Genomic DNA, 1,060,279 nt, shown 5'->3' with positions numbered 1-1,060,279 from the left:
TTCTTTACTGCTGTCTTTCAGCACAGTCTCCAGTCCTCCTGCCCCAACCCTCCAGGCTAGAGGGGAAAAAAAAAAATCAGCCACTAAGATAAAAGAATAGTTACAATAATTGGTTACCATCCTCCAGGAGTCCCAGCATTACAGCAACATTTTTGTGGATCCTTGTGGGCAGCAGGGAAATGCTGAGCCAAGGATCTTGGGTTTCATTCCCAGCAATACACCCTGTCAGGCACAGAGACTTTCTCCCTAATTTCTTTCATCTATTCCTGAACTCCACTCTCCCCTCTGACTCGATTCTTGGGCTCTTCATTTCATTTACAGTCACAGATCCTGTCAAAATCCCTTCCTCTGTTTTGTTCCCTTTATCTTTCCTAACTCAAATATCCTTGTCAAGATTTGGCAATTGAAACTTTCAGAATAATCCCCTTGCCTAACTGACTTGACACTGTTCACAGCCCATTGTGATTCCAACAGGCTGTCCTTTGCTCCTTGTCTAGGCACCAGAAGAGGCAACTTTCTTCCCAGTGTGGTTTGTAGCAGGAAAGAGCTACAACTTCAGGAAAACAACACTCTTTCCACCCCACCCTCCTGAAGATTTAGTAGCACCCTAAATATTCTGGTGGCGGTTTTTTTGCAGGAATCCAAGTACAAAAAAAAAAAAAAAAAAAAAAAAAAAAAAACACACAAAAAAAACCCTAAAAATTAAGAGTTGTGTCTTGCCCAAACCTGAACAAGCAGAAGTCACACCCCTGATAGAAGCTATCTGCCTCTCCCTGCCACTTTCATGTCCTTGCAGATCTCATTGCAGACATGATCTGTAAAGTTGATGTGGACTTCTAGCTTCTGTGTCTCCCAGTTAGCAGTGTCTCTTTTCAGCCTGTTTTTTTTTCTGAGAAATTGTGACTATTCTGATGTGATTATACTGTGTGTCTGGGCATTTGTCAACCTCTGTCCCACCAGCCCAAGTGGCTTTGGCTAGTTAAGAGGTGTGAAGGACCCTGAACTGTTATGGTCTGGCACATTTGTAGGATATGGATGCCCTGACAGCAGAGGGAAGCCCAAATCACTGCCTCCGTGAAAGGGAAGAAAGAAAGTCAGACAACACCAGAGAAACCACACATAGGACAATCCCAAAGAACCTGTTCCTGTAACTTCAGCTGCCACAAGAAGTACTTGTTCTGCAAGAGCTCTTTTAAGAAATGATTGGACAGTTTTTGCATAAGTCTCCTCACAGATACTGCCCTAAGACAGTCATGATGGCAAACTGCAAATCCATTAAAATCTGGTAAAGCTGCATTGGGGTGCAAAGTTGAGCAATTGATTGTTAAAGATGCCGCCAACCCATTTCCACTAATATCTTTAAATGTGCAATGGAGACTATACTAATCTAGTCACAGCAATTTACAAGTCAAAACCAGCCCAGGTTAACAAGACTGCCTGAGAATAACACAGCCAGGAATTTGCCAGGGAAAGAAATAACCTAAAGGAATGATTTTCAGTAAGTGTTAACTACTGAACACTGCAGTGCCAATTAACCTGGCACAGCATGTCCTACAGCTCTTGTTTTAGCTTGCTTTTTTGTTATTCACTGGAAGAAGGCACACTCCTTCCCTACCAGCTAGAACTGGAGCTCTCTGCCACCTTCACATCGCTCTGCTGGGAACAAGGCAAGATAAATAGCAAATGTATGTCACTGCATAGCAACATGATTAGAGACAGTATGTGCCAAGTCTGTTATTGGCCTAGAAAGTTCATGGTTCCTCCCAGGAGTGGAGACTTCAGCCAAATTTTACAGTGATACTTGGAAATAGGAGGGAGGAATCTATTCCCTCAGGTGTCTTCCCCCAACAATGGAGTCCTGCAAGTCCTGCAGGCCTAACAGATTTTAACATGTGCTCTTCTTGGCAAGGAACAAAGGTGGTACAGAAATGAAAAGAGTGCTTGGGGCTGGGTTTTTCTCTTGTTGACAATATTGGTGATTTGCTTTGAGAGTGTAGGGTCTGCTCTTGTGTTCATGTAAAACTCTTTGCTATATTGTCCACAAAAGAACCTCTGAGCTGTAACAAGCCAGCTGGTGTTCTGAACTACTGCCTACACTGCTGACTAATCTCTCTCATTGTTTTCTGTCCTCACCTTGTCTTTTTTCCCCTCAATTAAATCCCTTGAACTTAATTCCTGATTCAAAGTTTTGGTCTCTGTCTGCTTTTGAGTACAGTGATCCAGGACAAACATAACAAGAGCAAACTGATAGAGAGATTTTGTTGGAACCATGAATTTAGGAAATGATGAGAAACACAGAGGAAGCTGAAGGAAGAGAATTTAGCACAAAGATGTTTGAAATGAGTCCTACTGAAAAAGGCTAAAGAAATAATTGCCTAATGATGCTGTAGACCTCTGTTTCAGAACAAGCAGCAGGTGTAGCATGTAATGAAAGCGAGGACTTGTACTGTTTTATTTTCTGCAATCAGAAAGCAGAGGAGGAAATGAGGTCAGGAAAAATAGAGTAAGAGAACATTTAGCATAAACAGCTGGGCAAATTTACATAGAACACAGCAGTATTTATATGTTCTTCCTTTGCCTTCCTTACACTATCCTTGAATAGGTCTGTTCTGCTGAGTATTTTGTCCTTCCTAAAAGACCAATGCTTTGGGTGCTCAAAGTTAGATGCTAAAGTGAAAGTTGTTCACCAACAGCCTTTGAGGACCAAAATTTTCAGAATCATGTAATTGTCACACAGATGGTGTCATGAACTGATGAGTATGATCCTGAAGGTAAAGCTGCCCTTGTCTCACAGGTGGTTTGTGTGCCTCAGTCACCAGAAAAATGGCTGAGAAAGTATCCACTAGTGAAATGATTCTTTAGCTTGCATTCCTGGTGCTTCAGGGCCAGGGTTCAACACATGTCTAGATCCAAATGAACGCCTGGAATTATGTGGATGGTGTGTCCACTGCTCCAAGCTGAAAAGCACACCTGCATCAGGCCCTGCTAGAGAAACTGTAACTTGGGTTTCCACAGGGCATTTTTTGTTTTTATGATCTCATTTCTTGTTACAAGCAATTAACATCCTACAGGGCATTTTATTTTTCAAACATCTCCACTACTGCCCTATGAAGTCTAACCCCAGTGTAATGACTGGGAATAAAAACCAAACTCTTTGTGTCTGCCCATGGGATGATGTTGCTGTTGAGGAGATCCAAAAGTGCTTTTCCTACAGAAGTCTCTCAGTTGGGAAAACCGCTTTGCTTTTGCATGAAGATAACAAAACAAAAAGTTAATGCCCTCAACTGCTGTGTGGTAGAGGTTGGATGTTGCAGATTCTTCTTACAGTGCCAAGCTTGTGTGCTCATCATCTGTGTTCAAACTGCAGTTCCACGTGCAACTTTTCCTAAGGTTTTATTTGTACATTTATATACTTCAGTCTGTCAGTCAAATGTTTTCTGGTTTGGATATTGGCAGATAAATTCTTCTACTTTCTCTAGAGACTGTGCAGCAAATAAAACTACTGTTTGGTTTCAGAAAGGGTTGAATGAGTAAAAACAGTGAACAAAGAAATTCAAATTTCAAAAGGGGTTGGCAGAAATTTTAAATCTCAGTGTCCATGTTTGTATCCATAGAGGTAACATCAGGAGAAAATGCAAAGAAACACTATTTCTTCCTAGACTGACTTTATTTTAACAAGCCCATGTTATCAATAATGGAGACTACTGTGCTTTTTGCAGAGGATAAAGCAGAAACCAGTCTCAAAATGTGCTATTTTGAGAACAGTGAGCATGCTGAAGTGAGGGATAGCATCCGGAAAGAAACCTAAGGAATCTCAATCCAAACCTGTGATCAGTTTGGTAAACTTCAGCTGTCTCAAATGTAAGCCTGACACGTATATCATAAATAAATAAAAGGGTGGCTTGGGCTTGCTTTATTTTTTTAAGCACTTCAAGAGATAGCTACAAAGCCTCTGCAAAAATGGAAAAGTACAAGGTGTACATGGATAAAAAGCAGTGTGCACTGTGCTGCTACCTCCCTAAACACTGTGCAGGGCACACACCACAGTGGAAAATCCTTCATCCACAACTGCTAAGAGAGGACTGAAAAATATTGTTTGTCATGAAAGGGTTAAACTGTAAGATAGCTGCTTCAAGGAAAGGATAATCTATAATTTAAGTCCAGAGGGTGAAGCAGCTCTTTCATAATGTAAGTAAAAGCTGTTATGCTGTTGGAAAAGCGTGTATACTGCCTGCAGAAGGAATGATTATTTTGGTTTTCCATTATACTAGATTGCACAGAGGGGCTGACAAAGCAGCACTCTCTGCTGAGGAGGCTGGGAGGGGAAGGGGCACGAAGATACTGTGCTAGAGAAAGGGGGACTTGCTCTGCCAGTACTGCTGCTGGTTCCTTTGGCTGTCTTCTACCCATATTAGCTGGGCCTATTTATCTCCAGAGTGAATTTCATTCAAAGAGCAGTAATCTCCCAAGAAGATGAAATGCAATTGGCTTTTAAAAAAATAAGAAAAAAGGATCACACCATGCTTTGTTTCAGAGTTTGAGATTTGAATGCCAGGCAGGCTCTACCATTCCTGTCATTCCTATCAAGGCCGTGTATGTTGTAATGCTGAAGTGGAAGGACTGCATGGAAAGCAGCCTTTTTAAGAAGCTGAGGTTTTGTAAGTACAGAAGCTGAGATGGGAGTGTAACAAAGGCTCTGTGTTGTGCTGTTGCACATCAGAGCCAATAAAACCCTAAGGGGCACATCTCCAGTACCATGTCTAGCAGATTATGCATGCAACTCCAGTTGCCAGTAACGAGTTGTGTGGCTAATCTGTCATGCACAGCACTGCACAGTTCCCCTTCCCCCAAGGGGCTGAACTCATGGCATTTTATTTCTCCCCTAGGGTGCTGAGCACCGTTAGAGTCTCTTCAGTTAGTGGGACAGGAAAACACTGTGTTCCACCTGGCTGCCCAGTCAGAAAACAGAAAGGAAAATCATCTTTAACAACAAGTCCAGCCAGCACAGACAGGGCTGTTAGACCCCAGCATGGTTAACATTCAGGGACAGGTACCTATCAGTGACATGCCATGAATTAATGAGAGGCATTAGAAATGGCCCTAATGGAGCACAGAAAAGCCTGACCCTTGTTTTATTTTCTCACCGATTTAATGATCCAAGTGTTTTCAATTTACAACTCAAATGCTTATTTACAAAAAAAATTGCCAGCATGACAGAGTCCTCTTGAAATATGAAAACTCAAGTCATGCTCCAGCTCTGACAACATCACACACACACATTCTGTCACGCATCAGCTTTTGCTGTAATTGGAGCAGAGTCCAGGCTGCTGGGCTGTAGCTGCACTACGTCTGTGAGGCTAATGTGATTACCTGCTTGTTCAAAAAAAAGTGAAAGAAGAATCTTTACCCCAATACCCACCTAGCAAAAGAGGAGAAAAAAAAGGTTTTAAAAATGGCTGAATTTTATCAGAAGCATGAGTCTTTGAAGGTGACTTATTAAATCAGCAGTTAATATTCATACTAATATATGTGTTAAAATTGTTGTAATAGCAGTGATATTCCCATGCAATGATAGGAATTTAGTAATGGGGGCTTTAAGAAAAAAAAAAAAAAGTAAATACTAGGAGTTTTAGCACTAAAATCTCCAGAGTTATTTTCCTACCAATTAACAGTGTCTCAGCCTCATGTTCATGGCCCTGGTCAGGTACAGGTTGTTCTGCACCTGGGGCTGGGCAGGCATCCATCCTGCTGTGCTCCTCACTGCGTACCCAGGCTCGCTTCCATTCAGCCCCAGCAGCTGGAGCCCAGCTCGCCAACACAAGGCTGGGAAGTGCCATTGGCTTCAATTTCCCAGCTGCTGCCTAAGACAGGAGCAGATTTTCCCAAGCCTGAAGCATAATAAGGGGTTTTGGTTAATCTTCTGCCAGCTTTGCAATACTTGGAGATTGGACTCCCGCTAGACTGGGTGTTGTACATGTTTTAAAAGAACTATCCATGCCCCTGGCAACACACATTTTTCCTACATGCATGGACAGATGCAGCGAGCAAACAAGGAGAGCAGGAGGTGGCTGTGAGCACAAACCCATCAGATAATAGAGGAGGAGGGGGACAGAGGTACAAAGGCCGGCCGGGGTTCACAGGTGGGATGGGTTGTGTGGAGCAGAGGAGAATCAAACTGTGTTGAATAGAGGGAAGGGGAAGAGTGGAGCAGATGCCGTGACAGAACGGGGTAGACACCAAAGGGCCACAAACCCCAAAGCACCAGTTTCAGGTTTGTTGAAAACAGAAACTCCTTCCTTACAAGAGCAGATGAGAAGAGTATCAGTAAAAAGATGTCAATCAGTAAGAATGTCAGGTTGGGGGGAGGATGTTTGGAGAATGATGTATTTTGTCTCTCCCTCACAATGACATGTTTTGAAAGCTGTTTTAAAACAAATTCTGAGTGTTCAACAGTGGACGGGACCCTTGATTTTTTTTTTTTTTTTGGACAGGGTGATAGGAGAAGGAGATGGAATGGGTGATGTGTATTGATAATGGTTCACAGGGAAGAGGCATCCAATACCCCAAACACACTGGCCACATCAGGAATATTTTTATCAATGGGTTATTCGAATATTTACATTTTGAAGAAAGAATCTTCTTTGTTTGCTCTGCACACCAGGAACTTCTTGGCCAGTCTAAACAGCAAAGGTTTCTAATGTAAATAATTGTTCTTCTGCCTTGTGTCATGCATGAGGATTAGAGGTGGGAAGTCCCTCAAAGAAGGGAAGAGGGTGCCTTGAAGATAGGCCTCAAAAGTGCCAATGGAAGTGGGTACATAAGGTTTTCCCCTCTGTCACCCTCCTTGTCTCATGTATACCTGTGCACCTCCTGGGGAGGGATGCTGGGATTGTAGTGTTTGATGTCAGGTCATTTATTTTGGTAAACTGTGTATAGTAGCTGAGGAGTGAGGAGAAGGCTGGTTCAGACCATCTGTCCTTGTCACTATGCCAGCAGATACCTGGTTCCCACCTGGCAGTAGCTGATACCTTGTGCACTGATGGGCTGCTCCTGCCTTTTTTCTCTTTTCTTTTCTTTTCTTTTCTTTTCTTTTCTTTTCTTTTCTTTTCTTTTCTTTTCTTTTCTTTTCTTTTCTTTTCCTTTAAGCTGCTTGTGGAAACCTGCTATGTTCTGAAAACAGCCACTTTTTTTTTTGCCAGCCTTCTGGCCCAAATACCCAAGGCTTTGTGACTGTGGTGTCTGTCTCATGATTATTGTTTCAGGGCCAGTAACATTGTAAAAGTTCTGTTTCAGAAATTGTGACTAGAGCACGTCAAAGGAAATCACGTTGAGATGGACTGTTCTGACTGTAAATGAGAAGCTTATTTTGCTAGGAGCTGGTCCTCTTTGCACTCCTGGGCTGGCAGGTCGTGAGCCATCAGCAGCACTCTGGAATCTTACTGGAAAATCTGCACGGGCTGCTCTTCAAGAGACTTCAGAGGAAGGAGAGATCTTAGTAACTTCAGTCAATTTGGTGAATAGCTAATGCATGGTCATAAAACAAGCTGAGGGCTGGAAGATCATATTGAAGTTCCCATTTCTGATGTAACTTTAAAATAATCATATGCAAATTAATAATGCATTACTGAAAAGAAAAAAAAAAACAACACCTGCAATTTCTGGGGCCAAGCTCTTCTTGACGCGGAACTGAGGAAGATGATACCCATTTACCTGTGCATGTATATACAAAGAGCTGAAATAGCTCTAAAAAGCCCTCATAATAGCGGGTCTGTGCGACCTTCCTCCAGCTGTGATGCCTGTGTGTCCCTGCGGGACAGGGCGGTGGGGACCGTCCCACGCGGTGGCCGACCCTGAGCTCCCAGCTGCAGCGTGGTGGGAGCGGGCTCGGCCCTTCACTCGCGGGTTTCCGCCGTGGCCTTGGCCGCTCGGGGAGGGCATTTCGGACCCTTTCTGCGGCGATGGAAGGCCCGGAGCTCCCCTGCCCCGGGCCGCCCCTTCCCCCGGGCTCTCCTCGGGGCCGGGCCGCGGCGTCTCGGCAGGGAGCGGGGCCTCTGCCCGGGCCCGGGGGAGCTCCGGGAGGCACCGGGGCGCCCGGGGGCAGCCGCCCGCCCTCTCCAGCACTGGGGGGCGGTGGCTCCCGTCCCCTCCCGCCCCGTCCCGCCAGAGCCCCCCGCTGCCACCCGGGGGCGGAGCCGCGGGCCCGGCGCGGCCCCTCCCGCCGCCGCCGCCGCCGCCGCAGTGGCCGCGCAGCCCCGGGGCAGCGGGCAGGGAGCGGAGCCGGGCTGGGCTGGGCTGCTGTGAGCGGGGAGACGCCGCCGCCGCTGCCGCGGCAGGGGCGGAGCCGGCACAGGGGCATCCTCCCTTGGCTGTCTCCCGGCCGCCCGCCCGGCATCGCCGCGGCGGGCAGCGCGGCGGAGGGTGCTGCCAGCGCCGGCAGGGAGCGGCGGAGCCCCGCCGGGGTGCGCGAAGATGCTGTCCTACAGCGTGCTGGACGCCAACGTGGTGGACGTGGAGAAGCGGAGGAACCCCTCGAAGCACTACGTGAGTGCCGGCGGGGCGCGGGGGTGCGCACGTGTGCGGGGGGACGGGCCGGGACGGAGCGGTGCCCGGAGCGGTGCCCGCAGCCCTTCCCGGAGCGGTGCCCGGAGCGGTGCCCGCAGCCCTGCCCGGACGGTGCCCGGAGCGGTGCCCGCAGCCGTGCCCGGAGCCGTCCCTCCCTCACTGTGGGCGAGACGCCGGCCCCAGGTGAGGCGCCCGCGGGGCTGCCCGCGGCCTCTGGCTCTGGAGGTGCAGCTATTACTCCTCACCCTCTTTCACCCCGTTTGGTTCTTGGCTCGTTTCAAGGTTACCATTCTGAAGTTTCCTTCTCTTCCTCCTCACCAGTCCCAGGGCAGCGTGGGGCAGGTCTCCCGGATCCCCAGGCTGTCCCCGTCCTGGCCAGGGTGCTCGGTCGGGAGCGGAGCAAGGTTCGGCTGCGGCGGGGTCGGGCGGCCGGCGGTGCTGAGCGCATCTTCGCTCGTTCTCACCCCTAAGTTACATTCAGACCTTTTTTGAGGGGGCAGTCTGTCTGCATGCTTACCAAGGCAGACTCAGCGTTTGAATCTCTTTTATCTCTCTTTCACCTCCTTCCTTTCACACCTTACTGCCAATAGCGCAGCATTAGAGGAGAGTTTTTAACAATTTTCCCAGACTCCTGTGTTAAGCCTGTCATGTGGAGGTGTCTTTGCCTGAAGGAGTTTGCAGCATACAGTCAGTCCTTTTCTCTCTCCACACTAGTAGAGAAGTATCTTTGCTTCTCTCTCTCTCTCACTGTTTCTGGGTTTTAGTTGCACCAAATCCTTTAACTGTTTCTCAAGATACAACATGTATTTTAAAACACAGGAGGTTGGATTTTGTCTATAGAGATGGTAAATCTTCCAGCTTTGGTAAGGAAAAGCCTGAGGGAGTATTGCATCTGGTGTGAAATTGCTCTGAGTATACTGTGTTTCCTGGCATTGTGTGTCTGCCAGATTTCTCCAGAGCTGATCAGCAGCTGAATGGATTGTTGAAAAGATAAGGCCAAAGATTCGACATAAACCTTTATATTAGTGTTGCATATCACTGAGGTTTTTCCTCTGAGGCTTAAACCATAATCCCGTTTAAGGCTAGAGGGCACTATGTTGCTGGGAGATGCAGTCCTGTAAAGCTGAAGCTCTCATCTGCCATGGAATCGAGCATCTTGCGACCAATTAATAAACTGGAAGTTTTAGGTCTTGTATCCTCTCAGGTTGCAGCTGGACCTGAGCGCTCAGTCTGTTATGCACTCACTGCTTCCAGGTGGGAAAGGCTTCTTTGGTTTTTGCAGACTCTGCTGTGGACTGTGGCTGACACAGCTGCAGGGTGTTACCTCACATGAAAGGTGGTGGCAGTTCAGCATCAGAAAAGTAAATCTGCCAAGCACCGAAATACACAAAAGAACTGGTAACAATATCTTCCAGTCTCTTGGATTGCTGAGAGAAATTGACACTGTTCATTTCTTGTTTGCTGGAAAATGACCAGAAAACAAGGATTTAAACCCTGTGTTTACAGGATTTGAAAGAAAATATTTCCTGTGTTTACCTGTAAAACACATCTTTTTCCTTGATGAGCGTTGTCATTGCATGTTAATAAACAGTGACCTGGACTATTCCAAGAAGGTCTCTTCAATGCTTCTAGTGGCAAATTTGTTTCTTTGCCATCACCCTTCTCACTGTACACCTTAACTGATGGGCTCTTCTGTACAATAGTTCCACACCTCTGTGTGCCCAGTTCTTGGCCCAAACCCCACAAACTAAATGGTTTGTTTGGGTGATGAATGGCATGTCTGCTTTTTGTCCCACTTGGTTTCCATCTGTGGCTGTACAGTGTTCAGCACAATGGGGTCACTCTGTCATCTGTCACTGAGTGTGGACCCATGCTTTCAAAGACTTTAATTCCCTGGGTCTGACACATTGGTTGCTGTTACTTTGGTTCTGTGCTCTTTTTTAAACATGAAACAAGTATTTTCTTCTAAGGTTAATATAAGCATCACTTAGGATTTAGCTCTCTCCATTGCCTGTGGATAGTTTGGAAAGTGCAAAGCTTTATGTTCTTTGCTCTCTGTGGCTTTGAAATATCAAAAAGCTTTTCTATCTCCAGCATCTATAAATGTCTTCATGCCAAACCCTCAGGCCATGCAAACGTGCCTTGGCATCAGATTAATGATGTGTTTCTCTGGTGGATGGTGAGCTAAGTATTGCAGGTGTTTTAACATGACTCTCTCCTTTTAATTGTGATATTTCAGGACCATAGTGGAACCTGGAGAGATGAAGGCACACCTTAGGCATTGTGAGCACGTGGAGAGGGCTCAATGTGAGTAGCACATAAGCCCCTGCACTGCTTGGCTTAGCTGCCAGGAGTCATTGCCTGGAGCAGGTGTCTTTCATGACATGAGCACAGCTTTTGTGGCTTTAACTAAAGAAAGTTAAACAAAGAAGACAGCTTTACATCTCCTCTGCTGTGATCCCATGTGTGTGAAACCTCTGGAGAGTTTAATACCTCACTGGAAGTGGAAGAGGGCTCTGCCTGTGGGAATAGATTAAAATCTAGGCTCCAGTGCTACTTGATAGGAACCCAGCCAGCTCTCTGCCCTCTTCTGGGAAATCCTTACTGGGAAAGGAGTCTGCAGTGCTTCCCTCTGCATCCTTCTCAGCAACTGGGTAGCACAACACCACTGGCTGGCTGGGGCCCCTGGCTGGCAGCATGTGAAAAGATAAACAGAAGGTTGGATCAATAACCACATGCCTCTTGTATGGTATATCCCCAACACAAGCTACTGCTGCTCTTAGAGCTTTTGACTTTCCAAATTAATTTCTTATTCCTCCATACTGATGATCTTTTAAAAATTGATTTGCACTTGCTAATACTTTAAAAAATGTTAACTCTCCTTGCTTTCTCCCTTCCCTCTTCTTTTAACAAGAACAATATCAGGAAGGTCAAGTCTGGGTTTGTTGGAAAGACCCCTGATGCAACAGGGGTCACACACTGGCTGAGCAGTGCTGCAGTGAAGCTGGGTGGGTTAGGACAGTGCAGTTAGTGGTTGAAGGTGCCAGTTAATCATTATGAAGAGAAAAGCTGGTAGCAAAATCCAAATTCCTTTTCCGGCCCCTGCTAAGCATTAAATAGTAGAAACCCACTTTTCTCAGTTGATCTGTTTATGGGGTAGCTTCTCTGGCTTTTGGTCTGAAATTGGGGTTGTCTGAACTAAGCATGAAATTATCCCAAACCAGAAGTGCATTCTGTGTTTCAGAGGATCCACTGTTGTTGCTTACCTCCTTCAGCCATCCATCGTGGAGGTTGAAGAGGACACCTCCCCTCCCATCCCTCTGCTCCCAGCTTATCTTCAGGCAGATGGCTTACCCTTTACCCAAATGTCTATCTCCTTTAGCAGCCTTGCAGGGAGCCTCTGCCTACCAGATGTGCTTGATCTAGCTGCCAGGGAGATGAGATTGGGTTTGCGCCTTCACCTGTTCACTGCTTTGCAGGCCCAGGTGATGGCAAACATTCCTTAGAAGCCAGATGAAGAGGATCCACACTCCCTCTCTTACCACTTGCTTTTCTGCTGAGGACTGAGCACTTACTGACGTGCATTATCTCACCAGACATTTATATGCTTGAGGTAATTTCTGCAGTCTCTTAAGTGTGCCTGTGTTATCCCAAGGGCAGGAATGGATACATCAGTAGAGATTTTCTCTTTCAGCACTGCTCTACTCCTCTTGCAATTTGGCTTAGTGTGTTTTTCAACTTTATCTAGCACAGGAGTAAAGTAAAACGCTCTTGGCTTACAAGTGGCTGTTCTGCCTCCTTCCAGTTAGACTGAGGTGCACTGCTGATTTCATCAGTCATCTGAGATGCCTGTGTACTGTCCCAGTTCCTCCCCAGGGTAATTGTTTCCTAATGCCACCTCTGAATGCCTTGAGATCTCTTGTAGGAATGTCCCTGCTGCATGGATATGGTTGCTGACCTCCTCGGGGTACTGGTGTTGCTGACTTTTAAGGGACTGAGTTCTGCTGTGTAGGGTTTCAGCACTGCTCCCAGGAGAACATGAGTGTGCTTATCACAAATGACCTGTTGTAAAATGTCAGCATGCTTTGAAGAAAAATCTTGTACTGCTACGGTCAAGCTCTACTCCTTGTCTCTTGGCTGCTCCTGCTTTTACTGCTCAGACTCGAGCAACTCCGACACAATCAGCCATCTTCATGGCTTTATTCTCTTTGCTGCAAGCTGCTGTTTGTACAGCGGCCAGCACTGATGGCGAGAGTCTGGGCATGGTTTAGTGGCAAGGATCTTTGTTCCTGTGTTAGTATACCCTGGAGAAGGAATTGCTACCCTGGAAGACAGAGCTGAATTCCCCCTGCTTGGCTCATCAAATGAGTTGTCCCACGCAACTTGAGGCTGCTTCAACGCAGTCGGGGAGCCCAGCAGATCAAGGAGCACCCCCAGTTCTTTCTTCCAGCAGAGCTTTGGGCTGGTTACATTCAGCCAAGAGACAGTGGTATCTAAATTCAACAGTTTGCAGAGCAAATGGCTGTCTCCAGCCTTTGGAATAGATTATCTATCAATAGAGAGGCAAGGTAGTTGTCCTGATGTGTGGTGGTCAGGGCAGGATGAAATAATTCAGAGGCCTTATGTCCCAGGCTGCCTGCACTGGCTCCCCTGTGGTTGAGTGTGCTGGGAGGGCAGCTAAATAGAAGTTCAGGGAAAAGCTTTTAGCAAGACCATGAGCTGAGGACAACAGCTTCACAGCCTCCAAGTTCCATTTTAAAATTATGAAGATGCTACTGTTGACTGTCACTGGGGCTTGGTTGCCAGGGAGATGATGTCCTAAGAGACAGCACAAATGCTGTTGGCTGCTGGCAGCTGCAAGTGACCTCTGGCTTCACGAGAGCCCTGCCTGGGGTCAGTGGGTGCCGGAGCCCACTGGTGCAATTCAGCTTGATGGGTTGTAGTCAAAATTACACCAGTCTCACTGCTTTGAGCTAAAAGTGAGAGGAACTGAGACATCAAATCATGGAGAGAGAGGCGTACAGACATCCTAAGGAAGCAATTGTTGGAATAGGAAAGGGAACCCAGACTTCCTGCATCCCAGAGCAACTTGTCTGTTCATCTCACCCACACCCCTAGCCCTTAGAGAGCCAGCTCCAAGGCATTGCCTCCTCCTGTCCCTGCAAGGTAGGATATGTGCTGGTATCTTCACTGGAAACACGAGGCAAGAAGTTAAGTGGTTGACCCAAAGCCACCCGTGAAGTGTGTGTAGCATTTCATGTTATTTTCTTTGGCTTTCAAAGCAGTCTTGCAATTACCTGATAAAAAAATACACAGTCTGAAAAAATACTACTCTCGTATTCAATCATTGTCTTCCTCAAAACCCATTTCCCATTTTATATGGATTAAACAGGAAGAGGGATTCAATGTGACCCTACCTGAGGCAGGAGGTGACGTATGAGCTCTCTAATTTAGTCTTTTGGGAGGAAGCAGCTGGACCTTCTAATGTGAAGTGGTTTTCTTTTTTTTGATCTTCCTTTTTCATGCTGTATCCTCTTAGTCTGTGCCTGCTCACGCAAAGGGAACTGGTCCCCAGAAACCACGGGGAAGAGCAGGATCATGAGGGGGGCTGGCAGCCCCATGTGTTGTGGGACATTGTGAGGCTGAATGCTTTCATGTAGCCAGAGCAGACACCTCGCCTGGAGCGTGCTGTGTAAATATTTCATGGAGAAGGCATGGAGCAGCACAGTAGCATACTGTTTGAAATTGGTGGTGTCTGCTGTTTAATCAGGTAGTGTCAAAGCCAAATACAGTCAAGCTGATGGAAAAAGCCTTCCTAGTAACTTTCCTGGGCTTTGGTTCACACCTCTAGAGAGGCTTTATTGAAACTTTTACTGAGAAGTTTGTAATTACTGAGTTTTTTAATATAGTGCATTTTCCTTTGTCTTTACTTTAAAAGCAAAAATTCAGTCTCCAGGATCTGTTATTCTCTTCTGGGCAGGGACATCATCACATTTGGGGTGTGAGGGGTAAAGCAAAAGGAAACACGGTGATTTTCTTCACCTCAAAGAATTTTAAAGTGGAATATCTTTCAGATTAGTTAGAGCCTTTCCACTTTAGAGCTCTCACTCTTTGCTCCACCTTCGAGATAAATATGCAGTAATAATAATAATAATAATAATAATAATAATAATAATAATAATTTACTCCTTCAAGCTCACATTCACTAAATGTCAGTTATATGATATTCTCATTGTATGTATTTATAAATGTGCGGCAAGGGTTGGAATGCATAAGAGAATTACAAAGCAAGGATGCTTTTGCACTAAAACGTGTGCAGAGAGACCTGAGAGATGGTGTCTGCCCTGGGCTAATGGGGACAGGCGATGACAGCCAGGGACAGGCAGGTGGGAGCAGTGAGACAACCTCAGCCTGAGGTGAGCAGGTGATTGTCTGGGCATAGTGGTAACCCAAGCTACTGTCTGGTCAGCATTTAGGCCTTGTCCCAAAAATGGACACAAGAAAGGATAATAACCTTCAGATTACCCAGGGGTGAAGGTAGAGCAAATACATATTCTATTCATTGCAGTAGTACCCATAAGTGCTTGAGTGCAGTGATGATCTTAATTGGTGCTCTCATGCTTTTTGATTTTGACAAAATTCCTTCTTATTCCTTCTTATTCCTTCTTATTCCTTCTTATTTTTGGAAGAGGAGCTCAATGTGTCGATAGCCAACCAAGTCCTTGGACTGGGAGCATTCTCCTTTTGTGGGCGGAATACACATCCCCAACTTTGTCTCCATCAGAGTATGACAGGTTGCACTGGTTTGCTGGGTGCATTCCTAATTGGTCATAGCAGACACTGACTGCTCTGGGTGTACCATGGCTTCACAACAAAGCTCTAATTCTGTTTTGTTATAATGCAACTTCTTCAGTTTCTTTGAGTTGACTCACTGGATAGAATAAAATATTCCTAGACTCTCAGTGTCCATGAATGCATGTGTGGTCCCACACATAGCGTGTTTGAAACCTGACTGGCAGTAGTAATGTTTTGATATGTCGCTGGCACTGTTTCTCTGACCCATGGGGTGTGTTTTGTTTTTCCTGTAAACCACGCTGGCTAAACGCAGGGATGCTCTGGGCTCTGATGCTCTCAGAGTCAGTAGCATGGGTTTATGGGCTTGATGCAAACTTGTTTACAAGGAAAACACCCCTATCTCTGTTCATGGGGAGAAACATGCCAAATCTCTACTAACCATAGCTGTGTTTAAACACAGGAGCTCCACACTGCCATTCTGTCTCCTTTACGGCTGTCTTCCAAGCTGCCCTAGAAATACTGGAAGCCTGGGTCTCCACTGTCCAGGACATGCCTATAAATGCAAACTTTAACACATGAAGTTCATAAATCACCCAGAGAGGTTTGAACAAACATCCAGTGTGATACACACAGGACACTGTGCAGTGTGGTGGAAGAGCCTTTACCAGTGTGGCCTTTAGGCTCTCTGGATCTCAGTGTGCTCTGCTGCAAAGCCAACAAGATTTATTCACCTTTTATAAAGTGTAGAGATGCAGGTGTGACCTCAGGGCGGACTGCTGGCATCAGTTTTGAAACCTCCAAATTTGGGTCTTCTTCCTCTACGGGCAGGGCTGCCCTGGGAGCAGAGGCTGTGGGATGGCCAAGGTCAGGCTGTTATCCAGAAATGGGAGCGAGGCCGAGCTTCCCTGGAGGTGCTCAGGATGTGAATGGGATGACCTAAGAGCTGCATTCCCCTCTGAGGAAACTCTGAGCCTGTTCCCCATGGGCTTTCCTCCCTGTCTTGGCGTCCAGGGTCTGTGGAAGTATTTGAGGTGAAGCATGGAGTATGGTCTTTCTGGCAGTAGCCCTTGGCAGTGGGCTGCTGGCTGCGCTGGCTGCTCTCTCTGGTGTCTCCACATTACCTGTCAGGAAAGCTCCCTGGCAGAGGTGAAGTCTTCTTTCCAGGCATTCTTGTACCCTCAGGGTTTGATGCAACAGAGAACATCTCAATTACTGCTTTCCTAGCTCTGTGAAGATGAGATTTCTAATTGCTCCCTCAGCATCTTGTGAGATTTACCTACTCTTTGACTAAGGTTATTTATTATTTATACATTAACTCATGCGTGTATTTTTTTGTGCCTAGAATGTTATTCCTGATTTTCCCTTCTCCAGCAGGTGCAAGCCTGCCAGTAAACCCCTCTGACCCCAAGCAAAATGCTTTGAAAATCAGTTTTAAGTGTTTTTTCAATTCCCATGCCCTGCTTTGCTGCTTTGAGCTCAGTATATTCCCTTTGCCTGAAAATTTGATGCTTTGCCACCTGCCTCATCTTGAGCAGCCTGAGCTGAGGGATGGTTTTTCCTGTGCTGGATGGTAGAAGAGGCTCCTGGTCTTCTGCAGAATCAGGGCAGCTGGCACAGCCCCTGCTAATGCCTAAGTGAGAGGTCTGCAGTTTCCCAGAGCTATCATTCCAGCAACTTTCACTGGCATTAAAATCACTTAGAATTTAAAAACAAACAAACAAGGACATGTGAAGTATTTTTCTGGAAGAAAGCCATGGAGAGCAGAATAAGTGCATGTCCCTCCTCCCATCTCCCAGACATGTCACAGGAAGACAGTTCAGCATTTTCCTCAGTGGGATTAAAACAGGCTCTGGAGGTGGCTTCTGGGATGGGACAGAGGAAAGCCAGCAACAGGAAGGAAGCTCTGTGTGTGTTTTATAAATATGTCTGTATCAGGTGAAACTGTCTAGAAACCCTGAAGCAGCACTGATGGTAATATGGCTTTTGATTAACCAAAAGGCTGCTTATTTTCATTAATAACAAGATATTGTTAGAGAAGAGTAAAAAGTGACTGGTTCTAGAGGAACATCCATGCTGGTTTTCCATGCACCAGAAGGTAGCAATCCTGTACCTTATGCATTTTACAAGCCTTGGATGTCCTTAACAAGTTCTTTTGCCCCCCCCCCCCCCCCCCCCCCCCCCCCAATTCAGCTAACTTTTCTCTAACCTTTCAGCAAAAAGTGTTTTATAAAGACAACCCAGGATGTTTTACTCAAGAGAAATCTAGCAGTAGCCACCTCTGGAATACTCTCACTTGAAGCATATGGAGGAGTGTTTTGGCTGTTATTATTCAAGAAGAAATTTTCAGTTTAAACTTTTGCTGCTGTCTTTGTGATTGTAGCAGCCTGTGTCAAAACTCTGGACTGTTTTGAAGAAGCAGCTTTCCACCTGTTTCTGAGCTGGGCAGCTGTAGCTTGCATTTCATCATTTAATACAGACATCCCCAGTATAAATAGTTCCATTTAAACTAAAAATATTGTCAGTGAATTTTCCATGGGTAACAACCCTTGGAGACTGCAGGCGTGGTCTGTGCAGCAGGGTCTGTCTGTCTGTCCTTAAACCTCCCTCTGGCTGTAGGACCAGTGCAAAGGCAGTTTGCCGGTGGCACTGGAGGGTGACAGTGCACAGGTGTGTGAGGCACTGCTGTCTCGGTGGGATCTCCTGTTTTGAAATAACTGGGGCTGTGGCACGAGGAGCAGGGTCTGAGGGACTCACAGCTGGGGATGGGAGCAAGGCACTGCCGCTCAGCCCCTTGGCCTCCCTGGTGGTGGTGTTGGTGAAACTGCTTGGCTGTGATGGTGCTGGGTTTTCTACCACCCCCTGAGCTGTAAGACTGTTCATCCGCATGCCCTGGTGTTGGCCAGAATGACCACCGGGGTTGTTGTTCTACAGAAATCTTCTCTTGGTGCGTTGAGTGAGTGTGCAAGCGTTTGGTAGGAATTGGGGTTTGATGTGAGATCTTTGTGTGTACACACATGTGCTTTGCTTCATTTTGACTTCTGTATTGCTCTGCACTGGAGCAACAGGAGGGCATGGTCAAAGAAATGAGGTGGAAAGGAGAGGTTTGCAATTGGTTCCATTAGAGCTGATGTCACAGTCCTAGCCAGACCTTAAGAATATTCTTTTATTCTTCCAATTTTTTCCCTTCCCTCTGGCAAGCTCTAACACTGCCCACAGCACGGGGTTATTTCCCATTATCTTAATTCTGGAGTTTTAGGTGCTCTGCCAAATGCAGTAGTGCTGGACTGAAGAGCATCTTATGAGCAATCACCAGATCCTTCCTCTGGGATTTGAGGGTCTGTGGAAGACTGAGAGCATAGCCCTGATGTTTTTACCACTCCTGAGGAAAGGTTACCCTGTGTGCCAAGGGCTTTGTGGAGCTCTGCCCATCATGTTATCCCTGCAGTGATCTGAGCCATCAGGGCCCTGATTCATCTGATAAGAGTGAGATTGTTCTCTACCAGGCACTGGCATTTATGGGGTTCCAGGTATCCTTTGTTGGGCTCTTGTGTGGAGCTAAAACTGCTTGGCTGTTGTCTTACAGTGTGTGAGAGGCGTTGGCTGGGTTATGATAAAGACTTTGATTCAGATAAGGGTGAGGCTGCAACTGGCCATGTGATTTGGTTCACAGGTGACTTGCAACGACCCTAAGGAGTCAAATGAAGAAATAATGTCCACTGTTTTTATTTGTGTAAAGAGAGATACTTTATTCAGTACTAGCAAAGCCCTGACAGTCAAATGTGTGTTTTATCTGCTGGCAGCCCGTCCTGCCTGGCCCTTCATCAACCTTCTGCATCTGGGCAACGTGAGCTGTAGCAATCTCAGTCAAACTTCTATTGCCAAAAGGCCAAGATGTTCCCTACTGTGCGTTGTGGCAGAAAGGGTTAAACAGAAGGGCAGTAAATGCTGAGATGACATGGGAACGCTCTTCAGCTGACGTCCTTGTGACCCTCTTGGTGACATCAAACTCCTGGACCATTTCCAGTGGAGTTTGGCCTTGCCCCAGTGACAATAGATGTTAATCTGTTGGCTTGTCAAAAAACGTGTTAGTGGTTTTTTACAGATCCATTTCCAACCCTCAGATTTCCCTGCTAGTAAACACAGCATTATGTCATTGTTTTACCCGGAGCCAAGCACCAAAGCCAACTTTGCAATGCTCTCATCAGCAAGTGTCCATTCACTTTGGGGCTTTATCTGAGTTCCCAGGCTTTTTTCCCACTGTTGCCCATGTTCTGGTCTCTGTGTCCATCAAACACCTCTGATGGTTTATGGGAAATGTGTGGGGATCTGCAGTTGTGGGTAGCACTTTCCAGTGCATTTGTATCAGATGAGGCTCCTGTACCTGCTGGTTAGCCAAGACAAACTCTTGGATTCTACATGTGAAACAAGGTGAAGGGTTTTGCAGCCCAGCCTTGCTTCTAGTTGATAAAATAATAGCCAAGTCATAGTCACAGGTGAGGCCCTGCCCATGCTAGAGCCTGTTTGTTTCAAAACACAATAGCTGAGTTCCTACTAAAAAGAGTGGTTGTCAAGTTGCTAACATTATAAATTAACTTCCATATCTTTCAGAAACAACACCACAGATCAAATGAAGCCATTTATGATATTCTTGTAACTCTTGTTCCTTGGTTTGCTTCTAGATTTATTTCCAGCTGTTTCTGTGAAGGATATGGAAGAAAATATTTGTAAAGTTACCTTTAGAGGTCAGGATCTAATCTGATTAAAACAGACAAGCCTCCCATCCATATTTCTGCTTGGTCTTTCTGGGGCTGGGATCACTCCAATTTTTCTCATACCAAACCTGTCTGAAATAATATCCCACATCAGCTGAAGTATTATAGAAGCAGAGGAAAGAGGAGAGAGAGTTGCTCATCTGAATGCAGAGCATGAATTTTTCTGATACAGGCACAGGTAAATGATGAACAGGTTCAGACTCTTGACAATAGTGAGGAATTACAGCATTCTCGGGTATGAGGTGGAATACAATTAAATTTTATTTATGTGATTGGGTTTTTAACACTTTGTTGACAAGTGATACTAAGACTGAAAGGACAAGTGGTTCAAACAAGGAACAAATTGACAAATTTTTGGACTAAAGACTGCTATTAAACATAGCAGTCAAGTCATGTGTTTGGGTCAGAAAGTCTGTTCCCTGCTAGCTGCTTAAGACTAAGCACACTGAGTTCTCTGTGCTGCTGTTAAGCAGTTACCATCTAAGTTTATTAAAAACATAATGCTGAGCTTAGGTACAGCTTCATTCTGGCCCAGCCAGTATTTTGTGCTGCCTTCCCAGATGTCCCTTAGGTGTATGGCAGTAGCTCATGCTGTTGAGCCTTGCTCTATGTTGTTCACAGCAGTGAGAGCTGTTGAGTCTTGACCAGATGAAGTCACGAAGCACAGCCCATGCTGTGAGGAAGTGACCCTCTCATCATCACTTCCAGCTCCCTCTTCTGCTCCATGCACTTCTTTCTGCATCCCACCACATGTTTATGGGCTTGGGTTGCACATCTGGGCTTGGCAGATCACTTTCTGTTTCCCAGCCTTGGGTCAAGTGGCAGTTTATTTTGTTAGAGATACCGTGTCTGGTATTACAATTAATATAGATTCAGGGTTTGTACTTACCTAATGCCTTTCATCCAAGGGTCCCCCAACACTCTTTACATCAGCATCTCTTTGCAAGGTGGGCAGATCAGACAGGGAGAGCCTTGTGTTTGCAGCAGTGTGTCTCCTGCAGAAATGCCTTCTCAGAGCTGTCGTAAGACAGGTGGATAATATGGGCTGATGGAAAAAAGTGTGTCTTTTATGGCTGAAACTACTGAGCGGGTCACGGAACTGTAGAGCACAGACCTGGGACAGATCTAGGCCATTAATGCTGTACAAGGATATTGCATTCCCACATCAGAACCTTCAGGGTTGGGTTAGCTTGAGTGGAAGCTTCAAATTTCTTCTGATGGTTAATAACTTCCAGTGCAGACCTTTTATTATTCACAAGCATCCTGTTCTCACACCAGTTCTGTCCTTTTGCATAAACAGGTCTCTTCACTCTGTTTGATTCGACCTTCTGTCTCTCTACTCTCCACTACTTTCCACAGAATATTCATGTTCCTTCTTAGCCTTCACTCTGCCAAGCTGCTCTGGCCTCCACCCTCAAAGGTAGAGAGCAAACAGCTTTTCCTGCCTCTCACTTCTTGCAGTCACTGCAGACTGAATACAGGTGAGCTGTTCAGCCCAGGCAGTGGCAACAGTTCAGTGGGGGCAACGGAGGGTGTGGTGGGTTATTTGCACTGCTGGGCACTGCCTTGCTCTTGCTGGCAGGGGCCAGATGCAGATGCCAAGAGTAAGTTTGGCCTTGACGGGTGGTTTTTCAGATGTAGCCAGGTGTGATTTGGAGTTGATGCGCTCCTCGCTCTGCCCCGTCCCTGAGCTGTGTGCTGTGTCAACATGAGGGAGGATGCCTGCAACTTTGGTTCTGTCACAGTTTCATTTTCCTCCCTTCAGGGAGTTTCAGACCTAGTCCTAAATCCTTGCAAGTGACACTGCACTTAGAAAAGCAGAGGACAGAAAATGTGGCTGATTATGTTCACACGTTAGCTTTAATGAAGGTAATTTTAAGCAAGTGGTGTCTATTTAATGTTCTGATAGCACTGATAAACTGGTTTTCAGCAGGTCTTGGGAATAGAGTGGGAGAGAAGGGCATGGTCTTAGGGGGCAGCAGGTTGCCTGATGACACTCTTGGCAGGGTTGCTGGAGCACTTGGGTGAATCCCCCTGTCACTTGGACAAGCTCTGCATGTGCTGCTTGGGTGAGAGGTGGCCTGTGGTTTCTGTCTGAGCTTCAACAACAGTAAATAATTCCAGATTGACACTGTGGAAGCGTGCTGTTTTTGTGGAAGGAGGACAAGAGGGGAGCCAAACATAACACGAGTTTCTCAGTGCTTGGGGAGGGGAGCCAGGGTCACATTTGGAGCTTGTAGTGTTGGCAGACACAGAAGTGATGTGCCACATCTTATGTGTATCAGCAGAGACAGCTGGGGTGATTATCAGCAAGCTCCTTTGTAGGCTGGTTTGTGATGCTGATGAACCAAAAATGATGCTGGGATGTTTCAGACAAACACACTCTCTTTTCATCTTCCATATCTGCTATTTGTTAATATTTTTGGCATTTGTCTCTGGGGTAAGGACAAGGCCATAGCAAACCCTGGGATTTCTGTCCTTGTGAGTCTTAGTTGTGAGGTTACAGACCTACTGCCATTAAATTTAGTGTCACTTGAAGCTGTCCTGTTCACAAAGTTGGGTGCTGACTCTGTTCCAAAGGGCTGAGCTCCTTGTCCAAAGCTGTCCTTGACCCTGGCTGTTTGGCCAGCTATCCTGCTGGCTGGTGTCTCTCCATCCCCCTGTGCTGGGGAACGTTCCCAGGACCTGACATGACGATTGCTCACTGTCCTCTCTGGCACGCTCAGTGCCTGTTTTTTTAACAAATCAGCCCTATGAGATGTGTCAGTGAACTAAGGAGGCTTTAGGATGGCTGCAGCCTATTTCATCAAAGCAGCCTGAGACTCACTTGCCCTTTAGATGTTGAACTCTGTCGTAGAGGCTGTTTTCTTTGGGAGACCCCAGAGGGGAACACGGTCCCTTATGTTTTAAGGCAGTTTTCACACTGAGCTTTGTGGTCTGTTTCAGAAATGCTGGTAGAAGTAACATAGGCTTTCTTGGACATAAATTCACAGTTCAGTGGAGGAAAAATGTGCAGAGACCACTTGTTAAAATGATAGCTGGTATCTTTGTGCTTTTCCACAAACATCAGTGAAACTTCAGAGGCACTTAGGAGCCCGTGCTTACTGTGACAGTGTCACCAATAGGTAGCAGCGTGGGGGATCATGAGGGAAGCTCTTGCAGCTCTTTAATGTAATTTGCTGAAGGCAAAACCAGAAGGCTATAAGCCATCTTTCTGCATTGAGGGGAGCATTTGAGCTGGGATAATGATGATTGTTTGTTGTTAAGTTTCTGTCAAAAGGGTTTATGTGTAGAGAGACTGAAAATGGGTGGTGGGGAGGAACCATGGCTGGTGAGAGTGCAGTGATGCTTTGTGCTTCCAGCTAACTGCTTCTCCAAGGCTTGTGAAACACTCATACACCCCTGGTGAAACCCATGCAGTCCTGCATGGAAATGGTGTGGATCTAGTGGTGTTTTTTATTCCTGCAAAGTGGGAGATCTGGCACAACTTGCCTATTGTCACTGAGCAGATCTTAGGAAAGAGCGGCCCCAAGAGAATGGATTTGGGATTTGTTTGGGGGTTTGTAGGCCTGCCTGAAACTTTTCTCAGGAGATGGTGAGTACCTGTGTGTCAGAAACTGCACTATTTCTGGAAGTTTTTGAGCTGCCCATGCCAGCATCCCTTCAGCTGGTCCTGGCAAGTATCAGGTGTGGCTCTGGTTTTCCACTGCTGCTCTGGCTGCTTGAATATGTTCTGGGACAAGAAAAAGGATTGTCCTTAGTAGTGTCTTTGGTGATTGCTGAACACATCAAGGAGCTCTTTGTGTTAGCTGCTGGCCTGAGGAACTGGGGTCAGCACTCTGCACTGACCAGGGAGGCAAAAAAGCATCTCCTGGGCAGTTGCATGGTTGGGACCCTTGAGTGTGGAATGAGCCATTTTGTGTCAGGTGCAGCTGCAATCACCTAACAGCAGATGCCTGGCTCCCTCTCAGCTTCCCCAGAGATGTGGTGAAGGCACAGGAACAAATTGTAAAGCAGGAAGGTGGGACACTGTTAATGATAACATGCTTGAGATACTGGGCCCATTTCCTGAGGTTGTATTGCCTCATGGGCAGATGGGGATTAGCAGGAGCTGGGCTGGAGGGATTGCCAGCAGCTGTCACTCACCTTAGATAAAGGGAGGCTAACACTTAGCAGTGCTACTCCGGCTATGAAATGCTTACTAGACTTTTTGTTGCCCTAATGCATAAAGATTATACAAGGGGCATTAAAATTAAGAACATTTATTGCAAAACTCTGTCCTCTGAAGTTTTTTCTCTGATGTGAGTTTTCAAAAATTGGTTAGTTCTCTTTCTCTGCCGCATCTGAATTCCTCCTTGTGTCCATGGAGGTTTGCTGGGCAGAGGAGTTGAGGTGCCTCATGCTTGAGCAGTGAACTATAATAATGATTTTGACTCCACATGCTCAAAACTGATCTTGCAAAGAGATGCTGTTGCCAAAATTGCAGGGGCAGGATTTGGTCTCCCTTTGATCTCCGTTTAAATCTCATGGGCCATTTACTTCAACTTAATAAGTAACAGTGCATGAGTAGTGGGGTGCTCACCCTGCCTCAAACTCGGTCTCCTCAAATACATGGCAGAGCAAACTTGCTTTCTTTGTAGATAAACTGAGTCAAATGGTCTTGCAGTGCAGGTCAAGGTTTAGGCAAAGATGCCATGAATTCACTAATGCCTGTAATAAGGTAAACCATAGCACTTTGGCAATGTGTGTGATCAATGTTGCATGGTTTAGTGAGTCAGCTGAAGTGGCTTCAGGGATTGGGAGGTTTTGGTTGTGTCTCTTCAGTGTGGTTTGATGTTTGCTCAATATGAAATTATTCATCTGGTGAATTAAGGGTGAATCAAAGGCCTCTTTTGCAACTCCCACTGCTTCACTGTTTTTTGTGGTGGGGAGATCTTTTCATTTCTCTCCTGGTTTAATAGATCTTTGTGAAGTAACATGCTAATGATGATTCTGGCCATGGAGTGCTATGGATTTGCCAGCAGGAAAGTCTGTTATCACAACATGAGATGCCTCCCTCTCTCAAATTACGTCTTCTAATTTGATTTATTTTGAGTGCCTTCATATTTCTACAATCTGTGGTTTTATTATCCTGTGTTAGTTGCTGTTGTCTTAGACTGTAAGAGTTTTCCTTCATGCTGTCAGGAGGAGAAACAGGATATAAAAACTATTATCATTACTATTGCTGAAAATAGGCCAAATTGCAAACATACTGAGTGTCTTTCAATCTTGTTTAGAGGTATAGTAATATTTCTTAGGATGCTCCAAAACTCCTCTGGTGACCTATATTTTCAACCCACTAGAAATGTGATTTCTTAATAAATATGAATGTTTAAATCAGGATTCAGCTGCATGCTTAGCATTCCCTAGGTAGCACAAACCCCTGGTGCTAGAAATTACTTGGTCTGTCCTGTGCTGGGGGAGAGTTGTACGTGTAGGGGCAAGAAACTGAAGTTGCTGCAGCAGCTGTTCCTGACATTTGTGCAGAATGCACTGGCTCAGTTTTTCGTGGGCTCTCAGCTGGCCTTGCAGCCATGGGGGCTTCTTGGGCACATCCCAGCTCCTGGGAGGCTCATCTGTCAGGGGACAGCTCCGAGACAGGGAGTAGCCCCTTACTGGCTCTGTGAATGTAGGGGGCTGCCCCAGCAACAAAAATCAATCTATTTTTATTTTTGGAAACTGACTGGGTAGAGTTCTGCTCTGTGCAGGGCTAAATTAGAGAATGAAGCTGTAGCTGAGGGGTGTGTGTATCTCTTTGCTCCTGTCTGCCCACCATTCCTCTAAGGGCAGGATGAGTGTGGTCACCCCCAGGCAGGGCCTTCCCCTGCCTCTCACTGGCTTGGCTGGCATTGATGCTGATCCCTGCCTTTCTCCACTCTTGGGACCTCACTGGAAAAAGGCCAAGTAGAGCATGGGAGGCCTCTGTCACCTGGTCAGGAATCTGGGCTGGCTTTTGGCCTGCCCTCACACTGAGTCTGCCTCTGCAGCACTCTAACGTGGAATATAAGGCTCTTTTGAATTGAAAGTGAGCAGCTTTTGGAAGCTGCTCTGCAGTGGGGCAAATACAAGGAGAGGGGTGTTTGGGATGGTGTTTGTGTCCCTGTTCTTTCCCATGTGCTGGTGGTATGAGTGGTTTCAGGTTGTTACCGTGTGTCTGGGCACATGGTGTACATCCTCTTTTCTAGTACCCCATGCAGCTCCCACCAGAGGAACACATGGGTCTGGGTCCCAGAGCCAGTCAGGCTCCTGCTGTGCAGGGTGACAGAGATCCCCGATCCTCTTCCCTGCAACCTCTTTGTCTTGGTGCTTCCCTGAGACTGTGGTTAGCCAATTCAGGGAGCCAAAAGAGTCCCAAATTATTTCCTTTTTTGGGAGAGTAGCTCTGATGTCGGTTGGAAGGCAGGAGCTGTGGTCAGGGATGTTATCCTGTGCTGGGGTAAAGTGTCATCTCTTCCAGCTACTCCCAACCACAGGTCACATCCACCTCCCAGACCAGTGGGGATTAACTAGAGCCCATTTCCTGTAGGGTTTTCCTCTTCTGTACTTTCAAGGGGTGGCACACCTGGTCCTTCTGGCAGATGTGTGGCGGTGCTAACCACAGGAGGGAAGGGGCAGCACCAGGCCATGGTGAGCAGTGACCAGCTGCCTCCCACATCTGCCCAGCTGCAGCTCAAAGCAGATCTGACCCCCTCAACTGGGCAGTGGTTGTGCTCTGACTCACCAGTCTGTGACACACACGATGTTCAAAGTGCTTTTGCACATAGGAAGTAGTTTAACCATAGCTTTGCTCACTGTTTCAGCAAATTTGACCAGAGTCTGCATTGTTAAGTGTAAATGTCACACACACAAACATAAAAACATCTGGTTTCAAGTGAAAAGAGTGAGGAAATGGGTGTTGTGCTTAAAGTCAAGTCTGCATCCTGAAGTCACTCCTCCACAGCCAGGTTTTGTTTAGATAGATTCAGTGTAACCTGTAATATCAAGACTTAGATTGCACATACAGAATTAGAGCAAGGGCTGAGTTTTTGCCATAACCCTGACCTTTCTGCCCAGGTCATAAGCATTTTGGAGACCTTTTTCCTGTCTCTGAACATCTTTATAGTGAGTTCTCCTGCATGCTTCACTACCTCTTAGTCTGGTGTGCAGCCTGTTGGGGATATCCCTGCTGATTTCAGATTCCAATTTACAGTTAGGATAAATTGAATCTCAGCCCATTTATTAAGGAAAGACCTTCTAACTGCAGGCAGCTGCAGAAAGCTGCTGTCCCAGCCCTCATGGCCAGCTGCCTCTCAAGGAATTCAGTGCCATGTACGTGTAGCTGGGTCATCCTCCAGCTTTTCCTGTTACTGTAGCACTGTGTGAAGGAACATGCAAATATATTTGCTATAGATCGCTGCAACTCTCACAGAACTCCATCCTGTTCTTGGCAGCTTTCAAAACTCTGTGCTTCCTCCAGATTTTTGGCCCTCTCTGGTGTCTGTGGGAAGTGGGAGAGAGTTTTTGATTATGTATTCTCTGCAACAGTGGATATGCTGTCACACTGTGTGAAGGATTAATGTCATTTTCATATGGCCTAGAAATTTTAACTTTGAAAACTAAAATGAGAAACAAGTAAACTTCCTTTTCATGCCTTTAGGACAAGAAAGTTTTAGGTGCTTGCATCTTTCTTATTAGAAACCATTTGATATCACTTTAAAGGATGCTGGACACGTACACCGATTATGTATTTATCATTTGATAGAAGCCCTTGCACTGCCCTGCAGGCCTTTTAAACTCAGCATTAGTTTGAAAACACAGTATATGAAGTCCTATCAGTGCAGCCTATCAGGATAACTAAATATTATGCATGGAGCAAAATATTTCCCTTTCATTATGAAAATAAGTGTTCTCTGCAGTGTTATGCTTCAAGCATGTTGTTCAAAAGATGTGATCAAGACATCAAAGAGAGGAAAATGATTAAGATAGCAGGAACTGAACCAGCTGCCTTTCCTTTGGTAATTAACAGACCATCTCATGCATTGCCCTGCTGAAATTGCAAACTTTCTTTTTTCCCCCTGAGAGCTGTGTTCTGAAGTAGGAGTCATTTTACTGCTTTTAAAATGAACTGTTTAATTTTATGCTCAGAATAAGAATTAGCAAGAGGTAAGAGTCAGTTTCAGCACTGTTATAACCTGGCTCTTTAGTCATCAGAACAATTGCAAGGGTCAGTACTGTTTTCTCCTCTGTTTTAGATGGGAGGATGGGACAAGATCTCACCTGCAGTCCCCACACGCTCCCTGCTTAGGAGAGCTGAGCTGCCAGAGGTGCTGACCCATCCTGTGGTGGTTCTCAGTGCCTGCCTGGGAGCCCCTTCTTTATAGCTTGCCTTCTGCACTGTACCCGCTACAAACACCATAGATGTGGTCCAAGAGGCAAGAAAAGAAAGTAAGTGCAAGTCCTGCAAGGACAGTAACTCAGTGCATCCCTCAGGTTTGGAGGTCTCTGCCTTGGCACATTTTTGGGGTGACCTCAAGCAGCTTTTTGGACTCTCACATTTCACTTTGTGAACGCTAAGTGTTAAAAATCATAGCAAACATGACAAAGAACAATCTGCTTTCAATTTTTTTTACTCTTTTTTTGTTCTCCCTCCTCTTTTTCTTATAAAGAAAGCAGGTCTGTGCCATTACAGGACCTTGTTCAGGAGTGCTGGAGCTGCCTGTAGCCCTTGGTTTGTGTAGCTGGGACAGCACAGAGCTTTGTGTAGCTACCCAACACAGTAAGGGTGATAACTTAACTTCTCATCCTGGATGTTTGGGTTTGCACTGCAGTATCTACCCTGCCCCTTCAAAGCCATCTGGGATCTGCCTGTCTGTCTCTGAGTGTCAGGGCTGTCTGTCCCCATGCCATGTCACTAAGGTATTACAGTCCTCCTTTCTCCAAGATACACAAACTGCTCCACAGAACCAGAACTCTGTGTTCAAAGCCTGCAGTTGGGCCAGCAGGCCAAAACATGTTGGCTTTTCCAGAATTTGGTCTGCTATGGGCACATGAAACTGGTTCAAAACCAATGTCTTTGGTTTGTTAATGTCCCCTGTTAAGAGAGGAGCAGCACCATCTCCTTCAGGCAGCAAGGAGAACAACGTGAGGATGGGGTTTCATGGAAGGGCTCATCTGCTTTGAAATTTCAGCCCCTTGAAGTGAGGGATATTTGAATTGCAGTTTCAGAGAGAGGAGTTTCTCAAGGGAAAAAGCTGTGGTGAAACATCCCTCACAGCAACTCAAGTATCAGGAAACACGGCTTCTGTCCTCACCCTCGCTGCACACTGCTGCTGGCAAATCAATCATCATCTGAGGATTTTCTCCCCCCTTTTTTCCCCTGTCTTATTAAGGTAATTCTGAAACTTTGATTTTAATGAAGGCCATGGTGGCCACTGGTGTTTTTTAGCTTGATGGAAGCTATTGTTTTTTCCTTGTCTTTTCCCTACTTCAGTTTTGGGGGATATAGGGGCATTTTTCCATCTCTGTCAAAGTTTTCAGCTTAGCAAATGCCAGGTGCCTCTATAGGATGGTACAAGTGATCTGTGCAGTCACAAGGAGAGACAGTGCTTGCAAGTTTAGTTCTGTTCCCTGCCCAGCTGTCCTTGACTGGGGATGTGACAGCAGTGACACCGGGGTTCTGGAGCCTTGTGATTTATTAGATATGAAGTATATTTAAAGTATATTCTGGGGTAAGGCTACACCTCCTTTCTGGAGTGTGGTCAGGCCTGTGTTCTTCCTGCTGATACCAGTTTCAGATAAGGAAGAAGGTCAAAAAATCTTGGTGGTTTTTGTTTTTAATTGCTTCATCAGACAAGTTGTAGCTGTAAACAAGGAAATTATTGCATATGCTGTTTGTGGCAGGTTGTTGATTTATTCCTGGAAAAAAAGCTCCTCTTGGCATTTTCTTCCCCAGAATTGCTCTCTGCTTTTGTGCAAAGGCGTGATACAGCCCCATCACCTCTCACAGAGACACACTGCATCAGAAGAGGCGTGTTATTGTGGGATGTTCTTTGAGTCTGGCCCCAGCCAAGCCTTGCAGGTCAGACAGTGTCAGGAAGGAGGGAAGACAATGCCATTAACTCTTTAAAAATCTGATGAAGGGGGCTGATAGATCAAAAGAAAAATTTGAGTGGGAGCTGAGACTGCTTGGGGGAGGTAGAAATTCTTCTTTAATCAAAATTACAGCTTGCCCGGGGCAGTCTGGAAGTGATGTTTGGTGCCATCTCGCTGTGTTTTTGGGGCTGAGTGGCAGCCCCAAATCCACGCAGCCTTGATGATGGAGAGAGGTGTGTGGGAGTAGAGCATGCTCAGCACTTTGTAGGATGAGAGCTTTTTGTCAGCTTGTGTGAAATAAAGTCAGAGCTTAGGAACAGAAGTGATGGGTGGTAAACAGCTTGAACAAGGGAGATGAGACTTCTCTCTTTCTGTTTGCAGTCATTTCCTACCTCAGTGCTTTCCTCCAGCTGTAATTTTGTCATTGTGTACAAATGGGTCACAATGACATGTACATACCAAAAACCTCCACTGTGCATATGTAGTCCCCCAATTGTCCTTAATTCCTATTGTAAGAGAACTTCTGTCTGCAATGGAAGCAACTGGCTAGAATTGTGTATTTTTAACTGTTGTTTCAGTGAAATAACACAAACTTGAGAATTGTCATTGCAGTTAGTGCTCAATTAAAAAAGGATGTTTTTCCTGCTGAAAGGTGGAAAAAGACTTTTATTTGAATTTTTGTCCTCTGGAATAAAATACTGCATGTTGTGCAGAAATTAAAAGCACTGTTGAAAAATGCTGAAGGCCATAAATGAGTAATTTTATTTAGTTAAAAAGCTTTTTTTTTGAAAGGAAATCACTCCCAGTTTTGCCCTAGAAAAGCAGGAATTATCTCTATGTGTAACATAAAAGGGAGCCTAACCAGTGGACAAAATAATCAAGCCATCCAGTGTTTAAAGCACACAACCCAAGCTTTAAGCTTCTCTCTGATCTATTACATTAAAATTCACTCTTGGAGATGATTTGATAGGGAAGCCTCCTGTCTTGGATAAAAGAGAAATTGAGCTGGCAGTTAAGGTCTGTGTTGGATGCCCTGGCCACATGGCCATGCACAAGGAGGCTGCAGTGGGGGGATGTGGCACCATGTCCTGCTGGCAGCAGAGGACATGCCACCTCCCCAGTGCCACATCCCTCTCCTGGCTCATTCCTTATCAGGACAAAGATGAGGGAGGCACAATACTGATACCCACAGGGTGACAAAGTGTCTCTGATGGGTTTGAATTCCAGGCATTTCAGCTCCGAGCTGCTGCAAGCCCTTTGTTCTGTGAGCTGCAGCAGTGCCAGCGCATAGCATCCATGTGTATAACCATCCTGGAGCTCTGGAGTGACCATGCTGGCTTTTGGGAAACCAGCCACAGTCTAAGCAGGGCTCCCAAGTGGCTCCTTCAGTCTCAGCTGCTGGCAGTCATGGACACAGTTTCCATGGGCTGGGATCTCCTGCTCTGCAATGAATTCCCTTTCTCAACGTACACTTTGTGATGTAGCATGAAAAGGACCCTTTAGTCTTTCAGAATCTCTGATGCACCTTCTTCCGTTAAATCCCTTTGCACAAGCTGGCTGATTCCTTATTCTGAATAAATTAAAAATATCTAGTCCTTCTTGTAAGAGCTTGAGGTCTACTCAGAATGAAGCTCTGCCCTTCTCCTGATGCTTGCAGGCTGCACCTGTGAGCATGTCATACCATTAGTGCCTAATGCAGGGATATTTGGAAATATTCCACTGACAGGGGCAAGTGTCTGCATTAGAGGACTGAAATAGTGATGAGGGAAGGGGCTGGACAGTGTGCTCTGCTGGGTGATGTACGTGACTCGAGACAGCTGCAGGCTCTGCTGGTGCTTGTTGGTGGGGATGGTTTAGAGATTTTGCACAAAGCACTCCCCACCTGAACAGGCTAGAGGGGAGGAATTTGGCACACAGGTTTCAGGCACAACTGCTGTCCGTGTAAAAAAGCAGACATGTTTTAAGTGATCAGAGGATCCTGTTCAGACCTGGTATCATGCTATTCACTTCAGCTGGTTACTAATCCTGGCACTGAGTTTGACCCTTAAGCTTTTTGTTTTTATCATGTGCTTTGATACAGTCATAAAAATACTGACTGGCTGGCAGAGCTCCAGGGCTTGGCTTTATATTCGAGCAACTGCGAAACGAATGTGCTTATCGTGGTTTTATGCTTCAGGATATTGTCCTTTCCCCCTGCCTGCCCCTCAAGATCATTTTAAACCTCACATTCCTTGTTCTGGGGACAACTATGTTGCCCTCTGCATGTTGTGCAGGGCAGGTTCATCCCAGGATTGCCTTTGCTCTTGGCCTCAGACCTGGGTCTATGAAAATACAAGACTTCAGTGGAAATACTGCCCCAGGCACCATGGGAGAGGAGATGGAGCTGGAGGTGGGCTGGGGTCTTGGAGGCCCTCCTTCCCCATGTTGCTGAAGCCTGTGCTTTCTCCCCACCAGCCATGCCTGGTGTTTGAACTTTCTGAAGCATTTGGTTCTGGGATATCCCATCCCTGCTGGGCTGGGAGCTGTGTGTGTCTGTGCCTGCACACGGAGTGAGACGAGAAGTGTTCCAAGAGAAAATCCCTGTCCGTGACTGAGCTGCTGTGCCCCCTGCCAACGAGTCAGCAGGCTTTTTATATCCCACAGGACTTCAGTGTGCCCCAGAGAGACTCCAGGGAGTTTATTCTGCTGCTGGGAGGTGCAGCTTTGGTTGCGTGGTGTGCACTGTACTGCTGTATTTCAGCAATGTGCCCCTCATATTCATTGTGAATTTAAATATAAATTGGCCTTGATTCTTGCTTCACAAAGGTGTTCCCTTCATTTCTGTGAATAACTGCCTTACAACTCATGAATTTTAATCTCTGCTCTACAGTGCCCCTAGAATGGATTTTATCTGGGTTTAACTAGACCTTCCCTTACCATGCTGCTTCCCTATGGGCTGCGGAGCAGTTCAGCCTCCCAGGTACTGCATCCAGATTGTATCTTCAGCTGCTGATAAAGAAATGGAAGGAATATACTTTTTGTTTGCTTTGTATAGGGACAGTACAGCTACTACTCTTCCCCATTCCTGCCAAATGGCAATTTCATTATTGCAGAGGGATGTTGCACCCTGTAAGAGCAAACTTACCTATGCTGACATGGATAGACAGGACAACTCCTGGAAGGCAAGTACCCAAGAGAGCATCTTTCCCAGGCCAAGGTAGGACATAAAGTTGAGTCAGATGTTATCGACCTTGGAATACATCATTCCCCAGAGCAGGCAGCCCCCCAGCATGCTCCCAGTAGACTTCTGCTTATTCTGCTGTCCAGGATGGGGAGCTGAGATGGAGACCTCAGTCCTGCTCCATCCCAGGCAGTGCATAAACAGCTGCTGGGCAGGGATTGAATCCTCTTGGATTCTGCCTGTGCTCTCTGTTTTGTTCCAAGTGCTGCTAATAATTAGTCAAATAAAATGATTACTAAGAAAAGGAATTTGGTTTATTGGAAGAATGTTCCAGGCGGGTTTTATAGCTCTGGAATAGTAACTTGCCAATCAAATAAGTATCACAGAGTGAAGAGAAACACAGTAGCCAGCTTGGCAGTCAGGCCAGCACTGCCTGTAGCACAAGGCTTGAAATAAACTTGGTATGAAAATGCATTATTTTATAGCCACGTTGCTCTTTTTTTGCTGGAAAAAAACTTTGCCTCCAAAACATTTATTTTTTCTGTCTTGTGTCTGGCACTGTCAAGTTTACGTGTCCCAGCTGTGTGTGCAGGTACTGGTATTCTCAAGCTTGTGAATTACCCTCTGCATTTCACCTCCTTGTTTCATGGGTCTTTAAAACAAAAGCACAAGATTTTCTCAAAAGGCATTTCTTCCCTTGTTGGAAAAGCCTCTCCTACTGCCCTCACCTCCAGATGCCACCCCCTCAGCTTTGAGCCAGTGACAAGGTTGAGTTGGTTCTTGGATTGGAGCTTCCAAACAAGGCTCCCCCTCGGTCATGTAGCTTCAATTCTGTTTTCCTCTGGAAACACTGTGGTTCTTTTTAAGGCCATGTTCTAATGTTTGGGAAACAACTCTTCAGTGTTTCACAGTTCAGACTGGGCTTCTCACAAGCTCCATCCTCACATCAATCCCACTGGCATCAGTGGCCCTTGGCCCTGTGCTCACTTGAGGGTAGGAGCTAAAGTTGTTTTGCTGTTTGGCTTGGTCTGAGTCCTACCTGGTTTTGTCATGAGGAGTTTGGTCAGGTTGCTGGAGCTGTGATAGATATCCAAGCCCATTTCCACAGTTCCTTCTGGTGAAAAGATGGTTTCTTGGCATCTGAAAAAATTCACAAGAACATGAAGCTGGAAGAGAATTTCAGCTCATGTCAACCTAAAAACAGGAGAGGCTGCACAAATATTTTCCACTGTTACCAGGTTTGTTGCCTGCTAGGACAGAACTTTTGTTGGGAGCACAAGAGCTGCAGCCCTCACACTGTGCAACTGAAATCAGTGTTTGCTTCACCAGAGCAGTCCTGAAATTGCTTTTCTAAAGGGGTTACAAAGGTACATGCAAGAGCCTGGATGTGGAGGAAGCTTTGCTTGAGTTAGTTTTAGGAACAGATCTACAGACTATTACTATAGATAGTTTGTCCAGTCTGAGACACTTGTTTCTGGAGGGTTTGTCTATGGGAGATAAGAGAGATGCTTTACCTTCTTAAAGGGGGTTATAGGTTCATTGCAATCTGTCAGTGTCAGCTGCTGACTTTTATGCAGCAGGGACAGGAATGGTATTTCCATCCCCTTCCCAGCTACAGGCTGGTTATAGCAGCTGTGTTCCTCCATGGGAGAAGGGAATGGGAGTCCAACCAGCTCGATGGAAAAATGTTAGGAGCCATGCATTAACTGACTGCATCCCTTCCACTCCCTCCCTGGGTAGGGGAAAAGAAACCTCTGGAAAATGTGGCTGTTGGTTTTTCTGGGATGAGGGAAAACCCAAGGCTTGCATGCCAGATGTCCTTTCAAGGGAAAAAAAGAATAAAATGACATGGCTGGGATATTATTTGGGTTGTTTTTTAATGTCACACCTCGATGGAGTCTGAGGTTGTTAACTAGGGGATTGACTCTCAATATTGTGGCCAGATGCAGGGGTTGGCTGAGCTCCCTCACTTCAGAGCTCACTTTTAAATCATGCTTCGATAATTTACCCTGCCAAGGAGATTTGTAGTTCAGTGGTGCTTTGGAGTTGGTTTTTGAGCTAAGGAGGGCTGCCATGTCAGTGAGAAGATAGCCGGGTCTCCAGTCAGCCTCTCAGGTGTTTCCGAGTGGCCACATCTGCAGATGGGAATTAGTACCCCTTTCCCATAGATGGGATTTCTCTAACTCCTGAAAAAAACTTCAGCCTGTTTTGCCTGTCCTGCTTCTTAAATCCATGGGCCTGCAATGGGTCTAATCAGGTAGAAGTGTGACATCTTTCTGTTTTCAGTGATTTCTTGCTGTAATAGTGGTTTGCTGACTTGGGGAGCTGGTGACACGCTTGCTGACTGTGGCTTTTCATGGTTTCAAGCTAAGAGGCAGTCTAGTTGACACCAAGGCCATGTGGCAGCCTCTCCACAGAGTTCTGGCCGCTGAGTGACTGACTGCAGTCATGGCTTGGCTTTCTTACCACTGTGGAGGGGCTGCTTCAGATCCCTCCACAGGCTGCACTACTGTCAGGATGGCATCCACAGCTAGAGAGGTTTAACAAGAGTTGGAAGCTTGTGTAGGCTGCTGCAGCTGTGGCAAGAAGTGAGCCAATATGGAGAGGATTCAGTCATCTCCAGCTGAAAGTTGGCAGGTTGTGAGTGATGTGTGAAAATAGGGTGTGGGAACAATTCATGTGTGCTGGAGTTGTGGAGATGTTGGGCTGGAGGGTTCCTGCTCATCTCTGCAAGGCTGGAAAAGCACTGTTGATCAGGGTTGTAGACCAACTGCATGGACTGCTTTTGGGAAAGCCCAGAATTATAGTAGAAGGATGATATTCAGCAAATTAGGATTTTCACAGAGCCCCCAAATCAGCAGTTGTAGAAGTCCAGGCACTGTAATTTGTCACTTCTTGGGACAAAGGGACAGAGAGGAAGGCCTTGATGGTCACAGGCTGCAGATCAGTGGTGAGAGTTAAGTGCAGGCTTAAATCCCATTGAAATCTCTGGAATTAAGGCCCTTTCTTGAAGTTTACTGTGTCCTTCAGTGCCCTGGCAGGCTGAGTCTCCAAGGGATTGCTGTTGTGATCTCCACAGGCTGTTCAGTCTCTACACTTTCTAGGAAGATTTCCTATCCTGAGGAGATGACATTTATCCATGGGACCAAAGCAAATCACTCATCTCAGTGTTCAGAAAAGGGTTTCTTTGCGACCATGGAGAACAGGAAAAATCTCACCATTAAGTGAGGTGTGCCTCCTTATTTACAAGCCTTGAGGAACATTTTGGCTGTCTTTGTGTTCTGGTGGAGAAGCCTCACAGGCAGCTGGGGGAGCAGAAATCATCTCCTCTGGAGCACAGATGGGGGACACAGCCATGCAGCCCAAGTTGTACTCTTGTCTGTCCCATCCAGGGCAGTCCTGGGCTGTCTGAGACACTCCTGGAGAATGCTGATGGGGCTGTGGTTTTGCCCTGTGGTCAGCCACGTCTCAGGGTTGGTGGTTATCCTCCACTGAACTACCGGTCTGTTCTCCAACTGGCCTCCTTTGCCTACCCTCAAGAGCAATTTGCATGGTTAAAGGGAGGAGAGACTGTGGGAGCCTAGTGGTGTCTCCCTGGCACCCAAGCCTGTGCCTTTCTCATCTGGTAGTGCCCCTGCCATCATTTTGTCTGAGTTTGTCCCTTCTATCAAGTGAAGGCAGCCACAGTGGCTGTATCAGACAGGATTTGGGATGCCTTATGGAACAATTACTCCATGTTTGCTGCTTCCAGTGAAATTTGGTTGACTTGTGAGCAGATTTTTACCCTAGCTTTTCTTTTTTTTCACCCTTTTTTTTTTTTTAAGCTTGGAATCTATTCTCCTGGCCCTGGAGTGATGGATCACCCTGCTGTTCCACCTGGGGGATGTCCAGGATCTCCATTCCTTCCTCTTGAGGCAGACCAGGGCAAATCCTGGAGCTAGTGGCCCAGTGGAATTGCTGGGGGCAGGCCCTCACATTTGACAATCTATATCTGCTGGTGTGTGGGCAAGGATTTATTTTCACCTGTGAGCGTGCAGGTGGAGAGCCAGCTCCCATCAGCAGCCTGCAGACAGAGCTGGGCCATGGAGAATGAGGCCCTGACCCCGAGAGCTTTCCCTGCACCTCGTGGCAGCCCGTCTGTTCGTGCCACAGAGGGCTGTGTGGAAGATGGAAAGGGAGGCATTCTGCTAGAGCATGGGATGCTTTCCCTTTCAGCAGAGCCCACCCATAGCACCCATCTGTGAATCCGGTGATTTTACATCCATCTTTGTGTTGTTCCAAGGCAACAAGTGTTTCATATTTAAAGAGTATTAATTTAATATTACTGAAGCCTTAAGAAAAGGCGCAGTGGGCCAAGTCCTGGTAGTTTTGCTTGCATTTCACAGGGCTGAGGAGGGTGAGATTTGATCCTCTTTGGATGTACCTCTAGTGGAGGGGCGGTTGTGGGGGGAGAGGGAAGAGACAGGGGAATTACAACATTGGAAATAAAAAATCCTACCACTGCCAGAAGCCGTTTTGCAATAAGACACTTCAGGGTGTGAGTTAAGATGCTGTAATTCACACCTCCTGCATTTTGTGGCATTCAGCCCACTGCTTCATGCCCTGCACACGAGGGTGAGGGATTTCAGCTCATCCTGCCCCCTGGCCAGCCAGCCCTGGAGCAGAAATGGCTGCAGGGCTCGTCTCTCCCTCCACTTTGCCTATCTGCCTCATGGTAAATTATAGTGCTGCCTCCAGCTCCTTCCTGTTTAGCGCTTCATAAATTAGAATTTAGAATCACTCTGGGGACCCAAGTTAAAAACTTTGAATCTTTTGAATGAGGATTGGAGTCAAATCCTCATTTTTCTAAAAGGGTCAGGCATGTGGAAGTGTTACATCACCATCAGTGATGCTGGGCCAGAGCTCATGTGCCCAGCAAAGATTAGAGTCTCTTCCTGTGAGTGAGTGACTCAGCCAAGCTGCTTTGTAGATCACTGTGGACTGATAGTGCTACATCATAGAGGAGACACAGGCTGGTGTCAGTTTGGTCATCTCTGCACCGTCTGGACCTTTCCTTACTGTGCATCCACCTTAACTTCAGCCTTGTAGGCATTAGTCTGCCTGGATTTGTCTCTTCCTGCAGGCAGAGAAAGAGGCACCTCTGGAGATGGATGTGTACCCTTGCTACCTACCTAGACAAGGATCTGAGATGAGTAGCTTTGGCCAGTTTGAGATCCCAGTGTAGGGTTGCATAAGGCTAGGACTTTTTCTCCAAATTCTGCCTAGCAAATTCCTGCTGTCTCCAGGTGCTGATGTGTTGAGTGCAGCTGTATTCGTTCTTGAAAGCCTGCTGTTACAGTCAGTGATCTTTCTGGGCTTTGGGTGGACATTTCAGCAGATTTAATAGAGTTTCTGTCTGTGCAACATACATAATTCCCTTTAAGTGGCTAAGAGTGGGAGAACATTCAAGCTTGGAGAATGAAAGGAAGAGGTTTGTTTATTGTTCTCAAGCACTGTAAGCCCTGAATTTGGCAGAAATGTAAACTTAGAAGTCATTTTGCTGATTCATGTTTTATTAGTGATTTTGATAGAACATATAATATGGGCATGGCCCTAAAAGACTTATTTCTAATGGGGCACATGCTGACTTGCAGCCACATACCTTCCTTCCAAAATTTAGTAATTCCCAGGGTTGTGCCTAAGCTGTGAAACAAGAAGGAATTAGTGTAGCCACTGCCACCCTGGCATCTCTGACAGAAGCTGCATCTCCAAACAGCAGTGCATGTCTCCAGACAAGATGTGGAGTTTTTTTATGGGGAGAAGTGTCCAAGTGACAAAGCCCAGCTTAGAGTGACTGAAAATCCTTGGGAGTGTTCTTTACTCCTGCACTGAAAGAGTCCAGGCTCACAGCAGGAGCTCAGGTGGTGGCTTGTGCCAGGACATGAGCCAGATATGGCTGGATTTGATCAGATCATTTGGCAATATGGTCACAACTGCTGATAATCACCTCCTACCCTAATTTAGCATTATTTTAGGGGCCCATCTCCTTTGCACCCCTGCAGAGAAGCAGGTTGGCTTGGTGGGCAGTGCAGGTCAGTAGGACAGCTTTCTCCTGGCTGCAGTACAGCCTGGAGACTCATCTCCCAGTTCCTCAGCTGGGGGTGAGGTAAGGCAGTGAGACTGTCCTGTCCAGCAGCCATCCACAGCCCACAGTTAAAGAGCTTTTCCTATTATTGGATCCTTACGTTTGTTGGGTTTAAAGGGAGTGACATTTTGAGCAGAAATACCCAAAGCCCAGTATTGCTCTGGGCTGGACAAAGATGCTCTGCTTTGCATCTCTGTGCATCCCGGCAGGGCGGGACAGTGCTCGCTCCTCCTGCGGTGCTGGCCAAAGGCCCTGGGAGCTGCTGGGCACGGCTCCGTGTCCCTGTGCCTGCGTGTGGGCCAGGTTGCAGAGCTGGAGAAGGATGGGTTTGCACTGCCTTTGACAGCCCTGCATAGTGGGGACGGGAGAGGGTGTTCCTGCAAGTGGGGAGGCAGGAAGCCAAGCGTGGGAAAAGGAGGGAAAAGGAGGATGATTGTGAGAAGAGTAGGAGGGAAGGAAAGGGCAGAGACAATAGTTCAGCTTAGCAAAGAGGCAGTGATGGAGGGTGTGAGGATTTGGCACAGTATCTTCCTGTAAACCCTGAAGGTCCACAGGAAGAAGGTAATTTTGTGTTTAATTGAGTGCCGTGCCCTGCCGAGAGGGAATCCATTCCACACAGGACTCTTGCATCAGTTTTCCTGGTTTGGCCAGAAGGCCAGGGGGTGAGGGCTGGAATAAGGAGGTTGCTCCATGTTTGCCTCTTAGGCATTTTGCAGTGCAATTCAGACATTGTTTGCAAGACTGGGACACAAAATCATTTTCTTCTTTCACTCTTCTCCCCACAAGAAACACAGATTTCTCTAAAGCCTGAAGTCAGAGGTCACTACAGTGAAAGACATTTTTCCAGTGACTTCAGCATTGCGTCTTTGAGGGGCTGTGGAAATTTGTTCCCTTTTTTCCAGGAATTGGTTTTACATTGTCAGGATTGTTCTGTAGAGAACAAGTACATTAATTCTTTTATATTTTATATATATATAGATAGATAGATACAGTCATGCAGTATAATTAAAGATCGATGTGCATTGAACATTTGCAGAATGGTATTTATGTTTTGAGGATAGCTCCTTTTTTCAGTTGCTCTTTTATCATTTTGCATTTAAAATGCAAATACAGTTTCCCTGCCCATGGCAGTGGGGTTGCAACTAGATCATCTTCAAGGTCCTTTCCAATCCCCACCATTCTATGATCTGTCAGCATGTTATGCTGGCAGTTCTGGAATGCTTTCCTGGTTGATGTTGATTTCACCTCAAGTTTTATCCTTCAGTCATGCATGAAGAACGTAGTGGCACTAACAGGATAGAAATTAGAAGAGTTTGTTTCAGAGCTGGTTTTTTTTTCACACTTAGAGTACTGTGCCTCTCAGGTCGGCTTTGTGAATCTGAGGGTCTCTTGGTTTACATGAACTTTTTATTTCTCTCCACTCAAAATGAGAAAAAAAAAATCCCACTATTCTATGGCAAAATCCCAGGAGATTTCCATTATTTGGACTAAGAATGTCCCAGAGCTTTGTCATTGTTCTGGAAGGGCCTGGAGGAATTTTGCTCGTTTTCCCAGGCCCTTGCTTTGCTTTTCCAACCACTGCATCTGGGGGTCATACGTAAGGTTACAAATCAAAGCCGGAAGATTTGCATGCTAATATAAACTACATGCAAGTGTTGCTGCAGAGCAGGAATCCTGGCTGTTGGGAGCCAGAAGGGAGGCTGGGCTGCAGCAACAACGCCTCTGAGAGACCACGAGGCAGCCTGGGCAGGGAGCACTCGCCATTTGGGCAAGAGAGAGTCTGTAGCTGCAGCAGAACTGCTCTGGGGCCGTGTGTGAAATGGGCTGGGCAGCACCATGGTGTGCTGTGTCTGCGTGTGGCCACAAGCTGTGCGTGATCCAGCACTGTACATGAGCTCCACAGCTGGGAAAATGCATCAGTCCAGGCCTGCTGGTACGGTGTAGAAGGGCCCTTGTTCTCAGAGCAGAAAGGTGCTCCAAGAGAACTCCCACAGGCACGAATAACTCGGTGCAGAGGTGGTTGAGACATGTAGAAAACAACAATTTCCAGGTAGTATTTTGTTTCTGTGTCTTGTCAATCTTGATGCACTTAACAGTAGCAAGCAGGTTTTTGTTAGCTCTTATTTGACCAGGCTATTCCTGTATCCCTGGCCCCAGGGCACTCGGTGACAAAGATCCCTTTGCCTGAAACATGAGCAGAGCTCTACTTGTCCTATTTTGAACATCTCTCAAGTCAATTCCTCTTGTGCCAAAATTAATTCAGCTGCTTCTCTCATAAGCCTCTTTGATTTGGCAGCATCCTTCTGATACTTTACCAATCTTGCTTTCATGTGAGGTTTGATCCAGCACCATGAAGGGAATGAAACTCTTCCTGTTGGCTTCTCTGAGTCTAATGATGCTGTTATGGCAGCCAAAATCAGATGCAGGCTGTACCCATTTGGACCAGGATTGGATTTAATATACAAACATTGCCCTCATCTGAATGATCATCATTGCTGATGACAGCAGAGTGGTCTCTTACAGCTGAACATTGCAAGATGTGTTGTAAACTAAGGAGTGATTTTAAAAATGCTCATGTCTGCCTCAATACTTTCCTGTTAAAACTCATTTCAGTTGAAGGAGGATGAAGCCAGTTTTCAGTCAGTTTTTAAGATTTGTTCCTTTGTAGAGAAGAAGGACAGAGGAATTAAATAATTTCATACTGGAAAATAAGTTTTTTGAGTGCTGCTTCTCCTTGGTGTTGTCCTTTTCCTTGCAAATGACATGATGATGTAGGACCTGAGAAGGGATTGGCTTAGAAGGACCTCCACCTCACTTCCCCATCGGACTTCCACATTAAGAAGCTGTACTCTTTGGAGGTGATAGGTTTTATTTCAGAACAACTTCAGTTGCAAATCAATCTCTAAAACCAGTTTAGTGAAATTGATGTAATTCCTGTATTCAAAATTGGTCAGTGAAACTTGGAGGATTTAATATTCAAGAGTCTATTTTGTCTGTTGATTGTTTCTTTTTCCAATTCTCTTTTCTTGAACGGAGATTTTCTTCTCCCACCAGGACACACTCATATTTTAGGGTTGTCATGAAACACCAACCATCTGCTGAGGAGAAGGACACAAGCATTGAGTTAAAATAGTTTAAAAGTCAGATGGCACCCAGGTTTAAGAGGCAGTAAGCTGAAAAATCTTTACCTCCAAGTGCAGCTGTACTGTTTTTGTTTGCTTTCCTTGCACAACCTCTTTCAGACCTGGGTAGGTATTTGAGAATGCCACAAGGGAGGCAGGTTTCACAGAGAGCCTGTATGTTCTTGTTTCCATTTTACATTTGTCACTCTAAGATTCTAATGCTCTGTAGGCTTAGATGTTCTGTTTTCTAATAACCTGACAGCTCTTAAATGGCAGAAACTGAATCTTGTGGTTATTCTGTTTCACAAATAGTTCCATCACACGTGGAAAGTAAATGTAGATGGATTGAGACAGACTGGAAACAGAAATATGAGTCCTCATTGTGCTCTGCACAGATGCTCCCTCTCCCTCAGGCACACGTGTAAATGTAATGGGTGGATGCTGTCCACTTCCTTTGTCTCCTCCCCTTGCAGGGAAGCTGCTCATCTGCTTCCAGAAGATGGGAAGAGGTAGTGGAGAAGTGGCCAGTCATTATTAGTTCTATTTCTTTTTCTGTAAGCTGTAGTTGTTGGATATGCTGGAGTTAAGATAGCCTTGACAGGTCTTTGACATGACCCAGGATATCAGTTAAGAACAAACAAAGCCCTGCTAATGCAGCACAGATACTGCATGTCTGCAAGAATCAGACACATCATACTCTGCTCACACACCCCCAAGAATGAACTTAAATGAAGTAATCAAACAAGCCTGGCAAGAGGCTCAGAGGTGGTCTGTAACCAAGCTGCAGGGCTCCCAGCTGCTCCAGTTCTGCGGCCCTCTGGTCAAGTTACTGCCACAAATCATGGGTGCAGATTCCACTTTTTACCTTTTTATGCCTCTCATGGTCATTTGCATTGCCTTGCAGAGAAATAGAGCAGGGAGGTTTTCTGCTTTTGGCTTATTGCTCTGATTGTGTGGGACAACTTAGCATCTTCTTAGCAGGAAGATGCTGGAAAGGCCTGAAGACTGTTTAGAAACTCAAGCTGGCAAATGCCAAAAAGCTGAGGGGTGAAGTGGAGACTAAGTCAGAATCTGAACTGTGGGCTTTAAAACCTCATCAGTGCATGAGAAGAATATGGGAGGCTAAGTACTGTGTTACTCTGCCTGTGTAACACGACGAGCTGGATTCGTCATTCAGACACAGCTCTGTTCTGTGTCTGGTCTGTCCCCCTGGAGCTAGGAAACCAGCAAACTCATCCAGCCAGGTGCCTCCATACTCCAATGAGTTCCTCTTCCTGTGTTCCAGGGATGTCTGCTGGCTGGCTTGAGGCAGTTGTTTGCTATTCTCATTTGTTCTTAAGTACTGGGATTTGGCAAAGAGAAACAGATTGCACCCTGATTACTGCTCCACCAAGAGGAAGATCTGTGCTCATATAGGTTGCAGTAGTGGTGTGGTTTTCTAAACTAGAATGGACCCAGTTTGAGTCTTGAGACTATGACTAGATTAGGAGCTGGAAAGGAGTTTGTTTTTTGTGTACTCACAACAGATTTGGTGTGATATGGCTGAAAAGAGAGGCAGCATTAATCCTTTTACACTGTAGCTTAGAGGTGAAACAAGATCCACAAAAGAAATGTGGAGAAAGGAAAACTCTCCTATCCCCCCCTCCCTATTTTTTTTTTCTTTCCCTTCACTTGTATGTTTATTTTGACTGTAAATTAGTTTGCAAATTATGATGGAAACTGGAATTGCTATGTCCTGCTTTAGTTGCCTGTGTGGTGGCTGCTTACAGATGAGAACTGGCAAATGCTAGAGCTGTTCAGTTTGCTCTTTCCCAGCATACTGTAACTTTGCTTTGCTTCCAAGACTAAGGTACGTGCAACATTTGTCCATGAGACCCCTGGGTCATTTTGTCTTTTTCTCAGTTACGTTTTCCCCATTGGTAATGGAAACACGAGCTGAGTAGAGGGGTGTCCATGAAGCCACATCTGGTGCATGAGAAAGCCAGATGCCCCACACCTGCGTGCAGCCCGCGTCACCCCCTCCTTGGGACTGCTCTGAGGCATCCTGCCCTGGCAGCAGCCACCCTGCAAGGACCTTTCCTGTCTGGGGCTCCCTGGGTCTCATATTTCTTCCAAGTCTCATCTCTGTTTCTCAGCTCAGTCTTCAAAATCCTGGAGTGAGAACAGCTCCGCAGTGGGTTTGAAAATAGCTCTTCCTTGGCCCTGCCCCAGCTGAGCTGAGGTGCCTCGGAGACCGTCGTGCTGAAAGGTGACCTCATTGCATGGCATCAGTGATGGACTTACCACTGGCTTGGGGCTGAGGGTCTGACTTCACCTCTGTGGGAATTTCCCAGGTCTCACAGTGCTTTTTAGTGCCTTTTGGATGTTAGTGAGCTGGGCAAGAAGCCCGTGCTGTGCTCACTGAATCCAGAGTCAGATGTGATCCAGGCCAAGTGAAGGCACAGGTGATGTGTGCATGAGAAGGGCTTACATTCTCTGTGTTTATTCCTGGAGCATTCCACTCTTCCTGATGCCACACTGGCCCTCGTATAGGGCAGAAACTGAGGACACTAAGGCCCCTTATCCTGGGGAAACCCCAGCTGCTGGTGCCGGTGTTTTACGGGGTAGAAAAAGATACCTAAAATCAACCAAACCGCATCAGGAAGCTGAACGGCTTTGCTGGTTTGGTCTTGTGGGTACCAAAATTGCTGTCCCTAGGCTGATATCACTTCAAATCTGGATCTGGGCCAGCACCAATTTGTGCTCATCAGCACATCTTTGACGTGAAAAGGTTATGCAAACAGTGAGTTGGTGCAGTGGCTGTACTCTGGTAATTTAGGGCACAGATGAATGTTGACTTTGCTGCAGTTTAAGTTGTTTTAATGCAAACTCCGCCAGGTAAATAAAGCAGCTGAAATTGCTGCAAGCCTTGCAGGAGCTGAGTTGACTTTGCATGGAAGTGGAGCAGAGAGCATTCACATGCTGAGCTGTGCTGGTGGAAAGCTTCCAGCTCACAGGCAGAGATAGCATCTGAATGCAGGGGAGAAGGGGTATCTTTTCCAATTCAAACCTGGTTCATAGGAGGACAAACATCCAACACTTAAACAGGAGTTTTGAAGAAGCTGACATTTTCCAGGATAAAAGGGGATATTGTGATGGTATCTGCACACAAACTGCACCATAGTGTTGTCTTTTGCATTCACAGAACTCTCTTAATAACTGGTGTTTACTGTAATTACTTATTAGAGGCTAACAACACCCTCTCTAATGTGTGCAGGGATATTTCTGGTTTCTGCTTTTCAATCTTCCCTTTGCCAATAGCTCTTGTATTTGTGTATGTTCTAATCTTGGTCTCATCAGATGACCAGTTTCAGACATTTGTCTTCCACTCCAGCTCTTGTTGGCTGTAGACAACAAGACATTACCCTCTAAAAAACAGCTGAAAAATAGGTCACATGAGAATAACCTGAATTTGGTACCTCTGGGGTTTGTGCTGGCTAGAACTGGATATTTTCCAGTGAAAACAAGACAGTCAACGATAAGGTCATGCCCAGTGACGTTAGAGTGGATGTGTTTTGTAGTAGGAAGTCATCTCTCCTCATTGCTTGTGTAGGCAGTAAAGGGAGAGCAATGACTTCAGTTTACAATAAATTTTCTGCTCTGTGGCGGGTAAAGAAGAAGTTTCCCAGAGCTAGAATTAAACAACAATAATTAGCAGCTGGTAAAATCCCCCTGGCACCTGTAGGCACACAGTTTGTGGTGATTGGGAGTGGGGCTGGGCCAAGCCCCATCCCCAGTGGGTGCAGCTGTGAGAAGCAGGTGAACAGTATCAAAGATAATGAGCCATGGAGTGCCCAGGAGCACTGACCAACCCCCAAAGGGAGCAGAGGGCACACAGGTGCAATGCATGAACATGAGGGGTATAAAAGGTTGGGCTAAAGAACGAGAAGGGCAGGTGCTTGAAGCCTTCTGAAATGGTATGATGTTACTCTGTGTGGGTTGAAGCCTTCTGAAATGGTATGGTGATACTCTGTCTATGGTGGCTGTCTCAACTGTGGTGTATGCTGGAACAGCACCCTTCACCTTCTTTCATAAGCCATCAATATTAAGGGCTCCTTATCAAGCTTAGTTCCTGATTAATATTCTAGATCTTTAAAGTCGACTTCCTGTTTCTCTGAAGAAGGATTTATTTTAAAATACAATAATACATCAAAAAAAGACTGGACTTGGGAAATTAAAATGTGAACATTCTTAGTGGCTGGAGCACCCAGTGATTGTGCAGTGAGTTGTTTGTTGTTTTTACTTCAATTTTCATTCATTGTCAAGGATCTTTTGTTAAAGATTTTTAAGGTGAAGCATTTGAATAGCATTTGCGTTTCGACTTCTTTATGGTTATAAAGATGGCAGATACATAAAGCAGGTCTCTTTGCCTTTAGTAATTAATTACTGCAGTAATTTGGAATCTCAATTACAGTTTAGTTGTGTGTAGGAAAACACTGTACTTACATGAAAGAGCTTGCTCCAAGACCTGTAAGGTACTTTGATTTTATCTTCTTTTAGCAAGACAGAATGTGCCAAGGAGCTGGGACTCTCTTGTGGGCAGGACCAACTGCATGTTGGAGTGGTGGCTTGTGTGGCTCAGTTTTGGGGAGTTGCTGGATGCCACAGAAATCTTTCCCCTGCCTCTGCACGTGGCTGTGAGAGCAATGCTGGCTCTGCTGGCTGTTGAGCGTGGGATGACTCTCCCTATTTACCCGATATTTCCTGCTGCCTCCTTGTCCCCTTGCATTTGCATGACCCTGGGCTCCCCCAGGACTGCTTTTCTCCCTCTCTCTTGGGACTTTGTTGATCACTTTCACAGCAATCCATTTTAAGATCTGAAGAAAAAAAAAAATGGTGAGGTAAGCTGATGTAATATTTGCTGCTCATGAGAAGGTTCTGCATCTGACCAAGGCAGCAGAAGCAAATAACTTCCAAACTCAGACCTCTAAGGGAGAGAAATGTGATATCTAAGGCTTCTGAAACCTCTGGACCTTGCATTTATAATCTGGGATTTTACAAATATTTTTCAACCAAACCCCATTATTTTAAATGGTGGCTTTTGGGAAGCAGTTAGATTTGGGCAAACAAGCAAAAAGAAAAAAAAAAGCTGTTTTAGGTTTTGCACCTGTCTCCCACCAAGCAGATTTTGAGCCCATTGGTTTCTCACTTCACATAGCACCAGGTTATGATTAAAGACTTTTCTTGCTTCTGCTGTAATCTTTCAGTAAAATAGAAGTCAGTGGATCTGCATGCTGCCCCATCCATCACTTACTGAGCTTGAGGAGACCTTAGGCTCAAAAAGATTTAATTGCTGTTCCAAATGTGCAGCAAAATCCTGGCTTTACTGAAGTCAGTGGCAGCTTTATTCCCACAGAGCCTGAATTTCAGATCTGGGAATGTATTATCTGCACCATGCAGTGGGGTGCTGCTCCTACACCTGTTTCCTGCACCAAATAAATCCAACCTCTTGCCCAGAATATCCCTGTGCACCCAACTCTGCCCCTCCTTGTGTCATGGAGGCGTTGTGCCACTTACTGCACCATCAAACTGGAATCCTAAAGTAGGATTGACTTTGCCTGGACTAGGTTTTGAACAAGGAGACTTGCAGGCTGTTAAAAATTTCAGGAACTCACAGATTTTGTGGGTTCTGAAGAACAGCACAGGGAAGCCTGAAGTGCCATGAAATTCAAAGTGCCTGGATGTCTGTGGCATATGCGTTTTGTTTCTAGTTTCTGAAGAAAAGATGCATAATGAAAGAAAAATTATAATCTTTATTTACATGTGCAATATGTTTCTCCTCCTGTCTCATCCCCTTTGTGAGAATTCAGGGCCAGAATTACAGTATCTGAAGTTGCTTTTGGAGCCTATTCAGCTCCCATCTGTCAAGATCTGTTTTTAATCCAATGGGTTTTCCATCTGAAAGTAGCTGTTGGATAGAGGATGAGTAGAAATATTTGTGTGTGAATTAGCTCAGAGTGAAGCTACAAACTTTTTTTTTTCCCACAACAAACACATGGAAAAATATTCTTCAGTGCAGTGTGGCTGGCCTGAAAATTGGCAACAGCAGCTTCCTTCCCAGGCTCTGACTCCTCTGCCTTGACTGCGTGGGTAAGATCTGTAAAGGGGACTTGAAATTTTCATTTTACACAGGCTTATCTCCCCTCCGTGCAGCAGGGCAGTGCTATGCCCCCCTTGTGTATATGGGCATTGCAGGAAGGAAGTTGGGTGGTTTGGTTTTCCAGGAAAATGATGAGGTGCAGCAGAGTAACCTGGGTTTGCCGAGAGTCAGGCTCTTACCCCTGGGCAGTCTTCCCTTTGTCAGCCTTGATGGTCTCTGCCCTGGTGGGAAGAGCAGATATGTTTGATACAATCATGAGAAAGGCCCCGGATCTCCTTAACAGCCTGTGCACAGCATCTCCAGTTATTGAATGCCATGAAACTGGGCTGCAGGAGATGGGAGGCAGAACACCTTGGGGACTGAATGTGGTCGTAACAAGCAGAGGGGAAAGTATGGCTGCAGGATCTCTGTGGTTTCTGGGAGGACACCCTGGGAAAGAAGAAGAAAAAACCATCCATTGGTGGTCCTTGGAAAAGTGTTATCAAGCCCAATGTTCAACACCCCTGCTGCAGGGATTTTTAGGTGATAATTTTTATTGGTAAAAGTACTGAAGCAATTGAATCCATAGCTTGGAAGATGGTCTGGTGTCATGGGGAAGGTGGAGAAGAGGGTGATGCTTATGCATCCCTCGTTGCTGAAGACAGAGAGCTTCACTTCTGCATCCATGGCAAAAGGGACCTCTGCTGCAGTGCTGTGGCTGAGGGAGGAGGAATGCTTTCCTGTTTCCTCTGCCAGATCATTATCTCAGTCCATATGTGAAACCTGGGAATTGCTTTAAAGGCCCAGGAGCTCTCCTAGCTGTGATTTTCATTATATTGATGTCTGTGGTCACCCTTGATAGCTCCATCCTGTGTTTGTTGAAGTCTTCTTATGGATCTGTCATCAAGGCAGCAGGACCAGCATTGGCCTGAGAGCAAGTGTATGAGAGAGCAGAACCTGGCCCATTTTCAACTTTTTTGGAGCTACTAGGGTCAAAAGGCAACATTTTTATGTCTTGTGTGTGTATTTATATGTATATGTACAAGTTTGTGTGTGTCTTTGTGAATCATTTTTATCACAGCTTCTGGCAAAACGGTGTTTCTGTAAGTGGATTGTTTTGGGGATGGACTAGGGTTGGGCAAGGGAAATCCTGGGCTTATTCCAGGTTTCTGTTGCTTTTTCCATCAATGCAAGGAAGCAGTGTCACTCTCACTGTCCAGCTTTACATCCCCTGATGTGACTCAGCAAGAGCTGTGTGCCCTGGCAGGGTTTGGTTTCTGTCACACATGTAGGGGTGTGAGTAAGCAATGGTGTTGCATGGCTGTAATTCCACAGCACCTGGGGAGCTGCATTTCCATTGGATTTCCTGTTGACCCAGAGCCGCTCCTGGCTTGGGAAGGGTGGCAGCCACAACTCCATACATGAAGACAACCTGGAGTGTGGGGTTGGAGAGCAGCACCCCACGAGGAGCTGTTGTTTCAGGAGTGGAATAGCTCACCCAGGCATGCCTGTAGCTGGCCCTGGGACCTTCCAAAGAGGACAGAAGGCAGGGTGTGCTACCAGGGACCAGAAAATGTGACATCCTTCAATTAGGGCTTTTATCCCAGGCAGAGCAAAGTCAGTGGGAGCTGCTGATGGGGATGTGTGGGAGAGCACTGAGTACTCCCCCAAGACTTCTGTTGAAGGCTGCAACAGGCTTTAATTTAGGCTAGTCCTGCTCCCAGGGCTATATTCCTCACTGTGAGTGGGAGCAGCCAGTGAGATCCGAAATTAACCTATGTTGGCTGTTCTGCTTTTGCATGTATCCTGTGCTTCCTGGCCCAGGCTGATTTGTGTGTTCTTTTCCCTGAACAGGTCTATATCATCAACGTAACATGGTCTGACCTGACTTCCCAGATCATCTACCGGAGATACAGCAAGTTCTTTGACCTGCAGGTAAGTCTGTCCTGTCTAACATAAAATATTATTTCTACTCATGCTTCTAGTCATGTTTCCAGCTGGGTTAATAGTGCCTTTAAATAAGGCTTTGTGCTTGTTTGGTCTGTTACATGTCATGATCTTGAAACTTTTCAGACTCTGGCCTTGTAGGGTATAAGATAAGTGGGTGGTATGCTCACAGTGAGTAACTTGCACTGTAAAGACTTATAAAGCTGACATTTTCATGAATGGTTTCTGTTAAAGAGGGGATCTAATTTTAAATACTTCAGATGCACTTAAAACAGAGAGAGCACTACGTTTTGGGCCCCCAGAAACTACTTACCCAAGCAACTGAAAACAACAGAGCTTTTGCACACTCCCACAGCAGTTCAGTAACAGAGAATGCAGTGGAAACTTTCCAGTCTCTCTTCCTAACCATCTACCTAGCCAGCCAGTGTCCTGGCTCCTGCTGTTTTGTACAGCTCCTTTTCTCTATTCTGTGCCTGTATGTTTAGGTATCATCAAAAGCTTTCTTGCTGGATAGCTGCTGACCAAAGTTTGAAACCAGGAATCAGCCGCTTCATTTCTGGTGGCGCTCCCAGGCACCTGCATGGGTAGGGGGAGCTTTGGGGCTGGTGTTCTGTTTGGCAATAATCCAGATCCGCTGATATTTTTGTATCATTGTAGCTTTGTAGGCAGCAATACTAATTGCCTGGGGTAAAAATAAAAGCTGTGGTTTGAGACACTCTTGAACTTTGGGGGAAAGGTTGATTTTTGTACTGGAGCTTGTGTTTGGAGCTGGGCTGAGGTTTCAATAGCAAGTCCTCACGGTCAGTATTGAGAATGTAGCTGACTGTGCTGTGTCCTGAAAAGTAACACTGAGCCTTTTCGTATGGTAAATTAGGAAAAAAAGGGTTCTTGTTTATGGTATCTTAAAGAGCTCTAGTTTCATCTCTGCTCCTCTTTGTTTCATTTCTGGTACTTGGAAACCTGAAGTCTCCTGGCTGTTTTGTAAGCTATATCAGTTATTATGGCCTCCTGGCCTTTTGGGTGAAATGTGACCATTTCTACAGCCAGTCCTAATTTCTTTTTGCTGTGTGGCAGGAAGACAAGAGAGGGATGTTCTTAAGCATCCTCTTGTGCCCATCTCCATTTCTAACTGGGCTGAAGTGCCAGGCCTGACAGTCCCACTGCTGTAAGAGAATGTCAGCATCTTCTCTGTGTCTGCTGTACCTGCTAAAGATGCACAGCTCTGTGGTTGCAAACATTTCTTGTTAGCTTGTGAATTGTGGCCAAAACTGTTTCTTTCTTTTTCTCTCTTCTTTCTCTTTTCACCCCAGTTCTGTTTTCATGTATATGTTGTTCTGGGTCTCCCGGCCTTTCCTGGTAGGTTTGAAAAGTTCCCATCAAGTGTGGAGTTATCAATGGGGTTAGTGTGTTGGACAGGAAATGATGTCTCAATCAGGGAGTGAGTCCTGAAAGGTCCCATTGATAAGTGCAAGGGGGCCTAGCCAGTGGAAAACTCCTGCTTGCACGACGCTTCTCCCCCCACGAGAAAATACAACAAGAAAGTAACAAAATTCCCTTCTTTAACCCTTTTCTCTCCCAGGGATCTCTGTCAGGGCCAACACTGCATGAGCAGTGTCAGCCCCCTACCACAGCCTCTTTAGCTCTTGCAGTGTAAGGTGCAGAGTTACAGAAATTGAGGTTACTTGAGATTTCCACAGTCCTGCCATGTCTCTACTATGTCACTGTGTCCATCTGTGCCTCAGTTTCCCAGCTGTGAGACTGCGACAAGGCCCTGTGTGCTCAGGCTGCCATAACTTGGTTTTAGAGTCCCAGAGGTGATAGGTGGTTTTTTATTCATTCCCTCCTATTAGTCTTTCTGGATTTTTGGTTATGCCTGAGCATCTCTTAGGTGAGGCAAAGGAAACTGCTTTGGATCTTGAATAGAAATTTGTGTTTCCAGCTCTAATGAAGCCTGCAAAGAGAGTTGGAAAAGTAAATGAACGCTATGGGGGACTTTGGGTAACCCTTGCATTTTGGGAAATCTATGGCTTGATGTGCAGAGATTCTTGCTCAAAGAGAAATTAGCTCCAGATCTTGGGATGACTTGTGCTTTCCAGATTTTTGCTGTGAGCTTGAACTTCTAACCTAGCACTGGTTGAACCTGGGGTTTGCAATCTGATGCCATGCATGGTAAGGTGGTCTTAGCATAATCAATCTTCTTTGATAATATCCCTGCTTGTCCCCATGTGGCACTTCTAGAAGAGAACCAAGCAAATTCTCTGGGAGTAATGCTCAGCCAACTCACGGGCACCACTCATGTCCAAAACAGCTGGAGTCCACAGGTCTCTGCCAACTCCACTCACCCTGCTGTGTCAATGACAGAGCTGCACTTCAGGGCTTCTGAAACCAGCACGTGTCTCCTTTGCTCTTGACTGGAAGTGGAGGAACAAGGGCTGACTTGTAATGACTTAATCAAGGCTGCAGTGGCTGGCATTGACAGTGACACTGGATACGACCCATGGGGAAACCCAGGGGGCTGCCCAGGAGCAGGGAGGGAGGAATAGAGATAATTAATTTCACTACTCCATTTTCATGTTTCTTTAAAAAAGAGCCCACCCTTCCCCAAACGGCTGTCTCTGTGGGAAGTGCCTCAGTGGTTTTGAGAGCTGTAGCATTAGTAGGAACTGCATTTTTAAAAATACTTCTTTGCAAATTCTGTTAGGCACTGCAGGAGGTAAGAGGCTGCTCTGTCCCAAGGATTCAAATCCAAGGAGAGTTTGGCTGTGCTATTTCAGCACTGCATATGCTTGAGTTGGGAGTCAGGCTGTTTTTCAGTTTAGTAATAGGGCAGTAAGGCTGGTCATACCATAGGATTTGTTTGCCTCACAAAGGTGTAAGAAGTACAGCAAACAGAACCCAAAGCAGCAAGCCAAGTGTCAGCCCTGTGCTGCTTCAGTAAGGGCTGGATATCTGTAAACACAGATTTTAAATTAAATTAGGGTATTGCTGCATCATTTAATTGTGCAACCAATCACATCTGTTCCTGAGCATGGGTCAAATGATGGCAGCAGAATACATGTGAGTGCCAGTGTTTCAGTAAATAGGATTGACAAGATTGAATTAACTCTTCATAGATGAAAGCGTTACTGTAAATTGCTTGTCAAATCCAATTATCTGTTGTCTTTCACCCTGGGGAGACATTTGCACCTGAGCACCATGTGGGGTCAAAGCTACCTCCTAATGTAATATTTTGAATGTAGTTTCCTTGCTGTTGTCTGCAGTGCAGAATGGAGGAGCATGAAGAGGGTGATGTGAACATCACCTGTCAGTGGTGCTGACCCTTGTGACAGGCTGGTGGCTCACTGGGGCATGTTCCCTGGATGCTGTTTGAGATCTTCCATCATCATTGAAGGGTTTGCTTGTGGTGGTTGCAGAATCCTGTCCTGAGGTGATAGTTCAGTAATGCTGCTGTTGTCCCCAAAGGAGATGAGAAAGGACATTCCTTTATTGGAGTAGCAGAGATAATTCCTGGCATTTCCACTGTGCAGTAAAAGACATCTGCAGATGTAAGGCCCATGTTTTTCTTTCTGGAAACTGTGTAGGCTGTTAGCAGAATGGGGATTTGCAGCTGAATGTGTGCATAAATAATTGCCCAAAGCATCAGGTGGAGAAGTGTGGAGATCCAGATAGCTCTCACCCTCTCAGTGGCCATGCTGGACTGGAAAACAACCACCAAGTTTGCAGCTGGCAAGCATGAAGGATGTGTCTGTCCCTTCTCCCCATATCACCCTTGCAGTTGCCCAGTACCACCTGGGGTTATAATGACCCCAGCTGGTGCTGTCCCCACTGCTAGGAAACCCCCTGCCCAGCAAAGTGAGCAGGGAACAGGGGACCAAGGATCTGTGCCTGGTCTCTCAGTTTCAATCACCAGTGATCATCTGCTGCATTTTATCCAGTGACTCCAGGTGCTCTCCTCTGATTCCATGCCTGTGCTACTCAGTGCCTGCAGAGCATGAACAGGACCAGCACCTCAGCAGAGGGACCAGACCCTCTGTTCTGTGAGGATGGCTGGGTCTCTGTGTGCAGAGCTGGGGGAGGATCCTTTCTCACAGCAGGTGTAATGCAGCTTTCTCCAAGGCGCAACACAGCAGCTGGATTTAGCAGCACGCCACCATCCCACGTAGTGTGTTTGGCTGTGCAGGAGCTGAGCAGCATCGCCGCAGCCGTGGCAGGAATGTTCGGCGGGCACATCTCAGCCTCCCCTCACAATGGCACACACAGGGAGTTTGGCTGCAAGGAGATGTCTGAAATGTCACAATATTGAAAAGGCAAATAAACAAGGCTCTGTTCAAGCACTGGCTCTGTGTATCAGCAAAATATTATCTGCCCAACATGGTTTGCTGATCTAAGCAGGTTTTCTTCAAAGTGGCGCAGAAAGAGGAACTCACTAGCAGCCAATTAGAACATTAAAAAAGTAAAGACTACTAAGAATTTTATTAGGAAGAGGAAAGACCTGTAAGTTGTTTTCATCCAGATGATAAAACATCAACAGCTTCATTTGTTATTTCTTGGGTCATCCTGGTTGTTTATAGTGCTCTAATGGAGTAACGGAGCACTGGAAATGACATTAAACAAAAATGGTAATATAAAAACTAGTAATTGCAGTCTGTATCTCTGCTTTTCTTACTCAGCCTGGAGTTCATGTAAACGCTGCTGCTATCGATCGTTCTCCTGTTACACTATTCTGTAACAAAATCCCTTTCTCCATTACCCCAAGCTGTATCAAATAGGGTAATGCCCACTCTCATTCCCAGTTTGGTTGTAACTATGCCACGCGCCTGAGAACCCTGGAATTCACTGGATCACTATGATTTGAAACAGGACCTGGTGGCTTTGGCATGCAGGCTTTCTGGGGCAGAGCAAAGAGGGAATTCTGTGATTCTGATGGAATTGTGTATATTCACTCCAGTAGTTAGTCTGGGTTAATTGCCCATGTGGAGGCCTACAGTCCTAATTCTGGTGGTCCAGTGCGGTCTAACTCAGTAATGATTGTTTTTGTAGGGCCTCTGATATTTCATGTTGTTCGTGCTTTTAGCTCTGCAGGAGCGGTAAATGGACAAGTTCAAGCATGCACTAAGTTTAGCAGTGGTGAAGAGTGTAGGTAAGGATGCAATGGGGCAAGTGTTCCCCTGTGTTTGCAAATGCTGACTCCTAACCCTCAACCCATCAGGCCTCTTCAGCAGGGTGAGCAGTCTCCCACTGGTCTTCCCACCCATCCAGAGCAGCAGGGTCACTCTGCAATGGGTGACCCTCTCTTTTCTAGGTGCCACCCTGTGCAGAGCTCCTGGCTGGCGCTGTGGGAAGGGCAGGGCAGGGAAGGAGAGCTGCTGCTGTGGCTCCATGCGAGACGCAGCTTGCCCCTCTGACAGCGTGGGAGGGTTGTGCTGAAAGGATTCCCAGCCTCTGACAAGCTCAGGGAGTGTTTCTGTTGGGCTGTGTCTGTGCATCTCAGGGTGCCCAAGGAAACAGGCAGGAAAGCTGGGGGAGAAGGTGGGGTTGAATGGGCCAGGGGTGGAACAGCGTGGCAGACATTGCTGCATCAGGCTGTGGTACGAGTACACAGTGAAATTGGTGTTTGTCCTGCTGGGCTCTGCATGTGCCTCCCTCTGCTCTGGGCTGTGCTGGCCTTGGCCAGTGTGGTCTGGGTTGCAAGGATCACATTTCCCCTGTTCCCATTCCCTTGGTGTTCAGCATCCTGACCCTGCTGTAGATGTTGAGAGCTGCTGTGAAATCTTCTCCAGACCAGGGGCCTGGCTCCATATCTGACCCATCAGGTTCAGACCCATTGCTTGGCTTCAGGGACATCCTCGATAATCTTGGAAATGTGGGGATGGAGTTACTGCAACAGCTGTAGGGTTTCATTTATAAACAGCTTCCTTAAGAGCATTATTGAAACTGAAACAAGACTGGGAAAATTCAGAGGAAATCTGAACATGGGTCTGTCAACACATCTGTTCCCAAAGGTCAGTGCTGGCTCCCTGGGGAGAAATGGCACATCCTTTCTTCTGATTAAACACAGGCCAGTTGTTTGCTGCTGTTATCCCAGACAGTGCATGGAGAAACTTGCAGTGCAAGGTTTGCAAGGGATGCAGAAAACCAGATTTCCAGGAGGAGCCCTGCCCCATCTGTGAGGGCTGACTGTGCCTTCTGTGTTTGGCAGCTGTGCTGGAGCTCCTGGTGCAGCCACGCTTGCAAGACTTGGCTTCGGTAGGAGAGACCCCTCAATGTCTGCTCTGAGAAAAATAGCCTGACAGCAAGCTTGTAACAGGCCTTCCCAGGGGAGCTGAGATGCCCCTGGGAAAAAAATAATAGCTGACATGGTTATTGAGCTGAGAATGGTTGTCTCCACTGATTTAAAAGCTATCTAAATACCACTTGTCCTTCTAACCCTCAATCCTTTAGGATACCAACTAGCTTGGGGCAGTATCTTTGTGTTCAATGAATAAATAGAATTGTTTATAATTCTAATTTCCATCATTATTTAAATGCTTGCTTGGCAAAACAATCTGTTCAGCTTCCAGTATTTGTTTTTAAGAGACTTTACACGTCAGACGAAGATGAGGGCCATGATGAGGAAATGGCAAACTGCCTGCCAACCTACAGTAGAGGTGCATTGAATGACCATGGCAAAGAACCTGCAGCTGAGAAGGTGACCCAGCCTATGGGAACCCTCCCTTTTGTACTTGTTCACTTGGGTTCTGTTGGAGCATAAAGCTGACACTTGAACATTGTCCCTAATCTGCAGCATGGGAATCTCCTGCAGGGCGGCTACAGGGAAATATTTGCTGCTCAGCACCAATCCACCTCTCTGGCCAGGACATGGGTGACCTTAGAAAGTGAGGTGGTGGCTTAGCCGACTCCTCAGGGTATGACAGCAGCAAGGCAAGAACAGAGGTGATACCCATCCCACCCTGTCTCAGTGGTCTGGGCTCTATATGTAGTTAAGCAAATGAGTTTTGTTTGGTTGGGTTTTTTTAGGAACTACTGGGAGCATCACAAAGAGTTTGTTGAGTTCTTAGCTGTGTCATTTAACTGTAAGTGATCTGCCTCTAGCAGGTACTGAAAACAGTGAAATTGGTCAAAAGTGTTATCTTCTGGAATTATTCCCTTGCTTTCTAGAATTTTATTCTTACCATCTCCCATTTATTGCTGGCTTGAAGACAGTAAGGATGTTGGAGGACCTGTGCTGTGCTGTGGGCTCTCCTGGATACAGCGACAGAGAGGAAAAGCAACAAGTTCTTCCTAATGAACTGAATTGACTTATATCAGCTGTGGAGGACTCAGACTTATTTTCACAACTGTTGGTTGCTTTACATGTTAAAAATTCAATGTATCGGGAGTATGAGTCCCTGCAAGGCTGGGGAACTAATGGAAACCTAAAAACATGCCTGAAATTGCCAAAAATTCTGAAGCATGGTGGAAGGCTTTGGTATGGAGCCCAGACGTGCTTGGTTATGTGTCTGGACAGTATCTCATACAAGGGATTATGCAAAATCATGATAAAAACTGGGCTGAAAGCCTTTCTTCATCAGAGTGCATAAAGGCTCAGTGTATACCTCCTGTGTTATCCCTTCTCCATCTCCATTATTTTGCTGCTGGAAGCTCTCCTCATAGATCTCCACAGCAGGACTTAAAGCTCAGCCTTGGGAGCAGCCCTCTTGTTTGTTACCCTTGTTCCAGGTTTTGTTTGCTGGAACAATAAAACACAGGAGAGTGTTTTGGCTGTGGGACCAGCCCCAGCCCAAACTACAGCTCTGGGGCTGCTGGCCTCACACAGGCAGCAAATTCTCCAAGTGCCACTTTATTAGCATATTTCCTCTTACCAGAGCTCAAGATCAACTTTTTTTTTTTTTTTTTTTTTTTTTTCCTGGAACATCTGTGTGAAAATTAAATTCCTCAGTGGGATTTTTCCATGGCCTTTTTTCCCTGAAGCACCCAAGCCCTGAAAGCTCGGGCATGACAGTTCCACCCCCTGCACTATGTTGTCGCTCTCCCCTAATCGGACTCAGCTTTCAATTATTTATACTGCCGGAAAATTGCATGGAGTTCACACCCCCAACCCTGAAACACAATTCTGCTTTTGTGCAGGGAATACAATCCTTCACTTTCATTAAGTGTGTGGAGACCAAGATGAGAAGTGCCTGTTGTGTTCGCATCCCTTGGCTCGCGATGAGAGGAGCTGGTTGTTTTCGCAAACGTCCTAAATAGCCCTGGAAGGGTTACGGGGAGTTTATTTACATTATTGCATTTAAGTGCAAATAGAAAATTGCCCAGCCATAATGGAAAGTTTATGCAGGGCTCTGTCAGAGCTCTTTTCCATGTCACCTCACCCCTCCCGGCTTTCTGCTCTGACAGGCTCAGATGTGGGAAGGCCCTGTCTGGAAGGAGCAGTAGCTCTTGGTCCTGTCACACCATGCTTTGCTTACAGGACAGAGAAAAGCATCAGCTGGCTTTGATTGTGGGCTGTGTACAGTCCTGCCTGCCATAGGGAAGGCTCCTGATCAGGCTCACTCCAGCCTAATTTATGAACACTGGGTGCTATTTGCTTCTTCCCCATAGCACCTGAATGACTGATCTTTTCACCGTCAGTGTATGGAGCATGAAGTTGGGAGTTTGTTTACCCCCTATTCCCTTCCTGCTTGCCTTGAATCACAGCATGGTTCTCCTTTTCTGCAACCAGAGCAGTTTCATGTCTCGTGCAAATGCAAGTATTCCCACTGCAGAACTGCCTTTTGCAATTTCCACTTCCCTCCCTTCAGGGGAAGCATTGAAGTGGAGCGGTCAGGGCAGTAAAACCCCCAGTACTGAGAACACACATGGTGAAGTCACGCAAAAAGCAGGACTAGTGATGCTCTGGGGAAGCACAGCCTTGTGCACACTCCTTCCCGGGTGCCCTGTTTGAACAGCATTCAGCCAAGCTGAGGGCTTTTCTGTCCACCTTTTGCTTTTTCATTTAAAAAGGGAGTTCTGGTCTGTCAGATCTGTTCAGAAAAGGAAGGACTTGAATTCTCACAGCACATCACATCCTTTGGCGCTGACCTGGCTGGCAGCCTGCTGAGTCCACACCTGCCATTGAGCATTGACCCAAGTGGCCATAACTCAAGTTTTTTTAAGCTATCCCATCTGGGACCCTCTGAGGGTACAAAGACAGCAGAGCAAGGTGTTGCAGTCCAGTGAGGAGGTTTGCACTTTGACAGGTTGCTGAAAAGTTCTTGATGGCAGGAGCTGTGAATGAGCTCACAAAGGACTAAGCAGAGACTCAGAAAAGCACCACAGTGTGTTTAAGATCATTTCTGTAATTCTGTAGTGCAAGCAGAGGTCTCTATTAAAGCCGTTCTTGAGGCATCAGTGTCAATGTAAGGGTGCCTCTGATTCACCAGGTCAGTCAAAGGCAGATCCTAATCAATTTAGTGGTGCTTTTGCAAACAGAGGTAACATCAGAGCCATGTGTCTGGGTCTTGATGCATTTGTTTTTTAAAGGGTGTGTTAAGAAAACCAGTGAGACTTGCTGAGCTGCTCCCTTCAGCCAGGTGTTTTGAGAGAGGTGAAGGACAAACCACAAAAACACTGTGAAAGAGAGGGGAAAATGCCAAATGGGAAGAAATTAAAAAGCAAACCAGGAAAGGACTAAGTAAAATGATAATAGGAAAAAAATTATTTCAAAGGGCTAGGTTGAGTTTAATGATCAAAGTTTTATCTTAGAAAGGAATACAGCTTATCCACCTGGCCAAAAAAAATATTTCACAGACTTTTCCTTTTATCTGGCTAAACTCTGCATTTTGACAGCCTGGTGAGTGGGAATGTTGTGGCCTCTCTGTCATCTGTGAATGTCAGACATCCAAGTCCAGGCTTTTCCTGGTCACTACAGCGATGTGCTACTGCTTGAACAAAACTGGCACGTGTCTTCCTGGTGAAGAAAGTATATTGTGGGATGGCACATGCTGAACACCTGTGTCCTTTTAACAAGTCCAGGTTGTCTGGTAGTTTTCTGTGGTGTTGGTTACTGTTGGTGCAGCTTTGCAAAAACCTCTGTTGCCTTACGCAGCACTCATTGTGTTATTGTGCTGAGGGTTAGAGGGTGCTGGTTGCTTGCACGTAAGGGTAGGATTAAGCATTTGGTGCTTCAGGAGGTGGTAGAGATTACTTTGCCATTGGATTCTGGGAATAAGGTAGATGGAACAAGTGATGTGCTTCATGAAGGTGGTCCCTGGCTATCCTTATGTAAAGGGAAAGGTTTGCAGAAGGTGCTTCCAAGGTAGACAGGAGTCTTACGAAGTTTCAGGTTGGTTCTGGGTGTGGGAGAGCCCTGTATTTTCCAGCTGAGCAGGGGTGTGCTGTGAGCTGCAGGAGCACTAGGGCTGTCAGTTCCTGCCTGCTGTTGTTAGGAGACCTCATGCTGAATCCTGTTCCACTCTTAGGTCAAAATATATTTCATTGCCTTAATGTGGAAATGTTTTTTGTGTAATTAGGAGCTTGGAGTCTGTGGTATGAAAGAAGGAGGGGGGAACTTCTGGTGTGGCAGGAAGGTTATCTGGAAATACCCACCCATAAAATGGGGGCTATAATCAGCCCTCCTGGAGAAAGTTTATTCATTAATATTTGTGAAATGCTTTGCAGTCTATGGTTTGGAGTGTTTTTAACAGAGCCAAATGTTGGCTGTATTACAGTAGCTAAGCCAGACCGTAATGACCACATTCCCTCTCCTCCCCTTGAGCCCCCAGCCATTTCTGACAGGGTTTGGTGAAGAAGTGAAACATCAGCAGAGTGACCAAACAGAAGTTAAGTGCTCAGCAGAAATATAAGTAGTGCTTTTCATTCTTGGGATTATGTCCTGGATCTATGGAGTCTTGTGGTTGGAAATTGAATTTATAGAAGGGATGAGGAATTTATTTCTAAGCTTGTACCATGTTATCCAGTTGGTAACTGGTTTAGGGTCCTTCTGAGTTAGGATGTACTGGTGGCATTTGGGTGATTGCAGTTATCCTGTCCTGTCTCCATGGGAAGTCACCTGGGTGAGACTGGCATGCTGGGATGGGAGGGAGATGTGGCTGTTGATGGAGTGCATGGTGAGCAGGGCAAAACAAGGAGGCCCCAGAGCAGGATGCAGGAAGAGCTGGTTTGATGGGTTGCTCAGCTCTGGCTGCCCCTAAATGCCCCTTGCTCCATGCCTATCCATTTCTTAACAGCACTGTGTTTGCTCTGTCAATAACAGAATAGCATTTGCCTTTTGTTTTACTTGATTTCTGGTCTCAGGAGGTGAAACTTGGCGATGGCATTGGTGGCAGCAAGGGTCTTTCTTCTTCATGTGAAGGAACTGGGGGGATTCAGTCTATGCTGTGTCCCCAGAATACCTTGTGGATGAGATTGCAGCACAGAGGCAGCAGGTATGTGCCAGGAGTCATGGGGTAAGAACACATCCCAAAGAGTGAGTTACTCTTACAAAATTGTTCTCTGGACTTGCAGGCGTTTGCTCTGTGTGGCAACTATGAACATCTCATTAGCATGACCTGGTGTGTCGTGTTCAGACACAACTCATAGCTCTCCTGGCCAGCTCTGACACTCTGGCTTGTGATGCATCCATTCCCTAGCCTCACCCAGGGCTAGGCTGGCTTCCTGCCTCAGGGACTGCGTTGCTAATCTTTGCTTGAAGATTTGAGGTGCCCAGACATGCCTTGGTATGGGGGAGGCTGCTCTGCGTGGTTATGATGGTTCTCAGCTGGATGAGAAAGGAGATGAGATGTCTCTAGCCCAGAGGCAGAGCACGCTCTGTTGTGTGCTAGCAGGGATGCTCGGAAGGTGGCTTGGCAAAACAGAGGCGCCAGCACCTCGCTCAGAGCCCTGATGTTTCTAGAGATCCATCGTCCTTCGAAAGCACCCTCTGATTGTGGAGCTCACAGCCAAAGACTGACCCAGCCCTCGCCTCTAATCTCATCTTTCCTCCAAGAGTCCGGTCCCTGGAAAGATGTAGCTCTCCAAGAAGACATTCCAGGGGGGTTTAATCACTGCACTCGCTCCAGCCCTGCTGCACTTGTGGTCTAAGCACCTGCTGTTTCATTTAATTAGCAACAAATGGGAAGCGTGGGCTGGGGGAAGAGAGAGCAGCACCCTGGTGAAGTATTTGCTGCGATGTAATGTATTTTATTTTGGGTCCGGAATGGAGGCCATGAGGAACATTTTCCAGAGGGCTCCATAAACCACCTCTGTTCACAGGGTGATTATTTGAGGAGGGAGGGGAGTGTGGATTTAAATCGGTGCTGCTAATTTCTGCAAACAACCACATTATTTTTAATTCATACTCCAGACTCCCTCCACCCATGGCTTGATGTTGGGAGCTGTGAATTTTCCATGTCATTACAAAGTCCCTCTATAAAAGAGAGCCCTTTAAATATATTTCAAAAAATTGATTTCAAATACATCAGGCTCTCAGATAAGTCAATATTCAGAATGGAAAACTGACTCTTTCCTTCTCTCATAGTGGCCTGCTCATTTATTTGTATTTCAGTAGCGCATACCACCTCTGAGCAGAGCTACATCTGTCTGGTGTTAGGGGCTAGAAAAGGCACGAGAAGCTGCAAGATAAGTTGAAAGATATAACGCCTTTGTTCACTGTGATTAGTTGAGTTTGGGGGCTCTCTGTTGAAATTGGTGTTACGTTGCCAGCAGTATTTTACCAATGTAAGGAAGGGAGATGGGGACAACTGGGAAGGCAGACATCTCCCATGGATTTGAGAGGGTAAGTTAACATGTGGCTGTCAGGTATCCAGATACAACGGTGTCTGTGGTCACGTCGAGAACTCTGATAATTTTGTTCTCATGTGGAGTTTTAAATTCAGTCCTGGGTATTGGGTTCTGCTCCAAGGACAGTAAAAGTTCACAGAAAATTCTCATCTTCAGAGATTGTGATAATCTTGAAATAGAGAAACTCTTGCTCTATGTCCATGCTATGGCCTTCATTATTAGAAGAGAATATTCCAGTTGAAAGGGACATAAAATTACCATGTAGCTGCTTGGGCCCTTCTGGGCTGACCAAAAATTAAAGCAAGTTAAGGGCATTGTCTAAATGCCTCTTAACTCCTGGTAGGCTTAGGGCATTGACCACTCCTCTGGGTAGCCAGTTGCAGTGTTTGGCCACCCTCTCAGTAAAGAATAAGCCAGTTTGTAGGTACTCCTACATAATCATAATCATTGTATGCTTACTGCTATCAGTAGGGAACCTCCCAGTTGGGGAGGCAGGTGTAAGAGAGGTTTTCCTGGGAAGGGAATTCTGTTGTGCCTCAAAATTCAGCGGCATCATGAAAAAAACCTCACCTTTACATGAGTGCCGAAGCGTGGAAAAGTGGCCTCCGCATCCTAGAAATCATTGATTTTGCAGAAACTGGCTCTTTCTCTTGCTTTTTGGAGTAGTTATATTGATTTTTTTTAATCTGCTTGTAGGCACACAGGGCACCTGCACATATCCCAGAACTGTTAGACTCCTGCAAGTCAGCATTATACTCAGAATCAACCCCATAATCCTCCAGCAGTATCTCTTCCTCATCTCAGTTATTCCTTCTTTCTCTATGTTCCTGTCTCATGATAGAAATAGGTTCTTTCTGCATGGATCAAATATAGAAGCAATACCTCGAGGGACTCATTCAGAGTCAGGATATGAAGTCTGGAGTTCTTTTTCTACCTCTGACATTTGAGAGATGCTTTTAAGTAGATGAGATACTATTACAGTGTCAGCCCATCTGTTAGCAGAATTGGTGTTTGAATCCTATTCCTTTGCTCAGTTTTAACAGAAAGGCAAGTGAAGCTGTCTGGCAGTTTACCTTGTTGCATGTCTCAGTATGGTTAGAAAGGGAAATCTGTTTTTGTTTTCAAGTCTCTATTGTACTTGCAGTGCTTAATGCTGTTCAGTCCCACATTCAGGCAAGGGGATCACCTGCCCAGGCTGCTCTTGCAGTTTCTCTTGTAATGGAGAACAGCCCCTTTGCCTCCCCTTTCCCCTGCTGCGCTTGCTTTCGAAACATGAGCATCTTCCTCTGGCTTCAAATCCTTCTCCAGGCTGATACTGATCTGCAGGGTTCAAAGCAGGGGTGGGATTTCAAAGCCTCCTTGACCATTTTGAATCTGCAGTGTGACGCTCAGGCCGTGTTGAAAGCCCATGTTCTGAGGCACATTTAATCACATCCCTGCACCTGTTAGGGTGGAAAAAATGTCTTCTGAGCTTTGTTTCTGTTGTTCCTCAGCCATTCTCAGGTTTTCCTTCGTTCTTGGCCAGCACAATATTCTCTGGCATCTGACCTCATGAAGAGACATGTACCAGTCCCAGATGAAGGGCTAGAAATTGTCTGCACCTGGCTCAGCAAAATAATTATTTGTGTGTATGTGTGTGTGTGGTAGTGTAATTTATTTGGTCAGTTACTTGAGCCAAAGAAGCCCTAATTAAGCAAGATAACTTTGCATCTGGGTTGCTGGCAAAGAGCATTCTCTGTGCAGGCCATGGGAGTGTAGTTGATGCCCTCCCAGGCCTTTTCCGCCCATGTTTGATGACAAAGGGAGGTTGGCAGTAGCTGTGCTTTGATGAAGCTGGTGTCTTGCTTTCTGATGGAAAATAGGCCATTCTGTGTTCTGATATTTTTGTTAATCTCAACAGGATGCATATGTGGAACTCAATTTTTGAAGTTGCTTGTGCCTGGTAGAAAGCAGTTGATGTGTCATTCCTCTTCCCACCTCCTCCTCACTTCTTTCTTGGTAGCTTTTTCTTTTATTTGTTTAATTGAATTTCTAGTGCTGGGTTCTGCAGATGTCAGTTCTCTAGACCTGATTCCTTACAGCCATAATGCTGAGGTGCTAAAGATAGATAACCTTATGGAAGACACAAGGATCATGTGGACTTTCAAAACCAGCAGCCAGGTCTCATAGGGCAATGCCATCAGACAGCTTGACTGCTGCTCATAGGGGAATTACAGGCCTGGATATGGCTTGAATCTCTTTGATGCAAGTTAGTGTCTTCCTGGATACTTTCTGTGACAAAATGTCTTAATGTAATTTCAAGAGGAGTCTGTGAAATGTTAATTTTCTACCTGAGCCAGGGGCTAGGGCAGAAGAGAGCTGTATGGTACCTGCAGCTTGTTGGCCAGGCTTGGACTTTTCAACACATTTTTGAGGATGTTTCCACAGTCTGGACATCTTTCTGATGTTCCTTTATTGTGGCTTTGTGTGATGGAGAGGAGGAGAGAATAGACAAGTGCAAATCCACAGGGAGGATGAGAAATAGTCCTGGATGCCTGCACAGTGCCCAGCAGGGCACAAATGACTGTCGTGCTTGTTTGCCCTGCCTGTCTGCCCCATCCAGCTTCTAAAGCTGGTCACAAGATGTGGAAAGGCATAGAAATCTGCATCATCACTGCTGGATGTCCTGGATGGTCATCAGCCCGCCCATCAAAGTAGCTTGTAGGTCACCTTCTTCCCCATAGGGATATTTAGGAAGGAGCTGCTGGATGTGATGAGTTGTTGTGCCTACAATTTCCTGTGGCTTGCTTCCCCCAGCACCCTTTCCTTGCATCACCCAAGCACATCTCACATCAGTGCACACACATTGTGTACCCTTCAGCTGGCCACCATGGTTTGCATGTGTGGCCAGGCAGGCTGGAGAACACTTGTGTTTTTGTTTAATGACTGAGTGCATGCCTAGTTTACTACAAACTGTTCCTGGTGCTGCACTGCTCCTCGTGTTACTGGCAGAGCATCTGCCAGAGGAGAGCAGGCATAAATGCTCACTGACAAGCTAGACGTGTACCCAACTGCCTGTGAGCTCATGGGTGCTGGTGCTCAGCCCACATGGCCCTGTGGCCACCCTCTGCTGCTGCTCTGACAGGGATGGGCACAACAGCTCTGGCTTTCAAGGCAGCACTGTGCTGCCTGAGGTGGGTAACAATGTGCTGGGTGACTCTTGCACCTGGTACTGCTGACCATGCTCTCACCATCAGGTCTTGCAAATGCCACCAGGCAGGGATATAGGCAGGAAACCTCCTGTGGAAGGACAGAGCTGGAAGGCTGGAAGGCGTCTCTCTCCTCTTGGATGCAAGCATCTGCCTCCATGTGCTTTTTCTCTCTTGCAACTTGTAGCTGTTGTCTCATCAGCAAGTTTGGAAAAGTCACAGCCCTGACAGTATTTCTTGACAATGTGCCCTGTGCCACTTAAAAGCTACTGAGATAAAAAAAGACCAAAATAACCCCTACCATTGTCAAAGACCTCCAGCGATGCTTTTCATACTCTGCCAAACATTACATGTGATTAGTTGGTATGATACACAGAGTAGCATCTGGTCCACAAGGAATGAGTCCAGAGATGGATGATTTTTATCTGAATGGAAATCCCAGGGTAGGGCTGGAGCATGCAGAGTGTAACACGGAGGCCCTGTAAACGCTTGGAGTGCCCACCCAGCTCTGAGCAGCACACGCAGCCAAGGCCACTGGCCAAGCCCATCTCCTTTCCCAGGGTTTGCTTTTGTTCTCAATTCAATTAATGAAACTCCTCAGGCAGACTTGTAGTTACAAAAATAAGATTTCAGTCCTAGCCTCCCTTTGTAGAGTGTTGGGTCCTTTGGGACAGCGCTGGTCCTGAGTCCCCTGGGGTTCTCCTTCTGGGCATGGACTTTATGAACTCAGATGTTACCCAAATTCCCCTTTTGCTTTTAAAGAGAGAAAGTTGTCCATGCTGCATGTTGGGGCAGGGATCAGAAGCAGCTGGTGTAAGTCTGACTGGGCAGCTCAGGTGCCTGTGTTGTGTTAGTGTTGGTTGTGCTAGTGATGGGAGGGCTTATTAAAACAGATTTTTGATACCATGAACTTCGTACCCTTGTCCAGAAATAAATCTACAGCGAGAAACCCATCTCTGAGCCACCATTATAGTAGGCACCAGTAAAGACAGATTGTTGCAAACCTAGGTTTGTTCTCACATTGTAAATGTGTGTAAATCCTTTCCTCTCTGCATTGCAAGCCCATGTGGACAGCAAGTGGTTTTGGAATCTGCCCTTCCCATGCACTGACCACCTTTGCTGTCCCTGTGTGCCACATGAGCATCCTGGTGAGATGCCAGCACAGCACCCAAGGCTGGGCAGTGTCTGAGCTGAAGGGCCCATGCTGGGGTGGGGTGTAAAGCTGGCAGCTGCCTCCGAGCTCTTGGAAACCTGTCCTGCTGGCTGCTTGTTACTTCCCTGGAGGCTGCAGCAAGGTATCTGTTACATCTGTGCAGCTCCCTCTGCCTGCTCAGGTGGTGGGATTTGTTGTCTGTACTCCTTTCTAAATCTCTCCAAAGACGAGATACACATGTGTTTGGAACCAGATATGCAGGCAAGATATCTTGGGGTTTGGAGGTGGGGAGAGAGGAAGAAAAGAAGACAAAGGAGTCTCCTCCCAGCGTGGAGTTAAAACCTGTGGTTGTGTTGTGCTTGGCACGGATTCCTCATTGTACTGAGCTGGGCGGTCGCTCTCCTCTGGCAGATGCTCTCCCCAGGGCTATGAGAAGTGTCCTACAGAGATGAGTAGATACCATTTCAGATGGAGTTTGTGAAGTAAAATGTGCCATTGTGTTCAGAGCTATTGTTTCTGTTTTCAATATTGAAGTTACTCATGGTTTCCAGGGAACAATATATCAAGCAAAGCTAACAGGCTGTAGAGAAGATGTAGATTATGAAAACAGAGGGATTAAGTTTCATACATTTGGAGCTAAAGTCTCATCTCTCTCTTAAGAGTGGGAGCAGGGAAGCACTCTTGCAGACTCATAAAAGTCTACCAATTTAAATGAGGGTGTGTTATTAAGAGGGTTTAGTTAAAACTATGGTCAGCACTGTGTGAGCAACTCAGAAGACTCTCTAAGGATGGATTCTGTGAGTGCAAGTTCAATGACCATCCAATAAATTTGGTTTCAGAGAATTTCTGTGCCAGACTTTGCACCAGTTCAAACAAAATCAGTTTGCAAAGATGGGATCTGGCTGTCTGGGTGGTTGCTACATAAAACACCCATGAAAATCCACTGTAATGTCTTTTTGAGAGAGGAGTAAGGAAGGGTAGAAGAGGGCATTGCATGACCACTGTGATTCTCCAGCTCCTGACATCCCTTTTGGGGACTGCCTGAACCCAGGAATCACACTGACAAACAAGGGGACCCAATAATGATGGGCCAGTTCCCATTCCCACAAGGTGCCATCCTAAATCTGTCATGTTGCAGAGGAGGAGCAGGAGTTTGGTTCCCTGGATGATCTGACAGCATTGAACAAAACAGTGGTAAAACAAAAAACAGCCTGTAAATCATACTGACAATATTTGGTGTGTGTCCTAACAGTAAGGATGCAGTTGGTAGCAGCACTCTGCTAATGGCCCTTGTGCTGCTTTTGGGATACCTCCTCAAGCACCCTGCTTGCCGCTGCAATGCAGTGTTTGATGCTGCTGCCAGGGTTTTTTTTTAAAGACCAAAAGGTTTTTCAAACCCCTGCAGCCTCCTACCAGTCTGTCCAACCTTTGTGCTGGGCTGAGCTGCTCCTACTTGCACAAATTTAGGGCAAGCACTCTCAGTTTTTGCATATTGAGGCCTTTAGAGTGGCTTGGTAAAGTTAGGGAACTGATAAACCCCAAAGTCTTAGTGGGGCTACCATGTAGTTCAGTCATAGGTTTGAAATTTGAAGAAGGAGGGAGAGTAAATACTTTTTTAAATGCCCAAGTGATGTAGGAAGCAATGATTAATGGAAGTGACCTTGGTGCTTTGCTCCCTTTCAATGAAGCTCTTAGACTTGCCATTGTGTTTAAAACTGGAACCTCTGCTCTGACAGTGCTGTCAGATGCAGTTCTGCTGTCTGAAGGCCAGAGCTGAGTGTCCAAGGGCACTGTTGCTGCAGTGTCTCTCACTGGGACACACTGGTCTCCTGCTGCTTATGTGCAATCTGAAAGAACACTTAAAGCCTGTGGGTTTTGTAAGGATGAAAAATTGCAGGATGTAAGGAAAGACACTCTTCTTTTGAAGTTAGCTCTTCTTCAAGACAGGATTTTTACTGTGACGGGCAGTGAGCTTTTTAGAACATGCCTGCAGCCTGAGCACCTGGGCTGGCTCTGGACATGCCAGCTCCAGAAAAAAAATCCAAGAAATTTCCCGCATCCCATCACAAAATTATGAGCTTTCCCTAGAGCTAATTGACCTGATGGGGCAGGGCATCAGCATGGCTCTCCCATCTCTGCATGACCCTGTGGGGCCACATAACTGCAGCATTCATCTCTCTAAAACAGGCATTGTGGTATGGCCTTACTTCCCAGGGATGCTGTTGGGACAAATCCTCTGTGGATACCAGAGTAACAGGGGACGTGTAATCACCGTGGATAGATGGGAAAGTATGAAGTAGCCTTTGTCCAAGCATCTTCCAGTGTGGTTAAGTTGGATGAGGCCAGTTTAATTTAGCACAGGGGAAAGAAAATGCTCCTGGCAAGAGACTTCAATAGCTTCTCTGTGAAAGGACAGTGTGGGCTTTCTGAGAAGCTCTTCAGAGATGCACCAAGTGCCTCTGTCATCCCAAACCAGCGCCTCAGAATGTTTTGCCAGGCTGTGGTAGCCACAAACGCCGGGCTCGTTCTGCGGAGCCTCTAGAGAAAGCTGCATTTCTTTATGAAAAGTACCAAATGTCTCAGCTGGGAAACTGCATTCCCTCTTTTGATGGATTGTGTTGGGGAAAGACCCCCAGTCTCTGCTCCCTGCCTTCTCCTCCCCTGGCTGTTTTATTTGGATACTGAGAGGTTTGTAAGATTTCCAAGATTTCTTGTGGAAATTTTCAGACCTGAGAGAGGCATTTTCCCTTTGAGGATTACACCATGCTGCAAATGTCTGTTCTCTTTATTTTATATGCATTTTCCTGCTTTTGTTTGACTTTCTCACAGATTGCACTATATTTAATGCAGAACATATCCTATAATGCTGTAATTGTCAGGCATGTCAGCTGGTTATCCGGATGACTTTTTGCCGTATTTTTTTTTTCTTTTAAAATAAAAGGAAAGCAGTTGCTGCTGCTTCTCAGGGATTGAATTATTGCACTTCTCTTGCATGTTGTGGCATCATGTAACACCACAAGGGAGCCAGTGTCACTGGCTGCCTGATAAAGTTATTCCTGCTGCATTGTGGAACCCGTTACTGCTTTAGGAAGAGATGGAGTCCCACCTCCCTCTGCTGTGTAAGATGTCAGTTCTGTGTGTGAGTGGGTAACAGATGAGCTCCCCTGGGCTCAGTCTGTTCCATGTCCTCACCCAAAGATCTTTTGCAAACTTTTCCTAGTTGGTCTTATGCTCAGGAACAGTTCTGCTCTGGCCAATTTTGAAGGGGTGGGAGTTAAGCAGGCTTCCTGCTGTCTTGTGTCTGTGACAATGAACTGGTTTGTTGTTCCTGTGAGACAGGGAAGCAGAGGAGAAATAAAAAGAAGCTCAGAGAAATCTAGATAAAGTTGTCTAACAGCTGTTTGCTGTGGAGGGATCTGCCCCAGCAGCAGAGGTTTCATTCCCTGTCATGTATCTCCTTCTGTCATTGGTCTCAGCTGGTGTGGTCCTGAGCTGGAGTAAATGAGGTCCTCCCACTTACATCATAGATGCTCCACTGACTCACCTTAGCAGAACACCTATTCTAAAACCAAACAATTGAAAAAATTATTTTCTCTAGACCAGTATGTAGAAGGTGAATCTATGGAGATAGTCTCTTGTGTTCTCCACTCTCTTGTTAGTTTTCACCTGCTGACATTTAAATGTTGGTCTGTTACCTAGCAGCATGAGATCCATTCTCTGGAAATGGGGGCCAACCATCTTCTTTAAGGGAAAGACCCCTTTGGATTCCCTGGTTAACCAGGATTTGGAGTATGCTATAGATGGACAAGCCCACAAATGAGAGGATAATTGTATCTGAAAAACACAAATAATATTCTTCCATTTGCTTCTGTCCTGCTGGGTTTAGATGAGTGTAGTTCCTCTGAACTCAGTCTCTGTCTCTGACTCTGCAGCACAAGGCTCAGAGCCTTTGATGGCTCTTGATTACATCTCACACCACCTACCTGAAATCTGTCTCACATTTTGCAGGTGCAAAACCAGACAGGACCAGAGCAGTTAATCCACTGGAAAACTCTGGCAGAATTCAAACCCATCCTGGCCATTGCCTTTCTTGCAGATCACATGGTTTATAATTCAAAATATAGCTGATGATGCTGAAACCATCAATCCTGCCAGCAAGCAGCACAGCTGGTTTCTAACTTCAAAATGAAAGGAAATTACTGCAGCTCCTCAGGGGTTTAATTAATAGCTCCTATTCTGGTATCTTACTTTTCCTTCTCATCTAAACTTGTGTTATCTGCATTAGAGACTTTCAGTCTTTTCTGACTTGCAGATGCCCTTAACCCCTCTTGCTGAGGTGTGAGTTCCATCATCACTAGTTTCAGATCCCTGGCAGAATCTTTGCTTTTCTTCCTGTTTCTTTGGCAGACTCTCTCAGAAGTGTGCACACAACCCCATACATGCACAGATGCCTCCTCTCCTCTTCCTTATCTCCCAGTTGGCTGTAGCCCTTCTTTTCTCCTTGGCACTCTGAGATTGGATCAGCCTTGTGAGAAGGGATGTCCCTGATGCCTGACTGTCCTCTAATACTTTACCTTTCAAGTCCATGAGTGTCTAAATTAAAGTTATTGTCAGCTTACCTTATTTTTAATGAAAAATGCATTTTCTGATGAGCACTTGGAAAAAGGGAAGCTGATGTGCCTCTTGGCATTTAGTGAAGGAAAAAAAATGCAGTCTTGGGACCAGCTGAGTAAGGTGGCCAAGAGTAAGGTGGCAAGCTGTGATTTCTAGGGGTACCTTGCAAAAACTCTCCTGCTCTTGTCATGGTTTGATTTTCAACTGCTTTTTCTCTGGGACGCAAGTAAATTATGCCCTGGAAAGGGAGAGAGATCTCCTCTCTTTCTGTAGAAGGTCAGAGTCCTTTATCATTTTGCAGTGGTAAATGTCGTTTTGCTTGCCAAAGTAGGGGCTTGCATGAAAGTCACCCTTAGGATCTTTGTCTTATACATAAATCTCCCCATGACTGCCATGCTGACATCCTGCAGAGCTTTGATTTTTATCTGTGACATGGCAAACCTGCATCCACTTGAAAAGGAACCAGAAAGACTGCCACACTAAGAGGTTATGTGGGTGTCCTCATTTGCTCATTTTAAGAGAACTTAATTCTTCTAACCATAGGAATGAAAACTGCTGTAAGGAAGGAAGGGGAGGAACCAACAGCCCAGCAGGAACCCATCTACAGTCAGTAGTATAAGGCATAGGTGGAGGTCAGGTAACTGTCTCAGTGGGTTAATTGTAGGGAGTTGGATTTGGACTCAAACTTCCAAAACCTCGAAACCAAACCAGGAACAAAGTTCCCACTGGCAAATGCCACAGGGTCAAGCCATTGAACAGTTTATATGTTCATGTCCCCTGCACTGATTGGCCTGTAGCAGAGTACAAGCCTCTCCTTCGAAAGAGAAGTTGCCTCTTAGTCTTGGGTGCTGTAAGTCCTTATGTGTGCAGCAGAAAGAAATGTTGTTTCATGAAAATTTAACCAAGATAGGTAAAATGTAGTAAGTAAATTATCAGGAAGCTGCTTGGCTTCTCATCCTCAGAGATGCTACTTGTAGCATCTCAAAAGGTGCTTGTTTTTCTTTATTAAGACTTTAAACCAGGTATTACCATTGCAAGGCAGATGGGGAGGAATCTTATTTTCACAGCCGAGCTGATGTGAAATGCCCAAAGATGCTGTTATGTGGCAAACCCAAATGATTCTTGTGTGCAGGAGTGGCTCTTTCTTCATAATATGTTTGCATTTTAACTAAAGATGGCCTGAAGCAGAAGACATGAGAAGGAAGATGCCTGGGGAAGTGGTTGAGTTTGTACTTTGAAATCTTTGTATTTCATTCTTGCAAGTCAAGTGATTTCATGCTTATGTACAAATAGAAAGGAGTAGAGCAGGCCAGCACTCTTGAGTCTGCTCTCTTTTTAATAAGCAGCAACTCACATGAGTAATTCCCTTGATTTTTAATGAGATTAATTGATGATCATTTGGTGACTGCTGCAAGAAAGTCATAATCTGGAGCACAAGGTTTTATAGCCGATCTTCTAAAGGAGTTTTAGTCAGAAGCAAGAAGGAAGGTGCTTGGAACTGAAGGCAGGACTGTGCAGGACTTCAGCAGGAAAAATGTCAGCGAACCCAGAGCAGTCTGGAGAGGCAGAGACTGGAGAGGCAGTTTTGGTATTCATGCATCTGTTGTGCCACAAGTGAGAGTGGGGTGCGTTTGTTCAGCCTGATTCCAGACATGCTGCCTAAATGGATGGAAAGCTGACTTCCTGGTTTCCATATACCCTTCCTGTTTGCAAAGGGATCCTCCACCCTGTGATACAGGGACATGGTAACATGTTTCTTTCTGCTCACTACACCAGTCATGCAATTGGAGGTGCCTCCTCGTTGTAAGCAGATGAACTGAGCTCCTCCAGTTTTGCCAAAATAAACTGCCTAGCTGTGCTTTCCTGTCTGTTCAAAGCCAACTACATCCCTAATTCAATTCTTTGGGACTCTGCATCTTCCCTTCCTTGCCTTCATACTGGGATGATTTTACTCCAGGCAACATAATTGCTTTCTGATTTAGCAAACTTTGTCCCTAAGTTAACTGTCACACATCAAAGATGTGAGCAACAACTTGTGGAGACTGCCCTTGTCTGAGCAGAATAACCTGGGGCATTAAGTGAAGGGTTTTTTCCATCAGTCATATGTGTATTTGCAGTTATAACAAGAATAAATTTCTTAAATGGAAAAACATTTGTCACAGACAAAAGAGTTTTTGACTTTCAGATGCTCTGCAGACATCTAATTTAGAGAACTGAAAATCTGTTTATTGGTCTTTGTCTGTTAATCATGTGAGGGAAGGGCTGTGCCTACCAGGAGGAGTTTTGGTTGTTCAGCCCTTAACTTTTTTCATTCTCAGCTACTCCTTTTGTCTCTTGCCATAGCTGGGCTGAGTGGGGATGTCAGGACACATGGAAGATTTGGGATGTTTAATTTTAGTCCACTGATGTTTTTTTCTCATGTATACATCTCTTCCTCATCTTCCACTTTGCATCCCTCTCTGTGGGTAGGAGGATGCAGAATCCTGCTTTTTTAGGACTTTAGCTCTAACTTGCACTGGCTTTGAATGGCAGAACTGGGTGAAGCAAAGTGCTGAGGAAGGCCCCCTGCTTCTGCTGCACTTTATTTGACTTTAGCATCCTGAAGGTTCCATGGCTTCTGGAGTGCCCCTGCCTCCCCCAGCTCCCCCAGACCTTCCCAGCGGAGGCAAGAGCTGGGGTGGAAAGTGTAATCTAGGAAAGTTTAGCCAAACTCTTCCAGCTTCAGTTTATTGTATCTATTTTGCTGATATCCACCCTTTAGATAAATAGCACTAAGTTATACACGTTGTGGCCCTCTTGATGTGGTTAAAAAGGCTTGTATTAGCCAAGCTAATCTAGCTCCAAGAATAACCCTGGGAATTTGACTGTATCAGTTCCAGCTTCAATCAGTCACCACGTAGTCAAGTGAGAATTGCCTTCCTGGCTAAAAGTGTAGCAACAGTGAAACTTGAAGTCAGTAGGTGGGGATTCCCTCCCCCTCTTTTTTTTCCCCTCTTCTTTGAAAGAAGCTCCTGCCCGTGCCTGACCTCAGACACCCAGAGCTCTACCTACAAGAAAACAAAATTTCCCATTTTCAATAAAAAATCTGTCTCTGTAGGCAGAAAAGTGAGTTAGCTAACAATCCGCAAAGCCATGGTCTATTTATTTACCAGGCTGACTCCCTGATGGGGAAACATGTGGGATCTTTTAAGTCCTTCTTCTGCACAGATGTTGCTTCCACTGCTGAGTTTCCTCTTGATCTTTGGTTTGCTGTGCCATATGGTGAAAACGCTGGAGATGTTGTGTGCGGTGGAAGACGAGAAGGATTCTGCTTAAAACAAAACCAGTAAAAAAAAAAAATTCTGACTGTTTTTCCCCACGTTAGCAAAAAAATATTTTTAAAAGGAAATCTGTTGAGCTAGCAAACCCTTTTAACTTGCACAGCCTCCCCGTTGGACACGTAGCACTGATGAGATTAACTGCTGATTGACGAGTATCCCCTCCCTTCCCCCAGCTCTTGCTGCCACTTTGCATATTTGTGTTGAGCTGTAGATCCTGTTGAGGTGAGGAGATAGGGGTTCTGCAAGGGCAAATAACACTACTGCTTGCTTTTCCTTCCTTGCCTTCCTCAGAGATCACAGGAGCTGTGGACTGTGAGTTGAAAGGTGTCTCTGCTGGTCTGTTGGAAAGGAGCCCTGGGGCTGGCAGGAGTTTGGAATTCCCCCTGCCCAAGGGAGCCAGGGCTTCTGAGTAGGGAGGGAACATTGGGCAGCATAGAGACATCATGCATAGGAAACACATGCATGGGGAGAAATGAAACAGAATGTGAGGATTTGGGTCTCTGTCTTGGTAGCACCACTGCTGAATGGGAGCAAAAGATTACAGAGGGTGAATGGGAGAGATGAGAGGCTCTGCCATTTTTCAGGGCTGGAGTTGGTCTTCTTTGGGCAAGTCCATTAAGGTGTCACTAGAGCAGGTGCACCTTTCTGTCTGAGGCCTTTCAGCTGGTCTTCAGCCTAGTGGCACTGGTCCATCAGGTATCATCATCCAAGGATACGTCATAGGGCTCCTTTAGGAATGTCAGAGCAGCATGCAGCTTTCCTAGGCTAGGAAACCACATGCTAAAGGCTACTGGGCTGGGAGCACACCCACCTGGAGCTGTGCTTTCAGGCCATCCGTGGGGCTGGTGTTCTGTGGGATGCTTTGCTCTCTGAGGCCTCCGTGCCTGCTGTCCTCCATGTAGGGACTGAAGTGGAAGATATTCCCCAAAACCCCATCTCTGTCTCCCTGGGAGAAGAGGAGCTCTTTCTTACTGGACCAGGGCAGTGGGTCTTTCTGGCACTGCCATAAAAGCCGAGCAGATGTTTTATTAGATATGCTTTAATCTGGTTGCTTGAACAGCATTTTTAGCCAGGAGAGTGGTCTTTCAAATGGACAGGTAAAACCTGTTGCTACACCAGCACAGGCAGGCTGTGTATTAGAGACAAGGCGTGTGTGTAGCAAATACTGGGAGCCTAATTTTAGAATGACAGCAAGGCCAGGCTCAGCTGTCTGCCTGGGCCCTATCCCAGCTCCTTTTTGCTGCCAGAAACTTGCCCTCCCTTTCTTGGAGTGAACTGTATCATACCTTTTTAAGTACAGGCTCCCCTTCAACAAGACAAAGTAACTCCTGCAGTTGCTTTTGTCTTATACCACACACAAACCAAGAGGTCCCTTGGACCCTATGCAAATGGTCCATGTTTCCCCCTAAGATGTTTGTTGTGCTTCCTTTGCAGATGCAGCTTCTGGACAAGTTCCCTATTGAAGGAGGCCAGAAGGATCCTAAGCAAAGAATCATTCCTTTCCTACCAGGTAATGCTGTGGGGAAAGCCCTAAATAAGATGGCTGAGAGCAGCTGGAGACTGCAGTTCCCTGTCTCTGGTACTTTTTGTGACCGTTTTTATAAATGCCTTTTCCCTGGGAGCTCATACACCCAGCCTTGTGATACCAGACCTGCAGCTCCTGAAATAGCTGGCATGGTGTTTAGGGCTCTCAGGGGATCTTTCATCAGCTGTTCAGATTCAGGTTGGCTCATGCCCTGTTACAAAAAGGGATTTGGTGGCTTCTTTGGGGTGCAACCAGGCAGCCTGAGCTCCAGCCACCATTTGGGAGACCACTGGGGACCAGAGTCAGTCTTTGTCATTTCTGGATGCTGTGGCTCTGCAGACACTGTTACTGTACAATAAAGAATGAATAACTGGAGTTGCCCCTGCGAGAGAAAGGAAATTGAAGGAAGGTTAAATGCAAACAGGGATCTCTGCAATGCTGGCTAAAAATATATTTACTTATCTTTTCAGCCTGAGCCACTGTCCCTCTGACACCTTTTGTAGAGTGTGTGAACATGATGGATATGCTGTCCTGAGGGTAACAGCACACACTTCCACGTAGCTTCTTCCAGCAGCAGCTGCAGGGATGGCACGGGGGAGATGAGCCAGACCACAGCGTGCTCTTGGCAGTGCAGGCTCTGGCCAGCTCCCTATTGTCTGGCTGCGTGATTCTGGCTCTTAGCTCTAAGTTTGGCTCACTGCACTGCCTGCCAGGATAAGTGAAGTATTTTCAGCCTGTTAAAAGGTCTCCTGTCTCTATAAAAAGGAGATCCCAGCTCTTCCCTTAAGGTCTGTGAAGAGAAGCTGGGTTGGGAGGACTTAGTCCTCTCCAGGAGCATGCTGCAGTCCCTAATGTTCTTTGCTTGTTCTGCAAGCAAAGCAACTGCTCCAGATGTGTGGTGAGCACAGCTCCAAGGTTATTAGGGAGTAGGGAATTAAAAACCAGCAGCACAAATACACGACACCAGCATCAGAGCCACAGCAGGGCAGCGCAGCTGTGTGCAGGCAGCACAGCACAAGGCAGTGTCTTGGCAGCCTCCATAGCCCTTGTGGAAGGCAGTCCCAGGCTCGGGATGTGCTCTCTGCAGTGTTCTGTGCTGCATCCAGACCCTGTAGCCAGAGGAAGGTGGTGTTGCCATCCATTTCCTATCTGGGATGAGGAGAAAAGTCAGAGTGGGGTCTCTTTGTAGCTGTACCCCAAACAAACTCATAGCCAAATCACTTTATGAAACCTCTTTGTGATAAGAATGGATACTGCTGGCCTGCTTTTCTTACTGGAAAGCATTCTGAGGTCCTTGGAAGTACTGTACAGGAGTGCAGGTGGCCTCACATGAGGTGCTGTAGGAAAATCCTGTCTGCAGGTAGCATTTGTTCCTCCTGTATTGACTGTCACTGGCCTATCTGTTTTATTTTCTCCTAGAAAAATGTTGGCTGACTGCAGGTGGCTGCTCCCCAGCCTTTGTGCAGATTGTAGTGATTGGATGTCCTGATATATGTGTGCGTGATATTTGCAGAGGGTGAGATAAACCCCCTATGCCCATTACAGCACTTCCTACCCTTCCTACCCTCCAGGAACATGAGGGAGATGGTAGTGCCACATGTTCTCGAGGGGAAGAGTTATATCTGGAAAACATTTGGGTTGACTTAGTGTCCCAAAGAGAGAAGCTGCCAGAACAGAATAGACCTCAGCTGTATTTAATTTAAAATTTCTGTGATATATGTTCTACTTTTGATATTGAATCTCTGCCTCTTTCTTGTTGAACTGCTGAACAGCCCTTGTTGCTTTACCCAGGAACAAGGTGACTCAGCTAAATGTCAAACAATGTCAAACTCCGTTAAATAAACTAGCTGCCAAAATTAGAATACGCATGGCATTTCTGCAGCTGGAGCCATGCATTACGGAAACGAGTATCTAGCTATAAACTCCCTTAATTAAAAAATGGCAAGGCAGATGTTTGTACTTAAATCCTACTTTATGAAGATGTTATGGTCCTGCTTGCTTGTTGTGGGCCTGATTCAGCTAAGCTGGAGTGGCTCTACATGCTGTGTTCTGAGTGCCCAGGGTTTGCTGTGCCACTTGCAGGGTGGCACAAATCTCCCCATCAGCTCTGGCTTAGGAAGTTGGCATATTCCATCCTGCAACTCCTGTCTGTTGGTGCTCTCCTGAAATAATAATTAGTGCTTGACCATGCTGGAAACCTTTTACCTGTAAAACCAAGGAAAATGCAATGGGGTTCAGAGCGTTGCCCCCCAAGGAGAGACCATATTGGGTTCAGCAGCAGGAAAGTACAGTTCTTCTTTCATCTTATTTCATCAATTTCTTTCTTCAAACATATTTACCCTCACTTCTCCTTTACACAAATAAGGACTTTCAGTGCCATGAAGAGGTGCAAGGAAATTATAAACAGTGCCAGGTAGTCCTGCAGAAAATGTCCTGTGGACAATTTTGTAGTTTTGTTTTACATTTTAAGAGTGACTTCCTTGCCTTCAATTTTTTATTTTTTTTTTGTAATTTTTTAACCATACTGAGAGGGCGAAAGTGGTATTTTTGTCTCCTTTCCTCATTTTATCTTTTCCTGTGAGTTTTTCCATTCTTCTCTCCGGTTTCCCTTTTAAATGTTGGAAAATCCTGCATTGGGAGAGGCTGTACAGAAGAAAACTGCATCAGAAACTCTGTGGATTGGCCAGAGAGTATTTTTGTAGCTGGTAGTAGGAATTTTTTTCTTTGGAGGGAGACTGTGGAAGAGTCAGAATAAAATTTGCTGCAAAAAAACCTCTCTAGAGCAAAGACCATTCTAAGAAGACATGGATGGAAAGTGCTGTTTGCATGTCCCAGCGTGGCTGCTGGTTGAGCCCATTTGTAATACACTGATTTCTCCATCACCTTTCCTGCTGCATATCTGAGGAACGATCTTTGGAGTGTGGATGAGCAGTTTTTCCCCCTCCCTGTCAGGTACTTTTACATCTGCGTCAGCAGAGAAAAAGGGGACATAGATTTGGGCTCCCTTTTCCAGGGATCTTGAGGTAATTAATGAAGGAATTTCAGCTGGAAGGAGAAGACTCATCTGCTGAGCTTCTGGAGACCACAGTGGCAAATGAAATGGAAGAGACAGGGCGATGCAACTCTGGGATTAACAGTTTTGCAGTGGTTGACCCAAGACTCCAGGGCTTGCATTGTTTTTCATTTCTCTTGGCACTAAGTGGAAGAGCCATCTGGAGACAAAGCTGGAGGGATGACAGCTCTTCTGCTCCACTGTGTCTTCCAAAGAGCAGCCCTGGGGAAAACACGCTGCATGGCATGAAATCATTGTGCCATGCTGGCTGCTGGGCTGCAGATCCCTGCCTTGGAGAGAGGCTTGGGCTTGCCATGGCATGGAGGGCTGGCCACTGATGATGGCAACCCCTTGCACTTCCCACACAGATTCCAGCTTGATCCCTGCTGGACTTCAAACCACTTTTGACTCCCACTGAAGAATCAGGAGGTTTTTGCATAGGATGTGCCAGAAGGGGAAAATCCTCAGTGGGTGTCTGCTCTGCACCTTCCATGCTGCCTGGAGAGAGAGACATCCTGTTCGAGGAGAGTGCTTTGTGTGTCTGGTTTTCCTAACTCTTGGGAAGCTGAGTCCTGTCCCAGGGAAGCAGGATCATCAGTGCAGGCTGCCCTACCAGCTTGGTCAGGCAGCTGGAGGAACAAGGCTCCAGTCCCTGCCTCCAGTGCTTGGAGCCTCTACCAGAGAGGCACCTTCTCTCTTCCTTTTTTTTTTTCCCAGTCAGGTTTTCCTTCTCCCTTGACTAGGGCAAGGAGAGAGGAAATTGTCCATTTTGGGCTGCATGCTGCCAGTGTAGCTCGGTGGCTGTGTCCCAGGGCACTGGGAGGGATGCCAGCAGGGGGATGAGATGTCACCCAGCTGCTGTCACCTCACTGTGCCCTGCTGACCTGCTTTACCCCTGAGAAGAGAAACACTCTGGCAGCATCTCGGAGGGGTCTCTGGGACTTTCTCCTTCGTGGGTGGTGGGAGCACACCGTGTGCCTGCTGGGGGGTTTTATGGGCGGGCAGCAAATTCAGGGCGGCAGAGATCCCTCCCTGCTGGTAGTGCGAGTTGGGCCCTGTTTTCTGCTCCTGCTGTGGCGAGCTGCTCCTGCCGGGAGCACTGGGTGGGAGCGGGGTGAGCTGGCACCTGCCTGGAGGGCTTTGCCTGGCTGCCTCATCTTCGGGAAAGGCTCCCGGTTCCCCAGAGGAGCCCCAGTGTCTCGCAGCCAGGTTTGCTGGAGGCTGTTCCTGCAGCCAAGGGGAGTCGGAGGAGCGGCCCCAGCCGAGGGCAGGGCCGTGTGTGAGTCAGGAGGCTGCGGGAAGGGAGAGGTTGGCCCGCCGAGGGCGCGGTGCCAGCGCCGCCCAGATACCTGGGGGTGCCGCCGGGAGCCTCCCCTTGGCACAGTGCGGGAGCATGGGGAATCACCTCTCGCCAATGCCGGCCGGGACCTTCCTCACCTCTGCTCCTGCCACTCCCGGGCTGCAGTGGGGAAGGAGATCTGCCGATGAACTGCATCCCAGGTGCTTATGTCTGCTTCTTGGTTTCGGTTTGAGGTGTTGGGTTTGGATTTCTCCCCTCCCCTTTCCAGTGCTGTCTTTTGGGTAAGACGCAGCTGCGGAAAAGGGCTTCAGTAGGTTTGCAACAGCAGCGTTTTGTCCACGGTGATGAGAGCAGGGTTGGTTTGTTTGGTTTTTTTCCTCTCACCTTTGTTTATTCAATTTTTCGCCTTTTGTTTTGCTCGGGGCTGGAGGAGAAGCGGGGTTTTTTTCAGAGATCGTGTGCTGGAGCAGAGATGATGGGTTCATCCTCACACAGCCAGCACCGCAGGGACCCTCGGATCCAGCCATTGGTGTTCTGCCTGTGTAAATCGGGGCCAGCATCAGCGAAATTAGGATTTGGCCATGTGTGATTTTGTCCAAGGTGCTGCATTTCAGCCGGGTACAGGGATGGAAAGTGCTTTCAGCATTTGTTCTGCCCACCTTGGGCGGCAGTGGGATGATACTCTAAGGTACACGCTGGCCAAGGAGGAGCCTTTGAACTTTAGAGATATTTTTATTGCAGGCTGTTTTCTCCCTTGGAGAGCTGGTTGCTAGCAGAGCATTTAAAAAGAAATGCATTCCCTGTCCTAATTCTTAGCTGTATTTTATGTGCAAATTTCAGATTTGTTTTTAATTTTTGATAATTCTGTCCTTCATCAGTCTGACCAAGGGCAGCAAGTTATTAATTAGTGATTTAAACTTTTTTTTGAGTAATTTTGAATTCCTCAGAATTTTATCTCTGACCTACTCAGAAATGAACTATGTTTCAGCAGTTCAAAACCAGTCAAAAAGTAGCATAAAGATTAAAAAACCCAAGAGAGATCAGATTTAATTCTCTTTATCAGTGCACATCTTATGTTTTAGATTAAAATATGAATTAAGTTGTTTGAAACAGTGTTCCTTTAATATGCAGGGGTAGTCTTACAGGCTTGATAGGCATAGACACACATACACTACAGAGTCTCAGATGTCTGGTTTGCTGAGCCTTACCTGTGTAACATCAATAACTGAGATGTTCTGCTGTGCTTTTCTGAATATGAGGCAACAAACTCGCAGAAGAAAGAGGGGCCCTGCCCCCATCCCCTTCCACCACCTGCAATAAGGCAGCATTGCAGTCCCCTGTCCCCATCTCTGACGAGAGGTGACCCATGGCACCATGGCATGAGATGCTGTGAGCTTGAAGAGCGATGGGAATCTTTTAGGGGGCCATTGCATAATGCAGTGCAATTTCATTTTAATACACGTATTTTACGTTTTCCTGCCTGTTCTCTGAAAGGAGAGAGTGCTTCCAGGTTTAAAACCAACTTATGTTTGAGCCTGGATACTGTGTTAGCAGGACAGCTAACAGGTCCTTGGCTTCTTTCCACTCCAGCTTATTTAGGACTTGGGTGATGCTGAGCTTCTGGTGAGCTGCCCTTCAGCAGCTCCTATTGTTTGAGTTCACAGTTTCTATTGTGTCTTTCTATTTTCTGCCTTGCTAGGAGAGCTATTGTGGAAAATCCATCTCCTGTCTCTCACAAGAGGAGAATGGATTTCCTGTCGGCTCTGGGCTTGAAGGGAAAGCAGGGGCTGCCGGGAGGAAGCGGCTGTTCCTCAGCCGGGCGGCAGAGGATTGATGGTTTTGAGGGGAACAGGCCTATTCTTCTCTTTAGGCTCTGTGGAGATATTTTTAGGGTTTAAGTGTTTTCTAGTTGAAAGACAAGTCGTCAAGTATGAGGTCATAGGATGCCCTAAGGCTGCTGCCTATTGAAAAAGCTGTGGAAAAGGCAGAGCTGCCCACTGAGGAGGGAGCTGTAAGGAGTGCCCTGGACTGGAGTGCAGGGGGCTGCTGGCTTTGCATGCTGAGTCTGTTTCACAGCCTGGGCCTTCTGAAGGTCTTTGGGCATTAACAGGGCATAAATCAAGGGTCTGATTTCATTACAAAAGGAAGAAAAAGGGGGAAAAAATAATGCTGGTATCTGCTGAAGTACCTGGTCCTCTTCCCTCAGTCTCTTCTGAGTCCCTTCTCAGCATACAGATCCAAAATCCACCAGCTGACAGCTGAAAGGAGGGCTGGAATAGAAAAAAGCTACAGAATCTTTTTTTCTGGGGCTTGTATAAACCCACTCTTCTCACACAGGTTAAGAACTTGGTTTTGCTCAAACAAAAACTACCTCTGGGCACATATTAGCATATGCAAAACATGATGTGCCTCTCATTAGACTACTTGAATCTCCTGATGAGGATTTTGTAATGATCAAGACACAGTTTCTAGGGAAAACAAAGAATGAAAGGGGATTTGGGTCTCGGTTTCCTTGAAGCCAGAGCTAATGTTTTTTTGTTGTTGTTGTTTTGTTTTGTTGGGTGGTTTTGTTTTTTGGTGTTTTTTTTTTTTTTTTTTTTCTTAAGCTCTGGATGCTAGACTGAAAGGCCAGGGAAGGTTTTCAGTATAGTCTAGCTGCCTGGAGTCCTTGGGGAAATATACAGACGTTTTTACTCAGAAATTAGTTGGATTTTGATTCTTGTTTTAAAAGTCAATAAATAAACACGATTATAGACTTGAAAAGCAGTTTGAGCTGCATTGGGCTCGTCGTTTCCTCAGGCAGCCATTCCATATGAGTGTGCCCTCTACTACTATAATTATTTTTTAAAAATAACTCTGCAAGTCTGTAATCTAAAGTGGGTGGTATGTAGCAAGTCTGAGAGCATTCTGCATTCAACCCACAGACTGGGGAGAGGGTGACTTTATATAAGGGCTTGCTTGTCTTCCTCTCTGGTCTGAAATCTGACTTTTTCCCACAATCCATCAACAAATGGCCCATACAATGAAAGTGCTTTTTAACACAGTAGTCAAGCTTGCCAGGGACTCAGATGGCTTTGCAACCCCACAGGCTCTAGATATTCCCTCTGGATATTACTTATCTACCTAATCTTGTCTTTGTTGTGTTCAAATTTAAGTTGCCTAGGCAATACAGGAGAGAAGAGCCCAGCTGAGATTCACAGCTAAGTAATAGTCTAGACCTATGTTTGAATCTGTTTTCAGCCCACTTTGCCTTTTGGCTGGGCCAGCTGATTTATTTATATACTCACATGCTTAAAATAGGTTGTGATTATTTTTTTTTCCTGTAGATTGGAAACAATGAACCTGGGAATTTGCTGCTGGATTCCTCCTACTTTATTTTCTCTATCTATTGCTGGCTTTTTAGGTGGTGATGTTCTCTGGTGTGGTGTGTTTCCAGACCTTCCTGCTCCACAATGCAGCTTTTTCCAGGCTCTCATGAACATTGTTGTTACTCATAAGGAGATCTTTATACTCAGGAGCAGAGTGAGGGGATACTGCAGGCAGGGATTTGCCAAAGTTAATCTATTTTCACTATAATGAAATAACCCATGGCCATGTCTACTCCCCTGTAGGGTTTCTTTTTTAGAGTTTAGTCCAATTTAAAGGGAAAGCTGAGGTAGAGAGAAGGAAATAACTTGGGAATAAGAAAGAGGAAACCAGGGGTAGGTAGATGAGGAAAGGAAAGTCCTAGAAGTGGGAAATTCAATCCTCTTGAGCTTCTTCCATTCAGAGAGGTGCTAATACAGGTCCCAGGCTTGTAGGCAGGATTGAGGTAATTAATGTTTGCCCTCAAATTTCCGTGGTCTGAAGTTAAGCACTTGCACCATGTTGTTTTCTATCAGGGTTTTGCCACCTCTGAATAAAGAGCAGAAAGTTGCATTCCTTCTGCTTTTACATCCTAAGCATTGGCAAGTTCAGGCTTGCAGGGTGCTTCTTGTATTCAGGGCTCTGAACAGCACAGGGCTGACCTGGAATAAGCAAAACATTTACAGTCTTGTTTGCCCATGATGGGATTTTACTGGTGTTCGGGCTGGTGGACACACTTCACTTTTTCACTGAGTGCGCTGCTAGATGTGATTCCCACCAAATTCTTCCAACTCTTCTCACCAAATGCTGGGTAGTTTGGTATCGTCTCAGGCAAGGAGTAAAACCATGAGACTGGAGTACAGGAGAAAGGCATTTGGGCCTATTCCCAGTGGGCAGTGTCGTCATGGCTGGTCTATTTAAGTCGATAGATGTGGAGAGCAGAAGGAAGAATGTTCCTGTATTAATCCCTCCTCCTACAAAACACAGCAAATGCAGATTTGTGTGTTTAGCAGATTTCCTCTTGGGAAAAGAAGTCTCTTACAGATAATAATCCTTTTAGCAACATCTCCAGTGAACGAGGCTTTGTCCGAAGAACAAAGAAGAAGTCGCAAGCTTGAAATGCGCCTGAATTTCCTGAGTGCACTCGCTGCTGTTTGCAGGCAGGAAACTCTGTTAGTCTGCTTTGGATGTTTGCTCTGAAGTGGCATAAACAGAGTGTCGGGTCTCCCGGGATCCTGATCTGACCCGTGGACCAGGGGGTCCTCTAAGCTCCTGTGAGAAGGACTGCCACAGTCACAGGCAGCTCTGTGGCCACGTCCCTGACTGTCCCATTTCCTCTCTGGCCATATCCTCCGAAGATTCTGGGTGGATGCAGGGGCCAGCAGCAGAGGTGAGTGGTGCAGCTACAGTAGACCCAGCACACGTGAGTGTTAAGCTGCCAGCCAGCAGGGAACTCATTTCCTGCACAATTATGGAAACAGCTGATCTGTGACATTTTAAGAAGGGGAGAAAATACAGGGCAGGGGAAGGAAGGCCGTGGCTACGTAAATATTTACTCTTGCACAATGCCCTAGCCACCGTCTTCTTCCAGGGTCTGGGACAAGAAGGGGTTGCTTGCTGCTGGCTCTGGCACATGGTGACAGGCGCTGGGGGAGCCACCAGTAGGCTGCCTGCAGCTGGAAGGAGGACACTGTCTGCCAAGCAAAAGCTGCTCTGCTGGAGTGTGATACTGCCCTGCTTGACCCACCTGCTACCTGCAGCCTCCCACAGCCAGGGATGTGCTTCTGGACCACAAAGAGCTTGCTTGAATCACCTGCCTGGGCCTCCTTTCCCATTTCTTGGCATAATAAAGTCTAACAAAGCCAAGGTAGTGAGATACCCCTGCTGGTGAGGTAGACAGTACCCCGCTCCTTCCCAGAGAGCAGAGCAGCCATGGAAAGGGTGTTTGGGAAATGAAGGCAGGATAATGCTGCCGCAGGCCGTTGAGGTGTCCAGGATCTGGGGACTGCAGCATCTTGTGTGATGCCATCCCACATCACATGCCCACACCAGCCAGGTCTGAAGCAGACATGAACTATGTTGTGAGCAGAGGAGGCACATTGGAGGCACATCGCTACATCTGGTTGAAAAGACCCTTGGACACAAGTCAAAAAAAAGACCCTCAGAGACAGGAAAAGGCTTTTCTTGTGGTCATGGCATTGTTCAACCTGCTACAATATTGTTTTCAATTTCTTTCACTAACCCTAGACAAAAATGTTGTTTTTTCATTCCTGTCAAAGAGACGGTGAATTGACTCTCTTTGGTCTGTAAATACTGCTGAGTTGTCCTTGCATTAGCCCCCCGTGGCTGTGGTGGTGGCTGCAGTGGTATGTGACCACTGAGGCATTTCTGAAGTCCCTCCTGTGTGTACCCAGCAGGTGAAGGGAAGGCTGTGGTGTGCTTTGCTTTGTCCAGTTTGTGTTTAGGATTGCATAGTCAAAGCCATGTTTCTGCAGTGCAGCAGCCTGAGGTGACTGTCATCATGGGATGATGTGTGTGAGGAGATTCAGTTACTCCCAGCATGGGTGACACCAGTCCACTGGTGGGTCTTGCTGTATTCTGCTCTCAGAAGTGTCTGTGAAACCAGAAGAGTTGGAAGAGGTGGGATTCAAAGATTTGTTTCATGGAAGTGGTTCATGTGGTAGGAGAGGTAACTCCAGCCTGTTGCCCTCCACCCCTTTCATCAGGGAAATACTGGCTAAGCTCACTCCCCAGAATATGCACCGTCACTCAGTGAATAAACACAAGGGATTTGTTGTGGGTTAATTCTGCTGCTGGAAATCAAGCCCTGTTTGTGGTCAGATGACATCTTTTCTCTTGGAAAGGGACCAAGGTTAAGAAGACAAGGAAGACAGGTTAGTTGAAATATGTCAAAGTCTCTTGGGTGTAAGTAAAGACTATAAATAAAAGCCTTTTAACTTAGAAAAGAACTTTAGAGTGATATGATCAGGCTCAATTTAGTCCAAATATTGCTTTATGCCATTAAGCTGTTATCAGGTTTTGGTTCAACTGCAATAGTTTTACGGCTTCACTTCAGTGGGAACAGTTGCAGCCTTTATGCAAGTGAAGCATTTCCCCTGAAACGTTTCAGGGAAGACTGCTGTATTGTGCAGGAACCTGGGAGTGAAACTGCCTGGAAACGAATAGCTGGGAAGGTCACCTCCTCTAAATCTTTTTTTTTTCTTCTCTCATTCCAGTGTAACTACACAGTCTAAGGATTTATATGGTGAACAATGAGGGGATTTAAATGAGGTTTACTTTTGCATTCCTGTAAATGAATCCTCAAACTTAGTAATAGAAGCTGAACATTTTTACTTATTTCCTCTCGAGCTGCAAACATGTCTGATTCAGCAGTGTCTTGAGATGATTTGTCAGGATGAGAAAATAAGTCACATCGCTCTTCCTCTTGGATTAATAGAGAAAAAGAATAATCCTGTACCCATAATATTATTTCAGTTGGGCTTGCATAATAGCCTGGAAATGGTTATACTCAATGCAATGCTGTGTAATAATGATGTTTCATCCTTTGAAGTTAGGTTAGTTCATGTCACAATGTCAGATCTGCACAAATAATAAAACACACACACCCCTCCAGTTTTTCTTGACTAACCTTCATTTTCTGGTCCAAGTTTTGCTACAGTCAATTAGAAGATAGTGGATTTTAATGCTGTTATCCAGCACCATCACAGCCCAGAAAGTCCCATCTCACATTTGGTGTGTTTGCATGTCAGTGTGTGGCTGAGGGTTTAGGAAGATCATGGTGTTTCTAAGAAGTCTTGCTGTGTGCATGCCTGTGCTCAGAGTCTCTGCAGAGCATGAGTAATTCCACCAAAATCATTCTAACTGACCCTCTCCGCGAGCCAAGGTTTTCCATGCATCTGGGCCCTTATTCCTGGCTTTCATTAAAGAAAGTGAGAGAAATCAGGCCTCCCATAATTACTTACAATCTGTGAGCTAGGCACATATGTAAATATTTTCAGGGTCACAACTTAGCTCTTTACTTTTAATATACTGTGTTATTAGTAATGGGTTTTGAAGAGATTGAAAATCCCACCCATAAGTTTCTGTAGTGTCAAGCCTGCTCAGCCTTGACCTCTGCTCCCAGTGGTATCATTGGATTTACTGTTGACTTCAGGAAGAGCAGTCACAGCAGGTCTGAGTGCTTTTGGAAACCTTTTCCCTATGTTTTTTCTGTGTAAAACCCATCACTGTAGCTGCCAGATTATATGATACTAGGGTTTAAAATGACTTAAGAATGAAATCAAACTGATAAAAAGGCTAAGTTGTAATAAAGCTAAGCAAAGTAAACTTGCTTTCTTTCTAAGACAAAGCAGCTTTCAGAAGGTTTTAATTTTCTCTGGCCCAAGTGGAAAAGCAGTGAGTTTGGTTCATTGTGTGCACATGTGTGTCGACACTGCTGCAGCAAAGCCCAGGGTGACATCCTGCACCCACTACCATGCAGCCTTACCTGTGCACGTGGGACCAGGTGAGCAGGGCTGGAGCCCACCTTGGGGGCTTGGTTTCAATTTCTCTCTGCCCTCCTACGACAGGGTGTGAACTTGGGAATCACCAGTTAAGCCCATATTTAGTTGCTAATTCTGCCCAAGATGTGTCACTAGTTTTCCGTGCTTCCAGAAGTTATTTGCAAATAGGAAATGGAAGATCTGGGGGCTCAAGTATAGTAAATGGGGTCCAGATCTACCCTCAGACTCTCTGCACATATTGTACTGGGGAAGAAGAGAAACAAACTAGAATTGCTATGTCTCCCAGTGTAATAGAAGAATAAATCCATAAAACATTGTATAGCACTCAAATACTGCAGCAGTAAAGTCCTTCTGCAGTTTCCTATGCCCTGACTGGTGGTGTTGCTGTGTTAAAAGCTTCCTTGCTCACATCTGTTTGCAGAGGTCCTCTGGAGCAGGGTGGTCTCTTGCTGTAAGAGTGATGATAAATACTCAGCTTTTATGGATGAGATTATTCCTCACAACTTGTTCTCTGCTTCACTGGAGGTCGACCGTACTCATCATCTATTTGGATGTTCTCCCCTGGGCCCACTTTTGTTTTTTTGCAAATAAATCAGATCGTTTTTTTTTCTGTGGTGTCAGCAGATAGGAGTGTTCCTCCAGGCAGCCATGAAGACAGAAATGTGTGGGCAAGGCTGTTGCCTCTCTGTAGATTTCTGCTCGTCCTCTCCCATCAACAGCTCCCCATGCACAATACTCATTTCAAGGAGTGGTTGTGTCCTCTCTACACCATCCACTCCTTGCTTCACCTCCCCTTGAAAAGAGAGTCCAGATGTTATAATCCTCTTGTAAGCCCTAAAACTGGCAGGATTTTTGTGTTTGTTTCCATCCTCCTGTTTTATTTTCATAAGCCTATAGATTGACTTTATTTCTCTAAAAGGTCTCTGGGCTGAGAGATTGCTTTTCATCCACTTTTAATTAAAGCAATATAGGGAATTAGGCCTTTCACAGGGGTGGTTCTGGTGATGCCTCTGACTGTTTTTGTTAGTTTTTCTCCCATCTGAGCAAATGCTTGGAAGTGTGAGTTGGCGCTTAAGCTTTTTAATTACCAGAGAGTGAAATTACTACATTGTGTGAATTGATTCCTTTGCAAAGGAAAAACTGTTTCTTGGCTGCTGCTGTGTGCACTAGTGTTACAACGAGAGAAAGGTTCACTGCTGCAGCCTCAGAGGATGGGAGGGTGGTGGGTGCAAGGAGAGAGTAAGGATTTGGGCATTAGAGCACTGAGGCATTTGGTGACCTGTGATTTTTGCAGTAGGGTTTTAAAGGGATGGAGGTGGTGGGAGTCCAGTGCCTCACCCTGGCAGTATCCAGCTGTCTCCCACAGGAGTCTGTTTTAGATTAGGCTGCCAAAGGCACAGTTTCTCTTGACATTGGTACCACTAGAAGAGTATGGGTGTAGGACTGTGGGTGTCTGGAGAGCCAAGTACTTCTCTTCCCAAGTGATTTATAGTACCTCATTCCCATTCTGTCCTCCTTCAAAGCAATGCTCCCAGGCTTATAAAACAGCTTCATGCAAGCAGAGGCTAGTGCAGGCAGGGAACCTCCCATTGGCATATGGGGGTCACAAACTGGTCTTTTTCTGTATCTTGGGGAAGGCAGTGAAATCATCCTCCCCAAGAACATGATTGTTTTGGGTGAGCAAGTGGAAGATCTCAAGAGCAGGTCTCAGGCTGACCTAGGGAAGCAGCTGGCTTTTCCGCCTGGAGTGCTCAAATTATTGCAGGGTAATTTCACAGTGTGAAATGCTCCAGCAGGAAATTTTCAGAAGAGCCCGAGTGTCATCTGACCCTGACTCCTGTTTTCTGAAGTGTCAGTGTGTTCCTGGTGTGTGTTTGTGCATGTGTTTGGAAATTTGACTTCTGTTTCAAATTGGTTAGCTATTTTAATACAATGGAAGGAAAGCTATCACCCCAAGTGGCAGTATGCTTGCAGGAAAACCTGTATTTACCCGTGCACCCCTGGGGAGAGGGGATAATCTTCTTCAGTCTCATTGACTTCTGTGTCTTGCTTCTGTCCTTGCACGTAGCTTGTTTCCGGCACAAGGACACAGCTTCTCTTGCCTTCCTCAGCCCCGTGAGCCACACACGTTCTTGTGGTGCTGCAGAGTGGCCACTGTGGGTGTTTGTGTCCCTTTCTATAGTCCTTTGGGTCCATCTCAATGCCAGCACATGATGAAGGGACTGTCAGACTGTTCCTTCTGCACTCATCTCTTTTTTTTGCGTTCTCAGTGGCTTGGAATGGTCTGCTGTCCCCAGGGGCTCACTGATGCTCCACGTGTTTCTAATCTGGGCAATGAGACGCCGGCTCCGATGTCACTCACTCACTCTGGTTCTGATCCATGTGAGTCCTAGGGCCAGACTCTGTTCTCATTAATGGCTTTTCCATTTGGAAATACCTGCTTCCCTTTCCACAGTGTTTCCCTATTGCAATGTCTGGAAAGGGCCAAGAAAATTTTTTTCTTTTCCCCATTTGCAGTGCCTGAGGTTTGTTGGGGGCTCTGGGTTTATGCTGTGGTTTGTTACTGATGCAGGCTTCCTGGGGTTATGAGATGATCTAAAGCAATCTGACTGGTTGAGCTGACTCAGAAGTGACCCTCCTGAATCACTCCCAGGGAGCTGAGCTGTCTCAAGATCTGAGTGCAGAAGACTGATCTGCTTGTCCTTAAAAATAACATATTCTGTATGCCCTCAAATTATCAGAAATTTGTTAAATTATTTGGTTTTATATTTCCAAAAAGCTCATGTCAGGGCCCTCTTTTTCAAGTAATAGTTATTAAATTAATCTCCAGTGCAGTATCTGAAATGCACCTGACTTTCCCTCTTGGCGCATGAACAAAAATTTATAAAATATGAGCTAAAATAAGCAATGTGGAAAACAGTCATCCAGAGAAAAAATTTAAAAACCTTCCTCCTGAACAAGAGAAACACCTGTGAAAAAGATCCATCTGGTACTTTTTCTGGATAAATAGCATAAAAAATAAGGTGGTAAGTAAGACCTAAACTTTTCTTCATGTCCTAAATGTACTGAATGTGCATCCTCCTTTGTGCATTGGAGAGGTGATTTTGGATGGCCTCAGGCAATGGGGACTCTCCACTTTGGAGGTCTGTAACTACAGGTTAAACAGACTTCCCCAGTAGTGCCACAGGTAGAGCTGATTGTACCATGAATCAAGGTAATGCATTTGCTGGTCTCTTGAGCTCTCATGCTGTGTTTCTGTGATTTGGTTCTTTGGAGCCACTCGCTGAAAAGATTGTGATGAAGATTAATTCAGAGTGTGTAGCAACTGGACGTGAAGGGGTTGTAAGACTAGTTTGTAGATGTAAGATCTCAGCCTCAAAAAGAGGGATTTTAGTCTACCCAGTAATAGAAACTTGCCAAAATGTAATTTTTTCCAAGCTGCTTCTGGTTTTTAATCAAAACTTCATGATTTCTGGACAACACCACTCTGGTTTGTAAGTGGCACCAGTGTAATTTGTGTCACCACACCACCAGTCCCTCAGCTGCATGTGCTCTTTCAAGTGTACATGTATGAATAGTGCATTCAGAAAGCCTCCTGTCACAGAGCAATCATTGTAGTAGTTGCAAGAAATAGTTTTATTTCCTCCTTCTTGTATGTCTAAAGGAAAAAGCCTAGTCTTTCAAATCCATGTGCAGCCACATGGTTTTATGTAACTCAGCAGGAAATACTCTTTTGTCTGTCTTGCAGATGAGTGCAGTGGAAGGTTCTGCTGCATCCTGTAGGCTTTTGGGCGCCTGAAAAATTTCTCTGCTGGTCTCCACTGGTCCCACTTTCCTTCTCTTTCCATACCCATGCCTGCATTCACAGGATCTTAGCAGCTGTTGAATCTGGCCCACCATTGCTGTGGCAAGTATAGCATCACCAGGCTGATGAGCAGGCAGCCTTTGATGCTCTGTATTTCTCACAGTCAGGTAATTTTGTGGTATGACCTGGACTTTGTTTTGCACAGGTACCCAGCGTTAATTTAGGTGCTTGGCACTTCCCTGCTATTTATTAACTTGTTCAAAAGCCACAGTGGCATTTTGGTTGTGAACAAATTGATCTCGGGGACTGTCTTGTGTTTGTACTGTGTCTGGGACCGGGGGTTTCTGCTCTGGGAATAAATACTTTGGAAAATGTCTTCTGATTTGTTGCAAGAGAACTGCTCTCTTCAGCTATCTCCTCTGCCCTCATGCTGCTGGTTGGGAAGTGGCATTTCTACCATGTTGATCCCAAGAAGGGGGACCCACTCTTAACCCCTGCACAGGGAAAAAGTGAGGGCTGGTTCTGCCTAAATCAGCATGGAAAAATATTATGCGGGGTGAGGCTGAATTCCATCCAAACATAAATAGAGTAGCATGCCCCAGAATATCTTCTAGGTCTAAATCTTGCTCAGAAGTCGAAAGTCCCAAGTACCAATAAAGTCACTGACTAATGAACATTACTCAGTTCCTTTGGGTGCTTGGCTAGGGGTACTCATAGTTTCCAGTCATACGATTACTCCTTTTTTACTTCAAGCCATCCTGTTTTCCTTTAGTCTTTTAGCCTTAAAGAAATATTGAGTAACTCTGTGTTCTGCTTCTTAATGGCAAAGTCAAGGGATTCCAGAGACATGGATGTTTTCCTGCTACCTGGAAACACCTTTATCTCAGTGCCAACTGATGTGTTATTTTCCTGGTTTATTTTCCATCACCTTTTCCGAGTCTCTCTTTCTTACCCCTTTTCCACTGGAACCATAAACAAGTTGAGATTTTCCTAGAAGTGGAGATGAGTCGGCACCAGGACATCTGCTCTGCACAATGGGTTTTTTGATGATGAGACAGGGAGAGATTAAAATCTAAACCTGAAGTTTGGCAAATTATTTCAGTAAAAGCTTTAGGGAAGGCCAGCCCCAGTTTCTGGACAGCTCATTCTTGACTGCCAGTGGAGGTACAAAGAACAGCCAGCTTCCAGACGAGTCATTAGCCTGGCACATGAGGAACCTTCAATTCCTCGTGATGTCTTGCAGGAGTTAACCTGCAGGAATAGATGTCTTCATGGTAAATGAGACCTGTGAGTCCTCGAGCTGCCTTTGACACTTTGTCCTGGGTCATTCAGAACTGCAGCACTGCACCAGCATTTAGTGTCTTGCAGCATCCAATGTCATCTCCCAGCACCTTGTGCCCAGGGTTGCCTTTGGATGGGCAGTGACTCTACTGAGAGGTCTTGTACTTTTGTACCAAATGTAGCTTCTGGTTTTGTGATTTCATGTATGCAACCATTGCCTCAGCTAAATTCCCTCCTGTGGTACCTGAGATACAGGTACACATCTGAGGACATGACTCTTTTAGGAAGTTGTGTGGCTTGGAAACTTGTTTCACACATTCAGATCAGAATATGGGCTCATGGTGGCTTGAGCTGAGTCTCTGAGAGCAGTCCTGAGTGCAAGATGAGCCATTTCACCTGACCTGGGTCCAGGTGATCTGTGTTTGCTGGAGAAGGGATATGTGCTGCCTACTTCCTAAATCCAATTACTTATTTTTCACAGAACTAACACCAAAGTATGTGTGGACTATACAGCAGCTGCCACTGAAATTTACGGGGATCTGGTTTCTGCAATAATTATCTACAATTCCTGACACTGCCACAATCCCATTCTGCGGCTGTGCCATGCTGGTATATTTGACTTATGTCATTGTGGGAATTGCATACAAGTATCACCCACTAGTGAAATACCTTCATCTGTGGAATCTAGCACAGTGAATCTTGGATGGCAACACTACACCTCAGATTGTGAGTAGGGATAAGGAAGAATCCCACATCCAATTGACCATGGCAAATCCAATTCAAACTGCAAAGGGATATTTTTCCTCCCATTAGGCAGAATGTGATTAATTTCCCATGTGGAAAATTGTTCAAGACAGAAGTGCTTGTAAATTATGGCTTAAGAGATCCTATTACTTCCAGATCCATCAAAACCTACCGTGCCTCCCAAAATAGCAGTAAGAAGATAATTATATTAACAGCCTTTCTTGTTATTTGATGTATGACTGATATAGGCTTTAAGGTTATTTTCTGCCCGTTTGCAGGCTTCATTTAATGCTTTGGCATTGTGGAAATTAACAACAATCCTTGGTTTCTGACATTTGAAATAAAAATTTTTACAGAAGAGTTTTTAAAATAGGGGATTGAAAGCTAATAGGTGTCAATGACCCTACATTTTAAAACAATGCATCCTCTGAGGATGAGGACTTAAAAACTTCCTATCTGAAAAGAAACATGAATTTACTGGTAGGGATTCTTGAATTATTTGGTCTAGGAGGTGCCAGCAACCTAACTAACTTGGCTGATCATGAAATTCACTTAGGATACTCAAATTGGGAGCTGATGAAAAACAATGTGGGGGATCTCATAATTTTCATGGTAAAAAGGCAGTTTGGTGGTGGTAAGCACAAAGCAGTGGAGAGGGCTGGAGGGAGAAGAACCATTGCAATCCAGGAAGGAGATTTCTGTAGCTCTGAGGGGGTTTCCCTGAAAATTGCAGCTCAACAGTCAGCAGCAGTCAGAAAGCCAAAGGTGGTGTTAAAAAGAATTAGGCAAAGAATGTGGAACAAAACCCAGAGTTTCAGTTGTGAAAATCCAAGATTTCCCCACATTGTGAATACTCTATGCAGGTCTGTGTTGCCTCTCAGAAAATGTACATAATAAAGGAAGGTGCTGAGAAGAATGACAGAGGTGATTACAGAGGGGAATTGGCTTTTGTAGAACAGGAGTAAATAGACTAAAAGTCTTCAATCTTGAGCAATGTGATGGTTGGGATAGAGTAGAAGTTCGTGAAATCGCCAAAATTTTGGGAGTGAGAAAAACATGATTAATTTTATTTCTCAGAATGCAAAAACCAGGTGCAGCCTTTGAAATCTGAAAAGCAAGCTTAAAGTGAACAAAAGGAAGTATGAAATCACAAGCTGTGTGATTAAATTATGAAATTCATTTCCAGAAGACTCTATAGGGAACACAAAATCTGTAGGTTCAAAAATGCACTGGAGCGCTTTCTGTAAGATGAAGCCAACATTGCTTGCTAAAAGTTATTTTCTAATTCCCAAAATGTCTAAACTCTGCTGTGCACGAATAGAAAGTGTGTATCAGGAGAGGAATCTCATTACATGTACCATGTTCTTGCCTGTCTTCTACTGTCCAATCTTGGAGAGAGGGAGCTGGAATACAGAGACCTTTGTCCCAGTCGAATGCAGCACTCCTACACTGCTGCAACCGAATAGATTAAATCTTCTGTCTCTTTTTAGTGTGTAATAACCACTAGTGGAGCTGCATTCTTGAATTGAGCTGAACACACAGATAGTGATCCTCCATCTAGAGCTGGAGGAGATGGCATCTGTCCATTCTTGACCTTTTACTGGGAGACCACAAGTCTGCAGGCTGGACCACCTCAGAGGGGTTACCTGAGGTACCCAATAGTGTGACTTTGTAACTCCATCCAGACCTGAATAGCACTGCACACCAGGACACAAAGGCAGACAGCATTTGGGGAGCTGCCATTCCTGTGTGGTGGCACAGGGAGAGAAAGACAGATTTGTTTGTGGGGTGGATTTTGTTAGCAGCCAGTCCCGTTTGGCGGCTCAGTGTCTCTGTGGCTTCAAATGCAATTAATCAGGGCCCAAAAGGGTAATTACCAGTTCACATTCCTAATTCAGATTTCTGTGCTTATTCATGTTAGTGTTTTTTCTTTAATTTAGCAATAAAGTTTGGGTTGTTTTCATGTTTTCATGCTGTTGGCCAAGCGATCCTTATTAAAAAAAAAAAAAAAAGGCAAAATTAGTTTCCAGTCCACCTTTTTTTTCTTCTCCCTGGGAAATGAGAAGCCTATATTAACTGTGAAAGGGAAACAAAAGTGTGCATGGTGCTAGGGTCCTGGTGTCACCTTGGCTGAAGGCACTTTTCCTTTCATGGGCTGAGTAATTGCTCAGAGCATTAATCTCTAAAAGAGGCTTTTTATTCTGCAGTGGGCAAAGCTGTTGACATCTGACAGTGCTGTTTCCTCCTTTGATCATACATAAGCACCTTGCTGAACCCAGGAGAAGGCAGCCAGGGAAAGCTGGGGTTGCTCAGCATCCTGAGATGCAGGGCAGCAGCTCTGTCCTCTTGCAGCCTAAACACTGCATTTACTTGCACGTGGAGGAACTGAGAGGAATTTTTCAGATTGTCCTCCACTGTCTTCTGGCAGCAGCAGGCACTGCTGGTGCCAAGTCACACTTGAGCGTAGTTTGCATTAAGTGGCCTGAGCTGGGAGCAGCTGACGTGCTCACACACGGAGGAGCTGGCTGTGAAGGAGGCTGGTTATCAGATAAGTAATTATAAAATCATTTCCCTGTTCCTGTGCATCGGCTGAGCCCTGATAAGTGCTGGTGTCAGAGTCGTGCAGCTGAGTTGGAGCAGTGTGAGTGAGCTTTGCTGTCCCTGGGAGGCTGAGTGACCACACACTGGCTCATGTTGGTGCGGGCTACTCGTGCCACATGGACCATCGTGTCCCCTGCCTGCCACAGGAGTCGGTGACCCTGCATGCATCAGCAGGGAGACAGGGGCAGCAGGGGTGGCTTCGTGGTCAGGAGTTAGAGAGGAGGTGCTATGGGGTGGCCTGGCTACAGACCTGACCCAAAGGCTCTTTCATCAGGCAGTGTGATGTGGTGGGCTGACCTTGGCTGGACATTAGGTGGCCATAAAGCTGCTGTATCACGCTCCTTCTCAGCAGGACAGGCAGGGGGGAAACAAGATGGGAAAAAACAACTAGTGGGTCAAGATAAAGGCAGTTCGATAAAGTGAAAGCAAAGGTCACATGTGGAAGCAAAGGAAAATGAAAGATTTATTCTCTACTTCCCATCAGCAGGCCTGTCTGGCCACTTCTCTGGAAGTGGAGCTTCATTATGTGTAATGGTTACTCTGGAAGAGAAGTGTCATAAATAATGAATCGCCTCCTTTGTCCTCCTTTCTCTCAGCTCTTACTGCTGAGTTGATATCATACAGTTTGGAATATCCCTTTGGTCAGTTTGGGTCAGCTGTCCTGGCCATATCCCCTCCCAAGATTTTGCCCCCCCTAGCCTTCTGGTGGTGGTGATGGCAATGTTAGACAGCTGTGAGGCTGCGTGAGCACTGCTTCTGGAGCACCAAAACACTGGGGTGTTATCAACACCTTTCTAGCTGCAGAATACAAAGTACAGCCCTGTGCTCTGCTGCTATGGGAAAAATCATCTCCATCTTAGCCAGATGCAATCAATACCTGTGGGCACAAGTCCTAGGTGGGTTATTGCACTGCAGGCTCAGAGGAGGCAGGACAAGGGGTGCAGGTCTGGCTTTGAAGATGGCACAGGTTGATGCAAAGGTGACTGCACTAGTCAGAGCCCAAATGTGTGCCTATTTCCCTTCTCCTGAAGCACAGAAACTGCTCATTCCTGCTTTAAAGTGCATGCTTGTGAGCCTTTGAAGCAGCAATAGCTTTATCAGGAATCGGAGCAGGCAGAGAGGAAATCCCTACCAGAGACTGCCTTAACAACACTTAAAAGTAAGATGTATTGAAGAGATGTGTCTGGAACCAGAGGATGATGTCTGGTTTGAGATGGTGTCTTGGTCTGTGATGAGCTTCTTGACTCAAGGGCCAACCAGTTTTGGTCTGGTTGTTGTTCAGCAGCTTCTTCTGTACCTGCTGTCATCTAGTGAAAATTCAGCTTAAAACCAGTCAGCAGTTTTACCTGGAGGACTCCAGGAGAGCACTTTGATTTAGGAAACAAGAAGAGTCCTCTGTTTTGCGAAGCACCGGGGATTTCATTTCTTACTACAGCTCTCTGAAATCCTGGCTGGTGAGTTCCAGCCTCTGACTAGCACAGACACCGGGCTTGTTTGCTGCCATATTCTTTCTTTGTTTAATTTCTGTGTTAACTGGTGCATTGCAAATACCTCAGCTGCTCTGTGGAGCACTGTCCCTGCCAATCTGACTGCTGAATTTCACCTCCTATAATATGGGACATGTGTAAACTGGCAGCTGACTTAATCAAGGTCTTCCACTGGAAAGAGTTTTGCCTCTTTCATGGCAGAAATTTAGAATTTGTTTTCAATTAAAATAGCTGAACAGGAAGATTTTTCTGGCCCTAGCTAGCAACGTAGGTGTATTTTCATGCTACATGTGATCAGCAGAGGGATCTAGGGACTGGCTCTATGGCTTTCATTAGTCTGTGCTCGTTTTGTGACCTTGTGAAGCTACCCCTCAATTTGCACTTGCAATGCTCCTGTAAGAACACACGCTGTGGCACCGCGTTATTGCATGGCCAACCTCCCTGTAATAATGACTTTGATCTACGTGGTATGAGTGGAAATATTATTTTATTCACAGCTCCTGTTCTCAACCAGCTCAAGGGTGGAGCTTCCCAAGCACTGTTATTGCCCGTCATGCCAGAGGATGTGGCTGGGACCTTACTGTGCTTTTCCAGTGTAGTTTGGCAGGGGTGTGGTGCACATCCATCTCCCTGCAGTGACCCTGCTGTAGGATCTCTTTTCCCAGTGGATGTAGCCCCCAGGCTCCCTGCTGGCAAGGCTGGTGCTGGCCCAGGGCCTCTGAGGTAGTGTCTCAGGCTTAGTGTCACACCAGCTCCTGCATGAATGACAGGTCTCATAAGACAGTGTAAATGTTTTAATGGGCTCTGTTCCTTAAGGCTTCTGCTTTAAAAGACTGAAGTGGGACCATATGGTCCTTTCCTGAGGGTCCATACCACTCAGTGTCAGTAGGAAGATACCTGGTGATGTTACCAGACCCCAGTGAGCAATGTGGTACTTGCTGTGGGTTTGGAAAGAGCAGAGGAAGAGTTTTGTTAGTGTAGCTGCAGAGGTAGGGTCTTGCCCTTTAGGAGGAGTACTTTTTATGGTTAAGGTGCCACAAAGGCATTTGAGAGGCTCTTTCCTTGTCCTACTCGGGAGTCAGGCACTTAAGTAGCTCAGATGAAATAACCATTTTCACCAGCAAATGCGTAATACCCACAGGAACTGCTCCTTCCCAAAATTGTTGGGCCAATGTACAGCAATCCACATCATTGCAACACTGCCCAGGGAGTGAAAGGTACTCTGGGACATAGCTCTGCAGACTGTGGAGCCCTAATGATTTGGAAATCACAGGTTAGGAGCCACTAACTACCTTGGTGAAGGCAGGACAGTGGCGCCAGCTGATATGGGAGGAAAACCAAGTGTTTCAGCAGTGAGATGTAGTGGTTGATGTTTCTCTGTTTCTCAGTTTGGTGCAGGGTCCAGATAGTTTGATCATTATTTAACCCTCAGAGTTTTTGCACGTTAAATGACTTGGTCCTGGATATTTGGAAATGGATCTTTTTGGGGGATGTTCAGCAAAATGAAACAAAGAGTGCAGTGGATGTGATTCTTATCTTAGGGAGAAGCATGCATAGGTAAGGATCATACTTTGGATCTGCATAGGCTTTCCTGGTTTTCTTTGCCTTTTGCTCCCAGCGTAGCAAAGGTTATACAAAGAGCAGGACACTCTGCATCCTCTGTGAGAGAGCCCTGCTATTTCTTAAGGCATCATTTCTCAGGTGGTTTGAAAATCTGACCCTCTTTTGGTTTCTTGTCCCTATAGGACTCAGAATTATCATGGTGTTGGTTCCTCCAGGTGAGGGTGTGCTAGTTGCTGGCTGCAGGTGTGAACACACTCCTCCCTCTGCCCTCAGACACACTGACTGCTTTCTGCAATTAAGAGCTCTTGGCTGTTTGCAGGATAATGAAGCTCTTGCAACCAGCAATTATACACGAGTTCACTTTCCCCCTTGGAGAAGCTGAGTTGTGTCGTTTGAGGAGGCACCGATTTCACTGCAGAAATTGAAGACCTGATCCACTGAATCAACACTTCCAACATTTTACAACCACCCACAGACTGGGAAGTTCAGTTTTAAGGGTTCTGGGGACTTGTGCTGATACTGAGATCACCTTGTGTGGGGTAGATGCTTTACTTTGCTGTGCTCTGGTGGTAAAGTTGTTTTAAGTGAAGTGCTGATGGATCTCTGTGTTTGCTGGTGGTCACAGACCAATGCACAGGGATCTGCCCCACAGTGAAGAAATTGAAAGGATAACTTTGTGCAACTTCTGCTGGCCCTTTCCAGGCCAAACTCTCTGTCATTTGCCTACACTGTGATTCCTGCTTTGCTTTGGAGAGGTGAGAGATTTGCAACTGGGACATATGAAGAGGAGATTACAGTAGCAATGGGTTGTTTGGATGATAGCAGCAGGACACAGAGCAATGTGAAGTAGCTCTTGCCCTATGCAAAATACTCTACAAACATAGCTTGAGATTTGCACCCCATGGCCCCCATCTGTCACTCCTGAATTTCGGTGTCAGTGCTCATGGCTTTTCTCCTTGTAGCAGTGCCTGATGCTTCAATTCACAAAGTGTGTACTAGCAAAGCTGCTCTGGAGCTGATGCTGTTGTCCCGGGAGGGTAATAGCCAATCCTCCAGACACTGCAAAACAGCCAGGTTCAGAGGTGGGAGCTCTTTGGAAGGGAATCCAGCCTTGCCACTTGCCTGTCTTTGGTTCCCCTTTCTAATTATTCTCGTAAGGGCATATTTTGTTTATCGCTTCTAATGGAGGAAGATTTCTCTTCCTGGTGATACTCTTTTATACAAGCCATTTTACTTCCCATGCTTTATTGCTTCTCAGTGATTTTCTTTAACATTGCAGCTTATGCACACTGAAAACAGGATCCAAGGGCAGGAGGACATTGTCCCACCATCCCCCACACCTCAGAGCAATGTTGTTATTGCTTGTGTGGCTTTCCTGGCTGCTCCATCTGTCTCCATCACCTCTTGTCACCTTCCATAGTAATTCCTGCTGATTAGCAAAGGCCTTTATCAGCTGAGGTTCTTTGGCAAGACAAGTTCAGCCAACAGTTCTGACTCTGTCACGAGTTTCTACTTATTAAAAAAGTCCTTCCCCCTCCTACCAGTGGAAACACTATGAATCATTTCCCTCCCCTTTCTTTGTCAGGAGCAAATGCCATCAGTGTTGGGACCCTGGCATTGACTTTCTGACTCCAGGAAGTCATGGGTGAAACAATCCATGGAAACTGGAATCCCCATTTAAAAGTAAGGTATTATTTTGTAAGGAACACACCTCCCTTCTGGCTGCTATCAGATTGCCATCTGATTGACAATTGCATGTACTTCCATGAGAAAAATAATTTTTTTTCTATTCCATATTATTGTGCTGTTGATTTGTCTGTTTTACAGTGCAAGGTGGCAGTGCATGTTTAAATGCCCCATTTGGGAGATAGATTGTGTGTCACGGGCTTGAGAGTTTTGTCAGGACCCTGAGGTGGATGTCACAGTTTAAATGGGTTGAAGGGAATTCATGTCATATTTGATTGCAGGCCTGTACTTATTTGGTATATAAAAATAATTTAAACAGCTATGTGTAAGAATTAGAAGACTTCATAAAAATACTTGAACAGCAAAATGGTTTTAGTTACACTGGAAGAAGCTTCTTAGCTCAAAAGGAGAACCAGTAACTGCATGAGGGCTAAATTCTTTATTTGTTTACTGATGCAACTGGTGCAGTGTAACTGCAAGATGAGTGTGACCTCATCTCCCAAGTACCTCTGAGAAGTTGATCTTGGGTTAGACATACTGCTTGGCAATACATACAGACCTGGTGCCTCCCAGCTTTTTAGGTAAAAAAAGCAGAGAATCAACAGCCCAGTAACAAGAGCAACATGAAGAGGCAGAACCAGGATCTCTTTCCTGCTCCTGGGAGAGAGAACTGACAGAACCTCTACAGCTGGAGCTTCTGTAGTCAAGGCAGCACGTGTCTCTTTTAAACGTAAATCAGATGAGACATTAGAGTACTTTTAATGCTCCCATTAGTCTTCAGGCTGTCCACTGTAGAATATTTATCATGTGGCTTGCTTCATGAGCTGCATTCTGAAGTGTAGTGTTCTGAAGTGTGGTGATGGTGCTTGAAATTCAAGATAAAATGTCAGTATGCATTTGTCCATCATTCCTTTGATAGTGTGTTTGGTCTCTTCTTAGTCTCTGGCAGAGGCTCTTTGCATCAAACAATTGGTGTCCTTAGGCCAATCCATCACCCAGACATACCTGGAAATGAGACTAGCTCAGCAATCAGAGAGTAAGACCAGGAGATGAAGCTGTTCTGTCAGATTTGGAAGGGAGCTAAAAACAATATTCCTGCTCCTTGTTGGCCCTGCAGCAGCTGCTGCTCACTGGCTGGCTCCAAGGGAGCAGCAGAGCTGGCAGCTCAGGACTGAGCCACTGCCACAAAGGTGGGAAGATCACAAAGGCATCCTTAGAAGGTCTCAAGGCCTGGATGTACAGCACCTCTCCTTGGCAGTGAAAGGTGTGATCAGGAGATTTGTTTTAGAGACTGTCTTAGAGCTTACAAATCACCAGTCGAGGGCAGCGGCTGCTGACAGCTGGCATCTGCTGGGATTGTAGGGACTGTGTTCCATATGTCCCCCTTCTTGAAGAGGAAAGACAGGATTCTCCTGCTAGGCATCCCCTCAGGGACTTGTGCTGTTTCTTTGCCTGGTGGTGCCCAGTGCTGTCCTGCCTCAAGACCATGCTCCACAGTGTCACCAAGCCCCACAGGAGCCAGGCTTCTTCCCTGTACAAACCACATCCTTGGCTATTACAAACCATTAGGCTGTGGACCCTTCAGGTGTACTCAGCACAGGTCTGTGGGCTAATGGGAGCACCAGAGTGTTTGGATGCATTTAAACCAGTTTGTTCTTGGGCCTCATGGCCCTTTTTAAAAGTCTATGTTACTCCAAGTATGAGGTGATGCAGGAATAAAGTGATATTCTGAGGATACATTTAAGCTTACAGAATCAGCAGCTGCCAGATAGACAATCTCCTGCACAGCTTTATTATTCCCACTTTGTGCACCCACTGTGTATACAGGAGGAAACGTAGGTCTTATGAGAAGAGGTGTGTGGTCCTGAAATTAAAGACTGCATATATATGTATATATATATATATACACACACACACACACAGAGAGATGAAGGGATGACTTAAGATGTCCTCTTCTATGTTAAACCTGATACTTTGCCTCTTATCCATATTAATTTCCTAGGAATAATATTTTTTTTAGAGAAAAAATGATAAAAATAAATACTGTTATCCTGCACTAGCAGAAGGGCTGGAGCCCCGTCTTTCCCACGTCTCTCTTTCCAATTGCTGCTGTCTTCAGAGCCCTTCCTAACATGTGCCAGACCTCCCTTGGCCCTGTCCAAGCCTGGCACACCAGTGAATGAAATATTTGCATGAGGCAGCGTCATCTCATGTAACCTTTGACTTCCCATCTGAATTGAGACAGACTTCCTGTTCACTTCCTAGCTAGGCTGCAGTATGGTTAAAAGCCACTCATCATTTTGTAAAATGGGGCTGTAGTGCCTGAGGAGGCTTAAAAGAGCTGCAGTAAAATTCAGGAGAGAGAAAGCAGCGCTCTATGTACTCGCAGAGGAGAGATCCCTTCCTTATATTCCCAAAGGAAAAGCCAAATGGCACATAAACCACTACTCCACCCTCACCAGGGAATTGTCTGGGCTGTTCTGGCACCCTGAAACTTTCCCACTTGATGTTGGTACTGGACAGAATGCTCCCTTCCAGTGCCATCCACAGGGCTCCTTGCTGGCTGATGTGCTCCTGCTGCTCTGCTCTCTGCCTTCCCTGGATTTATGGTGACCCTGTCTCCCTTGTTAGGTGAAGCTTTCCATTGATGGGGTCTGCACTCGCTTGGAGAAGGTAAAGAGTGTACAACATGGGTCTCTCACATTCCCTTCCTTTTCCAGTCGTGTGGGACCTTGCTGTCAGAGGAAGACCAGGAGAAAAGGGGGAGCTGGAGAGAGCCGTAGTACCTGGCACTGAGTCTGCCACCTGTTCCTGCTGGTTGGTTGTGGTGGCTTTGACTGAGCCTCTATCAGCACGGTCTGTCTTCCAGACAGGGGAAGAAGCTGGGCACTTGGGAAGCTGTCCCTCCTGAGGTGACTCTGTCAATGAGACTTCTCTGCCTGAAGACCTCCAGAAATTGCGGGGTGGGGGGTGTCCCCTCCTTGCTTCCCATCAGAAATGGATGTGTTTGCAGAGTGTCCTTGTTTTTCTTCTTGTTTTGTATTTGTTGACTGCCACTCCATGGTGCTCTAAAATACCCAGTCTTCTCCAGATCTCAGCTTTGAATGCCATACTGGACTGGGCCAGCTACAGATCTTCCCCACTGGCCTCATCAAGCCTTTTCCAGTTTCCAGTAGTAGAAGGAAAATCTTCCTTTTGCTGATGGCATTAAAATGGAAGCACTTTCTGGGCTTTGTTTTGTCCTAACACCACAGGCCCTGACATTTTCCATCTCTATTTAAGGACTGAATTAAGATTCATCATATCCCGGGGTCTTTATTGTACTCTGTTTAATATAACATTCTTTATTATTACTTTTAGAAAAGCTGAGTTGCATTTACAGGAGACCTTTCATGTGTTTAAATCTTTGGTTCCTTTATGTTTTTATATGGTCACCTTTCAACTCATGGCTTGAACTGAAAACTGGAAAGCCAGAAAATGAGAATGTTTCCAAAATGTTGTTTTCTCTTTGCCGTATATTTATAAAAGTTGCAAAAAAAATCAACCAAGGTCTCCCACACCGGCATTTCTGGAGCACTGAGAAAGAAACTATTCTTTTCTCTATAGCTACCCCTACCTCTTTCCACGCCAAAAAAGCAGTTTATTGCAGTTATGCAGTATAAGTATGATCCTCAAGGCAGATAATTCTCACCATTTACCAGACAGAGAAGCAAGAATCAGTGTGTCCAGTGTGGGTCAGTGCAGGAGGATGGAAGGGTCACTTTCCTTCTCCAGCTGCTTTTGACTAAATTGCTCAAGCTGATGCAATTTGACTAAATTGCTCATGATGCAATGTCTCAGACACCCATTGAAGATTTCCTGTGACCACAAGGCATCACATCCTACAGGGATGGCTCAACATCAGCATAGTAATGAGATAACCACAGGGAACCCAGAGAGAGAAACTGATGGCACCAGGAAATGGCTTTACCTCACAGCACAAACTGTTTTGTTGCCAGAATTGGGGATAAAGATAAACCACTTTCTCCTGTCTGAAACAAAAGGCTTTAACACCTTCCAGATTAGCAGCTATGGAGGAAAAAGCAACCAAAAGGGGCAGTGTCTGGGGGAGGCTTAGAGCCTTTGCTACTGCACTGTCAAAGGCTGCCGCTTCATTAACCGCTCAGATTGTGTAATCAGATGAAGTCAAAGCCACATATGCAGATTTTGGATCTGATTTGATTTCTCAGTCCAGTTTCTTATCTCACAATCTATGGATGAGTATCTTACTTGCCTGTTGGAAGAAGAAGTTTGGAGCAGGGTGTAGTATAGATGTGTTTTTTAATAGATATTTCATGGACGAAATAATGCTGGCAGATACTGTTTTCTTCTACCACAAGGAGAACATACAATTTATTCTTGTCTGATTATATTAAAACAAATACAGCACAAAAGGAAAAGGAAAAAAAACACCAAAAAAGGATATGAAGATATAATCCCTTCTAGCCAAAAAAATACCAACTCTATGACATCCTTGTGTGTGGGGAAACTCAGTTCCTAGATTATTTTGATAAACTTTGTTACAATCAGTTTCACACAAAACCCGGTTGTTTATTTAATCTTAACTGCTTGCAGAAATGTCATCCAGTAAGGACGTGGAGGTTATTATTTTTCTTTTAGTTTAAAAAAAAGAGTTTGTTTATTTTTCTTCTGTTATTTGATTTCTCCATGTAGATTTATAAGGGCTCTGTCACCAACAGTCTTGTATTTGCTTGTGAGCTGGGTGTGTGGTTTGTCTGCCTGGAAGGGCAAGAGCATCCACAGTGGGAGGCAGCTGAGTGGGGAGCAGATGGAGCCCTGTGATGGTTCCTGCACAGCCAGCACGGACATGCCAAAGTGACCCTGAGCTGGGAGCGAGTCATAACATAGAGTCAGTCCATTCCAGGATAGTGCCATCACTACAAGGAAACCAAAACCTTTTGTGTTACCTACAGGGTGAAATCAGAACCCCCCTCTGTCCCGTGAGTCCCTGGGTCCCCTTCTGGAAGCTCACACAGGCAGGACTGTGGTGGCAGTCATCCAGGTTTCATGCTGACAGCCATGGCTGGAGCCAGGGATGGAACTCTCTCTGCTTGGTGCTGCTGTGCTGTCCCACGTGGCAGGTGATGCCCCTAACCCTCCCCTTTCATGTGTTCTCTCCTCAGGCAAGATCCTGTTCCGGAGGAGCCATGTCCGAGACGTAGCAGTGAAGAGGCTGAAGCCCATCGACGAGTACTGCAGGGTAAGGGCCCTGGGGAGCACAGCCCTCCTGCCTGGGGGCTCAGGGCACCACCAGTGCTGGCACTTCCCTGCTGGAGAGTGCTGACATCCATCACAGGGAAGGATGGTCCTTCCCAAACACCACCAAGACTAACAGGGCAGGTGGAAACAGGCTGCTGTTTGCTCCCAGAGTCCTCGCAGCTTTTTCCCCGGTAAACCTTATGTACTGGTTTGGTGCCTCATTTATTCAGTAAAGGCTCTAAGCCTCGCCTGCCCTAAATGTGGATTTTTTTTCTGCATCAGCCTTGGTGATTCAGGAGTTGAGCAGGCAGAGTTGCACAACTAAGGTAGTGTTTTCTTCTGTTTTCTCCCTGTCTGTCCCCTGATGCCACATGAGGGACCGTGGTGGCTGGTGCAGCACCGAGGGTGGACCTGTGTCTTCCAGGGGTGCTTCTCCTTATGAGTGAAAGCCTGGAAATTTATTGCTGGACAGAAAAGCTTGACTCAGTTGAGAAGAATATTAAGCCACCTAATGTTTTCTGTCTAAAGTGGAGTTTATGATTTGATGATAATTAATTCTCTGTTAAGAATAAAAGTCGTTTGCTTAGGCAAGTCCTACTTGCTTAGGCAAGTAGGATTCCCAGTTTTTGCAGAGGTACTGAGTCCGTCAGCGCATTATTTAAACCCCAGTCTTCCTCTCTTATTTCCCTTGAGGTTTTCTTTCCATTTTTAGAAAGTCAGAAGAGCAGGTGGAGGGGGAAGAAAGCATTCCCAAGAACTTCTCCAGTCAGACATTTGCTCATCCAAAATTGGAAGCAGATTGCCAAAGTGCCTGAGGCGTGCTGGGGGTGGTGGTGATGGTGAAACCCATGCCATCTGCACCCCCGGGGTGAGGAAGCTGCAATTAAAGTCTTCTCTCATGAGATCAGGCTTTCTTTTGTGACAATCAGTGTACTGTCTTCCTGCTGGCAGCCAAATGGCTCTTTCTGAAATATGTAGGGTCTCAGTGGGTCCCCAGCCGCCCTCCTTCAGACAGGAACTGCCAGCGACAGGAGCAGCGCGGCTGGCTGATGTCAGGGTTCACCCAGCAGATGCGTGGTGGGGAAAGCAAGGACTTTGTCACCCAGCAGTGAAAGCGGTGACCAGGGGCAGCTGGTTCTCTGGGAGCCCGTTGTCTGTGTCCCAGACAGACCTGACCTGACCCAGCCAGGCCTGCTGGGGCTCCACTGGTCATGGCCAGGGTGTGTTGTGGCTGATGGCACGTGCGTTGACACTGTGGTGCTGTGATTCCTGCTCTCCTCATTTCCTTTTTTTCTCTCTTGGTGAAGTGTGGCTCAGGTCATAGAATCATAGAATGGTTTCACTTTGGTCCAGATCTGCTGCTGCTGCCCAGACATGACTGGATATGTCCCTGAAGCCAATCTGTTTACTTAATCCATGTATTGAGAGATGCTGCCTTTGTGAACAGAGACCCTGCAGTGTTGGATTAGCTCAGTTTCCCCTGGCCTGGTGTTTCCTGTCTCCAGTAGCAGCCACAGTGAATCTCAGCACTGAGTATCACAAACCTTTAGTGACTTCTCCAGGATGTTACTCCAGTGGTCTCTGGCACATGTGTTTCTTGTGCCTGATGTAGCGTCTTTTCATTTTGTTTGCAGTTTACTGTAATTTGTATTTAATTTGCCTTTGTACCCATTTTCTGCTTTTCTACCCTTCTCCAGTGGATGTTTTGACTCTTCAGAGAATTGTATGGAGCTGTAGAGCAAGAGCATAATTTTGACAAGTTTAGTCCTACTTCTGGTAGGAGTTCAAAGCTTATGTCCATATTAATCCTCAAATGGGTAGGCTCACAAATTTGAAAAAATTAGAGAATTATGCTGGAATGATGTGGGTGAAGCTGATGGAATAAATGTGATGTGGGATAATAAAATGAATAAACAAAACAATAGACCTCTGTCCCCTGGAATCTGTGTGGCAGCAAAGTGGGAGGCAGGTTCAAATGCAGAGTTCATGGCATGTTTTTTTTGCAAGATAAGAGTTCTCCATCCATTTCACCTGTCCTGGAAAGCTCAAGCACAAATGGGGGATGCAAATGTTTGACCATTTGTTGTCTCGTCGTTTTTACAGACTGTCTGTCAGTGTGGCAATTTGCATGGCTGAGAAAGCAGGTCTTACTCCTGCTGTGTGCAAGTGTTTCTGTGCAAGTTGTGGTTTCTGTGCCAGAAACAGACAGAGGCTATCTTAGAGTTTGTGGGGATACTTGGCAATAAGGGGAGGTCTGCAGAAGATTCTGTATCAGGGGCATGATCCCTCTGGACCCTACAGCTTCGATCTCTGTACCCCTCACGCTTGGTTATTCCCAGTGCATTGTAGCAGCTTAGAGAAATGCCATCACAGAGGTAACTAGGCCAGTGGTTTTGCTAAGGCTGCAAGAAACTTTGAAGTTGCAATGAAAATGAGAGGAGTGGGATACATGGGAAGATTTCCAGGAGTTTTCTCATTTGTCAACATGAAAGTGCAGAGTCTGGATGTCCTTACTGGTAACCTGAGCGAGTTACCAAACAAACTGTGTTTTGCCAGTAAATGTGTGCTGCCCACTGGAATTAGTCTCTCTGGATGATTTCCCTCTTAACTGTAGGCTTGGAATTAGTTTGGTGTGATTTAAGGTCTTCTGGGCTCTTTGGGCCTGATTTTCTAAATTTGTTTAGGAATTTTTGCCAATGTGAAAGAAAGAGCAACTTCATAGAGCTCCCTTCCCAAGGGGCATTTTATTTATGAGGCTTTTGATCTCTCAAACACACCTCTGGTGAGTGTTTGTCCAGTATGCACCATCCTGTCTTCAAGAAAGACCTTTCAGGTCAGTGGTTCACAAAACCGTCGCTCTGTTCCTTCACGGCACTCTGGGAAAACTCGGGCCAGAATTTGCTGATTCCATATTTGTGTGTGCTGATCCTAATTGAGGGAAGCATCTTTGTGCAGGAAAGACCTTAAGATGTAACATCCCATTGTCGTAAACACTAACCTGGGTTTGTCACGTGCCTTCATGCTGTCCCATAAAGCTGGATATGGTTTTAAGTAGAAGCGTAGGAGCTTTTCTGTAGTGAGGCTTGAGTACCCAAATGGACACCACCTTAATAAAAATTAAATGAGCAAGTCACATCAGTGCCAGGAAGTACTTTTATTAATGTAATTCTTTTATTAATGTTCACTATTTGAGAGACAGTACTTCACAAACATAGTTACCTCCCTCTTGGTCTCTCAGTCTTGCCTCTCTTTCAAGATTTAATCCTTGAACTTGTCAAGACAGGTACACAAACATTTCTCTCTCTATCTGTTGTACAACTAAGCTAGTTGGATTGAAGATGGAATAGTAGTCCTGATCAAGAATGGGAGTTTAACTGAAATACTTTCAAAAATTATCTGTTGTTAGTGAAATACTTTCAAATTTGATCTGACATTTTAAATCCATGTTTCAGAATCCCAGTGCATTTAGACTGGCTGCAGTAATGAGAGTTAATTTTTTGCAACACTCTTCTCAGCATCTGGAGCAGAGCCTTGCTTTCCATTGTGTTATGGTGCTTCCATGCCAATGTTCCAGTTACTTCCAAAACTGCACTCTCTTTCCTCCTTTTCTCAATTCTTTATTAATTCCCACTTCTTTTCCAGTCTGAACCACCACCATGCATTTTCATCCACTTCTCTGCCTGCCTGTCAGTGTTTGCCATCCACCATTTCAGTGCTTTAGTTCAAGCTTGAGGTTCTCAGTCAAACAGAAGGTGTTTTCATATTGATGAAACTATTTATTTCTTTGTTCTCAGAAATTATCTATTTTAATTGCACCTTCCCCCTTGCTGGGCTCATGGCCATTCCCAAACATCTGGCTCTAATGATGAATGTTAATGAAAATGATAAACAATTAGAGGAAAAGTAAGGGATTCATAACTGTGCAGTACTATGAACTGGCACTGTGTATTTGTATGCAGAGCTGGGAATAAACCCACTGGATATTAGGGATTTAAAAGCTGTGCATCTGAAGTGTCTTGCAAGGCTGTGTGGAGACAATCAATGATTCACCCCTTCCAGAGCTAGACACCCATGGCAGGGGGTAGACAAAGCACCCTCTGAAGATGCTGCTCTTTCTCTAGCAATAATGCAAGTTGATAGACAAGTGTGACCAGTCTCCTGTTTAAGACTCATGAAGTTCAGGGGGGTGAATACCATTCTGTGCATATACACGCACATGCGCTGTGCATTTCTGCATATACACATCTCTGCAGTTTTTATAAATGTACATGCAAAAATGCAACCCACAGCACTCAACGCATCCTTACGAGTATGTATTCCATGAAACCTTGGAGCTGTGATTCAGTCCCACAGAGCAGTTTCCAGTCCATGTAACCTTAAGCAATGAGCCCCTGCCTGCACTGGTGCTCTGCTGCCTTTGATTGCTGTGTGTGGCACAGAGCAGCTTTCCACAGGTGGGCCGGTGCTCTGAGGGTAGCTGGCCATCCCCAGCACCAAGGGCTGCCTGCTCACACCCTGCCTAATGTTACAGCTTTTCAATAGCTTATTGAGTCACCTGCTCTGCAAGGCTGTAAGCTGTAATACAGAGCCAGACATGATTACAGGCTGGAGTGACACATAAAAGCCTATCTCCTGAGGGATGCGTGAGGGCTGAGCAGTGCACGTCCGCTTCTGCATGCCAAGCAAGGAAACATGCTGTTACTGATAGTACTCAAAGCCTGTGCAAAGCTGAGTTCTTCTTGGTGGCTCTTTTTATCTCTCACCTTTCCTGTGCAAGTTCCTTGCTGTTCCTGGATGCTTGCTGTTTGTAGTTGTGTGTTTCTACATCTCCAGAAGAATGTCACTTCCCTGTCTTTTCTCTCCTTTGTGTTCCTCTCTGTCTTTACACTTCTTCCCTTGACCCTGCAGCCTTTCCTTCAGGCTGTTGCAGCTCTGCCCTGGAACTGTCTTGCTGGAAATGCCAGAAGCTTGCATTTCCCCTTGCAGAGTGACAGTGGTGTCCCTGATCTCCTCAGTGCACTTTTTGTTTGCTCACCAGGATCGTGTTGGCTTTGACTTGTTCGTGTGAATGTTGTGTATTTGCTGAAGAGACACTTGTCTTGCTAAACAGTGTCACTGCTCCCTGCTGCTATTCAAAATCTAATAGAAGGATCCTGATTGGTTTTATACCCTTGGTTGCACTTTTTCTTTTTACCATTTCTTAGAGTTTCTTACCACTTCTTTGGGTTTTGTTCCTTAAAAAAAAAAATAAAAAATTACTGGTTTGACTTTACACCTGAGCTTCCCAAAAAGCATGCAATGGCAAGTTACTCTGGGGTGGATTTCAGTCCATCTCTGTGCATAAGGCTGGAAATTGCAGCACATTGGGAGATGATTCAGAAGCAGAAGAGCCAGCCCTGCCCCAGGGTGGGAGGGTGGATGGCTGGGTGTGGAAATGACTGGATGATTTTTATCCACTCCCTGCAAAGCCTGGAGTCAGAGAGGTGCTTTTCAGTTATCCCCCTTCAGCTTGGCAGGACCACGGTGCTTCTGGGGATTTCCAGGCAGCCAACCACTGATTCAGGGGGTTCAGATTTCCCAAAGCTTCCCTCGATTTAGAAACAAAAATCTCCACAGCAGCTTTGCATTCCTCCATCACTAAAAATCCAGTCTGTGCTCCAGCTCAGTATTGACATCTGGATCCTGGTTCTTGGGAAGGTGAGCACCTGTGACCTGTAGGGAAGTGGGGACTCTTTGGGAAGGCATCTGGTGCCCGAGACCCCCCGCGCTGGGTGTAACTCGGGTATTTGTGTTTCTCTAGTAATGATACGTATCATTTGCACTGCTTGCTCCTGCCCCATTGACTCTGCAAGATGGAGCCCTTTGGGATTTCAAAACACACTGTAGAGATTGAATATCTGAGCCTCCTAACCTTTCTGCAGATTAGGTAAGTGTTATTGCTCAGCATTGTAAGGGGGTAACTGAAGATATATCCCAGCTGAATTTGATGAAAAGAGGTTAAGTAACCTGCTCTAACCAAAAAGGGTGTGAGTAGTAGAGCCATTGCTAAATATCAGCTCCATCCACTGTCGGTTAGACAGCATTGCTTTGCTGTCTCTTGCTTGGGGTGCAGATGAATAAATGTTGTTTATGTTCTTGTTAGCCCGTGCTGGTGAGGCATGGCTCTTTCAACATGCTGTGATCATTACTGTTCCTGGGCACTTCCTGACTTCCCAGTGTTATTCCTGGTTTGCCAGCTGGATGCAGGTATTTATGTACAGTAAGAAAAAAGGCAGAGCTCACACCTTTGTTACACTTTCAGACAAGTTTGAACAAACAGAGGTGGAGACCAGGGCATCCTTTGTTCCTGTAAAAGTGCTTGAGCTTTCCAGCTGTTCCATTTCATCCTGCCTTAGTGCAGCAGCCAGTGGTCCTTACCCTGGCACTTGGACCCCCCAAGCTGTTGCCCAGCTTCTGCATCTGATGCTGCTTCCTTTGCAAGGCATCTTTTTCAGCTCTGTAGTGCAATTCCACATGACCAAAGGCCAGAGCCTCATTTTTCACAGGCCTAGTGATACCAAATGGATTTTCCTAATGTTCTTATAACATCCCTTCACAAAAGAAAGGAGAGCTGTAGGTGTGGAAGCATTTGACTTTGAATTTATGAACACCTCAAAACAAAACCCCATCATCTAATATTGGAGACTACAATTTCATAGCAGGCTTTTTGCAACTCTTTTCCTTCACATCTCCAAGCAAATGTGGTCTTGGAAACAAATCTGGCCACTTCTAAAGCCTGGTTAAAAACAGCTGTGTTGGTAACCAACTGCCCTGTCCTGCCTTTGTGCTTTGGTTGGGCCTTCTGGCGTGTCTGACCAAGATCAGTCAGATGTCTCATGGTTAATATAACCTGTTTACCTAATGCATCTTCATTTAGTTCTGGTGCAATTTTTCTTCTGTCTTTCAAGATTGTTTGTCTTACTTTCAACTAGGAGAAGAGCCAGACAATCTCATTTTGTCAAACAGGTTTACAGCAATTCTAAGAAGCTTGGTCTATATTTAACCTGTGGCCTATTTTCAGCATAACTTAGCACAGGAGGAGGTGAAGTCCAGCCTCTTTTCCTCTCCTGCTTGTCATTTCTGGAGGCAGTCTCCCAGTCATGCCAGTGAGAGCTGCTGCCCCATCTCTGTGGGCTGGGGACAGCTCTTTAACTTCTTTTGGCACCATAAATCTCTAGATTCTGAACAGCAAATTCACAGCATGTTTCTGCCTTGTGTGCTTGTCTTATTTTAGGTCTTGCTTTCCAGTACACTTCAACATAATGTGGTTGATGCCCAGACTGTACTTAGCTATTGCTGAATGTGACGAGTGCCATGTCCCTCTGCTGAGGCGAGGGAACAGACACTGTTAACCAGGATGTGCTGTGCAACCAACCTCCTTTATGCAGAAAAAGCCTCTCTGTGTTTTGGTTGGGTTTGATTTGTTTTTTTCGGACACTTAATCAAACTTCCTTTCCTGTTAATTTAGGAGCAAATTGTTGTTTGGTTTGGTTATGGGTTTTTTTAGCAAACTCTGCTTTTTGTGTGGACAGTGCTTCATGGAAAGCTTTATGGAGCACATTAATCAGTTGTCTGAGTGGGTGTTGAATTTGTGTGCATTGATACAAGGCCTGTAAGCCCTAACCTCAGTGTTTGAGGTGCTGTGCAAGCCCATGTCACAGACTGTCCCAGCCACAGAGCACTGATCTGTGCAGCGTCATGGTTTTGCACTTATGGACCAAACTCTGCTCTTGAGCACATGGCAAAATAAATGACATTGGCTGATTCTAAGAACTGTTGCTTGTCTGAATTCATTACTTCCTACCTGACATTTGCAGTCAAGGCTTGTTGTTTCCTTTCTTCTCAGGTAAGCAGCCATTTGTGCTGCTGTTCTTCAGTATTTCTTTCCCCCTGCCAGGACTGTTTTGCCTCCTCATGCTTGGCAGTTTAGATGTTTGGGGCCATGTTCCAAACTTGGCTTATGTGTAAGTGCTTCTCACTCTCTGTTTTGTTTTGCAGGCACTGGTTCGGCTTCCTCCCCATATTTCACAGTGTGATGAAGTCTTCAGGTTCTTCGAGGCTCGCCCAGAAGACCTTAACCCTCCAAAAGAGTAAGTGTTGTGGTGGTTTTCCAGTGCTGCTCAGTACATTTTGATTAGCTGGAAGGAAATGGTAATTTGTTTTCATTACTGCTATAGACGTGGGAACAGATTTTGTAGCTTCCAAGTACTACCCAGAAAATGCCCAGCAGTTACACACAACCACTTTGGGCGAGTGGAGGACAGGGAAGTCAAGCAGCCCTCAGACACAATTTTCAGCCATCCTCCACCCACCTTTGCATTGTTTCTTGCTCATGGTTCTAATGAGGGAACCTCCCCTGGTTTGTAGGTTTTACCTGATAGTTATCACCAAAGAGTCATTTAGTTCCCAAAAAGCATTGGCTCGGTAGCAGGGGGAAATCCTGCCAGTAAGCACTTGGCTCATAATTACCAGCTGCTTCTTTAAATGTACTCCTGCCCAGAGATACTTAGTTATCGGTAGGGAGCAAGATTGTGGTCCAGATCCAAAATTGTCTCTGGAGAGTCTATTTTTTCTGAGCAGGAAGCCAAGAAAAGAAGGAGGGAAAGAGTTCCCATTAAACACGAGACAGAATCATAGCCTTTACCTTGGAGCAGACAGGCTGATTCATGCTGATGCACTTAGGGTCTGTAGGGCTCATTTATCCAGGGAAGGCATTGGCAGGAGGGTATTTACAAGCAACAGTGCTGCCTTGCCTGGTATTTCCTTTTCTCTTTCATCCCAAACAGGATATATTTAATTGTATTCTGCAATAAGATTTTGACTTGGTCCCATTGTGTTTTGTGCTGCTTTGTTGCGTGATTTGAAACCTGATTGCAGGCTGTGTTACCGTAATTTGCTTTCTCCCATGTTTGCACAGCCCACTGGATAAGGGGAAATGGATGCAAAGCTTGTGGGCTTTGGGCACTTCAGCACATACAAACCTGCAATTATTGGAAAGATTTGTATTGGCTTCAGCTGTCTGCTCTCATGCTGGTGAAAAAGAGAGGAGGACCTTTGCGATTTGATTTCCCAGACTTTGTTTCTTGCACATGCATGGGTTTGTACAAGGAGATGTGTTAACATGTGTACTAAAGAAAACACCACTAGTGTCACTGAGAGTTTCCATTTAGGGTCTGCAAGTAGGTTTGCAAAGGTTGCTTGATCCCACAACACACCATTTGCAATGCAGACACATGTGGCAGAAACAGACACTGAGAAGAGGAGTTAGGTCCTAAGAGTTATGGAAGAGTTCACATGGAGGATCTCAAATGGAGGTTATGAGTCTGCTTGAAACTCCTGTCTGCTTTCTGTACTGATGCAGACCCTACAGCACCTCTGCAAGGCAGCAGCCTGGGGCCCAGGCCCACCCCTAGGTGTACACTAACCATTATGGCTTGCATCCCTTGTCCCTGCTCAAAGTTGTAGAGGGCGTGTTTGACAGCCTTGCAAGAATTTTCAAGTTATCCCTTCACTCCCCTCTGGAAAAACAAAAAAGACTAAATGTTCTCAGCCCAAGCCTTGCATCCTATTCCAACCTAGTAATAAGTGTGATTTATTTCCCTGGAAAATGTAGAGCAATAACCTGATTAAATCTCACTTCACTAATGTCTGCAAAACATTAATCTAGCTGGGTTTAAACAAATCCTACCTCGTCTTCTGTAAGCAAACAGATCTTAGGGAAGGTGTCTAAGGTTTCTGCTGGGAGTGCTTCACAAAAGATGTATTGTTGAAACTGAAGATTAGTCTCTACAAAAAGATGATGTAAAAGCCAACGGAAACATCTTAGTGTTTTTCTTCTGTGAACTGAGGGGGAAGGGAGGAGATCTGAGGCTCACTGGACCACTGTGTAGGGTCTGGGGGAAGGACACCTCCAGGGCGATTCTGAACCTCAGCAGGCACTGCAGGAAGGAGCATGATTCCAGAGAAATCCCAGAGTATTCCCTTGTTTTCTTACTCTGCCAAGCCCCTCCAGAAACAATGAGCCAGTGGTGCCCAAGCCCTGTGAATTCAGTCTTCCCTGGACCTCATGGTTCATCATTCCTCTCACTGGAGGTAGGGCTGTAGCCTGGAGGCAGCATCTAGGCTATCCTAGATGTTATTACATTATCTATGTATCCTAATTATGTTATCTGTTTCTTCAGCTGCTTCTTTTAGCCCTCAGCATAGAGATGGTTTGTATGTTGCTCTGTCAGCATAGACATTGGCATTCAGCTTGCTGGGTTAAAGAACAATAAGCAAGTGACTCGGCCACCAAGGGGCAGAGAACAGAATTGCTTGTGCTGTCTGCATGTCTCCTCTCTGTGCACAATGAGATGATCTTTAGTTTCATGCTGACCTGCTCAGTTTTGTTGGTTTGTTTTTTTTTTTTTCCTGCAGCAGCTTGGCCTCATAAGACAAAGCCTGACCTAGGGTTTAATTAACTAACTAATTTTCAGGAGTGTAACCTTAATCCCATGGGCATTTGGGTTGTTGAGCCCAGAGAGTCCATTGAGTTATTGCGTGTCAGTGACTAAACCTGTGCTTCCAGACAGAAATACTTGGAAGCTTAAACTTCGAGGGAGGAGACAAAAAAATGTCTAGTTTACCTTGCAGCTGGGATGTGCAGAGAGGTATCCATGCCTTTAATTGCTGAGCCATGGCTTGCAATGGTGCACTAATCTATGTAGCGCTGCATTAACTCAGCCACAAAGCTGAGCTCTTCACTTCTGTTCCTATTGTCCTGAAAGACACCAAAATTCCCCTGCAGCTCCTTAGGCTCTTTTACAAATGTGTTGCTGCCTTCTTCCTTACAACCATTCATCTGCCCTGCCCTTGCCTCCTCCCTGCTTCCTTGTGCGGTCCTGCCCGGGTTGTGCCGTGTTTGGCTCGCTGGCTGCTCCCTACAGAGTCATTTCCTCCTGCTGCCGTGCTGACTGCCCGCAGTGCTGAGCAGCTCCCAGTGCAGCTGCAGTAAAAGCTGGCCTTTCCCAATGCTCTCACAATCTGGCCAATTTGTTCGCTTGAATTCACAGCTTAGGTTTTCTGTTTCCTGTTTTGGTGGTGGTCCAGGCTTTCGAGTCCTGTGACAATAGGCAGAAGGTATTTCTTCCAGCCCATTAAATCTCTCCTGGGTACAGCAGCTCACAGGCAGAGAGCTGGAGAGACGTCTCAAGAAATCTAAGCATTTGTAGTGGCTGACAGTCTCCTCCAAGCCTGCTCCTGCTGGTGGAGGTAGCTCCAGGCCAGATAGTTCCAACAGCAGGTTTCCTTCATGTGGCATGGGAGAGACGATAGGAGGACACTAGATTCCTATGTGGAATGGTCTGGGAGCATTCTCAGGCTGTTCCACATGGTGAAAGCACGGCTTTTGCAAGGGAGCTGGAGGGCCATGGGAGCAGTGATGTGCCAGGCAGGGTTGGGAGCTCCAGTGACAGTGTTCCTGGGGCAGCTGTTTGTCTGCTCTCACTCCACCCCCTGGGTTAGCTGCAGGGAAAGTAAGCTTCACACCATCAGCCCTGGAACAGGAGGAGCAGTTCTCAACTGCCTCTGTTTCCAATATGTGACATTTCAGTGTTTGGGCAAACGCCTGTGTCTGTAGGCACATGGCTGGGCTTGCGTCCTTTACCGTGCCCGTGTAAGGGCCAGATCCTGCACTGCCATGGGAAAGGATGCTGTGAGGTAAGAAGGAAGTGTGTTTTTATTTATCCTTTCTTCTAAGTAAACACCATGTCACTAAAAAACCATTCATTTAGTGGGTACTTCTGTTAATAATTATAATTACTGATAACTAAACCAGAGGTAGATTAATTTCAGATTTCTGCTGGGGATTTAAACTCAAGGCTGAGGTCAGGCCAGGGCTCACAGTCAACAAACAAAATCTCAGAAACCAATTTTTTAAATGATTCTATTTTACTAGAAATAACAGAAATACCCAAAAAGTAGGATTAATCAATTAGACATTGCATATGGTTTACTGGTCTTAGGGCTTTTTTTTGCAGTGAGTTTCAAAGTATCACAGCCAGACCACTCTTGTGAGAGTTTGTTTTTTCTTCATGTCTAGACCCAGTCTAAAGAGCAGATCAAGAGCCAAGAATTCAGTTCTCCAATACTTCCCTCTATAGAAATGCATGCAGTCTCAAACAAGATTTCTGTTTAAACCACCACTAACAATATTATCAGCTGAATTTAAAGCAGTGTTCAGTATCTGAGAATAATTTTCCTGTGAGAATCATAAAGCAATTTTCAAACAATATGCAAATCCAGAAAAGCTAGGGAACTTACAGGTACATGACATATTATGAGGGTTCATGCAGAAAATGCAGTTAATGCTGAAGGTGCCTTTACTAAAGAGCAGAAATGCTCTATTGTAGTCTGTAGCCAGGAGCTTTACTGATCATATCTCTATCAAATAAATATTGGTGTAGCACTTGAATGCTCTGATGCCAGGCAGCCACTGTAAAATGGAAGATGCACTCTCATCTTATTCTTCATGTATTACAATTCCTGATAAGGATGCTGAACAGAAATAGCCAGGGTAATGAAGGGGCCATGTTAAGGAAGCTGCTTTAGTTTATGAGTGTATTGGTGCTCAAGCACAACTCCCTAATACACTATTTTCTGTCCATAAGCATGTCTGTGTCTACATACAATTATTTCTGTTTCCCAGATCTGCTCTGTAATAACGATTCAATTACCTATTGGTAGAGGAGGAAAACTTTTCATGAGCAAAATATCTGTATTTATTCTGATTTGTTTGAAATTATGAAAATATTTTCTCTTACATTTCATCCCTTTTATTTCATTGCTTATATTTCACTTATCTTTTATTGCTTTTGAATTTTGTTTCCCAGTACATTGGACAGCTGAATCTCTGAGCAGATGTGCTGTGAGGAAAGCTGGCATTCTTTTTTTGTGATTGCTCTTTCTTGCAGGACTTGCAGTACAGATAATTTCCACATCATTTAGGAACGTGCTCAGCACCAGTTGATGACAATTGGTGTTAGAGTCTGAACTTGGCACAGTTACTGTGACTGCTCAATGCACACATTTTATTTGGGTAATCTCTTCCACTTGAGAGAGGCAGAATGGAAATTATTTTCCCTAAAAAATGGAAAATCAGAAAAGAGATAGAGGTTTTATTTTTCTTTGATTTTTTTTTTTTTTTTTTACCTGGGAAGTAAATTATGAAACACAGAGTGGAAAAAGTTCTGATTAAAGATTGTGACAGACAGGATAAGGCAGTTAAAACCCACTGTCTTGAAGGGAAGAAAAATTTAATATTCTCAAAGAATTATTTATTCACCGAGGTTTAGGTAGCTGAGGATGCAAGAAAGCATTAGGGCTGTTATTGCCAAGAGCCTTTCTTGGCCACTCCTAATTAGTCACCCAGCTCTCACTGAGTTCACTGGGAATTAGTACCACAGCTCCAGTGTAGTAGAGCACCTGTGTTTATTTTCTGAAATATGCTTGGTTTAGGGCTGTATTTAGTAGTAATATTTGGCCTCAGCACCTAAATTTGTGGGAAAAAAATGTCTCTTTGGCTTTAAGCTCTCAGAGGTGCTTTTCAGTGTCCTGCTCACAGCGTGGGACTGTCACAATCCGTGGCTGAGAGGTCAGGCAGCCCAAGAGCAGAGGAGGCAAGTGTGGCCAATCCCCAGCTGTGCCCCCAAGAGCAGGAGCTCAGTCTCTGGGCCACGGTCAGGTGAGGCTGTGGTTGCCCCTGTGTGTGCTGCCTTTCATCAGTGCTCCTGATCTCTGGAAGGCTTGGAGATCGTTATCTTAAATAAACTAAGCCAATGCAGGAATGGAAAAAAGGAAATAAGAGATTCATTACTTGTTCTCTTCTTCAGTTTCACATGGGGCTTTCCCTTTTGTTTGTAGCATATAAACTGATTTGGACTGGAATATCAAATGGAGGGTATTGAAATTTGCTACTGGCTGCAGCATTGGTGATACCAGCAAATAAAACTCAGCCTTCCTGAGAAAAGATTGAATTTTTTTTTTTTGCTAGTCTTTCAGAAAATGAAAAAAGAAATTACACATAGATAAATATAAAATAATAAACCTGGGGGAAAACTGAAAGGATGTTAAATGTAATATGTTCAGCAACCAGAAAAAAAACCTATAGAAAAATGGCAGCTGGAGCAACATGAACTTTTATCCCTTGCCTTGGGTATCACATTTGGGTTGGCTCATGCTTTTAGGCCTGACTGTGAAAGGACACAGAGCTGAGAGGAGCAAAGACAGTTTAATGTACTGACACTTGGCACTGGCAGCCAAGTGTACAGAAATAGCTTTTGCCTGGATTGGTTATAACCAGGCTGCTGTCATGGGCACAGGATGGACTAAGAATAAACAGAGTTACTTGAAATTCATCAGTATGAGAATGAGATTAGAGCTCTGCCAACACCCAGCAGCTTCAGCAGTGGCACTGGACACTGCCTTGCTGGGGTGAAACACAAGAGAGTGTCAGTGCTAGTTAAAGTTCACTGTTTATGAGCACAAATTAAAAAAAATTATTTCACTGTAGAAGATTAGTGACTCAGAGGTGTTTTGAAATGCAGAGATGTTGTCTTTAGAAAAACTAAATGCCAAACATGTTGGCTCAAGATCTTTTTTCCTGTCCAGTAATTTTAATCATGTCCTAAAGGAGCAATCACTGCTGATAATTTGCCAGTGCCTATTTTGTAGATTAGAAAGTAATAGTTTGCTTACTGTTTAACATAAACCATAAAATTTCTTTTTTCTGGAGAAGCTGAGTGGTTAATGCAGGGCACTGGGAAATTTGCTCCTTACTGTCTCATTGATTTATTTTGTGATGTTGGAAAGGCCTCTTACATCTTCTGGCTCTACCTGCAGAATGATTGCAGAGTTTAGGTTTCAGAGATTTGCTAAGAGGATTTGATTCTGGTAACCCCATTCTTTCCATAATACAGTTTTAGAAATGACCACTTACAAAAATAATTTGTTTTAAAAAAATCATCACTCAATGTTGGAAGAAACGTTACTTCCAAAATCTGTCAGGAAAGCTTGTTCTGCTGGTGCTCCTAGATGCAAAACCAGTTAGAAAGTCAAAACAGTAAATTTATTTGTTTATAGCAGTGGGGGGAACCGGGCCTAATGAGGCAGGATTGGATCAGAACCAAAATAACTGGATTCAGAGATTATCAAGCTTGTTGTTAAGGATTTGAGGTGCAGTTATCCTTGAGCACACAGTTCTAGAGAGGTTTGGCTCAATGACAGGGGATCTTCTGGAGTTCTCTGTTTAAAGGCAGGTGATGCTTGGTTTGCAGCCCACAGGGTTGAATTGCCTCTGCTGATAGACACAGAAGAGATCTTTATCTCCATACAGAAGAGAAGGGTCTGGTCCTCGTGTTCTTTGTGGATAAGCCTGGAACTGAGGAGAGGATGAGGGACTGGGACTTCCTCTTCTTATCTGGATTTCTTGCTCTGGTGAGCCCCTGCTGGCAGGTTAATTGCACACTGTCACCATTGACTTATCCCCTGCCAGGCAGGAGGAGCTGGGGTGGAGTTTTCTATTCACTAACATGACAGAGTTGAGTATAGCCTGTCTTGTCCTCTGTGTGCCACATCTCTGGAAAGCAAGAATAGGCAGCTTGCGTAGCAGATATGATTGTATCACAGAGAAGAACTCAGCCTGTCATGGCTGTGTCTATAGTATGGTCACACTATTGTTTAATGAAGATCTTTCACTCTGAAGAGGAAGGTTCTGGGGACAGACATGCTTAATGGGGTGGTTGTTGCCAGGGTGATATGTTATCCCCGATGGGTGCATGGGGTCAGATGAGATTTTTCAGTGGTCTGCTCTCTCTGTTGATTGCTGTTTAATTTTGACATTGTTTGTCTGAAGAGTTCCTTTGTTTTTGGCACTGTTGAGGATCAGTAGCCTCAGTGGTTATAAAAGTCTCATGTACACATGCCTAGTGTGGCCCTGTGTGTGATTTTGAACTGTTTGGGGGCAAGGTAAGGCATCCCATTATGTTGATAGGAATTTATCAGGCTGCACTCTGTGTGACAAGGGGCGGCGTTGTTTACAATGTATTTTAATGCTGTTGACCACCACAGGCCAGGTGGAGTTGGAATCTCATATTTATTTAAGGTGAAGCATTGCTGTCTAAACGCTGGTAAGCAGAGGTGATGTTCCTCAGTAAACAGGACTTTGAGAGTCTCTGGCACTGCCCTTCTCATACAGCAGTTGCCTCTGGAGAGAGGAGGAAGCCTTAGCAATCAAAGGGTGCTGAACAACAGGTAAAGCATGTCTCTCTGGAGAGCTGCTGCCTCACCTGCATTTTGTTGAGATGAGAACTAAGTTTTGGTTCTGGCTTGGTTGAATCATATTATTATTTTTCAGTGTACCTGTCTTTCCCTGTTCATCTCAGGCCACCAAAGAGTTTGTGCTAGATATCCATTCCATCACATACACAGGGCTCAGTGTTTTGTGTCTGTCACAGAGATTTGCATTCAGCTCCCAGTGCTGTTGCAGGTAAAAATCTTGTTTACAGCAAGCCTGGGAAAAAAACCACAACTTCTGTGGCAGTAGGGAGCCATCCCCTGGAGTGCTGCACATGTCCCAGGTGATCTCTTTTGCTCTGTCTTCTGTCTCTTGAGAAATGGGGTACCTTTAGGACTCTGTATATATATAAAAAAATACCAGACCTGAAGTGGCTCTGGCTAAAGGAGACACAGTGATCTATTAGTAGATTCATTTCCACCCTTTCCATCTTCCTGACTGGTCTGCTGCTGACTGTCTTTCATGCGTGCTGTTCCCAGAAACACAAGCAGAGGATCAAATGACAACGTGTTTTGACTCCAAACTCTGGAATGACTTATCATGTTATCAAAGCTTTTGATTTAATTGAAATTTCACAGATAACCCTAGACCTGCTTTTAAGTGCAGACTCAAGAGGCAGTGGGAATTCAATTAACCACCCCCTCCCCCCCAATCACACCACCACCCTCTCTTTTAATGCTTGCATCTTGTTGGGGAGTTTTATGGAAGGGATTTGCTACTGCTTATCTCCAGCTAGAGCTGTGTGTCTGGGTTCAAAGATACCCTTTGTTTTTCCAGTTATGCAGAGTTTGATTGGAATGACCCTGCTGACAGTAATGGACAATATGAGATTGACAGTGATGTAAGGATTGCAGAATTTGCTGTGTTAGAAGTAGAATTCTTTCCTTGTTTCCTTGGTCATCTCTTAAAACAATTGGCCTAAGCCCAGGACGATGTTCATTTAAACAGACCTTAGATGTATAGTGAATAGAGGATTGACTGTGGCTTTGCAATACTTTAGTATAATCTAATAAATGCTGGTTATTTGCTGGATTCTTGCAAGCTGTATTTCTTCCCAGCTCCAAGGAGTTTTAATAGCCACTCCAGTAATGCTGACTGCAGTGCACTGTGGTGAGCCTCAGAACATTGTGTATGTCTGATTACATTTGCTTTCAATTACAGTCTTGTGGGTTTGAAAAGTCAGAACAGCTCAGGCTTGTTTGGGAGCCACCACAAAAAATCACCAGTAACCTGAGATAGCTAGTACTTGAAAATATAAAAGAAGAATAAAATGTTGAATGGTGGGGACCAAAAAAGTATATTTTGCTTTATGAGAAGTCAACCATGGCAACAGCTGTAGGATTAGAACAGCTGGGGCAGCATATCTAAAAGATAAACCTTTTCCTTTCCCATCCAAGCATGCCCGGAGTGAAGTGTGAGTGACTCATGCCAGAGACAGTGTTCATCAGAGGCTTGAAGTTCTCCTGGGGCACTAGTGAATTAGCAGTGCTGCTGTCTCTGCTGCTCCCCATTGGATAGATTGCTGGTCCTTTTCCTAAGGATCAGAAGGAAATCCTTACCAACAATCCTCACCAACATCATCCTTTCTTTCTAGGGAAGCTGCATAGATCTTGAGGATGCTAAAATTTCAAAACAGACCATTTTATGGAGATGTCAATTATCCTCTAAATCTGACTAAAAGAGTTTTCTTTTCATGAGAACATTTAACTAAAAATGAACCTCTCAGTTCCTGTTGAAACGTGGTCCCAAATCCCTGAAATCAAATAGTTCTCATTGGCTCTGCTGAGGAGCAGGATGACTGTGGAGTGCACAAACGTGTTCAGAGACATCTGGCAGACAGCTTTGCAGGTGGCCCCTTCTGCAGTGGTGCCCGGGTCTCTGGGCTGGGACTTGATCTGCCTCTGGCAGTCCTGAGGTGTGTCTGGTTCTGCCTACATAATTCCTCAACTCTTCCAGTGGGCAGCTCTGGGACAGCATCAGCCATGTGCATGATCCCTTTCTCCTGTGCCAGCATCTGGCAAGCAGAAAAAGAACTCATGAATGCATTAAAGTGTAAGCCCTGGTGCAACCCTTGGTTGGGGCATTGAGAATATTTGGGAAGTAAAGGAGGAGCAGGAAGGGCTTTGCTGTGAAAAAGCCCAGCCACAGCACTGTGACACTGGCAGTGGTGCCGTGAATTTTCACCCCAAGTGAGGAGAATTAGTTCAGCAATTCGGAACACAGGAGCAGAAAGTGGGGTGTAAGGCTGTCATCAACCCCTGAAAGTAAGGGCAAATGCAAAACAAGTAGTAACTGGGGCAGCTTTTACTCTTGTAGTGGGAACTGGTACACTTTGCCAGTGTTCTGATTTCTTCCTACAAGATGGGACATTTAAGCAACACAGCTCCTAAATTTGGGTAGCACATGAGTAAGAGAACTGAGCTCTTTCTGTAGTCCCAATGACAAGGTTCTTCAGCTTGCACAGGACTTCTGCAGTCCCTGCAGCTGGTGACCTGGATGCTGAGGCATCTTGCAGGGTCTGGCTTAGTTCTTCACCTCCACAGATATCTCTGCAGTGAAGCAGAGGGCCAGGCTGCTGCCAGAACGCTGCACACAGCTGTAAACTCTTGCAGCCAGAGGTCAGTGGAAAGCTCTCTCATTGTTTGTGTCAATGCACAAAGCCGGGCTCTGTGGGACGGGCACTTAGGGGCGTTAGCAATGCTCCTGATGCATCAGTGTCATCCCCTGGGGAGGAGCAGCCCCGTGGCCGAGCTGCACAGGCCATCCCAGCTAATGAGATGCTTTTCTTGCCAGCCCTGATAAATAAGCTTCTGTTAATGTTCATTGTTACCGCGCTCATGCTCCTCTGAGTGTTCAGGAGGGAGTTGTGTTACAGATGCTTGGCAGAGGGAGGACAGGGTGACCTGTGCTGACGAGTGAGAGAGCTCCAAAGGTGAGCCTGGGTTTTAATGAGAGGCAGACATTCAGCAGATGAGCAGAAAGCCTTGAATCCCTTCAATAAAGTAGTATGTCAGAGTGAGGAGTTGCAAGAAGTAGGAGTTCTGAGGAGAATGGAGATAAAAGGAGGCTTTCAGGCAGGAGAGAGGATTACTGCTTTTTCCAGATGTAGAATTTGCATTTGGAGAAGGAGAACAGCCAAAAGGCCAGGCTGATGAAGGATGCTTTGTGGTGTTTCCAGCCTGTGAAAAAATGCAGTTCTTTGAAAGTTATGTGCTTTTGGATTGTTAGGCAAGGGATGAAATAGGCATCATAGGAGCAGTCCCTTTCCCCCTTTTCTTATGGAAGGCTGGTCTCTGGTGATTTATATAATTAGTACTCTTTTCTCTTCCTTTTTTTGCTTGCTTTCTCTTAAGGTTTTTTTTTTGTTGTTGTTGTTGGGTTTTTTTTAATACAGTCTTGGCTCAATCATTTGGCATCCTCATAAATCAGAAAATTTTGTCCTTGCAGATTCCTGACAAGTAGTTTATATTTAGTGTTTTTGTGGATAGGCATATAAACTACTGAGCCCTGGTTTATTGCCCAATACATCCTGATCTCTGGCAGGATAAGCAGTGTTTGAGAGAAGACTGAATTAATATCAGCAAACAGAGAATTTTGGGCTTTAACAAACAAACGTTGCTTTCTGATATGATTTTGTCTATCCGAAGATATGCTCAGAAAATCTCCAGTCTTATCTCCACTTCAGATTCATTCAGCTCAGATATACTCATATGCCTCGGAACCATGTAAGTAGAATACGTGATGGTCAGTTTAAAAGAGGACTTACCCAAAACAGACAAAAATAAACCCATTTAACAGCTTACAGCTCTAGTGGTCCTTTGCAAGTTTCCTGAAAAAGTTTTGCCAGTCACGTCTGTTTCTTCTTTTAAGGCTTTATTTTCAAAACTTCAAAGCAAATTCCTGGTTTTGAATGAAGTAGGACACAGCCCAACAGAGACACATGTCAAAAACATTTCACCTCGAGAGTAATGCAGCTAGATAACATTAAACTTGCTGTCAGCCTCATCCTGAGAGCAGCCTCCTCCTCCCCCAGACATTAATGCATGGGGGTAGTTTTCTACACAGTGAGGAGCTGTATTGAATTCAACAGGAGCACATGTGCACCCAGAGTTATTTGTGTGTGTATGCATGTGTATGTATGCTTGATGGGAATAAAAATTCTAGAGAGGGTTGGGATACAAAGGAGGTTCATTCATCAGTAGCCCCCTTTACAAATCATGTTAATTCTTCTTTCTTACCTGGAGATGGGCAGGTATGGAGTATGTTCACACAGGTTTTGGGGCCAACACAACAATTTTGACTGCAATAAGTCCCCAGCTTACTAGGGAGGAGGGTAGGTAACATCTACTTGTGGAGACTCTTAAACACACATATCACAAAACAGGAGAAAGGCTTAATTGGCCTGATAGTTTAGAGGTTTGATATAGCAAATAATTTGTGTGTGCCCTGGATGCTGTTTTTATGCATTTATTTTTACAACCTTTTCATTTAAAAAATTCCAAAACCCAACTAAAAAGGGCATGAAAGCAATTAGATATGTATCTTCATCTGTATCCTTGAGGGGGGCTTTTAATTCTGTAGCTGTAAAATCAGTGAAGCATCAATACAGTATCCATAAGGGAAAGCAGCCACTCTGAGAGAAAGCCACAAGCACAAGTCTTTGTGGAGCACCTTTGTTTGGCTGTGCTTGCTGAAACATCCTGTCAGATACCATTTCCACTGTGGTCTGTTCACTTCAGCCAGCGCTTGCTCCGTGAGCAGAGGGAATTCATCCATCAAACAGAGCTTGGCAGGTCTCATTCCAGTATAATGGACTAGGTCATTGGATGGTGTGTTGTAGGCAATTTGCTTATTGTCTCCTATTCTACATATGTACCTAAGTCTTTTACATGACATTTTTACATTGTGCTTTGTTTTTATCTCTTGCTTTCTTTTTGCTTTCTTACCTGACTGCTTTATCTCTGACTGTATCCGCTTTTCTGCCTCATGCTGGCATATCTTTTCTTGTGTCATTTTTAGCTATCTCTGTTTTGGCTTGGTTTTTTTCCTTACCCTTACATCCCTTGGATATTGTTTTCTTCTTCCTCAATATGTTCTGTGCTGTTTCCTCCAGCATTGCGACACTTTTCTTCTATTTGTCCCTCTGGTGCTGCTCTGTTCATTGGTTTTATTTGCTCTCTGATGTATTTATTTTATCACTTTCCCCCTTCCCCATGTCTTTTCATCCCCAATACCACATATGAGATAAGAGACGGATGACAGAAGGTAGACTGCTTGCCTCATTGCTGGATTAGCTGTTTGCACAGAGTACAGCCAGGATGAGCTAGTCTGAGGCTGGAACAGAAACTGGGAGCAAACCCTGTGCCCCCCTCATACGTGTTAGTGGCCCTGATAATTGACCCTCAGCAATGTGGGAACACCTGCTCTTTCGCCTTGCTAAAGGCACCTCTCAGGGAGAAAAGGAGAAGTCATGGAAAACTAATCTGGCAGAAATAAAATCACCAAGGTTTTTTGCTGTTTTGTAACCTGTAATTTTTGTAGAAGTTGTCTCTGTGCTCTGCCAAACAGAAATTCATCATCACCAGCCTGGAGTTCCTGGGTAATTAATCTTCTGTGGCGGACAAAGCAGGCTGGATTTTCAGTCTGCAGGCGTGGAGAGCTGTGAGTTAACCTGCAGCACTGCTGAACCTTTTCTCTCTCCCCTACTTCTCCATTTTCCCATGACCTTAGGAAAAAAAAAGAGAGAAATCCCCACTTCATAGCTCTTTTTTTTTTACTAAATCACACTTTATGGAACACAGTTTTAATGCTGTATGGTGCGTGTTTAATGATGTCCATATGGGTTTGTGGGTACAGGAATTAAATACATAACGGTTCACGATGACATAACACGGAAATGCAACTCCCGCCGTGCTGGTGTGTAGGCTGTAAAGGGTTATTAATAAAAATGAAGGTTTTAAATAGAAAACAAGCTTAGCAGCACCGTTTTGGCCTCAGGCCCATCTCTGAGTGATGGGAAAAAAGAGACTGGAATATATGGTCTTTCCTCAATACATGAAAATAAATACATTTTACCACCATGCCCTGCTAAACATTTCGGAGAGAGAGCTGCAGGCCTGATGCATGGCATCTCTCTTCAATCAGAGCCTGAGCTCAGGGAGGTCTGGAGGGGATATTTCAGCAGGGTGCAGGACACATCAAACAAATACTAAAGGGGAGATTGATGCCTTAGATTATTAAAATGGGGTAAGGCCACAATGTTTTGATTGGCAAAACCTTTCAACAGTTGGACATTAGTATTTCAGAAGAGCAAACCATTCTGTTTGTGGGTGAGCCAGGAAAATAACAACTCACACAGTTTGGGGGAATGACCTCAAGGAAATCCCATCCTGTCTTGTAACTAGAGTTGCTGGATCAGTAAGCCAAGGAAATTACATAATATGCCTATTAATATTAGAGACAAAGAAAAGCAAATTTACTTTTCTATGTTCAGCCTTGTTCTCTCTCTAGTTGCCCCAACATTTTGTTTTAAGTGTTTGGAATAAATGAGACAGCAGTGGATGATGTGCTGAGCATCTCCCTCTGAATGCTGTGTCTGAGATCTCTCACTGACTTCCCACTGATTGTTAGTGACAGGAACTGTATGGGCAGCAGCAGCACTAATTGAACGTGTCCTTCTGTCTTTACCAATGTTTTTGCTGCAGTTTTAGCTGGCCCCAGAGCAAAACACAAAGATATAAACCCACACAAACTAGCTCCAGTCTGTGGCTTGGGATTTTCCACTTTGTGGACATCTCTAAATTACCTCCAGGTTCCAGACCAGGACAAGATCAATGCTTCACTGCAGTTGCATAAGGGTCAGGACATGTCTGAACCAAAAGTGATCCTGCCCTGGTTCCTGTTTTGGGAAATCTGTGTACTCACAGCTGTGTCCGTCTGCTCAGTCTGCTCACGTTCTCCAGCTCCAGCCTCACGCTCACCTCAGCCCATCGTTGCATCTCTGGATTCCAGCAGACAGCTTTCCCCAGCAGATGGCCATGGAGGATGCAGAAGGAATGCAGGAGGAATAAGACTTTCTTGCTTTATCTCGTGCCGTCTGGGGCAAATTCACACTCTGTGCCAGTTTCTTGGTGCCTCCAACTGTTGTTCATTGTGAGGCACAGATGTTGTTAGCTCAGTGGCTTCTGTCCAACCACCAGATACTTCAGCAGAAGAGAACTCAGCCCATTACTTGGAAGTGGAATTCAGGCTGAACAGACGGCATTGCTTTTTTTCCACCTGATCGTAGCTGGGACAGTGAACAGAAATGTGGGAACGTGGCTCAAAATACTCTCCCTATGCACCAAGCCCTGTGGTGCTCTGTTCACCCTTCAACCTCCTGGCTTGAAACCAAGATCCTCGTCTAAAAATTGATTAGAAAAACTACTCCCTTCATGTGTACTGACAGAAGAAATGGCTGGGCTATGTCACACAGGGCATGCTTCCACCCGCTTGCTGCTGTACTGTGGGTCATCTCAGGCACAGCTAAAGTTTCTGGAAAATGGTATTAAGTCTATTTTTCCAAATTTCTTTATGCTGACAGATGTCAGTTGTTTGTCTTCTGAAACTGGTCTTTTCAAGAATAGGTATTTTGTCCCTTTAAATAGCACAAACCACATGGGAACAGATTATTTTTGTCCCTAGCTGTCTATAATCTATCTTATTTCTTTTTTTAGTGAAACCAAAATCTTCCCAGGGATTGTTCCTAATAATAATACTAAAAAGAAAGCATCATGTAAGTTATCCAGTATTAGCAGTGGCAATAGTACTGCATTGCCCTTCTATAGACTTTATCTCACTCTACACCTCGAGGTATGGCCCAAACATGAACCCTCTCAGCTAGACTGTGAAATACAGGTTTTATTTTAGAACCAGGGAAGCAAAAGTATGAAAGTGGTTTTGAAAGGTCACCAAGGATAGAACAGGAGCCAGAAGGTCTGGATTTTAGCCTCATGTTGAGACTCTTGGCATACTTTCTGCCATTTGCCTCTGCAAACACCCCTAGCATGCCAGCAGTTTGACTTGCTGATGTATAACTTCAGGATCTACTGGAGTAGGTCAGCCTCAATGTCAATTTTTGCAAAATTCTATATTTGAGGAAAATGTGGTAAAGAAACATTGAACCTGTTTGCCCTAGGTTTCAGGGGGACTAGTCTCAGGATGCCCTTGAATTCTCTGCTTCAACCACTGGTCTCACAGTCCTCTCAAAAGCCACACACTCAGCCCCTGCTTGTCAGCCTGTGAAGGGGGATCTTTAGTTCAAGATTGATCTCACCCTGTTGTCTTCTTCCCCAAACTGTGGTGAATTGCCTGATCTGAAGTCCTTCCCCTGAGATGAACAGCAGATACCTGTGCAGAAGCGACAACAACCAGTCCACACTTCTGTATATGCCAGGACAGCACAGAGAGCAGGGTGGGCTGTAGCTGTGATGAGGAAGAAGAACACACATGTGTGCCCAGTTGCCCCATGGCAGTTCTAAAAGTGTGAGCATGGAGGAAGGCAGGAGGGCTGATAGATACCTGCATCTCCCTCTTCTTCCTCAACAGGTCTCTGTAAGAACTGGGAGCACAGTCTGCTGTAGAAGATAAATTGTTTAGGAGCCTACACTTTGTTTGAAATCAGTCTGTGTAGGGCTGCAGGCCTGGCTTGCTGTGATTATTCCATCTGCAAGTTCTTGTCCAGAACCAGCACTTGGTGTCCCTTGGTGTCCTCTGCTCTTTGCTCCAGCTGCCTGCTCCACTGTCCTTTGTGTCCCTTCCTGCAGTCCTTGCTGATGGCAGCTTGTGCTGGAGGTACCCCAGCCCCTGTTAGTGCAAGGAGGTTCAGCCGGGGCTGTTCAAGCTCTCAGGCAGATGTGTACTTTGGAGCTTGAGCAGAGCTTTCCTTCCCAAGGGGGTGAAAGAGGGATGTGTCAACAATGTATTGCTCTTCCCCTGGCTTTGTTCTCCTGCTGTGTGTCCTGTGTTTCCCATCCCTTCCTCTTGTGTGAGTTGTCCTGCAGGCTGACATGAGCACAGCCACCTTGCACAGACCTTTAACTGCCAGTCCTCCTTCCCAGAGGATACTAAGACATTCCCTAGGCACATACTCCATTTACCCACACCATGTGGCCCTTGCTTCAACACATCTTTTCCTCCCACAGGACCCTTTACTAGTCTGTATCTTCTCACTAATTCTGTGGTCACTAAATGTATGACCTTCCTAGCAGCTGGCACCTGCAGCATTCTGACCAGAGCCCCCCTGCTCTGTCCTCTGTGGCCACTGGTGCTGCAGACAGACCTTGTCCTAAGCAAAGCCGTTCCTGAGTGTGCCCGTGCCAGTGGGTGAGAGAATGTGCCCATTCTTGCATGTGGCTTTTGTTCTCAGTCACAACCCACCTCCCAGAGCAGCAGATAAACACAAACAGCCTTTTTCTGCAGTTCAATGAGCAAAGCAGAGCAGTGCTTCTGAGCTGGTCCTTTAACAGCGAGGGCATCATCACATCCTGAGCCTTATGTAAGTAAATCTGTCATCAAGTTTTAGTCTTTCTTTTGTATAACTTTATGTAGCAGCTCATCTTAAACTTGTAAAAACACTTTGTGGGAAATTATGCGTGGGAGGTGGGCAACTCCTTCCGTGTATTGCCAGCTAATCCGTAATGCTCTCCTTTATCATAACAAATGAGGCAGGTTTCTCAAAAGCAGTATCTTGTGTTGTTCTTTTATCTCTTTCCTTTTGCTTTAAGTCTGGGGATGGGGTTCTGCCCTGGATGAGGGCACCAAACATGCTCCAGGACTCCTGGTTTCTGTCTTGAGCACTGGATGCTCACGACTGTGCTAAATCCTGCTTGTGAAGTATCTCTGTGAAATGAAGGGGGTGTAGGTACTCAAAATACTGTGTTTAGCCATAGATGTTATTAAATGTAAAAGAGGTAAAAAAACCTCAGTGCCATAAAATGCCCAAAAAGCCAGGAAACTGAAACTCTTTCATCTGTTCTTAAGCTTGGTAAATAGAGAAACTTCTACGTCCCATTGGTGCCTTGCTCTCCCACTATCCCAAAATCATTTGGACTCAAAGCTCAAGGTTTTTGCAGTTCCTTGGGTAAAAATGTTTTGCACGCCCTGGGATCTGTCATCATTTCACACATTTTCTGTTCTGCTGAGCCATCACCCCCTTCCTCCAAACTGGTAGGTGGCACAGGAGGTATCACATCATCCCTGTGGAGAAAACTTTGTACAAAAAGTTTCTTGGAATTTGGCAAAGTGCAGCTCTTTTTCTACAGCAGGACTCGTCTCCCCTTCAGTGGAAATTAGGTGTCTAAATCTTTTTGTCTTTCCCTCTTTGTCAGTTTTACAGTGTGCTCTGGGGTGAAGTTTTGTTGTGCTACATTTATTTCTCCTCGCCAAGACCTTCTTTATGGCTTTGATTTAAACAAAGTCCAATCAGACACAGTGAAAGGCCATCATGTTCCAGTGCTGGGGATGGGCTTTGGGGGCTGTTTATCTTTTTTTCCAAGGATAACAGCACATTTGTGTTTGTGTTGTGTGTATGTCTTGGACTTACACAAAAACTTAAGGATCTGATTCTGGTGGGTCATGCTGGCAGGTATCCAAATCCATAAATCTGGTCACTGTGCTTTTCCAAATGTTTATTGTGCTGTTTAAGCTTTTATGGGCTCTTGTGTGTATTACATATGGTCTGAATAAATGTAACGCAGTATTGCTGTGCTTAGCTGAGAGGCAGAAGAGCCTCCAAGGGGATCATTAGAGCTGGGGCAGCCTTTGCCAGCATTTGGAGATGAGTTTCTTGGTTGAGCTTTGCAGGTTGTAAGGACCTTCAGCCGTGTTCTGTTGGTTTCTAAATGCCATTTGATCTAAGGTTGCAGAGGCAGAAATAAGAAGCAGAGAGTTGCAATTTCTTGGATTCAGTACAGGATTCTTGCAGCAATTCTCCCCTTTCTGAAACACTAATAGAAAGGATTGGACTTCCTATGTATTTCCTCTGTGCTTCTGCTGCTGCATGTGGCAAGGTCTGCTCTGATTGCCAGTGGGACTCAGGACAAGACTTTAAGGAATCAGTGGATGCATAGCAGGGCAAAAGTCACCTGGGTCGCTGTAAGTGAGAAATCACCTGCAGACTCTGCCTAAGAGTCAAGGCTGCATTGCTCCTGGAGATCACACATCAGACAGCCAGACTCCAGCTGGTGGGAGCAGGGGCAGGACTTGTGTTTGAGGGACAGTGGTGTGAAAGTGGTACCTGGCCCAGGCCGCCTCTGGTGCCATAGTCCCAGCAGCTCGCAGGGAACATGCCATGGTCCTGTTAATTCACATCCTTTTTCTCTTGCATTCTGACTGGATTGAGGGAAGAAACTGCAGATTAAAAACAGCCAAACTGTAGCCAGCCCTAACAGCTGTAAAGCAGCCAAGCCAAGACCTTTGGACCCTCAGAGAATGGCCTGCAGTTCAGCTCTGGGCTTCCCTCCACTGGGCCAGTTCGCCTCTGCTCCAGGCAGTCCCTCCAGGACCATCACTTCCCTTCCACCTCTAACCCCACTAACCAAGGAAGATCGGGGCTCACAGCTGAGCTTGCTGCCAACACTGCCTTCTTCAGCTTGGGGTTTCTGCTCTCTCACCTCTGCCCTGTCGGGCTATTCCAGTTGCAAGTTTGGGGCAGAAACAGGTTTTGGTTTCTGCAGCAGACATGCTGGCCCAAGCTAGGGCTGGCCATTAGGGCTGATGTGCCATCAGTAATTGCTCTTTGCTGGGGGACACGCTGAAATAGTAGAGGCTTCACAGAGGCATTGGGAGATGGAGATGAGACTGGGAAGAGTGGGGGGAAGACTGGAAGCACTGGGAATCTGAGTTGGTCCTTTGCCTCTGGAGAGCTGAATTTGACACTGCAAAGCCAACTCTTATTGCTTTTTATTTATTTGATTTTTATCAAGACTAAATCTCAGATATCCACTCTGTGTCAGCTCAAAGGTTGCACCATTGGAAAAATTGCTTAAAAAGAAAGAAGTGGAGAAAATATGTGCTTGTAGCTGGAGTAAGAGTGCTCCTGGCTGCAAAAATTGATATCTTTCTCTTCCTTCCCTGTTGCTTCAGGCTAAGGATTAAAATGTGGGTTACTTCTGGCTGTGCTGAGATAGGAGCAAAACCTCAGGTAACTACTGCAACCACATTTAGGGAATTGTTTATGGTAGGTCCCTGATGCTGGATGCTGTGTGCTGGGAGAAGGAGTGACAGCACACAGCTGCGACCCACTTGGGTATGGAAGTGTTTATGCTGTGGATCTTGGTCCTCAGGAGCAAGGGAACATTCAGTGATACCGTAGTGTTTGGGCAACTAAAAGAAGCAAGGCAAGAAAAGACAGCATCTTTTGATCCTCACAGAACCTTTAGAACCATTTTTCTCTGGAAAGAGGTTTTTCCTGTGACCTGTAGAACATTAATACATTTGGTGCAAGGTCATTTACAGAAGAAATCTCTTCTGTTGCATTCTCCTCTCTTGAGGCTGTTGACATCTTTTGGGTCAAGCAGCAACGTGGGAAGGATAAATGTAAATAATGGGTAGCACTAACACACTGGTTGTGGTGGGCTTGCATGATACCAACAGCTTCACCCAGCCCTGGCTGGTTGAATTGGGGAAATAATAATAGTAAATAATAGGAAATAATAGGAAAGTAATAATTCTGGCTTGCAATTGGCTTCCCAAACCCAGCAAGCACCTGAAGTTCTCCCTGTGCTCTGCTGTAAGGACTTTCCTTAAACTGCAATGAGGGAGATAGAGGCGGGGAACCACCTCCCCACAGGTTGCCAGCAAAGTCTAACACTTGGGGAAGGTCCTGCAACAAACTCTTGGTTCTTGCTGCAAGGGCAGACATGGTGTTTGGCACAGTGAGCAGCCTTGCAGGGGTTGTGTAACATTGCTGGGCAGACGCCATGCGTGATAATGCTGTTGGTATCACTGTGTTACCCTGGGGATACATCAATCCCTAGGCATTTTTGGGAGGTATGAGGTGGGGCACTTTATTACTCAGCTCTGCACCACTCTACATCCTGCTTCTGCTGCTGCACCTGGTGGGTTCTGCTGTTTTGACCTGGAGGAAAGGTTTGAACCTACCTGTGTAGAACTCACAGAAACAGAGGCATTGCAAAGTGCTGACCTGGGAGCTGAGAAACATTCTGCCTCCTCTCATTCAACCCAGTGACCCATATGAGAAAGAATGGAAATGTTCATTTGTTGCTCTTCAGCATGGGGAGGAGTGAGCATCAGGGGATGCAGAGGATCCACTTTGTGGGGAGATGTGCTTGTGGAGGAGGTCTCAAAGTGGAGAGAATTTATTTTTGCCAGCAGAGTCCTGTGTCAAGCACGGGCAGCTCTTGGGCTCCCACCTCTTCCTCTGTATTGCTGGGTGTTGAATCAGCTGTTTGTACTGCCCAGCACAGGGCCAGGGACAAACTGGCAGAAGGGTGGGGGAACAGAATGGAATAAAGAAAGGATTTATAATGGGGATGGCTTGTTTGTCCACAAACAGCCTGCTGCAGACCTCAGAAGGCAACCAAACCTCCAGAGCTGCTCTTAGGCTTTCCTCTCTGTGAGCACATTGCTGCAGGGTCCTGCCACAGGCACTGGGGGCCGGCTAGGGAGAGGGTGGCAGAGACAGCCTGCTCCTGTGCCCCTTCTTCCTCTGCACATTCCAGGGCTGCGACCTCCTCAACCTGCAGAGAGAGGGGAGGGAGGTGGGAAATGGGGTGACAGGAACAAACTTCCTGCAGCGGAGCTGAGCTGAGGGATGGTTCTTATCACAGGAGAGCAGCCCTGCTGGGGGCAGCTGGAGAGAAGCCCATGCCACTTTCCTGAGCCCCCCACCCTGCTCACCCTGCAGCTCTACCCCAGCACTGGAACCTCCCTAAGCCCAGCACAGGGCCCTGCCAGCCCTGCCTGCAGATACTGGCGTGTCCCAGAAAGACGAGGCCTCGTGGCTCGGCAGCGCTGAGGGAAATGCCATCCAAGCCTCATGAGAGGGAGCACCAGGCTGCCTGGGAGCACAGCTGCATTTGCAGCTCCCACTGCTGCAGGTAGTGTGTGGGGAAAGCTGTGAAATTGGGTGTCCAGTGTCTCCCTCCCATTGCTGGCATCTGTTTTACAAAGAGCTTCACCTGGGAGAGGCCACTTCAGTCTGGCATCTTTCACCAGCAATAGCTGGTACAACAAATAGCTCCCAGCAGGGCAGGCAGGGTTTCACCTGCCTTGTGTCCTCTTCCAAGAAAGCCAGGAGAGGGACTTCCTCAGTTGGAGAGCAGCCAGGGACATTAACAGGCACATCTGTCCCCTGTTCACAAAATGCTCTGTGTTCAACGTTGCCCCAGAGGGCAGGGATTTCTGGCAGGTTTTCACACAAAACTTAGCCAAAAGTCCTTTATGTGTCAAAAGCTGTTTGATGCAGGAAATAGTATTTTGCTCTCGTGTGTATGTGATGTGTACAGTCCTACCACAGCCATGGTTCACTATCCCTATGTCTGATGATAACTTAAAATTTTTAAGGTTTGCACTTGGTGCTTTTTGCAGAATTCTCCAACCCTCTTGCAAAGCCATATTTGTTGCACAGCTTGTAGCATCCACTATAAACAGCTCCACTTGATGGCAAGGGTTGGAATTAGGAAGGCTCTGAGTCACGGGCTCTGCAGGCAGCTACTGCCACGTTGTGGGGAGATGGTGCTTTACATGAATTTATTGTGGCGCAAAAAACACTAGCTGAGTTGGAAAAAAATGCATTTGGTTTGCTTGAATTTTGGACATGGTGGTGTGTGAGTTCTGCTTTCTCCAGGGATATGCTCTGCCTCACCCCCTTGCCATGCTCACCTGGTGAAGCTCTCTTGGCTCTCGTGCTCCGGAGAGCAGAAATTCCTCTAGACAGCAGTGGGAAAGCTGTGACATATTGCTATGAACAGATATGAAATAGCTTTTCCACCTGGCTTCTTATTAGGTGTTACCGCCCTATCTTTTTCCATCAGTCGTATGATAGTAATTTTTTGGCATTTAATACCATTTCATCTAAGACTTGACGAGGGAATGGGAAAGAAGCAGACTTGCAGTCTTGGACATCAATACTAACAACTCCAGAACCACACCTGGATCAGACATTTGTAAGCATATGGAAGAGATTGAAGATTATCTAATTGTCTCCTTAATACTTGGTACTAGACTGAATCATCTCTGCAGGCCTGGGAAGCTGTGCAGATCACCAGGCTCTCCTTGCTCCTGCTCCACTAAGCTAAAGAGCCAACTTGGAAAGGAAAACCTTCCTCATCCCCAACTTTGGCTATGCCAGGATGCTCGGCACAGCTTCAGTGTGGAAGGTGTCACTGGCTTGCTGATGTTTTTGGCTGTGAAAGTCAGTGACAGCTCTTCTGGCCAGATTTCCTGTGTGATCCTGTTAGGGGAGTTGTCAGCACCTAATCTGGGTGTTTGTTTCCAAATAGTATTGCCAGGGCATTGCATGTGTAGCCTGACACATTGTACATTAATCTAAGTTTTGGCCTCCTTGCTTGACCCAGGAAGGATTAAACCCCACCCCACATCTGCTGCAGCTCCCTTGGACTGCTGCCTCATCGCACTGATGCTCCTTAGCAAAGCTCAGGGCAGGTCTTTCCCCCCACAGCTTTCCAGACACAGCTCTTCCCTAGATGGTAGAGACTGCCTCTGCATGTCCTGTATTTCCCATCCATCCATCCATCCATCCATCCATCCATCCATCCATCCATCCATCCATCCATCCATCCATCCATCCATCCATCCATCCATCCATCCATCCATCCATCCATCCATCCATCCCTCTCCAGCACACTGGTAACCTGCAGACCACATACAGTCCTTACAGGAATTTGTCAGCCAGGCTGAACTATTCCCTGCCAGGCCCTGCTCCTGCCTTGCAGTAAGACCATTATCCATGTTGCTCCATTTAACTTGAAGCAGGGAGCAGGTTGGAACACAAAACTTTTGAAAAATGATGGAACAAGGGCAAATTTCCAATCAAAGCTTTCCAATTGCTGCTCTGAAGGAAAATTACTCTTCATTTGCAGATGAAATGGAAGACTCTGTGCAAGGGCAGGAGTTGTGCAGAATAGAGATTTAAACAATAGAGTAAAGGAAAGAATGACTATGACTGGGGGACTGGGAAAGGGGCCTGGGACCTCACTAACCTGATTTAATTATGCAACTTCTGATGTTTTACAGTTGCAAGCAACAATCTGACCCAGAGATGGGCAATTTGTAAGCCACAGAGTGAAGAACTGTTTGTAAAATGGTCTTAAGAGAAAAATATGTATATTTGTAATTATGAGCTGAAAAACCTGAGCAGCAGAGCTCTTGGTTCTGGACCCATGTCCAGCTGCTGTTGGGACAGCTGGGGTCTCTGCCCTTCCTATGTCCTCCCACCCACCATCCAGCAGCACCCAGAGCAGTTCCCAGCTGAGCTCTTGGGGGCAGCAGCTTATCTTGGCCACAGGATGTCTCCTCACAGGAGAGGCTGCAGCTGAGCAAAGTGCCTCCTTACTCTGCACAGGTGAGTCAGTGTCCTAGGAAAAGCTGGGAACACCCACCAGCAGTGGAGATGCTGATCCAGCTTGCAGAGCTATGGGCTGACAAGGCTCTGATTTGAGCCAACTGCCTGTGATCTCCCAGCTCTGGGAAGAGAAATTTCCTCAAAGCTTCTGAGAAGAGGCACCAGTCTCAGTCCACTGACTTGAATTGATGAAATTTGTACCAACTGGTGTGTCCTCACAGGTGCCGAGCATTCCTGGCTCTGTCAGTGCCAGCTTCAAATGGGATGTCCCTGGGCTAATTGTTGCTGGATTTGGACAAGTGAGGTTTTTTTCTTTTCTGGGAAACTGACTGGTTTTGTGTCAATGGTGTTTGTGGAGTGCTGACAAACCCCTCCCCCTTATTCTCAATAATGCCTGTCTGCTTAAGGTGGTGTTCCTTGGAGATGTGCTTTTTCCTTTTCAAGGCTTTTGATGTCCTTTCCCATGTTAGAAAATTCAAGAAGGCAGCATGTGAAGCTGGCTGGGGCCACTGAGTTTTGCTGGGGGCGGCAGCTTTGATCCTCAGTGGGAGCTTTGCCATAAACTTGATCATGAATTTTTCATCCCTTGCTCTGTGTGTGTGTGTGCTGTGCAGGGGGTGCAGGCACTAATCCTGAAGCTGCACTCAGCACAGGGGTGAGACTCACTTGCAGTTCATCATTGATGCAAATCCTTCCCATCCCCAGGGTAACTCCACCACAAGTTAACCCGACATGAAATTTGACCCTGACATCTAATAGCTAGGGAGCTGCTCCTGTCTTTAATCCCTCTGACAGTGCCTAGTCAGGGCTTTTTGAAGAATTTTGTTGGTCTTTTCTATCACTTAAGCATTAGTTCTCTTTATCTGGAGTTTTGTGCTGCTATCTGACCCATTTACTTGGAAGCCTCCAAGGAGAGCTTGAGTTGAAAGAGAGCTGGATTTGTGATCCAAGTATGAGTCTTTCACTGTTAATTTTATTAGCATTCATAATTGCATGCACATTTCTAAACTGTCAGAACTGCCACATCCTTTTAAAATATGGATGAAACATCAAAAGGGCTATGACTGCTTGGAGATTAGCAAGAAATTAAAGTGCCTGATACCTCAAAAACAATGATGTGAGCTGTTTTGTCCCCATTATATTAAAAGTGACGTAGGAAAAATAAGTCAGGAATTAGGCTTTTAGAGCCCATTAGCTGGCACAATGTAATTAGCAGGAACAGGCTGTTTGATGCAGGTTTGAGGTGCCCTGTGCCTGCTGTTGCTGCTGGAGGGGCAGGGTCTCTGCCTAGTGGGAGCCTTGTTGGATAGGGCTGTGTGTGACAGGACTCATGGGATGAATGGGAGGAAAGGGTGAAGAAGTCCTGAATTCACATCCTCTCTTTGGTGCAGATTTGCTTGAAGGGAGCTGCTTGGTCTCCCTGTTCATGGCTTAGGCTGTGTTTTAGCTCTCAAGGCAACCCCCAGCAGAGGTCACTTGTGACTGATGGGTAACACAGTGATTCTGCTCTCTCATTTGGACTTCCCAAAGTCCTGCTGGGTAGTGTCACTGACCGTTTCCTTTGGAAATACATATTTTACAAACACTAAATAGGTGAGCATACATAGCATGCATGTGCCATCCCAGATTCTTGCCAGCTGCATGTATCTGTATGCATTTGTATTTTCAGGTATCAACAGTTTTACCATGTCATCATCAAGTATATTAAGACAAATACATTTCACCTGAAGACCTTCTGGAAGGTAGACAGCTGTTATGGAGCTGTTATGGAGCCCTGCTTGTCCAGGGATATTGGAAAAAGGTTGTCAGGGCAAGGGAAGCAAAGGAGTTGTTGCCTGTAGCAGCAATACAAACCTTTTGGTTCCCAGACTGCTTCCCACCCACTGAACCCAACGTGCCTTGTTGCATCCTTTGTGCACGGTGATGGATTGGGTCTCACGGAGGTGACAGCAGTGACTTCTCAGTCCCAGCTGGGAAGAGTTTCTCCACGGCCCTGTGCCAGCCACAGCCCAGCACCTCTCACACAGGTGCTGTCGCTTTTATTCTATATCAGTGTAAATCCTGACAGAGCTGGTCTCGCTTCACGGGGGGTGCTGGCACAGATGTTGCCACCGTTCAGGAAGGAACTGATGGTGCCTGGCCTCCGTGGGAGAGAGCAGCATCCCGGCGGATGCTGGGCGCAGCCGGCAGATGGAGCGCGGCTCTTTCCCCGCACACGCTGCTCGGTGGGAGCAGAGCAACGCGATAACTGATTGTTTATTATGGAAACATGCCACTTTCAGCTGATTTACAAGCAGCTTTGTGGAGCTCCTGATCACCCCGTATTTTTGTTTTTAGTCCGTTACTCATCTTGATACATCGTTGGTACATGTCTAAGCAGGGCTGTAAAAGCCGCTCGCGGGGACACGGTGGGGCCAAAGCACGGGGGATAGAAAGCAGCTGTCAGGCAGCATTTCTTCCAGGGGTTTGAGGAGTACCAGCAGGCTGTGTCAGCCTGGCAGTGACTGCTCCTCAGTGCCTGACTTTACAGTCAGACTGTTCTGTAGTTCCTTCAAGGCCCTGTGGTTTAGCGGCTGCTCAGATGGCTGCAGTGCGTTTAGAGCAAAGTGAAATAACACTAGTTCCTTCCATCCTCTGCTGCCTCACCCTGAGAAATTAGCAGCCTCTTTTGGGAGCTACTAGTCAACATTCCAGATCCAAACACCTCCAGACTTTCAGCAAAGTTTGAAACAAGTTCAGGAGCTGAATTTCAAGTCCACTTTTCCTGTGCCAAAATCCGCAGAGCTGAATACCTGGGAACTATGGAGGTGGGTTAAGTCACGGACCAAATACACTCTGAGCTTTTCATTGTCTACTTTTAATGCATCAGCTCTCCCAGAATAATATGTCTAGCATGGTTCATACCACAATCACTACTGTAATCACCACTGAAACCTGCATAGGTTAGAAATCCATATGTGGTTCTGCGTCTGGGTGAATTTGGCAGACATGAAGCAGTCCCCAAAAGGCAATTTCTTCCTATCAAATCACCTGCCAATTTTACACAGTTTTGATTTATGCTTTTTAAGGTTACTGAGCTCTTTGCTGAAAGAGTTGAAGGCCATCTGCAGTGGCAGTGAATGAGCCTCCTCAGGATAAAGGCTGGCTTCCAGATGACAGAGTAGCTGGCAGCTTGTATCTTTTACACGTGAGGCTTCTCTGCCTGTCTTTTTGGTCCCCTGCACCTCCTTAGCTAAAGTAAGTGCTTTCTATTACAGAAGAATATATGTGACATACATCAGGCAGGTTTTGTGCATGGTAGTTTTAAGGGAGCTAGAGGTGTTACACTTCTACCTGCTCCTTTACCTGCTATTCCAACCAAGGGTAGAGAAGATATATGCCTGGAGGATATGCAGCTCTCCTGGTTTCTCTAATTTGTTCGGGGGGGGTTGCTTTTTCTGTATTTTTTCATTTGTCCCTGGAAAGGGAAATTAATTAGGCCAGTTGGAAGTATATGAGGGCCGTTTTGCATGGGGAAAAACAGAGCAGGTGAGCAGTTGTTGGAATTACTTGGACAGTAGACAAGAGTATGGAATAAGAGACCGACAAGAGGGTAGTTAATTTACTGAGAAAGACTGGCTGAGCACAGCAGTCTGGAAAACAGATCGTCTTTCTGAAAGGCACAAAGAAGAAAAATAATGGCTCCAGATTCATCCCTTGTGTAAATCTTTTGAAGTTGGTGACTTACACCAGGATGATTTAACCCCATTAATTTTAATGGGTCACTGCAGTGTCCCAAGAGTTGTTTTTGCTGTGCTCTGTTCTGAGGCAGAGATAAAGCAGAGCCTTGGCGTCTAGGCTTCAACCCAAGCTTGGTGTCCCCATGGGGCTGGCTTGGGCCTCTCCACATTGTGGCTGGCTCCAGTTGGAGAGGGAAAAGGATGCAGGAGATGATGATGTGTCTGAGCCCTTGTCCTGTGACAGCTGGGTGCTGCCAGGACTTTGTTGTGAGCCATAACATGCCTGGAAAATGATATCTGGTCTGAAAAGCAAGGATAGGCAGGCTAAAAGGGCTCACTGGAGTCAGCACCTACCCTCAGCCCGCTCTGGGTCTGCTGATCCAAAGTGATAACAACACATTAACCAGAGACAAGGAGCTGTGGAGCAGTGTGGCAAAGAAAGGAGCCTGAAATTGAGCATAAATGGGCACCAGATGAGTCCTGTTGGGACTCAGTGAGCAGAGAGCAAAGGTCAGTGCCCTTGACACACGACAGGGACTCAGGGCTCTGGCTGTGGACCGGGATAAAGCACATTTACCACGTATCATTCAAAGCAAGCTGGTCATAGCAGGAGTTGGCCACATAGTTAAAAAGCCTGTGTATCACAGCAGGGAAAATTTAATCTAGTGCCAGGAGGAGGGATGCATCTTTGTCACCAGTTGTCAAACAGCTGAAAACGTGGTGGCAGACACAGCTGTAATGCTTGGGCAGAAATACTGATCAAACCCCAGTCTCATCAGGCAGCAGCACATCATGGGCTGTGCTCTGCCCCTGCTCCTTGGGGACCTCAGGGCCCACCTTGTGCCTCAGCTCTGTTTTCTGCATGCACTCCTCATGTGCCTTGCTCCTAGGGCCTGACTCGCTGTCCTTCATTTTACAAATTATTCAAGTTGTTCTGAAGTATTGACCAGACAAGAGGAAATGAGCCAGGAGGAACAGATGGATCAAAATGAAATGAAGTGATAAATCTGAATGCAAATGTTCTGTGTGGTACTGAGGAGGGGAAAGCTGGCTTTGCTGAAGTTTGGGTGTGAAGTCATCCCTAAGCAGCCTGGGTTTGTCAAGGCATCAGCTGCTCTTCAGCACCATGCAGAAGGAAGGGAAGATGAGCATCACTGTATCTCTGGGCATTTTTCTCTTGACAGACTTAACATGACTGCACAGTGAGTCCAGGGGGAGATCCAGACATGGGCCCCAGAAGGGAAGGATGTAACACATGCTGAAATGAAAGTTTCTCAGTAAACTTGGTTGCTTAACTTCTTCTAATACTGCCACTTAATCTCACTGGTCTGTAGTCTTCTCCCAGTCACATGCTGAAAGGCAAACTCTGCTAAATCACTCCATAGCTAGAGCAGATCAGAAAATCCATCTGGATTGGCAAGCTGATCTGTAAAATGCTTTATAAAGCTTGTATCAGCAATAGTGTGGCCAGCAGGGCCAGGCTAGTGGTCATCCCCCTGTGCTGGGCTCTGGTGAAACTGCTCCGCAAGTGTTATGTCCAGTTTTGGGCCTCTCACTACAAGAAAGACATTGGGGTGCTGAGTTGAATCCAGGGAAGGATAATGGAGCTGTTTAAAAGACAGGTAGATGTGGTGCTTATGGACATGGTTTACTGGTGGCAGTACTTGGCTAACAGTTGGACTTGATGATCTTAAGGGTCTTTTCTAACCTAAATGATTCTGTGATTCTATAAATATCAAAAGTTGTTCTTGCAAGCATGTGAGCTTTGGAAGGACCACGTGTGCTGGTACCCAACATATCTCAGTGTAATATTTAAATGTGAATGCACCCAGTACATGTCTCTCTATTTTTTAGTGAGAGAAGTTTCAGATGTAAAGAGTGAAACTCAATTTGCCTAAGCCCAAGATACTGTCACAATTCACCCCAGGTGCTGGGACAAGTGCTGCTGCTCCTCTGTAGTACCCCAGGAGGAGGAATTTCAACCAAGCCCGTGCCCAGACAGGTGGGAGAGTCCCAGCAGAGCCTCATTTCTGTGTCAGGTTATTTTAAGTAACAACAGCAATTCCCTTCACATCAAACATTGCCTGCATGATCCTTGTGCAGCCTCTTCAAGGGTAGCACAGGCTGGCAGCATGAGGGAGTCTGAGTGCCATAGGATTCTCTGAGAAATTAATCCTTTTCCTTAGCAAAGGAAATGATTGAAAAGTTCAGGTGCTGCTGAAATCCTGCCTGCGTGTCCTGATCCATGGAGCAGCATCACCAGCCCAAGTCTGCACTGCAGTGATTCAGCACAGACTGCTACCACACACACCTCTGAACCCCTGCAATTGCATCCTCAGAGCACAATCTGTCTTATTTCCCCAGAATATGTAGCAAAAAATGTTAAGTAAAGGGGAACTCTGAAATTTTTCTTTTTTTTAATAATAAATGAAGGAACATAAGAAAAGTATTTGTTACTGCTCAACGTTAAATGTGAACAGACCCCAGCAGGTGTGAAGGGATGTGATACAGGCTTGGAAACCCTGGAGCAAGCCAAGGGAAGGCCTGTGAGAAGAAAAGAAAAATGCAACATGATGATGAAATGCAAATTTTTCTGCAACTGTGTTTAAGTGGAGGATCAGGGGCTGTCCAGCTGTCTGTTGGCTGTTTTCAGCCAAAAGACAACAGAAGGCAATGGATGATCTCATCCTGCCCCTCTAAAATTGATAGATCTCCTCCACAGTTGCTTAAGTATCAGTTTTTCTAAGGTTATTCTTTGCCAGCTGTTTGGCAAAGCCTGATGTGGACTGAACACTTTCTTTTCTCTCACTGCTCCCTCATATGGAGGAAAAAGCTCATATGGTTGAGGTGGCCATGGCTGGGAAATGGGACAGCCCAGATGTACTTCAGAGGTTGCAAAGTGTCAGCAGAAAAACTTTCAGTGTGAGGGCAGCTTTTGGGATGACAGTGTCAATGTATGGCTTGTGGGGATGAAAGCCCCGGAGAAACTCAAACAGGGCTGACTTTGAAATGCTGGATCCTGCAGGTATAATGTGGTGGTTTTATCTGACCTGTGAACATCTCTGATAAGGCATTGGATCATTAGTCTAGTGCTTGTTATTGTACCATTTGTTGGAATGAAACACTAGCATTTTTAAATCGCTGCTATCAAAGCATATCATAAATTGTAAGCAGTTTCTTTCCCTTTGAGTATATCCCTCTGCCAAATCATTCAGTGCTTATATCTTCCAAACTGGGCGTGGCATTACCAGTGAAGAGCTGTGGCTGAGCATAAAATAATTATTTTTTAGAAAAGCTGAGCTATTAAAAAAAAGTGTGTTTCCTAAAAAATTAATGGAAAATGACCTCTGCCTCTTAAAACAGTTCTGCTTCCAGCCTCTGATAATAACAGTGTGTTCAACTCCTGAGGTGCTAAAAGTCTGCTTTCTGCAAAGTGGAATTTTAAAGACTGTTGCCCAAAAGTGTGTGTGTGTGTATATATATATATATATATATATATGTGTGTGTATATATATATATATATATATACATACACATGGTGCAGATATACTGTGGAGTTACTCCTACCCACAACCTGATTTTCGTGCTTCTAAGAGCTGTGACACACTTTCAAGAGGAGTGATGTATTTTTAAACTCGCTCTATGGCATAGGATGAAGGTCAGCACGACTGAGTGTGAATCTTTGAGGGATGGAGAAGTTAAACCCAGCCTCCACTCTTTGTGACTTTCAGCCACAAGTTCTTTGCTCAGCTTTCCTCATGTGAAATGCTGAGGTGTCTTGTCCCTGCTTCAGAGGAGAGAGATCCACTGGAGTTCCTGGGTGCTCAGCTGTGAAGATGACGTGGCCATGGTTGCATTAGCAACTGGATGCTCTTGAGTTCTCTCATGTAGGATCTGTTTCCAGCCTTAACTGCAGTTTTCCTTCTGAAATGTTCCTGACTTTAAGCATTGAATGGAACTGTACCTGGAGACACATTTGGAGGTCTGTTGCCATTGTTGCAGTTGTTTTTCAAGTCCTCTTTGGGAGATGGACTTTCTTTGGAGCTGGTGGCAAGGCACAGTCACAGTTGTGTCTCATCTGTGTGTGTCCTCTGCCCTGTGCTCCACAGGCTGGTTCCTCTCACAGCCTCCTTGCTCACCCTTCGGAGACCCTCAAGGCAGGCAAGGGAGGGATGAGGGGCAGGGTGTTATGTTTGCATTTTGGACTGTTTCACTGTTGATTAGAGTGGTTCGAGAACCTGTTTGGCATGATATGACCTGCAGGCTCTGGGGCAGTGGAGGCAGAGAGGTAGGCAAAAAATCTCTTCCTTCTCATCACCACCCCAGGTTTACTTTGGTGCATGTAGAGCTCTAAGATTTTCTCAACACTGTTTAAGAAAATGTTTCTTCTTTTGAAAAGCTAGAGCACTTTTCCCTTTTTTGTGTCTTTACTGAGAAAAGGATCTTAGTAGTGTTACCACAATAAATAAATTAAGCAACTTACTCCCTACAACAAAACCTTGCATTTTTAGTGTAAAATGAAAACACATAAATAACCAGCAGAGGGGATGTGCCTGGCCTCTAATGGAGGAATGGAATGGAATTCACTCTTTCAGACCCTTGTTTCCTTCTGTACAATGATTTAAAAGGAAAAGCTTTTATCTAATCATGAGGTAGGTCTCTGCAGAGCTCCCCAGGCACTGCTAATGGATGGGATGCACAGCAGAACTTGAAGGCTTGAAGCTGAATTTTTGGTGCTGCACATGCTGTTGCTGAGAAGGTCAGAGCTGGGTTTTGTGAGCTCTTGGTGAGCCCAGGGTGTTCATGTAGTGATCAGAGCCATTTTGCATTAGAGTGAGGTGTGTGCTGTCAGCAGGAGAGAGGGACAATCAGCTGCCCAGGAGACAACAGGTTGAGGCCAGAAGTGGCAAGGCAGGGATGGGTGGGAAGCTGGTGCTGCAGAGGGAGCAGAGGCAAAGCAGGAGGTTCCAGGAATTGGCTTCATCCCAGAGGATGACTGGGCAAGAAATTGTTAATAAGTAGGTTATTGGCAGTAGGACACTCTGTTTCATGCTCTGATTCCTAATCCCCACAGCTGCATCTCCTGGCTGGTGTGCCTAGATTCCAGTTTTGAATCTCACAGTATTTTACTGTAATGAGAAATTATTCAAAACAGCACTGAATTCAGACTTGGAACTGGACACCACAGGGTGAACTTCAGAATACAGAAACCTCCCAGGAGCTCAGGGATGCTCTTGTCATCCTGTGGTAGATGCTACTGCCAGGCATAGCATGGCCTGCCCTGGTAGGAAAGGCAGAGTTCTTGCTAAGAGTGTGGTTTCTTATTGTGCAGCTTCTGGCATTTCAGGTAACAAAGGGAGAAAATAGTGCACAAAAGCTGATTGTAGGGCATGGCATTTGCAGAACCTCATTGATATTCCAAGCTTGGGATACTACTGAGCAAGTGAGATCAACAGCTGAAAAGGAGGGGGTGTAATGCCTGACAATCAGTGGCATTTTCCCTTCGCCCACATGTGATATCTATATATCAGATAACATGAACAGTTAAAGCAGGAATAAGCTGCCAATGGCCACTTAGCTCTGCAAAATAGAGATCCCTCGTGTTTCAGGCCAGAAAAACTCCCTGAATCATCATTCAGTTTGAAGGAACAAATAATTTCTCTTTTAGCTGAATGTAAAGGTCGGATCCTAGAACCAGCTGAATGGATGGAAGTAATTACATTCATTCATTATGTCTCTTCACTTTTATGAACATAGAACATGGAAAAAGATATTGGAAATGCCACACACACTCTTTGGAGATGTACGAGGTGAATTAAAAGTTAATGTCTGGATGGAGAATTGGACAGGAATTACATAAAAAGAACAAGAGAACAAGGAGAAACTGACTGTTTCCTTCATGAGCACATCTGACAAACATCCAAATTTTTATCTGAACTGGACAGCAAAATTTTTGTCTATTCAGATATTGCACTGTTTCATGTTGTGTGCAATCTGCATATGTTGTAAATGCATATAAAAATACATTTTTTTCTGTTTTCCAGAGGTATTTAATATTTAATGCTGGTCACCTTAGAAAGTCAGTTGACATGATTTGAGGTGTTTTGAGGCAAGTATGCAAACATATATTTGAGGGTAACATGATTTTTTTAATTTGCCCTTTTAATTGAGTAAGGCTCACTAAAAAGTGTTAGGATGGGTCCATACATGTAATAGCAAAACCATCTTCTGCTTCTGAAAATTTAATTTTGAAGTTCAGTATTATAATATATCAAATACTAGTCAAGCAAAATTCACTGAAAGTTTTGATAATTTTGGGTATAGGACTATATACCCTAAGGGGGTATATAGGGTCTATCATTAGTGTCAGGAATCTTATAGTATGGACATCCACAGTATATCCAGGGTGAAAAATCTGTTTTCTTTGTTTTCCTCCTAAAATGAACTGAGCATTGAGACTGAAACAATCTCTTACACCATCTTGAAGTACATGGCTTTTTTTATTTAATATTTGACACCCTGTTACAAAGAAGAGCATCTCCGTTCACTCCTAGAGTGCTCAATAAATCCTTTCTCAGTGGGTCTGATACTTCTGGAAACTTTGTGATGCTTCTTTGCAAGTATCATGTAATTTAGCTCTTTTACCTTTTAGAGAGCATGAAAGAGTTGGACCTACTATCAGAACTGGATATTTGAAAGGGGTTTGGTCACCTTGAAAAGTAACCCTAGTGTTTGAAAGGTTTTATCTTTGGGAAGGTGTCTCTATTTTTCTCCCACAATTGGTGTCTCTCAGTGATAATTTGGAATAATTTAATTAATCTCAACAATTATATTGGGCAAGACAAATTCAGGACTTTTTTTTTTTCTTTTTTGCTTTAATGTTAGAATCACAGAAGATGTTTTAAGACTGTCTGATCCTGGTAGGTAATCAGGGAAGACAAGTCTGCTTTTAGTAGTTGCCAATCCAGCAAAATTTACTAGCTATGTTTTGGAGTTTTACCATGGCTGAAAAAAGCTCCATTCAAAGGATAGTGATTAGAGAAATTTCCTAGAGTTCATGAACTTGCAGTAGATCTTACATGTCATGATTTATGTCTCTTGACTAGTAAATTAAAGAACCCAATGACTTGAAAGATATTTCCATGTGCTGCTTTGTAGAAACAGGCAGAAAACAATTCCAAGTAATATAAAATTGGTGTCTTATAAAGAACTACACTGCTTAGTATGCTGAAAAGACATTTGATGTTGCAAGACAGTTAACTGAGGACATGCTGCTGAGGCACATTTGGGAAGGAGCTCTGCTTTAATCTCCCTGCTCGAACTGAAGGAAATGTAAAGAGAGGAAAGACTGCAGTCACCAGATGAAGTTGGAGTTCATACTGTGGGCTTGATCTTGTCTTCCCACATGCATCATAAGTTTTTGCCTGTCTTGGAAAAAGTATTTACCATTCTTAGGGCCATATGTGCAACAGATGATTTTAAAAATTCAGGGGAGAGATCTACCACTAAAAAGGGGATGTAGAACTAGGTAGGGCAATAGGGTATTTAGCAGTGCAAAGTAAGTACAGATGCAACAGCCATCTGCTGTCTGTGCACATTGCAGTCCTAATCTTTCAGGTCCAACTGCCCTTGGACATATATCAGGAGCAGCAAGACGGAGAAGTCCAAGCATCATATTGCTAAAAAGCCAGTTGAGTATACAGAAGTACTACACACCAGACAAACACCACCAGAAAAAAAATGCAAAATTGTCCAATACCAAGCATCTGGCACACTCTCCTTTGTACTGGGAGCCCAGAGGTCTAGCAGGGCTGGGGCCACGTCTGGAAATGCCTGTACATAATTTCTTACTTTGCCAAGTTAGAGACTTTAGAATGTCAAAAATGCCAGTGACAGCCTGGGATTTCCCTGTGTGAGCCTCCAGCATAAGAGCTGCTGCCAGCACTTGCACCATGTACTGGGATGGGCTGTGGGGAATCCCAGGGAGAGATGAGGAAACCCAGCACATGCAGTGGGGTGGTTGTGAGGCTGGTGTGAGGCAAAGGAGGGTGTTCAGAGGAGACTGTGAGTGGGTATCCTCATGCCCTGGGCAGTCAGAAAGAAAAGGGCAGACAGGAAATTCTTCTGCTTTGTCTTCCTGTGAAAGAGTCCTGGTCCTGGGGGTCTTCCAATGGCTTGATGTTACCAGCCCTGTTCATTATGGGGGGGTTGTATTCACAGGGGGGATGTGGTGTGTGAGGGCTGAGGGGAATTGCATGTCCCAAGGGCTTTCTCTCAAGAGCAGGAGAGGAGAATAGGAGGAAGGCAGCCCAAAGCACTGTTGTTTGGGTCACTTCTCCTTTCTGTGGTCTCTCTGCCCAAGATAAGGAGTGAGAAGAATTGGGAATGCCTTTGCTCAGCAACCCCATAAGCAAAGCAGCAGCAGCTGCAGCACTTACACCACTGGCCACAGGCACTTTGCAATGGCTCCTGATGGCATCTCTCCCCTGCTGTGAAGAGACCTGCTCTAACCTATGCCCACGGCTTGTTGGATGCCTCTGGCTGGTCAGGTCAAGCCATCAAAACTTTTGGGTTGCTTTGCACCCCTGGCTGACCACATGAGCTTGCTCAGCCTCCTCACCTCTGAACATGCAATGAGGTGCTCGCTTCTATTGAACGCACACCTAATTTTATAAGATAGTCATCAATGTGCTCCATATGCTCTCTATTAAAGAACTGAATGCTTATTTCCTTGAATATCTGCTGGAAACAGCTTAGGTAAACAGCTTAGACAAGGGAATCTCAGTACCCTTTACCAAAAAAAATATCCTATAGGTTGCCTCTTTAAGTACTGGATGCACATATGGGAGAATTGGGGATGATGAAGTATTCACTCAGATTGCTGGTTTCCGCTGCATTGAAGTCAGAGACATTGAAGGCACTACAGCATTTATAACTGATTTCCTGAACAGCATAGTAAATAGAGATGAGAGCCCTTTTCTTGTAACTCACATGTGCAACAGAAATCACTTAGCTAACATAAATCAGGACTAAATTGCTTTTAAAGGCTCACAAAACATTTCTGAAAGAGACAGGATGAGGAAACCATTTGCCACAGTGGAGTATGTCCCCATGATGAGTCCTATTAAAGCTTGATCAAAGAGCCTTATTGGCTTTTCATTAGAGCCTGGTTATGTACAGTTGAAATTCAGCAGTGATTTCAACAGAATAGGCACAGAAATATGCACAGGAGGTAAATTTAGGCAGGACTCTAGACCATCAAAGTATGTGATTAAGGACAATTTAATGTGCTGAGTAATGCAGTGTGATTTGGATGTAATTTATCCTAATCCAGTCTGATCTTTTACAGGAGAATATATTATAAGGCCACAATTAGGTGAGACCTGGGCCCCATCTGGCCTCCTGTCTCCTACAGTGGCTTACAGCCAATACAAGAAACAAAGCAAATACAGAGTGAACTTCCCTTGTGTATCCTCTCTGTTTCTGGCATTCAGCCGCTGTGGGACTCTTCGGGTCAAAACATCCAGAGCATGGAGTACAATAGCCACCATTTATCCTTGCTTCATGAATTTATCTCATTGCTTTTTGAACCCATGCCTAGTTTTGGTGATTACAAAGTCTAACACCAGTGAGTACCATGATTCAGCTGTGTTACATGCAGAAGCTCTTCTCTTACTTTGATTCAAACTGCTGTGCTCCAACTATTCTTCCTGGGGCAGTAATTCAGGGGCAAAAGCCTTTTTGGACAAGCTGTGTCTGGAGCTGGAGTTGAGTCTTAGTAGTCTGTCACTTGGGAGTTTTCTCCTCTTCCTCCCCTCTCTCCATTTCCAAGGACTTTCTGGGATGGGCATTTTGGGGGTGACATTGTTAGTTCCATGCATGCTGTGGTGGAGGTGATGGTATCCTGCCTCTCATGAGGCCTGGCTGGCCATGGGTGATGCCTCCTTTTGGGGAGGTCATCCATAGGGACAGGGAGGTGAAGGAGACAGTGGCCAGGCACTGCACACACAGCTCTGGGCAGAGTTAGTCTGACACAGCAGATGATGTCCACAGAGAGGGACAGCAGTGGGAGTCTTTGGGCTGCAGTTTAGAAACCCAAATGGACAATGTGCTGCTAACCAGACATTGGACCCACATCTACAGAAACGAGAATTTGAGGCACCCACCCTCAAATCAGGGAGGGCTCAAGAAAATGAAGTAAAGATTCAAAGCCTGTGCAGACTTCTTAAGCTCTTAATCAGATTCATATGATGTATATGCAAGCTCATTAGCCCAACCAGTTTATAAGGTACATTTGAATTTATTACTCTGATACTCAATACTTAATTTGTAACTGGGATTAGATGCATCTTTTAAGCATGTTGTATCTGCATGTAGCTGTTTGTAATAAAATTCCCAAGTGAAGGGCATAACTGGAAAACCTGCACATGAGAATGATTAATTTTTATTAACTTGTTTTTATCACTCAGCATTTATGCTGTAAAGGCTATAATAAAGTGACACATGCTTGGTCATTTTAAGACAGAGATAAATTTGGCCTCCCCACAAGGGACAAGCAGGGTCAGTTTAGAGGAGGTGAAAAACACCTCCACCCAGAGTTCTTGCTAAGGTAAATACGTTTTTCTGTCCTGTGGAGAAATTTGCCATCTGTAAGAATAAACAAGGTAAACCAGAAACAGATGAGGATGTGACTCTTAGGCAAGACCTTGTTTTTATACTTCTTTCCAGGAAAAACTTGCTATAAACATTTGTGTTGTCTTTTTCAAGGCTGCTGAGGCCTTGCAGTAGAGGATCACATGGCCTTAGCTCATTGCTCCAGTGTTCTGCAGCCCCCAGCCTGTGCTGAGCCATCTCTCCCTGGTGCCAGAGAGGCTGGGCTTTGCTGTCAGAGCGCCCTGCCCTGTATCTCACAGCCTGGTGAAATGCTGAATGTGCATTTTCAAAGCTCTGTCTTCCTCCAGGAGGATAATTTCATCATAAAAATATAATTGTAAAAATGCAAGAGGCTAATTCTGCATTTCTTTAGCCTGAGCCAAATACTAAAGTTGCTCTCTGGAGCCAAGCAATCAACTTCACTGCTGAGGAATCCTGGGACAAAAATCTGTGGCATTTCTTACTCATTTAGGGAAAGGGGTGGGTGCCTCAAACCCATCTCTCGTCCTTCTAACACCCATTCTACATAAAGAAAGAAATGGCTGCTGCTCTCAAACACAGTGTGTCCATGTGAGGCTGAGATGGCCCATGGGGATGTCACTTGTCTTGGACCTGTCTGCATTCCCTGCACGTTGGAGAAGAGCAGAGCTGAAGTTGTGCTGTGTGGGGCTAATCTCCAGGATAAGTGCAGAACAGAGGATACTGCCTTTCCTTCTCCTGCATCTCTGCCTCATGATAGAAATCCATGGATTCAAGTACAGGGAGCATTGCTGGAGAGGAGACAGTGTCCATCTCCTTCCAACCTTGGCTTTGTCGTGCAAGCTAAGGTTACTGGTATAGGGGAGATCTCTTCTGTACTTAGTAAAATTATTCAGTTTTCCAGTGTTGTGCTTGGAGATTCACAGGGAGAACTTTGGTTGAATTTTAAGTTCCTGTGTTCAAGCAAGCTGTCAGAAGTCACTAAAGCACTAAATCAGGATCTCCAGCTGGGTCCTGGTGAGCCAAACCGGGCCACCTTTGTTAAGGAATGCAGAGAAAGTCACTGCAGCCTAAGCGGAAGTATAGAGTACATTAAGTTGGGCTGTTTGCTCTGCAGACACGCTGTGAAGACAACAGGAAGGTGACAGGAAGGCAAAATCCTCTATTTTGTTTTGTCCCTGTTCTCTTAAGGATGTGATTGCACAACAGTAGTTTACCCTTCTTAGCAGCAGCAGAGGCCATGTCCAGCCAGTGAGAAACGCCTGGGTTGGAAGTCAGGTCGACAGATTCTCTTCTTGCCCCACAAGTCCCTTTTGCTTGAGGCAAGGAATTCTGGAGTCTTGGGACCACCACAATGGGGCCCTTTCTCACAGGGCTGGAAAGCTCGACCTCTGCTCAGAAAGGACAGATTCATGTTGGAGAGGGTTCCACAATGCAACGATTTATGTCAGGAAGTGAACAGAGTACTTTCTAAAAAAAAAATTGAAGAAGAAGGAAAAAAGCCTTCATCTGTTTCTTTGGCTCAGGGAAGAGATCAGCTGTGGTTTCATGATATCAGAGGATGGAATGCTGTAGGGGGAAAATGTATAGCTGTGTGCATCCATCTGTTTGAGTTTCTATTCCCAATGCATAACATACAGAGTTAATTTTGCTTAATTTCATGTCATATGGGTCTCAGAGCTCAGTGGGAATGGAGATGCCTTCATGCACATGGTTCAGCTTTTACACTCTGAGTACCATGAGTAAGAATTTCAACCCTGCACTCTCCATATAGTTCCTGTGTGTTTGGATAATAGTAATGTGTTAGGTGCTCCTCCAACCATAGTCCTTGGTGACAGAGAGGTGCCAGTTCTCAGTCACACTTGATTTTGGGCCTTGTCTCAAATAGGAAATGTCAGTCTGGCTGTTGAGGAAAATCAGTTTGGAGAGTTTCAAGAATGCGAGTATATTCTCAAGGCTCAAGTTTCTGTGCATGTAAAGAGTAGTAGCAAAGTATTTTTGTATTGGTTTACTTTAAAAATAGTGTCACAGAATCTGATAGCAGTGCTAAGAAAAATAGTTTGTGAAAAAGCTGTCTTCATTACTGACTGCAAACTTAAGTGTTGGGAAGGAGAGAGTGGACTTCCTTGTAAAAATATTGCTGTGTTTTAATCTGCCTGGCAAATCATTGGTGATTAAATGATAATCTGAGTTGTTTGCTTGAAATGTCATATATCTCCACCACAGTCTGCCCACACCACTAGAGACTTTTAGGAATTAAGGAGCCTGGGAACAGAAATGACTACAATGTACTCAAACATGAATTAGCAAAAACCAACAAATACAGAACAATTTCAATTTATGTATTAAAATACTCTGGAGGATACAGGCTGACCTCCATTACTCAGGGTTTGTCACTGTATCATCTCCTTTGGACAGTGAACACTGAGAAAGAGACAGGAAGATGATTTACTCTCCCTTTAGCTTCTGTCTCATCTGCTGCAGTGTCTGCTGTGCAGCTCCCCCAGCCGTGCTGCTCCGTGGGTCTGACAGCTCCTCATGTTTTGCAGGCACTGTTTTCCCTCATAGCTGAAGCTCATGGTTCTCTGAAATCTTTGCTAAATGAGTTGAAGCCAAGCCTTGCTTTACTGACAGGCAGAGGCCCCGGGCTAAAGTGTGATGTGTCTGGGAAGGAGGAATCCCAGAGAGTGAACTTTCTGGGTCTGCTGTCCCACAGCAAGGGGGAGAAGCTTTCAAAAGAGCCTTTGCACCATGGGTCCCACAGGGATGAGGTCCCCTGACTGAACCCATCACCCCAAAGGGAAGCTGGTCCTGCAGGAGGCTTCTGCAGAATTGCCAGATCTCCACAGGTGATGCAGGAGAAACCCTCTGGGACAGAGATAAATCAAAGTGAATTAGAAAATAGATAGGCACAACTGTTGCCAATGCACCTAGTCACCTCCAGTCCTCTCCACTTGGAACATTTCTTAGTCTCTATTGAACAAATGTCAGGATACTCCTCACTTTTTAAACAACTTTCTGATAGTGCCACTGTTGGTGTGTATCTGTATGTATTTAGATAGATCAAAACACATGTGCACACACATCAATGTTTATTAACTCTCACTGAATACAGCAGCAAAGTCAGCCCCTAAAGATGTGCCATAAAACTTTTCCATAACATTGTTAATACAACCTTCATATTTAAATTAGCTAGCAAGGGACATATTAATTCATCATAAGATCTTTTTTTGATTCAGAAACTTCCAGACTGTGGACAGCCTAATGTGCTAACAAGGCAGTCAGCTTTATAGCAATGTTCATGGTCCTCTTTTCACATTCATGGCTAGATTTCAAATTAGTAATGTTATCCTGGGGTAATGCTGATGAGAAAGGAGATCCAGCTTCCTTCTCCTTTGTCATTGAAGGAGAGTGTATCCACCTTGTGTGACGTGCTTGGCACCAGCTCTGTTTTAATACCATTAGCAGCAGGAAATATTTTCCTTGCCAGTAATGAGGCTCAGCATCAGCTAAAGGTGGTGCCCCACAGGAAGACTTTAAACAAAATTGCTAGATTCTAATTCAAAAAAGGCTAGAAATATGCTATTTCTGAGGTAGGTGTTCGTTCAGTATAGAGTGATCCTGGATGATGAAGAGACCTGCCAGAGCTACTTTTAGTTCCACCCGTTGCTTTCATTGTTATTCTTGTATCTGTGGTTGGCAGTGGAGTTAGGATGGTGGTTCTGTTCTCATATAGAAGTGGAAGAAGAATGGAATTATGTGTGAAGAAAGATGAAAAGATAAAAAGAGCAAGAGCTGAAAAGAAAGTGAGCTTCCCTGCATAGCTACAGATATGGGATTGATTGTGCCTTTCTTTGGAAGGGTTTTTCTTTTGCAAGACCACATTTTTTGTCTGATCTAAGGGTTAATGGTGTGCCAGGTGCAGTCTGGGTTGCAGGAGATCAGAGTTTCTACTTGGAAACTGTTACAGTTAAGAGAAACCATTAAATAATTTCCTCTATTGGTTTGGAGACATAAACCAATACTTCAGCCTCACATTAATGCTTCACTGAAAACAGTGAGGCTGAGAGGTATTACCCTTATATATCATCACTTGGGAGAGGGATTCATCAATTAATCATATGCAGGATAGTAAGACATTAAAAAAATTAAACATGGAGTCAGGCAGGGCTCCTTGCTGCTGCTATTGCAAAGCAGCAACACAGGCTTTCTTCTTAAGCAGAAAAGAGGTGAAGAATACTTACACAAAGAGCACTTTACACAGCCAGAGAGATTATTTGCTATATCTTCTTTGCTTTCTATTTTTTTTTTCTGTCCTTGCTGGGAGGAACAAGTTTTGGATTTCAGAGTTTCACTGTGGAGATGAAGATTTTATTTCAAGCTTCATTTTATTTGATTTTGCTTTCCTCTGACTTAATAAGTGAAATGTGAGTGTACAAAAAAGTAACAAGACAGGGAGACATGGGGTACCTGGGTTTTTTTCAGGAACTCCAAAATTGGAACCCAAATAAAGCTGACTTTCAAACGTACAGAAAGACTAAATGAAAAGAGGAAAACTGGCCCCACAGATTGTTTGGCTTTTCTTTTTTTCATTAAGCCTTGTGAATTGGGTGGTGGTAGTGATGCAAATAACTTTTTTATAATGATAAATTAATTTATTTTATTAGCTATCAATCAATCATTACCTCATTTCTAATTATGTGAACTGAGTTCTGCATGCCAGGAAAGCTGAATTGACAGCTCCACAAAGCTCCAGACTGGCATGGGAGCCAAGCTGGGGTAGAGGACTACATTTTGGGGATTGTACCATCCCTAGCTTGGTCTGAGGGATCTCTGTTTCAGGCACCATATAGCAGGAATTATATTTGCATATGATATCACTTCTGTAGAAGAAGCAACTTATTCATGAGCAGTAGCATCATCACATCAAATACAGCTGCAAATATGGTTGAGAAAACAACCATTTAATTGAAGTAGAAATGACACTGGGAAATTAAAAGAGGGTGCAAAAAATTCCCAATTATTACTCACTGGAAGCAAGTCCTAGACATGTAAGGCATGGGGATGCACACAAAATTCTGGGAGAAACAGAATTTACAGCTAGACATAACTCTGCCCTCAAGACAGCTTTGGGGGCTCCTCAGCTGAGCCCCAAAACTCTCTTTAAATAAACAGTTTGGGATAATCCCTCTCTGATCCTCTGGAGGATGGAGCAAGGTGCAAGAGACAAAACCCCACTTCTGACAGCCCAGCCCCCCAAAATGTAGAGGCTACTGCCTGCCCCTCTGGTGGGATTCCTGCGAGGAGAACCGGCCATCGGGTGGTTCATGAGCTCTGCCAGGTGCGGGGGCACTGTGCCTGCGCAGCGGTGCTGCCTCTGCCCGGGCTGCCTGGCGCACCATGCCGGGGCTGGGGCTGGGGCTGACGGGCTCCGGAGAGCCCCGCGGGGAAGCACAGCCATAAGCCGAGTATTTCTGCCCTCGGTTTTGCTTATCCCGAATCGGTTCTTGCAGCTCCTTCTGTAATTTCTTCCCCTCCCATAGCAGCTGTCTGGGGTTTCAGCTGTTCTGCATGAGCGGAGGTGCCAGCACCCTTTAAATTATTATGGAAAAGTAAGGGTGCATGTTCTATCCTGGAAGAAAGAAGAAAACACAAAGTTTGGGGTTTGTTTCGGTTTGTTTGTGGTTTTTTTTTTTTTCCTTGTGCTTTCCAAGCGCTTGTCAGAGATAACTAGGAGAGGACTGGAGGTCATTCACAAATTAGCCTCGGGAGTGCCAGCCACGCCAGCTCAGCCGGGAGCAGCCGCATCCCTGCAGCAAACAGTTCCCATTCCCGTTCCTCGCCGGGGGGACGCTAAGGGTTAACCCAGGAGCTGTGCATTTAATAGCACAATTTAAAGGGGAAAAAAAATGACACCCCTCTCCCCTGCCTTGCTGGTTGTGGATGGTTCGCTCTGCCGGGCTGATCACATGCTCCCGAGCCCCCGGTGCTGCAGCAGCCCCAGCCGGAGCCGCTGAGGGGCCGCTGCTGCCCGGGACGCCCCCGGCCGCCCATGCCCGGCCGCCCTCAGCCCCGCTCTGAGGCACGGAGCGCGCAGCGCCAGCCCTTGAGCGTATGGGTGGAAATCTGGGAGGCACCCATTCTCTCGCCACCGTTCCCAGCTCTAACCATGTCTATTTGTTGTTGTCTTTTTTTCAGGGACTATGGATCTTCAAAGAGGAAATCAGGTAAGACACCGGGCTTTTTTTTTTAATGTACTGCATGATTCTGGAGAGCTCCTTACCCCCTGCTTTTCCCCTTCTGTTTATCTTGTGTGGCATTGAATTGTGTAGCAGTTTAACTTTTTATTGCTGAATCCTGCTGGAGATAAGCATCAGTTTCTTTCCTTTGAGCTATATAGAAGAAATATATCTGTATGCTATATATATATATATGTATGTATATGTATCATATACCTTATATAGTATTGCAGTTAAAATGACTGCTTTTCTCTAACTGTACTTATACACCTCCCTCTCCAATGTGAGATGATAACTGCATTACATTTCTTTATTTTTCATTGCAAATGGTCAAAGTGCAGAGTCAGAGTTGGGGTTCTTTTCTGGAAGGGAAGGTTATCTTTTTCTCTGCTGATTTGAATCGTTTGTCATGCCTTTCCAAAATGCTCTGGTGAGGCTTCTGATGCAAAATGCTCTTACTGCTTGTGTCTGGGTTTGGGCTGCCTCAAAGGCTGAAGCTCAGTGTTTTGTTCTTAAAATCCTGGATTGAAATGTCCTATAAAACCCTGATTTGAGACTATATAAATCCAATTTTACCCCTCCCTATGTAGCTCTTAGTGATTTTTACAGATGTGTTTTCAATAGGGATGTGCAATTATGGGCCTCTGGGTTTGGCTGCTCTGAGCTGGATATGTCAGGGCTTTCTATTTTTTAATTTTTTTTTTTTCCCTAAGCAGCATTGAGCACCTGCAACTCTCATTGACTTTATTTGGAATCTTGGATGCTTCAAATTGCATTCAGAGCATCCAAAGAGAAGCCTTTCAAACCAATACTGACTCCTGGAAAACTCTGGCCTGTGTGCTGGGAGAGGAGGAATTTTTTTCTTCCTGCTTTTTAAGACGATAAAGAAACACTGCAGTGGCTTAGTCTCTGGAAGGGAAGGGAAGATGAATGTAACATACTGGACTGCAATGAATATAACTGTCTAGATTGATTTGTTGGATAATTATGAGGGCTTTTAAGCTGCCATCCTGTAATAAGCTAAGTGATGCACTAAAGAGAAGCTGTTGCTTAACCCTGATGGCCTGGGTATCAATTGGCAGCTGCCTTTGCAGGCCAATACTTTTTGGTACCTTTCCTTGAATTTCCCTGAGGTGGGGTGTGGTAGTGAGGGGCAAGCATGGTACAAGGTGCTGGTCCCACAAATAAGCTAGGGCATGCTTGGTCTTCTTAATCTCCTGCAAAGCTTCTGTCTGGGTTGCACTTTCTTCTTAAATGTAATATGAAGGAAAGTGTGTGTGTATGTGTGTGCGTGTGTTCACAACAGCCTGTGAATTAAGTTGGCAGCAGCACCTTCTCTAGAGGGGCTGACAATAAATAAAACAGTCCAAGTGACTTGGTAGAGGGCAGAGCTGAGTGTGGGAGTTCCTGGCTCAGTGCCACATCCTGAGCACTGGGGGCTTTTGGGCCATGTAAAAATCTTTGAAAAATGTTGCGGAAGTCTCTTGGGCATCCTGATTTAGCACTGACCTGGAACAGCACTAGGAGACACAGAGAGCTTTGGGCTCAGTGCATCAGTTTACATGAAAGAGTATTGCAATTCATGTGCAAGAGATGCAAGGAACTGCTTTGGGAGTGGAAGGAAACTGCTGCCTCTCCATTCCTGTGGCTCTGAGGGCAAGTTGGAGCTGATCTGCCATGACATCATGAGGAAAGCAGTTGAGTCAGTGTAGCTGAGATGCCATTTGTGGATGCTCTCCCCTGCTGGACTCTTTGGCCCTCTGCCCTGAGGACCCCAAGTGACATGGTCATTCATCCCTGCAAGGGCCACTCAGGTTGAGCTCCCTCCTTTGGCTATCCCAGCTCCTCGTGCTGCAAGATCTCCTTCTGCAACTTCTGTCCTTTTTGGTGCTGGGCTGTTTGTGCAGCCAGGGCTTGGGAGCACTGGAGCTGAGGGACACTCTTTCTCCACTCACCCCGTACAAAGAGGAATGTGAAGCAGCGCTACGAACACATTGAGCTGCATAAAGGGACTCTGTTCTCGGCCATCTCCTTGCTTGATTTTCGAATGGCAGAGGAATGCTTCCTTCTGTTTGGAGCTGGATGTTGTGGGAGCGTGCACGCAATGAGCAAAAGAATATGCCAAGGGCATGGCCAGTTACAGCCTCTAACAAAGATCAGCTTTATGACACTTGAAAAAGGGATGGGGTAAATAAGCACAGATTTTCAGGATTGCTGTGATGGTCTTTTAAGATAATAAATAGCTTTGAAATGCAGTTTCTTCCATAGGTGCAGATTATGGAAGTACTGCATCTTTAAACAAGAGACAAATAGGCATTTTTAAATGCAAGCACCTCCCAACAAACGAGACCTTATGAAGATCCTGTGTCTTGACCAAAGATGTGCTGGGAGGAGGCTGCTGGGGGTGAGCACAGCTGTCCCACACTGTCCAGCAGGAATCCCACAGCTGCTGTGTCTCAGGCATGTGCAGGCATGACACGAGCATGGCCAATTGCAGAAACATTCAGAGAATGCCTCAGACAGCCAACATCACCTCTACCCTGACCTCTGCCTTGCCAGAGTGAGTGTCTAGCTAGTCCTCTGCTCACCCCTTAGAGCAGGGAGAAACTGGATAAGTTCAGAGTTTAACAGGAGTTATGGAAACATTTACCGCTGCAGTTGATGCTGGTTGTAAACATTTGAGACCTTCTGAACCAAATGCAATAGCGTGGCATGTCCTTAGCTAAACAAAAGGGAGTCTTGTGCTGATCTGGGGCATCTCTGCATGCCAGCCCTGAGCCAGGCTTCCTCTTGTGCAAAGGACTGTGTAAACATACAGCCCTTTGCTTGGATGTGATCTAATTATAAATGCTTTAACCTGCAGCCAGCTGAGAGACCTGGGGCTCTGTGGAGGCACAGACATTTGCTGTGGCCTGAAATGCCACATGTGCTGTTACCTTGGACTCGGGGGGCTTTATTTGACATGCTGCAGAGCTGCTCAGAAAGCTGCCTTCTTTTTTCCAGGCAATTGAATTGTTGCTCTAAGACCATCTGTCAGTGCTGGAGAGCCCTCAGTACAACTGTGAGGAGTGGTTACCATGGGCATATTCTGTACACTTGCAACAAATGGTCTCTTCTTGGTCCACCCAAAGACCCTCTGCAGCAAAATGGGAAGGAATTACTTTTCAAACTTCAGTTTGTCAATTGCATTAGCCAAATGAACAGCTACCCATTTGTCACTCAAAATAGACATTACTTCTATGCTGGCGTCCATTGTGTGGTTTTTCTGTCCTGAAATCAAAATTAGGGTAGAATTGCTGGGAGTCTAGGAATGGGTATTTGTATGGTACATTACAAGCAACAGATTAGATTAATCCATTCTGCAAACCCTACCAGCTACCATCTGTGCATGGTGAACTAATTAACCCTTGAGATATCTGCTAATCCTGATGTGGCTCATAAAACCAGTTGGAGTATGTTTCTCCCCAAAGATATCATTGTGTCACCCACCTCACAAACCCCCTTGCTGGTTAGAGAAAGCTGCAGACCCCTAGAGTAAGATCTTGCCCTCTCCCCTTGCTGAGAATCTTTCCTGTCTGGTTTCATGCCAAAGCAGTCAGATCCCAGTCACGAAGCTGAAGCATCTGGGACCTCCTGTTTGGTGGCAACAGGGAGCTGGTGTGGGCTTCACAACTTTTCTGCACTGAGTCTCAGTGCTTCTCAACTACTGAGAGGATTCTCTTTGCTAACCTTGAGGTCAGATCCAGCACAAGAGGTGCTATCAAAGTGAACTCTGTCACCTGCCTTGTAGGTGACCAAGCCCTTGTGGTCACAACTCTCCATGTGCCTGGGCAGGAGCACTGCTGGCCACCCCCTTCCGGAACCATAACCAGACTGCCCCTGCTCTGACTGCTGACCTTGCTGCTGGGGGCAGAGTTGGCTACAAGCCTTTGCTTGGTGGCTTCTTCTGGCACCTTGTTGCTATGCTTTAGGATGCTCCTCTTAGTGAAGGGGAATAAGCTTTAATATAATGGAAGTTATGGCTCCGTCAGTCCTGCAGTGTTTCCTTTCCCTCATTGTTCAGATCCTGTCTGCATTGAGCTGGCGGTGCTTTGGCTGAGTCTGGCAGCTGAAGTCTATTTAAGTAGTAATTGGGTACTTAGAATATTAAGTTAATGATTTGGTTCAAGCCAGTGTTGCCTCAGGATGCTGATGAGGCTTCCTTGAATGAGTAAACCATCCTTCAACTGGGTTTCCCTGTCCAGTTTATGGCTACACACAGCCAACAATCACTGTTTTCTTTCCCTCCTGTAATCTAAAACTAGGAAGGATCTATCTGCTGGCAAGTAAATAAAAACTTCAGAGTCCATTGGAAGATACTTCACAAACTTTTAATAGAAACATCTGTAATGCTGTCTTTTCCCTCAGTGGGGAAATTACTAAGCAGAGTTGAGAGAGTTTCAGTAATGACAGAAGTGGGGCCTCAAGTGAGAAACAAGCAGATTGTTGTAAAAACACCAAAGGCCCTCGTGGCTGATCACTTTGTGGGATGCTGTGTAGGAATTATGGGTGGAGCTGATGGCCAAAGCTGCTTCCTCAGCCTAATTCTTCATTACTAGAGAAACTTTCTTTCTTGCCCTCATGCGCTAAGGATGTGCACTCTGTCAGCTTCAGGGAGTGCCTTAATTGCCGTTTCTTTGCATTATTTGGAATAGGTTTTTTTCTGCTTCCTTTGTAATTACCAAGGCAAATGGCTCAACTTGTGGCTTTTTCTGTCCTTACAGCTGAGCCATGCTCTTCAGAGCTTAACCTTTCTAACCCTGTCACTCTGCATGTGTCTAGCCTGCATTTAGAGTTCCACGCTGTGTCTTGCTCTCTCTTTTTTTTTCTTTTTTCTTTTTATAAATGAGCTTTATTTTCTTGACTTAGTCTGAGCTGCCTCCTTTAAGACAATGTGGAGAAAATGAATAGCATGTGCCACCCCTTCTGTGCTTAATCATTCAATGGGGTGACAAATGTATGAGCTCCCAGCTGGACCAGCAGGGCTATGTGGCTGGAGCTGGTTTTACCTGTTGCAGGACTGAGGTGGTGACCCTGGGAACAAAGCTTGATTGATACAATTGAGTGTGGAGGTCTCTGCCAGCTTCACAGGCCTGTGGCAAGCATATAGCTACATGTAGGTACAGGGTGAGCAGGGAATGTACAGCCTTCAGCCCTGGCAGGTGTTTTGTAATATTTGTGGCAAAGGGCTGCAGTAGAGGAGGAAGGAAGGACTGCTCCAAGAGACATATAGTGTTGCTTTTCCTTTGCCTTAAGGTTGCTGCAGTATTGATGGGATATCATCTAGAGTTGGGTTTAGTATTAAATGTTTAGTATTAGAACTGGGGGACGCCTTAATCCAGCTGACTGTGAAATCTGTCTCAGTTTTACCTTCTCAGTCAGAAGAACTCTTAAGCCTTTTAACTGGGTTCTCAAAGAAGCCAAATCTAAGTGTGTTACTAAAGAGGCTGAAAAATCCAATTAACTACCATGGTTAATCCCAGCATGAGGCAATGCCTCTTCTCTGTGACTGGGGGCTACCTGCCCCAAGCAGGGACTTGGTCATTGCTTAGTGAATCTGAGCCCAGGTGGCAGCCACAAAGTTAGGATGTGGTTTTTAACTCAAGTGTTACTTTGAGTCATTCTGCTCTCATGGTGTTTGTCTCTGAAGTCTGTCTCCCTATAGTTCCTCTGAAAGCTTTAGCTTGGGAGGTTTTTTTTTAAGGAGGTGAATAGGGATGCAAATCTGTCCAAGCCCATGGCAAGGTCCCAGGAACATCTTAAATCATGTAACTTGGTGCCTTAATCCTTGTAAGAAATCTGTGGTATGACATGATCCCTGCAGAATGAGGCATGTGCTCCTGTTTGTATCCTGATGAATCACACGTGTGCACTGTGCTCCTTGCATTGTTTCCTACAATTTGGGCAGAAGCAGGGATGGTAGACTGGCTCCTTGGTGCCATTTGGCCTGTTGATGAGAATGGCCGGATGAGATAGTTTGCCAGCCTCTTTTTTATAACTTCACCAGCATGTACTGACAAGATTGCTCTTGATCAGAAATCGTGATCTGTTCCCTCATCATACTATTAACCTTCTTGGCTGTATGTACTAATTACTGCATGGAATTTAAAAACAGCAGATTCTGGCAGAACATTTTGGTTCTCACATAGCTGCTTCTTATTTTTTTCCTTTTTTTTGTTTTGTTTTGTTTTGTTGGTTTTGGGGGTTTTTTTGTTTCTTTTCAGGAAGATAAAGGCGTTAGTAACAAAAGAAGGATAGAGTAGGCAAAAGCATAGCAGTTAAGGACCAAACAACTTTTCATTTAACTTTTCATTTAATTACTGGGGATATACATCTTGGGCCTGGTTCTGGAAGTAGTTAGTAGTTAATGATCTCAATGTGCATCTTGAATTCAGTCATCAATGACAGAGCTTCCTCTTCTCATGACTGAGAATTATTTTTCCTCAGGTAGTGAATTTGCTAAACTTCTGATCGGTTTATTGGCTTTTTCTTGATGCAATTATTCCCCAAAGACCTAATTTTCTTTCCTGATTTATTTTTAAAACAAAACTGTAAGTCTTTTTTTTAAAACAAGTTTTTCATACAATTATAGAAGCATCCATTCTGTGGGTTTGTGGTTTTTTGCAAGGCAAGACTATTGCTCCTGTGCTCAGGTGCACTAGCAGAGAGCAGAATTTGAGGAGGAGCTGCCGCTAACTCAGGCAGATTTCATGTCCTTGCAGCATCTCTGCGTGTGTGACCTAATTCTGCATCTTCAGTCAAGATGTGAATCTGTCCACTCCAATCCCACGCTCCAAATCCAGTCTGTAGTGTTCTGGCAGAAGGAAGCTGATCTCACACTTCTCCTTGTACACCATATTTTTAAAGTCACTGCTTAAACTGAAGTGCTTTGGACTTCTGCCTGAGGCTACTGACGAGAAGAGCAGATAGGAGACTTTATTCTGCACTGCTTCACTTTTCTGCTGACAGGACATGTGGCCCATTAGATGTATAGGATCACTGTCATCTTCTGGGTGGCCCATATGCTGGGGTGGGAGGAAGATGGGATAAGAGAGAAAGAGATGTTTGTATGTTGTGTGGGTTTTTGTTTTGCTCCTTGGCTTTTAAACTGAAGTGTGGGGACAGGGTGCAGGATTAGGGAAAAGAATGTGTTTGTGTTCTTTGCCGTTCCCAGTTCAGCATCAGTGCTGCAGAGAGCCCTGTGTCCCGGAGAGAGGGCAGGGAGACTGGGTGCAGGCACGGCTGGAAAAATGAGGTGTGGCTTGAGCACAGCCATGGTAGAACAGTTTGCACCCTGCAAATGCCTCAGAGTGTCTTCAGCCAAGCACAGAGAAAGCACTTGGTACCTTAGGGGATATAATGGCATTTCTCTTGCTTTAAAGAAATTCTCTGTTCTCCATCTGCTCCTGTTCTTCCTCCCTCTTCTGTCTGTCGGTGGCAGATGGTATTAACGCTGCCTGCGTGGGTTTTTCCTCTCTTGCACAGACAGTACTGGTATTTTGATTTTGGCACACTGGATAAGGCAGGTGAGAAGTGCATTTGGGAGCTGGAGCAGAGGGTGATGATCCTCAGCCACCACAGCAATCTGTGTGGGGCACAGATGGGTCTGGCTGGCTGAGAGGAGCAGATACAATCTTCCCTGGGCATTCTGGGTAGCTTAGTCTCATGCTGGTGAGCACTCTGTCCCCAGATTCTGGAAACCTGGATGTCGGCTGTGTGTCCTTAGCCTGTTGAGAGCACTCATCCCTAAAATAGCACTCCCTAAGTGCATCCAGCTTTGTGCATGGCTTCACACCTGTCCCATTTGAGCTGGCCTTTGTCCAGGCTGCGTGACAGCACAAATCCTCTCTCCAGTTCACTCTGGATGGAGTGGCTCACCCAACCAGAAATGGCTTCAAGCTTTCCTTCCAGAGGTGTCCAGCAGGAGTTCGAATGTATGCACTGATTATTGGCCAGCTCTGCCTGGACACGACAACGCTGCTGAGTGTTCTGTGCTTGGCAGCATGGCTCCTTCACAGTTGGGACTTGACTCCTGCTCCATTTTTTGAGCCACACATGAATCCCAGCATGTGTACATACCTGTGAGTTTTCAAGTGCACCGTCTGGGGCTTTTCTGCCCTCCTCCTTGGCAGTGCTGGAGGCTGGTTTTTTTCCTCAGAGGGGTGATGGTCTTAGTTTGTACAGCTGTAGATGTGGATTAGCATTCAGATATTCTAGGCACTTCCCAACAAAACTTGGAACTGGTACAAAACTGTATGTGCAGAGGCTGTACCACAGGGATCATGTGGGAAACAATCCCCACTTGCCATGTGGAAAGAGTTAATGTGAGCAATGGCTGCCAGAACAAAAACTAAACAGTCTTGGATATTTCTGGGTCTGCGAATGGGATTAAAATGGGTTTTTGCAGAAGTAAACAGAGTGGAAAATTGGGACTAAGTTTTCTTTGTGTTTGTACTTTTAGAAAGGATGAAGGACGGGATGAGGCTGTGAAAATGCAGCTGTGAGCGTGTCACTGTGCAGTTTGTCAAGCACACGATCCTCTGGCCCCACTCCTTCGTTCCAACTCAGGAAAGGGCTCCCTGGTTGTGGATTTCTCCCCTGCAGGAGTGAGTTATCCAGATGATGAATTTCTGAGGCATGCTCGAGTCACGTGAAAGCCAGATGTGAACATTTTCCAAGCAGTGTGTGTGGGTCTAGCATACGCCAGGCTACGTGGCAAGTGGACGTGGTCTGAGGTTGGTCTGTAGCGTGGTGGTGCCGGGGAGGCAGCGAGCCCGACAGCTCCCAGTGGGATCATTTCTGCCAGGGAAAGAGGAAGGTGCTGGCTGTGCTCATCACTGCAGCCCAGCGCCTCTGCCTCCTCCCCCCACACTGACAGGCCCTCCCCTGGTTGCTCGTGATGAAGCTGAACTTGGTGAATAAGACTAAAATTAAAGGCCTTATTTAATGCCTGCTGCCAATCCTCTTACTCAGATACTTTAGCTGGATTTGCATGTTTGATAATCTACTACTCAAATATTTTTTCGAGATACAGCCCTCTTGAACAGATGGCATGGGGAGTGGAGGTGATGTTCAGCTTCAAGTGTGTAGAAGAGGAGATATCTCTGCAGGGATGAGAGGTTTACTTTAAAAAGCAGTCTCCTATTGGGGAGAAAAATAATATATGTGTATTCCTTCAATGACTATCTTAAAATACTTGCTTTAAACATGATGCATCAACATCCCACAGACATAAGAGCAAGGAAAGCTTATTTAAACTACCCTGGTGTGGGACAGCTGCTTGCCCAGCAATTACAGTAACAAATGAATCTGTCATTGTGATGGTACCTAAGAAGTTTAATGTCTGACCAGGCTCACACTGAGCCAGGCACCAGGCACAAATGTTGGTTTTGTTTAGGTCTCTCTGGAGCCTGAGGGGAGAAGCATCAATGGCACAGTTCAAGAGGGTGCCCTGAGTAGGACTGCATGAGATAGATCAAAACATTTGGAACCTTTCTGTGCCATCCTCCCATTTCTCTGACTATCTCTTGTTCTCTGCCTAACTGAATGAATTAATTGTGTGAGCCAAGAATGTGTGGCAATGGTTCCAGTTCGGATGAAGGCTCATCTGCCTTTTTCCTCTTTCCAGCTGTGTTGTAAAACTACACATAGACTCTGTATCAGAGGAATTCTCTGGTAAAAGTACTTCCACTTCTGGGGGAAGCTTAGCAACACCAAGTATTTCTGTCTTCCTCCCTTAGTCTAGTACTGTTGCATTTTAGTGCCTCCCCATTTAACTGAAGTGTCAAGCCCCAGCTGAAGGGGAAGGAACTACAGGAGAGAAACCTGGAGACAGGCTGACATAGGATGGTCAGTGGATCTGGGGGATGGAGATTTTGGAAGGAGTCACAAGGGTATGAGCATGGTGTACTGTCTGCAGATGGAAGCAGAAACAAGCCCCACAGTTTTGGGGTTCCTCACTGAGCTTTCTGCTCTTGACTGGGCAGCCTCACCTTGTCAGGAGAAGGAGGTTGTTCCTTTGCTTGTCTGAAGAGTGCAGAAAGGAAGCAAGAAGGGGGAAGTGGAGGCAAAACCCCAGCAAGAAGCCCTGGACTGAGTAGATTGAGCCTGGATTTTGGGTTCTTTATCTGCTTGGGGCAGTAAGGTGTCTCACCTGAGCCCCCAGGACAACAGCATAGTGCTTCATGTATACCAACTCCTTGGCAGACTTGTCTTCCAAAATGTAAACTGAAATACAGGCTCAACTTCTGTTTTCTCTTCTGCCATATGTGATGAACATTGCAGCCAACGAGGCTCTCGGCCAGTTCTAAGAAGTGGACACATTTAAGGAACAGTGTGGTCAGCCCACTTCTTGCTGACTTGTCAGATACCACTGTTAGCATGAGAACACACCCATTCCTCAGAAGAAGCATTTATTTCCCCCAGCTCCAGTCTGAGGAATCACTAATTGCATTGCTTATTTTCTTTTTACCCCTCCAATTAAGACAGGAAGGGTATAAGTCTACAAAATGAGTCTGCGAAACACTCAACTGCACTCATGGAACAGACCACTGTTGGAAACAGATCAGATGTCTGTATCTCTTCAGTATGGCCACTTGTTCTTATAATCCCTTTTCCAGTAATTTAAGTTGCACTGTAACAGCTGGGAGATTTTGGTATTCCCAGTTGATGTTAAAGGCTTCATGGGAACAAAACAGTTTTATTAGCTAAATGGCCCTGGGACTGTTATCTTCTGTGGAAGGCCACTTCCAAAGAACAGGCCATACCTGTATAATTAAACTCTTTGCCCTCCAAAGCAAGGTAGCCACATCCAGATCACTGGTAGAGGCCTGTCTTTGGCCCATGCTAATTTCTCAGCTATGCACAGAAATCATTTGGGGCAAGGGTTACATCTCCAGAACTACAACCACACTGCAACTCATGACCAGTATGATCCAACTGCCCACAATTACTGCAGGACTGTTGTTGGGAAATATGTAGCTTAACAAGCTAGACAGCTTTTTGTTTTAAAAAAAGCTTGTTATAATGGTCCCTGATAGGCCCAGCAGCTGTGATTCTGTAGAAGAGTGTCCCTCCTGGTGCTGGCAGCAGTGTTAAATCATGGATGCTGGGCTCAACACTGTACTGAACATTCCAGACAGGGTTACTAACTAAAGGAACCTGCATCAGTAGCTGCTGCTAAAATGCCCATGGAGGACGAATTCCTCTGCACCTGCTGGGGCAGAAGCCCACCTGGATGTGCAGTACTGATGTGTACCATGAACCTGGTATCTGGATTTTGCTAGATTGAGCTCATGCATTTGATTCTAGAGTGACTCCAGCTGTTGTAGGTTTTTGTGGAAGCCTGCTCTGCTCTAACTGTACACAAGACAAATAGTCTGCTGCTAAAATGAGATGAGTGGAGCTGTATCACAAGCATAAAGCATTAGTCCCCAGCAGTCTGGCGCCTGCTCTCTTGCCAGAGGTGGGAGGAGCAGCAAACAAACCAGTCTCACTGGCAGCACAAAAGCTTCTGCTGAAATCTAGAATAATATGTTTCATGTTCACCATAGCAACCAGCTTAATTTTGTCTTCAAAGCTTTTTGCCTCTTCAACTCCTTCCTTTTCTTTCACACCTGAGGAACCCCCTTGACCCATGGGAGGGTTGCCCAACTCCATTGTGGGAGCTTGAAAGCGATGGGATGGGGTTCAGCAGCCACTTCCAGTGACGTGCCTGCTGTGCTGCTATTTCTGTGCAGTGTGGCTCTGAAGGAAAGCCTCCTCTGTGCTCTTCACAACTGCCTCGGCCTTGTGACTTAGCTGTAATTTATGGATTCATGTTCCTTTTGAGCTTTTAAAAATAATTCCGGTAGGAGGGGTTTGTTCTGGCTCGAATTTAAGTCCGCAGCAGGGGCTGTGGGGACTGGTGTTAGAGCAGAATTGGGATGCCATTGCCCTAGGAGTGGCCTGCTTTGAGCAGGCATCTTTAATTTTCCTTCCAGATACTGCAATTTCCCCCCCCTGCACTTCCAAGTGATCTGAGACCAGCCAGTGTTCAGCCGTGTGGCAGTGGGGGAGAGGAGTGGCAGGAAGTGAAGGTTTGTTCGTTTACTGTTACCAATCCCATTGGAAACCAGGCCCAAGCCTCATGCAGAATTCCAGTAAAACCCTGTCCTAGAGGGGAAACCTGGGGCTGTTCAAAGCTTGTGTTTTGTTGGCTCAGGCACAGCATGTTTCTGAGGCCTCTGACCTCCTCCCCGTACGCTGGCTCCCGCCGCGGCTCTTCGTTTGAGCTCTCTGTGAAGTGGAATCTATCACTAATGTCTGATATTTTTATTATTTGTAGGGGGGACTCTTAAAAGCTGGTAGCAATTAGAGCTTAAACGTCTTGGAATAAAAAAAAAAAAATCCCCAAGAAGGAAGTTTAATGCTAAGCAGATGTGCAGGAGCAACTGAAATATGCTGGCTGTCTTCTGCTTCAGAAGCAACCTCATCCACTTCTAGCTGCTGTCAGGCTGGGGCAGCTCAGAAGTGCTGCTGCTTTTATGCTGCTTCCTGGGCTGGGAAGCCCACACTGGTGACCTGTGGGATTGTTTACCAGTTAATACTTATATTGCCCTTCTTTTCTGGCTTAAGCCAATAGTTTTGATGAAGAGAAAAAAAAATACTTTGTTTAAAAAGAAGTTTTTTTGAGAAATTGATAATTGCTAACAGAATTGCTTTATTTATGGTGAGATCTCACATGGGTGTCTGTTGATATGGCTACTGTTGATTTGGTTTAGACTCTCTTCTTGGGTAGACAGATCCAGACTAGCCCTAAACTTGTGTTAAGAGTAGTGTATTTCCTCTAACTTCAGATGTTTCTGTCTTTTGCTGCAGCTTGGGCGGGAGCAAACGTTGAAATTTTCTCAGTTACTCCTGCAATACATCATCTGCTTGATTTATCATTGTCATATTCAGGTTCTTCTGTCTGGAAAAAGATCTGACAGCTGACTGAAGTTCATACTCGTACTCTGAAGGCAGTGGAAGTCTATTCAAAAGCTAATAGACAAGTTGCTGACAACAACTCCTTCACACCCTTTCCCGTGCGTGCCCCGAGTCTGTAACAGAAACATGCTGTATATTCCCTCTATGAGCTACAGCACAAGCTTCTCTGCCAGATTATTTCCTGTTGCACTCCACCAATGGAAAGCCTTTTTCATTTTTTCTTAAATGGTAGTCCAAAGTAAATTATTGTTATTTACCACTGTGTATTTTGTAGTGTATTGTGACAGAGCAGCACATGGGTTTGGGAGTCAGATGGTTGAAAGACTTCAGAATTTCCTCCAAGCTGCCACCATAGAGAGTTTACTGCAAAGTAGTCAAAGTACTGAATCCATTTGAATTGCAGTGCAACTACACAATGAAAATTGTGTTCCTAATTTAAAGAAAGGATTTCAAAACCTCGGCATTCCCTTAGTGCTGAGAAAACAGCAATGTGTTTCTTGGACCTCTGTTTTCCACTGGGAAAGTTTGAAAGCTGTTTCTTAACATTTGTATCATGCTAACAGTTCCTTAGTTACATATGTACTGTGAATCTATTACATTACTATCTATTAATCTTTTTACTGTCTTGAAGGTACTCTGCAATTCAAAAGACAGTAACAAATACACAAGGCCACCAGTATAGCCTGCTTTTCTCTCCACTTGGTTGATGGGTGCATCTTCTCTGTTGTTAAACTGCTGGGTCCAAAACAGGTTTCCCCATTGCAATAGGTTTTTCAAATTGCATTTTGGAGTTGTCAGAATTTAGGAAATTCTTAGATTGTCATATAAACATCTCTTTCTAGATGTCTCTTCTCCCAGGCAAGGAGAGAGTAACAGCTGCCCTTCTGCTCCTTCACCCCACAGAAGGGGCATGTTTGTTATTTAGAAATGGGGGAAAATCTGTTAACTTTCAAAACATATTTCCAGCATATTCAAGAAAAAATTAACACTTAACATTTGAAGATTATTCCCAAATTCCCAAGCTAAGTATTTCCACTTCATTTCATGTAGGGGGAGTGAAACCTTTTGGCCTTGTTGGCAGCAACTCTATCAGCTTTCTCCTTAACCTGATCTCTGTATCATTCACTGGTTAAAAAATGGATTTTCTAGTTTTACTCTGAATGTAACTTTACTGGAGCTTTGTACCCTTTTCTATGGAGCATTATTTGTCTATTGTTATTTTCCTTGTAGAAACTTATATGTGTTTGCTAAGCTCAATCTCTGCGAGTTGTCTATGTGTCTTTTGGGTATGATTAACAGCTTTAAAGATAGTTTTGCAGGTCTGAGGCTTAATAAGTCAAACTGTCTCTTGGTATGTGTCTTCTGAGCTATTGGGAATAAGCTCAGGGCATGTCTATTAGAGCTCAAAATTGGATCACCTACAGATCAGCTTCATAAGTTCTGCAAATCCCCTAAAACATAAAAATTAACTGGGTGCTTCTTGTGACTTGACCTTCCTCTGAGTCCCCATCATGCCAACACTACTCTTAAGAAAAACTTTGTCTCTTTCAAAGCTGTCTTTACTAACTCTCAGGCTTTCTGATATGACTGGTTTTGACTGTTTTCTTGTGTCTCTAATTACTTTCTTTTTTCATGGCTGCCCTATGATTGGATTTCAAGTTTGGATGTCCAGTTTGTCTGAGACTCCAAAAAAGAGTGTCGCTCCAGGTAAATTCTTGTGTCTTGGTGTTCTGCATGCTATTAAAACCAGAATTCTCTAGTTCAAGCTGTGTGTGGTTTTGGAGTTGTCTTGAATGTGAATCTCTGACAGTGGATACCCAGGATCTGTTGTCTGCTTATGTATTGGTTTTTCATGATGCATGATTTCTGGTAAGGAAGAGCTTTGCTTTTCTGATGACTGCCTCACCTTGATGCTGCTGCTAGCAGGAGTTAGTAGTTTTCAGGGTTTTATTTCCCTTGCCCACCTCAAAGCCTCAGTCCAAGGCAGCTTCCCCTTTTGTGGTGGGTTGAGTCTGGCCACAGCTAAGTATCTTCGCAGCTGTGCTCTCACTATTCTATGTGAGAGAAACTTTATGGGTCAGGATAAGGCAGAGAAACATGACTGTGTGCTCCTTATCCTTCTGAAATGCTCTTTGCATTTCCCCAGTAAACAGAAGTGGTTTCACATGAAAAAGCTGAAACTCTGATAAAGATGCAAAATTTTCAAGGGAGGCATCAGCCTCCTTGTTGCAATGAGTCGGGAAGGAGGAGGAAGCAGGGGAACACCTTCTAAGTGAGGTGTCAGTGGCTTGGGAGCAGCAGTCCCATACAAGGCAAAAACTAAGCTTTATACTCTAAAGGAATCAAGACTTCTGCTGTGTAACTAGTGGATTTCTTCTGCAAACATTTGTCACTTGACATGGCATATCACAGAAGAATTCTCTTTTCCTTCAGACATAGAAGGAGAGATCACAAGTAGTAGATCCTGTGTTTGTACAGGATGCTGAGCTGGTCACTCAAGCAGTTAAGGCTACATATAGGTCCTGGGGCAAGGAAAGATGGAAACACTCCTGCTGATTTTCATACCAGATTTGGTAAATATTTAGGTTCATGCCCTGTTGAAAGTATGTGAACAAAATCCCACCATCCTTGATGGATGAGTGCTTGCTTGTCTGAATTTTTTTGTGAGCAAGACCGCTGTGATTCCAGAAACGCTGTTCTTGACAGAAGTTGAATATTATCTTGGGGGCTCTGCCTCATCTTTGCAGAATAGGTCTAATTTGAGAGTAACTGGATATAAAAGTGCAGAAATCTGAAGTATTCAGTCACAGGAGCCTGCTGCTTTGTAGGTCATGGGGGAGTTGAGAAAGAAAAACAGAATGAGACTGAGCAGAAACATGTTAAGGAGGAGACAGAAGAGGTGGTGTCCCTCAGGAAAATGACAAGAATCCCTCAGATTACCTGTCTGGGGGGTAAGATTGGGTTTTTTTGACTCAATAGATCTGTTGGGACTGTTTCATGTTGTGATATATAAAATGGTAAATTGAATGCCAAGGTTTTTAGCCTTCTCAAAGGGCAAGGAAGCAAAGTATTTAATATATACAATTTTTTTCCTTCTGCTTACTGCTTTTAGCTAAATGCATGTTGCTAGATTGGCAAAAAAAAAAGTGCATGATGAGTGTGCAGATATAAGTGATTAATTGCATTGCATGATGCTCGAGAAGGTGAATGTTGATACATAGTGCTGCTCAAAAGTCTTGGGTACATTGATACATAGTGCTGCTCAAAAGTCTTAGGTCCCCATGCTGTTCTAGTTCATGTGGCCTTTCAGTTTCTCATCCAAATGAATCCCCAGTGTCCAAAATAGCTGTTCTTCAGTCCAGATCTGCCATAGGCTGTATCCTGATGTGTCAAGCTGGTAGATCACACTTGAATTTGGATGTGATCTTTACCTGTGTAGTACATTTATGTGTCCTAGCTAGGCTGTGGCTTGGAGATGAGAACAGAAGCCAGTTTCATGCTGCCCAAGCTCTAGCTGAGGTTATGAACCTGCTCCATGAAGCGTAGACTCTAACCAAGACATTGAAGGGGTTTCATTTTGTACTTTGGAAAAAGATGGGTGCCACACAGCCCCACCCTGGGAGGTGCTGTGGTGGGACTCCAGTTTGGTCATCCTGACTGCTGTTAAAATCCTTGGCTGGTCTGTTTTGTGCCTTGTGGAGGGATGGGAATGTCTTGCACCACTGAGCAGGACTAGGATGAATGCCAGAATATATTGGTGACTTCAGCCTGGTGGAAGACCCAGTTTGGCAGCTGTGTGAAAGTCTCCAAGCAGTTTAACAGATTTGTGTGCAAAATACTACTTAAGTATTCTTAACTGTTGCTACCTGTAACCTAGTTGGTTGGAATCACTGTTCAGAGAGCCAACTTTCCAAGAAGGAGTGGAAAGAGGACTCAACTTTTTATTTTCACCCTCCTGCCTCTAATTTTTCTTGGCTCTATTTTAAAACCTAGCAGATTGAAAATAAAAAATAAAAATCCCGAGACCAATAGGCTCCACTTGGCAAAGGTCAGCACTGAATTTTTCTGTTGGTCAGGATTTCGTTGGAAATGCTGCTGAGGGCTGTAAAGAGGGAAGAACTGAACTGGAGCAGCTGCTGGAGAGAGCTCCTGCCATGTACCATGGGCCAGGCTCATTCCTGAGGCACTCCCCGTGGGGGCTGTGTTTTGCTGCTGGTTTTATCTGTGTATCTTATGGTGGGGAATGAATCCAGGCATCCAGTTAATTTTTTGCTGCTATGATTGCTGATCATAGTCTCTTCTTGGTGGCAATGTGTGCTGTTGGCGTGGGTCCCCTATAGCTGTTTATAGCAGCAATCCAGGAGGTTAAGAGAGACTTAGTGCAGCTCATGGAGTTACCATCTAGGCATGTTTAACCAAAAATATAGCAAGAAGGCCTAGAGCTTTGGCTACTATTGCCCAATGTCCTGAAAGGCTTGCAGAGGACATGAGAAAGGAAGGTGGATGGTTGGATGGATGCTCACTTAGGGAGAAACTTCTCGTACATCAATCACAGCTGCCAGCCTGGGGTGAGAGGGTTTACATGCTGGCCTGGCCATTGCTGGGTGCATGATGCTCAATCTTGCTTTCTTCTTTGGGCTTTGGACTAGGTTTTAGGCTAAACTTCTCTGGCTTTGAGTCTTCTGCATTACCTAGGTGGTTAGATCCAAACCATTCCCTTTCTGCTTTCCACCCATCTCTAACAGCAGGGTGTCACCAGCTTCTGAAACTCTCTTCTGAAAATGTAGTAGCGTGTCTTTGTGCTTTGTAAAAGAGCTACCTGGTCAGGCTCAGGAAAGAACTACAGAAACCAGTGTATTAATAACCTATTTGATAAACTTGCCCAAATATTTATTTTCTTCTATAACTGGCAATAATCCAGAGAGAGATTGGATTTGTCGTCAATTTCTGAAATAACTGTGGGAGGTGATAAACTTTTGTCTCTGTCCCTAAAGCTTTGTGGCTCAGGGCTGCTACACCAAGAGCCTCTGAGCTCTGAGGCTAAGCACTATTAGGATTGGGAGGATTGCTATCTGGTGGGAGGGATGAAGATGAATCCCCTTCACTCACAGCTTGTGGCAGTAGTAGTCTTACTTCCAGGAATAATTAGTGTATAAATACAGTCTGAATTTTGGTAAGTGGCAATGGGCCTGAAGTGTGACAGGCTGTAGTGCAGGAGAATCTAGGAGATGAGTCAAAGCCCCTAAGGCACACAGTGAATAAAAAATGAACAAAATTCCAAAACACCAAGACAAAACAAAAACCCTCTCACTGAATAGAAGAGAGATCCTAGACTGGGAAACACAGTTTTGATCTGAATCCATGTTGTCCCCATAGAGATTTGTAGCAGGCTTCATTAGTCTCATCTCACTGCTTACTCTAGGAACTGGTTATTTTAAGAACTGCTTTTCCAACGCTGCTGCAATATGATAAACTCTTGTGTACTCTTACATGCATTGCATGGCAAAGTCTGTTTTATCTTGTGTGCAATACACATTTAACCCAATTTTTAGACAGACCTTAGCTCTCTGTCTTAACACAGTTCAGGATAAATCACAGGTAGAAGGCTTAAAGAAAACATGAAATTTTAATGTTTATTTATAATAGTCATGTGGTCCTTCCAATAAGAAAGAAAAGAGGTGAAGATTTTAGGGGGAGGAATTCCATGTGTTTAGAGCTGGGTGTATGATTGCTGTAAGGGGTTAGACTGATCTGAGGATTTTAAGTAAGCTTGCTGCTATTCTGGCTACTTTTTTTTTCCCCTTCATCCTTCCCCAAAAGGAGTTTTCCAGAGATACATAAAAGTTTACCCTTCAAGAACTGGCTTTAACAAGAAACCGCAGCTCTAGATCCAAGCTACCACAGTTACTCCTCCCTATGTGTGGAAAAGTGCAGAGCTCTGCCATTATCTTCTGGAATGCCAGGACACTGGGGGCTGTGTCTGCCAGACACCCCAGCGTGCAGACTCTGCACGTGTCCCCAGCAGCTGTGCCCATGTCGGAAGGGCTGCTCTACCTGCAGTTGGTTGTTCAGCTGTGACTCACCCTTATGGCGTTCACTGGCCGTTTCTGTGGTTTTGGCTGCTTCTGCAGGACTTCCACTGACCAGCCCAGTACTAATTCATTTAGTTTTAATCTGTAAACATTTGATTGATAATCATGAAAGAGCAATATAAAAGCCTGTGCTCTGTATGGATTAAAAGAGCAGACATGTTTATAGCCTGATAACAACTGAGTAATCTGGCAAAGATCAGGAGTCTCACATTCCCATATCCAGATGATTTTATTTTTGGAGTCCAGTTGGTGGTTTTCATTTTTGGCTATTGCAAAACCATCATAGGTCTTAGCTGTTGCAACACAGGAGGAGGAGGAGGATGATGTTGTTGGAACGGACGTTCTGCGCTCTTATTTAGGAGGCTTTCACAGTAGTTGCTGGTCTCCGAGTACAGCGGGAGGAATGATGCTCCCTCCTTGCTGCCTGGTGAGGGGGACAGGGTGCAACTGTTGTCACTTAATAGTGCCAGCTGTGAGGGGCATGGACAAGCTCCAATGACATTTCTGCTCCGCCCCAGGAAGAGAAGTGCTGAGGTGAGGAGCGGGAGGATTGTAAAGTGGAGCCCTATGGAGAGGAGGAGGGGTATCCTCAAGACTTTAACCAGGAAACGGACTCGAGGCAAAAAGAAATGGAGAGGCAAGCAAACTCTTATTTCAGCCAGCAATCTGTGCTCTGCTCTGGGGAGGGCTTGCAAGTTGGAGCTTAACCAAAATACTAATTTCTGCTTTTTTGGAGGGAGAGGAGGGGGGACCTCTACCTGGCACATCAATGTTACCCTATCCTCTGCTCTCCATTTCTCCTGCCTGGGCTGAAGACGCTTTTTAAAAAGTAGGGCTGTTGTGTCAGGGTGGCATTGCAGCTGCATGTGAGCTTGCTGGGGAACTTGTGCCACGCTGCATCCCTGTCCCCTGGTGTGCTCACACTGAGCAGGCTGTTACTCCTCAATGCATGCTGTGTCCTGTGTTACAAATTAGACCTGAACTAATTGGCAGGGATGCGGAAGCGCCCAGGGCAGCGGGTGTAATTGGTGCTGTGCTGCCTGTGGTGTTGCCTGTCTTGTTCTTTTGAATCCCCTTTGGAGAGTCTGACATAGTGTAGCAGCAATGTTGTGGGCATCCTGAGTGTCACTGAGCAGTAATTCATCTAAAGCTTGTGGGGGATGGAAGGCTGAGGAGGATTAGAGTCCCTTACTCTACTGACTTTGCCTGAAGGGAATGTAGTAACAACCCAAACCAGGCTACCCAGAAAATGGTTAAGGCTTTTGGTTACTGAAAGGCGTAGTTTCTCTGTCTTTTCCTCCTCTTCTTCTTCCTTTCTTTGCTCTTACTCAAATCTTCCCCATTGTGCAGTACCTAATCTTGGGTGACCATCACTCCAGGAACCACAGGGACCCCACGCCTCGAAAGGGGGATATCCTCTAGGCATGATCTGCTGCAGCTGTAAATGAACAAGTTTGTTTGACCTTGGTTACTTCCTAGAACAAGGAATTTATCACCCTATTTTTTTTTCTCTGTCTTAATAGGAGCCCTGTAGCAGTTATACAAGCGTCTGTTAAAACAATCTCTTAATTGTATGTGTTCCTCCAGCCACTCTAGTGACAAAGAAATCCTCCTGCAGTGACTACCTTATCCAAGGCTGGGCAGAGAAACCCAGAGAAACCCTGCTGGGTTTCAGATACGAGAATGCAGATATAACCTATCTTGGCAAACTGTTTCAGTGCAGGTTTTTTGGTGGGTTTTTTTTTTTTTTTTTGAAGCCGAGTTGAGAGGTGGATTTGAAGTGCTGATTCTCTGTGTTTCCTGGCAAGGACATTCCCCTGGCACACAGTCCCTGGCGTGGCCTCTGTGGCTGCCGGTGGGGTGTTTGCCAGCCTGTGCTCCAGCCTGGTCCTCTCTTTGTTCCCAGCAGGGACACATGCATCACATGAACACTGCTCCTGCCAGCAAGCCAATGCAGTCTTTTGGATTTTTTTCCTTACTCCAGTCCCATGAAAACTGCCTAGTAGGTTGGAGGAAAGAAGGCATTGGAGTTGTTGGTTTAGCAATTAGCTTCCTGCATGTCCCCTGCTCCCCTTGCCACTGTTTGGTCTCTCTTGCCTTTCTACACACCGAATTCTCTGCTGGTGCACGTGCATGGACATAAGTCCATGACAGCTTTTGTTTCTGATTAAAAAACTTGTATTTATCTCAAGACTAAAACAAAGTAGAGGTTGTAGGCATTACTTGCCTAAGCAGGTTGAAGGAAGATTACAGAGCTGCTGGATTCTGGACTGGAGAAAAGACTCTGTGTGAAACAGGGGAAAGCATCTCATTGTATCCTAGATAGCCCAACTAGCACTGGTTTAAACCAGAGTGCCCAAGTCAGGTTGATTGATCATGAAGAGAAACATGATGCTTATTTGGAATGGATCACTATGGTAAAAATTTGTATTATAAATTTCCATGCTGTCAGTTCATGGTCTTCTCCTCCTATTCCTGCTACTGGCTGTGGTTCAACAATCTATAGAAAAACTAAATCTCTTAAACACAAGCTTCTAGAGGAGATGACTCCTCTTTAAAGAAAATTAACTTATGTAATTTGAGGAGAGGCAGAGGCATGCTTAGGGAGCAAGGAAGTCTTCTAATTTTCTGGATTTCTTAAACTTGGTCCAAGGGGAGGCATTGTGATAGTGCTTCCTTTCAGGAAACAGTTGAATTAATTGCTTTTTTTCTAGGATTTTCATTTCACAGGATGCTGTTTTAATGGCTGATGCATTCTTTACCTCTTTCTTGGCAGGGATGCTAATTACTTGTCTGTAGAATCACTTTGCATCTCCAGTTCAAACACATATGAACATGCTGAGTTTGGAAATACAGCACCCAGCATCCTGTGCTTGGCTGTCAGTCCCTTGACTTTTCTGGTGGACAGTTTCAGACCATGCTGCTTCCTTCCCGTCTCTTGTAGCCAATTTGTCATCAGAAATTCAGGAAAACCCAAAGTCTGCTCCTGGCTGTGTCCCTGTTGTGTAAAATGGGACATTCAGCAAGTTGTGTATCTGTTTCTGTCCTCCCTTTCAGTCGGCATCTTGACCCAGAGCGACAGGAACTGCCTCTTAGTATGTAAAAAGTGTAATAATGCCAGCGTCCCAAAGGGCTGTAATTGAGAAAACCTGTAAAATAATTTTGCATTAAGGCATGTTGGCTCTCACCAAGTAAAGACCTAAACTGGGAGGTACTCATGACTTTTCGAGGCGGTTTCTAGGCCGAGCAGAGTCGGTCTGTGCCTGGCTTTGGGAGAGCAGAGGCCCCGTCTGCGCCGATTGTGTTGCGCTGCAGAGCCGAGATGCAGCCGCCCAAGGGCTCCCTCCACATCTGGCACTGTGCTGTGCCTGCCTCGTGGCTCCACCTCGAAATGCATGATTTCGGTTTGGGGGTGAAAAAGTCAGAAATAATAATAATAATAATAATAATAATAATAATAATAATAATAATAATAATAATAATAATAATAATAATAATAATAATAAAGACCAGTGGTGTGGGGGAAGGGAGGGAGGAGAGCGTTATTTTGCACCTTTCGTGGCCCCTGTTGGCGTGAGCGCCTGCTCTCATTCATAAATGGCTCTGACAGCCGAAAGCCCTTGCTCCGGAGAGAAACCAAACAACTGGGGGTCGGCTCCGAGGGCTCCAGAAAGGCGATGGAGAGGGGGAGCCGAGCCCCGTCCCGCCGGGGCTGCTCTGCCGGGGGAATGCGGAACCGCGGGGCAGGCGGGGGGTGGCCGTGTTTGAGCAGCGATCTGGCGCTATAACTTTTTTTCTTCCTCTGTTTCAAGTAAACACTCTTCCCCGCCCTCCCCTCGCTCCCTCCACCCCACCTCCCTCTCTTTCAGCCCCGCTCATGTGTTTCTATTTAAGGGCTGCAGTGCAGACGAATATGATTGGCATCTACAGCCCCCTCTTGACTTTCAGCTCAAGCCTTTAGAGTGGAGAAGGAGCTGAGCCGCCAAGGGGAGAGCTGTTTCTTCTTTGGGTTTACTGGGGGGATGGCTCAGCTGTGGATTTATACTGCTTCTGCCCAGGATTTTTTTCTCTGAATGGGAGCAAGGATTGTGGAAACCATGTTGGGAAGAGGTTTATTTTCAGAATCCATCATGAAACTGTGCAACTAATTCACTTTTTTGGCTCCTTTTTATATTTTTTTTCCTCCCCTTTTTTCTTCTTCTTCTCTCCAATGTCCCTCTGTGCTGCTGGGTTGTGGGCCAGAGGAGGCTGTTTCTATATGGCCAGCCATTTGGGGATATGCTGCGAGCCAGGGTTGTTTGCTGATTCGCTTGGCTCTGGTGACAAGTTGGCCTGTTGTGAATCGGATGGACGGAGGTCGCTCTCAAGGAGCCATGGCTGGAAGCTGGCTTACGGCTTGCTTTTTCCCTTCCCCAGGTGCTGATGCTAGCTCTGAACCCATGATCCTGGAGCAATATGTGGTGGTGTCCAACTATGAGAAGCAGGAGAACTCTGAGATTAGCCTCCAGGCTGGAGAGGTCGTGGATGTCATAGAGAAAAATGAAAGCGGTAAGTTATAATTGCTGCTTTTCCCTCTTCTAATGGTCTGATTTTTGCATTTGTTCCTCTGCTTTCAGTTTCCTCATCACTACTTGTTAGCTGTACGTTTGCTCCATCTGGTGCAGTTACTACGTCTGGCAGAGGATGTTGAAGTTTTTCACTGTTGATTTGGGCTGGGGGCCAAATGTTGCCTTCTACTGTAAGAATGTTTCATAGGTTTTGTGTGTTAATTAGCCAAGGTACGCTAATGGAAAATGAAGGTGACGGAGAGAAGGATCTGCAGCTAATGAAGCTGATGTATAGTAGGCTGCTATAGTTGCCCTGCTGTCTCTTCAAGTTTCTGTCAGTATTTCCATTACTAACTCCCTTTGCAGAGGATTTATAGGATGAGTGTTTAAAAATTGCTTGGGATGAAACTTGGCTTGACAGCTTAGCCCGTGGCCCAGAGCTCAGTGGGGAGGGGAGAGAATGTGCGTAGATAAATACGTGGCCATGCACGGTTTCAAAACTTCTTGCAGAAGTGTTAATTGGGGAATTTTGAGGCAAAGAGGCAGAGGCTGTCATGTAAAAGCAGGATGAAATCCCCTTCTGCCATGCGTGGAATAGCCAGCTTGCACTTGGAAAATGAGATTTTTGGCAAGTGTTTGTATAGATTTCTTTTCTGTACTCTAACTTTTGGATGCCTGGTAGCTTTGAGTTGGGCAGAACACATGCAGGAGACTGTGTACGTGTGAGTGGTTGGAGTGGCTTAGCAGCTGGTTTGAATAACTGCTTGTCTTCAGCAGCTCCCCCTCCTCCTCTCCAGCACTCCATGTGTATTAATCCAGAGCTGTCGTCCAGGACTGGTTTCCAGCCCACTCGTGACTTGTGTGTCCTTATCCAGAGGAGCTGCTGACATTTGAATCTGTTCAAGCCAAGGCTCACGTTGTGCCTTCACATTCAGGGCTCTCACTACTGGCAGGCTCTGGAGTGTGCTGGGGACAGCAGAGCTTGGGGACACTGGGGCACTCTGATCTGAGGTTCAAATTCAGCTTCCAGAGCTTTGAGCCAAGTTATCCACAGAGATGACCATGCATTGTATTTTTTTCCCCTTCTTTTAATGCAATGATAATTTCTCTGTTGTATGAGAGCCTCATGCCTGTCAGTTGCTGGCTGGTGATTTTGTGTGGAGTCCAAAAGGATTGTGTGTGGAAAGGCACTGGGTAGTGTGGGCAGAAATACCCATCTCTTGGGTACTGACTGTATCACTTGCAGAACTAATGGAAACCAAACTGCTCATCTGCCCCTTAACAGCAGTTGTTTTGATTGAAGAGGGAAAAATGTCTTCACTTCTTGAACTGTGTCTGGCCTAATGGACAAGCATCCTCCCTTCCAAGCCTGTGGCTTCTCATTGTCAATAGTGGGTGTCCCTGCCATCAGAGCAAGCCTGGTTATATTGTGGCAACTTACATTCATGTTCATGGTATCCTTGTCTTGGATAATGGCTTATGGAGCCAGGGGAATTAATTGGGCTGTTAAATAGTACAAGAAGTGTCTGAATTCCAGTTACAGTTCCTTTGTGTTTTCATTTAGTGGGCCTCTCTGCCTTGCACAGTTCAGACCACATTGTATTGAACCACATGGTATGCAGAGATAGAAATGGAGAATGTCAGGGTTTGAATTAATTAGGAGGTCCTGGAATGGGACTCTTCTCAGGGAACATCCTTGAATTTGGATTATACATCTTAAAACTATATGTATTCTGAAGCTTGGCAGCCAGATTCCTTAATGTCCATGCAAACAAGAAAAGAAATCTGAAGCCTGGAATTCCATGCTGTGATTTTGCTCTTTATATATGTACAAAATAAAGATATCTATATCCTTAAAGAAAACCCACAAAAACCAACAGATAAGCTCATAAGTCACAGATTGGTGATGGAGAGAGCATCACTTGCTTGGATGCCTTTTTTGACTGTTATTGTAGGGAGCTCATGATTTAGTTATTCCAATAACAGGACTCCAAACAGTCTCTTAATTCTTCCCTAGGTTAGGGATACCACAGGAATAACTTCAATACTGTATCTTGTCTCTTCAGCTACAGCTGAACCTTTGGATGGCATGTAATGAAACTAGCAAAATTTTGTCAAGAGTCAGCTTTCAGAACGTATGAATTATGGCTTGAATTTGAGTATCTGCTTAGTGTAAGCAAGCGAACCTAGAAGATGTGGTTATGACCTCTAAGAACACAGGGATATAGTTTCCAAGAAAATAACATTATTGGGCTGTGCACATGTGTAATGCTTTATTTGACTGCATGGTTATGTTGACCTTGTAAGTGTTGTGAAGCTCTACCTGTGGTGTATAAATTAGGCTCATTCTTCTAATCCATACAAAGGAGATGCAAGGTGACTTGGATGTCACTTGCAGCAGGGACAATGTCTTTAGTGAAAGGAAGGAAAAGTGGCTGGACAGCTTGTTAGCTGACAGCTGAAAAGTCCTGTCAGACCGGACCGTGTGTGTTGGATGTGATGTTGGGCCAGTATTTTGAACTTCCTTGTATGTACAGACATGTATGTAGCATATAATGTCTGCTTTGGGTGTTTAACTGTACTTTGGGGGTGTTAGATGTATAAAGGCACACATGATTGTTTCATTTTAAAACCTTGCCTGAATAGGGTTGCCTGCTGATGCCAAGGACACTTAAATGGTTCTTTTGTTTTCTGGAGCAGAAAAAACTTTAACTTGGCTTTGTTGCATGGCTTTCATAGGAAAGAAACACCTTCTCTTTTCTGGTCAAATGTCCCTATGTTTTTTACACAAGGAACCTCACAATCAGTTTCCAAATGATGGTGCACATTTCACATCCTGCTGGATGTTTTCTTCTGCACACTTCTAGGGCTTGAGCTAGAGTTACCATCTTTTCTGAAGTTTGCTTCCAAATTGTGTGCTTTCCTGAAGGGATCCAAGCTGTGCTTGTTCAGAGCTCAGTGTATAGGGCAGAGGCAAAAGCAGGGAAAAATATCTGGTATTTGATTTATTGAAGCCTTATCTGATATTTCATCAAGCTTCTTTAGCTTCACTTTAAGTGTGTCACACTTATTGTATAGTATTGCTCAGTGTTCATTTTCTCCTATAAGGGATGGTATTTAAGGTGTCCCACAGGTAGATATGTACAAGCCCATTTGGTAGGGCCTTGTCTCATTTTGTTTTCTCTTTCACTGAAATAGTTGGATAAGTTTTGTGCTAGTGAAAGTTATTACGAGGACATTATTTTAAGTTCAAACTTCTCTCCAGTGTTATGACTTAGGAGCAAGGTCAGTGTAGTATATGTGGTGAATAATTCCAAAACCCTTAGTCTGAGTTGTGAAGCCTTTGGGTCACTATAACCTGGTTGTTGCAGCAATTACTGTGGAAGCAAGCCTTGCTAGACTTAAATAAAGCTGTTGTACTTCAGGACAAGTTATTTATTAGTGTACCATCTCTCAGGCTTCAGCATTTGGTTTTTGCAGCCAACACCTATCTTGGCTAAACAAAAGTTGTCTTTCAGACCTTAATTCTGTTTATAAGAGCAAAATACTCAGTATGCCTGTTATATCTGATGAATACTTATATCTTTCTTCTTTTCCTTTGCTGGGAGGAAAATCTGCATGTAGCAGTGGTCACAAATGCATCAGGAGAAAAAAGGAGGTTTACAGTCTCTACAGATGTTGTCTGGAAAGGGGCTGTAGTTACAGGGCTTGTGTTTCTTGCTAGAAGTGACTGTGATTTGTTTAAAGGCATGGTGTAATCAACCTGCTCTGTCCAACACTATCTAAACATTTCTGAGTTGTTTCAGAAAAACTATGTGAGTAGTTGACGTAAGTCCTGTCTGTCGACTACATAGGCTTCTTTTAAGCCTTAACCAAAAAAAGCCTCATGGAATGACTTAAAAATGTATTTCTGTTGCGGAAAAGAAATGTTGTGACTTTAAAGCAGGAATCTGACAGATTTCTTTAAGGTGGGAGAGGGAGGGCCAGAGCAGCTCCCTCTCTGCCAAGTTTTGCATGGATGTGGCTTGAAATGGTCAAGCTATAAACTGTGTCGGCAGTGTTTGCAATGGAAAACCTGACAGACAGTGAAGTATTAGCACAGTCCCCAGCACCTCTGCCTCTGCTGCCGCTGCTCTGCTTGCAGGCAGGATGGGAGCTCTTTCCTTGCAGCCCCTGGGAGCCCTGCCTGCGGTGGAGACGTCGTGGGATGGCGTTCTCAGCTGGGCTGAGCAGGGCTGTAGCCATTTCCTCTGCAATTACATAACTGCAGACCAATTTTCAGTGTTACAGTACATGTAATACGTAAAACAAGGCTATTATGGTTAGTGTAACTTTATCAGGACCCAAAGGAGTCTCTGGGAAGGGAGGCTGCTTTTCTCTCTTTAGCTGGGATGTGGACTTGGTGCTGAAGTATCCATGAGGAAGATCTTTGCTCATCTCGGAGTCCTGGCTTAGAGATCCTGGGACATGCTGGCTGTCCAGTGTCAGGAGATAAGTGTGTGCCTGGCAATGTCCTCTGCTACACTATTTGGTTGCACTGATGGCTGCAGTCATGACCTAGGAGAGGGACCTTGAAAGGCCACAACTCTCAATTCCTGGGGATGCACTGGCTTCTGTATTAGAAGCTCCCTGTTCTTAGATTGAGGGCTTTTGGAGTTAGGCTTCTGCCTCTTCATGGGAAACACAGCACCCTTTATTTGAAGCTGTTGCTTTCCAGGGTTAAGTGGATTTATTTTGTACCAGAAGGAGCCATTACTTTCATGGTTAACTGCTGCATCTTGGCTAAAGGCACGCCCTCAGTGTTCTAAGTAGAAACAGAGAAATAGTGCTTCTTGCAACTCGTGGACCAATCTTGCATCTTTATATCCCTTCTGCCATGCCTGTTTTTGCAAGTAGCATTGATTTTTAGACACCTTTCTTTAATGTTGGTCAGGCTTTTGTTTTTATATGTTGCAAAGATCACTCTTTCTATCTTGAATCTGCTTTTTGCTGCTCTGCCACTTTTTCTAGGTCCTTGTCTTCCTGACCCCCCCTCTATATGCAGAAGGGACTGTGTGCACTGCTAGAAAATGTCTCTGAGCATTCGTGTTATCATGTAAAAGCTGGCCAAACCCAGTACACTCCTGTTTATTCTAACAGATAAGTGGCAATCTAGCCGCTTTCTAGGTTTCAAATGTGACTGTAGCTGTAGACCAAATTGCAAATGCAGTTTCCTAGTTTGCTTGTGAATTGTCAATAGCTTTGCATCCACTGGTCAGATGTGCTACCAGACACAGAAATTGCCAACACTATGCTTTATTTCAGGTGCAATTGATGTGTGTTGGGTTCCTTTAGAAAGTGAGCTTTTTTTCCTTTATGTAGCATTTCAAGAGAGTATAATGCATCAGATATGATGCAGGACTTGATTTCTATTTGTACACCCAGCTTTGCCCTGCTGTTTGTTCTGAGAAACAACTTCAGTTCTCTGTGTTTCCATTTCTTCCCAGTGTGTCTGTGTATTTGAATTTGAAGCCTTGTAAGAGACCAAGGTCATGATATAAAAAGTAAATACTCCCTCATACAGCAGCCCCTTCCCTTCTTGGTCAGTCCTTGAGCTGTGCCTGGAATTTGAGAAGAAACAAACACTTCTGTAGGTTGAACACTTTTCCTCTAGCACCGTTGGCTTTATCCCAGAGGACAGGTTTTAGGTGAGACACTTAATTCCTGGGACAGCTTGTCTAGCTGCTGCTGTATGTGCCAGTGTTCATAACTCTCTAACAAGGAGAGCCAAGTTTAAGGAAGGACCACCCCAAGCCGCTTTTTAGAAAACAAAGGTGTGTAGCCTTCGGTGTCCATTTTGAATGCAGTGCTGCCTTGCCATGTGTCCTGCCTTTCTGCCACCAGCCCAGCAGCAGAGGTTACTTGATCCACTTATGAATCAGTTCCTGCCCTGCTGCAGTTTCTGTCCAATGTACGTACTAACACAGGCCATCTGAGGAGGCAGGGTGGGTGATTTGGAATTTTTGGCTAGGAGTTACTGGAAAGTTGTTTAATGTCATAAAAACAGTGTTTGTAGAAGTTCTCTCTCCAAACAGGGACAATGCTGGCAAAGCAGAGATGCTTTCCTCCTTCAAATGTTTGCAGCTCAGGGCTGAGAAGGGCTGCTCTGGGCAGGCAGAGGTTCAGAGCTGTGAGGAAGGATGCTCAGTGGCACTTGCTTGTCTCACCGCAGCAGTGTCTTTGTCTTCAGGCTTTTTGGAGGCAGTGATCAAGGCTGGTTGTTCTTTTGCTTTGCTCTGCAACAGTATAAGCAAAGCATCCTGTTGGCACATCTGGTTGCAAAGGATGGGTTTTATTTCAAATTTTAGCTGTCTTGGAAACTGCTGTCTCTGGAGGGAGCCTGGGTGCCTTGTTTTAAAGTAGTCAATGGAAATTGAGTATTGATAGGAGGAACAGGGACATCTGCACTAACCCAGGTTCTGTGCTGGCTCCGAGGGAAGCCTCGGACAAACTTAGAGCAGAGAGGTAAAACTGGATGTGATGATTTGCTCTAGCCAAGTTCTCCTGGAAATCAGCTCCTTTCTGGGAATACAGTGCCTGACCAACCCTGCAAACAGGCACTCCCTCTTCCAGTGGCCTGTTTGCAATATGTTGAATGGATGGAGAGAATTTACACTCACACCAGGAACAGCTGGGTCAGCAGGAGATGAGGAGGAGCCCTCCCTCTTCTGTTCTTGCCCTTGGGAGCCCAAGGGTGGGGTGACACTAATGACTTTAGCAGATGTAGTAAGCTGGAAGCAGCCCTTGACAGCCTACCCTGAGCTTTCTGGTGATTGTTTTGTAAGCTATTTTCTGAACACCTTTTTTCTTGCCTTTTTCCTAATCTGGCTGAATTTTAACTCTGTGCCTCTGCAATCATAAGGAGGACGGTAGCTGCTTTCTTTTTCTGGCTGTTTTACTTTCAGCAGTCAAACCGTGTTGGTATGGCTGAAGCCCTTGTTTGATTTTCCACAATTAAACTTGAATTTACTGTGCCCAGAAAGGAATCATGCCACAACATTTCTGAAGTAGTTACCTCTGAGCTGCAGTTCAAGGCTGCCCTGTACATAGGTTTGAATGATAAGGGGTTGGGACTGAAGTTCCTAGGCCTGCCTATTGCTTGAGCATCACCACACCAGCACATCAGCTGAGCTTGGGATGTTGCTGCATAAACCAAAATTCTTGAATTATGAATGTTTTGTGATATTTATGTTGCTATCTTGTGATGTCTAAATGGCTTCCTCTGCCCCACTTAGTAACTTACATGGCAATTGACGTTTGTTTCTGTTTAAGAGCTTGGCAGGCAATTCTGTGTTGGAATCAGAGCAGGGTTGTTACTACTCTGTTTGTTTTGCAGTGGTCCTCTGTCACTGTGGAAAATGAGGTTGTTCTCCACTGCCACCTCTGAAATGCCTATTGTTTTGTGACTGTGCCAAGGGATTAAGGTGGGCTGCTACTTTTCTGCTGGTGCTATTTGTCCCACCCCTGTGAAAAGGGGAGAGTGTCCCTTCAATTGTGCTGTGACATTTCCTTCTCTTCTGGGAAGCTCTTCTGCACTTCAAAGACATCCTTGCTTGGTTTTCCTTTGCCCAGCTTCAAATTGCAGTCGGTATTTGTTTTGCCTCCTTGATGACAAGCTCATTAAGAACATTTGAAATATGTCTGTCTGCTAAAACTCTGCCCTTTGCAGTGCCTCCTTCTGCTGAAGCTTTCCTGGGACACCTTCTGGCTCTTCTGGAGCTCTGCTGCTGGGGCTGTTTTGCCTGTTGGGATGGAGTTGTTGACTGTGGCTTGTGTTATCAGGGTTCCCACTTTAATTTGGGAGCAGCTCAATGTCACACTAAAGTGACCTTTGGTGTGTTTATAAAGCCTTGCAAAAGTTAACTAATACTGGTGTTCTCTTGGGTTCATAGTTGAAGGTTTCAGAGTAGTAAGAAATACATTCCTATTTTCCAAGCAACACTGCCTGATTTTATCCCCCTATAGAGGGAAAAGATTGATTAACAAGTCATAGGGACACAAAAGATGTCATGGGGTCATGTTTCTCTAAAGCATTCTCCTTTTTAACACTACCTATCAGATCCCTTTTATGTAGTGTTCATGTTTTAAAGAGTTCTAAAGAAACATCTCTCCAGATTAAGACATAAAACAGCTTACAATTTGAAACTGTCCCTCTAGAACATATTTTTTCAAATGTTTTGGGTTGTAATGTGTGGTTTATATTAATTTTTCTAGTCTTACTCCCATTGTTTGTCTTAATCTTGAGCAACTGGTGTTCTGACAGGGCTAGTTCAATTATGTGGGGTTTTTTCCATTTTGTGGAGACATCTAAAGTCCAACCACTTTGACTTTCGCATTCATTTGTCTTTTCTTTAGCTGGTATCATGCCTCTCTGGGACAGTTTTCCCACACCTCTGAATTTCTCACAGCTCAGGAGAAGGGTGATTGCTGTGACTAGGAATTCACCAAGTATATTAAGTATATATCTCTAGGGCTGCATTTTTTTCCATGCTGTCTTCTAAGCATTCTACTGAAGTAAACAGGTTCCCTTTTCAACTTCTGTCCACCTGGCTTGAGTAGAACAATACACTACTCATTTAATTGTGGTTAGATCTCCAGTCTAATTGTAGGTTAGAGAACATCTGCATTTCTCTAATTTCTCAAGCAATGGGAATTGGAGGCCACAGAGAGGAACTCCCCTGCCTCACAAGTGCCAGCAGAGCAAGCCCACATTCTGGGGCCAAGCCTTCACACAGGCAGGACTGAAAGAGTTCCTGGTTGTCAGGTCAGCATGTGAGGAGATTTTTCTTGTCTTCAGACCACAAGAAGTGCATTTCAAAGGGGAGAAAAGGATCTCAATGTCAGCCCTTGCAAAGATTGTTTCTCATCTGCGTCTGTTTTGATTTCTCCATATCCAAGGTGCTGAGACCCCTCAGACCTCCTCCAGAAGCAGGAGAGGGAACAAGCCTGGCTGGGCTTCATGTTTGCTAGCTGTGAGCATGAAATCTGTTCCAGGATTTCTGAGACTGCCCTGTTAGTCTGTCTGCTGGGGACAGGGTGGGATGTGACCACGGAAACCACAGAGTTGAAGACGTAGCTGTGCATAAAGGCACTTCAGCTTGGGACGAGCAGGGCGCATCGGTAAGGGTGGAGGATCAGTGGCACACAGGCTTTGCTGCCTTTGAGTTTGCCATACAACACATCCAGCTACTTCTGAACAGTAGGATATCTACCAGGCCTCTGCTCTGAAGATTTCAATATTGAAATTTCCAGCTGCCTGCAAGTTTCTTCCTCTTTCTCTTCTCATTTAACCCCTCCTCTGCTGAGACTTCATGCTCAGGCAGGTAGTTAAATTCCCTGTTTCTCCTGCATACCCTGTTTGGAGCCCAGGATGGCAGGCTGAAAAGGAAAAAATTTTACATAGCATCCCCTGTTGGAGCCTTTACTCATTACCTACTCTGTTCATACAGTCACTGCCAGTTTCGGGACCCTGAAACCTGCCCCAAGAAAATCTTTCCAAGGAAAATCTGCTTTTTATATTAGAATGCATAAACTTTCTAATGATTGAGTTTCTTATATCAGCCAAATAGGTCACCAGCTCAGCACTGCTGCAAGAGACTACCTGGGGCCAAGAAGATACAAGTATTCTTGCTGAGGCCTTCCAATGAGTCCCATAGTTACCCTGTGAGCTACATTCCTTTGGATGTGACTGCTTTCAAAAAAACAACCAACCAAAAAAACCTAAAAAATAATTTATTTTGAATTATTTCATAGTTTTTTCTTATATCAAAGTTTTTTTTAAGAAAGCAGGTAGATGAAATGTTTTTAAATAAGCCCCCAAAATACTGAATTTAATGCATAATGACTGATGTTTTCTGCCCTTTGTTCTAGTTAATCAAGACAGTAATTATACACAAAGACTTTGGCTCTTGGAGTGACTTTCAGGCCTGTTTTTCCAAGTAAGAAAAAGACTGATGGTGCATTTTTGTTGTGTCAGATGAGGACAAGATTAATAAAGGATGGAAGAGATTTTTTTTCTCCCAAGCTGCACAGCAAATAAGCAGTTCCAATAATACTTTGGCAGCAAAATGGAAGCTTTAATCATTAGCAGACGCATTTCAGTTACGACCAGCAACATAACTCCATGCTTTTGGTTTTCATGTTAAAAAGAGTTCAGTTTTGCCACAAACCAGTTTCTTGTCCATCTTCAGATTTAGCAAAACCTATAGGAGTAATTTCCTTGCTTAAGATTGCCATAATACAATGAGGTTTAGGGGGTGGCTTGACAAAAGGGTGCATGTTGGCTCTTCCCATCCACTCCCTCAGGCTGGGACATCAGACTTTCTGGCATTGTTGGTGGAGAATTTAATAATTTTTTTGGTAGAAAGATGTTGGCTTGTGGCTGGATTAACCAGAGCAGTTCTAGAAGAGGCAGCAGATGAGATGGACTCTCTTGGAGCTCTGTTTTACTGGCTGGCTTCTTGTTACTACATTTACTGGCAAGTTCAGTTTTTTGTATCTTGTTACAGTGTGACTTCATCTGAAAGTTGCACATGCAGTGGGACATCACTTTATTTCAAATGAAGATGGACTGCAGTTGTATTGGCAATGTAGTCAAACTTCATCTTGGTGATAACAGCAAGTATTTCCCAGACCTCCCTTGGGTCTGTATCTCCTATTTTCCCCTGCAATGTGAATGTGTGCTGGGATGCCCTAACATGTTGCTTTGAAAAGCTGTTGTGATTCAGTTGCAGAACTTCCTCCAGCTGATCTTTCTCCCATCACATGCACACCCTTTCTGGTCAGCATGTTGGTGGGATTGACTGTAATGCAATCCTGTCTCCCAGCCCCTGGAGGGCAAGGGCAGTTCTGGGCGCACTCGGGCTGCAGACTGAGCTTCACTGTGCTCCTTTATTAACACACTTGCCATATGTTTGTTTGAGAATCACAAACTGGTTTGGTACTTAGATAAAAGAGAAAGTTGCTCTTTCATGATTAGCAGCAGCCTGCCTAGCCAGAGCAATGCTGTCAGGTACACATCTGTGCTGATGAGGGTGACACCTTCATGATTTGATGTCCAGGTCTTGAGGCACTGCGCTGGCTGTCAAACTGTGACAATATGTGCAGGTGAAATGTATCCTTCTTAAAGGATGGTCCCTCTTAGGGACCAAACCTAGAATGGAGTTGGAATGACAAATTCCAGTGGGCTGAAACTGAAGTTATGAAAGCCCTAAACATGATTCCTACTCAAGCACAATGGAAGTGGTGGGGAGGGCGTTGAAGGGTAAATCTCCATGCAGTGGTGACCCGAAGGTTGGAAGAACAGCGTCTAACATTAAACCTGAATCGTTGGCTTGAACATTGGTAAGTTCAGAAATGACACTTCATTCTCCCACATGGACTTTCATAGCTCTTGGATGTTATTGGAGGCCTCCATGCACGAGGAAGAGCAGAGCTGCTTGGAGAGACTCAACCCATTTGTCATAACTGAGTATTGCTGGAGATTTAGGGTGGGTAATGTGAACTTGGCAAGATCCATTGCTGACCATTGAAACCCTAGGATTAAACTCAAGGCCAGTTTATTCAGTGTCCTGGAAACCATTCCTGAAGAGTCTGCATTTCTGGGTGTCTGGAAGGACAAGACTGCACACACTGACTCATGGGAGGGAAGGTGAAGCTTGCTTGTTTGCCTGAAAACAGGATTAGGAATCTGAGGGACTGTTTCTTTGATGTTTTGTTCTTAATTCTGACTAAAAATCCTTACTGTTATTGAGAAGGAAATGCTCTGCAGAGTATGAAGAATTAAAATTACAGGATGGCTGTGTGCTCAGGGTGAGCTTGCAAGTTATTCCCTTGCTTCAAGTAGTCTGTGACCAAGATATCCTTGAATAAAAGTAGAATGACCAGAAATAGGGTGTTAATTCCATTGCCAGGCAAATGGGATAACTGGTTCCTGTAGAAAATGCCTCTTTTGCTCCTCCTAAACACAGCAAGCAAAACTGGTTCCTGTACCAACTACAAGTTAAATTACAAACTTGGTCATTCCAGATGTCTTTGTATTTTTAGAGCTGACTAACAGTCCAGGAGGTGTATAGCCTGTTGGCTTTAAAATAAGAAGTGAGCTTCTGGGGCTGGCGTGTGAACCTTTCCACTTCACTGAGTACTGGGAATTTAAGTATCTCTGACAGAAGTATCCAGGTTTGAGAGTCAGCCGCATGAAAGGGTGTTGCTTTCCCTATGCCACCCAAGAGACTCCCGGCTAACAATCCCAAACAGAAACCAACATCCCACAATAAGGACACTGTCTGCAGAATGTGCATGTGGGATCTTGGGATCTGAATAGTTCTGGGGATGTCTTGCAATATCCCTGCTGACACTGGTTTAAATTTGGCTCTTGATACCAGGAATTGTTGTGTAGAGACATTTGAGGGAAAACGCTGGTGGTTTCAGAGAAACTTCCATTACAGATGAGATGTAGCCACCCTTTGTAATGCTGGGACAAAAGCCAATGTAGCCACCTCCTTGCACGGTGCACTTAAGTTGCACAAGGGCCTTTTTTCCACCAATTACATGTAGATGTGGCAGAGGCTGAGTGCTGGGGCATGTACTTGCCCTTGGCAAGTATGTCTTGGAGGCGCTGCAGTGACAGGAATTGAAATAGTGACTGGGCCAAACTCACCTGTACCTTAGCAATGGCTGCAGGCTGCCAGATGAGCTACTCTGGCTTCTGCAGACAGACAGTGCCAGGTCCTTGGTACATCAGGAAAACCATCTGCTGCAGCTGAAACTTGCCAAACCTACTAATCCTTCTCCATATTCTCAAATCTTATCTTATAATCCTTCCTCTATTTCTTCTTTTCCTCTTTTTTGGGCAGACTCCTGAATGGACCACTTGAGTGCCCCAGGTAAATTTGGTGGAAGCTTAAATGCGCACGATGGGGAAGATCTGAAAGGAGGATAACTGAGTGCAGGTGGAGATTAGTGACTTCCTTCCTGGGTATCATTTATTCTGCTGTGTCTCTAGTTCCTTTTCATGGATCTCCTATACCTTCTGTCAAGAACCTAATATGATTAATGCTTTTTTATGAAAGCTCAATCCTTCTCTAATTTCTTCTGTCAAGAGCACATTCCAATCTAAGGAAATGTAACACAGCATGTTCCTCTGTTTAGGGAAATCAAAATACTGTGTTTCTTTGGGACTGAAGTTTTACTTTATCCTTGACAATGTGATGCTGAGACATTTTTCTGTAGTTGTAAAGCTGTGCTATCATCAGGTCTTAGTGGATGGACTAGAATTGCACTTACAAAGTAGAGCTCTGGAATCAAACCATCCGTTGGTACTTCGTGTTTTTCTTTTGAGTTGGCAGGAAGGAGCCTCATTTGCTGTAGTGAAGCCTGACCTAGACTGGTAAAAACTCCATTACTTCAGAAAGCAAATTTCACAACTTTAGTCACAGCTGTTCAACTGAAGCTTTAACTGAGGTCAGAACTACTTATCTTTGCTTTCTGAAGCTGAATAGTCCTCCTTTCTGGGAGAAAGTGACCCAATAAGGCAAGTTCCCCTGAATGCTCACCAAGGGCCAGCTCACACTTGACATAGACAGCTTATGTTTGTAATACAACAAATAGCTATAGAACAGCAGAAGACAGTACTGCTAACAATGTAAAGTAACTCAGGAGCTTTTATTTTGGTGCTGCATACGCCTTTGGGATGTATCTGTAGCCCTAGCATATCCAATTGGTAACAAGCCCTTTGCATGTTTTTGGAGAGTAGAGAGAGAAAATCTGTTATGAGCAAGCCACTGTTTTCTTCCTTTTGAGATTTTAATGTGGGATAAAAAAAGAAAGATATATGAATGATTCATCCCACAGGCTGTAGTTTTAATCCCATGAAGTTTATGTGAGCAGTGTGTGGCCAGCATCCTTGAATATGGTCCAGGTGCATTAGCTGTGGGAGGTGCTGTGTGGCTTGAAATGCAAAGGATAGTTTAAATTGACTTCTTTCTTGATGTCTGCTACTCAGATGTATCCTTCTGTTGTGCCCTCTTCTCTGTTTCTTAATTTTCCCTTCTTCTGCTCTGTGCTGTCTGTGTTAACTTCTAGTATGGAGGAGGAAAATGAGTTGCTTTGCTGGTCATGTTTTCCATCCACCTTTCTCTGCTCTTTTGCGGCTTTCCATTCAAGAATGCCAGCACTGAGACAGTGATTAACTGATTGACTGGACTTTGTACAGTTTTGCCAGTGAATTGGTCTGGATATCAGCTTTGTTCAAGTCAATAGGTGATCCCTGATCATTCTAGTTCTTATAACTGGGTGCCCAGCTGGGTATGATATTTGTGTGCACCTCTCAGTCTCTCAGGATGGACCATATTAGGTTTTTGTTTAGTTGGGTGTTCATACAGCTTCACAATCTTCCCTGAAATGACTGACCCGTGCCTCCTGTCCCATGCACAGGACAGAATATTGCATGGGCATGGCCCATGTTGGCCCAGGCCATGCAGTTCCGAACCAGCAGGCAGGCAGAGCCCAGCTCTGTTTGACAGCTCACAAAATTCATCAGTAGCCAGGAGGCTCCGGAGAGCGTAGGAGGCTGACCGCTGTTACGCAACTATCCTGTTTTGTTTTGATTCTCTGCTGTCCAGGGCTGGAGAACTTGGAAGTGGATGCTGGCAGAAGCGAAGCCTTCTCACAAGACTCTTGCTCTGTGCTTGGAGAAGTGAAGTCACGTTGTGAAGTCTAAATCCGTAGTGGAATTTGATGATGTTGGTTTAAAGGGTCCAAGAACCATGGCAGAAGTAGGTTTTAAAAATAAAAATGTAAGGTGTTGACTAGTCAAGGACTGTGGAGATACTAGTGGAGTCTTTTCAGCAGGTGCTTTCAATTTCTATTTGGATGTTTGTCTGTCTTCTTCTGTTTCAAAGCAGTAGTATTTTACTGGTGGAATTTTGCCCAAAAGTGTTCAGAAATTACCATTTGAAGGCTGGTAGAAGGGATTTCAGAGGCAGAGGACTTTACAGCGTGACCAAGCAGGGGCTGAAGAACTGGCAGCAGTGTAGCCTTGCTGTTTCTTTTCAAGACTGGTTTCTGAATAGGTGGCAGCCACTCTGGAAAATCCAAGTACAGTTCCTTGTGAAAATGAGGAGCAGGCTTGGGATGAGGTTGGGAGCAGAATACCCAGCCTCCCTTCAAAAAACTGCATTTTTCACTCTCAACTTGTCATGAAGTTTCCCAAAACTGTATCTCTTCTGTGCTGCAGAAAGTCCTCGGTGGGCAGCAGTGGTATGAAATGATCAGTGTTTGCTCCAGTTTACTCTGTGTTGCATTTTGTAGTACATTCTGCTGATGATTCTCACTCTTTTATTAGCTTTCTATAGCATTCAAAGGAATAAACTGTAAATGTCATATGGCTCCTGAACTACACTTAAACAGCTACACATGGGTTCAAGATGAGAAATTACATTTCCAATCCAGACTTTCCCAGAATAGGAATGTGGGTTGTGTTCTGTCTAGCGTTTTGTTTTGAATAGGAGACTTTTGGTTAATGTCAGTCTTGCAGGAGAGGAAAACTCTCAGATGTCACAAGATCCCAACTGATCTTTGTAGAGAGACTACAGCCAAAGACACTGGAGTGTTGGGTTTCTGCTGAATTTGAGTGACTTCTTAATCATGTGGTGGCAGCATCAGGGTTTCCTGGCAAAAAAAAAAAAAAAAAAAAGATCGTAAGCAAAAACTGATGTGTCCTAATAGTAATTTGCAAAAACAAACAACATTTCCTAAGGTGGATGCAACAATTGGAAAGTTAACTTGTGGCTGTCCTTCAGCTTTCAACCTCCAAACCCCTACTGAAACCAGTGACTTTTCACTGGTATTTTGGAGGTGCAACCATCTTCCTCCCCATCAGCTTCTTCTCCCTTCTGCTTTTTTGCAGGGTTTCTACTATTTTAGCCCATAGTGATCCATTTTGAATATCATCATGAATTTGATGCCTTTCTGTGGAATATGACCAATCGTTTGTGGCCTCAGTCGCCAAGGCTGACTGAACAGCCTGCTGGCTGTTTGGGTGGGGGCAGTACATGTGCACACACAGAGACTGGGGCTCTCTGTAGTGAAGGGAAGTAGCCCCTTCTCCCTGAAGCTGAATGATCTGGAGTGTGATCCCTCAAGGACAGCTCACTGTGAAGTGGCTTCTTTTACTGTGGCACATATCCAAGCCACTGTGGAAGATCCAGGCATTTCTGCAGCTGGCTTTGGCATGCCAAGAGTGAAATTTTTTCAGTACAGAAGGTTCATCTTCATCCCTCTCCTCTTTGAAGATTGCAAAATTAAAAAACAAAAAAACCCCAAACCAGCAAAACAACCCAAAACCAAACCTGTCAGTGCAGATAGGTATCATTGCTGGTTCCTTTACTGTAACTGGGATATGTGGTATTCTGAAAAGAAAATAGTCTTTCTCCCCCACCCATTCTGTATGATACCTCTCTATCCCTTCAAAAACCCCAATGTTTGGCATAATGGCTTCTGGCTGAAATTTCCCTTGTAGGACAAGCTGGGCTCAAGTTATTCTTGCACAATGCCCTTTTCAAAATTCTCCAAAAAAGTGGAGTAGCTGTGTGCTAGCAAGCCTCCTCACAGCTGCAGCTCCAAACCTGAGGAGCAGATGGGCAGCTGGATGGTGTGCTGGCAGCAGGTACTGCTCGAGCAGCAGCCTCCTGTCTCCAGCCTTGCAGGGGCTGTGGTTATGCTCTTGGACTGCACAGCCAAAGAAAAATTAAGATCCTGATGGAAAACTTCTTGGAAGACTGAAACTACTCCTGCGCATCTGTCCTCCCTTGGAAAAGGTATTACGTGCTGAAGTTATGAAATGCTGTTGGAGGGTGAAGTGCTCTCTGCTCGCCAAAGATCCAGGAGTGTCTAAAGTGACTGTACTTGGGACAGCAGTGAATTGCAGGGTTCAGGGAGCCAAGTACCATCTTCTCCAGCTGAGCAGAGAACACAGGAGCAGGACTTTGCCAAAGACAGTAAGTTGATACCTACTGGCCAGGAGTTGATATCACTGGCCAACCTCATCTAATTTCATATTAATGTGAAAAACAAAGATTTATTCACATTCAGTGTGCCTGGTCTCACAGAATGAAAGTGACACATAAAGACATCTAATTTAGTGTACAGCTCTCTGTAGTCCAAGTTTCTGTGCACTTCAAATTAATTTATTATTGTAGATGGTATGTACCCATTTGGAATCCCCCTCTGTTAATATTTAAAATTTGACTGTATTGTTAAAGCACTGAGAACGTCAAGGCTTTTGGGGAGGATTTTTGTACTGACTAGCCTAGCTTTGATGTACTTGCCAAACATCTGTGTGCTTTCTATATATTTTCCTCTTGCCTTCAGAAAAAGGATGGCTGCGTTTATTTGTGGATGAAATACTTTGCTAGGAATGGCTGTAAATCTGAAGAGTTGAAAATTGTCAAGTGAGCTTATAGACAATAGTAACCGAGAATAAGGAATTAAACCTGGTATGCAGTCTGGAAAAACTAAAATTCTTCAGAATCTTTTTTTTTTCCCTCCTGCTGGCATGGGGAGGTCTAAAAATTGAAAATCCAGCAAAGGTTCTGATTTGGAAACTTGAAACCCCTGCAAAGTGTGAACATTCTGACAAGAGCAGCACAGGGAGGACTGGAAGGTGCTGGAGTCAGGCTGTGCTGCATGGACAAGAGCTCCCTGCTGGCAGAGATATCTTGTTTTCTTCTTAAATCTTCTGGTGCCCCATCAAATTACTTCTGATTTACATGAGCAGTGATGTAACTTGTATTTACTAATGTTAAACTGAACATTCATTGTATACAGTTGAAAGTTTTACTGCTAAATCCATGAAAAAGCTATGGTGTATAAACTCAAAGGCCTGTTACATTTCATTCAGGTTTGACCATTAAACTTTGACTCTGTTAATTTTCCTGCCTTCTTCATGGGCCAGTATAAAGTGACTAAAGAAAGTTCTGTTATTTCAAGAATGGATAATAAGGGAACTCCATATTGTATATATTTTTATTTTTCTTTAGCTGACACCATCACTATAATAGCAATTTATAATATTTCTGTTCCCTTAAAAAAGAACCCCAACAACACATTTTAAAAGAAATTGAAAACCACCAAAAAAACACAAACCCTTGAGAAATGGGCTATTTGCAGCCCTGTGTCTCTGGAGAACAGACCCTCTGTGTCTGGTTACTGTGTCTGGAGTGGCAACAGCTTGATTCCAGATGCACAACAGGACTGAAGTACTGCACTTTGAGGTGGGAACTGGACTTGCACATAAAGTTTTATCTGTTGATCTGAGTAGACTCCTCAGGACGCTGTGACACTGATGACCAAGGACTGTTTTTGCTTGCAGCTGGCTTTCTGTAAATCCAGCCTCTTACTGAGCATTTCATTGTGATTCAGAGTAAGGATGCTTTTGGCATGTTTTCTACACTGGGATTCAGATAATCTGAGTGAGAATATCAACGGTTCAGGGCTGTTTCACAAGTCTCATTCCCAGGGATCTCCATCTGCCATCCTGGGGAGCTGCTGGAAGTGCTGTATCAAGTGCTCCAGAGAGGAGCGTCACTGGTGCCTGCAGCGGTGCTCAAAGAGCATCAGCTCAGCCAAGGAATGTGCCCTTAACATGGCCAGGGTGCCCCAGATGTATTTCATGTATTGGTACAAAGAAGAGCTGTCTAATCTGCTGTGAGTCTCTCCAGCCACGCGTGTGTTTGGCTTGGACACCATCATTCCTGCTCTCGGAGCCGGAGTGTGTGTTGGCAGCAGGGAATCGTCGTCGCAGAGTAATTTCAGGCACAGAGGAGTCAAACCAAAGTTCATTTTGTTCCTTTTCTTCAAGCTTAACAGCTTGCTTGAGCAAGCAGGGGGTGCATCAGCTGCTTTTCTTTTTAATCAATACCTCATCTCTTTTGCAAGAAGTCCTTTGCAATATCTGAATGAAATGCCATGCTCCTGAGACTTCTGGTGCTGGCTAAAGATAGACAGGGATTTCATTTGCTTTGATTCATCTCATTTTAAATGCTACAGCTACAGGCACAGAAACAATGATCTGAGGTCACACTTTGCTCACACTAATGCATATTTATTTTTGTTTTAAAAATAGATACAGGAAAATCACTGGTCTGCCCTAATGATGCTTCTCAGAAGCTAAAGGCCAGAAATATTGTGAAGACCTAATGCAGCACTTAACTGTGCAGCAGAGAGACATAAACCTTAAGGTGTACTAGCAGTGCTTGAAGGAAGGACTGTGAGGCTCCTTTATGCTTGACTTCTGTTGCTGCTTGTTGACTTCACAACTGAATAGAATTACCAATGTTTCATCAAAGATACAGTGGCTTTAAGGAGTAGGTAAGAAATCCCTTGAACTTCAACCTGAAACCATTCCATGACCCTAGCCTAATGTTTAGTCTGGGTAGGTAAGATATATTTTAAATTTCTTTGGGCCAGAAGTGCCTTTTGTAATTTCTGACTCAGTCAAAAATGCTTCATCTTGCTTTTTCTTTCTTACATACCATGCAATACCTGTGCCCTTTGCACATTCTCATTGAATTTGGAGAGAAAGCAAATGCAATGCTGTTACCTTGCTGTTTTGAAGCCTGTGGAGCTAATTTCTAGGACCTCATCTGGAGAAGCTGATCTTCTTTGCTGGTTCTGGCTCAGAATTTGAAAACTGAGCTGCTTATAAATAAGCATAGGCTCATCCAAAGGCCAGAGACATAGTTGGAAGGGAAAAGGGAGGGAGAGTGGAAGTGACAGTACAAAGCTGTGATGAGTTAAAAGCCTGATGGCACCATGATGAAGATGCAAGTGGCTCCTCACAGATGCAGGCTTTATCTCTTAAAGATGTTGCTCACTCCTTGGCTCTGCTCCTCAGTTGAGCGAAGTGCTTAACCCTGCAGTTGACTAGAGCATGCAGCTTGGGGCATTTCACTGTTTTCATGCACTACAGCCTACTCAGACAATCCAGGTCAAAAAAATTTTCCTGATTTTATAAAAAGTAAACTGCTAGCAGAACTTATTTGGAATTGTAAAACTAGAGTTGGAAATTGCATGAATGATGACAAACTCCATTCATTTTGTGGTTGTGAGAACCAGCTCTGGACAGAAGACAGGTTAGAAACAAAGAGACAAGCTCTGCTTGAAGACAGATTCAACTTTCATTGACTCCTTCATTGTAAGGACATGCTCTGATGATGGAGAGGCAAAAAGTGAAGCTGAAGTGGCAGCAAAAAGTTAGAAAAAGTATCACTGATTAGACAAGAGGTTGAATCTTTACACCTTCCTATCACTAAATTTTCTACAAGTATCTTGGAAAGCAGGTTAGATGCCTGTAGGGTAATTCCTGAGATATTGATGGACAGTGCTTGTGTTTCTGAAATAGCCTCTCTATGTAACTTCAGCTGCAGAAAAAAAACGTGTTCCTCAGATTGGCTAGTGTTGGTGAGCCAGGTGATGTGGAATTGATGGTCTGGGAGATGCAAGAGGACAGACCAGATGTTGAATCTCCTTTGAGTTTTCATTTTCCTTCAGCTTATGTGTGGACTAGCAAGTAGATGTATATCTTAGCATTGAGGTGGTGTATGCTGGTAGGTGGCCGACAAATTTAACCACTTGTATAACAGAGAATTAAATTTTAATGTTAGGACTATGTAAAGCTTGACTTCCAAATTTTGGTAAAACAGTTCCTGTTGTTGTTTGGCATCTGGATTAACCTGATTATTAGCAGGGCAGTTGGAAGGCTGCATGTGTTGGTACTGGGCAGCCCCACTCACTGACTTGGATTAACAATCAACAGCAAACAGCTCAGCCAGAGAAAGCATGATCTCCATGAAAAGGGCTTGTGAGCACAGGAGAGCTGTGCTATAACTTAACATGGGAGGGAGGAGCATCAGGAGGATGTTGAACCTTCAGGTGGTGTCAGTTGCTAGCCAGAATATTGAGCAATAAATTCATGTGTCGTGTTAGGAATCTGTGCATAAATGGAAGTGATCACTGTCCTTTCCAAAAATATGTGGTCTTGGCCTTCTGCAAGCTGCATGGCACAGTGTATTGCTGAGCTGCACTCTGAGAATTTCAGGGGGGGGGGTGTGTGTCAAACAGCCCAAGCAAACAAAGGATTGGGGTAGACATCCCTGAAATGCGGTGGGGAAACCTCTTCCCCAACAGGGATTTAATGGCCACAAGAGTCTGCACTTTTCTTCTCCCCAGGTTGGGTTCTTTCTACTCTGTAATCCTTGCCCACATGTGCAGGGAGGGAAGCATGCCAAGGAAACTTCAATTCATTACTCATCCTAAAGTGTGCTAGAAATCTCCTTGGTCTTGCTGGAGGTACAGTGTTGCATGTACTTTGTTAACATTGCAGTGAACTCCAGCTCCCTTTCCAAATGCACTCATAATCGCTAAACGGGATGTTTTGGAATAAACTTTCAGACCATACAAGCTTTTGTGAAAGCATAGCATTCCAACAGTGTAATTAGTATGTCAGCTAACAGACCTATCCAAAGACTTATTTGCTATCCAGTCTATTTTACAATGCAAGAGCCATGCTTCTGTGATCTGTTTGTTTTTTATGGCAGTGCCTAAGGCCCAGCTGAGATCAGGGTCCTGTTGTGCTAGACATTTAGGCCCCGTCTCCAGAGAATGGAAGTCTACATAGGGAACAGACAAAGGAAACGCTGTTCAGATCTGGGTGGTGGAGGAGGGGAAGGGAAGTAACTAAGACTTGGAAACTGGGGAGGGAAAAACTCCTCCCACGTAAAGAATTGGTCTGGTTCTCAGCTCTCTTATGGAGAGCTCCCCAAAGCTGGGCCAGCTCCCCAGCTGCAGGGCCATCCTGTCTCTCAGTTTGCAGTGAAATTTGCAGCCTCTGTGCTCCATCACTGACCTTTTTAAAGCAAGAAAGGGAAATCAATGTGCTTTGAGAGAAGGGGAAAGAATATTTTTTTTTAATCCCCAAAACGACCACTAAAAAAAGCAATCAATCTGCCAAGAGTGAGATCCTGAAAAGTGCGAGATTGCAAAATGCCTGAATTGAAGGTTTTCTGTTGAAGGTTTTCAGAGCAATTGGGGAATAGCGGGAGATACATCAAAGTATAGCACTTGCAGCAGGCTCTGGCCAGGTGTAGTTACAGGCAGTCCAGCATTTCCTCTTTTGGTAGCCTTGTGCTGGGGAGAGGGAAGGGTTTAATCTAGCATTCACTCATAGGGTAAGCTTAAGCGACTCCCTGTTGAAAAGATAAACACTGTGCCTCTATATCATCTGTCTAGCAGGTTTAGGTAATCCCTTACTGTGCTGCTTATTTAGTTTAAATGGTGCTGTATTGTGTAATGCATGTGTGTTTGTAACGGAGGGTCTGCAAATCTCAGCTTTTTGCCCAAGGACAGCATTACTCTTGCCCTTGTTTCATGGTTGATTTATTCCTAATGGGAAGGAATAAGCCTCACAATGATCTATTTGTCTTTTCTCAGCTCCGTGAAAAGTATGGAGATTGACAGTTCTTCTGTATCTCACGTCATTAATTTGCCTTGCTAACCTTTATTTAGCATCAAAAGATCAACTTCCCTGATTGTTGCCAGCAAATCTGTGCTTAGTGCCTGCTCTGGCTTTGTTTAAGCTTCAGGAGACAGAAAGGAGAGTCAGAAAATGAAAATATTTATGTACTGGGACTTTGACTTATTGTGCACTTAACTGTACCTTCCTGGAGGCAGACCAGCATCTGAAGCTGCCTCAGCGTGGCCGTTTTCCATCAGAAAGGTGTTAATAGAAACATCGCTGTTGATGTTCCCATAGTGCAAGACTAACTCAGTGAGGTGTTTCTGGTTTCTTGGGACACTGATTCTCTGCTCTGAGTCTAGCCTGCCTTTCCAGTCTGCAAGGAGCATCCAAAGCCTAAACGTCAGTCTTTAAAGTCAAGATCCAAGGTGAGGCAACCAAGGAAGCTGCAGGGAAGTCAGTGCTTACTGCCATGTGGTGGAAAAAGAACTCCTGCAAAGGTGCTTGAGCCAAGTGTGTACTCTGTATCCAGAGGCTAAGCCAGAATGAGTAGAAATGAATGCTTAGTTACTTGGCTGTATGGAGAGTATTTTCTGCAATATAGGAGTGGTTTTGAGCTGGGGGGAAGCTGTTTTACCTGAGCTTTTTGCCTCAGTAACTTTCCTATATTTACCTTCTCTGCTATGCCACTGATGCAGCTTTTTGTTAGAGCTGACAAACACAGATACCCCAGTTACTCCTGCTTGTTTTTTTAAAGTCTGCATGGATGATCTCAGTTACCCCTTCCTTAAAAATCAATACCTCTTTCTGTTTCACCTGCACAGGCTCTACTCATTGTTTGGGACTTCATGATGAATGAAGATAAAAGGCAAATCTTTTTCTCCTTTCTTTTTTTTTTTTTCCAGTTTTTTATAATCTGCTCCAAATGGGAGTAGTTCAGCTTCGCACTGAACAAAATATAGTAACAAGTCTAAGTTTCTAAATTTTAGAGAAACCTGGAAAAACCCTTCAGAAAATAGTGCACTGGGTATGTAATCTCTTCTGGGGTGTGTCAGTGATACTCTTGCCCATGTATGTCCCTGTTGAGCACAATGTAGGTTATGAATTGGCAGCGCACTAACGCACTGGCTGCTCTTGTTGCCAGCTATTCATCACTCTGGTGCTCATTTCCGAAGCTGTCATTTCCTGCAGCCATGTGCAGGCAGCTCTTTGAGGCTCAGCTCCCGGGGTCACTGCAGAAGCACGGCGTGAATGGAGCTCGGGAGAAAGGCAGTGAAGCGGTGTCAGAGAGAGAGAGCAGAGCGTTGGCCGTGGCTTACATCAGTGTTTGTGATAACACAGCATCTGGGCTACCATCTCGCCAGATCTAGCTAATAAATAGAGCTGGACAGAAGTTGGATTTGGACAGCAGAGCTTCAAGGAACAGCCAGGACATGGAAATGGTCATTTGTGAGATGGTTGTCTGAGTGCTGCACAGCAGTGCTGCAGCAAACCGAGGTGTCCCTGCTCCTTTAGCAGGAGTATTGTGGTTCAGAAGGATCCCACAAAAGCTATTTGTAAAAGCCAGCATTAATCTAGTGACTCAGCTGTGCTTCAGACTGAACTAATATCACTGTTTGATTGCTTTATCCTCAGATTTCTGCTGGATATTCTGTAGCCTTTGTTCATTGCTTCACGTTATTGTGTAGCATTGCTCTTTTCTGTCCTGACATAATCAAAGTGTGCCTCAGAGGCAGCCAATGTGCTTTTAAATTAAATGTAGAATTCCTGTATGATCTTGACTCTAACATCTGCAGTGCTGTTTTGTACTCTGCTAGGTTTTGTTTCTAGTTCTCAGACTCTTTATTCTGATTCTGTGTGATTATGAGGAATTCCCAGTAAGCAACTGACACCACACTCTCTACAGACTTCAGAATAAGAAATTTAAACAAGAGCAACTTTTGTCAACCTGTATGGGAAGTAAATATTGGCCATTCTTTGCTGCCTGTGAAGGCTATTTCCTATCAGCTGGGGTTAGGGGTCTGTAACTTTTTAAACCACTAGGAAGTAATTTGTAATCTTTGGACAAGATTACTATGAGGCCTGTTTGAAAGCTTATTCATGTTTTCCTAAAGAAAGCTTGGACACAAAATGTGTTTTCTTTAAGATTAAGTCCTGTGAATGTAAAGGAAATTACTTGTGAGCTTGATGGTTGCACCCCGTTGGCTGACCACAGAAAATACAACCCCACAACTGGTCGTGACTAATAGAGTCTCCCTTGGCTTCCAGTGCCCTGTGGGGTGGAAAGCCATCTGTTTGCATGCCTGTACTGGAATCTCATGTTCATGGCTCTGGAAAATTTGCTGCAGGCACTGACTATGCTGGCGTAGCCTTTCTGAAGGCAGTGGATTATTTTTCTGCCATAGGTTGGGTTTGCCCACCAAATTTCTGTATATTTTTCCCTCTCTGCTAGAGTCCTCTTCTCTCTCCACCTCAACCAAACCCACTTTGTTGGGAGTTTTTCTAAATTACTGATTTATGTAAACATGGTGACAACAATATCAATTTGGCAGGTACATTAAAGCCTCATGTCTATAGATTTCAACCTTTAAATGATGGGCCGCTGGAGAGGAGATGGGGGGAGAGGCTTTAAGGAGGGTGGCAGATGTATGTTTTGCTTAACTTTCCTGCTTGAGCAGCATCTTGTAACAATAGCAATACAAAAGAAAATATAGGACAGAAGTCTTTTTGGAGGAGAAAATTAATGGTTCAGGGCTGTAATTGAACATGGAGGAAGGAAGGTATGCCAGGAACTTCCCATGATCAGGAAGGTTGTACTGAAGATGTTAGCAGCAGACAGTATTCTCACTGCTCAACTTCTGGGACCAGCTGAAGTAAACAAAACTTTAGGGAAAGGGAAAGAAGAAAGAAAGAGACCTTCCAGTACCACTTGTTGCCCCTAGAGACTTAATGCAGACCTTTTTGTACTGGCTATTCCATCTGTGTGATCTCCACAATCTCACCTTGCCTTATGGTTACTGAAATCACAAAGACTTCATCTTTGAAGGATCAATGTAAATCTGCCACTTCCTAAGAGAAAAGAATTCAAGAGAAGGTGAAAAATAGATGTATAGAATGACCAGAACTTGAGGTCAGACAGGAAATGTGGTATCCAAATGGATCAGATGGGAAAAAAAAGGAAGATCTGTGATCAGTAACCAGGTATTTTCTGTAATGACTGAGTTGGTACTGTGGGTTGGACATACACAGATGCGTTGGACTATGTGGAATGCAGTTGACATTGCACAGACAGTTTCACCATTCGGTGTTCATGAAAGAAAAGCAGGAAGGAAAAGATTATTTAAAATTTATTTTTAGAAGGCATTAGGATGTTTGAGCCTTGGAGAGCATTTCTTTTTCCAGCTTCTTGGGTGCTGACTCACCTGTAGAACTGGCTGACTTGATTGCTGTATGGATCCCCCTAAAATGAGGGGTCTGGGGATGCTGGCCAACCCCCTGGGAATGTTGGTGTGTGTGTTTTGGAATTGGACATGAGCAGGCTTAACAAATTATGCTTTCATCTTCTCCTTTCTTGGGGAGACCAGAGTACTTCACAGTTTAAGAGAAGCTGGTGATGTGGAATGTGGTGGGACTTGATCTCAGATTTACAGGCAATGTCAAAGACTTTTCCATATCTGTTAATGTAGGTAGTGTGTTGATTCCCTTGCTTTAAGAACACAATGTGTAATTTGTACTGGATTATGTGATGGCTTTGTGGATGTACGTGCCAATTCTAGAAAACGTGTTTGGCAGATTCCTTTGTTCCAGCTGTGTCAATACACAAATCTGAGGCCATTTTTTAAACAGGGAGGGGAAGCCCTTGGGTAACAATTGGGCCCTAGCAAATAGCTGCAGATATAGCACTTGGAGTCCATAGCTATCAGCTTATATTATCAGAACACAAAGATAAACTGTGTGCTGTACTTGAACAACTCCCTATACACATAGACACAAGAAGTGTGTGTCACTCTAATGAGAGATAAATATATAAGTATTTTGCCAAATGTGCACCTCTGGAAGGCTTGTTGACTACTAGCTTATAAGATTTGAATAAATACAGTACTGTGGTATTTCCTAGTTGTCTAATACTCGGAATATCCATCGTCTCTGCTAGTGATGTAACTCATAAACTATTAGAGCTGAGTTGTATATTATCCAGTTTTCTCTTTTCCCATGAACTTTTCCCATGTTCTGATCACTTCTGTTTTTTCCAAAAGTACTAGGAAACACAATTCCAATCCCAACAGAAGACAAGGATAATATGTGTTTGAGAGCAGAGGTCAGGGTGTGAATTTCCACATAGATGCATGTGTGTTTATGCATATAATGTGATGTGAAACCAACCCAAGCAAGCTAGATATTTCAGCCAGAATCTGTGATGCACTTTGGGACTCTGTATCAAATACTTATGTACACACTTAGTCAGCTGGTTTGGGCCCAGGAAGAACCTGTGTGGCACCATTAACTAGCACGTTAATTCACATGCAGTGGGCTCTCCACACCAGCCAGCCCTGCAGCCATAGGAGCTGCAGCAATGGGATTTGCCAGCAGCACAGCTGAGAAGTCTCTGTCTACAAATGGCACAAGATTAGCAGTAGAAGTGTAGGAAGAAGACAGGCTGGAAGGATTAGGACGGCAAATCCAGCTGGTTATCTTAATAACCAGTCACTGCAGGAAGAGTATGTTACAGCGCCCAAACTCTGGGATTCACTTCTGTTTTCGTTGCGCTTAGTAACACCTGAAGCAGTGCAAGGGCTACAGTTCCCTATGCTGCTGCTGAGCCCTAAGGATTTGTAGTTACTATCAAATACTGGTGGAGAAAGCAAACTGTAGTCTCAGCTCTTGGCCTTTTGTTCCAACTTCTAGCTCCGTAAGGCAGAGTGCTGTCCTGTTAATAGCCAAAAATGATATCAACAATTTTCAGCCTTCCAGAAGTCTCCACCTCCCCCTGCTCCTCATCTTCTCCCTCTCCTCAGGAAGCTCTCAAGTGTTGTTTCAATCAACAAATTAAGCAAAAACTGCTGCAGCCTGTACTCTGATGAGAACATAACTCAGCTTTCAGACCCTCCCTACGGAGGGAAAGAAGAGTGTTTCCAAGGCAGTCCATGTGTGCATTGGGTTGTCAGGGTTCCAGAGTGATACTCTTAAGGTCAGGTTTCTATTACATTTTTGTAGGGACACTGGTACATTTTTAGTCGAACACAAGGCACGGGAGTGTGCAGCCTCTCATCTGCCTTCAATGTGTACTTTCTTCACTGAATATTAAAACTATTTCTCAGTTTTAAATATTGATGGTAGCTTGCTGGGCAGACTGTGGCTGTGTGGCCACTGTTGAAAAGGCGTGTGGTTTCTAAGGTATATCCTTCAGATGCTGGGGTTATTTGTACCAGGAGCAAAATGTTTGCTTATTACCTTTTAAATCTTAATTGTCTTCTTTAAACAAGAAGTGCTCTTTAAAAAATAAAAAGGCAGAGTTTCTGTGTTTGTATTTCTTATTTCATTTTTTTAACACTGTGGTAGAAGACCATATAGAATCTCCGAATTCCCATGCCAGGCTACCAGGAAAGGAGGGACAGGTGTGAGCCTTATTTCACTCTTCTCTTACATGGAAAAAAAAAAGCCAACAGCTCTGCCCTATCACGGTACTGTGGGCTCTTGGGGTATTTCAGCAGCAAATTAAAAAACCTCTTGGTGTTGAGCAGTAACTTGGGGTGCTGAATTTTATTCCTGAGTTCCTAAAGCAGGATTTAGCACCTAGAGTGCAAACACAGTAGTTGCAAGGCAACAGCCTTCACTCCTGAATGTTAGAGCAATCAGGCACAGACACTTGGGGTGGCAACAGTTCCTGTTGGATGTAGGGTTTCCCATGTGAACCACACTCCCAGCATGTAGCTCTAGGACATGAACTGGCTGGAAGGATCATAATATGTGGTTGATTTGAAATCCTAATCTATGGTCCATTAATATGTGGTACATAAAAGGCTATGAAGCTGTGCTGTGGATCTTAAGTGTGTTTGAGCAGGATGTCTTCTACAAATACCTTTCTTCCTGGGTCATGTCTTTGGGCCCCACTTTCATCTCTAAAATAAGACAAACATTGCTCCATGGTTGAGTGGTGGCTGCAGTGAAGACTGCAGTGCACACAGGCTGGGAAACATCATGTGTTTTGAGGTGAAAGCTGCCTTTAATATTTCACCAGCTTTAAAAATTCATCCTAAGATGACAGCCTTAGTCTGCCTTGCACTGAGTCATTCACAGACTTCTGTACCCTCAGCTGCAGTCAGCCCTGTGCTGAGAAGAAGCACAGAGAAGAAAGGCCTCTTGCATGTATCTCCATATTTCAAAGAAAGATGCCGCTTCTGTGAATTGTAAGAATAAAATTCTCAGCAATTGAAGACTGGCCTTCATATGAATTCAGTGGTTTCAACCTTGTGCCTTTTCCAAGTGTGTGGGACTGAAAAAGCCTTTTACAGAGAGCAGAGCCAGCATGGACAATGCTAGTGTCTAACAGCACACAGACACGGAGCGAGTGTGAGAATAAGCTTACTGCAGAAAATCCCTCTTGTAAAAGCTACTTCTGGTGCCTTTATACATCTGCTTCTGCATATTCATCCGAGGTCTGTCGGAGGCAATTACTGAGACTGCCCTATGTGTATCAAATATATATGTATTGTGTGGCAAGAGCTTTGGAGGGGTGGAAAAAGCAAGTGCCTTCAGCTGTGCAGCAGCACCCTTGTCTTAGCTGTTTTTAATGAAGTAGATCATATCTTTGAAGGGAAGTAATCAGCTGTTGGCATGAAAAGGTCTGTGTGGCTGGTCTGGAAGTGACCTAATTGCACCTAGTACTGCTTTGTAGGACAATTTATGTTGTTGTATCAAAAAAAACCTTGAGAGAGAGTTCCAAGGCAGAAGAACTTTAAAACGAACAGCTCTCTGAAGCCCATAGACCATGTGTCAAACGTACCAGACTGCTGCTTGAGTGGACTTTTTTCAAGACTCTTGAGAGGTGGAGTGTTACTTAAGTATTTGTTTAGAAGAATGTGTAGTCTACTCATGCTGGAGGAATAGCCATGCCCTTTTACAGTGGTGCTTTCAGTCCTGTTTACTTTAGTTAAGCTCATAAAATGACAGTCAAAGTCTACAGAGAAATTAATGGTTGAGGAGAGAATTGGAAACCAAAGTTTAGCATGATCCTGCAATTTTTTGTATTCAAAGTGTTTTGTAGCATCCTATGATCAGACAGGCTTCAATGGGAATAGCTTGTTCTCCTGTTGATGTGTGTATGGATGGGTAAGGATGCATGCAAACATGAGCAAAACTGGCATAAAATATTCTCTTTTAACTATGCTCCACTAGTTTCCCATGATGCATGTTGTGGCTAACATTTGTTTAATTGTTTTGCTTTTCCAAAAGCCTTTCTGGAAGAGGACTGGGAATGCAATTATGAGCAAGAACGTGATTTTTTAAAGTCCAAGTATTTTTGTCATTTAGTCATTCTCCAGTGTGACCAATCCATTTTGCAATCACCATCTTGCCATGTGCATTATATGCCTGTCAAGTGGAACTGGCTGTTTCTTGGTAACTTGTGAAATGCCTGGGTGTTATCTGAGCCTAGGTGGACTCTAAATGAGGAGATATCTCGGCTGTTGCAGCCTAGGGATGCCAACCAAAGCAGCAACATATGTAGGGACAAAATTACACTCCTACCTTAAAAATTTCTGTTCTTGGGTTAGTCTTAAGGCAATTGAGAGTAATGCAGCAAAGCTCAAGTTGAACTTGGTCTGGACACAGTGGCTGCAGCTCCTTTTGTGTCTCTGTAAAGCTCAAACTCCCTTTAAATCCTCATCAGAGATGAGGGCTTGGGAGTCTCGGTCTAGACATCCATGCCACATCAGTGTTAGAGTTGTTTTGGTGTCTGAAAGTCAGGGGCACCTGTAAGGGTTAACTCAAGCTATAAAACACTGCCTAATTTTTACAGATGGTGTGAGTGCAAGAGTGAACCTCAGTCTGGCTTGGCAGTGCACAGAGATAACTTTACATAATTCCCTGCAGATGTTGCTGCAGAATGGTTTTAATAATGAATTGTGAAGTCAAGCTAAACTCCAGCATAGAGGGAGAACTCAAAATAAATGCAGTGTTTTGTTCTGTGTTTCAAAAGCCCGTTTTCTGTGATGCTCTGGGTTGGGAAAGATGGCAGGGGACGGGACAAGGGATTCTTTGCAAAAAGTTTGGGCTATAATGGTGCAAAAGAAGACCATTCTGTCTAACTTGTCTGCAAACCATGAATACCCGTGAATCTGAGAGTGAGAGGGGAAGAGGTGGTGGTACCAAATGGCAGCTGCCCTAATGCTTCTAGTGAGGGGATGGTGCAGAGCAAGTACTTCGTGATCAGGCCGGCAGAGTTCTGCAGTTGGTGGCTGTCAGGCACAGGCTGTGTTGAGGAGCTTGTCTGCACTGCAGCCATCTTCTGCTAGGAGTCAATTATTGCCGTAATTTGCTTTCTGTAGGGTTATGGCTTGGATGTGCCATAATGATTTTGTAATTATAATCCCCATTATCATAAGGGATGTGCTGCCTCAACAGTGGTTGCTTGGCCACTCTGAGACTTTGCACATCTTGCTTGTGAGCACCCGTTTGTGATTTCTCTGCTGCGAGGGGGTGTTGCTGGAAGCTTCTCAGTCTTCTCAGTTGTTGAGTCTGTTTAAGCAAAACACACATTTTTCTACTGGCATGCTATTTCAATGGGCTATATTAAAGCCTTTCTTCTGTCCTTCTGAGAAGCAAGCTTGAAACTGGGGAGGAGAATTTCAGAGTGGGGAGCTGGTTTTCCCTGAGCTGGGACAAACGCTGTGATTTCTCAGTAGCTGTGGAGGTTTCTCATTTATACTTTACCCTTGTGCAGAGTTTGTAAAGGAAATCTTTAGGAAGAAATTATAACTTTATGAGTTCTGTGGTGATTAGGAGTTTTAACCTGAGTCATGTTTAGATGGATGGAGGCTCAGCTACACTAGGGCCCCAAGCAAAAGATCTAAACTCGGCTCTGAGGCTAGTGAGCCAAATCAGAGGAGCTGTATTGTGAAATAGGCTAGCACGGGGTTGGTGTCAAGGAAGTGCCACCCAGCCCTGCAAAGATGGTTTTACCATGGTTTGAATTTGGCCCAAATGTACATTTTTAAGTGCAAGCAAGTCCTTTTTGCGCTTGTGTTTTATTTCTTTGAGGAAGAGTTTAGGTAAACTATTCCAGTTTAATTAATATCAGCTGGAAGCCAGCTTCTCACATTTTGTGCCTAATTATAAGTGTATGTTAAACTATGTTTGCTACCCTTGTTGATACGTTACTGGTGAAATCAGGAACAACCATGAAGATGTGTTTTTGAAACGGTCTGGCAGATCCTGCATGTTCGCTGCTGTGGGCTTCGTGGCAGGAGAATCCACCTCCTGCTGAGGGAGGATAACTAAATTTAAACTTTCCAACCATGAGCCTTGTGAAGCAAAGTTTCCAAACCTCTGCTGGGCCAGAAGATGGAAATCTGTGTCTGAATTTGGAGAGTAAATAAATAGAGCTGCCTAGGAGCTGCCCAGGGGCATGTGAGTGGCTGCTGCTTGGGGTACATTGTCTCCCAGCTACATGCCCTAGGGAGGAAGGCAAGGGTTTGTAGCTACTGTTCCCTGGTAAAATCTTCCGTGACAGGATTTGGAATGAACTTGGGTGACTTTCAGCATGAACACTTGAGCATTGTTTCAGCAGGGTGGTTTTTCTCTTACAGACAGTTGCATGTGGCGTGACAGCAGAGCCCAGACCTTCCTTTCCCCCTCGCTGGGCTGGGCTGTGGGATCCCAGCTGTGGCAGGGATGTGTGGAGACCTCACACCTCACTAATATTGGTGCCTATCTCTTTACAGCCCAGGCTGGCACCTTTCCTCTTCACACGCAGGCTTCCGTGACATTTGCTGTGTTTATGACAGTCATCAAAGTGTAAACTGTTCTGAGGTGCATGTACAGAAATGGCTGTGTTCCCAACTCCCTTTGGGCAAGCTGGAAGGGTGGTAATGGACAACAGTTTAAATGGTCCTGACAAAGCAGCTTATGTTTTCTGGGGAAACTGGGGTGTCACAGACAACAAGAGAAGTGGTTTGCTTACCTGTTAGATTTTTATTTTCCTGTTGTCTTAACCCAGACCTTATCTGAATGGAGGAGAATCTAGTTGTGCTTTTATCTGAGAGAAGCAAGTTCTTGGGTGAGTGAGTCTATGTCAAAGTCATTGGAGGATTCAATAAATCCATGTAATCAAGCAAGAAAAGAGGCAAGGATAGTTACAGTTGGAATGCATTTAATCTGAAACTGGCATGCATATAATTTTATTCATATGTCCACAGATATGACCTAGAGGTTATATCCATATATATTGCTGAATACTTAACATTTTTGTAGATACTGGTTGAAACTTGGATGTTCAGGTGGGAAGACAAATAACTGGTGCTTATGGCCTGAAGTCAGATTTCAGTTGGCTTTTCTGTCTTTATTTCTATTCTGTGCAGTACTTTCCAGCTTCCCAGGGTCTTGAATTCAGGTCATGTTTGTTAAACACCAGCTGTGGTTACAAGTGCTCTAGAAGCACTTTTATATCCTGTTCTGAAGTCTGTGCTCTTCTGTGAATGTCTTTGCTGTTTCCCTCATTTGCCTTTTGTAATCCTTCATATTAGGATTTGGGCAGCGTTTGTGCTGTTTAATAGTGTGCACATGTACATATTTACACGTACAAAGTGTTTTGATACTGAAGATGTGCTTATAGCAAGACCAGCTAGAGAATTTCAGTCAAAGTTATCATGGATGGACTTTGAATTTCTTAAAATAAATTGATATTTGTTTCCCTGCACCCTTTTTCCATGGTATGATAGCATCCTTTCTTGTTCTAGAAAGCTGCAGAATACCTCAAACATGCACCAAAGCTGCTGACTCTGTGATCTTCTCTGTAGCATTCTACTATTCTTGTTTCTCTAAATGTTGACTGAGAAACTTTTTTTGCTTCTTTTTGTAGGTTGGTGGTTTGTGAGCACAGCAGAGGAGCAGGGATGGGTCCCTGCTACATACCTGGAATCCCAAAATGGAACCAGAGATGATTCTGACATCAACACATCTAAATTTGGGGAAGGTATGGGAAGTTTTTTTTTACCAAGAGAAAAATGGTATACACTTGCATTATGCTTTTTTCCCCCAAGTGAGACCTTCTAATTGGAAGATGCATGATAGAGCCACAGGCCATTGGAAGGAGTGAGATTTAACTTTAATGGTTGCTTCTCATTAATTTCCTTTAAATTAAACTTTGAAAATAGTTTCACTGCTGTTTGCTATGATCTCTGGTTGTGTGGAAAGGTAATTTTATTTGGTGTGGTCTCATTCTGTTAAAAGTGAGATGCCATTTGTCATGTAAATGTATTTGGCCACGCTGCTTTCTTCTTTTTTTTTTTTTTAAACTAAAGATGCCTAATTTAGGTTCCAGAAATGGACTAGTTCAGCATTGCATGTTTCTCAGTTCCATTATGAAAGACTAACCACATCCTAATGGGCTTCTCATGTAGCAACTGTGTACAAAGGACACTTTCATTATGATTTGCTCCATTCTAGTGAATCTGTTGCTAAATCTAGGTCCTCTTGACATGACACTTATGTAAAATGTATGTGGAAACTCAGCTGACCTTTCCTTAGCACAGGCAGGAGGCTTAGAGATGTGTTGGGGTGACCATCTGCCCATTAACACAGCACTCAGGCAGAACCAGACTTAGTGCTGGGCTCCAAGGGTGACATCTGCGGCTTATTGAAATCTTGGTCTCTGTAAGTCATTTTTCCCTGCTCAAGTCTACCCATATCCTGGTTTAGAGACACACTGGCTGTAGACTGGTCAGTCAGGAACCAGTCTGGTATGATGCAACCTCTCAGTGGATGCAAAAGCAGTGAGTAAAGCTTCCCTGTTATTAAAGAACAAAACTTTACTACTCTGGTCTGCAAGGACTGAAGAATGCCTTGTCTGTTGGTCTGTAGCTTCCTCCCTTCTCCTGACTCTTAAATATGGTGTGTTCTTGACAGTCTTATAGCTTAAACTGCTTTCATTTCTTGCTCTCCTCCTCTTTCATGTTGCCCTCTGGAGTGTACTCTGCACAGGGATGCTGCCACCCAGCAGTCTGTTCTGGGTAATGAAAAATCTATCAAATATTCCTTATCTCCTCCTTCTCGGTCCCTTTTAATCCATTACGCTGCTCTCTTCAGCTATGGTCAGCAGTCCTGCTCCCTGCCTTACTCCAAATCCAGATATGCTGAAACCTGAGACTGCCCTTGCCTTTCTGCTCAGTTCCATCTCAGTGACAGATGTAATTGCATAACCTCTGCAGCTGCTTTTATGTTCCCCAGATTTTTCTTGCTTGCTTTTTAGTAACTTTGGTTTATGTTATTAGCCATCTAAGCTGACACTTCCTACATTCTTTGTTTCTTCCCCTCCAGTTTTTCTTTACTTAGGCTGGTTTTCTCCATATAATTACTTCATAGCAGAATAATTACTTGGATTCACTGTCTTTAGAAAGGTGTATCAAAGTGACTGTACTTAGAAAACTTGCCAGCTCTCTCTAGGTAGACAGCAGAAAGGGGCTCTGATGTAACTGAGAAGGAAGGCACTTCTAGTGGATTAAGTGCCTTAGCCCCACAATTTGGAGCTTACACAAGTTTCAGGGTGACTCCAACAGACATTGACTCCTGCAGCTGCGCAATCTCTGCTCCCCCAACTTGGAAAGCACAGAAACACTGATGTAGGGAGCTTTGTGTATCAGCCCCCTGTCCTTCCCCATTTGAACAGGCCTGGAACAAGTCCACAAGCCTGGCAAACCTTGAAGTCTGCTCTGCTGTGGCAGGTCCAGTAAAGATAGCAGGGTGCTGAACACATCTTGCTAATAATCCTGCCTCTACTAATATAGCAGTAATATTTTCATGTGTCCCTTCAAGTAGTCTGTTCCCTGAAAAAGACAGAAGTGTTTCCTCCCTGCACCTGAGCTTGCACAACATTTTTGTCTGGATGAAGGCAGACTGTTTACCCAGGCCTGTGTTTAGACCAACACATCTTGCAAGGCTTGGAAAACAATCAGAAAGCAATCTAAAGAAACACTCAACAGCTACAGGAGCTGATAAAGATGTTAAAATAATCTCTGGAAAGGTGTGGAGGCTTGTTAATGAGCAACCTTTCTAGTGACTGTGGCTTGACCAACCAAGTCCAGGTCTGGGCAAAATGACAAAATTCAGTATTTTTAGGAGAAAATCCTGGTTTATACAGAAGCATCAAAGCATCATTGTGGCATAAAAGAGCTGTCACTGGGGATGGCTGTATGTTGTGAGGACACAGTGCGGTGGATCTGTGTGACCCGCTGTTTTCAAGGGGTGTTCCTGAATGGCTAAATCCTCCAAACTCCCAGTGTGAGAAGGAGCAAGGTGACTGCTCTGTATTGACACCTTAAGGTGGTTTTGACCTCTTCTACACCTCTCCATCCTGCAAACCTTTACATTCAGCATTTCATTTCCTCCTTTCTTGTCTAGGAACCTCCTAACACAGGCAGCCTTATTGCAACTTAACTTCTCTCTCTGCTATAATCTCTGTGTCTAGCAAGTGTGTCCTGTGTTGTCTCCCTGTATAGCATGTGTGTAACTGGCAGTCTAAAGTCCTGTTGATTTTGGGAAAGTCACCAGGTTAAATCTGCTCATCTTTTGTCCCTCCATGGGCTTCCAAGAGGATCACTGATTTCCGTGAGCCAAAACCACAATTATCTGAAATCCTGAGGTTTGGCTCATCTGAAAATTCATGGTTGATTTTTGACCAACATGGAATCAAAGGGGAAGTACAGAGTACCAGAGACTAGATAATGCACCTGTTCAACACCATTCACCACACCTCCGCTTAGGGTGGTGTGGAAAGTTTTGGACCTTACAGAAAAGTAGGAATTGAGGGGATTGGGCTAGATGTAAAAGTCTGATCTAAGTTCCTGACAGATATAAAGGACAAAAAGTCAAAAGCCACTCTTGGGTGAAGTTTGTTTTTTTTTTTTTTTCTTGTCCCGCTAATGATTTCCCAGTCAAATAATTTTGCTGGGCCTGATTGCCAACAGAGCAGTTCTAGAAGACAACAGTGCCTACTCCAGTATAAGGATATAATCCCTAAATAAGTGCACATAAACAGAATTGAATTATTATTAATGATGTGATATCAAAGTTTATGAACACCTTCCCAGCACCACTGGTAAAATGATTGTGTTTTCACTTCAGCTATCACTCCCTTGCAATAAGTTGCATTGCTTTGCAGCAGCACCTAGCACCCTTGCAGTAGTTGCCAAATTGGGATGGAAGCCCTTGAATGGAAAACTTCTTGTCTGTGTTTCTGTGTCAGTCTAATGGTTCCAGTGTCTTTCACACCTGTACAGGCAAAAGAAGAATCTGAGTAGAGATCTAAGTATGTGCTCCAGAAAATAAGTGGTGTCCTCTGTGCACAGCTGTTCTCACGGTGCCATTTCCATAAGTGTCTTGTCTTTGTTTATACTTTAAGCATAAGTTATTGTTTGAGTATGTAACTAACACTCAGTCCTGGCTTGTTAGCTTCTTGAGCCTGCTGAATAATTGCAAGATTAGTTTTTTCCTTATCTCATAATCTGTATATTAGAAGTTTTGATCATGAGAACCAGCTATGGCAATGAATGCAAGTCATGTCTTGCTAGCACATCAGACACTTTTCACTTGGGTTCAGTTCCTGAGTGCTGCTGTTATGAGGGAGCTTACATCAGAGTTTGTGGGCTTCGTTATAGTGTGATAATTTTTCTTAGAGTCCTGTTGGGTTTGATGTCATGTGCAATGGACTGAATTCCTCAAAGATCATGCAGCTGAATTAGGAGATACAACAGCAATGATGATGTGTCCTGCCACTGCACTCTCCTTGAACAAGTTGTGCACCTTGTTCTGGAGTGTGTATATGTTTTTGATTTTTTTAAATTATAATTACTGCTTTTTAAGAAATACCAGTAGCAAGAGTGGCAGTTTGTGACAGTTCTGGATGGCTCACATTGCTCAAGCTCAAGAAGTTAACTTGTTCCATTGTACTGTATAAACTAAAACGAAACATCTGCATCCCACCTAACCCATTCCCACTAACAAGACCAGTGCTTGTAAATACCATGTTTTGTTTTTATTCCTCACCCTCCCATCACTTTTTTCTCTTCTTTTTTTTTTCCCCTTTGTTTTGTTTCCATCCATGTTCCAAACTAGTTTCTAAGCGACGCAAGGCTCACCTGAGGCGCCTGGACCGGCGATGGACGCTGGGCGGGATAGTCAACAGGCAGCAGAGTCGAGGTGAATTCACAGCTTTCTCTGGCACCAGCCACTCAGGGGCCACCAAAAGCCACACTGCAGCTTCAGCTGCTGTGTGTCGGGACCTGCATCTTTGGCGCTTTGGTAGTGAGAGGCCAAAGCTCCAGAATTCAGATGTGGATTTTGTACATGACAGCTTGAGGGTGGCTCGGAGCCAGGATTGGGCACCCCAGGAGCTGGAGGCTGGTAATCAAGGGTAGCTCTGCAGTCTGACTTCGTGCTGGTGGGGAAGCTCACATCTGTTGTGTTTTAACTTGGGCATATTTGTGCTCAGTCTTTCCTGCCTCAGTAAGGACAAGTGATTCTTTCAGGGCTGTTAAAATGAGTTGAATGCCAAAAAGCCGTGGTTGGAGATGTGCACACTGGAAAAGTGTGTAGTGTGGAAAGATGAAAATCATTCCAGTTGCAGTCCCCTCTCTTCCTTGCAAGCATTGCTTGGTACTAAAGAGAGACTTGAGAACTTTTGGGAGTTTTTAGCATCATTCCTAGGTATTTAAAATGCCACCAGTAGCAGCATTTTAGTTGGTTTGATTTGTTCTGTGTTCTTTCAGCTTTTGCTGGTCTAACAGTGAGTGTGGCAGGATAGGGGGAACACCTTGTGTTTGGGTGAAGTCTGAAGAGCCCTACAAGCAAAGTATTTCTTAAGAGCAGGTGAATCATCTTTCCCAGACCAAAGGTATCCCTATCTATTTCCTGCTCCACTTGGAAAATCATCCAGATGTGTTCATTGCCCGTTGGAAAGGAAAGGTGGGACAAAGCACCATTTGCACTTCTGTAACTTTCAGACAACCTTACTGAGGGAATGGATCCAAATGTAAGCGCAAGAGATTATTCCCAGTTAATGGAAAGGTGCCCTTTCCTATTAAGGAATGTATTTTTAAAGTGGCAAATTTACATCCTGGATTTGATGATGATACCGTGTGCAGACTCCTGTCTCAGGCTCACCCAGCTTTTCAGTGACCCTTTAACTTTGTTTCAAAATATTATTGAGGAAACAAAAGCACTAAGAGCTGTGTTCTACCTGCCATAGCTTGACCCTGCAGAACCTGAAACTTACTTCAGAAGACAAGGTCTTGCTTCTCAGCCACCAAATGCACTCTGAAGGCACCAAAAAATCCTCATAAGCACACATGCTGTCTTGAGGGAAAAAAAGTGTGTTTATCTCTGTGCCCCAGCTGTTTGTGAGCTACTGACTTTGCTTTGTCAAACTCTGCTAGATGCTTCCTGGCAATTTAACTGGGAGAATTTATGTGAATCAGTTTTCTAAACAATTTATTTACTGGTGAAAACAAATGCATTCTTTCATATTCATACAATATTGCAAACAAAGCTCCATAAAATATTAAGACTGCATAACCAGTCCATTAGCAGTCAGCTGGTAAGACTCAAGGACCTAAGATGCTTTCCCAGGTTTTCCCTCTTGCATTCTGATGCCCACCATCTGTGTGCATCTTGTCCAGACCTGCCCTCTGACCAGTGTCGGTGTCCTCCCTGGCAGTCTCCCCCAGTACAGGCTCCCCTAATCTCTTCTATTTTTGCCTTTTTCTTACTTCATTACAGTTTCTTCCCTATTAGGCCCAAGTAGGGCTTGGGTTTTGAGGGTGTTGGGGAATATGTGCTGTATCTCAAACTGAATCTTGGCACTTTTACTTGGCACAGACTTCAGCAATCTGATTTTGTCCAAGGTTTGGGGCACCCCCTGTGACTGAGCTGCTTCTATAAGGTCTCTCCAATGTACTTCAGCCACAGCTAGCCAGGCTGGCTAAAAATAAGCTGTTTATTGTCATCAGAAATGATGGGTTAGGGAATCCTTACAAGAGCAGGCTTATTGGAAATAAAGAAAGTGGCTTGAATAAATGGGCACAAATTGGAGACAGTGGCTTCATGATCTGGCAGAGCTGCAGCCTGTACAGACATCTACGCCTTCCAAACTGCAGTTGTTGGAAGTATGAGTCTCTCTGGGTGTCCAGCCTGCTGTTCTCTAACAGAACACAGTTTATATGAGGTCAGGAGAGATTTTCTCCCATCTTCCCCTCCCATCCCAGCCCAGAAGACTTCTAACAAGGCCAAATTTGGGTGAATTTGCACTGAAATGACAGAATGCATGAAGTGTACATTTGCACTCCCCTGCCAATCTTCAAGTCCTTGCTCCAAAGCACAGAAGAACTCAAGTTGTTCAAACGGGGTTGCCAGAATTGTTCAACCCAAGCAGAACAGCTTCCCCTTCCCCACTTGGCCTCTTCCTTGGAAACAAACTCAATTAAACATTTTGGCTGAAATTCTTCCCATCCAGCAATATTCTGCTTGAAATAGTCCTTGCTGCTGGAAGGGCTATCTCCAGGAGTTCACTGGAGTTTAAAAGCAAGCTGTAAAGGATGCCTCCCTTTGTATTTATGCTTGGGTACCACTAATAAGCATTTTTATCAGTTAGGCCTGTGATAGAATCACTTTAAGGCCAGGATCAAAGGAATTAAGCATTGCTTCTGAAGGGCAGAATTTTCTAAGTGACTTGAATATTAAAAACACTGAGAAAGCTGGAGTGCAGAAGGGAAGAGTGTTTGCTTCCCTGTTAGACTGTGCCTGATGGGGGAGAATTACTAGGGGTGGCATATGGCTTATTTATTTCTAACCTTTCCAAAGCCATTTGAAGAGGCTAGACATGTCTGACCTTCAGATATTTGGAAGCAATGTTACTGGGTCTGTGAATAAGAAACATAAAAGACAAATTGTTGAACATCATGGTAGTGCTCCTTTTTTAAACCTAAGAAAAAAATCTGCAAAGGGAACAGCTGTAGTCTGTTTCTACGAAGAGAAACAGATGACTTTTGTTGCTGAACTTTTCTCTTTAAAATGATCTGTGGTGTGCCCAGATCTAAGAGATTACATTGGATTGTGTTTCTTATGTAGCTGCAAAGCTTGCGGGGTTTTTTAATGTTAAATGTGGTACATTTTCTAAACTTTTTCCTATACATTCTGAAACTCCAGTAATACAGATATGGGTTGTGAGGAGAAGCCTGAAAGTTTGTAGTTTTCCTCAGATTTGACACTCTTTGGACCTGCAAGCTGCAGAGTTCATGTTTTGTTCAGGGTTAAATAGTAATTCTACACATGTATTTATTTGGAACTTCCCCTGGAAGGGAACTTAGGATTATTTACAGGCTTAATTTAATGAAAAGTCATTTGTGCTTTTACAGTTTGATTGGTAAAATTGGGATGTTACATGCCTGTCTTCTATGCCAGATATCTGACCTGAGTTATTGCTGCTTTGGTTTTGTGTCCAGTGCTTTCAACTGGAGCTGTGACAATGCAGGAAAGCACTTTAAAGTTATTCATACCAACAATAGAGTGACATATGGGCTGAATTTCTGCCAAATGAGCCAATTATTTAGGAGTAGCTCCTAGCACAAGGAATAAGCTATTCATTGAAGGAGTTGAAGTTAGAACTTCCCCCTGCTTGCCTGTCTTAGGGAGTGTGAGAGCTTGATGGGCAAAGGTAGTGTGTAGAGGGAAGGCAGCCATGTAACCCAGTGGTCTTGATACTTGAACCTCATCTTGAGTTGGTCTTAATGCTGGAACCCCATGTCCTAGCCCAGGTGGGTGGTTCTTCAGCCAGTTTTGTAGTTGTGGAAAGAGTACTTGGTCAGTACTGGTAATCCAGCCTGGGTGATGTGCCTGTGCACTCTTACACTTTCCTGCATCTCACCAGAGCTGCTCTGCCCTCTATGGCAGCCCCCTCCATGAGACTTCTCCCCTTGTTTTCACTCTTTCCTCTTGTGCTTGATGGGGTGATGAAATGTTTGTCAACCACAGCAGAGGACTGTAAGTGACATTGCTGTGCTAAATCAAACCAGCACAGAGCAGCTTTAGACTTAGTTTGTTCTCTTCTTTGGTTGGGTTTTTTTAGGGTTTTTGTTTGTTTGTTTGTTTGGGTTTTCTTTTACTCTGTTCTCCCAGGAAAGTAGTAAATGCTTATTGGTCCTTGCTTGGTTGAAGTAAGAGCATTCACAATACAAAGCTGTATAGAAGAAATGTCATTATTGTTCTTTTCTATCTGTTGGCACAAGGTTTTCTATTATTTAAAACAAAAAGCAGGGAAGGGAAGAGGGACAAAGGCTGAAGAGCTTCTGTCTGCAGATGAACACATTTGATAACTGTGGACAGTCATTCTCTCTCTGCATATTTAGGCAAGTAAAACAAAGTCCATGTTGACTTAATGCATTGCTTTCTGGAACAGAGAGACTTTTTCCAGAAGCAGGTCTGACAAAGGGGGGGTGGAGCGGAGGAGTGGGGGAGGGTGAACACAGACTGCTGACAGAGGGGAAAGTATTTTGAAAGAAAATTCTTCTGTGGTTTGGAAGATGTAGGTTTGGGGCTGTTGCATTTTGCTGAGAAATCATTAATTGGCTAATTTCTAGCCCAGTTCCCCCCATCCCTTCCCCTACTAGCATATCAAACCAGGAGGGGGTCACAGAAAGTTGGGGGCATGTACAAGCACCAGCTGAGCAAAGGAAATTGTTCCCTTATTTGGTTGGCTCCTGGAGTGCTGCTGGTAACTTCCACGCTTATTAATCGAGGCAGAAAAGAGAAAACTTACAAAATAGAGGTGAAGGAGAGGAATGCAAAATGGGGCTCTCAGAACTTGGAAGCAGAAATGTCTGAGCACTGGCTGTTTGCCTGGGAAAGATGAGAGTGATTGTGCAGGGCTGGAAACGTGCATGGTATTTTAGCTGCTTAAAGGCAAGGCTCCTGTCCCAAAGAGTTTACAGCCTAAACAAAGAGAAGGAGATCCGTGCACAAAGGAATGTGGGCAAGTGGCAATTTGGCATGAATCTTCTTGCAACCAAAGGGATTTTCATAGTGTAAAATGATCCTTCAGTATATTTAAAAGCTTTTAGAGAAGGACTGAAACTAAGCTTGTTGGGAAGGCAGGAAATCGGGGTAGGTAGGGCTTTTTTTAGGAAGGATTTGAGAGCTTCAGGTTATTTGATACCATCGAGGAAAGAGCCTGCTCAGGTTGATGAGGCATCATATGAAAGGCATGAGGCTTAGTGGGAAAAGATCACAGAATTTAAAGGAGTAGGAAATCCACATGAACAGGTGATTATATGTAGTAGGGCATTAAAGCATGGCACAGCACAGAGACTTGAAAATTCAAGATGGAACAACTGAATTGGTAATGCACTTGGTAGAAGTCTGGTTGAAATGCCACAGTACTGCTGTGCCAAGAGCCTTCTGCAAGATCAGTGTGTGTGGAAAGGCTGGGAAGGGAGCAAAGCAGGCAGGAGGTGGCTGTAGTGGCTGTGCAAAAGAGTCACTGAAGGGCCAGTGAGGAGCAGCAATGGTGGAGAACTTTGAAAATGTCAGGGCAAGTCTCTCACCTTGGTGATAGACTAGGAGGAATCTGAAATAATGAATGCCGAGGGAACTGGGAAGATAGAATGAGGAAGATTTTGAAAGAGCTACTGAAGCTCTGTTACAACTTGAGCTGTAAAACCGTAGGTCTGCTTTCCTTGACCTGACATTAAGTATAATTCCAGACAGCCAGAGGAGGGACCAAGCTGCCATTTCAAGACTCCTCATAACCTCAATGTAGAGTGTGTGTGGGTGCTCAGTCACACATGCAAAATATGGAATTCTGGTTTGAAAGATGGGATTGGAGGAGCCTCACAGGCTGTCAGGTTCATTGTCTTGCTTTCTCAGCCAAGCCGGTACAACTTATCCAGGGGGGACTGGAGCTTCAACTTAGCTGTCCTGAGGTTTTTCCTGGGGGAGAGGTGTCCTAACAGGTCAGCTGGTATGGAAAATGCCATAACAAATGCTTAAAAATTCTTCTGAGATTCCCCTTTTACTACTTTACAGAAATACATCAGGTGAAACAAAAGAGAACTTACTCAGAAATAAGTTGTTCAAAGGGCAATGTGTTGGAATGTACCCAATTGCTCACCATGTGCAAGCTGCAATCCTACACACACAAAAAAAAAAAGGCACAGTTGTTAAGGTCTGCAATTATCCAAAAATAATTGTCATTGACATTAAGTCCTCTTAAAATTTAAGAAATCAAATGTTTCATCCCTCATTTTTCTGCAGCCAGTATGTTGTATCCCAGAAGACAGAAGAAGTATTTTAGCCCTCATTACGCTGTGACAGCAGAGGTGACCTGTTGCAACATGATGAGCATTGCCAAGGTGGCCTCAGGTCATCTTGCTCTGCTGTAAATCATATGATGGTTTAATAGCTGCATTATAAATTCTTCGTATGTGAAAAGTTGCACTTATTAAGCTTCATCTTAAAATGGGTGGGACAAGAAACATGGGTGTGCTTAAACTGTCCTAGCCAGGTTTTAGATGAAGTTTTGTATGGATTGTCTTGACTCTGATCTGTATTCAAAAACTGGTTTTAAAGCGGCTTTTTAGTTTTAGAGCTATTGCTATTTATGTATAGAAAAGGCATCAGCTTGGCAAAACACTGTGGTCTTGCTGGAGGAACACGAAATGGTTGTGTTCTTGTTCCGGTGGGTTTTTTTTGTTTTCTTTCCTTTTTCCTTCTTTTCTCCTCTTCCAATGGTTACAGAAGGATATTAGATGTTAACAACTTGTGAAAAAGTGATCCATAACACTCAAACACCTGTGATTTCCTTGTACCAGGTCTGTTGTGTACATCTGTATAGACCATGTAGTGTATGTGACTGTCATGCAGGGCACTGTACAGCTCAGATCCTTTGTCCTGTATATGTGCACACCTTCCAGCTGGACAGCCCTACCTGTGCTGCATTTTCTGGGGTAAAATCTTTGTTGCTAAAAAAAAGCTTGTTGCTTTGTTGAAAAAGCCCTCTCTGTAGTACTGTGGGCTGATCCAAGGACACAGGTACTATTCTCTGCTGTCCATGCTGTTTTCCCAGTGATCCACCAAGATCTGTCCCTATATTTTGGTCCCAGTTCTCTACTGTGTTTGTTCAGTAGATTTTAGGTAGAACCAGAGCAAAATAAAAGCCTGCCTTCTTTTGGGAAGGAGGAAAGGAAAGAGGAGAAAGATACCTTGATAGGGAATTGAGGCTTTGGAATAAGTAGTGGACTGAGCACTGGGTTGCCACTGTGTCCGGGAGGGCTGGGCAGAGCACAGCTACAGCAGCAAGGTATGAGCTGGGTGGTTGAAATGGTGCAAAAATTCTGATTGTGTGTATTTTAAATAGCGTCTGTGTCTGGGGAGGAGAGAGAATGACACATACTAATCCTTTCCTTCCAGCCTAAGTAGGTTGCAGTTGGATAATGCATGATGTGACAGATGTGGCTTTGCTTCTTCATGCATGCCTTGTTTGGATTTACTGGGGCAGCTCAAAATCCAGAGAGGAACCTCCCTCAGCTCAGCTGGGAAAGGTGTCTTTGGCCTGCAAATTAGTGATAAAGGAATGGGAGTGAAGTTGGCGATTAACAGATCTCTGGATGTCACTCAGTAAAAACAGAGCTGCCTTCTTGCCATTTGTAGCTCAAAAGGGGTAGGACTTCCATCCCATTGTTTCTAAATGCAGCCTTTTAGGTGGTGTATGTGCTTTGTAGCATGTAGTAAAGTTATTTCTGCCCACTTGACCTCAGCACTGAGGTTGATGTAACAGAAGCTGCAGCTGGGGAATACAAATTATCCTTTTGTTTGTCTTTTTTTTTTCCTGGTAATTCTTAAGTCAAAACTTAATGAACCAAAATTATATGCTTTTGTATTCTCTGTAGATCTGGGCATATAACTTCAATGGTAGGTCTGGGATGGTTCACTGACTTCTGTTTTATACTCTTGCCTGTCACAGAAGCTGAATGAAGCCAGCATGATATATCAGATTTGTCAGTGTAACTCAGAGCAGTGTCATTCTGCTGTCTGGCGCTCTGCTGATTCTCTCATGAAACCATTTATCTATGTTAAGTCTTTACAGTAACTTTACATATCAGTCATGAAGTGTCAAATATCTTTTTTTAAAGACTTTTGAATAATAATCTGATACGTTGAATGCTATTTTCAGTCCTCTTCAGTGACACATCCACTGAGAGCTCCCCTGCTCCCTTCAGCAAATCTTGGTTTATACAAAGTGTCCACCGGCTAGAGATAATCTTTGAGAAACAAAACAGAATTTACGCTTTGATTACAAGGAGGCCGATATCTCCAGTTTGTTTAAGTTACAAACCTCATGTATGTTTGTGGTATCTCCTGCAGCATTGACAGAAACCAAATGTGTGTAATCTTGGAAATGTAATTTTTGCTGTCAAAGTACTTTGCAAGGGGAAATTGTAATGGTGGCTTCCTGGCTTTTATCTGTAGGCTTAAAAATAGAGCTACTATTGTGGGATCTTCTTTTCTAGAGTTGATTTTTAACACTTTTAATCATCTTGCTTCATGGGAGATCCTTTTTCTCTCTCTTCCTTCCCTCTTTCCATGCACTCATTTTTTAAAATTTCTTCTGTAAAGGGAGGAGTCACCTAAAGGGCTTTGCTCTCAAAAAGCAGTAGTCTTGAGTTGACAGGACTTAAGATGTAAGCAGTGAAGGTGCTCATGGACAGAATGAGACAGTGGCACTTCAGAAGAGCCTTACTGTTTCTCCTGAGTGATCAGCCTCCAGTGCTGTTGGTTTTGATGGGTGACCACTGTCTCAGTTCCTCGCACACAAGTTTGGAAAGTTGTGTAGGAAGCTAGGAATGAGCACCCTGTGCATGGTTATCTGCAGAAGAAGGGAAGCCACATCCCTGAGGAGTGAGACCACTCTGCCCAGCAAGAGGAGCTGAATAGCTGGCTTTAGCTGAAGCAGAGCCTGGTGTTTGTGTGGAGGAAAAATAGAATAAACACAGCAATTTCTCTGGGAGTTCTAGTGGCAAGGGTGACCTCTGACAGCCTGGGTTATAAAGCAGCTTTGGTATGGGGGAAAGAAAAAAGAGGGCCTTCTTCCAAAACTCAGCAAATATATGCTTAGCTCAGTATTACTGTCCTAGAAATATCCCTGGAAGTGTCTGAAACAATGTGTATCTGGACAGAGCAGCTCTGAACTTTCCCTTGGCCCTTAGAAGGATAAGATCTAGCTGCCCAGGGGTCTTTTGCAGTTCAGTTTAGTGCTTTGCATGCAGTGGAAACCAGACATGGAGCTCCTTCTGCTGCAGACTTGAAAATAGAGGGAAAAAATAGTCCAGTTCTACCACCCAGAGCAAAAACCTAGCTAGGAAAACTGTCCTGTCCTGTGACTTGGAAGCTGGGATTTCATTTGACAGGTTTCATTTTTCAGGCCCCATCTTGTAGTGGAGTATTTCTGTAGGGGAAAGTGTCATAAGTTGATGGTGCTAATTACAAACTAGCTGGAATTTCTTACCAGTGATAAGCCAGTTAAGCAGCCCTCCTAGGAGAGAGCAGCCTTTTCCTCTTGGTAGCAAAGGTTTTGACAGATTTTGCCCCATCAGAATTAGAAGGATCCAAATGTGACCAGTCAAGGGAACTTGACTTCAGAAATGTAGCTTTGCTGAATTCGCTGCCATCAGATGTTCTGTCAACATTATTTTCCATTTTCTGAAGTATTATTTCTTACTTTGTCTCAGTAAGGGCTTTGGTTTATTTTTCATTAAAGTTTCCATGCTTCACCCAGCAACAAAATGCAGTTGAGCCAGAAAACCAAACAGCTGCTTGGATCTGTTTTACTCCCTTAAAGAGTGCTTGCTCCAAGCTGCTGCAGTCTTTTCATAGCTCCTTTGTTCTGCAGTGATCAGGAGCTTTGGATTCACTTTATTTCCTGCTCATTCCTCTGCACTGACAGCCCCCTCCATTTATTCTTTCCCTGCCTTGTTGTGACTGCTGGTAGAAAGTGCTGGGAAGGCTGGCTGGGGTGCACTTCATTGCTAGCCTTCCCTGCAATGAATCTTCCCCTTCTAGAATCTAGCTACAGAAACTGTCACATGCACCATAGTTTGGCTTGAGGAGAGAGGTTTGGTGACACTTCCCATGTCTGCTGCTGCAGAGGAAGGATGGTAGTTCAAGTTTTCAATGGCAGGTGTAATTTTTTAAGCTCCAGAGGGAAAGGTTGACCTTGAGTGTGATGGGAATGCTGCAGTAAGTGACTCCTGGGTAGGTGGAAGAAGATGTTGACAAGTGTCTGTTCTGCTCTGCTGATTGGCTTGCTCTCAGCAAGTCTGCTTAAAACCTCTGCCCAGCTGGGAAAGGGATAGATGCTGGAGATGAATAGGGATGCTAAGTTTTTGGCTCAAACACTGTACTTGAAATCCAGTCTGTGCTTTTGAAGTGTGTCTTAGGTCTGGCCCTCCTTCACCAGTGTCACATGTGCATTTCTCTGGAGTCAGATTTAGCAAAAGCATGTTTGTAAAACATTTCACGACCTATGAATGCAAACGCTGTATCGCCTCCTGTCATATGCAAACCTCTTTTGTTCTTCTGTCACGTTTTTTTTTTAATGTTTCAAGCTCGTTGCTGTAGACCTGTGCTGCTTGGGAGGTGCAAGGAGAGCAGCATGCTGGGCCAGCCCCTCTGGGCTGGGAGATGTGTCCCTCTGGGGATGCAGAGCTCGGGTTTCAGTAACACAATGCTCCGTGCAGCCATGTGCGTGTGCAAAGAGCCAACTGGCTGCAGCTCCCGCCGTGATGCTCGGCTGATTTGGCAGCCGGATTGATTCTGTCAAGTTACAGTACGGGAGTTAAGTCCAGCTTCAAATCCTCTCCCTTACCCGCTCGAGGAACTGGGGGTGGGGAGGGAGGCGGGAAGAAGAGGAGGGGGGGAGCTCTCTGGGGACTTTGTGTCATTATTGGCGTGGAAACATTTTGTGATTATCAGCAGCAGGGTAGTGGCAAGGGGCTGATTATCTGTCATGTCGTCAGCATAAATAACCAGTGGGCCCCTGAGCTGGGCTCCGCCTTTGTGATGGCTTCACGTAATCGCTGCATAACAGTTTAAAAGCAAGCAGTGCAGAAAACCAGCTGGACTGATTCTGACCCTAACCAATGTTGCCTTTTCTCCCCTCACCAGAAGAGAAATATGTCACTATCCAGCCGTACGCCAGCCAGGGCAAGGATGAGATTGGGTTCGAAAAAGGGGTCACCGTGGAGGTCATCCAAAAGAACCTGGAAGGATGGTGGTACATCAGGTAAAGGAGCTGTGCAACCCGCAGAAACTGTGACAATGAGCTTTTCTGATCATTCCCTGAATGTTAGCATTGAAATCGTTCTGTAGCTGGACAGGGAAGCCCAAATTGTTCATAGTGCCTCTTGAAGAAATGTAAAGTCTGAGGTTATAGAATGGTGACTAAAGTAACACTACAGTGTCTGCAAAGGCTGTGGACCATTCCAGTGAGGAAATGCCTTAACTTGCAGTTTCAGAGGTTTTTTCCTTGCTTCAAGTTAAAAGCCCATATCTGAGTTAAGATCTGTGAGACCTGACAAGGCTTTCTGTTGTATATAATTTTCATGTGTTTCCAGTATAAGAGTTATTCTGCAGCCTATTTAAATCTATTTATAGAAATGCTGAAAGGCTGATTGTGATCTCTTGAGCTGTTTGGGGCAGGTAGTGCTACTTTCAGGGAAACGAGATCAGTTTGCTGGCTACAGCCCTTGTGCAAGCTTACCCATGGTTTCAGCTAATTTACTTTGATTTTTGTCTGTCTACATTGGATAATTCCTAATGTAGAGGGACTGCATTCCAAGGGCAGATGAAGTTGTTGTATATCGAATTTTGTTATGTAGTTGAAACAGCGGTCCTAGCAGAGAATTTTGACTTAAGAATCTTCTTTGTAAATGCTTATGAGGAGACTGTAAGATACTGTGTCAGTGATGTAGGGTGTCAGGATGAGCACTTGATGAGAGATTTCTTCATTTTGGTTCACACAGCATTCAGGTTTTAGTGCTCTTCTGTGGTTCTGCCTCTTGTCTTGTATCTGTGTGTGAACTTCTCAGTGCTGTGACATCCCATTTCTCATCAAACAAGATGTGATACAACAAGTAGCTTAAAATAGAGGTTTATCTCTCAGCAGTACAGAGCATCTTATATAGTCATCTTTTACCATTCAACATATAATTCTAGTGATTTCTTTCCTCTTTCCCTCCCCAAGTTATAGCTTGCTTTTGTTTGAATGCTGCTTGATTTATTTGCTATGGATGAGGACTGTGAAAATGCTGACTGAAGCAGTGTTGTTGTTTTTCTTGATTTCCTTTACTTAAAAGAAAAAAAAAAACAGTTTTCTGTCTAATGATCCCATGGAGCAAATAAGCTAATAAAGATAGCAGTGGAGCCAGAAAGGCACTCTAGATAGGAGGGGCTCAGAAATGCCTGGGTTTGGTCAGGTCACATTTTTTCTCTGTTAATTGTCTGCAGAAATGGAATCCAAAGTCTCAGATTAGAGAATCAAGCACATAGGTTTTTCTGAGGGGAGAACCATTGCAAGACACCTCTAGTTTATTTTTAAATTTTATTTCTGCAGTGTAGCCTGGTTACTACTGTAGGTTTCCCTTTGCCATATTAGCACTCCTACAGTTAGTTGAATTTTTTCCCCTTTTTCTCACACACCTCTTTGAGTCAACCCAAAAGACACATTTTTCTGTGTGCCAGGCATGCCTTCTGGAGCATGATGACACTTGCTGCAGTGGTTTCCATGGCATCTCCATTCATGGAATCTGCTGGAAGGACAGTGGATACCCCAGCCACCCTGTCATGGTTGGGGATGTGCTTGGCTTTTTTGGAAGAGGCATTTTGATTTGAGAAACTCCTCTTCTTGTAGGAAGATGTTATGTGCTCCCTGAATGTGTGACAAGTATATGGGGTGCCAACTGTGCTCCTCTCTGCTGCTTTGGAGCACTGTGCTGCTTCCCTCTTGGAGGATTAAACTCTTAGAAACAGGATTTTTTTTTGTTTCCATGGGCAACACTTCCAGAAATGTTGATGATGTGATCCATCCCTGCAAGCTGGTCCTTTGCAGCCTAGGTGGCTGATCTCCAGCTTGATGTGCTGTTTGTTACATGTAAACTGCCCTGAATGCTGTTAGGTACCCCTCAGAAAAGGAATCTCTTCCTGCAGAAATTTGCTTCTCTGATATTGAATGCCTTTGAAGGAGCAACTCCCTCTCCTCTTGTGAGTGTGAGGGGAGAGGGAGCAGGAGGAGAATGCAGTTGAACCCTGGGCTGGATAACAGGCTGAACACACTTCAATGTGTAGAGAGAAAAACAAATCCAGTAGTTTGTAAATGAAATCCACCTTAAAGACATTAACTTGTTCCACCTTAAATATGTAATTTCTCCAAATTCTTGGCCATGTGCTGATCCTCATTTCCTGTCCTTCTTTTTATTTTCTTTCTTTTTTCTTTTTCTTTTTTTTTTTTTTTTTTTTTTTTTTATTATTTTTTTATTTCCCTAGTTTGCTTCCCTCTGGAGTAATTCCAGTGCTCTGGAGCTGGAAAGCAGATGTGACTCTCAGACTTACAGAGGCACTTCTGACTTTTTTTAACATTCCTATGGTTTTAATCCATTTTTTCCTTCATGTAATATAAACAGGGAGGGTTTTGGAAGCACGAAGGAACCAAATCACTGCACCTAATTCTGAGACCCTCCCAATTCAATGCTGTACAAGCTAGAGGCAATATTGCTGTCTGTCTTTATGCTGCCCCACATGCATTATGACTTAAAAAAGAAATCAGGACTAGGGAGAAATGAAAGAAAGGCTCTGTCCTGGGATTCTGCTTACTGCTGTAATGAGTTCAGTAGATCTGTGCTTCCCAGTTTGCCTGTAGCTGCCGTTAGCATCCCTCATTTAGATCTTACTTCTGTCTCCAGGTGGCAGCAACAGATACAATCTTGTGGTGCCCAAGTGGGCTGACTGCAGGGCTAGCTGGTACCAATAGGCTAAGTAAAGCTTTTTTTATTTGCCTTCATGTCCTTCATTTCGTGGTTGCTCTGAGCCTCAGCCCACGAATGAAGTGCAGCTGGGAGGTGCTGGCAGCACTGAAATGAGGAGGAATCTAGGATGGGGTTTCAAATGTCTCCAGTAGGTTCTGAATATAAAGGAAGGAAGGATACTTGTGAATCAACTCTTAAGATATGAAATGCAAATTGTTACTGGGTCAGGACTTTGCTGAAATTAATTAGCAGTTTTTTAGTTCTTTCACCTATAAAATGGGGAGGGTCAAGGAATCTTCCAAGGTTATTCTTCAAAGGGCTTAAAGATTAACAAATTCAAGGACTAAGGTAAAAAATGTAAGCATATTTCACTTACGTAATTTGAGACATTGCAGAAATAAACCGATAGTTTCTGGTAACTACTGCTCAGCATTAGCTTCAGGTGAAATTGGCTGGCACAGGAAGAAGTAGCCTACAACAGCCTCTCTGCTGAGGGTATGTTGCCCAGAGTTGTTAACTGTCCATCTGTTGCTGCTGTTATTCATTGGGAGAAACTATGTGAGATCAGAGGTGTTTGTTGCAGTGGGGTTACCCAGGCTTATCCAAATACATACAGCTGGCAGGAGAACTGACAGGCCAGTGCAGAACCTGCCTGTGGCTGCCTCTCTGATCTTAAACATGTTAGGTCTCCCACAAACTAAGATGGATGTAAACTGTTTTTTCTTGGTGATTTTGCACAGTCAAGCTCTGTTGAAAGTAACCAGTGCATTGGCCACTGTGGCTTTCTCACAGCTGGAGACCTCCACACCTCCACATCGTATAAACTCAAAAATGTCCTTTAAAAAAACTTCCTTGATGCAAAGACAGCAGAGAGCATTGGTAAAAAGAGCCGTGCAGCCGTGTCAGCTGCAAAAGGGAATGAAACCAAAAGTCTTCAGGGCTGGAAAATGGCACTGGGTGATGCCTGGACACGACAGGAATTGTGGCATGTATTTTCTTATTTTCTTTTCCTTTTTTGGCTTGGTTAGAGGCCTAGCAGAAAAGCCTCAAAAGGGACAAGATTGAATAGATCCAGATTCCTTCTTGACATAGTATCACAGACTGGATGCTGTGTATATTTTTGAAGTAAAATCAAGTTGGTACCAGGTTGCTACTTCCTGTTACTCTCCTTGCATCACACAAAGCTCAGAGCTCTTGGGTTGCTTTCCTGTGACATCAGAATCATTGGAAAAACTTGCCACTAAACTCCCTGAGCAGGAAAGATCCTACATCTTTACCTTCATGTGTGACAGAAGGCAAGTATGTAAGGAGTAGCAGAATCTCTAGTTTCCTGCCTGGTCTAGGTGGGTGAGGAGGAAAAGGCAGGATTTTGGACAGAAAGATCCTTGTAGTCATTTCTATAATTGTTTTTGCTTTTATATAGGATGAGTAATAAAGAAGTCTAGATAATCAAATCTACCCTGCATTTTCCTGTTCTCCCTTTAAAGTCCCAGAGCCAGTGTGTGTGGATGTTGTGAGGAAGACTAGGATGAGATTTGATGCAGAAATCCCACTGGAAACCTCAGAATCCAAGTGTTGTCATGACAAAGATGCTCACCTGCCAGGAAATGATGTGCTCATATCCCATGTTCCCCAGATCCTTCCTCTGCTGTCTAATGAGGCTCCCTTTTCAATAAAGAACCTTAGAGTCCTACTGCTTTAACCTTTGTATTTCCTGCAGATTTCCTGAGCTCCAGGATTTTAATGGTGCCTGCTTTCTCACTTACAGTTCAAGTGCCTGCTTTGGGTATCTTGAGAGAGTAGAGAGAAGGTTTTCAGTGACTCTCACTGTAGCAAGTTAGGGTTTCATTAGGGAAAGCAAAGTTCCTCCCTGGAGTCTGATTGTAATCTGAAATCACTGCTCAGGTGTTAGGAATGGCAGGAGTTAGGAAAAAAAAATCTTCCCTAAAGCCCAGTTGTAGAAGAATTACCTCAGTTTGAAGTGTAGCATGATCAGCTCAGGATGGTGTTTCAGGAACACGTACTGGATTCAGGTGTCTGTTCACATTTCCCACTTTATTTCTTCAAACTGCCTCTAGCTTATTCAGGAAAGTGAGTCTCCATCAAAGCCATTTTTCCTCAGACAAATTGTTTCTTGATCTAGCGGTGCCAGAAGAAGCTGCAGTGGTTTAAGGTCCCACATGCTCCGTGGCAGAAAGCTGCTCATGTGGAGCTGGGGATTATGGAAGGAGGGCCAGTGTTCTTTATAGTTTCAGGAAGGGAGGCTTGCACAAGGATCTTAAACTGCAGGTGCAGGTTCTCTGTCCAAGGGGCTGTACACCCTTATTTTAGCCCGTTTTCAATTTGAGTTGCCACTAGGAAGTTTAAAAACTATTAAAATACTTTACTTACTAATTTGCTTTTTTTGCTGTGTTTGCCTAGTACTGTCTAGGGGAGGCATAAAACAACTGGTGAAGCTCTTTACCTTGTGTGTAACTATTTCTTGCCCAGAAAGGCTCCTTCCTTAGGATGATTAGTGGCTTCTACACAGTTCGCTGCTGGCTCAACTGACTTTGGTGTGTCTAATCGATGGATAATAAATGAGTAGAGACTACAAAATATTGTCTGAGAACTGCAAACCTTGTTTGATGTTTTCATCCACCATTTTGCTCTAGCTGTTCTATCTGAAATGCATGAGAAAGCTGTGTTTGATATAATGGTGTTTCCTTTTGCCTCTCCAGGTATCTGGGCAAAGAAGGCTGGGCCCCAGCTTCATATCTGAAGAAGGCTAAAGATGATCTTCCATCTAGGAAAAAGAACTTAACTGGGCCAGTGGAAATCATAGGAAACATCATGGAGATCAGTAACCTGCTGAACAAGAAATCATCTAGTGACAAGGAAGCTCAAGTAGAAAACGAGTCTGCAGAAACTCACATCACCAAGAAGGAAATTAGTTTGCCCATCCTGTGCAATGACTCTAATGGCAATGCTATGATGACTCCAGACAAGCAGGCTTCCAAACTGGCCCAGGGATCCCCAGCCATAGCAAGGATAGCACCACAAAGAGCTCAAATAAGTAAGGCAGTAGTCTGGGTTTTCACAGGCTTGCAATGAATTCTTGTTCTCTACCTTTCAGGGCTGGCATTGCCTGTCAGCTAAGGTCCCACATGTCCTGGCCTTAGAGCCAAGTCCACACAAACAGACCTTTGCATAGCCTGTAGATATATCATGAGGGACTCCAGAATGTGGTCCTTCACTAGTAGTGATAAAATTTAACTTCACTTTATACACAGGCTGGCTGGTGGTTCTTTACCTTAGCCTGCACATGTCTACTTTGTTAATTTTTTCCAGAAAATACTTTTTTCCCTGTTGAACGCTCTGAAATGTGCTCTTCTACCCCAGAAATGTAGATGATGTGATAGCATGGTCAAGTCGAGGAGCCCACCTGTCTTCTCTTGCATTTGTTCTGCTGTTTTCCTGGGGGCAAGTTGCTATAATGTTTTTACTACTACATCTGCAAAATGCAGATGCTGATGCTATTCTGTGCAAGGAATGGCAAAATACTAGGAAAGAGGACAGTGTGAGTGTTTTGTGAATTACTTCTACTGCTGTGGGGGGGAAATAGGTATTAGCCAGAGCTTTGTTGGCCAATCTCCAATGGAGCTGGTCAGTTCCAGCAGAAAATACAACCCACTGCTTTCTGGCAGTGATTTCCTCTTAAATTTGCTGGCTTAGCAGAGATGAATAGCTAAGCTACCTTGGTATTTCTAATATACCCTCATAGTTTCCTATCTTATTTCATAGCGATGCCTTAAATATTGCACATACTGACTTCTATTTTCAAACTGTGTAACAGCAGAGAGCTGCTGAAAAATGTGCTTAGCAGTACTTGCAAAGTTCAATAAACTCTCCCTGTTCCATTTCCTGCTCAGGTTCTCCAAATCTAAGAACAAGGCCACCCCCACGAAGAGAGTCCAGTCTGGTGTGTATTGGTTTATGGTTTATCTTAGCAGTGGGTAGGTGTCTGGGTGCTTTGTGAGACTTTCTGCAGCTGTGCAAGGTGGGAGGGATCCTTTATTTGCATGCCTGTTCATTTCATTGTTTCAGTGTTGAGCAGACCTCAGGGCATCCTAATGATAAGTCATGTTTTCTGTTATTCAAAATGTTGCCCCTACTAATCAGGTCTGAAGGGAGAGTAGAATAAAGCTGCTGTGCTCTGTGCATGAGCATTAAAACTTGTTTGGCTGACTCAAAAGGTTTAAATGTCTTCTGGGTGTCTTTAGCCCAGACTGAAATTTCTGACCTTTTCTTGTCTTAAGCAACTGGGAATGTGTCCCCTCCTTCCATTGCTGCCCCCTTTGAGGTGGCTAAGCCTCACTCTTGTGCATGTTTAAAGTGGCTCAGAATCCTGTGGAAGGATGTGTGCTACAGGAACAAGATCCCCTATGATTTCTTATATCCAAAGCTAGAATCCTGGAAGTTTGTACCAATTTGAGGTTAGAACTTTCATCTTCAATAGGAACTAGTCAGTAGTGTATTTATACAAGAAGTCATGCTAATAGCTTGTTTATCTAGGCAATGCATAGTGTGTAATCTTTGCTGTACCCTTTATGAGCCGTATGTGACTTATAATTTTTCTGTCACCAGAGATGCTTCTTAACAAACTACATAAATAGCATATTAGCATTTTCATCCTATTTTTCTTTGCATTATTTTCAATTAGACTTTGTTTTGGCAAGACTATGACACTTAATCCCATGCTAAAAATAACAGTGATATTATATGTGAAACCCCGAGCATATCTGCTGTTTTCAATTATCTGCTTTTAATCCAAACCATCCTATTATCTGAAGGCATTTTATTATGCTGTGCTTCTGCTGTATTTCAGCATTTATAGTGCAGAAACATCCAATTATAACATTGTTAGACACAGTTCCTAAGGTGCAGAGATGCACTCTCTGTGAGATGCCGCATGCTGTGCGTGATGAAACATCAACTGTTAGTTACAGAAAGGGTATCATAAAAGTAGAGGAGCAGGAGACTAAAGCACAGTATGTGATTTACCCTTCTCCCATTGATGGCTCAGAATCATTTTGTGTCTTTGTCTGTCCTGTGTTTGTCTGTGGATGCTCTCACCTACGGTTCTTTCACAGAACCCTAAGCAGTGAAGTGTAGAAGCTGTACAGCTTCACCTAGCTGCCCTGCAGATGAACACTTTGCTCATTTGAAAAGCTTTCAATATTGAAATTCCTGAAAGGACCCTTTTCCCATTTATCACCTTAAAAATAATTGTAGTAAATTCTAAAATATGGCACTTAATGTAAAGGCACTTAGCTTTTAGAGGAGTCTGGCTGTGCTGCCAGAATGGCCATAAGTAGCAGTGTCCCACTTCTCACAGAGCCTTTACGAAGGTTGTGTTGGGATTGATTAGAGGTCCTAGGTCTGTTATGGGGAGGAGCTGGAATTGTTTTGATCAAGCAGTAAAGTCCTTCCCTTCTAGAACTTTAGCTGGGCAAAGCTAAGGGGTCTATGATATTATCCTTGTTTCTTGCTACAAGAGATGCCCATTAGCTCACATCACCCACTAATTCAGATTGTTTAAAAAGTCCAGCAGCAGATACAAAGCAGTGATTCATTGGGATGACACTTTAGGTTAGTGTATTTAATGACAGGCAGAATCTGTTAGGGGTCTGTTGCAATGCAATTTTCTGCAGTTGTGGAATGCCATCCAGAGCTGAGTCTTTCTGGACAAAATCTGAGCATAAATGGGCTGCTCTTAGTGTGACTGCAGTGGCAGCTCACACTTCATCACCCACAAGTACAACATTTTACTATTCAGGTAAAGATTATTGCAGTTTTAATAGTTACTGAAGGTGGCATGAACAGTGCGTATGTTGAAAGGTTTCTCTCTTTTAGCCCATATCAATACATCAGCTCCTGCTCAGGAGAACTGGGCAGTTAGCATTAGGAAGTAGCACAGGAGGAAGAAAGAGTCTCAGTGAATAAAATCGATTTTTTTTTCATACTGCTGTTTAGCTGACTGTGTCTTTGGTTTAAATGAACAAAGCATCCTATTTGCCGTAGGGTTTTCAGTTACCCAAGCCACCAGAGCCACCCTCCGTGGAAGTGGAATATTACACCATTGCTGAATTCCAGTCATGCATCTCTGATGGCATAAGCTTTCGTGGAGGACAAAAAGCAGAGGTGAGCCTTAACAGTGACTCTGGAAAAATTGTAGTATTTATCTGTTGCATGGGCAGTGGATTGGAAGCAGTGAGTTGAGAGTTTTGTCTAAGTAACATGTTCCTTGTTACCTCTTAGGTTATCGAAAAGAATTCTGGAGGCTGGTGGTATGTGCAGATTGGAGAGAAGGAAGGATGGGCTCCAGCATCTTACATTGACAAGAGAAAGAAACCGAATTTGAACAGAAGAACCAGTACTTTAACCCGCCCAAAGGTTCCTCCCCCAGCACCTCCCAGTAAACCAAAGGACTCTGAAGAAGGAACAACTCCTGGAGCAGTTTCTTCAGGAGATACCCAGGACTCTCCCCACAAGCTGAAATACGAAGAACCTGAGTATGATGTACCTGCCTTTGGCTTTGACTCGGAGTGTGAAGTGAGTGAAAGTCACCATGAAGAGGGCACTCCTGAAAAACGACTGTTTCAGCCCCTCAAGCCCTCACCTGTGTCATCACTTCAGAAAGCTAAGTTCAAAGTAGGAGAGTCTTCAGAAGAAGTCGCTCATGAAGAAGAAACCATCTATGAGAACGAGGGGTTCAGGCGTTATGTAGAAGATGCTTTGTCCAACAAGGAATCTAGTGGGGATTCTGATTCTCAGAAAAGCTCCTCTCTGTCCTTGATCCGAAGGAATTCTCCATCTTCCAGCTCTCCGAAATCATCACTCGTGAAGCTCAAGACAGACAAAAACATTCAGCCTGATCTTGGAAAATGTCACTATTCCAGGAGTGAGGAGACAAAACCAAGATCAGCTTCAGATGTCGGCTTACGTAGCGTGCCAAGAACAGGCATGAAGAAAGATCCCGGGCAGAGTCCTTCCATCAGAGCAAAGCCAATTGTTAGGCCCAAACCGTTCCTGAACAAGGCAGACTCTCAGAGCCAAGAAAAGATGGATATTAGCACTTTAAGGCGTCAGTTGAGGCCAACTGGGCAGCTCAGAGGTGGACTCAAAGGTTCAAGAAGTGAGGAGTCTGCGAGCCCCCCACGCACAGCTTCTGCAAGCCAGGATGACCCTGTTCGGAGAAGCTCGGCTGATCTCATCACAGCTCCTTCCCGTGGCGTCTTCTGCTCCAGCCATACTGCCAAAACTGAGCAAGAAAATGACTCCAGGTGTTTCTATGTGACCACTGACTCATACCAAAAGGTACAGGATTCTGAAATTTGCTTCCCAGCAGGAGTAGAAGTGGAAGTGCTGGAAAAGCAAGCCAGTGGATGGTGGTACCTGAAGTACGGAGACATGGAAGGCTGGGCTCCTTCCCATTATTTGGCTCTCCCTGATAACCAGCGAGAAACTACAGCAGCAGAGACTGATTCCTCTTTTGCCAGGAACAGGAAAAATGAAAACAAGTCAAACAGTTTAGAGAAGATAGAGAAGAGGGTTCAGGCTTTGAACACCATCAACCAGAGCAAACGTGCAACACCACCCATCCCAAGCAAACCTCCTGGTGGCTTTTCCAAAGCATCGGGGCCAGTGAAAATGAGGAATGGTGTGAGGCAGCTTGCTGTCCGTCCGCAGTCAGTGTTTGTGTCTCCACCACCAAAGGATAACAACCTGTCATGCTCCTTGCGCAGAAATGAGTCTTTAACAGCTACAGATCAGCTTAGGACCGTCCGTCGGAATTCCTCCTTCAGCAACGCGTGGTCACAGCCCGGTGACACGAAGGGAAAGCAGCCAGAGCGGCTGGGCACAGAGAGCTCTGAGACCACCTCCAACCTCCCCACGCAGAGGAATGGGATCCCTGTGTCCACAGTCAGGCCAAAGCCCATTGAGAAATCCCAGTTCATCCACAACAATCTCAAGGACATCTATGTTTCCATTGCAGACTATGAAGGGGATGAGGAGACTGCGGGGTTTCAGGAAGGTGTCTGCATGGAGGTGCTCGAAAGGAACCCAAACGGCTGGTGGTATTGCCAGATAATGAATGGTGTGAAGCCATTCAAAGGCTGGGTGCCCTCAAATTATTTGGAGAAAAAGAACTAATGTTGCAATATCTTTAACCTCCCTAATTTATACTGTTCCTGCTGTGTACATGTGGAAAAAACAATTGCTACACAAAAAGACGTTTCCCTGTGCTCCAGTTTGTACAAAGGAGTCTATATGAGGACAAATCTGCCATGTTCTGGAGAGGTTTGTGGGGTTTACATGTTGTAAAGCAACTACGAGGAAGATGCAGCATAGTCAAATGCCTTTTTGTGAAGTTGTTAATAATCTTGTATGTGTAACAGGGTATGACATCCCATCCTTCCCATTATTGATAGGAAACCAAATGTGTGCCTTTTGTGAGAGAAATACACATGCATCTACCTGGGGAGTTCTGTGCCAAACTGTTTTACAATCTTGGCTCCCTTTCTCCTCATTTTTGTCAATACGTGGAATACCCAAGAATTTTGGATGCTTTTCCACAACTTAAAGTGAGAAGCAAATGGAAGTTTCTGAAACACAGAGGGACTCTAATCCTTTGGAGATGTTCACTTTTTTTTTACTATACTCAACAGTTGGTAGGTCCAGAGTTGGAGCCTTTTCATTGTGGAGAGTTTTGGTCTCTGACTTCAGTGTTGTTACGGCTAACTCACCGGAAAAGGCCATCAGGTGGTGTGGGTTGGGGGCTTTTTGTTTCCTTTCATTCTGTCTTGTTCTTTGAGTTGGGATTTCAGGTGTTCAAGGGCAGTGATGCCTACTGGTGCTTGTAAAAACAAACCTACAAACCCCTTGCTTAAACACGTCTATTACTGTGTAGGCTTCATGTTTGGTTCTGTGCCTGACTCCTGCCAGGTGACACTAGTTGATTCTCTTCCCAAGTTGGGTTTCTCAAAAGTTATCAAAGTCAACAAAGTCCCTTAAGACACTAAAGACAAAGCTGTCAGATGTGTTAATTCTTGTTTTGCCCTCTGGTCCAAATCCAAGGGTGCTGATTGCTGGCAGGGCCCACCAAGATATTAGTGAGAAAAATTTGTAACCTTCTGCAATATCAGTGTTTACAATGAGTTGAAAAAAAAAAAAAAAGCCATCAAACTCAGTCTGCACATAATTTGTATATTTTTGAGGAATTGCTTTTGTGTTTTGTGTTTGTCTTTTCTGTGCATTCTGGGTTTCTGTATTTTTTTAGTGTGCGTGTCTAGTTTTACCAGAAAACACTTACAACTGAAGTAGGAGCTAAATATGTGTTTCTGTTCCCACTTGAATCCAAAGAGTACATTTGTACTGGAAAGTGGACCTGGGCTTCTCATGCTCAGAGATTTCATATCAAAGCAATTTGGTCTACAATGTATCTAACCAGGAAGCTGCCTCTTCTAGTTCCAGTTCTGTTTGCCTTTTGCAACTCGTGTTTTGAAATGTGGCACACGGTGTGGGTGGTGTGGGAAGTGGAAGATGTACCCATCAGAAGAGGCTAGGAACACGGAGTTATTCTTGAGGTAGCCTTGTACTGTAAATATAATTTACTAAATCCCTACTGTGCTTAAGGAAGTCATGCTTGGGGGTTTCCTTAAATGGCATTGTTAATCAATCAAGATCAGTATCTAATTCCTTTAAATAATAGGCAGCATTGTAAATCTGTTCTAAGGGAGAGTGGGGTGGGGGGAACAGAAGACCATTTCACTACTGGTTTACACAAAGCATTACAAAGCATTTACACATGTCCTTTTTTCCACCAGAGTTTCATACTGATTTGGCTTGGAAGTTAAACGTTATAAAGACTTCAAAATAGCTGGGATCAAGGGGCTGAGTAAAACAGCACAACAAGACCATATGTTACTGGGGATGTTTCACTGCCAAAAAAAAATTAGGAAATTTATATGTTATTCTTGTCTTTTTCCTTTTTTTTCCCTTTTTTCTTTTTTTTTCCTTTTTTTTTTTCTTTGTGTGTGTATGTGTGTGTGGTTTGGGGGTTTTATTAATTTCCATGATAACACTGAGAGAGTTGCCTACAGCTAGTGTGGCTGATGTCCTTTTGGTAGCTGAGACAACATCCAGGTGCCACAACTACAGGCTACGAACAGTGCTGTGGTTCCAGCAGCTCTCTGCGTGCAGGTGGGGAGGGGAGGCTGTGTGTTTGGGATCCCTTTAAATTGTGGTGGCAGGAGAAGGAGGTGTAACTGCGCAACAGCTCTTATCCCGGTGCGGGGTCCTCTTTGTACCTTGATGTCTCACCATGCGATGTGTAAGTGCATGTCCAGTTAGCTTCATCTCACTGGACGTGTGCCTGAGACATTGTGGCCCTGTCTCTCATACTTCTCCCCATTTTTAGTTGTACTAATATGGTAGCAGCCATAAAAGACTGCTGGAGCTGTTGTGAGATTATAATAGAAGTATTATATTCTTCTGCTGGACAGTATTAAATAGAGCAATACATAGAGTTATCTGCTAGATTGCAGTACTAATAGTAGTGACTTAGTGATTCGTATTAATGTTATGATTTATTTTAACAATAATGATGCGGAAGTGGTTCATTATTTTGAATTAATGCACTTTAACAATAAAAGAAACCAAAGTGGAAGCCAATGCAGAGAACTAAGTGCATTATTTAAAGGTGCAGTATATAATTATCATTTTCTTGAAGCACATATTTATTAAGAATTAACTTATTATTTAAAATATTCTAAAGTTTTGTTTAAAGACATTCCCACTAGGTCATCTCTTTGGGGGGATGTAAAGCACAGCTCCCAGATCTTCTGCATTGAGCCACTGAATTCTCTGAGTCTGTTATGATCTGACATGAGCCCCTGTCCAAGGAGGGGAGAGCAGCAAGGAGAGAGAAGAGCTCTGACTGCTGGAAATACTCACATTTGCATCCAGCAAAGCCAAGCCCTGGGCTCCTCTGAACTGCAGGAGTCCTTGCAGGGTGTGGGGTGGCACAGGTGTTCTTGGCACAGTTCCAGAGCCTGGCTGCTGGCCCCAGTGGATGCGAGTTCTCAGTGAGGTTCAGGTTAGGAAGCCTCAGGATCTGCCTGAGACAGGCATTCGTCTGTCCCACAGCTCCTGTTCCATCTTGCTGGCTTGCTTCTCCAGCTCTGGCTTTTGCAGGGAAGTGGTTTGCAGTGCTCCAGCAGGGCAGGATCGCAGTGCCTGCAGTACAGCCAGGATTTTCTCATGCAGCAGCTCCATGGCTCAGTTGGTGCTTTATCCCATCCTAAAGGCTTCACGCCCTCCAGAGGAGAGGCCAGACCCTGTAGAAGCAGAGCCACACTTGTGGCCTCCCACTGCCCTCACCTCTACCAGCAAAAAGGATGGGGTACAGATGGCCTGCTTGGTGCCAGAAATTATTGTTGGCCACCACTTGGCATGCTGGCTTCCACCCTGGTGGAAAAGCTTCCATTTGGGCTTCCCTTCACTTGGTAGTTGTTTTGGCTGCTTGTGTTTAAAAGGGCACTTTTAAAACAAATACTCCCAATGCAATTTTCCCCACTCCTGTCTTACCATTGTCATCATCTCTCACTGAGGTGTTCTCTCTTTTTTTTGATGCTTTCAACTGAGAGATATCACAAAAATAATTATTTTTTCCATCGGTGAGCAGCTAGTTTTGGTCGGTTCTACTGATACCTGAAATAGCAAGCCCTTCACTCTTAGCTGTGAAGCAGAGGGAAAGGCCCTAAGCTACATCAGCAAAGCTGACTGCAGGGCAGGAAAACCTGGCAGAGTACTCAGAGGGCAGTGTAGTGCTAGAAGTGTTTTAGCTCTTTTCTAAAAATGTTAGCGTTGCCTTTTATTTGCTAAATTGTCAGAACTGACACTGGATCAAGAGCAATATTTAAATGTAATGTACACCTCAGTGAACACTCAATGCAGAAATCAATAGTACTGTTTAAATTTCTCTTTCAGATTGGTAAGAGGAAGAGTCTGCAGGGCTTGAGGAAAGCCATTTGCAGCTGAAGGGGGCCCTCCTCTGGGGGCAGAGGCGGCTGCTCATGCTGTCTTGCTCTCACCCACTCTCTGTGTTTTCCAAAAAGTCTTGAATTTGGACCAGCAGAAATTCCAAACTCCAATGCCAGAGAACAAAATTAAAGAATGTGAAAATTGTGTCTTGCTGTATACTGCAACTTTAATAATAATGAGCACTTCTGAGTTCGTTATTGAGGTTTATATAATGCCTGAAATGTTTATTTGCTGGTTTCCCTTGTCTCCCCTTTCAAAACACTTTCTCATAACAGCAAGAGTCATGCATTTTGTTAGGAGTCCTTCCCCATGGGAGGCAATTCCTGTTCATTGTTTCAGCTGTCACCCCATGCAATGGGTGAGTGAAGTCCTACACGTACCAGTCCTTTGCAAGCCACACCTTTCAAGATAAAAGAGATGATGGGCACATGTTGGGGTACTTAACTGATGTGTCAACAGGAAGTTTTTTAATCGGTGTATTCGATAGTAGCAAATACACAATAAGGAAAGATTGGGATTGTCTTGCAGCTAGACTCTTCAAAATGGAAATTCACATCTGCATGGGTATAGCTGAAAAATGCATTTGTCCCTTGTGGATGTGTACCCCAAAGACTCCTTCCATTATGATGCTATAAAGTTTGACGAAGGCATTATATAATTGTTTTCATCACTTTCAGATCTTAATGAATCATATTTTATTGTAATATATATTCATTGCTTTCCTCAGTTAAAAAGAAAGTTACTGCTTTTATCTTATATGAAAAACAAGGGAATTTGATAAAGCATTCATTATTTTCATATTACTAGTATTAACAGATTAGAACTAGTACTATTTAATTTTAGATCTTCATAGCTAGCTTGTTAATAACTCATAATTTCCTGTGTTATATCCTACTATTTTTTCTATTTTTTCCCAAATATTCTGCATTCTTGAGAAAAAGCAAATCCAATGAGTGGATAAGTGCAATATTCATAGAATAAACAGGCCCCTCATCCAGGACTTGGAGTGGAACGTGCAGTGTGAAATGTTTGCAATTTTCTATTCATGCACTCTTAGGGAAGGGGAAATTCAGGGGAGGGGGCAACTGGATGAAAACAGGACCCTTGGGTAGGTAGAGACTGACAGCTGGGATGGCTTGGGTTGGGAATGGCTGCTTTCCATAAACAAGTATCACCTGGTAGTGGAAGTATAAGGATTATGATGCATGTTGCCAGGATTATGTATAGAATGTGCATTAACATCCTTATCAATACAGGACTTCTGAGCTATGCTTGAAACACTCTGTGTGTCATCCATGCATGATTCTGTCTTCTGGTTTGTCTCTGCTGGTTACGTCCTCTGTTGCGCTTCAGATTTGGTGGTAGCTTCAGAAGGGAAAATAATTCTGCTGGTGCAGTCCCAAGTTTGGCTACTGCATTGTTACTTGTATTTATTGCAAGAGCTATGGGAATATTTTTACAGGTCCTTACTTTTCTGTCCTTACTGTTAAACTAAGAAGAAAAACTCTCCCTTTTATCTGGGTTAATTCTCACCTGCAGAATTTCACAGATGTTTTGGATATTGATTTCATATTTCTTGGCTTGCAAAGGTGGATCTCTCAGGTCCTAAATAAAGTTGGGCAGAAACTTTGCTCTTCAAAAGAGGTATTGTCTTAAATTGTGTTTGAATGGAAGGAGAACTTCCATCTGTCAAAAATAATGTGACTTTACAGGTAGCAGCAAAATCTACTACCTTTGAAAAACTGGATTGTTTTTGTAAGGTGCAAGAGAAATGTGAAAGCCAGAGCACTTGACTCTCTGAGCTCTGGAAAGTACATCTCCTGTGGCTCTAGTTCATTACTCGGGAGAGATGTACCTCAGTTTTCTGCTTAATTTTTGTCCTGCTGTTCTTAAGTTTGTCAAAAATCCTTAATATTACCAGAGACCTTTGCATTCAAACAGAAAAACTGAATTCTGCAGCTGTACTGAAATAGTATCAAACACGTGATTTTGGAAAACCTCTAATACTTTACCAATTAGGAATCTGGTTTTAAGGAGCCAACTTAATTCTTTCACATGCCCTTGTCTAAACTGGCAAGAGGCCCAGGAGCATCAGTAGAGTTACACTGAAAGAAGACCCTTGTGGGTGCTCAGCATGGACCGTTCTCAGCACAAGCAAGCTCTGTGCACTCCGTTCCTACGCCTCCAAAGGGTGCACAGGACTGCTTAGCCTTGGTGCTGCTCTGCCATGATCCACTGTGCTGCAAACCTTGCAGCTCTTTAAAACCAGCTGGAGCTTTGCTGCTATTTGCTGGTGCTTTTCCGTCACCAGCTGCTCCTTCTCTGTCAGCTTCAGATGCTATTTAGCCACGTAGTGAAGTGCTGCGTGTCAGTGCAGTGTTTGATAGCTGCCATCAGTACCAGTATGATGGTCTGAGAGCATATGTTTGTCTAAGTTATTTTGTTTTCATTTGCTTTTTGTTGCTTGCTAGAAGCAGGGACCAGCACTGCGATGATGCATGGGGAATGTGTCCGCACACTTGAACTGTTTGATGGCCTCTGCTAACGCTGCCCAGTGCTTGTGCTGCTCTTTCTGCCCCTCTGTGCTGCTCAGTAGTCGTGTCTGTTGTGTGTCTGTAATTTTCAAACAAAGTACTGTACGTAAGGCCGGATCCAGAAGCCCCCAGTCAGCTGACTTTGGGTTGGGATGTAGGTTGCTGTTGCTGCTTTTCCTCCTCCATCTTAGACCCAGTTTGGAACAAAGCACAGGTGTCTGTAAAAAGTCACCTGTAACTCTACTTTGGGGTGTCAGTTTTGCAGGGTGTGCCAAGGGTGGAACAAGGAGATCTTTTCTCTTGGTGCCCTTGCATCAGGGCCGGGACTCCGCAGCAATTCCTGGAGCGGAAGCTGCGCCGCACTGCGTGCGGACATGGCTGGCTTGGGCAGAACAAATTTGTTTCCCCTATTTTATATTGTCAGGGCTGGGCTGGTCCCATCAACTATGTTCTTCATTTGTTCTTGCATCAAGGTAGTGTTGATTTTTAGTTGGAGAGTGCAATTTTTTTTTGTGTTTGGTTTTTTAATAAATAAATTTGGTTTCAAGCTTCACACTGGCGTTTTACAGACCTGTTCTTGTCAGCATAAGCCACTACTGTCCTGAGTTGAGACTCCTGTTTGTTACTGAATTAAAATTATGGGAATTATGTTGATCGTTTGGAAAGAAATTAGAAAATAAATTAGAAGTAACTATATTGGCAGGGGGAGAGATAGATAAAATATGAGGAAAAAGATGTTTCTAATAAGGCCATGAATTATTTGGTCTGACACTGCAGGTGCTGTCTCTGTATAGATGGTTTAAATACATCACTGCTCTGTGACAGGATTTTTTGTTATTGAGAAGAGTTGATTTTTTTCAGTCCCTAATATACTATGATAATCTGTATCCTGAAGCCACCGATCCACCAACAGAAGACAAACACGAGTTATCTGCTTGTTGGAGTTGAGGCAGTTTGTGTGTCTGGGAGTTTGCATACACCGAGGTTCAGCTGGTGGACTGGGCAAGCATGGCTGTTCTAGACCTGTCCATGTTGGCAGGAACAACCCGGTGCTAGTAGTGCTTCTGGAAAAATGTTGGCTTTAGTGACCTTTCCCTGATGCTCAGGATTATTTGGTTACAATGGTACCTGTCCTGGTCCCTGTTTGGTGGAGGAGAAAAACAGGTGGGAGAGAGAATCACTGTAAGAAAAGTTTTTAAATATAGCATTTAATATTTAGGTAAATATTTCAGGTTTCTCCAGATATTCCCCATCAAAGCTGTTACTGACTCTGTATTTGATGACTGAAAGATAAGGAAAGTGGCAGCATTCTCTGTGCAAACAGTTCTTTTGTGGTTGGAGTGCTTGTTCTTGAACTGCTTCTGGGTCACCAAGGAAGTAGTAATAAATAAACAAAATCCCATCATCACCCTTGGGTGATGACTAGACAGGCATTGAATTCTGTCCTGACACTGGGTCCCCCAGAACACATTCATTCAGTTTGTTTCTGTCCCCTTGAAGCAGGACAGAAAAGAATAGTGCAGTCACTGGAGCTTAGCCTGTAGCAACTAGAAAACTGGAACAAATAAAAAAGAAAATAAAAAGAGACCTTTTTAAAAATGAAGTATTTCAGTGAATAGCTGACTTAACTGCTTCCTGTCTTGGACTTTCGGGGAAGGAGGAAGTTAAAATTGGTTCCACTTGCTAGGAGGAATTTTTCTGTGTCATGCTGAACAGGCTTGCTGAAAAGTCTTGCTCATTACTCGTGATGAGTTCAAACCTGGAATATTGCAAAAGCAAAGCACATGTAGCATTGCAATGACTTTTTGTACTGAAGGTCCAAAGTGAGTGTTGTGGGGTCAGTAGTGTACAGAGTAAGTGCATTTGTGCTGTCTGGCTGACTTGCACATGCCATCAGTTCCTTTAGTGCAGATTTAATTGCAGACAGCAGTGCTTATTACTCTGCTAGCAGTGTTTAGGGAGGATCATGTAGATGAGCCTCCTCACTTAAGGCTCAATATCAAATATCATATCAGGAGAAGTCCTGCCAGCAGCTTGATTGATTGCTGCTTAGGCTGAAGTTCAGATGTGGGTAACTCCAGGAGGGTGTTGAAAGCAAACCATATCTCTGGATATATCTCTGTTATCTCTGCAAACCATAGGTAGTGAGTTACTGGGAGCCTAAACCTGTTCATGCAGGAAGGCTGAAATTTGTTTGAGCTATTGTGCTCCTCTGCATTAGCAGAGCAATGGCACATGTCTGTACTGGAAGCTCCTAGAGGGTTTGCTGTCCCAAAGTTTTATTTGACCAAAAAGAAAAAAACCTATGGATCTAGGCCTGGTCTAAGTGAAGTTTTGCAGTGGGTTTCTTGGGTGGTTGATGTTCTTCATGTGACCTTGAAAACTAGATGCTGTTGTCATTTCTGTGTTGGTGTAGAGCTCCTTTTTTTTTTAGTGGTTAGGTGGTGGGAATGTACCTGGTGGAGCTTGGAATCTTGGGAGAGTATGTCGGTGACCAGAGGTAGAGAAATGTGTGGCTGGTCTTAGTGTGTGTGTGGTCAAGTTGGTGACACTTTTTTGTCTTTTGTTTGTTTTGTTTTTAATATGGGAACCAATTTGTCTGTTCTACTTTGGAAAAGGTCTAGAAGTTGGTGTGGTTTCTGTTGCAGTAAATATGAGAAGGAGTTAGCTGAGAGCTTTTTTTGTTTGTTTGTTTTTGGGGGGGTTTTTTAAGAGAGTTCATGGGCAAGAGACCATTTAGTTTGTTTTGGGTTGCAAGTTAAGCTAAGGAAGAAAATGAGTCTGGGGAAATCCTTTTTTGTGGTAACAGCTTTGGACCATATTTTGTTGTGGCCTCTGATCCAGCTCCACTGAAGGCAGTGGAGTGAATATTGTTGATCATGTAGATGTTAAAGCTTTTGGTCATGAATTAATTCTTAGAGAGGTGACAGGTATCTTGACATTCACAGCATGTCATAACAAATGTGAGCTAGGGACAGAAATAATAACTGTAGCTTCAAGCAGTGTTCAGTTTTTGTTTAATGAACTTGAGATGCTGACCAGTTGGGTAAAAACTGTTTGTACAATGAACAACTCCTGCAAGGGTCCAGATGTGCTTGAGTCTGTGAGAGTTTTTCCTAGGACAGGCAATCATATGCATGGTAAAAAAAAAAAAAGACTTTCTCAGTCGTGCCAGTAAAACTGAAATCCAGTAAAGTGACACTTTCTGCACTCAACAGTATCTTTTGCCATTGAGGGATTAGATGCCCCATTCTGTCTGAGCTGGCACAAAACAGACATTTTTGTGACCAGTCCCTGAGTCTGTGTGTAAACATTTGTAAAGACTGGATGCAGATTACAGTACTAGTTAACAAAATGAGCAACTTTTCTGTGGGCCAAGACAAAAGATGTATTATCAGTGAGGAAAATACAGATCTCCTTTTTGCCAAATGACTCCCTAGAAATTTCCCTCAAGCTTCAGCACAAATCAGGTGGGACCTGTGAGGATTTAGCTGATACATATGGTACTGGGAGCCCGTTTCTGTGACTGGGACAACAGAATTGTGGCTTTATCCCAGCAAGAAATGATGAAATCATCATAGATCAATGTTTTCATTTGTTCTGGATATGACAGTGGTGGAGGGAATGAGCTGTGAAAAGCATTAGCTCCCCCTTAATCCAGATTTGCAGACTTTACTCAATTGCAGTGCCCAGTCCAGAACTATTTCAGAGCTGTCCTCGTGGCTGTGCCCTGTGTGGGACAGGGAATGCACTCAGAGGGCTGCCCTCCTCTCTGTGCCATGACCAACTGCTTGCTCAGAGAACTGCAAAACAATGTAAAGTAATTGAGGTTGGGGATTTTTCCCTAGAGCAATGTATTCTAAAGCAGTGAAGTAAAAACAAGTGCTTGTTTGGGAAATTTTAATCATGTCTCTCTAAAGGTGGAAACTCAGCATGAGTCTCTCAACAGAGAATAAGAAACACCATCTGTCTTGGGAAATGGTACATGTGAAGATGCAGAACAAGGACTGCAGATTACTGTGTGTCTAAAAGTAGATTTCAGCATTTCTCTATAGGCATTTGTTAGAGCTGTTGTTATTTTGGAACTGAACAGCATTTAATAATGGTTAGTCAGGACTGCTCAAAAATTCCTGCAGGAAAGCTTAAAGACAGTTTGAGTTCTGAACACTTATAGGAGAGGGAGTTGTAAGAAACATAAAATATGGCCAGGTGCTTTATGAACCTAATTTTTCTTCTAGGATTATCACACATCCTTGGGATTGTGTCCTGGCATGCACTAGTGCTGGTCAGTGACAGCTCTTTGCAAGAATTCAGAACAGTGCATCTGATGGGCATGTGTGTATTGGAAAAGATGAGCCTAAAAAGGCCTTGGAGTAAAGAACACCTGATAAAAGAACTCCTGATTTGCATGTTCCAGATATGCTGAAATAACTTGCATTGAGGCAACTTCAGCTCCTTCCAGGCATCTGCCATCACCCACCCTGGCAGCTCGCAGGTGGTGGAGGGTGGCAAATGTTGGTGGGAAGGGAAATTCAGGATGCATGCTGTCACTGCTCTTCCTGCTCTGTGCCTGAAGTCAGAGCTCTGCTGGGCCAAAGCAGGACCAGACCCTTGGCACAGTGTTTGCCATGTCCCACAGGGCTCTGCCAAGCACGCTGAGTGACCTTTGCTGACCTGGGTGCTGCTGCCCAGCCAGGATGCTCCCTCCTCCCTGTGTGTGGGACCCTGGGAGGTTGGGAGAGACTGCCAGAATTTGAGAAGTGTTTTCTCAGAGAAATTACAAGTTCTTGCAATATGAACCTCTAATGCTTTCAAAGACTCAGGCAGAAAGGACTTGCTAAACAAACTGTACCTGTCATCTCCCAGTTCATTGATTGCTTGGACCAAAGGTGGTGCTAAATCTGATCTTTGTCTGTAATATTTATATTTTGTTGAACTTTTTTTTTTTTAAGTGTTTGATAAAACAGATGCAGTGTCCTTCTTACATGAGAAATTTAGTCCCAGCTTGGGACATGGCAAAGCTCCCTGGACCTTCAGGGCCCAGGATTGTTGCCTGTTACCATTTGAGCAGGCTTGCAGTGTTGGGGGGGAGGTGGGGAAAGGGTACTCTATCTTCAAATGCTTGCAGACTGTAAGAATTGACTTGTGATTTGTTTGTTTGTTTGTTGGTATTTTGTTTACAATGCCTCTTATGCCCTAAGGAAAAATAAATTTTTGACCTTTTTAATTGTGATCCAGTTGGTTTGTTTTGTGGGGGTTTTTCTTCTAATTTTTTCAGTACTGTTTTGATTCCATTTGAATTCCACTGAATTTATATTTCCCAGAATAACTTGTAATTTGTGTCTTCTTGCAATTGCGAATTTCATCTTAGGCTAAATGGATACAGGACCTTGTCTTGTTCCCTGGCTGAAGTTGTTACTGTATGTTGTATTTTTGTATTTTTTCTGTTCCACAAAGTTTATGGAAAAGTCACCTGAGCCTTCAAATATGAACTTTAGTCTGTGTTGAGCAAGTTCTTAAGGTTTACAGTACTCAAGGAAGGATGCTTTTTTGGAGAAGGATAGGATCAAAATAAGTTGAAAAGCGTACTTTTACAAAAGTGGTCCTTCGGCTCTCTGAATAGAGTTGCTTTGCAAGGTGGGATGAGCCCCGTGTGCAGTCTGCAGAGCAGGTGGTGCTTGAACATGGGATACTGAGGTCTGATCCTGCAAGGTTTCTTGGCACTGCTGACTCCTCTTACCTGTCTCTGAATGTTGGAGGCCCAAATAGCTCAACAAGTTGAGGTCATTGCTGTGCAAAGCAGCAGATGGGTAAAACTGAACTTCCTGGTAATGGATCCCCTCTCCTTATGCAGGGACATCTCTTGGGGATGCCTAAGGCAGCGGATTAGGGGATATACTGGGTGAGGAGGTTTTAACAAGGCATGTAATATAGAGGGGTAACAAGGTTGGGTTTTAGCTCTTCAGTTCCCAGCCTGACCGTAGATGTTCCTCTGTGCTGGCAGGTAGGTGAATGGTGCACAAGGAGTCCTGTTGGGGCACCCCAGCTCTCTGAAGGATGCCAGGAATTGAATCTGATGCAGCACACAGTCCTGGGCACCAACGTAGTGCCAAGTGTGACTGGAAACTGCCCCCTCTTCCCTTTGTGCCGAGTGAGCCAACCAGCTTGAGAGGGTTTTTTTGGTGTGATGCAATCACTATTTACTAATGTATCCCCTTGTACACTGTAAGTCACTGTTAATTGCTCACCTCTTGCCCATTTTTCTCGGAGAACCGCTACCGGAATTATGCTGCTCTCCAGACTGAATTTTTCGGGTCCTACTTTAGTGTTTTTGCAGCGTTTGTTAAAATCGATCTCGGGAGGAGCGGCGGCTGAGCTCCGGGCCGGGCACTGGGCACCAGGTGGCGATGCTGGACCAGCGCTGCAGCTCCTGGACCACTCTCGGAGCATCCTCCCTCTCATCCTCCCTCTCATCCTCCCTCTCATCCTCCCCCGCCTCCTCCTCGCCCGCTGTGCCGCAGCCGGGACAGCCCGGGAGCAGCCCTGCATGGAGCAGCGGGCTGGGCTGGGGTACCCTGGCTGGGGAAGGTCCGTTCTGCACCACAGCTGGTCTTGGTGCAGAATAGCTGGGAAGCAATGGCCAAATTACAGCTCTGGCTTGGATGTGGGGAGGGAGGGCAGGGCAGGGCAGGGTGACTCCAGAGATGCTCAGCAGATGAGGATGCAAAGCTCACTGGGGCTGTGGCACACGGCAGCATGAGGGGCTGCACAGGCTGAGGCTGGCAGAGGGAAAACCTGGCGGATGTGCCAAGGAAGGAGGAGATCTGAGTTTGGCCCACAGCATTAGCACTTCACTCTTCCTAATCTGTGGCAGTGCTTGGGCTCAGCACGTCCAGCAAGCCAGTGCTGCCAGTTTCCAGGGCATTCTGTGCTGTGCATCCCTGTCCCTTGCTCCTGAGGGAATGAGGAGGCTTTCCAGACCCACTAGAGGTCCTCCTGTCCCGGCAAAAGCAGGAGCTGGAACAGCTCTTGGAGGGCAGCACGCAGCTGTGCAGACTTGCCTTGTCCCAACAGCTGGGATCTCCTCAGGCTGGTGCTGGAGAAAGCTGGGTTGGAGAAGTGGTTTCACTTTACCCAGCTTGGGATGTTTCAGGCTACTGAGGAACTGTTAGAGTAGAATGGCTTCAGCTGGAGAGGCTGAGGACACCACTCCTGGGATGTCCCAGGCCCTTAGCAGGAGCACCCCCACTGAGGGAGAAGATGCCACCTCAAATATGTCCCACGACAAGAATGTAATCTAGATAATCTCATCTACTGAATAGTTAAACAGAAAGATGAGGAGAAAAATCTCACATTTGTTGTATTGTAGGTATGCTCCTGAGCAGAAACCTGCAGCAGAGGTTTGGGTTTTGAAGGAACTGGCATGATCTCTGGAGAATCCAAATTCCCTTTGGGTCCTTGTGTCCCTTGCTACTTAGGAAGCATCAGCACCTTACCTCAGCATTTTGCTTGGCCAGACCACAGATTTTCAGTGGGCCTTCTCAGCATGTTGCCCAATTCAGGGCTGGGATGATGCTCTCAGCCACCCTACCTGCCCCCTCCCAGGCTGAGCAGCATGACCTGGCTTTCCTCACAGCACGAGTTCTTTGTGCTGGTGGAGGGTGTTTTTTGTGGTTACAGAAGAGACTGTAAACAAGGCAGTGAGAGTAAAGAAGCTGTGACTTCCCTCTAGGGAGGGCAGGAAGAGGCTCAGGAGTGTGGGGCCTAAGCTTTCAGCAATGATGTCAGCTCTTGCTTTTATTTCTGTGCCTTCCTTTATTCCTTACGTGTGTGTGGTGTCCCCCAAGGGGATATTGATATCCAGCTCCCACTGCCCTCCCACCCTCCAGAACTAAAGAAAAGCCTGAGATCTCTCCACCCTGCTCCCCCTAAGCAAGAGCCTCTCATGCCACCCTTGCTTTTACCTCAGCCTCACACTGTGCTGGCCATTGTGTTTTGCTGCTTTCATGAAGTGGGAAATCCTCAGCCACCCACACTGCTGTAGGATATCTAAATCAACTTTATTCACGATCACAGTTATCCAATTATTCACAATGAGTTTTTCTTGTCTTTAAACAGAACACAAAACATCTTAAAGTAAAGCAATGAAATGCAAATGACACAACACAGAGGTACATGGGAACCTACACCAATCAAACAAAACAAAAGATTAGGATTTTTGTTATTTTTACTGGTTTTGCTGGTTTTTTTTCCTCCCTGGAGAGAGCCTTTTCCTCTTCCCTGCTTACAGCTGGAGGCCAGCCTGTGCAGGGGTAGGACTGAACCCCAATTTTTGAACTCAGATGCTGGAGGAGCTTTCAGCTTCTCCTAACTCCTAGAGTTTGGTCCAGAGTAAAACAAACACAGTTAATATATTAAAACACTCTCAATTCAAAAGGTGAAAAGGGAATTTACACCACTGCACTGGTACCCATGGATGGAATTTCTTGAAAAATAAAATTTTCCCCTTGGCTTTCCCTGCATGGAGTGGGACCGGTCCCACTGGTGTGGTGAAGGCTCGGGAGGCTGCTTATTGCACGTTTCCCCACATCCACTATTTCATCAACACCTTCTTACCCCCTGGATTCCTCCTTCTTGAAATCTTTGCACTGAGTTTGTCTAACTACTGAAAAAAAAGCTCCCTGTGTGTGCTGGTCACAGCTGGAGCTGGCTGTGTGCCTGAGGACCAGCCGTGCTCCTTGCAGGGCTGCTCTGACTTCCCCCAGGTTGTGCCAACCAACTTCCTCCTGCCCCTCAGTGAGGGCATCTGGGAATGGGAGCCATGAGCTCTGGAGCTTTTGACAGCTGGGACAGGGCTGGGTTTGGGTTGTACATCAGAAATATGCCGGGAAATAACATAAATCCCTGTCACCCAGAGTATCAGCATTCAAGTTAGTGCTGCCTGCAGGCCAGGCTGGGGGGAGCTGCAGAGAAAGGCTCTACAATGTGCTCCCCAGTGAGTAGTTTCTTTCTGCATCTCCTTGAGAGACAGAGCAAGGATGTGTTTTCCAGGTGTTTTTAGGATCAACCTCTGCCAGTGTGGGTGGTGAAAACCCACCTGCTGCTGGGGGATGGGGGGGAACACGATGTCCCCTGCAGCAAGTGCATGTGTGCATTAAATACTGTTATCCCTTCACCACGCTGCTCCCCCCTATCCCATCAATGGCCAAATGCACGGGTGCAAGGCAAAGCTCAGCAGGAAGGGTGTGACTCCCTGGCCTTCCCTGGTCTGGCCAGGCGGGTGATGCGGTGGGGGCAAACTCCACTTCCATGGCACCCTAGCCCTGACCCCCCTCAGGACCCAGACACAGTCCCTCCCTCCCCTGCAGCCCAGGAAGGCAGCAGGATGGGTTGGGAAGGGAGGCAGACAGCTCCTGCTGCTGCCAAGCCACACAGCCCAGAGCCAAGGGCCAGCAGCCCGGGGTCACACCTGTGGCCATGGCAGAGCAGCAAATGTTCACATGGGAACCGTGGGAGCCACCACTGTCCCTGCTGGGCACAGCCGGGTTCCTGACTCAGGCAGGGGAGAGGGAGATTTGTTTAAATAAACCAAAGCAAACCAAACCCCTCAAGCTATTTTTCTCTCATTCCTTACTTCATAACACAAAGGACAGCCGTGTCCTGCCGGTGTGGCTGTGAAGAGCTGAGAACCACCTGGCTGGTTTTGTCTTAATGCACAGTGATAAAGTTACCAGTAAAGGTAACCCACAGACGTGTGGGTTTATACATTCTTCCCCGGTGAGGCTGGGGTTTTTCCTCACAAGTGCTGTCTGGATGGCAGGGGGAGAAAGGTGAGGGAGTTCTGTCTCCCTCTCCCACAGGCCCATGGGAGAAGAGATGCTGCTGAATCCCTCGTGCTGCGCGGAGACCACACACAGGGTTGGTGGTGGGGTTTGGGAGCTGCTCCTCGTGTGGCAGGGTGGTGACAGGAGGTGGCTGATGCTGCCGGGAGGGAGCAGAGCTGTTGCCAGTGTTTGTTGCCAAAACCACCATGAAAGCCTCTGCCAGAGAATGGCAAGGGAGGAGTTGGGAACACCCCTCAAGGGGCTGCCATGGGTCTGCTCTTCTGTCTGCAGATACGGGTGGGTGTTGCTTCACAAATCTTGGGTTCTTTTCCGCACTGTCCCCAGCCTCCCTGCTGTGAGTGTGCTCACTGCTCCTCCCTGGCTGGGTCAATGCTTGCCTTGCTCCAGCCTTTCTAAGGAGCCTCCTCTGGTCAGGCTGGTTGTACACAGAAACACGCTGCTCATTTCTTCTCTTCTGCTAAGCTGTCTCTGCATGTGGGGTGTCTCTGCAAGGAGACGTGTAGCACTGAACCTTTTACCACTTGCTGTCTGTGCTGAAGAGTGGAGACACCCCTCTGCTGTGCATGGTGTAGAAAGGGATGATTGCACCAGCTGGCATTTTTTGAGATAAAGTTTAAAATCCACAAGGGAGAGTAGTCCATCGCAATTTCCCTGACACCAGAGTTCAGCCCCAGGGCTTGCTTGGGGGGTAGAAGAGCAGCATCTAAGCTTGTCTCATCTGCTGTCCATGGAAGAGGAGGTCAGGGTGGTGGTGGGTGACGAGTTTTGAATCTCCTGGGTGATGAATAAAGACCAAGGCCTGTGTTGTTTCACAGCCTCCTCCCCACGTGCCCAGTCCCCTCCACAGCGTCTGCTGCTGCTCTAAGTGCTGCGGTATGTTTTGATGATATCTTTGATGGCCCGTCTGCAAATGGGGCAGCAGGCATTGGCCATCTTCTTGAGCTTCAGCCCACATGAATAGCAGAGACACATGTGTCCACAGGAGTAAATGACTGTGTCTACCATGTTCTCATAGCAGATGGTGCATTCATCTACCCAGGGCCCTGAGACGGACGGGGAGATGGGTGACTCAGGCAAGCTGCTTGGAGAGTTGGGACCTGTGCCTGCAACACAAAAAAAAACCGTGGTCATTCCTCTTGCTGACATCCCAAGGTAATTTCTGCCCTGCAGCCACAGAGGGAGGAGCCATGCCCCAGCAGAAATGCATGCTCCAGGACCAGGGTTCCTTCCTGAGACCTGCTGTCCTACTCACCGAGTCCTGGTTCACATGCCAAGGCTCAAGGCAGCAGGAAAGTAACATCTTCTGGGGTCTGCTGCCCATGAAGAGCAAGCCAAGAGACAGCTGCTCCCATGCAACAAGGATTTGGTAAGTTACGTATCCCACCATCGATGCCTTGGGATTGTGCAGGTGTCTGGGATTTTAAAAGCGCTGCAGAACAGCCTACACTTTTTTACTGCGCGTGCATTTATCTAAATATCACCGTACTTCATCGGCACGTTGGAAATAGCAATACTGTGTTTACTGAAGGAGTGTGGAGGGAGAAAGGGGAGGCGTAGGCAGACCTTTAGCTCCAGTCCAAGATAGGGTGAGACGTGTCAGTGCCACACAGCTCTCCAGAAGGAGCTCTGTGCCACAGGGCCATGCATGCAGCAGAAAATCCTCTGCTTCCCTTGGGACCTCTCACGATGAAAAGGGTGAGAGAAATATTGCTGTCTAGGCATCCCAGCGGCTTCCACATAAAACAGACTGAAAATAGCCCTTGCAGAGGCTCTCCCTTCCTCCCCAGGGGAGCTGACGGGATAATAATAATCTGTTGATTATTGTGGTTTTAGAGCCCTTCTGGGAGACAAGTGTGAGACTGTGAAGGGAGGCAAAGGAAAGGCAGCAGGGGATCCCACCATTCTTACCACTGATAGAGCTGCAGAGGGGGCCAGAGCCACACGTAGACAGTAAGGGGCCAGAGACGCCACTGCAGAGCACGGTGGGGGAATTGGGCGTTGATGTGGGTGAGCTCGGGGCCGACAATCCCAGGCGCTCCGCTAAGATGGTGGAACCTGCGCCGCGAGAGAAGAAATTATGGTTACGTTTAAAAATTGAGGCTGACAAGGCACTGGGGGTACGTGGCAGGGGTTGCAGCTCTCAGTGCTTGTCAGGCTTGGTCTCATCAGCATGAAATCTAGGGAGGAGATAAAAGAATCCTCGTATGCCTTTTTTTAATGCTAGCAGCTGTTCCTGAAGAGACATCAAACTCCCACAACCCCCGAAATTGGCTGGAGCTCCCTCAGCTACCATAACCCTTTGTTTCTGCCCTTAAATGTGTCTCAAATAATTTAGTGCAATTACTTCCCATGTGGTTTCATGCTCAAATGTGCCCCCAGTACCAGAGCCAGCCACAGGCTTGTAGCAGTAGAGGACCCAGCCTGCAGAAGGGTGGGCTGGACTCCAGCACAAGAACACATTGCTTTGTCAAAAGTGCAAAACTGCACAACTCCAGGCTTCAACAAATTCATGCAAAGTCACTCAAGGACTTTCCAGAAACAAACATGAGGGTCTGGCAATCGGGAAACCTTATCTATGCTCACTGCTCTGCCTCTTTCTTGGGTGGCCTCTGTCAGAGGTAGGGACAAGTCACCAAAACGCATTTGGATCTAAGATGGAACAAGGACACCTCTCCCTCATTCAGGAATGTTTTCTTCACTTGCATGTCTGGATGTGATAGCTCATGAGTGCAAAACTTCTTCAAGTCTCTTCCAGATGTCCCCAGCTCCATTACTTCCTGCTCCTACTGCCCACCATCAGTATTAATGTGCTATCTGCCAGAAAAGCCACCTCTGTCCCACAGCCTGTCTGGCACCCTCCTTCCATCTCAGCCTCTTCTGCTGTTAGAACAACACATATCTTAAAGTCCCTTCTGGAAGGGAAAAAACAACTGGAATGCTTAAAACTCTACCTTCTGCAAAGGTTTTGTAGGGGACTGTCATTGCTGCCAATGCAGCCTGGTCTTTGCTAAGCCAGTGGTGAGACAGCAGCACACACGTGCTTCAACAAAGGGGATGGCTTCCTGGTGGTAAGAACCAGCTTGCCTAAGGTTTTAAAGTTTCTGGTTCCCCAGCTGAGCAGACAACCAGGGTAACTCGAAATCAGAACTAAAATGCTCAGACTTCTTCATGTTACCATATAAGGAGCCAGAGGCACGGAGGGTTTGGATCCACAGTGTCCTCAATGAGTTGGAGGCTATTCTCCAGAGAAAAAGCAGCAGTGGGAGGTCAGGAAAATCCCATGTGCCAGAAAGGTCTCTCAGTTCCTATTTGCAGGGACGCTACTGACCAAACCTGGGAGACATGGACTGCAAGTGCCAACTGTGGATTGTGAAAACCAGCAAAAGCACAGAGCCTCCTGCTCTTCTTAGCACAAGACTGAGCAGTGAAGTGGAACACAGGAACTGGGAAGGGGTCATGTTTGAGTCAAAATCTGTTTTGAGGACTGTGTCTGACAGAAGAAGCAATTAGCCTAAGCCATCAGTCCCTCAGTTTCACCCATCTCCAAAAAAAAGGAGCACTTTGCTTCCAGGCCCAAGCTGAAGTTAGATTAGACTCTATAAAGGGCTTTGGAGCACTTACACTTGAGATACTGTAAAGAGGTACCTCCTTCATCACACAGATGGGAGCTGAGGCCAGAGTTCAGCTCAGTAAATAAGCAAAGAGAATGATGCAGCCTCTAATGACAGCTACTAGCAAGAGCCCTTCCCCTCCAGTCTGACAGATGACCGAAGCAGAAAACTTGCCCTGTGGTAACACACACTGAACACAGGCCCAGCAGGGGCACAGGGTTCAGCTCGTTCACTGCCCACACAAACATGAACACCGAGCAGCTGAACAAGTTTTTCAAGCCTTCCCTCTCCTCCCTACAGCTTGGAGGCATTTCTTCCACTCAGCTGACACACAGCACATTGCATTTCTAACACCAACCTGGTCATTTCATTAAAGGCAAAATAAAGGCTGTTAGGAGTGTTTCTCTTCCTGGACTAATGGGAGGATTTGGAGGTGCCTCAAGTATCACAGCGTATGAGCGGATGAAGCATGCTGGCAGCAGGGCAAATGGCCTTTCCACAGTGCAGGGAGAGCTCAGCAGTGCAGGAACCATGGTTTTCTCTGGTTGTAGCTGGTCTGAGTCCCAAAATGGCCTTACCCAAGGGCCAGCAGACACCTTGCCAATTCTTCCTCCTAATACAAGGCGCAGCTCTTGACTTTTCTCCAGCGTCAGTATAGAGCTTTGTTTAAAACAATCTGAGTTCCCTACCAGACAAGACACATTTCTCCCTTGGTGACAGAATAATCAACATAAGACATGTTACTCATGCTTTAATATATTGCTGGATGGTGTGCAGATATCATGACAAGGAGCATGGAATGAGATCATGAGCAGAGTGGAATGAGTGTGGCCAGCCTGGCTTAACTAAAACCAGATACATGAGCTCAAGGCCAAACATGCTCATTGTGTGCACAGAGTTCCCACCAAGAGCCAGCTTTCAAACCATGACTTAAAACACTAAATAATTCCAAGTAAATCAACTTAAACATTCTTTCTCTCTCTAAAGCCCCCAGATCAATTGTCCCTGCTGCTAACTTGTCTCATGTTTGATCTCAAACGCACTGGAATCACCCTTAAATAGATTTTGAATCTATTCCATTTGCTGTTTTATCTTTACAAAGTCCAATTATCAGCAAAGACCAATGCAGATTGATGCTTTGTCTACGCTTCTGTCATTGCCGTGGGAGAGGTGCAAATAAATGAACCTCTGTCCACCACCAAAGGAGAGTGTTATGTTTTCAGAAGAGAGCTTTTCCATGGAATGTACAGGCAACATCATGCCAGGAAAGGCTTCTAGTATCCTAAAGGTTTGTAATTCAAAAGAGTCTGGAAATAGGATCAGAAATAAATGGTATGGTGTTCAGTGTGATGAAATGCAAAATGCAACACTTAAGCAGAAATAATCAGCTACCTAAACACAGGACAGGGAATTAGTCCATTCGATCTGAAACACAGGCATCCTACAGAAAAAGGCCTGGAAATTGCTGGAGGTCACCAAGATGATCATAAACCAAGAATACCATCCTGTTACAAAAAGGATGAGCCAATCCAGGGTCATGTTAGGCTGATTAAGGAGGCTGGAGACACTGTGGTATCTTTGTCCCTGGAAATACTCAAAACTCAACTGGACAAAGTCTCGTGCTACCTTGGAAGTTAGCCCTGTTTTGAGCAGGAGGTTGGATTAGGCAAATCCATGGGGTCCCTTCTGACCTAAAATATTGTAGGATTCTATGATTTTTATATGGCAAAATTTTTCACAGCCTGATGAATGAAGTAAAGAAACAATCTGCTCTTCATTAATGTTCTGGGCAAGACAAGAAATCATGGGTTCAGTCTCCTAAGGTGCTAAGGTTAGACATTATGTAGATAGTGAAGCACTGTAAAGCAATCAGACTTCCCAGAGAGACCATGGCATCTCCACCATTAGAGCTCTTTCAGGACAGGAAGGTGAAGTAAGTAGTTCCTTGGGATCCCATGCAGAATTTACAATTTTTATGAGAGTAGCTATCTGAATCCATAATTACCCTTTTATAAAACATCCTGTGACCAAGGTACAGCAGCTGTGGCTGTCAGAGATGCTTTTAATTCTCTGTATCTATTGTGGTGAACAGGGTGATTTCCCAGAACACTGCAATCCACTGTCCGGGGTATCTCCTGAGGCTGTCTCAACTTCCAAGCATCTCTCCTGATGGCAGCTGGCTGGGGAGAGCTGTACTGCTGGAGGACTTATAATGGTAAGAAGACCAGGTACAGTTAGTGCTCCCTAAAAATACAGTTTTCAATTAACTCTCCCCCTCCATTATTTTATAAAAATATTATTTCTACATACATTACTGTAACAATAATGCAGAACCAGTTGTCTGCACTCCAGAATCATCCTTTTTTCCCCCTTTGAACCCACCCCACTTAAACTTTGTTTTTCCTGGCTTACAGGATGCAGCCAGTGAATGTCCACCACTCTACAAGTCAGAGTTCACATGGTTTGATGATCTCCAACATTTTTATGGGCTTTCTTTACCCATAATCATCTTGAGAACTATTCCAGAGGCTCAGCCAAACATTGTTCCTAAAAGACAAAGTACAGGAGCCTCCTTCCATAGTTTCTAGGGAAGAATGAAGTCTTATGTAAAATAGGAACTTGCCCATATGCTGAATTTCATGTTGAGCATATTGACAGCCCCTTCTCTTTTACAACACATTTGCTGCATGAATAGGACAGATAATAAAATCAGGTAATTATCAGTAGCAATCACAGATTTTCAATGTTGTTCCATCCATCCACAGGCCCCAGAACTTCCAGCACACAGTGGAAAAGGTTAGTACAGCTGTTGGGGTCTGGCTGCAGCATGTTTAAGGGAGTTCAAGCCATCTCTGCACTTCTCATGCATTTCAGTCTAGCGATCACTGGGTACCTGGCAGTCATAGATGCCTTGTATGATGGCATCACTTAGATGCCTTTTAAAACTCTCAACATGATTTCCTTTTGTTAGGAGACAGATTGTTTAGGCATATCAGCTAAAATTCTTACCCTGTCTCAAAAACTGTTCAATACCCTTTCTCATATTTAACACTCTCAGTGTATCAGGGCCATTTACTTTGTTACCCAAACAGGATCCAGGTTCTTTCAAAAATCTGGCACAAATGTGGGTTCTGAGCTCACGTGAACAGCTCTCTTAGGAGGTCTGTCCCATAATACATGAGCTGCTCCAGAGTGAGGGGGCTGTGACGTTTCTGGGACTGGATACTGGATACCAAAGCATCCATGTTCTCTTCAGATTTTCTTGCTTCCAGCCATGGCTGCAGGAGAACTATTCCATACCCCAGCCCCACTCAGGTCTTGCCCAACCGGGACTTCTGAATCCATTGTGCTAAAACAAAAGAACAAAGCACCTGTTGCTGCCTGGTTCTGTGGTAGTTAAAGATCAACGATAATGTTGGGGAAGGATGTGAGCACATCCATCATTTCTGAATGCTGTAAAATACAAGTATTTACACATCCATTTGTTGTGTTCCCACGGTGATGGGAACAATACTGCCCTGGCCAGAAACCAGAGCTTCCTTCCCCTTGGGCTCAATGGTTTTTGGTCAACTAGCCTCTGTGCTGCAGCTCATCTCTGCCTCTCAGGTACTTCAGTACCTGGTGACCCACATCAGCTGGTGATCCGTGGGCTTTTTTGCATTCAAGTATTTCCCGAAAGACTTAAAAATTGTTCTGAGTAGAACAATGACACATTCTGTCCTTCACAGGCCCATGAAAACATAAGGGATTTTGCATTATGCTAAAGAAATGTTTATGGAAATAGGTCAAAAAGCAGCCTGGCAGATTTTGCATGCAAAACCATAAGGTCTGTGTTTGCAGATGGGCGTCAGACAACCACTGTTTAAGGAAGTAAAAGTTAGATCCAAACCACATGGAGAACAACAGTTCAGACTTTCATGAGGAACAGAAAAGGAGTGTACTTTATGGCTTTACTGGAGCCTTGCTGTCTGCTGTGTCCAGAAGGGCAGCAGGGCACCAGCGCATCCATTACCCTCCTGCAGTCACAGGCACACTCCAGCTAAGCAGGGGAAACAGGAAAGCTCCAAATGCCACAGACGTTTTTGATTCAGCAGCTCTCACAGCCCAAACCCAGTGTGCTCTCTGGAAGCAAAGAGCACACAGCAAACTTACAGGCTATCTGTAAGGTTAACAGGCTGTCTTACAGGCTGTCTTACAGGCTAACCTGACAGGGGAAGTTCAGTGGTCACTCAGCACTTACATCCTGCAAAATCCTGAGGGCATGGAAATCATGCAATGAACGTCTGGCTGAACTGAAGTGAAAGAGTCATAGAGTTGGAGCTCCACCTCTCAACCTGAGAAATTCTAGAGCAACAAAGCACCCAGGCACAAGCTTACATTAGGAAGAGGTGGAAAAAGAAGCCTGGATTAAGTAGCTGAAACCACAAAAAATGAGAGTTGGTGCTTTCATCTTGTTTAAGAAAAACAAATCAAGGGTATTTGGAAGACCACAGCAAAGACAGTTCTGTGAGCAAAAGGAAAACTGCTGCCTAACCCAGCACCTCCAAGCTCTGTGCTTTTCCAAGTGGGACAGGTATAAATAGGGTGGTAGACGCATACAGGAAACAAATACTTTAACTTTTCTTGGCCAGCACTCTCTGGATTTCCATGGGCACTGCTGGATGCAAAGGGATCTGACAAAGAATCAAAGAAAGAGTTTAATCTGCTATGTGATTCTCACAGTAGCAGAATAACTAACTCACACCAAGTTAGATGAAAAAATAGGCAGATTGTATCTGTATTCACAGACAAGTTGCAAGGCAAAGAGGCTGGTATGGAACCCCATATCCTGTATATTTACTTTAAGAAGGCAAAGGTGTTATGAGATACAGGAAATCTACACCTCACTTACTATCTCACTGCAGCCAGTAACTGTTTTTTATACTAATGATGATAATAGTTCCTGCTCTTGGCAAGGACAATGTGCAGAGGACAAGACATCTGGGAGCCCTGTGGCTGTTGCTGGAGGAGGTGTGTTTGCTTTCCCCAGCCTTTACCCAGATACCAGCTCACACCTCAGAGCACAGGCTGATGTCACTGACCACCTGTGGCAAGTGCAGGCTAATAATGTGTCACGTGTGATGGGATCTTCAGTGTGTGGTACAAAGGTGCCACAAACAGGTATTAACACTGACATTGCTGGCACTGACCACAGGGAAGTCAAGCATTTGACTGCATCCACCTCTCCAGTTTTCCAAGGCCCAAGATATAACTTGTTCTCTCTCACACAGCAGCTTCCCTTGGTGCTAACTCTCCTTTGAAATAATGAATATAAAACAAGAGAATGAATGGATGGAGAGCTCTGTGCAGTGCTAGAATCAAGCCCAGCAGTTAGGGATGCTGTATTCTCTTTGCAGCTGTTTCAATTTACCATCAGTAATGTGTGCTTCATTCAGAATGAAAGGAAACCATACATGATAGGAGTATTTATGATGAGGCATCAATTAATACAAGTGGATTGCCTTCCAGGAGGCACAGAATATTAACACTACTGCTTCCCCCTGGTCTCTAACACCATAAAATACCCTGTACCCTGCAGTGCACAGGAATTCCAGACTGTTAAATGGCACACACGTGGGCCCGTTAGATCCCAATCAGCTTAAATTAGGCCATTTTCCATACAAATGAAAACATGGAAGATGGAACTCTGGGGCATATCTAATTGAAAGTCTGTTAAAGGAAGAGATTCATTATGTGCATTTCTGTGCAGCAAAGTCTAGGCAGTTATCAGGCTACTCTTATGCTGTGTTTAACCCAACAATTTCCATGTCACTGCAATGAACCAAGGTGGAGGAGGATCAAAATACCAAATGGATAATGTACTGACCCCCTCAGAGATCAGAGATGGGGGGGTGTGATTTGCTACTGCCAAGAACTATCTCCCCTCAAGCAGCAGAGGCTTCTAAACTCAGAGCTGGAGAACCAAGATCCTGGCTGCTTCTCACTTGTGTGAGATACTTTTCTACAAACTCACCTACAGTCTGTGCTGTGGGCAGTGTGTACAACAACTGCACTCACCAAACACCATTTAAATACTTTGTGTGCTAACTGCAGTAACTGCACGTGCAAAGTCAGTATCTAAGTGCACCCAGAGAGAAGCTTTTTGGAAGGGATGGAATCTCTGCCATTGGATGCTGGAGTCCTGTGACAGTCAAGGATCAAGCACAGGATAAAAATCTTATTTATACAGGAATGGACAAAAGCCTGGAAAGATGAGGTAAGGTGGGATCATCTCCCAAGAAGTCCTACAGATTTTTAGGAGGATCAGGCCAGACAAGTGCCACAGCAGAAACAAGAGAAAAGAGGAGGAAGTCTCCCATGGGGATACACTGGAGACAGCAGTTGCAGGAACAGTATCAGCAAGATTAAGTGAGGGGTTCTGGGACACGGAGAAAAAATACTGTTTAGAAGGGAGAGGGCAGTCTCCAACGGCCTGTGAATCATAAGTGGTCTGTGGTGAGCTGGTCACTCACCTTGGACAGAGCAAAAGTCAAGGAAAACCAGACAGGGCAGTGTGATGAACATCACAGAAGGAGACAAAGTAATTCCCTCTGATAAACCATTGCTCTCTGACATCTAAGCAAGACACTACTCTGTTCATCCATGAAGTTTCAGGTCTTTTCGGTCAGCTCCAGGAAAAAGGTTGTTTCAACAAGGACAGCACTACCAGGACTGCTAAGTTTGAACACCAGTGAGAGTCACAATGGGCATGGCTCTGAGTAAGCCTGCCTGCAACTGGGACTGGCTGCAGCTGGCAGTCCTTCAGACTGGCACCAAGGCCACGTCAGATCAAATTTCATTGTTGATTTAAAGAGCCCTTTGCCAGCAAATTGTGTCCCACAGTACTCTGCTGAACTAATTTCCAATTTGGTTTGTTGCCCACTGCTGTTGTCAGGAATCCCGAGGAACTGAGGACACAGAGCTGGTTTTTCTGCAAGTCCCATGTCAGATCTTTCTTTCTCACCCTATCAGTTTTGAACACATTGTCCAATTTCAAGAAAGTCTGAAAGAAGGATGCAAACCTCAGCAACAATTGATATCTAAATATTTTTCAATGGGCAGCTAAGCAGGAGCCCCAGCTCATGTCCGTGGTGGAGGAGGTGGGAAGGTGTCCCAGGTACTGCGTTTGTCCAGCATGGATGAGAATCCAGACTTACTCACACCAAATGCTGCCTCTTGGGTTGTTTCTTCATGCCTAGGACTGGCTCTTGGCCAGCTTTAGGAGACATCCAGAAAGCTGCTATATTGTGCAGCTGTTCTGGTGGGGCTGGAGTGATTGAAGTGCATGGAAAGAAAGGACACAGATCAGTTGGCAACCTGGCTTCATTAGTGTGACTGTTGATGGAACATGTTGTTTCATTGCTCAAAAGAAAACTTCAATATTATTGGAAAGGATGAAATTCGCAAGGGAAACCAAAACCACAAAAAAAAAATATTAAGGAAGTTGTTTTACTTGCTAGCAATTCAACTCTGAAACAAAAGAAAATGAAAGAATATCCCCAACCATTTAGATCCTCAAACATTAAATATATAAACTTATTGCTGTGATAGCTTCTCCAGACATGAGTCATACATTTTGAAATCTTACGGGGTCAATCAATTTAACTTCATAAAAGAATTACACCACCAAAACCTGACCAAAACCAGACCATTGTATCCAGACTGGCTCATTTCAACCTTTCAGAGCTGTCAATAAAACTGTGTGTGAGCTGAAATGCTTACCAGCAAAAGCTGAGAGCAGTAAATCAAATTTAATAGGCTGGTTTTGTTGACTATATAGGAATGATATCTGAAAAAAACCAACCCAAGCCTCAACTAATGAAATTCCTAAAAGATACACAAAGACTGTTTCATTTCTACATGCCTAATGATCTGTGTTTCTGTTTGGTTGTTTTTATGTGCATAATCCCCAGAATTACTAAATTAAGACCAGCACTTATCATATAAAATATTTAGAAGGGCTTCCCTGACAAACAAGATCCATTGCCTTCCTCAATAGCTGGTTCCCATAGTTAATTACCCTCATTTATGTTTAATTTAAATTTGTGTCCATTTCCCAGCAGCTTGATATTTTTTATGCTATTATCTGCTACAATAAAGTGCCCTTCTCTTTCATTTATCTTTCCTCCATGCGGTCAAGTTGCCTTTTAAACTTTTCTTTGAAACAAATTGACTTTCTTCTGCCTCCCCTACAGATGTCTGTGGCCTCTCACTGCATTACAGTGGGGCTTGGGTTTAATTTATTTTACTTTTACTGGAATGGCATGAAGAATAATAGTGTTTCCAACCTCATCTTTATTTTTGGCTGTTTTATTTCTCTTACAGCAAATATACTGCCAGCATATGATGCTAGATTGATAAGAGGAAAACAGAAGTCAGAATTCTTCACTATCCAGCTAACTCCACACTGCTCTCCTCTCCTACAGAGTCCTGTAAGATCACCAGCCTGGGTAGAGATGGTCTCCCCTGATATTAGGAAATAAATGTATCTCCAGCACTGTGGAATAGTGGCAGTCAGCAAATGTCAGCTTCTATGGTGAAGTCACAAGCCAGCAGAGACCTGAGCTTGCTCCTGCTCTGCATCAGGACCAAATAAAGAATGTCCAGTCATGAAACACAGTATCCAGTGATCAATACCCGGAGTTATCTTGTTCTCCAAGTCAAAAACAAACCTTCTTTAGGTGCAAGAGTGGCTGTCCATTCTCCAAACAAAACTGAAAAGCTGGAGAAGAAGCAAGCCCAGCAACTTTAATTTCATTTTACAGTCATCTGTAGTGCTGATGTTCCTTTAACACTGTATAATGTAGCTTTGGTTAATCTCACAATGGTGTGCCCCAGAAACAGAATGCCATCTGCTGTTTAGGACAGGTTTGGTACAATTATGCCTTTTGCAATATTTGTGTCTCATTTCTTTCAAGGATATGTAACTTCACTTTTTCTATTTAAACTAGGAAAAGATGACTATAAATGTCTTCTGCTGTGATATAAAGCTCAAATTACAAAAGACAGATGTCACAAAATTACTCTTGTTTGCATTCTGAAGCTGGAGCATGTCATTAGAAAGATGAACGCTTTACATTCTTCTTATATTTTCTAATATTATAATGACACATATTATGGCAAGCACCATAATCTGTTCCACTGCCGTGCAAACAGTGCACATCACCTCCCTACTAAAACTGCAATAGTTAGAGTTGGGAGTTCATTATTTTCTTTGCCTTCCATCAGGATATTGCTGATCCATGTAATTACTGCAGTTGCAGAGATGCAGCTGGGACAGCATCAGTGCTTTTCGCTGGGCAGTTGCACCAGTACACTGATGCTGTATTGATACTGGGACTGCACTGCTCCCAGCATTATTATACTGGAAATACAGGTATTAAAAGCTCTATTTGTATTTTAATACCTGTTAAAAACTACAGGCAAGCTCCAATTTCATAGCATTTAACTTGGAGATAGCAGCTTCCTGCTCAAGCTGATGTGGATAAAGTTGTACACTCAGCAGGGTCCAACCCTTTCCCTGAGAGAGGCAAGGTCAGCAAGTCCAGCTCTTTTCTCTCACATCTCACTAAGGAACAATAGCCCATTTTCAGATTCTTTCCCAGTGACCAAGGCTAGAAAAGCCTGTCATGGTCACAAACACGGGAAGTGAGGCGTTTTCCAACTCTGCACATTTCATTTCATGCATAGAAGTGTAGATTTATCTAAAACATGCACTGGGGATGCACTGGTTTGGGCTGAACTTGTGATCAAGCGGGGAGGACATTTGCAGGGCGTGCACAGCAGGAGGTTTACACAGGAGGTCTGTGCACATGTCCATGCTCTGTCAAATTCAGTATGAGGATGTGATTCTGTCCCTCTGGGGAGACACATCCTTGCTGCCCTGTTTCAGAGCTCATTGCAAACAGGCTGCTTGCTCTGTGCCAAACTGCCAAAATTAGTGATCTCATATGAAAGGAAGCACTGGTTGATGATTTAGTTTTACCAGCAGCTCAATGACCTAACCATGTTTTCCTTCTAACATACACAGGAGCATTTAATCTCCTGCTTTAGTGGGCTCTGTTTGACTTCACCTACCATTATCACAATGACATGCTGGTGGAGAGCAGAGCAAACCATGGATTATGTGCAGTACCCACATCAAATGTAATCAGGCTGAATTAGCAGGGATTGAGTCTCGGGCTCCTGGAAATAAATTGCAGTATTACATTTGTCTTCTGTGAGCCTTTAACAGCCACAAAACACTCACAGCAAAGGCCTGTGGTCAACTTCAAACAAATTATACAAGGCATTTCATACTGTGATTAAGGTGAACTGGACCCTGCAGACAGATGTGTGTATTTTCACAATTTATCTTCAAATACTGTCTATAAATTCTAAAAAAAGGAGGTGTTGGTTTGCTCTTGAGTTTGATGGAGAGGCAGGTTGCTGGTTTGTTTTTTTGGGTTTTTTTTTGCTGTTAGGTATAAGGAGGATTTGAAGCAAAATGGAATATAAGTATACTTAAAGTTATATAGCAGTATAAACAGAAAGGAGCATTTTTTAATCTTCATTTAAAGGGGTACTGGGAATTACATCATGTTCTCAGAATCCATCTTTTACTGTCTGACACTGACACCAGCAGAACCATGATAGGGTACAAATTAATGATTGGACACATCCTATACTTGGTCTAACATACACACACGAGAAAGTAAATTTGATCCTGAGAAATGTTATTTCAAAGCTTTTCCCTCCACACCTTCCAACTGTGGCTTGCAGCATTTCAATGAAGTATGTCAGCTAAAAGAGCTGGAAAAACAGCAGAAATACCAAGAGGCCAGCTCTTCACAAGTCTGTCAACTTGTGTGAGCTACACTGCCTTAAAAAGGGCTGGAGGACAAGGAAACCTTTCTCCAGTTGAGATGGTCAGTGCCATGCTCAGTGAACCACTGGGTTTCCTCTCTGCTTGCTGGCTTGCCTCTCACATGCAAGCCTGGGGAAAGCAAGGGCACCCCTCTTTTGAGAGTCCACCAATCCAGATACCTAACACAAAGAAAAGGACATCAGATCTCTTTTCTCATGCTGGCTATGCCTTACATTAGCTCAGCCCAAAGCACCTCTCCTCTGCCCTCCTTGCTTCTCTTAGGTCAGTGATGAGTCATCCGTACTTTAATGGAGGTCCCTGAGGCTTAATTCATTATCTGAGAAGATCTTTGAGACCATCAAGTGAAGGGTGTTACAGAAGTGCAAGGAGGTTAAGTCTTGTAACTCATACCCATATGCTATGTTTGTGCCTTTGCATTTTTTTTTCTTTTTAAAAAAACAAAATTTGTACCTCATCCTAGAGCAGGGAGGGAGCCGTTCACTCCCTCTCCCACGATGTACCCCCCTCCTTGCTTTCTTGTGCACAAGGTTTGGAAAAAGGGGGCCCAACATACCCAGCAATCGAATTTGCATGATGGCGCCGTGTAAAACGAAGAACATCCAGAGGGGCTGGGAACAGTCCGCGCACACCTGCATGCCAATGCCGGCACCGTTGTGGCTCAAGTGCAGCTCACCATCAGAATTCACCATAAATCCCAGGATGTCTCCGCTCTGGAGGGGCACCAGCACTCGGCAGATGGCCCAGAACTCCTTCCGGTCGACCAGGGACTCGGGGTTGTAGGGGAGGTCACTGGGGCGCAGGCTGCTGGGGTCGCAGGACGTCACCCCGTAGGAGAGTGTCCCTGTGCGCACAGCGTTGGACTTGTTGATTTTGACAAAAATGGTTTCGTTGATCCGAAGGGGTCTGCTGGTGAACACCAAAGTCCTCTCCTCCCGGGCGTGCTCCAGGCGGGCCACGGTCTGGTCATCGAGGATTTTGACATGGGGTCCCCGGAGGTGGTGGAAGCGGAGGTCGCTCTCCAGCTGGGACGGGAGGAGGTGGGAGTGCTGGGAGTTGAGGGAGTTCTGCGGGATGGGGCAGGTGGTGGCCGTCACGTGGAAGGCGTCCTCCTGCAGGTTGAGGTCACACAGGCTGACCGAGAGGCGCGTGTCCTCGGTGTCCCGCCGCAGCGAGGGCCGGCGGATGGCCGTGAAGGAGCGGGGCCGCAGGCAGTCGGGAGGGATGATTTCACTGTCTGTGGGAGAAAGAAACCAAAAAAGGGGTCACTTTCAGAGAAAATTAAAATGTCCAGGAGCTTGAAAAAAATATGAGTTTGCTCAATATGTTTAAAAGGGAGAATCAAAGACCTGCTGCCATTAATAAATTTTCTCCTTTGAAATATGGGAGCAGAGTATCATAAAATGTATTTGCAATCAATTGCTGTTCTTGTACTTTCCCCACCAGCAACAACATTTCCAGCTTCTGAGCAGGCAGACTCAAAATCAATGGCAAGAATTGCCCAAGGGAGGCTCTCCTTGGAGAGGGAAAGCAGAGGATAAATATCTGAAATACACCTTTAACATACCAATCAATATCTACACAGGCTCTGAGTTTTCATGCCCTCTTTATTGTCCACAGTAATTCTCACAGACTTATTAAATAAATATCTAGCTACATTTTTTTTATTTTAAAGAAATTGCTATGTTCAGTTCTATATTATTTATCACCATATGAAATTTAATTAATATTTCTGTCTATAGCTAATCATTAGTGTCCTGGTTCTCACTGCAGAGCAGTACAGATATGAATTTTACAGTGCAGAATTTGAGAATATGCCAGGTTTTAGAAATACAATACAATCATTTATTATTTACAAGCCAAATAATTAAAATTCAAATCCACAAATACGTAACTAAGAGAGATGATGCTCAGACATTCAAATCCACCAGTGGAAACAAAATTGAACCTTATCTTCTTTGTTAGTATCATCTGCTGCTTCAAGAACTAATCCTTTTTTTTTTCCTGAGGAACATACTCCCCTGTCTTTAATGCTGAAATTACTTATATTTACCACTTCCTTAGCTGTGCTGTTGTCTTATAAATGAAAAAAAAGCCTTCATCAAAATTATAAAGAAAACTGAGATAATGCAAAAATTTGTTCTTATGTCCAACTTTCTGACCTCTGAGAAGCATGAGGAGACCACTCACTTGTGTGAAAATTGAGTATGTGGGAAACTCCGGGAATGGTGTAAGAAGCTGTGACCCAATTGGACTGAAGTCTGTTGTGGCTTTGAGCCCAGGTCCAAATAGTAGGAGGTGACACCAACACAAAGCAATACACCAGACCCCACTGTGGGATGTGCTGCAAACACAGCACAAGGTGGAACAAGGGGAAGAGGCTTAGTTGTCCCTAAAGCACATACTTGGCCCTTGCAGTGGACACCTCCTCCACCCACATATCCTTGGGATTTTCTTTATGACAACAAAGAGCAGGACATCAGGTTATCTGAGGATTTTCCCAGTGAGATGTACTCTCTCCCAGTACACCAGAGTAGTAGCTCCATACTGGTATGCCAAGGAATAATGCCAGCTACTGAGTAACCAACATCTCCTGCAATATCTGTGGTCTGACTAACAGTCTTTCCTGTCCTCCTCTTCTGGGAGTCCTGACAAGAGCACACCCACACAAGGTTTGGCTTCAGTAGAGCTCTTTGCTTTGCTTAAACTGGATTATTCCAGGCTCCTCTTTAAATAAACTGCTATTACAAGGGAAGCAGAGTCCTAAAATAAAAATGAGCTTTGTTTCTCATATTTGATTCTCTGCATACTGATATTTCAGCCTCTCAGAAGTTAATTGAAGAAAAGGAGGAATAAATAAGATCAGAAATTACCCCAAGTAATCTAGAAGTGGGTCGCATTAATGCTTTGAAATATATGGGCTAGCATTTGCATTCCAAGTGCTCCTGCTGGATAGCATTGGACTTATTTTATCCTACTTTAGCTGGAAACCTACATAGGAGAACAAATTAATACTGGCAGCTGATGACAATCCTTTTGTGTAGGTGAATGGATAGAGACCTTTCTGAATAGGAACAGAAGGTCCTCGCTATTTTATTCCCTGTAACTATGCATGTGCAGCCTGGCTGACAACTGTGATGTGTGGGTAGCTTGGAGCCAGGGTTTTGAAACAGCTTGTTTTCCACCAGGATGCTTGCATTTCCCTTTGGCTGCTGGACAGAGTATCTTTTTCCATCTGAAAAGAGGTTAAGAGAGATGGAGTTCTGCAGACACGACACATGGCAGTGATAGCAAACCAGGGTTACATATCCAGCTGTTTTACTTAAACCCCTCAGTAGCTCAGATGCATGACCACCTAAGGAATAAAATGTCTCTAGCACATAGAAGCAACTGTGAAACTTAGTTCACTAATGTTTGCAAATAGCCATGGAAGAAAGGATTGCAGTTTACTGGCTTCTGAAGAATGTTTGTGAAAATTTAGAGATGAGTCTCTAAGAGATGCTGGCCTACATCGCAAAATATCCAGCCAAAGGGAAAAAAAATCCCATTGAATATAAATCAAATAAGAAGTGGGATTCATCTTTTGGGGTAGTAGGTAGTTTGGAAGAAATGTGGAATGCCATTTACCCACAATAACTGATGATGGCCAAGGGCTGTGAAAGAACAAATCTGGTGAAATGTGGAACAAATGAGGTGACTTTGACCGCTTTCTTTCAGAAGAAGATGCCCAGGAATTAGTTGTTTTCTTCCTTTAAAGCTTCAGTTCTCACTTTTAAAACACAGACCAAACTAGTCATGCTGAATACAGATTTAAACTCTTCATGCTGGAGTGGCCCCATAACACAGCCTTAGCCCTGCAGAACATTTACAAGTGATCTTTAATGCCTACAAAGGAGAGACTCCTTTGTTCAGGAGCATTTATATTTACAGAGGCAAATCTGGGGGACACATCAAAAAGACTGAAAGACTTCATGTGACAAGACTGTAAGACACAAAATGGGTCCAACAGTCCATTACCAACAACCACCCAGCTTCAGCCTGAATAGTTTAGAAGTCATTCATCTCTTCATTAAACATCCAAGGTTATAAAATTTCTTGTATAAGACAGTTGGCAGTGTTACTTTGGGAAAAGTCAAATGATGAGAGATCTCCTTGGGTGAGAATAGATGGACTTGTGAAGACCACAGCTATCCCCAAGCCACCAGAGCAAGCATTAACACCACCAGCAAGCTGGCCTTGACCATGGCAGCTCAGTGGAGCTGGCTGCCCAGGTAGCTTTCCAGAGAGGTTTTGCTGAGCTCTGCATCAGTGCAGTTATGATGTTATTTCTGGATTTCAAGACCTATAGTTTCTGGTAAGAGTACTGACAAAGCCAAAGTGGAAAAGATTTCTACTAAATACAGATTTTCTGCTCCTCAATTGGAGAATCTGAGACACTGAATTTAAATGCCTTTGTATTTTTTTTTTCTAGCTTTGTTTAAGAAAAGGGTAAGGAGGAGTAATTAATTTATCTAAGTAGAAATGAAGGGCACTTGAGCAGTTCAGCCGCCTTCTGTTTTCTTCTCCTCTTTAGTGAGGTTCATCTGCAAAATTTAGATTCTCAGCAGGTGATTCCTTACACAGAAAAATAATTTCAAATATCTTCCTCATGTGAGAGGTTTCAAAGCCTTCCATTTTCCTGATCAGAGGGCATAGAACAGCTCCTCACTTTGTGCAAGCTCAATGCAACTGCAACAACACTCTAAAAAGGAGCTGGTGAGCAGACAGATGCAGCTGAAATCACTGCAATCAGATCAAAAGTATTTCACTACCACCTTTCTTTTGAGCTACTGCCAAATGTTGCCTTCTCAAAGTAATTTATTTCCTTAAACATGTGTTATGTTAATATGTAGAATACATACATTATCTCTATAATATATAGAGATCACATACATGCAAATTGAATACACCAGCACGTACAGATCCTCTCAGCTCCACACATGCCCAAAGGGAATGTGTTGCTGTCAGACTGTCAAATCATCATTTCCCTCCTCTTTTTCTGTTTCAGTACTGTGTGTAACTGCCTGAAGGCTTGACTTTCCAAGGTCATGAGCAGCCAGTATTCCTACACCTGTAAAGGATCTAAGACAGCAGAGCAAACTCAGCTGGATGCACACACAGGCTGGAAACTCAGTCTGTGTTTAACTGCAGCTCAAGGGACAGAGACCTCCTCTTGATCAGTTTCCTGAGATTGGTGCAATCCTATGACCTCCATGAATTGTAGTTCTTCAGAGTATGAGGTCTGCAACCAGTCTCCTGAATGAGCTATGGAACATCTAAATAACTCTTACTACTACAAAAAAAACAACTTATAATTTGGGGAATCAGACTGTTCTGTGAGAACCTTAAGAACATATCCCATTTCTAATGATCCTCCTTCCCTCCCAGGAGAGAGAAATGCTAAGAAGTCAAGAAGTGCCTAGTAATTCCTTGCATCTGGAGAACATTTCTGTCCTCAGCTACTAAGCCAAGAGTAAAAAATTAGCAAGGCCAGATTTTGCTGGTATGATGCCTCCCTTTCCATGAGAAAACTCATGTTTTTCCTTCCTTCTGTCCTTTGCTTTACTTTTCACAAGTGCAATTTTTTTCTCTTAATCCTTCACTTCACTGGGTAATGGTATTTTCAGTGGGTACTGGTGCTGATGGAATAATTTCCGTGACCAAGGAACCTCAGGGGTTCCAAAAGACACATTGAAGTCAGAGGCCCCTGCAAGAATATTCTGTGTAAACCTGCTCCTGCAAAAGGATGTATACTGTATTATTCCCACCACCCTCAAGTGGCGGCATTCCCACTCAGGAGTGCAGGTGAAGGCTCTTTTTCCCACCATCAGTTCTACCTGTCACAAGGAGTTACCCAGGGAGGACAGCTGCTCTTCCAACTCCTGTAACCTTGCAGTACCTCCTCTGTGGTCTGCAGCAGAATTATGCACCAAACAGTCCATTTGGCAGGGTTCTGACGTTGCAGAGAGAGCTGTTTGAAATATGAGGCAGAGGTACCACACTGTAAAGCAGCATCACACTCAAGGGCAACTGGGGAAAGCAAGCAGTGTAAGACAAGAAATAAACCTGTGCTTCTGGGAACCGTCTGTCGCTCCCAGGCTCGAACTGCCACCGTGGCAGTGCCTTATTAATCTCAGCTCAGCTGCCTTGTGTTGTGCTGGGGAACTCACTGCTCCCTCGCTGGCTTAGTCCTGGCAAGCTGATGTGCACTGCTGGGGGGCTCCCATGCTACAGAGCAGAGTGGCCAGAACAATTTCTGTATGTCGTTTATAGCTCAACTTATTATGTACTTTAAGGTGACTGAGGGTTGAAAATATGGTAAAATGGAAGCAACTTATATTCTCATTTATCCCTCCTAAAGTAAGGATGGAGATCATCACTGCAACTGGTGGCAAGGAATAATACCTGTTCTCAAACTCCTTTGGTTGCCAGCTTGCCTGATGTGTGTATGGCATCCAGCCCACAGCATCACCTCCAGTGGAAAGAAGAAGAGCATTTGTGACTGGGTCTGGGAAAAGAAGGACCATTCTGTAGCCCTGAGTTCAAAATCCACCCAAATTAATGGGTAACTGGAAGAAGATTTTCATGGTGCCTGCTGTGCTCATGGTGTAAAGACATCCTCATCACCATGGGATTCTCTGCTCTAGGCTCCCTCAGTTTCTGCCATCTGCATCCTAGCTGCTTTGTTGTAGCAAGAGGAGCTATGCAAGCAGGAGAGTAAAAATCAACCTTACTTAAAATAAACACAGGAGAAAAACTGAGAAGTGAAGAATGCTGAGGCCCTGCTCGCAGTCATTAAGAGGCAAATCTCCACTCACAGAGCATGTCTAAAGTGCTTTTCCCTGCTGGCCATGTGAGAGGAGATACTTATAAAACTATTTGTTTTTCTGCAAACTCTCACTCTCCATGTGAGGTCTGGAGAGGAGACTGGGATCTGCCACGCTCAGCATTATGCTGCAAAGACCCACCCTCTTGGACGGGTCCTTCTGCTCTGATGCTGCACACAGGTTCTCCCCTCACTGCTTGTGCTGTTAAATGGTGAATTTATATAACCCCAGACCACTCCATTGTGTTTATTTCTCATAAACCATCAGGCGCCAGAATGCAGCTTCTCGGACCATACAATGAAACCACTTTCAGAGCATTATTGTAGCATGTGGGAGGCAAATGTTTAAAAGCCCTCAAAGGAATGATTCAGACTAAAAACCTCTTTTGCCATATACTTAGGAATTCACTTTTACAAAGTACATTTCTCTTTATGAACAACTGAGAAATCAAACGGCCTGAGTTATTGCCTCTGATCAACCATTCCTTATTGAAAACACCCACATCAAATCAAGGACATCAGGCAAAATCTACTTACACAATATCTTGCTATGTGCATTTCACTACTTCATTGACAGTATAAATATCCCATTTCAAATGGAGGTGCTCCCATTTGCTCTCACTGCTCTGGCTCCTCTCTTTGCAAAACTACAGCCAACAGACAATACCACTTGTACCAGCTATTTATGGAAGATGCCAGGCTGCTCTTTAAGAGACAGTAAAATCTGCACTGGGGCAAACTGCATTTGAGATCACAACCCAGCTGCCAGGCTCTGCAGCAGAAGACACTCCTCACCATGTAAACAGAACGGATATATAAGAGATGAGTGGCAGGCAGGAAGAATTAATGTTCTTATTTTATAGACTGGAAACTGTGGGATGGATTGAGCAGTCCAGAGGGACAGACGGCTCCTCTGACAGAACTCTTAAGTGAAGCCCCTCAGGGTTTAGCTCAGTGCACAACAAAACCCCTCCATTTTCCATGGTACACCCTCTCATTTCCTAATTCTTCATCAATGCATTATTCTTGCATTATTCGCTATCTGCTGCTCCTCTGCTTCTGTGTGCAGGTTGCTCTTCTCACCTCAAAAGTCAACCTACTTGGGATTCCTCATCCACCACAGATGCCAGTGGCCAGCATGGAAACCACCATTCCAGAATTTCCCTGTCCCAAACACACCAGTTTGGGATCACTGCACAGTCAATGGAGAGCAAACACCCATTTCATGTGCATCAACGTGGTAAAAGCAGGAGTTAATTGCTACAAGCAAATATTGGCTTCCTGCCCACTGCAACCTGGGAGGCAAATTACCTGGTATTTCATATCAGCCATTTTCACTGCAGGAGTGGCAGGTATTTAAATCACCCGAGTCGATTTGTATGCTTGTGCCCAACACAAAGTCCTAATCAACTTTCTGACAAGACACTCAGACGGTTTTTCCAATATTGATGGAAGCATTTGAGAGAATTTCTACAATAACCAAGGGGCAAAAGCCAAAGCTCAAGCCAAGGGTTACAAAGAGTCCAAAGCCAAAGTTCTTCTGTGGGAGAAATAATTCATATTTACACTAAAAATCCTCACCAGATTTTAAAGCTGGTTTACAAAAGAAAGCAGATCATTCATCCTGTGGAACCAATTGCAAGGCTACAAACATCTGCCACTTTAACAGAAATGACTGGAAATCAACAGTGCTTACGTTCATCTCCCTGGACTCATCTTTGCTTTGTGTTTGCATCTACTTGGATAAAAATCAGCAATTCTTTACAGGCATTTTGGGAGATATTGAGCACTAAAACTATTTGGTTTGCATGACTCAGTTTTGGAGATGTGATAAAAAATGGGATGGAAGAGAATAACCCCAGTATTTAGTTTTTACCAACAGCTAGTTGTTTAATAAATTCATTGTGCAGATCTGGTGGCTTCCTGTAGCCATTTAGCACCAAATCCTGCTTTGAGGTAATGGTACTTTTATACCATCAGGCAGCTGATGTCCTGCCAAATGAATCTCAGGAAAACCCTTGGGACCTGTTCACTTTTCCAAGAACACAAATATGACCTTGGTTTGCTGTGACTATCACAGATTTCTTGTCATGGGTTGTCAGTGTTGTACCAATGGTACAGTCAAAATATCATAGCAAAATGAAACAGAAAAAAAACCAAACAAATGATCTGGATTCTAAAAGGATGTGAGTTCATGTGCTGCCAGTTTCCAAGTTGAAGTATTCAGAAAGGGAAAATAAAAATCCCTGAGCTTTAGAGAATTGTGGCTGTTTTTAAGTCAAGAGTGAGCAACTGCAGTTCCCAGGCCAGCTTAGTAATTGAACTGATCATCTGCATATTCTTCAATAAAATCCAAGGAATGAAAGCATACAGTCTTATACATGGACTGATAAAATGTAGTTTTGGGGCGTTTATTATCTAATAAAAGGCTCTGAACCAGTCTGCTTTATACCAAATATTCATAGAATTCTGCCTAACATCTGTAACCATGTCAAATTGATTTGCACATGTGAAACAGCACAAAGAGCATAACTCACCTCATAAAACTGAAATAAATTACTGGTCTCCTCAGAAAATATGAATGTTCTGAAAGAGTCTGACAGTAGGTTATGGAGAACAACCTTCCATATGTGTGTTACAGTTCTGCATTTGTTTTCTTTTCCACAAAAGCTGATGCTCAGAGAGAGTCTGCAGGGTATTGGCAACATCTGTGTTACAAACAACACATTTGAGTTTCATTCAGGCTTTTCATTCGGGGTAAATTCATCCTCCCCAGCCAGCAGTTTTGAAGACTGACAAACATCCTTCAGGTTGAAGATGTGCCTATCCACTGCCACAGCCACCTCTGGATATTGGCTCCTCCTGGTCTGATTCCCTTTATTGCGTTCAAGGGTTTTCTAACTCCCCTTAAAGTCAGAGAAATATGGTTTGAACAGAAACCACGTGCCCTGGCTTTTGTGGAAACAACCTAGATCCTGTTATTCACCCCTTAATCCATCCCTGACTCACACATGAAGTCTCTAAACTTCACTCCCGCCCCAATCAATGATTTTCACCTCCATGCCCCAGGCCTCTCATACTCCATGATCAATTATTATTATCCCTCTTGGAAACCACAGCAAAACAATCATCACTCTTAGGACCATACCAATCTCTGTCCTGCATCTCTCTGTAGGGTGACCCACATTTCCCTTCCATTTCTTTTGACTATTTCTATAGATGGAAAGCCTTTTTTACTTGTTTTAATTACCTGTAATAGACTATTCTCTCAGGAGACTCTCAATTGCCACTTTATCTTATGTTTCCCGATCTTTAAAATGTACATTTCTCTGTGGAAAAGCTCTGGGTTTTGGTTTTGGTGTTTTGTTTTTTTTTGTTGGTTTTTTTTTTTGGGTTTTTTTAACCTTCTTTATGGGAAATTAGGGCAATAATTGCAAGTTCTTATTGTCTAATAACTTTATAGCTCTGACTCTGTTGCTCACTCCTGGCACTATCATCCTTTTTACTCTCCTGTTCTCTTAGGAATTTTGACCCTCTTATTTCACCTATTCAGGTAAGAACGCAAGTGCATGCAGTGTTAACCCCACAACTTCACCTCAATGTGCTCTGCCACAGATTGCTATGAGCCCTCCCACAAGCCTATTTCAAACCTTATGTTACTGTGCAAACGTTTCCATAGCATCTCAGTGCCCACAGCCAATTCCCAAGCTGCATCAGACACACTCCCTCACCCCCTGAATCACCTGACAGCAAGTTGCTTCAAAACAAGCACTTTCTGCCTCCTTCCTACTTGTCATCCTCCCTTCCTGCATCTCTCCTTTTTCACTCACTTCCATTTACCCCTGTGCCCCCAGGCAGCCATGGAGATGCTGGCTCCTTCTGCAGCTTCTACCCACACTTGCCAGTGTCACCTCCCGCCACCACTGATGGCTTTGCAAAGAGCTGCTGGGGGAGAACTCAGCCCAGCAAAACAACCACCTCCTACCTGTCAGGGTCTCTCCAAGGGCCAGCATTTTACCCAGCACCATTGCTTATTGAACTGATTTCATGCCATTGGGGGAAAACTCAATTCCTTAGGAATCCCAGGAGCCTGAGCTTGCTGCAGTCCTGTTTCATTCACAAGAGCACTGCTAAATGATAAACTGCCTGGACATCACAAGGATTTTGCTGCTAACTCACCTACCAGGGCTAAAAGCACATTTTCTACTAAAGATGCAGCCTGTGAAATGCAGTAATAATACATTATATTTCATAGTCTGCCTGAAGAAAAAAACCAAAATGAATTGTGAAGATACAGTATTTCAGGCTAACCTGAAGAAGAGTGTTCAGTTTATCTTGCTTCCTTTTATAAAAGCAAATGAATATTGGATCAAGAGCTTCTCCAGTTGGTTTCTGAGGCTTGTTTGGAAATCACTGTTGCCAGTGACTTTTCAAGATTAAAATGTTATTTCAAGACTCAACATTGAAATATAGAATTTTGAAAATAGTGAAAGAAAACAGCTAGAGTTTGCCAAAAGTATTTCAATTTTTCAACCATGACTAACTAAGTTTACAGATATCTCTCCTCCTCCAAGCTGGTTCCCCATCTAAAGATCCAACAAACATATATCTGAAAGAATGCACAGAGTGCTATTTGTCCAGAGTATTTTATTTGTTTAAATTCATTTTAGTATCTCTTTCTTGGAGAATTTCCACCCATAATTCAACATGAAGGAGCTCTCAAAAAATTTCTGACTCACTTTCCACATGTACAAAATGACAGTACAGCCACTGCACACCACCCAGCCCACTCCTGTTCCAGAGCTGGTGGAGTCTGCATCTCACAGCTGTGCATGCAAACAGTAAATCAAGGCCCTGTTTGATGAGCTTGTTTGAAAATAGCACAATTGCTGCTTTCTGCACCAAATCAGAAAAGTTCTGTATGTGTTTAGGCATGTTCCATGTCACAACAGCACTACAATATACACTTCCTCCAAACAAGTATTTATATCTCACTGAAGGCACGGGATGTGCACATAAGCATATCAGCAGTCCCAAACCAGAAGCACGGGGTAAGGTTTAAAAACCACATTCCACAGGAAAAAAAATAAAAAATCTTTGCTAAACTACACTTGCCATCTGTCCCCTTGCATTGGACCAGCGGAGAGAATAGCAAAGGAGATTTCCTGAAACTAAGCCTAGATCCCCCACTCTAGCTGTCCCTGCTGGCCAAAATGATGGGGGAACAGGGAAAGGGTCCATACTCACTTCCACAGAGGTGCATAACTGAAAAGATCACCTCTTTTACAAATTCTTCACATATTTTGTTGTGGCAAATGCCCATTAGGCTCATGATTTCTCCAAAAATTATTTTGATACCCTCATCTAAAGGAACTAAAGAGCTGAATCTTGCTACCAGATCTTCAGCCAACTCCTTAACAAGCAAAAGACAAATTTCACTCTCACCTACCCCAGAGAAAAGTTTCATTGCCTATCAGTAAAGATAATTTGAATATACAGATCATAGGATCCACTTCATCTACAGATCAATCATCCACTTGTCCAGTTTCAATCTGTTAACCAATCTGGTAACCAATATTGGGATGACTCTCCCAAATTCAAGAATTTCTCATCCCATTAGTAGACTCATTTCTCTTCAGCTTCTGCCTTCTTCAGCATCAACGTTTAAAGTAGTATTTGGTGAGAATGGTATTCTGAACCTTTCTACACCTACTCTGAGCTGTTGTAGGGGGCTATCAAACCCTTTCTACATAATAACAAAAATTGCAGTATGATGTGCTTACCTCAACTGAAATGTCATCACCAACACCAGTTCCTTGCTCAAAAGAACCTGGGACTGATCCCAGGTCTGTCTGGGACATGGATATTAGAGCAAAAAGACCTCTTCCCACTGCGCTCAGTACAGTCCCACTGTTGCTGGCACTAAAACAACTAGGACTTTATAAATGTCTTTGTTTCCAAGCACAGATGTAGTCCAGTGATCAGAGCAAGAGCCTGGATAATTCACATCAAAACCCTTTCCCACCCACCACAGCGTGGTCCTGGGAAGGCATTTCTGAAGGCAGAAAAAGCAGAGCATGTGGTCAAATTCTCCTGCTATCTAAAACAGAGAAGAAAGGGTTACCACTTGCTGCATTTCTGTTCTGTAACTTTTTTTCATATCGAAGTATGCAAAAGGAAAAAAAAAAAAAAGGGGGGGAAGAAAAGAAGAAATCCCAACAAGGCACGGAGATGATTTATGCTCAGGAAGAAGTCGATGGCCACATGCAGAAAGAGCCTCAGGAAGCTGTGCACACTGTGGTCCAGCCCAGGAGAAGCCATGTCCCCTTTGCTCTGTGCCCACAGAAGACACAGAGCACCCAGACAGTGGTTGCCATAGCCACCCCTTCATGTTCCAGAGTCAAGTTTCCCTCTGCACAGAAAGATTATTTATAAGGTGGCTTAGGTGTGCCTTGTGCCTGACAGTTAAAAATGGGAAGTCCCATCCCAGGGGAGTTTATGGCCCTTATTAGACATAACACAGTGAGAGGGTACAATAAACACAGGGAAGAGGGTCAGGGCAAGATGCTGAGGTGCTGCCTATATGCCCTGCCAGCTCTTTATTTTTCCTATTAAACACTGAAAGGGCTCTGCATCCCTGCTCATTTCTGCAAACGTCCTGTTGGTCTGTTACACTGCAGCTGCTCAGCCTGGGCTAGGATGGGTTCCACAGCTTCTCCAGGCCAAGCTGAACCCTCCACCCCAGAGCTAGCAGCGCTTCTGAAGAGCTGTGAAGTCCATGAAATCCCTCCTGGCTGAGTATCCTTCCCTCCACTAGGCTAGGGTGCTGAACATGCAGGTCCTGCTCCATGCTGCCAAAAAGGAAAATGGGCTGCTCTTGGTAGTACCCATTTCCAATGGGGCCTGGCATCTAGGGGAAAATAGGGACAGCATTTAGTCCCTAAACTGGTGTGGAGAAATCATGGGGCTCATCAGGACTGCTGGAGTAGGCAAAAAGACACCTAAGTTACAGAGACTCCAAGTCACTACAGCCTTGTCCCCACACCCAACACACCATACTCTGATGCTAACAGGGGGACAGAGTGACAGCACTGAGAACAGAAATAGTGTCTGTGTGCTGGCTTGCTGACAGCCAGCACAGTGCCTCTGGGATGCTGCATCCTGCTGGGGAGAGGTGAGGGTCACCCCGAGCTGCAGGCTCTGCCCTCTGGCTCTGCCACATCAGCTCTGTCTCGCAGCTGGAAGATCTGTCACAGCAGAAAAACTGCCTTGTCTGCACAGAAGTGAACAGGGACGCCACCATGGCCCAAATCTGCAGGAATAGTGATAAATGACAACTTTGCTACCCACTGCATTTCAGTGGTTTGTCCTGCCAGAAGCATTTCACTCAGGTCTGTCGCAGCTGCTGCAGTCGCCCATGGTCTCACAGGTTCAGGCAATGCCAATTCTTTCTTGAGTGAGTTTGGCAGTACTTTGAAAATTCGTATTTGTGAGCAACATGAAACAAACATAATTTAGTAAGGAAACAAATAACAGGATAGCTGTTGGGTTCACTTTTACATCTACAACAAACAAAACATCTGTGGGATCACCAGAATTTTTAACCATAGGAGAAGCTGCTCACACCGTGGCTTTGCTGGGGCACAGACAGCTGCAGCACCTATGGGTGCAAGTCAGAAGGACAGTGTGGCTCGTGTGCCTGCCTCACCCTGCCCATTGCTACATCAACCCTGCCAGGAGCTCCCTAAAAGCTGTGATTAGAAGACATCATCCTTCATCTCTGCCCCCAGGAGGAGAGCCACCTCTACATTTACGTCGGGATGTCAACAGTTGCCCGAGCTCCAGTGCCCCATTTTGGGAGGTGAGTCTCAGCTCTGGGTGTCAAGGTGGAACCTTCCAGAGGCACCAGTGCTATGTCAGGGTTCATGGTCCATTTGAAATGAACCATTCCAAAAGTCTACTTTTTCCACCTCTCATCCCTCTGGGAAACCCTCTTCTCCCCAGAAATTTGACATTTCTTAATCTTGGCTTGTTTTCCAGGTCAACAGCCTTGTTCCCCAGCACTCCCAGCCATTCAGCAGAGGCGTGTCAAATGCTGTCACTGTCTCTGTGCCTGTTTGCCATCCTGCTGAGCATGCCTGCTCCGTGGGCAGCTGGAGGCAGAGCCTGGGAGCAGCTCCTTTGACAACGGCCACACACACTCAGGCTACGCTCTGCCACTGTGGTACTTGCCGAAACACCTCAAAGCCATTCCCAGCACACATATTGCTGGTCCCAGAAACTGGCAGGAGAGGAGTGATTCAAGGAACAAGGAAACCAGGCATGGCCAGGATTGGCCACTGAGCCCTGCAGGCTCCATCCCCTTACCTCCCTGGCCATCCCAGTGGCCCATGGCCCATGGCCATGTCTTGCCTGCTGGCACTGCACAGACACCTCTGCTTTGCTGGAGATTGCAGCCCCTGCAGCTGAATTCAAGGCTGGGCAATCCAGCATCATCAATTAAAAGGATCAGCATGGTGCCAGAAAATGTTCACTGCAAAAAATTGACACTGCTGCAATGAGAGCACTCAAACCTCAGCCTGCCAGATCCAAGGCATTGCTGCACTGGGCTTGACTGCTTTCTCAAAACTGCAAAAAAGGGTATTTTGCCCTAAATTAATCGCCCTTAATTATATTGTCACCATTAGCCCAGGCAAACCTCATTGTATCAAGCCATCTAACTCTGCCCTGGTGTAGATCCAGGGCACTCTCCTGCCCCCAGAACTTCTTAGGTAATTAAAAAAGGGTCACTTTTTCCCAAAAAAGAACAGGGCGCCTGTGAATTCATGTGCCTAAGCACTTCCCATCATCAAACTTTCATCCCTAGACTGAAAGCACAGTTTAAGCTGCAATTTAAAGCAAGGACCATTTCTGCCTTGCAGCAGCTCAGCAGCATCATCAGCTTTCCCCATGCACATGGGAGTGTAAATGCTCATAACTATTCAGCTGGTTCTGTGGTTTTACATTGAAAATATGTTGCTATGGAGAGCACAGCATGGGAACGTGCAGCTACCACAAGGCACCATGACACGAGCAGCCCACAGCTTCTGCTGATATTTTCAGGCTCTCCGCTGCCATCCACACAAAGGCTGAAAATAGACTTAAAGCTCAAATGAAGCATCTGTAATACTTCATTTCTGCCCATCCCTCCCCAAGGCACTGAGACTTTTCACAAAAATCCTACCAAGCATCCCACATACGCTCTGACGTCACCTTGCCGATTTCGAATTCCTCACTGCACACATGCCTCGAAAAGGAAATTCCCTCCAGCCCCATTTTCATCCTATGTCTTACGTCTGGGAATCAGGTTTCCCTCTGGAGCCACCCTCTGCTGGTACCCATAGGGGCTGCTCAGTCCCTATTACTTTTTAGCCACAACATAAAGCAAATCCCTTGTGCTGCTCTACCTTGCTGCTCAGCTGACAGGGAAGGATCTGATTTCTGTCATTTAAAGCTGACCTTGGGAAAGGTCATTCAGCAGCAGCAGCAAACTGATCTGCAAATGCAGTGCAGGGAAGACTTGTCAGTGCTGTTGAAACCCCAGCCTTCACAGTGTCCAGAATGCATGGGCTGGGTCCTGAAGGATGCTGAGCATTTCCTGATCTCACTGACTTGATGAGATGTGGGAGAGCTCAGCCAAGGCAATGCAGACTTGAGCCCACAGCACTGTGAATGAAGGATACCTTTTGGGTTTTTCTTTTTTATGAATTTTTAAAATAACTGAAATACTATTTGTTTTCTTTCTCATACTCTGGAGGAACTGATAAATCCTCAACTGCACTATAAACATGCAGTCATCAGCCCTTGATTTCTAAAAATGTGTTTGTATTAAGCCATGAAATTATTTACAGTGGTCATAAACATCCTCCCAGCATCTGGCAGCTGAGAGAGGGCCTTGGAACTCACTAATTTACTTACATTGTAAACCACTTTCTAATAAATAAATAAGCTCTTAATATCTCACCCACAAGAAGAGGCACATTGCATACAATACTATATTTAGGGGTCCTTTAGAGGTCAAGGATTCAGCAGCTAAATTTCTCTGAGGATCTTTCTTTGGTGACTGTTTGTTTATGCCCAAATTAATGTCTTCATTTTGAAATCAGTTTAAAATTCTCACATTGCTTTGAATGTTGGAGAAGCAGATGTTTGTTTCTTCTTTTGCCTGAACCAGGGTCAGATTCTGATCCCAGGGGCCCAAAGGGGCATTTAAATATCCAAGTAAATGCTTGCTGATCCTTTATAGGGACCTTCCTCGCAGGGACTACGGAGCCTCCAGAGCTGGTTCCTGGGGTGGGGATCCTCTCCAGGCCAGGAGGATGCCCAGTGCCAGAGCTTGTAAAGAAAGGAGGTCAGGACACCTTCCCTCCTGGATCAGCCTTCTGCAGCCCACCCACTGCCTGCCAGGTAATATAAAGGGGACAGAAGGGAAAACAAACATCTCACACATCCCATTGGCTGCTGTGCAAAGAAAGAGCCATGTTAGGGCCCCTAATGGCTGCTGAGAGTATTCCAACTGATGGAAATGTGATTTTCAACTCCTGTGACACCCATTGCAGTAGCTTAAGGACAAAGGAGGGTGAGTGGCTGGTTCAAAGCAATCATGTATTGAAAACAATACTGTCAGATCAAATCCTGTGTTTTGTAAAATATAGTGGTAGTCTTTTTAAAAACTTACCATAAAAAAGGACATACAAAATCAAACCCTCCCCTAGATGCAACCAATGCTGGTTAAATGAAAACATGAACTGGCAAATAGGAGAAAAAACAGTTTCATTCACTCCCCCTGCCCTAGATATGGAAGAGAGGAAAGAATGAATCAACTATTGATAATCAATTTTATTTTAGTCATGTGAAGTTGCACTCAGGGACAGCTAGAGAGCTGAATAAAGAATTTTAAAGTAGGAAGCCCAATGTAAACAGGTCATCATCACCAGTGCTCTGTGGACAAGCTCTGTGTGAGGGTCTAGTTATTCCATGTATCTACATTTGCAGATGGCCTCAGAGATCTCTGACAAACTGTAGAGTCCCCCTCCTCTCCCCTGCAGCCCCCATCTGCTCTGTTGGAAAAGATGAAGCTGCACCAAGACAAATCTGGACCATGCAGAGTTCCCCACTGTGCATGGCACGGGCGCTTGGCACTCCTCCTGTTCTCTGGCACAGCCAACCCCTGGGGTGCCCTGAAGAATCTGTGCCTGCAGCAGAGTTCTGATGGTCTCTGATGTCTTCCCAAGCACCCAGGGGCAAAAGAAACAGGTCACATGCTGGTAGCAACCCCAGTGGGCCAAAAAGACATAACCAGAATGGAAAACTGCTTTTATAGATGTGCCCTGGCTCCTGCGAGTTGTTTCCCACACACATCCCCCTATTAAGTCAGTGCAGAAGCTCTGCAGAAATCTTTCTCAAACACAGTGACCTACATCTTGCTACATTTTTATTTTTTTATAGATAGTAATTTCCAGCCAGCAATGGACTCTTTCAGTAAAACTAAGCAGAATCTGCTGTTTTCTTAAGAAAGATAAACAAAAGGCAAATGCAATGGAATTGCTGCTAGTCTTCAACAGAAAACCATGTGATTTTGCATGTCCTTATTGTAGTAGTTGAAGCAGAACAGACTGCTTGCTGTTGATCAGACAGATCTGGAGGGGTGTGGAATGAAAGCAGAGGCAATGGTCTAAGTTCACCCATGTTGTAACACTGCTCCCTTCACCCCAAACAGGAACTTAGCCCTGCAGTTTTGAAACTATGCATGGACAGCCTGAATAAATCTCATCACCAAAGGTTTCCTGACATTCCTGCTGAATATCCAGTCCTATTAGTCAATGTCAGGCCCTAGGCAACATGAAAAATTGCAGAAATCCATTCTGGCTGTCACTGGAAATCAAAGGTCAATCTCAAAAACTGAGAGACTCCTTCCAGACTTGGAAAGCATTCACATTTCAAGATTACAAAGTGCAATTGTCAAAGCTCTGCACGTTCATGTGAAACAGGAAGGAAAAATAAGACCCCGGACAATAGGACCCTGGTGGAGTGGTGGAAGGATCAGGCTTTTCCCAGGAAGCAGTTTGCCAAAATGTTAAAATAGAAGCTATTTACACAATAGGTTGGAAAATGTTAACAGCCAAAAACATGTTAGACAACAGGATTTCAGATGACAAACACTGGGCAGGTTGTCCCATGAAGGTGCTCTAACAAAATACATGGATTCTCCAAAATAATCAAAATGAGTGTTTTCTGTAATGGCCCCTTTGGTGGGGTTTCTACTTCTGCTTTTGCTGTTAAGGTTCCCTGCACTCCATACCCATCTGCCTCTGTCTCATCCCATTCTCTGCCTCTCACTCCTCCTGATCCCACCCTTGCCCAAAGCTCCCCTCCCTCTACTCTCACCACACCTACAGAGATCAACTGCACCATGTGAACAGGGCATGATGTAATTGTGCTGGGGACTCGGGGGCAGAAAGCCAGGCTCCCCAGTGTCTATTCCCGTCCCTCGTCCTCCCCAAAGAGCCTTCAGGAGGTCTTTCAATCCCTGTGGCCTGTGACTTGAGTTCTGCTCCTGCAAGCAGCTTATGATGCTGTGAATACCCTCCAGTGTCTGCAGGGACTGAGGTCCTGGAGCCCTCAGTGCCAGATCCCACACTCGCCTTGCTAGATTTTGAAAGGCTTTAGGTGTTAAAAGGGAGAAAAGGCCCTTTTAAGCATTTCTCTGGGGAGCAGGTGGCCAGCAGCTGACCTTCTCCTGGAAACCTGTGTAGTTTTAAATGGGAAACACAGCCTATGAAATTTTAAATAAATCCATTGTAGTCTGCACAGCCACTGGCAATCCACAAGTGACAGTCACAATCCACCCTGCCCTTGCTGTTTCAGCAGCCTCCCTGAGGCTGAGCATGAGAGGCTTTCAACATAACTGTGAGCCTTCCCAGGGCTGCAGGGCACTCAGTTCCTGCTTTTGGAGGAAGTGCTGGGATCAGCTCTCCCTCCTCAGCCAGCTCTTTGCTTTGAAGTTTCTATGAGGGCCAAATTTGTCTTCACCATCCAGTGGCTAAGTAAAATCATCAGAGCCTTCATGTCTGATGGCACAAATGCTCAGACTTGAGTCTCAGCTTTCAGCAGAGGTATCTCCTGGCTCCCCAAAGAGAAACACACAGCACTAAGCACATCCCTGCTCAGGAAAGAGGATGCTGACAGACAGAGGAGACACTTGGCATAACTTTTAAGTGCTTCTTCATTAAGGGCGTCTACCATCCTGTACTGCAACACTGCCAATGTGCTCCCCAACATGAGGTTCTGCTGTGATCATACCTAAATGCTCTCCTGGCAGTTCAATTAGCAATAGGTGATGGACTTCATGCTGGCAGACAGAGTTATGGGGCTGAATCTTCTGCACATCTTAAAAATAGAGTCGTTATGATCTACAAAACTCTGGGATGCCTAAAATTCAAGCACATCAGGTCCTGCTCTGATTTTTACTCCTTGCATTGCATGTGTTCAGTTGAAAATGTTTCATCCCATGCCTGAAGGTGAGCAGGGTGAAGGGAGGAAACAGTCTGTAAGATATTTGTCTTCACACTTGCTCCTGCTGTAAAAGCCACACACAGGGGAGCCTAAATATTTTTGTGTGGCTCCATCTCTGTCCATGCTTTCATGGCAGTGCTGGGTATCTCTCTTCCTGGGGAGGTGGGGAGAAGGAAAGAACCACAGGAACATGCCAATGCATGTCCAAGGGGAGGAATCAAGAAGTATTTAAGTGTCCAAGAGACTTACCACACTTCCTCTTACAAAGAAGTTGCATCTTGTGCTTGTTGTGCAATACTGTAAAGCACAGCACCAGGAGAACAGTTCCAAGACAACAGAAACAACAAATCCCCTCTTCTCCTTTTTTCAGATCCTCAAAGTATTTTAAATACATAAACTATGAGAGCTAAACTCCTTCCTTCTCAGTCTTACTTCACTTTCAACATGGTAATTCTCTATTTTTCAGAGCAGCAGAGATGAGGCCCATTTTCCTGTCTTATTTTAATTTTCTGTTCGTGTTTACATTTAATTACGTGTCCCAGCTGACCTCCTCCTCCTCTTCCCTCTTAGGGACTGAGCAGCCCCTTTCAGCTGCAGCATCTCTTCTGAGATGTAATGCCCAGGTGGACAGTGAAGAGTGGAGAGCTTCCCCTCACCAATCTCTGAAGCTTTTCAACAATTCCTCCTTGCTGTCTGCATGTGATCTGCACTCCTAGGTGAATTCCCTTTTCAGCTGGATGCACTATGTTATTTCACTGTACCACTATCTAGACAACTGAAAAAGTGCAAATAATTTAATATATTATTTTCCCCTTATTTTTATGGAAATGGTGAAAGTCTGGAAGATTTCTAATCTTTGTGCAGTGCTTCAAGTATTTTGTTTGTCTGCTTTTACATTTACACACATACATATATATAAAGAGAAAGCACTCTAAAAATTTATAGAGAGCTTTAAAAAAGCCATTATTTTCAGCTAGTTCAGAGGAATTGCCTCACCATCATGATTTCTACAAGATTCAGTAATTTATCTTAATTTATACCATTCTGTGAATAAAATAGTCACTGTCCTACCAGACAAAAAGCAGATACCCTCCTGCCTCCCCTTGTAAAACAACCAACAAGCCCCAGGAACAAGGAGCAGCAGTTTTTAAATGCAACAGAACCTTTCCTTTCACCCTCTGAACTCCATCCAGCCTCAACACTTCCCAAAACTGAAAAAAAAAAGATGACACTGCAAAATGTCTCACATAAATTTTGCTGTCCCAGGAGCCTCCACAGCCAATCCAAAGGGTCAAAGTGCTTAAAGAGACCAGATTCTCAAGGGATTTCCAGCTCCCACTTTCAAATCTCAGCAATTACACAGAAAGCATCCAGCATCATCCTTGACAGGCCCTTACCACCACAACCATTAAATGTTCAAATATTTTTGAGTGCCTTAGCCTCTCACAGAAATTTTGGTGAATTCTGGATAGGAAAAAGCCAGTCAGCAGAACAGCATAAAACCAACCTTAATCTATTCAACTTAAATTTTACATTTTTTTAAAGAACATTTTCTAGCATTTTCCCACTACACACAGGAGATTAAGTAAGCAAAACTTCTTGATGCATGCATATGTGGACAAGAGAGGAAAGCCATGTGCATTCCCAAGTCTTGAAGCCGCCAGCAAAACCTTCAGCTCCAATATGAAGCCCTGCTCAGTGCTGCCTGGCTGGGCACTGGCAGCTCAGCAAGGGTCACTGCAAGAAACATACAGCGTGGAACAAGGCATTATTTCCCTCAGCACTTGGCAGAGCAGTATAGTAGCTATCTAAACTTGGGCAATAAATAAAGAACAAATGAACTGCTCCCGCTCCCCTGGAATTCCAGAGGTCTCCTGGGAGGGCACTGTGCTCTGTGCTGCAGTGCCAGGGCTGGGGGGATGCACCCTGTGGGGGAGCTGGGCGAGCACCCCAGCACATGGATCCTTTTCTCCTCTGCGCTCACACTGACTTGTGGGTGGGAGCTCCAAAAGTGGATGCTTCCTGCTGATATTTCTGCTTCTCCCAGTTTCTATCAGGGCCAGGAATAACAGGAGAGAGGGCTGTCCCCCAGCCCCTCCTCCTCTGGTCCTGTACACGGCCAGCGGTATGAAGAGCGGGGGCTGAGGAGCGCGCTTCAGTTACAGAAGCAAATGTTTTTTGGTGCCTCTGGATGTTCCAAGTTAAGCTTGGATCACACTGCACTTAGCCTTCATGCTATCCAAATTACTCCAGGAGGGCCTAATCCTGATGAATAGCTGGGTAGCTATTAAAATTGTTTCCCTTGAACAGCTAAATGGAAATGCGAGGGCTTGACGCTTGAGCTAGCTTTTAAAATGGGTTCAGGTAATCAAAACACCAGATCAGAGAGCACGGGGGGTTTTGGAGGAGCTGAGATTCAATTCAGCTTCGAACCTTTAGCTTATGGCAAACAGTTCCCACCCCCAACAACTGAAACTAGCCAGGCTCCTTGGAGAGACTGATTAGACTGGATCACGTGGGCTCAGGCTTGCAGTTTATACCCCTTATGCCAGCAATGCTTCTCGTGCCACCCAACACCATCTGTCATTGTGCCGTGTCACCTCAGGATGCCGCTGGGGCAGAAACACGTCACTGGTCATCTCTCACTGGAGACATCTGAGCTGCCAGGATGGCTATCACAGCCTTCTCTGTCTGGGCAGCAAACACCCCACGCAAATTTAGAGCAACAAACAGCACAAAGGCAGTGGTAGTGCCTGCAAATTATTTTTCTGCACCCATGGCCAAGCTGCAAACAAGTATTAGAGAATGACTGGTAAATGTGATGTTCTGCGTAGAGGACATCACTGCCGCACTCCACCAGCACAGATACCCAGAAGAGCAAGGGATTAAATACATGAAATTTTTCTACTGTGTTAACTTGCTCCAGGAGCTCTGGCACAAGTGATGATGGGAATATATCAGTGAGGAGCTGCTGAGGTGTGGCATGGCATGCAGGAGGAGCCAGCTTGTAGATGGAGAGCCTGTGGATCCTGCATGCTGCTCTCATTCCATCTTCTACCTGATGCTTGTGTATGCGGGGACAGGCCCATAAAGAGGGAGCCCCCAACTATTCAGAGAGGGAGGATGAATAGAGGGACAGTGACCTCAGAGCAGCTCATTTCCTGAGCAGGGCAGAGCCTCCAGTTCCCCAAGCAGAACTTCTCCTGCATCACCATAGTGCTGGAGCAGCAGGTGGGACAGGCAGCTCCAGCAAGCCAAGCAGGCACCAAGCCATGTGCCTGTGCATGTTTCTGTCCAGAGAAACCACAACTTGAAGAATCTGACTTATAATATCCACAAGATGAAAGAAGAACAGAAACACAGTTTGGGCATTCCAAGCATGAATACCCATGAATACCCATGTGCATGGAAGCAGCTGTGCTGCATGAAGAAAAGTCATCAGGTACTAAGCCTCACCAGTCTGGTTTCCTAAGCAGGATGGGAGGAAACTGTAAAGGATTCCTCTCCAAGCCACACCCCTACAAGGAAGCCTGCATTAAAAAAAAAAAAAAAGAAAAAGGAGGAAGAAACCATGCTTTGAGCTCAGCACTGCACACTTCACTGATTGCAGCTATTCTTTAAAACACTGTTGTGGGCCCAACCTGACTGCAGAGCCAGCAGCACTGGAGGACAAGAGGGCAGGCTTGCTTCCATAACCTTAGCCATGTAAAACAATTTGGTATGAACTCTGGGCCCTCAGTGCTCATCTCAAAAAACCTGCTGTTGTGTAGCATGAGGCCAGTAGCAGTGCTGCAGGGGCTGGACACAAGTAATGTAGGAGTTAACTGAGAGCAAAGGGATAAGAGCCCCAGAAAGAATGTCGATATAGACCTGATATATGAACAAGAGCTGTGACTCAGTCTTCACCTAGGGACCAAAGATGATGCAAAGATGCATTAAAAGCTTCTCATTTCTCCTCATTTAACCTTTGTTCACTGCATCAGGACAGTATACACCAGCTAAGGGTGCTCTGTGTGCCCAAGGGAAACAAACCCCAAGCACTATGTGGGGCTCTCCAGGATGCATTACGAAATTTGGAAGCCACGCAGTGTACTCTATCAGGTTGCAGAGCACTGTGCAGAAGCCTTTGGCACCCAATGCCAGCCACGGGGATGGAGCTCCCTTCTTTCCAGGTGGGTGGCATGAGACACACCATGACTTTGAGAGAGCCCCCAAAAGTCCCAAGGGCTCCCTGATATTAAGCCACAGGTCTGACATAGTGAAGCAATGGAGGATTTTTCAGTTTTCCCTGCTCAAGAGCTGCTGGGGCAGCCCCACTCTCAGCCCATCACTGCTGAGTGCCAGCACGGCAGCTCCCGTGGGCAGCGGGGCCACCCAGCTGTGGCACACTCCTGGCACGGCGCGGCTCGGGGAGCAGACGGCGCAAGCCAAGTGCGGGGCCTGATGCTCGATGAGAGCTGACAGGTCCCTCCGAGGTCTGCACGCCGAGAAAGAGCCCGGGGCCCCCAAGCTGGCGACAGCGCCTCGGCTCTGCTCGGCCCCAGCGCGCCCGGGGATGGATCCATCCAGCATTTGGATCATCTCACAGCAGCTGGCAGCGAGCCAGCGGCCACAGCATCATCCCGGCTGCAGCAGCACGGGGCTGCCTCCCGGTGCACTTTTACCCTTGGAGTGTGGCGGGGGGAAGGGCGATGCACACGCGGGGACGTTCTTCACTTGTCACTCCCAGCCTTAGGCTATTTCTTTCCTTGCAATCACCTAAGGGTGAGGAGGAGCTGAAAAACATTACACTGACAGCGCTGTCGGAGCTGCGGATATAGGGCCTTCCGCTCCACGCCAAGCAAACCTTCTGGAATGGTTTGGACACGATAGGTAAACAGTGTTGGGCTTGCTCAGCAGGGAGACATTTGTATTTAGATGTTATAGATAAGTGGTGCATATTTGAGACATCTGAAAGTTATTATTCCAGGCAGTTTCTAAACAGAGAATCGCGGTCGCATAGCCCCTTAACTCTGAGCTGACAGGCAGGATAATGATTTAAATTATTGTTAAACATAGGCTCTGTTTTAAGTGGATGGAATTCAACAGCATGGTAGGTTTAGGGGAGAGGGGGTGTATTACAAAACACAACATTTCCAATTTCTGGAGTACTGATCCACAGGAGCTTCTCTGCCAGCACCAAGCATTGCTATTCATGCTATGAAAATGGCAGCTGTAGAGATCCTCAAAAGGCAACATCACTCAGCTGCCTTCTGGCTCATTACCGCTCCCTCTAATTGCAGCAACTTCGATTAAGGGAAATGCCTTCATGAAAGCAAAACATAGCATTTTTCAGAAAGTAATCAGAGTTCAGCAGTGAACCATGAGTATTTTTTAAATAATTCTTTTGATTTATAAGTGATTTATGCTTCCTGGAGTTCAATAGGGTTATGTTTATTATAGTATCACTCTGTTTTTAGCTATGAGTATACTAATTTGTTCTCCATTATAAAGCATTTGAAGGTCAACTATTAAGTTGTACTAAATCAGTGTCCTACAGTTGTCTCATCTGTCAGGAGTTTGTTTTCCACTATTTTCAGGTTGGGCTAATTGGCTCCCCCAGGTCCTCTCTGTGCCCAGCCACCACCATCAGAGAAGGATTTTGGTTTCCACCATAAGCTGCTTTCTGACATGCCAAAGGTTAAGTGTGACAGCAAACACTGCAGCCTTTACACAGGCAAAGCTCCAGCAAAAACAAACCCATCTCTTATGGAGAAAGGGAAGGAGGAATTAATGTTTTGCTTATTCAGCATCTGATTGAGTCTGTGTGTCACCAGCGAGCTCCCAGGCAGCATCTCCAACCTACAGCACCCTCATTTTCCAGATGGGTAATTCACAATAATGCAGACAAGAGGGTGTCATCTCTGCTCCTGGCATGAAGATGCAACTGGACCTAAAACAAAAGCAATCTCACCTTGCCACTTAAGGGAAATTACATGTCTGATTAATAATGGATGAGCCTCACAAAGGCCACCCATTCTGCTCAGCATCTTTTCCTAATTCTCCTCACCAATAAAGCCTAGAATTGTTTGGAAATTTTAGGGGAAACTGCATTGACTCACCTAAGCTTCAATAATTACTGTGTCCAGCAGGGCAGCAGCAGCCCAGCACAGCCTTTGCCATGTGCAACACCATATAAAATCAAAGCATAAAATGGTATGTCGGGTCTCTGCCAGAAACACACTCACATGAGGCGAACCAAGATGAGGCATTTCTGTCAGACCAGCAGCTTGTCTTGCCTACTTTAGCTTGAGAGGAGTCCAAAAACTCTAAAGACGAGTTGAAACCCACAGTCCCCTGTCAGGGAGAAAAGCAGGATCTCCATCCTGCAAAATGAAGGCACTTGTGTGATATGTCTCAGGAAAATGAGTAATCTGAGCCTGAATCAGGAGCTGAATCCTTTACCACTAAAACCAAGGATGGCTTTTTGTCCCTCCCTGCTAACCACTAGCTACTGATCTGATGTACTCACACCAGAGTGTAAAGGTTTGCTCCTACAGGCAGTATGTGGTTGCTTTTCCTGCGCAATTAAATCCTGATAAATATTATTCCCACATAAAAATAGTGGACCTATCTCTCTCTGGGCATTGTTTTTCTCTTTCCATGTTAAAAAAAAAAAATTCATTGAGCTTGGTAGGAAACAACCAAGCAAACAATAACCCCAAGTGGGTATTAAAGCTACCAGTGCCCTATTTGAAGAACCCAAGAGAAACACAAAAGGAAACTGCAGCCATCAATAGAACATATGGAAATGCTTCCTTAGCCCTCGAGCTGGACATTGAATTTGTGCGGTGACAAACCCCACAGGGCCAGCTCAGGGGTCTGGCCTGCTCCTTCCTGCAGCCCTTGCAGCTCCTGCTCACTGACAGCACAGCTTCAGAACAAGGACAGGTTCAAAGGCAAGTGGAAGCAGGATTTCCTCCTACCAGAGGCTCTGCATAAGGAAAGGGAAGCCTCCTCATGCCTCCAAACCCCTCCTGGCCACAGTGCAGCCCAACAAAACAGACTGACAGCATTCCACCAAAAATCCACCCCTTCAATAGGCAGTCCAAGCAGTCCTGGCCTCTATACACAATACTGAGAGACAAAGATGTATTGGAGACAATAAATGAATTATTAGGGCCCCAAAGGGAGTACTTCCTACCTATTTTTCATTCTGATGTACTTTTACTAACTTCAGATAAGCTACTAATTTAAATAGTTGACTCCAAAAGGATTCCAAACCCATCTATATGGAATATCTCAGGGCAGTCTGCTTTGGCAGAGGATCCAAGCACAGTAGTGCTCAGAAAGGATAGTTTTAAAAACTCATTACCTAATTCTCATGTCCTGAGATATGCTGATAAAGCCACTGTGCCCCATCCCCACCTATGAAACAAGATTTCTTAGTTTCCAGAGTAATAAATCCTCATGGCTTCTGTAGTCTTCTTTATGCTGTAGAGCCAGCATGGACTCAACTCCCTAATGGCAGGAAACTGCAAACACTGAAACTGCTGTGGGATATCCTCTGGTGTCACCTTTTCCACCTGATGGCAAATGCCAGAAGAATAGACAGGTCTGCAGACAAAATTACTGCAACCTCCACTGCTCTGCTCTACCTCAGTCAGAAAAAGGATATTAAATATGGAGACGGGGTTGCAATCAGCCTTTCTGACGAAATAATAACCTGGGAAATTCTGACTCATGCTGATTTGTGATCAAGAACTGTGACTGAGATACCAAAAAAAGGAATTGAATCAGATTTTCATGGCTGTGTCAGAATGAATTAATTCTCATCATATAACTGGAAAAGATTTAACATCACAGAAGCATTTTTAGAATGACAGGAGGATATGGAGGCTGTGGTAAAGAAGAAAACATGATTATTGTTCTGTATGGACTGACAGTGAGAAAAGATAAAAAAGAACTAAATACACCATAAAATAATAGCTTGGTCAAAGAGCTGCCAACAGGAACGTCCTGAGGAGGGAGGGAACAGCACTTGCAAACATCTGGCACTGCTGGCTGCAAAAACGTCCCAGACAATGCTTATGACAGAATAACCATCAGTGACACATCTCCAGGAGAGATGGTAAAGTTATCTTTAAGTCTACCCAGAACAGCCTGAGAATCTCCTTGCAGTCGCTGCTGATTTTCACCCCTCAGATGAAAGAGGTGGCTGCCTGGCTTTCTCCAGCGGCCACCATTCACCCCATGTCTGTCTCAGAGAAGGGTTAAGATTTTTTTTCTGTCTTTTGTGGTTGCCAGCAAAACTCCTAAAGTAAATTAGATGTCAGCTGATCTCACTCTGAATCTAGCTAAACCAGAATCAGGCTATTTCAGCTCTAAATGCTTGCCCATACAAACTATTCAGGTTAGCATAGCTAGTTCTTTTTAAAGTCAAGTTTGCTATTAATTTGAATTGATTTTCTAGATTGCTATTGTAACTAAACCCTCTGCTGGAAAAATAACTGCACACAGTACATATTTTAGAGATGGTTGCTTGGGGTTTTTTCTCAGCCAAGCAAGCTAGAGATGCTGCTAAGTGGAAGATGAGACTCTAAAGTCCAACTCAATAGACAGGAGTTCATCTGGCAGCAAACTCCACAGGCACACATGTGAGAGTGTGAAATCCCCACTGCAAAGCACAAACAAAGGAATATCTCTCTTCTCTTCTCCTACAGACTGCTCACCTTCATCCAAATAAACCCTTTGATACTTGGTTCTGTCAATATTTGTTATTAGCCAAAAGACTTCTATAATAAATTAATTATGTGATGAAAGAACCATTGCATGAAGAGGAATAGGTGTTATCAAGAGCAGAACTAAGAGCCATCAATCTAATTCAGCATGTAAGAAACAAATCTGACTCAGATTCTTTGTCCAGTGCTGTTTTCTCCTGTATCTTCATGATCCCTATGATAGAGAGACTGTCAGTAGTATGTGCTTGACCTGATAAAAGAGCTCACTTATCTTCAGGGAACATGCCAGACATTCATGGTGACCCATACAAAGTAATTCAAACACACTTAACACCCTGTGCTGTCCAGATAAAGGGGGTGGGGGGAAAAAGGAAAACAAAGCCTATGGCTCATGAATTGCCAACACAAAGACAAAACGAGCCAGTGGTGTCAGTAAAGAAACCAGGCAAGAAAAGGATGGTATCTTGGTCACTGGGCTGTCCTTGCCTTCCCCACCAATATAACCTGATCTCTCTTTGCCAAACCTTTCTTTCCATTTCTTTCAGACAGCAGTTCACCCTGTTTCCATGTCTGCATTTTCCTTCTTCCCTACCTCGGGCATCTGGACCCATTCGTAAACCTTTCTGCACAGAAACCAGACACATCTTCCAAGAGAATCAAGCACTGCCTGGAGGCAATTTCTCTACATCCTCTCCAACTTCAACACTGCAATTAGCCTCATGTTCTTCTCTCTCTTCCTCCTCCTCCTCCTCCTCCTCTTCCTCCTCCTCCTCCTCCTAAAAGAGTCTTTGCTGCCCAGAAAAACCATTAAGCACAGAGGCTAATCCCTGCATAACCATTGATTACTGATTAACCACAGACCACCTTGCTGGGTTTTGACCTAGCAAGCCCTGCACAGAATCCAGTAACAAGCAGATGGCAAAGAAAAGGATCCAGCAAAGCACTTAAGCACATGGCTATCTTTAGGAATGTGAATTAACATACTTATTCAAGCACATTCCTGATTTCTGGCACACCATATAACTACATATACATGGAGCTGGGTAGGGAATTTACCATCCTGTTGAATTTGGGCCCTGAAGCCTATGCAGTCTTCTTCTCTGAGCACCTCAGAATGGGTTCCAATTGCCCAGCTGGAATACCTTTAAAAATGTAGTATTCTACTTCCCACTGAATTTTCCCTCCACCAGCTTTCATCCCTTAGCCTGCCAACACAGAGCAGCCTCTGCCTCACCACCAGATTGTTACTTTGACTTTTCATATCTTGTCTGGTTTTTGTGGAGCACTGAACTTCTAGGTATCACACCCAAAACTGAAGCACTAGAAATTATCATTAAAATAGTCATAATAGTGATTATGGCTCAAAATGAAATTATTTATGTATTTCTCTTGAATGCATAATTAGGCTGAGTTGAAATTGTGGGTCCCTGCAGCTCCACCATGAAATTCTCATTAGTTCAGTTTTCTTTCCCACTATGTCTAGCTTTGATATCCATCATGAGGCCAATTTCCATCAACCTGGCCAGGGGGTGTTATAGACAAGATCCTAAGACTCTACCATGTCAGGAATGAAGCAATAAAAATGCATTTTGACAAATGCAGGCAGTGTCAAGGCTCACCTCTGACATGAGCATCCACATTCCAATGTATGGAAATATTGAATCAGATCTATCTGGAACAGAAATGGCTACAAACACGGGCAGAAACCAAAAGGCCCAGTGTTTTTGTCAAAAAGATCTTTCACACAAGCCATGCTGGGATAACAGAGCGGATTGCTGATGTCTGGGAAGGGCTCAGGAGAGGGATGGCTGCTGCCTACAAATACCAGAGAGAGCAATGAAAATCAACCGGGGAAACACCACTGCAGAATGAGGAGGAAATGCAAATACCTTCAGAAACATATTGAAAAATTGCCACCAGTCTCCTGGTTCAAGTGAACACCTTTGGGGCTCAGAGGCACTGGGGTCATCCAGCCTTGGCCAGGCAAAGAGGGAACACTCTGCATGAAAGATTTGAAAAGCTTCAGATCTTTCCTTGCAAGTGGTGCACTATTTATTGGCACAGCACCAGCACGGGAATAGGATTATTGGATTTGAAAGGCTTTTTCCCTGGAGTGGTCTTTATCCTCTTAAAAAGATAGAGCAATTAAACTTTTTTTTTTTTTTCCTGAAGAGAATTAATCGTCTGTGAACAGTCACACTGGTAGCCAGATGCATCACAAGAGATTTTCATCTTCTTAAACACATAGTCAGTGGCTAGCAATCTGTTTTATCAATCTTTTATCCCTAGCTACGGACCAAAAATTTACCAATCCCAAATAATTTTAATTTCTAAATCTAATACGAGCAGATGGAATGGAATTAAAAAAATATTTTGTAAAGGCCTTTAACATCAAAATGATGCTCATGTCTGAGAATCAAAACTTGTGACTGGACATTGTGTTCTAGCCAATAGACATGGAATGCTTTGTATAAATTTCACAAAGTTCTGCCAACACTACCCTGCTATAATTTCCAAGAAAACAGGAGGAAGCACTTACCTAGAGCCTGTCAGTACAAGGTATGGTATTTTCACCAAAAGCCACAAAAGAGGGGAAACATCTAAAAATTATTGTCAGAAGAACATATTTATGAACAAGCAATTAAGAGAACAACACAGAAGAATGCAAGATCAAGATTTTCCTAAATGTCTGAGTAGGAGAGAGGAGTCCAGGCTCTAAGTGAGCACAGCACCTTGCAGATCAGCTGCATCACAAGGAGACCTATGTAACATCTGCATCAAAACTGGGAGTGCATTCAACACAATTAGAAAACCTTTAGAAAAAGTAATAGCTCAGCATGATCTAGTGAATGGCATCCCTGCCCATGCCAGTGCGATTGGAACTAGATGATCTTTAAAGTCCCATCAAACCCAAACCATTCCATGATTCTGTGAAGGAGAAGTTCTGGCTGAATCAGCACAGCTTCAAATATCGGCACAGTCAAAATGTTTTTTTTCACCATAAGCCAGACAAGGTCTGGAGGAATTTCTGCTGCTCAGTGTTTGGCCAAAAAAGAAGGGATGTGTGAGCAAAAACCCACGGCTAGACTCTGCTCATGGTGTAAACCCAGAGTGACTCCACAGGTAGCCACAAGTTTACGCTGGCAAAACTGAGAGCAAAGTTGAGCTATAGGTAAGGACTTCTATACTGAGCTCAGTAACAACAGTTCTGCTTATGCAGCTTGGGAAAAGAAAAAGAAGAAAAAGGAGGAGACTGGACTACAGAGCAACCTCATTTTAAGCTCTGTTTCTGATATGGATGGAAAACCGAGTTTTACTTTATTAAAGGTGTCAAACTTTTTAAATAATCCAGACACCTACAGGGATAACAAATCCACATCTTCTGTATGGTAAATTGCATATTCAGCAGCTGTGAGGCCAATTAGACATTAAAATGACAAAGTGCTATCTCAGGCCAGCAGAGGCATACTGCACAGAGACAGTGTTTAGTTTTATCATACTAGCAGTGTTTAGCTGTCATCTGTCACGCAGGCTTAGGGGGAAAGGGCCTCCACAGCTGGAACAGCTGCAATAGCTGGAATTGCAAGATTAGCACAATAAGTTGTTATACTTTCACCAGACCACTCAATTCATGTCCAAAACTTAGCCCCAGTTCCAAATGCACTCTTTTTGTCAAGCTATAGCTTTATGAATGAAGAGGAATTAGCTTTCAGCATTGCAGCCCAATGTTTGAACAGTTTAAACCATTTGGCTGAATTGAGAAAGGTATTAAGAAAGCTCCAAAGATTAATTTCCTCTCCCAGCATATTCTCTCTACCTTTTTTTTAAAGACACCTCTTACTGACAGATTTTTAAAAAGGAACTGTATTAGACAAACTAAGTAAAATGCAATTACATGTGGCATTAAGTATCAGTTAATAGAGTGCATTAAAAAAGAGCAGCATAGATATCCTAATGGTTTAAATCAGAAAGATAAAACCTTTGCTAACATATGGAATTCTCTGAAACTTCCCTCAAAAGAATACACTGCTCCACTAGTGGTGGATTATTATTCTCTAAGGCCCTGTTCATGCTAGAAATGTCTGTAACTAACTATAGCTGTGTGATAAATTCAGTAGTTTATATTGTAGTTTATTCAAGTAGTTTATTCAAGTAGTTTATACCTTTAGTAGAAGTAAAAGAAAGTCAAAAGCTTTTTAATTGGAACCGCTGTTTCCACACTCTACTTTCCACACTTCCAACACATAGCAAAAGTAAGATAAACTTCTTACTGTAAACCAGCAACATTTACCTCCTTAAAGCAACAGCCAAATCAATCACCACAACCGATATTTAATGTGAAGACTCCACTTTTTTTTTAAAATAGGGGCCTATCTTTGCAGTTCCAGCATCTGAACTACAACATACCCATAACATACACACCACTTAAAATTGTCAGAGTTTTCATATTTCCTTGGGTTTTTTATGGGTAAAGTGGCCCTTCTTGACTGTGTTAGGAACACTATTTCAGCTCACCAGAACTAAAGAAACTTTATAGCACAGAATGTATTTTTCCACTGGTCGTTTTGTCCTGTAGCAGCCTCCATTTTTCTCAGTCTGGAAAATAAAAGCCAGACTAATCCCTTTTAAATTTATTCCTACCCAGGAACCCTTGCAGGCTCTCCTGAGTCTGATGTGGACATTTTGTTGATACAAAGTGCCCTATAGCACATTATGTGTCAGATTTTGTCCTTTCTGTGCACCTGTGGCAATGCCAAGAGGTCCTGCTGAGGCAAAGGTGCTTCAGGTGAAAGCAGCAGGTTATCCAACTGCAGGGCTGAGGAAATACCAGCAACCTGCAGAGCCTCTGTGCCACTTTGAAATCCAACACCTCATCCAGACTTGGTGAAGCCTGAAATGCTGATGCCTCAGAGACCTTATTCCACTTGGCATCTGCCTGTTCTGACTTCCTTGGTGTTTGCCATTTGCTGCTCATCCCAAACACCCCGTGACAGTGAGGGCAGGCGGACGCTGCCTTCCCCAGCTCGTGGGCACAAAGCCTCCACTGCTGGCAGACAAACACAAAGAGAAGAAAAAACCCCCACTGCATTCACATGGCCAAGAGGAGATCTGGCTTGCTCGAAAATGCTGTGTCCAGCAGGCTCATCATCACCACCTGGACAGACAGGCAGAGCTGGAGGACAGACAGACCCTCAAGCACAAGGGGCTGCCTGGGTCCGTGGGCTAGCTTTTGGGTGCCTACTGCATCTGGAAAAACACTTCCCTCCAGAGGTGCTAAGGCAAAGCGGGGATTGATTAAAATGGCAAGAGATAAGTTATTTATTAAACTGTTTTCACATTTTCAGCTGTGTTAGAGAGCTTCCTGCAGCTGCCATAGAGACAACAGCTACAGACAATAAAACTTTATGAGCAATTTAAATTCTCTCTCCCCTTAGGAGATGGGGAAAAACAAGGACAACTGACTGTTTGCAGGTCTTGTGTATCTTGCCTTCATTAAGTAGGACTCTGTTTAAGCACTTATTATGCTTTTCCATCAGATAGTCACAGACTTCCACAAAAAGGATTAATTGTTTATAGCTTCCACTTTCAACAATAGCCTATAAAAATACACTGCAGTCATATCTGATTATCCAATTTTGTTTAGTGCAAAGCACTCCCGGCACATCACTCTGCTTATTTGCACGTGTCAGAATAGCAACAAAATGGATTCCCGTGGGCAATGGAAAATAAGCTTTGCACTTGGAAAATAAAATAGTAATAACCACACAGTAAAACTGCAGATGCATGCAATAAATAAGATTTATCAACAGTCTTATACCATTAACACCTGAAATTTGCCCATAAATCTACCTTATTTGAGGCTTATTTAATGTTTCTTCTAGAGGTGGCTGGGAGCTAGAGATTCAAACTATGTAAGAACTGACAGGCATGAAGAAATAAAAACATTTATTTCTTTCATTAAAAAATGTGCAACTTCCCTGTCAAAGAGACACCAGCTTGAGGCGTAAGATGGGTACATTTCCATCCAGGATCAGTTCACATTTTGACTTAGACACTTTGCAAACATCAAACAATAAGAAGGTAGGAAGAGGATCTGGTGAAATAAGAGATTTCTCAAATATCTTATACAATATACAGAACTTCCATTTAATTCTCCCAGGATCTGTACATATATTTATGACTGAAATATATATTTATACTATATATGTTTCTACTTCAGGTAAATCTAATATGCATATTCAATACACATGCATTTAAAATGTTCCAGTCTTGCAAGGTCTTACTAGTTTTTCACATATTTTATACTTACAAGATGTGGTGAGACTTAGCTTTTAGCAGGTGTCTCTCAGTGTGCCAATCTAAATAAAATTATCCTTGATTTTCAAAGCCTGTGCTGGTAAAAGACCAAGAATACTCTGAAATACTGCATGAATGAAAATACTGATGGATGGGAGAAGAGTGTGAACAGAGTAATAAACATAAAGGGGTGTGACTGCTGATCTTACTAGCAAAGAATGGGACCAAGGAAAATGAGCAGACTGTACCTCACATTACCTCACTGGAAATACAGGATGAGAAGTGAGGTATGCTAGAATCATAACTGTTTTGCAGCCCCATTTTTCTGTACTTTTAGAGTACCTGCATTGTGCTTTGAAAGAAAAGACAGTAGGTGGTAGGACTAGATGACCTTCATAGGGCCTTTCCCATCTTAACCACTCTGCAATGCTGTGCTCCAATGTCACTGCCCAAAAAAACAGGTGATTTTCAAAAGAAAAACAAATGTTGCAATTTTTTAAAAGGCACCATATAGAAGAGGCAGACCTGTAATCCCCCACCAAAGGTAAGGGAAAATGCTGAGAACATTCATGCTGTGCTGCACACGTGACTGAGGGAAGCTGCCAACCTTGCTGTCCTGCAGTGAATCCATGGAAAGTGCACATGCCAGGCTCAAGCCCAGTGCTTAAGAGAAACAGGTTAGTATGAGACAGTACCACTTGGTTCCCATGAGCTGCCATCCTTCCTCCACGGCTCTGAAAACTCCAGAATTTAAACAGCTGGGCCTTTCCTTTTCTTTTTTTTATGCTTTCCTATAGCAGCAAGGCAGCAGATTGCTTATATTCCATTTTTCTCGGACTCTTTTTAAAAGTGTGAATGAGCATGTGTGTATGTTGAAGTGATACCATAAGGACAAGCCACATTTTTAGTAAATATTACTTTAAATTACCCTGGAATGTAAAAGTGCACTTCTGCAAAATTAGCTGCCCAAAAAGGAAAGCAGAGCTGTAAACCACCCTGCCTGCAAGTTGAGCATGTCAGCAGGAGAGTCACTGTATAAGGACATGTTTACAGGTCATCTAAGCCTGCACCTACACTGAAACTCATGCCCTAAAACACAGCACATGCATGCCCTCCATTGCCACAGACTCCCCTGTGTGGGCCCTTACATTGTGGCAGAAAACCAGCTGAGACCTGTGGTCAGAGGACACCAGATTCCTGGGTGAATTTCAGCCTTTTCATCTCTATAATGTGGGTAGAAGAGAGAAGGAAGCAGCCTCTCACCTGTGACTGTCACCACTGTGAGCCTCATCGCTGAAGCCACCTCAAGGTGGATTTAAACCCGTCCCTGCTTTTGAATCACTCCAGCAGTGACAGCAAACCACAGTCCCAGCTCAGTTCCAACTCCCCTTGCCTGCAGAGCAGTGGACTGTGCAAGCCTTTTTCATCCCTGGTTCATTTCAAAACCCAGCTGGCAAAGAAGCTGCTTAAAGGGCTCTGCCTTTGAACATACAGCAAGGGCAGTCAGACCCAGGAACATCTGTGACAGCCACATACACCTGTGCAGTGACAGCAGCACTGACACATGGGTACTGTCAGTAAGGCTGATGCTGTCAGTAAAGCCATAAACAGAAGGAAAAGAAAAATTAAGGTACAAACCAGCTGTTTTTCAGTGATGCCAGAATGTTATGCAATGCCTGTGATGCAGACAAAGGCAGGACTGAGCTGGGTAACAAGGATGATGGCAGGTGACACCTTTTGCTCTGGCAAGTCACTTAACTCTCACAGGCTTTGGGCCTCCTTTCATTCAAGTCTTTCTTTATTAGATATGTGAGACAGGAACAGTGTCACTAGCCTTGGTCATTACCCTCTTTTACTGAGTCCCTTATTTGGGCTGGAAGTGATTTGCCAGCATAATGCAGAAAAGCAAATAAAAATGTGCAGTTTTGGATGTTGTCACTTCTGGGAACATAAATGCACTCTATCCATTTCCCTGCAGAGCTGGGATCTTGCAGTGACACAAGACTTACTGCTGCAGGTCTTTCCTTTGGCAAGTCTCATTTTGGAAGTGAAGTTACATTACTGAGAGTGGGAAGAGAGTAATTCTGCAATAAACAAAAAGACACCAGAAATGGTAAAGCCTTTGGTGAGATTCTTACACATAAAAGCAAAAGGAGACTGTGCAGAGGTGCAGTTTGACCCTGTAACCCTACAGGCATTGAGAAAATAGTGAGACTTAAGAACAAGGGACATGTTTGGGGTTAGGGGGCAATAAATCACGGAACTGGAATCCAAAATGCTAGGCTCTTCTGTTCAACATACTGCTCCAGCATCCCCAGCCTCCATCAGATGCCCTGCATGCCATACCAGGCTGAATTCGACCATATGTTTGTAGCTAAGCTATGAAATTCATTTGTCAAGTCCTGGGAGTTTTTGGCAAGCTGTCCTGTGCTATATGTGTGGTCTGCTACGCTACAGCAGGCATGCAGAGCATAGTAACGGGAATGTCTATAGGATCCAGGGGCAACACAGCTGATGATTTCCCTTCTCTGACTTTTAGTGCTGTTTAATAATGAATGGAGATGGAGAGGACTCGGGTGGAAGCTGTTTCAGCACAGTTTTCAGGCTTAAAGCCTGCTGAAGGCTGCTGGAACAAGCTATAAATACATATCTGAGCTCCACGCCAACTGTGTAAACTCAGAAGCTGCTTGCTTCATTCAGGGACTTCACCAAAGAGTCTGGAGCCTCTTGGACTAGAGGTAAGTCAGTGGCTGGCAGAAGTCACATTTTCCTTGTGAAAGGGGATGTGGAAGATGCTAGGACAATGCAGGGGCAGATGACGGATAGGAAATGGTTTCTCGGGTGTTTTGAAAGGAAACACATAATCCAGAGTTATGGACCCTCATTAATCAGGCAGAGTTCTGAGGAGCCAAATCTCACAAGAACAGCCGTAGGACTTGGAGTCATTTGTAAGCTCTTCCTAACTGAACCCTTGGCATGACATTTGCCCAAATTCTCCATCCCAATTCAAATATCACCACCTTGGCCTATGAACAGCTGCCTAGTGGCTCTGATTCAAGCTGATTCACAACAAAAAATAAATCTTTCTGCACCTACAAAAAGAAAAAACTGCTGAGAAATTCTTCAATTCCTCTGCCTTGTGCAATCTCAGGCCAGGAGTTTTTGCAACAAGGTCAGTCTCATTTCTTCATCTCCTGAACATCCCTCTTCCTTCCTGTGTTGATTGCTATGGCCACCATATTTTTTAATAGAACACAGAATGCAGAAAGGAGGTAGAATTGTCAGAAAGAAGTTTAATTGACGTTTTTGATATACAGCTGATATAAAGCTGTCACTTTAACAGACTAACAGGCTGCATGGCAGGAAAAAGCTAGGATCTCTCTCAGCCTCAGATCATCTAATCTTCAGAAGGAACTTCAGCTCCTGAAGGTACCATCTAACCTTTTCCATGGTGAAAAGACCCATGAAACTACTGTTACATGGAGAAGTGCTGCAATTTGCCTCCCAGTGACAATGCAAAGCCATCTCTAAGGCTGTGTGCTGACACTCCTGGTCCCCCCTGCTCTTCAGACCTCAGAGATTCTTTTCAGCTCTTCTAAGATGTACAAACTCAAATATCCCAAACCTTGGCAGCCTGCACATATGGGACTGAGTCCTTATGAATGCCAAACTATCTTAATTTCATCTGAGGATGGCAGAAGACACAGGCACTCAGCACTCCTCATCCTCCAACCCCAACTGCATATCCAGCCTTCAGGCTCTAGAGGACAAATCAAACTCCTCTGTAAAAGCAACATCCACAGGCCACAGGTTCTCTCAGGTAATCTGAAAGGTAGCCATGTTTCAAATCTGTCCATTAAACCTGACAGAAAATCGTAACAGTACCATCCAGGAAGGATTTAACCGCAGTGCATAAAATCCACTTCCCCACTCTGGCACAGGGAAAGCACAAGATGATATAAAAATAAATTATTATGAGGTGTATGACCCACTCCAGGCTCTTCTCTAACAGAGCTACACCTCGGAGCAGAGATCCACTTACTTAGAGATGGCTTCTAGTGCTATATTGTAGCAGCTGTTTCCCACCTCCCACTGAGGTGATATTCATGTGCTAAGTTTCAAACAGCCACTGATCCAGGCTGAGGTCCTGAGATGCTCTGGGGAGGAAGGACAGCTGTTTCCCTATACTTGTACCAGCACAGAGAGGGGACAGGCGGTGTCAGGCTGTCAGGGATGCCTTAGCATCACCTCTGTGCTTGCACCCAGGTACTCACCTAAGAGCTGCACTCCCCGGGTGAGCCCATAGACGTCGATCAAGGCCCAGAGGGGCTCTGCCGTCCTCACGCCGCTGAAGAAGAGCATGGCAGCAGAGTCATTCACCCGGTAGAAAACCCGTCCCTTCTTGTCCACCCAGAAGGCTATGATGTTCCCCTCGTTTGCAAACTCCTCCGGCAGAGCCTTGGCCCAAAACCCACTTTGGGAAACCAAGTCAGGGCACGCATACTTTGGCAGAGTGTCAGGGTTAATCCTCGATGGATCCTTGGAAGTGAAGCCGAGTCGAAGAGCCCCGCTCCAGCAGCACTGCTTTTTAGTGATCTGCAAAGACAACAGCAGCAGTGACAGCGCTGGCCACTGGAACACCAACTCACACACTGCAGGCTTTATGCATCCAACACTGGCGGCCAGCATGCAGAAAATCCCACCAGATTTAGGAAACTTTACCCACCAAGCACTGCTGTAGCTTTCTCAGCTGCACACAGCAATGCTGCTGCACACTTAGGATACAGTGCTCATATTTAAAACCAAATAAATCAAATTAAATCTATGTGGATAGGTGAAATGTAATTACAGATGCATGATGATTCATTTCTATTTCTAGGGTAATTCCTTTTGGTCTAAGAATAACCCTCACACAAAATGTGCCAAAAATGGGCACAAGACCTTTAATCTCAGCAGAGCTCTTCCCACATGGTGCTCAGATGATGGGGTCTCTCATCTCTCTGACCTGAGAGAAAAGCTCCAGAATCACAGTTATCTCCACAGGGTTTTCTGGGCTTCTCAGGCAAGTAAAAGACAGTCTTTCCCTTACTTAACTTGTCATATTGGATGACATATTGAAATTACAGCCTTGCAGCATAGAACCTGTGTGTGGGAAAGCACAATATAGAGTATTTGACTTCGTTAAATACAAAATTTTGAAGCAACAATAGATGTTATCTTATGATTGGGAAAACCTACTTATTTCAGCTGTGAATGGTGTTTTGTGAAATATGTTGTGCATAACTACTCCCCAACCTGTCAGTATGCAATTACTCAGTGTGTGTGGGGTCAGGAACATCTGCTGTGGTTTTTGGAATGGTTCATGTGTTATATCCATCCTTTTGCACCTGACAGACAGCAGGACAAAGGATCACAGATACCTCTAGAGTCATCAGCTTCTACTCACAAGAACTGAGCCTGGGCCAGCAGGGGATCTGTGGGGAGCAGGCAGCACGTCCTAAACACACGCAGCAGATTGAAAACACTACCCAGTTATAAGGTCTCTTTTTTTTTCCCATGGAAGCAAGGAGTCTTCTAGAGTTAGTATGGTATTCAGATGATGTCCTCGGTGAAGTTTTTCCTCTCATTTTATTGTCTGAGTATGAACCTGCTAGGAATTGTTCCTCTCAAAGGGGTTCAGCCTGTCAGCATCCAGACTATGACATGAAAGATCTAAGGATGCTGGATCCAACTTTGATGTGGGGCCAAGACAGTTCATGCATGCCAGTTGACCCACAATCACTGTATCTGTTCACACTTTGAACCTGCAGCAAACTCAAGAGCACTTGAGACAGTCACCTTCCATCAATGCCTCGGCAGCCTCAAGCAACTCCACTGCTGGCCACAGGACAAGAGCAGAAACGTGGATAGGTACCACCTACCAGAGGCCACACAAAATTTGTTGCCTTTCTGTAATTTTATGCTCTGCCAAAGAACTGATGGCCCAGATGAATGGCAATGACAGAGACTAAACTGTCCAGACTGCAGGACTGTTCTCTAAAGCCTGGCAGCAGCCCCACATGTCCCAGCTTGGAAGCACAGAATTTTCACCAAGGAATTCTACAAGACATTTTTTTAGACTTCTGAATTCCTTGCTAATCAAATTTGTAAATACTGTGTTTTTCTTTTACATATTCCTCTCCAAGGCAAATCTGAGACATGTGCCCTTGGGGTCACAATAATCTTACAACAAAGACATGGTTCAAAGCCCAGAGATTTCTCATTTATAATTAAAGTATCAGAGAAAATAACTCAGAGCTCAGAAAAAAAGTTATCAATGGACAAGTTTTCAGTTAAGGGAGTGCTGCTCTTTATCCCTACTCAGTCCATCCAGGCACCTGAACTGTTTACATGAAACACTTGAGCACTGACCTCAGTCCCAGGAACCATGAGAAGCTCCTGCTTGTGGGGTGGACACTGGGATGGCACTAAAAAGGACTGAAGCACATTTGCTATCTTATACACCTGGCCAGGGAGGGATGGCATCATGCATGTCCCCAGTAGAAGTGGGGTTAACAGGGTGTGCACGTGACAAAAAAGGGAAACATACTACACTCCAAGAACAAGCCTGGGTTATTTTTTGCAGCAAATTTACTGCAAGCCCTAAAAGCTTTTGGGTCTAAGATAAAAATGGTCTCATTGTCATTTGTACAATTCAGCCTCTCGCCAATACTTCACAGCAATCACAGGCAGCATGAAGTAAATGTTCATATGGTAATTGAGGCTGCACATGTTTCATGTATTAATCAGCACCTATTAACAGTTCTCAATACAGTCTGACCACAGGCAAACTAATATCCAAATTAAAATCAAGTATAAAGCCTGCCAAGAATTAGACACAGCTGGACAAAGGGCACACAGTTTTGCTAAAAAAGGCAACAGTTAATGATGGACCAAATTCTCTTTTCAGCAGGCACTGCTAGCAGAAAAGCTTGGGAGGTCCATCGGGTACCAGAAGGGGAGGAAAATACAGAATCAACATCCAAACTTCTAAACCATTGCTGCTGTTACAGATTCAGGCTCCTGATCTTTACTGCCTTATGCCATCTTTGAGAACTATACTTCCTAGCAATGCCCCAAATTACATAGAAGAAATCATGCTGGAGCATTTGTCTCTGAGGCTGCTTGACAGCCATATTCCCATATTCCCAGAGCTGAAAAATAATGTCAGAATAAAACCTGAGATACAATAGCTAATAAACAGAATGAAATCTCCTTACTTCTTTCCTCAGTTTTCCAGAGGGAGTTGAGACTTTATAGGACCTGAATGACTGGGCTCACAGGTAGTTTGTGGCTGGTAAGAAGGTCTAAGATGCTGTTTTCCACAAGCACAAACAATAGCAAGGCAGTTACAGGATGGACTATCATACAAAAGCAAGGATGTTTTCACATTCATCCCTCCCTAGAGTACAAGTTCTGCTAAAGCCTGTTGATTACTCCCATGAGACCTTCCCATTGGAGTCAGCAGGAGCTCTGCTCATAAATCTCTTGTGCAGATTTGCATGCATATCCTTCACATACGTTATGCAAGCTAAAATTCCCAAATACACAGATAAACAAATGTGAATTTCCACAGATAGCTACCTTGTTTCAGAATGAGGAAGAAATAACCCAGAACTTTTGCCTAAACCACTAAATCCACTCAAATCTTTGATGGTGTCTTCAAAAGTGAAATGTTGCTTTCATCTCCTCCCAGATTATTTGTCACAGTTGCTTGTCCAAACTGCTGACCAACATGGGAAAAATCTCATTAGGCAATGTGAGAGATTCCTGCTGGGCTTCCAGCCTGGGCAGAAGCAGTAAGAACCCCACAGGAAGCACAACAAACCTGTAGTGGGGATTTTCTATCTCTGGGCCTGAGCCTGAAATCACTGAAATCTCCACATATTTCCAAAAGGAAGCATGTCCCTCATTCCTTGCTCCTTTGCTGGCTGTGAAGGAAGAGGCAGGGAAGGCTGAAATGCTGCTGTATGGCACAGCATTCCAGGAGCTCTAGAAATGGGCAATAGCAAGATCATTCAAACTGGGTATCCATATGCTGACAAACCTTCCGGAAAACTCCTTCTGCACAAATGAAGGATTTGCAGTCAGATCATTCATGTGTGCCACGAACTAAAGTGGCCAAAGATGACCTTTTTTGTTCCAATAAAGGCATGAAATTGGCTATGAACAGAAAAACACAGTCCCATAACTAGAGGGCATAAAGATTGGAAAGGATCAAGGATAAAGTTTCAAGGGTCCCAAGCTCCTTAAGATGCTGATAATCTGAAAAGTGCTTCAGTTCCTAAGGACATGGAGGAGTTTCTTCATCAGAAAGCAGTTCCTGGTGTTCATGGAGGCATGTTGTCTTAGAGGAGCTGGATTTCTCATGCCAGCTGCAGCATGGCATGGTACCAGGATACCATGGTACAAACTCCATCCTCCAGGCTACCGCAGACACAAAGGAAGTGAAATCAGCCTGTGCCAGTGAGAAAAATGTGATCCCTGCAATGTTGTCTCCTCCGATCCTAATGCTATCAGGTGACTGATTCAACAAAGCAGCCAGACTGCCAGAAAGGTCCTTTCCTTAGACAGTAACTGCAATCACACTGATTGCTCCTTTCATCCTTTCCTTCTTTCCTCCAACCTCCTTTGTTTTTCCTGCCAAGCATGTGAGCAAGGAACCTTCTAGGACCTTTTTGACCTCTTATCTCCTGGCTTTCCAAGTGATCTCAATTTAATCTGTTGTACTTGTCTAACATCAATGTAAGTGGTTTTGCAAGGTGGAATTCCCTTTTGTTCTCCATTTCTACAGCAGTCTGTATCTATGGCTCCAAGAACTACAGTGACAAAAGCAGAAGTACCAATGAAGATTGCAGATCTTTAAGGCCAAGATCTGACTACTGCACTTTTCAAGGAAGGGCTAAAGATCTGCTGCAAGCACCAAAGCCAGTACACCCCAGCATTCACTCCCAGCAGATCCCATGGCAAAAAGGGAAGGTATAATTTACTCACCTTAAGCCTGACTTGTTCATAAATAACAATGGGCCTGTTGCTGAAGGTAATGGCATTGCAGAAGCTAGCCTGGCGTTTCACTGCCTTCTGTGTTGTGTCCATGATGATCTGGGATCCCTTCGTGTGAGGATGGAAAAGCAGAGGGCTGATGGACAGAGTTCCACACTGTGGGATGGGGAGACAGTGCTTCTGCTTGTGGTGGCATCGGTGGGAGGAAGTTGAAAATGACCCACCAATGGAATCTGAAAGCAGAATGGGGAAAAAAGGGCTTCAAATATACTGTGAGTAATACGGAAATTTCCAATTAAAAAAAAAAAAAGTAGACATACTTCAAATAGAAAGTATAGGTAAAACAAAACAAAGGTAGCCAAATCCTTAAACTGTAAACCACCAGGGGATATTAGAGCATCTTCTGCACTAAAAAACTGCAAGGATACTGACGACTCCTGTTTGGACAATCTGGCAGGACAGAGCATGACACTGAGACTGCACTTCAGCACTGAAATCACAGGCCATCTTGAGGCCACAGACCAGAAGAGAACACAAGAATTGGTTCTAAAACACACAGAGCAAAGCACTTGTGAAGTGGCTGTATCAAAGCTGTCACACCTAGGGAACAATCTTCCACTTCCAGAGGACTCCTACACAAGTTGACCATTTCTCTCACACCTCCTTTGCAACAGCAACTCCACTGATTTTTGTGTCCATGTGCCTGGGTACCCTATCCACCTGTGCCACGTGCCAGCTCAGGCACACACATGGATAATTCATACTCAAGCACCACTGAGCAGTGACCCACCTGGATCTCTCCACCAACTCCCATCCAGTCTCCTCTCTCCTCCACGGATAAGAACCTCAGCTGAGATCCCACATGTCACGGAGGCATTGACCAGCACACCGTGATTCCAGTGAGGAAAGGTAAGAGGAGGAAAGGCTGTGAATGATGGAAGAAATTACATCTTTCTCCACTCAAGACTCTACAGAAAGACTTGACGCAGGATCAGCACTGCCACGACAGCAGTTTTGTTCCTGAACAAATGGACAGGCACGTTTCCTTTCAACAGGGAGCCTGCAGCAGTTTCAGCTCAAAACAACCACTCTACTGAATACAAGTCATCTGCTTCCTCTTCCTTGTGTGCACACACACACTACATCATGCACATATGTTTGGGAGGAAATACTCCTAAATTTGGAATCAGAGTACCAATAGAATACAGGACTATTCTGTGACAGACTGAAGGACGCTACAAAAGCAAATATGATCTAAGAATGTGCCAGTTTGTGCTGCAGAGATGCATGACTAAACAGTACTCTTCAAACACACAAATAATAGAAACTAATTATCTATATTCTTAACACAAATTAATTGCTCCCTGCTATGTCTTTCTATAACTACTAAAAATAATGCTTGTACCTCTAATATAACTCTGGGTTTTGCAATAAAAAGTCCAGACCCTCTTCCTTCCAGCCTTGTGGGTAGTCTTAGCTTGTAGCTACACAAAGCTGTAACAGCACATGCTCAGGCTGAGTGTGATTAACTATCAGCAGAACTTAAAATGCTGGCTTCTGATGAGAACATTATAATTCAACTTCAGCATCTGTCACTCTGGCCTTCTCATCTTCTTGCTGGGGTTTTTCCTCCCATTTTCAGCAACAGCACTGTTCAGAACAGAGCAGGGAGGTCATACAGCAGGGCTGTTACCTAAACACTTCTATTAATGTTTTATGGGAGAGATGAATCAACTGGGAATTTTTTGATGCCAAAAGTGATGTGGAATATGTCAACCTCCTTCTCTTGTTCCTCACCCATGGAGGAGAAATAAGCTGCAGACTACAGAGAAAAAGTAGAGGTTAACCTGAGCAGGCAGGTCACGGAGGGAAACCTTTGGGAGGAACAGACTGTGTGAAAGGGGAGCCTGACAGGGAAAGGCCAGGATGCAGAAGCTCACATGAGCCTGACCTTTTCACTTTGGAAAGTTCACTGCTGACCTGGGGTGGTGCACCCTGGCTTTTCCCACAGACCAGACTGGGTGGTCAGAAGACAATACAAGCTGCAGCAGGCCCACAGACAGAATCTTCTCAGAGTACTGCCTAAAACTCTTTAATTAGAGACCAACTCATGAGCCAAAGAACAGGAGGCTGAATCCCTTCCAGTACCACTAGACTTTTGCAAACTAGGTGTGTCCTCGACTATCACCCCTTTGAAACTGCTATCTTGTGACAAAAGTCCCAAGAGAAAGATCATGCCTGTCTGAAAACAGCCTCTGTGTTGAAGGGCTGCAAACCCAGAGGTGCACTGTGGAACCCAGTACAGCTTTCCAGTTTCCATGTCACAAAGAACAGCAGCTGCTCACTCCTTAGCTTTGACTTCACTTCTCCATCCATGCCCAGTTCTAGATGCTGTTTGAACTACTGCACCCAGCACTGGGTTTGAGCCCTGAACAAGATGTCCCCATAATACCATAAGCCCTGCCAAGAGCATGGCAGAAGTGGTAAAGTACCACTTGCTTCCCTGAGCCACAAGGCCATGGACTGGATCTTCTGAAACCTTTAGGAGAGCCAAGGTGAAGGAGATGCTAACATGAACCACACCATAACCCAGCTGAACCGCTCTGCTTTCAGTGTCCCACTCCTAAGAGTATCCTTTTTGGAGCTGTTTGGTAAAGCAGAGTGTTTCCCCAAAGCTGGCACACTCCTCCTGCCCTGCGCATTACATGTCCCTGGTCTCCTGGATCTCAAGGTATGAACACACTGTATACAACTCACTACACACAAGCCAACCCTGGCAGTTCTCAGCTTAGAAAAATGCAGCTCAAAACCTGTTAGGGGCTTTCACCAGCAGTGTTCATGCTCTGCAAACATTAGGCATAATCTTAAAGGCTTGGGATTTCTTGAATGCTGCAAGAAATGCCTGGATTTATTTTTTAAAATATACATTTTTGCCAGTTGAAAATATCTCAATAGGCACTTAGGAGAATACTGTAAAACTCATTTCAGATTGGAAACTGACTGCAAGGTATTAAAGATAAATTTCTTACAGTGTGTGAAATAAGTATCATTCAGAATTGAAAGAAACAGAAAACAAGACTTTAAAACAGAGCCCAAAGACTGACACGCAGTAGCAAATGGAAATGACACATCCTTGTCTGCCTGGGGAGAAGGAGAGGTCTGGGGTGGGGACAGAGGTACCTGTGCTGCAGGCAAGGGAAAGTGAAATGAGCATGCAGGGCAAACACCACACTATGAATGGAGAACAGTGTTTCAGAGTTATTACCTTATCAAGAGAGGCTGACAGTGCTTTATCTGGCAGGTGGCCTTACTGGATAAGCACTTAAAAGGGAAGGATTTTGAGAACGAAGAAAAGGAAGCCATGTGTGGGTGTGGGGACAGGAACACACACAGCACAGCAGAAAAGGCCTGCCCCTGAAGGAGAATCCACACAGCCTTCCCAAAGCTGGGTAGTTAGTAGCAGCACAGGGAGAAAAAAATTCAACCGAAATGAATGCTTGTAATCCTTAGCATTTCTTCAGCTGGTCCCATACTTTTGAAAATTATCAGTGAAATACAACATAACTAGTTACACTGATCCTTTAAACCCTTTTTATATTTGTTAATAAAAAGCTCAGAAGGATAAAACATACTGAAATTGTTGTGCTAGGCTTTGCAAAAAGATTCTTAAAAGCACAATTTGAAATACAGTTTACTAAAAATAAACATTAGCTTAACACGAGTGGAAACTTGAAAGGGGTTGCAAACCTTGTTTCCTCACATGCAGCCTGACCCAGGGCATGTGCACAGAAGAAAGAGAACCATAAAATAATGCAAATCTTCCCTGCCTTTAAAAACATGTTTGCTGCTCTTGAGGGAGTAAATAATAATGTATCTCCAGTCTATACCCAACTCTCCCTGGGCCTGTAGGATGACAAGGATCCTGTCAGACTGCTGTCACCACAGTGAAGTACTCATGTTTGCATGGCAAGATGACCAAGAAGCCAAAGCAAAGCTTTGATTCTCCACAGGAAGAGATTATGGCTTTGCAAGTGTTGGGGTACTCAATGATAGAAATGCAAAGGGTTAATTGTAGAGTGCTAAATCCAAATTAAGGAGCATTTTGGGTTAAACTTTAATGAATTAGGGAACTATCTACAAGGTGGAACTCAGCCAGGTGGCCAGATCTAGCATTCCCATCCAAGACTCCAAAAGAAGTCAAAGCCAAAACATTATTTTCATCTGTGCTATTTTAGAGGTGACAAGATGTATCAAGCGAGGAGGTTCGTGCACAGGGTAAGATTTTCCATTTAAATTGCAAACTGCAAGACAAGAGGCAGGTGCAGACAAACCACATGCATATGAAAGGAGATAACACCAGTCCTTTTTTTTTTTTAACCTGAAATACAAAGTTGTCTAAGCTGTCTTTACAGTAAGAGATATGAAAGACAACAAGGGTGGTTTTACAGCATCTGTGAGAAGCCTCCCCCCAGCCAGTATAAAACTTGGGCAGCAGAAGCTGGAGTTGTTTGCAGGATGATCTGCAATGGATCCATCTTTCAAACCTGACTGACAAGTGGTGGGAAGGGAGTGGTTAATTTGTGTGGAGCCCTCAAAGTAAAGAAGCTGTTTTTTCATTTCATAAAGAAAATTTACATTAATGGAAGAGATGCAAAAAGTGACAGTAAGGATAAAGGGCAGAAAAATAGGTGCAACAGGTGAAATTTGTAATAAATACAAGCACAGCAAGACTTTGTTTGTCAAGGGCAGAAGAGATTATTTCAAAGCTTCAGAACAGAAAGGAAAGGAGAAAGGCTGTGTCCTAAAGATGGGATAGATGCAAGTGGGATCTGCAAGACTCATACTGGTGTGTTTGAGGGCATTTAGGAGGATGAGCTGAGAGAGACACTGGCATTTCCTCTGTCTCCCAGCTTAGCTGGGATGTGCATTTGCTGTCTATCACTTGCAGTGCTGTAGCTGAGAAGCAGAGACATGTCCTGTCCAACAGGATGCACAGAGACAGCAACCTCTGCAGGAGTGCCAGGCAGTGACCTGGGAGTGGGGCTTCTTTAGCAACACAGCTGAACACCTCAACTTAGGAGTGCCTGGTCAGAACCTGGATGTGAGGATTTACAAAAGCTTCCTTGAAGACAATGCTGAGGCTCTGACTACAGTAAGAGTCAGAAGCGTGGCAACTTCTGTAAAGCTTGAAAAAAGTAGATGAAAGGAAAGGAGCTGAGGAGTGACAGAAGAGCTCTGCTTCAGTAATAATAAGACTGAGTTGTTTGTAATTTTTTTTTAAAGGCAAAATACTCAGAGCAAAAGTTTAGGCTGGTCAAAGCAGATTTAAGTACTACGGATGAGAAGTGAATCTGCTAATCAGTTACAAAAAGGATAAGGCTGAACTAATGTTTCTTGTTGAAATTACACAGAGACATGAGATGATGTCTCTGTGCAGAGCCCAGAGAAGACTCTGCCAGATGAGGGAAGGAAGGTGAGGAAGACCCTCAAAATGCAGGAGAGGCAGAAGGAGAGGACATCAGTGCAGGACTGAGCTGAGGAGACAAATCCTCACACACTCCATCTCCAGGAGGAGCAATCCAGCTGATGGCTCTGCAAGCACTTAAAGGCTGATCAGGCCCTTTTCTTTGTTGAAGAATAGATGCTATCAAGAAGAAAAGCGTGACTATAGTTCTATACGCACATAAGGCTGTTGAGAAGAAATCTCTTCCTCTTATAAATGAATTTTTAAATTTCATATCTTCAGTTACGATGCTGTGTAATCATTAACATCTCCTGGTCCCTAATTAGGCACTGTTTACTCAATGTCTGTCAGTCATTCCCAAAAATTCAGCTACTCTTGTGACACACCACAGAGACCTCTGGTACCACTCCACTTCCCATGGATGCAGATCCTTTCCAGGTCCCTCGTTGCCCTCTCCCCGTGCAAATCCCCCTGAGCCCCTGTGGACCATAAGCCCACTAAGCACATAAGAACAGCAGAGCATAAGGAAGCAGCCATATGCTCCCTTCTGCCAGGTAAGGAGAGAGGGGGTGAGCAGCCCCCCTGGAAGTTGCTGGGCAGGAGGAATTGCCTTGGGAGCTGCACCCCCAGGCTCCAGACAAATCCATGGAAAGAGACTGACATCTCTGCATCAGCAGCAACCACTCCTCTCTACAGCAGCTTCCAGCAGCTCCTCTGATGCACAGGCAGGAACAACTTGCCTGTGCAATAATTATGTTTTTGACAGCAGGGAGGCACTTCTGACCTTATTCTCTTTGCATCTTGGTGATACTGCAACTTTATTTTTCTTACTATAGCTTACTAACTTATTATTGTAGGTTGATGTTGTGGGTAGGAAATTAAGATCAAAGTAAGAAATCATGCTGTGGAAGCATCTAAAATTTCTTTCCTGATTTAGAACAATTTTGCTCTGCTGTGATCAGGTAGGCTCTGTCAGCAGAGAAATGTATTAATATATATATGTCTTCTAACAAAAGAAAGCAAGTTAAGCCTAGTTAGGTTTATGGTCTAAGGATGTTTCAAAAATTCTGTTTATCATCCTCCTGTAAATGTGCAGTTTGTTAATCTTCTCCTTTTCTAATATCTGATGCTTCAGGAGGAAGAGAAACAGCTTGCCCAGGGTGATGGCTGATCTGTCTGTGCTGCAGATGGTGGGACATAAGGAAGAAAAACACGCAGAACTTTCCATGCTCTGTCTGTTGATAATCCTTATCTTCTCAAAGATAAGCTGATACACTGTTGGCCATAAGATTACATATAATTTATAAGTTATGTTTGCTTTTCTGACTCACTGCATTAACAAACCTGCCATAGCTCCTTTTCCAGAAACTGCCCAGCTGGGATAAGCCATTGACCTCTCACATCTACTGTAACTCCAGTTAATCATTTCCTTAGTATAGATCAGAACTATGCATAGAACATGTTACACTTTCATTAACATTACAGAATTCCTGCTAATTTATCATGGAAACCAAGCCCAAGTAGTCATTGCAGACATTCAGCTTAGAGCTATGATGCTGAGATTAGGGCCAGCAGCCCTTCATCCCTCTCTACACAGGTCCCAGGCTACAGTACAAATATTTGCAGCCCCTTTGAACCAAAGCCTCACAGTCACAAGCTGGGTGTTCCCACCGTGGTGCTGCCTGCGCTGCTGCTTCTCCCCTTCCCCTCCTGCAACACTGGGCACAGCCCTGATGAACAGCAAAGCTGCTGCCCCACAGGCAGCCCTGTCTCACTGCACAGCCACAGGCAGCAGAGCAGCCACTCTCAGAGAGTTCATGACAGTTCATACTGAAGGAAAAAAAAACCAAAAAGACATAAAAGCAGAGCCCAAGTGCAAATATTTTACGGCTGTGTAGTATTTCCATGCACTACAAATCAATGTAAAAGATGTTTTCTTCAAGGGGCCTCATATAGGCTGTGTTTTTAAAATGCATTCCCCCTGCTAAATATAAATCAGTAAGAGTTTTTGTTCTTCCAAAAGATTAGCTAGCCTCAGTATTTTGGGATCTAATTCTGGAATACTTGTTGAGGTGCCAGCATTCTCTTCCAATTTAAATACAGTTTAATGGAAAGTCTATCCTGGGCACAGTTTCCATCTACAGTGTAATAGCTTGAAAGTCTGAATACTGAGAGTTCACCAGAAACAGAGGTAACCTATCAAGGTTAAACTTCATTTATTTGTCAGGATTAGAAAGGACGTGGGAGCAATGGAGAGCAGGAGAAAGCAAACGTAAGAGCAGTAGGGACAACCAAATGGATCTTTAGAACCAAAATCCCAGAGATGGTAGAAATGGTGTAGCCTACTGACAAAGCCATGCAAAGAAAATTAGAGAAGTTGTGGTTCTGAACTCAAGCTCTTGATTTTGCTTTGAGTTGTGTCTGTGTAAAGTCAAAGATGTGCCCCTAGATCAAGATGCTGAATTAGGCCCACACCAAGCTACTCCCACTGCATATTTACAACATAATCAGATGCTTTTCTTTGCATCTGTGGAAAGAGACAGGGTATTTTGCGGAGCATACCTGAATTATGCTTATATGGATGATCAGCTGGAGGATGCTTCCATATCCCGAGGGTCCTGTTAGCACAGCTCCCTAATCAGAGACCACCTCCAATCAAGAAAGACATGCACTGGGATGAATGGTAGAGCAGTGGAAGAGCATCTCCTCTTACCCAGCTGGAGAGTTTAGATTCTGTTCAGTACCACCTGTCATGAAGTTTTATGCTGGAATGCCATTTCTAAAGACTCTCAGAAGGCAGTTTTTCTGCTATCATACATGACAATTACACTTGGAGTGTGGTTTATTTCTAATGTAAAACACCAATTTAGAGTCACTTCAAGATACTGTAAAGGTGGGTCATTTTGTGTGTGGTCTTGTTTAAAAACACAGTGCCCAAACCATTTTGTTTTACACCCCTCCTCCTGAAAGTGCCCTGCTGTTTTTCCTTGCAGGGTCTCTTGAGAGCACAATTGCCAGGAGCAGCTCCTTACCCCATCCATATTTAAACTTGTGAGGTGCAGTGATCTTTTGCCAAAATTATCTGAGGTTGATGTGCCAATGTCCCCAAACTCAGGTCCCTGCTCTTTCCTTCCTGTAGACTGGTAGCTGTGGAAATAGGATGTCTTTTCTATGTCTTTTTTTGTTTGGTTGTTTTTTCCCCCTATTTTAATTTCTTTCTGATCAACTGAAAATTCCCTTTTTCTGCATCAGAAAATTGCACTGCTCTCTTTGCTGTTAGTCAGAACAGAGTCCAATCTATTTCCATCCACATCAGTCACCCAAATGTCAAAGATTTCCTTTCAATATGAAGTCCAAAAGCAGTCCTAAAGGGAAGTTCTTTAAATATATATCTACTCAGGGTCACCTGGCTGCTGTTTATGCAAGGGGGTTTTGTAGGGTTTATGTTCTTGTGAAATGGAATATGAATGTGCTTACAAAGGAAAAATTACCTGAAACTCTAGTCTTGCTCCACACTGACTAGACCCAAAAGACATTGATTCCACTGGCTTTATTTCCTGTTTGGCAGCAAATAAATCCTGAAAGTAAGGGGTTATTTGAGCTAGCAACTTATCAAGCAGGTCAAAATTTACTATTAATTTTACTATTTGGCCACATTTAATATCCTCTTAAATATTTCAGGATTATAGGAGCCACATTTTTTTAATAAATTCTTCCTTTCTTCCATTCCACTCTCTCTTCCTCTGTCCATTTCTTCTTCAGGAAAACTCACAGAACATACAACCTTCCTCTCTGCTTTCTCTGCCATCCCTTCCTCCTTCTTCCTCCTCCTCCCTTGTCACAAGTATTAAAGTTTCTCAGCCACTTCTCTCTCTCACATCTTCCCCTTCCTTCACTAGCCCCACTTTATCCAGCATTTCTCTCTCACTTAGGTTTACTCCATTTTTTTTTCCAACCTCTTGGATTATTCTGGTTTGTTCTCCTCATGCTTCATACTCTCTTATTTAAAAAAAAAAACCCAAACAACTCCCTGTCTCCTAAAGCACAACAGGCCTTTGTGATTAACCAAGGCTCTCCAATCTCACAAAGTTATAAAGAGATGGATTTTTTTTGGCAGACCACTAGTTAATCTGTAACAAATTCCTGCAAAGTAACTTGCACTGGGTACTAAATGAGGCAAAAGTTTGTCATCAAAATGGCTTTTTTTAGGTACATTGCTGGGACGAAAGCACAGAGCTCTATGCCTGACTTCCACCATCACCCTCTTAAACTCCCAGGGCACCTGGCAGAGACAGCACAAGTGTCCAGAAGTAAAACTCCCAGCCCAGGGCAGGGCACTAGCCTGCTCTCCAGCAACTTCAACGCACAAATAGAAATCAGAAACAAGAACTTTAGCCCAGACCAGGGAGGACTCCAGTAGCATTAGAAGTGTTAACCGCTGCACAATTAAAATATTTTTATTTTCCAGGCAAATAATATAAGTACTGCTGAGGCAAACCAGGAGAAAGGGCAACATTTCTCCCTTTACGCAAGAATTTGGCCCTCTATGCACACATTCCTTCATTAATCTGCACTTTCTGTACCACAGTCACAAGTGGAATCTAAATTACTGACTTTCCCACTCTCATCTGGCTCTGCAGCACATCGCTTGCACCACTTTCAACACCCTTTACCAGTAAATAACTCTGTTTCTTTAGCAGACCAGAACTTGAACTTGGCCCACTGAATTAAAACATGAAACTCCACCAGCCAGTCAGACCATAAAGTTACAGTTTATTTTAACTAAAACAAGCAGTATCTCTGGTGCTTATTCAAAGAACCAGTGTGAATATTATTCCACCATCCTGCCTAGCAATTCCCATGCCAGCCCCATGAAGTTCTCACTTCACTTTTTGCTTCAAACAGCTGATGGAGCAGTCCATGCAGGAACTCGCTCTCCTCAGCATTTGCTGCCATGGGTCAGCCAGTAGAAGACCAAGGGTGTTGAATCCTTATTGCCTGAAGACAAGAGCACACAAACCTGTTTTATTTCTTCAAAAGTCACCCTACCTGCTAGCCACCACCTCATGCTGAAACTCACAAAGAGAAAGAAGAGATGGGTCCTGCCCAGAAGTGTTTACAGGCTGCATATGAGAAAATAAATAGGAATAAGAGGAACATAACTGTGTAAGTAAGCATATGTTTTATCTGATTTTGTTTTATTTTAATGAATCTGTCAGGACCCATGCTGTTCCATACTCATGGCCAGTGCTATTCCTTGCCCCAGAGGACAGCAGGAAGTGACTGCTTTTGTCATCACAACAGCATATGGAAGTTAGTTCTAGTCCTCCTGATTTGCATAGGCAAAAATACACTTCAAACTAGAAGCTCCAAGCCCTTTCATTATACACTCTCACAGAACCCCCTCAAACCTTCATGATTATTTTCTAATTACTTGGGTAATAGAGTCAGTTCTTTTATAGAGGAGGTACGCCAATGTTTCCTGTGAGAACACACCAAGGAACTTCTGCCACTTCTGGCTTTGAAATTGAACATCACTGTGTACAAACAGGAAAAAACTTCCCAATAATTCAGTTTTCATCAATTTTATATTGCTGCAGATCTACTTGCATCATCTTTCCTGACACAGATGATCAGTTACCATCTACTGAAGCTGGGTGATGCACAGGAGGAACATCATGAAGATGAAAAGTTGACTGCATTTCTAAATAGCTGAAGGAAGAGAGATGGGCTAGAAAACCAAGCCAGCTTGGAATGGGAACAACACACTGCTTTACAATTCATGCAGAGGGGCATTTTTGCACATTGATGTATTGATAAGAGTGAAAAGAGGAAGAAATTTGATGCCACACGAATCAGAGCATTGTTCCTGATGAAGCCACATTTATAGTGTGAGAGCCTTGAAGATCATGTGTGAACTGGAAACAAGCCTAAAGGGCTCAGGGGACTTTATTCTCTCAGTGGAAAGAGACAAACACTATTTCAGAAAAGCAAGGAGCAATTAAGTGTGGAGACCAACTCATCCATCCATTTTCCTTGTTTTTTTTAGCTTAAAAAAAGTGTAACATCCTTTAGTCAATGTTCAGACGAGGGGCATTTCTTCTGCTAAGAAAGATCAGCTGGAGCTTTAATTTTTTTAGGGGTTTGTGGGGTTGTTTTTTAAGTACATAAATGCTCCTGTTTTTATAAGTCACAGCACTAAATTATAATGTAATAAGGACCACACAGCATCCCTGACAGATGCTCTTTCTAACAGCACAGGGAAATGCAGCTGTTGAACTGGAGTCTGCAAATCCAGACCTCTGGGCCATGAAACATCTCCCTGATTAGCTTTCTGCACCCAAAAGCAGATCTCAATTCAAAATCTGAACCTACTGCTGTAAATAGAGTACACAGAGGAAAAACACCAAATATTTGTTATCAAACTGAAGTTACACAAACCCCAAACCACTATCAATCTGTATTTTTTCCCCAGAGGGTACACCTCAAAATCTCTGGAATATTGAAGTTATTAAGGGTAATTTGCTCATATCTACACTTTATTACAGCTGCTCACACAGTATGACACACCCCACTCTGCACTAACTGAGCCAGCAGTACCAGTCATGGTATCACAAATTTACTGCTTGTGCCACATCACTAAAGACAAAACTGATAAAGTTTGTCCACAAGGGTTAAAGTAGGGATTTCCAAAGCACAACATTAAGAGAAGATGGAAAGTGTGTATTGTCATGTATATATAACAAATAAATCTCAAAATATTCCAGTTATCAAATGCTAAAGAGCTTCTGAACCCCTGAGCAGCCACTTGTACACTGGTCAGTCTGAAGCTGCAATCAGCTTGGGATGAGGCATGACCTGGAGTCCCCAGGGAACAGCTTTGCTGTATGAGGGCTCAGAGCAGAAAGGTCTCTGTGGGATAACTCATGAGTGGGTATAGAGAGGTCAGGTACCCACTTTGCAACAGGATAAAAACATCTCCCAGCAAAATGGCTAAGGTTCCAGGATCTCTGGTGAAGAGCATTGTGAGAGCTGCAGTCAGCTCTCGCTAACTTGGTGAATGATTTTAGCACTCTTTCAAATCTATCTGTAGCACATTTGTAGGATATTTCTCTGAATTTTCTCCTCTTTACCATTGGTACAGATATCCTAGATGTTTTATCCTTTGTTTGATAAATGTCATTGCACACCTGTGTAGGAAGGATGCAGGGAACTGCAATCACTGCATCTCCATTTTCAGGAATTCATTTCTAACATGATGCAACATCCTTTGTAGTATCCCAAAGACAGCACTGCCCACTTTCCTACCTAAGCCTGACTGCTAGGAGCCATGCACAGAATAGCACAGGCCAAAGAGAGTAAGATCCTTTTAGAGTCAGCAACCATCCAAAATCCAAGCGTTGAGATACTGAGATACAATACCAAGATATTGAATCACCCACCCTTGCTCAAGCAAGAGTGCCTTGGGCTGCTCAGAAAGGAGACAGGTTTGCCCAGGAACCTTGTCACAGCCATGCTTCTTGATCAAGATCTCTTTGGCCAATTTTGCAAAGCCACTGATGTGCAGAGAGATTAAGAGAAGAACAGCAACTCCTACCATGCTGTAGCTCCAGTTCCATGTGAGATCTGAAAGGGACCAGTCCCATCAGGACTCCCAACCCTGCATTCCTTCTAAGCACATAGCTTCACTCAGAATCATAAAACAAGGCGGTAACACAAATGATAGTCTCTTACCCTTCAGAGATAAAAAAGAGGGTGGCATTGAACTAGTTTAAGATAATGAGAAAATAAATTGAGCAATTCTCCTTTTGTAAGTTGCAAGAAATTCATATCATCAGGGATGCCTTTGTAAAAGCAATTAGATTCTTAAAGCTCTATTTTATATTCGGTAATCTGATTCTATTTGGTGTGCAAAGACAGAAGTCATTTTGATTTGGGATACTTCAGTACATTATAGGCACCCATATATTTCCATCTTCCAGAGAATTTTTTTTTTAACTTTTTCTTTTTTATATCAGCCTTTTTATAAGCTGCCATTTTTTTAACCTTTGAAAAATACAAATTCTTAACAACCCTTATGTCTTCAGTTAGTCTTCAAACAGCCTGCAGAAAATTAAGGTTTTATTTAAAGCACTTTTAGTTGAGTCAGTGAATATTACAGATTGGCAGATCAGAGACAAAGCTGTGGCTTTCAAAACTCTCACCCAAAAGCCCTTCCTTTACTCTCCTCCTCCCAAAAGCTAAAGAAAATGAAACATTTCTATCTTTCTTCTGAACAAAAGCCTGGTCTGATGAACAGAAAATAAAATTCAGGATTTTATTTCATTCCAAAAGAGTATCCCAAACACTCTTGCCACCAAACTGCCATTTGTCCAGTTTGTAACATTTAGGTTATCCAACCAAGGAAAAGATAAAACCATGGAGAAATTTTCCTTAAGCAAAAGATGTTTACCGGAAATCTCCTTTACTTTACAGCAGGAAGGAACCCAGAGCAGGATCACATTTACACCAGAGCTCTGACAAATGCCTGTTGAGCTGCAGCACTTAAGCCACTTGCATTTTAAACAGCAGTTTGTCAAGTGATACTAATTATTTGGGAGGTCTCTGCTCCTAGAAACGTAAACATTTCTTTTCATACCAATCACATTTTCTTTTCCATGTGGTGCCTCCAGCAGAGACTGAAATTAAAATGGCTTCTTAGTGTGCCACAATGTGGTTTATGGCTCAAGTCCCCCTCTACTCTTGCAAGCAGGGGATGGCATTGCCTTGGGGCTCTGCACAGCACCTTCCCATAGCTGCTTTGTAGGCAGAAACCTCCTCTCCACAGGTAGAGAGCTCTCCCAGGATCAAATTCAGCCACTTTTCCCAAGGCAGCACAGCTTCCCTCTGGCTGACAACACAGGTCTGGGACTTGCAGTAGCCTGGGGATCATTTGAACTTCATAAAGTAAGCTGAGGGCTCAGCTGCCAGGGAGCGCTGCAGGGAACTGACAAACAGGCTCTTGCAGGAGTCCAAGTCGAAAAACCCACAACCAATTCCCAGACCTGCCAAGGTGCAGCTCAAACACAGGCACATGTTTCCTTCAAACTCCCTCCTGGTTCAAGAGACACTACTTAGATTCTGCTTAAGCCAGGCCACAAGCCTCAGAGTTTCTTGAAAAACACAATTTCAGTCCCACCCCAGTATCTCACAGCAGGTCCTGCTTTTACTGACAAGTCTATTGGCCAAAAACTTCCAGTGTTGTATCCACACGGCGCCACGTGGCTGCACAGCGGGGCCTATCACAGAGAAAATCTGGCAGTGTCAGCCAGAAAAAGTTTCATGAAATTGCAGGAAGTAACCCAAAGGCTTTACCAGAAGTGAGACTAAACCAGCATTTTCAGAATCACACTGAGCCATCTGCAAGTCACTTGTGGGAACTTTCTTGTTAGGGTAGTCAAAGATGGAATCAGCCTCTGCTATCCAGGCAAACTTTATAGAGAAGTCACATCCCTCCTCCTTGAGACAAGTGTTGGGTCCTTTTCTGTTTTCCAGACCTCATCAAGGTCTCCCGTGAGCAAGTTGCTGAGCCCTGGGAGCTGAGCCAGCATGCCTGGGAAGGTCACCTGGCATGGACCTGCCCCACACCGCCTCTGTGAGAACCACCCTGTGAGCTACAACGTGATGGGGCAAAGTCAGACCATGGCTACGAGTCTTACTTGACCCCTCCATGTTCCCTCTCTGTATTAGGATGTGTTTACTGGTATAGGCAGAAAATTATGTAAATTGAACCACAAAAAGGAGCTGATTTTCAAAGCAAGCGCCCTTGGTTTAACACAAAGGTTTCTCATGAAAAAAAAGTTATTTTAACTTGACTGAGAGGGCAAGAACTTCAGATTTCTGCTGATGCTGGCTGTCAGAGGAGAGGCAATCAGGAGCACACTGTATCATGGTCATGAATGTATATAGCTTTTCTTATATAACCATTTTACTATTTCTCTTCTTTAAAACAGAAGTGCTGTCCATGTGTCTAATGAAGAAAGTAAGTTCATGCATCCAATCAATTATCATGTCTCTCTCTGAGCCCACCCTCTTTCAGCTATCAGGCCCATGGTAAACCTCAGATGAACCAAAGGATTCCTCTCCTCAGCACCATCAACTGCAGTTATCCGAAATGTTATTTTTAATGCCAACGAATTACAGTGTCCTTTCAAGAGACAATTAAGGACCGAGTCAAGGAACAGAAGTACTGGTGAGACTAACTTGACAAGAGCTACAGAGAAGGTGGCTCTGACTCATTTTGGACTCAGAGAAAAACATTTCAAAGTAAAACATTGATTTAGAGGTGAATAGACAAGAAGAAAAATGAAAGGACAACAGCGGTCAAAAGGATCAACCCCAGAGCAAGGCTCAGAGACCCAAAGGGCTGAAGCATGTGCACCAACCATGGGCACATGCACTGCAAAGCTTGTGGCTCACAGTCATGCTCCTATAGCTCAGCACCCTGCTGTGTCATCACCGACCGCTGACAACTCCTGAGAGCAAACATTAATTCCACCCCTTGTTTTGCTTTCACTTTACAGGAAACTCCCTTTGCTTTAGGGTTAATTTTTAGACTGTTCTTGATGCAACCCTCTGCATGTATAGATATCATTAATGCAAAGTTCTTTATTGAAACTAAAGCAGCCATATCAGTTTGGAGATTATATGTATAGAGATAACCTCTTCTTAATTCCTGCTTATGTCTGCAATGGTAATCATATTTGTTTGGTAAATTTATTTTATACTATTAACAATACGAATGTTCAGGCTGTGGGAGTACTTGCATTGATTAAGTAAGTATGCAAATGATTCCTAGAAGATGTCAGTAGACCCTACAAACCTTCCTGAAGAGACAAGAACTAATTGAAACTACTAAACTAATAAACCTCTAAACTAATTGAATGATAGATTAATATAGCACCCATAATTCTTAAGAAAACAGGAGAAGTAAGGAAGAAGTGAAGAAGGATCAGAGATAATGCATTCACATAGAGGAGAGAAAGGAGCAGTCCAAGAGGAGACAAATAAGACAACAAAACCTGACAAACAACATTCAATCCCAAGGTCCCACCAGAACAGAGCATCAAAGCTGACAGAAAAGTTAGTGAGAAAATGCCATGAAAACAAAGGATAAAATAAGAACAGGAACAGCCTTTGATTTCAGCATTGGAGCAAGATCCCTACACTCAGAAACTGCCATGGCTAATGAAAAACTCATTTGCCTTTCATAAATAAAGCAGTTTTCAAGTATAAACGTGGTTACCCATAAAATCTCCACATGCAGAGATGCTACACTTCCTGTCACAAGTGTTGTCAGCAGTTGATACCGCTCTATTATCGGTCACCTTGGGACACTGGCAGGTGACACACAGGTCAGAGGCATGCACCAAAATAATCTCTGGAAGTTCCACTTTCAGCAAATGCCAACACTGTTTTGGCACCCTGCCCAAGGTCTTCTGCACCAGTTAATCCAACCCTGAGCAGGATTAATTCCTCATACATACAGACTCTTGCTTTCAGGGCTATCTGACAATTGCTGAAAGCAGAGGAGGTCTAGAAACAACCTTTTCTCCTCAGTCCTGCATTTGTTCTCAACAAGCAACTGTCTGAAGGATAGAGGAGATGTTAATCTCTTAGTAAATCTGATATCATCACAGTCACTTCATCAAATGGCAAGTTATCACAAAATCTAGCCAGTAACTCAGAGATTATTAGAATATAAATCAATACAAATTTGCAGAGAAATCTGACTAGCAGTTGATGCTGTAGCTCTTTTTTTTGGTGTTCCTGTTTCTTATTTCTTCTGGGATACACAAAGTTTTAATTAGGTGTAAGAAGATGGAAATTATTAAATTAGGATATGTGTGTGTGTGTGTGTGTGTGTGTGTGTGTGTGTGTGTGTGTGTGTGTTAGAGAACAATGCTGTTTAGTTAGATATTAACTGCAAGGGTGAATTGTGGTAATTAGAATGGTTATTGCAGTACAGGCAATGAATAGACAGCAAGACACAAAGCATGGGGCTGATTTTTGCACATACATATAGATACACCATTTACCACTCTACAAGGAGTTCAGAGAAAGTGGAAAAATAGAGCTCTATAGTGCAAAGTAAGAGTGAAAGAAGTTGCATACCATAGCCATTTTTCACTGAGGAAATGGCTTCCACCCTCTGCTCTTCCCCAAAGCTCTTCAGACGCTGCTCAGACGCTGCCATGGGGGCTGAGGCTTCCACACAGCACCTGAACATCCCAGATGTCCCACCAACATGTGTGAACAAGACCTGGAAGCTGTTTTCCGGGAGAACAAAATGTGGGGGAAGGATCATGGGAGAGGTTCACACTCTTTTTTACAAGAATAAATGACCAGCCAGGAAGGAAAGGAATGTCCATGGAAAATGAGATCCCAATGAAATGGAAATGAATCCAGACAGCCACCCAAAAGCCTATTGCCACGCAGTGTGGATGAAGTCCTGCTATAACCTAATTCCTGCTTCCTTCTTCCATTTTGCAGCACACAAATGTGGCTGCATTGCTCACCAGACCTACATATGGGAGATATAGATCTGGTCATGCATAACCCTTCTGTGATCCTCTGCATACACCACACAAAGACATACAAACTATTATTTATATTGTATTCACAGCTTACAGAGCACCTTCTGCAAGCAGCTTAAAAACTCAGCCGTTCCAATGAAAATCACACCTGTCAATCAGCACCACGTCCCGGGCTAAAAACCAGACATACTCTCACTTGGGACTTCTTTGCAATTACATTGATGCCATACAATTACAGTTTGAAAAATATGTCATGAGATACCTTTTCCCCTGCTCCTTGTAAAAACGATTCCACAGCAAAATTCTGATGAATGCTGGTGACATGAGTAATTGAAGTGAAAGTGAAACAAAGCCCTGCAACTAATGATTTATTAATAATTACCGGTGGTAGTAGGGTAGTTATTGAGCAAATGTGCAGCTATGCAGACTCACATACACCCTGCACGTGGACTAACCCACAGTGCACACTCCAGCAAGTCAAAGGTCCTCTGAAGAGATGTGCACGTGCCATCATAACCTCTGCACGCCTACCTACACTGAACCCCGCTCCCACACAGTGCAGCAGCTTCCTTGGCTAAGCCATCACTTTGTGTCAGTTTCATTCTTAGTGAAAGAGACATAAAAAGCAACCAGGTGTTTGGGGATTTTTTTTTCCTTAGACTGAACCTCCTAGATTTGGCCTCTAAAATTAAGAATAGGATCTTTTACAAATAGCAGCTCACTCATGGCCATACGAGGCATGAAGAACTACTGCAGCAGATAAAAGTTGTATCAAACACATAAGAACTCAGGTATTGTGACATATGCATCTATTAGACATTTATTTCAAGCATGATTAGCTAGCAAGTAGTTTAATATAATTATTTAATAAACCCTGGCTCTGTTACAAGAATACTGTAGTATACAGTCATTCTTGTAGAAACCAGCTTTCTGTGAATCACAAGGAACCATATCAACACTTCCTGTTTAAAATCGCGTTAAGCACTGCATATATAGATATTACACTTCAAATAGTAAGTAAACATCCTGCCCATCAAGGTTGTGTTACCTTTGAACCTCCTATTTTAACTTCTTGCTGCGTAAACTGCTCCGGAAAACACCACAAGGACTTCTACAGAGGGTAGCGGGAAAGCAAGAGGGAATGGGAAAGAGGAACAGAAACAGTCACAGTGCCAGGCAAAGGGACATAGATGGAGACTGCCTGAGTGGGTTTCAGCACTGCGCAGAGAATAGTCCCATGACCGAACATCTCAAGCCACCACATGATTCCTTTCAAAAACAAAGGTGCTGCTCTTCATGGTACAAGCCATTGGGGTTTGTTTGGTGGTGGGGAATAAAGTCAGAAGTGGACCTCTCTTAGGAAGCTCAGGCAGCTTTAGTGACACTAGCTAAAAGTTTATTTTTCCTCCCAGTCCCATCAAGTAAGAAACTTTCCTTCAGGTGATTCAGGGTCCATTCAGCACCCACCAACTCCAACTTAGGGCAGATGAGCATGGCTCTGCAGCCACGGATCAATGGGAAAGCAGCATTTTCACCCAGGGAGATGCCTGTGCATGTGAGCCTGTGTGTAGCTCACTGTATGGCTCAAATAGCATCAGCAGCACTGGCTTGCAGGACTTCACACAGTACCGCAGTGCAAGTCCAGGGACATCCAGTGCCACCACCATGGCCATGCAACCCCACACATGATACGTCACCCACTCATGGCTTTTCTTGAGCCAAAGGATGTTGAGTCTCCTCTATCCAGCAAGACTGGTGCGTATCTTTGCTGTTTGAAAGCAGATTTGCAAGTGAAAGGGGGCAAAATGATGCCAGGTGTTCCTCATGATGGTCTGTGTGTGGTTGTACTCGACTACTGTAAACCTAGAATCACAGAATCATTAAGAGTGGAAAAGATCTCTAAGATAACCAAGACCAACTCCTAACCAGCCCTGCCAAGTCCACCACTAAACCATGTCCCTAAGCACCACACCTACATGCTTTCTGAACACTTCCAGGGCCAGTGATTCCACCACTTCCCTGGGCAGGCTGTTCCAACGCCTGACTCCCCTTTCAAAGCAGAAATTTTTCTAATATCCAATCAAAACTTCTCCTGGCACAACTTGAGATCATTTCCTCTTGTCCTTATCCCTTGGTGCTTGGGAGATTAGGCTGACCCCCACCTCACTACAACCTCCTTTCAGGCAGGTATAGAGAGCATTAAGGTCTCCCCTGAGCCTCCTGTTTTTCCAGGCTAAACAACCCCAGCTCCCTTAGTGGCTCCTCAAATGATTAACTCTTCAGACCCTTCAACAGCTCTATGGCCCTCCTCTGGACTCATTTGATTACCTCAATGTCCTTCCTGGACTGAGGGGCTCAGAATGGGACACAGCACTCGAGGTGCAGCCTCGCCAGTGCCCAGTACAGGGAGACAATCCCTGCCCTGGTCCTGCTAGCCACACTATTGCAGATAAAAGCCAGGATGCCCTTAGTCTGGGCACACTGCTGGCTCATGTTCAGCTGGCTGGCAGCCAGCACCAAACCTCTGTTCTTACATCAGGGCACCCACCCACAGTTTTTAAAAACAAACAACCTGATTTTATAGTGTTTTTGACAGGATGCCTCCCTCAAGAGCCTCTTCAGGAGCTTTTATCTCAATTAACTTTTATGACCCTGACAAGGTCAGGGTGTGCCCAGGCAGAGACAGGGACCCAGCATCCAGCCCTGGGCACGTCTCAGGAAAACCTGCAGTCTCCCCAGGACCAGCTCAGCAGAGCACGTGCAGCATCTCCCCACCTGAGCTAATTTTCAGTTAACAGTTGGGTGCTTGTAAAAATCCCACCTCATCCCTGCCACACAGAGAGGTCACCCAAAATGTCTGAAGGACACTGGTTAATTAATTATCTGTGCTACCTAAAACAAAGATTGTCAATCTAAGGCTATCAATACAACTCCTTTCAGTATCATTACATTCACTTTCAATTCAACTTATGAGAAATGGATACAGATTCTGTTCTCCTTCCTCAGTTATTTTGAGACACATCTGAAACACAAATATTCAACAGAAAGATGGAACTGGAGGAACAGTAGCCACAGACAAACCACAAGTGCAGATGCAGTCTATTTTTGTTAAATGTGCCTTTGTAGCACGATTTTTTTTATATAATCCCTATTTTTTTCAAGTATCACTGTGTTGAACAAAGCAGTGCATCACCTCTGTATATAACACAGCCTGTAGCCCCTCTGAAGAGGAAAATTTGACTTAATTACCCAAATCACCTCATTAGTCTCCATCTTCCAACAAATAAAAATTAAAGAGAAGAATGCTTGCTGGAGTAGAATTGCTGAAAGGCAGAAGTTACAAGATTGCTGTGCAGTCCACTGCCAGCTGCAGGCAGGAGAAGGCCCCAACAGGAATGCCAAGCCCCTGGCACACACAGGAAACATATATATTTTTTATTCTTTCACTGACTTTTTTAAAAATTCATTCAAATAATGCTTCAGAGGGGAAAAGGCACTTACAATCACAAGACGACAGCCAGAGCTTTTTTTTTTTTTTTTTTTTTTTTTTGGTTGTTGTTGTTGTTGTTGACCCAGCGGTACAATTATTCGGCATACTGCATGCATATCATGAGATTAAATAAGAAATAAGGTCAGGCCACAGAAACTTGAGAACACAAACAATGAACAAATAAAAAAATCTCTATCATCTTGCTAAATATCTTTGGGAAGAGTCATTTACTTCCTAACTATGCCCATTTGTTCCTTAAACTATACGGTTTGGACTTGGTAGAAAATATGAGAAGAATCAGGGCTGTAATATGTGTAATATGAATATTCACAGTGTAAATGTGTATACCTCATGTATCTCTATTCAAAGAAAGGACACGAGATACTCCACAGTGCTTTACCTGTGTTTTCCCTATCCGTGTTTACTGTTGTGACAAGGAAGGGTCTCTGAAAACCCCATTCACACCTCACTGAGCATGCAGCACATTTACTACGTCCAAACCCACACAGAACATTTCAGAGCAAAACACAGGTTTAATACTAAGGACTGCAGTATTCTCACAGAAATATTTATTGCACGAGATTTGTGCAGGCAGGGACATGTCTCATACTGCACGCTGTCCACAGCCACATTCGGCTCTAACGCTGGCCTATGCAGGGCACTCCAGTCCCTCTCCAGCTCCTCCCTCGCCCCGCTGTGCATCACCCAACAAACCCAGGGAAAGGGCTTCACTCAGAGCCTCAGATTCGCCAATGCACACCGACATTCATTCCAAAGCTTATCAATTCAGCTAAGAAGAAAGTGCTGGTGGAAAGGAGCAATAAGGTGACTGCTCTGAGAGCCCGCTCAGCTGCCTGGCAGTAACCTTGGCATCGGGGCTGGTGTTTCCCGGTGGGGCTGTCACACAGCGCACACGGATACACACGGGCACGGTTACTTCTCCTTCGACCCTGACACCTCACAGCAAGCCCGTCAGCGCTGCCCGGCCAGGTATCTACGCCTTATCCCCGTGGTTCAGCCAGACGAGCCCCATGCCAGCCCGGGCTTCCTCCCGGGCCAGCCCCGCTCCTGGCGCGGGATGCTCCGGGAGGACGAGTCGGGCAGAATCCGCATCCCCGGCATCCCCCGCCGCACCTTTCCCAGCCGCCGCCCGCGGTGGCGGGGCGGTCGGTCCTTACCGTAGAGCAGGTTTCTCGTCACCTGCCCCCCCATGTCGGCGCAGCCCCCGCCCGGCTCCGGCTCCGCTCCGCAGTCCCCGGCCCACGCGGGACCCGGCTGCCCCGCGCCGGCAGCCTCCGCCCACACCCGCGCCTCCCGCCGCGGCACCGGCGCTCCGAGCTGTCATCTTTATTTACATAAGAAGGAGGAGACTTCGCTTCCTGAAATAGCTGCCGGCGTTTCACCGACACGGCGTGTCCCCCCTCCCCACGCACGGCGCGGAACGCGGCAGGCGAAGGCATCCACGGGCTCAGACCCGGCGGTACCCGCAGCCCCGGCAGTGCGAAGAACAAAGCGGGAGGCACCGCTGGCTCCACGGGGCAAAATGAAGAAAACAAAAATTAAGCAGTCGTTTATAAAACCAAACTACTCTGGCCATGTGAAACTTTCGTTCCCCACTGCAAAACCCTGGAATAAATTAGAACGGGGGAAAAGAAAAGTTAAAATTTATTACCAGACATCACTATACCAGTCTTCAAACGGCTTTTGCAGTTAATTATTAATTATTTAATGGTTATATTAATATTTATTAATATTAATAATTATTAATTATTTAATAAAGAAGTGCTCGAAAGGCAGAGTGGTTCACCACAGAATGAAATAATAAAAAACATTACCCCCCGTAAACTCTTTTGTGCGGGGCTCGCATGCTCAGCCCACATACAATGCTTCCTGCGCTCCAGCTCATTACCTCTGCTGATGGATAATGGCCAGCGTTAGGAAAAGCAGGGGGATGCCGAGAGCGGTGCAAGGAGGTGCGCAGGGGACCGCAGCCAGGGATGGTCCCTCGGTCGCTCTCTGCATCCCGCAGTTCATGCAGGAGCTTGCTCGTTCCCTCCTCTCCATCTCCAGCACCGCACGCCCCTGCCCACTCACTCCTCTCCCTGCATCTCTCCTGTCCACTGCTCTGTGGGTAAATTAACACAGCAGGCACCGAGCTGCCACGGCCAGCGCCGGCAGATCCCAGCTGGCTCGATGAAAACTAGCTCATGCATCTTTATGCTGCGCCGCAGTCGCTCCCCTCTCTGCAAAGGAGCGGGAGTCAAACTCGTGCAGCCGCGAGAGCAGCGCTGCCTCCCAACTCTTACCATGGTGTTGGGCAAATCCTGCCATCCCACTGCCTCGATTCTGCCACCGGAAAAAAGGGAAATAAGATTTTTCTCTTGCCCGTGTTGTAAGGATTATTTGCTTAGGATGTCTGTGTGCTGAGGTCTCAGCACTTCTGGAGGAAAAAAAAAAAAAAAAAACAACAACAACAAAAAGAAAAGGGAAAAAAAAAAAAAAAAAAGCAGTGCAAAAAAAAGCCCAAGCCAAAAAGCATAGTCAGGGTGTTTGCACTAGTGCTGCGTGCTTGAGGAAAGCTGTGTCCAGCATTTTCAACCTGCAAGAGGAGCCTCTCCCGAGCCCTCCATCCAGTCACCACTGCCGGCTCACCCCCTGCTCCCACCTGCCCAGCCGAGACTCCAGTGCACCCGGACTCCAGCACCAAGCAGCAGCTCTTCCTCAGCTGAGCAGCACGCAGGCAGCACTCTGCTCATCCCTGCCCAAAGTCACACTCTGCAGAGCTCATGGCAGCTGCTTGGCAGAAGAAGAATCTTGGTTTTTTTTTTCCTTCTATTTTTTTCCCCTCCCCACATGATGCATTTACAGCAGCAGCAGGTGGGGTGAGGACTCGTGCCCCAAGCACCGTGGTGTGGCCCCTACACCCCCAGTGGGTCTAGGACATCTCTCAGGTCACACCAACCCATCACAGCACCCTGCTCTGCTCCCTGCCTGCTGGGTACCCACAGATGCCACAAGGATACTGCTGGTTTCATCTTCTGGGGGGCACCTCACCCTCTCAAGCAAAGGGTCCCGAAATTCACAACATCAAATACCACATTTCACTTGGAGGAATGAAGATTGACTTGGACATTCAATCCCAAGTTTTCTCCCTCAGTTTCTCATTTCAGCTCTGGTTTCCATCCTTACCTTAATCTTGCTACAGGTCTGTGAATAATTGACTTCTTGGTTCACTGCCTCAACCAAGAGATTGCTAGGAAAAAAAATATAATTTCATGTTGGCCCAAAACTGAATGCTTTGTGCGTCTCACTGAACAAAATGTTTCTTTAATTCAAAATGAACCATTTTATTTTCAGAGTTATTTTTACTTCATTTTTTCAAGTTATGGTCATTCAATCCAGCTCTGAAATGATGTCCCTAAAAAAAAAAAATAAATTAAGCCCTTTGTTTTGAATATACCAAAAGGAAAAGTGCGAATTACTATCTTGTCTGATTATTTTATTTTTTCCAACCTATTGGCTTTGTTTGTTTGTCTGAAGGGGAGGGTGGAGAGGGCAGACTGCCAGAATGAGTCATCCTGTTTGGCAGAAAATTATAAACAATTTCAATTGATTTTAAAATTGGGTTGTTTTTTTTTTTTTCAAAAAGAATCCAGCATCCCCTCCCACCCCTGAGCTTCCCCCAGTACTGTGGAGCAGCTCCTGGGGGACACAGACCCTCAGAGCCATCCACAGCAGTAGAATGGCCTGTCTGCCCTGTTCTGTGATAATTCCTTGAAGATAATTTGCCATATGGTAAATCTCTCCTTCACAGACACATCACACTGAAACTTACTGCTGATTTGTTCTGGTCACCTCCAAGCCCATTTCGGACCTTTATCTATTCCAAATTACTCCTCAGTCTTTCATGTTTCAGGTTCTCCTCTAGACAAAGGGAAAACCCACTCATTGCCCTGTTCCTGTTTTACAGTTCTCTCTGTCAATACACTCCAGGTCCCCTTGGGCTGCTTCTTTGCCCTTGTCAATAAAGATAAGGCCTCCCATTTTGGCGTCAAGTATAAAAATCAATAACATCACCATTTGCACACCCTTCTAAATCACTGACAAATGTATTAGGTTGGACCCAACAAAAACCCAGCCCCTAAATCCATTTCCATTCATGAACTGCATCCAGCGAACTCTGGCCAAGCAGCAGTGTTGCTGTCCAAGCCAGGAGAAATCTGCAGCAGGAGTATTTTGAGGCAGTGTCTGATCTTGCTAAATATATTTATTAACCACAAGAGTAAGATGCTGAGGCTGCAGAGAACTTCTGAAAATAGATTCACAGACATCAAGCCATGTACTAGCTAAAACCTTGGATCTTTCCAAGCAGCCGTGAGCAGACAACGGGGCACCTCTCCCTGCCCTCTCAGGATAAAATCCCTACCCTAGAAGGGTATCAGGCAGGGTGGCCTGGAAGGGTTATGAGTATCCACATTGCTTTCCTGGTGTCCTGGTAAAAAGGCTGGCAGGTCAGCAAGGAGGATGCCAAAGAACCATCATGGTCTGGGAAAACACAGCCAAACAGCCCATTCAACCCTGACTGAGGGAAAGCAGAAGAGATACCCGCAGGGAACCAGAGCAGGGAGAACCAGCTCTGCAGAGACCTGTCGCACACAGGAGAAAACAGAGAAGAAGATACAAAGAGAGAAGAAGAAAAGGATTAAAAGGATCATCTCCCTGATGATCAGGGAGATCAAGGATAAGATCATAGCTATGCATAGGCCAGGCCAAGAAAATGAAAATCCAGTTCATGAAGCCTCATGCAGCTAGAAGAAGTCCTTTGGAACTGGATTTGGCTCTATGGAGAACTGGAGTTTACACTTTGTTAGCCAGACAAAACAAGAAATAAAACCTCTCTTGATGGGGATCACATCTCCTTTAACAGTGCTGCAGGCAGAGACATCCAGCCAAGAAACAGTCCAAGAAGTTTCCTCAAATATCAGCATGGGTAAAAGGTGGGAACTCTGGAAATCAATCTAATATTCACTAGGTACATGGAATCTTCTCTCAACGACTTTTTAAAAGGTTTAAAAGGTTTAAAAGCTGCAATCAGTTTCTCTATTACCAGTTATGCTTGACTCTATGGTAACAAATAGATTGACTAGAAATTGCCCTTTTTCACTCAATGCAGTAGCTCTCAGCTGCCGGAGTTCATCTGGGAAGATGGGATAATTTATGGGAACACATTCTTAGGTCTTTTTTCAGCATGAGTCTCTGACTGCTACTAGGGGGAAGTTTCACCTGTACAGAAAACAGATTTCCTTCAGGAGCCCCTGCCACTGTAGCTTTAGAGGAAAAATTATGTTCTGAGTAGGAAAGCATCCAAGAAAAAACAGCATGCACAAGAAACAGCTAGGAAACCTTGCCTTCTACGTATTCTTTTAAAATTAATTTATAGCCACTAACGGAGGTGACTTAGACGAAAGGTGTGTCTCCACCTTCAATCCTTTATCTGCACTGCAAAGACACAGATACTGCTGTAGCAAGCAATATGCTGATTAGCTGACGTTTATGCAGCCATTTGGGAATATAACGAGTTATGTCATTATTAAGCATTATTACAAAGCTGCAGCTCTAGATGAAAGTCAAATCTCATAGTATAAGTCAAAGGAAATTCAAATTCTGGCTTAAATTCTTAAAATCGAAATCACGACTCATACCTACAAACTACAGCACTGCCACTGCTAACCCAGGTGGCTCAATTACCCCAATACAATTCTCTGCAGGCACAGCAGGAAGGGGAATTTAAGGACAGGAAAAAATCTTTAGGCTGACTAACCACCTCCCATTTGCACTTAGCTTAAATGAGACATCAGCTGTGTTTGCTTTAGTGACAGGAGCTGCAGCAGCACAGTGGTAAAGGCTGTCTCTGGCAGGGCAATAAAGACATCAAGGAGGTGTTGCAATGGATGTCCAGGTTGTGAAGGAGAGCCAGAGACCTCATGCCACTGCTCAAGGGCTGTCACCCCTATTTATGTAAAACCAAAGCTGCCACAGGACTTCCAAGTCTTAACCCTGACGCTGCCAGCACTCAGCGTTTCATCATAAGCTCCCTGCTTGACTGTCTGCAGGAGTGGAACAGAGAAACAACAATGCTGGAGAGGGACAAAAAGCTGAGCAAGAAGAAGGATTGCTATGGAAAGGAACTGAACTGACCTCAGGCCAAATTGCACAACATTTTTCCATCAGCATGTACATGCTCACAAGCCCCCACTGGCTGGGGGGTTTATCTTTAACGAGAGTGACTCAGTGCATGAAGGTGTCAGGAAAGAAATTATTGCACCAAAAGCCAAGAGTGCTCCCTCTTCCTTGTATACTTTTGGGATAATATATTGAGAAAACTCTGTGGGAAACTAAGAGGAAGCAAGAACTAAAAATTACAGAATTCAATGTAAGATGTGCCTGGCAATAAAACACTTACCAGGAGCTTTTAAATGATACAGAATAACTGTGTCTGTCTGGGGCAAGGTCCCCTGAAATCTGCCAGAAGCCCATTCCTGAGGGCAAGTATCATGCTGTGCATGACACCAACCAGGCCTTCAAATGCCTCCAGCTCTGACCTTCATTTCCATGCTAAATTAATAGCTTTGCCTCTCACTGCCATTTCACATTACTTCTTCAAGCACACGATTCAAAAGAATCTTAGTCTTATCCAAATAAAATGGAAAATGAATATAAAAACACGTCACCAGAAGAAACACTGTAATTTTAAAAACCAGAGAAATGCTGATTTATAACACTCACCTGAATTAAGTTGACTTATGTTTTCAGAACTACAGAGAAAACTAAAGTTTCTATCTTAAAGCAAATATTTTCTTTAATCTCATGAGAATATCCTTATTTTTACTTCAATGGAGGTACGGCACAATGACAACATGGCAGGACTGAGAAATGTGTTATTTCAAGTCCAGTTCTGTGGCTATTAAATATTTGGAAACTTCAAACAGTATCACATGATAAGGTTCTGTGGCAGACTTTAGCAACCCAAGTAGAATGTCTTTCCACACAAAGTTACAGGGAATACTGGTATAATATATATACTTTTATATTATATAAGTAGCTCGTTCACACTTTATCACAAGCAACATCCAAACTCTTCACTGAAAAGCTAGAATCAACAGCATTTTTATGTCATCTTTGCTTTAACATGTGAGCGCAGAGCAAACATTACATTCACTTTCACAATATTCCTGTAGGAAGAGGTGATGCCTCTCTGCCTGAGTTAAAGAAGCACATTTTGAGTTTTTTCAAAAATTTTAATAAGGACCTTTTCAAGCAACAGGTTATTTCATTCTAACAATCTTCATTCAATGCCCTCTAGAAAGGGCACAGGCTGGGCTCTTGTGAAAGCAAAGAGGTAAATAAGGTAATCAGAAAACACCGGCACCAAGGTCAGATAGACAACTTCCACTCCAGCACGTGACAGCTTTTGAGAGCCTGACTTTGTAATCTAAATAACGTTCCCTTGTCAAAGAAATGCAGTTGCTAAGATTTTTCTTAGCAGATACAACGATAAGAGTGAATAACCTCTCTGTTTCCTGTGCCACCCTTTCCCAGAAAAGCCTCTCACTTACATGCAGGGATGTTTGTAACCAAGCAAAGGCACTGTATGTTTGTGATGTAAATATTAGCCCAGCAGAGAAACACCTTTTTATTACCCTGCTGAAAGTCCTCCAGAGAGGACAGTGAAGGGCAGCAGGATCCAAAAGAAACCTTTTGGGCTGGAAAGATGGGAAGCAGGCTCACACCTCATGCCCACAAGAAGGTCTCCCACTGCGTGTGCCCACAGAAAGTTTTAGCCTGGGCTTTGGGGTCACAGAGGACACTCGGTGATCCTCATCCAGGAATGGCTTCTCATGCACCCCTTTTCACCCCAAAACTGCCCTGTCTCCTGGTACAGGGCCATCTCAGAGGAAATGTGACTTACTTACAGAACTTTCCTGCACAGAGCTGCTTTCACAAGCTCTTTTAAATTGGTCTCCAGGGAACCAAAGGAGCTGGAGGTCAAATACTTCAAGGACAAAATGCATGGCAAGGCTGAATTTTTCAGCCCTGGTGAGAGGAATCTTGCTGGTGTAAATACCAAACAAATCATGCCATGCCTGTTACAGGTGTTTCACCTTCCCACTCCCTCTGTTCATCTTTACTCACCATTCTCTGGTCTTCTACTTCTCCCTCACCAGATACTGATGTTTTGTACCTCATCCTAGACTCTTTGTGGCCTTCCACATTTTACCTGAAATTTAGCCTTCCTCCCATGTTATGTCCTGTAACTCCTTTCTTCTATTATTCAAATTAAAAGACATTTTGACTCTAACTCAGTCTCACAGAAGTATCTTGAAAGATCACAGGCCAGATGAAGTAGACTGGGGGCAGCTATTATTGGAATGAGAAAAGAGTTTTGGTTCTTCAGCTCAGGAAAACAGGACTTAATCAGTCCTGTCTTTAATCAGAAGAAAAATCACAGCTTTACCTTCACTAAATGCCACTTGTTTTATAGCTACTTTATCAAAGCACAAAGCAGATGAACATAAAGTGCAAGTATTGTACTAAGTAGAGCAATGGTCGTGTTTCCCTCCAGTCACTTTTTCATCCCACATCTCCATTTCCAGGAAAAGGGATCAGAGCAGGACATGAGACTCATATTACCAAACACAGAAGAATGTCCATATCCCCAGGATCTAAACCATGCTAATGCATTCACCACTGCAGCATCTAGACTGAGCGTCTCTGACCTACCACAGCTCCTTCTGATCTGCCGCAAACTTCCGCAAACCAAAACAACTCCAACTGCTCCTGCCATTGTGCCTCTTCCTCCCATACACCATGCCTCCAATCCAAAGGTCTTTTTCACTTCTCCTTCCTCCCTCCTCCAATTCTTTGTCTCTGCAACCTCTTCTGTGCCGCCCACACACTTGGAGAGTGGAGAGCAGACCAATCTGGCAAGCTCAAATAACAACAAAAAAAGGAAAGAAAAGGGGAAAAAAAAGTGGTTTTCTGGCCTGGAAGATTCCTCTGTATTTTTATCTGGAAGGAGCAAGCAAATCTCTTTTCCTTTCACCATGAACCAAGGGGAATGGCGATGGATCCCAAGGCCTCGCATTCTCACAAATCAGCCCTCACAAAAATAAGGAACTGGTATTTCTTCTGGACACACAGGCACCTTTGAATAGGAACATCAAGCTTCTTTTCAACCCTCTTCCAGCCCCAAGCACCAGTTAAAAATATCAGTTTTTACAAGGGGGGGTTAGATTAGCCAGTTTTCTTGTTAGTTTTTCTTAAAAAGAGCTGAGGACAAGCTTTGCTGCCTGCCTGGAGGCTCCTTAACCAGCCAGGCAGTTGTTGGCACTTCAGGGGCTGCTGGGCTGCCTGGGCATGTGCCTACACACACAGCACAAGAAGGGGGTTTGGAAAGGTACAGCACCCCCTTAGTGCCCACATGACACTGGCAACATTTACCCATCAAGGTCCCACTCCTGCCATCTCACCAGCACACACAAAAAATCCACTCTGGCATAAAGCATCTAATGTCATTAATGGCACACAGCACAGTGATACAGTCCAGGCATGTGGAAATAATCACAGGCCCAGAACCCAGGATGACTGATTTTTTTCCCATTCAACATATGTTTTACTTAGATGTCTGCTTCTTCCCACTCTTCCTTCTCTTGGTCTCCCAAACTATTATTTGATTTTGAGGGAACAGAGAAAAACATCTTAGAACAGAAACATTAAATCACACCTATCTAAGAAAAAAAAAATGCTTAACTTAGATATAAACAAGATATTTTATTAAATACACACATTCCTAATAATAGGCAGGATTTGACCCCAGCACAACTGGTCTCTTGAGCAGATAAAATACACCTGAAGTCTGTTCAGCATGAGGGACTAAAAATAATGTTTGCAATTAGAATCAAAGAAGTTGAGTTTCAATGATTAATAAACACTGCTTATTAGGACCAAAGTGTATGTTCCACAGAATGACTCAAAAACTCAAAGTTATTCTGTGCAGCTATTTGCTTGTTCAAGGTGACCTGTGAGCCATACTCCAGGCTAGTAAAAATCAGCAGTTACATCATTTACAACATCAATCCAAACAGAGTGTCTCTCCCTCCCTATCAGGTCATCTTAACTCAGCTGTTCTTATGTCCTGGAGACATTTTAGCTGCACAAAAGCATTTTCACTTTTGCAGCTTCGTGCCAGCTATGATGACTCCTGTCACTTTAGCCTTATGTAGCCACACAGACAAAATGTCCATCTTTCAATGGCTTTATCAGTACAGCTGCAGCCACAGTCACCATAATGCTGACAGTCTTTAACCAGGCTTTCACCCAATATCCACCTACACTGCTCTATTGAAATCAAATTCTCACCTGTGCCTCTAAAGTACATCAGCCATCACACTCTTCACCACATTTTCTAAACTGGACATTTTCACACATCTCCTCTTGTCATGTAGCTTGAGGGGCCAGTGCCAGCACCACTTCTGGTGGCAGCAGCATGTCTTTTTCCACAGGAGACGCTTGCACATCCTAGGGGAATCCCTACTTGACTCTTACCCAGCTTTTACGTCCAAAGAGAAAACACAAACAACGGATAATCAGTGCTCCCCAGCTTCAACCAGATCTTCATCAAATTGCTCTCTGCCACACTTCTAACTCACACACAGTGAACTGAGTCCACTGACATTTCCAAGACCTCATTCAAGATCTGACTGTGGTCTCACCCCCACTTCAGAGACTATTTGCCCTTCAGCTTCAGTGAGAGGACAGCAGTGAATGTTTTTCATTAATGTAGAGTAGTTAAGAAGTATAAATCTTTTTCTGTCTGTCTAGATTAAGATAGGAACATTAGACATGGGCATGACAAGATAAATATCTCTGCATGTTCCATGTTAGCAGCACAGGTCTGTACACTACATAGACATGAGGCTATTTCATATGATGGTCTTTTCAACAGGTTCAAGTGTATTGAAGGTCCGTGTCTTAGGAGTTTGTGATCTTCCCAGACATTAGTTTTTGCTTCAAGACAAACCCCAAACCTGCTGTCAAGGCAGAGATTTATTTAAGAGAATATGTACAAGACCCATACCACAGTGCCCCTGAACAACTCCCCTTTGAACAACTCCCCTGGCTGCCCTTGGGGAGCACAGGGAGCCCCCTGTCCCTGGATGCTCAAACACCAGGGCTTGCCTGCTGGTCACTCCTTCTGGATATTGTTCATGCTAACCTAAAGCTCAGTAACCACTTTTTTTCCTCACAGCCTACACTATATGCTGACACGATTTATCCCTCTGCTGCTTTGCAAGTCTGTGAAACACTTAACAGGCTCAAAATGCAGGCACTGCAGAAAAGCATCTTTATTCAATACCTTATTTCACCTTCTAGCAAACAGAAGCAGTGTCTGTCTCCCAGAGCAGGGATGGACCCTTAGCTGGGTAAAACCATAGTCTGAGCCAATACTTGTTGGGATTTAGACAACTTGAGCCAAGGAAGGAGACTTGGAAGATGTTGAAATTTGAGTGGGAGAGCTGTGTAAAGAGACTCAGAAATATTTAAAGGAAATGGGCACAATGAAGAGGAAAGACATTTTTGCTGGCTTATGAAAATTAAATGTACGCAAGGCTTAATCTGCCACTAGTGAAATCAGTAAGAATTTTGCCAGTGAAGCAAAACAAAAGCAGAAATGGAAACAACATCTGACATTTGCTTTGTCAGACTCATACAAATTGCTGTAGTTAATTGCCTATGAGATAGATAAATAATACACCACATGCAGCATATAATTTTAAATTTTCATTTTCACAGTACAAAGGTGTCATAATCTGGAGAGTTTTAATGCTTGTAAAAGCTGGTTATGCTGACTCACATTTAAGATGAGATTTTCCATTTGGATAGTCATGTTAAATCCATAAAGACGCCAAGCAAAAGAACATGTGAGAGGAAAATAGATTAAAATACAACATAGAAATAGAAGATAATTTGGATAAAATTTGTTGCAAGTAATTTATTGTCAAAGTAGCCTTCAAACCTAAGTTCTTGGAATGCAAAAGGCAAAATATTTCTGTAAATTATTGTTTGGGAACTGATCATATAAGCTTAGAGGCTTATCCAGTATAAATGAAAGCATCTGGCCTTGTATCTTTAAGACCATAATGATATGGCTGCTGAGCAGTCACTATGGAAAGCACGATATTCAGAAATTAATATCTCTCTGAGCACAGAACATATAATGAAGATAACAAGGCAGAACAGAGAAACAGGACTTGGACTATCACATCTGGCATACTCAATGGATTAGTCATGCGGGCAGCAGACCTGCACCGGGGGACAGCAGAAGAATGGGGTGAGGAACCTAACCCTAAACAATTAACCTTTGGGTAAGCAGCAGACCATTATCAAGCCAACACAACAAGATCCAGACCTAGAATTTCAGGGCAGTCAAAGCTGGGGTTATGTCCTATTCTGGGAGCTGTGTTTTTTAGAGATATTTCCACAATTTACAGCCGGTGGGATGCAATAGTCTCTGATATCATCATTTTCTAAATACTATCTGCACAGCAGATGTTTTGTGTGTGCACACTACCCCTCAAGCTTCTACCATCTGTTTTTTTACCTAACAAGTCAGGTGTTCATGGCTTTTTTACCAAAAGAATAAAATGGGCATTCTTTTTGTCTTCTAAAGAAGAAAATATGGGGGTTCTTCACTTATTCTTTGTACTCCTGAAAAACCTCGTTAGAAATGAATTTAAAAAAATTGGAGCACTGGGTGGAATGATTCCCCTTTAGTCACAGGGAAAATTACAGAGTAGGACTGTAAGAGGGTGAATTAGCAGCACACACAATGGAACCTGACACCACCTGGCTTTCTTCTCCCTTTTTAAATAAGCAAAGAGTAACATGAGGAGGCACCATGGAGACAGAGAGCTCCAACACCAGGCAAGGTGTGGAGGGGAGGAAGAGCAATGCTGGATGAATGCTGACATGTAAACATGCCAGCAAGGCCAGCAAGGGCCAGGGGTGTCACAGGTGGGTCAGACATCAAGTCCTTTGAGGACCTCAGACTGCCACCCCTGACCAGGTGAGGCTCAGATCCCCGATGAGAGGCAGCCAGCATCAGAGGTACAGAACTGGGACACATTGCTCAAGAGCTGCCCTCGCCTCTACCTTCTTCTCACAAGGGATGAAAGCCAAACAACAAAGAACATTTTTATTGGACCATCACTGGTGATGGACCAGCTCTGACACTTGGCAAGTTCCTCATTAGGAGCCAGAGAAATGGCAATCATTGCAAATGCCACGGGGATTAAGCTCAGCATCTTTTCTGGTTACTTTTCTAGTTGTGTACAGGAAGCTTCCCTGCTGGAGCAAGTTCTTTCACTATTCCTCCCTATTCATATAGTAATTATATCATTAAATAAAAAGAAAACAAACCTGTTTAAAACCTAGTTTAAAGTTAAAATATGCAAAAATCAAACAGCATGAATTGCCCAAGACTTACAACATCACCACAATATCACAGTTCTCCCTCAGCCAGACTGTAGAGATTCACAGTGGTCTGAAACACTAACAGCAAACATGAACCCACCATATGTAGAAATAAGTTGCATTCAGCACTGATTAATGCACAGACAAGCAAAACTGTGCTAACAGAAATATTTGGAGAAAGTATATTTCCCCTCTCAAACCAAACAGCTACAATCACCCAAACACTAAGAGGCATTATCATGAAGGGCTCTGTCTTGTGCCAGGGAAATGAGCAGTGAATGAAAACTAATTATTAACAGGTCAGAAGCAATTAATTGTTCAACCAGGAGCAGAGAATAACTAACACATGTATAAAAATCATGGATTTACCAAAGTCAGTTAAGGAACTGGGAATGAGACCACTCAAACTGTTCACTGCACACAGAGCACCCAGTCCATGGTGCCACTGCAGCCCACAGTGACCCTTCCCAATGTTCCCAGACCACCTTCAAGGGATAATCTTCTGTGCAGCCACCACCACCCTAGGCTCCTCTGCTCATGTTCACAGCAAAGTGGCAATTTCAAGTGTGATTTTTCTTGCTTGTGATGTGAAAAATGATCAAAAGCAAAATCTCCTTTCCTAGACGTCACCTACTCAGACACTTTAGTTGACACATGCTACCTTCAGTGTCCAGAGGCACTCTGGAGGATGACTGACTGTCAACAGCAATGAAATCTGGAAAAAACCCATAGCTGTAACAGGGTTTGCTCCATGCCCAGTCCAGAGGATAACATCCACAGCACCCTCTTACACTGCAGCTCACTCATTTCACTGTGTTTATGCCATCAGCTGTTGGCAAAACATGACTAAGGCACTTTATTGCTTTGTGGCTTAAGAACAAAACATCTCATACAGGAGAGAACCTGCTCTGATTGTTGACAGAGTCAGACCAAGGCTGTTGATGGAGATCAGGATCTCACCGGTCATTCCTCACTCCTCTTCCCATGTGGAGCAGTCTCTCCATACACCTAACTTCTTCCTGGTCAGCAAACCAGTCTTTGCTCATCCATCTGTGGTTCAGGACAGGGGACAACACAGGGATGCCCAAAGTCATCCTTACCACTGCTCTATCCAAATGGGAGGCAAGGAGAAGACAAGGAGAGAAGGGCTTTGTCCCCCAGACACAAGGACGGGTGGCAGCGGCGCAGCACAGCTGCCACAGCCTTTGCTGTTCCTTTACAGCCACTCTTCTCTCAGAGTCAGCTCCCTTTTGCTGCATGTGGAGCGGAGCACTGTTTGCTAAGCTGTGTAAAATAGGAGACAAGGAAACTAAATGGAACTCTGAGTGCCTGCATTATACAGGGTGGGTGCGAGTTGCACTCCTCAACACCACAGTCTGCTCTCGTAGGCTTCGCTCTGCCGTGGCTCGATAAATAAGTAATCGCAGGGAGCCCCAGAGCCCCTGTTCAGTCCAGGAGCTTTATGTGGTAAATGAGTCATGAGGAGTTAGAGGGACAGAACAGAGAGATACAGCACCAATGGAAAACACCTGCCCACTTTCTACAGCTAGAACAGACCTAGGCCATCCTCCTCTCATCCCTTCTCTAAACCATCTTTCACACTTTCATACAGCTGAGAAGAAGATGTGTGAGAAAGGAAAATAGCCATGTGTTTTGTCAAATCCCAGAAATGCAAAGTGTTTTACAGTTTAAGAGGCCAAGGTACTCAGTACCTTACAAATATATGCATGCTTCCATGATTGGAAGTAACTAAGTCAAATTAAGTAGCTGTAGCACCAGACGTGCAACTTCTGTTTAGCATCATCCTAAATTTGTTCACTATTTCTTACACCTACATTGACACAAGCAGAGCAGCAGTAGAAGAACTAGATATAAATATACAAGAGAATAACTGGTCAAGCAGAATGCAACTTTTCTTATGTTATATGAGTCCTTCAAAGCCCTCAAGACACCTGTACATCCATCTGGAAAAAAACACCCCAAACTTAAAAAAAACCAAACCAAACCAAACCAAACCAAGAGAACCTGAAATAAAGATTTTTAGGTTACATGTCATATAACAGAAAAGACAACACAACAGCATGGCCAGCCTTCTACAAGCTGTCTTTAACACAAGTCTGCTGGGACATCTTTTGGAAAAGCACAGCACACATTTTAGCTTTGGTTTAGAGTAACAGAAATTTGGGAAGTTTTGTCACTTCATCTCAGCAGCAGTTTGCAAAAATGTTTTTCAGCATTCAATTAGTTCCCATTTCAGAATTAGCAAAATACCTTCCCAGAGCTATTACAGAGAAAAGGCAAGAGATGTGTGCTCTCTCAAACTCCTGGCTGCTCTTAAGAGTGGCTGGACACTCCTCCCCTGGGGATTTTTAAAGTTGCCTGTTATTTCAGTGTGACACAAGAGCATTTTGTTGTATTATTCCATAAAACCAGAACCCACCATTCCAATCAGATCAAGGCACTCTCCACTTCAGAGATGACTTGCCCATTTTAACAAAGGGATCCTTTTAAGTTGCTGTCCTCAAGCCCACCAGACCACATGCTGGGGTGAATGTGGAGGGGGAGGCAGGGAACACTTCCCTGTGCCATTATACAAATGCCTGGTAAGAACAATGGCTAAAAAGGCTGAGTATTTAAATGACTTAGCATCTAAGTGGATTCACTGGAAATACTTTCAAATTTTTTCCCTAGCAGATAGCCTGAAGATATGCAAAGACCGGAAAGTGCATTCAAGATGCTGAATCTGATGTTGCTGTCTATTTATGTCAGTACAGTTTCCAAATCAAAATACTAAAGCAAATGGTCTTCCCCAGGGAGCAGATGTTTGAATGCAGTGATGGGGACCAATTTAGGAACATAGGTACAAATGAAATGTTCATTCTGTTCCAGCCTTCTCTTGCGATGTGAATTGTGATTCACAGAAAGATGACTACACCAGAGACAAGAATGAAAAATTAATTCCATTTTCTCTAACAGTGGACTGCTGGAATTTAGGAGAGTGTCTTTCCCAGTGAGATACTACCTCACACAGTAAGACAGTATCTGATGATTTTAAAAGCAGCAATAATGCTCTCCAAGTCAGATGCACACAGAATACAGTTTCTGAAGCTATTCTGCACAAATAACTATTCTTCTCTTCTACTTGATTGCAAATTAGGTTTGAAAGGGCTTCCCTACTTCCTAACAGTGAGTGAAACAATATGTGTAAATGACTTGTGGAAGCAAGAAAGCACAGAAGGTTCATTGGATGCTACAGCACGTGATGATTTTCCATTTGCTTCTTACAAGTTCACTGCCTTTGCATTTAAAAGACATTATTATACTATTTATATTTTAGCAACATCTTGGATCAAAGCAAGATGAAGGCATCATTTTGCCAGGCTCCATCCATCATTTCAGGTAAATAATCTCCATTCTTTAGGATCCAGCTCCATAGCTGGGGCTGCATTACAGGGCAGCACTGGCCCACAGGACCCAGCCCTCCCCAGAGTGTGCAGGGGCACTCCTAAGGCGTGCAACGCTTTCCTGCCCCTGTATGCAAAGCAATGGTTTGGGTTACACTCTGCAAACACCTTTATATTGTTAATTTGCATGGGTACATATGAGACCGTGGCAGCCTAGCAACTGAACTGCAACAGAAGATAGGTTCAGAAGGAAATTAAGAATCATTTTCCTTTCCCCACTTGGTATCTGGTTTTTACCAAGATCAGAAACTACAACAAAAAGCTTGGTTCTATTTCCAGTGCTGGCAATGGTTTTCTGACCCTGTCTGTCTGTTCCTAGTTTCTAAATTCACAAGATAAAGATTATAAATTTCCTCCTCTTTAGACTGATTTGGAGATTTTCAAATGACAGGTACTATATGACAGAGCGTAAGTTTCTGCCAGAGTACTACTTAATAAATGACCTCTTAGACAGCAAAGCAACAGGGAGAGTGAGCAACACCTAATCAAGTCACATGCACTCTTCACCGAGATCAAACAAGAATTTCTCTTTTAGATGAAGTCAAAAAGCTCCAGGCAAGAGGGAAAGGACTTCTTTATCTATTTCAACCTTTTTTACCCCAAGGTTTTGACAAGTGTGGATCCACCAGTAAATATTTTGTTGAGAGCTATTGATTGCTACTGTGATATCACTGATGCTCTGGCTCAGCACAGCCCTCATGCTTTCTCCACTGTCATTCTGAAATTTAGCCCGTGGCCAGCTTGTCAGTAAGTTGTCTCTGCAACCAAGTCTTCCACCACTTTTCAGCATCACTGCTTTAACTGCTGTACCCACAGCAGTCTGTGCTTGTGCCATAAATGAAAGGGGGATGCAAACTGAGACTGGACACTTGGCTTGAAATTACTTGTAAGGCTTGAAATTACTTGTAAATTCTCACCAAGGTTATAAAAGGGACACTTGAATATGAAACAGAGATAGTGAACAAATCCTGGAATAAGCTTTTAAAGAGAGAAGAATCCAGGCCAAATGGAAACACACTGAGTATAATTTATAATGAGCAATGTGTAAAAAGCTATCCAAATCATGGAGCTCAAAATGAGAATAAACAGTGATCTTCCAATAGGGACAAGTACAGATAAGGTAAGTATCTGCTAAAAGGCTGAACTCTGAGCAACCTTTGGGTGTTACCAACTGCTTGAACGAGTCCTCAGTGTGTTTTACTAAAGGCCAAAAAAGACTGTAGCAGAAATACTGCATATTCAGTGTGCCAACCTGGAATTCAGTACCTGTCAGTGTGACTGTTGCTCAGCAGGTAACTATGAAAAAAATAGATTTGCAATCCACTTTTGCCTGCAATGAGCACAGCTGATCCTGCAAGATAACTGATATGCCCAGTAAGATGGAACAATGCCTGCAGTCACCCAAACTACAGCAATAAGGAATGAACAGTCAAAAAAAAAACCTAAGCCTTGCTCACAACACACATCATGTACTCATTTCCATCTTGATCTGTGGTGGTCAGCAGGATCACTGTGAAATGTGAAATGCATTGGGTGTAAACACCTAGAAGAGTGTCAGCCCACAACAGAAAACAAAAGAAAAATTCTCTTTAAAAACATTTTACACACTTCGAGGTGTTTTCACATTTGTTAAGGCTCTTTGACAGATCACATCACCACTAACTGGTAGAAATAAAAATTAAGTGCAGAGCAAAGCTATTCAGGTATTAGAAGGAAAAGTGCTGGGGGGCTTTTGGAGCACTGTTGGACAGCAGTAGGGATTACAACCCAGGTGGCTGAAAATATACAGTCCCCAGGTAGTGCTGGGAGCCTCCAACATGTGTTAAATTGTTTATTTAAACAATGTGATTTTCATCCATGTTCATTTGCAGAGTGATGACTGCCTTTCAGTAGTTATTGAGGGGACACAGATCCTGTGTCCTTAGCCTCGGACAGGTTTAGTTCTTAACTAGGTAGACCCCTAAAATATAAAGTGACAACTCTAAAATGGAAACTTTTCCCCCCCACCCCAGCCTTCCCCAGACCCATGGGAACAGGAACCATCATCCAGCACTTTCTATCTTCCCTGAGGTGGTTGAGATATTCACTGAGTGCTGATGACAATGTCAGACTGGCAAGCAGTCACTGTCCCATGGGAATGAGGAAATGTGCACACACACTGGAAACAGGACCATGTGTCTGTCATGCTGGCATCAATCACCTCTCACCACAGAGAGCAGTCAGCACTGCAGAGAATGAACCATCCAGGCCAACGGGGCTCTCGCAGTGCTCTGTAACTCCACACTGCTTTTTCCTGAGCCTTCTAGAAGAAAACAAAAGGTGAACCCTATTCAGCCAAAGACCCATGAGATCACACAACTGCCCATCACTAAGCATAACAGCAGAACTTGGCCAGCTCAACAAGTATCTCAAGTGTTTCTTGCCAGGTACTTGAGTTTCCAGCAGAGATGCTGCAGTTTCTTCCAAAAATGTTGTCTTCTTAAACAAACTGGACAGATTGTTGTGGAGATGCTAAGAGAATGTCAATCTGCTAAATGTCAGAAGGATTTTGACTAAACTAGGAAGAAAAATAGTCAGGAATTACAGCTATATAATTAGTAACAAATCTTTAATTCTACATGTTTGGATAACAAGGCTGATTTAGAATCAATTGCTGAAGTGGAGCAGCCAAGAGGACAGATTCAGATCCTCTCTGTACCAGTAGAAATGCAGAGCAGCTCTACTGAAGCCAAAAAAAAAGTATGTAAGGCTGCAACAGTTCCATCCTTACAGCTTGAAGCTAATTTAATGACAAAACTGTTGGTTTGTTTTTTTTTTTCCTTAATAATCTTTTTTACCTATTCATGAAATGCACCCAAGCCCACAAAACTGAAGCTCCTCAAAGGCAGGAGCTGAGCCAGGAACAGGTCCCAAAATGGTCAAATTTCAGGTCAAGTGTTTGTTTCAACATCTGAAAGCTCAGGGCCCAGACTCTTTTCCTTCTTGTAGTCTCTTTTTGTAAACAGAAGTTTCATTGAAGAAAGATATGAAGAGAGAAAAATCCTGGACAGCTTGTTCCTGCTTACATGACTGATCCATGGAGTTGGGCTTCCATGGCTGACACCAGACTTCCAGCAGACTGTTAGGAAACTTAAGTAAGAAGCTCTTCTGAAATGCCTAAGTTTAAAGAAGCTCACAAAAGAGCAAGAAAATCACAGCCTCTGTCTGAAACTGTTTTGTGAAGTGACACATCTTACATTTTACACATTATTCATATAATCTGTAGAAGAGAGTCAGTAGCTGACTGACACTAAGATGTTGAACACCTTCCAGCCTAGAAATGCCTGCAGTGTGCCAGCTCTACGTAAACTGAATCTTGAGTTACAAGGACTAAGTGAGGGTGCTGCGTGTCACCACAGAAGGGATGTTGGATTTTAGTGGACAAATTGTTATCTTCTCCCCCCCAAGGAAGTTGCTGCTAACAGCAACTTGAGACACTGCCATCACCATCTCTTACAAAGGAAGCAAGGCCAGAAATTTTTGTCTCCTTTCTTATGTCAGGAAGGGTGTTTTTACAACAGATGAGCAAGAGTGGTGAAGAAATCAAGAATAATTCAGAGAACATGGAAATAAAGCTAATACCAGTTGCTTTGGATGCACAAAAAATGTATTACAGAAACATACCACATACAGTTTTGTATCCTCTTGATAAAATCTCCTCTTGATGACTTTAACATGGTAGTCTTGGATGAGTCAGCGGGAGATGTGTCCAAGTGAAAACCTCAGAACTGCACCCTCCAAAATTATCTTCACCAAAATCCAGAGAACTTCACAGCCTTAATGTGTGCCCACAATACATTTTGTGTCATTCCAAAGATGAATTTTGGCTTACCAAAATTCTTTGGCCAGTTAAAGCAAGGACAAAAATAGTGTTGTCCAGCAAACTGAAAGGAAAACAACAATCTCAAAGCCATTTGTCTTCACAGTAATTTCCGAGTCATGCTAAAAATACAAAGGCAGCATATGGCATTCATAGTGGGTCTCATCACTCCCTGGAGCACCAAATAAGAGGGAGGCAAGTGCAAGGTGCACATTTGGTAGCTGAGTGTGATGCAAAGAAATGTGGGAGGGCAGAAGCTACTGAAGGGCACCAAGAAAGAAAGCAATGGGATGGGGCTTAGGTTTTGAATTCTGATGAGGGTATGTTTTATTAAGCATGAAATCATAAAATGGTTTATTAATGGACAATAACACTTTTTAAAGGACCACTACTGACTGAACTATGAATATCAACTAAGGCAAGTGGGAGAAATGTCAAAGTTTCCAAGTCCTTGTTCCAGACTGTTTGCAGAGTTGGAGTCCCTTCCATGTTCTGGGATGAAATATTTTGTCCAGGGTCACACAGAAAGTCTAAGACATAGCAGGGAAATTATAGCAGGTGTCAGACCATCATTCCACCTCTTCCTCACTCTCCTTCACCACCCTAGTCACAATCCAGCCACGAGGAAAAGCTTTCCTTGCAACTACACAGGCCAGACACATCAGTGAAAAGAGTGGCTTTCCCTGGAGAAAGGCAGAGGGAGCTCTAAGATATTCCTTGTGCCAGCTCACCTCACCATTAAGCTTTTCCCATACTATCCCATTCCTCCCTCACCTCGCAATCATCCCTTTTTGTTTTGGCCGAATATTTTACCACCCTCTTACATACATGACTGCTAGAAAGAGCATTTCTGTGACACCCACAGCCTCCGAGGCCCTAAAGCCCCCCAGGCCTGCCTAGCTGCCCTTGGCCAAAGGTGTCCCAGCAGCCTGGTGCTGGCTGTCCCCAGGGCTGTGCCCCCCACCTGCCAGCGAGGCTGTTTGTGCAGCGGCTTTTCAGCAGCAGCACAGAGATTCCTCAGAGCAAAGCAGCAACAGAAGCTGGGGCCACCTGGCCCAGAGCTGTGCCTCATGTCACAAAGGGGATTTTGCCCAGGCTGTCTTTAAGAGGATTAGGGAATCATCTACTTGCACAAAACAACAGTCACATCTGCTGCTCCAGCGCAAGTTCTTCTTAGCTGCTCTCACAAAGCTCATTTTTGCTCTGCCCTGACAACTTCTCCCATTACAGCATCCTGCCATGCAATGCAGACACTTGTGAAGAACTGGGGCTTAGATACAGGTGGAGGGTGAGCACCAGATCAGGTGCATTCGGAGCTCATCCATCCCACAACAGTAAGCAGCATCACACAGAGCAAATAAACAAATAGGCCTGGTTTTCAGAGGCTGGATATTCACAGCAAGCTGGATATCACTGAGCAGTCAAACTCCTGAGGCTTCAGAGGGGGTTTAGGAGGACTGTGGTGTACCCAAAATTTGTGAAAATGTAACCAATTATTTAGCAGTTTCAGAACATTAAAGCAGGTTAAAGAACATTAAAGTGATATCCCCAATATACTTCCTATATCATAGACAGAAAAATCTTTGTTGTGTCAGATGTGCAGATGTACAAAATGGTACCAAACTGGTACATCTAAAAGGAAGAGGAAAGGAAAGCAAATTCCCTAAGGCAAGACCTAAAACCGGATTACTTTTCTTAGCTTTTTGAACTCTAAGATACATACAGACCAGCCACCTTGATTTTTCCTCCCTTCCATTGGCAAGAGATAAGATTATCAAGATGCCTATAAATTGTTTTTATTGATTTTACAAACAGGAATGTTTTTTTTTCACTTTTTAGATTTTATAACTAGACTTGCAATTTAGATTTCAGCTATGGCTTCCTAAAAGAAATCCAGGATTGCCCATCTGACCCCTAAGCAAATCAACCTTAATCCTGTAATATAACACTCTTCCACAGGACTGAGCACCCTTTCACTCCCAAGGTGGTCCCACCAGGTCAGGGTTTAACCATTGTACTCTTGCTCATCCCAGAGGTGCCACTGCTGTTGCATGGATTGGTGATGGATTTCCTCTGCCAGGACTCGGCCCAGGATATCAGTGCAACCATCCTGGATGCACAGAGCACACAGGGATGGATGTGAGGAAGCAGGGACAGAGTGAGCTGCAGCATGAATAGGGCACAAAGCGTAGTAAGGAACTGGATCTGGTGTGTGTGGTCTGACTTGATATCAAAACCTCCTGTGAAACTGGTTTCTTTTGCAGTAACAGGTCCTAGTGCCTACCTACTCTTCCACCTCCAGAAGATTTTTCCAAAATATTTGACTAAAATATCCCACTGAAGTTGGTTTCCCTTTCCTGCTGCTGAAGGACTGGGGATTGCTCTGCCCTTTCTCACAGCCTTCTCCAACAAAGACTTCACCCCCCTTCACCTCCCCAAAGGAAATTAATCCACTTCTTTCTACAGTTTTCTCATCAGAAACAGCTCCCTCTGCCTCGTGGTTCTTGTTCATCTCTTTTGGGCTCTATCAAGTGTTTCCACGCCTTTCTCAAAGCATGCTGATCAAAACCGAACATGTTATTCCAGTTCAGCTCCCATCACTGAGGGAAATGCCTCCCCCAGTCCAGCTGTGGGGCTTCAGCCAGCTCCCCTGAGCATAAAATTTCATTATTTTGCAACAGAATGACATAGTTTCTCATGAGTTTTCCTCCCAGACCCCCTCTGCCCTAATAATTATCTGCACCCTCGAGTTCTTCTGTCCAAGAACAGCATTGTGCTGTTGTCTCCATCGAGTCACACCTGACACCTGACCATTCCAAATGACCTCCTAAACTTTAGGACTGTTTTGAGATTCCAGTACGTAAAGTGCTTCTGAGTCTGGTCTGCTGGTACAACAGGCAGTGCACTTACTTTTCAGCAGATTTCACTCAAATGAAGTGACTCCCTTCAAACAATTGTATGAATTTAAGCCTGCCTCAGATATGAAGCTACTAGAAAAACTACACACAGAGGCATTTTTACACACAGAGGCAGATAATCTTTTTGATACAATTGTTAGTTATATATTTTTAAAAATATATACCTAACAATTATATAATATATATATTTCTTCTCAAAAAGATCGCCTCATTTAAGTCTCCAGCAGTCATACCTCATATCTTTGCTTTAGGGCTCAGCTGCTCAGGGCAAGATAAATACTGTAGGCAGAGGTGTCCTGCAGGTACCTGTTCGATTGGGAGATTTTTCTCTGGCCAGCTCATTGTTTTTAAAAGGATCTATTTCACCTCAAATAAGAAAAATATTCCTTTAACATCTTAAAAATCTTCTTTCAACATTCCTTTAACATCTCCTTAACTCTTGACACCAATTCTAAAGGCTGCTCTTAGCTGCCTTCCTGGAGAGCCACTAATGAAAAAGTAGCAGCCTCTTGGATTGCAGAGAGTCCAGGCTCTCAGTAAAGTTTCATAAAGGAATTAGGAATTGCTCTGCTAGGTCAAGTCATTGATCCAGTTAAAGGATTGAAGATAGACATGGACACATAACCAGTTATTTAACTAATTACCCCCGAGCAAGTGAACCAGACTAACTGGTGATGTCCAAGCTCTCAGTCTGCTGAAACGTGTGGTAAAACACTAGAGATTCTCTCCTCATGGAGGTGAATGTATCCCTGAGGGAAGGTTTGTTAGCAATACTCATTTCAGAAGCATCACCACACCAAGAGCCTGCCCTAAGTGCATCTTATTTATCACACAAAGGATAATCACTACAGAGAGATCGTGACAAGTAGGCTACTTCACCAAATAACTCAAACATTTTAAGACTCTCCAGGAGAAGAGGCAGAACATAAAGGAGCTCACTGGCTATTTCTGAGCTACCCTGATGCTGTAAGATCAGCACCCTGTTATTTGCCCTCCTGGTACAGCAGCAAGGAGAATACCAGATGAGTGCTTGGCTCCTCACACCACAGCAAAAATCTTGGATGCTGTCAGATTGAAGCATGATGACAGCATCCAAGAGATGTGGGGAGAAGACAGAGCAAATATTTTTGCAGGACAGATCCCAGCAAGGACAACAAGGAGTGTCCCACTGGGGCTGGGTGCCTGGCTGGCAGCTGCCTGGGGGACACAGAGCCATAGCAGTGAGGGCCTGACCCAGCAATGACAGCAGTGATGAGCTCCTGCCCACATCTCCCAAGACCCAAGGGTTTAACTGAAGCTAAGCTGTAACTTGAGCATTCACCTGAGGTCTCCAGTAAGGTGAGAAATGCCACACCAGATCTCATCTCCACACAGAAACAGGAGTTAAAGAATAAAAATAGTAGCAGCCAGGTGCTCCAGTTCCTCAACTTGATTGAATTTGGCATGTGAAATATAGTAGGTTCAAAACAGTAATTACAGAATAATACATATGAGAAAAAGACCCAAGTCACAAAAAGGAAAGCAATTACAAGCAAAATTAGCTGGGAAAGAGAATTAATGGAAAAATATGAGTGATGATGGATATATTTTACCAGATGTCAGAAAGTGACAATCATAGAAAAAAAATTCTCAAAAAAGAGACTTGTTTCATAAATTAAATGAAATCTTCTAAAATTCAAAATTATATGAAAAGTGAGTGAAAAGAAATTGATAGAATTATTAAATAAGTTAATAGTCAGGAATTGTTTTAAAAGCTGATTGAGAGCAGTGCACATTCCAGCAGTAAAGTCCATTAATAGATATAAGTAGCTGAGCTGACAGGAAGAAACCATGAGGATATGCAGGACAATTCCAGTAATTAGACTCTATGGGACAGATGACTCTGTGTTTGGGTGGAAGTTAGTCAAGGTATCCATAGGATCACTCGATGGACAGACACACATCCAGTCACACATCACCCAAAGAGAGACACTGCACAGTAAGTGAAATGAGAGAACACACTAATTAGGAAATGCAATCACTAGGGAGACTTAATAAATAAACAAGAGGCAATAGGAAGGCTGGCAGAAGACAGCAGAGGGCAAGCAGACTTCAAGGATAAAAATTTGGTACATTCTGAAGGAAATACTCCTAACAAATAAATTCCATGGGGAAAGGAAACCTGTCCATTTGAAAAATATTAACAAATACTGAAAAAAAAATGATACAGGTGGAAATGATCAGTATGAAAAACTGAGTCATTGCAGAGCACGATCAGCAAGGACCAGGGAAGGAGAACATCTCATAGGAGCGGGGATCATTGTTGGGTCACAAGGGCAGCTGAATGTAGCAGCCAGCAAGACCTGGGGACAGCAGACAGCCAGCATCCAGCCATCCTTCCCTGCAGCATTCTGCATTTATTTTCTTTAGAGATTATTCACACAGCTTTCATGGCTTTGAAGATTCATGAGACTATCCGGAACTGGCACCAAATTTCTTGGGTTTTTTGCCAGCTTGCTACAGCTGGTCAGGAGTCTGTGATAACCCTGCATCAACACTGCCTGTGGGTGCAGCATGTACCCAGGGGAAAGAGGGTATCCAGGTATCCCTGCACTTGCAGTTCACACTTGCACACTGCATGCCCTGTACCCACAGCATAATGCTTCCCACACATCCATCCAGCAGCCATCTAGTGCCAAAAATGTATGTTCCATCTTCTTTTACCTTCTGCCCTTTCATTCCTGGCTGTTTCATGGATAAATGTGAGCACTGAAGAATATCTTAATGACCACAAAACTGTTTCTGAGCACCACCACAGAGCACACATAGTCCATCCTGCTCCAGGTCCCAAGAGAGGAAAAGCAGGCAGTGTGGTGAGCCATGTGGAAGGTGCAAGTTTCCAAGTGAAACCTACTTCAGTGAGCAGCAGCAGTGCCATCACTGCCCTGCAGCACCCAGAACTGCACTGAGCTCATGTCAGGAGCTCCAGAGAGAATCTGCTCCAGCTCTGCTCTGACCTCTGCAACCTCCACATCAGCCCCATTTGCTCCAATGACTCAGCAAGACTCCTTGCAGCAGCACAGATCTAAACTCAACACCTCCAAGTCTTCAGTGGTTGGAGTTTGAATAAAGAAAATGCCAGAATGCCCAACTCTGCAGTGGAGGTGAGATTTGCATGTTTGTGGGGATCTCATCAATAAAGCACAGTTTTGTGGAAATCTACCAAGTGTTTCTACAACTGAGGAAGCACTTGAGAGGACAAGCAGTGCAACACATGAACATCCATTTTGTGAATGCAAATACCTCTCTTTTATGTATGTGCAATTTGCTTTCCTGCACATACTAATGGAGAAAACATTAGAAGATGCAGAGCACAACAGCTATGATGGAGCCTCAAGTGGGCTGGACCAAATATTTAGGAGGGTACCTTGTGGGCTGAGAGGCAAGAAGTCTGCCTGTGACCTTGACCTGCACGAGATGCTGGTATACAGACTGTGTCTTCTAGTAAGTAGCAGGAAGCCAGGTATGTAGGTATCTGCAAGATGTTCAAATCCCTAACAGTAGGCTAGGAGCTTTATGTGAAACTGAAAAGCCTTCAATTGTTGAAGGTGGGAAGGAAGTGGTTCTTTTTGTGAGGCTTCATCAGCCTCGTGTGTCACAGTGTTTCAAAGAGAACTTCTTACTTTTGGCAGCAGAGATAAAAACCCAAAGATGTTTGATCAGGATAGGTCCTTCAGCTTCCCTGTAGGTGAGATGGTGACAGCAAGGAAGCTGCACAGCCTGTCTGTGTTCACCTGGGGCATGCTGCACACACAACCACGCTGCTGCTGCTGGGCACCACTGCACAAGTGGTGCTGCACTTTCAAAGAACACAAAGGCAAACAATTTTGAAAATTTGTAAGATCTACTGAGGCTTCTAATGAAAGAAGATTTGGAAATCTGTTAAACATGATAAAAATGATGAGGTAGTGAAAGGCATTAGTTCAGAACACCTTATTAACTCCTAAAAAAAAAAAAAAGGCTTAATGCTGTACTGAAAAAAGGGGGGAAAGCTTGTACAAGCACTGCAATAGGCAGCATTACAGATAACACCACAGAACCCAAAGTCGCCCAACTGCAGGCTCTACAAAGAAAACATGTCATGTCCTTGAAGGATAACAGAATCACCAAATCTTTCAACTAAAGCCACCATATGAAAAATGAGAAATAAAAGCATTATTCATACAAAACTGGATTCATTTACTGTTTATGCAACATAGCTTCCCATTGGCACTGGGCTACAAAAGGGGCTGTCCAGCCATTGCCCTACAGTTCACATGGCAGCTATGTCAACTCCTTCCCTTCACTCAGGCCTAGGCTGCAAAACCTTTGACCATCATGTTTACATGTCTGACAGCTTGTGCACAGATACAAAAGACACCATCTAATGAGCTCTACAGAGTCTGTCCCTCACAGTGTCCGTTGTTATACCAGCAAAGCTCCCAGAAAGCAACACCACGATGCAGCCTCCCCTACGGATGCAGTAGCATTTTGGAGGACCAAGAGCCTTGAAAGGACTCTGATGGAAGAAGGCTGGAAATTATGTTAGAGGCATTTAACCCTTCACACCAGATATTGAACACCCAGGCTAGAGAACTGTTCTCTGACTGGGGAATGCTTAAACCCTTCACGACCCCACCAATGCCATTTTTAATGGAGCAAACATCCTCAAAAGGCGTTTATTATCTATCTGGTCACTATTCATACTGCTTCTTCATGGGAAGATCATGGCCAGAAGTACGTTTTACTCTCCTGGATCCAAATGGGGCACTTGCTCCTGAGGACCTGGATCCAGCAGAGCAGGGAACGTGCCTGACATGCTCCATCAAACACAAGACCAGCCCTTTGCAACTGAGATCTTGCACACCAAACAAGATGGAGGTTACAGACAGTACCATGCAAAGATGCACCCCAACCCAAGCAGCAGTGAAACACCATCAGATTCAGCTCAGATTTGCCTCCTGAAGGCCCCAGGGCTCCTAGGAGATAACACGCCTCACAGAAAGGTAATGCTGGAGAGCTCAGCACTGCACAGCCATGCACTGCTAACCCCCTGAGCACCATAGATATGGTTGATATCACACTCGAGATCACGCTCTGGGAATGTATCCTTGCTCACTGCTGGCTGTTTTCTAGTCAGAGCTGCTTTTCTGAAGTCACTTTTACATACCAAAACATTTTTTTGTGTATGATTCAGAAACATGCTATAGTAATAGAGGGGAGACAGGGAGTCTGCCCAGCTCCGTTCAGTTTTATCTCTACCAGCTGCTGTACAGAGCACAAGCAATTCAGGAATCATGGCAAAAACATTTTTTCTAAACAGTCCTATGGTCTATTGAGAGGAACGGAAGTTTATTACCATCAGTGACTCACTCCCTGTTGAAGCTTTTTCCTGGACGAACTGCATTCTACATTATTATGTTCCAGTAACAATAAATTATTAATAGGCGAGGGAATTCATCGTTTGCCTCACAAAAATGTAACCAAAAGCAAGGAAAATATGGAATATGCTATAGAGATTAAGATAAATATTTCATTTCTCCCCCTCTGATGTGCAAGAATTACAGCCCTTCATAATAAATTTCCATCACAGTTCGTCAGAGGATATGCAGGAACACATATATTGAAAAGGAATTGTGTTTATAATGCAGCTTAAAAAACATTTTTTCCTTTGTCAGTTCCTGTAGTAAGTGCAGAAAATTTGCTTTCCCCAACACAGCAAAAAAGTGAGATCTTAGGATATCTGGGATCAATTCCTGACCCTACTAACCCTCCTCTATGATCCCTGACAAATCATTTCACCTCTCTCTGCCTATCCTCCAGCCTGTAAATTAAGAACAACACTTTTCACCTCAGCAGAAAGATGCAAAAATAGCCTCTGTTAATGATTTTTAAGGCCCCAATTAGCAATAAGGGAGGCAGGAAATGTGATCTTAAAACCAACAGCAGGAATTAGTTAGGTGATTGCTAAATGGAGTAAGGAGCTGACATCACCTTGGTGTTAAAAACCATTGTTCAGTCTCCAGTTTCTCTGCCATTGGCTGTCTTTGGATTTCAAGCAGTACAAAGAAGATTTCCACACCATCATGCTTGAAGCTTTTGAGGTTTTTTCCAACTATACAGCAATGGGGGAAATTCTGCAGATTATCTCCCAGTTTTTAAAAATGAAACCCACTTAAACACCTGGCTCACACTCAAAACTCTGGAGCTTCATACTACACTGGGAATAGAAGAAAAAAAAAAAAAGGAAAATAAAACCTTTAAATCTGGATAAGATATTTTGAACTTCATGTCAATCTACATCTGAGTCTACCAAAACAAGACTTCACCCAAAAACTGACTCATTCCTAAACTCCACCAGCACTTTGTCTCTTCCATCTATGTTTATCCATCCTATTGTGATTCTGTGATTCCAACCAGCACTCTAATGCCAAGGTATTTGTGAGAGTGTGTGCACCCTCCCACTCTCCTAGAAACAGTCTCTATTTCACAGGACCAGCCCTGAGGGCAGCAACCCTCCAGCCTGTGGCCACCACAGGGGAAGGAAGGGCTCTCCCCCTCAGTCCCTGCAGGAAGTGATCCATCGATTCTCTGCCGCTGAGGTACGACAGACACGGAGCCTATTTACAGGAACAATCAAGATCCAATAAAGCAACTTCAAAATATGCCAGATGTCAGCTTTTTGTTTACAGAGAAAGCAATGCAATTTGAAGGCATCTGTAGCTATTGCTCACTCTAGAAGTGGGAATTTTAAAGGAAAAGGTGGGTGGAATGGGAGAATAAACTTTTGTGGTTCCGACTGTCAGTTAAGACCAAGTGCTAGTAAGGAAAAGATTAAGAAAAAAGAGCAAATGTACAAAAGCTCATCCCACCCATCTGAGTAAGCAGGCAAAAGCAAAGGGCTTGGCCGCTCAAAAATGGTGTGGGATGATGCAGTATGAACAGGACTGCTGAGCTCTTAGAAGTGCCCTGCTGCCTCTGTCCCTGGAGCCAGGACAACTCCCACGTTGCTCCATCCTTCAAGCACAGAACATGAGCTAATTGCAGCAGTTCCTCCAAAACCTACTGATTTAACAAATGCTGAACAGAGTGCTGAGTGTATCAGATATACTCTGGCTCCTCCAATTCCATCTTAATTCATCTTAGAAGAAATCTTGGAATGACTGTGTGGCTAAAACCTTGGACAGGCAGCTGCAGCACTCACAGAAATGTCTTGAGATCCTCTAGAATAGTTCAAGGGCCAGGGAGTACGTCCTTCTGGATCTTTTCCTGCTCCTGACATGTGAACTTAGATTCATTCTCTTGTAGCAGGTATAATTCAAATACACACTTAAATGCTTTGTTAAGTAGGGGTGGAATTCTGAACTAGCAGGAGATTTTATAAAACACCTTTAGCAGGAATACAAGTTATTATAACGACTTTTAAAAAAAGCTGTGTGAAAAGGAAACATTTCTTCATGGCAAGGCAGATTGCCATTGTCTGAAAATCATCATTAGGATGTGAAAACAGTCTCTGAAACATTTGAGATGGCATGGAAATAATTTAGACAGTGCTTAAAACTCCATTTATGGAAGTTTGGTTAGAAGACTATAAAATGATAAATACCTACCTATAGAGGCAAGTTTACCTTCCAAATTAATGAGCAAATTTATTAGACAGCTGTATTAAAATCAAATTTATTTATACTGAAAGAAATCTTGGGAGGAAACAGAATTTGTCTGGGATCTGAACTTGTCATTCATGCTTTACTGAGCAAATAAAAATAAAATTGGCTCTTTCAGTGATGAATGCATATCCAAGTACTATCATATTCTAAATGTGCTTAGTATCTGCCATAGAACAAGTGTGCAATGGATTTCCAACAAATAACGTTATTTTAATAGTGGGAGGGGGAAGGAAGGAAGGAGGGAAGGAAAGAGGGAAAGGAGGGAAAGGAGGGAAAGGAAGGAAAGGAAGGAAAGGAAGGAAAGGAAGGAAAGGAAGGACTCTCACCACCAGCAGCAGCTGAGCAAAAGGACGCTCTTGCACCACCAGTGAATGGAGAAAGACAGCATTAGAGGGGGCTGTAAATTAATAGTTCAGCATAAGGGGCAACTTAAAAGTCATATCCAAATGAAACGCACTTTTTTTTCTGCTGTTGTCAAAGGTAAATAGTAACCAGACCTCAAACGTGGAGAACATTTCACACTTTGAGCAGAGCCCAGCTCACCAAACCCTAATTCCCAGCATACCTTCAGCAGGAGCTCAGAGAACTCCTTTCCCCTTTTGCCAAGGAAAAAGGGGTGTCATTTCAGGCCACAGAAAGCTTCACATTTGAAAGACTTACAGGTTCATGCAATTAGCATGTTACTGAAATCTGAAGCTTATAGAAAAAGAGAGCTCACTAAGGACAATCCAACATCCAAAAGGGCCATTCCAGGCTCCTTTCTGCAGGATCAAAGACCTCCTGAGCAGCAGGGTGAGAACAGCTGTGGAGAGGAAGAGGAGGAGGAAGGAGGGCAGTGACAGGGAGGTTCTGAGCACATCCAGAGACATCCAGCCTGTTCACAGCCATGACACAAGGATCCTCTTAGGGTGGCATCTGCCCACAAGTACCTGACTGGCAGGGGACAGAAACTCTTCCTGGAAGACTTTGTAGGATAGTATTATGCTCTACAGAAGAAAAGCAGAAAGTCATAGCCATGAAAGTTCTATGAAAAAGTTTGGCTCAACACAAATTTTGTTTTCTTCTGCATTTCACCTTTCCAGACCCCATTCACATCACAACCTGTTCCTACAAACTGGGTGCAAATAACAGGCAGAGCTTGGGACCAAATCTGGCTCATTGTGTTTCCTCAAATGTGTCCATTGCCCCCACAGCCCCCCCAACACAGCCCTGTGATCCATCACAAGAACATCCCAACCCCTCAAGCCCCACCAGGGTGGGGATGTCCCACAGCTGCCACATTACACCAGTGGCTGTTATTCCAAATAAGGGAACTTGTTGCAAACTCCCCTCAAGCTGCCTTGTTCTGGCTGGTTTATGTTAGGGAGACAAGACTAAACAGACCTTCATATTTTCAGAATTAACCACTAAAAATGAAAAATTGATTGTTTGTTTCCAGAGTGCAGATGAAGGGGAGTCCTGCAGCCAGCGGCCTCTTTTGGAAACCGCAGCAGAGCGAAGCAGCACCGGGTTATCTCTTTTCTCTTAAGAGTCGTTGGGATGGATTCAGTGAGGAGTAAACACGTGTGAGCTCCGAGCCACATTTCGGTGCAACCACACGTCTCCCTCCAGTTTCTCTCAATGTGAACCAGGCTTAGTGGCTTAGTGTGTGGCCCCACAGCAGTTTTTCTGTTGTATTTCCCCATTATTTTTGCCAGGGTGACAGTCAGGTTGTTATTTTTTTAAGCTGATCTATTAAATGTCAGATAAAGGGAAGTTTCACTGCTTTACAGCAAACTTGCACCACATAGATTCTTTTAACTGCTGTCACGGATGTAAATCAGAACAGGTCATTTCATTTTCCTCTTGCTATTTAAGTGGTTTTAGTTGTCTTTCTAACTATCAGGACTGTTATTTAGTGCTGCAAGGCTTGAATTGAGTATTTTTAGGCTGCACTCCTAGAACAGATGCATTCTTACTCTATCTGGCCACTAATCCACAAGGAAGCTGTATGACCACTTTTTGTGCAACACTGAGCTCAACCTAATATTACCACGTCTCAGCAGAGCTTATTTACTCAGGTTCAGCCTAGGCAAACTGAATTCACCTCAGCCTGCCACATGGACATATGCTCACATCCCAGCTGGCAGGATCTGTGTATTGCCTACTTAACCCTTCTGTTGCCTTACCCATCTCTGCACAGCCACAGGCAGTTTATTCAAACCTGATAAACACAATGAGCCTCAACATGGCAAAGAAATATGGAAAACAAAGACAATACTGCCCGGGATGTGACATTTATTCAGAAACAGAATTTCAATAGAATGCTTGCAGCTAAACAGAGAGAGGCAGAAGAGAAACAAGGAAAGGTTCTACAAGTCAACAAGGATACAAACCCCATCATTCACAAAAACTTAGAGAAAACCCATCCTCATCATCCCTCGCATAAATCAAGACTAAGTTCCATCAATTCCATTAATACATTATATGACCCATAATTAAGCTATTGGGAAACCTTTTTATTCCCAAAACCCAGAGCAGTGGGCTGTCAGCTCCCCACCCCCCAGTGGGAAACACTGGGGATGCAGCAGGCAGAAAAGCAAGGCAGCAGCCCAGATAAGGATCCACTCCACCCTTACTGCAATGCAGGGAGCAAAACCCATGTTCCTGCTGCTCCCTGGAGACCCAGACAGAAGTCACCACATCAGCAGAAAACAATTAAAAATAGTCTGGAGAAACACTGAGTAGCAGCAGTGAGCTGTAGGCAGGAGAGGCAGCAAGAGAGCTTGGAAAAGACCAAACTCCTTATCAGCCTCCTTCCACATCCGTAAGTCCAGCCATGTTTTCAAAGCACACATTAGGACGCCCCATTTCTGGTGTGTTTATTTGAACTGCATGTATAAATACCTCATTAGAGAAAGAAAGAGCCTTTTTGATCACAAATTGCTTCTTCTTTATCCCCCAGCCCATGGCTCAGACACACAGCGAGGGCACAGGCACGGCTGTGAGCACAGCTACTCAACTGGCAGCCAACCAGGCCTCTGCACTGCCAAATTAAAAGCAGAAATGCAGATGGGAAAGGTGCCTTTTCTCCCTCTGGCCAAACAACCACCTGGCACAGGAGGGGTCAGACTGATACAGTAACATGAATGCAAGAGACCCATTTAAAGCTCAACCCAGCTCTTCCCAGGAGACATCCTAGGCAGGTCTGGCTGTGCACAGACACATGTACCCACAGATTCCTCACCTTTCTATTCAGTGCCCCTAATCTGGTCAGGAATTGAGAAAACTATTAAAAAACATCAATTTGCTGTTTTTAATGCTTAGCTTCAAGAGAGACAACCAACAAGAAAACACAGGTTTGAAAGGAGACAGCAGCAAGTACATGAGCACAATGCAGGGGCTGGATTTTCCATCTGTCTCTGCCAGGAACTCACCTTCTCCTCCGGATTACATTTGCACAAGGCAGGATCTAATCTAAATGGAGAAAATTGTGTCGATTGGTGCTTGCTTTTATCAGAATTACATTTTGAAGGCCAGATGCTGCTCTTTGCTGCAAGTCTAAAGCAGCAGTGCTGAGGGGCAGTACAACTTCCCCTCTGCACACATCTGTCTCCCACAGCAGAACCTGGTTCAATAAGTACTGGGATCTCAAATCCAAAACATGGTTACAGGTGAAATAACCACATGATGGGGCATTTTGCTGCTGCATAATCTCCACAAAGTACATCAATAGTAACTTCAAGTAACACTATGTCACTCAGTCCTTTCAAGTGTAAAGTATTGGGATATCTGAACTCAAGCAAAACCTCATTACAATATTGGGATGAGGTCTCTTAAACCACAGAGTGAACATCAGGCTTATTTCACATAATCATTAAGGTTAGAAAAAACCTCCACAGTCATCTAATCCAACACCTCCAGTGATGGCGATCCACCACTTCCCTGGGCAGCCTGTTCCAATGTTGGACTACCCCTCGAGAGAAGAAATTTTTCTGGTGTCCACTCTACACCTGCTCAATCAAATTTCATGGTTTTCAGCTCAGATGGTGAAAGTGCAATACTTGAAGAGATGCTCACTGCATCTAAGAGTAATTTTAGAATAGCCCTCAGCGAACACCTCCATACTTCCATCTGTGAGCCATTTCACACTGGGGAGGCAAAATCCATCTTCTTCACTTTACAAGCACAAGCAGTTCTCATTAATTCAAGGCAACTTCATATGGAATACAAGGTGGAAGAAGTTGAGTGCCTACACACACAGAGACAGATATGTGGGTATCTGTGTGTGTATGCATGCTGCCAAAGCCTGACAGCTCCTGCTGTGACCACTTCTCCTAATTTACTATTACTTCCAACCCCCTCAGTTTTACAAACCATTGTTTAATCAGAGAAGCACTTTGAGGGAGTTTTAGTTCTGCAACAATGTCTAAAAAAAAAAAAAATCTAAAACTGTTACAACCAAGGTGGGGGAAAAATGTGTATGGACTGAAATTATCTCTGGAGCTCTCACAGAGCCTTTTAGTAGGCAATAAAGTTGCGGCTTTAGGAACAGGTTGTTAAGATGAGGATAAACACTCTCACACCCCGGGTGAGCCAAACAAGCTCAGTGCTTTGGGGCAGCAGTAAATCCCAGCCGGACAGAAGGCACCGGCCATCCGGGTGTGCGCAGCAACAGTGACAGCTGGCGGACACGGGAGGAAGGCCCCCACATTCTCCTCCTCCTCCTCCTCTTTTTAGGCTGAGTCACGACCCACGAGAGTCAGATTCAGGTGGTTTCACACTTGGGCACCACCAACTAGGCATTTGAGAGGGTTACCAGCATGGCCAGGGCATGACTTCCCACCTTGGCTCACCCTCCCCTCCGGCTGCACCTGCCTGTGTTTGCCCAGTCCTTGTTCTCTGGGGGAGAAAAGGGGCTGCTGAAGGCACGAAGATGGCTCTTCGGACATTTTAAGTTACTGGCAAAGGTCTCATATTATAAAGGAGAAACTGTGTGACAAGCAGTGGAGAGAGATGCCCAAGGTCACACCAAGAAAGCCACTGGCAGCGTGGGACAGAAGTCCCAAGGTTTGGAAAAGCCACAAGATAAGAAGCACCTCTGGCTGCAGTCAGTAAAGGGACCAGCAAGACCACAGCACCAGGAGCGATGGCAGCTATTTACCCCTAGATGCTGAAGAGTCTGAAACCTCATCCTTATTCTTCTTTTCAGGAGAAAAACAGCTTTTTAAAATCGTCCATTATTTTCTCTCTCACACCAAGCAGGGAACAGACTGTACTTTTTGCTTCTGATTCGCAAATATTAAATATCCCTTCTTCCCACTATTGGTGACTCATGAAAGTGACTCATTCACCTCTAGATAGTTTTATTTTCTACACATTTAAAATACAAAGGGAAAAAAAAACACATTGGCCTCTTGGGGGGGGGTGGGAAATAGCCTTTTCTCCTACTCGTCAGCTTTTCCTCATAACACAGATTAAAGGAGAGTTCATCTCAGACTCCAGACACTAAATCGCTTCTCTGGGTGGTCTACAGAGCCAGCAAAGTGATAGCACAGGAGGACTCCTGCCTCGCCTGTAACCTCATTAACTCTCCCCACTAGAGGCTGCTGAAGCAAAAGTGAAGGGACAGTTCTGCCCCTTGCAGGTGGCCACGGGCTTCCCAGCCCACCTGCAAGCAAAGCCAGAGCCCTGGAAGGAAAATTAGAAAATTGGTGGAAAAGAACAATTAGGTTGCAGGTTGGTTTTGTGCGGGTTTTTATAATGCTGAGAGGCTCTGCAGGGAGTCACTGACTCACAGGGGCTGTACTTCACCAGGCAGTGGGGTGACAGAGGGTGGGAAAAGAGGGCACTGACACCATCATTCACATACAGCTGTGTGGGAGCACAAGGGGGAAAGACCACAGTGCTGTTCTTCAGGAGGTTGCAGTGTTTTCTGCTGCACTAAACTCTTACCGTGCCCCATTGATGTGAAGGGCAGAGAAAGGTGTTCAAGCTAAAAGCATTGAAATCAAGCAACATGTCTGGGCAAGAGAAAAGGGAGCAAAATTAAAGCCCTGTGAAGATCCCAAGAGGATCGAGATCTGAAGACTTGGTGCATTTCGCTGAATCATTGCATGCACAGCCTTGTCAAGCCAATATTTGTGCCTTCCTCTTCCTCTCCAGTCACACATCCAGCTCTCCTTAATGTACAACCTTTGTGTGAAGTGAGCAAAGGAATTCTTTTTCTTTTTGAGAGGATGCTACTATTGAATAATTATCATTGCTAGTTAGGATAACAAAGAGTTAAAAAATAGAGAAATTACCCTGTCTGCAGCAGAGGCAAAGCGACTCTTATGCTTAAGGGAATCAAAGAGAGAACTTGTAGGTAAAGGTACCTGTAAATTCACCACCTCTCAGTGTCCTTAGCAAAGCAACACATCACACTGAAATGGAGCAGGAGCCACAACCCCAGACACAAAGCTCCAGCACAATTATATAGCTCTCATTCAAGGATCTTGTTTCACTGCTACACAAAAAACCCAACACCCTCCAGGCTAACAGCAACCGTTGCTATTTCCCAAGCATAGGTTACACTTGGGGGTTTCTTACTCCAATCCCCTTTTAAATTGTAGATCTTCCCTCCAGTCAAGCATCAGAATGCCAACTATCAACAAGCTTATGTTTACTAATACTCTTGTACTGTGATAAGCATTGAATGGATAAGTCTCTATGCAAAAAGGGAAAGAGGCATAAAGGGAAAAAAAAAAAAGACATTTTCCAACAGGACGCATCTCTAACTACTGACAGCTGGGGGACAGGATGCTATTTTCCCACTGCATAGCAGCTACCACTTTCTTTGGTATCCTGGATTTAGAAACCCATTTTTATCACCTGAGACCATGTGATTTATTAGCAGAGATGGTACACTTGGTATCCAACACTTGGCCTGTTGGCACCCCAGGAGGAAACTCAAGAGCTAGGTCCAAACTCGGAGGCTGAGCCTCGTCTCTGCTTACAAACTTGGCTGAAGCCCCAGCTGAAGAAACAATATAGCAGCAGGCATCAGCAGAGAAGCTCCAAGCAAACTTAACACCCGGGAACTGTCCACCAGAGAGCCACAGTGAGGCTCATCCTGCACTATCGTCTGAAAGCACAAACCTTATCATGGTGCTTGGGGGGAAAGGAAGAACATGCAATACTAAAACATCATAGAAATTAAGCGTGACCAGGGGCTTTTCTCCCCATGAGTTTGAGTAGTAAGTCTAAGATATTTGTGATTTCTGATTTAATGCAAGATATCCGTGATACAGAGCTGGTTACTACCTTTAATCTTCCAGGCTCCAAAAGAGCTGCCAGAGAGCATTATTTTTAATGCACTCTCACACAGGGATAGAGTTTCCAAGGAAGCTGCCAGATCTAGCAAAGGTTTCCTTTCCAACACTTTCTTAGAAAGCTGGAAATAACGTTACCTTACTTAAGTGGCCATTTTAATTAATTCAGTTTTGCTTTAAATACAGCAACCAAAATGAAAGAAGAATGAAGCTGAACTTTTGGGCTCTTAAAGCTGTCTCTTTAAACACAGAGCTCACTGAAAGCTTGACAGGCAAATCATCAAGATCTATAGGAGACCATTTTTAAAAGAGTACACATTGTCCAAGGCACAGCCTGTATATTTCTTACTGCACCAGAGCACATGGACCATAATCCTAGAGGGGCTGCTGGCTTGCTGTAAGATAAACTCCAACAACACTGGTTATTAACACTTTGAAAGCCAGAGCCAACTCTCATCCAAGTAAATGAAAATCAAGTTAGACTTTATGTTGTATTCTTTGTCCTAAGAAGCATAATTTAAATGAAAATACAGCTGGCAATTCATCTGGGCTATGGATGAGAAACTGATTACTTGCAGTTAAAAGCAGAGCTCCCAATATCTCCTTGCTGCTAAAGGTAGACCTTTACTGAGCTAGTCACATAAAAATATCAGTGTTTTTCAAGGAAAAAAAGAGGTGGGATACCTCAGCAACCAGAGGAGGCAAATGCAAATCAAATGTGTTAGTGGAAGACAGCATTTCTCAGCCGTTACTGCACTGAAGGGAGAGAAGCCAGGTCCCAGAGTTTCAACACCCACCTCTGCCACACGGCAGCACCGGGCAGCCTTCTCTGCTCTCTGAGCAATGGAAAGGGAAGAAGAGTGTGAGGTGGCATTAACATGCAGATTGAAAGAGATAACTCAGCTGCCCCATTCTACTTAATTCCAATTAACTCAGCAACCCATTCCGATTAACTCCACCCAAAAAAAAACCAATTCCAAGCTTTTAATGCCATAAGGTAAGCCTGGGGAGGTGCAGGAAGGCACAGCAATGAACCTGCCATTTCCCACCTGCTCAGAGACAAGCCCTGTCATTCAGCACTTGATGCTTAGCCAGGTTTATCATCTATCTCCAGCTTCTCTTAGTCATTAGATTAAAAAAACACTAACCATTACTGCTGTCCAGGGCTGGAGAGGTCTCTTAACACTGGCAAATGCTATAAATGTAGTAAAGGAGAAACAGATTGCCTGGGCTGTCATCTCCCTGACTGCTAGAGAGGCAATCCCCACATTAAAGATGGGAAGGAGCTGAAATGCATCAAGCATAGATGTCCAGGACATAGAAACAGGGTATTTTAACCAAGCTCAAAACAGACCCAAAGGTGTGTGTTTGCTGGTCCCTTTGCATGGGCCCAAATGTTACCCAATGACATCAGCACACCTGACAAATAGCAGAAAGGAACGTTCTGTTCTGGTGTATTTTTCTCTTCAAGATATAGAAAATCACTACATTAGTCATGCTATAGATGAACTGTCACAGCTCTTTTATTATTATTTACCAAAACGGTTATCAGCTATTTGTGCCATTAAATTGCTGTATCATAGAATTACTCTAATACTCAGAAGTGCAGTATTATTGAAGCACTGTTCCTCCCCAGGTTGTCTTTCCTTCTCTCTTTTACAAGGTTCTTTCTGTGCTGGCTGCCCTGCAGGAAACCACAGGAGTCAAGTTCTGTGCAGGGATCTCACCCTGCAGGCTTGGGGGGCTGCTGGCTCTCACAACACTGCTCTCTGAACCAGCCCCCACCCATTTAAACCAACTTATTTTTTGAACCTAAATAATTCAAAGCAGAACATAAGGGGTTTTTTTAAATGCTTGTTTTTTTCAGCAGCCATTTTATTTCCTAGAATAGCCAACCCACACTAGTCCCTTGAGCTGGCTCAATGAAGAAAGCACTCCTGTCTGCTCTGCAGAATACTAATACGGTCTTGGGAAGCGAGTTCCTAGATTGAAGCTCACAGAGGCAGCACAATCAGGCCTCTGCTGAGAAATTATGAAGAGGCAAAGTACTTTCTTGCAAGAATCCCACTGTTCCACAAACCCAGCATCTTGCCTGGCCTCTGTGTAAGACAGGAGAAAGGATCCGGTGGTGGAGAAACACGGATGGAAGCACCACAACATGGCTGCCCTGTTGGCTCCTCCTGCTGAATCCCCGATGCACAGATATATTCTTCATTCACAAAAATGTGAAGATCACAGCCCTGGGAAACCAGTCTTCAGGAACCTGCAAGGGACTGCCCTGCAAATCAGGGCATACACTGTCATCTCCAGGAGGAACCTGCTTGCACAGAGGCAGAAGAGGTCTCAGCAGGAGGAGAATCTTCCCTAAATCATTCAAAAGCTCATCAGATTAAGGCCACAAGCTGGTCAAATGACAACCCACACCCTGAGTTCATACATGCCTTCAGTCTTCAGTACAATTCCCCCAAAGGAGTTTAACTTTCAGCAAAGCCATATGAGACAATCCTTCCTTGGCTTCCCTCCCTGGCCAGACCCTCCTGCCCCATCCCTCACCTCCAGACACGTGCACGGCACAGCAAGTCCATTCAGGGATGCAAATGAAAACTAACTTTTCAAAATAAGGTGGGGGCGGAGGGGGGGAATGAATTGTTTTCTCAGTGAAAAAGATTTTCTTGAGTGGCTACCAGTTGTAAAATGGGGGCCCACAGCAAACCCAACATTGACCACCTCCAAACTCTTTGAATTCACACTGAGTCACTAATTTGGGTCTAAATGACAGCAGCAGGAACTGGGAACTCTTGGTTCTTTCCTGTATCTTGTTTCTGGTTAGAATTATATCATAACAACAACAATGCATCTCTAAGTCTCTCCTTCCTTCATCTCTACATATAGGTATTTTGAAGTGCAGAGAGGTGAAATGCCTTGGTATCTGCATGGGAGAACTGGGAACATCAAGTACAGGGATTTATCTCCACTAAGCCCTGCTGTGACTAGTGGACCATGCTGTCTCACATTACCAAGCAGATTTCTGCAGTGTTCAGACTCTGTTCTCCTGCAGAGATTGCTGCAAAGGAGATAATGGGGACACAAAGTGCCTCATGCTCTTTGGGAGTGCCCCACCACCATGCATATGTCCAAATCTAGAGTAACAAACAGAGAGGTGGTTCCTGTCCCCCTGCTCTTCACCTGACTGCAGTGGTACTGGCTGCCTCAGGAAAGTGGATAAAAGCAGTAAGAAAACTGCCCAGGATAGCACTTCACTGACAGTAGTGGAACAGCCATTAGCCAAAAGATTACTTAATTTAATATTTGTTTACAGCTGCTGGGGATTTCCTGAGGTTACCTGCTGGTTAATCAACCCATGGAGTGCCATTCTGCACCTGCCACAGAAGGTTTAAATGCTATCCTCAAATAAAATAAAGGGACCAAAGCAATACTGCAAATCATGCTTCCAACACTATTTCCCATGCTTCTCTTTTTTTTTTCCTTTCTGGCACATCACCACCCACATGAAAGCCAAAAAGAGACTGTAGTACCTGGTTACACAAGGGGAGCCCATCACAGTAGCAATTCAAAAGCTTCTTCCATAATCTAGCAAAATTTTTCAATCCAGAAGTGTCATTATAGATTGATTGACACATCTACCCATCCCCACAGCCGTCTATCCACTACTGCAGCAGCCTCATCAAGTGCAATGAGAACTTTGCTGTTGCATGTCCCTGGTGCATTAGCTGGAGTTATTACATCCAGCTGCACAGCATAAAGCTACAGGAAACAATTTCATTAGGGTCCCATTAGGCTTAGACTGGGTTGGTCTTTTCACATGCAAGGGCACAACAGGGAATAGCTTTGGGCAATAATTTGAATGCATTGCTAAAACCATTATCTAAACTACAGATTCATATTTACAGGCACAGGCTTCCACCCATCCCACAGCAGCCCACATGGGCACTTTGGGATCTGATATTTAAAGCATTTGGTGCTGGAAGCAATGCTCCTCCAGGAGCTTTAGGCACCACAGGGACACAAGGGTCATTCAGACAAGTCCACTACTTTCCAGATAACCCCTGGAACCTGCCATGGGTGGGGGAAGGGTTCAAAGAAAGAACATCTCCTGAGAAACCAGACTTGTTTTGCTTGGTGCTTAGCAATTTGCAATTGTCCATGACACTACTGGTATACCCTGACTCAACAAGAAATGTTTAAGTCACAGGTTGTTTATTGTGCTGATTCAGAGTAACCTGGTACGTGAGATGGCACAAGTCTAATGATCCAAGCTCAAGAGATATTTATTTTTTTAAATGATGATTCAGTGTATCCATTCAGCTAAACAGAAAGCCTTGTGTCATCATAAAGCTGTGATGATATTCTGGAAATATGGTTTCACAGGAGGAACACACTGTAATTTTATACCCAGCTATTGAAGAAGATGAGGCCAAGCCCTGAGTGACAGACACTTTGATGAAACAACACATGAATTAAACATAATTGTACTAGAAAAACAGTAAAACAGAACTAATCATTGAGGGCCCTGTGTTGTACCACGAGCAGTGGCATTTGCATTGGCACGGGGCATTCCCATCCACAGAGCTCCAAATCCTCCATGAATATCAGTAATTAAATAGGCTGCCATGCAGCCAGAAGCACACAGGTTTTGCCACATCCAGTTTTGCAGAGAGTGAGGTCGAGATCCCACCATGACCCATGGGACCCCCGGCTGCCTGCACAGCCCTGTGCGCTCCCTCCTATCCGGGCAGGGAGAGGGGCTTCACCTCCTCTTTGCTCCTTGGAATGGCCACCATGCCCTTCCCTTTATTAGGCTATTCCCAGTGGAAAAGATACTGCACGCTCCAACTAGATTCCTCCCAAAATTCAAACTTAGGACCTTCAGTCATAGTCTTACTAGGGAAGACTCAATGTATTTTCCCTCATAAAATTAAGATGTAATTCTACACTGGTCTGCCTGCTATGAACATATCTCTACATGCAATGTTGTTCATATCCAAATTTAACCTAATAAAGAGAACAAAACTGGGTTCAGGTAACCTGCTTTCTTCTAGGTTTCCATGAAAGCTGGATCTCAAAACCCTTCTTTATGTCAACAGCAGATAACTGTTTCACAGACTCCATGCAGCAGGGTTGGTAACTAACTTAAAAACAGCAGATGGAAGCATTAAATATTTATTGGACTGGAGTGCACTGATTTCAGAAACTAACACTTTGCAAATGACTTCTGTGTGAACAGTAATTAAACAGTCACAGTCCAGCCCAGGTTCTGAGTAAACTGCAACTCTTGGTAAAACATATGTATATATAAAAATACTAGCACTTGTCTACTGATTTCCATCTGCACCCACCAAATTGCTCTGTGATTATGAATTCAAATTAATTAAAACTTTGGAATGATTTTCTACATAAAGTTGGAGCAGTGGGAGCCCTTGTGCTGGGCACTCAGGCATCACGCCAGTTAAGCTTGCAAGGGAGCAGGAGTGGCTGATGCATTGCTTTACAATACCAAGGACCTGGTGACCCCGTGATCCCAGTGCTAGTAATGCTGGGACTGAGTTTATGATAACAGTGGGACTGAACTTCACAGGGAATCCATGAGAAAAGTGCAACTGATACTGCAGGGCCCTTGCAGGCTCCACGTGTGATCCAGGAGTACAATTGTAACGAGTAGAAAGCTGCTGTTTGCTTTTGAGCTCACTTGTCCATGTGGGAATAGATTTGCTCAAGAGAAATTGCAGTTTTATTCCTTCAAGAGGAATATCAATCTCCTACTTGTGCTATTGCATGAGCAGAAATGAGACTCACGGAGTCTTTAAAAGACTCTTTTTAAAAGAAAACATCTTTTAACTCTGCTTGAAAAGTAGCTTCTTTTTCCAGAACTACAGATTTTCCTTTCAAACACTGTCCAGTAGCCTTTCCAGGACTATCTTCCCATTCACTGCACCTTCACACTCAGGATGTCAGAAAGGTATGGTGTCCTGTTCATTAAGGCAATAGCTGAAGCTTCATTAAAGGTGATTGTTGATGGTACATTACTGAATTGGAAGCACTGGGTACCATTCAGCAACTTTCCCTTCTTCAGCACAGACTGCTACACACTGCATTTTGTTACCAAAGCTGGATTTATTCCATGCTCTGACTCCATCACTGCTTTTTCACTTTCTCTCTTCCCCCAAAACATATGTACTTAAAAACCCACCAGAAATGAACAAACCCACCCACACAGGGATGGCGGGTGTGTAAGGCAGACTCTAAGCTCTCCTTGTGTCTGTGCTGAGGGAATGGCTGCAGCTCCTCACAGACTGCATTCAGCAATAAGGAGCTTATTTTCATTTTATAGGCAACACTGGGCTGTGCTGTGGTGCTCAAGGGGCCGCAGAGGGGCTGTTTTCCCCCAGCAGCTGGGGTTTGATGCCGACCCCAGCACGCTGTGTGCTCCCACTGCAGCTGTGCACCTGGGGAACGTGGAGCTGGCTCCACAGCAGCACCAGACCCACAGCACAAACCCCTGCTGGCACGGGACAGAGGAGCAGAAATCAGAGGGCTCTAGCTTAGCCCAGCCAGGTAAGGACAATCCTGCACACTGACAGAGTGTAGAAAAGGGGTCCTAGGTGCAAGTGAGGGGTGGTAGCCTGCACAGATGCAGATGGGCTGGCAAGGCTATGCTCTTAATATTGAGTGCACATGCACACAGGCTTCTTTTGTTTGCTTTGTCCCTTTGTGTCCCATTCCAAGGTGCAAATCGGGTTCATGTCCCCAGGAAATCCTAAGAGTTTGTGGGCGAGTTTGCAGAAGGAGATGAAGAGAAGGCAGCTGCCAGGCGACTTTAATGAGACTACTTCTACACTCATGGTACAATTAAGAGCCACATAATGAAACAAAGGCTAGTTTGTTTGTTTTTAGTGAGCTCTATTTATATTTTACTTTAAATATCTTCATTCATTTTCTCTGAATCAAACCTCCACAGTTGAAATCTTGTGCATCAGAGCTAATAAAGGACAGCTATAATCTGATTTACTGCATCATTCCAAACACGAATGTACTCACAGGAGAGACTGATAGTTTACAGCAGCAATGTTTAAAGCAGAAGAATTGACAGCAAATTGAACATAACTTCTCAGCTGCCTTGCAGAAGGCTAAGGTAACTCCATAGACTTGTCTGAGGCATTTTTTTAACATGTTATTGTAACACTAAGAGGTTAAGTAAGGCTCATGTCAAAGCTAGGTTTATGCTTCACAAACTGGAAACTGGTGAAAAGCAGGTGCCTTATCTGATAGATTTCATCTGGCTGTTAGGGATGCCTGAGTTTCCAGATGTCAGAGAATGAAAAAACAGAGGAATCGCATGTGAACCAACTCAAAGAATGTAAGATCCTTGAGCTTTTTTTCTTCAATAATGCAGAAAAGAAAAAAAAAAAAAAACAACTAAATAAATCCAGTGAGTTTATGGTTTACTCCAAGCAGAGGATTAAAACAAAAATTGGCATTATTAGTCCCTTGATTTATCCCCTTCCTTAAAACAGAGAAGCCACTGAATCCAACATAGCCAGAAACGTGAAATGGAGGTTTTCTTCTCAGAGGAAGAAATTTTGTCCCTTTTTCCATATTTAAGCTTTTAAACAAAGAGAGCTTCATTCTAGAGGAGCAGCTGTGTAATTAAGACAATTTCAGAATGAACAGGGTGATTCAAGAGTCAAATACTATCTTAATTATATGCATTAATATTCTGCTACGAAAATGCTTATCACATGAAAAAAAAATCATGTTATTGCACAAGGAAGGCCACTAAAAATATAAAACTACCAGAGAAGGGTGACAGTCCAAGATAGGGCAGGTCACTGCATGCTGTGAAAGCAGCTCCCAGCTGCAGAGGAAGTGCCCAGCAAGTAACAGAGAACAACACTATCTGAGCAAGCAGAGAGCGGCCAAAAGTCAGCTGTCCTCAGAGGTGAATACTGAATGAGGGACTTCTGTGTCAAAGGGGGAGCTTTGACAAACCAAAGGATTCTTGGTTGTGGTCTGTTCTAATTTTTTGTGAAGAAAATCAAAAAGGAGCATTTTCACAGAAACAGGCAGCAGAGCAGAGCCAGAGATCAGGACAGGCAGGTTAGAGAGAAGAGTCTCTTGGCTGGATTGGGCACTGGGATGCCATCCTGCTGTGGGGACACACTTCAGCCCTCATCTACAGACCACCCCCCTTTTCTATTTTCTTCACAAAAATGTATTTTGCATTTTATGGTGGCTTTGGGTACAAAATGCCACTCAGCTCTCCAGCTAGACTAAGTTAGAATCAGGTCTAAATCATCACAGAGAGTTTAATGTTTGGCTTTGCAAAAATAGATCTCGGTGAAGGGCCACACAGACACATGTGTTATGCAATGACAAGGAGAGGCTTTAGGTTTGTTCTTGCCACACATACATTTTTACTTGGAGACCCTGAAGTGCCATGAGAGGGCATGCATAAAAAAAACTTAGCCCTCCTGCCTTTTGATTCTCACCAGGAAGAATGAGCTACAACCCTTCTCTGTGCAACAGAAATAATTTTCCTATCCCAAACTGGATTAAAACACTATGCCTTACAAATGGTCAAGGATTCCAAATGGCATGTGGCAGGAATACAGTTGTCCTGGGGAGAAATGCTCCCTTCTGCATACAGCAGAGGGAGGGGCAGGTTGAGGGCTGAGCTACAATTTAGCAGAGTCATTTGTCCAAATTCTCATGTCCTACTAAGCCACAGACCATGGTGGTGAGGAACAGCTCAGCTACTCAGGTCTTCTGTTGCAGAACAATTTGGATGCAGAGCCAAACTTCACCTTCACATCAGTCCCAGGATCCACTGCATGAAGGCTGTTATGCTGCACAGAGAAAGCAGCAATGTTTTCCTTAGGACTGGAATGGCATCCTGTGATCCAGTGACTCAAAGCAGAAAACTCACAAGTGCCTTCCACTGGGGTCTCAGGAGCCCAGCATTGAGATAGCATGGCATGGGATGGAATGAGATGGATGCTACATCCATGGGATGCAGGCAGTTCAGTAAGGGGACCCCAGAAATTTCATTTTAATCTCTAAAATGTTTAGGAAACACTTCTCTCAGCCATCTTGGGAGGACTTCACCTGCATCTTTTGACACTACAGAGGTGGAGAGGTGTTTCAGATTTTGCCTCTTGCAGCTTATCACACATGGTGCTAACAGCCATCCCCTGGGGAGATGGAAGGGCACCCGTCTCACACACAAACCTGGGATTGTTACTCAGCTACACAGAGGGCCAAGGTCTCATTAATTAGCATTGACATTTACAACAGAGACCATGGGACATGAGTGATACGAAGATGGATAAATTCCAAGAGAATTAGGGAGCAAAAAAATGCTTGGGGGATGGTTGTTCTGCTTATTCTGAGTTTTCCTTGTAAAAAGAGACTACTGGTATTTGAATTCCTTTTTCTATTAGAATGAAAATTCCTATTTCAATTAGAATTGCAGTAGGTCTTCTGCCATGTATCTAAATTGCAAAGTGCTACACACCACTGAAATGAAAAGAGGTTGCTTGGACTGGCCAGTCTCCAGTGAACGGATTTGTGGGTGGACTTGAAGGTTACAGATCAGGAGGGGTTCTGCTGAAAGGGTGTAGCTTAGCTTTGGTTCAGAGGATTTCCAAAATGCAATGCAAAAGTCTACCAGTTGTCTGCCTCTACTAAGACAGGGTCAAGCTCATGATAAAATAAACCATCTGCTCTTTCAGACTTTCATCCCAAACCAGAATAAACCTGTTTTGATGCTCTTGTGGACTTGGCTCCTTCCACTGTCTTTCATGTGCTCCAGTTGACATCATCAGGCATTCACATTCCTTGGATGAGTTCCTCAGGCATCGACCAGTGGGATTCTGCCTCAATTCATGAGTCTTTTCTATATGGCAATGCCAACAGCAGAAACAGCTGCCCGGGTTTTGAGCACTAATTAACCCCCATTTCTCACTTTCATCTCTACTCTGTTGCTGATCCCTAGGAAAGGGTCTTTGGAATTCAACAGAGAAAGCCAAATTTAGTTCTGGAGAGGTAATCCACTGGCAATGACAGTGGAACAGGGCAAGATCACCAGAAGGGGAGCAGATGCTGTACTTAATTCCAGCCCAGAGGCAGACCCTTCACCACCACCTCAACCTCCACATTCTTTACATGGTGAACATGGGAGAGTCACACTCACATTGAGCTCTGGGGTCTCCTTGCCTCTCCCCTTCCCAACCTGTAGATTCAAAACTCACCAACACTCGAATGTGTCAGCAGAGGGAAGAAGCATTAACATCTGCAATCTGTGTCAGCTGGAGAGGCATGAGGACACTTCATGTATGTCTGTGTCAACCAGGCAGGGCAGGAACAACCACCTCCCTTTATTTAAAACCTTCATTTAAAGGTTTTTATTTAAAACCAAGTCAGAAAACCCCATCACCATTGGTGTGGCTTCCCAAACCACAACATACAAACGCTCACAAGTGGTACGAGCCCCAGGACAGCTTTCCCCTCTCCTCTTGCCATCCTGCTAATTGTGATGTCTGGGGCTATTAAAAGGCACAGCACAAGAGCATGCCTCTCCTTCTGATCTGCTTCCGTGTTTATAACCATGGCTTATCTAATGACACTTAGGAAGTGTTACCAAGGAGACTATTTGCATCCTGCACGATGTTGCTAAAGCAACACTGCTAAATTAGATGCAGCGCTCTTAGCCTTCACCTACTGTATTTGCATTGCTATTAAAATGGAATAGTCACAGGCTTAAACTATATTTGGGTCATTCACTCATCCAAACACCTGAAAATAGTCCAATGACAGCAGCAATGGAGTTTCCCCTAAAAATCTAACACATCTAGGTCTCCATCTCTTACGTGTATTTCAGGCTTGCCCCTCAATGTGACCTGCAGTCAAAACAAGCCATCTTTCATGCTGCAACCTTCCTCCACAGGACATGTTTTCCCTGTGTGTTTGGCTTTTATTTGAATGCATCAAGAGATTTTAACTGTCATAAATAATTACAGCATCTCAGCATTTGATGGAGCACAGCAGAAGGCAATTTGTAAGTAGCATTAATTTTTGAGGCACAAGATGGCTCAGAGGCACTGGAAATGCGACAACTTGCCTGGAGTTTATGGGTCAGCTGTTCATCTTCACCCTGAGTCTTGGTTCGGCTGTAAAGAGTCACCACTCAAGGGCTTCAAGATGGCCCATGGAAAGATTAAACAGCTAAACAATAATTACTTGTTTTACCCTAAATAAAACAGTAAAATACTCATTATGGAGAGGATAATAAAATAGAAATAATTTTAAACCCTAAATGACTAGCTATAAACAAAAACAAAGGCCAGGCTCTATTTTAGGTGATGTTACAGAATAAATTAAATATAGAAGCTCGAAAGACTACTGGTAGGTAGACAGTGAGCAACCAAGAGGTGGGGTGGAAATGGTTTCCAAGGCAATTAACAGCTTCTCTAGAGTTTGGACATTTGTCAATACGACAATGAACATAAAATTCAAACAGCACCCCTGCACACACAGACACATTAATGTAAGAAATACGGACAGCTGTCTGGAACTTTACAGGAAATATTACAATTGTGTGGGAATGTATTGGATTCATTGTAAATATACAATAAATATAATTTTACTGTGTTCTTCATTATACCAAACAATGTTACAAGCAAAGTCACTGGGCCCTCTGAGATCCAGTATTCTGAAAATCTAGAGCAATGTATTACCCCCACAGTTTTCTGTTCTGATGGTCTGAGCAGTACATTTTGGTCAGCAACACGTAACAATAAAATACCATCCCACCAACACCCAGATGGAGCTCTCCATCACTATTTAATATGTTTATTACAAAAATAACTCTTGCTTTTAACACTTTCAAATTTAAAAGATAAACTCAGGCAAGGACATAAATACTTGGCATCTGTCACTGAATTCAATCAGCTCCCTGAATCAGAGCAAAAGAACCCTGTTCCAGCTCCGCTGCAGCGCGTAATAAGGTTTGGGTGCCTCTTATTAATAAATCCTTCCTTTGGCCCAGAAGCACTACTGAAAAGCACACCTGGGAGCATTTTACTATATATAAAATCTCTGTTCCAACAGCAAATTTGATCTGCCTACAGAATCTAATCACGAGAAGGTAACTCCTTCCTGCTGAACAGGCTCCAGCACAAGCAAGCCCATGTCCAGAGAGCATTTCACCTGCCAGGGCTTGTAATTGCTTATGCCTGGGAATTTAAGATGGAATACCAGAAGCTGGACTGGTAAAGAATTTCCTAGCAGTATCGGCCTCCGGGTCAGCCTGTTTCAGGATAAGGGGATGACACAAGCTCTTTCCTCCCTCCCTGCAACAGCTGTGGTGAGGTTCAGTTCCTCAAGTTTTATCATTGCTTTAGCTCCTCCATGAGAAGGTGTGATGAAGGCACAGAAGAAGACTTCTGCAGTTGGCCATGGCTGTAGAACACGTGTGCCCACAACCATGCTCCACTGAGGTGGATGGACAAGTGCCAGCACAGTGCTGGTGGAGAGCTTCCTCCAAGCCACATGGAGGGGAAGCCACCCTGCAGCAGGTGAGCTGTGCTGGGGTCTGAACAAACACTCAAAGGATTCCTAACTCCTCTCATAGAGCAAAAAGAGGATGGTTCAAGTTTCATGGGGCTCCAGATCTGCAACAGCCATACTCCCTCACATACTCCCTCCTCCTATGGTCACACAGCAAAACTCCGTGACAGTTCATAAAATGATCTTCAGTCCTCTGTGGGAAAGGGTTGTTTGTGTCCACACACAGAGGCTGCAGAAGGTCCTTTTTAGCTGCCTCTGCTCCACAGGAGCTTTCCCAGGACCCAGTTCTCATCAGTGGCTTCAGGTACCCCATGTGAAACAGGCCAGGGGAATCTCCAAGGAAGGGTCAAAAATGAAGATTTACATTAGCAGCAAGGCACAGAGAGGGGAGGAAAGGAACCTCCCTGTCTACCAGCCAGCTCCTCCTTCTCCCATGAGAAAGAAGATCAAAAGGAAAAAAATGTTTTCTCTGTGCTAGCTGTGCCTCTGTGAAATTTTCTAAGGACTTTCTGTTGGTTTTGGATCAGGTCCTAGACCCATGTGGACAGAGTTTGGTGTGTCTGGATTATTTATTAGCAAAAGGGTTCCCTCCGCAATCAAGCGTGTAGAACACCTTATTAAAGCATGCTCTGCTCTGTATCTGACCTGATGGAGCTGGCATGAAGAAGTTCTCAGCACCCCCCCAGAAATGCTGCTGGACTGTGAATTGTCATTACTTCCCTCATGTCAGTTCCTCCATGGCCTTATCTAAACTATGTCATAAATCTTCTGGGTTTTCTCTGAACTCTCCTCCTCCTAGTGACATTCTGTACTTCTGAATAATGTTGTCTCCATATGAATTACAAGGGACACAGTAATAATGCTGCAGCAGGAGCAAGGGAAGCAGTGGGAAAACAGCTAAAAGCTACACTGAACTGTTTTCTTACTTGTAATCTTCTGTCATACACTGAGCTGGAAGATTAGATAACAAGACTATTTATAGCAGCATTGCTGGATGTGTATCACAAAACCTTTACTGTAAGACCACGACAAGTATAAAATTTTAATTTTGCCTGCTACTTCCCCGTGTCACAGCTTCATTTGCAGCAAAGCATTTTTGCTTTTGCAGTGGGGTTATTAATAATGGATGTAGCATTAACATTTCCAAATTGGGAGTTCACCCTCAGTCAGTGCTCCCACCCATCACTCCGTAATTTCATCTCCTGGGCTTCATGTTGGACTGACAACAGGAGACTGACAGTGTCTGTTCAGCCACCAAACACACCTTGTGTGGATAAGAGCAACCAGAGCTCACTGCATTCGCTGCTACAGGTCCCACCTGCACCACTTCTCTGCTTGAAACCTGCAGCTACTTTTTTACCTCTCTGCTAAGCCCTCCAGTACACAACCTGTAAGGCCTGAGAACAACAATCCAGGGGAAATGCACAGAACACCAGATGATCTCCACCCAGCAGATGGTAAGAGCTTTCTTCCACAACTAATGTAAGGCAGATTTCAAGCAGAGGAGCAAAGCTCTCAGCTGTCAGTACTTATCTCTTAGCATCTCAACTCTAAACCTTGTAAAAAAAATTATTCATGCTTTTAATTAGGAAGAACTTTTTGCACCTTTATTTTATCTGATGCTTGTTAAGGATGTGCTTGTTGAGGGGTCATACCATTAAAAAAAGAACACTAAATGATATACAGAAACAGGAGTAGGAATGTAGAAATCCAGTGCTAACATCAGAGGTAACCCAGGTCCTTCATTATGTTGTTACTGCATTTTTAATAAAGAAAGTAAATTTCAACGACTTCTCCCCTTTCTGTATTTGATGAACACAACCAATTAGAGAGGAACATTTTGCCTTTTCCATTTTCCGTCACATCTATTGAAGTGACTCACTCACTCACGTAAGAAACAGATTCTGTTTGCACCATTTACAGTTATTTGTGTCCTGTCTTCTACAGTGACTCAGTATTTCTATGGGAAACCATCTCTTCTATTCCTGCCTTGTAAATACTTATTAAGTATAAAAAATAGGCTTTCATCACAGACACAAATGATCTTGCAAGATAGAGATTTAGAAACACAATGGCACCATTTACCCAAATCAAAGAAATCATGAATAATACCAATACAATTAATGCTATATTAAAGAGATACCACCTAAGGAGGAGATTTGAACTAACCTTCTGCTGAAAATATGGAACCTGGATGGTAAATTAGCCCTACTTCTAGATCAGTTTGCCTTATCTGTCCTTTGTCTCTTCAGAAACCAGGCTCCCTCTTTGCTAACCCACTGCTAGTTACTGACAGTGGCACCAGTTAGTTACACAGCACCCCAGTCACTGCTTCGATGAACAGATCTTCCCAAGCACTGGTGCTAGACATAGGATGTGTGGTGGTCATATCATAAAAATTATGAGATTAAGTCGATAGTGAATCTGTGCCTACACCCATGCAGGAACATCTGGAAAGTGTCAGTGTTACCACTGTGAAACTCAAATATTAAATACAAAGGAACAATAGAGGAGGGAGACTCTACAAGTAATTTCTGTACTTTAGAATATTTTTTTACTAAAATGTTGTTACTGTTTTTTGGTTTTTTTTAAAGTTCACATCAAGTGGGTTTTTTGAAACTAAAAAACCTGCCATGGAATTTTATCTCTGAGGCTGGCAAAGAACTATTAATATTTACTTTTCAAAATTTTGCATAAAGCAGCTCTACAGTTTAACCTGACAAGTTTTCTGAGAGCTGAGATTCCTTCCCTATGCTTCAGCAAAAAGTTGAACTGAGGTGGACTAATGGAGGATTGTATAAACATAATGCTACCATGGCATCCTCTGCCCTATAATTTTGAAACAAAATTCTATTTTAATCCTGTACTTGAAAGGCCAAATAACCAATAGTATAAACATGAACTAGCATCTTCTAACAACACATTTCTACCATCTCGAGCTCCCCATGAATAAATGGAGATGGAAACCTATCCCCACCTCAATTTTAACCACAGTTTGGCAGCAGCCCAGATCTTAGTATGAGTAAGTACCCAAGTGTCTGCCCTCCTTTCCAGCTGCTCAGCTTAGCAATGCCCTGGTTAGCCAGGCCAAAAGGCAGCCTAAGCTCATGGATATGTCACACTCACAACAAAAGTTTAACCACTGTTAGACCCCAACTTTCAGTAAAAATTCAGTTCTCATCCCCAGAACTACTTCGGTATCTGTGGTACAAAAGTGAGCACCTCCACGGTGCTGTGATTAAAGTGAGAAGCTACTTTGGGATTTGGCAGTTTGCAGCACAGCACTGAGCACCTGCACACTGCTGTGATTAAGGTTAATCTTAGATCAACCACTTCTAAATGAAGACAACCCTGAAACACAAGTATTGTGGAGCCCACTCCTTGACACAGCTCAGAACTGGATCACTCAGATGTCCTAAACTTTCAAGGCAGACCAAGTCAGAGCATGTGTGGATCCCCAGCTTGAAATAAGTAGCCCCTGTGAAGGTACACACTGTAAGTAAAACAGCATGTACTTATGCACTTGCCACAGGCAACAATTTCAGCGCTGCAGAAGTAGCTGGCTCCTGCAATTATCCTAGCAGCAGTAGGTAAGAACAGCCACCAGACCGGAAATCTTCCAAGCCGCTGTATTAGAAATCTTCCCAGATATGGGAATATCCACAAAACCTGTTATTTCAACAGTCTAGGAAAAAAACTACTACTAAGCTACTTAGGCTTCTGTCATTAGGAGGTCATTGTAAGCAGAGAGAACCTGCTTTCTCTTACTCAAAAAAGAGCCCACAAATGGAAAAGCAACTATATTTGTCAAAATCACGTCTGCAGGAGACACCATCACATCCAAGGGACCTGGTTACAATCTCTTCTGTCTCCCAAATAAAGCCTGGATGTTCTGTGTATGACTTTGACACTGACACGGCAATGAACCACCCTGTAAACAACCAGGCAGGGCTGCTCCAGAGCCGGCTCTATGCCTCCATCTACCACTGCAACACCTGAACAATGCAGCTGCACCTTTCAGTGAAGTTTAAAGTTCTCATTTTAGCACCATCCTTATCAGCTAAACACAGGTAGCCTTAGGAAGACACCCTTGGGAAGTCAAAATGAGAAGGGCAAACGGTCTTTGTTGCAAACTTCAAAGGATTCCTCTTTTATGACTTCTTCCAATCTCCCTTAAAAATGGACCCATTTTAGTATCTGTAGCATCCACCAATAATGAGCTCAACTGAGCAACTACCTACTGCAGGTGGCTACAGTCACCTCTTGTTCATTTTATGTCCTCCTAATTCTTGTACTGGAAGAGACAGTGAACAGTGGAGCTCTGCCCTTTCTTTACTTGCAAGTCATGTCCATTCTAGTTGTCCCTTTTTCCAGAGACAAGAGTCCTAGTTTATTCAATCATTCCTTATATGAAATTAATCCAGATTTATGACCATCCTTGTTGCCCACCTCTGAATCTTTTCCAGTTCTTCTGAATCTTTCCTGAGATTTTGAAAGGAGAAGAACCAGAACTACACATAATATACACATTTACACAACAATCTATTAATGGCCTCTATTTTCCTCTGTTTGGCTTCCCTTACAATTTCTAGTATTTAATTTGCTTTATTTAATTACTGAGCCTGGCACAAATATTTTTAGCTCAATCATCCAACTGATGTTTTGGTTCCTGCTGGTTTTCAAAAGTAGACTTTCTTGCCCTTGAGAAATATTGAGATTCACCCATGGGTAAGAAACCAACCACATGATTTGTGGGAAATTTGTGAAAAGCTGCAGCAGTACCTGCTTCACCAACAGGCTTCATCACCTCATGAAACAGACAATAGGAAAGGAAAAGTAAGATCAATAAATTGATGTGTTTGGAACACTGAGCAATTTTAGGCAGTTTAAATGCAATAAATCAAAGTTCAGTAGCTTGGGAAAAAATCTAGTACTTGGGAGAAGGTCATACAAACCTGACAACCTCAGGCAGGAAAAACTTTATACCCACAACCCAGACAGGTCAGAGGGAGACAAGCATACCCTGGACAGAGTAAAAGCAGAAGGGCAGGAAGCAGGAGGCATCCTTCAAAGCCTTGAATAATGAAACTTCTGACTCCGTAAGGCTGGAAGAAAATAATATAATATTTCAAAGAAGAAACAATTATGCCAACAATGGGAGCTGAGGTTATCTCACAGTATCACTCTTGGTATCCCCACAATGCACCGCCTGTGATGCCTAAAAATGGCTGTGATGCACCCCAACTTCTAAGCCTATGACCATCAGTTGCTGATAACCTTTTACTGCCCTTTAGTTCTATCTAGTGAGTGCACAAAATGGAGCTGGCAGCAGGACAGTCTTTCAACAACATACAATTATGGAAATGCCTACACCAGCCAGATTACTATCTTCTGCATGTGTTTCAGAAGCTCATAAAGCACCAGGGAAATGGGGAAAAAGTCTGACATGTTTATGTGTCAGTGGGATATAATGTTTGGAACATCAACAGCAGAAATGCAAGACTGTGTAATCCTGACTGGTACCCTCCATGGGTGAGGGAAAGCAGGAAAGCTTCTGCCTTCTTGGTCAAGTGCTGCACAGCAGGCTGCCAGTCTGGGGGCTGCAGCCAGAGAGGTGGTGACACCCTTCAGCAAACTACTGCTGACCCCCACTGCAGGTGCCCCAGCAAAATAAAGGACTAGAACTGCTCTGTTGAGGTGCCAGACTGCTTCATGTGATACTCTGAAGGTATAAACCTCACATCATCCTACAGACATCACCCAGACCCATGAGTGAAAGCTATCTGGATGAATGAGCAGTAAGTACAGGCAACCATAGGAGCACCCGGCACAACATGACTAAGATCCTGATGGGAGCCTCCAGATGCCACTGGAATACAAATAAAAAAGAAGAGCCCATGAGTAATCAGCACTGCTGAAAAGAGGATCCCTGGCAGCTGGGGCTGTTTCTGTAACACTGAGCATGCATTCTTTTGCAAAAATATCATAGGTGCATTGACCTATGAGAAAATCCAACAGGAAGAAATCCTGCTTGCTGCCACTCACTCTTCAAGGCAAGAGGAGCTCAGGAAAGAGTACCAAACCTGAGTAGGAGGCTGGAGGAGAGGATTTAAGAGAGAAGATAGTAATAGTTCTTAGCTTTTACAATGTAATATTGATCTGCTGTCCACAGCAATGGCTAAGCCTTCTTGAAGCTGAGGACACAAGACAAGGGAGGATAAAGAGCTGCATGTCCATGGAGCACAGGAGATGGCATACAAGTCCTGTGTCTCACTTCTGACTCAAGGACTAGAAAAATTTCATTTCTTTATCCTGGACCAGCACATCTGGGAGCGACACCACAGCCCAAACAGGGCACACAGCCCACACCTCACAGGAGGAAGAGTTAAACACTTCCAGCAAGGTAGAGCAGTACCTAAGGAAGGAATGCAAAAGCCAGAGACTGGAAAGATGTAACTCTAGGCAATGAGGGGAACTTAATAAGCTACACCAGGATTAGAAAAAATAGTTAATAGAGGAGATAGAATAGACTATCTTGGAAGAACCTTGGGGGAGGGGGAGGGGTTGAACTGAGGATCCATCTCTTGAGAAATAATAGAAGTCTCCTTGGTTGGAACAGTTCAATGCAGACTGCCCTGACACAACTAAATAGACAGTACACAGAGCCACTGATGAGAAGGCTGATCTTTTTCATCTCAGAATTCAGCAGATTAGATACAGCTGGAGTTTTCCCATTTGGCTCCCCTCCAAACAGCCATACACACCTTGTTTGATAGTTATCACAAACCATATTTCAGAGAGGGTGGACAGCAAAAATTTCCTGGAGTTTATCTGGCTGCATCCTTAAGGAGATTGTTACCAGATAATAATAATCTTTTGCACAGCATTAGGAAAGTACACAAAGGATCACCTTCTGTCACCCCTGACAAACTACATCTGGGTTGTGGGAAGGGAAATACTCACAGGAATTCTGAAAATAATCTCACCTCAACCTCCTCATCATGACATCACTAAGTGAAAACCTCCTTCCAATCACTGGCCAGGACTTCAAGGTTAACAGCCATATCAGGACCATGGCATCAGATCACCTGCAGTCCTGGAGGAGTTCAGTTTTCACTGTCTCCAAAACAGCCAAAGCCTGTAGGCACAACTATGGCACCAAAGTCTGGATTCATAATGCAGATATGACATACTGCTCTGGAACAGGTAATTCCAAAGGGCTCAAGTCTAGTGCTTCCTAGTGAACAGTTATGTGAAGTGCTTTTATAAACAGCTGGACATAATAGATTTTAAAGTACTACCTTACTCAAAAGCAACTTGAAAATCATCAGCCTGGGGTTCCAGCTTTGCTCTTGCAGGTACCTTCATCAAGACCTGCCTATTTCAGTTACCTGGTTTTAAAACCACAGCTGAAGCCTGAGAATCAAGTTGTGTGCTTTCCTCCTTTTGCATGACCATCTAAAGCAAAGCAAATATTCTGCCAGCCGTGTCAGTCTTTGTGAGATTTCTGTCTTATGCCTTCAACACCAAAACTATCACATGGCCTTCAGAAGATTTATGTAACTAAAGGTGACCATTTTTAGCAGGGCTAAGAGAAAGACATAAAATTTTCCAGCACAAGTGGGCGACAGCTCTACCATGTGCAGAGATGTTACTTCTTACTTAGGTGAGATGAACTTGTAAGGTACAGGGACTGAATTCAAAGTCTGCAGACCACCTGAGGAAACAATGCAATCATAGCTTCTTCTCAAGCAAGAGAGAGCCCTAATCACCCCGGCACCAGGTCAGGAAGAGGTCGTCTCAGAGTAAGAAAGTATTAGATGGTGGCCAACTTGTAAAAGTTCTGTATCCCTAACACTAAGCCAGACACTGAAGGAAGAACAACTGGGGACCTTCAATTAAAATGTACTTAACAAAATGTTAAATGGCAGATATGTAACAAAACTGTGTGACATTCATACTTTCACTGCTATGCCTTGAGTCCATTTTACAGAAACCTGTCAAATGCAATCAGACTTGTTTATTCTGCATTTAAATGTAGGACCTGAGGCAGTCTGCTTTCAAAAAAGACAGAAAAGGCACATATTGTCCCTGGCAGTTGCTTGGTTTTTTCAACAAAGGCAATGCCTTGTTCACTCTTTATTCCAAATAAAAATTATTTCAATGCTCTGTTGCATTAGAATCTTGAGAATATTTCTGCTTGCTGCCTCAGCACAGGTAGAAAAATAATTAAAATGTAAACTAAAGAAAGAAATATAGAAACAAAGTGGCATTAACACACAACTCACTGCTCCCACCCCCCCCCACCCCCCAAAATCAGGTGATTCACACAGAACATCCTCCAAATCTCACGTAAGCCACTGTTAATGGATTAAGTGGCAGTGTCCCTTCTGGCTTCAGTTTATAAATTCTTATCTGCTTAAGGTTGCTCCAGAAAGACTTCCAGCTGACAGCATGATTCTTAAAGAGACAAATCCTCCCTGGCAGTTTACAATTGCATACCAACAACTACAGTATTGCGTGTGCCTTCGTGTTTGCATTGATAGAGGATGATGGTTCACTGTTTAGGATTCAGCATCCCCCTCCTTTCAAGTCTGATTTGAAGCACCACCATTGCTTGGGCTGAGTTTCTCACTGACTTGTCTGTGACAGCAATGAGCATTCCTAACATCTCCTTGCATGGCCACTGAAACAGCCATGATAAAACCACCCTCAGTTCACACAACTACTCCAAATCACCCAAGTACAGACAAAGGGGGCAGAGAGATTCAGCAGAAGAATAATGCAAGTATCATAAAATCCTTCCCAATAATAACCAGTTGTCCAGCTCATCATTAACCATTTCTACTCCTCTAGACCATGCCAAAGAAGTATCCAAAAGCCCAGCAAAAAATGAGGGTGAAGAGCAGCATTCCTATTTTTGATGCTGGTGGCTGCAAATTCTGCAACACATAGAGGAAGCTGCAACAGGTTAAAATCTGAAATGGCTGTTAGAGCAGCACCTTCCCTCATTCCCTGCTTACAGAGAGATGTGTAACATCCTCTACCCACATTATCAAGTGCCTTTGGCTGTGAAAATGACCTTAGAGAAGAGGTACCCAGGTAGTGCTGAATACACACAGTGTGTGTACTGCTGCGTGAGAAGATTGCATTCATGAACGATGGGTTATTTTCTGCTACCACCCTCCCAACTTCCAGCAAAAGGGGGTAAAAAAGAGCAGAGATAGAGGAGACTTTGGCAGGCTCTCCTGTCCACATTACAGAAGTCACCCTCATCCCATTTGGTGCCAACAGGTTCCCAGGAGTTCAGAAAAGGGATGGCATCCTTATGAGGAACAGAATAGCCACATAAGCGAGACAAAGAACCCCAAATACTCCCTGCCCTCCTCCAAACAGGACTCACGTAAGGACAGTCCCATGCACACACAAACATCCATGGAGCCCTCAGAAGAGACACCAAAGCAAAGCCTTCATTCACCAATAAGCACTCGGGGACTCGGTGTTTTTACTCCCCCAAATTGTTGTCCTTTGCTTTCCTAGGGTACCTTTGCCTGGAAAGACCCGTGCACTCATCAGCCCCTCACGGGGCAGTGCCGGGCAAGAAGTGACAGTGCTGCGAGCAGGGCAGGGGGGCTCACACCGCAGAGGGCTCGGGGTGCCAGGCACGGAGCCATCCTGCCCCGGGGAGCACAGCCCGCCCCGCGGTGTCCGGGGCGCCCGGCGTGGGGTGCTCAGGGTGCTGTGTGTACCAGGGATCTAATCCCAAACTGGGGTCCCTGCGGTACCCAGGATTTGTCTTCTGCCCGGGTGCCCATCCGATCCCGGGCTGTCCAGAGCACCCATCCCGCTCCGGACTGCTTCAGGTGCCCCGGGGTACCGCGCACGCCCGCCTGGAGGAGGATGCTCAGGGTGCCGGGAATGCCGGGGGCGCTCGGGGTGCCGGGGCTGCCGACCGAGCCGTACCTTTGAGGCGGTGGTGGCGGGCGCGGTGCAGGCGGCCCTGGCCGCCGCGGGGCAGCGCGGGGATGCTGGAGAAGCGGCTCCCCATGGCGGCATCCGAGCCGGGCCGGGCCGGGCGGCACCGCGCGAGGTCTCTCTCCCCGGGGGCTGTGGCGGCGAGGGCGGAGGGCAGCGCCGGCTCCGAGGGCGCCGAGAGCCGCGGTCCCGCCCGCCGGGCCCCCCGCCCCGCTCGGCTCCGCGGCGGCTCGGCTCGGCTCGGCTCGGCTCCGCGGCGGCTCGGCTCGGCTCGGCTCGGCTCGGCTCGGCTCGGCTCAGCTCGGCTCAGCTCGGCGGGGCGGGGCGGCGGCACCGCGGCCCCCCCGCCGCGCCCGTCGCCATGGAGACACAGCTGTTCCGCCGGGGGGGCCGCGCCGCCCCGCCCAGATGTGCCACCGCTGGCGCGACAGGTGGGGACACGCGGAGCCTGTGCCAACCCCCGCCCCAGCACGGGGACGCCCAGGACCACAAACCCCGAGGGGCAGGCGCAGGGTCAGGGACATTATTCCCTTCACTGCCAACCCGGGATTTCCCTCACACCTGCCGGCCCTAAACGCGCTTCCCCGGCCTCCTTCCAGAGAGGAAATTTGTGGCCAAGGCCGGAATCCAGGCGCTTCAAAGAAGCTGCATCATGCATGGACACTCACCCAAGCAGACCAGCTGTGGTGGGACGCAGCTGTCCTAAAGCAATTAGGATTCTCATGGATACAAACATGTCAAAGCCACACTTGGGAAGGCAAGGAAGATGGGCACGCAGCTCCTTGCACAGTCCTAGGGCAAGTGGACGAGTAGGCAGCTAGTCAGAGGGGCAGGTAGGTCTCTTTCTGGCCCCTGACTTACCCAGTAAGTTGTGTGTGTGCCTGCAGCCACCACTTGACTGAACCCAGGGGCTCAAAGCAGTGAAAAGTTCCAGTTAAGCTCAGGGAAGTAGGGTAGGGTAGAGATGGGATAAAGGGAAACGCTTCACTGGCAGATCTGGGAAGGGTCAGGAGCTCATGCTGGTGAAGCACCAGCATGGGGCACTGCCTGAACGTGTGTCCTCTGAAAGCTGCTGTGATGCAAACGTATCCCTCGTGAGCTGGGACTGCCCTGTGTGGCTGCAGCCCTCTGAGCCTCTGCACAGCTCCAGTGCCACAAACACAAATTACTCCTACATGCCCAGGACATGCCCACGCGGCTCATTTTCTTGCCCTTAGAGAGAGGGTCCTGTGTTAATACCACACCTGTCCACTACCAGATGTGTGGCTCCTCTTCTCACTGCCCACCCCGGAGCCACCCAGGCCATGAGGTGCTCCACAAAAGCAGCCATGGCTATACAGGATGGGAATTTCCCCTTGCCCTCACCGCAGCAGCACCTTGGCCTCAGGGGAATTTCTCCTGTGACAGCCACAATCCAAGGCCTGGAGTTATTCAGTTGGTACCACAGCAAAACCAACCCACAGCTGATGTTGTCTATTGCATAATTTCATTACCTTTGTCTTTTAAGAGGACTACAGCCTCTGAAGACGTGGTTATAAGTTTCATCTAGAGTTTTAGTGGATGCTGAGGGCTGAGGGCATCTTCCATTCAGCTATGTTGTGACTGTAAAATGGCTTTGTCCTTTCTTCTGCAGAACAAAAATTTAACTTTCAGCTTTCTTCCAAAAGGTGATTTTGCCAATCTGTCTATCTGCCTCCACCCTCCATTCTCCCTCCTCTTAGTAAATATAAGAAAAGCCCTTCCTGGTCAAGAACCACATATGAACATTTTCACCCTGAAAAGTTACTGCTGCAATTTCCTCAACCAGAGAGCCAAGAGATCCCCTTCTCCTCTGAAACCACTCAAGTATCTAACTTTCAGAGGAGAAGGGGAAGGTTTATTCTGAGGTTAAATAACAAAACTTTATAAGAAATATTGAGAATATCAACCAAAATATGGTGCTTAAATCCATATAAGAATTTCTTTTGGTATGTATGATCTACAGAGCTAGGGTGAAGAATCATTACTGTCCTGTCAAGCTTTTAATTGCAGTATAGGTGAGATTTTTTGCATCCTTTCTCATTCTCTCAGAAGTAGAAAGGAACGACCACACCAGTCAGAGTGAAGCCATGGTAGAGTGGGGTTGAAGTCTGGCTCAAACACGAGCCCTCTGTTCAGCTCTTCTGGTGTATTGGGTCCTGCTCTGGCCCATGTTGTTCCACCAGCTGCCTCCACATGCAGGAAGCTCAAGAGGGGAGGTGAGACAGACACTGAGACTGAGTCACATCTTTGTTGAGAACCTTTGTGAACATGAACACTTTATTTTCGGTGAGCTCATTTCAGTGAACCCAAAAAGAAACAAATGACCCTGAGATGAGCTCAGCTGATTAGGGCATGGTGCTAATAACACCACGGTTGTGGGTTCAATCCCTGTGTGGGCCATTCACTTAAGAATTGGACTTGGTGATCTTTGTGGGTCCCTTTCATCTCAGAATATTCTGTGATTTGTGACACAAGACTGGAATGGCCCTTAGAGGGCCACCTCCTCATCATACAATACCTTCCAGCCTGTTGAACCTAATAGTCTCCTACCAGCAAAAGAAAAAAAACCTGTTCTTTCCCCATTTCTTTTCTCTAATCTCTCTCTCTGCCTGTCCTTGAATTGCAAGAGATCTTGAGCAAGGACTGTCACTTTTCTGGGAAGTTCATGTTTAATATGGCAGAAAGAGGTGTCAGTAAAAGGCAAATTATAATAGAAAGATTATGGAAAAAGAAAGAAAAGAAAGAAAGAAAGGTTCCATTGTATAAAAGGGACCTTGAAAAAGCAAAGGTACCAGTTTTGGACTGGAGGCATAGGGAACATCCATGTAATAGCAGAGGAAAGTTTTCTGTGCAGTCATCCATTAAATGACAGGCACTCACACATGTGAGTGCAGGCTGCTAACTGTGCCTTGTGTGATAGCTCACCATGTGGGGAACCTGTTCCCAGAAGGACCTTATGCTTTCTGCTTCTACCAAATCCACCCTGAGTTTTAGACATTAGGCACCAATTTAACCTTGGTGCCATAGTGTGAATATTAAACTATACTCCACATGACTGGGGGGGTTTGTGCTCAACCACCTCCCCTTTCAACCTGGATAACCAAGGTAAAGCGGTAAAGCACAGTTCCATCAGTGGAAGGAGGAAGCCTTACAGGCCTGCTTTAGCAACATGTTCAGCTACCATGAGGAATGGGCTTTGCTTTGCCTGGCACAGCAGCCTGCAGCTGACACCATGGGGACAAATGCAAAGCAGCACCAGGGGTTATTGTGATTGTACCTTGGTTCACTTTATCAAAGAGCCTTTGAATTTGCTCCTTATATTGGTTGGAGAAGGAGTGAGAAGGAGGGGCTGCTTGCTGTCCTTGCCAACTTATGTCAGCTTTTCCTGCAAAAAATGTTGAGCAGGGTGAGAAATATGCTCTGTGATCACAGGGGCCCTTGATAGACAAAACAGGATCACACCGATTCTGGGATTTTGCCTTTTTCCTGTGCTCTAGCAACAGGGAGCATTGAAACAGCTTGCCAAAACTGCAGGGCTTTCGCACCAGCAAGTCAGGACTTTCCTTGTGTGTTAGTGTTATCAATTGAATTGGCTAATTAGAGACATGCAATTCCTTGGTACCAGCCCTGCCAGGTACTGGGGACCTGGTACAGAGCATGCTGTTGGACAGAGCAGGATGAGTTTACAGTGACCTAAAACTCCTCTCCAATTCTGAATTTGTGCATGGGCACCTGACTTCCAATCTGTAATTTGTGCTTAGAAGTCAATGGAGACAATGCAGCCACTCCATTAATTTCATCTGAAATTAGTATCAGCTAACATTGTAACTATGGACAAACACAAGGAGAAAGGCTCTGCACAGCCACTTCTGCTCGTGGAACAAAAGTCACGAAACCACCCATCATTTCTCCACCCGAGAGCTGGGTGCAAGGATGAGCTGCAGCTGCTCAGCCCAGGCATGTGTGAAAGACCACAGAGACAGGATGTGGAGGAGGATTTGTGAGAGGCTGGAGGGTAGGATCTACATGCTGGATGATCAGGCAGATAACCAACTGCTAGGCTGGGTACACGGGGGTGCTTTCAGACTGCAACGGGGGCAAGGTCAGATGAGTGCAATTGCATCACAACTTCAACAGATGTGGAAGAAAAAGACACACCTACCCATGAAATGTACAGATCTGCATGTTGCAGGGAGAAAAGATCATCTGGGAGATATTCATTGCATCTAATTGTTGGGCTAATCCCTAATTTGTGTGTTTTAAATTGCCTGAATGAAACAGGCCTTCTTGATGTGGCATGCATCATACAAAAATGAAATTCCCTGCAGCCTCTGTATCAGGAAGATTTAGCCCATTGCTGTCACTTTGGAAACTTAGGAAAACTGGATGTAAGACTCAGATGGGACAGAAGCAAATTTGGCCTTGTGAGTTAAAATAGGACAGGAAGACAGGAGACCACTCTCAGTCACAGGTGAACAACTGTGTTTGTGTCTAACAGGACAACAGATTTCACTGCAGCAACCAGAAGAGTATGCAAAGACACTTCTAGAGATAATAGGTTAAAGTGAAGAAGGGAAAAAAGATCTGCAGATATAAAGCCTCACAAGATGCTTGGTCTCAGACAGCAGTCCAAAAAAGCTATCATGACAAGTGATCATGCAATTTCATGCTTTTTCCCTGAGAAAACTAAATCCCATGTCACGTCTTATTTAAGAAATGTAGATGCTTGTTCTATATGAGTGGGACAGGAAAGAGGGGTCCATATTTTGTAACATACTGGCTGTACAGTGTGCAGACTGGGGAAAATGCTTTGTGCAGCCATCTTGATGCTTTAGATTAATTCTGTTTATTTTCTGACCTTTACATTTGCAGTTCTCCCATTCATCAGCAACGGATTCACTTGAGAGGAGGCTTTTGCATATTTTAGCAGCCATTTTGCAAAGGTAGGTATTTTTTATGAGCTAGGGTACCTATGCGGCTAGGTATTTTTTATGAGCTATGCTCAAAGACAATCATCTGAAGACAAAAAAAAAACCAAAAAAACAGGGGAGAACAAACAGGTGGTTAGAAAATAATAATTTCCACATACACTGGTCACATTTTTTGAGCTCTGACGTGAAAGCACAATTTTACTCTTGCAATGCCTCTGTGAGGAGGATTTAAGTCCCTTTTAATTCAAGTCTATTGTGCTCCTCATACTAGGAAACTCAGTGAAGCCTGTTGAGCCCCAAGTGTATTTCAGAGCAACCCAAGGTCTGCTTCCTCCCATAGCAGAAAGCTTCAAGGGGCACATTTGTGCCATATCCCATGGCCCAAATCTCACCGCTAAGCTGGGGCTTACTAGAAAGGCCAGTACTGAGCAGAGGCTATTTCCAGGGGAATCAGCACCTCCCTATTTAAAGGGTCCTTTGATCTACAAGAGAAATCTAACAGGAATTTAGCACAGCTAATAGTCAAGCCTTTGATCTTCCCTTTGGAGTTTCACTGCCTGTCAGACAGCCTGAACCCCTACTTCCAGCAATAGGAGCCAGAGATTTCTCCCTAGCACTTTACAGTGAATTTGCCACCTTCATAGATTGACCAGTGTTGCAGGGTTTTTGTTCCTGTTCTTAACAAAACTTAAGTTCTTAACTTAACTTTTGGGGAATTTCTCCCTTGAAACTTTTTTTAGACAATGGACCTTCCTTTCAGTCTCACTTTCATATCTCTGTCAAGATGGTGGATATTGCTACAGAGGTGGCAGGCAGCCCACTGTAGCAGAACACAGACTCTGAGGGATTTGCCTTCTAAGAAAGATCCTACATTCTTTCCAGATCTGAATGGCTGTAAGTTAAAGGAGGGATATATCAAGACTTTGATGACAGATGCCAGTGTCAATCTCATATCCTATTTCTGCATCAAAATATTTGCTCTTAATTGAATTTACTGCGCAAATTAACAGTGGAGGTGCCCAGATTTCTAAATGGGTCATTGCAAGCCAACTTTACATCATGCTGAGAAGTCAGCATGCTTTAGGAATATCAGGAAAGAACCCAAATATTTACTAAATGCAATGAGTTAGAGAAAGGGGAAGTGTATTAAGGATGTTAAGGATGTTAGTCTGAACCTCTAAATGTGTTTGACATCCTCAGTACCTTAAGTGGTGGGTTTAATTATCAAAGGCATCCAACAGCTTTGGTGTATTTGGTCAGTATTTCCTTTCTCCATGTGGTTCCAGGATAGCAGTGTATCTTCACAGGTTCCAAAGACTACAAACTCCAAATAAACTTAAAGCCGTAAGAAAAGTCTGGGCTTTGATTTCCCTGTCTTCCACAGTCTGCAGAGCCTGCACACAGCCAGCACCACCACACAGAATGACACAAGCAGTACCAAAGAGCCACCCAAGATGGTCTTTCCCCATCTGACTCAGCCTTAAACTAGCCATAGGATGTGTTCAGTATTTGTCCTCCTGACGAGTTCTCATCCAAGTCAGCCAGGGCCTGTGTAGTCCCTGGAGCTGAACACCACCCTCAGAGGTCCCCAGAAAGGCTGAGACTGCTCATGAATTCCCTCCTGGTCCACACAGGGAGTTCCATCTCGAAAAGATGACCTGGAAACTGCAGCAATAGCTCTCTCTACCTATTCTACAGAGTGCTGCTCGTGGCACTGGATCTGTAGCCTGCTGGTAGCATCTGAAGTCAACATTTCTCCTTGCTTCTTGATGCAAATAGTGGGAGCCAGCCAGCACAAACTCAGAAATGTCAAGTTTGGTATCATAAAGCTCCACTGACTCTCAATTTAAAGAGCATCATGATGAGGAGCACTTCCCACCAGGAGAATGTCATGAACTGCTGCATTCAGCAAATCAGCCACAACTATTTCCTTTTCCAAGGATACAATCTGGTCCCAGCAGTGAGGATTAACCTCCCAGACAAATATTAGCCTTAATTTTGGTTTAACAGCCAGGATCAGCTAGAATGAGAATCAAAACTGTTCTCTTGAAATGCTCAACTAAACCAGGGAGGAACAGGGGAGAGCACAAGTCCCCAACAGCACTTATTTGAATAATCTTGCTGACAGATCTGTTCTTTTCTCAGAATTTCCAGTCTGCATAACAGATCACAATATGAAATCAGATACTGTCACTGGGCTCTGATAAATGGGGATGCAAGGACTAAATATTCCCTTTCCATATGAATAAATACTCCAATTCAAACAGCACCACTCGCATTGTTCACGCTGTCACCAAAATCCTGCAGGCAGCATCACAGCCCAGTAACTGAGCAGCACCCATCATTATTCACTTCATGAGCAGATACAGATTTTCAGCTCTCATTTACTGACAACATGTTCCTGACATTATAATCTCTTCTAAAAGCTTCTGCATGAGTTATAGCTACTGGATTCAGAAGGAAATTTTGCATCTCCGCCTCTGAATTACTGACAATATTTTCAATGTCTCTGAGACATTTAGAGAACAAATTTCCCTTTAATTTTAAGACTGCAAACAAAGGAAAAGCTATTACACTATTAGGCTAATTTTTGCAATGCTTTAATGACTGTCAAAATCCTACAACTTCTAGTCTGAATTTGCTGAGTTGCAAGTTCCATGTCCGTGCAGTTTCTTAGATACTTTTCTGTTTGATCCAAAAGGCAAAGTAGATACTTATGAATTGTAGTTCCATCATTCGTCCTTCTGCACAAATGGAACAGGTCAAGGCCCTAGTTACAGCCTTGATAGCAGTTAAGGCCAATTGCCAAAGCTTTTGCTGTTACTCTTTTTTCCTTTTGCTTTTATTCTTGCAATTCTTTTCTTCACTGTCTCTATCTCTGCAGCAGTCAAAAACCTTTATGATGGAATCTATCCTCAATTTAGGAAGGAGTTAGATAGCAAGAGCTGGATCTGCAATGCTTCTGTCTACTTTCAGAGTGCACTTATAGCTAACAGAGCACACAGGCAATAAAACAATGATCATGCCAGAGACTGAGAAGGTGATAGTGTGAAATACCTCAAAATGCAATCCCTGCCTTACACTTCTATGGCTTAACCATTCTGCTCTGCTGCCCAGGGCGGAGGGCCGAGGCTATGAGCCAGCAAACACCCGAGTGAAGTCAGATCTGGGTGCTGTGTGTACCCAGGGCCAGAGAAGCCAGTTTGTGGTTGCTTTGCAGCCACTGTGTGCTGGCTTGGTTCCCCTCAAAATCATCTTCAATCACGCAGAGATGATTTACTCCTAAGGAGCAAGGGTGGTTCTTGACAATGAGGCTGGGAAGGCCAGATGGCTGGGAAAGTGCAGGTCAGCACCAGAAACAGGTCAAAGGCACAGAGCTGGCCTGAAGGTGATGCTTCATGGCTGGGAAATTGGTGTCAAGAAAGCCTCTAACTGCTGAGGACTCTGGCTGAGACCAAGCCAGGGAGGGATCAGCACTCTCATGAAGCTCCTCATTCACCTATGCTGTCACTCCATCGTTGTTTCTGATGTAGATCCCAAATGTTTTCTGTGCCCCTCAGAGTCACTACAGCACGTTACTCTGTAGAGATGGGCTCTGCTAAATGAAAGTGACAATGTAATGAGGTTTAGAGACAAGAAGGGAGGGGAAAACGTGAGGGGGGACATGGGGGTCTGGCCATGAGAAATCTTGATGAAGAGACAGGGATTAATTTACAACTGCATGTTTAGTCTGTGTGTGGTACCAAAGCCAAGACACTGAGTTCCTCAGGAGATCTTAACACAGAACAGTTCAGGGGTGTTCAGAGCTCTTGGAAAAGGCCCATTCCCAAAGCCCTGTTACTGCAGATAAATCCCAAGGAGCAGAGGGGTGGCTGTCACAACACCACAGGATCCCATCATCCCACATGGTGGGATTCTAGCTATTTGCTTTGGAAAGGCAGGAGTAGCTAGGGATGTTACCAAAGGCAGCATGAGAAGATGATTATCCTCTGCAGAACACAAGGCACTGCAGGTAATTGCTGTCTGTGCAACCATAAGAATTTAGCTTGGAACAGAGGATATGGAAAATTGTAGTGTACCTTAAAAGACCATTTCTTCTGAGTCCATGATTGTTAGTATTAAGTAAAGTTATAAATTGCAGTCCATAATCTTGTCTTTAAAAGGTATTTTGTGCTCTGCAGGGAGGCCCAGGACAGAGAGGGCAGAGTCTCTTCTGTGATGAACCATCTGTCTCTGATGATGGCACATTTTTCTCCTTAGCTCTTTACAAAAGCTTGTCAGGGGGTGGATTGGAGTGGTAGTGATGGTGGTACAGCTGGAATGGTTGGTGGGTTTTGCCCTACAGTTTCTATAAGATTACTTGCTGTTTTGGAGGAAGTTTTTTTCTCTCTTGGAACTGCCTCTTTTAAGAGCATGCATTAATTACTCCTCACGATTATCTGGCGAGAGGCAGTGAGCAGGAACCTGCCAGAGCCCAGCAATGCAGCAGTAAACCCACCTGCAGACACCTCCTCCTTCAATCTTCCCTCTGAAAAGTTGTGAGAGCTTGAGCTTTTAAGCTTGAAAAAAAGTTCAAAAGTCAGAATGTGTGAGAGAGATGAAATGGGAGTTGAACAGAGAAAGAAAAACTGTGTCTTCAAGACTAAACATCCTGAGATTCCTAGGATTTGTTAATTTCCCATTTATCATGATCAAGCAAAAGTGAAGTCTGCCACAGAAATCATCCACAAGTCTCTTGCCATCACAGAGAATATGTGCTGCTGGTGAGAGACCCCCTGAGAAAGTTAAGTCAGGATGGTATTTTCCTGTGAGAAAGTCAGAATAACTGCAGATAACTGTATTTGTGTTCACAGTGTTCAACACCAAACAAATATTATAAATATACACAGAGAGGATGATTAACGATGTCCAGGTGTGTTATAAACACAGATAAAGACAAGAGCTACATGACAAGACAATTTTGTGAAGTAGGACTCTAATTCTGCTGGAAGATGAATTGCAGCTACTGTGAAGCACCAACTTTCTTCAAATGCTTCAGGGATGTGTGTTTTAGGTCAGGTGGCCCTGGCATAAGTAGGAAAATGAAATGGCATTTTTATACCAGAACATAGATTTTTAGGACTGGAGGTCACCTATTACTCTGCAGAAGAGCTAATGGCCAGACAGCAGTCTGTGTGTGTGGGTAACAAACTCTACCAACTTCCATGACAATTAAGCTGTTTGTTACCTGAATCCCAGATACTTGAGAAAGCTCCTTTGTACCAAATAAGGACAAGAGCTATGAGAGAAAACATTGATATTTGCCTGGATTATTAAGATGTCCTCTTTCTAAACAATCCTGTTATCTCTTGAATGAACACCTAAAAGTACGGCTGCTCTCCAGCTGAGGCCCCCCTCTCCACAGGAGTCCGCAGAACAAGAGAGGTTTCTCTAGAAGAGCAGGCGTTTCCAAAAGCAGCAGCAGCCAGGGGTAGAGAGCTGTCAGAGGCGCTCAGCGCTGCTCGCACGGGCTCCGTGCCGGGGACAGCGGCCGCAGCTGCCGCCCGAGCGGGGCCCGGCTCAGCAGCAGCGGCAGCTCCGTGCTGGGGATCCGTGCTGGGGCTCCGTCCTGGGGATCCGTGCTGGGGCTCCGTGCTGGGGATCCGTGCTGGGGCTCCGTGCTGGGGATCCATGCTGGGGCTCTGTGCTGGGGATCCATGCTGGGGATCCATGCTGGGGCTCCGTGCTGGGACTCCGTGCTGGGGATCCATGCTGGGGCTCCGTCCTGGGGATCCGTCCTGGGGCTCCGTCCTGGGGCTCCGTGCTGGGGATCCGTGCTGGGGCTCTGTCCTGGGGATCCGTGCTGCGGCTCCAGCACGGCTGCAAAGGGGCTGTCCAAGGATGCAACTGCTGCCTTCTGATGGGAAAGAAGGTTTGGAGAGCTTTGCAGAGAAATGCCGCAATTAGCTGAGTTTTTTCCATCTTTGACTCACTCTGAGGCAAGTTCAGATTAGTACTGGTGCCTGAAGGAAACCTAAAGCAAATCCAAGTCCAAACCCTGGCCAATTTAAATACTGATATATTTCCTTCTGTCAGAACAGGGGATTTTAACCATCACTTCACATGAGACACGAGGCACTGGAAGAATAAAGTTCCCACCTCAGAGCACCAAGGAACACCAAGACAAATGAATTTTAACACCTGCGGAGAGAGACTGGATCTTCTTGCAACAAGAAAATACCTGTAGTGTTTTGCTTATGATGTCTTCATGCATACCTTGCTTTTGGGAAACTCTGCTTCATGGATTCCATTCTGAATGTTGTGGTTATTTTCCCCCTTTGCAAGTCTTTTTCAAGGTCTACCAAAACAAAAATCCCCATAGTGACTAGTTCTATTTTATGGGTACCTCTGTATTTGCAGATATACCTAGAGGCAGATCTTGGGAGGTTCAAAGTGGACATTAGGAAAAAGTTCTTCACTAAGAGGGTTGTCAGTCAGAATATACTCCTCAGAGAAGTGGCCATGGCATCAAGCCTGACAGAGTTCAAGAACCATCAGGATGATGCTGTTAGACACCTGATTAATTGCAGATAATCCTGTGAGAAGCAGGGAGTCAGACTCAATGACCCTTGTGGGTCCCTTCCAGCTGGCAATATTCTATGATTCTATAGTTTTCAGCAGAGAGGAGTGGATCCTGCCCACCACCCAGCCCTGACAGTGGAATTACTTCGCTCTCAGCTCCTTCTGCAGTTTATTTGGAGCACATAAGGAAGGCTCAAGATTGCTCTAGCATATTTTCAGCCCAGAAAATGCCTGATGTCTGCTAAAACTTCATAAAGACTTGTAGTAGAGGTACATACATGAGATGAGCCCAAGCATCCTGAAGGACCCCTGTGCTCCAGCCCCCAGCATCACATCGGTGCTGTGGGAGTTCTGCCCCCCGATCCCTGAGCGCACCACAGCAGCGCTGGCAGGGCTGGTCCCCCGGCACCACTTCCAGGGATGCTCAGCACTCCTGAATCACCTCCCTCTGGTCTCTGAGTGCTGCGGGAAGCGCAGGGGAGGGACGGAAGGCAGCGCCGGAGGAGCCGCAGCACCGCTCTGTGGTGGCGGGTCCCTCTGCAAGCTCAGGACAAGGACACCAGCTCGCTCTTCTCCAACTCTGCTTAACACCGACGCATCGCTTTTTGTGGCACCAAGAAAAGCTGTTTCCTCACCGTTTCGAGGCTTTGTTCTGCTCCCCTCCTTCCTTCCCCCCCGCTCTAACCCCTCTGCGTGCAGGCACCTTCCACTCCCCAGTTTAAAGCCCCTGCACCCCAGGATACAGCAGTGATACTGGGATGCTGCCTCACAGCCCCGTGCCTGACTGCAAAACACAGTCAGCTGTGCTTAATCCTTCGAGTAAAAATAAATAAATAAATAAATTGAGAAAAAAAGAGCAAAATTTATCTACAAATTTTTCTATCTTTACAAGTTTTTCCATTCCTGACACACAAATTAGAGAAATATAGGATCACTCCTTACAAAAGATCTGTGATCAATTTTTAGATATTACTTACCTAAGGGGTTTTGGTGAATTAATAACACAGTACAGACAGAAATTTTGACTTAAAAGCCATGAATCTTTTAAGGCTACTGAAGGATGTGGTCTGCTTCCTAAAGTAGTCACACTGGACAAAGACTAGGTCAGCCTTAAATCCAAATACAGATGCCCAAAGTCACAGTACTGAGATGGGTTTTGTCACTCAATTTCCATTTCCTTTTAAACACCTAAACAGTCTCTATAACACCTCTGCAAACTGAAGACAAACTGATCTCTCAAGAAAAGTTTGTTATCAGTGGTTTTCATGCTGTAAACTGTGGATTCCTCAGGGCTGGAGCTTAATTTTGAGTGTCTAAAGAGAACAAAACAACAACAAAACAAAACAAAACAAAAAAAGGCAAAAACAAAACAAAACCAACAACAAAAAAGAGACCAAAAACAAAACAAGATACATAATAATACCCCTAGCTAAACATCAGTAGATATGTGGGTACTAGCAAATCAGAAAAAAAAGTCTGAAAACTCTCTGAGCTGCAATATTTAGAGATCAGTCTGTTTTCTTCATTCTCCACCTTATTCCCTAATCCCCTCTTAGCTAGGAAGAGACTCTATCTCAAATTATGTCACTGCAGCATCAGCTCCAAGCCAAGCAGATAAATGGCCTTACAAAACTCCCTCTCAGTCAGAAACGGTGTGAATTAGGTCAAGATTGGGGTAATGCAGAGATCAGGAAATAAGACTTCTAAGTACGCCAAAAAGCAAAGTGCTAATGACCAGGACAGGAATATATAATGAGCTCTTAAGAAGAACAACACATAACTAAGCCACATATTTCCTCAGTGGCAGTCAGCTGCATGTTGGTGCTTTAATGAAGTTACAAGGCAGAACACAGGAATATCTAACCTCCAGAAAACATTGTTAGTGAAGATAAACTACATTTTACAATGCTGCCATTATTTTTGCTAGCATCTCATTAATCATTTAATGGTCATTACTCATTATTTACTTAGCCTGGACAGAGTACAGAGCTGTGCAAAGATACCCACAGAATCACAGAGTTCAGGTGGTCCCTGCCCATGGAGCCAACAAAGCTGTAATTTGTCACTGCTGCCAGTGACCATCAGAAGTTTGCATAGGAGGAAATTCAGCCTATGTCCATCTTCAGGGGCAGTTGAAGTGGAAGGTGACTTCTGCTGTGATAAATTGAAGATGCTGAATGGTTTCCTGGCAGTGAGGAGTAAAATCCTCTGCCAGATTTGGAGAAAAAAGAAGGCAATCATATTGCTCTGCTGTCCTCAGTGGAGGACTGGGCCCCCAAACTGTTTCAAAAAAGGCCAGAGAAGATAAAAGTCAGTTGCAACATGCTGGCCAAGTATAGACAGGCTCTCAGGGTGTCTCCCTGTGGGCCCAAGGGTAGGAACAGGCTCACCTGAGCTGCAGAGAAACAGCCACATGTTCTGCAGGCACTGCTGCTGGGAAAGGTCATTTATGGTGGCAATGGCCTTCACTCAAACACAAGGTGAAAAATTTCCTCTAAGCCTTGAAAAAGCAGTAATCCTTGTCCTCTGAATAAATGCAGCCAGGTGGAAGGGGTTTTCCAGTTCAGCAGCTGAGAGGTGCCCAAAACAGAGACTGGACCACAATCCTCCCGTGGTGACCTGGGAAAGCATGAGTGCTCCTACATCCAGGGATGTGACATTTCACCAGTGACTTACTCACCCTCCCAGTACCCAGAGAAGGGATTCATGTGGATTCACTCTTAACTATGTAAAAGGAAACTGAGGCAAGGAACACGCTGCTTGGTACCTGCTCCTTGTGGCTATAGAGTGCTTGTTTTAACCAAACGCCCTGTGGAGATGACATCCCTCCAACATGAGTGGTGACATTGGGAAAAAACACACAATCAGAACTAAACTCACTTCATAGCCATGTCCTGCAGTCTGTGAATGTGCTGGGCCAGTTCTGCATCCTGATTTATCATCCAGCAGCAGAGGCACAAAAATGAGCAGGGTGATAGCTCAGTGACTTGTGGTGCTCGGGGGTACCCTGACTGCAGCACCCCTCAGAGCAGGACAGTGCCTCTAGGTGGGTGTCAGAATTGCTGAGCATTTTCAGGTCGATAGTACAACCCCACATTTTTAACAAGGGAAAATAAGTCCTTTTTTTTCTTTTTGTGTGCTTTGTGTATGTGTGTGTGTTTTTTTTTTTATGCCCTTACATCATCTAAGGAACAGTTGACCAATCCATGTAACGGTTTTCTAAATATGTTTTGCCTGAGGCACACATTCAGGACAGAAAAAAAAATCAGTCTAGGTAATTAAATAATTTGTCAGTTATAAATAATTGCCAATGGCTCTCTGTGAGGTAACCCATCACTTCCCATGCCACAGGCCAGGAATGCTCCTGGAGGAGCCCTGTGGGTCTTTCCCTACTGCTGGGAAAAGTGCTATTGGTAACAGTCAGTTTCCTGCAGAGCAAGCTTCAGGATGGGTGAAATGTCTGTTCTTGGACACTGGCTTTCCTGTGGGAAAGATGGTCCAGTCCCAGCAGAGGAAAGGGAGACTGGAGTGTGACCGGCACTGCTGGCCTCTGCCCCCCACCAAAACACAAGGATAAGGACTTGCTCTGGGTGTGCACACCCCCAGAAGCCACACCTGCACAGCATCAGTGCTGCTCCAGATCACAGGCTCAGGCACAAAACCAACCACACCTTCCTGCTGAACTTACCCTCTTTCAAATGACCAATTCAAAATTGGTGATGAAATCATCCTTGTCCCCAGAGCTAGAGGGACTTCTTACACTTGGACCCACCACCCTCTCCTGATGCATAAAGCCTACAGCTGGTATTTTAGTCCCATGAAGGGCAAGGCAGGGAGGCTCCCTCCTTTGCACTGTGTCCTGCAATGCTGAGGGAGAAGCAAAGGGTTGTTTAGCGTGGCCCTCCAAAAGACGCACTGAGAAACAATAGCTTCCAGCATGGTTTGGGAGATTTGCTATCAAGGAGCAGCTGCCTTCCTCTGAGGATGGTGCCCTTGAGAGATGCAGGCAGCCTCACAGCAGCCTCACAGGGCTCAGCAGGCTCAGACTACACTGCTGGGACAGGGGCAGGTCCATTTGCTGGAGGACAGGAGATAGATTATTTTAATCCTTGTTTCCTCTTCATTTTGCCCTAAGAACTGACTAATCAAATGTGATAAATTTTAAAAAACATTTTGAACCCTTGTCCATCTCTAGCAATTTACTTACCTCAACAGGCCTTTCTCTCTTTCCCCAGGAAGCTCTGAATGTCTTTCTCTGCAATTTCAGGAATATTCCCTTTCTTCTACAGTTCAACAACTCCATGTCTCTGGAGTTAACAACTGAATCTCTGGTGACATCCCAATCACAACAAAGCACAGTGATTACCCTGAGGCATCCTTTACAGACCTCTAACATCCAGGTTAGAGGCACCTGGGAGAAGTAAAATTCCCTTGTAGATCGTGCTGTCCAGAGGATGTTTCCTACTCTTTTTATGTCTTATTTTCCTGGGCTGTAAGGAACTATTTAGCCTTTACTATGTTTTTGCCCAGGAGAGCTAGAAAGGCAAAATGATTTTTTCTCAAGTAATTGTTCTACAGAGAGTGCACAACACTTTCTGAAGCCGAGTCAGCACATAAATGTAAGCCATTAAATGAGAAACCCACTATGTATTGAAGCAGTTGAGAACCAAGACCGGCTGCACCCTGGCTAAAAATCAACTCTGGAGTTCAGCCAGGGGTCATGATGCCCTATAACAGCAATGTGGAGGGGTCCTGATGTCCTATAATGACAAAATGGAAACATGAGCTGGTTAGCCAGGGGTTTTTATTGCTGATGGATGAACATTAACAGGCAATTCACTCTCAGGTAAAGGAGAGCACAAATATTATGGTTGGAGCAAATGTATTTCATTAAAGTAACTGTGCTAGTTGCTGTTCAGACTGGAGGAGATTACATTAATCTGTGATTCATCTGTATGTGCCTGTGAACAGCCACAGGTACCTCCTCCCTGCTGATCCTTTCAACATGATCCCATCAAGGCAACCAGCGGGAGACAGCATGGGCAGAAACCCCAGTGCTGGCAGATAGGAGAGAATTCCTCTCTTTTTTAATGAAATAGTTAAAAGTAACACCCTTTTTCCCTTCCCCTTTCCCAAATGCATTTGGAAACCTGAGCTGAGAAGAAATCTGAAAGTGTTTTCAGAGGAAAGCTGGGGAGAGGAAAATTATGTTCAATATGTCAGGAAAAAACCCAGAACTTCCTTGTGTGGCAACAACTTGTATTTATCTGTAAAATTCACTTCTGAGACAAAAAGATGATGAAGATGATAACCCAGTCCCATGGGACAAAAGAACCAGCTACTCTGATTGCATCGTGCCCTCTGATGGGGAGCCAGAAGTGCCCCAGTGCAAGAGCCTGGGACATGGATGTGGTATGGTACAAATATCCCAGCATACATAGGATGCACAGCCAAGAGCAGCCTTTGCTCCCAGGTGCCATTCCAGGCTTTGAAAGCTCTCTTGACTAGAGGGTTGGTCCTTTCAGCCCATTTCCATAGGGAAATCTGAGCTTGCAGCACACTGAGCCAGGTGTGTGCTCCCTGCCTTCCCCCCTGCCCACACAGGGCTGGGGACATGCAAAGAGAAGTGGGGCAGCAGCAGGAACACAGAAGAGCTCATTTGATTTACCTGGTTTCTCCTGGGCAGTGAATCACTCAATAGGCTTCAATCAGCAGAGAGCAGCTCGCAGGCATCCACCAATGGCTCTCCACAGAGAGTTACCATCTCCTGCAGGGAGAGACCAGGCACTACTGGAGGCTGTGACTGCTTGCCATGTGAGACAGCCCTGAAAATAAAAAACAACGTGATAAAAAAAGGCTGCTGGAGGCTGTATCCATCAGCTCACCTAGAAAACTGCCCTGGAAGACAAGAACTGGGTAAGAGACAGACCTGTGAGAGCTGTGTGCCAGTGGGGAAGCCCCAGCACAGGGTGTTCCCCCTACCACAGCAGCTCTCTTCCATCCTCATCCTCCTGCTGACTGGGATCTGAGCTGCATCCCCTGCCCTGTGGCAGCAAAAGGAGGAACAGAGGGAGACAGGCTCCTCTGGGCAGCCCAGGGATTTCCCAGGAGGAGCACCCCTGGCCAAAAGAACACCATGGACCGTTTCCGGATGATCTTCCAGTACTTCCAATCCAACTCGGAGTCTGTAATGAACGGGATCTGTGGGCTCTTGGCCCTGGCAAGTGTAAAGATGTACACCAGCTTGGACTTCAGCTGCCCCTGCCTGCCCCAGTACAACATGGCATATGGCTTGGGGATCATGTTCGTGCCCCCCATCATCCTCTTCCTGTGTGGCCTCATCCTCAACAGACAGTCCCTGGTGATGCTGGAGGAGTGGAGGCGACCACCGGGGCACAGGAAGAAGGACCTAGCTGTCATCAGGTGGGGTTTGCAGTGGCAGTGACATCCCTCTTCTCACCTCCTGTTTAGCTGTCTTTCTCCATAGCTTTGATCCTCCCAGTAGATTAATTTTCTAGTAAGCTCATCTCCTGAGACCTCTCCCCATGACCCTAGAGGGGCAGGGGTATGGGAAATGCATTTACATCCAGCAGAAATTAAGGCAGGCTCGTTCCATCCCAGCTAAGGAGAGCAGGAGCACCTCAACACCTGGGCTTATGCCACCACCCTGGCAAACTGCATTGCTGCTGCCCTGTCATGCACTCACAGGGTGTCTTCTGGGGCTTCCATGTGCAAAAACATCAGGCATTTCCTTTTAAATATGCAGAAGGTGTGGCATTTCCATCACAGTCATTCTTTATCAAAAGCCTCATGGTCTCACTCCCTTCACCTGAGTTTTTACTAATTTGTACTGGTGGAAGAGTGAGGAGAATAATATTCCATCTGTTACATGTAAAGTTTTATGCAGTACACAGCTTGGCTCAGAGAGGGGCAAGAAAGGCTGCAGAAAAAAAAGGGGATTTTCCAGATTGAAACTGATGAGAAAAGGAAGTGTGAGTATGCAAGAGAAGGGAGAGCTGACAAAGATCTGTGCATGGGAGACAAAAGGGTACAGACAAGGCCAGCACATGGTGAGGGGACTGTGCACTGAGTGCAGGCAGCACACAGAGCCCTGCTTTGTGCTAGTGCAGGTTCCACTGAGAGGCAGAACCAACAAGACATCCCAGATCAGAAGCAGCATCAGCAGGAGCAATGTTGAGGGCAGCCCTGGGAGTCATTCCCTGGGTCTGGAAAGACTGCTTGGCACAGGACAGCCTGCATCCCTCAGGCTCTAGATGAGGAGAAGCTCCCAGCATTAACCCACTCGCCTCTCTCTGCTGCTCCAGGTACATGTGTTCCTCCATCATGCAGCGAGCCATGGTTGCCCCTGTCGTCTGGATTGTAGTCACCCTCCTCGATGGCAAATGCCTGATCTGTGCTTTCAGTGGCTCCGTGGACCCCCAGAAGTTTGTGGGCTTTGCCAATGTGAGCACAGAGCAGGTGCAGCAGCTCCTGGCCAAGGTGCCCTGCAAGGATGACGAGCTCATGAGGAACAACACGTCCCGCAAGGCAGTGTCCAGGTACCTGCGCTGCTGGTCCCAGGTGGGTCACTGCTGGCAGAGCTCTCATGTTGGTGAGGTGACCAGGCATGTGGCATCTGCTCCTGCTCTTCCTTGATTTGCCATCACTTCATTGTGGTCAGGCTGGGAGCAAGGCTGCTCTGTGCCTCTTTTTGCCTCCAAACATTGCTATCCTGAGTGATAATCTCGAGCCAGGTAGGGAAAAAGAAAGAAATTATGAATGGTTTAATAGAAGAACTAGCAGCTTCTAAACTCAGATAACAAAAGATGTTGTGTCTTCTAAAGCTCTGTTCAGTGTCAAAAGATCCTTCTAACTGTCAACCCTGCAGACAGGGGACAGTGCAAGCTTAGACAGATGAAAACAGCTTGCTCAGGGGCAACAGAACAGGGCACAACAGGGGCCCTGACTGGCCTCAGCTCTTGGTATAGAAATGCTGGGTCAGGCATTGGGACTGGTGGAAGGGCACTGAAAACAAGCCCTTCTTTCTTATCAAAGGGAGCTGCCCATAGTCTGGGCTGTCTTCATGCTGCAGTGGGGACTCCTGGGCCCTGGAGTTAGTATAGGTGGCAGATGAAGATCACTGGAGATAAGGAAATGCCAAAGGAGAGCACTAATGTCCCCTTTCCCTGGGGTACTCCTGTGCTCATAGCAAATGCCTGTCTGCTCCAGGCAATTTTGCAATCAGTTATCCTTACTGAATGATTCATGCACAGATAAATATCCCATATTCTCTGGGAAGAAATTATACCAACCCTCTGGGTGCAGTGTGGAGTGCTGGACTACAGGGACAGATCAAAGCCAGGAGTCCAGATGCATCACATTTCCCCTCCAGCCGCATAAACTCCCTGTCTCTCTGATACAGGCAAAGAGCTTATGCCTGTCCTTGTGTCTGTCTTGCTCTTGTTTCACTGCTTCTTTCTTATCACACAGGCACTTGGCTGGAGCATTTTGTTGATCCTGATCATTGCAGCTTTCCTTGCCCGCTGGCTCAGACCTTGCTTCAACCAGGCCACCCTCCTGCAGGCACGTCACTGGAGCAACTACATTGACATTGAGCAGAAGATTTTTGAGGAAACCTGCTGTGAGCACAGCCGGCTCTTTGCTCACAAATGCATCCTCCACTTCTTCGAAAGCATGCAGAAAGAGATCAAACTGCACAGCTTCAGCTTGCCTAGGGAGGGAGAGGGGGCTGAAGGAGGAGAAGGTCTTCTCCAGGTTGTCACAGATCAGGGCCAGGTGAACAAACTTCTGAAAACGTGGTACTATGAGAAACCTCCCCTGGATGTCAGCCAGGCACACCAGAGGCATCCCCTGGTGCGAGAGAGATCCCCTCTGCCCAGGGCAGACAACGCCAGCACCCAGTCCAAATTCCCCCAGCACACCAATGTGTAAAGGGGGCTTTGTCCTCCAGGCACAGAAGGAGCATTGCCAAACCTCTGCACAAAGCAAGGACCAGCGGCAGGCAGGTGACAGTGGTGCTCATACCTTCCTCCAAAATCTGCCAACTCAAAGGCTCCACTCCAGGGCATGCCTAGCAAAACCTCCAAAGTCAGCCAGTTCTGAGGGTCCAAGGGTCCCAGATGCAGTCACTGTTAATGACATTTCTCAGCCAAGGGCCCTGGGGGCACGTTTGTCATATCAGAGAGTTAGCAGCTTCTTACAGCTGTGATAAAAGTGTTCTGGCTTGAGGAAGGATTTAACCATGGCAGCAGCATCTGGCTGCATATAAACCATACACACACAGAGGTGTGAGGAGCTCCTGCCCATTCCAATGAAACCTGGTTCAAAGGGTTATCAGAGCTGACACAGAAGTTATTTAATTGGCAACTCTCTTAGTACCACACCAACATATTTACTCAAAAAGGCAAAACCACCTCCTATGTCTTCCCATCTGCTGAGAGCTCTGGCTGCCCCCAGCCCAGCTGCCAAACTGTTCTGCCTTCCTCTAACAACCCATCAATACTTCCATGCATTTTAAAAATGAAATATGGCAACACACTGAAATTCACAGAGCAGCATAACTTTAATTGAAGACACCTCTGAATAAGGATTGGATTGGGTTGGATTTGCAGAAGAAACAGGAGATGGAGGCTTTGCAAAACACAACCACAGGGCTATGCTGGGGTTTAGTAGCTGCCATAAGCACTGGTGCTAAGCGGTGGAAAGGACACACTGACTCTGCCTGAGAAGTCAGAACACAAACTTTAAACACTCCCCTGCTAGATTTGAGTACAAACTGACCTATTCAGAGGATCATCCTTGCAACACCTATTTGGGCATTTCCATCCATAGTTTCAAAACTGTTTGAATGTAACCTAACCTCTGAGCCTTTGATGATAATTGCTTTCTCACCTGCATTTTCCAGCCCCCATTGTACATGGTGCCAGTTTGACTGGTACTTCTGTCCAGCGTTGCTGCTTGGATGCATTAAAGTCTTTACTGCAAACTAACCCAGAACAGACACATCTATTCCTCCAGGCTGAACCTCACACTTATGCCCACTTTGTCTCTTGGAGGGAGAGGTGCAACATGGAGGGGCTGGGGGGAGGTGGTAGTAAAGAAGAAATATCTCCTTGGGTATGGATAGGTGGGGCAAGCAGGGCTTCCAGGAGGAAAGAAGAGGGTGGGATAGGGGCAGAGGAACCTGCCACCACATTGGGACTAAATCCAAAATGCGGGATCAAAATAAAAATTCATATTAATCCCCCAAATTGACTTGTCAAGCTGCTGGCAGGTGGGTCATCTCCAGCCCAGGATATTTGTATGCACAGGCCAGAGAATGAGGAAGTACTGGGTAAAACACTGGGAGGCAAAATAACTCCATAGCCCACCAATGGGGAGCTGCACCCCTTTGCCCACTGAGGCCCAGTCAGGAGCTGCAGGGTGCAGAGGGATGGGCTGCAGAGCTTTTCTTATTTGCATAGCAAAATCAGATCTGGATGAATCCCTGAGCTCTCTTGGATATGCTAGGAGGGTGCACAGAGCCAGCTGTGGCCCATGCCGGTAGGGAAAAAACACAGTGGTCTTTTCCCCAGGAGCTCTTTACATCCAGGGAGCTCCTGAGCTCTTCTTTGAAATCAGCATAGCACTTTGAATTGTGTCTCTGGTTTACTTTTATCATACATGACATCACAAATCTGAGGATGCCGCTTAGTTTGGACTCACCATCCCATATTAGTCAAATTGGGTATTTTCCTAACATGCTCACAGCTGAGGTCTGTAGCTCCATTTGCATGCTACTTTCCATGTTCTCAGGTTTTAAGTCATCCCAGTGTGGCCACAAAATATGAAAGGCTAAAAGGGGGAAGAGGAACAGATTTGTTATTTTTACCAGGAGGGAGAAAACAGGACGGCTTAAGGATGCTGCCATAGATTTTGAAGGTCTACAAAGGTTAACGTGCTCTGGGAGAGTCTGGTCTGGTCATGGAGTAGCTTCAGTTGGCTGGGGCTGCGGGTGTTCATTCCTCCCAGCCCCCCTGAGTCTCCTGCTGTGTTTCCTTCTAAAGCCCAAGAATTCTTCTCCTTTGTGGAAAGTGGTATCTGGCAGCCCATGCCAGGACAAGAGGCAATAAACCCAAAATGCAGGAAAATTTCATTTACACAGAAGAAAACATTGATTTTGAGGGTGATGGAAAGGCTTGCCCAGAAAGTCTATGGCACCTCCATCTACGGAAATATTCACATCCCAGTTATACGTGAGCCTGAACATGCTTTGTGCTGAGAGTGGTGGCTGGACCAAAAAATCTCCAGAGGTCCCACGATCTCCATCTTCCCACCAGCTCTTTAGAGAGTGTGCGCCCTCCTGTGGAAGTTGGGGCAGAGAGGGTCATTCACAACCTTTAGCGGCTGTCTGTGTCTCAGGGCTGCTGTGATGTCTGACCTGCAGATACGTATGACATCCTTAGGGATCCTCACCTGCTAAGAACCTGTTAAACAACAGAGCTGACTGCAAAGATAGTTTCCCCAGTCACTTCCTAAACTCTCTTGAGGGGAATTGTTACTGCTTTCACATCTGTGCTTTCTATATCCTACGCTGACTGGGACATGCAAAGCCCTCCCCAACTCCACACCTGGGAGTCTGCCTTGGTGTGCAGGTGCATGACCGGGTCCAGGGAGGGACTTGGGCACGTACCATCTCTTTTAGGACAGGGTTTCCAGAGCACAAATAAGTTGGGATTTGGGAGGAATCATCAGCTCTGCCTTCCCTTGCAAGTCAGTTAGAGTGAATTTTCTTTTGGGAAGCTCATGAAAACAAAGTCCTTCCTAACAAGGCAACACAGAAAGAAAGACCCAGGCATTGTCTTCTATGGGCTCTTTTTTGATTCCCACTGACTGTTGGTGGCTTCAGTGAGAACTGTGGTGCTGTACACCGAGCAGGCTCAGGCCCTTCATTCATGTTTAATAAAAGGCAGGGGTTTCCTGGAGATCAAAAAGCTCTCAGCTTTTTACAGGGTTGATTCACACAGGCTTTGATGTGAGCTGCCCTTCAAAAAGCCACTTGTCAGGTGAATAGAGAAGCCAGTCTGAGCTCTTAGCTAGCAATACAATAGGCCTCATCTATATTCATGCAGCAAAATCTCTTCCCATTTGATGAGATCATGCAATTAACCTCTCCACAGCAGGCAGAGCTAAGACTGCTCAGGTATTACCCACGTGCTCTGTGCTCACCTCTGCAGTGGCATCTCAGGGTCAACTCAGCATAATCAGCTGAGCCCCAGGCCTGGTGCAGGGCAGACTCAGAACCTGCTGCACTGACTAATGGTCAAAAAGCCTGGTCTGGCTTCCTAGCTCAGCACTGACACACTGGACACACTGCAAAACCTTGGGGGAAAGTACCTCTCCTGTGTCTTCCGTGTGCCACCCACCTATATACAGCTTCCCTTGGTGACACGTCCCACAGCCACCACTGCAGTCACACTGGTACCCAGTCAGATGTATCTTGATCCTCACATCAGCTCAGGTGGTGCCTGGACAGGAGCGACTGAGCAATTGCCACCATCTGTTCCAGCCACTTATAGTCCCAGTAATTCCCCAGCTTTTGGCCAGCTTGAGGGAGCAACTGAGTGCACCAAGGCTGCTTTGTGAACTGGGAACCGAGATGCAGGACAGTCCCATCAACACCATCCATTCTTTTAGATTTGTGCTGTGGAAGCCAAGCCCCGCCTGTTACCTCTCCTTCCTCTGCCTTTCCTTTTCCCTTCCCTCTGCAGAATGAAAAAAAAAGAGTTATTTCCCAGTGAAGCAGGTCCAGAAGTAGGAGCTGGCAGACCTGCAAGGTGCTTGCCTCAGATGCTGCTGAGGCAAGGCAGACACACGGAGGGAAGGGGGAAGCTCTAGAATCCAGTTTTTCAATGTGTGCCAGCACTGCAGAGGTGGGGTGTCCTGTTCAGTCCTGGGAGGAGCACCCACCCCCTGCATTTGCAAACAGGCTCACAGAGGCCAATCAGCCAACTCTGCCCAGGGCACACAATGCTCTGGGGAGGACACAGCCTTGGTAACACCTGCGTCCTCCAGCAAAGAGGACTGGTGGCTGGGAGACTGCAGAAATGGGGATGTGGAGAAGCATGAAATCAGGTTTTGCAAACTAGAAGCAACCCAGGTCCCAGATCCAAAGAAGAGCAGGAGGAAGCAAACTCTAAACTTTTGTAGGCAGCAAAATCAGCAGAAAGAAATGTTAATTTTTGGCTTTAAATAGTGGGGTTGTAAGAGTGCATGAATGAAACAGTGGACTGCACAGAAAATTAGTGATGCCATCTTTGAAGAGGAAATCTGAAAGAATGAAATAGACTGAGGGCACAGCTTGGACCCTGGTGGGGGAAGGAATCAAGCCAAGATGGACAAGTTTCGGATGATCTTCCAGTTTTTCCAGTCCAACCAGGAGTCCTTCATGAATGGCATCTGTGGGATCATGGCCCTTGCCAGCACCCAGATGTACTCAGCCTTTGATTTCAACTGCCCCTGCCTGCCACACTACAACCTGGCCTATGGGCTGGGCATCCTCCTGGTGCCCCCCTTCATCTTGTTCCTGCTGGGTTTTGTGCTGAACAACAACATCTCCATGCTGGCAGAGGAGTGGCGGCGGCCGCAGGGCCAGCGGGGCAAGGACCCGGCCGTGCTGCGCTACATGTTCTGCTCCATGGCACAGCGGGCCATGATCGCCCCCGCGGTCTGGCTCTCCGTGACACTGCTGGATGGCAAGTGCATCACCTGTGCCTTCTGCACCTCGGTGCCCGTGGAGACCCTGGGCAATGCCAGCCACCCCCGCCTCTCCCAGGGGGAGGTACAGCGGGTCCTGGCCCGAATCCCCTGCAAGGAGATCTACAATGGGCAGCAGCTCATTGCCAACGAAGTGGCCGTCAGGTACCTGCGCTGCATCTCACAGGTAAGAGGCACCATGGCTGTAGCCTCACTGGGGGCTTGGGGTTAGGCACTGCCAGCCTGAGCTCTTCCCTCAACAGAATCTCCTTGTTAAAATCAAGCTGCAGCAGGAGAGATGGGTGATTTTGAAGGGGTACAAGGTATTCAGACTCAGCTCTGTGGGGTTATGCCTCCAGTGTGGTGCAAAGGCTATAGCTGTCGGTCATCCTGATAATTGGCCCCCTCTCCTGCCTGGGCAGCCCAGGGCTGCAGAGCAGTGACAGCCAAACGATCTGCATGTATTTATTCAGAGCAAGCTCAGAAGGGGCTGAGATGGATCTTACTCAGTGGCTGGTAGGTTGTCACCCTCTCCAATAACCCATCAGTTGCTCTTGCTTCTTATGTGCAAGCAATGGGCTGATAACCATCTTTGCCGCTTGTCTCTGCCGCTGCATGGTAGCAGCCAGGGTGTGTTTATTAGCCATCCCAGGGAACCACAAATGAAGAAGTGCTGCTAACCACTTGTCCTGTGCTTAATTCTTCTCAAACTCTCTGCTCCTGGCCATGCTGGAGACAGGATGGTTTGAAACACCTGTCACTCATACACTCCCATTTATAAGCAGACCTTCTGCCTTACCTCCTTAGGGCAGACAGGAATGATTATCCCCTTTAAGAGTAATGGAGCCACAGAGACTTCTCCAAAGACACAAAGCAGATTTTGCTGGGCATACCCCAGTTGGAAAGCATTGAGAGCTGAAAAACAGGAGGTCCCACACAGAACCTTTCCCCCAGGTGCTCTTTTAGGGGACTGCATTTCCAGGAGGGTTGAACATCACGAGCTCTGCCAGTACAGCCTGGAGGCAGCCTGAGGTAAGACTGGTGAACAAGACAGACTGGTCCTGCCTCTGTCCTCATCTCACCCTTCCTGTCAGACCCCATTAACAGGGGAGCTTTCACTGCTGCCCACTCACAGTAGATGTTACTAAGTTCAGCTTGGAAAAAGAGCTAAGACGGCTGCATAAACCAGGGGGTATCTGGGACAATACTGCAAGTCAGAGGACACAGGCTATCCTAGACCTACGTGAGGCACCATCATGTCGGAGGCAGGACCAAGGGCTGGGCACAGGATTCAGCCCTGGTGTAATTTATGGTCAGTGCCTGCTGATGCTCTACGAGGCAAGAAGCGAGAGGTGCTGCCTATGTGGATGCACTGAACAAAAATTCAGTGTGAATGGTTCGTAGGGCCTCCTCGCCCAGTTTTGCAGTGTAAACACAGCCAAGTGTCAAACAGCCCAAAGTGGAGTCAGGCTTGTTTGCAGACCAGGGGGGTTCTGCTGGCTGGTTCTGCTGGGCATGTGCTCTGCCTGCCTGTGACAGCTCTGGTTCCCCTTCATCCCTGCAGGCTCTGGGCTGGTGCTTTGTGCTGCTGATGACCACTCTGGCTTTCTTGGTCAGATCGCTTCGGCCTTGCTTCAGCCAGGCTGCCTTCCTGAAGAGCAGATACTGGTCCCACTACATCGACATCGAGCGCAAGCTGTTCGATGAGACGTGTACGGAGCACGCCAGGAGCTTTGCCAAGGTCTGCATCCAGCAGTTCTTTGAGGGCATGAGCACAGACCTGGTGGCTGCTCGCTGCCACCTGCCCAGGAAAGCCCCTGCCGATGCAGGGGAAGCTGCCGAGAAGCTCCTGGGCATCACCGACCAGGGCACCATGAACATGGCCCTGAAGAGCTGGCACAGATGCAAGCCCCCACTGCACCTCCACCCACCTGCCCAACCCACTGGAAATGGCTGGGCAGGAGAAGGGCAGCCCCCCACGCACCCCTCTGCACCCCGAAAAGAGACAGCTGCCTACTACAGCTGGGTGTGAGGGCCCACCGGGCTGTGCAGAGGCAGAATCACATTTTTGTGAGATGGGGGGCAGAGGGCAGAAGCCAGGGCAGAGAGGGCACAGGCAAGGGCCGGTGCCACAGCAGCTGCAGGGAACAGGCACCCATCGGGCTCAGTGTGATCCCGTGTGATCCCATCTGCTCCCATCTGCTCTCACATCCAGTCCCACAGCATCGGTGATCCAGGTAACAATATTTGTGCCAGGAAGGATAATTTTGCAAGGCCATGATGGACAAGCCCCAGTGATGCTGAAGGGTGCAACGTGGCAGCCAGATGTGCTGTGTGTCCCACACCACTGAGCACCAGGTTTGTGTGGTGGCAGTTGCCAAGACAGACACTACCAGATGTGCAAAACTTCCTCTTTCCTGATGTGCTCAGCACTGAGCAGTGCATTTGGGTTTAGGCAGTATTAAAAATCCCCTGGTGGGGAAACAAGCTGAGAGTGCCCCTTTCTCCTGCCAAGTTGTGAAACCTAAAAGATCACATTACCCCTCCACACACTACATCCCCACAGATACATGGCTCCCAAGACAAGAAAAGCTTTAAAATAAATTTGACCAAAGCAATGAGCTAGTGAAGAGCCATCCCATATCACACTACATGTGACAGAAACAGCGTGGTTGGTGTTACAGGCACCATTAAATGAGGATTCCACAAAGATGCTCCTTGAGGGAAGTGTCCAGACAAGGAGAGCAGCTAGCATTCAGCAGGAGGGAGTGGAGAGGGGGCCAGGCCAACACCCTGCCACAAATCTGCCTCAGCACAATTTGTTATTACAATTTTTCCTTTATCTCTCCCTGACACAAACACTGTTGTTAAAAACCCACCTGGGTTTAAGGAGCCAAATAAATAATTTAGGCTTACCATTCAAGCTCTGTGCCCAACCACCAGGATTTATAAAAGCTATTTACAAAAGCTGTTGGTGTTTCTTTACTTGGATGCAATGAAAAGGACTGGAAGAGCCCCCAGGCCACGCCTGAGGTGCTGAGACTGTGTGAGTTGAAGAGTTTTGCCAGTGCATGGCCACCAGCAGCAGCCAGCCCTGGCCCTCAGAGGAGAAGCCAGGAAATCACCACCAACATTACACAATACACAGTGGCTGCCCACTTCCATAGAAACAGAGGATGACAGGATGCAGGCCCTTGAGGTGACCATGGAAATCACAGCCCAGAAGAGTGTTTCCCAGTGGCCCGGATTTTATTACAAATATGCAGAAGACAAACCCCTTTTGAGGGATGAGTTTTAGCTCTGCCATGTCCCTTCCAAGATGTTCATCCACTTGAAATTCCTGCTGCGGTGTTCTTGTTCAAACAACTTATTATGAGTAACTGAAGTGACTGTCATTTGCATAAACCTTAATTATCAGTGTGTAACTCCACAGAGGCTTTGGGCAGAAGAGAACAAAGGACCAAAGGGATGAGGAAATTCTCCTGGCTGCTGTGAGAGCATCTTAGCAAGCCCGTAGTCAAGGGCAGGCTGAATCTGGCCAACTCCCAGGAGAAAGGAGCGTGACAGAGCTTTGTCATTAATCTTCACACCCAAACTTTAATTAACGCACCTGCCCAGAAATTAATAGGCACAAAACCTGATTTACAAAGCACAGGAGATTAAAAGATAAAGGTGGTTTCCACTCCTATTATTTGCAGTTCGGTGCTGTTCGTGCCTCACTGAGAAAGGTGTGCTCAGAGTCCCCCACGATGGCGAGCAGCACAGAGGGACGGCGGGCTCCATGGCACAGCCATTAAGGTATCAAAATAACTAGATGCATTTGCACTGAGAAACTTTTGGACTTTTAACTAAGATTTTTAGGATTAGAGCTTGGCCCCATGCAGCAAACTGAGCAGTTGCTGAGCCTTCGGGTAGGTTCTCCTCTCCATGCTGGAATTTGGGGACATTGCTCATTGCCTTTGGGAGGAGAGCCTTCCCAAGGGAGCCCGACACAGCCCCTGGGATTTCAGCCAGGCTCTGGTCCCACTGCTGATCCCGCTTTGTTGCAGTGCTCTGAGCGTGGAGCAAGCCCCAGGGCCCCCACCAAGCCGGCAGGGGAGCCAGCCCCAGGCAAGCACCGAGGGTGTGGGAGTTCCAAGGGATGCACCGCACCCAAACAACTGGGAGCTGCAAAAACCCGCCCGGGGACCCCAGGTCTGGGGGTAGGAAGGAAGACGGTCCAAAATTCCCATCGGCTGAACTGCCGGCACTGGGCTGAGCCCACATTTGCTCTGGGAGGAGGGGAACGTGGGTGTTGCTGAAGATTTGCCTGTACTGAAGACATTCTCTGGGGAGGCTGAGTTTAACCCCAAGGACAAGACAGCAAGGAGGGTGGGGAAGGAGGATGGGGGCCTCCGGCCTCTGTAACAGGCTGGGCAGGAGCTGGAGCTGAGGGACAGATGGCAGAGAGGAAGGAGCAAAGAGAAAGTGAGGCGCTCTCGGCTGCCTCGCAGGCATCGCTCAAGCAGGGGAAACAGTGAGCAGGAAAGTCGACCCAGGCAGGAATGCACCGCACTCGCCAAAAATCAGGCTGTGCCCAGCCCTGCACCCATGGCCCCCAGCCCTGCTCAGCCCCGTGTGAGGGAAAGCAGAACCTGGCTCCCCACAGAGCTTGTGATGCCCCAAAAACCACCCAAGTGGGCGCCTTCCCACTGGCTCAGCCGGCTCCCATGTGCTAAAAGAGAAGTTTTAATCCCTTCTCATGGGACCATGGGCTTCTCCTGTGCTGTCGCTGCCTGCTTGGTGTTGCTCCATCAGCATCACGGCACGCCCTGGGGACGATGGGGGCTGCACCCAAACCCCAGGCTAGGGGGATTCACCATTTCACCTCTGCACCCCTGCAAGGCGCCTCATCGCTGCCGTTCTCCAGGCAAACTCCCGGCCATCCCAGCCAGCACTGCACAGCTGCATCATGAGTCTGAGAATGCACCATGTGCTTTTTCCAGTGACTCATTCTCTCAGCTTTTCATTTCCTTTTTTTTTTCTTCTTAAAGGCACAACCTCAGCTGTGCACAGAGCAGAAGCCAAGCGCCTGCTCTTTGCCCCACCCAAGCTCAGAGCCTGAGAACCTCCTCCCTCTTCCCAAAAGCCAACAGCGGAGAGCATGTTTCAAACTGAATAAGGAAGCCTTCGCAAACTGTTAAGGCTGTTTTCAAAAGCTTCCACTTCGCCCATCAGACCAGCCTTGGCTGCATCCCAACTCCTGCACAGTCCTGTGTGCTGCTGGAAACCCCCCACAACCAGAGCCTGAGTGAAAAAAAACACAGGAAGGGCTGAGAAGGCTCCAGAACTGGTTTCATCAACTTTTTCAAGTAAGTGACTTAATTTTTTCTTGCTTTTATATATATATTGGGGAAAGAAACAAAGGCTCTTAAAAACTTACCTGCTGCAAACAACTTCTCCCCTTCTACCCAACCCTCTCTCCCAGACCATAACTACCAAGCAGAGGAAGGGTAATCTCTAAATACTTCTCTTCTCAATACTTCTCTTTGCCAGCTCCTCAGATTTTTGCTTTGCCATTTGCCAGGCTCTGTCAGGAAGGTTACAGGGCTGTTTTTCAGGGCTGTTTGTGGGTAACTAACAACAGATGCTTGAACTAGAGCAAGTTTGTGGGCTTGGCATCTGGCTGCAAACGTGGAGTTCCACTGAGCACGGAGATGGAGGCCCTGCTCCCTATCACGTGGTGGCAGTTTTCAGCTGGTCTGTCTCCTTTGCAGGGGAGTTTTGCATATGGAAAACTGGGAAGCTGCAGGAAGACATTAAGGGCTGTTTACATTTGAACTCGGCAATATCACAGCGTGACTTTAGAGGGATTGCCAGGGATTAGACACAGCAAAGAACAGAGGCAAAATTTCTGTCCCTGTTCCCCACCCGTGCCTCATGGAGAAAGGGAGCATATCAGGATGTGTTGAGGCAGCAGATGAACTGAGGCAGAGGAGTGATTTAAAGCACAGTGTAAGAGCAAGCCTCGTGCAAAAGACCATAACGATTAAAGTATCTTTGTCTTTTCTGCCTGAATGTCCCTGAAGTCTTGTGCCTGCAGTTGGGGTGGCCCAGGTAAGACTTTGGGGCAGGCCTGTGGGCCATGGCTCCCAGGTGGCCCCAGATGTGCGCTGGTAGTTCCAGCAAGTTCCAGCACTGTGCAAGCTGCCAGAGACAGTTGATTGGGCACCCAGGTCCTTCCTGTCTCCAGCAAACCCTGGTGACAGCAGTTCCTCTGAGGCCAGCGGGTTTCGTCATGGGGGTGAGGGTTCCCAGAGCTTGCAAGGTGCTTGAGGCTTCCTGAGGAGAAACCCTGTGGGGATGCAGCACTGATGGAAAGTCAGTTAAGAAATTAATTTAATCCAGCTTGCAGATGGGATGGGGGAATGGACATTGCTGCAGAGAGTGTGGATACAATCCCCACGTATTTCCCTGCCTTTAAAAAAATCAGGGAACATGCTTTTCCCTGCTTGGTCCCAAGTGCCTGCAGCCCTGTCAGTGGGGTATAACACAGGCAAAGAACACTAAAGGGCATTCTCTGGCACTGAGGCTGCAGGTTGAGGGGCTCAATCTCAGGGCAGCAATTAAAAAGCTGAGCTGGGACTGCAGGTCAGGACAGGAAGTACGATTATGTCAATCAGCTGCAGGATGGGAGATCATCCTGCCACACCTAATCCTAGCAAAAGCTCACACACAATTGCTGTCCCAGCTCTATGAGCATTTAGTGTTTGTATCCTGGGATATCAGGATAAGCTTTCCCAGAAAGCAACTTCTCTTGCTGGTATGAACAGCCCCCAAGCATCCCTTCACCCTTCTCAGCAAAGGCTGCTCCTGCCTGGGCCTCCCATGCTGCATTTCTGCTCCCAAATCTGCTGGGATGTCTCACAGCACCCCTTGCTGCCTTCCTCACATACCTGAGTCTATTCATAAGTGTTAACTCATCAGCTCTAAAGAGGAAGGCAAAAGCCACACAGAACACCTTCAAAGCAGCACAACCCCAGCGCCCATGTGCCACATATGGCTGGGCTAGCGTGAGTCACTTGCAGGGCTGGGGACACATCCTAGTGCCAATGCTCTGGTCCAGTTTTCCCAGTAACATGGTGTCCTCCTTCATTGCAGGTTTGGGTGATCAACAAGAGTTTGCCAGTGATGCTGACAATAATTGCCTCTGTGAGAGGTGACTAAGACCAAACAGAAGGAAAGAGGACAAACGTGCAATTGAGAGGGACAGAAAGGGATGTCCCACATGTCACCTTTGCTGTAGCGAAGCTTTTGGAGGGCTTAGTGGGAAACTAAAATGGCTGAGGTTTCACATATTGCTTAGGCAAAGTCCCTTTTCAGACCCTTTTGAAGTATCCCTGGTATCAGCAACCAGCTCCAGAGGCCGGAACACCAAGCGGGAGGTAGGGACATCATCGAAGGTGTCCTGCTCTTGGAACAGCTCCTTGCACCTCAGCTAGCACCAGGCCATTTCATCCCCCACTGGAGTGTTCCTCAGTGCTGGGGGCTGAGCCAGCACAGCCCCCACTGCAGCACACACCTCTCAGCCCCTGGACGAGATGGCCGCCCTCATTGCTGAGAACTTCCGCTTCCTCTCCTTGTTCTTCAAGAGCAAAGACGTGATGATTTTCAATGGTTTGGTGGCCCTGGGCACAGTGGGGAGCGAGGAGCTCTTCTCAGTTGTTGCCTTCCACTGCCCCTGCTCCCCTGCCCGCAACTACATCTATGGGCTGGCTGCCATCGGTGTCCCAGCCCTGGCCCTCTTCCTCATTGGTGTCATCTGGAACAATCACACCTGGAACCTGGTGGCCGAGTGCCACAAGCGTGGCACCAAGAACTTCTCTGCTGCTGCCACCTTCCTCCTCTTCGGCTCCATCATGGGCCGAGCGTCCGTGGCACCCATCACTTGGTCGGTCATCTCGCTGCTGCGTGGGGAAGCTTACATCTGTGCCCTCAGCGAGTTTGTCAAGCCATCCTCCCTGGACAAGTTTCCAGCTGAGTACGGGGCTGAGATGCTGGCCAAGTTCCCCTGTAGAGACATCCCAGCAAACCTCACCAAGTTCAGGGACGAGGTGACACGGAGGCTGAGATTCGAATCTCAGGTAGGCACACCAGGGAGAAAGCCACAGGCAATGGGTAAGACCGCCTTGCCGTGTCCTAACGCAGCCTCTCTCCTCTCTCCCAGCTCTTCGGCTGGCTGCTCATCGGCATCGTTGCGGTCCTGGTTTTCCTCACCAAGTGCCTGAAGCACTGCTGCTCGCCGCTGAGCTACCGGCAGGAGGCCTACTGGGCCCAGTACCGCTCCAACGAGGACAAGCTCTTCCGACGCACGGCCGAGGTCCATTCCAGGATCCTGGCAGCCAAGAATGTGAAACAATTCTTTGGCTTTGTGGCACTGGACAAGGAGGAGAAGGAGCTGGTGCAGGAGTTCCCGGTGGAGGGTGTCCAGCCGAGCCCCCAGTGGAATGCCATCACAGGTGTCTACATCTACCGAGAGAACAAGGGCTTCCCCCTCTACAGCCGCCTCCACAAATGGGCCAAAGGGGTGGAAGGGAACGGCCCAACCCCAGAAGGCCACGAACTGCTGTTTTTAGCTTCCTAAGACACATGTGCACCAGCAGCGCTTCCCCAGACTGCCTGGCAGATCTTCCAGTATGGGTGCTCAGCTGAGGGATGCACTGGGAACATTCCTCCGGGCAGGATTACTTCTATCAGCAGGTAAACAGGAATCAACAGCCTCAAGGCAGAGACTGATAAGCAATACCCTGAGCTGGGGAACCCCTCCCTCGGAGACAACAGTCTCACTGCTGCTCCCAGAGACACAGGGGTGCAAAGAGCAGATGCAGCCCTTACCTCCAGGCTGCCAGTGCAGCCCACTGCCTGATGCATCAACAGAAGCCGTGGGGAGCAAGAGATGGGCACATTTCTCACTGTGACTCGTGCAGTCCCACTTGTCTCCCCCACAGCAGGGTTAGCCCCAGCCATCCCATAATTATTGGTTTTATTGACATTGGTATCTTCTTACACACTTGTGTGATGCCTGTTACACAGGCAGGTCCCAGAGCACTTTACAGACTTTACAGTGCAGGTAAAAGAAGGAAGCAGTGGGTAAATTCCTGAGGCAAGGAGGATGCAATAGCATCTGGGAAGGAATGGGTCAGTAATAGCCACACACCAAATAACTGAGAGACTAAAGCAGGAGGAATCACCAATATTCCTGGTATTCAGAAAGGCACTCTGTAATTATCAAGTTGAAATTTGGGTAAGACACCAAACTCCCTTTGTTCTTAGTAAAGTGCCTGCAATCTCTAATGAGCCCAAATTGTCACCACCAGGAGTTTATAAACCCAGAGGAGGCACCATCAGCAGAACAGCTTTGGGGCAAGGTAGCGAGGTAGAGACTGAGAGGAATCAGTACCCACAGCACTGTCTGCATCTCCTTGCATTTGTCAAGCAACCATCAGATGAGAGTCCTCTGTTTGGGTTACAAGCTGCAGGATGACTTCAACCAAAATTAGCTTTACATAAATGTATGTTTAAACATACATATAATGTATATAGCACGTAACTGTAGTTAGTCAGTTGTATTAATGGAGCATCTTTCTTAGAGGGGAAGGGGATGAGAAAGCTGACAGCCCAAAGAGCACATTACATTCACCCATCTGCTGCACTGGGACTACAACCCTGGAGCAACAAGGGGACAGCAGGAACAGAATGGGGGAGCAGCCCTCTCCCTACACATCTACCACTGAATTTTCTAAAACTCTTTCCACTGCCTTAATTGGCCCCTGGAGCACAACGTCTCTTTTATGGACTTGGCCATACTCTGGGAAAGCAAAACCAGAAAGGTGTAAAATTACTACCCTCACCATGACACTGTGTGACTGTGGCTTCAAGGCTGCTCCTCTGGCATTGCACAGTCCCTTTTCTCCAGGGGTCCATCCTGTGTACACTGTTTAAAGAGCTGGCATGACAGAGAAGCTGGGTTTTCCTGCTTGAACTGTTTTGTTATAGATACAATTTCCTTTTACACTGTGCCATTCACCAAAAAGCCTTAAGCTGTTCAAAAAACAGCCCAAACCCACAAAACTCAGAGGGGCTTACACACAAGGAGATTTGAAATAAATTATTAAATGAGAGTTATCTTTCATTGACTTCTGAGTTTTTTCAGGGGGGTATAAAAGGCATAATTTAACATTCTCTTTGAACTCAAGGACTGGGAACTTATTTTTTTTTCTATTAAAGATTCAGATCCTTTCCTCTCCAGATCATCCTAGAATGTTTCATAGTCTTACCACATATTACAAGTTAGCAAGATGGCTTTTTAGTTATTCTTGCAGTGAGTAGCACAAATCGTGTATATCAGGATACACAATTGCAGCAAAGGAGAGAAAATTATTTAAAAAGCTTTTGACAAGTATGGTGTCTTGCAAGAAAGAGCTGCAGGCTACTCCCTCACATGAAGAGGCTGGAGCACCGCTTAATGGGCGAGGCATCCCAGGATCCTTGTTCAGCCTCTCCACAGATTTGCTTTGCATTTGTGGGAAGGCTTGGCTCTCAGCTTCATCATCAACTAATCCACAGAAATAATCAGATGGAAGTTAAATTAAATTGCATTAACTTGAGATGAAAGGGAGTTCATTTGCATTTCTTCTCGCTGGCCCTCAAGTGTGAACATGCAGATGCGCACGCCACCCCCACACAGCCAGCAGACACAAGGTAACTTGCTGAAACAAAGCGGAGTTCCTCTTACTTCCTTTATTTCCTTTGCCTTCCTCCTTGATAGTCCTAATTATTCCTTTGAACCACCTCCACTCTGGTTCCTTCTCTTCCCCTTCCCTCCTTTGAAGGAAAGGGGCAAGACACATAATGCTTGAGAATGGATTTTTATCCTAAGAATAAACCATGAGCACAAACCATCTTTTGTTCTGTTTACATCCCTTCTCTCCAGTATTAAATCCATTCTCTTTCCATTGGCTGGAATGGACTAGGGGCTTGTCCAGCTTGTGTTTTCCCTCCCTCTTGTTGGAGAGGCATGTTTGAGTGGACAGCTGTCAGTGAGGAGCAGAGCAAGACATTACACTCAGAAATTTGTTTCAATTTCAGAGATTTGGTTTTTCTCCTCTTTGCCACCCTGAGCATGGTCTCCACTGAGACAGCCCAAGGCTTCTGCCTCTCCTGGCACATCAGTACCCTCAGGAATATATCCCTGCTGTTCCTGTCACCCAATGTCCTCCAGTGATAACGCTGAGGTGAGGAACATTAACCCAGATGGTTTTACACATAAGCACAAGCAGCCAGGTTAGATTTTTCACTGAAATGCCAAGAGCGAAATTGAGCCACCCATCTTCCTGGCATGCTGGATCACACAAGCTGTGAGCTCATATCCCCTGCTGTTCCTCCAAAGACCAACAATAATCCCATCACAGAACAGCCCAGAGGTCACAGCTCTCAGCAGCAAGATGGGTTCAAACCAGGTTCCTCCAGTACAGAGAATTACACACAGGTCCTTCACCGCTCCTGCCTACTACAGACACCGTAATAGCCCCAGTAGTGAAGAAGAAACAATACCTCAGAGGGATCTTGGTTTCTATTGCAACGCTTATTTACATGTTCTATTATGCACCTAATTAAACCAAAAGAAAGAGCCACCATCATTGAAGCTGTGCTCTTTAAAAAAGGCAGCAGTTGCTACTGGATGTTGTAATCCGCCTGCTCCAGTACAAGACCATTAAGCAAAATCTGAGTACAGCACCCTGCTCTCCCTGGGGGCAAGAAGTGAAATGACTTGTTTCTGGATCCCAAAGGACCTGGGAATGAAATAGATGCTGAATCATCCAGCCTTGCCAGAACTGGGCATTCACAGAGGCAGAAGAGCTGGGTCCTGCAAAGCTCTGGTTTTGAGTTTATAGTACCTACAATGAGTAAGACTCTTCAAGTTTGGTATTTCAAAGCTAGGGTCTACACTGGATAATCACATCTGTTTGCATACCCCGTCTTCCCCTTGCCGCGAGTTCTTCCTCTGTAAAACATGTGGCTGATCATATCCACATCTCAGTGGAAAGTTAGAGGAATACAGAATTGTAAGGATAAGGACCATAAGGCACTGACATCAGTGACAGCTTTCTCAAGTACCCAACACACCTGGCTTTTTCCAAGCAGAAGGTTACATTGAGATGTTTTTCTCAGCACAGAAAAAACACTTTTTTCTTTGACTTCAGTAATTTCTCTTAAGAGACAATGACTAGAGAAAATCACTATTTTTTCGGTCATCAATCCCTAGCAACTTGTTACAACAGATGGTTGCCCAGAGAGGTTGTCATGTCTTCATTCTTGGGGAAATCAAAACCAAACTGGGAGTGAACTTGAGCAACCTAGTCTTGCTGACCCCTGATTTGAGTTTTGAAGTTTGAAGATCATCATCAAGAGGCTCCTTCCAGCTTCAACTATGCCACAATCCAGTGTTGCTCTACCAATTTCTAGAGCACAAAGGCACCTGAGATAAATCTTTTGAAATGTTAATTCATCCAAAAGACAAGAATCTTCTCTGCCATCTTAACAGTGAGAAAAATCAAATTGTAAGACATTACTGTACTTAAAAGCAGCATGTCATAACTGCAGCATTTCCCCAGGAAAGTAAAACAGGTATGGCTGATGTTTCTTTTGATTATAAAACAGTCTATATTTAAAAACATGTCATCAACAGAGCAGGATTATTTGTAACTTCTGGACAAAGCTGCAAACATTTATCAAATCTTTTCATTTGACTGTTTGCTCTTTGCAAGCTAGTTTGGTCACAGACCAATACTCTCCAGAAACTCACTGTCCACGGACAGTCACGGCAGAACTCCACACTTCTCAGCTCCTACACTGCATGGAAGGCCAAGTCTCTCTGCTTTCACTTGCACCACCCTTAGGTGTCAGCAAGGGAACTCTTGGTCTCCACATACTCAAGTGCTGCTCTTTTAACAGCCAGGACACTTTCTGCTGTACCAAATTTATTCTCATAGTCCAGGTAGCGTTTGAAGAAGAATTTCATCTTCTTTGGTGCCAAGCTCAGGTGTATGACCCTCTCAAAGATGTCTCTGCAAGAAACCGAAGTGATTAAATCACTGTTTGTGACAGCACTCAATACAAGTCCTCTACCACGTCTTTTAACAAAGAGCAGAAAGTCCAGGGAAACATTATGGGGAAATTGCTGCAAAGTGCTGGTGCTGGAAGAAAGAGATTCCTGACAATTGGCCTAAATCTCTAAGTAGAAGCCTTCTACTTGTTTGCAGAACACTAAGGCTGCTGGTCAACTTAAACAAAGATCCAGACACTGCACTGGACCATGGATTCATTTCGTGGATGTGGAAAATTACTTCCTTTTGTCACCTCTCAGGAAAAGAAATGGAAAAAATATGTTTTTCCATTTTTATGTCACAAGATAAAAAGATTGATTATTCAAGATTGATCTCACCCTTCAGATACAAGGCAATCCCTGCAGAGGGACAGGTGAACCTCAGTGCAAGGCCTCTAGTTTCTGTCATGCAGGCCACAACTTACAAAACAGTTCCCCTCTGCCCTATGGAACTTTTTGGAGTCTCCTCAGTCCCAGCAATGATAAGCACTTCCACAACCCCCGGTTTTGTGAAAAAAAAATTTTAAATAAAAAAAAATTAAAAATCCCTTTCGCTGTGCTGTGGGAAGCCCTGTAGAACCTCACACTGCAGGGTACCTCTGCTCTTTTCAGGCTCCTTCCCAGCCTGCTGACCAAAACTCACCGCACTTCCTTCTGGCTGCCATGCTTGATCATGATGTCCATGTAGATGGACCAAACGTCCGTCCGCTTGGGATAGCTGCTGAGGGTGCTCTCAAAAAGGGCCTTGGCATGTTCTGTGTCCCCAGAATGGAACTCCAGCTGTGCAAACCTTGAAATGACATCCACATCTGGAAAAAGTAATGACACCTTAGGGTATCACAGCAACTCTCTTCCATGTGATCAAACAGGAGTAAGAATTAACACAGAACAGAGGCAGGCACAGAGACAGCACCATCTCTACCCAGAGACAAAAGGCTCTGTTGCAAAGAGGTTCTGGACTAAGGTGGGATCAAAGTGGGAGACAGAAGGCACAGTTCACTTCCCATTTCAGCTCTCTGTGGGAGAGAGAGGTTTATTTTTATATTCATAATGTATCATGCAGCACCCATGGGCAGCCCTAGAAACCTTAGCTTAGACCAAGTGAACTTTTCTAGAGGGCTGTAAAACTAAAAGCTGCCTTTGATTTGGGTGCTTTGCTTTTGTGCATCACAGCAAATTCTATTTGGTGCCTTTAGCAGAGGTGCATTTAGCAGTGACATTCAGCCCGAAAGTTCCCCTCTCTGAGAATCAGCTGGCTGCACTTTTCATTGACTACAAATGCTGTCACAGGCAGAGATATGAGAGAGCAGCCCATCCCTTGTCTACATTAAGGTCCACAATAAGGCTGGGGCAGAGAGAGCTTACGTTCTTTGGTGGGCAGAGCCTTGAGAGCACGCTCAAGAAGCCTGTGTGTAGCCTCAGTCTGGCCTTGCTTCAGGAGGAAAGAGGCGTATTTCAGCCACACGGATTTCTCCTGACGAAAGCGCTTCAGCATTGTGTGGTACAATTCTTCTGCTTGCTGGAAGGACAGAGCTGGGTTAGATCACACATTGATAACAAAGCCTTGTAGGTTTAGGACTCTTATTCTTAGGCTGGGTGTCTCTGAACACTTATGACATAAAAGCAAGCATCAATACATTCTTGCCCACTGTCAAACACAACCATTAATTCCAATTAAGAACAGGACAGGCCCAACATTTGACAGCTGGAAGCTTACACAGCCAGCATTTGCAGCTTACTGGCATGCCTGAATGGGATACACACCAGGGATCTGCTTGCACTGTCTTACCTTGTACTTCTCAGAACTGGCATAGATGTCACACAGATGCTGGAAGACTTTCAGAGGTTCATTGTATTGAACTGCTCTCTCAAAGACCTTCATCAATGTCTCCTCAGTACCATACATGTTCTCCAAGTTCAGCAGAGCTACCCAGACGTTCAGCTTCTCCTGTTCTTCCCTTAAAACAGATGTCAACAAGAATATTCAGTTTTTTGCCAGTCTTCACCAGGTTTTTGCAAACTAACCTACAAAGACTCACTGACTTGTAGCAGGCCTCCAGGACAACAAACAGGACATACTGCTCCTTGAAACACCATTTTCAAAATAGAGCACAGCAGTTGATTTACACTACAGTCTTTATCATTGTCGTTAGTAATTAAAAACCAGAAGGTTGAGTCAAGAAAGCACAATATACTTAACCATGCAGTAGAGATGATTTAAAGTACAGCCCTATGGCAAAAACAACAGGAGTTTCACCATTTTTTTCATGTTTTGATTCAAGAACATCACTGACAGTATTATGCTCTTCCAAAAGCTTCTGACTGCCCAGAAGAATGTCTGTGCACTCAGTGACACCTTCAGGAGCTCCTGAGCTCATGACCTGCAGCAGGTCAGCAGGGCTGACTCAGGCCAGACTTTCAAAGGGCCAGCTGACAGTTGCTACCATTTAATCCTTCTGAGCTCACTGAAACAGACTCTGTCACTCCACACACACAGACTCACACTGATACTACCGGTGTTCTTCCACCACAACTACCCCATCATAATTTATTCTTTGGGGCATAGAGAAGCAGAGCTCCATTATTACCTGAAACTGATTGTTTTAAGAGCTCTCTCTGCCACAGCTCTGGCCTTCTCAATCTCTGTAGCCTGGAGGTGGAAAGCCATGTACTGCAGCCAGAGGATGGAGCTGTTGGGACTGCCCAGCACCAGGCGGTCGAAGTCATCCGCTGACTGGGGCGGCCGGCTCGGGTCCATTAGAGCCGCCTCTACTTTGCAAAGCTCCTTCTCCTTCTTCTGCTTCTCCAGCTCCTTCTCCTTCTTTGTTCGCTTCTTTAGCTGAAAGAGCAAAACAGGAGGACTGAGGAAGGGCAGGCACTTCACAGTGGAATGGGCAGGTCCAGCTAAAGCACAGCCAGACCTCAGTATGTCCAAGGCTAAGCAGTTTCCACAGGAAGAGATGAGGCCAATAAAAGAGGATAAAAATTATACACACACCCCCCACCCCTTCTTACACAGCTCACACCTCAAAGAAGAGCAGCAGTATATGAAATTCCTTTTTTAAAAATGAAATTCATTGAGGGACCAAATAGTTTGCTAGTCTGGCACCCCAGCAGCAGAATCCACACTTTGCCCTTCCCTCTCATTCTTCCATCTTTACCCTCCAGGCCAGTACTCACTACCACCCTCCTGCACTCTGTAAAAATCTGACACAATTTCTCCCCATGTACAACTGGGGTGTGTTGCTGGATCATTAGGGTGACTCAGGTCTAAATTTGGAACTCACAGTGCCATAGTTCTCTGCCTTGTTACCTCGGGCAATAAAGCATCAGCCATGCATTGCCTTTACAGAGGTGGGTTTTGAGAGACAGGGGAAATCCTGAAGAGCAAACATGAAAGGAGTTCATGAGTTTGTTTCTGATTTTGCTGAACTGCTCTCACTGGAAAACCCTTCTAAAGGTTATAGCATAAAAGAAGATTCATTTTTGGTGCTTTGTGGTATTTTGCTAAATAAGAGGACTATAACTTGAAAGGTTTTTCATCTCCAGGTTTTTCTGTAAATTTATGACACTCAGGAAAATAAGAAACAGAGCTGACATTTAATAAAAAAAGTTTTGTGTTCATGAAAACATTTGTTTGACTCTAAATACTTATTTTTTTAACATGCCAACATGGGAAAACCTGTTTTTCATGCAGCCATGCTAAAATAGGGCCTTTTCTCCTCTACTTCAGAGGTACCAGCTACTAAAGTCAGTGTTCAAAATAGCTGAACAAGTTCTGTGTCAGGTGACAAAGATGTTCCCTTGGGTTAAAAGGCTTTGTTACAGGGCAGACAGACATGCAAATACCAAAGCATCCCATTACAGCCACTGTGTGGTGGCTCCTGTGCAGATAATGCAATTACACAGTACCTTGGACTGCACATCCTCCTCCTCCTCACTCTCCGAGCTCTCTTCCTTCTGATCCAGCACAGGTATATCCATTGCATTGTCTTCATCCCAGGTGAAGCCCATGGAAACTTGCAGCCTGGGAGCTTCACCAGGCTTCTTTACCTGTTCAGAGGAAGACAGAAAATGCCCTGGGTTTTAATTTAAAGTTTCTAAACTGGGATCAGACAACTGCTCTTTGCTTGTGGCATCTCTCCATTCAGTACTACTGACTTCTTGTACTTGCAAACAGCCTATCAGCAAAAACATTAACTCTGTGACCAGCTTTGCTGTAATTTAAATTCCATCCACCTCAAACCATTTTCAGATGACACAAACAGCAGCCTGTGTCACTCCTATCTGCAGCAGTAATACTTCTTATCTTAAAGTCAAACTGACACATATCAATAGGGCTAGAAGGCCATTTCAGGCTCAGGTTCTCCTCCAAACTTCTCACCGTAGATTTCTTTTTAGCTGCCTCTTCCTCCTGGTCATCCTCTTCCTCCTCACGGTAATACACCTCAATTCCACTGTCATTTTCATCTGCTGGGCAGATCTTCCTCTTCTTTGGCTTTGCCTCCTGCAACAAGTGGAAATGAGTGGACAGTGGAGGGCAACAACTGTAATGATCTTAAAGGCAATTCTGATCACAAAGTAAAGAGCCTGGCAGCAGAGAGAGGGCACTACCCTGGCACAGCATCCCCCACTACTCTCTCAGCTAACAGAGAGTGGAGAATAAACCCACACTGACCTACACGGGGTGCAAAGACCAAAGGGACAGAAAACACAACTGGGCTGTTATCTCAGTTAGCTCCCACCCAAAAGGAATAGTTTTTGATCTCTGTACTCTCCAATGCAACTTAATCTTTTTTTTTTCCTAGTCTGTATAATTTTTCAGCCTCATCCTTCTGGGATGAGACTGGGACCTTCCCAGTCACTTCAGTATTTGAACCAACAAAGTCCTTTAGCATATCCTGTGCAAATACAGCCATACCTGACCACTTTCAAAGTTTCCTCTTCTCTTTTTTGTCTTCAGCTTAGGCTCTTCTCTTTTATCCTCATCACCTGCCTCTCTTTTCTCTTCCTCTGCTCCATATTGTGGTAGGCCTAGGGATTCAGGCAAGACACTTGGCATCCCAGTGTCCTCAGGCAGGAGAGAGAGCTCAATATGCTTTTCTTTTCTATTTACCCTGTGGTGCATCACCAGGAGTAGCAGGACAAAAGAATAAGAAAAAAATCAGAGCATTTACAATGACTGCAAGGATCTGAACTTCTTTCAAATCTTCCCGTCTTTTATCCTCCCTCTTTCCATCCTCTCCTCTCTTCTTCCACAGTTCCTTTTAAAGAACGTTGGACCTACCGAAGTACTTTGGCAGTGAGCAGTTTTCCTTCAGGCAGGTACTTTTCATATAAGGAATGTTTCTGTACAAAGTATGGGGAAACATTCTGGAACAGGATTCGGCCCAGGAGAGAACTGGACAATCTGAGAAGAAGAAGAAAACCAAAAATAAGTATTCTACAGGAGGAGGAAAGAAACATAAAGGGCATTTGTGGCACCATCATTCTATGAAGTGTCTTACTAACTTTCTCTACTTTAATTTCACAGGCTCAACACAGTATCCATGACATCTTGATTCCACAAGTAAATTCATTTTGCAACCTCATATTATGCCAGAGACCATCCCCAAACAAGATTCCCCAAATGTACACTCAAAATAAGTTCTCCAAGACACATCACTTGCCAGAATAATTTTCTCAGGATACTCACCCAAAGAATACACCTGATGGAGTGATTGATTTGACATAGCCTCTCAGTAGCTGGCCTTTTTTAACATCCTTAATACTTGTTATTTCAATATCCTCCACTTTGCTGTTTATCTTTGGATTTAGCCTAAAAGAAAAGAGAGGTTCGAAGTTAAAGCACTCATCTGAATAATTCACATTCTGCTCTGGATAGCAGAAAATACATCAGTATTAACAACAGCTAGTACTCTCTGGAAACCATACTGGATCACAGACACCCTTCAGTTTATTGAAATGTACTAATGGGCAACCTGCATCTCTGCCAAGCTCTGCCTAGCATTAGGGAATACACATGCTGCTGCAAACAGAGCCAAACACATCAGCCTGGCTTTCTCTGACACTAAGAAAATGAGGAGAGCAAAATGCTGTCTGAAATTTTGCACAGCATTTGCTTGGTGTTTTCCCCTCTAAGACACTAAATTCCACACTTTTGTTCCATAAGGAAGACAAAGTAAGAGGCTCACTTTTAAGAGACATTTCGGTCTAAGTCTATTATTTAATCAAAACTGTTAAAATGCAGCTGAACATTGAAACATATCATGTTTGTATTGCAAATTCAGTGGCAGAACTTTCTTCCTAAATAAGCAAACAAAAAGATAAGACAGGCCTAGAAACTGTGACAAACAGAAATCAAATCTGAACCCACTTCAGCAGCTTTACGTTAAGTTTCAGACCCTTCAGTGTTTGCTGATTCATAGGAAAAAAATCTTTCTGAAGTAGGAACAAGTATCATCCCTTACAAAAATTCATTCCTTGTTCTTTTAACACTTCTCACTGATCTTCCCAAACAAATAACAAGTGTATTTCATGATCATTTTTTTCACTAGTAGGAGATCAACAGACTAGAGGGATGACACATACCGGGACTGCCGGAGAGATAACTGGATTTTCCCATTCTCATTGGAGAGGATGTAACACCTGCATGGCAGAAGAGGGGGAGAAAACAAAAAGCTTTTTTACATGCTAAAATAAGCCACCGGTGGAAAATAAATATTTGCAGTAGCAGAAAAAGAAATACTCTGTTCCTTCGAGCACTTTCTGTCTAATACAAACCAGCATGACACAATGGTTCATAAAACTAGATAAAGGACTTTTGAAACATGTCTACTTGATTTACTCAGTCTCTACTGCCAGTACAAAAGAGTTAAAGATTGTTACACCTGAAATCACTTGGCCTGTTGCACTCTCCAACATTCCCAAAAAGTATGTGAAGCAGGGAAATGCAATTGCTTGTGCAAATGTAAAAATAACTCAATTGCCAAACAGCCCACAGAACCACTGCAAAGCTGGGATACCTGGCTACCCTTAGCCCCATCAGCACCTTAGCTAACAGAGTAGTTACTCTCAAAAAGACAGTCCATGAAGGCAGCTGAAAAGGGGCTTCTTCATAAATGAAAAATACAAGACTTTCACCCTAATATTTATAAGGGAAGTCAGCATCACTTCTTAGCCCCAGACTGACCTTACAGTCGGGCACTACCTCAAGGCAGTGAAAAGCCTGTCACCAAAGGAGGATATTTCTAAGCCTTGCAGCTTGAAGAAACAAAGAAGACAATTACTGACCTGACAATCTTGCCAACTTTGAAATTCCCCAGAGGATCCTCGGTGTAAGTATCATTCAGGTGAAAGAGGCTGACCTTGCCAGCCTTCCCACCTGGCAACGCAATAGTCAAGCCAACATGTGGAGTCACCTTTGTTACCATGCCTACAGAGATGGTATCCTGCTCCAGTGACTGAATTCCTGGAAAAGGTGGAGGGAAAGAGTTTCATAATACTTCAAAATATGAAGCAAGAGGTAGTAAGTTAGTGTAGCTAATTTTGGTTGCCTAATCACATATCAAACCCACAAACTTTTGGTGAGGTGCAGTCTATGCAATCTCTGATCACAGCCATGTTTGCCTTGCTAGCCCAGACAAGAGCAACCCTTAGTTGCACAATTCCAATATCCAGAGTAGCTGACAAATGCTGATAAATGTACCACGTCACGCCTGAGATTAGAAGGAAATATGTTCAGAAGCGCTTAGAGAAGGGTTTCAGTCTGAGACACTAAGAAAGTGATTCTTTATTCTAGAGGTCTGACTTGGCTTGTTTTAGATGCTGCTACATCTAGGTCAGGGTCCCAGGGGTTAGTTCTGTTCTACAGAGAGGCACAGCTTGGCTCTGGAGTGTAACATCTTCACCTGAGGGGTCAATGCAGGCCCATCTCTGAGTAAAGCATCACATGTGGTGGGGTCCTGCTGTTAAGGCTCCACAATACCTGTGAGTGACAAGCAGAGGCTTGTTTCAGTGGCATCTGTTCCGGTCACTGTAGCTGATATTGCCTGGCCATTTTTAAAGCTCTTTTCTGGATGTTTTAGGACCTGAAATAAAAGACACGTTTACACTTTTTCCAGAAAGGAAGTTTTGCACAACTCTGATGGTGTTTCCCCTATGAACCTTTACACTTTCTATAAACATCTTTGATGCGCTGATAGCTCAGCACTGCTTCAATGGCTCTGCCATCCTGAGCTGAACTAGCTACAGGCACTGTACTTGCTTGTCAGCAAGGGGCAGCAATGCCTAAAGGGCAGAGCACTGGGTTATGAGTTCACATGGACGTCAGAAGTGTCTGCAGCCATTACTTGTGGCCAAGCATATGGGGAAAAAAAAGTCTGTGTAGCTCACTAATAACAGCCTCTTACCTTGGTGTTCAGAGACAGCAGCAGGTGAGGAACTCTTCCTCGAATGTTGGGGGCAACTTCTACCTCCAGCCAGTTTTTGAGCATGTTATACTAAAAAGACACCAAATAACCAGAGAAGACAGCATGAGACCTTGGGGGAAAGAAAAACCTTCCCTGGCAGAAATTTTTCACTAATTTTTAAGGCTAAAAAGAACTAGTCCAGCCTTGGCTTAGGCACTAAGCAAAAATGGTGGTTTGGATTCTGTTCTTACAAGCACAACACTGCTGTGGTTCACATGCAAGTGCACAGAGGGGATCAGCAGTGAGTGTGCTTTGTGCTGGTGGCATACTCCAAGGCCATTTTACTAGAGCCTGCTGGCAACAAACAGGCATGTCAAAGAGAAACAAGTCAGCCTGACTCCACTCCGAAATTTTTGTTTTCTTCCTCTGCCTTCCCTGTAAGACACTGCAGTTTGGCACAGGCCACTCTCACAGTTAATGAGGACCGTAGTCTTCAATATTTAGATCTGAGCTAAGGCCCGCTGAGGTCATGCCCACTTGCTGCCTCCCCCAGCACACTTCCTAAGAAAACTCTGACCACACCTTCTTTACAAAACAGGTGACTGTCTGTCCAACATTGTAGAGTCCAAGTTGCTTGAGGGAACTTTCTTCTTTAAGGTTCAGCAGTGCTGTGAATTCCCCTTCTCTTTCACTGTTTGCAAAAGAAGAAAGAGGACATCAGTAAAACAGCTTTGGTCCTAAAGATGCAGATGGAAGTTAGAAACCATGGGGAATGTGGTGAGCTAGTACTACTGTGACAATGTCTTTCACCCCTCCCCAGCTGCATTTTTTCTGCCAGGAATTAATTCTTCCCTGATCATAAGAGGAAATCTTTCTGACAGGAATAGACACAACAGAGTCCAGATTGGCAGAACCTGAAGCCAAAAGGACATTCAAAGGAAATCATGTGCTAGGAGAGCACTGTGATATTTAACACAGCTATAGGACCCAATTAATGTGAAAGAGAGAGTAAGAGGCCTTGCCTCACTGCACTACATGTGGAGGTCCTTGTTCATGGCCAGCTCCTTCATGAATGAGAGCTACAAGGGATGGGACGTCTAAGGACACAAGATGTGTAATATATGTGCAGACAGCACAGAGGCCAACACTTACCTTGGTCGAATGCTGAGCTCTGGAATGGATTGTGTGAAGTGTGGATGGGTGATTGGCAGGCACCTAAAGAAGAGGAAAAAGATCAAAGTTTCTCCTGATCTCCCCAGGCCCCAGTCACCCACATTTAAAGCCTCTGCACTGGCAAAAAAAAAACCCAGGTGCAAGCCCCCTAAAACTATAAGAGCCTTCCAGTTCTAGTTCTTCCTATCATTACTGCAATAGCAATTTAGGTAACCAAAATACCCCAGTAAATTTAGTCCCTGGGGCCTGTATTTAAGGCTTCAACTGGATCTTAAGAGTTTAGACACCTTTTTTCCTTGCAATCTATACTCAAGATAAATACGGCGACATAGGTAGAAGGCTAATTTACTGAAAGCTGGATCTGGGATAGAATATAATAGCAGATTTCCTCAGGCCTCAACTACTCCAGCAAAGGCAGCTGTAACAGCATCTGCTGACAGAGGTCCTACATGACCTGAATTGAAACACAAACTGTTTCATCCTTTGCATTCCTCCAGAAGCAAAACCCTATACATGTCTTCCCACCTGTGAGTATTCACATCTCTGCCTCCAATGACTCGAGCAGTCACTTTCTGTCCGGCTTTCAGAGTAGAAGTTGGAAAAGAGCCTATGGGCACTTCATCCAGGATCCGGGATGCATGGATCGAACCTGTCAGCTTGTCATCAATAGCGACAGTGACGTGGGTGGGTTTGACGGATTTGACGGTACCGGTAACAACATCCCCCGGGGCCAGCGAGTGTTTCACAGCAGGAAGCATCTCCTCCAATGCTGTCTCTGACTCATTCCGCACCCTCACAAAAACATTCTTCTTGGCTGGGCCCTGTACTGCTAACAAGACTCCGTGGTTGTTCTCCTTCACTGTTTTTAAGGTGGCAGAGATTGTCTGTCCCACCCTCAGTTTTTCCGAGTCGAAGCGGAAGGTGTCGTTGAAGTGGCAGGCGATGGGGACAGCTGCCAGCTGGCCTGTTTCCGGCAGAGACACGATGGCAAAGTGCTCTGTGATGTGCTGCACCACCACAGAGTGCTGCGAGTTCTCTCGGAGCCGCTAGACAGAAATGGACAGATAGAGTGACTTCCCTGCTGAGATTTGGATTCCCTCCACTCTACCTCCCACAGCTCTAAAAGAGGAAACGGCCCCCCTTGAAATTTATTAATCAGCTGCAGTTTGCCAGACAAGCAGAAACACACAAACCCAAAAATGGAACACATACTCACTCGCTTGGGCCTTTGCTTTAACAGATCTTCCCGAAGAGAAACATACACCTTAGATGTGAGGGCATCCACATGAAGAACCAATGCCTTCCTTTTCTCACCAGGAGCAATATTTTTATCTACAAATGAGAATAAGGAGATTATATCCTGATGACAATGAAGAATTCTGAGCAACTGTCATAGTGGTACATGAGAAACATGAAAGGTTTAATTCCTGAAGACCAAAGACTGCTTATCATTGTATCTAAACCAAATTAGTACCAAACATATATTAAGTCTATTTAAGAACATATTCTCCCAATGTTACTGGCAATGAGGAAAAAAAAAAGAGAGCTTTGTATTTGGAAAAAGTCTGATCTTTCTTGGAAAAGCTAAATTGATTATATGAAGACACAACTCTTAAATAATGAAGACAAGGCTGACTAAAAACAAGGTCAAGATAATATAAAAAGATTTTCCCACCATTTGCACAAAACTATCATCAGTCTATCTGTTGCTAAGGAAAAAAAAAAGAAGCTTTTCTGACACAGAATTTCTGGGGTTATTACTTCTGAAGTAATTATTACTGCTGAAGTTAGAGGTTTATCTTACTTTCACTGGTTTATTCATTACTTCAGCAAATACATGTTTGGTTTTGCACAATAAGACATTTTTCTTTAGTTTTTTAATTGGAAAATTATGGTCCTGTTCTAAAGTCATTGATTTTTCAAGAAAAATTGACAGCAATTTCAGATATGAATTCCTTGCAGAATGCTCTTTCTAAAGAAAGAACAAAAAAACCAAGAAAGCTGGAACTTGTATTCATACTTGTCTACATACAGAATGGTTCAACTAAGGATCTCTGAGCACAAACTAGATGCCCAAAATATGAGACAAGATTAACAGAGGCACAGGGCAGTTTATACCATATTTTCTGAATCACACAAATGGGCCAGCAAGACATTGGGAAACTTAACTACTCTTCAAGTCCATCCCTACTCCAATCAGACTTCTCCCTATTAGTTCCTCATCAGCAGACTCCATTTTGGGAGAGGTATCAAAGTACAAGAGTGAAAACTAACACAAGCAAAGGAGAGACCCTCACCTCCCAAATGGTAGCGGGTGGCAGTTACAGTCAAGCCTGTGACAGAGTTGCCACTGAACAGTGCTGAGCCATCCTCCCTCACATCCTGCACAACCAGATGCACCCTCTTCCCAGGCACCAACTCACAAATGCTGGGCTCTCCTAAATAAAGGGAAGAAAAAGTGGGAAATCAGTTTCTGTTGTTTCTTCTCAAAACAAAGACAAAGCTTTGCATTTACTCAGCGGTACAGGAAGCATTAATCTATCTTCATAAGGGAAAACAAAGCCTAGGCTCATGAATCTGTAGAAATACAAAGTAAATTCTAAGAGTTTATCAAAGCAGAAACCCTTTTGTGACATTTAGGACCTAACAATTTTAGAGAGAATATTTTCCCATCTTATATACAAATACTAGCACCCAGCATTGCATTTGGAAAAATGTGAAAGCAAAACAGATTAACACTACAAGTACAAAACAGACCTGTCACTTCACAATTACAGAAAACAAACATAAAAAAAGTACCAGATATAGGAAGAATCTCAAAAGAGAAAGTCAGAATTTGATAAAAGCACTAGAAAAACAGCACGTGAGGAAACCCCTGCTGGAGGACCTATAATGCATGTAGGTAAATCTATTTGAACAAACTCAACCTCATGTGAGTACTGTGTTTGGGTTACCACAAGGACTGGACTCAATCAGAGTCCAGTCTGACTCAAAATCAATGCAAGAGGCTTAGGAGACTTCAATGAAAAGAGAAATTTCTCTGGCTTGTTCCAGCTGTACTTACAAAAAGCCTCTTGTCAATGGCAGACACTGCACACACATCCTTTTTCTAATAAGCTACTTCTGAAAGTGAAGTCTTTCTTAAACTGAACTTTCTTTCACTTAAATGTTTTTCTTTTTCCTCTAAAGCACCTTTTTTTTTGACCTGATACCCTTTAGCAGAACATCTACCATCTTTACCTCTTCTCAACAAGCCCCTGATTTCTTTCAGCTCCTTGAAATATTGATTCAGGAGGCCAAAGCTCTCTGCAGCAGAATCTCCGGAGCTGCACTCAGACACCTTCAGATTGAGGAGCACACGCTGCTTCTCCTCATCAATGCTCATCACCTTTGCAATCACAGTCTGTCCCACCACAAAGTGGTCCTTGGTGTCTGTCACAAACTTGTCACTCATGCTCTGTGCAAAGGAAACAGAGGGCAAGGTTACTGAGCTGGTGCTGATCAACCACCCACAGAGCTGTTCAGAAGGGTTTGAGTTATGACTTCATGTAAATGCATAAGAGAAATTAATGAAGACTAAGAAAAACCCATCAATTAAAGTTAATTACTGAGGTCACATGAAATCCTTGTTGAAGCTTAAGCTCACTTGAATGAAGTGCTTCATTTAATTTTGGAAGTGATTTAAAAGGCAAACCAAAACCCTTTTACTCTGAGGCAGGAAGCTGTGCAAATGCAGGGCCTGCAGCCCAGTTGCTCCTTCCTTGTTATTGTACCTTTGCTAAAACTATGTCTCAAGCAGCCTGATCACACACATGCTGCCTGCTGAAGTGGAGGCATTGCTTACCACTTTAGGTGCCAGTCCTGTCACACCAAAAGGGAACTCCACAAACACTCCAAAAGGCATCACATTCCTCACATAACCAGTCAACAGCATCCCAGGCTGGATTTCAGAGAAGCTTCTTACAACTTGCTCCTCCTGTACAGCCAAAATCACTGCAGACTTTCTACTCAAGATCTGAACAACCAGTTAAGAAAAATGGGAAAAGATGAATGTAAGTAGCACGATGCCAAGCAAATCTCTCAGTGCTGCTAACCATTGGGCTAAAGCACTTGCTGCAAGTTAAAATACAGGAGTGCTAAATGCTGTATTTCCAATTTCCGTCTTGGTCTCCCTACGCAAAAATGTAGCAATTCACACCTCTTAAACTGTTCAACATTAAAGATACATGCTTCACAGCAGCAGAAACATCGACTTACTAGCAATTCAGTTCAGATTTTTGACACAAAACCAGCAATTTTTTTCCTAAGGTTGTAATACGTTTAACAGCCCAGAAGCTGGTTGGGAAAACAAGTCAGCTCACAACCTAGTTGTGAAGAGATTCTAGCCCCAGGTGAACCTCACTTCTGGAACAAGTTATAATGCCTCTTTAAAGTATCATTAGCATGACAGGCACTTCCACTCCACACTAACTACAGTAATCTTATGTCTGTTGCAGATACTCTGGAATCCTGAGAGATACCTCCTTCTCCACACTTTGTGTGCCTGGTTGAGGTGGCAAAGGATACAATGTGCTCTCCCTTGTCACTTAGATACATAACTCCGGGCAGGACATCTCCCTCTTGGAGACAGTGCCACAGGAGCTTGGAGGTAGCAACAAAGTCAGAGAGGTGCAGCATGGGGATCCAGGCTGCCACATTGTCTTCATCTTCTAAGATGGAAACTTCTAACCCATTATCTTTCTTCTTCAAGATTTTCACATCAACAATCTGAAAAGAAAACAAGTACAGTGATATAAAATTCCAAGTTTTTTTGAAGTAATCTCTTTTGATGCACAGGGGATGGGATGGGATGGGATGGGATCTGAAGTTGCCTCCCAGCTACAGAGGAAAAGCTCTCACATCAACAGGGCTGAGCTAAGAAGCATGCCAACACTGCAGGCAAAATAAAAACTAATTCTCAGCTCCCAGACAAATATAGAGCTGGAAACATTCTCTTGGTTGTGACTTTTCATTCAAGGGCAAAGGGAGTAATTTCATCAAGACTAGAACTATCCTGCTCCTGCATTAGCAATTCCTGCAGGGAGCTGGAAACTGTTTATTGCAAAAACAGAGAAACATTTCAAAACATTTCTCTAAAGCTTTTCTTTTCCAGGGAGCAAAAGCAGCTGTTTTTGGAGCAAGAAAATCAGCAGCATCCAGAAAATAAAAAAAGAGGATTCCACCTTAGGAGTAGGAGCACTAATTGGTACCTTCAGAGGGACTCTCCTGAGACTCCTTTATCCTGACCTCTGAAAACTGATACCATTTTTGATCTAGGAGGTCAACCACACAGTAAGAAATGCACATTTAATGCTAGTTCCTGATCACTGTAAGCTTTCCTGAAGCAAAGTTATTCAAAGTGATACCAAATCATATGGAAAATGAGTAGGAAAAGGCTTAAAAGGAATCAGCCACTGAATTCAATACCTCTCCTATTTGGTATTTCATTTCCTGTTTCTCCTTTGAAGTACATTTCCATTTGTCCTCAGGGCCAGGCTTGCTTGATAATCTGAAGGACAACAAGAGTCTTTCCTGCTGAGGCTCACATTTTAGGACCATTACTTTAAGAACCTGCAGAAAAAAAAATAAAATAAAACACAAGTTAAGTTCAGCTGACCCTCCTCAGTTTGCTACTACCTACAAAAGACAGGGACATACATACACAGTACACTTTCCTCTCACACCTGAGGATAGCAGGCCAGTGGCTAGAGCTTAACAGGTTCAACCACAGACAAATGTCCTTTGGATCACACAGAGGGAAAATTGAAGTACATAATCATTAAATGAGCTTGTGAAAGTATGTACCAGGTCTGTAGCAGAGTTGAGAATAAAATCCAGATCTCCAGATCTGCAGTCAGAAATTCTGACTAGAAAATTACCTTTCTCCTAAGCCAACCAAAAAATAACAGGATTAAAGACAAAGAAAAGCACCAGAAAAAATAATGAAGAGGGCAGAGATCTCTGTAACTTTGCCCACAGCAAAAACCAGAACTGTGAATAACAGTTCCTAAAGTGCCTGTAATGTGAAACTAACAGGCTAACCAGAGTAACACTGAGGCAGAAAACATCATCCTTTTGATTCTGTAGGTAAGAGTTTTACCTACAGAAGTTTCTCTCTTTCAGGAGAAACAGCAGCCTTGAACTCCACACTTCTACTGAGAATCAAGTCACATGACCGTGTTCTCCTGCAGAACAGAGAGAACCTAGAAACAAAGGCAAGTCAGACATACCCAAAGAAGAGCTGACCTTTTAACAGCCTACCCTGTTTAACAGAACACAACTAAGTAATAAAGTGAAAGGACATAAACATCTCCTGGTGTAGCTCGTTTCTCAGGAAAATCCACATTGAAGCCAACTGCACGTTTCTCTTTCACATTAAAACACATGGCACAGCAGAGGTACATTTAATTACCTGGCCTTCATAGAAGACTTTATCTGGACAAGATATGGGTTCTGAGCCCAGCTCATTCTTGGGTACCAGACCTTTGACATCGTTGTAGAACTTCACAATGCAGCCAAACTCCCTTGCACATACTACAAAGCCATGTGTGATCAGGCCTGGCTTTGCATCTTCATAATTTGAGAGGACTGGAAGCTTTGACTGGACGAGACTTTTCTTTAGAGTAAGGATCAGCTTCTTTCCTCCAGGATTGCACTCTAGCACCTACAAGAATGGAGTACAGAGGTTCAAAAAGCATGTCTGACCCTACCTGATCAAGTCAGCTGCTAAATACTCAAAAGAGTGCAAAGCAGCTGAAGACCCTGTCTGGCAGCTCTCACCCGACACTTGACTTCATCTCCTATGCTGAACTTCTTCTCAGGCTGCTTCAGGATCACATCAGAGAGATGGAGGGATGGCACAAGTCCTCTAATCCCATCAGCCACTTTCACCTGCATCCCAATGGGTTTTAGAGAGAGCACTTTGCCCTAGAACCCAAAATAGGGGAAGAATTGGTAAATTCAGCATGAAAAGCAGACTGTGGTCAGGTAGGAAATAGCCAAGACACTACAATACCTACAATCACCAAATCTAATCACATTCAAAAAAAAAAGTAATCTTAGAGCAAACTACATTCCACCCAACTAATGTGACCTGTTAACATTTATATACTTCATAAGGTTGTTGTAGAGCCTCTTTTCTTTAAGCATAGGCTACTTCTGCAAAATCCCTACTGATGTCTGCAAACTAGAATTGTTTCCAGAGACATATCCAATACAGCCATGACTCAGACATAAAAATCATTAACGAGTAACTTTCTGCCCATCAGCCCATTGTGACTGTTCAACCATGAACTTTGACTGCATGACTGCAAGGCAAGTTTTCATTTCTTTCGCTCAAGTCTTTCTAAAAATGTACTTATGGCAACAAATAAATGACTGATCATACATAAAATCTGATTGCCTTTGCCACATCATGAATAAAAACATTAACAAAATGGGATGAGTATTGCATTCCATTAATCAAGTCCTGCAAGAGAAGAAGGTTTTTCTCATTTTCATCTCACTAGTCTGGATCAGAAGTTGGACACACATATTAGGCAGAAAGAGTGAACATTAGCAAGATCACTGTTTTAAGGATAACATGCTCAGGTCCTTCAGAAGCTCACCTGCACCACATCACCTGTCTGGATATCCTGATACTGCAGAAACCGTGCTTCAATAATCTGGCTACAGAAGAGACACAAAGAGACCAGTCAGTCATCTTGAAGAAAACCCAGGATAAGACAAGACAGTCCCATCTCTGACTTGTCCCAAATATCCACTATTCCACACATTCCCCAGTGTTCTACAACTCCAGAGCTGTGTTTTACTCCAACTGACCAATCTCCCAAAACAGCTCTTAGGACATAAAGTTCAGGGAGGTTAACTGGGCTCCATTCCAGGTGACAGTCACACAGTTATGGCCTCATGAAAGGAGAACCCATTATCTGCTTTGCTTAAAGCCACTAAGTTGGAAGTACTAAGAAGGACTTTATAATACAAATGAGCTGCAAAATCAAGGCTCAATTTCCTGCTGAGCCATGGTGTTCTGCCTCAGCTCACCAACAATACTGATGGTGTCCCAGTCCCACAGAGTATGGGGAATATGTGCAGGATGACCAGAGAAGCTGATGTGCCACAACATAGATACAAGTCAAAAACCCCAAATGGCAAGTTCCAGTCCAGCAAAGCAGCGTAATTTTCCACTCTCAAACACCTTTCTAATTCTTCAACCAGTTTTCAGAAAGAGTCTGTCATACTCACTTCTTCAGAGATACAATACACATCTCATCCATCAGGCTGTAGTCAATGATCCGACATTTATGTTTGCTACCTTCCTTAAATGCCCCAGGTTTAAAGGATTTTCTGGTTTTTGAAAGATGCTTTAACTAGAAAAAAAAGGAATTACAAGTGAGTGTTTGGAAAGTGGAAGCACTGATATGGGCCTTAGGTTGAAGTGGTAGCATCTGACAGATCTGTTCCTTTAACATTCTCTTTGTGCAGGTTTCACCAGCTTTTCCACAACCACCCTCCTACATTTAAATTCAAACAAGGGGATGTATCATTTGACAAACACCTCGCGTACTATCTTCATTTTATTGTATTGCCTCACAAAGAGGATAAAGGCAAAAAACAAAACCCTCTCCTAGCCCCCTTTCCCAGCATGTTTAGATATGGAGGACTTGCCTCGCCAGCCTGGCACTTACCCGTGCAAATGCAAGAGTGCCATCATCAAGCTCAAAGATGGCCCCAAACTGCTTGTAGAAGGCTTTCACCGTGGCCTCCTCCAGCACGGCCCCCATGCGCTGCCCGGGGAGCTGGCGTGGGGCTCCCCCGGCGTGCAGGAAGGGCGGGCGCAGCGTGAGCCGCACCGCCCTCGACGTGGGGTGTACAGACAGCACACAGGCCTTCACCTGGAACACAGCATGCTCAGTGAACAAAAGAGGACAAAGGCACCTCACTCATGCTCATGGACATTCTGCTTGGTACCTGAACTCTCTGTCCACATGCAAGCATTTTCCAGTATTGCTACTAAGACATCACTCGCTTCTAACAGCTTCACCAAGGAGGGATTTTTGCTTTTGTCTGTTTATGGACTAGGCTGGTATCAATGCAGGGAGGGGAACATGACCACACAAGTCATGTCTCTATCCCTTGCAAATATCCAGGTTTCCCAAATAAGTCTTCCAGGAATGGCTTTGTTCTTTACAGCTTTAAAGCAGCCACAATAGTCATTCAAGTAAAAGACATGAAAGAAGCTATCAGCCTTAAGATTTCAGAGATAATTCCACAGAAATGTTGGAGAAGGTAAGAGATGTTGTAAGCAACATAACAACTCCAGAAATCCTCCACCTTCCTTACCACTTGATCTGGAGAATAGGTCATGGATTTCTCTGGGTCCATGTGCATGAAATCCACAATGCCAGTGAAGTAAGACAGAAATGTCAGTTTCATCCCAAGTGGGGCCACCTAGGAAGGGGAACAAAAAGATGCCAAAAAAATTTCCACACTCAGTTTTCATGCAGCACAGAGAGCAATTCACACATTTCCAAAAAATGGCACTATCAGTATTAATCAAGCATATCACAAGAGACAGAAAAACTGCTAACAATTCTGCTTTGCACACTCTGTTGAAAAAACAATCCTTCCGTTTTTTGATAATGCTGTGTGTACTCTGAAGACTACTGCTATTCTTTTGAATACTTTAGCAGTAAAGGTCAGAAAGCATAAAATTAATCCTGTTCTGCTTCAAACTTCATCAGCAGCTTCAGTGTGAAGCCTTTTTACTCGGGGCATCACAACCAGAACTGAGATCAGACCTCTGTTGAATGTGGTGGAGGGAAGTGTCTAGCAGATTATGCTTGTTACTGCTAAGTAATTGAGACCAACCAGAAATTTTCCAGGGCGTAAACTCTCATCTCTGCTTCATCTGTCTCCTGCCTTCAACAACGCTCAAAAGACCAACCCAACAAAAGAAACCCAAACCAGAGCTTACCTTCTGCACTCGAGCTTTGACCACCAGCCCTGGCAATAAATTAGAGAGCGCCCAGTTCTGTCGCTCTGTGGCAATGGATGCAGCCACCTCCGACCGATCAATGGACAAACAGACCACCCTGCCCTCGTTCTTCACTTCCACAACCAGGCAGTTCAGGTTCTGGCCTATTTTCAAGTCAGGCCCTACAAAGATAAGTCACACCATAAAACCTCTAGCAGGAACACTCAGTATTTCCTCCCACTCTTTCCAAAGCTTTTACAGAGTTCCCTCTCAATCTACGTGAAGTTTACTGCCAGCAGGGCTTGGAACACAGTCTGTCAGATCACGGGCTGAAACACAAAGGCTCCTTGCAGACCAGCCACAAAACTGCTGTTTGCAGCAACCTGCAAAGACTCCACCTTGACCCAACCCCACCAAGGTGCACTAACACCACAGATATAATAAACTCTAATCCCTGTCACTCTCCACCATTTTAACCCATCAGATCCTCCTGCACTACTTCTTACCTTTCTTGACTGCTTTGATGTAACTTTTGGCTTTCTGATGAGGCAGGAAAGCATGAGTTCCAGTGACACCAATATCTATGAGGTAGCCATGGTCTTCCACACTCAACACAGAGCCAGAGAGCAGCTGTTGGGAGGAAAGCACCGCAGCTCAGCAATGTAATGAAACAGCTGGGTCTTCACAGAATGAACATATGGTAAGAGATTCACCACCCAAGTAACTCCCTTGTATGGACAGAGAACTGAGTTTTTCAGAGCAGTAGCAAGAACACTACATTCTTTTTTATTATACAGCTCACCTAGCAGTGAGGACTTTACCTTTATCTAGCTATACACATAAGGAGCTCACAAACTAGTAGGAAAATAATTGTGATGCTCAAAAATAGCAGGTGCGTACAATCATACAGCTGACAACACAAAAGAGAAACAACCAAGCACCTCTGCAAGCTATTTTATATACCACTCTCTGTAAAAATTAACAAAGAAACCTACTCAGAAAGAAATCATTAAATAACTTGACCATATTGAAACAGAATAAAGTGAATTAATTTCATGAATGACAACCTGGAGACAAGAACTAAAGCCACCCTCTCCTCACAGGTCACTTCCACGGTGGGAGCAACTCCACGTTCTGCTCTGATCCCATGTAAGGACAAACTAAAATGCAAAAGCCCAGAGAGGATGTGACAGACCCAGAAAACTTACCATGCCTGCTGCTAGTGCTATAGAGTTCAGGCCCTTGTTGACCTTTTTGGGGTCAATTGACAACTTGACACTGCGACGTCCATCGTCACTTTTCTCAATGCTGGTCACGATGCACCTGACCAGTGTCCCTGGAGAAAACAGGTCTGGGAGCGAATTCAACTCCTGCCCAGCAACATGATCAACAGAGAAACACACAATTTTTTACAATGTTAAATAACATAAGGCAAGCATTTGTTATTGAAGCAGATTTTGAAAATAAAATCCCATAAGAAAGTCCTGTTTCTCTGACAACGCTTCAGGAACAGGTAGGAAATGCCACAAAGACCAGGATCTCAATAGAGAAGCAGTGATGACACTATGTCATGTCAGCAAGGTTTTGCTTAAAAACTGTGTGGGCTGGAGTCAGGAGACTGCAGCTGAGGAAACATCTACAGAGCCAACAGTGACCCTAACCTAGCCTGCCCCTTCAGCAGTGAAAAACACCACCAGCAAAGGGGCAGCGCTAATCCCGCATTCCACAACACCTCGGGGAAACTTAGGCACTGCGGACACCAGAGAGGCAGGGTAACTGATTATTTCATTTTCCTTTTTTCTAGCAGCCAGCTGTTACCAGGAAATTGCAAAGTTTACTTGGAAAATCCAGTTCCAAACCAAGGTTAGTCAATGTCAGGCTCCTAAGCAATACCTCAGGGTTGGTTCTGAGGTACTATCAACACTCTCTAGCTCCAAGCACAAATCACAGCCCCAGCCCCAGGTCTCACCTCCAGGACTTCTCCTTGGGCCACCTGCTTGGTCAGCAGGTTGCTGTAGGCATCGCTGATCTGCGTGACCGGCACAAATCCTGAGAGGCCGTTGGGCAAACTGATGGCGAGCTCGTAGTCACTGACCTCTTTTATACAGCCTAGGAGCAGCATCCCCTCACTGAGCGCCTGGGAGAGCAGGAAAAACGGCATACGGGGGATAACTTGGCAAGGCCGTGATAACAGGGCGATAAGCAGGTAAGTTTTGTACTGGATCACAGATGTATTTGGCAGGTTTAGGGAGGAAAAACATGTCATTTTTATGTAGCCCACAAAAGAGAGGCACACAAAATCAAACATTTATGCACCAACCTCAATTGTGAGTGGTCCAATATTCATAACATTGTCTTTAACAGCAGCTGTAACAGTTTTGTCTGCCTTGAACTTTTTCTGCTTTTCTTGATCCTTCTGGCTCCTTTTTCTTTTCTGGGATTTTTCTTCATGTTGAACCTAAAGCAGATTACAAGCACAGAAAGTTAAAAATGAAAGTGGAAAAAGAAACAAACTTCGCACTATGGCAGAACTCTGCTGCCATGAATAAAATACTGATTTGGACAAAAAAAGAGAACCATCTTGCTAACTGCTGTCTGTCTACACGCAAGTCTCCCAAAGTATCTCCTTTGGGCTGAGGCTGACCATTTATAAAGCTGAATCGTGGGAACAGAAAAGAGTGGTGCAAGAGATCTGCACCACATTCTACTAAGAGAAAGACCAACTTAGCCTGTATCCAGCAACACCAGGTTCACCATGCAGAACCTTGGGATAAGATGCTTGTGGAAAGTTTAAAAGCTACAGCCTGATCAATAATTCTGAGTGAACTTTCTCAGTCATCATATTCAAGATGTAATAGCTATCAGGGAGCTTTCAGAGATCATGAGGATGGTGGATGTCAGCAGACATCTATTTCTGGGAGTCCCTTCTGTAGTTTACTGTAGAAGTAACAGGTACAGAGGGCTGCAGTCAAATTCTGACAGTGGAAGAGCTCTGAGAAGTTAACCAAGAACATGCAAACAACATACATCAAACAAATTGTCCCGTTCTGACTTTGGCTTGGGTGTTTTCCCCTCTGCAGGTTTCTTCTGGATGCCCCCTCGAGGAAAGTTTTCCTCCATGGATGCCATGATTGCACTGCTCTGGGATAAATGACAAAGCAGAAATGAAACATACAGTTTTTGTGCATGCTCCTCACAAATACTGAGGTGACATGAGTGAACTGCCCTCAATAAGAAAGACTTTGGATGGCTGCTCTAGCTAGTCAGTGACAAAACAGAAACCTACATCCAAATGGATTTGTTTAACACTTGACTACAATGAAGTGTTGCAATAGTCTATCTAAATATGCACATCCGTAACACTTTTCACTACTGCACAGCTCCACTGAAGTATTGCAGTATTAATTTTTAAGGCATTTAGACACATCACATATATATTCATAAAACTGCTTTAACCATATGTTGCCTAAACTAGTCTTTATTATATTCAGTGGCTGAATTTACCAGCTTCAGTCATGAAGAAGAAAGCTGTGAGCAAAACACTAGATAAGCTTGGCCTGCATTTTTACTTCTTGAACGCTACTTAATTATTAATTACTTATGATTAATATAACATGCTACCTCTTTGTCTAAGCCATAAGTATATGTATATAACATAGGTGTTAAACCTTACTATTTCAATTAATAATCTACACCTTCCTTATTAGGCCACAATTCACTTGTTACTACCACTAATAAATAATAATAAATAAAAGTAGTTGCTAGTACTACATTATTATTGCCTACGGCGTTTATACCATTACTTACACCATTGCTTATTATTAGCCAACAGTACTTCTACAAAAAATAGCGCTGACCCCCTATGATGTTAAACTTTAGGCAACCTGTTAGACACACAAAACTTCTATCAATGGAAAGCACATGAAAAAGCAAAACCCTTCAAGGCACGCTTCACCTCGGGGCTCGCTGAGGAACACACACCCCTCCCGGCCGGCAACCGGGCCGGCTCCGCTGGAGCGGGCAGGGCTGGCATCTTACCTGCCCGGGGCCGCTGCCAGGGGGAAGCGCGGGATCGGGATCGTTCCCGGGATGGGGATGGGGATCGTTCCCGGGATGGGGATCGGGATCGTTCCCGGGATGGGGATCGGGATCGTTCCCGGGATGGGGATCGTTCCCGGGTCGGGACGGGGGCGCGCGCGGCAGCGGGAGGCGCACGCGGCGCCGGGCGGAAGCGGCGCGCGGGGCTGAGGGCAAAGGGCGGCCGGAAGCGGCGCACGCGGCGGCTCCGCGGGGAGGGGGCGGGGCCAGACCGCGCCCCGGGGGCCGCAGCCAATCGACGCGCCCGGGGGCTGCGCGCGGCGCCCGCGGCCGCCATCTTGTGGGAGGGCAGAGGCGAAGGGCAGAGCGCGGCGGGGACGGCGGCGGCCCAGGTACGGCGGGGCGGCCCGGGCGGGCCGGGTCGCGTCCTGGTCCTGACGGGGGGAGGGCGGCTCTCCGCAGCGCCGGGGCACCCGCGACCTTCAGCCGCGGCGTAGCTCCCTGAGTCCCTCCCGTTCCCCGGCCCGACGCGAGCGCGGGGTCGCGGGTGTAGCCGGGCAAGGGCACCGGGCTCCCCCGGAAAACAGGACTCGTGTTGTCACGGGAAGCCTTCCTGTCCTCGGAAGGGCACCTCAGCCCTTGCCCAGGCTTTTGCATCGGTCAGGCACGAGAAAAGATGACCTTGGCTTCTCAAGTCTTTGCCAATAGCACGTTAAGAGGGGCTGTTTCATTAAGCTTTTTAACTGAGGCACAGTCAGCTAACACTTACCTGGTTATAGGGCAGAGGTAACGCTGCTGGACTGGCTTAGGTAAGAGATGGATGACACACAGGAGCTGTGCTAGGGGCCGCAGCGCCTGCAGCGCAGTTTCGGGTGTCTGCTACTGGGGCCCCGGGGCTGCCGCATCTGCCGGGCTGGGGATCTGCGTCGGGTGTGGGGTGCCTTTGGGGGGAGGCAGAAGGTAAGCAACAAATGTTTGTCCTAAATATGACATCCTCTTCAGAAAAATACATCTCTAAACATTAAAAGACCACCCTGCTTTTATTGTGCAGTGAACCCTTTATTTGTTTATCTGCTCCCATCACCTGTTTTGTACCTCAAGAAAGAATGCTCTGGATGTGCCTACTCCTTATGTTTATCCACTACTTGTCAAATGTCCTGAAAGCAGATTTGGGAACAGACAATGGCATTATGAAGCTCAATGTGGAAATTAGTTTGATTTTCCTATTGATCCTGTCCAAGTGACTTTAAATTCATTCACTGTCCTGTCCTGTTTGTTAGGACAAGCAGCCATGGCTGGCCATGACTCGGGATCTCAACACCAGTTCACTGGATTTCAGAAGTACTTCAATTCCTATACCATCATAGGGAGAAGGAATGTATGTATTGAGTACATTGTTTTGTAATCTTGTATAATGGCGTTTTCTGGGGCTTAGACTGAAACTAAGTTTAACTTTTCTGTTTTCCAGTATGTGATAGCAACGTACACAGGTGTTGCACTCCTTGTCTTGTATTTCAAGTTTAGGCCTAAGAAGCAAGCTCCTGCTGTGACTGATAAGTAAAAGGTAAGTGGTTGATGTTCCTCCAGGACCAAAATGCTTCGGTGCCAGGTCAGGAAGCAGTGCCAGTAATACGGTGTAATGAGAGACAGAAACACAGGCACATGGACTTCGTATTTACCATTTTAAACCTCAAATAATCTATAGCATCGACTTATTTGGGGGCATTCTGAATGAAGTGGTTTATTAAAGGGAGTGCAGAAATTATGGGATACAGTGTTCTTGTTCTTCTGACATGGTAAATGGGACTAGGGATGGATGCAGGGAGGAAGAGTACTAAGCAGGGAAGGAGAAACAGGATGTTGCAGCAATACACATTGAGCTTTACCTACAAATATTAGGTGTCTCTGGTCTGCCCTTTTGCTGTAAAATAGGGATAACTTGCTTTATAGGTTATTAAAATAATGAAGTAGTACTTAAAGGCCTTATTTCTTGACTGCATTGAAATTCACAGTAGAGATTAATGCAGTCTGTTAAGGCCTTCATTTGCACAGAGTACAGGAGCACCATATGATGGAACTGTGCATGTTGCACACATGATTATTCAAGGCGCATGCAGAAGTGACTGGACTTGTATAGCAAAAACCAAGTGTTACAAAATATAGGGGTCACTTTCAAATAAAGAATTTTCACCAGAATGGCATTTTGGCAGAACCTATGGGCTGTCCTCATAGCCTGAAGAAAGGGGTATAAAACAATAATAAAAAGTTGTTGTGTGCTAAGGGGACATCAGCCACTTCTTCCTGGGTGTGCTGAAATCTGGCTGCTTGTAGCTAAAATAGTTTGGGCCTGGGGCAGGGGGATGCTCAGTTAACATTGTGCAAGCATTGCTATGTTTGACCTTTCTTCTCTTGGCAGGTTCCTGGCATGTCTGAACCTCCAATCTGTGTCAGTGTAATGCAGGCTGATGACCTGTTGTGGCTAATAAAATATAAATGATTACTTGTTTTATTGGAAATATGAAATGGTCCAAAAAAGCCAGAGCGTGGTACTTCTCATTTTTCCTCCTTTGTCAAAAATAGTTGCTTGTAGCAGAGATGGAGCATCTGATTGTGTCACCCTGGCTTAACTCTGCTGCTGTTGTAACACATCCTAAGGAGCTCTAAGCACCAGGCAGTAACCAAGGAAGGACCTCAGGGCCATAACTGTGCACAGGGCCTGGAGCTGATCCAGGCATCTCCACACGTCCGTGTCACAGCTTGCACGGTTTGCAGCCATCTGGTTGCTCCCACTTTTTGCATTCCAAGCTAGTAGCTTACATGGAAACTGTGACATCTTCTGCCTCAGTTGTCTGTATTTTGCACAGAACCTTTTTGGTTTTGATGGAACACCTCTGAAAATAGGCTGACCCAGTTACGGTATTTGAGCTTTTTCTGTTACTGGTTTCTCTTGCGGAGGGAAGAAGGAAAATGGCTTAGCCTTGTAATGTTAAGCTCCTGTAACTCTCCACATTTTGAACAGTGACCCAAATAGTCCAGTGATTACTTTTCCTGTCTCTTGTAAAAGGAGATGCTCTACCACAGTTAGGTGTGTGCAGCCTCCTCCCTGCCCAACACTCAGAGGCGTCTATCACATTCTCCACAGTGTCTTTCTATAGTGCAATTAACACTTGGTACCTTCCTTAGATGTCACAGTCGTGCTGATGTGGGAATGTGATGGTACCACACTTCTCCCAGCAGCAGGGGTTGAACCGTGCTAAAACTTGCAAATAGTTTACTTCCCAAACTGAGGGCAACAGGAGGTAGGAATGATTGCTGGAAAATGGAAAAAATTAATTATCATGATGCTCTCCTCTTCATTTTTTCTTAAAGCTGTTTTTGTACATGCTATGCCTGCTGAACAAATCTGGTCATCTTTCCCTCCTGAGTGTTTGCATAGATGGCTTCAGCTGTATTTAATTGCCCCACTAAAGAATGGGGGCTGTTACAGCGTAATAATGGCAGGAGCTAGAATATGTAGTCTTCCTTTAGAACAAGATTTATATGGAATGGATACTCATAAACTTAAACATTTCTGCTTACTTTGTTTCTCTTAGCAGAGTTGTCACAGTTACAAACTGCTCTTGCTTCCATTCCAGCCATGAAGGGAAGTAAATATCTTCTTGTAACATATAGACACAAACTAAGTGGTTTTAGTATTTATTATGATATCAAAAGTATAAAACTGTACAAAATACAAAGGCAGAATGTGGCAGTGTTTTCTTTAAGCTGTCAAAAATTGTACTTAAATCTAACTGGTCATATTGAGAGCTAGGAAATTTTGTTGAGGTATCATTACACAAAAAAAAAAAAAAAAAAAAAATTAAGTTCTACCCTTTATTCTTTGAAGAAAATGTCTAGGTGAGCTTCCTAGTGAATTTTCCACACTTTATTTTGATGTATAATGCCTGTAGTATAGCTTTACTCTGTCAGAGCAAACAAGAGATGAAAGAGGAGGTAGTTCTCCGTTTACCTTAGAAATGACAAGTCTTGTTTTCATTTTCACTAGAGAGCCAGTAGATTGTTCAAGTATCCAAGTCCTTACTGTGAAGTAATGAGGAACACGAAGTAGATTTCTCTGCACAAATCTTGAAAGAGATTAACAACAAAAACCAACCCAAACCCAAGCCACACTGGACCTGGCTTTTGGTGGTGGAGGTTTTGGTTCAAAGACACAGACGTTCTTCCCAGTGTTCTGCATGTTTTACTCTTCTTTAAAAATAAAACACAGCTTTATTGATAGTCCAGGAGGACTCACTGGGTACAATCTTTTTGTGGATAGGAATTGTCACTCAGCAGACAAGCTGGCCTTTCAAAAGTGAACTGACCACACACTTATCCTTTCCTGCTGCTATAATGTTTCAATTTCTTGGCTAGTTTTACTGGGGTTTTTTATGTTAAAACTTATGCAGAAAGTATACAGGTTATTAATGTCTTTTACACCTAATACAAAGTAAAGGGTTTAAGTCCACTTTTTAATAGTGACTATTTCAGTTGTGCCTCAGTTCCCTTTTTTTATTTTCTCATACAATAAAGTATGAAAGTAAATAAAGTTCACATTGCTCTTCTGGATACTTATCACACTGACAGCACTGGCTACCTTTGAAAACAGTAACAAGATCTGTGTTTCTGACACCTCAAAAGAGCACACCAGTTTGAAATCTTTTCAGGACTTAGTACTTGGCTGAATAAAAACCATGCACAGAGTTTGGCGGCAGTTCCCCACAAGCATCGGGCTGCCGGGCCCGCTCCGTCAATGCCCTGGCTGCTGCTATGATCTCACCACGCCTGCTGCCCAGCCCAGGCTGTAGTGAATCAAACTACATTCTTCTTTCCTGAAAATGGACAGTTTTGCTTGTGTTTGAGACTGATGAAACATTCGCTATACATAAATTAAGTGCTTTAAAAAAATCTGAGAACACATGTAAAGGCTGTTAACTTTTCACAAGTTTCAGCAGAGCTCAGTACCACCTCTGGGAAGAGATGGCTCATTCCATATGTACGTATCTATGTTACCAAAAGCACCACGAACAGTTCCTTCTTTTACAGCCACAATGTCTTGTCGATCTCCAGCATTTTCAAACTGCAGATAAATATGAAACAGCAGAACTGAGAAATGCTGCTTGCATAAATTACAGTTTCATACTCCTCGCAACGGACTCGTGGGATCCTTCTGTTCAAGACATTCCCTCTCAACTCGCATCCTGAGGTCACTACTTGGCACTACTGTGCCAATGACTTGGCACAGTCAGTCTCAGCTTCCTGATCTACTGTGAGCTGTAGGCTCCTGCAGCCAGCAGCAGGTTCCTGCGTGTGAAATGGAGATGAACAACTGGGGTTGATTTAGTCATGTATGTGCCCAGTAGCAAGTCCTGTGAGTTTTCAGGCAAGTTTATGTGTCCAGTGGCTGTAGTAAAGTCATCAGTTTCTAAATCTTCAAATGCCTTCACAGCATCCCACAGACGAACTGTGTTATCCATTGAACCTAAAAAGAAAAAATAAAACCGTTTAAAGTATTTTGTTATAAAATAGAATATAAAAATGGTTCTGGGGAACAAGTTAACAGAAACTAAAGCTCAGAAAGCAAAAGACAATAGCAAGCCTCATATAGCATACTGAATGCACACATAAAAGTTACTAGTCCTTGCTGCTTTTGCTAAGCAAGTGATTCTACTTTGTCTTTCTCAATTTAAGGAACTAATTATATTATTATATCATTCCTCTTCAGAATTATGGAATACAAGGGACACTTCACTGTTCCTGGTGAATTTTACCTGATGCTAAAATCTCCCCATCCCTACTGAATCTGAGCGCATAGATAGTGTCTGTGTGCCCTTTCAATTCGCCAACCATCAGGCCATGTCCAATATCCCACAGCAGAACTCTTCCATCTGTTGCTCCAGTAGCCAGGAATCGTCCATTAGGAGAAAATGCCAATGAATGAATTGGTCCCTAAAACAGACATGGGGAGGCAGCAAAACAAGTTAATTAAGTCTACTCACATTCAGTCAGTCAAGCTGTGTTCAGAACAGAACTGTTCAGAATCTCAGCATAGAAATAAAATCACTTTCACACTGTCAGTGATCTGCCTTTACCTTATGTCCAGTGAATATTCTTACACAATTCCCATTCAAAACATCCCAGAGCCTTATAGTCCTGTCTGCTGAGCCTGTAGCAATATAGTTGGAGTTTGGATGAAATCGGGTACACGTCACATCTGCGAGATGGCCAGCAAAGATCCGTAATGGCTGGTAGTGATCTGTTGCCCACAGACTGAAAAGAAAAGCTGTATTAATAAAAGAACCCTAAAGAAGTTCAGTCTCTTATCGCCGGCCGCGGGGCTATGTACAAATCACAAACAGGACCGGACTGCTAGATACATCTGTATCTGTTGGAGCAACTCTAGAGGAAACCACAAAAATGCTCAGGGGGCTGAAGTATCTCTGCAATGAGGAAAGGGTAACAGTTCAGCCTAGAGAAGAGTTGGCTCTGGGGAGACCTTGTTGTGGCCTTTCAGTACTTAAAGGGGGATTAGAACAAACATGGGGACAGACTTATCAGGGCCTATTGCAAGAGGACAAGGGATAATGATTTTAAACTAAAGGAAGGTAGATTTAGTCTAGATATAGGGAAGATATTTTTTAAATGACGGTAGTGAAACACCCAGGTTGCCCAGAGAGGTGGGAGATGCCCCATCCCTGGATACATTCAAGGTCAGGTTGGATGGGGCTCTAAGCAGCCTAATCTAGTTTAAGATGTCCCTGCTCATTGCAGGGCTGTTGGACTAGATGGCCTTTAAACGTCCCTTCCAACCCAAACTGTTCCGTGATTCAATGACTGGTTGCACAATGAGAAAAAAAAAGTAATTGGAGTTACTGTGGAGTGATTTCTTATGGGTCAGTTTATTGAATTAGCAGGGTGTTTTTTTGAAAAATATACTTTTTAGAATGGAGAAATAAAGAATATTCTGTCAAGCTGTTCAACAATTAGAGGAGAATACTTCTAATCAGAGGGTCACTTAGGAGCACATCATCTCTTTAGTCATCCAGTGTTACTAACGTGTGTTGAAAAGACAGAAAAAACATGAGATAATATAATGTGTGTTGAAAAAAATAGTAAAATTTCATTAACATTTGTTCAGTATTTTAACTGACATAAAATTTGAGTAATAGAGTAGGCAGGAGTATATCAGCTACTGAATTTCAGGGTTGATCCACCACAAACTGACCCAGACAAGTGAAAAACACATGCAGTTTCTTACCGAGCCACTCTGTCGTGTCCCCCAGACACAAAGTAATAACCATAAGGAGAGAACTGTGTATCCCAAACTGGATAATTGTGTCCTTTATATCCCACCAAACACGTGAATGTTTGGAGACTCCACAATCTCACTGTGCCATCCTCAGAACAGGACAACAGATAGTTCCTGTCACAGGAGAAAGTATAGCATATAACATATCAAACTCACACAGGGGCTGTATAAATATTGCATAAACACTGTGAAATGTCCATGACAGAAGTGTCCCCTCATCAGCACCAGTTTGGCATTTTACCCATAACTCAGCATTTCAGTGCAGTAAGCAACAATAACCAATTCAAGCAGAACCCAGTCCTAGGCCCTTATGCAAAAAAAGTGATGATTTTACATTGATTATTAATTCTGATGGCACTTAATATTGAGGGGAAAAAAAACCAAAAAACACACCACAGAGGAGGTCTTTACTCAGAAATTCCAGTTACAGGAAAAAAATGACTAGTAAACTGCGACACTGTATTATTTTTTAGAAGCTCCTCTATTACAACTCTGAACAAAATTTCATTATTCCCTGAAAGAGAATTCATATCATGCTCTCATTCTCAATTATAATAATAGACTATATTTGTTCCACAAAAAGTTTATTTCTCAGCTGTTTCTGTGGTGGCTGTTTCCTGACTAAACACAAGCAAAAACAAAACCTGAGACATTTAAACCTCCTTTCCACTGTCCAGACTCCTACTGTTACGCAAAGCTTTAAAATTTCTTATTTTAAAGATACTGTTCCACACATTCTAAAAATGAAGTCTCAATAGAATATGAGAAACTTAAAGCACAATAATGTGCTACTGTGACTTTAAGTTCTGCAACATTTTAAGTTATATCACTGCTGCAGTACTTTTCCTCTCTATGTATCACTCAGTTAAAACCCAGCTTAAACTACAGTTTGCAAAACTGTAGTTTTGTCATCTAAGTCCTAAATCTCCAAAATGGTGCTGGTATTTTCAGCCATAGCTGATTTCAATAATAGCTGACAGAGCTCAACACCCTGAACTTTATGAGCGTTACAGAGTTTCTTACAAGCTACATGAGCAAGAATTGCTTTAACCTGGAAAAAGCTGCATTAAGAATATGTTCTCATTCAGGAGCATGCAATTAAAACTGAAGACAAGCAAACTAGTTAGCTTGTAAACTTTTACCTATCAGGACTGAAGCTGGTGCCATAGACAGGTCCACTGTGACCATATAAAATCTTCAACTCACTTGCTGTTTTCTCATCCATGATCCTCTCCAAGACATCATCTGATTCTTTGTCAATGAGACTGAGGTCTGCAAGATTTCAAAGTTCATGTATCAGAATAACTGTCAGAAGTTCAAAGATAAATGTCATTGTCACATCATCTCAGTTAAATATCAAGCTTTAGAAATGTTTGCACAGTACCCAGCTTCAACCACAACACATTGTTACACAAGCAGCACAATTAAAGCAGGCTGGTTTCCGTAAATTTGAGTAGGTGTTTAGCTAAGAACATTCTTTTCCAACTTTCTCAGAGTTTCCTCCTATCCTTTCCCCCATGGTACCTCAAGTCTCTCTCCTAGATCACCTAACCCAAACTGTCTATTAGACCCTGTAGTTACCATCCAGTTAAGAAGCAAGATGGCTACTTCCACACTACTTATGGCGAATTCCACACTACTTATGGCTAGCTCCACACTACTTATGGCTAGCTCCACACTACTTATGGCTAGTTCCACCCTACTTATGGCTAGTTCCAAGCTCTGTGCACTGACCACCTCATAGCAGGTGTACGTGACCAGATTTCTCATTCCTTTAAAACTGTTTCTAGCATGCAGGTAGCATGTAGGATGTAATCATGTATCTGTGCATGTATTGTTTCTTCAAAGTGAAGCATCCAACCACTGCAGCCAACTCTCCTGCCACAGATATCTTCCCTGTTCAGGCAGAACACAAATGTCACAAGTCATGTATGCTCCTATTAAGTGTTATTGTCTAAATTACCTGCAGCTGTTTTTACACTACGTAGTTTTTTTGGAGTCACAGACCACACTCGCACAGTAGAGTCAGCAAAGCCTCCAACAATCATGCTGGAGTCATCTGTAATATCCACTGCAGTCAGACCCTACACACAGAATATCCAGTTATACTGTTTGCATCTCTTATTATACATTGCAAATATTATAAAATCCTAAGAACTATTAAAAAGGTAGTTTGACTCATTTACAAAAACAGAGAGAATTACTGTAGGATGAACATAAACACACACAAATTCTCGCCCCATTAAAAATAAAGGTTTACGTATTAAGTGCAGTCAGAAGTGACAAGGAGTATTGCTTTCCAGTAATCCAGTGAAAAACATCTACTGTGTTCTGTAGGAAACACTTAGGACAGGAAAAGCGAATGAAAGAATTATAGCAAAATCCAAGCAAAACCAAGGAACATGGAAATTTTATAGTTTAAGGAGTTTTTGAAGAGAATTTTTAACATTTTGGAACATAAGCTTGGCAATGTTTAATCCAAATACTCCAATTACCCTTGCCAACACTGTTATATCTTTTTTTCTTTAGCAAGAGTGATGCTCATAATTTTGATTCCCTTTCCCCTATTACACAAACTCTTTTACCAACCTGGTAAGCATTAAGGAATGTGTAGAAACAGATGGAGGGCAGGCACTCTGGCCCAAGACGCACTCGCCTCGCAGCTTCCTTCATATTCATTACTTTATCCAGCTTGTCAGAGTCTTTCAGTTCTGGCAGAGGAATTCTACACAAGAAGCACACATTTTTACAAGTAAAAACACCTTCCTCACTGTTAATCCAAACAAAGTGAAACCTCTGCATGCAACCTCATACCTCAGTATTCAAATAAGAAACAAGAATTAGAAAATATGAAAGACTATGTGGAAGACTAACTGATGAGAAAGAGAGCCAGTAGCTTTCAGAATTTCAGACAGGTACTGGAACAAGATAAACAATTGAGTATTACCTGAAAAGATTAGTGGGTAACCAAGTAAAAGTTCATCAAGGGAAATCTAGATTGACTTGATGGGCAATGACAGAGGGTTATAAGCCAAGGGTTCCATGACCTCCCTTAGAAGTCTTACAACTAAAGCTGTGTACAGCCAAAATAGCCAAAATTATAAAAATGCCATGTGAACAGAGATGCGGATTTGGCTTGACAAGACTGGATTTTAAAAACTTCTCTACACATCATTCCTTGATACCTGTTTTGGGGAGGAGCATTAGGGTCCTGTTTTTTACTTTTTGACCCTACATTATCTTTTTTAGGTTTTTTCTTCTTTGGCTTTCCTTCCTCATTTTCTCCTTCTTCATCTTCATCATCCAAAGGCACATCAAACTCTGGTTCTTTCAATAAGCCGAAGAAAACCTACCAACCAATAAAAAAATCACACAAGATGAAAAAAGTAATTGTTGTTCTTACTGAAAACCAGATAACCAGATTTTGTAATGGTAACTTTTCAATGTAGTAGTCCAAGCAATAGAGCTGCTCCTTTAAAGCTGCTCTGTTTAATATTGCAGCATATATTACTGCTTAGCCCATAAGGAATATAATACATTTTCTTCTGGTTTACCCAGCCAACTGATCTGGACAACTTTAAGTTTTCCCACCATCTCTTAGTCCTTCCTTAAAGTGCAATCCCCACCCTACCTCACTCATTTGTATAGTACTGTGGTACTACACACACAGCTCTTCCAGTGACAGCTGTCAGCAAGTCAAAATTACTATCTGTTGCACAAAAGAGGAAGCCAAATAGTCATGTGTCCATTTTAAAACTTCAAATTAATTAATGAGTTAGTTTAAGTTTAGTTCAGTGGGCTGAACACAAGGTTGTATCTCAAAAGGATTCAGCAGTTTCATCCACCTGACAGCAATACCTCTTGATCTCTCTACTCCTGCCAACACCTGCTTGTACAGTTCTCTTACTTTGTTCTGTTCATGCTGTCTTTTAAGATCTCAAGTTATGATTGTCAATCTATACTAAGGTATATCTCCCTGAAAAAACAGGGAGATTTGTAACAAGTACAACAATCTTTGTCTCCTACCTTTGCTTTATTAGCCTCTCGTTTTGCCTCGCCAGCCAAGCTTCCAACCATAGCATCTATCTGTTGTTTACTGCGAGGCATTCCATCAAAGATATCAATGTAAAGGTGCTCCTGAACAATGTTCCAGATCTGATTGTTCTGCTTTTCCTGAAGATGCCTCTTCAGGAGCTGGTAAGAGTCACGGGAAATGCGCAGCACGAACTTGCTTGTTCGGAAATCCAGCATGGTCTCGTTGCCTTTCATGTGTTCTTTTTTGGTTAAGCTCGACAATACACGCAGGTCATCCTGGTAATAGCACTCCTGATCCCCATGAAATCTATTGAAACAATTTAAGATACCGTAAAAAGGTTTAGTCACTCAACGTGCTTTAAAATAGTTGTGGCAAGGGACATTTCAACTATTTACAGAATCATTTGAAGGGAAACAAAGTTATACTTTTGGGTTGAAGTATTTCACAATTGGTCTGAATCCACAAAACAAATTAAATTCTATTTTCTTCTCAAGTGATAAACAAGTGAAACATAGTAAGAGTACAGAAAGTTATAGATTAGCCAGAAATTAATTTCTTTAAGCTCATTTGAAGAATTTCAATGTACATCCTATGATATCAGCAAATACTTAGAGCATGAATTATTTTGGAATCTCAGTGCAATATTCCAGTGATAAAAGCTGACCTCACAATCTTTCCCTAAAGATGCAGAATCTCTTAATTGCTACTTTTGCAGCAAGGAGCCCATCAGCACACCATTAACATGGTTCAAACTCTGTCGATGCACAGTTCACTAGTTTGCACATCTTTCTAACAGAAGATTGGAAAAGAATTTAAGAACAGTTACTACAACCCATGGCACTGTTACTTGAGATTTCAAATCTCTTCAGCTTTAGAGAAGAATAATATATACACCTGTACATGCATATAAATAGCTCACTGATTTAGCCAAAGTAGCAAAAACAAAATAACACAAATGTACAAATGAAAAGGGATTACCTTTCAAAAAAAGACTTTGCCTCACTCTCATGTTGATTGTAGACCAACTCCAAGTACATGTGCACAAAGAGAGGATAAAAGAGCTGGGACAATTCCGCCCGATGACAGTCCAGGGAGCACTCGATGAAGTGTTTCAGCCCGCTGTAGTACTCCTCGTACAGCGTCGGGTCCCCCTGCTGGTTGTAGGCCGAGAGCACCGCGCTCACGTCCGGCTGGTCCTCCACAACCACCGCGCCTCCGACTGCAAAAGCACCAGCCAACAACAACAGCTGCTCAGACACTCTGCAAGAGCCAGCAAACAAACAGTGGCCACAACCCCCTGGTCAGGTGAGCAAAACACGTCCTGTGCCCATTCAGCACCAAGTCTAAACAGCACAGGTGAGAGCACATTGGCCCAGCAGCCAATTCTCTCCAGCAGTTTTTTCCCTGCCAACAGTTGCCCACTTAGTGCCTAATTCAGCCAGGACTTGAAGTGTAAAGGAAGAAGCCACTAACATCACCAGAATGAGTTATTTTACCGCTAGGGCTAGAAACTTTTCAACAAGGAGCAGAATGCAAGATACACCCACTATAATTATTTTGCTTCCAGTAAACAAGCAAGTTAAGCAGACTAAGTGAACAATTCACCAAGACCACCACACAACCATCACAGAGCAGGGACACTTAACACTCTCATAGTTCTGTTCTACACAGCAGTTTTTACGCACTTCCATTGTTTTGTCTTTTGTATAAAACCAATAATATCTGGTGATGTCATGACCAAGCTGACTTTATGCTGTGTACTCACTGGAACTCAGACTAGCGGTTCCAGAAATTCCATTATTCAGTTAAGCTGCCTCACAGAACACCTTGATTAATAGCACTTAAAATTTATTTATCCAAAGGACATCTCAAGTACTCAGAAACTCGATAAGAAATGTAGAAAGCCTCACCTACAAACATCCCGTGGCTCCTTCACCAAAACATCAGCAGACTGTACATCAGACCTCTGTTCCCATCCCTGCGGCCAGACCCGGGACGATCCCCACTAACTACAATGGAACCTTCCTGTTCCCGCTACTCGATCACTTGTGATGGGACACAAATACAAGCGGGAGCACTTCTCGCTTCACAGTGCTCCCTACAAACGCGAGACACACACTGTCCTTAGTCCCTTGCTCCAGGAGATACGGATTTCTCCACGGATTGTATGGAAAAATGAGACATCCAGGGACTTCGCGGAACGCCGCGTTAGACCCTCGGTGGCACCGAGAACCTGATACCAGCCCTTGTGTCCCAGCATAACAGAGACCCGCGAGGCTGCGAGCGGCACACGGGCTCCCCACTTCCCGGGGTTCCCGCCCAGAGGAGGGACCGACCCCGCAGTCCCCGCGGGCCTCACCTTTCCCCGGCGGCACGGCGGCAACTGCAGCCACCCCGGGGCTGGAAGTCGCGACAGTGGCGACGTTGCCTCCGATGGCGACGGCGGCAGCGCCGGTGCCCCGGCCGAGCAGCGCCTCGCCGGAGTCCGCGTCGCTGCCGGAGCCGCCCAGGAGCCCGGCGCTGGCGGGGCTGAGCGCGGCGGCACTCAGGTCGTCGCCGAGCAGGCGGGCTTCGCGACGTAGGATCTCCTCGGACTCGCGGAGGTTGCTGCGCCGCAGGAACTGCAGTACGGCCATAAGCGTCTGCCGGTCCAATGCCGCCGGGGAGGCGGCCGGGCCCGGCGCCGCGGGCTTCGGGGGTGCCGCATCCCCACCGGCTCCAGCCGCCTCTCCCTCCGCCGCGGCAGCCGGGGCGGCGGCGGGAGCGGCGGCGGGAGGCACCGCGGGAGGCGGCGGTGGCGTCCCCGCCTCGGGGTCCGGCTGCACCGCCACCACCTCTGCCGGCTCCTCATGCAGCGCCGCCATCTTGCGCCGCCTTCCATTCGCCGGCGGCGCACGGCCGCCGCCAAGCGCGGCCGCCCTCGCGACAGTGAGGGCAAAGGAAGGGCAGCGCTGCCGCTGCCTCCACAGGCACGCACGGCTTCGTTTTGCGACGCTCTCGGAAGCGCTTTGTGGCAGCGGGGGCGCGGCGAGGGGCGGTGGCGCCGGGCCGGTGTGAGGGGAAGGGGCTGTGCGGGCACCGCGGGGCTGCCTGCAGTGCACCGGGAATGGCCTTGGGACTGGGGGCACAATTAACGGGCCGGTGTGAGGGGAAGGGGCTGTGCGGGCACCGCGGGGCTGCCTGCAGTGCACCGGGAATGGCCTTGGGACTGGGGGCACAATTAACGGGCCGGTGTGAGGGGAAGGGGCTGTGCGGGCACCGCGGGGCTGCCTGCAGTGCACCGGGGATGGCCTTGGGACTGGGGGCACAATTAACGGGCCGGTGTGAGGGGAAGGGGCTGAGCGGGCACCGCGGGGCTGCCTGCAGTGCACCGGAATGGCCTTGGGACTGGGGGCACAATTAATGTAATTACGGCTGGGCCGCTGAGTTGTGCAGATATTTCTAATACTGTTTCTTTTTTAACCGTTCTGTTAAACAGAGATTCGGTGATACTTGTCAAAAGGCTGAGAGGACTGGGGATGTTCAGCCTGGAGAAAAAAAAGACTCCAGGGAGACACTACAGCACCTTCCAGTGTCCAAAGGGGCTCCAAGAGAGCTGGAGAGGGACTTTGGACAAGGGCATGTAGTGACAGGGCAAGGGAGAATGGCTTTAAACTGACAGAAAGCAGGTTTAGATTAGATATTAGGAAGAAATTCTTTGCTGTGAAAGTGGTGAGGCACTGACACAGGTTGCCCAGAGAAACTGTGGATGCCCCAGCCCTGGCAGTGTTCCGGGACAGGTTGGATGGGGCTTTGAGAATTTGTTTTAGTGGAAGGTGTCGCTGCCCATGGCAGTAACTAGATTATTTCTAAGGTCCTTTGCAACCCAAACAATTTAATTATTTTACAGAATTAAAACTTTATTTTGAATGAAACTAGTATTGTGTGATTGAGAGTCTTTCGGGAAAAAAACAAAAAAAGCGTTCATTGGCGAGTCCTTGGGGGGAAAAAAATGAGGGAAAAAAAAGCCAAAACCAACACTCGGGGATATAAATATAAACGGGTTGCGGCTCAGCGCACGGCCCTGCGTTCTTTGGAACTGCATTTCCCAGCGTGCCCCGCGGCGTTCCCACGCAGGCGCCGCGGGCCGTGGACCGACCCGTGCCAGCCCCGGTCCGTGGACATGGAGGGAGACACCGGATCCGGGGTCCCGGCGCTCTCGGGCGGGGATGGAGCGGGCCAGGGCCAGGGCTTGGGCCCGGCCGATGAGGACCGGGACATGGAGGGGGCCCCCAGCTGCTCGGGGTCGCGCTCCCACCCCTTCGAGTTCGAGCGGGGTCGCTCGGAGTCCAGCGGCGATGAGGACGAAGACGACGAAGACGACGAGGAAGAGGAGGTGGAGGAGGAGGAGGAGGAGATGGAGGGCGACACCAGGGCTCGGTTCGGAACGGATGATGGGGAGCTCGACTCGGACGACGACCGGGAGGTAAAGGGGGCGGGAGGGTGCCCGGGGCACGCCAGGCCCCGCTCCCGGCGTGCCCCGCGTTTGGTAATAGACTTTTTATTATTTTTACTTTTTTATTAGTAGTACTATTATTGTAATATTTATTTTATTATTACCCGAGTTCACTTCATCTGTCTTATTTAAGTGAAGCCCTTACAAACTCTCGGCGTGGCTGAGAGGGTGGTAGACGGTGGCACGTGGGCGAAATGAATGGTGCTATTGAGGGAAAGAAAGCCCTTTAGTCGGGCTTTGAGACGAGAGGAAACGTAAGAATCTAACGTGTCACCTCTTTCAGACACATCTCAGATCGTCGCTATTGAAGAAATTTGTTCTTTTCTTGAAATAGCGTTATTGAGTGAGGAAAGCTGTTGTGGAACTACTTGTGAGCGTTCCTGGTAAATGTTCTTCATGACCAGAATTCAAAGCAGTGAAATTTCAGCCTTTGCTTCTGTGTGTATTTGTATAATCCATAACTGTGTGTACAAACAAGAGATGACTCTCTCGTGTCATACAAACTCTCTCTATATCTTAATCTGGGACTCCAACTGAGCATTGCTGAGCATTTTCAAATAATGATGTTGTTTGCCACCCGCATCCACTTCAAGCTTGCTGGCTATATGATATTTTGTTAAAAGAGTTTATCCAAAAGAACTTTTCCCAAAATGATTTATTGTTTAAAGTTTTCTTTTTAGGTAAGATTCGTGATACAAATTGGATTACAGTTGTCAAAAAGCTCAATTTAGAAGACTAGGTAAAAGTCTTTAAAAAATGAACTCTACATGATCTGTTAGGAAAACCCATTCCTGTAACAAACTGATCCCACTTTTTCCCACGGTTTTAGGGCTGTGATATTTTGGAAGCTGCAGTCAAGGAATTTCATGGCTTAGCCTGTGTATTCAAACTCTCACCAATTTTTGTTTGCAGCGTATGATAAACCTCGCAGAGTTGACCCCCTACATCCTGTGTTCCATCTGCAAAGGTTACTTTATCGATGCTACAACTATTACAGAATGTCTGCACACCTGTAAGTATCTGCCAGTATGGTCTGAAGGGTTTAGTTGCAAATTCAAAGCAGTTCATCTGTTGAAATGTTCTGAGTTCAGAAAAATAATTCTCTGTTCAAAGTGAACGTGTGTTTATTCTGTTCCTTAAGTGAGATATATTTGTGGGTGTTTTAAGCATCAGAAAATTATCAAATCAATCAATCATGAAGTCAGCTGTCCATATTAGGAAGGAAGAAGATGTAGGAAAAGATAAAGCCCAAGTAAGACAAAAGCAGAGCTACTACATATATTTTCTTAATGATTTTTTTAAGTAGGCTCCAGGAATTTGAGTGTATAACTGAAAAAAGAAAGTTGAGTTGCTCTGCTTTTAATGGACTGGAAATTTTCCTAAGCTGTTGGTGATGTGAGCTTGTGAGTTCACAAAACCCCATCAGCTCCTGTGGAAGTACCAGTTCAGATACAGTGGGCTGCACCCATGGCACAGTTTGTCCATAATCTGATGGATGGAAGCAGGTGGGAAATAAATAACTGATTTCAATGTGCTTGTCTTGGTTTTTCCCCCCCTGAATCCTAGTGCCAACAATTTTCCCAGTGCTAAAGAGCTGTTTTATCTCCAAACTAATAAAACGCCTTCTGTGAAGCTGACTATTTCAGTCACACCCATGCTCATACCTGAATCTGAGCATCCTGGTTTGCTAGATCTCCCAAACATTCACACTGCATAGAGGGAAAACTTTCTTTCTCTCTCTCTCTCTCTTTTTTTTCTCCTTTTTTGGAGCAATACTCACTAGTTTGTTCTATAGCACTAAATATTCAGCACAGTTTGCAATTTACAAAGAGGCACAGCTGTTAGTAAGGACAGCACAGAGTTGCAAACGCATCTGTGGTGGTGTCTTAGAACTCTCCTGGTACATGTTACAGAAAAGTTTCCTCTATTCAAGCAGATGGGGAGCTGACTTGATGGCAGGTTATTTATTCTACGTATTTCCACTTAGTAGCATTTTTTCCAAGTTTTTAAAGGACTTGTAAAACACAATGAAAATGGCAGGGTCATGATTTCTTACCTTGTTTCTACTGAAAGTGTTTGTATGGTGTTTTTAAGCAGTCAGTATTGTGCCTTAGCCCTACTCATGTTCTACATTGTCCTCTCACCCATGCATCCATTGGATTAGGAGTGTTCAGTGACTTCATTTTGTCTCTGACAAATTTTGTATGGCAAGTCGGGGTGTATTTACCCCTTCTGCCTGAACAGATGGCACTGTGTGATGGACATGTGACTCCTGTGGGGTTTCTTTCTTTACAGTTTGTAAAAGCTGCATCGTGAGACACTTCTACTATAGCAACAGATGTCCAAAGTGCAATATTGTTGTACATCAGACACAGCCCCTCTATAATATCAGGTAATAAACCTGTCACATTTTTATAGATTTGCTACTTGCTTTTAAATGTTTTGTTCTACAGACTTTTAGTGCTTTCCTGTTGTAAACAAAGGAATGGTTACAAAAAACACATTGTTCACTACTATGAGTTTCACCACAATAATTAAGATAAAAATACTTTTTTTTTATTATTTCGTCTAGTTTGTATCCATTTCTAGGGTTCGTTACCCCTGCCCTGGGTATTTTTATGTATTTTCTCAGTGTTACAGGTGATACGAACACTTAACTATTTCATTTCCTTTTAAGATGAAGACTTTTTGGCATGGGATATTTATTAACTCAAAAAATTGAGTTTTAGGTTCTTGAGCTGTTCATGAAGGGTGGTGCTGTCACTCCATGTACATCCCATTTCAATGTTATATTTGGCATCTTTGTTACAGTTTACTGAAACCATTTTGTCTTGCACCAAAGGCTCTTCTTTTTTTTGTTTCTTATTTCATAGACTGGACCGACAACTGCAAGATATAGTCTATAAATTAGTTGTGAATCTGGAGGAAAGTAAGTCCCTTTCTCTGTTGCATTACTATCTAGAGATCGAAAAGAATAGAAAACAGAGTAATCAAAGCCTTGTTTCTGCTCAGGACTCTTCACAATAGTTGTGTGATGTTTGGTTATAAGTTGTAATGAATTAACTGTGACAACTGGCATCTTTCTGACTGCTAAATGCTATTGTGGTAGTGGTGTGTACCTTATCTCATGAAACACAGCTGTCACTGTATCCAGATAAACATGCAGATAATATTTCACAGTTGTTCTCTTACTTTACTAGAGCTATATCTATCATTCTGTGTAAAAAGTTCACTTGGCTCAGTAAAAAAAATGCCAAGACTGATTCTCTCAAATGCTTTTATCTTTTCCTCATTGCCATGTTTACTTGTCTGATTTTAGATGTGTTTACTGTCTCATCTCATTTATTTTCAACTTTGGGAGGCAATGATCCTGCACAGTCCCCCTGCATGGGCTGAGTGAAATATACAATCCAGTGGAGATGTATGGACTATAGATGGTATTGCTTTGTATACCATGAGCATATATGTAAAAATATATGTATATATAAAAATATATGTGTATATACAAATACAGAATAAAAATACTGTGCTGTATGTGAACAGGTTATAAAATACCATGTCATGTGACGAGGCATGACAGCCAGAAGGATATTAGTTCTTGCAGCTATTTCAGTATTATTTATGGCCAGTTTCTCTGATTTTCTCTCAGTTTTTACTAGCAGAATTTTAGTCTGGGTTTCTTAAGTATCTCAGCCTCATGAAATACCAGTGATGGTGAAGGTCTGTAGAAACTTGGAAAGTTTTTGCTCTAACCAATGAAAATTGGTCAATGAGAATAGATATTCTCAGCATCTGAAACATTTCAATCTGTATTCTGCATTTTTTCAGGAGAGAAAAAACAAATGCATGACTTCTATAAAGAAAGAGGATTAGAAGTGCCCAAACCAGGTGAGCTGTAATCACTTTAAGAAACACTCTTAAGAAAATACTTACCATGTCATTTATTCTTAAGGGCTTTCTTTAAAATATCAGTTCACAACTGGAGATGGAAGTACTTTGCAAATATGAGATTCTTAGTTATCTGGAAATTATAACTTGTCACAGATATCGGATTACAAAAATAGATGAATTGGCAACACTTTAACTCTGATCATGGCTGAATTATTTTAAACTGCATATTTTGCTTACAACTAGGAAATATATATTAAATGTGCATTAATGTTATTTTCTGGCTTTTAATAAGTAATAGACATCACAGAGGAGTAAAAAGGAGAGCTTCAAAGTCTGCTAAACAGCGGGGGATTATTTTAATTATTTTGTGTCTCCCTATCAAACAGAGCTCTTAGGAGTGTGCTGTGCTGAAAGCTATTAAAATTCTGATTGAGATACTCAGCATAGAATGTAGAAACAGCTGATTTAGTAATACAAAAAAGAGGATGAATTGCATGGGCTTTTTCACCTGGTGAGCTCTTCTGTTTTGTTCAGTGCATGTTAGTATCTTATGCTGCTTTTATTTCAAGTTATCTTTGCATTTTGGCTACTTGAATATTTTAGCTGTCCCACAGCCAGTTCCACCGAGCAGAGGAAGACCCCGAAAAGTTCTGGGCTCAGTGTTCCGGATCCCACCGGAACTTGACATTTCCATACTTCTGGAGTTTATTGGGTGAGTTGTGGGCAAAGGTAGGAACAACTGACTGACATGAGGGTGCTGCTAGCATGTGATGAACCATTAACTGGCTCTTAGTTTTCATTAAATGTGCATTTCTTCCATCTCAAATAGTAGTGGGAAGCCAGTTTTAACTTACAGTGCGATAGTGACAGCCAGCTATGCACAGGTAGAGGATGCAGGTAATTAAATGTTTAAGATGTGGCTTCCTAGGAAGTATAGTTTTAAAATGTAGATGTGTTTTATTTTTAGCAAAGTCATGCAGTCTCAGTAAACTGAGCAGAGAAATCCCGGTCCCAGTCCCCGATCCCTGTGGGTGGCAGCACTGTTAATGCTGGATGTGCTTGCAGGAAGCACTCAGTGGCTTTCAAATAATAGAAACTTTTTAACATTGTGAATCCACGTATCTGCCTTAATTTCAGTTTTCATTTTCTTCATGCCTGACTTGCAGAAGTCCGTTTAGACCTTAAACCTAGTAAATTTGTATCTGCCTGAGAAACAAGATGACTTTTGAATCTGTCCGTTTTTTTTTTTTTTTTTGGTAGTTTTATTTTAAATGTCCAGCATTGGCAGCAAAGCGGGAAATACTGTGCAAATACCATCTATACCATGTGGAACTGTCCACTGTGGGGTGTTTTTTTATTATTTATATGGAGGGAAGCACAGAATGTTTCTAACCAAAAAAAAAAAAAAAAACATGGCTTAACACCATCTACTTTGTATTTTAGTTTAGTGACTTTTTTAACATTTGAGAATTTATATGGTCAAAATCAAAGAGATTATCTTGGCAATGAGAGATTAATAAAGCATTTTGGAGGAAGAAAACTTAGAATAGATTGGACCGCCCAAAAGAAATTGTTCCTTCAAAGTCTGACTGTCTACATTGTGTCTCTGTAGATTATAATGTGGTCACCCGTGGCTGTGGAACTGTATCCAAGAAAATGACAGCTGTAGTGGAAAAGCTTTTTTTATGTTTGTTTCTTAGTTCATGACAGATTTACTTAGCTCTGTCTGATACCTGGTACATAGTTAGAGGTGGAGATGCTTAATCATAGTAACTTGAAGTGCCACGTTAATGTGTGGCCTGCACAAGTGTTGTATTTGCTTGCTGTAGCAAATGGTCAGCAGATTTATAGCAGTGTTTGAATTTTTGCCCTCTCCAGTGCAATGAAAACACTGCAGTGTTTCCTCTCTCATATGTACATTCCTGCTAGTGCAATGCAAGAATAATGAAATGTTGTGAATTGGCCTTAATTAATTGAGAAATTTACACAAGAAGGAGATGGGCGATCAATGATAGATCACATGCTCAGGCTGTGCAAATCAGTGAACCTTGGCTGATGCCAGCTGGAAATTTGGTTATTTACCACCTTTATATGTATTTCACATTCCAGAGAAACACATGCTGCTTTCCTGAGTTCCTAGATAGCATGAGCATTAATGCTGTCATATGAACAGTCTGGAAGGCCAGCATCTTGCCCGGAGAGCTCCTGAGGTGGTTGGGTGTGTTCTGTCATCTTAGGTCCTGTCTGTTGAGGTTCCAAGTATCAAGGATCATGAAATATGGGTGTTTAGGCGCCATCAATATTGCAACCTACTCCTAGGAAAATGAGTGTTATGTTGTGTTTAAAAATGGTGTTAGACTGCATTGGGTTTTATTCATATTTTATTAGAGAAACCTTGGCATCCTAAATAGCTGAATTTACAAGAAAAATGGAACAGAAATACAAAGGGTAGGAGAAAAAGATATAAAAATTCAGTCCAATACTATTTTATGTACAGCAATTTAATGAAAGGAGGAGCCTGATTTGGGAAAATAAGTTGGATATGCAAGACTCATAAATCAATAAGTCACTGTTATAATAAAGAGCTTGAGGATATTAATAATTTACAATCTTAGCAATGTTGACTATTTACTCTTTTGTTTTTTCAGAGCTAATGAAGGCACAGGGAATTTTAAGGTACAAATATGATTAATTTTTTTTCTTACAGTTTACTTCAGGAATAATTATAACCTGAGTATATTTAATTTAGTTTGGTTTTCTTTTACTGAGTACAGCTGACGCTTTCATCAGAATAATAATAGCCAATCTTGTATTACAGTGTATTTCAAACCTATTGTTGTATAACATCACACCTACCTAGCATTTTTTTTATTCTTTTTATCCTCATATTTCACAGGTTTTTTTCTCATCATCTTTTTTCATCTTCAGTATCCCCTCCTACCCTTTCTGTCTCATATTTGCCCTTCTTTCTGCCTTATTTATCCTGAGGTTTTTGGGCCACACAGAACATAAGGCTGTTTAAAACATTTTAAAAATAGTCAGTTGCTGTTGAATGTTAAATGTTTTAACAGTGTCTGGAGTTTTAATACATATTTAGTCCGTTCCCTGTGAGGTAATCTGCAGGTAGATCAGAAAAGGGTTCAAAAATGTAAGCTATTTCCCTGTTACTGGTCTGCTGCTTGAGTTTGGAGTTTCTGAGGGATTAGTGCCAAAACCTTTGACTTTAAACTTAACTTTAACTTAAAATCTTTATTTATTCTGTGCAGCCTTTGGAAAAGAAGTTTGTGCGTGTTTCCGGGGAGGCAACAATTGGACATGTGGAGAAATTCCTCAGAAGGAAAATGGATCTAGACCCTGCTTGTCAGGTACATCCTTGCTGTAGCAGTCACAAGTTGTCTGTGCTTTGGACAGACATTTCCATTGTTCAGTAGATTCTAGAAGCAATGTTAGAATTTTTTCTACAGTAAGGATTAAAAAATGAATTGTTTACAATTTTATGATCTGCAAGGAACAACTCTTCTAACTCACTTGCAACCTATTCAGATTTTCATACTACTGTACTACCTGGACAGAATTTCTAAAGTGCCTTGTAAAATTTCAGCCAAAGAAATTCAAAGCCAAGAGATTCTGCTGTTTCAGAGGTAAAGCTAGAGAGGAAAGTGGGAATGTGGGAGCATGCAAAGGCATGATGCAAGCTGCTGCAAGGTGAATAATAGTAAAATTTAATTGAAGGCAAACAAGGGCTAAGAAAGAATTATACTATGGATGGATGTGCTGAAATGTGCATGAGTGCAAATACAGACACTTTCCTCCAAATAAGAATTCAAAGGAGCAGAATAAATTCAAAAGAATCTAGCTTCATGTTTCTCAACCATTTTGAGAGGAACTGCATGTCAAACCCAGTTTCCAATTCTTCAGTGTATTTCAGCAGCCATTCAGTTGGGAAAGTGCAACAGTTCTGTAATGTGTAAATAATTCTTAAAGCTGTCAATTCGTGGAAGATCAAGCTGATGCTGATGTGAATAGGCAAATGGTAGAAGTTTGGTGCTGGATTTGGAGTTAGGGCTGTTTTCATACAGCAGTAACTGTGGGACAATACAGGCAATAATGTGTGCCTCAGTAATGAGTATTCGTGCTGCTTACCTTTTCAGTGGTGACAAAGCAAATCAAATATAAATTATTCATCCTGCAGAGAAATTAATGTATAATGGTTTCCTCTCAGTGAGAGTCTGTAGCTGTCACATGATGGTGACTTGACAGTCTAAACAAAACAAGTATCCTCAAAATGAGGCTGGAGAAACTTCTTGTATTATTTAGTTGTTGTTTATTTGAGGGGAAGGAATTGTTTTGTTTGCTTGGATTTTCTTAAATAGAACATCAGAATCTCAATTTTCAGGAACACTGAGCATCTGTCTTGGAAACTGCAGGTGTTCATCTTTCAAAATCAGCCTGCGCCTGTGTGTTGGGTGCAGTCAGTTCGTACTGAATATCAGCTTAGTTTGACAGTCTGCAAAAGTACTATTTGAGAATGTTTCACTCATTCCCTGTTAGAGCTCATTTGATGACCAAATGATAGAAGGTATGTTACTCACCCTCCTGAACTCCTGGCTCTGCTTGGACATCTCTGACTTAATCTTTCCATGTCGAATTTGAGCTAATACGTGCCCTTCTTCATTGACCTGCACAAGTGCAATGGATTTAGGTTAATGAAAATGTGAAATAAGCCATCTGGCTAGTGTGTGGCAGTATATATAGAAGTCTAAAAAGCAGTTTTGAAGCTACTGCCTTTGTTCTTTTTTTTCCTATTCTGAGACTTCAAATTGCTTTCAGACTTCTGTAACTGTATTTGCAAATCAATTACGATTTAAAATCCCTAGTTTATCTGAAGGTTAAGGTTTCATTTATTTTTATCTACTTGAGCTAGCAGACTCTTTCTGATGCTTTGTTTTGAACTCTGTGCTTTGGGCAACGACTAATTTTCTGTATGTGTTTATGTATACTACTAATGATAAGGTCTCTCTTGAATATTCTTACTGGAATTGCCAGTAATAGCTGAGTAGGTAACATCTGATAGGAGCTAAATACAGTTTGTGTTGTTTGGAACCCAGTAGGTTCTTGTCTTTGGCATCAGAAGTTTTCTTCAGAGTGTGATTTCCTTTGAGCTCCTCCTGCAACAGCAGTATTCCTTCCTGCTATTTCTTCTGTAAGGATGAGAGAAGCTGCTGAAAGACTTGCAGCTCAGCTGCTTGGAATTCATTAATGGGGCTGATGGAACAGAAATGTTCTGTTGCCAGATGCGCATTCCTAAAAGTGTGTGAACTGCAGTCTGGGGGGAGACTGGGAGAAAGGACTCTGTGCTCATACACAGTGTATGTGTTGTTGATGTAATTTCTTTTTGCCAGTCTTGGACCGTGGAATAAAAGCATCCAGGACCTCTGGAAAGTAAACAGCAGCTAGAGGAAATGGGAAGTTCTGACAGCTTTTTAAATAACTAGCTCAAATACTCATGTCAGTCTGTAAAACTTTGTGTTTTCCTTGTCCTTCCCTGGGTAGTATGAGTTGGTATAGAAGATAATGATTGAAGCCTACTGCTTTCTGGGCCACATTCTCCCTTAGGATGAGTCTTATGTGACGTGTCCCTTGCATGAACTTTTTCTATTTTTATATCTGTCTTACTTAGTGAGCATGAATTTATAATTGTCTGTTATGGTGGCTTTTAGAGAAATAGCTCTAGTAGCAGACATGTCACCAAAAGAAAAGAAATGGCATAATGGAAAACCTATTTTATTTTAATAAGAATTTTAACAGAAATGATTGAGTATTCGGCAGATTCACCTTCATGCTTCCTTTCAGCAAAATGACAAGCTACAGTTACTGCTGTCTCAGGCAATCAGTACTAGTTGTCTTCAATTTTACCAGTCATTTGACATTTTAGTGAATTCATAGCACTGGTGGTGCTGGTGCCTCTTTTGTAATGGAACATATTCATTCCTGTGTGACACAAGGATTCCTCTGAGACACATTTCACAACTTATTTTTGCACTGCCCTGAGATTTGTTTTTCATTGTATGTTTTATTCTCTTGTCCTTACAGAATGAGTGCTAGCATTACAATTAGCAGGCAGAATTTCAGGCTTTGGGGCTGGAATTAGGAGATTAAGCATTTGGTATTTGGAGAACTCGAATACAGTAAATGTGAGAAACTCTTCTTAATTTATTATTAGACATTGGCTCTTTAATGACTGCTGTTTGAAACTGGAGCTGCAGGTACAACAGTGTAATTTCAAACAAGCATTCTAATTCTGTATTGAGAGACTGTCAGCAGCTGCAACTGTCTGTTTGCATCCTGTATTGGTCAAACAGATTAGATTTTCTATTTCTGTAGAATATATAAAACATTTATGTGATATGTTTCATTGGGAGCAAGATTGAGTTTTCAGTGCCTTATGCTATAAAAATTGTAGAAGTAAGCTTACAAAGCAAAAGTAATTAAACTCATATATATCTGGAAAGCAAAGCAGTCATGTTTGTCTTCCTGCAGTAATAACTGTAGAGGTTAAAAATGCATGGAAGATAGCAGAAAGAACTGCAGACAGTTTTCCAAAAGGAAAAATGGAAAAGAAATACATTTTTCGAGTACTATGTTAAATACATCAAATGTTGATGTTAACTTATAAGTATATATGGGTCAATAGGTAATCAGTATTTATTGTTATGTCCACACAGATTTTGACTTCCTGGAAGCTAAAAGCAGAAGTGCTGCTAAGCAGTTTACATCTTCTGCACATTAACAATCAAACACAAAGAGAGTACTCTGCATCATTCTCATACAATACAGGTGGTGCAGTAAATTAGTCCTTTTTGAACCTCTGAGGAGTGGAATTGCTGCATTCCCAAGTCTCAGAACAATGTGGTCTGCCAGCACAAATCTTACTAAATCTTTCAATGAAGAACAAGAGAGAGGTAGTGGGTCAGCCTGCAGAAGAAGATAAATCTGGGGGAGTGGAACAGCTGCAGTACGGAGCACATCCTATTGCCTATGAGACAATACATCATGATATTGCAGTGTGCTCCCCCACTGCTGCAGGGCAGAGCTTAGGCAGAAGCTTTCCCTTGCAGAAAGCTGTGGGACTGCTCATTGTCAATGCTCTTATCTTCAGTTTTGAGGTCTTGTCAATTCATAGATGAGAGCACTCTCATTTCCTTACCTAGAAATTGCTCATAAGGAAAATGTAAGCAAGCTCAAGTCGAGAGAGAAAAACAGCGCTGTGTTTAGCTGCTCTGATTTGGAATGTTAGAGACTGGATTTACATTAAACACTGTAAATACATGGTAACTTTATAGAGAAGCCTATTTTTCATAATAATCAAAGCAAGGAATTGAAAATATCTCATTAAGGTTTGTGTTTTCCACAAAATTACTGTTTTTGTGGGCAGTTACTAAACAAGTGCCTCCCATGGAATTGCAGGCACCACTGACTGAGTTCAGCTGCAGTAGAGGACAATGCATGGAACTGCTGAGAATGTCCTGCAGCTGCACCCGAGGAATACTGACTGAGTGCATGCTGAAAGAGGACTGTCGTGTAATTTGCTGACAATGGCATGCACTAAGATGCTCCTTTCTATTAAGGCACTTCTTCCACAGTATTAAGTGGAAATAGTCAGGTGTTTTCTCTCTCAAGATAAGAAGGAGGGTGGCAATGGCGCTTTTTTTTTTTGGTGGCACAAAAAAGTTTTCCTTTTTGCAACTGATGAATGATGGCAGATGTTTGTGTGATCATTTTAATACATGGTTTAAATTCCCATTAAATTCATCACAGCTATTACTAAAGAGCTTGTTTCAGTGGACACACCAAACTGTCCTCTCTGTTCAGCAGTGAGCCCAGGTCAGGGCCATGAAAGGTTTTGGGGCAGTGCAGTACTGCTGTGAATGCTAGATTCATTTGGACAAAAGAGGTAAAGATGGCTTTAGTGCCTAACATGCTAGCATTGAACTCTGCTAATAAAATTGAAAGGGCTTGGACACTGTTTTGCTATTCCAAAGGCAAGTTGGTCTTAACCATGCTTGTGTTTTTTCACAGGTGGATATAATATGTGGTGATCACCTGCTGGAGCACTACCAGACACTGAGGGAAATTCGTCAGGTCATAGGAGAGAGTGCAGTACAGGTGCGTGGCAGCCGGGGCTTGGTTCCAGGTTTGCTGTTTCGAAACAGAAGACCTCTCTTAATCCCTCAGGTAGCACCAGCTTGTCTGAAGAAGTCACTAAGAAAAATATCTCCACTTTATGCAAAATCATTTTTATCTTTTAAGTAGAGTTGACAAAGTGTACCACGTTCTTCTTGGTCTCATGATGTTCTGGATATGAGAGGTTTGTGTTGGGGTGTTTTCCCCCCCAAAACAAGTTGCTGTCTTACCAAGGATAAAATGTACCAGCCTTTCTTTCAATTAACATTCTTTGTTTTTCCTTTCTGGCAATTGCATCTCTGTGGGAAATCAGAGGACAAATCCCAAATAAGGCTATCCTTGTGACTGGGTCAGGAGAATAAACTTGCTTATAAAAACACAAACTACAGATAGAGGGTAATGAATGCAGTAAATGTGCTTGATGCATATTGTATTGGCTCTGGTCACAGCATGAGTGTATGGCCAGCTATTTCTTGTTGATAACTTGCTGTCTTTAGTGTTGCTGGCTTTGCAAATAATAGTGCATTTTTTAAAAATTCTTTGTGAATCTTTTCAAAGCATCTTTAGAGATGCACACCATTTTAGTACGCAGAAACAATGAAGTAGTCTGCCAAGTGCATCATTAGACAGAGATGTAAAATTGTGATATATGGTAAATTGTATCTTAATCCGAACTTAGTCTGAAAAGTTAATATTTAATACAGTAGGAAGAAATAGGATTGGTTTGGTATTTTATTTGGAAAGCAATCCTAGGAGATAGCAGAAGGGCTAAAATAGTAGCAAAATCAGCCCTCCTCACTTGTTTGTGCACACACATGCACAAACATTTACGTTTTAAATGCCTGCTGAGCTCTCTTATGGTACCGGAAAACTCTGTTGGAGGCAGGAAGTAAAAAGCTGAATTTGAGATCTCTTGGACTTTGCGTCACTTGTACCTGATTTGAATCACTAGGAGGGGTCCCAGAGTCAAGGCAGAAGTGTTTGGATCATGTTAATCATGGCAGACATTAAAATCTGTGAGGCTTGTGCTGTTTCTGCAGTTGAAGGGAATAAATGCCACACCTGATGTCTTAGCTGGTTTATAGTAGCATAAAGAAGAAATGAAAACATAACCTAATCCAGTTTGGGGAGCAGGGAATAGAAACTGGGGGGCAGTGGGTGCTGGTAACCAACTTGTTTCTGACACTATGAGTCATTGTAAGTAAATTCAGCAATCAGCACAAAGTGATGGAAGTGCTCTCTACTAAAAGCTTCAGTAAATGGCAAGGGATTATATATTTCTCAGTCCAGGGGTATAGTCACATGTGTGGTTTTAGACTTGAGCTTAGCACGAAAGCTTTTCATGGATGAGAAATGCTCTTGGGGGAGCACTTCAAGGAATTCTGCAGCAATTTCATTTCTTGTCAGAACTGGGTCTGCCTGGTTGATGTTTGGTGATGAAGTACCAGTCAGCAGCTCCACGAAGAGAGCAGTTGCCTTGGGATGCATTCTCCAGTGATGTTTCAAATCTCATTTATTACCAAATCAGTGTGCTACCAGTTAATTCTCTCAAGGCTTCTCTATTGGACACATAAATAGAAAAGAAACATCTTGGCTTATTATGAAGTCTTGTTCTTTCGTAGTCACTTTTGACAGGAAATTTGAAAGACCAGGTGCATCTTTAATTTCTCTTCATATTGCTAGAAGATCTCTAAGGATGCCAAATAGTTACAGTAGTAATGTTGCTTCTTTTTTTGATATTGAAATAATTGTGACATTTTCATGTTCTTTAGTCTAACATTATAATATTTTTTTTAGAAATCAAGAGGATGCATTTCTACGCTTAAAAAAAACCTTGGAAAATATTTTTAGATTATTAGCCATGAAAAAATTCCCAATGAATGGGTCAAGTCTAAAGTGGTGAGGGTTGTTTATTTCTCACCAGGATCTGAAATTAAATAAGAGGCACAGTTGTCCTGGCCAGTGAAACTACAAGTGCAGAGGAGCATTTGATGAATTTTACATTAAACTCCAAGGGCATCTTGTGCCTTTGTAACTTTCCAGCCTTTCCAAATCAGTGTTGGAGCTTGGAATGTCCCTAACAGCTCTCACCAGAATGCTGAGACACTGTTCAATACTGCTGTTGTCCTTTACAGGTTTCTGAGGTTCACTGTAGATGCTTCATGCAAAGAAAAAAGCTTCAGTAACTACTTCTGCAACAGAAAGTCATTTAAAGGAATGAACATTGGGCTCTTATTTAGATGAGTACAACCACTGTTAGAGGAGAAAAATAGCTGCTATTCTGAGTCACATTTTTCACTTGCAAGTTTATTTATGTCAGCAGTTATTCTTTTTGCTGGGAAAAGTGGTTATAGAAATGCAGATAAGTTTCTCTTTGGCAAATATATTAATTTTAACGTGCAGTAGCATTTGCAGCATGACGTATGTTGTGTGTGATTTATTGTTCTGAACCATAATCACTTGGTGGTGCTCTTAGTGGCTTTTACTTACATTGAATGGTTCTTAAGATTTGTTTGTGAAGATTTTGGGATTTTGGGTGTTGTATTTCTTTTTTTTTTTTTTTTTTTTTTTTTTTTTTTTTTTTTGCTACTGACTAGCACTGTCTAATCATGCCTTAGAGCCTGAGTAAATGAAAGTTTCCTGGAGGTGCAAGCTAGCAGGATTTTAGCTCTTCTGGATACATTTCTGCCTTTCCAACAAGTGTGGGAAGAACAAATGGGATCTGATCATAAAATAAACATTTCTGACACTGATCCCATAGTAACCTATTTGGGTTGTTTTAATTGGAGTAAATAGGCAACTAGTATTAGTGGTTGAATGTAAGCAAATAGCATGTTCATTTCTGAGTAGTTGATAGAAGGCTAAAAATGAATCAGGAATAAATCTTGTTTAATCTTGTAGATGTCAAGATATTTTGACATTTCTGAAATTGGGTGGTTGGTTAAATCTTCCTAATTAGCTGAAAGTAGGATTTCTAGCTCTGTTTATGGCAAAACCATAAAAAAACTCACTGACAGAATTTATATAATAAGAAACAACTTTGCTCTTTTAATTTTTTAAACAGTGTAAAACTTGTGGACTTTACTGCAAGGAGTCATCAAAAAACACTTACAGAGACTTTTAAAGGCTCAGTTTTGTTACCAGGCTTTGAGAGCTGCCTGTAATTATGAGTTTGATCAAGTAGCTGAGAAAGGAAGCTTGTTATTAACTAAATGGGAATATAACTTCTTCCCAGTCTTACCTTCCTCCCCTCTGCTGCACAAATGCAACCTGATCCAATCTGCTGGTTATTGTCACTTGTCTAAAACTGGGCCCTCTCAGAGTTCTGCATCACTGATGGGTATAATGAGCTCACACATGGGAAAAGCTAAAAGGAGTACCTTCCTTGATGTCCTTGGCCCTTGGCACAGAGATTTGGCAGGTTATAATGGTCTCTTTGTAGCTCTCACCTTTTTGTAACCCAATTCTACTGTGCTGGTTTTTTGGTCTCCTGAGCTAGGCAGGAAGAACTGTGCTCTAATTTAATTTCTGTGACCTTCTAGCACACATTTCCTATGGAAGTGTTTTACTCTTTGCTATGGGGTTAGTGAACTTGGAAAGTGGGACACTTTTTGTTGCTGCTGCACTTAGAACATCAGAAGGAGTGTATGCTCTGATGTTTTGGGCTGTCAGTTCCATTCTAAAATTTATAGTTGGGTGTAACAGGTGGGATCCTTTGCATTTTTTTTAGGTCAGGGTCACAAATGTGTGTCAAAGGACACTGGAGAGCTTTGCTTTTCTTTTGTGCCTGTCTGAGTTAGCCTTGAGATTTGTAATGGGCAGTGAGAGCTCATTCTTTGTTTGGACTTCCTTTAATTAACAGTATCTAGAGAAGGCAGCTGAACATAGCTAGAAATGTGTAATGCTTTACAAGTGAATAATTACAGAGTAAGAAGTGCCAGTACTGGGGTAACTCTCATCTTCTCTTTGTAGAGAAGGAACTGCAGTGGGTTTGGCCTTGGGTTTAACAGGGCTATTTCCTTTAAATGTCCTACTGCCGAATGTATAACTTCAAAATTATTCATCAAAGAATACATTGTAGCATTTTCTTCTTGTATAAATATTTATTTCCTTTAAGAAATTGGAAAATAGAGGAAAAACTGATTTTGACCACAATTTTTCTCCAAAATAAAGTTTTGAATGTGTCTTATTTTCTCTTTTGAAGGAGCTAGTGGGCACAAGGAATAAGTACCTTTGTGAAGGTATAACAACTTTTTTATGTGCCAAGAGGTTCCTGAGTAACCTCTTAGAACCTGTTCTGCCTTGCAATGCTGCTATCCCAATTATGCTAATCACCTAGTGAGGTAAAGCTCCTGTATCCTTTCAGGAGTTAGCAGTGGGTTCCTGGTTATTAACAGGGTAAGAAGATGAAGAAAAGTTAGTGAGTTGGTACTAATACATTATCTTACAGCCTGCGTCTTAACAGATAAAAACATCTGAAGCAAAATATAGTAAAAATTCTGACACGTCCATTGGTACTAATGTAGTTCTCTCTTCAAAAAATCACTTTTTTTTAAAGTCTGTCCATATAAGTCGGTGTAGTGCAATGTCAGATTCCCAGTGGGTCTGTGGTGGTTGCAGACTAAGTGGCCTTTCAGCAACTGCCTGTGAATTAAGTGACATAAGTAAGACTAATGGGTCAGAAGTGTCCTGTTTCACAGGTGAAAGGGATTTTTTATTATGTCAAGCAGTCTTGGAAGAGGAGAAACGTGAGTTAATAAACTAATAGTTTGTCATTTGGAGTTTTTTAACCCAATGCATTTATTACTTAATAAATGTATATAGTAGTAGTCTGGATTCTTGTGCTACAACTTTTGGCAGCACTTTCTAGAGCTACTTAATGGATTACATTTTTTTCTGCTCCACAATACCATGTGGAAATCAGCACAACTTGTAAACAAGAGTATGATGATAATGCCATTGTAACTTTATTATAAAAGCAGCACCAGATTTTACTTTTTTTTTTTTATGCACTTTTCCATCTCAAAGAGGAGAGGGGAATACAGTTATTTGCCTTGATACTTCAAAACTTGCATCCTCCATATGGAAGGGACACAGTATAAAATGGTGAGATTGTACCTGGGGTCCTGCCATGCAGCAGTTGTACCAGGTGGTGACAGAAATGCCTCATGGAGAAGGGAAGATGCTATTCTGAGAAAGTTTCTTTCTCTTCTCTCTAGGATGGTCTACTTGTACTGCACTATGGCCTGGTGGTGTCTCCACTAACTTAAAGGTGTCTGGAATATCAGAAGGCAAAAGAATCTGAAGTCATGGAGCTTCTTCAGTGCTGTTTCTCACCAAAGAAGCCATTGCATTTCCTGTGGCAGGAAGCAAGTGAAAGGAACCACCACTAACTGCTGTGTGCTTGTAATGTAACGTCTGACTTCACCACTGTAAAAAATTGCAGCTTCTGTAAGTACAGCTGTAGATGTTGCTATGCTTCATGTTACTAATTACTGTCTTCAAATTTCACTCAGCTCAGGGAAATTAAATGCTCCAAGTAGCTAGTTTTTTTTACTTTCTAAAACCACAAGATTTCACAGGGTGAACAGCCTTTTTTCCCTTTAAGCTCTGAGATTTCTCTGGCTGTCTAAGTGTCTAGATAGAACAGTGCTCTCAGGGATGATCTTCAATGAGCAGTATAATTTGTTTTGTGGAAGAGACAGTCATTTGCCTAAAAAAAATACTGTGATCATCTGTCTTTGGATGTGATTTGGGGAGAGGAAGGAAACTTCAGAAATGCAGACCAAAATAGGTAAAAAATAATGCAGCATAAGCATTGTTTTTTGAGAAGTAGCATTAAATTTGTTGTTTTTCTTGAAGAAAGACAATTTTGTTTGCACTGGAAATATATTTGCTGGTAGTTTGGCTTATACCAAATGGTGGATCATGCATCTCTAGTCTGAATGGAGATGAGCTGGCTGTAAGCTGGTTAAACTATGCATGAAAAAAAAAATACAAGTAGCACCTCTTTCTACCTGCTTGCTGTATATAAAGTAATCACTGTCAATCTGCTATCACGTAAAATCTGTCAACTAACTTGACTGTCAGAAACATAAATCCATTCACTTTAGCACATACCCCTCCAGCAGCTGTGAAAATGGTCACTTTTTCCACTCTTTCTAAGGTATTTTAGTGCATTGTAGTGGAGATCAGGGTTCAGTAATGTAATACCTGCCTGTTACTACCAGATTCACAGAGGACTTTAGGTGACTTTAATTTTAACATGTTAAAATTAGGTTTTATGACAACTGTAACACTTCAAATTTTATTCTGTTTAAGATTTCCATGTTGTCTTGTGCAGCATTAAGGACCAGAGGGCTCTGTGTGTTATGATCTTGCTGCATACTGGGTCGTCAGTGTGGGGATTCATGAAAGCTTCTGTTAGGCACCAGGCTCCTTCCCTTCCCTACAGTCAGTGTGAGGAAGGGGAAGAGATTCCTTTGTAAGGCATTTCAGAACACCTAAGTTACAGAACCATAGAATTGTTAGGGTTGGACAGGCCTCTGGAGATCATCCAGTCCAACCTCCCTGCCAAGGCAGGGTGACCCAGAGCAGGAGACACAGGAATGTGTCCAGGTGGGTTTGGAATGTCTCCAGAGAGGAAGACTCCACAACCTCCTTGGGCAGCCTGTTCAGTGCTCTGCTACCCTCAATGTAAACAATTTCTTTCTTCTTTCAGTCCTCCTTTCTTTCAGTCAGCAGGTGAGGCAGCAGCAGCAACTGAGCTAAGTCCAGGGGTGAGAGTATGACTGAGCTGTGCAGGGCTTCTGGAGTTTGGGGACACCTGAACAGCCCCAAGCTCCATCCAGACCTGGAAGCCCTTGGCAGCCAGTCAGGCATGGAGGGGACATTTGGGTGTCCCTAAGGAGCAGAGCAATGCCTTGTGGCCTCTGCTGGATCCTCCCCAGGAGCTCCTTGTCCTTCTTGTACTGAGGATCCCAGAGCTGGGCACAGCACTCCAGAGGTGGCCTCCCCAGGGCTGAGTAGAGGGGTAGGGTCACTTGCCTTGACCTGCTTGCCACACTCATCCCAATGCACCCCCAGATTCCACTGGCCCTCCCGGCTGCAAGGGCTCAAATGTATTTGTTCACTGTCAGCCAAAGAGGACTGGCATCCTTCGTCTAAAGAAAGCTTTCATGAATCCTCCCTCAGGTCTTTACAATAAACATTGTTTTGTCTGTGAAGGTGGCACCATAAGAAAAAAAAGTTTTGTTTGAAGTAACTCTAATAATGATGCTTCTAAATATGTAACAGAAAGCCTTTTTAGCTACAAACTCCTATTTTACCTTTAAAGTTTGTATAAAAGTAGTGTTTAAAATGCAGCAGAAAATGAGATTATTTTGTAAACACCTCGTGAGTTGTGTTAATAAAAGATTATATATTGTAACAGTAAAATAAACTTTATTTTAGCCAATTTAAAATTGAGCCCTTGTGTTTCTATGCCATGTTTCCTGTGTCAGCCTCAGAATTACAGTAATGATCGTGAAACTGCTGAATGTGCTCTGGCGTTGTTAGAATGACAAATTTCAATTAAGAGGCTGAATGGTGAAGGATAATTCAATACCAGAGTCTCCACTGGAGCTAAGTGTGGTATTGTTATCTGGAGTAACATGAAGTGTCTGGGACTCTCCTTTTAATGAGGATTTTGCTGAGAAATAGCTCAGTAAAGAAGTCAAGATGATTTTTCCACAGAAATACAGGAGAAATAATCGTGTGTAGTTAAAGAGCCCCTTTTTTCATCAACAAGAACATCTTTTTGTGAAATCCACCTCTCAATTACTGTCTCCTATGTTTATGGCTGTTCTTGAGTCCCTGTGAACTGAGTCTTTCTCTGCCATTGGAATCAAGGCATCTCCCATTGGAATCAAGGCATCTGGTTCAAATACTGAATATTGCCCCTTCCTTTTCTATTATCACTCAGGGGTTTGTTTTCAAATTTATAACTCTGTGCTAAAAAAATCATTATCAGTATAGTCACATTTTACATTGCAAATTCACCCTTAACCCTGGCTTGAACTTCACATCTACAGAAGGGCTCATGTGCAGAGTTTAACAGCTGTGTAGAAGCTGATAGTTAATTCAAATTAATGTCATTCTAGGATGCATTTGACTTGCAGGGCCCCAAGAGGGCTGTGCTGCCACTGGCACTAATGTCAGTGTCAAATTCTGCTTTTCAAAAAAAAAAAGGGCCTCCTGGATATCTTCAAAGGACTTTCCTGTAGGGTAAATCACATGCCAGCTAAAATGCTGAAGGCCAACACTCCCTTCTTCACCCTTTTGGTGGATTAATTAGGAGGATTGAAGGCCTGTAGCCTGTGGTATTTTTGATATGAATGCTTAGTGACCTGTTATTTCCCTTTTGTCCACTTCTCTCTATTTCTTCCTCACCTGCCTTCAGAAAGTGTATTTTTAGCATAGTTTTCCTGGCTGAACATCCTGCTTTCTTTCACCTGAAGGCACTGATGTGTTCCTTCTCTCCAGTGCTGCAGGTCCCCTGGGGCACATCCGTGTGCAGCAGAGTGACCTTTAGCTACTGCCAAGGCTGAGCTGAGGCTCTGTGGTTTCCTGCATAATCAGCCTGCTTGCTTTAAAATGTGCCAATCTTCTTTCAGCTCTCCTGCTGCTGTTTTATTTCTGTTGGTCTCCTTTTAACCTTGGCTTGCCTCCAGCCACTTTTGGTCCTGATGATAGAAGAGCATCTGTAGCAGCAGGCCGTCTATGGGATGGCATCTCTGCCCTCATGGGAGATGAGCCAGCCTTGTGCTCTGGAAGAGAGGAAGGTGTGCTTGGCTAATTCATTATTTTACAGACACTATTGTTTCTTTATTTGATGAGATAATTCTGGTTTTCCTTTCTCATTGTCTTCTTAACAGCATCATGGCTAACACAGATCCTTATTAAATACTGCTTATAAATGCAGCATAATTCCAAGTTCTGTACAGACCTACTAATTCCCAGCAAGAGGAGATGATGAGCCTTAGCTTCCAGATTTCTTACAAATGCACAATCAAGCTACAATCAAGTTGTGAGCAGAGTCACATTGGTCGCATTCTGCCTGTTTTCTTTGTGTTCAGGTGCAGTGTAAGAAGATAAGGTTCAAGAGGCTGGTGAAATGTGCAGCCGAGCCCTCTAGGCAGGGGGGACCTGCATGGCCAGGGACAGCTGTCATTTATGTCCTGAATGCAGCAGTGCACCCAGCCTGGCTCTGTGGCATGCATAAGCCAGGGGAGCTCCTAAAGCTTATTTCTGTAGATGTGAAACAACCAAAGAGTTTTATTTAAAAACCATTCAAGCTTGTCTAATGCTAGTCCATGTTGAATTTATTTTCAGGGAATCATTGATCATTTATGTGCAATGACTTACATTAATACATTTTAACAGTCACTAGGAAAATTACATCCCTGGCATTTCTGGTTTTACCTTTTTTCAGTGAGGAATATCATTAGTATGAAATTTGTGGTCAATACAAATGAGTGGAGGGATTCATTCTATTAAGAGTTATAGAGCTTTTATGTATTGCATGCCTTTCTTTTAGAAAGTTGTCCCCATTAATCTTTTAATATACTCAATAGAATGCACCAAGGGCCAGCCTGAGTGTTTAGGTTCTTTAACATGTACCTTTTAGGCTGTCATAAATATCTGCTGAGAGATGGAGAAGTGTTGCAAATGGTGCATTCTCTTCACTTCTGCTTTTTATTTGGTTTCTCTGCCTTGTGGTTCTTCTGTAACACTAATTAGTTCTGCGGAAAGAGAAGCAAGGTGGCCACAAATGGAATTTTACTGTGTCATCTTTAAGAGACCCTTATTGAATGAGCCAAAGGATATTTACATTAATTGAGGTTTCAGAATGTTGCCATAGTAACAGGTTTAATCACTGGACAGATAACATTCTACTATTTTTGAGAGAGAAATGATAATCACATCTGAGATGAAATGCGATATTGATTGGCTGCCCTGCAATTGCAGAATTCTTGCTGGAGCTGTGTCACCATCTTTGCTGGGTTTGGATTTAATGTAAAACACTGCATTGGTGTCAAATACAGCAGTGGTCTGCAAAAGAAAAGTTTCCCAAAGTGGAAAAGAGAACTTGCATTTTCTAATTGTGTGGTAAAATAGTCCAAAATATTTGGAAATGGAAGCTTAAAATGTCTGTTTTCTTCCAAAGGAAACATTAGGAGTAGAAAAGTGGGTGGTGGAGACTTGGCAAAGATTGAGAAAAATTGTTTCTTCCTGTGAGAGCTGCTTTGGAGCCCTTGGTGTTGAGGCATCCATAACCTCAGTCCTCTGAATGGATTTTCTGGTGTCCAGTAGGGGAAGCTCAGCTTCTCAGTCCATGAGGATGTGTCACCCGCATACCTGAGAGCCTGAAACTGAGAGGGCTTTGGTGTCTTTGAGACTTCCAGTGCTCTCAAGTGTGGCTGAAGTTAGGCTGATGAGCATAAGAAATGATCAGGGGAGGATGTAGGGGGTAAAGAGGACATGGACTCACAGTATAATCCTATAATCCTTGCTTCCTTAGGAATCTAGCCTCAATGTTTTGGCTTGCTGAATCATTTTGGCTTGCTTCAGGCATTCTTATTCATACATCTCTCAGGTCTCATTGGTAGACTAGGAATTTGCTAATGAGGTGTCATATCTGGGGCTTAGGGCTTCTTTTTTTGTTTGTTTTCTTTTTTTGCAATTCCATTGAAAATTTGCTTAAACTTAATGATGTTCTGAGCCTCAGTGCAAACTATGTTTTTCAGTCTGATGTCAGCTTTTCCAAATGGCATCTCCAAACAGCTTTTTCTTACAGACCACACTTGGGTCTGCATGTGCATCATCTCAGGGAATGACTATGTGTCTGTCAGAGCATTTACAAGGCTGCTCTGGACATTGGAGAGCCAAGAACTTGTTTCTCCTTGTGCTCTGTGGCATGCAGGCAGGCAGCAGCTGCCTCTCAATCCAAAGGCAAAGGAGCAGAGTGACCCTGCTGTGGTAGGAATGGACTTTGGGCCTCTGTTGTCTCGGAACTGATACAGCACCTCAAGAGCTTTGCTGCCATCAGCAAGTGAATGTGTACCTGGGGCTCTGGAACTGCACTCTGGCATTTTCTGGGTATTTCCCTGCTGTCCAAGCAGATGTTTAACATGGACACTGTTCTTTCTTCATGTTATGCTTTATGTCAGTTCTGGCCAGCACAATGTCTGCTTTAACAGGGATGTAATTTCTTGTCACAGAGTTGCAGGCTCATCTCTGGTTGAGCTGGGTTTTGGATGAAGACCTTTGCACAATCTGTAGGAGTGCTTTCCCCCTGACCCCCCAGCTCTGCAGCCCTTTGGCTCAGCTGGAAGCGCTGGAACAGACCAGGGTCAATGAGAATTCTCCTCCCCACCCCAAGCCGTGCTCTGTTTGCACGTCGTGCTGCATTTTCCAAGGGATCCTTATTGCCACAGGCCTCTGAAGCCTTGCACAAATAAGCTGGCACTGCTTGTGCTATTTTGACATAAACTCTGCTTCCAAGTGTCAGACCCCAGTGATGGGGACATTTGATCATTCAGAAACATCTGTTTGGCTGCTGCGTTAGGGCTCTGTGTGGGTCACTCACTGCAGGAAGAAGCTCTTTATTCCTTAAAGAGGTGTCTGTGCCAAGAGCTGGCAAAGAGAGAGTCGGCTGGACCCAGCCAACGGTGCCGGAAGAGACTCTGCTCTGAATTGCTTATTGATTCCTTCTTGCTGAATGACAGCATTCTTCCTCAGAATGGAAAAGGAGAATGTTTGCATTCCTGCCAAAGGAAAATTGGGGTTTGTGGGTATTTTTTTCCTTTGGCTGTTTTTCCTTTGGCTTACTTTTTAATGAATTGCAGCATCTGGATAAGCATCATTAGCAAAACTTCTCCGTGTGCAGCAGCTTTGTCTATTTTCAAGGAGCTCTACATCTCCGCTGCATGGGCCAGCATCTACATCCAGGGAAAAAAACAAACAGCCAGGCCAGTGGTGGGAATTTGTCTCTCTGTGTGGAAGCTCAAGTTCTGCCCAGCATAAAGATTAAGGAAAGGCAGTATCATGGAGAAATAGCTAGCTCTGCCGCTTTCTGAGCTGATGGTGCAGTCCGTGTCCACAGCTGCCTTTTATCCAAGAGGTCTAGGTTTTATAGAGGTATAAATCTTTCACCATCTGCAACGTGACTCACTCCTTCCCTCTGGCAGCCTGGGTGTTTAACCCAGTAAGAAAAATGGGACCACAAAGGAGGATTTATTGTCCTGTTCTAGCTTATGGTTTCACTGTAGAAGCCTTCTGGTGCATATAAGCAGGCAGGTAAAAGGAGGCACTCTGAAGAAGGTAGCAATGGAAAAGGAGGCCTGGATGGTGATAGTCAGAGGTCAGTATTGGCAACGTATTCAGCCAGGCCTGTCCCTCTGCTGTCATTTTTCTTCTCATAAAGAAAAGAAGAGTGTAGATATGGGCCTCCTTGCCTATTGTCCCTCTGTCACCCCTGGAGTTTAACACCACGAGACAGCACCAAACTGCTGCAGAGCTCCAGAAATGCAGGAAATCTCTGGGCTGGCCCTCGCACTGCAGCCATGTTCCAAAATAGTTTCTTGTCCTTCCCGCAGCTCCTCTGTCCTGCTCCACCACTGCAGCCCCTTCACATTGATATCACCAAAGTAAAATTCCCAGCTTCATTATTAGCATGCAGTTAGCTGAGCAAGCAGGAACTGACTGAGGATTATGCTGGGAACAAAGGACAGGTCAGGCTGCTTGTGCTCAAGGGACAGAAAGCAGCAGTGCTGGAGAGTGTTTGATATTCAGAGTACATTTCATTAGCTGCACAGTCACATCTGCTTTTTATTCCCCCTATGGATTGGGAGAAACACTGTGTGTTTGCATTTCCTAACTGACAGCTCAGCCAGGAGATATTTGGACATTTCTTGATCTTGTTTTATGTGCCAGTGCCTTGGATTTAACTCTGCAGGTGCTGGTTCCCCCAGGCTCTGCCTGGGCACCCCAAGTTGCTCTGTGCTGTTCTGCTGGGGGCTGCTGGTGAGCTGCACTGCTCCAGACATGCCCTGGGACCCCTACCCTGCCTCTGGAAAGTGTCCCTTGCTTCACCCACCTGCAGGGCTGCCCTGCCCGGGGCTGTCACCCCACAGTGAGCAGCCTGTCCATGGTCCCCGAGGACCAGGTGTAGCCATGCTGCTCCTGGCCTGCAGCTCTGGTGGAGAAGCCTGTGACTGTCACACTGTGTCCCTGGGGCTCTGGGGCAGATTGCCACAACATGGTGCAACAAAGCGGAAACGCAAAGGCAACAGGACAGTGTGTTCTGGCAGGACCACCCAGCAGGAAGCTGCCTGTGCTTTTTCCCCTCTACAGGCACATCTCGAGCAGAATGTGTGCATCTTCCAAATATAAATCACTGCTGGTCACAGCACTTGTAACGACTGGGTTTACTTGGGAGGTGAGTGCAGCCTCTGCTCTTCATCTGCTCTTGTGTAAATCACTTTATCTTCAGTTGTGCAGGGAAAGCACGAGACTGTTTCTAACCCCCAAGCACACAGGCAGTGTGGAGAGGAAATGACAGGTACCTTGGGACTGAACTGTCAGGGGTGTGATGCAAATCACAGCCTCAGAGTCCATTTTCTGAGCGAATGAGGGTGCACTCAGCTGTGGCAGACCTTGATCCCTCAGCCAGCTGGCCATGCTTCTACACAGCAGGGCCACCGTGACAGGCACCTGGGGTGAGCCCCAGACGTGCCCCACTGCCATCTGTGGGTCCAGCCTTACCTTGCAACCCCAGCAGGAGGGATTGGCAGCCGCACCCCAACCCCAAGTTCTTTGCAGGGGCCCAGAGGGATCGCTGGGCCCTGGACCAGCCGAGAGCCAGACACAGACGTGCGTTCCCAAGATGACGCAGCAGCAAAGACAACAAAACAGCCCAGTTTGATCCACACAACTATTTCTTTTTTTAATTATTAACTTGTGCCTTACAATAGAAGAGGAAAGAGTGCGAGCAAACAATTTGCTGGTTCCAGGAACTACTCTGGCAGCACCGCAAGGGCAGCGAGGGCTGGTGCTGATAACCTGCAGGGCACTGACACACAACGCGCGGCGTCTCCGGCTCTTGCAAAAGCGATCGCTGGCAATTTAAGGCATTGAAGGAAACCTATGGTTGTTAAATCCTATGTCAAATTTGGCACACCTTGGAACAGTTAGAGCGGAGACAAGGATGCTTTGCGGGCTGGTGTTCAGGAGTCCTGCAGCTTCCCAGTGCTGGCTGGGGCACGATGCTAATCTAGGCACAGGGTTTTCATGTGAAGGCTGTGCAGCCTAACAAGGCTCAGACCCTCATATTTGGGATACAGTGATACCACATGAGGTGCTGCACCCCGCAGCATGGTGGTGCCTTCACCTCCAGTGTAGCAGTTCTCTGCCCTGTGCCTGCTGCTTATACACCCCACATGCCTGGCTTGACTAGTGCTGTCAGAAAACAAGACTTGTCAGTACAAAGAAAGAGTAACATTCCCTATAGTTCAAAACATACGTGGCTGAGATCAGATGTCAGGTGCGGTTACAGTCCAGTATGGCTATTCCTGTGCTTCTAGGGTTAAAAGTGGGTGGCTACAGTTTGAGGAGTGGGGTAGAGTTTAGCTGTACATGGATTTGGATAATTGATGAAACTACTACAGTAAACATGTTGAGTTGTTTCCCTCCCCTCCCCGGAGAGCTGGATCAGCAGCCTTCCCAGCTGGCTGCCCTTCGCCTGCCGCAGGAGGAGGGAGGGAGCGTGTTACGAGTCCATGTGCCACCACCACAATGACCAACATGCATCTCTAGCTACCTGTCCTGTGTGCCCCCACCCCATTTAAAAGGGAGCAATGTGCCAAGCTCGGCCTCTGAGTGGCAGGACCTGCAAGGAAGCCATCCCTGGGTTGGTGTCCCTGGGGGGGTTTTGTGTTATTAAGGGAGGCTTCCTGCGAGCCCAGTGTGGCTTTGTGCCCAGAGGAGCAATTTCAAGGCCGAGTGGAGACTGTTCCCCCTCAAATGCTTGTGAACAGGGTCCTGATGGTTACATCTTTGCATTGGCAAGGATTCCTCCATGCAGGTTTAACCTCCCTCTTTTCTTGACAGAGGTTATGGTCCCCTCAATCACCTCAGCCCTGCTGGATGATATTTTAGAGGTCACTTTAATAACCTCTCCTTGCTCCTCCTCTTTGAAGGACAGAGTAGAGGAACTAAAGCTCTTTGGCTGGAAGGAGTAAGTGGGGCTGGGGAGGGAATTGAGAGATGGAAGGCCACCACTTCCCATGTTGAAGAGGGTCTCCTCTCCCTCCAGTAGCTTCCTGCAAGCACATCATAAGGGAAGAGGTTAGTATGGAGATGTGAAACATCTGCAAAACTTGAGAGCATGTTGTGCCCTGCAGCCAAGTCCAAGCCTTCACTATAGTTCACACTGCACCATGAAACTGATTCAAAATCATATTTTGGTCAACCATTTCTGGAAGACTTGCAACACGGGGTACCATGAGAGCAACTTTCTCCCTTCCTTCCTCTCCAGAAACACCAGGAAAATAAATACCTGAAGCACAGCCTTTTGCATCTACTTTTAACTTTGCAAGAGATACAACTTTCCAATCCCAACTGTCCCCATTAAAAAATACTGCTTGTGGGATGGCAGAGGGAAGTGGTTCCCAGCTGCAAGATTGAGGCAAGACGTGGAGCCATGGCTGCTCCCCAGGTAGGAGTATGGCAGATCCAGGCAGGGGAGATGAACAATGTGCTTGAGGTGCTCCTGGAGTGTGTACCCAAGTATTTTCTGGGCCCTTGAAAATAACCCAGCCTAGTGGGGGTCAGGGGATTGGGCATAGGAAGTGTCCAGGTAGAGCAGGAAGAGGGCAGCCTTACCTGTAGGCAGCTATCTCGATATCAAGGGCCATCTTGACATTGAGCAGGTCTTGGTACTCCCTCAGGTGCCGAGCCATCTCATTTTGGTGTTTCGCAGGTCATCCTCCAGCTGTCCAATGGTGTCCTGCAAAAGCAAGGATGCTCAGCCCGGTATTTTGGAACAGGGACTTCTCCCACAGTCCCACTCTGCTTTGCTCGTTGTAGAGACAGGGAAGTTGCAATGGGCAATTGATCCATGGTGGCACGTCCCACCAGGAGCTTGGGACCATGAAATCTCATGCTTGCAGGGATGGAGAAGCAGGCAGAGCACCAGGCCTGGCTTGTGAGTGTCTGCAATGGGGGAGGCTTTAGCCATTGATGGATTCATGTAGTGGATGCCCATCTGCAGTGGGGTCTGTGAGATGGGCAAACAGTGCATGGTGCTGGGACCCCCAGTCCTGTGGGGGACAAGGCAGGCTGCTAGAGAGGGAAGTTTTGGGCTTAAACATCTTCAAGGTAGAGGCAGTGGCTCAACAAGACAAGTGAAAGCACCCTGCACTGCAGCAGCAGGGAAGAAAGGCTGCAGTCTGCATCTGCAGGGCTTAAGAGGGGTTGGGACATGCTTCCAGGAGGTGGAAGGAGAGGTGGTGCTGCCAGGGGTCCCCTTCAGGTGGGGAAGTCTGTCACCTTCCTGCAAAAATGCCTCAGAGCCTCAAAGTGGGGGATTCTGAATGCAGGGATTTGGGGAGATTACAGAGACAACGGCCTGCCCTGCAAGAGCCAGGGTGCTCAGCTGGATAATGATGTCCTTCTAGCATCCTTCCTGTCAGCTTTGTCCTGCCTTTTGTCCGTTATGACCAGTTCTACCCGTGATGTTGAGGACTCCAAGGCCAGAATTCCTGCTAACAAAGGAGACTAATCTTTTCTTCTATTTTTTTTTCTCGGAAAAGAAGCAGTCTGTATTTTTCCCACATGCATCTAGGTATCTAAGTAGCAGCTTGAAAGCAGTGAAACCTGCTCCCATAAGGCTCTTCCCAATCAGGTTTCCCGCTGCCAGCTGCCCCACTGTGCCACCAGAGGAGCATGATTTGGAACAGGAATGAGTCAGCAGTTTGCACTTCAGCCACGATGTAGCCCTGCAATGGCCACTGCCAACCTCCACTCTCCTGCATCCCCTCCCAAAGTCAGGACTTTGCAATTGCTTCCAGATCCTCTGTTCCAGCAAACGATCTTTGTCCCACCACATCATCCTCATCTTGACCCCTTCCCATTCCTATCATGTCCTCAGCTTCTTCTCCCCTCATGGACAGTGCAGAGACAATCAAAGCCTGTGAGGCTGCCCAAGGAGCAGGGAGCTGTGCTGACCCTGATGCAGTGGGCCCTGTTTGAACTGAGCCCCTCAGAGCAGCAGCTCATCCTGAATGCAGCATAGAGCATGTCACAGTCGGATTAGCTGGGCACAACCAGCCTTGCAGGATATTTAGGAGCCATCCTTGTGGTCTCTGCTTTGACCTGTGCTGCCCTGACTATTTTCCACAGCAAAAGATCTGCAAGCAGCTGTGCCTCTGAGGAGTTCATTGGGGCATCGACTGAGAAGCTGCAGGACGTGGCTGCTGCTGCTGCTGTAGAGGTTAAAGCCTCTGCTCTGAGGCAGACAGATTGCTGCTGTACCCAGCCAGGGCAGGAGGGAATGACTTGAGGTGATCCCCACCCTGAGACAGCTCCACTCTTGCTGCTGTGACTCTTTGTGCCCCCTGCCCTCTTCCCTCTGCCTGTAGTCCGCATGAACAAAGAGCTCTTTCAAAACTGATTGTCCTTTTCCTGATCTGCACCTCTCTTCCACAGCCCAGCTCTGCCAGCTGGTAGAATAAAAATCCCCTCCTCACGCCACTGCAAACCTATCCCCTAACAAAAAGCTCTTGCATGTTGGTTCAGATTTGACTGGGCAGCCCACAATTATAAAGACACACCCCTGCTTTAGCAGGACCATTTTAAAAGACCAGACCATGGGAATATTCTCTTTTAAGACACACTTCCAACCTCTTCCACTGTTTGCAGCCAAGGAAATTACTTAGCTGATACACACACACATTGCTCAATGGACTTTTAAGTATTGCTACACATAAAGTAGATCCTGAGAGTCATAGAGAAAAGCACTGCCATGCTGTCACTAAAGCAAATTCAATTACGGTGCTGCTTAATCCAGTTGTTTAATTTTTTTTCCCCAATTGATAGGCTGCTCCCAGGACCCCTCTTTCACATGGCATCAAGAGTATTTAAGAAGATTACTGTGTATAATGTTTTCAATATAGATAATATTTTATATTGCTTATTTCCACAAAAATTGGTGCAGACCACCTCAACTATTCAGGAAGCTTGCAAGCAGCTTGGAACTAAGTCACGAATTCTAGAGCGCCTGGCAAAATTTGGCCTGAGAAATGACAAGGCATTAATTGGGCCCCCCCCCCCCCCCATGTATGATTAAAGCAGTTTGTTTCAGTATTTAGAAGGAAATGGCTTGATTTAGAAACCACAGATCATTTAACAGCCATATAGTAGAACAATCTCATGATTCATTTTATTATAAATCATGAACATTTCCCTGTAACAAGAAAATGCTGCAATACTGCAGTAATGGAATAAGAGATATGGAGCACTCAATGTCTGCCTCACATGAGTCTTTCCACGGACATAAAAAATGCTGGGATCTGTCTGCAAGTCCAGACTTAACCTTTGCAGAGCTCCAGTGTCTGCAGGGCAGGTGCCAAGAGCTAGGCCACAGGGCAAAGAGCCAAGCCTGGGCAGACAGCTTCGAGGAATTGCCCACAATGATGTGTAGGCAATTTTGGACCTGATCCTTGAGGGACAGGACAGGGACAGATCGATGCCTCAAACAGCACTACCGTGTGCAAGAGGTCCCCTGCGGGAAGGGGTGTGCTGGCCTGCTTCCCTGAAATGTGCCCTATGGGGTTTTTCCTCTGGATAAAGGATGAAGGCAGCAGGCAATGCCGTGGTGGGGCGGGATCTGTGTGCAGGGCAGAGAGGCCCAATGCTGGGTGGTGGGAAGGCTGCAGGGATGCCTGGCGCTGCGCAGCGCCGCAGGGGCGCTGCCTGCATGGGTGGGTGCTGCACAAGGCAAGAGGGGTGGGTGCGGGTCCGTGCTGGGGGTGTTCGTGCAGCGCGGCACTGATCGGGACAGCGCAGGCGATGCCGCTGAGCGATGTGGGGCGGGGGGCACTGCATGCGGCCGGGGGGTCCAGCGCTGCACAGAACTGCGGCAGGGGCTGCTGCAGGGGACAGAGCTGCGCCGCGGCACTTCGCAGCGATGCTCAGCGCTGCACAGGACCAGGGAAGGGAGAGTGCGGGGACGCGGGTACCGGTGCGGCACCGCGCCAGGTGTTTGCGTGGGATGAGATTCCCGGTGCTACACATTACAGGGGGTGGCTGCCGGGATGGAGGCGCCGACTGGCGCGGATGGCGCGGGAGGAGGATGCTCGGTGCCGCCCAGTGCCCGGCGCTGCCCGGTGCCAGGGGAGGGCACAGTGACGGTTCCCGGCGCCGCCCGGCTCACCTGCAGGCCGGCGGCCTCGGCGTTGTGCCGCTCCTCCAGCTCCTGCAGCTGCCTCTCCAGGGACTGGTGAGCGCCGCGCAGGCTCTCCATCTCCACCAGGCGCGCCTGGAGCTGGCGGCGGCACTCGCCGGCCTCTCGGCGGCTGGCGCGCACGGCCTCCTGGCTGCGGGCCGCCCGTTCGTGCAGGCGGGCGCAGCGGGCGCGGTACCAGTCCTCGGCCGCCTGCAGGTTGCGGGCCGCCAGCGCCTCGTACTGAGCGCGCAGCTCCCGCAGCGCCGCGGCCAGATCGGGCCGCGGGGCCGGCGGCGGGGCCGCGGCCGGGAGCGCGGCGCCCAGCTCGGCGAGATGCTCGGCGTGGGCGCTGCGCAGCGCCGCCAGCTCCTCCTGCAGAGCCGCCGCCCGCCGCTCCAGATCGGCGCTGGCTCGGGAGGCCGCCTCGGCCGCCTGCTGCCGGGAGCGCAGCGCCCGCTCCGCCTCGGCGCGGCTCCGCGCCTCCTCCTCGCAGCGCGCCCGCAGCCGCTGCGTCTCCTCGGCCAGGCGCGCCCGCTCCAGCGCCGCCTGCGCCCGCTCCCCGTGCGCCTCCTCCAGCCGGGCGCGCAGGGCGCGCAGCTCCCCGCCCAGCAGCTGCCCCAGCCGGCGCGGCTCGTCCGAGCGCTGCCGCAGCGCCGCCAGCTCCGCCGCCAGCGCCCGGTTCCGCTCCTCCAGCGCCCGCACCCGCTCAATGTACCCGGAGAAGCGCTCGTTGAGGCCCTGCAGCTGCTCCTTCTCGCTGCCCCGCGCCCGCCTCGGCTCCGCGCCGCGCTCCCACACCGCCTCCGGCTCCGCGCCCGGGCGCGCCCACCGGCCCGCCAGCATCTCCGGGCGCCGCGGGGCCTCCGCGAAGAGGTGGCGATAGGAGGCGGCCAGCGCCGCCGGCTCCGCGCTGTAGCTCATGGCGGTGGAGGGGGACCGGCGGCGGTGCCGGCGCTTATGTACGGCGGGGCGGAGCGCGGCGCGGAGGGGGCGCGGGGCGGAGCGCTCCGGCGGGGAGGGGGCGCGGTGCGGTGCGGTGCGCGGTGCGGTGCGGTGCGGTGCGGTGCGGTGCGGTGTGCGGTGCGCGGTGCGGTGCGGTGCGGTGCGGTGCGGTGCGGTGCGGTGCGCGGTGCCGCCGCGGCAGGAGGAGACAGGAGCTGTCCGTGCGCCGCGGTGCTGAAGGGCTGTGGCAGCGGGCGGGGCAGCGGGCGGGACGGACGGATAGACGGACGGATGGCTGGATGTGGGGGGAGATGTGTGTGGGGAATAGAGGGTCACACGGACGCAGAAGGAGCATGCAAACATACACAGGCATATGGACGAGGTCACACAGACACAAAGAGACAGATGGATGCAGAGACATGCAGAAAGGGTCAAGTGCATTCACAGTGAGGCACACACGTCCACATGCTCGGAGCCAGAGAGACAAAGAGGCAAGCAGCCGCTCAGAGAGACACACAGATGCACTGGCAAGAAGAGGCAGAAAGGAAGAGAGACGGAAGGAAGCAGGCAGAAATGGGCAGGTGGAGAGAGAGTCAGGCAGGCACCCAGAAAGACAAAAGACCGACAGACAGACACACATGTGCACGCACATACACACCCAAATCACTCTTGCTGGGGTATCCGCAGCTGTCCCCTCCAATGCTCAAGGAAAGCTGTGCTGTGCATCTGTGTCTGGGCTGAAGGTGTCCTGGGGGGGTTGGTTCCAGCCCCTCTTCTCTCATAAGGACCAGGGTGCCTATGTCTGGGATCTCCTTGGGATGGGGATAGGGACTGCTGGGGTGCAGAGTTGGGGTTATGCCTGGAGGAGGGTATGACCAGGACAAGGACTGATAATGGCCAGTCCAGATGTAACACAGGAGACACACAGGAAGGATTTTGCCTTCAGGTTGTTTGCCAGGAACTAAAACACTTCACTTTCTCGACTGTCCATACAAGCAGGCTGGGCCCTCCCGCTGGCTAGGGTTTGCTGGGAGTACCCAGGGCTGTATGACTGACAGGAAGGGGGGTACATGCACACCCCACCTCCAGACCAAGTGCACTGCCTGCACCCCAGTGCAGGACCTCCAGGAGACCAATGAGAAGTGACTGATTTCTAGGAGCAGCAGCACAAAATATAGCTGTGAGATAGAAGAACAACTTAGTTTTGATCTAAGTGTGAGAAACATGGGTGAAACGAGCAAATATTTGGATCCTGTCCCCTGCTGTGCATCTCTGTGGCACAAAAATCTGCACTGATGCCCTGTTCCTCTACTCCACTTATCCCTGTTTGTCCTTACAGGTGACCAGAGGACAGCATGAGGGAGTTCCAGCAAATGAGCAGGGAGGACAAACAAGCCAGGGCTGGCATTGGACAGAGCTGTGGCTTTCAAAAGAGCTGTGGATGTGGTTGAGCAATACCTTCAGTGCAGGTAGCTCGATGTGCAGCTGCAGTGTGAGCTGCACACTTGCATCATCCAAGCAGCTCATGTTTTGATGGCAGAGCATCCCAGGCAGAGAGTCTTGGCACAGGTGGGGCTGCCAGCTGGGCTGCCTGGCTCACACTGCCAGGGCAGAAATTCTCTTCTTGGTCTGTTTTTTGCCCCAGGTATTTCATATACTCCTCACACACAAGTGTGTTTTACCATTTCCTCAGTGTCTCCTACTCTGCATTACAATATCCTAAGTCAGGGGTTTACTACTGCAAGTAACTGGTCATGGAACTGAGAAGTTTCCAGCTCAGCTGAGTTATGTGTGTGGCATTGCTTTGACGACTTTGCTCTGATGCTTATTAATAATGATAGAGGCTTCTGTGGTTCTCTCTGTCATGGGAAAGTGGAGTGCAGCTTACCCTGGCTTCCTCACTCATGCTGTTTTAGCACTGCCATACAAACGTACCCTAACAGGTGAGTTAGGAGTGTCACTGTCTCCTCCAGCACAGGAACTGCAAGGTAGTAGAAGTGCTGACTTCCATGGGGAAAGACCCTGGGATAAAATCCCTTTTACCTCTGGGAATGGGGTCGAGGTGTTCTGACATCATTTACACACCCAGAATGAGCTACATGAAACAGCTGAGACCTGTGCCAGTTGCTGGTGAGACTGCTGGAACCGTGTGGCTGGACGAGCACAAGGGAGCAGAGTCACTAAGTTACAGTGAGTCCTGCTGTCCTGCAGAGCAAGGCTGAGACTCCAAGGCTGAAGAAAAGCTGAACACTGGCATGTCAGATCTGAAATGAGATGACAAGCTGGACAAGTGGGCACAAACCAAAAGCACAGCAGTGCCTGTGATATGTTCAGCATCAGGAAATCTTGACACTTGAGTAACTGTTGCGACACAGACACGTGGCATCAGGGGGAGCTTTATGAGGCTAGGAAACAAGCAGAAAACCAAAGAGAAGCAGTCCCATAGACAAGAATTGTACACCAATGAAACAACGATGGGTTGTATTAGAGATTAAATTACCCAGGAACATTCCGTACTTCCTGGTTACTTCAAAAACCAAGTCTTGTATGTGAGACAGCAGGAGGACTCCTTAAAGCTCTGTGATACTCTCCTCACAGCATCTGCCTGCTGCTGAGGCTCATTAAACCACTTATCTCCGGAGCTGCAATCTGCCTGGGCTTGTGAGTCACAGGGAGAAGCCGTGCTCCGAGCTGGGCACACACGGCAGTGGGACACACACCTCCTGGCCAGCACAAACCATGAAACTAAAGCCCTGGAGAGTTGCTTCACCACCCAGCCTCACCACAGCAGCTTCACCAGAGGGAAATGCTTGCCAGCAATGGGAAAAAGGCAGATCCCAGTGTCTTCCTGGAGGCTACTGCCAGATGTCCTGTGGCACAGGTGGGTCTGGCCCCCTGCAGGAGGGAGAGATCTCTGGGTCAGGGCAGCAAAGTCAGGGAGAAAACATCTAAGTGGTAAACACACCCGTAAGGAGGACGGATGCATTTGTTTAATTGCACACACACAAATATACTAACAAAAGTAGGAAAATGGCTGTACTGGATCCCTCTAACTCAGGAGTGTGTTTCTCATAGTGGGAGATTCATGTTTCTTTGGTATAACTTCTCTGGTTCTGTCTGTCTGCAGCTCTGGGGCTCCCCAGACAGCAGTCACATCTCTGTTTACTGGCCCTTATCTAACCAGTGCAAGTTCACGTCCTGCATGCCATTGTGCTCTGTAATCCACAGTTTGATAATGCACTCTATGAAAAAACATCTTTTTTCATGTTTCAGAGTGGCTGCCAGCTAATTTCATTCCATGACCCTATCTTGTGGGACACAGTGGAAGAGCTGGGATATGGTTTCTCCCCACCCACCTCCCTGTGCAGAATTTTGCAGACCTCTGCCTTACCCCACTTCACCTCCTTTCTCAGCTGGAAGGTTTTTGTCTGTTTCATTTTCCTTCACAGAAATACCATTTCCCATTTTTAGTCATCCTTATTGGCTTCAGTGACTCTTCTGGGGTTACGTATTGGAAAGACGTCTGGAAATGGAAATTTCATTAATTGGGAATGTCTGAAAGACACACAGACATACATTTCAGGAGGGGCCCTGCCATGAGGATGCGTGGAAATGACAAATACAGGTGGCTGCATCTCCAAGCAAAAACTCTTGCTTGGGGGCCTGGTGCAGGAGCTGTGAGATGTTCCAGGGTATTGGGAAGTGCAGGCTGAGCTTCCCTGGTGAGCAATGCCTCCCCACCAGAGGCTTGGCAGCAAAAATGGACTTTGCTACAGCCAGAACTAGTAGTTCTGCTGCTGTTGGGTGTTTCCCCATGGAAGGGGATGGATAAAGGCTGACAGAGCCTGGAGAGGTACAATGGGCCAAGTCAGCAAAACCCTGCCCAGCTGCATGGCCCTGTGCCAGAGGGTGGTGGCAGAGCCTTATCACCCAGAGCAGAGTGGAGGGCAACGGGAAAAGCTGAGGGACTCCTTGGAGAGATAAAGGAAGCATCATGGCAGTGGGGACAGAAGAGCTGCTGCCAGTGTGAGGCAGACATTCCCAGCCTCTGGCTACCCCTGAGGCGTGGAAAAGGAGATTGGATGAGTGTTCCAGTGGCTTGGCACAGCAGCGTGGGCCTGGGTGAGGCGGGGTAGATGGATGGCTGCCATCACCCTTGTCGCTGGCAGGGATCAACCTGAGGTGGCCAGAATCCCAGTGTGAGGCCTTTTCCAGCCCTCTGGGGTAAGGAAAAACAGACAGAAAAAGTGAGGCTTGTTTTGCTGGGGAGGGTTGTTTTGCTCTGAGCCCCTTGTGGCGGTGCTGACCCAGCGTGGCACAACTTGGGGGGCACCACAGGCAGTTTCTGCTCTGCACAATGATCCCCTCAGCCTGCCCAACCTAATGGCTGTGCCTGGAGGTATGAGGGATGTGCTCATAGTAGACTGGGATGGAACACACCTGCTCGTTGCTGTGGTCACTGTCGCCCAAGACCCCCCCCAGCCATCACCCCGTGCCACCCCAGCTGCCTGGGGACCTCCTCACCGCCTTCCTGGCAGCAGATGGGGCACACACTGACCCCAGCCTTGCCCCAGCCCACACTGCAGACACACTCCCCAAAGTATCAATGATTAATCACATCATTTTAATTGAAGCTCTGGCTCTTTCAGCAGAGCTTAAAAATAAATGAACATTGTGCAACATGGGGAGCTGATGTCAAAATAGAGTGACTAGGTTTTTATTTGATACTGAAGCCTATGCTTCCTTAAGCTCCTAGCTCAAGGTATTGTAACTCAATGGCAAACTAATGCAAAGTAGCCTCGTAACAGATTTTGAAAATGAGCATTATGTGGTACAGCAACACCGAGGCTGGCTGACAGAACTGTGGGAGCTCAGGCAGGCCAGGGAGGTGCAGGCCTGGGGTTGCAGCCCCCGAGACTTTGTCTGGAGCGATGCCAGGCCTGGAGGAGGCTGCTGAGGAAGGGCTGTGTGGCTGTTCTGGGAGTTGCCACACTGAATCACAGAATTGTTAGGGTTGGAACAGACCTCTGGAGATCTTCCAATCCAACTCCCCTGACAAGGCAGGGTCACCTGGACAATGGGACACAGGGATGTGTCCGGGTGGGTTTTGAATGTCCTCAGGGATGGAGACTCCATAACCTCTTGAGCAGCCTGTTCAGTGCTCTGTTGCACTCAGCATGAAGTTTTTCCTCATCAGAGAAGGTCATGGGTCTGGAGCACCTCTTATGAGGAAAGCCTGAGGCCTGTTCAGCCTCATAAGAGGCAACTGAGACAGGGCCTCATTAATGTGTACAAATATCTGAAGGGAGGGTGTCAAGATGATGGATCCAGCCTCTGCTCAGTGGTGTCAGGCATCAGGACAAGAGGCAATGGGCAGAAGCTGATGCACAGGAAGTTCCACCTGAACACGAGGAAGAACTTCTGTGCTGGAACAGATTGCCCAGAGAGGATGCAGAGTCTCCCTCACTGGAGATGTTCAAGAACCATCTGGACGCAATCCTGTGCCACGTCCTCCGGGATAACCCTGCTTGAGTGGGAGGTTGGAGCAGACAATCCACTGTGGTCCCTTCCAACCTGATCCATTCCGTGATTCTGTGACTCATGTTGAGGTGGAACTTCCTATGGTTTAGTTTATGACCATTGCTCCTTGTCCTGTCGCTGGGCACCACCGAAAAGAGCCTGGCACCATCCTCTTGGCACCCGCCTTTGAGACAATTATGTGCATTGACGAGACCCCTCTCAGTCCCTCTTCTGCAGGCCGAACAGGCCGATCTCCCGCAGCGTGTCCTCACACGGGGGACAGCCCGGACTGCCCGTGCCCGTGGCCGCGGTGCGGCACTTTGCCGACGCTCCCTGGGCCGGGCTGTGCGGCGGCCGCGGGGCTCGCACACTGCCCGCGCTCCCTGCCGGCGGGCGGGGCGGGGCGGGGGCGGGGCGCGGGCGGCGCCTGCGCAGTGCGGGCGGCGCGGGCGCTGCGGCAGTTGGTGCGGGGCACTTCCACCCGAGCGCGGCGCGAGGTGAGAGCGGCCGCGGGCGCGCGCGGCGGGTGCGGGGAGCGCGCGCGGGGCGGGTGCGCGCCGGGGACGGCCGGGGCGAGTGGCGGGGGAGGCGGCGCCCCCCCCCTCGGGAGCGCGCACCGGCGAGGGGGGTGCCGAGCCCGCGGCCGGGGCTGGGGCGGCGCGGGGAGACCCCCGGGACGGCGCCTGCCGCTGCTCCGCCCTGCCCCGGCAGCCGCCGCTGCCCCGTCCCGCCCCAGGCAGGGCGGCCCCCGGCCGCGCCTCAGCCCCCCGAGCTGCCCCCGCCCGTGGCAGGGCGGCGGTTCCGTGCCCCCTCCGCCGCCCGAGCCCCCGGCACGGTGTGTGTGAGCGGGGCCGGGGCCGGCACCCGGTGCCTCCGTTTCCGCTTTCCTTCCGCCTCACGTGGACCGGAGGGTCCCGGCGGCGCCTTCCCGCCCGCAGGTTCCCCCGGGGCGGCGGCCGCCCGGCCGGGAGAGGCGGCGAGCGGCGGTGCCGCGTCCTGGGCGCGGAGGAAGCAGCGCGGTCCCGGGCAGCCGTGGGTCGGGGCGAGGGCTCGCTGTCACCGCTCCCGCTCCGTTCCGTTCCACTTGCTCTTGGCAGTCCGGCTGGAGCTGATAACCCAAAGCCAGCAGCGAGGCACCAAGTAAATAAATAAATAAAACAAACCGGTGCAAGATTGCTTTCCTCACATTTTGCTTTTTTGCTTGCTCTTTTTTTTTTTTTTTTTTAATTCCTTCCTTGCATGCCAAAAATAATATTGCAAAATGTATGATGGAAACAAACCTACACTGGTTCTCTGATAGACCAGATGACTTTGTACGACAGTACTGCTTCTTGTAGCACAGGCAGTTTTGAAAATTCCTGGAACCACTGAGATTATGAAACGCTCAAGTTTATTCCCTTGCTAGTGTTTCTAAAGGCTGCCAAGCTGGATGCTAAGGCTCGTCTTTGACGTGGTCTTGAGAACATTCCTCCTAAGCCATAATCACTCATGTTCTAAAATATTTTTTTTAGCTCTGTAAGATTTATTGTTTGAACATCAAAGATTGAAAAATGCTCTCTAAGTAGTCACTTAAAAACGTCTCCCTGACAGTTTAGAGTAACATCCATCACCAACTGAAATGTATTGATCTAAATACTCATTTGTCACTAGTGATTGAACTGAAAATGTGAAGATTTTTAGGTCCTTTCAGGTGCTGCATGGTTTCACTGAAAGCCAGAATGAAAACGCAAAACTGCATTTTGATCTTCGGTTCAAGTGCTGAATTTGTAGTTCCAGCACTGAGCAAAAACCCCAGTGCTTTACATGCAAATCAATCAGCTTAGCTCAGGAAGTCTGCCACTGTCCCTGTCAGCCCGTGTCAACCTAAACATATTTTAGAGTGGAACTGCTATTTAAAATAATCTATTGCCATTAGTCCAGAGTCTAGAAGATCGTTCAGGAACCTGCTGGTTTGATTAACAGCAGTTGGGGTTTGTTCAAGCATAGACGTGGTCTCATTATATAGCACAATGCAACCTTTACTCTGTACAGCGTCATTCAAACAAATTGTATGGCAAATGCACCACCGAACTGCGTTTAGAATGCTCCATTGAATCAAGTACAATTGCAGAGAGAAATGGGGAGAAAAGCTGTAAGAATGGGAGAGATGTTTTCAGCTGAGGTTTGAAATTAGCAGCCTGTTAGTATATTTGCACTGGTAGCAGTAGTGTGATACGATGATTCTAGGATATACGCTAGCGAAAATCAGATGCAGGCTGAAACTTTTCCAGGCAAATTTCCAGTTTGCAGACAATTTTTAATCATCGTAATGATGATGGTAATAATATCCCCTAGAACTGTCACTCCTTGTCATGTTTGATTCCTAATATAACTTGAAGAGAAAGCTAATAGACCCTTATTAAAATCACTAGAAATGTTTATCCTAGACTTTTTTAACTTTCAGGGGATTTTTTTTTTTTTAAAGAAAGCTTAGTCTGGTGTTTACTGGTAAACATCGTGGTATTGTGCTTTTTGGGGAACACTGAAAGGAGTGTTTTATTTCCTTCAAAAATATACAAGTATATTATTTTTGCATTGGAAGAAGGGAAGCAAAATCTTAGAATAAGGTGTTTAAATTATGCTTATTGAAAAAACAGATAGCTTTATTTAACCACATCATAACTCTTACTTGCAGTTCAGCTTAATAAAATAATGCTTGTTGAAAAGTGATAGGTGGGTGGCTGAGCTGTTGCAGTGTGAGCTGTTATCTGGGGATGGCGCAGGCTGGCTGCAGAGCAGGTCTGGTGCTCCAGGACAAGCTGAGAGGGTCTGCAGCCTTCGAATCCTACAGGAATTGTAGATACTGACTTGCGAGGAGGTGCAGGAAGAAGGGCTGACCACAGCTCTTCCCTGAAAATCTTGAGCAAGAGACAGAATTGCAGTCATGCAGTCGCATTCAGTGAACCCATCGTTTTGAGGGCATTTTGAATTAGGGAGTGCTGTGGAGGTGGTGCTGTGGTAGTTCAGTACCATGGAATTTGCCATTCCTTGGGCACTGGTGACAGTCCTACACAAAGCAGCGTTACCACGGAGAAGCTGCTTGGCCTAGGGAAAGTGGATTAATGGTCTCCAGCCAGGCTGCGGTGGAAAGTTGTCATAGGAACTGGCTCGCTGCTCTGCAGGCCTGTGCCTTGTCTTCGCTCCTTGGAAAGAACACCTCAGTAACAAATCACCCCAGGTTAGGAAATACTCCTGTGCCCTGCAGTGTAAAGCCACGAGGAGAGCAGGGCACTCTGGCTCCACCAAGGGAAACTGAGGACAGTGCTGTAGCCAGCAGGGCACAGCCTGAGTGATGTGCCTTGGGATGAGCTCACAGCGCCTGCTCTGCACCAGGTCCCTGCCTGGGGGTGGCCCACAAACACTGGGTGTCCTGATAGAAAACAGCTGTGGCTTCTTCAGCAGTGAGAATAATAGGAGAGAAAACTGAACAGAATGTGCCCAGGAGGGGAAGCCTCGCCTGGCTCTTTGGGATGCATTTGGGAAGAGATGTTTCCAAGTCAGTGCATGGGAATTCCTTGCTTATTTTCTGTATTGCATCTTCTTTTCAAATTTTATTTATTTGGTGTCAATGGCACAAATATAATTTGAATTGTTATTTGAAATGGCCACAATCCGAATCTTCAAGAGTTGGCTATTCTGTGCTGAATCTCATTATTTATGAGTATCTTTGAAGAGCACATTGATATAAATATTTCCTATTTTAAAATGTCTGTTTTGAGCTGTATTTTGTTTTTTAATCATTATGACTTACTAACTGGAATGGTTCCTAAAACCTGTGACTGTGCACTTTACACAGAGATCATGTGTGTAACATGAATCTGCTTCTTTTACACAGCTGCAGAGAGAATCCAGCATATACAATAAGTAGAACTTTATGTATGGTAAACAGACCTTAAGCAACATCTGGAAAAAATTGCATTGGTTTTTAAGGTAGCCACTGTAAGCAGTTGATAATCTAGACCTGCCTACATAATGTAGTTACTAAGTCTCATGCATGTGTTTGCAAGGCTAAAAAGGTGCTGGGGAGACCTGCCTGTATGAAGCCATATTAGGACAAATACATTTTTTATATGGCAGTATGAGATCAAGGAGGGAGCCTGAGTAATTCAACCTAAAAAACCCATGGCAGTCTGTTATTACCTGAACGTGTAACAGTGTGAGCACCATACTATAAAGTCAAAAGCAGATTTGCTCTTTTTTCCTGGACAGTTGGGTCCCCAGACATAGGAGCAGTGAGTGGCTGTGTGCCAGAACTCTAAGTCCTGTCACTTTTTCAAGTCTGGTGCAGCATGGTAGAGCTTAAACTTGTGGCTTGCTGGTGGTCTTAACTTATCCCCTGGGCGTGAATACCTGCTATGGGATTTACCAGCACAGTCAGCCCCTTTTTGGTGGTTTCACTAGAGACACCATTCTGACTAAACTGGGGAGGTTGGAGACCCCACTGTGATCATCTGCATGCTTCTCTTAACAACCAAGGAAGAAAACAAGTGGGTTCTTACCCTGTGCATAATACCAGCTCAAACTGATTTAAGTTCTGCAAAGGTGTGAGTCCATCAGCTGTGGAGAGCAGCAGCCACAGTAATGAGACACATACAGAAATGATGCTGCAACTGAAACCTGTTGGCTTCTCTTTTGAAACTGAAAAATGTTTGGGCAGAGCTTTTGTAGGTGGATGGAAGAAAAAAGGGAGGTCCAAGGAGATGTGATTCTTCTGAGATTGGAAGGTGGCTCCAAAGTGAAGTTAGTAGAAACAGATGTGCAGGAGCAATGTACTCTAGTGCAGCTCATGTTGTACCCGGCCTGTAAATAAGAAAGCGGTTGTGGTCGTCGCTATAACTGCCATTCCAGCTCTTTTCACCACAAGTGATTTATTTAAAAACAAAAGCTCCTTGAAGTCATTATGTGGTCCAAACTTAGCTTAATTTAGCTGTAAAACATTCACAGCTCCTAGCTATGTTTCAGATATTTTCAAAGACTTGCTGTTTTGCTTATGTGCTTATTACAAGATTAGCATTGAACCTTGCTTGGCAGAGTTGGTTCAGAGGAAGGGATAAAACAGAAAGTTCCTGTACATATTTCTGCAGGAGGCTCTGAGGTAGAGTGGTTTTCCACTGTGTATTTAAGAGCGGGCCTTTGGATTAGCTGGCTTTGACCCAGGCCTTGTAGTTTTCCCTGTTAACATTGGCCTAATAGATAAAACTCTTAAGACACATTCTTGCTAGATTTTCAGGAAGCAACTTCTCACTGAACCTCCCAGGAAGGTACACTTCCCCAAAATATTTTCCACCTGGGGTGGTCCAGTTTTGGCAGTTGTGGTGGCCAGATCTGGATTGTGAGACCTGAGTGGGTTGTCCCCCTCTTGTGTGAGGTGCTGCCTTTTTCCTGGCAGCAGCTGCTGCCTGCACTGCTGTGGTAGGAACAGCTGCATCCCAGCTGTGTCCATCGGGCTCAGGAGGAAGCTTTTAGCTGCACTGTTCAGGCAGTGTTTGCTGCTGAAATCAGTATTCCTTATCTCCTTTGGAGAATGTTAGCTGTGGATGGGAATCAGCTCATACTTTACTGAATCAGCTCATACTTTACTGAATCAGCTCATACTTTACTGCTTGGACTGAGCTCCTCTTGGCATTTGCGTCAAATGCAGTGTGCCTGGACATGGTGTATAACAAGGATAACTTTGTAGTCAGTTTGTAAAGTAACCTGGAAAGGAAGGTAAATTCACAAGACTGGAGATGGTTTAGCATAAAGCAGCCAGAGTTCTCTACACTAGCTGAAATCTGCTGGTGTTTGGGTTGATTCAGTTGGTGGTGAGTTACATATAGGCGTGCACAGTGAATAATTAGGAACATGAGGTCAGAGAAGAGCGTGTGAATATTCTGCTCTCAGAAACCCAAAAAAGGTCCTGATGTTTATGCCAGAGCTTTGTAATCATAGCACAGCAATTACCAGTAACAACATCTAAGAATAAGTGCTAGCTAAGGGCAGGCAGCATAGGTAATTTTGGAAGTCAGTAAATAGAACAGTTGCAATCAAAAATAAATAATGTTTTAATGTTGATTTTCTTTGCTTTCTCTGTCTCCAAGATACCTTTTCCCCCCCCAGAGGAATAGCTAAACATGTTGGCAAAAGTATTTCAGATGTTTCTCTCTGATATTTTGGGATGTTACAAAGCAATTCCACTTCAAGACTGTGCAAAGATGTATGTGGCCTTTGAAGTCACAGGAAAGGGCTGTAAAATTTGGTCCCAAATGTCCTGCTTAAATCATGTCCTTTCTGACACCCTATGCAGTATTCCCTGCGAGCTTTTATGAACAGATGCCCATAGTAACTACATAATTGTTTCTTTTTCATTGCTTGCTCACTTCCTAGTGTTACTCTCATGTTACTCTCAGTGTATTCTTTTAGGTCAAGATGAGTTCATTCCCTAAAGAAAAAAACTGATCAGTTGACCATAAACTGCAGGTGTTCTGAGCATCAGTTAACTCGAGACCGACCCTGGAAACTGCTCTTCCAGTTCAGTTCCTGTAGCTTTCTCATCATTGAATACCAGTGGCTGAGTGAAGCTGGAAAAAGGAATTTAGCATAGAGGCAAGCCAGACTGGTAAATCATCGATTAGTTCTGCTCTTTGGAAACTGAGGCAGGAGTCAAATTTCATTTTCCGCTTCATGCTGCAGTTATCAGTTGGTGCATCAGTGATGTTTAAGAGCAGGTCAGCAAGACAGCCTTTCTTGAGTCTTTGAGTGTTTGGGGATCCTGCATTTCCCCATTGCTTACTTTTGTTTAAAAAAAATTGGGAAGAGTTTTACTTCCTGTGATCTGAAATGGAGTGCCCATCTATAGCCTTCAATAATTTGGGGACTTTTTCACGTCTGATCAAAATAACACTGTAGCCTTTCTGAGAGTTAGTTAAAACACATTTGCAATCTAACCTTTCCTTTTTTTTTTTTTTTTCATGTGATAAGAGATTAGGTAGGTTCTTAACCTCTTGTTTTACATGTGTTTTAACTTCTCTTTCAATATTGCACTGCCAGTTTTATGAGCCAAGGCCAAAATATTCTGCTTGCTAAACTTGAGCAATCAGGAGGGAACAGATGATGAAAAACTAACAGTGTTTTACTCATCTACCACTCATTTTTCTTCACAGACATGTAGAGAGTAGATATTAACAAAGACAGTAATAAAATGAACTGTGAGGCCTCATAAATCAATGTGTGCTGGTGGGGTCAGGAACAAATATTGGAAAGGTTAGAACATGTAGAGAACTGTGTTCCCATGTTGTGACGCTCAAAGCAAGGCTGGGAGTTTTTCATTTGCTGATTTGAAAGCAATTAGGAGGCATTTCTGTGGCTGCCCAGGAGGCTTTGTGCTGGCTGGGCGTGTGGTCAGCTCTTTTTTCTACTGGCTACAGTAGGTCAGGTAACACGCTGAAAAAGAAGTCCTGGGTGAATCAGGGCTTTCATATTGATCTGCTAGGGACGGATGTTTGTAAAGGTGTCTCAAAACCCAGGGGATCCAAGCTGTTTGCTCATCTACAGCAGGACAAGACTGTGCTGTTGAATGCATCTGCAAGTCTTCGTCGACAAGGTACTTGAGATTCCCTGAATAGAGAAGTCCTGGCCAGAGGGAGGGTTCAGTGTTGGGAACTGTCAGCTCAGGTTTGGTATAACAGGGATGTGCTGATGATGCCTTCTTAGTTGTTTGTTAATGTTCTCTCACCTTTCAGGCTGGCAGGTTTCTTCCAGTTTGCAGCTGATGTAGTAGATCTGTCACTTCATCGTGTCCTTTCTGAGAGCTGCTTATGCTGGGACAAATGCAGAGACAACACTCTGTGTCCTCCTCTGCTCCTGCCAGGGAACAGTCTCCTGTGTCAGCAGGATTGATTTAATATTAAAACCTAGGGAACTGAACGGTCCATGGAACAGCGACTGTTTCCTCAAATTAATTTAGTGGTTTGCTTGGACAGATAGTAAGAAGTTTCCAAAGAAAAGAGGTTGATTCAGTTGGAAAACAGTTTAATGTAGGTCTTTGGAATCACTTGATAAAGCTGTGTCCGTTAGGTTATCAAAGAGAAGCCAGAAACCTAGCAAGAGCTCAAAGTCATCATAGATGTTCAGTTATTTTACTGATGAATTTAGTCACATAGGATGCCTAACAAAAGCTGTCCAAATTAGCAGTCTTTTGGATATGCTGCAAAGAAAGTATTCATAAAATTAATTTACTTGTGGAGTTTCCTGTAGTGGTGCCTTGGTACTACACATCTGTCAAGATTAAATGAGATTTGGGGGCTGATAGCATCTAGATGGGGACAGAACTGTGCCCTTAGGAAAGATTTGTAATTTCATTTGTAATCAGGCAGCCTATAATTACTATATTTGCCTCTGATTAAAAAAACAGGTCAGAAAAGTAATGAATTGTTCTCCTTATGGGATGGGGGGAACTTCACACAGTTAGAGCCCTTCAAAGCACTGCAGTGCTCAGGTTCCCCAGGGTTCCACCTTTGTGCTTGCTCGGTTGGTAGGTCTGTGTGGCTTGTTTCACATCAGCAGGGAGCTGCAGCCTGCTGAGAGCAGAGTGCAGGGTAGGTTGTGGGTACTTTCCTTTGTGATCTCCATGGTGAGTGCCAGCTACCAGCCAGCCTCTGATGTGGGGAGAAAGGATTTTTGTATGGTGCAGGTTGCAGGTCAGGGGTACCTGTAGGTACTGAACTAGGAGGAACACAGAGCAGGAGGAAGTTGTACTTCTGGCCTTTGTGAGCACTTCAGGAGAGTATGAGAGCCAGCCCAGGGTCGATTTTGATCAGCTGAGCCTGCACACAGGCTGTGCTCACCTGAAAGGCTGGATCAGCCTCAGGGAAGGCTTCTTGGAAGGGAGGTGGGTAACAATTATTATGGATGAAAGCAGGAAGCCCATGAAGTCTGTATTGGCTAGTATGTGTCTGGAGCCCTGTATGTTAGGATAGCAGAGAATCAGGATCCTCCTTACTAAATTATCTCTGTATTTTCACAGTGACCTTTACAGCTGAGGACTTCATTATTTTGGTTTGGGTTTTGTGAATAAATAGCAAGTTGAAAATTGGCTGAGTTTTGTGTATGAAGGCTGTGGCTTTGCTAGGTACTATTCTATGTCTGGCATAGTTCCATAGTCATCTGGTTTTTTGAAAGATGGGTTTATTTGTCAAAGATCTGTCTCTTACTGTTGGGTAAGTTCTCAAAAAGAAGAGAGACCAGGTTCGTATATAGGCTTTTGGTCAGCTTTTTCCTTAAAGAAGTGGGGAGGAGAAGGGAATGGCACTGGAAAAGAAAACTCTTAGCAGGGAAAGAAAGTTCTCACTGGTTTTGACAGAGCAGTTCTCAGAGTTATTGGATTGTTTTCAGCTGTTGATCTCAGTGTTTATTTTCAATCCTTTTTTTAACAAAGGAGGAGCCAGTGTTCCCCAGTTCTTTACTCAGCAGCCTGTCCCTTGGCGAGTGCTGTGTCTAGAGCCCTGGGACTCAGGCTGAGCAGCCAGTTGGCTCTCCTCACCAGGGCTGAGCAGGGAAATCTTTCTGCCGAGGCTGGAGGGAGATGTGAGTTCATATTTCCAGCCTGCAGAGGTAGTTCAGATGTTGATTTTGCTGTCACATCTGTTTGTGGAGCCCGTAAATGTGTAGAGAGGGCCCATCCTGCATGGAAGAGGGTTCAAGTGTCTCTGAAAAAAATAATCCTTCTTTTTTTTTTTTCAGAAGAAAAGCTAGAATAAAGCTAGAAAAGCTAGAAAAATAGGAAATAAAGCTAGAATAAAGTTAGAAAAAAGCTAGAATGAAGTTTCAGTATCTTTGCTTTTCCCTTAAAAATATTAATGAAGCAGGGATGGGATCTTCAGAGATGAGGGGGTTTTTTTGCCAGTAAGCTCAGTCAGTAAGGAAAGAAAATAAAAATGTCCTAAGTGAACTTTTGGCTGTTTGCATTTTCCAAGCTGTCCTGGTTGCGTGCTCTCAGAATGGCTGTGCTACTGAGCCCAGTTGTGCATCTCAAATACTTTGTCAGTTGCTACTGTGCTTCTGGAAAGGCCTGTTATGTCTGCATTTATTTCCCAAAATGCAGTGAAATCTAATGAAAAGCATCATTGTTTTGAAACACTCTGATCAGCTGCCAAAAGAGCTACTGTTGTATAATCCTTAATAGCAGGTTAGAGTGGCAGTTGCTCCTAGGTTTGAAATTGGTATGTGGCAGGGTGGCTTCCCAGTTCTCTCTCTGGGGAGGGCACGTCTCATCTTGTTCTTCCCTTTGGGAACTGTGGCTCACATGGTGTTCAGCTCTCTGAGTTGGGAACACACCGTTGAACAGGCTGAACATCAGTGGTGCTACTTAGGGGTGACAAGGGAAGGGAAGCTGGCAGTTTCCTTTGAGAATGGGGAGCAGTACTCTGTCTATTGAGTACCCAGCATTACGTTTGTCTGTTCTTGCCAGCACATTGTTCTGATGTTAAAAAAAATAATAATAAAGAGTTGGAATAAAAAAAAAATTATCTTGACTTCCCTTTCTGATTTGCAGAACTCAGTGTGTATACTTCCATGCTGACATTTCTGCCTTTTGTGATCTTTTTGTTAACCTGCAGCTTGGCTGGGACACTGTCAGGCTTCATCTGTGTAGCAAATGTAGTATTTGCAGGTATCATTCAAACATTGAGTTCCTGTTGTGGTGGGAATTGGCAACAAAGTTTACTGCCCAATTTTTCAGCTAAATCAAATATATGGGAACTCTGATAAATATTTTAAAAGAAATATACCATGAATATTTTCTGTAGGGTGATCTGTATTACAGCAAAGGGATCAAATTAATCTCTTGTTTTTAATCTCCCAAGACTCTAGGCAACTAGAGCAATTGCTTATGGGAAAAACAATGTGAGTAAAGTATTTGAATAATGTTACGTGTTTCTTGCTGGAATTTAACAGCTGGAAACAAAAGGCAGTGAGAACATCTTCGCAGTCAGGTCCATGCTTGCCTTTGGCAGGTGCTCAGTTGGACAGCAGTTTGGGAACCTCTGTGGCAGAGGTTGCTGCAGGCTGCTGAGGGCCTTTTCCCAAGGAGGAGAGTTTCCCAGGGCCATCAGGGTGCATGGTTTAAATTGGTGCTGGCTCAGGAGAGCCTTTGTTTATCCATTCACCTTCTGTCCACGTGAAACCACTCTCTGGAGATTTCTTTTGAATACTGGCTGTATCTCAGCCTCATATCCACTGAGGCATTGGGGTATAAGGTGAGGAAGAGTCTGCTGAGGCATGATACTCACTTTGACCTGATGTATAGCTCAGACCATTTGACTTTTCTGCATTAATTCTTGACTCTGTGGAAAAAAAAGGCTGATTAAAACACCCACACACTTCATTAAGAGCCCTCTGATGATGATTTCAGAAATTGTTGCTTCATAGCTAACTCTCCTCTCTGTTAATGTTTTTGTGTTGGTTGATTTATTTAACTTCCAGTCACGGAGTCTTGTTCTGTCATTGCTAGACTGAGAACCCTCCACATTCAGGCTGCTTGCCTATGTGCAAATGCTTCTAGACCATTTCCAAATCACCTGCAGAGCTGCTCTTTGTACACTGGCAGCCTTCCACTCCAGCCTTACTCTCTCTCACAGCTTTATTCCTTTCTCGGTATAATCAGTGTCATTCTGAATGGGGACAGCCAGCTGAAGACAGTTTTCCAGCAGAGTTTGTGTCAGTGACAGAGAGAAACATGGAGTCCTGCTTGGTAGTCTTGTGCACCCAAGGATCATATTTGACCTGCAGCTGCAGCATTTCTTTGAAGCTCATGTTTGCTAATTCTTCTCTGTGGCATAGCTGTTGTGCTTCTGGACCAAGTCTCACATTCCTTAAGTATGATCCTTCTTTTTTTTCTAGTGCTGGGAGAACGGAGCACACTGGAGTTAGAGAAGTGGGGAAATAGCATTACCCCTAACAAACTCTTTGTGTAAAAAGCAGTAAACTGGAAATAACTAAAATGGTAGTTCTGGAAGAGATAGTGAGAAGCACGAGCTATATGGAATGTAGAAAATACTCTTATGAGCTCACTGGGGAATGGAGTTCCTGTTTCAAGGCATTAAACTAATTTGCAGATAGATGAGGAGACTGGATGGTCTCATGGTACTCAGAAAGGGTCAGATTTGAGGTTTGCTCCTCAGAGTTGCACTGCAGATTTTATCGCTTTCCAAATTTTATTCTAGGCATACATAACACTGAGGATGATTAAATAATACTTAAAATATTTTAATGAACTAGTGCTGCTTGGAATTCCTGAAAGAATAGAACTCCTCGGATAGAAATGGATGGACAAAAGAAGAAACTCCAAATTAATGTATTTCTGGGTTTTAGTGTGTCTAATGCATCGAGGTCCTGGAGTATTGCTGGAGCTCTAGGAAATGCACAGCCACTCTGTGGATATGGTTGTCAGTAGAAATACTCTGATTTAAAAATCCATGTAAAATAAGCAGGGTTTTGTTAAATGTATTTTAAAATGTATTTGATACACGGATGTTACTTTAGCGTCTGGCTTTAAAGCAGATAAAATTCAGCTTGAAATTAGATAAAATCCCATAATAAATGGGATGAGTAGAATTCTTCTTTCTTATATCTTACTTATTCAGAAGCAGTCCATGAGTTACCATTGTTTGCCAGTCAGACCATAGTCAAATGAATATACAACTGGGGATGCTTTACCAATTTCACCAAAAGCACACTCTTGAAAAAGCAGCTTCATGATGTAAGCACTGTGATGGTGTCCAAGAGTAACTGCTCCCCCCTTCCTATAGGAATAGTCAGAGCCAGTATCAGAGATTGTAGGCTTGGAGCTAGGAGGTTTAGTATGATCCATGGAGCAAGGAGAGTGTTATCAATCTAATGTAATCCAGGGGCTCTTTGGATAGCACAAGTGGCACCTGTAAGCTCACTACACGTCTGTGGTTAACCTTAACAGGTTCTTAACAGCAGCTCTCAACCTCTTTAATACCCTGTAATCAGTATACAGAATTATCCTGCTTAAAGCCAACCTCAATTACCATGAGGTGAGAGTAGGCTTTGAAGTGTCTCTTGGAAGTAATTTAATTTTCTAATATGAAGGATGTGTTTTGCCCATCCTGCCATAATGAACGTGAAGCCTTGCTGTCAGATAGGCAACCACACAGAAGTGGAAGATCTTCAAGTGAAGAATTTAACTTTAGGCACAAGGAGGGGAGGAAATAAAGTCAGTTTTCTGAGTTAGATCATTTACAAGCATCACTGCTTATCTCTCAAGTCATGGACATAGTAATTTTCCAAAAGCATCGCTAATTAAAAACACCTTTTGGAAACAGTTTGCCTTTGGCCATCAAGCAGAAGTGTTGGCAGTAAAAGACAAGAGTGGTTAGAATTGTCATCCCTGGGCTGTGGGGGAGAGGGAAGGAGCTATATGAACTAACAGCTAGTGTGTAGGGCTGCAATTCAGAATAAAATCAGAGCATCATTTGGCATCCATGCAACCCCTGTGTCTTGGAGCCCATCAGAAGCCTGCTGCTCTGTGGCTTCTGTCATGCAGAAGTACAGGCTGACCTCTCTGTGTCTGCCACTTGATGCTAAGTATTGAAATCTGAATTTGTGTAAAAGTATACTGTGCTAGGAACATGCAGTGTATCTGTGATTCATCCTGACAGCGCCAGGAACTCAGAATGACTTTTTGCACAGGGACTGAGGAATTAGTGCTTCTGCATTTGCTTCCCACTTGCTCTGTCTTATTACCTTCTCTGTGCTTTGCTATCCCTAGCTGACAAAATGGGGACAGCACTTTTGCTGCCCCTAAATGTATTATGTGAGTGGGAGCTGGTGAAGTGCTTTGGGATTGTAGGTGTGAGAATGGCACTTCTGGTGAGGCCAGGAGCCTGCCCAGCCCCTGCTTGCACAGTGGCACTGGGAGGTGCCATTGAGGGGGATGACACAGTCCTGGCCACTTTTCACTGTCCATCCCAGAGCATCAGGAGGTGTGATGCTAAGCTGGGTGGATTGCACCTCCTGCAGTGCTCGCTGTCCCAGGTGCCTCGCCTGATCAAGGTGCAAGCTACTTCTGCCCTCAGTGGAGGGATTGGACTGCTCCTAGAAAGTGAGTCACTTGCTTTTCCTAGCCATGCTTACATGGACAGTCCCCTAAGCTGCAGAAAATGCCTCTTTTTCCCTCTCCTGCCCTATTCGTGAGGCTTTGTCATGACCCAGACCAGGAATTCCACATGAATCACGAACAAGCCAACCCTATTCCTGCTCCCTTTGCTTTTTGCAGTCCTCAGGATTTTAGGATGGTTTGCTCCTCCCTTGCTGAGACCCCACAAAGCACTTTGAGATGGAGCAGCGCTGCAGCGGGGAGCCAGGAGCTGCTCCAGGCTCGGCAAGGGCTTCACGAGACTCGTCTGTTCTCCCACAGCTCCGGCTAGACACGGAGCTCCTGAGCAGAGCACCTTGGGTGTGGTGATTCTCTCTGCTCGCTTCCCACTGTGCACGTACGTGTGTGGGCTGTGCTGCCAAGGTATTAATGGTTCTTGAGGCAGAGCATGTGAGCAGAGGCAGCTGGAGTGCGCGGTGAGTCAGTGTGAGTACGCTACAACCTTGGCTTCTGTTAGGGATGCTTTTGTTTTCAGCTGTATAAGAGAATACCTCGGAGAATATCCTGGAAATAGCGGGATTGTCACCGGAGTTTTGTTCGTCTCCGTGTTTTAGTGTGTATGCCTCTGATTTGGTACGGCATCATCAAAGCGTCAAGATGAACTCAGAAAAAAAAAGAGAGGCAGTCAGTGCATTTAGCATGAACATGTCGGATATTATCAGGTGCAGAAATTTCTATTTGCTGCCTGAAAAAGATTTAAAAAGTAATAGTAAAGCTTGAAGGGAAATGCTTTGGAACATTTTATTTAATTTACATGAGTGTTTGAAAAAAATACACTATGGATAATACTTTAAATCATCTAAAATCAGACAAATGGACTTAATTCAAAATATATGCTAAAAATCTCATGTTCTTTTGGACCAAAGCATATGTGCCGGGTAACAACTCTGTATCAAAGCTTTGCAGCTTAGATTTAAATACCTTTTCAAAAGGAATCCTGTACCATAAATGCTGTCAGATGCTTAATTAAGACAGCACAAGCAAGGAGCATGTTTGCAGTAAATTATGGGGATGTGTTCTGACAGGCTTTATCTATGTAAAGATTTCTATTTTTATGTAAAGCTATTTACAGATTATTGATTTCAAAAATAGATTTGTAACTAAAGAAAGATGCATCATATTTCAGTTGCTTGGAGTTGAGAATCCTGCCCGGCTGTCTGCCTGCTCTCTTAGATGTTTATTCCAGTGGCTTACAAGTGTATGGAGTGATTCTGTCCTTCTTATTTTTCCTCTCTATTTGGAAGAGGGAATTTGTATTCAGGGACCAGGTCCCAGGTTTCTTACCCATGCAAGCAGGCTGATTTTTATGCCTTTGAAGCACAGAAAAATTTCAGTGAAGTCTGTGAGGCTTTTTGCATGAGTAAGACTTTAGGATGGCGAAGGTCCCTCGCAATGTATTTTGCCAGTTGTCACTGTTTTGTTTCAGGGCAGCAAGCTGTTGTCACAGTGTCAGTGGAGCCTGCTAAGCTGTAAGCCTGCCTTTGAGTACGTGTAATAGAAACCTACAGCATATTTTTTTGCTACTTAATGCTGTGTGAACATTAGAAGAAATATTTTAATAAATCAAGGCAAAGCCTGAAGGTAGAGATAATATTTTTGTTAGAAGAACCTTTAGAATTTGAAAACTTGCAAGCTTGTGTACCCAAGAGCCTGTCTATTTTTTCCAGCCATACCAGTTGGTCTAATAAAAGATACTGCCTCTGTCTACAAACCTTGTTGTGCCTGCAAACTCTGTTGATTGCATCTACAGCATAACACTGCTGGATTATTAAAAAAATTCAAGCCTTCTTTGCTTAATTATGGAAACTCAGATTTTTGTGTTTTTCTCAAGTCTCAGCTTTTGGAATCCCAATACACATAAAATGATGCTGTCTGGTTTCTCGTACTATAGAGGAGAGTTTCATCACATAGGAGCTCAAACTGCTTCACTGATTCCTTAAATTAGAATGGATATTATAAAGGTAGCCTGCTAAAATTCTTCTGCCTCCTGGATTTTAGGGTATTTTGTAGGATAGTGTCGGTGTATTCTGTCAGCTGTCTGGCTCGGATGGCCTCTGGAAGCAGTCCTAGCTCAGTACCTGTGTCAGCATCTGGTGTGGTGTTGTGGTGATGGGAAGCAGAAGAAATGGGAAGAGGCTGGCAGAACATGATGTCTCTGGAGTAGTCTGTGGGTGTAAATCTTTGAATCTTGCTATGTGTCTGGCTGGGTAAGCAGAGCGGTGTATCCCTTCTAAAGAGCAGGAAGCTTGGATTTGGACTTGTTTGGAAGACCTAGACCCAGAGTTGTCTAGCAGTCCTAAGACTAGCCATGCAACAGTTTTTTTCAGTGGTTTTTAATGGGCCTTTTAGAGGCCTTCAATGAGCGTGTCTCTTGGACCTAAATCTGGAGCTCTAGGCTAGTAGCTTTAAAATAGACCAAGGTTGTGATGATCTGGACCATCTTGGAATGTCCATGGAGTAGCTGCTTTTCCACCCTCAGAGAGCACCAGCCCTTGCTGTAGTTTGCAGTCTTGGGGTGTTACCAGATCACTCCCTCTGCTGCATGCCTTGGCTGAGTCTGTGGCCCTTGCAGGAGCGCTGTTCCTCTCCTGAGCAGCCCTGCTGTCCCTGAGGAGCCTTGCTGCAGGCAGTGCCCTGCCTTCCGAGTGAAATGGGAGCAGGTCGGTGCTTGAGGGGCCTTCAGTTCTGTCCTGTGCTGCCTTCTGTCTGCCTTTGGGCACGGCTCAAATAGATAGCTGGTAATTACTTGTAAAGCCCTCGGTGGCTGGGGCTGGGGCTATTTTGGAAGCTGATTCTCCCTGCATGCCCTGTTGTGGAAGTTGTGGCTGGAATGGCCCGTCACCCTCTCGCTGTGGTGACCTCCTCTCCTGGGTGTGTGGGGGGAATTCAGGGGGAGAGCTCTCAGCAATGGCATGCGGTCTCTTGGGCTGCCTGCCAGGGCCTGAATTTGGTGACCTTTAGGATGTGGCAGAAGATGCATTTGTAAATCTTGGTTATAGTAACTGGGAGAATGCTGGGGGAGGAGGAGGAATGTATTTTTTTACAGACAAGCTGTTTGCTCTCTGTTTGATGTTTATGACCAGCAGATAGCAGGTAAATATACTAAGAAGTGCTGTGACAATTGGAACTGTTGCTCTTTAATAGAATTTAAAATGAAGAAATTATACACATCTCCTTGAGGAGCATGCATGTGACACCGAGAGCACTGTGACTTCTAGCACTGATTTGAACACTTGCTCTGCTCTCTACTTTGCTGGAATCATTAAATTCCCTCCTGTAAAATGAATGCTGGCGTATTTTAGAGGTGTCCAGATGTAGCTGCTATATCATTACCCATGTAGTTTGTAGGTGTTTCTGTTTCTTTTAAGAAGAGCAAACAAGCCAAGACCTGCAGTCCAGCAGTTGTGTGGGTTACACCAGAATGTGGTTTCACGTAATACCTAATTTGGTATCACTGTGGGTTGTGTCTCCCACCCTGTTCTCCCCACCAGCTCTAATGACAGTGTTGTGGCAGGTTGAGCTGGGCTCAGCCTGGGTTCAGCTGACCAGTGGGGACTACTCAGCCTTTCCTCGTTTTTGGTCAGTTGGTTTTGATAGGTGAGGACTTGGACTGGTGAGCTGAACTGACCCACCATGGGGCTGCTTCGTAACCCCACCTGGTGCCAGGGAATGCAGCAGCACGTGTCTGGCTGGAGGAGCAGGCGAGCAGGATTGCCCCAGTGTACTAATAACAAAATTGGGAAAGGTGCCCCTCTTTCCTCATGGCAGGGCCCTCCTGATGAGAAGGACTGTCTGTGGTTTGGTGGTGACAGCTAGCACTTGAGAAGGGGTGCTCGTGTTTGTGAAGATCTGCTGGTGAATATTTGCATTGCTCAGGTTACAGGTTTGCAGTGTGTTCTTGCTCTGCCTGAATGTGTCTGACCTGCAGAGGACAAAGGATCATCTTTCTACTTTCCTTCCAATTGTTTCTGCTAATTTAGCATCAGTTTGAAGCTTTGTCTTTGCGTAGAGATCAAATGGCCAGGGACAAGGCTCTTTGTTTCCACTCTGTGGTAAAAGTGGCAAGGTCAGCCCCAGTGGGACTTGTACGGTTTACACTGCTGAATTTATCTCATCTATTAAGGGTTTTCTATCACCTATGGCTAATGCATATTGGTAACTCTAGTGTCAAAAAATACCCCTTTTCAGCAATGAAAACAAGGTCTCTGTTTGTCAAAGGCATTTTCACCACAATAGATAGGAATATCTTTGCAGCCATATAAAACAGCCTTCCCAGCTCTCTGTTTTAACATCTCAAAGAGCCGCATCTTACTTGACCTGCATACTCAGGTCGTGCCACTCAGGAAGTCTGCAAAGTACCTGAAAAAACAAACCTTGAACTTAAGCAAGCTTTTCTTTTCTGTCTCTTTCAGAAATAAGTAAGCATTTGAAGATGACAACCTCATGGAGCGACCGACTCCAGAATGCAGCAGATCTCCCTGCAAACATGGATGGACACGCTCTGAAAAAGTACCGCCGGGAAGCCTACCACCGGTAAGGCGTCTGTGAAGCCCCTAAACTAAACATGAACCCCACATTTCTTGGGATTTTTTTTGGCTTGTTAGTAAAACAGGAGGGTTATTCTTACCTTTCTCATAGAACTGTTGGTAGAAGAGAGCTTAGAAGATGGAACAGTATTGGCCTGCAGGAGTTTGCAAACAGCTGAGTTGAGACATGTACTAGAGTGGGAGAGGATATGCTTCTTATTGCAGTCAAAAGATTAACCCAAGTCAGATTTTGGATAGAAGCTTTCAAGTCAATAAATAATCAGTGGCAGAGGTTTTATAATAATTATTGCAGTGCACACTGGGAGAGCAGAGCCTTAGACACTGGAATGCACAAATATGAATAAGGAGGAAATCAAATGAGGTCAGAAATTGTTTGAGAATTACACCTAGTATTATTAACTGTGTGACCACAGGAGCATGCAGGAGTTAGGGCCCAGCCTTTTCACTGTTAGGTGTACCTAAAACCATCAGAGTTCAAAATAAAAGGAATGTTATCACTCTTAGTTTATAGTTTGGGAATCAAAGTGCAGGCACTAGGTTGTTTTTACAAGATTACATTGGAGGTTTGGCTGAGCCAAGAATTTAGGCCTCAGTTCTCAAGGTTCCAAGCACAGAGCATAAAAGAGGGATGAAGTCTGTATCCTTATCAGATGTCTGGACTGCTACAGAGTTAAAAACAACAGTATCTAGTAATTGTCAGTATTCTGTTTGTGGGAGGTGTATCTTCAAAGTTTAGCTTCGTTATTTTGAGAAGTCATACAGTGTGATGATGAGAGGATATTCAGCAGAAGGGGAAGTGTATGTCTGATGTAGAAACAGAAACATTTAACCTCATGCTTAAATGCCGCATTGCATTTGTGATTCACATTGGTGGTATTTCTGGGGAAGTGTTTTGGAAGTGTTATATATCTTTTGATTCTCCAAATGGAATCTAATTTGAGAAAAACGCCTTAGTGCATCATATGATTGGCCAGGTTGTGCAAGTTGCAGTGTCCAGGGCTAAGTGATGGATCCTGTGATACGTTTCCAAAGCTTTCCAATTTCCAATAAATATGTTTGAGCAGCATGTCTTAAGTGGTGGCATTATTTGAATCTCTCTGTCAGCTGGTTTGTCAGATATGGACAGATATAGTTACATTTAATGAATGTAACTATATTTAGCATGTAAGAAGAGAGGGATTTTATACCATTCCCTGTCAAAAAATCTTCACCTTGTTGCAGTCATTGACAGGTTTACCTTTGTGTCATAAATTTATTTAAAACTTCAGCTGTGTTACTCCTAATTCAGATTGATGGAAGTCAAGTCAGAGTAATGCCTATGTTTTTTCTAAGTATTTCCTTAACATTTGTTATGGTTAAGTGCCAACAGTTTGCTAAATGTTGTACAGGATCCAAAGGAAGCTGTGCTTGTCTTTAAGAGCTCATACATTCAAGTCCTTATCATGTTTACTCTTACTTGTGTAAGAAATCCTTACTTTCAGAGAGAATTTCCTTATGGAAGATGGGAGTGCAGTCACGTAAAGGAGGGTTTCCCACTAGGAGCTGGGATCTGGTAGCCCAAAATTAGTTTGTGGTAAAGTTTAGGTACCTGTTTTTAGCATCTAGAAATGTCTTAGGCAAAACATACTGAGCAGAAATGCTGCTAGCATCTCAGATTTTCATGGAAAGCACAACATTGGAAATACGAGGGAGGCACAATATTAAGGAGAGGCACATTTTTGTTTTGGAATTGCTATCCTCTTTCAAAGAGAGAGAGGGAGGGAATGGGAGAGAATGAGAGAACCTGATGCCAAGACTGTAGTATAAATGTGTGCTATTAATGGCTTTGGTATACCAGTTTCATGGGAGTTATTTTGATAATCCAGTATTGTGAGAATCTGAAACAACCTCATTCCAGAGGCAGTGTTGTCAGATTTCTATTTCTGGTACTTTTCATGGTCGTAGTGTTAACAGATGTGATGTTACTTTAAAAAGTGCAAACTTAACATGATAAAGTATGACTGAAGTTATTTCCCTTTGGTGTTCGATATTTTATTTTTTAGTGTTTTATTAGTGCCTCAGATGCAGAATACATGTGCTGTCACAGCCATGAGTTGTAGGATGTAAATTTATTTCACTATGGTCCAGGTATGCTCTGACTCTTGGATATTGCTGAAGCACTGCAAATTTTATGAAAAGTAGAAATAGAAAATACATGGTGTCATTGTCAAGATTATTTTCTTTTTCTTCTTTTTCTTCTCTTTTTCTTTCAGTCTTTTTTTTCTGTCTCTTTTTTTTTTCCTTACTCCAGCAGCTAAAGGAAAAATCCTCGAAAACATGCATCTAAAGCGACTTAGAAACAAAACCATTAAGAATATTGAATTTAAACCTATTATGTTTTTGTTACCTTAAAGCTAGTCAAAGTTATTTTATGGGCCCAGTCTGAAAGGCTGCAGCAGCTTGGCAGCTACACCACATTTACAGTTGAGAATAAGTGGGTCTAGCTTTTGTTACCTGTGTTCAAAGCCTAGTTGAGCTCAAATTCAGCAGATTTTCTAAATGCTGCTAGGAATTCTTAGTTTTCTGAAGTGTGAAATTTAAAAAACTTGTTTCACTGTTTGTTTGCTTCATGCTTACTTAAATACCAGTGGAGATACCTAGACCAATCAATTTAACATTCTTGTTCTCATGAAATACACCAGATTTGATACGCTTGAATTGTAAATTAATTCAGGCAAAATAAGGGGAAAAGCTCCCAAAAGCAAAATAGTTTACCTTAAAAAATTTATGTAAATGTTCGTGTGGCCATGAAACTTTAAAAAAGCTTTTAAAAAATTACCTCTGAAGATACCATTCTAATAGTCATAGTTTACGGTGGTCATTGTTATTTGGAAAGTGTTTTTTCAGGTGCTGCACTTCTAATTGTATCATAATTGATGGATGGATGTTCAACATATAATAATTGTTGGCAGAAGTCCCAGTTGAGACTGGTTTAACTGGTGCGGTGCATACTGACTCAGAGTATAGTGACTATATCGTAATCATATCTGAATGCCATGGGCAAGAATGTTCAGAATCAAATTTTTATAGCTATAGAATCAGAAAAATCTGTTGGGGAGGAGAAGTGGTGGGGTTTTATCTTCAGGGAATTTCTGACAACTTTAATGAAAGCTTTTGTTTGGCTGGTGTTGCTGTCAGACCTTGTTACACAACACTGCTGGCGCCTGTTGGAGGTGAGGTCTGAAGATGAATTAATATGCAAGCTACATGTTGCTCATTCTCTAGCAGAGGTCACTGGTAAGAGGATACTGCACTACTGTGCTATTGGCAACACAGATTTTAATTCGGAAATAAAATGGATGTGCAGTTCTTGGGAGGCTTTTCCTTGGTGTGTGTGGTGGTGAGGCCACCTCCCTCGTGTGCTGCTTGTTGACTTTTCCGGGTAGAGGATAATCACCAGATCACTTGTTCTGGAGGAGTACTGTCATTTAATGGGACTGTAATTAGGCAAGAACTAGGTTGACTCTGAGCCACCAAATTGCCCTAGTGTCTATTTTTTAACTTGGAGTGAGCACTTCTAGGCACCCTCTGGATTATCTCACATAGCGCTTTAGGGTTTAAATAGCAACCCCATCTAGTTAAAGCAAATAATGGAAAAAGTTGGTGTTCCATCCACTCTTGTTACTGACAGTTACCAAGATCCAGGAAACAGGTATTTGCACTTATATTTATTTATCTGTGGGTTTGGCTTAACACAGCAGTAAGGCTGAAATGGCCTTTTTGTTAAACATACTGGCTTTGGGATGCTTCTACCATTTTGCATCAGAATAATTTGAGACTTCTCATCCTGAATTTGAGGTTTCTGTTGTTGTTTTAATTGTTTGGGTTTTTTCTTGCTCTCTTGTTTACTGTCTAATGCAGGGTGTGTGGCGTCACGATTCCTAATCCTAATTCTCCTCCTGACTGCTGATAGAGTATTAAATAAATTGCTTCATAGTTTTGTACTTCAGTTTGCTTTTAGAGCACCTTTTGGTGGTGATATAAGTGATTTTAGCTGTTACTATACACTGAGAATCTGGATTAAAAATAGTATACGCTTTAATAATGACAAAGCAAAAGGATTGCCAGTTGGTTGTTTTGATTTCATGGATTAAGGATGTACTTTAGCTTGTTCAAATTTGTAGACTCTGGGCTATTCACTGCTAATCTTGTTTCTTCACTTAATTGTTACTGGATCATCAGTGCTTGCAAACAGGTGGAATGTTGTATAAACAAGGCTGTGAGACTTGAAACTGTTCATCTGTTTAGGTGGTTATATTTAAAGTCCCTTCAAAATGATCTGTTCACTGAGGTGGAAAACCAGAACAAATCTTTAGCAGTCTGAAAGTGCTCTTTGCGTGGAACACAATTGGGCAGGCCACATGTGTGTTCCCACGTACTGGGTAGCTCAGGAGGCTCTGCTGGCCGTGGTCTGTCCTGGTGTGCCTGAGCAGCCTGCTGGGACCTGTGTGGTGGCATGTGTGTGACACAGGGCAGCATGTGGCTCTCTCTGTTTTGTTTTAGTGCTTTAGATGCTGGAGGAGGGAGAGGGAGTGTGTGCAGTCTGTAGAATGGATGAACTTACAAAAAAGCACACCACTTGCAAAATTAATAATAAAGAAATTGCATTGTAAATGTCCCGTGATCCTTAGCTTTAATAGTTTCAGGGAGCAGACAAGTGTTATTTTGGGATGGAATCCATATGTGAACTTCTTGGCACTTTGCTGTTGCCTGGGACTAAAACCCAAACAACGAAAACAGAAATGGCCAAGGCTCTCTCTTTGCATCTGATTCCTGCAGAATTTCAGGAAATGCTCATAATTGTGTTTCTGGATAGAGCCTCATCAGGCTTTGAATCCAGTCATTACTGGATTTTCCAGTTTAATGTCACTATAACTGTGCAAGGACAGTTAGACTTGTGAAATTGTGGGGCATGGTGTTGGAAATGTTAGTAGAAGTGGCCAGGAAAATTTTATGCCCTTCTTTTGTTTCCCCTGTCTGATACTATTTCATCCCCTAAAGTTATCTCAAGCCCAAATAATATCTCTAAATACTGTTACAGATATTCAGAATGTTCATCTTTGGTTGAAGAAGGAATAAGATATAACTCTAAAAATCTAGAATTAAAAAATAAAACCAAAATTGTATGATAAAAAATAATATATAGAATGGTCAATACCTGCCTAAAGAGGTGGGACTTAGCAAAAGAAAAATTTCATTGGTTTTAAAAGTTTAAAACATTTTATTTCTTCTCTAAGGCAGCTACCAAAACATCCAGCACCCAAAGATGAGACATTTGGATGATATGGTAGTATCTTCTTTAGGTTGCTCACATGCTTTGTACCAGATAAATAAGGTCAGTGGGGAAGTTTGCTGCTGCTGGTGGAAGTCACCTGAGACCAGAACTATAATGTCATGCAGTGACACAAGTCCCCAAGCAGACCACATCTGGGGACTAGCTAGTCATACTGAGAACACTGAGTTGTCATAACAGTAGAGGGATGTTTATTTCATTATTCACTTTTTTAAGAGGCCACGGGGACCTTGGGCGTGGGAGACTATTAAAAGCTAATCCATTTAGTTCCCATTATTTCTTTTTAAATCTTCTAGCTTATTAAAAAATGGAAGTTGTCCATAAAGCGAAGATTAACCAAAGTTCCTAAAGCCTGAGTAAGAGGGAATCTGAGCCTTCTGGCTAGTTAGTCCCTGGTTTGTGATTGGCTCAAGCCCAACTGTCCACCACAGGCTTTTTTAAACACACATGTAGGTCATGCTTAGCCAGCTTCCACTGTATTTGCTCTTCCACTCAGTAGTGTTGCAATTTTCTTTGTATTTATTTAATTTTCAGTGAAACACACTGCCCAGAAAAATGCTAATTGCTGCAAGGTATTTCTAGACACATTTGGAAAATTATTATGAAGTGCTCTGTTCCAGAAACCTTGCCTCACATTGTTCATTTTCATTTCTTTGCTATGAGGAATTGTGAGCCTAGTGCCAAGTTCCTCCTTAATTGTAAAGTTCTGTGAATTTCTTTATTTTGCTGGTCAAACTACAAGACTGTTATGCACACAAATTTCATTCAGGGCATACAATTCTTTAGAGATTTTGCACAAATGAAATAAAACCATTTCTCCCTCTCTGCGTTTGCTCCTCTCCAGTGTTACTTGAGAAGAGTTGGGATTTAGGTTCCTGCTTCAGAATTGATTGACAAGAACAGTAACAAAACCGAGATCAGTTCTCCTGTAAAAATACAAGGGACTATGAATTGCAGAGTCGTGGCTGTCAGGGCTGTGTGGCTTCCCTGCTGCACGCTCAGCAGTTCCTTCTTCCTTCAATACAACACATTTTTCTCTTACCCAGCACAATCCATGGAGCTCAAAAAGAAAATAAATACTGTAGTCATTGAGAGCCTTCTGCTGTGGCCAGGCTGCAGGGTTTAATCTTAGAGGAAGAACTCATTAGAGAGGAAACATACTTCGAGCTTTCCCTAAACAGCTCCTCAAGTCTCTTTTTCCAGAGCTGGGGATCTGTGCCAGGCTAAGCCACCCCAAGTCCAGGTGCTGCTCCCCAGTCCCAGCTGTGCTCAGAGAGCCCATGGGGCTGGGATGTGGTCCTGGATCTGCCTTTCCCCCATGCTCCGCACCTCGTGTCACTCCAGCCACACTGACAGGGAGTCCAAAATGCAGGATATTCCTCGGAGCAGAAATGTAAAGCTTGAGTTTTCATCAGGAGGAAAAGATGCAGGCAAGAGAAAGGCAGTGTCCTGTTTAAGGAGATGCTCTGGGTGCATACAGGTGTGGAGCTGGGTTTAGGCAATACTCATCTCTGCCTCAGCGCAGGGAATGCAGAGGGTGTTCTCGTGCTGTGCCTGCAGTTTGTTTTGTCTTACTGCCCAGTGCTGTGAAGTTTTTAGAATAGCTTAAATTTTAACTCCAGTGCTTCCAGTTGAAGTGACTATTTTCTAATGGAAAAAACCAAATTCAGGGGAAGGGAGAGTGTGATTTCTTCTGATTCTGGCAAGTGGAGAAATTATTCTACATTAAAACTTCCTTGCCTAAATATGTTACATCATTTTAGTTTTCCTCTTATTCTGACATTATTTCTACTATTTGTAATCTGGAACCTTCTTTAATTTTTGTTCATCTGGATGAGCTGTAAAAAAACTTGTTATTTCATCCTTTCCTTTCATGACCAGAGGATCTTTTCCCTCAGGTGGTTGAGGTTCTTAGGGCCCTCAGGTTGCTCTTGCTTTATAGTCATTAAAAACAACTCTTCTAATTTCTCACTAGCATTTGTTCTGAGGAGATGTTACCTTTTTGTAGTCAGCAGACACAATGTCAGGTTGAATGGGGCTTGGAGAAACCTGATCTGGTGGAAGGTGTCCCTGCCCATGGCAGGGGCTTGGAATGTGATGATCTTTAAGGTCCCTTCTGACCCCAAACCATTCTGTGATCCTATGATTTGATCAGTATTCTTGTAGTCAGGCTGAGTGTACCTTCAATTAGAATTTAAGAGCAGCTTTGGAATGGGCTAAGTCTGCAGCTTCTGAGAAGCACCTGGCTCTTCCCAGAAACTGTGCTAGAGATTTAATCTCAGCTTTTAATTTTAGTTTCTAGGACACTGTGGATATTTACTACTTTGAGTAAAACCCGGAATTAAGCCGGTCAGTTTCTGGGAGTAAATATTTGTAAGTAGCTGCCTACTCCCTTGTGCCTAGGGGAGCACTGTTCATGGGAGATTTCTTTATCAGGGTTTAAAACTGAGGTCCTGAGTGCCTACAAAATAAACCAACAACTGTCTTGGCCTTCACAAGAGAAGTAAAAATGGTCCCTTTTTATTTTTTTTACCACTGTTTAGTCTGCATTTAATCTGCCAAGGCATACGCAAGTTTAAATTGATTAAAGTGTGCTCATTTCCTGTCCTGAACATGTTGTGTAATAACCTTCTTTAGCTTTTTTTAATATTTGCTCTGTCTCACTCCAGCACTGGTGGGTGAAGTGATTGCCACATCAGATCAGTTGGTAGCATGCCTTGAAATCTGCCAGGCTGGGGTGGGATTAGACCCTGCCAGTGCAGTTTATAGGTCATAGGCAGTGAATGCAAATTGGTGGAGAAAGAGGCATCTTCACCAGCTGTTACCAAAGGGTGCTGCTACAGTAATTTTCATGTTTCAGTCAAAAGACTTATTTTGGAACAAAAATATACTAATGGGTGCTATTTGTTTTGTTGTTCAGAAATCTTTTCCAGATCTTCAGTCTCAAGCTGTGGTGGTTTTGGGTTCAGTTTCTAAATAGTACAAAAGCAAGGGATGACATCTGTCAGAGGTTTAGTGTCTTTCCATGGTTTTTGGTCAGTTTGGTGTTATCATCTAAACACAGGCAGGCTGGACTGGAACAGATCTCTTGGGTCACAGCTCCCTTGTTTCTGCCTTTCACGGGCACTGTCATATTACCCTTTTTGTGAGTGCATTCAGCTGTGTCTTAATACTGGTGGTTTTTGTCCTCAAAACTGGGAAACTTACCAAATGTTGCAATTCTGAAATGATCTTGTGATCTTTACATTTCCCTTCTTGCTTCTGTCCTGTAAAGACAGTCAGAAAACTGCTGCAGGGATTAAATCTAAAGGCAAGAGCAGAACTGGACTCTGCAGGTTAGACAAAAAATGTTGCTGGTGTCTCCTGGAGGTTTGTTATTCCTTCTTAAAGCTCTGCATTCTCAGAAACAAGCTGCACAAACATGAGATCAGAAATTATGCTTGAATTAGCTAATAAATGATGTTTCCTGACAGCAGCAGCAGCAGCACCACCACCATGTAATCATATGCATTATACAAAGTATCAGACTGTATTTAGTACTAAATAGTGCTTCTCCTTGGTCTCTTGTAAATCAGAGCTGTCTCGATGTTAAAAGACAAACAGGGATTCAGATTGCAGATTCAGATAATTTGCTCCACCTACTCAAAAGCCAGCTATTTCAGGAGCGAATTTTAGTGACTTACGAGCCCATCTCATATTTCCAAAAGGCATTTCTTTACTCGTTTCCAGTGTTCATCCTACCACTTTGTCTTCTTTAGGTAACACATAAATCTATTAAAAAGAGCGTCATCTATAACCTCCAAGGCCCCTTAGTGACAAGCCCCATTGTGGAAGGCAGGCACTTTGCCAGGAAACAGTGACTCCCAGAGAGAGTGTGCAAGGTTAGAGGGAAAGTACACTATTGCCAGAGAAACTGTATTCCAAGTGGATTTGTGTGGAACAACAACAATATCCAGTGACTGGTTAAATTAGCCACAGATGTGTTTTCTAGAACACTGTCCAAGAAGATATACAGTGCTTTAAGGCTCGGTTTAGGCGTAATGATCTTCTGAAGTCAAATCAGATCCAAGCAAAATTGCATGGGTACCAGGGAAGCTTTAAAGGAATTCTGTAATATGATTCAGACAAGTAGATGAATCAGACTGCTGCGAGCTGAGCAAGGAGCACATCGGTGAGAGATGAGGTAAGAGCACCGCGCAGCAGCCTGGGCTGAGCCCGTCGCTGCTCAAATCCGGGCTGTGGCGGATTGACAGGGCTGGCTATGCCGGCCACCTGCCCGGAGCAGAACCTCCCCGGGGCTCCTTCCAGCTTCCCCAGCTTCCCCATCTTTCCCAGCTTTCCGAACGTGCAGCTTTCGGCTCTGCACTCGCCGTCTCCATTGTGTCTCGCTGTCCCTGAGCCGCGCCTCCGGCCCGGCAGCGCTGCCATGGATAATTACTGCGCCGAGGGCAGCGTGCTTAGGCAATATTGGGAGAATTTTCACATGCTGAAATCAGAGTACAAGCGAACGCTCTGGGACTTTTCTCCTATGGGAGAATTTTGTCTTGGCATCACAGCTGGAGCAGTGCACGGGATTTCAGTCTGAGATGGGCGTTGAAAAGCTCCGTTTCCCTCTCACAGACCAGTTCTGACTCTCATTTTTGAAGTTCAGATAAGCCAGTGGAAAGAAGTCCTGTTGAATTACAGATCTGCTTTATGCTTTAAAGTTCTGGGGAAACATAAGCAGCTTAGTTACTGTCGTAGTTGGAACAGGAAGCAAGAAAAGCTTTTGTTGTATTCTCTGACCTATTTCTTTACCCTGTTACTTACTTGAACTAAATTGGATATAATGTATTAATGCTGTCATCTAAAAGGGCCTGGAAGCGTTCAGCCTAGAGTCTCTTTGTAATAAGCATTAATGGTAAAAGTCAAATTTACAAAATAGCAGTTTGCAAGTTTCAGAGGAGTTATAAATAAAAAAATTTCACAATAGAAATGGCATATCTTGTGTATGAAATTTTTCCTCAGTTAATCTTTTTCAAAGCTTTATTACATGTTTTTAATGGTATTGGTGAAAATGTGAAAATGGATCTGTTTGGGTTTGCTTTGAATTTCCAGATATAGTTCCAAATAGGAGGCAAATGCTGTGAATTTATTCACAGAAACTGTTTTATTTTCTTTCTTATCTCTTACTAATAATTTGTTTTAATCAAGGGAATTCTATTGCTTTGCATTTACTGCTTCCAGTTTCATATCCTTTGAGGTCTGCATTCTGCTTCAGGAGATTTTGCACTTGTATTCTTAGGAATTTTTGCAGGTCACATGGAAGGCCGTGTGTGTGTGTGCATGCATGCGTGTATGTCTTTGGACAGAATACCAGTAATTAGAATAATTCTGCAAAGTCATGGCTTTGCTTCAGGAGAACTTGCAAAAAATGAGACTTGACTCTGTTTTCAGGTATCTTTGCTGGTTTTGACCTTTGGAAGTCTGACATCCTGACAGTGGCAGAATGTGTTTGTTCTAAAACGTGAGTATTTTGAAAATGGTCGTACCTCTGGTGATATTTCTTCTCTCTTTTCAGGGTCTTTGTAAACAGAAGCTTAGCCATGGAAAAGATAAAGTGCTTTGGTTTTGATATGGACTATACACTTGCTGGTGAGTATCTTCTTAAGTTTTTTGAACACTGACTTAGTTTGGAATATTGCTTCTTGCTGAGCAACAAACCCAGCAAAAAGCTGATTGGGTTACTCCAGTTAGCAGGTGCTTCTTCAATTAGTAAATGTATCTTTCACTATTCCTTGCACTTTCATTTTAGGTGTTGCCCTTAAATTTGTTATCTGCAAGCTGTATTTGGTCTCAAGCCATGTTACTGTGGTGCAGCTTCAAGTGATTATGAGTGTTGAGAAAACCAAAGCTTAATGAGTCTGCTCCCTTAGGTTCCACTGTATTTTGACAATGCCCCCGTGCATGCTTGGCTTTGAATAGCAAGGTGATTTCTTTCATCCTTGGTGCATACAGCAGGCTCCACCTTTGGCCAGCAGGTTCTCCTAGTCCTGGGAGAGTGATTTTTGAAAAGGTTTTCCTCTTTCCCCTTCCTGGGTTAGCCACATCAGTGACGAATTTTGAGAAGAGGCATGGCAGGGGCAGTGCCTTGTGTCAGCTGAACAAGTTAATTCGTAAAGCTTTGCCCATTCTTTGTGACAGATAAGCTTTGGGAGGTTGCATAAGATCTTTTGGTTTCATAAAATTGTTTGCATGACTTCTCCATCTTTCAACAGGCAAGTTCCCTGAGAGTTTTGATGAGAGGAAATAAAGCTACCATTTTCTTCATAGTCAGACTTTCATGTTATGTATTTTAAGGAAGGAAGATATAAAAAGCTCACTTCCACTTTCCTAGGTTCTAGTATCACACAGGCTGTAACTGAGGATGTCATGTACCATCCTGCCTTCTTTCTCATTACCACTTCCAAGGTTATGGATAAAAAGTTCCTATCACCACTAATATTTCAGTTTAGAGTTGTTGTGTATATGAACTGAGAAAATGTGAGGTGGGGTGTCAGGGTCACCTAGTAATAGGTTAATGCAGTATGTCAGCTGTGGTCGTCTGGTTACTGTGTGCTGAGAAGGAATGAGAGATGAGTAATGTGGCTGGGGACAGTGTGAGGGTCAGAGCTGGGGTCAGAGGCTAAGTGAAGGGCAGGAAGGTTTCCATAGGCTCATGGTTCAACAGCAACGAGCAGTTTTGGAGACTGTGGCAGGTAATTGCAGTTTATATTTAGATCAGTTCCTTGTGTTCTTTTATCTACAAGGAAGTACTTACATATAAAAGGTTTGGTTGCTACCCATCTTATTTATACATCTGCTTAAAGTCCTTGCCACTTTTTAAGTCATGAAATGTATTGTTAATCTGTGCTGCATATGACTGCAGGCACGTGCTTTCTGTTTGTGTTTCCCAGCTGTGACAGTCTTGTGGCAGTGCTTTTAAGGGGTGCATGAAAAACAGTTGTTCAAGATTAAATGTGTAAAAAAAAAAAAAAAAGGAAAAAGAAAAAGTTGTGGTTTTCACTTCAGTAACAGAAAAACAACTTCTGTGCCTTTTGCAAAGGAAGTGGTGGCACTTCCCAAGGACCCAGGTGATGCCAGTCGGGCTGGTGTGGAGCATGAAGTTTATTGCTAATTTCCATCCTGGCAGAAGGACAGCTTCAGCACTGTCCTCACTTACCTGACTGTTCATTTTACTCAAATGTGCCTTGTTCCTGTATACACCTAGCAAATGTGTTGTTATCCACAAAATGATGCTTGATTTGATGAAAGGAAAAAATGTGAATGTTCCAAGCATCATAAAGCAGTACCAGGCACATAGAAACCTGGGGCTTCCGAGGCTGGAAGACCACAGTGCTCCATTTGAGCAGGCAAAGTCAGTGCATTCGGGTGAGTTGAGAGACAGGGTGTGAGGCAGAAAAAGAAATGGGATGTGGTTAGAGCAGCAAACTGGAAATCTGGACCCCTCTAGGGTAAGCTGCTGTCCTGTGACTTCTTCCGTGGTACAACAGAGATAATAGTTGCAGATCATTTCACTGGGAGTTGTGAGAATGTAATTAGGTTGGAAAGCCTTTTGCAGATGAAAAACATTATGTCTGGTAAGTACTATTTCCCTTTTTTCCACTCAAACTGGAAATTAACCTTTGAAATTACCTGTTTATTTTCTTATGTCTCAGAGTCATCCTTTCCTCTCCATGTGGGCTTTTATTATCTGACTATTATTAGCTACTTACAGCTTGCATACAAGAAAAAATACTTATCCACTGCAGGGGTTTTAAAGAGTGCAGTGTTAGAAAATGATTACAAGTATAATAAATTAATTGGAAATTATAATGAAAAAGTGGACCAAGGGAAGTATTACAGTAATATGCTATAGTTAGTGCATTCATGGGACCCTGTTGTGTTTTCTGATTGGTCACATTATCCTTTATCCCCTCTTTCACATGGACATGCTACTTCTCTTGATTAAAAAAAGAAAAAAAAAAAAGTAAAAAGCCAGTTTATATGTAATTTAACATCTGGAAATGGTATCTGCATACCAGATGGCTCAGGCTGAGCAGAAGCCTTTGGAGACCATTCAAAACACGTAAATAGGCCAAAGAAAAGAACAGAAGCATCTCCAGTGTCATTAGCTCCTCATCTAGTTTTCTGCATTTGTACTTTCAGACATTGCTAGGTTACTTTTCTGTAACGTTTTTTAAAATATCCAAGCACAATCTTCCTATTCAACAGCTTAAGGCAGGCAGAGTCATTGACCCTGCCAAAATCTGTATGTGACATCCCCTTCTGTTGCGTACTTTCACATCAGAGATATACTGATGACAGTCATACATTTGCCATCTCAGAGAATGATTATTTTGATACACATTTTGATACTGTCTTTTAATTACCTGAGTAAAGAAGTGCTCTTGTCTTGTCTGTTTCTTCTTTCCAAATCAATGACCACTGGTAGCACCAAAAGTCTTCCTTAGGAGGTGGTTCAGTACCAGAAAACTCAGAATCATTTCATGTATTTTGAACTTTAGAAGCTTGAGACAGTTTTATTCCTGTACCATATGAATTTAAGGACACAGATCTCCTTACAATAACCATCTTTTCTGTCTAGAATAATCTAATTTTGGTAGGGACATGGCATTTGCATTTTGAAGTCTGTAGTAACAGCTACCATGCACACGCTGCAGCGATCGTGTTCTACTACAAGCGTGTCTGAGAATGTCAACTTGCCAGCTGAGAGCAGTTTTAGTATCATCATGTTACATTGCACATAAAGTACAATTTCATGTGTTATTTTATAGAGTAGCACTTCTTAGAGTTATTAAATTAAAGAACATTTAATTCAGCATTTAAAAGAATTCAAGGCTATCTGATACAGTATTTGCGCAATTATTTTGTTCACTTTCAAGCCAAAATTAGGTTACACTTCGAATATTTGTTAATAACTTCTCTTTTCTCTGATTGTGCTTGTCTCTTTCCTTGCACAGGGTTGAGAAATACTGTTAATGGTTGGGTTGGGCAAACAAAGTCTTTTTGTGTAGAAGAGCCCGAAGGTTTTAGCTTTTTTTGTCTGAGAAATAATGGACCTTAAATAGCTAAATTTGTAATCACAGTGGTTACATCTAGAATTAATTTTGACTGCTAGGAAAATAAAATTAAAGCAAATTGAAGTAACTCTCACAGATTTTAGATTTCTTGTTTTCCCACAAAGGATTGTTGTTGTATTTTCATGGAGTGAATAAGATCTCTTACGTGTATGGAAACTCCCAAATCTCCCTAGGTTAATGTTCTAGATACAGTAATACTAAAAGCTCAGAAATCTGTGTTATGTATGAAACTGGCCGTCCTCTTCCTATTCAGTCTGTTTGGGAATCAAATTTGGTACGTAAAATAATGCTTTTTAAAGCTAGGTGTTACTGGGAGGCAAGTGGAAGGAGCAGGAACAGCAGCGGGGGTTGACTGTGGTTTGTGAGCTTAGTTAAGTAGTTTCTGTTTAAAGTCTTGCAGCAGTTGACACAAGCAGGAGTCATCAGCTATTTCAGCCCTTGCTGTTAGTGGAGGTTAAGACAAGTTTCTGTGATGTTATGCAGCCTTTCATTCCCTGCCTCTGACCTTGCTGCCTGCCAGCCTGGGAGCAAGGCCCTGCCGGTTCCCTGCGGTGTTCCTTGGGAAGCCACTGCATTACACCCAGGGCTGAAATTGCTGTCAGGGCAGAACTGAGAATTATTGAACAATTCCTGTTTAAATTAGAGAGATTGAAGGTCCTTTTGCTGTTATTTCTTGTTTGCTAAATAGTAGTTTCATTTATTATCTGAGTGATTCATCTCTGCTTATTCATCCAGCCAGAAGATCAACAGTCACTAACAATTCTGGTCTGCCTGCCTGTTTTCACCAGTACGGTCAAAACTGCTCATGCTTTGGTAAAGGAAAATGTTGCATGCAATCCAAAAGATTCATGGCCTTCTCTGTTCTGTGTTTACTGCTAAGTGCATAAAGTAAAATAAAGGTATGTAGGGGGAGAGTCTTCACTGTGACACTCACCTGAGCCTGAGGAGTTGGTGACACCCATTGGAAACACAGCAGAGAGAGATTGGTTTCACACAGCATTTTATTTGGCTGCTTTCTATTCAGGATGAGCTACACTTAATTATTGGATCTAGATCCAAATAATGCAGAAGGCCTTGGCATTACCAGCTCTTAAATGGGACAGGCTGCACAATGAGGTGATGGATAGATGTCCCTTGACAGGAGCAGAGCTAAAGCAGTGGGGTTCCCAAACTGGCTGTAATTTCACACTGGGCCGTTGGCAGATGGAGAAGGATAGTAAGAATTACAAACTCAATTCTGCTTGAAAAGATTCCTCTGTGACTACTCTTTTTCTCCAAAAGTTACGGCCTTGTTGAAAGTTTATCTTCTATCTCTGAAGTAGATAAGAGGTAATATCAGTAGACAGGATGCTTTCATTTGGAATTCTTTTCCTGTGCTTAATTCATTGCTGCTTCTGTGTTCTCCAGAATGTGATAATGAAATTATCAATGGCTGCTGAAAATGGTTTCAATAAAAAAGGAGGGGAAATGAGGCTTGAAAAATACTGGGTTTATTGTGTGCAAATGTGATTAATGCAACGTAATCTGATTGGAATATAGCTTGTGTCCTGGAAACATTGCCAATTTAATGCCAAGGTTTGGTGCACTGCAAAGATTTTATTGCAAAATTGCTTATGCTTTCAGCTTGTAGCATTTCCCTTCTCATCACATGGGAAAAGATACAGGAAAGACAGCTTTAGTCTTGCCCAACTCAATCCAAAGTGCAACATGCATAAACAGGTTTTGCCCTTTCCTCAGGTAGGTGTTCGTGTCAAAGCCATTCTTGCAATTTGGAAGAGGAAATATTTTCACACCCTCATCTCATTTTTGAAATGCTTTTCTTTACCTGTTGGCTCTGGAAAAGATACACTCAGCCAGAAGGCAGAATTGGATTGTTGCTGTGTGTGATCTGGGAGAAACTGTGACAGCAGAATTGAGATCTGGCTCTTCAGTCCATCTACTTTTTTTACTGTAGTCGAGTCTATCCGGTTCCTGTGTTTCAGTTTTGTTTAATTTTCATGAGAAATGGGACTCATGAGTTTGTACCTTGTATGAAAAAAATTTCTGGATTGCACAAATGGAAAACAAATCATAAAAGTGGGAGTTTTATGCACGAAAGATTGAGCTGAATACTTAAACTACTAAGCTTGTAAACAACTACAGCATGTCTGGATGTCAGTTCAGGTGCTGTTATTGTCTGCTTATTGGTGCTGAACTCTAATGCAAATGTTCTAACGAGGCACTCCTGCTTAGGTTAAAGGTTTGCCTTTAGTTTCATCATGATGTAAGGACTACAGGCTTTGAGGCTCTTTTGGGGAGATTCTGGGCAGTTTTGCTTCTTTCCCAGTTTGCTGGATAACGCAGTTCTTTGTGTCATACAGAAATAATGTGGTGGCTGGAGAAGGGAGTTGGTGGATGCGCCAGGAGAAGCTTCCAATTCTCCTAGCCAGGACTGGGAGATGCCCTGACTGTTGCACATCTGCTGTCTGCCTTTTCACATTTGCACATTGCCAGTTTGACAGGTGCAGATTTTGCAGATTTCAGAGGCAGGGTTAGCCATTGGTGTTTCAAAGCTAAAGGCAGACGGAGAAGCCAAATTGTTCCAAGTATGCTTTGAGCTGGATGTCTTTTCAAATACCAGTGCAGTGATTATTGTCCCTGCTCTCTTTGTGTTGCTGCTCTTCAGAGCCTGACCATTTAAAGCTGTGTAATGAGCAAATGAGGTCTGGAGCTGTGGGATCTCAGGCGCTGGCATTGGGAATGAGGAGTGGAGAGAGCATGTGTTGCTTGCTCTGTCCCAGTAAATCACTGCCTGACAAACTGCTAATCTGCTGTCTGTGGATTCTTGAAGAATCACAGTGATAAACAGAAGCTGCTGAAAGAACGAGTCTTCACAGTGTAAGGAAAGTTTCAAAAGCTGCTATATTCTGTTTTCTTGCTCTTAAAAACAAGATGATAACACCAAGCTGGGTCAGCAGGCTGTTAGTATACCAAGGCGAGCACGATGAAAATAGGGAGGCATTTTTCAATCTAATCGGCCCCCTTATCTAGTAATCTTAATACCACAACAGAAGTACTATTAAGTTGCAAATACCCTTGTGATGACTCCAACAGCTTACTCTGTAGGAGGAACCAAAGCTGAGAGTACAGAAGGCTTTAACTCTGAGATCACATGTGTGCCATTGCTTTGTGAATGCCTTATTTTAGCACTACAGAAAAACTTCTGTATGTGGCTTCTTGCCAGCATGGGCACTTGTGCTGTATCTAAGCCCAGGTGCACACTGTTAAACAAATGTGTAGCCTTGGAGGCTCACTCTCTTCAGTGAATATGGAGAAAAATAAGAAGCTGAATCTGTTTGGATGCTGATAAACTTGAAAAATGCCTTAGATAATTTATACTAATGACTTCTAGACCTTTAAGTAATTTGCTTCTTATTTCTAGATGATAGAAAATTATGTTTGAACCTGAAGCCCAAGCAACTATTTCTTCCCTGTTCATAAGTCTTTACTGAAGAACTAAGCCCATATTTTGGCAAAGTAGTTTGTTTCCATGGAAATGCAGGGATATTTCCAATATGGGATTATAACTCACAGCGGGCTGTATCTGAGAGAGGTAAATTGTGAAGGCCATTTGTTAAGCACAAAAAGCATTCTCTTGTGTCAGGGAAATAAAAATTTCCTGTGAAAGAATAGGTGACTATTAATTTTTAAAATATTAATCCAGTGCAATGGAAAGTTATAAAAACTATTAAAATACAGACAAACTGAAGCTTCCTTGAAATGCTTCTCTCAACATGCACAATGTGACCTCAGTGCTGCTGTTCTTACCTCAAGCCATTCATTTTTATTCAGCAGAAGAAATCTTTCCAACACTAAGCTCTGCTCTGCCAGCCTCTGAGGCATATTCAAACAGCCCAAATCTTTGTTACGTTGAAAGCAAACAAAGTGCAGCAGCAGAGAGCTAAAAATATCTGGACTTTACCAATGAGAGCACTAATAAGCCTGCTTTGGGAAGAGTTAAAGCTGATGATACTTGACAACACTTGGTTTTAATACAGGCAGAAAGTTAGCACTAGAAACAACCTGAGGTGTGCACCCAGCAGTTCACAGCCAGGCTGCACATACAGTGCTGTGTCAGTCCTCGAAGTAGCAGCAAATCCTGTCTTCACACAGCCTGTTAGCATGCAGAGCCAGAGAAGGGGAGCTGATACAGTTCCAGGTTAGAGGTTTGAGAGCTGAAAGCTGTGCTGTGCACTTGGGGATGTTTGCAGGAGCATTAGAGGGAAGGAATTTTCCACTGCTCTTCGGCTGCAGTGGGTGCGTCGCTTGGGGACTGCAGAGCCCTGCTGCTGCTCCGGAGGGGAGCTCTGGTTTCCACCCAGAGCCCCGAGTTTGGCATGGTCAGAAAAGGGTGCCATGGAGCCACTGGAGCTCACATCCAAAGGATTCAACCCTCTGATGATTAGTGACCCTTGCCTTAGTTATTGTTATCAGATTTACTGTCAAAAACATCTGTGGGCACACAGGCGCTGTGCAAGATCTGGCTGCTCATGCAGGGCAGAGCAGCTCGTGTGTTAAGCATACAAAAGTATTCTGGAATGCACCTGGAGGTTTTGTCAAGGTATTGTTTGCTGATCACTACAGACACATAATTTTTAATGAAATAGAAAAGGCGCATTAAATATTGAAGTGTGCTTTAAAGCTAAGCTTTGTCTTACTGCCCAGGTCACTTCTGTGTTTGAAAAGGTTTCTACAGGTAAGTGAAAATTATACTCAATCTGGCAGCAGTTTCTTCTCATTTAGACTGAAAAAAATAAAAATTCAAAGAAACAAACCAATGTTGTTGCCCATTTTGTTTGGTATTATGGAAAGTCAATTCAAATATAGGCTGAAATGCTGCAATTCTGCTTTCCATAGTACCATTTTATAAACACACTTTCCATAGTGCATTTTTATTTATGGTTTAGTGCTTAAAATCAAATCCCAGGAGCCAAGAGGACTGGAGACTGTTCCTAATTTGTTTTCAACTCATTTTGACTGTAGACAAACCCTTTATGGTCACAGTTCAGCCGAGTTCATAAACAAATGGCAAGTCAGAAGTTCACCACGTTCCTAATTGAAAACATGTGAGTTGTCCCATAGATTCCATTTGGGATTTCTTGTGGTTGCAGTCAGGCACGTTTACAGCTTTGTCAGTTTGTTTACAGGCACTGAGCTCCCAGGTCAGCACAGCACAAAGGTGCTCATTGCCTGCACGCAGGGCACATCTTTATGTGGGCAGAGATGACCCAAACCACTGCTGGACACACTAGAGCTTTAAATAGGAGTGTTTTTCCCTTCATGGGCAGTGAGGATACTGTGAAGTGAAATGCCTTCAGTGGCTGTGGCAGGAGCTGAGGATAACACTTGATGTATCTTTGGAAAGAGATGCAAGGCAAGGGGATCTGGAGGTCTGTGCTTATCCCTGTTTCTGGGATTGCCAAGCCAGCTGAGTATTTCTACAGAGGGTCCCACAGTACAGATACCTCTGCAGGGTTTGTAGTTCTCATGGGAAAGAAAATCCTCAGCTTTATTTCCAGTGCAAAGTGACAGCACCCTGCCAGGCTGTGCAAGCCAAGCGTGAGTCTGGGCTCCCATCAGAGCTGAGCAGTCTGACTGCACTGTCAAAACTGAGGGTAGTTAACACCCAGGTGTGAAACTTAAACATGACATTTCAGATTCCTTCCTGGGTAAGTAATGAATTATTTTAACATGGAGAGCAGCATAGCTTGAGAAACCTTATCATTCCTGTTTTGTTACATTTCAGTGGCAGTGCCCGACAATACCTGCCTGGTTAGAAAAGGCCCTGTAACACAGAGGCTGAAGTCATTAGTGTGCTGGAGCAGAAATGCTCCTCCTTTCCACTTGTATACGAAAAGTGGCATTGCTCTGTAACAAATCTTGAAGATAAGATACCCTGAAAGGAGGGTCAGTGTGTAGAGGTCAGATAGCATTCCTCACTACCTTGTTACTGCTGGGGATCATCAGAGACCTCTGGCCCTACAGCTGAGACAGACTTTCCTCATACTGTGGCAGTATGTGAAACGCTTGCCCAACACTTAAAAGTACATTTAATTGGTATTGTTATTTCAGTGGGATTTGGTTTTTAATTGAGTCCAGTGTCCCAGACACCTCCAGGACTGGTCACTGGCTGCTTCTCTCTGGATTCTCAGCTGGAGTTGCAGGTCAGATGATCCAAATTGCCAAGGAATGAGTATTTGGAGCTTGCGTGAAATAGCCAGTGGTGTTGTTATTGTGGAGGGGTGACTGTCACACACACTAAATGCCACTGTAGTGGACATTAAATGCCTGACTTTGGAGCCATGTGTAGAGGAGCTATTGACAGAATGGAGAGTTCTGGGGACAGAGCTATCCTGTTCTGGGACACTAGGATCTCATTTGATAGGCATTGTTGAGGCAGGGTACATAGATAGTTGCAGGGAGTGGGATTGTAAAAGGGGATCTCAGTCCTCAAGGCTTTAACTGAGTAGTTTTTGTCAGTACAACACTGATATAAATCTATCCCTAGTACACACTTGCATACTTGGCAAACCAAACCCACTACACGTTACTTATTTGTGGTGCAATTCAGAGCAACACTTTGATCCTGCTCTGTAAGTCAGGTTTGTGTAATTTCAGAAATGTATTTGTACAAGCTTAATTATGCATGTTGTGCCTGAGACATATAAATCTGAATACCAGCTCTCCACCTGCCCATATATGTCCCTAACTGCCTGATTTGCATGCCTTACTCACTGGAGAATAAGCAGCAACTGAAAAACCTGGTTTTAGTTATTTTACTTTCATTTCTTTAAGACTTAACACAAAGTAGTTGGGCTGCATTTCCTGTGCTTCAGAGAAAGGGCAAAACCCTGTGCATTATGTGTCTACATTTTGGCTTATCTGTCTTTGTGTGACCTCTGGAGAACCCAGAGAGTGGGTAGCATTTCTGAAGATTGAGTCTTTGTTAAAGCTTTTGCAACCCTTTTGGAGGAGGTCATCACCTCTAGTTTAAGAAATACTGATCTTATCTGGACACCTGCAAGTCAGCAGCACAGACAGCATGGGGAAGACAGCACCTGTGTGGGGAAGGGGTCAAGACAGTGTGCCCAAGGGATCAGAGCAGGGATGCAGCACCTGCAGGAAGCAGCTGCTCCCATCAAGTGCCCTGACAGTGTGGGTTTGTTTTGGGGGACATTGCAAGCACCTCTCCCTAGGCTGCTCTTGCCCTCCAGCTGGGAGGAAAGGCAGGTGAGGAATTGGCAGATGGAAGGGATGAAACTCCTTCAGGAGATGGTAGGGCATCATAAGAGAGAAACAGATGGGGAAAACCCGGAGGCAGGTGCAAATGATGCTTCAGGTCATCATTTAGTGGTCCTGGCTCTGCCTTCTTGCCCTGAGGAGCTGCTCTCCCTGCAGGCTTCTGTTGATGTAGCAACCTCCTGAGCTCGTTTTTCCCTTCCTAAACGAAGGTTCTGGTGAAGGGCAGCTGCTTCCTCAAAGCTGCCTCTGGGGTATGGGAAGTCAGTGTGCTGTCACTGTTTCCAATTCAGGGCTTTTCCCAGCACCAAATCCATAGCGATTGGAAATAAAATGGCAGGCAGGACTGCTTGCAGGTGTGCAGTTTGAGACAGCAAATACATCTCACAAATGGGAGATGACTGAAGCAGTGCAGAAAGGGGTCATTATTTTAACTTCAACTCCTGCTTCAACTCCAATCTCTCCCAGGATCCATCAGTATCTTGCAAGAAGTGTTGGCAAGCCCTGGAACAAGCCATGTTACATCTTCAATGAGAAGCACCCTAACCTTAATTTTTGTGTGTGGGAGCAACAAGGGAAGATACAGGCAACCCCTAAAGGGTTTTCTTCTCCCCACAACTTAAGCAGAGCCATCACATTCACTTCAGCCTTCCCCAGCAACTCATTTTGAAACAAAACAGGCCTTAAACGTTTACTTTCAGAGAAGCCTTCCAGGAGGTCCGCATACTTTTGTGGGTCATTTTTGCAACATCATTCCAACCAGTTCAGCTTTGTATTTAGTGCAAATTGCATCTCAAAGATAATTCTTGATTACTCTGTGCATACCTGTAAGTTGCAAAGTATCTCTGCCGGTCTCCCTGCGTGTGCTTGCCAGCGAGAGCCCTGCAGTGCAGCTCTGTGTGCAGGTTTGGTGCTGCTTTGGGCTGCGGTGCTTTGCCCGTGTCAGCCCACTCAAAGGCGTGTCCCAGGGTACCTTTAAATGCAGCCCTGCCCCACAGACTGACCCGTGTGTGCGAGGCTCTCGCTGGGAGCACCTTCAAGGTGCAGGGCAAAATTCTCTTCTCAGCTTCCCAGAGTAGCTCCTGTCTGTCTCCCAAGCCTCCTGCATTGACACATGCAGGCATTGTATGGTGTGAAGGAGAATGTTCTGAAAGGAGGAATTTGTCGCTGACTGAGGAGTGGACCATAATGGCAAAGCCGTAAAATGAGCACCAGAGCTTTTCTTGAACCAGTTACTCTGTGTCTGAGAGAAACATGAAGGATTTGTATCACTTGGGCAATGTGCTTGTAGCCTCTTCCTCCTAATTATCCCTGAGCTGATGATCTACGGCTGCTTTGTGGGTATGAGGACAGAATTTTGCCTGTAGGATGCACGATTACCAACTGTGCCTCTTCTGTAAATCAGTTGTAAGTGTATTTGGAATAACTGCCAGGCCAGCTTCTGAGCTTGCCAGAGGACAGAGCTCCAGCAGACACAGTCCCACATGGCACAGAGCTGTTGCAGTTTTAAAATCAGTCTGATTTTTTTCTTTAACAGGGGAGCCCAGTGTAACTCCGTCAAGCCTGGAGTGACACTCTGAATCTGCATCTGCCTCATGTGAGTTAAAATCCTGGCAGCAGCATTTTGCATAAGCTGGAGCCTCTGTAGAGAGCTTTTTTTTTTTCTTTATTTTTTTTCTCCTTTTCAGGAAGACCATAAAATTGTAACTGTATGTGTCTTGGCAGCAAAGGTAAACACAACCACACAAATGCATGAGAATTGCATACCTTACTGCACAACCCCTGCTCATTCCAGACCAGCTTCCCTGCTAGCACGTCCTGTGTCAGTCAGGGATCACTCATCACAGACCTGAAGGCTTGCAGTGTTCACTCTGGGCTACTGCTTTTTACCTTTTAATGGTGTATTGTTAAGCCAAGTGATGGTATTAAGAGAAAGCTGGAATGCTGTCAAATGGCTTCTGTTTTTTTAAAGCCTTTAGTTGTTTTCTTTCCACCCTGGTTGCATAATCCATGAGCACTGGGTGCTGATCGCCCTGTGCTGCTGAAGTATCTGCCTGTGTTGGAACAGGACTGTTAAAATGACAATTCCTCTGGAGCTGAGGACTTGGCTTTGTGGCAGAGACCTGGCCATCAAGCAGTAAGAAAAAGAAATCAGAATAATTTGTAGCACATGCTTTGGTTTTACTGTCATCCCATGTGTGTTGGACGAGGATGGTGTGAAAATGTGTTTGTGGCTCTGCCTCCTCCCCTGTCACAGAGCTGAGAATGCTCAAAGACTGTGCCCTTCTCAGCTGGGTGAAAGAGCTGGGCAAATAGCTGCGTGGCAAATAGCTGAATTCATGACGTTGCCATGGCACACAAACTGTCTCCATCAGAGGTAACAGGATTCAGCAACCAGGTCTGAGGGAGGGGATATTCCAGCAAAGTTTAAAACCATGTTTTCATCATGCAGCTGCAGAAAAAAGTATTGATCTTTCCTCTCCACTCTGTTTCCTCACGGCTGCCTGAAGACACGAGAGAGAACAACCAGCCCTGAGTACAATGTTGAAATAATGGAGTAACACCTGCAATTGGGGCATCTTCCCCAAATGTGCTGCCCGAGTTGCAGTGATGTCAGCCTGTCCTTTCTCGATCTGAGGAGGTGGATGCTTTGTTTGCCTGGAGGAAGCTCCAGTTACTCAAATAGTCTTATGAGAAATGTCAGGGGCTTGTGGCTCGTTCCAGTTGATGCAGCCAGTGCTGCTGTGGTGTAGGGTGCTGTCAGGGTGGCCTCAGGGAGCTCTCAGTCTCTTCCCAGCTATGTGTCTAATTAAAGGAAAGTTTACCTGGAACAGTAAATGTGCTGGTAACTAGAGAACATTTATTGTCCTTTCATGAGTCCAGTTTCCTGTGTCTCTATTTAGTTCACGTGTCAAGGAGAAGGCTCTCATTTTCCAGATACTGCGGACTAGTAGATAGATAGAGATGGAATCTGAGGCATGAATGAGCTAATAGTTTAGTGTTATTCAAAGAGATATCAAGGAAGCAAAATCTTAGGCTTTAGAGGTAAGGGGAATAACTGTCCCCACAAAAGAAATATTTAGATTAATCCTAATTAATGTACTGCCTCAACAGAGACTTGGGAAGATGAAGGCTAAGGTTGATACTTCAGCCTTTTTCCTAATGGTGCTTCAGCTTGTTTCCTTAGGGAGTTAAAAGGAGGTCTGTGGCGATTTTCTAAAATGGAGAGGCAAATACAGAAAGAAATAAATTGAGTGAGCGTATTTTGTGAGCTGCTGACCTTGCCCCACACAGCTGTTCCCTGGTGGAGTGTTAAAAAGATTCACAGATTGCTCATCAGAAAACCCTACAGTTTCCCTGGAAAGGCTCTGCTGGAGCTGTGGATGAACCACTTCTGCTTGTCCAGAGGAGATGCTGCTGTGCTCCTGCCCAGGTTCCTGTCTGGGCAGTGTCACTATGGCTGGTGACTTCAGAAAGACCAGGGTTCCTCAGAGAAATGTTTTGTTTGAAGTGATGTATTAGGATTAAGTTGGTAGCATGGTCCACTTCCCAGGGGGCTGAGAAGGAGGAGTACAGCAGCTTCATGGACAGAGTGGGGCATAGGAGGCTGTTTCACTTAACGGGGAGCTTTGCAGAGCTTTGACATTCTGAGAATATGTGCAGGTGTACTTAAAAGCGTTTTCCCTGGGAAGTGCCTTTACTGTCCTGAATCAGAGGAATTCCTTGTTCCAGATGATGCTCTGGTGTCACTCTCACCATTTTGTTAATCACCTAACTGCCTATTGCTCCCTCCAACTCTAGCTCACTCCCCAGAATTGCCTTGTCAGTCACTGCTTTCCTCATTAGCTGTACCTTTTGATTGCTTATTCCTATCTATAGCTCAATCAATCCTTCCTTTCCTAAAGGACAGACAAGACTACGTGCATTGAATGTTGTATCATGTTATTGGTGTTTGCCATTGGTATAATATTGCTTGGAAATTTTGATAACTGCTTTGTTGATTTTAGTTATCTGTTTAAGACCATTACAGGTTCGCTTATTACATTTTTAATGCTGTTAGTTTAATGGAGAAAATTAACTCTTGGGATTCTGGTACTTTTTAGGTTATTAAGAGAAACAGGAGCCCTCTGTCACAGGTCACTGTGATCTCAGTCTTCTGACAGTCTTGTTTCATCTAAAGTAATTTCCTTTTTGATTTTTTAAAAAATATTTTATATATTTTCTTTCTCCTCTCAGATTAAACTTCTGTATCCCACTATATATATATGCTGCTGATTACTGGGCAAAGTATAGACAATGTGTATTAATATACACCATGAGGCCCACAGAGGTGTTGGATCTCTCTCAGGAAAAGCAGGCTGTCCTCTAATGAGTTTACTGTGTAACTTGCACATTTTCAGCTAAATTTGTAATATTCAAGTGTTGGAGGCAGTTGGAGCCATTGAACCCATGGTAATCCTCATTGCAGTCGAGGGTGTATTTATTTATCTTAGGACCAGTTTAGGACAGAACATTATGGTATCCCACTCCTAAGGGGAAGGGAGCACCCAGGATTTGTAGATGCTTGTGGTTGAAAGGAATGACAAAAGTCAGAGGGCCCACAGAAGCTTACAAAGTTTTACTAATAAATTACATGTGGCATGAGAATTGGTATGTTAATCCCTGACCTTCTAGTGTAAGCCCACAGCAGTGGGGTTTGGATAAAGGGGTAGGGTAAAAGGGAAGAGAAAAAGAGATGAATTAAAGAGGGGAAGAGAGAGAGAAAGGAAGAAAGTGAGAAAAAGATCACCAGTCCTGGCAGCAACCCTGATGAGGTGCTCAGTGTCCTGGGGCACACACACGCCTGGGCTTTGTTGGGGTATCTTTTTATAGAGTTTTTTTAAATGAGTTTTCCTCACCTTGAAAACAGGTTCTTGCTTTCTATGGAAATCAGTTACCACGTGCACTCCATTCTTCCAGACCTTTCTGAAAATGGGTTGGAGGGTCTTGGGTGGGCTTGATCTCCTCCATAATGTCCGTGCCCACTTCTCAACCTCATTCCTGCACTTGAGCTGTGCTGTGCTTATCTCTGGGAGCCAGAACAAGGACATTTGCCCCAGAAAAGTGCTGTCCTTACCTCCACATAGCCCCCTTCTCCAGCCACATCCTGTTCTTTCTCACAACATGTTATTACCAACAATCCCTGGCTGTTATTACAAACAATTCTTGGTCAGCTTCAGGACTATCCAGCTGTCTCTGTGTTTGAAACATGCACATTAGCCTCTTATCTTCTGGGCTTCTGCAGACATGCAGTGAGCGTAAACACACTGCCAGAGAAACCCTGTGATTTCCATCTGTCCTGATTGCCTTTTAGATGTAATTTAATGATCTGATTAAACAGTAACATTTTCAGCACATGGGAAGGTCATTTGCAGGAAGAAGAGAGGCTGCATGGTAGCAATGACTTAGTTGAACAAGCCCATTTCTTTTGCGTGGAGTGAAGGGAAGGTGTGTGTCCCAGATGAGCAGCTCCTCTGACATGTGAGAGCAGTGAGCTTGCTTTTAAAAAGTAGCATTTTGATGCACAGGGGTAATATGAACAGATTTTTTTGCAGTTCCATATGGTGTTATTAACAAACAAATCATATGTTAACTTGACAGCTCTACCTTCATGCTAACTTAGTCTGCAGCAAACATTAATTTCCCCTGAGATGAAATCTGGAGCAATTCTGAACTTTGGGATTGTATCCAGGGCAGTTACAGTAGCACAGAATTGATGAATCTCAGGCTTTCTAACCTCCAATACAGGTGCTTCTGCAAATTATTGGTTTCTTTATCAGCTTTGCAAAAACATAGCAAACCAAAACCCTGTTGGAGCAGGTACAACAGGGAGTGTTCATGCATCTGCCTAACAGGACTGCAGGGAGAGGAGCTGCTGAAATACATTTTTCCTGATGCAGAGAGCTATGATAAACTGATGGATATTTCATCTGGTGCACTCTGCTGCTGAAACTGAAACTGCAGCTCTGCTTCACTGCAGCCCTGGGGCAGGAGCTAATTCCACCACGCTCTGGGCTGGGGGACCTGAGGCATCAAAGGAGGGAATGGTATGTGGAGGAGGGAGAATGGGTACATTTCTTTTAATTGCCTTCTTGTTTAATCCCCTAGCTGTTTTCAAATTTTCTAACTGAAATCTCATCTTGGTACAGTGTATAAATCCCCTGAATACGAATCTCTTGGATTTGACCTGACCGTAGAAAGATTAGTTTCCATTGGATACCCTCATGAGCTGCTCAATTTTGTGTATGATCCTGCATTCCCTACCAGGTAAATGACTCATGGATACCAACCCTCGAGGGCCCTCAGTGCTTGTTCTGTGAAGTTCACAGGCAACATGTGAGGCCAGCTTTTCAGCTGTGGATGTGAAGCCTATGGCTAGCCATAGATCATGGGGAAGGGAGAAGACTAATCCAGTATGTGGGGGGCCTTTGCACACATGGACCCTTGCCAGCAAAGAGGGAGAGTGAAAGGAAGGAACCCTACTGAAAACGTGGGTCAAAAATAGCCCTTCAAAGCAAAGACAGCAGAGACACAATTGGATTGGGAGTGAAATCAGAATCAGGAGGAAGATGAGCCATTACTGTCCAAGAGGCTGCTGGGATGTCTCAGAACATTTTTCTTTAATGATTTTAATTAGTAGTGTTGTGGTGCATAAGACATCCTGAAAATTGAATTGAGAAGAATGGAAGGGGGACCAATCCAGTTCTCTTGTCAAGATGAATCAAAAGTCAAAAGCACTTCATTTAGTAACTTTTTGATTTTGTAACTTTGCACTAAGTTAATGGTGCAAAATTATCAAATTCCTATATTTTGTCTTTTGGTGGGAGAGGTAAAAATGACATTGTTTTGAACAAAGCTGTTAATCTAACTCCGCACCTTCAAGTTCTTTCCACTTGTGCCTTTGCTGGATTTTGCTTTTTTGACTCCTTTGGAGTTTCTTTACAAAAGACTGGACCAGAGGGTCTGTTGGTTTGTTCCAGTTTCAGTCTGGCAGCCTCCTTCCTTCCCTCCTCTCAGCGCGTTGTACACTGAGAGTTGCTGCTGGCTGTGCCCTTGCCTGTAACAAGGCATAGCCCCTCACAAACCTGTGATGAGAGCTCTGTGAAATCCACTACCTTCATCCCAGGGAGGGGACAGAAGGGATATCTCTGTGGGAAGGCTGTGTTTGCCAGATGCAGGCTGCTAGATAAATGAGACAGAATTTTGCCAGAGTCAAAACCGGGCACGTCCAAAGTATTGTGCCATGCTTACCTGCCCCATCTGGCTTTGTCTGTGACAGAGCCATGAAAAAGCAAAGAGAAATTCCTTTATCACACCTCACTGTACCCTGCAGCCCGACAGGGGTGTCACGTTTGTGACCCTGTGGAAGAGGCTCACAGCTCCCCTGGTAGATGCACAGCTGAGCCTCTCAGGTTAAACACTCTGGGGAGCAGATCAGGTGTCTCTGCTGCCTGGTGGTGCTGGGCTCTGGTTGCTCACCTGCTGCAAGCTAAAAGGGACAACAGGGACCCCATCTGCATCACAACAGCAGCTCTGTCTGATGCCCCTTGCCAAGTGAGCAGAACTGTTCTAGAGCTGTTCTAGGTGCTGTTAAATGGTCACCCCTTCATGCACTTGCCTTTTCATATCCTAAATTGCTTTCTTAACAGAGGCCTGGTGTTTGACACCCACTATGGAAACCTGCTGAAAGTTGATGCCTATGGGAATCTCCTAGTATGTGCACATGGCTTTAATTTCCTCAGAGGGTGAGTGCAGACTCTTGGCTGTTCTTTTTGACTCAATACACTCTATTGTGTCAATGATCCTCAGGGCACCCATTGTATATGGAGTCTCAGGGACTCTACTAACAGCAGAGGCTGTGTTGGTGTTCCTACAGCTCCAGGATCAGCTGTGGGTGAACTGAGGGTCTCAGGTACAGCAATAGCCCAGATGTTTACAAGGGAAAGGGCTGTGCCACCACAGGCACATCCATAGCCAGCTGGGAATAGAGGAACGTGTGCTGTGGGGAAGAGTTGATGGGATCATCCGGGGGTTGTCACCTGTCCTGGCACGGTTTAGCATCAGCTTGTCAGTCAAGACAAAGCCATTGTATGTGCCCCGTGAGACTGTCAGCTCCACAGCCATTGCTAACAAAGTTTGAGGGCCTGAGCTGGTTTGGGGTAGGAACAATCTTGCTCTACCCCTTTGTGTTTCTGACCTTTGAGAGTGTCAGAACTGAGCATTGAACGCCATTTCCTGCAGCCTTCCCTGGCTGCTTGTGTCTCTTGTCCCAGAGAAGGTGCTTTAGGAAGCAGAGGGAACTGCAGTGCCATATTCCTGATGTGTCCCAGCAAATCCCCACTCCCACATTCCTGCTGCAAGGGCATATGAATGGAAGGCAAGGCAAACTCAGGGGCCCCAGGGTGACAAACCCTGTCGTTGCAGGCCTCTAAGTCCTTGCATCAGGACTCCAGCATTTAGAAAAGAAGCCCTTATGTGTGCATTCGAGTTCATCTTTGAGCCTAAAATGATCTTCAGTTGCTCCAGAAATTAAGGAGACCAGAATAATGATATGAGTTCAGTCATTGGCACCCTGCTGATGAATTGCAGAGGGCCCCGCACACACCTCCTGCAGCAGAGCCCTGCACACTCCTGGCTGAGAGCTGCTGGGAGAGTGGAGAGCAACACATGGAAAGTGGGGAAGAGTTTAAGATGAGCAAACAATGAAAGTGCAGATGACTTAAAGCATCCTCCTAGCCAGCAGCATGGGGCTTAAGGTCGAGCTGTGGACTCTGGACCACTCTGTGTCCCTGGGTGGGCTCAGTTTACTGACTCAGCAATGAGGGCTTGGTCCTGGCTCTGCTGGAGTCAGCACGGCCCAGGGAACACCCCTGCATGCACTTTTGCTCTTTTGCCAACAGTGCATGTGGGGAAGCTGGGTGTTCATTGAAGCACAGCAGACTTTGGTTAGTGAACCCTGCTACAACTCTGTTTTGCAGGTCAGCACATTTTATCTTCATTGTATTTTGTGGTTTCACTCTTCTCCACTTTATTTATTCTCAGGCCTGAAACACGGGAACAATATCCAAATAAATTTATCCAGAGGGATGACACAGATAGGTTTTACATTTTGAACACGTTATTCAATCTACCAGGTGAGTCTCATGGGAGCCAACACAGGTCTCTTTCTGTGCCTTTTAAGCTAATAAAGCTTTGCTGATGTCGTGCTCTGCTTTTCTGTTTGGGTTTTTTTGCATGAATTTTCTTCTTTGGGCACAAGGTCTAAAGTTAGCTGGCTGTATGATGCTATCCTTGTCTACAATCTCACTCTGTTTCCTTGCAGAGACCTATCTGTTGGCTTGCCTGGTGGATTTCTTTACTAACTGTGACCGGTACACGAGGTTCGTATTCCCTCCACTCTGAGATGATGATGGAACAGGAAGATTGTTATTATTTTATACAAGAGCAATACAGCACAATACAGCACAATACAGCACAGATGGAGCTGCTCTTAGTATCTAAACCTCAAGTGGTTTTGGTGGGCCTCCTGTAATTTTGGGATGCTAAGTTGATCTGTGTGTACAGCAGAGGCTGGTTATGAAGGTTTCCTTCACAGGGTACAGCAGAACCAACATACTGACTGACATTGGTATTTGGGGCAGCATCTAGGACTGCACACTTTTTACAGGGTGATTACAGGCACCATTCAGTTCATTTTGAACCTGTGTCCATTGGAGCTGTGTCTGAACTGGTAACGGAAAGGCTGAATCTCCTCAGCCAGTTACCACAAGTGCTTCATGCTGTAATAAAAGACATTGCACACTTAGAGGTGAAGTGCTCAGTGTAGTATAAAAGGCTGTTCATACTGCATGAGTATTTACCTTGCTGTCAAAAACATGTAAGCATAAAAACAAGCTGTGGTTTGAACTGGCAAATATGAATGCTCCTGTGCTGCTCATCACCTCATGTGATGGGTCATCTTTGCATGTATGTGAGTGGAAGGCAAAGGTTTAATGTGATTTCACCTGGGAGCAGAGGAGCTGTTTATGCTGCCAATCCATCAGGTGAAGTACCTTTTCTCAGGAGAGGCATGATGATTGCTGTCATAATAAATACAGCTCTGTGTAATCCTTCTTGATTTCTTCTGATGCAAGCTGTCATGCTGTCTCAAAGATACCTCCAGAGTCTCTTGTAATTTCTAATGTAAATTCTGAGTGTTCAATGTAGGAGCAGTTCCTCATCTCAGCAACATTGCATTTAGTTGATTTCCATGATTCTCCCTTCTTTAGTGCTGGAAAGAGGGAGAAAGAGCACCACTGTGTTTATTCCCTCAGTACCATTCATCTTCTGTTAAATGCCACAAATGGCATTTTTGTAGTTTTCTGCAGTCTTTTTATTTTGTAATGTGGGTGAGAAGTAAGAGTCACAATTGCAGAAAGCTGAGGTACTGCTGTGGAGGCACAGACATTCCTGGTCCTGATAAACTGTGGTTGTAGCCTTCTTTCAAGCCTGAGCTGCAGTAAAGTAGTAGATAAGAAACCGTGATGGGAAGATGAAAACACAAGCTCCAAACAGCATGTTGAGCTGTCTTGCTCCTCGCTGTGTTTCTTACCTCCTGTGACTGACTGCTAAAATCTCTCTTCTGTCTCCTCACAGCTGTGAAACAGGGTTTAAGGATGGAGACCTCTTCATGTCCTTCAGGAGTATGTTCCAGGATGTCAGAGATGCTGTTGACTGGGTTCATTACAAGGTGACTGCAAGAACTCCGTGGGATGTGTGTGGTTGTAACTGGGTTGGAGGGGCTGGTTTGGAACTCCTGAGTTCAGATGTCCTCTGCCTGCTCTGGCCAAGGGCCCTGCTTTGCCGCCTAGTGAGCAAATAATGGATTGCAATTGTATGGGAGTAAGTCAAGATATCTCAACTGCCCTCCTAGTGTGGGAACATATCTGACTTGGCTTCCTATTCCTTTTTATTGTGCCCAGATTTAATTTTTGTACTGTAATTCATGGGTTTTAGAGTGTGATGCCATGAGGGTATTTGCACTTCAAGTCCACAACTTGTACATTGTCCTAATTATTAAAGCAATAATCTACTGCAAATTGTTTACATTGGCACTATCCTATGTTGTCTAAAAAGTACTGGCATTAAGGAGAGAAATAGATCAGCTGTTCTCTAATTAGAGAAAAGCATTCCATCCTCTGCACACACTTGTGCACAAATTTAGAATATAATTTTGTGAGCATGTGGTTAAAGATGTGATTTTCTTGTTCTCCCTCATTCAAGCAATCTGTTGGGTGGGATGGAGAACCATTACAGGAGAACTCTGCTCACAGTTGTACTTGTGGTGGTCCTTTTACCCATGCAGAAGTCAGGAATCTATTTTTCTTTCCTTATGCAGTGTTGTGTGATACATGTTGGAGTTGGCCTTTGACTAAAGCATTATGGTCAGTGTTGGAGACAGGTCGTTAACTGTCTTGTTTGGTATGGCAAATCTATTTTTTGTTTGTTTCTATTGTATTCCCTTCTGAAAGGGTTAAAATGCTGTTGAAGTGGATTATTTACCATGGTGAGGGAATCGATGGATCACAGAGTTTGTGATGGTCCCTGCTACTCAAAGCCTCTCATCTCTAGAGTCACTGGTTCAGATTCGCCCTGGTTTGTACTTTCACAGCATTTTAAAGTGTGAAAGTTGGCATTACTTTGTTGTCTCTTACATCATAAGTTTCCATGACCTCACTGGGTTCTGTTGTTTCTATTTCAGGGATCGCTTAAGGAAAAGACCCTTGAGAATCTGGAGAAGTACGTGGTGAAAGATGTAAGTGTGCAGTTACTTTACTCGTGCTATGTGACATTCGGGACTGACTAAGCAGGCAAGAAATAAACATGCTGATTTGCTTTTCTAAATCACAAAATGATAAGGCTGTGATTTCAATTGTAATAACCAAAGACAAAGTGGAAAGTTCAGATGCAGCCTTTATTCTGAGCCAGCGATCCACATGATTTTGTATTGATGTGCACAGTTTTGTATGTAAAATGTAAAAGCCAGAGGAAATGTTATCAAGGTGAACACACTGGCAGAGTTCATGTTGCTTCTTTCAGTGGTGAAAGCAACTGTGTTCTCTGCCCATGTTTTTCTGCCCAAGCAAACCTCTCTTTAAAAAGCAACAGTTGAGCATCTTTTTAGCCACATGACAAAGAAAATTACACTTAGCCATGAGGGACAGATCCTGAAAGACTCACCAGTGTCTAGTCTCTTGAGAACCCCAAAATGTGTGTTCAGCACATCTAATTGAGCAGGCTGCAGTGGTTCCCTTACTCCTGCCATCTCTGCAGTGTGCAAGGCCTCTCAGGACCACTTACGGAGTAAGTATTTTTTAGTTTAGATGAGCTCTGGGGTAGATTATCACTTTAAAGCAGTTAACCTTGTTTCTAGTTACACGCCTACAGAATTCTTAGGTAAGTGTTCAGTGAGGTAATCAGCTATTTTGGCAATGGACTGAGATTTCAGATTCAATAAAAATAGCCCCAGGAATAAATTCTCCCTAATTTGAGGTTGGAATTATAATGCGTTCCAACTTGTGGCTCGTGAGCTCAGATTTCACCTGCCTCTGGGCCCATTTCGGGAACGGACTTGGAGCTGGAGCAGATCGGTGGGAGCAGCACAGGGTGCCTGGCACTGTGGTTGGCAAAGGCACTGCAGCCCTGCTGAGCCCTTCCCCCTCGCCTTCCTCCCCTGGGCTGTGCTCTGGAGGGGCTACCTGGATGGACCAGCAGCTTTCCTGGCTCTGGCCAGTGCACAACACGTGAGTTTGCTTGCTCGATGGTTTGATTTGCCTTTTTTTTGTCTGGTGGGATCACAGTTGAGTGTTTTTCCCATGATGCATGTATGTAACTTTGGTGTGTGACGTGGATGTTGCTCTTGGCTTCCAGGGGAAGCTGCCACTGCTGCTCAGCCGCATGAATGAAGTGGGGAAGGTGTTTCTGGTCACAAACAGCGACTATAAATACACAGATGTAAGTGCTGCTCGAATTGTTGAGTTGGTATTTCATGGAATAAGCATAAGTCACTTGGATGGGTTTTGATGGGACATCTTCTGGTGGAGAATTGTGTTTTCTAATCTGCGTGTAGGGTGGGTTAGTGGAGGATGCAGATGAAGCCTTGAGTCACCTTTTGTCATCCTGGTTCTGGCATGAGCTAGTACAGGCCTGGTTTAAGTCTCTCTCTGCTTCACTCAGTTCCTCAGCAATTAAAAGGCTGTAAGGGAAAGTGATACTCAGTTTTGGATTTTAGCATCCTTTAAAATGCAGACTTTCCCTCTCAAGCGAGATAAATAGTCTGAGTACAGACAGGTCCCCAAACCAAGGTCCTGGAGAGGTCTGAGACCCAGAAAGGGCTGTCTGCTAAGCTGAGAAATAAACACCTTGGTTACTTCAAAGTCCAGGTGGATGTCAGGATGTTGTAACACTGCTAATCTAAAGATTTATATGCCATTTTAAAGCATTGCAAGATATGCCTGGAGCAGTGTGCTGTTTTCTGAGGCAACTGTGGTATTTGATTATAAAAACTACTGGTTTGATTCCTATCATTGTCCTGTTCCATTCATTTTTTCTCCAAATCTTATGCTGACTTCTCTACAAATTCTAAAAATAAAGTTCTGTAATCTGAAAAGATAAAATCAGAAAAGCATGCTTTTATAAACTACACCAATGCATGTCCATAAGCACATATTTTAATGCTTTCTTTCTCTCTTTTAGAAAATTATGACTTACTTGTTTGACTTTCCACACGGACCAAAGGTATGTGAATTCTACTCTGCAGTTGCAGTAGACACTGATGTGCCTAATTATCTGTGTAGCTGGAAAGCATTTTAATCCTGCTTCATTGGCTGCATGGGATTAGTTGCTTTAATCTGGTTAAAATACACTTGCTGTTTTGTGTCCTGTTTGAATGGGATCAAAGCAAATACAATATAACAAAGAGAAAAGGGGCATCATCTGGTCTCAAATGATAATCTGTGTTAATGATAACATTATTTCAGTGATAAAACGTTTCAACTGTGGCATTTTGTAGACAGGTTTCTTAGAAATCATGCATAATGGTTTAGATGTTGTTTAAAAAAGCCACGATGGGAAGGAAATAATTTTATAAAACAGCAGAAATGTTCATGGCTGATTTTACTCAGCCCTGCAACTTTTGGAGAAAGCTTTATGGTACAAATTCATACTGCTCTTTCAGTCTCCCAGTGAGAGGCTATCTCATGTTCAAAAGATGTGTTCTCACACTGCTTTAAAAGCAGAAGGCAGCCAAGAGGGAAGTTTTGAGAGCACACTCACCACACCTGATAGCTAAAGAAGCCCCTTGCTGTGGTCTTGATCTCACAAAGTGCAGAAACATGGAGCAGAAAGGGCTCGGTATCCTTTGGGCAGGGGTGTGATTCAAAGCCGTGCTCTGTGGAGTGGAGTCCAGGCATTTTCCCACTCTTGGAAAAGCACCAGCATGGCCTTGTAAGCTGAAGCTGTGGAGTTGCATGTGTCTGGATCTGTGTGGAATGTCACCTTCAGGAACAGTGGCAGGGTGTCATTTACAGCATCTTTTTACATGGCAGCTGTGCCCTGACAGGGATGTTCAGTGCTGTTCTCCTGTCTCACACCATGGTCTCAGCCTCCACTGCTAGGACTGGGATGGGATGGGCTTGTGGCAAAAGGGGAATGCTTTAGGAGATGGTGCTGGCAACTCAGCATTGTCCCACAGGAGGTATGAGCTAAGGAATTTTGATGGACCAGCAATGTCACAAGGTTATGGCTATGGACACTTGACACTTAGTTAAACTCTGTGTGCTTTTTTGTGTTGTTCCTGATTCTGGGGTTTGTTTTTGCCTTTGTAGCCTGGGAGTGCCCATCGGCCATGGCAGTCCTACTTCGACCTGATCCTGGTGGATGCACGAAAACCCCTCTTCTTTGGGGAAGGCACTGTATTGCGGCAGGTGGACACGGTGAGTGGTCAGTGCAGGGTACCTCCATGGCTGCAGGGCTCCTGCACCTCCTGTATGGCATCTCTCAGTGACAATGGGCAAAGCAGTGTTTGGACAGGACCTACCCTAGATGTTGTGGGCTGGAGTCTCCTCTAAGTGATTCCTGAGCAGTCCCATCACATCAAGGCTTTTCTGGCTTCCCTAACATACTGCAGGTGACAGTAGGAAAGCCACCTCTGGGCTTCTTGGGGGTGAGACAGACAGACAAAGAGTGATGTATCAAAGGTACCAATATAGAAAAGATCCAGACCATCAGCTGTTCAGCACTAACGCAGCACCTCCTTCCACAGGTGACCGGGAAGCTGAAGATTGGTACTTACACTGGCCCGCTGCAGCACGGCATTGTGTACTCGGGAGGTGAGGCAGGAGCCCTTCTTGTTGTGTGGAGTGGCTCTGATGTGGCCTTCAGCCACTCCAGCTGTGAGAGGACTTGTGCCAGGCAAGGCTGTGCTTCCCAAAATGCATTGTTTGTGCCCTCTGCACACTGCACCAGAAGCTCACCAGAGCTGCACAAGTGCAGGGAAGAGATGGACCCATTCCTCCTCAAATGTCCTTTTCTTCCTTGCCAGGGAGGGTCTGGGAAATGCCTGCAGGGCTTGTGCTGGAGGGGTGGCTGCAGCTGGCCCAGTGCAGTGTCCCCAGCTGTAGTTCAAGGTGCTGCCACCAGCGTGAATACCAAGGTTCTGCCAAGCCAGGGAAGGGCAGTGGGTGGATACAGAGCTGTCTGTGACGCCCAGGGCTCCATTACTCTCACACGGCGGGGCAGGCAGCTTGGCCTCTGTTGCTGCCATTCATGTAGGGGTGTGCATAGGCAAAGCTGCTCTGGGCGAACTCCCAGGCAGGTGAGCAGTGTCCAGGGCAGCCATGGGCGAGCAGCTGTTTTGGCTCACTGTTCTGAGCCACGCCATTCTTCTCTCAGGCTCTTCGGACACAGTCTGTGACCTGCTGGGGGCCAAAGGGAAGGATATCTTGTACATCGGAGACCATATCTTTGGAGACATCCTCAAATCCAAGAAACGCCAGGGCTGGCGGACCTTCCTGGTGATCCCCGAGCTGGCGCAGGAGCTGCACGTCTGGACAGACAAAAGCGGTCAGGAGCCGGGCAAGCCCCTGGCCAGGCTTTGCTCTTGCTTGTCTGATGCTGCACCCCTGAGATCGCCAGGGCTTAGGGGTGCAGGGGAGAGATCACCCTGGCTTGCCACTTCTCCTTTTGGCCCTTTTCACTGGGTCTGGATGCTGGTGGCAGGAGCTGGGGTGCCTCTCTGTGGGCTGGCCTTGGGGTCCCAGGACTTTCCAGTGCTCTTTCCCAGGCTGTTGTGTGTAATCAGCCAAATGCTGCCTTGGCTATGGGAGAAGCTGCAGCTGGGTGGGGTTGAGTTGTTCCTCATCAATAACCCCAGAACCTCCTCTCCCTCTTCACATATGGAGCCATGGCTTCTATGTTTAAAAATATCTGACAAGACCTGGGTTATTCTCCCTGCAATGCCTGAGCCCTGACTGCTCTCCCATCTGCAGGGAGTCCCTATTCACCAGCTGCTTCCTCCTCGTTCCTCCCACTCCCTCTGCTGCTCTGCTGCCAAAGTGCTGTGTTTCCCATCCTCCAGTGCTCCTGCTTTTCTCCCAGGTTTGCCCTTTGGTGTGTAAATAGGGCTGGGGGTTACGCAAATTGCCCCATGGCTGGTTGGAAGGCTTTGGTGAGAGCTGCAAAGGTTCAGCCTTGAAAACAAAAGTGCCAACCAGAAACCAAGGCCAGAGTTCTGCCCATGGCACAGAATGATTGACCCCTCTCTCTGCCCAGAGGCCAGGAGATGTCTCCAGTGTCCCTGCTCCAGTGTCCCTTTGCCACCATACGAAGGGAGTGGGCAGGGGACTGGATTCACTTTCAGCACTTTCCATTTCAACAGTTTAAACTTACCCATTTCCCCTTTCTTTTCTGGATTTTCCAGCCCTTTTTGAAGAGCTGCAGAGTCTGGACATTTTCTTGGCCGAGCTGTACAAGTGAGTGTTCAAACAGTGACAACTTGCCTGCTGCCTCTCCCAGCTAACGAGTGGCGATGACAAAACCTTGGGGTTGGGTTAGCGGCACTGCTGCCGGAGCCTTGACTCAGGCCTGGGCTCTGCCCACGGGACCAACCTTCCCCTCCAGACCAGCCTCCCTCCCCCGAGCCCCATCCCACAGCATCTGGTTCTGAAAGACTTTTCACACCATGTATTTACCTTCTCGCCTGTAACTAGGCATCTGGACAGTAGCAGCAATGAACGCCCCGACATCAGCTCCATCCAGAGACGCATTAAGGTACCAATCATCAAAATCCCTTTTCATCCTTCTGGATCCCAAAGGGCTTAACAACCCAACCCCACTGCTCAGTCCTGAAATGCTTTGCTCTGCCTTTGGGTGGGCACAGCAGGCCTGGCAAAGCCACTTTATCTCAGCTCACTGGTGTCACTGGCTCTCCTGAAAGGCAGCCTGGTCTGGAATAGGGTCCCTTTCCTCATGCCCACAGGCAGCACTGGCTGAGGGTGCTCACTGCTGCAGCACGTGGCAGTGGCACACAGGCTCAGAGGGGCTGTAGCCTCTGGTTCAGCCAGCCCTGGGGTGGCAGCCTAGGGCAGTGCTGGCCCTGAGCCTGCTGCCACCTTCCTTTCTGTTAACCTGGGGCTCAGCTGTGCCCTGATGCCACGGGATACAAGCACAGAAGCCTTGCTGGAGATCCTTGCAGGTCTCACATAGCCCCCAGCCCTCAGGGCGCTCTGCCTCAGTGTTTTGGCTCTGAGGTACTGCCTGCCTGGCCCAGGATCTCACCTGTCCTTTCCTCACAGAAAGTGACCCACGACATGGATATGTGCTATGGGATGATGGGGAGCCTCTTCCGCAGCGGCTCTCGGCAGACACTGTTTGCCAGCCAGGTGATGCGCTACGCCGACCTCTATGCAGCCTCCTTCATCAACCTCCTCTACTACCCCTTCAGCTACCTCTTCAGAGCCGCCCACGTTCTGGTGAGTTCCAATCCCAGGGAGATGGGGAGGGGTCCCAAAGGTGCCCACACTTGTGTCCATGATCACTTCCACAGGACACACCAGCACCTTGGAGGGTTTGGTGGCATTGGATAGACTGTAGACCAAATGGTTGCATTCTGGGGTTTGCTCTCCATGTGTCTCAGGAAGATAGCCTGGGGCTGGGACACCCCTTGTCACCTCCTCTCTCTGTTCCATGTGCAGATGCCACACGAGTCCACAGTAGAGCACACGCACGTCGACATCAATGAGAAAGAGTCGCCGATGGCCACGCGCAATCGCACCTCGGTGGATTTCAAAGATTCCGACTACAAGCGGCACCAACTGACCCGTTCCATCAGTGAGATCAAACCGCCCAACCTCTTCCCCCAGGCACCTCAGGAAATCACACATTGCCACGATGAAGACGATGATGAGGAAGAGGAAGAGGAGGAAGAGGAGGAAGAGGAATAAGAAGGAAGAAACCAAGTATTTCTGAAGATAAACCATGACTCTAGCAGTGATCAGGAATGGATTCTGTTGTTGGGGCCCTTGGGGTGATGGGTTGGGGGGTGTGATTCTTGCAAAGGCACATTTTGAAAGTATTTGGAAACTTCTAACAAATTAACACTAATTAGGAGGAGACCCTTGTTTTTAGTTTTGCAGACGGTTCAAAAAGCTGATGGATTCTAACTGGGTGGTGCATTCAGATTGGACTGCCCGCCTGTGCTGTCATGCTACTCCCATTACATTTTGGGATGCTGCATGTTTCTCCCTTTCCCATGATGTGTTTCATTTGGTTTTCATTTGAACAGAGTCCTTTGAACGGTTTTTGGCATTTGTTACATTCTCTGTGGAGACAGAAGGGATGCGCTGGGCCCTGCAGGAGACAAAATTATCCAAATCCTGCTGCCCGTTAAGTTGCTGCCCTTAACCCTCTGCTCCTGGGTTACATGATTCCCCATCCCCATGTTAGCCGGGGTGTTGTTGTGCCTTCTAGCACTCAGTTTACCTTCTGTTGGTGTGAGTTTCTCTGTGTAAGTGGTTTGACTCCTCCAGCCATCATGGATGGCAGTGAGATTCCAGCTCTTGCACATCTGCTGCCATATGCATTTCACCTTGTAGCCGCTTGTTACCCTTTCCCAGTGTCTCCAAGCTCTCTCACCATTGGCATGTGATGCATAATTTCCAGGGCATTTCTCGAACAGCTGAGCTGCACACTCTGTTCTCCTCCAGTTTCAGCAGTAAATATTAACCCAGGAGCTTGAAGCTGCTGCTTTAGCATTACATTAGTCACTCTGTGATCCTCCTGACCTTTCTGTCCTCTCAACTTTAAGTGAAGCATCCCAAAATCAACCCCAGCCACCATTTGGAGTGAAAGGGTCTGTTGTGCCAGGGGCTGCGGGCCACATGGGCCTGCCCTAGACTAGGAGACAGCGCGTGCCACAGGGCCAGCCCCAGGGTGGGAGCCGGGGAGCTCCGGCCGTCCAGCAGCTGCCCCGGTCCTTGGTCTGGTGCGGAGCAAGCGGAGCCTCATTGCCGGTGGGCAAGGCTGCGTCCCTGGCCAAGGAGGGCGACGGCTGCTGTGTGGGGACCGGGGGTGTCCCAGGGATGGGCAGTTAGTCCTTGTGCCTGAAAGCCAGCCCAGGGAAGGCACGGGGCTGGCACACAGCTAGGCAGCAGCGCCCCGTGGTTTTCCTCCGAGTCATGGGTGCAGCCTCCCTTACTCCAGCCTCTGCCGTTCGCTGCAAAGGGATTACAACGAGGGCCCTCTTGTAATGAATTTGACTGTTGTTTCAGTACCATAAACTCATTTAATTTTTTTCATTTTAAAGTACCTTAGTAGAAAATAAAAGAAGAGAAACCACAACACCAACATCTGAGCAGGAAAATGCTGCTCTAGTGGCAGTTGTTCAATAAATGATGATGTTTCTAAGAAATGCTTAGTGGCGTGCTTTATGGGATGGTGCTGAGATGATGAGAGCTGTGCTGGAGTTGGTGGGAAGAGATGGGACTGGTCTGTGGGGTGCCAGCAGGGTGGGTGACAGGGTAACAGTGAAAGCATCTTTAGGAATCAGTTATGTAATGCACTGAGGAGCAGTGGCAGTGGATCTTGCTGTAAGGGCACACCTGGTCCTTACTTTGGCCCAGGAAGCAATGTTGAGGCATGAGGCTTCTGTTATCACCATTTGCATCAGCCAGGAAAGCATGGGGAAGGCAGAGAAATACTTTGTCTTGGACACAGAGTGAGGAGGGGCTTTTTCATGGTGGGAAGGGGAACATCCCTACACTGCCACTACCTCCAACACTGTCTTGCTAGGGCTGTTTCCCACAGACATTATCAAGGATCACTTCCTGCCCCTCTGTCCCTGCAAGACACATGGCCAGAGTGGCAGCGGGGCACAGCACAGCCTGTGCTCACCTGGAGCTGCAAACCTGCTTAAATAGACAAGAATACCCAGGGAAGAATACCCACACAAGGCTGTGCCCAGCTAAGACAGGCAGCCTTGGGCACTGCTGAGCTCGCTCCTCCCCTACAAACCAACTCCTCATGCCAACCATACTAGATCTGAGGAGGTTCCCCCATCAGCGCCACCACAGAAGGATATTCAGTACCAGGGCCTGAAGTGCCAGACAGAAAAGCAATACCAAATGGCAACAGCTGGTGGCCAACACTCAACACCTGACACTTGAGGGATTGCTGAAAGCTCCAGAGCACTGGGTCCCTGACACCTCAGTTTTGGGGTCTGGAGAGGAGCTAACATGCACCCACATGTGAGGCTGGCTGCAGGAAGGGTTCCAGGGAGCTGTTCCCGAGCCCTTTCGCCAAAGGCCGTGCTGGGCTCTGCTATGTTTAAACTTCGTTTCTCCAAGTATAGCTACTTGAATTTTTTAAGCTTTAGCTCAGCAGCTGGGGGAGGCATATGGCTGCAGAAAGGGAGGTCTGGGGAGCTCCATGCATTCCTCCTCCCCAGTCGGTCACCACAAATAGCTCACTCCCAGCCCAGGGCTATTTCTGACTGAGATCGGGAGAAGAGTCTTCAAGGCTGGAGCAATGGAAAGTATTTGACCCTCACTTCATGGTGGGAAAGTGTCGGCCAAAGCCTGACAGACATACAGGCACTGCCTGGCCTTGTACCATCCTATCCATCCCGTGCTGGCTCCACCATGAAGTTGTAGTAACCATGGACCATGAGCCAGGGTGAAGCTTCTTGCCCTGGCTGGCACTGGGGACACAGTCACAGCCCAAGTTGCCAGCCCACACCTTCCTCAGGCAGCTGCCCATGGCTGATCTGCACCAGCTGCTGCTTCCCAGAAGCTGCCTGGCAGCACCTGTGTCTGCAATCACTCTGCAGAGCCTCAGGGAAAGCCCCTGCTGCTCTCTCTGCAACCTGTTCCCCAGCCCAGGGACAGACATGCTTTGCTTTTGCCCACCAGCAGATTGTCTCCTGCAGAGAAAGCCTGGTGGAAGCAAGGCGAGCATGGGGAGCAGGCCTCAGCCCCTGTCCGGAGCTCTCACGGACCTGATTTCTGGTTTCTCCCACTTTCCCCAGCTCCCCTGCTCTGTGGAGCCAGAGGGGGCTCATAGGGGCTGCACGAACCAAACCCTACCAGAGAAAGGAACCCAAGGCTCACTGCCCTTCGCCACAGGCCTCAGACATCGTGTGTTGGGCACTGCCACTTCTGACCAGGTCACAGTCACGAGCTGCTCCCAGCTCCTCCTCCTTTATGCCACCTCCTCACTCCGCAGAGCAAGGCCCAGCTGCAGCTCCGTATCAAAGGGCGCAAAGCCCTGTGCCAGTCCCCGAGCAGCAGCCATTCCAACCTCCGGCCTGAAGCCCCAGCACGGCAAACATGGATAAAGAAATTCTGTAACTGCAGAGCCACCAGTCCACCCTGGCCCTGCACAAGGGTGCTTTGCCTCCAGGAGACCAGCCCTGTGGGCCACTAGGCTGCAGAGCCCGGCCATGGCAGGAGGTACTGCTGGAGCCTTGAGGACACAGAGCCCTGGGTACAGTTTTGGGCACTGCTCCTGCTCTTCTGCCACAGCGGCCTGGACCCAGCGGCCAAACCCATCCCGCCTCCCTGAAGGGACCTGGCCTCTTATGCCCTCCCTTCCAGAAGTCCTGGGCTCTCTCTATCCTGCTCCTCCTTCCTGCTGCTCATTACCACCAAAGCCATCCTGAGGTTGGCCTCCACATTAATTCTACTTCCATCGTGCTTGTAGCATCCCACCACCCTCCACCAGCTGCCAGGGACAGGCATACACAGGGGAGCAGGAGTCCTCAAGGACCTGCCACTCTCTCTGTCCTGCTGATGCATGACAGGGGAGCGAGGTCCAGAGGGATGGGGTCATCCTGCAGCACAGGGTGCAGCAAAAATCCCTACAAGGTTTGAGCAGTTGCTGCCCATTTTGCTAACCCAGGGTCAAGAGCTGAGCATGACAAAAGCTGGGAGCAGGGAGAGCAGCTGGGTGGAAGAGCTGTGAAGAGGGGAGGGACTGAGGGATGGCAGGAGCACAATATGAGCACATGGCAAGGCTGTAGGTGACACGCAGGACAGGGGCTGTTCCTCCACCAGCGTGAAGTGAAGGTGGACAAGGGACTAAGCACAGGCTCGCTCTCCTGCCCAGCAATGTCTCTGCTGCTGCAGGCTCCACACAGCTCCACTGCCAAAACGCCACCATGAGGGGAGAAGGCAGCAGCACCCGAGTGCAGGGGGACGGACCGACTCACTCCACCAAACTTCTCCCGTCCCACGGAGCCGTCATCCCCAGGCACGTCCCTCAGCGGAGACCCGCGGTGACGGCCCGCGGGCGGGAACGCGCTGCGGACAGACGGCGTCTGCGCTCGGAGACAAACATGGCCTACGGAGAGCAGGTTGTAAATAAGGGGTTTTTATTACGGAAAGAAAAAGACCCTCACCCTTGAGGGAACTTCAAAAAGTCAGCTGCTTGCCATTGCCACCAGCTTCCCAGCCAGCCCCTGATCAGCAAAGCCAGCAGCACGGCCCTCCCCAGCTTGAGGACTGAGGAAAGTCCTCCAGTCTTGAGGCGCAGACCCACCAAAGCGAGGAGCAACACCTGCCTCTGAAGGAACACGATCCAGCCTCTGTGCGGCTCCCGGCAGCCGAAGTGGAGATTAAAGACTGTTAAATGTGCCAGTAGGAGAGATCTGGGTACAGGATCACAGACATCAGCCCCACCACCCACATGCCAAAATCTGTCCCTTGGAAATGAGGGGAGAGCATAGAGGAGGGAAAAATGCATAAACTGGAATGTTCAACAGAAAAAAAAAAAATCATCATTTATCTAAAAAGAATAGAAATAAACAAAATGCTTTAAAACAAAATCACAAAATATACAAATAAATCTGGTACAAAATAAATAGGAAAGATTGGAAATCTACAACAAAATCGGAATAATTATAAAATTAATTTGTATGACAATCAGTATATGAAACGTATACACTTCATTCAGGATTTCAGTTGTGCTTATTCAGGTTTATGTACACACACGGAAATACTGTAGTCAGAATACTACAACTCTGGAAACCCGAAGTCATGTACAATATGATACAATTCGCAAAGACCACATACGATGGCAAATAAGACACAGGGAAAAGCTGGCTGGAGTGGGATCAGACAGCCATGAAAATGCACTGCAAAGGGAGAGCCACCATGCTCTGGAATGGGGGGACCAAGGCCGAGCCAGCAGCAGCCAGGGCAGGGCTCGGGGCAGCCAGGAAGGAGAAAGGTTTGGTGTGAGACCTCTGGCTGCTGAGCATCAGCTGCTCGTGGCTTCCAGAAACACATCTCAAGTATTTAGGGTTTCAGATTCACTGTGTTTGGCATCCAGGCACCTGCCCAGTGATTCAGGTGTCAAGGCTGGCTCTGCTGGAGAAAAAAAAAAATGCCAAGAGCTCTGAGGTCCCTCAGCAGGGCCTGACCCTGAACTACTGGTAAGCCACCCTTGTGCTCAGGAGAACATGGATCAAATGAGACCACAGCACTGCTGCAGGGGTCCTGGGGGGATTCAAAGCTCCAAGTTCCATGTAATCTCCGAGGAAGGCAGAGTCCCTTGAGCAGCATCTCCTACGCTCAGTGTGAGAAATGAAGCCAGAATGGCTGCAGCATGGCCCGTTCCTCACTACTGCTCCTCCTTCTCACCTTGCTGAACACTCAATTAAAGCCCAGTGAGTGAAGCAGAGAAGCAGCTGTGATGTGAACACAGCTGTCACAGAGGCCACAGTGCTGAATCCAAGCCAGCACAGTGCAGAAGGACAGAGAGCGTACCCTGGGTGAAAACCTGCCAGCCAAGCCAAGCCAAGCCAAGCCAAGCCAGCCCAGCCCAGCCTGCTGGACCTGAGACTTTAAAGCAGGAATAACACTAGAGCTGATCTAGGCCTGACCAGTCTGTCACTTCTGAGAAGAGGAGCTCATCAGGAACCCCTCACTCTCCCACAGCGACCTTTGGGACATGCATTCCATATTGGCACTTCCAACTAAAGGCATCTGACACCAACTAGTTTTTTCACTTGTATTTGGAAGCATTTGGTTCACCAGTGATGCCCAGAGGATAAAACACCACCGTCTGTTATAAAGCTCTGTGATCAGCAAACAGTTGAGGAGGGATGCTGGACCACTACACCAAGCACCAAATGCTGGAACAAGCCCTTCCTCCCCAACAAACCCTGCTGCCAACCAACTGCCATGCTGCTTTCTGAAGGAGAAGACAGCAAAGAAATCAAATCCACTCCTGGAGCACTGGAGCCAACTGCAGCCTTTGCATGTTTCAGGCTCACAACAGCTGACAAACCTCTAGCCTGGTTCCATGACAGGGTGCTTCTACAGAGTCCAGCCTAACCTCTGCTTCTGGGACAGGATCAAACACCAAGCACTTCCTTGGCCAGAAATCTGCCTTGAAGGAGCAAGAGCAGCCAGGGCACCAAGTGCTGCAGGATCCTAGTGATCAGCCCTGCTCAGAGGAAAACAGAGCCCAAAGGCAAAACCTGAGAGGAGAATGATGTTTTTCAGCTGGAGACAGAAGACCAGCAGCTTTGAGTACCGTATTTCCAACACGAAGAACTCCTATAGGATCTGACCTCAGGATAACAAGAAGAAAACATCACTTTTACTGAATTCAGTGCTACCAACCTATGAAACAACTCCATCTGCTACCTGTACCGTGCCACTGACTGGAGACAGCTTTCCAGCAACCTCTTCCCATCCCTGAAGCTCAGGAAAATAGGCACACACAAGATGGAAAAGCTCAACTGTACCGCCTTGGACCCACAGCAACAACATCTCCTCATCTGGATGCAGCCCTGAGACTGGCCCCAGAGGAACACAACCCAGCATGAAGCCAGGCTCCAGGATAAGAGCAAGACACCAAGCAGGATTGTTGAGGGGGCTCTGCACGGAGACATGGATGTCCAGGTCCCCTGTGGTGCTCACATGTGGGAGTGAGGCCAGAATCACCAGAGACATCACACCAGCAAGAGACCTGCAGCTGATGGACCAAAAGCAGGGATGAGAGGGGCTGCCCAGTCCAGCCTGTGGTGCAGAGCCTGTCCTCCCTGCTGCTAAGTCAGATGAAGGCTTCTCTCCCATCTGTGCCATGGGAAGCTGCCTGACTGTGTTGGTTAAGCTCACCATTTCACCACTGGGCCAAACCAACCCTCAGTATCCAGGGAACAGGTACGTCTGTGGGTCTATGTAGAGCCCCCGTGTAGAGCCAGGGGGTGGGATGGGCAGCACATCTGGGGCTGTACCACACCACAGCCAGGGTTCCTGCCTGGGGACAGGGCACAGTGTGGACACAGGGACCCCTCAATGCTGGGTGGGCATCTTTGGGATGAAGCCTCAAGTCAGCATCAGAGGAGGTACTCTGCAGCATCCTTCCCCACCCCAAGCCCCAGTTTTCTATTGGTAACCCAGACACTGGATAACTTGACAACTGGTACACAGATACTAGATTTAAAACCACAGATGTGTGTATTAGACATTGTATAAAATAGGGTTCACCTTTCATGTGGGAATGATTTCTATAGAGAACATAATTCTGCACAAGGAAGATGCATGTTCTAAGGGGTCCTGGACAATGTGGCTGTGTTCTCCACCACACAGGATACTTACACAGGATGCCTGTGAGGAGGAAAGGGCTGCTCTTTGCCACTGGCACCCCCACACCCCTTGGCTGAGCTCTGAAGAGATCACAGGAAGCACCACCGCTGCCCAAGCAGCCCCTCACACAAAGCTACCTCTTTGGTTTTCTTTGAGCTGATTTGAACCAAAGCCTGACACCACCAGTGCCAAATCTCATCCTCACCCAAGCTGGGCCCCGAAGGCTGAGAAGCAGCGATGGGTGATGTGTGTGGGCCTTCGGGGCAACTCACCCCGCTACCCCTGAGCTTTCTCCAGGTCTGAGTGCAAAGGGCCATATCCTGAGACTCCTACGCTTGCCAGCTCCACCCACACAAAAAGGCACTTAAAGAAAAGAAGAAAAACAAACAAAAAAGCCCCCAGTGGTGAGGAAAAAGGAAGTGAGTCCAGGAGAAGAGAGGAGGAACAGAAAAGCGAGCACAATGTGAATGAGTAGCTAACTCTTCTTCCAACAGACCCAAGAACTGCACACCTCCAGCAGCCAGCTCCAGCTGCCCCCACACAGGCCTCAACCATCATCCCATTCCTGCTTAGTCTGGAGCAGGAGCTTACAGGGGCAAAAAGAACGTGAGAGGGAACTACACATGACACAGGTTTGGAGCAGAAGTAGTGAGCAGAGGGATCTGCCCTGTGGAGCTTCCTCTCCTGGTGCATCTGGATGGGGGAAGCACTTTTTCCTGCCACACCAGCCTCGGGGCCCCTGCCCACCAGCATTCCTCATCCCACTGTGGGATCACCCATCCAGAGCTCCTCCAGGGCAGCAGTCTCCAGCTGCACTGGGATTTCAGGGAGTGGACAAGCTGGGAATAAAACAACAAGCACTTTGTAAACTCCAAAGGGTCTGAGCTTACGGCACAGAGCGGCTGAGGCAGGTTTGCTCCCCACTGAGCCCCTCTCCTCTCAGAACTAACACGCTTCATATGATCTCCACAACACCACAGTCAGTCTCGTTTGGAGAAAGAGTCTCGCTGGAAAGCAAGAACATTCCTTCACTCTTTACAAAGATTTGGCAATACACAGAATTTAGAAAAATAAATCATAGTTACAACAGATTCGGGTTCATCTTGTTTAAAGGAAATTCAACCAACAGGAGTGTAAAAGATATAATTCACAGTTGTGCATTTAAGATATTAGTGTTGAAAACCTCACTGCAAAGAACTCTTGTGCAAAATTGTATTGACAGTAGAAACCATGGCTAGATGCCCTCCCAGCCTCCCCCGGCCAACAGGCCATCATCCACCCTGCTGCCTGCACCCAGAGGCAGACGGGCAAGGGGAACAAAGGCAGCAGCAGGAGCTGCCATGGGAAGATGCAGTATCCTTTCTACGAGTCAAAGCCTGGCCAAGGTCTGAGGTCAAGTCCAACGATTCCCAAAGCCACCAGCTGGTGCCCTGCGCTGTGGTGACGGGCCGCGTGTCCTCGTGGCACTGCAGCGCTGCAAAGTGCCCCGTGAGGCAGAGGGGGCAGAACTGCTTGGGCAGGACACCCCTGCAAGGGCACGGATCTGATGCCATGGCACCTCTACTGCAGTCAGGAGAGCCAAGCCCTGGCAAACGCCATCCCAATGCTCAGAGGGATCCTGAGCTGGGCATGGGGCTCCTCTGCTGTGATGGTTCCCACCAGGGGGGCTGGGAACCCCTCGCATTTGTTAAACAGTAAAACTGTAAATACCCTGAGAACAGGGAGACGGGATTTTTTCCCCTCCAGGGAGAGGACCATGCTTTGTTCTTCAAGCTAATTAGTAGTAGCAGCTCCTAACCCCTCTCGGTCAGGTTCGTATTTTCCATATGAAACACATCTACAATCAACTAATTTTATGGAAATTAAGTGAAATTACTTCACTTTCCATTATTTGATCTATACAAATGATGAAAAACAGTCATGCAGAAAACTGCCTGCAAATTTTGGAACAGTGCAGCATGGGCAGAAGCAGGAGGTATTTGCTTTGGGATCACATGGCTTTGGTTGGAAAAATTGGTGCTTTTTTTTTTTTGCCTTTTTTTTTTTTTTTTTTAAGGGAAACAGACATTGAAACAAATCCTTAACCTGCCATAAGAAGCAGAAGTCAGATCCAGTGAGCAACCTCATCCTGGAGAGAGCTGCCTTGACTTGAGCCTTCCCTCCTTTGGCAGGTTTGACAAAACGGATACTGCATCTCAAATTCACCACCGTGTCAAACACTTCCAACAAACTTTTACATTCAGCAACAATAGATAAAAACTGGCAAGATGAGTCCCTCGCCACGGACAAACGCTGTAACATCTGGACATTTTGCTCTGTGAGAAAGGTGCAATATTGGCAGCTGTCTGGGAAGGCGCAAGGCTTAGGCCAGCCCATGCTGCTGTCAAGCCGCGTGCTCTCAGCAGTGCTGGTGCACATCAGAGCAAGAGGGGAATGGAGGCTAAGGAAACATTTTTGGATGGGAAAAGTCAAAAAGCTACATGAGAGAGCAAGGCTTTGGAGGGCCTGTTTCCTCCTCACTGGGTGCACAAGGTGGATACTGTGCAATTTCTATGCCCCTTGCAGGGACTTCATCCTCATGGGTGGCTCCCATCAGGGTGGACAGCAAAAATTAGGGCTGCTTTGTGAAGATGGAAGAGAGAGGAGGAGGAAGGAGACAGGCAAACCCAATTGGCTCTGATACCACACACTCCAATTCCCACGGGGACATCCTGCAATGGAATATTGCACCTTTCCAGCCACCACTCACACAGACGGACCACGGGAGCTTGCAGTGAGTGCCTTCCACAGCCCGCGAGCAGGAGAGACAGGGCAGGCCTGCAGGCACAGAGAGCTCTGGCAGTTGCATTTGGGGCTGGGGGCTTCTTTGGATGTCCTTAAAGAGATTATCCACGTGTAAAGAAAGGGAAATGCTACATAGCCAGGGGCCATAGAAGGATCTTGAAGCAGAGAAACCACAAAGCCTGATTTATCAATCCAGATACTGATGTTCCCATTTTGTTTGAGACAGTATTGGAAGGGGAGAGGACCGGGGTGGGGGACGACTTTCTTTTTGTATTCATTTGAGGATGTAGACTCCATCTGTGGAAACGGGTGATGCACAACTGCCATAGGGTGCTTCTTGCTGGCACCCAATCAGCATCGAGGTTTTTGGGGTGGAGGAATTGGTTTCTGCTGCCCAAGGCAGGTGTTGCCCTGCACTGGTGGCAGCTGGGTGGGAGGCTCTCTGCTCTGCTACCTTGGTAATCCCTACAATGGCTGTTAAAAGGGGCAAGAGAGAAGGAAATGCACTGAATCCACTCAAAGGAATGAATGTGGCTGGGAACAGCCTGGAAATGAACCTCTCTGAATCCCTGAAGTGCAATACACTCGCGTCTGGAAAGTTTTGTCAGCTCTTTGAGAGGAGAGGATGGTTCTGGCTCCTCAGCAGTGCCCATCCTTGCACTGGCAGAGGTTTACTGTCACCTGGAGCATGTACTTTGGCTGTAATTGTAGCAGCATCTTCTGTGTTAATATTAGAGATTACAGGGGGGACAGGGACTGATGTTCTGATACTCAGCAAAGGCTGCACCATCTGCTCTGGCCAAGTTAACGCTGCACAGACCACCTGCAGCCCGGGAGCGTTTAAAGACTCGGCGTCTCAGCGCTCACACATTACTTCACCATGCAGTTGTCAGGAACATCAATGAAAAATCACCCAGTTACTTCACTGTGGAATATCACACCCGGCTTTCATTTCACGGGACTGCAGTTTTGCTAATGAATTCCTTCCCCCCAGTATCATCTTCAACATACACAAAGGTTTTGGAGGTTACAAAACTGTAAGTGTAACAATGCTTTTGCCTGTTTAACAAAGAAACCTTCTGAATTTTGAAACATTATTAAATACCAAAGTAACCACTCCTTCCCTGAAAATTAACTGCAAGAATGTAATAATCATCATCTCTTGGTCCTCCAGGTGGCTGAAACCAGAGGTTCTTTGAAGCTTGCTCCTTCTTAGGACACAAATAACATACAAGTACCAGTTAGTAACTTTTTCAACAGGGTAACAAAAAGGACCACAGAGGGGTGAGAAGAGGCCTAAGGACATAGGAGCCAATTCACAAAACCATGACAGAGCCCATTTGAGGTTCATGGGGGACAGAAACAATTTAAAACTCTGCAAAATACTTTTTAAAAACATGATCTCTCTTGAAAAAATAACGGAGGAGCTTTTAAACTTCCCCATATGTGTTTGAGGAGGAAAAACCCAACAAAGATCAAAAGTACAGATAAAAAATAAACATAATTCTACTTTGCAAGAAGAATTCTCATCGTTCTCAAGGGTGGCTCACCATTCCCAAATTACGTTTGGGTCTTTAGTCTCTCTTGCTCTTTGCTCCTTTCTTCCTGTTTCTTCCTCTTCTGCTCCCAGAACGGACGCAAAAGTCTTTGGTCTCAGAACACTGGATGCAGCAGTGTTGCAAGCACACACTAACGGTGTTCACACTCGGGGAGGAGGCAGGAAGGAGCGAGGGCTGGTCCTGCTGAGGAGATGGGATGGGTGGGTTGTGGGAAGTCAGCTCCTAGATGGCTCCTTCACTGTGCATACTGTGGTTGGGCTTGTTGTGAGTCACACAGTTCTGTTCGTTCAGCAGGTTTGCTGTCTCGTCTGGCAAACCATCGTGCAGCTCCGTAAGAGTCAGTTCGATTTTAGTGTTTTCACTGTCCGAGGACTGAGGTGTTTTGTCCATCCGGGATGCCATCAGGGCATTTTGGTACTGCTGTCTTGAGATCTGCTCCAAGAACAGGGAAGAAACAAAAGAAGTCAGTCACACTTCTATGCCTCCTGTGGAGCACGCTGAGAAGATAAAGTTTCCTCCCTTTCCAGATCACCACACTTCAACCCCTCTTTACCTGTTTCCATAAAACATCCCTGCGCTTTGCAAGCCTAGAGCATCCCAGCTCAACACCCACAGCATGGTGACATTTCCAGGGAGGGTGGAAGAACAGTGCTGTGCAATCACCATGCTGTTCAAAGGCAGGGATTTATTCCTATGCAGAGATTTTTAAATCAGACCTCCATTTCCCTCCAACCATGCACACCTTTAGGACCAGAACCAGAGATCAATGAAGTCTTTCTCCCAACTTCAGTGAGCTCCTGGTGAGGCTCTGAGTGTCCCTATAGAGCCAAGCCAGCTCTATAGTACAAGTATAGAGTACAAGCATTCCTGCTCTTGTCTAGGCCAGCAAACACAGCAGGAGCTACAGCCTTATAAATAAGGACATTTGAGTCTAGGAAACACTGGGATGCCCGTAGAGATGAGCCCAAATTAGCAACCCATGAAGTTTTTCACTGGTCTCTGCAAGAGCTGTCTGCACTCAGCAGAACAGTGATGACAAGAGCTGGCCTAGAGCACAGAGTGTCACTGCCCACGGTGCCCGAGGGACAGCGAAGCCCATAGCCCCCAGACATCTGCACATGGTGGTGGAGGGCAGAATTCCTCCTGGAGCCACAAGCAACCAGCCCTGTGAACTCCTCCAGGCCAGCCTTCTCAGCCAGGACAGGCAGCAGGATGCATGTGCACTGGCAGCCCCATGAGCCCACAGCAGTGGGTGATCTTGGCAGGCAGGAAGGTGGAAGAGATGAAATGACTTTTAGAAAACTGTAAATTTCAGTAGCAACACAAGAAAGGGACTGGAAATGGACAGTCAGACGGACCAGGTCACGACTCCAAAAGCAAAATCCAAACATGCATGAGCAGGTCACAACCCCGGTTTTACAAGGTATTAATTGAATGAATGACCATGTGGCACAGTGAAAACACTAATGTTGAATACTCTGACCTATGTGTAAAGCAGAGTGATGCAAGAAGAGGTGTGCAAGTCTGTCTGCAGAGATACCAGGACAGTTTAACATTCATTAGCCTAAGTATGAACACAGTGAGATTTGGAAGGACTTCACATAAACCAGCATAGGGTGAGCAGCTGCTCTGTACAGCAGATTAGCCATTGAAATCTGCAGTTAGAATCAACTGCCCAGTGATAAACATCTACTAATGTAATCCTTGAAGGATTGAACCACTGACCATTCCGCTTGCATCTCAAAGTTTTGACAGCAAGACTTTACTCTCCTTTCAAAATTTGGCTACAGAATACTCGGTTTAGCATTCCAGCATGTCTACCCTATTCCACATTCTTAACATTGAACTAACTAACAGAAGTTAAGTTCACAAATCACTTGAGCTGCATACAAAGTGTGAACGTGCACTTAATTTAAGAGAAGCATCAATGTCAACTTCTGGCCATGGGACATCAGCTTTCCTGGACTTCCAGCTGGGCTGGAATTGCTGCAAGCATTAGCTGTTCCTCAGCTCAGCTAGATTTCCTCTCCCACAGGACTCGCACACATTTCAGCGTGGGATGCTCCATGCTGGGGGACAGAGCTGTATTTCATGCAGCAACTCACTGGTAGTATGAGACATGAGCCTAATATATGTGAAGTTAAGATAAAGAGAAATGTCCAAGACTTCTCCAAGCAGAAGAAGGATGGCAAGTCGGAAAGTAAGATCAAGAACCCCAAACTGAAACCAAAATCAGAAGTGAATAAAAACTGCAACCAACAGTAAATGTCTCATCCTTTAGAAAAGGACAGTCTGATAATGAAGGGTCTCCATTTCAGATGAGTCCAAAAGCTTCACGAGGATAGGTTTGACTAAAAGCAGAGAGGTTATTTTTATAATATTTCCTCAAAGGACCTGAAATCCAGAAAATCCTGAAACCAGCCTACTTACAAGTCCAAATGAGAAGAACAGTGAAGGCAAATCAGTGGACAGCAGATATTGGGAAAAAAGTAGTTTAAAGTAACTTTAAACAGCTGCTTTCATAATGCTATTTACTCACAGAAGAATTTAGAGGGAATTCCCTTCCCCAGGCTCTCCATCCTACCAGCCAAGCCCGACTTTCCAGCAGGGTCTTTCCAGCTTTTTTCCTACCTTGACAAACTGAATGTCTGTGAGGGCTTTCACTGAGTAGTCTGGAACATACACTTGGAGGAAGGAGGCGTTCAGCTGGTTGTTGCTGCTCCCTAACGTCGGGGTCACGGCGTCGATGCGATCGCTCCGGTTTAAAGAGTCTGAGTGATTCAAGCCACAGGGCCGAGGTGGAGACTTGTTTTCAGCTAAGAAACAGGCAAGAGCAAGAGATTTCTTAAATCAAGTAGAAAACTTTTAAAGTCACTGGTTTCAAAGGGACATAATAAACTGTGATGTTGCACAAATAAACCGCGAATGCTTAATCCATTCCTAAGTAGACATGTGGCTAAACAACCAAATTATCCTGAAAAATGGTACATTTTCAGTCCAGAGCTGGTAGCCAGCATCACTGAGTATGCCCTAAGCAAACCTGTAGTTGTTTATGCTGCAAAAGACATGCCCTGAGAACACAGTGCCTTAGCTGATGAGCAGAAACTACCATAGAAAGGTAACTTCCCAATGCTCCCTTACAGGAGCTCTTGATAGTCAGACCATGCTTAATATATTTTTTTTCTTAATCATTGTTACTTTCATCCACAGGCAGTCCCATCTGAACCTTATCCCTTTTTATTTCATCTGATACCTACACATGCCTTGTTCCCTCAGGTAGAGCAGACATTTTCAGTAGGAGTAACAGAGTCCCCAGTGGACCAGAGTGCAGTGCACGTGACAATTCAACATTTCCTCTCAGTGCTTGAAGTGGCAAAACCTCAATGAAGGAAAGCAAACTCCATGCCAGCCAGTGACACAGCCAAAATAGTCCACACTACAGAGAAAAAGCTGTGTCCAGGAAAGGAGAACACTACAGACGTCATTTTCCACCACTGGCCTTTGAGTCCCACAGGGTTTCACTTGAAGATCTTGCAGCTGTCCCCTGTGAGTGTGACTGGACAGTCTATCCAAAGCAAACGTGCTTTTGGGACACCACAGACATTCTGCATCCGTGGCTTCCACCCACACAGTGACCCAGAAGACGGGGGGGGAAGAAATACATCCTAAGAGAGACTCCCTCCTGCAGAAGGGCTGCTCCCTGGGCACACACACAGTACATACTGATCAAGGAACTATCTTTGGGACCAGAGAATTTTTGGATCTTAATGTACTTAAAACTCATTCAGCCAGTCCAAACTCAAACTTAATGTAAACTACACTACTCACCACATTTTCAAGCTGAAAGATCATTTTCATATAATCTTAAGATACAAAGTCTCTTTGAGCAAATCAACTAAAATACCCTCAACAAGGTTTTCAAATTCTTTTTGAAGACTTTTCTACATGTAATTTTATTTCTTAAAAAACCCCCAAAAACTTCCCTTAAATTTAACATTACCTCTGCCACCTAAGCACCAGAAATACAATATCTCCTTGTCCAAATGACACAGCCTGCTCCATGTCTCTGAATCCAGCCTTTCCTCTACCTAACACTTTAGAATGCAGAATTGCCCTGATTTTTATTCCCACTCAAAATCCTTCTATGTTGTCTTTCTTGCAATTTTAAAAAGAGGAACAAAAAAAAATACAGGCTCTGACATCCTGATAACTTCCCCACCATTTCTGCACCATGGAATTAGTGCAGGTCCCTATGGCAACACCAAGAGCAGGCTTAGGGGGAAGCACTCAGAGCCTTGCAAGGTTTTCCTCTGTGCCAGCTTGCCAACTTGAAAGCCACAGCAGGCTGCAATAACTGCTGCCAGGAGCCAAACTCCACCTGCACACAGGGTTTGATGCTGAAATTCCCACTGCAGAACAAGGAACTGTGAAGGCTGGATGAATTTGTCCTCCTTCCCACCTGTATACACAAAATATGGCTGTGTGTGACAAGAACAGCATTGCTGCTGCTTGGGATAAAGGCTTCCATCTGGAACAACTTCACACTAGTGTGACTTGCATCTGCCTTTTCTTTCCACTAGGGATCTTCTAGTACATTACTAATAAAAAACAAAGGATATAGAGCAACATGGCAAAGCGTTTTAAGAAAAAAAAAAAAAGGAAGAGGTGAGACAAAAGGACAGAACAAAAAGGTATGATTTCTAAAAATGTGAGGAAAAGAACACGATTTCTGGATCGCATTCAGCTCAGGGAGAGAGAAGATAATGAAGAGGAAAGGGTACAGAAAGAACAGATGACAAACACAGGCAGGTCCATGTTAGAACTTCTCTACCCAGGTTTTCCCACACTCCTCACCTTTCTGTACGGAGGATAAAGAGCACAAGCCACAAGATGGACATCAGTACAAGTGTATAATGAATTTGTGTTTAAACAATAGGATTATATTCATAAGCATCCCACAAAAGGTCTGAGTGTCATCAAAACTGGTACCACGTTGCCACAGTGACCAGGCTTACACTATCAGTTCCTTACAAAGGAGATTCTTCCCACTATTATTTTCCCTTGGTTTTTTTTTGTAAATTTTTTTATTTAACTGGGGGAAAAGCTATGAAAGTATGCTTGGCATTTATACTGGAAACAACCTGTGCATAGTACATATTTATTTGTAGAATGGAAAAGGAAAAATAAAAGCAAAAAAAGAAGACCTGGCAAAACAAAAGAACCAAGTGAAAAAAGATAATCAAAGTTGCCAAGCTTAAAGGAGAGCCATCAAGTACTTAAATTAAAGAAAGATTAAATTTTTCCCCCTTCTTTGGTGTTTTGCAGAAGGAAACTAACAGGGCAGGAAAAAAAATCCTCTGCAAGGCAAAAACCAATAGCTTGTTCAGAATGTGCATGAAGATAATTTAGGGACCAATGATGAAATACATTTTCTAAAGTTAAAGAAAGATGGTAAAATTCAGGAAGCAGATGGTGAAAGTGTATAAAATGCATGATATGTATTAATGTTTAAGAGATGCTTCACTTAAATATGCATATCATTATCTCGTTTGCTTTTAGTTAAGGGGAAAGATTGAAAAAAAAATGGAAAAAACTTCAAAAGGAAGACATGCTCACTGTGGCCCAAACTATTTTAGGATTCTGCTTTCCTACAGACTTTCTTGATGGGTTTCCATTTTTCCCAACCATTCCATGCATGCAGTGTCTGCTAAGTTGAGTTCTTGATGCTTCCCAGTTTACAATCTCTCAACCACATCTCAGAGCTCTTTTTGGCCCAGTTTGTTCCCTTGCTGGTCTCTGTTCTCCAAAGGAATTTCTGCGCCAGTCAGCTTGGTGATACAGCAAGGAAAGCACAACAGGAACCAGAAAGTCCTCCCACAACCTTCTTGTGCATTTCATTGCAAATCCATCCACTCAGCAGATCACTGAGCTGGTCCCTGGCATTAACCTCCCTGAGAGAAAGCTCAAAGCTTTCCAGGAATTGAAATGGCCAGACTATACAAACCATAGAATTTACCCATATGAGAATATAAAATACATTAAATAAGTTTTCCTTTTATGGCAGTTTAGCAGCATACATTCTCCTCTGTCTAACGCATTTTCTTCAGAATTTTTTATGCCTCAGCTTGGGGGAGAATAGGAGAATACAGTCTTCTAAAAAATCTCCCTTCCTAATTTTTCACCAGCGCTCATATGAGAAAAAAGAACAAGCACACATTGCCAAGCACATTTCCTTAAACTTGTTTTTAGTTCTTCCCATTTTGATGACTGACCAGTTCCCATAAACAAAAGTTCAGGATACCTACCTGTGAGGCACAACTCTGTGCTGGACTTCTCCCTAATGAGCAAAGGGGTCAGACAAATACAGACTGCAGCTGACGTTTTATGGCATCAGGGCAGTCACAAGAATGGTGAAAATAGAAGCATGCAGATTTACCTGGAGAACCTGCTGCTAACAACTCTGTTCTGCTGACAACAAAGGTACGAGACAGGGACAAGGGAACTAGAAGAGGGAGAGAAAAAGGATGAGATCACGGCCAGAAAGGCAGCAGCTATCCACACTCGACAGGGGAAGGAGCCAGCTGACAAACTGACGAACTAAAACCAGAAGTGCAAATCAACTGTGAAAAAGCAAAGGGTTAAAACAAAAGCAAAACCAAAAAACGCAATCAAATTTAGAAATAAACCAAAAAACAAGACCAAGGAATTGGAGTCAAGTGAATAATTTTCACTTGCTATTTTAAATGACTATCCAGCACCAAACAGTCCATCAAGGTACACTCATGTTCTGAAATAGTTCAAAAGGAGCAGTGGTGCCCACTCCAGCCTGGAAGGCAAGAATTAAAACAAGCCAGAAAACATTCAGGGGTGCTCTTCTTTATGGGAGTCAAATAACGAAAATAAAAGCAAAAGGTACTTCATAGTTCTTCAAGTTTCCAGTAAAATATAACATAAGGCTGTGCTTCTCCAAGTTCATCCCTGTTGGGATGGGTATTGTACTGCTCACCATTACTGCAAATCCCTCCCCAGCAGTAGTTAAAGAAAAAAGCTTCACTCTTTTATTAGTTTTTTTGTTTGTGGGGTTATTTTTGTTTTTTGTTGTTTAGTTTTTGTGTTTTACTCTACAGTTAGCGGCTTCATCTTCCAGGTGAGGAGAGCAAGCATGTGTCATTTATTTAGGGCCTACAGAAGAGGAGTTTTCTTTCATTCCACAATAACTTATACTTTCCCTGAGCTTTCCTGTCTACACAGAGCAACAGGAATTTATTTTTATGAGCTTATCTCAACAGAAATCTCAGGATGCCACAAGACATCACATAACAAATTCCCTGAACCTGGAGGCAAAGGCAACAAAATGAGGTATTTGTTACAGGTAAAAAAAAAAAAAAAGAAAGAAAAGAACAAAGCCAACCAGTTGAAGGTAATTTCAAGATTGGCTGAGATTACTTTACAATAGTGTATATTCCGAAGTGCCACATGGTAAAATTAAAGATGGATTTCAGGGCATATAAAGAGGAGATCATTTCACCTGATAGGACTTGGGGCAAATGGAATGGTTGAGGGGAGGGTTAGGAACATTAAAAAAACAACCCAAAACCCAACAACACATGAAAACATTCAAACTGAGCAACACTGGCAAAACAGAGATGCCACAGGTGATTTCCAAGTGTAAGCCTGGTAGAAGTGACCATGCCTGACCACCCAGGCTCCATGCCTGGCCCATGTTGCAAAAGCTGAGGGTATGATGCAGTTGTAGATGCCTCACAATTCCTCATGAACATGGCTGCTATTACTGAGATAAAATCCAACCAGTGTTCTGCATGCTTTAAAATCTCTTAAATCTCAAAAAATATAAGCTACTGACTAAATTCAAGTGCACATAATTAAGGAATTAGCCCTGCCTGTAAAAGTGAGCTCACAGAGGTCCAGAGAACTGCTGCTGGTTGTAGAGTCTAACAAGATTACATTCATAACTCACAAAACCATTTCCCTTCCACCACAAATTGACAGTGTACATACACACAGGTACACACGTGTAAAGGAGCACTCCTGAGTGTACAACTAAAACAAGCCACCTCAAGTGGAATGTAAACCCTGCTGTGACAGGACACAATTTCAGCAGGAGAAACATCTCTCCCTGGAGCTGAACTAGTGGCTTTGTGTCAGCAGAAGGCCAACACCAGCTCCAGTGCCCCAGCTCACCCAGCAGGGCTGTACATTTCCAGCTGTGGTCAATACCTAAGTGGTGACACTGCTGGCAATCAAATACATCACCAAATGCTGAAATGTAGCATTGGAGCCAACTCTTGGTGGATTATATGAGAATTCCCTGACCTGTGCCAGTGAGGTGGTGGCTCACGTGGCTACCACTTGTGTGCTGGTAGGTGGTTCACACTCACCCTCACACACCACCTCTTCCTCCTTGCTGATTTCTCAGGTACATTTCCACACAAGCTGACAGGAGCAATTGCTTTTCTGGCACTGCTCCATCCTTTCTCTCCAGACAGCTTTAGGCACAAGACTGGTAAAGAGAACCATCCCCAAGCTAACCGGGTGGTTGCTCCTCACACCACTAGATGTCCCTCTGCCACTAATTATTTATTCCCGTTATTTCACTCCCTGTTACCCTGCCACAAGCAAAACGAGAAAGCTTTCCACCAGTGCCAGCACATCTTTGCTAAAGTCATCACTCACATCCTCTGGCAGCTGGCAAACTACTGCCAGCTGCTGGGTCCTGGAGTCAGTGCCAGCATTGCCACCAGCCAGTCCCCCCAGGGACACTGAGACAGGCTGTGCTGGCAAGGAGGTGCCAATCCCATCAGCCCCACAGACACAGCAGGGCAGGACTGTGCAGGAGCTCAGACTGGTCCAGAAGCAGAAGATAAGAGGACATACCTGGTGATGCTGTGAGGGCCATCACCCCATAGTAGGAAAAAGCACCAGCTTCAAACTTCATCCCCTCTTTCCCAGCCTCCACTTCCACTTTCCCCTGTTAAGGAAAAGGAGAGAGAGCTGCAATTAAAAGGGACCATGGATCTCAAGGCACAAGATCAGACCTGAGCCCTGAAAGATAGTTTTGCCTGACACCCCTGAGCAGTGTTATGGTCCCTGCAGTTTGTAACAGTGGACAGACCCTGAAGGGCAACAGGCATTTGTGCCCTGAGCTACCCTGCTCTTTGATGCCTTGTGGCCAGCAGAAGTCTCTGCAGAGGAGCAGGATCAGGATCACCACACAGCTTTGGTTGGTACTATTGCTCTGCTCCAAGTGTTGCCAGGCTGTTTTCCTACACTGATGAGATTCCCACAGAAATAAAGCCCTTATTGCTGAAGGAGCAGTCTTGGGGCTACTTTATTCTTCTCCATTTCTAGCAGTTTTACAGATTCCAGCACCCTTAAGATCCTGCTCTTTTGCAGAGTCTTGCCTACAAAAGACACTCAGTCCTCGCAAGCTGTACAAAACTCCACTACCATGCAAGTAGACCTGTTTCTGATGTGGGCTCAACCAAATGTATAACATTATGTCCTGCACAGGACTCCAGAACAGAACCCACCACATCAAACGTAGCTGTAAAACATCCCAGTCACCCTGGGTATACAAGTAGCCAAAAAAAATTGTCATTCACTGAGGTCTGTTTTACACATCCATTCATCCATCCTTACTGCACTGAGACTCACAGCACACCACTGCAGACAGAAGAGATCTCACCCAGCTTTCATCAGGCTGAATTGCACAAAATTTGGAATTTCAGGCAAACAACATAATTACCTGCAATGCCTTTCCTCTGGCTAAGCTGGGAAAGGGAGACAGATTGTGCATCCCAGGTGTACTAAGAAGACTGAACATCATCTGAACACAACTGGGTGAAAATGAGGCCAAAAAGTAGAATTTATTTCTAAGTGTTTATTTTATTAAGCCCCACTTAAAATAAATAATCATGCCTTTAAATTTACAGTGCTGGACAAGGGCAGAGAAGGGGGATAATGAACTCAACCTGCAGGAGCCCCAATACCAAGTCAGTTTATCTAACTGTCCCAGATGAGAAACAACACAAAATCTGCCTAGCAGAAAAAGACTGCCCTCACAAATCCACTTTCCTGCTATCACAAGCAACAGCTTCATATAAATCCCTTTTAAAACCAATTTCATTCTATGAAACAAAAGTAGCTTATTTCTTCATTATAAGCCCTCCAAAAGGTACAATTTTGTCACCCAGGCAAAGACTGGGTACACACAAGAATATACATTTAATTGTTTACAGGCATGCATTTACTGTGAAGGTATTCTTGGTCCCTCAGTATGAGAGAATAAGTCCAAGTCCATTTAAATAACAAAAGCAGAGTATTAATCCCCTCTTGATCCTGGCAGAACCAACGTTGTTACCATTTCTGTAGGATGTATTTACTGCAACACTCACTTTTCCAAAGGCATTATAGACCAGGCATGTTGTGTTTGCTAAATATTTATTGATTGCAAAATAGCACAGGAAGAACTGATTGTTCTTTTGTATTCCCATGTCCTCCATTTACATCTTTGCAGCATTACATCAGGAGGATTATCTTGCCTTTGGAATATTTCAGATTGTAACAATTCAGCATGTAAGAAAGAGCAGCTAAAGAGCTAACAGTGGTTCCCCAAATTCTTGAAAAAGATTTTTTTTAATATCAGAATTATGTTACATCCACAATATAATATCCCAGAGCTCTCATAGCTGCTTTCACAGTGTTTAAACTCGTGCCCTCCCTTCTTCTATTTTAAAGGCCATGTTAAGATTTCAATCCCTGTGTTAAAATTTCACCTACAATGCCTGTGCTTTTACAACCAAAACTGATTTTCAGTTGTGCAGGACAGAGAAGAACCTTTCCAGCAAAATCTCTCTGAAAGGACTATTCCTGTTTAAATGGTGCTAGATAGAAACTAAATTTCTGTGTAAAGCTTTACCTAAGCCATTCAAGCATTCCTGACTAGTAACAAAACCTGGGAGATGCCAGCACTGGAAGCAATCGTGTACAGAACACACAGAAAACAGTCCTCCCACACCACTCAGAGCTCCAATCTAAAAGCCATGCAAGTGCAGGGATCTCAGAGCAGGATAAAGGCTTGCATGGGCGGGTTCCCAGGGTCTGCATTCTGCTGGGCTGTAGCAGGAGGTGACATCAGTTCAGATGGCACAAGGCCCCCACTGACACTTGTGCTTCTCACTACACCTCAGGAACAGACTTCAAAACTGCACAGAAAAACTTCATTTCTCTAAACCATCAACCCCCCCATGCCTCCTTTTGCAAAAGGAAAAGGCACAGCAGATAAAGTATGCTGGCAAAATTCCCATGACGCGGCATTTTCTGCACCCTTATTTTCCAAGCAATGCCAATGGGGATCCCTTTGCACTGTCTATCCTTGGGATAGTGAAAGCTTAAGTAACTTTTGGCAGGCGACAAAGTGGGAAGTGCTTTCTATCCTTCACGACTGGTTTAACTGAGGGTGAAAGCAGCTGAGTGAGCTCTTTAAGGCTAACAAGGTCATAAAAGAGGCAGGAGCAGTTCCCAGGAGCCATAGTTCCTCCCTCATGTTTGCAAGAAAACAAATTTCAACACCTGGAATGGGTATAGAGGGGGATATATCAGGAGATAAAAGGCTTTGCACATATCTACACAACCACATGTCTGACCTGTAAAATAAGAACAAAGTAGTCGACGGGCTTGTTTCGCTGGTAGAGGTAGTGTTCTGGGGCTTTCTTGTTCTTCTCGTCGTATTTCAGCTCCTGGATGACGTTGGGATGTTTTAGCAGCCTGAGAAGGATCTTCTCTGACATCTGGGATGGACCAAATGCTTCTACTTCTATAACACAAGATACAACTTGGCATTACATGTCATATGCCTGGCAAGAAGTTAGCAATACTCGTTAATAAGCATTTGCCTATAAAAGACACACAGATGCAGAGAAGTCCATTATGGAACTGCAGGTTTCCTGTCTTTTGAGACTGTTAGATTTGTAAAGGGGGGGAAAAAAACACAGTAATACCCCAACTTCCATTATTGAAGCATTTTCCAAAACAACCAAAAGTCATGTCTTCATCTGAAAGGGAAAAGAAAAAGATGGTCTTCCCCTCTTGAGAGTTCTGAGTCACAGAGTTGTGTAAATGGAAAAGCTTTAAAGATGGGGCACAGAGAACCTCTGAATTTGTTTTTTCCTTCCCTAAAAGCTATTGAAGTCACTGCATTTTTATTGAAGTAATTGCATTATTAAAATAAAATTAATGAATTAATTAATTACTGCTTGGGGCCTATAAAGTTGCTCTAGAGAGATGCTCTACACAAATGAGACACAACTGGGGCTGCCATGGTTCATATGGGAAGAGTTACTCAAAGTGAGAAAGTACAGGTCAGTTCAAGCCATGTGGGATTAATGCCTGACAGAGAACACAATCCCTATCCACTTGATCTTCATTGTTTCCAACGGGAGCTGTTTGAAGCAGAAAAGCTCATCCTTGTGTGGGAGAGGTGAGCCAGGGATGACGAGAATTACACATGCAAATTGATAAGCTTTCCAAACACCTCATTTCAGAACAGGACCATTAACAACCCATCATCTGCTAAAGATACTATTCTCAATTTAGAACAGAGAAACCAGAACTGTAACTTTCATCTTTTTTAGCAGTGGCTTCACCGACAGACCTGTATTTAAGCTACACAATCCTTCCATCCACAGAACAAGTAGAGAAGCAGCACTGTAAGACTATGTCTGTTGAGCAGGTGCTTATGGAACTCCACCGAGTCTTGTACACTACATGAACAACGCCTTGCTTGCTGTTAAATCCACATCTTCCTGTTGAACTGCTTCCTTTCACCAAGGACACGCTCACGTGCACATGAGCCGAAGGAGTCCGAGCCTTCTAAGGAATTACTGCCCCTCAGCTGAGATGTGATAACCGATCACGTACATATTTCTTTCAAGTCACAGAGGCAAAATAAAGCATGAAGACAGACTAGGAGCATCTAGGCAGGCAGTTACTGCATCTTAGAGGAGGGGAAGTACTAACTTCCAAGTGGAGCTGGCAAACTTCAGACAAAGCAACTTTATAATTTTCCACCCATGAATGTATGTTGAACATGGCAGCAAAAGATGACCGTCTGCAAGGCCTGCACGTGGCACGTCTTTATATGTCAAAGAGAGACAGCACAAGCATAGGAAGGCATTTTTCCACAAGCTCTCCTGTTTAAGGGCCTCATCTCTGAGGTGAAAGGACCAAGTTTACGACGAAAGGCAATACCAGCCGCAAGAAACCATTCAAGGCCCTGGTCCCTCTGCCAGACTGCCCACCCAAGGGCTAAAACATCAAGGTGTTCTGGGATGGAGACAACTGTCCTCTGAAACCTCTGAAGTCATCAACGGAGGTCACACAAGCCAGACAGAAATCCGTTTTAAAGAGTACAGTTCAACCACCTGTGCAGTCTGCATTAAATGTGTCAGGAGATTTTTTCACTTGGAGTCATAAAGTCTCATGGAACAGGTTTAGACCTTCCTGCAAAAAGTCCAGCATCTCTTTCTGGAGAAGGCGCCAGAGTGCAATTACAGCCAGCTGGCCAGTGGTATCGAGTCCTCTTTGCTTTGTTCCCTGAGCTCTTCCTAATGGGGTATACTTGCTAGTCGTTAATCTGATGGACTCTAGACATGCAGTGCGGCACTTGGCATTCATCCTTACCTTTCAGACCAATTTAAAGTTACTGGTCCACCCCTGGTATATGTCTCAGAGGGTTCATGCCGACACTGAACACAGGAGAGGAGAGAATTTAAAAAGAAAAACACAACAGTGGCATTATTTGTCACCCCACAATCCAGCCTCCCTTCCCGCCTGTACTGTCCCACCCACCTCACCGGCCTTTGCTGACAAACTGCCTCGAGGCTCTGGCACGATCACGGAGAGAGATAACCCACACTTGCCTGTTGCCAGGAACCGGTGCATTGCCAGGAGGAGCTGCGGCGATATTTTAACCTTCATCTCGCTGTCTGTCTGCTTGAAGGCAGAGAAGTCCTGCTTCCTGTCCCGATGAGCTACTTTCTTTTTCGTCTTGTTATCAGCTGGGGAAGGGAGGGCAGGAGAAGAAAGGAAGGAAGCGATTTCTGTTAGAACGGGGTCCAACATGAACTGCACTGGCCAGAGGCAGCCAGGGCGGCCACGCGGAGCACGAGGTGCAGGCAGAGCCCTCTGCAAAGCCCAGCTCACCATCACACAGCCCGAAGCACAGACCATCGGGAGCTGTGCTGCCCTGCACAGCCAGGCACCCCAGCCTCTGTCACATCTCTGTCACCCTGGTCAGGGGAAAGTCTCTGCTTGCAAACACCTGATTGCAGAGCAGCTCTGCATGTTACACTTCTGGTGGGGAGAAGTCCTGCTCAGTACTACTAAACATCAAAAGGTGTTGTTTCACAAGCATAGCCGGGATAGCTGTTTTTTACATATACATTCCTTAGAAAACTCCCAGCACGCAGGCAGAGGAAACAGACAATAACTTATTTCTTTTGCTGTACCATTGGCTTCAGTGACTCTGCACAGCTGTGGCAAAATCTGCATGCCTTTGGCTGAAGAATTCCCAATGTCTGGTATATGCAGTTTCTTTCGTCTTGTCCAAACTTCAGCAAAAGCTGGCAAGGTGTATGGCCTGGAGGTGAGAATCTCTGGCCACTTTACAAGCACTGAAGCCAGAATAAAGTACAGAATGGCTTCAGAAATTCAGATATGGGTTTTTGCCTGCTGGTGATCCTGGGCTCCTGGACTCCTATGTCTTAAAACAGGTTCTGTGGTGAGGAATCTCCATTTGTGAAAGACAGCACGAAAGAGACACAAACAACCCAGGGATTCCCATCCACCCCCTGAGTTGATACCCCAAAATGTTTAGGAAACCAGGCAAGTGGACAGCTATGGGTATGCTGGGGTATGGTATACATCAGTTCCAGGGAGAAGAGGTCTCTGCTCAGATGGCAGGGTGCTGCTCCTCACTGGTGACACCACCTGTAGGCTGGCAGTGGCTGTAAGCAGCAGAATGCTGTCAGACAGCTCTGAGCTCCAGAGAGTGCAGGAAACCCAAGTGTTGAGGCAATTCCTGTGAGGCCCTCAGAGATGAGACACAGCTCAGGTTCTAGGGCCTTTGAGGGGGAAGATCCTAAGAATACTGCAGCTACTTGTCTATCAGCCCCTCAGTCAATTGGTGTAAAATGACTGGACTTCTGAGGGACTGCAGGCAGCTCTGGCACCTTGATTCATGGCACAGGACTGGGCAGGCACACAAGGAGGTGTAGGTGAAGCTGACACTGGGAAACTGTACTTACTCCCAGGTACTTGTTCAGATTTTGAGTTATACATGCAACGATGATTAAAGTGAAAGCCACTGAGACCTGGAGCCTTTTCCAAGTCCAAATACATGCTACAGACTACATAAGGCTCAGAGTGGCTGAGTTTGAGGCTTGGAAATGCACAATACTGGTAATTTACAGACTTCTAGATTTTCCTAAGTCACCCAGTCTTTTAGACATGAGTACATCTAGATCCTCAGCTTCCCAGGAAGCTCCAGGACTACACTCCACTCCACTACAGGACTATCAGGGACTCAAAAGCAATACCGTGCTGACAGAAATTGACCTATTTGAGATATCTCGAGTGCGTTCTGTGAGCAGTGCAAATCAGAAAGTTTGAGATACTTGTTCCCAGGCACATGGAGAACAATGATGACCCATGTCCTTTTTCTTCTTTGAAAGCAGAAGCCTCTTACCCTAGTAGTACTTTACACAAGACTTGGACTTCATCAGGGACAGCAGTTTCTTTTCCAAAAGCAGGAATAGAAACCACTGAAGGGAGTGGCTACAGACTAAAAAACACTCCCTGCCTTACAAATATAGTTTGAGACAGACCTTATCTGTACTTGCAGTTAAAGGAAAGATGCATACCAAAGCAATGCAAAATTAATACTGAAAAAAGTCACCTAGAAGCTCTCACTAGGTCCTGCCTCTTATAAGACATAAGAAGAATAGAAACTGCTTTTTTCTGAAAAGCTCAGTGAAAGTTATATTTAAAGCGCTGTATCTGAGGTGTTTTCTCACAAGGAGCTCCATCATTGCTCTCTTCAGGGAGGCAAAAATCACAAGTACAAGTGTTGGCCCTGGGACAGGGAAACATCTCTGTGCTTTTCCTTTGAAAGAGCTGTAACACCGCAGGCTTCACACTGCACTGCTGGCACCTGAAAACAAGACCAGCATCACACAATGGGAAGATGCCTTAAATCTTTCTGTCCATACTGGTCATCAAGGTAAGAGACCCAGGGTCTGACTGAAATGATGGGCAATTTCAACTCCTCCTATTTTTTCTCCTTGGCAGCTTATCCAAAAATCTTCCCTCAAGAAAAACGTTACATGGTTATAGCAGAGCCACATGGCTTAAGCATTATTGGCACTAGCATTATCTTGGCTTATTTTTGCAAGGGATGGTCTCAAATTGTTCTTTGTTATCCAAACAACTTTTGAGCTTCTTTTAAGACATAAAAACCAAGGACTGGATTGTGACCAAAGTAATTGAATCTGAACCAGGTATTTCCTGTCTGTCCTTTCTCCGGTAAGTGAGATGGAGATGCGGGCACTGAAGTTATCTTGGCATGCTGAAGTGATCTCTGCTCACAGAGTGCTGAGATGCTGTTTGGTTCTGCAACATGAACAATGAGATGCATAAGGGATACTCTCACTACAGCTTCTGCTGAGAAATTAACAAATATTGCAAGCATCTTCAGTAGGTTCTGGGAATATTTAGACTTCTCCTTCATAGGCAACAAGCCTCACCATGAACTCTGGGCTGAGGTGGAGAACTCCAGAGGATGAGTGTCAAAACAAAACAAAAAAAACACAAACAACAACAACAACAAAATTTAAGTTGTGATATCTTTGTGATAATCCTAAACATTGATGCCTGATACATAACACGAACAAGCAGCCTGTGCAGTCTAATCCAGAACATACAGCTTTCTCCCTTGGGCCTCTGAGAAAGTTGAGAAATCCTCTCCCACCACGGCTAGAGTCATGGCAGCACAGGACAGATTCCTGTAGTGTGCCAACCATGAAAAAATGCTACAACTTTCCAGTACTGAGAGCCAAACGCACCGGCAGCTCTTCATCACGACATGGGCTGAAATGTGTCATGCCAGAAACATCATCGCTCCACCCCTTCAGCATCCCCAGTACAAAGTTGTATTCTCAGAAGTACTCAGTCAACCCAGATCTTGATGGGTCAGACATATTTAATAATTTTTCCTGCTCCCAGCATCTCTGCAAGCCACAGCACAACAGAACCACATGAAGACATACCATACATCTACTTGGACCCCTGCAGAAATTCAGCTGCAGAGTTCAGCAGTGAGAGCTGCCTTCAGCAAAAACTGTAAATATACTATTGCTTCCACCTTAACACAGTTCAAATGTTTTTTCATGGAAACAACAGAAAGGCACAGCTCCAACACCAAGGTCAGCCATTTCATCAAATTTCAAGTTTCCATCAAAGCAAAACAAAACAATTTTAAAACTTCAGAACAAAGTGTAACAATGCTGCCAGGATTTTTCAAAAGCTCTTTTTTAAAGTAAACACCTAGTACAGAGCAAATCAGTCCAAGGGTTTCAAGCTGACTTGTTCTGAGCTGAGCAAGCCAGACTGCTATAATAATGAACAGAATCAGAGGTGGGGTTACTAACAGTGACACTGTGATATCAACACCAAAAATAACCTGCCTTAACATATAATGGACAATAAAGTACTTTCAATAAACTCATGTTCTCATACATGTTCTCATCACCAAACCAACTGGAGGTTGACTGCCCAAGTCCAAACCCTCTCACATTTTCTGTGATCCTCATAGCTTCTTGGGATTTCTGCTCTCTCCCTTACTGCTACAGTATCCTTCAGTCTAAACAGTGGAATGATCTCCATTGCTTCACAAAGAAATTAGAAGTTCTTCATGGTATTTAGCAGGAGTCACCCTCTAAAATTTCCTGCATCCTCCAGAAAGCCTAGGAAGTTTTCTTCCTGTTCTGAATGAGGAATTTTTGATAGTAAAAAATTATCCCAGGAATGAGAGTTTCAAGTGAACGCAATGTTCTCTATTTTGTTAATATAGGAAGCCTTCAGGTAGTACAATTAAAATTAAATTCTCATTTCCTTGCCCTCTAACATCTTATTAATGGGCAAAGTTTTTCATCCTGAAGAACAACACAGCATGACCTATGTGTTTTCTCTTAACAAACAAGGCAGAGGGGGAAATTGAAAGCATAAGCAGTGTCTTCCCTCACACACACGTGTAAATATCTCAAAGTGTCTTCCTTCACACACGCATGTAAATATCTCAAACGTAGATAAAGATAGGATCTTTTTGGAGTATAAATGGAAGTTTGCACTCAGCCTGAAAAAGCATTATGTTGTAACTGATTAGCCCAACAATTCATTTGTGAAGGTATGAAAAGAAATCAATATAACTGGACTTCCGTGATTTACACAGTAATTAGGCTGTTCAGCACATGGTGAAACATAAATGTGATTTGCATGATCATTTGGGTACCTAAATACTGATAAAATATTGACTAGGTACAGAAAGCATTTCAGGCAAAAACAAGTCTATCCCACAGTATAAAGTGCTCATTGGGCATTTGGCTTGGAGGGAGGATAGAAGATGCTTGGTTTGGCCTGAACAAATGCTGTAGAAACATTCCTTCCATGAGGAAAGAGGAAAAAAAGCAAAGGACAGCTGAACAGTGTTAAAGATACTTAAAAGTATTATTTCTACTATAACAGAATCTGGAGACATCCTTGTGCTGCACGAAAACACATAGTGAAAACCAGCATCTGCCAGCAAGTGATCAAAGCACAGATAAGACAGATGAAGAATGACTGAAAGGAAGTCCTGTATGCACAGGCCAGATTGTGCAGATGGGGGGAGAAGCAGACACTTCAGGTAACTGGCCAGGCTTTAATCTGGGAAAGAAAAGGGTCCAGATGTCTCAAGTTCCAGGTAATGGCTGACCTGCAGCATCATCTCCCTCAACAGACATTACCACAAAGAAGGAAGGAGCTGTGCTGAGGGATAAAAAGAGAAGGCATTTAGGACAGGCTGGTTTTCAGCCCTGAGGAAGACTTTCCATTCTCAAGATTTCTCAATGAGTGACAGATATTCTAAAGAGACTCCATTCCTCTTCCTTGAGGCATGGTATTTGCCTGCCTCTTGCTGAAGTATGGTAGTGCATGGACTACAGGCCCTTGAGGCAGAGTGACAATAGGGGAAAATGTGGGAGATCATTCTTGCAGATGTAAACCTTCCTGGTAAAAGGATCAAATAAAGAAACTTGTCCTGCTTCTGAATTAACACAGCCTAAAGGAGTGAGGTTCCCATGCTGCAAAACCAAAAATTACTTTGACCATCTGAGGGATGTGCAGATAATTTTGTTAAGGAAACTTCCTCAACAAATTGACTACTGAGATTTTAAATTAACAACGTAACATCTCTAAAAACACAGCTATAAGTACAATTGCTGCTGGATGGAGTCTTTCTTCTCATCTATAAACAAATTGTAAATATTTCTACTCACTGTATAGATCTGTTTCATCCAGAATTTCAGACTTGATGATCTCTTCAATCACATCTTCTAAAGTGACAATTCCCAGGACTTCATAAAAAGGGTCCCCTTCTCCTTCATTGTTTACTCTTTGCACTATAGCCAGGTGAGACTTGCCTGCAAGGAGACAGATCAGCAATTTAGACATTTCAGAAACTTCTGAATGATCAGTAATTATAGCAGAACTAGAGCCATACAAGTATGAATAAAAAGACAAAATGAAAAAAGGGGCAAAGTTTAACAGATGCTTAAAATCATAATCTGATTTCTGTCTGAGATACACATTCCTGCATCACATAAATCCACCTTATGCCCTAAAGGAGAGCTAAAGAGATTAGTGTTCTTGTTCTAATGTCTTTCCCAGCAAAACTGTCACCCTGGCATTGAATTCATCATATTATCTTGTTGTTCTGCTTCTTGTCTCATGCATTGGCAGAGGAAGGCAAGGCTGGAGCCCTCCTTTGCAGTGAGATCCCAGGGGTGTTTTCCTCAAGTCTGGAAAAAACAGTAACAATGACCAAACCACAGAAGCACAAGAACAGGACAGAGCTAGGGAGAAGCCAGCCCTATCCATTAGCTCCTCTTTTTCCCCTCTCTTCCTCAAAAATAATTTATTTATATATTCCACATATGGTGTCATGACACGTTATTTAGGATTTAATTAATTAAAATATTCAAAGCAACTGTCTGATCAACAAAGAGAAAATCAAAGAAGAGATTTAACAGTAGTTCTAAAGATTCCTGAGCTGTGCATCATTCACAGTGAATTAAAGTCCTTTCTGCCACAGCAATGATGATGGTAAGACTATCATCACCATGACCCTTGAACCTGGCCTTGATACCTCTGCTTGCCAGTTTCTCCAGCTGCCATTGAAAACCAGTCCTTTGTAAAGCTGCATACATAACAGCATTCATTCAAAGGGTCCACCAAATGTAAGTGGCATTTTGCAGTACAAATACACAGATATCAATATGCTTTCTGAACTATCAGGAGGTAAGAAACAGTGTCTCACACTCTTCATTGCTGGTCTCGAAAATTATTCTTATCCCCAACTGTGGAAGACAACCAAAATAGTTCAACTTTGCTTAGACCCCTTTATAGGCAATAATGTCTGCCTGTTTTAAGATTCAGATTATTAGACTAACAACCATTCAAACTATTCCAACCCAGACTTACTCATGCCTAAAGAATGAAAATATCCCGAACAAATTAGACGAGGGAGGAAAACTTATCAACTACTGATATAAACATTGCATCAGGTCAAGTCAATTCACTTTGGTAAGTTTTTCACATCTGCTTTCCCAGGGACCCAACATCAGCAGTTAAAAACAAATTCTTGGTGAATGCTGTCTGTCGAAAGTTAAATTCTTTTGCTATTCCCAGCTTGTGATCATTTAAAAGGAATTTTCCAAAGCAGGGTCTAATATTAGACTCAAAATGAAGTTTCCATTCCACTTAGGCGATATTCTCACCAAAGTAACTACTGCATAATCTGATTGTCTTGGAGCTACTCGTTTAGATGCAGATGGACATACTTTAAATACCAACTACACAGCACTGCTGAGTCTTATCTTGAGGAGACCTTATTGTACAGCAAATTTACAGAAAGATGATTTGTGATTTTTAAAGTATCAACATTCATATTGTACTGAAAGTCTTTCACTGTGCCAGGTTTTACGGGTTTTATTTCTCTGCATTCCTGGCAAGGTTTCCAGCTCTTTCTGCTGCTCAATGAATAGCATTAAAGTGAGTTCATAAAAACATGAAAGATTTGAGCACCATTATTACTGCAATTCCCCCATAATGTATTACTCCAATTATATCCTTTCAACATAACAATGTTAAATAAGAACTGCAGCATAAAAAAAATAATTACACAGACAAAACAAATATTCTAATTTATTACCCAGTGCCTGCTCAGATATTAGTATATTTGCTTTGAAGTCAAAAGACAGGGCTCCTTCAAGAATCATTTCTATCACAAACCACAGCAGCACACCTTATTCAGGTGCTAAGCAGCACCTTATAAGCAGCACATGCTTATTCAGGTGCTAATTCCTCAGGATATCTGTTCTCACATAGTAGTAAGTGGTAAGGTCTGTTCAAGTGGGTTAAATTAAAATAACAAACCAAACCAGCCAAACAAAAACACTAAAAGACAATGCTATCAACTAGTGTTTCAGCTTTGATCAAAATCATCAGCCTTTTCCTCCACTTCTGCACTGCCTATGATAATGCTGAACTAGGTGACGAAATTTGAAATTTTGAAAAGAACAGTCTTTAACAATGGAGTCCTGAACACATCTACAAACAACGTCAGAGATTTATGAAAATGGGACTGGGGAAGGACCTGAGGGGTTGGAATACAATGAGAAGTTGTGCACAAGTTTCATGCACAAAACAAGTTGCATGCCTTCCCAGCAGAGTGGTCCCCACCAAGAATTCAACATCACTAAAATATGCTATGTTCTCCCCATCTGAGCAGCTGATCCAAGCAACAGCACCTAATGTGAGATGAGTGACCAAAACCCACACCAGCTGCTGCTCTCTTAAGCAAAGTGAGCTGGTAAGACAGGTGTTATGGAGAGGTATCAAGCATTTCATACTTTCTATGATGAAAAAGAAGGCTAGAAACACTTATTTTTCTAGCCTTGCCATAATCTTCAATTTTAAGGGTTTATTACTTATCACCCAAAATATCAAGACTATTGAAGCTTGTCATCATCACTGGATTTTGGTGGGTAGCATCGATATCCAGTTCTACCCTCATTATTGAATAAACTGCAGAGAACTGTTACAGAGAATTTATCTGCTGAGAAGAGATAAGTTATCCACACACACGGTGACACTAACCTTTCTTCCCTCTCGATTGTCAAGTTTTCCTGTTCCAGGCTTTCATCAACCCAACACTTTGCTGGGGTCAGATAATTTAAGCCAATCTAATAAGCTGCCCCAAAAAGGCTGCCTTTTGCTCCCAAGTTTTCTCCTTCCTTTCTATTGGCTCCAATGCTCAAGAAATTATTTGATGAGACAGACCAGATCCAAAAATTACATTTCTTGTGTCTTTGCAAGATAATTTTGACCCAGATCCAATAATTTGCAAGAAATCACCAGACAGTGGAACACACATCAGAGGTGGTGACGGAGATGTTATGAAGATGCATTCCCAGACTGGCTGCCCTCTCACCACAGAAGACTGCAAAATACCCTGCACGTATGGAAGTAATCAAGACATAAAAGGCTAAAAGGAAAAGCTAAGAGCGCAAAGACCTCTTTATACATAGTAAAAGAGCACAACACAGCATGTGCTCAACTGTAAAAGTGGCCTGTAAGTAAAATAATGACTCCTCTGAGTGTTTGAAACAGAAATTGGCTACAGCTTTATTCAAAGACTTTATCAGGCCACTGAAAATTGTCATACTATTTTATTCAATTGAAAAAGAATCGTTTCAGCTTGTATTTTCCACTGCTAAAGACTTACAATACATATCCAGTAAGGAGCTGAATAAAGTAAACATGCAGCAGGTATGAAAATCTGGACTGCAGATAATATTCCTAGGGCTTTGAGAGCAGAACATAAATTACACAGAGAGAACAGGTGTATGGAAAGTTCTGTACTTCACTGATTTTCTGGCCACAGTCTCTAACCACACTTTGTAGATGACATTAATGTTCCTTTAATCCCTTGCTTTAAGTGTTGATACAATGAGATTTAGCGGGTGGGCAGCTCTGCAAAACTGCCAGTTCTGACAATAAAGGCAGAAATGACTTATGACCCACAGCTCCTCTGTGGGCACAGGCAGGCAGCATCTGCTTTCTGCCTCAGTTTCCCCTCTGTACAGTGACAGTCAGCGACACCACCAAGGGCCTGCGTGGGGCTGATACTACACGGCCTGAGGCACCAGTTGTGATCTCTCAGTGACCTTCACAGGCAACTAAAGCACTGAGCAGTTTTGGTAAATATAAATCCAGTCTCTTCCCATTGCTTAAAACCCTGCTGCTCAGCTTAGATTTTGCTCTGCAGAATTTCTGATTAATTCATTAAGCTAATTAGGAAACATGAAGATGCTTAGTTAAATCCGCATGAGTAAGTGAACCTAGAATGAGCTCCTGGGAGTCCATGTGATTTACTGACCACACAGAAGAGGGCTGGAAGAAAGAAATGCGTGAAATACTCATTCTCTTACTGTACCATGACAATTTCTTGAGAAATACTTAGTGGTGGAAAATTCTCCCTTTGATGCTGAGGCATTTATACATCTAGAGCAAGGACCTCGAGAATACTGTCATGCAGCTGAAACCAGAGATGAAAACATCTCTTAAAGATCTCCTCTGATCAGTCACAGGATCTTGACTCCATGAAGAGCTTTGCCATTTGGATGGAGCTGTACCCACCCCACTCTCACACATCACTTCCCCACAGACACACAGACAGTAGAAACAGAATGACAGACACATTGTGGAGTTCAATAAATGCAAATGCAAGTCATAAACCTGGGACAAAACAGCCCCATGTGCTGGCACTGGGGACTGGCTGGCTGGGTGAACACACTACAGGAGTCAGCAGTGTGTCCCTGCAGCAATGAAAAGGAACTCTGTGCTGACATCAGCACACGTGCAGCTGGCAGGTCGAGGGAACAGATTATTCCTCTCTATTTGACACCTGTGAAACCACACCTGCAGCTCTGGCATTCAGTTTGGGGTTGTTCAGTACAACAGAGACATCAAGAAACTGAAACAGTTTGGGTGGATGGATCCTGAGAAGGGCTGGAGCCCACGATGCACAAAGGAAAGCAGAGGGCACGGCACTGCTTGAGCCTTGCAGAGAAAAGGCTGAAAGAAAGGACTTCAAAGTCTGTCTGTACCTCATAGTGGGCTACAGAGAACACAAAGCTAGAGTCCTTTGAGCTAGATACTGATGGGACAAGAGACAATAAACACAAATTTCAAACGTGGAGACTCTCTTTAAATAATGAAAACTTGTTCCTCACAAGGGTGGTCAAACACTGGAACAGGCCCGGAGGGGCGGTGAAATCTCCAACTTTGGAGGGATTCAATACTCAGTGACCTGAGCCAGCTTCAAAGGTGGCCCACTCCAAAGAGAGGGTTGGACCAGATGACCTCCAGAAGTCCCTTCCTAAATTATCCAGTGATTTTAAGAGACATTGAAGGGAGGTCTGACTGAATTCTCAGGCCAAAGTTCATTGCTGAATTTTCATTCCTGAATTTCTTTAAAAAACGGCAAAACTTTCAGTACATAAGGATATATAAAGACAGCAAGTTTTACTGATCTGGAATGCCACAATCTGGCCTTGTATGTGACCAAATGTAATAATAAAATGATACTACTAGCCAGACTATGCTTCAGATAAATTACAATACTGCTGCCATAGCTTTAGAGCAAACTCAGGCTCCCAGGAATGAGTGACCCAACAGCAAAGGTGCAATTCAGGGGCTCTGAGCAGTGAGCTATAACCTGCAGTGATGTGCATAAGCTTACACTACGAGAAAGCAACTTGAAATACCTCTATTTCTGCCAAAGGAGGTTTAGGAACTCAATAACTGGAAAGACTTGTAGGTGTTATTTCCCCCCTGCAAGCAGCAGATCTTACTAAAGGCCCCCAGTCTCCTTAAAAAAAATAAAAAGAAAAATCAAAGCTGTGGTAGACATTTATAAAACAGAAGATTGTTGTTAAGTCAGTTTGTGGTAAAACAAGAACCAGGCTAGTCCATTTTTGTTAAAACCAGTAATCTGAGTCCGTTTGCTGTTGGTTATTGCCCTGGAACATTAAGCCATAGCCTGTTTAATATGCCTTCAATTACACAGAGAAAAATCCCATGCGGTGTTTAGCTGCCCTTGAATTTGCTAACTAACAATCTGGGCTTCTGAAAAATCTCCCTGTTTAATCTTATGGGACTATTTTTGTTTCAACTGATTTGTATAAAGGTAAACACTGGTCTGTCAGTGAGATTCACAGGTTCAACAACACATTATTCCAAACAATCAATTTTAAAACGTATTGTAGAATTTATCCATTAAAAACAACTCCCTCTGGAGTAGCCCTGGTTTGCAAGCAATTATATCAAAATAAAAAGTGTTTTCCTAAATTTTTTTTTTTTCTGCACCACAGTTCAAGGACATTAAATCTCCCTTCTATTAGCAGAAATTTGCATTCATGCTGTTTGCTTTTTCACTTTGATTATTTTCAATGGGGCAATCAGACTGCTACTTTCTCCAAACATACACACAAACCGGTGCATGCTGTCTTTGGGCTCAAAACACAACACCATTCACAGAATCAAGAGAAACCCAAAACTTTTGTAAAAACATAATCTAGGTTTAGACTAGATTTTTTAGATCTTTTCAGCATGCAAAACATATAATTTTTAATATATATTTGGGAAGGGAATCTGATAACTAGCATTCATTTAATACAGCCACATGAAAATCATCCAGACCCTCAAAGGAAATGAATGAAAGTATCAGCACAACCTTTGGGAATACAGTGATTCTCCTTTAAACCAGAGAGCTCAGTCTTGTACAAACATTAACTAGAAACCACAGCAGCCTTCACAGGAAAATAAAAAAGTAGCACTTTAAATAGACTCTTTGTGTTAAAGTCCATTTAGTGGGAGGACACAAAAAAAAGCAAAAATCAGGGAGAGTTTCAGAATGACTTCCTGACAGTGAATTGTATTTGTAAGGAATACTTTCCCAAGGGAAACGACAGAAGCTCAGTTTCTTGCAACTTTGAAAACTTGACTGGACAAAGCTCCTAGAAAGGACTCACTAATTCTCCAGTGCCCTGTGGCAGGCAGAAGTGATGAGCTAACATTTTCCATCTACACCAGCCTACCAGTCGGTGTAGGCACTCCAACTCAACTGCTGCTGCCTGCCCTTCAATCCCTTCTGCTAGGACCTTGGTGAGACACACATTGACAAATTAATTTGCTTTGCTGCTGCTTCTAAATGTGAGAGCACAGCTCTAGAAAGCTGCAGCTTTACCTGCAACTGAACTAAACCTGGCAACCAACTCAGATCAGAAGCTGGGAAGTCTCCATAGGTACATCAATAAAAGAAATTAGTTGGGAACCAGAAATAACTTGAGTGTAAAGAAAAAAGCTAATTTCAACTCAGACCTCTGCTATCAAAGCAGAAATCTTAGGGAAGAATCAAATGTGAGAATATTTAAGGAAAACTATTAAAGGCGTAGGCAGGCATCATGAATGAAACTGAAAAGTGGAGAGAAAAAGTTTCAGAAACTCCTTGAACATCACTAACGACTCCCTTGCCATGAACAGCATGGCAGTGCTCCCCAGTCAGGCAGTGCTTTTGCAGTAGGGAATTTGTGCTGAATATGGCTGGGGTTAACAATAACCAGGGTCCACGAGGGTGTAAAATGCACACCGCTAGCTTGGCTGCCCTCAATGTTGGCCAGAACTCTGAGTTCAGCCTAGTAAATGAGCAAACACAAGCTGCTTCCCAGAACTAGAAGTATTTTTCTGTCTTAGAGAAGTATCCACTGGATCTGAAGTAGGAGAGGAAGAGAAGAAAATCCTAAAACTTCAGAAAGAAATCTCTCCCAAAACCAGAATACTTTTGGACACCTGTCTGAGGCTCTAACCTGAGTAAAAGGTTGTGACACCAGCACACTGGTGGCTTGAGATGAGAAACAGGGTGGAAGTTTAAAAGCAAAATTAAGGAACCACTTCAGAAGTGCAGCTAACTAAAGCTGAGAGAAGATGTGGCAACAAGAAGAGAAAATACTGAGTCTGGAGAGAGGCCTAGGACTATTTGGACTGACACAGAACAAAAAAGTTCAGATAAAATTTAAGGCAAGCAAACAGAATATTGAAGTCATTCTTGGTCATGGTTCAAGTCTTCCACATTGGATTGAAAAGATACTGAAGTGTGACTTATGATGATGTGATTTTCCCTGTGCTCCCGCTTCCCAAGGCAAGTAATGACCTTTTGAAAAGAAATGTAAGAAATGTATCTCCTTACAGACTCACACCTCCACAGCATGATCAACAAGGAATGTTTTTAGTGTTCAAGCACCCTAAAAAGGAGCCATACTAATTTTATTACTTCCCTGTTTGTTCAAGATTGTCCCACTGATTTCAGCATTCCTTCAGGGATGAGGAGCAGGCACCGGCCGGCAGAAGGGCCGCCAGCAGAGGGAGCGCAAAACCTGGGGTTTGCTGAGCTCCAGCTCCGGGTCCTCCCCAGACCTCAGCCCAGCAGATGGGGAGAAGAGGCCCTGGATTCTGGCATCGGTGGGGCCTGGCTGGATGCTGAATCCTTTGAGAGATGTGCCCTTCAGCCTGGGATCCACAGCAATGCCCTGTCTGCCATGGCCTGTTCAGCACCCCCTCCTGCAGCTCTGCCTTGCTGCTATGACTTGTCCCACCCCAACTTCCTCCACCTTCCCTGCCCTGGGGGCACAATTTCTTGAGCCCTTTAAAAGGGCTCAGGAGAGAAACTGTCACCTCCTTATAGTCTCCTCAAGTCCAACAGGCTGCTACCACAAACCAAGAGTTGGTCCACTAAAGGAATACAAGAACATGAAGAGATGTATGTTTACGAGCAATAAAAATAGAAGTCAATCCAAAACAACAATGAACTCGGATGACTTTGATGTTCAGGTAACCAAAACACAACACCGACAGAAACAACAGCCTTGTTCTGTATCACTGCAGCCAAAAATCCTACTGATCTAATCCATCCTCTAATCCTGCCTCCCTCAATTCCCAGAACAGACTGGGTTTAATTCAGGAAGCTTCTAGATTTTGGCATCTACACCATGGGATTTTAAATCCGACAAAGGTAAAGTACTAGAAGGCACAACAGAAACATGTTTGGACATTAGGAGAAGGTTAGCTGAGGCCAGCATGCTTACATAAGGACCTAAACTGTGCTGAGAGCAAAGAGCATGAGCTGCAAAGGAAGAGCAGCATCTTGAGACTGTGGGTCCTGAAAGGAATTGGGGGCTGGATATACTCTTTTTTTAATTATTATTATCATCATCAGATGCTATAGTTTACTTTTAGTTCACTATTTAGGATATAAATTTTAAAAGGTTCTTGCATTACCAGCATCTTAGTTCATTAATATTCTATTTTAATGACTTGTTTTACTTCAGGCCATTTATATCACATGCAGTTTGCAATTCCAGCAGCTCCAAACCCAGCCTGGTCGATGGCACCACCAGATTTTTCAAGCTTTCAAATTTATACTGTGGCAGAGGCCGGAGGAAGACGAACTGAAAGCTACCCTGTTAACTCTCTAAATTGGTGACACCATGTTCATCCAGCTGGATCTGTACGATCCCAAGAGCACTGAGGTGTGTGCAGTGCCACAGCGCCCGAAGCTGTGGGATAAACGCACCCCTGAGCCACAACCAGTGCCAGTGACCTTGACTTTGCACAAGCGCAGGATCGGCCACGTGAGCTCTGACACTGCACATTTGTTTCTCTGGAACGCAACACGGGCACAGGGATTCCCACAGTGCCATTACAGAGCAGCTCCCGAGCCGTGCAGCACAACACCAAGGACACCGCTGCAATCTGCAGGCACAAGAAACACAGCCGCCTTCTCCCACTGCCTTCTGGTCAGGTCCCATGGAGGGTAGCACTGCAGGAAGAGCTGCCCCAAAGCTGTGCTTCATACTGCCAGCAAATTCAAGGGGAAATATCCTCTGGCTGGAAAGAGACTCTTTTAAAAACTAAAGGCATGGCACACCTAAGTGTAGAGAGTGTAGAGTGTAGAGCCAAGACACACCCAAAGTTACAGAACCAAGAACTTCACAGGAACAACACTGATTTAAACTTTCATAGGTCACATTTTCACTTTGCTTTGGTGCAATTTTAGCTAATGGTACAGATCACAGCTGGATCCAGATCCATGCCTCTTCATTAAGAACACGTACACAGCAACTGTTGTGGATATGGGGGAGGGGGCATGTCATTTAAACCACCCAAAAACATTCTGGAATCATCTGACACCAAAGCAGAAGGACAGAAAAGGACCTGTGATTTCAGAACTGGGCATCACAGATATCTAAATGCCTGCAAACTGCAGGTTTTTTGCAAAATAACAATGCAATAATATATAGAGAAGGGGAAAACCCCAAATTTTGCATTTTGCTAAGGATTTAAGTAGATCTTGTGTTACTATTAAAGCACATCACACAAAGAAGCCAAAAGAATTGGTTCAAATGCTGACTCGACATCCCCAGGAAAAGGAAAGATTACAGAAAACTGCCTTGTTTGAAAGAATGACAATTCTGATGGCACATCTGAATGCATTCTTACTCTTTTCCAAGTACAAACGTAAATTGCCTGGCTTTGTTCCTAGGAGTTACCAATTACTCATAAATGTAAGATTTTCCAGTGAATTAATAATACAACATCATCTTTTCAGCCCCACAAGACAAGATAAATTTTCTGAAAAATGGCACTACTGGGTCATATTTTAGAAATGGGAACTTCAAAGATCAATCTCCATTGCAATTATGCTATTAATATTTTTAATTACTTACTTGATACCAAAACTTCTTAAAGTTTCCATTTGTGAACAACAATCTAATTAGTGGTTTTTTGGGCCATCCTGCATAGCCCTCTGGTAGGCTGAGTTTGTCCAGAGCTCTTGAAGGAGGAAGGACACCACTCAGATAAGACAGCAAAGCCCTGCTCCATCAGCAACAGCCACTGCAGAAAGCTGGAGATAAGGTGAAGTGAGAGCCTTGCTCCTGAGCAAAAAGACACTGGAGATAAACGAAGAGGAGAGAAAGGAGTCTTAAGAGGTTGAATTTGTGAACTTGCCACTTGCTATTTTTGCTGTGATGAGGAGTTCCTTTGCTCCAGAAGGCTAAACAAGGACTGCTCAACAGTTTTCCAGCTGCTAGGTATTGATGACACGGGGTGACATGTGACTCACACCTACATGACAACATTGTTCAAATTCTCCTTGTCATATATTACATGAAGTGAAGAGCTGTAATATTTTAGTGACAGAACAGGAATTGTGTGAGAACAGTATCTCTTTCATGATGCTTAGCTTAGGGAAGATGTAGTAGAGACAGCCCTGTTTTCTTTGTCATTCTGCAGAAGCCTTTATCATTATTTTAGCCCCATCAAAAACTAACTTGAATGTATTTGCTCACAAATAACCTAAATACCAGCTTTAATATCCCTGACTTCTGAGACTGTTTGACAATCTTACTCCAGAACAAGCTTTGTGGTATAAGGTCTCATAGGGAATGGGATTATTGATCTAAGCAGAATGCTTTGTCATTTTATCTCCTCTGGCAAGGGACAGGTCTCCTCTGTCTTTTTAAGACTGTTCACCTTTGTTTGTAAATGTGCGTGTTGGAGCATTTCCTTGATTTTGCCTAAGCCTAATACTTGGACAGAGCTGTCTAAGCTCTTACACTCTTATACTAACACCATGTAAGAGCACTGCATGCAGATATCTCAGGACAGCAAGGGCTCACAAGTGTCTGTTTGAACCATCTGGTAAACACAGCCTCGATCCAGTGAGATGATGCACTCAACTCCCGCAACCCTCACAAGAGTTACAGTGAAGTGTAACTCCACTAGGTTTGGAGACAACCCCCATTACCACGATTGAACCCGCTGGCACAGGGCAGTTCAGCATCCCTTGTGAAGGCAGAGGGTGAATTAAAACTCATGCAATCTATACAGATTTGCCCATAAAACTGTACCCACACTAAGAATGTAATACCAGCATCCCTAAAACACTCTAGCCATGGAAATGGCCTCAGAGAAACAGTGTCCTACTGCTGTGACTTCTGCCTTGCATTTGTTTATTTTTAGCTAGGATTAGGCTGAATTCTTCTACATCCCAATAAATGCTAAAGTAAAACAGCTCAAACTTCTGCTAGAAGAGTCATGGACAAGGAGGTCACGCAACATACAATACACATGTTATTTTCCCTGCCTGCTTGCAAGCCCAAACATTCTGGGTACACCACAGCAGCACAAACCCCAACCAGAAAACCACTCTACTAGGCTCTGAGGACCTGCAATTAAATCTATAGTATAAACAACAGTATTTATCTAGCCTATTAACAATAGCAGAACCAATGTCACTGTATGTGGTTCACAGGAGAATACCCACGGACTGGGGCACGAGAGTTTGGAAAACTAAAGATTCCCAGACAGACCACTTCTTGGGGTCTGCAATTCTTGAGCTTCTTCCTGCATCCTCTGTTCGTTCAAGAAAGATCCCTCCACAAATGCAGCTGGAGCCAAGTGATGTTGCCTGCACAGAACAGGTCAGGGCTGAGCTCTCCTCTCTACCTCAGAGGAGCAATAGGAAAAAATCTCCTCTCTTACTCACAAACCACACTTTCATGAAACTTACAGAAACATGAAACATTTCTGACTTTTGTATTACTTTTAAAGCTATGGAGGACTAAGGCAGGTAAGGAAAAAAATAAACAACCAACTGATAAAAAAATAAACTACACAAAATCTCAACCAAACCAAATAAAAACAACCAGACAAAAAAATCTCCACTTATCTCCCCAAGCAGCCTCCTTCACAGCAGTAGCAGTGCAGACCCTATGCCAGCATCCAAATGACAGAAGACAACAAATTTCAAAATGTTGCTATAATTTCCACTTGCAGGAAGAGGCTGTCATTCATTCACAACAGCAAAGAACAAAACCCAAACAAATTTACTAGAAAGCCATGAACAAAAACGATTATATAAACCCCAACTTTAGACCATGCACAGTTTAGCTGAAACACCACATATTTCTGAGTAGAGCTCAAATACACATTTAGTCTAAATATTATGGACTATGTGTGATCTAGTGCTCTGCATCTCAACATACAGCAGGTTCGGTGGTGAAGGTCCCCGTCCTTCCAGGAGCCAGGAGCCTGGCCACAGTCACTGCATCCCTGTCCCTACAAGGGTTAGACAAACAGACCAGTGAGCCCTGGCAAAAGGAAATGCACTTGGAGTTCACAGAGGGGCTATCACTTGGCTATTTCTGTAGTGCCTGCATCTAAAAAAAGATCCAGTTCACACAAGTAGCTATTTTACCTTACTGTCCCACAAGATCTAAATGCATTTTTTCCGATTACACTTTCCCACCATAAAATACACAACAAAATGTGACACATGTTTTTAAATATTCCTATGAAAGGATTTTGCTTATATATAGAAACATGAGTATATATGGAAACATACAAAACTCCGTGTTTATATATAGATGTCTCCTCACTGTATAACTAATATTAGTTCATGGAACTGAAGTCACACACAACAACAACAAAAAAAAAAAAGAATTAAAGTTCCAGGGAGCTTTGCCATAAAGTACACAAAGCAGAAAAAAACTTCTTGGATTTATGATAATCTCTGCATGAAATGCTGAATGGTAAATTCCCTTGAGAACTTCTCTGACACAAGAAATACATGACAAAATAAACAAATGAGGAGACAAGTCCAAGAGGCTCTCACTGAAGAGACTTCTAGCTTTTCCTTTTTTTTTTTTCCTCCTGCATTCCAACAAAATCTGTCATGAATCACAAGAGAGGCACAAACAGGTCTTCCTGGGGTCCTCTTCCAAAGCTCATCTCCTGGGGAACAGAAGATCAGCAGCTTCCCTAAGATAAAGCATTTCAAATGGTGTTGCCCTTTTGAGAGTGCTCCACACTGCAATGCCCCATCTGTATGAAAAAAATGTACTCTGGTAGTTACATCAAAGTGACTAAAGTCCTTCAAGACTTACTTACACCAGTCTGAAAGGTTTGACTTTTACTCTCTAATTATTCCTCCATGGTTTGGTGTCTCCAACACAACATTTCTTGCATTTAACCAGAAGATGAATGTAAAATTGACTAACCCATTTCAGTGTTTAAACTGAGGGAAACAAAACCAGCAGAAAATATGAGACATTTTTTAAACAGATAAAATCTAAATACTTTTTCCATGCCCCCAGGGGAATCAGTTAAATGGATGAAGAATACCCCAGCTCTCAAACCCATCTCATCACATCTGCTCAAGCACTATCCTATCACCTTCAGTACTTGAAACTGTGACAGGAGCCTGTTTTAACACAGCCCAAACCCCCTGTTTGAAAGCCTTCCTTGATCAGTACAATATCCTGGCTTCCATGAGAAGGAGAGTTTTCAGCAATAAAGGCCATACACTTTTGTAGCAGCTCCACAACAACTGCCATCAATAAAAAAAACCACTTGCATAACCTGAACAAATAGCAGATCAAGGCTTTTTTTCTAAATTAAGCTAATGTAAAGCACAATTCGTGGAGCTTAGTGGAGGGACTCAGGCAATAGCTGTGTGTAACAGGAGTGGCAGATGGCTTTACAGAAATCACAATATTTGTTACCATCTTTAAAGGCTGGTGGCATCTCACCTGCTTATTTCCATGACAACTGGATTCCCTTCTTACCAAAAAGCTGTTGATGCTAAGTTGTCTCCTCTCTTCCCCGTAACTGCTGTTGCATCAAATAATTATAAAAGCCAATGGGACTGAGGATGAATAAACTCAATTGTGCAACTGAAACAGAAACATGTCAGGGTTTTCTTAGCAAAACTTTACAGATTTCTATCCCACTTCACAGCATTATCACCTTCCTGATGGCTGGAAATCATTAATTACATAACAGATTCAGCTATTCAGGGCACAAGGCAAGGGTACACTCTAACCTAGAGCAAGACTAGATCAGTGTGGTGACCACAGAACAAGAATAGTTCTAGATCCTGGGACCAGGAACTGCACACCTACCCAGCTTCACAGGAACACCAAGTTCTTTTAAGACCATAAGTGATCAGGAGCTCAGATCTATTATTCATTGAGATGATGACATGTCTGGCAGAACAACAGCTCTTGGCAGGACAGTAAAATATTTATGCAGTGCAACAACTCAAAGGAAAGGACTTGCCAAAGTGACTGCAACAATAGTCTTCAACCTTTTTCAATTTATGGACTGCTAAAAATGCTCAGTGGGAATGCAGAACCCTGTAATACTGAGCGCTCTACTGACAAAAGGCTTATTGTTTTTAAGATACCTTTTATTGAGACATCTGAAATAGTCCTTGGACGCAAGCTAAAAAAAAAAAAATTCACCACACTGCAAAATTTTCTGGAAAATATTAAGCAATCTTCCTTATAGTATACAATAACCAAGGCATAAAAGCCTGAAATCAAATTGTTACAGGTCCCTGCATAGTAAAGATATTTTTCCTAGTGACTTTAGCTTGAGCTCACATGACAAACGTGGAGACCAGTCACCACACAGAGTGGTCAAATGATGGAACTCAACAGCAGAAGAGCTGCAGGCCAGAGAGAGCACGGAGTGCTGGCCACCAGAGAGCCCTGGGCAGAAAGGGAGAGCAAACACAACCCTGAGAGGGACACTGAGTGCTGGATCCCACACGGGTGTATTTCTAAGGAAAGCTGAAGCTGAAATTAAGGACTGGAGACAGTGGTTTTGTTGAAGGCAGCATTTAGAGAATTATCAACAGAAACAAAATATCACAGGGGGGAAGAGAAGGAAAGGGAGGAACTCTGAGAATTGCAAATTAAATTCATGTTATTTCCACTGTGGGAGCATTTGAATCAGTGTTCAAACCACCATCTCTGCCCCAGCTCATTAGAGTACCTAGTAATTTGCCCGCTCCTGTACAGTAATCCACGTGGGAGCCATGGCAATGCAAGAAGGAGAGAGGCCAGCATTCCCCAGTCTCACTGGGGGCAAGGGAGCAGTTGGAGGAAGGAGCAGGAAGATGATGGCAGGGAGAGTATGATTGTTTCAAGCATTGATGTGTTTCATCACATGTACCATTCCAGTAGATATAAATATCAGCAAGTTGGCCTGGTGGTGTGGCCATTGTGAAATGGCAGCTTCCTGCCAGGGTCACAAGAGATGAGATCTGAGGGAAGGCTTTGCAGCTAATGCTAGGAAACATTTTATGAGCAAAAGGACCAGTGTGAAAGAGCTTATGGCAGAGAGCACTGCTGAGGTTGATGCTGCTCTAGATGTGCAAGGGTGAGACATTTAAAATGGTACAAGAACAAATGGGAAGCTCTTGGCCACCCTGCATTCACCTGCAATGACAAGCCCTTGGCTCCCACCCTCTGTCTTGTGCCTTAAATTCCCCACTGCATTCAAGGCAACATCACACTCTCCCCTTTCACCTCCCACTTTAACACCTTGCCATGAAATACCCTTTCAAAAGCCCAGAGTGAAAACAGTTCCTTCTTCCCTTGCAAGGGGTCTGAGCCAACCTCTGATGGCAAAGCAGAGAGCATGAGGTCCAAATCTTTAACCTAGAACCATTGATCTGCAAGCAAATACTACAGCAATGTCTCCATCAAATATAGGAGATGTGTTTTGCCAAACACCAGGGCTAGTAAAACTTGATTACCAGAGGAGGTCTGAGAGAAGATTGTGGTGCTCCTGGAAATAGTTTCAAAAATGGCCAGGGGAAACACAGCAAGAAAGTAGCTTGAGAGAGATTTCACTGATCTGACAGGAGAAAAAGATTTCCTAGAGAAGCCTGCTGTCCTGAAAGGAGACGGAATATCTTCAATGTTTAAGGGATTATGAAATGGTGACTGGAATGAAAATGTGTAGAAAGAAGATCACGAATACAAGTGAAATTATCAGAAGTGCTAACAGTGGCATGGGAGTTACTCTGGAGGATGAGCATACAAAGCACCAAGATGGAAGTTAAGAACACACTAGGACAAGAAGGTACAACTGCTGCAGCAGTTACTTGCTGAAGCAAATAAGATACATCAAAACAAGAGTGGGCTTTGTACACAGACACCCCCTGGTCATATGAGTGAGCTGCCCATGGCGTTATGCCAAGCTATTCACGAGAAAGTCTCCAGACCACGTGAACAATGAAAGCAGCCCTTTTTCCATCCATTTTTCCCAGAGTATTTAAAGATTTGAATTTTCCCATCTCATTTTTGGTTCATCTCTCTCTTCCTATAAATAGAGAAGGAGCAGTGCATCCATCGCTTCTTCATCTTTTTTGGTGGTCTAGCATTGCACAGATGCTGGAATGTTTTTCTAGTAAATGATAAGCGATGGGAAACAAGACGAAGACAAAGGACAAGAGACCTTGAGCTCGGACAAGTAGGAGAGATGGGAGCTTTCTCCTCTTTCCCAAGAGGCAGGTATCTTTTCTCTGGACCAAAAGGTTTTGTTTTGGAAACAAACGTATCTATTTCTGTCACTTCCTTTAGACATTTAGTCTTCATGGGGCTGATAGTAAGACTGATAGGATGTCTGAGAATGACAATCTGGCCCCCAAAAGAAAGCATTTCTAATCCAATATGAAACCCAAAGGAAACACACCCCTGCTGCTAGGCACACGTCTCAGTGGACCGACGCTGTGATCTGTGCCGTGTTCCCAGAGCCTTTACTTTAATCCCAAGTCCAATAATCGAGTTAGCACTTTGCAAGGAGAGCTAAAGCCCCTGGGGTTTCTGCCGAGCCGTCGGACAGTGGAGAGGCTGAGCTGGACACCAGCAGGTGGTCAGCTGCCACGGGAAAACAAGCGTGGTGTGGGCAGCCAGACAGCTGAGCAAGGAGCTACAGGAGCGCCTGCAGATCTACCCTGCCCCAGAGGAGGTCAAACACACCACTGGATGTTCCCAAGAAAAACAAAAACATGAACAGAAGAGGAAGGGCAAGCCACGGTGAAGGAAGAAAATGCCAAGACCTGGCAGTTTGGGCTTGGAAGTTGCTTCCTAAGCCAATGAGTCCACTTGGAGAGGCTTTAGCACCACACAAGGGCAGCACAGGTATCTCAAGCTGCAGCCCTGCTGTGCCCCAACAGCGATGAACAGGATGAGCCATCCATGCTACCACAGCAATGTCTTTGATGGATGGGGAAGGAGCTGGGCAGAGCGGCAGTGGGGAAAGCTAATGAGTTCCAGAAGATCACAGCCTTCCATCCTTGCTTAAAAATAGCAGCTGTGGTCTGGGGTTTGAGACAGAGTCCAACCACAGCATTTGGATGCAGATTTTGAAACCACAAAAGGTCAGAGTTAATTGATAGTTGGTCATTCAGAGGTCCTGGGACAACTTAAGAATCGACAATGTGCTGTAAAGTCTTTTTGAAGTTAGGCTCTGGTCTCCCATCCGAAAGATGTAACAATATCCCTGAAATCACCAGTCCTGATCAACACCCTTCCTAGGCTTATCTGCTCAAGACTTTGGGGAAACAAGCAAATTTCCCACAAGCAGCAGAGTCCTGCAGAGCATGGGCAAGAGAGAAAAGCTTTCAAAGTAGGCAGCAGTGGGCAGGCAAGGCCATTGACTCTGGGATAGCCTAATCCACTAACAGGTAAATCCCCTCCACAAAACATTCCTTCTTGACTGAAAACACTTATTTGGCAACCAAAGCCCCCTGCTTTAGAGTAAGAGCTGGGGAGGAATGTGACCTGTGGCTCCTGATGGGAAAAGGTCCCAGCACATGGAGTACCAGACTGAAAGCTGCTCAAGCTCCAGAGAACTGTCCCTGCTCCACTCCAGGGCAAGATCATTGCTTGGCAAGAAGGACATTGGGCAGGCAGGAAATTTGGGGCTTGCTGTGCTCTTTAGATACCTGGACTGGATGACCTTTAAATGTCCCAAGCCAAACTATTCTATAAGGGACTATCTCTCTGAAGAGTTGATAAGCAGGAAGAAGGGATTGGGGGGGGGGGGGGGGGGGGGTTGACAAACGTCATCCCAAGTATAAAGGTTTAGCCTGCTAGTTCTCAGGAGGACAACACAGAAGGGAACTCAGTAGCCTAAAATGAAAGGCAAGAGACTCTGCTTTGGACCCTGTTTCAACACATTCCTGGACATTGCTCATACATGGAGTCATAGCCCATTCTAGGATTTTCAGGCAAAGAGAGAGAGGGAATTACAAATGTGTCACTGCTAGCTGGCCAGCCCTGGGATCCTCACAGCTCATTAATCCCTCTGTTCAGCTTCTGCTCTATGAAGAGCAAGTCCTGGGTGGCAGCACTAGGTTAGCAAACCAAACAAATCAAACTTCACTGACTGAGATTACTGAGGCACAGATAACCTCTCCTCCATATTAGAGTAGCCAAAATGTGGCACATACACTAAAACCAGGCAAACCAAAAAATGCTAGAAAATCCCCAACCTGGGAAAGTAATTTTTATCAGACAGCTTACCCAAAGTTATGCAGAAAGATGCTTTTTGGTTTTTAAATTTTCCAACATTTCTCTTTGCAGCTCTCTGGGCAGAGAAGGTTTGAATGCAGGGGTATGACACACTGAGGTCTTTAAATGGAGATGTCTCCCTCCCTGCCCAGATGCAGATTCAGAGGGATAAAGGGACTGCATGGGTGGCATGTGCCCTGCAGGACTGCTCATTCACCATCCCAACTTGTACCAGTATGGGCATGAACTCAAAGGCAGGAGTGTACAGATAACTCTTGCAAGAAGAGTTGGTCTCTTGCAAGAGAGGCTGGTGGTTTAGCTTACAGAGTGACGGAACAGCCCCTTACCAATGCAAATGTGGGGTAAGAGAAGTCACTGGACCTGCTGTGGCTTCTCAAGTGTGCAGAGATAAGCTCTCTTATCAGGCCTAAGACAGTATAAGATTCAGCTGTTGTCCTAAAAGAACTTTCACTCACTCAGTCTCACATTTTATTTGTTACTAGACACAAAACATTTTTCCCCACCTCAACAAATGACAATTCTCAAAGTGTTGGGAAAAAAGCAAAACAGAGAAAGTCTTGGGTTCTGCATCATCTGGGAAAAAAAGATCACCATTTTGACTCACCACCAGAATAGGCATGGAAAAGTACTGGGGTGGCCATGGTGGGACTGACACAACAATACACAAAAAAGGGAATTTGATATTTAAATCATAAAAATATGAGGAGGACCCAAGGGTAGAAGTACACATACAAATAAAATGAACCATATTTCTAATTGATGACTTTTCTTTACACATACCAGAACAGAATGCTATTTTTTATTACAGTTCCTTCAAAGAAGGACATGTAGTAAGCTTGCAAATAACCATTACCAGGAATTTTCTGTATTATATTAGTATCTGGGAGCACCACACATGTATCAGGTAGTTATCAATTGTTCTGTTGCATGCAGTAAGATGCAAGTCCTTGTTCTCTAACAAGCTCAAAGATAAGCTAGGGCATGTTAAGGACTCTCTGCAGCTGCCAGAAGTAATTTAGAGCAAGACCTTCTGAGAGAAAACCCACACTATTGAGACAGAGCCCCTTGGAATTACAGTTCAAACCACCACCACTGACTCTGGCTCTATTTTTCTGGTACATTTTCAGGGAGAAACAATCTCCAGTTGGGGCTGTAAGAACATTCAAGAGCTGATGAGAAATCTGTCATGGCTCACTTTTCTCTAATAGGATTGTAGATACAGCCCCTGGGTTTTTTTTTTTCCTCCATGTTTCTAGGAATTTGAGCTGCATATGAATTTCCTCTCCTTATAATCCCTCACTGGAAATGATCAGAACTGCTTGTCACAAGCCTATCACATGAGGGGAAAAAAAAACCAAGGCACAGACAAGGTGCAAACTCCACCTCCTAGCAACAAATGTGAACTGAAGAGGGGTGAGAGAAGACATAAGAAGAGAGGGCTCTACTTGAGGGCTTGTAGATCACTTCTTCACTTCCATTGTCTTCAGTACTCAAGCTGAAAAAACTGTAGTAAATGGTAAAGAACACATCTACAGTGGTAAAAACAGTTACACTGGATTAAAGAACAGAGACAGAAATTAAACAAAGGAAAGAATTATCAAATGGACAAAACCAGGAGCTCTCTTTGCCAGCTCCACTTCTCTAAAAATAACACATCCCCAGGTAAACAGAGATAGCAAAGCAAAGCCTCCAGTCTGTGTGAGAGCAACAGCACAGTATGTCAAACAATACAAATGTTCACACTTTCCCTTTAGTAGAGTTAGAGAGCAACAGATTTTAAGCAAGAGTGTGTGTGCATGTAAGTTTGCTTTCCAAATCCAATATCCCTTGCTATCCCCTCATAACTTCTCATCAGCAGTTTTCTATTTCTACTATGAAGGGCTCTAGTGCAATTATGCTCAGTTACTGAAAGCCTCTTTACTCTAATCCTCTTCTTAGTTTCAGAAAGCAACAGCATCAACTGATACCTGTGAGCTTAGTCTCCCTCATGGGAAACAATCGACAGAGTTCATAGCAGAAAAACACACTCAGCACATACCCATCTACACCAGCTCCCCCATTCACCTTATCAGAGCTAAATACCAGATTTCTAACTATGCCAAAACAAAATTTCAAAGCAAAAATTCACCATCTTGGCCTTTTGAAGAATTAAGCTTTGAGAAAAAAAAATGATGGAAAATGTCAACTTACACATACCGCTTTGTCCTCTTTTTAAAAAAATATTTTAAGCTATTTAAAAAATGAAGTTACTTGCCATGAGGCTGGTGGGAAGAGGGTGCTGAAGAGGGGCCACTGTGCTGTTTGTTACTTTTGGCATGGTTGTCGAAACCAGGCCCTAACATGAATAATTATGGGGTAGACTGAACCCTTCCCTGATGAATTTTCACCAACCATGAAGCTAAAGGCAAACTTAAGGAGAAGCATAAACAATTCTGATTCAAGCAGTGAAATTAAGAGAGGCAAGCAAAAGTTATAAGCATCTGAGAAGTTCTTTTGTGAGTTATTAGACCTACTGAATGACTGCAGCTTTCCCTTCAATGCAGAGAGCACTGCAGGTACTCAAGCCCAGCAGTTTAACCCCTGCAATGTATAGTGACCTTTTTATTTTCCATTGCTCTTGCAGTTTTCCAGCAGTTTGAGTTCATTTGGGCTAATTACCTCGACATGGAGCTGCAAATGGAAAATGTTGCCAGTGAGTTGTTCCATTCACAGCCGTTTAGTCCTCACTGCTGGCGTCAAGGCGCACGGCTTTTTTCCCGTCTCCACGGGCATCAGAGCTGGCGGCCGTTCTGCTCCCAGCGGTCATGCAGCCTTCGAGAAGAAGTCAGTGACCTTCCAGCCAGAGGACTCCACATGTGCATGTGCACCCTCCCTTTGCAGACCCCCTGGCCCCCTTAGGTGAGGGACGCTGAAGCCCAAACTCTCTGACCCCCAGGGAATCAGCACTCCTTGAATGTCACTGTGAAGGAACAGCAGTCCCTCCAGAGCCAAGAAGTCACTGAGTTTCCATCATAAACCTTAAGCTGACACTTTCCTGACCCTCTCTTGCAAAATGCACTGATTTATAAAACATCCCATCAACAAGAAAATTGGTAGGTCTGACTCAGTAATGGAGAAGAAAAACCCCTTTCCCACGCAGATCCCATGTTAACTTGAAAGCTGGCTTTCAAAAAATTTTGAGTCTGTCTACTCAAATATCTACTTGTGGGTTTGGACCTAACTTTGTGAGAGTCGTCATTAAAACACAGAATCGTCGATGCTTTAAACTAGAATTTCTAAACTGTTTTTAACTAAGATGAAAGACAAAATCATTTAGCATGGCTTGCATATCCCCAACTGCTCAATATCAAGATTTCACTAAAATGTAGTTTTGCATTAACAAAATTACAGGCATCCTTGTCAGAGCAGTAACTTTTGGGTAATCTCAAGTATCAAAAGAATAGCTACAAAATTCCTTTTACTTTCCTGGAAGCTGACAGTTTTCCTCTTTCTCCTGAAGAAACTGAATCAAAGCATAAGCAGACTTCTGTCAACAGAAAGAGCCCTCCGTTCCCACCCAAAGAGCTCCTACCTAATGTTTTGTCCCTTCTCCTTGGGAGAGGATTTCACCCAATTGCTTCCTTCAGAACACAACTCTGCACATGCACAAGGTGCACAATTCCTCCCTTGGAAGAATCCACTATCAGGGACCTGAGAACAGCTGAAAAGGAAAAGCAGAGCTATTGCTATCAGCTGGTCCTGTCTGGAAAAACATTCAACTACCTCACAGGATGCAGGAGAAAGTCTTTACAAGCTCTGAAAGGAACTTGTCCAAAGCCACCTCAAATCCTCCGGGAGTGTCAGGCCCAAGAACAGGTCATTCAGTGATGACAAAATGCGCCAGGTCAGTGTGGGTCTGGAGTAGAAAGTGCAGGAGCCAAGCAAGGGGGAAGCACTGCCTTCCTCAGCAAACACTGGAGAGCCAGGAAACCTGAGGTCCAGACAGCACCTGCCCAGGTACTTAACTCCATCCTCAGCATGGGAAAGGCCATTTCAGCATGAAGAGCAATTGCATTTAGTCAGGCAGGCACACAGCCTGAAATGCCTTGGTTCTGCTGCAGACCACAGAGTCTACTCTGCAGCCTCTTGACAGCTACACAGGACACCCAGATTAAGATGACAAACTCCTTCTAAGACAAAGACTGAAAATGAAACCATCATTTGCCAGCCCTTGTTAAGAGCTCTGTCTCAAAGTGATGAGGGCATTTAGCATTTAACACACTGCTTGGCACACCAGGACCAACAGAACTCCTCAAATGGCAGCAGTCTCTATACCAACACTGTATGCTCCCAGCTGGGAGTCTGGAGGGCTAGCCTGAAAAGCTGTAGAATTGTTGCTAGAACAAATCTGTGAGATATAAGGGTAATATCTGATGTGTGTTTTCAGACCCTCACATAAACAGACAAACTGGAAAAGACAGAAAGCTGACATCTGGACAAATGAAAAAAATCAGGCATATTGTCTGGGAAGCACCATCTTAACCTTCCTATGTAGATATATATTTGAGGTGAAAGGTGAAGAGAACTTCTTTAGATGGCTGATTTTCTCAAAAGAGATGCTGATATTCTTGAAAGAGAAACTCTATTTGTCACTCATGATTGCAAAGCAGTTTTTATTTCCCATGTTGCAGATGATCTCAGCCTGCATTCCTCTTTATTTAGCATCATCTATATTTGTCCCAGCAGCACCAAGTGGAAACTTTCTCCCCAGGGTTATAATAACCCCAAATTCTTAGAAACAGATCTCAGGTGCCCACTCAGCACAGACCTGCAAAGTGAATCAAAGGAATGTGTGGGCTGTGCTCAGGCTCAGCTACACAGATGATGTCACAGTGTGTACCACCAGCACTGCATGGCCATGTGAGGGACATTTAAAGCCATAATCCTGGTTTTTTTTGCCAGTCTATGCCAAGCACATATATGGATTCCCCTGAGGACTTAGGTGCTTTTTGCTAAATTCACACCAGAACCCAGGCAGAGAAGTCACATCTTTGCTACACCAGCATTTCACAGAAATCATCTACACAAAAAGATGTTACTGAAACTCCAGGTACCTTAGAACTTTCAGCCCCATTTATAAACTCTTCAGCTTCTGATAACTTTTTGGTTTAGTTCAGGTTGGCTGTCAGACTTTCACACATGGGGTATCCTGGGGCCAACAAGCAGCACTGAGCCTAATGGGTGCACAAGTGTGGCTTATTCCCACTAAAACCCAGGTGTGTATGTAAGACAGTGTACAGTGGCAGAATGGGAAGCAGTTGGACACACCCTTCACCATCTGTATTCCTACACAGTCACTCCAGTTTGTCTTTCTGTGCTTCTTTAACTACTTCCCTACAGATGGCACTGTACCACCATCCAAAATACCCCTTCAGGGAAGAACAAGCTCAAAACAACTTAGATTCGTGCTGAGTCACCAAAGAGGAGCTGAGTGTCCTCCAAGGTTCCTGCTTTCTCATCCAGAAGGTCTTTTGAGGAGGAGCAGCAGCATCAAACATTGAGAGATCACAATGCTTTGTACATGCAACCTTCTCTACTGTAGACTAGGATGGGATCTAGTAGGAAAATGAGTCCTAACACATAGAAATCCTTGCTCCACATGTTCCTGAAGCATTTGGTCCCTACCAGTGTTGAAGACAGGCTGGTGGGTTGAACTGACCTTGGTTATGACCTTGTCTGGCAATTCCTATGGGAGGCAACTGAGAAACCTCACAAGAAGCCAGTCTGTGTCCCAAGATTTACAGTCAGGGCTGAAATGTCAGTAATTGGATGAATGCAATAAAATCTGCAGAATCCTTTTTCTCAGTCGTGTGGTATTTCTATTACTTTCTCTGCAACGTTTTTACATCCAATAAAAACACACTGACTAGAAAATAGAGCAGTAGATGTTACCCTTTGCTCTTGGTAAGAAGAATAACTCATTGGTTTGGCACTTCTCAAGGCAGGCATGAAGGGAAAAAGCACTTGGCTCAAACAGGCTCATAATTATAAGCACCAAATTCAATCTATAGCATATTTCACCAGCTGCCTCTTAATTTTATTGCCTCTGAGCTGCACAGATTGACATGATAAGTATTTCATCACAGCCTACCATAACTATTGAAATCCTTTTATTTTTGATTCTCATTAGTGAAGGGTGAAACTTTGCCCTTAGATGCACGTACAGAACCTCTGCAACTTTCCAAAGAGAATAATTATGGCCAAGGCCTTTGAGTGTTGAGTTCAAGACCCTGAAAAGAAAATTAAATTCAGAAAGTACTAGTTGGACTTAGTAGAGATATCCCTACTTTGTTGAATATCAGGGCATCACAGGCACTGAAATGCTCCTGCTGATAGTATTTTTATCCATATCTACATCAAAAGCAGACATTTCTTGAATGATATCTCTCTAGGCTGTGCACCACATTATTGTGAAGTGAAAATAAGATTATCATCTACTGAAACTACAAAAGAAAACTATGATTAAAATGAGAAGAGTATGTGATTAGGATTAACTGAATGCCTACAAATTGCAATCAGAACATCAGTTTCAATCACTAGAAAAGAATTCTATCAGCATTGTGTCTGCAACATCAGCACTGGCTAAACTTGTGATCTTGTACTCAGAGTAAAATGAGGGAGAATGCTCATTCTACCTTCACTGCTCTGAGATTACTCTTGATCAGGAATAACCCTGCTCAGTTCCAAAAAATCTAAAGACATGGTATGAAGTTAGACTTGCATCCAAAGACCTCCTGGTAGTAGCATCACAACCTACCACTTCTTTCAAGAGGCTTTAGCAACATTGGCTAGGGGCCAAATAACAACTGCACTTCATTAAGCAATACCACACTTATAATATAAATTGCAAAAATCTATTCAAATAAACATCCAAAAGGCATTGTAATTGAATGCTTCACAGCAGCTGGCTCCCCTGCATAGTTCTGTCTCATCACTTCAGTTTGCCCAGTTCTTAAAGAGTAATTAGACACGACAGGCTATTCACCTAGGTAGGATCCTGAGCTGCAGCTAAAAATGTGAATTTGCTCCCAACTAGGAGCTTATGAGCAGGTAGTAAAGGAGGAGGAAGTGAGGACATTTGCCAGCTCCTCCTTGGTAGGAGTGATAGGAGCTTATTCTCTCCTTTCACTTTGTTATCCACTGCTTGTGATCAGCTCTTTCTTTCACAATGCAGCTAAATTTACTGTTGGTCAACAGCTGCTTTTCCATCAAAATCATAATGCCTGAACCAAATGCTCACCAGGGAATACTAAATGAGTCTTGTCTTCCTAAGCATTTAATCACAAATGCCACAAATGAATAAGCAGCTAACCATAGCTCTAATGAGGTTGTGTTTGTCTGGGAGGTTTAACTGGGTATGCAGCTCACCCCCCCAGTAAAAACAATTTTCTACTCCCCATTTTCCAAGGTGATAACATTGGTCTAAACACTAATTTATTTACAGCTTTTATCTTACCTTTTCACACGGTAGCAGGACTGGGTGAGTTGTTATGTGGCATTAGCTATAGACAAATTGTTTTACAGCCCCTTTTATAAGCACCATCTTGCTGTGATCTTGTTCCCATGATGGACTGCCATGCCATTCCAGACCTGACTGCTGCAAAGGTGAAAGAACCTTCCCCACACCTCCAGCAGAAATACATCCAGAGCCACTTTAGGCAAACTCATTCTTGCTCTAATATTGTTCTTTACTCAGCTCTTCTCTTTTCTCAGGTCTAGCCTCCTTATTCATTACAGAGAATAAATATATTAAATTTTGTCCTTTGTTTAGCTAGGCTAAACAAGGCAACCTTTAAATTCCTTCATTTCTCCATCCCCTCACTCACACAGGTAATGCAAAGGAGGCAGGCAGATCACCAGCTACAGCTGTCTGAGAGTCATGGATGGATAACAGATTCTTGGAGTGATGGAGCTAGAAACACTCTGGATTTTCTCCCCTAGTGCTTCTCAGAAACCATCAAATCCCAAACCTGTTATTTCAACTTATATTAAAAAAACTTGGTATCTTTAGTGGAAAGTGCATTCTCGTGGACCTGAGTGGGTAGAGGATGACCTCATGCAATTAACAACTGAATGCAAAGCTCCAGAAAGCAGTTTATTGAATAAACCCTGGTGAAGATACCAAGCTTGCAGACCAGTTTATTCAAAGGGTTCACTTTCCCTATGTGCTTGTCAATGTCTGTGCACTGACTGCAGCCTCAGTACGGGCCCCTCTGCTCCCCACTGGCATTGGGATTTGCTGAATAGCAGCACCACCCCAGGTTTAAGCCTAAACTCTCCTCAAAAACTGGGCCCTTTCCAAGATTTCTCTAAGTACCTGCTGTGTTGCAAGACCTTTCCCCCTCACCAGAGGCCATACCTACCTTTCTAGTAACTTCAGAGTTCAACTCTCTCAGCTCCGATACATCACTGACTCAGATCCCACATTTATTTGTTTCTGTTTTCCCTCAAGGTATTTAACCTTACACTTTAACACTCACCATCACAAAGTCCTTCTGCACTTCTGTCAGATTCTGGTTTTTACTGCTCTTGATAAGATTAAAATTCTCAGCTCAGACAAACAGGAAACTGCACTAACACCTCCTCTCCATTAAGAAAACCAATCATTTCATCTTTACCTCTGATGCTTTAACTAGTTACAGAGCCACATAAGCAACCTCTTTTATCCTGCTGCTGCTTACTACTAATAATTTGTTGCTTGTAAGACCCAGCTTCCCTTCACAAAAGCTCTGTGAAGCTGGCTTAGCACACACTGACCATCACTGGCTCTAAACGGTGCAGTCCTTAGTTCCCTATCTGCCAGGGGCTTTACAGTGCTCAGAATCACACCCTGGTACAGCATCTTCCTCACTCCATTTAGTTACCAGAGAGTAACAAATCTGTTACTCCTGTGTGCCCTGTCCTTGCTGCTTCTTCCACCTCCCTCAGCACATCATAGCCACTCTCACAGCTGCCTCCGAGGTTAACTCTTACACTGCAGTTTTCCCCTGAGAAAGTTATCTAAGGAAAAGGAGCTAAGGATGAAGAAATCATCACTTCCAGGAGCCTGGACCAGGGAACAGCATGAACCACTACCACCTTCTGCACCAACCCAGCTCTTTCCAGATGCCAAAGGGTGATGTGACCCAGTACAGAAGACCCACTGTGACCTACACTGACAGCTTGACTGCCTCCCACAGGGCTGCATCACTGCAGAAGCTCTAAGAGTTTGCTTCTATCTTTTCACCCCTCATCCTTTAGCTGTGACAGCAAGGATTTACGCTTTAAAATTCCAAAGTGAAGGATTGTGCAGTGAGTGACAGGCATCAACAGAGGCTATGTCATTTAATGAGACAGAAGTGCTCTGCATATCAGCATTCCTGGCACAAGGAGCATCGATGGTCCTCTTGCTGCTCTTGTACCAGGGGCTGGGGGGGGCATGGGGAATGCACAACACGAAAATAACCATTAGAGGGGGATAATTTTTAAAAATCCAATTCTTTTCCCTGACTCAGTTTACAGCCTCCAGACAGTGATATTGCTATAACCAAGCTGACAGAAATACAGGCTACTGGGGCAGGTTTCTCGTCTCACTCTTGCCATCGAGAGGTGTCTTGACAACAGATGGTGCTCGGATCTGTTGAGTCCAAGCCTGAGACTTGTATCGTGCAAGGGACTGAAAACAGCATTTGATTTCCCAGAAGAGGGTAGACAGAGGGAGCTCACCGGGGCTGTAACTGTGTTCTCTCCAGTCCATTCCCCCTGCTGTTATTTGCATGTCAATTGTGCCCATCAGCCCCAAGCCCTGACCTCCTGTGCCAAAAGGTGACAGCACCACTACAAGATAGACCCTTGTACAGACACCCAAAATAAATCATGTTGTAACTTTCAACACACCTTCCCACAGCCCAGAAAATGAAACCCAAACCAAGCCATTGCATACATTGAAATGTAAAGCACCATGAATTTTAAAGGAAGGCTGAGGAACATAATGAACATATTTCAGCAAGGCAGCACTTTCTAAAGTAATCTTGACTAACCTTGTATCATGCTTTTCCCTTCCAGAGCGCCTTAAAGATTCAAGCAGCTCATAAAGTCCAATAATGCATTTGGCATTGATCGTCTTACTCAAAACCACTCTTAAAGAATGCTTTCTGCTCTGTTAAAGCTGCATTAAGACCTTCATTTTAACAGTGGGGGCTCTACATCAGCTCTGAAAGAATTTTACGTCACTGAGGTTTCTTTTCTTATGCCTTTTTTTAAATGAAGAACTTGTCATTACTAACCTTGGCCTTTTTATTTCCTTTGTAAGAACTCTTAATATTGAGAGGAGGAATAAATTAATGGCACTATGTCTGCTAAAAGTACCTATGGGTGACTACCTTCTAATTTCAGCTGCAATAGGTTTATGAAAATAGATGTTTGCATCTCCTGACTTTACCTTTTATATCCTTTTAATTCCATCTAGAGAAAGACACTGGACAATAGTCTAGCAGTACTTCCCAACTGACAGGTGGCTTTACTCCATAAGTAGTTTGTTTCCTTGGCAGCAAAAGGGTACCTTGGAATACAAAAGCAGTGACCTTCACTTCCTTCCATCCCCAGAGGGGAACGAGCTTCAAACAGGGATTATATAACAGGTGCTCAAAAAAACAACGCCAAGCAGACCACAATCAGACTTGGAGAGGCCACAATATCTATCTTTACATGCTGCCTTTTATGGATGCAATTTGTTGAGCTGTCAAAAAAACAAGTGTTTTAGTAAAGCTTAACAACTTCAAATTCTGTCCCAGCAGGGCTGTCAAACCCTGCTTGTAGCCTGAGGATGTTACAATGACAAGTCCACACAACTTCGCAAGAATTTCCTAATTGCAGGGTCCTGTTTTAAATCAACTTTAATCCGATTTTATTAGCTAATGTTTTCATTTGACTGAGGGGATCTGTCATTTTCATAGATCTGGGGAATGTTCAAGATTTGTTGAGAAGCCTGGAATATGAGATTTTTCTGTGAAATGGAAAAAAAGCTTTCATCACTAAACTTCACCAGAGTTATCGGTTCTGCAGTATTTCCATAACACCTGAACAGGGATACCAGTGAGAAATTAATCTGGAGCTACAAGGCAGGCTTTCAGCAGTAAGCAGTCTCTATCAGCAGGGTTTTCTGTGTTGTCTTCAATCATGAAAGTTCTTTAATTTACCAGTCTTTGTTTCATTACAGTTAAGAGATAAACATGGGCCCGTTTTTGCCCAACAGCTGTACTGACTTACTGTACAGACACATGTTTGAAACAACAGAAGCACTCACCACACACCCAGTGCTTTCAGTGAAAGAATTCCAGTGTGGAATCAGCCAGAACGGGGAGTACGTACACCCATTACAAAAATATTTGGAAAAATATTACAATTCCAAACCCCATTTTTTTCCTGCTATCAGGCTATCCTTTCAGCAGTTAAATACAAAACTGACCGCAGGAATGGGCACTTGTGAATTCTGTTACATCAGTCTTACATGTCAAAATCTCACCACGTATTTGCTCCCCCTGAGTTTACTGAGGTGATTGCTAAAGGCATATCAGAGTGCCTAAGGAAGCTGTGCTTCCAGAGCTGGAAGTCCCCTGCTCCTCAGCTGGGATGCAGTGACTGACCTCTACACATTCTTACCCCATGACAAAGCAGAGTGCTATGGGTCTGACAGCACACAGGAAAAGGAGTAGGAAAAGGACTTGAGCTTGCAAATATGTTGCTTTGGTCTCACCAGGAAAGAAAATTATTAAAGGGTACTTATACTCATGCCTCCGGGCAATTCATTTCTTTTTGTGGACAAAACAATTTTGAATGGAGAGGCAGCAAGTAAAGAAAAGAGCTTATGGGTTTGTTACAGGCAAGTCAGGAACAACAGATAAGAGAACAAAGATGCAGTCCTTACAGGCTCCCACACAGCAGCAGCATCTGGTCAATGCCCAGTGAGGAGAACAAAAGTTCTCCTTATACATCTCCTGTGGAATAACAGTAGCTTAGGCTTTGGTTCCAACACATTATTCTAATGCCCAACACCCCTAAAATTGCAAGCCAAGACCCCAAAGGAGATTAAAACAGATTAAAAGATTTCAGAGTATTAGAGTGCCTTTTTTTTTTTTGTTTGGGGTCTTCCAGGTATCATATTCCCAGGGTGAAACATGCATGTCTACAGCCAGAAAAGCTAGCAGCTCACTCTGCAAGATGTAAACATGCATTAACAGAGCACAAATATTCCTCCAAGGCACACACGCAGTAATCCCATGCTCTACAATCCAGCATTCCTCCAGTCCACTGAGAACCAAAACACAGCAAGCAGGCAGGAACCAGTTTGGAACCACAGTTTCCATGTGTATCCTCCCTGCAAAGAGAAACAACAGACGAGACTGTCTGGAGAGGTCTCCTCAGAGATGTAGGACAGACTTGGAAAAGCAGTAGCGCCCTTCAGGATCATTTAAAGTGCTTCAGGTCATGAAAAAACACATCAGTCCTTTTAAAAAGGACATGTTACGCGGCATCTTGTTTCTCTTTGGCTTCACAGTTTGAGCAGATCAAGATTTTAGCAGATACCTCGTGAACTGCTACAGCTGGAGACAAATGCTTCGTTTTAAAGCTGGGATTTCAGAGCTGCATTCAGAGACTACAAAGCAGTGGGGCTGGCTTCAGCAGGTCACAAGGCACCAGCCACCATAATCAGATGGAACTTCAGGCAGGGAAAAAGAAGCATCTAACTTAAAATGAAAATTTCTATTAAGAAGCCCAGGAACTGAAACTCCATTCTCCTCAAACTAAAGAAACACAGATAGCTCAAACACAAAACCAAGTTCTCTGCCATAGATGCACAGTATTTGCTTCCAGCCTGGGTGGCGTTAAAGAAATCCAAACATCCTGGATCTTTAAAATTACTGGGAGACCTCTGGCTGTGTTTCAGATTTAGCGACAGGGACAGCCAGGCTGGGCATCCATCCCTCTCTGTCCCAGTGTCCTGAACGAGATGGTTCAGTGATCACACAAAACACATCTGTTTAAGGAACAAGGTAAGTATACCTTACTCCTCCTGATTTCTTCTTGTGCTATGAAATGGTGCTAGGTGTTTGGATTTTTTAAACTAAAAATTTATATCAAACTTTATAGAAAGAAATTGAATTTACATGCAAAAGATGACAGCATTTACGCTTATTTTAATAATTCACGTTTTAACTACATCAGATAAATAGTGTTTAAATGTTTAAATTCACCTGGACGTGATTTACATTTTAAAACTGTTGCATCAAAGGGGAGATTCTGTCTGCAGGGAAGGAAGTGAACCTGTCTGAAATGTATGATAATCAGCTCTTGGAACTAGCAGATGCCGTCATCTCAATCCTACTCTTTTATCCTACTCTTTTATTCATGGATGGACTTCTCTTACTTTTTTACCCTGTTTTTTCAATTCCCAACTTGATTTCATTTGGTCATTAAAATTCAGAAATCAAAACAGCCTCTCTGTATTCCTTTATATACTCCCCTATGATGTCATGGTCACCAAAATTTGCTTTACTACTTCAAACAAGTTCTGTTTCTGAGTGTTCAGCCAGTGACCTCTACAAATTTAGTTGATGACTTTAAAACTTCAGCAGGATACGTGGACTATTTAATGAGTGCAGGTCTCATTAAGACAGCAGGCACTATTTGAATAGGTTGGATCACAATCAAAAATCCTACTAAGTACGACAGGAAAGATTTGAGTTTCAATTTTTTTTTAATAATAGATATTTATGCAGTCTGCTCTGAATGCAATACAAATATTCTTTAATGAAAAAGTGCTTTATATAGAAAAATCCATCAGAACAATACCACAGGCAGGCAGCCAGCCACAGACTTGGCATATATCTTGGCAGAGGTCACTGACCCTAACACTGCTCCGTGTTGGTAAAGCTCCTTAGTTTGATCCCTCTTCTCTAGAAAATCTGCCAGGTTTTTGCATAATTCCCCCTTCTCTCCCAAGTATGCTGCCCTCATTCTCAATCCCTTGGTTAATTTTACGTCAACTTCTGGGAGAAACAATGGAGAAACCCCAGTGGGCAACAGCTCCCTGCAATCACTGCTCCAAAGTGCCCAGCAATTAGCAGCTGGCAAAAAAATGAGTTCTGGCACCAAATCCTTTGATTAATATAATCTTCTAAGGTACAAGGGAAATAGTGAAGTTGTCCAGGATCCTCCTCTAAGGCTTGCAACAGACATCTCTTTGGAATTGAGAAATCCAAGTTCAAACACAACTTAATTGTATGGGAAGGGTCACTTTTACACCTGACAATCATAATTTTGACTGCAGCGCCCTAAAACTCTCCTCACCAGCAGTTTCTCCACAACACTATCACTGCACAGAGCAAGGCATGAGTTAGTTATATCACTGGAAAACTGATTCTTCTTCATCAGCCAGAAGAAAGCTACTTGCTCCTCAAGGCCTGGGGAGTTTAGGCTGTACAGATGTGGAAGACAGCAGTAATTTTTGCACAGAATTAATTCTTAACCTCACAAAGAAACGTTTAACCTTTCATGTAAACACATTCAGTGTATAGTAAGATCACACACAACATATGGGCATACACACACAGACACAACTGCTGGGCACACATGGTGACTGGTAAGATTCAGCATCCATCTGAATTGAGACAAGTTAAAGGTTATAAAAACCCTCAAAACCCTAACACGCCCCATTCAGGTCTGCTGCAGAAGGGATATGAAGCACAGTTACACACGGGCTGATGGCAGACATGGCAGACATTACCTTGTCTGACCTCTCAAAGAGGGGTGGCTTTCTCAGGGGTGAAAAGGAAGGGCAGAAAAGGTTCTATTTTAGTCTCACCCACCTTGAAAATGTGTTTAATATCTCTTCTGTTACCGTCAGCTCTCCACACTGAAGAGTCTTAGTGGGGCCAAAAGGTGGCAGAGCATTCCAGGAATATGACTGCAACAGCAATATCCAATGCTAAGATACAGTACTGACCCTTGAGTGATTTTCAGGGCCTTTTTGTTGAAAAATGTAATTTTTTTTCCTGCATCATGAGTGATGGTCCCTACAAATCAGAGAATTCAATTTTTACACAATCCCAGAGAAGCTCTGACTCAGGGAAGAGTCCTTTCCCACTCCTGAAGGGCTGGGTAGCACACAGACCCCTGTTCCCAGCAGCCAGGCAGCTTGCAGGAAACCAAGCTCTGGCTACAAAGACTGGAATGTGTAATTCCATGAGCTTTTTTGGAATTTAAGTGGGAGGTGGATATCAGCCACAGAATTCCCAAACAGATGAGCTCTACAGCATTAAAGCGACTGCACGTAGCGACCCAGCCTTGAACCATACAAAAATGACGAGCGGATGGTGCAGCAACTGGATTGAAGCACAGGAGTCAGGGGATCCTAACTCTCCACTCTGCAGCAGACTCATCATCACTGGGGTTGTTCAGCATGGAGAACAGAAAGCTCCAGGGACACTTCATTGAGGCTTTCCAGTACTTCTAGTGGGCTCATAAAAAAAGGAGAGAGAGGCTTTCCCCATAAGCAGACAGTGACAGGATAAGGAGGAATGGTTTAAAACTAAAAGAGGAGAGATTTAGTTTAGATGCTAGGAATAAATTCTTTACTCAGAGGGTGGCCAGGCACTGGAACAGGCTGCACAGAGAAGTTATGGATAACCCACCCCTGGAAGTGTTTAAGACCAGGCTGAACGGGGCCAGAAGAAACCTGGTCTAGTGGAAGGGAACCCTGCCCATGGCAAGGGGGCTGGAAAGGAATGATCTTTAAGGTCCCTTCCAATCCAAATCTTTCTGTGCTTCTATAATCTCTCATAAGTCTCCTCCAGGCCCACGTTCTTCTGTCTTCTTAGTGCACCAATGCCAATTTATCTGAGCACAGCTCTTTACTGAGCAGTATTCAAAGACTTGCAGGAAAAGCAACAAAACCAAGAAAACCCTCAAGGCCACACAGGTGCTTGAAAGCTTCCAGCGTATCCAAGGGACATTTGCACCCCACTAACGATGGCACAGGCAGCACTAACAGGCTGTCACATCCACTGCACTATTTAGCACCGGGACTTTCTCCTGATGGACGTGGCACCAATCAGATTGGTCATATCCCAGGGTCATTTGCAATAAAAGAGAGAGTAAACACAGGCAGTGTTTCTTTTGCTATTTAAATGTATCAGTCTTCTAGATGCATTGATTTTGGGCAAGCCAGCAAGTTTCTCCCCCATAAAAAATACACTCACTTCCTCTTTTTTTTTTCCAAGGATTTTAAACATACAAGAGAAACCATGGGAACATATTCCTGATTAACAAGGATTTTATTACAGGAAAGTAGGAGGGTAAAATCCAAGCACTGCTCCAGTCAATTAAATACTATTATTAGTGATGCTTACACACTAAGTTCTTGAAAGGTACAACTATGTATGGTACAGGACAACAAAGTGAATCACACAGCATAGGGAAGCTTCCAAAACCGTGTCCATGAAGACCTGCAAATGGGTTAGATAAAGCTGTATCCCCATTAGAATCACCACTGATTTCAATCGGTTGAGCACTGTAATAAGATTAGAGGTGATTGGGCTGAGTAGTGGGATTTAACCCATCCACTAATCCCCAGAATTTACTATTCACAGATCAAACCCATTAGCCCTTCAGAGCAGAATGGGCTTCATCCTCCTCTTGAAAGATGCAAGAGTCACAAGCAGTATGAGATACTCAGTAAAGGAAAGTGATCTTTAACACTGTTAAATGAACACTGTTAATTCCTGCCTGCAGAGCCTGTGTCCAGCTGGGCTGCTCACTAGCAAACAGCCTCACCCTATCAGGAGACTGCCCAGAAAAACAGCAAGGTTTTGCCTCTGACCTGTCAAAACTAACCAGAACAGGTTGCTATTGAGAGGGGAGACTGTCCATAAAGGAACATTACAGAAGAGGACAGTGATCAACAGCTCCGAGTCCTGGTGGACATCAGTGGCAAGTGGTGTCTCTCAGGGGTCTGTACTGGTACCAGTGCTATTTAATATCTTCAAGTGCAGCCTCAGCAAATCTGCAGATGACACCAAGCTGAGAGGTGCAGTTGACACACCTCAAGGACAGGATGCCATCCACAGGGACATGCTCGAGAACTGGGGCCATGGCAACCTCAGGAAGTTTAATAAGATCAACTGCAAGGTGCTGCACCTGAGTCAGGGCAAGCCTTGGCATCCACCCAGGCTGGGGCATGAGCAGATGGAGAGCAGCCCTGCCCAGGAGGACTTGGGGGTGCTGTGGGTGAGAGGCTGGACGTGAGCCAGCCCTGTGCACTCACAGCCCAGAAACCAACCATGTCCTGGGCTTGCAAAGCCCACGGAGGGGATTCTGCCCCTCCACTCACCCTGGTGAGACCCCAGCTGCAGTGCTGCATCCGGCTCTGGGGTCCCAACACAGGAAGGACGTGGCCATGTTGGAGCATTTCTAGAGGAGGCCACTGAGATGATCAGAGCCATGAAGCACCTCTTCTAGGAGGAAAGGCTGGGAGAACTGGAATTGTTCAGCCTGGAAAAGAGAAGGCTTCAGGGTGACCTAACTGCAGCCTTCCAGGACCTGAAGGGAGCCCCAAAAGAAAGATGGAGAGCAACTATTTACAAGGGCCTGGGCTAACAGGACAAGGGGAAATGGCTTCAAACTCAAAGACAGTAGGTTTAGATTAGATTTTAGGAAAAAAGGCACTGCTGTGAGGGTGGTGACATTGGAGCAGGCTGCCCAGAGAAGCTGCAGATGCCCCATTCCTGGAAGTGTTCAAGGCTGGATGGAGCTCTGAGCAACCTGGTCTAGGGAAAAGTATCCTTGTCCATAACAGAGGGGTAGGAACTAGATGATCTTTAGGTCCCTTCCAACTCAGGGCATTCTATAATTCTATGAAAAACTGTCAGGAACACATGTTTAAAAATTCCTAGGGAAAAAAAGGGTAAAACAAACAAAACAAACAAGCAAAAGCCAAATCAGGATGGCACTCACAAAAATTTGCTGCAGCCATTGAAGAATGAAATGAAGAAGTATCACTTAGAGCAGCAAGCCGTGCAGAATAATTCTGTGTTATGGCATTGCAGTAGGCAGATAAGACAAACCCCAAAATGTGAAAAACAGTAGGATGGCATCAATGTAGGGATGTAGAAATATTTTACAAACATAGGAGTATGTTTCTGAGATGGGGAAGAAGAGTGAATGGTTACATGATCAGTGAACCAGCAAAAAGTTATGAGCCAAAATAGCTACCAAGAACACCTGCAGGCTGCTCCTCCAGCCCTTATCAAAAATCCCTACGTTACTTCATTAAGCTCCATATGCCAACACGTATCACTACTCTGCCACCACCCCTTTCCTGAACAGGAAAGGTTTAGCATCTTTTGAGATGCCACCCAAGCCCACAGTTCCTGTAGGCAACTGCCTGCTCTCTCCACTGCCTCTCAAATGAACCACTAGTTATCAAACTATGGACCCATTTCCATATTTATTTTGTGTACTGAATTTTCTTCAATTCTGCAATTACAAACATTCAGAGTATTTTCAAAATATCAGAGAGCCTCAGACTACCCAAAGCAGAGGAATCATGCAGGATCCATCAAAATAGCTGTTATTATTTTTGCAATTAGACTGGCAGAGGAAAAAGAATTAAGTCTGAAGATTTGCAAAGAAATAAAGCTGATTAAAAAAATTCCTACCTCTTTAACATGATCAAAAAGATCTGCAGAGAGACAGTAGCATATACCAGCAATCAGCATTGCCCAATTTCCTTAATTTTCTTGGAACACTGTGCTCCTTTTTTGGCCTGAATTTCAGAGTCCTGAGAGGGCTAAAAAGACAGGCTACTAAAAGAACAGGTATGAAACACATTTCCAAGAAACCCTTGTTCTGCCGTTGGCCTTTCAACAACAGAATCTTTTCACAATGCATTCAATTTTCATTTGGCTACTGGATTGCATGGGTGGCCACTGACCTAAGGGGCTTTCTAAGGACATCAAGAGACTGCAGTCTTGGGAATTGGCCTCTCTGTATGAGTCACCAAGGCTGAAGGAGGCAGTTTGGGGCTGCTGTGTGCCCTGAACACTGGGAGAGCAGTCTCTAACATATTTATTGCTGAGACATATCAGAAAATGCAATTAAGATGCAAACTTTTTCCCTTAAGTCAAGGTTTTATTTAAGGCTTAAAGGAGCCTCCAATATTGAACTTACTGGAAGCTCTGAGAAAGAAGCACAGTGAGTATAAGCATGTCTGACAAGGTCAGAACCCAGCTGCAGAGATTGCTTCCCATTTTCTGCATGTTTCCCATTTCCCTTAACTTCAATCTATCAGGACAGACCAGGACAAAAAGGCTGATTACACAGCCTTTCCACATTATGGTTTTCAGGTTATAATTAGGGACAAGGTTCACAGACATGAGGATGGCAGGACTGAAGTTCAAGTCTCTGCCTCAGCACCTCCTCGTGCAGCACATGCTCCTACTCCCCCTGACAGGGGTGTAAGCATCAGGTTGTGCTGTTCCTCCAGAGGCCAGTCAAATCAGCCCTGGGCACAACCAGAGTGCCCACTCAAACATACACTCTCACACACAGCAAGCCTAAGGAGTTAGGAATTACCATGGTGAATGGTTACAGAGACTGTCACAGGACAGCCACTCAACACCACAGAGAAATGGAAACTGGTAACCTTGAAGTATAAGGTGCTGCTCACATCAAATATTTATTCCAGGGAGGTTCAAGATGGCAGTTTCATTAGAATACTCACCAGATCAAGCCTTCAATGCTCTCCACATCCATCCCATGCAACTGCCATTGATCGTCCTCTGTGCCTTTTCAGGACACTTCTAAGCACTCATTCAAATGCATATTGTGAAGGCAAAATGCCAGTAAAACACACAAACCCTCACCTGTCCTTCCAGCACATCTTTCCCCATATGCAAAATCGCAGCTCTAGAGAGTGCAATGTCTCCCCTGCAGGACACGGGGCCCAGATCTGGAACCCAACATGCCAGAGTAAAGAGGATGATAGAGCAGCCAGAATGGATCATATAACTTCAGCAGGTCCTTTGGATATTCACCATTTTCACTCTCCTATAAGCATTATTTGATCAGCTGCAGTAAGTCACTGGTGAGTGGGATTTCTATTTATTTATCTATTATGCACACTTTTCAAATTGTATCTCTGTAACATTTGAAATTCAGCTAGTCCAAGACCTGACTTATGCCACCATCTGTGCTGCTTATCTCCAGTATTTCATTTTAACAAAACAGTGATTTGGTTTTTGCATGACAAAAACAAGTGGCATTTGATAGAACAGAGGACTTATAACAATGAGGATAAACCTAATTTTGCAGTTTGGAAACTGTAGCACCAAAACCACTTAAGTAATTCCAGACCAAGATGCTTAGAGGAGAGAGTCAGGAGTTTTTCTTCCAACCTTCCCCAGCTAACAACCATAATACTATAGAAAGCAATTAGCTGAAAACTAACAGACAACTGGCATTTTAAAACCCTCAAACTAATTTTTTTCAAGAAAGTAACTCTAATGCTATTATTCACAGGCCAGAATCCTTTCTCACAGGCAGCAGGAAGGCAAGCTGGACAGGCACTGCTCAGGTTTGCATCCTCTGGGACACAGCAGCACTCCCAAGCATTCAGCTACCATTCACCATGGAAAGAAGCCATCTCTTCTTTACTAAAGGGATTCAGCAGATTGGGAACATTTGCATTTAGTGGCTTGTGGGTCCATACAGCCACAAACCTTGAGGAAACAGGAAAGCACAGGAATTTCTCTCCATGCCTCTTCCCTGTAACTCTGTTTTTAGCAGTCTCTCCCTGAAAGCTGTCCACTGATCAGCTGGAGCAGGGACTGCAGTCTGCAGCCACAACTTACAGCTCACTAATACTGGAGCCAGGGAAAGAAGCATTTGGCCACAGTTCTGTGTCAGCACGTGCCTGTGTCACTGCAGTGGCCCCAAGGCAGCAGGGAAGAGGAGTGAGCAGCCTCCTGAGACAGCTCTGCTGCACTTGCCATGCTTCCCCCATCTCCCAAGGTATCTCACCTCATAAGATCACTTACAGACAGCACAAACACTGTTGGAGACTATTCCCACTGAAATCCTGGGTGATTCAGGTGATTCAAACCAGTAGAGAGCTCACAGCAGGAGATGCTCCTCCCTGAATACACATCAGGACTTCTCCATGGAAAACAGCTGCCATCAAATGGTAGCTCTCCACAAAAGCTAGAGGAACCACAAGCAATTATAGTCAAAATTGCATATTTCAGGGATTTCTAGTCATTATTGTTAAATTCTTGTGCTACAGAACATACCTGTAACCCCTACACTGGGACTGTGATCCTTCTATGATGTCCAGGATTTACTCCTCCAGCAAGCCAGATTTCTGTGCATTTGGCCACACGACAGCAGCCACAGGAACTCCTGCTGCAGCATCACCCAGCCCTGCCAGCCCCTGGATCACAGCTGCCCTGGACAGAGGGGGAGTGAAGGGGATGCTTTGGACTGTGATGATGGAGGGAGGGCTACCCCCCTGGCTGTTACGTTAGGAGAAGCTGAGCTCTCAGATTTTTAGCCACCACAGCTACAGCTCCAGAGTTGTTCTTTTCTGCCTGTCCCACTGTTATCAGCACTGCACAGCACCAAGGCACATGCAGCGTGCAGAAAGGAACAAGTTCACAAGACAGAAATGAGGCACTGGCCAACTGAAAAACACCAAAGAGGAGTGTATAAAGGGAAGGGTTAGAGAACAGAAAATGCAAGGAAAAATGGAAGGTGTAGAAGGCAGAATAGAAATGGGAACAAGACCCCCGAAAGGGAAAAGCTGCAAAAAGCAATCTGATATTAACAGTAAAATGCAAGAAGTGCTGCTGCAGCTCTTGCAGGCAGGTTTCTGCTCAAGTTCATTAGTTATCCTGAGCTCATTTGGCAGAAGCAAGGCAGAACCACAACCTCAGCACAGTTCTAGACAGAAAAATCCAATTTCCTTCCAGAGGGTCACTAAATTTGCTATCGTTTTTTTTTCCCCCATTATAAGATAGCAATGAGGTCAGATCCTCCCCCCTTGAAGTTAACAAGCTCCAGCAATCCCATGCCCTCCCCCTCAAACAGAGTTTCTCCCTGCAGAAGAGGGGAGGAACTGGACAAGGCACACATTCATCCCAGCCTACTACTAACCTACTTCTGGAAATGGAATGACCAGATTAAGAAGGTTGGTCATAGTCCAGTCTGTATTTTTTTTGCAAAAATAGTAATTAAAGAGAGTCTGCTCCAGACATCTTTCAAGACTAGTATTATCACCAAAAAATTATGCTTGCAAGAGCTGAGGCACAGCGAAGCCAGGCTAGATGCAAGTGAGGCTCAGAGCCTACTTGGGTTATATGTACAGGACCCTTTGTGTAAAATGAGATCAGATGTTTGCTAACACTGAAATGTGTTCCTTGCACTGCACATTTAGCCCAGACAGAGCACAGACCTGGGAGTCCCTGCATTGGAGCATAGAAGAGAAGGAGGCTTGCTGTGCATCTCACTCCAGCTATCACTGGACTCTGAATGAGACCAGTGACACCACCTTACAGCTCCATACAAAGCATCAGGCTGTCCCGGCACCTTCTCTCCTCCCAGCCACAGGAGACTGCAGAGGGAAGCTAAACAGAGCCAGAAAGCAGCTGAGCAACTCAGACACCTTCATGTTTTCTTCTACTTTAACTGAATGCAGTGTCCTCATCTTTGCTTGTCTGCTCTCTTTTCTCACATGACCAATCTTCATGGCGCTCCATCGTCCCTAATTTTGATAACCATTGCTCCCAAAAAGTCTCCTTGTAGCTATGATGTCAAATATGGTGACCTCTCCCCAGACCACTGAGACTGCATCCTGAGGAGTTAAGGCAGGCAATACCCTGCATCCTGTACTTCACAGCATAACACTTTATTCTAGGGTAACCAAGCCTTGCTGCTGTAATAAACACAAAGGTGCCCTCACAGATGGTTTGAATTTATCAATCCCTCCAGAGCGGCTCTCAGATGCCTGGTAGTGAACCCAGCAGCAGCAGAACAAGTACACACATCAAATCAGGGGAGCTCTCAATTGCCTGAAAACAACACGCACCTGCAGAGGTACAGTGGTCTGATGCTGCCTCAGAAATAGCTCAAGAGATAACAGAACTTATCTGGTCCAAGGCAAGTTTTCCTACTGAAACACAACCTGGCTTATGCAGAGGCCAAGCATCACCTTTCCCTTACATGCACCTGAGACCTCTCCTTTCTGCTTTCAGTGCCCATGTGCCTCTGACACTAAAAGAAGTTTACATACTTAATGTTGCAGTAGCTGCCAGAGGATGAAATAACATCCTGACAGCAGAATTACTACAAAGAACACATTCAAAATCCACAGAGAAGGCAAAGGTTGCTCAGAGGTCAAAGTACCCTGGGATCACCCACATCACTTAGGGACAACACTAGAGAAGGTGAGCAATAAAAGCACAAAGAGCACAGTATATTTAAAAAAAAAAAAAAAGTTTATATCCATAATGGATAGAATGTGTTTCTTCAGAAAACCTAGATAAAACAGTCAGTGTTGACTTTCAGCAGAACAGTATTTCCAGATAGAAAAATGAGACATCGTTTGAGTTGCCCTGACTATAATGCACCTTGGGTAAAAAAAACCACAGCACAAATGGTCAGCAAGAGCTTGCTCTGGTTTCAAAGCTACCAAGCATCACCCTGAAAAATGTAGAATGGTGCCAGGCAAAGCAAGAGACAAATGAACTTGATAACAACCACAGAAAGTTTACTCTTAGCTCTACACGATGGGAAGTAGAGGAGGGTCCTTTGGAGACTGGAAACAACCCTAAATTAAATTATTAAATTATTAAATTATTAAATTATTAAATTATTAAATTATTGTCATCGCTTTGAAGTTCATCAGAAAACTAGACCAAGACACAAAGTCTTGGGAGAAAGAGACTAAGGGAAAGGGAAATTATCATCACCATCTGCTTCCAGCCAAGAGACAAGCCCTACAACACCATACTCCCAGCTGCAGATCCCATACAGGACTGGAAGCATCCATCAGGCACATGCAAAGAGCATGTCGAAAGCAGAAAACAGGCCACAGTGACAACCCAGGACAGATCTGCAAGACCCTGAAGCTTGTTAGCCTAAGTAGAGCAGCAGATTAGCACAAGTAGACAGGATGTGATAGCTTCAGGCTCATGGCAGTCAGGAAAATCTCAGCACGGGGATCTCCTGCATTTTGGGTTTTTAAGATTAGCCCAAGGAAAGTCAGCTCAGCTCTCTCTGTAACTGCTGGTATAAAAATAACCCATCTTCTGTCAAACAATACATTGCTAAACCTTGTTATAGGTTGTGTCATACTCCCTTCAACTATGGTCTTATCCCCCTGGTCTGCATTTTTGAAGACAAGTCACGAAGTCCCTGAGGAAGACATTGAAAAGACATGACTAAGCAGGGAGAAGAATTTTTAAATTAATGCACACCATTAACTAACACTGATATTAGAAGACGAGGGAAAAAGAGAGGAAGGAAATAAATAGAAAGGGAGATACTGCCTATCTTCTTTTCAGAAAATAAATGTTCATTTAGTAAGCGGGGAGGTAAACAGGAGTTCAGCCAGACAGGACGAGGATGATCCTGTAACTACACATGGACTGAACGAGGACAACGATGGTCACTATTTACCTAAGACACTGAAACTACCCACATTTGGATATTTGTTTAAAGCACAGCTTCCAATTATTTCTAAAATAATATTTTCCCTACATCTGATGGCAATAGAGCAGATTAACAAGCTACTCTAGCTGGCCAGTACAGAAGTCTAAAGAAGCAGGTGCTGTACTAGCTGCAGGCTGAACCTATCTTGAGTCAAGATAGCACTTTAGATTACCTTCAAATCCTGCCTTCCTAAGTGCTTTTCCAAACGTACTCCTATTCCTCTCATGTTTTTAAAATAAAGCATGATAGCAAGGTAAAAACAATCAAGGAGGTAAGCAGCCACATATACTAAAGCCATGGATGAGGGTCTCCCAGGATACTGTGGAGATAAAGTTAAATGAGTTAAAAGAATAAACTGGATGGATTCAAGGAAAATAAGTCTGTTGAATATTGCTAAATACAAGGATGCTGCTTCTGGAAAGCCTGGGGGCACAGAAGGCGCAGTGGGATGCATGACTGTACACACAGTGTGACCTGGGAACAGCTCAGCAAAGCAAAGATGTGACTTTGACTTCACCCAACTTCATCCAGCCACCCAGACCCACTAACCTGCTGCTGGTGGTGGCAGAGGAGCCCATCACAGCTTACCATACTGCTTTAGTACACTTGGAATAGCTTTCCCTGTTCAGTGGCCCTGAACATTTAACAAAACATTTTGTACACTTAGCAAGCACCTTGAACACTATGTCCAGATTGAAGTATTTTATATTAAATGTTAATACACTTTTTGCCTCTGAATACTGAGCAGGGTATGCTATGCATACAAAGCAAGCAGAACAGTAAACAAGATTTACAGGTTTAAATACTGAGTAAATAGGACCATATATTTTTCATTTGTAATTCCAATTTCCAGCTTGACCCACTCTGCCTGTGCAGCACAAGCACAAGATTGCAAGCACCAAGTTATCCAAAAGGAGCATGTGCTGCTTATTTTGCTCTTAATTTTAAGCAGATTCTGAATCTGAACAGATTTTCAGAGAACATTAGTCACTTGCCTTGATCCTGCACAAAACAACAGTTTCTTGACGGAGAAACAGGAATGGGGGCAAGTTCTGCAGAAAGAAAGTCAATCCAAATTTGAAGGTACCACAAGACTAACAAACAGGCATGGCTACAGGAACCCTGAAAAGTTTGCTACAACTTTAGGAGAAAAAATGGTACATTTTTAAGAAAATTACCCTATAATCAAAAAATAAAAACACAGCTTCTTACAATAGTTGTGACTCATACGGCTACATTTTTGCATCAGGCTTCTTACCCAAGCCAATATATTAAAATGTCCAGTTATTTTTAATGAATCTGGTTATCCTCAATGTCACTATTTTATTTGGTACTTTCCATTATTTGCACTTGATGTCTGGGCTGCACTAGCCAGAACACATGTAAGTCTGCAAGTTTCAAACATCTCATCTGCCCTGGGATCCTAATTAGTTTGCAAAATAGACTTCCCTGCTGTGTAAGAAAAGTCTGAAGTCTGAGCTAAGTAACAAGGGCCCCACTTCAAACAAAGTTACTCTGTTCATATGAGGGTTGTTGAAATGCACAGACATGAAGATCCAAATCTCTTACGCTACAGACTACTCAAACGTGTGGGTTAATGGACCTGTTCCATGGCATCATCACTATTCATATCAGGCGTGTGGCTTGCTTCAGAACAGGCTCATTTTAAGTACCAGAATCTCAATTTTGTTCTTGTATATTAAAAAAGAGAAATTGTCTCTAAATGCCCTGAGTATTCTCTTTCTCAACAGATGGCAACAAAAAATACAACATGACTTATGAGTTAAACGAGCATCTTCTCTTAAGCAGGAATAATCAAGAGCATTATAGCAAACAGCATCCTGAACACAGCAGTCCACACCCATGCATCCTATTATATCCTCCTCTGATTTGGAAATTCCTGCCCACTGCAGACTTTCAAACATGTGAAGAGTCAACAGAGCACTGCAAGAAATTTTTTTTTTTTTGGTACAAAAATTGATTCTACTGGTACTGATGTTACAGCAGTTGCAGTGCTTTTAACACAGCAAACAAACACCAGAGCTATGATGTTGCAGCCCCAGCACAAAGCCAGCACCGTGTGCAGTCAAATATATTCTTTTAATAAATATAAATGAAAAATTTTTAAGATGTAAACTGCTGCTTCACACAAAACTATGCTTTTAAACTGAATGAAAGCGATTGTTTCCCTTCTAATTTTACAGAGGCATTAAGGATCCCCAATGACAAAAAGGTGAATTTAGCAATTCTAGGCCAAAGCTTTGTGTTTCAATTAATACATATATGCCAGCAGCAGAATTTCATTGTAAGGTCTTTATGAGTTTTTAAAAGCATATAATAAGTAAGTGGTTGTACCAAGCCTTTCCTCTTCCTAGATTTTTTTAAAGCTTTGCACAAATAAGGACAAATAATGTTTTCTTGCATTCAAATAGGCAGTATGGGAGTCCTTCAGAGAGCAAACACCGGCCCACATCAAATTTAGGAACCTCTAACTTTGGAGATAGAAAAAAAAATTTCAAAATTAAATTATTCTAAATTCACTTAGGAATAACTAACTCCCATATGTCTGGATTGTGCTTCCAGTTCCTAAACCAAGGATTATGCTCTGGTTTGTAGTGTAGGATCAGAATGCTCCTGAAGTTTTGCCATTCACCTACACGCACTCTAGGTAACACATTAAAAGGCTTTAGTTTTGAACTCAAGAATATTGTGGCTGGGAAAGAAAACTCAACGTTCATTAGTTTAATGACATTCTGGAGCCAAATTCACTGTCAGCTGTTATGTAATCTTCCCCTTTGATTTCCCAAGGCAAGATGACATGTGCAGCCTGCCAAAGACAAGCTTTCATATTATTTAACAGTTGGAATAACGTGTATGACAGGGATTGAAGGCAAAAGAGCAAATTAGCTTTTAAATGAAAAATAATAACGGGATAGAAGTTAACAATGGTCTCTGCCTGGCAGGGAAGTGTTAAGTTCTCCATGCTGAGTCACCAAAGAAAAGGTCAACAAGCAGAGCCCACTCTCAACCAACTGAACACCAAGGAATTCTTGCCTTAATTACATGTGAACTGAATCAACTTGAACAAATCTTTACAAATGAGACCTTCTGTAAAAAAGGAAATGGAGAACTTGGTGCAAAACCAGCCACTGGCAAAGGCTACCTTGACACATTCATATCAGAAAACATTACTGTTGCCTCAAGACATCAAATCAAATATGCCCTAATTTGTTTTACAGTAAATTTGGGAATGACAGAACACAAAGCTCTGTCAGCACACTAAAACATGACTCTGAAATTGCTTAGAGACTGTCAGGCTCGCTTGGCCAAGCCAGACAAAGCTAAGAAAGCCTATGAATGTTGACAAGAAGTGAATTTCTAGGTATCTCAGGTAGAATTTTACGTATTTTGCTGTTCATAGCAAAGACATCCTTGTAAATCAGCAACCTTTAAAAGAACAACCAAGGTAGAAGTGTGCATTTACTCTGGTGATGCTGTACCAAAGGCTTCTGAAAGTTCTTCTGCTTACTCAGTCACTACTGCACTCAGGTACCACGTCTAACTGGAAACATTTTGCAGATTGGTTTCCTAGGCTGGGGGTGACTTAAGATTACAGTGAGTAAACCCACTTAATTCTGGCTCTAATTTCTTCAGAACACTAGAGACTCATTAACCAGTAGTGCAGTAATGAACATTTGTGCCGTAACTTGCTGCCTAGGCAACAAGGGACTGTATTTATCAAGCGTGAAATTAGCATTAGAAAGTAGCTCCTATGGAAATTAAGTAGAAACTGTGGTATCACTGCACCTTCCCACTGAAATTTGAACAGTTGTGATGCCCTCCTAAAAGAACTCAAATATTTGGGTGGGTTGGGGGGCAAAGAATCCTTCCTCTGTTGGAGAGATAACAGTAGCTCCTATTAAAGTAGTTAAGGGTCACAGTGGTGTGAATTCAACTAGAGAATTAATTAGCAATTCTGTGATAACATACCATAATCCAAACAGTAAGTGAGAGCCAAACTGAAGGTCTGGAGAAGAGGAAGGGACTAAGTTTTTGGTATATTAGAACAATGTATCATATTTGCTTTATCTTCTTAATTTTTCCAAACACCTACTCCCAGCTGAAATTCAACATGAACGTGCTTGAAGCCTTGTCTGCAGGTAGTCTGGCAGGAGGATTAAAGTGTTTTGGCTAATTAGACAGAGACACTCTTAGCTCTTTTCCAAGAGGGAAGTTTTATGAACTTCCACAGCAAAAGCCTTCACACAAGAACCATTTCTCCACCAAAACAGAAGAAAAGCCGAGCCTGTCCTGCTAAAGAACTTCATGGTTCATCCTTGGCCCACTCCAACAGACTCAGTGAAAAGCTCACGTTGACTGTAAAATGAAAGACCTCTCAATTTCATCATATCATATACTTAATTCAGGACACAGACAAAAAAATGCTCTATCTCCCTGTGAACCTTCATAGAGGACCTGCTTCTAAAACCTTCATCTTCTCCTAAGCATTCTTGGTTTCAGTCATGCCTTTCCTGGATCCTAGATGACTCGGGGTCCTGCTGATCTGTTTTCCTGTTCCCACTGGCACTGCAGCCTGGCCAAACGCACAGTCAGACTATGGAAAGTGTAATGGTGTTCGTTAAGAGAAGGGGAAGAAACATTAATGACTTCAAAGCCTTGGCAGAACAGTTAATTTTGCCAAACCAGACTTGCTAGCTATGCCTGATGAGATTAAAGTACACCCCACAAACAAGATTTGTTAGAACATACTAGCTCCACTGGGAAAGCTATTCCCTGGCCTCCTAAGTGTCTTCTCATTACTAACCTACTTGCAAAAAAAGCCCAAAAACTATGGAAAAGCCTTATGCCCCCAAAGACAGAAATTCCCTTGCAAAACACCACACAGGACTGTAAAACTGGACAAAAAAGCCTTCAAAATACCAGAGATCTGATGATCACTTGAAAGCCTCCACATTTGCAATCACACATCACTGTGAATGAACACCACCACCAGGCCTGAACTGAAATAGCAGATAAACATCTGCACTGGGTATCTTTAGCAAAGTTATTTTAGGTTTCAGCAAGACTTACTATCCTAAGGTGAGTGGGACAAAATTAGACCTACAGAATGCCTGAAACTCAGGCAGAAGTTTGCTTGCCTAAGAGGGACTTCTCATATATAAACTAAAAAAATATTACAATTGACTTTAAGTCACACCAAAATCTGCGTTTCTTGCAAACAAGTATGATCACATAGACAGTCACGTAAGTGGAATACTGGCACAGATGTGATCCCAAAGATCAGAGAGTTGAGGAAGTTGGGATGCACACAAGAGTGACAGAGCTGTGGTGACACAAGCAGTGAACTGCAATCAGGGTAAGGTGTGTGTTCACAGCTCATTAACTCCGCTGGGTAAGTGCCTATATGGAAACTCTTCCCTCGCAGTGACACAAGGCAGCCAGCTCCTCTTCTGCCCAGGGTCAAGCTCTGTTGCAATTAGCATGTTATTTATTCAGCCCTAGTGAGCTGCCTGTGCAGGCCTGCCACACCACACAAAAGCCAGCGTGGCTCTCGGTGTAACAGCTCAGGGTAGCACATATCAGAACAGAAGCAAGATCAAACAACTTTCACTCTGCTCAACAACTGCTTGGCTTTGGCTAGAAATGTGCCAAACATCCCTTTTTTAAAGGAGACTGTAACAAAATGAACACTTTTCCACAGAGCTCCTTGTTTAAGGAAATGCCAGCGGATGAAGGAGTTGCAGCAAGACAGTTGTCCACAGGTGGCAATGGCTGCAGAAGGACAAGAGAAGTGACGTGACAGGCTCTATTCAGAAAAGGGCACGGTGGTTACAGGGGGCTAAAGACTCATCCTGAAAGACAGGAAAGCAGCTAATACTGCTCCAGTTGTGTAATTTTCCCACGTTCTCCTTGAGAAAGGCAGCAATGGAATAATGAGCAAACCATCCCTCTTCTCCACCTGCACTGCCATCGAAGCCTTGTTTAACAAGCACAAAGCATCACTTTTAAACCACAGTAACAGAGCAGAGTTATGCCCACAGCTTCAGCAGAGCTGGATGGGTTTTCTGCAGAAATAGCTGTAAGAAGTGTGATCAAAGACCACCCCAGCCAAGAAACTCTCCTCTCCCCAGGGCCAACAGCAGATGCCAAGGGAACAGAAGCACACAGCAAGCAGTCAGCAACCTTCCAAAGGATGTTCCTCCAGCCCCCAGCAATTCAGTTCATAGGCTATTTGTGATGTCTCGTTATTAGCAGAAATTAGCCCACAGAATTTTTCCTGCTCTTTTTATAGTGTACTGCAAATGGTAAGAGCAAATGAAGGTTCAAAATGCCTGCTGTTGGCTAGTCACTGGCCAATTCAGGTCAAACATTTCCATACAACAATAGTGAAGCAAGGTTTAAAAAATCCAGTAAAAATTAGAAGTGTGACAGCAATTTCACTCAATAAAAGCAATGAGCAGATTCATAAAGACTACCAAGAATCATAATCACAAATGCAAACAAGGACCACTCCCAAGATAGTTAACCAGGATTTGCTCAGTATCTTCATTTTTTTATCAGAGAACACTGTTTTAGGATCTATTATCATTGCTTCCTTAACCACAGTAATGATGCCTGTTTTATAACAAATTCTCCTTAGCTACCTTGAACAGAGAAAGCTGGATTTGATTTTGAGAGCCAATCTAGAATCTCATTAATTGAAAAGACAACACCAGTAAAACCTAGAAGGTGTTAAACAGATTTCAGTTTTGATAATTTCTTCCTCACCAACAATATCCCTCTCAGAGATCAATACCCTCATTACAGAAAACACTACAAATCTATGCTCTGCTGGGCTTGGGCTCCATCACATTGTGAAGAACTATTAATCAACTGCCCATGTTTAAGAATAGCAGTAACCTTACCTTTATACTTGGGAAATATTAACTTAAAAAGGAAACAAATCTTTAGGCTTAATTAAAAATTGTGGTTGACCCCCTATAGCTAGATTACCTTGCATCATCAACAACTCTCTATCAGTTTCCTTCCTGGTGCACGTGTACCTATCAAACCAGCCCCACTTCCAGCAAAAACCTTGCCATTCAAATAACAGCCAGGACTTAGATGTACTTAGACTTGTACATGCAAGCATGCAGAGATATTTGAAGCTGCAACACTGCTGAGAAGTGTGTGCTGATGAGCAGGGGAAGAGAAGGTGGGTACAAGTACTGCCTGACAGCAGGAGGAAACGCTAGAAGCAAAGCCACATTCCAGATATCAGGTAATCATTTTCCTTATTTAGGTCAGGGGAATCATCTCAGTCACATATTGTGAGCCTGCTATTTTTGTGCAGACCAGCTTTCACACTGAGCAGAGACACTATGCTTCCTGGGTTTTGTTTTTTTTTAAATAATCCTTAAGAAGACACTGATGCCAATTCCAACACTTAAAGCATTACACAGGTCAGGCCATCTGTTTCTTGACTTGGAAGGGGAGGAGCGAAAACTGGATAAAAACACCTTACCCTAGCCTTTTACATAAATGTAAAGCAGAGAAATACTTTGCAATAAACCCCAAATTAGCTAGCATACATTGTCTGTGTTTCCTCCTAATCCCACTATGAAATATATTTAAAGAAAGAAAACAAGCAGTAATGAAAGCACCTCAAGAATCTACCCAAGAAAATTACTTCTCAAAAGCCAGCTTATGATTCAGTTTTTTTTACCTCTACAAAATTTGTCAAGGTCAGATGTGTTTTAGTTTGGGGTTTTTTTCTTAGACAGGTACTGGGAGAGTTCTTAGTAAAAATCAAGAGAAGACCAAGTGGAGGGGAGAAGGGAATCTGTTGGGAAAAAATGCAAATCTAGCCCCGCCAATTCTGGTGTCCCTCACAGTCTAAATCTAGTACAGACTTTCTCATGGACTGCACATGAAGCTGGATCTAACAGAGGAAGATGCAGCTTTCCTCACGATGAAAGAAGAGCTAGCAAAGGACAGTACTGTTCTTCCCAGGACAGCAGCAGTATTTGCCAGACATCAGCAACTCAAACATGCATTGAAATAGTTCTTGCTTTCTCGTGATTCATGACCAGAGAATTATAAAAAGCAGTTACTGTGGTATGGGTTGTTTGAGATGCAGTGGTCTCTGACCATGTGGGCTCACATTGCCACTGCAGAAATGCAGGGATGTCTTCATCTCTACTAGAACTCTCACTCCAGTCCCTGGTATCCACTCTGTCTTTCTAGATCTGACCACCCACAGGAACCATCCAAGACTCCTGGTATATATGGATTCTATCTCTTTGAGTGGTGAGCAAGTTCATCCCACAGTAAAGAGAAGGAACTAAGCTACACTGAATTAAAAGGAAGATTTGCTATCAAGTTTGATAGATCATTTCGTTTGATTTCTTAGTCAAGAACTGCCTGCAGAAAATCAGGAAAGCAATGCTGGAAATAAAGTCAGCATCAGTAATGTCAAGCTGGTGAGACTGTGAAGTGTAAACACTCTCTTTTTCCCTCCTCCCCCAGAAGATTAAAATCACATAATTTTAAGTGTATTTATAAGAAGATCTTAAACCAAGGCCTTTGGAGAAGTGGGCTCTCAAAGTCCTTGCTTCAACCCATTCAGACTATCATATTTAAATCAGATTGCTTAGAAAACAAATGAGCAGGCCATTTTTCCCACAGTTTTAGAGACTGCTATGCAGGAATTCAATAGCATCTAGGAGGTTAAAAACATGTTTTCCATACACTTCTCTGCAAGAACAATGAGGGCAGTGCAGAGCTAACCCAGGGCTGAACAGCAAAACAGTCATATCTGCAAACATGCACATTCTTGGCTATAGCTGTTTACAGGTTTGTGATTCATAATTAATACCCCCAATGAAAACAACTACTCGTGTCTGAAAGCCCTAAAGCCACAACGAGCTAATTACTAATAAAAGCCCCACAGTCTCGCTTAAGCTGGGGGAATGCAACCAGGCACAGCAAATACTGCAATGGTGGCAAAGCTTGGACACTCTGGGCACTTTTTGATAAATCAGTCTCAGTTCTGCCCCTTCCCCTTTCCTTTCCCATCAAAAATAAAATATCTTGTTCCCAGTACAACACAAAGGAAGATGTGAGACAGCCAAAGCAGTAAAATTGAAACAAAGTAAAACACAAAAACCCCACAGCCAGGTGTCTCATGGAAAACTGGGGAGCTTCGGCACAGCCATCGCCTGTGGTCAGGCTGGCAGCAGCAACAGGACACCAAACCATGGGAACTACTCAGTGCAAAATAACAAGACCACCCAGTGCAAAACAACTAAAGAAACCACTTCGTGCAATACAACAGCCAAGACGTGCTGTGCAACATACATACTGGACCTAATATTGGTTTTTTCAGAAAGAACTAACAAGCTGGTTTGAGAGCTACAGATTTTTTTTTTTAAGGACTCTTAAATTTCATTTTCCAGGGGCAGAAGGGCCAGATGCAGCTACTGTGCCAGAAGTGTTACAAAGACTTCCAGACATATTTTTCCTCAGTTTCTCTCACATACTTCAAGTTTCTTTACAGCCCCAGCAGATAGCAAAGTTAAGTTTTTCTCTGTTTAAAGTCTTTTAGATTTACAAATAGAAGTGCCAACATGGCTCTTAAATCAGCAACGAGGTAGAACTTTGTCTAATGACCTGAGACTTCTCCATAAGGGATCTGACAAAGTTAGAAACTGCATCACCCAGGTATGTGGCATAAATCTAGCTGCTGCCTGTACACTAGGGAAGTCAATTCCATCAGGCTGTGATCGGGATCAATAAGCCAAGCAGATGCATGGCATGCCTTGTTGGAAGCTCAGCACACATAACTAGAACATAATTTGGTTTACAAAAATCAGTATGGATAGAAGTTTCAACACACTGTTTGCAGATATTAATAGCTGTTGTGCTTATGTTAATAGGCAGTCAATCTACAAAGAAAATTCAACAGTGTCAGGATCATCTACCCCTCGGGCTGTGCCTTTAAGCAATTTTGGTCCCAAGGGGAGTGAAGTGTTCTTATCACCCAGGAGCGGCTGTCAGTGCTGGGCACGCTCCGCCGAGCAGCACAGGCTCTGCTCACCCAGCCCCAATTAGCAGGGAGGGTAGCGGAGATGTTCCAACCCATCATGAGACGATTATTACTGCTAGATCACACCAGCAGCAATTGTGTCAATTAACAATGAGGCTGACTAGAGGTATTTGTTCTGAAATTTGGGATTACAAGGTCAGGACAATGCTCTATTAGCATCAAATCTCAAAGGTCATCTTTATTTTCCTGCTGGCTTGTGTATGAGTGCTGCCAAGCTGTAAAGCAGCAGAGCTTTCTGAGGGGTCTGATTTGTACTTTGGTGCTGTTGCTGAATGTTTGGTGGATGAAGAAAAGGAGTCAGGAAAAAAAAAAAAAGTCAGCCGTAGCTCTTGCAAAATTCAAGCAATTCACAAGAACAAGCTGCTATGTTTGGGCATAAAACAGGGACAAAAGACCAGATGTGAGTAGTGAATATTCATGTAGCTATTTCTGTTTAAAAATAGGTCCTTAAGCACAATGTAAGTTGACTGACTCTAATAAATTTCCCTCCTTTGAAAGAATAACCATTTCTGACATTTAAAAAGTTAATCTTGTTCACTAGTGCATTCAGATTTTGTTTGTTTGTTTTCTTTTAATCAATAGCAATTGCTTCGTGAAGATGAACTGCTCTAAGTGTTTTGGAGGATTCACATGTAAGTGTTTTGAGAGTTGCGTGGTCAAAATAGCATAAGCTTGAACAGCCACAACAGAAATTGCCACTGCAGCACTTTAGTTATAACTAAAAGGCCTCCACATGCTGTGACCAGACCTAATTCTCTGCCACAGGAGGAATTTGTGGGAATGGAGGGAAAAGAGCAGGTGGTAACTCTTGCTTAAGACACAGCATTGCTATGCTCCCTTCAGAGAAAGACTTAATGTTTAATATCCACACAAGCCTGTTGGTCATTATCCAGTAAAACAAGAAGTGTTGTTTCTACTTCTCAGGCAAATGAAAATTTCACAAGTGTAAAATTAACAGCTCCTTTTCAGCAAGGCTACAGAGCATTCTAACACAGCTCCCACACCAGCTGCATTCAGAACCCACACGTCTGATGTGAAATCAGTCTAGAAGCATCAAGGTGAAGATGCATCAACTCCTTCCTCTTGTGCACAATCTTCAAACATAATCAGTATTGATCTTCCCTTCAAGTCAGACAAAAAACCTAAACCAGACTCTTAAGTAAGAGAGGCCAAAAGAGCCAGTCTTCCAGCTGCCAGAAACACAACCCAACCTTGCAATGGGACAGGCTTCTGTCACAGCAGATTTTCAGCCTTATTGAAAAAGAAGACAAGGAGCTTTGCTGTACTTGTGTTCAGAAAGGCATGAAAGATGCCTTCCTATTTGATGTGGTGTATCAAAGCAGGGTTAATTTGCAAGATACCCCAACAGAGTATGACCATGAACATGACCCAAGCCCAGTTGTAAACATGAGTACATGTGCATGACTGATGTAATTCCCTCCAAGAGGTTTGAAAGAGCAGAAAACTGGAAGCAGAGCGAAGCTTCTCTTATTCCAAAGGGCTTAGAACAGATGCAAATGTTAAAATGTTCATCAGCACTTTTCCTGTCCTCGGTACTGACCTTACCACTGAAGCACCAGGGCAATTTGGAAAAGCTGCTGAAGACAAGCTGTAAAATCATCTGGAGAATGTCTTAGAGAGTGGAATACATCAGGTTTTTCCCCTCCCCTACCTTCCTACACAACACAAGCCTGCAGGCAGTGTTTCACTGAGCAACAGGTCCAGAGTGAAGCCACAAAGAAATCTTATAAGATAAAGAGCAGGAATAAATAGTTAAAGAGGGTCAGTTTTCCCTGGTCACTCCTTATCAATAGTCAAGCTGTAAGCTAAGGAGATGCATCCTTCACCTGCAGAGCTGACTGCCAGACCTTTTCCATTCTGAACTCCAATGTAACTATTACATGAACTCATTCATTAACATCACAGATACTTTGCAGAAGTCATCACTTAAGGCTGCTTTGCTTTCGAGTGACTTCTTGCTCTGCTTGCAGCAGATCGTGTGAAGTAGATGATCACGTCTGGCAAACTGGTGACATTGCTATGGATTTGATACTGTTCTGGTATAACACAACACAGATAAGACAAATGAAAAAAAAAAATCTCTAGTTTTTCTTAAGTAGAATGCCAGTACAATTCCTCATTTCAGTTATGGTTTATTTTTTCCTCAGCTTAGCTTCATTAGTCAACATATTTTGTAGCAGGAAGAGTCAGTGGTTGACAAGCTGCTTGAAGGCTGTCTATGGCATTCAGTGGTTTTGACAGGAAAAAAGTTTGTAACTGCTTGGTAAAGGCCTGGTTTTAAACAATACTCACCAAAAATTAAGACACATGGTTACACGCTACACAGGCACAAGTTACATGCTGTCCTTTGTTTCCAAAATAAAGAGAAAAGGTGAGTTACTTACTTGCCATTTTTTAAATAAAGTGGGAGTTGACTGACTACAAAACCTAGAGCAGTGAGATACTTCAGACAGTTTTAGCTGAAGATTATGAAGTCTGCAGAGCAAAAGCACCTTTTTTATTTCTACAGGAGGCCTGACTGGCTGTGGAAGTCTGGGGGCAGGATTAAGGCCCACCATTTCCATGGCTGGGTTTATTATTTGCACATGTAATTCCATGAAAACCCTTGAGCATATGATTGTTCCCTACTAACCTGCCCCAAATTCAGTGCATGCAGCTTACAGCACCGAAGCTGTATTTATATATCACAGTAATTTTCCAGCTCTCCAATAAGCAAATGTCTTCTAAGTAACCTCCAAGTTCCTGCAACTTGCTTTTTTTTTCTCCTTCCATATTGCATCTTGTATCCAGGATTAAAGTCAATTTATACATACAATATTTATTAACATTTCTGTTTAGACGTACCTAGGATATTGGAAAAGCTCCAAGATAAGCAATTGGATTCAAACTCTGAATTCCTGTTTTAAGCAGAATGTATTTGTGTTTATTTATAGCCACTATAACAATTTTATCTGATGATTTATAGAAGTCAGGTCGAGACATCTCTGTGGAACTCAGAGTCAGCATCCACGTTACCAGCTTTGAACTTGCAGAATAAGGATGGTGGAGTCAGTAGGGTCAGTATTTGCAAAGCAGGTTGCTGAGCTGCTTTCCAGAACAGTAACAATTTGATAGGTGTGCTTCTTCCTAATTCTAGCCATGACACATGCAGCATTACATCATTTTACAGTTGCCAAAAAATTTATAGCAATGACTACAGATTCTCTAGTCAAAAGAATCGTTGCCCCAAAGGAACAAGATTCCATGTATTTGCCATCACAGAAGGGCAAGGACCTTTTTCCACATCAGGAGCTTTTTGCTCAAGTTCAAATTTCTAAACACTTTCCTACACGCATCCATTGCAGTGAAAGAGGCAATCTGTACCCTGAGTCTCCACTTTGCCACTTGGCTGTTCAAATCATCCGAGAAGCTACTTGCACTATACAGGATGCAAAAATGCAAAATGCACTTTCACCCTCACTCGGACCCTGCAGAGGTCAATTTCTGAGGAAGCAGCGTTAACTGATACTGTTATCACATAATTATACACAGAACACAATAAACTGCAGGTTTGGGAAAGTTCCAAATACCAAGAAAAAAAAAAAAAAAGAAGATTCCCCTCACAGCAAGGACATCACAGTACCATGGTCATTTCAATGGAGTGTTGCATGTCATCTAAGCAAAGCAGGCTTGTCTTGGTGACAGGTTTTGTCACCTCTGTCAACCCAATCCTGAGGCTTGACCTCCTATCATTTTGTCCACATGCTGGGGGAAAAAGGGATCATGGCAGAACTGTGCAGACATTGCTGCTGGGAAAGGGACAGTTGAATGCCAATGGCTCAGAGGAAAAGATAAATGGTTTTCCCTGACAACAGGCTTTAAACCAATTTCCATCTTCTCTACATGCACAACTCACTTGATCTGTGTCCAAGGAAGACTCATTCCAATTCAGAACAGGAGAAGCACAGTAAGCCTCCCTGGATGGCCAGCTAGCCAAGTACACCAAGGAATCCACCACACCTAACACAGAGCAGTTTTCAGAGCCTACGGAGGATGAATTTTAGAGCACACCTGTACAAAACAGAGGAAAGGGAACAGTTCAATGACAGGTCTAGCTTATGCACCTCTTTCAGTTTCAGGTATTGACAGTACCATGGCGTCAGGCAGTCTCAGGGCAGAAGGGTTACTCAACACTGGTCTGTGGGGATCACCTAAGAGAAGAGGAAAGGTGTGTCAACACAACCTGACAGCTACAGAGACAGCTGACGAGAGCAAACAGTACAAGAACAGACACCGGGTCTCCTGTTCTGCCAGGAGAAGACAGTTACAGTCAGACTAACAGGCTCCAGACTACACCCGGGTCAGTGCTATCGAGCAGGAGCCAAGGAAGGTTCAGACATCAAGATAATCTTGCCACTGCCTTAAAAGGAATGGAATTAATGACCACCAGCATGAAGACCACAGCTTTGTGAAAGGTCAAACACATGCTTCCTGCCAAGAAAGAGACCCTGCCCTCTCAGTGACATCAACAGCATCCAATAAAGATTCCCATTAGTCTTCCTCTGCTGTAACAAGCTCCAGTTCCCATTGGGTTGTCAACTCAGAGACACAAAATTGTACACTAGGCGACATCTCCCATCCACCCTGGCAGGCCAGTTAAACTTACACTAGTCACCAACGTGAAATAAGAAGAGGACACTGCTCAAAGTGCTGCTGCTTTGCTCATAAACCCTAGAAGGATTTAGTTCCTCCTCGCTGGCCTAAGAAGGAATCATTGGTGTACAGTCTCTCTAATCCTCAATCAACTTTTGCACTACTGAGACCACACAGACAAAATAAACAGCTGAGAGGAAAAGGCATTTTTTCACCTTAAATCACATTGCTGTTCTATGCTAGCCCAAGAAAAGTTTTGTTTGTGTTTTGTGCTTAGTTTTCCTGCCACATTATTGTGACCACTTGAATTAACTGCATCTACTGAATCTGCAGGCTCAGAGCAGTGAATGTGTCCACCCAAAGAGCATCCTTGACCTCCAGGACTGCTTGCCACAGCACAGAATTCTCTGCATCATGCCTTTGGGTGCTTACTGGATATGGGCCTATTCAGAAAAACATTTTGCTTACTCAGCAAAGCATCTTTATGAAAGTATCCTGAAGGACAACAAGTGAGTTGGACTTCTGCTTGAACCAGCAAGTGGTTCTGCAGGTCATGGTCCCCTCTGGCTGCGTCCCTGCTCTAGGAGGAGCAGGGAGAGCAGACATGGATGTCTGAGACCACCAAGTACCCCAATGGCTGCCCTTGGAAAGGACAGACTTAATGGTGATGAAAAGTAAAGTTCAAACCATACCTACAAAAATGTATCAGCACAGCTAAACAAAGGTAAAGAGATGTCCCTGCTCATTACAGAGTGGTTGTACTAGATAATCTTTAACCAAAACTATTGGTTACCAAATATTCCAACCCAAACTACTCAATGACATTGTGCCAGTTTCTGTGTTCCCTTATCTCGTCTTAGAGGCACAGATGTGAATTAGATGAGAATCATATTCCAAGAGTCTCTTAATACTGCTTTAAAAAATTAGAGGAAATATAAGCAGAGATGCCTTCAGGCATCTTGAAGAACCCCCATCTGATTCAAAGTCTTCCAGAAGGAATTACCCAATAGGATTGATCACACTTAGGTTTGACAGGGCTCAGCAATCTGGCAGAAGCAGGCATGGTTGCAAGGGTGTATTGGGAACTGCTGAGTGTTGTGCAGGTGGTATGCTAATATAACAGAGATCAGTATCTGCTTCTGCTCTGGTCAAGAAGCAGCAGTGAGACCATGACTGCTAAGAGTAATGGTTTGGTTGTTTGGGGGAATATCCTCAATTTAAAGAAACCACAACTTTCTTGGTTTTGCTTTTATATTTTTCATAGACATGAAGAATTGCTGTGAAGGGAATCAAAACTGGAAGAAGCACTAGGTTAAGGGCATCTCTCTGAGGAAACTGAAATAAAACCAGTATATAACCCATGCAAGTATCAAAAAAAAAAGCCTAGTTATTTATCTTTAAAATCCACATTTACAGTAGCTGTACCCATTTTCTAGCCTGTAAAAACAGACAGGCTCTCCAGGATAACAGGTTATGTCTCCTTCAGATAACGTTTTATCAGACCAGATTGTGTCTGCATCCTCATAGGATATCCTCTGATCTCTCTCAATCTAACTTCAACAGTTCTAACTTCAATTCCAGAAGAATTCTTACACTCAGAAATAAAAAAAATCCTTCCAGACTGGTTGAACTCAGAAGTCCAGAGGCCCCACACTGGTAAATACCTGATGAAACAGAAAAATGTCTCTGCAGACCAGAGAGGCTGCAGGAAGAGAATACAGCCCAGAAATTCACTGGCATTCATGGGGACTCAGAAGGTAATTTCACACTTCTGCTTCATTCCACTACAAATACTTTTCATCAACTAAATCCAGGGTGCAATGGTAGCAGATGGTGAGAGAGAAGTCAGGGTTGAAAGCAGAGCCACAGAGGAACATAATGCCATGTTGAATTTCCAAGCCTGAGTTTCCTTTATGGTCCAGACAGTCTGTCTACTTCCCCCCCTACAGGGCTAGGAAGGGATGGAAAATATTGAATGCATCACTGTAATTAGAGAGCACATGATGGAGTTATCTTCACTGTGACTGATCTGTGGACACACACAAAGCAGACTTTCAATATAACGACTGCTACTCAGACAAGGAGTACCAGTGGGGAAAGACACGTCCTCAATCCCTTCCTGACACACCAGAGAGCTCAGCAGAAGCCTTATCAACACATCTCAAAAAGATGCAAACCATATTGCACTAATGTCTTAATCTCCCCCCTCACTCTTATGATTCAAAATTCTTTTGATTTAGGAAAAGTCATTTGCAATAAACGGTAAAAGTCACTTAGAAACCCCCAAGGCTCTATACCACCAGCCATTTGGAGCATTAAAGCATGCAAATACATAAAGTATGAACTTTCAAAATGCCTGCAAGAGCTTTTGTTTACAAGCAACCAGAAACACAGCATCTAAATAATTTGTATAAACCCTCAGTCACTGTGTGAACAAGCCCAGCTGAGTTTCAGCTGCGTGCTCTACTTGGCTATAGAGCAGCAGTGTTTCTGTATTCGGGATGCCTGAATTACGAAGAAGAATGAATCAGCCTTGTAACAAAGTCTGTTTCTTTCATCAGTTTCTAATTAATGGCTACAGATAAAACAAATGGAGAGCAGCTTTTATCCTCATGCTGTGTTGGTCCCCCTCTGGTGAAGGCAACATTAAAAGATTACACTGGTAAGCTAACTGACCAGGCAGGGTACTGGGAGCCACACTAGGATCTCTGTCCACCAGAATCTTCCAGCTGGGTTACAAGGACCGAGCACCACAAAGGGAGACCAGAAGACCATCAGCCTGACTGGACAATGCACATGCATGCTTTGCCTTCACTTTGGACTAATTAGCCCATAGCCCATTCCAGCAGTTTTGCTGGCTTCAGACGTCTCAAAACAGACACTTGGCAATAACCTGGTAAAGTGGAAGTTTAAGTAAGCTTTGAGATAAGTCACTTGACTGATGTTTCAGTTTTTTGGTTTTGTGGAGGTAGCAGACATTGTCCTTTGCTGCACCACTGGCTGTTGCTATTTTGACCACAAAGGCATCAGTAAAAAGATGTCACATTCTCTAACATCTTTCCCTCTCATGTTTAGGCATGTTTTCATTTACATCTAAAAAGAGTCTGTATGAAACCTGATCCACCAAGAAAACCAAGTGATGTCTCTCCCCTTACCTCATCTAGGAAAAACAGTGTGTGACTGAAATGCTGTCATTTAACACATTTAGCATGTCAACTACCAAAAGACCAACAAGACAGTGTTCAAGAGACATGTTTACCACGACACTTCAAACTCCAACTCCTGCATGATTCACTTTGCCCCCTTTCAGCAGATCCAATAATACCACAATATGTAGGATCATTATAATACACCATATTCTAGTCCTTGAAGTCCAGGTTCTAATTTCTTTGTGAAGCATGCATCATTCAGGCTGAAGCCTTCACAAAACCTCCGAGATTACTCTGAAATTCAGCTTCATCAGAGAGCCAACAGCATCCTGTAGCCTAACAGGCCCAGAGAGCCAGCACAGATTAAACACATCTTAACCACCAGTCTCTCTTGTGCCTGCAGCTCACTAGTGGCTCTGCCTTCAGCTGCAGATCTGTTACTAACACACATCAAAACCCAGAGTGAACTACACATCAAAAAAGATCCCTTTGTCCATCATCTCCTATGCACCATTTTCGCCTTCAGTTGTGCAAAATGTCTTACAGAGGAATCCAAGACAAAGCCTTGAATGTGTTACTTTAAGGTGCCAACATCTGTGACACATCTGGTTCTAACTTCATTATTACAAATCTGACATCTGCGGGCATAAGCAGGGGCATTTTGGCCATCTAGAAAAGTTACTGCTAAATAGGAGCTTTTATGTGTAGCTATGTGACAGTTACTCAAACTGTCAGATTTTAGGTTTTACCTTCTCATAACTCAAAGTTTTATTCAATAATATTCTTGATCATGCCTTTTTTTTCCTGAGAATTTCAGGACATTTCCCTAACTTTGTGCTGCAGTCAAACTGTTGTCAACCACAGGAAAAGCAAGAAATTGTTTGCGAGGAAGATTTATTATTTCATCCCTTTTCCATAGCAGAGGCAGAGCTATTTTAGGAAGGGAAGAAAAAAAACCCAAAACAAAACAAAAACACAACACCCAAAACCCAGCCAACCAGAGTTACACAGGCAGGTAGCTCTACCACTGGCCGAGTGAACTTCTCAGATTTCATCCTATGGCTCATATTTTTCAGGCACTATCTTGGTTGTTCAAAGCAACCCCTCACAGAGAGCCAGCCTTCCAAGCACCAAGCACTCAACCCTTCCTGAAAACCTGATACTTTCCCTGGCACACTGGACTACAGAGAAAACCAAGAGCACCACTTGCAGAGACGCTGCTCTGCGTAGCCCTGCACATCCACAAAGCCCAGAACATTTCCTTTGACTCGCACTGATGGCTTCCCTACTCACATTACCTCTGTTTACAACTCAGTGACTCATGTTAGATTGCACTGCTCTTTCTACAGTGCAAAAATTGACAGATTGAAAAGATTTGCATCTCATTTCTCTCTCCTCGAGGAACATTATGTTTGCCAGTTCACCACAACACTTTCAATAATCCATATCACAGTATAATCCTGTAAAGTTAGAAAATGAGGAAGACCTGTGTTTTCCAGAAGAAATTCTTTATAGACAGAACAAACATAGCTGTGCCAAACCTTCTCCACAACAACCCTAAACCTTTTAGAGCAGCTACACTTCCTATTTGATTCCCAAATTCAAGAAAACATTTGAGATGACAGGAGAAAAAAGCCAATAAAAATATTTTAGGGAAGGAATAAACGCACAACACATTTTTACGATATCTGAAATTCCATGCTAAGACTTCCAAAGGCAAAATTATTTAAGCCATTATTGGAGGAGAGAAAAAAAAATAGAAAGGAAAAACCCACTAACTTCAGTGAACAATTTGTCTATCCCTGAACAGTCATAGTACAGGGTACTGACTATTTTGGCATGTTATCTCCCAAGAGGAAAAGCAATGGGAGGAAAATTGATTTGCTCTGTCATGCACAATGAAGCAACTGCTCATCTCAGGCAGTCACATTTTATTATGCTCTATCAAAGTGTAACACAGCATTTTCAGCATGAAGAAAACGTTCATGCTCTACTTTAAAGAGCCCGGAGACTCAATCTTTGGCAATCATATATTTAAATGTTCAATTTAAGCCAAAAAAGGACTATATGGAAGGCAATTAAAGCATTTTTGGAATTGAAAAGCATCTCCTCTCGGACGTAAGGCAGATTAAAGTAATCTTTCAGGGTCAGACTAGGATGTCTAACAGTGTCTGCATCTGAAGGAGGAGAAGGAAAGATAACCCAGTTCTCAGAGGGAATTCTCTTCTGTGGCTATGTACAAGACCAGGACCTGGGCTAACACTGCTCCACAAAAACGTGTTAGTATCAAACCCACTTTAGGATGCACTGCTCCCTTCAAAGTCCACAGGAAATGGGTGCCTAAAGATTTGTAGCACTTGGAGTCAAGTCACATTTTAAAAAGCTTCCTTCCTCTCTCCCCATATTTATTCATTCTCTGGCAGTGTCTGTGGTTTGTTCTTTTTACACTGACCTAAATGCTTCACCATAGGCAGCACAGGTATCACAGGCCCTCCCCCAGGCAATACAGAGCTCAGGAAGGTATAATGCAGTGTACAAGGTTAGCATTACAAAGCATAGCAGGACCAACATTGGGTATCACTTCTGGCATGAGAAAGAGACCAGAGAATTGTCTCAAGCCTTCCTAACATGCCAGATGCACAAAGAAAGGAAAGTACCACTATCAGACACACAAGATTAAGTTCACTGAGACCTTAAAAGTGACTGAACCATAAGTTTATGGTGGATGCAGACAATCAAGGTTACACTATGAAGCATCATAGAATAATGCTGATTTTTAATATTCGGTTGACTTAGTTTTCTAAGCAATTTGCCTTTTGGAAGAATAGAAGCATTATGCCATGAGCAGTTACTTCAGAGACAGCATTTCCTTGCTTTCCTTTCAGAATTCACCTGTCTGAGGCAGTATCTGCCCAAAAGAGAGAGAAGATTAAAAAGAAAAAAAAAAGGGAGTAAAATATTTAGACTTTCTCCACTGACTTAACCAAGGATCAAGACAAATTTTTGCATTCTCTTTGGCTATCTACTTGTTGAAAGTCTATGTTGACCTCTGCCCCCCTACATTAAATTAGATGCATCTTCTTGACATCTAAAAAACCAAAGTTCTAAAGGACTATTTAGATGCAACGTCTCTATTTATTTATAAAAGGACTTTTCACTACACACAACTCTCCTGTGCCTTTACTGAGTTTCAGAATACAGTTCACACTGGAGAAAATACAGTGTTAGTATGGCAGATGTTATATGGCTGAAGGCAAGAGGAAGAGCATTTCACAATGAGGCAGGAAAACCAAGTAAATCTTCTGAGAATATTGCTAGCTCCTGAAAAGAGAGACAGTTTTTTCAGATACCATGGAGGCTCAACTCTAAAGTCAGTGGAATGGCAATAATATGACGCTAGAGAAAGAGCTGAATATTTTTTTTTCTCCAAATAGGACCTTAAAAATTCTTCCTAAGAAGTAATCTTCCTGAAGGCTTCCAAGCTTAGTCACCTGGAAAACAGATGTGGTTTCCACTTTACAAGGTCTCTATTTCTCATACTCTTGCCTGGCTTATAAACGGGAAGAGTAGACTGCTCCAGCCCAACATCTACATCTTTGCAAGCCCCCGTGTCTCAACACTAACTTGGGAGCTGCAAAGGTATGGCCAAATGCATTCACTGCTGATTCTGTCTGTGGCTTCCCTGCTCCTTCTGGGATGCATCCACCACCCAGTCCAATGGGAGCTGATTTATTTCCCCAAAACTCCAAGGGTAGGACCCAAGTTCCAGCGCCTAAAGCCTTTGCGGCTGCTGAAATACTGCACAAATTCCCCCAAGCTGCAGAGTAACCTTACAGCTGGAGCCGAGTGCCAGAGCAGGTATGTTCACCCCATCACAGCCACACAAAGGCAGCAGCCCTGCTTCCAACAAACCTCAGACCAGCACAGTAACATTTCCCTTCGTTTTGGGCAAAGTGAATTAAAAAAAAAAAAAAAAGAAAAGAAAGAAAAGCATGCTATTTAAAAAAAAAAAATCTCCTTCCTTCAGCAAAGCCTGGAGAAAACATTTAGGTTCCTACTTGCTCAAATACACAGTACATTCAGCACTAGCAGCGGCATACATGGCCCCAGGAGAGCAGAGAAAAGCAAGGGAATGTGCAAAACCTTCTCAAGCCCAACCATTAGGAAAGGTTTACTGACACATGCACTCAAAGCTCTACACCCTCAGCTCAGTGACAGACATCCTGCAGCACCCTTAAAGTGCCCCAGGCACATGGGTACCAACAGGCCCAGAGCCAAAGCAGGGGAAGACAGACAGGAGAAGATGGTAAGCTGGCAGTGCTTCCTGACACCCTCTGGGGGCTGCAACAAAAGCACCAACTCCCCTGCAATACGAAGCACCCTTGAAAATGTAAACCTTGAAACAACTGGCAGTGCTGCCCCACTGCAGTACCTCTGGTTATCTACAAAGGAAAACCTGAGCTGAGAGCTGTCCTGGGAGCAGTGGAGCGCTGCTGAGGTGAGCTACTGCTGCAGCAGCCTGGCACAGGGAGCTGGGGCCCAACCACCTCCAGAATGAGCTCCAGCCCACTGGATTCATCCATCCTGCAAGTCCAGACTAATAAAGAGACATAATGGTAAAGAGAGGATACAGCCCTGCTGCTGATGCAAAGAGCACTCTGCCATGCTCACCCGATTTTCACATTTTGGGACCTTCAACAAGTCTCTGTTCTGCCTAACTCCTCTGCCTGCTAGTTCTCACTACTCTAACGTGAAGCAGCCTGCCTGGAGTTAACAAATCCTTTGACCAGCTTAGAGACAGTCTTGGCTGTTACATCTCCTCATTCCAGAATATTTCCATGACATGATTCAGTTATTTCTGTTCCTAACCATGAAAATAAATATGGGGCTGATCTCATTAAAATCTCCCAGAGCCTTTGATGTAATTTTAATATATTGCCACACTTCTGTTCTTACAGTTCTCTTGGGCTGAAGTGACACAGTTTTCCAACTGCTCTCCCCAAAGCTGTAACACAGGTTGGTGTGAGTCAGCTCTCCCTGCATACAGCAAAGCACAGTGATCTTTTTTAATGCTGTAATTCTCAACACGGTCTTCTCTGCTTAATATTCACTATTTCCTCTGCTGGGGAATAAGACCTGCAGGTGCTTTACCTGACAGGTGGCTGTGCAAGAGCTAAACCCCAGCTGCTGAACTGCTCTTTGCCAGCTTCTCGCAGAGCCCTTTTTCTGCACACCTTCTCACACCTCTGAAACTCTCAGAAGCAGCACAGTCACTCCCTTCCTGTAGCAGGGCAACACAGGGCAACAGCAAAGTAAGATTAGCCAAGCTATCAACCATTTAAAGGCAACTTTTTGGGGACTAACCCTCTCCACTCACTTTGGCTGGAGTCAAATCGACACAGAATGAACACCACTGCTCCCACACATCTGTATTCAGTCACCTTTTGCATTCATTCTGTTTTGAATGCTCTGGAACACAACATGCTAATACTCCACAGCTGTTTCTTAAAAAAAAAAAAGGCAAAAAAACCCAACCAAAACAAACTTCTGCCAAAAGAAAACAATTAAAAACACCATTGGGATTTAACTGCTCTGAAAAGGCAGTTCTCACTTGCCTCTTGCAAGAGGCAAGTCCTTAAAATAGGATCTTTTTTTAAAGACACTCTACAAGACACACCTAGACCATCCCATTTCCCAATAGGATTCTTAGGTAAAAACAGACCCAAGGTTAACACACAAAATATAGGGTTTGGATATCAAAGAATAATTAAGAAAAAAACATCAAATCATTGGAAAATACTATTAGGGAAACAACACTGGGGAGGGAAGTAAAACACACAGCAAAACTGACTTGCGGGCTAGCCAGCAAGGTCATCCATTACAGTGCCACCCAGAAAGTGTGAGGCTGGGGGCAGGTATAGAGGCACATTTGAAAAAGTAGTTTGACAGACTGAAAACATCAGAACACATGTTTTCATCTCCAATTGCGAGGACAAAAGTGAGAAATGTTACGCATGTTCACTTTACTCGATGTCACATCTTGCCAGTCAGTTCAGCAGCTGTCACTGTAGGACATCACATCCCTTAATTCCATTCTGTGGTGTGGCAGTGGTCTGTTCTTCAGCTGAGCTGCAGCAAGGAGACTCTGCAGTAACAACACATTACCTCAATTTCCTTTTCTGCAAGGGAAGCGATCAATATTTTATGATGAAAATTCCTGGCTCACAATCCCATAGCTTCGTACAGCTGATCTTTGCAGCAGTTCACATACTGATGCTGCTTCTGATCCCCAGCCCATGTGAAGGGCAGTTAAGCTTTAACTATTCCACATTTCTAAAGAATTGAGGATTATTTACTTGTGTTTCCATTCTTTGATGGGAAGCCATAAAGCCCCCAAATTGTCCAGACAGAAAACAACTCTAGCCCTGAGGAACAGTTAACCACATCCTCCTTTTGAGGATTCTGTGAACAAATACTCAGCAAAAAGCTAAGTTTAGGTAGAACAAGTTTAAAGATAAGAGTATTATAATAAGCATTATAGGACATGAAGGAAACAGTGGGAAGCTGGTACCCTGGAACAGACTTGAGGCTCCCAGCATGAAAGGGGGTCACAAGTACAATCTCCAAAAGTCACAAGAACCACTCTTCTGCATGTGAGGATTTCACATGCCGATCTGAAGAGCCTCTTGCTCTGTGGAAGTGATTGACTGTCACAGCTATGGAAAAGAGCTGTGACACACGTGGAAAAGGAATAATTTAGCCAACAGATCTTTATATATCTGCTAAATATCCCTGAGCCTTATCTATTGACACAGTCACAACCCTACTACCCAGGACACAGCAGTGTAGCTCTGTACATGCCATATTCTAAGCACAATCAAGGATGTTTTGATCAACCACAATTCTGAGACTAATACTTTCCTGGTGCTGTTTTAGGGCATTGCTTCAGTTCAAACCACCTGAGGCTTCTGTACACATCACACATACCTGGGGCTCCCAAGTGAACATGCATTTGTATCAGTAAAATCATTCTTGCTGGCCAAACTCAATCCAGGTCTTTAAATGGAGAAAACTGAAGCATTAAGAAAAGGTTGCTCGCCCATATAACTGCATTTATACCAACACAGACAAATACCATCCCTGACTAACTTCCCATCCTGACATGAAACAAGTAATTACATTAACAAGTAGTTCATGTCAGTCAAGCTTTAAAAGTCAGCAGTTACTTGCTCAGCATTTAAAAGTATCCCAAATTTTTCATAGAATATTGCTGTGTCTTCTCCACACGGGCCAGTAATGCAGTGCATTCAGCTCTGACACAAGATTTCAGAAGTTTTTTTTGTTGCTTTTGCTGTTGTTTTTGAACAAGGGGTTCTCCAAACAGACATCATGCAACCTGGAGAAAATTATTAGCCAACACAGGGTCTTCTCAAACTCAAAACACTTTTCACTCTCACTTCTGAATCAAGTCTTTTAATTAAATCTCCAGGCTCCTAAAAAGGGCCTTAAAATTGTGACAGAGTGTTTTCCTCACATTTTTTTAAATAAAGAAAATTATGGAAAAGTAATTTGTGCAATGCAAGCAGCATTAATCAAACACAGTACTGCTTGCAGTTTTCAGCCAGCTCAAAAAGATTCAGCAGGCTTCTCCTGGTGCCACGCACCCATAGCTTCCTCAGCCTTTAGCTTCTTTTTCTGCCTTACCTCTCTGCTACTTTTCTGCTCAGAAAAATATTCACAAAAATAACCAATGAAACCTCAGCTTGTTGCCAGCTGGGGCGTGAAGTCATGGAGAGGTATCTGGTCACCATCAGGCAACTGTTTCCAGAAAATAAACTGTATTCTTATGTTTTTATTCAAGAACAAACTGTATTACTGCTATCAATGTCCACCATCCCAAATGTTATTGGGCAGGTCTAGCAGGTCTGTGTACAAAACTTTGTGAGCAAAAAGTATTCTTCAGCAGCACCAGAAGGAAAGAAGTGCAAATAAGTCACATTTTGTGAAGCTGGGCTCTCTGCTCTTGGTAAGGGCGAGAGGCATCTGCAGATCAGTGAAACTGGGACACAAAAGCTGAAGCAAGGAGAAGCTGAGCAGAGTTAGGCTGAACCCTTGGACTGGAGGGCAAGCACTCATTAACAAGGGGAACAACTCCTACCTGCCTTATTCCAAATCTCCCACGCCCAAAGAACTGATTAACTCTCACTTGGAAAGGCAAAAATCCCCGCAAGGCAGGGAATGTGCTGGGGGTGGCACAAGGGAGGGCAAAAACCCCGGATGCTGGGGCCTAGTGGCCTACATGCAGCTGAGATGAAGGTAGACGTTTTAATTTTACTTCCCTGGATTTTAACAGCAATAAGAGCTAGGGCTTACTCAATTGGGATTCCTAAAAATAGCACTTGCCTAAGTAACCACACAGGACCACATGGGGCTCTATTTTCCTTAACTAGCTTTTGATCTAATGGAATTCTTCAGTTAAGTAAAAGAAGAAATGGGGTCTTTGTGGTGAAAGCACATGACCAGGAGTTAGGAAAACTGGCTTCTCCTCCACGCTGCTACAGATTTGTTGTTTAGTCTTTCGTGCAAAACAATGTAGCTCTTAAAGCACCTTTCCACCTCAGACCAAAACCTGTGACTGCATTTAAAAGCGGGAACATCTGTGCCAGCTTTGCTCCTTCCATGCAGCCAGAGCTCAGAGCAGGACACAGCTCTATCCATGAGCCAGACAAGGATTCAGACGATCAGCCTGGTTGCACTCCACACCTCAAAGCTACACCGGCTGCAACAGGGCTGAGGTAAGAACAGCTTTGGTATGTCCCTGGGCACTGCATTTACCTGTCTGCACTGTGCTGCTGCACTGTCCTCTGCACTTCACTCGCCTCACACGGGAAGTGAAAATTAAGCTTCTTACAGATGCGAGCACAGTGCACTAAGCCCTGGCAGAGAGTCTGTCTAGCACCCAGAGATGCTCAAATCCCTCAGCAAACCAAGGCAGCCAATGCACCCAACGCAAGGAGGCAGAGCTGCAGTTCAGCGAGGCTGAAGAGCACAAGAGCAGAGCGGAAGCGACACATGCTGGTATCTCAAACAGTCAACAAGCAGCAAGTAACCTGGCAAGACCTCTGAGACCCTGCCCAGGACAGACAAGCTCTGCCCTGCCAGAACCAGCTGCCTTCCTAGGTTTGCAGGACCCTACCTGCCTCCCACACCCAGGAGAGGGCTGCACAGGGCTCACAGCTGAGATGCCCCCTCCCAGCCTGTAACCTGCCAGCCCAGCTGAATGCTTTCCCCAAACCTCCCTTCCACCCTCCCCAGCCACCACGTGAGCTGCTACAGCTGAGGGCTCCTGAGATGGGATTCCCCACAGCAGCAGTTTTAGGGAGAAGACACTGGACAGCAAATTAACCCCTTCCCTGGCTGCTGGGAAAGTGAGCTGAGCCTAGCACAAAAGGAGGAGACATTTCGGCAGCCACAGTGCAGAGAAAGGACATAATACACCTGACAATACATTTAAACAATGCAAAACATCCTTCCCAATGCCTGCAGCAAGTCAGCTCCTATCCTGAAGATCTAACACACTTGGGCCCACAAGCGCTTGCCAAGTTGTCAACATGGCCTTTGATATCAGAAAGCTTTGAAACCCCTGCCTTAAAGGCCAACACTTGCTTCTCCACCCATATTTGAAATGCAAGATGCCTGAAAGCTATAGAACTATTTTAACACTGAACATGCAGGAGTCTACACCGCCGAGCGGACACGTTGGCTGGGAACCGCGCTTGGAAAACTAACAAGACCCCTACTGCTACAAAAACCGTAGCTGCGTAACGGAAGACATGCCAGGGATCGCAGGAAGCTCAAGCCTTCCAGCACTTTCTGAAATCTCCACGGGGAGATCAGGCCAAGGAGCACCTTGTTTAAATCTATGCTAAATGCCAGGATAGCAAGGAATGTGGGGCAGGGAGGATAAATTGCCGCCGTTTTCCTTATAAAAAAAAAAAAAAAAAAAGGAACAAAAACCAACAACCAAAAAAACCGAACAAACCGAACAAAAACAACCCTGCTTAAATCACGTTTTGCACCAGACTGAGGCCTTATGAGTGTTTGTTTTCGCTCGGGGGGGGAAAAAGGATAGTCAGTAAAATGTTATTTCCCCACATGTCACCAGAAAACCCATGCATCCCACCCTGCAACTCAAACATTACAGCTTTATGCTTTTTTCATCTAGGTGTAATCCAGTCTCTGTTTTACTTCTGTTCCTTTTCCAGGGGGTATATGATATAATTGTGATCTCCCAAGTCTAGGACATCTTCATCGACCCCTTGCTTTCTGAGCTTCCTCCCAGCTTCACAGCCGAACCCACTACAACCCCATTCTTCAGGCCCAAGAGGACTCCACAGCATGCAAGATGCTGAGACCATATCACATGCCACGATCCACCAGCTCTGACCGTGGTGGAGCATCAAGGCCCCAGCCTTCAAACCTACAGCCACTCAAACTCGTGTTTCACTCATACATAAAGTACCCTTCTCCCCAGACACGAACAAAACAGGGTAACACGTTTCAGTAGGAGTTGAGTCTTCCTACGTTGGCACAGCAATTTAGGAGCTGTAAGACAAGCACTAAGGCTGGTCTGATCCAGCCTTTTACAAGCTTTACATTTCACACTGATGTTATCAGCAAGTAAATCAAACACATTGCAAGCAAAAGAATTTTTCATATGTTTTTGCTATATGCATTCCTCTCAAGTGAGTGTTCCGGATACATTAATTGTTTTCTGACAGTCATCTTTCCAATTAAGATCTGCTCCTTCCTTCCTTCCTAATTTTGCCAGTATGTTACACAAAATTTAGTTGCTAACATGTTCCAACAGGGACAAGAGGAATGATCAGTAGAGATTAAAGCATGCCATGCATCAGCCAACTTTTCAAACAACTGACAAACTAAACGCAAAACATCTTGAAAGGAGAGGTTCACAGAGATGACAACTGTCTTATGATGGTTGGCCCCAAGACCATCACCATTTCTGTCAGTTGTCAAAAGTGTTGTGTTGCACTTTAAAAAATGGCAATTAAATCCCCAAACACACACAAGAGGAGAGCCCACAAATGTTATGCCTATATTTTATTAATTCGAATCCAAGCAAGATCATATAAGGTCATCTCTAATATGTACTAAATAGCACCACAGGAGTTCTGTTCCAGGTTTCACACAGGAGCATCGATAAAACTGAGATGGAGATGATGTGCCCTTATGGATTACTTTCATTAACAAAAATATCCAAGTTCTGCAGTCCTTAAGCACAGCATTTGTCAAGGGCTCCAAATCAAGGGCTTGTCTGGTCACAAACATCTTGGTATAGCGTGTGCTATTTTAAGAGACCAGCACCTATGGCTCAACTCCAGATGAGCAGTAAATGAACCATCCGCTCAATCCACAAACAGAGTAGCTAGTGGTAGGTTTTGTTTTCAAATAAAGATGCTACTGATTATACATCAGCAAGAAGTCAAGTTGCAAGGCATTAACTAGTATGCTCTCATCTCATTTTCCCACCAGCAACATGATTCTCAGATCCAAGTTTTATTGCTCAATAGCCACAGCTTCTGCCAAAAATCACAAGGGAGCCAGGGGGAGGGGATGGCAAATATGAAATGGGACAACAGCTGTCAAGGTAATTTGATAGCAGCAATGGCTTCTTGAACCAGTGGACACTCTTGAGAATGTGAGCCAAGGCCTCCAGGCATTCACAGAAAAGCCAAGTAAGATAAAGAGCTCGGTGAGAGAGCAGATACAGATGTCTGAGACAGAGGAAAGAACAAAGAAAGCCAAGGCCATCTAACTTCTAAGAACTTCAGTTTTCCAAACAAAAAAAAAAAAATCAGAGCAAGTGTCCAAACGAACCCTCCCAGCCATGAAGACAAACCATCTTTTGTTTGAAAAATGTTTGCAAGTTTTCCCAGTACTCTTTCCAAAAACATCTCAAAACTACAACATCCAAACAGAGAAGAGGAGTGAAGAATGAGCTGACAGATTAAAAGAATCAAGTCAATAACCCTGTACAGGTTGAAATCTAGCTCAACCTCCACTAACAAATAGTCACCTGCATTATGAGATTCATATACATTAAACCTAGCACATGTCAATTCCTAACAGACCAATGCCCACAGTCAAAAGTTGTGTCCATAACAGAAAATATCCAAAAGGAAGAGTTATCAGTGGAAACCCTGAAAGTTTCCACACTTTTAGTTTAGCTGCTCTGCTAAATGAACCATCCCTTCAGCAATGAGTCATATCCTTTGGTGGAACAGCAAGAAAGCTCTTTTGCTTGTGTCTATGTGGCACCTGTTTTGGTACCATTAAATGGATCACAGAGATGTGCCAAAAACAGGCGAGCACAAACAGCAAGGCAGGAACGTGTTAGCTCTGACAAGTGAAGCAGAGAGAGGTCACACACTTTAATGATTACTCTCAGTAGGTTTTACTCTTCTTTTTAGGACAGTTTTCATTTCCTGTATTTTATGCTTTAAACTTCTCCCATGCTCTGAACAGCTGAAGTTTTCTTACTTTCCCTCTCTTCCCAGGGCTTCTGGATTCTCCTCAACCACCCCTATATACAGGCTTGTCTCTGCAATCTCACAGGAGTTTGCAATGGCTGGGAGGAAAAAAAAAGCTAACAGAAATGCTCACAGCTTTGTTCAGTATTATTGCCACCTGCTACAGACATGTGACATACCAAGAAACATGTACCCACAGATGCATTTTGGCAGTGATGATGAAGCAGATCAATTGTTTCTTCATGCTGAAGTTAACATTTTGACTGACACTAATGCAGTTAGTCATTTATGTTAAAAACAGCTTATTCTGATAGAGAAATTAAAAAAAAAATATGACAACTGGCTACCAGAATTTACCATAAAATTTTAAATCAAACTGCAAACTTAATTTAACATTTTGCTTTTCTAGGTACTTGGGCAAAGCAGCCCCTGGTTTGTCTAACTGAGGCTGCAGATACCCAAGCACTGCAGCTGCCTCACCTGACCCTGGAGGGACCATCTAGTGCTATTTTTGAAAGCACTTACTAAAAAAGCCCTCACCCAACACAGGAGCTTTTGCCTTAAGTGCTGGTCCTGCAGAGCAGACATCAGACCTGGAGGAGCAGGGTGGCCTCTGCAGGCCTCCTGACCCTCACAGGGGCAGATAAAGAGAATCCACAGAATGACTGCCTTGAAGCCAAACAGGTTTAACAGCCCTGCAGCATCTGAGGCAAAAGGCAATTTGCTTGGTATGTCACAGATAAAACGTGCCTGTGTTGAGGCAGGGTAATGAGACATCTACCCCATGCCACTTCAAAAGGTTAACAACTCAAAGGTTGCAACACTCCCATCTCCTTGCCTGCAAAGGCTGCCCTACCTAGTCCCACCATAGCTCCCTTTGGCTCACTGTTCCAACACAAAGGGATTAAAAATTAAGGAAAAATAATTGTATCTAAAACTAGAAATCTACTTCTGTTACTTTTGGTAGCAACTTGTTCAATGACACTTCTGAATTTGCACTTTACTGAAGGTAACCATTCACTCACCTCTCCATTCAGTGAGTCAAAGGAAGAAGAATGAGTTAATCCCTGTCCCCTCCTTCCCTGCAGAAGCCAAACTCCTGGGACAGGGATGAGAAAATGGATCACGCTTTCACTGTCCCAGTCACATCCATTTTCTGAATGGGACAAGCAGGAAAATTCTCAGCTCCTCCCTCCTGTTCCTATCTCCCATGTCAACGAAAACAGTACAGAGCCAGGTCATTATGATCACAAGCACAGTACATCTCTTGATGCCAGAAAAACAGTGCCTGGATTATGAGTCAACACCAAGCTTCTGCACTAACAGACACTTTAATCAGACTTCAGTCACTAATGGAAGCGTAAGGAGACTTAGTGACAATGGTATCATCAGGACACAGGTTCTTCAAATTCTGCATCACAGAGCCACGTCCACCCTAGGGAGCAACCACCAGAGCAGTGGCAGAACACAGTCTGTCAACACCCTCAGAAAAAGCAGGACACACTGAGTGCCATATGGAGGAGGCTGCCTGCACCACCCTAGAGCAGCATTAGACCATCACAAGGAGAAGTCTTGCACACCCCCTTAATTGTTGAAAAAAAACCTGGTGGGCTGTGCCTTCCCCACATCACATCACCCCACATGGAAAAAGGGAAGAGTCCAACTAAGCCATCCTTTTTATCCCAAATGAATAGAATTCACCAGCATCGAGAACAGACTTGGGTCTGTGTCATTGCATCCCTCTCAGCCAGCTTGCTGAAGATCCCTTGGAATGGGTGGCAGTGAGGAAGAGTGCAGTGTTACCCTCTGGCATAACTGACCTGTCCATGGTGCAAGCACAACTTTCCAGTGGCACCAGGATTAAGGGCTCAAGACTCTCTGGGTCATGAGGAAGCCAACACTTTTTTATACTTGGGTTACCACCTTGTCATCAACAAGAAAAAAGGACAGTCACCTGCATGTCCCTCAACTCTGGGAATTTAAGCACTAACAGGTTTGCCACTTAAAGACTTGTCTACTAGGTTTTCAGTCCAGAAAAACAGGAAAGTATTTAGTACATAATTAATCCAAAATTGGACATTAACTTTTGCTTTCAGACAGTTTTAAACTAAGCAGTACAGGATAAAAGGATAAATGGTGTCTCTGACACAGTAAAGAAAAAGCAACATATCAAAACCACTCTGTGTCAGTAAGAGGTAAGAAAGCTCACAACAATTAACTCTACAGCAGCAATTTTAGTAGCCATAAAGCTGCACAGAGCAGAGCACTAACCATGGGACATTCACCTTAACTGTCTCTAGACGCTTACCTAGTGGATGGCCTCATCTCATCTATCACCTAGTCTCTTTCTGTTTTTCCTCACCTACTGCCAACAAATAGTGCCAGGAGAACTACACATTGATCTGAAAAAGGAGAGTGAAAACACTGGAGACACTGACAGCCAAGGAGCTCAGGGCAAGAGAAACAAGATCTGAGTCACTGGAGGGGCTGTTAGTCTAAAGAAAGTTTCAATCATCATGCAATGAAGCTATTACATGAACATTAAACTAAACTCCTATTTATAGAACCTAAATTACAATAGACAAGCTGAAACATACTGGCTCCCACTAAACCAATTCAGTTGATAGAAGGGAAAGGGATAAAAATGAGTCCTCATTCTACAGCAAAGTAATTGAAGCACAAGGAGAAGGCATCCCAATCAACGATGACTTTGGACAGTGCTAGGAAGCCCAAAAGATAAAACCACCACTTTATTCTTGCCCAGCTCTCAACTCACTTGAAGCAGTTATGCCCTTGATTTCCTTGGGTCATTTTTCCATTTTGAAGGAAAAAATGCAGGAATAGGAAAATTAAGTCTCAGTTTTGCAAGTATTAACAAAAAACCAAAAAAAATACAAACCCAAAACAAGTTTGTTCCTATTTGTAAGAACTTTTGTATCTGGTCTTATCTTGATGGTTTTTTCTAATGTCTCAGTCATCCTCAAAGTCACAAAAATCACTGAGATGAGAATTCCTTTTGTTAGGAGAATTGTTCACAAGCATTACCACAGCGAGAGTTTTTCCTCCCAGGAACTACATGCTGCTTCTAACTGTGAGAGTACATGTTTAATCACAGCACACACTCCTTCCTCGTCACAACTCCTAACTGCAGCCCTGGACAGCATGGTTAAGATAATCTCATTTCTGAAAAGAATCTTTGGAGTTTTAAGCATTTCATTCCCTCCCAAATGATCACTCTAAAAACAGGGCACTGCTGTCCCAGTGATTTTCAAAGCAAATAGACCTAGACACCCCTAAAATCCCCAAGCCTACCAGCTTCTTCATGGTGGCTCTTTGCTCAGCATCCTCCCTTAAACCTTTCAAGCACTGCTCAAGGCACTCAACTCTTTCTATTGATCAAGAGGGGGATTAAAGCAGAAAACAAGGTACCTAGAAACAGCTTCCAACACTTGAAAGTGCATTTCCAGGTAGAGATCAGTCAGGTAGTGGGAACAATGGCAAACAGATCATCATCAATACAAACTTGGTAAGAGACATTTTCTTAATTTCTCTAACCCATGCTTGGATTAAGACAGTCCACATAGTCATTAGTTCCAGGATGGCTGCATGTCTGTCTGAAAAAAAAAAAAAAGCATGTACTGATCTCTCTGGAAAGCTAAATAATTTAAATACAAAACCATCAGGAATTACAGCTAGACAACTTCCCCCTTTCTGAATATTTTCCTTGGAACTTTTTGGTTGGAGCCTGTGCATTGCATAGGGCTTAGAAGGCTATTACTCTTGGAAGCTATACTCCCAAATTCTTTCCTTTACTGGAAGATGTGAGGTTGATGATTTGCAAAGAAGAAATGTATTATAGCCTCTTACCACTGGACCCCGTTCAAACAGCAGGCAAGAAACAAGTTTAAACCCAGTTTCCAGGCCAGGAATCAGAAATGAAAATGTCCTCAACACTAAAATGTATGCGTGTCTTCACTCTACCCCACACGCTTCTGCAGTGTCTCTCTCATAATAAAACAAGGCTTGTTCAAAGATTACAGCAAAGACTGGAAAATTCAAAACAGCTGCTCTGGAAAGAAAAAAAAAAACATTAACAGAATAGAGCCATTGACATCAGAGCTCTCCTGGTAGACCTCTCATCCCATGCACAGCAAGTGTTCCCATGCAGCGAGGAGGAGCAGAGACTGGGATTCCCATCCACAGTGCATCACACAGCACAGGGAAGCCTTCATCCCCACCCTTAAACCCAGGGGCATTGAAGAAAGCAGGAAAAAAGAAAGCTACTCTATTTGCTTGCTCATTGACTGCACACACTACAGCTGCATTCACAGGTTCAACTCTATGACTGGCATCGAGCAACAGATTGCTGCAGTTCTTGGAGCCTGCATCCAGTAGGTAATTAAGTTTTTCACTGCCACAGCTACCTTCCTCAAGCTCTAACCTCAGGGGATTCCCACGCTGGGAAGCTTTGTCCCCCACCAAGACTGCCTACAGGGTGAACTGTGCAACTTCTCCGTTTCCAGGTTCTCCTTGGGAGCCTTCAGACAACACAACGTAAGCTGAATTAAACTAGCACACTACTAGTAAAGCAGCTTTGTACTAGTGATTGCAAATCCCCTCTAGGCTTTTGTCAAACAAACAGAAATATCTAGAAAACTGTCAGTCCTGATCACGATGGAGAGGCTGGGTCCATCATATGGGATCAGAGCATTAAGCATGCTGTGATCCCTGTAAGCATCACAGGAAAACACAAACACACTAGAAACTGGCTTTCCTCTACATGACATACAAGACAGCTTCCCATTTCTCTTGCAAGTGAGCATTCAAACCTTCAGCAGCTGACTGAAAGGGTTGAATCTGAAGTACACTGTACAGCATTTTTACTAAGAGAGGTAATGATTTGGACAGGGATCTTGATTTCTCTAGGAGAAATCCCATCCACACAGTATAAGCAATTCTTCAACATTAGGAGAAGGAAAAAAAAATACTCCCTGTGAACAGTGTGAAGTTCTTGAAATTCACTGTTTTGAAATTAGTGTTTTCAAACCTAACCACTCCAAAAGGCTCCAGGCAAATTAGAACATCAACAAGAAGACAAAAGTTATTCCCCATGAGGGTAGGGAACCAGCACGCAACAAGACCAGATCACATTTAAAAACAGTATAAATCCCAAACCTCTAGAACCATGTAGTCCATATGGTGAGCTACTCACAGGTCCACTGGCCCAACTTCCAGTGAGGCATCTCTTATTCCTCCATACTGCTGGAGGAAAAGGAAGACCTAAAGCAGCAAGTCTTCAAGGTACTTTGAGAGATTCTTCCTCACCCAATCTCCACACACTGCATCAAGATATTAAAATAAATATAAAATTCAGAAAGCCAAAAAGCTTTATTTGTACACATACCTCAGCTACACAGCAGGGGAAAAAAACCCCACACAAATTCACAGAATTTATTACACTAATTTATCCACCTTGAATCAAAATCTTGGTGATGTCCCTTGCAGTTCAAGTTAGAGCTACTGAGTAACTCTAAGTCACAATTCTGGTCTAATTTAACAAGTGAAAAATTGAACTGAAGCCTCTTTACTAGATGCCCTTTAACATCAGCTGAAGGTCCCTGTCTGCACTTGCTGTGTATGGGAATTGTAACTCCAAGAGCTGTTCCTCCTTCCAATGGAAAGATGTCCCAGGCAAGATAGGAAGAACTAAGCCTGCAGCTTGCCTAAAACCCACAGCCACACCTACTTTCTATGCCAGATTGTAAATTTTTATCAAGAACAAGTTCACACTGGCAGATTTTCTTCCTATTTGTAGGAATCTAGAAATTGCTGACAAGCAATTCACAAGCAATAAAAGCAGGCAACTGATCGTCCTTGTCCTCACGTAATTGCCGCATGGAAAGGGGTCCCGCAGGCTGCACTTTGAACACCCCAGTGCAAAGGGTAGGCAGGACAATCTCCTGAAAGCTGGAGGTGGAGTCCTGGAAGAAAACCAGAAATGGCAAGATCCTTCCTAAAATCATTGGCTGCTGCAGCAGAATATCCAACCAAGGCAGAATCAGCACTTTTGTTGCCCTCATTATCTACAGACAAATGGGAAAATAAAGCCTTGTTCACCTCCACAAAGATCAGCTGTCACAAAAGGCTCTGTCATATCACTATAAGAGATTATACCACCATTAAAAAAAATGAAAAAACAAAAAAACAAAACAAAAAAAACTTGCTGTAAAGAAAACCCCAACTTTCATTCACACCTCCTGTGGGAAAGAACCTCAAGGAAGTAGGAGCCCAGTCTGAGGCACAGTTCACCCTGCAGAGAGCAATGTTATTACACCACTCTCATTTGAAGAGCAGCTCCTTTTGGGACTGCCAGCAAAAGAATGGTGTAATTCCAACAGAAAGCATTACAGAAAACATAGCTATACAGATCTTTTGTGCTGAATGTATGCCTTCATCTCCCAGCCCCAGCGCCTTTGGCTGGAGCAAAGCTCTTGCGTGGTTAATTAGTAACTGCAGCTAGTCCTGTTAACTTGTAAACTCCTGAGGCCTCCACAATCATCAAGTTTCAGCTCCCAGATTGACAGGCATCACACTTACTCTGTCCTACAAAGTAGGATTTCTTGATGAGCAGGGCTGCTGTTTCATAAATCCTGAAATTATTATACCAAACAATTCATAAGTGAAATACTTCAATATAAGAAACACAAGTAAGTCCCAGCCACACAAGCCTTCTTTGCTTTGAAGTTTCTGCTTAATCTAGGGCTTGGATATTATAAGACAAGTTGGTTACAAGACAAGTTGTTTTTCTAGTATTCTTTCACTAGTCCTTTCAAGCAGATATCATCACCAGTAGGTGAAGAGCAAGTCTGAGTAATGTTTTTAAATCACAGAAATAACCACAAACACCCAGGTAAGATTCCCAATTTCAACATGCCAGCCAACCCAGACAAAGAAACACTTCTGGCATTACAGGTTGTGTACTACAACAACCCAATCCTCAAAGGCAAACAACCTATATTATGCCCCATAGACAGCATGGAAGCATGAAAAATCCTGGAAGCTATTCTTCACTTCAGTGAAAACTGTCTGTCTACCAAAACTCTGGAAGGCTCCCAGACAATTTTAACAGGAAACATGGCAACAATGGCTCAAAGATTCCCAAGAGCACCTACCTATGACCCTTCAGAGTGGCAAGTTACTACAGACAAAGCCATAAACAGGGAACAGAACACAGAACACTTCTGAGTAAAGGAGGACAAAAAAAAAAAAAAAAAAAAAAGGAAAGAGTTAATGGAGACATGCTATTCTCAGGCATGTTTTGTATATCATCATGCTTAGCCCTAGTTTTATCCCCAGCATAGCTTCTTCTACCAAATATTGGGCCATGCAGATTTCCTGGCCAAGGGAAAAGGTGCATTTCTCCAGAAGCAGGTTAATGACAGATTTATGGATCTTGTTTTCTGTGATTATATATTGGTGAAAAGTGAAACAAAACCCCATCACTTGATAGTCTTGAAATGACTCAGTGACCTTGGCAGGAGCCAGACTGGATTAACCACCTGGTATGGACTGTTAGCCATGTGCTGTGGGCAGCAGCTCATTAGCATCAAGTATTTACACTCCTATTTGTACCTGGTAGGCTGTAATTCAGGACCTTGTCAAATTAACAAGAGTGCCAGGTCCCACTCACTAGGGTATGGTTCAGAGTACACTGTGTTGAGGGCTAGTTTTACAAGCTCCATTAGTGAAATTGGAAGGGACTCAACAGTAGAAGTGCCATTGGCCTACCTAGACTGGCAATTGCACCTCAGCTCTGTAGAGGCACATAAGCAAATGCAAAAGTGAGTTCTTGCTAAGCATTAATTTAAAAAGCACAGCTTGATGGTCTATAGAGTCGCTCAACACTGCTTGGCCACTGCTTTCATTCTCATCCTACTTGATCCTGACTAAGCTGCTGTACGACTGACTTAGGACTCTTAATATTGAGCAGACATGAAATGTTTAAAGGAGGTGAAGTAGTGAGACTTTGAATCCTCCAGGTCTTAATTGCTGTGCACTAGGATGTGTGCCCTCCAAGTGAGGGCGACAAAATGTGACACTAGACAACACTGGGAAGATGAGGAGATCTTATCACAGTCTAGTGGCATTGATGCTCCAAGTTAAGCAGCCTAATAACCCCCACAATACTTCCCCCCACTAACATGATTTCTGCAATAAAACAGGGAGGAGACTTGGTCTCATAACACATATGAAGTGTGAGGTGGCTCACACCTTCATTTCCTAAATTACCAGCTGATATCACCAGAGTGATACCACAGCCTGACAAAACAAAACCTACCTTTGCATGGCTGCATACAGAACTGACAATCAGAAATGTACTTCTAGACCCACCTCTCTCTGCCACTAGCACTACACAGCTACAACAGGAGACACCCACTGCTGGTGTTTGTTTCTGTGCAACAGATGACAAAGGTTCAGTGTTGATTAGACATGCTCACAGAGAGAAATAAGCATCTAGGGCTATTTAATAAAGACAGTATCTTTAGTCCCAGAACTTCCTGAATCACAGCCTTATGAGATCAGTAAGCTTCCGTGGGGAACAAAATAAATTGGCTCTTTTCTAATACTTTTTCTAAGCAGCCCCAGCCATTGTCAGAAATTACCCACTGCAGAGGATTCGCTGTTATTGTTCTTATGCCTTCAGAGTCAACTGAAGTTCACTGAGAAAATGTTCTGCTCCTCAGAAGCTCATGTCAGCAGAGAAAAAAAACAAAACTCAAAAAAACTCAGACCTGGAAGCCTGGAAGGACACTATGATAGTTAAAGTACCTGATCAGTTTTCTACACTAATGAATTCACTCAGAAGTTGATATTCTGACTCTTGAGTCTCTCCTGCTCCAAAACTGGCTGTGAAATGCTGTTGGCTGCAAAGACTGACCTGAAGTTTACATCTGTGCCTATTACAGATAACCTCTACAGACACAGAGAAAGCAGATAGGAGCATGGCTCACTTGTGGAGGAATTCAGTCCCATCAGCTTCAGCACAGGAAAGCATTTCCTAACTGAGCAAACAGCTGAGGGGAGGAAAAGGCAACTTCTTGTGTTTGTCAAATGACAAGAATTGTGACCAACTGGTTAAAAGGCAATCAAAGAACCATAACCAACACAGGCATCAAACTCAAAACTCTACTGCTCAAGCCATTTAATTCCCTTACTCCTCTCCCTGCCAGCCACCTGAAACATAGTTTCTTCCTACTCTCAGCAGCAGAAGGGCTCCTCAGCTAGGCTCCTCACCAAAGCTGCTCTTCTAGTAACCCCTCTTCTCCTGCTCCCTATAAAATGTTCCCAGTAGGGAGCCCAGGAAGAACGGGAGCTGCTCCCTGATGCGTTCCCCTTGGAGCCTCTCCCTCAGCATACCAGCAGGAGGGCTGCCTGCAGTAACCCACATCCTGCTCTCCAGTGGAACGAGCACGCATCCCCCAGGAGCTCTGCAAGGCCAGCAAAGCTCTTGGCAGTGCAGTACCTGCGGGTGCTGCTCTGTCAGACAGCCAAGGAACAGTTTGTCACGAGGCAACCCCCACCCCCACATGCAATTTTTGTTCAGGGAATAAATCTGCAGACATAGCATGCTAAGACTTCTGTTTCTTGGTGGCAAATTCCTTCCCACCTACCACTCCCCTACTCTCTTCACACAGAAAAGTCTCCACACTGGACCTCCTCAACACTCTCTCTGTTACATGAATTTCCCAAAAAGGATCAGAGGAGGTGCCTTTTATTAGCTAAGCAGCCTTGAAAAAGATATTGTTTTCCAAGAAGTTTTACGTGCCTTTCATAATCCCAGAAAGGATTTATGTAGTTTCTTCCAGTTTCTCGTAATGCTGCAGTCACAGGGTTACATGGGAAAAGTGCCCAGGAGACAGACAACCTGCTAGATAAACTAGAAAGTGAGCATTCAGACCTAGTAAATCAAAGTTACTCAAGGGAAGACTGGACTCAGATTCAGCAGGTCATAAAACTTGAAAGGAACCAGGAAAGAAGCCACCTACAACCCTGGATTAGAGCTGCACCAGAAAGATAAGACCCAATAATAAAAAAGCCCCTCAGACCAAGTGACCTAATAATAGAAAAAAAACCCCTCAGACCAACAACAGTAATGCAGAACTTTGGATCCCTGGGCTACGAATTCCTCGCTATCCTACCTGTTTCCAAAAAGAGGATCTATGTGATCAAAAGAGAAGTAGGTCTAGGTATTCTTCTCTGCACTCAAAAGTCAAGAGGTTTATGTTTCAGGCTGCTGGGACTTGGTTTTCTTTCAAGGGGGAGGAGGAACTAGAAAAGAAATGGACAATTTTTTTCCCCGATGTCCATTCTAAATCAACCACCAAACACGTATGCTAGTAAAACCAGACAATGCAAGACCATCAGAGCCTAAAGAAGGTATAATCAAGCTGAATCTGACAATGTTTTTAGGGAAAAAAAAAACTTTTAATGTCCAGTTGGCAATTATTTTAATAAGGAATCTAGGAGTTTTCTCAAGGCTGCCATGTGATTAAGAAAATGAGATCTCAGAACTGCTGCACAGTTATTGCGGCTTCTTTGCAACAGGTTATTAAGCTCTGATCTGTAGTATAAAAAATAGTGTAAACAGATATAAATAAGATCAAAACATATGACTCAAAGTCCCCAGATAAGGAGGACTCCAACTGAGAAACTGCTGCCCTCCAAAGCCATCCATGCCACCAGGAACACAGCTGTAGAATGGCTTGCAGAAAGTGGGCCAATCTTGAAATATTAGTATTACAACATGAGGCTTTTCAAGCTGAATTTTTGTAGCTCCAGCAAACATGGAGTTAGAAATAGAATGCTTTGGATTTGGGATCACACATGCAGAGATCTGCCTGTGAAAAACACCAAGAGCAAGTGCCAGAGAGCATTTAAGCAGAGACCTAGAGAGACTGTCAAAAAGGAACAGAAAACAAGGAAAAAAAAAAGAAAAAAAAAAAGGAAAAGCAGGTCCACACACATGTTGACAAGAAAAAGACGATCAGTGGAGACAGTTCACCAGCTTCTTTCCAAAAATGACTCTGTGGCTCACTCAATCCCTGCTGCAGATTAGGAACCACGACACAAATCAATCCTGGAACAGGTAACTCCTCACTCCCCTTTACTGCAAGGGCCAACACTAGATTAGCAGGAGTGAACTCATTTCAAATGAGATACCTCTTTGCTCAGAGCAAAGTCAGGCAGGTCCTTTCCTAGGCCAGTACAAAAGGTACCTTAGACTCCCTTGCATTAAATTTGAATGATTGAATTCAAGTTAAGCACTCAGTCTGCTTAACCTGTAGACAAGTGGATTTGACAGCTCTAGTAGAAGCTTAAGGTCTGTTTTTAGAACAGAAAAATCACGTCTATTTCAAAAGCTATTAATTTATTTATTTATTTGCAAGTAAACCATGCTTTTTAGAGGAGAAGCTTGTTTGTGGACTGCTTCAGGAATCATGTTTATCCACACTTTAGGAGATTAGACCAGCAAGGGGGTGGGAATGTGCTGAAGCTCTCTTAAAATTAAGTTTCTTGCCTGGCAGCATGGAAGTGAAACAGATACTTATTTTGCAATTGTAGTCAAAGAATGTTAACAATAGGCCCACCACCAAATCCCCCAGCTGTTCAGCCTAAGCACTAGAACAACTACAAAACTACCCATTTCATCTTCTGCAACAGTACAAGGATGTATACCCTGCTGTGTTTGGATTTCAGTCACCTCCTTGTGAGCCTCCATTCCACATTTAGGTTAAGAAGGTTTTGCTTCTGCCCAAAATGTGAGTTTTGAAACCCCACCTACCCAGCTAATTGTCAAACTTATTAGGAAAAAAAACCCTCCTCTCTCCTCAATCAATTTTAATTTAAATCAATTAAAGTTTTAACTGACAGCACTGTCATGTGAACTGCCTTTTGCACCCAACAGTGGTAGCAGGGGCCTGGGTATCAAAAAGACACACTTAGGAGTTTTGAAGCAAGCTGGCTGTGGCAGAAGATCAATGTGCTGGGAAGGGAATGATTAAAAACTGTAAGCTTATTTATTTCCAACACTCTACTGGAGAGTAACATGCAATTTGATTCTCACCCTTAATTTGTACATTCTCATGGGAATTTGGCAAGGTTGCTCTGAAGAAGAAAGTTGGAAGAGCTCTTGCAAAAGACGCTGTGCTATGCCAGATCAAGCCAGCTATCAGTTATTTACATTCATTTCAAAGGACACAAAGGAAGCCACTTATTTCCACTCTATCTGCACTTTTTAAAGAGAAACCAGTTAGGACAAAGCTGATCCTAACACAGGGCTTGCCCATACAGACCAACCAGCATAGTGACTCTGGAGTAAACATTTAAGTATGCTCAAAGGAGCCTGAATTAATTCCCAACTACAGAGACTATTCCAGGGCTCAGCACTCGCAGGAGGGAACACACACAGCCATCCTGAACTTGTGCTACTGGGATGCTTCCTAGCACAGGCAAGAGACTGGCTACCAGGGAAAGCAATCTCTAGTCTGCACCTTTCAAGCCACCCAGGAGAATTTTTAAGAAACCTATTTTAAGCACCAGTTTCAGGAACTCTAAGGAGGAATTTGGCTCAGCCACTCTCGCAGGATTAAAGCGCACACCTAATTCTCCCAGCTGTTAAATAAAAGGACTGTGCTAACACACAGGAGTGCATTCCATCCTTTCAGACCAGGGAAATAAACTACCAACATAACATGCATTTCTTCAGACACGTTGCCGCACACAGAACAAGAACACACCCACAAGTCTCACTACAGGCTAAGAACCCTACTGTGCTATCTGGAGTCTGAACGATGGGGACAGAGAGGAAAAGGAACCACCCTTTACTCACACAGGCAGCAAAATCCACCTTAACCAGACAACAGTTAAGTGACATCACTGAGTTTCCCACATCCAAGCTGCAGATCCTGCAGTGTAGAAACCACAGCCAAGGGAGGACCTCCCTCATCTCCCCTTCAACACCTCCAAAACCAAGTAAGACTTCCCCATCTCTACACACAGGCTGAAAGAGATAAAGATAACCACCACTGCACTCATCAGTAAAAAGCAGGAGTGTGTTCATCTTGTATACACAAAGATGAAATAAACATGAGATAACCCTCCAAACTCCTAAAATTGAGTTAAACAGGATGAAGAAAATCCAATGCCATGACACAAGAGCTTAGCATGTGAACAAAACAGCAACTGAAACTTAAGTCGTAATTTAAACTTATCTGGAAAGAACATTCACCATTCACAAAGGTTTTTTTTGAGGTAATTTATGCAGTTAATAAAAGGTGAGCTCAAATATTCCCCACTAGATTTCCCCTCTCAAGCAAATCACCCCCCCGGAACCGAGCTGTTCCATGGTACTTTGGTCAGATCTCCCTGGGTATTAACCCAGCAGTCTGGTGGCACTCCAAGAGCCTTTCTTTTTCCAGCACAGGAGTCCACACATCCAAACTGTCTGAAATTTCACTTAACAACTACTTTGAAAGCTCCCTCCTGCACCGGCCACAGAGCATTATTATTTGGCTTGCACAGAGAAACAGATTTTAAAAGGAAAACAAAAAGATGTTTTTTCCTTACTCATAAGCAAGACCTTCTAACAAGAATTAAGATGCATTTGTCAAGTCAGCAGCACCTACAATTAAGAGAAAAGCAGAAAGCCTCAGTCCCATTCTGATGCAACTAATACACAAGCTACACCAAAGAGGTAGAAAGGGTCATGTCTCTGCTGAGCCTGTGGTCCTGAAGTACAGGGTAGCCTGGGGAAAAAGAACTGTAACTCTGAAGTGCAGCACCAACAGGTGCTTTGGAATATATTTTAAGACACTGAAATGATTTATGAGTTACAAGATCAAAGTGTCAATCAAAGAAACTGGAACACAAGCAGAGAGCTGAGGTCAAGCTGGCTGAGCCTATGAATGGAGCTAAAACGCCTTGTTTATCTCAGCACGTGCGCGCACTGAGCCTGAAAGGCACCAGCAGCCCACCCACTCCTCCCAGTCAGGCCAGCTGAAAAAGCACAGAGAAGACACAGCCAAGGAATGGGCGCAGATTCCCGTCAGTGGTTCTCACTATAACGGACAGATGAGTGGAAAAAGCAAGAAGGAAAACAACCTTGCTTGGCACCATGCCCACACACACATCCCAGTGCAGTGGAGGAAAAAAGGCTGGGGGCACATCCCAGCCGTGGATCAGCTTTCTGGCCCAGGGAAGGAGCAGATCTGGCAGATGTCTAAATACGGGTCACCCACAGTCCAGGAAGCACCTTCCCACAGCCCTCTGTGAGCAGGAGGCCCCGCTGCGGAGCCCCCTTGCTGCAAGCAGGTGGATGCTGACCGCCACCGAGCAGCACCTCCCCACCGCGCCCCGCCGCAGGCACGAGCCCACCTTTCTTGAACTCCTCCAGCATGGCATCGAGCTTGGTGTCATTGAAGACAAAGTGCAGCGGGTGGTTGTAGAAGCGGGTGATGGTCTTGAGTGGCGTGCAGTCATCGGGGTCCACAAAAGCCAGGTCCTTAACGAAGAGCAAGTCCACGATGTTGGAGCGGTCACCCTCGAAAACAGGGATGCGGGTGTAACCGCTCTCCATGATCTCGGACATAGTGTTGAAGTCGAGCACAGCCTCGGCAGCGATCATAAAGCAGTCTCGGAGGGGAGTCATCACGTCCTCCACAGTCTTGGTGCGCAGTTCCAGGGCTCCTTGGATAATGTTGAGCTCCTCCTTGACTAGATCGTTATAAGGGTCGGTGACCCGCAGCATCTCCAACAACTTCTCACGGTTATAGACCGTGCCGATCTCCTGGCCCAGGACACAGTCCAGCAACTTGCTGACGGGGTAGGAGGCCGGGAAGGTCATCATCATGAAAAACTTGGTGAGGAAGATGGTGTTGGCGCCCACGGCCAGGCCGTGCCGAGAGCAAATAGCCTGCGGCACGATCTCGCCGAAGATGACGATACCGATGGTGGAGACCACCACGGCCACCAGCCCAGAGCCGGCAATGTCATCCAGCAGGATGGTAAGGGTGGTGTTGACCAGGACATTGCCCAGCAGGAGGGAGCACAGCAGGTAGTTGCCCTGACGCCGCACAGGCTCGATGCGCTTGGCGTAGTTCTTCTCTTTGTCCGTGCCACAGTTCTGCACGATGCGCAGTTCCATGGGGTCCAGGGCCATCAGGCCCAGGTTGAGGCCACTGAACATGCCCGAGAGGCACAGGAGGAGCGAGATGAAGATGACCTGCAGCCAGAAGGGCAGCAGGAACTTCTTCTCCTCGCCCACGATCATCTTGGTGTCCTCGCCGTCATGGTAGATCCAAGTGGTCTCACCCCAGGGCGGGGGTCCCGCCGGGCCCTCGGCGCCCGTCAGCCCTCCGGGAGCCCCGGGCCCCAGGGCGGCGGCGGCGGGGGCCGAGACGGAGGTGCACAGGTAGTAGGACTTGCTCTTCTCCGTTTTGCGCAGGGGCTTGATCTCGATCTCGATGATGCCGGAGGTGCGGCGGTTGAGCACGATGTGCGGCAGGATGATGATGTCCGAGGTGCGGATGCCGCAGCGCTGCGGGGCCCCGCCGCTGCCCGCCGACCCGCCGCCGCCCCCGCCACCGCCGCGCCCCGCCGGCCCCGCCGCCGCCCGCCCGCCCCGCCGCCGCTCGTGCTCCGTGAAGGCGATGCGCGACCACGTCTCGTTGTTGATGTTCTGCCCGTAGACCCGCAGCTTCACCCGCGTCCGTTCGCTCACCCGCAGCGCGCCCCCCTCCATGAAGGAGACGTCGTCCGTGTCCTCCAGCCGCAGGCCGATGATCACCGTCTCCTCCGCCGCCGGCGGGGGCACGACGGCGGCGGGCGGCGCGGCAGCGGCGGCGGCCGGGGGCCGCCGGCCCAGGCAGCCGCCGAGCAGCAGCAAGAGCAGCAAGAGCAGCACCCGCGCCCCCCGGCCGCCCCCCGCCATGTTCCCACCGGGCAGCGCGGCCATCTTTAGTCAGGGCTCGGCGCCGCCGCGGCCCCGCATCACCGCGCGGCGCCTGCGGCGTGCCCCGGCTTCCCCGGCGGCGGCGGTGGCGGCGGGCGCGGCGGCGGCGGCGGGCGAAGCGCGGGCTCGGCTGCCCGCGGGACCCGACGGGCGGCGACTGCCGGGCCCGGCCGACCAGCGCCGCCTCTACCCGCGCCCGCCCCGCCCCGCCCCGCCCGCCGCTCGGGGGAGGGGCCTCCGTCCAGCGCCGCCAATCAGCGCCCGCTCGCTCGCCAATCAGCGCCAGGCCACGCCTCCTTTGCGCCCCGCCCCCTCCCCAGCCCCGGGGGCGCGTGACTCCGGTGTGTACGCCGGGCGCGCGGGGGCGGGGCCGGCCCTGCGGCCGTGGCCAATGGCGGCGGCGCTCGGGGCCGAAGGGGGCGGAGCCTTAGGAGGGGCGCGACCAATGGGGGTGCGGTGCGGCAGGCGCACGCTGCGCTCGGCAGGAGCGGCCCCGGGAGCGCCCGCGCCGGGGCACGGGGCGGCCGAACGGACCGAGCGATCCCGCTTCCCCCGTCGCTCCCGCCCGGCCTGCGGCGACCGTCTCTCCCCTCGGACCCGCCGCGCCTCTCGCCCCCTTCTGTGGCCCGGGAGCGCCGCCCCGCGTCCGCGCGCCGCACCGGTTGGCGGTCGCGCAGCGCCCCCTGGCGGTCCCGCCGCGCCTCGTGGGCCCGGCCCGACGGGGCGCGCCCCGGTGCCTCCCGCCGGGATCTGCTGCGGCGGAGGCGGCTCTCTCAGCCTGCCCGTTCCCCAGTCGGCCCCGAGCCGCCGCCGGTGCAGTACCGTGCGACGTTCAAGAAATCGAGCTGTCGCACTGCGGCCCACGGGCACCTTCCGCCCCGACATCTCCCGGTTTGTGTCGCGCCCGAGAGCGGAATTAACCCTGAAATACCGAATATGGACGGGCCCCGCTCCTTCCTCACCTCTGCTCCGCTCCGCCGCCCCGTGCCGCGGCGCGGGGTGAGCGGGGCCGGGGTTTGGAGCTCCCGTTGGGGACATCCAGAGCCGCCCCAGATGTCCCGCTCTGCTCATCCTCAGTTCAGGGATGCACGGAGGGCCGAGAGCCCCGATTCGGGAAAGCACCCGCACATTCCCTGTGCCATGTCCCACCGCCCTGAGAGCCCGGCTGCTCCGAGGCCTCGGCTGCTGTGCCGCGATCCCAGCTGCGGCAACACACGCCCCAGGCCCGGCCACCGTCGCTCCACGTCCATCGCTTATGAAGGAGCCGGGGAACAGTTCAGCATCCTGGAGAGCCAAACAGCCACCAGTGCGGCTTGGGGTGGCTGCCACCCTTTAGGGGCGGTGAAACACTCTCCCTGCTGTTTAAGTGCTGGGAAAATGGAAGAATAAATGTGCAGGGCAACCCAGTAAGATGGAAAGAAGAGCACAGTCCTCTGGGGGCTGTAGCCACACCACAAATCTTTCCTGGTCCCAAACCTCATTCAGCTTATCCTGAGGGAGTTCTGCTCCCCTAAGGAGGTGACAGGTGTCCCTGAACCACAGTGACACCCTGCTAACCACAGGGTGTGGTTAGCAGAGACTCAGGAATCCCTTCCCTTTCCCCTCAGAGTGAATCAGACCATCACAACCTCTGGCTGCTGCCGTCACAACACCCTCTCTGCCTGCCGAGGGAGGACACCAGTGCTGCAGAGCTTCACACTAGAACAGGATTTGGGCCATCTCTGCAATCACCAAAACACAGACTGGGGTGTTGGACAGATTATGTTGGGGTTCCTCACATGGGATAGGGCTGCAGGACCTCCTCTTTTCATACACTGGGGGCTAAAAACCCTAAGGCTGTGCATGCACAAGTAAAGCCAGGCAAAGAGGACACCACTGCACCACAGCCTGGTGAGGACCTCTAATGCTCCACTTCAAAGTCAAGTTCTCTGAGCTGCTTCCTTCCTGACATGCTGAGAATTTGGGAAAAACATAGTGCAATGCAAATATAGTGGCATTTGAGCTGTGGCCTTTTTCTGTATGCACAGAGCGGGGATCTCACTGCGGGTGCAGCTCTTCCCAGGCAAGTTGAAAGGCCATGCCAGGGACTCATGTATTTTTAATGAAGGGATTTGCAGGTAGGAGCCCCACCTGCTTTTCCCTTCCCACTGGGAAGGCTGTCTTTGATAGCAGGAGCTAATTGCTGCAAACCTCCCAGGATGAGCTGTTTGGGGACTTGGATGAAGTCTTTGTAAGTAATCTAGGAAGAGGGCTGGGGGTGGGGTGTGTGTATTAAACAGCTTCTTCCTCCCCAGGTCCCATCAGTGAGGGCATTCCACACAATTTCAGAACAATTTCAGGTGTCCTGAACACCTGGACCCTCCTCAGCCACTGCTACTACTATGGCAGAGCATCCTTGGCATTGGCCTGTTTCTTTTTGAACCCAAATTTTATTGGGTTTTGCTTCTTAACTTCCCCCATGCCACAGCAAGATGATGCTTAAATGGCAGAGATGGGAAATCTGGCCCCTCCTGTAAAATTACTGTGTGAGGAGGGGTGGAAATGGTCCCTTATTTCTAAGTATAGCTGTTCAGCAGCCCCCTGCCTTTCCCAAGCACCTTCTGCAGGCCAGGTCCTGTGGGATTCATGGTGAGCAACAGGAATGCAATCCATCGCCTCCCACCACACCCTAAAAGCCCTCCCATCTTGATCTTTGCCTGCTGTGGGATAAAGCTGGATGTGTTTCTGCTTTTCCAGAACTGCTGAATTTCCCTGCAAAACTCTGCAGGTGCGATGCCTGCAGGGGACTCAGGGCTTTCCAACTAGATGGAGTCTGGGGAAAACAGAAACTTCAGTGGCCTGCACAGGGAAAGAGAGAGCAACCCCCATCTTCTGGAACAGGCTGCAGGACTGCAAGTGAGACAGAGACTGCCCCTGCCTGTGTGCCCAAGCCACACAGCCACTGTCAGCCCCACAGCGAGGGGACTCACAGGACAGATCCTCACTGCAGCCAGGCAAAACCTGCCCCACCAGCCCTGCCAGGGAAGCACAGCACCCACGGCCCTGTGGCAGCTACAAATACACAGCCTTTGAGCTCTGACATGAATTTATTGGCTCTCTGGTGAAAATCATCACTGCGGCCATGTCCTCTCACCCCACTGACTTCCAACAGGGGTGTGGGGACACCACTTGCCACTCAGCAGCACCCTGGGGGACCACAGGTGCCACCAAGACAGCTGGCAGGACCTGGGGCTCTCAGCTGCTCCAGCAGCTGGAAGGGATCACAGATCTTCTTCTGAAGGACAGAGAAAAACCCAGGGCAGGATCAGGCCAGTGGGAAGCTAGAGGCACCTGAGAAAGTGGCACTTGGCACTTCCTTAGCTATCATGGGGGGCAGCTTCTAGGTCACTCCAGCTGCTTTTTCCTGCAGCAAGGAAGAAGCCACGAGCTTGTCTGGGACTTTGGCTCTGCTTTTATCTGAGAAATGCCTCCTGCTTGGACAGAGTCCTGAGAAAATCTCCCCTTACTAAGCACGAGGCTATATTTCAGGGATACGCAGCTGTGGGTGTTATCTCCCTTGTATCTCCTGGCCCAGCTACAGGCTGCAGGGACCACCAAGGAGAAGAGATAGGTTTCCAGCAGATAGAATGCTTTGTGCTGCAGGGTCAGGGTTGGCAGCCAGGGCCAACCTGCTCTTCCATCAGCAAATGGGAGAGCAATGGGCAGGAAGAAACCGTGGGGATGGGCCATCATCTCCCTGGGGCAGGCTGTGCACAGCAATTCCCTCAGGGGAAGGATGACTCCCCATGGGAGACCTCAGAGAAGTCCAGCTGTCAGCCTCGCCAGTTCCCATGGACATGCTGGGGTGGTTAGAACAGATCCCCCTTTGGAGGACTCCAGCTTGGGTAGGGGTACAGTTTGTCCCGACTCAGGTACCAGGCCCCACTCTTGGTGTCCCACAAGCTCCTGCCCAGCCCAGAAGGAGTCAGGTGTCTTGGTATCATGCTACAGCCCTTCTGATACCCCATAGCAACTCTGATGGCATGGGACATCCATGTCCTAAGTCCTTAACCCAGCCACAGAGCTGCCTTCTACCAACCTTCACTCCTTTGCTACAGCAGCCCTGCGGTGCTGCAGTGTTGGCCCCACCAGCTCGGATCAGGAACTTCTCCGCAAACCTGGAGCTCTGCAAGATCGCAGCCATCTCAGCATCCACGTCCACCACCTCTCCTTCCTGGGGGCAGAGGAATGGTCACAGGTCTGGGGTCCTGGTTATGTGTCCCAGGGGACTCCAGCCACCCATGATGATGGGGAGAGTGAAAGCAGGAGCACATCTTGGCCCAAAACCTGAAGAAACACCCACAAAACCCAAGCATCAGGCTTCAAACCATTTTGGGAAGCCACCATGATGTCCTACTTCTACCTTTGCCACAAAGCGATGCATGCATCTGCCTCCCTTTCCTGGATATTTGCATTCCCCTGGGTTTACACAGCCCCTCGGCTCCCACCCACCATCCCCTCCACCAAAGCTTGCCCCCCAGATCACCGAGGATGCTGCTGAGTAGCAGCTTCATCAGCTTTAACTCTTCCTTACAGAGCCCCAGCATGCTTCCCCAAACCTTGAAGGTGAAGTTGGCATCAAACACCAGCTCTCGCTCGTGCCCCACAATCCCGCCATTGTAGGTGACCTGTCCTGGCCCGGTCCGGCTGCCACCCGGCACCTTGAACAGGCGGTAAGTTGCGGAAACAAAGCGGCAGTTGCCTACGAGGGAGAGGTTGGTGGCTTGGGCACTGAACACCTGGGCTGGGATCCCAGCAGAGCCTCCCACAGCTGGCACTGCCTGGCTGGATCCTCACCGACAATGCCCTCCAGCTTCTTGTCGCCAATGGTGATGGGACTGGCAGTGACCAGGCACGGGGGGCTGAACCCCACCTCCTCAGCAATGCTGTACAGGTCTCTCCAGTACAGGGCTCCTGCCAGGCATTCTCCTGGTATGAGACCACAGACGTGGGGGATGGAGGCAAAGGTCCAGTCCCCCCATGCCATGTCACCCCCATCCCACAGCCCTACGCACCCCACAACACCCGGTGCTTCCGGATGGTCTCGCTCAGGCGCTGGCTGGCGTAGACATCACTGAAGTACATCTCTCCCCCCGGCTGGAGGGCAGCAAGGAGAGAAGGGAGGCCTCAAGAAGCAAAGAGACAAAAGGGGCAAGGAGAATTGGGAACCCCCTAATCTTACCCTACTTGGGACCCTCCGCAGAGATGCCCTCCCCTGACCCCATCCTGCCTATCCACGCCTCGCCAGATCCCATTTGCTGCTTCTCAGTGGCACTTCAACAACAGGGCCACCCCAAGCCTGCTTTGCTGCCACGGGCATGAGCCCACCATCACCTTCAGCACACGAAAGGCCTCCTGCAGCACAGCCCTCTTGTCAGGGGCAAGGTTGATCACACAGTTGGAGCTGTGGGGGAGGAGACCAAGGCTTATTTTCACCCTCTTGCACATGTAGCACCACCAACTGCTGTGTGTCCCATCACTTCACACCGGATTTGGAAACACCAATTTGACCATGAAAAGGGCAGTTTATATTCCCAGGCTCTAATCCAGACTCTGGCTTGGGACTTCCCTTTTTCTAACATGTGCTTCTGAATCAGTGACCCATTGGGATGCAGACCCAGCCCACAGCCCCAGGAAGCAGTGGGACTGGGGGTGACTGTGCCCTGCACGGCACCTACATGACAATATCGTAGCTCTCGTCAGCCAGTCCAGCATCACCCAGCTTCTCCATGTAACCATGGAAGAACTCCACGTTCGGCTTTCGGTAGCCAAACTTATCCGTGTGGTAGGCAATGTGCTTCTTTGCCACCTCAACCTGGCAGGAGGAAGGGAGTGATGTGGGGGGTGTGCTGGAAGGATGACAGGGAGCCCCAGATCTGTGCCGTACCTGGCCCTCGGTCATATCTATCCCGGTGACGTGGCCCTGCTCCCCGACCAGCTGGCTCAGCAGGTAGCAGTCCCTGCCGCTACCGCTGCCCAGGTCCAGAATCCAGCACGACGTCAGGCACTCGGGGATCACCAGACCGCAGCCATAGTACCTGGGTGGATGCTGAGCTGAGCTGGGTGGAGATGCCCCATGGCACAGCTGAGAAGGGGCCGCAGCCCACGGGGATGCGGCAGTGGCGCAGAGACCCTGCGGTTTACCTGGCCACCACCTCCTCATGGATGCGCTCCAGAGCATCTCTCACCAGCTTGGAAACGGGCCTGGCTGAGGTGATGCATGCATTGGTTTTGAGGTCCTCTGACTTCTGCAGCTCTTTGCCATAGTAGTCCTGAGATGGGAAAGACAGAGGCCACTAAACTGTGCCAAGTTAAGCCCTGGGAGCTCCCTATGCTCTAAAACATGGGGGCCATGCCTGCACTTGGCCTGTACATGTGCACACCTCCTCTGGCACTGGCACTCTCATTTCCACCGAGCCAAAAACTACAGTAAGATCAGGCATCCCTTTGCCCCCATCTTCCCCAGCTGCCTTTGCTCACAGGCACTGATGTGTTTGTGCAGGAGGGAATTTAATCCCCATTTTCAGTAACTTTGCAGGCTGCAGCCACCATTTCCCTGGCTGAGAAGGGTCCAGGGAACAAGGGCAGGGAAGGTTGCTCCACGCCCCATTCCTGTGTGAAACAGGAGCAAAGCTGCCGACTGCACCTGGCATTTTCATCTGGGCCCAGAAACAAGCTTTATCCTCTAATGGCAGCAGGAACTCTAGCACAGCCCAGGCACACACCCCCTGCCCAACTGCCCCGTCCCTCCCCAGCTCCCATCCACACTTCTCACCTGCACCTCCTGGTGGATCTGCTCCCTACTGGGAGTTGCCACTGCAACGGGAATGTGGGGCTGGTGGCTGACACCACAGAGATGGGTGCCACACCAGGTCCTCCCAACAGTTCTGAATCCCCCTCTTCCCCCAGATACCACAGCACTTTTTGCTCTCCCCCAGCAGAACCCTGAGAATCCCCCCAAACTTGCAGTCTAATAGGACGCTCCAGGAGGCACCTGACAACATCCCTCCATCCCAAAATTGCAGTCCCAGCTGCTCCGGAGAGATGAGCCCCCAAGCAATCCCCCTCCCCTGCTTTGCAGAGCCCTTGGCCCCAAGGGCAGTCCCAGCACCCCCGGCAGGGGCCCAGGGCTGTCTTACTGCCTCCAGCTGCAGGGCCTCAGCCGGACTCTGCCCAGCCCGGGCTCCTCCCCAGTATCCCGTGCTGTCCCGGCATCCCACGCTGCCCGGGCCTGGCTTCCGCCCTGACAGCGGCTCCCGCCTGCCCAGGCCCCTGGCACAGGGCCCCGCGGGACACAGGCACAGCGAGGCTGCTGGCCCTGCTCCCCTGCTGAGCACACTGCCATCACTCATGGTTCCTGCTGCACCCACACCCCCAAAACCCACCCTGCTGCCAGTTCCCCAACAGCTCTGCACCTCTACAACAGTGCAGCCCTGTCCCTGCTTGTCCCAAAGGCTACGGGACTGCTGTAGGCTCTGCAGAGGACAGGACTTTGGAAGGGACGAGCCACCTGCAGCAAGGTCACACTGCCTCCGCAAAGCCCCTCCGAGCTGAAGCAGAACAGAGGATCCTGAGGGGCAGAGACCCACCATCCCAAACAGTCTCCCCAGTGCACAGGGACCGCTAGAAACAGAATCCAGGACGGAGTGCTGCTTGGTGGTGTTCAGGACAGCTTTTATTCCCAGCAAGAAAGTCTCAGGGAAAACTCTCATTCTCAAAGTGCACCTGCAAAGCTGGGCTCAGAACGTCACCCAAGGCAAAAATACTGACAGGGATGGTGAAATCTAGTCTGAGAAGGCTCTACAGCACAGGAGCCAGACTCCAGCAGCATTCCAACAGCAATGTGGCAGGCCTGTGTCAGCTCTCAGCCTGCCTGCTTTTATCAGCTGGTGAAAAGCACACTCAGGGAAACAAGTGCTTCCCGTGCACTCCAAGTGCTCCAGATAAGTGACTTACCAAAAACAAGACACAGTATTTATAGCTGGTCCTGGATGTGACTGGTCTCACTAGTCTTCAGCAGAGCAGTGTAGAACTGAGCACACCAGCTCCTGATGCTCTCTTGCCTGATTCCCAGATGGGCCTTTGGATACCCTCCCAACCAGATACAAACACACATCACAGCCAAGGCTGCTTCATCAAAAGCTGGAGCAGCAGCCCAGGAGAAGGAATGCAGTTGAAGGCTGAATGCAGCACATATGGGCTGGCAAAGGGATGATGTTCCAAACTCTGGCAGAGAGGAAAATAAGATAACCTCTGAGGAAGATGATGGCCAAACCACATCCAGCTAGGCCACTGGCAGATAAGTGTGCTTAGATTCCTGGTTTCAGAAATTCTGTGCTGGGACTGGCACCTCAGCCTACACTGAAGCACATCTCACCCGCCCAGGCACTTGCAGCTCACACTGATTAAAATGCCCTAAATAAACTGCACTCTGTGCCACCTCTGTGGCTAAATACAGACCAGTGGCAAACTGCAGGCACCTGCATTTAAAGGCCATGCCTCAACTCTGCATTTCTTGCCAAGGGTGCTGGGGTGGGCTGAGCACTTCACGCTACACGGGAAGTAAGCAGACACAGGAATTATTGGGAGGAGCAAAGTTTCAGGGAAGTTTGTTTCAGCCAGGTGCAGATGAACATTCTGGAGCAGAGGTGTGGATGCAGGCAGATGAGAGGGGCCACGTGCCCAGAAGCACAGACTCTGCACATCTCCCAGCTGAAATCCAGCATCATCCAGACATAGTTCTGAGCCCCAGGGGCTGGAAGGGGGAGAACACTTCACTCCCTCAGTGCTGGTCGAGATTTCCTCAAGCCTTCAGCTCCCCCTCATTTCAGCAAGTGACTCAGCTGGTCCTGAAGGTTTGATGAGCGCTCCACGCTGGGCACCAAGCAAGAGGAGATTCATGGTGAGATCCGTGTTGTGCTGCCTGTGCCCAAGGGACCAGAGCAGCTCTAGAGCTGACACTACAGCAAAGAGAAACCCTGCGGTCCCCTGACCCTCCTCTGTGTCCCCACAAAGGAAACCTCACTTCGTGCACCCTGCTGTACACAGCTCTGCTCCCACCACCCTCATCTCCTCTCACAAGCAACCTCACATCCTCTATCACATCAGTGAAACAAAAGGAAGCTTGGATATGAATCCAATCTCTTCACAATACTGAAGTGTTAAACTGCTGGGCCAGCAACTGCCTCAAAGGCAGCTGCAAAAACCTTTCCATTCTGCTTTCCCCTATCCAACTCCATCACCTTCCCCTTTCTACCCCCACAGCATGTTCCCCAGGTCCTCCCAGAACTCACTTCTTTTGAATTGCTTCTTGCCTAGATGAGAAAAGGAAAGACAAAAAGAGCATTAGAAAAACAAAATCTCAGCCATGGTTTATGTTATGTCGAACAAGGGCTCAAGAGGCCAAAACTCCAGGGTGTTTCTGGATTAAGTTCTAGGGGACAGAAGCAGCACTGGCTTCTCCTTCTTAGTCCCAGGTGCATCATACACACTCATGGGCGACACAGTGCATGGCAAACAGGAGACAAAAATTTCAGCTCCCACCCCAAAACAGCCTGAAGAGGGCTGGAAAATTCCAGCTCCAAGGCTGGCTCAGCTTTGAAGAACTGCAAAGGAGGGATCAGTCTGAGCTGGCAGCTTCATGCAAAGTCTTTAAGGAGAACAGAGAAGGACTGAGGGACCCACTCAGCCCCCAAGAGAGAATGCCTACTTACTGCTGTCCCCTACTTACTGGTACTGTAGATGAGTAGTTATTATGGCCATTTTTCTTAAACTCTGTGAAGAACAAAACAAAGAATGAATGCCTACAGAAATCACAGTGCAGCTGTCCTAATGCCCATGGGGTTCCTCCAGCACAGCCACCACTCTGTTGCTGCAATGACTGCATAACACCCCTGCTGGTATCTGTCAGTAGTGGCACAGTTCCTTCTCCTTTCCCAGTGACAGGCAGAGACACAAGTGCTTTATTTCAGCCCACAGTCCCACAAGCTTTCTGTCACAAAGGGCACAGCCTGAGGGTTGACCGGCCTGCAGGACGCCAGGAGTCCAGCAGCCCAGGATCTGAGGAAGCACTAAATTATTCTGGCCACCAGCCCTGGTGCCTGAAGTCATGTATTTGACTCCAGGGCTCTGGTAGCACGGCTGCAAACTGTCCTCACCACCCTTCTCTCCTCCCGTCCCTAGGAACGCTGCTGCTCGAGCACAAGAACACAGCTTACATCTTCCGAGTGCAAGATGGCATCTTCTTGCATCACCATGTTTCTCGCAGCTTGACCCAGGAGCTATAAGACAAACGTACAGACTAGGCTGAGACGCTTTGCGTTTCCCGAGGCCCCCGTGACGGCTGGCTGGGTGACACTCGGGGTGACACTGTGCGGGGATTCCATCCATCGGGAGCGCCTGAGGCACCGCTCCCACCTGTCACCATGAGGAGCTGGCAGTCACCCTCCCGCCTGCCACCGCCGGAGTCCCGAGGCTCTGCCCAGCCGTGCCCGCATTCCGGTCCCGCTGTCCCCGTCCCTGCCCAGGCACAAGGATGCGTCCCCTCCTCGGACTACAGCTCCCAGCATGCGTTGCGCCGCCCTCCCCGCTCCCAGCTCCGCTCCGGCCCTGTAATCGGCCGCCCGCCTGCACCTGCCGCTCACCTCTGCGCTACGGGAGCCCTTCAGCACCTGCTTAGTGAGAGCGATCACGTCGGTGCCGCAGCTCGTCACCTTCTCGGTCAGGAGCCCTTTCACCGAGTGGCCGAAGCGCGCCTGGGCATCCGCCGCGCCCCCCGCCGCCATCTTACCCCGCCCGTGCCCGACCCGCCTACGCCCGGGAGCCGCTACGGCGAGCGCCGGGGGCCTGAAGGCTCGGGAAGGCGCAGAGCCCGCGGTGGTCGGGGATACTGCCGGGAGGGGCTTCAGCTCCCAAAGGATTCCCCCAGGATACCGCATCGCCTCGGGCACGGACACCCACAGGCTGCCCAGCACTGACAAGCACAGACCAAGGCTGACCAGCGCTGACCAGAGTTTCTCAGCCCTGGCCAGTACTTGCCCTGTACTGACCAGGGTTGACCAATGGTACCAGGGGCTGACCGGCGCTCACCAGCATTGCCGAGGGCTGCCCAGCAGTGTCCCGTGCTATCCGTGTCTCCCCAGCACTGACAAGAGCTGACGATGAGGGATGCTCCGCGCTTACCAACATTTCTAGTGCTGCCCATTCCCTCCCGGATCTGTCGAGGCGCTCCCCGGCTGGGGATGGATTTCAGTGCCCGCCGGACCCCCCAGCTGTGCTCTCGGCACCCAGGACAGACCTCGAGCTGTCCCCGCACCCCTGGCCCACCACAGGGCCCTGGGGATGGAGCCCCAAGGACGGATCCGACCCTGGGCATCCCCTGGGATCCCCCTGGCCCCCAGCGCGCTGGAAGCAGCTCCCCCATGGCCACCCAGGGTGGCCGTGGCCCCGCTGCCCTCGCCCCCCGCCATGCGCCCACAGCTGCAGAGCTGGCCCCGGGCCCAGCGCTCGGCTCCCCCTCCTTGTCCCCCCGATAAGGAGCCGAGCCCGCCTCAGAGTCAAGGAGACGACCCCGCAGCCGCTATAAGGGCCCCCCGCGCGCCGCAGCCGCGCAGCCGGCCCCGCCATGGCGCTGCTGGGCGCCCTGCTGCTGGCCCTGGCCCTGCTCTGCACCTGGCGGCTGGCGCGACGGAGGGACACCCTGCCCATGGCCACGGCGACGGCTTTGGGGCGCCCACGGAGCCTGCCGGCCCTGCCGCTGGTGGGGAGCCTGCTGCAGCTGGCCGGGCACCCCCAGCTCCACCTGCGGCTGTGGCGCCTGCAGGGCCAGTATGGCAGCCTCTACGCCCTCTGGATGGGCTCCCACTACGTGGTGGTGGTGAACAGCTATCGGCACGCCAGGGAGGTGCTGCTGAAGAAGGGCAAAGACTTCGCCGGACGGCCCCGCACCGTGAGTCGGCAGCAGGTCTTGGGGACCCCTTCCCACTGTGGCGTGGGGTGAGGAGGGGGACGCTCCCAAGACAGACACTGGCACGCTGCAGGGTCCGTGTCCCCTCCCCAGCCTGCCTGCAGCAAGCTAGGGGCAGGGCGGCCCCTCCACACCCTGTTCCCCAGGGCGAGCCCTGTCATCCTCCATCCCAAGGGTGCCTGTTTTTCCTGCAGCTGGCTGCATTCCTAGGCACGGGGATATGGGTTCAGGTACTACCAGGCTCCCTGTACCCCTTAAGTTCCCTGGGCATCCTAGAGCCCTAACCTTTGCATCTGTCCCCAAATCTCTTTATCAGTCCTTGGCAGGGAGAAAGCAAACCTCGTGTCCTGTGCTTTGCCTGCCTGCATTAACCTCTAGCCCCCCGGCCCATTTCTGGGATGGGGTGAGATGATCATCCATCCCCCGCGGGGCTGCCCTGCAGCGGGATGACCCTGGGACTGCCTGTCCCTCAGGTGACCACGGACCTGCTGTCCCGGGGGGGCAAGGACATCGCCTTCGCCAGCTACGGGCCCCTCTGGAAGTTCCAGCGCAAGCTGGTGCACACTGCCCTCTCCATGTTCGGGGAGGGCTCGCTCGCCCTCGAGAGGATCAGTAAGTGCCTCCCTCCAGCCCCAGGCTCGCTCCCAGCTCTGGTTCCCTCCCACGCGGTACTTTTTCTTCTTTAGTGCCCTGATTCCCTGGGAACGAAGGAAAGACAGTGGCTCAGCCCGTGTCCCCTGGTATCCCCTCAGCTTGCCAGGCAGGGGCTCTGTCCCTCTCCTTATATCCCCTGTACTTTACCAACACCTCTCCATGTGTTTTCTACCCTGAACTTTAGTTCCCCTCACTCACAGATGGGGAGACTGAGGCATGGAGCCAGCTCTGCACTCCGCCCAGGAGGACATCCTTGCACATCGCCATTCTCTCTGCTCCTCCCCAGCACCCAGCATTGTCCCTTCTGCCCATCCCAGCCCCTCAGGGCCCAGCCCTGTCTGGGGGGTGCCCTCTGCAGGCTGCACACCCTGAATGAGCAGGGGACCTCTCCTTCCAGCCCCCAGTTGCCCTTTCACCCCCTTGGCTTAATCATCACTCACTCCTCACCCCCTGGCCTGCCTCTCCTCCACCCCAGTCTGCCGGGAGGCTGCATCCCTGTGTGAGACGCTCAGCGCTGCGCAGGACACGGCCCTGGACATGGCCCCCGAGCTCACACGGGCTGTCACCAACGTGGTCTGCTCCCTCTGCTTCAACTCCTCATACCGCCGTGGGGACCCCGAGTTCGAGGCCATGCTGGAGTACAGCCAGGGTATCGTGGACACCGTGGCCAAGGAGAGCTTGGTGGACATCTTCCCCTGGCTCCAGGTGAGCAGGAACATGGGCACTGCCCATTCCTCTCACCTCAGATGAGAGAAAGGAGCTGGGATGTGTCCTGTAGGAGCCCCACTGAGGAGCATCCCTGTCCTGGTGACCCACAAGAGCCAGTACACTGGTGGGCACAGAGTGAGTGCCTGGGGGCCTGCAGGGGCTGGGCTGAGCTGTAGACTGCTGTAATGTGCTTTTCTTTCAGATATTTCCCAATAAGGACCTGACCCTGCTGAAGAAATGCCTCCAGGTCCGGGACCAGCTGCTCCAGCAGAAATTCACTGAACACAAGGTGCTAGCAGGGCTAGGACAGGGAGATGCTGGGGTTGGGGTGGTGGCCCTGTGCCCAGGACAGCCTGGCTCATGCATGTCCCTCGGCAGGAAGCTTTCTGTGGAGACACCGTGAAGGACCTCATGGATGCCCTCCTGCAAGTGAGGCTCAGTGCTGAGAACAGCAGCCCTCTGGAGCCAGGGCTGGAGCTGACTGATGACCACCTCCTCATGACGGTGGGGGACATCTTTGGGGCCGGTGTGGAGACCACCACGACTGTGCTCAAATGGGCTGTGCTCTACCTGCTCCATTACCCTGAGGTAGGGTCTGCACCCTACAGCGGGGGCTTGGGTTCCCCCCAGCACCAGGGGCATAATGGGGAGTTTTGGGGGAAGGCAGGTGCCAGAAGAGAAGTCAGGCCCTGCAGATAAGCAGGATCAGGCTGTGGGCACTTCTGCCCCACACAAGCTGATAGGACATGCTGATGATGCTAGGTGTACTCCACTGTGCACAGGGCACCTGCTCCCTGGGCTCCCACAATGGTCTTTGCTTTCTTCCCAGATCCAGAGGAAGATCCAGGAGGAAATGGACCACAAGATCGGCCTGGTGCGTCACCCCCACCTCAGTGACCGCCCGCTGCTGCCCTACCTGGAGGCCACCATCAGTGAAGTGCTGCGCATCCGGCCCGTGTCCCCCCTGCTCATCCCGCACGTGTCCCTTGCCGACACCAGGTGAGACCCCCCTGGGGCACACCCAGGTCAGGGGCAGAGACTGTGGGGGAGGGAGCGACTGCCTCACTCTGTGTCTGCTTTGCAGCATTGGGGAATACTCCATCCCCAAGGGTGCCAGGGTCATCATCAACCTCTGGTCTGTGCACCACGACGAGAAGGAGTGGGACAAGCCTGAGGAGTTCAATCCTGGTGGGTTGTGTGATCCTCATCCCCTTGTGGGCCAGGGGATGGCCGGGTGGGTGCAGCAGAAGCTGAGCCCTGGGGGAGGCTTGGTGCTGGGAGGTTGGATCCCGCTCCTGCCCATCTGGGGCATTCGCACCTCCTGCTCCTGCAGCTCCTGGAAGGGACACACACGTGATGAACTCGGGCGGGTCTCAGGCAGAAGGGTCAGCCTGCTGATGCCAGTGGTGCCCCTTCCCCTTGCAGGCCGCTTCCTGGATGAGCGGGGCCAGCACATCCATTCACCCTCACCCAGCTACCTCCCCTTTGGAGCTGGGATCCGTGTCTGCCTGGGAAAAGTCCTGGCCAAGATGGAGCTCTTCCTCTTCCTGGCCTGGGTGCTGCAGAGGTTCACGCTGGAGTGCCCTGAGGACCAGCCCCTGCCCTCGTTGGAGGGCAAGTTTGGTGTCGTGCTGCAGGTGCAGAAGTTTCAGGTGAAGGCCAGGCTGAGGGAGGCCTGGAGAGCGGCCTCATGATGGGGAGGAGCCCTGGATCCCAGGCAGGGGGGGTGGGGGGTGGGACCACAGAGGCTGCCCCATGGATGAGGGATTATCCCGATAAAGCTATTCCCAACACAGCATGGCTCCGGCTGTTTTTGGGCAGGAGATGGAGGACAGGGTTAAGTGTAAGATGTATGGTGGCCCCACATTTTGCTGGGAGCACTGGGCTCAGGTGGGAGGCTGTGGCCTCTCTGCAGCAGCGTGGCAGCTCCTGCCTGCTCACTATCCTTAGCACTCACTGGCTGGAATTTGGCCATCTCTCTAGCAGCAGCAGCAGCACAACCTTCCCATAACGCAAGGGGCCGTGTTTGCTTTGCTTTTGCCAAAAACTACTGTGCCATGGAGGGCAGCATGTAATTAGGTTTCTGGTTCTCTATTACTTGACCTCTTAATACTTAACTAAATAGTTGCACAGCTATGGCTCAGGGCCCCTGGAGGGAAAGTGGCCAAGGCAGAGAGGAAAGCCCCACAGAGCCCCAGCACAATGTGACACCCCAGCCCTGCACACCCCCTCATTTCCCCCCTGCCTTCTCTGCAGGCAGGAAAACAGACATAAACTTCTCCACCACTGAACCTCCTGCTCAGTGTATATGAGTTTTTCCAAACCCCCAGCACTTGGCTTTCATGCAGCCCCTTCAACACCAGCATCCGATGCCAAATGGGTCCTGTCAGCTTGTGTCACGAGGGTGATGATGAAGGCAACGCATTTGCACAGCACTGGGAACGTCCTCCCCTCCTCCCAGTCCATTTTCCTGGGGGCTCAGGGTGGTAGGGAGGAACTGGAGGAAGAACTGCCATGTGCATACCTGTCCCAAGGGCAATCCTCAGGCTGATCAGAGCATCTGACCCAGCGGAAGCTGGGCAGAGGGAGCACAGCAGGAGCCCAGCCCCACTGCTGCTGCACAGAGTCTCTGATGGCTTACAAGGGCTGAGCCCCACATACCCTCCTGCTTTCCTGCCTGTTTCCATCACACCAGGGGTGCCACTTGGTTTCCTATCACTTTACTTCTGCTATGGGTGAAGGGGGACACGGGACTCAGAATGGGCTTTGGGAAAATTTGGCTAAACATGATGCCCTGGGCTTTCCTGGGGATTGGCACCTCCATGCCAGCCTTGTCCTTCCCCTGCCCCAAATCCTTCCACTGGCAGCACACACTGGCAGGGAGGCTCCACTCCAGTCTCCTGTAACATTGTGATGCCTCTAGGAGCACCAACAGGACCTCCAGCACATTTGTAGCCCTTTGCCAAGGCATTTGATTTTGCTCTTGGTAAGGGAAAGGATTTTCTCTTTGCCAGAATCAACAAGGGGCTGACACCTTGCTGTTTGCCAATGCACCCACACAAGTACTAAATGCACCTTGGGGCAGAAATGGGGACTTTTGAACCAGGGATGTTTCTAACCTGGAGAATGCCTCCAGCCACAGCCTCCTGCAATCCACCTTTCCCATTTGCCAGGGCTGCATGTGTTGTCCTACGCTGGGAGACCAGCATGTGCTGCAAATCTCAGCAGCCCAAGCTGGGTCCTGCTGCAGGGTTTCTTGCCCCCTACCCACCCCACCTCCTCCCCACCGGGAGAAGATGCTGCTGGGGAAATTCAGAGCCCAGAACCAGCTGCCTGGCACTTTGTGAGCTGGTAAACAGCCCCCGGCACGGCTGCTCCCTGCTCTGGGAGTGGGCAGAGGCACTGCTGAATCACCCGGCTGGTATTTCTATCCTGACAGCTGCTCCGGGGCTGTGCTGCTGCACCCAAACCCCTGGCTCCACCAGAAAGCTTCACCTGGGCCACTGGCTCCAGCTCCCTGAGGCAAAGGGGGTCTGCCAGGGAGGAACTGGTGACGATGGAAAGAATGAAGGTTTTTCATTCCCACGCCATTTCTTGGGTACACCGTGAAGCAGATGTGCAGCTTGCTGAGGGCACTGGGCAGAGCAAGCCTGAGACTTTCCATTGCACAAACTCATTTTGGGGGGCACAGCCACCCCCACAGCACTTGGCCAACCCAGCTGCGCCATAGGGCTCAGCTCAGAAGCCCTCCAAATTTGAGAGGCTTGTCTTTGCACCAGGCACCGGCTGACCCTGGACTGTGCCGGAGACTGACGGCCAGCCCAGGAGGAGCAGGAGACGCTTGGAATACCTGCGGGCTCTGCACCGGGCGTGGGGCCAGGAGAGCTGAGTAAGCACAGACCTCAGGACACAGCTGTTTGCCGGTCGAAAACAAATCGAGCAAGAAGCCGGCAGCCTGTGACCCCCCCGGCACAGAGACTGCAGTGCTTGCACCACCGTCGCGACGGCCCCGCAGCGGGCACCCGTCCCATCTGATAAAAACAGATCTGTGCTGCAAGGATGGGGGGAACCAGCTCTGATGAAGAGGAAACTCATCCTGGCCTTCCCAGGCTGCCAACTGTGGGATGCTGTGGGGCCTGCCTGAGCCAGGGGCTGCCTGTCTGCCCCCACTCCCGCCCTGGCTTTTCCTATATAAACTAAAGAAAAAAGAAAACAGCACCAAAAGCCTCCCTGCGATGTGCTGCACAGGTGGTGACGGGGGCCAGGAAGCAGCAGCCTTCGAGGAGAACCACTCATTCAGGACAGCAAAGGAGTTTATTCACTGGAGCTGGGCTGTGCCCCAGATCCCTGCCAAGCTCTGCCAGGAGCAGGTCAGGCTGGGATGAGCCCAGCCAGGGCATGCAGAGAACCAGAGGAAATATGGCTGGGGAGCCCTGGCAGTGCAGAGCAGGAACTCAGAACCACTGACTCACTTTCCCAAGTGGTGAGGGGTGTCCAGGGAGCCCGAATCTCCCATCGCTCGGCAGAACAGCCTCATGCTGGCAGTGGAGCCACTCATTTTGCTTCTCTCCAGGCTTCCTGCCCCAGGAAGCTTTTGATGACAGTGTAACACAGAGGCTTAACTGCACCTTAGCTTTCCTTAGCCTCCAGTTAGGCAGGCAAAGCTCTGAGAGCAGGCTGCCAGCAAGCATCAAGACACAATTCCCTCCTCCTCCATCTTCAGCCAACACCCAGCCACAGGGTTGTACAAACATGCAATGATACATGGCAGGAAGATCACACCACTGCTCTCAGATGATGAGTTTGCATCATTGCAGAGCTGAAAAGTCCTTTGGGAACACCGAGGAGATGCTGCAGTACCCACTGCTCCCAGGAGACCCCCTGTCGTGCCCAGGGGACACTTGCTGAGCCACCACACTGTGCTCTTCACCTGTCCCCAGGCAACACAACCCCAGCCCACCAGGACACCTGCCGGGTCCTTGCCCTCAGAACCAGCTTCAGTGGCCAAAAACATTCCGTGCAAGCAGCTCCACACGGCCACGGACTCCAGCAAAAACAGACTTCAAGGAGCATTGGCAGCCACACCTAGAGCACACTGTAAGCTTCAGAACACCGAGCACCAGATTGACACTAATTTGCTGTAAAACCTGCTGCATTATTGCAACTCAGTTTGGAAATGACATATCCATGACTCCCAATACAACAACCTCTTATAGCTGGGAATGGGTGGGGTTTGGTATTCCAGTGCTGGAGATGCACAGCTGCCCATGCCTTCACACCTCCAGCATTTTACACAGTGTGCATTTGGAGAAGAGCTCTCTTTGGGACACACTTGCTTCCTACACAGGGAAGGATGTGAGGATCAAGCACCTTTCTAAAGCTCCAAAGCTGGAGCTTTGGGAGTCCTCTGCCTGCCCTAAGAGGCAGCAGCCAGTGTATATCCAAGGAGCTCACATGCCCCATATCCTGCCCTGAGTCACTCCTTCTCCCCATACCACTTGTCCCTTGGCTGCAGATCTAAAATCGTAAAGCACTGTAAGCCATTAACAGTCCTGCTCCTCAGGCACTCGTGAGCTGAAGAGACATGGTTTGTGCCCCATTTATTTATTGTCTCTAAATGCCCAAAAAACCTCCAGGAGTCATAAGAAGCACAGCACTGCTTCTTCCTGACTTTTTAAAATTAGACATATCAGCTTGGCTTACTGGTACTTACCTCCATGTCCAGAGGATTGCCCTGCCGTGAGTGGGATGGCTGGAAAGCAAATATGGAGATTCCTTATGCCAAATAAATGTTGGCAAAGAGTCCCCCACTGGCACAGGACTATCTCCAGGACTTACAGCAGTAAACCCCATTCCTTACACACTGATGTGATTTTTTTTAGCTTCCTCTGTGGTGTGAGGAACAAAACCAGGTGCCAATATGTACAGAATTCCTGGGGGTGGCACTGGGGATCTTTAATTATCTTCTCAAAAGATACACGTGGTCAGTGTACACAACTGGAAGTGACCAGCTCCCACGAAGCCAGGCTCTAGGGCACGTGCAGCCTCTCTGTCACCACTCATCCAGGTCTCCAGGCTCCAGACATCCAGGAATGAGGTCTCTTGAATCCAAATCAAAGTCCTTCATTTTTAAGAGTACCCTAAGAAGTCCTTCATTTTTAAGAGCACCCTAAGAACCAAACTGAAGAGCTGTCCTTATCTGCTGTTCTGAGGAAAGAGAAAGGCTGTGATGGGCAAAGGAGTGAGATTCTTCCAAACCCTGTAATGTAAGAGTGCTCTCCTCAAATGTGCAGTTAAATGCTGGCATAAGCACCACTTCCCCTGCACTGCAGCCAGCCAGTGCCAACATACCTCCAGGTAGAATAACCAAACAAATCCACAAACTACAGACAGATCTTGTTCTTAGCTCACAAAATGATACACATACACATGGACAAGTTATCAGAAAAGGCATTATATTTTGGTTTCCACCTTAGTTAAAACTGATTTTGGTTTTCAATCAATCAGATCTGAGTATGTCCAAGTTCTGGTTTCAATGGTTTTTTCCCCATAACAGTAATGATCTTGACGACCATAATTATAAAAGGAACGGGGAGAAATCCCGACAACAAGTTACATAGTCTGAACTGTGCTCTCTTCCACATGAGCACTCTAGGGAATGTTAGTTTCAGTTCTTCTTTTTTTCTTTTTTTTCTTCCTTCAGGTTGTTACTAACAAAAATCTCTACTGTTTATTAAAGCAAAGCTACAGTAAATTTTCTTGCAGTCTTACAGCAGGTTTTCATATTACCAGTAGGACTCGCATGCATGGATTGCAGTCACACACACACGCTCACAGACATTATACAGTAGCCAGTTGCCACCATAAAAAAAAAAAAGAAAAGAAAGAAAACAGACATTCATTTCTTTAAGTGGTCATCATTAGAATCGCACCAAATTTTTGGATTAAAAAAAAATACTGCGCAGGTCTTCCACATCTACAAGGTACATCATCCCTTTCGCAATGGACGGAGCTCTCGTCTCCATTTGTTCAACATGCATCACTAAAGCTTGAAGGCACGCTGGCCAAGGAGAGCCCTGTTCTTTTGTCATCTGAACTCCAGTGTGCTGCTATCGGGGTGCAAAAAAAGGACAAAAATAAAGCCAAGCCCTTTTGCAGCACACCGGGAAAAGGTCATTCGGAGACCACAGTACTTGGAAGGCAGCCCAGCTGCCTGGATTCTACTGCTAACTGTGCTCTTGGAGGCATTGAAGGAACACACTTGTGTTTAAAAATGACACATAAAGGCAAATTTCTGCAAACCCTTTCTTTTCAAACTGCCTAAGGTACACTAACACTCCTTCTAGAAGAAACTGGTCCTTCAGTCACCAGCTTCAAGTGGGAAACTTCCTACTTTTCCTACCTGCTATATTAAACACTGAAGCACCAGAGATTATAGGGCTGATGTGTTTGGGCATTCACCAGCTTCAGGGAACTTAACATCAGGAAAAGAAAAAAAAAAAAAAAAAAAGGAAAAAAGATGAAAAGAAATCCCCAATGCCTCAAGAGCACTATATCAAACCAGAACTCTTGGGCTACTGACTGCCGGCACTGTCAGAAGCTGCTTGCTTCTGGGAAGACACCTGGAGGTTGAAGCCTTATGGTGATCTGGTATCCTCCCAGGGTGAGATTTGCTGAGTTTTACTGATTGCAAGATAAAGCAGTGTTTCGGAAAACTAAAACCAACAAACTCATAATAACCATCACCAAAATCACCGTTGGAAAAATTCCATTCTTTAGAAGGTCTCATTGAGAAACATCAGTCCCTGCTGCACAGAGCAGGGCAAATACGATTAACAAAACCCAGAGTGACACGTCCCCCACAAGCTGGGCCTTCGAGGTCTAGTCCCCATATTATATTGGAGGGGAGAAAGAAAAATAAACAAAAAAAAGAAGGTTGTATCACCTTTTCCTCCTGTTGAAGTTTTAATCCTCTTATTCCATTTTTATTTTTTTCCCCCGATTCTCCCTTCCACTCTGCCACCTTAGCTGGGGGAGTTATTGGTACAAGAGTTTGGAGAGTCCTGCTCATTTATTGTGTTCAAGAGTACACACACTGGCTGCCGGGGCAGGTGGTGGTGGCCGTGCTCACGGTGCTGCTCCTCCGTGGCACTGAAAAGCCCTTCCTCCTCGTCCCCATGGGGACGGCCGCTGCAGCTGTCACAGAAGTCCAGGGGCCCGTCCAGAGCGTCATCGATGAGCCCGTCAAACTCCTTGAGGTCGTCGTCGTGATGACCCCGGTTGCATACACAGACTTCTATGCCTGAGTCACCGGTGAAACGGCGCTGCCTGCCCGGGGTCTTGTCCTTGGCGTCGGGAATGGCGCTGCTCTGCTCTAAGCTCTCAGAGCTGTAACCTTTCAGCAGTTCCTCCTTGCACTCTGTATCCTTATCAGGACCGGCCCTCTCCACTAGCTCGGCTCCTGTGCTGGTACTGCCGGGCTCGACGCTTTGCATTTTGGCGACGGCTCTCTCGCCCAGCACGGTGGGGGAGGGCTCGGGGTCGCCGCGGCCGGGCGCCCCGGTGCTGTCAGTACTGCTGTTATTGCTGCTGGGTGCTGCAGAGCTGCTCTGTGCTGGCTGCAGGGTCCTGGGCGTGTCCGGGACTGTGCTACTGCTGCCTGCTGGGACACACTGCTGATGTAAGGCACTGTACGGGGGCGGGGGGGTCGGCGGTCGGTTCACCACTTCCTCATAGGGAGGTAGCAAATAGTTTGGCAAAAACCCTAGAAGTGGGAGGCAAGGAGGAGAAGTTATTTCAGGAGCAGTTTATCTCAGGAAACAAGTCACTAATACAGGTCAGTATGGCATTTATCAACTACCAGCACCTTCCCACTGAACAGCACAGCAGGCTCTACAAAGGGGTGCCAGAACTTGTCCCAGGTGAGACGTGTCACGTTTTGGAGAAGCAGCAAACACGGCAGAGGAGGGCACAGGAGGAGATGGACACAATTAGGAACAGCAGCCTGATCTCCTGGCTCTCTCTATACTTATCAGGCAAACCTCCCTGGACCATGTACCCCAATACAGCCCCATAAACCACACTAGGGAATGGCCTGTGTTGGCTGGAGGGAAAACTCCCCAGCCCTCTCCAACACTGTCTTCTCAGCCAAATTTCCACTTTCAAGAGCAAAGATTTCATCTCACAAAGCATTATGCAAATATGAAGAGACACGGGCAGTTAAAAGGAACTTGAAGATCCTGGCTTCTGGTTGCTGTTTTAATGCTGGATTCAATTCTTCTGGTGCAGTCAGAATAAATTGGCAGTACTGGCAAAAGAGTTTGGCTTATTGTACTTACAGCTTTTTAAACTCATGAAAAATTTTGTTTATTTCTTAAGAGGCAACAAAATAGTCTATATAGACAGAATGTACTTAAACAGTGGAAACATTTAAGGATAGCACTGCAATTTTCCATGTGCAATTGCATATCCCTGGGGCTGGGGAGGAAAAGGCTGCTGGGGATGATTTCTGAGGTGACTGCCAGAGTTTAACAAGAAAAGCAAGTTCATACATTCAATTCAACAGTCTGTCAGAAGAAAACTCAGCTGTAGTACCTCCCATCAGAAGGAGACTTGCTGTTCTAGCACAGCACTGCAGAACACAAGGAGAGCACAAAGTGATTGTACTTTGCCCGAGTTGTGGGCAACAGCTCCTTCATGCAAAGTCCTAGGGCTGCTCACCAGCAGCGTGGCCTGGGAACCACAGCACAGGGTGGGAGCCAGCAGAGTCTCTGCTGAGACTCCCCTTTCTCCCAGTCTGTGGGACCAAATTTTGTGAAGCCACTTCCCACACCTCAGTCCCACGAGCATCAAGTCCAGGCTGGAAAGGAGGAACATCCGCCAAGTCCTGAATGAGGTATGTAAAGAACTTTTGCAGAAAAACACCCAGGGAATCACTACACTCTCAGGGGTGGGTGTGAAGGTGCTGTAGTTGGTGTGGTTCAACTCCAGACTCAAGGGGTTTCAAACACATCCAACATCGTCTCCTCTCTGCACAACATGGTTAGGCAGCAAAGCTCCCACAGCCTCTTGCTGAGCCCAATTGCTGCTCCCTCCCTCCACCCAACACGGGAAACTCGCTGCTGCCGTGCTCCCCAGGTCTCCAGGCAGAGCAGTGTGAGTACATACGGAAATAAAAGGGCAGGGCTGAGTAGTTATGGGCCTCCCGGTAGGCGATCAGGTTGATCTCGTGCTGCCGCTGCTGGGCCTGGAGGCGGTGCTTGGTGCGGCGGTGATGGCAAACACAACAGCAGCTGAGGATGATGATGATGGTCCACACCAGCCAAAACCCTGCAGCAGAGGAGAGTGTTAGCCATTGTGTGAGAGCTGCATCCAAATGCAGGAAACCCCAAGAGGCCAATGGAGAAGATCAGCTGAAAGCCTGGATCTGAACCTGCACTGCTCTAAAGGCAGAAATAAGTGTTAGGCCAGGAAGCATCAACACTGCCCTTCCTGCCTGTGTGGGACACTGTGACTCCAACAGCCTTGCCAGAAATGGATAACTCTGAATGCACTTTGGTAGAATGTGGATCATGTTCAATAGGTACAAGTCTGGAGAAGAACCAAATATGGAGACAGGGCTCCCCCCTCCATTGCTCCTACCCATTGGTTACCGTTTCCTCTAGCCAAAAAAGAGCAGAGCTGTGAATAGTATTGAGCTTGCCTCCCACAGTCACTTTGGTTTGAAAATAACAATCAAGACACAAAAGACACTCTGCAGATTGACCACAGAAGAAGAGAAAAACCCCAAGCACTATGTTTTGCTTTTGTTTGCGCTGCTCTTTAATTTCCAGCCCAAATCCTTCATTGTTATGTTTAACAAAAACAGGCTCTTTTTTCATAAATGTCTCAAAATATTTTTAAAACTTATTTTTGTATTCAATGTCTTAAATTATCCAAAATTAAATTAAACTAGCCTCCCTCTCTGAATCCTCAAGAAACCTAACTTCTGCTCTGTTTGTGGTCATGACTGGTTGCTGTGCACTGCTGTACCATATGTACACTACTCCTTAAAAGGGAATTTTAAAACACCACTTCCTGAATTTTACCCATGCCCTCCAACATGTGGAATAGCTCTCCCTTTCCACAAATTTCTCACTTGCATGCACTACAAAATGTTTCCAAGACACACTTCAAAAAACTGGAACATTCACTCCAGATTAGGCTTTTGTCTCCTGAAACTGCAGCCTGCAGCTCAACCTACCCCCTGTGTCGACCTACCCCCTGTGTCTGTAAGCTTTATCTTTTTTAAGCTATGTTTTTGTATATAAAGATACTGGGAGAGCTTTTCCTTTAGAAACACATAGGCTAGGCAGCCACTTCTCACTAGAGATCACAACACTGGTTTTCTTTCTGTAACACCTCTGCCGCTCTTCACTATTCCCAAGCAGTCAAAAGGGAGATTACTAATGCCACAGCCCACTTTCAGGTTGGCCAGTCCATTCTGTGGTATCAAACTGCTCTTCCCTCTCCACTAAAATCCTCTAGTTATGCCTTGACGTTTTCAGCATCCCCTGTGGTGTTTGCTGTATTTTCTCTGCTAAGAGGTAGGTGGGGAAAGGTGAACAGTTTAGGAATTTGAAGAATGAAAAGAGTATTGCTCTGGCTCAGGACAAAGGGCAATTGTATCATCCATCTCAGAGACCTGCACTGGGTTGTTTGTAGGGGAACTGGATGTGCCATATCGTGTCTCCAAGCATTCTGAGTGGGGACTTTCACCTCCCTGTGTCGTAACCCAAATTCCTCATGTATTTTGGCACAGCAAACTGAAATCTCTCTCCTGCCTTGTGCAATCTATTTCCCTAATCAACTGGAACCTGCCTAACCACCAAACTTATCAAACCTGCCATCAAATGAAGGTGTTACATATTCCCCCACCCCCTTTTTTTTTCTTGGCTGGAAATGAAGGTTCCTGGGTAGTTTCTCTGGCCAGCCTGCTCAGCTGTACCACACTGACCAGAGAAGAGACTGTGATCTTCACTCCAGAGAAGCTAAGGACAAAGTACTCAAGATGCTCTCTACACTTCCCAAACCAAAATGAGAATGTGGCCACTGACCTCCGAATACCCTCATACCCTCCGGTTTCTAAAAAAAGCCTTTTTATATAAACTAAAAGAATTGGTCCAGACCACCCTTCACTCCAAAGCCAAACATTTGCAACAATTTCTGTAGCCTCTATCACTACCAAAATCTTGGTACACACAAATGCAATACTACTTCAATTGTCTCACAGTTTGAAGACTCTCACCAATAAATACACTTTATTTCTCACTAAGAGAAGGTCCCTTGGCTCTTGCTTGCTGAGGAAGCAAGAATACACTCATTAAAACCAGGTCATTGGCACAGCATGCCACCATGCACTGAGGCAGGCCTGCAGTTCATCTTCTAAGTACTCCTTATTTTCAAAGAGCAGTCCATGATCATGGGTCCAATAACAATGGAAAATTACACCCAGCTATCCAGGGATTTAAGCTGCAGTTATGAAAACAGATGCTTTTTAACACATTTGATCAAGTCCTTTCCCAAAGAGTCTAGATACAATTGTAGCAAGCAGCACTTAATTAGTTAAGATGTCCTGGAGAACTGCCACTGTTAAGCAATCTCAGCTGCAGCAGCCAAATATTTCTGCAGGGAATAACTGCTCCCACCCAAGCCTGCATCCAGAAGATTAAAAAAGTATTTCTTTAGAAAACTTCTCTACCCATTCCAAAAAAAAGTCCCAAACTGCACACAAACTGATGCACGAGCTCAGAGTAGGGGTCAGAGTAAGCTCAGCCATTCCTGCGAAGGGGTGTGGCAATTCTGTTAACACGTAGCAACGACATACAACAGCTTAGGACAATAAATTAATGTTGGAGCCTACTGAAACCGCAGGTGGCATTCAAGTAAACACACCACAATTCAGTGGATTGCAATTTGGCCTCGGTGCCAGGAACAACACCTTCATTCTCCTGCAAAGGGTCTGTGCAAGCTCGCAAATGTGAGCAGATGAGATCTGTTGTTTTTCATGAGAACTTCCAGAAAAAGAACCCACTAATACCACATTATTGCCTGGTTTCATTAACCGCTGACACTTCCTAGAGCTTCTAGGAATTACTCAACCCCTGACTCAGCATGAGCCTGGATGGAGGACTCAGCACCAGCCTGGAGGACTTGCCTGGATGATCACAGGAAATCAGGAGCATGTGCCCACCAGAGTCATGTGCTGGCCTGGCTTCTGGCATCCTCTCTAATGGCTGGGTCCCCACCTTAGCACCCAACAGCACATCTGCACCGCAGGGCTGGAAAGCCCCCAGTACATCGGAAGCAACAGTATGGGACACCCATGGGAGCTGAGGCACATGAGGGGCTCTCTGGTTGTCACTTGGGCAGAGGTACCAGTACTGGGAGTTCAGGGCCTCCATAAAAGGCTCTACAACACTCCCTTGCCAGGAGTTAGGGCACAGCTGCAGTTTTGGCTGCAGAACAGAAAAATTGCAAAAGCCTAGAAAATATATAGTATGGTCATTTATTTGGAATAAAGTTATGCTCCAAGGCCAAGTGCAATTGTAAATATTATGTCTAAAAGTATGGAGTGAACAGTGAAGATGTTCATGACTGAGCTGTGCATTTGTACACCTGGTGAGGCTTGGCTTCAAACCAGCAGCAGGGAGGTAAGCCGAGCAGACCACTGGCCCGTGCAGCCAGCAGCTCATTTGGCAGGAGGGGAATTGCAAATTTACCCAAAGACAACATAACATGAGCAGGAAACGCAGGGGCCAAGCACAGCAGCAGCACACACTAACACCTCCTTCAGGGTAAAACCAGGTACCAATTCTGCCTTGTACTGAAAATGGGCAAGATGTACGGAAGCAACTAAAGTTTGGCATCAAAAAGCCTCTAAAAGCCAAGTAAAACTGAGCTTCTGGTTGTCTTCAAAAAGCCTTCACTGTTGCCAAACACCTTCCTCTTGCTCTTCAAGATGTTTTTTCTTCCCAAATGGATATGAGCTGTTTTTCACCAGCATTGTAGTGAGCTACTGCTGCACTCACTGGAAAAGGAAAAATGGTTGGGAGACACATTCTGAGCCAAATTTGCCATTAAATGTCTGATTTGAGAGTATTTTCCACAGCCACCTGGCAGTGACCACTGGGAACAAAAGCTTGTGGCAATCTTAGGACAACACGACAGATAAAAAACAAACAGTGACTTTGGAAATACAACTTCTGATGGACAGCCAGAGCAGAAGCAAAGTACCAGTCTGGAGCAAAACAAGCACCAAGAGACCACTAGACTTGAAGGCAATTTCAGTCTTGCTCTTGGTTTATGGAAGAGTCAGAAGTTACAGCACTCTCCAGCCCAACTGAGTCCTGAGAAACACTGCTATATTTTTTCTTGAATTCACTGGTGATGCCTACAGGTGGATAGCGATGGAAGCAAAGGGGCAACAGACACAGCGAAGGGGTTGATTATCGCCAAGAGATTTCCTTGCCAGAGCACCAAAACCTTTCATGAAAGTAAAAGAATCAGCACCAATCTCTAAGCTCAGAGCTGTAAGCCTGACATGAGCAGGAAGCTCAGGAAGTCAGAATGGAAGCTGCAAAAACACCTGGGAATAGAATTAGGTCCTGTGAAAGCCATCTCTCACAACCAGAGGAAGTACTATAGAAAGAGATGGCAGCTGCTACATTTACAGCATTCTTGGGAAAGGGAGCCCCATCACAAGGTCATACACCAGAGATGTTTCCTACAAGCTGTGAAAGAACATGCTTAATGCTTCAAGAAAACCCCTTCTAGGACACTAACCATGGTTTGGATCAAACTTTAAAATAAGTAAGAATAAAACAGTTTAATAATTAAAAAAACAGAGCACTCTTTCCTCATAAAAAAGAAGGGAGCAATGTTTGCTTTGATGCTGTACTGTATTTGCTGCCTGGGATGTTGCCATCAGCAATGCCGTTGAGGGAAGTTCCTTTTATCCTGTGCAAAATGGAAAATGTTTTCTGGAGCATTGCAAGGGTATGAACAGAGAAATTTGCCCTCAAGTTCATGGTAAACTTGGGCAAATGCCATGGCTCTGTTGGCAGGAAATCCCCTAAAAGCAAGCCAAAACATACTGCAAAGTGCCTTTGTGTCTGCCCAACAAGCATCTGGGTAATAGCTTTGGCTCCATGAGAGCTGGTTCTGAACAGAAGGAGAAGTGGGACAATTTCATTGACTAAGAAATGTCCCAAATGGTGGCCTCACAGTCAGTCATGGCTGGGAAAAAATAGTCTTCCACAGGGCCAACACTATAATCAAAAAAGAGAAGAGAAATTTACTTGGTACCACAACCTGGATGCCCTCGGTTTTAATCGTGTCCTTTGGCAGAGGGGTCACATCATCTCCTGCCACTGCAGGCAAAAGCCTGTACGAGCCAACACTGCTGCTCAAGAATGCCAGATGAAGGATCCAGGCCATAGGCGCATGAACACTTTAAGAAGGAATAAAAGAAGCCGCTGAATGACGCGATCCTCTCCTGCCTGTCTCAACCATACCTCCTGCTGCTTCCTCCACCTCTCCTTGTGCCGGCACAAAGTTGTGCGCAACTGTGGCTTGAACTGGTTTGAGGGAACCAAAGCAGGTTGAAACTCGTTTGGCAAACATAGCAGCAGCAGCAAGAGAAAGACTGTGACTTTCAGTGACAGTTTTATGTTAGTTTAAGTCATTGGAACTGCAGTCCCAGCCTGACCTCACTGCAGGAAAAAGTTACTGAATATTTGTAGAGTACAATGGCAAAAGAAAAAAGCTGAAGACATCTCCAACTCCTGCTCGCTTGCTCCCAAACTGGTAACAAAAGGAGACACACGTTAACTGCAACCGGCTTCTAGTTTTCAGAATAGTGTCCACTATATATGGTACACCCACTGCAATGAGATAAGATGGAAAAACACAAGTTGCAGAAAAACCCTTTGCCCATCGTGCAATGAGAGTCAACGTGAGGCAGTAAATCTGCAGCAGACACTGCTTTTATGCCTCTCTCCTAGGGAGGGAGCCTTCCAAGGGCAATTGCTCCCATGCTCCAGATGACATATTTTTAAGTCCAGTCCCTCCCAAGAGATCTATGTTGGTAAAATGCATGTTGAACAATAGTCTAACAAAGACCAGAGTGGAATATCCAGCTGAGACCATGTCCTGAACATCTGGGAAGAACAGATCTAGGTACCTGGTGACAAGCTGGGACGGAGGTATGTAGGGCAGGGGGTGAAACAACACTCTCTTGCCTTTCCAGGCTGTTTAGCACAGCACAGGTGGAAGCAGCCCCATAGGGCAAAAGTCAGTATCTGCACAGCCAAGATATGCCAGACAGCTTGCCTTCTGCTTTGGATCTGAAAATTTTACTGAGCCAGACCAAAACAAACTTAAGGTGATTTGGCTGTCTGGATTAGGCTACAAGAAGTCCAAGTAAATCAGGAAATAACTCCCTCAGTGACCCTATTTATTATGAGTTTCTGTGTGGTTGTGACATCTGTTGTTGCCGTATACTGTTGGTGAGGCTTTGTCATGGCAGAGTTATTGCTGCAGCACAGCTGAGGAGGAACAGCCCAAGGGGAAGTTTGAGACACCTAGGAAAGAGAAGTGAGTACAAACACGTAGAAGGCTGGGTGAAAGGCAAGGAGGAGCAAAAATCTTTCTTTGAAAGAGGATGTGGGATAAGACAACATGGGGTAAGGATGAAAACATGGGACTGGTGCATTGTTTGACTGAGTGTTTTGGAGACTGCAGCAAATTCTTGGACATGAATTCCTATTATAAAGCTGACCTCCTGGAATATGTACGTGGTACAGCAGTTGCTTTAGTTTTAGCAACTAACCGGATCCTTGCCAGAATTTTCTGGCAGCATGCTTTTTGGGAAAAGAGCTGTCTAGCGATTCCAAGGGGAAGCGTGCAGAAATGAGCAGAATGTTCAAAATCAGCAAAAACATTGACTGTTCTGCTTGCAAACAGAACATTTTTTCCTGTACAACCCTTCCACTAGGACCTAAACAGTCAAGATCTTTTTTCTCTTCTTTCTTTCAGAAACAGAGGGGCTCAGTATCACTGCTAAAAAAGACAACGAAACAAAACAGGCACAAGCAGTATATGAACGCTCACTCATTACCAGTGCTGGGTTGCTGTACAGCACCTACGTGACCCAAGACCAGCTAAGTCCTCCAACTTCTAAATCATACAACTTTTTGCAAGCAGTGAGCAGCTGTCTGTACCCATGCTCCATGATTCCTGAAGCACAGTGTACTATTTTTCCAACCACACAATGAAATGTACTTTCTACAGCTTTGTTTGCTGTGTTTAGAGCCTCTGGAATAATTTGATGATTCCAAAGGCAAGGAGAGACACAAGGATGGATGGCAGCAGACCTGGATTTAGTGTTCAATCCACATTATACTCTTAAACCAGGGAAAATCCAGAACCTCTGAGCCTTACTTCTTAGCCTGCAAAACACAGGAACTGCATTCCTCGATTACCTTCTCTCCTGTATTTTGAAAAGTGGTATTTTGGAATGTCTAAGCAATAAGACACCTGTCAGGCCTGGAAAAAGGCCAACATTGGAAAACTCCCGCAAGTCACAATCACATCATAGAGACCTGAATAAAAACTGCTAGGATGCAAAATCCAGTGGCTGCTGCCATTCTCCCCCTTGGGGACCATGAGTTCTCTGGGGAGTCCAATTAAATTGTTCAATGAAAATGCTGACCCAGCTCATCCACCACTCAAACATCTTTTCCTATGTGAGGAAACACAACAGTAAAGTACATTTTTCCATTTTATTTTTTATTATTATGTTCCAATAAAATAAAGACATAACGCAGCTTTTGCCTCACCAGGTTACCAGCTACCAAGCTTAAGAACTAATTAGACCTTTACGTAGTTATTAGGCTTATCTCTATAAATCTGAATATAGTTTTATTATTTGGCAACACAGCACTGTTTTTATTTTTTTTAATAAGAGGTGGGTGGGGAATATGAACTGGGCTTTTATCTAATTTTAAACATAGGCAATCCACCTGCTTGGCATATCATATTCTCCATTCCTTCACTCCACCCCTAAACAAAATAATACCTTGATTTTACATCCTATTCCGCTACCCTCAATGACTGGTTTAAAATTACCACAATCTTACTTGCTGCCTAGAATTGCTGAGATCAGCCATTTTCAAAGACAAACTTCCCTCAAATTCTGTAACAGGGAAAAAGGTCCTTTTTACAGGAAAAATTCCAAGTGGCCACAAAACAGGATCATGTTTCAGAACACATGTCCAGCAAAGACTGACTAGTTTTCTTTTCCATTTCAAATGCCACCCTCCTCTGCTTCTTCTTCCCACAAAGCTGTGGTGGTAGATAAATCCAGGATTTAATTCAACAGGACTAGCAAGAAGGTCTATTTTCAGGCACACAAAAAGTCTGAAACACACACTGGTGGTCTGAGAAGGTCAAGAGAAGCAAAAGCTTCTCAAAAGCTACGTCAGTACATGCATATGCCGGTTAAAATCAAAACAGAACAACCATGAAGCCATACTTAAAAGGTGCTGCTATGTTAACTGTTCATTAACCAGAAGTTATTATTAACTTTTAAAAAGCTGATCTATTCCCAAGCATGTAAAGCTGCTGCTCTCCACTGCTCATATTAAGACTACTTACATTTACTATCACCACTTTTCACCTTGAAGGCCTTCAGAGTGCCTCAGCACATATACCTATCAAAGACACTCCACAACTCCTGAGCAGCAGCTAAGCTCACAAGCCCTAGAATATGGGTTTACATTTAAAGGACATGCTCCCTCCCTGTGACTCCCTCCCATCCAAAGGAAACTTTTTTCCTACCATTCATAATGGCAAAGCAAGCCTTGAAAACATTAACTGATTTTATATCATTGTTGGATGTTTGCTTGAATTTGCAAAAAGCCTAGAAAACAGGTTTCATGTTTGAATTACTCCCCTCATTTTGGTGTGGTACACAATGCTCCCTGTGAGGCAGAAGGAATGTGAACCCACAGAAACCTATCTCCCCCGAGGAACCATCCAGCAGTGTGTGTGACCAACATGTTTATTCCATGATCTCACTGTGACCTGTAAGTCTGCTCTAAAAAGAAGCCTTTAATATTCTGTCTCCTCCTAACAAAATCTGGTTTTGTCTTCCATGAACTTTTATGATACAGCCAGGCACTGCCAAGTATAAGCCTGTGCCATACTGAGAGCACAAAGACAACTAAACCATCCCATTAAAATGACAGGGGGCTATTGCTTGGACCAGACTGTTTGCATGCAATCCAACTAAGCCTCTCTTTCAAGATGTTCATGGGAGAAACGTGGTGACCGTGCCACCAGCTCCACTGTGCAGCTGCACTCCACGCTGCTGCTCAATTTAGATCCCGCTTGCTAAGGAGCCTGTAAGCCTTTGCACACATGCATGTGCCTCTAGATTCCCACCCACACAAATGCAAAACCGGGTTTGACCTTCCCCACTCTGCTCTGTCCAGGCATCCCCCTCTAGCCTGAAAAAATTCCTGCCATCTGTTCTGCCTGTGCTGCTGACTGCTACAATCTGATCCAGGCACTCCAAGGCTCCCATATAGTCATGTCCGTTTCTCAGCCTGCTACGGTCCCTGGAGCTGCCCCATGGCTCCCTATCCTGAATTGTTTCTTGAACTATTTGGACATTTTGGAAAATAAGTCTGCTGTAAAAGGTCTGCAACACATTCAAATCCTGCCATTAATATCAACACAGCCAGCTACTGGAGTCTGAGCACAGTGTGTCTTGAAGATGCTTACTACAGAGTTCTGTTCAGTTTATAACCACATTCCCCATACTTCATTGGGTAATTTGAGAAGTAAAAGCATGTTTTTAGACTGAAGGATGAAGTGTCAGCTATTCCTGTCCTTGGATCCAGGTTAAGCGACAGTCTTTGTGTGTTTAAAGACTTTGTATGTATAACACATTTCCACACACAAGCTTCTTTGGGAAAGTGAAACTGTGGGCACAACACAGGAATTAAGTAGAAATCATAGTTGCATAAAAACTGGAAGATACCATTGGGTGTGGTAAGAAAGTATCTCCAGTCTCTAATGTAGGGGTACAATGTTCAGAGCACCACATTTCCAAACTCCAGGAGCAGAGATGCCCTCCCAGCCTAGGCTCAGGGGAGTACAACAGCACAACATCAATGTTCACCCTTTTCTGTTCCTCCTAGAGAAAGAAGATACCATCAGACTGAACAAGCCTAAGTTTTCCTTTAAAATTCAGCATTTATCACTTTCTTATGCTTTCAACTTCCCATTTTTCCATATATCTTAATCAAGTTTTGCTGACCACCTGCTTTGACCTGCCTGCTGCCATCTAAGGGGACTCAGCAGGTACGGTCACTCAACCATTTGCTGGAAACTTCGGTATTTTTAAATCTCACATTTTGGGAAAAAGGAGATAAGAAGGATTACAATGGGCAATGTGTGATCCTCACAGTACAACATTTAGCCACTGCACACCCACAGGATTTACCCAAGACTCTCTCTACACAAGGACTCCAAATGGTCCTGAAGAGAATAAGCACACTGGCCACCCTCCTTGAAAGGACATCTTTAAAAAGATATACCAGATTCAAACTGCTTGTTCTTGCAAAGAACAAAACCAATACGATAAAAGACATTTATTTAATTCCCTGTTAGAGTGTGTCAAGCTCTAGTGTTGGGTGTATGGCATTTCTCTCTCAAGCTGGTTTCCTTACTCCTGCATGATGTCATCTTGAGTACCCAAATCAGTGAGAAGGGCAAACCACACTGGCAAGATGACCCATTACTCCTAAGAAAGCACCCACTGTGACAACCCTATTTCCTTGTCATATCACATCAGCTCTGGATTGTGCCGCAGTGAAATGCAATGGCAATGCACAACAAGGGCTGAATACAAAACCCCACAGGACACAAGCCAGACCTGTAGTATGGTACAAGAGCCATGCAGATTAGGAAGGGAAGCCATACAAAATGGAAGGACTTACACCAGAGTTCATAGTAGTAGTTGCAACACTGGGATTGTCCACAACAGTGGCCCGTTTCACATATGTAACTTTGATTGTTGACACCCATGCAGGTTTCCTTGTCCTAAAATTAAACAGACACACTTTTAAGATGCTTTGTCAGTATCTTTTGTAAATGTTTTACTTGATGATCTGCAAGCATTTGAAAAGTACAAGTTATGGTCTTTGGAAACCCTAAAATACATAAGGAGGTTAAAAGACATCTAAGGACCACCAAATAACAAAGGATCATGCAGAAGAAAATCCCCATATCTCCAAAACCCATGAATTCACTGTTTTAGCATCTAGTCAGCGCTGCTGTCTCATTATCCCTCTCCTTTTCCATTAAAAGTTACCACATTTTGGGAGCCAGGCATTCTCTTAGAAGAAGAGATGACATTTGTTCCACACTGTACACAATATCACTGTATTACTGGGGCTGAATGCCAAGTGGAGGAAAAGCATTCATAAAGAGAACATCATAATTTGAGAAAAGACTGCTTGGATTCATTTAGATCTAAGTGATAATTACAATATGTTCCTGCAAGATTCCTATCTAAAATGATTTCTTCATAATTAGCCATGTGCTTTATGGAAGATCAGCATTCCTGTAAAACTTCTTCCTGGAATAGAAAGTAGAGCAGAAGCAGAGCCAAATCAGCTGTAGCATATCACCCAGCAGCTCCCCAAGACACCTAACATGGAGAAGGTCTATGCTGTGAGGTCTCAGTTCCCCACATGGCGCACCACTTCTCCCAAGTCAGTGTTTTCCTGCTAGTCTGAAAACAAAAGCATTTTACAGGCTGTGGTTTGTACACCCTCTAATAGGTTTTGGAGCAACCTGGGAGTTCAAAGAACACTATGGAATTTAAGAAACAAAAAAAAGTGTTAATTAATTAATTAATTAATTAATTAATTTTAAAAATTAATTAAAACCACTGTAACAAAGTTTTTATTTTCACTTTCTTTCACTTGAAATTTATTTTAAGGAAACAAAAATGTGGGCAGGCTTATACTGAAAGCTGTGTTGAAAAAAATAATTTTGGAAGTACCAAATACAAAAACCACTAAAGCACAACAAAACCCCACCAGTAGGTGACAGGGATGCACGTTTGTGGATCCCAGCACTGAACTGCACGGTTCTTCTCTTCTATGTGAGTCCACCAGGACCACACTCCTCACAAATTTCTATGGAGCCACCACACATGCAAAATACCAAGTGCATTTCAAATGCTGAACCACCTCATTGAACAAGCGATGTGAGGCAGCAGAGTCAATGCAGAAGAGTCCTGCACTAAGTTTTCAGTGTATTTGGGGATCTGGAAGAGAACCAGCACTTCCTCACCACACCTCCCCAACACAGGTCTCTCACCCTAAGCATCCAAGCTACAGAAGCAACATAACTTCTAAAAACAGAACAACCTCCTGCCATCTGAGGCTCAACAGGAAAGACCCCATGCTGCTTCTTTTCTCCTAAGAAGTCACACCAACTTTTAATCATGTGAGGGCACAATTCAGCAAATGATGTACAACTCAACATATGATGTACTGCCTCCCTTCCTCCCATGGCTATCATGATTTCCACAAAAGACTCTAAAAAGCACCTTTAAAACTCACCCACAGAGGCAACAAATTCGAGGGGCATCTGCCTCTGTTTTTCAGGAAGAGACATACATTTTGCTGGACGGACCAGTCCAACTACTACAGGCAGCTAAAGCAAACATTTGGTTCTTGCCTCAAAATGTTGGCATGCCAACAGCAGAAACACCATTTTCCTATATGGTAAGGACGTGTTTCCATCGCTAACTGGTGGCAACTATTAGGAGACTTTGCTGAGCTAGCACAGCATTTTCTGCTTCAAGCATGCTATTCATTCCACAAATAGTAATTTTAGCCAGCAAAAGAACTAGAACTAGGACACAGCTATCATCTGCTCTTCTTAGTTTATTTACATTTTCCCTCATTTTTGTTGGCTTTGCAGAGCTAATGTAAGTGATGAACAGCATAGGTTTTGGCTCTCATATGAAGAGAATTGAGAAATTAGGATGCCATTGCAAAATTGCAATCCTGTTGATAATGTTCAAGTCAGAGAATGACTAGCTGAGGTTTGTGGTTGTGACACATGAAGATCAATGTGACCCGTTGAACCAGCAAATGAATCACATGGAGCTGGTGAAAAACCAGAGTCTCACAGTGCCATTTTATGATCTTCTCTGCATCACCACACCTGATCCATCCTTGACCACCTCTCATTTACTCCCCAAAAATTTCATCCATTCAGTGTTGCCTGCTTCAAAGAGCAGCAATAAGGAACAATCAGTGTCTTTGGGCAGCAGCAACTCATAACATCTTCAACTATATTTTTTCCCACTTAAAAACCTGCAGCACTCCTGATTTCAGAGACTTTCATCACACCATCCTTTTATTTGAACTCACTGACTCCCTCTTGCCAACTTCATTATATTTGAAATTACTTTTTCACACATGCTTATGTGCAGGGCTGCTCCTTGTTGACCCAGCTGGTGAACATGTGTCAGGACATTCTCAACAGAGGATCCTGAGCAGCTAGGATGGTATTCTGCAGATTCTGCCTGGAGATCGAGTCTCAGGCAACATCCTGCTTCCCATCTAGAGCAGGGTTTAAATCTTACTGTCCAGAGCTTCTTTACACACTGACCAAGACAAATGCTCTTCCCTGCAAATGCACATGTGCTTGTGCCTTCAAGCAGTCCCACAGCTGGCTTTCAGCTCCCACAGTTCAGAACTGCAGGGGTTCTGAAGTCCTTGCAGTGCCACCAGACCACCAGGCACGCTTCTCAAAGTCCAAGCAGCTCATTTTGGAGCCTTTCTGCAGCCCTCTGCCAGCCCAGCCACCAAGAGGCTTTTGGGAACATGGAGCTGTCAGACTTGGGGGCCACATGTCAGACCCAGAACTGTCACCCGTGTTTCCAAAGTTTCACAGAATCAAGGAATCATTTGGTTTGGAAAGGATCCCAGCAGGTCACATGGTCCTACTACTGCTCAGAGCATGACTACCTCTTAACACTGGGTTACACAGCCTGGCACAGGGAAAGAGATAAAATGCAAAGGCAGCAGATCTTCACAAATAGAAGTCTACTAAGGAAAGATTCTGGCACTGGGAGAGCATTGTTTTGGGATATGTTACAGGTGACTCCTTTGGAACAAGTGTTTCAGTCTCCTTTCCTCTCTTAAGTCAAGACTCATTTCTGTGAAAAGCTGGCCCACTGTACAGTTTGCTCCTTTTTTGTAAGTCAAGGAAGAGGTTATGTAGAGGCACCCTGGCCATGACAGAGACCATGACACTCTTTGTTAAAAAATTTTTACCTACCTCCAACCTCTTTGATCTGATTTCACTTTCTATTTAAATCTCAGGCTGCACTTTTCATACCAGCAGCATTTTATTATTCCTACTTCCTTCTCCCATTCATTCTTTGTGTCATAGGCTGCCAAGCTAACTACTTAAGATATATCAGCAACACAGTTATCTAGAGTCTAAATGTCTCCTGGAAACAATATCCCAAGTGCTTGTGCTATGAAAGTGTACTATTCCCTTTTTCACACTAAGAGCCATAGACAAGGCACAGGGCTGAAAGAGTAATTCTATAGATAATGAAAAAATATATGGTGGAAAAAACTCTCATAGAAGCAAAGTTGGAGCACTCATATTTTATTGACTCTCTTTTGTTTTTAATTTCCACTGCAAGCAGCATTTGTAATGGTAATTTTTAGTCACTCTTACCAGCATGGAGTTTTTATTGAACTATTACAGAAGGGTTTTGGAATATTTTTAAGGTAGCCTTAGGAAAACAAGAAAGGGGGGAGGGTTTCTTTCCAAAAGCACTTTCTTCCCCAATAGCCAGTAGCCATTACATTCCAGAGTGGGCTTCCCTGCTGAAGGAGAGTCTCGTTTTCTTGTTGTCCAGGCAAGCAAGCACATCCCTCCCCACCAGCCTTTGTTCAGCTAACTGTAGATGCCTCCAGGCAGGATTACAAAGCAGGATCTACATGGGCCTGCTCTCAAAGAGCATTCAGCTCCATTGGAGCAGAATAGTCTTGTTTCACAACTAAGAAGCCAGAACATGCCATCCATTATCTCCCACCTGCAAAGCCTAGGAGATTCCCAGCTAGTTTCAGGAGATTCACTTTGTCCTGTAAATCAGCATGTAGCCTAGGCTGCATGTTGCATCACTGCCTCCTGCTACCATCCTAAGAGCTGTTCTGAGAAACTGGAATCGCTCAGTCCCTGACACACAAAAATGTTGAGCTTTTGGAAGAATACTCTGCAGACACAGAGCCTGTGTTCCCTCCCAGTGCAGTCCAACAGAAACAATCTGTGACATGTGTTACAGGCTCTTTGTCATGAAACTGGTTTAACTGGGAAGACCTTACCTGGTGCATTTTGAGAGTCTCTTGTATTAAGATGGGGCATTTTAGATTAGTTTTCACATGTCATAAACTTTATAAAATAACAGTGAATAAGATTCTTTTTTTTAACTTTATTTCTTGTTGATATTTGGCATTTGTGATAAACCCACAACCATACTGGCAACTCTGCAACTCTGCCAGTAGTCCACTTTTGCTGTCAAATGCTTTTACAAATAATCTTTAATATATCCAGCAGTGGTAGATGTAAGAACTCAAGGCAGTGCTGTGCTGTATGTTGTCACATCTGAAGCCACAGCAAACAGTAATGTCAGTGCCAAGGAAAAAAGCCAATTATTCTCTTCACCTTCCAGTTAAGTATTAGACCTTTACTGGAGGTCTGTGTGACAAATTAAAGGTCAAAATCTGGGGCACAATCAAGACAAGAGGCATTCATGAAGGTCTGAAGGTTGACTGAGCTGCAAGGAAAGATGGAACAGACCTCCTTACCCTACTTTTGAAAAGGTTTTCAGTAGTAAATGGTTGGGTTTAATAGCTGTAAATCTGTTAGGATTTACTGCGTCTGAAGCCAGTGTTGGAAATGAAGGGAAATAACTGATTGACAGTGGAGTTCCATCACAATAAAAGGATCAAGGCACATCTCTCTTTACTACTCTCAAAAGTCAGCAGTTAACCTGGGCACATACTGTTGCTAAGTCAGAAGGGAGAAAGATGAAGATGAGCAAATTCCAGGCTAGCGTGGCTCTTTTCCAAGCTGAAAATTAATATGTGCAACTGCAGCAACAAACATCACAGCCCACACTCAGAAGTGCATAGTTGGCAGCCAACCACCTACAAAAGTTGACTCCTCAGTTGACATTAATCAGGTAACCAAAACCAGCAGCAGCCACTATCACGAAATCTAATAATCATTTCAGCTTTTTGCTCTGTCTCCTCTTTCCACAGAAATCCAGACTCCATTCCCCTAAATACGAGCACCTTTATATGGCCTCAATGTGTCATTCAAACTGGCGGAGTATCCATTCATCCTAACCTTGGTAATACCCTGGGAAACTCTTGGAAATGTGACTTGCATTTACTTACAGCAGTTTACAGGCCATTCCTGTCTCCTACTATACCCAGGTTTTTTTACCTACTCTAATTCCCTAATTTCTCCAAATTTCACTACAGCATTCGTCAAAGCACTATGCAGCAAATTACTATTTTAACAAGAAAAGATGGAGAATAACAACAGGATGACAGGAGTGAGTAAAGGCCTGAATAAAAGGCATACAGACAGAGGGACTCAGAGAAAAGCCCAGCAACAGGATGAAGGGAGACTGCCAAAATGGCATCTGCTGAAGGGAGAGATACAACTGGTTTTAACAGGACTTGGGCTCAACGTGTGACCACTCCAGACCTTCTGGTTTCACAGCTCTCATAGGGACTTTGGTAATAAGCATCTATTTAATAATAAATCAAAATCCTGACCTAGTTATTTCACTAATCTCATTAATCGCAGGCACCAGTCCCTTGCTCTCAGTACCAAGCCGCACCCATAACAAGCAGGATGGATTTAAGCAAGTGACACTATCCTCAGAAAAATGCATTGAAGTATGTATTTTGAGTACCTCACAACCAATATTTGAACCATATATATTCTTTAAGCATTCAGAGTAACAGAATGGAAGTGGTTGTCAGTATATTAAATATATCAGAAACAACTATTTGATATCGACTATTTACTAGGTCCCACTTGGCTCTTACTCAATCTCACATATCACACTATCTCACTAGTCTTGGTTAGCGAAGTGCATCAGCAACAGCTCATGAGAATGCAAACACAGAACTACCAAAGAAAATGATCTCTGTCTGATAAGGCACTCAAGTGGTAGTAAGTTAAAACTGCTACTGAAAATACTGGCCTGGAATGCCCAATCTTGCCACAGGGTTTACTACAATTCCTGCTGGTTTACCAGCAGCCCCCAAGTTCCTAATCAAAGTTAATCTTAAACAAAAACTCAGTAGATCCTTTCAGAGAAGGACAGCAGGTGGGATCACAGCAAGGACAGGCAGAACTGCTGGGGAACTGTGGATCACCGGGGCAGCTCAGGATCCACAGACACCGGTGTGGCTGAGCCTGCACCAAAAGCCTCCAGACATCTCCTGCCTTCACAAACATTACACCTGCGAGTCCTTTGGAACATAAAAGCAAAAATCCACCATCTGAGCAAGTGCCATGCCTTTGGTGGGTTCAATTTAACAAAAACACGTAAGACTGCTGCAGATGAAAGTGGCTTTGACTGCTGGGAGTTACTGGAACCTCATGTGCCAGGCCCTGCCAGCACAACAGGGGATAGATTCCTGTAAGCCTGCCTTATGACAGCCAGCTGAGGCCAGGAAATAAATCAAGTCTGGACGCTTCTTCTTAAGTCACCCACCACAAATTTTGTTTTGCAGAATGTGGGGAAAAAAAGTGTAGTAAGTGCAAATATGCAAACACTTTAGAAGTATAATAAGTGGGGGAGGAATGATGCCTCTGAGCTGTCTCAGGCACAATAAAGATCTCCAAAATGGGAATTCTAATCCACAACATTTATTGCTTCACTAATGCCAGCATTGGGAGAATTATATTTAGATCACCATGATTAATCAGCCACAGCACACCCATCCTCACCCCCAGCAGATGCAGAACCTCCAAGGTTTTATTAACCTTTATCTGAAGAACAAATTGGTTTGTTGTATCCACTTATCCTGGAGAAATACTCCAACTATCTTTAAAGAGACACTATTCTTTCACAGATCATGGACACTTTGATATATTTCAATAAGACCTGGTTTCATTTTTGTTTACTGCAAGTTTCAATTTCAGATTCTGACAACTATACATTAGTGTTTTAAGCACCATATGTTTACTGCAGTCCTCAGCCCTCTCACATTAAAGATACACAGTTCTAGACTTCTAGGAAATTACAGCTTTGAGGAGGTAATCTTGCATTTTGCTGGTGTTGGTCTAAACCACCAAAAAGAAGACCATGCTGAAAACCTCAAGCAGTTAAAATTAAAACTGAAAGCGTTCAGAATCCAACTTTTTTTTTTTTTCTTTTCCTTTTTTCATTTATACAGTGAACCAGGTGAATGTGTTCGAGCTACCACCTCCAACTTTAGGAGGCAATGCTCACTCAAAACTAAAAGCAGAGATACCTAACAATCATGTTTCCTTGGATGGGAGCTTTAAACACCCACACTGCACTCATGTCAGATAATGCTGACCTAGCTTTTTAGGCATTTAAATATCATCCCCACTGCAACAACAACAACAAAAAAAACCCAAAATCAACCAGACACCTTACTTTTACCCGGTGTTTGGCAGTCCATCTGCAATGCTACAATGCTGCTGGCTCCTAAAGAAGAAATGAAGGCAGATCCAGGGAAAGCAGCTGTTCAGTGCAGTCCAGGGGTGCAGAGGACGGGGTGCTGGTCCTGGGGAGCCAAAGGTCTCACTCTGATCCTTCAATCCTCATCACACAGCTCACAGGAGGCCACCCCACTCAGCACATCTTCCCTGAGATTGCAGCCCATGATCAGCATCCCTTGTGTTGAGTGAGAACAACAAAGGGCATCCCAGACAGTTAAGTGTTTACAGTCTGAATGTACCAAGTAGAAACCAAGACACAATGGAGGTGATGAGATGTCCCCGAATTCCACCCCTACTTTCAATTAAACAGCATTGCTCAGTAACAACCCTTGGAAAAAGAAATTTCTGAACAGTATTAGCATGCAGGACACGCTCACAAATACTTAGATTTATTTTTTTTTAAGACTAAAAATGACTGAAACTAAGAAAAGTTCAAGCAGCTCTTTCCCACTATATCCTTTATCAGTGGATAAAAATAGTCAACTTTGCTCTCGTGTTCTTGAAGCAACACCTTTTTTTCCTGCTTCCTGTAAATGCCTCTACTGATGCCGAAAAGTTACCAGCAGAGAAAAAAGTACCATCCATCCACTGAGACAACCAGATGTTCACTGTTCCAGCAAATGAAGCCAAATTACACCCTACTTCTACTTTTACACCTTATGCAGCACCCCAGCTGCACTGAACACATCTCTAAAACAAAATGAATTATTTAAAAACAGGAACTTTAGAGAAAAACACACCCGTGAGTCTCAAGCAATCTCAGCATTTGAAGCAGCTACATCTCACTGCAATTTGAGAGTTACCTAAAGCCATTCAGCCTTTGTGCCTGAATTTCCCCCTCTGGTTCAGTTCCCAGTTTTTAAGGCAAGTCTCTTTGCCCTGAGTGCTAACAAGTAAACTATTATTTATAGCTATTGCACCAATCACAGAAGGTCATTGTGCTAGAGGTAGTTTCTTATGTAAAACTCTTTTCGGATGGGGGGTGTGGGGGTGGGGAGAGAGCTGCGTTTCACCAAAACTGAACTGATAAGGAAAAAGAGACAGCACTGTTTACTCAGCAGCGCGTCGAAGCCTTTTAGCGCTGATACACAACTGAAAGTAGGTAGTTTAAAGCATGTTATGGTCCAATCTCGACTTCTTAATTCTAAATTAGAACTTGCAAGCGGCACTCTGATATAATTCAGTATTTATTTATTGTGGATTACAGATTACAGCAGAGCTGGAAAGAGTTTACAGTTAGATTCTCCTACAGACGTGCCTCCCAAACCAAAAAAAGGGTTTGCTCTCCCCAGCCTAGGAACACATAGTTGGCACCTCCTCCAGCAGAGAGCAGCTGGGCAGTTGCTACCATTTCTCATTCCACTCGCTATTACCAGCTATTAAATTATCCCAAGTTTCTTGTTCAAGCTCAAACTCTCGCAAAACAATTAAAAAATCACCAAGCTGTGGGTCACAGCATGTTGCCATTTTCCATTTGGTGCCTTTTGTTAGAGATGAGACACGCACACACGCATATACTTCTTCCTGGGTATTTTCTGGGTTTTTTTTCCTGTTTTTTCTTTTTTTTTTTTTCTTTTTTAAAAATCCACAGTTTTACATACAAAATAATGCCTGCACAAGAAAACAGTTCAAAGTCTGGCATGTTTTTAAGAAATGCAAACACAATTCCATTTTAAGGACTGTGGAAAGCACCCTAAAACCCAACGACACAAAGAGCCTCCCTGCTCAAAGCCTCCAACAACAACAAGGAAGTTTCTATCCCTGGCTCACAGTTTTGCTCCTTCCTTGCTAATAAAAAGCGTCTCTAGCACAACTGTGCTCTCCGATCACACGCCACGGGTGGGGAAGTGTTGATTTTACAGTTCCGTTTTGGGCAAGTCAGAAATCATATCCTTAGAGGTGGGGGAAATAAAAATAAAAGTAATCGGTCACATCCTCCACCTGAGCAAGCAGCTCCCACCGCACTTCAGCCGGTCGGTTACCTGTCTGAGACCCAGGAGGAAAGGCATTCTGCAGGCTCATCCTCCACGCCAGCACATGGGAAGGCAGGAATTTAAAGCCCCACAGCAACCATTTCTTCATCTGCTGTGGGCAGCCCGCTCCTCCGATCCTATTTAAACCAGGGCTTCCTCAGCTGGGAATGCTAAGTAAACAGGGTCCTGGGACACTGCACGCACTCGCTGGCTCCCCCTCCTCCTCCTCCCACTCCCTGTGACATATCTCAGACGCAGCCCGGCCGGGGTGTTTGCAAGAGGGAAATGACATCAGGTCGGGCAGTTTTGAAAAAAAACCCCAAAAAACAAAACAAAAAACCTACCCCAAAACAAAAAAAAAACTAAAACAACCCCCCTACACAAAAACACACACACACCCCCCCAACACAAACAAAAAAAATGCATCCACCAACCCCCCCCAAAAAAACGCCAAACAAACAAACAAAAAAGAAACCCAAAGCAAAAGGCAGCCCTGAGCCTTAAGACTGCTGTGCTGCTGGGTGATAGCAGGCAGGTCGCTGCAAACCTCCCTGTCAGGGAGCCCAGGTGGAGCAGAAGTGCAAAAGTGCTCTCCTCCCTGCTAAGGGATGCTGCAATGGAGGGCAGTCTATTAAAAATGTTGTCATGAGCCAACAGCGTGGTGATGATTAAATCTCGCTAAGCAAAAATAGACAGTTCATCTATTTCTGAGGAAAAAGCTAATTTTGATGTTGCCTGCTGGACAGCACTGGAGTCCTAGATGCCACCACCATGGTTTCTCCAAGTACCTCCAGACCCTGAGGACCTGGGTAGTCTTCACAGATCCAAAGCACTTCCCTGCCACCTTCTGCCTGCCACCACAGTTCCACTTTTTCTGACTCATAGCACTGTTCAACTCTCAGCCCCTGATAACAGCCGTCCCTCTAAAGAAACAGCAACAACTTCCCTGATTTCAGTAGGATCAGGATTGGACCCCTTCAGCATCAGACAGGTGATGGGAAGAGTTTCAAATCCACCTCTCCCCAAGGAAAATCTGACTAGCCCTGATGAAAGGTTTCTCATTCTACTTGAGCTCATTTCACATTTTCATGCCAAGGGGCAATTAAGCCTTATAAACAAATTCATCATCCGGTGCCCAGGATGGCATGTCTTGTTTGTCCTCCCCCAAGCAAGGAGTACAGCAAGTTCCACAGTGATGCAGAAGATGACACTGCAGAAGGTAATCTAAATTTAACTTCCTTTTCTACCTCCACTTTGAAAGTTCAGCAACCTCTTTTTTTGAGCTTCTCTTTAATCAGCAGCTGTCCTCGTCTGTCGGGGAGAGGGGGGCCTGGGACACCAGTGCCACTCCCATATGCCCCAGCAGCAGCTCCATAGATCTTTGACAGAGGACAAACTCCCCTGGCTTTTGACCTCTTTGGCTTTGGAGCCCAACAAATTAAAATAAATGACAAGGAAAGGAATATACTTTTTTGCATAGTGAGTTCACTGAATGCCTTTTTTAGAAGCAGTTTTATTAGTAATTTCAGTACTTCAGGAGAGAGAGAAATCACATTAAATTCTTGCAAATGCTAATTAGAAACAGGAGAAAAAATTAGAGAGGAAACTAAAAAAAAAGCAGAACAGACACCCCTTGCCACCCAACAGCTACACAGCTTTCAGCAGTGTCAGAAAAAGACACCCATTTTGCACATGCCTGAACCACTCAGTGACCACCACTGCTGCCTCCTCTCAGTCCAGCCCAAAGTGGTTTCCCAAATGAGAACCCCACTCTGTGTGTCCTCTCCACAACTGGGCTGTGAGACTACACAAAAGCATTACTTATTTTTACACCAACTTCAAGGCACCATCTAAAAATGCTGTTTAAGGGTAAGCACATCCCTGATTTCCCTAAGAGAAAACAAGCAACAAAGCAATTTCCTGGAGGATACAAAACATCTGAGTTAACTAGCATGAGCAAGGCAATGGGATTTTCCAGCTTTTGTGCTCTTGGTTCAAACTAACTGTCAACCTTTGCTTTTCCAATTCTATGGACAAACACCAGTGATATAAAAGGGCAGCTTTCTGTTTTAGTAATCTGTTCTGTGGCCTCGCACTGGCCTTTGAAACATCCGATTTTGGCTGTTGCTATCCAGAGCTCTGGACCAGGCAGATCCCAGGGCTGAGCTAATGCAGCAGTTTCTAAATCCCTACTGTCAGAAGAAATCTAACTTTAACCACCCGCCTCTTCCCCAGCACACACTCAAAAGGCAAAGCGTCATTCCAGATCCAAGACAAGTTGTGAAGGACTATCAAATGCAGTAACTTGGTGGAAAAGCAAAAGCATCCTAATTTATGTGTGAATTTAGCAATCCTGGAAGGACTGACACAAAAAAGGTGGTTTGCAAGCAGGCATTACCACATTTGACTGCAGCAGGAGCAGCCACCCTCTCCTGCAGTCCCTGAGTGACAGCAGCCAGTAACATGCTCCACAACCCTGCTATAGGTGACTACAGAAAAAACCCTGTAGAGGGATAGGGAAAAAAAAAAAAAAAAGAGCTGGACAAGGTAGCTCATACCCTTATAAAACACTGATTAATACCCTTAGAACCTCTGCAAAACACCTAGGTTCTCCTAATCATTGCAATTGCTTTGTATGTACCAACTGGTATCCTTTACCCCTTCCTCTTTTTTTAAGTTCGTAAATTCTTGCCCCAAAGCTCTGCCTGGTGGCAGTGAGTTTCATAGACAGGGTTGTGAACAAATAGTTTCTTTCATCAGGAATGAATTCACCACCTTCTAATTTGACTTTCATATTATTAGCAGGTGGGAACAGAAGTCCTCATCCATCTTCTCACCCATTCATTACTCTGTACCTGTTAGCTATCTTCTTATAAAAGATATCAATCTTCCCTATCCTCTTAATGTAAAATCTTATCCCAAAGCCTTCAGCTGCTTCTTGTCCATTTCCAAAACCCTTCTAATTTTCCACTGCTCTCTGCTTGGGGGAAGCGAGAGCTGAAATAATAATTATTTTAATGAAAGCAAGAGCAGCTCTAAGGCAGGCTCAGCATGGGTTCATTTCCTTTATACAAACCTGGAATTTAAGATCTGCAAAGGCTACACAAGAGTGTGTCTATCCAAGATATTATGACAAAACAAACACAAATTTTGTGTGTTTGTTCACACAGTTCCTCAGCAGATGACTCTCTTGAGGCCTCTGAAAAGTCAGGACTAATGTCAGGACAGATTATGGCATCTACATTACTTTCCAAATTTGCTTGTTTAGGCGTCCACCAACCATCCTTTTTTGGCATGTCAGCATGGATCCCACCACAGAAAAATGGTGAGCAAGTTTCTACTGGAAAAGAGGGAGTAGAGGCCTCCAGGCATTACCAGTCTACGATACTGCTCCAGATCATGCCATCTGCCCCAAATACGATGTCCAGCAAAGGATGGGGCTCAGTACTTTCACAGGCCAACACACTGTGCCTCATGACCTCAGATATAATGTGCAAGTGAAACACACGATGGCAGTTGTTTGGGCCATTTCAGAGTTGCTTTCTATGTTTGATGAGAGATGCTTGCAAGCAGGTCTGATAACCAAGCAAGGTATAGTACTCATTTTGATACACCCTGAGGAGATCCAGTTGTGATAACACGATTGCAACAAAAATTGATGTTGTGCACCTCAAATCTGTCAGGCTTGAAGCATGAGGCTGCTCTCAGTTGCTCCACTATTACAGTCCTAGGCAGAGAGAGGTTTTGAACAGTAAATACAGATGATGTGTACTATCCTCTGTTTAAACTTTAATACCACAGTTCTGTAGCTACATGCACAGGTTGACCATAAAGTTGGAACAATTATATCTAATTATTCTTTCATTTTCCCCAGTGCAATCTGTTATTTTCCTGTTGATAAGAGGAGTGTTTCTGGAGCACCATTTTTGTTAGTCAGCCTGCAGCTCTGGGTGCTAGGACTGAGACTTCATAAATCTGGCACGCACTCAAAACACAGTGTGAAAGAAGCAACCTCAATAAAGGTGACTTTACCTTTCCCCATCCTGGAGATGGTTTGGGGAAGAAAGAATAGAAAAAGGAAAGAAACATACAGAAAGGTGTAAAAGCAGATCTCTGTTTCTCTAGAAGAAGACAATATCCAGGAACAACAAGCTCCATCTGCCTTGACAGCAAACATTCTAAAGGGACTAGTTTGCTGGCACAACTAGCATGAGACACTGGGAGATAACCAGTGCTGGAACAGCAATGCAATGCTAAATCTGCCTACAAACTATTTCTGCCCACCTGTGTACTTGTAGATCCCTACAAAGTGAAGGGCAACTTCCCCACCCCAATGATAGCACTACAAGAACATGATGACTTCCCAGTGTGAGGACCAGGTGTCCTGGGTTCATGTAACATACAGCATTGGCACTGCCTACCAAGAATGCCATCAACAAATTCCAGAGGACCAAGAAGAAGAGGTCAGGCTGGTAACTTCCCAGTACCTGCAGGACCTAGAATATCTACTCTTTTGCTCAGGGGACAAGTGGCCCAAAACAAACCTTTCATTCTGTCTAGTATTACTGTATTGTTTAGGAGTGGGGTAAAGTGGGTCTCCCAATCCACATGCACTTCAACTACAAAACAAGAACACTGGAGTCACTGCATTTACTATTTTTCAGGCCAAACTGTCTTAATTTTTGTTGCAGAAAGCAAAGAATAATTTTAGGAAAAGACACCATATCTATTGGAACCAGCGTGTGAGTTAGCACTGCAACCACTCTGATGGATCAATAAGTTTTAATGTGCAACAAAGCACAAGGGCTTGCAGTGGTAAGAAACTGTGCCTCTTCCCCTCAGGCCATCACTTCTGTCAGCTCAGTGATTCAAAAGTGCAAAAAACTCTTGCAGCTTAGTAAGTTAAGCAAATAGGGACAGTGCATTCCAACCTCACTGCTGTTACCTTTCTTTCTCTCTGAGTAACTGGTTGACCAGGGAGGATGAGACTGCACTTCAAAATATTCTCAGTGTTACCAAGAGCCCCAACAGCAACAGCTCATGCTTGATTCCAAATGACTCTCAATTCCAGCTGTATCCCAAACAGCAATTGTCAGCCAAGCAGGCAACTACAAATATGTGCCACATCTCCACCCAAATGCCACGTGTAAGCTCTGAACTCAAGTAGTGTGCACCACAGAGGGAGCCACTACCCACTCCATCATCTGCTATTTCAGTGAGAGCTTGCCCTCTTCTTCACTGCTCCTTTGAGGGTGAAGAAATGCCAACAGTAAAGCACTTCCCTTTGCACTTTCGTACAGCAAGCAATCCTTCCTCTGAAGCTGCCTTTTGTATTAAGTTATGCTAAGGGCACTCAAGGAAAGGGCAGGGAGCAGACAAGGGGTGGTTGTGGAGGACATACCCAAGAGGAGTCCTCTCCAACACCCATCTGACAGAGGAGATAAAAGCAACCACATCCAGGCTGTTCAGACACTCCTACCCACTCTACTGTTCAGCTGATGGAGGAGTGGTAGCAAACAAAAGGCCAGGCTCTTCTCTGAGACCAAAATAGTTTTTTCTAAGTGTAGCTTGAGATTTCCAGCCCTTAGCGACATTGTTCCCACTGCTGTTTCCCCATGCAGCAGAAAATGATAGCCAGAGGTCCAGTGTGCCTTTCTTCACAGCAACAGAGCTGCGGCCAAGGCAGTGCAACTGTAATGCCAAAGTCTGTGTGAATCATCCACTTTTGTGTGACCACTCTAACACCCACACCTGCCATCCAAGCCCAGGGGTGTTAAAAACCTTCAAAGTCCTTCATCACTGAGGCACAGAGGGACTAAAGGCTTGAAAGTGCCCTACTGGGAAGTGATGCTAAGTGCTCAAAGAAGATAGGGTTGATTCTGCCCCTTTAGCATTCCCAGGTTTTGGGGCACCTGAAATGCCCAAATGAAGATGTCAGGCTTCACTTTTAGTCTGAAGTGGGTAATGAAGTCATGGTAAAGCCTACTCAGCTTTCTTCTAAGCCTGCTGGGAGGGGGAGAAGGAGGAGGGAGTGGAGAGTTCAGCTGTTAAATATTTGAAGAGACTGCCACAGTGTATCCGGGGTGGTACAGGGACACCAACTTGGCTCCTTGCTTTTTGGCACTACAGCTCTTGTCTTCCTGATGCCCATGTATGCAAACAGGACTGGTAATGGCTCAAGAGGAGACTATCTGCTCCAGACAGGGAAGAAGGCAGAGTCTGCAGACAGTAACAGGATCCTAAGCACAGAATTAAGACGGTAAGCGTCTGTTCTAGTTTTAGAGTCTTGCACCATGCGGGTACCAAAAATACAGCCTGTGTGTGCCCTTTGGTCACATCATCACAGACATACATTGTCCCAGAGATGCTTACCAGCACAACCTTGATGGAGAACTTGGATGCCCTACTCTTACAAGTGCTATTTGATTTCTTTACACATGACAGCAACTCACTATTTTTAGTGCTCATCTCATGGCTGCTTGGCGTTTCCCTTGGGCCTTACTTACCCTTGCTTCACAGCTTTGGTGCCAGCTCCCACGAAGCATTTTTTTGATGCCAGAAGGGATCATGCCAAGTCTGTCTGTGTTGATGCCAAAATGGCAGCTGGCTTTACTGTTGAGACAGGATTTGCCAAAACTAACAACACTATTGCTGGGGTGGCTAGAACTGACTTTAAGGTTTTCATCTTCCTTAGTCTTCTATTGCCTCTAGATTCCATGGGATAACGCCGCTCTAAATACCTTCTGGGGTCCTAGAAGATGGATTTTTTCATCATAGACAATTATACAGCAGACAGTCTTAGCTTAGAGATCCTAGAAGAGAAGGATACTTTTATACATGAAGCAATTATCTGGGATGCAGCACTGCTGCTGCTGGGCCCAACTACACAGGCCAAGGCCTGCTGCAGATAAGGCAGGGCATGAACTCTCAGAGCCTGCAAATGTGTTTATAAAGAACCTACCACAAAACCAGACAATCTGTTGAAGATAAGGGTGGCAAAGCGATTTACCAAGATATACCTACAACAGAAGTCTGAAGTGCACAAGAAGGTCAGGGATCAGCTAAATTGCATTACATTACCATGGGCAAGAAGATAAAATCCAAGCAAGTTAATTGCCCTTTGCCCCTTTTGCACTTTCACAAAGTGCCACTGTGTGAAAAGCCAATATTCAGATAAAATTCAGTCTCACACATGATGCACAGACATGTTGGTTATGGGAAACACCCACCGAGATAGGAACAGACAGCAGATGTGATAGACAATCACATGTGCAGATGCCTGTGATTTTAAGTGATGGTACCCCTGTAAATTACAAAGTAATTTGATGTCAACCTCTGCTGCTTTTCTTATAAATCTAAAACCCACACCTTGCTCAGAAACAGTGGTGTCAAATGGGCACCTGATAGACCAAAGACATTCAGCTCTTGCTTCAGGAACCAAGCATTGGTTGACCTGACAAAAGGTAAACAACTGGTTAAAAAGGCTTTGTCATGAGGTAAGACTTTGCTGGGAGGATCTGTTATGCATATAGTCTGGTCAGATCTCTGTTAAGTTTGTTGGCCTTTCCTGAGCGTAAGTTTACATCTTGAAGAAGTTTAGAAAAGCTCCCTCCCCTCAAATCCCAGCAGTCTTGTTTTCTGCAGCTTGTTTTACAAGAAAGAGGTTCTTTCATTAAGTTTGATAATTACATTTCTCCAGCAAAACACCACTTCTACATGGCTTGACCCCTTCTTTGGAAGAACAGATTTTCTGGGAAAACCTTCAGAAAAAAAAAAAAAAACCAAAACCAAAAACCAAAACCAAAAACATCAGCAGCCACCTCTTTTTGAGCATACTGCCAAGTGTTACGTTTTGGTGATGTTACACTGCAGAGCAATATTGCATAGGCTGAGGCAAATGTCCTTAAATTGCTCTCTAGATATGTACATCCTCCAGAACTTTCCTATTATCCCTGGACTTTTCCTTCCAGGCCCTGCTGTGCTACCTACATCTCCACTGATAAACTGATTCTGGTTTGCAGGAGACTGTGTTTGCAGTACTAAAACTACAAACAATTGCTTTAACTGAATCTTCTTCCTCTTAGAAAATACATGTGTATCACAATATCGTATTCCCAAAATTAAAAGTCTCCCAATTAACCCAATGGGCTGTGCAATATCTGAGTTTTACAGGACTTCTGTTAGCAGAAACACAAACTCATTCTTACAGCCCCAAGTGGGCTGAGGCTTGGAGTTTGGCACAGGCATGAGGAAAGCCCCTCCACACAGCGTGGTGGTCTGACTAGCAGAAAGACAGATTTCTCTTCCAAAACGAAGGACACTGAATATCACATTTCTTCATACAACCAAAATGAAGAATGGAAGGAAATCACAAGTTTAACTATTAAGAAAGCTCAATATCACAAGCATTTAGAAGATCACGGCAAAACAGTATTAAAGACATCACTTTTAAATCTCTCGACAAAACTCTATGAGAGCTATTCAGTCTTAACTCCACTGCTAAAAACTTCCTTAAAAATGCAACTTGATGGAAAAACACTTCAGAAAACCTCATTTTAAACAAAAGATTGTCTTTTCTAACTTGAATTACTGCATTGCTTATGATCTCTCCAAGTACTTGGAATTAAAAAAATGAGTAAACAAAAGTAAGGAATAGATCAGCATTGTGGATGGTTAAGGGCAGATTCAAGCTGAGTTCACCTTTATCTGTGAAAGAGAATAAAATATAGAATACCTTAAAGCCTAATCTCTCTCCTGTTACAGTATGGGTTCTGTTTTGACTGACATCTTTACCAGGAAAACAAGAAAAGTCCCCCAAAAGGCCACCCACTTTGCTGCTCTGCCAACCACAGAGCAGATGTTTTGAGGGGGCCCTGAGAAAACATGGTGTCCATGGAGCAGAGCTGACAGATGGAGCTTTCCAGGTGCAGATGAAACTGGCTCAAACCAAGCACACAGGGCAAAAACTTCAGCGCCTCCCATCACCAGCTTCACCATCCTGCTTCATTTTCCCTATCCACAGCACGGGGATGGCACCTGAGGTACTAGAACCACTGGACTCGGAATGAATTTACTGCTGTTCTTTCTAAGCCTGGCAGAAGTGCCAGCGGCTGCCCGGGCATTTCCCGGCGGGCTCGGCTCAGCCAGAGGCCGCCCCGGGAAGCCCGCGGTTATGTAAGGAACAGGCGGCTGGGAGGAAGCGATGTCCCGGTGTCGCGTTTCAGCACCGGCCCTGGCATTACGCAGTTTGCACTTTGCTAAAGCATTAAAGGCACTGGTGGCACCTGGAATCACAGCCAGTTTCTAAATTTTAGTGACAAACCTGCTGGCCAGGCGGCTTTGCCCTTTCAAGGGCAGATACCTCCAACACCCTGTGGTCCCGCTCACCTTCCTTCCTTGTATCTGCAGGGTTTTCCCCTTAGGTGCACGACTGTGCAAAAGCTTATTTCAGACAGTTCAGTAATTAAAAACTTAATTCAGTTTTATTTTGGGAAGAGAGGTTGATAACCATAGCCTGCCTTTATGGGCATTATCTCATCCAAACTGCCATATTTTCCATTAATGCTTGTTATTCTGCTAGAAGATAAGGTGAATGCTCCCCTGGCTGTGCAGAACAGGAGGACCAGATGATCCACACAGTTTTACCTCTTTCATGCACTTCTCTGCAGCAAGGCTGCAGGAAAAGAGATAAGGTCAAGCACTTGCTTTCTCCTTGCTCAGGCCAGGCTCCCAGACATGCGTGTGCTCTAGATCACAAAACCAGTGACCTTTTACTACTGCAAACATTGCTTCTTTTGGAATTCTCCCATAGCATAAACCAAATGGCCTGTATGAATCAGTATTAAAAAATCAAAACAGATCCAAACCTGATTGACATCCTACCTTTTTACAGGAAAGTAGTGTTAATTAGAGTGACCACAGTAAAACAGTAAATTAAAAAAAAAAAAAAAAAAAAAAAAACCTACAGAAAAACACCACAACAAACCCCCAGCCAGCAAAACCTCTTCATCAAAAGGTGAACAATATACATCACTCTCACCACTGAGAAAGCTCACTGCCCTGTGGGTGACTGTTGAATGAAGAAACTCTAAGACAAGAAAATATTTTCAATTTCTAGAAATACTCACTTCTGACACATCACAGGCTCCTACAGTAGTATTTTTCCCCTGAAGAGAGTAGTTTGGGGAGTAGAAATTCTGAACATCTCCTCTGGAGCACCAGGACACCAAAACCCTAATTTCCTGTCAACAAGTGAGAAAACTAACCACCAATTCAATTTCAGAGACCCAGCCTGCACCTTGCGAAGTCATTAGACCATTGAAAAGACATCTTCCAGGAAAAAATACATAAAGAACTTAGGGACAGACAGCAACATTTGTGAGCAGGATTTAGTTACAGATTTAATTACAGACTGACCATCAGACTTGTCCTCCTTTCAGCACGTGTTTCTTAACACAGGCTTCAAAAGTCAGGGCTGTCTGAAAATCAGAGGCAAACCCAGAGGCACCAGGCTGTCAAACTGCTCTGGGAACGATTTGCTGCACCCAAAGCATCAACATTTCTCTAACCTATTCTTAAGGCAACTGCAATCATTAGTGTACCCCCTGCCTCAACAGGGGATGTACTCCTGTGCTTGATGCCCCTTAAACATAAGGATGTTCTTTCCCATTAACATTAACTCAGGCTTTAGTGCAAGATAAGGCAGTAATTTTTTCTTCTCCACTAAAAACAAGATGACTGATCATAGTGATCTTCCTAACTTAGCTCACCTGGAAAATTGTTCCATTCCTCTATAAGCTGCTTCCAGAAGACAGAAGAAGTCTTTATTTCCTAGACTACAAGGATAAAATAATGGTTTTACTGGTTTTCTCAGTCTGAAACTTAAACCCATCTTAAAATGTGGGATCCAAAATGAAGCATATCACTTACTAGCGTGGAGTATTACAAAATACCTGCGTAGGACAATTCTACACTGTTAAAGATTTGGTGAGTTTTTTACTGAAAGAACTGCATTCAATTTCTGGTCTAAAATCCCAGACTATTTCACTTTTTCCATTGCTAAATACTCTGCATTTTTACTTGAGGAAAAGTGAAATAGACTTCAGGCTATTTCTTCAACCTGTTCTCCTGTTTTAAAAAACACACACAAACTTCTGCATCTCAAGTGTTTTCTCCCAAACTGCTGGCACAGAGAAAGAACAAACCCCTCCCAGGATCCCAGTCACCACCACAGACACTCCTCAGCAAATATTCCTCACTTAATGGACCCTTCCTGAACACAGATCCTCACTGAGTATCCCATAACCAATGTGCTGCCTCACTCAGGCTGGGCTGTAAAACATCCATTGAATTCACCAAATTAAATTCATCAGCTTCCTCCCATGAGGTTGTTCCTGATAAATCCACACTGCTCATTTCCTGTTGCCTTAGAGATGCTTATAAAACCTTCAGGGATTTATTTTAATACTTCAATAGAGACTGAAGCACTTCACAATTTTCTAACTTTTTCTTATTTTTTTCCTTTAATCTGACCTCCTATACATTTAGTATTCCTTTTCAAATGTGCAGATTTACAACCAGGAGTTTGTACACTGTTTGGGGGTCTTTTCCCTCAAGAACCAAAAGAACTGCAAACCCTTTCAGTCTGTATCAGTTACTGAATTATCGTACACTCATTTCATTAATTAAATTTTAGATCAATACCTTTCTGTTTCTTTTTTTATATCTAACACTGTTTTGCAGAACCCTTTACCAAGGCTTTGTGTGTTCCTTACTAGCTGCAATATAATTTTTACCCTAAAGGTAAATGATAAAATCAGTAAAATCTAAAAACTGTCCCTTCAGTTGTAGATGGCTGGATTTAGTAGATGGTTTTAAGATCAGCAAAATATAATGTAATAAATTTCAGAATATCTTTAAATGCAGGTCTGGCATGAGAAAGAAAAATGTTAAGAACTTTTACCACATATATCCCATCTTTGGAAAGAATTCAGAATAAACTGACAGCATGGTTTTATCTTTTAAACGTGTCAACACACAGTGGACTGTCTATTGCAGTCTGAGCTCACACTGACTTCAAGTCACCACAAGGAAAAATAATTGACCATCAAAAATGTCCCAAAATTCTTGGGAAATCCAAAGCCAAACAAAATCAAAAAAGCTAAAGTCATCTTTTGTAAATGTAAAAATATTAGTGAAATGGAACTTTTATCTGCCAAAGCAAGCCAGCAGAACCAGTGGCATTCAGTGCATCCACCATGCACCAAAAGAGACCTTCAGAGATGCCTGAAGGAGTCAGACTGGAAACCAGATCCATAAGAGAGACAAATCAAGCACCTTTGTTGTCAGACAAAGCATGCTGGATGAGGGTGAGTTCTCAGACATGCAACCAGTGTATTCTTCAGCTGTGCAGTTAGAGGAAAGTCTCTGAGCTGCTTTTTGCTCCACAGCCCTGCAGCTCTGCATAGCTGAGCCTCTCTACTTCCCTTTTCAAGGCAGGTTGGAGGAAACACAACCCTGCTGCTTCCTCATTAGCATGAAGTGATGCTGTCAAATTGGCTGCAGACAGCTTTTGAACTACCCCAAGGAACAGCCAGGCCTCCAGAAACTCAAAACACACACGGAAAATGCTTCTTCCTAAACCTCCCAAGAGGAGGAAGATGTACCAGTGGCTCCTACAGTCCCTGAACTGCAGCTAGCTTGGGAGTGTCTGCAGCTTACAGCAGTTCTCACCAGATTCTTGTTAAAGTCCTCCACTCTGCTCTCATTTAGATGACCTGGAAGAAATTTTGATGCATGCAGATGCCAAGAACATCCCTTGTGAGTTGCGTCCTTAGGTATGAGAAATGCCACCAAGTCAGGGGTTTGACTGAGAGCCCAGATCTTGCTGTAATGTGATAGCTCTGTCAGAGCCATCCTGCCAGGTCTGTAAATCCCAGTATTTCACAAAGTAACAGTGGAATCTGAAATAAGATTAGTTTCTGAAGGACAAGTTGGTGGTCTGGAGGTTTTGTTTTATTTCAGTGTTGCCTTAGGTCAGGTCAGCTGACCACACAGGCAAGGAGCACAGGCTGCTGCTGTACCACTGCAGATGCCAAGCGTTCAGTATCGGCAGTCAACGCTAACGCCAGAACAAAAGACAAGACCATTTTCCCAAGTTCAACAGTGCCCCCACAGACCCAGCTTTACCTGGATTGTGTCTAGGAGCAACCATTTTTTTAAAGTAGAGACAGATTTATTCTCGGCAAAAAAAAAAAAAAAAAGAAAAAAAAGTGGTGGGTCAGATCTCTCAGACAGACTCTGGCATCTTCAAGAAAGGTCAAGAACTCGCCCCCAATGCCTGTAAGCCTTACTAAGAATGAACAGAAATGAAAGAAACCCTCTATCTATTCAACAGCACAAATTCAGACATTCTGTCAAGATATGAACACTTTTACCATGTTTTTTTCCTAACACAGCCTGGGGCTCAAAAACATTCTTGAACATGAAGGTTCATATAAATCTACCAAATTAGAGTCAGAAAGACTTTCAAATGTAATTTACAACTCAGGCCGTCAACAAAAACATGAAAGGGCACTACCCAGTAGATTCCCCCAATATATAAACACTCAGAGCAGCATCAAAATTTGTTCTGCAATAATATCTTCTTGAGACAGTTGATCTTTACTGATCAAGGAAGTTGTGGATAAACCTCAAGACTGAGAATGTTTTTGGTGCATATTCTCATTTCTCCCGAGGGAATCTTGATCTTCTGAGGAATATTAACATGAAGTATGCAAAACATTTTATGGACTGTTTATAACCTAATGACTCCAAGTGTAACCTTAGATGTCATTCTGCAAAGACTTAGTCATGTTCAGCAATCTGAGCAGAGGGAAAATGCTAAAGCCTCTTGGGCAGATCACTTTTATTGCTCCTTTAGCTCTGTTCAAGCAGTTTCACATAATACAGTTAACTTATACTGGTATCAGCAAAACACTGCTCAGAATCAAGCTGACATAAAACTCATGGTTACATTATTAACTAGTAAAATCCTTCCAAGCACTTGTGTTTGGAAATGTCTCCTTACGTATACAGCCAAATCTGAAAATGCAAAAGATTCTTACTTAAATATTACTTAATGGTAATGTTAAAACTAGTGTTCTTCTGAAAAAAGATTTTTAAATAAATACTCTAATCCTTCAATAAAAAACAAACATGAAAAGCATATGGTACTCACTGGGTATGCTTATTGCAAATCAAGTTACCTTCCTGGAAACTCAGTATGTATTTGTTAAATGAAAACAAAGCATCTCTTATGGCTTCACAATTAGAATTTTAAAAACCAGATGCTACAGGAGTTACAGTTTTCTTCACAATGTTACTTTACCAGTTATACACCTTGAACACTAAAAACAAGTATCCAAGGAGAAAATACTGTCACAATCTGTGTAGTTAATATTTATGTTAAAAATACTCATGGAAGAATCGAGCTGTTTGCTTTCCAGGAGCCACTATCTGGTCTCTCCTATTTTTCAAATAAGAAGAGGCCTTTGCAGAATTATAAATAAAACACTGAAACCTCCATGTGACTTTCCCATATGCAGCTTTTCAACAGCCAAGTGATTTCCCCTATCCCATCCCCACTGTTTGCATACTAAGGCAATGTTTGCCAAGTTTTGCCAAGTAGAGAATTTTTAAGCCAAATTTGTAAAAGCAAGAAGATAAAAATTTTGTTAATATCCTCTGATCAGAGATAAACATCATAAGGACAGTTAAACTGTGAGACAAGCAAGAGAAAAAAAAAGATTTTATGTTTTGCCATCAATTTCCCAGGAATGTCACTGTGTCGGTGTGGAATATGAGCATGCCAACATCACCTTCCCTGAGTTTTTGAGAGCCCGACATGTAGCCATCCCACTTCTGCACGTGTTCTGAGACATAATACTTTTCACTCATTGAACAAACAAGCAGATCTCACCTGAAAGATGGAGGAGTTAAGAGAATATCTCAGTTTTATTCATCTGCGGCTACTGGCAGATGTAGCTGACAGGATTCTCCTGCCTGTTGCTTTTCTGGTTGCCTTCATTCCCACCACAATATCCAGATACCTGAAAAACCAATATCCAAATGGCTCTCCATGCTATGCATCACATCCAAAAAGCTTGTGGAGGTGACTGAAAACCAGGCTTCCAGTTTTCTGAAGGGTGGGACCTGTGACCACATCTACAAGGAACAACATAGCAGCCAATTCTGAGGCAAAAGGAGATGGCAGGCAAGGCTGAAGCACATGTACCAGGACAACAGAAAGGACTGCCTGCCAGAGGAAAAAGCAGAGGACAAAGTACAGAGCTGGTCATCACTTGAACAAGTAGGGCAGCCCAATAAGGAATGCAGGAAAGTCACCTGCCTCAGAACACTAAAATGCCATGTTAGACTGAATGCCCCACAGCAGAAGTCCAAGACTTATTCTTCCCAGGACACCAAAGTATCTCTTTTCCAGTCTAAGCTGCAGCACAACATTCATTCCCACTGACCTCACTTTTCCCCTTGCATGAGGAACACACCCAAGGTGCTATCTTGATCAATGCAATCACAAAAGGTTGTTCATTACACGCAACAGTTCAGTAAAGAACATCTGACAGTATGACAAAAATCTGCACAGGGACACCTTGAAATTCTCATGTTCTATTTGATCTACAGCAAATCCCACTAAAATCTAAACAACTCCTCTGTCTCCAGGAGTGCAAGAGCTGTGACTGTGGGCTGGTGACAACCTGCAGCTTCACTCCATGTGGCCCCCAGTCTGTGTCATGAAAGCCTGGCACCAAGACTTACGTGAAGAAACTGCACACACAAAGGGGATGGAAAAGCCTGCTCCACCCTCATGAAAGGTACTCTTTTTACTGACAGCCTGAAAAGCAAGGAGCAAGAAGTTGTCTTTACTCTCTGCAGTCATGCTCAGCTATACTTGATGCCTGCACTCCTCCTAAGTTTATGTTTACTTCCCATTGACGAATATGTTCTTCTGCAGTCTATTTCATCTATTTTGAAAAAGATAACACTTTTTGTTTTTTTACATTAGCCAGGTTTCTTGTGCAAGACAAATTATGGCCTCTATACAAAACATAACTGGGATTCCAAATAACTAGCTGTCAATTCTCAAACTACACTGGGCTTCATGTTTGGCAAAGTCACTGTTTTCTATTCTTTTCTACTAGCAAAATAAGAACAGAATTTGCTATATCAGAAACAGACTAAGTCATTAATGTTTACAGAGAACACCTATATACATTACACAAAAGATCTGATGTTTCATTTTTCATTTGATATTTCTCATACTAGTTCAGTATTAATATTTGTATGCATACTAAAAACAAGCAGAACTCTTAAAAGCTTGCAGGTTTCAGAAGAGGACATTCTGTGATTTAGTTATTTGCAGGTACTAAGAGAAAACAAATACAAAATCATACTGGTTATGAAAACTAGTAATTGTTGATTACTAGTTTTTAGGGTCAATCTTTGGAGAACTGTCAGTAAAAGGAAGCATCTTCCTTTTATTTACCCCTGTCCTATAGCAAATATCTATATTAAAAATAAATTTTAAAACCCAGACAACTGTATTTTCTTTTATTCTTCCACAGTATCAAGGAGACTGAAAACATAATTCACTCTAGTAATTTCCTGTAAAGGACGATTTCATTGTTAACTACAGTAAGCAAACACCAGATTTAAATTTTCCCTTGCAACTTGCCAATATTCTCATGACTCAGTTTAAAAAAGTTTTCTTTCCACTTCAGTAACTTTCCTCTTTTGGTCTCCAGCAAAAAGATGGATGATAATTTAGAAAGATTCCTAGCCATGCATCATTTCTGGCTGATATCAGTTACAAGCCAAAAAGTAATCAGAGATTTAAAATACTGGCAGAAATAGTTTAGTGGTTGGTATTCCTTTGCTAATGCAGAACTTCAATACTGCCTTTATAAAATCAGCATCAAAAGAGATGCAGAAATATGTATTCAGTGCTTCTGACAAACTTGACTGTAACTGCACATTCTAAGTAGGAAGCCATAAATACATTGTCAACAGTCTCTGAGATAACGAGCAACATGGTAGCAGTAAGTGACATCAGGATTAAATTTGAATGATCTCATAATTTCTCCCAAAGTGCCAAGAACTCAGACCTTCACTTGACTGAAGACTCTTTACAGAGTAACCACACATGAAAACATTTATTCCAGACTCACAGGACTGGAACCCTCATAACAAAGTGCCACAGTGATGACTCAAGTTCTATGGGCAACTTTTTTTCCCATGCCATTACATATCTAATTTTTCTCTCTCCACACCTCACAAGCCACTTTTTGTACCTCAAAATACTGACAAAAGTTACCAGTGATCTCCCATGGCATGAGATGCATGGGAAGCTATGCAACAGCCTTTGGGGTGAGGAAGCCAGCTCAAATCTTAATTTCTCAACTCAGGAGCACAAAGAAAAGAACACTTGTACCGGCTTTCACATCTCTCTTCTTCACATCTTGACGTCTCTGCTAAGAGATTCTAACAACCAGGACACCAGAATTCATACTTCAGCATCTTCAACTTCTTTCCTGAAGGACTCCAGCTATTGATTCCTGATAACGTTGCCAAGCTGGTCCCTGAAACAAGCCAGAGAGTGCTCAGGAAACATTCAAGAAAAGGTTGGAAGAAAGAGGTGGTTGCAGGCAGATCCCAGCACTCAAGAGGTCAGCCCCTGACTGCAGGGATTAGCATGGCTTTCCATATCACAGCATATCTCAAAGAGACTACAAGAATTTGCCAACTTCAGAATAACAACTCAAAGAGGACACAAAGAGGAACTGTAAAGCTGCAGAGGCCTGTGTGGCTGAACTGAACCCCTGAAGCTCTCTGCAGCTTGGGCAAGGTACAGTCCAATGTGTTATCACAAGTACCAGATGTTACTCTACACTGAAGTGCACACTTCTTGACCAGAAACCTGAATTTTGAGATCAGATGAGAAAGAGAGAGAGAGAGAGAGAGAGAGAAAGAGAAAAAGAGAGAGAGAGAGAAAAAGAGAGAGAGAGAGAAAAAGAGAGAGAGAGAGAAAAAGAGAGAGAGAGAGAAAAAGAGAGAGAAAGAAAAGAAAAAAAGCCAACCAACCAACCATCATTCTTTAGAAGAGCAGCTGCCTGGAAGAATTTCATAAATACTTCGTCCAAAAGTGTTTCAGTTGCCATTCAAAATACTCTCCCATTGCATTTTCAATTTCAAAATCTCTTTGCCTTCAAAGTCTGTATACTCCTATATTTTATTCAAAAGCTCTTGCAATTTAAAAGTCATAGAAAAGCATACCAAAAATACCAGACCTGACTAAATGCATCCATTTTTCTGCAACCTTTATTTCTTCTAAAGCTCCATGTGTGTTTACAAGCATATACAGATACACAAGTCAAACAGGATTTTCTGCTATAGAAAGAACTGCTTCTAGTGTTTATTTTCCACTTCAACCATAATTTTGAATAGCAAATGCTCCAATTTTAGTTTAGGCAAGTAAACATATATCCTGATGAAAGGCATTAGGGGTATAAAAATGCCCATTACCTCTTTGGACTCGATTTGAACTGGTGACCTAACGATGTGACACTCAGTAGTTCTTTAACTGTGATCACAGAGATTTGCATCAGCAAATATTTAAATCCCAGGAGATGATACTTCCTTGGGAAGAAAAGAAATCTTCAGAAGTAAGTCTACATTTGTGCCATTTTAACAAGCAAGAAAATACAAGTAACAGTTACTTGATTCCTAGGGGTTTCTAGAAGATCCTGGTATTACAAGTACACAACACATTAATTTGTACCAAAAGCCAGTACTCGCAAAGCTCAGCATTCACTATTAGACAGGGGTAAACACAGCAAGTCCCAATAGTCTCTGTCATGGCTTTAGAAATTTACTAAAAATGAAGACACATTTTGTATGAAAATGCACTAATAGATCCACTTTGAGGCAACTTACTAGGAATTAAGGTTTTCACATTCAGTTCAACTGCATCATGTATATCTGCAGAGCCTGGCATCATAGCATCTACCCTACCAGAACTACCCAGGCTCTCTGCAATCCAGGAGCCTCGCATCAATATCCTGGTGCTATGGCAGTGCAGGTAGGTGCAGATCCCAATGAAGCAAGCACACCTCAGCTGGTTTCAAAGAGGCATCAGCTGAAGGCAGCTATCAGCTTCATCTTGAAGAGAACCAGTCTCTGATATTTTGTTTGGTTGTAAAAATTTCACAGTGGTACATGTGCCAGCAAGGCAGTGAGAGCCAAAAGCACAGTTAACAATTCCCAGCAGAGGGTAGATGCTGTTTAACATTTTTCAAAAAGTACTGCCTATGTGCAGGTGCTCCATTTCACTGAAGAATCTCCAAAGCCATCTCCTAATCAATAGCAGTATTTTTAATCTCCCTGATGAAAAATAATACTCCCATGAACAGCCATCAGCCCCTCTCCCCATCACATATGCAAACTCACCCACAAGTGTGACCAATCCTACAAAAAGGCTCTTGAGAAGAAGCATCTGTAGAAACAGCAATCTGCCTGCTGGGGGATGAAAGTCCCTTGCTCGTGTTTGCTTTGGAACTACAGATGTGCTTCAGCTGCTCTACTCTCCTTCAGCCATCCCAAAAATACCAGCCAAAACTGTCAGGCCATCCACATGAAGACGGTCACATTCTCCAGTTGGCATCCAAGAGGTGTGCAATTAAGCACTGGCCAAGAAAAGATACTTATCATAGGTAATTTTCACAATATCACACGTAGCATTAAAATAGCTTCAAGAAAGGGAGGAAAAATGTAATATAAATTATAAAAGCAGGTGATAAATCTTCCAAAAGCATTCAAAAAGATCACAGTAAAAGCTTGTAAGGGTGAGCAACCTGATTTCATAAACATGCTTCCAATTAACCCTTTCACAGCTCCAAAAAGATACCATCTCTGTTGTTCCCAAGCACATCTGCCAGAGCTTGCCAAGGAAAGCATGAGCAAGCAGCTTCAAAGGCAGGATGACGTACCTATAGCAGTAAACCCTAATCCTTTCTGGGGAAACCACGCAACTGAACTTAGTCATAGAAAATGGCTTTAGAAATTCTAAAACAAAACACAGCATTGAAGGAATTAGCAGTCATCCCAAAATCATGTTGAAAATATTGAGCAACACTTGAATAACAACTTTTGTCAGGGCTGATAAAGAGGAGTAAAACTAACATCTTTGACAGGAAACCTTTAGCAGATGGGGACAGGAACAGGATATTTGTGTCAGCCCAAAACCTTACACACTGGATGATGGCTTGGCAAAGAGCAGAGGTATCTGAGAGCACCACAGCCATCACCTTTAGAAATTCAGGTGCATAGACCCCTAGAAAAAGGTTTCTGTGATTTGACCATAGGAAACATGGAAGCAGACAGTGCTTTGATGATAAAGTAATTGCTCACGTGCAGGGCCAGAGGGAGAGTCTCTGGGGGGTGATTTGGGAAGCACAGCCTTATTCTTTCCACAGTTCATAATGTCATTCAAACTTATGTATACAAGAATGTTGCAACTGCTCAAGTGATCATCTCCACTAGCGTCACACACATGGCAGAAATGCAGAGGTCAGGATTTCTGAGGCACTTCCCCAAGGAGACAGTTAATGTGACTTTCTGAAGTTCCCCACGTTTCTTGCACTGGAACTTCCTGGACAAGAGTGCTGCATATTTTCCAATGCCCGGATCTAACCCTAATTACATGTTTACACAATCCACATGAAATTCAGGTTTTGATCAATGTGTGTTTTCATCTTTGAACAAGAGCTGATTCTCTAACTTAAGACAATCTTTCTAAAGTAAACCGTGTCTGTGCATAGGGTCAGGGTACGTGGAGAGATCCTAAAACGATTAGTTCTAGTGAGCTTCCCATGCCTTCTCACTGCTAAGCAAGCTTCATTAGCAAGTACTTGATGGCTTCAACAGATAAAACAGAGAACACAAAGACTTGCATCAGGAAAATGAAGGCAGTGGAATAAAGTAGATAAGCAAGGAGAGAAAATAATACCTCTAGAAAAAAAGGCAGACCATCAGGATCTAACTGCTAATTCAATCAGCTTCCAATCGGTATTAAATGAAGGTGACCATAAGGCATGAGTCCAGTCTAGCAAGAGAGAGCATATTTCCCCTTTGATCATTCTCTGGTGTCAACAGAAACCCACTGGGGCTTGAAGAGATACCAAGTCATTGAGAGATGACTATCTAATTTAGCACACACAAGGTGAATGAAAGTAAATTCAGGTTTCCACGCAACATCCTCAGGTCCAGGACTATCACTTGCATTTAATGAAGTTAGAGGACTCAGATTTCAGTCACCTCCCTCTGCTTTCTCCCTTCACAGTCAACAGTCTCTTCTTTCTTAGGTATCAGACTCTTCTTTCCTTTAGAAAGGTCTCCATGCTTCCCTCTCTCCAAAGTGAAAAGAAAACAGGACATGACAGCTTACATGCAGCTAGTTCTTCATGCCAAGCAGTACAGCACAGGGCTGTCCAAATTCAGGGCAAGAGCAGAATCACTGTGCTACCTTTCATTTACAACTGACACTGCCATGTGAGTCTTTTCTCCCTTGCAGTTTCATAGATCCCAGCAGCCCTGCAGAAGAGTGACCTTGCAGCAACAACCTACTGTACAATAGTAGGAACAATGGGAACCAGGGAGTTCCTAAACCAAAAGCTGCGGTAGCTTTGAGTGGAGGAGCTTGAGTCTCTGCAGGGAAAGCAAAAGATACTTAAGGACCACCCTGCAGAGCCCCTCTGAAATGTCAAAGGTAACCAGACCTGCACATGAACCCAGGAGAACTGTGAGAAAATTCAGCTTCCACCAGTAGCAGTATCCCAATCAACTAGCAGAGCCTCTTTGCTACACCTAGACAAAAAAAAATAAGAAAGAGAAGATAGGACATTTCACACTCTGCTCAGTCTCTTGAAAGATGAAAGCAAAGAGGGGATTTTTTTAAAGTACTTGCTTAGAAGTTTTGGAGGAAAATAACAACCCCTAGTCTTCCTTCCATATTTAGGCTGAGACTCTTTCAGTATTTCCACTGTTGCGAAACAGAACACAGAAGAAAACAAATCTTCTTTGACTACACAGAAGTGCCAACCAGAAAATAAGCCACAAAAGCTTGTATAAATACATGCATATCCCAAAAACCAGATGCACCTATCAAAGCATTGTTTAAAGTTTGTCTGAGTTGAGAGTGTAACTGAACTCTCTGTACTTGTTGCTAAGAACAATTTTACTCAAAATAATAACCAGGATTCAAACCAAGTAAGAAATAATGAACTTGCGTTTAATTGGTTTGCGAGAAACCCAATTTGCAAGTGCTGTCCTTAGCCAGCTATTGAATGTGACCGAGCCCAGAAGGCACTGTGATGAGTGACTTAAGTGGAGGCACCCTACACCCACCAACATTCCTGCTGAATGAATGTGAAATCAGCAAGAATTGCTTTTATTTATCTTACTAAAAGCATTTCTTGGAAGGGCTGGAAAAATTTATTTCAGATGGATTTTTCAGCTGAGAACAAAGTTGTATTTATTATAATTATGCACTCTCCAGTGTGGCCTGCCTTGCTGAGAAAGAACATTAAATTCAGCTGTGCACGAACTCATGGAAGTGACCTTTTTGAATGAAAATGCTGCAGCAAGAGACTTGTGGAGCATTCTCACTAAATAACCTACTGTCTGCAACTTGCAGATTAGTGCTCAGACCACTGATTTTAGCTGCTACTTACATGGGCACAAGTCCACATGAGGTCAATCATGAGGTCAAGCTGAGTGTGTGCTGCAGAATACTATATAGAGAACTGTACTTGGTCTCCAGTCCAGTATGGATTTATGAACTTTTGTTAACCATGATGTAGAAGCATAACATTGCAAGGCACTTTAAAGAGGTCTTTTCTACAGGACACCCAGTGTTCCCTTTATATAAGAGGATCAAAGGTGTTATTGACACAAAGGAACAAGCTCTCACTTTAACGAGAGCAACAAACGCAAAAACGAACACCCATCACCCATGCAGAAATAGCCTGCTCCCTCTTTGTGGAAGGACAAGGATTATCTGAAAGACTTCAGCTCCATGGAAAGCCCACACACTTGGGGAGAAGACAGGTTAGCACTGAAGAACTATCAAGTTAAACTAGAATGCTCATTTCATCACCAAATGAAAGGTGAAATGTAAAATAGCAAAGAGTGCAAGACACATGCTTGTTTGGATATTAAGGATGTAATTTCAGTGTGCACATATAAAATGTCCCCCTTAGACCCATCAGATGATCTTACTCTTTGCAGAAGGGTTGGGTACCTCATCCTGTGAGGAATTTAACACAGATGTCTGAGCCTTCCCAGCAGCTGGGCAGTCGAATTCCTGGTGCCAAAGAAAGCAAGGCAAGCTTTCATGATGATGACGTCCAGGACATCTCACGGGCAATTGGAAGCAATTCCACTCCCTGCCCAGCCCAAGAGCATCCCACAAGGATCAGGATCTGGCTGGCAACCTGCTCCAGGCGCCCTTTCCCTTTCACTCCCAAGGTATGCTGTCGTGGCAGGCCCTCATGGTTCATGGACATCTGAAGATTTTGGTATGCAGTTCAAAAGCCTAGAAGAGAGACTACCCTGTACTAAGCATCCAGAAGTCAAAATGCAGCTGTAAAAACAGTTTGTGCTGCCAGTTTGGGTTCTGCACTCCCTTTTCAGATTCTGCATTTGCATTTCAGCCAGTTCCCACTGCTCTGCTCGCTGAACCTGCTGCTTTGGTTCCAAATCTCCATCTCTGTGTGCTGTTGTCTCCAAGGGGAAATAAGATACAAGAAATTACATGTTTTGACTTTGCTACAGCACCAATTAACTCAGCTGCAAAGAAGGAAAAGCTTTCACTTGAACGAATTGTTTTCCATGCAGAAACAGAGCACATGCAATTTGTTAGGGGCACTAAAGCTCAATCCTCATGTGTCTTCACATGTTGATTATTTACAGTAATGCTTTCCAGATAAATAGAAGAACAGTCTCCACTCAAGTACAGAAGAAGCCAAGAACAATAAAACTGTATCTCTACAATTAGGTAAAGTTTGACCATAGTACTTGAGGGCATTAAAAACCTTTGGACCAAAACCTTGCAGAAGAAAAGCAAGTGCTTCTTAGTTAACAATTAATAATTTAGACCTGAAGAATTTTAGCCAGACATCCAGCTGAAGAGGAAAATTACACACTATTTTATACAGCCACTACCACACAATCCCCTAGTATTTTGATACAAAAAATACAGTTCCTAGTACATTTGCCATTTTAATGTCCCCATTGTAGATGAGAAATGTGAAATTACCTTCCTAATATCATGTGAAAAGCCAAGATCGCAACTGAAGAGTTCTTGCAAAACTACTTGTTCATCAAAGGGAGTACATTGGGGTGTTTAAAAATATTTTTTAATAATATTTATAAATTCACTCAAAAAAAAACACCTCAAAACTAAAGCTAAACCCCAAAATTTTTCTAATTTTCCCCATTGTTACACTATCTTCTGGGTTAAGTAAACTAGCAAGGCACTTCACCCTCGAGAGCCTTCATAACAAGCATATGCAAGATGCCTGCTGCCAGGATAGGGAAAAAGCTGATCAACAGAATCAGAGCAAGACTTGTAAATGAAGAGGTTATTAGGTTGAACCAGATAAAAGAAGTATGTTTAAAGACCATTTCTTTAATTAGAGACACTAGTTAAAACCATTAACAAGTTTTACCTTGCGCCCTGTCCTGAAGGAAAGTGCCTTCAGAAGGACGGTTGGCAGGCTCTACTCTCTGTGCGAGAGAAGAGCCACTGATAGTAAGAATACAAATAGACAAAAAGAATACAAATAAACAAAATCTAGAGTCATTCATTTCAGAGTCTGCCCCAGCTTGAGAAGGGCCACTAGAACTTAAGGTTTCCAGAATTGTAAAAATTAACTTCTTCTGTGTAATGATAAAAGCTACATCAACAGCAGCGTTCAGCCAGCCTACAGATAACACCCATGCAAGGTACACAGTTTCGCAGACACATAAACCTTCCATTTGTTTGGTTCCAAAAGATCAAGATGGCCCACACCACCCAGCCAGGTCACTGTAAACAGCTCATCTAGTGCTGCTTTCCTCCCCTGAAGACCTCTACGTTTTCCAGCTGAAACAAAATGTTCACTGCCTTGGATACACAAATTTAGTCCTGTTTTATTAGGACGCACTGAATGTACTTAATCCTTTGGTTGCACTTCTAAAATCTTTTAGAATAGGATTACAGCAAGAAGAGTTTTGGTTATATACTGTTAGATAACATAACACAGACAAGAAACCATCGTTGTCACACTTTGTGTTGCCCAAAGTTTATCTGCTCTGTTAAAGGCTGTGAAAAAAAGGAGATTAGTGTGAGCCTCATCCACACCAGGAATACAGCAAGCCCTTACATTTCACACCATTTCACACCTGAAGTTACATGCCAGCAAAGCTGAAACAAGGCAACAACAGATTTTTCTGGCCCTTAAACTAAAATTTTCCTGGCACAATGCTTCTCAAAATATATATATCATGCTGAAAATAAGGGAGGACTGCTTCTCCAGCTAATCCATCTAAAGAAAGCAGACTGTAGGTTTTAGAACAGAAAATGATTGCTCCGGAGCTCCTGAATTCATCTTTGGCAGGATGATCCTTGGACTTTGGAGTCAAATGATGGGCCTAAGAGCACAAAATAGGTCTGAGGAGAAAAATCTCCTAACTCTTGTTTTGACAGCCTAACCACTGGTTTAGTATGATCGCTGACTCTGGAAAGTAGAGATAAAAAGAGCAGAAAAGCAAGAAACTCAGTAAAAACAATGAGCCACAAACACGAGAGTGATATTAATAACCAAGCATGTGAGATGCAAAAATTCCTAGTGCGATGAGTAGGAAAAATGAGCAAAACAATGAGACAAAAAGAAAGCAATACAGCTAGGAAAAAAAGTAGAGGAAAATAAGATCTCTTATTTTCGACACAGCAATTTAAGATAGGCTCTGCTGGAGTCCAAGTGCTAAGTGTCAGTAAATGGAGACAATCAGCAATGACAGACATCTGCAAGCCTGTTTTAACTAGGCTGCAGATCACAGGAGGTTGGAGAGTCAAATTCAAGCAGTTTGTGAAGTTTGCATCTTCTAAAAAGACAGAAGTCAAAAACGACAAAGTAATTTGAAGACAACTCAACACAGGCATAACCTTCCTCCTCCTCCTCCTCCTTTTCGGCATTCACTGTTAAAGCAGTCTGCAAACAACTAAGGCAACCACTAAGAAAAAGAGGAATTCATCACACAGGAGACCCAGACATGAGTCATGACTTTCACATGTATTCAGGTAGTTACATGCATTCCAAGCAGAGTAAAGGTCTTTCAGATCATATCTGAAGAAAATTCTTTCCTTCCCCCAAGAAGAGAGGCAAGTTTGGTAATTTTACAGTTACAATTGATACACAGGATGTGATGAAGTCAGCCCAGGATGAAGTCAGCCCAGTGTTGTGGCCTTGAAGACTGCCTTCTTCAAAGGGTTTGTTCAGTGTTTACAACACCCCTGTACTGTGCCCACCACCTCCTCCAGCCATTCCCTTACCTCCTGGCTCATTCTGATCTCAGCCCCCACTTAACCCTTTCATGCCATACCAGTCACTCTAAATTTTTGTTTAGCTCAGCTCTACAATGTGCTTTTACCAACTGCTACCTCTGTGGGACAGATTTTCTGCCCACCACCAGTGGGATGGCTGTCACAAGGGATAATTTATGCAACAGGATGGCCTGATCTTCTGCTGGAGACAAAAGACATGCAGTTCCCATGGGTTCCTGCCGGCAGTCATCCACCACCTGGGATTTAAAGAGGATCCCAAACAGAGAAAGAGTTTTTTAAAACAAACAAGTGACTCCTGTTACAGCGTAAACAAATAAAAATCTTATTACACAGAGTAAGGAATACAGAACTTAGAAGGAAGAGGACTTCTGCATATTTTGCACTCTTTCTGTATCAGGCCTCTGGTGTGGCTGCCACCATTACACCACTGTTTGACTGGAAGTATTATCTGAGATTGTCTCTCTCGATTATCAGCTCTGATTCCACAATAAATGAAAAAAAAAAGGTCTCTTGTGGACAACAGTACTTGACCTGCTGGTTATATCTTTGTGCTGGACATGAGAGAAAACAGTGAATCAGTTCTGTTCACTAAAAAGCCTTTGCACTGTCTGCAGGTGAGTCATTAATGGTCAAGTGTCTTCCCTGCTTCCAAAGGAACACTTGACACCTTTTACAAAGGGAAAGCTCAGGATGGCTGGTGAATTCCTGGCAAAACACACTCTTCATAACTGTTGCTACAGCTTATCAACCTTTTCACCTTCAATGTGCTCTTTAGCCAGCAAAGACAAAATGAAAAATAAAAGTAGCTCTGTAACCACTGGAGCTGACCTCCCATAAATGTTTTCCACAAGGCTGACTGACTTTGCTGGCTCACAAACTGTGAGCTCCAATGGAGGCTCTGGTAAGAAGTAGGGCATGTATCAAGTCAGTCAACCCAACTCAAAAATTTTCCAATGCTATTAAGCTCACTAGTGTAGCTTCTCATTCAGTGATTCCCTGTTTGTTTGGTTTTTTAAGGTGTCTCTGTGCTTATCTGTTTTCAGGAATTCTGTTGAAATTTTATGCATCTTTGAGGTATCTTCCTATCAAATTTAATTCAAGTTGGTCAGTAGCTTCAAAACGGATGGGGAGATGGACACTGATAACTACATAAAGCTCACCTTCTTCTGTGAACTATCTTCTTTCATTAATAAAATCCATTTTCCTGCTCAAGTCACTCTCTCTCCCTTCTCCAGGACATTTAACAAATGTCAGTATCTTGACAAGCTCCCTTATCCTGAAGTAGAGCCAAGAGAGGGTTAGTTTCTGCTTTTCCCATGTTCCCTCCCAGATCTCAAAAATAAATCCCCACAAGCAACAAAACAAACAAACAAAAAAAAAACCCCCAAACCAAAACACAAAAAAACCCCAAACCCAAACAACCAAACTCCATGGACCTCCACTCGATTTGCCTCTGAAATTTTTATTACTGCCTTGCACGCACCAAAACCAGAGATGAAATAAAAACACATCACTATTTGAAGTAACAAATTTCCACCTCATAGTAATGGAGAAGATTAAAGAGGAAAGAAGGGAGAATCCTCTTCTTTATTGCTAACAGATCTTTCCTTTCTTGAGTTTCACTCTTTCTTCTGCTAGTTCTAAAGACTGCAGTCAGGAACACAAGGTCTTGATCCTCTATGAAAAAAAGAAAGGTCCCTGTTGTCTCTTATTCCCTAAACCTAGCACCCTGCAACTTGTCAGTCCTGGTAGCTGCTTGCCATACCCACCTACACCTTTGCAACCCATTGTCAGCAAGAAGCCATTTAAAGTGCTGCTGGCCAAAGCTCTGTGCCCTCGGGATCTACACTGGGAATCTCCTCTCAGTCACTTCCTCATAAGCTTCCTGTGTACTGTCAGTGTTTGGATTTGGTTTACAATATGTCAGTATAAAAGTGCTTGGGAAGAAGGAACTGTCAGCAAACTGCATCTGAATCTCCTACACAACCCAGTTCTCATGTCCTTTTTTTCTCTGACCAGTTCGGACCAGCCTCGGGCAATGACAGGTGGAGGGATACTGGCTCAGCAGAGAAGGCCTGCAAACAAGCAGCACCACAAGGTGCCTTCACACAAAATACAGCCTCTCCCTTCTATTTGCAGTTGTTGTTCAGGGCAGAGCATGCCAAGGAGCATTGACTACATCGACATGAAATGGTTTGTCCTGCTGCATCAGTCTGCCACCATCACCTACCTCACTTTGCACCTAGCAAACCCCTGCATGCAAACTGCTCTGTTGCAGTTCCAAAAGCAATTGCACAGACCACAGCTATCATCTAAAAATAATACTGGAGGTGGTGATCCCACTGATAATCACATCATTAGAGAAGAATCAAGCTTTTCCTTGTCCAAGCAGATAACAGCAGGGCTCTGCAGCACCTTGAGCCTTCCTCTGCAAACAGTATCTACTGCTGAAATCATGGAAAAAACTTCATTTGTGACTGCCACACCAACACACTCCTTTTTACAAGGTAAGGGCATGCAATTCCTGCTTGGCAAGCCTGTCCTCTCCAGCCAGCTGTTATTTCAGGTACGTTTGTTACGTGCACTCTTCACAGGCCCAGCCACACAATCACCTGTCACAGCTCCATTGCCACAGCACCCAGGTGTTGGCATCTCAAAACATCTCTTCTTGGATGTGGGTTTTCCAATCACACACGACAGCAAGGGGAATGAGGGATCCAACTTTGCTGTCAGCATCTCTCAATGAACTGATACAAGAACACCATCAGTCACCCGGAGCTCCTCTCCTCTGACTCAGAAGTACAAACCAAAACCTGGCAGAATCAGGCTGTCCTGCAACGTGCAATGAGCATCTCTGCCTTGCCACGACTAATGGCCCTTCCAGGACTGTCACCAGCCCTGCCTCAGAGACAGCTTTTAAGATCTCTGACATGCTGACTCCTTTCCCCCTACACTGCAAAAGCAGCAGCACAGGTTGCCCGCTTGTCTTGGATTCGTTTCCTTCTGAAAGAGATGCAAGAAGGGACTGTGTAAGACACATAAAGTCACTGGTTATATGCATTAATAAGCTCAGAGGATTCCTATGCAGCTAACCAGAAAGGGCAAATGCTTACCCTGTAAAGCAGGGCAGCTCAGATCAGAGGAATATCCCCAAACCTGGTACCAAGTACATGTTGTCAAGAGACAGAACAAAAGGCCACGTGCAGCTCAGCACTATTGAAACTGCTGGACATGCCTGACAAGGAGACCTTTGCACAGGCACAGCCACAACCACAGGGCACATCAGTGACAGCACTGCATGGAGAAATAGGCCACAGGATCATTAGCCCAACAATAGCTTTTTGCCACAAGCAAAAGTCTGTTCAATCCTGCCAATCTTCCCAATGTGACTTAAAAGGAAAAAAAGGCAAAAGGAAAAGGTGGGCAGTTTGCATTTATTAAATCTATTGCCCATTATCTCAGAGGATGGCCATATGGAGGATCATAAAGAAACGCAAACTACTACCAATATTAGTGCCCTTCTAATACCACAGAAAGACTAAGGTGAACACCAACACAACACCACGGTATACAGGCTGACAGAGCCATATAAAAGAGCAGAGTTACCATTTTTGCCAGCACAAAAGCAGCTGTTGAAGATGCTTAGAGGAGCAGCACTTCTGGGAATGAAAGTGAGGGTGCAGTGGGTGTTTTAGCCAAGTCTGAAATGTGGCCAAACACTGAGCACATCCATCCTCTGCCTCCCTGCCAATGGCAGATCACCGCTTTGGGCAGGGTCGCTGCTGCAGAGCAGCACATCATACAGCAGGGCCACTGCTCAGGGACACTCAGTACTGGATGCTCCCACTAGCCAGATGTGGCTGACCTGGCCCAACAGGCTGGGAGGATGGAAAAATCCCCAACCATAGTAAAACAGCTCTGGCAAATGAAACCTCCCAAGTTTCCTTCTCATCCACAACTCTGCTACAGTTGCCCAAGTTCATTCTTAAACAGGTGCTAGCTGTATTTTTGTTAACTAATATTTGCACGGTGGCAGGGAAATTCTCAGAATGGCAATGACTGGTCCCAGTCACAGAGATGCCTTGATTTGTATGAAGAAATCTGCCACTCTACTCCCCAGGGTTCACTGGACATTCTCAGACCTGGCTTTCCATCTGCTGCCCAGCTGCAGAGATGCAAGTTGAAAGTCTTACAGCATTTTGTGTAATTATGAGTGCAACTCACAAACAAAATTTAATCAGCAGGAAAGCGTGCTGTAAGATGAGACACCACGGTTCACAGTGGTATAATCATCACAGAAAGAGCAGTCCTTAACCCAGCCTGCAGTTATTTAGAGGTTCCTGTTCTAAGCAAGTGCATCACGTACTCTGATCTCTGCTGCCTCCTGCCAAAATTGTGGATATTAGCAAGCCAAAAAACCAAGAGTCACAAAGATACGGCAGACAAAATACATCCTATGGTTACACAAGCAGCTCTCCTCCTGAAGGAACCTGATGCATTTCAGGAGACACAGAAGTGCAGTTGTAACTAATTACCTTTACCTTAATCAAAAACATTGCTCTGAACTTACAGATGAGGAGCCTGTTACATGAGAATTGAAACTTTGCTGTTCAGTTCACAGACTGCCTGAAGTGATGCTCTGAAAGGGCGTGAATCCAGCCAAAGCTTTGGATGGCAACGCCACATTGGTGCAATCAGAGCTGTGGTCACAGCCTTGGACAGAAACTCCGTGTTACGGGGTTGTTAGCCACAGTGACAGTCACACTGAGATGTTCCTTAAAGCAAGGATGTGTCCTCTTTGTCACATATGATGAATCATGCCTCAAGTCACAGTACTTTAGGCAAACTCTTCAATTTGGGATTAAATCGGTCTTTACAAGCATGCTTCTGCCAGGTTTTGGCTCAAAATCACCTTATTAGAGAAAGACAGATTCCACAGACATGTCATATAGTTAACATTCACTTAAATCTCTTGTTTTTAAAGACAACAACAGTTGAGAAAACTATGTGATAATTAAATTGCAGGCATGGGAAGCAGACAGATAGTTGAGATGGTCAAATAACTTTATTCTGCCCTGTAGAGACAAACTACTATAGAAAAATTATTAATGTTTGAAGTTTTCCATTACAAATTTTATCCAGTTCATTTTGAAATATATTAATTTCTTATTTCCTTCTGCTGTAACTGAGAAGGAGCACATAGCTTAGGTGTGCTGCTAAGACTCTACTTCTAGAGCTGCTACTGAACACGGCTAGATTTCTTCTTCCTGTGATGTTTATCCTGATTTCATTACAACATAATTGGAATACTTCTGCCTGTAATCTACTAATAAATGCTTCCACTTGAGTTAACAAAGTTTTGTGCTCTGATTATAAGCGAAACTGCAATATGAATAGTCATGGAGACAGATAAACCTGGACTTGGGATAGAAGATAATTTAATAGCTCATCATTTTCTCTGCGATCCACCTTAGTTGAAAGAAAGGTCTTTGATGATCCTGGGCAGCCTGGACTTATTTTAACCTGAAAAATCAGACGCTCCTGCAGAGCACAGTGTGTTCTCCTGAATGTTTATTCAGTGCTAGGCAGTACAGCTCCACCTCCTGAATTATTTAAAGGACACATTTCTTGCAGCCCAGCCTTAGACCTTGGTACAGTTCTTCCAGGTGAGGGGGCACAGACCCTGAGCAAGCAGCTCTCCCTGACAGCAGAAGCCATCAGGACATAGCAAATGTCTGCAAGGTGTATGGAAGTAGGCAGCAGTCACCAGAGGCAGCAAGGGCAACAGCACTCTGGAGAGGACAAGAGACAAGTGCTGTCAGGGTTTCAGGGAGAAACACAGGAACCTTCCAAGTCCAGCACTGCCTTGCTGCAGGTCTTCTCTGTGAACTCACTGGCTCGCTCTCATGAAATCAGGCTCTAAGGCAACACCAAAGCAGATGAAGTTTTGTTACATGCTCATTTCTCAAGATCCTACATTACCACGCTGGTTTTTGAGTGGGCAGCTGTCAATCTCTAGTGTGCAGTGAGATAATACCAGCCTTTTGACAGACAGAATATACATTTAAGATCTAAAAAAAGCTGTGAGAGTTTTATATAGACAGACTATGGAAAGGAAATGAGTAAAAGATGCATCCCTATCCAAGTGCTCTTAAAGAAAACGTAGGCAGCCAAACCTGTTCTCCCCCACTCTCGTGTATGGTACCACTCAAGACATATTATTTTAGGATTATTTCTGGTGCACTGACTAGAGAGTATATCCACAAGTCACAAATGCCACTATTCCACAGGCAATCCAGATGTACAATTGCTTCCATGCCCTCCTCCTTTTTTCTTTCCTCCTTTTCTACTTCCTATTTGTTTTACTAATGTATAAAGGCAGGGAGCATCTTGCACAGTCTTCAAAGCAGGTAAGCATGCACAGGGTTGTAGAGACTCACAGCTACCATACAGATAATCCTACCTACCACCTGACCACTGTTCACAGCTGGGTACCACAACAACCAGAGAGCAAAACAGGTCTGAGATGTGCCTGTTTACGTTTAGTTTCTGTACCTCAGCCTGCAGGTCAAATGGAGCAAGCACCAGGACTTCCATCTATTAAAGGCAGTTGAGACAATGTGGAAAACACACAGTTCAACACAATCCTGTGTTTTGTTACATTCTCATTTCTAGGGCAGGAACAGCCAAGCCTTAGCCTCAGTGTGGCAGAAGGGGATTTGGGATGGCTCTACCAACAGTGAATTACACAGCTTTTAAGGTAGATCTGGTGCTCTCAACACCTTGAAAAGAAGAACAGAATTCAAAAGAGGCATAACATCTGTAATTGCAGACAAACTCCCCACCTCCTCCACCTGCAGAAGTATTGAGAAGTATTTTAGTGGGCGCCTTCCAGAAGGACACATCCATTTGCATCCCTTTGACATTAAGCACGATGCACCCCATGACACCTGTGGCCTACAGTCACAGATCAGCATCTCACTATCTCTGACCTTCAACAAATGCAAACTGCAATTTGTACTTTATACAGAATACACCATATCAAACCAGAAGCCATCATTTTCCATCCATGCTCTCCATGGGGTGAAAAAGATATAATGACTCCATGAACCACAAAATCCAGGTCGTGCACAGGTTGCTTGGCCGAGTGCAGTCCTCACTGAGCGTCCCTGAACATACACATCAAAGTGGGAGAAGTCACAGATGTCTACACTGCTGGACTCAAGATCACCACTGGAGATGTGAAGAGTGCATATTGTAGCATAGACAGGAGACAGAGGAAAGAGATGAAAAAGAGGGAGCCAACTTGATTAAAACCCTTCCCAGGCATGACAAAAGTAGAAACCGGGTGGTCAGAGCCTACAAAGACAAGGCCTGGTTCCCCTCATCCCAGCTGTAACACGCTCCCTCTTCCTTCCCGCTGCCCACAGGTTTGCACCGAGGCTCCTTCTCCACTGTTCCTGCCACGGGAAGAGCAGCTCACTTGTCCTGGGCAGCACCACACAAGTCCCACTTTTCTGCTGACCCATGTCTTCTGCCCCACTGCCACCCTCCAGCTCACTCCAAACCTCCTTCAGCCCTGTCCCCTCACAGGTCACCTTGCTCCCTGTCACCACCTCCAAAAGGCACCCGCACCTCCACCCGCAGGCCCCTGCGCACCTGCCAGCTCCAGCCTCCTGCCCTCACTACAGCCACCTTTCTCTTGGTGTCCAGTCAAACACCTTTCTCCTTCGTCCCACAGCCACTCTGCCGCACAAAGCCCCTGCAAGCGGCATTGCCACCCATGCCTGGACCCCGACACCACCTCTCCATCCCCACGGTACACAGGAACCCCCAAAGCCAGGGCTCTGCATCTCCTCCAGCTTCACTCAAGCCACGGGGCTCCCCAAACCTCAGGCGGGCCCCCAAAAGCCTCTTCCCCCTGGCACCTCACGCACGCCCGGCCAGCCCCGCCGGAGCCCTTGCCCCAGGGGCCGGCGCAGCCCCCCGCAATCACAGCCACCCCTTTTCCCAGGGACGCAGCCCCCCGGCACGGCACGGCGCGACCCCAGAGCCCCCCGAGCGGCTCCCCTCTACCTGGGCGGGCTCCGCGCCGGCGGGCAGTCCCTCGGGCAGGGCCTGGAGCAGCAGCAGGGCCATGGCGGCGCGGAGCCTCCTCGCCATGCCCCCCAGCCCCCGCTCCCGCCTCCCCGGCCCGACTGCGGCCCGGGACGGGAGCCCAGGGGCACCCCGCGCCCGGACCCGCCCTCGGCACTCCTCTATTGGGCGGCCGGCGCAGCTTTCCGCTTGCCATTGATGCAGCGCGATGTCGCTTATAGCAAAACCGGGGGCGGGGCGGGGTCTGCGTGCCGGGAGCTGCCATCTGGAGTGTGGCACAGCGTGCAGGGAGCCCGCGGGCCCACTCGGGCCGCCATGTTGTGAGTGGCGGAACTGGCTGGAGAGGGGTGTGGGGGTGCGCGCACACACACACAGACGCACGTAGACACACAGACACGCTGACAGACAGACAGACACTGACACACAGACAGACGCACAGACCGACCCACAGCCTTCCTGTGGCCGCCAGGCACTCAGCCTCCATTCAGCTGGTCACTCCTGCTCAGCAGGAGCCCTGCTCAGCCTCGTCCCCAGTGCGCTCACATTGTCCCAAAGCCCAACAGCCCGCCCGGACCTGGGGCACACCGGGAAGTGCGGCATGGAGAGGGTGCTGGGATGGCAGCGGGAATGGCACTGGGCTCAGGGTGTCCCGTGGGTAGCAATCTGTTGGTGACAGCACCAGTGGCAGACATCAGCAGCATGGAGAAGAGGATGTCCCCCTGCGGCTGTGTCCCAGCATGTCCCCACAAAGTGGTCGAGCACACTCCCAGCCGGAGTGGGGGCATCAGCACTTGGCATTGATTCACAGCTCGGCAGAGACAGCCCACGTTCCTGGGGCAGTGTCAGAGGGTTTCTGCACTGCCACTCCCAGCGTACCAGGCAGCCTCCGTGGCGGATTGGCATGACGAGGTTCATCAGATGCTCAGATAACATGTTAAGAAAGGCCACAAAAAATAATCGATTTAGCACCTTATCTCCTGGCCTGGCTTTTTTCTATCCAGATCAGCTCACTTGCCTGCTGCTAGTGTGGGCCAGCAGGCATTCACCCATCAAACCTTCACCGTGCTCGCTCCTCTTCCTGTGGCAGCCAGACCCCGGCCTCCATCGGCCCTTGGGACTGAAGCTAGTCCCTTCCTGCTGGGACTGTCAGTGCTTGAGGGAGCCCCCAGCAACCTCCCCAGCCCCTGCTTGGGCTCTGCTGCAGACCAACGTGACATCTTTGGTGTGGTTACCATTTGAAGCGAAGTCGTAAACATGCTGGAACACTGACATTTCCGCCACACACAGTTATTGAAGGAGCTTTATTCCTGTTCCCAGCGAGCCCTGAAATTAGAGGCACAGCAGGGAGAAGGCACGGAGTTCACGGGAGCACAGGACAAGCCCAGATCAAGTGTGACTCATTGTTGGAGAGCAATTAACGCTTGCTGCTCTTCCCAAGCAGAGATTCGTCTGGCTCTGACTCTTTGCAATGAGGTTTCCTTCCTGTTGCAATGGGAAATGGAGGCCAGACTGGCCATAGCTTGGCAGCAACTCCTCTGCTCCCCAGTGAGACCAAGGCAGGCTGCAGACTTTCTGTGGTTTTGGGGAGGGCTGGCAGGCACTGTCTGCAGTGACCATGTCCAGAGTGATGTGAGCTATTGAGATGACTTGAATCCTCGGGGGGAGATTCCAGCTACAACCTAGAAACCTAGAAACCCTGCTGAGCTGAACTGTCAGCTGGCATAAATCCATGTTGATATGAAGAGGGAATCCACTGCTATAAGCTCAGGAAGGTGGGAGGGAAGCTCTGCTTTGAGCATGGCTTGCTAATTCTATAAGCCCTGAGCAAACCTCTTACTCTGTCCATGAGCAATAAACTGCACCACGTCCCACTCCCCAGGGCAGGGGAAGAGCTGATGTGAGATGGCAATAGCACTTCAGGGGGTCTCTGTGCTCCACTGCCCCTCTAGTACAGCTGAGGGCAGGAAAAAGGAGTGGCCAAACAGCTGAGGCTTTGCTGCCATGGTCCCAAGTTTGGCTTCCTGTGGCAGCTGCCCCAGAATCACTACCCACGGAGCTCCCTGCCCTGCCAGGACCCCTCCAAACTGCCAAGGCAGGAAGGGTAAACAGCAAGAACAGGGAGAAGGCAGTTTTTGGGTGCTACAGCACATCATTTTACAAACATCACCATGCTCCCAAGCATGCCAGAGGCACCTTGGGTCCAAAAGACTGCAACAGGTACTTTTCTGAAAGCCCTCATGGCTGTTTTGGGTGTACGACAAGAGCAGTGTGAGCTAAGAAGCTTAAGAAAAGCAGAGGGCAGTCTCCTTGTGGCTCCTCTCCACTCCCAGCAGGAGTGACTTCTCTTTCATTTCATGTCCTTATCTATTACTTTAATTGTGCTTTAACAAGAGATCTAATAATGCCCAGGGAACAGATATACAAGTTTGAACATGTCTTCCTGCTTTCTGCTCTACTGTTAATTATTTCAGAGCTCTTTTACAGCTTTCTAGCAGTAGCTACATGTGGTTGGAGACGTTATCCTTTGCCTGTTGCAGCTTTGGCAGAAGCAAACCTGCTGTGAGTACAGCTTGGCACTTCAAGAAGTACCTTTTGGGTTTGGCTGCTCTCCCTGAAGGAGCAGAATGGGTAATGTGTCTCTACTCAGGCACGTGGCTGATGTGAGAATGATGCTGCCCTAGAGATCTGACACATATCCCTGGCAGGAGGGAGGAGCATGGATCATCCACTGGGCCATGGGACTCTTGGAGCAGCCACATCACATGGTGTTTAGAAACACTCTTGTCCCACCAAGGGATGTTCATCAGCAGAGAGCCTGGATGCAACTGATTGAAAGCAGGGACTTTAGTCCAGGACTTAGGCTCCCTTCTCCCCCAAACTAGGCTGCAGCACATTCAAGCTGCTCTCCTTTGGGGTGGGAGAGACCTCATGGCAGACCCAAGATAGCATCATGAAACTCTGCCTGGCCGTGAAGATAAACAGCACCCACTGGTGTAGGAAGGGCCACCCAGTGTAATCCTCCCAGGCCCCAGAAGAGAATGACTGTCACAGTGAGCACAGCACCATCACCTTTGTCACTTGCCATGGAACTTTGCGGCCCCAAGAACCTCTTGGGGAAGGCTGCCATTGAATGCCCAAGGGTTTCAGACTCATGCCATCCCTTACACTCTTCCTCATTCTCCTGGCCCCTTTGCTCACCCTCACCCTGATGCTTGGTCAGTCACAACGCCCACACTTTTCCCTTCCAAGGCAAGCATGAGACCCATGTACCAGCCCAGGCCAGAGAACCAGAACCAGAGATCAGCCAGAAGCACAACCCACAGCTGGTTTTTAAAAATCACCACATTTATTTTTCAACCTTCCTCTGCTGTTTGCAGTGCAGCAGCACTGAGTGAATTCAGAGCCTGAGTGAATGCCTTGACAGCTCTGTGACAAGAAAGAGAGAAGCTACTGGAGAGTGTTCAGTGGAGGACCACAAAGATGATTTGGAGCATCTCTTATGAGGAGAGACTGTGAGAGCCAGGTCTGTTCAGTCTGGAAAAAGGGAAGACTGAGAGGGATCTCAGCTATGCGTATAAATGTCTCAACGGCAGGTGCCAAGGGCATGGTGCCGGCTCTTTTCAGTGGTGCCCAGCAACAGGACAAGGAACAATGGCCATAAACTTAACCACAAGAAGTTCCACCTCAACATGAGGAAGAAATTCTTTACATTGAGGGTGGCAAAGCACCGGAACAGGCTGCCCAGCCAAGTTGTGGAGTCTCCCTCTCTGGAAGTACTCTAAACTCACCTGGATACGTGCCTGTGTAACCTGCTCTAGTGACCCTGCCTCAGCAGAGGAGTTGGAATACATGACCTCCAGAGGTCCTTCCAACCCTAACAATTCTGTGATTTCTGTTTCTTCTTCCCCATGTCAAAGGGGGCACAGAGACAATTGTCCCCTAAAGCTGCAGTTTCATGGTTTCACTGTGGGGACCAGAGATGTAGGACAAGGGTGATAGTGCTCAGAGGAATGAAAAAATTGGAGCTAAAAACAATTAGCTATTTCTTTCCTGGCTTGTGGCTAACGTAGAGTGAATAGAACCTGAACCTGAGAGCAAGGAATGCAGACCAAGCATTGGTCTCTGGACTTTGGGATGGTCACTCTCATGATGCAGAGAGAACAGGTCCCTTCACACCTGGCAAGACATGATCCATCTCTTGGGAAGAGGCTACTGTGGTGGTTTAAGGCAGGAATGTGGTTTGGTTGCTGGTACGATGGCAGGATATCTGCTTTTAGAGGTAGAACTGTGCTCTGAGCCCCAAGGGAGAGAGCCTCATGCCTCATGGGGCCAAACCCAGAGAGGCCCAGACAGGCTGGGCCAAAGGAAGGCACAGGAAGCACAGGCATCCCTCAGGGCAAGAGGGACATGGGAAGGCTGAGACATGGCCAGCAGCAGATGGGCATGGGTCAGGACAAGCCAAAGTGCTGCAAGCTGGACACACAGAGTCAAATCCTGATTCTACAGTGGAAGAAGGCTGCATAGAAGGTGCTGGGTGGGGGCGCAGATCTGGGCTGGACTGTGCCTCTGACCCTACTCAGGGAACATGGGAATGGTGCTGGCAGGAGTCAGAGGGGTGTGATGGCTCCTGAGGTAGTCTCCATTCACAGTCCTTTGTTAAAATACACATATGGCACTTTGTCCCCGTGCTTGGCCATGATGCTGTCACGCAGCTCCACCTCAAGGTCAGCCAGTGCAAGGGAGCTGTGGAGAGGGAGATACACACTGAGCCATGATCCTCCTCCCCAACCACCAGTCAATCCACCCTCCCTTCCCATTGCCATTTGAGGCCTCTGCAGTCCCTGGGATCTTGCAGGCTCATGGCAAGACCCACCACCCCTCCCTCCCAGCGCTGGAAGGCAGAGAACTGCCCATGGAGCTGAGCATCCTGTTGCTCCCAGCACAGAGCTCACAGAGCAGGGGAGGCACATGCTCTCCCTGCTGCCCTGGGCACCAGTGTGTACAGGCAGGTACTGCCTTGTGTTGAAGGGTGGGTGCCCATCATGCTCCTCCTGGGATGGGCAGAGAGGAACTAGGGAAGGAGGAAGGCTCCCAAGATCCCATGCAGGAGGGGGAAGCAGTGGAAGAGGTACCATCGCTGGGGGAAGAGGGCACAGGCTGCTGGCACCATGAACAGGAGGCTGTGGGACAGAGAAGAGCAGAGCATTAGTCTTGGGGATCCCAGCCCGTTTGCCCTCCAGCCATAGGGATATCAGCCCAGGAAGTGCTAATCACACCCCATGACTCCCAATAACTGGGGAAAGCCCAAGCTGAAAGGTAAGCAGCTTTGCAATTTCTTCTGCAAAAGAAGTATTTTTTCAAGCATCTCTTTGGAGCCATACTCCAGGCACTCACAGGTGATTGAGCAGTGACATACTTACAAGCCCCCGCAGAGCAGCACCTGCAGAGGCCCGTGGAGAACCCGGATCCGCTGCAAGAGAAGAGCCAGGATTGAGTCCCTGGCCCCACCACAAGACCCACTCACAGGATGGGCAGACTTCTCCTCTTGGTAGGAGTGAATGCCCAACCACCTCTGGTGTGCACCAAACCCTGCCACCCTCCCACAGCCTCCCTGTGTCACTTGAGAGGCCATTGGTGTATCAATGACTGAAGCACGGAGCAAAGCAAGCTGGGCTCTGAAAATCCCCATTTGATCCCCAGCATATCGGCAGCAGATATGGGCTGGAGCCCCACAGAACCCACCGGCAGGAGAAACATGCACTCACCTGCATGAAGGTGAATTTCTCCAGCCGCTCCATGATGATGGGCAAAATAACTAGGCACAGAGAGCAAAGGTCAGCCCAGATCCCAGAACAGCTATCCTGCCAGCCAGCCTGCAGGGCTGTCCCAGCAGGACCATCCACCTGGAGGCCATGGAAGCAGCTGGTTATGCTGGGGGCTACTAGGTGTTTGCTGACAGCAAGGACCTGACACAAGACCCCACACATCCATCACTCGGGCAGCATGGTCTGTGCTCCCCATGCTCCTGTCCTTGCAGCATGTCAAGGGTCTCAGGAGCAGAAGGGGTGCCGGGCTGCAGGGTGAGGGGTTAGGGCCAGAGAGCATAAGAGATGCATCCTTGTGGTGCCAAACTGCACCTTGTCTTCCGGGCTATGGTTTGGGATGGAGGGGGCTGGGGGCTTGGGGACCTCTGATGGGAATGGCTGGATGAGGAGAGCAAATGCCATCTGGGATGCAGGGCCACCCTCCCTCTTTTTCATGAGGGAATTGAAGCAGGGGAGGGCACGGTAGTGAGTCCTGGAGAGTCCCCAGTTCAGCTGCACACCGTCATGCCCCACACTCACTCATGCCCGGTGCTGCCATGGTGATCCTGGAGAGCACAACCTGTGCGATGCCCTTCACTGCTGCCCTCTGCAAGCAAAATCAGCAGGTGAGCCCCGGCAGCGCCGTGCCCCAACCCGTATCCCCATTCCCAGACTCACCCTGGAGCGGCCGAGCTCATTGTTGTTCTCATCTGTCACTGTGATCCCGTTGATGATCTCCCTGAAGGGAACAGGCAGTCGTGAGTGGAGGATGGGATGGCCGGGAAAGCCTAAGGACACAGCAACGGGGTGGGGGGGGTGCCAGGGGAGTCCTCTATATGCAGCAGCCCCAGATGCCCCCAAGGCACGGGGCTCCAACTCCCCGGGGCACCACGGTCCCCAGCCCAGCCGATGCTGCCATCTTCAGGGCACAGCTGCGAGCAGAACCTGGCCCTGCTAGGGACAGACACTGCCTGGATACACAGCTGAGCCAGGGCACAGTCCCTCACACAGCACCCAAGCTCCTTGTGCTGTGACTTGTGGGGAACCCCGAGCAGCAGACACAGGTCACCACAAGGACTCCAACTGGGGTGTCCCACCATCAGGATGTCATGGACTAGGGTTCTCCCATGCCATGCAGGAGATCTTTGGGTTTGAGGGATCTTCCAGCACAGATTCCAGAGCAGCTGTCCTCAGCCAAAAATCCCCCTCCTGCTCTAGGTGAAGGCTGAGCGGTCCCACCCAGCACCCTCCACCACAGCCACAGCACTGCAAATGCACAGACCCCAGTTCATGTCTCTCCAGCTCCCAGGGAGGGAGGCAGAAGGGAGGCCAGGCAGCCCGGGAGCCTGGCTGCCACCAGCTTGCCTTTGGAGTGAGCTGGGTCCCTCGAGCGCCCCAGCCACACGTGACACTTACTGTTGCCGCATCATGGGGATATTGACACAGTTGGCAGCAGCCACAGCTGCAAAGGGGACCCAGCGGGCCAGCAAGGGGGGGGCTCGCTGTGGGAAACAGGTTGGCATCAGCACGGGAGAGCAGGATGTGCCCAGCTGCCCCACCTGGCCTGGCCTGGCATACCTTGGTGTAGAGGTTGAGTCCCACAGCAGTGGCCAGGGCTGCACCGGTGGCCGTGACATAAGCCACCCCGATTTGCCTGGACAGTGATTTCAAAGAAGGGAGACAACAGAATCACCAACTCTGACTCAGCCCTGCTCCTTCTGTGCCCAAGACACGGCATAGAGGGTCTTTACAGGGCATCCAGGGCTGCATCAAATGAACACACTCCATCCTGTGGGGCCCGCTCACCTCAGAGAGATGGGGGAGGCAGCGTTGCGGTTGGTGTAGTTGACAAAGGCATTGAAGGACTGGTTCACCCACTGCCAGAAAACCACGGCAGGCACTGTCCTGTAGAGGGAAGGGATGGGAGAGCACCCAAGGGCTGTCAGGGACACCTGGCCTGTGCCCGTGGCCAGGCTTCCCAGAGAGACAGCCAAGATGCCTGCAGTCCACTCATCATGGTGTCTCCAAAGGGAAACTGAGGAACTGTGTCAAAGTGACAAGCCAGTGGCAGAGCTGGGAAATGATCCCAGGAATTCTGGTTGCCCTGGAGAGCATAGAAAGGGGGGGCCCAATCCTGCAAGGCACTTGGGCAGGGGTGGGAGACACAGCTCTCAGCAGGGTGGCAGCCATCCTCTGCTGGGCTGAGATAAGCCTTTGTCAAAGTGAGCAGCAAGGAGGGGACACATGGAGACAGCAGTGGCTCTGGGGAATGAGGGTGCCTGGGTTTCTGCTGGTGTCTCAGGGACACTGATGTGGGGCAGGAAGGGGTACAGGGAACATGCTTTGGAATGCAGGGGGTTGGAGAAGGGAAATGCAGGGAGCTGTCAGCAGGGGCTGGGGATGCTGAAGCAGCCTGGCCTAGGGGCACATTTGGTCCTCAGTTCCAAAGACTGCTATGGGCTACAGACCAAGAGCAGCAGCCAGCCAAGCAAAATGTGGTTGCATAATCATTCCAGGAGCTGTGGGAAGAGCTCAGCTGAGCTCAGGGTGAGCTGAGACCATTCCCAGGCATGCCAGGGGCCAGGGGATGCTTCTACCACAGGCTGGGTGCTGGGGACAGAGCCCAGAGACATTGGGCTTGACCATGGGATGCAGGCAAGCACAGCAGCCATGGGCATGCCCTGGGCAGCACCCAGCCCCAGAGGAGCCAGGCTGGCCGTTCTCTGGCCTTGTGGGACCTCGAGGGGGGCTGGGGGCTGTCAGGGCTGTGTCCCCAACCTGGGGTACCCAGAAGCTCACCGATAGAACTGGAGCATGCAGCCAGTGATGGCCATGCCCCCCGGCACCTGGAAGGACATCCTGCCAATGAGGTTCATCTTCTCACCGCTGTCAGGGTGGAAGGCTGAGTCGTACAGCTTCTTGGCATAGAGCAGCTGCTCCTGGCTGCTTCCTGGTGGCACCAGCCCGGCCCTGCAAATGCAAAGCCCATCGGGGAAGCTGCACAGACCCGCCAGCACCGAGCACTGCCGAGGCACAGAGCTCCGGGCACCACATTAAAGGCAGAGGAAACATCTCCTGAGAAGGATGCATGTCACAGCTTGAGGCTCCTGGGAGAAGCCTGGGAAAACCCCCCAAAAGTACCTCCTACAGATGTTACATCACAGTATACCTGCTTGAGAATGATTGCCTCCATCCCCTTCAACTGTGGCTGGGATGGCCGTAAAAACAGGGAAGGCACCTGCCCCATTCGTACCCCTGCCCCTCACCTGCAGCTCTCCACCAGGGCCTTGGCCTGGTCCAGCTCCTCCTCCGGCACCAGCACTGTCCGAGGGTCGGTGATGTTGAGGAAGTGCTTCAGGCGCCCCACAAAGGTGCTCTGGTCCCAGCGTGGGGAGTCGATGTTGAAGCTGAGGGAAACTGTGGCCATCTTGGCGTAGGTCTGGGCAGGGGAAAAGGCCGCTCAGTAGGATCCTGCCTTGCTTGCTCATTGAGTGCACGCCTCACAGGAGCAGTCAGCTGGGTGAGAGCCATGGCAGGTTTATATTTAACAGGACAACTGGACTTTCAGCAGCCCTGAGCCCAGGAGGCCCCTGCACTCCTACTGTCAGCAGAACACTGCAGTCAGGCCACTCCTTCACACATCACCCTGCTTGCCTGGGGTCGCCCCACTTGTGCTGCACCCCACACCCCCTCCTCGGGGTGGTACGGTGCTGTACAGCACTGTAGGGCCCAGCAGGCGCTCCTACAGGGGCACTAGTCTGCCGCCCCCGAGCATGCAGAGCACAGCACTCCCACGCTGTGCTGTGCCCCCCACCCCGGCACCATCCTGCACTGCCATGGCATTGCCCTGCGTGCTCCCCGGGGTGCTGCACCACATGCCCACGGTTGCACAGCACAGAATCACAGAATTAATTAGGCGGGAAAATATTTCTGAGATCAGCCTATGACCAAACACCATCACGTCAACTACAGCATGGCTAATCTAGTGCCTAACCCTAGCCAAGTGCCATGTTCAGTTTTTCCTTAAACACCTCCAGGGATGGTGACTCCACCACCTCCCTCGGCAGTCCTTTCCAGTATCTAATCACCCTTCTGTAAAGATACACTTACTAACGTCCAACCTGAACGTCCCCTGGCACAGCTTCAGACTGTATCCTCCCGTCCTGTCGCTGACTGCCCGGGAGAAGGGGCCCACTCCCACCTAGCTACAACCTCATTTCAAAGGTAGTTGTTGACAGCGATAAGGTCTCCCTGAGCCTTTTCTCCAGTTTAAACGCTCCCAGCTCCCTCAGCCACTCCTCATAAGACCTGAGCTCCAGACCCTTCACCAATTTCCGTGCCCTTCTCTGTAAGGCACAGCACAGCTCGGCACACCCCAGGCTCGGCCCGGCATGGCACAGCCCCGGCACACCTCCAGCACGGCTCGGTCACGGCTTACGTCGGCTCGGCACGGCTCGGCACGGCTCGGCGCAGCGCGGCACACCCCGGCCCAGCCCCGTCGCGTCCCCACGTGTCCCCACCTGCGCTCCCGGGCCCCCCTCCCGCCTCCCGCCCGCGAGTCGCTCACCCGCCCCCGCGCTCCGACGCGTGGCCGCCCTCAGCCAATCACAGAGCCCCGAGCGGCCGCGCCCACCTCCTCCGGCGGGGCCGCCCTAGTACGCATGCGCCCTCCGTGGGCGGGCCCATCGTTGGCCCCTCCCCCGGCGCGGGCACGTCGGCGCGCGGGGTGGGTGTGACGCAGTTGCCCATGGTAACCGCGGGCCGCGCCGAGGATGGTGAGCGGGGCGGGGGCGAGCGGGGCCGGGGCCGGGGCCAGCGGGGCGGGGCGGGACGGGACGGGTGAGGGCCGGGGCCAGCGCGGCCGGGGGCGCCTGAGACCGCGGATGATCCCCCCGCGGAGCGTGGGGTGATGGGGGCCGGAGGGTCTGTCGGGCCCGGCCGGGCTCGTGGCAGGCACGGGCAGGCCTTGGGCCATGAGAGGGGGTGCCAGGGCGACGGAAGCAGGGGGACCGAGCCAGGCTCTGCTTGGTGCTGCCGGGCAGTAGGATAAAAGTCAACGGCCAGAAACTGATGCACAGGAAATTCCACTTGCATACAAGAAAGAACTTTGCCGTGCGGGTGACCACGCACTGGAACAGATTGCTCAGAGTTTGTGGAGTCTCCCTCAGTGGAGATATTCCAGAACCATCTGGACACGATCCTATGCCATGTGCTTAAGGATGACCCTGCCTGAGCGGGAGGGTGGAGCAGATGACCGACTGTGGTCCCTTGCAGCCTGACCCATCCTGTGACACCCACCCAGGGAGTCTGGCCAGCCTGGGCTCTGAGCGGTCACCTGGCGCAAACAGTCCGGCATGGGGGCCTGGGGCTGCGCGGGTTTGGGCAGCCATACAAAGGAATGAGAACAGGGCAAGCTTGGAGCCTCCAGCCATGGAATACCCTGGCTGGGGCTGGGGCCCTGGCAGCACACAGATGTTATGTGGGACACAAAAAAGGGGTTTGAGTCCCAAACAAGGCAACAGAACTGGTGAAGGGCCTGGAGCACAAGTCCTGTGAGGAGTAGCTGAAGGAGCTGGGATTGTGTAGTCTAAAGAAGAGGAAACTCAGGGCTGACCTTATCACTCTCTAGCTACCTGAAAGGAGGTTGTAGACAGGTGAGGATCAACCTCTTCTCCCAGGTAGAAGTGACCCAAGTGACAGGACAGGAGGAGATAGCCTCGAGCTGTGCTAGGGGAGGCTCAGACTCAGCATTAGGAAGAGTTTCTTCACAGAAGGGGTGATTGGACATTGTAAAGGACTGGCCAGGGAGGTGGTTTAATCACCATCCCTGAAGGTCTTTAGGGAAAGATTGGGAAGATTGTACATGGCACTTGGTGCCACGTTCTAGTTGACATGTAAGTGTTCGGTCATAGGTTGGACTTGGTGATCTCAGAGGTCTTTTCCAATCTAATTGATTTTGTGATTCTGTGAATCAGGTCTAGACAGGGGCTAGGAGGCTCAAGGATGCTATGGGGGGGCTCTTTGTTGGGATGGAATCAGCATGCCTGGAGTTGATTCAGTCAAGGTGTGAAAGGTGTGATGGAGGGGTGGGTGTTTGGGAGGGCTGGAGACCAGGATGGCAGTGGCCTGAGGAGGGAAGGAGCAATGGAAGAGCCTGGCAAGGATGGAAGGCAGTGCTCAGAGATTGCCTGTGAAGAGTCTGGGAGCAGCTGTGACTCTAAAGGTGCACTGGACAACCCAGCCAAGGTGGGAGGAGGCCACCTTGGGACTTGGATCCTGGCTATAGAAATTGAGGGAGCTAGAAGAGAATTTGCTGAGTTGGAAGGGCTGTTTTTTGATACACAGCCTGAGAAGGGGCTGGGTATCAATCATGGCAGAGAGAGACTGGATGAAAGGGTTAGGTGCTCAGAGATGTCTAGGACAGAGGGCTCAGGGGCTGAAAGAAAACTGCCAGTTGGGTGGGATGGACAGTCTGGTGAGTCAGTGAGAAAACCCAGTCAGTGTTTGGCTGGCTAGGATAGTTTGCTGGGATGCTGTGTGCTCTGGGGTTTTCTGCCATGGGCTGGCAAGATGAGGGACAGTCTGGGTTCAAAAGAAGAAATAAGAATAAACTGTGGGAAAGACTGGAAGTGGAGTTTTGATGTTGATGAGAGAAAGAAAGATCCCAGGGAGAAAAGAAGTGTTGGAAGAGAGAAATAAATTGTGTGAGAGGTAATAGCATGGATTGAAGGAAAAAACTGGGTGTCTTGGGTGGAGGGCAATGCTGGGAGAGAGGTGAAGTGGTGAGGGTGTAGTGCAGTCTAAATTGAGGTTGCAGGAAGGTTGGATGATGGACCAGGGTTATCCAGGTGCTGAAAACAATTTGGGTTTAGATGCCAAAGTAGTTGGGGTGGGACAAGTGGGATGCTGGCAAAGTGCAGTGAGGACTAGAAGGAGGGGTTGGAACCATGGGTGAGGGGTGGTGACAGAGAGCTGCCATGGATGTGGAGCCACTCACGAGGATGCTGCATGAAGAGAGAGAACCAGCAGAAGGCAATAGCAATGGGGAAGGCGCTTTCCCAAGGGTAAAGCCTTATTTTGTCCAAGAGCCCTCTGGACATAAGTTGGATTCATGCAAGTAGAGGGATTCATGCATGGGAGGAGGTGTAAACAAGAGCACCAAAGGCAGCTTCTCATCTTCACTGGGTTAATTCTGGCTGTATCCCTACCTGCTGGGTCACAGAGAAGAAGATTGAGATAAAGCCTGTGGGATCTGCTCTATTTCAGATGAGTTGGTGATGGGGATTGTCACACCAGGCACCAAAGCCATCACAGGATGGACATCTGCTGTAAAGATGAGGGCAGCTGCCTCCAGCAGTGCAGTGCTTTGTGGGACACATTTGGCTTGCAGCTGCCAGATCTGCTCTTCTGCCTTATGATGTCCTGATAAGCTGGTGTAGTCTGGGATCTGGCTGCTCTTATCCAGGCGCTTTGTGTGTGGAGAGGGTGACTGGGTGTTCGCCAGTGTTCGTGTTATTTGGTACAACATTTTACTGCCTCTTTGTCTATTTTCCACTTCTTGGAGTTGTTTTTTGAATTATAGCCTCTCAGGCAGGGTGGGTGGCACTTTGGGGTGCCTGGTGGGCTGGGTGGACTGGACAGAGGACTTGGACTATCTCTCTAGATTCTCAACTTTCACTAAAACAGAATAATCATTTGTGGTAGAAACTCTGAAACAGCAGCAAATACATCCAAAGCAGCTATGGCAGCCCGGGGGTATGGGTCAGCAGTCAGAAATCATCCAGACAGCTTGATGTAACAATTTACTGCTTGTCATCTGAGCCATGGTAGCTGCCCGTGAGCACGTTCCTGCCATGTCCTGATGGCACTGGCAAGCGCTTAAACTCCCCTCAACAACTGCTTGCCCCAACTCCAGTGATAAGAGGGTTAATGCTGAGGTTTAAATTATTTCAGTGTTCATCCAAGTGAGTAAGTACAGAGGGGCAGTGTCTTCTTCTGCAGAGCATACTAGGATTTCTCACAGCTGTGGGGCAGGGGTGGTGGAAGGTCATAGTTGGAGCACGGAGGGAAGGATGAGCCATAAAACTGCAAAGCATGAGAGATGTGTGGTGCTGAAAGTCTTTGGCACCGTTAAGCAGCATCTGCAGTGGGAACATGGCAAGGGCGAAGGGAGGCTGCTACATGAAAGGATATGCTGCTTTCCAAAGTTTAGGAAATGCTGTGTAAAGCAGAGCTTGTGGCTTCCTCATCACAATAATGCCTCCTATTGTCACTGTAATAACAATCTTTACCAAAAGACGTGGTATGTTACTGATAGATGCTGGGGCCAGAGGATGGCCAGTGTTTTTCTAAAACCATTGATTGAAGATGACATCATTGTGTCAAAACCAGATTTGTCAAAGTGTGGCCCTGTTTTATAGTTGAGGAAACTGAGTCACAGAGTGCCTAGCTGACATAAGGCATATCTGGTGAAGAGGATAAAATAACAGCATAGCTAAATGCATAGTCAGGCATCTTTCTCCTGGTCTTGAGCTCATGTTTCTAGGAAAACCAGCATCTGTGTCTTGCCTGCTCTAGGTGTACCTCATACTTAGAAATTCTTTATTTTGTCCTTTGTTCCTTGGCAGTAAGGCTCTATTTGAAACGGCCCCATTAAAAACGCTTTCAAAGTGTTATAAGTGTCTCACTACTTTAGTTTTCAGTAGAGTTCAGTGTCCTGTTTTTTAGTTTATTTTACTGACTGCTGAGAGGTTGATATGAGAAATCACCTGCAGATACGAGAGTATACCAGTCACTGGCCAAAACTTTGAAGTTCTGAAACCAGACAGAGACTGCTGACATTGTCCAGTGCTGGACATTGGCTCTTCTCTGCACAGGGCAAAATACTTCTTTCAAACCTGCTGAAACCAGAGGAGTTTGATTTTAATTATGAAAAGAGGATTCATGCTGGTACTGTTTTTTGTATCAAACTGGAAAGTGCTGTGTGACCTCTTTAACAGAAAACTACATTAGTAGGTTTGAGCTGGAAAAACTCTGTAGGTGACTCGACTCCATTAAATTTTGTATTTCAATGCAGGAAAGAAAGTCTGCATTGAATGACACCATATGGTGGAGACATGCAGTAGGCAAATGATTTTTTGGGAGTTTTGCCAGAGTAAGAAGTATTGAATAAACTGAGCTCAATAGATTAATTTACTTCGGTTGTATTTTGAAAAAGACTGGATGATTTTATGACCATTAGTGACATTTGCAGTTCTGCAGCCGAAGATAAAGGTAATCAGACGTCATTCTTCAGGGCACCAGCTAATCAGTGCAGTTGTCAGGAAGAACTCCCCTCCTCCAGCTCTGTGTGTGCAGGATTGCACCCTGGATGACAAATGTAGCCTCATATATCCACTGTGCAAGGCAAGATATTTGGCTCAGCTAAGCCCCTTGTCCTTCCCTGTGTCAGCTCCTCCTGTGTGACTTTCTGAAATCATCACGTGTACCCTCTATCTTTAACTTACACTTTAAAAATGGTGAACTGCTACCATATTGCTTAATAGAAAGTAAATAAATAAATTGATGCCCAGAGCTGTGCTAGGTGCTGTGCCAGCAGAGCACCAAGGTGCTCCCATGCCATGGAAATACAGTCTGTCTGGCGTGAGAGATAACCAACTGATACGAATAAGTAGAATCCAAGACAGGTTTGAACTTGACACATTTACTGCCTAAACCTCATAAAGGATTGTAGGTGTGGCAGAGAAGGAATTAGCAGAAGAATCAGGGGCTGGTTTTATGGATATTTTGTGAAGTTTCTCCCACGGTTGTAGGAAAGTCACAGAAGTTTGAGACTAGAGCTCAGCAGTGCTGGGGAGCTTTGGGGAGACAGGAGTTGTCATCTTGATGGCAAATGTGCTTGGCTGAGATGAGTATTGAGGATAAAGTGACTTGTGCTTGCAGTAGTGGGGAAGAGGGCATCTCTGCAGGGGCGTAGAGATGGGGAAGATGTGGTGGTAATGGCAGGCTGAGCTGCTGAGCTTTGTGGCTCTACTGCATCTTGGTGAAGTGAATTGATTCTACCTAAATATCCACATCTAGTAGATAAGCAATTGGTGGTGACTGAGGGTGGCTTTATTTTAAATTCATTATCTGAGCCTTGTGGCTAATAAAGTTAAACAGAATACATTTACTTCTCTTTCCTAATAAGAATCAACCATGCTTTGCAGCAGCTTGCAGGCCACGCTTTTTATCCATGCCCCGTGTATGCAGCCCTCAGTACAAGGGAGAATTGTTCTTTCCATTATGGCTTTATATTGCCAGTCTGATACAACATTTAAACAGATTATCTCAATGCTCTGTTTGTCCCAAACCAATTTTTGCTTTGGCCTGTAAAGTGAATCTTCCTTTCAGTGGCTTCTGTGGTGCAGGATGTAGTTACATGCATCGACTAGTTCAAGAGACCCATATACAGCATGAATAAACCCACAAAACCCTTAGCTAGGACTATAAATGTCACTGTATTTTTATATATGTAGGATTTTTTTTTTGAGAGAGAGAATAGGATTACTGCATGCAGCTATAATTGAAAGTCCTTTGATAATTTGGTGGGTATTTTAAACCTAGCAATGATATACTTTCATAAAACCACACATCCCTGTTTTCTGAAGGATGTTAATAAGATGGTTAGCTTTGCTTTCATGCTCAATGTGTTTATGAGTGCTCTTACCCATTTAGTTGCATCTTTGAATTTAATGCCCCACTCTGATTTCATAGTAATTGTCAGGAGTCTCTTTTTCTTTATTGTATGTCCCTGCTCACTGTCTGGAAAATACAGTCTCCTCATTGCTGACCCCATCAGTCTGTCTCCTCACGGTGCTTGTAAAGAAAACCCTCTCCACCAAGGACAAAGATGTTTTTAAACAAGCCAATCTGATATAGGACACAGTTTGCTTAACCCAGAGGTGACCAAGAAGTGGATGCTGGCTGACTGTGCCCAGCCTTGAGTTGCTCTGTCTGGCTGCCCTTCTCCAAAGGCTGCACACGCTGCCATGCTGTGCTGCTCATTATCTGAGCAGCATCTGCAGTTCCCTTCTCTGTTACAGATGCCGCAGTCTGCTTAGTTTTGTGCAGCTGACACGCTGCCCTTACACTCCTGTGAGGCGTCTCTGCGGCTCCTCAGCCAGCTCACAGCTACCCTGGCCGGCTCAAGACTTGTCCTGCTTCTCACTACAGTGAGCAAGTGCCACTGGCCTGGCTGCTATGCAGGCATCCTGGGAATCCTCCCTCCTCACTACTGACCAAGTCCCAGCATGAGATATTTCTTACCTTCCCTGCTTCAAAAATCTGCTCCTCCTCTGTTGCTTCCGTGTATCCTCTTTGCACCAGATCTTCCCATTTCATGGCTTTCTACCTGACAACTCCCATCAACAGCAAGGCATTGCTTTCTGACTCTCCTCAGCCCATTAGTTTCAGCATTGCGTTTGCCAGCAGAGGAGTGCTTGTCCATCAGTGTGTGTGCAACAGGGGCTGCTTGTCCCACATCGTGGTGGCATGCAGCAGGGAACTCTGCTGAGTTATTTTTTCCAGTCTACTAAGCTGTCAGGAAATGCCTTCTGTCTTTCTAGCCAGTGTGTTCACAAGATCAATTAAAAAAAATTAAAAGGAAAAAAATGAGACATGCATCTGGACGTGGCTTTCTTTAGTTTCAAATCTTTGCTAACTACAGGGAGAATGCTGGATTCACATTTTAAATACTATTTACACAATAGTAACAGTCACAGGAACCAATACTATTATTTAGCTCTTGATTTAAGTTGTATATACAGACCATGTAACCTGTGCTGGCAGCTACTGAAATAAAGTCCACTTCTCTATGTTGGCTTGCTTGTCTTCCAGCCTTTTAAATCAGCTTACTTTATACCTTAGAGAATACTTTTATTTCTATATATATCTTCTCTTCTATTGGCTACCCCCGATAATCCTGTGATCAGCCATGCAGCAGTGTCACTTGAGTAGAATATGGAACGATGCTGATCGGTTTCTCATAGGCTGTCATACTAGCCCAGAAATAGCATCCATCTACAATGGGAGAAGCTCTATTAACATTTACAACTGTTCCTCTTCCCGACCCTTGAGAATTGCTCCGTGGTAGATAAGCAATACTTTGTAATACATTTCTTTGCGCTCAGTATTTTGGAGTTGAATTCTGAAATATAAAGGCACCTAATCCTGATCTGCTCTGGGATACACTGCTCTGCTCTTAGCAAGTGGAGCTGTGAATAGGATTAGCATTTCAACAGCTTCTTTTTTTAACTGTGAGCAATAAACTAAAATAATAGGGCCTGATTCAGAGCTCTCCAAAGTCGGCAGTAGTGCTTTGGCTGATGTACATTGGCTTTGGGTCAGGCCCATAAGAATGGGAAATTCAGTGTTTCCCTAGAAAGGAAGGAGAATGTGTGAATTTTAGAGTTCCTGCTCCTGTGGAGTCTGTCCACACTGAGCTGAAATCCACAGATTTACAAGCCACCAAACACAACTGTAAATTTGACGGCAGGTGAAAAGAAAATGTGTTGCTAGTCATGCAGTTAAAACTTGTGCTTTTTAATGATGTCAAGGGCACTTAGGACATGCATATAAACAAGTAACCACTAGAGGTATTTTTGCTGCTGTTCCTTTTCTCTTTCCTCAGACGTGTGGAAGTGCAGACCATCATTGGGGCAGAACACGGGTTGGGCACTGTGGCCAGGGAGATGAGCTGTTGGGCTGGAAGGGCTTGCAGTGACTGGCTGCACTGAACACAGCCCTTCGAATTCATTAGCCATGGGCGCGTGGGTGAGAGCCAGCTGTGAGCATCTGGCCCTCAGGGCCCTGCACGTGGTGTACAGGCCTGTGCACTTCAACTGAAAGCTGTTTGGGGATTTACTGTGCCTGTGCGGTGCCTGTACTGAGCAGGCATAGCACCCTCTACCAAGCAGAGCCCATTTCTAATTCACAGCTCTTGAGCAGGGCTGGATTCCCAGTTTTTTACCTGCCTATCACCTATGAAATAGGTGATACTGTGAGCCTGCTTATTGGGCAGTAAGACTGCAGTCTATTTTGCTGTTGCTTGCACAAGCTCTGAATTTCTGAACCTCAGCTTTCCACAGTGCTTTTTAAAAGCACAGCAACAGTGGCAATCCTGCAGCTTTCTACACATACCTTTCAAATCCAGTTTTACTAAGTTCCTTCTCTCCTCCCTGTTTCTTACACATCACACATGTTTTTTGAGCTGTAGCTGATAATTTAACAGAAACCCATTAAATTACTCTGAAATCGAAAATGCTTGCAGGGGTGGATCAGATGTCACATGCATTTGAATCTCTGAGCGTTACTAAAAGCTTTAGCATCACGACCTATAGTGCTGAGTCCTTCCCAGAGCCCACCCACCTGGGAGCAGGCAGGTGAGCAGTCAGAAGCAGCATTTGCAGAATGGCTGAGGTTGGGAGTGGGCAGAAGGACACTGCTGGAGACAGGGGATGCATTGCAATGGTGACAGTTGTACTGCGACGTGCAGCTCTTTATCCTGAGGACAAGTTTCTGATTGCCACGATCTGGAGGGGATCGGGAGCAACCTTCAAGGCTCAAATAGTCCTTGGCTCTCAGCAGGAATATTTAGAGGGTTTAGTTCCTCATAGCAACAAAGCACTTCAAGACATTTAACTGATTACACCCTTGCAGGTCGACAAGAAGCATGTTCTCCATTTTGCTATTGGGAGAACAAAAGGGCTTGAGATGTGGGCCCCACGGGCTCAAGTTTCTGCTGATATTTGAACTTGCTTCCTGGTTCTTGGTTTTAGTGGGCTTCAACAAGGGAATTTTCTAGGAGAGATGGAACAGGAATGCTGAGGGCTTCAGAAGGGGCTGTAGGTGTATTTCTTTCCTGGATTTTCTCAGGTGACTTAGTAGCGAGAGCACCTGTGTCCACAGGCAGGGTCTCAGTGTGGTGTGTGCTTCTTGGACTCTGAGGAGGAGTCCCTGACATGCAGGAGTTGCAGAGTAGTGTGGCAGCATGCTAAAGACACCGAGGCATTTCTGGTGTCACAGCCTGCTCCTGTGCCCTTGGCTGCAACTGTCCCTGTCCTGTGGAATGGGCTGGGCAGTGAGAGGCAGGTGGAAGTGGGGTGATTTGCATCTCTTGGTTACGTACCAGGATCCAGAATATTTTTCAAGTCATTTTAGAAAGGTGCTGGTCTCTGACTGGTGGCACTGACAAAAGCTTGGCTGTGCTGCTGTAAGGTGCATATTTGTAAATGAGCTGACCTGCATATTCTGTTTCCTAATCCTGAGTGATACTGTCAGCTCAGAGAGCTGAGCCTGGGTAATGACTGGAATCCACTGTGCTTTTCTTAGTGAGGATGTGTGGTAATCTGAGGTAGTTGTTAAGTGCTACATCCTGAGAATCAGAACTGCACATGCCCCATGGGTTCAGCATGTTTTAGACAGATAAATAGGGTTTGAGATGACCAGGGTAGTTATAATTATAAGAACCAATGTCAGGTACATCGTAACCTGCAGTTACCTAGGAGGCAGATCAAATTAATGGGGTTTTCCCTCTGATAAAGGTAATGAAGAGCTTGCAAGGACGTGGTCTGCAAGCTTCGCACAGGGTGTGCATAGGCACTGTCTCCCTGGCACAGGGAATGCCAAGCAGCTGTGTGACAAGAGCAGAACAGCCAGCAGGGTACCCCACTGTGTGACATTTGTGCTGTCTGAGACCTTGTTGATACTCTGAGATGGAAGAAAATAGGGGCAAAGGGAGGAGTAGGAAATGAAATGGGAATAGGGACTGCAGAAAGGTATTCAGGGTGTCTTGGGACGCACCACCAGACAGAATCCATTTCAAGGGAGGAGGGCATAACATTGTCGGGGACGACAGTTGGAGTGGGGAAATAACCGCCATGATCTCTCTTGTGCATTTAGGGTTTACTGTCAATCTTGCGCAAACTAAAAAGCACCCCAGACCAGGAGGTGAGAATCCTCCTCTTGGGACTGGATAATGCAGGCAAGACCACACTCCTGAAACAGCTGGCATCAGAGGACATCAGCCACATCACCCCAACACAGGTGAGGAAGGTTTTTCCTTCTTGAGGCAGTTACTGTGGTCCCACCTGGCACATTATACAAAGTGCTCATGATTCTAAAAGGGGGAGCAACTGGAGCCTGGTGCACCATTAAGTTTGCGTCTTTTCTACCTAAGAGGAGGCTTCCTGAAGGAGCCGGAGAGCTTCAGGCCACATTGGTCAGGTAGTGCAAAAGTGGATGCCTGCTGTGGAGTTCTGCAAAAGGCTTTTGAGTCATGCTACGACCGCATGGATGAGACTTTGTTCCTGTTGTCGTTGCCAAACAGGGGACATGTAGAATGGATGCTGCAGCACTGGACGAACCCTTGTCTGTTTACATCTTTCACCCAACCAGCTCCAAGGGTTCTGCATATACCAGTGCTCCTCTCTAATGTCTCTCATGCCCTTTTGCTGAGCTTTGGGGTTGGAGGAGAGGGATGGCTCCCATCAGAAGCACTGCAGCATTGCTCCAGAGGAGGTTGCTAGAGAGCTATGGGAGATGCTTCCCCCCACCCTGTAGCTGCCTCCCAAAGCTCCCAGCCCTGGCACCCTAATTCCAAGCCTTGGTCCCCTGGGTGGTGTGGCAGCGCGTTGCCAGCCCACACCACATCCTGTTTTTCTACTTGAATGCACTTTCAGTTGGTGCTCTAATTGATGAAATGGACCCTTCAGACGTGCAGCTGTTGCTCTTTTAAGCCCAGCATTAGCTGTGTCGTGTCGAATTGAGCTGAGACCTCTGGCTTCATATTAGTTGTGACTGTCTACTCAGCTTTCACAAGCTCAATCTTGCTTCTCACAGTGCCCTTGTTTTCTCCTTATCTGCAGCTCTCCCACCTCTTCCTGCACCCACCCTGCTGAGCTCTCTCAGGGCACTAACTGCATCATATGTCTCCATAGGCATGACAGCATCAACCCTTGACCCAAGAACACTGGCAAACTGATGGTTTAGCGGCTGCTTTTGCTGGTGCCTGTCCCACAGCTGATCCATCTTTGTGGCTGCCCAGCCCATCTCACTGCACACTGCAGGCGTGGGATATATAAGGTGTTAATGTCTGGCTACGAATATGTTCCAGCCATTCAGGTTTATGCTCTATGTGGCTTTGTTTCTGCTCTTTCCAGGGCTTCAACATCAAAAGTGTACAGTCTCAAGGCTTCAAACTGAATGTATGGGACATAGGCGGACAGAGGAAGATCAGACCATACTGGAGGAACTATTTTGAAAACACTGATATCCTTGTGAGTATTGGCTGCAGCTGAATGCTGTGTTCATGCAATGGCTTTCCAAGGTCTCAGCCAGAAATTCAGAAACAAGTAATGTAATGTCCCAGCCCTCAGCAACACCATTGCCATTGTAACAGGAGTTATTCTGAGCTAAATGGCAAGATTGGTTGAGTGCAGTAAGAAAAATACAGTTATGTTTGCAGAAATCATTCAGTTGCATGTTTTTACTTTCACAGGATGGTGCTGTTTATAGCCAGTTCCTTTCCTCTCATCTCAGTCTCTTTCAAATGAAAGAACATTAGTAACGTGTACTTTACCCATCTATAGCTCCTTTCACTGGAGACTCTGAAGGCCTGTCATGGGCAGTAGTGACTTAAGCATCATGTGTAGAGGTAGGTCAGTATGGTGCCCTTGTTTTATAGGTGGGGAAACTGAGGCATAAGAATTAAATGCTCTGTCTGGCATCAGATAGGAAAGCTTCTGAGTGAGGGACACAGAGAGACCCCTTGTCTTTTTCTCCTTTAATCATAAGACTGTCTTTTAATGATTTTGACAACTTAGCTGTAATTACCTTACAATTAGCTACAGATGACCACAATTACATTTACAGTGCAGGACCTTTGTTTTTCCATGCCAGAGCACATTGCCCTGGGACCCTCCAGGTGCTGTCTTGGCTAGTTTCAAAGATTACCTCTAGCATGCAGCCACATGTGCCAGGATGAAGGCAGACTGGGGGCTGCAGGCCTCTCTCTGCCCCAAGCAGTATTGCCTATGGGAACAGAGAAAAACCAAGGTCTGTAGGCTCCCATGGGAAAGCAGGAAGCTCTCTCAGAAAGACACCATTCCTCCCACCATTCCTCCCTCACACACATACTCAGTAATGTGTCAGGAGCTTCAGTGCACTTGCACGGAAGGATCAGTGCAACAAGGAATAGGACTCTGTTCACCAAGACTCGTGTCCGGTTGCTGAAAGGCCTGGCTGTGCCTGCAGGCTTAGAAAACATTGTCCAAATGAAGCTGTTATTTAAATGTGACTAATAAACCCTTGATACTCTCTTTTGCAAATCTTCGGTTTTGAGCCTTAATTTGGAATCTAAAGTTCAAGGACAGCCACCATTGCAGAAACCCAGTTGATTGCTTTTGCAAAGAGGAACTGTGAGATTTTTTCATGGGGTGTGATCTGGGTTTGAGAGACAAGCAGGACACACACTGTGCTCCTCTGTGGCTATTGAGGACAGAGGTGGTGTGGCCGTGAGGTGACTGTGCCCACTGAGCCCAGGCTGTAGTGCTGTGGGTGGTGGGGAGGCAGTAAGTGTGCAGATCAAGGTCAGCCCTGCAAAGCAGCAGCGTTGGGATCTCTGCCTGCTGTGGCAGGTGCTCAGGCTGCAGAGGCTGTGCAACCACAAAACTGTATCTGGAAGACTCTGCTGGCAAAGACAATAAACTACACTGGCCTGTGGGCTCCCACCCTTCCTAGTGTGTGCTGCACAGGAGGTGCAGAAATAAAGGTGAATTTGAAGTCTGAAGGAGATGAAAGCAGTTGTTTTCCCTGCCCCTCTCTCACCCTAGTTAAAGCAATGTACAGAGAAACCCCTTATTTTCATATGACTAAGAAAATGGGTGGATAGAAGCAGAATCAGTCTGGGGGAAGCAGCAGTGTGAATTCATAGAAATAGCTGGTGCACAGATGGACTTGAGTTCCCCTAGCTGCACTTCATGCCGACACCCAGTCCCAGACTGGGAGATGTTGGCATGTTGGGGCAGTGCTTTGCTATTTCCATACACATCAAAACTGGGATCACGTGTATGCTGATGGCTCGCTCTGTCTTCTGCCAGTCCTTCCCCCTGCTTTAGCCAGTAGTTTTACCCTCTGACAAAGCTGGTGCAGATGGTGCATTTATAAATTGAGCCAATTTATCCCTCATGCTATTTCTTCATCTAGTCCCACCACTTGCAATTTCTGCCCAACCCATTTATTCCAGGTTGTGTTTTGGCTTGTTTCTCAGAGGAGGTACCCAGCTTTACAGGAATTTCTTTCTCAAATCTCCATTCTCCAACGTGGTGTTCCAATTGGTAAACTATGTTACCAAGCGCCACAGGCAAAAACAGGCTCTTGTGTGGCCTTGGCCATAAGAGGAGGTTGGACATGAGATACACTACAGTTCCCAGGACCCCCTGCTTCTCTCTTCCCCTAAACTGCATTGCATAAAAACAGAAAGGACCCTCTAAAGAGTATTAAAAAGCAGGAAGTAATTACAAATTCAAATCCATGCAGGTGCCTTTGAATGAGAGCTTGGTCTTGCATCACACACCTGTGATATTTGGAAGCTTAACGAAGGCAAATAAGGTGTGGATATCTGGCTGATTGCATATTCAGACAGGCACCTGCAGCTATTTGGCACAGTGCTTGCTGGTTTGGAAGTAGGCACTCGGCACATACTTTGCTTTCTCTGTGCTGTGCTTTTGTGGCTTTTGCCCCAAGCACTGTTGTATCTAGTTCTCATCTTGCAAAACAGCTCCCTAGCGAGGAATGAGCGGTGCAGGAGAAAGCCTGGCTGGATGGGACCCAGAGCCATTCCCTCCCAGTTAGAGAGGCACCGTAATATGAAAGGTGCCACCTTCCAGTTCTCAAGCAGCACTCGACCATTGTATTCATGTGTCGTGGACCTCCCCAGAGGTGTCCCGAGGGAGGACAGATGACAGTCCCGCCTTGCCCCAGAACACAACTGCCAGCCCAGCAGCTTCTTCCTTTCTGTTGCTCTGTGTTTCCTGCCCTAAATGGGACGCGTAGGGGTGGATGCTTGGTAGGGGCGGGGAGGACGCGTGTAGCCGATGCAGTATTGGTGCACGTGTTTGGGATCACATTGCAGGGAGAGGCCTGTGTGTCGTGCCCGCGGGCCGGGCCCCATCACGCGGCGCCGGGTGCGTGCTCTGCTGACGCATCCCCACGCAGCTGCGGCCAGCCCTGCCGCGTGTCCCCCAGCCTCTGTCAGTGCCCATCAGCCCCCAAGTGCTCTGCAGAGCGGCTGGGAGGTTGCTGGGTTACCTCCCCAGGCCTCGCATACAGATTTTCCTGCTGCGTGTTTGGTCCCATTTCAGACAACTCAAATGCTGCTCATTAAGAGAGTGCCTATAGTTTAATAGACATTGCTGCTAGAGATCTTCCCTCCTCCTACTATTTGATTGAAATTATCCTAGAAGCATGGAGTCTTATGCTGAGATTGCCTGCAAGGATGCCATTTATCTTGATGGCAGTGTGCTGTGCTCATCTATTCCCTGAAAACCAGGCTGACACTTGCTCCCTGTAAACCACCAAAGAGCATGCAGATGACATGCTAGCAGCTTCAATCACTACTGATGGGGAATGGCAGCAACTGGAAGCGAAATGCTCAGTGTTTGTCACCAGTCCTGTCCCTGTTTGCTATCCCAGCATCCTTCTTTGAAAACCTTCATGTATCAAGCAGTGAAAAAGGGGTAGCAGTCTATTCTTGCCTGCGTGTTGTACCGAGGTTCCCCATTTTTTTAGATGGAAACTGAAGATGGAGTCTTGCAGGCTGAATCCAGCCCTCATACCCAACCACCCTCTCCAAGAGGCTACAGTAGGATTGCCTGATGGATAAACTCCATGTCCCCAATATATTCATATGTCCCCTGAGTGCCATTGTGTGCCTTGGTGGCTTATTGAGGAGGTGATGCTAGAGAGCAGCATGGCACAGTCCCACCAGGCCAGTGTTTGTACACTTTTTTGGGGTGAAAGGCCGTGTCTGTCTCCCCAGGTTTTGCCCTACTATGCTCAGCTTCATCTTGTAACAATAAGTTTGAAACAATACCAGCAGTGTCCCTTTCTCTTCAGATAATATATGCTATGGTGATGGTGACAGCATCGCCAGGACTGCTGCCAGCTCCTTTCTGATTCTTCCCACATGGTTGTCCACTCCCCTGGCATTAAAAGAGGTGGTTCCTCTCCTTTCAGAACATCATGAAGTTTTGTCAACATTTGCTGCAAATAATAGGAAGGATCTTTGTGCCCAAAAGTGTAATTAGTAGGTTCAACTTACTTAAGCACATGCTACTGTGGAAGAGCGTCTTCTGGGAAGGAAAAGAGTAACTTTTCCTGTCATTTCTTTTTTCAGATCTATGTCATTGACAGTGCAGATAGGAAGAGGTTTGAAGAAACAGGTCAGGTAAGTTACTTAAGCCCAGCTTCCTTTGAAGTAACTCAGTGCTTCTGAGTGCCCCTTGCTCACAAAAGTTAGGAAGAAGATTTTGTTGTTTATGAAGGAAATTTGCATTTCAAGAGACTTGCCTTTCAACATCAATACAGATTATTTTTGTAGATGTGAAACAAGGAAAATAGGTAGCCTAATTCTGTTTAAATAGAACAGAGTTCATTAAAGTTATACAATAATAGCAAATGGAGCCTAATACTGAAAGCACAAACTTCTCTAAGTCCTTTATACCTTGCCAAACCAAGACCCTGAGGAATCCTTATTTACGAAGCTGAAATGGAAATCATATTTACTTGATTGTCTTTTGGATGTAATTGTAAAAAAGCTAAGAACTATCTAACTAATACTGGACAGAAAATAAGATTTCCGTTTTACAAAGTTCTGATGTTTTGTAACATTTTTTGGTTTAGGTTGGAACAAAAATAGGACTTTTAAACTTCATTGTGTAAAATTCTGAAAGTCACAGTGTCCCAAAATAGCTAGCAGTAGATTTACCCCACAGAAATGGGAGATGTAGATTAAAGCCTTCTGTTCTGCCTGATTTGAAGAACGTACTTGATCTTTTGCCTCTCAAGTCTCATGGACACACCCCAACAGCAGAACTGTTGATTGTTCTAGGGGTGGGGGAAATCTTTCCAGTGCTGGAGCTATTTCATTTTATATCAGTAATTAAATATTCATTGGGCAAAAGAGATGGAAAGGAAGCAGCAGCTTAGATCACTTGCCTGAGTCAGGCGGAGCCAACCTAAACCCCTCCTCATATTTCCGCAAACACTTTTGGTTTCAATAAATCAGCCGTGTCAGATGAAAGACCTATTTTGTTGAAAAATTCCCAGCCAGTTCTGTTTATAACTCCATCCTCTCATCCTGACTTCCAAACCAAACATTGCTCTTGGGGGGATGGAGTTGTATTTCCACTGCAGTTTAGCATCTCCCCAACTGCACATGTTTAATGCAGAAGTTTCTATTCAGTGAATAAAAGATGTTAGAACGTTATCTGAGAGCATGAGACCTTTCCAGCTAAATAAGGAGGCCACAAAAATCTCCTATACTCATCTGTCTGCAATGCCAGCAGTCCTTACAGGTTCATGTTCTGCTGAGTTTGTCATATGTTCCCATAGGGAAGTGACTTGAGACTGAGGGCTGGTTTCACATAAGACCATTGCACAACCCAGACATGAAGTATTTCTGCCACCATTGACCCACTGCAGATTCAGATTTGAGCGATTCAAAAAATCTTTTTGAGTCAACCAGTTTTGAATGAACAAACCCATTTTTTAAGATGCCATCCAATGTGTGCTGTGCGTATGGAGTAAAAATTCAGCTATTAAGGCTCATCTAGCTTGTCTTCAGCTAACCGATGCCTTCAAAAGTATCAGCACTTTCCTGTGGGAGGGAGATTTCCATTTTGGGGGGCGGGGGGTGGTGGGGGTGGGAAAGTCCTCTCCTATTTAAATTGCAGTGATTAAGACTTTGAACAAGCCCTTGAAACTCATGATTAGCAAAGATATCAGGGCCAGTGTCGATGGTTGTTCAGGTACAAATCCGGTCAGTCAGGCAATAACTTAAGACAGATTCCTCATACTGCCAATTTACGTGTTGGTTTTTGCTGTTTCATCAGTTTTGGTCTCCTGGGATCAGGGACTGGTAAAACACAGAGTTGTAGCCTTTAAGGCAACTGCTAATTTCAGACCAAAATGAAGATTTTTCTAACCTGTAATTGGAAGAAATAGCTTTTGAACCTTGGGCAGAGATGATTGTATACATTTTTGCTCTCTTATAATAAGATCTAGGTTTCACTGGAACACACTCTTCTAGCATTTGCCCTAAATATATTTCTAATTAGAGACAAGCATTGGTGGTTGAAGGTTTTCTTCCCTTCCCTCTTACCATATTCCCCCCACCCCACTTCCTTGTCAATGATACAGGAGCTGGCTGAGCTTTTGGATGAAGAAAAGCTTAGTGGAGTCCCCGTGCTCATATTTGCTAACAAGCAGGATTTGCTGACGGCTGCCCCTGCTTCGGAGATTGCCGAGGGACTGAACCTGCACACGATCCGGGACAGAGTCTGGCAGATCCAGTCTTGTTCAGCTCTTTCGGGAGAGGGAGTACAGGTGAGGCTCTGCAGAAGGCTTGCTGTGCCAGCAGGCCATCTGTAAGAGATAGTTGATCTGCAGGGTGGGGCTGGACCAGCCTCACCGATGAGGGTCAGCACAGCCAAAGCCTTGCAGTGCAAAACGCGGGGGGTGCATGCCTTGGGTCCTGTGCAAAGGGGAGGGAGAGCTGGGGGTTCTTGGGCTCTCTCCATCCCTGGTAAAGGGGAGAGTGATTGCCTCCCCACCCAGGAGCCCTTAGCTGGTCCAGATGAAGACATTGATTTCTTTTAAAGAGACTGCTGTCAGGTTAATCATTCTCACAAAACAAATTGTCTTTTACTATTAACCCTTTGACTGGTACGAGTGTGCACTCTAGAAATCTGATTTACCTTTGCTACTGATGTCATTTGGCATTTTACTAAACTCAGGCACCAGGGAGAAAAACTGATCAATTTTTCTGATTCAGAGAAATGCAAGAGTTGCACATGGAGCAACAGCCACTTCTAATGTCAGCATGTGGGGCAGCAAAAACACACCTAGGGGCCTGCACTGTGTCCCTGTGCTGAACTGTAATAGTTGTGTCTTGGGCTCCTGTGCTGTAGTCAATTCCTGTGGTATAGTAGCTCTTTGTAATGTAAATGGGACCTAGGTTTGTTTATTTCACTCTTAGGTTTTCCTGAATTAATGAGGTATTTGCAGAGCTCGAAATCTGAGTACTCCCTTCACTGATATTTAAAGAAACAGAATGGTGAAGACATTTTTCTTCACTGCAGTTTCAGTAAAACCTTATTTGCAGATGCTACGGAGCAGTTCAGGATAGTGAGCTCACAACCTGAATATGGAGAGTCACAGAAGCAGCCCTCCATGCTGAGTGGGCAGTAAAATGGCAGATGAAATTCAGTGTCAACAACTGCAAAATTATGGACATGAGAAACAACAATCCTAATTATATGATGATGGACTCAAAATTAGCTGATCCTTGGGAACAGAGCTCGTCAAAGGCCAAAAAGGAAAATTCCAACACTGGACAATTACAAGAAAGCAAAGAAGAAACATCTTTTCTAGCAGGTTAAAGTAATTTTGAGCCCATACCTTGAACATGACCTCAGTTTCTGTCTCTGCCACATTTAAAAAGGTTTTAGTAGTAATAGTAGAATCATAAAGTCCAACAAAAAAATAGGTAGAAGGGTCTTCAGAAGATCTTCAGACCAACTTCATGTTTAAAGCAGGGATAGCTGTGAGTCTAGAGGAGGTTGCTGAGAGTCTTGTCCAGTCAAATTATAAGTATCTCTAAGCATGTAAATTCCACATCCTCTCTAGGCAACCTCTTCTAGGCTCTTAACTACCCTAATCAGAAAAAAATACGGTCCATGTATCTGCTTAGAATTAGGAGAGATTTGAGGATCCTCTGTCAGGAATGATCAGCACAGAGTGGCGTCTGTATACAGGGATAATAAATAAATTAGGACTAACAGTTTGTAAGAGAGAGGACAGAGAGTGGGAACATCTTCAGTTTTTATAAAATAAGGTATAAAAATGTCACCTAGACTGTATGCTATTTTTACATTGCTAGAGGAAAAGCATTCCTAATGAAATAACCAGAAAATGGTTTAAAAGAAATAAAAAATAAGTGCTTCTTTGCAAGTGGCATAATTAAATTCTGGATCTCATTGGCACAGGATGTTGGGGAGACCAAAGGTATCAGAAAAAAATGGTATCAGAAAAATACTTAAAAGAATTTCTGAAGAAGGGATGTGCAGGCAATCACTGACCAGTAAGATCTGGAGGCAGCTTTTGACTGAGGAACAGCTTGGGCCATGAACTGGGAGCGAGTAACAGAGTAAGGCAGATCCTGTTCCTACATGGTCTTTTCCCTGGCATCCAGAAAAAGGATGCTGGCCTGGACGAACCATTGGTCTGACCCAGTACAGCAGTTCTGATTTAAAATTCTCAACCTGCTTTTTAGACCTGAATGTAGTAGGTGGTGCTCTCTACAGGGCCTGTAGTTAGCTAAGCTACAAATTCAGCTATGTTGTAGCCAGTGTTGTAAAGGGCTTCAGCTCTAATCTCTGCTCTGAAGTTTCCAGTCCAAAGAAATCTGACCAGGAAAACCAGGCTGCAATTGACAGGGTTTCAGACAAACACAGGTCACCTTCCTACACCCTTCAGGCCCTTCTCTAGGTTATGGAAGTCCAAGGGAGCTCTCCAGCTGCAAAGGGGCAGTAAAGAGACAGATGAAATTCAGAGATGTGTGTTGGATGTGGGAGAGGTAAATGATACAAAGTGTCACTTTCTGTTCTTGAGCTTTGAAATGTGCTTCCTTCAGGCAGATTTGTGGGCTCGCTGGAGTGGGCTACACACTTCTCCACTGACAGCACCTTCTTACTGTGCCTCCTCCCTGAAGCACAGCACATTCCTAATCATCCAGTAGTGCAAAATACTCAGCCCAATACCCTCTGCCAGGGAAATGAAATCTGCTTCTGCATTCACTTTCAGAAAACAGAAGACCAGAACTAAATAAAAGTATTTGCAGGCCTATGTATTTTGTTCATCGTGCTTATCTAGACAAATTAGTTTAGATGCAGGCCACATAACATCCCACTTTGTTGTAGTCAGTTTCATTGCCCTGAATACTGCAGCTTATTCCATAAATGATTATTGCAGAAAAGTCAGGAAAGTCTCAAACTCTCTATAGCTTATAGAAGAAGAGCCCCTACATTTCTCTTCAGCCATAACTTCAGCTCTGTCAAATCAGAGAGCAAGAATGTCAAGCACTCCCTTTCCTTGCAAATGGAACAGAATGTTTGGGGAGATGGCTTTTAAACTAAACCCAGATCAGCCTAGGAAAAAAATGGTGTCTTCAGTCTTGGGACGTTAAGGAGAGGTCCAACTGTAGGAGAATCAAAGAGTGAGATTAGGAAATATGTTTTTGAGGATCGTGGTACACCAGGGCCACAGGTACCAGAGGCTCAACAGGAGCTCTCCATGTGGTCAAATCTCAGGTCACCACTTTAAGGACTTTGTTGAGAAATGACGATGAATGGCAGCAAAATAAATGGAGATGGGAAGCATCAGGTGTTCAGAATGAAAGCCAAGGAACAAGCACGCCAACCATCGCTGGTGATGGAATGTGTTAGCTGGAGTAGAATTGGAGACATTGCTGATGGATCTTGCAAGGAAGAGTGGGGGCATATCTTGTACTGAGCACATGCAGGAACAGAGTTCATAAGGGAAGATGTTTGTGATAGCTTGAAAGAAGAGCAATGAGCAAAGATAAATAATGCTGATACATGAAGGAGAAATAGTTTGAAGGTCATTTAATTAGTTTAGCAGCTAGCACCATTGTGTATAGAACTGGGTAGTTAAGACTGGGGATTTCAAGGTTAATGAGATTAGATTATGGTTAATAGAATGATATAAATTTAGAGAATTTAACTATTATTTGAAATGGGTTATTTAATAAAACTGTTAATTAAGGGGGGAATCCATATAGTCATCTTCTCTTTTAAAATTAACCATTAGGGATTCTGGAAAAGGGGCCTAGCAGTGTCCTGAGCAGGCTCAGAAGAGAGGTGACTGGGTTAACTGGAAACTCCATGTAGTGTCTCTGGATGCCAGCTGGCAGCCCCTGTTATGCCAGCTGAAGACTTCATTACCTCCGACTGTAACTGTGCGCAGCACTTGTCTTGTTAATCAGACTTCATGGTGCCATCGAGGCTTTTTCAAACAAAATGTCTCCTTGGGTCTGATCTTATCCTCAGCCCCAGTTAAAAAGCAGGAAAGCCTTTTCTCCTTGCCACAGCCATCTGGGCTCTGCTTCCGGAACAGAGTACTGACCAGCCTACACTGAGACCTCAGCAAGTGAGGGAGGTGATTACTGATGACAGCAGAGGAACATAAGGGAACTATTGCCTCACAGTGATTCTCTGGTGCCACGTAGGCTCTCTTGGGGTATTTGTGACCAGATCTCAAATTGTAGCCCTTGGTGTGCAAAAGCTGTGTATATTCCACCCTGGCCAGCCAGGGTTGGTGTGAAAGCAAACAGGAGCTCTCTGCTTTGCTGCCTCCTCTCTTGCTGAGGTGTTATTTAGGGGCCAGGGTGTGATATTAATACGACTCAAGGCTTGGAACTGATGTGTGCTCTGCAGCTTGTTTCTTGTCTGAAGCCAAGATTCTCCAATCAAGGCAGCAGGAGTTCAGCCTGCCCCGAGGAACTGTCCTCCAGAATGATGATGCAGCGCATTGTGTCCAGAGTCTCCCAAACATAATGACCCTCTGGAGACCATTAAAAGCCAGTGAAACTGCGAGTAGCCACTAAACTTTTCCAATTTATGCTAGAGCCCATCTGGCCCAAAGGACTGTGGGAAGGGCTGAGCCTCTGTCTCTTCCCTGTTTGTTTCAACCTATTTGAGAATGAAGCCCAAGAGCTAAGCTATGTATATGCTGCAATTCAACACTTTCAAAAGGGCAAGATTCAGAGCGGGACCATCCCTGGTGGATACCAGTCACCAATGAGGTATCTGCAGAGCTTAGGTTTAGTCCTAGCCAGGAAAGGCTGGATGGGGATCTCCCATTTCTTAACAAGGTTCTGGAATTATTTGTAAATATGATTTAAAACCAATTTTGATGACCTCAGCTCCCCTGGGGCAGGCAGAGCATGTGTATGTTGAGGAAAAGCAGCCATGTTTCCAGATTACAGGGCAGTGTCTTCTGATTTTTAAGTAGGGTAAGGAGGGAGTCCACAGGGATACAAGGTCTTGGAGGACAGGAAAATAAGCTTTCACCCAGGTAAAAACCAATGGATAATGTACTGGCAGGAGCCTGCAAGAGCCAGCCTGTATGATCACTAGAGGTGCAAGGAAATGACAGATAATGAAGGCACAGTCCTGGCTGTGCAGAGGGAGAAGAAAGTGACAGTTAAAATAACGCATACCAAAAATGTTAGAGGTTGAGAATTTTGCACTTGCCTGACCCAATTTGTTATGGCAGACAGAGGATTACATGAAAGGATTAAGCTTTTCTGTCCTTAAGGTCACATTAAGGGTCACAAGTTTGTGGCCTTGCCTGATCCCAGACTTGCAGGGGAGCAGAAATCGCGAGGCTTTTTATGGGGTGGAAAGGACTTGTTCGCTGTGTTTGAAGTCAGATTACTTCACTCCCATAGCCGCAAAGCTGATAATGCAGAGAATAAGCAAGCAGTGGGCTAATCTTAAGCAGGACTTTTTATTTCTCCCAGGGAAGGCTCTACCAGTACTTTCCCAAAGGGCGTTGGAGTACAACTCCCTTGGCACAATAGCAGATGGGACTGCAGCAAGGCGGGGTTGTGTGAGCAGCATTTCTCTGCAAGGAGTGTTATCCTCTTCCCTGGGGTTCTCTCTCTTTGCTTTGGTAAAGTTTACTAGCTGCTTGTTAAGGAGCTAAGAGAGGCAAAGCTGAAAGATCTGAAATCTTTCCCTGGCTAAGTTTTCCCAGGGTTGACTTGAGGCTGGAATACTAATATTGTATCCGCCTCAGTCCTCAGAGTACCTGCCAATGTTTCTGTGTCTCAACAAAGCAGCACAAGGACATCTATCAAGATCTAAATGTTACTGTAGGGATTATACTTTCTTCACAGAACCATCTTTTAAACATGCAGATATAGGGACAGACTGTGCAGGGACAAAGGATGACAACAGTTGACTCCTTGAGGACTTGACTCTTTCAAGCACTGTTTCCTCCTTCCCATGTGCCTTTCCCATAGCAGCTCTTTGTGTTTTAGCAGCTTCCCTGGATTTCTTTATCTTACCAATGCTCTGTCCTGCTTCACACCGTAGGTAGAAAAACTACAAATGTACCTTTTAGGTTTTTTTGCTTTCCATTGCATTTGGTATTCTCCAAAGCATCTGGGGACACTGCAGAACAACACCCCTCCTCAAAAAAAAAAGTTGCACCAGAAGCTGCAGATGTAGCTGAGGAAGGCATCTCACATACACCTTTCTGATACAGCTGAACATGTTAATTTTCCCTTTATCACTGTCAGGCAGGGGGATATTTACAATTAAATGTGATTTTTCCTGTCAATTAACTCATGCCAGAAGAGAGTTTTTAAAATCTATTCCTGCTTTAAAAGTTTGTTGACCTACTTACGTATTTCAAGCGTGTTTGGAGTTCACCTTTCCTCTTGCATTTTGCTATGTCATTCTCTTGCCCTCGTTAAATGCTTCATGCAGCCAAGCTCCCAGCCATGGTAAATCCCATCATAAACTCTGCTTTATGACCCTCGCTGCGCTGGTGCTGCAGTGGTCTGCCTTTCTCCTTGCTGAGCTCCCCAATGGCAGCAGGCAGTGTTTTAATCACTGTGAATTCAGGTTGTGGTCAGATTAGGTAGAAGATAGGATGCGTGTTTGTTGTTTTGCAGTGATGTATTGTTTCTGGGATTACTGTGCTGAATAGCAGAGAGTGTCAGCTGATATTTATTACTTTAAGCTGTCTCAGCTGTTCTGGTTCAGCAAATAAACCTACATTCAAAATGAATGAGGAGCTCTGCTTGCCTTGTATGCCATGATGTGTGCAAATGTGATTATTGCTTCCAAGGCAGGGGAAGCTGAAATCATTGTGGGAGCATTTTTAGTTATTTATTTATTTTTACTCTTTGCAGGCAATCATGCAGATTTCTAAAGCACACAATCAAGTCAAAGGCTTGACACCTCTCCTTCCAGCCCCATTGTTAAGCCCTGACATTCCTCATGCTGGGAATCACTCGCTCCCTCTCTCTCTAAAGTGATAAGCTTTAAACCGTGCTATTGATTGCTTAAGGCATTACATGTTTTACACCTAGGTTATCAGTGTTATTGAAAGGGGAAGACACAAAGCTACCGGGCCTTAAAATGAATCTACCGCTCATCTTTTCCCATTTGCTCAGAGGATTTCAGACAATTTGTTTTACACTGATCTCTGCTGGGGAAATAAATAAATGAAACTGGAGACACCAACCCTCCCCAAGGTTAGAGTTAGAAGTGTTATTAGTGTAGGGCCTCAAGTGCACCCCAGCACAAACTGGGCTCACTTATTCTTTATTTAACACAGCAACAAGGGCTGATTTCAAAAGTTGCTGCTCCCCTTCAGATAAGAAGTGTCACATAGCGCAGTTATCAAGGTGAATTGGTATTTTCAAGTGAGACCCTTCTGCTTCTGATTAAGCCCTGAGGACTCCCTCTCTTCTCTCTTAACTCTTTAGCTCCCCTCTGACATGGCCACCACCTTTGTGGCTGAGGGACAACACAGAGGCACAGCAGTGAGTGTCAGCTCACCCAAAGGGCCTGCTGTACTCTGCCTTGGGCTACCTGTCCTTGGAGAAGCTGAGCTCCTTGGCAGCCTTTTGGAAGTCTGGGAACAAGGGAATAGGAAATCAGCAACACTGCTACAATGAGGCTACCAGTGACGTTTGCCCAAAAGCTCTGACCTTTTTCAGGGTCTAACTAAGGTTGTTGAGGTAATTATACAAAAATGACCACTGAACATAATACAGTGAAATCCCTCTACTCTGTGCTCTGAGATGGTATTTGCCTGACTTCCAAACACAAAGATGTGCTGCTCCTTTTTCATCCCCAAAATCCTACCTTTTGCCTTCAGCCTCCCTATCCGCAGAGATACCTTGTAGAAGGACAGAGGTAAGGGATCTGATGGGACACAAATATGAGGAGACTCTGCATCTTGCACTCCATTGTGCACGTCTCCTAACAGATAAGTGACAGGAGCAGATGAAGCTTTGGCTTTCAATAGCATATCCCATTCTGGGATCTCAGCAACAAACTCACAAATCAGATATTCACAGCACAAGTGTTGCCGTCCTGCTTGCACTGGCCAGAGAGGTCACCCACACATTTTTACAGAGATACCTTAAGGAGTAAATCAGCGTCTTAAAACATGACCACATAGCTTCTCACTGAACCCCTGTGGGATCCCTGAGGGCCCACTTTCTGTAGGGGCCCTGAGCAACAGGGAGCAGGGTCCAGGTCTGGTTATTGCAGTGACTTTCATGGCTCTGGATTTCAAGGCTTGCAGATGAACAGAGAATTAGACCCGTTTTCTTAACAGGGGACTGACTGTATAACAAACAGTCTCCTAAAATCCAGTCTCAAAGATAAGATGACTTGCCCGAGATTACACAAATCATCTGTATCTGAACCTGGAACAGGGCCTTCATTTGCCACTGACGTACCTTGACTGCAAAGTGATCCTTCCTCGTAGGACCTACACATACTGATGTGATGAGATGATGATACGTTTTTATGGTCAGATGAATGATTTAATAACCTCTGTGTGACAACAGCTACCAAGCAAGGAAGCACTTGTTTCACTTATTTTTTTTAACCCACGGTGGTTTTGGGGACAGAAGGGCAGGCAGAGGGTCAGTGGGGAGGCAGAACATGGTGCTTGCAGAATGGTGGTGGGGTGGGCTTGGGGGATTCCTTCTCCTGTCGCTTGACTAACATTACCTTTCTCTGTCTGAAGGATGGCATGAACTGGGTGTGCAAAAATGTCAGTACTAAGAAGAAGTAAAGCGTTCTGAGCTGCATGGAAATGGAGGAGCGGTGGGAGCAGAATTCTAGCCTGGAAACACTAATTTGCTGCTTTCTGACCAAATGTTTTTCCATCTGTGCACAGCTACAGCTGTTAAAAGAAAAAAAAAAAAAAGAGTGAGAGAAAAAAGGGAGCAACATTGGTTTAAACCTACTGCTGGATTTGGAACATGACCTGTTCTTTAGTATCATTTTTTTTATCCCAATAAAGGAATTACATATTTCCTCCCTATGCATAAGTAGTATTAAATGTCTGATTAGCAAGCAAGTTTGTAAGCAGAAGCAAGACTGATTCAGTGTGGAGCAGAGGGAGTGGTGAGTTACTGTAGTGGCTTAGATGCATAGGAGCTGCCCTAAGAGTTGCGGTTGCTGAGGACACGCTCGGGCATCAGTCACAGCTTCCCCTCAGTGACAGATAAAATGCAGTTGTGTTACCAATTGTGGGTAGTTTCTTAAAATAAAGCTGCTAAGGAGTCATTTGTGTAACAAGGGTAGAAGACTACCACATATTCCTATAGCCATAAAAGAGGAGTTTGATGATAACGAGGCACTGTTGCATTGCGACACCGCTGTAGAAGGGAGAGAAGGGTTATATGTGTATAATTGAAGCTCTTTACTGTTGGAATAATGCAGGATGAGCGTGCCTAGGGCTTTTCTCGCAGCTGAAGGAGAATTTAGCCCAGCATTTCACCTTGAGCCAGCAAAAATGTTGTTCCTCCGTTCAATAAGTTCCATATGTGAGATTAGTCTTGATGTTGAACAATCCCTGTTGATTTTCCCTTGATGTTAAGGCAACTCTGCAGGAAAATGCAATTAAGTCCATGATTACTTTCTAGAATGAGATATCAGGTCCCAGGTTTCCTTCTTTGAAATGTGCAAAATGTATTTTCCTACCCCACCACCTCAGCATGCCTTGCCTGACTCTTCCAGGGACGTGGGGGACTGCCCCATGGCAGGCTGGCTGTCCAATGCCTGAGGTCCCCCGGCCTGGTGCTGGCTGTGGATTGCCCGGGTGGAGGGTGAGGATCCTGGTGCACGGCAGATGGGAAGTGCTCTGTAAAATGAGCATTCATTCTTCCCCGGGCCGGCTTCCCTTTAAAAGGACACAGTTGCTGAAATAGGAAAGAGAATGTGATTTCCACCTCCCCAATTCAAATCTAGCCCCAGACTGACAAGGGAGCGGGAGCAATTAGCACGCCAAAGTAGCCATGTCCTGCATGAAGCGAGCTTGGTGACTCCTGGGCCAGTTTTTAATGCACAGATGGTAAAATAATCCCACTGCCCTGCTTGCCAGCTTTGTTTGCTGCCTGCCTGCAAAAGGCCAGAGAATGACTGGGGACTGCATTACCCCTTCCACCTCCTGGAGACGGCCGGCCGCGCAGGATGGGAAAGCTGCATGTACTAAAGCATGTGGCTTTACCACGCGTCAGCGAGTTGACTCATGGACCCAGGCAGACGGCTGACACCCCTGGAGCTCCCAGCTCTTTTTTCCTCCCTTCCCCTGGACATCTCCACCTCACGGCACAAACATCTGCACTGTACATGAAGCAGCCCCTGGCTGTCTATGTGCTACAGCTTGGCATATTAAAATCGTCTGGGGCTCATTCCAGGTCCCCCATACATCAGGATGTACAGTAGCAGTTCAGGGATGATCCATGTGTAGTTCAGCTGTCTTTGCTGTGGCTGGGGGCACAGGGACAGCTGGGACAGCAACTGCTTTAGCAATCCAACTTTAATCTGCCTGGGTCCGTGAGTCAGCACCCTCCTAGTGCATCTGTCTCCAGCAGGGAGGCAGGACACGCATGCAGGAGTAGCAGAGCCTTGCTTTAAAAACCAGACGACTGGGGAGTGGGGTGGGGGGGAAGAGCGGGCTCGAGTGAGCTGTTAAGCAATCGCTAATGACAAAGTGACACAGCTCTGGCTTTGCATGGATTGAGTAAGGAGTCATAAGATGAGATGTTCATTTAAATGCAGCTTGCTCGGTAACTCCCCAGCTGCGCAGGCTTATCGGGAACGCTGCAGATTTGAGTATGGCATGTTCCTGGGTCAGTCCAAGGAGGAGAAATTCATCCCAGCATCACCTTTTCCTTGCAAATAATGCATTTGCCTGATGCAAGCAATGTAAAGAATTACAACCCTTTTCTGTGGGCAGGCTTGTGCTGGCTGAGTGGCAGATCTTTGTGACAGATAGTCCCCAAGCTTTGGATTTGCCCACATTGCTTACCAGATGCAGAGGGAAATGCTCGGGTATCTCTCCTCTGGCCCAGGCAGGGCAGGGCAGAGCACCCTTTGGAGCTCAGACATTGATCTTTCACACTTGCAGGGGACTTGAGTTGGTACTTTCCTGCTCCCTACTCTTTTAGCAGTGGCAAACTTAGTCTGTGACACCCACCAGTGCCACAGTTGGCTTCCTGGGGCTGAAAAGAATCCAGGAGGGTAATGTGGTTTTTAGTCTCATGTTGGTTAAACTTGGAAATGTGTGTAAAATAAATATGTCGTAATTTTCCTATCACTTTAGTTGGGAAGGAAAAATTGCCTTATTGAACTCAGGATCCAGAAACATTTGCTGGCTCATTCATTATGTTTACTTGTACACACATATTGGTTGCTTGCATCTGTACCTGCCAGAGTGTCACCTGTAACCCAGTAGTCAATTTGGTTTTCCCGTGCCAGGTGGTAAGAGAGGAAGACCATGATAGAGTGAGCTGTGCTTGGAGGATGGAAGCGGGGGGTTAAAATGACCGTGTATTAAGTATATCATCCTACACGATGGCTGTAAATGTTCATTGTATTGCAAATGTTTCTCTGTGCAACCTGGTGAAAATGTGTAAGAATTTGAGGCTCTGTTCACTTGCTGCTCCTTATCTGAATGTATTTACATCTGCTGTGGCCTCTGCAGGGCTCTCTGCCCTGGGCAGCACCTGGCTGAAAACCACCGGGACAGCTGTGTGGGGCCAGCCAGAAACGCCTGGCACCGATCAGTGCAGCCGCTGCCCCTGTGCCAGCCCTTCAGCCCCGCCCCGGCTCTTGGCACACGCGGGGCTCCGTCCTTGCAGCGCTCTCAGCTTCACCCTCCCTTGAAGCGGGGCTGGGGAGCCTCATTGGTATGGGTGGAGCTCTGCCACCCGTCGCATCAGTTCCTGGATTTGTACAGCCAGGAGGGACCGTGGTGTTCCTGTTTCCTGACCTCCCGCGTGGCACAGCCCGGTAAAGCCCACCCCGCCGGGTGACTCACGGCTGAGCCGGAGCCCCTGCGGTAGGAAGAAACCCGGCCACGATTTCAAGGCTCCGAGTGGCAGGCAGACCTCGGGATGTTTGTCACTGGGGTTAATTCCCTTCCCGTGCTTCACTTTCACATCATTAAATCTGGTTCTACCTTTGCGATAGATGAAAGAAGCCTCTCCCGCTCCTGCCCCATTCGTTCCCTGGAGGGGAGAGGTGCCAGAGAAGTGAAATTCTCCAAGGGCATGTCAGAAACCTGAGTCCAAGCCCCTGCTCTGACCGTGAGCGGGGTGTGGGGACTCGTGTCCTCCCCCAGCTGTGGCCGTGTCCTCCACTGCAGCTTCACTGGAGAATGTCTCTCCTGCCCTTGGAGAATGCTTGCCAAACGTCTTGCAACCTTCTCCCATTTTTCCCACTACCTATGATGTTCCTTGCGCATTAATGACTTCTCTCTCTGTCAAAACTATAACTGGTCACCAGACTCTTTTTATGAAGTGTACTGGGATGAGACCAGCCCACTCCAACATGCTCACTCTTCTCCAAAAGCAAAGGATGGCGGCTGTTGCATTCCCTGGGCTGATCAGGTCCATGCAAGCTCTTTCTTTTATGTTCCCTTTTTGTATTTCACCAAAAATGGATATTTGCAATATCTGGTCATGTTGTTACTCAGTGTATAATTTAGATGTCTTTGTCAAAAAAAAAAGTAAATAAATTAAAATTTAGTAGAAAGACAACTGGTGTTCGGGGGTCATCCTTTTTCCTTCAGCAGGTTCATCTTCTGACAGGATTGTCTCTTCCCAAGGAGCTTCCAGTCAGGTCACAACACCGCTCTTCCATCGCTCCTGTCACCCCCACCAGAAATGGTTGTTGGTACTAGAAGTGATCAAAACTGTTGAAGAAACCTTTTTCTTTTGGATTTTCAGTATTCCAAAACTATCAGAGAAGTCAGCCCCAGAGAGAAAGGGAAACTCTGGGAGGATCTTCTTTTTTCAAAAATCATGTTGCAGTTAAAAAAAGCATGTCATGAAACACGTTCTCTACTGACCTGGCAGGAAAAGGGAAGGGGAAAAAGAAAAACAGCAAACTATTTAGGTTTGGTTCAGTGAAATGGGGTTGGGAGGGGGTTAGGAGGGAGGGAAGCAAATCTGTTGCTTTCCAGCTAATCTGACTCATTACTGTTCCTGCAACGCCCAGATGGGCCAAAAAGCAAGAAACTGTTGGAACTCTTTAAAGCATCGGGTCCCTCCCTGCACAGTCAGGATGCCTGGAAGGCTGTCAGAGCCACTGGAAAAAAACATTATAGATGGTCACACTTAACTTCTTTTCTCTTTTTTTTTAAGGCACGCTTTATACTCAGTTCTGGTATTTTTTCAGCGAAGTAGGAAATACTTTTTCATCTTGTTTGCCTAATGGATTGGATGTGAAAAATATTTCTCTGGCAAGTGAACACCCTGAGAGTTGTTTGACTTGTCACAACGTTATGTATCGGCCCCTGCGGCCCCCAGCCCCCGAATCGGCTGCGCTTCCCCTCTCGTGTTGCTGTTTACGGCGGGACGCGGTAATTTATGGGGAGGCTGCGTGTGACCTTGCATGCGTCTGCTCGAGCGAACCGCGGGTCCCTTCCCCACACAAGCCCCGCTTTACATCCTCATGATGAATTTAGTGCTCCCGAAAGGACGAGGAACCGAGCGGATTGGGCGTGGGGAGGAGAGAAAAAAGAAAATAATAATCTGCAGCCTGCAGGAGAAAAAAACACTGAGATTTTTGTTCCTCTTTGACCAGTATTTCCCTGTTTATGGCCTCGCACCCCCAGACGCCTGCCTTTATCAGAGCAGAGAAGTGGTCTGTGGCCGCAGGGCCGGATATTTCATCCTCCGAGTTCTCGCCGCGTTGGCATTCCCCAGCCCGGCCCTGCTCTGCTGGGACACGTTGGAGTGGGGCAGCTGGACTGACGGCCACAGCCGTGCTCCAGCCCACCCACCTGGGCACCCACCCAGGCGCTGGCTGAAGCTTTTTTCATTTTATTTTGTTTTGTTTAAGTGGAAACAAGCTCGCACCACAGCCTCGTGATTGGCTTCTGCCGAAATGGCAGCTTCGGGCTCAGTTGGCTGAATTTGAGCTTGTTGGATTTTTTATTGCAATCTGTTCACTTATTTCACTTCCCAGCACCGACTGGAAGCAAAACTTCTAAAGCTGTGGTCAGGCTGTGCCCGTGCTGGGGGATGCTGTCAAAGGCTTGCTGGAAACAGCACGGGGTGGGGGGTGCCTGCTCTGCGTTTCCTATGTAGCTGTCTGACCGAGATGAGTATTTGTATCATTTTTAATGGGAAAAGGAAAAAAAAAATCACATTCAGAAGAAGAAGGGTTGGAAGGATCCTCTCTGCTTGCAACGTTCCACGACCGCCTGCCTCTGAGCCGCGGTCCTTCGGGCGGCACAGTCGGCCAGCCAAACACAGCCCCAAGTAAACAAGCCCAGGAGGAAGGGGAGCTGGCAGGTGGGTTAGGCCCCAAGTCTGAGCTGCATTAGGAGCTGGCAGGAGCGCCCTGCAAGTAAATCACCTGGATGAGAGATATTTAAATAGAAGTTGTCCTTGCTGCTTGGCTTTGCAACATTTGTGCTACCAACGGGAGCCGCAGCCTGCGTGGTTAATGCTTCTCTGTCCGGCAGGGGCTTGGGGTGCCGGGGTGTGCACTGTTGGGGACAGCGGGTCCCCCCTGCCGAGAGCATCACTGTGGGCTGGCACACCGTGCTGTCCCCCGCCTGCGACAGCTGGGTCCCAACTGACAAGACAAAGCCCAGCGTCTTGGGGTGGCTGAGCCAGCTGTCCTGCCCTGGCTCCATCACCCTCCCTGATGGCAGACAGGAGGATTTATATGTATTTTGGGTTCATTTTTATAGCTGGCACCTGTGAGGCCAAAGCCAGGAAGGGATAAGCGAAGGGGCCTCACTGTGAGAGGCCGAGCTGGTGGTGGGGGCATGGAGAGCTGCTCTGCGGTGTGGGGAGATGGGCGAGGCAACCTCTCTGCACCTGGGGACAGCGCTGGGGCCTGGGACTGGGCAGGGAGCTGGGCCTGGCTGGCGGCTGCTTTTGGAGCTGGGGCAGGAGCTGCAGCTCTCGCAGCCCGGGGGGGTTGGGAGGGGCCCTGAATTGGGTGCATTCAGCGTGGCACAGCTGGTGTGGGCTGCGGGGCGGGGGGGCTGCAGTTGCTCCTGACACTTTTGCCTCTGAATGTGATGATAAACTCCCTTTCCCGATTAGCGCTGATCCCTCTGCCTCCAAAACAGTTGGCCCTAATGAACATACGGCCCAACAGCTGTAAGCGGTTATACATATGCATGGATATATATATTTATCCCCCCCCAGCCCATCCATATATACTGGAGATCACAGCTGTTGCTATTCTTCCTTGCAATGCAGATCAGACGCTCTCTCTCTTTGGAGTCTTACTTGACCTATTTTGCAGGCGCAAGATTTTTGTGATGATGATTTCCCCAGTTGGTGCTTTTGATTCTGCCTGAAACATCTTGATTGAAGGCAAACAATGGCAGCTCCGGCAGCCGGCAGCGCCCCGCACCCACGCGCCGCCCCGGCCCCGCCAGCCGCCACGCGCCGGGGGCCCCGGCACGGCTCCGGCCCACAGCGGCTGCTGGCTGGTCCCTCCCGACCCGGCTCCTCTGATGCCACTTCCCTGTGCCCACGGGACATGGTTCTGCCACCTGGCCCGCCACCTAGGCCATCCAACTTCGACCTTGAGGCTTGTGCTTGTGTCCCCATCCTTTGCCCGGTTGTCCCCTTCTCAGCCCTGAGCCTCTTCCCAGCAACTGGAAACTGCTCCACCACCCCAAAATCTTGCAAATCACGGTGGTGATGCCCCTTGGGGTCCCAGGGGTGTCTTAGCTCTAAGACCAGAGGGGGAGATGGTGCCAGAGCTGCCAGGAATGTCAAAACCCCAGTGGCTGCAGTGCAGCATCCCATGGGTGATGAACACCTTTGAAGTGCAGTCTCCAGTGACCCCCAGCCTCTGCTCACTGCTTAACACAAACTTTCAGGGCTGCGAGGGAGCCTCCCATGTCCCTACAGCTCTCCCCATCCACACAGGGTGCCCCAAATAAGGGCCTCAAAGCCACCACATCCTGGCAAGGAAAAGCGGCCATCCGGGCGCACACAAAGCCATTTCTTGTTTGGCATTTTTGTTTGAAGTGTGTCCTTCATCTGGGTTTCTACAGCAACTGGGAAGTTCCCGTCCTGGCCCAGCTGGAGGGAGTGAAGCAGCCAGGGGAACGGAGCAGGAGGGCAGGAGGCGAGGATTGAGAGCAGGAAGGGAAGAAGCAAAAAACCAAGTTTTTGAGAAGTGGGGCTGTATTTTCCACCTCCATCTTGGGCCCAGGGCTGCTGCAGCTGGGACAGGATTCCAACTCTATCCCTGTCCCTCTGTCTCTAGAGGCAGTGCAGCCAGCTGGGGCCAAATCAGGGGGTGTAAAACAAGCAGCTTTTAGGATCCCTTCAGGTAATGAGTAGTCTACTGTGTCCCACCTTGGTTGGCCCTGGCATGGCTGCATCCTCTGAGCCCCTGTGCCAGCCTGGGTTAAAATGAAACACACTTTTCCTAGAAGAAAACAACAAAACCCAATGAAACACCAGTGGTTCGTCTTAGGCAGTGAGTGTCTTCATTTATTCATTATGAGATAATACCCAAATCTGGCTAATTAATATTCTTGCATATTTTCCAAGGGGTGATGAGGTATCTTAAACGTCTCGTGGAGATGGGCTTTCATATTTATAAGGTTGATGTGCAAACTTAAATTGACACTGTCTAAATATACCCTCATGTTTAAGCATGGGGCTTTCTTTCCCAAGGCACCGAGGGCTTTTCTGGGGTGCACACCCTGGCTGGAAGCGGGACCTGGGGCTCAGTGGGTGGGAGAGCTGCCCAAAAAGGCTCCTGCGAGGCAGGGTGTGATGTTGTGTGGTCCATCTTTCCACGAAGATGTGGGATTTCTGTTTGCTTTGGTAACGGGAACAGAGCACAACAGGCACTGACGCAGTGGTGCTCGTGGGGTCAGCGGTGCTTTGGGGTGAAGGATCAGTGTGAGCACCCACACAGCCGGACGTGCTGACGGGTACCAGGGCAGGGCCTGCAGCTTCCTGCTGAAACCCTTCTCCAAGGTTAAAAATAGGACTTGGTTGCAAACCGAAAGCCTGGTTTGCATTCGCCCTCATTATGTTGATTGCTTATTTACATGTATGCAAATGGAGGAAGAGGCAGTGGCTCCTCCACCTGGGGACCCCTTGGCACAGGAGAGCCTAAACCCCACCGTGTAAATCCCTGCTGAGGGCTGGGCCATGGGGCTGTGGCCTCTTCCCAGGATCACCCTGAAAGCGAAGCATCGGCCCCTCTCGCCGTGCCGATCCGAGGGCTGAGCCGCAGCCTCGTGCCGAGTGCGGTGGCCGCTGGCACGGTGGTTACAGCAGCCATTGCCTCTCCCCCCACCCTGCTCCACCAGATGTGCGTGTCCAGCTCCAGCTGTTCCCCATCAGCCTCCCCCGTGCAGCACCGCCAGCTCCGGGATCCTTTTTCCACCAGGCCCCATGTCCTTCATCAGACACCAATTTGGTCTCGCCCAGCTGCTCATTTTTCTTTCCGCCGTGTGACATGTTTTCACCTGGCTCCTAATCCGTCTCTTTCCATTCACAACTCGAGCTGTTTATGGATGTGCCTCTGCTCCCCGTGCTCTCCCCACCCCCCGGACAGAGCCATCCATCAATAAAACCCCGCTGTGCACCCGAGCCTCAGCGCTTCCCCTCCCAGGACACCAATATCCCAACAGCCACGGGCACACATTCCTCCTCCTGCTCCATGGGGTGATCCCACGGGGCCATTGCTTTCCTCCTCGTCACCAGCAGCACATGGGGCTTGATGGCACTGATGGTCCTGGAAGCTGAGGCACCCAGGACACCAGGGGACTCTTCCTGGATGGGGGGGCAAGAGAGGGGCTGTGGCCCCTCTGCTCTGTGTGGCCACCCACTCTTTTGGGGCTGATCCCTCCAGTGAAGGTGTGGGGTGGGAGTGGCCCATGGTGGGGAGAGTCCTAACCTTTGGGGGGTCACCCTGCAGGGTGGGGGCTGTGCCTGTGTCCCCACATTAGTAGGTGACAGGTGCTTTAATGCCTGGGCTGGCAGCTGCTGCTATCACAGGAGGAGGCAGCTGTGCCAAGGAGGAAGAGGATGATGATGAGGAGGACAGCTGGGCAGTCAAACCTGGAGGCACCAAGCACAGGGGCCATGGCTGGGGAGTACCCTGGGGTGGGGGATGGCCCTGGCTGTGCATCAGGGACCCTCATCCACAGGGAGGGATGTCACTCATCTCACCTGTATCCTCATCACCCCAGGGCTCTTCTTATTCCCCCAACAGCTGGCCCTGTGAATAATGGAGGGGAGACACCATGGGATCCCTGTGAGGTTAAGAGCATCCTGCTCCCTCCTGCCACCCTGGAGTGCTTTGCTATTAACTGAGAAGCAAACCCCCAAATATCCCAACGGACTGGGGGTTTCCTGAAGAGCCTGAGCAGGACAGGGTTGAGAAGAACCCAGCAGGACAGCAGGGCTGAGCTGCCAGGCTCTGCAGCCTGTGTATACAAGAACACACAGGGGCAGGAGGTACTGGCTCCCCGACCCAACACTGCCTGGGAACTTGTCCAGGGTTGTGCTGCCACTTCTGTTGGAATGGAATGGGAGGAGTTTGCGAGAGGGTCCCCCTCCCTCGAACCCACTGTTCCCCTGCTTCAGCTCACTGAGACTTTCTCCCCTTCCCAGTTCCCACTAAAATAGCACAGGGGAAATTCAAACTGGAACTAAACCAGGGCTGTTTTGCAACCAGTGAAAAAATAAAGCAAGCTGAACCTGAAGAGAGCCGTGGAAAACCCCTCTCCTGCCTCTAGGACACTGCTCTGTTTTATGAAGTCAGCCTCATTTTCCCCAGACGAAGATCATCCCTGCACAGCCCCAGCCAGGCCAGCCCAGGGCCCCACTGCATGTCCTGGACAAAGGGTTCCTCCTCGCCCATCCCCACAGAGGGTCCCCAAACCAGCCCGGGGTGCTGCCAGCACCGGCAAAGCCCCAGGGGCAGCGGGGCTTTAGGTGGGGATGAAGGCTTAAGGGCTGGGTGCCAGGGCAGCAGCACGGCCAGAATGGTGGATGCTGGCAGAGTCAGGAAAGCTGCTGTCCCCAACCCAGTCCCCATCCCACAATGGGGATTGTTCTGGAGCCCGCGGGCAGGATGCGGCCTGGCCGGCTCCGTGCTTGACTCACATCCTCGCCGCCGGGGAGGGAGCCGGTGGAGAGCCACATCTCCAGCACACCTTCCCACGGGGCTGGGACACGGCGCGGGGGCCCGTGGGGACCCCTCTGCATCTGGGACCCACTGCTGCCCCGAGGCCCAGCTGCTCCCTCCCGAACAGCCCCTCTGGAAGCCCCCATGGCGGTCCGGGCCGCCGCGGGACCGGGCAGCGTTTCCTTCCCAAAGCAGGTTGGAGCCTCCCGCCGGAGCTGGCGTTCCCGGGGGAAGAGCTGCAGCAGAGCGAGGCATTTGCACTAAGTGATCACATTTATTTGAATATTTTGCGTGTGTGTGTGTGTGTGTGTGTGTGTGTGTGTGTCTAAAATCGGTTACAGAATAAATACCTGTGCCTTATAGCAGGAAGTCCACTTTTTTTTATACAAAGTGCTTGTTACAGGAAGTTGCATCAGCGATATGCAGGAGGGGAGTGCGTTTTGGTCACACTTCCCCTCCTGAAAACTAGAACAGATTTTTTTTTTATTTATTTATTTGTGGTTTTTTGTAAAGTTTCTTTTCCCTTTTTTTTTTTTTGTGCATTAAATTTCCTGCCATTGTGTATTTACAAATCTCTGAAAGAAGGAAAAAAAATGCCAATATGCATGAGAAGTGGCCTTGTAACACAAAAAAAAAAAAAAATCAGCCTTTAAAAAAAAAGTAACAAACCCAAAATCTACAAGTATCATTTCATACTGAATCAATGATAGATTTTTTCTTTTTTTTTTTCTTTTTAAAAAGGGAAAGAAAAGGGTGGGGACAGGGGAAAAACTGAACCAAACCAGAAAAAATGAACTCGGAGAAATAGAAAGAGAGAAGGTGCCATTGTCCCTTCTGAAGTTTTCCAAAGGCAGAGAGGAGTGAGGAAGAGCACAACGCACAGACTCAGATGTCCGACTGAAATCCCCATCAATTTCTTCTCGGTAATTTCTCCCTCGTGTTTACCCAGCGAGGGGCAGGAAGGACTTCCAAAATTAAATTAAAAAAAGGCATTAAAATGAAAAAAATGATTTCATTTTTAAAGGATTAAAAAAAAAAAAAAAAAAAAAAGAGATATGATAGAACAACCCTCCCCAAAATCCTGGAGGGCCGTGAGGCAGGGAAAAAATCGGGTTTGATTTAATAGGGGGGAAAAAAAAAAAAAGAAAAGCCAAACCAAACCAGACTTTTCTCTCTGAACACGTCATCGAGCGGGACTCTCCGGAGAGTGTGACGGTTAACTGGTGACGTAGTGTTTGGCCGATGGCTGGCCGTAGACCCTATAGAAATCCTGCCGCCCGTGCTGCTGGGATGCGTCAATCCATTCCCTCACGGCAAGTCCCGGGAGCGACTGGGGGACGGCGGGGGCGGGCGGCAGCGGGTGGGAGTACTCCTGCGACGACACTGTCCAGGGGAAGTGCCCCGAGCGCGGGTAGGGCTGGTGCCCGCTGTGGTTGGACACCGAGGAACAGTAACAGTTATCCACGGAGCAGACGAGGATTTTGCGCCCGCCGTACTGGGAGAGCACGGACTGCTGAGATGACGTGGTGTTGGGGTAGTGAGATGGGTTGAAGACGGAGCCCGAGTGCACCGGCTGCGGGCCGCTAGGAAGTCCAACTATGTGCTGCGTGGAGCTACAAGGCACCATGGCTTGTGCGGACTGCCCCTCGCCAGCCGAAGCGCCCTGGCTCATGTACTGGCTCGCCACAGTCCCGGACGATGGCTCGAGGAAGCTGCCCTCGGGAAAGGCGGTGGAGTGCTTGCGCTTCTCCGCGCCGGAGTTGCTGACGGTGCAGGGGTACATGGGGATGCTCTGCAGGAAGGGGACGGGGGTGCTCAGAGGACCTGCGGAGGGGAACAGGAGAGGGGGATTGTATTAAGCACAGCGTGGTGCAGCTCCAGGGTGCTCCGGCTGCTGATCCAAAGCTGCGGCGGAGCCCCAAGCCCCGCATTCCAGCCCCACGTGTGCAGAGGGTCGCCCAGCCCGCCCCACCGGTGGCAAACCACGCACACAGCCCTGTGCAGGTGGACTCGCAGATTCAGTTCTGGGCCCTTGCCAGCAGGCTCGGAGCAGCCCCGGGCACTGCTCCGCAAACAGCTCAGGAACACAGTCCCTAACAGGAGCAGAGTGGGACAGCTGGGGGGACAAACACCAGTCCTCCAAGGAGAGGACTGGGAAGCCTCCACAGGACGTGGTTTGCTCCCAGGCACTGGCTGGGGGCTCTGGGACCATGCCAGCCCCTGGCTGTCCCTGCCCACATGCTGACCCCCATCTTTCCACTGACTTTTCCTGGCAGTGGCCAAACCCCTAAAAGCTCTGTATTTCAGGGTTTTGTGTAACCCCAGAACACAGCCATTTCACAAGACAAGGAAAATGCCCAGGGGAAGAGTCAGGAACTGGCTTTGTGACTCTCCCTGCTGACTGCAGAGGGGCTCCAAGGGGTCCCTGCCCCAAAGAGCTCTCCCCACCGTTATGTACTGCAGGGCAGCCAGCTACGGATACAGGAGGTAGTGAGGTCCCATGGCCCTGCACCCCTCAGGTTTCACCCACCTTCCAGCAACTTCCTCAGCTGCTTCTCCTTCTTGGCAATCTCGTTCAGGAAGAGCTTGGAGTTGAGGTGGCCGATTTTGGGTGGGGGCAGGCTGCCACCTGTACAGTTCTGAGTCCTGTTGGGGATGGCAGGCAGAGAGGTGTGAGTTACAAGGTAGACTCAGGAGAGGGACAGCTCCTCCCCCCACACCCTCCTGGAGCCAAACTCCCTCCCTAGGGTAGAGGACAGAAGTGAGCTGGCCGTCTCTGGCAGGCAGGACCTTCCCTGTCCAGTTTTGCTTAAATGTCCCCTGCCAGGGCACACCTCCTGCAGTCCATGTCCCCACTCCATGGCCATCCCAGCTCATCTCTGCTCTGCTAGCGCTGCCTTTAACTGCCTGCCCTGCCTCTGCCCAGTGGAGCTGGATGGAGCCCTGCACCCCAACCCGGCTGGTCCCATCCTCTGCTCTTCCATAAGCACAACACTGAGATTCCCCTGGTCCACGCAGAGGACCTGATTCAATGGCTGCACGAGGGGATTTTTCATCCTCCCAGAGAGAGAGGGAAGCTGAGCATGGCACATGCCTCTCCCAAACCCTGTAGCATCCCTGGCCCTGGTCTTCCTCTGGATATTGTGCTGCTGCCACCCCTGTGGACATGAACACACCCTTCTCCCCAAACACGTCTGTCCCGCTGCGCTTACCTGTCCATTAAGATTTTCACAGACTTGGTGTTCTAGAAGTGGAAGGAGAAGCTATGGTCAGTAAGGCCAATCCCTGCCATGGTGGCCATGCCCCCTTTCAGTGTCAGCTTCCATTTCAGGCCCCCCAGGAGGGGACAATCTGACCATGGGCACTGAGCCCCGTTCCCCCTGCATGGGCTGCTCCAGCCCCATCCCCAGCTGTGGCACCTCCTCATTTGAGGCCAGCACTGAGCCTGCCTCACTTCTCCTTGACTTCTTCCACTGCTGAGCACTCTGGAGACATCAGCCAGCCCTGCTAATGTCCCCATCCTGCTCCCCACCGCACCCCACACATACCAAATTTTTCCCACACAACCAAACCTCTCCACAGCCCCTGTCCCACCCTGGCATGGGCAGCTTGTCTTACCTTCATGAAGTTGATGTCCTCAGTTTTGTCGAACATGACCTGGACAGAGCTGAGGAGCTTCTTGGCCTCCTGCATGCGCTCATTGAGGTGCAGAACCTGAGCCGCATTCTCATTGCAGAACTTGGCCTGGGCCTTGTCCAGGATCTCCATGGTCTTCCGCAAGTCCTCATCCAAGATCTGGTGCATCTTCTCGTACTGCAGGCGCACCTCGTCCTTCAGCTGGTTCACCTTCTCCTGAGGAGAGGAGCAGGGTCAGTGCTCTGGGCCCTTTGACCTCTTCCTGGGTCCTTTCTCAGAAGTGGTGAATGCAACCTGAAAGCTGCACCCCAGCTCTGCTCTCCTGCAACACCCAGACAGCTCAAACCCTGCTGTCAACTCCCACATGGCAGCACTTCTATGTGCCAGAGACCCAACAGGGACACTCTGAAGGTTTGATAGGTTCAGCAGATTCCTGGACTTACTTCCTGGGGTCTGTGTGGGGATCAGCTCCAGAGACCCAATGCCAAGGAATAACCTGCTACACCACCAATGGAAGTGTGGTCCCCTGAAAAATCCCACCCATCCCTATCTGCATACCCTTTCCCATCTTCATCCTCAGCCCCACCCCAGGCTGGAGACACTTCATGTTCCAGAGCCTTCATGCTCTGGGAGGCCGAGGGGCTTTAAGGACCACAAGCACTCCCTTCCCGAGAAAGGCTGTGCTGAGCTGAGGACAGGATGTGCCATCTGATATTTAAGGACAACCTTGTTCCACACCTCCCAGGGCCCATGAGGCTGCAGAGCAGCTCCAAACACTTTATTTATTCTCCCAAAATGATGACTGATGACACTGAAATGGAGGCTGGAAGTCTGTCCAGCTACTCCTCCTCTGCATGCCCGCCTTCCTCCCTGCCCACCCGGTCCCTGTGTCCCACGAGCTTGTCCCCATTGTGCCACAGGGTGACAGTCCCTGGGACTGGCCGTGGCAGGGTGAAGCGCTGGTTACCTCAACCAGCCGCTTGTCTGATTCCAGCTTGTAGAGCTGCTCCTCGATGTCCTGCTCCCGCTCCTCCAGGCGGTCCTGCTGCTTCATCAGCATCTTCTGCAGAGATGAGGGAAAGCAGCATCGTCAGAGCCCAGCGGCCGCATGTACCAGTGAACATCAGTGCTGCCCACACTGGCTCTGCCCACATGGTTCAGGAGGGACGGTGCTTTTTCCCAGCAGGATGCCCCTGCCAAGCTGAAAGCCCCCACATAGCTTATGGAGCTGGAAACTTGGTTACTTCAATGGCAGAGGGGCTGCGTGTGCCGGGCTGTGTCATCGGCTGGGCTGGGTCCCCTGGATGGGGGCAGCGCCTCGGGTAACTTTCTGCAGCCCGGTCAGTGGGGCTGGGTCAGGGCCAAGCCCTGGGGACTGTGGTGGGGCCCAGAGAGGCTCATCCCCCACTAAGGCAGTACCATTTTGAGGCCCATCACCCATCGCCAGCAGGCTCCTGTGAGACATCGCCACCTCCCTCGCGCTCCCGTACGCCACGCCAAATCCTTTCTCCCTTCCCCGCCTCCCTGACAAGCCCCAGAGCCAGCATCAGCGTAATCTGGAGGGACAGAGTGAGGAGGAACAGAGCCTCCCCCCGTACACTGCCAGCCCCCAGCCCCACTCCTTGGGGCTGGGCCTGGGCCATCCACCGAATAACTGGGACAAAACCTTATCCCCAGCTATCAGCGCGAGCGCCTCGCTCCTGCACGCTTCCCAGCCTGGAGAAACCCGCTGCCCGTGAGAGAAGGGCTCTATCCCTGTGAGCAGGAGCAGGGCTTCCCAAAACACCCCTCAAAATCAACTCCAAATATTCGCCCTTCATGTTTATTGGGAGGAAAAGCCAGGACACCAGCGGGGCGAGGAGAAGGGCTTCACCCGGCGCGGAGATGCGGCGTTCGAGACTCAACGACGGGGGCGAGATGGAAAGAAACCGGCAGCAAGAATGAATTTCGAGGGGATTATTGCTATTATAAACCGTCACTCGGGAATTTATAATCAAGTAATTAATTCCTGGACGAGGCGGGAGGGGGAGGGTGGCAGAGGCGCTGCCGGGATTAATTGCATCGCAGGGAAAGGCTGTCACCTCCGACTCAATTCAGGAGCAGGAATGCGAAGCCTCCTCCCTCCTGTTGTTTTTCTTAAGGTCTCAGGCACCTCCAGCCTTACTGTCACTGGGCTCCTACCACTAATAATAACAACGAGGAGCTAAAAAAATCCAGCTTCCCACTCACAGCACACTCCACATGCATGCCTGGGATGCACGCGTGTGCACCCACCCAGGCACACGCAGACAGACACACAGACAGCACATCCACTGAAACAGGGCTGAGGGGCAGTCACAGCAATGCAGACCCCTGGCCCACGAGGGGACATTTGCTGTACATGCATACAGAAACACAGGGGCCTGCACCATCCATGGGCATCACTGGAAGCATCCACACTGAGAAAGATTTGAGGCATATATTAAAAATATCATTTTTTCATTGTAAAATTATTGGGTTTTGTGCTGCTGCAGCATCAGGAGGCTGCAGTCCACTCCAAGGTTTAACACGGTGGGAACTGAGCTCTGGAGAGTGAATGCAACACCACTTGCTTGAACCTTGGAGAACCAAGGGTGCAGGCAGGAACTATGTCCTAGGTCCTGTGCCAGCACCCAGACCTGAGTGTGGAGCTGCTGGGGGTTTCTCTAGGGGCTCGGACAGGATTTTGGGCCAAGCACCAGGCAGAACTGTGGAGCAGGTGGACAACAGCCAGCCCCATGTAGGCAGATTGAGAAGTGGCAGGCAACAAGCCTGCTCCTGGGCTCCAAGGAAAGAGATTCTTTCCAACATCCCTGCTTGCGGAGGCCAGTTGAATGTGGGAGCTGGGCAGGTCGTGCAGCACAGGCTGAGCTGCTCACGCCCCGTGCTGGGCAGCCAAAGGACACAGCGAGCTTTTCACCGAGCCCTTCCCTACACCTCCCTCCCTGCCACAGACTTGCCATCTCCACCACAGACAGCCAGACCCATCCCACACCAGCCCACCAGGAGGATGGCCAAGTCTAGCCAGGCCCCCAGGAGCAGCCCCATCTTCAGCCTGACTTCCCTGTCTGCCAGCTGGGACTGGAGTGGGTGAAAAACATAGGACAGGATCCCCCGCTGGGCACAGAGGCCAAATCCCCATCCCACTCCATCGTACCCATCAGGTAGCTGACATACCTGAGGCAGCCACTGCCCTTCCCCCTGATGCTGCTGGGATGCCCTAGCAGGGGAAAGCAGGGTTTCCTATCACTGGCAGATGCCACCACCCTGCCAGCCCCACTGGTGTGAGGGACCCCTGAGGGAGGCACCGAACAGCCCCGGACATGCACGTACCATCGCCCTGCAGCTGCCATGGCAGAGCTGCCAACCTTTGTGTTTTGTAACAAACCTCAGACTGCTCTGCTCCAGGAATCATGCAATTATGTGAAATCACAAATACACATATAAACATATGTAAAAATAACTTTATATATATAAAAGTTAATTTAATATCACCTCACAGCTGGAAAAAGTGACCAAAATCCAGCCTAAAGCCATAGAAATCACACAGAATAGAGGACATGCAGCGCTTTCTTAAAACCTCATATTTGAATCACTCTTTTTTTAGGGTGATTTAAAAACTCTACGTGCCTGGGATTGCAGTGGAATGGGAGGGCTTTTCACCCACGGCAACAAAACCTTAACAAGACACAAGGGTATGAACTACCCCTTCTGGCACCAAGGGGCAAAATCTCATTGTCTATGCAGCACAGGCTGAATTCCTTAGGTATTTTGAAAAGGAAAATATATCCCTTCCCCTTCCATCCCCTCCCAAATCTGGCATTTCTGAAGTCATGAACTCCTCCTCCTCCAGGATCAGAATTTCTCGGGGTAATTTCTCATATTTCATGCATGACCTTGATGCTGGGAGAAGCGAGGCTCCCTCCGTACACGCACCCTTCCCAGGCTGTGTGCAACTCTGATCCCGGTTTGTCTTTTCTGAGACACGTCGCCGGTTTGCAAAATGCATACTAAAAATGCTTTTTATTCCAACACCAGCTGAGAGTGAATTAATCTCATTAATTAATAAATTAATCGGTGGCTGGGGTAAGTGGCTGGTCCACCCTGACCCTGTAGGCCCCAGTGAGACTGGGCTAGTTCATGGACACCAGCTTATTCTGCAGGAGATGAACATAATCTCCCCCATCCTCATGGAGAAAAATGAAGTGTGGGTACAAAAGGGTTGAGCCCATACAGGGATCTTGTGAACATGCTGTGGGCATCAACTCTGCAAGGGAGCTGGACCACCAAAGGTGGAAGGACAAAGGAGGGGACGTTATCATTCCCCTTGGGACCGAGGGTGCACTCCTCCTGTGCAGGCAGAGGAGAGTGATTTCTGAGCAGCAATAGTGCCAAGTCAGATGGGTTTGGGGCACCAAGGTCATGCAGTGGGACTGAAACACTGCTTGGAGGGACATCTCTGCAGGAAGCAAAGCAAACACTGCAAGGTCTCATTGCAGGGAGGATGCACACAGCTGGTCCCCATGGGACTGTGCTGGGGGAAGGCTTGCTGACCATTGCTATCCATGGCACTCGCTGGGAGGAAACCACCACCAGGGAAACCACACCCTGCCTGCCTCGCCCTGCCTGCACCTTACTGCAGCCCCTGGTCAGAGGGGGTGCAGTACGGTGCAGACTATGCACTGACCCCAGCTCCCAGTGGCCGCCCCAGCATGGGACACATCCACCCTGCCAGGCAGGGCACAGGGATATGTCTGCTGGGGCACAGGGCAGTCCCAACAAAGAACTTCTGCAACATTAAATGTCTGCAGCCACAAGACAGGAAGATAGCAATAAAGAGTTTAGCAGCTCTGATGATACAGGGCATCTCTGCTTCTCATCTGAGAGCCACTGCCTGGCTGCAGCACCACAAGCCTCAGATGTGTTACACACACCGGTCCAGCTCAACCAGCTGGGAAAACCTCCACTGTAAATGGGGGCACTGGGGTGTAGGAAGGAGCTCGCACCCACCCAAGACCTCCCAGGCAGGGAGAAATCTGTGGGCAAGATATTTCCCCTGACTTGTCTTAGGCTGGTCTCAACACTGTCCTCTCCCAAAGGGCAGAGCTAAGCCTGTGGTCACTGCTGAGCCCGCGGTAACAGTGGATTATGGCCCTGCCCTGCCTGAGGCCCAGCACTCCCCTCATCCCCTCTTTGCAGCTCCCAGAAGCCCATTGCCCTGGGGCCAGCAGCGGGGCAGCAAAATCCCACGACATGCCCCAAGGTTTTGTGCTCTCTGAGGCTGGTCAGGGCCCCTGTGTGCTTCCCAAGGAGAGCTGGCAGGGGAGAGCCTCTGGCACCCCTTCCCTGGGGGCTCGAGTGTTCACCAGCCCCTGCCCAATTCCCAGCAGGATCAGGAAGGAGCCTGGCAGCTTCACCAGAGGCAGAGCAGTGCCCCATGACCTGCTGAGCTGCTGTGGTTTTAAACAAGAGCTGGAGCAGTGAAAAGCCTTACTGTGTTCACAGGGCAAATGGAGCCCATGCAGCTTCTCTTGATGTCTAACAGGCACTGTGCATCCTTCAGGGCCATTCACCTTGCAAGAGCAACTGAGTGCCCACACACTGACCTGTGGGATGCTTGCAGGATGCTAATTCCCAATAAACTCTGCTGAAACTGTCTGTGGGTTTGGAGGGTACTACAGCAGGGCAGGTGGACAAACCACAGGAGTGCAAAGCCCTCATTCCCGTAGGAAACTGGGGGAGCAGAGAGCCAGACAGCCCCACAGGGCACCTTTAACCACAGCTGGACAGCTGGCCCAGGACAGGCACACTCGCTTCTCTGCCTCTCTCCTTCCTCCTCCTCTGCGCCCAGGCCTTCCCCTCGCCGCCAAATCCCAGCCACTGAGTGAATAAGGACATTGTTTGCAGTCACCGGAAAGCAAGAACGGAGGGAGCAGCTTGGAGCATGAGGGGCAGGAAGGGTGAGGAGGAGGAGGAGGAGGAAGGTGGAACCGGAGCGAGGAAGCTGCAAAGGGCAGATGCCTGTAGCGGGAATGGCTCCAGACACCTGCAGCTCAGCCCAGGGACTGGGATCAAGAGCCCCCATTGAGACACATGTCTCAGCACATTGCTGGAGACGGGCCTGAAGTCACAGTGACTGAATTTTAATGCACCAAAAGCCCTGGACCAAGGAGGCAAGTGCAACCTTTCGCCTCCCCAGGCCTCCCACACACAGGCTTCCCTCTCCCCAGCCCCGCTCCACTGTCAGCTGGACCATTTTCTGAGAAAAACCCACGTGATGAGCTATTTTCATCCCTCCTGAAAGTGTCACCCCACCTGCTAACACATCAGAACCCTGACACTGTGCACATCTGGGGCACAGCACCCTACTGCCCCCAAAAACAGGATCTCAAATCATGAGATCATGCACCATGCACTGCCACAGCCCAAACCCCTGGAGCATCCCTCCCACCCTGCTGGTGGCCTCCTGCTGACCAGATCCAGGCAAAAGCAGCTCTTTCAAACTCCCCACAGCCCTCACAACACTCGCGGGAGGCTGATCCACTTACAGAGGCAGGAAGGAAATGCTTTCTGGTTGGGGTTTCATCTTGCACACATTTACAGTAAGCACCAGGCAGAAGGGAAGGTCTCCAGCCGGAGCACGAGGTCTTGCCTTCCCTGGCCAGCCCGGAGCACACACAGTGCTCCAGGCTTTGGCTTTTCTCACAGTGCTCCCTGTGCAGGGATCAGGCTGGTTTATCCTCAACAGAGGAAGGAAGAGGGGAGGGGAATAGCCTGAGATATTAATAGCTGCCCTTGCTAGGAAGGGATGGAAGTAGCAGCCATGCAGTGAACAGGCACAAGGGAGACCCCCCTTCCAGCACCGAGGGACACCTGAGCACCAGGAGAGCTGGTGCTTTGTAGAAAAGGGCTGAAGGCCAAATAATCAGCTCCAGCTTGGGGGAAGAGCATGTACAGGTGCCTTTTGAAGAGCAGCTCTCTACCCTGTTCTCATGCTGGAGTGGGCAAGGATGCCTCCTGCTTGACCATATCACCCTGTGAGATGCTGCCTGGCCTCTGAGCCTTCCCTGGAGAAGAAACCATCAGGTTTAGACCCATGTTCCATCTCCACTGTTACCCCACAGGCACAGCCCCATGTCCCACCTCCTGTGCCCACCCCAGCACAGGGCATCTCTGCAGCACAACTTGCACACAGCAGCTGGATGCTCCCATGGAGCCATGACTCGTGACTGCTTAGCAGAACCAGGCTGGGCCTGGCTCCTGGCGCATCCCAGGACAGTTGGTATGGCAGAGCACATTTCCCTGCACGTCCCTGTACCAGAGCAGATACAAAAGCTTTGGTACCAGGGCCACCAAAGGGCTGTGCTAGTGCCTGCAGCCTGGGACAGCTCTTTCCCTTGTTTACACCTAGCAGAAAGGAAGAACTTGTTAATAAGGAGAAAATACAAGGCATTGTGTTGCATGGGGCCAGCAGCAGGATTTCTGGAGGTCAGGAAATGGGGACCTATTGTCTGTCAGAACGCGACCTTCAGGAGGATCTTGAGAATGCTAATTCACCTTCCTGGGCCTGTGTGCATCCCCGTGCTCATTGCAGCCATGGGAGTTATTTCATGCTGTGCCTCTCAACACAAATGGGGGAATGAAGCTGGGGCTCTACCTATAGTTTTCGGACCCCAACTTCAAGCCATGGCCCAGCTGCCACTGCTGTCAGTGTCCTTGGAGTAGGGATGAAGATTTGCTTTGAGAGGAAAAGGAAGACAAGGGAGATTAAGGAGCAGAGAGATGAGGCTGGAGACACATCATCTCTCTGCCAGCAGCCGTGCAAGTCCTGGAGGAAGGAACCTTGCCCATACTGGGTGTCCAGTAGGGGTGATACACCCTTCAAAACAGAGGTTCCTTCCAGGCAAAGCACAACTAGAGGCAGTGAAAGCAGGGCAAACTGCCTGTGCCAGACCTGGGGCTCCAGACTCCCTCATAACATGTGCAGAAGAGGAAAAAAGGACCTGGAAATGCACCAGGAAGACGAATACCGGACAAGAAGCCAATTTGCATGCTGAGCATGCAGCCAGACGAGTCATGACTGATGCTGCTGGCTCCAGAGGACAAAGATGAGCCTTGGTGATAGAATCATAGAATCATAAAATCATTAAGACTGGAAAACACCTCCAAGATCTTTGAGTTCAACCTTTGACTAAACACCACCTTGTCAACTAAACCATTAGCACTAATGGCCAGGTCCAGTCATTTCTTGAACACTTCAGGGATGGTGACTCCACAACCTCCCTGGGCAGCCCATTCTAATGCTTAACCTCCCTTTCAGTGAAGAAATTCTTCCTGATGCCCATCATGAACCCTCCCTAGCATGGCTTGAGGCTTGTTCTCATCTTTTCACTTGTCTGGGAGAAGAGGCCCACCCCTACCTTGCTACACCCTCCTTTCAGGCAGTTGTAGAGAGCGATAAGGTTTCCCCTGAGCCTCCTTTTCTCCAGGCTAAACACTCCCAGCTCCCTCAGCCACTCCTCATATGACCTGTGCTCCAGACCCTTCACCAGCTCTGCTGCCCTTCTCTGGACTCGCTCCAGCACCTCAATATTTTTCTTGTAGTGAGGGGTCCAAAACTGAACATGAAATTTGAGGTACCGTGCTGAGTACAGGGGAATGATCACAGTCCTGGTCCTGCTGGCCACAGTACTGCTATACAAGCCAGGATGCCACTGGCCTTCTTGGCCACCTGGGCGACTGCTGGCTCATGATCCCCAGTTCCAGTTCTGCTGGGCAGCTTTCCAGCCACTCTGCCCCCCAGCCTGTAGCACTGTGTGGGGTTGTTGTGATCCAAGTGCAGGATCCAGCACTTCACTTTGCTGAGCCTCATACAACTGGCCTTGGCCCATTGATTCAGCCTGTCCAGATGTCTCTCTAGAGCCTTCCTAGCACTAAACAAGACCGGTCTCAAAACTGAGCCCTGGGGAACCTCACTAGTGACCAGGCCACTAGAGCCACTTCTTGCCCCGTACCTGCCAGGAGAGACAGCATCCCATCAGGGAAAGTGCTCCCACACTGTGTCCCAATGCCACAGGGACAGCAGATGCATTTGGGTGGTGCAGGAGCAAGATGGAAAGACCACCTCTGAGGGCTGGGGCTGCAGGCATGACCAGGCCCTCAGGGCAGTGAGGAACTCAAGAAATTTCTTTTCTGTCTGCTGGGAAGGGAGGGAGAAGAGATCCCCAGCCAGGCCTGGGTGCGAACACCAGCCGACAGCCCACTCCAGCCAGCTTTTGGTGGGAGCACAGCACAGGCCACCTTCACCTGGGAATGAGAGCCAGGAACAGTCACAGGGCTCAGCTCTGTGTTTATGTAGGACAGGGTCTGCATCTTCTTCACCACCAGGGATGCAGGGGAGGAGCTCTTTTCCCCACCTCTTTCAGTTTTAGGGGAAAAATGTACACGTTTAGGGCTGCTTATAAATGAGTGCCAAAATTCACCCTGCTGCTGAGCCATCTCCAGCACAGGGCTCTGGATGCAGGCCCTGGCACAAACCTGCCCTGCCCAGCACCAAATGCCCTTTGAGTAACCAACTCGGGAGCACCAGCACTGGGAGACTGCAGGGAAAGTGGAAGGGTTTGTGACATCCAGAATGTTTCAGACACCCAGACCCAAGTGCCTTGAGCAACTGTTTCCAGCCACTTGGGAGCTCAGACTGACACCAGCACCTGGAGCACAACTGCTCCTCATGACCAGCATTGCCTTGTGCTTCATCCCTGCCATGCCAGAAAATAAAATCTGGGGCCTGTAACTGTATTGAGTGGGATTCACCAGATTTCACAGTTTTTCAGAGCCTAAAAGATCATGGAATAAGTCCTGCTCTTTCTGCCTTCAGCACACTCTGTGTTTGTGGTTTCTCAAATGCTTCAATCAATTTATATGGACATTAGGGGGGCCCTACAATCCTTTTCTCCCTCATGTCTGTTTTCATACATCTGCCCCTTCCCAACCACAGATACAGATAAAAAATTCATCCAGAAAAAAAAGAGCAGTCTGTCCTTGGTGGGATCATCTCCCCCAGATGGCACTCAGAAACACTCTGCCAGCTCCAGTGGTGGCAGTCTGGGCAGCAAAGGGAGATCACTCTGTGCTGAAACTCAGCTGAATCACAAAGTCCTCACATCAGTCCTATTTGCTCTGACATATCATTTCTCAGTTGCTCCTCCCATAAACCCCATAAAAAAATCAACAGGTTTTGGCAGCACCCCCAATCCTGCCTTGATCTGCTGCTGTCCCAGTCTTGTCTAGCTCTGTTGAATTCCAAGATCTTCCCAATGTGACAAAATCTCAGGGTCTCAGCCAGTTGTCCCCAAACTGTGGCTGGGGGAATGGCTTGCCTTACAAAGGAGCCATCCTGCAAAGACCCATCCTATTGCTTGGCAGCAAACCTACCCCCATCTGCAAGCCCTGCAAAATTGAGAAACCCTCACTCCCCCTTCCAAATAAACATCTTGGATTCAAGATCCAGCTGGCCTGTGTGATCTCAGAGCCTTCTCCCTGCAGGGGTGAAACACAGCCAGCCTCTTCCGCCCTTGCTCCCACTGCAGGCTGAGCAGCCTCTCCCCTGCCCAAAGACCTCCACTCCGCACCCACCAGGCTGAGTCCTGCCATGGGAAGCCCTGAGCTCTGAACAACAGCCTCTTTGGCTTCCCACCCCCCCGATTTCTAGTTTCTGCTCTGGAGGGAGCCTGGCACGAGGACCTGGAAGCATAAACAGGTTTTATGGGGAGCTCAGCTACCTCTGAGGGGCAGAGCAGCAGCAGCAGTACCCACGTGTACCTATATCCCAGCCATGAGACCACTGGCAATGACCTGCAGCCATGTGCCCCATCAGTGTCTCATTTGGTGAGCCAAAGACAAGGGGTCCAGCTGCACAAGGCACCTCTCCAGACCCAGGCAGCACTAGAAAGAAACCCCCCCTTTGATTTAAAGGCCATGATTATTTTTTTTTTCCTCCCAACTGATCTAGTTAAACTTCCAACCGCTCAAGGCTATTTTAATTTGTACTGGTAAGTTAAATCAACACAAACAAGGACAGAACAGGTTTATATGCACGTCTATTACTGGCCTGTACCAACTAAAGTGCAGCTACATTTCTCCAGGCAGCTTTTTTTTTTTCTCTAATAAAGATAAGGGGGACGTTTTTGTGCACCTCCAACTGACAAATGGAGCCTGAAAGTGAATTGGGAGTCAAAGCCTTGAGGAAAGTCAAGGTGACTTATGCACCAATAGGCTGGATTCAAAGAGCTTTGCAAAAATGCAGATCAACTAACAAGATTTATAAAACTCGTTAGGGGTTTAGAGGTCACTTAATTCTCAAAGGTGCCAAGGAAAGTGCCTGACTCGCAGAAGGATGGATGGGGCTTACAGAGGTGGCTATCTCAACCTTTCAGTTGCTTCAAGAAAAGCGGACTCAATTTCTCTTGGAAATGAGGTTTTGACATACCAAAACGTTTACTGTGAGCCTTGGCTCCTCCATCATTTACTTTAAAGAAAAAGAAACCAAGTCCTGTTGCTGCAGACAACTGTTAGAAACATCTACTGAAAGCCACAGCAGAATCTGCTGCTTCAGCTCACCAGCGCCAGACACCACCCAGAGGAGTAAGAGACCAGATTCAGCACACAAGCTGGAAAAAACAGAAGCGGGGAAAAGACTTCGCACTTCTACAGCTCCCCAGTGCCTGGCATTTTGCAGGCTGGAAGCAGCCTGTCAGCACCTGTGGGCAGCCAAGGAGAGGTACAGCGAGTCCATCCACCCTAGTGACCATGACCACAGTCTGCTGAACACCAAGGACCCTCCATTGCCTCCCTGCTGGGTTTTTTCTCTTACCAATTTTTTTTTTTTTTTTTTTGGTGAGATGGTTGTTGAGAATCTGAAAGCCCGGATTATAATCTTTATGAATCCCATAGTTAGATCGTGCTGAACAGCAGCCCAGCAATACCAGATGTTCAAACAAAGCTGCCAACCGACAGCTGTCTGCAGCTTGCAGCGTGTTTTTACTTTAAAATGCAAAATGATACCAATCTATATTAAAAGAGAGACGTTCAGAGCCTTGCGATAGCAGCTGAAGCCGCGGATATTGCTCTTTCACGCAGGGTGTGGCAGCAGAAGGAAATATCTCAAAAAACTACTGCTTAAGCCACCCTCCCAGCCCCCCCAAATCCTGGCCCCTTTCCTAATGGGAAAGAGACTCACGTTACTGCCTGAGTGCCGTGAATGTACCAGTGCGTGTCCAAACAAGCCAGCAAAAAGAAAAATGCAGCATGAACAAACAGTGTCTAACGAAGGATGCCAGAACGAATCTGGGCGCTGCCCACACCTGGCTCTCAGCAGCATGGGGAGGACAAAGTGACACATGGGGGGATGCAGGGAACCAGTCCTGGAGTGGAGGGTGCAGCCCATCCTGCACCAGTGACCAAAGTGGGACAGGAAATGTCCCTTCTGGCAACACAGCATTGCCAGTGGAAGCATGGGATGGAGGGGCATCTTTCATTGCCTTAACCCCGTTGGCCCAGCATCTCACCTCAGGCTGTCCCACATCCCTCTAAAACACACAGGGATGCTCTGGTCCACTGGAGAAACTCTGCCTGAGTCTCCTTGATGTGAAGCAGGTTTTCAACTTGCATTGCTCTGTACCTTTATTTCTTAGGCTGGCTGGGACCAGGCACAAAGCCCTACACCCTGCAACCTTTTCTGCACACCAGCAGCTGGAGAAGGCAAGAACTGGAGCTCAGCCTTGCTCTTCATTATTTCTCCCTCTGGAAATGCAAGCCACCCACAACGACCACATTTTGGGGATGGCAAGTCCCGAATACAGTAGGCATGGCACAGTACTCCTGACTTGCAGGAACTGTGCAAAAAGCGCTCTGACTTACTCGAACGTGACGTCCCAAATTCCCCACCAGCCGCGATCACAGGAAATCTTTGGGACCTGTCCCAGGGCCGCCTCATTGTGCTCCGGGCAGCAGCAGCATGAATGAATCATGCTCCTCAACGTGACACCCAGCTCCCAGCAACGTATTTGGGACCAAAATATTTACGTTGCAAATGAGTAAGAATAGGACCAGATCCCTTCCCCAGCCTGGTGACACAAAAAGGCCAACCTGGTCTTGCATTGAGCAAGAGGGCAGCAGAAGGATAGGAAAACAGGAGGCAGAGACCAGTCCCATGTCTTGCAGCCTGGATGTGCCCAGCGATGCTGAATCAGAGCCCTTCCCAGTTACAGCAAAACCCCAAAGTGGCAAGCACCAAGACTATAAACCCTCTGGTACCACGCTCCCTCCGAGTGACACACGAAGGAGCATGCTGGGACCTGTAGTTTCCAGACAGCCAGCAGCAAAATGCCATCCCCCAGAAAACGCATCTCAAATTTAAGTGATGCAAGGCCCCCAAACTCCTGGCAAGGTGCCAGCAGTGGCTTCCTGTTGGCAGGCACTTGGCCAATTCCCATGTGTTGCACTGGCCCCCTTTCAAGGAGAAGCCAAGAGCCCACACCCCACAAATCCCCTCGCCGCTGACCTGCAACCTGCCCTTTCTGAAGCCACGTGTCTGCACGGACTGCAGGATGCTCCCAGAGCTCTGGCACAGCCCTGGCTCGCAGGAGACGTCAGCCCTGCTCCTGCCTTGCTGTTGCCCCTCCACCTTTGCTCCATGGCACTGCAATGCCAACCCCAGAGCAAGACCCTGCATCCAGTGCTGGTCACACTTCAGCTACATAAAGCCCAACAATGCATCTCTCGAGGGGTCCCAAAAAGATGCCACTGAAGCAATCAGAGTCTTAGGCAGCAAAAAGCAACACACTGGTGTGGTGTTTTCAGGCAGAACAGCACAAGCAGGCAAAGCTCCACTGAATCACCATACCAGTAAAGCTGGGGACAGCCACCTCCCCACAGGATCCCAGATGGGCACACAGCCACCCTAGGAGTGCTGTCACCCCGTGCTCCAGCAAGAGCAGACCATACATCACATCCTGGGGAACGTGGCACCCCTCTCCTTGCCCGCTCACCCTCCCCCTGCGGAGGAAATGGTGCGCCCGGCTGATGTCAGGAGGCATCACTTCACACAAAGGCCAGGCTTCCTGGCGGGGAAGGGGTGGGGGAGTGGGGAGGAAGGGGAAGAGGAGCCCGGGGCAAAGGCAAACAGCATCCACAGCTCCTTGTGAGTGCAAAAGGGGCAGCAGCAGGGGACAACATGGCCCCTTCTACTTCAATTGCCCTCGCACCCGGAAAAGAGAGGCAACATCGTATTTCCCAGTGCTCTTCACAGGAGCCACAGCGCGGCCCTGCCCTGCACCCTGTGCACCCCTTTAAGAGTGCGCTGAAAAGAAGGGACTCAAGTTTATTTTAATTTGCTCCTGCAAATAAATCACTTCCATTTTCTCCATGCCAGGCTGTGGCTGTTGCCAGCGAGGGGACACAGCTCCTTGCTTAGCACCCAACCAGGAGAAAAAACACTTTTATGACAAGATCTAACATCAGCACCCTGAAAATCAGCACAAGCGTGCACCCCATCTGTCTCCTGCTAATGGGTGGCTAAATACTCATGGTACCCATTAATTGATAAATACAGATAAAAATAACATTGAGGACCAAAGGTAAGAGTAATCAGCAACCCACATTTCCCAAACTCCTCTCCCCAGTATGCTCCCCAAAGCCAAGCACCTTTCAAAACGTGGCCTATCATGGTACCCACAGCATCAATATGACCTCCTCCTTCAGCATCTCCTCTCCTCCTCTACCTCCTGTAGTCCCAGCTCAACCCCAGGCACCGAAAGAGGCTGGTGGCCAGCACCAGACTACATTGCTTTTGTCTCCAACTCAGCCACTCTCTCAAGGACAGGAGCACTCTGGACCAGCTGCACAGGGAGCAGTGAAGAGGGCTTGGCTGTAGGGGACCTGCAGGATGTGATCGATGTTGATTGAAAAGGGAAATCACTGATACTGCAGAGGGCAGCCAGGGAAGGTGGATTTTGGATGTGGGCACCGCCAGGGAATAACTGTAAAGGAGCAAACCCTGCTGCTCTCCTTCAATGTGCTGACTTGTGCTCCTAGGAGAAGGCCTGTCATTGGTTTTTAATCTCACTCGATTGCAGACCAGCCTTTGACACTATTGATCTCAGGCCCCTGAAGTATCATTTATCTTCTGGGTTTGACTCGGCCATCAGAGCTCGACAGCTCAGACCCCAGTCAGCTCCATCCTCCCAGGGAGCCAGGGGAACTGCTCTGCACAACTCCAGTCCTGCTGATTCACATGAGCCATATTTGACGCTCAGTTTCCATCCTCACATAAGGTGTCTTTCACTCTCTGCCTACCTGGCATTTCTTTTTCTGACTCAAAAACCCAGCTCCTCAGATCTCTGGCAGACCAGCACTGCTTCCTCAAGCTTGGCAGTCCAAGGTACCTCTAGTGTGCCCTGCTTCCCACTTTCAGTTTCATTATCCTCTTTCAAGGAGGATGCGGTGGAGACACAAATATTATGGGATGTGCTGAGAAATGCACAAGGACTGGGGAGCAGCGCCAGCAGTCAGTGTACAAGCAGAAAAGCCATTTCTAGCTGTGACCCACTGCCATTTTCTAGAACAGAAAGGACCAACAACAGTAGCTCCTCATTCCCTGGTGAGATTATGCCCACAGAAAAAACAGGTGGCTATTGTGGCTTTGTGGTGGCTTCCCCCTCACCTGCCAGCCAGCACAGCTGCCACAGGGCCAGCTCGTGACTTTTGCTTGACCTTCAAAACATCAATGCCTGCTCCCTCCACCAGACCCAGAAGAGATGGGCTGATGGCTCCCTTTCCCCTGGATACCTCCATCCCCCACCAAACTGACAGACGCTCCCAGCCTCCACTGTTTGGGAAGCACAAGGTCTTCCTCAAATGCCTTTGTCAACAGTTACTGATGCAGCATGTACATGAAGGCTGTCTTTTCAGATACCTCATGTTTCTCTCTCTCCTGCGAAGCCAGGCCTTGTGTTTTGGGAAGGAGGAATATTTTCTGAGGAAAGCTCCAGTGGGCAGTTTTAATGCAGAGAGAGAGGAAGGTTTGGGTTTTGTTCTTCACCTTGTTATCATTTATCATATTGCTGAAAAACACTTTGGTAAATGGAGATTAATACCATGTGCATTCATAGACTGTAGCAGGAACCGGCCCTGGGGAGGACCAGGGGAGGAAGTGCCTGGATAGGGGCAGCTAGCAGGGTCCATGTCCTGCCATGTACCACCATCAGCAAAGAAAGCTGCAGTCTCCAGGATTGCTTCCCCACACTGCCGTGGACTTCCTGACTCCTAGCAGGTCTCCCCACCTCTGCTTACCTCTACATTAGGGTAATACTCTGACTTCCCCATCTAGACTTTAGATTGTTGCAGAGATTAAAATTATCTTTATCTTCCCTGTTCTAAGTAGAAAGCTAAAAATTCATTAGCTGGAGGACAGGCCTTGGCTTTAGCTGCTGGGCTTACATGCTTGGGAAATGCGTTTGGAAAGGGGTGGTATTCACACCAGGCACTATTTCCAGTTCCCTACCCAGATGCCCTGTTGTGCAGGATGCCAGCAGGCAGAGGCAGGAAAGCAGCCCCCAGATGTGCTCTCATTCCCTCGATGGGGGCAGGCTCCATCCCCACCCCCTACAACCAAACTACCTCTGACCAAAACAGAGCTCGCAGGCCTCAGCTACCCAGTCACAACAGTGCAGCTGTGGCAGCAGAGCTGCAGTAATTCCCTCCTGGATCTGGCCACCCCCATCACTAAGGGGCTAGCACAATACCAGAGGGAAGGGGGAGCGCAGCACCCGCCCCCGCACTGTCCCCAAAGGGTCTGTGAGGGGGACAGAGACCTCGCAGCACATTTATTCCGCTCCATCCATTTGAGAGGCACGCTTTAAGGGGCTTTTTGCCGTCAGAGGCGGGTGCACCAGGACAGGAAAAGAACAAAGGGAGGCACCGGCACCCCCAGCCCTTTGTCTGAGCGCAGAGGAGTTCACCTGCAGGGAAAACCTGCTCCCACCGCAGAGGCGGCAGCTCCACACGGATTCAGAGGGGGAGAGGGATGCGGCCCCCCCTTGTAGCAAGAGGATAATGAGCAGAAGGACGCAATCACATTACTCTCTCTCTCCCCTTGCCACACGCACGAGCCCGTTACAGTGCACGCCAACCCCCCCGACTTACCAACAACCCAACAACCGCAACCAGCCATAAAAACCACTGCCACAGAAATATCAACCCACCCCCCAGCGTGATCGATCTGTGTCTGCGTGTGGCCCAGCACCAAACCCTGGAGCTCGGCTCCACCGACCAGGATTGACTGGGAGGGAAGGGGGTGGGAGACTAGTTTCCAGGGGATGGGGTTTTAAAGCCACACAATAACTGGCTCAAATGAGGGTTTAGATTAAGCTGTCATATGGCAAGGGAAAACACTGCCTCCATTAGGACATGCAGGATTTTCCTTCCCTTTCTCCAAAGCTACAGCTCTAGAGTGAAGCTTCCAGGTCACCCAGGCAGGGAGAGGAGAACTGGGTGATGCTGAGCAAATGGGGGATCCTGAACAGGGAGAGATGGGTAGAGGAAAGAAAAGGCAGATCAGCCCTCCCGAAGCCCCAGATCATATAGTCGGCTGCTCTGACAATGTTTACTCATATTTCAGAGAGACACAGCCATCCGGAACATCACTCCCTGCCAACTGCCTCATCTGGAGCCATCCACAGCTCGGCTCATCCCAGCCCACTCCAGAGACAGCCCCCCCGTCAAAGCATCCACACAGCAAGAAACTGAAAAAGGAAAGGTAGGGGGAAGAGAAGAAACAGAGAAATTAAATTAATTCATGTTTTGGGTTTTTTTTAACAGTTCTGGTACATCATCTCAGCAAACAGATGACTTGGAGTGTGCTTGGAGTGCAACAGCACCACTGCAGAGTGCAGGGCACTGTGCTGAGCTGGGAACTTCTGCTCATGTTACCATCACAAGAGAATCACAAGACAGACGAGGGACAACCATGATGCCCTGGTGAGAATAGGCTGAAGCTGTCCTTATCAGAAAGGATCCAGGACTGAGAACCTCTTCCCTGAGTTCATCTGGGGGACATATGTAAAAACTTGTGCGTGCATCCAGAGTCTCATGCCTCTGAATAACCACCACTCCCTCCATATTAGGGACCAGACATCTCTTCCTCCCATTCCCAAGTATGCTGGATGTAGCTCTCCCAGGAAAAGGAGGGGTAGCTGCCTCTGTCCTTCCATGGAGGAAAGGGAAGGGCAGGACATCCCTGGTCCTGCAAATTTCACATCTCCCCACCAGTCCCCCAGCATCTTCCTCACCCTCTCCTCCAGCAAACAGAGGTTCGTTGCAAAAAATTGGCTATCACTGCAAGCAAGCTCAGCAGCTCTGAGTCCTCTGTGCCATCCCCCTTACTTCAACCCAACCAGCATCTCCTCAGCCTACAGGCTGCTGATAAAAGCAAGAAGTTGACAAAGTGACCAGAACCTAGCCTAGATCCATAGCTTTTTTTTTTTTTTTTTTTTTTAAGCAAAAAAGCCAGGCCAGACCAGATTCTGCCCTAAAGCCTGTGTGGCAAAGCAAAATCCTGCTCCAAGTGTTTATTTATAAATCCATACATACATGTACATTTGAATTCTGACAGAATTAATTCTGGCATCCAGCTAATTCAAAGCATTCCTCCCCCATCACACTACTGTTGCAGGCCAGCCCTGCACAGAAGCTGATTATAAAATGCTGCACTAGCCAGGCATTTCTGCAAAGGCTTGTGCTATTGAGCATTCAGTCTTTCCTTGCTTGGCTATTTCATTGTTTCAGTGTCGATCCCTCCTCTCTTGCCCTGTGTTTCCTGGTTACTTTTGTCCCTGCTCTGGAAGCACTGCTGCTCTCAGCCCCATTTCAGTGTCAGATTGAAAAAAAAAAACCCAAAACAATTACACGAAATTAAAGAGAAGAAAAGAAGAAATTATCACCATGTACTAAGACTTCCAGTAAACAGATAGGTAACGAGCAAAAAATAGGCCAATATGCTGCAAGGCAGGCTGCAGACAGATCTGGGGACAGAAAACCCGCTGCCCGCCTCCCAAGTACAGCTAAGAAATCCCTGTGTGGTCACACGCTGTCCTCTGGAGCAGAGAGGAGAGAGGTCAGGGCAGCCAGCACTGTAAGAGCCTCTTTATTCTTGGGCAGTTGCACGAATCTGATCACTTGTGCCCTTTGTGAGACATGGAAATCTGCCTTCTCCTCCCACCCCCTTCGCCCCTCTTCTGCTCCTCCCGCTCAGATGGGGACAGAGGCAACTCCTTGGCTCCAGAGGCAAAGACCAAAGCAGCAGAGAGGCTGTGGATGCCCCTCTGGCAGGACCAGGCCCGGATGAGCACATGGGACACCTCGAGAACAGCGCTCTGTTGGAGCAAGAGGAGGGGAGAAGGGATGGACAGTCCTGGGGCTTGCACATTCCTTGAAGGGCTCACCCAGACTCCCTCGTGTGAGGCACGAGGCTGAGGGGTGGAGACAAGTCCAGGGTGTCCCACTGCAGTTCATGCCTCTCCATCATGCTCATGGGCTTGAGGAGAATGGCATGCTGATCACCTCCATGCCTGCAGACACATGATGCTCACTTAAGTATCACACGATAGATTTAGATTAAACAAGGGTCTGGGCTAAGTTCATTATGCCCTTGTCACCAGACAAAGCTGGGCTTAGATCTCCTTGTTCAGAGACCAGACCACAACACCTCTGTCTCAGGGGCTCATTCAAAGTCACTGCTGAAGGAGGGTTTCAGGGTGGAAAGCTCTAGGTAGGCCAGGGCAGTCTGGTGAGCAGGGCTGTAAGCCTGAGCTACATGTTGTGCTATTCCTTGCAAAGCAGCTCAAGATCCTCAGGTGAACCTTTCCTTATCTCTCCTCTTTCCACCTAACTCTCCGACAGCTCCCATCCACACTGCATTGTCCCCTTTGGGAAGAGAGCACTCTCCACAGCAGTCCCTGTCCTACTCCTTTACCAAGGCTGTCCCCTCCACACAAGTCTCCCTCCCACCCAAGCCACCAGGCTGCCTCTCAGCATTCTCCATCTCTGCTGTCACTTCTCGGATTGACTCTACACAAAAGACTTGCAGCTGCAGGTCTGGAGCAACCTGACGGGCTAAGGGCATAGAAAATGTTCAAGCTTAGCAGGAAAGCAGCGGGGAAAAGCCCTTAATCCAAACCCTGCGGAGGCAGGAGACTGCTCCAGTTCAGCCAAAGATCTGGGACTGCCAGGATACCCACTGCTGCTTGGCCAGCAAACCCAGAGGGGTTTGCAGCAGAGTGGCTCAGCCCCCCCAGACCTCTCTAGGGCAGCTCAGGCTGCTACAGCTTGAACTGAAATCTCCTGCCCCTGACAACAGCGAGCAGCAAAGCCTGACAGATCAGTGTGCTGAGTGGCATGGAGCTCAGAAGCCAGGCTAGGTGGGTGCTGGAATTTCTGCCACTGCCCAAGGCCCAAGAAGTCAGTGCTCATCATGGCAGCGTGACCAACTGACAGCATCCCAGGGCACAATCATCAGCCACGTTTAGGAGCACAGTACCATACTCCTGGGCAGGAATTAGGGCATAAGCAAAGCCAGGGAAGGAAAGACCCAGGTTAGGCTGACCTAACCCTTGGGCTGGGCTGGCAGTTCAGCTCTGGGGTGCTGGTGGAAGTTCAGATGGCAGGTGCAGGGAGAAGCGGCACAACTCCAGCTTTGTAGGACCTGCTGCAAAAGTTGTCTGGGGAATGGGTATGCTCAGAGAGTGCCACAGCAAACGCCTGCCAGGCACCAGCCACGTCACCTACAGCCACGAGAACTAAATTAGCACTCAAGCACTTGGGCACTTGTACTCACAATGCCTGCAGTGAGCTGCGTGCCGTGCTCCTCATAAACAAGTCATCTGGAAAATAAGTAAGCCTGTAAAAATCCAGTCCATCACAAGTTACCAAACCTGTTTCAGAGTAAAACAACTTAGAGCAGCTCATGCCAGAACCCTAGCAGTGAAGCTGATAACAAGCTTCCCCACCAGTGGGACTCCCTTGGTCCCAGCAAAACATCCCTGGCACTGATGGCAGCATGGGGATCCCATGTGGGACTTCGTGGTGGCCAAAGCTGGCAAAGCATCAGAGTTTCTGGTACAGACTTGAGATCCACCTCTTCCTGTGCTCCTACCAAGCATTCACCTTTCCTCGTTCTCATAATTTAGAAAGCACATGAGTTGGCCTTATGTGGGGTGCTGCCAAAGAAGAAAGCCCAAACCCACTGAGCTGCAGATGGAGTCAGCAGCCCGGTCCCTGTCCCCCTGGATTTGCTGAACATGCACTGCTCCATGGACAGTGCTGGATGCTGTTCCTACACACCTGCAGTAAGATTCCAAATATTTTCTTCCAGGTCTGAGCACCACAATGCATTTTCTCCCACTTAATGCTCAAAGCCACCAGAGATCTTCAGAATGTGAAGGGATTTCTAAGAAGCTGGGACAGGGAGAAATCAATCTCCTTCCCCCAAAACAAAACAGAAGCAGAGCCTCTCTACCCAAGAGCTTTTCCACTGGTGGCACCTCCAGCCGAGGACCAGCAGCTGGGAAACCTCTGAGCAAGCTCAGATGTACCTGGCCTCAATCAACCATGTCCCACACAAAGACAGGGCAACCATGATAATACCCCACAAGTGAGTCTCTTTCTCTGACCGCTGACTTCTTACCCATACTCGAATCCCAGCAATGTATTTTTCTCCTTTTTGGATGGAGAAAAAATAAAAAGCAACACATCAACCTTGCACCGGAGCAACTTTCTTTTTCAGCCTTAGAAGCAGGTTCCCCCGTGCAGGCTGGAGGCACGTGGCTAGGGCAGCAAAGGCAAAGATGGAAGAAAAACTGTTTCATTTTGAGACCTTGAAACAAACAAAATGAGAAGAAGCTAAAAAAAAAAAAAAAAAAAAGGGAAAAAAAAAAGAAAAAAAAAGAAAAGAGGGTGCCTTGTTGGCTTTTCTTTCCCCCTTCTCCTCTTTAAGCGCTACAAAAACAGGAAACAAAGGAGAAAACATCTCACGGGGGGGAAGGGGAGGTAAGCGCTTTATACGCCCACGAAAGAAAGATTAACCACATATTTTATTTACTGTTTGTATTACAGTTGCACCATGGAGTTCAACTAATTCCCAGCCAGGCCTCTGCGGGTTTGTGCAGCACCTAACGCTGAGCAGGGTCCTTCCCCCAAACCCACCAGGCGCATGTTCCGCTTCAGGAAAACCCTGCACGGACATCCCCTTTCCTCCAGCAGACGCCCACCTCCAGCCTCCTTCACCCAGCCAGAGCACTTCTGCCCCAACTGCCAGCTCAGCTGACAAAGTGCTGGTGCTGTCCCCAAGGAGTTTTGAGCCCCTTTTCCCCTTCAAACCGGTCTGTGACCAGGGGTAAGATGCCCTTTGAGGCAGGCTGGCAACACAGCCAGAGAAATAAATACTAAAAAAGCAGAGTTTATGGGGAGCATGTTTGCAGGCTCCAGTCCCTCCTCCAGACCTTGGGGGACATCCCCTCCACAGCAAGTTGATGTTGCAACCCCCACACGTGCGAGTCCCCCGCACCAAGGTCAGGGCTCCGATCCTCCCAACTTTGACTCATTTCTCAATTAACGGCTTTCTGAACACAAGCCACACATGGAACAAACCTCTCACAATGTGGCCTCCCCCGGACCTCCCAAGCCCAGCGTTACTCATCTGCCCCCCAGTCCCAGTCCATCTTTTCTCGGGATGCTCCAAGTGTGGCTCACTGCCGCTGCAGGGTGAGCAAGCAGCCAGGAATCCCGGGCCCGGCTCCCACAGGCGGGAAGCCGTCACCAGCTGAGCTCATGCACCCTAATTCGGGAGCCGACGAGGCGAGGCCACCTTCCTTGCTGGCTGGCAACCGGCAGCTTTCAGCCGGAGACCCAGCCACGGCCATGGAGCAAGGGCTGGCAACCTGCTGGGTGCCTTTCCCAGGGGCTCATCCCTACTCTAGCCACTTCATAGAAGAACTGATTCAGCTATAGCAAGGATCCTTTGGGCACACTGTCCCCCAGCTTGGTGCTGTCCTTCACTGACCCAGACTCCGTGCACCCAACTGAGCCACGCGCCCAGTGGGAAGAGACAAGCTTATCATCACAGAGAAAGGAAATTAAGATAACGTGGCGATGGAGGTACCGAGGGATTTGGCCAAGGTCACAAAATAATTCCATGGCTCTACAATACAACCGTCTAACACTTTTGGTGTCTGGCCATATATCCTAAAATTTCAAGCCAGGGCCAAAATCCAGCTAAGGCAGTGGCAGATTTCTGCCAGGTCATTAGCAGTGTGCATCCGCAAGAAGCGGCGAACATCCAGCCATAACAACGGCAGCAACAACAAAAAAACATGCAGCAAGAGCGGGAATAAATGAGATCAAAGTGTTCTGGAAAAGGACCTGGAAAAATAGTTTCGGTCCCTGGCTAAGGCTCCTGGGAGATGCACATGAGAACCCCATCCCAGCCCTGCACAGCCCTCCCGAGGTGGCTCCCCACCCTGGCAGAGGGAAACCAAAATGACTCCCTATAAATAGAAGCAGAAAAGCGCTTCTCCAAAGACTGACTGGGTCTTTCCCCTTCCAGCGTGTGTGGCGGAGCTGCTGGCACCTCCACGGAGGTCCCTGGTTTTCCCCCAAAAAACCTGGAGAGGAAAATAACCTTCCTGTGAGCTCAGGCTGGCTCCTCTCTACACAGAGCTGCACCCCCCCACCCCACTCCCAGGCCTGGCCATCCAATTGGAAAGTAATTATACTGCAATTTTTATTTATGACTTCTTCGGGTTTTTTTATTGCTAAATGGTGACTCATTTTGGCAACATTAAAATACACAGGAAATCATCCCCATTTTACAGTAATCACCATTCAATTCATTGTTAAATATTTATTCGGCAGACAAGCGCCGAGCCTCTTTCGAAGGGTCGGAGGGGGAGCGGAGGGGCAACCCTGAAAAGGGGGAAGGTGGTAGAAGGGTCATGGCAGGGCTGGCCGTAGGGCTGGCCAATGCCCGCCAGAAATGGAGGGTGGGGAGCCAGGGGTGAAAGCTCCTGCCAGATGGCCTGGCCAAGAGCAAAATACAGACCCGCTTTCCCTCGAATCCAGCACAACAGCCCAAGCTGCTCTAGGGAGAGAGGCAGCCCTGTGCCCCCTAATAAAAAAATCACATTATTTGGCCAAACCCCAGGACTGAATCCCCATCAGTGAGACGTCATGGGTCTCTGACACGTCATGGGTCTCTGACACGAAGCTCTTCCATTGCCGGGGGGAAGAGGATGGCGGCCACCGGCCCCAGTGGGAGGCAGTGGGAAGAGCAGGCAGTTTGACATTCACAGGCCTTACAATGGACAGGGTCTGCTCCTGCAGCCGCTTTGTCCTCCCAGGAAGCCCAATTTTGGGGTGACTCGACCTCAGCTGCAGGCAGCTCTTCTGCCTTCCCCCAAACAGCTGCACAGCCCAGCACAAACCTGGCAGATGGCCCCTCTAAACGCTCCTGGCCCAAGACTGCAACCCTTCCCTGAAGAGTGCACACCCAAGGGGCCGTAGGTCCCACAGCTCAACAGCTACAAAGGCCCCCCAGCACAGACACCTTCCCTGAGGAGCCCCCCTGGCACCCACAGGCTCCGTCACTGCTTGGCTATGAGGCCACCCAACATGTCTGCCACAGGGGGACCCCGGGCGGAAGGAGGAGCAGCGCCAGGATGGATTTTGTGTAGGTCCTACACAAACACAGGGGAACAGACATGGCAGGGAAGAGGGTGGCTGGGTGGTCCCCAGGCTGGGCAAACCCGAGTGTCCAGGATGGTTGGACTCACCCGGATCTCATTGCGGCGGATCTCCACGTCGCAGACCGAGTGTCCCTGGTGGGCCCCGCTGTAGTAGCAGCAGAACTGGCAGACGGCCACCTGCTCGGCCTCGCAGTGGTACAAGCGGTAGGCGTTGTGCTGGGGGCAGCTCCAGGCCCGCACGTCCTCCGCCTCCACCAGGAGATGCCCCCGGGCCGTGGAGGGCTGCTGCAGGTGGGTCTGGACGTGGGACTGGCAGCACGGAGCCTCGCACCTCAAACAGATCTTCTGGGCCGGCAGCGGCGGGCCCCGGCGGCAGAAGACGCAGTGCAGGACCGAGGGGGGCTTCTCCAGGTTGAGGGAGTTGAACTTCTCCACGATGTTGGTGAGCTTCAGGTTCTTCTCCAGGTTGGGCTTCTGGTTGTAGGCCTGGTTGCACTCCGGGCACCGCACCAAGCCCGACTCCTTGGCCCACGCCTCCCCGATGCAGCCCCGGCAGAAGTTGTGCTTGCAGGGCAGCTGGACCGGCTCCACAAAGACATGCAGGCAAATAGGGCAGATGAGCTCCTCTTCGAAGCAGTTCTTCCAATTCTCGGCCATCTCTGCCGACGGCTCTGCTCGACGCTTCCCCCCAGCCGCTTCGGTCGCTCAGTGCGGTCTAGGGGCGGACGCCGGGGTCTGTCCTCCCTGAAAGGGGAAGGCTGAGGGTGAACGGACAGGCTCCCCCCTCTCCGCAGCACACGCCATAAATAATAAACCGCAGCAGATTTTAAAATCGGGGATAAAATAAGCCACAGAGCAGCACTCTAGGAATATCCGGCAAGAAAAAGCAACGTCCCCATCCCTTCGTTAAAAAACAACACAAATGGTCAAAAAAACCCCAACACGATCCTGCCGGACTTACAGCCCAAAGTCCTAACCACCCCTAAAAGCCATTTGCTCCTTTTTACCCCAGAAGGTGAACTGAAACTTACCAAAGGTTGAAAAAAATCCATACAAAATCCAGCAGCAGAGTCCAAGTTCCATATAAAGCTCCTAAATTTAGCGCTCCGGATCAGATTTTTCTTTTCTTAGGTTTGCAACTGACATTCAATATTTTAAAGGGACTTTTGTCCCCCACCAAACCTGGCCAACAGCTGAGGGCAGCGACTCGCTCGGGCTTTTTTTTTTCCCTTCCCTGTATTTCTCCTCCCTCTCCCCCTGATGGGAGTTGGGAATCAGAGTCTTTTAAAGGAAACAGATCAAAGGGTTAAGATCCAAAACGGGAAAAGGAGGAAGATTAAAAAAATAGTAATAATAGCGACGATGACGATGGCGGAAAAACGAATTCTCTCTGCGGCCCCCGAGATTTGCTTCTAAATCGGAGGAGCAGCAGGGAAAAAAAGGAAGAGGGGAAAAAAGACAAGACAGGAAAAAAAAAAAAAAAAAAAAAAAAAAAAGAAGAAAAAAAAGCTCTCTCGCCTGTTTCGAGATTGCGAGGTCTTGAATGGGAGAGCTCGGTCATTCAGAGCAAACGCCAGCCCAGCACAGCCCGCCCAGCTCCTCCAACGCTCCCGGAGAGGGATGGAAGAGGGGACGGGCTTTGCCACGGGGGGTTCCGAGCCCCGCGGACCCCAAATCAACCTGCTCTCACTTCCCACCAGGGCTGGGGAGAAAAAGGCGCCCGGAGGGTCCGTCCTAGCCCGCTCTCATGGCCGGCCCGGGGGTCGCAAGCCCCCGACGGTAACAATGCTTCGGGGCGCACGGACGGCGCCCGAGCCGGCGGCGGAGCGCTGCCTTCCCCGGCGCGGCCCCGCCGGGAAGGGGCGAGGCGGCGGCGGGCAGCCGGGAGGAGCCGGCCGGAGCGAGCGGTTCCGGGAGAGCCGAGTCAGCTCTCAGCCATCTTGAGCTGCCCGGCTGAGAACGGAGACCGGGAGCGCGTTAAAAATAAAATAAAAAAAATAAATAAATTTAAAAAAATAGAAAAGAGGGTATTTAAAAAAAGAAATTATAAATAAAGTCACCAGAACAAGCCCGCTCCAGGGAGCAACCTCCTCCGCCTGCCCAGCGAGCCTCTGCGGAGAGGCTGCGGGGCCAGGCGAGCCCGAGCCGAGCCGTCCCGTCCCGGCGGGGCCGCTCAGCACAGCCCCCCGCGCCCGCCCCCGCCGCCTCCTCCAGCCATCTTGGGGTCGCCCTGGGCGCCGGAGCCCCACGCCCCGGCTTCCTCCCGCCGCCCCCGGGGAGGCGGCCGCGGCGGGGGGGGGGGGGGGGGGGAGGAACGCGGAGCGAGGCGGGCGGGGGCGCGGAGCCCCGCAGCGGGAAGGGGAAGGGGGGGCGGCGCCTCGGGCTCAGCCCCGGCGCGGGGGGCCGGGGCGGCGGCGGGGGGCGGGCGGGGCGGCCATGGGGGCGGCGGCCGCGGGGCTCGATCAACCGGGGAAAGGGGTGCGGACGGGCGCGCCCCGCCCCGCTCGGGAGCCGGCCGGGGTGGGGGGGCGGAGCGGAGGCGCCGGTGCCGGTGGGTCTCGCCGGGCGCTGCCGCCGCCGCCTCGGAGCCGCCGCTGCGCTGCGGCGGGAGCAGCCCCGCCCCGCCCGCGGGACCGCCCCGCGCGTCACCGGGCACCGCCCCCGCCCCGCCCCGCCGCCCTAAAGGGGACGCGGCCCGCGCTGGGGCCCGGCGCCCACCGCCGCCCATCTCCGCCGTGCCTTCGAGGAGGCCGGGCTTGGGACGTCCCGTGTGGCTACTGCATCGGCCGCAGGGCCGCCCTGCCTGGCCACCAGCATCCCTACGCGCCCTGCGCTGCTCAGGGTGCCAGTCCTCAAAAAGGCTGATTGCCCTGGAACCAGTGCACATCTGGGTCACAGCTGGTGCTGTGACATCGCTGTATACAACTTCCTCGCGGGGGGAACAGGAAGGAGGGGTAGGCACTGATCTCTCTGGCAACCAGGGATGGGACCCGAGAAAATGGTCTGAAGTTGTATCAGGGGAGGTTGAGGTTGGATGTTAGAAAAAGGTTCTGGTTGGGCACTGGAACAGGCTCCCCAAAGAAGTGGTCATACCACCAAGCCTGCCGGAGTTCAAGAAGCATTTGGAAAACACACTAGGGCACACTGAGGATGTTTAATTCTTGAAGATGTCTTGCGCAGGCCAAGAGTTGGATTTGATGATCCTTGTAGGTCCCTTACAACTCAGAATATTCTGGGATAAGTGCCCTGAAGAGCCTGCTGTGTCCTCTTGGCTGGGTCTGGATGGGCTGTTACTTCGCACAGGAACATTTGGGTGCATTTCCTCCCTGTGCAGAGCCACAGCCATTTGCCCCCTGGGGTCTTTCCCAAACCAGAAGCCCCAGTACCTTCTGCCAGAGCTTGGGCTCAGAGGTGTCTCTCTTAACAGCTCTCCCACCAAACGTTTCCACAGCTGTTTTATGAGACACTGTATATCTAACCCATGCCATATGTGCCAAGCTGCTAGGAATAAAGCACATTGCTGGTGGAAATCTATTTCGCACTGGCGAGAGCGTCAATGGCTCAAAACAAAGTATTTACATCAAAAAATGCTCAGGGTCCGCAGTCAGGTTTGTAGTGGAGTGACAAGAGTGCACAGGCTCAGTCAGCAGCTTCGGGATCTGGCCCAAGCCTGACCCTTGGGTGATGCTCTCTGATGGCAATTTGCCTCTGGGAGGGATTTAGCAGGAATTCCCCATCTGCGGCCTCAAATGTCTGAAGACACCACTCAGTAGTGTCTACCATAGCACCCTATATCCCAGCGCCTTGGACCACCCCGGGCAGCCTGCTAGAGGGATGAGCATTCCACACCACTCCCAGTCTGGGGATTATCCAGGGCTTTCCACACTGTGTTTTACAGGAACCCCCTGTGCGTAGGCAGGCCCTGCCTAGAGACGCTGTGATAAGGAGACAGTGATGGCTTCTGCTGCACGACTGGGGCTCACCCCGCATCACCCCTCGGCCGCCCCCCTCCATTCCTGCACTCCTGGGGCTCAAGTGCTGATTCCTGAAAAGGGAGCGGTTTGCCATGCAATTCCTGTGCCAGGCCTCAGAGCCCATGGGCTGTACCTCTCCTCCAGGGTTTTACAAGCCATCCGGCAGCAAGGACTGGTGGGAGCTGGGCAGGGCAGCATGAGATGTGTCAGAACCGCAGCCGACTGGCGCAGGCCGTGTGGAGGCAAACCTCTCCTCGAAAAGTCAGCGCAAAACTATTCATGACTCTCACTTCTCTATAAACACACACAGTACCAGACAGCCTCCAGTGACAGCCACCATCCCCACCCCAGCCAGCACAGGGCTCTTCTGCAGGGGCTTCTCAGGCCCCCTGTACTCCCACTGTGGCTGCGCTGGGGAAGCTGGCTGGTATTTACCAATAGTTAAAAGAGGAAGGTGCATGGGGTGGGGCTTAGCCAAGCTGAAAGATGCACCCTACTCCTGGCTGGGAATCCCTCTGCCCTGGGACTGGCACTGGCACTCTGTCATCATACCCACATCTGGATGATGCCATCTCCCTGCCCATGCAAGAGAAACTCCCTTGGCAAGGGAAGCCCCAAAGCCAGGCTGGGCATTGCAGCCCTTCCACAACCGGCTGGAGCTGTCTGGAGGAAGGCTGTAGCCAGGGCCCCCTCTGCCTACACAGCTCCCAAACCCCTTCCTGACAGTGCTGGCTGGCTGATGAACACCAGCAGGAGCGAGCTGCAGAAAGCCTGCCCATGCTTCAGTCTCTCCTCCACCAGGATCTTGGTGTGGGTCCCAGACCATGCCAAGGGGCCACAGAGGTGGTTTGTAGCTGAGTCCTGGTGTTCATCCCTCAACCTCCCCCAAGCCTCCATTTTCCCAGCCACTCCCAGGCCATCATTCCCCTTTGCCAGAGGTGTCCCTTCAGCAGCCCTTAGTCCTGCTCTGGAAAGACCACTTCCTGCCCTCTGTCTCCCCAGTGAAGTACCAGCATCTCTGCTGAGCCCTCAGTGAGCACTGACTGGACTGCAGGCACCCCCCGCAGAGCCACGATGGTCAGGCACTTGTCACTGGTGTCTGGCATTGAGGTGGCATTGCCTGGTACGGATGATGTCCCTGGGAGCAGGGATGAACTTGGCTGCTCTGCAGAGCCGAGGTACAAAACTCATTCTGGTGTTTAAGACTTGGGACCCTGCTGAGCTGATGGTAGAGGGAGGGTGTTTGCAGAGCTTTACAGAGCAGTTGGCTGTTAATGTGACACCATCCCTGTCTGCCACCACCCTCCCTTGGGAACACTCCTGAAGGCTCTGGCACCCAGCCCTGCACCTTCCCCAGAAGCCTCAAGCCCTCTGGAAGTGATAAAAAGTACTGTGTTTCTTGGGTCATTTATAATTCAATTAACCCATCAGAGAAAAAAAAACACTCCCCTTCTGTTGCCTTCCATGTCAGGCTGGTGAGGTGGCTCAGTGTGATGATGAAAACTCCCTCCACCCTTCCCCGTGTGATTAACACGCTGAAGGTTTTCACTGAAGTTTAAGTTTTAAGCTGGGTTTAAGGATGTAAGGAACTTGCAGGGCAGCAACAGTCTGGTTTCCCACACTAAATCTGTCTGCTTATGGCCGTCCCCTGTTCCTGTTTGGGGGGGAGGAGGAGGGAAACAGCCCCATGGAAGAGGCACAACACAGAGGTCCCCATGGTCACCTGCTGACCCAGCCCAGGACACGCCACCAACATGCACCACTTGTGCCCAGCCATCCCATGGAGTCACACCTGTCCCTCACACACCGTCACCTGCCTGCTGTGGCATCCTCCCAGCCCGATACCTTCTGGGAGAAGATGCACATGTGTGTATGCAATGTCTGCAGGGAAACATCCTGTCTCTGACATTAATACAAAGGGACCAGAAGCAGGGTGTGCAGCCTGGTGCCCACAGCACACAAAGCAGGTTCCCAGCCCCCCAGGCACTGGGATCCAGCGACACCCATATGTGACACTGGAAGCTGGGAGCAGGTCTGGAACGTGTGCTGGGTGCAGGGATGGTGATGCCCTTGTTGGCCCCGTGGGAGAGCCTTACCCTTGTGCAATGGGTGTGCAACTGGGGCTCCTCTTGGGGCAGAAATGCTGGGCTTTCTCCCTTCCTCCCCGAGCCTAAAGCATGGGCCAAAGTGGGTATTGAGGGCTGGCCAAGGGGGACTGCATGTCAGGGTGTCGGAGGGGAGCTCTGCTTTTGTTCAAGCAAATCTGGGGTGTAACAGCCCAATCTGAGGTTGACTGGCCAAATCCAGGGGTGCACAGCCAGCCAGCTGTGCAGCAGGGAGGGTGCTCCAGGGCTCACCGCCTTGGCTGAGCTCGGGGTGCTGGTGGGTGCTGGTGAGTGCGGCAGCGGGGCCGGCAGCTGCGGGGCTGGAGCAGGGGGAGCCGGATGAGGGCCGGTGTAGTTCCCTGCTTGGTGGGGTTTCTTTCTATGCAAATGCCTGTGAGCAGCTGCCCTGCCGGCGTGACTCATTTCCTGCTCTTGTGTCACATTCTGGTCAGGCCAGTTTGGCAAAGGCTTTCTTCTCTCCCTCCCTGGCTTCTCCTCCTTCTCTCCCCAACGCCGAGGGCTGGGATGTGCATTTGCTCAGTCCCTGGCAGGATGAGGCAGGATTTTCAGGAAACTGCGTCAAAGCCACAAAACCTCCATATATATTAAAAAAAACCCCAAAACAACCAAACAAAAAAAAAATCCAGCACAATTTTCTTATTCTTTTTCTCTAAGCATGATGGAGACTGGCGGCCAGACAGGCTCCTCCGCTCTTCCCCCTCCTGGGGCGGCTCCTTCCCCTGAGACCCAGGGGACAGGACCTGGCAGAAAAGCTGTAATAGTCTGCTGGGTGGACAAGGGGAAAAAATGCAGCTTGGTCTTATTTTACCTTCTGCTGCCAGTTGTAGAGGTACTGCCAGAGCCGTGTTGCCTTTAACTGGGCATAGCTGGTGAGAGCGTGCAGGGCAGCCACCATCCCTGGAATTTGCCCAGCATTTCTTTTTCCTCAGCAGAGCTCTGGGGTAGTCTCACCACTGCACTCGGAAAAACTGGATGGGGTTAATTAATCTTAAAAGGGGTCTGGAAAGGAAGATAGCAATCGATGACAGACCCCAGTATGGTGAGTCTCCCATCAGAGGTTGGGAAAAGGGAAGGCAATTCTGGCAGTGAATCCCTTTGGCTGCTCCCACAGTCTATCCAGGGTGGCACTCCCCAAAGGCCAGGCTGTGCCACAAGTAGAAAAGTAACTTTTTGAGGCATTTCCCACCTGATCTGTGTTGTAGTGGTGAGGTCAGGATTTACAGCCTCCCAAGTGGCCAAGTAAACCCTCCTGCCCCGGGGCTCTTGCTTTGCTGAGTCACCATGCCCTGGGTGCAGGGACACACACACCCCCTCGCTGCCCCCAAGGCCAGGGCAGACAGGAGCAGCCCTTTGCCTTGAGCCCGTGGCTACCAGTGGCCCTCTGCGCCAGCCCTTTCCCTGGTGCATCCATCTCTGGCACAGCACCCCACACCGGAGTGAGGCATTTCCCTGAGGGAAAGATGGAGCTCCTCAGTGCTCCCAGCCCAGCAACAAGCTTGGGACATGAAGATGCCAGCCTCAAATCTGATCATGGGAGACAGGATGGGAACAAGATACAATCCCACCACCCCCATTCCCATCTGCAGTTCCATTCAGCCACTCTCCCACCAGAAGGCCCCTGTGGTCCTTGCCCAGAACAAAGTGTAATCTTTGCAATCTTCACGTCAGTTTCTCAGCCTTCCTGTTCATTTTCTGCATGTTCCCTGCAATTCAAGTTGGCTCCAGCCAAACGACCCAGTGCCACACATCTGCTAAAAAGCCCCCTGCCAGGCAGCTCTTAGGTTTTCCTGTGAAGGGCAGAGCGTCCAAGGCTGCCATGCCCTGTGCAACCCAAACCTAAAGCCCCAAAGCCAAATGGTGCCACAGAGCTCCAGTTTGATGCAGCTGGGGGAAACTGAGGCAGGTGAGGGCATGGGATTGCTCCAGAGCTGCGGCCCATGCACTCACTGCTGCTGGGGTTTAAACTTCCTCTCAGAAAGCCTAAAGGTCTGTTTGCCCACAGTGAAGGGAAAAGCAGGAGGGCACTGGTATAAATTAGGTCAGGAAGCATGGCTAATAAACTGTCACTCCTGGTTGTGTAATGGGAGCAATTATTGGTTTAGGTTTTGTTAAGACACCAGGAAGGAAAACAAGACCTGTCTGGGGGTAGGAGTGTGATGGCAAACAAAAAAGGAGGGTCCTGTTGACAGAAGGATGAAGCTGCTTTTGTGTTGGAGGCATTTCTGTGTCATCCCGGTGTGTTGGCAGCCTGGGGCTTGAACAGACTCCTGCATGGGGAATGCAGGGAGGGGGTTCCCAGCTCTCTCTGTGCTCTCTCCTTCCCCTGGGCACCCCAGGGCTCCAGAGTCTCTAGGCAGGTGGTTTTAACCCCTCTGAAGTCTCCCTGTCCACGATCCACTCTGCTCAGCTCAGCGCTTGGTGCTCGCTGTCCCCCCACAGATCCTCCTTTGGGGTCCAATGGGGACTGTGGGCAGCAGGGCCCGTGCTGGGCTCTGCCAGGAAAGCCTGGGAGGAGTGCCTGAGCTCTTCCTGCATCGGATGGCCCTCCTCTCCCTGCAGAGCTGCCAGGCTTCCCTTGCTGCCCACCACCTTGTGCTGCCCCCTGCACTGCTGGCAGCAAACACCTCTCTGTCCATCCCTCCCTGCTGCCAGTCTCTGAAGGGAGAGACTGCTGGTGGAGGTCACCCAGAGCCTGGCCAGAGCAAACTCAGACCTCTCCAGGAACAAAACCCCAGGGCCCTGACAAACCTGTGGTGGGGACACTTGGCTCCCCTCCAGGGGTGTCAGGAGAGTGGGAGGCTCCAGGAGTGAATCCAGCTAATGCACACCACTGAGGAGGGGCTGTGGCACCTGGCAGCCAGGGTTAGCCTTTAACCACCCAAAACATGTCAGAAAGGGAGAGGAAATTCTTGAGGCATCTATTAACATAAAAGGAGTCATACTTTATGTTCGGTCCCACTTTTATGGCTTATAAATGATTACTGCGCCTTTTAATAAATGGTTAATCAAGTGTTAGAGTCCAAACAAGTTGATGGGTTGCTTATTACCACAGTTTATAACCTTTTATGAATGCCTTCTGTCGATGTACTTATAAACATCCATACCACGTACTTCTCATGTCTTGACACGTTGGTCACATCTGTTTGAAGTTTATTAACTCTTGAGCTGCTCTCTACGGGCAGGCTGGGGGTGTCCTGCCGTTGTTCTGCATCAATCCGTGCAGCTCGGAGGGCACACCTGCCTCAGCATCCAGGGCTGTGGGCATCCCCCTTCATCCAAAAGAGGCTCCAGGCAAGCAGGATGCAGCTGCATCAGAAATAAGTTGGCAGTGGGGTGTTGCTCTCAGGGGTGCATTTTTTTTTGGCCACCAGGACAAACAGCCAAGGGAAGTCAGTGGGAGATTCTTCCTCTCTTGAAGTCACCGAGCCGAGACAGGACATCGTCCTGGGCCCGCTTGAATCCAAACCACAAGTTGTTGGGCTCAGTGCAAGGGGAACTGGGGGAAATTCTCTGGTCTGCAAACACAGGAGGTAAAACACAATGATTTAATGGGCTTTTTTGGACTAGAAACTCACGGAAACATCCTTGGCCATCGCTGTTCCTGTGCAGCCGAAGCCCCCCTCCCACCATGTTGCAAATAATGAAATTAAACTTTCAACAAGCTGAATAATCAGAAAACAATTTTCCAATAAAATCATTCCCTGAAATCTCCTTTTAAGGCAAGGACTGGGATTCCCACTGCCGAGCGTGTTCCCAACGCCTCGCAGTATTGTTCAGCTGGCTGTGCTGGGGCTGGGCAGGCTGCCACACCACCCTGTGCCCCCAGGGATGCTCCCTGTCACACGGCCCAGCTGCCCCTACACTCCTGAGCCCCTTTGCCTTTATGTTTCCCCTTTTACTGCAAGCTTCTGATAATTTTCCTGTTCAAAAAGCAAGTGGGACACATGAGATGCCGTGGCCCCACGCTTGCTCCAGCATTTTTAACAGCCAGAGAAGGGATTTGTGCATTAAGCAGACAGGGATGATCCCAGCCCGGGCAGCAAGCTGGGTCTCCCAGGTCATCTTGGCCTTGGACACTCCTGGAGATTTTTTAATACCTAACCATGCTTTTTCCTTTGCTTCCTGCTGTCCAGCCCTTCCAAAGTGGGCACCCCATCTTGTGCAGCAGGAGCATCTCCAGCGCGGGACAGCCCTGCTCGCTGCCCTCCAGCGGGTTATGATTTATGGCCAGAGCGTAGAAAGTCTGAGGAAATGAGAGTGCTGGGAAAGGGCATTAAAAATACTCCTCCCCTAGGACAAACAAAACCAAACCTGAGGTACACTTTCTTGGAAAGCCACTGTGGCAATGGCTGCTGCCTGAAATGAAGCTGTAGGCAGTGCTTCCCTGTGGCAGGTGAGCAGCGGGGCATGGAGGGGACAGAGGGGACAAAGCCTGCACTGAGGCCACTGTGGCTGAGCTGCTATGGTCTGTCCAAACACTGCTTCAGTTCTTGTGAGTGATGAGGTGACAGGACAAGGTAATGCCATTTTTTCCCCCAGTGCAAACCCTGCCTGACAGCAGGAACAGTTGCTCTGAAAGCTGTTTGGAGAAGCTGGAGCTATTAGGGAGGCTGTGGGTGCCTAGACAGGGAGCTGGGGCATGCAAGGGGCTTCCCTACAGTCTCCTCCCACTTCTGCCAGATCCTGGTTTCCTATGCCAGACCTAAGGCTGTGACAAGCAAAAGGTCAAGGATGCCTGCTGGTTCCCTGGTGTCCCCAAAGCTTGGCTGTGGGGCTGGGGGTGCTTGTCCTGTGCCAGAGGGGCGCAGCAGGATCTGGCCAAGCCTGGCTGCTCTGGGACCCTCTCCAGCCATGGCTCGGCCATCGGGCCCCCAGGAATACGGGGCGTTAACATGTTGGGTCCTATGCACTGGGTCGTGTTGGGAGCTTTTCCTCTGCACAAGCTGTGCCACAAACATAGCTGGGAGAGAGAGCCAGCTGGAGAGAAATGAGGGAAAAAGAGGGGAAAAAGAAAACCCCAAAGAGTTTTTGTGTTGATCTCCTTGGTGTGCTGATCTTCTGTGAGCCCACATTTCTGGGTGTTGTATGACACATCCTTGCGGTGCAGGGGGCTGAAGCATGCAGAACACTTCCTTCCCATGTCTGCACCATCCTGCCAGGCCTAGAGGACATGCCATGGGATGGGATGTGCCATGGGAAGGGACATGCTGTGGGGGTGATGCTTTGTGAGGGGGTTGGGGGGTCAGAACTGTTCATGGGTGCCCAAGTCCAGTCATGTTGGCTCTGTCCTGGGGGGCAGGGAGCACCACAGGAGTAGGAGCCCCTTGCTGGGGGGATGCTCCTTTGTTCCACCCATGGGGGCTCATCTCCCACCCCAATCCATCTCCCTCTTCAGCTTCACAGGTGCACTCTCTTCCCCAGTGAGGTTCCCAGGCACTGCCATTCACTTCTCAGATGGGAAATGAGCCCCAGCCCTCTCTCTGCACTCCCGAAAAAAACCACCAAGAGAGGAGCGAAATAAACAAACAAATCCTTCCCTCTCCTGGCTTGGCATCTGCTCACAGCCCTTCCATTATTAATTAGAGAAGCTGCCGGCATTATTAGCAACAAACCGCTCCTAATGAAGTTCAGAGCCGCAGATCCAGGAGGGGCTCCCAGACACTGCTTTTCAGAAACCTTAATTAAATTCACTGCCCGAAGGTGCTTTTGGCTGGGGTGCAGGCAGAGCAGTGAGGCTGCCTGGGCTGGGCACAGCCGTGCCGGTGGTGGGCCTTGGGGGGCAGGGTGCCAGCAGGAGAGGGACACCCCACTGTGCCACAGCTCCACGGTCCCCTCCGGATTTGGGGCCGAACAGAGGAATCAGCTGGGATGCAGTGCTGCAAAGGGGGTACTGCCTGGCCACCACAGGAAAGGCACAAGTGGATAGTTTAATTCATTAATTAAATTTACCAAGTGGCTGACGCTGAGGGTTCCCAGCGCTGCGTGGGGTCCCTTGCTGGGATGTCCTTAAGGGGCGGCCCTGTGCTTGTATACGCTTCGAAACCTGGGAAGGCAAGAGGCATGATGGGGTCTTGGGCCAAAGAACCATTTGTGGGTGGCCTCTCTCCCCCCAGGCCCCTGTCTGGGTAAATAACCTCACTGGGGAACCCCAGTGACCATCAAGATTTCCTCTAGCGAGATGGTGAAACCTTACCAAGCTGAGGTGATGTTCTCTTTGTCGTGTCCAGCGGGGGCTGTTCTGCACGGGCAGAGCTTGGAGATCTCACTGCTTTGCATTGGGGCTGGGGCAGTTTGTGTCTGGATACAGCTGTGGGAGAGGTCTTAGGAAAAGGATGCCTTTCACTCCAAACTTCAAAGGAAAAGAAATCCTTGCAGAAACCCTTTCTGCTGATTGCTCCCCTTTTGATGCAGGGTGGGCTGAGATAACACCTGCAAAGAGCAAGTGCAAAACCTGCCTAAAGCTGGATTTTGGCTCTCCATGCATCCTTTCCTTTCCCTGTCATCCTTCCTCTGAGCACGGCAATCTCCCTTCCCCCCGCCCAGATATTCCACCCTTTCTCTCTGGCCTTAAAGGCATTTATTACTGAGGAGTGTAAAAAGATTACTGTAAAATCGTTCTGTGTTACTGGGAAATCATTGCAACATTAGCTCAGTAATATTTTTTCATAAGTGTTTGCTATGTCTCTTCTCCAACATATTCAGGCTCTGCACACACATCCACACCCCCACAAATCCCACTGAAGCCAGGAGGCACTTGGCAGAGGACAGGAACACGGACCTGACCTGACACTCACCCCAGTTCCCTCCTTCCTGTGCTGGTGGACGAGGTTGCCATCTCTCAGCCAACTGGCTGCATCCTTGGACCCACGTGCAAGCACTCCCTATTCCAGCTTGTCCAAAGAGCACGGAAAACCCTGGCTGTCAGGGCACTCAGGCTGCCTCAACTCAAGGGGTTTTGCCAGCAGATGCTCATGGAAGATGCTGAATCTGGCAGGTCCTGGGACCAGTCATTTCGCTGAGTTTTTAGGGGAAGAAAAGATCCCTTTCCCTCCCACACTTGTAGTCCAGAGGTCTGGGCAAGAGACCCTGCTTCCCTGGGAGCAGGGAAGAAGGTGTCAGTGAGGAGAAGGAGCTGCCAAAGGAGTCGCAGAGCTGAGCAGGAGACAGTCAGTCCCACCGTGCTGCCCACAGAGAAGGACACTGACAATTCTGCAAATACCTTTAATGCACTTAGAATACACGGGAGGAAAAAAAATGTTTAGTGATTCACAAAAATATTACAAAAAGTCACGTGCAGGCGAAACACACCCAGCACTGCAATAACAATGTAAGAATTTACATTAGAAACTAATATAAAATATTTAAAAACCTCTGCTAGTTTAGCTTTCTGTTTGTTTTTTGTCTTTTATAAAAAAAAGGAGGAGGGGAGAGGGAAGAAAGGCCATCTACAAGGTACTGGTACACCGGCCACAGAAACACAGGCCCCTTCCAGCCCCGCTGGGAGTGTCCTGGGGCTCTTCCATCCACATGACCCCTGCATCTGCAGACCACACACACACCCACCCACACACCCACCCGCACACACCCCCACATGTACACGGCTGAAGTACAGAAAAGCTCACCCCAGGGCTGCAAGGGCAACCCCGGAGATCAGGGTTTGCTGTGGTCCCAGTCACCCATGTGTCCCCTGCCCTGGGAACCTTGCCTTTGCTCCCATTCAGCACACAAAACAAGCAGTGTCCCCAGCAAGAGGCAAAATCTCCATCCCTTTAAAAAAAGGGACAAGTTAGTGTATCCAGCCTGGGCTGGACAAGCGAAGGGTTTTGAAAGAGTAAACTTGGGTTTGGAGCATGACTGTGGCCATACTCCCAGTACCAGGACTACAGGGCCGGATGGGTGCAGGGAGCATCCCAGTGCTGGAGCCAGGACACCACTACAAGCCCCTAGCAGGATGCTGCCTGCTTCCATGGGGCTGCAGATTCCCACTCTGGGGAAAGCCAAAAGCCCAGAGCTCCCCAGCCTGTGATCAGTCCCGACCAGGACAACATGGCCACTCACACCCACCTCCCCTTCCTCAGCCCCTGTGTGTTTTGCATCCTGCTTGCTTCTGGAGGAAGACTGGCACAGGAGCCTCGTCACCAGCACCACAGAGCCCTTCTCTCCCGTCCTGCTCGAGGCATTGTCAACAAGCCGTGTTTGTGCAGGACCTACCGCACACGGTGACAGCTCGGTCCCTCCCACCCTCGCCGCCTGTGCGGTGCAGAGTTTCCGGAGCCGCACTTTCGCTGCAGTTGGGCCCCAGGGAAAGGAACAAAGGAGCCATTTTCATCTCCAGCCTCGTTGGGAGCGGAGGGAGAGGGCAAGAGAAAAGAACAGTGTTTGCAAAACACGACAATGGGCAGGAAATTTTCTTCTGGCTTTTCGAGGTTGGGTTTGTTTCTCTCTCTCTTCCTCTTTTTAAAGAGGGTAGGCACAGCAGCAGGACAGTTGAAAAACAACCAGGCCCTGGCCAGCCACATCTGCCATGTGCAGCCCTTCCTGGGCTGATGATCCTCTCCTGCTATCAGGGCTCCACAAGCCAAATGGTGAACGATGCTGTGGTCTTCCAGCAAGGGAAAGGGACGGGGCAGCCCCTTCACAGCAGACTAGAAATGACATTTGTGAACTGATGTGCCACTTATGATGATTTTATGGTCTGTCAGCGACTTCAGGGGAAACAGAATCATGGTAGAAATGAAGAGGTGGTGAAGCACGATACACGACAGGTTCACTGCCTGAGAGACAAGTCGATACGGGACCACGTTTAAAACACATTTGCAACCTCAGGCCTATTCTCCATTTGAAATTTTGGACTCATGTCAAACACAAGGGCCGGGTTTTTTTGAAAGAGGAGAGAACAAGCAGACACTGCACAACAGAAAAAATGTTATAAAAACAGTGGGTTGAAACAGAGCTTGTTAGGTCAAGAGACATAAACCCAGCTTTAAAATCTCAAGAGGTGAACCCCATAGGCAAATGTGGATTTTGAGATGGCTTTGGATACAGTCTTGCTGCTGTGCAGGCTGGCATTTATTAATAGGGACAGATGCGCAGAAAGGAATCTCGGTTGCCCGACAATTCGTCTGCCCTTGCAGCTTCACTCACAGGAAAAATTAAGGCACAATGTGTTCTCTCACAGGAGGGCAGTCACCCAGTCCCTGGGAGGTGGAAGGGCTCTCCTGGTGCTGGAACCCTTCCTCACCTGGCCAAGATGGAGTAGGGGCTGAAGCCCAAGACTCGATACAGTGGAGCCAGAAGGCACAAGGCCATGCTCTGGGCTAGGGGAAAACTGGACACACGGTCTAAGAGCTTCCTCTGGCCTGAAGCTTTTCTCCCCACCTGATGTGACGATGCCCTGCCCTGGCCAGGTACAAGCTGGCAAAGCAGGACATGGACTCTGGATGCCAACCTAGGAGGAGGGAAGAGCCAAGCATTGCTTTCAAGTGTTTTGGGTCTTTTTAAAAAATATTTCTACTGGTTCCAGATGAAAAACACCATAACCCTCACTTCTCCCAAGACCATTTGATGACCTGATGGTGTAATTTCAAAAGCCATCCAAGATCAACTGAATATTTAAAGTGAAGAGCTTCAGAATATAATTTCAAATCACTGTTGGCAATTCCATGTAGAGTAAAACCAATACACACCATCCTCAAAGAATTAGACACAGCAGGCACCATCTATCTAAGCCACTGAAAATATGGTTACAGCAGCTACAAGACTGACTGCTCTGCTCAGATCACACCCTACATACTTTAATACTGAAATTATACATTCCTTGTCCTGTTTTTAATCAGAAATTGAGAGAGAGAGAGTAGTCCTGGCTTTTAAGACTTCTCCTGTTTCAGAGTTGCTGTCACATGCTGGATTTTCAAGGTTCTTCATCTTTCCAAATATCTGAATTGACCTGCATCGCCAGATTTCTTCAAGAGAGAGAAACCCTGTACTCACTGCTTCTAAACTGCTTTCATTTCCATCCAGGTCACTGTCTTTAGCCAACACAAGCCCCACAGGTTTTGGTTCCATACAAACCTGCTTCAGGCCTTCTACACAATCATGAAAAAATCAGCACCAGTGGTCCTACCATCTCATCAGGATTGGGCTAGAAAAACACCACGGTATTTATTAATACTGATGACTTCCCTCTTTCAACTACTTGCTCACTAAAATACAAAAGTTTCTTTTCCATTTCATTCACACACAGACATGTCCTCTTGCCCCAAGATGAAAATATCCAAATTTCACATCTCATTTACTTGCCAGTAAGTAAGCCTTTGGCATGGTTGCAAACTTGATGTGAATTGTGAGGGGATGTCCTGTGGCTGGCCAGCTCTTCAGGATACTGAGTAACTGCAACTTTATTACTCTTAGATAAGTTGCTGAGATGCAGCGACATGACCAGGGAGCTTAAGGGCTGACTTTCACCAGGTTCTCATAGCTGCTCTAACAATAAGACACAGAATTCTATTTTAGCAATTATTTGTCTAATATTTCCCCCCTTACTTAAATAGGAAGATTTTACTTCCTTCCCTTCAAGCCTTCCCCCCTCAATTGTTATCTGGCTACCAGCAAAGATCTGTGAGAAAGTGTCTCAGAAATAGAGATTTCTGGCATGCCACCTGTTCATAACTCAAATACACGGAACTATATATAAATACATGACATGGAACAAAAATACACACATACACACACACAAGGATACTGGGTGGATTACCACATGCATTCAGCGTGCTCCCTCTGAAGTCAATGGAAACCCAGCCCAGAGCATCTGATGAGAGTAAATACAGTGAGGAAAACACTTGCATGAGAAAGGCAGAACTGGACCACAAGCCAGCTTGGAGGAGGTGCTTTCCCTGCATACAGCACCAGATCCCTGCCGTGAAGGCTCAAAGAGTTCACAGGGCACGAGGTCCCAAGCTTTCCAGATGCGTGTCAGAGCCCAGAGAGGGTCTGATGGACTTCTCTCTGCCCTGTGCTGATCTCTGCAGGAATAGCAACAATTGACCTTCCAAATGTCCCTTCTCCACCAAGATGTGGATTTTAAGCTCCTTTTAATGAGAGCTAGCATCTGGAAACAAGGAAGAGCAGCCAGCATCGTGGCAACAGGCCAGCTCTGCTGCAGCACCCCCAGCAAGCTCCTACAAGAGCATCCACGGGCTACTGTTGGATGGCTTTGGGAAAAAATTGTAGTTGCTGCCCTTGCCTTTTTACCACTGCCACAATTACCTGTTTGTCCATTATCTTGCGGTGGGACACTGGGGCACATGGTTTTTGAAGCTGGACCGGTAGGTTTTCATGGCACTTTCTCATCCACGCTGTCCCTTGCACATACATCTACAGTGCAGAAGGGATGCCTAGTGCTAACCAGGACAGTGAAAACTGGCCAAGAGATCCCATGGATGAATGCAGCCTGCCACAGCACAGAAATCACTCTGGCTGGCACATGCGGATATCTGAAAGTTTGTTCTTTCACAGCAGGATTTTAAGATGATCCTCTGAGTTCAGACAAAATGACAAACTCATTTACATGTAAATTGCTTTCATAGCTTTGCAGAAAGGAAGGTTCTGCAGAGCAGTGTTGGACCCTGCATTTGGCCTGCCTTAAATTATAATATAAAAACAATTATAATAATACAAATACTGCTTTGTACACAAAGCACGCCCTCCCCTGCAAACCCTGGCATGCTTCGGTAGGTCCTACAGCCCTCTAGTCAACAGTCACCCTCTCTGCACAGAGACACATTGAGTGACTTGCCTGAGGCCACAGAGGAATTCTGTAGCAAGTCCAAGGAAAGCTTTGTGGCTCCTAGCTCTGCTACTTGACCAACATTAACCAGCCTCAAATATATGCAGAAAACATCAAAGCTGACTGTGCTGGGAAGAAATTAAATCAGAAAACAAACAGAAAACCAACCCCAGGGTACTGTGAGGCCTCCTGGACTTTGCTGTTTGATATGGGAAGTTAAGTGTTAAAAGCTTTTGTTATACTTGTATTAGGATCACACAGCAACTGCGCATAAACCGCCAGTTATCTTGTAGGCAGAAAGGGGTGGAAGGAAAGCTGCACCTCCCCTGACAAGGGGTGAAGAGTTGTCACCAAAAGACAATGGGCAGAGGAAGGCTGGAGAATATGCATCAGAAACACCCTGCAGCAGCAGCAGCAGGGGGTAAAGCCTGCGGTGGTTTGCTGCAGGTATCCACAGGGCCAGCAGCTATGCAGAGACACAACCTGGCACTGCAGAGACAGGCTCCTCTGCACACTCTAAGGAGGAAGCCACAGGGATCTAGAGAGTGTCTTTTCAAACTGGTTTTGATGCTTTACAGTTCAAACACATCTGAAAGGAGGAAGGTCAGCAACAAGAGCCACCACAGCAAGGCTAGAGGGGAAAATGGAGCTGCACTAGGGCACAACCCTGCTGGAACAGGGAGAATAGATGGCTTCATTGAGGCTGAGACTCCTTTCTGCTGTGCCAGGGCAGCAGAGATCTCCACTTCATATGCTTTCAAGCAGCCCCCTGATCCTGCAGAGCTGCTGAAGTTGTCCCTGTGAACAAATCATCCTTTCTAGCTTCTCAAATTCTGTACAATAGCAAGGAAAAAATACTTGACAGTATCTCTTTAAAGATAAACACACTGTAAACAGGAGATCTCCCCCGCCCCGGTAGCTTTCTTCCTCCTGCTTGTGCAAAACCAGAGGTTGCGACCTTCCCTGGGGTTCAGGCACAAGGACAGGATGCACGAGAATAAAGTTGCCTCTGTTTGCAGTGATACCATAGCTAATAGCACCAAGACCAACACTTAAAACATGCCTAATTTGAGGGCAGGGAGGATCTGGATTTGTTTTTCTTGACTGAACTAGAAAGTTCATCTTTAAATCTGTTCAGCTTCAAGCATGTGAGCTTTTGGCCTCCTTTAAACAGGGGAAATACCATTCCGTTTCTAAAAAGAAAAAAAAATAGCACATGGAAGAACAGTTCTGCAGTCAGTAAAAGTTTGGCTAACAAAAGGACTCCAGAGTCACGTAAAGAACATTTAATCCATGGATTATAGGCTCGCACCTGGCAGAAATGTATGTGTAAATACAGGCGTGCAGAGCGTCTACACCCTGGGCTAAGGCAGAGGGGAGTTCTGCAGCTAGGAGAGAGAAAGGATTCTTACTACTAATTTTCATAGTTAAATATTTCTCACTCGCACTCACACATACGCAGGCTGCTCCCAGAGAGTTCAGCCTTGGGAAGGATAAAGGAAAGGGCTCAGTTCGGTCTGGGCTGGTGCTGAGTAGCTCCTCTTCTGTTTGCAGTGGTTGTGCAGCAAACTCTTTTTATTTGCAGGCAGAGTTTTTACTGCATTAATTATCCTGTGAGTCACTGGGTAATGGACAGTAACTTGGCTCTCCCAGTTGTTAGAATAGTGTAATTCAGCTCTAATGCAGTGGGTTGTCGAACACAGCATCTGGCAAGATGGAAACTTTCAGTTTCTTTTCAGGCCAGCTGTACTCCTTTGGAAGTTTAAACTGTAAGACAGTAAAGAGAACCAGTTAATGCATATCACTGCAATCTGCACAGAAAAAACAAAATTGTTGCAAAGGCAGGCAGCCCTATGTTATTATTATTTTTTAAAACAAGAGGCCACTAAGAAAACATTTCCCCATCAGTATGTTTTGGACAGCAGTGGACATTAGATAATGTGGCCTGTCTCAGCTGCCAAAGTAAAGTTCTGAGCTTTCAGCCCAAGCGCTGTTTATTTCGTCAGATGAATTTTGGAGGGTTTCTGCCCCCATCACTATTTCCCCTTCCCGACCTCTCAGAAAATTTGCAGAAGTGTCTTCCCTCCTATCTAACCATGAGCCTCTTCCTTCACCCAGCCCAGCCTCCAGAGCCCACATTTGCTTTAAAGGGAGTCTTAGGGCAGCTTTCAAACCCCTGCTCGGTCAGAGTGGAATGTAGGTGAGCCATCAGAGCTCTCTGGTGACAGGTAAACTGTGCTGCCCTGGCTGGGGAGAGCCAATGTGCCTGCACAGCATTCCTGCTGCAGTCCTTCCCACCTCTGGCACAAAGGCCTCACAGAGCCCTACAATGCCTTGTGCTCACACAGGCACTCAGCTGCTCAGGCTGTTTTGCAAACACTGGTTGAAGCACACAGAAGGGAGATTTTTTGCCCCAGTCTGGTTTACACAGCACTGTCTGTGGCCAATGTTTCCCAAACAAGACAAATCCACCGGTCCCATCCTGATGTCCCTGCTTGGGCTAGGAAGTCACCCCAACATCAACCCAAACACAACCAATTCAGGGACAGAGCTGCAAGGAGCCTTACCACCAACCCTTCTCACAAGCACATGACCAGTGCCCAAGCATTCACACAGGTCTCTCAAACACAGCTGTGGGGTGGGGGTGAAGATGTGGGGTGGAATCTCTTAGGCCACAAATCTGCCCCATCCACAGCTGAATGGCAACCAGTTCTGCATCTGCCACTGGCATTTTATGCAATTCCAGTGGCAACCTGAGGACCCAAAACGCATGGTGGGGGATAGCTCTGGAAGCCTATTTGCAGGCTCATTTTGTTTACAAAACTGTACTGCACCCAGTGTTGCACTGCCTTGCCCTGTTATATTCCCTGACACCCTGATGGGACTCCCAGGGAGGAATCTCGTGGGGACCCAACACCACCAGTGCCAATCTGGCCTGGAGGTGGCCAATTCAGAATGGTTGTGGATACAGTGGTCCTCTCCCAGGAGAGTCCTCAGAGCCAGGCCGGCAGCACCGTAGGCTTCCCAGGGCTGCTTGAATCAGAGAGCTGGTACAAGGGGACAGCGACTGGAAATCATCAGTCTTTATCCAATTACTTGTCTTTCTTCCCGTAAGCACCCTGTTTCTGATGGACACCAACACAGGCTCAGTGTGAGGTTCCTGCTAAAGGAGATCCCCTGCAGCTACCTGCTCCACAGCAAGGGTGTCTCTAACATGAATTTGCTCCTGACCTTGCTCCATGTGCAGCTGCCCATGAGGGTAACCTGCAGTTAGTATCCATTGACCTTAATGTGCTGGTGGTCCGTGGTCTGATCCACGATCTGGGGGCACAGCAGGAGGATTCTTCAGGATAGAGGCTACCACAAACTCCTGTTTGTTATCCTTTAGGAAACAAACAGCTCAAGTCCTATTTAAGTTTTTTTATAAACTCAAGCCCTGTGTATAGCTTGCCCCATGTAATCTACTGGCCCTGCACAGCCCAGGGAATTCTGAGTCACAGTCTAGGACATGTGAAAAACATGTAAAGATACTCAGACAGATTATTTCACTTAATTTCACTTAACACAGGTGGTTCTTTATGCAGCAAAGGAAAGAGTCCTCACAGTGCTTCATTCTATCACATGAACACCATCAGCAACAGGCAGGGCTGCTGAGGAATGCTTTCAGTTGGCCCGACCCGGATCCTGCAAGTTACAAATCCTTGGAGGAATCTGGATGCTGAAAGATCACATTTCATCTCAAGTATTTTCCTTTTTATAAACAGCAGTGGTTCCAAAGCAATCCTCTTGGAGAAGTCATCCTTTGCATTTGTTTGTTTTTCACTTTTTAGTTCAGCAAAGTCACAGTGAGTGGGAACCAAACACCCTGTCGCTGTGCCAGGAGCTGCCATGCTCTCTGCCTCAATGGACAGTGAAGGAACATGAGCCATCCAAAGCCTTCACTAAAGGGCCTTCAAACCAAAGTGCTCCTGGGCTTCCATGTCACTAGCAAAAATGAGCTTTGGATTAGGTTTAACTGGATAAAAGCTGGCCTGAGAGTCACTGCACAGCCAGCAGTATGCTCCCCTCACTCACACAGTGAGGAACACTGGCATTAAGTCAACTCTGGATTAAATAATTAGAGCCCTGAGATTTTCCTGGGGGGAGGGGAGCAGAGCAAGGGATGGGAGGGCTGTTCTACAAGCCAAGGAAAGTTTCTTTAGAGTCTGCAGGGAGCTGTAAAAAATGGGATTAAAAATATTACATGTCATTTCTGCCACTGATCTTTGAAGTCAAGCAGAATATTTATATGGCATGCATGGGAGACGGGGTGTTAAATGTTCCCCAGGAAGAGATCACATGGCAGTGGGAAGTTTAGTACCAGCTTTATAAAGCCCCCCTGGCTGTTGCTGTAATGCTTCCAGACCGGTGATGGTCCTTCACACATGGTGCAGGGCCAGCAGGTGAAGGCCAAGTAGCAGATGTGAAACAGCCCTGCCTGCTTACCACTGCAAACCCACTAAAGGAGGCCCATACAACAGACTGTTCAAAAGTATATGTGCTACCACCACTTTCAGCCTTTCTGAAAGCAGGGAAGGTGATGTGCTAGGGGCTGCTGGTAAGGACTACATCTATGCATGGCAAGGAGGAAAGCCTGCCACCTGGCCCAGGGGCTGCACAGCTTTCATTTGGGGTGCTCAGATACTACGCTGGAAAAGATGCTGATGGAAATCAAAACACAGAGTCTCTCTTAATACCTATCCCTGTCTTGTATTTCTTGCAATCCCTTCTCTCAGTGCCTCAGTAGTTCACAGCAGATGTGAAGGCTTAGCATGGCCTCAACTCTATGGATGGGGCAGGGGTGCAGCCTGCAGGCTGAGGGGAGGATCAAAGACAAGCTGCCGATGGGCTGAGCTCTCTGGGACTGTACATGGAAGATACAGGAATGATGCAGTCTTACTTCCTCTGGAGAATTCAGATCTTCTAAATCTTCCAGCATTCTCTCTACGAACTCTTCGGTCAATAGGATCTGCAAAGGAAATACAGTATTTTATGCTTTACACTCTTAGTTTTAGCTAATTGCAAGGAACAGCATGATTTCTGCACGGAGCAGACTGTCCCAACTCACTGCTTCCTCTATGTCCTTCTTTACCGCAATACAAAGGTTTGAGGGCAAGGAGCTCCTAACTTTGTCTTCCACCCCAACCACTAAAAAAATGTTGAAATTACACAGCAATCTTTTTTGACCCTCAATTATCTCCCTCAGTCTAAAATTAGAGGCTCGGCTTTAGACAGAAAGAGTGGGGAAGGAGGAAAAAGGGTCAAGATAACAACTGTTGGAGAGACAGTGGGAGACAGCCACTTTCATCTGATCCATTGAAGTCAAGCTCACAGTTTAATCAGCAAATAGCAGCACAGGAAGAGGCAGAGATCCATAGAGAGCTGGTGCTCTGGGCATGGGGAAGGGCCTGACCCCACCGCAGCACATTGTTCACATGAACCGTATGGGAAGTGCTCCCAGAGGTGCCCATGCAAGGCACCCCCATATTGTGATGGCACATGCCCATCCTGCATGCCTGTGCTGGGAAAGCTTTTAGCTCATCTCAGAGCCAGGCTGGCAAGCATGAAGCAGTCCAAGAAAAGAGCTGCTGTCAAGCCAAAAGTCCTGGATGAGGACCACGACCCCAGCTCCATGGAGTACCCCAAGTCACGGAAACCAGAGACATCATGGGGGAAATCAGCCCTGGGAATTCAAGCAGAGGAACTCCCACCCTCTTTAAAAAAATATGTGATAGGCAAAAGCAAACACATCCTGCCCTCTTCACAAGAGCTGCAAAGGCCAGAGCTCCAGGCAGGACAGCTGGTTTGGCACAGGAGCAGAGACGGCCGTGCAGGACCAGGCAAACATCCCTACGCAGTGAGGGGGCCTTGGAGCAGCATTCCTGGGAGTTAGGTTGCAGCAGCATCCAGTGGATTATTATTTCCATTTTAGCCTACAGGTTTGTTTCTTTCGCTCTGCTCCTCCTTTCCTTCCTCTGGTCCACCCTTTCCTCCTCTCTGGCATTATTTTCCATCCAGAAGAGCCCACCATTCCCATGCCCCCTTTCTCACCCTTCCTCTCCCTGTTCTTCCCAGCCATGAGCCCTGTCCTCCAGAGAAGGGACTGTTCTAGCACCAAACAGTGGTGGAGCTAAGTAGCCAGTTGCACTGTTCTCCAACTCACATCTGGAAGAGAGGCAGCCAGGCTGTCCCACTGCAGGAAGCCCACCTCCTGTGCCCACTGGCTACTTAGGGCCAGTAACACCAGTGGAGAGTGAGTGACTGCCAGGATGCCATGGGCAAGGACGTCTCCCCTCAACATTGCCACACTGCTGCTACTACACACAGATTTCCTGGGGGATGATGGAACCACAACATCCCCTCTCCACTACATTCCCCTCTTCACTTAGCTTCAACCTGCAGCAGGCTCCAGGCCAGGGTTTATGACCAAGCTGCTCAGCATGAATACAGGCACCTTTACCAGGCCTTTCTGATCATACCTCGAGCCTGAAAAGCTCTGCTTCAGCTTGGAGCCAGCAGCTTGCTGCTTTGGACAGAACTCTGCAACCTGGCACCAATCTGCAGACTGGCAAGCTGAGGAACATTGCACCGAAACACGCAGTGCCACCGCAAACTGCTGCAGTCTCCTTGCAGGGCCTGCAACTCTTCTGCCTCTTGAACTGGAGACGCTCATTTGCTGACTGCTTGCAGGAGAAGGGAGAAGTCTGTCCCTGTTGGAGGCAGGAGGGCAACCTGATCACTCAGCTCAGGAGGAAGGGCTGGGTGGGGAGCTGGGGCTCTGCACCGAGAGGATCACTTTCTGCGGAGGTGCAGTCTGCAGTGGGGTGAGGGAATGAAAACTATTTGGCAGACATCAAAATCTACAGAACAGCCGGAAAAAGGAGGAGGAATTGGTATTCACAGCAATCAGGCCAGGAGGAAATGAATATTCAGCCATCCACGGATGAGCAAAAATGCCAGAGGTTGGGATGGGTGAGAGAACAGGAATGAGGAGCTGCAGCTTTGGCAGGGAGACTAGAAGTCAAGCACAGCAGGAAGACCCCTGGGCACTCCCAAGGTGCCACAGGCAGGAGAGAAATGGGAGCCACGTGTGCAAGGCAGCCAGCTGCTCTGAGGCTGTAGGAAGACAAGACAGGGTATGCAGGGGTAAACAGAAAAGAGTGGAGAGAATGAAGGAGGGGACAGGTCAGGTCTTGGCTAAGGACAAACCTACATGGAGTACTGTGCCTAGCACCGAAAATGGGGTATGATTCCTTAAGATGGCTGAGCCTGTCTACAGCTCATTGCCCTCTCTCATGAATTTTGGTAATCCAGCTGAAATAGAAGCACAAATTCCACTGAGGCACTGAGCTGAACTGGCTCCCTGAAAGGTCTGACAAGTGGAGCGAGACAGGAGACCACAGCTCAGCTCAGCTGCACTTGGGGGCTCAAAGCAATGGCAGCCTGCTCTGTGCAGCACGTGAGAAAAGATTGCAGTGCCTTCTGCAAGCCCTGCGTGGACAGCTAACTTTGGTGGTCAGCAGGTGTCACAGGTTGCAGTGACAAACTGCTGCAGTGACATTCACACACACAGTGTGTGTCTCAGAGCCTGTCCTTAACAGTCCAAGTCAGAAAAAAACCCACCCCAAATGGTACTACCTCACACTGCTGGGGAGATCTGCCTTCCTTCCTGCAGAAGAAAGGACACTCCAAAGTGCAGGTGTAACCAAATGTACCAGCAGCCACGTCCTACAACACAGGAAACTGGCACTCTTGAGGTTCTCCCGAGCATGCAGGGGGAAGGCATGTGCCAGCAGGACACCAGCTGCTTTAGAGGGCTCGGAAGCAAGAAGTATTGTCATCCTGGATTCGCGTCTAGACAAGATTTCTCCTGTTAGAAGTAGCCCAATCAAAACGGCCCAAGAGCACTAATGCCTGTGCTCATACATAGATCAGGCTGCCACCCCCACCTGCAATTAGCTAAACCACCGTTGTGCTGGTGAGTGAGTCTTATGGACAAGGCTGAAAATAAATCCAATCCTGTCACAGCACCCCTCACTCACAATATTTCACATTTCCAGTTCTTGTAGCATGCCTGCTCCTGCACAGTATGATACCCCATTACATTAACACACACACACACGCTGTATGTGCATGATATTAAAGGTGACATTCCCAGCAAATAAACATGACAGACTGCCATTGCTCTAGGCACCTAATTTAATTTCCTCTGGGATTTAAACCTTAGAAGCTCAAATTAAACAAATAGGCCTCACTCACTTTATACTTCAGAACTGAATCTGAGTTTTCCTCTGATGCTGTTGACTGATCTTATCAACAGGACACTACACAGAGATCACAATGATGAAGCAGCTTATTCCCTTCCCAAAGGAAAACAGAGCCCCAGTGTTGTGCTGCAGCCATGGGAAAAGCCAACACAATCTGGAGGGCAAACGAAGCCATCCCATGTGCACTGAGCAAGCCTCTTCTCCCATGAAATCTCTCAGCTGGTGCTGAGGAAGCAAAGGAGCAGTCCCAAGCAGGTGTCCTGGGTGCTGCAGCAGCCCAGTCTCGCAGCACTGTGTTTTCACAGCCCTGTGCAAACAGCCAGCCTGCCAGAGCTGGTCACAGGGTGCAGCTCAGCCTGTGCAATGGCTGTTTGCAGTATGAACAGTGAATGGCCCTGCCAGCCAGCTGCGGGTACCTGAAACAACTCCTTGGGTGCTGCACAGTCCTGCTCGCACCAGGATCTCCCAGACCTGACCTAGAGAGGCCTGGACATGTGCTAAAACATTGCCAGTAGATCTGGATTCCATTTGCTCTGTGTTTTGTGGCACTGAGTCATGCTACAGATGTTCGGAAGATGACAACAGCCAGAAGATAAGTCCCTGTTTTCTATCACAGGTACCTACCGCACAACTGAAGTACAAAGTTTGGGTTCTCACCACTTCACTAACAGCTGCAAAAGTCCAGACATGTTCAGAACACCAGGCTAGGCTGTCTCATTCAGGTGGATGTGCTCAGGGAACACATGCTGTCTCCCTCTCGTGGCAAGTCTCACCTGAGCTTGCTGAAATTTATTCACAGGGCTCACCTACGGGTCACCTGAAGGAGTTTGTGTTGAAGCTTTCATACCCACATCTGGCTGAGAAATCTGTATCATGACTTGTTACAGGTCATATGAAAACGGATGAAATCTAAAAGTGTACACAAGATTACGGGGCTCCAGATGAGTTTGGCTGACTTTGAAAGCACCTGGTGCTTAGTAAAATATTAAAGACTTTATAGTCAGCTTAAAGGTACCACCCCACAGTTAACACCCCATCTCTCACTACGGGGTTCAACACTGCCATGAGGGATTGACATTCTCAGCTCAGGAAAGGCTCCTGGGGACAGAGGTCACACCAATGCTGAATGCCTGGCACAGCTGGCAAGACTTTGATCAAGGAAGACTCTCAGAGGCTGAGCTAGGAATCAAGCTGCACCTCTGCCCAACTTAAGGAAACATGCTTTGCCCAGGGCAAGACCCAGCAAATGGCCCAGCTACACTGAAGCAGAAGCTTTTACTGATAATACTCAATTTTCTTGCCTGCCTAGGAAAAAAACCAAACAATCACATATTTTGCCCTAGTGCTCTGTTTGCATTAAACACTGCAAGTTGCTTTTCTAGCAGGTTTGTCAAAGAAAGGAAACCATGTTTTATTAGTTCTGGACTTAGTACAGTGCTGGCCTGTATGTCCAGCCAGAGAAGGTGAGGACACATTGCAATAAACCCCTATGTAAACCACACCAACCCTTGTAAGAAACTGTTCATCCATTGGGTGCTATGTCTCGAACAGGTGGAACAGTTGTATCCTAAGCCAAATCATCTGTTACATCTGCAAATATCCAGCAACTTTTATGAGACCTTTGCTCTGAAAATGTTTCAGCTTAATTCTTGTTGTCAGCATAGTAAAATGTTAAGCCTTTCCCAGTGAAATTTTCACCAATAAAATCCTCTGATGGGGGGACTGTGTTGTGCCACAGGCACCCCCCAGCCCACCTCTCTGCTCTCTCCTTGACGTGGCTTCTTTGCACTGCTTTACTCATGCTGCAGGGCAGAGGTCTTGTCACCTTGTTCTATGTCAGGCCAGCCCTGACACTGTCTGAAAAGGCCACCTTGCTGCCTGAATCTACCACAGCTCTCACTACAGCCTCAAAGGTACCAGCATTGCAACAAACACCTCTGATGGGAAATTCCACTGCTGCTCTTGCAGGAGATTCACAACCCCCCTTGTAAAAGAGAAATATCCACTCACAGATGCCTCAGGGACCCTATTGCTTCACACCATGATGTTACAATCCCAGGAGAGGAAATATAGGATGACACTGAAAGATTTTGACCTTGTGGGATCTTTTCATGACATTCTCAGTCACAAGATTGATCCCGAGGACCTGAGCTCCTTAGAGCCCAGACTGATGAGATCTATCGTGCAGACAAGGCTTCAATACATAAAATTTGGCTCAGCTGGGGAAAGGGCTGGCAAGGAAGCCAAGACAACAGGCAAATCCAATTCTTTCAGAGAGAAAAAGCAAAGGAAGAACAGACATTTCAAGGAATGCACTAAGTGGGTGGAAGACAACCTACACAAAGTAGCCAAAATCAAAGTCTCCTTTGAATGGCAAGGGAGGGGTATTAGGTGGCAGGATAGACAGTCAGTCAGATTAAGAAGGATGAAAGAACCTGACTCATCCAAAACTAGCCTGGACAAAGTACTAGAGAACATGCTGCAGGAGAGTTGACATTGGGAGGATCATCATGTTCTAACGGTGCCTTTCTACCCCAGATGAAATGTCTCATTCAGCTGTGAGGGAGAAGAACACAATGGGATAATGCAATAAGATTTTGGGGAGTGTTTGGGGCACACAATAAACTTACTGGAAAACTGCTAGCTTAGATTTCTAAGACCTGCTCAAGAATTTGAGGGAAGACACTCAAAACATTCTGAAAAATAATTTCATGAGTAGACACATAAAACTGCTTTGGAGAAGAGCAGGCTGTAGTTGTACACAACTCAAACCAGCTTGTGGGTGTTCTTAAACTCGCCACGCTAGGAGTAACATATCTATTCAAGTGTGGGGACACCAACAATCAAGCCTATGTCTTCAAGAGACAACATGACCCATAGCTACCACTTACAAGTGAGCATCTTCAGCATCAGAGTAGTGCTTTCAAATGTTGCTTTGAACCTCTGTTGCTGCCATTATGCCAATATGCATAAATGATTTAACATGTGGTCGAGCAGAGAGAAGAACCAGATGTGCTCATTTCCAGGGGAATGTCCTGACTCTACCGGAACAAAGTCATTCTCTTGTGCACTCTGTCTCTGTGACTAATTCAGTGTTTTATATGATGTGGAACAACTCCAATTGGAAGAGCTGAGGAAGAACCAAAATACCCTATAGCTGTGGTGCCCATAAAGCAAAGAAGTAGAAATAGGGGTTCAAATTAAAGAAAATAAATAAAATATGAGTTTCTCATATCCTATGCAAGCATTATATCCCTTAAATATTGATTTGAGAAGGCAAACTTCTAATACCTCCAGCCCTATTCTGCAAAACCAGATTTTTTTTTCTGTGTTTATTGAAGAAAACTTTCTTATTTCTTATTTCTGGTTTCATTCAACATAAAAGGATTTTATTTCAGCTTTTGGTCTCTTTAAGGCTTTTGTTTCAGCAAGAAAAACTGAAAATATTTAAAGATTGGGCTCAGTCTGATCTTCTTTCCCAGATTTTTCACTTAGGTTGCCAAACCAAAAGAATGGATCGTCCCCCATGACCCTGCTCACAGTAATCCCCTCTCTGCTGTGACTGCCAGCATAGATAGCACATGTTGATAGCTCCTGCATGCTGGATGCTTCCCACGGCTTCCATGTACCTATCCTGCCTACAGGCACATTTAACATTTTCTATGAAAGGTTTGACCTTGCTGTCCTAAGCCTCGACTTATTTTTCCATGCTGGATGCCTTGTTTTTAATTTTTTTTCTCAGGATTTTTAGGGAAAAAGGAATCGAGAGAGGTATTTTGGAAAAAGTGTATTTTGACAGTACTAGCAAATTCATATGATAATTTTGTTGGCATGAGAACCACCCCTTATGAAGAGGGTGATGAAGATTAGCAAATGAGTACTCTAGAGGACAAGGGAAAGTCTTTCTCCTAATCATGAAAATGCTTTGCTAAGTCAGAAGTCTCTGAAAGTACTGTTTGCCCATAGACTTTGTGAGAAATGAAGAGTCCTCCTTCACTGAGCACATCCCAGCCCAAGGCAGCTCTGCCCCAAAATAGGGCAGAGGTAGCTAAGGAGTGATTTTTCCTCTAATCATTCCTCTGAGAGGTGACGAATTGCTATGTCACCAGGCACATCAGGACTAATGGCAGGGAAACTCTCCAGCACTCTCAGTGTTTCTGCTGGAAATCAGACCATGTGGAGGAGGAGGAGAAGGAATTTTCCATCTTGAATGAAGGGGAGGAGAGGAAAGCAGAGACGAGCCAGGATGAGGGGAACACGGAGACACAGAAAAACAGGATGAAGAGCAGATCAGATGCCAAAGCTGGGGACAACAAAGGGCAAGGAGCCTGGAGAACCCCATTTCCACAGCCCTAACATCCACATGCTGTCAGATGGACATTAGGAGCCTACTGGCATGGGAGGCAAGCAAAGAGGGCCCCCCAGCAGTGCCTGCTGCCAGAGGATAACACCCCACCACTGCTGTGAGCTCTTCAGTTCAGACAGAGACACTCACATTGTGCTGAGAATCAGGGGGTGCCAAGTGCCAATGATCCATAGCATCCACCTGCCTAACAGGATTAGTCCCAAACCCAAGTAAATTACCTGGAAAAAATACCCTCTGCACTCAGAGATGAGTGACATTGGGCATACAAAACTTTGGAAATTGCTGCACAGAAACAATGCCACACTAATTTGGTGCCAGCACGTCTGCCTCATGAAACAAATCTGTAATCACAGGATCACCTGCAGTTTTTCTCCAGCAAGACCTCTGCCCTGCTCAGTCCTCAGGATGGTTCTGCTCACTGAATGCAGCATTAGTCATCATTTCTTTTCATTATCATTCAACTTACTTCCCCATTCTCTCCTACTCTCTTCCCCTTTATTTAGTATGCTCCATCCAACTACTGCCAGCATGGATAACACTGGAAGTACCTGATCTTACTGTTCACCACTCTCAGCCTCTGACGGGCTTGGCCTCACATTTCTGCAAGGCAGGGAGGTGCTCCCCTCCATACGGCAGATGGGAGATGGAGGCTCAAGGAAGTAGAGACTTAAAAGTCACAGAGAAAACCTGCAAGAGCAGGAAGCAGAACATGGGTCTTTGACCACAGCTCCCATGCTGAATCCCTGCCCCAAAGAAATCCTTTCTCTCTTTTAACCTGGAAGAATAAATTTTAATCTCTTCCTGAAATTGTTTCTGCTGTTCATGAGTGGAGCTGGAATGCCTGGCAAGCACTGAATCCATTGCATTCTTCACAGGATGACTGGAAGAATGTTCTTCTGAACAGACATAGGAAAATGAGTGAAGAAAAAGTTGAATCTGAACATCTACTTCTTGTGAGTGCCCATCTCAAGACTTGCAGATTCCTGTTTTCCAGTCCACTTAGTCCTGTGTAGCACAGAGGTATGCACAAGGGAATTCCTCCTGACCTCCTCTTGTTGCTGGGAACACAGATCAGACTTCAGGCCTTGAGCTGGGCATCCAGAAAATAAGGAACACAAAGTCACTTACCAAGTGAGAGCATTTTAGCTTAAGATTCTGGAATAAGAGTAGTAGAGGCACGAACAGGACCCAATTCTCCACGGCAACATTTAACAGGCTTCACTATAAGACTACTGTAATTTTTTGCAATTACCTGCCTCATTCATTACACACTTTCCAATTTTAACAAATAAAGTGGAAATCCTATAGGAAAGAGTCTACTCCATGCTCCTGATTCATCCCCCAAACATACTGCATCTCTGTGCAGTGAATGAGGCAAGCACACTCTGCTAAAAATATGCATGATTCTTCAATTAGCTATTGCATTGAAATACACATGTGTAACAGGGGCAAGGCTAAAGTGCAGAGATATTTCTTACATTCTGTGTGCTAGATTTTACAGTTAACGAGGACTCTTTAACTATAGGTTTGTTTTTACTGCACTGTATTGGCTTATATGTCAGAGTCTGCAGTAGTATCTGATGCGTAACATGCACGTTGCACACGATCAAAGGCTTGAATGTCATCTTCTTGCCTAGAACAATGACTGCCTAAAGCAGCAGGAGCAGAAATTATCTAAAGGTAGAGTTAAACAAACCTCCTTCTCCCCTCTGGGGAGAGTAAGCAGTCCAGGTGAGCAAGGCAGGAGGGGAGAACAGCCTGCTTTGTGCTAGACGGGCAGAGAGCTCCACATAAAAGCAGAGGAGCTTTGCAGAAGCATGTCCTGACTCCCATCACTGGAGACTTAATGATGGTAATTCCCAAAGGATGATGCATGCTGACAGGCTTTGACACAAACTACCCCAGGATAATATTAATATGTATTAAAGGCTCAGGCAACTTTATTGGGACGGGCTTGATCAGTAACACATTTCAACAGAGCGTCTCTATCATCTGTCGGAACAAAAGTAAGGGAGGGAGAGAGAACACACGCACAACCTCACCTTGCTTTGGGAATGTTTTAGAGACAAACAAGGTCAATCTGTGATGAATTGCACACTTGGCACAGCTCAGATGTTGGACCAAGGACGCTCCACCACAAATACAAATGTCACTGTGGGGCAGTTTATGTTGGAGTCTGTCTGCATGATCAGCATCCTTAACCCTCCAGCATGGGCCAGACACCTCCTGCACAGCCCTTGCCTGTGCATCTGGAACATCTACCCTTTGGAAAGCAGAGGAGAGGTGCTTAGGAGGCAATGTGGGGGCTCAGCAGTCACAGCACTGGAGGAAGGGGGAGTGGAAGAAAGAACCGCGGAAGCCTTTGATCATGTGTAATGTTAATTCAAGTGTTACACATCAGAGACTTTGCCACAGTAACTAGCATATAAACAGGAGTCTAGTGTTAACAAGGAGGACTTCTTGAATACGTTTGTACATTTCTGAGTTAAAGCAATTTCCCTATTCAACAATACATGACATAGTGGAAGGAGTTCAGAAATAAACCAGCCTAACATGCTTAGACCTTTAATAGAATTTAGCTTCTTAGAAATAATTAAATGTTACTTAAATGAAAAAAAAAATCCAAGTACTTGGGAAAGGTGCCAATTTGACAGCTCTGGAGAATGAAATAATCTAATCATCCCCAGAGCATGGGCAGCAGCAGGACAGGCTTCCCCTACTAACATGCCTCAAACGTGACCTGGAAAGACTGTTGATAGAAATGGGGCGTACAATCTCTCTGGTCTAATGATTCCTTACCTTTTCTGCTGAGACTGCTAAAATGGTTCCTGCTGAGTACCAGCTGTGGTGGTGATATGGACACCTGTCTGGTTGGAATGGTGCTGGGACCTGCCAAACTCCTGTCATCTGTTAACCCTCCACCAGAGCCCAGGGACTCTCAGCTCATTGCTCAGCCTGGGCAGCAGGGGCTGATAGACAGCAGCTCTCCAGCCTGTCCCACCTTGGACACGCTCCACTACAGCCCACAAGATGTAAACAGGAGGTACTGTGTTTAGTCTGCAGGTTTGGGCTCTCACTGCACCAAAGCTTAGACTCAAGAGAAGTCAGTCTCTGGCTGCTGCAGAGTTGAGGCCGGGATTTTTAAGGCTCTTATTTCTACGCTAAGATAGGGAAAAAGTCTACAGGAGGAAAAGCTTGCCATGTCTCCTCCACAGTTCCTCCATTTACTTGTCTTTGCAACATGCCCCTGCATTGCAGTAATGTGCTTTCAGCCACCAATTCTCCTTGGAGCTCCTTGCTGTGCCTGGGGTCCCAAGCAAGGGAGGAGGAAAATCCTCTCTGGGCCTTGCTGTGAAAGCTTAGCAGGGCTTGCCAACTCAGTCAGCCCAGGCTGCAATGGACTAAACCAAACACAGTTCACCTCCTTGGAAATTTTATGCACCACAACTTCTTTTACTTCTGAAGCAAAGCCACATAAACCTCCCCCTCCCCTGCTCCCAACACCACAAGGAACGGTTGAGCACGGATCAAGTCTTCCCTTGCATACTAAGCCAAGAGTCTCAGACACTCCCACATCTCACAACCGGGTGCTACTCCTCTTGTCCCAGGCTGCTTTTAGCCTCCCTTCCTCCCCCCTTCAGCCTGTTCTCCTTTGTACTCAGGACAGGGCAGGGGCCAGCAGCAGAGCTGGTTATGTCAGACAAGAAGATCCAATACATTGAGCTTGTGTAGGAGACAAGCGAGGGAACTTGCCTCTCCCACCCAGCAATTCTTCACCCTTCCATCTCACCTACTCCAAAAATCTTAACGTTTTTCATCACCAAAATAAGAGGCATGAAAACAGCCAGATTCATAAGGGTTAACATATCTGTATGGTGACATAATTATTGCCATTCTTCACTGTTTAGAGGTTACCTGACTACTCTACACATCAATATATTTCGAGATGTGATGCAAATGCAAACAAACACTCATGTTTGGAGTTAACACAGTCACAAGATCCTGTGTATCATGTGTTGGCAAGCACAGGAACCAACAGCAAATGACCCACCCTTAAACCTGACTCTTTGCTGTTAATCATTATAGGAGCATTGCACTTTCCAGTCAGAACAATCAAAGCAGGCTCTTTGAAAATCCCTACACGAGATGGGTCTGGCTGAGATAGCTCCTTTACAAGTCATACAGATTCCAAGGTATGATGTCCTCCAGACATACGAATGCAGGCTGCAGAATGCCTTGAAAACAAGTCATTGGAAGGCTAACTGCAACACTGCAATGCTGAAACAACCCCCTGTCTTCAAAACAGAATGGGAGGCAGGAATGCCACAGTTACAGTGAAGGCAGAGACATACTGCACACATAGTCCCTCAGAAATGGGCTTTTCTGCATTAACACATCCCCTCAAGTTTTTTTTCCACAATATGCTTATAACCATAAAGAAATTCAAGGGTAGAGCAGCGCTACACTGTCAGATCATTAATACATCACTGCTCTAGGGCTGACCCTCAACTTCAAGCAGATGGGGATTTTCCAGGGAAAATCTGTGACACCAAGAACATGTGGGTGCAAAAATGTGTGGGTGCTTCAAGCAACCACAAGCTTTTATCAAAGAATCAATAGAAAAGATCTAAAACTTAAAGGCATTGCTCTCTGCACTGCTCTCCCTTTAGGGATGATCAAACTGAGATCTTGGCTCTGCAGGATCACAGACCCGCAGCTTTCTAACTCTTCTGCCCTGACTCCATTCTTGTTTAGGTCATTCCACCCTGCCTCCCCAAATTCCTTTCTGGAAAAAATCAAGAATAAATACAGCCTGTAAAGTGTTCACTGACTTCAGGAAATGGATACTACTGTATTCACAGATGATGTCTGAATTTTCCAGTCAATTATCTTTTTGAGTTCCACTAATAAAAATGGCAGCATTTCACCATTACTTTTTTAGGCCATAAGTACTGAAAATATTGTGCAAGACCTATGAGAGATGTTGCAGCAGAAAATACAGGTTTGTTACACTTTTAAACAACGTAAGCCCTTAGCAAGATAATTTTTAGGTCACAGTAAAGGAAGAAAGGGGAAAATCAGGAGACAGGCTTTCTCACTTGTAACCAAGGTCCATGGGCTGCATAGGGGTGCTCCTCTGTAGCAAAGGCTCCTTCTACTCCCGTTGATACAAATGTGATTGCTGTATCTCCTGTAATACTTTTATATGTAAAGTGCCGTCCATGTAAGAGCCTTCCCCTGGGGAATGAAACACACATGTGTGAGTTGAGAGGGTATGCACAGTATTCAACACAACAATGGAGATACAGCACTATTGTTTCTGCCATTGGCATGGGAAACAATTTTGAAGGCAGCAAATATTTATTTTCCAGGAATATAAGAATTATTTACTCCAAAAAGCAGGTGATAAGCCTCCTTCTGAGGCAGGGAGCTACCCCTCATCTTCCTCCTTAATCTCAGGACCTTGTTACATAGATAGCTAGAATACATCTGAATCCCACTTCATGCCTATCCCCACGATGGGGCAGGGGACTGCCAGTTTTCCAGCAATATGGAAACTAAAGAAGAGAATCCAGACTCCACATCATGTGGGAATGTGAAGACACATTTCTAAGAAGGCTCATTTCTGTGACAATACTTAGTAATCAATTGTCCTGGTGTTTGACAAATGTCACCTGTATTGCTTAAGGAAATGCCTAAAAACCACACATACACGACCATCTATAGTATTACTTCCCTTTTTTAATTCAATGCAAAGGAAAATCATGGCTCTGGTATTTCAGCTCAGAGCATCTGTGATACCCATGCATGGCTTCTAACATGCAAGAGGGAAAACTTCATGTAATATATTTAGTGCCTACCAGAGTCACAGTTGCTTGGTGAGTTACTGCTGGTCAGATGAGCTAACTGATCAGGACAGATTGTTCACACATTTGTGATGTAAAATAAAATATGTTTGCATTATCTTTCCCATTGGTTTCTCAACAGACCCAGGCAAGTGTGCACCTGCTGCTGATAACGACACTACCAACATGTAACTCATTAAGCTAAAGTAACTCAATCACCTACAATAATTTGTCTTGACACGACAGTTCATTTTTATCTTGAGATACTAGAACATTTGCACAGGGATTTTTAAAAATCATGCTGGCTGAAATTATGGAAAACTAGAAGCCAGTGATATGCACAGACTGAACCTTCAAAAGAAAATGTGTAGAGTATGCACACAATGTGTTGCTCCTTCAGTCATGTGACATAATTTGTCTAAAATCCACACTTGTATGCATAAACTAATTGCAAACAGGTTTTGCACAACCACTTATCTGAGTCCATAAGTCAGAATGAATAACTTAAGGGATTTCTTTGACAGAGCATGTTAAGACATCCCTTCTTTATCACAGGGTTGCTAGCATTAGATTAATAAAAAAGCCCCTATACTAACCCTGTCCTGCTTCAGCACTCAAAAGACAGTGGAGGATGTAAAAAGAACGAGAAACAATCTTAACATGATGAGCACAGAATCATGCAAAGAATCATCTGTTTTTAATCTGTTTTGGCAAAATCTCTAAGCTCTGGCCTTTACAGACCCATTGCATGCATGTCTGTATGGTGAAACAATGCCACAAGGCAAAAGCAGCACGTTAGCACAGGCTGTGGAGGAGGATGGCTTCACTCACCTTAGACAGAGGGGGATGAGCGCTCCCGACTCCTGGTTAAATTTCAGGTGCACGCTCTCCAGCTGTCTCGTGCGGATCAGCTCATGGGGAATGATGGCTGCTGAGCTCTCGCTTTCCAAACTGTCCTTACGGCTTCTAAGAGAACAGACAAAATGCACATATTCAGGATTCCAGTACCGTGTGCTATTCTGACTGCAAATATGGAAGGATATGGGAAAAAATTGTTATGAAGACAAAGACACATCTGAGTTTTCACCACTCTCTGCAGAGATGCAGCCCCACTCAGACTACCAGTCTCAGCATGCAGCTCTTCACCTTGATTTGATAACCTAGGATCTGAATTGATGCACACACATGGTGCATCCCTTACCAGTATTAAAAAAAAAAAAAACAACAAAAAAACAAACAAATGCTGGAAAGAACTGCAGCAAAACTAAAGTCTCCAAAACTCCAAACACTATGGTTTGGAAGAATTACCAGGTGTGTCCTTCCTCCTGCTTTTGCTTTATCTTCAGGACTTTTCAGGCAGTGGCCTGCAGGAAAGACTAGTTCAGTCCTTTGTGCCTTTTTCTGCACAGTTCAACCAAAAGGCTTTGAGAATCTCCTGGTTCCACCAGCATCAAGTGCAACAGCCAAAAGACAGACTCTCCATGTGACAAGTAGGAGATTCACAGATTCTTCTCCCTTGTAAGTCGGGCTTTAGGACAATGGTAACTTTGCTTTCTTATTCCTTCACTTCTGCAAGACCAGCATATTCTGAAGCTACAACACGGTTATGTTGTTACATGATTAGGAACTTTGCCAGACCAAATCCTCTAGATAATAAAATGATCTGTCTCAAAATACTTGACCATAAACACTTTATATGTTCAAAGAGCACCAGCATGATCCCTTACGTGATAGTCTGGAACAAAGAATAAAGGACAGAATGGGTTATGACTTTAATGGATGACATGGACTGATGAGAGGTGTCTGATAAGTGATTTATATTCTTGTCACCTAGCATTCCACAAGAATTTAATAGAGGTAAGACTTTGTTAAGATAGTTTCTACAGTACAGAATCGCCAGAGGAGAGGGACAGGGAAAGCAGGAGGGCACTGAGATTCCACATTGCAATGTACCTCCATTATGCCACAAGAACCAAAAGCCAAATGAGGCTATCAAGCTGTGGCTCCATTTGAGAACACTGTTAAAACAAGCCTGGATCCTTCCACCATCCAAGCTGAACTGTCTTTAGTGTACATCTGGAAATGATTGTAAAGAATCAGCTTCACCCTCATGAGCTGACCTAGGTGACACCTTCACTTGATTTTACCTTTGAGAGCTGCCCCAAAATTACTCCCACCAGCCACACACATAGCAGCACAGTTCAGTGTGAATTCCAGGCAGATCAGCCTGTTGCTTCTGCTGGGTCACCTAGTCCCACGGCAGCCCTTCACCCATGCTGCTGAGTGCCCACTCTGAAACAGCTAAACTCTGATATCTCATGGTCCAACCTGCAAAGGCACTGCATGGCCAGGCCAGAGACATGCAGAAAAAAGATAACAGAGCGGCTCAGCTCTCTGCAAGATAAAAACTGTAAAACATGCCCCATTTTCTTCTTTAGCAACACACAAAAGTAGTAATGTATCCAGCAGGGACGGGCATGGTAAATCAGGATACAGCCTATGCCCAGGGTGGGCTGATGGACTGACAGTCAGCAGAGTGTCAGTTCAGTGGGTTAACCCTGAAGCAAAGACACAACAGGCTTTGTAGTCTATGTGTGGCACTTAAAGTTGTGTTTAATCTACTTCAGCAAACATTTTATAGCTCTTTCTAGGTGGGGTCTTCAAAGAGTGGAGCAGGCCAGCATTTTTCAGGCTGATTACCTGAGAAGTGCAGTTACAGTTGATTAATGATCAGTTGACCTTAAGCTAAGCTTTGTCTCAACTTCCTTATCAGATCTTATATACACAGTGAGTTGTGGGAAAGTCAGCCTGTGGTCTACAGCTTCCAATCATTCATTTATCAGCCCCTACCAAAAGGGTCAGCCATTAGCAACACACGATTTTCAAGCAAGCCATAAACTTGCACTCCTAAATGCAGTTCCAGAGTTTAGGCACTGTGGAGTGGATCAGGAGTTTTACAGCAAGGTTACTGCTACTGACAAGGGACTGTGCCCTGCTCACCTGGCCTGCCTAAGCATGCCAGGCATGGGACATCCCAGAACAGCCTCACAGGCAATCCATGCTGGGAGGTTTGTGCTTCAGCAGGACAGAGAGCTACAGGACAGCTCCCCACAACCCTGGGCTCCAAATCCCGCTGAGCTGAAGGTGGGTTTTTAGGTTTCCACCATGCTAGCCAGTACAGCTGCGAGCACAATGGGGCTGCAGTCCAGAGGGGAAACAGCCTCCGGTTGTTATTGCAATAATAGGAATGACGACAATAATTCTGGAGGCAAGGGGCAAAGCTTTCTAAGTCTTATTAAAACCAGCAAATGCTGTTTGTCATTACATGCTCAAGAGAAGATGTTGACTAATGTATAACTATCAAATGGAACTGTCATGACTTTACGGCTGTCAATAATTATGACTTCACATTAATAAGTAACCAGCCCTTCTGTCAAAAAGGTGAAGCAAAATGGTAGTTAATTCTGTGAATGACATGAAAGGATTAATCCTTTCCAAAATACTCACACTCTGTGTCTCTTGTTTCCCTTCAGAGGAGCTCACACAATTTCAGGTATTTAAAATTAAGGGTTAAACTCCAATAGCAGAAACCAAATAACCTTCTGTCTAAGGTAGACCTTTCTAAACAAGAATTGTATATAGTGGAATGCACATAACACATCAGGAGGTCACAGTGTCATCATTTTCAGACTTGGAAAAATGTTGCATGACACAGGGACTAAGAAAGACCCATTAAAATTCTCTCTTTGGGATTGGAAATCCTTGTGCTGACCCTTCCAAAGGGTGATCCCCCAGATGAAGGGTCAAGAGGACCTCTAGGTTGTTATTAATAAAAAGCTAATATCCTAACACACATTGACATCCACAGCTTGTAGTTTTCAGACTCAGAAAAAAAAATGCAGAAAAAGTTTGCTTTCTAACACTAACATCCCTGGTTTTACGACTGTCAGTTACCCGTAAGTCTTTGCTTCCTCCACCCCATCACCAAATAAATCAGCAGCAAGAATTAGTGGAGTTTTACTTGTTATGACTAAGATCTAGCTGACTATCACAAAAAATGTTGCAAACTTTGTCTATGCCAGATTTAATACTTTGTCCAACCCCCACAAAAATATTCATGTTTCTCAGTGTCCAGAAAAAACAACTCTGCAAAAGCCAGGGCTGCTGCATTAGGAAAGGCAGCAGATTTAAATGGAAGCAGCATGCCGGAAATGCCCCAGTTTAAAGACTGCACATCTAGTGTTTTGTGAAACTGGAGGGGAGTTGGAGGAGATTAAAGCGCATTTCCCTCTGATTGGGAGCTTGTGGGAGGTGTAAACGTGGGCAGTTGTCAGATTAATTCTTTAGATGATTACATTCTTTTTGTTTCTTTAAAGCTGTTTGTAGTTGGGTTTGATGTCTCCTGTTCTGGGCAAGTGTATTGCTGCAGTTACCAAGGTGACTTTAGCTGACTTTCAACTATTTTTTCCAGCTTCAGTTTCTACCAGTAGTCTGCTTCTGGGTGGAGGAGAGACGGAGGAAATTATGTTTGTTGTTTTTTTGTTAAGTCTCATGAATGCTGATTAACATGAACTTAACCAAAACCATACTTGATTTTTTTTCCTCTTTTTCTAAGAAAGAGAGGATTATCAAGCCATTGTAAAGGTGTCCAGTGTGGCCTGCAGCTTCCTCAGATCTGTCAACAAGGGGAAAGGGCCTGAGGAGACTCAACGTCCCAGTGTGCTGTGCTCCTTCTTGATGTGAGAAGGCCACACGCTGGAACCTGTAGCCTCCCAGGGGCCCTCTCTTTGTATTAAAGATGAGGGTGGCTGCAACCTGCTTCATTTGATGCCAATTAGCAGCAGCCCGTGGGGATCCTGGAAAATCGCCAATGCAATCACTGGGTTGCACAAAGTTTGGATGTCCCCTCCTTATAAGTCATGTTTATAGCAACTCCTCAAGCAACCACTGGCAGTTATTTTATGGGATTCAAGAATAACCAGGTTGATTGGATTAAGAAAGGTTTATTTATTCTTGCATTTGCGCTTCGCTTTATGATCAGAGCGCTTGATCTCACGGATCTGTCAAGGAAGGAAGTCTCAGTTCCCCTCCAAGCTCTGTTGCTGATATGGAGCATAATTTTGCTGCATTTCCAAGCTACCTTGCCAGGTATCGACATCACAAAGGACATGCTGTTGGAAGCTGGCCATGGCAGGGGCTCTTTCCAGGAGTGGGTGCCCGCTGCCTCACTGAAGTTAGTTTCTGTCATTGCTCCTTGCTCCCTCCAAATAAAATTCAGTACTGCGAGTTAGCAAATGCAAACCATCAGTGCAGGCTTGCACAGCTGAGAGAGAAAGGTCGGGCCACTTTTCCTTTCTTCCCCTCCCGCCCCCTCCTTCCACTCCCCCTTCTTCCCTTTCCAACCGTGGCTGTTTCCAACCTCCTCACTCCCTCATGAAGATATGGTCAAAGATCACTCAAGTGCCAACAATCTTTCAGTCTCTTTCCCACAGTTTCCCCTGAAGGGCAAACCAGCAGCTGTGGGAAAGAGCCCTAAGCACCTTGGCGCACAGAGTTACAGCACCCGTCAGGCACGCACAGAGGCAAGTGCAGAACTGGGGAGGACATGGTTACACAGCTCCTGCCGTGGTCACACTCAGACAAGCTTACTGAGAGTGCTCCGACTTGGGTGCTCCTGAGCCTGGTTAAACAGGATGGTGACGATGTTCTGTGTGCATTTCCTGGCAGGGAAGGGCTGCTAGGACAATGCCAGTAGCAACAATCTTCTTGCCACTCACATATCCCTTTGGAAAGCTGCATAATAACCACTGTCAGAGCTTGCAGGGGCCAGACTGTTCCAAGACCTGCAGCTGAAGAGGAATTGAGAGATTTAGGCTGTGCCACTGGCACCCTGCAGACTCATGAGCGAAGTCAAACAACTCTTTTATGCTTCAGGTTCCCTGCCTGTAAAACAGAGACATTTTTCCACGCAGGGACGTTGCAAGGATTAAGTCAATGTTTGCAAAGCACTTTCGGATTCTTAGATGGGGAAAACTATGCAGGAGTGCAAATTATTAGCATGGTGACTGCTTTGCACTTCCACTGACACTGGTTTTCCAGACATTTACTTTTCTAGTTTGCAATCCTGTCACCCAGCACTCAGCCTCATGCTGAGAGACACTCCCTTAAGTATATTGCCTCCCTCCATTCAGCATTCCTGACTCAACCAGGACACCACTGAATGGCGACTCGATGAGAGAGCATGCCTAAATAAGCAGGGCTGGATTGGAAACTTACTGCTTAGTGGTTGCAGAAACAGAAAGCCTAGCCAGAACCAAACAGCTTCAGAGAATGCCGAAATGCTCCTATTTAAGTAAAGTTTGCCTCCAAGAACTGAAGACAGGAAACCAACTACAAAGACAACAGCTTCCCTCTGCCCAAGTAAAGCAGAATGAAAACCCAGTGCAACTGGGAGAAGCAAAGTGCTGACTCGCCTCCAAGCAAATCCTACATTTTGGTATCACCGTCAGAGCTTCCTCAGAAACGCTGCTCAGATGGAGCTTGTAATGTGCATTAACCCAGTGCTGCTCCATCCGTGTGCCCTGTTTACCAAGAACTTCAGGAGCAGTGGACTCCAGCCCTGGAAGCAGTGCCATTATTACTCATGTGCTCCAAACCAGGCACACTGTGTGACAGTCTGGGGTTATCCCAGGAGGAATTCTGGAGTGACATAACTCCTCCCTCCATGCACAAGGGGAGGGCAACCACCTGAGATGCTCAGAGTGCAGAGCTCCAGCAGGTCACTGCCAGGACAGTCCTGCCAGCCCCACCTGCCGGAGGGTTGCTCCCTACTCTGCCAGGAACCTGCCTTCATTTCCCTGCACAGCTGGAAACTGTTCAGGGCTGGATGGAATTAGCACATGGCTACAGGGCTACCATATGTTCAGGTTTCCCTAGACTCAAACTGTCTTTCTGCCTAGAAATTGAATGCAGATGGGACTTGAGGTCTCTGTAGGTCCCTGGACAAATGGAACATCATACATAAGGGACCAGCACAATTACCTGGGAAATCCCAGACAAAAATATGAGATTCAGGCATGTGAACCACACCACTTGATCCTTCTTGAGAAGAGGGAGAGTTATAAACAGCAGAGACATGATGGAAAAGCCTTATCAAAGTAATACAGACTTTGGAGACCCTTTTCTATCACTCAAACCTAATGTTCAGACACTGGGGTGTGCGTGGGCACACCTGAATTTCGGCACAATGAAATGCAACAATCACAGATAATTTTAGCTTCAACACATGCAGTAATGCAGTGTGCTAGCACTAGGTTTCTACTCCATGCCTCAACTCACAGTAGAACAGTCTGAGTCAGCCAAGAGGCAGAAAAACATCAATTTCAGCAATGCTGCATGATCAAGGGGGCCCTTGAGGGGTGGAAAAGGTCAAGAATTCCCCTATCCCAATGCTGGCTCTCACTGCAACTGTGGCAAATTAACTCTGCTGTCCTAATCTGTAACATGGAGATACTACTCACCTACTGCACAGCAGAGCACAGAGCTAATTACCAGGGACAACCAAAGACTCGGCCCCAGAAATTATTGCATCAAGAAATTAAATAGTGATCGAAGCAAGACTCCACAAGTGTCACTGAACTTTGACATCTGGAGCTTCCAGCCCACTGAGGGCTTGACAGCAGCAGTGTTTAGTCTGACATTTAAACGTCACCTATGGGTAACAGTTCTCTGTGTCCAACAAGAGTCAATCTGCACGATTCAGAAGACTGGGAGCCTTGCCATTCTGTGTGTCTCAGCAGCACCTACTAAGCTGATGGGTCCTAAGAAACAAATAATGCACCGCTGAAACGCACACTGGTATTCATGCACGTCTTATTTCTCCAAGTGGTAATTGAGAGTATTCAGTTACCTAGGTTCAAAATGATTAGTCATGTTTCCAAAGATTAATTCACATGTTCCTTTGTTAATACGTACAAACTGATTTAATGGCTGCTTATGAACTGAGCCAACAGTCATTTTGAGAAACAGATGTCCAATGCAGTTTTAAGCTTTAAGTGTGCTTTTATTCATATCCTTAGGAGAAAAAGGGCTACACAGTCTACAGTAATAACACTAATGAATCAAAGTACTACAGCTGCCCAGCAGGGTTTTGACAGAAACCAGCTTTTTCTCAAAGGAACTTTTTTTTAGGACTCTGGGACAGTGAACAACTGGTAATATGCATGCTTAACATGTCAGTATATGCTTTGCTGGAGCCAAAACACTGAATCAAGCCCTATCTGCAACCAAATAATATGAGGTTTTTGCATAAGCACTGAAATCTGTAACTATACAAAGACTGGGAAATTTATACAGAATCTGGATCCTCTACATTTTATACAAATAAATATTCAAAAGCTGGAGTGTTTCTGATACTATTTGTGATGCTGAATGCAGAACAGGTTGTCTGCTTTAAACCTTGATAGATTATTGTGTGTGGGTGGTAGGGTTAGGATAAAAGAAAGGGAAGAATGCTACTAGGAAAGCAGTTGGTGGTTGCAAATCCATTATAAATAAACAGCACATTCCTCTTCTGCACAAAGCCCTTAGAGTCTGTGTCAGACTTTAACATCCTACTGTCAGTTGGGTGCAAATTTGACAGCCTGGGGTTCCGCAGCGCTCCCTACGGAAAGCAGATTTGAAATAATTTGCCATGCCCCAAGAGAGTGTTTCTGTCAAGTTCCTAAAGAACTCCTAATGCACTAGTTATTCACAGAACCCTTGCAAAGAACCACAGGTTTGATTTTTTATGCTCTGGTGTGTACAGTGCAGGATATGATTACACACAAGCCTGCTTCCCATCAGCCAGCACCTCGTAATCATTAACATATTTATCCTTGTGGTGCCTCAAGAAGATGACATTGTTATTAGGCCCATTTTATTGATTCAGAACTGAAGCTCAAAAGCTACATTACTTACCTTTGATTACACAAGATTTACAGTGAAGGACAGGCCTGAATCCCAGCCCTACCAGGCCCAAGCAATGCAAGCAAGGATCGCACCAGAAGGGCTAGATCTACGTACAGAAATGTCCTTCATCTCAGGTGCTCAGAAGTCCTATGAAAGAGTTATATCTGCACTGGGTTTGTGCCTTTTGTGTCTCAGCCTTTACCCCTGCAGGTACCTGGAGGGAACATGGATGTAGATATATTACTGCATGCAAAAGCTGAGCTCCTAAGTTACATTCCTGTGCAGCAGCTGGAGATGAGAGTCTCCATAGCATGCTCTTGTACTTACTGCACATTGAGCAATTTTGCTCAAATGCATGAGACATGCTGAGACAGTGTGTTAAGGAAGGCGGAGACATAACAAGATCTTCTTCTTCTGCTTCATCTATACCACATTGTTCTGGAAAATGTGTTGACTGATCAGTTTTAGCCCCAGTAAAAGTAATCATCAGGTCTGATTTAAGTACTAGTTAGTCAGAGGTTGTAAGTAAACACTGCTTTCCAGCACAAACCACCCCTTTTGGTATGGTCAATGCATTGAACAAGTCCCATTGTATCTGCTACATGGAGAGGAGAAACAACTGCACAAGGAGAAGACCTTTCCCAAACTCCTCTCAAAGCAGCACCTAGTAAGATGGAGGAAGAAAGTATCAGGACACACTGCTGTTTTAAGCTGAGATTTCCCCTATCCCTCCAATAGTATCACCACAGTAACACAGCTGATAGCTGTCTTTGCCTAACTGAAGTGCTTATGGACCTATCAGTTTCCCCAGTGGTAGCCATAGACCTCAGAGAAATGTATTGACCTCCTAGGAGGCAAACTCTGGGAACCAGCCATTCCTACCTCTCAGGCTTCAGGCAGGGTGAGTGTGCAGCTGCTGCAGGTAAGAGAGATTTGCAACAAAGAGCACTGTTACAGATGCGAGGCTCCTGAATTTGACCTGCCTTCCTCTGTCTCAGAACAGTTAAAAACCCAGGTAAATATTTGTGTGCTTCATCTTAGACCTCTGCTAACCTTTCACCACTCTGTCTCCAATGTATCTCTGTTTATCTCACCCTGAATAACGTACAGCTCTCTTATCTAAGCAGCAACTGCCTCCCAGCATTAAGGCTTACCCATCAGCTGCCTCCTTGACCTGATGTGCACCCAAAACGTTTGTGGTCACCCTCAACCACTGAGGACTCTGAGCTTACACTGGGCAAGCAGATGCATGCAGGAGCCCAGCATCTGTGAGAAATCCTGCCCAGTACTTTTGAGCTCTCCAAGGCTGGGTGTGATTTGTGCAAATCACATGGTAAAATTTTATATTTTTTTCAGTGGGGCCAGTGGGACCAACCAATGGTCCAATGTGACCAACCTGCAGGCAGAGAAATACTACTCAAAACCTGAGTCAGATCAGAATTACACTCCATATAATTACTATATGGCAAAAGTAAGATTATTCCTAAAGCAGTAATAAAGTCACTTGAGTTTTTTTTTAAATATAAGTACCTATATCTCCTATTACATATTAGCAAAAAGAATCAGCAATTGACACATAATACTTCCCCCAATGGACTAGGCAACTCCTAAACATTCATTTATTTGGCAAATTGGAAGTCACCCACAAAATGAACAAGAAAGGACAACAACAAGAAACATTTTTCTCATGAAATGTTTGAATCAAGAATGAAACAGGAATTGAAACAGACCAGGGTGCTGTCCCTGCCTGGCACTACAGGGAAGTGCTGATTTCATGCTGATCTTTACTCTTGAAAGCAGAAGGCAGAGATGTTCATCAGAGACTAAGAAACCAAAGGAAATACCAAGAAGAAAGAGTGCAGCAAAGATGTGTGTCTTTCTGTATCATTTAGATGAAAACATTAAAATTGATGGGAAGGCACTGAACTAGCACCTGAAGTCTAAGATGGAAGGGGAGAAGCCCAAAAAGACAGAAGTGCAGATAATAGATTCATTTAAGTCAGAAGTTACAAGAGAGATCTATGGGCCACCCTAGTCCCACTTAAATCATCTGTTAGAGTACTGCTATTAGAGACCCAGGAGTTATTGGCATGTAATTACTGACAGAACCCACCTGTTTAAGCAAGGCAAGATCAAAGTCACTTACAAAGAAAAAAAAAACCCTAACATTTTAACCGAAAGGTTTGTAATTATGAGCTTGAAAACAAAATACTCAGGAAAAAATATCAGCAGTCACCTATGCCACCTATCTCTACTGATACCATAGAACTTTTCAGCACAGTACTTTTTGTAGGGATCACTCCAGTCTGAATTCAAACACTGAAGACCATGAACAGCAGGTCCTACAGAACAGTCAGAGCCACTCTGCATTAGCATGGTTTGTCCAAAACCCCTCTAAAAAGCTGCCCTCCTGAGTACTAGCCCATCTATCCAACCTGGACAACTCTTCTCCCTCTATCTTTGCACGTTGAAAGTGTTCACTGCCAGCTTTCCTCTCCCCTTGCCAAGTCTTTTCCCACCCAACCTTAACTTCGTTTTTCATGCTGAGCTCTTTAGGCTCCCTCTGCCACCATATGAATGTGCAGGGTGAAACTCACGGTGCTCGGTCGAGGTTCAACCCATTCTGTCTTTGTGCATTGATTGGAGGTAGGACAGGTTTGCTGTTAATCTCAAGCCCTCTCCGCAAAGTCTCCCTGATTTGCTCTGTATCTGCAAAGAGAATTTTTTAAACATGATTTAGAATCCCCAGAAACAACACAGACACAAGAAGATATCAGGTGTGTTTCATCTAAACTCTTCTCACTCAGAAAAAAGTGTAGAAATGTTATGGGGTAACACTTTACTGCACTTTCCTGAACTTCCTTAAGAGTTATTTCACTTTATAATGTCAACTTGAATTTCCTTGTTTGGGCTTCATTGTTATGTCAGGCAAGGAGAGCTGGAATCTTTGGTACTGAGTCCTCCTGATGAAGAAATTCTGAGTAGTTTTGTACATTTTCATAAATGAGGTGTTTGTTGGTTCTGTAATTCTCATAGAACCTCCTGACACTTCCAGGACTTTGTACTGGAAATCATTTTTCCCATTAGGCATAACAGGAACTCGTTCCTTTCCCAAATGAATGTATGAAGGTTTCCAATTTTTTTGCAACTGGCTTTGGAAATCTGTTGACTAATTTACAAGATTCACAAAGGGAGGGATTTTTATGCAGGGCAACCTTTAGCCTCAAGCTCACATCTGAAAATAAGCTGCAAATTATGCAGTTCAGATGCAGTCTTTTTACTTCCGCCTTTTTCTGAAATGTCTACTGGTCAAATACTTTCAATAGGAAGCTTTCCTACCTTTCTTAGAAGTTTTCTTGTCTATTTTTGAGAAATGTGAGAATTAGGTAGAGAAAAAAAACCACCCAAATTATTTAAAAATCTTTTGAAGAATATACAAATTTCATGATGTGTACCACTCTTGGGCTTTTCATTTCAAGGCTGAGGCAAAACAGCCTTTTTAGATCCAGTGCAGTTCAAAATATTTGCACAGAAGCCAGAAGACAGGCTGTATGCATTTAACTAATTTTTACCATGGATTTAAGAACAGATGCCATTCCTGTGGAAATCATTGTTAATTCCAGGAAATCTCAAGCCCTCAAATTTTATGTTGCTTCACCCATTTGAAAGGTAATATGCATAATTTCAAGCCCGTGCAATGGCTATGACACCTCTACCCTGAGAAGGCATCTCACTGCAAAGGGAAACTCCATGATTTTTTAATTCTCCTTTTTAGAGTTCTGTATTTGCACGAATTCCTTGAGTTCAGCTGCAGCAATGTGCAGCGTCAGTCCAACTTGCTTCCCAAGAAGGGATAATGTTAATAAGGAAACACAGCCTAGGAAAATGAAATTGCTTCACCTTGCAGGTGTTTACAATCCTGGTTTCAGCAGGTGCTCAGTTTAACTTTGCAGATTCAGATTACAATTTGCCTAAAAACTGAAAGAAACGTTTAGACAAAATAATGCCAAGAACTCTTTTCCTCTCTGTTGCCTTCTTCAAAGAGGCCAAAATCCATTTTGCTGCCCTGAGACACACTAAGCCTCCCAATGGCTGTGGAGTTTGTTAGGAACTCGAGGATGCAGCATGACTCAGTACACTGCCCAGACTCAGCAGAACAGAAGCTGAAAGGCTGTGACAGTGACCTGGCCCAGGACCTTACCTTTCCCAGAGAGCCGCCGAGGCTGGGTCCCAATGCAAATGCTCCTGCTGTCTTCATCATCCTCTGGTGGCCGGCTCAGGTCATCCCAGGCACATTTGGCACTCACTCCACTCAGGTTTGAGCCATCTGTCTCAATCCCTTTGTCGACTCTCTCCTGCTTGAAAAGATTCAAAACACCAAGACTTTTTTTGAGTGTGGCTTGAGCCTGAGTTGGAACCCACCATGGTGCAAGCCCAACCTTCACCAGCTCCTGCAGTTCTCCTTTTGTAGACAATTTCCACTCTCTGGACCCTGTGCTTTGCTGTGTCAGCAAACAGCAACTGCACATTGAGCCAAATCAGGAAGCCTCTCTGAACTACACAAACCTTTTCTATAGTAAGTTGGTCTGAAATCTCACCCTGTCCCCACTGCTTCACTACGTGGCCCTGATGGACACAAAGCAGGGAGAGAGAAAGGTGGAAATCAATGGCCTGGGGTGTGCAGGATTGCTTCTTTCAGTGTTAGCACTGATTTACACCAACTTGAAATATTTAAGACACGAAGCACAGCTTGGCAGTCGATCTCTTATATGCCAATGATAACAAACCCCTGAATAACTAAAGTTCTCTTTCCAGCCTTACCAAAGTGTCCCACAATGAAAACAGCTCATGGAGAGACTCATCATTCACATGGGCTCTTCATTTGCAAACTGTCCGGAGAATCCCTGCTTTCCAATGTGCTGGGGTGTCCCATAAAGGACAAACATGCAAGTTTGGACGTGCAAGGAGACACAGATCTGTTTCCAATGTCAAAGCTTTTGCATAGCTTTCTCTATTGGCAAATAAACAAATTCCTTCCCTTGCAAGCTGGACTTTCCAAGCACATAACCAGTGTTTGGGTCTCAGAAGGTGTCACACACCAATCATTAGCAGCTGGATGCTCTCAGACACCAGGCATTTTCTCAAGGACGTGTGCATCCGTTGCCAGCAAGACTGCGCTAAGCTACAGCCAAAACTTCTACAGGAAGTTCCACCTTCTTGGACATGGGCATCAATCTGAATTTCCACCTGTGACCCACAAGGGGGTAATGTTGAGCCGAACAAACTCGGGGCTGTGCTACACCGAGGAAGGGCTGGCACCTCTTCCCTGGCACCGAACCAGCCCGGCTCGCTTCCCCCCTTTTCTGAAGGGGTGCTGCCTCTGATACTGCTCAGTGGCACCAGCAAGATCTGCATCTCTCTGCATACATCTGTGCCATCTCGAAAGGCAGGCAGTCCCAAGAAACCTCAAAGATTGAGGAGAGAGCAGAGTGGTGTCATTCACAGTGGGAGAGGATCTCTCCACTCCCTGTAAGTACCCTCTGGTTTGACATTGCCACTGAAGATGAGATTGTGCGAACGTTTCGCTCTTTGCAAAATCTGTCCCCAGGAAACAGTTTCCAGACTAGAGCCATATACATCCCTCCCCTTGCTCAGCTGTGCATGCTGCACCCTGGGAAGAGCATTGCCCGTTCTTGTGACCATTCAAGAGAGGATTTGAGCAGCTCAAAGATAAACACAAGCATTCAGGGTGTGGTTGCACAGCGGTTTAAGTTGATGTAATTTGCAATGACTGCAGTCCCACCCTCCTCCATGTGCTCCTATCCCTTCCCTTGAGCCAACTCTTTTTTTTTTATCTGGATCACCTCCCAAAACCCACTCTTTGGCCCAAAACTGAGGTAGGAGCCTGTGGCTGACTGCAGGACCAGAGTAGTCTTGACTTAGACTTAAGCATTCAAAAGACTGCCTTTCTTCTGTTTTTCTCCCTTTGTTACGATCTTCCTTCAGCGTCAGGGGAAACTGGCTTCTTGAAAACATAATAGGAAAATCTGAGAAATAATAAATCTGCTGTGATTTTCTTTTGTTTTATCCTAAACATAAAATTAGTTGTGTCACCCAGAAATAGAAGTTGTGGGGAAAGAAATAAAAATACATCCGTTCCTACATATGCAGACAATGCTCTAAGTGAGATTTAGCACGTGGCTCCTTTGGGAACCCTCCATGGTGCTCTGTGAGGACCCAAATGAGCTGGCGTGGGGAGGTGTAACTTGTCAGCAAAGTTATTTTTTATCCCAGTCATTGGAGAAGCATGGGAGAGCCACCAAGCCTGCTCTTCAGCAGGGAGAAGAGGCCAGAGGGCTGTGGGGCTCTGGTGGGATCTGCTCCCCCATTCCTGCAGCCAGGGCCTCACTCCCAGGCAGACCCTGTGGACACAGTGCAGAGCCTCGGGGAGGGGGAAGGACTCATCTGCAGCTCAGCTGGCTTGCAGAGCACTTCCTCAGGGGAAGAAGTGCTGCTCTGTTGGCATCCCTTGGAGATCAAGGGGAGCTGATGGAAACGAGCTGGCTTAAGGCAGCCTAATTTGCATGGCTGTTTCATAATGTTTGCAAGTATTGATGTTAAAAGGGGAAAAGTCAAAAAAATCCCAATCGGTGTAGACTCATAGCTCTGGCAATGCACAGTTCTACCCCACCTTTAGCCAGCAAGATTTGCCTGGACTGAGGAGCTGCTCTTCCTTCCTTGAAAGGGCAGCATGAACAGGAGGCTGGAGGAGCCCAGGGCAAAGGAGGTTCAGCTCTTTCCTTCCTCAAAGAAAGGATATTTCTGTCCCATTTTCCTCTCAGCATGTGGGAGGGATGCTCTGAGGCTCTAAGTCATTGATCCCTTTTTAAACGAGCCAGAGCACTGCAGTGTGACCTGCAGAGCAGCAACCACAACTCAGGAAATTCAAATCAGCTTTATTCTTTTCTGAGATATCTGCTAAACAGAAGCAAAGCACTGAGAATCAGCACAGAGCTGGAGACCGACAGGAATTGTTTGACAGTGCTGCCAGGGAAATCTGAATGGCCTACAGGGAAGCCTGGCTGAACAGAAAACAGCCAGCGTTGCCACAGTGTTAATTGCCGACATCCTGGGATGACATCTTAGTTGGGATCCATTCTCAGCAACTCCGAACAGAAAGTACAGCTGCTGCTGCCAGGGCTGAGTTTAGGCCTCAACCAATTCCCACAAGACACAATGCAGCCTCCAAACAAGCTCTGCCTGCTTCCCAGGCAGACAACATGCTTGCTGGCTCCCAAGAAAGTTGTCCAGTTTCTCTGCCTGTTCCCTCCCTCCCCTCACCTCTCCTCCACTGCTGCCTTTCTGGTCTCACACACCCTCTACCAACACCAAGAAAATGACACTTTATCCTTTCCCCACTGATTAGAGCAGAAGGCACATAACAGGGCTGAAGGCAGCCTGGCACAGCCTTACTCCCTGCACTCAGCAGAGACTCTTTGTGGGACTTGGGCGGATTTTGCTCTATGAATCCCTGGGGGCTGCAGCAGTGGAGCAGGAGGGAGGTGTGCACACACACACCTGCCCATCTGCACTTCTGCAAGGGCAAGAGAGAACAGAAACAGGAATGTGCTCCATGTGAGGAAGTCCGGAAGGACCACAGACATAGCAGCTTTCAGCAGCAGGACACACTGCTGAAGCAGAGGTACTCTTTTATTTGCCTTAACTTGCCTTGGCTGACTCAGATTCCAGTAAGCTGAGCTATTTTTCATTTACAGTAAATTGAAGAAAACCTTGTTATCATTAGGAATCGCCAATGTGCAGACAACAGAAACACCTCCAGGAAGGGAGAGAGCAAGGTTCTGGAAAGTCTAAAAACTTTATGGGACTTTCAGTTGTATTAGCTCCCACATTGTGGAACATTTGTGGAACATTTTTTTGTGTTTCTCAGACTGGGGTTACTCTAGATGAACAAATCCTTAAAACCAGTAAAAGTAGAATTTGGTTTTGTTCTTAAGCTTTCAAAGTAAAAGATGCTGTGAGGCAACTGAGAATAATCAGATACAGACGTGCAGACCATAAGCAAATGCTTGTACAAAACATGCACATTTGCACGTGCCCTACCAGGCTGAGCCATAAGTTCTCTGTTAAAGGCAAATACTCAGTGATTCACGGAAACATGGCCAACATCACACTGGATTTGCTGGGGACACATGTACTCCAGTACCATGTATTCCAGCTCTGCTGAAGGGATTGCACAACTGTCTCCCAAATGCATGGATCAGGAGAAGTCCATAGTACAGTAACCTCTCCATAGAAGTCCTATTCTTATCTTTAAATTTCAGAAATTAAATTGAACTCTGAAGAAGAAGGTTTAATATGTCTTCCTGCATGGATTATTCATAACTGCATGTGGTACTTTTGGGTTCCCATAATTTCTCAGTCCACACTAACTACTTGGCCTCAAGTGATATCCTACAGGAATGAGCTACACTATCACAGTCGCCGTGAAAAAACAGTACTTAGCTGGTTTTGAGATTTCTACATGTCATATCTCCTTACACTTGCATGTGAAAGGAAGGAGGAATTTCCTGGTGTACCATTTCTAAATGTTGTATTATTCTATGTCTTTCATCTTCTTTCTTACCCTTTTCTAAAACATCCAGTCCAAATTTTACCAATTTGTCTCATATAGGAGATTCCATTTTCCTAGTCTCCCTTCTCTTTCTTCCTAGAGCTGCCATTCACCTGAGGCTGGACATGTCCCTCTTAAACCACCTCTAAGAGGGCAAAGAGTTTCTAAGACTTTTCCAGGATTATTACAAACATTGAGAAGATCCAAGCACCTTCACAGAAAATATTATAACTGTTGTATAACAGTTGGCTACTACAAGAGACATGACATTTTATAAACTAAAGACATACTTGCAGATGTGGGTCAATCTCGAATATGGTCTCTCCTCTTCGCATGTCTGTTATCAGCCAGGGGCCTCCAGCTCTACAAAGAAAGACAGGTAATGAACCAAACAAGCCCTTTAATTAGAACTTTCCAGCAGGGTCCTCAGAGTGGACCTGTACTGTAAGGAAGCACAAGATAAGGGTTTAAAATAAGCCTAGAAATCCTTCTATGCAGTGTATACATCCCACAGCATGCATTTGCCCTTTACATTTTCCAAATAAACAAATAATAAAAGCCCTCCATGACCTAGCAGTTAATCTGCTCAGTGTCTGGCACCACCCAGACGTGCACAGCAGTCAGGACTGACACAGGCTGTTATCCCCTGTGCAGGCCCCCTTGCTCACTCAAGACTGAGAGGGGTTTTAATCTTACAGGAAACGAACTGGGACTGAGAAGTCCAGTGTAGCCTGAGTCAAAGAAGGATGGGCAAGGCATGGAGTCAAGATTTATTCCTCTATTACATATCTAAGAATAGAGCAGGGCCCCAGTGGGACTGCACTTTTTGCCAAGATTGGCAGTCACGTTCAGTACCACAAAGAACTTATTGCTCTGATAAATACTATCACAACAGGCATTTTGCTCAGTTGGTACTTCATGGCCAAGTACTCAGATGGTTCAGGGAAATCTTTGTTATCGTTAGCAATAAAAGTTGGAAGGCTCAAGGTGTTTCCCAACAAAGGTGATAGAAAACAGATTACTGTGAAGATGAAATACTCAGAGACTTCACTTTGGGTCATAGTGCAGCCAGACTGCAGAAGTCAGCCTTAGATAGTGCTTTTCATTTGAAGTAAAAACTGAAGTCTTTTGGAACTGCAATAAAAAATTAATTTTTTCATGAGATACTTTGTTATTGCAGTCAAAAGCCCCCTCCTCTGGCCTAGTTTGTGTTAGCCTCCTAAAACACTTAAGAGAGGGAGCAAAAAAAGTTAATATTTTACAGGATTTCAGATGCATGGATAGCCACTGTTTTTTAACATCACTTTGTAAGTTGTGAATTATTAACTGCAGGGGTGTGAGCTGCCACAATTCCTCAATGGGGTGCAAGAGACTTTTACCCCAGTTCCACATCAATGGCTTAGTAGCTTGCAGCTTTGGCTTCAAATCAGGCACATTTGGGTCTCATTTTTTTCCTTGGAAAGGTGTTTATATCACACCACAAAAGCCAAAAAACAAGATGAGAACTGACTGAGGAGAGGAGAGGTGCTGTATCTCTATTGACTTTGAGGAGCTAAGGGAGCTGCAGGCAGTGTTTACTGTCTCAGAGACCCAGAAACAAAGCTGCAGCTGGACAAATTCACTCTAGGGCATTTGCATGAATTATCTGCACTTGTGCCTAAAAGGGAAAAGTTCAAGTTAAAAAAGTCCAGCTCTTCCAAATAATCAATCAATTCAAGGCTATTGTGACACTAGAGAGTGTACTATTGTGCCCAGAAACAAATATTCAGAACTATTTTGCTTTAAAAAGTAAGTTTTTTTTGAGTTACAATGACATGGCAATAACTTCCACTGAATTTAAAAATGTTTAAGCAAAATGCCTGCAAGCCAAAAAGATTTAGCTGCACCCTGGCAGCAAACAAAGCATCAACATATCATTTACCATTTAAAACCCGTATCTTCCTCAACCCAACATCATCTTTGTTATTTCTCCCAAGGCAAAACAACAAACTTCACTTTCATGAATGCTCCTCCTGTTGCAAACTGGCCCACCAAGAGTGGGTCAAGTTTGAGAGTGACTTTCTCACTTTCAGAGAGTACTTCCAGACAGTTTTGTAAGCCAGACCCTCTCCTTCCTTTCTTTGAACTAAACAGCAAGGTCACCAGTAACAGTTATCCCAGGAAGAACCAATGAGAAAACCCTGCAGGCATAAGAGGAAGGAAATGAAGCTTTCAAGACCTCATTCTCTTTCACCCTGAACATGTGGACTTCCACATGCATTAATTTGCCATCTAAGTGTCTGTGCGTGAGAACAGATTTGCGATGAATTCCCATCTCTTGCTACAGCACAGATTAAATAAGTTCCATCAGCAAGTTAAAGATTGTTGATAAAAATAAACAACTGAACTGTTCTCTATAGAAATGCTCTCCTATATGGGCTATGTGACCACTTACACTGGGACAGTCCGAAGCAGCTCCAGAATCCCTTGACCATTCCACTGCTGAGCTGCATGCAGTTCCTCAGTGCAAACCCCAACAATCTGTAAGAAATAACAGCAGACATACTGAACTGGGTGGGAACCATGAAAGAACTGTGGAGAAAATGTGCCACGTGGTACTGCATCAAACAGTGCACATACAGAGAAGCACCATTTCTTTACTCTAATCAGATATGCCAGGGCAAATGGAGCCTGAGACAACAGTGGGATCCCACAAGACCTTGCTCTCTCTCTCTGTACACTTACCATGTGAAGCGCCTTGGTCATGTAACATTTAATCTTGTAAAGAGTGTGTGAATTTAACAATGATGAGGGTCTGGTGACAAATCAGGGTGTATACACTAGTCTGCTTGATTTTTCAATCAAGTCCACATAGACAAGACAGAGCAAGACAGGTTAGGGTCTGATCACATACAAACACTGCTGTCATCCGATCGCTAGGGGCAAATGCAATACTGCACAAGCAATCTCAACCAGGCAAGGGACTTGCTGCCACATGGGATTGCTTTGGTGCTCATAAAATCCTTGACCAACTCAGTTTGCTGACTGGTTACATCTTACCCAGAACCATAAAGTAAAGCTGCTTACACACCACATAATCCACTTGTCACTGCAGGCAACTGCAGTCTTCTGCCTTCCTGTATAATGCAGGATGTGTTTGCTTTTCAGGATAGGAGCTGCCACACTGAGCAATACCAGATGTCTCTCTAACAGCAGCTGAGATCAGCTGCTTCAAACGAAGGGGTGAAACATCCTTCAGCTGATAGCAGAAAGCAGTTTCTTCCTGCTGTATCAACCACTGGTTTGTGCCTTTGAGCACAATGATTCACCCTGAGATGAAAAATATTTTTGCCACAGCCTTCTATTTTCTTCCTCAATACTCTTAAGTCTTTTCCAACAACACTGAATTTTTCGTCAAAATCTGTTCAACTGATGTTTTATCAGAAAAGAGGAAATCTGGAAACTAAGCTCTGAAGAGCACCAAGCAGAGTGAAGGATGTGCCTTCTGCTGTAGGCACATAACTGCACTGATAGAGATCTACGTGGAAAACTCTCATGTCAGCACGCACCCAGCTCTGCAAACCCTACCTCTCCTGCCCCTTGCACAGTTCACTTTGTCAGGACCCAGCCCTTGGAGGTGCACTTCATCACCACCCATCTTCCAGGCTTCCTCCATCAACAGCCTGAATCACCCCTGCCTCAGGACACCCCTCCCTGGGCCTTCACTCACTAATTACATACAAACAGCATGACTCTAAACAGGAAATTATTTTGTGTTCATTCTTTGCTTTTTGTAATCATTTATCCTCATGGGTCAAAATAAATTCATAACAACAAGCATCAAACAAAGGGGAAAACCAAGTCAACTGTATGTGTTGTGGAAGATTAGAGGCCAAGGGCCTCAGGATGCAGCAAGCTGACTGTTCTTTGATTCAAGACAGCTGGGCACTAAAGAAGAGATGAGGACTAACACAGTACTAGCTGGAGAGTCAGCCAGGGATTATCCTGCTTAGCCTGGCTCTCTATCTCTCCTTCCAGGTCCCACAACTCACCTTGCACTAATTAATCTCACACCCACCTTGTTTTTGTTGATAAAACACAGACATTTGGGCACCTCAGAAGAGCCTTGCAGAGCAGTTGTCTTGTGCAGGTTTGTGGTAACAAAACTTCCTTCTACATGTTGCAACTACAGCCAAAGGCAAATGGGAGCAACTAGAAGCTTAAATTGTAAAATACAGACACTTGCATTTTCCCACAGGATGGAAGCTTTTCCATGGAGCATGAAGAAATGAGCAGATGGCATAAACTATGGCACTCTTCCACTAAGGTTATTAACCCAATATGCAATTTAAAAATACCCAAAGCAGCCCCTATCTAAGAAGCATCACTGAGAAGGACTTTAGGAAAGCAAGCAAACCTGTCTGGCCACAGAAGCTCCCCATGCTGAACAGCAGAATTAAATCACAAGGGATCTTTTTTTGTGTTTCTTTTGCAAAGCAAACCTGAACCTTTCTTAAACAATAGATCAATACAGGAAAACTCAGCCTCTAAAGAATCTTTGTGTCAGTACTGCAAGCTACATTTCTGCCATTAAGTACTGCTAAAACAGCTCCAAGTCCTACTCCAAACTCTTCTCTTCATGGCATTCAAACCAGTGGATCACTTACCAATATCACCATAGAATTAATTCTCATTTATCTTTACATTAGCTTTTAAAACTGTTTCTCTCAACATTTTTTTTTCAATGTTCATGTTTGAAACTGAAGACAGGATAATAAATATCTGAGTTACACAGCTCAACACAGTGTTAGCTGCACTCCACGCCCAGGAGGCAGCAGTGGGAGCCATCGTGGCTGGGCCGTACCTGCAGGAAAGTGACAACCCCAAAAGGAGTCTGCACCGGCTGCATCTGGGGGTCTTCAGTCAGCAACATGTGCTGGATTCGAGACTCACTGTTGTCCAAAGGGCTGTGCCACGACACATGGTCACCGCTGCAAAAGGTGTTTTCTGCAAGGACAAGAAACAAGAAATATTTAGTCTGTGAAGTCTGCTAGAACATTCCTTCTGTTGCTAGCTGCTCCTGACTGCTGCCAGGCAGGGACCTCTGGCCTGGGCTGGGACAGTCACTGGTGACTATTCACAGTGACTGCCCCTGGCCAGCTCTGCTGAGCCTCTGAACCACCTGAAACAAGAATGGAATCTCATTGAGTCATCTGAGTTCAACACTGATTTCAAAATTGCCCACTCTTGAGTCCTGTGGACAAAAACCACTGTCCTACTTTGATATTAAGCCCAACAGGAAGTACTAGCAAATAAAATTAGCCTGTCTCTCATTTACTATTAGTCTCCTTTTTTGAGAAGGCACAGAAAGTCAGCAGGCCATACTGGATGCCCATTGCCACTGCAATTCACTCTTAATTTGCCACAGAGAAAATATTCTCAAATTTGAATTAAACACAAATACTGCCCTGCAATATTTAATAAAAATTCTGCTTGCCCAATTTGTAAGTCAAAATCACTCTCTCTCCCAGTTGTCTGGGCAGCTCTGGTGCAGAATTATTATTAATATGTTTCTTCTTTCCCAAACAATGAGAAAACCAACAGGCTATAAATTTCATTCTATGTCAGAACAGACTGCATCAAAACAAGGCAGGCATTCCTTTCTTTTCCTCCCCTCCTACTTAGAAAGACAAAACCCCAGATAATCCCATGTTCCACAGCTAGTGCATGCCAGAAGGCACACCAGAACCCATCTGTCTGATGCTGCCCCATCCAGGAAAGGCTAATGCTTGCTTTCTGAGTGAACTAGGAGTAAAACAACCAGCCATGACCACATTCACAGCAATTAAAGCACACTCCATTTGCATGCAGTCCCTGGAGCATGTGTGGTAATGCTGCCTAGCTGACTGCTTTTATCTTGGGTCTTGTGCCTGTCCAAGCAGAGCTTTATTGTACATACAAATAAACAACATGGAGTCCACATTCTGCCCTCTGAGATATGTGTAGTGCTCCAGGGATGAGCTGAGGACTGCCTGCCTGCTCCCAATGTCAGTGGCAGGCCCAGTGCCCCTCTCCTTGACCAAGCTCATCCATGAAGGCAGTCTGGGCTGCTGTCCTTGCTGTGGTCTCTCCCAAGGCCACACTTAGAACTCAGCAGGAAAGGAGTTCTAAGTGTGTTCCACTTGTTCACTGGAAGAGGACTAGGAATTCCAGTGCCGACTGGAAAACAGTGGTTATTTGAGTTGCTGTCTGTTGAGACTGGAGCATCTCCCATGGAAGCAGGATCCAATTCAGAGAGGTGCCCTCCCCATGGCCCTGGATCTTCACCTAACCTTCCCACATCACCTTCCAACACATCACAACAGGACACCCCTTAAATATCTACAGGGCCAACAGATGAACATGGCAGCGTCCGCAACAGCAAGAGAAATTGAATTGCCAGGAATTGCAACTCATTCCCTGTCACATTAAAAAACACCACCAAGGAACTGGGTGCTTGCACACCCCATTGCAATAATTGTGCATCAGGACCAAATTTATTATTAATAATTAGTTTAATGACAATTTTTAATAAAAAAATACTTTCAGATTTTTTTTTCTCCAATAGACTTTTTTCATTGCCATGATGACAAGCACGCACTCGTGCAAGGGCAGCAAAGGCAGGATGCTTCAAGTGAGCCCTCAGCAGCAGGCAGGTAAACTCATGAGAGCTCCCTCAGAGCTGCTGTGGTTAAAAATATTTGCAGTCTTCTCCCTGATGAGGAGCTGCTGGCCCGCTCCTGGCTGTAAGGCAACTCAGTGTGTCTCCACTGGGTGTCCCCATTGGTGTGGGTTTGAACATTTGTTATATATGTTTTTTCAGATGAATTTCCTGGACAGCTCATTTGATTATGAATTAAAATAAACTCTAACTTAGCCTGAAAAATGAGGCATGTAACAGAAGTGCTGTGATAAGTAAGGGAATGTTTTCCTTAGTTAAAATTAGGAAAGAAAGAAAACACAGTGAATGCAAGCTGCTTCAAAGAGTTTATCGTTATGTACATTAAATTACACGCTTCCAGCTCTGGGACTGAAAGGACTGGTTCAAATATTACTTTACTTTTAGAGTTGAGGAAATCTAAGCAGACAAATTAAATTTATTTATTTTTTTTTAGTATCAAAATCTGATTAAAGAAACAGCACTTAGAATGTTGCAAGGGATATTTTGTGATACTTTCCAAGTTAGACAAAACTTGGAAAATGTGGCTGATTAATTTTTTTAAAATGATAAAAGCCTCTCAGTCACAGTTTTCAGGAATGAAACAAAGCCACAAAGAGCTTATTCTTGGGCCCTGTCTTTATACCACAACATTTTGCCCATCAAATGCTCACACAATTCTATGCTGATCGATCGCTGCGTTTCACTGTTGGTGCTGCTTCTCCTGGGAAAGCCCAGCACGGTTACAGCAGGTTTTCAAATGCAAATGTCTCTGCTGGAAACCCACCTGTTTATGTCCATGTGAACACTGAACACTTAGAAAATCACTTAGAAAATCTCCCTTTTCCTTGCATACACACGAACGCCACAAAATTCACACTGACTACTCAATTAAATCACACCAAAAAAATTCTGCAAATAACATGAAGCCAAATTAAAACCTGTGGGAGTTCAAGAAATTTGGAATTACACTCTGAAACCCAGCTTTCCACTTGTTGCATTGTCACCCATGTAAGATCAGCTCTTGTACAGAGACCACTGCAGCACTGAGAACAGCCCGAATTACATGACTTGTAGCCACAAAAACTAAGAAATTACAGAAACAAAGGGCTAGATAATATTTTCTATTGCCTCATGCTGGAAACAGGGAGAGTATCTGGTATCCTCCCTTCCTACCTTTCACACTCATGTTTTCAAAACAGGCCAGGGACGAGACCACCACAACTGGATAAGCCTTGTCTCCTTAGGTGACAACAGCAAAACCAACAGTCATCAGAAAAAGTTCCAGGACATGACCAGGTAATTGTCAAATCCATAGAACAGGTGGCAAAGCACAGAAATGATCTAGCCATGAATAGGAGAAATTAAAAGCAAAGGAACTAAAAGAAAATACGTTAAAAGTTAAATCCTAATTATTTTAGCCTATGGATAAATCAGCAAATCCTCAGGAGTAAACTAAAGCTCTGATTTACTCCACACAAGCTGACTGCTGCTGAATACTTCTGCCTCGTGGTAAACATGAGGTGGCTTCATGTTCCCTCCATGACAGGATGAGCTAAGGTATCCAATCTGCCCCAGGATAAATTCATATCCTTCAGCAGTTGCCATGAGAGCAGGGGATGTGTTGTAAATACACAGGCTTGCTCACAGAACCCTCTGGGACTCTTGTACCCTTCCTGCTTGGAAGGGGCACTAACAAGCCTTAAACCTAGCACAGCAAGGTGACTCATCCTCACAATTTTGAAACAATTTTTTCCTGCAAGTTTATGTTTTAACAGAAAGCACTGACTTTTCTTTCTTTCTGGTGAGGATTGCTGATTCTATAAAATCCAACTGCTTCATAGGGAGGTATTGATTTCATAAGAACTCAACAAGGAAATTATTGAAACATTTCAATTCAAACTTACTATTTTAGTTCATAATTTATAATAGCAAATCTGAAGCCTCTCTCTAGCTCTACAAAAATGAAAAGTCTCTAAATCTGCCATAGACCAGCTCTTGTACTATTCTATTATGCAAAAGCAGCAGTTATACCAGACCACTCTGTTAAGCCACCCATATTTTGAAGTCTTTAAAATGTCATTATCAATTTTCTTTTACAGCTCACATAAAGCAGGTGAGGTTTCTTCATGCAGCAACAGTCATAATTCAGCATCACAATCTCTCCTAACTTTACTATTCAATTGCTCTGTAATGAGAACTGGGAAATAACTCAAGAGGGAATCATTCCACTGTAGACTAGTAAATTTTCTTTGTCTAACTTTGCTCATGTATTTTCTTGCAGTGAATTCCTCCTCCCTCCTTTAATTTGACTAAATATAGCTCATGCCTAAAGAAATAAAACCAAGTCATATTCCTGGCCTCAGGATGTTTCAAACATTATAATGCATGCAATCTATGCTCAAATGGTGTTACCTAGCTCTAGACAGAATCACAGATTACTTCCCACTGTATTTTCAATTCCTTTTCTAAACCTGTCAGCTTTCCATACATGGGATCCTGCTACAAGTCCTTACTCCCTTAATCGCCACAGGGAGTAAATTGAAAAGGACAGCCAACTTAGAGAAGTACCAGGAGCTGAGAGAGAACTCCATCCCAAAAGCAGCTCCAGGCCGAAAGTGAGTCAGAGAACATCTCCAGTGAGCTGGCTACCCTGCACCCAGAGCAGATGGCAAACAGTCTTTGGGCATCTGGGAGTCCAGTATCTTCTATTGCATGTGCATTGGCAACCTAAGGAGGAAAACAAAGAGCTGATGCTGTTCCACCAGCAAGAAGACAGCAAGGCAACTTTAAGCCTGTCTCCTGTCCATGCAGACGGCTGTCCCCAGCCTGTCTGGCTCCAAGGCAGTTCAAATTGCACCACCCTGGTTAATCCAGAGGCCAGAAACTTGTCCCTTCTGACATGGGACATGTAATTCTTGAGATAAATTTTAAAATTAGAAGAACAGATTTGCAGCCTGATCATTCCTCTGTATCTCTTCTAAGACACCTCCTCCTTCCAAATGCCAGCAAAAAATCAGCAACAGAAGGGGCTGAGTAAGTAGCCAGATAAATCCACCTGGACAGTGTGTTACAAGTTAGAAGCTGATACAGCACAGAGTGGGAGAAGCCCTAAATACACTAACTACGTTTGCTTGGTGTTGGCAAAACAGCCACTCATATCCTTCAAGAGCATGTTTCTGTTCCTTCTGTTTCTGGGGAAAGCCAGGCCATCATTACATGGTCACTTTATCTGGGGACATGTGCAAGATGATGCTGAAAGAAACAGTCCTGCTTGTCCCCTGCAAGAGCAGGGCTACCTGGATCACGCCCTTGGAGCAGTGATGTTGCTTAGCTATGCTTGTACAATGCTTGGCAATTCTCTGCTACCTTGGTCTAAAAATAAAAGACAAATCCAACAAAAAACCACCCCAGTAAATTTGCATGGGGGATGTTGGCACACAAACAAGATGACCACATCCCTCACAGAGCCAGACCTACATTATCCACAGTGCTCAGCAGTGTGAAAACTGGCTGCTCTGAGGGTTACAAACCTGCATTTTGACTCAGAGATCTCAGCTAAACTGCAGGCAGCGAGTCACAGATGTCAGCCTGCATAACTCAGAGAAATTGTGTATTTGAGGGCAAAGAAGGATTTTTAACTCCATGACTTATGGGTGCAGGAATGTTAAAAAGGCCCCCAGTGAGTTCCTGACCAGCATGACAGTGATGCAGCCAGACATTTAAATTGAATGCAGCTTATCCAATACTTACAGAAACAACGTAATTTATTGCACTGCCATTACTCCATGCATGGTCTGTATAATTTATTATATAAATGCATTTTCTCCAACACATTTTTAATATTCAGTCTGGCTTTGTTAAAAAAAAAAAAGTAATCTGGCAATCTGTCACAAGTAAGATTTGATGCTGTTTTGTGGTACCATTTTGCAGACCAAACAGCTAAAATTAATTGAGAGAAAGTAAGGGCAAGCACAGAGTCCAATGCTGAAATGTAATAGCTATATTTTTCACAAGACCTACTTAATATATTTCTAACTAGCTCAATAATAAATATAAGCATGCATGCAAAGATGTTAGCTATAATCGACACAAAAGCTAAAGATGAAATTTGTGCCTAAATATCTCAAAGTAATACTGTTGTTGCAACTCATTATATGGATGAAAATTTTTAACAAACAGAGTATAAAGAAAAAGACTTTATTTAGACTCATTTGCCAGCCACATTAAACTAGGATAATTAATGCTAAATACAGTCTCAAGCTTAGTTTCCTAAGCTACAAAGAACTGCACACATGGATTGGTAAAGGGAAAAAACAATTGGGATATAATCTGTGGGGCCCACTGCCAGTTAGTTTATAACTTTGTTTTTAAGTCAAGATGAACATGTTTTTAGAATATGCAAAGAATTAGGAGAATCCGAGCTGTGATATATTTGCACTATGTTTAAAAAATGCTTTTCGTCCCTGTTTTTCTTTTTCAGTTCAGTTTTGCTGCCCCTTATCTCCTGCCCTGGAAACAGGAGCTGCCCCAGCCCCGGCGCTCCACAGAGGTGCAAATTCACACAGTGCTGCTGCCTCCTGCAGACATGCAGCATAGAGAAGATCCCTTAGGAAGAATTAAATCCCAGGAATACAATTAAACAATAGCTCCACTGCAGGGATTCAAATTGGGCTTTTAGAAACAAGGGGCCTAGATAAAAGGTTCTTAAAAAAAAAACAGGGAAAAAAGCAGATTACTAGTACTGTAAGGACTGCTTGACCTCTGAGGTTTGAAGACAGTTTCAGAAAGCAGAGAAGCGTGATACAGTTTATTTTTTAAAAATTGCTCTGCAGGTTGAAAATACAAAAATGATTACTGCACATCTCCAGAGTGTTAAGTCTGGAAAATTACCAACCCTCACAAAAGAGCCAAATCAATTTATGCAAACACATATAAACTTACTTGATCATTTAATTCTTTGAACTGAAAGCCCAATGAAGAGCCTCCCACACCTTCCCAGGGTACATCACCAGCAGGGCAAGGTGATTCCTCACTTATCTGTGTTGTGCTTAGAGTCATCACTACTATTGGCAGTGGGATGATGGAAAATGTGTCTCACTGTACAGCAGGTTCCACTGACGAAGTTACAAATACTGCTTTTCTTATCACAAAGAAGATCCCAGGCACCCAGATGCCTTCTGCTGTACTGCAGAGTGCAGCATTATAGAAAAAAAATTAAATGCTATTGTACAATAACCAATCTGGTTCTGAGCCTCTTCTACCCCTTCTGTTTTCCAAGACACTTCATCCCATACATATCTGCATATCTGGCTTGCTCCTTCTTCCTGCCCCACGCTACATGTGTACACAATTTCCATGACTGCAAACTCTGGGAATTTCTCAGCAGGCTCCCAGCAAGTGACTCCAGTGCCCAGGGCACACTCCCACCCTCAGCAAATGGTGGGCCCCCTGTCCTCTCCCTGACTCTGTACAGCCTGCTCCACCAGCCACCTCCTCCCACACTTTCTCTCCTCCCCACAACTTCACTCAGCTCCTCCACTCTGTTTCCCTCAGGCTTCTGCAGCCCTTGCAATCAGCAGAACCAGGAGATGGCACATTCATCGTGTTTGATGTCCCCTTTGTATAAGCACAGTCCAGGACAGGTTGCATCTCTCACCTTGCTTTGCAACAACACAGTTCTCATCCATCTGCAGATTTATCTGCATGGCTCCCTCCTCCAGAAAGGGGAAGCTGGAAGAAGGCATGGCAGCATGAAAGGACTTAGCTGGCATTGTTGAGTATGGCAGAAGAAGAAAATGAACAAAGATGTGAGTTGCTCCTTCTCAGTCCCACAGAAGTTTGCTGCTCCAAGCTCTTGCTCCTCTACACCCGATCACTCAGACCCATCACCCTTGGGTACTGCAGGGCTGGGGTGCTTTCACCCCCCCAGTCTTCCTTTTACTTTCTCCAGCCTCCTGTTCCAGCAATCATAAGGGAGCAGGAGTGATGTGCTTGCTCCAGGTCAGGCCAGAGACCCTTCCATCCCTGCCCAGTTGCACTGCTACCAGTTTTCTGCATCCTTCACCTGAAGGAGATGCATTTTGCAGCACCCCTTTAAAAGATGGCAGTTACACTGTCAACAGTTTCAAAAAGTGAATAGCCTCAGGATGGGGTGGAGCCCCAGGAGCCAGAAAGGATGTTATACAGCAGGATCTCCTGTCAGATAAGGACTCAGCTCAAAACAAGTATTTAATGACAGTTTATTTACACATGATGTGGCCCCACATGACCAGTCTGAAGAGATACTTGCCTGTCATTAAAAACTTTATCCTGCATTCTGGCACAGGAAAGCCAGAATGTTTTACAGTTACCTGAATGTTTTCCAGCCAGTTGCAACTAGAACAAAGACTGGTGCCCACAGCATTTGGCAACCTTTAAATGTCCTCAGTAAGGGATCAGAACTGCAGCAGATGAGAAAAACTTTTTTTCTTGTTGGGCCTCCTACATACTTGCACGTGTGCAGGCCACTGAGAAGGGAAGGATACTTGGATGGACCCATGTGCACCATAAGCTTGTACAGTCACTTGTGATCTTCCCCTAGATATGCATCTATAAGACATTTCTGTTGAAGAGCTTTCAAGGAGCTTGAAGGAGAAGCAAAGGCAGGACCTGCCTCTGAAGAACCCAAAGAACACACAAGCAGCTTCTCTGAAAAGCCTTCACAGCACAGACATGTGACAGAGAGACTCTTAGACTGCACCAGGGTATCTGTTTTAGCAAAATTATTTAAGAAACAGCAAGAAAGGGGAGATGGTCTTTGAGAAAACATCCACAAAGTTATTGTATTATAACCCTTTCAGAAAAAGGTTCTAATTACTGAGGCATTAGTTCTGGGACTTGTAATGGACAGGAGGGCAGAGGTCTTCAAGAGAGCACTGTGTCATTTTTCTCAGTGGTTGATTATTTTCCCTTAAATTTTCAGGAATTTAAAGCTTGCACAGGCCAAACTTTTGTTTTACTTTGGCAAAGCAAGAGGCCAAAGGGCAGGAAACAGAAAAACTCTGCATTCACACATACTTGCATAAAATAGTCACCATTGTGCTCTACCAACTCATTACAGCACTGCAAGAAAAACACACTTACTCCATTCCAAGAGTTGTATTTATGGTTCAAATGCAAAATGGACAGCCTGTTTATGGAGCATCGTTTGAAACACCATCCCAAGTGCTCTGAGAAGACTCCTTTAAGCCCCTAATTTTAAATCAAAAAGCACATGAATCCACTTCCCTCAGGTTCTGGGCTGCCCACAACCTCTGAATATACTCTCCCAGTTTCTCTTTCCCACCAAGAACAAAACACTTCCCCTGCTGTGCCCATTTGCTGCCTCCTGGCTGAGCGGGCTGCTGCAAAGGATCTTTGGCTCTGAGGCTGTCAGAAGACTGACTGCCTGTAATGAGCTCTGCACACTGCCACTCTCACAGGCAGAGTGGGTTAGTCAGAAAGCACAGTTTGAGCACCACTTGCTACACAGATCTTCAATAGAATGTGTAAGAAGGTGGATATGTAACAGTGAATCCAACTTCCAGCTCTGCAGTTCATCTGCAGTTACTCTACTCTGCAGTTTCATCTAACATGGGCTTGGCAACTGCCAAGGGAAAACACAGTCCTTTTCAGAAGGCTACTCAGTATGTGTAACCTTCAAACTCTCCTCTGTGCATCCCAAACAATTGCACACAGGCAGTGAGAGAGGATGCTCTTGCAACTGCAGAACAATCCCTCTGTGTTGTTTCTTTCAGCTCCTCCATAGGAGGAGGCAATACTGTTCTCTGCAGAAGCTTTTAACTGCTAAAGCAGTTGCTTCCGTTTCCCAGGAAAGGCCGGGTGGGACAAAGACCTTATATATGAGAGGCCAAAGGACCTCACACCAGCAGGAGGGGGAGTTTTCTGCCTTCTCTGTGCTATTTCCTTTGTTCTGCATTCCTCCTTCAGTACAGGGGACAGAGCCTTTATCCAAGGCAGAGCTCAACACGTGCAGCTTCTCCCCTGCTTCCTTTATCCCAGCGTTAAGAGATGTTCTTCCTCACAGAGCTTGCTGGTCTCTAACATGTGGGCTCCTCCTCACTCTCCTACAGTGGGGAGGCTCTGGGGAGGATGGAAAAAAAGGCTTCCTGCAGAGAGCTTGGCTGTCCTCCACTTTGGGCAGAAAACAGTCCTGATCTTGAGCTGCAGCCACTCTGGATAAACACCTGCTCGGGGCCAGCGTCCAGGCGTCCCTGGGCGTGGGGCCTGCTGGCCGTCCCTCTGCCACTTGGGCTGCTGCAGCAGCCCTGCACAGAGATGCATCACACAGCTTCCTCCAGGTCTCTGTACCAGCCTCTTCCCTCCCTCTCCCAATAGCAGCCCACTTGCAATATGAAAGCTAAAATAACTTGTGCATTTCTAAGTATAACCATGTATCAAAGTTGCAGGTCTTGGTGCTCTGTCCAGCCCTGACCCTTTGGGAGCAGCATCAGGGCACATGGACTGATGTAAAACACAGAGAGAAGACAAATTCCCACCCCTTTTCTTTTTTTTTTAATAAACCAACTGAATGAACTGTACTGAACAGCTGAAAAACAACAAGCCAAGTTCAGTTCCCAGGCAGGAACAGGACATGAGTTGACAGAATTAAAAGGGACAGCATCAGTTGAAATCTCGCCAACTCAAACTGGGCCTAAACCTACTTTATCTAAATTGCAGTAGCAGCTACAAACAAGCCTTCTCTTTCAGGCAGCACTGAGATCCCTCACTTACTGCCTGGAAATACTATGTAATCAGTAAAGCAGTCTAGGGGAAGACAGCTTTCCTTCTATTTCAACAAAGTCTTTTATAAGCAACAAAGGCTTTCTGTGCCTTTGCTCCTGGCAAAGTCTCTCCGTGCCTTAGTGTGAACCTATCCTTTGGGGCTGGAGAAGGTCAGAGACCTGTTCCCAGCCAAGAACTAAAAGTTGGAGAGACAACAGTGGCTTCCACAGCAAGACACAGGAAATAATCATAAATCCAGACAAACCGCAGGAGAGGAAAAAAGCCCAAATGGTGGGAGATTAGAGAGGTAGAGAAGAAAATGCTTTAATTTATATTATATACCTAGCTTAATGATAACATAAGACATAGACTTTATCTTCCAAGTAAAATGAGAGTGCAGGTGTCCTTGGAAACTCCTGGGGTTCCAGTCATGCTTTCCTACTGCTGCACTTCTGACCGGGAGGAGCCTCACGCCCAGCCCTGATTCAGAGCACCCATGCTAATGAAGCAGAAGCCAATGTCACTCAGCAGTGGTGCTGGTCCCTTCCTCTCATGTTCCTGGGAAATCATCCTGCACGTCTCAAACCTGGCCAAAGGGCTGCAGGGGCTTTTCTATAATGCAGCTGAATTAAGTGTACAAGGAAGAGATTCTCTAGTGTTGCCCAAGGTCCCAGCAAGTCACAAACAAAGGCCAGAAAGATGCTGCTCACTAAACCCATAACAAATCAGCAAAAATAATGGCCAGCTTATCCCATCTGATGAAGAGACAGTGCTCCAAGGCAGGGCTGAGTCTGGCACTGGGGTGCCTCCAGCATTGTAAAGGGGCAACACCTTTCCTGCTGGAAACAGGAAGAGAAGTCAATGTAGTCACACAAAATCTAAGGCCATGCAACTCTATTTGTGCTGCCAGGAAGGACAGGCACACCACACACGTGGTGGCATTCGCAGCCGTGTCCCTGCTCCATGCCCTCTCCCAGTTTACCGCTCACACCTGACACCACTCTGATCAAGAGAGGAAGGACAGGCCACCAGCTGCGTGCTAGTTCACAGCCAGGGAAACCTCAGCCATGGCCAAGGCCACTGCAAAGCTGCTTTCCAAGGACTGGCAAGTCTGTGCCTCTGCAGCCACCCAAAAAAGAGAGCTGGGTCTATCCCTGCCTCACAAGTGAGGATAAAAGGATCAGGCTCTGGAAGTCCCAAAAATTACAATCATACAAACTGACATAATATTAAGCTTTGCAAGCCTGCAGAGGGGACCTGCATTAATTTAACTAAGGGAGCCCAAATCTACAACGGGGAGTAAAAAGGGCCAGGTCTATCTGCAGCCAGCACTTTGCTGCAATGCATTTAATGACAATTTACAAGAGTTACATCTGTAAATTCTGTTGCCAACAACACCAGCAATGCCATCCAGCTCCAGAGGAAGCCAGCTACAGGTTAGGGACCAAAGCACGAGCTTGACAGCTGCCTGTCGTGCCCAGCTCATCAGCCAACCACTCTGCACGCCAGCAACCGGTTTGTTTTGTCAGCCAGCACATCATTTGGTACCACTCACAGCACGTATGTCCCAGCTGGAAGCTAGGGATGTGACAAGGCTGGCTTAGGAGATGGGGGGAGGGATGGGAAATACTGGGGAGCTGAGCTCAAAGGCAGCAGTATGGGGAGAAGGGGATTTATTGCAGCAGTGCAGGACACTGCACAAAAGTGCAAAGGCCCAGGCTCGATCTGAGCTGCTGCTCACAGAACTGCTTGTTTTATAGGAAACATCTAAGAGGAATTAGGCTAAAACCCAACCAATTTCTCATGGACCGCTGAATAACTATCAGATGATGAGAGCTTTTGGCCATGACAAACTTGGGTTAAATTGGAACCAGTGACTTAATGTTTCCATGCCCCTTTGCAGAATGAAGGCACGCAGCCCCTGCACACTTGGTTGAGTGTCCTGTTCACCTACAGCAATTTACTGTGCTACAATTTCAGAATTCACACAGCAGAGTTCACTGCATAACAGGTTCTGTTGAATTGAAATTGATGTTGATTTATACTTTTTTGTAGAGCTAAAAAACACAGTTAATCTCCATACAATTTTAATCTAAAAGCCTGGAATACTAGAGAGGAGACAGGCCAGCTCTACGCTGGAAACGGGTCAATATTATAAACAGATGATAGAAAAAAATATATATTTTCCAGAGCCATAGCAACCAGAAGAGAATAATAAATCGGCCTGGGGTTGGGAAGAAAAAGATAAGGGTACAGTCAGTGAAAAATGTGTATGAATTACTGGCACATTTTATTTGGCTTTAGTCATCCTCCTGGGAAGAAATAAACAGCTTTACAAACAAACCAGAGAAGCTTCATTTGTATTCAAGGAAGGAAGGAGTTTGTTTTAGGTTTAGAGTTTGGTTGCTTGTTTTGTTTTTTTCCTTTTTACACACAGAAATTGGCCTGTGTCAAGAATGTTTGAAAACATGTTGGCAAGCAAAGAGTCACTGAGGCTGCTACTCTGAAGCTCTCTGGACCCCAGGAGATGTGAAGGCGAGGCCTGGGGGTTATGGCAGGACAGCAGGTGCCAAGGTACCTGCTGGCTAATGGCTGCAGGTCTGTGACCCCCATCAGATCCCCTAATCCCACTGTGCTCCACTTTCAGTGTAAGAGTTATAGTGCCTGTCAAACACAAAGAACCTCCACGACTCAGACTAAACTAACTTGATGCAGGTGAAAACTGCTGAATTAGAAGAGTGCATCTACATCTGCAGCCTTTACAACTTCCATAATCAATCCCTTGTTTAACCAAAGGTGAAACTGCAGCAGAGAGAGATGGCATAGTGGCCTCAAACTGGTGTACTGGGACATCATGCACATGGCAGGAATTGTGTGTGTCCTTCTTTAAACTAGAGACAAGCTGTCATAAAATAATTTCTACCTGATGAAAGACATGTCAGAAATTACTAAGGAAGGCTACATGTATCTCATTTTGGGCGTGCTTTTCAGCCTGGCTGCCAAAGGCTTGTGCAGCTGTGCTGCCTTGGGCACTTCCATGCAGCAGAACCATCCTCCTTTCCAGGGGAGACTTTGGGAAGTTGGCCCATGGACTTGAATCATGACAGAGGACAGGCAGCCCTCTTCTTTACCTTTTACCAAGATCTCATTTCCTCAGCTCATTCACACTTGTTGGGACAATGTAAAAAGACTCAGTAGTATCAAGGTAACCAACATTCACTGCTTCCTATGGTACCTGTAACTTACTTTCTTCTGATTTATTGTTGATAAATCCATGCTGGAACATCCATTATTCTGTGGATGCCTTCTGGATGGTTTGTTTCTCTTAGCAGTTTCTTAAGACCTGAAATCTGATTGACCAATTAGAAACTTTTTTTGGGGTGGTTTTTTTTGTTTTTTGTTTGTTTTGGTTTTTTGTTTGTTTTGGTTTTTTGTTTGTTTTGTGTTTTTCTTGGTTTTTTTGTTTGGTTTTTTTTTTGGTTTTGTTTTGGGAGTTTGTTTTGGTTTTGATACAGTTTTTTTTTTTTTTAATGGGATGTGAAAAACAGCATTTGCCAGTTTTCCAGTCTCCTGTGGTGCTACCTGTCTCTCCTAAACCAGCAGGGACTCAGCCTGCTCATGCTGATATGTTCTGGGGTAAATGCCATCAAGCTCAGCCAATCTGCAAGCTTCTAATTCATGGACATGCTCTTCATACTTTGGGCTCATTCCCCACTACAGCTTGTGCATTGTGGAGAATATAACCATGACATAAGCCACATCATTATCTTCAGGCTCTAAGCATGATGAGTTTTCATTACTATTTCTCCAAACCTGTACCTGACAGCTGCAGCTGTTTTCTTTCAGGCTAAAAACACGGAAGCAGCAAGAGCTCAATACACACATGTACTTGTTTCCCATGCTACATCAATATATTGCCTTCATCACATCAGACAGACCCTTGAAAACAACATAAATTTATCCTAGAGAGAAAAAAAATGCAGACTTTAATTTCAGGAAAACACAAACCATAGTCCCTCTGTAGTGATTAAGGGTCCTAATACTGCAGTACATAAAGAGTTAACAATTGTAGTAAGCTCTGGATAAGCTTTCTGTAGGAAGAGTGTTTCCTCCTTTTCATTTGAATTGAAGTATAAATTTGTTCTACCATGAGATATTTGCAGTACACCCATGAACCATGACAAGCTCAGGTCACGGAATTGTGCAAAGTTTCATTTTCAAGGTTTGAAGGTTTGGGGATTTTTTAAAACTAACAGAATAGGAATTTGTGGTCATGGTCAAACAGTGATAAAATTAAGAACAGATAAAGCCACAAATAAAACTTTTTGAGACTTGAAAGCTTGGTGTTGTTGAAGGAGGGTAAGTACTGCCCTTTAATCAAAAGCACCGAGCGCTTGTTACAGTGAACAGAGAAGCCAAGGCTGAAAGACGTCTGAAATTCAATGCAGAAGATCGCTTTTTTAAAGCACTGCCACAGTGCAGGAGAGAGACAAACAAAGGAATGCAACATTCATTTGCCTAGAAGCATTTGTTAGAAAAATACATCACTTGCAATTTTTGCAATTGCAATTTGCAATTGCAATACACAGGAATAATATTTAGGACAGCAGTAGCTGCTAGGTGAATATTCAACTCAGTCGTCACCACCTGAAAATGCTCAGGCTCAGCAGGAGTATGACTACAGCTTACTCTCCCCCAGCTTCAGCTGGACTCAGCAGCACACCTCTATGATAACTAAAAAGTTGGCTTTTATCAAGAGATAAGAATTCAGCTCTTAGTACAGCTTTCAGAGTAAACAATTTTGTGACATGTGAAAGTGCTTGGAGCCTATCCAAAAAAGTTTGTGCCGATTTTATTCTTTTTCTTGTTTCTTGTTCAAAGTGGATTCCTATGTTTTACTTCAGTTGTTTCGGTTCATCAAATGTTTTTAAGGCTACTTCGGAGTATTAGAGAGACACCACAGTTTTATATATTTTTTAAACAACTGAAGAGGACGACATTAAAGTACACGCACCAGAGTTGAACAACACTTAGCAGAATTTCATTTGACAAATGCTCTAAGCACTACAGTCAGAAAGAACTTGAACAAAAAGAAACCTTTCATCATTTAAAACAATGCTGTCATGCCACAGCCTGCTTCATGCCCAATGGGCTTCACAAGAACCAACCCTTCAGATACTTCACAGTTTTAAAGTTTCAACATCTGAATAGAGAAGTCCTGTAAAAAAAAACAAGAAAAAACAATGGCAGAAGCTCACTTGGCTCTGCAGAGTGAGAATGTCAAACTGGGGAAAACTCTACCAGGCAGAAAAGAAAGTAACACTGCTGAGGTCTGGGTGCCTGATTACCCAGGAGTGACATAAGGGAGAACTGCTCTGGACACTGCCATTCTGAGACAAGACAGCTCAAGGGAATACAACAAAATAAGGCAGCACACGTCAGATGTAGCAGAAGTACTGGAGACTCTGCAGAGCAATGGAGTGAGTGAGAGATCTTTGACTAAATTAGAAAATTACTGCATCTAGCTGTGGTCAACTGGCATTGCCCTGAAAGATCAAGAAGAAACTTAATAAAATAGGCCCCATTACAAGTCTTACTTTTAAATGCATCATCTTGTCAGGATTAATGTGAATTAATGTGATGTCTATTATTAACCAGATGATTTTAGCCTGAGAAAATTCTTTCTAAAAGAGACATGTGATAATCAAATTTGTACTGAAATAAAACTAGAGCTTTTACACTCGTTGCAACAGCATACAGATTTGTTTTATACAATGCAAGGAATGGTTGGTAACAGTCAGTGACAACACACAGCTGCTTGCTGAAGAGCATAAAGCAGCATAGGAAAAAATGCCCAAAATCCAACACTTCTGTAATATTTTAAGGGGCCTTTGCAGGTCTCTTGTCCAGCCTCCCTATTTGAAGTGGAGCCATCCCCAGTGCTAGATCAGGACCAACTTAGCTTTGTTGAGCTAAGTCCTGACCCTTTCCAGGAATGGTGTTCCAGCACCTCTCTTATAAACCATTCCCTGTCCTTTGCCACTCTTCTTGTGAGCAAGTTTTCCTTGAAGCTTTTCCAGGGCCTCCCATACTGCAATTCAAAGCTGTAGCCCTTTGATGTACTATCTAGGGCTTGACCCCACAATCTTGTAACTACCCTCCCTACAGCTGTAGGCTCCAATTAGATCACCCTGAACATTCTTTTCCCAGGCTAAGCTGGCCCTGCTCCCTCCAGCTCTCCTCACAGCTCACATGCCCTAGAACCCTGACCACCTTGAACACTCTCCAGTTTTTCAGTATCTCTTAAAGGCCCAAAACAAGACACAATATTTTAAGCAAGCTCTTCCCAGTGCCATGCCAAAGAGGTAATAACTTCTCTCTATCTGCTGCTCATGCTTTTCCTAAAGTAACCCAGCATGTGGTTAGCCCATTGTATGATAAGCATGGTATTGGCTCACACCCAATTACATAGTCAAAGAAAGAATTCAATTTATGATTCATACACTGTTGTTTTTCATAAGGCAAACTGAAAACTAAACTAGCCCAGAGGCTAGAATCCATCAGCATGGATGAGTTTCAGTGTGCCTTTAAAGAGTCATGGTGGATATAAAGTAAAAACCAGCACGGATAAGCAGAAGATAACACTGGAGGATTGTTCATGCCAGATTGATAAGCATGGGCACAACCACTCTTTTCATTCTAAGAACAGTTCTATGGCTTTGAGGTCAAAAAGATGGGACTGCACTTTTGCAGGAACCAAACAAGGGAAGTCGCTGCCCCGGTGACCTAGGTCACCAAGAAGTTTGCCCTGAAGTACCCTTCCAAATCCCATTTCACTCTGCAGACCTCACCCATGAAAAGACAGTGACCAACAAGAAACTGCTGTGAGAACTAGCCTGGACTAGGAAATTTAAAATGTTTCAAAGGGGATGTAGGATATTTAGTATAAGTGTACACATAACACATACATTACTTTGTATCTAAGAGGGTGACTTTAGATTCAGATGTTTTCTTCAGATCCTGCAATCGTTGCACAGAAAATGCATGAATTCATCACTGCATGGTCAGTACCAAAAAGCTGCTGTGGAATAAAACTTAGGCAGGATGGAAATCTTAAACAATGTAAAAAATGACAGTCTCACAGATTTAGATGCTTAACAGTTGCAAAAATCAAGATAGAACGGTGAGACAAATTTTGGATGGTAACTGGGGACGACCGCTACACAGCAAAGGTTACAAAAAGACAAGCAATAATCTGGGCTGGCACTGAACTATGTCCACCAATATTTAGAAAAATACCCACAAGTTTGGGACTTCCTCAGATTTGTTATAGAGGTTAGCAGAACAAACCTGTTCTTAGCCAGACCTTTTCCCTTTGAGAGTCAGCCAGCTGTCTGAAAACTATCAGCAGAATCAGAAATTACTGAGCAATTTGTGAACTAGTTCAGCAGGTACCAAATGATACAAATTCAATAATCATCAATTTAGAAGGTACTTTATGTGTAAAGGACCTCGAATTAGGTTAAAATAGTTCTTTAAATATTTTCATTCAGACCCTGTGATGCTGGAAAGTGCCTTTCAAGTACATTAGCCATCAGTCATTCCACAGGTTTTCATGTGCTGGCACTAAAAATAACATTCAATCTACTGAAGTAAATGAAACGATGAAAGAACAGTGCAAGAGGATGGTTTGTAGGTACCCTGGTTCTCAGTTTTCTGGCAATTCTCCACCAGCAGTAATGATTCAGAGTGTTAATTCCTTGGCCCTCCCAGCCTTAGCATTCCTTACAGCTTTTACATTTCCACATCTCAACAACACCATGTTCATATGCATTGCTACTGCTTGGCTGGAGGACCACTGGAAGGGATTTGCCTGTGATGGAGCTCCAATGTTTTTGGAAGTCCTGCTGAGAAGTGAGACCTTATCAGATGGCTGCTCCTCAGCCATTCACGGTAAGCAAATGTGTTTTTCTTGCTGAGAGAAGATACTGGACATGGCACTCAGTGCCATGGTTTAGGTAATGAGGAGGTGTTAGGTCATAGGCTGGACTTGATCTCAAAGGTCTTTTCCAACCTAGTTCATTCGGTGATTCTGCGATCCTGTGAACCCAACTATGCAGGAAAGAGTCACTGGACAGACTTCCTATAGTTACTGACTGCTGTGTAACTTCAGCTCTCCAATACTCAGGATTTGCAGTAACCTGAACAACAATTGGTTTTGTCCCTGCAGGCCGGCCTGGAGGAAGGAGCACACTCTTTTGGGTTCCCACACAAAGACAATTCCCACGACCTGACTGGGTGCTGATGAGACAAGTGTCACACCCTGTGACACAGCGTGGCCCTTCAGAAGCAGAGCAGGAAAAAGCGAGGCCGTGTGTTAACCCTGTGGTACCTGACTGGAAGACGTATCGGGCCAAGCCTTGCATCAGCTCTGCTGGCCAGGTGGGTGGTGCCGACTCCCCCGTCTCTCTCTTCAGTCGGAATGTCAGCTCAAACCCGAAACCACTCGGTCCATCTGTTCCTGTAAACCTGGAGGGAACGAAAAATAAGAAATCATGACACATTTCTTGTGACCAGAGCAGGATTTAAGATTAGGACCATGGAAAAAGGAGGAGTGTTCTCCTCATAGAACCAGGCATCCAGGGAGGGGAATCTGGATGTGCAGTGGATCCTGTGTTCTGTAACCACACCTGCAGACCTACCTAACTGAGTGATACAGTGGCAGCCTCACAAAGGCAAAGTTGTATCTTGGACAACCAGCATCCCTATAGTGTTTTATTAGTTTCACATATCAGTTAGTAAAGGAAAAAAGAAATATTTCTTAAAGGGAGAAATAAAAGTGCTTCAAAGTGGATAATTTTCAAGAACTGATTCCAGGAAAAAGCATAAACCAGAAACTGAAACACATTATGAATGGGTCAGTTTTAAGAAAGATCAAAGTTAACAAAAAGCCTTCGAGCTGATGTTTCACAGCTAAATTTTTTTGGAAAGTAAGATGGCTGCCCATTGAATTTCCTCTTTTCAAGGCATGTTCTGAAACAACATAGCTTTACTTCTATGAAATGAGCAAGAGTTCAGTGGGCTTCTTTTTTTAACCTCTTGGATCTCTGCTTCCCAAAAATAACTGTTTAAAGAAGACCACACATGCTTTACATTGATCCACATGAAAATTACTGAATAACAGAAGTGTTTGATGAGTATCCATCAAATCTAAAGCAACACTTGTATTTAGGAGACCATTACTGGTCACAACACACCAGCAGTCACAAAGCAGTAAAGCTGACAGGCAACGTTACTTAAATGGATTTGTTTATATGGTAGTGTGACTCTTAAACAGAGAATTACTAAATTAAAAAAAAAAAGAAGTAAGGAAACAAGGATTAAGCTACTTCCCTTATAAGATATTTTAAAAATCCCCAAAGATTCAAGACATATCTTCCAAAGAACATTCAGAAAATACAGCAGCATACAATGCTTATATTCTCAAATTAACAGTTAAATCTTAGATGAATTTTATTTGCATCTAAGAGATTTGTATCTAAAGATTAGACTTTAAATATTTTTGAATAGTTAATGGTCACAAGTTGGTGAAAATACAGGGAAAATTTAAAAACATGTAATTCACCTGCACTGTGCAGCTGTTCTGAGGTAACAGTCAATAAAGTGAAAGTCTTTGATCTGTTTAATTTTAGCTTGGTAATCTGGTTTTGAGGAAATTGTGACATATGTGGCTTTGAATACTTGTGATTACTTTGGAAATACTTCATGCTTAATTTAGACAGGTCTTTCATAGAAAGAAATATTAATATTCAGGATGTAACTAGCATAGTAATTTTATTAGTATTTTTGCCAAAGGTTTTGCTTTTATTCTTAATAAAAGTCTTGTATATGAACCTAAGTTCAACGTAGTCTCAACAGATGCCACGGAATTTCTTTAATTGAACAATGGACCATAATGCAGGATCAGAGCTCCTAGATGAGGTTTGGGGGATGTACCTGAGAATGGAGGCAGACATGAGCTTCAGGAGCTACACAGACCTACAACCTTCCAGTATGCTTCTGACCCTCGCTATAGGAAAACCACAGAGAAGTATCCAATAGCCAAGTTATGCAGCTTGGCTTCTCTTACAGATATCCTTTTTACTACAAGTGCTCACACTGGCCCCAGCTTCAAAATTTGTGATAAGGATGCATCACTCTGCTAGTGGAAAGGCAAAGAGCATGGGAAATGATTTTTCCCAGTTAGAAACCCAAGATCTCCAGATACATGTGCCAATGGAAGAAAGAACAAATGGCTTGTCATCTCTCACAAGGACAGAGATACTCCTCATGTGGAAACACTTGGTCCTCATGGCAGTCTCCTCCTTTTAGAGAATGTCTCAACTGCTTAAGCATTATCTTAGGAGGATGTCAAGAAGCTGGGAAAAAACCCACCACACCTTACAGGCTTGCAGATTTTCAAACTTGTGCTTCTTCCTGTAAGTTCCAAATTTCCCCCAAACTTCCAGAAAATTTCTAGAAAAATCAATCACCTTCATCCAGCCACAGTCAATGAACAAGCTAAAAACCCTAAGAATACTTCCAGAACAGAAAGACCAAACAAGCCCCATTTCCACATAAAAGAAACAACCTGGGTGGACGGGTTACAATACACAGATGGAAGAAATCTTTCTAAAGCACATGGAAGCCATGACCTCTTCCATGGACCTCCCCACATTCTCTGCTACCTGTACCTGCACCAACCTGCTCCCTTTCCAGTGGAAAGCATTCCCAGCAGGTCAGCCTGACACAACTCTTGTGCCAGCTGCAGAAGCAACACACTTTGACTACAGCCTTTGATCTACAGAAACTAGATTCTGGCACTACTTGGGGCTGGTTTCTCTGAGAGCTAGGGAAGTGAGGAATGAGATTATAGGTTTGGTGTAGGTTTTTCTGGTCATGGTTAGGTTGGTTTGATATTTTTGTTGTGTTTTTTTTTGTTTGTTTGCTTTTCCCCTTTGGATTTGTTTGTTTGTTTTGGGTTTTAGTGGGGGTTTTTGTTTTGTTTTTTTCTGGGGGGGAGGGTGGTAGTGGTTTAAATCTGAAGGTAACCCATTCAAACTACAGCCAATTTAGAACAAGGGCTTAGTTCAGCCTCTCAGCACTGAAGTGCTTTACTGGTCATTTCTTCAGTCAAATTCTTGCAGCACAGCAGTGCAAAAGCACCTCAGCTTTACAGTAAGATGATGATCTGACATGGAACACGTGCAGGGAGAAAGCCTCAGAATTAGTATTTAGTATCCATGCATGGCCCTGGCTACACAAGCTGAAAGCTGCAGTACAGCATTAAATTTCTGTACTAACAGATCTGAATATTTCACATAGTTTTTTTTATGCCTTGGTTCTGGTGAACCCTGGAGTTTTGAGTCAAAGTTTCTTCTAAACACTTCTAAAACATGAAGGTGGGGGGGGGGGGGGGGGGGGGGAACCCCTGTTTTGCCCCAAAACCAAAGATGCTAAGTATAAAGAGTCTGCATGGACTGTATTGTGCCCACCACTGCTTTGCTCCCTCCAACACAAGGACACATTACCTTTTTAGCCAACCCAACTGCAAAGCAACTGGGTAAGTTTTCAGAAAAATAAACACTGATGGAGAAATTCTTGGCTTGCTGCATGCTCACTGGCACACATCAGATAGTTTAATATTATGACTACAGCAGTAATAGAAGGCTCTGGTATCTGCCAAGTTAAATCCAACCCCATATTTAATATTAAAACCTTATTTTGTCAAAAGAACAAAAATAAACCTTTCAAAAGCCAAGGTCATACACTACATGCCATTCTTAGGTTAAAACTCCCGTTATCTGTTCAGCAAATCAGCTCAGAACAAACCACACTGCAGCACTGCGCATACGCTGGAGGAGCCTGGCTTGTTCCTTTAATGAGGTAAGAGTTCCACCGATCATGATATTTAGTTCCAGCAAAAGAATCCAAAGAAATAAGAGGCCCCTTTATTTACAGAGCTGTGCAACCAGGCCCCCCTGAGCCCCCCACCACCCCACGCTCTGCCAGGCCCTCTTCTGAAGCCACACACAGAGAACTGAAAAGCTGCTCCCCTCTGCAGCAGAGTACCCAGGATGTTTTTCACATCAAATAACCCAGCTTAAGAGGATCAAAAGCCAAAGTAGCCCTTTGCCTTAAAAGCAGCTCTGAAAACCAGAGGCTTTTCAGTTTAAATCAAAGCTATATGCCAAAGCATTTTCATTCTCACTTTTGCAAAGAAGAAGGAAAGGTTTGCTTCACTGCAGTGCAAATGGCAGTATTCCTGCAATTCTGCTTTTGAAAGCTACACAGCTCTGTACAAGGAGCAGAGTGTACTAGGTGTTTATTTTTTTGAGAGTTTAAGAGTATGTGCATATAAATATATTAGGTGAACCAATCCCTGGAAACGGGAGTTTACATAGGGAAATCACTATGATTATTTCAGCCTGAGAACAACAAGAAAGCCCTTTCAGGCTGTTTGGGTATAGTTAGGACTGCACTTTCAGAAGTCACAGCTGCACTCCCAACAGCTTCAGAGAGATAACCGACTCTCTTCTGGGAAGCAAGGTCACAGCACTCTGGAATAACTTGTCTCAGACTCAGTTTTCAGCTGCTTCAACACTACTTTTGTGAAACCACTTAAGACGTCTTTTAATTAAACTTCTTAATTGCATCTTTCCACATCTTCTACAAAGACAGTTACCTGTTCTGCTGCTGTGAACTACTCTGATACTATTTTGATGGCTGCAGAAATACAGCATCACTACATCTCTGCATCTGACATCAGAAAGAGCTGCTGTTATTTGTATCCGTACCAATTTTAATTGTACCCATAATCCCCACCCACCAAAAAATCCTCAAACAGAAGAATTGCCAATCCATAGCTTTCAGTACTCCAGATCAGCATCTCAGGATCTTTTTGAAGTTTGAGGAGATGGTCAAACCAAGGTGACAGGCAGTATCCACCACTCTGCCTGATGAGACCAAAGCACTTGGGCGTCCAACCTTCAACAGTTTTAAGGCTGCAGAGCTAATACCCGTCCCAAAAAGTACCCAGTGACTGACCTCACAGGTCCTCCCTGAGAATCACTTGAATCACCTGGAATCATTTCCCTTTTACTGCCCGCTAACAAGCAACACAAAGGGTGGTCTCCTGTCCAAAATCAAAGGAGAAGACTTCAGCAGCCACTGAGCTAAACACTTCAGTGTCTCTATCTCCTAGGAAGGACATCAGACAAGAGCTGATGTGCCTTAAACAAGGCAAGTCAGTCTTCTGAATTCAAGCTCTAGGTGCATTGTGTAATTTCTACCCACCGTAAGCAAATGACCCTCAGATTCCAGAGCTTAAGGGAAAAAGAAAAAAAAGAGGGAAAAAAAAAAAAGGACTCTACCTAGTGCTTCCAGCATCTTGCCTAACAGGAAGTGGCTGTTTTTAATGCAGCTGTCAAACAGTATAAAACTCTCATCTGAGAACCCCAACAGCATGCTGGGACGTTCCTGTGAAGCAACTCCATAAGAAAATAGGCACAGCAACCCCTTTACATAAAATGCTTAAAAAGTACCCAGAAGAGTAATTTCAGTCAAAACCAACCTGCTTACTCACATATTCTCCTGGACTGTCTCCTAACAGTTAAAAAAGTATTAATTCACATACAAACGTTTGAGAGAAGCAATCGGTGGTTATCTGGATGTCAGATGGTTATCTCTTCAGAGTGCTTAGCAGGAAATTCCATGAGCTCCTGCCGCCCCAAACTTACACACACAATCTTACTGGACTCCTTTGTAGCTTGATTTTAAAAAAACAACTTAAAGCATAAGCAGGGCAAATATAAACATAAAACGAACACATGCTCAAAGATTTTTGTTCATGTAAAATTGGTTGGAAAGCGAGTGACACAGTGCTCAGAGATATCAGTCTGTGGCAGCTGCTGCTTAGAGCTTGCTCTTGCAGTACATCATATCAAATGTGTAAGCCATCAACCAAATGGAAAACTCTTCTAGAAAGTTAAATTGTTTTTAGAGATTTATTCCAACATCTAAATCCAAACAGATGCAGAGCACTCACTCTGCAGTTATTTGGAGGAGTTTCTCAGCTTTCTGAAATACTCATGTAGGATCCACTTAGAAAGCTTATACTGAGATAGAGCTGAGTAAAAATTTGTGAATTGATTTGTGCTGGTCAGTATGAAAACAGAATTGTGTTTCACTGAGCTACCATTCAATGAGGGAAGAGTTGTGACAGGGCAGAGGGGGAAGAGGAGACAAGGTACAGTTTCACTCACACATACACAACACTGATTTCACAGATTTTACTATTCAGCTTCTTTAAAACTCAGCCAGTTACAATCTTGTCCCTGAAACCTGGAGACTCACAGTTTAGATTTTGTTTTTACAAAATTGTCTCTGTAAATAACAAATGTTGATATAACAGATAAATTGTTTTTTCCTCTAAACCTACAGAGTCAAGTCAACCTTATTCGCAATTCTGCAGGCACAACTGTTTTATATAGTGTCATTAGATAGTGATCAAACTCTGGAATCGGATCTAGGGATGCGATCCAGGGAACTAAGCCCTCTGAGAAAGCATCAGCTGGAAACTTTGGAGGTCCCTTCCAATCCAAGTGATCCTACAAATCATCATGGCCAAGGACACAGGTATGAACTTCTGCTACTGATACTCTGTACCCAGAACTGCACTTGCAGGACCCATAGCTAATAATTCACAAACATTTGAGTTAAACTCATTTTGACAGAAGTGGTTCCTATACTCAGCTCCTGCCCAACCACCTACAGAACAGCTCCTGAACTGTGCTATCTCCAGCCTAGTGTGTTAAAGTAAACCACCATTAGTTTTCTGGTCACCTAAATGTGCTGGGCTGCAAATTAAGGCAATCTAGGGGTTGTTTCTTGGAGGCTTTGCTGTCCATGCCATAAAAGCAGTAGCATATGGAAGAAGGAGAGGATCATGCTTAGCTGCTGGAGGTTAATCCCCTTGAGCTCTAGAGGCTTGGAAGCATCACTGTCTCGTTCTGGAGAGTGCCAACATACAGTCACACCTGTAGGGATAAGTGCTTACAGATTAAGGGCAAAAGGCTGCAAAGACCCTATCAGTGCCAAAGGGATCAATCTGCCTCATTATTAACAGGAAACTTCAGAATACTCTGACAAACAGCATCCAGGTAACCTAAGTTTGAACCTCCTGTCTGCTACAAACTTCTCATCCTCCTCAACAAGTTACTTAGGGATTTGATTATCAGATGTAAATAATGATAGTTCCCTGCTTCAAAGAGTAATGTGACACACTCATCATATAGGAAATGCTATTATGCTCCATCTATCAAGGTCACAAAAGCTGGGAAATTAACTCCACATTCTGCACAGCATGGACAAACACAGAACACGGGAAATGACTAAAACAACCAAATACGAAACAGGAGTTTGCATGGGATATGTCACTCCCTGCTCCAGCAAAAGATGTTCATATGAGGGCAGTTTGCATTTTATTTTCTCTGTTTTATGGTGCCTGGTAGCTATACCAGTAGGTGATGGCTTACTCTCACATTGCAGTTATAACTAAACTGACAAGACCAAACCAGTTTCTCTTCATGATTTCCAAAGCAACTTATTAAAAATAAATAAATCTTTGTGTAATCAAGTAACCAGACTACTGACATGTGTTTCAGCTCAAGGGCTCACACATTTCTCCACAGAGCTACTCTGGCTTTCCACTTCATGGCCAGCAGAATCAGTCTCGGCCCAGGTGAGGTGTCAAGAGCAGGTTCTGAATCACCACAACCAGCACCACTAGTGAGGCTGTGCTTCTTGACAAAGAAAGTGCAAACAGTTTCACTGCAAAAGCCTGGGAAGTTGCAGCAGACTTGCATCATCTTAATGCCCACTGAAAGGATCTGGAAAGAAAAGCTAGGAGTACAATAAGGATTTACTATTGCATTCACAGAACAAGAGTGAAGGCACTAATGTAAAAGAAAACTTATCAAGATCTGTAACATTTTACTTAAGCTGACTATTTATGCTGCACTTCAGAACTACTCATCCTTCACTTCCACAAGGCTCTCATTTGGCCTGAGCTGGAGGTAATTCTGCCAACAAAGCACACAGTCACTGCACGACACAGTGCATTAGAGAAGACAAACTTCCATCTGCACATGGATCCCACTTCCTATCGGATCTGAATCCTTAGCTCTGAGAGACAGAGAATGGTAATACATCTGCACAACTTCACTCAAAGGCTCAGCTGCAACCTCACCAGGCAAGAGAACATTAGCACAGGGCTAGTGTGAGCCAGCGTGGCTGGGAAGGGCAGTAGTGCTGTGTTTGGTGAGCAGCCGGGAAAAGGGCACCAGCTTTCCTTGCAGTGTCTGCTGGCTGCTTCCTAGCTCCTACTGTGGAAAGTTCTGCAGCTGCTGGGAGGAACCTATTCGCATAACAAAAGCGCCTTTCAAAAGCAGTACAGGAGGGTGGAAAGAATATGGAAAAAACCTTCAAAGCCACTGACAGCTACAGTTAGTATTTTTCAGCATTGCTTAAAGGTCTCAGGCGAGGATCAGGACTCCAATACTTTACATAGAATATAAACACTGGTGTCTCTCATTACTTTCCTGCTGGCTAAAGAACATACCACAGGAAAAATCATGCAAGAAGCAGCTTTAGCATAGCCTTGAGCACACTTTTAGGACTCTCATACAATTAAGTTCTCAGCTGAGCAATAAATTTACTTGGGGCATAAAAGATATTCAGGAGCTTTTAGAAGCCTGAACTCCAAAAGCCTGCAAGCAGGCTGTAGGCACCCCCGCATTGCTGGCTGGCAAAATGCTCGATGTGAACCAGTAAGGTGCACCTGCAGCCCAGGAAGTCAACCAGAGGTGTGGCAGCAGGCTGAGGGAAGTGGTTCTGCTCTTCTACTCTGCTCTTATGAGATCCCACCTGGACTTCTGCATCCAGCTCTGGGACTCTCATCCTAAAAATAACATGGATCTGTTGCAGCGAGTCCTGAGGATGGCCATGAAGATGCTCAGAGGACTGGGGACAGGCTGAGAGAGTTGGGCCTGTTCAGCCTGGAAATGACAAGGCTCCAGGGAGACCTTAGAGCAATTTCCAGTACCCAAAGGGCTGGAGAGCTGGAGAAAGACTTTTGACAATGGCACGAAGTGAAAGGACAAGGGGGAATGCCTTTAAACTGACAGAGAGTAGGTTTAAATTAGATATTAGGAAGAAATTCTTTACTGTGAGTGTGGTGAGGCACTGGCACAGAGTTGTCCAGTGGAGCTGTGGATGCCCTATTCCTGGAAGTGTTTCAGGCCAGGCCAGACAGGGCTTTGAGGAAGCTGGTCTAGCAGGGATTGGAGCAAGAAGATCTTTACAGTCCCTTCCAATCTAAACCCACCTATGTCTCTCTGATCCTGATGGATCTTGAATTCAATCCCTGATCTTTCACTTCATCAGCTATAGAAACCCAGACAATTCTGCCTTCCCTGGTGAGCTGCTACACATTGCAACGGGTGCACTTAAAATATACTGATGAGCACCATGAGAGATCTTAATCAACTAAGCAGGCAGCAAAAGATCCTTGGAGCTTGAGCTGTAATTCCAGGGAAAAGAAAGCACTGGACTGCTGGTAAAAGACTCCCAAAAGGGGAACATGAAACATCTGCAACGAAAAGTCTACTACAGATATTTTCTTTAAATTTGCCTTGAAGTGTTAAAGTTCTCCTGCAAGACTGTCTTTTCTTTGAAGCACTTGAAACTTCTAGGGCTTGTGAATGTTACATGAACTCTATTTGTTGTAAGACAATGTCCAAAAGGATAAAATAAATCTTTGCCTCTTTAAAATCAAACAAAGGAGGAAAGAAAGTGTCATTCCCTCATCCTTTCAGTGGCTCCAGGCTAACCCCTAAAAATTTTAGTAGTGGCAAAATAGTTTTGCTTCTCAGTCAAACCATTTCAGTTATGGGAACTGCAAAATGGCTCAGCTTGTCTTTCAAACAGGAGCAAAGTTGGAAGAGAGATGTCAACTCTTACAGCATATTTCAGTACTGCTTACATTTGAGTGCAGCAAGCAGGAACACTCTCCTGTGTTCCTGACCACTTTTGGAGGAATAACCTGCCCAGTAAAAAACACAGAGGTCAGCATACAGCTCATCACAACCATTCTGTTGGAGAAAATCCCTCATCTATCTCTGAACACTAAATACTTTGCTTTTCTGCTCAATGTTACTCTTCTGGGTAAAAAAGGAATTCAAGGCCCAGAGACATATTATTTTTACGTAAGAAGGTTATACATATGGATTCAACTTAGCTAGGAAATGTCAACTTAAGGCTTGTCTTCATGAGGAAATTTACTGTAACTAGTCTACCAGTATAATTATATAGCTGTAGTTCTACTGGTAAAATTCCCCTGTTGAGCCTTATTCATAACAACAGCTGCCTTTATGGTTTATTTTTGTCGACTATGCCAAAAAAGGCCCCTGCTCCAGAAAGGCCACAACAATTTACAGGGGAGGAGGGGAAGGAGAAGTGCCAGTGCAACTAGAGCAGTAGAAAGAATAACAGTATAGAAATGGCAGTATTTCTTTATACCAATAAAGTATTTGATACAAAAAAAAAGTGAAATACTGTAAGAAAACTATACTGTACATCAGATTTCATCGCAGGTAAGGTATGTGCCAGTTTCATGCTACACTTCATAGTTTTGGCAAAGGCCCCCAAGCCAGACACTGGTCTGCATCAGGCCCTCCGTGTGCATCCTTTTGTTCTCGCTTCCTCCCCAAATGCTGCAGTGCATTTTTCCCAGGAGTACTCTTTTCCCCCCATTCCTTTATAGAAGCAATGCCTTGCCACCCAGCAACTGCCCAGGGCCCCTTGGACTAACCCTCCAAAACAAATGGGCATTTAAGACCAGTCCCTCTGGTTTACAGTTTGCATCTCAGGGACCAGGGATAGCTGGAAAGCAAAGAGCACTTTTTGCAAAAAGGATTTTAAAACAATTGCCCTTCACTTTGGCAGTACAAGAATGCTGAGCTAGACAAAACAATGAGCCATCTGTGCACTCTTCCCTCCTTCCCTTGTCTGTATCCTCTGAGCTTAAATCAGAGCTCCCCAAGAATGGCCAAGTCCCCCTTCACCTCCGCCCACCCTGTTTACATCCTGAAAAAAAACAGTTTTCTGGCCTATTTTTTTTTCTTTTTGTTCTTAAGAGCCCTTGCAAAATCTTCCTTTAAACCTCAGCCCTTTGTCAGGTGGTATCCCATCTACCCAGCTTTGTCAAGTGATGAAAAAATGCCTCCCACCAGTGATCCGTTCCTTGTTTACCATCCCTAGAGGCAGAGTGGCACTCAGGAGCCCTACTCACCCCTTTGTCCAAGGAAGGCAATACCATCTGAATGGGAGACCACCAAGATTTGCAGCCCTCTTTTGTTAGCCTGGTGTCACTGCCTATTGGGCCTTGATTCAAAATTGAGATGACAGTAGAGAGGCAGCTGAGTTAGGTCATCACCACTGAGCATAGAAGAGAGAAACACCAATAGCTCAAATTCCATATAAAATTGGTAACTTTATTATCAGTGGTAATTTGTTGTTACCAATTGTAGCCGCTGACTCATCAAGAAACATGCACTATTCTAGTACTAGTCAAGAAGGCATGTTCCCAACACTAAAAATGCATTGAGGAAAAAACAAAGGGGATTAGGTAAGAATAACAGCATTCGGATCTATTTCTTCAAACCTTTATTTTGTTAGTATCTCTATTCCAGGCAGAAAATGGATTAAAAAATGTCAATGATCTCACAGCTGGAATGGCTGCACTGCTCAAAAATACTTTTACCTTCATGTCTCACTGAAAAAAAAAAGCTGACTGTTTTTTAATTCTTGATTTTTAAAAACAGCATAAACAGATCTTTATCACATAAAGCAATCTTTCACTAGAAGACCCAGTTTTGATCCTCAATCACTTCTCTTCCCGGCAGGCTGAACTCACTGGGAGAGCAGAGCCTGCAAACTCTCCCACATCATTCAGCACTAACCCAACTTGGAGATCAGAGTAAGGAAGCCATGCCTCAGATCAACTCTCCTCCAATGTGCCAAGATCATAAATGTGGAAGTTCTGTTGGCAAAAAAACCCCCATAAAATCATCCACTTTGAGTACTATGCCCCTTCCCCTGCATGGCAGCAAGAGGCTCATCCTAACAGGATGCAGCACTGGAGCACAGACACACAACCGAACAGAAGGTGGTGTTTGCCTCCTATGCTCAGCACTAAACCTTCTTCCAATCTTTTTCCCTTTCTTTTTTTTAATTGAAAACAGTCTTTCTTGTAAATTCAACTACTGTGCTGTAAACCTTAAATGAATTTCCTTCAATGCTTAAAAAAACCCATTCCAAATCTAGCACAGTTCAAGAGTGGTCTCGTCCCACAGCCCCTGCACGTAAACACCGCAGCACAGAGCGGGCTGCTCTCCGTAGGTGGCCCACATCTTCCATTTCATCAGGGGTACTAACTACCTCCAGCAAGTGGCATTTGGAAGCCAAGTGCACTCTGCCTTGGAGGAGGAAAATCAGATTTCCCTGCGGTGACCATAGCTTCAGGGGAGGTCTGCCTCCAGCAGTGAAACACAAGCCTTAGAGGGTTCTGGTGCACGGCAGTCACTGGAGGGACACCCTCACTGGGACATAAATAAGCATTGATGCTTGGTTTAACTGGGGTTTTTGTGGGTTTTTTTTTTTTTGTCTAGGAAATAGAGAATTGAACCCTATGTGATCACACTTGTGCATATGCTTCTTTAAAATGTCTGAACTCATTGGTCAAATTCAATCCTTCAGAGGAAGAGTTGTCCCAAAAACGTCACAATTCTGCAAAGTATGCAAAAACCAAAAACAAATATCCAGGTAGAAAAGAAGGCTCTACAGGTGCTCCCAGTAAGCAAGTTTCAGTAGAAGCACACCTGTATTTCTAGGTGTATTTCTAAGTCTCACACAGGTGAGACTTGTTAAAAGTACCCTAATTTTAAGAAAAGCTCATTCTAACTCATATCTTTATAGGTATGAAGAAAAATCTAATCACAAACAAAATTCATTAAAAGACAGACTTTATTGTGCTGTGCAGCTAAATTACTATTTCCTACTCTGACAGATTCTCAAATAAACTATCACTGAAAGAATTTTTTTTTTTGTTACAGAATTCCTTAATTCTACGGCCTCTCCCTTTGCACTCTGCCATGAACTTTCCTCTCTCCCCTCTGCCTCAAACAGAAGACCAAATGAACAGAGAAGCATTACATTTGGGGTCAGTCTTTGATAGGCAAACAAGATCTGGGAAGAAAAAGAAGTCCAGAGTATGGTGCCCACCTTGGACCCTCTCTCCTCCAAGTCCTACCTCTTGTACTGCTTTCCTAAACTGATGCTCACTGATATCCTCTTCCATGTAATTCTCTTTAGCTAGGGCAGATGCTTCACCTCCAGCAACCTCTCAAGGTAGACATGCTGAACTTTACAAGTCTTATCTAAAATATGGATCTACCACCTCTCTCTAATTTACTGTCTTCCAAAAGGCCCTCTGTTTTATCATGAAAACAAAGAGGGGCAGAGTCACTCTCCACCATTATAAAAGCATTCAGTTACCTTGGAGTTTGGTGTAATATTTCAGCAGTGCTTTAGGCATGTGGTTTATAAAGCACTTAGGGACTTATTAAATAGCAAAATTTAAGGCAAAATGCTGGCAAGCTGAGGGCAGTGAGCTTTTAAATTTATGAAAGGCTACAGAACTAAGAGGCCACTAAAGTGATAGCTGTCAGCACCACTCCATCCCACATTCATGCAGGTTCAAAGGAGAAGCCAGCATGCACTCAAAAGAAAGAGAGCACTCGTTCCAACTTCCAGGCTATTTTCTAAATACTCTTTTCAAACTCCTTTTATACTCAGAAAAAGCCTTCCAGAAAACATCCACCCCTCTGCAAGCCTTGTATTGGTTACCTGATCCACTTTTGCGCTCCTTTTTCTTCCTCCCAACTCTAACAAGCATCCTTGCCCTTTTACAAGTTAAGGTCATTCAGAGGATCTATACAAGCAAGCAGAACACAAGCTGGACTGAAGATCTTGAAAGGCTCATGCTTACCCTCACCTTTAATAGGGAGGCACCACCCACAGAGACAACACGTTATCCCGGCATGCACCGCTCCCTCCTGATCCAAATGGAAAGCAGCACAAATCAAAAGGACCACAGCAAGTTGGAACCTGTTGTCTCAGCGGGTGGTACCCTGCATCTGTAATAGAGATGAAGGCAGCTGTAATCTCTCCGGTTTTATGCAAATGGAACGCTGCACTTCAGCTCCTGGCTAGGGGCCAGGAAAGAAAACAAAACCAAGAAACCCCAAACCCCACCACCCTTGTCAGTATGAAGCTGATGTAGTAAACATCAAAACACAGTTGGCATGTCACTTTGCGGGATGTGGAAAGACCACAAATAAAAATCTTATCTCAATCTATCCATAATTTAAGCCTTACTTTCTATTTCAGCTTTGAATTACAACCCTGTAATTTTAATACAAATAAGATTATTCAAGGTGTTCAGGAATTCTATCGCATCATGGTTTTCACTTTCCACGCACTTCTTTAAAGTGTTAAGAAAAAGAATGAGCACTCAAACTACAGAACAGTTAAGTGGAGATTCAAACTTTGGCCTTAGAGCAAACTGAAGTCAGAAGCCAGTCTGGGAAAACCACATTTTCCTTCTTAGTCCCTGGACAGCCCTGCAAACCTGTGCCAGCACAATCTGGGACTGGCAAACACTGTGGCACCACTGTCATCTGGTCCAACCTTCCTGCTCATGCAGGGTAATCCCAGAGCACATGGCACAGGATCATGTCCAGACAGTTCTTTAGTACCTCCACAGCCTCTCTGGACAATCTGTTCCAGTGCATGGTCACCCACACAATAATTAGGTTCTTCCTCATCTGCAGGTGGAATTTCCTATGCATCAGGTCCTGCCCATTGCCTCCTGGGTCAGAGACTCCCCAGGGCTGCTGCAAAGGCAGCACTCAGCTGAAGCTGGCATTGCCACTGATGGAATCCGAGTCCAGCTACACCTGCTGATGCTGCCCTCCTTGTGCACCTGTTCTCCACCAAGGAAGAAGTCACCATAACGTTTGTAAACTGCAGGAATGATCAGGCACCTGTCCCTTGACCTCGCTGATGGTCTGGCATCAGAGCACGGACCTGCAACTGCCAGCTGAGGCACTGGCTTTGTGCAGACACACAGGGACACGGTCCTTGCTGCTGGCATTGCCGTGGGCAGTTACTGCCAGCAAGGGCTGGAAAGAGTGCAGGACTCAGCATCTCCTCTCCCATAACTGCACTGGCCACATGCTTCCTACCAGCAGGCTGCACACACTCACCACTGCAGTGCAGAATCTCTTCAGAATACAAGAACAGTCTGGAAAAAAAGGCCTTACTTCAACCCTGCTGAATAGATTCAAGAAGTCACACATTTGTTTTGATTAGAAAGAAGATAGAAAAAGCTAAAAATGGAGTATAACTTGCAAAAACATCCTGGAAGGATTTCTGCTGCCACTCAAGTTGTGCAACATGCTCAACTGGACAGACTTATTTCCATGCAAGCAGCTTGGCATGAAATCCCACTGAAAGCCTGTGGCTCCCTAACACTGTCATGACATCACGATTTAGGATTTTTAGAGCTGTCAGCCCAGCACAGCTGGTGTCATGGTTGCCAATATACCATGAAACACTGAGGGGTTTTAAATGAAAAAGGTTTCCTTGTTTGAAATTCTTAGATTTCTTCCATCTTATTCTACAGATTCTTAAAACCAGACTGGTTCTGTAAGCAGAGTACAGCTGATACGTAAGCAGAGCAGGAAACAGCGCTGCTTTAACTGAAAATAAATCTGTCAACAAGGAGGCACCGGGAGAGCTCTACTTCAGACTTTTCAGGTTCTTATTAAAAAATATAAATTAAAGTCAACATTTTCACATTATTTGCTACATCTGTTTGCTATTCCATTATAAATAAAAATACAGGGCCTCCAATTCAGTGTTAGTTCACTCAAAAAAAATCAAAAAGTCCTTTTCATTTAATATTGCATTATAATTGTTCTAGACTGTATTGTATAACCATGAGAGGTCTGCAAGAAGTAAGCTACGTGTTACCCAAACTGGGCAATTAACAAGACCTTTGGCAGTGTTCTATCTTTCCCTTTCTGAAGTACGAAGGACAGCAAGGCTATGGAAGCACATCCATGTTGTAGGAATCTTGCTGACTGTCACAAGCAGATCCAGCTCTGCACTCTTTGTAGACAGCTGGGAAACAAAAAAAAAAAAAAAAATACAAACCCTTTCCTGTCTCCAGAGGCCAGGGCAATTGAGCAGAGTGCCACACTGATTTTAAAGGAAATATACTGAAGATTTAAACGACAGCCCTGCAACCCCATGCTCCTGCCAACCATTCTACAGCACACTTTACCTGGGACAGCAGAATCCCAAAGCCCCTCAAGTGAAAAAGAGACATATATTCTTAAATAAAGCTTTATTAAATTCCCTGTCAGAGAAAAAGAACCTCCTGAGTGCATAGGAAAATCTACCACATTCCTACAGTGTGCACCCAGGGCTGGGCTGGTGATGTGCAATTCCCACAGCCATCAAATTTCCAGAGCAGTTTTAACAAACAGCAATTGCTCTTGGGAGTGAGAACTGCTGGTAAGTGCTCAGCTCCTTTGAAAATCTTTTCTCAGCCACTCTACAGTGCTCACATACCAGCTGGTAACTTCAGGTTCAGTGTTTAGGAGATGTGTAGGTCTTGACAGCTCTACCACACGCATAATTGCATATTAAGACTTTTGGACACAAGGCAGAACCAACCTAGTCAATAGGACAAATACTATTAAGCTTTGTAGCTTCAAGAAGGAGGCCAAATTAAAGGTGACAGACTGCAGACAGCTGAACATCTCAGGGCAAACGACACAAGGACACAGTGCTGTGGAACTGGGGATGCTGTTCCAGCCACACAGAGACAAGGGAAACACACACCTGATCTATGAACAAAAGCACCATGTGAATGCCTACATGTTCACACTAAGATCTCTCGGGAGGGAAGGAAGCCTCAAACTTCATTTCTTTCACTTGCCCTACTTTTCCTCTGCCCCTGCAACTATTGATTGGGAATTGTTGTTAATGGTGGCTTAAATGTCCCAGGCAGATCTCTGTGACATTAGAATCCTGTACAAACTCCAGACCTGTTTTCTGAAAAACAGTGCTGTAATCACAAACACAAGGAGAACAAAACAGGAGAAACTGCCTTGAGGAATGGGTAAAGTTAAAGAAACTGCCCAATTGCTGCTGCTGCAAGAGAAGCACTTTAATGGAAAAAAACCTGGTGGCTGAATTTAACCAAGACAAACAAAAGGAGGAAAGCTTGTGTGAACCAATGGGAGCCTTTGCTGCACCATTCATCAAGGACATTTATCCTGCAACTATAACACAGTGCAAAGATAGTCTCAGTAAACAGCAACAGCAGAAACACTGTGCCATTTCTGGCTGGTTAAAAGGCCATGTTCACAGCCTCAAAATCATGATGGCCTGGCTACTGCTACTCACTTCCACTGGAATTAAGGAGTAAGGTTGGCTAATGAAAGAATAGGATTAGCTCATGCTGCCTGCTTGATCAAATCCAAAGTTCCCGCTAGAAATCATTCATACTTACAACCTAAGATAATAATTTAATTACTGGAGAAAAGACAGTCAAACAATTAGAGTTTTAGGCTTCTGTTACACAAACTGGCACTTTATACAGCAGCCACCGGAGTGGCAGTCTGCTGACAGTAACACTGCTGTGCCAGCAACAGCAAAAATGCCCTTACAGCAGTTTTCCAGAGGAAGGCATTTAACATGCACAGGGAGAGGTCAGGATTTAAGTGTACAGCCATAACAGATTACAGAGTGTGAAAAACACAACAAGACAAACAGTTAAAAGAAAATTTCCCAACAAGTTAAAACAAATTTAAACAAAAACCCACGCAACAGTGAAAGGAAATATACTGCATTCAAAGCCTGCATAGGGGAACATAGAATGTCCTCTACATACAAGAACAGGCATACATCATCTTTTTTGAGACCCGGGCTAGGGTGTTCTCAACAGAAAACCAGCTGTTCAAATAATATGAGCAGCAGGACAGGGTTTTACCCACACACCCCTAAAATGCACCACAAAACACAACGTACAGCTACAGAACCTAAATGACACTTACTCATGTACTCTGTTGTCTCCATACAAGTCACTTAACCCAAAGCTGACGTAGTGCCAGTGCTCAGGAACATTCAGTGCTGGGTTTCCCAGGTTCCTGTACATGCTAACATAGTCCAGAGGGTCAGGTCCTCCCAACCTGCATAAAAAACAGAAAAATTCTTACGTAAGTTAGTTCACTCAAGACAAAGGTTAAGTCTCCCCAGGTGCTAGAAGAGGTTGTACAAAGACTTGGTTTAAAATAAAAATCAGAACATTCAAATTACCTCTTAAAAAAAAAAAAAAAATATTGAGGAGAAAGACTAGGTTAAGTCCAGGAAGCTTTGAGCACAGGAAGACAAAGTACATGTGTGCAACATGCTAAAAATGTTTTTAATGTTAAAGCACAAAAACTTCTGGAAAATCACATTAAAGCTTTCACAAAACACAAAGAAAATTGAAAAACTGTACTAGTAAAAGAGCAATGGCTGTATCTGCATTGCAAACTCCTAATTCAGTCCAGAGGCACATATCTCAAAAAATGTGATGCTATTTCAAGCAGACTTTTAAATTACTAAGTTTTGAGGAGAGTAATCCGTACTTCTGAACACAGACAAAATAGTTCAAACAGTGGAGGAGAAAAACATTGGCTCAGTAAAACTAGCAGCAAAACTTCTAAAAATACACCACTTGCATTAACCAAGAATGAGTAAAAAGCACCACTGTACCCTCTGCACCAGCATTAGAATGGCTTCCTTAAAAGCACATAACTCAAAAGTCAATGCAGCACAGGCAAGTTATGCTACACAGCAACCATCAAAGCCTGCAGCCACCCTTCCTGCTACAAGGCACAGGGAATTGAGGCTGTGTGCCAGCAGAGAGCAGAGCACATCCTCCTGCCACTCGTGTCACCTCTGTCTGAGCAAAGACAGGACAACTCCCTGCTGAAGGAAGGAACATGCTGGACTGCTTTGCTGTTTGCCCTGTCAATCACAAAACACCTACCACAAGCAGTTATGGCACAGCTGATTAACCACTTTGTGCCTACAACACACTGTGTCTTCAAGTAAAACTCTCAGCTGCTCCAAACAGGAAAATCCAAACTCACACGACCCCATTCATTGGAACAAATTATTCTACACATCAATTCCTCTCATGTCTATTGTCTGTTTAAATCCTGACACAATCATCTGCAGGTTGCAGGGCATGGCTGTGCTTCCTTCACTTGTCCTGAGGGTTTGTGTATCATGATACGCAGTCTCTGTGGCTGCACAGATGGATCCAGCCCAAGTGACAGTGAGACACTATTTTATATCCTCTGCCCTCCTCTTGTTGCCCAACCTTGTTCAAGTCTGAACAAAACAGCTTATCAACTTGGTGTACTAAAAGGCCTTTCCACAGGTGTGCTGTGCTGCCTTGCTCTGCTGCTGGCAAAAAAACAGAGCAGTTGTATAATGTGACTGACTTTACGTAGGACAGCTTTCCCTTCCTAAGGCATATAAGGCCATCATGGTGACTGAGACCAGCTGCAGTTTCTCCAGCAGGCCAGTCAAGGATGCAGCCCAGGATACTGTGGCAGGACAGAGGGGATGAGCAGCTCACCCCTAGCAGTGGCACAGGTGTCCATTGTGAAAGGCTACATCAGAACAGTGCAGCCTCCTCATGTGACAAACGGCATCATCATGGCATAAAAGGCAAAGTGGTGAGCAAACACGGGGAGAGTGTATCAGACCCCAGAACAGAGCTGAATCTGATCTTCAGTAGACACCTGAAAAAACCTGTTTTCAAAGTCTAGCAATAGGTTGAAACACTCAAGAAAAAAACAAATCCCCTCTGACACCCTTTTCTCACCTGTTCCCTTTCACTGGCATCAGGTCACACTGGAGGCTGAGGGCTCTACCACAAACACCCATCCAGGTGGCTCTGTTCAGAGCATGGCACCTATGTCCTGGCCAGTGCTCAGGCCCCCAGGGATCCATGATGGAAGCAGTAAGATGGAAGCAATTCCAGCCAGGATGGTCACTTACCCTTGAGGAGTGGCAGTGACCAGCAGCAGCCACACACAATTATTACTGGGCTGGGAGGACTTGGGAGTGAGGGAGGTTCATGCACTGACAAGTGTGAGAGGTTAGTCAGTGGTCAGAGCAGTTGTGTGGGCTTTGCAATGAAGAGAACACTGCTAAGCAACCAGCATCTCCAACATAAAGTAAATCTGCTTCAAAACTGGGTTTAATAACACTTGAAAAGTCAAACAATCAATGCTGGAATGCTGCTGACACAGGCACTCTGACACTGACAACACACAAGAGAAACCTCTATACTGCCCTTTTCAGGACAGGGACTATTCCAGGAGTACATGCTTTTCCCTAGGGCTACTCAAACATACTTATCAGGTCTGATGCAGATGGCAAGTCCTGCCTAGGACAGCCCCAGGCAAGCCAGACACCTCTCTCTCACTCCTGCCAGCAATCCTGTGTTTGTCTCCAAAGGCCAAACTCCTCAGGAGACCTGCAGCATGACACACCAAGAGGTGGCCACAGCAATGTGGCACCAGGTGGCCTGGAGGAGCTGAGCTCAGTCCTGCCCAGAGTTCACTACCAACTGGTTCACATGCTGCTCAACGATCCAGGCACACCATCTTTACTCGCTGAGAAATGTAGTAGGCTTGGAAGAGACGTAGACTAAAAGCCTGCAGCAGTGACCAATTAACTTTTGAAGAACACATATCCAAGCCATACACCTATCCCAAAACCACCGCAACTGCACAAGCAGCCAGCAGGAGCTTTAAGCCAGCTACCCGCAGCACCCAGTACCACAGCCATGGCAATAACGCTCAGCAAAGGTTAGTCAGCACAGATATTCATCCAGTTTCGGTGGCAGGTTTCACTGCTCTCTGTCGGCACTGCTGTGGTACATCCTCCTCCCGCCCACGGCTGCCGCGGCAGGGTTCGACCTTGTATCGCAATCTACATATCAGTACATGCACTCACACAAAGAGCTAGAAGCGTTGGAGGATTTTATTAGGAAGAGCCCAACTTCAAAGCCAGAGGTACAGTACAAATTTGTTACATTCCCTATTCATGGAGCTCATTCAGGAGCAGCAAGGGCCGCCTCAGGGGAAACCCTGTATTTGCATCTGCACCAAGAGTCTTCTTTTGGCTGATGTTAAGAGGGCTCTGAACTTTGTGTGGAAGGAGAAAACACCAAACGAAGAGAGGAAAGATACCCACAATGGAGAGACACTGGAAAACTCCTAATTCATTCACCCTGAAAAGTCCTTAGTGTATTGTTTGTAGTCACTTCCCAGCAGCTGACAATAGGATTGCTTTTCACAGCTACCTTTCGACAACCCTTCAGAAGTAGTCTGTGATTCCCAAAAGGCTGCAGACCACAGCTCACTGCACAGGGTTCTGAGAGTATGGCCTAAATTTAAGACAGGTGATAAAAACCCAGTAGTCGAGCCCAAATTATGCCTATTTCAAAACCTATCACAAAAAAAAAAAAATTTTCACCAACAATTCCATGCAACAAGGTACTTCAATTTGAGATACTCTACCATATTTTATAATAAAAGTGGATACTGGATATCAACAGACAAACTCCATCTTGGTGCATGGCCTCCACAAAAAGACAGAAACTCTTCCAAAAAGTTCTGATTGAATCCCAAGCTATGCAAATAGCATTTTAAAAGACTAGTGCCATTAAATAATCCCCATGGCTAAACCCTTTTATGTAACAGGCATGGAGTTCTGCAGATCCTCCAACATTACACAGTTAGGATCTTCTCTGATCTGCCAGCCAAAGACAACAACTTCAGCTCCCTGAACAAAAAAAACAAATCACTGTTAACCATAGAGAAACTGATACATATAATTAAAAGCTGATTAGTGTTACAATATTTCTTCTAAGGCAGAGAACTTCATTCAGCCATTTCCTCTTCTAATCTAAACCAGCTAATAGCTGGCAGTCCAGGCAGAGTAGGACAGATTAGCAGAGAGTGTTGTGGCGGGAAGTCATTCTACCAGACTTAACAAAACCAAGTTCCAAGTTTCACCCAACAAGAGGAGAAAAATAACTTGTGGCATCCATGGAGGCTTTACCTCACACAAGCATTTCCTGCACAGGACAGCAGTAGGAAGCTCACCTCTACAACAGGAGCTCTCAGCTCTCACTGCTGGCTGAGCTAACAGCTGGAGGAACCACTAAGTGGAAAATACCAGGATAAACAGGCCTTCACATTACTTCTTACTTGCAACCTGCCACCACTGCCAGCAGTAATCATTTAGTGTTTGAGCTCCAACTGCAGCGAAACCCTAATCAAGCGAAACCCTTAACAACAAGGCTTCAAAGACAAGGGTCTCTGTCATTCTTCACTATAGACCTAAATTTCCCTCAACCTCCACAAATCTTATGTCAATACAGTCAGTATGTTTTAAGCTGTTCATAGAAAAGAAGTGCTAACGTGACTGGAAATGCTTCATGAGTCTCTAAGATTACACATAGGTGTAAAAACAGACTGATCAGACCACCACCAAAGTATTGATGTGCACCAATGACTAAGGAAATTATTTATATTTTGAGGTCTCAGATTTGCAACATCTTATCTCAGCCCACTGTGTCATTTTAATACAATACTGCCCTAGGCAATAAGGCCTAACAGACAAACTTCTTGCTAGAGTCACTTAAAAAACAACACTTCTGTGGACAACAACAGCAAGAGCTTTGTCTGTCAGAACAGCATACAAGGAGGATGTTATTCTGTTGCTCAGGACTCTACTTAGATAAAAACATTCAAGTAGAAATGAGCTGTAAATAAAGAAGTTGAGCATTTATTAGTTCTTTTCAAGTACTGGGGTAGAGATTGGCCAATGTCATGTAAAGGAAACTTTCAGGGGTGACTTTGAGCACGTTCCTTAGCCTAGAAGTGGGGACTGAGCAGCTAGGCAATAGCAAAAAGCAAAAGGAACCCTTCTTCACATGGGATTAGACGCTAGACACTTATCTTGATAGCTAAACATCCAAGAACTTCCTTCATGCCACTCTCCCACATAAACAACTGCTGTTCCTGGTGTCAGACACTGTGTCAGCAGAGACGCTGAACTGCAGATTCACAGTCTGTGATAACACATGGCTACGTAAGGCCAAGAGAAGCTGGCACTGCCCCGTGGGCTTTACGGCTACACACGGCATGTGTCCGGCCTGCAGGCTGCAACAGCGGGTTCGCTCCGGTCAGTGCTGCCACACTCGGACCCCGGGCTCCTGGCCAGAAGACAGAGCTCGTGCCTGCTGTCCAGAGGGAAGCCCCAGACCCTCGCTTTCTGTGGGAACACCTCCACTGAGTAACACCCCTTTTTCCTAAGATCTGCCCCAATTGGGGCCTTCATCAGCAACCCCTCACTCAGGGACCCTCCAAATCACCCCAGAAACCCCAATGCACTCTCCAGTTTTCAGTGCACACCTCTCTACACCCTTCTCCTATTGCCAGCGCATTCTCCCCAGGAGCCCCCTCCAAACGCACGCCTAGACAACCAACTGCACCCCCAATCCCTCCATCCCCCGACCCACCGCATGTCCCCTAAACTCTTGCACCTCACCCCTAACACAGGACGCAACCCCCAGTCCCTCTCCCCTTGCTGCAACCCTCCCCAGCCCCTGCAGCTTACCCGTGCAACGCCCCCAGTCCCAGTGCTTCTCCCAGACCTCTCCCACTCCCACTACTCCTCCCAAGCCCTCTCCTATCCCACACAAGGCGCCGGCCCCACGGCTCCCCCCAGCTCTACGCAAGACCCCGGCCCCATCCAGGCCGCCTCACCAGTACTTGAGGATGGCGGTGACCTGGAGCGGGTTGGGCTGGTCGGGATAGAGGCGGCGGCACTCGCCGTAGATACCGTGCAGCCCCGGCGGGAACAGCGACGGGAAGGACCCAGACCCGGACCCCGAGCCGGACCCCGGTCCGCCCGCGGGGGGCCCCCCGCCCGGCCGCACGCCCTCCATGTCCCGGAGGCAGCTGGTCGCGGCCCGTCCCAGCTGGTGCCGAACCCGCTCCGCTCCCGCCAGGCGCTCCCGGCCCGGCCCGGCCCGGCCCAAGCGGCTGCGTGGGGCCGCGGAGGAGGGGCGGGGCCTACTGCCAGGCCGCGTGAGTGACAGACCAACTCCGCCAATGGCGGCGCTGCGCGGGGCTTCGCGCGGAGGGGGTGGGGCCCCTCTGCAAAGGCGGCGTGAGTGACAGAACAGTCTGACCAATGGAAGCTCGCGGCCCGGAGGGCGGCCGCGCCTCTGCCCCCGCCCCTCGCTGCGTTGCAGGCGCGCCCCCTAGCGGCGGCGCGGGGCTCCGTGATGGGCGGGGCGATGGCCGCGCGAGGCGGTGGCGGGAACGGGAGCGCGTCCCGGGGGAGCGGGACCCCCGCACCCGGGCAGGCCTGGGGACAGAGCGGGGCTGTTACTGCTGCCTTTGCACCTCCTCCGAGGCTCAGGGCACCTTTACTCTCCCCGTGCGACCTCTGTGTCTGTAGGGCTCTGGAGGCAGCTGGAAGGTGAAGTTTGGGGGCAGCGGGTCGGGGGCTGTGACTTGTGCACGAAGCACACTGACGATCTGGCTCGTTCCTGAACCGCAACTGCAACTGTGGCCGTGCAAAGCCAGGTATGTACATGTGGACGGTGTGTGCACGATAGTCCTACACACCTTTGCTAGAGCAGGGTCCTGCTTGTTAATCAGCAAATAGAAAAAAAAGAGCTGTAGAGTGCTCAGAGGAGAGGGTGGGCGCTCATGCTCGCATTTCTCACTTAAATAGGTGAGAGTTTATTCTAAAAACATTCATGGCACCATTTGGGATAACACACATGGTCAAGAAGCTGACAAGCTCTCAGCCAAGTGACAATCCCCTGATAAAGGATGTGAGCAGTTGGTGTCCTTCCTCACTTCCCACAGTGAAAAGTATTTCTCTTGTCCTGTTACTGTGATAGTACTTTTTGTGACATCTGCCCGAGTAGTCAGCTACAGTCAGCTGAGAAGGTGAATGTAACAGAGTATGTATGAAAGGCTGTGTTGGCTCCATACACCCATAACGAGTGCCTCCTGGCATTCACTGAAGTGATACAACACTGGTCTTAATTCAAACTCCTCAATCCTCTTGTATAAAAACTCCCTCTTGTAGACTAGGTGAATGGGGAAGGTTGCTAAAGGTAAACATCTGGGATGAAATTTATCTACTGGGACTAAAGGCAAGAACTGCAGGAGAAAAGTCCATGTCTGCAGGAGAAATGTGGGACAAGACGGGTGAGTCAAGCCTTCAGGTGTGCTCACTGGCATGGAAGTCCATTTGAATTAATTTCAAGACCCAGAGTTTCAAGCATCGATTATTTTGAGTGCTTTTAGAATACTTAGTCAATGGAAAATGACAATGTGTTCATTGCTCAATACTGAAATGTTCATGATGTGCATTCTTTATACTGACACCTCTTGTGTGGCTCTCGTGCCTCAAAAATGGGGAGAAACTGGTATTTCGTGGAGGGAACAGATGTGTCACGATCAGTCGTTCGTAAGGATGATCACATGAAATTATGGGACAGTAGAACGCTTTCCTTAGTCATAGATCCTTGCTACAGAAGCTGATGGGATCACCTTTTACTCCTTTCCTACTAAAAAAAAAAAAAAATTAGTGGGGGAAATCTGTTAAGCATAAGCCAGCCAGTTGCGATGCAGCGTTTTTGGTGGAAGCACCCAGCTATCTCCTGGACTGCAACATTCACCGGTTTCTCGGCCGTGGATGTGTCCGCAGGATTCCCTTTTTCCGCACTCCGCCTCCCAGCACGCCCCGCTCCTACGCCGGCCTACAGTTCCCAGCATGGCTCGCTCCCGGCGCCGGCCTACAGCTCCCGGCATGCCCCACTCCCGGCGCGCCTCCCCGCTCGACTGTGCGCAGCGTCGGACTATAGCTCCCGGCAGGCGCCGCGGCGGCTGGAATACATCACCCAGGCGGCGCCGCGTCGCCGCTCCGCGCATGCGCCGCCGAGGGCTGGGCTGTTGCTCCCTCACGGGCGGCTGCGGCGGGTCCTCGCCATGGAATCCTACGATGTGATAGCGAACCAGCCCGTCGTGATAGACAACGTGAGTGCGGGCGGCCGCGCGTCCCGGGAGCGGGGAGGGCCCGCAATCCCTTTGTCATCGGGGCGGCCGCGCCCCGCCCGCCGTCGCCCCCCCACCTCGGCCGGCTCGGCCGCCGCCTCCGGTCCTCTCACGGCGCCATACGGCGTCCTCGGGGGGCGGGGCCGCGGCGCGTCGGCGAGTCCCGATTGGCTGGGGCGAATGGCAGTCACCCGCAGCGGGGCCGCTGCTCCGCGCTGGGGGGCGCAGCCCCCGCCGCCGCCGAGCTCCCGCTGGTTGGGAGGGGCGGCGCGCCCCCATTGGCTGAGACAGCTGTCAGTCGGCGGGACAGCCCGCTGCTACCTGCCGGAGCGGGGCGGGACTGTCGGCAGAGCACCTGCGCTCATTGGCAGTGGACGCTGTCAGTCAGGCGAGGCTTCCCCGGCCCCGCCCCACCCCTCTTTGTGCCGGGGGGACAATGGGGGTGCTGGGCCTGGCCACGGCCACACTCCCAGCATGCCGTGGGCAGGCCTTGGCCAGGGTTCCAGAGGGATCCTGACAGGCCGTGGATGGACCCCCGGCAAGCTCTGGGGGTGCTGACGCTTCCCTAGGTCCGTGCAGGTCATGGAGCTCTCCAGCCAGGCACCCCTCACGGGCCCAGTGAGAGAGAACCCTTGCCCTCTGTACTGTCCCTCCTCCAGCGCATCCAGCACAGTGGTCACAACAAGTGACCGTCCCCAAGGCATGGATTCCCGTGCCTCGGAATGCCACTGCTGACGGATCTGTGCCCAGGGTTGCATCAGCGTAGTGCGGTGTTGCAGATGGCTGCTCCAATGTGCTGATGCTGCTCATTAGCACAAAGCAGACCTTCAGTCTGTGTCTGTAATAGCTCTGTGGGAGATGAATGACAGTGATTCTGTGCCTCTTTGAGGTACTTCTGGGTCCAGTTTTGATTTGCCCCATCCATGCTGCCTTCCCAGGAGGAAGGACTATCCAGGAAGGAATGGGAGGGCATGTGCTGGACGGAGCCTCCTTCAGTGTACTGAGTCACAAACCCGTGCTCCTCCCTTCTGACCTCTATCGCCAGTGATTGAGATTCTGTTGTTTTGAAGGGTCAGTACTGTGCTCCATTCTTCTTCCACACACATAATTTCTCCTGAATTTTTTTTCCATATGAATTGGGTTTCCTGGCCTGGCACGTCTCAACCTATTGCTTTAGCTCTTCATAAGGTGAATGCTTGTAGGTCTTCTCAGATAAAGGCGGTTATTCTTCTGACTTTTTCTTTATTATAGATGCCAAATTCCTCTCTACAGCTCGAGCTCTCTGATACAGTTTTGGCTTTGTTTATTTCCCTTGAATCTTACAGCAGAGGGATTTGGGTTAGACATTGAAGGAAAGCATCTAATAGAAAATGAGAGTAAGCAGTAAAATTGACTATGTTGAGAAAAACATGTATCTTCATTATTGAAGATGTTAAAAAATGCATTGGGCTGATTGTTGTTAGGAATGCCTGTATCAGCACTGATCCTGCTGCGTTGTTTAGTGATCAGCTAAACATTAAAGTTACCCCTAGGTGTTCTGGCACTGTGAGGATCACTTTGTTGAGCTATCAATGCAGTAGTAGCCTATATTTAACTTCAGCATGTCTTTTGTTATTTAGTGCAGGGATTGCTGCCCCTGCCTCAGCCCTGAAGAAGGGCTCATGTGTCAGCAGCTGATTCTGTTTCATTTTATCAGCTGGTCTTATAAAAGCTAATTCTTGTTCTCGCCTCTCCGATAAACGAGCTTCCCCCCTTCCCCTCCCTGCACAAGAAGTAGAATGGAGCAGTTGTTGTAGCATCTGCCTGGAGCGCTGGCAGGCTGCGGGCCGAGGAGGCTTGTGGTGACACTGCATTTTTACTCTTTGGAGTTCAGGCAGGATGGGACGTGGAGCTGCACAGAGCTGGTACCACTCTTCCCACTGCTGTTCCATTACTGCTTTTCTGCAAGAACTGCAGGCACCTTTTGAAGGCTGAATGTTATCCTGTCTCACATGTGCCTGTGTGTGGGAAGGGGGAGGTGAGATACTGAGCTGGTGAGAGCCAGACCCCTCCAGTCCCAGCCCTGCTCTAAAATCTCAGTATGTTCCAAAAGGACATGAAGTTCTGTAGCTAAAAATTTAACAGGGAGGTTTTTTCCTCTTACAGCACATTGCTCTTAGCTGTATGTTTTCAGCAGGGAGAACTTTGTAATGTACAGTGGGAAGTTGGAGCTGTATCTCTGCACAACTTTGTAGTCTCCGTTGTCTAATTTTTCAGAGTTGTATTCCCATCTGCAGTCCAACAAGCTCTCTGAATAGTCTGGGAGCCCTGCTGAACATGATGCACATGTCAGTAGTCCAGCTGTGGCCTAAGTCAGTGCAAACTCCTTGACCTCCATGGAACATGGCATTATCTCTTGTTTGCCTTGTAGTCTAAGTGGTGGCATTTAATGCAGCTGAGCTGCCAGCAAGGGCTGTTGTGTCTTTGGTTTGTTCTTGATCTTAAAAATTCTGTAACAAATAAAACAGTTTTACAACAATATGAAATGTGCACTCTCCATAGAAAGTGCTACATGGAAAATTGATTAAATTGGTTAAATTTGAGTCCTAAATGCAACAAGATGAATGAGTCCATAACCAACTGGCTACAGAGCTAGTAGATGAGGTATGTTCAGTTCCTTCAAGACACTCACAAGAATTTTTAATGAATTTATCTTTCTTGACCTTTACATTTGACATATAGTTTTTCTTCTTTTATTCTTTTGCTCAGATTAAAATTTAAAAAAATAAATATATAACCCGCTGCCAGATAAAATGGAATGAAAACCCAGCCAGGATAGTTACTGGTGGAAGTATATGTATTTTTTCAATTTTTTTCAAAATTTTAATAAATCAGAGTTTGTAACAGAAGAGAAGATGCATGTGTTTTTGCTTATTTGAAATAAAGATGAAAAAACAGGTCTTTAAACCTTCTGAATCAGAGTTATTTCAAAATGTAAACATTTTTCTCTCATTGCATAAGAATCTCAAACTGGTCTATAATAAACAGATTTACACAGTGTGCACATATCTTCAAAGAAGTCAAATGTTTTCAAGAAAAATTGCCTAGGTCAGAAAGTGCAGTCAGGTCTTTGTAGTGCAGAGATATCAAACAGCTGTTCTTGGTTTGTTCCCAGGCACTTGGAAGCACAGTTGTGTTGAAGCCCCATCCCACCGGCACATTCAAAGCAGTCGTTTGTCTTTGAGTCCAAGTTGGAGTTCTGAACTCCCAACACATTTGGTTAACTTTGAACTTCAGTATGTAAATCTTAAAATACATAACTTGCTGGGAATCTCACCAGGACACACTGGACAATTTTTGGCCTGACCTAAGGAAGTTTTAATCTCCAAGTTAAAATAGGAGCATCATTGTTCTCCTGAAACCAATTCCCCGCAGCAGAATGCCCTAGCAACAAGTTCACTCATGATCCTGAACAAAACATTCAATAAGTGCAATATTCTAATGTGGTTACATTATGTTACTGCATTTCATTCAATTGTTTTTCTGTAAGACTTGCCATAGGATGGTATTCTTTCCCAGGTAGACAATTGTTTATAAGCTATGATAATAAAAATCAAAATAATGGTTTTGGTTTGTTCCTTGTTTCACTTTGAAGGGAATAACCAGAAGAGAGTCTGTCTCAGGGGAAGTCTTTTTAACACTTTGCCCGCCACTTTGTCACACTGATATCAGTTAGTGCAGACCTTGGGATGCAGCTGGAGCCGAGTCCCTCGTGTGGAAAGGAAGTAGTTAGTCCTGCCCAGTTGGCAGCTTGGGTGTGCTCCTGGAGCCAGCCTGGCTGCAGGTGTTTATCAGGAGACAAGGATCTGCCTTTCATTTGCTTTATAAATAGCTATGTCTGGTTTGCAGAGTATTCCTGACACTTCTCTCCTGCAGATGTGTCCTGGCGAATCTGACTGTGGTGGTTTAGAGGCAGGAGTATCCCGGCTCTGGTGGCAGAGTGCACACCCTCTGTGCGGAGCCCGACATCCCTGCTGAAGCTGCTGATGGAAGGAGCTTGGCAGTAAAGCACTGGACTGTGAACGGGAGAGGCTGGGGCCGCCCCACATTCCTTTCTGCTGAGCCTGCTCTGGCTGGTAACCTCTGGCACTGGGAAGGCAGCATCAGAAACCACTGCAGCCAGGGCTTGCTTGTCAGAGCCCTGAGCAACTCATCTGGCCCCAGCCTTGAAGCAAAAGTGGTGATGCTGACCCATGCAGAGGTGGTGAGAAGGGGAAAGCTATGGAGGAGCTGTGTTGCTACTCATTTTAAAATGCAGCAGGGTAGCCAAAATATCTTTTTGGCCTCCAAACCAGAGGATTCCTACTGCAGAGCCCTTGAGAGTGAACAGGCACTTCACAGGTCACAGCTTTCGGCGCAAGCTCGCACATACTTTGCTCCCACCATGGGGCTGAGCAGAACTGCTCCTCTTTCTGCAGAAGAGCTTGTGCCCGTGGTAGGCTGGGATTACCAGTGAAACGGCTTATCTGAGGAGATCCTATGAAAATCCGCTCCTTAGCAAAACTTGGGTGTTCCTGCAAGCTGCTCATTGTTTCAAGATGTCATTCCCTTGTGCAGGGAGAGGAAATGGAGGAGGGGAGGGAGTCAGCACAGATCCAAGTTGATGATGGTGTTCCCAGGATGCTTCCGGACAGGGAATGAGAGCTGTGGGGCCAGATGCCCGGCACTGACTCCCTGCCAGGGCCTTGCTGTGGCTGGTTTTACCCACCCTGTGTTTGCTGCTTTGAATGTTGCAGAAGGCTCTTTGGATCTGTGCCTTCCTGACTGCCATCTCTCATCTCTTGTTTGACTCTTCTGAACAAGCTCTATCCCATCAGCTGCACTTCCTGCCCCCAGCCTTTCCCCTTGCAGTGTAACTGGCACCTTTGCCCTTCCCAGTGACAGTCTGGGTTGGTTTCCAGTGTCTTTTCTGACCATATTTCTGCCTCCTTAGCATTAGCTAGTTCCTCCACCATCTGATCATCTTTTCCCTATTTGTTCTCCAGTCTGCTTCTCAAAATTCCTTGCTACTTCCTTCTCTGACTTTATCCGCCCTCCCTCCATCTTTTCCAAATCTCCTTCTGAGAGGCCTGGAGCCTTCATTCTTCCAGTGCCTCCTGAAGCTGGCAGAGTTCAGTCGTTCTTGCTGGGCTTTCCGGAGTGTTCTCCTCCCCCCAAAGGTTATCTAATATTGATACACCTGTGGAGTGTGGATTTAGCTTCCTGCACCCCTCACATAATCCTGGCTAGAAAAATACTTGTCTATAACAGGGTGTTTGGGGGTGTGCGGAGCAGTACCAGGGTGCACGGGATGGTTGTGCCCTGTGAGATGTGTCACTGCCAGAGAGGGTGCCAGTCACTCCCTCCAGCCAAGCTGGCACTTCCCATCCCCAGGCAGCCTGGAGAGTCAGTACCTTGGGAGCTTTATTCCTAGTAGAAAGGAGAGGATCTGGCAGTCCTGATGTACTTTGCTGCTCCTCTGAAACTTGTGAAGCTGATGGAATGACCGATGAGCTCACGTGTTTGTCTGTTGCTTCCACAGGGCTCGGGTGTGATTAAAGCAGGTTTTGCGGGCGATCAAATACCAAAATACTGCTTTCCTAACTAGTAAGTATTCTGCTGGTCTTGGTAACTTAGTTCTGTTTAGCAGTTCTTTGATATGTAGAGGGGAAGAATTGCCCAGTTGCATGAATGAAAAAATGAGTTACTCTTTTCTGCCTGCTGCAAAGAAGCATCAGGGAGCTGAGAGCTCCACTGTTAAATATTTTGAGATTTCTGGGGACACATACACATCATAAAAGATGACATCACTTTGTCAGGCTCAACACACAACCAAAGCTGTAGGATCCTTTAATCTGCACACATGAGAGAAGGACCTGGAAAAAGTAAATTTTGGGATAAGAAGTGTGAAGACCTCTGTATTTTTTCGGTGTGTGGTATGATATCTTGATTCCTGCCAGACTTTTTTGTAAGTTTTATAAGAGTTTTGCCAGGATGAAGACTGCTGGAACAGGAACTCTGAGTAGTCACTGGATTTTATTTTCAGTGTGGTGGGTTTTTAGTGAGTAGTTTTGTGTTCTGAGCAATATGTTCTGTATGGGATGGTGGGGTATGGGACAAAAATGTCTAATCTGAGAAGTCTGCCTGAGGTCAGGCAGCACATGTGGATGCAACACCTCAGACGATTGCTCAGTCTAGCCATGTTCATCCCAGGCACTGTTGAAACAGGTGAGTCCTGAATAATCAGTGAAAATATGGCCAGACTCAACTGGTTTAATTCCAGCCAGTTGAGAACTGTCTACAATCTGTCCCCTTCACCTCTGATTTCTGAGATTAGCTCAGAGCCAACTTGGATTTGTCTGCACCTGGTAGCACCCCCAGACTCACCCACTGAGAAAGTTCTGGTTGGGACAGAGAGAAGCACAAAGTATGCAATTCTTGGGTGCATCTGAGCTCTTTGTAGAAGCATTTACTCTCTTGTCTCTGTTCTAGTGTGGGCAGACCAAAGCACGTTCGTGTCATGGCTGGTGCTTTAGAAGGGGACATTTTCATTGGTCCAAAGGCAGAGGTAAGAACACCTGTACACGGCACTTGTTCATATATCTCAGTGTGCTGCTGTAAGGGGGGGATGTGGCAGCTGGGCTGTGGTTCTTTGGTATTGTGTAGGTCTGAAGAGTAGAACAGATTGTCACTTGCATGTGTGTCCACGGTGGAATGTGAAGCTAATTAAATTCTTGTGCCAGTCTGCTGACACAGACCTAGTTCCGAAGGCCTTCGATATCTCTCTTTTCTTTTTGGGCTACCTCTAGCTCTATATGGTTACATACTTTGGACTGGGAACTTTAGAAATGGACCCTACTCAGTTGCTGTGTATCTCCCTGCCATGGGCAGTAAGCTTCTCTCCACAGTCTTGCTTCTGTCAGCATGCAGTGAGTTGTGTGGTCACATTTCTTGTGAGCCCTTCAAACTGCATTCCCCAGTAACATCCTATTATGTTTTTTTTGTATCATGGCTGATCTGGTAGTACAGTGATGCTGTATGATTGGTGTCTGTGTGTTGACTTTGAAAGTGTTGTGATGGAATAAGCTCTGCAAATGTCAGATGTAGACATTCCTGCTTGGTATGAAAAGGCCTTGTCTACTCTTGGCTTCTCTGGGAAAGATGTTTGTGATGAATGTTCAGGTTTTGCCCTGTATGCTATAGATAAGTTATCTTTTAGTGGAATCAAAACTGTAGGTGAGTCTGACAGTAAGTCACAGTCACAGTGCTCAGAAGTGTGATTGTTGGAAGCTCTGATGCTCTCGTGTTCTTCCTGTTTGCTCAGGAGCACAGAGGTCTTCTTGCGATCCGATATCCGATGGAGCATGGCATAGTGAAGGACTGGAATGACATGGAGCGCATCTGGCAGTACGTGTATTCTAAAGACCAGCTCCAGACTTTCTCAGAAGAGGTGAGAGACCACGTTATGTAAAGGCACAGGCGTCATTCAGTGCGTGTGTAACACCAGGAGCCTTGGAACTTGGAAAGATTTGGGACTTTTTCCTTTGGCTTCTTTCTGAATGTGTGTCTGTTGCTAAATTAGGTTCTTTCACCTCTCAGGAGATACTGCACAAGAAGTGTCCAAGCAGAATTATTCTCCAGATCTGATGGTCTGGCCTAACTGAAAATCTGCCTTTCACATTTGCTATTCACACTGTCTCTAACAATTCTACTCTAGGCCAAGTGTTTCTGACTTTTCCTGTTCTGCCTGCACATCAGGCATATCCACTCAGCAGTGACACGAGTTGAAGTGAGGAAGGAGAAAACCACAGTCCTGTGGTCTGGAAGGATCAGACCAAAAAGTTATTAAATGTCTGAGAGCAGTCTAAGTTGTGGAGTAGGAATATTTCTGTCTGCCTGTGCTAAAAGACCATGTGCCTTCACCTTTTCTTAGGGTGTGTATTTTGGCTAATCTGGCTGATTTTTCTCACTGAGAGTCATCCTACTAGTCCTTCATGGGTCAGAGTTACTCACAGAGTACATTTCCTAACACTTCTTCATAACTAGACCAGAACCTTGCTGGTCCTCAACCTAATAGAGATTATACAGTCTAATACAGCTCAGCTGAAATGACTCCTTTGTACCTGCCCTCTTGCACCAGTGGTTCCTAAAGTGAATAAATAAGCAGAAACATGTAGGAATGCACTCTACTGCCTCCTGGTTACTGCAGCACAGCTCCCTCTTCTCTTTGCCAGCATCCTGTGCTGCTGACAGAAGCACCCCTAAACCCACGCAAGAACAGAGAGCGTGCTGCTGAGGTGTTTTTTGAGACCTTCAATGTGCCAGCACTATTCATCTCCATGCAAGCTGTGCTTAGCCTGTAAGTGTCTTTCATCTTTGATTTGTGTTTGTGGAGTGTTGCCATGAAATCCATTCTACAAAAAAAAAAGTGGAAGACCTCACTGATGTCTTCCCCACCTTTTCATGCAAGAACTGAAACTCAGTTTGTGTAATAAAGAGTTTACAGGAAATTTGCTGAACTGCAAACAGAGCTTGCGTTTAGAGGGGTTTTTAGGCCCTGTTAATGTGAAATCTCTGCTTTCTGAGTTGAGCGAGGATGTGCTGCTTGCCTGGGCTTGCTTTGAGTTGCTTGTTCTGACTTTAGCCTTTGTCCCTTTGGTAGCTACGCGACCGGCAGGACCACGGGAGTGGTGCTGGACTCTGGGGATGGCGTCACTCACGCGGTTCCCATCTATGAAGGCTTTGCCATGCCTCACTCCATCATGCGGATTGACATCGCTGGCCGGGATGTCTCCCGCTTCCTGCGTCTCTATCTCCGCAAGGAGGGCTACGACTTCCACACAACCTCTGAGTTTGAGATTGTCAAGACCATCAAGGAGGTGATGCCCTGCCTTGTTTCTGTGTTTGTCCAAGAGGGGATTTCTTCTCAAGGGAAGTTGTGGCTTGTGAAATCTGGTGGGAAGTTCCAGCCTACCTAGCTCTGCACCTAAATCCATTATCTACGTGAGGGAGTCCAGGGCCACTAAGATGATTAAAGGATTCTTATATGTGGAAAGGCAGGGAGAGCTTGGACTGTTGAGCCACAAGAAATGTTTGGGGAGAGTCTCATTGATGTATATAAATGTCCGAAGGGAGGGTGCAGAGAAAACAGAGCCAGACTCATTTCAGTGACAGGACAAGATGCACAAACTGAAGCACAGGAGGTTCTGACTGAACATAAACTTTCTTTAGTGTGAGGGTGACCAAGTGCTGGCACAGTTTGGCTAGAGAGTTGTGCAGTCTCCATTCTTGGTAATATCATCTGGACATGGTCCTGGACAGCCTGCTTTAAGGGGCCCTGCGTGGACAAGATCATTTGCAAGAGGTCATTTGCAACCTGTCCCAGGTTGCAAGCTGTCCCATATTCTGAGGGAGTTATAGTCAAAATCACATTAATCCCTGTTAAGAGGCTGTTAACATGGAGGTGAAGGTGGGCTGGTGGTTTGGAATCAGTTTTGCATTGACTTGTGCTGCAACTTTTCAAGGTCTGATGATAGCTTTCAGTTGTGTTTGTTTCTCTTCATGGAGTAAAATCCATGGCAGCTAGGGATCACAAGTGGGACATTGCAAGGTAGTTTACCTGCTATGAGCCTTAAAGGTCTTTTCTCCAGCACATAATACTGTTGAAATCAGTCTCCCCAAAGGGATACATGGATTTTGATTATTAGTGAGAAAAACATTTTATTAGAGGCATTTGGGTTTACCCATCTCATCTCCCTCTTCCTGACTCTGTTTCCTCTCCAGCGTGCCTGCTACCTGTCAATAAACCCCCAGAAGGACGAGACTCTGGAGACTGAGAAGGCTCAGTATTACCTGCCAGATGGAAGCACTATTGAGGTTTGTAAGGACCGCTCTTGGAGAATTCCTCATGTGAGGCACAGGCTTTCCAGAAAAGCTCCCCAGTGATGGAAATTTCATGCGGTGTTAGGTGGGAGGGGATAATTTTAAAAGACCATAACTCATCCTAGGCTGTTGACTGGGCACTAGAATTTTTAAGGAAAGAAAACTTTACTAGAAACCTCACAACTTCTGCTAGAAGTCCTGGGTAAGGATGCAGTGTAACCATGGGGACTCTGAGCTGTTTGAGAGCAGGCTCTGATCTAACAATGCAGATCAGGTATGGAGTGTGATCAGGTGTCAGCTCACTAAATCCATCAGTGGTTTTATATACAGTGCCTTTTGTCCTGCCTAGAATTGTCTCCTGTGCATTAACAGTTGACTTGAGGTGTTAGGAATACTCCTCAGAAGACTGAGCCCACTATGGAATGGTCGAAAGAGGAAATACAGGTTTTACCTCCAGTACCAGGGCTGGATTTGCTCCTTTTATGCCAGACCTGCTGTATGGGGCTGAGCAAGTTTCTTCATCTCTTTCATCTGCAAGTTGGAAATGGTGCCCTTTGTAGAAGTTGTAGTTCACTTGGGATCTAGTGATGCAGCATGAATGTTGAGGAAGTTTCATTACTCTGAAGCTTCACCTAAGAAAGGCAGGCCCATCTGTAGGTAGTGAACAAAGCCACACTGTTCTCTTCCCTCTGTCCTAACTTCTACTCTTGCAGATTGGCCCTGCCCGTTTCCGAGCCCCAGAGCTCCTGTTCCGGCCGGACCTGATAGGGGAGGAATGTGAAGGACTTCACGAAGTGCTTGTTTTTGCCATTCAAAAGTCAGACATGGATCTGAGGCGAACGCTGTTCTCCAACATTGTGCTGTCTGGAGGCTCCACACTTTTCAAAGGTTCCTGCCTCTCCTCTTTCAGTGTGCTGTGACATACCTGATCTCTTGCTTCTTTCTTATGTGAAACTGGGAAGATAACCCAGATCACCCAGTTTGTCCTCTGGGGTGAGAGCTGTGTAAATTCGGCTCTATTAGGGCATTTACTTCTGAATTTTCTGAATCTTAGTCATATCCTGCTGGGTATGCAGGACACCTTGTTCATCACTTTCTGGGCTTAGAGGGCTTTTACTGTTTTCCTCCAATCAATGCCTGTGGATGGACTGAATAGCTGTGTTCATTCCTGCTGCTGTAGCTCACAATATCTGAGACTAGGTACCAAAAAGGACTCTTCCATCTTCTAAGGTTTCTTTAGGTCTCTGATATGTGAGGGTTCAATGGTCCTAGTCCTACATGAGTGTCAGCTGTGTGTGTGTGTGTGTGTGGAAAGCTTTCAACCCATCCCCTCAGGGCTCAGTTGGTACTCGTTGACCTAAAGATACCCTCTGCCAGAACTCGAGTCTGTTATCCACTGGTTGGAATCTTCAAATAGATCCTGGTCTTCCCATTCAACCCGCTGTACAAATGCGCTGGACACAGGAGGAATGCCTAGGGAAGGAGGAAGTCCTAGCTAAAACCCTTGCTTGCTTGACTCAGGGCTGCTGCTGAGGAATAGAGCCCATTGTGCCAGTGTTTGAGCTCTCAGTGAGACAAAGTCCTGTTAAGTCATTGTCTGTGTTCTGTGCCTCCCCAGACTGGACTCTCTGTAAGATGTGGGATGGGGTATTTGAATAGGACTGCATAGGCCATGTCCACATCGTTAGTGGGTGGAACTTGGGATTTTGCTGAGGTGCTCACACTACACATTTTCTGTCTTGTGTAGGCTTTGGTGACAGGCTGTTGAGCGAAGTGAAGAAACTAGCTCCGAAAGACGTCAAAATAAGGGTAAGATCCATCTCTTTTGTGTTTGTCACTTACCAAGTGTGTTGGTCTGTGACCTTGAAAGAACCTTGCCCAGACTGCAGCTGCCATTTACTTCAAATCAGAAATGCCTTTCTTGAGACACTTACATGCCCAACAGCATTTGCTGTTGTGATGAAAATCAGTTTGGTTTCACCACTGAGAAGGTGGCTCCTCTGACATGACCCTTGTCCAGGATTCTGGACCAGAGTGGCTGTTTTGGGTGGACTGCCAGGTGTCTTTCTGTTAGGAGAGATCACATCTGTGTCAGGTGCTAGCTGGAGTGAAGTGTGGGCAGTGTCCTAGGAGGAGCACACTGGAGCTTGGGAAGGTACAGACTGATTCTCTCTTTCTTGCAGATATCGGCTCCTCAGGAGAGATTGTATTCCACGTGGATCGGGTATGTATGTGCTGCACAGCAACACATTTTGCTGTGGGATTGGGCTGGGGAGGCACAGCCCAGTAGCTCTCATGTTGTTATCCCAGCTGGTGCTGTGTGTCAGGGGGTTGTATTGCTCAGCTGGGCAATGCTTGGTGTGTTCTTGAAGCAGCAGTCACCAGGTCATGTGGGAGGGGGCAGGTAGTGCCAGGCTCTGTAGCACTGGCACATTTGAGGATGGTGGGAGAGGGAGTGACTGTCCAGAGAGCGTCTCTCATGTGTAACTGAGCCTAGGCACCTTCCTGTCACGAGGAAGTGTCACGATAGAAACAGCCCATCTCTGCAGAGATACTGTGAGAGGACCCCCAGCATTTTCCTTTAACCCGTGACATGCCTGTCTCTCCGTAGTGGCTCTATCCTGGCCTCTCTGGACACCTTTAAGAAAATGTGGGTTTCGAAAAAGGAGTATGAAGAAGATGGAGCTCGTGCCATCCACCGAAAAACCTTCTAGCCCTGGGACCCGTCCTCAGTCTCCTCCGAAGACTCACTTAAACTCGCTTTTCTGAGTCCGAGTGTCTGAGAGCTGCCTGTGTGTGTGTGTGTGCGCCAGCATGCCCCGATGTCACTGAGCAAAGACGACAGCAGCAGGAGGGTTGTATTAGTACTACTAACTTCTTTTTTGTTTTGTTTTGTTTTTTTTTTAATGGAAAGGAGAAAATACCAATCTACATTTCTCCAGAATGGCCCATTCCTTTTTCATTTCAGTCCCTTATTTTCTGTATCACAGTCACATCTGTCATTGTAAAACAAATAAGCAAAAACAAAGGGAACAGCTTATAGAAACTGCCTGGCAAGCCAGAAGGGAGCCAACCACTGCAGACTGCTCGTGCAGGCTTTAGTCAGCCTGACTGCAATGCCTGGATTGTCTGGAAACACATAGTTGAGGCCCCATAGCTACTTCCTTCTTCAGCGGTGTCTTCACCATCAGTAAGTTTTTGAAGTTATTTTTAGTATATTTTTTATTAAGAGAAAGCACATTCTCAACAGTTAAGTCCATTTGCCCCCACTGTTTTGGTGTGTGAGTGTGTGTATGAGTGTGTAACTTCTTAGCCTGATGTGGGGTCTGCACCACAGCTGGAGAAGTTGGTGATAGGACTTAGTTTGTATTGCATGGAGTAGAACAAAGCAAATCTAATCAGCTATCATTGTACTAGACGGTTATTCTGTCGTACCTTGTTTTAAATACCTTTTCTCCTCTGGAAGCAAGTACCCCGGAATGGGCGTGAAGGCACTTGTGTGTTCCCCCTCAACCTGCCAAGATTTACAGTGCTGACTTCTTGTGTTCTTTGTAAGAGTCGAGGCTGTTTCCCTCCTTCCTGCCATGTCAGGGCAAAGGGAGCATGTATTCACAGCCAGGCATAACTCTTGTGTACTTTATCCATTCTGGGGCAAAATAATAATTGGGAAGGTGCATTGTAATGTAAGAATTGTTTTATTTATTGAAATGTCTGAGGATCTCTCAAATACTGACCACAGCACCTGGGAATTATGCTTTGGGTCTTTTTGAACACCTGTTGCCCAGCTGCCCGCTGCTCGATGTTCGCACTGCGCACAGCACCCACGCTTAGCAGCAAGGCCAGCCCTGCACCACCCCATCCCTGCTCCGCGGGGACTCGCCGGTCACTGGGAACGCACCGGGGAGAGGACAGTAAAGCGCGCTGGGAGGCCGGTGTGAGTGGCACGTGTGTGAGCAGGAAGTTGTCCTGCTGGCTGTGTTCTGCTGCGCTGCAGTGCCTTTCTGCTCACCTGGTGGCTGCTTTGCTTGTACTGCTCTAACAGCCCTGGGCAGCCCGCAGAGCTGCTTGTGTTGGGGCATGCCACTGTTCCGGTTTTACTTGTGCATTATTCGGTGCTCTCTTTCTTTCCCATTAGTTTTCTGCAGAACATGGCAGTAGCAATGGAGCTGGACTTGGTGGCAGTTCCTCCCTGTTTCTCTCTTTTCTGTTCTTTGCCACACATCACCTTCGGGTCACTCTCAGGTGCAGCAATGGGGTAAGACCCACAGAGGTGAGGGAAAGCACTGCCCCAGCTGAGACAAATGTAAGCAGCAGCCAGTTGCCACTGCAAGAACCATGTTCTTGGGGCTCACCCATGGGTTTGGAGAGGCTGTAGGCAGGTGGGTATGGCGGTCTCTCCCAGCTGTGGCTAGGCTGCTTGTTCCCCTCACCCCATCGGAGCAGAATGTTTTTTAAGCAAGAACTTGTCAGAAAAGAGCCATCAATGCTCAGCCTTCTGCTGGGAAACTGGTTGTGTTCTTGCTGGTTTGCTGCAGCACACAGAGGGGAATTCCAGCAAATTCCTCTCCCTTCCATTACTGTGTGCCCCAGGCAGTGCTCTCCATCCCCCCCAGCCCCTCCGCTGGCCTTGCAGCAGCAGTGCTCCATTTTGTAACCTGCAGTGACTGGGCAGGATGGTGCTGTCTCCAATCTAGCGTATGTTTGGTCTGCCTGACTGTTCCCTCGCACACTGTCCAAACCATGTTGCCTGGTGGTGCCCAGCATACTTAAATAAAGTCATTCATATACAACACTCAAGCCTCCTGGCCTCCTCTGCCCACATTTGCAATTTTCAGGAGGTAACTTGTGTTCTCTTGCCTGTGGAGAATTGTTGCTGGCCAGACTGCAAGGAGACACCATCTTTGGTCCAGGATTGCATTCCTGGTCTGGCTTTTGTGGGAGGAGATTCCCGGGCTGCAGCTGTGGTGTCCACATCTACTCTACATGCGTTATCCCTGAGTCTTCTGTCACGGCAGACAGCTGAAAGGCAGAAGAGGGCAGCCTGTGCTGACAAAGGGTGATGCCACTGGTGTTGTGAGAAGAGTTGGTGCCAGCCCAGGTGTTTGCAGAGATAGCAGTGAGTGGAGTTGCTCTCACAGGGAAGGTGGCCCAGTGCCCAGTGCTATGACTGTCCCATTTTATCCCCAGCACCCACTGGTGTAGGAACAGGACAGACTTAACTTTGGGCCTTTCCAAAGCAGCAAGGCTAAGTGATGCCTCCCTTCAAAGGCAGGCGCTCCCCTCTGCCCCCTGCAGAAACAGCCAAGCCTCAGTGCAGTTTTGTTGAGAAGGATCTGTCCCTGTGTCTCCACCCAGCCACAGCTGCGTTCCCACAGCACCACATCCACCCAGCCAGGCTAGAACCACTGGCTAGAAGAAAATCATCAAGCAATTCAGAAAAAGATCATCTTTAATTTATGAAATGGAGAATCATTCTCAAACTTGGTTAGAAGTTGCACAAATAACTTATGATTGAACCAGTAAGAACTACAGCAGCCTCACGGCAGGAATGTCTTGGTCCAAGACAGAAGGCAGCCATGTCCTGAGGCAAGATGGCAGGTTGGTGGGCTGAGACCCCAGAGGGAACCTGGGACTAAACAAAGAACATCCCTCAACGTGCAACAGCTTCAAACACTGCCTGCCAAGCCCCCCCTCCTGCAGCACAGGCTTTGGCACATCCCTTCTGCCTGCCCCCAAACACATCACAGGGATTGAGGAGTCACTCCCTTGCCTCAGGGACCCCTTTAGTGATTACCTGTTTTTGCTCTCAGCCAAAACCAGGAAGACCAAAGCACCTGCGCTCCTTGGGTCCCTGGCTCAGCAGCTCTCTGACCTGCTCTCAGCAGGTGAGATGATCTAACTTGGGCACTGTTTCTAGCACAGAGGAGCTGAGGTGTCTGTCCCTCCCCACAGGGGCAAAATCCCAACCCTGTAGCCCAGTACTGTGTCAGAGAGGCTCCAAAGAGGAATCGAAGGCACAAAAGCGAAACCTGGTGTCTCCTTCAGGCTGTGCTCTCCTGCAAGAGGGAAGGGCACCAGGCTGCCTCACCGGGTCACCTGGGATTGCCCTGGGCAGGGTGGCACTTCCAGCGGCTGGATTAGGGGTTGGTTCCCTGACCTTGCCCAGAATGGGAGGGGGCTCATGGTACAGCTGTGTGACAGCACTGAGCAGCAGGAGCTGTGGAGAGGAAATGAGGGATAAACACATGCAATGGGATGCCCACTGAAATGATACAGCTCAAGGCTCTGAATTCAGTTCGAGCCCAACACCCTTCCCAGGCCAGCAACAACTTCCTCTACAAGGCCACAGAGAAGGGAAACCTCAGAATAAAACAGCACACCCAGCAGATCCTGGCTGTGTAGCATATTGCCCTGGGAACAACAAATGCTTAAGGAGTAGATTTGGTCCAAGAACCACAGCACTGCAAGTGGGAGGGTTCTACCAGTAACTGGGAAAGGCCTTCAAGGTCCTATCATCCCTGCTCCTGTTTGGCAATCATTCCCTTGGTCACTTGGTCCCTCAGGAGCCTCCCACTCCACAAGAGTGAAAGGCTCTAGTGAAGAAGGACTCCCTGTGCAGTCTCCTCCTGCTCAGCTGGAGAGGCTATGGCTCCCCAGAGCCATGCCCAGCGCGGAGAAGTGCATTGGGAATGTGTCTGTTTCTAGCACCTGCAACCCAGCACCTCTTTGCTGGAATGAACAGCTCTCTGCTCCCTGGGGCAGGCTGGGATAAAATGTTCTTGCTCCTGAGATCAAGCGATCTGTCTCAGGCCCCTCACATGTTGAACCTCTCCGCCTTCCCCAGTGATGACCACCTGGAATGAACAAACATTGGCACCACAGCATTTCACAGCTGAACCATGAACATCAGGCTCTCTCAGCACACCATCCCTGCCCTTCACCTGCCCTCCAGCACCAGCCTAGAACCAGCAGCATCCTGGGGGCTCAGGCACCCTTAGATTGTTTTGATCTCTGATGCTTGGCCTTGTGTCAAGCTCTGCCGCTGAGCCTTCACCACCTGCAGCCGCTTCCCGTGCAGGCTGAACTGTGACCAGCTGAGGAGCTGCAGCAGGGCGCACGCGATGGGCACGAAGACGAGGAGGTAAAAGCAGCCCTGGCGAAGAGTTGGCTCCAAGGCCGCGGCAGACTCCAGCTTCGGCTGGGCACTCACCACATTGTTCAGGGGGTTGCGCTGGAAGATGTCGTAGCCTGGTGTTAGAGAAGAGTTTGTGAGAATGGGTCAGTGGGGATGGATCTTTGTCTATTCTCTTTGAGTGACCAGTCGTGGAGATGCAGAGACCAGGCACAGGTTAGCAACTGAAGAGCCCTCTGCAGCCAGGGCACAGCAGAAGGTGCCAGACACTGAACTCACAGGTCTGCCCTGTCCTGCTCCGCTGCTTTCCCCAGGAGCATCCTTACCTGTGTATGCACAGAGCAGCCAGGTGCCAATCAGAGGGGCGAAGGTCTGGCCTGGTTTGGTGACCAGAGCCACCATCCCAAAGAGCAGGGCTGAGGCTGCCTGCTTCCTGCGGTTCAGGACTAGATCCTCGTCCACCAAATCAGTGACCACCAGGTTGAGTAACTTACAGGTCCCTTCTGTGAACACGCGGTTGCTGCAGAACAACAGGCAAAGCACTGAATAGGGCTATCAAATCACAGGGAAAATGTGACAGATCAGAAAAAATGGCAAGGGTGAAAAAGGTTTCCCCACACTTGAATAAGAATTTCAGATGCCCTAGTTACAGAAAAGGAACACCACTATCAATAAGACTTCGTACCCTGCAGTGACACCTCAGATCAGTCTTGACCTGCCACACAGACAGGCCTGGGGACAGGACACACTGGGCCTGTGGCTCACAGGCAGCTGCAGCACACACCGAGGGCTGCAGAGGAGAGAAGCTCCCAGCCGCTGGCAAATGCAGGTGCAAGCTGCCACCAGTCCCAGTCCTGCTGGTTTGTGACCTCCTGAACATCACTGCCTCCCTCACTCTGCAGCAGGGTAGCCTGTGGATTCTGCAGTGACCTGTCTCATGTGCTGTCAGAGCTGGAAACCACATGGCTTCTGTATGATCCTGCCCCCTGTTCCCTGCCTTCCACTCTTCTTAAAACAGGGACAACGCATTTTGCTTCCCAGGAAGCAGAGGGCAGGGGAAGTGCTTGCCTACCTGGCAATGAAGATGCAGAGCAGATACACCTGATCGGGTCCTGCCAGAAACATGACAACACTCAGAGCCAGCTTCAGGAAGAAGAGTCCTCGCACCACAGCGTAAACCCCACAGCGGCGGCAGAGCGACAGGAAGTAGAGGTTGTTGAGATGGGGGGCAATGTAGGAAACACCTGAGCAGACAGATGCAGAAACAGCTTGATGGAGTTTCATTTTCCACCATGCCCCCACACATGATACCAAGAGAGATAGCAAGGTCAGCTACTACTAGAAGGACAATACAGAGCAGCTCCTCTGCATATACAGAAGGCTGCAGCAGATTTATTCCATGGCTTTGTGGCACAGCACACACTTTCCTACAGAGGGAGACGTTCTTCCATCAACCTCATGGACAGAAAGGAAGAAAGACTTGCCCAGTGTCATGCAGAGGCCGCAACTCAGCCCTGGAGCAGAAATGAGAGAGACAGGACTGCCTGACCAGACCTGGCCTGCACAGAACCCTCCCAGGGTAACTCTAGGACCAATGCCCACATATCTGTGGCAGCTTGGAAATGGTCTGTATGCTGCAGAAGGAAAGGAATAAAATTTAGGGCTGTGTTCTCTGCTGCATCCTGGGAACACTGCATTCTGCAGCCTCTAGTGCTCAGAGCAATACCTCTCTGAAGTCTGGTGTCCAGCACACCAGGCCTGTCCTTACTAGAAAAGGCTCCAAGTTACTTCTGTGCCCAGGAAGGACAATTCAGAGGTCCAGGGAAACATGTGGGGTGCGTGCATGTGTGAATCTTACAACCCAGAGACCTGCATGTGAGCACACCTCTCCCCAGATGGACTTTGGAAAGGGCAAACCCAGATTCGGGCCAGGTCCTACGTAACTCAGATGCTCCCTCCAGTCCCACCTGAAACTCACCAAGCAGAAAGGATCCAGTAGAGACAGAGATCTGGTCTGACAGCAGATGCTCCAGGAACAGAGGGAAGAAGTTGCTGTTAAAATGGCAGTGAAAAACCTGTGAAGGCAGCATGCAGACGAGCTGGTCAGCAGGAACAGCAGTGAGAAAGAACAGAAAAAGCTAACAGCCCTCTGGGCTCTGCTGTCCTAGGAGCCCCATGCCAAAGGATCATGCACGATAGGCCTGGAGTACTTCAGCAGAGCAAGACCTTGGCTGTGACATTTCCGACACTGCTGGCTGAGATTGCAGAGCTGCAATGCCATCAGCTATGCCCACTTTGTGCCCGAAGTCAGCCCCACTGCCCAGCTGTACAGCACAGTGCTAGGGCAGACAGGGCCCGCAGGTGACAGCAGTGACCATGAGGCTGGGGGAGACAGTGGCATGGCAGGAGGGAGGAGGCAGCCGGCAGGAGGACATCGGTAAGGCAGTGAGGCTTGAACACAAAGATCAGACCAGCATCTGCCTGAGGGAAACTGAGGGATCCTCAGGGAGCCATGACTGCAGCACACAAAGCTGGGCAGGCTGCCGGCATTTGGTAGTCATCACTGAAGAGGATGAAGAACAGAAATGGTAAAAGCCAGCTGAGAGACAGATCCAGCTGGACAGCAAGAACTGTGATGTGAGCCTCAGGAAAACGGAAAGGGAAAGGAGACTGTGCTGACAGCCACGCCAGCAAACAGCACTCCTAAACTCATCCCCTCTGTGAGCCAGGCCCTGTGCTTCTGCATCCCATATGGGCTGCACAGAGCTCAGTCAGCCCCCATAACCCAGCCTACACTGCAGAGAGAGGAAGGAGCACCCTACAGCTTGCTCAGGAAGTGTCCTCAGTCACAAGCAGGGAGAGTGGCTACCAGCTGCTGAATCAGCCAGCATGTGCAGGAGGCTCCAAGAGCAAGTGGGTGCTGGTAACATCTCTGCCCTTCCTCAGAACTTACATAGTGCTGAATCATCCATCTCAAAGAGCCAGAGCCAGCACTCAACCTCTGAATCGCAGTGTGTCACTTCTGTGCCTACCTGGACGAGATTCATGCAGACAAACCAGAGGAAGTTGCGATGCCGGGAGAGTTGCTGGAGATACTCTGCCAGGGTGATCCTCTTCTCCTGGGCGACAGAGAGTTTCTCAATGTACAGCCTAAAGGAAAAGGAGGGATAAAAAGCAACCATAAATCCCTCACACCAAGACAGAGTCCCCATCTCTCCCTGTGTAGATGCAGAGCTGTCTCTCCTCAGCTCCCATCCTAACCTTTCATACTCCTGGACCAATCAAAATAGTGGAATCTCCAAGAATGATTGCTTATTGCTACTAAGAAGCACAGGCAACAGGTCTCCCAAAGAACATCTGTCTTCTTAACACAAAATTCACCTTTCTGTCCAGAAATGCATTCTCCTCTTATCAGCCATTCCACTATACATACGTTCCTCTTCCAGGTCCCTGCAGTTAGCTCACCTGGCAGATCTCATCAGGATCTGCTGCTACTACAGCATAATGCTGGCAGCTCATAACAAGAGATGACAAGTGAGGCAGCCTGAGGAAGGAGCTGAACAGGGAAAATCAGCTTGTGTGGCCTACCAACAGCACAACCACTATCAGGCAGCTGAAGTGAGTGACAGGGAGAGACATCCACTTGTCCAATTCCATAGGACATGGACAGCAATGTGGTCTCGTGCTCAAGCACAAATGCTTTCATAAACTGCTTCTTCCACTCACAGGCCTCACTGGGTGCTCTAGACATGAACTCATTTCGTGTTCCAAACACTGGATGGGCATATAGCAGGTTAAGCCTCTGCCTCCAGTTTGGACTAGGGCTTACACAAGACAGTTTTGTTCTATTTTCAGAGGAGCCACTGTGACAGCTGATCCTGAAAACTGTACCAGTAGACAAGAACAAGAGATAATTAACATTTTGCCTCATTCTGGACCTTCTCACACATTTATTTTGCTGCAGATCTATGTCAGGCCTTTGTCCCTGCTGAGAATTCGTGACCCTTACTCTTTCAGGGTTGATTCCTGGTCCCACTTCACTTTCCCATCAGCCTGAAACCGCTGGCGGAGCAGCTGTGTGGACAGGGTGAAACCAACAATGGAGCAGAGGGCCAGCAGGACGCAAAATATGCGAAAGGAAAAGAAGTCCTCCTTGTTCCACACTGCATAGGACATGAAGACAGACAGGGAGCCTATGGCACTGAAGAGGGAGCAGTAGAAGTTGAGGCTAGTCCTGTCTTTTGCTGAAACAGCCAGGTCTGCAAGCAAGGCGTTGTGATGGAGGTCAACCATGGTGAGAAAGCTGTCGTACATGCAAAGGCAAAGGAGAAACTGCAAACCAGGATGAGCCCAGGAAACCCAGAAAGCCAGAAAAGAAATGGCAAAGAGGGGGCCATTGTGGCTTAGCGCTCTGAGCCTCTTCAGAACTACTTCAGGGGATGAAATCTCTGCTCCTGCCCTGCAACAGAAGAAAAAAATATTTTGCGTACCTAGACAAAAACCTGCACGATCACATATTCTTCCTCTACGTGGCAGTCATGTAAGTGGCACAGACACAAATACAGCTTTTGTTCAAGTAACAACCACCCACATCAGATACCTTCTCAGCTAATAATGAATACACTGAAAATATGGGTTTAAGAAGGCCAAAAAGAAAAGGGATTTTTTTTTTCCTCCGGGGCATTTCTCTCCCTGACAGTGCAGTACTGTCTGCACTTTGTGCAATGTAAGTGATTTCCATGAGTTTTTACTAGTTGCAGGAAGCCACACCATTATTTTCATTAAAATATTGACATAAATACATGAGAAATGCTAATGGCCAACTATACAGAGCTGTCTTGCCTTCCATCCTGCAGAGTTTGGGAACAACTGGTCTGAGGCATTCCATGTGGAAATAACCATACTTTTCCCCCTTATGCCTCCTAAACCATGTAAAGACACTCTCTAACACCCCATTAACAGGCTTGCTCATATAGCAGGGACTTGAGATTTTAAACGCCCATATTTTAGGTTCTGCACCACTCGTGACTGTTAAGGGTTAGGGCCACATCCACCCCATAAGTGTGTGTGACTTTCTCTAAAAAGGCAAGTACTGAAACAACATTTATAAGCACCAAACTTCAAAGATGTCACGAAAAGGAGGTATTTAAGAGTTCCATGCCCCGTAAGCCATTCCCACGCCATCATTTTAAAGCTGCCAATTTGACATCATCTTCCCCAGAGACTAAACAACTTCCCAGACTCTTCTGAAAGTAGAACTTCACTTACTGCTGTGTGCTAAGGAATACTCGGTCACTCAGCCAGCCAAACAGAGGGTCATTGAGGCTGTTCCAGATCAGAAACACTGTCTAGAAAAGAGAACAGGACAGTGAAACAAACCACAGGACAGCTCCATTCTGTCACCAAAGCAAGCAGTGCTGAGCTGGCATGGTGAGCCACTGGCAGGAACTTCCCAGCACACCTTCCCTGCCCCATCACCACTGTATGATGCCCCTGTTTGGGGAAGCTGGCAGTAAAGCCAGTGGTTTTCACTGCCTGTGAAACACCCCAACGTCCCCAGAGGAGAGGCAGTCTTAAGAACAAAGTCGCTGCATTTTCTGTCCCAGCTTGTTCTATTTTTAAGTAAGTGAGAAAAACTGAAAAGCCCAAGTTAGCACTTGGAAGGCTCCCTTGCTCCCTCTCCAAAAGGGAACACTGCTGTTATAACTAACAGTTTTCACATTTCTAGCAAGGAGTAGTCTTGGTTTCAGAGTTTCCTACTTAAAGAGCGCAGAAGCCGATAGAAAAAAAACTAACCTCTCCTATCCAAAAGGACAGTTTATCAATCTTGTAAACAGAGACAAAGGTGTCCACGTAGTACAGGAGGAACACGTTGTGCAAAATGGAAACAAAGAGCGACAGAGACCCGTAGATCACTGCAGTGGGCAAATGGAAAAGACAAGCCAGCAGGCGCAGCCCCATGTTGGTGCAGTCAGTGTTCAGCTCCGTCAATCACCTCCATTTCAGGTGAGATGTCTTCTCCCAACACCTACTACATCTTTGTTGGGGCCAATCCATTGTTGCTCCTGCAGGAGAGAAAAAAATAAATAAAATAAAATGAAAACAGATTCATTTTCTTAAGTAAAGTAAAAGGCGAATCAAGTTAATTGGTAAATCTGTGTATGCAGCAATCAGAATTTGTATTGTTTTGAGGAGCTGCTACAAAGTGGATTGGAGGGGATTTAAGAGACTAGAAGCTGTCTGCTGCACTAAAGCTGTTTCATTAAGCTGAAGCCAGGCCGTGGGCTCCTGGGAGTACGGCTGCCTCCTCCTGAGCAGCCTGCCCTGTCCTTTACCCTGTAATGTTCTTTGTTATCCAGCAGGCAGACAATTAATCCAGCTCTTTAAAGGCAAGGTCAGAGGACAAATCAAGCTAGATAGCTGCAAACAACAAAACAGTCTTCAGAAAACACACCTAGTCACTGGTATTTTTAGGTACTCTTGTAAATTTTTACCCAAATGAAAATGACAAGAGCTGGGATGTAACCTCACATGTGCACAATGCTTTCCCCAGGCAGTCACAGCCTACTGCACCTGGGCTGGCTCAGACAGGAGTTATTTATGGTGAGCAGTGCTGCTGCTTTGTGGCATGAAGAGACACGACCAGAACACGACTGCAGCAGGCACACTGCCCTCATGCAATAAAATTGACCGGAAGCACCTTAGCAGTTGTTCAGCTTGTCTTGGAGTGGCCTAAGTCTTAGGACCATAGTCTGAAATAAAGATGCTTTGTTAGGACAGCAATATACACAGAAATAAAACACATGGACACAGCAGCCTTAGACCAGAACAAGTTGCTGTATGTTCACAAGGGGCTGAGTGTGAGAGGAGGACTCCTCACACCTGCACTGACTGGAGCTCATGGCCAGGAGCTGGGGCCAGAAATGTTCTCTTGTGCTTTTCAGGCTGAGCTCTCTCTCTCACGCCAGTTGCTACAGACCCAAGGCAAAACACAAGGCACTTATGTGAGACATAAGGGTTTCTTAAATCAGTACAAGTCAGCGTCTCCAGCCCATGCCATCATGCCTTGTTCACAGCACACACACATGAAGGGTGACAACAAGGTTGTTATCTTGGCACTGTCAAAAGCAAGATAAAGGGCTGTGTGCCACTCCTGTTTCAGCCCTCCAGGGTCTGCACTCACCCAACTCAGATACATCATGGGGGCTTTGCAATGTGGGATAAGACTGAACACATAAGAAATAGGAACCTACACACCACACCGTCCTCTTGGGCTTGCAACACCAGCTGCAGCAAGTCCAAGCAGGAAATCAAGCAGAAGAATAAACGTCTGGGTATGAAACACCAGTCCCATTCAGCATTTCCCTGAAGCCACGAGTCTGACCACTTCTAGGCAAGATCAGAAAAGCAAAAATAACCATCTGTTCTGCCTAGGCCAAGGAATTCCTCATAACTAGCTCAGAAGGAGCAGGAACAGCATTTGTTCCAATCAATTACATCACTAGATTGAAACTGCCCCTCGGTTCCACTCCCAGCCAAAGCACTAGACCTCAACTGGATCCAACTGCAGAGCCCTTGTGGAGCTCAGACACCATTCTGCATCCCTGCCAGGCCAAAACCCATGGCCAGAAAAAAGGAAGACACTGCTTGGAAGAGAATTCAGCCAGACAATGAACCTTTATAGGCGTAATTGGAGACAGACAAGCCTCAAGGGGAAATTTCATTTTGTATGGTCAAGAATTGGAAAGGAGTCGCAATTCGTAAAGACAAAAGGTTAAGAAGAAGGGAGAGTTAAGGCAAGAGGTAAGTCCTCTGTCCCAGAGGTAAATCCTCTGTCTCTCACCAAAAGCCTTCTGTGGAGGACTGATAGAAGAGCAGATGAAGACATCAGAGTGCTGGGCCCCTTCGTGGAATTGTCAGGAGACAAGAACTGGGAACACTCACTGTAACTAGCAGGAAGTCAGCTTAAAGCACACAAAAATATTTCTTCAGCTGGCAGATAGTAAATACCTGACATTCACTACCAAAGGATATTAGAGAGCTGGGCAGCAGCTTCAAAGGATTAGACAAATTCACAGCAAACCGCTGTACACAAACACCTACTAAAGGGAACAAGGCAGGGAAATCTCCTCTAACTGCCCCCAGCCAGCTGTACAAGCTGGGGGTGGACAAGTGGAAAAGCCATAAACGGTGCCCAGCCTCATGTGCTTTCCCCCTAAACAGCATCTCCTGCTGCCATCGTGGGGCAGGATATGGGGAGAGACAGACTAACAGTGTGACCTACTAGAGTGATTCTTATCCTGGGCTTGGCTTTACTATCCAAAACCTGTGTGAAAGCAGAGCCTGCTCAAGACTTGGTCTCAGTACTGCACCTCACGCTGTCCCCATCCAAAAAGTGCTTCACTGAGCACATGTTGCACAAACCACAGCTGTTGAAATTTCCAGAGACACCTCATTTTGTCATATAACTGCTACAGCACTGTTCAAAGAGGGTGAAGTTTCACTTCCTTTCTTTCTGCTCCCTCATCACTCCCTCACAGATGTGCAACCTCTCCAGCCAGCTGATATTTGCAAGTGATGTCACTTTTGCTAGGATAGTCATTAGGTCATTTGATAGATATTTTTTCCCTCCTCATCTGCAAATGTGCAGTTAAAAAGAAACAAATCACAGTTGTCTGTAAAAAGCAGATTTCACTTCTACACCCAAAGCACTGTGTTACTGCCACACTGGTATTTTCATAACCTTTTCCTTGGGATGGAGAATTATTTATGGAGTATGTCAGAACTTTTCAACATGAGGCTGTAAGAAGGAATGGGAAAAGGAGCTGCAGGAGGGAATAGCCATCATTCATTCACACTGAACCTCTAACATAGTCATAAAGCAACAAGCTCATAAATTAAAAAGCAATGAGTCTTTATTTGAGAAACTTCCTCCTCCGCATTTGACATCTGGCTCCTGCCAGTGACGTCCACAGATCTTATCTTCTTGAGGAGGATGTTGGAATACTGGCTACCAGGAAAGCACTGCTTTTGTTTGAGAGTGCTGGCATACAGCTGTGTCTGGAACTCACCACAGCTTGGGGCTCACACATGTGCTCTAAGTTCCTAGCCAGCTCACAGCTGGACGCACGAGTCCTCGCGTCCCGTGGTGATTCGGCAATGCTTTGGCCTTACAACAAGGCTGAGCTCCAGCCTTCCACAGCTGAAGCCACTTGTACTGAGCCAGCAGCAGAGCCATACATGTGAATCTTGGCTCAAGCCAGCCTTTTAAGCAGGGCCAGATGATTTTTATGTGCTGAAGTTGCCACTCAGCAACCTGAAACAGCCATCTGCAGACCTGACTGCAGTATCAGGATGGCTCTCGTGTTCATTCTGCCCTGTGTAGGTAATGCAGGCTGGAATCCCAAATAATACTTCAGGATATGTCTGTGCTTGCTTGAGCTGCCACTACACTGCCTCTGATGCATATTCTGGGTTTTACAGAGGGGATTACCGAGCCAGCTCTGTATGTCTGCAACTGCGACACAATAAATCCACCCAGCAGCTGGAAAAACCACCTGAGAGAAAGCCCTATTTATGGATATTTGCCACAGCCAGACTGGATCCGGCTGCTGGTGGTCCAGCCCCACTCACAGGGAAGCTGGGCTGGAGCTGCACCTGTGGAAGAGCTGATGTCCTGTGACCTGTCCCAGCAAAACGCCTGGTGCTGGGCACATCAACTCCTCCCAGAGCCTACAAGTGACAGTCATGGATGTCTTTGTCTGGTCACGGTTATCTGTCAGTGATGAGCCCATTTTGGGAGCACAGACCAGGTTCTGCACACTCCTTCCCTCCCACACATGGTACCCCAGGACACCTCCACAACACAAGACATCTCAGAGGGTCCTCACCCCACAAAGCTACCTGGATTCTGGCAGAACTCTGTCAGTAAAATGAGAAATTCCTCCACAGAGCTATTTGAATGAATGAAACCAAAAGAGCCTCCACTTAAACAAAGAAATACCTCTCAAAATCCTGTTTCTGTCCCAGGAAAGTCCTAGATACATGCTTCACAAAATTTAGGCTCCTCTGACAAAACTCTGATCTTGTGCACCCTTTTAGAGATGAATATAACTCCAAGGCTCTCTGTTTCTCCACTCCCTACTTCTCCTGAAACCCTCCTAACACCCTTGGATAATCCCTTAGTAACAAGGGCTCTTGAGGGAACATTAAAAACAGTCCTGTATGAAACGTGAACAAACATCCCAAAGCAGGCTCCCAGCAGCTTTGTATCTGACGGGTGAAGAAATGAAAACTTTGAAACCACCTGGATCAGGCATGGAAACATGACTGAAAGAGGTTATGAGGGTGTTTCCCAGTACTGTTTACCAATTCAACAATCACTGATGACTGTGCATCATGAGGTTAAGTAATACCCTTCTTATTACAAGCAATCATGTGCTTCCATCACCCCTGCTGAGTTCATACACGCAAACACAACTGCCACACAGACAATTAATACCTTGAACCAGCTGGTAGCTTCCATGGAGCTGTGCTCCAGCTGAGCAATCTTGTTCAATCAGATCTCATTCCCTAATAAGAACACAAGGTTTGTCAATGTAGAGATAACTGGGCAAATCTCATAGCCTTGGAACTTGGCACAGCTTTCACCTTAACAACACGCAACATCCCGTGTCTAAAGAACTCATTGTTTTACAGGGTAAAGGAAGTGTGTTAGATCTATTAAAACACTTGTTCCTGATTATTTGCTGCCAATATAAGCTCTAATCCTGTAATGGACCTCACAGCACAAGGATGGGAACCAATACCAGGTAACTCTGGCCTTATATTACAAAACTAGAAGTAAATTCGAAATCATCATTGAAAACAAACCCCAAGATTTTCTTCAAAGGAACTACAAGAGGGGATTACTGCACACATTCTGCCTGTTCTTTGTTAAGACTTCTCAGGAAACTCCAGGTGAGGAGCAACTTTCACCACTCTGCCAAGTGCAGCTGCCAGGAGTTTCTGCTACACAGCTTCCCCGGAACAGAGATTCTCTTCACCCATGCAAACCTCCCAAGGCCACCGTCCCTCCGCAGGGCCCCAGCTGCAGCCACAGGGCCACACGCCACTGACTGGGTCACCAACTGCAGCCGTGGGCGTCCTGTGCGGGACAGGAGCACAGGGAGCCAAGTGATGCCTGCGGAGCCAGGCTGGACATGGGGACACGGTGACTTTGGACATGCCCAAGCAGCGCTGCCATCCCCAGTGCCCCGTCCGCAGGGACTCTCCACGCTGAGCAACCCTGGCACCCTGGCAGAGGAAGGGGCGGACAGGCAGAGGCCCTGCCATCCTTCCCTGGTGGGCCCTGCCGCAGGTTCCAGAGCAGAGGGTTGAAGCCTGTCAGGTGAGAGGAAGGCATAATAGGGACACCAGGGATCCGCGGCACACTCCGGGAGAAGAGGGCAATGCCAGAGCCGCCTCTCCTCGCCGGGAGGCGGACCCCACCGACTCCTGCACCGAGCCCCCTGCCCACGGGCACTGAGACCACGGAGCGACGGCACCCCCCGGCCCAAAGTGGGATAATCTACGGTAACAGAGAGAACTATCCACCAGGGCTCTACCACTACAGGGAAGGGGGGGGTTCCCCCTACCCCGCGGAGGCGCCCCATCAGCGGGTAGAGTCTCTCCCACCCTACCCGAAGCACCTTACTGAGCGGAACAGGGGTCCGCCACCCTACCACACTACAGGCAGAGAGACTGACCGAGGCCAGCGATGAGGCGGGAGAGACGCCTGCCCGCCGCCTCGGCGCCTCCTACCTGCGTCCGGTACCGGCGCTCCCCCGCCGCTCCGCCGTCGCACGGCGCGGCCGCGCATGCGCGCTTCCCAGCTCCGCCCCGCGGCCATTTTGCGTCCTGGCAAGCGAAGCCGCCGGCACCTCCCGGCAGCCATCGCGTGTGAGGTCACGTGGCTCCCTTATTTGCATATCCCCGCCCCCAGCCGCACGAGCCTCTCTGGTGCGGCGCCACCTCCATGGTCCGGCCGCCCGTCGCCATGGAAACGCGGCCTGGCCGGGACGCCAGGGCTCGGCGTCAGGGAATCGTAGAACCATCGTGGAATCATCAATATTGCATGAGATCTGCAAGTTTGCCCCGTCCACCTGCCAGCCCAGCGGGTTAAAGCGCCACCACTGTAAGCCGCTAAACCATATCACCCAGTGCCATTCCCAGAGGCCACTTGAAAACCTCCAGGGATGGCAACTCCACCACCTGTGCAACCAATTCCAATGCCTGATCACTCAAACAAAAAAAAATCTAGTGTTTAATCTGAATCTCCACTATCCAATCTCCACTGAGGTCATTTCCTCTGTCCCTCTAACTGTAGGCATGGTAGAAGAGACTGGCCTCTGCCTCATCACAACCTCCTGTCAGGATTTGTAAAGAGCAGTGAGGTCCCCCCTGAGCCTCCTCTTCTCCAAAGAGCATGTGCCAAGCTGCAGAATGACTTAGTGGGAACAAAAACACATACATGGTTGCTTGGGAAGGTGGGGCAGTAATCCAGCAAATATCCTGTCTCTGGTCTTAGTAATCAGAGACTTGCATTTCTCCCCCACGATTAATTTCCATTCATTCTGTGTATTTCAGAAAATAGGGACTATTATTGTCCATTATCATCTAATATCTCTCTGTGGCTCTTTATCTCAAAGAAGCAACTCCTATGTTCAGCATATGCATCACCTTTGGTCTCTCACTGCAACAGTTGCTTCCATTAAGCTGCTCTCAAATTTCACCAGGGGAAATTTCACCACGAAAAATTGAGCAAAAGCTAATTGCTGTGCACAGGAAGGTATTATTGCACCCTATTACTTTCCAATGGTTTTGCACATTAGACTTACTAGTAGCTTCTTAAGCAGGTAATTTTTATAAATTCCTAGAAGCCAGACAACTAATTGTAATCAACATGGTTTGTAATTAAAGAGTGATTCGTAGGTATTTAGCTTCAGCTATTGAGATCACTTGCAGCAGAGCAAGGCATAAGGCACTAATCAAAGAATCATTTAGTTTGGAAAAGACCTCTAAGATCACAGAATCAGTAAGCATCCCAAAGGAGCCACGCTACTGCTGCTGTTGTGCTGGGTGATGAGCTGACCTTGCAGAGAGAATCACCCATTGAAAACTCCTGTGGAGATTTCTGTCTGTAAAGGTCCTCCACAGTGCAGGTGCTTACAATAAGGTAGTGCTGATGGGAGCCACTGATATGGCTTCTTACCTAATTATGATCTGGATGAGCTGTGAGTACAAATATCAGCTTAGTTGGAGCTGCGTGTGAGTAAGAAGTTTGGGGGAAGTAGCACTAAGTAAGAAGTGGAGGGTTTATTTCTGTAGTGTTTAATGGAGGGGTTCTTTTCTGTGTTAGTTAGTCAGTCTGTTGCTCTAAAGATTACAGTTCTTTAAGTTTTGCTGGCTTGAGAAAGAATCTGAAATTTTGGTGAGTGCTTTTGAGGTTTTTCCCTGCTGGCTTTACGTGCTGATTTTAGCTGCTTCTTTACCTGTGTCCTGTATCTTTGTTCCCTGTCTGAGCACATAATGTAATTGCTAAAGGAATGAGCCTCCTCTTGCCATCTTAAGGTATAAGGACATGTTCAGGCAAGTTTTGCTGCCTTGGTTACCACAGGAGAAACTTCTATGAGGTCTAATGCAGTTTCTTAGGGCATCTCCTCACTCTCTGTGTGTCCCTAAGGTACTTCAGTGAAAAAGAGCCTGTGGAAAGTAACCTGCTTTCTTAGGATCAGGTTGTGTATCCTACTGTTCCTTGGTTAAGTGAAAGCATTCTCCTGGTTGTCTTTTCTCCACATGTGAGTACACATATACCAAGCAAATCTGTGTTCTGTACTTATAGACTGGGCTGTTTTGCAATGTTTCTGCAGTTATACGCTGCCTTTCATGTTTGCAACAGCAGAGCAGTATATGACTGAGATGTTCTGTATTTTGCCTGGCTTTTTAAAAACACAAATCCCTTTGCAGGTGGTGTCCTTCTCACACCTGCTGTTCCATCATGTGGGTGCCAGTCCGTGTACAGTAGCATAACTTGGTTGTAGTATTGACTGATGCCAGTGCTCTACTCTGTGATGTTCCTAGCACCACCTGCTTGTGACAGGTACTAATGTAAATTGTTATTGTTGTGTGATGACAGGCTTTAAACACTTTAATTTGGAAAAAATGACACAGAAAGACCTTTGAGTGACTATATTCCTAGAAACACAAGATTTTCTTTTGATTCCTATTTAAAAAATCAATAATGTTATTTGTGAGCTATGTTCTGTATTGTCTAAAGACCATAACAGAAGGTAGTTGTTGGTTTTTTTTAAAGTTATAACAGAGTTGTAGATCAGCAGATGCTGCAGCTGTCTGCCTTGGGGATGCAATAAGAGCAGTACTCCCACGGGTAGTTCTGTCTCAGGGGTTTGAACTTACACTAGAAATGCAGTGTGTGTTGCTGTTGTAACAGAAAACTCCCTTATATGCCAGAGGGGTGTGTTGTATGTAACACAACCCTAAAGAGTGGATAATCTTTCCTGCCCTGTCCTACTGTTTAGGGTGTTGACACTCTGGGAAGATGTAGTGGAACTGCATAAGATCGTGCCTTCTGTACTTCTGCATATCCATCCTTGATGCCAGATATGTGGGAATAGGATTTATTTAAAGAACAAAGAGTTAAAATGCAAATAGTTTGCTGTGACACTGGTGTTTGTCAACAGAGGAAACCCACTGTGGGTGCAACCTCCCTCTGGAGAACCAGGCTGTGTCATCCCTGAACTCCTTTGCAGGATACCAGGAGACTCTCCCAAGAGCACTTCAAGGACAAAGACTTGTAATCAAGCAGCTGTGAGAGTAGGATGCTGTGGAAATACAAAACATGTTGTTCTGTTATGTAAACTGTCTTTGTGTAAGATAAGAAAGTGCTGGTAGGTAACTGGAGCTGGGCATGGGAATTAAGGCTGGAATTGAATGATTTGTCTTAGAGTGTGTAAAGTAAACAATCTATAACCAGGAGGAACCAAATAATTATGGAATGTCTGAAGCAGCTCATGCAGGGTAAAGCCTTTCAAGGCCACCTGCACCATATCAGTAATACCACATAAGGCAGAGATTACCAAGGTAATGATATCAGAATTGTCAGGCTTAATTATGGATGTGGCAAAACTGAGGAAGAGCTAATCTGGGTGCATTGGCTGTTTGGGAGGAGACTGAGGGAAAGGAAGCATAATTGTGGCAGAAAAAGTGGATCTGGAAATTAGACAATAATGTATAAACTGAGGCAAAGGTGAGATCAGCTGACTGAAGGATTGCAGGTGTCTGGATGACAGTGAAGCCTGAGGACCCAAGCTCACAGGAATGCTGAAGTGATGCTCCTTGAACAACCTGCTGGACTCCACATCAGGTCTATGCTGGAAAGAATTGTTGCGGGAGGGCAGAGCAAAGTGGGGTAGATGTGCATCCTAGTGCTAAGTGGTGTGGGATGGAAGGGTGACTCAACAGCATCATGTGTGATTTGTAAGACTTGATTAGTAGCTTCATGGCTGTGTGCAAAGTGATATAAATAGCCATGAGATGCTATTGGTGCATTAATGAGGTTATTGGTCATTTAGTTGACTTAGTGGTGTGCTTGATATAATTAGTGCTCCGAGTCTGTTCTCTCAGCACTGTAATATGAAGGGGAATAGCTGGGCAGAAGTCACAGCTAGGGGCACAACCAGGACCTCCTAATTTGGAAGCTTGAGCTAACTGATACTGAGATCGTTTCTTTGAAGAATATGTGTGGATGGAGATGATGGGTATCAGATGAACTCTTGAGTGAGAGGAGGAGCAGGTCTGTGCAGGCTGTGTTTTAACATGGAGGGGATCCTTAGGACTGAATGCTGTGAGATACACATTAAAATATGCTCAACTAAAGAAAAAAGAGTAATGTCTAGATACAGAGCTGCATCTGGGAAAGGGTTTAAATGAGAAATAATATGGTGGCTGGGATACTGAGACATGGGACACAGATCTGAACCTTAGGTTAGGAAGACATCTGATGTAAAGGGTGCCTATGGTTGTTACTGGGAAGATGAGAATGGTGGTGGTGGAAGCTTTAATAACACAGAAATTTGGCTAAGCTGAAAGGAGAACATGTCAGAAAAAGAGAAACTGTGGAGTACATCCAAAATGTATACTCTGGTGCAGCAGATGCATACCCGGGGAGAGGCTGAATAGGTGACAGTGTCAGGATCACCTTGGCAGCAGACAGGGATGTTTTCTAGAGCCTTGCCTGCTGATGCAGTCACCCTATTGTAACACTCATCATATTTTATTCTTGGTGGCACAGCTGTTCCAGAGCTGCTGTGTTACCCAGCAGCTGCAGTCAGAGTAGGAGTGGCTGCTCCAAACCTCTGTCACCAGTGAGTTGCATTTTGACTGCTATTTGAGCAGAGTTATGCAGGGAGGTGGTTTTTGGATAATGGCTGTCAAGTAAAGACTTGCTCTGCAATGACTTGGCCTTTTCCTGGTGTTTGGATTTCGTACAGAGTCTGGGTTTTGCACAGACCTCAGAAACAAACGCCAGACCCACACTAGACTTCAGTGCTTTCTGGGAATGTTGCTTTGAATAGCTGAAATGGATCTATTCCCTCTTCAAAGGACCTCTATAAGGGGTGACTGACTGTAATATGCATTAGCTGCTATTTCCAGAGTTATCAATGCCAGCTGGAGCTCTTTTCTTCATGGTGCGCTGGTAACAGCAGGGTGAGACTGGTGTCTTCTGGCTTCAGAAGTTAAATTCTCCCCCTTGGCTGAGCTGAAGGGATTGTTCATGGAGCTCTTATATCAGCTGTGCTTGTGGTATTCTTCCAGTTGGCTTGGGCTGCTGTAAGAATTTGGGCAGTGAAGTAATTCCTGATAGAAAGGAGGTGAGGGAAAACAGGGTCAGAGCCCCAGCACTGCTGGGGGAGTTCCTCAGACTGGGTTAGTGATGTGGGGAGGCTTGTTCTCTACAGCTCTGATTTGTACTGCTGTTAATCACCGCTGTCTGCTGGTTCCTTGAAGTGGGTATGATGCAGTAACCTCTTGTGCGAGTATTCAGCACTTCTTGGAGTACTTTGCTGGGGCAGTATGGGTTGATTTTTATTTTGGAGAGTGTAGCAAAATGTGGTGCTATTTTATGTTTAGGGGTTGGTGAGTGGGTTTGTGTTCAAAATTCAAGTTTTTCCATTATTTAGCTGCACTAGTATGGGAATCTGGTCCTCTAGATAAAAACTAAGGCTTGAAAAGGCCCAGCTTTTAACAAGCTATTGCATTTTCCTTGAATTCCTGTGTTGCTGCCAGGCATGTCTGGCTAAGAGAAAGCATCCCATTTAGGAAGGCAGCCAAGTGCCTCTGTCCTAAGTATCAGTACTGGTGGTGGAGGATCAAAGTTATTGTGTTGTGTGGCTTTTTGTACTGCTTTCCCACCTCCCCAAGAAGTACTTGGGACTCTTCTCCTGGATGCTTTTTACTGAAAAGACTTCAAACCAACCATGACCTTAAGTTGGCAATACAGGGATAGAAGTGACAAGGAAAAATATGAAACTGCTTTGTCATGATCTTCTCCCACGCACTATCTCCAGCTACCAGCATGCTGGATAAGTGTGTGGGACTGACCCCAGAGTGATGGAAGATGAACCTTGGCTGAATAAAAACATTCTGTTTTAATATTTCACTTTAAGCAGTCCTTGAAGTTTTGGTTGTTTTTTTGGTTGTTTTTTTTTTTTTTTTTTAAAGTCCTTACCAAAGCTTTGCAAGGTGGCAACAATTTTGCAGACTCTGCTCAAAATGGGAAGACTTACTGGAAATAAGTCATTCCTTCTTCATGCTCTTGGCTGGGGGAAATTGGTGCTTTTGCAGTATTCATCCCTGTACCCTTGGGGAGTGGTTACAGAGCAATGGCAGGAGTTCTGTGGTTTTTTTGTGGGGTGGGGAGTGGAGGAGGAGGTCAGGAAAAAAGCTAGAATGGATAGTCTGAAAGCTTGAGTACTGGAACAGAGGAAAGGGTAACTTAATGGTATTTTCATTTGTGAGCTGATCACAAGGCTATGGAATGAGGCAAGAATAGTCTCAGTTGAGAGTTACAGTAAATTAGATGGTCATGTCCTCTCCCATGGGCCCAAAGTCTCTCCAGTTGTGTTGGCTTGCAGCATATTCCCTGAGGCAGTATCTAAACCTGTCCAAACTACTAGCCTGACCTGGGGACCCTGCTTCTGCTGGACAGAGGACTTGGTGAAACCAGTCTCTTCAGACATGTGAGATACTTGTTTGAAGTTTCACATGTTGGGTATTGTGGCACACCTGTGTGTGGTACTGCCCATGATACAGTCAGGCTCACTTCAGTCTCTCTCCTATGGAATGTGAAGTCTGGCATGGAATTTAATATTAACTTTTCTCTGCTTTCTGTAGCTCACAGTGGTCTCCTGTGTTCCACAAATACCTAAAAAGAAAGCTCACCAAATTTAAAGCTAGCCAAGGTGACAGCAAAGCTCTACTGCCCTGAGAGGTTCAGAAGAACCATGGTCTTCTGTATTTTTAGCAGGTAATTTCTGCTGCTTTAGATACTAGGAAAGCCCTACCAGACTTGGGCATTTCTGTTTTAACTAGTGGTGGTTTCATCACCTGTAGTAACTGAGAGGGCTGAAACAAAAGCTTCTCTTATCAAATGTCCTCTCTAGTTTTGTATTGCAAACATTGCTTGGCTGCTCCATAGCAACTCTGTGTGGGGCAGCTGGTGTAAAGCACACTTTGCTTGGCAGGCCTTTTTTTGGGAGCTGTGGTGTCAGTCCTCTTGACCTCCACCAAGATGTTTGAGGAGGGAAAGGCCCTGCCAGATGACTGGGGCAGTGGGTAAGGGAATTGCTGGAGTCAGCTCTGGCAAGTCTGGGAATAGTCTGCAGTATCATGTTCTCACCAAGAAGATATGACAATCTTATGTTAGTTTTCTGTGACCATCTTTGGAACTTTCTCTCCTTTTTATTGTGCCTGGTGTCTCATTCAGCACCAGCCAAGAGGGATCTGAGCCCTTTTCCAGCAAGGTCAAAACTGCTGGAATGGCTTAAAAGGAGAGGCTGCCTTGTCTCTCGCTGTGGCCTTTCTTGCTGTGTTGGCCCCTTGTTGTTCCCTGCTGCCAACCACTGTTCCCAGTGCCCTGGTGGGGGGAGGCTTGGCTCCCAGGCACAGCCTGCTGTGCCCATCCAGGCTTTCCATCTGTGCCACCAATACCTGGCATGTATTGATGGATGTCAGTGGCTCTCAGGAGCAGGCAAGCATTTAGCAGAGTTCAGCTCAGGCTTTAAGGACTGCTTTGCCTGTTCCTGCTCAGGACATTCAAGTGCTGGGCAACAGATGTGATTTTTTTAGTGTTTTTTTTTTTCCCCAAGGGATAACAGAGCTTGAAAGTGGAGCAAAGGAGGGTGGTAGTTTGAAGAGACAGATCAGCTAGGATCTCCTCTCTCTTTCTGGTCCCATAGTTGGTACTGAAGAGTTGGAGGCTATTTAGATATATGTCAGATATTTACTTCCTAGACCAGGCCAGCCTCTGGCTGCTGGTACTGGAGAAACAAGTAAGAGCAGGTAGATCATAGTTTGCATTGGAAGGGACTTAAAGATCATCCAGTTCTAACTTCTCTGCCATGGGCAGGGATGCCTTCCACTAGACTAGAGCTCTCAGTGCCCCATCAAGTCTCACATGGAATGCTTCCAGGGATGGGGCATCCACAGCTTCTCTGGGCAGCCTGGTCTGATGCCTCACCACTCTCACAGTAAAGAATTTTAATTTCAGATATTCAATTTTAATTCACTCTCCCAGTTTTAAACCATTCCCTCTGGTCCTATCACTGCTTGCCCTTGTGAAAATTCCTTTGCCAGCCTTCTAGGAGACCCCCTTTGGTACTGGAAGGTGCTATAACGTCTCCTTGAGACAAGGAAGGGGAGAAGAAACTTGGTGATTGGACTCCTTCCTCGAGTGGTACCATTTGGTGTTGGTGTTTGCAGTTGGTTTTCTTAAGCATCTGGCTTTTGATGCCTTCCAGCCATCAGATGGCTTGACAAATGATCACCTTCTGGGCAAACCCTGTTTTCCCTGAAGCCGTGTCTGCTTTTACTTCTTGGTAAGTGAGGGACAGGGTCAGGCAAGCTGGTGCTGGTGTTCTCAAACCCCTTTTCTCCTGTACACATGGATTTGTCATGCTGTAGCTCAGCCTGAAGGTCAGTATGAGCAACGGGCAATTGTGTAATGGTGGGGTGAACTGCATTGTTAGCCCCTGGGAGCACCAGGGTGCTGCTCTGCAGGGGCAGGGCAGGAGCATTGTGCCTCCTGCATACCAAAACCTGGTTGCAACACACCTGAGCATTCAGAGCAGTGCTTGGCGCTGCAAGCCAGGAGCTGGGGCTCGCTGCCTCTGCAGGTAAGGCTGTGGCTGGGCAGTCTGAGAGCTCTGTGCTTGGGAGCAGGCAGGGACAGGGCAGCAGCAGGCAGCTGTGCAGAGGGGCCTGACAGAGGCCACCCAGTCAAGGCTTGCCCTGACAGGTTTGCAAACTTCCTCCGGGGCTGAGAAGTCTTGTGTAGGCTGTCAACACACTCCTCCCGGGTGATCTGCTTCCAGGGAAATGTATTTGTTTCTGTGCTAGGGCATGTGATAATGCTGCCCTGAAGGGCTTCTAGCCCTGCTTAATCCTCCTCTTGTTCCCCCTTCTTATCTGTTCAGTTTGCTTCCTCTTGTGGGTCATCCTGCCTGGCTAAGACACCAGCTTGTTCCCCTTATCTTTCTTCAGTGTAAAATCAAAGCAATTAGTAGCTGTGCTCAGGCTGCCTTATCCCCAGTGATTTAGATGGCCTGCCAATCCTTCTCCTTGCAGCTGCCAGGAAGACCTGGGAGCAATAGTGCTGACAGCCAAAATGGAGGGTGCTACAGAAGCTTTTGAGCAAGAGCTGGTCATCAGCTAGATGTGAACAGCTTCTCCAGGGCTGTCCCTTAACTGGCTTGGAGCAGCACACTGACCCAGCTGAAGGAGTGTAATCTGGGCTTGCTTTGTTTCATATGATGGATGCAGTAACTGCACACTCTCCGTGCAGACCACTAGCTCTGAAATACAAGCACTTTACAGAAGTGTGGATCTCAATAGGAATGCATGGATGAGCTATTTAAAGAGGTGCTGAGACTGGTTTTCAAGATGAGACCATTTATTCCACGTGCCCATCTCATGCTGCCATTGACATATAACACCCCTTTGGATTTTTGTGGTCATTCTGAGCAAGTTAGGCGAGTAGGTTGTGTACTTTGTTTCATTTCCTCCTATCTGAGGGGGTGATGGTTATGATGGGCTTTGTCTCCAAGGCTGCAAGTCTTGTTTAAGGGTGTTGCCTGGTCTTGACTGACTACTCCAGTGCTGTTCTGCTGTTCCCTGTGTGGGATGAAGGTGTCCAGCCCTGAACCCATGGCAAAAAAAAAAAGGCTTTAACTAGTTAATGGACATTATGAGCCTCTAGAAAAAGGAGGAACTTGTGCTAGCTAAAAAGAAACTCCCATTTTGCAGTGCCCAGAATTGCTTGTGTCAGGCAACTCTTAATGGACAGCTGAACTTTCATCTCTCTTTCTTGGTTAACACCTGTGGGAAAAGCAGCTCTAGTTAGGGCAAGAAGAGCCCACAGGATCTGAACTCTGTAGAAAAATAATCCAGTTTGCTGCCTATAGCCCTATGCATGATCTTTTCCTGTCTGTGATAGCAAACTATTTTCTTAAAAAAACAGCCCTATACAGCTTCCTTTCTGGCCCTAGGGGAGAGGATAATGAGTCATGGGAGGACATTGCTTCGTGCCCTGGAGGGTGCTTGGATATCTGGCAAGGGTAGGCTAGGAGCAAATTCAGCTGTAGGTCAGAGTTGCTCAAGGTAAATGCACACTTAAATGTGAATGGTAATTAGTGAGACCAGAAAGAGAAACCTGTACATGAGAACTTGTCAGAGGAAGTGTAGATGTGCCTGGATTTTGCTCTAGAAATAAATAAAAGGTACAGCTCTTGTTTGCTTATCAGAGTAAAAGCAGGGCTTTGGGAGGAAAGGGAGAGAGTCAAGGGCAGCTGGAGATCTTGTTATTTAAGATTTCGTTGTCTGGGCAGGATGGCAGTTGACATGACTGCGGCAGGGTTGGGCTGTGTTGCCTCTTTCCTTTCTTTTCCTGCTTGCTTTTTTTCTTTCCCTTGTGCCTGCCTTTCCCATTTTCATGCCTGCTCAAGGGCCTTCAGCTCCTCACAGTGTCTTGCTGCCTCCCAGCACTGCAGTCACAAGTCATGAGGATATGAGGTTTACTGTTTGGCCCTCAGTGGTCTTTATGTCAGCTTGTTCTCATCTTTGCAACTCAGATGTGTGGGTTAAATGATGTCTTGCAGAGGAGCTAACAAGCAGTCACTGGCAATATAGCTTACTTATTCTTGGTAGGTTACTGCCCCTGCAAGCTGTGGGGATCTCCTTGTATTAATTACTAATTAGTTGGTACACTTAGCACTGTAAGCATATCTCCTTATTCACCCCCAAATGTATATAACCAATATAAATTGATTCTCTTCCCCTTCTGTCCTCACAGCTTTTGAGACTTAGCAACTGCTCCAGAGAAGTGCCCCCTGTGTAAAACCCCAGGCTCCTGTCACAATGTACCAGTCCAGCTTTGTGCCACGGGAATATTACCCAGCCATGATCCCACCTTCTGCTTATGCCTACCCCCCGCTGCGGCCTGGGAGAGCAGAAGACATGTCCAGATCTGTGATGTTCCCTTCCATCCACATGCACAACTTCTACAGTCGACCCATCACCTTTGTGGTGGACCGGAACGGCTACCCTGACTATGCAGGAGGTCAGGTGGAGTATCATCATCTTTATAGTGCCTCCAATCCCTATATCCATCCATACCACACCTGGCACTTCCCTCCCATGGTCCCTATTCCTCTCTACAGTCCCTATGCAAACTACCATCCCTATGTTCCCTGCCAGAGGTCAGAGCAGTATCGAGATACGTGGCCAGAAGGCTTCACAATGAGAGGGGAGCTTCAATGGGGGAAGCTTGGAAAGGTGTTTGGGCCAAGGAAAGACCTCCCAGAGTTTGTGAAGGATGATCTCCGGAGGGTTTACGGCACCTACCCCCGGACCAGTGTTTCCATATCCTATCGGAAAGGAGAGTTCTTGGTCAAGGGAGACCCCAAGACAGAAGACCAGGAATATGCAGTGGAGAAAAAGGTCATCCAGCAGGCTGTGACCCCCAGTGCCAGTGAGGCAGATGACAGCAGTGAGGACCGGAACCGTAAGAAGAAAAAGAAACTGAGACATTGAGGGAGTCAGATACCCAATCGACTGATGCTCCAGTCCCCTCATGGGAGCCAGTTTGCAGCTGGTTTGGTGTGGTTGGCAGTAACACAAGCAATGGATGCCACCATTCTTTTTGATTTCTTTTAATACTCCCCTTCCACCACAATCTTATGGCAGATTTACCCTTATTGATGCACAATGCCCATCCTGTGAAGAAACCACATGACACTTGACTGTTGGGTCAGCACATTGGTCATGGTTTTGAAATGAGCATTTGATTTCCACTGGTTTGGTTGACTGGTCACAGCCTGGTGGGGGATCTCCAAACTGCAGCCCTTGATCAGAGAAGATGGACCTCTTCCTACTTTGTCCAGGGGAAAGGCCTGTGAGCTGGTTCTCTTCCTGGAGAGGTAAAAGAGAGGCTGAGGGCAGTGCAGGTCCCAGAGGACACAGGGGCTCTTGAACACTCTGAAGAACAATTGTCTGCATGTTTTGTCACTGCTGTTTATGACCATATCATGGTGCTTTATCACCACATGAGGCCTGTATGCAGCATTTCCCTACACTCTGGTGTCCCCATCCTCTTACACTTGCTAGTGTGGTGCTCAGTACTCCTGGCCACATGTCCTTATTGAAACTGCTGTTGAGGCCATTCTCTGGGTCTGACTTGGCTCTGGCTGGAGGTGCTGGCTCTCCAATGAGGTTACTGGAGTTGTGTGAATCACAGCACTTCCATGGCTTGGTGGTTGTACTGGAAGAGCTGTGCTGGAAGACTGGAGGGCTGTGAGGGGCTGGGTCTGACTTACTTGCAAACTTCTAAAAACTTCTACCTTTTAAATGACTATAAACAATAAAAAAACCCAAATGCAAATGCTTATATTTCTGATTCTTAAATACCTAACATCAGTCTCTTTTGTGAACAGCTTGCAATCAGATCTGGCACCTTTTTGTGAAGTTAAGGATGGCTTCTACTGTGGTTTATGCCCAGCCATGGTGCCTTGTCCCACTTGGCAGTACCCTGCCTTGCCCTAGCTTATTTTCTGCCAGCTTCTGTATGGGCCAACAGGAAGTTTATAAGCATACAGGAGAAATAGGAGACCCTCTCTGTCACCCTAGGCCCCCCCAGGACTCACAGATGGGAGGGAAGGGGATGTTATCTATCTGCAGAGCAAAGAAGAGACTGTGAGGGTGAACTTGGAGGCCCTTGGTTGTTCTGAATTGCTATAAAGTGAAAGCAAGTGGAGCTTCTTTAACTTTTTTTTTTTTCCCCTTAGTTAGTGTGACAGGTTTTGTTTAACCAATTGCCAAAATGTCACGGCAACTGTCTGCATTTCCCCTTCCCCATTTAGCTTCTTGGAAATGTGTGAACTCTGCTGCCAGACAAAGCTGCAAGAGGGCTGAACCAGAAAAACTGCTGTAGAAACCTTGGACCCAACTGGTGCTCCTTGGCTGTGTTGCAAATAGTGCCAGTGGAACTTGCTGAATGGGCTAGAAAAGACCTCCATTAATTACAGCTGGCTAATCAGTTATGCTTTGCTTACCTAGTATAGGAAAAAGGCAGCAGTTCCTGCTAGGTTGGCTGGTTGGTTGTTGAGGTTTTTTTAATCTCTTCCTTGGCTGAGCAGGCTGTCCTGCCTAGTTAGGGATGTGCTCTTAAATGCCGGCATTGGTGGTGCACTCCCTGTCCTTCCAGCAGAAGAAGCAGTTCCTTTGCACAGTGAACCCAAAGTTCATGCATTGGATCCTTGCACAGTGGTTCAGCACCTCAGTGGGGTGTGGGAAGGAGCTTCTTCCCCATTCCCTGGAGCTATTGTGGGACACAGCTGAGCTGTCAGAACTGGATGCTGCCTGCCATGGGCAGGGGCTGCTGTAGGTGAGATCTTAGAGAAGGTGCAAACCGGCTCTTCCAGGCAAGATGAGAAAGAGCATGGGGTTTGCCATACAGTGATTTTGAAATGCTACATGAATTACAAGGATTTGCACAATAACTTATCCTAGATGTCATTCCTCCAGCTGTTAGGTTCCTGGTGGCAGCATGACACCATGTTATAGCGGAAATGTCTCCAAAACTCAAGGAGCATAGCCAGGCTCTCGCAGAGGTATGCGATGGGTAGGTGAACACAGAGCCTATTGCCTACACAAATACTTTCTCTAACTATGTGTCGCTGCTGGGGTCATCTCCAAGGCCCATGGGGAGACAGAGGGCATAACCCTTAACTTTACTCATCTTCTCCTGTTTATCTTCTCCAAAGTTTTGTTTGCTTTTGCTGCCTGGACTCTGAACAGGAGATTGCTGGGCACACCCAGGCTGTTGTTCTGACAATGTGTATTTTTAGCAGAGGCTCACAATTGCTTGCAGTACATCAGGAGGTAGTAATGTATTTATTTTCTAAAATGCCATTTCACTTCCAGAAGGAAGAAAACACTCTATACTTGGGGTTTTTTTTTGCCTTTTGGGGAAGATGTGCCACAAACCTCTAGTAGCTCTCTGATAGCAGATATTTATATGGCCATAACTCCCTTCCACCCCTCATCTGGTCCCTGTGCAGGAGCAAAGATTTACATATTCCTTGTAGGAAGAGCTCACAGTTGTCTTTTCTTCCTGAAGATTTGAGGCTCAGTTGCTGCCCAGCTGCAGAACTGAATCCATAGGGCATTTTGGAGGCTTTAACGCCTATGGAATTCAGTTCTCAGAGCCAAGCAGCCAGTGCGAGTCAGCTTCCCTGGCTCCAGCCAGCTGTGTCTCCATCTGCAAGGGGAAAAAATAGCAAAGAGCTCATCATATCTTTGACACAGGGCAGGCACTGAGCTGACACAGATTTTTGCAACTGGGATCTGCCACAAGGAGAAGACTCTGGCACCTCTCACCCCAGAAGTGGCACAGACAGACACAGCTTTCTTTGGAAACTTTACTCAAGTTGGCTGGCTCTTTTTTTTTTTTTTTTTCCACTGCTTAAACTTATGCTGTTTGGAGTCACTGCAAAGTTTCAGGTCAGCCCTGAGCTCTGCAAACCTGCTAAAGCTGTAAGAGAAACACCATTTTTGTCACCTAGGGCTGGTATTGGCAGGTGTGTTGAGAACCCCCTATGTATTTGCTCTGTGTGCAGGTGTCACACATCCCTTGGTCTAAACTGCTCTTCATAAATGCTCTTCCTCAGTGTGTGTCTCTGAAAAGGGGCAAGCTGTGCTAGGGGGATGCCTAATCTTATTGGAGCAGCTCAGCACTTCCAGGTACTGACCCTCTGCTCTATTCATACTGAAACCAATGCCCACAGGAAACTGTGGAACTGGGAGCTGCCAGCTGAGGGCAATGATTTGTGCAGCAGGCGCTACCATGGGTGGACCATGAGGTGCAGGGACTTTCTGCCCATTTGGAAATGGGAAGGGACACAGGGTAATTCCAGATAGCTCAGAGAGTAGATTCAGGGAGGGACTGGTCTCCATCTGGATTAACCTGGGACTTGTTGGTGCATCCCACAACTATACACATGCCTTTTGCTGCCCACTGCCCCCACCCTCTGGTTTGGGCTGCAACGCTCACGTGCATGGAGCGGCAGACTTGAGGGACACATGGGGATCCCCCTGAGCACCCACAGAGCTGCTGATGCTGCCAGCAGCTTTGGGCAGCTTCACCCCTCAGTAAATGTTCACTTTCAAACCTGGGGAGTGAGCTAATGGCTGAAAAGCTTTGTCTTGGCTCAGCAATAGTTTGGCACAGTTGTGATGACAGTGGCTCAGGCAGGAGTAAGCACTGGGAGAGGATTCCAGCCCTTTGCCTGTATGTCAGCAGAAGAGACGGGAAATGACACACAACACTTTGGAGCACGAGCAAAGATTTCAATGGGGGAAGCACTGAGCAACTGTTGCACGAGCAGTGAACTCCACGATTGCTCAACTGCTGGCCCCGGGCTCTATTTTAATCCCTCCGCTGGGAATTACAGTTCAGTTGGGGCAGCATGAACTCACCATCCTGATGCACGTAGCAAAGCAGCCAAACTCTGTTACAAAAGCTGAGGAATTCCAGGCTGAAAGTGCCAGCTCTGGTGAATCCCAGGGACCATGTGCAGCAGTACCACAGGGGCTGCCTGGAGGGGCAGCAGTTGAGGGAGATGGGGTAAAACAGAGCTTACAGCAGGGTCCCACCCTGCAGAAGGTGGTCAGGGTCAGAGAGGCAGCTCAGGGGCCCAGCTGTGCGCTGTGCCAGTTTTCAGACTATTGTGACTGGGCAGGAAGTTTTCAATAGCTCTGAGCTCCTCAAACTCTGATCTCCCTCCTCCTCCTCCCCTTTCTCTGCAGGCAGCCACCTGTGCAATTCAGTGGGAAGGAAGGCAGCCTGCCAGAGACATTGCAGCCATGTGGAAGCACCTGCCAACCTGAAATGGTTAGTAGGGTTGGGATGCTTTGGGGCTGCTTGTTGTCCATCTCATGCCCATGGGGATGTTACCCTGCAGTCCCTGGCCATCTGAGAGCATGGAAAACCCTTATGTTTCATTTTTAAGATGTAAAACTCTCCTCTGAGGCATTTACCTCACATTATTGATGGATGTCTGCTGTTCAAAGTGCCATCCATCTGCCTTCATCCTTCTGCTGCTCTAAGCAACCATGCTTTCAGAAACTGAAAGGTGCAGGCCAAGGAAAAGCCTTCTTCCTCATCTTCCTCCATGGGCGGATTTGCAAAGAAAGGGGAAGGGTTTCAAGGAGACCAGCAGTGAGCAGGATGGGGGTCAACATCTACAAGCCTTCCCTGATAGTCCTCCTTCCCTTCCACCATGGCCTAGGGAGGCGATGTGGGTGCTGGGGCTGAGTTGGACAGCCCAGCAGCCATCTGGCATGAATTCCCCCATGCCCCATGTCCCACTCTCCCCAGTGTGGCAGCAGGGACAGCTCCAGCATGAAACCTTTGGCATCCTACCTGTGGGTGCTGGGAGTGGGGCACCCCATTGCCAAAATGCACCAGAAACAGTTTGATCCAAGTGCAATGGAAAGCCCATGGGGGATGAGCTGGGAAAGAAATTATTCAAATGCAAACTCAGACAAGCTCCAATTCTGATTTCATTCCTGGCTGCTCCTGTAAGCAACATGCCCACGGCATGGCATCCACAGCACACCACATGCTCTGCTTTTGCTCCTTGGTTTTCCTGACCCAGCTTTGTCCTGTATTCATTCACCCAGGCAGGACCAGGGCTGGATTTGGCCCTGTGTATTTGGGAATATCCCAAGACCCTAGGGGATCTGCACTGAAGTAGGGTGCCCGGTAATACCTGGAAGGGTAGGGATGAATGGAGATGTGGGAGCCACCTCAGTGATGGGTATTTCGCTGGTGTGAAGGTGCCCTGCCCTGGCCTGACCCGGTGTTTTCTGGAAGCTGTGTCAGGGCCAGGCTCAAGCACTGCACTGCGGAGTGACCATTGCCCCAGCTCAGCCCCAGGGGAATTGCATCAGGCCAGCAGGTGGGGGTTTCATAGCCCCACTGCAATCTGCCTCCCCTGACCTTGGAGCTGGAGCCCTTGGCCAAATGTTGAAAGCTCTTCAAGGCTCCTGACCTCAGCCCAAAATGATGGTGAGTCAAGAGACCCTGCAGACCATCAGATGCCCAGGAGGATACCGCTGCTGTGGGGCTTTCTCTGTGGAGCACAGCAGAAATGGCCACATGAGCAGATTTCCCCGTGGCAAGCCCCGCTGGAGGCGACGGGAGGACACAGAGAAGCAGAAGCTCACTCATGGCCAGCCCTGCTGCTGGAGAGCTGCGCCGCAGCAGTTCAGCCCTGAGCTGCCAGGGGCTCTGCGCTCTTTCTGGCTTTCGCTCTGCGCTCCCTCCCTGCTGTGGGTCCATGGGACAGGCTGGAGCGCTGCCCCTTCCCTCGCTCCTGGGGGAGACAAAGCGCAAGCCACTGCTCCGGAGGGGACGTGACTCCCAGGCAGCTCCAGCGCTCAGAAGTTAATGATTTATTGCTTTATGTCTTTAAAAAAAAAAAAAAAAAAAGCAGCAGCGCCCTCCTTTTGGCATTTCCAGCTAATTATCCCGGGAGTTACTGATTAGCTAGGACGTGCCTAGGCCCAAGCAGCGGAGTCCTGTGGGCGCTGCACAGCCACTGGCACTGCGCTGACATGGTGGCTGCAGCATTATTCCAAGGAGTTTCACTTTGTCTCCCCGGGAACATGCCCCCCGCCGTTTAAAGTATGAGAAGCATGAGTCCGGTTTTGCAGGTTACCAAAAAAGCCGCGGATAGAAGTGAAGATGCTCGTGCGCGCACACGGTGTCCGGCTCCTCCTGTCCCGCTTCCCGCAGCCGCGAGCGGGTGCGTTGCCATCAACCGAGAGGCGTCCCCGCGTCCCCGCTGCTCGGCACGGGCAGAGCCGCCCTCTGCAGCGCCCGGGCTGCGGCTCCTTGGGGAGAGCAGCAGCCAAGAAACCCCTCCTTCCAGCCACAGCGGTCCCCCCGCTCCGGCGCAGACCCTCCCTTGACCCCGGCACTCACCCGACAGCTCCGGCTCCCGTCGAGGCGGGTCTGCGGGCGGCGGGGCCGGAGGCACTGTTAAATATTGCAGCCGACTTACTCACTCACTTCTCTTCCTGGACGGCAGCGCAGAGTTTCCACCCACTTCTTTCACCTTTGGTTTCCAGGCTTTCTGAGAAAAGGGGAAGCCGTGGGAGGGAGCAACCGGCATCCCCGTGCCAGGGCCACGGCCCCCAGCAGCCTCTCCTTCCCGGGAAGGGGCGGATGCCAGAGGGGGCCGCTTTCCCGGGAAATTGCGGCGTGTCTGGGGGTGCCTTGTGCCCCTGGCCCAGCACTCCACGACCCTCTTGGGTTAGGCAGATTTTCCTCCCCAGCCGAGTGGAGGGGGCACCTGAGTGCTGCCTCCCTGGCACAAGCTCAAGGGTGGCTGCCCGACCAGCTCAGCCTTCTCCTTTGGGAGTGAAAATCCCCCCGGGACTCGGACGTACCTTGGCTTCATCCCACCAAAGCCCATTCAGTTCCCCCTTTAATGCAGTGCCTCTGCAAGTGGGGACAGTGCCTGAGCTGGGGTCACATACACATCACTGACACCTGTGATGAGCTGTGTCCATCCTCAGCCCACAGAGCCCTGCCAGTAGCAGGTGCTGCCAAGGGCCTGGGACTGTGCCAGCCAGCATTCTACTCTGCAGCCAGTGTTTCATCCAGTAGCATGCCCATTGGCACCACATGGAGCTGGCTGCCTTCCATGGGGACATTGATAGATGAGTTCCCTGGGACATAAAGCCCCCACTAGCTACTGCCAGCTCTGGTGGGTTAGCACATGTATCTGGTGGGACTCCTTTTTCTTGAAGTCCCATTCTCACTGAGCATTCTGTCAGTGCCACCAAAAGCACAACCATTGTTTTTGCTCAGAAGTGACGTCAGGTCCCTCGGGGTTTCCCTCTGCCAGCAGTCTGGAAATGAAAATCTGGGGCCTCAGCACTGGCTGTGGCACTGAGCTGATGGTGGGGGGAGCACCACTGCTCCTTCTGTGCCACGGTGAACAAACCCAGAAATAAACTGGCAAATCAATTGATGGGAGATGTCAAGATGCCTCACGTGCCTGGCTGCCTGCACCGCCCTGCCCAGGCTCGACAGCTGCCCCACAGGTTCAGATAAAATTTACAGAGTGGTTTTGTCTTTTGGGAGATGCCATGGTGTTTCTGGAGTGGGAAGCACCTGGAAGGCTCTGTCATGGAGGTGACCAAGTTGGAGCCACAGTTTTATCAATGCAAGCCCACAAAGCAGACAACATCAGCCATTCAGGGCCTTGCAGTGTATTTTCAGGTGGTCAGGTGTGATTTGGCTGCACACCACAACTTTGCATGATTGCCACTCTCTACCCCTTAGTTCCATCAAGGGGCTGGACAGGAACTTTGGCATGTGGATCCGTGACCTGAAATATCTCTGATTTCTCAAGGCGGGGCTGCCCTCCTGCTCACCTGCTGCAGTGACACAGCTTACAGCACCCAGCACTCCCTCCCCGCAGCTATCACTTTTGGCAGCCCTCAGTGCCACACTGGAGGTCTGGAGATCTCCCTTCCTCTTCCTTGCTGCCTGCTCGGTTCTTCCAAGGCAGCAGTGCAGCATCATAGCTGTGACACTGATATCCCCATTGGGGATGGGGCCTGGCCAAATCCCTCCCTAGCACTGGCTACATTGCTTGTCCTTGCTGGGATCAGACCTTGGACATCTCTCTGGCCGCTGCTCCTGATACCTTCTGCAGGACAAATTTTGCCCCCAGAAGGATTATCCCCCTTCTCAGTACCATGGCTGGCTTGGCCACTTCTTTTCACCCTTCTCTGTGGCATATGGATCCCCTACGTGCTCCGTATGTGTCTGCCTGCTGGGAAGGGTCTAGTGAGCTCCTGAGCTGGAAAACCACTTGGGAACAGGGGAAGAAGCAAAGAAGCAGACAAGAGAGAGACACAAGTAGGGCAAACAGGAAAGTCCCTGCAGGCCTGGTGCCAAGGGGATGGGCATCAAGGCAGCTCAGACCCTGCAGGGGTGGAGGAAGGGAGTGCACAGATTTTCTGGTGAACAACTTTGCCAGCTCCTTCAATGCAGGTTGTGTAAGAAAGAGGAGGAAGAGCGTGCTTGGAGTTGGAGTGACAGTCTGAATCCCAGTTTTTGTAGGTCTGATTGGCAGAGGTGAGCGAGCAGAAGCAATCTCTGGGGTCACACTGCAGCATGCAGGACCCATCCCTTCCCCATGACATTGGCACAGCTGAGACCTGATGCTGTTCCTAGTTCCCCATTTCTCCAGATTCCCCCAGTCTCCTTCAGCCAAAGGCAGCAGGTGTGAGTGAGGAGCAGCCTGGCCCAGGCCTCTGTGGAAGGACAATGGCTCGGCATTTACTGGGGGGAGGTGGGAGCTTCCTGCAGCCTCACTGTGCTGGGAGCATGGCTAGCAAGGGGTTTGCCCTTGTTGGGGAAGTCCTGTGGGAGAGGAGGCTGGGGAACTGCCCCTGAAAGCCTGGGACTTCACCCTGGGGGGAGAAAATTCACTTTCTAGCTCTGGGGAAGTGGAAGAGAGCAGCTGGCCTTTCTTACCCATCCAAAGAAATTAGGTTGAAATCCCCCATCTTTGATCTTCTGTGACTGCAGAGAAAGCCATGCAGCAGGACCAGGGTGTGATTCAGGGCTCAGAAATAAGCCAGCAATTAGAACACCTCAGTGTTACTGCTGAAAGCAGAAAGTAGCCCTAGGGGAAGGCTGATGTGTTCTGAGTGCCTGAGCCCCACAGCTCTGTGGGGTTTAGGATGAAAGCTGATGCAGCTGCTCCTTGCCCCGGGGCAGAACACTGGAAGGAGGATCAGTGAAATGTCTGCAGCCTCTGGGAGTGTCCCAGTGGCACCCACTGCCTCTGGGGCTGGAGTGGCACAAGGGCTTTCATGGCTATCTGAGGTGGTCTCCTCCTGGGAGGCTGCTCCAGGCTGCAGCCCCAGGCTGTGCACGGCAAGAGAGCTGCGGCTGGGGGTGCTGGAGGCAACAGCCACTGTTTGGCCCTTTAGCAGAGAAGCCCACAGTAGTGCCAAGATCCAGAGTCATGCCCACCCAGCACCTGCTGCCCCTCCCCAGGCAGTTTCTCTCAGGTGTAGACTCAGAGTGTCTAACACAGAGCTAATTGTACACTTCAGCCTTAGCTGCGGCTCAGTCCATCTCCAGACTTCAACCTACAAACATCAGGCTTTGTGAGGTTTAGCGGCCCTTGTGTGTCCTTCCTTTTCCCTATCCCCTAAGCCAGCAAACTGCCTGCAAGCCCCTGTTCCTCCTGTGAGAAATGTCATTCATGAGGGAAACTGCATCTTTCAGCCTTGCCCTTGGGCATAAGGATGTGGTGTTAAGAGACAGCTTGGGCTCAGCAGGTGCTTTTTCTCCTGACAGCACGAAGATGGAGATGCCCTTGCTGAAACACCTGAGCAGCCTTGGTTTGTCCACAGAGCCTGATCCACAAAACCAGGTTTGAGAGGCCACACCAGTGGCCTCAGAGCTGGGGTGTTAGGACAGGCAGCTTGGCTGGCGCTCAGCCTATTCTCAGCCCCTTTGTGTTGCCAGCCCTGACTGCACATGGAGAGCCTGGAGGGGCCAAGGTGCCTCCATCTCACCAAGTGTCCCATGGGATGGGCTGTTCCTGCAGGGCTTGCAGATGCACTCAGACCTCACAGCCTGGGGGATGCTGGTGTGGACTCCTGCCCTCCAGGCCCTGCTCTGAGCATTTGCATGGCTGCAGAGGAGCTCAGGCATGGTTATAACCATCAATGATGGCCTGCAAGGAACCTCCCCCTGCAAAGGCTGGACCAGCAGTGGGTATTTTCCTGCCAAGGGGACTTGCTCTGCCTCTCTCCCCCCAGCAGGCTTTTTGTACACAGCCAGGGTTTTGCTCAGGTTGTGTTGCTCTGAGCTTGGGCTCCCCCTCCACCTGCCTGTCTGTTTTTAGCCTATGCCATATTTTTGCATCCTTTGAGACCTCCTGCTGTCTGACCACCTGGACAGAAATCTGGTGAGATTTCATGAATGGAAATGAACAGGGAAAAGGCACAGAAGTTCAGCTGGTGTGAGCACAAGAGATAGCATTTACCTCTCTGGAGCAACTCCTTCTTCCCCCAGAGAGATGCTGAAAGCAGCACATACCTCATGCAGCTCCCTACTAAGTGTGATCTGCCAGCATAAACCAGTCCCCTCGGTGCTGGCAGACCCAGCAGAACCATGGCCGGGGGAAAGGGAGTTTCTTGGGATGTTTTTCCCTCAAGGTTCCTGTTTCCCCTCCAACCCTCATCCATGGATGCTGGCAGCCTTCCCCTTTTCCACGTAGCTTTGCAGAGGGAACAAAACGAGTGGCTGAGGCTGAAGAAGTCTGGGAGATGGAGGAAGGCTGAGGAGACGAGGGCATGGGGAGGCAGGGATGCCCCCTTGACCTGTTGCTGGCACAGCAGCCCTGCCTTCCAGCAGCCTTGAAGCAATTTGGGAATCAAATCTGCTGGCAAGGAAGGGAAGAAAACCACAGGGCTGAGTCACTCCTTGGGAGGCATTTGCATCTGGACAAATTCCAGCCAAACCCCCTTCCCACTACCTCTGTGTGGGGTGTCGGGGTGGCTTACAGGAATGGCCACATCCTTTTCCCCAGGACAGAGCCTCCCTGGCCGGTCACACTCAGCCAGAAGCCAGCAGCATCCACTGCCAACTTTGGCAGGTTTCCATCAGAAGGCAGGAAGGCTTCCCCGGTGGGGGAAAGCTCTGCTGGTGAGCAGAAGCGAGAGTGAAGGCAAGTGAGGCTGCAAGGAAGCTGAGCCTCTTCCCAGAAATGGCAAAGTGGTGTGTTGCCTTTCAGCATCTCCTGAAAGAGTCAGACTGGGGCTGGTCCCCCATCCAAGCTTTCCATTAGCAAATGGTCAGGATTCAGGATGAGAGTCTGCTCCAGGGATTTAGACTAGGAAAGGAGCAGCATGCAAGAAGGATGGAGGATTGGGAGCATCCCAAATGCTGACCCAGCACCTGCAGAAGCTCGAGTTTTTGGCAGGGGTGAAAGAGGGGCTGGGGGAAAGTTTGCAGGGCTGGAGTTACCTACTGGTGGTGGGAACTGGCAGGGGCAGAGGATTCACACAGAAGGTCACAGGGTGGACAAAATTTCTCCAGGAATGAAAGTGCCACAAAACGGTGTCTAAGAACTTGTTTATTTCCCTTCAGAATCGTCCTGGGGGAGCTTCTCCCTATGCTCTGCACCCAGGTTGATCTTTTCTCAAGATTTAAATTTCCCAGATGTGCAAAGTCATGTTCCTGCTTGAAAAGACCTTTGCCAGAGTCAGGGGCTGTGTGTGACTAGAGCAGGATGGGTCCCGGGATGGGTCCCAGCTCAGGGAGGTACCTCAGGGTGAGATCTCAGTGTCTGTGTCCGGATCTGAGATTAATTGCACAGTGCTGGAGCTCTGTGCACCATCTCGGTGATGTGCAGCCTCCCTTTCCTCCCTCTAGTGGCTAAAATCCCGGCGTTTCCCGGGGCTCCCAGAGCCCCCGGCAGCACCCGGCGCTGGGGCACAGGGAGCAAGGACTCTGCCCCTGTGCTGGGACAATACGTAGGTGGCCCCAGCCACTACCAGCCCTCCTGACGGGGATGCTCCTGCCTGTCCCAGATCTCATCTAAGAGGAGATGGAGTTTTGCAGGGGTTTTTTTGGATTAGGGACGGCGTTGCACGTAAAGGGAAGCTTTCAGGCATCATGCTGATTCCCACACTGCTCCACGCCCACCAATGCGCGATGAGGAATACCGAGGGAAATGTCGGCTCTTCCCTAAGTAATTCCTTTCAGCTAGCCTTGCAATTAGTCCCTTGGAAAAAAAAAATAAATAAAGATTTTGAGCTTGGCCAGCACTTCTCTTTGCAAACGCTGGTCTCGCCCTGTAAGTAGGGCACAGTGGGAGGCGAGAGCAGTGAACTCTTGGCACGGAGCTCTCCTCAGCCAGCCCCAGGCGGCGGAGATGGGGCTGCCCGGGGGCTGCGCTCCTGCTCGGGGGGAAAGGAGCCTGCAGAGGCGGGGGGTGCCCGGCAGCGAGGGGTGCCCAGCGCCCGGCAGCTCGCCTGCAGCCAGTGACCCGGCTCAGGGCCCGCTGGAGCTCCCTTTCCCCTCCACGCGCCACAAGCGTTTTGCAGGTGTCCGAGAACCAGAGGTTTGCTCCTGCACTTGTGGACAGAGGATGTGGAGAAGGAGGCGCGGAGCTGCTGCTCCCTGAGCCCGGAATCGGTGCTGTTACTGCCGGAAATCCAGCTGGGATCCACCCACTGTTTACAGAGAAGAGTGCCGTGAATCATCCGTGCGGGGAAGGAAAACACAACAAACTTGGGCCTTTTTAAGCTTTCCGGGCAAGTGGAAGCTGCTGGGAGAGCACCTGACTGGGAGCAGAGTGGGTGTCCTGGGAATAGCTGCTAGGGCTGGCTCTGGAGGGATCCATATCCTGGGCCAGGCATCTGTTTCTGGCCCACCTCATTAAATATGGGGGGCTAAACCCATCACAGCAGCTGCGCTCTGCTCCCCACAGGCCAGCCCAAGGGGGCTCCAGAGGGAGGTTTCCAGAGAGGTGTCCTGGCTGGTGGGGAAGAGGTGACACTTGACAACAATTGCTTTTCTCTAGATGTGAAAGTAGGAAAGCATTGATCTGGAAACGGGTTTGCTATAGCAAGGATGGGGTTACTGCATCTGCCTGAACAAAGGGACCAGAGCCCTTGGAGATGGCCTGGGGTGCTCCACCTGGCTTGCGGAAGGACGCAGGCCTGCTGGAGTCCTCTGATATCTCTGCCAACCCCCTGGGCTGTCTCAGGTGTCCTGTGCTGCTGGGCAGATGCTCAGGTAGCTAAACCAAGCCCTCAGCACAAAGGAGCACAAAGAAACCTTACTTCTATGTGAAATCAGTGAGGCGAAGAAAGGTCTTTGTGTCTGCCAAGAGCTGCGTTACCTTCCAGCTGTGGCAGGCAGAGCAACCACTGTCCCACAAATGTGGCCTTTAAGCCAAGCTGCCCAGGGCTGTGGCCCCAGGTCTGCAGCAGAAAGGGAAGGTGGATTCAATTAGCACCTGGAGAGCATTTGGGAATGGGGTCTTGGCATCATTAGGACCCAGCACTGGGAGATGGTAAGAGCAGGTGAGGGGAACTGTCAGCAAATAAAGGTCATGGTAGGCAAACCTAGCAGCTCGGTGTGGCTCTGGGGAATAGCTGGGTGTCTCCCAGAGGTGCACTCTGGGGACTTCAGACAGTTGCCAGGCACAGAAGTTAGAGGAAAGCCAGGATACAAGAGGAGAAGATCCCTAAAAGCCAGCAGGGACCCCAAGGAGGGGTGGAGACAGCTGCTGAGTGGGTGGAGAAGGGCTGGCCTGGCACAGGGTCTGCAGCCCTGATGCCACCTTGGCTGCCAGCCCAGCTTTGTGTCCCTCTGGGGTGAATGAGGAGCTAGTGCCAGAGGGGACAGGGCAGCTGGATTGTGTGCAAGGTGTTCAAGTGCAGCAGCTGTGACACTGTAGCAGAGACCCCAAGGAAGTGTGGGTTTGCATCCCAAGTCAGAGCTGGTGCCCCAGTCCAAGGGGAAATGTTCTGCACTCATGGCTAAGTTAGGGCAATCAGAAAAAAATGTGGCCTGATGGGAATGTTACCCTTCAGTACAGATGCAGATGTGCCAGCCCTGCATGCTGAGGGAAGGTTTGTGGCTGGAAGGAGCTGGAACAGCAGAAGGTACAGGAGAAGAGAGCTTCTGTGCTGACCCTGTACTTGAAGGCAGCTGAAGGCCAAAAAGTTGGGATTTTTTTTTTTTTAATGTGCCCTGGGTCTCAGGGTGCAAAGCCCGTGACCTGCTGCCTGTCAGGAGCGGATTCAGGAGTGACAGGTCCTCATGGCAGAGGTGGGAAGCTGTGCAGCTCTGCAGGGACACGGCCACTGTGGCAGTACCGTGGCTGGCAGTGGGCACTAGAGGGCTGCACACTCCCATCCTTGCTGCCAGAGGTGTCTCTCACACTGCACAGCCCGGTCTGGAAATGCTGATTAACTTCTGACAGACTCAGTGACCCGGGAGAGATGAAAATAACTTTGAAGAACGGCAGTTTGCCACTACATGGACAAGGCAGTGATTTTTCTTCATTGTAGTTGTGCTTTTCCCAAGCTCTGCTGCTGCCAGGGCAAACTTGCAAGGTGAAAAGAATTAAGTAGTGCATGGGCTTGATGCTGGGGGATGTGTGATGAGTTTGTCCAGTTACTTGAGCCCCTGAAAGTTTCTCCAGCACAGCCCTTATTCCCAGGAAAGCTGTGTCCTTTGCAGAAGCAGTGGGGTCCTTGGGTTGTTTAGTGTAGGTAAGGAGTGGCTGGGGATGCTACAGGTATGGCTGATCCTGCCTCAGGTCTGGGTGATTCACTCAGTTCCCTCCTAACATGGATTTCTAGGGAACCTGGCAGCACTGGAAAGGTGTAAAATGAAGGTACTCTTACTCTGAGTCATCTAAAGTAATTTTGGAACAGAGTTTTTGTGACCACTTACATCCACTGCTTTATTTTTCGTGCCTGTTTCTGCCTGTTTTGTTGGCCTGCAGGAAATCCCTGCTGCTTTGGGGGCAGCTGTGGCCTCCTCCACCTCTCATGGTGGTAGACAGCGATGGTTACCATCCTTCTCCTTAGGGGGAAGGTTTGGCCAGGTATCCACAGGTGTACCACATACCAGACTCCAGAGTTATCGGGAGCATCAGCGTCAGCCTGGAAAACAGAGAGGAAGTGATGGAAGAGGCTCTTCCCTCTGGAGGCCATGGTGCTCACTCCTTCACTGCCTGTGTCCCCTACCCTGTGTGACACCACTGACAGCCCACTGGAGGACACACTGGTGGTAAAGGTCCTGGACAAAAATCCATCGTGTCCATGTTGTGGGAACCAGACAGGATGGATCCTGCAACTGACTGAACATCTCAAGAGTTAGCACGGGAAGGGAAAGCTTGTGTTTGTGTGCCGAACGTGGAAAGATAAAGGTGAAACATTGACAGTGTTTCCTGACATGTCCCATGGCACAAAGGGATTCAGAAAGGATTCCTGCTGAGGGATGGATTTGTGAGGTACGTGGAAAAGGATTCAAAATTAAAATTGGCCTGGCCCACCCATTGTCAGGAATATTGAGCAGATCACTGCCCCCCACCCCAAATAAAGATCTGCACAAGGGGCATGTTGGCAGTACTGGACCAAGGAAGAAAATTTGGATGAGCAGTATGTGGGGAGAAAAACAAGTTGGTTGGGGAGTATATTCCATCAAAAACCATGAAACATGAGTGGCATTAAAAAAAAAAAAAGAAAAAAAAAAAAGAAGTATTACATAAGAGCCCAGTGAAAAAGAAGAGGAGGACCTGGAATGGGAAACATGTTGCTGCCATTGAATTTCATGCAGAAGGAGAATTGAATTCCCACTATGGAAGTATATGGAAGAGTTGTTGCAGAATGGTTACCCCCTGTAAAGCTGCCTGTGCCTCACAGGACCTTTGAGAGAGTGATCACATGCAGTTGCTACCAAGTTGCATAGCACTGTAACACTTGCTTCTATTTAATATTTTTATTGTAACACCTTATACTTAAAACTTGAAATATATTATCAATTGTGGGTTAGCTAGATACGTCCTGCCCAGGGTTGTGTTAAATGCCCCAGGTGCATTGGCCATCACAAGCCAGTTTCCATTAGGGGCTGGTGGTATGTAGGGATGCTAAGGGGCTCTTAAGCATGGTGTGACACCTGAAACATGAATTTGAGGCATAAACCACTGGTTTTGACTAAAGTGAATGGGCCACCTATAATTAATCTGGAAAATAAACATGTATAATTTATGTGTTTTGTAAATAGCACGAGGATAAATATTCAGGTCCCTCATAAGAGGCAGGGGCTATCCTGAAGTATACAGCAGGACAGCACGAACTGATGCACTCTGCAGGAGTCTGTACACTGACAGAGGTGGATAAAGTAAAACCCCTGTCCTCAAAAGTGACAATCGTGTGGAAGGAAGGCATTTGTCAGAGATGGTCTCCATATGAGCTCATCAGGCTGAGTCCTGCCTCATCCTACCTTGCAATAACCACCAAGGTGGGAGGGAAAGGAAAATATGACTGGTTTTGTCCTCAGAAGTCTCATATAAATGGAGTGTGAAGAAAGAACTGCAGGAATATGTGGGGATGAGGGAATGTCTGCAGGTATTGCTCAGGGCACTGATAAAGTGTAAAGATAAGGAAGAAAAAAGCCAGCACTTGCTTGGGAGATGAGGTAAAAGTCAACCTGCTCCAGTTGCTCCTGCTGGAAGAGTCCAGGGAGAATGTAGCGGGGTCAGGTGGGAGATATTTAAGACTGGTATTTTTTTACTGCTTGGTAGATGAATTGTGATGTGCCTTTATAGAAGTACTTGGCCTCTGTTTTCCTATAACATGATGACCATACTTATTCAGCAATACTGGTGTTGGTGGGCAGCAGGTGAGCAGAGATTCTGCAAACACAAATCCCTTTCCAGGGGCAAACTTTCTGGGAGATGGGCTAGCAGATATAAAGGTAACGGGAGTGATATGAGACACAATTGTCCTTTAGTACAGAAGGCATTTGATTTTTCTAGGTAAAAACTCAAATTTATTGCCTAAATTTGTATGCAATAATTGAAGTTCTAACAATTTTTGTGATGAGAGTATTTTGCTAAGACATCTTGAAAAATACCGTGGTCCCAAAGAGACTGATAACAGTCAAGTATAACGGAAGCTTAACCAGAGCTGGAAAGATTGCTGTGGGGGGCTGTAGAGGAATGTGGATGTTAGGCATGCTGGGATTAAGAAAACAAAACACAGGTTTGTCACAAGGCAGTTCAGACCTTTCCCAAGTTGTCTGTGTGTGCTGTGCTGCCTGTTGGTTATCTTGTCCCAGGAGCTGAGTGATCAGAGAAGAGCTGGAGGGGTGTGGGGGTTATTAGTCAGGATTTGCTTTGTAAAAGCACCTTACTGATTCTAGTGGGAAACAAGAGGCAAAGAGAGCATTTTTCTGCTGAATGAAACATTTTTGGTGTGATGATCTAAGTGGGGCCCCAAAAAGTGACAGGTACTTGTGGGTTCCTTGTCTAATCTGACTGTCAAAGTATAGAAGAAACTACACAAAACTCGTATTGTCCTAAAAGGAATATTGGGATAGTAAGGAGAGATAATGTGTGTAGGACACCCAGGATCTGTTTTGTGAGTGGAGCAGAAGGGAGAAAGACCCGAATTTGTTTTGTGCCCTGGAATGAGGAAATCAGAAGGGCTGGGACTTGCATGTGGCACGAGCTGGCATGTGGCTCTGAACAAGCAGCAGTGTGGGTGCTGTGGTCAGCAGGGGAACACCCTCTGTGGGACCAAACACCAGCTGCCTGCAGGAACCCTGCGGGTGCAGGACGTGTGTGCATGTGGATGCAAAAGAAATCCTTTATTTCCTGTTCTGGAGTTCAGCTCTGCAGAACAGGCAGAGACCATTAGACCCCATTGAGTGACCTCCCATCTTTCACAGGCCTTGCAATTTCTTCCTGTTTCTCTTGACATCAGCCCACTGATTTATGCTGAACTAAAGTACATATTTTTTCCAAAAAAGACAGATCTGAAGACATTGGGAAATGAGAAAACCAACATTTCCCCTGCTAGTTAACCACTGCCACTCTTTTCCTGTTTCTTATTTTTCATTTCAGTCTGTCTGGTTTCCGATGCTAAACATTAGTTTGTGTTATAGATATCAGGAATAAATCAAAATGCCCTCTAGAACAGTACCTGCTTTCTTTTTGGAATGTGGGATATGGTAATTAAATCTCTTCAATTTGTCTTGGCTTTGCAGGAGGCTGGGGTTTAGTGCTATTGCTGCTGGGGAGAAAGCAAATCCCATCCTTCTCTCTTAGCTGGTTTGTGCCTTCTGCCTCACACCCCCTAATGCAGCAGGGCAGGGAACTTGTTCTGTTGAAATATATCAACTTTTTGTTGCCTTGGTGCTATTTGGAGTTTTCAGTCTGTTCACCACTGGGCTGAAAGATGTCTGGTGGTGCTAAGCCCAGCATGGTCAAGAGGCTGGAAGAGTTTCAGTTGGGATGTTTTTGCAGCAGAGCCCACTTCCAGGGACCAAACTGCCACCGAAGACTTTTGTTCAGGGATGCTTTTCCAGTCCCCAAGTTAAAAGCAAAAGGCCACTGTGTTTGACCAGTGCCAAGCACAGCCAGCCTCGTGTGCAGGGCTGCTTAAGAAACAAAACCAGAACAGTTACAGATGATAATGAAGCAATCAAGCTTTTTTGAGTGTATGAAAGTGAAAAATGCTTTCCTTGCCTGTCAAGAAGAGGCTTTGCTTCCTTCCATTTGAAAAGCCTCAGCTGCTCACTCTGAGGGCAGAAATACAGGAAGAGCAAGGATGTACTGCAAATGTACACCCTGATCCTCTTGGAGGGTTTGGCTGACAGGGAGAGGGAACATGGACAGACCATTTGAGAGAAATGTTTCTTGCAGGACCAACGCAACTAAGGCAAAGGTGAATTAACTTACAGAAACTCGGTTAATTGAAAGCCCATATGAGCTGGAGCTATTGGTGGGAAAATTGCTACAGGAAGGTTTTGTTACACACACATGCTCATTTCAGTCAAAACAATCTGGATTAGCCAAAAAAATCTATTTATTAAACCAGGAAAAATGACTTTGATGGAAATGGGAAAGTTGTGTTTACAGTACCAGGAAGGAGAGCTGAGGAAGTGGCAACCTTTAGCAGAGGGCAGAGAGCAATGAGCTGTCTTGCATGGCTGTGACTCATAAGAAACATGGGTGAAACAAATTGATTGGATTGATTATATTCTTCTTGTTAAAAATTAAATTCTTCCCTAAGAAGGAATTAAAGGAAATTCCTTTGGCACAGTTGAGGGAAGTGTAGGAATACCTGCCAAGTCATAACCTTTACATTTTTGTGGCCCAATTAATGAAGCTGTAAGTGATTCCTGCTTTGTGTGACTCAACTCTACCATCTCATAGTTTTAACAGAAGAAATGCTTTCTAAGTGAGTTTATACTGCATCATGTCTTGTGTATTTAAAAAAAGCCTCAATTTCCTCTAGGCTATTACATGAAAACAGATTTTAAAGAGTTTTGGGGTTTCTTTATAAACAAGATAAATAAATGTTAATAATTACAAGTTAATTATAAACTGTGGCTGTTGCACAATATAAAATTAAAGGCATAGCTGAGCTCCAAACCATTTCTTTATCAGAGATGATATTCAGATAATCAGACTCAGCTAACCTTTTGCAAATACTGACCTTGTACCTACAAATGAAGTTTCTAAGGATTAAAATGCCAACGCATGTTTTGGAAGGTCACTCTTATTTCCCAACGCTTATTTTAAAACTGTGCCAGTTTGTCTTAGCTCAGGGTTTGACCTCTGGATCATCACAGGGTGTTTATGCAGATGCCAGAGTCAACAGTTCATCATTAAGTGAAAAGGAAGACACTGATAAAAAGGCCTAAGGGTGTCCCAGGGTTGTTCTGCAGTGTCACTCTGGAAGGTTTGGTTGGAAGCAGGAAGCTGTAGGGGAGCAGGAAGCTGTAGTAGAGAGAGCCTGTTTTAGCAATGCCCAGAATGATGAAAACGTGAAGTAGAGCATGGGGGAAACCATCTCTCCTTTTTAGCTAAGCTGCAGATACTGAATGCATGTACATCTAGTGATAATATTCAATGGTGGGAGAATAACTGGCATAAAGAGTGTTGCCTCAATTTTCTCTCTGACAGGTGTCACTTGAGATTTAAGTGTGCTTATGTTCTTCTACTATTTGATTTACCAATTTAACTTAGTTGTCACTATGCCCTGCTAATCCAACATTTGCAAAAAGCAGGTTTATTTCTTCGAATGCTGTGCTGCATTTTGCTGCCTGATTACCCTGGGACTGAGTCACTACACTGTATTTACACATAATCACCATGAAGTGCGACTCCAACTGGCACAAGTACACCTGAAACCACTTTGAAGCTACAAGCCCAGAATTCCCCAACAGTGTGGCCCTGTGGAGCAGAATTTGGCAAGGTATATTTGCCCATTTGTGCACGTGGCATGTACATTTAGGTGCCTGTCTGTCTTGACTTGTAGCCTGCAGAATTGATGTGAGAGTTTTTTGCACAGTTTGTGCACCTCAACTGCACCAGTTCCTGGCCATCTCTACCTCCCCTGTGCTCACTCGTACTTAAGGTGAATTACTGGGGGCATGTTGCCAGAAGAGCAGCATTTATTGCCTCATTTTTTTTCCAGGAGCCTGTCCAGGGTTCAAGGGCATTCAAATGTTTCATCCACACAGTGGCCTGAAACTATGCGGAGTGTTTGTTAGACTGTTGTGAATTTGGGAGGGATGGTGAGCCCTGGAAAACAGTCAGGGTGAAAAGTTATCTTGAGGAATGGTCTCAGGAATGCATTGATGCATGGCACAAAGAATTGCAGTGAGTTAACACAATGCACTGCAAGACTGTCAGATGGAGAGTGACTGTTCAGCAACAGCTCTGCCAGAAATGATCTGCAGGTCACATCGAGTCTGAACTGTAGGTGAGGGGGAACCCCCTCTTCCTCCTGTGTGAACAGAAGTTTGTCCTGTGGGTATGAGGATAGACATTTCTGCTGTGGTGGGGCTCCTGTGGCAGTATGGTGAAAGGGTTTACACTTCGTTCTTAGGGAGAGCTGTGAATTTCTTGAGGGAATTCGGAGGAGAGCAATTAGTAGTGTGCTGTAGCAATACTTATCTTTTTAAGTGGAAATGGTTGTGTCCAACACCCTGTGCTGTCCAGTTTTGGGCATTTCTAGCAGTGATTTGGCTTTAGACATCCAAGGCAGAGGCCAGGACTCATCCCTGCCATCTGATATGGGCCAGGATGGGGGAGCTGGCTGGAGTGCTAGACTGGGAGGGTGTTCTAAAGCATACAAGGCTCTGGGAAGATGAGATGTGTGCTACACTTGCTGGCCTATGCCTGTAAAAAATTAATATAACAAGATTAAGTGTGTCTCTTAATGAAAAGTGAAGTTTAGTTTAAAGAGAACTTATTTTCCTCACTCACTGTCACATGTTTTACTCACGTTTTCACACCCTCGTGCTTGTGGATTCCAAGACACGTGTCAAAACCCATGAGGACTGCTTGCATAATGCTAAGGATGTGATGCTGGCTTTCCAATCCTTGTTCTGTATTTTGGGTTCCTCTTGATGATGCTAGATCTAGTTTCTAGTTGGTTTGAACCAATTTTTAGCATGTAATTTACTTAAGAAGTCCAAGTTATTGCAGTGAATTTGTCTCCCTAAGAATCTTGTTTCTTCCTCCATAGGTCTTAGACAAGGTGGCAACAACTCTTCCTATTAACATCTAACTCTCTTCTGCTTTTACAAAGCCTGTTCCCCTCTCACCAAGCCGTGATGATGCCTTTTCCTCACTGAAGTAACAGCTGTGAGGCTCCCTGGCTTCTAGGTGAGTTGGCTGGTCCTGCAGACTTATCTGGTTACTAAACAAAAAACCCTTTAAAGAAGATTTGCTAGTGTGTGCCACTTTTGATATACAGCCTTCCATTTGTTCACTCACAGACATGGAACTTAGATTAAAAGTAGTAGAAAGTCAGTGTAAAAGGGTTTTCTGAGTGATTGCGTGTCTAGCTTTTGAAATATAACAGTGTTTCCTCATTTTGGCCAGATGTCACATGTCCTGTCTGTGTACCTCTGATGGAGGCTGTGACTCTTATTCCCCTGTCCCAGCAGGCATTTCCCTGTTAATTATTCTGAAAGCTGAGCAGTCCCTAGCTTCATCAGAACCCTGCTTGTGAAAGAATTGTAATATTTAAGGCTGATTCAGGAATTCCCTCAATCTTTGCAAAAGAAGTATCTTTGAAAGAGCTTGGTCACAGCATAACATGTAAGTGGAGGAAGATAAGAGAGGTCTGGCAACTTGGTTAGCTAACTGAACCTACCAACTAAAATTTTTGTTGCTTGTTAAGCAGAGAGCAACATGCTCATGTTGTGGAGAAAAGGCCAGAGAAACAGTGATAAGCTGCTGAAGGAAACCCTTTTCATTGCCTGCTAGCAGTGGATTGTCCCTCATACTTTCTTTTTGTGTTTGACCTTTGTGTCAAGAACGATTAATCTTTACAGAAACAATCAGAAATTAACAGGAAGTTTACCCAGAGACAGCCTCCATGGAAAGGGATCATCAAGGAATTAGTTTTGGTGAATGTTAACATCATGGATGTCTGCTGAAGAAGCCACAGGTGAAGGCCATTTCCATTTTTAATTTGCTCAAGCTATAAACCAGACTTTTCCTTGTAAGTCATGACAAAGGAATTTTGTGTGTGTGGTTACATGGCTATTGCAAATGAAACTTTAAGTACTGAGAGACCTGGAACTCACAACTTTGAAATACTTGAACAAATAAAAGGTGGGGAATAGAATAGATGAAATTTAACTGACCAAGACTGATTTGAAAATGTTTGTGGGAATGGGTATGTGTGTCAGGAGAACCATTAGTGTTAAAGTGAGCAAACTATGCACTGCTTAGTAAATGTATATTAATGTAGTAGAATTATTATGTACAGACAGGTATTTTCTACACACTGTGTTCCCTTGACATATCAGTGCAGTGCTGCCAGCTTTTTGTCCAGTCAAAAGAAGGAACTGGTGTGCTAGTTGAGTTCCACATTACAATTCCCTGGGTGAAGCAGGCTCTGAAAAACACAAATACTTCACAACCTTGAGATACAAACCCTCTCCACTGATTAGACTGTTATTGCAACTGAAAGTGGTACCATAAATATTCTCTCCAGATGTTTACCTAAAGCAAAGCTTAGTCTTCTGCTCCATGAGCTGCATGTCAAGGAATCATTGTCTGCTTGGTAAAGGAGGTGTAAATTGGTTCCTGCAATGCACAGCAGGGAGTATGATCTGATAACATCTGGGAATCAATGAGAAAGGGAATCTTTTCTCCGGAAAGATGGAAGGAAAGGAAACCAGGAATGCCAAGAAATAAATGTCTGTATCTGAACCCTGCTGTAATTTGTGGCTGTGCCGAAACCACACAGAAAATTGGTGATGAAGGGAACAAAGAGCACCTGAGGCAACCCCAGGCAGGAGGCTGAGTGTGGAAGTGCCTGGAAGAGCACATCACCCTGATGAGTTTACACAGGCTTGGCTCAGACATGTTCATGTGAGGTGCTGCCGTGCTTCTGCCTTTGTGCTCAGGTGTATGATTCAGTCAGAGGAAACCAGCCTAAGCCTAAAGAAAACATTATTATTCTGGTTTCAAAATAAGTGTTTTTCTGCTTAAAAACCCCCAGCTTGCATAGTGCTCAGCAGTCCCCTTCACATGTGCAGCACAAAGAATAATGGTTGCCTGTATCAGAGCACTTCCACATGAGACTGGGCTTTATCCCTTCCATCAGTTCCACAACTTTTTTTCAGTATCTGTGTTCTCCCAGGAAAAACAATGAAAATCTTTAAATGTTTCCTTTCTTTTTCTGAGCATTGACCCTGAAGCCAGTGGCACATCAGTGTGTATCTGAGAAAACCACTGTGGTCAGCTTTTCCTTCCCTACTGGGTAACAATGAGTGATGGCATGTGTGTGACTCTTGATAGAATAACTGAATTGTCTGGCTGGATAATGATCTGCTATCAGTAAGTTGACTACAACCACTTAATAAAAGGTATGCTAATAAATATTGGTTGATCTGTTTCCACATAGACTGGGTCCTGTATCAGGGAAAAAGCAATTTACAGCACTTAATCTCAAGGGGGTAACTTACGAGAATACCAGTCTTTGCTCTTACCTGCCACTCCCTGTGGTTCCTTAGCAAAATCTTCCTTTTGCAGCCTCACTGCTTGTGTTTGCTTTTATTCTTGTACTTACAGTTACAGGAGAGTTTCACAGTCCTCTGCCATTCAGAAATCCATCCTTACTTCCCATGATAAACAGGTGCACCTTGCCATCACCAGTGCTGGAACTGATGTTCTGTCGAAGCTGCTCTGTATCCAAGTCCTTGGTTGTCTTTTAGAAACCCTTTATGACTCCAGGTGACTTAACTGTAGAAATGCCTCTATGTCTATTGCCATTTTCCACGGTTAAAGCATTAAACTTGAATGACAAAGCAAATGTTTATAGGACTTCAATTTTATCTGCTCCTTCAATGTGTTATAAAAATATTTCTGGAATTCCTGCATAACACTGGGCATGAAACTTTAACACTTTATTAATGGTACTTCATACATACACTACTGTCTTTTCAAACAAATCTATATGACAGCAAGTCAAACTGTTCTTCATTTGTTGCTCAAGGAAGTTACACCCAACATAAACATGGATTTATTGTAGAGTTGTGCATAGTGGGTCTAGGAGTGTGTTGTCAAACAGTGGGATCCACTCCAGAAAACATCATACTCATAGGTGGTCCCTGGGCAGAGAGCTTGCAGCTGAGGGAGGACAGGATTTGCCCAGGAGGGGCTCAGGCAAGGCAGAAGCAAGGTGCATGTTGTGATGGCAGCCAGTGTTTTATGCTTTTGAGCTGAGTTTAAGAGATCAGAAATCACATGGCTCAAAGCTTTTGAAAAACAGAGACTGAGGGATGGGCATGATGAAAGGGGGTGGGGTGCATAGCACAGGGCAGACTCAGCCATTTGGGTGTTCAAAAAACGTGTTCTTATTTTGTGCTGCACTTCCCTTTCTGTGTCACTGTTACTTCTGCTTTGCAGCCTTTCCCTAGGCCAGCCTAATGTAGTGTGTGAGAAGAGACGCGGGCCGGGTCACTCCTTTCCATTTCAGTCAGCTGTCTCCTGCTGTTTCTGAATCCAAGATAAACATCAGGAAAACAGTGCCTTTGGTCATCTCCACTCTTAGGCAAAGTGCTAAACAAAACCTCCAACAAAACCCCCAATACATATGTATAAGGAATATCTCCTATCTGTGCGGTGCCTGCTTTGAACTGCTAAAGCAACTTTTTGATACTGCTAGTTTTTACAGACTAAATATGTGAATTTACACAGAATATTACAGATAGCAGTACTGGCATCTCTAAGCTGGCAGGTCTGCTTCTTCAGTTGCCTAGTCCAAGATTTTGTCCAAAATGTTTACCAGGTGGTGGTGCAGGACGCGGGATTCCACTGGGGATGCCTTTCTGGGGGAAGTCCAGGGAGGGAATCTTGCAGAGCAGGCTGAGGACGGGCAGGCCCAGGGTTTAGTGGTGATTTTGAAAAAGTTACTCCCATTCCAACTTTTTAGCCTCCCCACCTGGTCTCGCAGCTCTGGAGATGGATGCGCACCCTGGATCTCCTTCCAGACGCAGTGCAAGCCGCACGGCCTATAGCTCGGTGGCGGTCCGTGGTGCTTTGCTCGCAGCACGCTTCTTCTCGTGGACGAAACTCCCGGACTGTCCCCGCCCGGGACACCGGGAGAACAGCGGGAGGACACCGGGAGCGCCTCAGGAGCGCCTCAGGAGCGGCGGGGGCGGGGCCTCGCGCGGGGGCGGGGCCCGCCCCGAGCGCACCAATCAGAGAGCGGCAGCGCGGGCGGGGGACCGGCACGAGACCGAGGCGCCAAACAACCCTTCCTCCCTCCCTCAGACGCGGAACGGCGCTCCCGCCCTGCGCTCCCCAGCAGCCAATCACAGCCACGATCCGGCTGCACGTCCCGCCCCCGGCGGAAAGAAGCCAATGGGAGACGCAGCTGCTGCGGCCGCTCAGCCAATCAGCGTCTGAGCCCATTAAAAAAAAACCAAGAGCGGAGCCCGTTAGCTCCCGCCCGTGCCCGGCGGCCGCGCTGGGCGTTCCGGCCGTGTGGGGCGTTCGAGCCGCGCTCCTGGCGATGCTGCCGGCGGCGGCCGCTCCCCTGCACCGCTCGGGCCCCGCTGTGCCGCCCGTGCCATGACCCGGCCGCTCGGCGAGGGGCTGCCGTCTCCGGGCCCTCCCTTCGCCATGTCCCGCCGCCATGTTACGCCGGCGGCCGCGGGCAGAGAGGCGGCCCCGGACTGCAGGTACGAGCGGGGCGCGGCAGAGGAGCGGTCGCGGCCGTCGCCGGGCACCGAGCCCGCTAGAGGGACGCCCCGGCTGCCGGCGTGCGCCGCGCTGCCCAGGGCGGGTGGCAGGGGTGGCCTAGGCGGGGTCCCCGGGAGCATCACCAGCAGCCTGCCCCGGGGTTCCAGCCCCCGAGGGGCCCGGCCGGGGCCTCCTCATCGGAGCCGGCGCGGGGTGCCGCTGTTCGCTGGCCGAAGGTCTGGCAGCTTCCAGGAGTCTGACGGGAGTGTCCAGCTCAGTTGTGGCCGGCATTTCCAGCACATCCTTCAGAATGCCGGGGCCGTCCCGCGTGTGCCCTGCCCGCTCCTGCCCTGGCGTTACCAGCCCCCCTGCAGAGCCGGGCGGCTGCAGCGGTTCGCCTCTAACCGAGAGCTCGGCGTGCCCGTTCCGCTTCCGAAGCGGCTCCGGCCGGGAGCTGCGCCTAACGGTGCCGGAGGGCGCTGCCCAGGGAAAACACGGGCTGTCAGTGACAGTGCTTATAGACTGCCAAACTTGTCAGCTAACTAGAAATTCAAATCCTGCCAAAGATTTGAGGTTTTTCAGAGGCTGCTGTGTTGTTTCTTGCAGAATGAGGCAAGTCATAATTTTCTTAAGCTGTTAGTAGCACCTTCCTTTGTTCAGGTCCTCTGCTTTGATGGCACTGTCATTTAAATGAAGGGGACAGAGTACAATTCACTTTTTCAATCTTACTTTTTGTCCAAGAAAGTGAAACGAAACTGCAATTTCGGTTTTGTTGCAGTTGTCTATAAGACTGAGTTTTTCTTTGTGAGTTTCTGTTTTGGTTGGTTTTGTTGTGATTTTTTTTTTTTCTTTTTGCAGAGCTTTTCAAGATGCTCTATGCTATCAAAGATATAGTAGCTTTTTGTAGTTTATTTCTATGTTATGAAAATGTGCTATCTCGGAGCTATTGCTAGTGTTTCCAATACAGCTTTTTAAAAGGATAGTTTTTATCCAGCCAGAGATAACCACGAATATGGCTGTAAACAGTAACAGCTTTTACCAAGTACTTAGGGGGTTGTTTTTTAAGACAAGTGAAAGTATTTTCTCATTCCCTCTTCCATGCAGGCTGTGTCCTTAGTTTTGAAAGGCCTGGAAGGTCTGTTAGGTTCATTTTTAGTGGTCTTCTTGGTGTCTCAGTTGAGCTGAGATTTCATAAAATATGGTGTGATAATTTTTATTTGGGATAAAAGGTCTTGCTGAAAAGTGTTAACCAGAGCTGTATAGTGGTTCAGAAAGATAGATTAAACAACTGTGATTTTCATGTTAGCAAAAGAGTGAAACACAGTAACCTTCAACTAAAGGGTGGAGATTCTCCTGTGAACTGTTTGTGAACAGTTATGGCCCCATTCACGTAGAAAATCACGTTTCTCTTTGTACTTTCACATGTATGTGAAGGGCAAGTCGGTCGGCCCAGTTCTTTTTCATGTTCTTCCTTATACTGTATTGAATTCTTTCTTTTTTTTTCCTTTTCCCCACCCTTTGCTTTTGTCTGAAGTTTCTAGTACACTTCCTTGTCAGAGACCCAGTACAGAATTGTGGCTGGGCAGTTCCTAGCCCTTGCACTCCAAAAAGCAGAGTTACAAATGTAAAGGAGAAAATATTAGTGGATAAGCATTTCTAAACAAGCTGTTGAAGACAAATCACTTGCCATCTCTTCATTCAAATTAAACTTGAGGGAGAAGGGAAGTGCCTTCATTCCCTGTTGTTTTGTATAATTATGGAATAAACAGAAATTCTGTTACAAAGCTCTTGGATTTGTAATAAAAGGCAGCAAAAAGAACAATATAGGAAGGGCATAAGCAGTCATTTGGAATCAGTGGCTGTGGAAACAAGGACAGAGATGGCAGAAGGCCTTGGTTTTTGGTTTTGGTTTAGTTACAAGCTGCTCCCGGAGGCCAGAGTAACTGAGGTTCTTGTTAATTGGTCCCTTGGGGCAGATTAGAGAGAAAGAACACAGAATACCTGGTGTGTATATATATGCACACATAGTTTATTTTGGGATAACTTGATTGCAATGGAAATGAGGTATTTTGGTTACTATCTCTAACGATATGACAATATGAAAATATAAAGATACCACTTAAGCAAATATATAAGGAAAATAAAGAAAAGGCAAGGATAGGAGTGGATTACAGAGATATCACCACCATGAATCCACTGATGAGACTTGATTGTTGCAATTCCGATGTCTCCTGGGCAAAGTGGTACTTGCAGTCTTGATCAGTCTGGGATGTGGGAAGCCCCCAAAACATAGAGTTCAGTGGGTTAATGGATGCTCAGGTGGGAATGCCCAGGTACCTCCCTTGGAGAGGGTGAGTTTAACACTGTCTGTTACAAGGCCCCAGAAATGAGTCTGGGGACACTTCGGGGGTCTTTGCTGGTTTATGGCCCCATCTTAGACCGGTGTTTCTCACATTGTGTTTTCTCAGATTATGCCTTATGAGAAGGGACAGATAGCTTCAGCCTAAGTGTGAATATGCCAATATCTCCCCCTGGGTGGGGGGTGTTATTTTACACCTGGGCCAGTTGTGTAAGGGAGGACATTGGTGTGATGAAAAGCATTCACCCACCTCTGCAGCATCTGTGCTTTATCATCCTTGTCCCTTATCTGGCTCAAGCCCCAGCTTGTTTTGTCGTGGTCATGCTCTGGATGTGGGTGTGCACCCTCTCCTGGCTTAGGCACATCAGAGGTTTCAACACCACACTCAAAAACCCTCTCCTTCTTCCCTTCCATTGCAGGGTGCAAACCTGGGCCTCAGTAACATTGCTTGTTTGAGTCAGTGACCTTTAACATTTCTGTTTCTCACAGTTTGTCTTCAAGGTTTAGGTGCAGAGAGGAATCTGGGTGGTAACTGGAGGTGAGGTCTGCCAGCAGTGCTTCATGTGCAGATGGGGCTTTAATGGGGAAGAAAGAAGTACGGTCCCTTAGATAGGAAAAGAGGAAGGGTTTGGAAGGCTGGGCAGTGTGGGAAGGTCTGATTTCACAGCTTGAGAGCAGTCCAAGCAAGCAGCGGGTGTGTCCCGAGGAATGCGAGGTGGAGAGGGCTTTGCTGTGAGCAGGTGAGGCCGGTGTGGAGTGCAAGGGAGTCTAGGCCAGGAAAATTGATCAGCAGCAATAATAGTGAATAAACCTGCATTTAAGTCTTTGGTGGTTCTGCTGAACTGAAATACGGGGATCCTGTGCTGAAGTTTTTCTCGTCTTTGAAAGCAGCTGAGTGGTATAAGTAGCAAGAGTTGTTAGGCCGCAAGTTGAACTTTACTTGAACTACAAGGCTCTGTTGAGTAAGTCAAAGATGGATTATAGCAAAACCTGGGGCTAGCAACCTGAACATTAATGCTTGTTAGACTAGACAATGCTAATGGCTTAAATAATACTTTAAAATTAATAGCTGGAGTGGACAGCCCATAAATAGTGGTACATGAACAATAACAACCACATTTACAACATGGACCACAGAACCAACTGGAATTCTCCCTGAAATAGCCTAAGAGGGTGTGACTATGACAGCAGAGCACCACTGGGTAGCAAAACAGTGAACCAATGAAGACTGACAAGACCTCAGACCCTAAAATCACTGTTGGTCTGGACTGGTGGGTAGTTTAGATTGCCCAGGGATTTCTGTTTGTGGTCCCTTTTTTGAGGCACCAGCTTAAGCTACCACCAGGTAACTGATTCGTGCCAGTAAACCTGTCTAATGGAGTTGAGAGCCTGGTGTCCAAAATTTAACACTGTTGCTGTAGCATGTGGGAAGAGCACGCTTATTTTGTTCTATGTCAAACTGAGCTAGAACAAGCTGGAGGCAGCCAGTCTTTGATAAGTAGTTTCTCTGCTTTCTTTGGTAAGCCAAACCCAGTTTTGTGCACCTGCAGATTCTGATTACAGGTTACTTTTCACTGAGTTACAGTATCTTCAAATATCAGTGCTTGCCAGTATTGTGGTTTAAGAAGTATCAGTGCATTATAAACAGCTTTTTTATTTCTGTAGGTGCTAACAATGCTAAATCTGTGTCAGAAAATGCAAAAGTGATGGTTACAAGCTTAAAGAAAGATTCAAAATTAGTTCCAAATTAATTTCATTTTGTACAAGTGAGCAGTGGGTTCTTCCGTCCTAGACTTTGAAAATGGTTACTGAATCTTTGGGGACACAGTCATGTATGGATACTTGTATATGTTAGCTTAGTTTCTGGAGTAAGTAGGTTTTGCCGTGGTTATCACTGTTACTCAGGCAATAACGATGTAACTTTGCCTTGGAAGGTTCAGAAAGACAACAAAACGTGGAACCACCCTCTGCTGTTCTTGCAACAATGTGAACAATTGTTCTCACATCAATACTTTGTTTGAACTTCCCTTCCAAAGCAGGCACTCAGTATAGCCTAAAAGCCATTAGCAAGCTGTGTGGAGGAAGATGAAGATACCAAGTCACTGATTCTGATGTATTTTGTTGTTCAAAGTGCATGTTGTTCAGGCAATCTGCCCATTTTTAGGAGTGATATTCTTCAGTGGAGAATGCCCTGGTGTTCTCATGCCTCACCTGTTCTTACCAGAGAAAAAACTTCTGATTTAAAGCTAGAAATTACCCTGTAGGTGGCTGTAGGCTGCTCTCTGTTGGAAGCTGGGTGAGAGAGATGCTGATGTGGGTTAGCAGCTCAGAGTGATGGTGCACATGGGGGGTTGTTTAAATGACATAATGTCACCACATAACGTGCTGGTGAGGTCTCACCTGGGATCCTGGGTGCAGCTGGGGTCAGTCCCATTCAGGACAGTTTAGTTTAAGGTGGAAGGGTGGTTCAGATTTACCAGGATTATAAAGAAAGCAGTTGGAGTGAGGAAACTGACAGGTTTAACTTCATTAGCCAAGCAGAGTGAAGGCTACAAGGTGAAGACAATGATGATGCTTTTTCTGATCTATCAGAAATAAGGACTGCTGGAATTAAAGAAAATCTGTAGAAGTAATTTACAGTATTTTAATTATATAACATTCACTGAATGGGCATTTAGTTATTGTTCTTTTATAAAGATAAAGTTATGTTTTCTCTTCAGAAACCAGTTGATTACGGAGTTCTTCAAGCCAGTTTTAAGTCAAGGTAAACATGTTTTTGTAATAAGTGGAAGATATTTATATGAATTTTAATTGTGTAAGCATGCAGAATGATAATCCAATTTCATTCCGTAATGGAGCAGCAACAAAATGAGCATAGCTTACCAAATATTTCAAAATGAGCACATTTAAATTTTTTCTAATAATGTAACTGAAAATATCAATTTCCTGTTTAAATTAGTTTCTTTAAATAGTGATGTAATTATTATTTCAAGTTCTGTCTCATGTTTAAGCCAGATTGTTTGTAACAACTGAAGCTGCATCATAGGTCATGTGATTCTTTGCGTGGCAGTAGCAAAACTGGATGATTAAGTTAATTAATTTTGGATTACATGTGTGAGAGAGAGAAAATATCAAGTAATACACTCTAATAAGATTTGTTGTTTTGTTCTTGGGTTTTTTTTCCAATATAGTTTTTGTGACTAATTGGTCTTTTCTCTCCTTTATGGACCATGTCCATAAAGACAGAACTGTGCTGTCCTCACCAGACAAAGGAAATGTAAAAGATGAAGGAATGGGACTGTCAGTCTTACGCACTGGAGGTTTTGAAAGGAATTCACCTTCTCCAAAGAAGGTCAGCAGAAAAAGATGCCAGACCAAGCACCAAATGAGTCCTGTGGTAGGTGTCTTTTGGAAAAGAATTGAGGAAAAGAACAAACGCGTCAGAGAACGGCAGAGTGTGCAGGGCTCTGGGTTCATTGCAGCTAAAAGTTGTGATTCAGAAACTCCTCATTACTGCAGGGTCTCAGGTGTATTCCTTGACCAAAAAGGAAAAGGCTGCCTAACCAGAACAGGGAAGAAATGAGAAGTGTCTGGGTGTAAGGCGAGCATCATTGTCTTATGGAAGTAGTTGGGCCGAGAAGAATGACTGCATGAATCTCACCGACTCCAGCTCAGACTCTGACAAATGGATTTCACCTGCAGGAGCTGATATTTGAAAAGCTGGGCTGGAAAAATGGCACTGTGAGCACCACATCTCTGTGCTCAAGCCACATTTCCCCACTGCCTTGCTCTCCTACTGGCTCTGCATTTAGGTTGTCACTGGAAGCTCTCTGCAGAGAAATGGAATGGGAGAAGCAGAAATTGAAACAATCTAAGCCATATCCTGTAAAACCATTCTAAGGAAAAAATGTTTGGTATCAGGTGTTTTTAAAAGAGTTATTAAGGGTGGAAATCACTGACCCATTGTGCACATGAATTTTTTAGTTTTTAGATTTTTTTTTTAAATTTTGCACGGTAAGATCAGATTCTTGGTGCTGCCTTTTTCAAATGTAACATGAGTTTATGTTCTTTTGCTATTCCTTTGTAAGTTTTAGGTCATACTTGGGTGAGGTGGTTCTTAATCATTTTACAATCAGTGAAAAATCCTTGTTTTAAAAGCAAGGGAGATATTCTGGGCTAGATGGAAGCATGGAAATGCAATAGAAATTGTAACTTGAAATTGTATTTTGTAGAAAAAGATGCCTTTATCTTAAATGCCTTATCTTGTGTTTTCTTATGTAGCTTTGGGAGCAGACTGGCAAATTTCTGCTATTTAGAAGTTGCAGTTAAGAGCAGTTCAGATTTATGCATTTAAGCCACAGTATTTAGATAGAGATGGGAGTGGTCCTATTACAAATGTCGTATTTAATTACAGGCCACTTTTAATCTGAAGGAAAAAAAAATATAATTTGGGTTCTGGAGAGATCTTTGCAGCTGTATATAAAATTTGTCTTGAAATTAGGTCCATTAACATATTTCTGGGGATGTGTGGAACTAAGTCTGTGCTAGGTTCAACATTGGTTTTTAAAAGTATACAGTTAACTTTTTTTTTTCTCCCTCTGTCTTTATTTTTAGGGAAATGGATGTCCTGTAAGAAAAATAATGCCTTTTGGTTCAAGGGAGATTGACTCAGGTATGAGCATTGATGTTAATATATAATAAATTAATCAAATTCATCACTTCATGTCTATTTTTAATGGCTTTTTTTCCCCTTGATATTATGTTTCCTATTTTCTTTTACTAAAACAATAATTGCTACTGAATAGTCAATATTATTTCTAATATATGGCAAGTTTGAAGAGTTTTAAAAGTAATTTAGAATTTTAGTGTAAAACACATTAATTAGAATTTGTGATATTTCATTGTTTAAAACCTTGATCCCAATTTTTTAATGGTTTTTCTTGTGTTTTGGATAATCCACATTTTCTGTGGTGGTTAATAAATTGTGCCTTTTAGCTTAATCCAGAAAGAATATTCTTGTCGAACCAACCACTAAAGTTGAGCTGTTTTTTTTTCTTTTTTCATTTTTGACCTTTTTAGTCACATAATTTTGTTCTATGGGTGGTAGAATGGAATCTAAAAAGCTTGAGGTAGGTCAGTAGGAAGATAAACTTTAAAAAGGAAAAAAAAAAGGGGGTCTCTGGCTGTGGAAACTCAATAGACTCTTTGCTGCTCTAGTCCTGGTTAAATTAAAAACAGAAGTTAGTTTTTAAAATGGAAAGCTGTTACATGTTTGTTTTTTTAAAACAATTTTTGTTACTATTTTGATTTTTTTAAACATGATAATGTTGTTTCATCTTTTCCTCCAAGACTTCATAGATGACCCGTCTCAACCAAGGCTAACACAGGTTTTAGAACATGAGGCATCATCTCCACATGTGTTTAGAACATCATCTGAGATGGCCTCTGGTGCACCAAAGAGCCCAGCTGTTCCTTCACACTTCCTTAAGGTGTCCTTTGGGTTATCCAAACCAAGAGACTCTCCTGGGAAGAGAAAACACTCAGCCCTGAGTGTGGATGTAGATAGTTCAGATCAATCTGAAGTGAACGACCCTGCTTTTAGTAGATCGCCAAAATGCAAAAACTGGAGATGTGACTTTGTAAAAAATATCGTTTTAAAGTCTCCTCATGATGATGTTCTGCAACTCAAGGAGCCTGCTGCCCTGTCTAGACACGATTTGACTCTTCCAGAGGAATTCCTCAACTCGAGCAATGAAAAGGAGAAAAATAATTACTCCACTGTAGGTTTGTCATCCTCATATTCTGCACACAGTCCTGCTAAAAATAACCACATTTCTGTTGTGGATACCAAAGAGAATCAACTGCAGCTGGCTAACTCATCGCTTCCCTTTTCTCAGGAAAAAAGTACTGTGTTGCCTTCTCCCCACCACTTAACACAAACAAAAGGCATGAAATCCCCTCTGCAGGTTGCTGGCTTATCTCAGGTATTGGATGTTGGGAAAGAGCAAGATAAAAGATCAGAAAGACATGAACAGAATAAAGGATACAGTATTCAACCCAGCAACAGTTTTTCAAATGCAGTCCAGGAGATTTCTGAAAATAGTCCTGATTCCTGTGGAATGGAAATCTCTGGCAAACTTGGACCGTCCCCAGAGACTGGCAAAACTGTTCCCCCTTCATTGCCTTTGGAAGAGTCTTTAGTGCACAGCAGCCACGAGTCTTTACAACCCTCAGGAGAACTGGAAGTTAAAAGGAACTTTGCACACAAGTCCAAGCTGAGCAGAAAATGGCAAAGCAGCTCTGAGAGCGAAGATGACGTTTTGGAATCCCTTCTAGATGATGATGATGAAGAAGAAGAAGCATTAATGCCACTGCAAAAAATGCTTAATTCAAGTCTCAAACCACAGGCAAGAGCCCTGGAAGACTCCTTTAACAGTGTTTCTCAGGACACTATAGCTCCATTACTGAAGCTTCATGTAAGTTGGCTAAAAACCAGAAAAACACATTCTTTCAAGTATTCTTTTACAGATGTTATTTGCAAGAAAAATAATACAGATTTTAGCACAGTGCAGGGCCAAGTGGGTGCTAAGTTATTACCCCGTATTTCAAATTTTAGGAGAATGAAGTTTTATATAGTAGGTATATACCACCAAAACACAGACAAAGGCCCAGGTGAATGGAGACATCTCATACTCAAAAATAAAATTGCCTCCAACCTCACCTGTTCCATCTGGCCCATACAGACAGCAGCTTGTTCAGGTGTGACACAGAACTAATTTCTGCTGTTTAGCTCAGTTTTATAAACAAATGACAAGCTGCCTGAGCAGCTAAGATGTCCAGTAGTCTTTTAGTACCTAGTGAGTCAGGATGTATGTGGCTGATTGGTAATACTTACTTTATATTAATTTTAGTCAAAAATGTACCAACACTCAGCCACCTCTTGCTGATTCTCATTATGCCCATTAAAGCTCTAGCAAAGTATAATGAGACAGCAGATAATCAGCTTTATGTTGTGTTTTTATATGATTTTCTCCCTTATTCATAATGCATGATAATTCAGAATTATTTGCCTGCAAAACTGCTTACTTGGCTTAAGGGTCCTGTGCTGCTCTACAGTTACAGTGTAGTTGAGGCAGGGATGTGCTTGTTACTGTGTTTGTCCTGGAATGGCTGAAAGATGGTTTGTGCAGCCACATTGATTTAGCTCTATCCCTTCTGGTTGTTTTTAGGAGTTCTGTTTTTGCTTTTTCCCCCCCAAAGTTATGGGGCTATGTTTAGAAAATGTGTGCAGTCTAATGTTTTTGTTTTCCTAGTCAGGTAAGATTTTGATGAGCTGAAGTTAACTGGAGTTTACTACTAATGATGTAGACATTTAGAGATCTGTGTGTTAGACTCCAGTCATACATCCTTGCCACAGTCTGTGATTGTCAGAGATCTGAGTATGAGTAAGTGTGGTGTTTTCTTTGAGGTTGTATTTCATGGAAATTGGAAGTACTTTAGGATTTCAAAAACCTGAATGAATTCTGATCACAAGGGATAGATGACATCTTTGAATCCCTGTGTACAGGATATTATGGTGATGAATTGATGTTTTTAAAATTAGCTCATTTGTTCAATAAGAGCTTGTCAAGTACATAGTGATTTTGCAGTTTTATTGTAAAATGATGTTTTAATGGGGAGGGTCCTGCAGTGGGTCTTAGTGTGGCATTCCTGACAGCTGGTACAGGTTGGAAGTGGTTGTATTTAAACAAAGATTTTGTACTGAGCCTGGCTGGGGTGGAATTAATTTTCTTTATAACAGCTGTATGGTGCTGTGTGTTTGAGACAAAACCAGTGTTGATAACAGATCCATCTTCTCCCTTTTGTGGAGCACTACTTGCACAACATCAAGGCTTTGTCTTCTTCCCATGCTGCCCCCATAGAGCCGACAAAAAGCTGGGAGGGAACAGAGCCTGGAAAACAGACCCTGGATGACCAAAGGGATATATTCCATGTCACATAATGTCATGCTCAGCAATCAAAAAACCAAGTGAGGGGATTTGGTCTGGCATGTAGCTACTGCTCAGAGTGTAGTTGGGCATCCTTCTGCTTGTCAGAGGTGCTGAGTGACTGCCTTTGAATAGCTTTTTCTTTTCTTGCTTATGCCTTTTCCCTTACTAAACTGTTGCTATCTTAACCCGTGAATTCTCTTGTCCTTGCTTTTCTTGTTTTTCTTTTCATTGCCCTGCACCACTGGCTGGGGAAATGACCAAGCTGTGTGGTGCTTAGCTGCTGGCTGGGGTCAGCCCATCACTAGTTTCTAGAGTGGAAAACAAACAGCAGAATACCTGTATAAATTCTCTCTTCTGCCTTCCCCTCTCCTCATGCTTTTCAGCCTCTGATAGGGTTTATTTGTTGACTGAGTTACTGTCTCCATGGGCAGATGTCGAGCAGCCATAATTATTTAATCTGTTCTTATGATTCTGTAATCAAGAGGGTTGTGGATCACACTTGTGTGGTTTCATATGTATTTCACAATCTCAGCCAACATGACTACCTGATTAATGGTTAAGCTTGATAAACACATGCAGTAGATGCTTGTGGGACATGTGTGTGACCACAACATTTGTCTGGCCCTGTTCCTGATATAGTTATTGGCCAAGTAAGACAAAACAGTTAACAACAGTCCCAACATTTCCATGACCATGATTTTTGCATAAATGCACATTCTTCTCTTGTAAGAAAGGATGTGTGTGTACATTGGAATAAGGTTTTGATTCCCTGTTTGTTCAACAGTTACTTGGCAGATATTGACCAAATATAAAATGAGGAATCTTGCAGATTTCCCGCTCAAAGACGTGTTGCTTGTTACATTTAAGAGATGAGTGTATATCAGGATGGTGTCAAAAGAGCTGTGCTTGTCCAAAGAATAGAATCATGGCCATAAAAGTTTTCAAATCTGTTATCTGTTACAAGCTGAATAAAAGACTGGCTACTGAAAAACAAGCCACTAGCAAAATTTGTTAAAACTTTTTGTGTGTTGTTCTGTTTATTAGTGCCTTAATTTGGTTTTATATTGGGATTTTGATTGGAAGTTTTGTTTTATTTGATTTATTTAGAGGTTATTTAGCAAAGACTGGAATTTTGCCCTCTAGGAACTCTGAAAGTAAAAGAACTGAGTAATTTTTGGAGGTACTTGTCTCATGCACAAGAATGGGTATTCCCAGGGCCTCCGTGGATGATAATAATAGGAGAGTTGTGAGGTAAAAGGTTTCTGATGGTAGTGATCTTTGTGAAGGCTAGCTGAAGGTCAGCCCCAGACATGCAGAGACTTGCTTCACTGTTCAGATCCACTGTGAAGCAGTTATTTCTAAATTAGTCATTGAGAGAGATTTGAAATGTGAAATCGTCGAGGGACTGAGAAACCTAAATTGATAATCATCCTGTTTTGCAGGGTCTCCTTTAGGTTTATATCTGCAGGTAAAATATCATTAAAATTGGAAGAGGTTTATATTTTGATTTTCTAATAATGAACTGATGGCTTATGGTATTTTTTAAATGTCTTGCTATTTTGTTTACAGCTTTCTAAGACTCCTACTATAAGCAAGGTGTCCTATGTGAACAGCTTAGATCATCTCTTGAAGGAGAAAGAAGAATCCAGAAGGTTTGTTTCTTAAAGCTGGTTTGAAAAATGTGGGATGGTATTGTAAAAGCCTGGATTTGCCTTGTCTCCCCAGAACTGATGGAGTTTGATTAGCAGCAAGCTAAGCTTTGCCTGCTGATGCCACCAACATAGAACTCAACTGACAGGACCTACAAGTGTTGCTTAAATGGTAAAAGCTGAATGACAGGCTCCTTCCAAGCAACAAGGAATGATTTGTGATACATCTGTTTACCCCTGAAGAGCCAGGCTAAATTTACTGATGCCTTTGTTTTAGGTCACTGAGCCAGCTAGCAGCTGCTGATCAGGCATGAGATAGAAATATTTACGTAGACTGTGACTGTACTAGTTTTTTCAAAGGCATTTTCAGCTCAGTATTGGTTGCCAAATTTTGCAGGCTATGGGTGTCTGAGTAGTTACACAGGTCAGTGAACAGAACTAATGAGTATTCTTACAAGAGATCTTTTGGGTAGGAAGTGAAATGTGGTTTGTGTGTCAATGGCAAGTGGTGGTGATGAGTATATGTGTTTAGTTGCTTATGTGATTAACTGTTTTGATTAAAGAATTTGACCCTGGTGACTATGGGCTGACTGACTCCTGGAACTAATAGTGTTTAACAAATACAATACTTGTTTGGTGCTTAGAAAAAAGTAAACACTCAGCCACAAGATTGAAAGTTTTGTGTAATTACAAAAACTTTATCAGAGGTTGGCTGAGTATTTGTATCTGACAAGCCAGTGATTGATTGTGCTGTTGGAAGTTCATTAGGTTTTAGGAAACAATCACTTTGTATCTTGGAATAGTAAGGTGCTTGGGTTTTACACAGATGCAATGTCTCACATGGTTTTGCTGTGTGTAAATGGCTCCTGGCTCCAGGGTTCACATTCAGAGCTTGGGGTTTGTTGATTGTGCTGTAACTATTCAATGGTGATGATATGCTCTGCTGCTGCTATTTCAGGTTAGAGGAAATAGTGAAACAGTTACAGGAAGACATAGAAAGAGAGGACAATGCTTCAGATGGAGAAAAAGTGGACAATGCCAGTGGAGATGATCTCTTGGAAGAACACAGGTCCTTACAACTCCAAAACCAATGAAATCTTGATCTCTGCTTTTCTAGCTTTTTTTTTCCCCTAACCTCTCTGTTTCCAACAATTGTTAATATGTTTCATGATAACCATATTAAAATCTTCTGGGGTTGGGTGGATTTCCTTGGGTGCAACTGTATTTAACAATTCAGCTTTCACATAAGAGTGATGTGTTCATGACCTGCAAATAACTTTCTCAAGCAGCAGATAGCTTCTCAGTGTTTGAATTGATAAAAGCAATTTTGAATTTTACAGGGCGTTTATAAAGAGATTTTCAGTAGCAACTTATGTCATACCTGACAAACACCCTGGAGAAGATTTATTTGATTTATCAGCTGCTGGGAAAATCTTCACTCAACATAACCTTGACTTGAGGAATTTTCACTTTGTCCCTCAAAATCGTATAGAATATCTGCTTGTGAAGTAAGAATAAGCTTTTCACTTTTCTGTGTTTACTTGTACAATGTTCTTGTTATTTTTAGCAGTTTTAAGGTACTGTTTAATCTCTGCATGCAAATGAGCTCTGTCTTACTAAATAGGCAAGACTGGTTCTCTTTCCTTGGAATTTTCCTTTCTGGGTTAGCTTAACAGAACAGTAAATTGGAGTTTCCTTCTTTCCTCCTCTGGAATTCTTGAAAAACCTCTTAAATGAGACTTGAGGGAAAACAGCTGTTCTGGCCTCTTCCCTATTTCTACCACGCTGGGCTGTCGTTGATAGCCTTACCAGTTTGTGGGAGACAAAAGCAGAAGTGAAATGTCGTAATGAGCGCAAGCTTAACCATGTGCAGACTGAAAGACCTTTGTGGTTACCTGTTTGTGAGCTTCTAGTGTTACATTATGTCTGCTGAAAGACTTTTGGTGCTTCCATCCTGGATGGGCCTGGCACTTGGGGCTTCATCTGATGAGGATTGCAGAGGGTCAGGATCTCTGACATCTGTTCGATTCAGTCACTGAGCCACCAGCGTGTCTGTGTGTACATAAACAACTGCTCTGTAACCCACAGGCATTTCTGCTCTATATTTATGAGGCTGTCACACTACAAATAGATGGACAAATACTTAATGCCACAAGTGTAAATCCTGAACATTTCTGGTTATTTCGTTTGGTATTTTATTCCAAACATGCATCGGAGGAACTGAGAGAATTCAGTTACTCTTAAAGTATTTTATGTACTTGTGTATGTGTGGTTGTGGGTGTGAAGAGGTGGAGAGTGACTTTTCATCTCTTGAGGAAGTGGTGTTTGTGATACACTCCTTTGGCTTCAGGCCTTTCTATTAATGTTTTGGAGATCACAAGGGTATGAGCTTCAAAAGCATCTTGTAAATCAGTGACTAGAGGAATGAGGATTAAACTGATCATCCCTTGCAGAAGGCAGTTATGTTTTAATTGCTTATGCATTCAACCCAGTTGGCACAGCTGGCACGGACTGGCTGCCCGGTTGGCACATGGAGGTCTTACCAGTCAGGCAGGTAGAGGGTATATGTAGGAGTTAGGACACAGATCTCTCGACAGAGTTACCTCATTTAGTTGATAGAATAGAGGAGACTAAAGAAGGGTGTGTGGGAAACTGGATATCTTTAATTCAGCTGCTTATGACATCTCTAACTTTCTAAAGAAGAATGATAGAATATCCTGAGTTGGAAGGGACCCACAAGGATCATCACGTCCAACTCTTAAGGGAGTGGTCCATGTGGGTTTTGAACCCATGAAGTTGGTGTTACCAGCACCCTGCTCTGACCAACTGAACTCATCCTGGTGCCGAAAGCTCCAATAATTCAGTAATAGCAATGCCACACTTTGTTATCCCAACAGCTACTGTTTGTACCCCACAACTTTACACAGTGAGATTAGGCTGTAGGATTTTAATTGCATTAGTTTGCCCTCCAGATGCCTTTTTTTTTTAAGGGAATTTAAAAAATTTTGAAAACAATTTTTTTTCTCTCTTATTCTGAAAGTGTTGGTAAAGGTCATTGGACAGTTAAAAATTTTATTTAATAGCCTCATTGAGCATAGCAGGCTGTCTGTGTAGTCAGCCGTAATGGTTCATAGTACAATAGTGTAAATCAATGTTTGTTTGAAACTATTATTCCCTAATAATGCAGATGTTTCCAGACTGTATAGTACAGCTTTATAGAGAGAAAGATAGTTGTTCTAAATGACATTTGTAAAGTTGATTGCTATTAAAAATCAAGGCTTGATTACTATGGCATTTTGTATAAGTAATAGCATAAGAATAACATCTGGTTTGCATATTCAGATTTTTCTTGCTGTTGATGATGATCTGAGGGGTGAGGAAGTTCTTATGTTTTTGTGAAAGTGACGATGCAACCACTAATCAATTTTTATCCTCTTTCCTTGCCCCCATTTTTCTCTTACAGTTCTAGTGTAACACAGCAGCTTTTTTTAGTTGTCAATGGCATTCTAAGTTCTGCTTACCATGATACATCTTGTCCCATACCAATTCTGAAGTGGCTGTTCCAGGTAAGTCTGTGCTATTGATGCAGTTAGCATAACTCTGCGCATGTGTAATATTTTTCCTGGAAGCCAGTTGAAGGATTTTGTGAATCTGTTCATTAAAAACTTTTAAATCAGATTTTATTTTTTCTCATGGGTTCTGATTTGTTCTCCCATCTGAAGTACTTTGATTGTCACTAGGGGTAAAACAATTGAGAGCCTTTTCTCCACACTCTGAGTGAATGCAAAGCTGCATGTCCATGTTCATATATGCTACTGCATTGAGAAAGGACACAGTAGGTGAGGAGAGGTGCTGTGGGCTGAATCATGAGCAAATGCTAATCTTATTTCCTTTCACTCTTAGAAAAACAATACATGGTGCAGTGTGTAAAAGTGCAAAAGTACCATTTTCTACATATATAATCTTCTAAATCATCAGTGATACCAGCATTATCAGATAATTTTCATTTGGAAAAGGTACTTTATGGCTCAGGAAGAAGCCTGGAGTCATTCTCAAAGCAAGTGTGGTGACTCTCTCCTTTCAAGATATCTGTGTCAGTGTCTGAATCACCAGGGATTTACACAGTGCTGTTACTCACAAAACTGCCTCCCTTAATTATTAATTGCCACATTCTAACTTCACCTGAAACAAAAAAAAAATCTGGACCACCTGGGAAATTGCAGCTTCAGGCTGTTGACTGGCTTTCTACATTTGCTAAAAGCAAAATATTTTGCTTTTCCGTGTCCTTCTCTCCAGCCAGTTAAAAAATTGCTTTCCTTCTTTCTGTGAGCTCTGGTGTTCCACTAATAAGGAAGAAGTGTGAGCCAACTGAGATCACTTACAGAGCAGGAAACTGTCCAGCACCTGGGGGAGAAAAATAAGTTTTTGTTGGGCCAGTGAAATGCTCCAAGAAATCTGAACTGTACTTCATAGTCATGTTTTTGTAGTTAAGAGTTATGTGAAAAACTGAGAATTCATTGTTTGGGGTTAGTATTGCATATGTCCAACTTGTGTGTGACTGGAAAAGGGTGTAGTTAACTCTGTTGCCTTCACTCCTGCTCAGGGAGCTCAATTTGATCACAGATACAAATGGGCTCCAAAGGGGTATGTGATACTTTCTATTCTCTTAAGCCTCAGAACTTGTTTATAAACCAACATGGGGTTACAGCATTCTGATACTGTAAATAATTAATTTTACAGTATTCATATCATCTTTGCACTGCTTGAAATAATCAGTGTTCACAGTATTGTGTTCTCATTGGTGTATCTTGCTTTAGAGGCTTTGGGGTTAGGTTTTTTTGTTTGTTCATTTTTTAATCTGTTTCTCATTTTACTCTGCTGGGAAGTTTGGTGTTGTTTTTGTTCTGGTTTGATGTGGGTTTTTTCCTAATTAAAAGAAAACTGATGCCATCATGCAACTTGGATTTTGATGCATAGCTTCTTCTCTGTTCACAGATGATGTCTATTCATCCTGACCATTGTGTTTCCACCAAGATCTTAGACAGATTGATGGAATTATCACTAAAAAACTGTAAGCATTTGAAGGATGGAAAACTGACCACCTGAGTGAAAGCACTTCTCCTCTCTTCAGTTTAGAAAAGTGTTAGTGAGGAAATAAAAGGCACTAGTTCTGTTGGGTGATTTTTGGCTTGAATTTAAGCTCTGTTTTTACTAATGTGATGCAGAAATGCTGGGGGCTGACCTTCACTGAGTGTGTGCAACCTGTATCACAGTATGTGGTCCTGGCACATGCCTCCAAAGTAGTGCATCCAGTACAGAACCTTTTAAACTCACTCCTGGTATTTCACAAATAGAATTGACCTGAAGAGAAGCTCAGTCTCCTCAAAAGTTTGCCCTCCTTTCCATCTTTTACTTTGGATGATGCAGACATTTATAGCTTAAGGATTACAAGATGTTTTTCACATTGTCATTCCCAGTATGTAGCACTTCATGATTTATTTTCCAGATAAATGACAAAGATGAAGTGAATCATACACCTGCACAGAAACACTTTGAAGGATCTGCTTCAGCCCACAGTGCTGCTAACGTCTTCTGTGTTTTGTCTTCTTCCTTTGTCTGTACTCAAATATTTCTCCACTACAAGTCCCTTTGTATGTTCCCCATGTCTTCATTCAGATCCATCAAAAGTGACATTCATTTAAGACTACCAGTTGACATTGTTAAAGTAATGTGGTTCTCTTGAAGTATTTGCTCAGGCTTGTCCAAATTGTACCCGGTATTTTGATTCTTGTTTGAAATCAGAGCTGATATCAGAGGGACTGTAGCCTCCTTTATTTTATGCCTTGCTGGCATTAGGCTTGATTCTGAATGAACAACAGTTCAAGATAATGAATGAGCATTCAAACAATTAAGGCTGAGAGTTCCTTGTTTACCACTTCTGTTCCAGAAACCTTGCCTGTTTTCAAATCTTACTTAGCTTCTCTTCTAGTCTCACTGTGATAACACCCTCGTACCTTTGCCTACACAGGCAGTAATTTGTGTTCTCTTAGATGAAAATATTGCCTTGTTGCTTGTTCTGCTGTTTGTGATGAGAACTGTGACAGAAAATGGGTGGAACTTGAAAGTAATTGACCTGTTATGTAGGCAAGATGTTTCCCTAGTGTAAAATACTGCATTGGACTTTCTTCTCCCCTCCCTCCTTGTTCTGAAAATAAGCTTACTGTTTAATGCACTGACTCCTCTGAGATAAAAGCTGGTAGAATTAGTGCAAACTGCTAAGCTTATTTCCCTTAAAAGGACCTAATGCTAAGAACTAAATTTAAACTAATCCATTCCATGTTTTTATTTGTAGCTTCCGTCAGTGATGAGCAGCTTAAACCATGGATTCCATCAATAGCTGATATATCAACTGTTTTTGTCAATATGGGTGTTGGATTCAGATCTCTCTTTCCATTGCAACACCTTCAACCCCCCTTCAATGAGCATGATATTTTGTAAGTGTTTTCCTTTTGATTTTTTTTTTTGCCTACATCCTGTGAAAGCAAGTTTTTTGCTTAGAATGTAGAATCAGAAGTTTCTTCTTTATTTCCTTTCCCATACTCTAGAAATTCTTGGCTCAGGTCTTAGTAAGAATAAATAACTATGGAATTTAAATGATGCCTTCTAGGTAAGGATTCAGGAAACCAGAGCCTTGTCCTTTGTCCTGCATCTTCCTAATGAAGGTTTTCAGGAATACTGGCTAAGTAGCTGGGCAATGTAATTGGCTGCTAGTTTAATTAGATGTGTGTATTAGATGCTCTGGAACTGAGGATTATTTTGGTTTGAAGGCATTTTGATACATGAAGGATTTTTTTTTCCTTCTGTTTGATGTCAGTAAGCCTTTGTGGGCTTTTGAGTTGTTCCTTTTTTGCTCAGATTGTGTTTCTTCTATTAGAAATCAGGTGCAAGAAACAGTGAGTCAACAGCAACCAAGAGGAGATGTAGCCATTGCCAGTCCAGTGTTCCCCAGTCTACTTGAAAACAATTTAGTTAATGTGATTAAGGTGAGAAAACTCCAAGGTTTTTGTGGGTTGGGTTTCTTTTTTTTGGTGTGTGTATTTTCTTTTGGGAGGGAGGATAGGGTTTGCCATCTAGTCCTGAGCATGTGTTTGAGTAGATGCTATCCTGAGACTTCAGCTTCAATTCTACAGGGTTTATTGCAGCATTTTGCAAACTTCAGTTTCTTGACTTCCATTGGCTTCACTCACAACTGCAGAGTTTTTCTGCCTCCCTTTCACAGCTGTGGCACTTCATAGAACATCTTGGCTCCCTCACATAGAAGTATCCACTGATTTCAGTTTCAGTGTTACTGGAGTATTTAGAAAATCTTTTGGCCTTTCCTTCAATTAAAGGAGGATTATCTATGTAGTAAATAAAGATCTTTCCTGCTCCAGTAGTGTCTGAGCAATATTGCCATTGCTCAAAAAAATGAGTCTCCAGCAGATATTAAAATAAAAGGGTGGTGTTACTGGGAGATGGGGACATGTTATTAGACAAGTGTTGCCAAAACAGTACATCATTTGAGGTACATTTTAATGTGACTGTGGAAAACTTAAGTTCTCATAATGCTTCAAAATAAACTAAAATAATTCCGTGTTTTAATGCTTTGTATTTCTTTTAAAGTTTCTAGTTTTCTGTACATCAGTAATTCATGATGGATATACTGACCAAGAAATATGGCTGCTGCTTATATTGCTATTTAAAATAAGCTTGGAGAAACAGCTAAAACCTTTTCTGATAGATTTTCAGTGCCTTTTTTTCAAGCTTCTGATGAATATAAAAGACTGGGATACAAAGGTAACTTCATAAATGTATTGTACTAGATTTGTGGATTTATGAAACTGCAACTTCTGTTTTGAAGTTTTCTTTATATTTTCTTTTTTGAGATATCACAAAAGTACTGTCTGAAAATGTAATACAGAATTTTCAATAATAGTACACATAATAATATGAAAAATTCAAAACTTTGTGTTTGTGTGAGATTTAGGAAGTGGGTGGGTATACTGAGAGGGTTTTTGTTGCATGACATTGAGTTGCCTGTCCTCTTCTACAAAGGTTTATCTTATGTGTGCTAAAATAGCTGTATGTTTAAAATGGCAGTCTGAAAAAATGAAGAAATTATTACACTACGCTGATAAGATGTCGTTAAAAACATTCTGATCTCAACCACCCTACTTTAAATTGTATTTAGCAGACTCACCTCCTGGTGCAGCGCAGACATATTTAATGTACATCATCTCTTGTTAGATCAGTCCCTTTTATCAATTACGCTGCCTGTGTTTCTAGGGAGTAGGCGTGTGCTCCTTTGCAAGTAAAGCAAACAGCCCTTCTTCAGTTTCAGGATGTTTTGTTGTTCTTTTGAAGATGCCTGAGCTGTGCCTGTCAGTGAGTGAGCTCTCCAGCACTCCCCATAACCTGCTGTGGCTTGTTCAGCTGGTGCCCAGCTGCATCGCGCGTGGACGGTAACGCCGCTGTCGTGTCAGAAATACATAGATCACTAACAGCTGGGTCATTTGTGTCAGCTCAAACCTGAGAAATGACACTTGAAAAAAAAAGGGATTTGTTTTCTCATATGTTACAGATGTATGTGCAATTCTTGGTGTGCTTTTATAGCTTCCTGATCACCTCTGCTGTGAAAAAGGGTTGTTAAATCTTTTAGGTAGTTTCTGGGCTGTGGGTTATTGGTGCACTGTAGCAAAGGAAGGCTTAGCTTCAGGTTCTGACATCCATCACTCTAATTCTTGTCTGAGTGACCAAATTTGAAATTTTCTTTGGGTGATTCATGTCTGCTTTTAGGCATTATTCTGAGTTCTATATCTTTGAAATGAGTAAATGATAATGTAACTGAGTGAGCAGAATTAGTTAGGTCATTACCTTCAGGCTTGGAGACAAGTATCTAGCATTGTTTACTTGTGCAGAAGCTGAGCTGCAATGAGGTTAAGGGTACTTCTGTTTTACTAGCTTACTTACTGGCTTATACAACACCTGTATTCAGGAAATCCAGTTTAATAGTTGCAAGCAAGTTAATGTCTAAGGGAGACATGCACAGCTCACATACTTTGTGGAAACTGTAGGTTTAAAAAATTCTAAGGGAAATAATTTTTTGTCTTTCAGGGAAGTAAAAAGGCGCCTTAGCCTAGTGATAATTGCAAAATTTCTCCATAAAAAGCATGTAGAAATACCTGATGACAGTGACAAGCAGGTACTGCTTACATGTATTGTCTTTGAAGAATTTGAAAGTTCAGAAAACATAAATATTGTATGCTTGTGTTTTATGTTTTAATATTGTTAGCCTGTTTTCAAGAATGCTGCCAAATGACGAATTAATAATTTTCTGTTTAGATTAGTGCTAAAAGTGCATTTGCACATGTGTGTAAGCTGCACGCTCTGTGCTTGTTTATATGCCTAAACATTAGTTGTAGACATTGGAACGAGGTCTGCACTTCTTTGAGTCTTCCTTTTGTAACCATGTGGAGACACTGTTTTCATAGGTTTGACCTTTTATTGAGAAAGTGTACAAACACTGATGTCTGTCAATAGTCAAAAATTACTCAAAGCATGAAAACTTCCTTTTTAATATCCCTTTTCTATTCTTGTTCCAATGGATAAGTAATATTGTAGGGGCACTCAGTTTCCAATTTTCTGTTGTTAGTTAATCAGTCCAATTTGTTAATGCTTGTATCTGTAGATGTTTCTTCTGCATCACTTTCTGGTGTGTATGAAACCTTCTTATCTACTGAAGAAGATGAGAGAGATGAGGAAAGGGCAGAAGGAGCACAAAGATGGTGAAGTCCATGCAGAACTAGAATATGAGGTATATAGCCAATAGTGCTTTTTTGCTTTTGTTTTTTATGCATTTTTTATATTTTATATTTTATATTATATATTTTATACAATTTGGAGAATGTTTCTTTTACTCTTTAACAGTTCTGTATGTGGAACTGTAGATACACTGTTTTGTTACTGTTCATCTTTAAAATATTACTAATTCTGGTTATAGTCATGGAGGAAGGAAAGGAGCATGTGGTGGAGGAACCTATATTGGGTTGTTTTACGAACAGGGAAGTGGTCAGATTTTCTGAAGTCACAGGGAAGTCTTGAGTCTCTACTTCTGTAATCAGAGGACAATCTTCCCTCTCTTCTGATGTAATCAGAGAAAACTGTTTGGTGCTGAGCCAAAGCTTCACCTTCAGTCTTCAGAAAAATATTTGTGAATCTTTTATCAATATCTTCTCTCAAACAAGTATTAAAAAGATTTAGTATTCCATCCATCCAAAAATTGAATATTGGTTTGGTTATTTAAGTGGTTGAATCTCTCAGCAAGTGTTTTGATCTAGGGGTAGATGATGGGAATATAAAGTCAACTGCTGAATTTAATTTTCAGTTAGTAAAACCACATTTTTATGGGTTACTTAGATTATTTAAACCAGTATGATACTGGTTTAAAATGTTTCTAGTATGTGAGTGTACTGTTTCAGATTGGTTATTTAGGCAGATACATTGATATACTTGTCCATTGGCCTGGCTGTTGGAGGATTCATCCCAGAAAGCAGAGATGGGTCTGTGTCTGGGTATGAAGAGTTAAAATAATGGTGCTTTCACTGTTAAAGTTCTTTTGATTTCTCTCCAGGTATACTACCTGATCTATGTCCTCCTTCATCTAGTCAGTGAAGCCAGTTTCCTTGATGTTGTAAATTCTAGTCAAAGGGTAAGTAACTTGAGTGGCTGGACCTTTAGATTTTGAAATGTTGTTTATCATGCACATTTAGTCTGTTCTGGTACGAGCTATCATGTGATGGAAGATCACCAGTGCATAAGAGCACTGGGGGAAGCTTTTGTTCCGGGCAATGGTAAATGCAGAAGAACTCCAGTGTGTTTAGTGCAGAGAAAACTCTTCTGTGTTTCTGTGAATGGAGCTACCTCCAGACATAAGGCTGTGAAAGGGCAGGCATTTGTTGTGTTAATCTTTCTCAGAAGGTATCTGGAGATAAACTTAACACAGAAATTCTAAGTCAAATGATTCTATCAGCTTTGGGAGTTGGTTTGAAAATTTTCAGTCTAGGAGAAAACCACTTCAAAAACATCCAGTAAAGTATTTTCAAGCATGTTTCAGTTTCCTGTGCTGGAGTGCAGCAAGTGAAAGCAGGGCTGTAGCTCTTCCCTGTAGTGGCAATTCCTTTTTGCCTGTGATGTGAACATCTTCTAAGTAATTCTGTCTGCTTAGCCTTTCAGTATTTCTGTTCAGACTTCTGTGATCATTTGCTGGGAGTTGCTTACTGCAAGGTGTCTGTGTGAACCTTGTGCCCTGTAGAATCACTTTTGGCTTTTAAGAAATCTGTCACAGGAACTGTTTGAGAGACGTAAACCAGTAATGTTTGGCTACGTTTGGATGCTTAGGTGTCTCAGAATATTACTTAGATTTGTGGAGACCTTAATATTTTCAATTGTTTTTTTTAATGTCTCAATTTCTTAACAAAGAAAGATTTTATTATTCACTGACCTGTTAGCCATCAAGTGGCAAGAGAGGTGTGGCTGAATATTGTGCAGGCTAGACTTGTGCAAAATCAAACTCAGATATTTCATTTCTGCCCCTCTTTCAGTTAGAGGGGATAAATTGTGGTGGCCTTGAGACACCAGCAAATGTTTATAAATAGAATTTCAGCATGTCTCACCTGTTCTGCAGAGTGGAGTCTCTTGGCAGCTGTTCAGTGAGAGATTGAAAACAGGAATTTTATGAAGAAATTAACAGAATGTGAAAGACCTTGGGAGTCATTATCGGGAGATCCTGAAGTGCAAAACTGCTTTATTAAAGTAATCAGAAATTTAGAGAAAATAAAAGATCAGCGCATAAAACCTTGGATATATTTTACCTGCTCAGCCAATTCCTACAAAGAAATTACCTGAGTCATCATTACTGAAAAGGTTATTTTCAGCTATTGTAACTTCAGAATTTTTTTGCTGATAAAAGATGTGAATGGCACTGCACTATGTTTGCTATTTTGGGGGCAGAAAGGATTTGCAAATTAGTTACTAGGAACTTTAGAATTTGTGTTGTATAGCTCTGCTATACTTTGAAGCTGCTTTTAAAAACTCCTAGACCTGCTTTACCAGGAGCATGCCAGCAACAGATAGAGGATCTTGCAATGGGTTCTTGTTTTCTTCCTTTTCCCTTTCTTAACTGTGTATTTCTGAGAAAAATTTGAACTGAAGCATGTAATTTTTAAATTGATTATAATATTTGAAAAAAGCCTGTAGTTTTGACATGGAGGATTTAATAGCTGTGCACTTCTGTCTTTATTTAGCAACACTTACTGAAGCTTTGTCGTGCCTTAGATAAGCACGTGAAAGGTGATATTAGGGAAGATGCAAGAGCGTTTTATCGGTCTAAGGTAAGATGTAGGACTTGATTTTTTCTGTTTTGTTTTGGTTTTGGGGTGGTTTTTAGTGTTTGTCATGCATGTTGTTCCCTCATCTCAGCCCTGGATATTCTAGGAGTTCTTCATGGGCTTGGGGGTTTTTCCCTGTTTTTTCTACCTGCATCATGTCTTTGCATAGGAATAAATGTATGCCCACTTTAATTCACTGAAAATACTCCTTTTGCTAACCGTGGGACTCTTAGCAGCTCTGAAATGTGACTGATCATCCCTTTAGCCAGGCATCTCCACTTTTAGGCCCACAGAGCTGCTATTCGTGGCAGTCACTGGTAGCTGACTCCAGTTGTACGAGCAGAGCCTCCCTGCAGGGCAGGGTACAGAGGGCTGAGAAAGTTGCCTGTCTTGCACGAGTCTCCATTTGATTTTTCAAATGAATGAATTGATTAAAAATGCTTTGGATTTCAGCCAACTGTATGTGATGTAGCATCAAGCTTGGCCAGCTGCCTCTTGTTTGCTTTGTCTGAGAGCCTTATGTCTGGTGGTCCTAATTTTGTGACCTTCATGCTTTGCATGCTACAAACTGAGTCAGCTCAGTGAAAAAGTCACCAGCCCCAGCTTTGAAAAGCCTTAGCTTCTTCAGCTTTGAATCAGACATTTGCAGTTGTGTGCTTCCTTACCTCTCAAAAATGTTCTTTTTTTCTTGCTCAGACAGATTAGTGGAGCATGGATGCTTTTAACAAGTTAATTGCTCTTGCCTCGGAGTGCTGTATCTCTGGTCGCTTTCACTTCTGTTTCTATTTGTCTTTGCACTGAGAAGGGAAAATCTTACTCTGGTTTCTCCATTGCTTCATTTGTGTAATATTGCAGTAACTTCTTGAGGATGCCGCTGTGCTGGGTTTTCACACAGCAGATGACGCAAATCTCAGTGTGAATGGCTTGGATTAAACACCTGCCTGTGATTGGTTATGAAAATGCACAGTTTCTGTACAAGGACTTTGTTCCAGAAGCAGCCAGTGCTGCACTGTTGGCTTTCGTGGCTGCAGTTGCACCTGTTCTGGGTAAAATCAGACTTGTGACAAACCTCATTTCCCAGGGATGAGGTGGTGTTTGGAGGGCAGAGGTTTGCATGGCGATTCCAAACATTCAGCCTGAGGAGTCATGTGCCTCTAATGTTTGTGGAGTGCATGACTTTCAATTCAGAGTCATGAGTTACTGGGAATCTGAAGTTGAGGTGATGATACTTCTGATGATAAAATTGTTCCTTTCCAGTAAACCCCATATGTTGGGTTGTCTGCTTATTTTTGAGTTTGAAGCTGTGAGGGGGAACACAGGGTATGATTTTGTCTTTTTTAACAGAAATGGCTAAATTAATCCGTGTGAATTTGCAGGTAAAAGGCTTGGCTGCTAGGATATATGGGAAATGGCAGGATGTGATACAAACCACTCGGCTTACTCAGGTACTGTAGTGAAACCTCTCTTCCCTCATTACAGCGTGCATTTAACTCAGGCTTTAGCACTTGAAAATGGCAAATCTTTTCAAGAGATTTTCTATATAAATGGCATGGCTGTGGAATACACTTAGGTGTATTAGAATGGATTTTAATTAAAATTCTTACTTTGCTGGCTTCAATAAAAGTAGAATCTCCTCTCCATTGTTAAAAGCTCTGTTTTTGTAAAGGTGTGTGTAATACACTGAAATCCCAGTCCTGAGTCGAGTCACAGGGCCTGTCTCTGATTACAGCTATTAGCAGATGCTTCCAAAAGGAAATTGGGGCAGGAATGCAGTGAGGCACATCCTGCTGTGGTCTGGCACTGTGTGGCTTTGAGACTTCTTGAGCCCAGGGCTTTATTCACATATGCTTAAGGGCTCTCACCAACTCCTCCCCCTTTGAATGTGTCAAATTTCATGCCACGATTAGGCAAAGCCTTTCATGTTTGTAAAAGTACTCAGTAGTAAGTAATGCCATGATAAGTCTCAGAAATATTTGCCTTTGTGACACCTAGCTGGCCTTGGTAGGATAGGTGGATAATTTCTACTGATACACAAAGTTCAGAGCTCTTTCTTGCAGCCTTGGCTTGTAAGGTTTCTGTTGTAATGTGATCAGACCACCTGTGTGAGCCCTGTCTTGGAACATAAAGCTATCTCTCTTGGAAAAGCTTAGCTTTCCAGTAATGCAGAGTATCATTTACATCAAGTTTAAATTATACATTATGCCTCGTATTGATTCCAGTTGAAAACTGTGTAATTAATCATTTGTAAAGACTACTAATTCCTCCCAACAATGTGCAAAAAAAAAAGTTCTGTGTAGTGTGTGTGATATTTCATGTTCTAGAGCAAGGAGTGACACATGTAACACACGGCTACAGAATCTGCTTAGCAATTAATGAAAGTTGATAATGATAATGAAGTAGCTCTTTCAATATTGGTTTTATTTTGGAGGTGTTTGGGGTTGATTCACATATGGGAAACTGGCAAGTGTTTCAGAATAAAATTCCAGGGACTTTTTCCAGCACATTGTGGTGCTCCCAAGCTAAGCACTTGCCTACTCTACTAATTTCTTCTGACACTGGATTTCTGACTTGTATACTAATTTGTTTTTTACTCTGTAGGGAAAACTGCATGACTTCTGGGAGCCAGATTCATGAAATCTTGCCTAGTTAAGGGAAAATAGCAGAAACTGAAATCAAGGAGGATGTAGAATGAATGGAGCTCCACCTTGTTTGGAACAGAAGAAATCAGTCACCTGAGTTAGAACTTGAGCTTGATTTAGACAAGCTCTAGACACATGAGAATCTGATTTGACTAACACTGTTTTTTACTACACGTGCTCTACTTCTGAAAAATTGAAGTGGATCAACTGAAAAAACCCCAGCCGTTCCTACAGCCCTATCAGAACTGGCTAGAAATGTTTTACTGCATTGAAAGCTGAGGGAAGTTTTCTTGTTTCCCTTGTTAATCACAAGACCTATTTGATAACAGTAAGTATTTATTTTCTTGCCAGCACATACCTGCAAGCATTGCTTTAGGTTGGCTGGGAAAGAACTACCCTGTGACATGAAATGCAAGTTCAGGAGGAGTGTTAGACCTCCCCTGTTGTGAGCAGGCGAGGAAGTGGTTCAGATGTGGGCTGAATCATGGTAATCTGCAAAGCAGAATTGGTATGAACATCCAATGTCTCTTAAAAATACAAAATACAGCAGTTGCACCTTCTTTAAATGGAGAATAAAATATCATCTCAGTGGAGATTAGAGAACAGCATTTGGCTCACCTTTGTAAAGACTGGGAAAGCCATATGATGACTGAATTCCTTGGTGTGAAGTCCTGCTGCACAGACAATATGTGCTCAAAGCTTCAGGAGCTGTTTACGAAATAATCAGAGGAAGGTGTGATCTCCTTTTGTGCTCTCTGTACAAATGCTATCACTTAAATCTTACACTGTGGTTTGTCTGTAGAATGGAAAAAATTTAGCAGAAATAAATTTCTGCTAATTTCTGTCTGTAGAAATAGAAAAATTTGTTCAGTAGTAGAAGCACCAGTGGGGATTCCCATAATAAGAGAGATTTTTAATGACATCAACATGTGTATTTTATAATACTGTTTTGTTTTAATTCTTGTAGATTACCCTGTCTTGTATGGAATTCTCTATAATAAGAATGCAAAATAAGGCTTAAAAAACCTGCCAACTACAAAACCTTCACATTTAATTATGTGTATTACATATAAAAGAACTGCTGTAGAATGGACACATCTTAGAGGAAGTCTATTGGATTTGCAAATTCATGCTAAATGTTTTTTCTTTCAAGTGTTACACTGTTATGTCAATGCCATCTTTTGCTCTTTGATAGCTCATCTGCCTTCCCTCTCGTAACAGTTGCTTACTGTGTCGAATGTATTGTATGTAATTTTATTAATGTTTTTATTTTTTTCACTAATATTGTATAAAGGTAAAAAATGTGGAATGTTTACTGTATTTAATGTGTATATATTTTCTTACTGTGTAAAGTTGACATTGCTGGCCTGTATATTTTGAAGAAAAGGGGAGGAGTTTAGATGAACAGCTTTTGTACTGCAGTTCAAAGCATGCTGAAACTGCTGAGGGTTTTTCCACACAAAATAGCCACTTTGATATTTACTTTCATTTAACAGAACAATGAAAAAATAAAACCAGACACTCCTTTCTAGTTAAATGTCCCCAGACAAAATGGGCTCTGTTTCACAAAAAGCAAATGGCCACAGGTCCTATTTTATTCTTATGGCACATGTTACAATTCTTGGTTTCACAGCTGATCAGCTCACTCTAGATGGAGACAGTCTTGAAATCATTCTCAGCTCAGCCAGTCCTGTGTTTTCATGCTTAATGCCTGTTCCAGCACTTTCCCTCTTCCCCCACTCCTGCTTGGTCTGGATTTCTCTTCCATCTGTTCTGTAGCTGAGGAGTAATTCCTCAAGAGCTGAAGTCTAGATGTGGGTTAAATTGATGCTCATCAGAATCCTTACAGAGATGATTCCCGAGCATCACTACAGGGTCTTTACAAGAGGGTCCTGGCAGTGAAATAGCAAACCTGCTGCCCTTGTGTTTTGCCAACTCATTTGCTGTCCCTCAGCCAGGACTTAGATGCATTGGAAAAGGTTGTTTCTGTGTCCTGCAAAAGGTTGTTGCCCACTGAAGGTCTTAACTGCTTTGGATGTCTTCAGAGAAGCATTTTGCACTTGAGGTCTATCTTTCAATACTATGCTGGCTATATTAAGAGCCCAATTATCACATTTCATGTGGAAGTAGGTGCACTTTATTGCAGTAATAACAGAAAAAAATTAAAGTCTGGTTGTAAAATATATGTTTGTAGCTCCTTGCCTTTTTTTTTTTTAATTTATTTTTAATTTTCTGACAAGCGTCTCTATGGCTTAAAATAACCCAAACACTTCTGGTTTTAAAGTTGAAGAAACCTGGCAGTGAAACTATTTGTGCATCTCATATTCTCACTGTTCCTGTTATGGAACTTGGTAATGGATGGGGATTTCAGAAGTGATTAATGATGTGCAGGTAGGTCTGGCTGAAGGTCAGTAGGACATTTCATTCATGCAGCGGCTGCAGGAATTCTCTGAAGTCCCCAAGATAATGATTTACTTGAGAATGTCTTTGGGAAAAGCAGGTGACTGGAACACCTGAAGTGTGTTGTTGTTTTTGGTGGAGGAGCTGGTTAGATGGCTGCAAAGGCATTTTAGAGGTAGGATTTCAGCGTGGAAAAATACTTAATACTGAGGGTTGATTCACATATGGGAAACTGGCAAGTGTTTCAGAATAAAATTGCTGTGCTGGTTTTCTGAGCACAGAAAGCCAGGTGTGCCTCCATGAGAGGTGTCTGTGCTCAGCACTGTCCAGCACCTGGGGGCCTGAGGGCCAACATTTGGGCACAGGGGCTGCAACAGACTGTGCTGCTGTGGAGATTCAGGCAAGTACTTCCAGGTAGCTGGGTTCGCCTGCCCATCCTGTCACTAGCAGGACTTCTGGAGCTCCAGTACTAATGCTGGTGTTGTGTTTGTTTTCTTTTCTAGGAGAACTGTATGTGTAGCACAGTATCCCTGGCTTGGGGTTTGTGTTTTGGCATTTTGTTGGTTTGTCTTCCACTGGTTTGTTGTGGTTGTGTGACATTTTGTTTGCCCTGAGAAGGGCAAATCAGAAAAGTTTCTGCTGGTGATTACCCTCCTAATTTTTCTGGTGTCCTATTCCTTGGGTTTGTGAGCTTTTGGAAAACTACTCCTTGCCCAGTTCCCCAGTGGGAAACACCGGCCTCTGCCCGAGGGGCAGCTGTTTCCACTGGCATATTAGTGTTTCTTTTTGCATCCAGAAAGAGAGAAAAGGCTCTTGGGACCGGCTGACTTTGAGCACAGAAGAGGTTTGATGAGCTTGTAGGAACCTAAGCAGCTGCTGAGGAGCTCCAAAGGAGCAGCCCAGGGAAGTCATGCAATCATTAGTGGATTTAGCTTATTGCTTGTGGTTTAACTTATCAGAATTCCTTTAATTGCCCTTTTGCCTGTATTCCCCCTAGGCTGTCAAATACCTTCATGTTTTGCCTTGTGGATATTTTGCCAGCTCTACTGTCAGGGCCCCTTCTTATCACGTGTTGAAAAGGGCTTTCAGTGCTGGGGAATGGCGTGGGCTGTTAGTGGGAAGGATCCTAGGAAAAGTGAATTCCTTGAAGGGCTTTTCTTTGCAGAGAGGCTTTTAGTTTTGCCTGGCTGATGCTTTTTTCAGCCAGTGCTTCCTCGCCTTTGCAGTCAGGAATTTGAAAGGGAGTATTTTATCTGGTATTGAAAGCAAGGCTGGGTGGTGAGCGAAGAAAAACATTTGTGTCTTCCATCTTGATATTTTGATCTGTTTGGAGAAAGTCAGTCCTAAGCCTAAAGCAGCTTTAAGGCTGCTTTTAAGTGGTGTTGGGATATGTTGTACTTTTTGAATGCCTCCCTTGTCTCTTTGTGGTGAGGTGCTCCTAATGTTTCACCTCCTTCAGCTTCCTGCCACCTCCCAGTTCCGTGTAGGGAGGTCACAGGGGAGGGGATGGAAACTCCACTGGAATTATCATCAAAACACCTTTGCCATCAGCCTGGGGGGAAACCTAAAGCTTTTCAAGGCAGGTTTGGCCTGCATGGTGTGTAGGGGTGGATGAAGGGGCCATTTTCACACACCCTCGTCCCAGTGCCTCCCTTTGGGTTTGCAGTTGCGGCTGGAGCTGCCTGAAGCCGGGTGAGCGATGCTCCTTCCCTCTCGCAGAGAGGAGCAGAAAGGGTAAATGGATTTGTGCTGCTTTTGTGCTGCTGGGCAAGTCCTTCACCTTCAGAGCAGTGAGTGCTCTGAGCTGGGGCTGGGCACGCAGACTCTGGGGCTTTGCCTCTGGGTTTCAGGCTCTTCTCCCGAGGCTTGGTGAAACTCCTGGCTCTCAGAGCAGATGCAGGAGCAGAGGGCCCCCTTCCTCTCTGGACTGACCACCAGGCTGCAGCTGAAATAAAAACAATAGCTTCAAGCTGCCAGGGGCAGTGGTGAGGAGAGGGGGGCAAGGCATTCAGTTTCATGCTTTATTCACACTGCAGGCTTTTATAAAGGCAGTGTAAATCATACAGAGCAGCCGTGGGCTCTGCAGACAGCATCGCCCAGGCTCTCAGAGACATTGATCTGCATGCTGGAAACTGAGTGTGTCCCCTTTGCCCTAACCAGGCTGTGGGATCAGGCCTGCCAGGTGAGCATGCTGAGCTGCTGCGCTGCATATCAGCTCTCCTTCACCTTTGTGAAGCGCTGCCTGCCTCCCCTGTGTACTAACCCATTTTTGTTCCCCCCCCAGCATTTTGTGCTCCTGCATTGTTATGGTAAGGTTTGCACAACGCAACGTGTTTTTCCCTCCAGTTGATTTTCTCTGATTAGCCCATTTTTCCTCTTGCCCTCATTCTGTTTTTTCCCGCAGTATGCGAACGCCGTTTGCTGAGAAACTGTGTCAGCCTTCCTCTAATTAAGAGTCTGGCAGGAGCCAGCGCAACAGTAATTTTGGAGATGACGCTTCCAGTTTGGAGCTGACAGGGAGCCGAGGTGCTGCGGCAGGGGCTCGTGCTGGGGATGCAGGAATGTTCTCCGGCTGAGCAGGACAGGGGGACCCACAAGGAGCCTGGTGCAGGAGCAGTGAGTACCCTGGGTGCTTGGGTGTTTAAACTGTGTCCTCTTGAAAAGCAGCTGCAGGAATGGTTAAATCCGTGGTTATGTCACAGGTTTAGCCCTTTGTGAGGCTGTCTCTGTGTGCGTGTAAAGGACAGGAATAAATTGTGGTAGCCCTAAGTCGGCTGCATCTCTCTGAGACAGTTGTAATGTTGGAAAGTAAGATGGAGAGCTCAACAATCAAATGGCCTGAAAAAGGGCAAATAAGGAGAAGCCATTCAATGGCGCTCTGTAATACAGCTTCAGACTCCATAGTTCTTTTATGAGCAGGAAAGCTCAAAGCAAACAAAAGGAGACAGGACCTGGGGATATGCTTGCCTCAGGATGTTGTGGATGCTAAAAGCTTAGAGGTTCAAAGAGCATTTTATGGCAGAAAAATGCAGCGGGGGTCTGTGAAATGAAAGCGGCTCTCCCTGGCTGAGAAAGCTTCAGGCTGCTGATCCCTGGAGGGTGGAGCATGTGCTGGGGAGATAGCACAGATGTCTGTCCTGTTCCTTCACCCCCTGCAAGGTGCTGGGATTTGGTCCAGTGTGGTGTTAATGCCTGTATGCTTTATATGAACAGCTGAGGGATTTCATGTCATCTCTCAGTTTCCAAACAGTCCGTCGTGTCCACCATTGTGTCTCTCCATCCACTCCTGAGACAGAAGTTGCTGTTGAAGGTGGTGCCAGCCCTTGCTCTGAAGGAGCCTAGTGAGGTGTATGGGGTCAAATGTTTAATTTGGCTGAAGAAAACTCAGTGACATTTTTTGATCTTTGTAATGACCCTGTGAGTGAGACTAGGAAAACGAGTTGTGTGGTTCAGGAACTCCAGCAGAACACAGCCAACCACATGCCAGAGCTGACCTCCTTCTTCTCCCTTCCCACCCGTCCACAGATGTTTGCAGCTAGGGAGAAGTACAAATAAGAGCAGATGAAATTTTTTTTAAAAAAAATCCTTCCTATGTAGTACCTCTAGAGCACAACTCAGCGTTTTCCCTCTCTTCTTGCTGTGTCAGATTTGCCTCTTGGGGGCAACCTCACCCCACTCCGGCTGAGACCAAAGGGCGTTCAAGTGCTTGGGGGCGATGACTCACTGCGCATCTCTCTCTGCCTTTGCGTTATCTGATCATTTTTAGTAATCGAGGTCACAATTTGCTGAAAGGATTTTAGGATTTAAGCCGTCGAGGCTGACTGTTGGTGGCTTTTCAGAATCGATGTGATTGGCTTTTGAAGGTCCCTTTCCAGGCTTGGAGTCCTTCAAAGTTTTTTCCTGCCTTGGTGTCCTTTGGAGAGAGGAGGGTATTATGGAAGGACGTGTGTTTTGTGGTTCTGGTTTAATGGGTAGAGCATAAATCTCTGCGAGGAAGATTTACAGTGTTCTCCTGGCTCTTTTGCCTGGGTTGGCTTGGACTGTCACTAAGCCTATCAGATAGTGCTGAGGACACTCTGACTTGCTGTGGGGAGAGCAAAATTACTGCTGCAGCTCCATTTCAGCCCTGAGTCCCCGAGCAAGCGTCTCGTACAAACCTCATCCACAAGAAACCATTTGCATTTATTTAAAGGGCGTTGAGGTATATGATGGAATAAAGGAAGTATTATTCATGCTTCGTGCTGTGGTTCCTAATGGTACTTTACACGCTGATATGACCTACAAAGCTTGTTGTTTTGTGCCTGCAGTGCTCTGATGTTCTTCCTACCCTGAGGGTCAGAAATGACAAGAATAAATGATTGTGACGAGCGTCTTGCAAATCCCGGCTCCCTCTCCTGGGAAGTGTCCTTGCTAGGGCACAGCTCAGTGACCTTGCTGGCACAGGCAGCCGGGGGGAGCATCCTTGTCCGGCCCACGGGACTGAACAGAGTGATATTCCTGTGAGATGTGAAGGCAAATCTATTTATCCATAGTCGTGTTTCACCTTCTCCCCAAAGCACGGGGATGCAGCTTGGGCTGGGCAGGGGGCTTGGCCCAAGCTGAACACACGCAGGGCCCCTCCTCAGGGAGGAGGCTGGAGCAAGTGAGGTTAACCATGGACCCCAAAGCACAGGGACTACTCCAAAGGGGGGTGCAGGTCCCTGCAGCCTGTGTCTACCCAGCGAGGGACTGAGTCAGCCTTGCTGGGGCAGCAGCTCCTGGCTCCAGCCAGCCTGGGCACTTGGACAGCAGCAACCACGCAGCTCATTAACCCAGCCCTCCGGCACTTGCTCTGCTGGCCTTGACACTGTCCTTCTTAATAGCTCCTCTTCTTTCCTTTTTTTTT

The 1,060,279-nt window shown here is 45.6% G+C and overlaps 24 protein-coding genes and 1 long non-coding RNA gene across 68 annotated transcripts; 13 read left to right on the top strand and 12 right to left on the bottom strand.

The window, feature by feature from the left end:
- Positions 1-8,245: 8,245 nt before the first annotated feature.
- SH3PXD2A (SH3 and PX domains 2A) lies at positions 8,246-256,806 on the top strand. Of its 11 annotated transcripts, none has more exons than XM_038141672.1 (15): positions 8,246-8,541; positions 50,618-50,698; positions 77,197-77,272; positions 107,858-107,934; positions 115,971-116,062; positions 161,437-161,465; positions 176,142-176,189; positions 184,991-185,122; positions 218,751-218,864; positions 223,001-223,084; positions 234,098-234,215; positions 239,673-240,007; positions 240,864-240,913; positions 243,025-243,135; positions 243,253-256,806. In XM_038141672.1, the coding sequence occupies exons 1-15, from the start codon at positions 8,470-8,472 to the stop codon at positions 245,146-245,148; spliced, it is 3,315 nt and encodes a 1,104-aa protein (XP_037997600.1). In that variant the 5' UTR covers positions 8,246-8,469; the 3' UTR covers positions 245,149-256,806. The 11 variants fall into 11 exon arrangements, with proteins under 11 accessions (XP_037997600.1, XP_037997599.1, XP_037997601.1 ...); XM_038141671.1 differs by having other exon boundaries at positions 243,016-243,135; XM_038141673.1 differs by lacking the exon at positions 176,142-176,189 and having other exon boundaries at positions 243,016-243,135.
- Positions 256,807-259,612: 2,806 nt separating this feature from the next.
- NEURL1 (neuralized E3 ubiquitin protein ligase 1) lies at positions 259,613-403,545 on the bottom strand. Of its 4 annotated transcripts, none has more exons than XM_038141685.1 (6): positions 344,605-345,081; positions 320,402-320,643; positions 315,643-315,964; positions 276,489-277,169; positions 263,327-263,473; positions 259,613-262,521 (listed from the first exon to the last, which is right to left on the bottom strand). In XM_038141685.1, exons 1-6 carry the CDS (start codon positions 344,693-344,695, stop codon positions 262,280-262,282), a joined length of 1,725 nt encoding a protein of 574 aa, XP_037997613.1. In that variant the 5' UTR covers positions 344,696-345,081; the 3' UTR covers positions 259,613-262,279. The 4 variants fall into 4 exon arrangements, with proteins under 4 accessions (XP_037997613.1, XP_037997614.1, XP_037997616.1 ...); XM_038141686.1 differs by lacking the exon at positions 344,605-345,081 and adding an exon at positions 403,239-403,545 and having other exon boundaries at positions 262,024-262,521; XM_038141688.1 differs by lacking the exon at positions 344,605-345,081 and adding an exon at positions 344,246-344,589 and having other exon boundaries at positions 262,024-262,521.
- LOC119702923 lies at positions 262,546-276,478 on the top strand. The gene is made up of 3 exons (XR_005257488.1): positions 262,546-262,784; positions 267,122-267,244; positions 273,394-276,478. It is a non-coding gene; the product is annotated as an uncharacterized LOC119702923 (long non-coding RNA).
- A 17,354-nt stretch (positions 403,546-420,899) lies between the features above and the next one.
- CALHM3 (calcium homeostasis modulator 3) lies at positions 420,900-428,020 on the top strand. Its single transcript, XM_038141694.1, has 3 exons — positions 420,900-421,186; positions 422,089-422,344; positions 423,254-428,020. The coding sequence occupies exons 1-3, from the start codon at positions 420,900-420,902 to the stop codon at positions 423,713-423,715; spliced, it is 1,005 nt and encodes a 334-aa protein (XP_037997622.1). The 3' UTR covers positions 423,716-428,020.
- CALHM1 (calcium homeostasis modulator 1) lies at positions 428,014-430,555 on the top strand. The gene is made up of 2 exons (XM_038141692.1): positions 428,014-428,705; positions 430,083-430,555. The coding sequence occupies exons 1-2, from the start codon at positions 428,157-428,159 to the stop codon at positions 430,548-430,550; spliced, it is 1,017 nt and encodes a 338-aa protein (XP_037997620.1). The 5' UTR covers positions 428,014-428,156; the 3' UTR covers positions 430,551-430,555.
- Positions 430,556-436,072: 5,517 nt separating this feature from the next.
- CALHM2 (calcium homeostasis modulator family member 2) lies at positions 436,073-441,074 on the top strand. The gene is made up of 2 exons (XM_038141690.1): positions 436,073-436,641; positions 436,725-441,074. The coding sequence occupies exons 1-2, from the start codon at positions 436,099-436,101 to the stop codon at positions 437,139-437,141; spliced, it is 960 nt and encodes a 319-aa protein (XP_037997618.1). The 5' UTR covers positions 436,073-436,098; the 3' UTR covers positions 437,142-441,074.
- A 122-nt stretch (positions 441,075-441,196) lies between these two features.
- On the bottom strand, positions 441,197-465,482 carry PDCD11 (programmed cell death 11). Of its 4 annotated transcripts, none has more exons than XM_038141669.1 (37): positions 465,407-465,482; positions 465,300-465,358; positions 464,289-464,402; positions 463,582-463,719; positions 463,231-463,398; positions 462,470-462,631; positions 461,768-461,891; positions 461,262-461,443; positions 460,628-460,735; positions 459,973-460,179; positions 459,530-459,654; positions 458,893-458,953; positions 458,066-458,212; positions 457,698-457,949; positions 456,713-456,856; positions 455,813-456,013; positions 455,091-455,261; positions 454,487-454,703; positions 453,544-453,684; positions 452,463-452,578; positions 451,772-452,292; positions 451,226-451,288; positions 450,656-450,764; positions 450,074-450,163; positions 449,650-449,752; positions 448,956-449,133; positions 448,254-448,310; positions 447,358-447,480; positions 446,950-447,072; positions 446,584-446,779; positions 446,047-446,169; positions 445,575-445,715; positions 444,251-444,501; positions 443,452-443,620; positions 443,028-443,181; positions 442,306-442,471; positions 441,453-441,624 (listed from the first exon to the last, which is right to left on the bottom strand). In XM_038141669.1, the coding sequence occupies exons 3-37, from the start codon at positions 464,388-464,390 to the stop codon at positions 441,453-441,455; spliced, it is 5,505 nt and encodes a 1,834-aa protein (XP_037997597.1). In that variant the 5' UTR covers positions 464,391-464,402; positions 465,300-465,358; positions 465,407-465,482. The 4 variants fall into 4 exon arrangements, with proteins under 4 accessions (XP_037997595.1, XP_037997597.1, XP_037997598.1 ...); XM_038141670.1 differs by having other exon boundaries at positions 464,289-464,397; XM_038141668.1 differs by lacking the exons at positions 465,300-465,358; positions 465,407-465,482 and adding an exon at positions 465,069-465,274.
- Positions 465,483-465,564: 82 nt separating this feature from the next.
- Positions 465,565-467,838, top strand: ATP5MK (ATP synthase membrane subunit k). Its single transcript, XM_038141691.1, has 4 exons — positions 465,565-465,691; positions 466,580-466,677; positions 466,768-466,863; positions 467,716-467,838. The coding sequence occupies exons 2-3, from the start codon at positions 466,591-466,593 to the stop codon at positions 466,858-466,860; spliced, it is 180 nt and encodes a 59-aa protein (XP_037997619.1). The 5' UTR covers positions 465,565-465,691; positions 466,580-466,590; the 3' UTR covers positions 466,861-466,863; positions 467,716-467,838.
- A 1,141-nt stretch (positions 467,839-468,979) lies between these two features.
- Positions 468,980-479,547, bottom strand: TAF5 (TATA-box binding protein associated factor 5). Its single transcript, XM_038141683.1, has 11 exons — positions 479,043-479,547; positions 477,662-477,902; positions 476,674-476,989; positions 475,833-475,996; positions 475,237-475,372; positions 474,611-474,731; positions 473,790-473,919; positions 472,597-472,761; positions 471,431-471,608; positions 471,110-471,287; positions 468,980-470,820 (listed from the first exon to the last, which is right to left on the bottom strand). The coding sequence occupies exons 1-11, from the start codon at positions 479,545-479,547 to the stop codon at positions 470,603-470,605; spliced, it is 2,352 nt and encodes a 783-aa protein (XP_037997611.1). The 3' UTR covers positions 468,980-470,602.
- A 1,166-nt stretch (positions 479,548-480,713) lies between these two features.
- On the top strand, positions 480,714-500,716 carry PCGF6 (polycomb group ring finger 6). The gene is made up of 10 exons (XM_038141689.1): positions 480,714-481,148; positions 482,091-482,190; positions 483,474-483,570; positions 484,052-484,107; positions 485,007-485,066; positions 485,673-485,781; positions 487,718-487,745; positions 488,336-488,434; positions 493,149-493,235; positions 498,473-500,716. The coding sequence occupies exons 1-10, from the start codon at positions 480,846-480,848 to the stop codon at positions 498,521-498,523; spliced, it is 990 nt and encodes a 329-aa protein (XP_037997617.1). The 5' UTR covers positions 480,714-480,845; the 3' UTR covers positions 498,524-500,716.
- A 6,498-nt stretch (positions 500,717-507,214) lies between these two features.
- Positions 507,215-516,947, bottom strand: INA (internexin neuronal intermediate filament protein alpha). The gene is given in 4 exon segments (XM_038141684.1): positions 507,215-508,615; positions 509,178-509,259; positions 509,262-509,301; positions 512,728-516,947. Coding segments are annotated over 4 exon segments (1,791 nt in total). The 5' UTR covers positions 514,123-516,947; the 3' UTR covers positions 507,215-508,341.
- Positions 516,948-519,619: 2,672 nt separating this feature from the next.
- On the top strand, positions 519,620-579,661 carry NT5C2 (5'-nucleotidase, cytosolic II). 5 transcript variants are annotated; one of them, XM_038140998.1, is made up of 18 exons: positions 519,620-519,698; positions 537,811-537,931; positions 548,838-548,911; positions 565,866-565,983; positions 567,366-567,461; positions 568,759-568,850; positions 569,039-569,096; positions 570,352-570,445; positions 571,457-571,510; positions 572,626-572,709; positions 573,451-573,492; positions 574,581-574,688; positions 575,018-575,084; positions 575,647-575,817; positions 576,674-576,725; positions 576,963-577,023; positions 577,548-577,724; positions 577,947-579,661. In XM_038140998.1, the coding sequence occupies exons 2-18, from the start codon at positions 537,831-537,833 to the stop codon at positions 578,193-578,195; spliced, it is 1,698 nt and encodes a 565-aa protein (XP_037996926.1). In that variant the 5' UTR covers positions 519,620-519,698; positions 537,811-537,830; the 3' UTR covers positions 578,196-579,661. The 5 variants fall into 5 exon arrangements, with proteins under 5 accessions (XP_037996926.1, XP_037996927.1, XP_037996929.1 ...); XM_038140999.1 differs by lacking the exon at positions 519,620-519,698 and adding an exon at positions 526,218-526,822; XM_038141001.1 differs by lacking the exon at positions 519,620-519,698 and adding an exon at positions 561,215-561,274 and having other exon boundaries at positions 537,866-537,931.
- Positions 579,662-582,602: 2,941 nt separating this feature from the next.
- Positions 582,603-700,430, bottom strand: CNNM2 (cyclin and CBS domain divalent metal cation transport mediator 2). Of its 3 annotated transcripts, XM_038140996.1 has the most exons (8): positions 698,712-700,430; positions 609,799-609,942; positions 604,129-604,266; positions 601,855-602,024; positions 599,084-599,177; positions 596,625-596,690; positions 592,820-593,004; positions 582,603-590,620 (listed from the first exon to the last, which is right to left on the bottom strand). In XM_038140996.1, exons 1-8 carry the CDS (start codon positions 700,288-700,290, stop codon positions 590,411-590,413), a joined length of 2,586 nt encoding a protein of 861 aa, XP_037996924.1. In that variant the 5' UTR covers positions 700,291-700,430; the 3' UTR covers positions 582,603-590,410. The 3 variants fall into 3 exon arrangements, 2 of the variants coding, with proteins under 2 accessions (XP_037996924.1, XP_037996925.1); XM_038140997.1 differs by lacking the exon at positions 596,625-596,690; XR_005257406.1 differs by lacking the exons at positions 582,603-590,620; positions 592,820-593,004; positions 596,625-596,690; positions 599,084-599,177 and adding an exon at positions 603,890-603,954 and having other exon boundaries at positions 601,942-602,024.
- A 2,924-nt stretch (positions 700,431-703,354) lies between these two features.
- On the bottom strand, positions 703,355-707,556 carry AS3MT (arsenite methyltransferase). The gene is given in 12 exon segments (XM_038141306.1): positions 703,355-703,561; positions 704,366-704,500; positions 704,886-705,028; positions 705,124-705,255; positions 705,342-705,423; positions 705,661-705,730; positions 706,005-706,141; positions 706,214-706,364; positions 706,471-706,598; positions 707,102-707,142; positions 707,321-707,505; positions 707,507-707,556. Coding segments are annotated over 12 exon segments (1,338 nt in total). The 5' UTR covers positions 707,542-707,556; the 3' UTR covers positions 703,355-703,462.
- Positions 707,557-707,979: 423 nt separating this feature from the next.
- On the bottom strand, positions 707,980-711,580 carry BORCS7 (BLOC-1 related complex subunit 7). Of its 4 annotated transcripts, none has more exons than XM_038141307.1 (5): positions 710,970-711,339; positions 710,544-710,606; positions 710,057-710,100; positions 709,620-709,640; positions 707,980-709,249 (listed from the first exon to the last, which is right to left on the bottom strand). In XM_038141307.1, exons 1-5 carry the CDS (start codon positions 711,261-711,263, stop codon positions 709,138-709,140), a joined length of 534 nt encoding a protein of 177 aa, XP_037997235.1. In that variant the 5' UTR covers positions 711,264-711,339; the 3' UTR covers positions 707,980-709,137. The 4 variants fall into 4 exon arrangements, 3 of the variants coding, with proteins under 3 accessions (XP_037997235.1, XP_037997236.1, XP_037997237.1); XM_038141308.1 differs by having other exon boundaries at positions 707,980-709,200; positions 710,970-711,236; XM_038141309.1 differs by lacking the exon at positions 710,970-711,339 and adding an exon at positions 710,743-710,963 and having other exon boundaries at positions 710,057-710,129.
- A 289-nt stretch (positions 711,581-711,869) lies between these two features.
- On the top strand, positions 711,870-715,445 carry LOC119702743 (steroid 17-alpha-hydroxylase/17,20 lyase). The gene is made up of 8 exons (XM_038141305.1): positions 711,870-712,273; positions 712,765-712,903; positions 713,421-713,650; positions 713,856-713,942; positions 714,032-714,241; positions 714,483-714,652; positions 714,738-714,841; positions 715,079-715,445. Exons 1-8 carry the CDS (start codon positions 711,950-711,952, stop codon positions 715,345-715,347), a joined length of 1,533 nt encoding a protein of 510 aa, XP_037997233.1. The 5' UTR covers positions 711,870-711,949; the 3' UTR covers positions 715,348-715,445.
- A 4,642-nt stretch (positions 715,446-720,087) lies between these two features.
- Positions 720,088-779,459, bottom strand: WBP1L (WW domain binding protein 1 like). Of its 7 annotated transcripts, XM_038140459.1 has the most exons (5): positions 779,228-779,369; positions 761,981-762,128; positions 734,701-734,803; positions 723,821-723,982; positions 720,088-722,417 (listed from the first exon to the last, which is right to left on the bottom strand). In XM_038140459.1, exons 3-5 carry the CDS (start codon positions 734,786-734,788, stop codon positions 721,678-721,680), a joined length of 990 nt encoding a protein of 329 aa, XP_037996387.1. In that variant the 5' UTR covers positions 734,789-734,803; positions 761,981-762,128; positions 779,228-779,369; the 3' UTR covers positions 720,088-721,677. The 7 variants fall into 7 exon arrangements, with proteins under 7 accessions (XP_037996387.1, XP_037996385.1, XP_037996388.1 ...); XM_038140457.1 differs by lacking the exon at positions 761,981-762,128 and having other exon boundaries at positions 779,228-779,425; XM_038140460.1 differs by lacking the exons at positions 761,981-762,128; positions 779,228-779,369 and adding an exon at positions 754,620-756,356.
- A 4,399-nt stretch (positions 779,460-783,858) lies between these two features.
- On the bottom strand, positions 783,859-789,638 carry SFXN2 (sideroflexin 2). 7 transcript variants are annotated; one of them, XM_038140757.1, is made up of 12 exons: positions 789,620-789,638; positions 788,319-788,491; positions 787,852-788,022; positions 786,859-786,957; positions 786,631-786,706; positions 786,469-786,554; positions 785,731-785,791; positions 785,593-785,659; positions 785,014-785,063; positions 784,669-784,718; positions 784,381-784,428; positions 783,859-783,991 (listed from the first exon to the last, which is right to left on the bottom strand). In XM_038140757.1, exons 2-12 carry the CDS (start codon positions 788,477-788,479, stop codon positions 783,892-783,894), a joined length of 969 nt encoding a protein of 322 aa, XP_037996685.1. In that variant the 5' UTR covers positions 788,480-788,491; positions 789,620-789,638; the 3' UTR covers positions 783,859-783,891. The 7 variants fall into 7 exon arrangements, 6 of the variants coding, with proteins under 6 accessions (XP_037996685.1, XP_037996680.1, XP_037996684.1 ...); XM_038140752.1 differs by lacking the exon at positions 789,620-789,638 and adding an exon at positions 789,464-789,580; XM_038140756.1 differs by lacking the exon at positions 789,620-789,638 and adding an exon at positions 789,491-789,576.
- An 86-nt stretch (positions 789,639-789,724) lies between these two features.
- ARL3 (ADP ribosylation factor like GTPase 3) lies at positions 789,725-820,195 on the top strand. Its single transcript, XM_038140759.1, has 6 exons — positions 789,725-789,827; positions 799,993-800,136; positions 801,252-801,368; positions 805,487-805,537; positions 807,511-807,696; positions 816,172-820,195. Exons 1-6 carry the CDS (start codon positions 789,825-789,827, stop codon positions 816,217-816,219), a joined length of 549 nt encoding a protein of 182 aa, XP_037996687.1. The 5' UTR covers positions 789,725-789,824; the 3' UTR covers positions 816,220-820,195.
- A 6,852-nt stretch (positions 820,196-827,047) lies between these two features.
- On the bottom strand, positions 827,048-857,561 carry TRIM8 (tripartite motif containing 8). The gene is made up of 7 exons (XM_038140822.1): positions 856,273-857,561; positions 855,329-855,985; positions 831,397-831,492; positions 830,412-830,645; positions 830,006-830,037; positions 829,324-829,439; positions 827,048-828,617 (listed from the first exon to the last, which is right to left on the bottom strand). Exons 2-7 carry the CDS (start codon positions 855,896-855,898, stop codon positions 828,010-828,012), a joined length of 1,656 nt encoding a protein of 551 aa, XP_037996750.1. The 5' UTR covers positions 855,899-855,985; positions 856,273-857,561; the 3' UTR covers positions 827,048-828,009.
- A 10,986-nt stretch (positions 857,562-868,547) lies between these two features.
- SUFU (SUFU negative regulator of hedgehog signaling) lies at positions 868,548-957,062 on the bottom strand. Of its 2 annotated transcripts, none has more exons than XM_038140358.1 (12): positions 956,743-957,062; positions 950,956-951,090; positions 933,060-933,196; positions 914,069-914,211; positions 911,660-911,745; positions 909,516-909,588; positions 904,795-904,951; positions 903,191-903,302; positions 892,476-892,610; positions 890,898-891,036; positions 878,066-878,134; positions 868,548-874,893 (listed from the first exon to the last, which is right to left on the bottom strand). In XM_038140358.1, exons 1-12 carry the CDS (start codon positions 956,922-956,924, stop codon positions 874,804-874,806), a joined length of 1,458 nt encoding a protein of 485 aa, XP_037996286.1. In that variant the 5' UTR covers positions 956,925-957,062; the 3' UTR covers positions 868,548-874,803. The 2 variants fall into 2 exon arrangements, with proteins under 2 accessions (XP_037996286.1, XP_037996288.1); XM_038140360.1 differs by having other exon boundaries at positions 904,795-904,948; positions 956,743-957,061.
- Positions 957,063-958,880: 1,818 nt separating this feature from the next.
- Positions 958,881-973,747, top strand: ACTR1A (actin related protein 1A). Its single transcript, XM_038140736.1, has 11 exons — positions 958,881-959,037; positions 964,616-964,680; positions 965,566-965,641; positions 966,398-966,523; positions 967,308-967,432; positions 967,736-967,952; positions 968,857-968,949; positions 969,669-969,843; positions 970,703-970,764; positions 971,139-971,179; positions 971,567-973,747. Exons 1-11 carry the CDS (start codon positions 958,990-958,992, stop codon positions 971,667-971,669), a joined length of 1,131 nt encoding a protein of 376 aa, XP_037996664.1. The 5' UTR covers positions 958,881-958,989; the 3' UTR covers positions 971,670-973,747.
- MFSD13A (major facilitator superfamily domain containing 13A) lies at positions 971,846-988,013 on the bottom strand. Of its 3 annotated transcripts, XM_038140733.1 has the most exons (10): positions 987,890-987,946; positions 986,589-986,659; positions 981,884-982,152; positions 981,356-981,435; positions 980,097-980,546; positions 979,120-979,237; positions 978,066-978,162; positions 977,160-977,331; positions 976,414-976,607; positions 971,846-976,203 (listed from the first exon to the last, which is right to left on the bottom strand). In XM_038140733.1, the coding sequence occupies exons 3-10, from the start codon at positions 982,046-982,048 to the stop codon at positions 975,950-975,952; spliced, it is 1,530 nt and encodes a 509-aa protein (XP_037996661.1). In that variant the 5' UTR covers positions 982,049-982,152; positions 986,589-986,659; positions 987,890-987,946; the 3' UTR covers positions 971,846-975,949. The 3 variants fall into 3 exon arrangements, with proteins under 3 accessions (XP_037996661.1, XP_037996660.1, XP_037996662.1); XM_038140732.1 differs by lacking the exon at positions 986,589-986,659 and having other exon boundaries at positions 987,890-988,013; XM_038140734.1 differs by lacking the exon at positions 986,589-986,659 and having other exon boundaries at positions 987,894-987,944.
- A 1,765-nt stretch (positions 988,014-989,778) lies between these two features.
- On the top strand, positions 989,779-1,006,325 carry C6H10orf95 (chromosome 6 C10orf95 homolog). Of its 4 annotated transcripts, XM_038141477.1 has the most exons (3): positions 989,788-989,925; positions 998,715-998,986; positions 999,119-1,006,325. In XM_038141477.1, the coding sequence occupies exons 2-3, from the start codon at positions 998,780-998,782 to the stop codon at positions 999,452-999,454; spliced, it is 543 nt and encodes a 180-aa protein (XP_037997405.1). In that variant the 5' UTR covers positions 989,788-989,925; positions 998,715-998,779; the 3' UTR covers positions 999,455-1,006,325. The 4 variants fall into 4 exon arrangements, with proteins under 4 accessions (XP_037997401.1, XP_037997405.1, XP_037997404.1 ...); XM_038141473.1 differs by having other exon boundaries at positions 989,779-989,925; positions 998,715-1,006,325; XM_038141476.1 differs by lacking the exon at positions 989,788-989,925 and adding an exon at positions 991,202-991,511 and having other exon boundaries at positions 998,715-1,006,325.
- A 19,356-nt stretch (positions 1,006,326-1,025,681) lies between these two features.
- On the top strand, positions 1,025,682-1,055,179 carry SLF2 (SMC5-SMC6 complex localization factor 2). Its single transcript, XM_038140390.1, has 20 exons — positions 1,025,682-1,025,930; positions 1,031,011-1,031,054; positions 1,031,533-1,031,687; positions 1,032,905-1,032,962; positions 1,033,640-1,034,766; positions 1,037,851-1,037,933; positions 1,038,889-1,038,999; positions 1,039,271-1,039,438; positions 1,041,394-1,041,496; positions 1,042,926-1,043,001; positions 1,044,283-1,044,424; positions 1,044,865-1,044,973; positions 1,045,593-1,045,766; positions 1,046,334-1,046,431; positions 1,047,084-1,047,171; positions 1,047,658-1,047,783; positions 1,048,600-1,048,677; positions 1,050,272-1,050,358; positions 1,051,732-1,051,800; positions 1,052,954-1,055,179. The coding sequence occupies exons 1-20, from the start codon at positions 1,025,821-1,025,823 to the stop codon at positions 1,052,987-1,052,989; spliced, it is 3,042 nt and encodes a 1,013-aa protein (XP_037996318.1). The 5' UTR covers positions 1,025,682-1,025,820; the 3' UTR covers positions 1,052,990-1,055,179.
- The last annotated feature ends 5,100 nt before the right edge of the window (positions 1,055,180-1,060,279 follow it).

Source organism: Motacilla alba, chromosome 6 (assembly GCF_015832195.1).
Source record: "Motacilla alba alba isolate MOTALB_02 chromosome 6, Motacilla_alba_V1.0_pri, whole genome shotgun sequence".
NCBI classification, from domain to species: Eukaryota; Metazoa; Chordata; class Aves; order Passeriformes; family Motacillidae; genus Motacilla; species Motacilla alba.
The sequence above is the reverse complement of the archived record's forward strand: the minus strand, read 5'-3'. Positions and strand labels throughout refer to the sequence as shown.

Coding starts and splice junctions, on each gene's coding strand:
- CNNM2 (XM_038140996.1), bottom strand. CDS start 700,290: ATGGCCGCGCTGCCCGGTGGGAACATGGCGGGGGGCGGCCGGGGGGCG. Junction 602,025..604,128: donor GCACCGGTTCCTGGCAACAG/GCAAGTGTGGGT, acceptor CTTGTGTTATAG/AAGTAGAAGCATTTGGTCCA. Junction 593,005..596,624: donor GTTAGCAGCAGGTTCTCCAG/GTAAATCTGCAT, acceptor CCTGTTTCTTAG/CTGAAAACAAGTCTCCACCT.
- SFXN2 (XM_038140757.1), bottom strand. CDS start 788,479: ATGGCCACAGTTTCCCTCAGCTTCAACATCGACTCCCCACGCTGGGAC. Junction 786,958..787,851: donor TGCATGCTCCAGTTCTATCG/GTGAGCTTCTGG, acceptor TTCCCTCTACAG/GACAGTGCCTGCCGTGGTTT. Junction 784,719..785,013: donor AGAAATTCACCTTCATGCAG/GTGAGTGCATGT, acceptor CTTCTCTTGCAG/CGGATCCGGGTTCTCCACGG.
- BORCS7 (XM_038141307.1), bottom strand. CDS start 711,263: ATGCGGTATCCTGGGGGAATCCTTTGGGAGCTGAAGCCCCTCCCGGCA. Junction 710,607..710,969: donor AGGGCTCCCGTAGCGCAGAG/GTGAGCGGCAGG, acceptor TTTGTCTTATAG/CTCCTGGGTCAAGCTGCGAG. Junction 709,250..709,619: donor CAAGAAGCAATTCAAAAGAA/GTGAGTTCTGGG, acceptor CCTTGGGCACAG/GCAGCACAACACGGATCTCA.
- LOC119702743 (XM_038141305.1), top strand. CDS start 711,950: ATGGCGCTGCTGGGCGCCCTGCTGCTGGCCCTGGCCCTGCTCTGCACC. Junction 712,274..712,764: donor TCGCCGGACGGCCCCGCACC/GTGAGTCGGCAG, acceptor CCTGTCCCTCAG/GTGACCACGGACCTGCTGTC. Junction 713,943..714,031: donor AGAAATTCACTGAACACAAG/GTGCTAGCAGGG, acceptor GTCCCTCGGCAG/GAAGCTTTCTGTGGAGACAC.
- CALHM1 (XM_038141692.1), top strand. CDS start 428,157: ATGGACAAGTTTCGGATGATCTTCCAGTTTTTCCAGTCCAACCAGGAG. Junction 428,706..430,082: donor ACCTGCGCTGCATCTCACAG/GTAAGAGGCACC, acceptor TCATCCCTGCAG/GCTCTGGGCTGGTGCTTTGT.
- C6H10orf95 (XM_038141473.1), top strand. CDS start 998,780: ATGTACCAGTCCAGCTTTGTGCCACGGGAATATTACCCAGCCATGATC.
- ATP5MK (XM_038141691.1), top strand. CDS start 466,591: ATGGCTGGCCATGACTCGGGATCTCAACACCAGTTCACTGGATTTCAG. Junction 466,678..466,767: donor CCATCATAGGGAGAAGGAAT/GTATGTATTGAG, acceptor TCTGTTTTCCAG/TATGTGATAGCAACGTACAC.
- MFSD13A (XM_038140732.1), bottom strand. CDS start 982,048: ATGGGGCTGCGCCTGCTGGCTTGTCTTTTCCATTTGCCCACTGCAGTG. Junction 977,332..978,065: donor TACTGGATCCTTTCTGCTTG/GTGAGTTTCAGG, acceptor CTGTCTGCTCAG/GTGTTTCCTACATTGCCCCC. Junction 976,608..977,159: donor CTCTGCATCTTCATTGCCAG/GTAGGCAAGCAC, acceptor GTTGTTCTGCAG/CAACCGCGTGTTCACAGAAG.
- ACTR1A (XM_038140736.1), top strand. CDS start 958,990: ATGGAATCCTACGATGTGATAGCGAACCAGCCCGTCGTGATAGACAAC. Junction 964,681..965,565: donor AAATACTGCTTTCCTAACTA/GTAAGTATTCTG, acceptor TCTCTGTTCTAG/TGTGGGCAGACCAAAGCACG. Junction 968,950..969,668: donor CAGATGGAAGCACTATTGAG/GTTTGTAAGGAC, acceptor CTACTCTTGCAG/ATTGGCCCTGCCCGTTTCCG.
- SH3PXD2A (XM_038141671.1), top strand. CDS start 8,470: ATGCTGTCCTACAGCGTGCTGGACGCCAACGTGGTGGACGTGGAGAAG. Junction 161,466..176,141: donor ATCTTCAAAGAGGAAATCAG/GTAAGACACCGG, acceptor TTGGATTTCAAG/TTTGGATGTCCAGTTTGTCT. Junction 223,085..234,097: donor CAACAGGCAGCAGAGTCGAG/GTGAATTCACAG, acceptor TCCCCTCACCAG/AAGAGAAATATGTCACTATC.
- ARL3 (XM_038140759.1), top strand. Junction 805,538..807,510: donor GGTTTGAAGAAACAGGTCAG/GTAAGTTACTTA, acceptor TCAATGATACAG/GAGCTGGCTGAGCTTTTGGA. Junction 807,697..816,171: donor TTTCGGGAGAGGGAGTACAG/GTGAGGCTCTGC, acceptor CTCTGTCTGAAG/GATGGCATGAACTGGGTGTG.
- SLF2 (XM_038140390.1), top strand. CDS start 1,025,821: ATGACCCGGCCGCTCGGCGAGGGGCTGCCGTCTCCGGGCCCTCCCTTC. Junction 1,034,767..1,037,850: donor CTCCATTACTGAAGCTTCAT/GTAAGTTGGCTA, acceptor TTTTGTTTACAG/CTTTCTAAGACTCCTACTAT. Junction 1,048,678..1,050,271: donor TTGTAAATTCTAGTCAAAGG/GTAAGTAACTTG, acceptor GTCTTTATTTAG/CAACACTTACTGAAGCTTTG.
- NEURL1 (XM_038141685.1), bottom strand. CDS start 344,695: ATGAGCAGAGTGCTGCCTGCGTGCTGCTCAGCTGAGGAAGAGCTGCTG. Junction 315,965..320,401: donor ATGAACAAGTCAGGCTTAAG/GTGAGTAAATTA, acceptor TTGTCTTTGCAG/ATCACTAAAAAGCAGTGCTG. Junction 262,522..263,326: donor CCTCTGCAGCTCTATCAGTG/GTAAGAATGGTG, acceptor TTTGTGTTGCAG/GCACAGGTCCCAACTCTCCA.
- NT5C2 (XM_038140998.1), top strand. CDS start 537,831: ATGACAACCTCATGGAGCGACCGACTCCAGAATGCAGCAGATCTCCCT. Junction 569,097..570,351: donor AACTGTGACCGGTACACGAG/GTTCGTATTCCC, acceptor GTCTCCTCACAG/CTGTGAAACAGGGTTTAAGG. Junction 571,511..572,625: donor AGAAGTACGTGGTGAAAGAT/GTAAGTGTGCAG, acceptor CTTGGCTTCCAG/GGGAAGCTGCCACTGCTGCT.
- CALHM3 (XM_038141694.1), top strand. CDS start 420,900: ATGGACCGTTTCCGGATGATCTTCCAGTACTTCCAATCCAACTCGGAG. Junction 421,187..422,088: donor AAGGACCTAGCTGTCATCAG/GTGGGGTTTGCA, acceptor CTGCTGCTCCAG/GTACATGTGTTCCTCCATCA. Junction 422,345..423,253: donor ACCTGCGCTGCTGGTCCCAG/GTGGGTCACTGC, acceptor CTTATCACACAG/GCACTTGGCTGGAGCATTTT.
- SUFU (XM_038140358.1), bottom strand. CDS start 956,924: ATGGAGGGCGTGCGGCCGGGCGGGGGGCCCCCCGCGGGCGGACCGGGG. Junction 878,135..890,897: donor CCCATGGACCTTGGTTACAA/GTGAGAAAGCCT, acceptor TTTCCTTTGCAG/ATCCTATTGACCGAAGAGTT. Junction 874,894..878,065: donor ATCTGAATTCTCCAGAGGAA/GTAAGACTGCAT, acceptor ACTGTCTTACAG/TTTAAACTTCCAAAGGAGTA.
- TAF5 (XM_038141683.1), bottom strand. CDS start 479,547: ATGGCGGCGCTGCATGAGGAGCCGGCAGAGGTGGTGGCGGTGCAGCCG. Junction 472,762..473,789: donor ACCAGCTTCAGTCCTGATAG/GTAAAAGTTTAC, acceptor CTCCTGTGACAG/GAACTATCTGTTGTCCTGTT. Junction 470,821..471,109: donor TGGGGAGATTTTAGCATCAG/GTAAAATTCACC, acceptor TTTTCTTTTTAG/GTTCAATGGATAACACAGTT.
- PDCD11 (XM_038141669.1), bottom strand. CDS start 464,390: ATGGCATCCATGGAGGAAAACTTTCCTCGAGGGGGCATCCAGAAGAAA. Junction 454,704..455,090: donor CAGGACTGGCACCTAAAGTG/GTAAGCAATGCC, acceptor TCCTTTGCACAG/AGCATGAGTGACAAGTTTGT. Junction 453,685..454,486: donor CAGGGGCTTGTTGAGAAGAG/GTAAAGATGGTA, acceptor CCCTTTATTTAG/GAGAGCCCAGCATTTGTGAG.
- TRIM8 (XM_038140822.1), bottom strand. CDS start 855,898: ATGGCCGAGAATTGGAAGAACTGCTTCGAAGAGGAGCTCATCTGCCCT. Junction 830,646..831,396: donor CAGACAAGCGGCTGGTTGAG/GTAACCAGCGCT, acceptor TCCTCTCCTCAG/GAGAAGGTGAACCAGCTGAA. Junction 829,440..830,005: donor GTGAAAATCTTAATGGACAG/GTAAGCGCAGCG, acceptor CATCCCCAACAG/GACTCAGAACTGTACAGGTG.
- CALHM2 (XM_038141690.1), top strand. CDS start 436,099: ATGGCCGCCCTCATTGCTGAGAACTTCCGCTTCCTCTCCTTGTTCTTC. Junction 436,642..436,724: donor GGCTGAGATTCGAATCTCAG/GTAGGCACACCA, acceptor CCTCTCTCCCAG/CTCTTCGGCTGGCTGCTCAT.
- PCGF6 (XM_038141689.1), top strand. CDS start 480,846: ATGGAGGGAGACACCGGATCCGGGGTCCCGGCGCTCTCGGGCGGGGAT. Junction 482,191..483,473: donor TACAGAATGTCTGCACACCT/GTAAGTATCTGC, acceptor CTTTCTTTACAG/TTTGTAAAAGCTGCATCGTG. Junction 485,782..487,717: donor ATACTTCTGGAGTTTATTGG/GTGAGTTGTGGG, acceptor TTGTTTTTTCAG/AGCTAATGAAGGCACAGGGA.
- WBP1L (XM_038140455.1), bottom strand. CDS start 745,375: ATGAGTCAGAAAAAGTGGAACTGTGGTGGCAGGCAGAAGGTGGCAGGG. Junction 744,630..745,280: donor CAGGTCCTCAGGGTCTGGAG/GTACTTGGAGAA, acceptor TGGTTTAAATAG/GATCGGAGGAGCGGGCTGCC. Junction 722,418..723,820: donor AGCCCTGCCCTTTTATTTCC/GTATGTACTCAC, acceptor TCCCACTTCTAG/GGTTTTTGCCAAACTATTTG.